The 1,141,743-nt window shown below is 42.8% G+C and overlaps 27 protein-coding genes, 1 long non-coding RNA gene, 1 other non-coding gene and 3 pseudogenes across 68 annotated transcripts in view; 18 read left to right on the top strand and 14 right to left on the bottom strand.

The window, feature by feature from the left end:
• The window catches only part of NPR2 (natriuretic peptide receptor 2), a 66,612-nt gene extending 48,370 nt beyond the window's left edge, over nucleotides 1-18,242 (bottom strand). Inside the window, exon 1 of the mRNA XM_047767896.1 lies at nucleotides 16,514-18,242. The gene's annotated coding sequence lies outside the window, so the exon portion shown is untranslated. The remainder of the gene's footprint in view (nucleotides 1-16,513) is intronic.
• A 1,278-nt stretch (nucleotides 18,243-19,520) lies between these two features.
• Nucleotides 19,521-20,601, top strand: MSMP (microseminoprotein, prostate associated). The gene is made up of 3 exons (XM_047767890.1): nucleotides 19,521-19,650; nucleotides 19,836-19,944; nucleotides 20,320-20,601. The coding sequence occupies exons 1-3, from the start codon at nucleotides 19,521-19,523 to the stop codon at nucleotides 20,498-20,500; spliced, it is 420 nt and encodes a 139-aa protein (XP_047623846.1). The 3' UTR covers nucleotides 20,501-20,601.
• On the bottom strand, nucleotides 20,546-24,863 carry RGP1 (RGP1 homolog, RAB6A GEF complex partner 1). Of its 3 annotated transcripts, none has more exons than XM_047767876.1 (9): nucleotides 24,730-24,863; nucleotides 24,268-24,402; nucleotides 23,767-23,903; nucleotides 23,121-23,204; nucleotides 22,875-23,024; nucleotides 22,452-22,598; nucleotides 22,114-22,241; nucleotides 21,464-21,653; nucleotides 20,546-20,949 (listed from the first exon to the last, which is right to left on the bottom strand). In XM_047767876.1, exons 2-9 carry the CDS (start codon nucleotides 24,381-24,383, stop codon nucleotides 20,726-20,728), a joined length of 1,176 nt encoding a protein of 391 aa, XP_047623832.1. In that variant the 5' UTR covers nucleotides 24,384-24,402; nucleotides 24,730-24,863; the 3' UTR covers nucleotides 20,546-20,725. The 3 variants fall into 3 exon arrangements, with proteins under 3 accessions (XP_047623832.1, XP_047623833.1, XP_047623831.1); XM_047767877.1 differs by having other exon boundaries at nucleotides 24,752-24,830; XM_047767875.1 differs by having other exon boundaries at nucleotides 24,650-24,782.
• A 51-nt stretch (nucleotides 24,864-24,914) lies between these two features.
• Nucleotides 24,915-36,898, top strand: GBA2 (glucosylceramidase beta 2). Its single transcript, XM_047767871.1, has 17 exons — nucleotides 24,915-25,796; nucleotides 29,543-29,634; nucleotides 29,935-30,050; nucleotides 31,866-32,084; nucleotides 32,386-32,625; nucleotides 32,836-32,938; nucleotides 33,097-33,250; nucleotides 33,341-33,466; nucleotides 33,943-34,115; nucleotides 34,369-34,473; nucleotides 34,661-34,768; nucleotides 34,876-35,027; nucleotides 35,153-35,259; nucleotides 35,405-35,547; nucleotides 35,627-35,742; nucleotides 35,840-36,031; nucleotides 36,327-36,898. The coding sequence occupies exons 1-17, from the start codon at nucleotides 25,462-25,464 to the stop codon at nucleotides 36,591-36,593; spliced, it is 2,748 nt and encodes a 915-aa protein (XP_047623827.1). The 5' UTR covers nucleotides 24,915-25,461; the 3' UTR covers nucleotides 36,594-36,898.
• On the bottom strand, nucleotides 36,763-42,459 carry CREB3 (cAMP responsive element binding protein 3). 3 transcript variants are annotated; one of them, XM_047767880.1, is made up of 10 exons: nucleotides 42,319-42,459; nucleotides 41,978-42,115; nucleotides 41,724-41,745; nucleotides 41,580-41,647; nucleotides 41,374-41,463; nucleotides 38,659-38,765; nucleotides 38,476-38,544; nucleotides 37,617-37,701; nucleotides 37,428-37,512; nucleotides 36,763-37,350 (listed from the first exon to the last, which is right to left on the bottom strand). In XM_047767880.1, exons 1-10 carry the CDS (start codon nucleotides 42,331-42,333, stop codon nucleotides 37,034-37,036), a joined length of 996 nt encoding a protein of 331 aa, XP_047623836.1. In that variant the 5' UTR covers nucleotides 42,334-42,459; the 3' UTR covers nucleotides 36,763-37,033. The 3 variants fall into 3 exon arrangements, with proteins under 3 accessions (XP_047623836.1, XP_047623834.1, XP_047623835.1); XM_047767878.1 differs by having other exon boundaries at nucleotides 41,724-41,871; nucleotides 42,319-42,444; XM_047767879.1 differs by lacking the exon at nucleotides 42,319-42,459 and adding an exon at nucleotides 42,207-42,312 and having other exon boundaries at nucleotides 41,724-41,871.
• A 223-nt stretch (nucleotides 42,460-42,682) lies between these two features.
• TLN1 (talin 1) lies at nucleotides 42,683-76,965 on the top strand. 2 transcript variants are annotated; one of them, XM_047767869.1, is made up of 58 exons: nucleotides 42,683-42,821; nucleotides 48,975-49,137; nucleotides 49,375-49,472; nucleotides 49,718-49,847; nucleotides 49,955-50,107; nucleotides 50,377-50,519; nucleotides 50,659-50,786; nucleotides 51,495-51,555; nucleotides 52,196-52,300; nucleotides 52,630-52,785; nucleotides 54,044-54,145; nucleotides 54,312-54,388; nucleotides 54,591-54,771; nucleotides 54,907-55,020; nucleotides 55,136-55,244; nucleotides 55,513-55,721; nucleotides 55,884-55,982; nucleotides 56,987-57,154; nucleotides 57,345-57,639; nucleotides 58,090-58,256; nucleotides 59,103-59,231; nucleotides 59,670-59,786; nucleotides 59,888-60,001; nucleotides 60,205-60,339; nucleotides 60,488-60,616; nucleotides 61,048-61,150; nucleotides 61,296-61,504; nucleotides 61,830-61,949; nucleotides 62,151-62,348; nucleotides 62,540-62,679; nucleotides 62,868-62,961; nucleotides 63,067-63,156; nucleotides 63,273-63,395; nucleotides 65,086-65,229; nucleotides 65,704-65,865; nucleotides 66,100-66,240; nucleotides 66,334-66,515; nucleotides 66,705-66,837; nucleotides 67,051-67,152; nucleotides 67,240-67,410; nucleotides 67,506-67,655; nucleotides 67,760-67,861; nucleotides 67,941-68,060; nucleotides 68,789-68,935; nucleotides 69,099-69,265; nucleotides 69,354-69,537; nucleotides 69,628-69,753; nucleotides 69,854-69,970; nucleotides 73,645-73,830; nucleotides 73,964-74,071; nucleotides 74,363-74,365; nucleotides 74,582-74,687; nucleotides 74,872-74,996; nucleotides 75,098-75,223; nucleotides 75,356-75,418; nucleotides 75,529-75,711; nucleotides 76,138-76,266; nucleotides 76,396-76,965. In XM_047767869.1, the coding sequence occupies exons 2-58, from the start codon at nucleotides 49,008-49,010 to the stop codon at nucleotides 76,519-76,521; spliced, it is 7,629 nt and encodes a 2,542-aa protein (XP_047623825.1). In that variant the 5' UTR covers nucleotides 42,683-42,821; nucleotides 48,975-49,007; the 3' UTR covers nucleotides 76,522-76,965. The 2 variants fall into 2 exon arrangements, with proteins under 2 accessions (XP_047623825.1, XP_047623826.1); XM_047767870.1 differs by lacking the exon at nucleotides 74,363-74,365.
• A 6,263-nt stretch (nucleotides 76,966-83,228) lies between these two features.
• Nucleotides 83,229-90,719, top strand: TPM2 (tropomyosin 2). 4 transcript variants are annotated; one of them, XR_007133249.1, is made up of 10 exons: nucleotides 83,339-83,583; nucleotides 84,014-84,139; nucleotides 87,024-87,157; nucleotides 87,250-87,367; nucleotides 87,463-87,533; nucleotides 87,991-88,066; nucleotides 88,248-88,310; nucleotides 88,460-88,529; nucleotides 89,500-90,237; nucleotides 90,571-90,719. XR_007133249.1 is itself a non-coding variant. In XM_047767887.1 (9 exons), the coding sequence occupies exons 1-9, from the start codon at nucleotides 83,470-83,472 to the stop codon at nucleotides 90,651-90,653; spliced, it is 855 nt and encodes a 284-aa protein (XP_047623843.1). In that variant the 5' UTR covers nucleotides 83,229-83,469; the 3' UTR covers nucleotides 90,654-90,719. The 4 variants fall into 4 exon arrangements, 3 of the variants coding, with proteins under 3 accessions (XP_047623843.1, XP_047623841.1, XP_047623842.1); XM_047767887.1 differs by lacking the exons at nucleotides 87,991-88,066; nucleotides 89,500-90,237 and adding an exon at nucleotides 87,671-87,746 and having other exon boundaries at nucleotides 83,229-83,583; XM_047767885.1 differs by lacking the exon at nucleotides 89,500-90,237.
• A 1,238-nt stretch (nucleotides 90,720-91,957) lies between these two features.
• CA9 (carbonic anhydrase 9) lies at nucleotides 91,958-99,193 on the bottom strand. 3 transcript variants are annotated; one of them, XM_047767873.1, is made up of 11 exons: nucleotides 98,282-99,191; nucleotides 97,265-97,294; nucleotides 96,854-97,024; nucleotides 96,571-96,713; nucleotides 96,397-96,489; nucleotides 94,525-94,591; nucleotides 93,299-93,456; nucleotides 92,961-93,105; nucleotides 92,820-92,846; nucleotides 92,319-92,400; nucleotides 91,958-92,189 (listed from the first exon to the last, which is right to left on the bottom strand). In XM_047767873.1, the coding sequence occupies exons 1-11, from the start codon at nucleotides 98,625-98,627 to the stop codon at nucleotides 92,123-92,125; spliced, it is 1,329 nt and encodes a 442-aa protein (XP_047623829.1). In that variant the 5' UTR covers nucleotides 98,628-99,191; the 3' UTR covers nucleotides 91,958-92,122. The 3 variants fall into 3 exon arrangements, with proteins under 3 accessions (XP_047623829.1, XP_047623828.1, XP_047623830.1); XM_047767872.1 differs by having other exon boundaries at nucleotides 91,958-92,400; nucleotides 98,282-99,193; XM_047767874.1 differs by lacking the exon at nucleotides 91,958-92,189 and having other exon boundaries at nucleotides 92,677-92,846; nucleotides 98,282-99,193.
• On the top strand, nucleotides 96,892-108,977 carry ARHGEF39 (Rho guanine nucleotide exchange factor 39). 4 transcript variants are annotated; one of them, XM_047767881.1, is made up of 10 exons: nucleotides 96,910-96,945; nucleotides 97,404-97,543; nucleotides 100,444-100,599; nucleotides 105,659-106,136; nucleotides 106,391-106,509; nucleotides 107,089-107,159; nucleotides 107,385-107,513; nucleotides 107,675-107,904; nucleotides 108,158-108,246; nucleotides 108,408-108,977. In XM_047767881.1, the coding sequence occupies exons 4-10, from the start codon at nucleotides 105,762-105,764 to the stop codon at nucleotides 108,421-108,423; spliced, it is 1,029 nt and encodes a 342-aa protein (XP_047623837.1). In that variant the 5' UTR covers nucleotides 96,910-96,945; nucleotides 97,404-97,543; nucleotides 100,444-100,599; nucleotides 105,659-105,761; the 3' UTR covers nucleotides 108,424-108,977. The 4 variants fall into 4 exon arrangements, with proteins under 4 accessions (XP_047623839.1, XP_047623837.1, XP_047623838.1 ...); XM_047767883.1 differs by lacking the exon at nucleotides 97,404-97,543 and having other exon boundaries at nucleotides 96,892-96,945; XM_047767882.1 differs by lacking the exons at nucleotides 96,910-96,945; nucleotides 97,404-97,543 and adding an exon at nucleotides 96,998-97,096.
• Nucleotides 108,978-109,229: 252 nt separating this feature from the next.
• Nucleotides 109,230-112,287, bottom strand: CCDC107 (coiled-coil domain containing 107). Its single transcript, XM_047767889.1, has 6 exons — nucleotides 112,099-112,287; nucleotides 111,858-112,012; nucleotides 109,944-110,004; nucleotides 109,767-109,857; nucleotides 109,561-109,673; nucleotides 109,230-109,478 (listed from the first exon to the last, which is right to left on the bottom strand). Exons 1-6 carry the CDS (start codon nucleotides 112,202-112,204, stop codon nucleotides 109,231-109,233), a joined length of 774 nt encoding a protein of 257 aa, XP_047623845.1. The 5' UTR covers nucleotides 112,205-112,287; the 3' UTR covers nucleotide 109,230.
• Nucleotides 112,288-119,784: 7,497 nt separating this feature from the next.
• SIT1 (signaling threshold regulating transmembrane adaptor 1) lies at nucleotides 119,785-121,448 on the top strand. The gene is made up of 5 exons (XM_047767868.1): nucleotides 119,785-119,990; nucleotides 120,099-120,234; nucleotides 120,311-120,369; nucleotides 120,480-120,541; nucleotides 120,620-121,448. Exons 1-5 carry the CDS (start codon nucleotides 119,921-119,923, stop codon nucleotides 120,851-120,853), a joined length of 561 nt encoding a protein of 186 aa, XP_047623824.1. The 5' UTR covers nucleotides 119,785-119,920; the 3' UTR covers nucleotides 120,854-121,448.
• Nucleotides 121,449-139,257: 17,809 nt separating this feature from the next.
• Nucleotides 139,258-146,903, top strand: CD72 (CD72 molecule). Of its 2 annotated transcripts, none has more exons than XM_047767867.1 (9): nucleotides 139,258-139,497; nucleotides 139,593-139,700; nucleotides 140,318-140,389; nucleotides 140,891-140,971; nucleotides 141,301-141,636; nucleotides 144,558-144,706; nucleotides 145,400-145,527; nucleotides 146,205-146,339; nucleotides 146,617-146,903. In XM_047767867.1, exons 1-9 carry the CDS (start codon nucleotides 139,416-139,418, stop codon nucleotides 146,621-146,623), a joined length of 1,098 nt encoding a protein of 365 aa, XP_047623823.1. In that variant the 5' UTR covers nucleotides 139,258-139,415; the 3' UTR covers nucleotides 146,624-146,903. The 2 variants fall into 2 exon arrangements, with proteins under 2 accessions (XP_047623823.1, XP_047623822.1); XM_047767866.1 differs by having other exon boundaries at nucleotides 146,571-146,903.
• Nucleotides 146,852-151,676, bottom strand: TESK1 (testis associated actin remodelling kinase 1). Of its 2 annotated transcripts, XM_047767864.1 has the most exons (10): nucleotides 151,117-151,676; nucleotides 150,871-150,992; nucleotides 150,705-150,753; nucleotides 150,053-150,199; nucleotides 149,631-149,713; nucleotides 149,376-149,466; nucleotides 149,076-149,159; nucleotides 148,616-148,705; nucleotides 148,362-148,476; nucleotides 146,852-148,028 (listed from the first exon to the last, which is right to left on the bottom strand). In XM_047767864.1, the coding sequence occupies exons 1-10, from the start codon at nucleotides 151,339-151,341 to the stop codon at nucleotides 147,145-147,147; spliced, it is 1,890 nt and encodes a 629-aa protein (XP_047623820.1). In that variant the 5' UTR covers nucleotides 151,342-151,676; the 3' UTR covers nucleotides 146,852-147,144. The 2 variants fall into 2 exon arrangements, with proteins under 2 accessions (XP_047623820.1, XP_047623821.1); XM_047767865.1 differs by lacking the exons at nucleotides 149,631-149,713; nucleotides 150,705-150,753; nucleotides 150,871-150,992; nucleotides 151,117-151,676 and having other exon boundaries at nucleotides 150,053-150,192.
• A 15,845-nt stretch (nucleotides 151,677-167,521) lies between these two features.
• Nucleotides 167,522-170,004, top strand: FAM166B (family with sequence similarity 166 member B). Of its 3 annotated transcripts, none has more exons than XM_047767863.1 (6): nucleotides 167,522-167,994; nucleotides 168,367-168,590; nucleotides 168,680-168,926; nucleotides 169,106-169,157; nucleotides 169,312-169,441; nucleotides 169,743-170,004. In XM_047767863.1, exons 1-6 carry the CDS (start codon nucleotides 167,933-167,935, stop codon nucleotides 169,829-169,831), a joined length of 804 nt encoding a protein of 267 aa, XP_047623819.1. In that variant the 5' UTR covers nucleotides 167,522-167,932; the 3' UTR covers nucleotides 169,832-170,004. The 3 variants fall into 3 exon arrangements, with proteins under 3 accessions (XP_047623819.1, XP_047623817.1, XP_047623818.1); XM_047767861.1 differs by having other exon boundaries at nucleotides 167,542-167,994; nucleotides 168,680-168,897; nucleotides 169,244-169,441; XM_047767862.1 differs by lacking the exon at nucleotides 167,522-167,994 and adding an exon at nucleotides 168,021-168,042 and having other exon boundaries at nucleotides 168,680-168,897; nucleotides 169,244-169,441.
• On the bottom strand, nucleotides 169,939-226,612 carry RUSC2 (RUN and SH3 domain containing 2). 3 transcript variants are annotated; one of them, XM_047767859.1, is made up of 13 exons: nucleotides 226,320-226,612; nucleotides 207,406-207,554; nucleotides 181,484-183,580; nucleotides 175,607-176,236; nucleotides 175,202-175,387; nucleotides 174,892-175,032; nucleotides 173,674-173,750; nucleotides 173,289-173,463; nucleotides 173,090-173,195; nucleotides 172,346-172,392; nucleotides 170,919-171,726; nucleotides 170,687-170,824; nucleotides 169,939-170,602 (listed from the first exon to the last, which is right to left on the bottom strand). In XM_047767859.1, exons 3-13 carry the CDS (start codon nucleotides 183,510-183,512, stop codon nucleotides 170,401-170,403), a joined length of 4,539 nt encoding a protein of 1,512 aa, XP_047623815.1. In that variant the 5' UTR covers nucleotides 183,513-183,580; nucleotides 207,406-207,554; nucleotides 226,320-226,612; the 3' UTR covers nucleotides 169,939-170,400. The 3 variants fall into 3 exon arrangements, with proteins under 3 accessions (XP_047623815.1, XP_047623814.1, XP_047623816.1); XM_047767858.1 differs by lacking the exon at nucleotides 207,406-207,554; XM_047767860.1 differs by lacking the exons at nucleotides 207,406-207,554; nucleotides 226,320-226,612 and adding an exon at nucleotides 192,936-193,420.
• A 10,110-nt stretch (nucleotides 226,613-236,722) lies between these two features.
• LOC125120834 (phospholipid-transporting ATPase FetA-like) lies at nucleotides 236,723-334,333 on the bottom strand. The gene is made up of 27 exons (XM_047769243.1): nucleotides 334,298-334,333; nucleotides 299,456-299,623; nucleotides 294,618-294,731; nucleotides 293,715-293,813; nucleotides 292,193-292,254; nucleotides 286,731-286,803; nucleotides 286,011-286,081; nucleotides 284,898-284,980; nucleotides 283,976-284,134; nucleotides 281,596-281,684; nucleotides 269,483-269,679; nucleotides 265,790-265,998; nucleotides 263,034-263,077; nucleotides 260,077-260,242; nucleotides 257,940-258,128; nucleotides 256,848-256,963; nucleotides 250,192-250,356; nucleotides 247,629-247,740; nucleotides 245,725-245,830; nucleotides 245,197-245,344; nucleotides 244,447-244,630; nucleotides 242,743-242,966; nucleotides 241,091-241,174; nucleotides 239,267-239,512; nucleotides 238,958-239,096; nucleotides 237,732-237,862; nucleotides 236,723-237,635 (listed from the first exon to the last, which is right to left on the bottom strand). The coding sequence occupies exons 1-27, from the start codon at nucleotides 334,331-334,333 to the stop codon at nucleotides 237,462-237,464; spliced, it is 3,588 nt and encodes a 1,195-aa protein (XP_047625199.1). The 3' UTR covers nucleotides 236,723-237,461.
• Nucleotides 334,334-334,610: 277 nt separating this feature from the next.
• UNC13B (unc-13 homolog B) lies at nucleotides 334,611-575,174 on the bottom strand. Of its 6 annotated transcripts, XM_047767851.1 has the most exons (41): nucleotides 574,831-575,166; nucleotides 524,241-524,270; nucleotides 522,781-522,880; nucleotides 516,891-517,008; nucleotides 515,689-515,812; nucleotides 510,106-510,179; nucleotides 492,854-492,911; nucleotides 455,117-455,152; nucleotides 449,263-449,497; nucleotides 433,736-434,050; nucleotides 431,565-431,655; nucleotides 371,686-371,732; nucleotides 368,854-368,932; nucleotides 366,393-366,467; nucleotides 365,689-365,908; nucleotides 363,135-363,362; nucleotides 362,367-362,508; nucleotides 360,017-360,186; nucleotides 359,462-359,577; nucleotides 358,951-359,114; nucleotides 356,724-356,874; nucleotides 355,202-355,270; nucleotides 353,722-353,811; nucleotides 353,251-353,379; nucleotides 349,931-350,058; nucleotides 349,213-349,298; nucleotides 343,988-344,114; nucleotides 343,761-343,857; nucleotides 343,383-343,526; nucleotides 342,992-343,069; nucleotides 342,215-342,292; nucleotides 341,892-341,980; nucleotides 341,506-341,658; nucleotides 341,260-341,383; nucleotides 341,095-341,151; nucleotides 340,826-340,906; nucleotides 339,516-339,663; nucleotides 337,618-337,674; nucleotides 336,717-336,809; nucleotides 336,381-336,540; nucleotides 334,611-336,205 (listed from the first exon to the last, which is right to left on the bottom strand). In XM_047767851.1, exons 1-41 carry the CDS (start codon nucleotides 574,850-574,852, stop codon nucleotides 335,920-335,922), a joined length of 4,869 nt encoding a protein of 1,622 aa, XP_047623807.1. In that variant the 5' UTR covers nucleotides 574,853-575,166; the 3' UTR covers nucleotides 334,611-335,919. The 6 variants fall into 6 exon arrangements, with proteins under 6 accessions (XP_047623807.1, XP_047623812.1, XP_047623808.1 ...); XM_047767856.1 differs by lacking the exons at nucleotides 337,618-337,674; nucleotides 455,117-455,152 and adding an exon at nucleotides 436,273-444,300 and having other exon boundaries at nucleotides 574,831-575,174; XM_047767852.1 differs by lacking the exon at nucleotides 455,117-455,152.
• Nucleotides 488,458-489,436, bottom strand: LOC125120102 (40S ribosomal protein SA-like; annotated as a pseudogene).
• Nucleotides 575,175-586,763: 11,589 nt separating the features above from the next.
• Nucleotides 586,764-598,297, top strand: ATOSB (atos homolog B). 5 transcript variants are annotated; one of them, XM_047767846.1, is made up of 9 exons: nucleotides 586,764-586,867; nucleotides 594,268-594,411; nucleotides 594,657-595,614; nucleotides 595,750-595,808; nucleotides 595,985-596,090; nucleotides 596,213-596,371; nucleotides 596,595-596,663; nucleotides 596,747-596,922; nucleotides 597,062-598,297. In XM_047767846.1, the coding sequence occupies exons 3-9, from the start codon at nucleotides 594,733-594,735 to the stop codon at nucleotides 597,213-597,215; spliced, it is 1,605 nt and encodes a 534-aa protein (XP_047623802.1). In that variant the 5' UTR covers nucleotides 586,764-586,867; nucleotides 594,268-594,411; nucleotides 594,657-594,732; the 3' UTR covers nucleotides 597,216-598,297. The 5 variants fall into 5 exon arrangements, with proteins under 5 accessions (XP_047623802.1, XP_047623805.1, XP_047623803.1 ...); XM_047767849.1 differs by having other exon boundaries at nucleotides 586,821-586,841; XM_047767847.1 differs by lacking the exon at nucleotides 586,764-586,867 and adding an exon at nucleotides 590,848-590,972.
• A 668-nt stretch (nucleotides 598,298-598,965) lies between these two features.
• On the top strand, nucleotides 598,966-602,441 carry STOML2 (stomatin like 2). Its single transcript, XM_047767850.1, has 10 exons — nucleotides 598,966-599,363; nucleotides 599,603-599,740; nucleotides 600,175-600,274; nucleotides 600,390-600,448; nucleotides 600,540-600,641; nucleotides 600,788-600,922; nucleotides 601,082-601,226; nucleotides 601,344-601,423; nucleotides 601,655-601,783; nucleotides 602,161-602,441. Exons 1-10 carry the CDS (start codon nucleotides 599,319-599,321, stop codon nucleotides 602,296-602,298), a joined length of 1,071 nt encoding a protein of 356 aa, XP_047623806.1. The 5' UTR covers nucleotides 598,966-599,318; the 3' UTR covers nucleotides 602,299-602,441.
• A 3,693-nt stretch (nucleotides 602,442-606,134) lies between these two features.
• Nucleotides 606,135-613,792, top strand: PIGO (phosphatidylinositol glycan anchor biosynthesis class O). Of its 4 annotated transcripts, none has more exons than XM_047767839.1 (11): nucleotides 606,135-606,206; nucleotides 606,954-607,494; nucleotides 608,357-608,500; nucleotides 608,675-608,798; nucleotides 609,118-609,277; nucleotides 609,489-609,668; nucleotides 609,925-611,449; nucleotides 612,007-612,210; nucleotides 612,444-612,658; nucleotides 613,229-613,299; nucleotides 613,448-613,792. In XM_047767839.1, exons 2-11 carry the CDS (start codon nucleotides 606,984-606,986, stop codon nucleotides 613,707-613,709), a joined length of 3,396 nt encoding a protein of 1,131 aa, XP_047623795.1. In that variant the 5' UTR covers nucleotides 606,135-606,206; nucleotides 606,954-606,983; the 3' UTR covers nucleotides 613,710-613,792. The 4 variants fall into 4 exon arrangements, with proteins under 4 accessions (XP_047623795.1, XP_047623798.1, XP_047623799.1 ...); XM_047767842.1 differs by having other exon boundaries at nucleotides 606,147-606,206; nucleotides 606,983-607,494; XM_047767843.1 differs by lacking the exons at nucleotides 606,135-606,206; nucleotides 612,444-612,658 and having other exon boundaries at nucleotides 606,709-607,494; nucleotides 613,448-613,603.
• Nucleotides 613,793-615,936: 2,144 nt separating this feature from the next.
• On the top strand, nucleotides 615,937-623,103 carry FANCG (FA complementation group G). 4 transcript variants are annotated; one of them, XM_047767836.1, is made up of 15 exons: nucleotides 615,937-615,996; nucleotides 616,088-616,208; nucleotides 616,416-616,506; nucleotides 617,197-617,328; nucleotides 617,539-617,741; nucleotides 618,525-618,660; nucleotides 618,846-618,976; nucleotides 619,077-619,223; nucleotides 619,551-619,702; nucleotides 620,660-620,726; nucleotides 620,984-621,273; nucleotides 621,430-621,488; nucleotides 621,671-621,826; nucleotides 622,467-622,590; nucleotides 622,720-623,103. In XM_047767836.1, exons 2-15 carry the CDS (start codon nucleotides 616,113-616,115, stop codon nucleotides 622,811-622,813), a joined length of 1,878 nt encoding a protein of 625 aa, XP_047623792.1. In that variant the 5' UTR covers nucleotides 615,937-615,996; nucleotides 616,088-616,112; the 3' UTR covers nucleotides 622,814-623,103. The 4 variants fall into 4 exon arrangements, 3 of the variants coding, with proteins under 3 accessions (XP_047623792.1, XP_047623793.1, XP_047623794.1); XR_007133245.1 differs by lacking the exon at nucleotides 615,937-615,996 and having other exon boundaries at nucleotides 616,098-616,208; nucleotides 622,499-622,590; XM_047767837.1 differs by lacking the exon at nucleotides 615,937-615,996 and having other exon boundaries at nucleotides 616,098-616,208; nucleotides 621,430-621,476.
• Nucleotides 623,104-624,459: 1,356 nt separating this feature from the next.
• VCP (valosin containing protein) lies at nucleotides 624,460-639,927 on the top strand. Of its 2 annotated transcripts, XM_047767834.1 has the most exons (17): nucleotides 624,460-624,770; nucleotides 628,655-628,766; nucleotides 628,952-629,124; nucleotides 630,217-630,359; nucleotides 630,914-631,044; nucleotides 631,521-631,652; nucleotides 633,465-633,567; nucleotides 634,194-634,327; nucleotides 634,407-634,542; nucleotides 634,896-635,008; nucleotides 635,689-635,853; nucleotides 635,947-636,069; nucleotides 636,330-636,542; nucleotides 636,745-637,053; nucleotides 637,327-637,482; nucleotides 638,967-639,121; nucleotides 639,266-639,927. In XM_047767834.1, exons 1-17 carry the CDS (start codon nucleotides 624,754-624,756, stop codon nucleotides 639,369-639,371), a joined length of 2,421 nt encoding a protein of 806 aa, XP_047623790.1. In that variant the 5' UTR covers nucleotides 624,460-624,753; the 3' UTR covers nucleotides 639,372-639,927. The 2 variants fall into 2 exon arrangements, with proteins under 2 accessions (XP_047623790.1, XP_047623791.1); XM_047767835.1 differs by lacking the exons at nucleotides 624,460-624,770; nucleotides 628,655-628,766; nucleotides 630,914-631,044 and having other exon boundaries at nucleotides 628,985-629,124.
• A 5,471-nt stretch (nucleotides 639,928-645,398) lies between these two features.
• On the bottom strand, nucleotides 645,399-649,492 carry C2H9orf131 (chromosome 2 C9orf131 homolog). The gene is made up of 2 exons (XM_047769242.1): nucleotides 649,262-649,492; nucleotides 645,399-648,896 (listed from the first exon to the last, which is right to left on the bottom strand). The coding sequence occupies exons 1-2, from the start codon at nucleotides 649,490-649,492 to the stop codon at nucleotides 645,399-645,401; spliced, it is 3,729 nt and encodes a 1,242-aa protein (XP_047625198.1).
• A 9,917-nt stretch (nucleotides 649,493-659,409) lies between these two features.
• LOC125120093 (uncharacterized) lies at nucleotides 659,410-667,516 on the top strand. Its single transcript, XR_007133244.1, has 2 exons — nucleotides 659,410-659,455; nucleotides 667,469-667,516. It is a non-coding gene; the product is annotated as an uncharacterized LOC125120093 (long non-coding RNA).
• Nucleotides 667,517-678,385: 10,869 nt separating this feature from the next.
• LOC125120092 (thymosin beta-4-like) lies at nucleotides 678,386-678,926 on the bottom strand (annotated as a pseudogene).
• A 17,212-nt stretch (nucleotides 678,927-696,138) lies between these two features.
• Nucleotides 696,139-705,070, bottom strand: DNAJB5 (DnaJ heat shock protein family (Hsp40) member B5). Of its 4 annotated transcripts, none has more exons than XM_047767828.1 (4): nucleotides 703,981-704,518; nucleotides 701,364-701,608; nucleotides 697,972-698,573; nucleotides 696,139-697,830 (listed from the first exon to the last, which is right to left on the bottom strand). In XM_047767828.1, the coding sequence occupies exons 1-4, from the start codon at nucleotides 704,160-704,162 to the stop codon at nucleotides 697,597-697,599; spliced, it is 1,263 nt and encodes a 420-aa protein (XP_047623784.1). In that variant the 5' UTR covers nucleotides 704,163-704,518; the 3' UTR covers nucleotides 696,139-697,596. The 4 variants fall into 4 exon arrangements, with proteins under 4 accessions (XP_047623784.1, XP_047623785.1, XP_047623787.1 ...); XM_047767829.1 differs by lacking the exon at nucleotides 703,981-704,518 and adding an exon at nucleotides 704,947-705,070 and having other exon boundaries at nucleotides 697,396-697,830; XM_047767831.1 differs by having other exon boundaries at nucleotides 697,396-697,830; nucleotides 704,182-704,408.
• A 5,095-nt stretch (nucleotides 705,071-710,165) lies between these two features.
• Nucleotides 710,166-710,272, top strand: LOC125121643 (U6 spliceosomal RNA). Its single transcript, XR_007133530.1, has one exon. It is a non-coding gene; the product is annotated as a U6 spliceosomal RNA (small nuclear RNA).
• A 2,465-nt stretch (nucleotides 710,273-712,737) lies between these two features.
• PHF24 (PHD finger protein 24) lies at nucleotides 712,738-736,860 on the bottom strand. Of its 2 annotated transcripts, none has more exons than XM_047767833.1 (8): nucleotides 736,689-736,860; nucleotides 723,487-723,868; nucleotides 722,295-722,480; nucleotides 718,923-719,001; nucleotides 718,430-718,635; nucleotides 717,922-718,082; nucleotides 717,523-717,618; nucleotides 712,738-717,228 (listed from the first exon to the last, which is right to left on the bottom strand). In XM_047767833.1, exons 2-8 carry the CDS (start codon nucleotides 723,862-723,864, stop codon nucleotides 717,132-717,134), a joined length of 1,203 nt encoding a protein of 400 aa, XP_047623789.1. In that variant the 5' UTR covers nucleotides 723,865-723,868; nucleotides 736,689-736,860; the 3' UTR covers nucleotides 712,738-717,131. The 2 variants fall into 2 exon arrangements, with proteins under 2 accessions (XP_047623789.1, XP_047623788.1); XM_047767832.1 differs by having other exon boundaries at nucleotides 717,523-717,621; nucleotides 736,689-736,829.
• A 60,568-nt stretch (nucleotides 736,861-797,428) lies between these two features.
• SPATA31F3 (SPATA31 subfamily F member 3) lies at nucleotides 797,429-803,988 on the top strand. The gene is made up of 5 exons (XM_047769552.1): nucleotides 797,429-797,572; nucleotides 798,334-798,379; nucleotides 798,890-798,950; nucleotides 799,898-800,400; nucleotides 803,547-803,988. Exons 1-5 carry the CDS (start codon nucleotides 797,429-797,431, stop codon nucleotides 803,933-803,935), a joined length of 1,143 nt encoding a protein of 380 aa, XP_047625508.1. The 3' UTR covers nucleotides 803,936-803,988.
• A 26,364-nt stretch (nucleotides 803,989-830,352) lies between these two features.
• On the top strand, nucleotides 830,353-837,036 carry LOC125120832 (protein FAM205A-like). Its single transcript, XM_047769241.1, has 4 exons — nucleotides 830,353-830,528; nucleotides 831,442-831,527; nucleotides 832,038-832,098; nucleotides 833,108-837,036. Exons 1-4 carry the CDS (start codon nucleotides 830,353-830,355, stop codon nucleotides 836,862-836,864), a joined length of 4,080 nt encoding a protein of 1,359 aa, XP_047625197.1. The 3' UTR covers nucleotides 836,865-837,036.
• Nucleotides 837,037-888,508: 51,472 nt separating this feature from the next.
• Nucleotides 888,509-950,398, top strand: LOC125120831 (ras and EF-hand domain-containing protein-like; annotated as a pseudogene).
• Nucleotides 950,399-1,141,743: the final 191,345 nt, after the last annotated feature.

The following is a 1,141,743-nucleotide window of genomic DNA, read 5'->3' as shown; positions in this document are numbered from 1 at the left end:
GACGGCGGCTCGGATCCCACCGTGTGCTGTGGCTTCTGGCGGGTAGGCCGGTGGCTACAGCTCCAATTAGAACCCGTAGCTGTGAACCGCCATATGCCGTAGGGAGTGGCCCAAGAATGGCAAAAAGACAAAAAAAAAAAGAAAAGAAGAAAAAAAATGCATGGAAGAAGCCCAGTGTAACACACACACACATACAGTACATGGTAGAACCTGGGGATTGTAGAAATCAAAATGTTGAGGATTGCTATCCTTTGGGATAATATGAAATGAACTTGAATTTCATATATAACTGTAGTTTAATGATTGCGTATTACTTATTTATAATAAAAAAAATTAGATGAGGGTTGTCTTTTTTAGAAAAGGTAGCACGGGAGCATTACCGTCGTGGCTCAGGCAACAAACCTGACTAGTATCCAGGAGGATGCCGGTTCAATCCCTGCCTCGCTCAGTGGGTTAAGGACCTGACCGTTGCTAGGCTGTGGTGTAGGCCAGGAGCTGTAGCTCTTTCGACTAGATCCCGAGCCGAGAACATTCCAGAATGCTGCGAGTGCGGCTCTAAAAAACAAAAAAGAAAAAAAGGAAAAAAAAGAAAGGAAAAAAGGTATCATGGGATAAGGAATTTTTTTTTTTAATGTCACGAAAAGGATCTGTATTCCCATTTACCAATATACACCAGCCAAAACTGATGAGTTTTGTGTATAAATTAAAACCAGTATATTCGTTTATAAACACTTATACTTTACTCTTTCCTACAACCCCTATACAGTTAGAAATGGCAGCTCAATAAATATTTTATTGAATAAAACTGAATATCCTAGCATAAAAATTTTTATAATGATTGAGACGAGGAAGAACCCAGTGAAGTACCTCTTTACAGATGACGGAATTCCTCCTATACCTCAAACACATTTGATGCTATCAACAATCGCCTTCCTCTCTTCCTTAACCCTCCTTTTTTCTTCTCCTTCCTTCCTTCCTTCCTTTCTTTCCTTTTAGGGCTTCATCTGTGGCATTATAGGGCTGCATCTGTGGCACGTGGAGTTCCCAGGCTAGGGGTTGAAACTGGAGCTACAGTGTGCCGGCCGACGCCATAGCCGCAGTAACACTAGATCCGAGCCATGTCTGCGACCTCCACTGCAGCTCACAGCAACGCCAGATCCTTAACCCACTGAGCAGCCCAGGGATCAAACCCACATCCTCATGGATACCAGTCAGATTCCTTAACCCACTGAGCTGCAACAGGAACTCTTTAACTCTTAACCATGGCTTCCACCACAGCTTATCCTCCTAGTTACCCTTCCATCTCAGCGTCACTGATCGCTTCCCCAGGGCAGATCCTCTTCCTCCTCTGAACCGTGCCTTTTCCCCCCATGCTCTGGTCCTCCGTTTTCTCTTTTCTTCTCTTCCCACACTCACTTCCTTGGTGAGTTTACCCACAGTCACGGCATCGTCTGTCACCTCAATGGGGAGGATCTCAGGTGGACATGACCTTGTTTCCCTGTGTGTGGGCATGTGTGCTGTCATGATACATATAGAAGGCATTTTGATATTGCACAACAGTAATGATTAGAATTTTACAGTACAACTCACCAAGGAAAAGACTGCTTGGAGTGTGTGGAAGAGCTGTTGGCATCAATAGCAGTAAACTCCTTCCCTCTTCCCATAAAGTAACCAAATAAAAACACATAAATGAAAAAGTCAACAAAGCACATGATTAAAATTCTCTGGTTAATCATATCATACCTGGTTGGGGAAGGAAGGAATAAAGTCAATGAAATAATTAGCCAGAAAAAGAATTTTTTAAAGGCCTTAGAGTCTACATTTGCAGAACTCACTTATGAACAAAGTACATTTTCTTTTGAATCACACCTGTGTTTTTTAGTTCTCTGGTGGTCAGCTGATCACATTGTTCTTCCTGCGCTCAGCTCAAGACGATCTTCTAACTGCCTCTCTCTCCTTCCAATCAGATTTCTGCCCTTAAGCTTCTATATAGAAATGATAAGACAACCACTGGGCTTGTGAAAATTCATTGTTTAGACCCAGGGTATGTTAATCATAGGTCCTGAAATAAGCCTAAGGGCTATAGGCATTCCTCAGACCCACATATGGAACATAAAAGTTGCAGACTTTTGGAATAGGAAGAGAGCGATTGGAGGCTAATTTTACTAATCCTAACACAAAAGAAAGCACATGATAGAAAGCTCCACAACTATTGCTCCACAGGAAAAGCCATTAAAAGCTTTAAGGCCGGAGTTCCCGTTGTGGCTCAGTGGTTAATGAATCCGACTAGGAACCATGAGGTTGCAAGTTTGATCCCTAGCCTTGCTCAGTGGGTTAAGGATCCGGCATTGCTGTGAGCTGAGGTGTATGTTGCAGATGCGGCTGCGGATCCTGCATTGCTGTGGCTGTGGTGTAGGCCATCAGCTACAGCTCCCGATGAGACCCCCTACCTGGGAACCTCCATATGCTGTGAGTGCAGCCCTAGAAAGACAAAAAATAAAGCCTTAAGGCCATGAACAAAACTCGGTCCAGATACTGGCCCAGAATAGTAGATGTAAAAGCCAAGCTTCACTGAAAGGTAGACCCATTGAACATCTAGCCAGGAATAGCTGAGTAAAACAGAAGAGAAGGAGATGACTGGGGAGAACAGAACTTCCAAGGCTGGAGCCACTAACACTCTAGAAGGGGTAAAGGAGGCCTCTGCTACCTAGCCTATAAAACGGGCTGTGCTCTGTGCTGACTGCTATTAGGGGTGCATAAGGAGGCAGCTCCTGGGGCTTGCCAGCCAAGCAGAGGGGTTGTTAAGTACGTATAGAAGCGGCTCCTCAGAAAAGGGGAGCTGGTCAACTAAACACAAAGATCACGAACTGAGGGAACCAACTGGGCATCAGAATCAGAGTGCAAAGATAGGGAAAAGAATGGTGAGGATGCACGTCTAGGAAGGGATAAGAATGCAACGAAAGCTGTGGACTGGGATTCGCTGTGATCCTCACCAGGTTAAAGGCAGAGCCTTGTAGATAATTCAGCTGTGTGGAACCATTTCCTTCCTCGGAGCCTCTAAGTCCATATATTTTCTTTTCTTTTCTTTTTTTTCTTTTCTGTCTTTTTGGGCCTTTTCTAGGGCCTCGGGAACAGCATATGGAGGTTCTCAGGCTAGGAGTCGAATCGGAGCTGTAGCCACCGGCCTACGCCAGAGCCACAGCAAACACGGGATCCGAGCCGCGTCTGCGACCCACACAAACAGCTCACGGCAATGCCAGATCCTTAACTCACGAGCAAGGCCAGGGATCTAACTCGAAACCTCATGGTTCCTAGTCGATTTGACAGGAACGCCAAGGTTTTTTTTCACATTGACCAGCAGAAGGATGCAGGGTTACTGGGAGATACTAAGATAGGCCGGGAGCTCTAGGTGTGTCCTCTGGTCTTTTGTAGCCCATTCATCCACTAAATATTAGGGTCACTTCAGCACCACCAGGAGTCCAGCCAATGCCTGACACATCTCAACGGCAAACTGGAGTGACACATCTTTCAGAGACACCACACGACAGGTTCCTTGAAACCACCTGGCAGTTCTCTCTCAGTCCCTTACCACCGACCCTTCCTTTGCTACCTCTCTCTTGAGACTCTACTCCAGATTTTTGCCACTCAGCCCTCGGTCTATAATTTATCTATACCCACAAACTCCATAACCATTTCCCACATGCCAAGAATGAACCACCAGTCCACTTTTGTCAGCTGTAAATTAAGATATCAGGTGCTTCCTAGATTGCTTCATTTGTTGGCCTTCAGAGCACTTCAAACTCTTATGTCCAAACCTGACACATGCTTGTCACCCCCAAGTCCTCCCACCTCCAATGTCCTCTTACTCAGTAAATGACACATCATCCACCCACATGCTCAGGCCACCATTAAGTCCAGTCACTATACCACAGTGGTGCCAGAAGCTTGAGACACTTACTATGACTTTTCATCCTGTATTGGCTGTACCACTTCCCATACTCCATTAGAGGTGGCTGTAAGTGCAGTCTCTACAGACTAGTGATGCTTTGTAGAAAGAGTTTCTGCTTTATCATACAATAAGATTAAGTAGATTGCCAAGGATCTGAAATCTTCCTTCAATTGAGGAATCACAGATAAAGGCAACAACATTTTCTTGACTTTGCCATGCAAAAAATGGATACTCCTAAAACACAGTCTCCCTCACTAAAATGTTGGACTCCATGGATCAAGGACATGTGTCTATTGAATTTGTTTTCCAGTCCGCAGAAGTTAGAGTATGAATTTGCACATCCTCTTGTAAGTAACTCCAGTTAATTTTTTCAAAGGTCAGGGCCTAAGCTATGAAAAGAGTTGAAGAAAGTGTATTTTTTTTTGTCTTTTGTTTTTTGTTGTTGTTGCTAGTTTCTTGGGGCCACTCCCACGGCAATGGAGGTTTCCCAGGCTAGGGGGTTGAATTGGAGCTGTAGGCCACCGGCCTACGCCAGAGCCACAGCAACGCGGGATCCGAGCCATGTCTGCAACCTACACCACAGCTCACGGCAACGCCGATCATTAACCCACTGAGCAAGGGCAGGGACCGAACCCGCAACCTCATGGTTTCCCAGTCGGATTCGTTAACCACTGCGCCACGACGGGAACTCCAGAAAGGTATTTTTTTAATCAGTAAGGTTAATGCTTCAAAGGTAAAGAATCCAGAATTCCCTGGTGGCTCAGTGGGTTAAGGAGCAGGCGTTGTCCACTGCTGTGGCACTGGTTACTGCAGTGGCATGGGTTCAATCCCTGGCCTAGAAACTTCCACATGCCCACAAATGCATACGAAAAAAGTGAAGAGGCAAATCCGACTGCAGGGGCTTGGGTCACTGTGGAGGCTCAGGTATAATCCCTGGCCTGGTACAGGTGTTAAAGGATCTGGCATTGCCACAGCTGTGGCATACATCACAGGTGTGGCTTGGATTCAGTCCCTGGCCACAGGAATTCCATAGGCAGAGGTGTGGCCATAACATTAAAAAAAAAAAAATGAAGATCCCACTGTGGGAAAACAAAATACTTTGGGTACATAATCGGACTGGGGTCTGGAACTTCCAAAGAGGGCAAAGAGGCTGCCTCCCTGGCCATACCCCCTATAACACACTCCTAGGCTCTACTGTCAAGGAGCAAGTTGTTAGAATAACCAGATGAATAAGGGTTTTATTTGTAACTGGACTCCCAAATGTTTAACCATGATCATTTTTAACTGTCAGGCACAGAAGAGGCTTTCTGTGAAGCACATAAAACCTGCTAACGTCCCTCTCTGCCTGCCCTACCTCACGTGTCTCTCTTCTCCTCCCAGGTGCCCTTAACTCATTGCCCCTCAATCCCTAGTAAAGGCGAAACCACACCAGAGGGCTTGGCTGAGCCAAAAGAAAAGGCAGGCCTGGCATCCAGGTGGCAGGTAAAAAAGTGGAGAGAGGGGATGAAGTCAATGGACATTTGACATTTCTAGTTCCCAACATCCTAAGAGGACTTTGATACACTTTCAGGCAAGTATCTCTCTCTCTGTACAGCCTTTTTTTTTTTTTTTTTTGGTCTTTTTACCTTTTCTAGGGCCGCTCCCACGGCATATGGAGTTCCCAGGCTAGGGGTCTAATTGGAGCTGTAGCCGCCGGCCTACGCCAGAGCCACAGAACTCGGGATCCGAGCCGCATCTGCGACCTACACACACTCACGCAACGCCGGATCCTTAACCCACTGAGCAAGGCCAGGATCGAACCCGCAGCCCTCATGGTTTCCTAGTTGGATTCGTTAACCACTGCACCACACAGACCTCTCCTGTGGTACAGCCTTTTTAGGAGGGTAAAATCAAATGTTTGCCCTCCCTTGACAGAAACCAAGAAGTTTCCCTGAGGCTCCTCCCCCCAGATCCTTTCTCTCTATCTCCTGCACGCCATAAGACGGCCCTGGATTTAAACTGTGACCAATCATATAATCGTCCTGGGGCTTCATTTCCTTCAAAGAGAGAGGCAAGAGGCAAAGAAACGACTCACAAGGGAATCAGGCAAGGCAGTCGGGCAATTCTTTCTCTTTTCGTTCCAAGCCTGGTTTCTCAGGTTTCCCTTCCATCCTGTGAAGTTCCCTTCAGTGGAGAAATGAGTATTTTAAGCTCCCTGCTTTCTCCCCTGTCCCCCATCCTTTCTCAATCCCCCTCATCAGAGTTAATGTCTGTTATTTTTTCCAGTTTCTATACATTCATTCTTGCTTCTTTAAAATCCATGTATAGTGTCATATAAATTGGATTATACTATACTATTGTATGGCGACTTGCTTTATGAGTTGTAACACTATTTCTATGTATCTTCTCATCATCCCAGATTAAAACGATATATACAAAATCCTGCCAAAGTGGAGTCTAGGGGTAGGGTGAGATTCGTTAATCTATGACATATCTCATTAATTACCCATAGAATGGGCTCAAGTTCAACTAGCTGAACAAGGATCCTTAAGAACGCTATGTATGTCAGGCTGTAAAGTTCTTAGAGGCAAACAGAGAAGGTTATTGAGCAGGAAATCTCATGCTGAAGACAATGTTTCAGAAGAATAACATGGCAACAGTGTATCTAATATAGATCCGGAGAAGGAGAGCTTGGACTGTAGGGAGACTAGTTCAGTGGTGGCCAGAAAAATGGAAGAAACTTACACTCAATTATAAGAAGGTAGACCACAGAATGGAAGAAACAAGTGGAAATAAAAGAGTAGATTTGAATTCCAACTCTGAATTTATTAGCTCTGTGACATTTGGTAAGACACTCCCCCCCCATATCCAGTTTCCTTGTCAATAAAATGAAGAACATGGGGGAACAAGGGAGTTCCCGTCGTGGCGCAGCGGAAATGAATTCAACTAGGAACCACAAGATGTGGGTTTCGATCCCTGCCCTTGCTCAATAGGTTAAGATCTGGCATTGCCGTGAGCTGTGGTGTAGGTCACAGACAAGGCTCGGATCTGGCGTGGCTTGGCTGTGGTGTAGGCCAGCAGCTACAGCTCTGATTGAAGACCCCTAGCCTGGGAACCTCCATATGTTGTGGGTGTGGCCCTAAAAAGACAAAAAAGAAAAAAGAAAAAAAAAAAGACTGTTCTGTCTCAGAGCCCCAGCTATCCCTCATTACACCTCTCAGCCACCTCTGAGGCATTCCCAAAGAATCGCCGGAGGACTAAGGTATTGAAAAACCTCTGAAGACTCTACTAACCAGCTCTAATCAGTATTCAAGTCAAGGGGGTAAACTTGGCAGAGGTGCTAGGAAAATAGTAATGACTTTAATAGTTTGCCAAAAGAATCATATAGGAAAGGATTAATTGACTTCTAATAAATTTGCCTCTTTCTTCCTACAGGTCAAATCCAATTTAATGTCCAAAATACCATCCAAACCTTGAACAAAATGTAATCTAGGAGTTCCCATCATGGCTCAGTGGTTAACAAACCCAACTAGTATCCCTGAGACCAGACTTTGATCCCTGTCCTTGCTCAGTGGGTTAAGGCTCCAGCATTGCTGTGAGCTGTGGTGTAGGTCACAGACGTGGCTTGGATCCCATATTGCTGTGATTGTCGGGTAGGTTGGTGGCAGCTGCAGCTCCAATTTGACCCCCAGACTGAGAGGCTCCATATGCTGTGGATGCGGCCCTATAAGACAAAAAAAAAAAAAAAGGTAGCCATCTAACCTCTATATAAACAATACAATCACAAATAATTTTACTGCCTAACAATTAAGCTCATTCCAATCTGAGGTACTCTAACTATTCAAACACTCTACCCTTATTAATCAAAATTTGTCCCTCCATCACTGTCATCTGAAATAAAGGTCCTTATTCTGCCTTCTGAAGCTAAACCGAGTAAATCTCACCCCTCTCCCACAGGACAGTACTTCAACTGTTCGAGAGGAACTATCACGTCTATCTTACCCCCCCTTTATTCTCTCTTGCTCTGGCCTGCCAGGAACGTTCAATAGAGGTGGCCTGCTTAGTTCTGGATCAATTCAACATTTTCTAGGCATTTAAGTATAAGCAGAGCTGCACACCAATTCATGGCTTTAATGACAATCAAATCAGATGATCTTCTTTAAAACAAATGACTAGCTTTATAATAATGTGTAAACAGAACACAAACTCATTATCTAGCAACCATTATTTTTTTTTAACTAAACATTAGCTGGTCCCTGTGTATCAGAGTAGACTGCTAAATCGTTAAAAAAAAACCAAAGCAAAACTGTGGAAATATCTAACTAGGGACCCCAAAAGATGGAAGACTCAAGGTCCAGTGAAACAGAGCATCCGTAGTGTAAATGGAAGCACCCTGACGGCAAGCTTGTAATCTCATCAACTCTCAGGGGAATGTAATTCTCACTGGTACAAAATTTAATTGTCACCAAGATGACTTCAAATATCAATGTTAGTCAAAAAGCTTCATTCACCATTCCTCATCCACCCATTCCATATGCCACCAGCAGGTCTCTAAAATGAGGGTCTGGGACTTGGGCCTGGGTACTTTCCAGACTGGGTGATTTAGGGAAGGGGAGTAGGAAGTAAGACCGAGTCCCTAAGGAGAAAGGAAGCTGGCAAGGCCCACCCTGTGATGCCTGTAGGAGCGCTGAGCCTCTACAGTTTCCTGTGCCCGTGCCCGGTTGTCCTAGTAACCTGAGGCCTCCCTATTTGTGTTTGGCATGGTGGGGCCAAGAGCGGAAGCAAAGCTGAAGCACCAGGAAGACTTGCAGAAACAAAATGCGGGTAATGCACAGTTAGCCACAGGAGGGTCAAGCCTAGGACATAAGAATTATCAGGTTGGCAGGGGGCAGTATCATAAAAATCAGATTTCCTGATTCTACTTCCACGCATTTCTGATTCAGTAGGTTTAAAATGAGCTCAGGAATCTGAAATTTTAAGAAGCTACTACCTCCTACCAAGTAAGAGAAAGATCACACTTCTGAAAACCCAAGCTAAGCCAGCAAATCAGCATTGGGGGTAAAAAGTATAACCATTTACCAATTTTAGAAAGCTGATATTCTAGCAGAGTAGTTCTGAATGTGCTAGGGGGCAGAATTCTTCCTCCAGGGGACATTTAGCGATACCTGGAGAAGTTTTTGGCTGTCACACCTGAGAGGATACCTCTGACACGTAGTGGGTAGAGGCCAGGGACACTGCTAAACTCCTACAGTGCCACAGGACTGCCTGCAATGAAGGACTATCCAGCTCAAAACGTGAGTGCCGTGGTGGCTGCCCTTTCAACCCCATCATCCCCAATACACAGGAATCAATGCTATAGACACACTTAGTCACAGTACAGAGGCTTAGATGAGGTCCTCTGAAAATACTTGAGACCTCAAAAATATATATTTTTTAAAATAGTAAATGTCATTAAAGATATGGATGAGGAGGAAATGAGAACAACAGACAAGAAAGGAAGGTAGGAATGGACAACAACAGTGAACTGAGAAGGGAATCAAGGGAGGACGAGGCACTGGGTGACGACGGTGGGAATGGATGCTGCTCCCCTGGTGGATGCAGCACGTCCACATGCAGAAGACTGGAAAAGAGAAGATCAACCTATTAAAATAACATATAAGCAAAAAAAGAAAAAAAAAAAACAAAGAAAAGAAAGATAAAGGAACTGTGAAGTAGCTTTAGAATTTAACAAGAACAGATCCGGAATGAAAAGAATACATTAGAGGAAGTTCCCGTTGTGGCTCAGTGGTTAACGAATCCAACTAGGAACCATGAGGTTGCGGTTTCGATCCCTGGCCTTGCTCAGTGGGTTAAGGTTCCGGCATTGCCGGTGAGCCGTGGATCCCACGTTGCTGTGGGATCCCTGCTTGGATCTGGAGTTGCTGTGGCTGTGGCTGTGGCTGTGGCTGGCAGTACAGCTCTGATTGGATCCCTAGCCTGGGAACTCATATGCCAAGGGAGCGGCCCTAGAAGGCCAAAAGACCAAAAAAAAAAAAAAAAAAGAATACATTAGAGATGATTCTGCACAAGAATGTTCAATAAAGACTCTTCAGCAATGCGAAGAAAATGACAGGACCCCTAGAAGGAAGTCAGAATTATGTAAGAAAGGAAAAATATAATTATTTATGATCTTCTAGCCCTAACCCACCCCTGAAGATGGGTCCAGAAAAAGTTCCTTGGTTTTACTGAGCAGAGATAATGAAAGGGAAGGCGAGTTGGAAGACAGGAGCTCACCCAGGGACCATCTCCAAGGGGAAGTGGGTAGAGCTGGTGCTGAAAGAGCATGGAGGACTGAGGCTCAAAGGGAAGGGGCTATGATGTTTCTGAGGAGGAAGGCAAAAGAGAAGGGAGAGGAGTAACCCATCATGGCCCAATGGTTAAGAATCCGACTAGGAACCATGAGGTTGTAGGTTCCATCCCTGGCCTTGCTCAGTGGGTTAAGGATCCAGCGTTGCCGTGAGCTGTGGTGTAGGTTGCAGACGCGGCTCGGATCCTGCGTTGCTGTGGCTCTGGCGTAGGCCGGTGGCTACAGCTCCGATTCGACCCCTAGCCTGGGAACCTCCATATGCCATGGGAGCAGCCCAAGAAATGGCAAAAGACAAAAAAAAAAAAAAAAGAGAGAGAGAGAGAGAGAAGGAGAGAGATTTAGGGACCCTAGGGAAAGAGAGACTATAATAGGGGTTTTTTTTTAAAAAAGCATTGCTTTTGAGATATGGAAGATGAAGACAACCATTTCTACCCCTTCTAAGAAACTTCCAATAAAAACTGACATCAGGAGTTCCCATCGTTGATCAGCAGAAATGAATGTGACTAGCATCCCAAGGATGCAGGTTCGATTCCTGGCCTCGCTCAGTGGGTTAAGGACCCGGTGCTGCCGTGAGCTATGGTGCAGGTTGTAGATGTGGCTTGGGATCCCACACTGCTGTGGCTGTGATGTAGGCTGGCAGCTACAGCTCTGACTTAATCCCCAACCTGGGAACCTCCATAGGCTGCAGGTGTGGCCCTAAAAAACAAAAACAAACAAACAAAAACCTGATATCACTCACATGATAGTTTTTTGGGGTTGGATTTGTGGGTCTTTTTTTTTTTTTTTTTTTTTTCCCTAGATGATGTAGATAGTAAGACTGGCCTCCAGACAGATCAGGAACCCAGTTACAAACGTTTTGGTCTGAGGTGACCGTAGGATTTCTGGAGCAGCCTTTGGCTGTACACTAACAGCCATGTGATAGTGCACTAACTCCCAGAGATTTGAGCTGCACTAACACAAGAGTCACTCACTGCATTTGGCTATTAAATGTAAAACAACTAAATGAGGAGTTCCATTGTGGCCCAGCGGTTAGCAAACCCGACTAGGATCCATGAGATTGCGGGTTTGATCCCGACCTCCGCTCAGTGGGTTAAGGATCCGGTGTTGCCATGAGATGTGGTTTAGGTTGCACATGCAGCTTGGATCCCAAGTTGCTTCGGCTGTGGCGTACGTAGGTCAGTGGCTACAGCTCTGATTGGACCCCTCGCCTGAGAAACCCCAAATGCCACGGGTGCGGCCCTAAAAGACAAAAATAAAAATAAAATAAAATAACTAAGTTAGCGAACATTTAAAATCCTATTCCTCAGTTTCAGGGACCACGTTTCAAGTACTCAGTATACACATGTGGCTAGTGGCTACAGATGAGACAGCACAGGTCAAGAACACTTCTGGAGTTCCTGTCGTGGCTCAGTGGTTGCCGAATCCAACTAGGAACCATGAGGGCTGCGGATTCGATCCCTGGTCTTGCTCAGTGGGTTAAGGATCCGGCGTTGCTGTGAGCTGTGGTGTAGGTCGCAGATGCGGCTCGGATCCTGCGCTGCTGTGGCTACAGCTCCGATTCAACCCCTAGTCTGGGAATCTCCATTGGCTGCGGGAGCCGCCTAAGAAATGGCAAAAAGACCAAAAAAAAAAAGAACACTTCCATCTTCATAGAAAGTTCTATTGGACAGTGCTGGAGTAAAGAAAAAAGCTTAAATAGCCAACCAAAAACAAGCTCTTTTCAAATCTTTAAAGAGCTGCCACATTGAAAACAAGTCCATTTTTCCCCGCATTATTTCAAGAACAGAATAGTTATGGGAGAAAATGTGCTAGAGCAAGGCAGATTTCAGCTGAATAACCCTCTAGTACCTAAGCTAGATGACAGTAGAATGAGCCACCTCCACTGCAGCTGGCAGTAATCCATTCCATTCGGTAGAGACAGTCAAGCAGAGACCTACCTGGTCATACCTCAGAGAGAACAAAGAACTAGATGCCTTCTCAGTATCTAGCTTTGAGTCTATGATTTTAAGAAAAGAGCAATTTATGGGAGTTCCCGTGGTGGCTTGGTGGTAACAAACCCGACTAGGATCCATGAGAATGAGAGTTCGATCCCTAGCCTCACTCAGTGGGTTAAGGATTCGGCATTGTGATGAACTGTGATGTAAGTCACAGATGAGGCTTGGCTCCTGAGTTGCTGTGGCTGTGGTTTAGGTCAGCAGCTGCAGCTCCAACTTGATCCCTAGCCTGGGAACTTCCAAATACTGTGGTGGAGAAAGAAAAAGAAAGAAAGAAAGAAAGAAAGAGAGAGAGAGAGAGAGAGGGAGGGAGGGAGGGAGGGAGGGAGGGGAGGGAGAGAGAGAGGAGAGAGAGAGAGAGAGAAGAGAGAGAGAGAGAGAAAGAGAGAAAGAAAGAAGAAAGAAAGAAAGAAAGAAAGAAAGAAAGAAAAGAAAGAAAGAAGAAAGAAGAAATAAAGAAAGACAAGAAAGTAAGAATGAAGAAGTAATTAGAAAGACAGACAAAGAAGAAAGAAGACAGTAAGTAGTAAGGAAGAGATGAGATAATCCCTCCCTGCCATCAAGAAATAACGAAAGCATCCATCCGTCCTTCCTCCGGCATTTTAGTGGCCTTAATGGACCTCCTTTCGCTCAATAGAACTCCACCTAATGAATTACGTCAGCATAATAATCTACGACGGAACGAAAAGGCACTGAATGACGTTAGATGAGAAAGTACTTTTTATGTATTTTAAAGTCACTACTACCACAAGCAGACTGTGGGACAGTCAGAAAAAAAATTAAAGCATATAAGTAGATAAGAAATTCAGCCAAAATTAATGGTGGTTAGCTGGGGGTTAATTATTAGTGGTGGAGGCTATCATGAATGTAAAAATCTGTAAGCAGAAAAAAATTTTTTAAGTTGGTTAAGAATGGTTCCACTGGTACAGAGACAAGGCAGGAAAATTTCAACGCAGGTTATCAACGGAAATTTGACTATAGCTGAAATCAGTACTACAACGGTCTTTTAGATTCTCTGCCAGAAAGAATATGAGCTGTTCAGGTATAGCAACTATATGTTCTTGGGACTCTGGCACCTCCATCCCATCATCTTGTCATTCACCAGCCTTCCAAGTCATCATCCTCAACTCCTAAAATTTAGCCTCCTTAATAAGGCCTCTTCATCTCCACAGGAATGATGCTCTCTTGTCCTTCTTGTCCGAATAGAGAATGCCAAAGGATATTGTCTCCTAACCTTCTATCCTTCCTATGAATTTACCCATCCTCATCTTCCACCCCAAAAGGGATCTGGCTTGATTATAATGTAATATCCTGAATATATATATATATATATATATATATATATATATATATTCATGCACTGAATCATGGTTCTATTATCTGTGCACTTCAGTGTGTATGTGTATATGAGGACATCCATACACACATATGTGATAACATCTATTATTGGTATGTACTCAGGAATCTGGCAGGATTATGAAATGCACCATGCAGTGCTTAGCACACCACCAAACTTAAGCGGTCACTCAGTAGACTTTACAATATCAACCATGTCATGCTTCTAGATGGAAAATACTGGGGAAAAGAGACTAAAGTAGATGTAGATGTGAATATGAAAACTTTTTTCTGTAGGAAAAATAATGGAAACATGAGCATCTTTTGCTATATCTAGAAGATCTTTTTTTTTTTTTTTTGGCCACGTCCATGGCATGCGGAAGTTCCTGGGCCAAGGATCAAACCCGCACCACAGCTGTAACCAGAGCCACAGCAGTGACAATGCCAGATCCTTAACCCACTGAGCCATGAGGGAACTCCTAGAGGAAGAATGTTGAATTACAAGGAGAAGGTTGAAGCCTTGCTGAAAGCAAGCAGAACGGAGTTTACAAACAGTCCAGAATAAGAAAAAGATGATATAAGGGGAAGACAGAAGTGGATCAGGCAGAACAAATAAAGCCTAGCCTTTAAAAAAATCTGAGATCTTATCAACGAGAAAAGGAGAAAAAGAGAAGATTTTCAGATGGGAAAGAGCCAGAAAGGGCTTTAAAAAAAAAAAAAAATCAATGAAGAAGCAGTGGTGTATGTTGGCAAAGAGACCTGCAGAGTTGAGGGGAGGGAGAGAATTTATAGTAGAGGAAGTTGGTGTGAATGAAGTTTTCCTCTAAAGACACCCAGCGGAGCAAAGCAGGAATGAAGGCAAAGGCCACTGGGAATAAGGGAGGGCTGGGGCTGAAAGAGCACAGGAGAAAAAGCAACAGGGCCCAAAGTAGGAAATTATTTTCTTTTTAAAAAATTAACTGACCCAGATTTTCTTGCTTGGAGCCAAAAACAACTGCAGAATTTAAGAATCTTCCAAAATAAATTATAGTGATCCTAATCCTTGCAATTGCCTTTGGTCCAAGATAACAAATTTAAAAGATCATGATAGAATTAGTGTCAGTTTCTGACACAAGGACCAGACACCAGGGTAGAGTTCATTTCAGAAGCGAAATCAGAATAATAAATCACTTTTTATAGTATTTCTATAACACAGCTTTAGCTCTTTTTATCAGCACAGGGTAAATATAGAAACTGTATAGTTACATAGATGTCCAGAAAAGATACTAAGAAACCTAACATATATGGTAAAGCTGAGTTACTTCTTGGTGTTCTGTAACCTAATGCCTCCATCCCAAGAAATGTTTGACTGGATTTAGAATACATAAGGCAGTTTAAAAGGCTGCAAAGAAAAATTAAGGTTACAAATAAAACCCTTAAGATCAGACAAAATTAAGGTTACAAATAAAACCCTTAAGAGCAAACCGCTATGCTACTGACATAGAACCCAGGCACGAACACAGGATTCCCATACTTTGGCGAGGGGAAAAATAACACAAAAACAAGACAAAGTAAAAGATTCAATTCCATATTACTAATCTTGATAGCCTCACTTTGGTTCTCTTTTTCTTCTTTTTACAGCCGCACCTACGGGATATGAAAGTTTCCCGGCTAGGGGTCAAATTCAGCTGCTCGCCTATGCCACAGCCACAGAAACCTGGGATCCCAGCCACATGTGCAAACAGTTTATGGCAACAGGGGCCGCTTAACTGACTGATAGAGAACAGGGACCGAACTGCATCCTCACAGGCATTATGTTGGTTTCTTAACCCCCTGAACCATCACCAGATTTTTTTTTTTTTTTGGATAGACTCACTTTGGTTTTCTGAGGTTTGGTTTTTTTTTTTTGGGGGGGGGGTTTTGTTTTGTTTTTGCTTTTTAGGTCTGCACCTGCTGCATATGGAAGTTCCCAGGCTAGGGTTCAAACTGGAGCTACAGCTGCACAGCCACAGCAATGTAGGATCCAAGCTGCTACTGCGACCTTCACCACAGCTCACAGCCGTGGCAGATGGAGGCCTGGGATCGAACTCACATCCTCACGGATACTAGTCAGGTTCGTTTCAGCTGCACCACAACACGAATTTTTACATCAAATACTGAATCAGATTTTTCAGCTTTTCTATTTCTTAAATTCTACGAAATTACTTACATCGTTTTGATAAATGCAGTCATTTCAAATGACTATGAAAACGAGAGTACCAATGCCTGATCCTTTGGCAGTAATGCTAGACACAGATAACCTCGCCTTTAAGCTCCTCACTACTCTTCCTGCTCCAGAGACCGTCAGTTCCACCTGTGAGGCCAAATCTGATTTCCTCACCTCGGCATTCAAAGCCTTTAACGACCTAGCCATCACGGTACTCAGAGCCCTACTCCCTACCGATCCCCACTACTCCCTAACTTATCCCTCACTCTCCGCGGGCACAGGCCTCCGACAGACCTTATCTCTGGGGGTTGGCCCCCTTCCCACCTCGCTGGAAGCTCTTTCCAGCCAAGGCTCTGGCTGGCCCAGGCCTACACTGGCGCAGCTCTTGCAGCCCTGAGCTCTGGCTCCAGAGCCCCACACTTCTCCCCCCTCCCCGTTCGGGGCCTCTCCGCTTTTGCCCTGGGACCCCTCTCCCTCTGGTGCTAATGTTCTACCGGGCTCGCCCGCCAGCCTTGGTGCAGGCACGAGCTCTGAGGTCCGTAGACGACCATAAGGTGTTTCGTGCCTGTGCCTGCGGGCCCGGACCCCTCAGGTCCCTGCCCCTCCACCTCTCGGGCGTTCTCCCCACCCCGCTGCCCCTCGGGGCTCGAGCCCCCAAGGCTCCGAGCCGCTGCCGCCCCTCCTATCCGGCCGCGACGGGCGGGGGTCGGCGGTGAGTGACTCACCGGAGGGGGGCCCGGCGGCCGGGGGGTCGGAATGCGCTCACTTCCTCGCCGCGCACCTGCCCGGCGCGGTTGGAGCGCCGCCCGGCCGGGCCTCCGGCGGATGTTTTTCTGTTCCCGCGTGGGCAGCGCGCGCCAACCGCCCCCTCCCCGCCCGCGCGCCCTCAAGCGTGGCTTCTGGCCCCAAGAAGCTCTACAGACGCACGCACGCGCGCACACCAGCAGCCCTGCAAGAAGCGGGTTCGACCAACACCTCCTTGCCGACCCCCCAGCCCCACCTTCTGGGAGAGGACGCCTGGCTCCGCCCCAGGCTTCCTTTCCAGAAGCCCCCTATGCCTGCCCCTGTAGGATCACCTCATCTTCATCACAGGCGGGTCACTTTCCCCTCTCCCTGTCCCATGACCTCACACTCCCTCATTCAGCCCCCTCTGCCTAAAGCCTCGCCACCATTACCTTCAAGCTCTCTAAGCGCCTCACTCCAGTCCGCCCCCTCTCTGGTTGGCACCGACTTGCAGGAACAGAAAGTAGTTTACGGGGCAAACACCAAGGGTGTCAGCTGGTGCCCCTATAAGGGCAGCACCTGAGCTACCCACCACTAACAAGATCTTTGGGCCCTTGTGCTAGTCAGGCCTTCTAACCCACCTGCTCCAGCTGAGAGCAATCCAAAGCCATGCCTTCCACACACCAGCCTATATCAGGGCACCCTATGCCCTCCATGAGTGTTCTTTTTCCTCTTGGTGCTCCTCTGAAATGGAAAGGGTATCAGACCTGACTAGGGAGAAGGTGAAATGCAGTCCGCATCTCCAGCCACCTAAGCTGTCTTCTTGGAAGAGGTCTGGGAGTCTGAGGTGGACTGATGAAGTTGTTTCTGAATGAATGGTGGGGAGGTGAAAGAAAGGGTAGCCCTCTAAAAAAGTCAGCCAGAAGCCACTGGGTGACAGGGAGTGGGAGTCTTGGAGTACATGGAACTGGAGACACAGAAGGGAAAAGAATAAATGCCAAAGTGGTTGACCCTGTGGGTGGGCAGGGAGTAGCTGGAACAGGGGTCTTTGGAGTGTGGAAAAGTGAAAGAAAGCCAGGTTGGCCAGGGCCCCTTAGTAGTCCCAAAGAGATGGCCAGCATGAGACGGGTCAGAATGAAGAACGTGAGAGTTCACACGAGTGAGGATGGGAAGAAATGGATCAGAATCCGAATGAGAAAAAGCAGGAGTCCTAAAGGTAGCTGGAAGGATGAAAAAAGTGATACCTTTCCCAGGGTACTGACCCAGGGAAAGTAGGCTTATCGGCAACATTGTTTCTCAAAACAGAATTTTAGAATCTCAAGGATACAAGGACCAAAACCAAATGTTCCTGGAGAAGGTTTTTGGAGGAGGTGGAAGGAAAGACATGGAGCAGAAGTCTGAAAGGGGCAGAAGTCTGTATTGGGAGATAGCAACCCTGACAAAGCCCTCGACTGTCCACCCAGAGCTGCTCAGCATCAAAGAAAGGAATAGCTAACGATTTTGTGTCTGAGCTCTAGCACCAACCACAGGAGTTCCTCTTTTGGGGGGCTATGTGCCAGGGGCAGTGCCAAAAGCATTATGTGATTATCTATGTAATCCTCTCGACAACCCTATGAGTTAGTATTACTGTCCTAATTTACAGACAAGGAAACGGGTTTAGAGAGGTGAACTAACTTGCCCAGTGTCACACAGCTCTTAAGTAAAATCAGGATCTGAGGAGTTCCCATCGTGGCGCAGTGGTTATCGAATCCTACTAGGAACCATGAGGCTGTGGGTTCGATCCCTGGCCTCGCTCAGTGGGTTAAGGATCTGGCGTTGCCATGAGCTGTGGTGTAGGTTGCAGATGCGGCTCAGATCCCACGTTGCTGTGGCTCTGGCGTAGGCCGGTGGCTATAGCTCTGATTGGACCCCTAGCCTGGGAACCTCCATATGCCGTGGCAGCAGCCCTATAAAAGGCAAAAAGACAAAAAAAAAAAAAAAATCAGGATCTGAATCCAAATAGTACAACGCATAGTCTTAATCACCCATCTTGGGGTTCTCCAGAACCTGCAGGAAACCCAAAAGAGGAGGTCACAGGGTAAGTTCCTAAATCCTCATTCCATAATATATAGGAGAAAAGAGTGGTACCTCTGTGAAACTGGAGTGACCCATGCCATCAGGGTATTTAGAGATGTTCTTCTTTGAAAGAAACATCCCCAGGTACAGGGAGATCCTGTATTTATTTGCTCTATGTTTGGGAGTGATGAACAATGGATAGAGAGTCTGTCTCGGGGATGCCCGTAAGAAAGACCCAGCCCCGACCCCCAATTTCTGAGGGGCAGCCACGTCTCTAGGATACTGCAAGGAGACCATGCCCTAGGGTCTGAAACATTCTCCACTCCAGGTGCTTGTCCGCTCTCCTGGAGCCGCTGGCCGTTGCACCCTACTGCATCTCCTTGGTTTGGCTGGGGCACAGGATTAGCCATCCCCAGGAAATGCCTCCCTCCGGTCCAGGCAGGGATCCCAGTGTACACACCCCTGGAGTGTGTGTGTGTGTGTATGTGTGATGGAGCAGGGGGTTGGGAGGGGGAAGATGGTGGAATGCTTCCTTCTCTCCAAGTCAGGGAAGAGTTCCGGGGACCACCTGGGGGCCCTCACCCCTCCCGCCTTCTTGCTGGGGAAGTGCCCAGTCCAGTGCCCCTTCCATGGCCACCTCCCTCCCCCTAGCTGTGCGGGGGCATGAATCAGCTCTCACAGCTTGTTAAAGCGAGACCTCTTGTTTTCATGCCCTCACCTCAGGAAACAGAGTTACAGCTTTTCCAGCTCTACTCAGCAGGGGGCCAGGGTCCTCACTTTATAAACATCCCCAAGCCTCTGAGAGCAGAGGGCACGGAGATGGTATGAGACAGAAGCCCAGGGGAGAGAGACAGAAGCTGAGACTCAGAGAGAGAACAAAGACAAGCCAAGGAGACCTGACCAGGGTAGCCAGATCAGAAGCCAAGAAGGGTCCGAACGGGCGCTACTGCAGGAATGGCCCTAAGGATGCTCTGGGCTGGACAGGCTAAAGGGACCCTGGGCGGCTGGGGGGTCATCTGCTTGGTGATATCTCTGCTCCTCCAGCATCCAGGAGTCCACAGCAAGTGCTACTTCCAAGCTCAAGGTAAAGTTGGGTGAGGCACGAGGGAAGGACAGGAGCAGAGGGCACTGGGAGGAGGGGGCTCAGAGATGACCCCGTGTCAAAAAACCCAGCCTCCCTCCTGCTGGGAACCAGGAGACTCAACCTGGGGTGCAGTGTACCCTTACTTCCTCCACTCCCGCACTCTAACAGGGCCTCTTCTTCCCTAGCCCCCTGCCACTATGAAGGGAAACATTTCAGCCTGGGGGAGTCTTGGCTCCGCAAGGACTGTTTCCATTGCACCTGTCTGCATCCCGTTGGTGTGGGCTGCTGTGACACGTGAGTGACCAAAGATGGCCAGAGAGAATAGCTCTGACATGAGTGACTGAGAGCTGGCCAGGGGGTGCCTAGGCTGCTGTGATGTGACAATGGACAGAGTAGCAGTGTGAGGCTGACCAAACCTGAAGGTACCGTAAAGAATGTGAGAGAGAAGGCTTCAGGCTACAAAGTGCGGGAAGTCGGGGTGGATCTGGAGGAAAATATTCCTGCTATGCAACCAAAAGAATCCATATATGGTAGGCAAGCGTTCAGTTACGGGGGACAGGGCGCACTGGGGGAAGATATGAGAGGAATGCTGGGAGAGGGGAGATGAAGGGCAGGGATAAAGGTGGACCTTCGCTGTCCTGACTCCTTCCCCATCCTTTGGTTTCACAGGTCCCAGCATCCTATTGACTTCCCCGCTGGGTGTGAAGTACGTCAGGAGGCAGGAACCTGCCAGTTCTCCCTGGTGCAAAAATCTGACCCCCGGCTGCCCTGCAAAGGGGGCGGGCCCGACCTAGACTGGGGCTCGGCTAATACCCCTGCTCCTGCGGCTCCTGCTCCCCACTCCAGCTAAACTCAACTGATCGCCCTTCTGCAGACCCCCCACTGCTGCTGCCACTTCCAGGGAAACCACTAGCAGCTGCCAATTTATTCTGAATAAATAAGTTAATGCTACAGCTGAAAGCCTGCCTTTCATTGTCTGTGCCACTGGACCCCAGGTGGAAAAAAACGGGTCCTACTAGAGTCCAGGTGCTGAGTTCTCAGTATCCAGAAGAAAGCAGTGCCACGTGGGCCAGTTTCAGATGGTTATGGTGCTGGTGCTGGGACCTGGGGCCGCATAGGAGGCCAAGGTAGGGCTTGTAGGCAGCACCTTGATGGGGAGGTCCCAGCTGAAGGTGTCTACAGGCACTTGCTCAGGCCCCGTCCAGGTGACAGGCTCGGGCTGTTCCGTGGGAGGTAAGAGCTCCAACCCTGGCTCCCGGGATGTCACAAATTCAAAATGCAAACGCCACTTCAGGGATACTGTGGGGAAAAAAGGTAATAAAGGCAGAGGCATTAGAACCCAGGAGGAAAAGCCCATGACAGGATGTGGTTAGCAAAATTAGAAAAAAAAAATCTGTATTCAGGAAGAGGGGGAGAGGCTATGGGGCAGGGAGCTAGGATCGAAGTTTTCACGAAAGAAATCTAGTATGTTACTTGGAAATGTGACAATAAGGACAACAGCATCAAGTACCTAAGAACCTAAGTGTGCGACAGTCAAGGCTTGGTAGCTTGAGGTAAATGTGCTGGGGAATCAGAGATCGGTGCATCACAGAGCCCTGGTGGGTTGGGGCTGGGAAGATCCAGAAAGCTGTGAAGAGTTTAGGGGTCAGTGCACCCAGGAAATGGGTTGGAGGTCTGCGAAAGTTAAGGATCAGAGGCTGGATGGGGGTAAGTCTGGGAGGGTGTTAGGAAGCAGGATCCATTACGCTCTATCTAAGTAAGCACAGCAATTTATTATTGCCCCCCCCCCCCCCAAGAATGGTCAGGGTCTCACCAATGGCTGTGCAGAAGCCTGGGGTGGAGCTGAGGGGGATGGGGAGGGAGAAGCTGGTTCTGGTGGTATGCAGGCAGGACTCCTGGTGCCGGGCATGGGTCACATGAGACACAGAGGGGGCACCCCCTGCCCCACGGCGCCGCTGGTACTCAGGCTGCACACGCTCCTCGGTCTGTAAGCTTACTGAAAACTGGGCGCAAGACAAGAAGCACGTGTTGGCTGACACTGGGATATGCTGCCTCCAGGTAAGAGGGCAGCCGAACCTTGAGCTGTTTTACCAGAGGGACCCTGGGGGGCCCCAATCCCCTCTTCTACACCCTCTTTATGCAGGCTCTCTCCCTCCATCCCAGGTCCCCAAAAGCTCCCACCCCCTTCTTTTTTTTTGGCTTTTTGCCATTTCTAGGGCCACTCCTGCAGCATATGGAGGTTCCCAGGCTAGGGGTCCAATCGGAGCTGTAGCCAACGGCCTTCGCCAGAGCCACAGCAACTCGGGGTCCGAGCCACGTCTGCGACCCACACCACAGCTCACGGCAACACTGGATCCTTAACCCCCTGAGCAAGGCCAGGGACCGAACCCAAAACCTCATGGTTCCTAGTCGGATTCGTTAACCACTGAGCCACGATGGGAACTCCTCCTACCCTCTTCTTACCTGCAAACACGCTACAGTTCCTTCCCCTAAGTTCAAGGTCCCCACTACATCCTCGCCGAGTCTGTATACAGATTTGAAGATGCCAAACGTCCCCACTTTTCCTCGGCCATCACTGATGTTGTACAGATCTGGGGAAAACAGGATGCTGTAAACCTGGAGTCCACACTGGGGAATGTCTAGGGCAGGAATCCAGAGGCCAAAAGGTGGGGCTTTTCTTTATAATCTGGGGTGAGATATCAGTGGATCCTCAGAAGAATGGGACAGTTAGGAGTCTCTGTCTCTGAGACAGAAACACTTGAGGGGAAGATGGGCTGGGACAATTCTGAAAGGATTCTCACGGAGGCTGCGGCAGGATGTAGCAGCCATGAGGCGCTCCCCAGCCAGCTCGGCGAGCCATGAATCCTTCTTCCCACCTTCATCCTCCTCCAGGAATGGACTGGATGGGGCTACGGCCTCATCCTGGGGAAACTGGACATCTTGAAGGCCTAGAGAGAGAATGAGTGGAGAGGTGGTAGGAGGGAACAGAGGTGAGAGTAGAGGTGAGGGTTTTAGACTCTAACCTGAGAGGGCTGAAGGTAAGGAGTGCCATGGCTAAGGTACACATTTTTCATCTATTCTCCAGAACTCTCTCTCCCCAACCTCTTCACACGTTCACTAAGCCCAGAAAGCCTCCCTCCAGCTCCTCTCTCCAGTCCTCTAAAGATCATTTCTGCTCTGGTGAGGCTCTTCCCCAGCCCTTTCCTTCAGGAACCCTTACTTACCAGTCAGCACAAGAACCCTCAGTGGGACCCTGAGTAAAGTGATGGGGGAGTTGACGCGCTGGCAGCCAATGGTCAGTTTGTAGACATACTTCACTGACTGACCCCGAAAGGAGGGTGGTCCCTCTATAGGCAGCACTTCGCTGTAGGAGTCTGGGTGGGAAGTAGTAGTCAGGGCAGCCAGAAGCAGCCAGAGGAGTCCTCCCTCTGGGAGCCTTAGAAGGGAAGGGAAGGGGGGCAATCACTCACATGATTTGGACTCTCCAGGGTCTAGCCTCAGGTCACAGAACAGGATTTTTGGTGGAGTGGAAAGTATACACTGACCCCTCTCACCTAAAAAAAAAAAGAAATACTGCAATTTGGAGTTCCCGTCATGGCGCGGTGGAAACGAATCCGACGAGGAACCATGAGGTTGCAGGTTCAATCCCTGGCCTCGCTCAGTGGGTTAAAGATCCGGCATTGCTGTGAGCTGGGGTGTAGGTTGCAGACGCGGCTCAGATCTGGTGTTACTGTGGGCGTGGCGTAGGCCAGCAGCTACAGCTCCAATTAGACCCCTAGACTGGGAACCTCCACATGCTGTGGGTGCAGCCCTGAAAAAGACAAAAAAAAAAAAAAAGAAATATTGCAATTTAATGACCCCATTGTCTGGTACTGGAGGAGGGTAGCAGAGCAAGTGGGGGCAAGAAGCACTGCCAACAAAGGGCAACCCAAACTAAGCTAGTCCTCTTTTCTTATTGAGAGAGGAACAGTTTTACACCCCTAAAGCAGCAAGTATGCTCCTGCACATCCCCAACGCAAAAGAGATCTCAGTGACCCACTGGAACAACTGGACAGTTTTTACCCTTGGGTAGCAATGATTTTATCCCCCTCCAAAGGCAAATGCCCCATCTCTAACCTCGGTGTGGTAGAAAGACAGTCTGGCTCTCAGGCTGGACATCTGGTTGACTGGAGTCAGGGGGAGGCAGGGCTACTCGACTCTCACTGGCATGAAACTGGCAGTGGATTTGAGCACTGGCCCAAGCCAGAGCCTCACTATGGGAGGAGGAAAAGGGGCCATCAGAGGGGAGTTCCTGACCTCGCAAAGACTCTCCCAAACTCCCTACCACACTGAGAAGGTCAACACCTTCTCAGGGATATGGATGGCCTCCATTCCAGGGAATCCAGAACCCCAGAGAGAAACCATTAAATCCGGAAAAATATATTGTAAAAAGGAGAATGGGGGATGAGAGAAGAAAGGACAGTAGAGGGTTATGTCACCCACACCTGTTAAATAGCCCTTTCCTGCAATGAGAGCACAATGAGCAACAAAGTGATGATGTAGCTACAGGCAGCTCAGCACTATAGATACCAGGCTTCCTCCCAGAAGGACCACCGTCTTCAGTATCAGCATCCCCACCTGGATGCAGACGTGGCCGTAGGCGGCAGGGGGTTGGTGACAGTCACCACACACTCCAGCGCTTCCCCCGCCAGAAACACAGGACCTCTGCTCAACTCTGCTACTACTTCAATCATGGCAGCTCCGGAATCGGATCTGGAAGGAAACAAGGGGTGTCAGAGGTCAGTACCACGGCAGGGAGGGGTGTCTCAGGCGAGCCCGAGGGTGAAGACCGAGGAAACAGGGTGTTCAGCACCACGGTGTCAGAGGGAAGAGCCCAGATTTGGGATGCAGGAAGGCAGAAGGGAGGTCCGGTGGCAGGTGTCTTGGCACTGCGGAGGGGGAGGGCGTCGCTCGGGGTCCCGGGCCCCCGCCCTTCTCAGCGCCCCGTCAGTCCCCCTACCCCGACGGAACCCCCAGGCTGCCTCCGCCCCTTTCCCTCGAGGTTCCAGGCCTCAGTCCAGGGCCAGGGCCGCCCGTCACCTCGCGCCCCTGGCCCGGACACCTCGCACGGTGGAAACCGGGGGCTTGGTGCACCGAGGCCCTCCGCCGCCCGCCCCTCCTGGACCCGGCCAAGTGCTTGGCTGCGGCCGCAGCAGAGGCGGGACTTCCCTCGGTCCTCCTTCCCCCTCCCAGCCCCTTCCGACCGGAAGTGCCGGGCCGGCTGGGCCGGAAGGGGCTCGAGTGGTCCCGCCGCCGTGGGTCACCTTCCCACGGGCTGGCGCCCTGGCGCTGGCGCTGCCCGGACACCGGCCGGCGGGACCCGGCGCCCACCCTGGGGGGCCTGGTGCTGCAGCCCCGGGACGGGACCGAGGCTGCCGCGAGCTCCCAGGCGGGTCCCGGGGGCGGTGCCTGGCGGGCCGGTCCCCGGGACTCCTCCCCTCTCCGCGGGCACAGTCGCCCTTTGGCCGGGCCAGCTAATCACCACGGCCCAATGACGTCGAGGCCCGATCCTTCCCGCCCAGGGCCCAGAGAGACGACCGAGGACGAGACCCTGGCGGCTTTATTGCTGTCGCCGCCGCCGCCGCTGCAGCCACAGCTCCCCGGCTCCAAGGAGACACCAGCTCACCTCAGCTTTCCCCAGCGGGCAGCCCTCGGAGACGGCACCTAACAGCAGTCCGCGCCCGCGTCTGGGCTTGGCTGGCCAGATACTTTGTACCAGAAAGCTCGGGACCCGAGACTACCGAGGTCGTGGGGATCCAGGATCCAGGAAACATGGGAACCAGAGTCCCAGCCTCGGAGCCGACCAACTGTGCCAAAGGGGATCCGCAGACTTATTACCCTGAAGATATTGGAGGCACTGAGACTGCGCAGGTTACGGACTGCCAGAACCCTGAGGACAATCAACCCCAAAATGAGCCGAGCCACAGCAATCCAGAGGACACTGGGCAGCTGATGGCTTCCTATGAGGGTAAAGCGGAGGGCTACCAGGTGCCTCCCTTTGGCTGGCGCATCTGCCTGGCTCATGAGTTTGCAGAGAAGAGAAAACCCTTTAATGCCAACGACATCTCCCTGAGCAACCTGATAAAGCATTTTGGGATGGGCTTGAGGTGAGTAGATCCCATTGCCTAAAATAACTTGTGCCTGGCTTTGTTCTAGCAGAGGCAGGAAAGTAAGGGGGGTGCTTTGTTCTAGTCTGGTGGCCCCATCCCCAACATATTCTAAGCCACTGGTTCCGGCTGGTGAGATTAGGTCACATTTCTTTGCAACTCTCTTCCTTCCAGGAACTCATCTTTTTAGCAAAAAAGAACAGGAGCATGTGGACCTTTCGGTCAGCCTTACCCATTTAGGCTGTCTCACAGACTCCCTCTTTTCCAAAGACTGCCCTTTGGGATTATACTTTGTGGCAAGATAGGAAAGAATATTCTAGGGGATATGGTACTGATACATTGTTGTGTCATGGGGGGGGGGCGTTCTCAGCCCCAGATTCCCCTGAGCAGCTGGACTATTTATTGACCCTCATTTCGGCACAGCATTTTACAGTCCCAACGCCCATCAGCTTCTTTCCTCATCAGTTTTGACTCCAAGGAGTGTGTGAGAGGCTGCTTGCTCTCAGCCCTAAGGAGAGGGCAGGCGATAAGAGATGTTCTAGAATAGACAGCCCCTGATATAAAAAGCAAAGAAGACCTTTGGCCAGGGAGGCACTGCCTTAGGTTCCCCAGAGCTTAGTAATGATCTTCCAGAGCATTTCCTTATCTCTCCCCCACAAGCGGTGCAGACACTCCAAGAGCTTACCCTGAACTGTAGAACTCCTCCAGATCCCTCGATTCCCACTGGATTCAAAAAACTAGTGATGGAGCCAAGACCTATTAACAGGAACAAGTGGCCGTAGGACAGAAAGCATCATCCTGAGTCAGTCTACAGAGTAAACACAGAGCTGGGGAGGGAGGCTTAAAGTTTGGGAAATCCAGCCCTGGCAGCCTCTAAGTAGGGCATCCTTCTTTTCTGCAGTCAGTGCTGTGGGGCTGGGGTAGAGAGCCCACGTACCTAACCCAAGCCCTAGGCAGTGGGAAGGGCCTGTCACTGCCCGTGTATCTGATGCCTTTGTCAATTCCTCTAGGTGGCCTGTCCCAGAGAACAATAATCCCTCCAGGCTGCTTCTGAAACTGACCCAGCCCAGTTTTGACCCCAAGTGGCTTTGAGTCAAAATAGGGTCTACGACAGGGGTGCTGAGAGAAGCACACTGGGTTGCATGTGGTGGGGACATTGAGATCAAGAACCTGTAGGCATCCTAGCCCCCTAAGAATGACAGAGGCCCGAAGCTGTGCTCAGCCCCCTGGGCTTGGCTCCCCATGCCAGGACAGGGTGAAGATCGCTGACACAGGGGGCTTTGGAATGAGATGAGGTCCTGTCTTGAGGAGAAAGCAGGGTGAGACAAAGAGGAATTCAAAACAATAATTCTTAAGTTGGGTCTGAAATTAGGGAAAAGGCCAAATGGGTCAGGAAGGGCCAGCTGCTAATCTCTCACTAAAGGGAGTGAGAGAAAGGTGAGCCCTGAGAGGGAGCTGAACTGGGAGTACTCTGATCAGGAGCTCTAGCACCACAGAGTTCTCTTGGCCTCAGAGTAGTAAGCACTCAATTGTGTTTGCTCCCCGCTCCAGCCAGAATCCATCCATCCAATGAGTATGTATTGCATGCTCGTTCTGTGCCAGATACCCCTTTGTTCTGCCTATCTTCATATCTTGCACTTTGCCCTCACTGCCCGAATCCTCTCCCCACCCTCCCTCCCTCCCTCCCTCTGCCAGTCCTTGCTGGCCTCCAGTGTCAAAGTCTAGTTTCCTCTAAGCTGGCAGAGAAGATCTGCCTCCCCATCATCATAGCCTTCCCTCCCTCCCCCTTCACCCCTGAAGCACACTGGGTTGCATGTGGTGGAGACATTGAGATCAAGAACCTGTAGGCATCCTAGCCACCTAAGAATGACAGAGGCCTGAAGCTGTGCTCAGCCCCCTGGACTTGGCTCCCCATACCAGGACAGGGTATTCTATATTCTTTCTTCACATTTCTCCTCCCCTTGCTCATGTCCCTGGTTCATCTCTCTCATGCTGCCTTGTTTGGACATGGGTCCTTTGTCAATTTGGCAACTGTTTATTGACGGCGACCATGTGCCCTGCCCTGTGCTTGAAGCTGTGGGTAATAATCAACTAGTCTTTGTCGGTGTCCCTTTCCCCAAGGAACTTAAAAGTATGTCAGACTCACATGAGCAACACTAAAATAACAGGACATGGAGTTCCCATCGTGGCGCAAGGGTTAATGAATCCGACTAGGAACCATGAGGTTGCGGGTTCTCTCCCTGCCCTTGCTCGGTGGGTTAAGGATCCGGCGTTGCCGTGAACTGTGGTGTAGGTCCGAAGATGCGGCTCGGATCCCACGTTGCTGTGGCTCTGGCGTAGGCTGGAGGCTACAGCTCCGATTAGACCCCTAGCCTGGGAGCCTACATATGCCGTGGGGGAGCGGCCCTAGAAAAGGCAAAAAAAAATAATAATAACAGGACAGCGTCTGATTGGGAGTTGAGATAGTACATATACAAGTAATGAACCTACGTGACACGGATGTTCCACTTTGTGGTTTTCCTATCTATTGTGTCATTTGTTCTTTTGACTATTCCCTTGTGTTAGGAAGGGCAAGAGGTATCCCCATTTTATAGATGAGGAAACTGAGGCTCAGCAGGGTTACTTACCCAATTACATGGTTACAAGGGGTGTGCGTGAACGATGGGTTGAAAATACTAGGTAGGGAAGGGAGTGGGATTGTGAGAGTCTGACAGGGCAGGGTTGCTTATTGAAGACCTGCTCTGAATGAGAATTTGTAGGAAATAAAATTAGAAAATAGGCTGAGAGAGATGTCAGAGCCTTGAATCCCAAACACAATCATTCTGCCTATTGGATACAGACCAGGAAAATGTTGGAGTTTTTAGAAGGCATCACTGGGATATTATGGGAGAGTAAAATTAGAAAGCTTACAGTTTAAATGCTGAACTGAAAGGAAAAAGAGAAAACCAGAGAGAAAGACTTAAAAGGAAATGCCCCCAAAACGTAAACACTGGTTGTATATGGGTCGGGGTTTTTTTTTTCACCTTCTACTGCATGTATTCTCCCAATTTTCACCTTTCATAATCAGGAAGGGAGTTCCCATTGTGGCTCAGTGGTTAACGAATCCGACTAGGAACCATGAGGCTGCAGGTTCGATCCCTGGCCTTGCTCAGTGGGTTAAGGATCTGGCGTCGCTGTGAGCTGTGGTATAGGTCGCAGATGCGGCTCGGATCCCATGTTGCTGTGGCTCTGGCGTAGGCCGACCACTTATAGCTCCGATTAGACCCCTAGCCTGGGAACCTCCATATGCCGCGGGAGCAGCCCTAGAAAGGGCAAAAAGACAAAAAAAAAAAAAAAAAGAAGAATAATCATTTTAGAAAGAAGAAAGTTATCCCAGCAGTTCACGCCTGTTGGTGGGGTAGGGGTCATTATAAATCTGGAATCCGGAACTGGCCCTTTCGGCACATCAGAAGAAATCTCCTGGGGTAGATTAAAGCAGCGGTGGTGAAATTAGAGGTGAGGAAAGATCAGAAAGCGCCTTCTGCGGAGACTAGAGAGGTGAAGCAAAGACAGTCCCAGTCCGTGAGCTGGGGTGACTGGGAAGCTGAGAGGACCTTGAACTGTAGAGAAGTCGAGGGGGGCAGAGGTTTGGAAGTGAAGGTGATGGGTCCTCGCAGCTTAATGGGAAGTCACATCTGGGTGTCCAGAGAGGCAGGTGACAGCAACCTGCCACCCCCCTTCCACTCACACTGCCCCTTGCTCCTCAGGTACTTGCAGTGGTGGTACCGGAAGACCCGGGTAGAGAAGAAGACACCTTTCATCGACCTCATCAATTGCGTGCCCCTGAGACAGATCTATGGTGAGTCTCACTCCGGCTTGGCCCAGTCAGAGAGGGCCCAGCCTCCAGGCCTACTGCACAAAGCTAGGCAAAGAGGCTTTCAGCTCATGCGGGTTGCGCTGACCCAGCCCCTAGGCGTTTTTCCCTCAGCTTTATTGAAATGTAACTGACATAGAACATCCCTGTAGGTTTAAAGTATACAATGTGTTGATTTGACAGCCCCCTGGTGTTTAGAGGAACCCATCTTTCTAGTCTAGAAGGTGAGAAATGGACTCACTTTCCTCGCTTGGACCCCACTAACCATCTTGATTCTTCTTCTAGGTTGCCCCTTAGGTGGCATTGGGGGAGGCACCATCACCCGAGGCTGGAGAGGCCAGTTCTGTCGTTGGCAGCTTAATCCGGGAATGTACCGACACCAGACAGTCATTGCTGACCAAGTAAGTGCCAGGAGGAAGAAGAGACGTCTGGGATAGTATTTGTCAGGCCAGGAAGGGTCTCTTGGCTAATGTAGGATGTGGCAGGGAGATACGCACCTGATTCAGTCCAGTAAGTACTTCCAGGATGACTTCTATGTGCCCAGCCCTGTGCTAGGATGCATAGGAATGACACACTCAGAGCACACGTTCCTTGAAAGAGTAAAGGTACCCCTGTGCCCTTCAACTCTCTAGTCAATGCTTCTACCTACTTTGCTGCCCCAGTTCCACTAGCTGAGCCAGTATCCAGCTACAGAGAGGCGGAGAATTCTAGGACCACTTAACTGGTTGAAAGATCAGAGGGAAAACAACCCCAGAGTCTACAAATATGTGAGAAAACAGGATGCACAGAGCACCCACGGCCTGCTCTGACTTGCCGGCCTTTAGCCAGAGGCCTGCTTCTTTCCTGGCGCTCATTCCACTGGAGGCTGGGGCCTTGAGAACCTCTCTCCCAGGAAAATCCCCTTCTTCCCTTTATGGAAGCTTTAGTTCCCTGTGTCTCTTCATCACTCCTAGTGATTGCCAGAGGCACATGGCCTACCTTTAAGCATCTCTCTCTAGTGCCCTCCTCGGCGAGCTGTCCACCAAGTTCCTACTTCCTGTCTGAGGGAGGCCTCCAGCTTTTAGCTCATCTTCAAAGGAGAAGTGACTAGCAGACCTTGAGTCTCATTAATGACAAGGCCCTTCCTTGTTCAGGTTTACCAGCCCTGCCCAATGCCCCACGCTTCCTCTCTGGCTCATCCTTTAGGTATCCTGAGGGAATGCCTTCCAGACTCCTGACTCTACAGTTAAAGTCATTTTTGCTTGCTTAACATGTGCTAGGTCCTGTGCTAGGCTTTTCCTATAATATTTAATACTTCAAGAGACTCCTACCAGGAAAGTACCATTATTATGCCCATTTTACACGTTTACACACATTATCGAAACAAGGGAAGAGCTATTAACCCCTCACAGCCCCTCCCCTCCAGAGCAGCCAGGGGGTCCGAATGTAAACACACTGTAACATGCTAGACCAGAGGGGTAGGGGGACACACAGGAGAATGATTCACTGCTTGAGGACAGGAGATGGCATCTGACCTGGGCCTTGAAGGATGAGGCATTTTAGCAAATGGAGAATGAACATAAGCAAAACCACGAAGGAGGAAACAGTATACTCAAGGAACGGTGTTTGCCACAACTAGACTACAGAGGCTTGAGCAGGTAATTGAGTCTGAGGGGTGGAGAGAGGCCACATCGAGAAAGGTCTCAAGGAGGAGTTCCCTGGTGGCTCAATGGGTTAAGGACCTGGCATCATCACTGCGGGGCTGTGACGCAGGTTCGATCCCTGCCCAGGAACTTCCACATGCCATGGGTGTCCCCCCTCCCCCCCAAAAAAGAAGGGCCTCGGAAGCCAGGTAGAAGAGTTTAAACTTTAGCCTGAGGGCCATGCGGAGTCACCGAAACATTAAAAAAATACAGATGAACCTATCTTGATTTCTCTTTAAGAAGAATCCATCTGAAATCCAGAGGAGGAGGGGCAGAGTAAAAGCAAAGATGGTGAGGGTGTGGGTTGGGGCACGAAGACCGCAGCAGCGAAAAGGGAGAGGAAGCTGGGAGACCGATGGAGGGGGCACGACTTAAATGTCTCCATGAGCGTAGGGGAAGGGCCTGGGACATGAGCCCGGCTGTGGTGCCCTGGTTGCCACTGCAGTCTCTGGGAAGAGCTACCTAAAGAGAGGGAGTTTCCTTTGAGGATCCTTTGAGTCACCCAGTTCCAGTCCATATACCTTCTTGGTTTAGTTCACCGTGTGCTTGCGTCGGAAAGGGCAGACCGTGTACCAGCAGGTCCTGTCCGTGGAGCACCCCAATGTCCTGCGCAGCTGGAACTGGGGCCTGTGTGGGTCCTTTGCATTCTACCACGCCCTCTATCCCCGAGCTTGGACAGTCTATCAGCTTCCCGGCCAGAATGTCACCCTCACCTGCCGCCAGATCACACCCATCTTGCCCCACGACTACCAGGTGAGGCTCCCCCTCTCTTTCCTCCATCGCTCTCCCTTCCCCAGCATCCGTCTCTCCTGAAAGTTCCATGACCTGTGCAGGGGAGGAGACGGAGCGTGAAAATCGCACTGGTTGCTCAGGACCATGGCCCGATTGGTTTTCTGTCTCTTGGTGGAGAGCCTGCCTGGGAACATGGGGGGATGCAAGGGGAAGACAGCACATGGGGGTATTTGAGTCAGGCCCTCAGTGCCAAGGGCTGCTTCTGGAAGGGGAGCCAGAGGGGGCTTCTGGGGACCATCTGAGTCTGATCGTCTGCTCCCAGGACAGCAGCCTGCCGGTAGGAGTCTTTGTGTGGGATGCGGAAAATGAAGGGGACGAAACCCTGGATGTATCCATCATGTTCTCCATGCGGAATGGACTAGGGGGTGACGAGGATGCCCCAGGGGGCTTGTGGAATGAGCCCTTCTGTCTGGAGCGTGATGGGGAGACGGTACAGGGGCTGCTGCTGCATCATCCAACCCTTCCAAATCCCTACACGATGGCTATGGCTGCTCGACTCACGGTATGGGGGAACCTGCCCTAGACTTAGCCCCTGAGCCCCCACTCCCGGCCCGGCCCCAGAACCTACCACCATCCCACTGTGGTCTCTTGACTTCCTCATCTCCTGAGTCCCACCCTCACCATAGCCCTTAAGCCCCTAGACTATGTACGGGAGACTTAGAAGCCGGGGTGCCTGTGGGGCTTCTCCTCACAGTCTTTGGCCCCTTTACAGCCAGACACCACGGTAACGCACATCACAGCCTTTGACCCCGATGGCACTGGGCAGCAGGTGTGGCAGGATCTACTTCAAGATGGACAGCTGGACTCCCCCGCTGGTGATGGGGGGGCGTCTGACAGGGAGGTGGCGGGAAGAGAGGTTGTCCCTGTCTTCAGAGCAGGGGCGGGAGGCCTGGTAATAGAAGCCTTATTCCCAGGTTAGGATCCCTGCGGCTGAAGCAGGTGCCTGGGCTGATTCAGCTTGTGCTTCTCTCAGGCCAAAGCCCCCCCTCGCAGAAAGGAGTGGGCATCGCCGGGGCCGTGTGTGTTACCACCAGGCTGCCACCTGGAGGCCGGCGCCGCCTGGAGTTCTCGCTGGCTTGGGACATGCCCAGAATCATGTTTGGAGCCAAGGGCCTGGTCTACCACAGGTGACGGGAACGGGAGAGTGCACGGATTACGGTGCTGGGGCTCGGCGCCGGAGCCCGCATTCTCATCCCTCCCCTTGCTGGCCACCGTAGGCGGTACACCAGGTTCTTTGGCCCAGATGGCAACGCAGCACCCACCCTTAGCCACCACGCACTGAGCAGATATGCAGACTGGGAAGAGAGGATCTCCGCCTGGCAGAGCCCGGTGTTGGATGACAGGTGCCAGTGGGGCCCCTCGCTTGCCTTTCTCCCAGGCGCTCCCACTCCAACTGGGACTTTTTTTTTTTTTTTTTTTTGGTCTTCTTGCCTTTTCTAGGGCCGCTCCCTTGGCACATGGAGGTTCCCAGGCTAGGGGTTGAATTGGAGCTGTAGCCACTGGCCTACGCCAGAGCCACAGCAACACAGGATCCAAGCCGCGTCTGTGACCTACACCACAGCTCACGGCAACGCCGGATCATTAACCCACTGAGCAAGGCCAGGGACCGAACCTGCAACCTCATGGTTCCTAGTCGGATTCGTTAATCCCTGCGCCAAGATGGGAACTCAATGGGACTCCTTGATTCACTCTCCACACACCAAAGTCAGCAGAGTTGAGTGGGGATTGAGTCAGTAGCCCTACTCTGCTGAGCCCCAGAATCCGTCCTTTCCTGAGAGGTCCATATTCATTAGACCACCCCCCTTTCCTGACCCCCCAGATCCTTGCCTGCCTGGTACAAATCTGCACTGTTCAATGAACTATACTTCCTGGCGGATGGGGGCACAGTGTGGCTGGAAGTCCCCGAGGACTCACTGCCAGAGGACCTGGTGGGCAGCATGTGTCAGCTCCGCCCCGTCCTGCAGGAGTACGGTCGCTTTGGCTACCTTGAAGGTAGGGGCTGCCGGGGGGGGGGGGGTGGGGGGGGCAGCGCAAGGTGTGGCAGGCTTAGCCATAAGGCTAGTTCGTGCCCCAAGCCAGGATGGCGGGTTTTGCCTCTCCCTGGGTATTGGTTGGGATGATGGGGATAGTGGCAGGTGTGCAGTGTGACAGTGCTGCACCCCCAACTCTAGAGGACGAGCTGGGGAGGGCAACGTGAAGAGGCAGTGGGAATCGTGGCAACGGTGCGTCTCCCTCGTTCCTCCAGGCCAGGAATATCGCATGTACAACACATATGACGTCCACTTTTACGCTTCCTTTGCCCTCATCATGCTCTGGCCCAAACTTGAGCTCAGCCTGCAGTATGACATGGGTGAGGGTCCCATTTGTGCTGCTTCTGCCCGCCTAGCTCCCCACGCCCCGGAACCTTGTGGCCCCTCAAGGCTGTCTCTGCATCCCACTTAAGGGGTCCCCTCTGGAGTCACACACACAGCTCTGTGCCCGACCCCAAGCCTAGCCATTCCCTGCCCCGTGCCCCCCTTGTGTATCTGCTCCCCCAGCTCTGGCCACTCTCAGGGAGGACCTGACAGAGCGACGGTACCTGATGAGTGGGATCACAGCACCTGTGAAAAGGAGGAACGTCATCCCTCACGATATCGGGGACCCAGGTAAGAGTCCCTCCATCACAAGAGAGCCTCCCCTACCTCAAGTTTTGCCCCTTCCACCCCTCCCCGCCCCCCCAGCGCAAATGGACCGGGTCTCCTCCCCTCCCCAGATGACGAGCCATGGCTCCGGGTCAATGCATACGTGGTCCACGACACTGCTGACTGGAAGGACCTGAACCTGAAGTTTGTGCTGCAGGTTTATCGGGACTATTACCTGACGGGTGACCAGGTCTTCCTGAGGGACATGTGGCCTGTGTGTCTGGTAAGAGCTGCGTGTGCAGTGGCCGGTGTGCCAGGGGCATGCTGCCTGGTATTTATGGAGAGCCCAGCTGGCTACTGTTGTCTTTCCTTAGTACCTAGGTCTTCAGTCTCTTGGTCCCTCTCTAGGCTGTGATGGAGTCTGAAATGAAGTTTGACAAGGACCAAGACGGACTCATTGAGAACGGAGGCTATGCAGACCAAACCTATGATGGATGGGTCACCACAGGCCCCAGGTTGGGGGGGGTGGGTAGGGATTTCCAGGGGCCTAGGTGGGGAACAGTCAAGAGACTGTGGGCTCAAGGAAGCGTGACCTGCCTTATACAGCCTGGGAGTGGCTAGAGCTGCCAGTCTGATCCCTGAACCTGTGTCCCTGACCAGTGCTTACTGTGGAGGACTGTGGCTGGCAGCTGTGGCTGTGATGGTCCAGATGGCTGCTCTGTGTGGGACCAGGGAGGTCCAGGATCAGTTTTCTTCCATCCTCAGCCGGGGCCGAGAAGCCTATGAGAGACTGCTCTGGAACGGTGAGTCAGGGGATCCTAAGGACCAGGAAGGCAGCTCTGGGGACACAGGGAGCCCTACTTTGTCCTTCCACTTCTCCAGGCCGCTATTACAACTATGACTGCAGCTCTCAGCCTCAGGCCTATAGCATCATGTCTGATCAGTGTGCTGGCCAGTGGTTCCTGAGGGCCAGTGGCCTAGGAGAAGGAGATACTGAGGTGAGAGACTAGAAGGCGGAACCAGAGAGAAAGGTAAGGGTTTCTCCTGGAGGTGGGAAGCAGGCTGAAGAAACCATTTCATCACTTGCCCGTCTAGGTATTTCCTACCCCACATGTGGTCCAAGCTCTCCAGACCATCTTTGAGTTCAATGTCCAGGCCTTTGCAGGAGGGGCCATGGGGGCTGTGAATGGAATGCAGCCCCATGGTGTTCCTGATAGATCCAGTGTCCAGTCCGATGAAGTCTGGGTGGGTGTGGTCTACGGGCTGGCAGCCACCATGATCCAAGAGGTAACTCACTCCCTTCCCCACCTCTCTGCCATCTGCACCTTAGCCTAGCAAACCTCCTCAGCTATCAGACTTCTGTACAGCCTGATCCAATGCCACCTCATCCATCCAGAAAGCCTCCCCCTTTTCCCTGGCACGCATCCCACCTCCCGCCTTCAGGCTTCTGCCTGTGAGTCAGTTTTATTTCCCTCCGTAGCTGGGAATTCCCTGAGGGCAGAGACCCTACTGTCTCCATCTGTCCAGCTGAAGTGGCTCTTCAGGGGTTGCCGAGGAATATGATGGCCATTTCTCTCTACAGGGCCTGACCTGGGAGGGCTTCCATACAGCTGAAGGCTGCTACCGTACTGTGTGGGAGCGCCTGGGCCTAGCCTTCCAGACCCCTGAGGCATACTGCCAGCAGCGGGTGTTCCGCTCACTCGCCTACATGCGACCACTGAGCATCTGGGCCATGCAGCTAGCCCTGCAGCAGCAGCAGCATAAAAAGGCCTCTGGGCCAACAGCCAAACAGGACACAGGACAAAGCTCCGGCCTAAAACCTGGACCAAAGGAAGCCATGCAAACCTGAGCCCAGAGGGGGAAGGAGGCACTAACAGCCCAGCCTCCAGCCAGGCCTTTCCTCCTCTACTACCCCGACCCCATCCAGACTCCTGCAACCCTGAGCCACCAGGACAATCATGCCCTCCCTTCTCCCCACCAACCACGCCAGTAAAGAGGGGTTGAGGGTGACCCAAGCATCAGAATCACTTATTTATTTCTTTCTTCACCCCATCCCCTCATTGCATGAAATGTTCAAGGAAGTCAGTGGACTCTCCCAGGCCCCTTCATGGAACAACAGACATACATGGGTGCAAATAAAACCCCAGAAAGCCAGTAAGTGTGGTGTGTTTGTGCCCTCAGGCTTCCTGACAGGGGATAGGACCTGAGGCTCGCCCTCTCCCATTCCTTTTCCTTTGAACACAGACTGGGGGCACCAGGCTCTGGCTGAGGCCCCCTGCATTCTCACATTTAGCCTGAGTACCTGCCCTGCAAGGTAACAGATATGGGGCTGTGGGTAGGGAGCCATCCTCCCTCTCTTGTGAGATTTGCATGCAGGGGGAAGATGGGACCTGGGCTGGAAGACCTTGAGAAGCGGTCGGGCAGTGGCAGCTTCATGGGCGATTCTGCCCCAGGAGCCCAAGCCATGTGGTGGAACAGGCAGCAAGAGTTGCCAGGAGCCTGGAGCTCGTGGGTCGAGCTGTCCTGTGGTACCTCTGACTGCAGCGCAGGCAGGTCCCGCTGGGGAACGTCCTCGCTGGGGAGGGCACGAAGCTGGCGGGACAACACTGAGGAGACACAGACTGTTCAGGGGCCACCCCGGCTTCCCCCGCTGGCCCTTCCTGAGTGGTCTCAAGCCTCTCACCTCCATGCTCGGCTGGCGGGCTCCCCCTTGTGTCCGAGGAGTACATGGCAGGTACGAAGAGGAGACAGAAGGAGAAGAGCAGGACCTGGAGCACACACAGGAAAAAAAAAGAGATGAGGACGAGCTCTGGATTGCACCCCTGTCCCTGCCACCTGAGAAAAGAATCTCTCCTTCCATCGCCATCCTCACCAAGACGCAGGTGCTGCTGCTGCTGGCTTTGTTTGCCGTCTGAATCACCATGGACTGCAGCCTCCTCAACTGATCCAAAAGGGACCTAGCAGAAGAGCGGGGGACAGTTAGCAGCCCCCGGCCTGGCACCCTGACATATAACAAAATCCTCCTGTTAAGGCCACCCCTCCATCTGTGCACTGGATCCTCTCTCTTACTTTCTGACCTATTTTTGCAAGTGATCACCTCTTCTCTAGACAAAAATGCCTGAAGTTCCTCATTAAAACAAACACACGGGACTCTGCCCTGCCCCTGACTTAAACTCCTTCTGCAAACACCTTTAGTGCTTGTACAACTGCCTTATCAGCTCCACACTCAATCCTCTTCAGGGATTCTATGTTCTTTTTTTATATTTATTTTGCCACACCCACATGCTGCGGAAGTTCCCAGGCCAGGGATCAAACCAGAGCCACAGCAGTGAGGCCTTACCCCACTAGGCCACCAGGGAACTCCCTCTATGTTCTCTACCTTATGGCCCAACTCACCTGGGTTAGGGTTCCAGCCACACTAGACTGTGTGGTGTTCTCTTTGCCTAAAATGCTCCCTGCCGCCACTCCAGAATCCCCATCTACTGTCAAATGCCTTCTGCCACGTGAGGACTTTTTCGCTCCCTCTTTCTCTTTCTTGATACTTATCTGTAGTTAACTTGGGAATTTATTCCCCATTGCTGTGAACTTCTTGGAATCAGATACCCATGAAAGGCCAACACCAGGCCTTGCATGTAGGAGCTGCCCAGTTAGAAATCAAGTGTGGAGCAGGGGAAATAAGAAAGTATTAAACGGGAAGAATGAGAAAGCACTGAGGTCAAAGAGCTGCTTACAGATTCTGCTCCTCCAGGAGCTGTACTTTGTTCTGTAGCTCCAGATTCTGGGCCGAGTATTTCAGGACCCTGGAGAAATAACAGGGCTGTGGGGATATGGCCTGTACCCATCCTTCAGAAACCTGACGCTCCCAATTACCTCTTTTCTCCCTGTCCCCCCCGAAGTCCCTCTCCCTTTTATACCTGTTCTCTAAACTCCCCACGTACACTTTCTTCTTCCTGCGGCTCTCTTGAGCAGACTTTTTGTTTCGAATCTTCCTCCGCACTCGTCTCAGAACTTGTTCCTCCATCTGAGGGACATTGGGGAAAAGGGTAACATCAGAAGAAGGTGCGACCAAAGAGCCTGAAGGCAACGGAGTTCAAGCTTCCCAATGGGCGAATTCCTTCTACAGCCTTCCTGAGCACTCCGCTTCTGTATAAATGCCCCCGAGAACAGGTGTTAACACCCTCACAAGCCGGAACCATTTTAATTATTAACTAAAAAACAAAAAACACTTCCTTGTCATGAGCCAACATCTGCCCCTATTTTTTCTACTTATTGGATTTACCTAGCACCCAATCTCTATTTTACTTTATTTATGTATTTACTGCTTTTTAGAGCTGTATCCTCGGCATATGGAGACTCCCAGGCTAGGGGTCGAATCAGAGCTACAGCTGCCGGCCTCCACCACAGCCACAGCGACACCAGATCGGAGCCTCGTCTGCGAACTAGACCACAGTTCACGGCAACACCAGATCCTTACTTAACCCACTGAGCGAGGCCAGGGATCGAACCCACAACCTCATGGTTCCTAGCCGGATTCGTTTCCACTGTGCTGTGATGAGAACTCCTCTTTAGCTATTTTAAAACACTTGACATTTCTTCCAAGTGAAAAAAAAATCTGGGCAAAAGTTTTAACTTATCATCTGCTCTCTTCTCAGGATGGAATGTATATTCTTAATATCTGTCAAAAGATCTGGGCTCAAGCCTGGACACTGAGATGTGACGTTCTGGCTGATACAAAGGAGAGCGAGTGGTTACTGCTCTTCTAGAGGCAACACAACTAGATAATGAGTATCTGCTGATACAGCTTGCAAGCCTATTCACTCTTTTTTTTTTTTGGTCTTTTTGCCTTTTCTAGGGCCAATTCCCATGGCATATGGACATTCCCAGGCTAGGGGTCGAATCGGAGCTGTAGCCACCGGCCCACACCAGAGCCACAGCAACTTGGGATCCAAGCTGCATCTGCCACCTACGCCACAGCTCATGGCAACGCTGGATCCTTAACCCACTGAGGGAGGGCAGGGATTGAACCCGCAACCTCATGGTTCCTAGTCAGAGTCATTAACCACTGTGCCACTACAGGAACTCCAGCCCTATTCACTCTTAGTAGTCATATCACACTACTGTACTTTTAAGAAATTAAAGTCTCTTTATCTTTCTATCAGTAAATATTGATTTCATCATAGTATCACAATACCGCACATGTGAAGCTGCCACTCATTGCTTGAAACAAAACTCAGGATTTTACATTTATTTTTGTTATACTCCTTAGTCCAGCCTTGATGAATTCTAAAACTTAACCATTCAGCCATAGGTGGATTAGTGTAAAACTAGTGAAATCTAAGTGTCAGGACCCCCCTGTTCGCACAGTACTTTGCAAATCCCTATACCAATATTACACTAATGATTTTGAATTCTTACTTAAAGAGAACACCAAAGTTTGTACAAGCCCTACAAACCAGGATCTGCCCTGGCATCCAGCATATTAACTACAGCTTCCTACAAACAACAAACGTGCCAATCTCTCGCTGTCAGGAGACGTGTTTCTACAATCTTTTCTTAGCCTCTTTGCTTCTATTTTCTATGCTGAAAATTCCATCTTGTCCTGCTTTACTTAACCCCATATTCCTGCTTGAAAAACAGTCACCATGCTGGTAAATAATTTAAGCTTAAGAACAAAGACCAAAAGGCATAAGTATTCACGTGGTCAGCCGAATGAGGACATAATGCGTTGGTCTAGGCATGCAGTTTGCACAGCATGATACATCCTGTTAAAATAAGAGGAAGAGGCGCCTCAAGGCCCCAGGGGGTTTATGACCGGTCGTTAACAGAATATGCATCAGCAAGGAGGTACAAACCTAGGCTTGCCGGGTTGCCGCAGATAGGCATGCTGTCTGTGGAAGCACAATGATAATTCTCTAGGTTCTATGCAGAGAGCTAATATCCAGCTTCTTCAATGCTAGTGATTGTTAATGCCTAAAGGTCAGAATAAAAGCTTAACTAGCTACCAGCTATGTGACTTTTAAAATAATAAAAGAACTATGTCCTGCACCTACAACCCCCTCCTCACTTGATGTAATCCTAAAGAGCACAATAAAAGCAGTGTGGTTTCTTGAGGCAGTGCTCTTGGTCCCTGAGACCTTGAGTCCCCCAGTTCCCACCCGCAATTAAGATAAATGTCTCTGTGTCTTGTTTTATGCTAACTTTTTCTGAAGTTTTACAGCACCCGTTCCTCAGCCCTTACCTGCGAAGCTGGACTCAGCATCTCGCCTCACTCCTTTCTCAAGTTACTGATATAAAATTAACAGTCAGGAGTTCCCGTCGTGGCGCAGTGGTTAACGAATCCGACTGGGAACCATGAGGTTGCGGGTTCGGTCCCTGACCTTGCTCAGTGGGTTAACGATCCGGCGTTGCCGTGAGCTGTGGTGTAGGTTGCAGACGAGGCCGGATCCTGCGTTGCTGTGGCTCTGGCGTAGGCTAGAGGCTACAGCTCCGATTCGACCCCTAGCATGGGAACCTCCATATGCCGCGGGAGCGGCCCAAGAAATAACAAAACAAACAAAAAATTAACAGAGTCAGCCTACTAGGGACTTAACCCCTGCATCCAGTCTTTGCTCCTCGAATGGGAGTCTTACCTTAGTGAGAGGAAGTGTCCCGGGCAGAGTAAGCCCCTCCTTCTCCAAAAGCCTCTTCTCCTCCTCCGTCAGTATCAGCTCACCAATCTCCTGGGGTTCCAAGAGGTGGGCAGCACAGGTGCAAGAGGGTGTCAGAGAGAAATTCGGACTCCTGCCCCAACCCGGTCAATGTGGGAATAACCGTCCTGTAAACCAAGTCAAGTTACCTGCTCTGCGGGCGCCTCCACACGCAGTGAAGTCATTTGGGCCCCTTCCTCCTCATAATCCTCATTATCTGCAAGAGGGAAAGTATGAACAGCCAGGTCCATAGTCCCCTCCCCTCCCCCAAACTTCACCTATATCAGACTCACCTAGATCTATGGAGACATACTCCTGTGACAGAGAATAGGTGTGATCATGGTGGACAAGATAGGGGTCAGAGTGGCTAAAATCGGTCAACGATGCTGGGGGACTCGACAGGCAGTTCAGGAAATCCTCTACGTCCCAATCGCTCAATGCCTGCCCAGGGTTCAGATTAACAGGCTTTGACCGATCACCGCCCCCTGCCTCAGAGACACCCCTCCATCCTGCCCGGCGCCTCCCGGACTCAAAGCCCCCCCCCCACCTCGGAAAGTGGTAGCTCCCAATCCAGGGGCGCCTCCAAGGCTTCGTCCGGCGCCGCCCCCAAACCTCCGCTTTCCTCTAACAGGAAGCCCAGCAAGTCATCGTCACCCGAGTCCAACTCCAGCTCCATATGAGACATCTGCGGAAAGGATGAGCAGAAACACAGGAGTGCACCCGGAGTCAACTCCCAACCCCACGCACGACTCCCACCGATCGTCAGTGGGCCACACCTATGGGCTCCGCAAGCGGGGTTTTCCTCCTGGATGCCGGAGGTGGCTCACAAACCCGACCCGCCTCCCAGCCTGAGTCTTCGCCACTTCCAACACCACACAAGTGACGCACCGAGCCCTGAGGCATCCTGGGACTTGGAGTTCCCCGGACGCGGAAGTGGCCTCGGTGCGCGCCACGTCCCGGGCACTATGCAAATAGAGGGGACGTCCCTGCCAGCCCCTCACTCCCCGAGGGCGGGCATTCCGGCGAGCCGCCTCCGCCTCCGCCTCCGCCTTCGCCCCGGGCTAGGAAAAGGAAGGACTACAGCGCAACCGGGACCTCGGGCCCAGCTCGGGCGTCTTCTTGGGATTGCGCCGCACCCTCGCTTCCTGCCGGGGAGGGGCTGCGGGTCTTCGGCGGGCTCCCGAGCATCGAGATCTGGGGCCAGAGCAGCTTCCTGCGGTCCCCGCAACCATAGAGCGCGGGCCCAGGGCGCCGCCCGCGGGCGGGGGACGTTCCCGGACGGAAGTGGCCGAGAGAGTGTCGAAGGGAGGGCGAGGCCGGAGCCCGAGAGCCACCGGGAGAACGAGCGGGTTAGCGGGCCGGCGGGCGGGGCGCAGAGCCGGGCAGCGCAGGTAGGCCGGTCTGCCGCGAGCGGGGCCTCAGGGTGGGGCCGCAAGGCCGGGCCCGGGAGGCGGGCGGGGCCCCTGACTTGACTGCGTCTCCTGTTTCGGATCCTGTTGGAGAGGTCAGCGTCCAGTGTCTCTCGGCTTGGGCTGGGAGTTCAAGAGGCCTTTTTGCGGGAGGCTTTTCTGCTCCCTTCCTGGGAGCAGCCCCCTGTCTGGGATAGGTTTGGGGAAGGGTGAAGAGTGGGTGGCAGTGCGACGCAGGGCGGGGATCGGCTTTGAGGTTGGCTGATAGCGGTTATGTGGGTAGGAGCGCCCTGGGTGGGTTGGGGATTAGGTGGTGTTGGGTTTAGGAGCCAAGGTTAGCTTTAGGGGTTTAAATTTGGAGTTATGAGCGTGAGTCAGGTCCGTTTTGGGTAGGTAAAGTTTGGATTAAGGACATTATTTTGTGTTCTAGGATGGTCAGCCTAAGCCAGAGTTAGAGTTCAGGGTCGGGTTAAGGGTCAGCAGCAGGAACGGCGTTCGAGATCCAGTTTTAGGCATTAGAGACCGTTGGCATAGCTAGTGTTAGGGATAAAACGGGGAAGGAGTGACTCAGGAATCACCTGACACATGATCTTTAGGTTCAGGGGTCAAGCTCTAGGGGTAAGGTTGGGATTTGGTGCTAAAGGTAAAATTTAGATCAAAATTAGGGATCAGGGATTGGATTCAAGTGTCTGCTGGGAAAGAGCTGAATGTTAAAGCCAGTATTGGGCATCAGGAGACAAATTGGGATCGGGGTTAATGTTGGGAACTAAGGACAGTTTTAGGGGTTATAGGCTGAGGTCAGGGTAGGTGACCTCAGGCAGGTAAAATTTAAGAGATTGGCAGGTGCTCTTTTTTTTTTTTTTGCAGGGAGGGCTCTTGTTCCTCTGTCGCCATGGGGGCTTCTTTGGCGCAGAGAAATGATAAACTGATTACAGGGTAGGGTTCTGAGCTTCAGCTAGAATTGCAGGCATCTGGGATTCCAGCTGCATTGTACTCTCTAAGCCCAAGGCTCTTGCTGTGGCCACCACAGGTGAGGGGCAGGGGTTCCTGGACCATGTTATTTACAAGGTAGGAGGTGGGAAGGTGTTAGGGACCCAGGAGATGTGCTAGGCTTCGTAGTAAATGGGGGACTATCTAGGGGAGAGGGGCCTGGTGAGTCAGTTAAGGGAAAGGCCGGCCAAGGAAGCTTGCCATGGGAGAAGGGGATGGCTTAATCCTCAGAGTTCAGTTCTACTGCCTCCCCGTTCCCTCACTCCCTAGACGCTAAGCCTTCCTCTGCAACTCTCCTCCCTGGCCCTGCAGTTCACGCCCGTCATGCATACCCACTTTTAGAATACTCCCCTTGCCTTTAACACTCCCATGGTGTTCATCTTATCATCTGTCTCAGCCTCCCTTCGGCCTCCCTTCCCATCCCTTAATCCACACATCCTGCCTGCATTTGATCTCGCCCACATCTGAGCTTGCCCGTCATGTTAAAGCTCTCTCCTGCCATTTTCACCCGTTCCTTCACCTGCACCGGGTCATCTGCCAAACGCCCCGCCCCCAGCCCAACGCAACTGTCAAGTCCTCATGGTCCCTGCTATGGGCCATTCCCTGATTCCAAGCCTCCTTAATTTCTTGGTCTGCTTATAGATCCCCTTCCCCCACTCCCCTCACAGAAAAGAGGAAACGGGACCCAAAGAGGAAATTGGGTCTTGCTGATCCCACGCCCAGCCAGGCCACTGACCACACCCCCTTTCACTCCCAGCCTTACCCTGTCACTGACCATGGCACCACCCCCTCCCCAGCCTGACCCAGCCACTGGCTGCCCCTCATCACTCTCAAGCCCCATCTTTATTTACACACTGCGGGTGTCCCTTCACTCTCCCCCCATCCCAGCCTAATGTAGCCACTGACCACAGCCCCATCTCTTCCCAGCCTCCTGCAGCCTGACCTGGCCTCTGACCTCACCCCATCATTCCCCCTCTTAGCCACCATCCACATAATTCCTCTTCTCCTTCCCCCAGCCTGATCCAGTGACTAATTATATCTGTGTTTTTCCTACTGTTAACCTTCCCCAGCCTCTCTCGATACCTTGGCTTCCTCATTTCCAGCCTGCTAGTCACTCGTCCCATCACTTCTGCCCCTACCTGGCTATTCACCACAGCCCTTCACTGCAGCCACATCTTCACAGTCTCAGCTCCATGGGATCCTCTCTTTCCCTCCCCCCTTCCCAGTTCCTTACCTACACTCTAGCTGCCCCAGCCACTCTGAGTGGCTACTGATGAATGGAAGCTAGGGGACCCCAGCCGGACTTTGGGCCCTGGTTCCTGAGGGTGGACAAGACAGGCTGTCATCAGATTCTGTCCGTTTTCCCTCTTAAAATTTCTAACCAGTGCCATCCTCCTCTCCCCCATTCTGACTCTGGCGTCATTACCTGTCACTTGGGCTGATGCAGTGCCTTTCTAACCAATCTGCGAGGTAGCTGCCAGTGTTATTTTCCTAAAGTCTAGTTCTGGTTATGTCCTCTCTGCTCAAAGCCCGCCCTGGCCTCCTTTCACCCTCTGGTAGGTGGAATGACACATCCTCCTAAGTCCTCGCCTGCCTTTCCACCCTAACCTTTACTTCCCCACCACTGCTCGCTTGCAGGTACCTTGCGCCTCAACCAGCCTGCCTCCTCACTTCCCCGAATGCTCCTCCGTGATTTCCTGCTTCTCCACCTTTGCTTATGCTTTTCTCTCTGCCTGGAAGGCCACCCCTGACTCATCTCCGGCCTCATGGAGAGAGCTTGAGCTTTGGAGTCAGAGAAGCTTGGGTTTGGATCCTGGCTTCACCACTTAGCTCCATGACTTTGGACAAGTACCTTGAACACGTGTTTATTTAACCTCTTTGAGCCTCAGTTTCCTGATCTGTAAAAATGAAAATAATGACACCTACCTTGCAGGGTTGTTGTAAGGATTCAATGAAATCATGTACACAAAGCAACTGACAAATAGTCAATAAAAGATCGTTGTTATTTTTTTTTTACTATCTTTATTTTTTAAAACCCTGACTAAAAATGACACTTTTCCTGGAGGCGTTTTAGTCCCCCTTCCCAAATCTAAAGGGATCTCTCCCCTGAGCACATACCACTCGGCTTGCTCCATCCTGCCTTCTATTAAAACTCAGTTTATGGTGAATCTGCTCTGCTGACTGGGAGCCCCCTGAGGGCAGAGGCCAGGGCTTCCCCTCCTGGGTTCCCAGCCGCTGAGTGTTTGGCCCAGGGCCTTCCCCACAGCAGGCGCTCAAAAATGCTCCCTAGATGAATGGAACGAGCTTGTCTCCTTACTGGGTGGAGAGATGGTGGGCCCGAGGGCTGTGTGCTTGCTGATAGAGCTGTATTTGTGGGGAAGCTGTGTGCATGGGATGGAGTCTTTACAGGAAGATAACGTGATTGTGATGGATCCGTGTAGGGGCTGTGCGTTTGCGATAATGTGTATGTAGAGCCAGTGTCAGTCGCTTTGTGGCCAAGAGCTCTGCGCATAGGCTGGGGTCCATTTAGGGAGAATGAATAGGCATGGGTTGGGATTGTAGGTGGGGAAGGGTCGTGTTGGGGGAAGTCAGGTCCAGCCCTGCAGCTGCCCAGTCCAGCCCTACATGAGCCTCCAGCAGCCCGAGGCCGGATATGTCAGTCTCACCCACAACCCTCCCCCCGCTCCCCGCGGTTGCAGACTCAGAGGCCAAATTTGGTAACAGACAGAGTGATACGCCCCCAACTCTCTTCCATTGACACTATCTGCAGCTTTCTCTCTCGGCTTGTCCCTCTCTGTAACTCCCTATCTTTCTGCAGCTCCCTTTGTGGGGCTCTGCTCTGGCTGTGTTCTCTCTGTACCCCAAATTCCTCCGCGGCCCCCCCCCCCCCCCCCCGCACACTTACATTCCATTCCTTGCTGGGATTTGACCTCCTGTCCTCCACACCCCCCCCACCGCCCCCCCCCCATTGCCCAACTCCTCTGGAATGCATCTCAGGAATGTCTTGAGGGAGGAGGAGTTCCCCGGGAGGGGGACACGTGGGGGGTGTTATTGCTGTTCCAATTCCATAAAACATGATAGAAAGGGGAGCAAAGGTCTCGGAGCCCGGAACAGGAATTGGACAGCTTCTCCTTATACTTCCAGGGGGCCTGGTTCTATGCTGTCCTCCCCCACCCCCCCTGCCGCCCCCTTTCCTCCCTCTCCCTCCTGTAGCCATGTGGCTGTCGGCTCAGGACCTGCCTGAAAATGAGGGTAGCCGTGACTTCACTCCCTTATCGGGGTCTCACCAGAGGTTTCCGCGCTTGAGGAAGAAGGGGGTGTCCGTGTGTCCGGAGGAAGTGGGGGGAGACATGCAAGTTCAGCTTAGGGTGGAAGGTCTTTTCAGTGTGACTCAGCTGTGCGGACCCTCCAACCCTCCAGCCACCCGACAGGTCTGTCCAGCTCTTAGGAGCAGGTGCCCCAGGAATGGGGAGGGGGGTAGAGACCTGGAACTGGGGAGACTGGGAGTGTCTTGTTTGGGAGTAAAGAGAGAGGATGAGGAGCTCCTGTCCTTTCTCAGTGGTTAACGAATCCGACTAGGAACCAGGAGGTTGTGGGTTCCATCCCTGGCCTCGCTCAGTGGGTTAAGGATCCGGCATTGCTGTGAGCTGTGGTGTAGGTTGCAGATGTGGCTCAGATCTGGCATTGCAGTGGCTGTGGCGTAGGCCAGTGGCTACAGCTCCGATTCGACCCCTAGCCTGGGAACCTCCATATGCCGCGGGAGCTGCCCTAGAAAAGACAAAAAAAAAAAAAAACAGAGAGAGAGAGGATGAGCTGTGGTTTCTTCTTTTTTGAGACTCTGGGCTATTTATAAGGTCAGAAATTGTCTCTCATACCCTGATGCAGACCTTTCCCACAGCTGCATTCTGTCTCCTATTTCTACCTAGATTTTCAGTTGCTCCTAATCTCTTCACCCTCCAAAAACATAGCCCTTCTCAGCTGCCCTGGTTCTCAACTGCCTTCTGTTTTCTAACTCCCCCGCCTCTGCTTCCAGCCGTCCCCCCAGTCTTGCTTTCTCCCCCTTGGGGCTCCCAGTCTGCCAGGAGGGCAAGGGGCAGCCTGGATTTGCTCACTCTCTTAGGTAAGCGACACCAATCCCTGTACAGAGCTGGGTCACATCATCAGCTGCCGGGCAGACTTGTCCTCTGGCGCCCCCCGCGCGCCACCTGCGGCTCCACCACGAGGTGGTGCTGGGAGGGCTGGGTGGGCCTAGTGTCCCCGGCTGTGCTGAAAATACTGTCAAGAGAGAGGCAGCTGAGATGGAGGGCAGAGTTTGAGAAGGACTGACTGAAGTTTGAGAGTATAGGAGGGGTTATGGTGAGAATTAGCTCTTAACCTGATGACTCCAAAGGAGCAAGGACCGAAGTAGGACTGGGCTCTTTCTCTCACCTGCCTTGAAACACACACACACACTCTGATTCCCCTTCTGCAAAACTGAAGAGCTGACTAGATCAATTCTGAGATCCCTTTGGATTAGAAGATCGCGATTCTAGCTTGACCGCTGTGGAAGCCAAATACAAGCCAAGCTCCTCGGACAGGCCGGCAGCATGTCAAGCTAGAGGAAAGCTGAGACAAGCGGGTCTGGATGGCTTGAACAGCCCGTGTCTGCAGGCCTCAAGAGCCCTTGGGGATTATCTGATACAACATCTTCATTCTGCAGAGGAGGCTAAAGCTGTGAGAGGGAAGATGATATGATGAGTCAGGCCAGAGCTCCAAAAATCCTAGACAAGGAGAAGTCAGCAGGATATAGTAAGAGACAAAGAGAGAAAAAGACTGAACTAGGGAGGATGAAAACAGGGCAGGGTTCGATCCCTGGCCTCGCTCAGTAGGTTAAGGACCCGGCGTTGCCGTGAGCTGTGGTGTTACTATGGTTGTGGCGTAGGCCGGCAGCTACAGCTCCTATTAGACTCCTGGCCTTCAAAGCTCCATATGCCATGGGGTGTGGCCCTAAAAAGCAAACAAAAAAAGAAAGAAAGAAAGTTACAAATAAAGCAAAAACCACCTCATTACCATCTGCTTTGGTGAATCCCTTTGCTGGGGCTCCGTCTGGGGGACCGCCTCTCCTCCAATGAGGGTGGATCCTAATGCCCTGATGCCATGGGCCAGGTATAGCCAGGCTGGAGAGGAGAAGCTGCCACCATGGTTGCACTTTCGCTGAAGATCAGCATTGGGAATGTGGTGAAGACGATGCAGTTCGAGCCGTCTACCATGGTGTATGACGCCTGTCGCATCATCCGTGAGCGCATCCCAGAGGCCCTGGCTGGCCCTCGTGAGTCTGACTACCCACGTGGCTGGGGCAGGCGTCCTTGGGCCCTTCTTGTCCCCAGGCTTTGCTCTTGGAGGGGGGATGACTCCGTTGTCTCCAAGGCTTCTCATCCCTCATGTCTGAGCTCCTCGGTTCCCTTCCTCCCCTGTAGGCCCTGGGGAGACAAAAAGGGGCGATGGTGCAGCCATTCAGCCACATTGGGCTCCTTATAAATCTGAGGTGATCCATCCTGTCTTTTAGCCAGCGACTTTGGGCTGTTTCTGTCAGATGATGACCCCAAAAAGGGTATATGGCTGGAGGCCGGGAAAGCTTTGGATTACTACATGCTCCGAAATGGGGTGAGTGTCACTTCATCCAGGACCACCCGTCTCCTCCTCCATCGCCTCCCCGCATCTGCCTCCTGTTTTCAGCACCACATCTGTTGGTGCTTTCCACTGCAGGAGTCATAACACCCTGCTTTCAAAGGAGCCCCCCCCCCCAGTCTTCCTTTTAAAAATCTACCACCCTCCCCTTTGGCCACCTAAAAAGGAAGTCATAGCTTAAGCGTAAGGTGGGCCCCCACCTCTTCTTCCTGCACCCACAGGACACCATGGAGTACAGGAAGAAACAGAGGCCCCTGAAGATCCGGATGCTCGACGGCACTGTGAAGACAGTCATGGTAGACGACTCCAAGACGGTCACCGACATGCTCATGACCATCTGTGCCCGCATCGGTAAGGCGGCTGGCGGGGCGCGGGGCTCGGGGCCATGCGGGGAGGGCCCAGCTCTGCCAGGCGACCGGGCAGTGCCTGCGGCGCTGCCCACCCACCACCTCCCCCAGGCATCACCAACCATGACGAATATTCGCTGGTGCGCGAGATCATGGAAGAGAAAAAGGAGGAGGTGACGGGGACTTTACGGAAGGACAAGACGCTGCTTCGAGATGAGAAGAAGATGGAGAAACTAAAGCAGAAATTGCACACGGATGACGAGCGTAAGCAGACACGGCCAGAAGAGGGCATTGGAAACCATGGGGGTGGCGGGCAGCCATTTATGCCATATGTACCCAATGCCTGCTGTTTGCAAGGCCCTCTTTCACTGCCCAGGGGGGTGCGTTCGTAATAATAACGCAAAGCCCTCCACTCAGGGAACTTCGTGTCTTAATGAGAGCGCGTAGGGCGTGAAGACACAAACCAAAAACCAGAGACTGGCTGCCAGAGGGGCTGTCGGGGCCTGGCTCTGAGGGGACTCTCTGTGTCCCAGTGAACTGGCTGGACCACGGCCGGACCCTGAGGGAACAGGGGGTGGAGGAGCACGAGACGCTGCTGCTCCGGAGGAAGTTCTTCTACTCCGACCAGAATGTGGACTCCCGGGACCCCGTCCAGCTGAACCTCCTTTACGTGCAGGTATGGGGGATCCTTCGGTAGGTGCCCCCCCATCCCAACCCTGTTGCCTGGGGCAGGGTGGTAGGGGGAGGGCGGAAGCTCCAGGAGGGCTATCCCTGTGCCCTGCACAACCTCCACCTCCTTCCGCTGTGCTCCCCAGGCACGAGATGACATCCTGAATGGCTCCCACCCCGTCTCCTTCGACAAGGCCTGTGAGTTTGCTGGCTTCCAATGCCAGATCCAGTTTGGGCCCCACAACGAGCAGAAGCACAAGGCCGGCTTCCTAGAGTGAGTGACCCCCATCCCGTCCCATCCCATGCCTGTCAGGGCCATTGTGGCTGCAGTGCCGTGGGCCTGCCTCCATCCCAGGCCTTCTCCCCTTGTGTCCTCTTCCGAAGTACCAAGGTGCGACCCACATGGGCACCTTTTCAGCCTCCACCACCCATTTGTCTCTTGCCTGGCCCCCTGCGGAACAGGACCATAGTCTGGAACCCCTGCCCCCGCTCCCTCCCTCTGAAGCCAGCTTGTAACTTGTGAGATTCCCTGAAGAATTTAAGCCATCGCCAGAGGGACACAGTGCATTTTCATCACAGGGAACATCCGATTTCAAAAGTCTCACAAGGTCTCATCCACAGGTGTTTCTCAGAATACACAGAGTCTGGTGTAGTTTTCTCAGCTCTCTACCAGCATGGTCATCCGTCTCGTCAGCTCCTGCTGCTCTTGGTCCCTGAAATGGTGCTCTCAACCCTCTTTTCTTCAAGGAAGGAGTCGCCAACTCAAGTCCCCTTAGTCTCTTTCCCTGTAGCAAGAGACCCAGGCTGCCTCAAGAGTCACCTCGATTTCAGGGACCATCCGCACTCTAGTCCCTTGCGTCTTCCTTCTCCCCAAAGAGAACACTTTTCCCAGGCATTTCCTCACAGCCCTAGGCCCACAGGCTGTGGCCCACATGTCCCCGATGCTGTCCACTACATGCTGACCCTCCCTTTTCTGGTGTAGCCTGAAGGACTTCCTGCCCAAGGAGTATGTGAAGCAGAAGGGCGAGCGTAAGATCTTCCAGGTGAATGGGGGCAGGGGGACGTGTTTGGGCTGCCCGGGAGCTTGGCTGCTTAATCCTACTGACTAAATGGACCCCGGCCCCGCCGCGACCCCGCTTCCACCCACCAAGCTATCCTCCCCCCTCCTGTGCCAAGAACGCAGAAGACCCGGGCTTCTGGTCTCAGCTGCATCCCTGCATTTGCTGTGGAACTCAATTCAACATTCTTGTTTGCTTTTCTTTACCTCTAACGTGGGATAACAGTGTCTGCCCTGCGTGGCACTGCCCGGGGGATGAGATAAGACACGCCTGCAAGTACCTGTGGAGACTCTCTCTTTGTACTAACGGAAGGTGTTATCTTCCCTCCAAGTCCTCAGCTCCAAAGGCCTCCTCTTGGACCTTCTGCTCCCTAACTATCTGTTCTCTTCTACAGACAGTCTACAAGCTCCTTAACGGTACCCCTCGCTTCTTGAACCGCTGCTTCTGCATATCCTTTATCAGCCCAGCACCCTCTCCCTCCTCACAGCCCACACCCTCTAACTGGTCCTCTGCTGCACGGCACTCGTCCATCACAGTCCACGTCCCAACTTAAGACCTCGTCTGTGCTCTTCCCCCCACCCCTGCCCTGCATTTTGCTAAATGTGTCCCCATCTCATACTCGAAGGCACACAAGAACTGCGGACAGATGAGCGAGATCGAGGCCAAGGTACGCTACGTGAAGCTAGCCCGCTCCCTCAAGACATACGGCGTCTCCTTCTTCCTGGTCAAGGTGGGTTCCAGGCCCTTCTCGCTGTTCTCTCCTATTTCCACTCCTCCCCTGTCCTCTCTGAGTCTCTGACCTGGCCCTCAGTCCCATTTCCCGTCATTCCTCAAGGGTCCCATTCTCTTCTCTCTGAAAACTTGTCCCACTGTGGGTCCCCCGCATCGTTGCCCTTGCTACCCCGGGTTTTCCCTCCCTTTCCCTTTATCCTAACACATCCTTGTCCCGGGTCCCTCCAGAGACACCCTGGTTTAGCCCGCCTGCCCCCCTCAGCACCCCCTTGTGGTCTCCATCTGATCCCCTGACCAATAACAGCAACGACAACCTCTGCCTCACAGGAAAAGATGAAAGGGAAGAACAAGCTGGTGCCCAGGCTTCTGGGCATCACTAAGGAGTGTGTGATGCGAGTAGATGAGAAGACCAAAGAGGTGATCCAGGAATGGAACCTCACCAACATCAAACGTTGGGCTGCCTCTCCCAAGAGCTTCACGCTGGTGAGCTCGGGTCTCGGGGCTCGGGGCCGTTTGCAGAGAAGGGGCAGCCACGGAGGTCGCCCCTGTCTGGGGGTGGGTGCCCTAATGTGACTCCAGAAAAAGGGAGAACTTTGGAACTCTAGCAGCAAAGCAGAGGTTAGAATAGACCGAGAAACTCTTTGCTAGAGAATGAGGGAAAGCTTAGATGAAACATTCTCTAAAATCAACAGAATAAACGGTAACCAGCAAGCTGAGATCGCAGGAAGCCTGGGGAGAGGAAAGGAAAAGGTGATAGAGAAATAAGCCTTGGGGAGTTCCCGTCGTGGCACAGTGGTTAACCAATCCGACTAGGAACCATGAGGTTGTGGGTTCGATCCCTGGCCTTGCTCAGGGGGTTAAGGATCTGGCGTTGCCCTGAGCTGTGGTGTAGGTTGCAGATGCGGCTCGGATCCTGTGTTGCTGTGGCTCTGGCATAGGCTGGTGGCTACAGCTCCAATTTGACCCCTAGCCTGGGAATTGCCCTATGCCACAGGAGCGGCCCTAGAAAAGGCAAAAAGACCAAAAAAAAAAGAGGGAGAGAGATAAGCCTCCCCTCTTTCTTTTAGCAGCAACTACTTACAGTAGTTTCCCCCTCTGGCTTTATATTTGGCGTCCTGAATTCCAAACCAATCCCACCTTGAGGAAGTGCCCCCTGACAGAGGAAAATTAGGAAGGGCAGTTTTTCCATTTGGGATACTAGTGCTAATCCTTAACTACGGTCATTTAATGATAAAAGTGTCCTTCTAATATTATCAAGGTGAGAAAAGAGATTTCCTAAGTGGCATGTATTTGAACTGTGTAGCATAAGGAGCACTCCTCAGAAATAAAAGAAATAGGAGATTGGGAGTTCCCGTCCTGGCGCAGCAGAAACGAATCTGACTAGCATCCATGAGAATGCAGGTTCGATCCCTGGCCTTGCTCAGTGGGTCCGGAATCCGGCGTTGCCCTGAGCTGTGGTGTAGGTCGCAGACGCAGCTCGGATCCTGTGTTGCTGTGGCTGTGGTGTAGGCCAGCAGCTGTAGCTCTGATTCGACCCCTAGCCTGGAAACCTCCATGTGCCGTGGGTACAGCCCTTTAAAAAGGCAAAAAAAAGAAAGAAATAGGAGATTAAAGAAAGTCGGCCTTCTTCCTAGAGGCTGTTGGCATGGGAGGACACCCTCAACGGCTTGACCTTGGGCTCCTATCCCGCCCTTTTCCATCCTGGATGGATTCCCACTGAGTCCCCACCTTGTCCCCCCAGGATTTTGGGGACTACCAGGATGGCTACTACTCCGTACAGACGACTGAAGGGGAGCAGATCGCACAGCTCATTGCTGGTTACATTGATATCATCCTTAAGAAGGTGAGTGCCGCTGCCCCCCCGCCGTCTCCTCTGCCCTCACCTTGTCCCCAGGCCAGACCTTTAGAAATGGGGACCTGGGTTCTGGAAAAGGGCTGACCGGGGAAAGCAAAGGCTGCCTTTCCCACTTCCCTCTTCTTTAACTCTTGTTCCTTTTTTCTCCCTTCAGAAAAAAAGCAAGGATCACTTTGGGCTGGAGGGAGACGAGGAGTCTACCATGCTGGAGGACTCAGTGTCCCCCAAAAAGTACAAAGGGAGCTGGGCTGACCCCCATCCCTTCGGGGCAGGGAAGGCAGGGCAGGGCTGCAGGGACTCTGGAGGTGGGACGTCGTCGGGATGGTTTTCTAACTAGTCTCAGGCTGTGATGAGACCTCCTCCCGTGGCTCTGGGTGGGAAGGGGCCGAGAGGGAGGGTCCTCGACGTGCTCCCCGGGCTCTTCCCCCTCCAGGTCGACCGTCCTTCAGCAGCAGTACAACCGGGTGGGGAAGGTGGAACACGGCTCTGTGGCTCTGCCTGCCATCATGCGCTCCGGAGCCTCTGGTCCTGAAAATTTCCAGGTGGGCAGCATGCCACCTGCCCAGCAGCAGATTACCAGTGGCCAGATGCACCGAGGACACATGCCTCCTTTGGTAAGAGGGCCCCACTTGCTCTCGGCTGGGCCTCGTCTTTTCGAGTCCCTCTTTGTATTCCTCGCCTTGGCCTCAGGCTGTCTTGCACCTTCTCTCTCCTCTAAACATCCCCTTATGCCTCTTCTTGTCTGGTAGACGTCGGCCCAGCAGGCGCTCACTGGAACCATCAACTCCAGCATGCAGGCTGTGCAGGCTGCCCAGGCCACCCTGGACGACTTTGACACCCTGCCCCCTCTGGGCCAGGACGCCGTGAGTATGGGCTGGAGGCCAGGCCGCCAGTCCTGAAGCTGGGACTCCAGGGAGCGAGCAGGGTTGGGTTGATTGGAGCAGAGCCCATGCTGAGGCTGGTTTTTCGTTCTCTCAGGCCTCGAAGGCCTGGCGTAAGAACAAGATGGACGAATCGAAGCACGAAATCCACTCCCAGGTAGACGCCATCACAGCCGGCACCGCCTCAGTGGTGAACCTGACAGCGGGTAGGCCGGGTGCCAGGAGCTTGGTGTGCCGTGCGGGAAGGGAGGGCAAGCGTGCGTGAGCATGCACAAGCGTGAGCAAGCGTGACTGTGACTGGCTCAGGTGTGACTGCAGCATGACTCATGGCAGGGACTGTGTGTGCATCTATCTCAGGACGTGTGTGTGTGTGTGTGTGTGTGTGTGTTTGTGACTAAGTGACTGTGCTCCTCCCTGGCCCGTCGCCTCTCCTGCCCTGCCCCTCACCCGTGCTCCTCTTCCCCCACTCCCCAGGGGACCCCGCCGAGACAGACTACACTGCGGTGGGCTGCGCAGTCACCACAATCTCCTCCAACCTGACGGAGATGTCCCGCGGCGTGAAGCTGCTGGCCGCCCTGCTGGAGGATGAAGGTGGCAGTGGCCGGCCCCTGCTGCAGGCAGCGAAGGGCCTGGCGGGGGCAGTGTCGGAACTGCTGCGCACCGCCCAGCCGGCCAGTGCTGAGGTCAGGGCCGGGGTGGACACTAGGGAGAGGCGAGGGTTCGAGCCCAAGGAGAGGAGGGCGGTCCAGGTTGCAGGGTGGAAGTATGAGACTCCTGGGCCTGTAGGACCCGAGGACCTGTGGGTGGGGATCGGGCAGCTTCTGACTGGTGTTCACTCTCCACAGCCCCGTCAGAACCTGCTGCAAGCAGCTGGGAACGTGGGCCAGGCCAGTGGGGAGCTGTTGCAGCAAATTGGGGAAAGTGATACTGACCCCCACTTCCAGGTTGGTGACTTACCCAACCCCCAGAACCCCAGTTTCTAGGAGGTGACCTCTGATCCTGAATCCAGCTGCTCGTCCTCAGCTACGATAAATTGACCCCTCGGAGCCAAGCTGAACCTCTGTCTCCAGGGATGACACTGGGAACCTCCCGTCCCTTTTGGGGGGATAAGAATTCCGAACCCCTAAATCCAAACTTAATCTGTAGGTTCACCCTTGGCCTTTACTGGTGATATTTTATTGGCCGCCTGTCATCTTTCCCTGTCTTGCCCAACTGAGGGCATCTCGGACCCCCTCTTCCAATCCGTTAGACCACATGCCCTGAGGACACTGTTCCTCTCGTACCCCCTTCCCCACCCCCTGCCAGTGTCCTCAGCTGACTTGTCATCCTGGATTTCCCATGCAGATATGTGTACCCAGAGGGGCTGGGGTTCGATCTCCCCCCGATCCCCCCACGGTAATGGCCTCTGGCCTGGACCTTCCCAGCTCTGTCCTCTCTGAGCCGCATACACTCGCTCTGCCCCCTCCCCAGGCCTCCTGGGGGAGTAGACCGTGACGGGAGCTGGGGAGGCACGGCACAGGCAGGACTTGAGAAAGTGGGATCAGGGAGGGTACAGACTTGCTCCCCGGGGTGACTGCTTCTACCCAAGATGGAGACGAAGTGGAGGAAAGACGCTAGGGGCGGGGGGGACCCCAGAGGTCCCTCCTCCATCTGTCCCGTTGAAACAGCACTGCCCGCCTGCCCTCCCCATCGCCGTCCGAGTGTATCCGCCTCATGCATCTCTCCCTTTGGTGTAGGCTCTGTTTCTCTCGGTGTGGGTTTGTTCCTCGGTGGGGGTTCTGTCCTACTCGGTGCTCGAGGCAGGGGCTTGGGGTAGGTTCCGGTTGCTTCTGCACATACGGTGCTGTGATTGGAGTCCATGGGATTAATGAAACCGCTTACGCCTCCAAGGAGGGTCTGTGGAACCCAAGGTGGATCTCAGGCCGTGCTGACCGCTGCTTTCTCACAGGACGTGCTCATGCAACTAGCCAAGGCTGTGGCAAGCGCTGCAGCTGCCCTGGTCCTCAAGGCCAAGAGTGTGGCCCAGCGGACAGAGGACTCGGGGCTTCAGACCCAGGTTATTGCTGCAGCAACACAGTGTGCCCTGTCCACCTCCCAGCTGGTGGCCTGTACCAAGGTGAGCCCCAGAGGTTGCTCCAGCCTGTGCTGAGGGGTGATGCTGCCACACATACGGGAGCCTCTCGTGTTATCGCTTTGGTCCCCGAGGCCTCACTACCCAAACGAATGACTGTTGTGAAGGCCATCAACACCCCACCCTCCCGACTCCTTGCCCTTGCCTACCTCTCTAACGCTCGCTTTGCCCACAGGTGGTGGCACCTACGATCAGCTCCCCTGTCTGCCAAGAACAGCTGGTGGAAGCCGGTCGACTAGTGGCCAAAGCCGTGGAGGGCTGTGTGTCTGCCTCCCAGGCCGCCACAGAGGATGGGCAGCTGTTGCGAGGGGTGGGAGCGGCAGCCACAGCTGTCACCCAGGCCCTGAATGAGCTGCTGCAGCACGTGAGGGCCCACGCCACAGGGGCCGGGCCTGCTGGCCGCTATGACCAGGCCACCGACACCATTCTCACTGTCACTGAGAACATCTTTAGCTCCATGGGAGATGCTGGTAAGAACACTCTGCCCCAGGAGACAGAGAGCCCAGCGAGGTTCCCAGGCCCCTTGGACATTTCCCTTGCAGATCCACCCCCCTCCCCCTGACTCAGCACAGCCGGCTGGGTGTTGAACAGCTGAAACCTCCGGCTGGTTCCCCATATGTAAAACAGGAATATAATCTCCTCTCTGCCTTCCTTGGTGCATTTAAATAACAAACCACAGTGTACACAAAAAGAGAAAGTGGCTTTATTAAGAGTTAGCTGCCCGTACGCCACTCCTTCACCCCCAAAATCCTTCACCAAGAGCCTCATCCTCTCATAACTCCAGGGAAGTCACTTCAAGAACTTTTTTGTCTCTCCTGACTGTTCCTAAGAGCCCACTGGCCTCATCTGCACCACGTCCCTCTCTCTAACACCCTCTCAGTGTCTCTGCTCCCTTCTCTGACTTTGCCTGTGTGTCTCAGGTGAGATGGTGCGACAGGCGCGCATCCTGGCCCAAGCCACCTCTGACCTGGTCAATGCCATCAAGGCTGATGCCGAGGGGGAGAGTGATCTGGAGAATTCCCGCAAGCTATTAAGTGCCGCCAAGATCCTGGCCGACGCCACAGCCAAGATGGTGGAGGCTGCCAAGGTAGAGAGCCTTCTGTGCAGACCCCAGACCGGGGCCCGGAGGGAAGTAGAAAGGTCCCGATGGTCACCCCCATTTACGGGAGAGACCCAGGAAAAGCAGAAGATACAAGACAACACATACGGGAGCACTGAGGGAGTAAATGCACCCTAGGCATCGGGCGGGCAGCGCCAGGCTTCCAGCCAGTGTAACACCCAGAGTCCTCACTGACAGACGGGAAACTGTGCCCTTTTCCTTCTGAGTCCAAGGTCCGCACTTCCTACTTTCCCCTACTTTGCTGCCACCACCTGCCTGCTTCCTGGATTCCTCTGCTTCCTGGGCTCCTGTGAATGCACATGAGCATTAGTCCTGGGGGCTCCGCGCTAGCCGCACAGAGAAGGACAAGGCAGTGGGACACAGGGACACAAGGTTGCAGAGGACCATGAGGAAGAAGCCAAAAGATTCCTGGGCTCTGGGGCTCTTCAGTTTGCAGGAACAACCACGGCCCCTGCTATCGGACCCCTGAGATCCCTGCTCTAAACTGTGTCTTCCTTGTCCCAGAGAGCCCTGCTCATCCCCGTTTGCAGTAGTATTTTGTGGGGAGTGGAGAAGAAATCTGGCCCCTTCCCTAAAGCGGGGAAGCACAAACAGTTCTACCTGAGGAAGGGCTTTCAGCATCACAGATGGAAGCCAGGGTCCCCCCGAGGCTCCCCATCTGCCCACCAGAGGCAGCCCATCTCAACCACCTTTCAGCGGGGATAGTTAGAAATGATTTCAGGAAAATATACTTGAGTTTGGAGGGGTCAGAGAAGAGCTTATTGAGGATCCACAGGGATGCTGGGCGTAACTGTCCCTCCCACCACCTCTCAGGGAGCAGCCGCCCATCCTGACAGTGAGGAGCAGCAGCAGCGCCTTCGCGAAGCAGCTGAAGGTCTCCGCATGGCGACCAACGTGGCTGCACAGAATGCCATCAAGAAGAAGCTGGTGCAGCGCCTGGAGGTGAGGCTGGAAAACAGGCCAGTGTAGGTGCTATAGGAGGAACGAACCTGGGAGGGATGTGTGGAGAAAGGGTTAATATTTCCTTGGGGGAGGGAGTTCCCGTCATGGCGCAGCGGAAATGAATCTGATGAGGAACCATGAGGTTGCAGGTTCAACCCCTGGCCTCACTCAGTGGGTTAAGGATCCGGCATTGCCGTGAGCTGTGGTGTAGGTCGCAGACATGGCTCAGATCTGGCATCGCTGTGGCTCTGACGTAGGCTGGCAGCTGTAGCTCCGATTAGACCCCTAGCTTGGGAATCTCCATGTGCCACGAAGGCAGCCCTAAAAAGCAAAAAAAGAAAAAAAAGAAAATTTCCTTAGGGGATATCGTGGGCAGGGTAAGCCAAGGACCAGGTATGGGAATGTCTGGGCCTTGTCCTCACTATTCTGCCCTTAAAGCATGCAGCCAAGCAGGCTGCAGCCTCGGCTACACAGACCATCGCTGCCGCCCAACATGCAGCCTCCACCCCCAAGACCACAGCTGGCCCCCAGCCACTGCTGGTGCAGAGCTGCAAGGTGAGATGCCAGGAAGCATGTGGGGGCGGGAGGCGGCCTGCGGGGAGGGGGATTTCCCCCCGCCTGTGGGGAAGTGGCTCTCATAACCTTTTCACCAACAGGCTGTGGCAGAGCAGATTCCACTGCTGGTGCAGGGCGTCCGAGGGAGCCAAGCCCAGCCCGACAGTCCCAGTGCTCAGCTCGCCCTCATTGCCGCCAGCCAGAGCTTCCTGCAGGCAAGGCACCCTCCGCTCACCACTCACCAGACCCTTCCCACTCTCTCCTCCAAGAGCTCTGATGTAATCAAGTTAAATCTCAGCCATAGTCTCTCTCCCAATACTGAGCCCAATGCTCACCACATCCTGACCATCATCAGGCCCCTGTACCCAGGCCCAGAGGGCATATGGTGCACTTCAGCTGCCCACCTGTTCCCCAACAGCCAGGTGGGAAGATGGTGGCAGCCGCGAAGGCCTCGGTGCCAACAATTCAGGACCAGGCTTCAGCCATGCAGCTGAGTCAGTGTGCGAAAAACCTCGGCACTGCATTGGCCGAACTCCGTACCGCTGCCCAGAAGGTATGGAAGCTGGCCATCTCTTGGGAAGATGAGGGTGGGGACCCGGAATGATGGAGAATCTGTTCAGATATCCTAAAATGGATAATAGTGTAACCTGAGGCACCAGTGAGACAGCTGTACCTCCTACATCTCAAACCCCACTTTGTAGGCTCAGGAAGCATGTGGGCCTTTGGAGATGGATTCTGCTCTGAGCGTGGTACAGAACCTAGAGAGAGACCTGCAGGAAGTGAAGGCAGCAGCTCGAGATGGCAAGCTTAAACCCTTACCTGGCGAGACGGTGGGTATTCGTAAGAATGTGTTCTTTTTTTTCTTAGGGCTGCACCCGCAGCATGTGGAAGTTACCAGGGGTCAAATCAGAGCTGCAGCTGCTGGCCTACGCCACAGCCACAGCAACTTGGGATCTGAGCCTCGCCCGCGACCTACACCACAGCTCACGGCAATGCTGGATCCTTAACCCACTGAGTGAGGCCAGGGATCGAACCCACAACCTCATGGTTCCTAGCCGGATTCCTTAACCACTGAGCCATGTCAGGAACTCCCATAAGAGCTCATTCTTATTCAAGCCCCGAAGTCTTCTTACCTGTGCCCAAAGCCCCGGAGCTGCCCAGAACTCCATTTAACCTGCCAGCTGTCCCTAAGTAGCTTCTCAAGTTCCCCCTCCCCTGTTCCTCCTGTACCTGAGTCTCCCAGTCTCTCCTTCATCCCTAGATGGAGAAATGTGCCCAGGACCTGGGCAACAGCACCAAAGCAGTCAGCTCCGCCATTGCCCAGCTGCTGGGGGAGGTTGCCCAGGGCAATGAGAATTATGCAGGTATGTGGGCAGGACCCGAAATGAGGCATGCGGTGAGGAGGATGGGGAACCAGAGTGGGATGAGTGGGGGAAACCAGCGCCAGGGCCTGGCAGTGAGGGTGCCTCTTCCCTTCCTTCCTCTCTCCTTGTCTCCCTCCCTCCCCAGGTATTGCTGCTCGGGAAGTGGCAGGTGGGCTGCGGTCACTGGCCCAAGCCGCTAGGGGCGTAGCTGCCCTGACATCAGACCCTGCGGTGCAAGCCATTGTGCTTGACACAGCCAGTGACGTCCTGGACAAGGCCAGCAGTCTCATCGAGGAGGCGAAAAAGGCAGCTGGCCATCCAGGGGACCCCGAGAGCCAGCAGCGGCTTGCCCAGGTCAGGTCCTGGGAGGGGGCCACCTCCTCCCTCTCCCCCAGATCCCATCAGAAGGCCCACCCTGCCTGGGGAGAGTCCGTCCACACCGACAGCTCTTCCCTGGATTCCGCCCTTCCTGCTCTCAGTCTTGGTAGACGTGTCTCAGCTAGACTGGGGCAGGAGCCCAGCTAGACACTGCATTTGGGGAAGTTTGGTCCCCATCACTTCAGCCCGTTCAGCTACAACACCCCTTTTCCGCTTTCACTTTCAGAGGCTCCCATGGGTGGAGGAGGGGATCTCCCACTCGTTTCCATTTTGGCAGCCCCCATCTCCTTTCCCACCTCAGGTGGCTAAAGCTGTGACCCAGGCCCTGAACCGCTGTGTCAGCTGCCTGCCTGGCCAGCGAGATGTGGACAACGCCCTGAGAGCGGTGGGAGACGCCAGCAAGCGACTCCTGAGTGACTCGGTAGGAGGACAGGGCTGTTGGGGAAATGGGATGAAGACATCCAAGCTGCTTCTGCCTCTAGACCTGTCCTTGACCCTGCCTTCCCAGATTTATCCCCTGACATTGCCCCCAGGCCCTGTGCCCACCTCCCAGTGCTCCTGGACCAGACTCTCCGCTGCACCACTTCCCATTCTTGCACTGACTTTCTCTCTGACCCTGCAGCTTCCCCCCAGCACGGGGACTTTTCAAGAAGCTCAGAGCCGGCTGAATGAAGCTGCTGCTGGCCTCAATCAGGCAGCCACAGAACTGGTGCAGGCCTCTCGGGGAACCCCTCAGGACCTGGCTCGAGCCTCAGGTCGCTTTGGACAGGACTTCAGCACCTTCCTGGAAGCCGGTGTGGAGATGGCAAGCCAGGCACCGGTACGAAGAGGCACAGGGTCTGGTTCAAGGGTTAGATGGGAGGCATCTGCGGGACCACTGAGTCCTGACCCGCTCCTGGCTCCCTCCCCTCCCCAGACTCTAGCAGTGCTTGAGTGTCTGGGACAGAAGATCCCTTTTAGAGACAGATAGGAAGGGACGGGACAATGTGTTGACCTTCTCGCCTCCAACAGAGCCAGGAGGACCGTGCCCAGGTCGTGTCCAACTTGAAGGGCATCTCCATGTCTTCGAGCAAACTTCTCCTGGCTGCCAAGGCCCTGTCTACAGACCCTGCTGCCCCCAACCTCAAGAGTCAGCTGGCTGCCGCTGCCCGGTGAGTAAGAGCTGGGAAACCCAGCCCTAGAATGTTGAAGAGACTGGGGGGGCGGGGGACATTTTATGAAAAGTCCCTGGCTTAGGGGTGCTTACAGACAAAAGAGAAATAGCTAGAGACGTCCCTCATGTACAAGACACAGAAATGATGACCTGTGCACCCATCCATTCCGCTTTCTGTTCCTCCAGGGCTGTGACCGACAGCATCAACCAGCTCATCACTATGTGTACCCAGCAGGCGCCAGGCCAGAAAGAGTGTGACAATGCCCTGCGGGAACTGGAGGTGGGCCCTGGAGGCCCAGATGGGGTTGCGGTTGAGGAAAGTGTTCTGGGTTTGGGGGTGACAGGGTGTCTTGGATCTCACCTCTCCCTCCCTCCCCCTCCACAGACGGTCCGGGAACTCCTAGAAAACCCAGTCCAGCCCATCAATGACATGTCCTACTTTGGCTGCCTGGACAGTGTCATGGAAAACTCAAAGGTAAGCCCAGCCAGGAACCCAGGAGAGCAGATGACAGGAAGATGGAACTCACCAGGGGGGCTGCTCTGCCCCTCGGAGGACAGGATCTGACTCTCCTGATACCCTCTGTCCCTCAGGTACTGGGTGAGGCCATGACTGGCATCTCCCAAAATGCCAAGAACGGAAACCTGCCGGAGTTTGGAGAGGCCATCGCCACAGCCTCCAAGGCCCTCTGTGGCTTCACCGAGGCTGCTGCACAGGTTATTCTCCTGGGAGGGGCCCCCCGGAATGCTCCTGCCTTCCCTGCCCCTCCTCCACACACACACACACACCCCAAAGTTCCGCTTGCTGCCTTCCCTGCCCCTCCTCCCCACACACACACACGCCAAAGTTCCGCTTGCAAAGCCCACTCTGGGGTAACCAGGGTTCTTCTCTGCTCCTGAAGGAGAGAGATCTGTCAGCAGTCATAGAACACCATCAGTTCGGACCGCCATCAGCCCTGAGCCCCAGAGCTTTGGTTATGATCACACACTCCCACCACTGGGCCTTCTCCAGCCCTGGCCTCCTTAGTGTGTGCTGATGCGCATATGGAAATCACTTCATGTAATTAATACTTGGTACCGGAGACCAAATTCCCAATTAGTTGAGTCACCACTTAATTTTGCCTTTTTCTACACTATGGTATGAAATAATCTATTAGTGCTGAGAGTATTTTGTATTGATATATGAATTTTTTTTTTTGTCTTTTTAGGGCTGTACCCACGGCATAGGGAGGTTTCCAGGCTAGGGGTGGAATCGGAGCTGTAGCCGCCGGCCTACACCACAGCCACAGCAACACTGGATCTGAGCCACGTCTGCGACCTACACCACAGCTCAGGGCAATGCTGGATCCTTAACCCACTGAGCGAGGCCAGGGGTCGAACCCACAACCTCATGGTTCCTAGTTGGATTTGTTTCTGCTGCGCCACGACGGGAACTCCCTTAATATATGAATTCCTAAACTGGCTTGAGAGTTCATCAGCTAGACTGTTTCCCTGAGAGCCTGTCATCCTGCTCTTCCAACCTCCCCTGCCTCCCTCTGCCCTGGGCTGTTGGGTGGGCCTCCTTATTTGGTTTGACTTATTTCTGGAAAAGCATGAAGAGGAAAAAGCAAAGCTACCATGTGTTGGGTGAAGTAAGAATCAAACCTTTAATCATCATCCAGTCAAGAATTATTTTGGCGACTCTTATACCCATCCCTCCCCTCCTTCCAAATCTCTGAACCTTGGAGTTACGGTAAATGTTAATTAGCCTAACACTCTCCGTGGTTTGAGAACTGTCTCTAAAAGAGACTTGGGCGGGGGGGAGGGGCTTTCGAACTTTTTTCCCTGCCCCTTGCAGTAAGCAGTATTTTTCACCTTAAGACTCAGCATACATACACATGCACACCTAAATAGAATTTTGATAAAAACCTTACTATGTGGCTTTCCTTTTTAAAAAACAAAAAAAAAACTGGAGTTCCCTTCATGTCTCAGTGGTTCCGACTAGGAACCATGAGGTTGTGGGTTCGATCCCTGGCCTTGCTCTGTGGGTTAAGGATCCGGTGTTACCGTGAGCTGTAGTGTAGGTTGCAGACGTGGCTTGGATCCTGCATTGCTGTGGCTCTGGAGTAGGCTGGCAACTACACCTCTGACTGAACCCCTAGCCTGGGAACCTCCATATGCCGTGGGAGCAGCCCTGGAAAAGGCAAAAAGACAAAAAAAAAAAACAAAACTTTTTTAATCTTCTGAAATGTTACCATATTTAACAAAGCAGGAGAGGTTTTTTTCTTTTTTGAAGTGCGAATATAGCTTGTTGCTATACCTCCACTCACATAGAACCCTGGCCACTAAACTTGTCCCCACTGTCGCTGTTCAAGTCCCACCTGAGGACTATGCCTTATTCCTCACCCCACCTCTTCTCTCTCCCCAGGCTGCCTATCTGGTTGGTGTCTCTGACCCCAACAGCCAAGCTGGACAGCAAGGGCTGGTGGAGCCCACGCAGTTTGCCCGCGCAAACCAGGCAATTCAGATGGCCTGTCAGAGTTTGGGGGAGCCTGGCTGCACCCAGGCCCAGGTAACCCAAGGGGACAGGTACTGTGGGCAAGTCTGGGAAAGGCTGCTGAGCTAGGACGGCCCAGCCCCTTGGGGGGTCGCGGGTTGCTGCAGGACACGTGGGGAAGGAGAGGGCAGAGCCCCACCTCTGACTTTCCACATGCAGCTTCTCTGGCTAATTGTCTCCTCATGTTTCTCACTGTCACTTCGGTTCCTGCCGGGTTCGGCCCTTCCCTGTGGACATCTGAGCTCACTCTCCTCCCGAGCCTGTTAGGATTTCTCCATTAGCGTGTCAGCTTTTCGTCTTCCTTCCCCCACACCCTGTTCATCCATACGTCTTCTGCCTTCCAGATCTTGACTTTTCTGGTGACTCTGTTTTTCCTAATTAGACTCCGAAGGTATTGCTCTCCATCCCCCAAGCTAAAGGGGCCCCTCCCTGGGGTGGGCACTTCCCTCCCGCCCTCATCATGGCTCTTCCCCATTTCTGTCTCCTCAGGTGCTCTCTGCAGCCACCATTGTGGCCAAACACACCTCCGCGCTGTGTAACAGCTGCCGCCTGGCTTCTGCTCGTACCGCCAATCCTACTGCCAAGCGCCAATTCGTACAATCGGCCAAGGAGGTGGCCAACAGCACAGCCAATCTTGTCAAGACCATCAAGGTTCCGTGTTTGAATTCTCAGCCTGTCCCTGACCTGGCCAGGCTTCCCTCCCTGGACCCGATGTCATTCCCTGAGGCCTTTTGCCAAACCCACCCGCCTGACCCAAGACCTTTCCTGCCCACGCTGGTCATCACCAGCCTCTCCCCACACTCGTTAAGACCTGGAGGGAGACCCGGGCTTCACCGCCTCTGCCTACCGTCTGTCCTGAGGGCCCCCCTGTCACTCCCACTGCAGGCACTAGACGGGGCCTTCACAGAGGAGAACCGTGCCCAGTGCCGAGCAGCAACGGCCCCTCTGCTGGAGGCTGTGGACAATCTCAGCGCCTTTGCATCCAACCCTGAGTTCTCCAGCGTTCCTGCGCAGATCAGCCCTGAGGTGAGGCGGTGTGAAGGGAGAACTGATGGCCCGGCAGCCACCTCATCTCCCCAGAGGTCTGGAGACTGAGTGCCCTGCCTCCACTCTCCCCAGGGCCGGGCTGCCATGGAGCCCATTGTGATCTCTGCCAAGACAATGTTGGAGAGTGCCGGGGGCCTGATCCAGACAGCCCGGGCCCTGGCAGTCAATCCTCGGGACCCGCCACGCTGGTCAGTGCTGGCTGGCCACTCCCGCACTGTCTCTGACTCCATCAAGAAGCTCATTACAAGCATGAGGTATGGGGGGCTCAGCAGAGAACCATTGTGACTGGGGGACATAGGTTGTGGCAGAAGGGAGGGGTGGGCAATGAGATGGGATATTGCTGGAGGCCACCTGCTGTCCAGGATTTGGGGGACACGGGGAGAGGGAGGCCAGCCTCATGCTTAAGCATGTTCCTGGTGTTGGAGCCTGTGATGTGTCTGCAGGGACAAGGCTCCAGGGCAGCTGGAGTGTGAGACGGCCATTGCAGCTCTGAACAGCTGTCTACGAGACCTGGACCAGGCTTCCCTTGCTGCAGTCAGCCAGCAGCTTGCTCCCCGTGAGGGGATCTCTCAGGAGGTGAGAGGGAAGGGGTCCTGTGAAGCTTGTATCTAGCAGGAGGACCGGCAGATGTGAGGAAGATGGGGGATCTGGGTGGGGGTTTCCTAGAGACATCGAGGGAATGAAACACGCCCAGCGGGTTAGCTGGGTGTGGAGGGAAGAGTGGGGTCTGGTGAGCCCAGAGGGTCCTTTTGCAGGTCACAGTCGGGCTAAAGTTCACTTCCTCCCCAGGCCTTGCACACCCAGATGCTCACTGCAGTGCAGGAGATCTCCCATCTTATTGAGCCGCTGGCCAGTGCCGCACGGGCTGAAGCCTCCCAGCTAGGACACAAGGTACCTGCAGAGACGCGTGGCAGGTGTGGAGTTGGGTGAGCAAGGGTGCCTGGCGCGGCTGACCCCCAGTCCAACCCCTTGCCCCAGGTGTCCCAGATGGCCCAGTACTTTGAGCCACTCACCCTGGCTGCAGTGGGTGCTGCCTCCAAGACCCTGAGCCACCCACAGCAGATGGCGCTCCTGGACCAGACTAAAACCTTGGCTGAGTCGGCCCTGCAGTTGCTGTACACAGCCAAGGAAGCTGGCGGTAACCCCAAGGTACGGAGGGCTGGGTTGAGGGGCTGCTACTAGCAAGAAGTCAAAGAAGCAGGCACACCCGGGCCCCCAACTCACTCACTCACCCTGCCCCACAGCAAGCAGCTCACACCCAGGAAGCCCTGGAGGAGGCCGTGCAGATGATGACAGAGGCCGTGGAGGACCTGACAACCACCCTCAATGAGGCAGCCAGTGCCGCTGGTGTTGTCGGCGGCATGGTGGACTCCATCACCCAGGCCATCAACCAGGTTAGAGTCTTGGGGTGCCTGTGGACACAGCCTGGGGACCAGGGCCCCTGTGCCCAGTGGCAGAGACCCACAGTCTTTCCCCTTCCTCCGTTCTCCCCCTCCAGCTAGATGAAGGACCGATGGGTGAACCAGAGGGCTCCTTCGTGGATTACCAGACAACCATGGTGCGGACAGCCAAGGCCATTGCTGTCACTGTTCAGGAGATGGTGAGTGCGGGAGAGGAGGAGAGGACGCACCTTGGAGAGGTGCGTTTAGACAGAATTTCACTTCTTCCATTTTCACCAGGTAACCAAGTCAAACACCAGCCCTGAGGAGCTGGGGCCTCTTGCGAACCAGCTGACCAGTGACTATGGCCGTCTGGCGTCAGAGGCCAAGCCTGCAGCTGTGGCTGCTGAAAATGAAGAGGTAACTTGGAGGCACTTCAGACCTTCCCTCTGCCCCCCACAGAAAATCCCAGCAGAGTGTCCCATGCCAGCCTCCGGGAGGGTGCCACCCTCACCCCCTTCCGGTCTTTCAAAGAAAGGGGAGCGCATCCTCGGGGCCACTCCACAGAACAGGGATCAGGGCCCTGTGTAGGGATGGGATCAAAGCCTTCAGTCACCAGCATGAAGAAGACAGCCCTGGGTCTGGAGATTTCCCTGTCTGCCACTCTTTCCTCTGCTGACCCTCCTCTGGGCCTTCTCTGCTGTGTTGCAAGCCTGTGTTCCCTTCCTAGTTCTTCCATGTTGCAAAGCCCTGAAGCTCTTCCTTCCCTAAGCTCCTGGCTTTCCAAGAAAGCAAGTAATTGGATCTTAGCATGACACATCTAATCCTCAGCCCCAAACCCCTCCACAACCGCACGCAGGCCAAATTGTAAGCCACGGCCTCTGATGCAAACACCCAGCCTGAAGTGCTGCTCCCCTCCTCCTCACTGAGCTTAACACGGGCCTCACAGCTGGTGCCCACAGGCTATTATTTTCCACGTGTGGGAGGCAGCCTCCTGACGGGACAAGGCTGTGCTGGGCACTTTTTCTCATGACCCCTTTTGTTTGCGATGCCTGTTTGTTTTAGCTTCTTAGTGACGCCTCCAAGCGCAGTGGAGGTACCCGAGTGCCTCTCGTAAAAATCCATCTCTCTTCTCCATCTGCTCACAGATAGGTGCCCACATCAAGCACCGGGTACAGGAGCTGGGGCACGGATGTGCTGCTCTGGTCACCAAGGCAGGCGCCCTCCAGTGCAGCCCCAGTGACGCCTACACGAAGAAGGAGCTCATAGAGTGTGCCCGGAGAGTCTCTGAGAAGGTGGCCTTGCTCATCCCCTCGGACTGGGGCTCCCAAACCCTGCCACCTTCCCCACCCTCCTCCGACCTTCCCAGCCCTCTCCGTGGCATCTCTCAGGCACCCCCATCACCTATCCCTTTCACGGGGCCCCTACCACCATCACCAAACCCCTCTTCTCGCCCAGGTCTCCCACGTGCTGGCTGCGCTCCAGGCCGGGAATCGTGGCACCCAGGCCTGCATCACGGCAGCCAGTGCCGTGTCCGGCATCATTGCCGACCTGGACACCACCATCATGTTTGCCACCGCCGGCACGCTCAACCGCGAGGGGGCGGAGACATTCGCTGACCACCGGTGAGGCGGGGACAGGGCCTTGTGGAGGCGGGGCCGGGGGGCGGGGACGGTGCCTGAGCAGCGCTGACTGGGCTGGGCGCTCCCTCAGGGAGGGCATCTTGAAGACGGCCAAGGTGCTGGTGGAGGACACCAAGGTCCTGGTGCAGAACGCAGCTGGGAGCCAGGAGAAGTTGGCCCAAGCTGCCCAGTCCTCCGTGGCCACCATCACCCGCCTCGCTGATGTGGTCAAGCTGGGCGCAGCCAGCCTGGGAGCCGAGGACCCTGAGACCCAGGTAGCCACCTGACATCCCCAGGGGTGGCCAGGACCACTTCCTGCTCCCCATTTTCTTCCCATAGACAGGAGTCTCTGCTCTCCCACACAGGTAGTGCTGATCAATGCCGTGAAAGACGTGGCCAAGGCCCTGGGAGACCTCATCAGCGCAACAAAGGCTGCAGCTGGCAAAGTCGGGGATGACCCTGCCGTCTGGCAGCTCAAGAACTCTGCCAAGGTCAGAGGGGATGAGAACACCTTCAGGAGGGGGAATGGATCACTGTGCTTCCTCCTGATCCTTAAGACGATCTCTCTCCCACCTCCTCTGACGTCCCCAGGTGATGGTGACCAATGTGACATCCCTGCTCAAGACCGTGAAAGCTGTGGAGGATGAGGCCACCAAAGGCACACGGGCCCTGGAGGCAACCACAGAGCACATACGGCAGGAGCTGGCGGTGAGTGCAAGTTGAGGCATTGGGGACTCGGGTCTGAGAGCAGGTCGTGCTAGGTCGTGAACCGCGCCGCACACCCACTCACAAAGGTGTCAACCCACAAGTTCCTGCTCGCTGCCCAGCAGGAGCCACGCTTGTGTCTTCCCCTCCTCCAGCTGCTTGCTCCCTAGCATTCAACACCCACCTTCTTCATCCTTCCGCATTCTCTGGTCTTGGCGGCCTCTTAGTTGCCACATGCAGTTGCCACATGCAGAGGCCACCTCTTGGCCTTCATCATCTTCAAACATTTCCAAAGCAACTGACTCACTGAGCAAACCGCTCCTTTTTTTTTTTTTTTTGTCTTTTTGCTGCTTCTTGGGCTGCTCCCACGGCATATGGAGGTTCCCAGGCTAGGGGTCCCATCGGAGCTGTAGCCACCGGCCTACGCCACAGTCACAGCAACGTGGGATCTGAGCCACATCTGTGACCTACACCACAGCTCACGGCAACGCCGGATCCTTAACCCACTGAGCGAGGCCAGGGATCCAACCCACAACCTCATGGTTCCTAATCACATTCGTCAACCACTGCGCCACTACGGGAACTCCAACAAGCCACTCTTTGAAAGCCTCTCTTACTCTGGCCCTCTTGACACTGGCTCTTCTCTTGTCTCTCACATCTCTTCTGCAGTTGTCATTGAATCCCCTTCGACCTAGTAAACGTAGAGGCCTAGAGCCCTTCCCAGAATTGCACAAACCGCCTTCGCACTCTGCCCTCTTCTTTGGCAAGTGTAACCACTCTCACTGCTGTCCGCTAACAAGCTGACTTCCAGTTCTGAGTTTCGTTATTTCTGAATGGCGTCAGCACGGGGCTGCAGTGCCTCCCAGCCAGCTGTCCTTCCTTCCTGATGTGCTCCGTCCCCCTGACCGTGGGGACCGCCTCCGGGTCCTGAAGCTCCCCCTCAGTCATCCTTGACTTCATGCCTTACTCGCCATATGCAGGCCATCGCCAGGTCTGGCCGGCCACCCTCCTCCATTCTCGCTTCCTTTTCTCTCTCCTCTCTGGGCCCAGTGTCAACACTGTCCCTCACTTTGACTGCTGTGCCCGCTTTCTACCTGGTCTCCCCACCTTCAGTGTCTGTCACTTTCATCTTTCCTACTCATCTAACTTCTAAATTCATTCTTCCAACCTAGTGCTTGCTTCAGCAGCACATATACTAAAAAATTAGCATGATCCATTTTCCTTTTTTCTTTTTTTTTGTCTTTTTGCCATTTTCTTGGGCTGCTGCTGCAGCATATGGAGATCCCCAGGCTAGGGGTTGAATCGGAGCTGTAGCCGCCGGCCTCCGCCAGAGCCACAGCAACGCAGGATCCGAGCTGCATCTGCGACCTACACCACAGCTCACGGCAACGCCGGATCGTTAACCCACTGAGCAAGGGCAGGGATCGAACCCGACTCATAGTTCCTAGTCAGATTCGTTAACCACTGAGCCACAACGGGAACTCCACATGAGTCATTTTTCTGACCTTGTGTTTCTACCTCTCCTTGGAGATGTCTAAATTGAAACTTGTAACTTTCTGTCTCCCAAACCTGATCCTTCCCTCGCCTTTCCGAATCTCAGTAAATGGCACCTTTTAGTAACTCAGTTCCTCAAGGCAGAAACCCAGCTTTAACCTCTTTCTCTCGCTGCCCACATCTGAGCCCATCTGCAGTCCTTTTAGTGCTCCCTCCAAATAGCTGTCATTTTCCCCTTTCCCCACCTCTGCTGCTGCCTTGTCCAAACCATCATCAGCTCTTAGCTGTGTTTATGTGATAGCATCGCTCTGCTCTCCTGCTTCCCCGACTCACCCCCTCTAATCCATGCTCTCCACACAGTAGCCAGAATCATCTTTTAAATATGTAGATTAGATTATGTCACTTCAGTGCTTATAACCCTTTGGTGACTGTCCTGCCCCTGGGGTAAAATCCACGCTCCTTACCATTGTCTTCCCAGCCCCAAGGCCCTGCTGACCTTCCCAGTCTGTCCTCAGGCTGCTCCCCACATCTCCCTGCCCCAGGCCCGCTGCCCTCGGGGCTCCCACCCACCACAGGCCCCTGCTCTTGCTGTCTTCCAGCTTTTTTTTTTCTTTTCAGGGCCGCGCCTGCAGCATATGGAGGTTCCCAGGCTAGGGGTCGAATCAGAGCCACAGCTGCTGGCCTATGCCAGAGCCACAACAACATGGGATCCGAGCCTCGTCTGTGACCTACACTACAGCTCACGGCAACACCAGATCCTTAACCAACAGCAAGGCCAGGGATCGAACCTGCGTCCTCATGGTTCCTAGTTAGGTTTGTTAACCTCTGAGCCATGAAGGAAACTCCGTCTTCCAGCTTTTTGAACTGGCTCCTTCTAATTACTGAGGCTTCAGCTTAAAAGGCCCCCTCTTCACAGAGGCCTTCCCTGACCACCTTTCTGAAAAAGGACTTTGTTTTCATGTTTCCTCACAGCACCCTCTTTTTTTCCTCCACAGTCTAGTTTTTCTGCATGTTTACCTACTTGTCATCTGTATCCAAAACCAGAACATAAGCGCCACGAGAACAAGGACTCTGTCTACCTTATTCCCCACTGCGCCCTAGCACCTCACACAGAATCTGCCAACTCACTTATCTTCAGTGGTTTGTTGCATGAACACATACATCAAAATACTTTTATGATTTTTACATGTTACGTAAAAGTATAAGGTCCTTGTTCTGAGAGTCGAGGTCTCGAGAATCTTTTCCTCAGAGCACTATATTCTAGGGCATTCCTTGATGCTCCCCATTTGGCATCCTAGTTTTTCATGCTCTACCATATACTTAAAATGGTCTCCCACAGAGTTCCCACTGTGGTGCAGTGGGATTGGCTGCATCCTGTGAGCTCTGGGTCATAGGTTCAATCCCCACCCCAGCACGGTGGGTTAAGGATCTGGCGTTGCCACAGGTGTGGCTTAGGTCGAGACTATGGCTCGGATCTGACCCCTGGCCTGGGAGCTCCATATGCCATGGGGCAGCCAAAAATTTTAAAAATTAAAAAAAATAGGCGTTCCCGTCATGGCACAGTGGAAACGAATCCGCTTGGGTTGGATCCCTGGCCTTGCTCAGTGAGTTAAGGATCTGGCATTATCCTGAGCTGTGGTGTAAGTTGCAGACACAGCTCAGATCTGGTGTTGCTGTGGCTCTGGCATAGGCTGGCAGCTACAGCTCTGATTAGACCCCTAGCCTGGGAACCTCCATATGCCGCAAGAAGTGGCCCTAGAAAAGGCAAAAAGACCAAAAAAAAAAAAAAAGATGAGAATTACCATATCTACTTTGCAAAGCAATCATGATGATTGAAATAGATCCATGCAGTTCCCTGGTGGCTCAACAGGTTAAGTATCTGGCATTGTCACTGCTGAGGCCAGGGCTACTGCTGTGATGTGGGTTTGATCCCTGGCCCAGGAACTTCTGCATGTCAGTGGTACAGCCAAAAAAACCCAAAAAAACAAAAACAAAACAAAAGAAGTGATGACCAGCTGCCTTCTATTATATTAGCTGTGAATGCGTGAAAGTCTCTGAGCACTTGACCTATGACAAATACTTGTTAACTGAACACGTGGATGAATGAACCAGATCGTACGAGTGCTACCTTATCGTACAGCCTCACTCACTGTGGAAGTTTTCTTCTTGTTCCACCCCAACAGGTCTTCTGTTCCCCAGAGCCACCTGCCAAGACCTCTACCCCAGAAGATTTTATCCGCATGACCAAGGGTATCACCATGGCAACAGCCAAGGCTGTTGCTGCCGGGAACTCTTGTCGCCAGGAAGATGTCATTGCCACAGCCAATCTAAGTCGTCGTGCTATTGCAGATATGCTTCGGGCTTGCAAGGTAGAAATGCTGGTGGTGAGGCAGAAGCTTGAGGCAGCTTTAGGGCGGAACATGGTAGGGGAGAAAATGCAGGGTCTTGGGGGACTGGGAACTCTTTGCAATCCTAAAGCTCACATATTACTCTGTGGTGTAGGAAGCAGCCTTCCACCCAGATGTGGCCCCTGATGTGCGGCTTCGAGCCCTGCACTATGGCCGGGAGTGTGCCAACGGCTACCTGGAACTACTGGACCACGTGCTGCTGGTAAGGCGGGAGCTGTCTACTCCTCACGCCAGCCTCCCTGAATACGCAGTCCTCTTCCCACTTAGACCCTGTTCTCCAATTTCTTGTTCAAATCTCCTCCCCACCCCACCATCTATTCCCCAAATCTGTTCTTGTTTCCAAGTCTCCCTTTCACTGGGGCCCCGATCATTTTAGGGTCTTTGGTTCTCCCACTCAACTCTTCCTTTTCTTATCTCCTCTCTTTCCCACCTGACCTCCCCCTCGTCATCTCTTCTTTCTTCTCCTTTCATCATTCTCCTTGCTCCTTGTCAGCCGGTGAGTGACACACAGCCCCGCTGTCTTCACCACGTGTGCAGTGTGATGCCCGGAGTGCACCTCGACAGGCTGTGTGGTGTTTGAGGCTGTAGTGTGGAGTGGTCTAGGGCTGGGGTCGTCGGGGGGGGGGGGGGGGGCGTGGTCTGCCTTGTTTTCACAGGTCAGAGTAGAAGCTAAGATCTGATGCTCTCTGCTCCCTGCCCTCATCCTCCCCAGACCCTGCAGAAGCCAAGCCCAGAACTGAAACAGCAACTGACGGGGCACTCAAAGCGTGTGGCTGGTTCAGTCACTGAGCTCATCCAGGCTGCTGAGGCCATGAAGGGTAGGGTGACCAGGGGCAGGGAGGGGAGGGACCCCTTGTCCCAGGGAGATGTCTACTTCCTGCTTGTCTGCTCGGAGCCATTCTCTGCCCCACAGGTGCCAGGGCCCTGGTGATAGTAACCATGCTGTCCAGTGACCTCCCTGCTCTGCCTCAGCCCCTGCCTTCCCCCCCTTCATCCCACCAGGAACAGAATGGGTGGACCCAGAGGATCCCACAGTCATTGCTGAGAACGAGCTCCTGGGAGCTGCTGCTGCCATTGAGGCTGCAGCCAAAAAGCTGGAGCAGCTGAAGCCCCGGGCCAAACCCAAGGTCAGTCCTGCTCCCTCCCTCTTCCCTACCTTCAGAATGTCTCCACCTTCAGCCCCTCTTACTTTGCATCTCCCTCGGCAACCTTTGTCTCTTCCCTGCAGGAGGCAGATGAGTCCTTGAACTTTGAGGAGCAAATATTGGAAGCTGCCAAGTCTATTGCAGCAGCCACCAGTGCCCTGGTGAAGGCTGCATCAGCTGCCCAGAGGGAACTGGTGGCCCAAGGGAAGGTAGGGACTCAAGATACCCACAAGAATGAGGATAGCAGCAGCTTTGCGGTCTACGCCCGCGTTATAGCCGGTGTAGGCTCTTAGTACCTGCCAAGAGCACAGGTCTAAGCAGGCTCCCTCCTTCCTCCACAGGTGGGCGCCATTCCAGCCAATGCACTGGATGATGGGCAATGGTCCCAGGGCCTCATTTCTGCTGTGAGTGTATAATTCCCCCTAGATCCCTCTGAGCTTAAGAGACTTGAGAAGGCTGGAGAGGGGATGGACCAGGCCAGGAGGCGTATTTTAATCTAATCTCCCTGCTTTAGGCCCGGATGGTGGCTGCAGCCACCAACAATCTGTGTGAAGCAGCCAACGCAGCTGTACAAGGCCATGCCAGCCAGGAGAAGCTCATCTCATCAGCCAAGCAGGTCGCTGCCTCCACAGCCCAGCTCCTCGTGGCCTGCAAGGTCAAGGCTGACCAGGACTCTGAGGCAATGAAACGGCTTCAGGTGAGGAACCTGGACCCATCCCATTGTACCTTAAGCTGTGCTGCTTTATCTTTTTTTTTTTTTTTTTGGTCTTTTCTAGGGCCGTACTCACAGCATATGGAGGTTCCCAGGCTAGTGGTCCAATTGGAGCTGTTGCTCCTGGCCTATGCCGGAGCCATAGCAACTTGGGATCCAAGCCACATCTGCGACCTACACCACAGTTCATGGCAACGCCGGATCCTTAACCCACTGAGCAAGGCCAGGGATCGAACCCGCAACCTCACAGTTCCTAGTGGGATTCGTTAACCACTGCGCCACAATGGGAACTCCGAGCTGTGCTGCTTTAAAACTGTCACCCCAAGACATGCTTTCTGTGAGGGACTTGAGGGGCTCTCTCAGCTGGGCCCCTACCTGAGTTCCCAACCTCGTGCTGCCTCCTCTACCCAGGCTGCTGGCAACGCGGTGAAGCGAGCCTCGGATAACCTGGTGAAGGCGGCACAGAAGGCTGCAGCCTTTGAAGAACCAGAGAATGAGACGGTGGTGGTGAAGGAGAAGATGGTTGGGGGCATCGCCCAGGTAAGCCCTGCCCCAGACACTCTGAGGGACGCTGTCAGCAGGGCAGTCCCGAGGTCTGCACCAGTCCCAACTACCTGAAACCCTAACGCGTGTACTCACTGAACCGAGTCCCTGATCTCCACCCCTCAGATCATTGCCGCCCAGGAAGAGATGCTTCGGAAGGAACGAGAGCTGGAAGAGGCACGGAAGAAGCTGGCGCAGATCCGGCAGCAACAGTACAAATTCCTTCCTTCAGAGCTTCGAGATGAGCACTAGGGCCGTCGCTTCTACTTAATGTGGACCCAGCCCAGAGACTGTGCCTGCCACTACCAAAGCCTTCTGGGCTGTCGGGCCCAGCCTGCCCAACCCCAGCACTCCCCAAAGTGCCTGCCAAACCCCGGGCCTGGCCCTGCCCAGTCCCGCTGCACATCCCCTGTCCCTTCCCGACTCCAAGTGCCTTCATGCCCTAGGGCCCCTAAGTGCCTGCCCCTCCCCAGAGTATTAACGCTCCAAGAGTATTATTAACGCTGCTGTACCTCAGTCTGAACCTGCCAGGGCCCCAGCCCGCTCCACCCTGCCAGCAGCTTCCAGCCAGTGCCCACAGCCTCCGATCTACTCATTCCTTTTTATACTATTACCCCCACCCCCAGCTACCTGTGGGGGCCATGGAGGTGTCAGCCCCACACAAGTCATGCTCCAATAAAGGTGATTCTGCCTACAGCCTCTGCCGGGCTTCCTGAGGGGAAGGCAGAGTCTCCTCTCTGCCCGTCCCCCACCCCCACCCCCACCCCCCGCCGCCACCCCAGGGCACTGGGGAAGAGAATGGGAGTGAGTTCCGTCACCCAGCTTGTTCTGGCTCAGAAATAGAGGTGGGCAGACTAGCGATTTGTCCCGATGCCCCTTCCTCCTACTTGCTCCCAGATCCCTAAAGTCATCCTCGTCAGGAAGTTGTCCCTGAGGAGTCATACTCCTGTCATCCCCTATCTCACTGGCCAGCGCCTACGCCTCACCAAGCGTCATTCTTCTGTTGCCAGAACACCAGCTGCCACTGCTCTTTGTGGCTACCGGAGACCCTCTGTTCTTCATCACTGATCAGAGTATGCAAACAAATCCAGTCCCTGGCCAAATCCGAATTTTCAAAAGCAGCTTTGCTGAACATAATAAGCCTACAGGATACAAGTGTCTGAGCCTAAGAGAACTGTGGCCACAGAGTTGGCCAAGGCAGTGCACAAGCAAAAAATCCAAACTGAGGCTGCCTCAAGTTCAACTGTTGGCCGGGTTGAGCACTTCTAGGTCCTCCAGACCTTGTTGCTACTCCTGCCTAGAACAGCAAAAAAGAAGAAAAGGAACTGAAAAAGCCTGACCCAGGCAAGAGGCCGCATAGGCCGGGCCAGAGCTCCCCTAGTGGCCAGGCAGGTGCGGGCAGCGCTGTTCCAGCTAGCCTGCTAACCCGGGCGGGGGCCCTGAATGGAGGGAGTTGGTCAGGGAGCTGGGTGCTGTGTGTGCTTCCACTTCCTCCCACATTTACCCACGCTGCCATGGACTGACTACCTGGGGGTCCTCTCAGATATGCACTATTTTCATGCATGATTCTTTAACCTGCCCTGTTGCCCAGTTTGTTATTTCCTTGCATCTCCTTCCAAGTAGAACCACCCATCTGCTGCTATTCTGTCACCTTGAAGCCATGACATCTACTCCCACGCCATTAAAGTGATGGAATTACTTTGTTCTCTCCAGGGCAGACCTTTAGGGGAAGTGCCAACTTCCTTCCTCCACCATCACTCCTGTCACCTGTGATTAAGTCATTCAATATTTACCTAGCCATGCCTGTGCTAAGCACTGGAAAATAGAGACGTATTATCACCTCTCTGACGCAGACTGGCAACTACAGTACATACTGCTGGAGCCCGTGCACCCCACGTTCAATGTCCTACCATCGTTGAGGACCTTAGAGATTAAATCCATTTTACAACTTCCCCAAGTGGTAGTCCAGGCTGTTTTGAACTTCTCCAGCTATGAGCCCAGGGCAGCTGCTTGCTCCTGCTACCACTTCCCTGCCATATCCTCAGCAACTGGCACCAGTCATGTCCCTCTCACTAGTGATGCCTCGGAGCCTTCTGGGGAGAGACTCAAATACTCATTAGGCCAGCAGTTCTTAAAATGTGATTGGCCCTCAGGCCCCTAGGGATTCCCAAGACCCTTTCGGGGGTCCATAAGGTCACAATTATTTTCATAATAATACTAAACATTATTTTCCTTTTTCACAGTGTCAACATTGACGCTGACAGTGCGAGAACACTGTGGGTAAACTGCCTTAGTATAAATCAGCAGTAGCCCAAACTGTACCAACAATCATCGCAGTCTTCACCACCATGCATTGGCACTTTAAGAAATCTCCCCGATGAAGCAGAAAAAAAAAATGTTAATTTTATTAAATCTTAAAATACTTTAGTGACAAGTCTTGTCAACATTCTGTGTGATGAAACTGGGAAGTATGCACAGAACACTTCTGCCATACACTGAAGTATGACAGTGTCTCAAGAAAAGCACTCAGACGATCCTTTGAGTTGTGAGCTGAATTAGCTGCTTTTTCATGGAGCACATTTTTTTTTTTTTTGTCTTTTTAGGGCCACACATGTGGCATATGGAGGTCCCCAGGCTAGGGGTTGAATCAGCTACAGCTGTCGGCCTACATATACAGCCATAGCAATGCAGGACCTGAGCTATGTCTGTGACCTACACCACAGCTCATGGCAACACCGGATACTTAACCCTCTGAGCGAGGCCAGGGATCAAACCTGGGTCCTCATGGATGCTAGTCAGATTTGTTTCCACTGAGCCACAACAGGAACTCCTTTCATGGAACGCATTTACTATAAAGAATGATTGCCAGACAAACCATGGTTATCAGACTTGGGTATCTGGCAGATCTTTTCTCAAAAAGGAACAGTCTGTCACTAGTGAAAAACCTGGCAGTATTTGTTGCCAATGATATAATTCAAGCTTTCAAGTGAACATTAAAATTTTAGAAAACTTGTATCAGCTTCCCCAAACATAAAACAAACTTTTTTTTATTGAAACCATCATGATTTTTAATAATAAATAATGAAATGTGTTGATATTTAGAACATCCCACACAGCTCAGTAAGTCATTTTCCAAATGACCAACGCATGATGTTATGAATTTATCTGTGAATTGGAGCTCCTGTCGTGGCGCAGTGGAAACGAATCCGACTAGGAACCATGAGGTTGCGGGTTCGATCCTTGGCCTCAGCCAGTGGGTAAAGGATCTGGCCATGTTGTGAGCTGTGGTGTAGGTGGCAGACTCAGCTTAGATCCCAAGTTGCTGTGGATGTGGTGTAGGCCTGCAGCTGTAGCTCTGATTCAACCCCTAGCCTGGGAACCTCCATATGCCGCGGGTGCAGCCCTAAAAAGCAAAAAAAAAAAAAAAATTATCCCTAAATATAAGATCCAACCAAAGTGCAATACCACCAATGTGTACCAAAAGGTTATTGATAGGGTTTCGAGTAAAATGGATTTTACAACTAACGCTTAAAAGAATACCATCTGGCAAGTGTTGATATATCAAAGAAGAATATCCACAATTACCTGAAAAGGCTACAAATGCCACTGTAAACTGTAAACTGCACTGGTCCACTTATATGTGGATCAAAAGATAACTTACTACAGTATTACATGATCCAAGGTTGGGTCAATCTGAGGAGGCAGAATTATAATACACAGGAACCTAGCATACAATGGGCTAAGTTATGGCCTTTCAACTTTGCAGACCCTTGTCTTATTTAAGGGTTAACTGTATACTATTCTTCTTTCCAACTATGTATCTGTGTGAGACTAGACTTTTTTTCACATATAGTACTTCAAACAACCAATACACAGCAACAGATAGAAAGCACAAGTAGATTTTGAGAATCCAACTGTCCTCTATCAAGCCTGATATTAAAGAAATTTGCGAAAATGTATAACTGCCATGCTCTCACTAATTTGGGGAGGTGAATATAGTGACTTTTTTTCTTTTTAGGGCTGCACCTTTGGCATATGGAAGTTCCCAGGCTAGGGGCTGAAATGGAGCTACAGTTACCAGCCTACGCCACAGCCACAGTGCAAGATCCGAGCTGCATCAGCCACCTACACCACAACTCACAGCAACACCAGATCCTTAACCCAGTGAGTGGGCCAGGAATCGAACCCACATCCTCATGGATATTAGACGGGTTCTTAACCTGCTAAGCCACAACAGGAACTCCCAGTTTCCATTTTAATATGGTGAGTATTGACAGATATTACTCACTGTACCAGAAGCTTTTTGATCTTCAAACCCTACTGTCAAGGGGTTCTAGGACCAAAGTTTGAGAATTGCCCCACCAGACCATGAGTTCCCCTAGATCCACAGAGTATCATTGTGTATCCTGAACCTGGTGCACAAAAAAAGTCACCAGCAAATGTTTATCAAATGCCAACGCTATGCTTGAGGCTATGCCAGGCACTGGGGATTTAGAATTGAAAAAGATAGCCACTCCCCTTGGCTGATAATAACTGTATCCCACGGATCCTCCGGGCAGAGCTTCAGTGCCTGCCCGCTTGCATCTTTCGCAAGCATCCTATCCTAATAAATCTATTTCTTGCCTAAAAAAAAAAAGAAAAAAAGAAAAAGATAGGCCCTGGCATTCTGGAGGACTCACAGACCACTTGGCAAACAGGTATAACAACAGTCATAACAGGGACTATGCCGAGACAGACTCTTAGGAGCGTGCCCCAAGAACAAGCATTTATTACATGCAGAGGGTGGGAAGGGAAGAGGCTAGGGAAGCCTTCTCAGAAAAGTTGACACGGTCTGAGTCTTTACAGCCACCAGGAATCAGCCAAGGGAAGGGCATTTTAGGGATATATAATAGAATGTATAAAGCAGTAGCTTTGGTGTTCCCATGGTGGCACAACCAGATCAGCAGTGTCTCTGCAGCACCAGGACTCATGTTCAGCCCTAGCCCAGCACAGTGGGTTAAAGGATCCAGTGTTGGTGACAAAAATGAATTTAAAAAAAAAAAAGGTGGTAACTTTTAAGAAAAGCTTGGTGATTTCCAGCTCCTGCACTTAGCTCAGTATGAATGCTACATGAAGTACAAATCTGTGTGCTGAGAGTGAGGTTGGAAATGAAAGGAGGTAGGGCTAGAGAGGTAGGCAGGTGCCAAAACAAAGGGCCTGATACACCATATTAAGAAATGTGACTTTTACCGGCAAAGAGGGAGGGCGAAGGGAGGGGCTTTTGGAGCATCTTAGGGTCCTACTTGTACCAACTTTTTCAAAGATCTTTGTGTAACAAGGTCGAGGAGAGTTGGGGGAGTCAGGAGTTCACAACAGACCCAGGCAGGAGGTAATATAAGGAGCTGCCTGAGGAGGAGACTTCAGTGGAAGAAGCTCATTTGTAGGAGCAGAATCTACAGGATCAAGGGACTGTGGGAAGTGAGAGGCCTGGCACTGGCTACAGGGTGGATGGAAGACTCTTCCAAGAGTTTGGGGAGAACAGGGAGATGGACACCGGCGGGCGGTGGGGCCGGTGGACCGGGGGGTGGGTGAGGAGGGGACAGAGGTCAAGTTTGTTCCATGTGTAGCATCGGTCCACTAAGCAGATCTAAATACATTTCCGCCCCCACCTCCCCTGGCCGTGGACCTATGGTTCCCACAGTTCCCACCCAGCCAGCAAAAGCCAGGCCTCCCGCCCCCCTGCCCCTGGGGAGCGAGGCTTCCTCTGCCTACCCTGGTCTCCCCTCCCCCCCCCCCAAGGCGGCTCTCCACTTCCTCTCCCCTCACCCCACCCCAAGGAAAAAGCGAAAACAAACAGCCTCGCACGGGTGCCTCCGATTTCCCGACCCTAGGCCACGGCTCCCGGCTCCGGGAGCTGTTTCTGGCGGCCTCGGTCAGAGGGAACATCTCACCCCCAGCTCCAGACGCCCAGCAGCTCCGTAACTCTTGCCCTCGCCCCTGCCTTCCTTGCCCCATTCCGGCCCCGCCTCCCCATGGGAAACATCCCAAAAAAGGGCAGAAAAGAAATTTCAGCGTAAAGTTGGCCCACAGGGGAAGGGAGGAGAGTCCGCAGGGAGAAGGGGAGGAGAATGGAAGGAGAAGGGAGGGCGCACAGGGAAGCTAGGGGAAATCGGGGTGGGTGGGGGTGAGTGGGGGGCGGGCGGTGGGGCCGGTGGACCGCGAGGAGGGTGAGGAGGGGGACGGAGAGCGACGCGTCCCGGGTGGGGGTGGGGATGGGGGCGGGGAGCGCAGGTCCGGTGGGGCAGAAGTGGCCGCGGAAAATATGCGGGGCACGTGGGGGGCGGGGCGGGCTGGGCGCGGATCCGGGTTCTGCGTGCTCGGCGATGGTAGAGGAGGGGCCCTGGCTCCAGGGGCAGGGGCTGGAAGGGGAAGCGAGGGGAAGAGAGGTCAGGCCCGCCCTCGGGGGCAACAAGCCGGTCCTCGCTCCGAAGGGCTGCCGGGGCTCTGGGCTCGCCTCCTACCTCAGTTTCCCCAAGTCTCTGGTAAGACTCTCCGCTATCACCACCATGTCCGTAGCAAAAACCCAGCATCTGGGACTGGGGTAAACTGAGGCACTCAAACTGCGGAGGAGCCCCGCCTCCCAAGAGACATTTAATCCGAGGGGATTTACAGGAAACTTCTAAATTAAGGGCAGCGGCTGCTGCAGTTGAGGGGGGGCCTTTTGGTCCCTGCGCTTGGGGCAGCTGCCGTGAGCTCAAGCCCTGAAATAGCCTCAGGGGCCCCAGCCGCAGCTGCCACCGGGCCAGGCTGTCACTCAGAAGAAGCACGGAGCCCCCTGCCCCAAGGTCCCCTCCCTTCCACAGCGCTAGTGTCTTTCTCAGCAGACCGTCCAGCTACTTTCCCTTCCGACGGCTGGGGGGGATGGTGTGAGGGAGAGGCGGAGCCCTAGGGGGCGGTCCCGAAGGGGTGGGCGTAGGGGGTGGCCGCGCCCCCCCCCAACCCTGCCGTGCTTCTGCCCCTACAAGGTTTGGGCTGCAATGGGGGAGGGTCCTGGCCCCCGGCTCCGCCCGGTCCCTCCCAGCCTTTTAGGCGCCCGCGCGGCTGGGACGTCCCAGCCCCGCTAGGTCCTCCTCGTCCGTCACCCGTGCGCCCAGTCAGCACAGCCAGTCCCGTTCGCCCGGTCCACACTGCCCGCCGGCCGGCCGGTCCCCAACAGCAACCATGGATGCCATCAAGAAGAAGATGCAGATGCTAAAGCTGGACAAGGAGAATGCCATCGACCGTGCTGAGCAGGCGGAGGCTGACAAGAAGCAGGCTGAAGACCGCTGCAAGCAGGTGGGGGTCCCAGGCTCTGTGTAACCTCTGTCCCCACTCCGCAACAAGGGCAGCCTGTGCCACTCTGTGCTCCCCAGCCTCTGGCCTGCCGTCCAAGCCTCGCTACCATCCAGTGTGGGGGCTGGGCCTTCACAGTACCCCCAGGGCCCTAGCCAGAGCTACACTTCATCTCACCCACCCTCGTCCGCGGAGCCCCAGTCCCCTAATTTCCACTCCTCCCTTTACAGAGCCATGATGGGCCTTGCTCCTTGGGGCTGGAAGCTTTCTCTCTACTCCCACCAGTTCCTTCCCACACCCCTAGCTGCCCTGACCCTCCTCTGCTATCCCTCTTCCTCTCTGTCAGCCTCTATATATCTCTTAGTACCCCTCACACACACCCCTGCCTCCTGCCTGGGCCTGGGCCTGGCTGACTGAGGCATCTCTCTCCCAGCTGGAGGAGGAGCAGCAGGCCCTCCAGAAGAAGCTGAAAGGGACGGAGGATGAGGTGGAAAAGTATTCCGAATCAGTGAAGGATGCCCAGGAGAAACTGGAGCAGGCTGAAAAGAAGGCCACCGACGTGAGTGTGAACCTGGGGGGACAGTAGGAGAGTCAGTGCTTTGGGAGGGGTTCCAGACATGGGGATGAGAGGGACTTTCACCATCAGGACAGAGACGGTTTCCTCTCAGGAACGCAGGCCAGGGCAAGCTTGCACAATTAATCCAAGACAGTGGGTAAATCAAAACTACTTACCACTTCCCCCTGAGAACACAACATTTTAATTCCATTTGGTTCCAGCTCTTAGAAGGCACAGTGATCAAGCAGTGAGTCATCGCGGGGGTGGGTAGCACAAGAATTTACCATCCACCTCAACTAATCCTCCAGCTGAAGATGGAGAGGAGACCAAAGCTACATTTGTGGGGTATGGGGTGTGGGTGGAGGTGCTGTTAGGCAGGAGGAGGGGAGAGGAATCCAAAGATGGGCCTTGACTTGAGTTACACTGCTGGGGGGCCATTAGAAATTCCCTGGCCTTGACCTCTGGCTCCAGTGGCCCTGCTGTGTACTGGCGCCCCAGCTCAGGTTCTAACGGTCCCTCATTTACCCTCATTAAGCTGTCAGTCTTGAGACCATGCCAGGCCACAGGGCAGAGGGACAGGGCCACTAATGCCAAGGCAACCACCTTGGCAGCTCCTGTTCACTCTGAGATTTCTCTGCCTACCTCACACCCCCTAACCAGACTTCTCTACCTCCTGTTCTTCCCAGCCCCCACCTTAAGGTAGGAGAACAGCCATAAGACTTTGGCAATGGTACTTTCTCTGCCTCAGGTTCCCCATTTGCCTTCCATCCAGGATTGTTTAAGATGAGCCTGGTTGGGTGAATGCAGGGATTAGCACGAGCATGGTCTGAACGGCCGAGATGAGAGAAGACACTACGGTTTGTGTTGACCATTAGCCGTGCTCCCCATCCCCCCAAGCCCCCCAAGATTGTTTTCTCTGACCTCCAGCCTTTGGTTTTTGTTCTTCACCAGTCTTGGCACTTGGGAGGGAGCTGCCCTGCAGCTGCTAGTGAAGATGGCCCCGGGCATCTGACAGTCTATAAATAACCAAGGCCCAGTGCAGCTGGAGGCAGGACTGGAAATCCAAGGAGCTGAGTGGGGGCTGGAGGGGAGCTGGGGAGGCCAGGGACAGAGCTAGGGAAGCAGAGAGGCAGTGTGTGGAGTAGATAAGAAACTGCCCAAATTTATTGTGTGACCTTGAGCACAGCACTTAACTTACACAGTGCCTCAGTTTCTCTTTACTCTCTTGCTTCCCACTAGTCCAGTGGGGACAGCAGTGCCTGTCCTGTGGTTAGAGAGTAGCATCCAGAACTGGGAAGAGCTTAAGAAGCAGAAAATGGCAAAAGTCAATCCTGCGATGCAGGCCCTAGGATCTCCCAGATTCTCCAGTCATTTGTCACCCCACTACTATGAAGCGAGTCTTTTACAGACCTTCATCTCTCTCTAGAATAGACCTCCTGTGTCCCCCAGAGTCATTCTTCCCAACCCCCAGTGCTGTCCCCAGAATCCTTCCACACTGAGTCATCCGGCCCTGTGCCCAGGATGGGCTCTTGTCACTCTAGGTGGCTTTCAGCACCTGAAGGATAAGCTGCAACTACTTTCTATATATGGTGCTGTTTCCTCTGCCCTCTAGTATCACTCAGGACCTGCTTTCTACCCCCTCTGCCCCCAGAGCTGCCACCCATCTCTTCCCTTTCACTCTCTCCTTCCTGTACACTGGTCTGTTCTCCTTTCCAATCTCAAATTTCAAGGTCCCTATGTTTTTGTCTTTGAGGGAGAGACAAGGGATAACAATATTTATGAGGTGTGGATTCTGTGCAGGCAATGTGCATAAGTGCTTTCTGCATATTATTATTTCCCAAGCTTGGCTTATCATCAGAATCACCTGGAAGATTTAAAAAAAAAAAAAAAATGGACGATTTCTAAGACTCTGCTCTGGAGATCTCAGTTCAGTGGCTCCAGCATGGAGATAGAGCACCTGTTTGTAACAGCCACCTCCCATATGGTCCTCTTAACCCACTATTAAAAGCACTGCATTATCTGAGAATAGCCTACAAAGGAGGAACTGCTATTGTTAACTCTGATTTAAAAGGAAGAAATTGAGGGTTAGTGAGGCCAAATCTGTTGCCCAAGGTCACACAAGCATTGAGTGGCTGAGCCCTGGCTCAAAGACAACAGTCTGACTCAGAGCTGATGTTCTTAAGACCAAACTGCACCGCTTCTCTCATTTTCCTTCCTTGGGGCCCTTCTTGCTCTGTCCTTTTTCTCAAGGCATCCTCAATTTCTGTGGACCTTCTCCAAAACTTCCACGGTTTTACCTCTATACCGCAGGATCAGGGGCTGAGTATCTGCCACTCGCACTGCCCTTGCACTGCCCCCAGTTGCCTCTGGCCTTGGCAGGGAGCCCCTTGCTACAGCCATGGATGTCCTATATAGGCCTGGCTTGCCTCCCGAGCCTCTCACTGGGCGTCTGCCTGGCAGCCAGTGATGTCAGGGAGCTTGATTCTGGGATTGGCTATTTTTAGCAGCACTGTGGTCTGGTTGGCCTGATTCTTCTCCACCCCTTACCTGGGCCAGGCTCTGTGTGGAGTCAGGGCTGCCTCAGACCTGGTCCCAGCACTTGGAGTGCTCTCAGGAAGGACAGAAGGACCAGTTGCAGATAACCATTGGGAGACTATGCACAGTGCCAGAGGAGGCCCTGGAGCAGGGAGTGAAGCTTGTTCAGAAGTGTATAACGGGCTGGAACACAGAGTCTGTGCAAAGATGATTGGTTAGGGGAAAAATAGGTTGAAAGTCTGGAGGCCAGGAAGCCCAGGCTCATTCTAACAAGAGTCTTAACCATCCTCTGAAGCCTCTCTGATCCTCATCCAAGGCAAACCCTTTCTGACCTCTGACCTTTGACTCACAGGCCGAGGCAGATGTGGCCTCCCTGAACCGCCGCATTCAGCTAGTAGAGGAGGAGCTGGACCGGGCGCAGGAGCGTCTGGCCACAGCCCTGCAAAAGCTGGAGGAGGCCGAGAAGGCAGCTGATGAGAGTGAAAGGTGGGCAAGGGGGTTCCTCAGAGGGTGGGCCAGGGAGGGGGCTGGGAGCCTGTCTCTGCTGGTCCTGACCCCACCCCCACCCCGCCTCTCAGAGGAATGAAGGTCATTGAAAACCGAGCCATGAAGGATGAGGAAAAGATGGAGCTGCAGGAGATGCAGCTGAAGGAGGCCAAGCACATCGCTGAGGATTCAGACCGCAAATATGAGGAGGTGAGGTGACAGCCCTGCCAAGCTTCCTTCTCACTCGCAAGTCCCAGACAGCCCCAAGGCATTCACCCTGGATCTCCTCCCCCCCGCCCCTACAGGTGGCCAGGAAGCTGGTGATCCTGGAAGGAGAGCTGGAGCGCTCAGAAGAGAGAGCTGAGGTGGCTGAGAGGTAAGGACACCCCACGGTGGCAAGCGAAATTCGGCCTCAGTCCATGGCCATGGGGCTCTCTGCACTGTAGGGAGGAGTTTCCCAGGCGTGGGCCACAGGGACAGGTCCTGCCTCTGACCCCTACCCGCTGCCCCCAGCCGAGCCAGGCAGCTGGAAGAGGAACTGCGAACCATGGACCAGGCCCTCAAGTCCCTGATGGCCTCAGAGGAGGAGGTAGTCACCTCTCTGGACCTTTCTGGGCAATGATGCCTTCTCTCGGCTCACCTTCCCCTCCATCTCAGGCTGCTCTCTCCCACCTGCTGGGGGTCGGGAAGGGCCTGGGGCTTCCAAACTCTACCTGCTGTCACTCTCACAACTTTGCTCTTCTCTTCTCTCCTCCACCCCTCCCCCACTGTGCCACCTCCACTGTCTCCCCCACTGTGCCCTCACACTCCACCCTGCCACACACCCCCTGCAGTAAATGTGGGGACCTAGAGGAGGAGCTGAAAATTGTTACCAACAACTTGAAATCCCTGGAAGCCCAAGCGGACAAGGTAGAGGGGGGTAGAGGGGCAAGTGAGGATGGGGTCCTTCAGGGGAGGGCGGCGATGGGCCCAGGCAGGGCGGGGCTGGGTGTTCGATGGAGGCAAGATCAGGAGTAGCCTGTGGGGCTCAGTGGAGAAATGAAGGCCTTGTGGAGGCGATGTACTGATGGCATGTGTCTGTCCCTAAAAGTATTCCACCAAAGAGGATAAATATGAAGAGGAGATCAAACTGCTGGAAGAGAAGCTAAAGGAGGTAAGAATCCTTCGAGCCCCCCAATTCCCGCCAGAGACCTCCTGTGCCAGGGGATCCGGGGACAGGGATGGAAGAGCAGCATGACTTAAGAAGTAGTGTCTGGAAGGGCCTAAACATTGTCACTTTCCCCATCTTGCCTTCACACCCAGGCTGAGACCCGAGCAGAGTTTGCCGAAAGGTCGGTGGCAAAGTTGGAGAAAACCATCGATGACCTGGAAGGTAAAGGGGATGTGCCCCGTACCCCCAGACCTTTTAAAATAGGTCTGTGCTCCCCATGACTGGCAGGCTGTCCCTCATCTTCCCATCCCATGATATCTGCCAACCATACATCAGGGTGGAACCACCGAGGGGTCTGTATTTCCCGTCCAAGTCCAGTGCTTCTCAAACTTGAGTGTACACGAGAATGCCCCAGAGAGTTTTTAAAACAGATTCCCAGGTCCTGCTCCAAAGTGACTGCTCACTTCAAGCTGGAGAATCTGTGTGTCTCCCAAGCCCCCTGGTCATGCCAATGCTGCTGGTCCTCAGACCACACTCTGAGCAACACTGATCTAGACAGGTCCTGGCTCAAAGTACAACAAAGGAGAGCTATCTCACAGAGACTTCTTTATTAAATAGAGAGCTGTTTGGTTTAATTTCTAAGTTTTCATGACAACAGTCATGGAAAATAGGATTTTAAGCTAGATTTGGTGAAAACAAAACAGCCAGGAATAGGCTAGTCTGTAGCTACTTCTCACTGTTATCAACGTTACACCTAAAACTGTCTTTTCCTTTTTATTCTATGAAAACCCTTTCAATTTCATAATTCCCCTGTCTCTTGCTTCCAGCCTTCTCAGGCAAGCCTCAGTTTTCTTCCCAACTTTAGGACTTCAGACCTTTCTAGCTCGAATGCCCTCCCCTTGAAGCAGGCTCTCCTGCTTATGCCCCAGGGCCCTGGGGGAGGCAGGAGCTCCTAGGGGAAGCACCAGTTTGGGGTGCAAAGGAGGACAAAAGGGACAAGGGTACAGAGAGGGTAGGAGGGGCCCTGACGGCTGTCCAGCCTGTCCTCTGGCCTGTCTCTCTCACTCCATCTTCGGCCACCTCTCTCTGATTCTTGTTCTTCCTTTCCATCACCCTCTCTCCTTCCTTTCCTCTTTCCCTCCATTCCCTCTCCCCACACTCCCACCTGGCCCCCCTCCCCTGAACCCCCCAGATGAAGTCTACGCCCAGAAGATGAAGTACAAGGCCATCAGCGAGGAGCTGGACAACGCGCTCAATGACATCACCTCCCTCTGAGCCCCTCACAGTGTGGCCCCCTCGGCCCCTTCTCTCCTCTCCTTTCCTTTCTCTCTATGGGGAGGGGGGCAAGCAGAGGAGCAAAAATTGCCAACATTGCACAGCCTAGGCTGGATGCAGCCTAGGAGAGCCCCTGTCATGTCTGCCACCCACTCTGGCACTTGCTTCATCCTCCTATATCCACCCACTCCCCCCTCCACTCACCAGCCTCTCTCACTCTCTGCTGCTTAATAAACTCAACTTGGTCTCTATGCTGTTTTCCTGCCCTCCAGAGAGCACGTCCATCGCCCCCCTCAGAGCACTGGTTCACCGCTGAGACACTGCCTCCTTTGAGCACCCCTAATCTTGTGACCCCCTTCCCCACTGAGCTCACCCACAAAGCACCCACTCCGGAAGCCCCTCTACACAGGCACTCCCACTCTGACTCTCGCTGCTGCATGTGGGCACGTGTGACTGCATCGGCCACCAAGGGCCCTTCTGCAGACCCAGGCATGTCGCTGCCCTGCGAGGGCTCAGCTGCCATTCCAAGATCTAAAGGAATGACTGGAAGGGAAGTGGGGCGGTGAGGTGCAGGGAGGGGCAAGAAGGCTGTGCAAGGTCTGGGATGAAGTCTGGAAAAACACTGGATGCCAGCAACGTGGGGCTTTTGCTACAGGTCTGTTTTCTGCCTTGAGTCTGTCTGTCTGTCTGACACTCCCTTTTCCTGGTTCAGTCTTGCTCTTTCTTCCTGTCTCCAACTCTCTTAAACCTTCTAAAGAAGGAGAGTAAATTCATTTAGGACTCAGGCCTTCCCAAAGCTTTGAGGCGCCCCCCCATCTGTCCTGGTCAGTCCACCATTTGCCCCAGCCACGGGTCCTCAGACCCCTGAATGCTTGTGACCTCCTGTGCCTCCAACCCACTCCGTGCTTATTTGTCACGTCCCCCGTCCATACCTCCCCATGTTTCTCCCCTTGTGTCTCCCCCTGCTCACGGTTGCTTCCCCTCACAGAGACCTTGGCCAGTGCCAAGGAGGAGAACGTGGAGATTCACCAGACCCTCGACCAGACCCTGCTGGAGCTCAACAACCTGTGAGGGCTGGTCCTGCCCTGAGCCAGGCTATAGTTGCCTCCCCAACCAATAAACCTGTTGGTACCAGCATCATGGGGCCCTTTAAACTTTTCTTTGGTGTTGGCGATGGTGATGGTTGTTTTCCAAAGTAGAGGCTGAGAGGATGCCTGAGGGGAACAGTGGAATTGGAAGGACCCCTGAGTGCGCCAAGGGGTAAGGGCGCTGGGCTCGCTAAGGAGGGGCTGTGTACAGGCTCCGTGAAGCAGAGAAGCCCGGCAAGGCTGGGAACATCCTGGCCCTTATTCCCCACAGGGCGAAGGAACTGCCGTCAGTGGCACTGCCCCATTCCAGCAGGCGCATGGGCCAAACACAATTGGAAGGCAAAACCGCAAAGCTACGCAGATTTTACTTGAGCAGGGGTGAAATTCTAAAAGCCTCAATGTGATTTGAAGCCTAGAGGCTGAGCCTGCTCTACCTCCAGACACATACACTGCAAAACACATGCACACACACATACACACACCATTCCAACACTATCAGTCATTTCTGCCCGCTTCCTGATAATGTCTTACATTAGGCAGAATTAAGTCCCCCCACCAAAGATGTCCACACCCTAAGCCTATGAAACGTTGTCTTACACAGGAAAAGGGAAAACAAACAAACAAAAAAATGGAGTTCCCTTCGTGGCTGAGTGGTTAACGAATCTGACTAGGCTCCATGAGGATGCAGGTTCAGTCCCTAGCCTCGCTCAGTGTGTTAAGGATCCGGTGTTGCCACGAGCTGTGGTGTACGTCACAGATGCGGCTTGGATCTGGCGTTGCTATGGCTGTGGCGTAAGCCAGCAGCTGTAGATCCGATTCAGCCCCTGGCCTGGGAATTTCCATATGGTGTGGGAACAGCCAAAAGACAAAAAAGAAAAACAAAAGGAAAAAAAAAAGGAAATGTAAAGGTACTTTGTAAACTAAGGATTTTGAGATGGGGAGATTATTAACTGGGTAGGCCCAACATAATCACAAGGGTCCTTAGAAGAGAGGCAAGAAAGTCAAAGGCAACTGTAGGAGATGTGACAATGGAAGCAAGAGATTGGAGTGATGCAAGGAAGGGGCCACAAGCCAAGGAATGCTTGGCTTCTAGAAGCTGAAAAAGGCAAGAAGATACTCTCCCCTCAAGATCGTCCAGAAGGAACCAGCCCTGCCCATACTCTGACTTTAGTCCTTAAGATTCACTCTGGACGTCTGACTTCTAGAACTCTAAGAGAATTCCCATTACCATTAAGTCTGTGGTGGCTGTTACAGCAGCAATAGGAAATGAATACACCATCCTTTTGATTTGGGGAACAAGGGTGCCTTCCACGTATTTTATTATAAATATTTACTTTAAAAAAAATCTTTGGAGGTTAAAAAGAAAGTGGTGTTACAGGCAAGATAGGGTGTCCAGTTCCCCCTCAGATTCTTCTGGCTGGCTTCTCTGCACCCTCTCCAAGTTGCAGGCCTCTAGGCAACAGTCTCGGTGACCTCTGCTGGGTGGTAGCTAACACCCCCTTTGGTTCCACTTGAGTGTCTACACAGGGAAATCGAATCAGAAATCTCACCAGGAATGAGCTCATTTACATGCAATCTGCGTGAAGCTGTTCTGGACTCCACTTGGGTTGGTGGGGGCTGTACCTGAGGAAGAGGGTGGATATAATACCTTTGCTGCCTTCTCATTTGCACAAGGAGGACGACACTGGTAACAGCAAAGAGGAGGCCAAAAACCAGGGCCAGGATGTCACCTGGAGGAAGGAGGGGAGAGGCTGCCTCAGGGAGTCAAAAGGAGTCTGCTTCCACCTGCCCCCTACCCCTGCCCCAAGTTCTCCAGCTGCCCCAGTGTCTCAGAATTCAGCAGAGACCAGAAAAGGGCTGGGGATGGATACACAAGAAGGGGCAAGATAAGCACCTATTTTCTTTCCTAAAAAATCATAGTAAAAGAGGTTGTTTGGGAAGGAAGATGCTAAGAGATTTCATTCTGACCAACTCTCGCCCTGGGGACAACGGGGAACCCCCCACACCTTGATCTGATACTATCCTATTGGGGTTGGAGGTCTGTTCTGCAGAGGAGAGGAAGCAGCCATGGTCCTGACCAGCCTCTGGGGCTGAATGGTGCCAAGGGGTGTCCCCAACCGCAGGAGCCAGAGGAGGGACACAGACTCACCCGCAGCGAGACAGGAATTCAGGTGGACTGAAGAGAAAAGGGAGACATTAGAGCCGGGGACTGTGATCACCAGTGACAGACCAAGGAGGACACGTGGGAGGAGGGGAACATGGCATTATGGGACAGCAGACAAAGCTGCACCTGGCTCAACGGCCCTAGGGCTGCTGTCCACCTCAGTGGAGAAGGAGGCCTCGATTATTCGCCCATTCAAAGGTTGTGTCGCTCGGAAGTTCAGCTGTAGCCGAGAGTCGTCAGGTCCCCACAGGGAGTCTGAGAGCGTGTGGAGCTGGGGAGGTCAGCAGACCAAGACACAGAAGCAAAAGGGTCACAGGCTTAGAGCCAGAATCTCAGGGCTCCACCATCCACAACCCCCTCTTTCCCCCCAACACCCCATCATCTCTTTATGCCTCCTCTTCCTCACCTCATCCTAGACCCCTTTCCCCCTCATCCCCCAGGACACCCGCATGTCCCAACCCCACCTGCTTAGCACTCAGCTTTACTGTCTCGTTGAACACAGTCCAGACGATGCCCTGGGCACAGGGGGGTGTGGTGAGAGACCCCTCATATCGGAAGTAGCGGCTGAGGTCGGAGGGCAACAGTGCAGATACGTCCAGTCCTGGGACCCAAGTCTCTGAGTCTGCGGAGAGGACCTGGGCTGGAGTCTCACTGAGACTGGCCCCCACGCAGCAAAGCTTTGGGATGCAGAGATACATTCTTATGTCCCAAAAGCCAAGCTGACTCAGCTCCCTGAGGCCTCTCCACATGAAGTGTTTCCCTTCCCACAACTCAGCACAAGATGTGACTCAGAAGAAAGGAAAGGGCTGTGGGGCTTACAGAGTGAGAGAACTGCTCCCCTGGCAGTCTTCCCTCTTACTTTGCATACTGGGATAACAGGCCAGGTCGCAGATTTAAGCCCAGAGGGAATCAAAAGAAAATGAGCTGAATAACGTGTAAATAAATATTTATGACTATAAACGACAGACAAAAAAACTCAAAAAGCACGGTTCTCTCTAGCTGAACAAAACGTAAAGTACAGGAGGGGAAGTGAAGTTTAAAATGACCTGCAGTGACTGAGAAGGAAAAGAAGAACAAAAACATTTACAAACTTAGATATTTGATGCTTTTGAAGGAGAAATAGTTCTCAGAAAATGTTTAGCTCTTCAGACTCAACCCCTGAGTGCCAAACACTATTTTTTTGGTCTTAGGCTGTTTTTGTCCGGTTTTGGTTTCTGTTTGATTTTTAACCATGAAGCCTGTGGGCAGCAGTTTGCCTTTGCCTGTATTCAGCTTCACAGTTTTTTTTTTTTTGTCTTTTGTCTTTTGTCCTTTTAGGGCCGCATCCCAGGCATATGGAGTTTCCCAGGCTAGGGGTCGAATCGGAGCTATTGCCACCCGCCTATGCCAGAGCCACAGCAACGCAGGATCCGAGCCACGTCTTCGACCTACATCACAGCTCATGGCAACGCCAGATCCTTAAGCCACTGAGCAAGGGCAGGGATCGAACCCGCAACCTCATGGTTCCTAGTCGGATTTGTTAACCACTGCGCCACGACGGGAACTCCCCTCAGCTTCACAGTTATTATCAAGGTCACAGGTAGCCAATTCACACTAAACCAGGGAGCCCCTCTCCATCCTCAGACCTGAGCATAGAGCAGTTCTTTATGAACAAAGGTATCAAGGGTAGTGGCCAGAACGACAAACTGACCTTCGTCGGCGATTTCTCCCAAATGTGACAGCAACTGTTCATAGGCACTGTTTTCTTCTGGGCCTTCCTAGAAGATGATAGTACAAGACAGGTGAATAACATATATATAGGGTCACAGCTATCATGACCGATCATGGTTAGGCCTTCAGGGCTTCATGAACCCTATCATGACCTATCAACATCAGTATTTTTTTCTTCCCTGCACATTGCCCTGAACCACCTTTGTCTCCACCCACCTGCCCTAAAAAATAAAGACAAAAAAAAAAAAAAAAAAACCTGGTTTTGCCTTCCATGTATAATTCAAAGAGAAGAAAAAAATACCATTTTAAAAAAAAAAAAAAAAAAAGGCAGAGTTCCCGTCGTGGCTCAGTGGTTAACGAATCTGACTAGGAACCATGAGGTTGTGGGTTCAATCCCTGCCCTTGCTCAGTGGGTTAAGGATCTGGCGTTGCCATGAGCTGTGGTGTAGGTTGCAGACGTGGTTCGTATCCCATGTTACTGTGGCTCTGGTGTAGGCTGGTGGCTACAGATCTGATTGGACCCTAGCCTGGGAACCTCCATATGCCGCAGGAGTGGCCCAAGAAACGGCAAAAAGACAAAAAAAAAAAAAAAAAGGCTTGTTGTGGCTCAGTGGGTTAAGAACCTGACTAGTATGCATGAGGACAGGGGCTCGATCCTTGGCCTCACTCAGTGGCTTAAGAATCCAGTGTTGCCGCCAGCTGCAGACACACGACTCAGATCTGGCATGGCTGTGGCGTGGGCCAGAGCTGTAGCTCTGACTCCACCCCAAGCCCAGGAACTTCCATATACATTAGGTGTGGCCCTGAAAAGAAAAGAAAAAAAAAAAAAAAGAAAAACAGCAAAAATTTAATTAAAAAAAAAAAAGGCTTGAAGGTGAAGTGGGCTACCCCAGTCCTCCCCTATTCCTCAGCATTGAGAATGCCGAGGAAACACAAAATCTTATGTATTATTACTCAAGGTCACTTTATTCTTACTTTGCAAACTGACCTAACTAAGCAGACTAGGTCTCAAACTGGAGGAGGAGGAAAAGAATGGCAGGCCACTTGACTCTGGTACAAGGCTTTCATTAACGGGCTCTACTTACTTTTCCAGTCTTACTCATCACCACCTCCACACACATTCCATGGTCCCACCAGAGAGAAACCCAATAAACTCTGTATTCCTGTTAGCTTTGCATTCACCTTAATAATTCACCTTAATTGTGGGGCCAGGACATGCTACTTCCATGGCACTTCTCTGAACTTTGGGCTATAAGGCTGGCTTTAAGGAGTCAGGAAGGAAATGAGCCTAACAGGTGTCTCACCGTTCCACCCTCCTTTTAGCCTCCTCTAATCACTTCGTATGCAGCTTGATCAGTACAAGTCCAAAGAGATTACTAAATGTTTCTCTAGACTCTATTGCATTTTGCAAAGGGGAAATTATGGGTTATATGAGTATTAGAGAAATGACTCTTCCTGATGTCCATTCTACTGCCTCTGCTGTTACCCAAATGGGCCATATACTGAACTCTGCAGGTACTGTTCATTCTGGATGAGTATCTCCTTTTCTTTCCCACTAGTGAGGCTTCAAGTTTCACCTCCTCTGCGAGGCCTTCCCTAACCACTTCTACTCTCTGTCCTGTGTACATGTTTATCCTGCCAGCCTCCCTCACTGGCTGTGGGCTCCTTAGAGAAAAAGAACTCACCGTTTCTTAACTTTTTTTGTGGCCCAGTGCCTGGCTCGCAGGTGTTGAATGAAAGAACTGATGAGTAATGATGATGATAACCAGGTGTGGAGATGGGGGGGCCAAGAGACACTGCCCGGGTCGGGCGTGGGGAAGAGGGGTTGGGGGGGGTGTTCCAGGGCTGGTACCTGCAGAAAGGCTGCCAACACGGCCAAGCCCCTCGGGCGCCCCAAGGCCTCGTCAATTTTGGCAAATGCAGTGCTGAGGTGAACCACATGGATCTGGAAAGGACACAGTAGGAGTGGGCAAAATCCCCTGCCCCGCGCCCCACCTCGACCCTCTCCCGGCAGCTGCGAGCTCACCTCAGCAGGGAAACGGTGACCGCCAACTGTATGTTCCGAACCCGGGCGCCCCGCAGACCCCCAGTGCAGATGCAACTGCAGGGCCCGGTACTCCTGCCCCGGACCCAGGGACAGTTCCAGCCCGGGAGGCAGACTCAGCTGCACTGCGTGAGGAGAGGTAGGCTGGCAGGTGAGCCGGGCCCGCCCCTTCCGCCCAGGAGCGCAAGCCCAACTCCCGAGCGCCTTCCCTCACCCCCAAAGAGTCTCCGCCCCCCCCCGAGGCTCCGCCCCGAGACCGCCTCACCGGTGTGGCCATTGTTGCGCAGGCGCAGTTCTGGTTGCGGAGGGAGCTCATAGCCAAGGAGTTCCAGCGGTCGCAGGGCGGGGCAAAACGCGGTGAGCTGTGGGCGGATATCTACCGGGGATTGAAAGCGGCCTGCGCAGGCTGGGGACACCTGGGGCCATGGCGGAGCGCCTGGAGTGGGAGAGGATGTACTGGAAGTCTGATGACGAGATCAAGAGCTTTTGAGGAAGCGGACTAGAAAAAGTGAGGGGTGGAGTCAGGAGGCATCGGGGCGGGAAATAAAAATGAGGGATGTGGACGGAGACAGGCGGCGGGTGTAGGGACTGGCAGATGTTGATACAAGGAGGGGGAGGCGGGGATCGGCAGAGCTGAGTGCCTAGACTGGGTATGTGCAGGGAGTGGGTGTCTCACCTCCATAGCGCCAATGACTGTGGTCATCCCCTGCATAAATGAGAAGGATGAAGAGGCTGATCTTTGAGCCCAGTCCCTCCCAGCGGCCAGGAGATGGGTCCCCCTCACTAGCAGGGGTTCCCAAACTCTTATCTTACAGAAGCAGGTAACGGAAATGCCTGACGCAGGCCAGGTGTAAAGCACAGTGTAAAGCACATTGCAGCCAAATATAAGGCCACAACTTGGTGAACCACACAAAGATCCTACTGGATCCAGAGATCCCAGTTTGCAACCACTGTGGTAAGGTCTGTTAAGTGGGTGGGGGCCTCAGTCCCTTTGCCCAGATCAGTAGACCGTCATTCTCCCTGCTCATCCCTCTTCTCTTTCTGGTCTCCAACTCTTTTCCCAAAGTTCCTTAATGGAGAGTCAAGGTACCAGATTCCCCTACCGGCTTTTTCCTCCTTCCCAGATCTATTTCATTTGTAGACTGAGGACTGAGGTGACCTCTATACGCCCTTCCTGTTCTAACTCTGGTATCCCCCACCCTTCTTCTTCTCTCCCTTCATACTCTTCTCTCCACCTTTGTTTTCTCTCCACATTCCTCATCTCTTTCTCCTCTCCAGCCTCCCCCTCTTTTCTTTTCCATCTCTTCCTGCTTATCTCCAACTGTGCCCCCTTTTTGTTTTTTGGTTTTGGGGTTTCGTTTTGTTTTGTTTTGGCTGCCCCTGCTGCATACGGAGTTCCGGGGCCAAAGTTTGCAACACCAAATCCTTAACCCACTGTTTTGGGGCAGCAATCGAACCTGTGTCCCAGTGCTCCAGAGACGCTGCCAATACCATTGTGCCATAGAAGGAATTCCTGTGCCTTCTTTTTGCCTCCTCATCTAGCTGGTGGCAGGGGACCCGCCCTGGGGTTGGGAAAGACTAAGAGTATAGGCTCCTCTCTTTCCCTGAATATAATCCCTGCATGGGCTGGGGTTTAGTGAGGGGAAGTACCAACCTCCTAGAGCCTAGATTTGCAGAGCTGATGACCACTTACCTTTTTTTTCTCTGTGGACATTCTTCTGGGGTCCTTGAGTATCCCTGGGAGCCTCAGTAGTAGGAAGATCCTCTAAGTTCAGAGAATTCTCTTCTCCTGGTTCAGTCTTCATTCCAGGTTGGTCCTCCTCTCCAGGTATATCCTCTTCACTGGGCAGGTCCTCCTCCAGTGGATCATCTTCCCCAGATGAATCTCCTCCTGTGGTGGGAGCTCCCTGCATCCAGGACATGCTCTGGGGATGGGCAGGCACCAGGAGGAGCAGTAATAGCAGCAGATGCACAGTGGGGCCCGGGGCAGGGGCTGGGATCAACAGAGGGAGCCAGGGGCTGGGACACTGGGGAGCCATGCGGCTGACTATGGGGTGTCCCAGAACACGGTGTGTACGGGCTGTACGTGCATTGGAAACAGGAGCTGGGCAGGGGAGGAGCAAGCCTGGAGGGGAACAGGCTGACTCACAGAAAGCCCTTTTGTAGAGATGGAGCCAAAGTCCTGTGGGTCTATCTGGCCTGTGCCCCCTCCCCGATAGCAAAGAGGGGATGGGGTGGAGTGAGGGGCAGGTATGTGCACAAGCAGAAGGTTATCAGGGTCATGGGCTCAGCCTGGAACCCAAGGCACCACCTGGCACTGTACAGGTTCTCCCTGGCACCGCCCCACTGCTCACCAGCCAACCTCAGCTAAACCTGGCCTGCTTCCCAGCCCCAGGCAGCTGGGGCCCCCCACATCCTCTGGCTGAGAGAGGAAGCAGCCCATATATACATCCCTGGCCAAGCCAGGGAGCAGGTAGAAAGGCAGGGCAAGCTACTGGGGGGAGTCTGGGAGTGAGTGGGTGGATGGGTAGGTGGGAGGAAAATTTGAGTATGATTGGAACACCCACAGAGGTTGATTGATTTATTTATTTCATTTTTTATTTTTTGTCTTTTTGCCTTTTCTAGGGCTGCTCCCACGGCATATGGAGGTTCCCAGGCTAGGGGTCCAATCAGAGCTGTAGCTGCCGGCCTTCGCCAGAGCCACAGCAACACGGGATCCGAGCTGCGTCTTCGACCTACACCAGAGCTCACGGCAACTCCGGATCCTTAACCCACTGAGCAAGGCCAGGGATCGAACCCACAATCTCATGGTTCCTAGTCGGATTCATTAACCACTGCGCCACGACAGGAACTCCCCCACAGAGATTTATGAGAGAAACTCTGATGGGTTTAAACTAAATGTATGATTCATTATATTACACCTCTGCTCAGAAACCTTCATTGGCTTCCCAGTGGCTACCAAAATATCTTCTACCTGCCCATCTTCTTCCTCTAGCTGGCTCCCAAGTCCCTTCAAAATCTTACCCAAGAAAACTTTCCATCTTATCTCCTGCTACTTTCCTTCAATTCTACTTTCCTTTAATTCTAGCCAAATTAAACTACTCCTTTTTTACCCAACCTTTGACTGCCTTTGTTCCTCTAGTTCTCACTGCTGGGAATGCCTTTCCCGCTTCTATTTATCACCTACCATATGTCATCATTGGGCTAATGGACTAGAGCTATGGAAATGAATAAGATAAGAGTCACTGTCCTGAGGAGCTCACTGTCTGGTGAGTGAGGGCGAACTCTCTCCTAGTATTTGGGAGAAAGATGAATTCTGCTTCAGAAAGTAATACATAAGTAGGCAAAATTGGATCAGGACTTAAAGTAGCAGTTCAGTTTAGTTTTAAAAAGGCGGGGGAGGAGTTCCCATTGTGGCTCAGTGGTAACAAACCCGACTAGTATCCATGAGGACTCGAGTTCAATCCCTGGCCTCACTCACTGGGTTACAGATAGGGCGTTTCTGTGAGCTGTGGTGTAGGTCACAGACATGTCTCGGATCTGGTGTGGCTGTGGATGTGGTGTAGGCCAGCAGCTGCAGCTTCAATTCGACCCCTAGCCTGGGAACCTCCATATGCCTCTGTGGCCCTAAAAAGAGGGGTGGGGGGATGGTATTCCAGGCAAAAGGGAAGCACCAAATATTTTGAGAAAGAATCCATTTCTTATACTGGATTATATTGGGGCTTGATGTGGAGCATGGATTGGAGGGGGAGAATGGGTGCAAGGCGATAAAGAGTGAGAGGACCCTAAGAATGGCTTGGGGTTCCCAATCTGCTTATTCACTTAACACTTAGAGAGCCTCCTCTCTTCCTCCAGGCACTGTTCTAGGCCCTAGGGATGCAGCGTTGAACTGGAGAACAGCCTCTGATGTTTTGTAGAGCTCACATACTAAAAAGGCCACCATGGTTCCAACACACCAGAAGAGAGTAAGGCCATCTCAGGAGATTCTTCTCTGGGGCTAACATTCAGTAGGTATGTGCACTAGTAATGGTTATATAGATTAATTAAATAGGCTAGAATATTTTGGAGTTCCTCGGGGGCCCAGCAGTTAAGGATCCTATGTTGTCACTACTGTGGCTTGGGTCACTTCTGTGGCACAAGTTCGATCCCTGGCCCGGGGACTTCCTCACGCCACAGGCACAGCCAAAAATAAAAATGAAAAAAATATTTATAATCCAATTTGTAGCTAAACCTAACTCCAGGGTGCTCCTGCTACTTCAGTCCTCCCTGGAGACTTTTCAGGACCCTTGTGACCTCTTCTCTAAAGAGATAATGCTTGGCACAGCAAGGGCTCCAGGACCCCATCCAGCTTCCACTCTGATGGATCAGTACCTGTGCACCCACCACTATGTTAAATAGTTTTACTGTCTTTATCTAAATCCCTTCTGTTACCCAAAGGCCACCTCCTCCAGGAAGTCTCACTTGACCAACTCTACACCATAGGAAGAGATTTCTGAACCACCGCAATCCTTTGCCTGCCCTTGCTAATAACCTTGCCTACCATCTAATTCATATTAAGGTGATTTATGACATTTTATCTGCTCTAATAGCCTTGAGCTCCAAAAGGGCAGGGTCCAGTATTTGATTGGTTCAGTCTTTTATTCAGCAGTCTTTTCTTGATCATTTTTCTTTCTGAGATCACCTTGCTAGGGTCTGAGAAAAAAACAAATTGACTAAGATGACTTCTTGCCCTCAGGGAGCTCACCATCAATGGCCTTTGTGTGTCGAACCACAATTATTCCAGGAGCAGGACATCATCTTTCCACAGCATCCCAAACTGTCTGCCTTGTCAGAGTGACTGTCATACTGTGTGCCAAAACTTGTATGGCTGAACAACAGCTGTGCTCCATGCAGTCATCTTAGGAGGTAGTTAGCCAAATGATCTAGGTGGCTATTTCTGGGGCCTAATAAGAGCCATCCATGGCAGTCTGATCCAGTGTGCACCCCAGATGGTCAGCTCATTGCCTTGGTCAGCTGTGTTCTTAGAACCTTGGTTGGACCCTGATGCATGGAAGGTACATGGTAATATCTGAAGTCGACTGGCCTAGACAAGACAGAACGCGCTAATGACTGATCTGGTTGGGGTGGAAGAGGTCCTGGGAAGCACAAAGGACAGAAACACCATGCTAACTGAAGTCTGGCGTCTCTATGTCTACATCTTTCTCTAACATCAATCTTAAGTTTTTGGTTTTTGTTTTTTTCCCTTTGCTTTTTAGGGCTGCACTCACAGCATATGGAGGGTCCCAGGCTAGGGGTTGAATTGGAGCTACAGCTGCAGGCCTATACCACAGCCACAGCAACACAGGATCCAAGCTGCGTCTGCGACCTTCACCACAGCTCACGGCAATACCAGATCCTTAACCCACGGAGCAAGGCCAGGGATTGAACCGGCAACCTCATGGTTCCTAGTTGGATTCATTTCTGCTGCACCACGATGGGAACTCTCAATCTTAGTTTTATTTCACATTCCCTTTTTCCAAAAGTTCTGAATGTTTCCTTCTTTTCCCTTTTTAGATCTCTGTCGGGATTTCCTTGTACACTTCTCCGTGGCATTTCTGTGAATCCACACGTCTCCCCTCTATCTCTGCTGCTTTCTCTCAGCATGTCAGAATGCAGATCTGCACCAGGTGCAGGGCTGTGTTACAGCTCCCTCATTTGCTAAGTGCCATTCTCCATGGTGCTGTCTCTTTCTTGAACTCTCTGTCTCTGTGTGTGCCTATGTCTCTGGTCTGGGTGGGGAATGTAGACTATGACCCTGGATCGTGTCTTTGCAACTGGGAGTCTGCCAAACCCTAAAACAGGTTTGAGTTCCCAGAGTCTTGTTTCCTGAACCTCCCCAGGTTGGGACAGAGTGTACTCAGGACTGATTGACTAAGACACCCTCCCCCGCTCCACCTTGGCCTGGCACACGACCTCTCTGGGTTGTTTAAGGCAGTCTTTGGTCATTAGAGACTGTGTTTTAAGACACTGAGGGACATGCCTCTGCTTTATCCCAGGGTTGCAGAGGCGGGAGTTATTTGCCGGTAACGTAGGAGGAGAAAAAGCCCCCTACTCTTCAGACATGGATTGGTAGCAAAGATAGCTCACGGCCCTTCTGGGGCCTTGGGGGCTGACTTGTAGTTCTGGCCCACCTCACCATCTGTATTACTCTCCTAGGCTGCTATAACAAATTGCCACAAACTGGGTGGCTTAAAACAACAGAATTTTATTCTCTCATAGTTCTGGAGGCTAAACGTCTGAAATCAAGGTGTTGGCAGGGCCCTGCTCCTTCTGAACACCCCTTGTGAGACCTCTTCCAGTTTCTGGGGGCTCCAGGCATTCCTTGGCTTGTGGCTGCATAACTTCAATGTCTGCTTCCAACTTCTCTTGTCTCTGTGTTGCTCTACTAGATGTCTCTTATAGGAACACTTATCATTGGATTTAGGGCCCGCCACGATAATCCAGGGTGATTTTAAGATTCATAATTTAACTACATCTACAAAGACCTTTTTCCAAATAAGGCCACATTCACAGGTTCTAGAGGTTAGAACATGGACCAATCTTTAGGGGAGTCACCATTCAGCCTACCACACTATCAGCCGTTTTGGAACTGAAGTGCATGCACAGGATGAGACATAATGAGCTTGTGTTAGAGCCCCTCATGCCTTCTGCCCACATCCCTCTTTTTTTTGTTGTCTGCAGCACCAGTGGCAATGCTGGATCCTTAACCCACTGAGCAAGGCCAGGGATCCAACCTGCATCCTCATGGATACTAGTCAGGTTCATAACCTGCTGAGCCACAACAGGAACTCCACAAACATCTCAAATTTAACAGGCCTCAAGCCAAATTCATCTGTCCCCAAAACCTCTTCTACCCACCCTCCAACCAGTGGCCTAAGCCAGAAATCTGGTGCCATCTTTTCTTTCATCTTTTCCTTCACCTCGACATTTAGTCATTAAGCCCTATAGCCCTGTGGATTCTACCTTCTAAGCTTTTCATACACATTTTTCAGCCTAGCTCACACTTCCATGACCTCTTACCTGGACTATGCCCGTTAGGGGCTCATGGTGCTATCAGCCATCATGGGATTATCTGTCCTCTTCCACCCTTGAGCTCTTAGTGTGGTCTGCCCCACATTCACCTGAGACAGTGTAACCAGTCCTTCACCTACATGGTATCACCAGCTTCCTTCTGACCCATCCAAGGTACAGTCTGACCCCCCAACTCCCTTTTTCCTCCATCAAGCCCTTCAAATTGTTTTTCCCTAATCGAAGTCCAGCATTTCTCCTTCCTCAGAATTCTGAGAATGTCAGTGAACTAGAAGGGACTTCAGAACCATGATAACACCCTGGTTCTTGGCTTGGGGCCCAGATTCCTAGGAGTCTACAGTGGTAGGAATGGGGTCGAAAGTTTCTATCTAATATTTTGGGTTTAATAGCAGTTTTTTTCTGATTACAAAGTAATGCGTGTATGCTCAAGCAGAAAACTAGGGAAAAGCATAAAAGTCTGAGGGAATTTAAAAATCACCCTATTTATCCTATTTACCCCTTTAACCTCAGTGATCTAGTGCCTGGCACAGATTAGGTGCTTGGTAAATATCTGCTGAATGAATTATCTTTGATCCCATCACCCAGAGATAAAAACCACAATTAGTTTTTGATTGTTTATCCTTCCAGTCATATATTTCTTTTACCTAAATAAGATCATATTGTGCAAACATCTTTGTGGCCTGCTTTTTTCTCTCTAGGTAATATACTACATGTTTTCTCCATTTTGATAGCTTTTTTTACATCATCTTTAATACTTTCATATTATTCCTTCAAATGGCTGTACTATAATTTTCCTAGCCAATTCTCTACCAGTGGGCATTAAGGTGATTTCCAGTTTTCTGTTACAAACAACATTTTGCCTCCCATCCTAATGTATATGTTTTTGTCCATAGATCTAATTTTTTAGGATGCATTCCTAGAAGTGGAATTTCTGGGTCATGAGAGTAGGCACATTTTAAGATATACATACTGACAAAAATGGCACTGTTCATTTACCTCCAGCACTACTGCCAGTTTTCTAAAAGACCTTAGAAAAATCTGGTACATTTTATCTCTGACTAGGTAACAGATTAATCAACTCCAAGCTTTTGCCTTTGGCCAGAATTAGAGCAGTTCTCAACCACCAAGTTAGTTATTGACATTTGCCGACTAGAAGCTAAGTGGCTACCAGGTTTTGGATCAGTATGAAAGGAGAAAACATCAGTTCTTCTTCGGAGGCCAAAATATTCAAAACCTGGTGACCCGTGAGGGTTCCTAGTAGTGAAAGCACTGGGGACTGGATCCTAGAGTTTGGCATAGGCCCAGAACAGAACACATGGCATAACTATCGTCCCCTTCTCAATTCTACGGGTGGAACACTGCGGCCCTGCCAGTGTCTAAACCTCTAAGTCTCCTGACTCAGAGTCCAGGCTATTGCCCCAACTTAGTACCACTCAGAAGACGACCACCCACTTGCTCCAGTCTGCCCTGCCCAGGCGCGCACCTACAGCGCCGCCCTGGTGGTGGGTCAAGCCCTAAGGAAGAGACCCGATGAGGTTCAATGCGCACAGCCTCCAGGCGCCAGGGGGCGCGCTCCCCCCTCCGGCCCCGCCCCCGAAGCCGTTGGGATTCGAATCTCCGGCGGGCTGCGGGCGGAACCGTCGATCCCTCAGTCCGGCATGGAGATCCTGGGTCCCAGCGCACGGTGCCCGGTGCAAGAGCAGCGTGCCCGCTGGGAGCGGAAACGCGCCTGCACCGCCCGGGAGCTGCTGGAGACTGAGCGGCGCTACCAGGAACAGCTGGGGCTGGTGGCCACGGTGCGGGCCGGGCGCCCTCCCGTAGGGGGCGGGGACCGGAGGGTGTGGCAGGGTCTCCGCGAGGTCGGTGACCAGGGGTATGGTGGGCCCTGGCCCATCCGCCTGCACATAAGGCTCTCGGGCGGACTTACACACTTCCTAGCGGCACCTCGGCTTTAGCCTCCTCTGCGCACTACATACCGGTATTGTATTCTCTCCTCCCGCAGTACTTTGTGGGGATTCTGAGAGCCAAGGGCACCTTGCGACCACCAGAGCGCCAGGCCCTGTTTGGGCCCTGGGAGCTCATTTACCGCGCCAGCCAGTGAGTAGATGGGGCATGGGGATAGAGAAGGAGGGGGAACCCTCGCCTCTGGTAGCTGCACGGAATTCAGAGTCGGAGAGACCCAGGTCCACGTCTGCCAGTTTTCTCCCCTGTGGTTTTGGCCCAGTGCCTTAACCTGCCCCAGTTCTCCACCTATAAAACGGGTTAATAGCACTACCTCTGGGGCAGGGTTAATGAGGATTAAAAGAGGTGGTGCTTCGGTAGTTCTTGGGCTGCACTTTCATTGTCCTCACCCACGCAGAGAGCTGCTTCTCCACCTTGAAGGAGGGCGCTGGGGACAGGGGCTGGAGGGCTTCTGTCCCCACCTGGAGCTCTACACCCAATTTGCTGCCAACGCTGAGAGGTCCTGGACCACCCTGCAGGTAACCTGAAGATCTCACATCCTTCCCCTCTTCCTCTGTACATTTCCTCTAAATCTGGAGACCCAAACTTCATACTGTTCCTGCATTTATAGAGCCCTGTGGGTGCCCCACCACCCTGTGCTAAGTTCCCTGTAGGGAGACAGGGTTCTCTCCGAAGCACACAGCTTCCTGAGGGCTGGGGATGTGTACATGGAAGAATCCAATATAAGGAATGGCTTCTCTCCCTGCTGCCAACCCTTTCCCCATCACGCCAGGAGCAACTAAAGAAGAACAGACGTTTCCGGAGGTTTGTGCGACTTCAGGAAGGTCGTCCTGAGTTTAGGGGTCTTCAGCTCCAGGACCTGCTCCCTCTGCCTCTGCAAAGGCTCCAGCAGTGAGTCCACTCAACCTTACTCAACCAACTCCTCTTTCCTGTGTCTGCATGACTGCTGCTCTCAGTTTTGTGGGATTCCATGGGATCATCCCACTGTGTCTCTCCTGGACAAATAGCTCCTAAAAACCTTTTGCAAGAGTAAACGTGAACCCACTGGAGTATCTGGGCTCTGCAGCCTCAGGCCCATAGCTGGGACTGTGGAACTTACATTGAGGTAAAGGCCTTATAACAAGGCTAGCAACAGGGCTTCCGGAGATGAAAGGCTTACCTGGCTTGGAATTTCTGTCCTGAGTACAAGTTAAGAACTTATAGTCAGGTTGTCTGCAGCATCCTCCTTGGGTTGATAAACTTTCATCTTGGGATCTGGTCTCCTGAATTATGATCAACCTGCCCTAGACTCTTCAGAGTGGGAAAAGATGAGGGCCGTGTGGTATAAACCCAAGTTCTGAGTCCCAGACGAGAGGGGGATAAAACAGCCACAAGCAGATCTTTCCTGGCCTTGCAACTGACATATGTGTAGGGCGTGATTTGTGTGTCAGCGCAACTTCCCCTCAGAGACTTCCAACTGTCTAATTCCAGGTATGAGAATCTTGCTGTTGCTTTGGCTGAAAACACAGGCCCCAACAGCCCTGACCAGGAACAGCTGGCAAGTATGTTCTTGGTCCTCTGCAGCGGTCCTTGGGGACTGCCTCTCCTGTACCCCTTTCTGGCTCTGCCCTCCAATGTCTGATATGCCCCTGGCATCCAAAGACATGTTTACCTACCCTTCAAGAAGTCAGACTCTGACCTTGGTCCCCTCTGGAACGGCCTTTCACCATCACTGGTCACCCCAAATCAAAGCTGTGCTGAGAGCTGGGCATGGGATGTCATTCCAGGGGCAGCCCGGCTGATAAGTGAGACTGCCCAGAGAGTCCACACCATTGGTCAGAAACAGAAGAACGACCAGCACCTCCAGCGTGTCCAGGCTCTGCTTAGTGGACAGCAGGCAAAGGGGCTCACCTCAGGTCATCTGCAGGCTTCCCCCTCACTCCTCCAACTGCCCTTTTCTCATCTCTTTTCGTCTCCACCACCAGCACGTACCCTGTCTCCTCAGCCTCCCTTTCCTTCTGTTCTGTGGATCATGGTCCTGGAGCTGTACCAGGGTAACAGCTCTCCTGTCCCCTAGGTCGCTGGTTCCTACGCCAGGGCTGGCTGTTGGTGGTGCCTCCCCAAGGGAAGCCTCGGCCCCGAATGTTCTTCCTTTTCTCCGACGCGCTCCTCATGGCCAAACCTCGACCCCCATTGCACCTGCTGCAGAGTGGCACCTTTGCCTGTCAGGCTCTCTACCCCATCGCCGAGTGTCAGCTCCAGAGGGTCTTTGGCCACTCAGGAGGCTCTTGTGGTGGACTGCTCAGCGTAAGTAGTAGGCAAAAGCCCTAGGTAAGGGAGGAGAGGCCTAAAATAATACCTTAAGTGCCTGTGCACCATTCATCTCCTTGGCTTGGAGTCCCCTGAGGAACTGAACCACCTACATTGAGAGGATACTAGGCCTTGGGGTTCTTGGCCTGCTTCTCACTTCAGCCCTGAATTACCTCCATGGAGACAGCAAGGCCTTCAGTTTATGGCTGGAACTTTCTGAGCCATGTGCTAAGAGGTGGTCTCTCCCTAGCTGGCCTTTCCCCATGAGAAGCTACTGCTTATGTCCACAGACCAGGAGGAACTGCTGCTCTGGTACCACAGTCTGACTCTGGCCATCTCGTAAGTTACCTTCCCTCAAAAAGAGTGCTGTGGTGAGGCCCACGAACTGGAGTTCTGAGCATGTCCCACATCTGGGACCCATCCCCACCCCCCTCCAACACCCTGGGTGATTTTGTTGGAATAGAGTGCTCATGCCAGTGCCTGAACTATTTTCTCCACAGGAGCCAGAAGAACTAGGAATCTTAAGAATTCCAGAGTCCAGGATACCTCAGGGATAGGTCAGAGTTGGGAGTACAAAGGAATCCTCTTCAGTACTAACAAAACACTCTTCATAGTTGGAGCAGAGTCAGTTTGTGTTTGCCTGGGACCCAGACATGCCACGTCATTTGACCAGCTCTTAAGAATGTGGCACAGTGGGATCAGTGGTGTCTTGGGAGCCCTGGAACGTGGGTTTGATCCCTGGCCTGGCACAGTCGGTTAAGGATCCGGTGTTGCCACAGCTGCGAATTAGGTCACAAGTGAGGCTCAGGTCTGATCCCTAGCCTGGGAGCTCCACATGCCACGTGACAGCCGGAAAAGAATCAGGACACCAAGTCTGAACCTACTGAACCTCTGCTGAAACGGCCCCTCCAACACAAAGGAGGGGATTTGGGACTGATAAGCTCTGTGCTCTATCTGGACAGCTACTTACCAAGGTTGCAGCTTTGCAAATGTGTCTACTTTTATGTTGCATGTAGTTTTTATAATTTATTTTCCCACCAGATTTTAGTAAAGTTTTTCCTTTTTGGAGAAGGCTTTCTGTCTCAGCTATGTGATATGAGAAAAGGGATTTTTGTGCCCTGATAGCTGGTGTGATGGTGGCCTCAGGAATACAAAAAGGACTGGAGCTCCCTCTATCTTCTGGGCTCCTGCACTGGAAGGCGGCTTCTTTTTGTCCTAATAAGGGAAGCTTTTCAAGAAGGCCCAGCTGCTCTTAGGCACCTAGTATGGATGTGTGTGTTTGTGTGACCAGCTGAAATGGAAAAAGCACACAGGCACATCCATTCACAAGAACAGACTCTGTTTTACTAAACCATCAGCTGTTGCCCCTCCCTCCCAGTGGGGGCTGTGACTGGGGCCCTCTGCTGCAGCTTTCCTGCATCTTCTCCTTAGGCCCTGCTCCATTTCCCTGGGAGTAGCTAGGTTCCTTGTCCCTGTGCTCCAGTTGAGGGGCTCCTCCTGGGCCTGACTGTCACCAGCCTCTTCTTCGTCCTCCTCTATACATAACTTCTTAGAAAAGGGTATGCGGGCCTCTGTGATGGGGAAGATTAGGCATGCTCCAGTTTCAGTGGCTTTGCCTCTACCTCCACCAGATCTCACCTCCCCACCCTGTACCTGGTTCTGGAACCTCCACACCCTTGTTTGGCTTGTTCTCTTGTAGCAGCTGGTGGATGGTCTGTAGCTTCATGTGCAGAAGCTCCTGCTGGGCTCCAGCCAGGGTAGTCACACTGCAGATATGTCTGCTCAGAGGCTGCCCAATCTCTGTCCCCACCTCTCCCACCTACAAGTTCCCCTGGCCACAGGGTCGTTGCTCTCCTTACCGCTCAAAAAGGGGGTCCAGCTGGGCCATCAGACTATTCAGGTGTTGCTCTGTCTGGGCCAGCTGTTGTGTCAGCTGGACCAGCTGTTGCTCTGGTGCAGGGGAGAAAAGGAGAGCAATGGTTACTGACTTTCTGTCCCCTAATCCCCCACCAAGCACAGACTTCTGCAAAACCCACCTGACTGCAATGATTCCTTCTTGCCTGCCTCCTCTTGGAGAACAGCAGCCTCATCTTTCCCCTGCCATGGAAAAAGGAAAGGACAACACTGCAGCAACACGGTTCTCCATAACCTCAGTTTCCAAAGCCAGTAGGAGGAGGAGAATTTCAGGCAGCAAAAGCAAGTGAGTTTTTAACCTCAGAGAGTCACAATCACATCTAGTCTAGCTCCTTACCCAGGTCAGGAAGCAACATGTCAGTAACCCCAAAAAATGGTCATTCAGTCTACGGAAACACCTCCAGGAAGGAGCAGTTTTCTCCAGTTTGATAAAGCTCTGGTTATTAATTTACATACAGTGCCAAAAACTGTCCTTCATGTATCTGATTATGGAGCTGATCAGAGCCTTCCAAAATCATATCTTTTCAACACAATATCCCCCTACCCACTTTCTCATGTCTTCTCTGGTTTAATAGTGCCAGTCTTTCTCAGTCAATGCTCATTTAACATGGTTTTCTCTGGTAGCTTTACTTTGATTTGTTTAAAGAGTATATCGTGCTGGGAGTTCGTGGCTCAGTGGTTAATGAACACGACTAGGAACCATCAGGTTGCAGGTTTGATCCCTGACCTCGCTCAGTGGGATCTGGCGTTGCCCTGAGCTGTAGTGTAGGTCCTAGATGCTGCTCGGATTCTGCATTGCTATGCTGTAGGCCAGCAGCTGTAGCTCCTACTCGACCCCTAGCCTGGAAACCTCCACATGCCTTGGGTGCGGCCCTAAAAAGCAAAAAAAGAAAAAAAAAAAGGGATATAGTGCTCTTAAAGTTGTGCCCTCAATAGAATTCCCCCGCAGGGTTCTAATCAGAAGATAAAGAACAAAATACCTTCTTCCTAGCATTGATTTGGGAAGTGGGCTGTCACATCACACAACTGAACCTTATTAATCAATAAATTGCTGTTAAATTATGTTTCTTCCAGACTATATTTGGGTCCAAGAATAGAATTTATTATCTGGAGTTCCCCTCGTGGCTCAGCCATTGGCAAATCTGACTAGGAACCGTGAGGTTGCAGGTTTGATCCCTGGCCTCGCTCAGTGGGTTAAGGATCCGGCATTGCCGTGAGCTGTGGTGTAGGTCGCAGATTCAGCTCAGATCTGGGGTTGCTGCGGCTCTGAAGTAGGCTGAAGGCTACAGCTCTGATTAGACCCCTAGCCTAGGAACCTCCATATGCCGTGGGTGTGGCCCTAGAAAATACAAAAAAAAAAAAATTATTATCTATCTATGTTGAATTTCATCATTATATTCAGTCCCTCATCCTAGCTTGTCCAGTCTATTATGAATCATGGTTAGCTATCCTTCCTAGTTTCCTATCTCCAAATTGGCTCAGCCCTCTATTTCCCAATGCAATTAAGTGATACGGCTAAAGTCAGAGCCCTGGGAGGTACTACTTTCCATTTCAACAGTTTGAATCTACCAAAATGTACTATCAGTTCACATTTCAGAGCCTCCTTCCCAAGGAGAACTTGAGACTGCTTGGTACCTCGAACTCTAAAAACACTTTGGCTAAGTAATCAGGGGCTCGTGCCAAGGTTGGAATCTTACCAGGAACCGCACTCACTGTAGTATGGACAGTCGCTGGGTTCAAGTCCCAGTTCCACCAGTTACTAGCTCTGGGTGACCTTGAGCAAGTGACTAACCCCTACATTGGATTGATGGGAGGATTAAATGGGATGGTCATTATTTATTTACAATTTATCAAATGCCATTCACATCCATTACCTCGATAGCTACTCAAAATAATCCCATAAGGCTGGAAACCCAGAGGACTCAGGTCTTCACTTTACAGATTGACAGGAAAATGAGTCTTGTTCTTGGTACCATAGGGACCCAACGGGAGATTCAGAACCCGGGCATCCCCTCCCTCCTCTCGTCGTCCCGCACCTGCAAACACTTGTACAGCACAAAAGCCACGACGGCCGCGGTGTACAGCGCCCCCAAGGGCAACGCCCCGGCTCGAGCTGGGTCGCGCTGATCCTTGCGCGGCGGCGACCGCCGCCGGAGTTCTGTGGCCTCGGGGCCGACCTGGGCGGCGTCTCCTGAGGAGGGCAGAGGCGGGTCAGTAGAGCTGGGGGTTGGGGCCGGTAGGCAGTCCCTGCCTCCCTCTAACAGACCTCGGTGGTACCTGGGTGTGCCGGGCGGTCGGGGCTGGAGCGGTCTCCGAGGACCTCAGGCAGCGCAGACATAAGTAGCAGCCCCACCGCACCCGCTAGCGAGACCACGCTCGCCATTGCAGGCGGACCACGGGAGAACCTGGGAGGCGCCGGCGTTGGCCGCACGCGCCCATGCGCACGCGCACCCGCGCCCCGGAGCCCGTTCCGCTCGGGGCCTTCCTGGAAGGTCACGCCCACCTAGCGTATGGGCGGGGCCAGGATTTATTTGCATAGGACCGGGAGCCCAGCTTAGTTTATTTTAGAAATTAGTTCATTTCTTATCTCCATTTAGGGATTCAGTTAGCCAGAAAGTGTCCGGAAGCTTAAAACCTTAGAAGAGTATGCGATAAAGTGGTTTCCTACACTAGCCCACATCCTCACCCTAACCATAAAATAAATTTTTTCTTCCAGCTATAAAAGGTTACAGGAGACCACCCACCAGTGAAGCTCGTGCTGAAGGCCTGTTTCCTAGGCTACAAACGGGGGACTAGTTCCTTATTTACGCCTAGGGGAAAGTCCCCGGACCTCAGGCAGAGAGTGCCATGTGCGCCTGCACATAGACTGTCCCTGCACCTCACGGTTAATCCGCTAAGAAGCGATTTCGCCGAGCGGCGTGTGGCAGGGATGTCATCCGTCAGCTGAAATAGTTACACAGGCAGTGCGCTTCCGCGCACCAACCACACGGGGCTCATTCTCAGCACGGCTGATTTTAATCCTTTCTGGAAGGTAACAAGGTGGTTATTTTTTTAAAGAAAATTATTGCTCAATGGATTTATTACATTTATAGTTGTACAATGATCGTCACAATCCACTTTTATAGGATTTCCAGCCCACAACCCCAGCACATCCTCTACCCCCCCAACTGTCTCCCTTGCAAATGCTTAAGTTTTTCAAAGGCTGTGAGTCAATATCTGTTCTGCACAGAAGTTCATTCTGTCCTTTTTTCAGATTCCACATGTCAGTGAAAGCATTTGATGTTGGTGTCTCATTGTATGACTGACTTCACTTAGCATGATCATTTCTAGGTCCACTCATGTTGCTAAAAATGCCAGTATTTCATTCCTTTTAATGGCTGAGTAATATTCCATTGTGTATATGTACCCTGTCTTCTTGATCCACTCCTCTGTCGATGGACATCTAGGTTGTTTCCGTGTCTTTACAAATGGGAGAAAAATCTTTTTTGCCTTTTTCTAGGGCCGCTTCCTGGGGCATATGTAGGTTCCCAGGCTAGGGGTCGAATTGGAGCTGTAGCCACCGGCCTACACCACAGCTCACAGCAATGCTGGATCCTTAACCCACTGAGCAAGGCCAGGGATCGAACCTGCAACCTCATGGTTCCTAGTTGGATTTAGTTAACCACTGTGCCACGATGGCAACTCCTAGTTTTGTTTTTACTGACATTACTCTAAGAGGTGGATCTGAGAAGATGTTGCAGAAATCAACAGCATCTTTATACACTAACAATGAAAGATCAGAAACAGAAATTAGGGAAGCAATCCCATTTACCATTGCATCCAAAAGAATAAAATACCTAGGAGTAAACCTACCTAAAGAGACAAAATACCTATATTCTGAAAACTATAAGACACTGATGAAAGAAATCAAAGATGACACAAATAGATGGAAAGACATATCATGCTCTTGGATTGGAAGACTCAATGCTATCAAAATGACTATACTACCCAAGGCAATCTACAGATTCAACGCAATCACTATTAAATTACCAAGGACGTTTTTCACAGAACTCGAACAAAATAGTTTAAAGTTTGTTTGGAAGCACAAAAGACCCAGAATAGCCAAAGATAGCCTGAGAAAGAAAAATGGAGCTGAAAGAATCAGGCTCCCTGACTTCAGACTATACTACAAAGCAACAATCATCAAAACCATAAGGTACTGGCACAAAGACAGACATATAGATCAGTGGAACAGGATAGAAAGCCCGGAATTCTGTTTGTTTGTTTTAGCGATTCCCCTTTCCCACAATGGCTTCCTGTTTCCCTCCTCCACCTGGCAAGTGCCTAATTTGAACTCCGATTACCTGGGCTATAATCCTGCCTCCCCTACTTTGGGCAAATTACTTAATCTGTTTCCACTCAGGAATGGAGATAATGAGAGTTGTTATGATGAATAAATGGGGGTATTCCAAGAAAAGTGCTTAAAACTGTGATTTTAATTTGAGTAGCTACTATTTTGCCAGGCACTTGAGATTATATTATCTTTCTACCAGATATTCCGCTGCCTGCCACTCACCTCCTTTCTGCACAAAGACAACAGAATTTTCAAATCTTACTCACTGTATGTGCATGTTCTATACAGAACACTTAGGTCAACTTCTTATGCATTATTGCAGCTATTCTACTTTCTTCAAGTCATTACTATATGTCAATTATGTCTCAATAAAGCTGGAAAAATCCGTTTTAATTAAAATCAATGCAATTATAAAATGAAAATACTCTAGAATGTAAATTCCATGAGAGCAGGGGCCATAGCTCTTTTTTTAACCATGTTATTCCTATTGCCTAGCAGAGCACCTGGTGCTAACAGGCACTCAGTGAATCCTTTTTTTTTTTTTTCACTAATTTAAATTTTTATTGAATTATAGTTCATTTACAGTATTGTAGTAATTTCTGCTATACAGAAAAATGATTCAGTTATACATATACATATCCTTTTTTCCCCAGGTTTTTCCCATATAGGTTATTACAGAATATTGGGTACAATTCTCTGTGCTATACAGCAGGTCCTCGTTGATGATCCATTCCACATACAATATGCCAATGTGCCAATCCCATCAGTGAATCCTTGTTAAATGAAATTAATGTGTTCAAAACAACCCAACAGGCAAATATAAACTCTTCTAAAGAATGAAGAAACTAAGATTCAGGAAAGTTGTTAGTAATCAGGTAAGAGGCTGGGAAGAGATGTCAATGCTTTTTTTTTTTTTTTTTGTCTTTTTGCTGCTTCTTGGGCTGCTCCCACGGCATATGGAGGTTCCCAGGCTAGGGGTCGAATCGGAGCTGTAGCCACCGGCCTACGCCAGAGCCACAGCAACGCAGGATCCGAGCCGCGTCTGCAACCTACACCACAGCTCACGGCAACGCCGGATCGTTAACCCACTGAGCAAGGGCAAGGACCGAACCCACAACCTCATGGTTCCTAGTCGGATTCCTTAACCACTGCGCCACGACGGGAACTCCTCAATGCTTTTCTGTCAGTCTCTCTATCATCTGCCTCACAGCAACAGATACCAGAGCTCTTCCTGCTCCTTGCCTTCCAGGACTTCTCCAGGCCAACTTGGATAGTTTTCCTTCGTCCTGCTGCTGAAATTCAGCTGCCTCTGTACCTGATGCCAAAGAGAAGGGTGGAGACAGAGTTGGAGGAAACAGAAAAAGTAGCTTTAACTGCCAGGCGAAGATGGAACAGGGCAGGCTAGTGCCTCAAGGCCTTTGTCCTCCTTGGAGGGCATTAGTGAGGAGTCGTGTGGTGTTTGGGGAGCAGGCCATGCTCAGCTCGTGGACATTTTCCTGATTGGTTGCTGGCGAGGTAACTGGGAGTCAGCATCATCAACCTTCTGGTTCAAACTAGTCTGAGATCATTGTGCTTGTGGGCATCATACCCCTTGGGGGCTTCAGCATATGCAAAACAGCTCCAAGGACACAGCTCAGAATACTATCTATAGTCCTTGAGGAAGAACTAACAGTCCTTGACTTTGTTGAATGGCTAAACTATTATTACGTCTTGTTTTCCTCTTTCTATTTTCTCACTTCTCTGATTCTTTGACTACAGTTTTTCTATAGTCAAAAAGGCAGATGGAGGACGTGAGTGGGGGTCCATGCTGGGAAGACCTCATAGGGTCCTGCTCTGCGACAGCTCCACACTGTCTTTCAGCTGTCTAGGGCGCATGGGGTCATCTTTCTAATTACCCCCAGAGCTTTTTAAGGAAAGAAACTGTTATCCGCTCATATTTGTATATCCAGAGCTTGGCACACAAGCAAGCAATTGGTGTGTGTGTAGTAAATGAATGAGGTACACGTGTGTTAAATAAATGAACGAAATACAAGTAGGAGGAGGGCCAAAAAAAAAAAAAAAAAGAATTGCGTGTGTAACTTCTTGTCTTTCCAGAAAAGAACAGGGGCAGGGCACGGCAGGAGACACCTGCACTCAGGGGAGCTGTCACTTCTAGCAGACCACTCAGAGGCAGCAGCCTGGGTTGCAGAGCGGAGGAGTCCAAACCTTGACATAATCAATGTAAGTGGTTTGAGCTGGACAAACGCCCCTGGCTGATTTTTGTCTTTATGGAACTCGGACCTACTAGTCCCAGCTCTTCTGACTTTTTCCCAAAAAGGATCAACAAATCAGGATTTTAAAAACTGGAAATCTCTCAGTTTTAAAATGATGACGAAAGAGTTCCCGTTGTGGCTCAGTTATAACAAACCTGAGGATCCATGAGGATGCAGGTTCAATCCCTAGCCTCGCTTAGTGGGTTAGAGATCTGGCCTTGCTATGCTTAGGCTAGCATCTGTAGCTCCGATTTGACCCCTAGCGCGGGAATTTCCATATGCTTCGGGTGCGACCCTCAAAAGACAAAAAATGATGACGAGGAATCAGTGGCATACTTAGCATATTTAACACCTGGGTGGATCATTTTTAAAACGTCTCCTCTTCAGAGTTCCTGTTGTGGTGCAACGAAAATGAATCCAACTAGTAACCATGAGGTGTCGGGTTCAATCCCTGATCTCACTCAGTGAGTTAAGGATTGTGTGTTGGCATGAGCTGTGGCATAGGTAGCAGATGTGGCTTGGGATCCCATGTTGCTGTGGCTGTGGTGTAGGCCCATTCAGCTCCTAGCCTGGGAACCTCCATATGCGACAGGTGTAGCCCTAGAAAGACAAAAAAATTAAAAATATATAAGAAAGGGTAATGGGTTAACATTTCTTAGTTACAGTATTTTTTGAGAAATGAGCAAAAAATGTATACCTACATATTAACCTGAGTGGTGAATAATATTACTTTCTTTCTTTTCCTTATTTTTTTTTTTTTTTTGTTATCACTGAGCCATGGCAGGAACTCCACTAATTTTTTTAAAAAGTTAACTTCCGCAAATTTGTCAAAAGTAATTTTTGCATATTCATATTCAAGAGAAATATAGCTAGACTTGTCAGTCTTCACTCATAGTTGATTAAAGAGTATCTTTTATTTTTATTTTGAAAAATTTCTTTCAGGAGTTCCCTGTGTGGCACAGTGGCTTATTGATCTGGCTTGTCTCTGTGGAGGTGCCAGCTGGAGCCCCTGCCCAGAGCTGTGGGTTAACGATCCAGTGTTGTTGCAGCTCCCGCTCAGATTTGATCCTTGGCCAAGGGAACTTTCATATGCTGATGGTGTGGTGGAAAAAGAAAAAAAAGTTTCTTTCACAGGAAGCAACAGACAAAAAATTGCTAGGAAAAGAAAGTCTTAAACATAGGATGTCTGGGAGATATTCATAAAAATTCCACTTTACAATAAGTTCCAGAAATTTTCAATATAAGTAAAAATGATGTGGTCACCTAGAACAGAATTAAAGTAACTCAAGCTTAATTTGACTTTTCAATCACTATGCGATTATTGGTTTTTTTTTTTTGTTTGTTTGTTTTTTGTCTTTTTGCTATTTCTTTGGGCCGCTCCCACGGCATATGGAGGTTCCCAGGCTAGGGGTCGAATCGGAGCTGTAGCCACCGGCCTACGCCAGAGCCACAGCAATGCGGGATCCAAGCCGCGTCTGCAACCTACACCACAGCTCACGGCAACGCCGGATCATTAACCCACTGAGCAAGGGCAAGGACCGCACCCGCAACCTCATGGTTCCTAGTCGGATTCCTTAACCACTGCGCCACGACGGGAACTCCTATTGTTTATTTTAAATCTACTGGTTAAATGCAGGAATATGTAGTATCATAGGAGTTGGAGACAAAAACTGCGGCCAAATCAAAGAACAATTCCAAATTTTAAATTTTTTAAATTATTTTTTTACAGCCTCACCCCCAGCATATGGAAGTTCTCGAGCCAGGGACTGAATCCGAGCTGCAGCTGCCGGATCCTTTAACCTACTGCACAGGGTGGGAGATCGAACCCAAAACTCCAGTGACCCGAGCCACTGCAGTTGGGTTTTTAACCCACTGCACCATGGTGGGAACTCCAATTCCAAATTTTTAAGAACTAATTCTAGATATAAAAACACATGTAGATGAACCTGCATCCTCTGTTCCCTGCCATGGGATTCAAAGGTTTGGAGAGAAAAGGCAGACATCCTGTGGCATCCTGCTTATGATAGGAGCAAGTTGTATAACTAGGAGTTCTACAGATGAACTTCCATTTTGTAGATTACAATACAAATGTGCTCATTTGAAGCTTATATAGTATTAAAACTCATCAGTAACCACAGCAAGTTAAGAACGTAGATCTACAAAATATTTTTCTGAAAGGAATACTTTGTCATTGACCTTTTTTAGAATCGCTAGAACATGGCGATAAAAAGAAGACTGACTTTGGAGTTCCCACTGTGGCTCAGCAGAAATGAATCCGACTAGTATCCATGAGGATGCAGGTGCGATCCCTGCCTCGATCAGTGGGTTAAGGATCCAGCATTTCCGTGAGCTGTGGTGTAGGGCACAGACATGGCTCAGATTTGGCGTTGCTGTGGCTGTGGTGTAGGCCAGCAGCTGTAGCTCTGACTGGACCCCTAGCCTGGGAACTTCCACATGCTGCAGGTGTGGCCCCCAAAAGAAAAAAAAAATCTTTGAGACTGATTTTTAGTCAGTTTTCGTTTGAAATTCTCTGCAGACAATACCCTCTTACCGCCTGCAACTGGAGGGGGCAGGACCTCTCCTGCCACCCCCATCCTTGGCACACCACTGCAATGATTCAAAAAAAAAAATTTAAGCATTGTATGGGCCAGACAAAACATTTCTCTGACCTCTGGTGTAAGGTTTGTATTTGGAACTTAAAATCCTCTTCCCACATCAATAGCCTCCCATGTGGTTGGGCTGTCTCTGGGCAGGGCAGGTACTCCTTTGCTCCCTGAAGGGAAGAAGTGGAAGGCAGGGCTGTTTCCCAGGCAAGGACTGGGACAGAGGTTTCTTTAATTCAACTTTTGAGATAGACAGTTTGGATGAAGTGGCCCAGGAGGAGGGAATTAAGCTTCCTCTATCCTCCAAACTATTATACCAGTAATAACAGACAAGTGTCATCTTAACATATGCCCCAGGGAGTCAGCCTTAGGGTGTGGTAGGATTGTAGGCACCAGGGGGCCTCCTCACCCCACTCCACTTTATAGCACGCTCACTGAGGACTACATCCTTTGTTCCCTGCCATGGGATTCAAAGGTTTGGAGAGAAAAGGCAGACATCCTGTGGCAGAAAGGAATCTCATAAGGCCTGGCTTTCTTGTCTTGTTGGTCCTGCCTCATTGTACTTCTGCCCACCTCAGGGTCACGACCTCACCTGCCCAGTTGCTCAGCTAACTCAGGCTTGCCTCCTCTCTGGCTGAAGTGGGTACAGGGCCACGCCGGGGGCGGGGGGGGGGGGGGCGGAAGCTTAGGAGCTGCTGGGTGGCTGGCGCAGGTGCAGGCACAGGGCGGTGTCTTTGTTCTTTCACTCATCCCTCCCCTCCCCCTTCCTCCCCGGAAACCAGCGACTTGGCCACTGCCACCGGTACTGGAGATGCTGCGCTGTGGAGGCCAGGCTCAGGGAGGGGTGGGAGTAAAGGGGGCTGCTGCAGCTGTCAAGCCATAAATCAGGCTGACCCTCGACTCTGGGCAAGATGGCAAATCCAGCTTCCACACCAGCAGTCCCGAGCAGAGGTCATAACTGCACGGATCTGTTAGCACTTGGTGAGCTGGGCGGGGCAGGGGCAGGGGTCACGTGGCCCTATGTCCCACCTGCTGGGACCTGGAGGGTTAGGCTGGGCAGTAAGAGCCCCCGTCCTCTCACATCCACAGGAATCCCCTCTGTGATCACGGCCTGGGGACTGTGGGCCATCTTAGGGGCTGTGACGCTGCTACTTCTCATCTCGCTGGCTGTGCACTTGTCCCAGTGGACTAGAGGCCAGAGCAGGAGGCATCCAGGACCGGGAAGGTGAGTAGCGGACAACAGAAATGGGTTGATGCCCCTTACCACAAAGTCCCCTGATCCCCTAAATTCTGTGTTGCAGGTCTGGTGAGTCTGTGGATGAAGTCCCTCTGTATGGGAACCTGCATTATCTGCAGACAGGTAGGAAGGTGACAGAGGGAAGGGGCACAGTGGCCATGTCCTGGGTGGGTGGGATGAAGAGGTGCAGGGGGAGGACCAAGAAGTGACCAGATTCCTGTTGCCTGTCCTAGGACGGCTGTCTCAAGAACCAGGGCCAGACCAACAGGAACCAACACCTGGAAGCTCTGCCAGGGTGAGTCAGTTGTGGCGGGAAGAAGTGGGGGATTTTTTTCAAGGGTCCAGTGAACTTCTAACAGCCTTGCATCTCCAGGCTGCAGAAGAGGTGATGTGCTATACCAGTCTGCAGCTGCGGCCTCCTCAGGGCCGGATCCCCAGCCCTGCAAGCCCCATCAAGTACTCAGAGGTGGTGCTGGACTCTGAGCCAGAGCCCCAGGCTTCAGGTCCTGAGCCGGAGCTCTACGCCTCAGTGTGTGCCCAGACCCGCAGAGCCCGGGCTTCCTTTCCAGACCAGGCCTACGCCAACAGCCAGCCTGCACCCAGCTGAGATGGAGGGCCTGGCACACTGGGGCACCCATCTCCCCCACCTCCTCTGTTGCAGGGGTTACTGCTACCCTGTCTGAGGTGTGACTGTTTTCCAACTCCCCCTGAAGACAAGCAGCCATTGCCTAGTCACAAGGGGGGGTGTTCCCTTAATTTCTTATCTGAGTTGTGACCGACCCATCTCAGAGGAATGGCAGGCCCCCAGCTTCTTGACAATGGAGGAAGCAAAGGCAGTGGCCTCCTCCCCACCCCTTTTTTTTCATCTATTCCTCCCAACCCCCAAACTCCCAGGTTTTCAGTCCTCCTTCCGGAGTTTAACCAGATGCTCCCCACTCTGGCTGCCTCATGGTCTGTGCTGATGCCTCAGTGTCTCCTCAGCCACAGGAAGTAGGCAGTGGGGGAGGGGGTTAAGAGCCTGAGAGGATATGTATGGGTATCCTGCTCAGGATCCCACAAGCTGGAGGGAACCCACTGAACTGAAGAACCCAAGCTTGATTTCTGGTTTGAGAACCCTGGCAAAATACCAGTGTCTATCCTGTTGTTCTCTGTCATGTCCCCAAGTTTTTAAATAAAACTTCTGAAAAAATGTTTAGATTTTACCTAGAGAGCTGCACACCTGCAATAGGTCCCATATGGTGGGGATGTGAACTTTGGTCTCTGGGTGCGTCTACCTGAGAGAGAGGCGTCGAAAGGGCCCTCAGCATCAGTGCTGCAGGGGTGGGTGCCAAGGGTGGAGGAAGGAGCCCAGCCGCTTCTAGAATATTCCCCAGGATTTGCACGCAAAGCCTCCCCACTCCCATCACCCGGGGTTTGCAAGCTTCCCAGCTTCTGACCTGCCTTCCCTGGGGCCGTCACCCACAGCAGATCTCGGCCATTTCTCCCTTCCATCTCTGCAGATCGCCTGACCTTTGTAGATCTCTTGACAAAGTTTACTAAGACTTGAGCAGAAGAAAGGGGAAGCTGAGGCTTTTACGTCCAAACTCCTCTCCTTCCCGCTTAAGAGTCACGGAAAGAAAAACAAACAAAAAACCCCCCACAAAACCACAGAGCTTGAGATCAGCCTGGTGGTACCAATCAGAAGGGGGACGGACGGACGGACGGACACACACGCACACACACACTCTAACCCAAATGCCCCAGACCTTCCTGGACCTCTGAGGACCCCAACTGGGCCTCCCCAGAAGAGGCCCCTGTGGCGGTTAAGGGCGGGCAGCTGGGGCTGTGTGGGAGGGAAGGTGGCTTTAGGGGCGGGCACCGGATGCGGGGAACCACTGGCAGCGCCATGTGGGGTTCTGAGCGCTGCTGGGCTTAAGATGGTTCAGTGTGTCCCCTCCCTGGGAGAACCTGACTCTAGAAGAACCAGGAGCTGGAGTCCTGCCCACCTTCTAGGACAAGCCCGGAACCGCAGCCAAAGTTTCAAACGCCCCCAATCCAGGCTGCAGACCTCCCTCTCGGCAGGGCTCCGCGGTGCCCGCCGCTTCGCCTCGCTCAGGACTGAGCCCCGAGCGCCCCCTCCTGACACCACGCGGCCTGGCCCCCGCCTCTGCGCAGACGTCGTGCGGCCCGGCCCGCAGCCTGCGGGGAGAGGGAGTCTCTCCCCGGACTTCTCCGAGCTCTGGGCAGCTGGTTGTCAGAGCCGCCGCCTCCCGCGTTCGCGGAATGGAGAGGACTCACTGTTTGAAGTTGGGTGCGATGTGAACTTGGTTTTCCTTTCAGTTCCCAAAGCCTGAATCCTCTGCCTTCTCTCCCTTACCACCCTTGAATTTTTCTTACCTTCTTACTTCACCCATCATTGAGGCTCGTGGCTCCTGGACTAGCCTAGGCCCCCAGGATTGAACGCCCAGGACTGTGCCAACTTATTAATTGATCCCTGCGTCCAGGGAGCTAAGTAGGAGTAGCCAGACCCCGCCTCAGACACCTTCTAGGGGCCCCTTGGCCACACCTCGCTAGCTGGTCACCGCTCACGAAATACCTGGTAGTCCTCTCCCCTTCCACAGCTCCAGGTGCTTTCTTTATCGGCTTTCCTTCACTCACTGCTATCTGTTTCCAGCCAGAAGAAACGCCCTGTTCCAGGCAAATGTCCAGGGGCCCCAGCTCTCCCCCTCTTCCTGAGATCCCAACTGGGAGGACAGGGTTAAGTTCAAGATGTGAAGAGGCAGGGTCTTTGGGACAGTCAAAGGCTCAATGATGAAACATTCTTAAGGAATTACTTACAGGTGGGAAGGGGGCCTTGGAAAGCCTTCAGCCAAGGCCACTGCAAAGTTGGCTTTGCTCTGCACTCTGTCAGGATGAGTCTCAAGTGGAACTCCTGTTGTAGTTCAGCGGGTTAAGGACCCCACATGCTCTCTGTGAGGGTCTGGGCACGCAGTTGGATTCCTAGCCTTGCTCAGTGGGTTAAGGGGTGGGCTTTGGCATAAGCTGCTGCATAGGTCAAAGATGCTGCTGGGATCCCATGTTGCCATTGCCAGACTATGGCCTAAGCCACAGCTGCAGTTCTGATTTGATTCCATATACTGCAGGTGTGGTGGTAAAAAGAAAAAAAAAAAAAGTTAAGTCTAAACTTCCAAGCTGATTTTGGGTATAAAGGAGAGAAACAAAGCTGGGACATGGAGACCAAGTCTTAATGACTTCATTTGAAACTGTGGATCCAGCCACCCCCAGAGCTAGACCAGACTCCTGAACTTTTTGATTATGTAAGCTAATAAATTCATTTTTTCTGTTAAGTCAAACTAAATTAATTAGATTTTCTATATCTTGTAACCACGAGTTCTAATTCTGTGGGAGAAAAGACCAGCTGAGCTGACCAGGACCAGCTGAAGATGCTAAACCTTTGAGATCTTTCCTTATCCCTCAGCCTCCACCAGCCACCCTCCTCTGATTTACTTAAATGTGTTATCATGCCATAGGAGCCTAAGAGATTTCTGCTTGCTGTGTAAATTAACCTAGTCTCTTGTCAAGCTCTTACATTTCTAGCATAGAATAGCTGGAAGGAAGCTGACAGATCTGACCCAAACTTATACCCACTGCAGGAACCACCATGAGCTTCTTAAACACTCCCAGAGACAGGGAGCTCACTACCTTACCAAATTTTTTTTTTCCAATTTTTTTTTTTTTCTTTTTGGTCTTTTGTCTTTTTAGGGCTGCACTTGGGACATATGGAGGTTCCCAGGTTAGGGGTCAAGTTGGAGCTGTAGCTGCTGGCCCTGCCATAGGCGCAGCAACTCAGGATATGAGCCACATCTGTGACCTACACCACAGCTCATGGCAACACCAGATCCTTAGCCCACTGAGCAAGGCCAGGAATTGAATCCACGACCTCATGGTTCCTAGTCAGATTCGCTTCCACTGCACCACAACGGGAACGCCTGTCCAGAGTCTCTCTTAAAGTGAAATGAATATAGTAGCAGCAACAAATAGTGGGGACCCATCTCTTTATTGAATACTAAATCTACAGGGCCTTTGTTGGCAAAGAATACAACAAAGGGGACCTCGGTAACAGGAGGATGTGGTTCTTCACACTCCTGCTCCTGTAGTCTTGTGACTCAGATATTATGCCTCCTTTTTTTTTTTCTCTCTCTTTTTCAGCTGCCCCTGCAGCTACAACCACAGCCTCAGCAACACAAGATCCTTAACCCACTGGGCCGGCTGGAACTCCCTCTCTGTCTCTTAGTTGCAAATTGCTTCCCACTTTGCTAACTTGCTTTTCCACCCCTTTATATTCCGTGCTTCACATTTCTGCTTCCTCACTCCAACATTATATTTCCTACTTGGTCTCATGACTTCAGTTAAATGTTTTAATTATAGGCATAGTGTGAGGACATGGTAAAAGAAAAACAAAACAGTGGTTCTCAACCATACATGACTTCTCCATTCCACTCCCCACCCCAGGACATTTGGCAATATCCAGAGACATTTTTGGCTGTCACAGCTGGAGAGGAAGTGCCATTGGTATATAGTAGTTAGAGGCCAGGGATGCACCTAAACATTCTACAACACACAGATCAGACACTCACAACAAAGAATTTCTGGCTCCAAAAGTTAAAGGTGCCAAAGTTGAGGCAGAAAAAACAAAGTGAAAGGCTATGCTCCAACCTCATTCCTACACTCAGTTGTAGTTCCCAGAGGCACCTACTATTAATGGCTTCTGTTTTTTAGCCTTTTGGTAAATATCACTGTATCTGTCAATAATACTTAGACTGCTCAGATTGAGGGGATTCTGGACGTGTGGCACCCTACTGAAGCCTCCACACCCCTCTGGCAATTCCCAGCTACAGGTGATAAACTTTAAGTGGGCTCTTCTGAACTCTTGGCTGAGATAATTCCCCACAGACAGGTTTCTGAAGAATAGCCTCAGAGCCAAGAACAAGGACCTTGGGAAAGGCAGCAAGTCCCAGAAACGGCCTGCTTCCTAAGAACAATGCATGGTTTCGCTGAATTTCCCTCACTCTCCAAAAAACTAATGGTGGATTAACTTTCTCAGTTCTTGAAGGTGAGAGAGTGCAGACAAACCAGAGGGCAGAGAGGCCTGCTGAAGGAAACAGATGAACCTCTGACTGAAAAAAAATGAGAGCTGGGAGGAGATAGGTGTGAAGGTCAAACACAAAAGATTTCCCTGAACCGAAAAATGTGATATTTGAACTAAAAATGTCCATAGATAAATCAAAGGAGAGGACAGACACTGCTAAAACTCAAAAACAGTTCTAGAAATCAAATGAAATATCTTGTACAGCAGAAATTAACATGACATTGTAAATCAACTTACTTCAATAAACAAACAGGGAGTTCCTGTCCTGGCACAGCGGAAACGAATCTGACTAGGAACCATGAGGTTGCAGGTTCGATCCCTGGCCTCACTCAGTGGGTTAAGGATCTGGTGTTTCCATGAGCTGTGGTGTAGGTAGCAGACATGGCTCAGATCTGGCGTTGCTGTGGCTGTGATGTAGCCTGGCAGCAACAGCTCCAACTGGACCCCTTGGACCCCTAGCCTGGGAACCTCCATATGCTGCGGGTGCAGCCCTTAAAAAAAAAAAAGACAAAAATAAATAAATAAATAAACAGATGAAGTATCTCAAAACAGGTAACAAAAATATGCAGATGTAAATCATGTGGTGAAAGATAGGAAACTGGAACACACCCAGGAGACTTAACTGCAAATTCTAAGAGTTCCTGGAAAAAAGGAACAAGAGAGGTCATAATTAAGTAATAGATGAAATTTCCCTGAGCTGAAGAATGTGTTACAAATTGGATTGACAGAAAAAAACACACATTTATCAAGGCAGTCGAAAGGCACAAAATTCCAGTTTTTAGACAAATAAATACTAGAAATGTAATGTACATAACATGATAAATATAATTAACACTGCTGTATGTTAATCTTTGAAAGTTGTTGAGAGTAAATCTTAAGTTCTCATCACAAGAAAAACATTTTTTCTATTTTTTAAATTTCATATTTTTATGAGATGATGGTCCCTAAACTTGTTGCAATAATCATTTCATGCTGTAAGTCAAATTATTATGCTATACACCTTAAAGTTATAAGTGCTGCATGTCAATTATATCTTAGTAAAACTAGAACAAAAAAACACATACCTAGCCATATACAGGTTAAAATTCCTCTGCTTTAAAGGATATGGGAAATCTTACACATTTTCAGTCAGAAAGAAAGTTCTTTCTTCCTATCTGGTACCCCGAAAGTTAAAAGACAGCAAAACTCTCTTACACTGTTAAAAGGTCTGCAACCCAGAACCAGGCAAGGAAGGAAGATATCTGAAGATTCGCAAAAATCACTCACCTGAGAAATACTCTGAAGACTCTAATGAAATAAAAAATGAATCGGAACAGAGATTTTAAGATGGAGAAGATGACGAGAAGAGGAAAGAAAGCAGTGGGGAGCAACGAACCATGATCTATATATTTATATCTACACCTCTATGTATTTATAACATGTAATAAAAATGCTAAATAAGGACTCTTGAAACAGATGGAACACTGCGAGGGAAATTCTAATAAAGACTAAATGATCGCAATAAAACTCTAGAGGTGGGGATAGGGGAAGGTTTGTGTTCCAGGACCTAAGGGGAGAGGGGTTGGGAGGCAGAAATGGGAGGGGGAGGGGGAGCGAAAATGACCTAAAGGCCATATATTATTGGGGTGTGGAGGAAGTGGAAGATAAGAGTATGAAGGAAATAGCTGTTCTGTTTTCACACACTAGAAGAGCCACATGTGCTTTATTTAAGAGAGGAGGGCAAGTAATGGTAACTACAAATAGAACGATAACCTCCAAATAACAAGGGAGGAAGTGGGATGAGCAGTCATTCATTCAATCCAGCAAAGGTAAAGAAGAGTTCAAATAATGTTAAGAAATTTAAGAAAAAGATGGAAATAATAATCAAATACATCATTTATTACAGTAAATATGATTGGCCTGAATTCTTCCATTAGAAGGCTGTTAGACTTTGTTATAAATCAAATTCTGGCCCCTATTATTTTTCTTAATATGCACTTAAGGAGTTCCCGTCATGGCTCAGTGGTTAATGAATCCGACTAGGAACCATGAGATTGTGGGTTTGATCCCTGGCCTCGCTCAGTGGGTTAAGGATCCGGTGTTGCCATGAGCTGTGGTGTAGGTTGCAGACACGGCTTGGATCTCGCGTTGCTGTGGCTGTGGGTGTAGGCCAGCGGCTACAGCTCCGAATCGACGCCTAGCCTGGGAACCTCCATATGCTGCGGGAGCAGCCCTAGAAAGGGCAAAAAGACAACAAAATAAAACAAAATAAAAAATAAAAATATATTCACTTAAGGTGTTCTCTTGCGGTGCAGCAGGTTGGGAATCCAGTATCCTCACTGCAGTGGCTTGGGTTGTTGCTGTGGCTTGGGTTTGATCCCTGGCCCAGGAATTTCCACATGCAGAGGGAGGGGCATGGCCAAAAAAACAAACAAAACACAACTAAAGTGATAAAGAAACTTTCAAAATAAAGGTGTGGGAAAAGGATACTAGGCAGATAAGAAAGCAGTGGTAATGCTGATATTCAACAAAGGGAATTCAAGTTTAAAGCTGAAATTGGTGTGGGGACTGCTAACAAAGGGGTAGGAGAGAACTTTTGGGGTGATGCATCTTGATTGTGGTGTTGGTTACATGGCCAAATACATTTGGCAAAACTCATAGGATTGTACACTTAAAACTGATAAAAAAAATTTAATGTATATAAAAAATGTAATTATAAAAATTGCAATACAGTAAAACTGGCTTTTAAAAAGAACAAAATTGGAGTTCCCATTGTGGCTCAGCAGTAACAGATCCAACTAGGATGCATGAAGACTCGGGTTTGATCCCGGGCCTCCATCAGTGGGTTAAGGAACCAGTGTGGCCCTGAGCTGTGGTGTAGGTTGAAAACCTGCCTTGGTTCCCGAGTTGATGTGGCTGTGGCTTGGGCCTGCAGCTACAGCTCTGATTCAGCCCCTAGCCTGGGAACTTCCATATGCCACAGGTTTGACCCTAGAAAGACAAAAATAAAATAAAAAGAGCAAACTTACTGTGTTCGCAAAACTTAAATGCTGAATGAGAAAATAGCGTAATGCCAGAAACCTTCTCAATTACCTTGTATCATATTTTATATCCCTGAAAAAATAAAGGGAATATTTTCTTCAAAAAATTATAAAAAGTAAATCTGACTAGAAATCATGAGGTTGCAGGTTTGATCCCTGGCCTTGCTCAGTGGGTTAAGGATACAGCATTGCCGTGAGCTGTGGTGTAGGTTGCAGATGTGGCTAGGATCTGGCGTTGCTGTGGCTGTGGCTTAGGCCAGCAGCTGTACCTCCGATTAGACCCCTAGCCTGGGAACCTCCATATGCTGTGAGTGTGGCCCTAAAAAGCAAAAATAAAAAAATAAATAAAAAGAACAAGAAAAGAAACCAAAAATTAATTATGAAATAACAAAAGCTGATGTGAATGGAATGGAATATATATATATTATGATATATATTAAATCATACTATAATATATAGAATGAAAAATACTAAAAAATATACTTTTAAAAAAAGTTCTTTAAAGGGCTAATAAAATAGGGAAACTTCTTGCAAGCCCAAGTAAGGAGAAAAAAGAGAGTAAAAATAGAAAAGATTAGTTATGAGAAAGAAAACATTATTACAGATAGAAGAGAGTATAAAAGGATTATGAAGAAAGTCTGAGTTGGAGTTCCCACTGTGGGGAACAGGATACAGTATTGCTACAGCTGTGGCACAAGTCGAAGCTCTGGCTTGTAGATTCAGGCCCTGGCCAGGGAACTTCCATATGCTGTAGGTATGGCCAAAAAAGAAAATTTTTTAAAAGCACAACTTAAAATTCCTTGGCAACCAATTTTAAAATTTAGAGGAAATGGATACATTTCAGGAAAAAAATATAAATGATCTAAATTGACCCCCCCAAAAGAGGAAAGTTTGAATAGCTCAAGTCATCTTAGAGAAAACTGGACCAGAAAGGTGATCAGGGATCTACTCTTTTTTTAAATTTTTTTTTTTTTTGGTCTATTGTCCTTTTTTTAGGGCCGCATCCACAGCATATGGAAGTTCCCAGGCTAGTGGTCCAATTGGAGCTACAGCTGCCAGCCTACGCCACAGCCACGGCAACACCAGATCCAAGCCATGTCTTCGACCTACACCACAGCTCACGGCAATACCAGATCCTTAACCCACTGAGCGAGGCTAGGGATCAAACCTGCAACCTCATGGTTCCTAGTCGGATCCGTTTCTGCTGCGCCACGACGGGAACCCCAGGGATCTACTTTTAGAAAAGACTGTTTTCAAATAGTGCCATAGCTGAGCTCTATCTAAACTTCAAGAGTAATTTCCATGCCATTTAAAGTAGTCAAGACTGGAGTTCCCGTCGTGGCCCAGTGGTTAACAAATCCAACTAGGAACCATGAAGTCGGGGGTTCGATCCCTGTCCTTGTTCAGTGGGCATAGGATCCGGCGTTGCCATGAGCTTGTGGTGTAGGTTGCAGACTCGGCTCACATCCCGTGGTGCTGTGGCTCTGGCATAGGCCGGTGGCTACAGCTCCACTTAGATCCCTAGCCTGCGAACCTCCATATGCCACCGGAGCGGCCCTAGAAAAGACAATAAATAAATAAATAAATAAAGTAGTTGAGACTATAGAATAAGACTCCCATATTTAATATATAGAGTGACCATAACAATATCATTCCTCATAAAAACTATGTAAAAAAGAAGAAAACTGTTTAAATACAATTAGGACTTTTTACTAAACCCTAACAGCAAATACTGTTCTCAATAGTCAAACACTAAAGCACTTTATAAAAAGAAAAATTTAGATAGAATGCCTGGTATTTTCCTTATTATTTAACATATCTTGGAAGTTTTACCAAATGGAGTAAGACAAGAAGGGGAATTGTTATATTATCTGAAAAATTATATAGCTATATGTTTTGCTGATATGATCATATCAAAAAATTCAAGACTTTAGTAAAAAAAACTCAAGTAAAAGGACATTATAATTTGGGAGTTCCTATCGTGGCTCAGTGGAAACGAATTTGACTAGCATCCATGGGGATGCAGGTTCGACCCCTGGCCTCATCCAGCGAGTTAAGGATCCCATGTTGCCATGAATTGTGGTGTAGGTTGCAGATGTGGCTCGGATCCTGAGTTGCTGTGGCTGTGGCGTAGGCCAGCAGCTGTAGCTCTGGTTCGATCCCTAGCCTGGGAACTTCCAGGCCTAAAAAGACAAAAACAAACAAACAAACAAAAAGATATTACCATTTGGAAAGTTGACTGGACGTAAGATAAATATAATGAAAATAAACTGCTTTTTTTCCTATTCCAGCAATAGGCATCTCATATTGAGAATAGGAAAAATATTCAATTTATATTTAGAAAATTATAAAATTCTTAGGATAATAACTGTTAACAGTCACCATAATGCCATGCACTATTCTGTGCAATCCTCCAACACCCTCTTCGGATGGATTACTATTATCATTCTTATTTTGCAGAAAAGAACACTGAGGAATAGAGTGATTTACCCCAGATCATTAGCTGTTTGAAACCTCCATGCTATGGTATGTCATTTTGTAAAAATTGAGATATAATTGACATATTATTAGTTTCAGGTGTACAATATGAGTCAGTGTTTGCATATTTTGCAAAGTAATCACAGTACCTCTAGTTAACATCCATCACTGCACAGTTAAATTTTTTTCCCTTGTGGTAAGAACTTTTAAGATCTACTCTCCTAGTAACTTTCAAATATACAATTCAGTATTATTAGCTATAGTCACCATGCTGAACATTAAATCCCCTAGGACTTATTTTTTTTTTATAACTGGAAGTTTTATAGTATGTAAATTTAGTCAAGAACATCTAGTACTATACTCATATGAAGAAAGTTATACAATATAATTAAAAGATATAAAGCAAGATTGGGACAAGTAGAAAATCCACCATACTGGGAAAACAAAATATCAGAAAAAATATCGTTACTCCCCAAATTTATGTAGACCATCAAGATAATTGCAATTTGTTTTTCAAAGAATAGTCAAGGACAAATATACATATATATTTGTGTATACATATATTTATATATATTTGTGTATTTATATATACATATTGGCCACACCCATGGCATGTGGAAGTTCCCAGGCCAGAGAACAAACCTGCACCACAGCAGGGACCCCAGCTGCTGCAGTGACATCACCAATATGTGCCACAAGGGAACTCCCAATTTAAAAAAAAAAAGGCAAGAGAAATGTGCCTTACCAAATACCAGAATGTGCTCTAAGGCCAATTAATCATATCAATAAGTAAACAGGAATCCAAACTAGGTGTTTGTACATATGAGGACAAGGCGGTTCAACTCTTTGGGACAAGTAAGAATAATATAAGAAATGGTCCTGGGACAGGCAGCTGTTCTTACCGAGAGCCGACGCTGGGCTGGGACACTGTACCAGTGGGGCTTGCGTTTTAGAGCAGTGGCGCCTGGTGGGGGAGAGCAAAGCTGCTCTTGCAGGACACTCAGGGCATCGAAGCTGGAGGTAGCAAGAGACTGACTCAATTTCCAGGCAGTCTTCATGGGTTCTGGCTTATCCCTTCTGCCCTACTATCCATCCACCTTGCCTCCCTGCAGACTCCAAGCTCCAGCATTAGAAGTAAAGATGACCACCTTTCACGGACTAGCTCTTATAATTGCATTGATTGGGTAAGAGCAATTGTCCTGTAACAAATCTCTCTCTCTCTCTCTCTTTTTTTTTGGGGGGGGTCTTTTTAGGGTTACTCCCATGGCATATGGAGGTTCCCAGGCGAGGGGTCCAAGTGGAGCTATAGCTGCTGGCCTACACCACAGCCATAGCAATGCCAGATCCGAGCCATGTCTTCAACTTACCCCACAATTCATGGCAACGTGGGATCCTTAACTCACTGAGTGAGGCCAGGGATCGAACCTGGATTCTCATGGATGCTAGTCAGATTCGTTTCCGCTGAGCCATGACAGGAAACAAATTTCTTAACTGAAAAAAAAAAAAAATTTCTTAACTGAAAAAAAAAAAAAGTGTGTATGTATATCTATATGTGTACCCTAATGGTCTGCTTTTCTGAGTCTTTTTTGAGATAGAACTTACATATAACATTGCGTAGGTGAAAGGTGTACAATGTGTTGTTTTGATACATTTGTATATTGCAATATGCTTACCACCATGGTTAACACCCCTATCAGTCACACAATTGTCATTTCTTTATGTGGTAAGAATGGTTTGAGGCTTGACTGACATGCTAGATGAAGGACATATAAGAATTCACTGTATTCTTTCAACTTTCCTTTAGGCTTGAAATTTTCAAAATAAAATTCTGGAGGGAGAAAAAATACAGAGGATCTAACATCAATAGAAGAGCAAATCCAACTAGCTAACAAACATGAAAATATGTTCAGATTCACTAGGAGTCAGGGATATGCAATTTAAAATAACAAGGAGATACCACTTTATGTCCGTGGTGGAAAACTGGGCTCAGCGCCATTGGGTAACGCTGAGAGCCAGTGTAGACCATGTGCCCTCTGAGTTAGTCCCCCAGAGTGAAGTTGCTAGGGTATATACCAGTTCCCACCAGTCATCAGTTGAGAACTGCTCTGTGGGGAGGCACTGATTTCCAGCACTTTCTCTCACCGCCTGCTGAAGAAAAGCAGATGCTGGCAGTTGGAAGCCAGGCTGGAGCTCACCAAGTGGAAAGGCCTGGGGGAACAAGGATGGCTGAGGTTCTGCGTGCCTTCCCCCGCATTGCTCAGCTCCACACAGGCCCCTCCTTAAAGTCACTCTGTCACTTCCCCAAGGTCACAATTTCTTAAAAGTGGGAAGGGGAGGAAAAGGAAGAAAAACTTACAGGAGGAAGGCTAGTGGGACAAGCTACAGTGCTGTGCTTGGTGCTAAGGCTGCAGCTGAGATCCCTCAGCTTCCTCCATCGCATCCATTCAGGATGCCCCCTGACACTCAAGCAACACTTGATGCTGGCCTAGGTGGCTTGTCTGGTGGGTAACCCAGGACTTCATTTGCAAGAAGTCTGAGCCCTGATGACTGTGCCCTTTTCAGGCTGCGGTGGCCACCACTGCGCATTTATTGATAATGTATCACCAGGCACAGAGCACCAAGGGGCACCCACGAATCTCCTGCATGCAGATCCATTCCTCCTATCTCCTCATGATAATCAAGCTGGGGTCACCCCTGCCAGGAGAATCACTCTGCTCTAAGGGGGCGAGAGAGAGAAGGAGCAAGGCACAGCTGCTTAGGGTGGAGGACCCTGTGGCACCACGTAAACTCTTCTCTCTGCATTCTTTCACCTTTGGCTTCTATTGCTAGCTGAGGGCTCACCTCTGTGTCTTCCCACTTCCATTCCTGAGACCGACAATTTGATAAGCCCACATCCTCCCTGATTTCCAGGCCAGGCCACTCCAGAGGCCACTGGCTGGTCTCTGGACGGGCCAGCCTCAAGTCCACTGACCACTTGGTATTCTCAATCAGCTCAGTTCATAGGGGTAGGAGGTGCTGCTTAACACAATTTTTGGGGTCTATGGCTGCCTCATCATCAGGGGTTTGCTGCTCTGAAAAGAGGCTGTAGGTATGGTTAGCACAATGTTTGGCATATTTGGTAAAGTAGTTGTAGTCCTACAGGGCAGCCTTTTGTCACCAGCCCAGCTAGTCATATGGTTAAATCATAATGAACTTATAGCCTACTGAGCACAGTTTCCTAATTTGTAAAGTAAGTGGGTTGAACACACTAAGATCCCTTCAAGCTCCAAACAACGAATAGCTGCCTCTCCCCTCAAATACTTATGCATAAACTATTGTGAAGCCTATGCTGATGTAGTATATTTTTTGAGCCCAAAGTTTCATTTTTCAATAAATGCTAGCTGTTATTATTTATCTTTACTACAGTTCATTTTGTGATGGGAGCCATCATTTTGCTCTGCTGCAACATCTGAATCATGAGTTTGCTTTTTTTTTTTCTTTTTATGGCCATACCTGCAGCATCTGGAAGTGCCTGGGCTAGGGATCGAAAGGACCACAGCCACAGCCACACAGGATCCAAGCTGTATCTGCAACCTATACCATAGCTATGGCAATGCCAGATCTTCAGCCCACTGAACGAGGCCAGGGATCAAACCCATATCCTCATGGAGATTACATTGAGTCCTTAACCTGCTGAGCCACAATGGGAAATCTCTGCTTTTCTTCAGAGCTCTGCACCATCGGCATATATGAATGCCCCTTCTGCGTCACACAGGGCCAAGAAGAGGCCTGAGGCAGTCCCTGGACAACTATTGGCATTCTGGCTTCAGTGATCAAAGAGCTGCAAATCCCCTTGAGAGTGCTGTCAGGTGGCCCACAGTTCTCATTACTGACTTTGAAGCTATTTCAGCAGATTTTACCAATGCTTTTGCTAAAATTAACACCTACTGTATCTCCAGCTATGCCCCCCCTTGACTGATGTCAGATGTAGACAATCACATATTTTACAGATAGGAAACTGCGATCTGCCTAAAGTCACATATTGTGGCAGGGCTGGCTGCTTCTCCCTCTTTTTTTTTTTTTATCTTTTTTTTTGGGAGGAAGACAGGGCTGCACCCATGGCGTGTGGAAATTCCTAGTCCAGGGATTGAACCCATGGCACAGCAGCAATGCAAGCCACTGCAGTGATAACACTGGATCCTTAACCTGCTGAGCCACTAAGAGCTCCCAGGGCTGGCTTCTCTTACTGTGCCATGTTTTTTCCATCACATCATGCTTCTTCCACAGGTCAGGAAACCTATTCTATTGCTGCTGTAACAAATTACCACAAACTTAGTGGCTTAAAAAATACGTTTCTTACCTTACAGTGCTGTTGGTAAGAAGTCTGACATAGATCTCACTGGACTAAAGTCAAGATGTGGGCAGGGCTGGTTCCTTTTTGGAGACTCTAGGGGAGGATCTGTTTCCTGGCCTCTTCGAGTTCTGAGAGGCTGCCTGCATTCCTTGGCTCATGGTCTCTTCCTCTGCCTCCAGAACCAGTATCTGGGGGTGGAGTTCTCACATCACACCTCTCTGTCCCTTCTTCCATGGCCAATTCTCTTTCTGCCCATGGCCCTGAAATTGTCTTCCTTTCAAGGACCCATGTGATTAGGTTGGCTTCCGGGGATAAAACATGATGCTCTCCCCAGCTAAAGTGCCTTAACTTATCAAATCTATAATTTTGTCAAGTAACATAACCTATTCACAGGTTCCGGGAATTAGATTATGAACATTTAGGGGAGGCCTTTATTCTGTCACACCCTGTCTGCAGATAGGTCCTCCTGGAGGAGCCAGTGGCTTAAAGTGATGAAGATGAGGAGTTCCCGTTGTTCCTCAGCAGGTTAAGAACCCGACTAGTATCCATGAGGATGCAGGTTTGATCCTTGGCCTTGCTCATGAGTTGTGGTTGTAGGTCATAGACATGGCTTGGATCTGGCGTAGCTGTGGCTGTGATGTAGGCTGGCAGCTGCAGCTCTAATTCAACCCCTAGCCTGGAACTCCTATATACTGCAGGCGTGGCCCTAAAAAGAAAAAAATAAAGGTGATGAAGATGGACAGAACTTTTAGAGTTTGAGAGACTTCCTTGACCTCCTGATGTTGGCTGGACTTCACTAATGTTTATATAGATCAGCCCCTTCCCACAGAGTAAACTGTTTCCCGATGCCCTCAGAGCTGGGCTGCCTCCTCTTGTCTACTTTAAGAATCTACTCCCTGGAGTTCTCACTGTGGTGCAGCAGGTTAATGATCCAGCTTGTCTCTGTGGAGGCACTGGTTCAATCCCTGGCCTGGCACAGTGGGTTAAGGATCCAGCGCTGCCATGGCTGTGGTGTAGGTCATAGCTCTGGCTCAGATTCAATCCCTGGCCCAGGAACTTCCATATGCTGCAGGGGTGACTGGGGAAAAAAAAAAAAAAAAAACACTCACTCTCTGAAATAATCATGAAGGGGTCAGGAGAGACAAGAAATGGGCTTTGGTATTTTTCCTCTAGGATCTAAGCTGAAATTATGATCCTGGAAAAGCTGAAATGTACAGCACCAGCCCCTCAGCTCTGAGAAACTCCCAGGCATTCCTGATATGTGGGCAGGTAAGGTGTGGCTCAGAGTGACAAGTGTCCTTTCTGATGACCAGCCTTGAAAGGAAATTTGAGTGTCAGTGTTGCAAAGACCCCATGAGATACACACGGGAAAGGAGGCAGACTCTGCTCTCATACCCTGTTCATGAAGGAAGGCTACACAACAGTCTAGGACCGAGGGGATGCAGAATGTCTGGAGATGTGTAACCAGCAGCAAAAGAGCTAAAGAGGACAGAAACACAGGCCCAGCTGGCCTAAGACATCCAAGGCATGTGGGCTTGCAGTTTAGCTCATCCATTCCCATCTGGGCATTCTCCCTTCTGAAGCCTCACCAAGGGTTCAGTTAGGCAGCATGCCTGCTGATACTTCTTTTGAGTGCATACTGGAAGCTTGGTTTGGGCATTCTACCTGGCATCTAATCTAGGCCCTGGTGTGTATTGGTTCTGAAAACTGGGACATCATCTCCAATTTATCGAATTCCTCCAAGTGTCCCTGCAATTGATTTACACACATGCTGTCCCCTCCCCCATGCACTGTGCACCACAGATGCAAGTTTCTGATGGTCCCCACCCACCCCTGCCACCAGCTGCTCTATACACTCCCACTTACTCTCACAGGCCCCCAGAGGCCCCCAGGGAGTCCCCAACACACACCACCGTCCTTATCTGGGGGAGGGGACTGGGTTGTTGGAAACTTCAATCAAGCAGGGATGTTAACAGCTGCAGGGACACCCAAGGAAACAGTGAGTCTTAAAAAGGAAATATTTGTAGAATCTGTCCCCAGGACCTACTTTTTTGGGGGGGGAGGTTGTCACACTCGCAGTATATGGAAATTCCCAGGCTAGGGGTCGAATCGGAGCTATAGCAGTCGGCCTACACCACAGCCATAGCAACGCGGCATCTGAGCTGTGTCTCACCAAACCACAGCTCACAGCAGTGCCGGATCCTTAACCCACTAAATGAGGCCAGGGATCCAACCCACATCCTCGGGTTACTGAGCCATGAAGGGATCTCCCTTCCCATGACATTTTAGGACTTCTGAAAATGGCCTGTCATTTCCCACTGTGGGAAAAAACCCGCAGCGGTCACTCGTCCCCTTCAGGTCACAAAATCCCTTCTGTGTCTGACCCTCCAGACAGGCTTGGGTAGAGAGGCTGGCCTCACACAGACTGTGGAGATCTGGGGATGCGTGTGTATGCCAGCAGCCTCACAAACATGTGGACATCTGCCTCTCCCTCGGACACATTTCTCAGGTGACAAATGTGGGCGTCTGTGTCAGTGGGAACTTCTTCTGGAGTGGGCCGGGTAACGCTGTTAGGCAGAACTCTCGACAGACTCATAGGCCCCTCACAGCGCCCCTCCACACCCCACTAACTGTACACCACAAGCAGTTAGTGTGTGGTGAGGAACTCTTTCTCCTTCCTTTTTCCTGCCCACAGCTGCAGCGGGCCCCGGGTCTCAGGGGGCGGATGTCACCTGCCAGGGGTGGCCTTTTTCCCCCGCTCCATACCTGGTCTTGTTCCAGGCTCTTACCCCAGTGAACCCTTTGGGGGGCCACATCCTGGTAAAAGAACTTTAGGGAGCACCTCAACACCACTGCTCAGCAGGCCCTCCTCCCCCACTGTTTCCTCTCCATCAGACAGGCCTCTCTGTCCCTGGTTTTCCCCTACAAATGCCCTTTTTTCAGTGGGGCTGGGTGTAAAGGGACAAAGTAGGGACTTTTTAAAAGGAAGAACTTTACTAGGGAAGTAAGAGAGGAACCAAAATCAAAGCAAGGAGATATCAAAACCTTGGCTGTTTCAGTCTGCCCATTCAGAACCCAGCCCTGCCCTGTTTCTTTGCCTCCCCTCTGAGAAGCTCTGGCCCAACTTCATCCCTGTGCAAGACCTTTGCTTGCCCGACCCCTGACCCTTGACAAGGTGCACGAACAGTCAGTGCTCCAGGCTGTTCCAGAGGAGCACAAGCAGGGGTGTCCCTCACCCCAGTCCAGCCTGTCCCAGAGCTTCTGCCTCCTGGACTCAGCTTGCTGGGTCCAGCTCAGATATTAGAACACAGAGGTTGCCATGAGTGGCCAGAGGGTAGGATGGGACGAGGAAGGGGCTGACTGTCAGTAGGGCAAAAAGGGTGGAGGGGGAAAGGCTGCGAAGCGAGAGTCGAGAGTCGAGGGGTGTTTACATAAGAGAATCAGTTTGGTCCCAGATTTTCTGCATCCTCCCAAGGATTGCCACATTCCCAGGAAGAGCTTTGGATCGAGAACTTCCCTGTATGTGGGATTCTTGGCAGCTGTCTAGGACTACAGCAGGAGGGGAGCTGGGCCCATCCCCCCAACCCCCAAACTGACGGAGAGAAAAGTCCCACCAAATCAGGGACCCTTTTCTGGGAACCCATACCTGCGGGGAATGCCAGGATGAACCCCATTGCTAGAACACCCCCCTTCCTCCCGAGAAGCAATGACTGGGGAGATACTCCATAGACAGCTCAGCACAAAAAAGCTCTGACTACACACAGAAAGCCTCCGGACTGGGAAGTGAGGTGAGGAATGTGGGGCAAATCAAGGGAGAGGATGAGGGTGGGTGTTTGGAGCCCAGCTCTGCCAAAGTGGGTCTGGGATGCATGAAAGGGGAGCACAGGCAGGACACAGGAATGAGCCTCAGTAATGTTTCTGTGACACCTCACAACCCCAAACCCCATGCTCTGGACCTCAATTTCCCCTCCCCTGCCCCTCTAACTGGGGATCAGGGGTCCCGTTTGCTTCACTGAACCCATCTGTCTGAGACCAGCTCATATCTTCCTCTTTTGTGACTGTAAGTCACAAGGCAAAGCACTAAGCTGTGTGTAGTCACAGAGGGAACACAGAACCTAAAAGTGTGAAGGGACAGAGGGGAAAGTGGCAAGGAAAGCCTGGAGCCCGTGGAAGAGGGGGGAGACAGGTGGGAGCAGAGGTCCCCAGGATCATGGCTGAGGCCATCACCTACGCAGACCTGCGGTTTGTGAAGGCTCCCCTGAAGAAGAGCGTCTCCAGCCGGCTAGGACAGGGTAAGGGTGGATGAGTGTTGCCTTGATGCTGCATCTCCAACCTCCTTCCTGCCCCTCCTTCCACCCCCAGATCCCATCTTTTCTCTCCTCTCCAGACCCAGAGGCTGATGAAGACGGAGAACTCACCTATGAGAATGTTCAAGTGCCCCCAGGCCCAGGGGGGCCCTTGATCTTGGCTCCTTCTGGATTAGGGAACAACACAGGTCTGGAGAGCCCAGGGGATGTGTGTCTGCCCGGGGTGGGGTGGTGGGGGTGGTGCTGTGTCTTGAGCTGGGGTGTCCTCAGCATTCTTGGGAGGACAATACCCTTGGAGAGGAGAGGTATTCTCAGGAAGAGAGTGAACACCAATTATGGGGGCCAGGGAAGGATGAAGCTCCGAGGGTGTGTGTGGGGGGGATCCCAGTGGGGAGCTAGGGCTTTGACGAAGGACCAGGGCAGCCCTGTGGGGAGCTGCGCTCCAATGAGAAATGGGGGGTCCCGGGAGAGAGAAGGGAGGGGAGGGGAGAAGGGTGAGAGCACTCCTGGGGAGAGGGTTTTGGGCAGGCAAATGAGGGGCCCCTGAGGAAAAGATAAAGGGAGACCCAGGAGGGCGACAGAGGGTCCCCCGGGAAGAACAAGGTAAGACCCAGGAGGAACACGACAGTCCCAGGGGAGATGAGGAACTCCGGGGACCCCGGGCACCGCTAAGGGTGTCCCGGAGCAGTGGCAGAAGGCACCTTAGGACCGACTGGGATCTCGCCGCGGAGAGGGGGGTCGGGGAGGGAGAAGGGGCTTTTCCCCGGCCTTCCCGTCTTCAACTTGGGACCGCTCCCTTCCGCAGGGGCGCAGACTGAGCAGCCAACGGCCGCCTGGAGCTCCGCGACGTCACCAGCTGCCAGGCGGATTCTCCCGCGTGAGTAACGCACGCTCCTCGCCCCGCGCGCGCCGCCCTCCGCCCTCCGCCCGGCGGGGCCGCGCGCGGGACCTCGGGCTGGGCGCCCTTCCCCCCCGCTCCCCCTCCAGGGTCCGCGAGGGTGGTCGCGGGAGTCACGTGCGAGCGCCCGCTCCCATGGGTGGTAGTGCTCCGCTCGGAGGTGTGCAGGTCTGGCCAGGGACTGACCTTACTCTGGTCCGCATTCCCTTCCTCGCCCTCTCCCCGGTCTCCATCTGACATTTAGTTCCAGGTCCTACCAGGTAGTGCGCCTCAGTCAGTCCTTACCAGTAACAATCCCCAGCCCTACTTCTGGAACACCTTCCCTCCGCTATTTGCGGAAACTCTGCGGGACAGAAACCACCATGCGTGCTCCAAGTCCTCTGTGGGATGTTCCTTCCCATGAATCTCCCACACTCCCACCCCCTCAGTCTGTTAACTTTCCTGGGATTCATGGACCCCCATTCCACTGGCTCCCTGCAGGCTGCGCGCGGTACTTCCTTCTGGGCCTGCTCCTCACCTGCCTGCTGTTAGGGGTGGCCGCCATCTGCCTGGGAATGCGCTGTGAGTATGGCGACTACCCCCCATTTCCCACATGCCCCAGACAACCTGCTCCCCCACAGTTGCCCTTCCTCCCCAGCGCCCCGAGTTACTACTACCACATCCTCAGCCTTTCCTCTGGCTTCCAGCCAGGTCTGCTTCAGAGCACTGTGTCTTTCTAAATTGTCTTTAACTAATCCAGTACCTCCTTAAAGCTTTAGGCAGTCAGATCTTATAGTCCAGCCTGTTAGGCAGAAAAATTGCAAGAAACAGAAAAAGGGCTGACGCTGAAGTCTCAGGGCATCAGAGCATGGCTGAAGATGTCCTTCAAATCTTTCTTTATGGCCAAACAGATCTGCAGGTGTCTCGGCAGCTCCAGCAGATGAGCAGGGTTCTGGAAGCCACTAACAGCACCCTGAGGCAGCAGCTGCGCCTAAAGATAACCCAGCTGGGGCAGAGGGAAGAAGATTTGCAGGGGTCCAGGAAGGAGCTGGCCCAAAGTAAGGAAACACTACAAATGGAACAGAAGATTTGCCAGACTACCAGAGAGGAGTTGCAGGCCTGCCAGTTGGACAGGGAGACGACAGATGAAGCCTTGAAAAACAAGGAGGTACAGAGGATAAACTTGGAGCGGAGGCTGAGAAGTATGCAGGACACACTGAAGCCCTTCTTTACATGCTCCTCACCAGGTATGTGCTCTGAGAGAGAAGAGATGGGAGGGTCTGCTGTGAGCAATGAATCGAAGTGAGGAGACACTTGTGACAGGAGTCTGTCCATCTATTAGGGGACCATTGAGTTGTTCAGGAAAGGGGTAGTGAACCGGAATACTTGCCTTGGCCAACGGGGAGAAGGATCTAGCTGGATAAGGATTTAGGGGGACTCACCTAGCTCAAAGGAGGATCCTGTCAAAGGAGGATCCTGTGGAGGAGAGGAGGGTGGCAGCCAGCAATGCAAAATGACACTGTCCAGAGCAGCAAAGTCAGGGCTCATCTGGCTTGACATCAGCATCAAGGATCTGGGCACAGCTGAATATGGTTGTGCAATTGGTTGTTTGCATGTTTTTTCTAAAGACAGGCTCTATAGCTTTTTTTTTTTTTTTGGCTTTTTAAGGCCACACCCACGGCATATGGAGGTTCCCGGGCTAGGGGGGCTAGGGGTCTAATCCAAGCTACAGCTACCAGCCTACACCAGAGCCACAGCAACGCCAGCCACATCTGCGACCTACTCCATAGGTCATGGCAACGCCACATCCTTAACCCACTGAGCAAGGCCAGGGATCGAACCCACAACCTCATGGTTCCTAGTTGGATTCGTTTCCGCTGCACCATGACGGGAACTCCAGGATCTATAGCTTTAATTCATTCTTTCCACACCTGAGATTCCCCAAAAGATTAAAAATAACTGATGGAAAAGGTGCAGTCTTGGGTGGGATAAAAAAAGCTGAAGCTCTCACAGTGAGGAGGGTGGGGGTGTGATAGGGCAGGGAACTAGGGTGGGTTGCTCATCCACTTTGAAAGGAGGAGCCCAGCCAGTATGTGGGGATGAGGGAGGGGGAGACATAGAAGGTTTGCCAAAGTAGGCTGAGGTTGAGGCAGGGTCCCTGGCCCAAGGGTACTGGAATGTTCATGGACTGGTTGTCTAGAGGTTAGGCTTTGTCTGGCTCGGGGGCATCTGGATACTCTCCCCAGGCTTAAAACAGAGAGATTTTGTAAGACACCTCCAGCCCTCATTTCTCCAACCTTCTGATTCTCTACAACCCTCAGTTCCATGCCAATGCTGCTTCCATCCCCACAGCTTCTCCTAGACCTCAGCATCCCAAACTGCTCATCTGAGGAAAGGATGGCTTTAGATCTTCACTCTGACCCCCACTGGCCTCCTCCTGGCTTTCCCCATACTTTTTCTTTAACCTCACAGAGGCTTCCAACCTTCCAACTCCCATTTCCTCCCTTCCCATCAGCCATCACTTGTCTTCACTTCTCTCTCTACCCATCTTGGATTCGGGTCCCATCACTTCAGCCACCCCACTCACTCCTTGGTTTCATTGCCTTGGTGCATCTGACTGGCAACTCTGGATGAACAGAAATACCTTCACCCAGGTGTGACAAGCTGTGCAGTGCTTGGTGCCACTGAAACTCTAATCTTAATCTCAGCTGGGGCCCCGGCACTGCCTGGCAACTCTAGAGTGGTCGGCTGGCTCTCCTCGCCCTACCATCCTCTCTCTCACTTTCAGCAGATGCCCTGCTCTGTCAGAGAGGAATTCCCTGTTTTCCACCACCAAGTCTATATATCCATTTGCATTTTTTGCCCATCCTCATCTCTTGTAAGGATAACTGCAACAGCTTGCTGAATGTTTTTCCTAAACACTCCCCCTCCAAATCCACCTTTCATGTTGCAGCTAGGGTAATCCTTTATTTATTTTATTTTATTTTATTTTTTGGCTGTACTTCCCAAGCCAGGGATCAAACCTGAGCCACAGTAGTGACAATGACAGATCCCTAACCCCTAGGCCATCAGGGAAATCCCCAGGCTAATCCTTTAAAAACAAAAATCTGGAGGAGTTCCTGTAGTGGCTCAGCAGAAATGAATCTGACTAGTATCCATGAGTACGCAGGTTCGGTCTCTGGCCTCGCTCAGTGGGTTAAGGATCAGGCATTACCATGAGCTGTCGTATAGGTTGCAGACACGGCTTGGATCCCCCATTGCTATGGCTGTGGTATAGGCCAGCAACTATAGCTCAGATTTGACCCCTAGCCTGGGGACCTCCATGTGCCTCAGGTTTGGCTCTAAAAAAAGACCGAAAAAAAAAAAAAATCTGATTGGAGTTCCCATGATGGCACAGCAGAAACAAATTCCACTAGTATCCGTGAGGATTCAGGTTTGATCCCTGGCCTCACTCAGTGGGTCAGGGATCCAGCATCACCATGAGCTCTGGTATAGGTCACAGACACAGCTCAGATCCCAAGTTGCTGTGGCTGTGGCATAGGCTGGAATCTGCAGCTCTGATTTGACCCCTAGCCTGGGAACTTCCACATGCCATGGATGCACAGCCCAGGTGAGGTTAGCCAAAATGGTGGTGGTGGTGGGGACTGCACCTGTTCAAAATTGGGAAGAGTACCACCAGCCCTTTTATATTAATTTTCATTTGATTTTTTTTAGGGCTGCACCTGTGGCATATGGAAGCTCTCAGCAACACAGGATCTGAGCCTATCTGTAACCTGTACCACTCATGGCAACGTTGGATCCTTAACCAACTGAGCGAGGCCAGGGACTGAACCTGTGTCCTCATGGATACTAGTCAGATTTGTTTCTGCTGTGCCATGATGGGAACTCCCCTCACCAGCCCTCTTAAAATAAACTTCCCAGGTTGTTAAGGAGTAAAGTCGAAAATGTTGAAGGCTTTTACCAAACACACACAGGTATGGCATTTCCGGGGAGGCCAAGGGAGAAGGAATGCAAAGATCAGGGACCAGAAGTCAGGACCTGAGGAACTGAGGTTCTACTGCAGGGAATAGTGTTAGCAAACAGATTTCTGAGTATTCACTTTCAACCCAAGTGTTGAGATTTCCCTTCTGGGTCTGGGCTGTGCTGTCACACTCTTTCTCCTTTTTAGATACCTGCTGTCCTGTGGGATGGATACTGAACGAGAGGAGTTGCTTTTACATCTCAGTTGATGAGAGAAGTTGGGAGGAGAGCCAGAGCCATTGTAAATCTCTGTCCTCTAACCTGGCCAAAATGACTGACATTCTTTATTCATATGGAGTAAGCAAAACCCTCCTTAAAAGCCTGTAGTGGATACTGTTGGATAAAGGGACACATGTCACCAAGTCATGGAAGGCGGTACACACAGGGCATGCACACCTTTTCCAGGCAGCTTCTCAGCCCAGTGCTCCAGGTAGCCCTAGTAACTGAATAGGGTCAGCATGAGAGTTGAAACCTACAAACCATCTTTACTGAACCTATTTCTCATCTCAGCTTTTTGGTCAGCTCTGGGCTGTGGAACAGGTTCTTGGACTCTCATGGCCTCTCAGGCAGATAGATTCCATACCTGGTGGGCTGGATTATAAAGACAACAGCCCAGAGAATGACTCCCCTTCAAAGGCTGGCAGAAATTCTTACCCTGCATGTGTGTGTGTGCGTGAGTGTGTGTGTGTGTGTGTGTGTGAGAGAGAGAGATAGAGCGAGCGAGAGAGAGGAGACAGCAATGGTGAACTGAAGGGTCAGCCTGCATCTGCAGGGTGACTGGCACTTGAAGGATGTGGGGGTGGTCACTGATGAGCCGATGTCATACACCAAGGTTGGGCACAGTTCTTTTGCCAAAGCTCATAGGCCCCCCTAGTGTTCACTTTCCTCCATTAACCCAGGTCCCCTTTTCTCAATACCCCCTGCCTCCCCCTATTCCAGTATTTCCCATCACTCCTCACAGACCTCTGTTCTCTCTGACTCTCTCTTCAGCATTATCTTCGTTATTATTATCCCGGAACTAAAGTGTTGACACACAGGAATTCACTTGAATCATACTGGATTGGCCTCAGATATCAAAATAACTTCTGGAAGTGGACTGATGGTACCAGATACACTACGTAAGTTTGTTAGGACTTTGGGGCAGCACAAATCTTCTGAAATCCCTTCATAAAGACACAGTCATGAGATTTCCATCCAGGTTCTGCTCCTAAAACTTTCACAACTCAATGTTGTAATTGCCCATTTGTCCATTTCTTCTCTTTGATTAATAACTCTCAGGGCAGGCTTACTCTCTATTCTGTATCTAGTACCAAGCCATCCCTGGCACATTTTTTTTTTTTTAATTACTAATTTGCGAACTATGTCATCTTTCTCTCAGAGGGAGAATTTGAGGGTTTAGCTAGGGCTTCACGGCTGATGAAGAACCCCAGCCCCTTAACTACCCAAACTGAAGTTGTACTTCTTCAGTCAAGGCCACTTGGGGCACTCGAGTTGCCCCAGGAAGTGATAAAGGGAGCAATGGGGTAACTTTGAGGATCAGCCCCAGGGACCCTGAAACAGAGTAATTACCTAACTGGAGTTTCTGTCTTTAAGACCTTGGGTGATTTTTCCCTCCCCTGGTCCTGTAGCCTCTTTGGGTTGGAGTCCAGACACCTGTCCCTGAACCATCCCAATCATGGCTTTAGGCAGGCAGGGCGAGTTAGGACTTGGGTTAGGTTTTGTGCCGGGCAAGAGAAGCGAGGATGGGCTAGGAGGGGGCCAGAGCTTATCCTAGTTCTACCTCACCACTCTTCAGGTTTTTTGTTCGAGGCCCAGGATGTGTCAAGGTGGAAAGCAAGACACATCATATGGAGAAAGAGGACTGTCATGCTTCTCTTCCCTCCCTTTGTGAGATGGCAGCTTTCAAGCATCCAGATGAGGACTACTCTGGGTAAGTGTGGGGGATGGGACTGAGGCCTGGACATCCAGAGGCAGAGGGCTGGGCCCAGAGGCTGGGAGAAGCTTGTTCCTCAAAGTGACAGCCATGTCCACAGCCTCCAGGGGCTTGGCCTGCTTATGTAAGGGGGTGCTGGGCAGGGAAAGCCTGGAACTGGAGGGAGCCGGGGTAGCTAGATGAAGGTTTTTAGTGACAGTCTGTGTGACTGAGGCTTTAATCCTCCAGATACTGACATCAACAGAGCCTGTGCCCTTCATTCCCCAACATGCAGCCTGTAGGTCTCAAGATCCATCTCCCTCCAGTGTTTCCTCACTCTGCCTGGACAGTGGCTGGCCAAGGGCTGATCCATGCCCACCATTTCTAGGCAAGCCTGTTGCCTGCTGGAGATCTGTCCCCAAAACTGGACTCTTCCTGGGGAAAGGTGAAGAAACTTCCAGAAGAGACTTTGGCTTCCTATGAAACCTCCCATAGTGGGATGGGTGGGGAGGGCGCACGGGCTGAGCGGATAGGGGCAGCCCGGAGCCAGCCAGGCAGTTTTATTGAAATATTTTTAAATAATTTGCACGTGTTAGTCTCATGTGTCAGCAATGCTTTGTCTGGTTCAGTGACCCCCACGGGAGAGCAAGCCCAGGGGTTGGAAAGGAAATGTTCTGTTCCTTGTGTCCGTGCTGAGGCTCCCCTATACAGGGAGAAGAGCTGGCCAGCCCGTCTGGGGCTGGCACCGTCCAGCATGTGCGCTCTGTCCTCACAGGGCATCATGAAGGCCAAAGGTGGAGGCTGGAGACCACAGGCCCCACTGCTAAGAGCGTGCCCCCGGCAGCTGCAGGCTGGGTGTGGGTGGCTTGGCATGGTGCCCTCGGTGGCAGAGGAGGCTGCCCGCCTCACAGTTCAGGTTGCGGTAGCGGGCAACAGCTGGTGCGGGGCGTGGGCACATGGACAGGAAGCCAAAGCTGAAGGGGCCGAGGCAGCAGCCAGGGCAGGGCAGCCCCTCCTCGGACTCCCGGGGAGCTGCAGGGGGTGGGGAGGGTTCTGTCCGCTCCAGGGCTGCTGCCCGGGGCAGGCTATGCTGGGCCCGGTTCCAGGGCTCCCCAGCCCAGCCTTGCGGGGAGTTCACCACCACAGCTGGGGGGTTGTTGTTTAGGGGAGGGCCTGATCTAGGGGGCCAGGGCTGGGAGGCCGAGGAACAGGTGCTGATGAAGTTGTCTGTGGCCACAGCCAGGGGCAGCCGGGGAGCTGGTCCTGGGGGTTCTGGTTCAGGGCTACTGCCCTCACATTCCATTCTCTCTTCAGCCGAGGGGCCCATAGCAGGAGGGCCAGGACCTGGCAGTGCTGTCTCCATTCGTCGGGGGAGTTCAGGGGATGATGGTAGCGAGCGGCAGCGGCGGGCAGGTGTCCCAGGCTGGACCAGGGTCTCTGGAGTGGTCACCAAGGGCAGCTGGGTAGAGGGCAGTGAAGGTGGCACAAGGGGCAGGGGGGCGGCTGGCTTGCTGGGTGTGTCCAGGAGCTTGATCTTGCCACCCCTGAGGTCTTCCCGGAGTGAGAAGGGGTTGACTCGAGTCAGACTGTCCCCCCAGTTAGGGGGTGATTCTGGTGATGGGGGCAGGAAGAGGTCTGACCGGCTTCGGGAGAGCCGGGGGTCTGGCCTGGGCAGTGTGGCAGAGGGACCCCCTCTTGGAACAGACCCTATAGACAGAGAAGTATGTGGTCACTGTTTTCAGCATTGATCACAGTTTCCTGAGGGCCTCCTTATGCACCAGGAGGCTGGTGAGACTAGAACTGTGAAAAGGGAGTCCCACAGGGGACTTTGGATAGAGAAAGGTGTCACCTCCAGCCCCTTTTACCTCTTTTCTCCTACCTATCCCTCAGGCTCTAGAATTAAAAACTCTCTTTTTTGAGATGTCCTTTCACCCTACTCCCACCCCCAGCCTTCTCAACTAATAGATACACTTAGTCTCCCCAGGTAATTCCAAGCTCTAAGGAAGAGAGAAACAAAAGGATTTTAGTTTGTTCACTTACCCTGACCATGTGTCAGGGGCACCCGAGAGAGGGGGGCTGGCTCAGGCAGCTGCTCCAGGATCCATTCCAGGTGCTGGGTGATTTCGGTGAAGGGCGCACGAGTGCTAGGTTCCATCTGATGGGTAGAGACAGGGGCAGCTTCACTCAGTGTTCCAAGAGAGGGTCTCCGAGCTTTCCTCCCGTCACCTGGGATGGCCAGCTTGGTCAGCTGATGGATGGGGGTGGAAGGCAGGGAGGGAGAGTGAGGCACTTACACTGCAGCAATGGATGGCCAGGAGCAGGAAAGGCAGTGGGCAGTCATCCCCCACCAGGGTCCGGAAAGCAGGCACATCCAGGCCAAAGTCCTGTGGGGACAGAGAGGAGGGGCCTCCCGGTCAACCTTCCTTGAGTTTTCCTTCTGAGCCCCGACCAGGGCCTCGACCTCCAGGGACCCCCTTCTTGGTTATGAGCTGCCCAGTCTGGAGGTGTTTTTTTTGAGGGGGGTCACACCCGCAGCTTATGGGAGTTCCCAGGCCAGGGACTGAATTCAAGCCACAGCTGTGACCTATGCCACAGCAGCAGCAACACTAGATCCTTAACATACTGCACCAGGCTGGGGATCAAACCCAAGCCTCTGCAGCGACCAGAGCCACTGCAGAGACAGCACCGGATCCTTAATTGCACCACAGCACCACTCCTAGAGTTTCTTTTTTTAAACTTGGAGACATCATTCACCTCAGTACGGGGTAGGTAGTCAGGGTCTGCAGGTACTCTTGCGATGAGCTCACAGAGGACAATCCCAAAGGCAAAAACATCAGCCTAGGGGTAGAAGAGAATGTCAGGGGGAGGCAAAGATAGTTTCATGTCAAGTCAGAAATCAGGGGAGTCTTGCCAGTTTTCATGTGTTGGAGAGGATGCCTGTGAGGGGTCAGGGGGATCTTGGGCATCTCCTAAACATCTGGTAGGATTGCTGCAGAACTTGGGATGAGGCCTTATAAGAGTATCTCAAGGGTCTCCTGAAGTCCTATATCTTACCTTCTCATCATACAGCTCACCCCGCAACACCTCTGGAGCCATCCAGTATGGAGAACCCACCACAGCCAATGGCTCCTTCCTTGCCCCTTCCCTGTAAGGGCAGGGGCAGAGGCTGAGTGGCCAGGAACATCCCACCCAGACACCTTCCCAAGGGAATGAGGTCAGCCCCCGCCCCACCCCAAGGGAAATGTCCCTGTGGGCTTCACTTAGATAGGAGCCTTCTGGGAGGTTTAGTGGGTGGGGCATTCACCTCACCTATACACAGGAATCTTTTCGGCCAGCCCGAAGTCACCCACGACTGCTGTGAAGCCTCGGTCTTCGCGTCGGATCAGACAGTTCTGAGATACACATATCGCATCCCCACATGCCCATCACGTTCAGTTCTCTGATCTCCCAATATACACCCCAAAGACCTGTCACTTCAGAATAATCCCAACCCTCTCTAATCTTCCAGTTTTCCAATGCTCCCCCATCTTTCAACGTCATCCATCACTCCAGAAACAGCACGGTACTCAGTCCCTCAGAGCACTCCCCCTCATCCCAGTCCTCCCCTCTTTCCAATGTCTTGCTACTCCAACATCCTGTGTCTATTATCCACACTCTAATATGCATGGGCTAGTTACAATCTAATAAATCTCAAATCTCCTTTCATGCCTCCACCCACCTGGCCAGCCTACCTTGGAGGTGAGGTCTCGATGGAATACACCTTTGGCATGCAGGTACCGCAGGCCCCGGGCGATGTCCAAAGCCAGGCGGAGCCTGACAGGCCAGGATAGGGGTTCAGGGGAGCTGAGCAGCTGTTCCAGAGTCCCCCCATTCATATACTGGGTCATAGGGGTAGGAGAAGGGGAATGAATGTCAAGATTTCAGTCAGTAGCCTAGGTCTCCCACTTTTAAGCCAGGCGACCCAGGAGGATCACAAAGTCAGGAGGGTGAGTCTGCTCTAGGGCTCCTCCATTCATATCCTGAGCCTGTCCTGTCCCATACACACGCACAACTATTTAAACAAAATGGAACATTCAGTTCCTTAGTCACACTAGCCACATTCCCAGGGATCCTTAGCCACATGTGGCTAGTGGCTGTGGTTTTGGACAGCGCAGATATAGAACATTTTCATCTTTGCAGGAAGATCTATTGGACAGCACCGTTCTAGAGGATATAAAGGACGGGACCAGCTGAGGCCTTTTATTTGTGGTTTGCCTAAAGGGAAGTTCAGGAAAGCCTCCCCTGGGAGGACGTCCTGCTGCCCCTCATTATTCGTCTGTAGATGCACCAGGCCGCTGACTCGCCCCTTGGTGGTGGGGTCCCCCCTTGCTGGTTCATCCTCACCTCTGTAAGAGCATGCAGCTGTCCCTGGTGCACACAGACCCCCATGAACCTGGAAGAGGATGGGAAAGACAGCAAGGTAGTCTGGAAGAGTCCCGGCCCCTGGACAGTTCCCACTTTTCCCGCGGGATCTTTCCCCCTCCCCCAGCAAGCGGTTGGGGCCGCTCACCTTAGGATGTTGGGGTGCCGAAGTCGGTTCATCAGCTGCACCTCCCGTAGCGTGTTTCCCCGGTTACTGGGGAGTCTGTTCATTTTCAGCACCATGACTTGCCCTGACTGTCGGTGCCGAACCTGGGGGCAGCAGGGGCTGGCGAGTCCCGCGCAGGTCGGGCGAAACGCCAGGGTCTGGGCCCCCTCGTCCCAGCCTCGCGTCTAAGGCTCGGTCCCGCCCCTCTGCCCTCTCTGCTGGTCTTACCTTGTAGACCTCAGAGAAGAAGCCGGCCCCGATCTTCTCCGCGCAGTGGAAATCGTCCACGCGTGCCAAGCTGGACACCGCGCTGCGGAGAGCCCGGTAGGAGGAGGGGCGGCCCCGGCCCGGGCCTCCGCCCGCGCCCCCCGGCCCCGGGGGCCCCTCCCCCGGCGCCTCTCCGGGCCCGGGCCCGGGCCCAGGGCCCCGCAGTGGGGGCCGTTCCCCGGCCATGGCCGGGCCCCCCAGCCCGGGCCTGCCTCACATGGCAGGGTTCCCGGGGCCCGGGCAGGCCGCGCTCGCCATGGGTGCGGGCCCAGCCGGATCCGGGGCGCCGGAGCTCCCACTCCCTCTCCCGCCCTGGAGAATGGAAGATCTGCCGAAGCTCCTGGGCCCGCCCCCGCCGCGCCGGCTTGCTGCGCCCGGGTGGACGCCGCTCCGCTCGGCTCTGCGCAGGGCCTGGGCCTGGGCCTGGGCCGGGCGGTGGCGGTGGCGCTCCCGGGCGCCGGCGGGCAGGCGGGGGGACTCCCCGCAGGCGGAGGCGGGCGGGCGGGCGGGCGGCGGCTGCTCCACTTCGCCGCTGGGGCTCAGGCTCCGCGGCCTGCCGGGGGCGGGGCTGAGCCGGGCCTCTGCTTAACTCCTTCGAGCCCGCCTCGGGGCAGCGGCCACGCCCCCTCAGGTGCGCACCCCGCCACCAGTGGCCGGGACGCCCTAGGCTAGTGGGTATGAGACGTCGGGGTCAAAGAAGTTAAAGCCAAAGCTAAATAACGGAAGGGAATTAATGGCTCATTGTGCGTATGCGCAGCTCAAAGGTCTTTTAGCTCCCCTGAGAGCCCTTTCTCCCCTCCCTCCCTCGGGTCTCTGTCTTTTGAGGGCCAGGCTCTGGAAGCCGCCGGACTCCTGGACTCCATGGACAGGCAGGGTAGAAAAGTAGACCCCTCTGGCCCCGCCACAATCGGGGCAGCAACCTATCCACCTGCCCAGCCTCTGCCCTGGCCGAGCCTGCCCATTTCCCAGCTCTCGACCCTTACACTTTAAACCTCCGACTCCCTGACACTTTGTACCTTCCCCGGAGGTTGTGATGCCCCGGAGCTGTAGTGAGCCCTTGGCCAGCCCATTCCAGGTGTGGCCCCAAGTCCTGCTCACTCCATCCCGCCTCTCGCGAAAAAAGTTTAGATTCAGGGGCGTCTGCGCACTGACCACACAGCCTGGAGCCTCCTCTTACTATTTCGTCCACACGCCCTTCTTTCTCAAAAGAGAAGTCTCCACCTGTAGGGAAACCCCTCTTTGCGAAATATCCCACCCCTTGGCAAAACCCCGCCCCTCACGGAGCCCTTCCCCTCAGAGAACCAACTCTTTCCTCAGTGAGAGTCTCTCCTTCAGAGGAACATCTCCGCAATGTGACAATGCCACCATCAGTGTGTACCAGAATCCCTCAGTGCGACACCCCTCCTCTGTCCTTCTCGCCCTTCCAGGGCGAACCCCACCTCTCAGAGCGATTCCACCAGTCATTGTGACCCCTCCTCTCAACGTGACTCCTCCCCTCGGTGTGGCCCAGCCCTCATCAGTGTGACTCTCCTAGGCAGGTACCGCCCCGCATTACGTAGGAATCCGATCTGCCCCCTCAGGCGAGAGGAGGATCTGCAGCCGGCCTCTAAAGCGGCGCGGCGCCCTGAGTGCGCACGCACCGTCTCAGGACCCTGTGCGCATGCCATACCCAGCGTTTTTGGTTCTCCGCTGGCTCCTCCCCGTCCCGGTCATCGGCGGAATAGCCAATCATCGCCGGGGGTGGGTGACGTCGCTCGATCCTGGAGTCCTGTCTAGGGCGAGAGGTTGGGGACGTCAGTGAGACTTTTGCCCCCTAGCGGCGGAGTGGAGGGCGGCGTGATGGAGGCTGCGGGCCTCAGGAGGGAGAAAGGATGCCAACGAACTTGAGGCAACGTGGCTGAGTTCTCTTCAAGAATTCTAAAAGTACTATATTTCTATTTCTGTGGAAATCTAAAAAGAAAATTAATATAAGCACAGTCCACATCCGTATGGGTGACCGACTTCTAACAGAGTCTTGTCCCATGTTTGTGGAGAGTTGGAGCCACCAACTGTTTGTCAAGAGCTAATGAGAAAAAAAAAAGGAAGTCTTAAATTATAAATAATAGTGCAGTGGGGTCGAGAGAGGCCAGGTGCTGTCACAGTACAAGGGAAAGTTTCACACAAGTTTAAGGAGAAAACAAGAGAGATTCACAGTCCTTCCACAGCCAGTGGAGACAAACCAATCTTGAGAACCATCTGTGCCATGTGCATCGTAATTCATTCTTCCCGAGGCAGTTTGGTCTCAGCAAAACAAACTCATTCATCACATTAAATGTTAACATCTACAACTATTTAATTTGTAAGTGTCCTTTCTATAGTTGTATAAGATCTATAAACACTAGGAATTTACGCCTCATTTTTTTGAAGTAATATAATTTAATCGGCCCGTGTCTGACCCTTTATCCAAGTTTAAGAATATCTATAGTTGTTAATAGTGATTCCTAGCAGAGGCGCCACGTTCCTGTTTTAGACAAATGATGATTGTTGTATGGAGGCGTGGAGACCGATTAGGAAGGAGCCTCTGGCAAGTCTTCAGTCAGGAGGGCATGAGGGACTCAACTAGGATAGGGATAATAGGGAATGAGAGGAGGAAATATTCAATTAGAATGGGAAGACTTGATGATTGACTCGTATCCAAAGTCAGTCAGTCCTGTGGAAAGAAAGAGCATCAGCCAGAATCATTTTAAAGTTTCCAGTTTAGATGGTTGAGGATCAACTGAGATAAAGAATTCAGGAGGAGGAAAGGTTGGGGGAGGGGAGGTAGGTGATTGCCATAAACAAAGGGGTGATGATAAAGACAACTATGATGTTGGCTGTGATTTTCCAAGTAGGGAGGGAGAAATAGGCAGACAGTGGATTCTTGGGAACAGCAACAGTACTAAGGTGTGGGTGGATGAAGAGAAGTCCATGAAGGAGACTGAGAAGAAGAAACATGTTGAAATACAGGAATAGAATCTTTTTTTTTTTTTTTTGAGAGTGCATAAAATTATTTAGAACAAAGTATAGGTGTTTATAATGTAAAATCAAATTAAAACCTGTGTATAAAAGAGTAAGGACCTCTATCTGTTTTAAGAAGTACACATACGGTACACACATATACCTCACATTTTACAACTTTTTAAATTTAATCAAACTAACGTCTCAATAAAACTATGTAGAATAGTGTTGACATATATTTACATTACAGTATGCAAACTCTAGTCTGTGACTGAACTGTGCATCCATCTAATGTCTGAATACTTTTCAAGTCCATTGATTTAAAAGTTAATAGCAAGTGGAACCAAGGAACGGAGACTTTAGGAAAAGTGGAATAATAAACAGTATTAAATAGTGCAGAGGAGTCTGTCAAGATGAATTTTAAATGTTCCTTGAGTTAGGCTATTAGAAGATCCTTTTGTTGTTGTTATTCAAACTTTTTATGATGGAAAAATGTCAAACATGGGAGGAAAAAAAGAAAAGCAAACAATAGAACAATGAACCCTTATTTATCTTGGGTAAGACAATTTTGTTGAAGACCCATTGTTCAAAATCACTTGCCCATACCTCAGTTGTACTGTTGCCATATGTGACCTAGACATGGTGAAAGTACCTGCTTTTATGTACCTTCTATGCCAGTGATTTTCCAATAATTAATTCATGGACAATTGTGTTTCATATATACTCCTGTTCTTTCTACCTGCTTGGTGCATATTTCTGACATTATATCATTTTATGAATAAATATTTCAGTATGTTATCTCTAAAAAACAAGGATTCTTCTTTAAAACAAAATCACAGGAGTTCCCTTGTGGTGTGGCAATTTAAGGGTCTGGCGTTGTCAATGCAGCAGCTAGGGTTGCTGCTAGGGTATGGGTTGAGTCCCTGGCCTGGAAACTCCTGCATGCTATAGGCATGACCAAAAGAAAAATAAATAAAGTCCGTACTTTGAAGCTGATTGACATATCTCTTAAATTTTTAACTCCATCTTTTTTCCCTTGCTTTTTTTAAATTTTTTTATTATTATTTTTTTAACGAAACCAGATCGTTTGTCCTGTGGAGTTTCTCAGGGTCTGAGTTTTGCGGTTTTGCCGAGTTTCTTCTAGTGTGATTTAGCATGTTCTTCAGTCACCTGTATTTACAATAAGTTAGTAGCTAGAGACAATCAGATTTATGTTTGGTTATTTTGGCAAACTATTTTGTAGGTGGTTTTGGCAGGTTTTTTTTTGGCTGTGCCCAAGGCATATGGAAGTTCCCAGGCAAGAGATCAAACCTGTGCCATAGCAGTGACCAGAGCTGCTGCAGTGACAACACCAGATCCTTAACCCACTGTGCCACAGGGAATTCCTCTTTCTTTCTTCCTTTCCTCCTTTGCTTCCTTCTTCTTCTTCTTCTTTTTTTTTTTAAACATTATTAGATTTGGGTTGCTTTTCTTTGCATTTTAAAATTTTATTTTTTAATCAGCTTTATATTGAGATAGAGTTCACATACCATATAATTCACCCATTTAAAAATTTCCAATTCAGTGGTTTTTATTATATTCACAGAGTTGTACAAATATCACCACAATTAATTCTAGAAAATTTTCATTACCCCAAGGAGAAACCTCATGTCCATTAGTGGTCACTCCCTATGTCCCCATCCACCACAACCCCAAACTTCCTTACCTCCAATCTTAGGAAACCATGAATTTACTTTCTGATGGTATAGATTTGCCTCTTCTGGAAGTATCATGTATGGAGTCATATAATGTATGGTCTCTTGTATCTTGCTTTTACCTAGAGTAATGTTTTTAAGGTTCACTCATGTTATACTATGTATTAGTACTTCATTCTTTTTCATTTCTGAATAATATTCCATTGTATGAATATGCCACATTTATTTATGCATCAGTTGATGGGCATCTGGGTTATTTCCACTTTTTGGCTATTATGACTGATGTGCCTACGAACAATCATGTACAAGTTTTTGTGTACTTGTTGGGTGCATGTTTTCATTGCCTCATACCTCTTTTTTATTTTGTTCCTCTGTTCCTCCATTACTACCTTTTTTTTGGTTTAAATATTTTTTAGCATAGCATCCTAATTTTCCTGGTTTTTTTGTTTGTTTGTTTGTTTTATTGATTTTTTAGGGTTACACCTGCGGTATGTGGAGGTTCTCAGGCTAGGGGTCGAATCAGAACTGTAGCTACCAGCCTACCCCACAGCCATAGCAATGCCAGATCCTTAATCCACTGAGCAAGGCCAGGGATCGAAACTGAGTCCTCATGGATGCTAGCAGATTCATTTCCACTGAGTTACAACGGGAACTCCGCCTGTTGTTTTCTTTCTTTCTTTTTTTTGTCTTTATAGGGCCACACCCATGGCATATGGAGGTTCCCAGGCTAGGGGTCTAATCAGAGCTGTTGCCGCCAGCCTATGCCAGAGGCACAGCAACGCCAGATCCGAGCTGAGTCTGCAATCTACACCACAGCTCACGGCAACACCAGATCCTTAACCCACTGAGCAAGGCCAGGGATCGAACCTGCAACTTCATGGTTCCTAAGTCAGATTCATTTCTGCTGCGCCACAACAGGAACTCCTGTTGTTTTCTTAAAACATATATTTTAACTACTTTCTTAGTGGTTGCTCTAGGGATTACAATCTAGTCAAATTGTTGAAAGACAAACGCATAATTACCTATACCATATGTTGTTGATTTGCTTTAGATAATCTGTGAAGAACACCTATTCTGTCATAATGCTGGAAGTGGAAGTCCTCTAATGTGTTATCCAGCAAGTATTGCTGGCTAATATGAAAGCTATTGATATTTGAATATCTTTTTCCTATAATAAGCCATCTGATAGTATTCTTATTAATTCTTGTTTTACTTCTCGGGGTTTTGTAGTTAAGCAGATAAACTTTTTCTTCCTTTCAAACATGTATGGTTCTTATTATAATCATCCTTTGGTGTCTGTGGGAGTGGAGGTGTGAGCAGATGGGGTCGTTCCAGACCTGCCAGATACCAGAATTTGAGGATGCTGAAGCTCCACAGTCTACCCTCCATACCTGCAGTTCTGCACTGTGAATTCAACCAACCATCTATCTCTAGTACTGTAATACTTATTGAAAAAAAACCCATGTGTAAGTGGACCTGTGCAGTTCAAACCCACGTTGTTCAAGGTAAATGTACATTTGTCATTTGTGTTTCATGTGCTATCTAGACCATCTAGAACAATGTTGAATAATAAAGGTGATAGTGATTAGTCTTGTCTTTTTTTCTTTCCTTTTTTTTTTTTTTTTTTTGCTCTTTAGGGCTGCACCCGTGGCATATGGAGGTTCCCAGGCTAGGGGTCAAATTGGAGCTCCAGCTGCCGGCCTACACCACAGCCACAGCAACGCAAAAGATCTGAGCCACATCTGCAACCTACACCAGAGCTCATGGCAACACCAGATCCTTAACCTGCTGAGCGAGGCCGGGGATCAAAACTGCAACCTCATGGTTCCTAGTCGGATTCATTTCTGCTGCGCCACAATGGGAACTCTTGATTAGTCTTGTCTTGGTTCTGACTTTTACACGATTGCCTAAAGTGAAGGACTATCAACTCTACCTTTACCTCTTATGACCGGGGCAAACATAAGCTAATCCCTAGCACTTTTCCTTGTTAAGCCATGACCCTATTTCAGAAACCTCACAGTAACATTCCTGTAAGTCAATACCTACCATTCCTTGGATTCGGTATAATGAATGAGATCTGTTTGCCAATCTTGGCTTCTCTCTTTGATATAGTTTGAAATTGGCGGTCATTTCAAATATTCTTTATCATGTTTCTATTCTTGGTTTACTAAAAATTAAAAAAACCAAACAGATATTTAATTTTATTAAAGATTTCCTCAGTACCTGTCAATGTAACCAAATGGCTTTTATTTCCTTTGGTCTATTTATGTTAATTATATTGACAGATTTTCTATTTCAATCATTGTTGCAGTCCTGAAATAAATCATACTAGTTTTTTTCTTTACTTTTTAGGGCCGGATCTGCAATATATGGAAGTTCCCAGGGGAGGGGTCGAATCAGAGCTGCAGCTTCGGGCCTAAACCACAGCCTCAGCAATGCAGAATCCAAGCCGTATCTGTGATCTTTGTTGCAGCTTGCAGTAACCCCAGATCCTTAACCCACTGAGTGAGGCCAGGGATGGAACTCGCATCCTCATGGCCACTGTAAGGTGTTCTTTTTTTTTTTTTTTTTTGCTTTTTAGGGCTGTACCTGCATTATATGAAAGTTCCCAGGCTAGGGGTCGAGTTGGAGCTGCAGCTGGTGGCCTACACCACAGCCACAGCAACTCGAGATCCGAGCCGCATCTGCTAACTGCACCACAGCTCACAGCAACGCTGGATCCTTAACCCACTGAGCAAGGCCAGGGATCGAATCCTCATCCTCATGGATATGAGTTGGATTTGTTTCCACCATACCACAGTGGGAACTCCATGTGGGGTTCTTAACTCGCTGAGCCACAATGGGAACTCCAAATCCTACTAGTTTTAATGAATGTTATTCTTTTACAATATTGCTAGATTTGTGTAGCTTATGTTACGCGCCAGATACCTGTGCTTGATGCTGGGGATACAACTGTGAACAAGATAGACAAGGTATCTGCCCTTATTGAGCTGTCAATTCAGCTCCGAAAAAACGTTCTGAAAAAGAGCAGAACATTTGCCAGTATTCTCCTCATCCTGAACCTTTGGCAGAAATCACTCAAGATAAGCTGTCTTGCAGATCCTTGAGAGGTCTCAGAAAGTGGGCTATTCTTTATCATGTTTCTATTCTTGGTTTACTAAAAATTAAATCCTTTGGATTGGAGGAAAGAAGACCACAATGGGAAGCATCTTGCTGCTTGCTATTCCTGGGTTGATGTTTTATTTAGGATTTTTCATCTGTGTAACTTGTATGAGGCATATCAGGTCTTGAATTTTTAGGTCTTGAATTAAATTCATACTAATTTTGTAAATTAAGTGTAAAGTGGGTCTCTGACCAATTTTTCAATTTTTTCTATGGTTACTTTCAGGTATTCCATATCACTTTGAGTTGATTTTTTTTTTTGTCTTTTTTGTGCTATTTCTTGGGCTGCTCCTGCGGCACATGGAGGTTCCCAGGCTAGGGGTCGAATCGGAGCTGGAGCCACCGGCCTACGCCAGAGCCACAGCAACACGGGATCCGAGCCACGTCTGCAACCTACACCGCAGCTCACGGCAACACCGGATCATTAACCCACTGAGCAAGGGCAGGGACCGAACCCGCAACCTCATGGTTCCTAGTCGGATTCATTAACCACTGCACCACGACGGGAACTCCTGAGTTGATTTTGATTTATATTTTTCTACACAATTTTAGTCTCAATGAGATTTTCTGGTTCAGTTTTAGAGCATTCTTTTATAATTAAAAAACATCCCATGAGCCTGTGTTTTTCACTACTTCCTCATGCCATTAGGGGGTTGTACAATGTTTTTTACTTCTGGCTAGCTATGCCAGTAGTTTGCTTATTTTTTTGTCTTTTAAGAAGCACCTCTAATAACAGTCATTTCAATTGTTTCTCTATTTTCTGATTTATTGGTTTCTATTGTTAGTTTCATAAATTTTTCCTTCGCTTATGAGCTTCCTCTTTTTCTAGCTTCTTGTGTTGACTGCTTTGTTACTAGCTAGTTTAGTTAGCTGGTTTTGGACCTGTTTACCTGGCTAGTCTGTCTGCAGCCTGTTCTACTGAAGCTGTCATGGTCTGTACCAAATGACCTCCTGCCCTCTCTGGCACGGCTAGTTGATAAGTGTAGCCTATTCATTTGCTGTGAGGCCAGTCGAGAGAGATGATAGATATCAGTGTTCGTATCATCTCTTTCTCCTTCCTTTGTGGGCACATGGAAGTTTCTACTTCTGAGCTGCAAAATATTAAAAATTGGTAAGTCCAGGTAAAGATTGTATTTTTATTGCAACTTTTCTATAGATTGATCTTTTTTTAATAAAAAGTTTTTTGGAAAGTATAGCAGGCCCCTAATTTCCAGAATAACCTGGATGGGGCCAGGCATGAATATTCTATAAAATCACTCTAGGTAATGCTGAAGCATATTCCCACTTAAAAATCAGCTGTAGAGATGATGGGGAAAAGGAGTTCATTTCCTGATGAGCCACACGCACACCAGAGCTATGATGGAGTACAAACCAAGAGTGGCAGGAAAATCCATTTGGGAAGGGGAGAGGGAGGAGAGGGACCAGAAGAGAGGAAAAGTGAGGAGAGGGAGAAGGGACGGAGGAAGGGAGAAGAGAGAGAGGGAGAGAATGAGAGACTGAGCAGATGTGCATAGAGAAGTACATATTCCCAAGGAGAAAAAAGTGAAAATAACTGCCCTGGCTCCTATTAGCTTTTAAATTCTCAATCCCAGTTTTCATGAGGTCTGGCTATAAAGCAGGCTATACAGGTCTTTCCTTGGATACCCAAGAAATCTAATTCATCCTGACCTCTCTTCTTCTGTACTTGCCCTACTTGGGTGAGCAGAAGTAGAGTTGTTTCTTGTAACAAAAATAGCTCCGGAGTTCCCTCCGTGGTTCAGCGGTTAACGAATCTGACTAGCATCCATGGGACCCAGGCTGGATCCGTGGCCTTGCTCATTGGGTTAAGGATCTGGCGTTGCCGTGAGCTGTGGTGTAGGTTGCAGATGCAGTTTGGATCCTGTGTTGCTGTGGTTGTGGTGTAGGCCAGGAGCTACAGCTCTGATTTGACCCCTAGCCTGGGAACCTCCATATGTCCTGGATGCAGCCCTAAAAAGCAAAAAAAAAAAAAAAAAAGCCAGCTCCTACTGGAACTACTTCTTTAATAATAATATTGACAGTTTATTAAGTAACAGCAGCTATTCTCTGTTACATATACCAGTTAATCCTTACAGTATTACCATGCTCATTTCACAGATGAGGGGGAAAAAAGAGACAAAGAGAGGTTTACTAATTTACACACAATTGTACAGTTAGTTAAGCCATGGAACCAGGATCATGCCTATGTCCTTAGTCATGATGCCAGTATGCACTTGAGGCTAAAAATTGCCTATGGATTCAGCTTTAATTGAATTCTCATTTGCTATTTATTACTAAATGATGGCGTATAATCACACCTTTTTTATTTGCCCCAAGAGTTATTTAAGAAGGCATTTAAAAATTGTTTATGAGTTTCCACTGTGGTGCAATGGGTTAATGATCTGGCTTGTTTCTGTGGCAGTGCCACTTCTGTCTCTGACCCAGTGTAGCGATTTAAAGATCTGGTGTTATCAGAGTTCCTGTCATGGCACAGTGGTTAACGAATCCGACTAGAAACCATGAGGTTGTGGGTTCGATCCCTCGCTCTGCTCAGCGGGTTAAGGATCCGGCGTTGCCGTGAGCTGTGGTGTAGGTCGCAGGTGCAGCTTGGATCCTGCATTGCTGTGGCTGTGGCGTAGGCCGGCAGCTGTAGCTCAGATTCGACCCCTAGCCTGGGAACCTCCATACGCCTAGGGAATCGGCCCTAGAAAAAGGCAAAAAGACCAAAAAAAAAAAAAAAAAGATCTGGTGTTACCACAGCTGTGGCATAAGTCCCAGCTGTGGCTTGGATTTGATCCTAGGCCCAGGAACTTCCACATGCCATGAGTGTGGCTGAAAAAGGAAAAAACAAAAAACAACCCCCACCCCCCACCCCCAGCTGTCTAAATGTTGGCTTTTTAGGATTGGTTGGTTAAGATAAATTTTTTTTGTCTTTTTTTTTTAGGGCTTCCCCTGTGGCATATGGAGGTTCCCAGGCTAGGGGTCGAATCTGAGCTACAGCTGCCGACCTAGCCACAGCCACGGCAACTCCAAATCTGAGCTGCATCTGTGGCCTACACCAGAGCTCATGGTAATGCCAGATCCTTAACCCACTGAGCAAGGCCAGGGATCTAACCTGCAACCTCATGGTTCCTAGTTGGATTGTTAACCACTGAGCCACGCTGGGAACTCAGTATTCTTTGAGATTTTTTTTTTTTCTTTATGCCTATTATAAGGTCAGTTGTTTTTGCTTTAAATCTCTATTCTGCTTTTCTCTGTACCTCTCTCTCCTCTTTAAAACTATAAAATCACTGTCAGGAATTATGTCTTACTCATCTACTCATCTTTGCATCAAGCAGAAGGTAATTGCCTAGAGGAGATTTTAATAAAATTTAGTGGTCTGAATAAATTTTGATCTTGTGGATTTGAAGAAGTTATACATGTAAAAAGGCCAGGAAGAGACTGTGCCATTTCTGTTGCTTTGATCCATCCTCTATGCTAACAGCAGTGATATCCAGATAGTGGCCTATTTTCAGAAAAACCTATAAGCTGAATGAGGCTCATTTGAAGCTGCATCCCAGGAGGGAACATGCACATTTTAAAGTATGAAAGTTAAAAAATACAGTTGTATTTATAAATGACCCTTAAAGCATGTCAAATTTTCTGTTATTTAAAAAAGCACATGTAATATATACATATATTTATATATTTTATGATACATAAAATATTAATATGAAATATAAATATATAAACATGTAAAGTAATATACATGTATATAAAGCCCATATAACATTTGCATTGGCAAAGAGAGGAGTTAGAACTTGAAGGAGTCAATATCAATCAGCGCATCTCTTTCACTTTATACATGTGGAAACAGGCTCAAAGACTTTGATTTTCCCAAGCCTACACCGTTAGTCCATGGCTCTAGTCAGGATTGCATTATATGGCCAGTTTTTAAAGTCTCTGTGTGTAGCTAATAAATCATCTTTATTCAAATTCCAGTATTCTTTTTTTTAAAAAAAATTCATAGAGGAATGCTTTATTGAAGATGGCTTTAAACTTTTTGTTTGTAATTTAATTTTCTTTTAAAAAATTGTATTAAAGTATAGTTGATTTAGAATGTGATACTCTTTTTTTTAAATATTTTGACTCTTGTGGTACTAAAACCAGAAAAGTATATTAAAGTGTACCAATACCCCTGTTTCTAATAATTTCTACTTGGATTCCTCCCAACCCCACCCTATTCCACCTCTTTGGAATATCAAATGCACAGATTTGGGTTATCATAATCCTTGATTTATGATACATTCTCATCATTGGTCCATGTTTTCATTATTTCAATCACTATAATATGTAAATGTTTATGAAACCATCATGCCAAACAAAAACTGAGACCTTGACAATAAGGTGCATCTACCTGTATGACCCCTCCCTCTTTTGTCTCACTCCATGTAAGGTAAACATCTGAGATGCATGTTCATCATTACCTTGCTTTCCTGTTTATGTAGTTTTATTGTATTCATATTTTTAAAAATTAAATTGAATTTATATTTAAATTTAAATATTTATATTTAAATATCCACATGTGCTGTATACTGAATAGCACAGAACTGTGGTCTTTTTTGTTTGTTTGTTTTTCACCTTTTTAGAGCCACACCCTGAATATCGGAAGGATGTTCCTCATGGGTACTAGTCAGGTTCATTACCACTGAGCCACAGCGGGAACTCCCCACATGCTTTTCTTTTTATTCATTCTCACAGAGGGGATTTATGCTTGCCTAGTACTGACTTACCATTAAATGACTGATCTGGTATCTACAAAAGATATTTTTGTCTGATAAATATTCTAATTGATTTAAAAAAACTGAGATACAGTTGACACATAACATTATGTAAATTTAAGGTGTACCACATTATTCAGTATTTGTATTGGTATGAAATTTTATGGTCAGGATCAAAGCCACACAAAGTTGTAGACTGCCATTCTGGAGACCCACCAGGTGATGTTGAGTCAGCAGGGCAATGTCTTGGCTTTCCTCACTGGACCTTCATTTTGTAATGTGTGTGATACTAGTGAAACATTTCTCTCTGTTGCCACATCCAACACTGGCCACTGGGTGTGGCAGCTCTCATCAGGAACAAGTTGTGAGTGGGTTACCATGATGACTGTCCCTGAGAAGGAGGCGTCAAGGCAATGAGCATTCCTTTGGGCCCCTCAGCTAGCTCTTTTACTCCTTTACCAGGTTAGAACATCCTTCCAATCTTCAGGGATTTAGAAATACTCTTTACACAGAGGGAAACAATAATAGTAACAAACCATTTCACCAAAACCAGTGAGCTGTTTCTTCACAAACCATAAATCTAAGACTAATTGTAATTTGTTTCCTAATTATATTAACTCATACTCAGATTCTAACTGCCATGGTCTTTTCTGCAGAATTTATTCTAGTCCCTGCATTGTAATCTAAATCTCAATTTCAAATTCTAACTCTCTCTCAATTTCATAGATTCTTTCTCCTGAACCCCAGCCTCTGTCATCTTTCTCAACTCCTTTCTCTCATTCCCACCAAATTATATTCAGGCACAAGGAATTGCTACTTAGTTATTAGAACTTAATGTAAAATTACATCCTGGAGCAGCTGCTCTTTATGCATCATCTCATCTACCTTATCCTCCTCAATGAGGTAGTCACATTAGTTTACCCATTTTATAGATGAGAAAACTGAGGGCTGATGAGATGAATTTGGTCAGAGTCTGTACCTCTAAGTGAAGCTAGAATTTGAACTAGTGTTTTTGTGGTGTTTTGTTTTAAATCATGATGTCTTTGACTGTAAGTAAAAGAAAACTTAAAGTGGCCATAACAATAATGAAATTATTTCATAAGAAGGTTTGTTAATTCAGAGGCACTACATTACCATCAAGGACCCTGGCCTTTCTAGTGTACCATCCATCCTGGATTCAGGCTTTGTCTCCAGGTTAACGTAGCTCTCCACAAGGTTTTATGATGCCTGCCAAAGTTCCAGCATCACATCCACAGAATTTCTAGAGACAGGAAAAGCCATGATTCCTCTTGTCTATCTCTCTAATTTGTTGTTCACCTTTTTAAAGAGCAAAGAAACTTTTCCTAGGATTCACCCTCATGCCAGCAGACTTGGCCTCATACTATCCAGACTGCTACAAGCCCATGCCTAACCAGTCATTGGCAAGGAGAATGTTCCACTATGATGGGCTTAGAGGAATCAAGACTTAATGCTATGGTTGGCTCCAAGCTTCCCTGAGGTTCCTGGCTGCTTGATAGAACAAAATTAAAGTTCTGTTAGGAAGAAGGGAGATGGTTTTAGGGAATAGGTATGAAGTGTGCAAACAACAGTGTCTGTTGCAAAATTCAAAAGTCCAGGTTGTTAACCCTGACACACTACTGCTATTCCGTGCTCTCTCCACAGCTCCCACCCTTAGTCTAGCATATTTCATTCGAGCCAAATCCCCTAGAGCTCTAGCTCTAAATGACGCATACCAAGGTTGTCCTTGGCAGAACAGTGAGGAACATAAAATGTATTCTTTGGGGCCCACTGCTCTTGTGCAATTCCTGAGAGGTCAGTGACACATGCTGGGTTAGCCCAGACACTGTAACAGTCTGGGGGTAGGGTGGAGAGCAGAGCCTCTGCCTCCCAGAAAGGTGGACCAGCCTGGCTCTGACTTAGCCCCAGGTCTAATCATACTTCCCCTGTCCAATCTCTTTCCCTGAGTCTGTATTCTTTTTTTTTTTTTTTGCCTTTTCTAGGGTCGCTCCCGCGGCATATGGGGGTTCCCAGGCTAGGGGTCTAATCAGAGCTGTAGCTGCCGGCCTATACCACAGCCACAGCAACATGGGATCCAAGCACATCTGTGACCTACACCACAGCTCACAGCAATGCCAGATCCTTAACCCACTGAACAAGGCCAGGGATCAAACCCGCAACCTCATGGTTCCTAGTCGGATTTGTTAACCACTGAACCACGACGGGAGCTTCACCCGGGTCTGTACTTCTCTTAGAATCTGAATTGTTTTCTTAACAAATTCAATCTGCCCCTTAATATTATTTATTTTTGTCTTTTTAGGGCCTCACCCATGGCATATGGAAGTTCCCAGGCTAGAGGCTGAATTGGTGGCCTGCCAACACCACAGCCACAGCAACACAAGATCCGAGCCAAGTCTGCAACCTACACCAAAGCTCATGGCAATGCCAGATCCTTAAACCACTGAATGAGGCCAGGGATTGAACCTGCATCCTCATGGGTACTAGTCGGGTTTGTTGCCAGTGCGCCATACAGGAACTCCCTGCCCCTTAGTTTTAAACCCCAACAATTATCTTCATATCTCCTTCCCCTGAACTCCCACAGTGAGAAAACTTGTATCCACTGAATTTACTAACTATTCATTGATCTCCTATTTGTGTAGAAGCTTAAAGACAAAACTAGACAACTGGAAAGGAAATTAAGTTTTAGTAGCTATGTGCCAGGTGTTGGGATAAGTTCTTTTACACACACTATCTGACTTTATTCTTTTTTTTTTTCTTATTCTTTTTAAGGCTGCACCTGGAGCCTATGGAAGTTCCCAGGCTAAGGGTCAAACCAGAGCTACAGCTGCAGGCCTATGCCTCAGGTTGCAGCAACTCCAGATCCTTAACCCACTGGTTGGGGCCAAGGATCCAACATGCATGCTCATAGACACTATGCTGGGTTATTAACCCACTGAGCCACAATGGGAATTCCTGACCTTATTCTTAACAGCACCTTGGTAGGTTAGGCTAGGCTATTTTAAGAGTTAAGAGTTTAAGAGTTAAGGGATTTCAGGAAGTTCCTATGTGGTGAAGCAGGCTAAGGATCTGGTGTTGCCACAGAGTTAAGGGATTAGGGATTTAAGAGTTAAGAGTTTAGGGATGTTAAGAGTTTGGGGATTTCAGGAAGTTCCTATGTGGTGCAGCAGGTTAAGGATCTGGTTTTGCCACAGCTGTGGCCCAGGCCCCAAGTACAGTGCAGATTCAATCCCTGGCCCAGGAACTTCAACATGCCATGGTTGCAGTAAAAAAAAAAAAAAAAAAAAAAAAAAAAGTTTAGGCATTTCAGGTTCAGAAGAAGTCACCTTGTTCAAAGAAGGTAGTTTGGCTCAAGGTCACAAGCTATTTGGAGCGCATGACTGCCTGACTTCACACCTGTGTACTTTCCTCTACCCTGTTTATTGCTACAAAACATATTTGCATACATTGAGTTGAGTCTCACGACAATAACAGGGTGAATGGGACTATCTGCATTTTATAATCGAAGAGAGTAGGGTTCAGAGATACTAAACGACTTGTCCTAGTCATATGGAGCTTAGCCATTCAGACTCTGCCACTGTAGAGTGTGCCTGGCAGAGCAGGGCATATTTGTTGAATAGATGATGATCTGGACTATAGTAGTAATTCTTGTCAAATTATATTATTGAAAATAAACAATGTCACTGCCTAGAGTTCTCTAGGTTCCTTTTCTCCCCCTATAATCTCCCCTCTGGGCTTTTGTAGGAACTCTATCACCTTCCACCAAAACTCACAAAGAGTAGAATCCACATCTCCTCAGGCAGGTGCTCAGACAAGGGCTTAAGAAGGAAGGGCCCTCTTTTGAGACAGAGCTCAATGGGCCTACAGTTTTAGTTCTCCCACCTCCCACTTCAGGGCTTTCTTGGGCCCTGGAGTGCCGCAGCTGTACTCAAGTCTTCTCCCTGCCCCCAGGTGGCAGGACTGTATTTGCTCTGGGACAGACAGACCCGTGAGCCTCTGCTCTCCTGTCCCGCAGGCCTGGGCCCTGGCAGTCATCCCACTGGTGCTCCCTCTTCTCTCCTCCCTGAGCCCCGCCTCCTGCCTCTGGCTCCACCTCACCGCCCTGGACACAGTCAGTACACACAGCCCAGAGGCTTAGCTCAAAGAGAAACAAAACGAACTGACTGGGTTTCCATGACTATGGCTAGCACCTTCATACCAGGGCTGAACCCTAAGAACCCTCATTATATCCCAGGGTAAGACTTCTACCCAGAGCACACCCCTGTTAGCTTCTGGGAATAAGGGTAAGGACGCCACCTGGGGGTGAAGTGGACACGATGGTGTGGGAGGCTTAGGGCCGGGACATCTATGTTGGATGGAAAAGGAAAAGCAAGGGAATAGGAGTAGCCAGGCTTACCATGAAGCTTTGTGTTGTGTTCTCCATGGTAACAGGGTAACAGTAGAGGGGAAGGGTTGAAAACACAGACAAAGAACTAAGAAATGCCTGCTCCAAATATACACACAGCTGAGTCCAGAAATGATCTGGGAGTGAGAGGTCTCTGTTCCCATCTCTGGGGACGGTGAGGCCAGGGGATTCTGGAGGTGAGTGGGTGAGACTTGTGCTACAGGTACACCGGACACTGCCCACTACTTCGATTCAGCATGGGTCAGACCTACGGGCAGACAACTGGTCAGCTACTTCGCGGCTCTCCTGGCCTAGCTTGGCCCCCTGCCCATCGCACACTTCTGCCTCCCATTCGGTCTCCAAGATCTCCCGAGATTCCCAGGAGAAGCCTGCCTGTCAGGCGTGGACATGAAAGGCTCAGCTCCAGCATGATCCCTGGGTATACAGGTTTGTACACAGGTATGAACAGGTACCCCCAACCTAGAACAAGGGTCCCCCACACTAACAGAAATTTTCCTTATCCCCTGCCTGCCTAGGTTTTGTACCCCAGGCACAGTTCATCTTTGCCAAGAACTGCAACCAGGTCTGGGCTGAAGCTCTGAATGATTTTACTCAGTGGTATGGGGGACAAGGGAGTCAGGAGCTACCAAAGGAGGCCAAGGGAGAAAAAGACATGGAGAAAGACCAAGAGCCAAAGCTGGAGGCAGAGGTGGAGGCGGAAAATGAGCCAGAGCTGGGGCAGGAGGTGGAGCAAGTAAGGCCAAGAAGGCTGAGGGGAGTACAGTGGGGTGGGAGTTGGAAGCCTTACCTCTCTGTGGTCAGGCCTGGGGTGACCGTGAGTAGTATGGCTGTGGGTACAGGAATGAGGGCTAGACTGCCAGTTCCACCTCCCTGGGAGCTTGTGTTCCAGCCCAGGGGCTGAATTTGCTAGTCATGTTTTTCTTCTATTAACTTCTCACAAGGCTTCCCCTTATTCTATGGATGACAGAGATCCTCGAAAGTTCTTCATGTCAGGTGAGAAGTTGTAGGTAACGACCAAAGGCATGGGGCGGGCGGTGCTCAGGAGGTCCTGGCTTAGTATTCCCCCTCCAACCCCCTAGGCTTCACTGGTTATGTGCCCCGTGCCCGCTTCCTCTTTGGCTCCAGCTTTCCTGTGCTCAGCAACCAGGCACTGCAGGAATTTGACCAGATGAAGTCACAGGGCAGATCCCAGAAGGATCCTAAACATCTTCCTCCACTTTCCAGAACCTACCCTCATAACCTAGGCCTTTTGCCTAAATATGGGGGGTATGTGCCAGGTAAGGCAAATCTCAGAGGGAGGCTTTGGGGACTGGAATATTTGCGTGTGTGTGTGTGTGTGTGTGTGTGTGTCCCCATGTGTGTGATAGATGGAGGTGGTTTGGGGGTTGGTACCAGTAGATACGGGGGACCTTGGATCACGTGGTTCAGCTTTATCATTGCGGAGATAAGGAAACTGCTGTAGCTCCTAGTTGGGATTAGGATCAGATTTTGGAGGGTAGCTTGAAGGTTCTTGGCAGCTGGCTGAGAAATAACTTCTCGGCCTCCGGCTATAAATGACAGATTCTTTTCACCACACAGGGTATAAGTTCCAGTTTGGCCGCACATATGGGCACCTCACCCATGATGCTCTGGGCCTCAGCACCCTCCAGAAGCAGCTCCTGGCATAGGTACCTGGACTTCAAGTTCTCTCTTCCCTTTTCATCCTATCCCAGCCATCCTTTTGTAAAGAAGAAAGATGGGCCGAAGGGTGGGAGGAGGCACAAAGAGAGAATGGTTTGGAGGCCAAGCACCTTTTTTATTAATAGGTGTAATAAATAAATAAATAAATACATAAACAGAAGCCTGGGCTCCTCCTCCCTCTTCTGACCACCAGCACTGGCCACAGCCTATTTACAGCTGGAGGCTTAGGGGGCTGGCCCTAATACTGTCGTCCATCCTCCTCACCACTTGGCCTAGGGAACCCTGCAAATGGGCCTTCTGGTCACCTCCCCCCATAGGGATGTGCTGGGGAAATTCTGGCAGCCCAGTGCTGCGCCCCTCCCCTCCTTCCTGGGTGGAGGTCTGGACGGAGTCACTGGGACAGTTAAAGAGGAGTTATTAATACTGAGCACAGGGATATGTGGCCCCTAGCTCTTGGTCTACTCTCTGTAACCAAGCCAGAGGGCTTGGGAAGGGCTCTCAGGCTATGAGTCTAGGGGTCGTGAGGGTCCCTGAGGCCACCAACATGCACAGGGCCTCAGTTTTGGCTGCTTCCAGGGGTCGGACTTGGAGTTGGGGTCAAAGTCACATAGGCCAGAGGCACCAGGCCGGTGTCAGGGCCCCGGCTGCAGCGCAGCCAGTCTCCTCCGGCTGGCCCCAGCACCCGTAGGATATCTCCCTTGTGGAAGCTCAGCTGTCCAGGGCCTGTGGCCAGGTGGTGGCACAGTGCCTTCACCTCACTGGGGAAACAACAAATGGAAGTCAGAGAAACCCCACCCAAAGCTAAACCCAGCCCCCAAATCCCTCTGTCTCCCAGGGCTCACCATGGAGGTTTGGAAGGCAGGGCTGGAGAGTGTGGCTCCTGTAGGCTCTCCTTGGGCTCTGGTTCCCGGCGGGCACCCACCGTTTGTGCCACTAGTTGGAACATGGACTTGTCCAGGCTCAGCCAGTCCGAGGGTAGCCTAGGGGATAGCAGCCGGGTCTCTGGGTCTGTCTGTGCCCTGACTTAGGTCAGGTTCCCGACTCCCTCAACCTACACCATGGGCTGTTTCTCACCTGTTTGTGGGCCGGGCCTCCCGCTGAGCCTTCCGGGACCCAAAGAGGTGTCCCCACTTGATGCCCCCAGGTGAAGGTTCTGAGGCTCCTTCCTCACTTTCTGCTGGGGGTGCAGCGGACCCCTCCCTCTCCCGACTGCGCCTCAGCTCAGCCAGTACAGAATCAGGAGGGCTCCCCATCCAGAAGGGCCAGCCCCTGTCCCGGCCAAGGGTCTCCTCAGGGGCAGGGCAGGCCTCAGCTCCCTCTACAACTCCCTCTCTTGGGGGTGGACCCCCACTTCCTGCCCCTTTCTTTTTCTCACTGCTGCCACTGCTGCTATTGCTGCCACCACGGGGGAACCTAGAGCCCTCAGTGGAGCCATCGATGTAGACCTGGGAGCTCTGCATGAGCTGATACCACCAGCCAGCCTGCCCGCTCCGGGCCCACCTGCCACGCCCCGAGCTCCCAGCTGCCTCTGTCTCCTCCTCTTCCTCCTCATCTTCCCCACCCTCTGGGGCACCCACACCCTTCACCCGCTCCCCATGGGCTGCCCTGTCCATGTCTCCAGGGCCCTCCTGGCCCCGGGAACGGGCCAACTGCAATGTTGAGTGGGCGGACAGCAGCAGGTCCTGGGACACTCTTAGCAGTTCCTTGTGCTGCCGCTGCTGCTGCCCACTTTGTAGCAGTCGGTGCTGGAATAGTAAGTCGAGGCTGAAGGGCAGGAGGGCCAGAGGCTGTAGCAGCAGCAGCAGCTCCTCAAAGAGGCCAGGACACACTGTATGTGCTGCATTCAGGAAGCCCCATGGCTGGTAGTGGGTCTGGATGATATCTAGAGGAGTAAGAGAGAGGGACTGAGACACAAAGACAAGAACCTGGCCTGGGGTGGGCCTTTGAAAGGCAACCTGGGGAGTTCCCACTGTGGTGCAACAGGATTGGTAGCATCTCTGCAGTGCCAGGGCGCAGGCTAGCACAGTGGGTTAAAGGCTCTGATGTTGCCACAGCTCTGGTATAGGTCACAACTGTGGCTTGGATCTGATTCCCTGGCCGGGGAAGTCATTTAAAAAAAAAAAAAAAAAAGGCAACCTGGGCCGAGCCACTGCACAGGCTGTGTACTGTGCCACTTAGATGTATTACAGTGTAAATGATGCCCCCTGAAGCTGTTCAGTATATAAACTATACAACCTTAAGTAGCAGCCTTGGGTTCAGAGCAGAGAAGAATTGAGTTTCCTGGCCACCCTGACTTCCAGACTGCTTGACTCCAAGGCGCTAACACAAGCAGAGGCTGGGAAAAGTCTTGGGTAGAAGCCCAAGCTTTGAGGATGAAAGCTTATGAGGGTCTCCTGCCCGCTGCTAGCATCCAAAAAGACAGCTGTGCCTCCCCCTCTTTTGATCCTCTGTGGTCTGGCCTATATTGAGTTTGCAAGACAGAGCAGGGTTCTGAGCATTACCTTCATGATTATAGAGGTGATTAAACCAGAACTCCAGGGACCGGATGCTGTAGGGAGATAGGTGAAGAGCGTTGAGTCTTGTATGGATAGAGCCAGAAGATAAGGTACAAAGGAGACAGATAGAGGGGTCAGACACAGGGCAGAGGTATAGGTGAACATCTCCTTTGTATGGCAGGGATGTTACCTGGTTAATTTCATGTACTATAGTTGTAGAAAGTCAGTGGGGGTGCAGGGAAAGGGTGAACATGTGATTCACAAGCCAATCACTTCCCCTTAGAATGGAGTTGGCTTGCCCATGACCCAAGAAGTCAGGGAAGCTACTGAATGAGAGAATAGGGTAGCTCAGGACCAAAGGGGATGATCTTGGCCCATACTTGAGAAGGAAGAATACTATGATGTGAGTCCCCAGGTAGATTGGGTCAAGCAGGATTTGGAAGCAGTGCTGCAATTGAGAGGGTCAGGATTATAATATCCATGGAAACTGAAATTAATTTGCAAATAAACCAGATTGTGGATTTGTAAAAGCAGAAGACTCTGTTGGTTATCAGTGCCAGACAGTCATGGGTCTGGTGGGAAACAAGTGACCTACTGAGAGAGTCTAGCTAGTAGGGGAGAAAGTGAGCCTAGGGCCTGGTCACAGATCCTACAGATCCACCCTTTCTGACTTAGTCTAGGGAGTTGGGTCTTCAGAGGCAGCAGAGCCCAGGAGAGAGGCCAGTGGTTTGCACATTTCCACACACTCACTTGAGCAGGCCGAGGATGAAGGCGTTGAAGCGCATGGTATGACTGGTGAGCTCTGGAAATTGGCTGACTTTGTTGTACAGGCCGTGCAAAACCTTGGTTGATGGGCCTGGGAGGAAGCCAGAGTTGGAGGTCACGTGCCCAATTTTTGGAACTCTAAAAAATTTAGCCTGGGATTCCCATCTTACCACCCAGCACTTACCTAACTGTGTAGAAGCCTCGACCACACTCCACGGTGTGTTTTTACGTTGCCCGATGATGACGTCTAGCACAAAGGCCTTGAGCCCGTCCTCCAACACCGCCCGGACCGCAGGACATAAGTATTTCAGAACCAGGTGGCCTACATTGGGGCTCACAGAACTATTCCCCAGCTTTGCCTGTGGATGCAGTAGGGAAGTACAGAGCATCATCTGGAGCCTGACCTTGGTCCTCTCTGGCTCCATTAGTCTTTATGGTATCTCTCTTGCAATTACAGACCTAAGTGCCCAACTCTGAGCTCTAGATGCAAGAGAGCAAGGGAAGGTGGTAGCACAGAACAGGGGAAGGTCAGCAGGTTAGAGCTCAGTTGTCCACAGTTTCTTGCCTACCTTTACCCCAGGATCCCGGCTTGTGCCAAAATGGGCCACTATGAGGTCTACAGCAGTGTTAACAGCTTTCACCAGCCCTGCAAGTGAAAATGTGATGTGACAGGTTCTTAAGCAAGTCTCAGGGCAACTCAACTAGGACTGAGCCCTTAGTGGGAAGAGTGAAGGGCTTACACACACACACACACACACACACACACACACACAATCTCTCTCTCTGCATAGGCACCAGGCCCTGGGCTCTTTCTGTTTCTGCCCAGCTCTCAAGCTCCTCCTCTTTTCACCTCCCTGCCTGGATTCCATTGTTAAGACACTCAACATCCTCACTTCCTTGCCCTCTTACTCCAAACCTGGATCAATCTAACTATCCATCTTCTTCACTCTGAGAAACCAGGCTATTGGCTGCTGTTGGAGAGAGTCAGGGCTACTCACACCAGTGCCTGGGAAGGGCACATCTGTGATGTGTGCCTTACAGAACCCTCTGCTCTACTTTCAAGTTTCCACACCAACGCTTCGCCCCTCTTCTCAAGCCCTTGGTTCTGTCTCACAGAGAACAGGCCACTGGTCATGAATTCAACTTCCCTCTCCATCCAAAAGGCAGAACTACATTACATCTATCCTCTCTCCTGCCTGCCCTCCCTTACTCCCTTTCCATCTTGGAGGAAGGTGGCTATTCCCCTTCTTGCCCAAGTTTCTTCCCCCGCCCTAAGCTCTGAATTCCCTACTCTGCCTCTGCAAGGGACTTTGGCTTCATCTCTCTCCATTTCAGAGGCTTCTTCTTTTCATCCCACAGTTATGCTGAACTCTTTCCCCACCAACTCACTTAAACAGCTCTGCTGAATAGACTGGTTCCTTGCCAGTCCTCCTCTTATCAGATGTTACCATCACTTACCCAAGCTGCTGGGCGCTGTAGTACTGGAGCTCCCCCAGTGTAGCACATGGGCACTATTTATGCCACAGCAGACTCCCTCACTCTACTCCCCGAGGGAAGAAAATGAAGCCTGACTCTTAAGCACCTGATAAATGACCCTCGTTCACTTGCAAATACTCACGATCCACAGTACCCAGGCTTCTGCCTCTTGCCCCAATGCTTTTGCTAATCCTTCCCAGCACTTGGAGTTCTAAGACAGGGAAATATTCTGAAGGGCTGGACAAGGGGGCAAGAGGCACAAATAGATAGTGACAGAAGAATTCCTGGCCTGAGCTAGGGGTAATATTCACCTTTTTTCTGAAGCAGGTCAATGGAAACAGCCTCTGAGTTGCCATCTGGGGACAGACAAAACTCAGCTGGAGGCTTCTCAGTCAAGGAAAAAGGGTCTTGGAAGTCAGGGCAGGTCAGTGGTAACGGCTTCACTACTTGACCTGGAAAGGGGAGAAAAATGAATCCCAAGCAACAATCCTTTTGAGCTGCAGCTCAGTTCTGTGCCTCATGCCCTCTGAGACATATGCTTTTGGGACTGACCCCATTCTCTAGCCCTTCCTGGTTGTGGCAGAGCCTGCCTTGGGTTTACGGGAGACCTAGTCCACACACCATTTAGCCGGCAGTTCAGATGCCCAACAGCGCTGAGGGAGCCAGGGAATTCAAAGATGGGGTTCCTTCGGGCCAGCCGAGCTTCCTGTGGCCTTCGGTCTAGGCTCCCTGACAAACCAGGTGGCCCTAGGGGGTTCTTCCTCCTGTATTCCCGCCACTTGAGTGCTTGAGGAGATAGGTGGTTGGCTGAAAGCAAAACAGATTAGCAGAAGAGACAGGAAATAGTTAGCAGGAGACAGCATTTATATCCACCCAGTGGGCCCATATAAAGTATGAGCATTGGGGTATTATCCAGAGATGCAAACATTTTAACTTCTGACCCCAAGCTGGAGTATAAGAAACCATTTAAAGGGGAGGTAGATGTGCATGGGAGTAGGGGTGGGGGGTGGGCAGTGGACTTCATACCATTACTGGGCCTGGAAGCCATGCTGCCCTCACCACCTCCCCGGGCCAGGCTCTCCGCTCGGCTGAGGCTAGATCTCCAGGAGCCCAGAGGAGGCAAGCTTCCTGTTCCATGGAGTCGGTACTCAGCCAAGGGCAGTATTTTCTGATTCTCCTTCTGTGGCTGCTGGGAGGTGGCAGGCCGGACAGCAGGAGGACAGGAGTGGCTCCATACAGGTGGGCTTTCTGTGGCTGCAGCCTGCTCTGGGGGAGGGGAACATGAAGTGGAGGCAGAAGAGTCGGTGCTAGGCCCAAAGGGGCCAGCACTCCGGATAGGGGAGTAGCTGCCCAGGGGTGATGGTCGTGAGGTTTCTAGCTCAGGCCCAGCTTTCCTGGCACCTCTGCTGGTGGGTGCCTGTGACTCCTCTGAAGGAGCTAGGGCTGGGGCTTGAGCATTGGGCACAGCCAGTGGAGCAGGCTGCTGTACACGGTTGCAGCCTGACAGGCTGTAGAGCTGGGAAAGGCTGTGGAGGGCTCGGGCCTTGGCCAACTGCTTGGGGAAGTGGTGCTGGAACACGAATGGCTGGATGGGCAGCGTGGTTGGCCTCTGCTCCTTGCTGTAGCGAAGGACTGGTCGGCTCTCAGTACCACCCCCTGTGGCAACAGGGATGGAGAAGGAATCAGACAAACACTGAAATTCACCATGAGAGGAAGCAAAGAAGCAGTCAGGAGATGATGCTTATGGGGGAGGGGGAAAGGGCAAGGGATAGGTAGGACCTTGGTTGAAGGACATGCATGGGTTGGGGTAATTCAAGTTTGTGGAATGTGATATTTATGTTCAGTCATACACATGACTCCTGAACCTACAGCTTCAGCTCCAACCTTCCTCTTGACCTCTAAATCTTTCTACTTTAAAGTTCTGCTTTCATTTAAAAGTTGCCATTTTAAAACACCTCATCCATTCTATTGATGATTTCCATTTCTGCCAGTGGCAGAATCATCATTTTGTTTCTAAGGCCTAAAACTTGGAGTCAGTCACATATTTTCAGGGTCAAGATGTGAATTTATTTCAAGTTTTCACTCATCATCTCTTGTCTCTACTAGAGCTGACACAATTCATTCCTGAGCAAATCCAACCACAATTTTTTTTTCTTTCTGGTTTTGTTTTGTTTTTTTTGTTTTGGATTTTTAGGGCTGCACCGGTGGCACCTGGAGGCTAGGGGTTGAATCAGAGCTATAGCTGCTGGCCTACAACACAGCCACAGCAACATCAGATCTGAGTCACACCTGCGACCTACACCATAGCTCACCACAATGCCAGATCCTTAACCCACTGAGCGAGGCCAGGGATCGAACCCACGGCCTTATGGTTCCTACTCAGATTTGTTTCCGCTGCACCACAACAGGAACTCCTAACTGTAATATTTCTTTATTTGCGGTTAGAATCAGCCTCCTGTCACTCTACCCACCCCACTCTCATTCTTTCAAGATCTTGGCATTAGAGCCCCAGAGTTCACAATTGTTCCCTCTACACAGAGGTGTGTTCCCCATGAATGGTCCTCTCCTGTTCTTTCAGCCAATTTTCTTGTCAGTATCCTTCAAAACATGGGTCTCAGAACTAAACACAACACTCCACAACACTGCACAGAGGGAAAGTCTGTATGGGTTGTGCTTCTAATAAAACAGCATACTGTAAACATGAACACAAGGTGGCAAGATATGGAGCCAAACCACCTGAAAACCTGTGTGTGGCTCATTAGCACCTGAGGCTCAACAGGTCTGAGGCAGGAATTAGTATCCATATTTGAAAGATCTGGGTATTGTAATTTAGACATTAACTCATTTGCCCAAGGTCACACAACTAGGAAGTGGCAGAGCTGGAATTCTGCCTAAGTCAGAGTTTGACCTAGAGGCTTATGTTCTCTTTACCACATTGGACTACACATGAAATGGTTTCAGGCTTGTCTTTCCCTAATTATTTACTTCAGTGGGTCTTAAGGGGATGGCGACCACAACCTCATTAGGGAGGTGTTTTAGAACCACTCTTGGTGGACATTTTCAGACTATACCCTCCTATCATTTCCAGTCAGTGCTTGAGAACAACCTTGTCATTTTCCCTTGCTCACTATGCTCCAGCCACACTGTCTTCTGACTGTAAACATGCCACGCTCATTAACATCTCAAGGCCTTTTCCATCTGCTATTCCTTCTGCCTGAAAGTGTCTCCTCATTCAGTCATAAGCTCAAGCATTACCTCCTCATTAGGACCTTCTCTGACCACTCCAGCTCTTCTGGCAAGTCATGCTCTCATCACCCTGTTTTATTTTCTTTTTGGCCTTTTTTTCCCACTATGAGATATTATCTTACTTGTTTATTGTCCACAACTCCTCATAAAGGTTCTAGAAAAGCAGGGATTTTTAAATTGTTCACTGCCTCATCCCAAGGGCCTAGAATTGACTCTGGTACCTCTTAGGTACTGAATAAAGATTTGCTAAATGAATGAATCCTGTCATCCTTGGTTCAGTACAGTCGGATGGCATCCAGATCTTCTTACATATACCAGCTTACTCCCTAAAATGCTATATCCTGTAGCCCTACTGCCCAGAGAATAGAGTCTAAGATTCTCAGGCAAGTAGGTGTCCACACTGGCCACAAATTAGCTGCTTTCCCCTCAAACTTTCATACCTGCCATCCTCAGTGACACCACTCCTCCCAACCCATTCCTATCTTCTTCTGCTTCTCCTGCTGGGAATGTCTTCATCCTCCTCACTTATTTAAATATCCAATTTCAAGACTGAGCTGATTCTGGCTATCGGATTAGGCCCTCTCAACCCCAGCTTTACTATACCCTTTATATAAAAGAGTATGTTTGAATTAGACTAATTATTCCTACTCTTTAACAAGTCCTTTCTGCTAAGTCCCTAGGATAGGTTTGAGGCAGAGAAGTAAGGTCAGGGAATGGAGAGGTGGCTACTATGGGGAACAGGTTTCAGTTCTACCCTCAGGGAATACAGAGGATACATTTTCTCATTTTCTATGTAACAGCCCTTAGGAAAACTGGAGATAGAGACTGCATTTACCCGTCTGTTCTGAAGGTGACACAGCCCTAGTCCCTCAGTTCCTTCTTAAAATGGAGTGCCCAGAACTTCCAGGTGGGCACTAAGTGGTTCAGAGGAGTAGGGGGGAAAATCACTCCTTCCTCTTCAGGAGTTTATAATTAAATCCAGCCATTTTAACTTTTTGGAAGCCCTTCCAAACTGCAGACTCATTCTGAGTTTACAATCAATTAAATATCCCAAATTAACTCAAGTACAGCTTACATATCAGAGCTCACACTGGTCTCTGAAAGAACAAAATGTTCTTTTCAGACTTGGTAAAATCCTTTTGAACCTTGATTCTGCTGCTCAGGATCTCAAAGAGATCTCATTCTTCTGTCATTCATGAATTCACTGAATTGTCACTCATTTTTTGATAAAAAAAAGTAGAGAATCGGAGGAGTTCCCATCATGGCTCAGTGGTTAATGAATCTGACTAGGAACCATGAGGTTGCAGGTTCGATCCCTGCCCTTGCTCAGTGGGTTAAGGATCTGGCATTGCCGTGAGCTGTGGTGTAGGGTGCAGACGCAGCTCAGATCCCACGTTGCTATGGCTCTGGCGTAGGCCGGCGGCTACATCTCTGATTAGACTCCTAGCTTGGGAACCTCCATATGCCGCGGGAGTGGCCCTAGAAATGGCAAAAAGACCAAAAAAAAAAAAAAAAAGAGAGAATCAAGAAAAGGGCATTGGAGACTTATGGCACAAAAACAGCATCTCCATATGACGCCTTATGTCATAGCAAAAACACTTTTAATGCTTCTCCTTCCATCTCTGACCAGTATTGTTTCATGTTCTCAGAGTGCCAGCCAAGCATCTCTGTGCCTAGACATACCCACCAGGCCCTGCAGTCTCAGAAGAGCATGGGTTCCAAAGGACTCTGGCCAATCTCTGTATTTCTGATCCCCCTCTTCCCTAGAGACCCTCTTGCACCCCTTCCCCAAGGGCAGCTCCTCTATGTGCAAAGCCTAAGTGTGAAGTCTTCTGATGGACTGTGATCTCTCTAACAGCAATGTTAATATCATTTGGGTTTTTTTTTTTTTTTTTTTAAACTCCTTCCCTTTGAGAAGCCAAGAGAGACCCAACCAAAGGCTACAGCACAGTAAATTCCCCTTTATTCCCCCCTTCCCCTGTTTTATCTCCCCTTTCCTTCCAAATTCTCTGAGATCTGGTTTCCACCCTCACCACTGCCAAAAGCTGTTTTGGGGTTCTTCAGCCTTATTTCTAGTGATTTCTTTTCAGAACTGATTCGGTGAATCTAACTCTTTTTGAAGGCTTCTCCTCCCTTGATTCCTGAAGTTTTACTTTCTTCTGGTTTTCCATTTTCCTGGCTAATTCTTCCCAGTCTCCTCTGAGGGTAGCTCTGCTCACCCTTAAATCACTGTATCCCCAGGGCTCTGTCCCTCGTTCCCTTTATAACTCTACACATTCTCTTTGGATGTTCTCATCCACTCATAGCTTCAACTGCTACTTTTATTCCAATGATTCTCTGATCATGATGGTCTCCTGACCTCCAGGGAGACATCCTTTCTAATCAGATACCTTCCACTCAACCAGTGAGCTTTCTAAAACGCAAGTCAGGAGTTCCCGTCGTGCTGCAGTGGAAACGAATCTGGCTAGCATCCATGAGGATGCAGGTTGGATCCCTGGCTTTGCTCAGTGGGTTGGAAATCTGGCATTGCCCTGAGCGGTGGTGCAGGTTGCAGATGCGGCTTGGATCCTGAGCTGCTGTGGCTGTACGGTAGGCTGGCAGCTGTAGCTCTGATTCGAACCCTAGCCTGGGAACTTCCATATGCTGTGGATGTGGCCCTAAAAAGCAAAATAAATAAATAAATTAAATGCAAATCAAATTATGTCATTAAGCTGTTACAAACCCCAAAATGTCACTTCCCTGATTAAAATCCTCTAATGGCCCCATCCATATCCCACCATGGCTATACCAAAATTTTGCAGTTTCTGGACAGCATCAAGTTATTCTGTGCCTTTGTGGGTTTGGACAGAGTACTGTATGAGCTGAGAATGTTCTTCTTACAAGTCTCCACAAAGCCTATTCCTAATCATTTTTCTAGGCTGTGCTTACATGTAAACTGTGTTAGCACTCTTCCTCTGACATTCTGTAGAAATGCTATCCCTTCATAGACTAGTACCATACACTGCCATCTCTACATTTTAACTATGCTTCCTTTTCTGTTTCCATCCTTAGCCAGAATTCCTTGAGGACAGAGATTGTCCCTCGCGTCTATCACTAGCACCTATTTAACACAGAACCTTTATAAAATAATTACTTAAGCGTAATAAAATAAATAGGGAGAGAGATGGCCCAGGAGTTTTAAAGGTCAAGTGTCAATTCTCAGGTTCTCTGAAGAGTGGCTATAATCACTGACCAGAGAATGAACTTACTGACAACCAGTGTGGTTTGCGGGCTGGACATATCTCTTCAACACAAAAAATTCCTTAATGTCTAAAATTGAACTTGTGCCGTATTCCTTTTCCAGTAAATCTGCTTCTGTGTTTGCAGTCCCTATCCATGTATCATCATCCTTCCAGTCATCCAGGCTTAGAATCACAATCTTCTGAGAACTTCCTTTCCCAATGCATCAATCTCTATGTCATGCCGATTTTATCTCCACAGTTTATTTTTTATTCTCTATCCTCATTCCCTTTATTAAAACTGTGGGACATGCTCTGGACTGGACATGATTGATCTAGGCTGAGGACCCTCTAATGGTATGGGTGGGAACCCTGGCAGGGCTGTTACTGAGGAGGTCATGCATGCATCCTGGTACTCTCTGGCTTCCCGGTTCCTTACCGTCAGCTCTAGCTCTTGCATCCCTCTGGGTATGGCTGTTGGCTGGGCTCCCTGGAAGAGCAGGCCCTGGATCCATCAGCTGGGCCAGTGGGCCTTGCCCAGCAGCTCTGAGGCCAGCAGGTGTCATCTCACTGGACTGGGGGCCCTGACAGACCTGGGTGGACCAGGGCTCTGGGCCAACTAGGTCCATGCCTGGCTCCAAGGGCATGGGTGGCAGGCTATGGCTACAGTGAGTGCCCTCATCCAGTGGGCCCACTCTATCTTGCTGGGCTTCTTGGATGGGTGAGAACTCCTGGGAGGAGTCCCCAACACTCACTCGAAGTGGGGGGGAGCCAGAGCCTGCAGCTTTTTTCCTGCCCTTGGCGAGTTCAGCAAAGGAGGTGACCCGCCTAGGTGGGGAACCAGGCACAGTCAGGGCTGCAGGGCCCTCACTCAGGCGCACTGGGCAACTCAGCATGCGTTCCAGTGAGCCCAGGCGGACAGCAGGGCTACGCTCTAGGCTGCGGTCATAGCTTCGAGAACGCTGACGTCCAGTGCTAAGGTTGGGGGGTGAAGTGTTAGTGTACACTTGCCCCTCGATCACATTTGGGCCCATGGGAGCAGCTGCTTCCATGGCAGAACCCACTGCTTCTTGTTCGTCTGTCTGGGCTTCTGGCTTCTGGAATAGGTAATACTCAGAGGGCTGGCTAGACCCAGGATCTGGGCCAGGGCCTGGTGCAGGACTAATCTTGGTGTGTTCCTCAGAACAGCTGGTGATGGAAGAGCCAGCTGGGCTTGGGGATGACTGGGAGGACAAGTCACAGGTGACAAGTTTATAGTAATTCTGTGTGGCCACAACAAGACGGGCCTGGCTCTGGAAGCAGGCTGTGAGGTCAGCCACAGCTGGGCAGGGCTCACAGTGTGGGCGGTAGGAGTTGCAGTTGGCATCAAGCTCAGGAGATGAGGCATGAGGACAACCATAGCCACCTTCCCTTCCTCCACTGTCAGGGTGGTGGGACTCACAAGACATCTTAGACTCAGCGGGGGAGGGTTGTAGGTCCAGGTAGAAGGCGCCAGGGTCCGAGTGGCTGCAGAAGGAAGAGTCGCTGCAAGATTGTGGGGCAGAGTTGAGATTGGCATGGGAGTTGCCATGCATCTTGTTGTAGAGGGTGCTGAAGGTGACCAGCACACCGTCTGAGCTGTTGCAGGAAGAGTCACTCACATAGCCCATGGACTGGTCAGCCGCCTCTGACTGACTGGATGTGCTACTGCAGCGGCAGTGCTGGGGTCCTGAGCCTGAGAATCTGGGGTTCCTTGGGGAGTCATCTGAACTGAGCTTCCATTCCTGGTCAAAGGAAAAGCCAGAGATATCACTGGCTCCACCCCCACTGCCACTCCCACCAGGCCCCCCACATTCATCCAGCTCCATGGTTTCTGCTTCCAGCTCTGGCCGGCAGCAGTGGCTACTGCTGCACTGTTGGGTATTCAAGGTGGTCACTGGCTCCTGTTCTTGCCCTTCTACCACTCCAGCCCGACTACGTGTTGTACCCCATGGCCTGCCCACTCTGGGGGCTGGTGGTGGCAACTGGAAAGAGGACAGATGGAAGGTAGGCTTGCCAGCCCCATGCAGGTGGAAGGACTGCTGGGTGGTAATATCACCAATGATGTCATCATATTGGTCACCAAGTCCTGGCTCAGCCACACCCTCTTGCAGCAAGAAAGGATTGTGTCGTTTAGGGGCCCCAGGGCCTCTTCCATCCCGACCCCTACTCTTGGTGCTGTCTGTAGATCGCACAGATCCCCCTGGAGCAGAGTGCAGACTGTTGTATAGCAGGGAGTCCGCTTGTCCTAGGTCTTGATCAGGCTGGGTGATGCCCAGCTCAGGTGGGCAGAAGGGATTGGGTCTTGTGCTCCCACTACCCCCACTTGCCCCTCCACAGCACTGCCTGTCTGGGACTTGACAGTGCACCAGGGGGATGTGGTGGACGATGAGTGTCTCTCCAGTCAGCTTTGGGGGACTATCCATTCTGGAAAGTTCGAACAAGGGCATCAACAGCACCAGACACTGCCCCCGGAGCCCAGTGGGGCAGAACACATTTCATCAGGAGAGCTTGGCACCTGGAGAGAGAGGGAAAGAAAGGGAACCTAATGTCACCTCCCTGAAGCCAAGGACATGCCCTTCCCCATCATTTTCAGATGGAGAAGAGCCTAAGAGGAGAAAAGATTCAGAATCAAGATGGAGCTGGATGATAGCTTGACAGGGCACATTTTTTTTTTTTTCCTTTGGCTGTGCCTATAGCATGTAGAAATTCCTGGGCTGGGGATTGAACCCATGCCACAGCACTAACAATGCTGGATCCTTAACCATTAGGCCATGAGGGAATTCCCCTGACGGGGCACACTTTCTGCACTGCACAGGTCCAGCTCTTGAGTTCCCCCTTCATTTTAAGTTCACCATGCATCCGCCTGCAACAAAAGGCCAGGCCCATTTTAATGCCACATCTGAAGGTCTGGGGATCTCAGGGACAGCACTTTCTCCTCTTTCTTAGCAGTAAACAATGACTAATTTTGAGTTAAGAAAAAAGTAAGAATAATGACATAACTAGGAAAAAACCATCTAAGTGATCTGAAAGGGTGCTAGGCACTCAGGGGATACAGAGATACCTTAGATATATCTACAGTAAGCATGTTTACAGATAAGGGGGAAAATCACAAATAGATATCATGGATGCATAGCAATAAGCTTAAATTTACAATAAAAGTAAATGTACTTTTAATGCACTATCATCTGATGCCTATGTCTTCTTGGACCTCTTTTCTCCTCCTCTGAGCCTCAGAATACCTGTCCCTCTCTAATGCTGTGGGCCAAGGATCTTCACTCTCCCTATTGCTGTATTGGAGTTCTTGAATACAGAGACTGAGTTAGGCATCAGATTGCAAGTATGACTTCTCCTTCTCAGTGGGGGTAGGAGTCTCTTCTTATCTTTTGTATCACTCTTAACATCACTCTTAATATTTATCTAGCTCAGGCTATAGATTTTCTGAAATGCCCATGTTCTGCCCAGTTTTAGCCACAACTTTCACTACAAGAGTCCTCTAAAAAAATCTTCTCTTCCCAGTTTTACCTTTGATAGGTAAATGTAAAGTTTGCTACACAGAACCCATTCTGAGCTTCTTTGGTTTCTTGGCTGGACTATGGCAGAATGACTTCCTGGAGTTCTAGTCTCCTATGCTACCAAGTTCAGGTCCCTGAAGGCTTCACTCGCCCAGACTTCTCATACCCCATTTCTCCTACTTTATTTACTTCTCTTATCATTCCTGTCATTTCCCTTCAACCTACCATGAGTCTAAACCTCCTACTGCCTAAGTTCTCCATCATTTAGCTGAACCATTATACCAGTTTTTATTTATTATTATTATTATTTTGCCTTTTTTTTGTCTTTTTGCCTTTTCTTGGGCCACTCCCACGGCATATGGAGGTTCCCAGGCTAGGGGTCTAATCGGAGCTGTAGCCGCCGGCCTACGCCAGAGCCATAGCAATGCAGGATCCGAGCCGCGTCTGCAACCTACACCACAGCTCACGGCAACGCCGGATCATTAACCCACTGAGCAAGGGCAGGGATCGAACCCGCAACCTCATGGTTCCTAGTCGGATTCGTTAACCATTGCACCACGACGGGAACTCCTATTTTGCTTTTTAGGGCTGCACCTGTGGCATATGGGAGTTCCCAGGCTAGGGGCTGAATTGGAGCTACACCTGCTGGCCTACACCACCGCCACAGCAGTGCAGGACCTGAGCCCGGTCTATGACGTGCACCACAGCTCACAGCAACGCTAGATCCTTAACCCACTGAGTGAGCCCAGTGATAGAACCTTCGTTCTCATGGATACTAGTTGGGTTCGTAACCCACTGAGCCACAAGGGGAACCCTCTCACCAATTTTTAAATGTGTAACTCATTTAGATTGCAGGATCATAGTTCTTCATGTGGAGTACAGTAAAAAGCTAGGCAAGCCATACACGCTCAAGGACATGTAAGAGAAAAAATTCAAAAGGCTAATAAATACACGTGTGAGGGACGCAAAACTGAAATATATTGTGTTGTTACATTAAAATTAAAAAGCAAGTATTTACCATTTTTCTTCCTCCTTTCCTTTCTGAGAGGAAGGCTCCTCTGTTGGACTTTCAAGCCTCTGAGTGTTGACTGGGGTAAGGGGTAGAAAGACAGAAACTAGAAAGGCTACCTACACTGAGCCAGAAGGCTAAGCGTTTTAGAAGAAAACACTGGAGTAAATTCGTTATCTTGGATTGAGATTAAGACTGCATAGTTTCTTAGATAAGACACCAAAATTACAAGTGATAAAAAGAGAAGACAGATAAGGTGGATTTCATAAAAATTGAAAACCTTTGTGCCTCAAGGGAGACCATCAAGAAAGTGAAAAGACAACCCACAGAATGAGAGAAAATATTTGCAAATTGTGTATCTGAGAAGAGACTTCTGACAGAATAATAAAGAAGTCTTATAACTCAACAATAAAAAGTATACAACTCAATTAAAAATTGGGCCAAGAACCTGAACAGACATTTCTCTAAAGACATACAAATGATCAATAAGCACATGAAAAGATGCTCAATATCACTGAGATACCACTTCACTTCTACTATGATGGCTGAGATAAAAGACAATAACAAATGCTGGTGAGGATGGAGACACTGTAAAATGGCACAATCACTTTGGAAAAACAGTCTGGCAGTTCCTCAAAATGTTAAACAGAGTATTACCACATGGTTCAGATATTCTACTCCTTGGGTACATACTCAAGAAAATGAAACCATACATTTACACAAAAGCTTGTATATGAATATTCATAGCAGCATTATTCACAGTAGCCAAAAAAGTAGAAACAATTCTAATGTCCATCAACTGATGAATAAACATAATATGGTATATACGATAGAATTATTATTTAGCAATAAAAGGAACGAAGTACTGATACATGCTTACAACATGACTGAACCTCAAAAAGTTAAGCGAAAGAAGCTAGTCAAAAAAGGCTTCTTTGTATGATGTTGAATGATTCCATTTATATGAAATGTCCAGAATGGGCAAATTCACAGAAACAGAAAGATTAGGGGTTTCCAGGGACTGAAGGACTGGAAAATGGGGACTGACTGCTTAATGGGTATGTAGGTTCTTTTCAGGGTGATGAAAATGTTCTGCCAGTGGCGATGGTTACACAAGTCTGTGAATAAAATCAAAACTCCAGAATTTATGGGATAGTAAGTTACGTCTCAGTTTCATAAAAGGGTGCATTTTATGGTATATGAATTTTATCTTAACAAAGCTATTATTCAAAACAATTTTTAAATAGGAAAAAAGATTAAAAGTTTTTAGGAAGAAGAAAGGAGAGGTAAGGAGGGTGTTTAGCAGTAGAGAGGAATGGGTATTTGCAGAGACAAGATGAGAATGAAAAAAGAGAAACAGCTGTCTTAAATTATAGATTTTTTGTTTGTTTTGTTTTGGTCTTTTTGTCTTTTCTAGGGCTGCACCCATGGCATATGGAGGTTCCCAGGCTAGGGGTTAAATTGGAGCTGCTGCTGCCGGCCTACGCCATAGCCACAGCAATGCGGAATCCGAGCAGGACCTGCAACCTACACCACAGCTCATGGCAATGCCGGATACTTAACCCACTCTGTGAGGCCAGGGATTGAACCCAAAACCTCAAGGTTCCTAATCGGATCCATTAACCACTGAGCCATGATGGGAACTCCTTTTTGTTCTGTTCTGTTTTTGCTTTTAGGGCCACACCTGTGGCATATGGAGCTTCCCAGGCTAGGGGATGAATCAGAGCTACAGCTGCCAGCCTACGCCACAGCCACAGCAAAGCAGGATCTGAGCCACATCTGCGACCTACACCACAGCTCAAACATCACGGCTCACTGCAACTCTGGATCCATAACTCACGGTGCGAGGCCAGGGATTGAACCCATAACCTTACGGTTACTAGCTGGATGTGTTTCCGCTGCGCCACAATGGGAACTCCAAAGTATGGGGCTTTTATAGAGAGGGATTTTGTAAAAGATTTTTAGAAAGTTTTGCTATGAGGTACATGAGGTAACTTCTCCTACACCCCTCCCTATATCTTTTCTTCCTTTCCCAAGAAAACTTTGAACTCATACCACAAGGATAACAGAAATTTGGGAACACTCTAAAATTCCAATAACTGATCAATTTAAAAAGTAGAGAACATGGAGTTCCTGCTGTGGTGCCATACGTTAAGGATCTGGTGTTGTTTCTGAGGCAGCGCAGGTTTGATCCCCAGCCTGGCAGAGTGGGTTAAGGATCAAGCATTGCCATAGCTGTGGTCCATATCTCAGACTGGATGGTTTATAAATGGCAGAAATATATTTCTCACAGTTCTGGAGTCTAGGAAGTCCAAGATTAAGATTAAAGTGCTAATATGGTTGCTTTCTGGTGAAAGCCTACTTCTTGGTTCATAGCAGGCACCTTCCACCTGTGTCCTCACATGGTGTAAGGGACAAGGGATCTTTTTGGAGCCTGTTTATAAAAGCACTGATCTCATTCAGGAAGGTGCTGCTCTCATGAGCTAATCACTACTCAAAGGCACTAGCTCTTACTACCTTTACCTTTGAGAGTTAGAATTCAACATATGAATGGTGGTGGGGGGTGGGTGAGTAGCACACAGACATTCAAACCACAGCAAAATGCATGAAAGAAAATTTGAAAGCGTACACCAAAACCCAAAGTTGCTCAGGTCCCTTATATAAAATGGCATAGCATTTGCATATAACCTACACACATCCTCCTGTTTACTTTAAATCACTTTCAGATTACTGATAATAACTAATACAATGTAAATGCTGTGTAAATATGAAAATAGCTACCAGGGAATGGCAAATTCAAGTTTAACATTTTGGAATTTTCTAGAATTTTCCTGACTTTTTTTGGGGGGAGATGCTGCCCCACAGCATAGAGTTCCCAGATTTCCTGGGCCAGGGATTAGATCTGAGCTGCACTTGCCACCTCAGCCACAGCTGCAGCAATGCATGATCCTTAACCCTCTGTGCTGGGCTTGGGATTGAACCTGTGTCCCAGAGTTCCCAAAATGCCACTGATCCTATTGTACCAGAAAACACAGAAACTCTAAGATAATTTTTGATTTTATTCTTTTTTTCATTTATATGTTCTAATAATATCTATTATGTACATAGTTTAAACAGACTTTTTTTCTTTTTAGGGCTGCACCTGCAGCATACAGAGGTTCCCGGGCTAGGGGTCAAATCAGAGCCATGGCCACAGCAACTTGGGATCTGAACTGAATCTACAAACTACACCACAGCTCACAGCAACACTGGATCCTTAACCCACTGAGCAAGGCCAGGGATCAAACCCATGACCTCATGGTTTCTAGCGGATTCGTTCCCACTGTGCTACTGCTCTCATGAATTAATCACTACCCAGGAGAAGGGAACTCCTAAACAGTTTTTTTAAAAAGTGGTACAGATACTGAGGGTTTAGACCTTGGGAAAGGGGCTTCCCATGACATATAGTACCAGGGTTCCCCAGGGTCCAGGCCATAATCTGAGGCCTGGACTAAATGGAGCATAGAGAACTTCCCTGTACACACAGCAGTAATTTTAGGAGTACCTATGGGCTACAGCCATCACTTGATCTTCAGTGAATACTCCACCTTAAAGCACCATTTTCAAGAGGCATTCACAAGTATACAGACATAAGAATTTATGATTCTGGCCCCCAAAACCCAATGACTGGGTAATATATATACACATTCAAGTGGAGAAATATAGCAACACACAGACTGGAAAGCTGATTCTCTAAACTAGGGATAAAGCACAAATGGATATGGAGGGTGATGACAAACCATTGACTGAGGGGCACTGACAGTTTATTACATTATATGTACATATCTGTCCCCAGAGGAGAACGCAGTTCCTCAAGGTCAGAAACTGTGATATAGTCAACCCTGTGTGCCTAGAACCCACGTATAGTGCTTGGAACATGGTAGGTACAGTAGGTTATCTATTCTGCCCATTGAAAAAATTGACTTATCTTTTTATTATTCAGTTGTATTCTGGGTACAAGTCCTTTGTCAGATATATGTCTTGAGAATATTTTCTCTAGTGGCTTTTTCTCAAATGTGGCTTGCCCATTTGTTTTCTTAATGGTGTTTTTTAATTAATAGAAGATTTTAATTTTATGAAGTCCTGCTTAACTGTTTTTTTTTCTTTTATGGTTAAAGCTTTCTCTGTCCTAAGAAATCTTTGCCTATACCAAGATCAAAAAGAAATGTTCTTTTTTTTTCTAAATGCTGTTTAGGTTTAGCTTATATATTTAGGTTATGTTGAATCCTATTTTAAGTGCTCTTTTACTGATTGATTCAATTTTATTTTGTATTTTGTAACTCAGAGAAGGTCTTATTCCTCCCTGATCTCCACACAACCAAGGGAAATCCTGCCAATAGTTTCTCCATGACAATTCCAGTTCAACCAACTAGGGTGAAATTCTGCAGTTGTCTCATGAGGCCCTGCACTCATGCTTTGCCCCCCCAAACTTTCTTATTTTTTTATAAAGCACTTTTTTTTTTTTTTGGTGGCCATGCCCATGTCATACAGAAGTTCCAAGGCCTGAAATCAAACCAGTTGTGACCTGCACCATGGGCACAGCAATGCCAGATCCTTAACCCACTGTGCCACAAGGGAACATCCAAAGCACTTTTTTATGTATGTCATCTTATTGATCCTCACAACCCACTACAGTAGACAGAGCAACTTTCATTTAACAAAAAAAAAAAAAAAAAAAAAAAAAAGAAATCAACACCTAGAAAAAAGAAATGACTTGCCTAAGACTTCTCGGTAGATAAATGACAATTAAGTCAAGACTCAGGAATCCTGACTTTTTTTTTTGTCTTTTCAGGGCTGTACCTGTGGCACATGGAGGTTCCCAGGCTAGGGGTCAAACTGCAACTGTAGCTGCTGGCCTATACCACAGCCACAACAACATCATATCTGAGCCGTGCCTGTGACCTACACCACAGCTCACAGCAATGCCAGATCCTTAGTCCACTGATCGAGGCCAGGGATAGAACCTGTATCCTCATGGATGCTAGTCAGATTCGTTTCTGCTGAAGCATGACAGGAACTCCAGGAATCCTAACTTTTGACCTTTTTTCTGGATCAGTTAGGAATGTAATGAGAGTATACTGTATACCCGACTTGATTTCAAACACCACAGAATACATTTACTGAGAGCATAGCTCTTAGATTTCTCCCCCAGGAGTGATGTGTTCTATAATAACACAAGTTTAATATTGTGGCCCGTGAGCTCTAGTAAAGGTGATGAGGAAACAGTGAGGTGGAAGAACTCATTTCAGACTTTTTCTACCCTAATTAAATGGAAAAACATGGGCAATGACGATGGGGAAGGAATAGAGAATGCAGAATAGGAAGAAAGTAGAAGAAGGTGCTCAGCTCTGCCCACCAGAAGTGGTGGGCTCATCCAGCATAAAATTATGAAGTCTAGCTCTCTGGAATCAGGTAAAGCTTTCCATGAGAGGCCTTTCCCTGGTCTTCATCCCAAATAGGTGTCTCTTGGCCTATCATAATAATATTATTTATTAGTGATCATTTACTGAGCACTCACATGTAAGGTGGTTTCCATATACCATCTCTAATTCCACTATAATCCTTTAAAGCAGGCATAATCATTCCCATTTTACAGATGAGAAAACTGAAGCTTAGCAAGTATAAGTAGTTTGCCCATAATTATGCAGCTGAGATGGATTCAAGCTCAGGTCTGCCCAATTCTTAATTCTTTCCACTAAAACTGCCCCCCAAAGAAAATGATCAGGGCCACACCCTCTTCCTAAAGTCTCTGCATTTATTGTTTATTTATTTACTAGGGCCACAGGTGTGGCATATGGAAGTTTCCAGGCTAGGGGTCAAATCAGAGCTATATTTGCCGGCCTACACCACAGCTCACAGCAACGCGGGATCCCTAAACCACCGAGCAGGGCCAGGGATTGAACTCACATCTTCATGGATACCAGTCGGGTTCGTTTCCACTGAGCCACAATGGGAACTCCTAAAGTCCCTGCATTTAAAGCAGATGCTTTCTACCTTTCCTGGCTAGGCCCACACTCTAGTTTTCACTTACATAGTCTGTATTAACCCACCTGGTTATCCTATGAACCTACAGTCTCTTTCATATTACTGTCTCATGCTTTAATACTTTTCAATCTCACCTCCTGCCCCGGTTCCCAGCCCTTACCTCTCTGCCCCTTTCACGGTCCTGAATGTCCCCTTCCCACTGCTCTGTAGTTCACATTCCTAGATGCTTCCTGGGAACTCACATCCTCCCACAACTTTTCAATGTATTTCCCAACCACCTTTTCTCAACATGGAACTACTGACTCCTATAAGCATATGTTTTTGAATCCTCCCAAGGTAATCAATGGAAATGGAAATTTAAAGAACGCTTTCTATCTGACTAGCAATAGGGTAACTTTGCGCAAGATGATGTTCTAAACTCCAGGAGAAAGGTTTCCCTTGCTTTGGTCATCAGCATCTTTCTGCCAGTCACAGAATCTCTTGCCTCTTTCTTTGGCCTCTTGAAGGAGGACAGAGAAGACAGTGGATACTCAGTTGCTATTCTCTAGCAATCTGACCTTGACCTGAGGTCTGATGGGGAGCCTCAGTAGGACTGATAACCCTTTTCCTGCCTGGGTTCTCTCTTGACAGGACTGAAGGGAAGACAGCAGGAGGTGGATTCGGGAGTATCAGCTTATGCTTAGGTCTTTTCCTGTTAGGAATCTAAGTCTGTACATGAAGACTGATTATAACAGGTCAGGTGTCCTGGGTGTTACAGTGACTCTTCCCCCTCCCCTCCCCCTTCTCCCATAACGTGGATCCTCTTGGTCAACATTCTTTCTTATTCAATTCTATCCTTATCCCATAGCCCCCAAAGATATGGTATGTGTGTCTATGTACATGTATGTATGTGTATGGAGGGAAGGGATGGGCTCGATGCTTCCCAGCTCCTCCTCTTGAAAGCTGTGCAGATTTCTGCACGTCCCCCGTAAACTTACAGTAGCTGTAGGGGTGTCTCATCCCATTAAGCCTTTGTTTCTAGATCTGACCCTCTCTACCCTGACCCACATTATAGCAGCTTCATTAGAAATGCTCAGAAAGGAAGAAGGGAATCTTTTCACTTCTTGACAAAATAGAATTAGCCCAAGCCTCGGCTTTTCCTCATCTCTGCACCACAGCCCAAATGTATACATGGATGAGCTTGTCTAATGTTTGCTCCTATGCTCGCTCTCACTCTCTCTCTTTCATAAAGACAAAGCCAACCCTCAGAAGCCAGGGCCCAAATGTGCTGATCAGTTATTCCAGCGTTTCTGCCCTGCCCCTCCCCCAGCTCCGCTGAGCCATACCTCTGAAAGGAGCCTTGAGCTGTATCCGGAGGCTTCCGCTCCTTTTGCACTCCAACCAAGCTCTACCTTGACAGTTCGAGGTGAGGCACTGTTCCACAGGACCACACAGGGGGAACTGGGCAGATTTCCTAAGATCTGATTTCTGCTAATACAATGGCATCCTTGCTAATGCAGGGAGGCTGCGCAATCCCAGTCCCAGTATCCTTGCTGCTGCCGCTGCTGCTGGTGCTGCGGTGACGTTGCTGCTAAGGGAAGGGGGAAGGGAAAGAAGCAGGCGTGCCCACAGTACAGCCGCTCAGCCTCCCTCCCTGTCAGTCCCTGTGGGCCCTTTAGCCTGGGGAAGGGGGAGGGTAGAGAAAGGAGTCAGCCACAGAGGGCAGTCAGTGCTAGAAGAGGAGAAGTCTCAAAGCGGCAAAGAAAAATAGGGAGAGAGCTGGGCCTAGCTTCCCTCTTGTCTCTAGGAGTCTCAGTTAAAGAGTCTGGGCAGAGGCTTAGAGCTTCCTTCCTTCCTTAGGCCCCTCCTTTTAGATCTTAGCCAGAAACCTCTCCCTCCTCTTTTCACCCACTCTGAATGACTTCTTGTTTTCCAGCTTTTTCCTTTCACTAGGATTCTAGACTAGCCTCAGGGTGGAGCAGCCAGCCTAAGAGGAGGTTCCTGAAGCCCTGAAGGGAGGCCCTAGGGACCAGTCATCATTCCACCAACAGAGATTTCTAGGGTGTGCCTGTTCAGAGAAATAGGGTCTGCCTCAGAAAAAAAAGAGAGACTGGGGAGTTCCCATCGTGGCACAGGGGAAATGAACCCGACTAGGAACCAAGAGGTTGAGGGTGTGATCCCTGGCCTTGCTCCGTGGGTTAAGGATTCCTCCGTTGCCACAGGGTAGGTCACAGACACGGCTTGGTCCTGAGTTGCTACGGCTGTGGCTGTGGCCAGCAGCTACAGCTTTAATTAGAACCCTAGCCTGGGAACCTCCATATGCCATGGGTGTGGCCCTAAAAAAAGCCAAAAAGCCAAAAAGCCAAAAAAAAAAAAAAAAGAGAGAGAGAGACTGGACCAAAGTCAAGCTTCTACATACAGGGCAGAGTAAGCCTTAGAATCAAGCTGGTTACAGGCCCCCTTCATACCACAGGGTCCAATTCAGTTCTCTGGATCTTCAGAGGGCCTGCAAGTGTGGCTGGAGCAGAACCTTCCCCATTCATCTACATCAGTTTTTGGTCAGTGCTGAGTAGGGTCCACCTGGACCTGTGGGAGGCAGTGTCCATTCAGTCAGGCCAGGGGGCAGGAAGCATATTTTCCTAGGGAAAGGAATGCTAAGGAAAAGGGGTGGTCTCCCCTAGGCCAAAGAAAAATCTCAGTTCTGTGTGTAGACCTACAGAGCCTTCCACCCCTTCCCTGTTCCACCCTTCTCAGGTTCCGTGCCAGTTCTGTGGAATCAGTAAACACTGGAGAAGCCACAGCCACTAAGTTGCACAGTAAGTAGCAGCACTGTCTCTGTCCAGTTCATGGCACTGCTGCCTGCTGCCATCCTTGAATAGAGAGATGGTCTCAAGCTGGGCTTAGTCCCCAAGCATTAGCCCTGCATAGACAGGGCTCCTTCTAATATTGACTACTATTTGGACTCCACAGCCAAGTCCTTGGATTTTGGGTCCCTAAAAAGAAGCCTTAGGTATACTGGCTAGGATCACATCAGCCACCACCATTCAGGATCCAGAAGAGAGGTGTTTCTTTTCCCTTATCGTTGTTTCTATTCCCTATTTCCCTAGTGCCCACTGACAATATGCTGAGATGAACTGTGTTGTAGAGAGAAGAACTGAAGTGGCTAAAGACCCAAAAATCTATCTCTAATCTTGATGTGTTTGAGGGGCCATGGCCCCTTGATCCTACAAAGCAGGAAACAATGAAGAAGAGGACGAAAGAAGGGGGTTGCCATTCATAAAACTAACCATTAGCCACCTCCTCAGGGATGTTGAAAGGTGTCAATGGACTTCTTGCCCTCTAGCTGAAACAGACCTCAAAGGGGGTTGGGTTGGATAAGCAACTGTAGGTTAGCATAAGGTCAATCTCCAAGACCAGTGTTAGGAGTTCCAGTAAGAGCTCTGGACCCAGAGTCTTTGTCCCTGAAATTTGCATAAGCCATGTGTTACATTGGAGAGCTGCTACTTAGGAACTGTTTCCACCTGCCTACAAAAGGTGACAGCTTATCATATTTTCAGCACTTAGCTTACTTCACCGCATCAGAGACTATATCATCACCTACTTTCTACCAACTACAGCCAAATATCTATAGGGCTTTGATGAAAAGATCAAATTATTCCTGACTAGAAAAAAATATATAAATACCATCACATTATAAACCACAACTGCTTCCTAATGAGTCTCCTCACCTGCAATTTACCTTTTAGTATTGCCGGATCCAGTACTACCCTAAAGCCCCATCTCAATTCAATAGGTCACTCTCCTGACCCTTTTAGTGGTGTCCCATTATCCAGAGAATCAAGTTCAAAATTTGCATTCCGGCTTTCAACATCTTCTGTCTTGGTTGTCTGCTTGCTCTCTACCTAACATTACTTCCCACTCCCCAATCATGTAGTCCTTCAAACCTGTTTATGAACTCTTTCTAGTCTATTGCCTCTGTTTAGATTCTTTTGCATGTAACTAAAACCTACAAGGTCCAGATCAACTCATCCAAGTCTTCACTGATCACCCTGAAGTCAGAAAACGATCTTTGTCTTCTGAACCATGGCTGCGGGTTGTAGATTTTACGGATAAGAAAAAAAAAATCCCACAAATGTCAGGGGATCAATACAGGATTGTCAATTTCTTATACTGCCAAGTAATAAAAAAAACAAACCCCCAAACCCCTTACATCAAAACTATCACCATCAATTCATAAAAAAGAGCATACAGTTATTATTATCAATGCAAACTTCACCAGAAACTAACATCAGTTCATGAGAGGTTTTGCTTAAGTAAATCATTCGAGATTTACTTAAGTGATTAGGTAAATCACTTGACATGATTATGTTCTTTTTTTCATATCCACCTTAATGGCTCTTCTAGACTGCAAAGTCCAAGTTATATTCAGCTTTGTATCTCCAATACCCAGAGCTTAAAAGACAGTATCATTTCTATTTTGTGTTTCCTATAATACCTAACATAGTGCTTGGCTTATAGAAGATGGTTAGTCAAAGTCTTATTGAATAAGAGTAGTCTGAAAAGAGTGAGAGTGTCAACAAAAGGGAGTAGTGGGTAGATCTGACTCAAAAAGCTGAAGAGAAGACCCCTGCTGTTCATGTAGGAAAAAAAAAAGACTTATTAAAAGAAAGCTTAGGGAAAACAGGAATAACTCTTCATGACCTTAAATTAATGCATTCTTAGATATGATATCACAAGTACACAAAAGAAAAAAGCAGAAAAGTTGGACTTCATACAAATTTAAAACTTTTGTGCTTTAAATAACACAATCAGGATAATGAAAAGACAATCCACAGAATGGAAGAAAATATTTGCAAATCAAACACCTGATAAGGGACTTCTATCCTGAATACATAAAGGACTTTTACAACTCAAGGATAAAAAGATGTATAATCCATTTTAAAAATGGGCAAAGGATTTGAATAGACATTTCTCTAAATGAGACTGTACAAATGGTCAATAAACACATGAAAAAGTGTTCAACATTATTAGTTATTAGGGAAGTGCAAATCAAAACTAAAATGAGATCTCATAGCCCCCTAATACAAGGGCTAAATAAAAAAGTAACAAGTGTTGATGACAATGTGGAGAAATTAGAACCCTCATATATTGCTGAGAGGATTGTAAAATGGTTCAATCACCTTGGAAAAGTCTGGTACTTCCTCAAAATGTTAAACATAGAGTTACCAGGTGACCTAGAAATTCTACTCCTAGATATATATCCCCAAGAAATGAAAACATATATTCACACAAGAGCTTGTATATGAATGTTCACAGCAGCATTATTTACAACATCCAAAAATTGGGAACAACCCAATGTCCATTAATAGACGAATGAATAAATAAAATGTGGTATATTCATAAAATGGAGTATTTGGCAATAAAAAGGAAATAAGCAGTTAAACATGCTGCAACATGGATCAACCTTGAAAAACATGCTAAGTGAAAGAAGCAAAACACAAAAGGCCACAAATTGTTTGACTACATTGATATGCAATGCCCAGATTAGGCCAATCTATGTAGATTAGTAGATTAGTGGCTGCCAGGTCTTAGGGGAAGGGAAAATGGGGAATGGTTGTTACTGGGTATGGGATTTCTTTTTGGAATCATGCAAATGTTCTATAATTAGATTATGGTGATGGTTGCTCAACTCTGTGAATATACTAATAACAACAGAATAGTATACTTAAAATGGTCAAACAGATGACAACTATATCTCAATAAAGCTGTAAAAAAAGAGAAGCTGCAGGAGTTCCCATTGTGGCGAAGCAGAAATGAATCCTAGTATCCATGAGTTTGTGGGTTCCATCCCTGGCCATGCTCAGTGGGTAGGGGATCCAGCATTGCCATGAGCTGTGGTGCAGGTTGCAGATGCAGCTCTACAGTTTGGATCTGGAGTTGCTGTGGCTGTGGTGTAGGCCAGTATCGACAGCTCCAATTCGACCCCTAGCCTGGGAACTGCATATGCCATGGTGCTGCCCTAAAAAAGCAAAAGAAAAAAAAAAAAGGAGACGCTTCAGCAGTAATGGTACTGCTCAGCTCCACAGAGGCAGAAGTCTTTAAAGCCTCTGTAACTGGATGGGGGTGGGGGTTAGGTGGTGAAAACTCAAATGTACTAGAAAGCGAAGGGATCACTGCCATATCAATTCAAGGACTCCAGACAACTCCTTCCTTTTTTTTTTTTTCCAATACCAAAATTCTTAAAAGAATGGGCTATGTTAATTCTACTTTCTCCTTAACCATTTCTAAAAAATCAGAAGTCTGTCTTCTTTTAATTAATTCTTGAAATGTCTGAAACAAGTCTATTTTTTTTTTTTTTTTGCTTTTTAGGGCTGCATCTGCAGCATATAGAAGTTCCCAGGCTAGGGGTCGAATCCAAGCTACAGCTGCCAGCCTACACCACAGCCACAGTAACTCGGGATGTGAGCCGAGTCTGTGACCTATACCACAGCTCACGGCAACTCCTGATCCTTAAGCCACTAAGTGAGGCCAGCGATTGAACCTGCATCCTCATGGGTCCTAGCTGGGTTCATTAACCAATGAGCCATGAAGGGAACTCCAGCAATTCTAATTTTTAAACTCATAATACATTAAATTGCCTGACACTTAGCCATCCTCTCCTACTGAAACTCTCCTTTCCCTTCGGCTTCCATAACAACAACCCTAGATCATTCTTTCTTCACTGTTTAATATAACAATACCTGGCTTATATTTAAGTGTAGATTTACAGCAGGGCTCAGATCGGAAGTCTTTGCAACCTGAGAAGTGTTTAGCTCCTTCCATTATGTTGTTTATTTCCAAATCTTACACTCTTCCTAAACTTCCAGAATCAATTTTTCAATAGCCTATTAGGTATTTCTCATTATTACCTCAAATTCAACACATCTAAAACCAAATTAATTTCTCTATTTCAAATCAGCTTTCTATCACCATTAACACAAAATTGAAAATATAAGAATCATCTGCATTCTCCCTTCATGCTCAAACAGCAAGTCATGCTGAATCCTCCTTCCAATGTTTTAGGCACTGATCTAAAAATTTATTGTGCTTTTGCTACATTCCAACTATTATGCTAAGCACTTAATTAACTCATTTAATTGCTATAACCACTCTATTTTATGGATAAGTATTTTTGTATTATAGATAAGTATTACTATCTCTATTTTATGTTTGTTTTTTGTCTTTTTTGCCTTTTCTTGAGCCGCTTCCACGGCATATGGAGGTTCCCAGGCTAAGGGTCTGATCGGAGCTGTAGCCACCAGCCTACGCCACAGACACAGCAACTCGGGATCCGAGCCAAGTCTGTGACCCAGTCAGAGCTCACGGCAACGCCAGAGCCTTAACCCACGATCAAGGCCAGGGTTTGAACCCGCAACCTCATGGTTCCTAGTCAGATTCGTCAACCACGGCGCCACGACGGGTTGACAAGTTATAAATTCCTATAACTTGTTATCAAAAGCAGCATTTTAATAAATGCTTTATTATCTCTATTTTATAGATAAAAAATCTGAGGCCCAGAGGTATTGAATAAACTTCCTAAGGTAACTCAGTCAGTGAGGTCTGATCTGGGAGTCAGACACAGAACTGCTTGATTCTAAAGTCAGTGTTCCTACCCACTTGTTACACTGCCTTTCAACTTCCCATCCCTACTCCTATCGTCCTACTTCAGACCTGTATCACTGCTCCTCTGAATTATTACATAGTCTTTTAACCAGTTTTCTTGCTTTCATCCTGGCTCTTTCCTCTCAACTATCCTAATACTGATACAAGACTAATCTCCCCAAAGTACTACCTTCAGTATGTCACCTTATTACTAAAAAGCCTTCATTGACTCCCAAATGCCTATAGTAGGATAGTCCAAATTCCTTAATATGGTATTCAAAGTTCCTTCCTTCCTACTTATCCAACCATGATCCATCACATGTTGAATTGATTCTGAATTCTGAGTTTTGGCTCATTCCACTAGGAATATCTGAGTATCTCTGTGCTTTCCCTAGTTTCCTTGACTTTTTATTATTATTATTATTATTATTATTATTTTTTTAGGGATCTACCACATATGGAAGCTTTTCTTTACCATGAACATCTTCTGAAGTTTTTCAATACCAATCGTCTGTGCAACTCATTTGTTACCAAGTCTTGGCCGTTTTATTTATTTTTAATTAAATAATTGATTGATTAATTAATCTTTTTAGGGCTGCACCCATGGCATATGCAGGTTCTTAGGCTAGGGGTTGAATCAGAACTGTAGCTGCTGGCCTACGCCATAGCCACAGCAACTTGGGATCCGAGCGGCATCTGCAACCTACACCACAGCTCAGGCCAACGCTGGATCCTTAACCCACTGAGCAAGGTCAAGGATTGAACCTTCGTTCAATTTTCTACTGTATAGCAAAGTGACCCAGTCACATATACATATACCTTTTTTTTTTTTTTTTTTTTAGGACTGCACCTGCATCATATGGAGGTTCCTAGGCTAGGGGTTGAACAGGAGCTGTAGCTGCTAGCTTACACCATAGCCACAGCAACGCCAGATCCAAGCCTCATCTGCAACCTATACCACAGCTCACAGCAATGCGGGATCCTTAACCCACTGACAGAGGCCAGGGATTGAACCTGAGTCCTCATGGACACTAGTCCGATTCGTTTCTGCTGAGCCACGATGGGAACTCCCACACATACATTCTTTTTCTCACATTATCCTCCATCGCAAGTGACTAGATATAGTTCCCAGTGCTATACAGCAGGATCTCACTGCTTATCCGTTCCAAATGCAATAGTTTGCATCTATTAACCCCAGACTCCCAGTCCATCCCACTCCCTCCCCCTCCCCCTTGGCAACCACAAGTCTGTTCTCCAAGTCCATGAGTTTCTTTTCTGTGGAAAGGTTCATTTGTGCCATATATTAGATCCCAGATATAAGTGATATCATATGGTATTTGTCTTTCTCTTTCTGACTTACTTCACTTAGTATGAGAGTCTCTAGTTCCATCCATGTTGCTGCAAATGGCATTATTTTGTTCTTTTTTATGGCTGAGTAGTATATGCTATTTCTTTATATCCTCAGCTCCCTGATCTACTTTACAAAACCACAATGATGTTCACTGCAGTCTTATTTGCAACAGCAAAAATCTGAAAACATTCTAAATATTCAATAGAAAAATGGCTAATTAAATGGTGGTCTAACCATGCAATGGAATATAATGGAACCATAAGAATTATGTTTATAATGAAAGTACTTAAAAAGACCTTAAGCAAACAACACAAAAGTAGTATATCAAATTGTACAGAAAGACTTCTGTTTCTGCATTATGGTGAACAAGATATTAAGAGAGTCCCTTCCACTACAAAAAAACTACATCCTGTATAACATATACTTTTCGGTTTTTTGCTTTTCAGGGCAGCACCTGTAGTGTATGGAAGTTCCCAGGCTAGGGGTGGAACTGGAGCTGCAACTGCTGACCTACAACACAGCCACTCGGGATCTGAGCCTCGTCTGCAATCTACATCATAGCTCACAGCAATGCTAGTTCTTTAACCAACTGAGCAAGCAAGGCCAGGGATCGAATATGCATCATCATGGATACTAGCTGGGTTCATAATCTGCTGAACCACAATGGAAACTGCGACATAGACTTTTTAAAGCATTTCAAGGCTCACAGTAAATAGGAAAAATCTCCAAGGCTACTTCCCCCACCACCCAAAAGGGGAAAAATCATGAGATGTGGCATAAGCAAGGAGGAGGACAAGAATTTCCCAAAGCATTTCCATTCTGGTCAGAATGATAAGCCTTGGACCACTATAAAGCTAAACCCAAGACTCCCACATTAGTCTGAGACCCCTGAAGTAAATTCAAATAATCCAGGGTTGGCTGTTCCTCCCAACTTTTGGAGGAAAAGATCTCCAACTAAAGTTGATAGGATTCTCAAAATTAAAGTGCAAGCAAAAAGTAGTTTTATGAAAGATTACAAATGTATATGTAAACAAGATATCATGAAGAATAAAAGAAAACAATAAATAGATTTAAACTGCAAATATTAAGAACTTCAAATATTAAGAATGTCAGATACAGATTACAAATCAGCTATGTGTGAAATGTTTTAAAGGATAAAATCTCAAAGATAAGCAATTAGCAAGAGATTACGAGAGAGATCTGGGGGTGGTGAATTTAAAACATATAAGACTATAATCACTAGCTACTGAGCATTCTTATGCCTGGACCAGGCTATTTTATAGGGAGTCACTAGGTGAAAAAGAGGATGTGGAGGCTAAGGGGAGATGCATAATATCTCCTGCTATAGATGTGAATAGTAGCCTACTCAAAACAGTGTGTGAAATTGCTCTATAAATTTTATAAGTTTTATAGAAATGTAATGCATTGTTGTATTTCTTTAAAAATTCCAGCATCCACAGATAACTTTTGCTTGAATCAGTTATTTACTGTGAGTTGAAAATGATGATTTTCTATTATTCTTTCTACATTTATTAGCTGGCATTCTAATATAGGAATGATTTCCCTTTTCCTTCCTATTTATTTTTTTGGTATCAGTACAGATTTTTGGCTTATCCTTTTTTTAATTCAATGGATCACAATCTACTGTTGATGTTATTGATTTTGATGTTCATTGTCTCAGATTCGGCACTATTTGGCTTTCTTTCCATTGTGAATATCTTTATTGCTATGTATAAACTTTTAAAAATTAACTATTTATTTTGGAGTAATTTTTAGAAAAGTCGCAAAGATAGTTGCGAGTGTTCCTTATGTCCTCCAACCAGTACCCCTAATGCTACCATCTTACATAATAATGGAGCATTTGTCAAAACAAATCAACACTGAGTATATTACTATTACCTAAACTTAAAGACTACATGGACTTTGCCAATTTTCCCACTAATGTTATTTTTCTATTACTTGACTTTTTAAAAACTAATTATATATTTATAAAACATAAATTGATTAAGAACAAAATAAAACCAATCTCCCCTCCTTCAAAAGATATGTAGATATATACTGGAGGCTACAGAAAAATATGCATGTTTTAAGTGTAGCTTAGAAGAGAAAAAGAACTGCATTTCCCATAATCAAGGCATTGAATTGTTTTGGAAACAACTCAGGCAGGTAATTTTTGGCAAAAGTAAGCAGTAGTAAAAAATAGTTAAGACTATGTGATCTTGGCATATATCTGTCCCTAGATTTTCCCAATAACCACTCTGTTCACCTTTCACCTTTGGAAATCGGCAGGAAGTCCTTTTGCTTGTGTTGACCTAACCAGGTATTGTCTACATCCAAAACAACTTCTTTGGGCCATGTTTCACCTCAGATTGCATGACTGATTCTCAGTAGGAAAGGTCAGAGTGCTCAAATCATAACGAATAAAAATAAACTATGATTGGGAGTTCCACTTGTGGCTCAGATAACAAACCCGACTAGGATCCATGAGGATGTGGGTTCAACCCTGGCCTCGCTAAGTGGATTAAGAATCCGCTGTTGCCTCGAGCTGTGGTGTAGATCACAGATGCAGCCTGGATCTTGCATCGCTGTGGCTGCAGCATAGGCTGGCAGCTGTAGCTCCAATTTGGCCCCTAGCTTGGGAGCATCCACACGCCTCAGGTGCGGCCCTAAAATGCAACAAACAAAAACCCCCCTAAGATTTACTACATGTACCGATTGGATGTAGAAGCAGCCTGATACCATTAATCAGTATCATCTCAGTAGTCAGTCAGTAAATCAATCAATCAAATAATCAAGCCAGAAGTATCCACTGAATACACACTTCTATTGTGTATAAAGCATTGTGCTAGATATTTAGGGGTACGAGCCTAACTTGAGGGGCTCATAATTTTGTTTAAGTCATTGCCAACATGCCTCTGGAGAGGGCTAGCACAGCAAGAAATATGTTTCAGGATGTGAGATAAAGGTTAGAGTAGTGGTTTCAAACTTTTTCAGTTCCAATACATAAAACAGAGCTACTCTGGTTGAAGTAGGGGAGGCCTAAAGCCTCATACATTCCAACTCCCTCTCTCCACTGTGAGGGCCCCCAAAGACACTTATTTAACTGATAGAAATCATCTTTCTCATGGCTCTCAAATCAAATATGTTTGGATAATGATGTCAATTAACTGCATTAACAGCAGACTTCAGAGCATGGAAATGAACTTTCTACATGAATTCAGAAAAATCAGTTTGTATAATTACCCTCCATGCCTGCCAAGGTTCTATGTCTTTATAGGTCATGACATTTAGGGGAGACTGAATTTGCTACAAGACAAGTAAGTACTTGTCTCTCAAATGCGTGAGAGGTGCAGACAGAATTTGGAGACTGAAGCATTGGTGGTAATAGTCATCCCGTAGGTGTGTGGGCTGAGTTGCAAGGAGAATAAACAGGCTGTTAGTGCCTGAGAGCACCTGGCTATGGCATCAGGCATCTGATTCCACACATGGAATAGGAGCCAACATTCGGGAGCACATTTATCTTTCCTCTGTGTAGCTGCTCCTAGCTAAGGAGGCCACTATTCTGAACTGCTATTCGGTTATTTTGGACTCCAAGTAAGCTCCAGCCAGCATGCTGGGAGTGTGTTGGAAGAGGCCCACCCTGAAAGGCTGTCCCAGACACACCCAGTTGCTTCCTTATCAGGCCTCCCTAACTAGAGTCTTCTTTCAAAGCACAGAACTTGCTTTGCTTTTGTCTTCTCAAATATGTTACAGAAAGATTCAGCTAAAAGTCCACACCCCAAAGTCACACATACTCTAGGAGAGGCCTAGCTATGAAACAGAATGGACTCTTTACCTAGGACCATCTGGTGTGGGTTTATCTTCTTTTTTTTTTTTTTGTCTTTTTGCTATTTCTTTGGGCCAATCTCTCGGCATATGGAGTTCCCAGGCTAGGGGTTGAATCGGAGCTGTAGCCACCAGCCTACGCCAGAGCCACAGCAACACGGGATCCGAGCCGCGTCTGCGACCTACACCACAGCTCACGGCAACGCCAGATCGTTAACCCACTGAGCAAGGGCAGGGACCGAACCCGCAACCTCATGGTTCCTAGTCGGATTCGTTAACCACTGCGCCATGACGGGAACTCCGGTTTATCTTCTTTTTCCCAAGATTATCTTCTCCCTTATGAACTGGAAGTGTGCAAGCGCCTTTAATGTCACCCAAATCACAAACAAAACATCTATAGGTGGAGCCCCAACAAGTTCTAAGCCTTTTATTTCTCAGGCTCAGCTGTGCCTAAAGCCCCCAAGGCCCCAAATCATTAAATGGAGATTGCAGCACTAGGATTATACCCAGGAAAAGAATAAGTTAGCAGCCACTGACCCTCACTGAGCTGTAAAGGGTTGCTTTCCTTTATTCCATAAAAATATGATAATAATAAACTCAGCTTTGTCCCAAGGTCTCCTTCTGATTAAAAGGGATTGTACCTAGAAAAATATTCTCTTTCAAGTGTAAACCTTCCTCCATTAGATCAATCATTTGTTTCCTTCCTTAGTTCAACTCATAGCACCTGTTCAAAGGCAGAGGCTAAATCAGATGACTTCCTAAGGTCCTTTATGGCTCTAATTATAAACTAAGTCAAATTAAAACCTTGGACCCAAGAGAAGGTTCCTAACAGTGTGCTAAACAATGTCCTCCTCACCCTCCCCCTTCCAACATAAATACACAGAAACACACACACACACTCTCTCTCTCTCTCTCTTATACTTCCAGTGCCTGGCTTCTAACTGCTGTAGTTAGAAGTCCCTAAAGATTGAGAATTTGCTATAAACCCTACCTCTTTTGAGGATTAGGTTAGGAAGAGAGAGAAGAACTCTAGAGAATTAGGAAAGATTTAGTTCCTACCTTGAAACACTGACTTCTTCAGATGAGGGGATGGAGGATGCAGCAGTGGATAAAGGGATGGAGAGATAAAGTCCCTAATGCTAGGTGTAGGTGAGTAGTGAGTAGCAAGGAGCAGGAAACAGTATATCTGGGTGGGTGCTGAAAAGTTCAGCGTGGGCTGCTCTGCTTGGAGGATAGCTCTCAAGGGTATATTTGCAGAAGCAAGTCAGCTGGGACAAAAAAAAAAAAAGGCCCCTATGCGTCTCCTTGACTATTCAGTGTGGTCAACCCTTTGCTCTTCCTTTGGCTGCTCCTTTTGGCTCCTAGGCTCCAGAAAGCAAGGCCAGAGTGTTTTCTGCTTCCCCTCCCCCAAGGCAGTGGACTGAGGCATGCTGGTAAGCTGCTATCCAATCAGACTGTCAAAAGCTGTAAATAAAAGGCCGCATATGCACAGTGAAGTAGGCTATGAGAAGAATCTAGATTGTATTACCACAGCCAGTTGTGGAGACAGGGTGGGGGAGGAAGAAGAAAGAGGAGAGGGACGCCTAGTTGCCCTTCAAGGAAATATTATCTTTTAAGCACACGCCTCCTAAGCATGACTGCTAGAAACCATCAAAGTCTTGCTCCCCAGGAACTAGGTTCTAGTCTGGCCCTAGTCTCAGCAGAGGGGTCATAGTCCCTGAGACTCCTCAGCCAAGTCAAAAGCCTTTTCCAGGATGTGACACATTTTCCAATAGACTTTAGATGAGTCCAGCTCAAGGTGCTTGGTAAGAGCACTGAGACTGCCTCACTAGTGGGTGGCAGCAAAGACCATTTCTGTGTGCCAGATACTGTATTTGCTTTGGTTATAAGACTAAAGTGAGGGAGTTCCTGTTGCGGCGCAGCAGAAAAGAATCCATAGTATCCGTGAGGATGTGGGTTTGATCCCTGGCCTCGTTCACTGGGTTAAGGATTCAGCGTTGCTGTGAGCTGTGGTACAGATCATAGACACAGCTTGGACCCTGCGTTGCTATGGCTGTGGTGTATGTAGGTCAGCGGCTACAGGTCCAATTTGACCCCTAGCCTGGGAATTTACATATGCCATGGGTTCGGCCCTAAAAAGCAAAAAAAAAAAAAAAAAACTAAAGTGAGAGTAAACTGATATTTACTTAAACAATTTTCTTTTTTGTCTTTTTAGGGCTGTACCTGTGGCAAATGGAGGTTCCCAGGCTAGGGGTCTAATCGGAGGTACAGCTGCTGGCCTATGCCACAGTCACAGGAACACCAGATCCGAGCCATGTCTACAACCTACACCACAGCTCATGGCAACACCAGATCCTTAACCCAATGAGCAAGGCCAGGGATCAAACCCAAAACCTCATGGTTCTTAGTCGGATTCATTTCCGCTGAGCCAAGAAGGGAACTCCAACTTAAACAAAAACTTTTTCAAAGCAGATAGCTGGAGTCTTGCCTGGGCGCTGAATATTTAGGATCCTAGGTTCTATAATGATTCAGAGTATAGAATTTTGGTGCTGAGGATCTGGATTCACATCTGACCAGGCTACTTGCTGGCTGTAAACTTTAGGAAGTTACTCAACTTCACTAAACTTCAGCTTCCTCATTTGTAACACTGTCATGATATTTTCCCTCAAAAGGTTTGATGGAGAATAAGATATTGTATGTAAGTGTCTGGTACAAGGTAAGTGCTCAGTCATGGTCACTATTATTACATCTTTGTCAGATGACCAATGGAGCCCTTTCCCAATTTCCCAGAAAACCTATAGGCTCCAGGTCCAGGGAACTGGCAGGCAAAACCTCTTAAAAGGGCCAAAGGTACTAGAAAGAGTCATGTTCCTTTTTCCCCTCCTCTGCACTAGGACCGAATCACTAATCCTGTGCCCATAATACTCTGGACTGGCAGGGTGGCCCTGGGAGGCTAAGATGCTCTCAAACCAAAGATACTAATCCATCTCTAGTATTACCTGTTGTGGGGCATGCTCCCAGAGTGATGGTGCTTCTTCAGGGCCCCAGATCAGATTCCAGTAGATGTAAGAAAGAAACGGTCTGATCCCAAGCTGGCAGGATAGGTTTGTCCAGGCTGTCGTCTGCCCATCACAGCTGCCTGTGAGGCCTACGGGTTAATAATAGTAACTCTGATGCCAATGGATTAAGACAGCACTGTAGGAGGTGTTTATTTTTACACTCTGGCGTCAGCATCAAGTTCTACTGGTTACTGCCCAAATCTAGGGCAGCTTCCTGCTATAGGAGTAGCCTTAGGCTTCTCCAGGATGCTAAGCTGGATTCTGGAGGAAATAAGCTTTGTTGAAAACAGTTCAGTACTGACAGGGACAGGGAAGGGGAAAAGAAACAAACAGAGCTGTCGTATGTCCAGCTGTCTGGTCCCAAATCTCTGGTACCAGGTGGACCTCAATTGAGAGCTGTTGTTCACAACATTCTCGTAACTCAGGTAGGCCCTGGACAAGAAACCTAATACATCATTTGGAAGGCGTGTGCGCACGCACGCACGCACGCACGCACACACACACACAAATTGGCTGCACTGAAATGATCTGAAAAAAAATCAAAGAAAGACTGTTACTCAACTAAGCAGAAGCTCAGCCTTGTCAATGACAAGTCCCAAATTAGTGCTGTGAGTGCTGACCTTGTGAGAAAAAGAAAATAATCCATCTGAGAGGGTTTTATGGGATATTTGAAAAAAAAGGCTGGTTAGGCTGATCCTTATTTGATTTGCACAGAATTTTTAGTAGGTATACCAAATACCTTAAAAATTTATTTGGCCAGAGCTTCTTTCCTAGTAATGACCCAATAGTATAGAAACAGCAAAAAACAAGCTCTCACCTGGCCAGTAGTCAGCGCCCAGAAAAATCTTTCCTGAAGGCCTCTTTCTCCCCCAGGGCCATGAGGTTGGGGTCCCAGGGACCTTACACTTTGACCACAGTGTCTAGTACTCTGGATATCATACTCATGTCCTAAAAGGCAGCTCCTAACACAGATTTCATCCTGTCCCATCAGGCAGACAGGGACATGAGGAGGCTAGCAGCTGGAGAGCTGATGTAAATAGATGTAGACTGGCCTACTGAGGGGTCATGCAGACTGCTGTGGAATGACAAAAATGTACCACACACCAGGTAGGAATGCTGAAGTGCAAAGAAAGCGGCCAAGCAGCCAAGCTCACAATAACAGTGATTCCATCATCTTCCTGCCTAAGGCTGACTCATAACCATCGTCAGAGACACAACATATCAACATCTTAAGGAGCAGGAAGGCAGGGTGGTGAACCACTCAATTCAGTACATTCCCCCCCCCCCCCCCCCCCCCCCCCCCCCCCGGTCATTCAAGGCTTATCTACCTGGTCATCATAACAACAATGCAGCCTCAGAAACAACCCGATTTGATGACTAGAGATATGGAGTTTGATCTTAGCTCCATCTGGAAGCGAAAGATAGTGGCAGGATGCCCAAGGATAGGAACTAGGAACACTGCTTTCATTCTTGGCTTTTTCTCTAACTTGCTGGGTCATGTGGGGGCAGGGTGCCTGTTCTCTCAAAATTCTAGGCTTTCCATTTAAAAAGGGGACTAACTGTATCCACCTCTGGTGTTGTGGCAAGAAAAAAATATCTGAAAAATTAGAAAAAAAAGTAGCAAGAAATGTAAATGCTATGAATTCTTTGGACCAAAATACTTTAGAAATATAACTGTCATTCATGCATATAGGTAGAGCGCTCTGGCCTATGAATTCTTCCTTCTAGGTCACAGTGGCATGTTGGGAAGTGAACCTGGTCTGTGCTTGGAGGTACACTTCCTTTCTTTCAGGCCTATACTCCCATTACTGGTTTGAGGAATAGTTGAAACAGTCAAGAATCTGCTTACCTAGATAAAAGGTATTAATTTCCACTAATGTGTAATAGAGAAAGCAGAAAAACGCAAGCAAAAAGAAACACCTCTACTCACCGACTTGCTCCATCTACAACCCTAATTCTCCCTTACACCTGGGCCCAGGACATTAATCTGAGGCTTGTATCCCACTGAATCAGCATTAAGCAGTAGTATTTCAAACTGGAATTAACCTAAAGGCCCACTAAAGCAACGTTAATGAAAGGATGTACTCCACTGCTCAGAACAAAGGCAATACTGTATTCTAAACCCAACACAAGGCTTCACTTTTTCTAGCCCAGCAATTGGTTAGTTTGCCAGGTTTCCAGAGCTCTTGGAAAGGAGAAATAATCTATTCTTCGTTGATGCTGACACCTCTTTTTCTGCAAGTGCCTACCCTGGGGTTTAAAACACATGTTCCCACATCCTGCAGCTTCTGATGAGCTTTCAGTAAACCCTCCTTTCAGCACACTGTGTCTGTAAACGGCCAGAGAGTAAATATTTAGGCTTTGTGGGCCATAAAGTTCTGCCACATATTCCTTGTGTTTTGATTTTTTTCCCTGTTAAACAACTCTCTAAAAATGTAAAAACCATTCTCAGCTTGTGGGCCATATAAAGTCAGCATGGGCCATAATGTGCTGATCTCTACTTTAGCCTTGAAGGTCTCTCAATTCAAGTCTACATCTCAAAATTCTGACTCTGCTGGGCCTGCCTAGAGATCCTCTTTTCACTTCTCACAGGGCTGATACACATATTTCAGAGGCAGCTCCTCTCTAAGGAGCCACGGAGGAATGTGGAGGAAGAATTCTGAGGTTATTTGTATTGGAGCTGACAGACTGGCTAATTCCTTTCATATAAAGCACTTCAAAAACATCTGTGGAATTTAGCTTTATTGCATTATCATTCTGGAGTGCAGACTGTGCCATAAACAGCCTTTATCTTTCTATTTATGCTTAATAACACTATCCCATGCCACTACCAGGCTTTTTTTTTTTTTTTTTTTTCCCCTGCTCCCAGGTTCTAAACCAACACTTGCGACTGAGGTCCCAAATCCTCTCTTCTCCATCCCTCCTACTTCTATATGTGGTATGGCCATGGACAGAAAGGAAACTATCAACACTCAGATGAGTTTGGACGCAGTAGACATGGATGAAAGGCGTTAGGGTAGGGGTGAACTCATTTTGAGCAAAGATTTAGGGCTGTGAATCTAGGCTCTATCACTAATAGTTAGTAAGGCTTTGTAAACAGGGATCAAACTACTACAGAAGCAACCCAAGAACAATGTGCAAAGGGTCAGAAATCACTGGAGTTACACCTCACCACACACCACAGACTAGAAGGAAATGAATGACTTATAGCAAAAGACTAATACTTATAACAACAATAGTTATTATTTAATTATCTATTAAGCTACCCACTGTACTAGATGTTTGCCTAATACTTTATTTCAGGGAAGAAGCAAAAGCTACAGGCACCCTTGAGGGCAAATCATATTCATTGAAAAAGCTATCAGTTATTTTGAAAGATTCAAGTTACATTCAAAGTTATAATATACTTTACAGTAGGAAGTTCCTGTGCAGTGCAGCAGGTTAAGGATCTCTAGCATTGCCACAGCTGCAGCGCAGGTTCTATCCCTGGCCCAGGAACTTCCACATGCCGCAGGTGCAGCCATAAAGAAATAAATAAAACACTTTATATTAGATTGAGAAAATTATGGAAATAAAAACAACTAAGTGGAAATTCCCTTATGGTGCAGTGGGTTAAGAGTCCAGTGTTGTCACTGTAATGGCTTGGCTTGCTGCTGTGGCACGGGTTCGATCCCTGGCCTAGGAACTTCCACATGCCACAGGCGCAGCCAAAAAGAAACCAAAAAACCCCAACTAATTAATATAAGAATAGTCTTGAAACTTGTGCCTGCCCCTTTTATGAATAATCTAGCAAAATAACCGGTCCCACCTGAAAAGGGGAGATTTTCTTGTATTTTTATCATGAATTAGCAAGCCCCCAAGTTTACAGGTGGACATAAACCTGATGGTTACCTTTATGAGAATTAAGAATAAGAGAATTAAACTACACAGGACTACAAACCAAGGAAGTGTATTATAACTGTTTATATACATTTTCTCTTTCCCCCTTGGTTGCGCATTAAGGATAGAGATAGTCTTATTCACTTCTGCAGTCATTAAACTGAGCCTAGAGCCTGGGACACAACTTAAAACATTCGGCTGAATTGAAATAAGGAGGAACTTCAACTTCACCAAACTAAAATGGAAAAATTTCTTTTTCCAGAGGAGAATCTGGTTTATTACAGCTGTGGACATATTTATACACACTTAGTTCTAGTCTTCCTTGTTGGGGTGTGGGGTACTGAGAGGATAAAGGGCTTCCCGCTGTGCAGGGTGTCTCTCCAGGTACAGCTCCTCTCCTTCCAGCTCAACACTGCACTCCCTTTACTGCCAGCAGGAGCTGCAGGATAAGAACCAGAATAGCATGTTCCAGCCAGAATGACAGATGTCCTCTCTCCGTCTTTCTTCATCTCTCCCCGCTGCACCCTATGAGTTTTCAACTCTAACCTGTTAGCTGCTTCCAATGGGACTGCTGGACATCTAGGAAAGAATGCAGGATGTGCCCAAAAAGTCCAGCACTTGCTGAGGAACAGTTTGTTTTTTCCTTAAAAGGGCAGTCCATAAAGTTACATAAGACTCGGCTCTTCTTGCTGGGAGTTTTTCCAATTCTAGCTGGAGAGATTCCTCAAGCTGTTTATAGAGTTTCAGGAAAAGGGTTTGGAATTTCCTGATTGGCTAACTGTATTAGAGCCCCTCTGGGTAGCAAAGTGGAGGTTCCAGCAGAGAAAGCAGGACCTCTGTGCTTCCACTGCCCCTCAGTTGTGGCCCCACTGTATTCCCCTGGGGACAGAAATCCATTTATGGTTAAGAATCTCAGAACAAAGACAAGCCCCAATGCCCATGGCATCAAGATTTTGGGCCTCCACCCAAAGGAAGTAGGACCTAGGGAATCTAATGGCCCAACACAGAAGAACAATAAGGTTCTGGGAAGATTTCCTTTCTTTGCAGTTCCGGTCGTGGTACACTGGAAACGAATCCGACTAGGAAACATGAAGTTGCAGGTTCAATCCCTGGCCTCGCTCAGAGGTTTAAGGATCCGGCATTGCCATGAGCTCTGGTGTAGGTTGCAGATGGGGCTCGGATCTGGCATTGTTGTGGCTGTGGCGGAGGCCAGCAGCTGTAGCTCTGATTAGACCCCTGGCCTGGGAACCTCCATATGCTGCAGGTGCAGCCCTTAAAAAAAAAAAAAAAAAAGAAAAGAAAAGAAAAAGGCAATAAAAAAGACTTCATTTCCTGTACAGAGGAATTTGTTCATGGTCCTGAGAACCTGAGATGCCATTCTTGCCCCAGTATAAAGTGTAAGATACTGTACTTTGTGAACAAAGCAGATCTGGGGCTGGACTTCATGGAGCTTACAGTTCACCTGGGGTGACTAAACAAATAACTATGACTATGCAAACTATAAAGTAGGCCTTTGGAATGTGCTACATTCAAAGTAAAGAAAGCTAATCCATAAAAACCATCTCTGTCCATAGAGGCTAGTTTAGCATATTTATTAAATCAGGGACCAGTTTATACTGAATTGGCAATCAAAGTTATCTATTTGAACCGAAAACTCTGGCCCTTAAAGGAGCCACTAGAATCTATTAATAACTTTCAGTTATGTCCCATTTCTATTACCATTCATTTTACAGAAGTTCAGTCCCTATTTACAGCATGCTTTTATTTAAGGCATAGGAACTCACTTCAGCTAACAAATTACTGTTCATTACAATGAAGAAACTGAATTCTGATTTGCTCTTTCCAGCTTCAGGCCATGCATTTTTGTTTCTTTCTGGTCAACATAAAGAGCCAAGAAAAGGCTGGCATGTAACCCTGCTCTTAAGGACTAATTCTGTAGCACTGGGCAAGTTATTTGATTCCCCTCAGGTTGAGTTTCTTCACCTGCACAATGGGGATAACTCCCTCCTCTTACAGGGTGGTGGAGGAAGTTAAAAGATATAGAAAACATCTAGAACAATGACTGGTATTTAGTGAGGGCTCAGTAAAAGGCAACTGTAATGAATGTGAATCAGGAATCTCTTCTTTGCTTGAACCTAAATTCTTCCTATTGCCTTTTTGAGACTGTACTCCCATTCAGTTTATCAATTCACAGTAGAGTATCTTGTCACTGTCAGACTCAGTGTTTTTTTCAACAGGTATACTAACTACCTCAAAATCTTTTATCTCTCATGGCTTTCTCTGTTCTTTGTCCCCCTGAAAGTTGTAAAGTGGCTCTGTCCCAGGAAACATCCCGAGGGAACACAGAGAAAAGACGATTAGAGTGAATTTGCAAGTTATCTATGAATCAAGAATTTCCCACCCAGTGAATACAGCAAAATCAGGTACTTGAGTCTCTGAATTGTTCACCTGTCAGCAGAAAACAGGGGAAGTGAGTCCTCTACATAAATTCATAGGCTGACAAGATTCTCCTTAAAAGGTTTAATTATTTCCAGACATGTACCCCAGGAGACTCAAGTCCCAGAGCTTCTGCTGTAGACAAGCCTTTCTAGTCTACTCTCTCTTCAAATTCCTACAATCAGTGCTCTAATTCCAGGCTCTCCTTTAATACCTCTTTCAAGGATTATTAATTCAATCTTTGGGCAAAGATTTCTATCAGCCAGGAACAAAGACTATTGCTAGGAATACAGTGGGTAAACAAAACAGATATCTTTTGCCCTCATGGAGTTTACAATCTAGTGAAGGAAGGCAGACAATCACACAAATAAAAATTACAAAGTGTGATAACTACCATGAAAATAGAGAGTATTAGGAGGACCTGGTTAAGACTCGATTAGTAGGTCAGAGAAGGCCTCTCTGGTCAACAGATGTTTATGTTGAGCCTTTAAAGGTGATACAAAAGGAAGTTAAACAGGTGAAAAATGGGGAACAACATTCCAGGCAGAGGGAGTGAAATGTGCGAAAGGCCCTTAGGCAGAAAAATGGTTGGTATCTTAGAAAAACTGAAAGAAAAACTGTGTCATTGAAAGCGTCCATCATATTTGGCAACTGGGAATTCAGTGGTGATCTTAACATAGACCATTTCAGGGGAGTGGTTGGTTGAAATGACTCAGGAGAGAGTGCAAAAGTGAATGGAAAATTGAGTAGAAAGGGTAGGTAGTCAATGAAGGTTGGCTGTTAGTAATGACACAGTCAATACCCAGAAAATGATGTAGCTTCAGAGGATTTATTGTCAAATTAATATTGGTTTTTATAAAATTAATATATGCACGTGGTTACAAAGTTAAATTGTACTATAAAATTTACGATGTGGGAGTTATAAGTTGTATGCGTACTTAATTATTTGTTTTATTTTATTTTTGTCTTTTTTAAGGGCCGCACCCACAGCACATGGAGGTTCCCAAGCTAGGGGCTGAATCAGAGCTTCAGCTACCAACCTATGCCACAGCCACAGCAATACCAGATCTGAGCCACATCGGTGATCTACACCACACCTCACGGCAATGCCAGATCCTTAACCCATTGAGCCAGGCCAGGGATCAAACCTGCATCCTCATGGATGCTAGTCAAATTCGTTTCTGCTAAGCCATGATGGGAACTCCTATTTCTTGACTTTTTTTGTTTTGGTCTTTTGTCATTTTAGGGCTGCACCTAAGCCACAGCCAATGCCAGATCAGAGCCGAGTCTTCAACCTACACTACAGCTCACAGCAACGGCAACACCAGATCCTTAACCCACTGAGCGAGGCCAGGGATCATACTGCACCCTCACAGACACTATGTTGTGTTCTTAACCCACTGATCCACAATGAGAACTCCTTTAAAAATTTGTATTATTACTTTTGGCTGCTCCCACAGCATGCAGAAGTTCCAGGGCCAGGGATCAAACCCATGACACAGCTGTAACCCAAACCACAGCAATGACAAAGCCTTAACCTACTGTGCCACCAGGGAACTCCATGTAAACTTTAAAAAAGAGAGAGTTAAAAAATTTCTCTATCTTCCTAATGTTCTAAATTTTCATGAGATACCCTGATGTAGGCTATTTCTACTTGTTTTGCTGAACATTCAGTGGGCCCTTTCAATTTGGCGACTCATGTTCTTCAGTTCTGGGGAATGCACTTGTATTCTTTCTTCCTTTTTTTTTTTTTTTTTTAATAACTTCCTCTCACTGATGTTGAAGGTATAGAAAAGAGAGGAATTAAATGAGGAAGCAACACCTCTGAGAAGCAGTAGTGGCTCAAAAATTTCTATATAGGTTGAACTTAGGATCAGCAAACAGATCAAAAGGGGTGTGGGGAAGTGGGGTGGCATGAGGGAATTGTCTTGAAGTTCTATTTGTATAGCAATAAGTGTTTTTACTTAGAATGTACATTTATTTGGGGTAGCTTACAAAGTATATCACTTAGGTATGATACTCTCTGTTGTAAAAAGAAAAAACCCCTCAAAACAGGAGTTCTCCTGGGGCACAGCAGGTTAAGGATCCAGTGATGTTACTGTAGTGGCTTGGGTCACTGCTATGGCATGGGTTCAATCCCTGGCCCAGAAACTTCCACTTGCTGTGGGTGCATCCCCCCAGAAAACATCAGAACACCTAAACAATAGAGGATGTGCAATCCAGTGCACCAGGAAGAGATTAGCTTCTGTTAGGAGGTGGGATACTTCCTCCTCTGCAACTAGTGAAGAAAGGATGCCTACAGACACATTTGCAGATTGGTGGTAGGAAGTAAGAACGTTCATGTTTGATGGCTTCCTTTTTCTTTGAGCTATATGAGTCAAGGTCATCAACAGACTATATGAAGAGAAAAGGAAGGGTCAGAGGTTGAGTAGGGTAGTGAAGGTATAAAATATTTGTTATAAAGAGTGGATGGGATCATTGTACAAGTATAAATGTAATAAATTCATTGAGTAATAAAAAAAAAACAACAAGCAGTTTCATGGAGTCCCTTTGTGGCTCAGCAGGTTAAGGATCCAACAGTGTCACCGCTGCAGCTTGGGTCCCTGTTGTGGCACAGGCTCGATCCCTGGCCTGAGAACTTTTGCATGCCTTGGGTGTGGCCAAAAAGAAAAAAAAAGAAAAATAACAAAACCAAAATGACTCATCGTTCCTGCCACCGGAGCTGTTCAGGAAGATTCTGGGGTTTGCAATTGCTCTCTCTGTGCCAAAGCGTTTTGTGGCATGTATATCTATATTTAAGGTGAATTACAATTAATTTATTTTCAATCTTTTTGAGATTTTTAAAATATCTTTACATCATTTGTGAAACTTTGGGATTAAAAAAAGAAAAATGAAAACCCCAAGGCTGATCTCAATTAAAAAAAAAAAAGACACATAATATAAAAACCATTAAAAAAAAAGTTAAAAAAACAAGAAAACCCAGGCTGAGAATTAAAAAAAAATAAAAATAAAAAGAGTGGATGGAGTTCCCTGGAGGCTCAGCTGGTTAAGGATCTGGCATTGAAACTGCTATGGCACAGGTTTGATCCCTGGCCCAGAAACTTCCACATGCCTTGGGCGCAGCCAAAAAAATAAGGGTGGAGGACTAACCTTGTTAGAGGAATAGACTAAGGTTGCTGACCAACAGAAGTTTGATGACGATGAATTTAAAGTGACACTACATCTACTGGACTGTACAATTTTCTCTAGCTTCTTAAGTACAGACAAAAAGTGAGAGGTTATGTTTTTCCAGAATTAGGCTCATTACAAGGTAACTATATATATATATATATATTTTTTTTTTTTTTGGTCTTTTTGCCTTTTCTAGGGCCGGTCCCCGAAGCATGTGGAGGTTCCCAGGCTAGGGTCTAATTGGACCTGTAGCTGCCAGCCTACACCACAGCCACAGTATCTGTGACCCACACCACAGCTTACAGCAACGCTGGATCCTTAACCCACTGAGCAAGGCCAGGGACAGAACCAGCAACCTCATGTTTCCTAGTCGGATTCGTTAACCACTGAGCCACAACAGGAACTCCAGGTAAGTATATTTTTAAGAGAACAATTGTAATATCAACAAAGCTTTAATGAAGTTAAGGACTACTAGTGAGGGTATTTCAACAAGTGAATACAATATGTTAAGCCATCAACCATAAAGCCTGAATAGCAACATGGATAAATGCTTATAAAATAAAGTTAATTAAAAGAAAACAGATATAGGAGTTTCCACTGTGGCTCAGCTGTAGTATCCATGAGGACATGGGTTTGATCCCAGGTCAACTACGATCCATGAGGACATGGTGGTGAAGGTCAGCAGCTGCAGCTCCGATACAAACTCTAGCCTGGGAACGTCCATGTGCCACGGGTGTGGTGCTAAAAAGACAAAAAAAAAAAAAAATCTAAACTCCCAAACAAATAAACAAAACCAAATAAAAGTAGATTAAAAAATAAAATTTATAAATAAAAGATATGAAGTAATTTTAATGCTAACAATTATATTTCTGCAAAATTATATATGCATGTGAACAGAAAGGATAGGCAGATAGGAATTATAGGTAACAAATTTCTTTTTATTATTGTTGTTTTATTTAAAAAATTTTTTTTATTTATTTGTTTATTGGCTCTTTAGGGCCACACCCAAGGCATATGGAGGTTCCTAGGCTAGGGGTCGAATTGAAGCTGTAGCCACTGGCCTATACCACAGCCATAGTAGTGCTGGATCCTAGCCTCGTCTGCGACCTACACCATAGCTCACAGCAACGCTGGATCTTTAACCCACTGAGCGGAGGCCGGGGATCAAATCCACAACCTCGTGGTTCCTAGTTGGGTTCGTTGACCGCTAAGCCACGACAGGAACTCCTATATATTTATTTTAATTTTAAAAACTTCTACTTATGTTCAAGTTCAACTCACTCATAGATCTCCTTTTTGTAAGGCTTTCTTAGCTAGTCTACTTACTAGTCATGACTGACCACTCTGTCATCTTTAAAAGTTGTTCTATAGGGCTAAAATGAAATTCATCAGGCCAGTCTATAATTTCCGCAAATGTCACTAAATTCATGGACCTTTGGTTTTGCTATTGCAAAACAAAACAAAACAAAACAAAACACCTCAGGAATGTAGCAGATTTGCTGAACCAGGCTTAAAGTCAGTTCAACCGCCAAAATTCATTCATATAGTCTACAAAAGTTAAAGTGAACTTATACTATTTGTCTGGCATTGTGCTGGGCACTAGGAAAATATAACAGAAAACAGTCTTTCATAAGTTAGGAGGAAAAGGATAGGAAAACCTTTGGCCTAAGCTTGACAATCACAAAGGGCTCCAAATTAGCCTTTTATCCTTATATACAGGTGAAGTTATAGCCATAGTCATTAAAAAAAAACTCTATTGACATATAATTCACATACAGTAAAATTTCAGTTTTTTAAAGTGTCCAGTTCAGTGTTTTTTAGAGTATTCACAGTTGTGCAACTATCACCAGTCTAATTTCACAATATTTTATCACTCCTAAAACAAACTCTTGGAGTTCCCGTCGTGGCGCAGTGGTTAACGAATTCGACTAGGAACCATGAGGTTGCGGGTTCGGTCCCTGCCCTTGCTCAGTGGGTTAACGATCCGGCGTTGCCGTGAGCTGTGGTGTAGGTCGCAGACTCGGCTCGGATCCCGCGTTGCTGTGGCTCTGGCGTAGGCCGGTGGCTCCAGCTCCGATTCGACCCCTAGCCTGGGAACCTCCATGTGCCGCAGGAGCGGCCCAAGAAATAGCAACAACAACAACAACAACAAAAAAAAGACAAAAAAAACCCCAAAAAACTCTTTTATCCATTGACCTCATTTCCTACAGTTGAAACTACTTTATTAGTTATAATAGTTTTTTGTGTCTACCTTAGCATTTTCTATACAAGATCATGTCATCTGCAAATAGTTCTACTTCCTTTCCAATGGGAGTATATTTTATTTCTTTTTCTTGTCTATTTGCTCTGGCTAGAACTTGCAATACAAGGTTGGCTAAGAACAGCCTACCTTCTCTTATTCATGATCTTAGAGGGAAAGCTTTTTTTTTTTTTGTCTTTTTGTCTTTTTGCCATTCCTAGGGCCACTTCTGCAGCATATGGAGGTTCCCAGGCTAGGGGTTGAATCGGAGCTGTAGCCACCAGCCAACGCCAGAGCCACAGCAACGCGGGATCCGAGCCGCGTCTGTGACCCACACCACAGCTCATGGCAATGCTGGATCCTTAACCCACTGAGCAAGGTCAGGGATCGAACCCACAACCTCATGGTTCCTAGTTGGATTCGTTAACCACTGTGCCATGACAGGAACTCCTAGGGAAAGCTTTTTGTTGCCACAAAACTCTGAGACATAATCAACCACTGCTTTAAGCCACTAAGTTCTGGGGTGATTGTTATATGATAATACATAAGTGAGACAAAAATATTTAAATCACTATGATTTGGGGGTATTTAAAAGGAAATAATTAGCCTTATAGAAAAACTCTAGCTATCTAGATAGAGCCTTCAGAGAATAGATTGGTCTGGATAACAAAGTTTGGTGGTATCTTTAAATAAACAGAACACAACATCCTTCAAATAAGAAAACAACATTTTGGAAGAGAAACAACTCAAGGATGAATGGGATCAGCAGTAGGTCCCCAACTCTCCCATCTTGAGTTTTTGCTTTTCCTTGGGGTCACTGAATCCTACCTATACTGACTTTAGGAATACTCTGATTTCCTTTATTTTTTTTCCTTTACCTGAACATGGATAAAAAGTAATTTTTCATTTATCCCTAAGTACACTAAAGATAAGGCTGTATTTTCTTTCTTAAAATAATTACACAAGAAAAGAAAGGATGTACAAAGTATAAAACAGATAAACAAGTTAAATATGGATTTTAGGATCCTAAGATAAACTTAAGTATAAAGTTTGGATCCTAAAATACCTAAATCTAGCCAGAAGTTGGCTGGCTAGATTCTTTTTTCCCCTCTCCATCTGGTTATCAATTTGTTGTCCTGACCACAGGACCTCACACAAGAAGCCAAAAACATAGCAGTTATTTCAGAGCTCACTATCTCATCTTCCTGGAGAAGATAAACGACTCTCTTATTAAACAAGAGTTCCAGAGAACAGATGTTTTCTTCTTCAAGTACTAAAATGAATTTTTAAAAAAATTTTAGGTATTTTGGTAAAACTTTTCCAAAATGTACTTTTACTTATACACTTTTGATTTATACACAGTATACAGGCTATAACTTAACCTCTTCTTAACGACTCACTGTTAACACTAATACACTAAGCTAAAATACAGTTCTGTTCTCAGTGCCTATTAAGGACTTTCATCCTTAACCATCAAACCAAAGCAATCATCAAACCTCTAAGACTGTGTATTAAGAGTAAATATGGTTCGCTTTTGCCATTTTTATGGAACATAGTAATGAAAGTCTTATACAGAGCAGTCAGGTAAGAAAAAGAAATGAAAGGCATCTGCACCTCTGTTGGCAGATATGATTTTATATGTAGAAAACCCTAAAGATCTGCCCTCCACCAACATTTAGAATTAATAAATGAATGGGGCAAAGTTGCAGGATACAAAATCAACATATAAAAATCAGTTGTGGGAGCTTTCTTGTGTGCTGTGGGTTGAGGATCTGGCATTGTCACTACAGCAGGCTGGGTCACTGCTGTGGCATGGGTTCAATCGCTGGCCCAGGAATTTCCATATGCCACAGATGCGGCCAAAAAAAAAAAAAAAAAAATCAGTTGTCTTTCTAGACAATAACCATCTGAAAAATAAAGTAAGAAAATAATTCCATTTACAATAACATGAAAAAAAAATATTTAGGAATAAACTTAACCAAGAAGGTAAAGGCTTGTACACTGAAAACTATACAATGTTATTGGAAGAAATGAAAGAAGATACAAATAAATGGAAAGATAGCCTGTGTTCATGGATGGTAAGACTCAACATTATCAAGATATTAATATCTGCAATATGTGACAACATAGATGGACATTATACTAAGTGAAACAGGCTAATCACAGAATGACAGATATTGCCTGATTCCACTTATATGAGGAATCTAAAATAGTTAAATTCATGAATCAAAGAATAGAATGATGATTGACTGGGGGAGAGGGGAGTGAGGAGTTGTTCAATGGCCTAAAAATTTGTTAAAAGGGTAAAGGTCATGTTAAGCATTCTTTCCACAATAATAAAAAGATGTTGGGGGAGTTCCTGTCGTAGCTCAGTGGATTAAGAACCTGACATAGTGTCTATGAGGATGCAGGTTTGATCTGTGGCGTTGCTCAGATGTGGGTTAAGGATCTGGTGTTGCTATGAGCTGCAGTGTAGGCTGCAGATGCAGCTTGCATCTAGCGCTGCTATGGTTGTGGCACAGGCCTGCAGCTATGGCTCCAATTTGACCCCCAGTCCAGGAACTTCCATATGTCTCAGGCTTGGCTGTAAAAAGAAAAAAAAGGAAAAAAAAATATGTTAACTACCAAAAGGGATCCACATTTTTATGCAGAAATAGAAAAACCACCCTAAAATTTGCATGAAATCACAAGGGATCCTGAATAGTCAAAAAAATCTTGAGTTCCTGCTGTGGTGCAAATGGATTGATGCTATCTCTGCATCACCAGGATGCAGGTTCGATCCCCAGCCTGACACAGCGGGTTAAAGGATTTGACACTGTCACACCTGCAGCATAGGCCACAACTGTGGCTTGGATCTGATCCCTGGCTCAGGAACTCCATATTCCATAGATGGCCAAAAAAGAAAAAAAAATATATTGAAAAAGCAGAACAAGGTTGTAGGATTGTGACAGTGAATTCAGCAATGATTTCCTGGCTATGACACTAAAAGCACTGGCAACAATGAAAAAATCGGTAAACTGGGTGGACCTCATGAAAATTCCCATCATGACGCAGTGGAAATGAATCCGACTAGGAACCATGAGGTTGCAGGTTTGATCCCTGGCCTCACTCAGTGGGTTAAGGATCTGATGTTGCTGTGAGCTGTGGCGTAGGTCACAGATGAGGCTCGGATCCTGAGCTGCTGTAGCACTGGTATAGGCTGGCACCAATAGCTCTGATTAGACCCCTAGCCTGGGAACCTCCATATGCCATGGGTGTGGTCCTAAAAAGGACAAAAAGACAATAAATAAATAAATAAATAAAAATAACTTTTGTGTATCAAAGGATACTATCAACAGAGTGAAAAAGTAACCCATGGAATGAGAGAATATAGTTTTAAATCATAATATCTGATAAGGGACTTCTATCCTGAATATAGAAAGAACTCTTACAATTCAACAATAGAAAGACATATAGCCCAATTAAAAAATGGGCAAAGGGAGTTCCCTTGTGGCACAGAGGGTTAAGGATCCAGTGTTTTCACTGCAGTGGCCAAGGTCACTGCTGTGGCATGGGCTCAATCGCTGGCTCAGGAACTTCCACCTGCTGTGGGTGTGATCAAAAAAGATGAAAAAAAAATGGGCAAAGGATTTCAATAGACATTTCTTTATAGAAGACATAAAAACGGTCAGCAAGCACATGAAAAAATACTAAACATCACTAATCATTAGAGAAACAGAAATTAAAACCACAATGAGATACTGCTTCACATCCATTAAGATGACTATAAATTTAAAAACAAAACAGAAAATAAGCGTTGGAAAATCTATGTAAAAACTGGAATGCTTTACATTGCTGGTAGGAATGTAAAATGGTACAGCCACTGTGAAAAATGGTATGGCAGTTCCTCAAAAAATTAAACGTAGAATTATATGATTCAGCAGTTCCATTTCTGGGTATATAGGCAAAGGAATTGAAAACAGGGATCATATTTGTACACCATTTTCCATAGCAGCTTTATTCTCAATAGCCAAAAGGTTGAAGCAACTCAAGTGTCCATCGATGGATGAATGGATAAAAAGAATGTGGAATATACATACAATGAATATTATTCAGCCTTAAAAAGGGAAGGAAATTCAGATACAAGTGACCACATGGATGTACCTTGAAGGATGTACTAGTCACAAAGAGAGAAATATTGTAAGATTTGACTTATATGAAGTACCTAGAGTAGTCAAATTCATGGAGAAAGAAAGTAGAATGGTGGTTGTCAGGGGCTGGGAGAAAAGGAAATGAGTTATTTAATGAGTATGCAGTTTCAGTTTGAGAAAATGAAAAAGTTCTGGAGAGAGGTGGTAGTGATGGCTGGACAACAATATGAATGTACTTAATGACAATGAACTGTATACTTAAGAATGGTTAAAATGATAGATTTTATGTTATATATGTTTTACCAGAACTTTTTAATAAAAGAATAAATGTGGTACAAGAGGTTCTGATGTAAGCTATAATTTTTCTTTAAAATGCACCCACACCCCACCCTCATCCCTTGAAGTCCCTCTCAGAGTAATGTTTACATCTGGCCACTCAAAATAACACGCTCATTTTGCATGACAGATTCATTTGACAGGAACTACAACATCATATGTCAATGTATGAGTGGGTGTTTTCTGGGTAACCTCAACACTGATCAATTGGACGATCACTACAGAATCTGCCCTTACCCTAACATGCAGTGAGTGAGCCATCTCAGTCAAGTGACTTTTAATAGGCTGCTCAGTCACTGTGTGTAACAGAAGAAAAGGGTGAGTTATTGTCCTAAATTTGTAGAGAGGAAAAATAGAACACACAAGCCTTCCCGTGAACTAGGGTTACCAGATTTAGCAAATAAAAATACAGGATACTCTGTTGTTTATCTTAAATTCAAATTTAACTTGGCATCCTGTATTTTATCTGGCAACAGTCTGAAGTACTGGAAATGAAGAGAAATTAAATAAAATAATCCAGAGTTTTTTGGGATTATTGAGATTTTAACAGGGACTCTAGACAGGGAAAAGTAGAAAAGCCCATTATAAACTTACTGGTTAACCAAAAACTAAACTCAAAAACTGGTCTACAGGCACGGTGTCCATGCTTAACCCAGCTCAGGAGCCCCTCTCTGCTTTCAGAAAATTCTGAAATTCCTGATCCAAGATTTACTTTATAAAGTTATAATGATAAGTCAGAGAATAGGAAAAAGAAAAAGTAAAGGATATATTAAAGCTAGAAATGGTTGAGAACATACCCAGGTTCTAGTTAGGCAGGCCTGGCCTCAAAAAGGGACCTTAAACACAGCATAAAAATCAGAGGAAACCAGATTTTGACTTTACTCAGCAGAAAACAGCGAGGATGAGTGCCTTATAGCCATACATATGAGGGACACAAGTAGCAGAACACCAGAGATCTGGTGGGATCTCCCCTCCTCTAAACCATACCACTGCTTAATTTCTGTGGAGCCTCCTAAGAAACTCCAGCCATTGCTTTTACCTACACTCTGAGCCCCAGGTACAATAATGTTACTAGTAGTCAGGCAAACTATTTCTTAGCTTATAAATTCCCACAGCTTTCCAGCCATTGTTTCAATACTCAGCAATATCATCTACTTCCCCGTGGAACCTGGGTGAAAACTGAGGTCTCAGAACCCTGTCTTAGCTTCAGCAAACTGAATTTTTTCAGATCATCCTCCTAGAAATCAACAAAAACAGGTTTCAGCTCTCTGTTCTTAGAGAATAACATCTTTAAAAGGCCTATGTTCTTATTTACTACAGATATGTCCACAAAGTGGTAATCCCTGCCCCATTCCGGTCTACTGAGATATAAATGGCCCATATATGGCCTGATCATACCGTAGCAGTATGTAGGAATCTTTGAATATTTCTCACACTAGGCCAGCCTGGGATTTCTATTCCAGTGGGGGTGGGGAAGAGATGTACTCAAGAACTAAAGGGTAAAATAGCTGAGATCCTTTATTCCTCCAACCTGTCCCGAAGCACCAGCAGACCAGTTACACCAAGTCGGATTTAAAGGCTGTAGTTAGCCTCCACAATTCTTCCCTAGAGGGAGCAGCCAGTCTCTGGAGCAGAGGATCGGGTAGGGATCATCCCGGCAAAGCTCTCTCAAGATTATCTGGCAGCCTCTAAAGGCAATGACCAGTAAAAATTCCCGGGCCATGACTTTGGTAAACAGAACATAAAGGGAAAACCGCTGATATGTAGAGGCTCCTATATAAAAGAAATCAGACGCATGAATTGAAAACTGCATATATTCAGTTCTATGCTCCCAATGAGTGCAAGTAGCCCTCCAGATTGCCCCCCCCCCCCCCCCCCCCCGGTCAAGTAGGTAGTGATATTTTCCCCTCTAAAGCACTCTGCCTCACAGTCTCTGCATTGGGCTCGTTCACCCACCCATCATACATTTACTGAATGCTACCATGTGCCAGGCACTGTGCTGGGCGTTGTAGATAAAAATGAACAGTGAATGGTTCTTGCCTTCAGAGCTGTCCCCTGATGTCCTCAGGGCCAGCTTGGCAAGCCCAAGCCAGCCCTGGGCAACAGGATGACAGCGCCCTTCGCAGCAGGTTAAGAGTGGTGGCAGGGGGCTGGCAAAGCTGCCAGGCCAAAGGTTTTCTCAAGGTAAAACTGGACGCAGATACCAGCTTGGCAACCAGGGGCCAAAAGGGAGGAGGGCGCAAAGGACCCGGGCTGGGTGCTGGGCTACCGCGCTACCGCAGGGCGGTCACAGGAGATGCGGTACAACGATGACTACTGGGCACGAGTCAACTGAGGGGGTGTCTCCGAAGGGCAGTTTGAGAGACGGTTGGCTTGGAGCTGGGGAGACGCCTGAAAGGATGGTTGGTCCTGGGTGTCTGAGGGTTCAGTGGACCGCGGAGCTGAAGGGTCAGGGCAGTGTGAAGATGGAGCTTGCTCGAGGGGGTCGGAGAAGATGCGAGGGAGGGTGGGCCTGAGGGAACCAGGGGGAAAGGCTGAGCGTCCGGGCGGGGGCGCTAAGGGCTGGATAGGTGGGCCTTTCTCCTAAAGGATCATTTGCAACGGGAAGGCAGTGGGTCTCCGGGACTCCGCCCGCCTCCAGGTTTCTCGCCTCAGCGTCCTACCTGATTTCTCGCCTCACTGTGCTCCCACGGCGAAGGCGGCGACGTAGTCTCGAGCACTCCAAGGGTCGCGTTGCAGCCGGGACAAGCAGGCGTCCCCCGCCTCTCTAGACAGCTTGGTAACGCCCGCTACCCCCTGCAGCTGTGGCGCTGATGGTCCAACCCGAGTCTCCCTCATGCCGCCCCTCAGGACGACCCGTGGTTCGGTCCGCTGGGCCAGCGAGGGCTCGCCCACCGCCCCTGCTCCCGCTGCAATAGGCGCAACGGGTCACGCGCAGTGCTTTCCCGCGAGGGGGGCGGTGAGGCTTTGGCTGTGGACCCGCCCTCTGCGGCTGGCGCCCCGCCCCTTCGGGTGGTGCCGGGTTAAGAGCACTGCCTGGTGCTGGAACCCAGAGAACCTTCGCGCAGCTTTAACAGCCTGTGGAAGGGAGGTGCATTTGTGCCCCCACCTTTGGCTGAGGCCTCGATTCTCTGCCTGACACCGGGTGGAACCTCTTGGGAAAACCAGAAAAAGAACTAAAGCCTGATCTCAGCCGGGACCGAGTGAACTAGAATCACCTGTGGGGTGGAGTAGGGGTTGGGTGGTGCGGCAGGCTTTGGTTTATTTTTTTGTTTATTTATTTATTTATTTCTGTGATTGGGGCTTATGGAAGGTCTTGGGCCAGGGAATGAATCTAAGCTACAGCAGTGACCAGAACTGCTGCAGTGACAATACTGGATCCTTAACCCTCTCTGTTGCAGGAGAACTCCCAGGCTTTGATATTTTTTAAAGTATCCATTGTATAGCCAGGGTAAAGAAAAACCTGGTAAAATCTAGAATGGACAAAGACTCCTTCAGCCAAAAATTTAGTCAGGCTGAGTCTGCCCCCGGGGGTTAGGCTCATCTTTGGGCTTCTCTCTGTGTTCCTGTACAATGCAGTTTGACCAAGGATCCCTCTAAATCAGTTTGTTGAAAAATCCAACACCCTTGGTATCTGACCACCTTTGATATTTTAGCACCTTGGTCTGCCTCCAGCAAAAATTCTTTTTTGAGTTGGTCTACTAAGAATCCCCCTTATTCCTGATGTTTCTTCTTGGTAACTGCTATGATCATATCCCTCCAAAATTTATATGTTAAAATCCTAACCTGCAAAGATTAGGTGGGGCCTTTGGTAAGTGATTAGGTCTTGAGGAGCACACGGGATTAGGATTAGTGGTTTTATAGATCTCATAGAGCTCCCTAGCCCAATCCTCCAGGTGAGAAGTCTGTGACAAGAGGGCACTTAGCAACCCAGTCTCCAGAACTGTGAGAAATTTGTCTATAAACTACTCAGTTTGAAGTGTTTTATTATAGCAGCCTGAATTGACGAAGGCTATAGTTTTCCACCCACTGACCTCTACCACTACTCTGTTTCTGGGCTGATAAATTACCATTGTCTTTGTTGGGGTCCGAGTTGAACTCAATCTGTCCACCACTGCAACACTCCACTGCAGTGGTCTCCACCTACTCCATGGTTCCACCCCGCTACTTAAAGTATGCCTTACTACTCTTTAACAAGTGTCATGAATAATTTTTTTGGGGGGGACTTCCCGTCGTGGTTTAGTGGTTAACGAATCCGACTAGAAACCATGAGGTTGTGGGTTCGATCCCTGGCCTTGCTCAGTGGGTTAAGGATCCGGCATTGCTGTGAGCTGTGGTGTAGGTTGCAGATGCGGCTTGGATCCCACATTGCTGTGGCTCTGGCGTAGGCCAGTGGCTACAGCTCCGATTTGACCCTTAGCCTGGGAACCTCCATATGCTGTGGGAGCGGCCCAAGAAATGGCAAGAAGACCAAAAAAAAAAAAAGTTTTTCTTTCTTCCTCTTTTTTTTTTGTCTTTTTAGGGCCACACCCATGGCATATGAGGTTTCCAGGCTAGGGGTCGAATGGGAGCTACAGCTGCTGACCTACACCACAGCCACAGCAATGCAGGATCCAAGCCGCATCTGTGACTTACACCACAGCTCATGGCCACCCCGGATCCTACCCACTGAGCAAGGCCAGGGATTGAACCCATGTCCTTATGGATACTAGTCGGGTTTGTTAACTGCTGAGCCATGACAGGAACTCCTTTTTTTTTTTTTTTCTTTGGTGTTTTTAGGGCTGCACCCGTAGCACATGGAAGTTCCCAGGTTAGAGGCAGAATTGGAGCTACAGCTGCCGGCCTACACCACAGCCACAGTATGCCAGATCCAAGCTGCATCTGTGACCTACACTGAAGCTTGTGGCAACACTAGATCCTTTAACCCACTGAATGAGGCCAGGGATCAAAGCTGCATCCTCAAGTATACTAGTCGGATTCTTAACCTGCTGAGCCACAATGGGAACTCCAGTAATTTTTCCTTTAAGCAGAACTCATACACTTCCTGCTCCTAGGCAGGGTGTATGTGGGACGCTGAGGATTCTGTTGTCTTCTATCCAGAGAAGGGTGGGCTCTGGTGGTCATTAAACAAACAGTTATTAGAACCCCTGTAGGGTTCTGTGAAAGAGTTAGAGACTAAGGCCCTGTGCTCTAGGCACTCACAGGCTTATTGGGTCACAGTCAAGGAAACAGGTAATATGTCATACTGTATAATGCGTTCTCAGGCTTCACAAAAGTAATGTGAGCTGAGCTTTGAAAAATGGGAGGTAAAGGGTGTGCAGGAATCAGTATGTTTAAAAGAACAAAGGGGCAATATAACTGATATGATTGAGATGTTGGACACAATGGAGACAGCACAGCAGGGATGGTCAGGGGTGTGATCAGGAAGAGCCTTCCAGGACATACTAAAGAGTTGGGACTCATCTGGTAAGCAGTGGAGAGACACTGCAGGTGGAGGAAAGAATGATAAATCAAATATGAATTTTAGAAATAAAATTTGGGGGACAAAGTGGAGAGGGCTAGGACTAGCAAGGAAGATCAATAAAGAACTGCATGTTGGAGTTCCCGTCGTGGCGCAGTGGTTAACGAATCCGACTAGGAACCATGAGGTTGCGGGTTCGGTCCCTGCCCTTGCTCAGTGGGTTAATGATCCGGCATTGCCGTGAGCTGTGGTGTAGGTTGCAGACGCGGCTCGGGTCCCACGTTGCTGTGGCTCTGGCGTAGGCCGGTGGCTACAGCTCCAATTCAACCCCTAGCCTGGGAACCTCCATATGCCGCGGGAGCGGCCCAAGAAGTAGCAACAACAACAACAACAACAACAAAAAAGACAAAAGACAAAAAAAAAAAAAAAGAACTGCATGTTTGTATAGTCAGATGGTCCAGGGTGGGGACTTAACCTAAACTAGGCTAACTGGAATCCCTCCCCTGAGAATTTGGAACTGTGGGAGAGAGAACTACACACTATTCATGGTTAGACTTATAATGGACATTTGAGACCAGTAAGTGACTATCTTCTACTTGCCAAATGGCCTGAGTAGCAGAGAAAACCAATTTGCTGAGAAACATCAATCTGTTGCATAGAGAGGAGTCAAGTCTAGATATAAACTACTCTCCAGGTTCTTGGGACCTTCCAGCAGCTGGTTCTACTTCTTATTGAGGCCTCGCTTGATTCTTGCCCTGGGTTGATGACATATCCTTCTATCCATTCATATAGTCTCATTTTTAGCTTTAGCAAGTGTAGGTTATTTCCTGTTATTTATGTTAAGGGATAATTTTCAAAAAGGTAAAATCATGAGTCTTGTACACTATAAAATAAGTCTAAATTAAACTCTCTAACTGAGGGAACCAGTAAGACCCGAAGACTGGTTCAAATAAACATTTGACTTTTCGAAATGTAAATTCTCTACCAGACAAAATTAATTTGCATCATTGGGGAGAGGAAAATCATTTGCATTGTTATGGACAGAAATATTTTGCATTATCATCAGTATCAGAACAGAACTGAACTTTAGAAATCTCACTCTAGTAAGAGTGTGGATATTTAATTAGAGGAAGGTAAAGAGACCATTTAGGAGATTGTGGTAATTATGAGGAGAAACGAGAAGGTCTGAATTAGAGCAGTGGCTGAGGGTTTAAATAAGAGGAGACAGATTCAAGAGAGATATAGGGTACTGAATTTATACACTTAGTGATTAACTTAATGTGTCATTGGGAGATGAGGGGAAAGTAGATCAAAAAGTCTAGGATGACTCCCAGGATGCTCCAAATGCTGAATCTTCTCCAAAACTCTTTGTACATATCTTCGAAGATTTGGGGCTAGAATTGCAGGGAAATGTTGGGGCTAGGACAATGCTCCCTTGTTTCTCTGTTTCTGGCAATGGCAAATAGGTTATTTTCTCCACAAATTCTTAAAGAAAAAGAGGCAGAGTGAGCCAAATGATCCTGTGACCTCTCCCTGTTCCCAAAAAGCTGTAGATGAGGAACAAGTGTAAACCTGGCCTATGTAAGTTGGAACTACCTCTGTGTTTTTGCTATTGGCAGCTATTCCATCTAGCTCAAGTAAAACAGTAAAAAGATTTCATCACTGAACCTAATTTCAGAAAGCCCCTCGTGGGGTGCGCTTCTGTTTATCTTGTTTGTTTCTTTGTTTTTGGCTTCCTACGTGGCACATGTAAATTTCTAGGCTGGGGATCCAACTTGTGCTGCAGCAGCAACCCAAGTGGCTGTAGTGAAAATGAAGGATCCTTAACTCGATGCACCACAAGAGAACTCCAAGCTTGAGGGTTTGGTTTGGTTTGGTTTTTGGCTGTACCCTCAGAACCCAGAATTTCCTAGGCCAGGGATTGAACCCACAATGCAGCAGTGACCTGAGCAGCTGCAATGACAATGCCAGATCCTTAACCCACTGTGCCACAGGAAAACTCCTGGACATCTGCTTTATTCTTCCTTCTATAGACTACATAGACTATATACCTTGGCGCACATATCTTTATACTTACAGCAAGTCATGGACACTTTAAAATGGAGGCCCCCCTCCTGAAACTATATACCCTTTTAGCAACTGTTCTCATCACTGACATAGGTTCTCAGAATTCTAATTTCCAGAGACAGAAGACATATTGGGGTTATATATCCACTCTTGGCCAGTTGTGGCTAGGAGTAGTGGAGTCAACTGGCACAAACATGGCCACCTCGACCCACTCCATCATCAGGAGCTGTGAAGGAAGAGTCAGTCATCTATGGATTTAGGATCACTGAGTAAATCAGTAGACTTATTTGGTAAACCAGTGCCTGCATCTTTTGAGGCCAATCCACAAAGACCTTGGTTTTATCTTCAAAATATGTCCTTTATTCATCCACTTATTTCTTCACTGCTTCTACCCTAGTCTAAGCCACAACCATGCCATACCTGGACAACTGTAACTGCCTCCTCAGTAGTTTCCATGATGTCACGTTTGCACTCCTATTGTCCATAGCATAGCCTGAACAATCTTTTCAAACTGGGCTTAAAGCCCTCCACTGCTTCTCATCCTACCAATCTAACTATCCTTCCCTTTGCTCACCATATCCTGACCACATTAGGCTTCTGTTTCTTACATACAAAGCTTGCTCCTGTCTTAGGGACTTTACACTACTTACTGTCTGGAATGTCTTTCCATTAGATGGTTGCAGAGCTAGATCCTTGTAGTCATTTAAGTCTCATTTCATATGTTACTTCCTCAGAAAGTCCTTTTCTGGCCACCAAATATAAATTAGCTACTCCCCTCCCCTCACAGTCTCTCACTGTTATGGAAGCTACTATAATATCTTCACAGCACTTACTACCTGAATGATCTTATTTATGTTGTTATTGTCTCTTCTACTAGAAATGTGAACTCCATGATAGCAGAAACCTTTTTTGTTGTCTTTTAGTATAATTGCAGCATCCAGAACAGTGCCCAGATCGTGGTAGCCACTCAATAAATATCTGTTTTGTAGATGGATGAATGTGATGAAAAGGAGTGTGTGTGTTTGTGTATAATTGGAACTTCGAAAAAATGGGATTTGTGGGGCATGTATAACCATAAAACCATTTTGTTTTCAACTATTTTAACCCACTGCATGAGACTATACTTCATGAATTTTCTGGTCATTTTTAGGTAGCAATTAGTACTTGTTACTTTGTTTCATTTGAATAATTAAGATGTCTGGATTAATGAAATTTTTTTTTCTTTTCTTTTTTGTCTTTTTGCCGTTTCTTGGGCCGCTCCTGCGGCATATGGAGGTTCCCAGGCTAGGAATCCAAATGGAGCTGTAGCTGCCAGCCTACGCTAGAGCCACAGCAACACGGGATCCGAGCCGCATCTGCGACCTACACCACAGCTCACGGCAATGCCGGATCCTTAACCCACTGAGCAAGGGCAGGGATCAAACCCACAACCTCATGGATCTTAGTCGGATTCGTTAACCACTGCGCCATGACGGGAACTCCTGAAGTTATTTTTTAAACAGCAAACTTTAAAGCTTTTTCATCTATCAGCTTGGCCCTATTGCAGGTGGCCACATGCAGTGGGGTTTAGTAGATGTCTATCTTTGCAAGCAGCGTAGAGGGAGGAGAAGGGCATCACTTTTTTGTGTGTGTGTGTGTCATTTTAGGGCCTCACTAGCGGCATATTGAGGTTCCCAGGCTAGGGGTCGAATCGGAGCTATAGTGGCTCACCTATGCCAGAGCCACAGCAACACGGGATCTGAGCCATGTCTGCAACCTACGCTACAGCTCACAGCAAGGCTGGATCCTTAACCCACTGAGCAAGGCCAGGGATAGAGCCTGTGTCCTCATTGATGCTAGTCAGATTCGTTTCCACTGAGCCAATAGGGGAACTCCAGAAGAAGGTTATTATTTGACTAATACTGTCACAAACTAGTTTTAGTGTTTGGGAGGTAGCTAAAGCTAACTATTTCTTTTTTTCTTTTTCTTTTTTTTTCTTTTCTTTTTAGTGATTTCCTCCCTGCTGGTGGAGATATTTCTCCCATACTGAGTTACTTTAAGGTGGGTGAATTCAGCTCCTCTAGTTGATCATTTACAACTCCTAGAAATACCTAGGGGGAGTTCCTATTGTGGCTCAGTGCTAACAAATCAGATTAGTATCCATGAGCACGCGGGTTTGATCCCTGGCCCCACTAGGTGGGTTAAGGATCTGGTGTGGCCATGAGCTGTGGTTTAGGTCACAGAAGCAGCTTGGATCTGGTGTTGCTGTGGCTGTGGCGTAGGCTGGGCAAGTTCAATTAGACCCCTAGCCCAGAACTTCCATATGCCGTGGGTATGGCCCTAAAAATAAATTTCTAGGCAAATCAACTTTACTGAAGTATAATTTACATGCAATGAAATGCAGAGATTTATATATATACAGTTTGATGAGTTTTGACAAATATATATACCCAAGACACCACTTCCAAAATCAAGATACAGAAAATTTACTTCATGCCCTTAGACAGGCAGTCAATCCCAACTTCAGGCAACCTTCTATCTGTTTAGAAATCTCTAGGCATTTGACATATCCCCTGCTTCCTTCTGCTGAAGTCTCCCCAGCCTTTCAGATGTTCTCCCTGACAAGATAAAGAAACCCTAACTAGGTTTCTTACATGGCTCAAAACTGATCTATGGGTAGCAGCCACAAATCCCTTGTCCTAAAAAATAATGGCAACTTCGCCATAACTACTGCTCCTTGCTCTGTCATAGAACAGATAGTTAATTGTTCTCTTGCTTTTTAGTTTTTCCAGGTATGAGTTCTCTGTGTCCCCTAAATACATTAATCATAACAATCTTGGGAAGTAATTTCCTTATAACTCTTTCAACTTGAACTAAAGTGGGGGTGGGGGTTGAACTGAAGCCCACTAGTAATTCTCTCCAAAGATCCCTTTTCAATGTCTGAATTTCTCAAGGTAGGTAAGGTAATTTTAACCTTATTTTTCACACTCCCTTTTTTTGTAAGTCTTGCATGGTTATCTAACACCTCACTTTGGAAAGTGGCATCTGCTATCTTAAAGCCCAGGGAGAGACTAAGATTTGAATCTCCCAAGATGCATATGAACCACCAGGGAGGATGGTAATTGTTCAGGAGCTTTGGAGGATATTTTTGGTTCAAACTGTATTTTTACAAATGCTCTAGATGAGTGACTATGAGACACCACATTTCATAAGAAGAGATCTATAAAGTGTAACTGGGAACTAGAAACTTAAGAATAAGATTCATATTGAAAGGACAAGGTAAGAGAAAAGTTTAGTAAAAATAAAGGGTAGTATTACTTACTAATTGAAAAACATTAATAATCTAAGTGCTAGCATTCTGCTTAGTTATAGGAATAAAAACTGAAACAAAATTCTCCTCCTCAAGGAGATCATCATGACCCAGCAGAGTCGAAAACCACAATAAAACAGGCAGGGGAGTGGTAATACACTGAAATCTTGGGAGCCAAAAATAAGAGAAATGTATAAGGTGTTCTAGGGCAAAGAAGAGGCACCCAGCTCAGAACAGGAAACTGGGTGTCAGTGAGGGCTCCCAGAGGAAGTGGCCAAAGCTGCTGAGAGTGAAGATCAGATAGACATTAGATCGACAAAGGAAAGAATACATTCTAAGAGGAGAGAGCAGAGGCACAGTGGCTTCTGAAGGCAATGGAACCTTTGAGGGATTGCACATAATTTGGTATGGCAGAAATGAAGGCATGTGCAGTGGCAACAAAGCTGGAGAGATAGGCAGCACCAAGGCAGGAAAGCTATGATGAGTCACTAAAGGATTTAAAACTGGCAAATGACATGATCTTATGTGCGCTTTTGAAAGATCACTCTCTGTGGTGTGGGTCATGGATTGGGAAGCAGCAGAATCAGGGAGACCTGAGAGGAAGAGGATGTTGGCATAAACTAGGCAAGAAACATGAAATCAATAAACTTGGGAACAAAGAGGAAGGGAAAGACTTGAAGACATTTCTAAGACAGAGCATATGAAACTTGGTAACAGAATGGATTGGATTAGAGGAATGGAAGAGAGCTGTTCAGAAAGACTTTTCAGGTTTTTGATTTGAGCTACTGGGTGATGGTGCCATTTGGGGAAACAAGAAAAACAGAGAAGAAAATTTCAATATTCTTTCATTTCATTGTTTATTCAACAGGCATTTATTAAAGACCCATTATATGCTGTGAATAGACAAGTAAATCAATGATCACAATGCCCTGTGATAAGTGTCACTGACAGAGAAATACACAGAGGAGAAACTGAATAAACAGGACAGGTATATAAGTCATATTGAGGAATCAGGGTAAGCTCTTGGAGGAGACAATGCCTAATCTGAGTTTTTAAAAACTCAAGTGAAATTGTCATAACATAAAACACTCTCATAACTAAAGTATACAATTCAGTGGCATTTAGTACCTTCAAAATATTGTTCAACTATCGCCTCTATCTAGTTCCAACTACTTTGAGTTTTGAAGGGTGACTAGGAGTTTGCTGGATGAAGAAGGGGGTAGCACTTTAGGATATGAGAACAGCATGTATGACGACATGAAGAGCAGAAATAGAATGACTGGAGTGAGTGCAGATGATGGAAAAGCAGAAGACAAGGCTAGAGAGGTCCCAATAATAAAACAACCCAATTTTAACCTGATTCAAGAGGCATGCAAAGTTCTTAAAAGAATTCTAAGCTGGGGCTTGACATGATCAAGTTTGCTATTCCAAAAGATTACTCTGGAAATGGTGCTGGAGATACTTTAGATAGGGGAAAACCAGGAAGATGAATGGGGAGCTTTTATGCATTAATTCAGATGGAAAATGATCAAAGTCTGAACAAGGGCAATGGTAGTAATAATGGAGGGAACTAAAAACAAGACATAATGAAAATGCCAAATTTACATGACTTGATGACTTATTAGACCTCAAACCATATAGGAAGAGTATAGTCTGATTCCCATCATTCTGCCTTGGATGACAGGGATGATGGTAGTGAAATCCTGGGAGGAAATTTTTGGGGAAAATATTTAATATAGGTTGGTGAGTTTCCCAAGAGTCAACGAAGAAAAGGGTCTTAAGAGTCAGTTTAATAAATGGATCTGGATCTCCAAAGAAAGATCTAGAATAAAGAGTTGAGAATATTCTTTCTGTTGTAAATAGAGTCATAGTTTGAAGTCACTCAGGAAAAGTGTACAGGGAAAGATGGGCAGAGAACCTAGGACTGAGATTTGAGAACTAATATTTAAGGTGTGCAAAGATGAGCTATGTGGTTAAAAGATGTGGCCATATTGAGGCCAAGATAGAGTTTAGCATTAGGGAGAAGAGAAGTGGAATGAAAATGAGAAAGTGGAGAAAGATGGAGTAGGGGGAGGGAAATACTGGTCTTATTTGAAAGGGGGAGAGTGTTGGGGGGTGGGTCTATAGACCAATGATATTGTTTGGACTGAGTTATTATCACTGGGGCCCCAAAACACCATACACATCTCTTCACTCCAAAATAAATACTTTATTACTTAACTATAAACTTAGAAACAATTCCCAAGTACATAGGGTTTCTTCTCAAAGTAATTTTATGGAATGAAGACAAATGTTCACCAATTATGGCTTATTACCCTCAAGAAAAAATTTTTAAAAACCCTGCAGTCTCCTCCTCCTAGTTCTGAGGCCTGAAAAGGTGTCAGTTCTTGGGTCAAAGGGGTCAAGAAAGAAGGCAGCAAAATCTTGAGCTATTCGATCAAGACAGAAACCATCTCCTTTCATTTTTTTTTGGTCCAGTGACTTTCCTTTAGCTTATGAACAAATTTTCACAGCCGCCTCCTCCTTTTGCTACCCAGACCAGCAAAAGACTCACCCAGAATCCTTCAGATAAACCTGAGATGGGTGCTTTGGTAAATATGTTTGCAGAGCCCTGGCAAGGTTTTTGTTTGCTCTGGGTATGGGAAACAGGGCCCAAACAAGATTCTTAGGTCCTATTTTCATCTCCCTTCCCCACACTCCCCCTCTTCACCCATTATTTCCACATTTGCTTGTGTGGATTAAAACTTGGAAGAGTTGGTAGAAGGGAGGCCTGACATCGCTTTTTCTTGACAGGTGACTGGCGGCTCTTTCTTTACCTTTCCTTGCCTTACCTGGGTACAGCCTTCCAAGGAAGAGGCTGAGCCCCTGGAGTGAGAGTGGAAGAGCAGATTTATACCAGATTTCCAGGGACTCTAATCTCTCCTTACTAAATTGTGTGAATACAAGGGAGGAAGAGCAATGACTCCTTTGAAGTTTCCCTAAAGGCCTCTACTTTTTCTTGGGCAACTTGGTCTTCAGTGTCTTGCCAGAAGTGATGAGGGCCCCAAAGCCCTGTTTGTGGGAGAATGCATAGGCAGAACGCCGAGAACTTGGATGTTTCAGTTTGGTCCGGATCGGGGGTGGCAGTGGATGTCTCATGCAATGATGAATTCTGTCAATAATCTATAGCCAGAGCATGGGAGATAGAATTTTTATCCACAGAGGCAAAGACAAAGAGGGTCATGAATCATACCTGGCTAGATTCTCTGTTCCACTCACCTTGTCCACGCTGACAGGCCAGAATAGTGGTTTGAGAAATTGGTACCCAATCACAGGCAAGATACAGAGGACCATGCTGAGGATAACACTCAGCCACATTTGCGGCAGGTTCAGAGTATTCCTGGCCACACCTGTAAATAATGAGCCAGAAGGGGAAAGCCGGAACCAGAGCTGAGAGGAAGGGGGCTACCAGCCAGAACTTAGGTACCTCTTCAGTCCAAAGAAAAAGTTATTGATTTGGGGACAGTTTAGTCTCCTGAGAAATAACATAAATGTGAAAGAATTGCAGTGAGGTCCTTGGTGTAGCAAAATTACTGTGAATTTACATGCCTTTGTCTCCCTCTAAAGGCCAGGCAGGGCAGGGAGGTGGGGGTAGGTTATAGGAATCCTAGAGCATTGGCTTGGACACAAAAATGGGATAGAAGGTTTTGGAGGGGAAAAACAAGTGGCTTGACTAAAGGTAGGAACCATCTACAGCTACACATCTACTCCCTCTGTATTTTGCCCTCATTGGAGTGGAGATGAGAGAGAAAAATTAATATGGGAGACAAGAAGGCAGCAGGGCAGGCAGTTGGACTGGGAGCTAGGAGACCTAGATTTGAGTCATTTGATTTTTAAAAACCTCCAGTCTGGAGTTCCCGTCGTGGCGCAGTGGTTAACGAATCCGACTAGGAACCATGAGGTTGCGGGTTCGGTCCCTGCCCTTGCTCAGTGGGTTAACGATCCGGCGTTGCCGTGAGCTGTGGTGTAGGTTGCAGACGCAGCTCGGATCCCGTGTTGCTGTGGCTCTGGCGTAGGCCGGAGACTACAGCTCCGATTGGACCCCTAGCCTGGGAACCTCCATATGCCGCGGGAGCGGCCCAAGAAATAGCAAAAAGACAAAATAAATAAATAAATAAATAAAAATAAAATAAAAAATAAAAACCTCCAGTCTCTAAAATGGTGCCAATAATTCTTGCCCTGTATACCTCAAAGGACGCTTTTAAAGATCAAATTAGATAAGAAACTTGAAAATGTCTTAGAGACTCTAATAAGATAAAATATTTCCCCCCACCCAGCTAGATTTTGAATCCTCTTAGGGCTAAGACTGTATCTTAATCATATTTATATCCACAGAGCCTAATACATAGTAATAGCTGTTCAGTAAACATTTATTAAGCAAATATACTTGGTTCACACTCCCACCCCCACCTCCAGCCCCTGCCACACACTGGGCAGAATCTTACCTAGGAACTGGAAGACGTTGGGGAACATTAGGCATAAACCATCACTGTACAGGAAGAATAAGATGCAAAAGTAGAAACCCAGACTACCCCAGGTAAAGATGTGGCTTATCATCGTCCAGTAGGTTGTCTCCAGGGCAATCTGAAAAGCACCCTCTTATGTACAATGGTCTATAACCTGGGACCTATCAGCCACCTCCCTTCTCCAGTTTTGTAAAGGAGGATGCTTCCTTCCCACGTTCCTCCCTCCTCCTGCCCTCTCTTTCAAATAGGCTCCCCACCCAATCCCCCTTACCCCAACACCAGCCACACCTGTGTTGTGACCGCACAGAGCAAGGAGGTCTGCACAATCACGGAGAAGGACTGGTAGTCGGAGATTTCCTTCCCATCACTGCGCACTGAATTGTAAATGGCTCCCATAGGGATAAAGAACAGCACTAAGGAACTGTAGATCCCATGCACTAAGCACTTCACAAATTCCTTCTTGTTGAAATAGAGGTTGTGCTGGCCTGGCTCATACAGCTCTGGGAAACGTAAGCTCCATGTTTCATTCACATCCTGGAAGCACCAGAAGGTAAGGAGGAAGGCTCAGGTTCTCTCCATAGAAGGTCTCATCTCCATGAGAGTAAAGGCTTTTCCCCTCACTGAGTCTACTGTCAGGCTGCCTAGGAGCTTCCTCATGGATTACTTGAGAAGTGGAACCAGAGAATAGAGCAGTGACCACACACCCTTCCTGAACTCCCACTCTCTAGGCAAGTATCTAGGTGGTGGAAGAAAACTAGAGGGTCAAGATGGGGACTTAAGAAAGGGGGCAATTAGGATTGGGAGTAGCTGGGAGGACTAGAGCTTGGGATGGGGAGGCAATTGGGACATGAGCCCCCAGTTTTCAGTGTTCCTGTAGTTGAGTATTCTTTGTGTCAAAAGCCAGTGGAAGGCTGAGTAGTATTCCTTTGTGTATGTATACATCTTAATCAAATCATCTCTCGATGGTCATATAGGTTGTTTCCATGTCTTGGATAATGTGAGAAAAAAGAATGTATACATGGATGTGTAACTGGATCACCTTGCTGTACAGCAGAAAAGTGACAGAACACTGTAAACCAGCTATAAAGGAAAAAATAAAAATCATTATAAATGAAAAAAAAAACCATACCCCCCCAAAAAAACACAAAAAAACAAACAAATGAAAGCCAGTGGAAGGAAAGTGGGAAGCCAATAGGACCAGTTAGTCCCCTGAAGGTTTCTATGTTCTGTGATGCTCCTTCCATTCCTATAGCTGCCAGTGAACTCAGGTGAGGAAATTCTCAATGTGGATGACATTGGATCATCTTCATCCTAAATACAAAACTCTGGATAACAGAGCTTGAGGCTTGTTTTGAGAGTTGTGGGTCCTTAGAATTAAGACCACTGAAGGTGGATAAGACTGTTGAATGACATAGTTCTTATTTCTCGCTACTTTGAGACTGGTAGCTACTTCATGGAGAATTTTCCTTCCTACCCTGATGGAGACCAGGAACCATGATCCCATGATGTCCTCTTTTAGCTACTTTATTCCTCTTTGGAGGCTCCTTTTCTATTCCATGTGCCCAGGACTGGAGGCTGGGGTAGAAGAGGAGGGAGCGGTAGGGCACAGGACCCTCAATGCCCAGGGAATTTCTGAGAGGGACAGACGGTATCCCCTAGGCTGAATCCCTGTGACTCAAGGTATCATACCACTTTTCCCATGCTTGGCCTCAGGATTCTCACCTCGGGCTCCCTGGCTTACCTCATTCTCTTTCTCTGAGTGTCTCCTTTCTTGAAGCCTGTTGCTTTACCTAGTCCTGCCACAATAACTCTATTTCCTTTTGTACACACTCAATCTATGGCACAGCACAATTTCCATGGTTCTCTCCACAAAGGTAAAATTGACACAGGAAAACTTAGATTTCTAAACTGATGATTATTCTCTGTGGCAGAGGAATCTTTACTTTATCCAATGATACCTCTCCAGGTGATGAGCTCTCTTCCTTGCTCTAGAAATTATTCCATGTACACTTGACTTTGTAAAGCTTAGCTACTACTGTCCTCATTACTTAGGAATACTCTTCAAGGGCCCAGGGGCTTCAGCCCTGACTAGGAGGCTGCAGCTGTTCTTACCTGGTCAAAGAGACTCAAGCCCAGGACAGGGAGGGAGGTGTAGACCAGGTTGTAGAAAGTGATAAACCAGGTATCATAAACTGTCTGGAAGAATACCAAGGAGATTTCTTAGATCCCTCTATTCTCCCAAGTTTCAGTTCTACTTCCCAGGTCCAGGAGCACCCCTTCTGCCTTCCACCTACCCACCAGTATACTAACCTAGAGCAGGATTTGAATTTCAAAAAGCTGACTAAGGAGGCTGACCCCAGACTATTTGGTTGTACTCTGTTAAGATCCCTGGGTCCCAGGCTGGGCAAGGCCACAGCAAACGTGTTCGTTACCAGCCTGACAAGGCTGATTTCGACCAGCTCACCGTGACCTACCTATACTGCTCTTCCCTGCACAGAAAGGGCCCCAGAGAGGCTGCTAGGGAATGCTAGGTAACCCCTATGTTCCCAGGCATGTAAGCCTCTGGGCTCTTTATTTGTGTTATGGCATTCAGTAGTTTCCATAACATTGGACACTTTCTAATACTGGAAAGCAGAATAGATGCATTGAGCCTTTCCCAGCCAGGTAAGCCCCCAGGGAGGGCTCCTTTCTTTCCTAGCCACAAGAGGTCAGCAGTAACACATGTGTATATGCACACACACTTTCCACAAACCAGACTGGTTTTGTTAGACACTGGGAGTAGAAAAGTCTACTACTGTCTGCTGATTGGCCTGTTTCCCCTGGAGCCCAAGCCCTGGAGTAAAGGTCCCAAGATAATCATTCCTGAAGTTGTTTATCTTCAGGATTCCTTGAGAGATTCACAGGACAAGGGACTTCTCCTAGAACATCAATATCCAAGTGTCACCTCTCCCTACTACTGTGGGGGAGATTTCATTTTCATTACAGCAACAACGGGGTGTTTTTGGCAGGGTGATATGTCTGGGTAAGGAAGGAGAAGTAAAGGGAAGCTGTGTTTCCAAACACGACTACAGGTGAATGCCAGAACTGGCCTGCCTGGCAAAACCAAAGGCTCTTTGAAGCTTAGCCTATCCCATAAAGACTACTTTGGCTCCTTAAAAACAACAAAACTCCTAGAGTTCCCATCGTGGTTCAGTGGTTAACGAATCTGACTAGGAACCATGAGGTTGCGGGTTCGATCCCTGGCCTTGCTCAGTGGCTTAAGGATCTGGCGTTGCTGTGAGCTGTGGTGTAGGTTGCAGACGCGGCTAGGATCCCGCGTTGCTATGGCTCTGGCGTAGGCTGGTGGCTACAGCTCCAACTGGACCCCTGGCCTGGGAACCTCCATGTGCCACGGGAGCGGCCCTAGAAAAGGCAAAAAGACGAAACAAACAAACAACAAACAAACAAAAACCTCCTAAGATCCAGGCATCTCCTTCCTTCCAACCCCATTACATATGTTTGGAAATTTTAGTTCTCCGAGTCAGGGAAAAGATGGAAACATCTTATGGGAGAGTTCGTAGGAGTTAGGGCCAAGTAAGAGCCAGGATAAAAAGTTAGGGTTTAGAAACCTAAGGTTAGTATAAAGGTAAGAGATGAGATCAGCATGGGTGTAGCATGTGAAACACAGGTCTCTAGAGAAGAAAAGGGATCTGTGCTGGCTGAAGCAGGAGGTGGTTAGAGAAGACCCAGGTGACCAGAGTGGGGAATGCCACCTGACCTCCTACCTGTGCAGAGAACCCGCTGTAGAAGGCATACCAGAAGTGCACCAGAGTGAAGGCAAAGTTTTTGTAAAAGAAGTAGCTGAGAAACTTGCACATTCGGTTATAGGACCAGCGGCCATGGATGAAGAGTAGCCGCTGCAGATAGTGGAACTGGGAGAAGGCATAGTCACTGTTGAGCATGGCCTGCATTCCCTCCTGGCCACTGATGCCGACTCCGATGTGGGCAGCTGCAAAGAAACCCCAGAAACCTCTCAGCTACAGGGCTTGTTTTCTGGGCTCTCAGCCTGGGAAGTATAAAAGGGATGCTGAGGTCAGATACAAACCTCTTATTTTACATTTGAAAAGCAATGCTCAGCCCAGCTCAGAGTGGGACTTCTTACAGAGCCTCTTCTCCTTAATGGATAGCCCACCCCTCCCCCTCCCCCTCCCCGTCAGGAAACAGCTCCTTTATCTGCACTATGTTTTGGATGCTGCCACTCAAGAATGCCTCGTATAGGTAGCACTAGAAAACCGTTCTCGATGGACTTTGCACCTCCCATAGCCATCTGGGCTCTTCTCTACTACCCAGATGCTGAGGTAAAAATGTCTTGTTACCTCTTGAAGTCACTTAAATCAATTAAGTTGCAAGGTGGATGTCAATCTAACACAATATTTAATTACCTAAGTTTATCTAAGGAGCTAAAAATCAAACTGCTGTGAGGAATAAATGATGTTTACACTTTGTTAGTAAAAAAACAAGTTCTTCAGGAGGCTTAAGGTGATTTTTCTGAACAAAGCAACGATTATGCTTGATAGAAGATTAGACTTAAGTTTCTAAAAGTTTTAATTAGTCTGTTGTAGCATAGGCCAAATTCATTGCTCATGTAATCATGTAATTCATTGATTACGTTGCTTAACAGAATAATTAAAACTTCTAAAAAACTTTGGCCCTAAAAGCCAAAGAAGTTCTAGAAACTGGGGAAGAGAGCAAGAACATGTCCTAGTATTGAAGCTGAGGCTGGAATATCTGCTAGTGTTTCCGGTATGGGGAGAGAGCTTGGACTAGAGGACTGTTAGATGTTGTCCGTATCTCAGGAGACAACAGGGAACCACAAGTTGCTAGAAGCCAACAACATTCAGCTGAAATTAACATGGTTTTGGCCATTTGCTTCCACTACTCTGAAACATCAGTGAGTCTGCTATTCTTCTCTAGCCAGAGGAGTCAAGGCAAACTTGTGGGGATGCTGCCTCAGAGAGGAAAAGATCCCTGTATCAAGTGGCACAGCTAATTCCCTGGTTGGGCAGCCCTGTCTTCTGCCTAACATTGCTCAGCCTTTGAAAAAGGAAAAGACCATGACTCCTGCCCTCCTTTCTATGTGCTTTGATGCCTTCTCAGAAAGATGATATTGTAGTTGCACAGCCTGCTGTTCTGTGAATATACACATGTGTTCTTGCAGGAGCCAGGGTTATCTGTGTGTATATGAGTGCTGGGTACCTGAATCTGAATGTGTGCATGACTGGGATATGGGCTGATGTAATGATGTGTAAATAAGTGGGAATTCAGGTGTAGAGGAGCTTAAATGAAGTTGCAAAACAGTATATATATGGTACATATGATATGTAGGAGTGTGAACCTGCAACACAGTGCTACCCAGATCAGTCCCACCCATGGAAGAAGGAAAGGGTAAGCCCGTGATCGAGCACTATGGCCTCCCACCCCTCACATGCCTTTGATCATGCTGACGTCATTGGCCCCATCCCCGATGGCCAGAGTCACCACTTTCTTGTACCTCTTCACCAGCTCTACCACCTGGGCCTTCTGAAGGGGTGTCACTCGACAACAGATCACCCCCTTGCACATGCATGCCGTTCGCAGCAGATCCAGCTGTAGGTTCCCTTCTAGAGCGTGGGCCTGCAACACCAGGGAACATTCATATTTCAGGCTGCCCCCAAAGGCTCTCAGGACAGAACCTTCTTAGGCCCTTTCCTTCCCCTCCACACTCCCCTCTACAACATAGGTCAGGCAGAGCTGCTCCCAAAGTGCTCCACTCCCAAGGGAAGCCAAGCCCTCAAGTCGGTTCTAGGCATCTGCATATCTGATCCAGCCCCTAGTGGGAAAACAGTCCAGTCTTTCACTGGGTCAGATCAGTTGACTGGGTTATAAGGCCAAGAGACTTTTTGGAGGACCTGGTTCAGCTCAATCTGCGCCCTCTCCCACCCCGCCCCCATGTGATGGGCCACATCAGTAGTGAAGAATTTGGATAAGGAAGGAATATGCCCTTGGCATCTCTTTCCTCATTATTCCAGCCTAGAAAAGGGTGAGCAAAGTTGTCTGTCAGGCAACGGCATCTGAAGGGAAAGGAAACAGAATAACTCATGGAATAGAGGAAGGATTGTGAAATTTCCCTGAAGTGGGTTGGACCTAGGGAAAAGTTTCCTTGGAAGAGGAGAACAGAGTTGTAGGTTTGTATTGCCCACCAGACTGTAGCCACTGATGACCAAGCCATAGGTGCCATTGGGCACCTCCTCAGGTATTCTGAAAGGCATTTTCGGCTTTGTGGCTAGGTAACTGTTTATTGGGTCTGATTCCAGTAGACAGCCAGGTTTCATTTGGTCCCTTGCTGACCTAAAAGCCAAGAGTAATGGTTAGTGTTGACCTGAAGCCTCAGGGTTTAAGAAGGAAAATGTGTCCCAAAGTGAAAGTGGGCAAGGTGGATATAGAGCTTCTGCAAAGCACCAGTTAGGGCCACAGACCCGACAACCTCCTGAGACCTACCCTGCCTTAGGTCCCTGATCCTCTATACACAATCCTTCTCCACTCCTACATGCCAACTCCCTGAGCCCTATTGCTTCTTCACAAAATTCTCTCAAACATTTTAGGCTTTTTGTTTTCCCCTCCTCTCTTTCTTCTCTGTTCCTTCTGGTAATGTGGGGGGCCATATGGATGAGTAGCTGGGTGGGAAATCTTGGGTCCAGGGATGGGCTGTGGCAGTTCTCCCATCATACCTGAGTTCTTGCTGGACAGTTTCATTATCCTTGCCCTCCACGATAAATATCCCATCCATTTCATCATGAAATATGTTACAGGCATAGGCAATATTCACCGCAGTCTCTGCAGGGCAAGAGGGAACACAGCTCCCATTTTGGCTGGGACAGGGCCACTAGAGTGTACAGGTACAAGGGCCCTAACAGTGCTATGAAGCCTATATGTCCAAATTTGCCATGACTTCAGTCAAAGTATATTTTTCATGAGTCAATGGAGACCATATTTAAACATCCACAGGAAACTGTCTACCTGGTACAGACTTACAAGTTATTTATCAATAACTAGGATCATTCTGACTCAGCTTTCTCTACACAGCCTTCCCCTATTTCTTAAAGTAATTCCAGTCTGTATCCACTTCTCTAGGCAATCTGGATGTATTTCCTGGAACAGAACTGTGCCTGCTTCTACGCTAGATTTTTTTTTTTTTACAGTTGATTTTTTACAGATTTAAAAAAAATTTTTTTTGGTCAATTTAAATTATTTTAAAATTTAAGCTTAGAAACTGAAGAACTTTTTTTTTCTTTCTTTTTTGGCTGCCTGGAGGCATATGGAGTTCTCAAGCCAGCGATCAGATCTGAGACACAGTTGCAACCTATGCCGCTGCTGTAGCAACAGTCAATCCTTTAACTCACCATGCTGCCCCAAGGATCAAACCTGGGTCCTGAAGTCTATGCTAGATATTATGGGGGTACTAAGACATGGTGAGGTTGGAGTCTTCCCTTGGCATAAAGAGATCTGGAATTTGGGGGAGTTCCCATTGTGGCTCAGTGGTTAATGAATCCGACTAGGAACCATGAGGTTGCCGGTTCGATCCCTGGCCTCACTCAGTGGGTTAAGGATCTGGCATTGCCACGAGTGGTGGTGTAGGTCACAGATGCAGCTCAGATCCCTCGTTGCTGTGGCTGTTGCGTAGGCTGGTGGCTACAGCTCTGATTAGACCCCTAGCCTGGGAACCTCCATAAGCTGCAAGTGCAGCCCTAAAAGACAAAAAAAAAAAAAAAGAAAGAAATCTGGAATTTGGATTAAATTCATACCAAAGGTAAAAAATAATTAAGTCTTGAACCCTGGCTGCAGGTAGTATCAAAATTCAGAGGAGAGACTGCAATTGTCATAGAAACTTTCTTAGAGAAAGGCCTTAAAAGATGAGCAAGACTTGTTTAAGGGGGGCAAAATTTCAAATGAGGAAACAACCCAAACAGAGAGCCTAGAGTAGGAATTGATTAGGAACTAAAGGTAATGGTCACATATGGAAGGAGATAAGGTGTAGGTAGCAAGAGATTATCAAGGTCTTGAAGGCCAAACAATGGAGCCCGACTTTACCATGTGAAGTTGTTGTAGGTACCTGAGTACAGAGTAACATCATTAAAGCAGTATCTTTTAGGAAGATTAAGCTGATGGTTGTATGTAGGCTATACTGAAATTAATAAGAGCAAGAAACAGAGAGATCAGAATTCAGAAGTATAGCCAACAGGGGACAAAGGTTAAACTAGGGGGGTGGTATAGTTAAGTGGATTCTCAGAAGAACTGGTAGAACATGGTAAAAGAATAAATCTTTGGGACAACAGAGAATGTGAAAGACAACTCTAAAAGTTTTTTTAACTTGTGAGTTCCTGCATGATGGAGATCACATATGACTGACTCATCTCTGTGTCCTCAATGCCTAATACAGCATCTGGCATAAAGTACTAATATGCTTAGCAAACTGTACGCAAGACAGGGACTTCATCTGTATGAAGATGTCCTATAAGGATTTAACCTGGGTTGTAAAGTATTTGTCAAATAAATGGCTGAAAATAAAAGGAAATGAAAAAGAAAATGAAGAAATGGCCAGAGTAGATCGGTCTGATGAGGAACACCCCTTTACCTTGCTTATCTCCAGTTAAAACCCACACTTTAATTTTGGCTTTATTCAGTGTGAAGATCGTCTCAGGTACTCCATCCTGCAGCTTGTCTTCTATGGCTGTGGCCCCTAATAGCTTGGAACAGAGATATCAGTGAGTAAGGAAAAGGGAGAGACTCACAGCATTCTGTGGCACCCAACAACCAGACTGGCACCTCAGCATCCTCTTTAGTAAGCTGCTCTGTTCTGCACGAGGACCCCAAAGGTATAAAACTCAGCACACTTCACCTGTCAGCAGACACAGCTGTTCAACTACAGACTGAAATTAAATTTAGAAACTCTATAGAATATTAGGGACAAAAGCTCAAGTACACGAAGCTTTGTGCCACTTTCTTCCTTCTTTTTTTTTCCCTTTTTATGGCTGCCCCTGCATCATGTGGAAGTTCTTGGGTCTACACTACAGCTATGGCAACACTGGATCTCAGCCACATCTTCAACCTACGCCACATGTGGCTCGTTAGATTCTTAACCCACTGAGCAAGGCCAGGGATGGAACTTGGATCCTCACAGATACAATGTCGGGTCCTTAACTCGTTGAGCTACAACAGGAACTCTGTGCCACTTCTAAATCATCGGTTTCTCAACACACTTTCACTTCTCCCTTGCTTCACAGTACATTTCCTAGCTTTGGTCTCCAAAATAGTGGGTCCTGGACAAGGGATCCCCATATCCCACTCCAGTTTTTCTTTCAACCCTAAAAAAAAAGGGTGAACTTCACTTGTCTGTATCTTCTGAGCGCCTCTAAGGTTTTCAAGGCCTCTCCTACACTAGATTAAAAGCATGTTGGGGGAGTTCCCGTCGTGGCGCAGTGGTTAACGAATCCGACTAGGAACCATGAGGTTGCGGGTTCGGTCCCTGCCCTTGCTCAGTGGGTTAACGATCCGGCGTTGCCGTGAGCTGTGGTGTAGGTTGCAGACGCAGCTCGGATCCCGCGTTGCTGTGGTTCTGGCGTAGGCCAGTGGCTACAGCTCCGATTCAACCCCTAGCCTGGGAACCTCCATATGCCGCAGGAGCGGCCCAAGAAATAGCAACAACAACAATAACAACAAAAACAACAAAAAGACAAAAAAAAAAAAAGCATGTTGGTCCAACACCATGCTTTCGCTCTATGAACAAGAGACTTTTCTCTACCACTGCTGACTGACCACAGGGATGGGCACCAGGACTGAGTCTGAGGAACTCAGATGGATGGCCAAACTACTGACTGAGTTCTGCCAGGCCTTCAAAAGGAGAGACTAGAAATACCAACCACAGAACCGACCATGAGAAGAGATTTGTGACCTTTGGGATCTCTACAATTTCCTATTTGGTGTCAGTAATTTCTCTTCTTATAGCAGAGGCTGTATCAGTTTGGTCAACAATTCAGGGGTTATCCTTAACTCCTTTTTCTCATATCCTATTATCTAATCCATCAGCAAATTCTCTTGACTTTACCTTTTAAAAATGTACAGAACCTGACCATTTCTTACTGCTTCCACTACTTCGGTCTGGTCCAAGCCATTATCGCCTCTCACCTGCAATGTTGCCACTACTTTCTAATCGTCTCTCTGGGTCTGCACTTGCTTTCCTACTGTGTAATCTCAACATGGCAGCCAGACTTATTCACTTCGATTTGCGCCTCTTGTTGACCTCTTCAATGGTTTTCATGTCTCTCTATAAGTCTTTATATGGGCCTGATAAGATGCCCCCTTATCAGGCTTCTCTGTCTCATGTCCTTTTAGTCCATCCTCCTCACTACACTGTACCAGCCACACGGGCTGCTTTTCTTTCCAACTAACTAACTAGACCTGCTCCTGCTTCAGCATTGTTGCTCTTGCTAGTCCTTCTTTCTGGAAAACTAATTCCCCAGATATGTGCTTGGCTTGCCACCTTCTTTAGGTCTTTGCTCAGATGTCTCCTTCATAGTGAAAACCAAGCATGGGGTTTAAAAATAGTAACCATGCTCTGCCCTCTCCAAACACACACACATATGCTGATACTTCCTTCCTTTCTTCCTGGCTTTATTCTCCTCCATAGCACCACCTAACATACGGTATATATATATTTTTTACATATATATAAAACTTTTTTTGGTCTATTTTGTCTACAACTACATGCCCAGGGCTTAAAACAGTGCCTGGCACATAGGAGGCACTTAATGAATATATTGAATGAATGAGTGAATATTTTTGTCTTGATTATTCCATCATTTAGTTCTGGCCTATCTAATTTGTTAATTATTCAGACCTTGATTTCTTCTTAGATCACTTGGCTTCTATGAGCAGCTCCGGGATAAGAAACACTGCTAGAAAGATGAAATTTACAACCAGTGCATTTATTATTATTATTATTATTATTATTTATGGATCTCAAAGATCCAGGATATCCTGAATCAGCTTGGATTCCAGAATCCAGTACCCAGAGAGAGATACCCTGAACCTACTGATTTGCTGGAAGTCACTCTCAGAGCTTTTGCTCAGTCTCCTGACACCCCACACCCAACCCCCAAATCCTGTCCTCAGTCTGTCACTGGCTTCCTCATACTAACCATCAAGTCTTTTTCAATCTCTTCATAGACAAGTGATATTTTATTTTCCCGATCCTCCAAAGACAGGTAGGCTTCATTGTGTTTCAGGCTCCAGTTCTGGAAGAATGCATTGTCCAGTTCTCGGTAGGCCACCATGAGGGTACGAAGGCCGTCACTGGCAAAATCCTAGAAGACATGTGTGTGCACTGAGAGGACCTGGGCTGGGTTAGGGCTGAGTTAAGGAATGACAGACTAACCCCACAGGCTCCATCCACCTGCAATATAGGCTTTATTAATTAGTACCGTGGGGCTAGTACCTAACCTAACCTGAAAGCACCGCTGAATTTTCTCAGCAAAATGTCCTAAGAAAGGGGCCAGCATAGCTGTGAATGAAGTTTGAAAGGACTTCTCAGAGGAAGCAGATTCTAACTTCTACCTGTGGTTAGGTAACTTGCTGTGTGACCCTAGCAGAGAAGGAAGCCTTCTGGATTCCTTTATCATAAAACTGGGAAAATAATTCACCTGCTACACAGAAGATAATTATGTCTATAATATGAGAGTAATGAGAGTAATAAAGTAAAAAAGAGTTGTTATAAAAATAATCAAGGGTGTTATTTTTTTATAAGCATACATACATTTATTTCCCTCTCTCTGCCTTCCTTCATCAAGTATTTAATGTGCATCTCAAATAGCATACATACTTGTATATTTTTCCATAGTTGGTTTGCTCAGTTGATTAGTCACAGCCACAGTGCTAATGAGACCACTGCTGAAATGCTCTCTGGGTGAGTGAGCATCTTTTGCTCTTTGGCTACCAATACATTCTTACTAGCCATAGATAACTACCTTGCAAAAGTATAGTCTTGGTCATAGGAAGAGCTGGGTGAGAGTGTGGGTGATTTAGGGCACAATTCATATCTAAATTAAAGGGGGGTTAGAAGCAGATTTTGTGTCTTGAGAGTTGCACATGAATAACAATTCTCCATAATCACTGTTAATAGTGAGCTTCAAAATAATTCACTTTGGCACTGTAAGACCAAAGAGAAACAGAATTTTTCATCTCAATGTTTTGCTTTTAGTTCGTTTTGTGACTGCTGAGCTCTTCATGTTAGCTGTCAGGTGAAATTAACATAAAGCAATATCTGTAGAAAATGCTGCCTCTTAAACCTCTGTACTGTTGGGACTCAAAGCTATAAAAATGAAGGCTGAGAGAAGATCTCAAGAGACTTATTAAAAAGGAAGAATCTTACAGACCAAAGGAACAGAATAGAGAACACAGAAATAAACCCAGACACCTATGGTCAATTAATCTTCAACAAAGGAGGCGAGAATATAAAATGGGAAAAAAGACGGTTTCTTTGGCAAGTGATACTCAGAAAACTGGACAGCTGTGTGTAAATCAATGAAACTAGAACACACCCTCACACCCTGCACAAAAATAAACTCAAAATGGCTTAAAGACTTAAACATAAGACAAGATACCATAAAACTCCTAGAAGAGAACATAGGGAAAACATTCTCCCACATCAACCGTACAAAGGTTTTCTTAGGTCAGTCTCCCACGGCAACAGAAATAAAAACAAAAATAAACCAGTGGGACCTAATCAAACTTTGCACAGCAAAGGAAACCATAAAAAAAAGACAACCTATGGAATGGGAGAAAATAGTTTCAAACAATGCAACTGACAAGGGCTTAATCTCTAAAATATACAAATAACTTACACAGCTCAACAGCAAACAAAACAAAACAAAACAAAACAACCCAATTGAGAAAATAGGAAGAAGACCTGAAGAGATATTTCTCCAAAGAAGATATACAGATGGGGAATTCCCATTGTGGCTCACTGGTTAATGAATCTGACTAGGAACGATGAGGTTTCGGGTTCAATCCGTGGCCTTGCTCAGTGGGTTAAGGATCCAGCGTTGCTGTGAGCTGTGGTGTAGGTTGCAGACGCGGCTTGGATCCTGTGTTGCTACGGCTCTGGCGTAGGCCAGTGGCTACAGCTCCGATTGGACCCCTAGCCTGGGAATCTCCATATGACATGGGAGTGGCCCTAGAAAAGGCAAAAGGACAAAAAAAAAAAAATGCTAGAGAGGGTGTGGAGAAAAGGGAATCCTCCTTCACTGTTGGTGGGAATGTGAAATGGTGCAACCACTATGGAAAGCATTGTGGAGATATCTCAGAAAACTAAATATACAACTACCATATGACTCAGCAATCCCACTCTTGGGCATATATACAGACAAAAACTTTTATTGAAAAAGATACATGTATCCCTATGTTCATAGCAGCACTAATCACAATAGCCAAAACATGGAAACAACCTAAATGTCTATCAACAGACAAATGGATTAAGATGTGGTATATATTGGAGTTCCCATTGTGGCACAGTGCTTAACGAATCCAACTAGGAACCATGAGGTTGCGGGTTTGATCCCTGACCTCACTCAGTGGGTTAAGGATCCGGCATCGCCGTGAGCTGTGGTGTGGGTTGCAGACATGGCTCGGATCCCGTGTTGCTGTGGCTCTGGTGTAGGCTGGCGGCTACAGCTTCAATTCGACTCCTAGCCTGGGAACCTCCATATGCTGCGGGAGTGGCCCTAAAAAGACAAAAAGATTAAAAAAAAAAAAAGATGTGGTATATATACAAAGTGGAATAGTACTCAACCATCAAAAAGAACAAAATAATGCCACCTGCAGCAACATGGATGGAACTAGAGACTCTCGTACTAAGTGAAGTCAGAAAGAGAAAGACAAATATCATATGATATCACTTATATTTGGAATCTAATATATGGCACAAATGAACCTATCTACAGAAAAGAAACTAACTCATAGCTATGGAGAACAGACTTGTGGTTGTCAAGGGGGAGGGGGAGAGAGTGGGTTGGACTGGGAGTTTGGAGTTAGTAGATGCAAACTATTGCCTTTGGAGTGAATAAGCAATGAGATCCTGCTTATGATAGAACATGACGGAAGATAATGTGAGAAAAAGAATGTATGTATATGTATAACTGGGTCACTCTGCTGAACAGCAGAAATTGACAGAATATTGTATATCAACTATAATAGAAAAAATAAAATTCTTAACAAAAAAAGAGAAAGGAAGAATCTCCATACTGTTTTTCATAGTGCCTGCACCAGTTTATACTCCCATCAATAGTGTATGAGGGTTCCCTTTTCTCTACATCCTCTCCAACACTTGAAGTTTCTTGTCTTTTTGGGAATTAAAATAGGGAGTTCCCTTGCAGCAAAGTGGGTTAAGGATCTGGCACTGTCATTGCAGCCACTTAGGTCACTGCTGTGGTGTAGGTTCAATACCTAGCCTGGGAACTTCCACATGCTGCAGGCATGGCCAAAAAAAAAAAAAAAGCAAACAAACAAAAAGCTATCAATCTAGGTCTAGCTACTCCAAAGAATGTGAAATCACTAATTCAAAAAGATACATGTGCCCCACGTCCACTGCAGCATTACTTACAATGGCCAAGGTATGGAAACAACCTAAGTGGCCATTAATGAATGGAATTACTAAGCAGCCATAAAAGAAGAAATCTCGCCATTTGCCACAAGATGGATGGACCTCGAGGGTATTATGCTAAGTGAAATAAATCAGATAAAGAAATACCAAACACCATATGATTTTACTTACACGTGGGATCTAAAAAACAAACAAATGAACAAACAAAAGAAAAACAAACTCACAGACACAGAGAACACATTGGTGGTTACCAGAGGGGCAAGGGATTGCAGGTGGGAGGGTGAAACGAGTGAAGGGGGTCAATTGCATGGTGATGGGTGATAACAAGACAAAGTGGTGATCACTTTGAAGTGGATATAAATTATCAAATTATAATGTTGTACACTTGAAACTTACATAATGTTATGTACCACTTTTAACTCAATAACAAATATATATATTCAGCAATTAAAAATATACTTCAGCTATTACCAAAAAAAGGAAGAGATACAGCAGAAACTGATTTTGGATGGGATACTGATAAGAGGACTTGACAAGTTGAACAGTATACTCACTGACAGATCCTTAATCCATTCAACAAATAATTTAGCAGCCTGTGTTAACATTGTTATTATTATTGTTATTGTCTTTTTGCCTTTATAGGGCTGCACCCGAGGCACATGGAGGTTTCCAGGCTAGGGGGTCGAATTGGAGCTGTAGCTACTGGCCTACGCCAGAGCCACAGCAACTCGGGATCCCAGCCGTATCCCAGCCGTGTCTGCAACCTACACCACAGCTCATGGCAACGCCGGATCCTCAAACCACTGAGCAAGGCCAGGGATCAAACCCTAAACCTCATGGTTCCTAGTCAGATTCGTTTCCACTGCGCCACGACAGGAACTCCAACATTTTTTCTTATTTATCCCCTACTTATCTATTTTTCTTTTCTCTTGTGGTGGGGAAACAAGGGCCCTGGGCCCAAATCCTGACTGCTGCTTGTTTTTGTGTGACCCGTTTGCTGGATTCCTGTCTTAGAGGGCTTTTGTGTTTCTGCATGAGTGGGTTTCTAGAACTTGACTCTTATAGGTGTATCATCAGTAGTTAATAGATTATAGTGGAGTCAGGTTCCACTATGGTTATGGCTAAGGTTGGTAGCAGGAAGCAGGTCAAAAGACCTGAAATAGTTTTATGAGCCTCTCTGAAGCTAGTCTGTGGAAATGTCTCTGAGAAGACACCCTAATTCATATGTTTTGGATGGTTAAAAGATAAGTGTTTTAAGGATAGCCCATAAAAAAAACCCCCAAAACAAAAAACGAAACAGTGGCCTCAGAAAACTAGTATAAGACATAAGAGCCGTCCTATGTGGGACACTTCACTGACTTTTTAAAAAACCTGAGATGTAATTATGGATCCTAAAATGCACTCTTTTAAAGTATATAATTAAGCGGTTTTAAAAAATTATATTCAGGAGTTCCCGTTGTGGTTCAGCAGGTTACAAACCTGATTAGTATCCATGAGGATGTGGGTTCGATCCCTGGCCTCACTCAGTACATTAAGGATCCGACCTTGCCGTGTGCTGTGGTATATAGGTCACAGACGTGGCTTGGATTCCATGTTGCTGTGGCTGTAGTGCAGGCCAGCAGCTGCAACTCAGATTCGACCCTTAGCCTGGGAACTCCCATATGCCGAAGGTATGACCCCCAAAAGAAAAAAAAATTACATTCATAAAGCTGCACAACCATCACTACTATCTAAATCCCAAACATTTTCATCGGCTTCAAAAGAAACCCTGTGCCCATTCGCAGTCATTCCCATTTCCTTTTCCTCTAACCTCTGCTAACATTCCTTTTTGTGACTTGGGTCACTTTGCTGTACAGTAGAAACTTGACAGAACACTAAACCAACTATAATGGAGAAAATAAAAATCATTAAAAATTGTGAGATATCTGTACAATGAATACTATTCATTCACAAAAAGGAATGAGATACTTATACATGCTACAATGTGGACGAACCTTGAAAACATTAGGCTAAGTGAAAGAAGCCAGTCACAAAAGGCCACATATTGTGTGATTTCATTTATATGTGATGTCTAGAATTGGTAAATCTATAGAACAGAAAGTAGATTAGTGGTTACCAGAGGCTAGGGGAAAGAGAGATTGGTTCCAGTCTGCTGGCATTAGAAGGGAAAACCAGATTCATGCTCTCTGGGGTTTCTACCCTTAAACCTGGATATGTGAAGGGTTGGGGAATAGGACAGGGGATGTGATGGGGACGAATGGCCAACAAGCACGTGAAAAGATGTCCCATGTCATTAGCCATCTGGGAAATACAAATAAAAAATCACAAGATACTTTTTCATGCCACTAGGATAACTAAACTAAAAAAAGATGACCAGACAAAGTTTCGACAAGCATATAAAGAAATTGCTAACTTCATATGTGCTTGTTGGCCATTTGTCTTTCTGACTTCTGATGATATATTAATAGAGGGTCCAGCCAAAATGGCCTAATAGCATTTCCGCCAATCTATTTCTTCTTTAAAATATTTTTTTGATCTGCCCCTTCCCCCTCATATCCCCTGTCCTATTCCCCCAACCCTTCACATATCTAGGTTTAAGGGTAGAAACCCCAGAAAGCATGAATCTGGTTTTCCTCTCTAATACCAGCAGTCTGGAACCATCCTCTCTTTCTGATACATCTCAAATCCTAGAGAATGGAAGTATGGTGGGGTAGGTAGGGACCCTTGGGGCTTCTAACCCCATGAATAACAGAGGGTGGTGACAAATGGTCCCCTAAACAGCTCAAGCCTGGTGCTCTGCTCCGTACCCTAAAAGCGGTTTGTTCCCATCGTGGCTGGTGGGGTGGGGCCTCCCATATCATTAGGCCCTATTCTGAAGCAAATTCTAGATCTGACCACAGGACCTGCTGAGCTAGGAATCATAGAGCAAACTGTTCTGACTGTGTAAGTGCACCCACAACACAGTCTTCATCATGTTTCTGGAATCCTGGACCATCTAACTCCTTGACACAGCAGCTGGCTATGTGGTCAGTAAGAATCCCACAGAATGAGACAGTTATTATTCTTCCATCAATTAAAGAGACACAGCCACCAATCTACCCCGCACTAAAACAAACTGACACAGGGACACATATATGGACACATATCCAGATACACAGAATCACCCACAGCTTCACTCCCCAGCAACTAAACACTTACATCTAAATGATCCATGGTCACTTCTTTGAGGGATCTACAGGATGGATGAAGTAGCTGACAGAGGATGGTGTCTGCGCCCTTGCAGAACAACATTACACGATCTTCAGGTGTCCTCACTAAGGAAAAACAACTTAAGCAAAGTAACCATACAGGTCCAGTGTTACAAGAACTTGTCTGGGCCACTGAGGGATGGCAGGAGGCTGTTCCCACGGCATGTATTTCTGATACCTTTTGGGGCTAATAAGCACTCAATGAGCTGTCACACAGGATGAGTGATGTGATGAGGGCTGGTGAGAATTAGGGAGGACCTTTTGGAAATAGTTTTTCCATGGGGTCAATATAACCTATGGAAGACTCTGATACAGAATCACATTTAGTTTCTTGAAGCCAAGTTCCAGACCAAGGCCCACACCTAGTAAGGACCAAAGATCAAAAATGACTTCTTCAATCATGGACTTGGAAAATAGACTTGTGGCTGCCTGATGGGAGAGGGAGGGAATGGGAGGGATCAGGAGCTTGGGTTTATCAGACACAACTTAGAATAGATTTATAAGGATATCCTGCTGAGTAGCATTGAGAACTATGTCTAGATACTCATATTGCAACAGAACAAGGGTGGGGGAAGAATGTATACATGTAAGGATAACTTGATTCCCTTGCTGTACAGTGGGAAAAAAAATAAATTAAAAAAAATGACTTCTTCCTCTTTAGTCTGAGGCCCAAATTAATTGAGCAAGATAATATGAATTTCTCTTATCCTGTCTGTCCCCATTTCTTCCAACTTCAGGATTTATGGATTTATTCTCTGTTATTATTATAGCTTTGAGGGTTCTGACAAGCCATAACCCAGGATCACTAAAAAGGGGCCTTGGTCTTAGCACATGGTAGTGAGCTTGCATGTGTGTATATGAGAAAATACAAAGGATTATGAGAGAAAGTGAGAATGGCCATGTATTTGTATTTGAGGCAGGGTACCTGTGAAATGGCATTTGGATGGGAGAAAACATTTGTGTGTAGACAGAGGAGAAAGTCAATGTGTGAATGTGTATGGAAGACAAATAAGGGGAGAGGATCAGCTAGAGGGGCACCCACCAATAACGGACATCCTCTTGCGCACATTGCTGAAGTCCAAAATAGCCAGCAGCTGGTAGATTTTGGTTTCCCCCATTTCAACTACCATGATTGTCTCAGATGTACGGGAACGGAACACAAAGCCAAAGTTCCTGGCAGCAGTGACCAGGGCACCTTCATCTGGGGACTGAGCCTGGTAAACCAGCTCACCTGGCAGGAGAGAAAAGAGTAGTCAGAGCCCACAGAGATGTGCAGCTGAGGTCCACTCAGAAGTGAGATTGTCTTCCAAGTGGCTTACATAAAGATGGAGCCCAGGAGGGGACATCTTTCTTCAAAACTTCCTCACGAGTCTGGCCTTAAAAGGCCAGGCTGCATAAAACAGGTCAGTTTTTTCTTTTCTTTCCAATACTTTCAACTCATTTAACAGACCAGGGTCAATATTACAGAGGTTCTGGTACATGTGTACAAACACAAAACATAGGCAGTTACTCTCCAAATTTAGTGGATAAAGATAGCTCGGGGAGGGAGTTCCCATTGTGGCTCAGTGGTAACAAACCTGACTAGTACCCATGAGGATGTGGGTTTGATCCCTGGCCTCACTCAGTGGGTTAGGGATCCAGCATTGGCATGAGCTGTGGTTGTGGGTCACAGACTTGGCTCAGATCCCAAGTTGCTGTGGCTGTGGTGTAGACCAGTGGCTGCAGCTCCGATTCAACCCCTAGCCTGGGAATTTCCACAAGCTGTGGGTATAGCCCTAAAAAGATGAAAAAAGAAAGAAAGAATAAAAAAGACAGTTCAGGGGCTGTTAAAAGTGAAGGTTCTTGGGGGTTCCCATCGTGGCGCAGTGGAAATGAATCTGACTAGGAACCATGAGGTTGCAGGTTTGATCCTTGGCCTCGCTCAGTGGGTTAAGGATTCGGTGTTGCTGTGGCTATGGTGCGGCCCTAAAAAGCAAAAAAAAAAAAAGAAGAAGAAGAAAGAAAGAAAGAAACTCTCACTCTGGGAAGCTAAATGACTTTGTTGAATCAATCTTCCAATGTGATATTATTCAAGACATTTCTGGAAATTCTTTTTTAGAATCTCCCCATAACCTGAGGTATATTTTAGATTAAAATCAAATTGACCTTCAAAAGAGAAATAAAGACAGTTACGCATCATCAGAATTTTATACCTGTGAATAAGGTTGGTGGGGGAGTATAATTTTAGGTCAGACATAAGATATGTCCATTAGATAATAAGACTATTGTATATTTCCTACCTTGTCACTCAAGGCAGTAAACAAAGACAAGTTCAAATATGCTTCAAGTAATAGAAACTTGCTGGAATGTCAGACCAGGAGAAGGTTGTGGTGGGGTGGGAACTCATGGCGCCAGAAGACATGAGATTTGGGTTCTCATCTCATTTATGCATTTTTTAGTTATAGGATTTTAGTCAGTCTCTTAATTTCTTTTAGCTTCAGCTTCCTTCCCTATAAAACTAGGCTCATTGTTGTTGTTCTGCAGTGGGATGCTGTGAAGATTATAGGAGGTAATATAAATGAAAGCAATTTGTAAAACTATAAAATGATGTACAGATATAAGGTGTTACTCATGGTGTTCACTTTAAAGGATGCGATTTAGGTGGCTGCCTAAATTCTTGTTTGTTAAGAAAAAGTCTTCTTAATTTAAAACCAGTAATTTCTCATAATTTCTAAAATAAGATTTCAATAAATTCATGGATGGTATCATCCTATTTGGTTATTAAAGAAATCAGGATATATGGGGATGCCTTTAAATTATGAAGCAACAAGAGGGTGACTCAACTCATTTCCGGAAGTCTTGTCAGAGAGAGTGGAGCTGATCTTGGCAACAAATCAAACAAATTCTGTGACAAGACATCACGGCCTCAAGACCAGAAGCTCTCTAGATAGTACCAAATGTGACCCCTATCGAATGACCCAACCTTCTTTAAGACCACGAGGTTGTTTCTACTTGAATATCTTTAGTGACTATGAAGATATTCAAGTCCTGACTATCCATTCCATTGCTGTATAAATCTCCTTATTAGAAAGTACTTTCTTAGATTAAGCCATTATGAAAGATATCAAACCACCCCCACTTCCAACCAGCCTAGACACTATGACATATTCTCAGTCCATGAGGCCACAGACCCCTCTCACCTTCTACCTTCTCTTCTGGTATCACAGTATGACACAATGAGAGTGAGAGGAAAAACAGGTGTACCCAGTGATCTCCCCTTTTCACTGCTTCCACTAAAGTCTTGTCATAAAATGAAAACTTAGGATCAGCCAGTTTGTTGTAGGAGAAGTCGACCTTTTCTGTTTTCTGGAACACATAAGCACACATAAGCCAGAACAAACTTCTCAATAGCAGCTTGAAACTTTATGGAAGGTCAACTGGGGGACAGTTTGTGGGACATGATGAGAACTCTCAGGAGAATGAGAAAAGGAAGATAAATGAAGGAGACTCTGTGCTGGTTTCTAAGGTCTATGGCACTCTGACCTGGACTATCCATTCACTTGGAAAAGATCCATCCCACAGGAGACAAGCTGACCACTGCTTGGCAGTCTCTTTTTGCCCCCTTTTGAATTTACCTATTCTGAATGATCAATGGCCATCTTTAGGCTCTATTCTTCCAAGTCCCAAATCCATGATAATCAAACCCGAGGATATGAGAGGATAACTGTTCTCTATTAGTAAATGATTTCTGGAAAAAGTCTTGTCCTCTGCCTGATTTGAGAAGCTGGGAAGGGAGTTAGATACAATGACATCACTGCGTTGCACTATTCCTACTTTACCCACAGGGGGCTAGAGAGAAATACTGCACAAGAAGGCTTCAGTACAGACTTCTTGTTCACAGACTTAATTTTGAACCATTTTACTTGACTGTCACCATACCTGATTTCTTCTGGCTTCTGGGATACTCTCAGGGAAACTCATTTTTCAATCAAGGCAGGGAGAAGAAAGCATTTTTATGAAGAGATAAGGCTGTAGGCAAGTTTGTTTACAAGACAACAAAGATTCTAGTGGTCCAGTGGAAAAGGTGTTATGGTCAATCAGTAGTGGAAGGAAGAGGAAGAGAAAAGAAACTCCAGGGTAACAATTTACTCCCTAGAAGCTATATCTTTGTTTATATTTCCAAAGTCATTAGCAGAGTCCCTGGAAGAGGATTTAAGGCAAATACGGATTTTATTTCCCATTTCTAATCTTTTTGGATGGATAGGGGTGAGGTAGTAGTTGGGAGGTGGAGTTAGTGCTTTGGTACATAAGTCAATTGGCTTAGGGTTTGGAATTGGTTCTAATAGGAAACAGATAGGGTGAGGAGTACCTTGAACGTAATAAAAGAAGTCCTATGGAGGGATGCTTAAAATAAAAATCCATAAACAAAAGCTGACATGCAATATTAGAGCAAAGAGTAAAAGTGAACCAGCTAGAGATAGGAAGAATGAAAAGGAAGATATTTTTATAGTTGACTGGGATAAATTTGATTACATAAATCAAAGACTTTCTAAACAGAAAAAAATATAAACAAAAGCTGAAAGACAAAAATGGAAAAATAATTATAACGTGCTAGACTAAGGAAAAGTTGGTATTTTTACTATATAAAGAGTAATTTCAAATAAGAAAAAGAAAGGGCAAAGAATATGAACAGGAGATTCACAAAATGAGTGTAAATGGGCAATAAAGTGATTGGGAAGAGGAAGTAAAATAAGTACATAAAAAAGATTAAACATGATTAGTAATCAAAGAAAGGTAAATTAAATAAGACATTTTCACCAATTAATTCCTAAAGATTAAAACATTTATGTCCTTAAAGATATAGGAAAAAAAGAATTCTCATATTTTTTTTGTGAAATTATAAATTGATGTAGTCTATTTGGAGGGCAATATGGCAATATCTTTTTTTTTTTTTTTTTTATCTTTTTAGGGCCACACCACGGCATATGGAAGTTCCCATGCTAGGGGTCGAATCTGAGCTGTCAACACAGGCCTACACCACAGCCACAGCAACGCTAGATCCAGGCTGTGTTGGCAACCTGCACCATAGCTCATGACAACACTGGATTCTTAACCCACTAAGTGAGGCCAGGGATCGAACCTGTGTCCTCATGGATACTAGTCAGACTCATTTCTGAGTCACTATGAGAACTCCCAATATGGCAATATTAAATGCATTAAAAAAATCTAACCATCCTTTGACCAACTAATTTTACTCTCAGGACTTTATTCTAAGGGAATAATTATCAGAAAAGGAGATTAAAATGTATGTACCCTGATGCTTACCATAATGCTATTTATAATAGCAAAAGAAAACAATAAAATAGAGGATTGGGGAGTTCCTGCTGTGCCACAGTGGGTTAAGGATCTGGTGTTACTGCAGCTGTGGTGTAGGTCACAACTGCGGCTTGGATTCAGTCCCTGACCCAAGAACTTGCATATGTGACAGGTGTAGCCCCCCGCCTCAAAAGAATAGGGGATCAGGTAAATCAAAATCAATTAAGATACATCAACACAATTAGATATGACCCTCATTCAAAATGACGATGGAGACCTAAATATACTGACTGGAAGGAGGGTTACAATATAGTGTCAAGTGAATAAAAGGGGGCTGAAAATAGTATGGATGCTATGATTCCCCCCTTCCTTCCCTCCTTCCCCCTCCTTCTCTCCTTCCTTCCTCCCTCCCTCCCTATCTACCTACCTACCTAGCTACCTATCACCTGCCAGATTTAGATGTCTATTTGTATATGTCTTATATATACACATGAAAAGCATCTAAAAGTATATATATCCCCAAATTTTACACTGGTTATATAAGTGAGATTGAATGATTTTAACTTTCTTCTTCATATATTTCTATATTGTTTGGCATTCTTTTAAATTGTGAGTACAGATTATTTTTTAAAAAGAATAAAAAACAATAAATCTACTATCACTGTAAAATAGAAATCAAATAACATAGGTCATTTAGATAATACTTTCTGATATTATGGGGCCAATCATAGCTGTAATATTTCAGGGGCTAAGGGAAGCTCAGTATGTGTTAAACATGCTACTGTGCACACAGCCTCACTCAGCTAACACATGCATTTCACAGGGAGCTATAATCACTCACCTCCGAGACTTCTACCCTCTGTCCATTCTTGTCATAGACATCACCTGTTGGTAAAGAAACAGAGTGCACACTTGACAAGGGTTTTAAAGAAAGGTTTACATTTCTTTTTATTATGCAAAATAAGTGTAGCATAAAATGTGTCATTTTAACTAATTTTTAGTGTACAGTTTAGTGGCGTTAATAACATTCACAATGTTTTGCAACAATCACCATTATATACTTCCAAAACTTTTTCAGCATCCTAAACAGAAACTCCCTACCCCTCCCTATTCCCAGCCCTGCTAACCTCTAACCTACTTTCTGCCTCAAAGAATTTGCCTATTCTAGGTTTAGATTTCGTATCAATAGAATGAGACAATATGTCCCTATTGTGTCTGGCTTATTTCACTTAGCATAACATTTTCAAGAATCATCCATGCTGTAGCATGTGTCAGAACGTCGTAACTTTTTATGCTTGAGTATTCCATTCCATGGATATACTACAATTTATCCATTCATCTGTTCATGGACACATGGATTGTTTCTATGAACACTGGCATATATCTATCTGATGAATCCCTGTTTTCATTTTTTGGGGGTATATATAGTATTCCTGGGAATGGAATTACTGAGTGATATGGTAATTTAAAGGAGGATTTTAAAAGCTTATTTCATCTAATTATATCATCTTAGACTTGTAGTCAAGCTCCTTGAATCCCCTCAGGCCACCTAAACTCCTTTCCCTAAGCCAATGGTAAGAATAATGCTGCTTGGGCCACAACTCTTCTCCTTAAGTGTGACTGAAGTGAGGCTGGAGGCTATGAGACGTCATACCTCAGAAAGCCCTTCAATCAGAAAAGTTACCTAGATGAGGTGTGAAAGCAGTGCTGGAATATTTAGGATTCTTGGCCAGTAGCTAGTACAGACAGAATAGGAGTGGAAGACAGTCGGAAGCCAAGCACAAAAACACCCATGACCCCTTTCAATCTTACACAGTGTATGGTGAGGTCTTACAATGAGTAAGAAAATTAAGATCCTCTCTCAAATCATCCATCCAAAAATAAGCTTTTGGAGTTTATGCATGTGAAAACTTGTTTGGCAGGGGTAACTGAAAATATTAGAGTGCTCTAGCTTTTTTTAAATAAAAATTTAAATTTAAAATTTAAATTTTTTTCTTTTCTTTTTTCTTTTTAGGACCACACCTGCGGCAAATGGAAGTTCCCAGGCTAGGGGTGGAACTGGAGCTACAGCTGCAGCCTATGCCACAGCTATAGCAACCCCAGATCTGGCACATCTTTTACATTTTTTCGTTTTTTTAATTTTTATTTTTTTTGTCTTTTTGCCTTTTCTAGGGCCGCTCCTGTGGCATATGGAAGTTCCCAGGCTAGGGGCCTAATCGGAGCTGTAGCTGCCGGCCTACGCCAGAGCCACAGCAACTCGAGATCCAAGCCGCATCTGCGACCTACACCACAGCTCATGGCAATGCCGGATCCTTAACCCACTGAGCAAGGCCAGGGATTGAACCCGCAATGTCATGGCTCCTAGTCAGATTCGTTAACCACTGCGCCACGATGGGAACTCCGATCCAGCACATCTTGACCTATGCTGCAGCTTGTGGCAATGCCAGATCCTTAACCCACTAAGTGAGGCCAGGAATCAAACCTGAATCCTCATGGATGCTAGTCGAATTCTTAACCTGCTAAGCCACAACGTCACTCCCTAATTTTTTAACTGAGGTGAAACTCACATAACAAACATACCATTAACCATTTTAAAATGTGCAATTCAGGGGCAACTGGAGCATTCACAATGTTTTGCAACTACCACATCTTCCTAGTTTCAAAGCTTTTTCATCATCCCAGAACATCCAACATGTTCTAGCTTTTTAGATGTGATTGCCTTCCTTAGCCAGGTAGTGCACATATATGAGGACTTAACACTATCATAAAAACATAAAAACAAGTTGATGCTTGATGCAGGAAATAAATGAATAACCAGCCATGGGAGACGCTGACCAAACTATGAATAAAACCCTGTGATGACTTCTTTCTGAGCTGTTTATTGGTCTGAATTGGGAATCAAGAGATTAGTAGCTTTGGTAATATGCTGGTTGTGCTATCTGATTTAATGTGAGAGTAACTGACATTCTTAAGACATTGGGAATTTCTTGAGGACAGAAATTAAGTCTTACACATCTTAGTATTTCCAATGTCTAGCACAACAGATTGCAGCTTTGTGGCTAGAACCTAATGGGCTAAGTGATCTTTGTTTTGTGAACAGAGAAGGTTTTGAGAATAAGAAGTAAATGTGAATTTAGAGGTATATATGTAGATTTGGAGATAGATTATTCTTTAAAATTTTTTTTTCTTAAGGTATAGTTGGTTAACAATGTTGTGCCAATTTGAAGTAGATTATTATTGATGAGTTCCCATCGTGGCGCAGTGGAAACAAATCCGACTAGGAACCATGAGGGTGCAGGTTCGATTCCTGGCCTCGCTCAGTGGGTTAAGGATCCAGCATTGCCATGAGCTGTGGTGTAGTAGGTCGAAGATGAGCCTCAGATCCTGAGTTGCTGTGGCTGTGGTGTAGGCTGGCGGCTGCAGCTCCGATTAGACCCCTAGCCTGGGAACCTCCATATGCCATGAGGTGTGGCCCTAAAAAGACAAAAACAAAACAAAACAAAACAAAACCCCCCCAAAATGAAAAAAGATTATTATTGAGAACAGTGCAAAGTAAAAATTTCCTAGGACTCAGGGAAAGCAGGAAGATATACATACCATAGAATTTCCCATTAATAGAACACTTGTTGAAAATCATGATGTTCTGAGTCAAGGTCCCTGTTTTGTCGGAGAACACATATGTGACCTGGCCGAGCTCCTCATTCAGAGTGGTGGTGCGAGCCCGTGCTGGAGTGTTCTTTGGTTTGTAAAACATCTTCTGATCCCAGTTGATATAAAAACTGTTGCCCAATCTTATTATCTCAACACTAAGGAGAAAGCAAGAAAAGAAGGGTCCTGGGTCAGAACAGGGCAAACAAATTAATCATTCTGGTTTCCTTCTTGCCAGTCCTGTGGTGGAACAGAAAGTTAGAATATCTTCCTTGGAACCTACAGTCTTGGACAACACTTCCTACCAGCCAACCCACTGTAATTCTGACTTTGACTATTATCATTCAAGGCTTTACTTGATTACCAGATATACTTTACGAACTGTGCTGAGGCATACTCCTCCCTTTACACTCTTTCTTCCAAAAAGTTTGAAATTCTGCAATAATGCAAGGCCTGACCGAGTTAAGAATTAATTTATAAAGGGCTGCCTAGGCTTAATTAGAGGATTATTGCTGCTGTTATGTAAATCTGTTGGTGAGCAAGAAAGAGAAACTTGAAACAGCACTTCTTTGTTTCTGAAGAGGAAGGGAAAGATCTGTGAGACTCAGAAACAGCTTACAGGAACTGACACTGATACATTTCTAGGCAGACCCAGCATCCCTGTGGGTAGCATTTCCCCATAATAGTCTCCTCCCCATTTTAACTGAATTTTCCCACTTGCCTTTACCACATTCCTCTTCTTTTCCAAATATCATGCATTATAGATTCTTTATGGTTAATAAAACATCTTCACTTTAGAACAGTGAAGACTTTTAAGCAGCCTCCTTCTTATCACCATTCATATTTAGTGTATGTTTGTTTATTAGACTGCTTCATTAGTAATCCCTGTCTGCAACAGCTGCCTTGAGTGACATGGATTTTTTTTGTTTGAGGTGAGGGAGGAAGTACTCAGACCGACATAATTGACTTTATTAGTCTTTATGTTTTGAGTCTTGACCCCTCCCTTCCTTAACCATACTAGTCACCATAGCAACCTCTCTAAACCCAGACATTTAATCACATTATTTCTCTCCTTAGAAAGGTCTTTGCTATTTTTAGGATAAAACCCAAACTCCTTGGCCTAGCATCCAGGGCTCTTCTGGATCTGATCCTAAATTACCACTCAATACCTTAATCTGGTCACCATTCTATGACCAGATCAAGTTTTTAAAAACCTCTAACCCTAACCCTAACCCTAAACCTTTCCCTCTTTAGAAAGGTCTTTACTATTTTTAGGATAAAACCCAAACTCCTTGGCCTAGCATCCAGGGCTCTTTTGGATCTGATCCTAAATTACCACTCAATACCTTAATCTGGTCACCGTTCTATGACCAGATCAAGCTTTTAAAAACCTCCAAAACTTTGTATATGCTGTTTTTCTTTCCTTCTTTCTTTCTTTCCTTCTTTCCTTCTTTCTTTCTTTTCTTTCTTTCTTTCTTTCCTTCTTTCTTTCTTCCTTCCTTCCTTCCTTCCTTCCTTCCTTCCTTCCTTCCTTCCTTCCTCTCTCTCTCTCTCTTTCTTTCTTTCTTTCTTTTTGTCTTTCCCAGGCTAGGGGTCTCACTGGAGCTGTAGCTGCCGACCTACACCACAGCCACAGCAATGCCAGATCCAAGGTGCATCTACAACTTACACCAAAGCTCACGACAATGCTGGATCTTTAACCCACTGAGTGAGGCCAGGGATCAAACCCGCAACTTCATGGTTCCTAGTTGGATTCTTTTCTGCCGTGCATGATGGGAACTCCTATGCTGGTTTTTCTGCTTGCAGTATTCTTTTCTCCCACTTTCTGCTTGATAAACTCTACTCTTTTCTCAAATATCAGTTTGATGATTATTACCATTTCTGTAAATCCCTAAGCTTCTCCAGGCAGACCCAACACACTTCTTTTCTAGGCTCCCATAACATTCATATATATATTTCTATTACATTATTGTTATTATTTGTCTTTTTAGGGCTGCACCCGCAGCATAGGGAGGTTCCCAGGCTAGGGGTCGAATAGGAGCTATAGCTGACAGCCTACACCACAACCATAGCAATATGGGATCTGAGACACATGTGCGACCTACACCACAGCTCACGGTAACACTGGATCCTTAACCTACTGAGCGAGGTCAGGGATTGAATCTGTGTCCATATGGATGCTGGTCAGACTTGTTTCTGCTGAGCTACAATGGGAACTCCTATTACATCATTTTTCTTTTTTTTTTCTGTTTTGTTTTGTTTTGTCTTTTTTGCCATTTCTTGGGCCACTCCCGCAGCATATGGAGGGTCCCAGGCTAGGGGTCTGATCGGAGCTATAGCTGCCGGACTACGCCAGAGCCACAGCAATGCGGAATCCGAGCCGAGGCTGCAACATACACCACAGCTCACAGCAATGCCAGATCTTTAACCCACTGAGCAAGGCCAGGGATCGAACCTGCAACCTCATGGTTTCTAGTTGGATTCGTTAACCACTGAGCCACGACAGGAACTCCTATTACATCATTTTCGTACTGTAGCATAATTATTTACGTAGATATCTGTTTCCATGGCTATGTTTTAAGCTTATCTAGAAGAAAGGCTGTCTTATTACTCATGATTTTTTTCTCTGGGACCTAATATAGTACTTGGCACATAGTAGGTGTTCAATAAATATTTATTAAATTAGGAAGATAATTTAGTTATACAGGATACTTTGGGGGTTGGGATGCCACAAGTGTAGGATGCAAAAAAATGTGTTTGGGCACGTATGTGAAAGGGAATGCTGAGCATAGAAAAGGAGATTAGAGTACAGTAAAGACTTATTTTACCTATACTCAGATTTTTGTCAAAGGTGTTCATGAAAAGGGGGAGGAAACATCCTTCATCTTATCCAACTTTTAGGAACCAGAACTTAAGTCACAATTACACCTATCTACCATTTGTCATACTGTTTCTGCGGGAAAATGCACTCTGAGTTCTGATTTAATTGATTTACAAATGAATGTTTGGAATCTATCTCACTGACAAACTAGGGGCTGTCTAGATTATACATTAGCATCACCAAATTTGTGTGCATTTTTTCTAATTATTTTGTGCATCTGTATGTCTTGTTTAGTCATGTACATAATAAACTATTTGAGGGCAGGGATAATTTTCTTTTTGTATAACCTACCTAGTATCTAGTACAGTATTCTGGATATGGAAAGCATTTATGCAATCTCTAAATATTTCAGAGTGCTTTGTTCACCAGTTACTGTTGAAAGCGAAGGGTTAAAGAGCACAGACTCTATGCTTTCTGAAAGTTCACACTTTAGTTGGGGAATTAAGTAGGAAGTATGAAGTCAGGTCCTCCCTCTGTGATCAAAAAAGCCTACCTGGAGTTCCTGTTGTGGTGCAGCGGAAATGAATCTGACTAGGAACCATGAGGTTGTGGGTTCGATCCCTGACCTCGCTCAGTGGGTTAAGGATCTGGCGTTGCCGTGAGCTGTGGTGTAGGTTGCAGATGAGGCTCGGATCCCCAGTTGCTGTGGCTGTGGTGTAGGCTGGTGGCTGCAGCTCCAATTAGACCCCTAGCCTAAAAAGCAAGCCCCCCCCCCCAAAAAAAAAACAAAAAAAAACCCACCCCCCAAAAACAAAGCCTACCTGACGTAGAGGGAAATGGGCACCATGGTGTTGAGGATAATGAAGTAGGACCAGAATATGAGAGTGGCAGAGACAACTGAGGAAGAGACATATTCTTTCCATGGCAGAAAATCCTGGAAGTAGTAGCCTTTCTTATTCTCCCAAATGCAATGTCCAATGGCTAGGATAAAACACATGCTGCCTAAAAACAGGAAAATCTAGAAATCAAAAAAAGAATTAAATTAATATTTCATCCAAGACACTGCAGCACTTCTACTGTTTGGAGTCTGATCTCTCAACAAAGCTTCTCTCTTTTCTTGGAGAGCAGGGGTCCCTGAAGCTCAGAGACTGTACAGTAGTACACAGAACAGAAAAGAAAGCCCACAGGAGCCATCCTTGGGATTTGGACAGGAGATAATAGTAACTAAAATATGTCAAATATTTATTAAGTGCCAGGGACTGTTTTAAGTACTTTACATATATTAATTTAATATTTATAACATTCCTCTTTTAATAATAGAAAAAGAACTTGATATTAAGACTGGAAAAGTAATTTGCCTAGTCGCTTAGCTACTAACTAGGAGAGACAAGTTTTGAACCAGTTCTAGAACCCAAGCACTTGATTACTCCCTTACGGAACCGAGGGGCTACGTTTCAAAAATATAAAATGTGTGGCATTGGCTTAGCTGTTTAGTGTGGGTGGGTGGTAAGGAAACTGATAAAAAGGCTGACAATATGGCAATCAGGTTAACAGTAAAGAATTTCGTAAAACTGGAAGATGGACCATGTGCCTTGAGCCTAGAGCTCTAAGGCAAGTGGTTGGAAAGAATTAGAATATTAATGTGTTTGTTAACTCTGACAAAAGAAAGAGTTGAATTAGGGGAATAACTGGCCAATTTACAAGCAGAAATGAAAAGGAACAGAGTGAAACTTAGGCTATCAAAGGACTGGAAAAGTCTATTACTTTTAGATACAAAAGAGGAAAAAAAAAGATAAGATTGAGATCTTAAGCAAACAAGGTCCAATATTTATTTGCGAATGAATAAAGTGAATCAGCCTGGAGACAATGTTCAGATTAAGTACCTTCTAACCCAAATAAGATTATTGTTCCAGATAACCTCAAATTTTTTTTTTTTTTTGCCATTAAATTGAGAGAGAAGGTCATGGAGGAGTAAAGGATGCAAAGAAATAAGACAAATTTGAGACCTATGTTTGGAAAAGAATGTGGGGAAGAAAGGGTAATACCCCCAAGTTTTTTTTTTTTTTTTTAACAAGGCTAGCATTTCTCTAGTGTCAAAGCCAGAAAAGGACAGTACAAGAAAAGAAAACCACAGGCCAATATTCCTATGAATATACATGCAAAACTTCCCAATAGCAAACCAAATTCAACAGCATTACTAAAAGGATCATACACCATAATCGAGTGGGATTTAGACATTAATGAAAGGAAATGAAGACAAATAAGTGGAAATATATCCAGTGTTCACAGATTGGAAGAGTTAGCATTGTTAAAATGTCCATACTACCCAAACTATCTATAGATTCAATGCAATCCCTATCAAGATTCCAGTGGCGTTTTAACAGAAATAGAAAAAAAAAAAAATCCTAAAACGTCTACATAACCACAAAGGACCACAAATAACCAAAGCAATCTTGAGAAAGAAGTAGGGTGGATGCTACTGATTCCTGATTCCAAACCATATTACAAAGCTATAGTAATCAAAACAGTATGAAAAAGCAGAATGGTACTGGCATAAAAACAGACATAGAGACAAATGTAACAGAATCAAGAGCCCAGAAATAAACTCATGCACAAAGAGTCAACAAATGCTTGACAACGGAGGCAAAATGGTATTTAGAAAACTGGATATTCACATGTAAAAGTATGAATCTGGACCCTTATACCACTCACAAAAATTAACTTAAAATGAATTAAAGACTTAAATGTAGGACCTGACACCATAAAAACTCCTAGAAAAACTCATAGAAGAAAACAAAGACAAAAAGTTCTTTGACATCAGTCTTAGCAATGATTTTTTGGCTATGATACCAAAGCACAAGCAACAAAAGCAGAAATGAACAAGGGGGATTATATCAAACTAAAAAGTTTCTGTATGGCAACATAAACAAAATAAAAAGGCAGTCTATAAAATAGGAGAAGATATCTGCAAACCACATATCTGATAAGGAGTTAACATCCAAATATATAAGTAACTCAAAAACTCAATAGCAAAAAACCAAATAATTCACTTAAAAAATAAGCAAAGGTTCTGACAGCCATCTTCCCAAAGAAGATATTCAAATGGCCAATAGGTACATGAAAAGATACTCAACATCACAAATCATTATGTGGTATGTTGGTGGGTACAGCCACTTGGCAAAACAGTATGGAGGCTCCTCAGAAAATTAAAAATAGAACTATCATATGATAAACTTCTTGGTATATATCCAAAGGAAATCAAATCATCTTGAAGAGATATCTGCAGCCCCATGTTCACTGCAGCACTATTACAACAGCCAAAATATGGAAACAACCTAAGTATTGACAGATGAGTGGATAAAGAAAATGTGATACACACACACACACACTATAATGCAATATTATTTAGCTATAAAAGAAGGAAATCTTGTCATTTATGACAACATGGATCAACTTTGAGGTCATTACACTAAGTGAAATTAGTCATATGGAGGAAGACAAATACTGTATGATCTCACTTACATGTGGAATCTAAAAAAACTAAACTCATAAAAACAGAGCAGATTGGTGGTTTCCAAGGGCTAAATGTAGGTGAGGGAGAATGTGCGAAGATGGTACAAACTTGCAGTTATAAGATGAATCAGTGTTGGGGATCTAATGTACTGCATGGTGACTACAGTTAACAATCTTGTGTATTTAAAGATGCTAAGAGAATAGATCTTAAAAGCTCTTACAGGAGTTCCCGTAGTGGCGCAGTGGTTAACGAATCTGACTAGGAACCATGAGGTTGCGGGTTCGGTCCCTGCCCTTGCTCAGTGGGTTAACGATCCGGCGTTGCCGTGAGCTGTGATGTAGGTTGCAGACGTGGCTCGGATCCCGTGTTGCTGTGGCTCTGGCGTAGGCCAGCGGCTACAGCTCCGATTGGACCCCTAGCCTGGGAACTTCCATATGCCGCGGGAGCGGCCCAAGAAATAGCAAAAAAAAAAAAAAAAAGGTCTTACAAAGTTTAACTTTATGAGGTGATAGGTTAATGAACCTTATTGTGGTAATAATTTCACAATATTTATCAAACCATTTTGTGATATATCTTAAACTTATACAATGTTATATGTCAATTACAGCTTATCAAAACTGGGAAAAATGTAAAAAAGAATTTTATATAAATCAAACATATAGCATATAGTCTTTGACTTCTTTCACTCAGCATAATTATTTTGGGATTCATCCATGTTTTTGCATCTACCAATTGCTCATTTCTTTCTATTGCTGAGTAGTATTCCATTATATGAATACTTCAAAATTTGTTTACTAATTTATCTTTTATTGTGTATTTGGATTGTTTCTAGTTTTTAGCTGCTTACAAAGCTGCACTGAACATATTGTACAAGACTTTGCATGTATATAGGCTTTCACTTTCTTTCTAAATACCTAGGAATGGAATTGCTGGGTCCTACAGTAAATTTATATTTTACTCTAAGAAACAACCATATGCTTTCCAAAGTGGTTGTACAATTTTATGTTCCATCAGCATAATATACCCACATTCCTCTAGAGAAGACATGTATGATGTTACTGTGAATCATTTCCTGTCTACTCAGTGGTCTTCAAACTTGTGTCCTTTGTCACGGTATGAATTGTTCAAAGCAACCCATCCCACTGCTAGAAGACTGGAAATCTCATATTTGAGTCACTGATAGAAAGTCTTTGAAGATAGGAGTATGAAGGCAGGAGGAACAGGTCTAATTGAGACCATTCTCAGAAAATGAGATTAAAAAAAACCTCTTATTATGAAAAATTTCAAACACATATTAAGATATATAAATACTACAAGGAACCCTCATGTACCCATTACCAAGATTCACCAATTACCAGTTCATGGCCAGTTTTATTTTATCCCAAACCACCTCTTCCTCTGTCCTCTCTTTTGTTTAAGCAAATTTCTTTTTTTTTTTGTCTTTTTTGTTGTTGTTGTTGTTGTTATTGTCATTGTTGTTGTTGCTATTTCTTGGGCCGCTCCAGCGGCATATGGAGGTTCCCAGGCTAGGGGTTGAATCGGAGCTGTAGCCACTGGCCTACGCCAGAGCCGTAGCAACACAGGATCCAAGCCGCGTCTGCAACCTACACCACAGCTCACGGCAACGCCGGATCGTTAACCCACTGAGCAAGGGCAGGGACCGAACCCGCAACCTCATGGTTCCTAGTCGAATTCGTTAACCACTGCGCCACGACGGGAACTCCTGTTTAAGCAAATTTCTTACATTATATAATTTGATTTGTATACAGATAAAATTATATATATAGTTTAATATATATCTTTAAATGACCTTATTGAAACAGTACCTTATCACTTAAAAAGTTAATACTAAATCCTTAATATCATTCAAAATTTGAGATTTGAGAGTTGAATGAGAGATGGAGTAGAATGAAACAGGTGAATTGAGATAAAAGAATAAAATGCGCTGTTATTCCTAGCCTAATGCAGATTCACACTGAGTAGTTCAGCTCTTTGTGATGAAGGTCTCTCTGGGGCCATAAACCCTTCTTAATCTTACTCCTACTTGCTCAGTGAGTCATATGATAGTAAGGCTTATCCTCACAGTCCAGTTCCAATTGCAATGATTAGTTCCAATGGCCCGGTATTCCTTTTTGGATCATCTATGTGGCCAATATTAAATCTCTAACCATATTCCTCTGCCTGTCAATTCACTAGGCCCTATATTCTATTAGCTTCAGTGGGAAAAAGTGAGGGAGGTAAAACAGTTATAATACATTTTTATTTTTTCCCTTCCCTTCCCTGAGCGAGGCCAGGGATCGAACCGTCATCCTCACAGACACTATGTCCGGTTCTTAAACTGCTGGGCCACAATGGAAACTCCTATTTTATTTATTAAAAAAAATTTTTTTTTCTTTTTTGGCCACACCCATCCATATGGAAGTTCCTGGGTCAGGAATCAAATCCACATGACAGCTTCAGCTTATGCCACAGCTACAGCAAGACAGGATTCCTAAACCAATTCGCCACAGTGGGAACTACTATTTATTTATAAATATAAATTTATTTATTTATTATAAATTATTAGAATAAATAATCTGAAACCCTCTGAAGCTATGAGAGAAAATTACAGAGTAACCTTCAATACTCCTCCTGCTCTATTCCTATTGCCTGAAAAACTGAGAATCCCCATCATTTCCAGTGCTATGCCCTCCCTCCACTGTCAGACTATGAATCTTCCAGCCAGATCTTTCCATTTGGACTGAACCAGCAGAAAGGAAATCAGCTCTGTCAGACCCACCCTAGAGGGCACAGCTTCCCCATCAGAAAGGCCTGCAGTGGTAGGACACAGCTCATTCTGAGGGAGCTTCCTGCCATCCTGAGGCTTTCAAAGCCCTTGCAGACGTTCCATGGTTCTTAAGGCACATTCATATTGTAATGGAGTTTATTGGTCCTTAGTTTCTAAAGCTTTACTCTGCTTTCTTTCTATAGGAAGGAAGAAACAAATTGGTTGTTGCTACAAATCCCAGATGTTGCTTGCTTATTATAAGAACTAGTCAGACCCAAGAAGAGCAGATAACCTCACACTTAGCAAATATATACTCAATTTTGTTACTCTTGACAAAAACTGAGAACTAAGGCCACTGCTGTCACAACTGAGCTCCCAGGCTTCAGAGGCAGTCTGTAAAAAGTGTACTCCATGATTCTTTAGCCCTTCACATCTGTGCTTTTCACTATGTCTTACCCCAGAAGTATATCCTAGATTTCTGGCATCATTCAAATTTCAAATACTCTGCTTTTCTGCCCAACAAATACAGTCCTACTGAACAGACTAGGGCTCCCAAAGCATTATCACTGTGAGCTCTGGTCACTGAGGAAAGGGAGGGGATCAAACTCAAGCTCAGCTTTCGGTTCATCAGGAAGGAGCTTTGCTAATCACGCTTCCTGTGTCTGCCAGATTTCCCCCTAAGCATCATTTCTAAAAACGGAAAAAAAATAAAGTGTTTAAATCAGGAAGGATTTCTGCTTCAGCCTGAAGAAATGAGGGTGTGTTATATCTAACTTCATTGACAATGTCTTAGCAAAAATACCACATAAACAAAACTGCTGAACTGATAAGAATCCAGCTAATTCAAGAACATTCCTTCATTTAATAACCATTCAAAAGATATTTCCTGAGAACTATTTTGTGCAAGGCACTCCCAAGAATGGAGAAATGAATATGACATAATATATACCTTAGAGGCTCATAACTTGGTAGCTCAGGTATTAGTGTATTTTTTCACTAACTCAAATAATAATGAAGCTCCTATTATGTGTCAGACATAATTCTAGAGACTAGGGTACAGTGGTGATAAAAGACAATGTTTTTATTTTCAGAGTTTGTAATCCTGTGGAGACAAGTGGAAAACAGATAAATTAAGAAGTGGAAAAATACAATTTAATTATTGCTAAGTGCTGAGAGGAAAATAAAACAAGCTAATAGAATAAAGAAGGTCTTGGTAGAGATGGCTACTTTAGATAGGGTGGCAGATTAAGGTTTCTCCGAAAAGGTAACACTGAATAATGAAAAATAAGCAGACTATGCAGAGGCCTGGGCAGACACTGTGAGCAAGGGTAAAGGTCCTATGATAGGAAGAAGTTTGCTTTCTTACTTAATTTGTAGTTTGCCAGGCTATAGATTTCTAGATCAAAACAATTTTCAGGAGTTCTTTGGTGGCCTAGAGGTTAAGAATTCAGCAAGGAGGAGTTCCCGTTCTGGCTCAGTGGAAATGAATCTGACTGGGATCCCTAAGGACACAGGTTTGATCCCTAGCCTTGCTCAGTGGGTTAAGGATCTGACATTGACGTGAGCTGTGGTGTAGGTTGCAGATGCAACGCAGATCGGGTGTTGCTATGGCTGTGGTGTAGGCCAGTCACTGCAGCTCTGATTTGACCCCTAGCCTGGAAACCTCCATATGCCTCGGGTGCAGCCCTAAAAAGCAAAAAAAAAGCAAAAAAAAAAAAGCCCCCAAAACAAAAAACCATTCAGCAAGGATTCGGCATTTTCACTGCTGTATCTTAGGTTTGCTCTCTGGCCCAGGAATTTTCTTTTGCTGAGGGTGCAGCCAAAGAAAAGACATTTTTTTTTTTTTTTTCATTAAGAACTTTGAAAGTATGACTCTACTGGTTTCTAGGACCCAGTAGTGTTGGCAAGAAAGGTGATGACAATCTAATTCTCATTTTTTTGTTGACTACTTATTCTTATCCTTATGAAAAATCTGAGGGACTTACATATACCCTTGGAGCTCTAAAATTTCATGATGCTGGTATCTCATGGTAGTTTTGATTTGCATTTCTCTAGTAATCAGTGATGTGGAGCATTTTTTCATGTGCTCATTGGCCATCTGTACATCTTCCTTGGAGAAATGTCTATTCAGATCTTTTGCCCATTTTTCAATTAGGTTGTTGGCTTTTTTGCTGTTGAGTTGTGTAAATTGCTTGTATATTCTAGAGATTAAGCCCTTGTCCATTGCATCATTTGAAACTATTTTCTCCCATTCTGTAAGTTGTCTTTTTGTTTACTTTTTTATTTCCTTTTGCTATGCAAAAGCTTGTCAGCTTGATTAGGTTCCATTGGGTCATTTTTGCTTTTATTTCTGTTGCTTTGGGAGACTGACCTGAGAAAACATTTGTAAGGTTGATGTCAGAGAATGTTTTGCCTATATTCTCTTCCAGGAGTTTGATGGTGTCTTGTCTTATATTTAAGTCTTCAAGCCATTTTGAGTTTATTTTCGTGCATGGTGTGAAGGTGTGTTCTAGTTTCACTGATTTGCATGCAGCTGTCCAGGTTTCCCAGCAATGCTTGCTGAAAAGAGTGTCTTTTTCTCATTTTATGTTCTTGCCTCCTTTGTCAAAGTTTAATTGTCTGGGTTTATTTTCTGGGTTCTCTATTCTGTTCCATTGGTCTGTCTGTCTGTTTTGGTACCAGTACCACACTGTCTTGATGACTGTGGCTTTGTAGTATTGCCTGAAGTCTGGGAAAGTTATGCCTCCTGCTTGGTTTTTGTTCCTCAGGATTGCTTTGGCAATTCTGGGTCTTTTGTGGTTCCATATAAATTTTTACATTGTTTGTTCTAGTTCTGTGAGAAATGTCATGGGTAATTTGATAGGGATTGCATTGAATCTATAGGTTGCTTTGGGTAGTATGGCCATTTTTACAATATTCATTTTTCCAACCCAGGAGCATGGAATATCTTTCCATTTCTTTACATCTTCTTTAATTTCCTTGATTAACGTTTTATAGTTCTCAGCATCTAAGTCTTTCACCTCCTTGGTCAGAGGTATTCCCAGGTATTTGATTTTTTGGGGTGCAATTTTAAAAGGTATTGCATTTTTGTATTCCTTTTCTAATATTTCATTGTTAGCATACAGAAATGCAACTGACTTCTGAATATTAATTTTATATCCTGCTACTTTGCTGAATTCATTGATCAGTTCAAGTAGTTTTGGGGTTGAGTCTTTAGGGTATTTCTATGTATAGTATCATGTCATCTGCATACAGTGACAGTTTTACCTCTTCTCTTCCTATTTGGATGCATTTTATTTCTTTTGTTTGTCTGATTGCTGTGGCTAGGACTTCCAGTACTATGTTGAATAACAATAGTGAGAGTGGGCATCCTTGTCTTGTTTCAGATTTTAGTGGGAAGGCTTTCACCTTTTCTCCATTGAGTATTATATTTGCTGTGGGTTTATCATAAACGGCTGTTATTATGTTAAGGTATATTCCCTCTATACCCACTTTGGTGACAGTTTTGATCATGAATGGATGTTGGACTTTGTCAAATGCTTTTTCTGCATCTATTGAGATGATCATGCGGTTTTTTATTTTTCTTTTGTTAATGTGGTGTATGACGGTGATTGATTTGCGTGTGTTGAACCATCCTTGTGCACCCGGGATGAATCCCACCTGGTCGTGGTGTATGATCTTTTTTATGTTGTTGGATTCGGTTGGCTAAAGTTTTGTTGATAATTTTTGCATCTATATTCATCAAAGATATTGGCCTATAGTTTTCTTTTTTGGTGGTATCTTTGTCTGGTTTTGGAATTAGAGTGATGGTGGCATCATAGAATGTCTTTGGGAGTGTTCCTTCTTATTCAACCTTTTGAAAGTTTAAGGAGGATGGGTATAAGTTCCTCTTTGTATGTGTGGTAGGATTTGCCTGTGAAGCCATCTGGTCTTGGACTTTTATTTGTAGGGAGTGTTCTTATGACATATTCAATTTCATTTCTAGTGATCCGTCTGTTCGGTTGATCTATTTCTTCTTTATTCAGTTTTGGCAGGATGTAAGTCTCTAGAAGGTTATCCATTTCTTCTGGGTTGTCAAATTTGTTAGCACACAATTGTTCATAGTATTCTCTCATAGTTTTTTGTATTTCTGTAGTATCCATTGTGACTTCTCCTTTTTCATTTCTTATTTTATTTGGGTTTTTTCTCTCCTCTTCTTGGTGATTCTAGCCAGAGGTTTGTCAACATGAGATACCACCTCACACCAGTCAGAATGACCATCATTAATAAGTCCACAAATAACAAATGCTGGAGAGGGTGTGGAGAAAAGGGAACCCTCCTACACTGTTGGTGGGAATGTAAGCTGATACAACCACTGTGGAGAACAGTATGGAGGTACCTTAGAAAACTATACATAGAACTACCATATGACCCAGCCATCCTGCTCTTGGGCATATATCCAGACAAAACTTTCCTTAAAAAAGACACATGCACCTGCATGTTCATTGAAGCACTATTCACAATAGCCAAGACATGGAAACAACCCAAACGTCCATTGACAGATGATTGGATTCAGAAGATGTGGTATGTATACACGATGGAATACTACTCAGCCATAAAAAAACGAAATAATGCCATTTGCAGCAACATGGATGGAACTAGAGACTCTCATCCTGAGTGAAGTAAGTCAGAAAGAGAAAGACAAATACCATATGATATCACATCTGGAATCTAATATATGGCACAAATGAACCTTTCCACACAAAAGAAAATCATGGACTTGGACAACAGACTTGTGGTTGCCAAGGGGGAGGCAGAGGGAGAGGGAGTGGGTTGGACTGGGAGCTTGGGGTTAACAGATGCAGACTATTGCCTTTGGAATGGATAAGCAATGAGATCCTGCTGTGTAGCGCTGGGAACTATGTCTAGTCACTTGTGATAGAACATGATAATGTGAGAAAAAATAATGTATACAAGTATGTGTAACTGGGTCGCCATGTTGTACAGTAGGAAAAAAATAATAACGTATTTAGGGAAATAAAAAAATGAAATAAAATTTCATGATGCTTAATGGGTGTTCTAAATCTGAAACTCACATTGTTCTTCAATTCTAGGAAATATTCTTCTAATATTTCTTTGACAAGATTGTCCCCTCATTTTCTCCTTTTTGGCTGCCCCTGTGGCATGCAGAAGTTCCAGGTCCAGGGATCAAACCCAAGCCACAGCAGTCGTGGTGTCAGATCCTTAACCCATTGAACCACCAGGGAACTCCCCTCATTTTCTCCTTCTGATACTCCTAGGAGATGAACTGGGGGCTCTTGGTTTGACCCTTCATTAAAAAAAGAATTTATCTCTTTGACTTTTGGTTTTATGGTCTAGCAGTGTTCTTTGACTCTTTATTTCAGCCCTTCTATTGTTTGTTTGTTTATTTATTTATTTATTTTTTGGTCTTTTTGCCTTTTCTAGAGCCACTCCCGTGGCATATGAGATTCTCAGGCTAGGGGTCTAATCGGAGCTGTAGCCACCGGCCTACATCAGAGCCACAGCAGTGCAGGATCCGAGCTGCATCTGCGACCTACACCACAGCTCACGGCAACGCCAGATCCTTAACCCACTGAGCAAGGCCAGGGATCGAACCAGCAACCTCATGTTCCTAGTTGGATTCGTTAACCACCGAGCCATAATGGGAACTCCTCTGTTGGTTTTTAATTTCAGTAATTTTTACTCTCCAAAATTCTTTTTGTTGTTCTTTGATTGACTTTTTAATTTTTTCATTGAAATTTTTTTAGCCTATTCTTATTTAGGCAATTGCTTCTCTAAGAACAGTAGTAAAATTTGTTTAAAAGTTTTTCCTTTCCTCTTTTCTGAATTATAATCTGTTTATTCCAGTGTCGGTTTATTCTATCTGTTCATTCTCATCCTCCACTTTTGGGCTCCTGGTTTCCCTCCAATTCACTTAAAAACATTATTAAATAGTAGTTTGATTATTACAGGTTGGAAACTTCTAGTGCATACTCAAGCAAAAGAAGAGAATAAACTATGAAAGATATGGAAGCCAGGAACATGAAGGTTTTATTAAAGTGGTCATGAGTAAAACTGGCTATGAGAAAAAAAAATGTGTCAATTTCTAAAGCAAGGTCCTTAATCCATTCTGGTACCAAAATCAAAGTATCAAAGCCTCAACAGGAGTTCCCGTCGTGGCGCAGTGGTTAACGAATCGGACTAGGAACCATGAGGTTGCGGGTTCGGTCCCTGCCCTTGCTCAGTGGGTTAACGATCTGGCGTTGCCGTGAGCTGTGGTGTAGGTCGCAGATGCGGCTCGGATCCCGCGTTGCTGTGGGTCTGGCATAGGCCGGTGGCTACAGCTCCGATTCAACCCCTAGCCTGGGAACCTCCATATGCCGCGGGAGTGGCCCAAGAAAAGGCAAAAAGGAAAAAGGCAAAAAAAAAAAGCCTCAACAAACTGTGACTGTCCTCTACAGCAGAGGTATAAGTTTAAGACTCCCTTGTAAATGAGTTCTTTCGTTTTTTGCTTCAGACATTAATATGTGAAGTCCTAAAAACTACTGAATCTTTCAAACAACTTAATTCCAAGTTGGAAATACTGGCTAGTGTTGTGGAAGGGAAGGAGGTATAGCTATTTGTAAAGAAGCAGAAAAAAGTCTTTAACTTACCCAGAGCACAAGGACATTCATGAGATGGTCTATGTGTGTCCGTTTAAAGGTGGACTTTCCACTGTTCTGCATTAATTTGGTGTCTGGCCCTAAGTGAAACAAGGAGACATCACCACTTAGAATCAGTGGAGTTCTCATCATGATGCAGTGGTAACGTATCTGACTAGTATCCATGTGGACTTGGGTTTGATCCCTGGCCTCACTCAGTGGGTTAAGGATCTGGTGTTGCTGTGAGCTGTGGTGTAGGTTGCACAAGCTTCTCTCTTAAAACCATCTGATCTATTTAGCTTAGAAGAGGGATTTTCTGATAAGTAGATCTGCATCTTCTTGAGCAATGAGGAAACCCATTGCTTCACCAGGCTCCAAATAAAGTTTCTAATTAGGAAAGGGAGAAAGGAAAAGGCAATGGTAGTGATTTCTTCTGAGGATGCCTGGGAGCTGAGACGTCTCTGGAGCAGAGAGGCAAAGACTCTATTTCTTCATGAGAGTGCAGACAGTAAGTAGAAACAAAGAGCTTTTAATGGTTACTGGGACTAGAGTTGGAAATTATTGACCAAGAGATATGGCTGCAGAGAAAACAGAAGAGGTTTAAAAGAAAATATAAATAACAATTTCTCTGGCCTTTTATCATCTGGTTATTGTTCTTACATCTACTCTAATGAAGGAATTTCACCCATGTTTGCTATTTGTAAGATGGAACTTCTCTGATACGTAGGAAAACACTGAAAATGCAAGGTATAAGCCATGCCACTCTTTCCTCTTAAAGTGTTCCTTGAAGGGCTTGAAGTCATGAGAAGTTTGGCTCAAGCCTGCAAGCTACAAAGGGAAGAATCTTCCAAGGCTCTTTAGAAAAACTGACCATACCCCAGGTTTCAAGAAGAATGTGGGGATCATGACAGAACTTAGATATCATGTAGCAGGAACAGCAACTTAAGTGCCTTGGGATGCAATTAGGTGACATCAATTCTCCTTTGCTCTGAGTTTCCCAAGGCCCCCCAGATTTTTCACTACCATGTAACCAACTAAGACTCAGAGGAAAATCTTTTTTTTTTTTTTTGTCTTTTTAGAGCTACACCTGAGGCATATTTGAGTTCCCAGACTAGGGGTTGAATCAGAGCTGTAGCCGCTGGCCTACACCACAGCCACAGCCACACCAGATCCTTTACCCACTGAGTGAGGCCATGGATCGAACCTGTGTCCTCATGGATACTAGTCAGATTGGTTTCCGCTGAGCCACGACAGAAGCTCCCCAGAGGAAAATCTTAACAAAACTTGGGCTGGCTGTCAACTTCACTGCTACTGCTTTAGGGAAAAAAAACTTTTGCTTGAAAAAATGAACTTTTGTAATCTGTGGCAGTTTGTGGGGTTAGCTGCTGAAGTATGGTGAAGAAACTAAGCCTACTTCAAATCTTTTCAGTTTGGGACTGGTCAGCCTACAAGCTGCCACTAGAGATTAAGAACCAATGAGGAAAGTCCCAACAAGGCCCCCCTGGACTCTTAAGCTTCTCTTTAGGGCTTGGATCTCATTATTTCCCACAGAAGTGAGGCATCTAGGATCCCCATGTCTAGGGGTGAATTCTCTAGGAGGGGAGTTGAGTAGTATTCACTGCGGAAAATCTTCCTCAATGCTGTCTTCAGTGTCCTATCTCCTTACTATGGTGGTTGTCATCAATGCCCACTGTCACTGAGGGCGTAGGATAGCACAGAAGCTTCATTTTCCTGCATCACATCATAACCCAAGAAAATCCCTCACTAAGTGTAAGGGTTTATCATTCTAGCTGCCATCTCAAGATGGGCCACTACTAATGAGCCACATGGGCCTTTTCTCTGGCACAAATATCTCACATTGTATTTTATATTCTCCATAACGAGCACTGTGTTTATTCTCTCATGAAAGTAATCCACATGTATTCTTTTCCCTTTCACATGTTTCCCTTCCATATGCTAATTCTATGTGTGTACCTTCTCTCGTGTCCAGATACGGTTAGAAAGACTCATGAATGTTCTGTGGTCATGTTTGTTGTTGTTGTTGTTGTTGTTGTTTTACCCCCGTTAAAAAGAAATTAAAGTATATTTCACTCACAATGTTGTGCCAATTTCTGCTGCAGAGCAAAGTGTCCCAGTGCTCTGTGGTTTTGGAATACAAAGTCTTCCTCTAACAAAGGCAGGGCTGGTAGCTCATTATTTGGAAAAAAATTTCTTAAATCATCCATCCATCTATCCATCTACCTGCCTCCCTTTCTACGTGTCTCAAAGCCATATTATTCTGATATATATATATATCTGAGCACCATATCTATATCCTGAAAACCAAGTACCCACAACAGGGCTACCAATGGAACTTGGCAGGCTGGAGGTCTATGGCCCCAGGAAGACGTACCAGTAAAAATCACCAAGCCATAGCACCAATCTGTATTCCTGATGACACAGCCTCGGAGAATCAGCCTGTCATGGTCCAGGATGTAGTTTTCCCCCCGATAAGTCAGTACTCCTGTGAATCTGTCCAACTTGTTATTGGGAGACTCACACCTCACTTCTCCTGGAAAAAAAAAAAAAAAAAAGCAATAAGAGTCCTGACTCTGTAATCTTAATTCTTTCCTAACAGGACAGAGGAGGCTTAACAGGAAAAAGGAAAGAACATCCCTCTTTAAAAATAAATACACATCCTTTTCCTATCATCTCTTAGCCACTGTCCATTTCTCATCAGCTCCATTTAGAAAGGCAGACAGAAGTTTCTGGGCATCAGAGAAGAGTAATTCTGTGACATGGGTCATCTACACAGAGAACAACCCACATGATAACTTATCACTATCAGCACTTTCAGATCAAATAAGCTGAATCTAGAGAAATTTTAAAACTACTTAAAGCAAACCTAGTTTTTTTTCAAGATGGAATTAATTTGACTTTTTCATGATTAATAAAGTAAAATGTGAATTTTATAAAGATATATACAATATTAAAAGGAGAAGGGAGAAAATAAAATTCACCCATTACCTAGACATAAGTGCTATTAAAACTTTTATAGTATAGCCTTCCAAATTTTTTCTATACGTGTATTCATAAACATATCTGTTTCCAAAAAAATCTGTGTGATATATACTATGCATAGTATATTGTAATCTTTATTTATTAATATGTTATATGTTAATATTTCACTTATTAATATCCTATGCAAATAAATATAAACTTGCATATTGTTTTTAATAAGTTATATAGCATTCACTGTATGGATGTTCCATACTTTATTCAACCAGACCTTTACTGATAAAAAATTGGGTTGGCAAATTTATTTCCTAGCTCACCATCAAAGGCAGACAGCAGCTTCAGGTTATCTTCCATTTCACTGGTAACTGAGATGGCCTGCTTCACTTTCAGGTTGGTTTCACTAGGGTAAAGGATGCATGGTCACCAGAGTACAGGACACATACGCAATAGCAGCACAGGTCCAATTTCTCCTACTTTAGAAAAGAGTTGTTGCCAAGACAGCCTGGGATTGAACTCTAAGAGTCACTCCCACTGTTATCCTCTCTCAAGGATAGTACTGAGGTGGATGGTTCTACAAGGAACCTGACTATTAGCCCTCTTGCTCCCCTCGTTCCCTGCTCTCACTCTCTGTATATCACAACTACTTTAACCTAGCTATGAGATCTTGCTGGTCAGATGCTCTAGAAAAGCTAAAAAAAGCCTTACACAAAACAACCTGGGAGTGGTACCTGGTTCCTTCAAGAATGAGGAGCATGTCTTGGTAAGAACCTGCATATACCTCCAAGTAAAGCATACTCCCCACCTCATCCATATTTACACAACTCATGAAGGGATCCCCATTAACCATTTGCTCCTATAGGAATGCACAGGGACAGAAGTTAAAAAGAAGCCACATTTCAAAAAGTTTGTGGACATTGAGAAGAATCATTGTAAGGATGCAGATGGATACTAAATTCTATAGGACAAGCTCTCTGGAGATAGTCTCTATCCTAAGATCTCAGTTTTTGAACATTAATGAATTTCTACCTTAAGATCTTTCTAGAACATGGTGTTTTATCAGTAAGTAATTACTTTCACACTCATCACCCCCAACCGCCACCAGAAACTCTGCAACTCTATTCTGAAATTCTACAGTTCCATTTAACATCTTTCCTACCACTCAGCATTACTGAATATAGTCAAAGTGTTTACAGTTTAGAGATGGAAAATATGGAATTTATCTGCCCAGTTTCTGCACCCAGTGGATGCTCAACTATTGCTGTCAAGAGCTCAGCCTTAGACTTGAGATCCCAAGAGTCTGGCCTCCTATCTTATCTGGATATTTCTAGCCTCTTTCAGCACTTGATTCTCAGCATCGTGCTCTCCCTCACTGAGAAATCACTTTAAGCTGGCTCAACTGTCTTAATGAACTATCAGGAGGGAACACTCACCCATCCAGTTCTGCTGTTTCTATATATGTCAGACTGTAGGGCTCACTGCTAGACAGTAATAGTATATCAGCCTGTGGTCAGAAAAGTCAGAGAGGATAAGGAAAGCAGGAAGGCAAACTTTTAATATTACAGTGTGACAAAAGTAGTTACCTCAGGAACAGGTGTTTATTCTAAGAATTTTACAGACATTTGGTTTACTTTCTTTTCTTTCTTTCTTTCTTTTTTTTTTTTGTCTTTTTACGGCATATGGAATTTCCCAGGTTAGGAGTCAAATCAGAGCTGTAGCTGCCAGGCTACTCCATGGCCACAGCATCACAGGATCCACAGAAACACTAGATTCAAGCCATATCTGCGACCTACACTGAAGCTCACAGCAACGCTGGCTCCTTAACCCACTGAGTGAGGCCAGGGATCAAACCCAAGTCCTCATGAATACTAGTTGGATTGGTTTCCACTGAGCCACAACGGGAGCCCCTTGTTTACTTTCTTTGTCCAGGATCCATCACTGCTACCACATGTCCCTTCTCCTAAAGCTAGTCATACTTTACCTGTAGCTATGGTGAGGAGTGGACAAGAACAAACTTCTTCCCACGGGAGCTATTGATCTCTGGATGCAAAATAAGGCAGGTGAAGGTCACCAGAAAGAGCAGTCACAGAAGTGTTAAAAGAGTTCCTACTCAAGCCGAAAGAGAAAAAGCCACAGCCCAAAGAGGTACTCACCGTGACAGCCTGGTTATTTTCCAGTTTTATTATATCCCCCACTTGGATATCCATCCATTTCTCTGTCACCATCCTGTAAGAAAGTGAGTTTTCACTATTCTGTAAGAAAGTGAGCTTTGAATGCCAGCATGCCTGATCTGAGACTTTCCCCACAGCCCTGTTTAGACAATTAAGAAAGGAAAAAAAAAAAAAAAGCTTAGATAGACTCAGAGTCTAAACTGTTTCATGACACATCCTTGAGCCAACCAAAAATAGTGTCAATTTCCTTGACGTAAGACTATAAGAGTTTTCCAAAATTCTATAAAGTTATATTTAGACATGCATGCACATAATTATTCTTTAAGTAAAGGCAATATATATGCATGTGGTAAAAAGCAGTTCAAATAACAAAGAAGCACGTAAAAGAAAAAAGTAAAATCTCCTCTCTCCCTAGATTTTAGTTTTGTTTCCCCAAGGTAGCTGCTGTAATTTTTTGCATTTCTTTCAAGAAAATATCAACTCAAATAATCACACACAAAATATACATTTAAAAGTTACATACTAGATACATAATTTTCTGCACTTGACTTATTTTTTTTTTTTTAGAAAGCTTAAGACAAACTTTTTATTGCTGGAGAACAGCTCAAAGCATATGACCTGCTGTTGGCAGGTGAAGAGTATCAGCTTCTAAAGACTTAAATGTAAGACATGACACCGTAAAACTCCTAGAAGAGAACACACGCAAATCATTCTTTGACATCAACTGTAAAAATGTTTCCTTAGGTCAGTCTCCCAAGGCAATAGAAATAAAAACAAAAATAAACAAATGGGACCTAATCAAACTCACCACACTTTGCAGAGCAAAGAAAACCATAAAAAATAAAGACAACCTAGAAAATGGGAGAAAATAGTTGCAAACCATGTAACTCACAAGGGCTTAATCTCCAAAATACACAAACAACTCATACAACTCAACAACAACAAACAACCCAGAAATGGGCAGAATGAAGTTTCTGTAGTGGCTCAGCAGAAACGAATCTGACTAGGATCCATGAAATCGTAGGTTCAATCCCTGGCCTCACTCAGCGGGTTAAGGATCCGGCGTTGCCCTGAGCTGTGGTATAGACCAGCAGCTATAGCACTTTAGACCCCTATCCTGGGAATCTCAGGTGCGGCCCTAAAAAAAAAAAAAAAAAAAAAAAAAAGAAAAAGAAAAATGGACAGAAGACCTAAATAGACATTTCTCCAAAGAAAATATATGGATGGCTAGCAGGCACATGAAAAAATGCTCAACATTACTGATTATTAGATAAATACAAAAGTACAACGAGTACACCTCACGACGGTCAGAATGGCCATCATTAACAAGTCAACAAACAAATGCTGAAGAAGGTGTGGAGAAAAGGGAACCTTCCCACACTGTTGGTGGGAATGTAAATTGGTACAACCGCTATGGAAAACGGTATTGGAGGTTCTTCAGAAAACTCAATATAGAACTGCCATATGATCCAGCAATCTCACTCCTGGGCATATATCCAGACAAAACTTTCATTGAAAAAGATAACATGTCCCCCTATGTTCACAGCAGCACTATTCACAATAGCCAAGACATGGAAACAACCTAAATATCTATCGACAGAGGAATGGATTAAGAACATGTGGTGATATATACAATGGAATATTACTCAGTCATAAAAAGAATGAAATAATGACATTTGCAGCAACATGGTTGCAACTAGAGATTATCATACTAAGTGAAGTAAGAAAGACAAACACTATATGATATCACTTATATGTAGAATCTAAAATGTGACACAAATGAACCTATCCATAAAACAGAAATAGACTCACAGACATAGAGAACAGACTTGTGGTTGCCAAGGGGAAGGGAGGAGGGAGTAAGATGGACTGGGAGTTTGGGGTTACATTTATAACAGATAAGCAATGAGGTCCTACTGTATAGCAAATAGAACTATACCCAGTCTCTTGAGATAGACCATGATAGAAGATAATATAAGAAAGGGAATCGATGTATATATCTGTGTCACTTTGCCTTAGAGCAGAAATTGGCACAGTGAAATCAACTACACTTTAATAATAAAAAAGTGTACCTAAATATGAAGGTCAACATTGTGATAATGATGGATTGATACTTAATTAAAGAAAATAACAAGTGTTCAGAATATTGATTTTAAGGACTAATTTCATCAAATTCTCCTTTGTTCAGTCACTAAGAAAATCTCTGAAAATTTCCTTAATAGTTCACTTAAGGTATTTAAAAATGTTATTTCATTATAATAGAATAATTCAGTATAAGCAAAAAGTCTCATGTAAATAGTAATACCTCCACTTAGCTTATGGTTCTTTATTAATTAAAGAGGGTTTTTTTGATATGGTCATGGTAAGGGAACTGACATTTTCTTGGTCAAGTGTATCTGCTGGAGTAGAGAGTTCTTGCCAAGTGCCAACTGTAATAGGAGATGAGAATCAAATCATGGGGCCAACTGAAGAAGGGCTGTAAATGCCATTTTATGGATTTTGCATTTTTTGTTTACATTATTTATTTATTTATTGCCTTTTCTTTTTTTCTTTTTTCTTTTCTTTTTTTTTTTTTTTGTCTTTTTGCCTTTTATAGGGCTGCTCCCGCGGCATATGGAGGTTCACAGGCTACAGGTTGAATCAGAGCTGTATCCGCCAGCCTATGCCACAGCCACAACAACGCGGGATCCGAGCCGCATCTGCGACCTACACCACACCTCATGGCAATGCCAGATTCTTAACCCACTGAACAAGGCCAGGGATCGAACCCGCAACCTCATGGTTCCTAGTCGGATACGTTAACCACTGAGCCACGATGGGAACTCCCTGTTTCTTACTTTTTAAAACAACTTATTGAAGTATAGAATTGATTTACAATGGTGTGTTTCAGGTGTATGGCAAAGTGATTCAGCTATACATATACATATGCCCATCCCTTTTCAGATTCTTTCCCTATTTAGGTTATTACAGAATACTGAGTACAGTTCCCTGTGCTATAAAGTAGGTCCTTGTTGGTTATCTATTTTATATATAGTAGTGTGCATATGTTAATCCCAAACTCCTAATTACCGCCCCCCAATGTTTTGCCTTTGGTAACCACAAGTTTGTTTTTGAAATCTGTGAGTCTGTTTCTGTTTTGTAAATAAGTTCTGCATTTTTAATTTAATACTATATCTTGGAGAACTCTTAGAGAAGATGTGGCTCTTTCCTCTTGATAGCTAAAACATGTGGCTTTTAACTAAAGATGGCTTGAAGCTGGAATTACTGAGAAATGAAGATAACAGAAATCATTACCTGAAAAACAGACTTGTTTAACAGCAGCTCTGCTCAAACCCATGTGCTCTAGAAAAAGAAAGCCACTTCCTGGAATAGAGACTGTTTCAACAAGCAGCCTCAACTCAAGTGCTAAATTAATCAGACATTCACTGATTACAAAGTCTAACCATTAGGGCCCTGCTTGTGAACTCTTACTCTAAAACCACTTAATGGAGTTCCTACTATGGTGCAATGGAAACGAATCTGACTAGTATCCATGAGGATGTTAAGCTCAATCCCTGGCCTTGCTAAGTGGGTCGGGGATTCGGCATTGCTGTGAGCTGTGGGGTAGGTCGAAGATGTGGCTCAGATCCCGTGTTGCTGTGGCTCTGGTGTAGACTGGCAGCCGTAGCTCCAATTCGACCCCTATCCTGGGAACTTCCATATGCCATGGGTGCAGCCCTAAAAAGCAAAAATAAATAAATAAATAAAAATAACACCACTTTATGACAAATTCTTCTCTAATAATCTTACAAAACCCAAGTGCTCAAGCTACTTGGGAAGTTCATTTGACTAAATTCATCTGCTAACTCTTTGGCCTCAAGAATTTCTCATATAATCAGTTTTATCTTTTCTATTTCTACTATTTCCTTTCCTTTTTAAATTTTCTTTTATCACAACTGACTTTTTTTGGTGGTATCTTATGAGAGGCTTCAACAGACCAAAACACCTGAGGAAATAATCCACCATGAGTAAGAATCAGCTGCCACAATAAGTAACAGAGTTAGATGTCCAAGAACTTCACATAATAGAATTACGTGATTAAAACTATTGGTATATACACAACGGAATACTACGCAGTTATAAAAAAGAATTAAATTTTGCCATTTGCAAAAACATAGATTTGGAGAGTATTATGCTAAGTGAAAAAGTCAAAGACAAACACTGTATAATCTTACCTAAATATGGACTCTAAGAAATACAACAAACTAGTGAATATAACAAAAAAGAAAAAGACTCATACATAGACAACAAACTAGTGGTTACCAGTGGAGAGAGCGAAGAGGAGAAGGGCAATACAGGCAGAGGGAATTAAGAGGTACAAGCTATTATGTATAAAATAAGCTACAAGGATATATTGCCTAACAGGGAAAATAGATAATACTTTAGAATAACTATAAATGGAGTATAACCTTTAAAATTGTGAATACAGGTATACTGTACACCTGTAACTTACATAATGTTGAACATTATATGTCAATTAAAAAAATATATTTAAAAATATACCATAGCTACTGGGTATTCTGTAAGGTCAGTATAAAAAAAGACTGGACTCCAGGAGTTCCCATCGTGGCGCAGTGGTTAACGAATCCGACTAGGAACCATGAGGTTGCGGGTTCGGTCCCTGCCCTTGCTCAGTGGGTTAACGATCTGGCGTTGCCGTGAGCTGTGGTGTAGGTCGCAGATGCGGCTCGGATCCCGAGTTGCTGTGGGTCTGGCGTAGGCCGGTGGCTACAGCTCCGATTCAACCCCTAGCCTGGGAACCTCCATATGCCGAGGGAGCGGCCCAAGAAATAGCAAAAAGACCAAAAAAAAAAAAAAAACCTTCTTTAGACTGTTAACAAAAAGATGCCCTAACCAAAAGCTATAGTAGTATGGTCAATAAGCCATGTAGAATCCATTGATGTGCTAAAGACAGATGTCTCTACGCTGACCATTGTACTAGTAATAATCACTTGCATGTTAATACCATGTCATAATTTACTAATTACTTTAATATATATTATTTCACTGGAATGCCAACTGTGGAGCAGAAGGTTAGGGATCTGGCATTGTCTCTGAGGTGGCCTGGGTTTGGTTCCCAGCCCAGGAACTTCCATGTGCTCTGGGGGTGGCCAAAAAAAGGAAAAAATATATATATTATTTCACTTTCATTTTCACAAGCATCTTCTAAGATAGAGAATATTGTCTCTACTTTATAGATAAGAAATAAGAGGCCCAGAGAGGTATGAAGTCACATGGCAAGTTCAGAGTATGCTAGATCTAGAAACAAATTCTTCTTATGTCCAACCCAAGGCTCTTTTCACTTCTGAATTACCTTTCCAAGCACCCAGTACATCAAGCTTTAGTAAGCCCAATCCTCTACCACATCTCATCCTACCTCAACTTTCTTCCCTAGAAGAACCTACCTGCCATTCATCAGCACCATAACAGAACGATTGTTCACTTGATTGTCATTGTGGTGCCTTTTCTAAAATTACACAAGAAAATGTTCAGGAAACAGACATAGAGCAAACTGCATACAGGTTAATAATCTTAAGTATTACTCAGTGGAGTTTTCCTTCTAATTCTCCCCCTCTTCCTCAAGCATTCCCCTATCCCCCTTCAAGCCCTTCCACCATTAAAACCACACCATGAAGTCTTCAAGAAGCTGGGAAAGGAGGTCAGAAAAAGAACCAAAAGAACCAAGGGAAAAGAAAGAGACAAAATCTTGGCTTTAATATCAAGAGCCAAAGCCTGGGGTAATTAGAACAGCTTACATCAAAAGCCACAGAGGAGGAGTTCTCTTGTGGCGCAGTGCGTTAAGGCTCTGGCGTCATCACTGTAGCGACTTGGGTCACTGTTATGGTGCAGGTTTGATCCCTGGTCTGGGAATTTCCACATGTGGCAGGTGGTGGGCCTCCCCCCTCAAAAAAATAAAAGGCAGAGGAGAGAGCAGAAAATGTTGGACAAGACCAGAGCCTCATACACTGTGGTAGGTGCAGGGAAATTAAGTATTCACAAGCATGTGGCTACCCCTATCCCCAAGCATAGTCAATAATAACAAGCTTCTACTGTGGATGCAATGAAGAAAGCGGAACAGAGGTTTTCTATTCAAAGTTCAAATAAGAAGGCAACAAATAAGGGTATATCTTTATGCTAAGATGAACATGAATCCCCTTTTTCTAATTGAGATTACTCCCTAGGGAAAGGGCAGGACTGGGAAGAGGGCAGAAAGAATCCTGAATTTGTTGGAATATTTATCCTAAAGAGGTTGTCTAAACCAGAAATAGTGGGAGGGGTTATTCTGAACTGGCAAGTTTAGTTTTCAACCCTCATCAAAAAGGGTTGGGATGGTAAGGTGGTGGTTATGAGCTACACTGGGTTTAGTACCAGAAAATTAAAATTATATTTTTGCACACCTGAAGTGTGACTGAAATTTAAACCACTATATGTGCTAATTGTGGGTTTAAAGAGTTAGAGAGTTAAAATGCTGGAGAGACAAACATCCTGCTTTCAAACTTTAGCGTAAAAATCTATCCTGGGAAAATCAGAAAGACTCTCTTAGAGAAGTTTCAAGCAGGTCAACAGCACTACTAGGCATAATACTGGATCCTCACCCTCACCCATTCATGCTGGACTTGCTGTAAATAGCAAAGAGGAAGCTGTGCAGCATTCACTGGGAGCCAGTATCTCCCTCCAAGGCCAGGAAAAGAGTCAGCCTCAGTTATGTCATGGTGTTTTCTAAAACCAGAGGGTTCCTAGTTGTGTGTACTTGATAGAACTTAAAGTTGGAAAGGGAAACAAGAAAAGCTGGAGAGGAGAAAGAAAAAATGGCAAAGGGGAGAAGAAAGAAAAGAACAAGAGAAAGTGGTGGGAGACAGAAGGAAGAGGAAAGAGGAGTATTAAAAAGGGACAGTGAGGGACTAGAGGCCCAGGAAGCCACATCACCAAGTCATCGATGGCATCTTTCACTGCTGTTATGGACAGCACCACCATCAAGGGCATCACAGTCGTGTACCAGGCTAAGGAGGCGATCTGGGGAATCAACTAGGAGAGAGAAGAGGAGAGAAACGTGGGTCAGAAAGCTTAAAGGACAACACATTTCCCTCCCACCTCCACCCCACCACCATTTTCACCTCCCTGGATCCATAATAAGTTCAACTATCCTAGTTGATTTCCATTGTTGTAGCCCCCAAATAACCACCCAAATATAACTAAACATCTCCTAAGAAGGGATGAGAGAAGAGATGATAAATTGCCATGCATATGTCCTGAACTCTACTACCTTTGACTCAATGGCAAAGAGCCATTTCTCCTTTGATAATGAAGGGGCTGGGGGCAGGAAGGCATGAGTGGACATGGGAAAACGATGTACCCTCTCACATCTCTTCAGCACAAGGGGAAATGAGATGATCTGTTTCTTCCTCCCAACTTGTGTCTACCCTGCCCTGTGCTTATGTTCTAAACTATTCTCCCTCAGCATTCCTGTGTGTTAACTTTCTGTCAGGGAGGCTGGGACAAGGAGGAGGAATCGGGTTACAGCTGAGATTGGGGTGAAGAGTCAAGTCTGTGGCCTTTTATGGTTAAACTGAACCGTGGCCATGCAGCCATGATGAGAGAGCACCCTTTCCTTGGAAGCGTGTCTCCTTCCTCTTGTAGAGGCATGTTTAACCCCGGCTAATACTGACCACAGCCACTCTAGGGGACTGGTCTGAGCCCCCAGCCATGCACCTGCCTGTTACCGAAAGAGAGAAGACAGCTTTCAGTTTTAAGGAGAAGGATTGATTACAATAACCTGACCCCAGAGAGGCAGATAAAATGCTCTGTGGAAAAGGCCCTAAAAGGCAATACCTGTAGGAAAAGCAAAAAGAGGAAATATGCATTTGCAAGTCTCTGGAACTGTTCAAACAGGTTCATAGGCAGGAAGTTAAAGGCATTATATTTTGAGGTCTTGATGCTATTGTTCTGTGAGTAAAAGAACACAAGCACAATTAGAAGAACAAAAGACCCCATCTCCCAGTCTTAACAAAAAAGACTAAGACCATTTCATAAAATAGGAAAAAGCCACAGCTTCCCAACACAGTGGAGGAAGGAGGTAAAAAGTGTTTGTCTCCTAAGCTCCTTTTCTTTGAGACCTAGAGAGGCCTAGAGTATGCAGAGATGGCAAGGCTGATCTATACGGGACATTTTAAGGAGGGGCAGAATATATTTATGCCCTGAACAGAATTCCTTGTTTATTGATGACATGGATAATAATGATGATAATAAAACCAACAACAATAAAAACGTTCACTTTTTTTCTTTTTGTAGGGTTTCCCCCACGGCATATGGAAGTTCCCAGGCTAGGGGTTGAATCAGAGCTGCAGCTACTGGCCACGGCCACAGCCACAGCAACATGGGATCCAAGCCACATCTGTGACCTCCACCACAGCTCACAGCAAGGCCAGATCCTTAACCCACTGAGCAAGGCCAGGGATTGAACCGGAATCCTCATGGATACCAGTGAGGTACGTAACCCACTGAGCTACAATGGGAACTCCCAAAACTTATACTTCTTGAATATTTACTAGGTGTAAGGCACTGTTCTAAGTATTTTATATGGAGCAACTCATTTAATTTTCACACCGACTATACGAAGGGAGTAATGTATGTTCATCTTTTGAGGATGAAGAAATAGAGGCACTGAGGCTAATTTCTTTGTCCAAGACCACACAGTTTCTTACAGAGTTGAAATTGTGCTGTCCCCTGAGCCCCAGTTCACCTGTGCAGCCATCCAAATGTTTTCCTTCCTTAGAATCAGAATCTTTCAGTTTCCTCTTACCCTCTGATTCAAGGTCCTTCTCAGCCCTAAACAGCAGGCAAGTTTGCCATTTGTGTTAGCTCTACTTCAGAGCTTGCTGAAGCTTTTCTTAGCCTGGCAAACTCAGTTTGGTGTGCCTTTACATGCTGCTTTCAATGCTGAAGGATCTTAGATGCTAAAAGTAAATTGTGGTCTTTCAGCTGTAGGCCACTGAAGGTTCCCACGCTGGTTGCTGTCAACACTGGAGAATCACTTGCCGCTTAATTGTCCTGAGAGAATCTAAATAGTGTTGGACTACATCTAAGCTATTATTTTGCTGAGTGAAAATGAGAACTTGCTACCATTTCGATCCTCATCTAAAGATGCTGACAGGACCATGTTACTTTCTATTTTTGGGTTTTTAGTCATTTGACCTAAGATGTAAGAGTTTGAATCTAAGAGTTCAAGAAAAGCAGAAGAATGAGAGCAGGTAATTCCCAAAGGACAAGACTTCTCCCCCACCACCTCCATCTACAAGGCCAAACAAAAGAATAAACCAACCTCTAATTCTGGAGTACAGATACTGCTCAAATATGGAGTAGATGCAAACTATTACATTAAGAATGGACAAACATAGTCCTACTATATAACACAGGGAACTGTACCCAATCTCCTGGGATATATATGTATAACTGAGTCACTTTGCTGTTTAGCAGAAATTGGCACAATGTTGTAAATCAAACTATACTTCATTTTTTTGAAAAAAGAGTCTTGTGGAGCCCTACCTTGAGAAGACATCTGAATCTTTCTCTTCGAGAAAAAACACTAAGGCTACAAATTGCCTAGGAAGGTTAGATAGGTTACCCAGTCCAGATCTACTTCCCCAGGGAAGAGAAGCTGGTCAAACAGCTTCACACCTAGGAGTTTAGAGATTCAAGCTAAACCTAAGATTTCCTTGGTGTTTCTTCATGATTATCCAATTAATAATCAGTCAAACACTTATTTCTCAAGGTTTGCTCTGTTTACAGCTCTATGCTGGCTGAAAAAGAATTAGACAAAATCCACCCTGGAGAGCTCATGGGTCTGTCTTGAATGGAGTTCTAACTAAATGACCTTTATAGGCCCTTCTAGCCCCAAGAGTACATTAATCAAAAATATAAACAGTTTTCTTTGATACTCTGAATTTCTTGGGTCTAAGTTCAGATGACTCTGATATTTGGATCTAAAGATGTTTTGATCTTTTGCTTTACTGAAGTAGCTGGCTTTCCCTATTGATTTTCTATTTTATTTTCTAGTTTATTGATATATTTCAGGTTTCTACTCACTTGGGTAGCATTTGCTTAGGAAACAAAGGCAAAAACCATGCTGATTCTGCCTCAAGATAGACATATCAGTACCTCTTTACTAACTTGGCAGCTAGAGTGTTTTGTTCTACTCTTATATGCCAAACCAGAAGAAATATCTCAAAAATGTAGAATATCAGCTTAACTATGAAATTCCTCACTGTGTGGTTCTTTTGGCAGACGTGATACAATTTAAGCATGATTGAATAGATGTATTTTGGTGTGGGCTATTTATTTATTTGGGTAGTGAGAGCTGACTGATGGCTAAATGGGGGAATAGAGGAGAACAGAAGGCCAAGGATATAATAAGTATCAGGAGTTTGGGGGTTGGGTGAAGAAAAGGAGTAGGAATGGAAAAAATTAGAGAAATGGGACGAAAATAAGCAACAGGTAGGGCCAGGGAAGTGAAATGGTTTTTAAGTATGCATGAATCCATCAAATCTGTTTATTTATTTATTAACTATTCAGCATATGTTTACCTGAATGCCAAGTATGTGCCAAATATCATGCTGGGATCAGTAGATACAGAGATGAATGAAACTCGTACCCTCCTGTCACAGGGTAATAGTTTCTTGGTAAAGAGAACTAACATTTTCACAATGATATTTAATTCTAATAACCACATATACGGTGAACACTATTATGCCCTTTTTGTAGATGAGGGAACTGAACATCAGAGAAGTTAAATAATATGCCTAAGGATGCAAGGTTAGTAAAGAGCTGTGTTCAAACTCATATCTGTTTGATGTCAAAACCTAGTTTTACTGTACCATAGTGCTTCTTAGGCAGATTTAGAAGGTAGAGAGGGGAAACCTGATCCCATGGCCATATCCAAAATACTATTATCCAGAACCTCTCTAACTCAGAAATCATAAACCAATATCCTGCAGAGACTACAAATATGCATGTCTATGAATATTATTATATACTCATAGCACTACATGTGCACAAAGTAACAAATATTAAAAAATTGCTAACAATTGTAAAAGATTGGAAACAACTCAAATGTCAATTTATAAGGAACTAGTTATAAACTACGCTAAATCTGCCCAGGAAATATTATGTGGTTGAAAAAAGAAAAGAAGGAAAAAGATGTAATGAAATTATGATCATGAAAATACCTCCAGGACATACTGTTAAGATTCAGAATAGTGTAAGAAAGTGGGAAAATGAGAATATATATATATATATATATATTTTTTTTTTGTCTTTTGTCTTTTTTGTTGTTGTTGTTGTTGTTGCTATTTCTTGGGCCGCTCCTGCCGGCATATGGAGGTTCCCAGGCTAGGATCGGAGTTGAATCGGAGCTGAATCGGAGCTGTAGCCACCGGCCTACGCCAGACCCACAGCAACGCGGGATCCGAGCCGCGTCTGCAACCTACACCACAGCTCACGGCAACGCCAGATCGTTAACCCACTGAGCAAGGGCAGGGACCGAACCCTCAACCTCATGGTTCCTAGTCGGATTCGTTAACCACTGCGCCACGACGGGAACTCTGAGAATATATATTTGTATTTGCTTTACAAATACTTTGCACAAAGAAGCACTGATGAAAATATAAGAAACTAATAAAAGTGATTGCCTATAGGGAGTGGAGATGTAGGCAAAGGTGGGGTGTTGGAGCATGACCTTTTTAAAAACATATGTATTTTATGAATTGTTTATTCTCACTTTATACTTAATTGAAAAATGAATAATCCAAAAGATCATTAACAGTAGTTTTCATAAAAAGAAATTAAAAAGGCTAATTAACATGAAAAGATTACTGATCCCACTCAAAATTAAGGAAAGATAGACAACAAAATGTTGTTTTTCATGTAAGAGCCTGGCAAAGATGAAAAAGATTGATAATACCAAGTTTGGCAGGAATATGGAGAAGTGAGTAGTCTTCACTATAGGCAGAAAATATAAAAGGATATAATCTTTTTAGAGGGCAATCTGGCAATATGTATAAAAAATTTTAATGTGTTTTCCTTCTGACCCAGCCAATTCACTCCTAGGAAACTCTCATAGGATATATTCACACAAACGTGCCAAAGTATATGTGGTATAATGGTGCTTATTCAGGACCATTTATAAAAGCAAAACACTGGAGACATTTTTTCTTTTTTTTTTTTTTTTTTGGAGGGAGAACCTGGATATAAATTGAGACCATTAAAATGTTTATCACTGAGAGATTGGTTAAATAAATTAAGGTATATTGATACAATGAGAAACTATGCTGCTATTAAATGAATTAGGAAGCTCTACATGCATTGTCATAGAGAGATGCCTAAGTGAGAAAAAACTGTGGAACTCTGCTTTCATTTCTGCAAGCTACAGTATTTCTTTTCTAGGAGCTATATATAAAACCCCAAATTTGAGATACATTCTCCCCTGAGCCTGGATCACTGGATATTGGTTTCTGTGCCCTCAATGCTCCCTGCTTCATTGTATAGGAACTTGAAAGAAAGTAGAACCTAGGTTGCAGGATCTGTAGCTACAAAGAATTTCCTGCTTCACTGATAAGAGAGATCATTAGAGAATGTTGGCCTCCTTCTGAAATAGCTAGAGACCTAATACTCACCGGATAGCCAAATAGATTGTTAAATTCTCTGTTATTAGCTTGCAGATATCTCTCTTGTTCTGAAAAAGAGGAGAGAAATGATGAGAAGGATGCTACTCTGCAGATCAGCCTAGGATGCTGGTTGCTAGTGAAGACCACTAGATCTTCACACTTTATCACTGAGGATGTCTGTCAACAAACAAGATTTTGTCTCTTTATTCAAAGAATCAAGAAATAGAATAAAAATGGAAACCATAAAGTGTTCAAATTTTCTGGAGGCAAGAGGACAGGTAACTTATGAGTAATTCTACACCATTAATGCTTCTAGTAATCCTAGACTATGTTTTCACAGACAACAGGATGGCCTGCACTAACGTTACTGCCAAACACAGAAAGCCAGTCCTCCTTCACAAGTTAATTACAGCAACTTATTTGAAGATATCTTAGGTTTTTATCCAAGGCAGCCTTTCTTAAACTTGCTTGACTAAATCTGAATTAATAAATCATTACTGAGCATTTATTTCACAGCAATCAGTGTGCTAAATGCTATGGGGAGTTTAAAAGATGAGAAAGGCAGAGTCCTGATTTCTAGGGACTTGTAATTTAGTGGAGTCAGCCTGATAACCACAATACATGGCAAAATCATTACATCAAAATATATAGGTGTTAAAAATAGCCCATTACCTTGTTATGAAAAGTCTTAAAAGTATGTATTATCAGTAGATCTTTCTGTCCTGTATGAAACATTCCTATAGCTTTTTCAATTCTTCACTGATCCAACAAGAATTCACTGAGTTGTTAGCAAGTGTTAGGCCACCCTGAGTTATGAACATTCATGTACAAGTTTTTGTGTGGATGTTTTCATTTCACTTGGCTATATACGTAAGAGTAGAACTCCTCGGTCATATGGTCGCTCCTAGTTTTAACACTTAGGGGAACAGCCAAACAAATTTTGACAGCAGTTGCATTATTTTACATTCTCTCCGACGACGTATGAGAATTCCAATTTCTCTACATCCTTGCCAACATTTATTGTTGTTCTTTCTTTTAACCATCGTAGTGGTTATGAAGTAATATCTCATTGTGGATTTGCATTTCCCTAATAACCTGATGATGCTGAGTATCCTTTTATGTGCTTTATTGAACATTTATATATCTTCTTTAGAGAAATGACTACTCAGATTCTTCACCCATTTTTATTTTTATATTTGTTTTGGCTGTGCCCAAGGCATATGCAAGTTCCTGAGTGAGGGATCAAACCCACACCATAGCAGCAACCCTGAGCCACTGCAGTGTCAATGCCACATCTTTAACCCACTACGCCAGAAGGAAACTTCACTTGGCCCACTTTCAAACTAGATTAATTATCTTTTTTATTTTATAATGATTTTCATTTTTCCATTATAGCTGATTTATGGTAGTTTCTGTCGGTTTTCTACTGCACAGCAAGGTGACTCAGTCACACACACGTATACATTCTTTTTTCTCATATTATCATGCTCCATCATAAGTGACTAGATATAGTACCCCACACTATACAGCAGGATCTCATTGCTTATCCATTCCAAAGGCAATAGCTTGCAACTATTAACCCCAAATTCCCAATCCATCCCACTCCCTCCCCCTCTGCCTTCCCCTTGGCAACCACAAGTCTGTTCTTCAAGTCCATGATTTTCTTTTGTGTGGGAAGGTTCATTTGTGCTGTGTATTAGATTACTGATGTAAGTGATATCATATGGTATTTGTCTTTCTCTTTCTGACTTACTTCACTCAGGATGAGAGTCTCTAGTTCCATCCATGTTGCTGCAAATGGCATTATTTCATTTTTTTTTTTTATGGCCGAGTAGTATTCCATTGTGTATATATACACCACATCTTCCTAATCCAATCATCTGTTGATAGACATTTAGGTTGTTTCCATGTCTTGGCTATTGTGAATAGTGCTTCAATGAACATGCAGGTGCATGTGTCTTTTTTAAGGAAAGTTTTGTCTGGATATATGCCCAAGAGCAGGATGGCTGGGTCATATGGTAGTTCTATGTATAGTCTTCTAAGGTACCTCCATACTGTTTTCTATAGTGGTTGTACCAATTTACATTCCCACCAACAGTGCAGGAGGGTTCCCTTTTCTCCACACCCTCTCCAGCATTTGTTATTTGTGGACTTATTAACGATGGTCATTCTGAAGTGGTGTGAAATGGTGTGTCATAGTAGCTTTGATTTGCATTTTTCTAATAATCAATGATGTTGAGCATTTTTTCATGTGCTTGTCGGCCATCTGTATCTTCCTTGGAGAAATGTCTATTCAGGTCTTTTGCCCATTTTTCAATTGGGTTGTTGGCTTTTTTTGCTGTTGAGTTGAATACGTTGTTTGTATATTTTAGAGATGAAGCCCTTGTCAGTTGCATCATTTGAAACTATTTTCTCCCACTCTGTAAGTTGTCTTTTTGGTTTTTTTTTTTTGGTTTCCTTTGCTGTGCAAAAGACTGTCAGTTTGATGATATCCCACTGGTTTATTTTTGCTTTTATTTCTATTGCCTTGGGAGACTGACTTGAGAAAACATTTGTAAGGTTGATATCAGAGAACATTTGCCTATGTTCTCTTCTAGGAGTTTGATGGTGTCTTGTCTTACATTTAAGTCTTTAAGCCATTTTGAGTTTATTTTTGTGCACGGTGTGAGGGTGTGTTCCAGTTTCATTGATTTGCATGCAGCTGTCCAGTATTCGCAGCAATACTTGCTGAAAAGACTGTCTTTTTCCCATTTTATGTTCTTGCCTCCTTCATCAAAGATTAATTGACCGTAGGTGTCTGGTAATTATTTTTTTAAAGAGCTGTGGGCTCTTTATATATTCTGACTAAGAGTCACTTATCAGATATGTAATTTGCACATATTTTATCCCACTCTGGTTTTAAATGTCATTTTTATAATGTATTAAATTCTAACATATTGAATGTAATTATGGGTTATCTATTAAGTTCTTTTGTTCTATTCATCTTTAAAAAATTTTTTTAAATTGAAGTATAGTTGGTTGATAATATTGTGTTAATTTCTGGTGTACACAAGGTTATACATATACATATTTTCAGATTATTTTCCATGTAGGTTATTACAAAACATTGAATATATTTTCCTGTGCTATACAGTAAATTCTTGCTGCATATATGTTTTATGCATAGTAGTTTGTATTCATTAATGTCATATTCAATTTATTCCTCCTCCTCATCTCTTAAATTAAGCAACTTTTAGTACAGGACAGTAAGTCTTCTTTTTAAAGCTCTTCTTGGCTATTCTGGTCTATTTTCTGTTCTGAGAAACTTCAGAATCAATTTGTCCAGTTTGCTCAAGACTGGAGTTTTGATTAGAGGTAAAGACAAAGAAAATTTCATTCACTAGAATCCTGGGGATATAGTAAAAGCAGGTTATTAGAAAAAGCAGAGCTACCTCCCATGGGAAAGATGTTAGGTATTAAAAATCAAAATGCATTTCTCAGGGGGCTAAGATGTCAGACTTTTGAAAGCGTAGGAGAGAGCCAATGATAAGACAAGAATTTTTACGGTTCTTCATGTAATTTCCTTTATTTCTCCTCTGGTTGTCAGCAACAATTATTAAATATTATAAGTCAGAACAAGTTTCTCATAGAAAATATCTAAGCGGAGTTCCCGTTGTGGCTCAGTGGAAACAAATCTGACTAGCATCCATGAGGATGCAGGTTTGATCCCTGGCCTCACTCAGTGGGTTAAGGATCCAGCACTGCCATGAGCTGTGGTGAAGGTCTCAGATGTGGCTTGGATCTGACATTGCCATGGCTGTGGTGTAGGCCAGCTGCTCAGCTCCAATTCAACCCCTAACCTTCAAATGCTGCAGTTGTGGCCCTTTTAAAAAGATTAAAAAAATTAAAAAATAAAAAATAAATAAAAGAGAAGAAACTAAAAGTGTGAGAGAAAAAGAAGACACATTTATGGGAAGAACACTATCACTCATGGTGGAGATAATAAAGGAAGAAAGAAACTTTTTAGACTAGATAATAAAAAAAATTATTTAAGATTCCCTATGGATTGTGAATACTGTTGAAAAAAGACTGGGATGACCATTTTTCCCTATAACTTGTTAACTCAAAATTTACTCCTGTTTAGCTGAAAAAGGCATGGCAAAAAGTGAATTACAGATTAGAGCTGTAGAAGACTGGAAATTAGCTTAGAGTATCTAGGAGATGGCCTAGTTGAAGTAGCAGTGACGGTGGAATTCAAAGGGACAAACGCCTATCTCTAGCCTCTAGTGACTGTGGATAATGCATCCTTCACTGAGAACTAAGGGTTAAGTCTACAGCCTGTTCAGTAAAGGCCTGGTTTCACAAGGACCTGTGCTAAAAGCTGACCTGAGGGTGATTAAAATCATTGAACTGAAAGGGCCAGACATCTTTGAAGCAAGGTAACCTGGTATCATAAATTGTGCAGTGGACTTAAAAAAAAAAGTGAAGATAAAAAAACGGAGTTAAAAAATGGAAGTTGGGAATTCCTACTGTGGCAGAATGGATTAATGACCTGGTTTGTCTCTGTGGAGGCGCTTGTTCAATCCCCAGTCCCACATAGTGGGTTAAGGATCAGGTATTGCTGCAGCTGTGGTGAAGGCTGCACTCAGCTCTGACTTGGATTTCCCTGGCCCAGGAACTTTCATATGCCATGGGTGTGGCCAGAAAAAAAAAATTGGAATTAAAAATATAGCAGGCTCCCACAGTGGTTAAGAACATGGGAACTATATTCAATGTCCTTAAGAACCTATAATGGAAAATAATCTGAAAAATATACATATAACTGAATCACTGCTGTATATCAGAAACTAACACAATATTATAAATCAACAGTATTTCAATTAAAAAGAAAAAGGACAATTAAGTCAGCTTGCTAGGGTTCAAATCTCAATCCTTCACTTACCAGCTGTATAACCTTGAGGAAGTTATTTAATCTCTCTGAAACTCATTTTCTTCATCTGTAAAATGAATGATAATAATACCTGCTCATAAGGTTATTGTGAGGATTAGTAAATCAAGGCATGCAAAGCATTTAAGAACAATTCACAGTATATTAAAAAATGCTCAGAAAGTTTAATCTATTCTAGACTGGGCTCTGTCACTAGATTGTTAAGTGACTTAGGGCCAGTCACCTTCCATTTCTAGCCTTAAGTTTTCTCATGTGTAAAATGGGACAGTAAAATTTACTTCATATGCTAATTGTAAAGTATCTACATAATAGCTGACATGTCAAAAGTACTCATTAAATGATCTTTTTTTGTCCTTTATCTTACACTATGTCAAGGAAATTCCACAAGCATCATTGATATAGTTGTCTGTGCTCAAAGTAGATTTTGAATATTCAGCTATCTCCTATTGATGTACGAAGCTGATTCAGCCAGTAAAAAAGAAAGAATACAAAAGCTACAGTCTAATGAGGGAAAAATCCCTTGGTGGGATGGTAGTAGAAGAGAAGTGTCAGAGTAGGAGAAGCCTCTAAGGACATCTTTAAGACATTTGATTCAAGCGGCATCGTGAAAAACAGCGTTTATGCAATCGTGATACAATCCAGTCTCAAGTTTTAGCAGTTAAAGCTACATTGGAGATTAGCCCAGATAAGAGAATGGCAGAAACTAAAAAGGAAAATGAGCTCTTTAAGAAGGAACTATGAAAAGTGGGAGACTGAAAGAAAAGAAAGCAAGAGGAAGGAGAGAGAAAAAAGGAAGGAAGGACATTTGGTCAGGTGGCAATCAGGTTTAGGAGGTTCTGAGCAAATATCTCCTTGCTCACGGTGAGAAAAACATCACAAATAGGATTTTCCAGCTAAAGACAAAAGAGCAGACAGATGATCTTCAGGAGTGTAAGTCTCTAACTAGTATATTTGTCAAGGCCCCCTCTCCTTACTCCACCAGACTCTCCCATCAACTAAATTCAAGTGCTAGTGAGAGAAACTCAGCAATAACCCCCTGCTGTCATTCTAGATCAATATGCCTAGCGATTTTGCCCAAGTAACTTAAAGCACATGCTTGGATTTTTCCCATCTGTAAAAATAAGTGAAGAAATCTGCCAGGGGAAAGATAATTGACCAATTCCTAACATTTTTGGTCAGATTAACTGGAGTCAATTTAGAGTAGAAATACTGGAGCTTCTTAGGTTCCAAATGATCATAATTTATCCTACCAAATAGCCTAATTGGAAACATTATAGCTATCAGTTGATTTAGCTAACCATACATATAGTGACTCTACTTTCAGTTTTTTAAGGAACCTCCATATTATTTTCCATAGTGCTTGCACCAATGACCTTCCCGCCGACAGTGTATGACAGTTGCCTTTTCTTCACATCCTCTCTAGCCTTTATTATTTGCAGACTTTTTGCTTATGGCCATTCTGAATGGTGTGAGGTGATACTTCGGTGTAGTTTTGATTTACATTTCCGTAATAATTAACAATGCTGAGCAACTTTTTCATGTGCCTACTGCCCATCCGTAAGTCTTTCGAGAAATGTCTATTTAGGTCTTTTACTCATTTTTTAAATTGGTTTGTTTGTGTTTTTTTGTTACTGGATTGTATGAGCTTTTCATATATATTTTGGGGATTAAGCCTTTGTCAGTCGCGTCATTTGCAAATATTTTCTCCTAGTCCATAGGTTGTTTTTTTTCATTTTGTTTACACTTTCCATTGCTGTGCAAAAGCTTATAAGTTTGATTAGGTCCTATTTGCTTATTTTAAGTTTTTTCTTCTATTGCCTTGGGAGACTGACCTAAGAAAACACTGCTATGATTTATGTCAGAGAATGTTTTGCCTAAATTCTCTTCTAGGAGTTTTATAGTGTCATGTATTACATGTAAGTCTTTAAGCCATTTTAAGTTCATTGTTGTGTATGGTGTGAGGGAATGTTCTCATTTTACTGATTTACATTGTCCTCTATATGCTCTGTTCATAAGAAGATGCAGGAGAAATTGGGCAGTTACCCTGTTTTCCTCAGCCCTCTCTCTTTCAGCAATTCCAAGAGTAGGAGAGGACTCACTTGATTTTTCCCTCTGTTGGAAGCTCCCTGACTTCCTCCTCCTGGAACTAGGGCCTGTCCCCTTGGAATGGGCTCCTTCTAGGAATCAGACAACTGCCTAATGACAGAAAGTAAAGAAAGTAGAGTGTGGCCTTAAATCAGTGACCTAATTTAATTCTCTGTACCTTCTCCAATCCTCAAAAGGAAGCCTAAATATAGAACTACAGCCTGGCTTGCTTTCTTGAAATTTTGTCAGAAAAGGGTTTTCTTCATGTCAAGCAGTTTCATTCTTAAAGATGGCTTGGGTATGATTACTTAGTTCTTTTTAGTACTTTGATTCACCACAGGAAAGCGTGGCAGGTACAGAAATCCTAACACCATACCCAGATCCACTTGCTTTGTCCATCGTCTGCAAAAGATGATCTTACCTGCCTCAGCAACATCTTTTCACACTGAACACTTCTTTTTAATTTTTTTTCTTTTTTCTTTTTTGTCTTTTTAGAGCCGCACCTGCGGTATATGGAGGGTCCCAGGCTTAGGAGTTGAATTGGAGCTGTAGCCACTGGCCTACACCACAGCCAAAGTAATGCCAGGCCCAAGCCACATCTGCAGCCTACATCACAGCTCACGGCAATGCTGGATCCTTAACCCACTGAGTGAGGCCAGGAATTAAACCTGAGTCCTCAAGGATGCTAGCAGATTTGTTTCTGCTGAGCCATGATGGGAACTCCAACCATTTGTTTTTTAACAGGAGGTGGTTTTGAAGGATGGGGAGAGGAAAAGGAACACACACTTTCCTGATGAACTTCCAAATACAAGTACAAAATAAAATCACGGATAAAAGTACAAAAGATGGGCGATTGCAATTACTTAAATTAGAATTCTCAAATGACAAAACAGTGGAGCTTGTAACTATAAGTATGGAATATTTACTTCTGCAAAGTGTATTTCCTTTCCTGGTCAGTTTGCTTGATTGGTAGTTTGTCCAGGTTGTTTATCTGTCATATGTGCGAGTGCACACATACATGTGTGTGCATGTGCATGTTTTGGAGGCAATAATAATGACATACAGACTACCTTCATTTTGTCCATCCTCATTCTGCCTTTCAAATAGAGACATAACAGAGTAGTTCCAGTTATAATTCCCTGGAATTTCTGTAAAGGAAATAAAAAGATTTAGAACAAGAATTTCTCATTACTTAAATGTATGCTTAAGAAACTTGGAACTTAATCTCTGAAATCCAAAATAAATCTACCTCCAAAATACATATCCTAAATTTTAGAATTCATTTCATATGTCCTTATTATAAACTTATATTTTCAAAACTCGGGAAACAGCATCCACTTCCTGCAACCAAATCTAAGCTGATTACTATCTGTTAAAAAATTAGCTCAAACTTGGAAAGAGGCTAAAGAAATTAGTGGGTGATCTTTTACCGAAGTTCTCAGCTTACATCTTCAGTTAGTTTTCTATTGACTGGACTACTCTATAACTCCATAGGACAGGGGTTAACTTGAGGGTTTTTTTTTTTTTTTTTTGATAGGTGAGAAATAGATTTATTAAGATAAGATACCTGTGAGAGATGCGAGCAGGCAGGCAAGGAGGCTCTGCCTAATTTGTAGATTTTTATCTAACATAGGTACAAATATTTTGTCTGTGGAAAATATAACTCCAAAGATTATGACTTATGCACTTTAGGACTTTAATTAGTTTTATGTATAATTGAGAAATCTTAACACTTCTTTATGAAATTGCCTAAAATTACATAGCTCCTAAATTTTCATTTGAACTGGACTTAACATCTCACTGATTCCCTCATTAATTAGTGAGTTAAATAAAATCCTTTTTTTTTTTTTTTTTTTAATGGCTGCACTTGTGGCATATGGAAATTCCCAGGCTAGGGGTCGAATCAGAGCTGTAGCTACAGGCATACACCACAGCCATGGCAACACCAGATCTGAGCCACATCTGCAACCTATACCACAGGTTGTGGCAACAATAGATACTTAACCCTCTAAGCAAGGTCAGGGATCAAACCTGCATCCTCAGGGACACTGTCGAGTTCTTCACCTGCTAAGCCACAACCGGAATTCTTAAATAAAATCTTTGATACCATTTTATATTTATATAAGAGTCATGTTTTTTAACTTTTAAAAAAATTTTACTTTATCAAACTCTATGAATATACCACACAGAAAATCCTTCTTTCTCTCCATCCTTAACCCAATTCAGAAAAGGCCAATAAAGTATATTTATTTTAGTTACTTATTTCTTTCAGGTCTCCTAAGTCACTAAATGTGCATAGGCCAAGACTAGAAAATTTAACACACATTTTCATCTTAATTATCCCAAACAAGATTAGATGGGACAAAAACCCATAATCTTGAGGGGAGTGTAAAATCTAAGCTGAAAGAGTGTTTAGAGACAAGGGATGCTCAACTGTCAGAAAAAAAATTATCTAGACAACTGTGATCACTTTAGAAGGAGAAGGCATCTTCCAGTTCTGCACTCCATGAGTCCTAAGTGACCTCATTAAGGACACAATTCACATTCAATAACCTAGGCAGAGTTGCATCAAATAACTTTAGGAGCCAGGGAGTTAACAGCAGTGAGATGTAATACAATATAAAATGAAGCACTGGGTATTGTGACAAATCGGTGAATACATGCTTCCTATAAAATCATCCAATTAAAAAAATTTTTTTTTGTTGTTTGTCTATTTGGGGCCGCACCCATGGCATATGGAGGTTCCCAGGTTAGGGGTTGAATTGGAGCTGTAGCTGCCAGCCTACACCACAGCCACAGCAATGTGGGATCTGAGCTGCATCTTCGACCTAGACCACAGCTCACGGCAACACTGGATCCTTAACCTACTGAGCAAGGCCAGGGATCGAACCCTCATCCTTATGTATACTAGTCAGGTTCATTAACCACCGAGCCACAATGGGAACTCCTCCAATTTTTTTTTAAAAGTAAAATGAACTACTGCGTAGGCCAAAAAAAAAAAAAAATCATTTGTACTGCATGTTTTATACCCCAATCTAAGGTCTGTTTTTTCTGTCAATAGAATCTGTGTGTTCCTAACCAACGTCAGCAGTTCTAACATCCCCAATCTCTAGGCACCCTACAATCTCAGTTGTCTATACCCCCACAGGAGGCTTGGCATTCCTACTCCTGCTGAGAAAAGAGAGCCAAGGATGGAATGTCCTGAAGTTCTGGATGCTCTCCAAACCCTGCAGGGACATCAGCAGTTTTGAGAGGGTAGCCTGGCCAAATGCACAAAGCAGCACAGCTTGGAATTTGAAATGGTTACAAGAATTTAACAGCCAGCCAGGGACCTGAGTAATGACTAGTTCATACCAGGCACTCACCAATCCTGTGACGTTCTCTGCATGCACATCACATTATATAGCAGCCAGCTGGAAGGTACATTTAAGCTGTTAAACTTAGGAGGAGTGGAAGAATGTGAGGGAAGGGAGGAAGAAATGGAATGTCGAAGGAAATAGGGAAGAGACAGAACAAAAAAAGGGATTAGTAGAACTGCAACTAATTAATGAAAGTGTGACTTTAGGGAAAGTTATTAACCACTTCATGCCTCAAATTTATTCTAAAATGAGAATAATTTTTTTTTAAGAAACAGAACATAAATTAAGCAGATACAGGACAGAAGATGCCTTGAGAGGAATATGTCAGAGAGGGGTTTGGGGTAATTATGCATTCTAAACTAAGTACGTTGTTTCCATTAGGGGGTTGAGAAGAAGAGCTGTGAGAGGATTAAGTAATGTATGAAAATGTCTGCTACAGTACTTGACGCAAAGTAGTCAATCAATAAATGGTGATGTTTTAAAATTTTAATATACATGCCCACCAGATTGGTAAAAAAAATTTAAGTCTGATAATACTGTGTTCGAGAGAAAGTAGAACCACTGGGATACTTACATACTGTTGGTGGTATTAAACAGTGGACAACCTCTTTGGAAAACAATTTGGCCCTAGCTAAAAAAGTTGATGAAACATTTACCCTATAACCCAGCTAGTTCATCTTAAATCTATATTCTAGGGAAACTGTAATAATATGTCATATACAAAGATGTGTGCAGTAGCAATGATAACAACAGCAAAACTAGAAACCAACCAAATGGCTATTAATGGTAGAACAGTAAAGTAACTTGTAGTATGTTCATAAAATGGAAAGCCACAGGGAGTTCCCGTCATGGCTCAGTGGTTAATGAACCCGACTAGTAACCATGAGGTTGCAGGTTCAATCCCTGGCCTTGCTCTGCTGGTTAAGGATCTGGTATTGCCGTGAGCTGTGGTGTAGGTCACAGACACGGCTCGGATCTGGTGTGGCTGTGGCTGTGATGTAGGCTGGCAGCTGTAGCTCTGATTCAACCCCTAGCTTGGGAACCTCCATATGCTGTGGGTGTGACCCTAAAAAGCAAAAAAAAAAAAAAAGAAAGAAAGAAATCCACAAAGTGGTGAAAATCAGTGAACTAAGTTTACATTATTAAATCTCAGGAATACAATATTTAGGGAAAAGATGAATTGCAAAATAATATATACAGTATTATTCCACTTACATAAAGATCGTGGAAAACAATATCATTAGGGATAAATATATTCAAGGTAAACCTATAAAGAGAAACAAGGGAATGAGAAATACAAAATACAAGGTAGAGGTTAGGGAAAGGAAAGGGGATGGGATGGAAAAAGCACACTGAGAGATTCAAGCTACATTTGTGCTCATACTGCTACTCTTTACAACATACACCCTGATTATAAATTTTATATCTAGTCAACATACAATAATAACAAAAGAACTAAAAAATTAAAGTGAACCTACAAGGATATAATACTCTTCCTATCTTTCTCAGGACAGTAATTTTTAAATAACATTTATTAAGGTCACTAGACTAAAATTTTTTTATTTTTAGATAAATTTAACCTTACAGAAGGGTTGCAAAAATAGGGAATCTCCACCTACCTTTCACCCACCTTCTTATGTTAACACCTAACATAATCATAGACCAATTGAACTAAGAAATTAACCTTGGTATAACACTTTTAACTAAAGTTGTTGTTGTTTTTGTTCCAGGACCTAACCCAGGATCCCATGCTGCATTTAGTTGTGTGTCTCCTTCAATCTGCAACTGTTCCTCATTCTTTCCTTGCTCTTCATAATCTTGACAGTTTTAAATGGTACTGTTCACTCGTTTTGTAGAATGCGTCTCAACTTGAGTTTGATGTGCCCTTCTCATTACATCCTATGAGGGGATCCATGCTGTCATATGCATTCCTGGTGACGTGAACCTGGAATGCTTGGCTACGATGGTCTGTCATCGCCACTGTAAACTTACAATTTTCCCTTTGTAATTACTAAAAATCTGGGGGGAAGATCATAACATTTTACAAAGAACATTAAAAAATAGTAGAGTCATAAATCAGTCATTGAAAAGAAGTCAAGAAATAACACCAGCCTCTGTAAAACACGGTTATAGGAATTAAAGCTCTTTCATTTAGTCCATTGACATTTAAGGTGATAATTGATAGATGATTATTTATTGCCATTTTGAACCTCGTGTTCCAGTTGATTCCATGGTTCTCCATTCTTCCTTTCTTCCTTTCTTTTTTTTTTTTTTTTTTTGGTTGGATGGTCTCCTGTTATTATCTGCTTGAGTGTTTTTTTTTTTTTCATTTTTTGCAAATGCAATATTTGGTTTTGGCTTGTGGTTGTTCTGTTTTTTAAGTATGCTAACCCCTTCCTATACTTGTGTGTTTTAGCCTGATGGTCCTGTAAGTTCAAACACTTCATTACTATATTAAAATTAAGAAGAGAAACATACAAACTAACAAACAAAAAGGGTTATTTACTTCCTAACATCCCTTGCCCACATTTTATGGTTTTGATGACTCTTTTTAATTTTTTTCTTTTTAATTTTATTTTGTTTGAGGCCTGTTCATGATTAAATCTGTATGCTGGCTTATTTGAGTGACTGCTCTCTGATTGCGGTTTCCTCAGTCCTAGTTCTTCCTCTTCTTCTTTTTTTTTTCTTTTCTTTTTTCTTCCCTTTCCTTCCTTTCTTTTTGGTTTAGAGAAGCCCTTTCAGTATTTCTTTTAACCTGGGTTTTGTGTTGCTGTATTCTTTAAGTTTTTGTTTGTTGGAAAAAATTTTTATTTCTCCTTCTATTTTAAATGATATTCTTGCTGGATAGAGTATTCTAGGTTGCATATTTTTTCCTTTTAGCACTTTAAATATCTCTTGCCATTCCCTCCTGGCCTGTAGTGTTTCTGTAGAGAAATCAGCTGATAATCTTATGGGGATTCCCTTGTAGGTAACATTCTGTAAAGCTCTTTCATTTAGACATGAGAATATAAAGGTAGAAATAAGAGGCCCCACCTTGAGTTCATAATCTCCAAGCTGACTAGACCTTGAAATAAATCATATAATGTGGAAATGAGGATGAGTTTACTGAAATTTGGGGTTGAGGGTGGAGTACTGATCTACTGATCCATTAGCCTATAGGTTTTCAATTGGTGTTACACTGCAAAACAACTTCAAGCTCCCCCAGGTCATAGCTGTGATTCTGTGCTACCAGCATCCTGTCCCTCCTCACACTTATATGCAAAAACTGGCAAATTTACTACGTACAAAGTATTAGATAAAGTCTTTATATTTAGCTCAGTTTGAAAACTACTGAAACTAAAACACAATGCAGTCTAGCAATGGGGTATTTGTGATATGAGCTTAGCCAATGATTCTTGTACTAGAATATCACAGACCACATGCACACAAGTCATTACTGACTCTTAATGAACAAATCTGTCTTCCATAGACTAGAGCTCTTGAATAATGAAGGAACAGACCCCTGGCTGACTTGGATGCCTTTGAGAATGTGGAGGCAAGGACTCTCACATAGAAGCAGATGTGCCCATGATACACTGACTAAAATAAGAGCTACATTTCCCCAAACTGTCGTGTAAGATCACAAAAGCTTCCGGTATACTGAATTTAAAGTTCCTCTGAGTTAACTATTACATCCAGTGCATAAATCCCTGGTTACTTAGAAATCAGTGTTTCCCCCATCCTAATTCACACCACATGAATCTCAGCAAAGGTAATAAAAGTCCTCTTTTTCTTCCTCCCCCCTGCCACCCCACAACAGAAGCACATATTATAATAATATCAGTAATAATAATAATAAAAAGAATCTGGATATGTATATATAAGACTGAATCACTTTTTTGTACAGCAGAAATTATCACAATCCTGCAATACTTCAATAAAACTTAAAAAAAAAAAACAAAGCAAGTCTTATCCTGAAATATTTTAAGTCAGAGCCTGAAAATTGCCAGTACTCCACGCTACGCCTCTTTTCTCAGTTACCCTGTCTATTATTTCAACCACGAATTCTTTCCGACAGTAAAACAATCTAGGAAAACCAAGATCATCTAAACTTAGTAACTTTAAAACTCCGGGAGGAATAGGAAGACATTGAAACATCTACTAGTCTATGCCATTTAGATGACTAGATCGCCTTCTATTTCTTACATCTGATTCCCAGCTTCTGGGAATTTAACTAATTGCTTTTGTTGTGAAAAAAAATTTTTTTTTCTGTTTCCTCTAGTTAGGTGAAAATGAAGAGTCTCAAAACCTTCATTTGCAACCTTCTTCTTCTGAAGGTGGTTCATGGACCTCTCATAATCTTTCAATTAGCTTAGATTTGGTTTCAGGTGGTTTAAAGCAAAGAGCTGAAGATGGATATAAAACAAACTTCGAGCACAAAATGGAGCAGAAAAACTCATAGTCTTGCTCAGGAGTTATTTGTTCAGCCTATGAAGCAGATTTTGTAAAGCAACTATGTGTTACAAAACCCCTTCTTTTCTGCCCAGAGCTTTAAATCGCGTCTGGACAAATACTGGAGTCCACACAATCGCCTTCTGGCACTTGTAGCTTTGCTGTCTCACAGAGAAAGCGCCTTATTAGGTAGTATAATACTGATGCTTTGGGATGGTTTATTTTCTCTTTCTTTTAGTCTATAAAACTGAGCCAAAGTTTACTAAGTTAGTCTTAACTCTGCACATGTACATAGTTTACAAATATCTGTTGAACGGAATCTTAGAAATCAAGTGCTGTATTTTTTTAAAACAAATTTTATTGTTTTAAAACTGGGGGCAAGAGTGAGATAATACAAAGAGCACCCAATGACTGGGGAGTTGGAAAACCTTTGTTCTCATCTCAGCTGGATTCCTAAAATATTTGTAACTAAAGCAAAGAACACTTTCCGTCAGTTTTCTAGCTTTTCTCATCTATAATAAAGAGTAATACCTGTCACTTCCCTTTGTCATCCTCCCCCTTCCAAAAAAAAACCTAATGTAAAGCAGGAGTTTTCCAACGGTGTTATGTAGAGCAAGGTTTCAGAACCCTGTTCTGAAGTGGATTGAGGGCTGAGGGGACAAAGAGGAGGAAAAAGGTACTTCCTTTCCTTCAACTTGAATAACTCTGATTTTATCCAGGCTTTCCCGATATTCTATATTGAAAAAGTAATTTCTCCTGCTAAAAACAAAGTTGGAAGATCAGCTGGTGCTTCTGGGATAAGTGCTTAAGTAAGTTAAAATGTACATTTGTAGATGGAACTCAGCGTCCAGCTAGGCCAGGTGCAGTTCAAAGTCCTTAAATAGTCTCTTTCATCATGCCTAAGATTGGCTGGCCTTGGCACAAATTCCCAACAAAAGCTGAAACTACTGGGAGCCACGGAGATATCTCACCTCCTTGCCTTGATCTTTTCTATTCCCATAGTTACCCCATAGTTCACTAAGACACTTAATCTTTTCCCTTGTGTTCATGACAATTAATTTTCCTGGTTTGCCTCTTCCTGCCTCTTTGACAGATTTGCAGTGTGATGTAGCAGAATTAGGCTGACCTAACTCAAAACCCTGGAGCCAACACTATCAAATGTATAACCTTGGGCTAATGAGGTAATCACTCTGAACTTCTTATCTCTCATGTCAAGATAATCACTTTAGCTGGATTGCAAAGATTATATAAAATACATCGAGCATTTTTTTTTTTACAGTGCCTTGCACATGATAGGTTCTCTTCTTCTGAAGCATATTTCTTTTCCTTGTTTTCTGTGTGTGCTTTCCCTGAGTTATGACATCATATCCTCTCATTGCACCTCTAGTCCTGGCTCCTAAAACTATCTCTAGGAGTTCCTGTTGTGGCTCAGTAGAAATGAGTCCAACTAGTATCCATAAGGATATGGGTTTGATCCTTGGCCTTGCTCAGTGGGTTAAGGATCCTGCGTTGCTGTGAGCTGTGGCGTAGGCCAGCAGCTGCAGCTCCAATTCGACCCATAGCCTAAGAACTTCCATATGCTGCAGGTATGGCCATAAAATGACAAAAAATAAAATATAATAAAACAATCTCTGGTACCAAACATAATCTGTTGGACATTTTCTCTTAGATACTCACTAGCACCTCAAGATAAACATGTTTGAAAATCATATTTCTTACCTTCCCTGGTTTTTTAAATGTTTGTTTTTGATAGTACCCATGGCATGGGGAAGTTCCTAGGTCAGTGGACCTGAGCCACTGCAGTGAAAACATCGGATCCTGAACCTGCTGGGCCACATGGGAACTCCTTATCTTCCCTGATTTTAAGCATATCTGCTCCTCTGCCTTACTATCCTGAAACTCATTCATAAAATTTAAGAATCACCTTCTGTTCCTCCTCTGATCACCTGTCATGTTCTATATATTCCATCTGGGGGTCTCCTGTAGCTACTACCTCCTTTCTAATCCCACTAGTATCTCGGATTCTTTATACTTTCCTCCTGGAGTCAATAGCTTGTTATTTGCTTCCAACTTTTATAAACTATCCACTGCTTCCCTAGAGCAGAACACTGATCATGACATCTGCCTGACCAGCTGAAACACCTTCAATAGCTTCCCATGGGTTACTAAATGAAGTTCAGCTATATTGTTAGCCACACATTGAAGATGCTCTAATTTGAACTCAAACTGTTATTTCATCTTTCTCTTCCACTATTTACCTTTATTCAAACTGGCCTCTGTACTTTTCCCTTTATATAGCCCATGGTTTCCTGCATTTATGCCGCTGCTCACACTGTTCCTTCCAAGGGTAACACCCTGCTCTATATCAGTCAAGATCCTGCAAAGGTTATCTTACAAAAGGCCAGCTCAAATCCCATGAGCCTCTCAAAGAAATTTCTCTGCTTCCTCATTCCAGAAATAATTTTTCTTCCATTTCAACTCCCATTCCAGTTGGTTGATATTATTTCCCTTAAACTAATTATTTTTTCTTATGTTATAATCATTTTCTGAATTTCATCTCCTCTATCAGATTGGTAAGTGTGAAAATGTCTAATTACCGTGTCCTCCAAAGCCCTAGCCCAAAGCCTGGCTTCTAAGTAGGAGATTGGTAAAAATAAAATAAAATAAAAATAAACATTGAATTAAAAAAAAATGAAGACCAGTAGTAGGTGAGTTCTTTAAGAACATCTAACCAAGAAAAATGTTTCTGAAGAATACATGTTACAAGATGTCTCCTGGATGTGAGAGCAATCTGGCTGTGACATATGTCACCCCATTGATCGCCAGGGTTGATTTGGCTGATTTGGCTGGCTAGGCCGGTGTCCCCTTCCTCACCCCTCCACTCCAGGCATATCCCTCCTGAAGCTGTGTGCTTGGTTGAAGAGGACAACCATCTCTGATAGAAGAGGGCCATTCTTCAGTCAAGGGTATACGAGTAACTGCACTCCTGTGCAAGAACCTCCAAACAAGCTCACAAGATGTCTCCTGCTGATAACTTCATCAACACAACTGCTATAAAGAATAAAAACACTTTATCTGATGGTGTTTAAAATCAGTCCTAGGATCTGTACATCTCTCAGTTAAAGCCAATCCAAAGACATATTCCCCTTAGCTGTTCTATTTCATTAGATACAAATGTGGTAGCCATAAAGTGGGGACCATCGGTGACAAACATAATCCAAAATCCTAAACCGATGGGAATTTTCTGGACCCTATTCGCAGACCACTTCTCTGCTGGTGGTCTATGCTCCACTACTCTACTTCACAGCAGAAGACAGAACATTTCTAATGCTTCCATGTCAACAAGCTGCGGGAGTTTAAGTCACACCAATAAGAGGCTCCCTGATCCTATATGTCCCCAGGAAACTCTGGGCTTCAGACTAAACTGGGAGCACCCCTGGATCACAGTGCCAACTAGAGTTTTCAAGTGGTTTTTTCATGTTATATGGGGCTTTACCAGGTCTAAGGAGAGTCGTAGAGGGATCAGGCTCAACTAAATTAAACTAAGTCCAAGTGAGAAGAATCACATTGCCTTCCACTCCCACCAGGAATGTCCAGGCTGGGAGCCATCTTGGATCTTGCATAGCCTCTCTGATTCTGAAAATTATGAAATTTCACAATTGGAAAAGCACTGGGAGATATCTGGTCCATCCTCCCATCCAGAGCAGGGTTTAGCAATCCTGGCCACCTTGTCTAAATGCTTCCAATGAAGAACAAATCACTGTCTCTAAAGACAGCCTCTACATTTTCAGACAGCTCTATCTATGTAAGTTCCTTTATTTGTTACATTTCTCCTGACTCCTATAAGCTCTGGAGGTAAGCAAGTACCAACAGTAGGGCCTGCCTAAACTCCATCTTTATCTTTTCTCAGCTGGTGAGTAGAGATGAACAAGCACCCGGCCCTTGAGTGTGCTACTTTATTTTATTATTATTATTTTTTTGTCTTTTTGCTATTTCCCTGGGCCGCTTCCGCGGCATGTGGAGGTTCCCAGGCTAGGGGTCTAATCAGAGCTGTAGCCACCGGCCTACGCCAGAGCCACAGCAACGCAGGATCCTAGCCGCGTCTGCAACCTACACCACAGCTCACGGCAACGCCGGATTGTCAACCCACTGAGCAAGGGCAGGGACCGAACCCGCAACCTCATGGTTCCTAGTCGGATTCGTTAACCACTGTGCCATGACGGGAACTCGAAGAGTGTGCTACTTTATATATTACCCTCCATCCATTATCACCTTCCATCGTGCAGTAATGTGGTCAACTATACTAGGTGCTACACCCCAGAGTCCCGAGCCCTAAAATCTGGCTGGTCCACCTACTACATGAGCAGTAGCCAATAAAATGAATTACGAGCACTGTAGAGGTTTCTCAGCACAGATCCAAGACATATTAGCTTTGCTGTTTACCTTTATTCTTAAATGCACTCCACTCCAATCTTATTCAACCTCAAATCCTTTTAGAGATTTTCTTTATTTTAATCCCTTAGAGATCTCCAATAACCTTACAGATATTCACTCCGCATATTTCAGTTTCAGTCCAATAAATCCAAGTCACATGCTAACCCAACTGGTTGGGCCTATCCAGACAAATGTCTAACACAAGAGTAACAATTTTACTCACTGAAGTTCTGACAAGACATTGAGCTGGTGCATACAATTATCTATTCTTACAGTCTTCTTCAGCAACTCCTGTTAGAGAATCTTTACACTCCTTGAATTTCAGTAACTTCTGATAGACTTCTGAGTTAAGCTTAGCGGTCAATTACATGGTTGATTTCAGGAAGCTGTGTGGTAGTGGATAAGGAAGCTACAAGATACGAAAAGGCATATATAGTAGAATTTGGGAACCAGATTTTAAATATATTCGCCCACGCCCTTGAAAGAAAGTTAACAAGAATTCAACATTAATGAATGTTTAACCATCTATGGAAATATTCCCTGAAGTAATCTGCTTAAGAGATGATTTACAAATGTGCTAAGATTAAAGTACAGCCTAAATAAATCTCAGCATGGGGCTTAGGTCCCTCTCTAAAAAAGGAGGCAGGAAATTAAAATAGAACTAATCTAGGAGAAGCTCTACTCATTAAAACTATTATGCTGGTCATGACAGAGTGAAGGAATGACAGGTTTTAGAACAGAAAATACGGAAACATTTATCACTGCTTCAACCACTGCCTGGGGAAGTTTCTCTGATTATAATGCCTATCAGAGTAACTTGGAAAGAAATATCAGTAGAATAGTTTATCAGACTACCAGAAAAGCATATCAGAATGAAAATACCACTAAGAAACTTTTACTTCTCTGTGTTGTAATTCTGGGATCTCTAATTTGGTTACCTGCGTAGAGCTGGCCACTAGAAGGCAATGCCCTGTACATTATAAGATTTCACGTGGTACAACTTCTAAATTAGCTGTTTTGTTGGTAAATTATTCTTTCCAGAAAGAAAAGATTGAATTGGTCCCTGGAACCTGGTTACTCCTAGGACAAGCTGTAAACTGAATTTCCAAATTTGTAAACTGTGGAGATGACCACACCAGCATATAGATTTGAAAGGCCCCAACTTAGCAGGTTGTTGTCTCAGCCTCACTCTCTTACTTCTTCACAACAATGCAGTGTTTTGTAAAACTCAACGATTAGAGATTCCTGAGTTCTCAACTCTGTTAAGACTACTCTTGAGTCTCGGTCTTCTCACGGAACATAAGAAGGCTGGACAAGATAATTTCTACTGACCCTTCGAGTCTTAAGAATTATTCCATGACTCTAAAAAATTACTAGAGTTGACAAGATTTCAGTAAGGTGCCTAGTTACCAAATAAATTTACAATGAAATAGCATTTCTAGATACTTAAGTGGTTGGAAAAAAATGGAAAAAGCTTTTTAAATAGCAACAAAATTTTAAAAATCTAGGAATACGTCTAACAACAAATGTATAGATCTATACAAAAAGCCACAAAATTTGAGGGCCACACGAGACCTTAATTAATAGAGAAATATCATGTTCCTGAATAGGAGACTCAACATTGCAAATATATATAATCCACAAATTTAATGTATTCAAAAGTGGAAATTTTTGGGCTTGAATAAATAATTTAAAAATGTATCTATAGGAGATCCTATTGTGGCTCAGTGGTAATGAACACGGCTAGGATCCATGAGGATCTGGATTTGATCCCTGACCCCAATCAGTGGGTTAAGGATCCGGCGTTACCATGAGCTGTGGTGTATGTCACAGATGAGGCTCAGATGTGGCATTGCTATAGCTATGGCATAGGTTGGCAGCTGTAGTTCCGATTTGACCCCTGGCTTGGGAACTTCCACATGCGGCGAATTCGGCCCTAAAAAAAAAAAAAAAGTATCTGTAAAAAGGCCACTTATTCACTACCTTTTCCAATCAGAGTTTCTCAGAGGAGGTAGAATTTCATTATTTCTTTGAATAAAAGGAAACACTTGCATACTTTCTGAGGGCAAAAAACCCCAAGTGACATTGCTTTACTACATCATCCAGCCAGGGGTGTGTATGTGTGTGTGTGTCTGTGTGTGTGTGTAAATAATTGTAAACCTGGGAGTTCCCGTCGTGGCGCAGTGGTTAACGAATCGGACTAGGAACCATGAGGTTGCGGGTTCGGTCCCTGCCCTTGCTCAGTGGGTTAACGATCCGGCGTTGCCGTGAGCTGTGGTGTAGGTTGCAGACGCGGCTCGGATCCCGAGTTGCTGTGGCTCTGGCGTAGGCCGGTGGCTGCAGCTCCGATTCAACCCCTAGCCTGGGAACCTCCATATGCTGCAGGAGCGGCCCAAGAAATAGCAACAACAACAACAACAACAACAACGACAAAAGACCAAAAAAAAAAATTGTAAACCTGGAATTTTCAAATTTAATATTTAATACTTATGTAATATTTGTGTAAAGTTGCTCATCTTTCATGAGAAACCTTGCATAAATCTGAACTGGGTGCTCTGTGAAGCTAGTGTGCAGTAGTCACTAAGATAGTGGGTGAGCCTAGCTAACTGCCTAGAATTTGCATCTCAAAGGCTTTTTTTTCTTTTTTTGGTTGACTTGCTATCATTTATGTAGTACATTTCATTTAAGACCCAAAGGTTACTAATCTTTTCAATTACATTTTATTTCAAATTAATTTATTTTTATTCAATTACATTTTATTCTATGGGAAGAATTACTTACCATAATGATAGTCACAAATTTAGTGACACCTGTCATTCCCACTCATTAATGGCACACACACACACACACACACACACACACAATGGTTGGTTGACCATAAGGCTCAGAAGAGGCAGGGGAGAGCATGACAAGTTCAAAGTGGGAACAAAAGTGGCTAGGGATGAATGATCAAAGATCAGGAAGAAAATATAGCCTGGGGGATACAAAAGGAGACTGCAGAAATTTGAAATTTAAATGAAGTGAATAAGGCTATAGAGAGGTTCTTAAATTCATTTAATAAGTGTGTCAACTATTACACTAGTGCTAAGGAATGTGGAAAAGGATCAGACACTATCCTTATCACTGCCTTGAAGAAATTAACTGTCCATCAGGGGAGACATACAAGAAAAAATTTACTATACAAGGTGGTAGGTAGTATGATAGAGATAAAGGATAGGGTATTGTAGAAGTGCAAAAGTGTAGCATCTCAACCAGATTGCAGGAGTTCCCATTGTGGCTCAGTGGTTTAAGAATCCGACTAGTATCCATGAGGATGTGGGTCTATCCCTGGCCTCACTCAGTGGATCAAGAATCAGTGTTGCCATGAGCTGTGGTATAGGTCGCAGACTCAGCCTGGATCTGACATTGCTGTGGCTATGGTGTAGGCTGGCAGCTGCAGCTCCGATTCAACCTCTAGCCTGGGAACTTCCATTTGTTGTGGGTGTTGCACTAAAAAGATATAAACAACCCCCCCCCCCAAAAAAAAACCCCAGATTGCATGTTAACATTTCTTGGAGCAGATCCTGAGCTGAGTCTTCAAGCATAAATGTTATTTAGCTTAGTGAACATGGCACATAGAGTTTTCTAGGCAGGGGTGAGAAACAACATGTGAAATGGCATGGAGTGAAGTATACTGCAGTCATGCTATTGAATACTTTAAAAAGTAAGTTAAGATGATCACACTTATGATTTAGAAAGATACAATATCAGCATAGAATCTAGCTTGTTTGATGGCCAAGAAATGAGTTGAGACGCTATTTGTAATCCAGAGGAAAAACAGTGAAAAGATTAATTAAGGCACTGTCAATGGACATGGAGACAAGGGGCTGATAATTTATATATGATGTAAAAACCAACAAAATGGGAATTCCTGTTGTGGCACAGTGGGTTACGAATCCAACTTCAGTGGCTTGGGTTACTACAGAGGTGCAAATTCGATCCCTGGCCTGGCACAGTGGGTTAAAGGATCTGGTGTTGTCTGTTAACTAACAGCACTCCCATGAATATTCTCAGATAAATATATTTAGTCAAATCTTATTCTGTCCAGCCTGTCTTTTAAAGGTGATTTTTCTGGACAGCTTTGCTTTGGTTTGTGTTGATGTTAAATTTTAATTCTCAGTCATAAATCTAATTTCCCTTATTTTAAGATCTTCAAGATGAGGGCAGAGGAACAACTCACCCTCAGTCACCATCTATTTCCTACAAACTCCAGGGGAAAGATGAAGAGGACAGTGGGTTAGAGAGGGAAATGGATAGGATCCCAACAACATGTGGTTCACACAGAGAAGATTCTTAAAGGCAATTAACCACAGGCTGAATACATAAAATTTCATAATTTAAACAAATCAAGTCCTTACATATTTTTACCACCAAACTATCTGAAGACAAATACTGAAAAGCATCCTTGGGACAGTCATTTAGCCAGAATCCTTTTCAGAAGACATCTTACTTAGACTGCATCTGCCATTTACTGAATACCCACAATGTCTTAGGAACTATGGGAAAAGTGAAAATTACAAACATATAATACCCACTCTTAAAGAGTTCATTATTTGGAAGGCCAAATAAATAAGGAATTACAAAACAGTGGGATAAGGGGGATAATAGAAGTAGCTTCAGTTGGTGCACAGAAGAAATAGTAATCACTTCTGTTTGGGGAAAGGCAAGGTGTTCAGGATAGTAAAGAATTATGTCACAAAAGACACAACTTCTGTGTGCTCATTGTTACTAATGTTAAACTTGGCAATTGACTTATCGGAAAGATCTAACTGAATGGGTACCTGCAACACAGCAGAAGGATCTAAACCATAACTTCTAACCCTGGCTAGTGAACATCTCAAACTGCTCTAGCTATTTCTAAAATACAGAAAAAGTCTGATCTGACCCCTAGCCTGGGGACTTTCATATGCCACAGGTGCAGCCGTAAAAAGCAAAAAACAATCAAACAAACGAAAAACAAAAGAAAAAAAAACCCAAAAACCAAAAAAAAAAAACCCAAACCATTTAAATTCACTTTTTCATTTATTAAAAACAATAGAAACAACAGTGGTCACAGAGGATCATTTTAAGGAGTAAAGGGTACTGTGATGTCAAAACCACAGTGAAAAGATACAACAACAGCTCAAATAATGAGAATCCATGACTGAATACTATTTTCTTGGTTTTCTAATTTAATCTTTTAGTCTAAAATGTTCAATTAAGACCAACCATATGCATTTGGCAATTTATATATGTATATAAAATAATCATGTTGTACACCTTAAACACCGTTATATGTCAATTATGTTTCAAGAAATCTAGGAACAACAACAACAAAGAGCCAATCAGGTACATGGGATAGTGAAATACAGAAATGGATAACTGTGAATGGGGAAGAGAACTGGGTCTAATGGTACAAACAGATATAATGCAAACATGTTTATTTGAGATTCTTTTTGTTTCCTGAGATAAGACTGTGTTGCTATAAGTTTTCCTCTCAGAACTTCTTTTGCTGTGTTCCATAGGTTTTAGTTTAATAATCTTTCTCTATGTACTCTAAAATTTATTCTTCCTTAGATTGAGACAGAGTGTCAAAGCCTTACCTCAACTGAACTGTTCTGCCCCAAGCTCAGAATAGGTTTTACTGAACAATGCTTTGGCATTATGCCAACAGCCTGCATTAAAGAACATTAAAGGAAAATAGTTTCAAGGCCTAAAAATGTGTTTAGGGAAATATCATGGACTTCCACAAAGGCAAAGAGAGCAAGACAAAGATGGGCCTAGATCTGCCTGGATATCTCAAGATCTGAACCAAAAAGGATGTCTGTAAAGGCCAAAATGTGCTGATACCATCATGAGGTAAGAAAAGATTATGAAGAAGGCCACAAAGAGTGAAATTCCCTATGGAAGAATAAAGAGTCGAATCAAATGCCACTACCAAAAGGATTTTCCTTCATAAGCTCAAGCATAGATCCAGATGGCCACCAATGCAGACATTAATGGCAATATTTGGGTAAATGTATATAATTATTTTGCATATACACTGAGTTTACATAAGTTTTAAAAAGGTTCAAACTGCATAAGTTTTCATTTTTAATAACTACATAAGGTTTCATTTTTAATAACTCTCCCTTCTCAATCTTAGGATAATTCTCTTTTATGTAACCTTCACATTTCTCTATTTAGCTAAAATCCATCTATCCATCCTTCAAAGCTCAGTTTTTAAAATTACAGCAACATATGTAGTTCAAGTGGAAGTGACTTTGTTTTACTAAACCAAAACCAACCTCTTCTCCTCAGATGCACACACTCTTTGGAAGTCCCATAGCTCTTTAATTGTTTTTCAAATTCTTTAAAAGCATGTCTACAAGAACTGCAACATAACATTTTCCCTCTGGTGGAGAGAACCCTCCCATGAAAAGTCAATAGTCATTTGGTTGGAATTATATGGTGAGTTTAGTTCCAGACCTTGGTAGAATGTCCAAACTGTCTTCAAAGTAGCCACAGCAGAAACTGACATTAATATCACAAATTGTTAAACTAAGGTACAAAGTGTATGGTCTGGGATTAATGAAATTAATCTATACAGGAAGAGAAACAAATTCATTAAGACCTTTTTGATTAACTTAAGCTCACATGGAAAAAGATATCAGAAGGAATATTCACATCATGATTTATTTTATATAATGTCAATAAACCAAATTAATTCAATTAGCCTGGTGAAAGTCTCTGTTAGACCATTCCTATTTCCCCTTGAAACACTTTCTCACCTTTAGGTTTTGCTAGATACTTCCACCATGGTTATCACCATATCCTTTGGCTTTCTGCCTTCGATACCATCGAAATTAAAGCACTTACCTGTCTGCCTCAAGTCTTTAGGTAGAACATCCCTCTCATTGCCCTCTAAAGAGAACACTGAAACATTACTCTCAAACCTGAATTAATACAGTCAGTGGTTATAACCAAAGACTTTCTATAGTAATTTAAAGTTCAACTTTATAATTTTTTTCCTCTCACCTTTGCAGCAAAAATTGTTTCAAGCCAGGTCAGAAGGAAGTCAAGTTTGTGTCCTACACTAAGTTGCTTGGAAATCCAAAATTGTAGGGAGTTTTTTGGTGGGCTTCAGTTCAATCCTATGAATGCTCTGAGGGTACAAGTTGTCAATTTCCTGGCTTTGGGGGTTGAACATGGTATAGTGTAATACTACATAAAAACTACCATTGACTGCTGAATTTTTTATATCTCAGCAGATATGAGCTGAGCACTTACCTGAAATAAAAGGTTTTATGTATTTCATCTCAGAGAAACACCACCTAAGAATAAAACAAAAACTCCTTGTCAGCCCAGGCTCTGCTGATATAATACCTACAGTTTATCAAAATTTACTGCATGCTGGACACTTTACTACATGATTTATATAGATCATCTTGTTTAATTTTCACAAAAATCTGGGCCTAAAAGGAGGGTATCATTCTTTTTTACACATAAGAAATACGAAGCTTAAGAAGCCTAAGTGACTTGCTCAAGGTCATATAGAGTGTGGTGGAGTCACAGTGACAGAGAATTGAATCCCTGATTGCTTGACTCCTCTTGATCATGATTCTATATCATCTCTCTTACAGACATGGACACAGAGGAAGAAGTGATTGTCAAGTGGGTATCTATGGCAGTAACTAAAAACTGTGGCCAAACACCATGATTCAGAAGAAATATAATTTAAAGCCTTAAATACCTGATGCTTCCCTTTGGTAGATCTGGTACTGAGCTCAGGACAAAATCCACTATTCTACTATGTCATCACATTTCAGCATCCCTTATTTCTTTACTTTTGACCCAGAATGTCTCAAGATTATCTGTCCCTAAAGTATGGTCCATGGATCAACTGTTTCAAAGACATGAGAAGTCCTTGTGGAAAATACAGACAACTGTTTCCCCCCATAGTCTTGGAGGAGAAGAGCTAGGGTCATGAAAAGCTAACCTCCAAGGCAGACTGCTGTTAAGACAAAGGACAGACCCTTGTGAGAAGACATAGGGTCTGTAACTGGAAAAGATTTTGGAAGTTGTCTGTTTCAATGTTTTTAATCAGTGTCCCATGAAGCTTTAGAAGTTCTAAAATGAGAAATGAGAAAAAGGAATTGGCAGTCAGAGCTTAAAGTCCTAAAAAAGCAACTGCAGAAACCCCACTGGTATGTACTTCGTAAGCTGGATTGTTGTGTAAGATTTTATCTGAATAAATGGCTTTGCTGATTTAAAATAACAAAACTCTGGCTGCACAAAGGGAGTTCTAAAAAAATTTTGAGGCCCAGTATGCATCCCAGACCAATTAGATCAAAATTATGCAAGCTGGTTCTAGGCATCAGCATTTTTCAGTATCAAGTGATTTTAATGTAGAGTCAGAGCTGGGAGCCACTGCAACAATCTGATCTGTGCTTCCTCATTTGAGATAAAAGGAGACTAAGACCCAAAGAATTCAAAGGAGATCAGGACTAGAACGAGTATCTCTTTTTTTTGGGGGGGGCCCACACCTGTGGCATGTAGAGCTTCCCAGGCTAGGGGTCAAATCAGAGCTGCAGCGGCTGGCCTACCACAACCATAGCTATGCCAGCTCTGAGCTGAGCCTGTTGCCTATACCACAGCTCACGGCAACACTAGATCTTTAACCCACTGGGCAAGGCCAGGGATTGAACCTGTGTCCTCATGGATACCAGTCAGATTGTTTCTGCTGAGACACAAAGGTAACTCCTAGAACCAGTATCATTTGACTACTAGCTCATTATGCTATATTGTTCTCTCTCCATTATCCAGAATGAACCAACTGCTTCTTTAAGATAGAAAGCACATGAATCAAATTATTACGTAACATCACATTTTCAGAGCTCTCTGAACTTTTAGTACTTCATATATATTCTCTCTTTAGAATACAGGGGAAGTAGGTAGAGCAAAACATATGTTTTAGAGATGAGGAAATCAAAGGTCAATTAAGTTAGCTCTCAGTGGCTTAAAGACCAGAATTTAAATCTTTATATTCTAACTTCTGGATGAAGTAAATTAAATTTGGCAAGTGTTTATTGAGTGCCTAGTATGTGTTAGCCAAGACAAGGTCAAAGATGCAAAAATAAGATATCATCCGTCCCTCAATTAGTGTCTTCTCGGAAAGAAACAGCTAAAATACTGTACTGTCTGGTTTATCCTGCGAAACAGCAATAACCGAAAACCTTCCCTGATTGGCCCTGATGACAAAGTCCAATTCTCTTCAAATTCAGTCTGTGGTTTATAATTTATTCTTGACTGTTGCTACTATGGAACACAAGGGATCTGAATATAGCTACTATATCTCCAGGTAAGGCCATGTAGCTGAAAATTCCTTGACAAGAGTGGAGAGAATAATGTGATTTCAGTGAGATTTATTTCATACTCTCCAAAGCCAAGGATATGACTCAGGAGAAGAGTAGGAGATTCCAAGACAAAGGACTGGACAGATAAGAAAAGGTATTCACAGGAAAAATCATTTTCTTTCCCACAGCATTTAAGTAACTGGACAGTTGATAACTTACACTGTAGAAGATAACTACTGCACACCAAAGGGGAAATAATATGTAGGAAATAATATTTGTATCTATGATGTGGGGTGATGGAGAGGGTCACAGTTGGACAGGAGTGCTCTGCTCAAAGGAACCTTTTTCATGAGGGATTCATTAGACACTGCAAAATATTACCATGTCAATTTTATTACATCCAAGATGATGAGAAAAACCAGGAACCTATGTCTTATTTATAGGCTGAAAAAAGTTGGCCAGGAATAGTCTATCACAGTTACTCTCAAAATTTAACATGCACAAGAATCACCTGGAGCCTGGGTTCTCCCCCCACTATTGCCAAGAGTTTCTCATTCAGCAGGTCTGTGGTGGTGCCTAAGAATTTATTTTTCTTACAAATACAGGTGATGCTGATGCTGATGCTGATGGTTCAAATCTCATACCTTGAGAACTGCTAGTTTATTATAAAGACCACGGCATACTAGACCTAGACACACACACACACACACACACACACACACACATTGCAAATTGCTAATTTCAGCAATTTAGTTACCTTTCCATTGTTGACTTTGTAAACAAAACTCTCCCCACCAACTTAAATGGACAAAAAATAGGGCCACTCAGAAAGAAGTCATGGCTAGTCACCCAAGGAGCCAGTCTATTTTAGAGCACAAATATACATGCTTGGGCATTTGAAAGACGCAACCAAGGAGGAATATCTAGCAAGTAGGAAACAACATTGCCCCCCCCCCCGCCTTTTTTTTAGCTTTTTAGGGCTGCACCCTTGGCACATGGAGATTCCCAGGCTAGGGGTTGAATCAGAGCTACAGCTGCTGGTCTACTCCACAGCCACAGCAACATCAAATCTGAGCCTCGTCTGCGATACCACAGCTCAAGGACTCCGGATCCTTAACCCCTGAGCAAGGCCAGAGATCAAACCCACAATTTCGTGGTTCCTAGTCGGATTTGTTTCTGCTGCGCCACAATGGGAACTCCCAACATTGCCCTTTAAAAGCCTTTACCTATATCTTGAGGCAGACATGAATTTTGTTCCTTGTACTCAAGAGAACACCCTTTGGGCCTCTCTGTATCTTACACACACCCAGGGTTTCATCCACATTCTTCTTTTCTCACTATTCATATTCTCAGTTTTCTTAACCGCCATGTGACTTCATGACCTCATTTTATAAATATGAGTGTGTGTGTGTATACATATAAAAATAAACTTTGCTCAGGTTAAGAAATTCCTTTGGGAATTTGATTGATGATACAGACATTTCATAAAAATAAACATACACATTTATACATATACATTTTACATCCAAATAAAGACAGAAATTCTCACGTAAGTCTACAGGCCCCAGACTGCAACTCCCCTACTTGCATGCTAATGATTCAAAAATACTTATCTTCAGCCTAAATTTTAACCTTAGCTTCAGTAGCACATATTCAAATATCTACTTAACGTCAGTATCTGGATGTCACACAACTGCCTCAAATTCTACATATACTCAGAAGTAACTGTTTAATAGGGATGGGGTTTCCTTTTGGGGTGATGAAGAAGTTCTGGAACTAGAAAGTAATGACGGTTGTACAACATTGTGAATATACTTAAATGTCACTGCATTGTACACTTTCAAATGGTACATTTTACATAATGTATATTTTATAGCTAAAAAATCTACATTTATAAAACTGAAATTACTGTCCCTATTCTCCACCTCCCACACATCCAAAATTTGTGCTTTCTCTTATATTTCCTGTCTTTGAACATTCGTTACTTGTCATAACCATTTACCTAGTTGTCCAAGCCAGAAATCCAAGTCATCTCTGACAATGCTTTCTTTCATTTTCTCACTTAAAATTAATCATGAAGTTCTATGATTCTTCCTCATTAATAAAGAGTTAACCTGGAATAGTCAGCTACTTTTACCCCCAAAGCTTCTACCCAAGTTCAGGGCACCATCATGAGCCTCATTTCTCTAGTTCTGTACCTTCCCACCCTCCACCACAACTCTACCTCACAGCCTCTTCTTTATCTTGCCAGAGTGAGTTATCTTTTTGCTTAAAAACCTACCATTGCCTTCAGGATAAATTCCTCTTCATGACCTGGCCTCTGCTAACTCCTCTAGTCTCACCCCTCACCATCCTCCTACTCAAAGCCAACTGTCCAGTGATATTAGCTACCTGCAATTCCCAACTCATCACCAAGTTTTTTGTTTGTTTGTTTGTTTTGTTTTTTGTTTTTTAAACTCCAGGTGCACATACCACTCCAAATTCCTAGAACTTCATTTCCCTCAATTCAGACCTGGCTTAGTTCTATTGGATAAGATTCAATGTACATCATCTTGCTCAGAAAGCCTTTTCCGAGGCTCCACAGATGATATCCTTACCATGAGCTCCCTTACTATGAGTTTCTATATTCACTTACATTTACACTTTAAGTTAAAGTTAACTATCTCCTTTTAAAGACCACATTATCCTTGAGGGTAGGGACTATATATCAATGCATCTCCAGTGCCTAAAACAGTACCCAGTATGTGGTATGTGCTAAATGAGTTTTCTTGAATGAAGTGATGCCCTAGGGAATAACAGGAACCCTGATACCAGAAGTCACACAATCCTGCAAAACTTTCCAATGACTTCCTAGCTTGCTCCTGTTAAAAGTCAAAGTCATTACGATGGGGTCCAGGGCTCTGACTTCATATCCTACCATTCTCCCCTTCATTTATTCAGTTTCAGCCATACTTTGAAACTTTGACTAGAAAAGTATTTCAGCCAAAGAGCCATTTAGGCATGTGCAGGAAGGAAGGAACTGAGATATACTGAGCCTCCAGCATCTATCAGGCCCTGTGCCAGGTACTTTCATTTGCCATATCATAGAATCCTCACAAACACTCTGACACAGAGGCATGACTACTGTCATTTCACAGCTAAGGAGACTAAGCCTTAGAGTAGATGCTGAATTTGAACAGAAGGAAACTTTCTTAGAAAGAGTTCATAGCAATGACTTTTCCTTCCCTAGATAACTTTGTATGCTGGTTATTCTGTTTGCTGTGTCTCCTCCCACCCAACTCTCTCTGCCCTGTTCTGGGAAGCTGGTCTCTATGAACTACATCACCCAGACTACCTTGACCCTGGGGTTCTGTGTGGGTTTTGCCCAAGTGGAAGGTGTTAGCTGGAGACCTGAGGGCAAGGAGAGAAAGATGAGGGTAATTACTTCTCTATTTCCTTGCTGTCTTATCTAAGTTCTTATAGTGGCTGCTTAGCATTTACCACCTGAGCTCTTGTCAGGCAGTCCATCTTTCAGACTATTGCTCTCATTGGGCTCTGGCAACAATGCTCCCCATCTTTCCTTCCCTGAGGCCTAGGAGTGCTATGGATTCACCACCTTCATGCTTCACCATTCCTTTCTAGTTTCTGTTAACACTGATCAAGTCGTTGAAAATCGTTCTTTGGTTAGACTCTCTTCAATTAAATTCTTTTGAATGTACGAACTGTTTTTCTGCAAGGACCCCAATACTAGGAAGACAACAAAAGGCCATGTTCTTCTCCTTTGTTTTTCCATTCATTCAATTTCCAATATCTACAATCAAGGCTCCTTTCTCTCCTCTAATCTGAAGCTTCCTACCCTTCCAGAGTCTACACGGCCTTCCAAGAAGTCTCTCTAAATCTATCATGTACAGAGTAACAATGCAGTTGCCGTTATTATGCTGAATCTAGTGTGACATTAGCACTCTGTTGTTCTTGCAGTTCTAAGACTGTTTAGCTTTGTTAGCCTGACCACCCTGGCAGGGCAATAAGCTCTTTAGGAGTAGGGAACTTTAGTGATTGTAATCTCCAAAGATATTTTAGCTGGAAGGAACCTTAGAGTTTACTTTATCTAACCACCTTATTATATAGATGGGAAGATTCAGGCTCACACAGGGGAAGGATCTCTCAGAGCTTTACAGTGGCAGACTTAATTAAGTTCACCATCTAGATTCCCTCTACTACTTCACCATGCTGTGATCCTGCACTGGGTACTTAGTAGGCACTCAATATGCTGATGACTCTTTCCTAAATTCATACAGGGAGTTTTGTTTGGTTCAGCGTTAGGCTCCATGCCTAGATGGGTACCTGGCACATATTATGCATTCAAGCAAATATTTACTGATTTTGAACCCAGGACACAGCAACAAGTTCCATGGAAATTATCAGAACTCAGAGGACCAATTATAACGACATTAATCCCTTGTACATCTAGAGAAAATGTAGTTTTCAAAGTGCTTTCACACATAAATAAGCCCATTTGATCCCTCTGAGGTAAACATGGCCAGAATTAATAATCCATTTAACAGAAGGAAGAAACAGCCCCTGAAAAGTTAAAAGCCAAGGTCCCCTGTCTAGTAGTGAGCAGAGCTGAGACTACTGTTCATGTCTTGACTCTCACTTCAATACCATCTCCACTATTCTGTGCTGCTTCTTCAGTTTCGCCATTCTGTTTCAAGATATGGGAGGTTCGTTCAGGAAGCAAGTCCAAATATTCACAATGAATAGGTGAGTCATACACTTATGCTGATGAAAGTGATTTTGCTTTTTAAAAAAATTCAATTGAAAGTACTCCTATTCTACTTCTGATTAATTACAACCTGCAGAACATCCCCAACTCTTGATACCATAAGGTCTGTTATCTCCCACAGAGAGAAGGGTTACCATCTGCACATTCTGGAGCGAAGGAGACAGCACTTTTGAGACATCATTTCCAGTAGAGTCCAGAGCTAGGCTCTTTTTAAAACCAGTTACTCAAAGAAAAATAATACCTTGCCTTTGGCCCGATCCCACCAGAAAGGTATTGGCACAGGATTTCTTCAAGATGAAATACACCAGGAAGCTACCAGTAGATATTTTGATTGAATTCTCTTATATATATATATATATATATATATATATATATATATAAACCTTCACTTTTTCTTTTTTTGGCTGCACCCACAGCATGTGGAAATTTCCAGGCCAGGGACTGAACCCATGTTGCAGTTGCCGCCTGTGTGCAGCAATGCCTGATCCTTATTTAACCTGCTCCTTATTTAACTGCTGTGACACAAGGCACTTTCAAAAAAAAAAAAATCTAGTAGATCTCACCCTGGATTTTAGTTACTAGGATGATCTCTGTCTTAATCTGGGCATTAGGGAAACCAAAGATAACCTAAACATATCCAACCTCTTTGGATTTCAGTTTCCGTTAGGAATTCAAAGTACTGGCACAGAAAATTACCCCAAATCTTACATCAGGGAATAGAAACTCAAGTGCCTATCAGGTGCCAGGCAAAGAATGTAAAGCTCAGGACGACTAAGCAAGGAGTAATGAAATCTATACTGAACTACAGCAAACTAATTTGTTAGTTGCTTCTCAGCTCCAACCACCCGCCACTTTGTGGGAATATGAGCTAAGAGTTAACAGTTCTTCTGATTTTCCCCCAAAAGCTGGAAATACGCATTTTTAAATGTAAAATCTGGTTTTGAAAAGTCAGTTACTAATTCAAATCTGCAAGCCTTTTTGCAAGCCAGTCAGTTTGGCTTTCCCTTATGGAGTAGGTTTCCTGCTCCATGTGAGAGAGGAATGATAGTAAATGTGCCACTTTAAAGTCAAATATGGTATACAACTCAGTGGGTAGTGCCGGGAAAGTGGACAAAGCTCCCTTAGTTAATACGAATGTACCTTGGTAGGGGGGAGTGTGTGTGTGTGTGTGTGTGTGTGTGTGTGTAGTTTCTGCTTTACAAGGTAACTGTATAAATGGGTGCCCTCTGGGAGGTATTTGGGTGATAAAAATCCGCTTTGCTAGGTATATGGGCAGATAGGTCTTCTCTGGAGTGTCTGGAAAAGCCGTATAATCGAGTATGGCGGGGATGGGGAATACTGGGAGAGCAGTTAACGAGAGAGTGTGAGGACAGACAGCTATTAGGAAATAATAGCGCTAGGGATGCGAGATTGTGTGGGGGTACAGTTTCTCTTCAGTGTTGGGAGGGAGAAGACGATAACCTCTTCCGTTACCACCCTTGGGCACTTCTCGCTCACCATCGCCGCGCAGCGGTCGACTCCAGCAGCCGCCATCTTAACGCACCTTTCTGCGCAGGTGCCCTGGAGTCACACGGGTCAGTCGAGTAGAGCCCCGCCTCTAACCACGCCCCCACCCCACGAGCCCGCCCCCGGCCACACCCCCTTTCTTAGACTCTGCCCTCCTCCCCCTCAGCCTTTTTAGGCTCTACCGCTTGGGGTTGGCGGGGCAGTGGAAAGAGTAGCAAAGAGCCACTGGCCTAAAATCTGTCATTATACAACAAAGTCATTTCTACAGCTTTCCACACTTCAGGAGAACTACCAGACCACAAAGGCTGATATAAGATAATTTATTACAGACTAACCAATAATTTCCTGTAACAATGGCACATACAATAATTAAAAACAGCAAAGATGCTTAGTTTCTTGTTTCATGTAATGGCCAATGGACAATGCTGAGCCCTCAGGAAGCCCAGGAGGCTGCTACTGAGAAAGTGAAGGGCCATGTCACATCTCTGAGCAAGGGCCGGGAAAGTCCACATGGCCCCCTGTAAAGAGTTTGTCTCTGACCTCACAGGGAGTGTTGAGGCCCACCCCCAACTCCATCCAGTCTGTACAGAGGGATCATAATCCAAATTCCTTCTGTAGGATTGAACATCTATGAGGGGAACAGCAGCTGACCTAGATGAAAGGGAATGAGGACAAAAGCTAGATTCCTTCTGCAAAGGGGAACACCACCAGAAGGCAGGGGCCGTAAGTGAGGACTTTCTAGGCTGATTTCCACAGTTTTTGGCTTTGCAGGGCTTATCCACACAGAAAATACAGCCCTCTCTCCTGGAGCCTTCACTTAGCTTCAGGTGCATACACTTAAGAAGAGTCTCTTGTGTCCTGAAGAATCACTCCCCTTCCTAAAGGAATGAGGTAGGGGGACTCCTGGGCAAGTGGCCCCTGGTGCTTGACTTCCAAAGAAATTCTGCTCAGGGCTCTGAAGCACCATGTGAACCTGGTTCTACTCATGACAGATAATCTGGGGGAAGGGATTATCACAGCTCATTTCTGAAGGGTATTTCGTTCAGTTTCAATGCCTTGTACTCACTTGAGTCACTCTAAATCAGTGGATTCTGCTCAAGGGACAGTCTGAATTGTACTCCGTGTGCTCCTGCCCTAATCATACTCCAATCCAAACCACAGGGCTCTGCAATACCTGTAGACTCAACTGATTACTTACCTAGTTAAGTACAAGCTCCAGGCCCTCTAAACTCGTTCTTCTAATGATTCGTATGTATGGGTCTAACTAGATAAGGTGTGCTATGGAGGGGGTGGAGAAGTGGTGTGGGGTGAAAGGGTCTCTACCAAAAACAGCTGAAACTCTCAGAAATGTCTGTTTCTTTCTCTTTATGAAAGACTCCCTATGTGGTAATCCCCACAGTCCAGTTCTGAGCACCACAGACCTATGAGTGAGGGGTTCATGACCCTTTCTAGGAAATGCCATGCTCTCACCACCTCTAGTTTTTCCTTCTATTTCCTTAACTTAAGGAGTCAGCCTCTTGACTCTGAGGAACCCTAAGCTGACTACATAGTAACTCCTACCGGCCCTGACTTGTAGAACAGGTGCCATGCAGTTGGCACAGGAGCCTAGGTGCTCAGCTCCCCTCCTCCATGGAACGAGACTCCGATTTGAGCTTCACAAACTCTCGGGCCACTTCGTCATTGCTCCTCTGAGACAGAATCCGGAGAATAGTCATGCCTGTCTCATCCATGTGGATCTTCCGGCCCAAGGGGCACCAGCAGGCACAGCTACCCTTGGCTGCCACATCCCTCAGAGGCATCACAGCCAGCCCCAGAACACGATCCTCCCGGGCAAAGCAGTAGTCCTTCACACATATTTGCAACTCATAGGCTTCTGGTCCCTCTTCATTTCCCAGGAGGCTGTAAGCACAGAGTAGGTGGAAGGTAGGAGACCAGTGCTAAGGGCATTCTCAACTAAATTCACCCCAACCACCATCCAGTCCATCCTTTCTCTCCCCTCCCAATTCTTACCCTCCAGATCACCCCCATCTCATCCCATCCCAGAGTCCTGCAGGTCCCCCATGCCATAACTTACAAGTGAAATGTCTCATTGTACTTGGGAGCCCAGTTGTTGCTTTTAGACTTGGTTGTGAACTTCCTCTTCTTATCACTTTGGTGAGGGCCAACCATGGTTACTTCCACGAAGGGCCGGAACATACCTGCTGTCTGCCACTTGAGGTCATTGGCAGCCACCACTGCACAAACATGGGAAATCTGTGAGGGATCCCATCAAGCATTCCCAGTTCTTGAGCCCCAGGTGCCATTCCCCTTGGAGGAGGGCTAAGCTGAAGGGCTGGGATGAGCAGCCCCTGCCTTTGATTGATGAGGCCACTGGGCAAGAAAAGGTCTGAGGTGAGTCCATGCCACTCACCTTTCACTGTGACCTTGTGCTCTCCTGTGCCAGGATGTGTAAACAAGTCCACCTGAATAGAGACTTCTCCCACAGGATCATCCACACCAGACCCTGAGGGACAGATGAACAGATGATCCTCCATTGGAGAACTTTAAGTCTTTAGGTCTAATTATGATAGGTAAAACTGTGGAATTGGGAGGCTACTGTCATACACCCTAAAGCAAGAAGCAGTCACCCACAGAAGCTATGGGGAAGTAAGCAGTGGGGGAAGGGAATGAAAGAGGATAAAGAATGAGGCTGTGTATTAAAATACAAGTCAGGGTGACAACATCTTAGGCAAAACTTCCAGAAATTCAATTGGTATCTCTCAGGTTCCCCAAACCTCTCTTAGGCTAAAGAATTTTCATTGAAAGATGTCGGGAAAGGAGAGTGCTTCCATCCTATATTTTTGAGAACTATGTCCACCCCATGGTGTTTCAACAGGACAATGAGGGTCCCATCTAGCCAAAAACAGCACCCTCCCACCCAGAGAGGCCCCTGCTTGGGAGGCTGCCCTGCACAGAAACACTCTGTCCTACTCAGACCTAGACCTCTCCACAAACAGCTCCCTAGTCCCTCTGGCCAATTTGTAGGCTCCCTCCCGCAGAGGCCTCACTCACTATTTTGGGAAAACACCAGTACCCTAGACCCCAGATAAAACTTCTTTGTCCTAAGATGGACGGGCGAGGGGATTCTGAGGACAGAACTATCGTGGAGCCTGTCTTGATCTGCATGAATACACTGCCCATCTCTGAGCCTTGGGATAGAGGTTCCAAACTGACACCTGATTCCCCCAGCCCCAACATAAGCAGCTCATTCTGGTTCACAGGGGACAGTGTTAGCCCATGTTAGAGTCACATCTGCATGGTGTATAACGTACCCTTTTCCGGCTGAATGTCCTCATTAGCAGTAAACCTAATACCTTTCCCATCATGCACTGAGTGAGGACAGGCAAGTCAAGAGGTAGCAGCAGGAGGACAGAGAAAGAAGAATCAATTAGAGGTCTATGGAGTTAACAGCCATTCAGAACAACTCTATGCATATTCTGAGGGAGCAGAGAGATGGGGTAGGGCAGAGAGAGAAGCCAAAGAACTGGGATTGGTGCCTGAATGCTTCAAATTATACTTAACGGTTTGAAGATTAGCCAAATCATGGGCACTAGCAGTAGAACATAGAGAGAGAAGGTTTCTAAGACCAGCAGGGCACAAAACAGAGTAGGCTCTAGTTTCCTAGGCCCTTAAATGATAAAGCAATACGTAGAAAACGTACACACATACATCTGCATCCCCCCTGTAGTCCCCACCCCTGTTCTTACTTCATACATGCCCATTCCAGCCTCTCATCTTTACATTTAGCTTAAAGCTCAATGTTTCTAAAAAGCCTTTTAGATTAACTCAGATCCTTCCTTTACATGTGTACTCAACTCTGTGAAAGTTCTTTGGGTCCCCCCCACCCCACTTTTTTTTTTGGCTTTTTAGGGCCACATTGGTGGCATATGGAGGTTCCCGGGCTAGGGGTCAAATCAGAGCTACAGCTGCCGGCCTGCGCCACAGCCACAGCAACCCTGGATCCGAGCTGCGTCTGCAACCTACACCACAGCTCATGGCAATGCTGGATCTTTAACTCACAGAGCGAGGCCAGGGATCAAACCCACAACCTCATGGTTCGTAGTTGGATTTGTTTCTGCTGCATCACAACAGGAATTCCCTTCCTGTCCCCTTAAGCAAGGCTCACAACTTCTTTTGTTCTCTCTTCTCAGTTTGGACTTTGCAGTAGTATGCGCCTCTTGTGTCTCTTCACCATCCATCAATCACATTCTAACTGCTTAAGTCCTTCTCCTCAGGTCAGCTCTGTGCTCCAGATCCACAGCTCAGTAAGGCCTAAGCCTTCCCGCCCCACCTCCACCAGGTTCACTCCTCCAGGCAGCATGCCCAGGTTTCCCTGGAACGTGCAATAATAATGGCACCTTGAAGGTGCTTAGGGGCAGGGGTGTGGGGAAATGTCGGGTTCCCAGGATCAAGGTCAGAATTTCAGTCTGATACATGAATATGTGTTTTGTTACAGGTGGCCTGCCTGGAGGCAGGAAGGGGTTCTGGGAACTGGAAATCACTGGGAAAAAAACAGCTGCCTGGATTCCCTAGCATCACCCATGAAGCTGGAGCCTCAGCTTTGCAGAGCCATGTGATCCGCACCCTCCCTTCAACTGCTCCCATAGTTTGCCTCTCTTAGTCTTCTCCTCATCCCCACTGGAGAATCTTGCAAGTCTTTTCCTTTCTCTTCCCAGGACAACTTCCAACTAGGGCTCCCAAAGCTATGAATCTTCAAGAGTCTCAACCACTAATTCTCAAGGCTTCCTTGAAGATTTTTCCTAACAAACAGGGTATATTCCTTGAGCTCAATGCCCTGGCCAGATGATGTCTGGGAAGAGATAGTTCAGGCACATTTCCCAGGTCTCTGTGTGGGGTGGGGATAAGCATTGGGGTTCATCAAGAAATCCTGATGTTGGGAGTTCCCTGGTGGCCTACTGGCTAAGGACCTTGTGTGGTCACTGCTGTGGCTTGGGTCACTGCTGTGGCATGGGTTCGATCCCTGGTCTGGGAACTGCCATATGCTATGGGGGCAGCCAAAAAAAGAAAAGAAAGAAATCCTGATATCTGAGTTTGAAGAGCTTTCTAAAGAAGTACCTGAATCCACCCTAAGGGTACAGGATACTGATTCCCTAGGCAACAGAGATGTATTGGGGTGGGGAAGGGGGCACCCAAAGCCCTCAGGCCTTACCCTGGGCTGTTTGTGAGCGCACAAAGGTCTTGATGAGTGTGTCTGTGGTCTGTGTGTACAGAGACAGGGCATAACGCAGGGACTGTAGATCTGGGCTCTTCTCCAGGAAGGTTTTCTTCAGCCCATTGCCTCCGGCATGGAAGTATTGCTGAAAGACAAGAATAACTGCTATTACCTCACTCCTTACAGAGAGGCAGCTCCCCAACAATGTTTTCAAAGAAATGACATCTGAGCAGAGGCCCAGAGAAGATGTCAGAAGAGGATGGTGAGCCATTTGATAGATAAGATCAGGAATACTACACAGAGCCAGAGTCATAGTCTCTTGGGTAAAGGAGTGGTAAAGGATGGCCACGTTTCTGGATGTGATGTTTGAAGGATGAATCTATCTGGACAGGTAAAGGTATGGGAAGGAAGCATTTCAGGCAGAGAGTAGTCACAAGTGTCACCTTACTCCTCCAAAGCCTTAGAGTTATTGATACCTACGGCATAGCTCTTCCAAGTGCCCACAATCACATTCTATATTACCACCTCACCAGATTGTAAGTATCTTGATAGGTTCTAGGAATCATATCTAATTCTGTGTCCTTCATAGAGTACAAAACCTGGTATACATGTTGTGTGGTTGAATGAATGAATGAGTAGTAGGGAAAAAAATCCTTTGAAAACTCAAATGACTTTACTTTTAATTTTTTTTGTCTTTTGTCATTTTAGGGCCATACCTATGGCAATGTGGAGGTTCTCAGGCTAGGTGTCGAATCAGAGCTGTAGCCGCCAGCCTATGCCACAGCCACAGCAATGCCAGATCCGAGCCGTGTCTGCGACCTACACCATAGCTCACGGCAATGCCAGATCCTTAACTCACTGAGCGAGGCCAGGGATCGAACACCGGTCCTCATGGATACTAGTCGGGTTTGTTAACCACTGAACCATGATAGGAACTCCTCAGATGACTTTAAGTCTAAGTGAAGAGGTCAGCCAGATCTGCGGTATTAATGAACTGGAAGTTTAATTCCCAGTGGAAAATATTTAGGAATGACAATGAGGAACTAAGTGAAGTGAACTTTCCTCAGAACCCAAGAATAAATGTTCTAGGTCCATGGTGATTCACCTGAGACCACTCAGGCAGTAGCTTTTTGGTTGCTGCCAAGCAGGAATATGGATACAGCAAGAGAAAGAAATGGGACATAAAAAGCCCTCTTTCCTGGGTATGGGGTGGCAAGAGTCCGAGGGACACCTAATCTGGCAGAGTGGAATGCCAGGACCGAGAGGGTACACTAGTAAGACTGTCTGGAGGAAAGGGAGGTCTCAACCTTGATGGTGTCCAGAGCGAGGTCAAGGATGGCACACTGCTTTGGGGTGAGATTTCGTGTTTCCTCTCGCACCATGTGGTCCTAGAACCCCAGAGAGAGCAAGAGCATCAGCACAGCTTATGGCTGTCATGAAAGTCCTTCCCTCTCCTGTCAGCCCACAGCTACAAGTGCCTCCCCCCCGCTTCCACTTCAGTCTTCAAAGCTCAAATTTCCTTCCTCCCAGGCATCTCAGTCCTCAGCTTCAGAAGGACCCCACACATCCAGAGTACCTTGAGTTTTGAAAGATGGCTCAGTTCCTTGGCAGCAGTGAAGATCAGTTGGGTGCCCTGGGCAGAGAGACAATCAGTCAAAGGCAGAGAACCCTAACCTCGATGAGGAAGCATGGAGCCAAGGAAGGGAGACAGCAGGAGGAAGTGAAAGGGAGGTGTCTTTACCGTCTGATCAGTAAGTGGCGGCAGGACAATCATCCTTTCCATTGTGTTCATTACCACCCGCCAGAGCTCCTTCAGCACACGCTTCAGAACCGTCTTCTCACACACAGCAGCAAAAAGTGTGAGGCTGTAGGACCAAGCAACAGGTAAGGGTGGGGTGAGTGCTTGACCCCCTCCCTAAGAGGCTCCTCTGTCCGACTGCCTCTGCTGTGTTTGTCCCCACAGGACAGTCCTGAGGGCTGTACTCACTTGCCATCCAGGAAGTCCATGAGAGGCCGGAGCACACTGTCTGCATCCTGAGTCACTGAGGCCCGGGTGTTGGGCGATGCATTTCCTGGGCCTCGCACCTGGCCCAGGATGTCAGCCATTTGTCGAACACACTCATCAATCCGCACCTGGAAACTACACATTTGCCCACAGTGCAGCCCTCCCTGCCCCGAACACACACTGTCCCTCAAGCAGCACCAGCTATTCAGTTCCACTCCAGCATACTCATGGCTCCAACAGGGATAGCCAGCAGAAAGAGAGGGAAGAGCCCCATGTATGCAGCTGGATGGATGACTGTAGGGCAGGGGATGTGGGACAGGCCAGGCTTCACACCTGCTCTGAGGACTGTGTGTTCTGGGGCCACTAACCTGTTTCCAAACACCATGCTGAGCTCATCCAGAACCGTATTCAGTTTCACCTGCAGCTCTTTCAGACTGTCTGCAGCTTCCGAGTCCAACTGTATCCACAGGAGGTAGGCTTGGCTAAGCTGGTTCTCTTACCCTTTTACCCCCATCCTGTGTCCCTACTCCTCCCTCCTAGGGCCTCCACCCCAAGGCCCACTCAAATCCCTCAGCTCAAACCAGCCAAGACCCAAAGCTAAACTTCTGGCCTAGACCCAGTCAGGAGAGGTTGGAATTCCATGGCTTAGGAACAAAGGGAAAGTGCAACAACCCCAAAACTTAAGACCTACCTCCTTGCCGCCCATGGCCTCAAACATTTTCTCCAGCTGGACCCTCAGTTGCTGCATGTTGTTCATCAGGATGCAAGGCTTTGGGGACAGATGGAGCTGCTGAGTCCTGGCTTCTTTCAGTACAGGACCCATCAGTCTAGAGTCCCTCCCTCTCACATTACTCCAAAAGCCACAGGGAATTTACAACACATATTACATGTGTCTTTCCCTAAGCACTGAGATCTGGAAACAGTTCAGACAGTTCTCCTTGAATGAAGACTAATGCAAATGTTTCTTTCTTTTTTCTTTTTTTATGGCTGCACCTGTGGCATATGGAAATTCCTGGGCCAAGGGTTGAAATGGAGCTGCAGTTTGTGGCAACACCAGATCCTTAACCCACTGAGAGAGGCCAGGGGTCGAACCTGCATCCTTACAGAGACAATGTCAGAGGGCCCTTAACCCTCTGAGCCACAATGGGAACTACCAAATGTTTCCTTTTTTAAGCTGGGTGGTAGGCCTCTGGTGTTCGTGAAACTACCCTTTATAACTCTCTTATTTTTTTAAAAAAGAAAAATACTAAACAAAGGTCTAGCCTAGTAGAGAATAAACTACCAAATGGAGGATCAGAAGAACTCATCAAGTTCTTATTATTTTGTGGCATAATCTCAAGCACAGCCCTGCTGGGAATAAGAAGTCAGGAACACCACCCCACCCTCAGCTCGGAGGATAGCTTCAAAAGCAAAAAGGATTCAAATGTCTACACTCCCATCTCTAAGGATCCCAGCACCTGACCCTCACCATTTTCTCCTTTGTGCAATAAGCTGGGAAGTTCTTTGATAAGATGTCTGCATATTCCATCAGCACCTTCCCAATGGTCTAAGAAAAAAGGAAAAGAGAGGGAAGCTTTAGCCCTCCCCATAAGGATCTTGCCTGAGGTCGCACCTCTCAACCCAGGGCAACAACAAAAGGTAGGTACATGGGAATCTCAGAGTAAGGGAAAAATCTCCCTCTCAATCCCAGAACAGCATAGAAACAAACCCACCTGTCTGCCCCAGACTCCAGAAAAGGAGAACGGGGTAACACCAGGCTTCACCCGATGGCCACCACAGAGAGGGGTTGAGCTCAGGCCCGTGACTAGGCTGTGAGCGTGGTGGTGGGAAGGGGGACAGGTAGGGAGAGTCATGGTCACCTTAGCAAATCTCCTCATGTAGTGGGCAAGGATGTTGGGGTCTGGGCATTCCAGCTTCCGGATGATCTCAAAGCTTTGATTGAGCTGTGTGAAGACGTCCACCACCGAGCAGGAAAAGAGTGCATGCTCTGATGTCTGCTGGAACTAAGGAAGGTTACACAGAGGGTTATCGTCTTTAGCAGCTACCTTCTCCTGAGTTCCTGGTAAGGTTCTAAGGGCTCTCTGCCCAGCAGGGGTGGCTTAGTGCCCACAACAGTGCTCCTCATGGACTCCAGAAGGCAGGGTCAGCCATGCTGGCTGAAGCCCAGGAACTTTTGCTGACAGTGCATTGTTGGGAGACCTAGACTGACCCCTGTGCAACTCAAGCCCCTGGCTTACCCCATCCTTCTTATCACGTTCCAAGGCCCCACGAAGAAATTCCAGAGACACATCCTCATTCTCATCCAGCCATTGCAGGACAAACTGCTCAAACCACCTGCAGCCAGGCAGGAAAGGTGGGGGTTGGAGCTAGTGGTTGGCATATGCCCTGTGCCTGACAGGATTATGGCCCCGCACATTCCCTTAGCCACCCCTCTTCCCTCTGCATCCCCCACATGACAACTCACGCTGGGTACTCAGGCACCTGCCCCTGGAGAGCAGGTAGATCCCGCACATATTCATTGTGGAGCCACTTCACCTTGAAGTGCAGGTTCATGTAGTCGGCGCTCTTACATAGCCGGTCTTTCTCATGCTCTAGTAGTGGGGAGGAAGGCTGGGTCAGGTCCCGGCAGGAGAGGCTATGGTTTCTGAGCTTTCCCAATGCGGCAGATCCAGTCAGGTGGCTCTATCAGATGTCTTAGAACAAGGGTAACTCCAAAGCACCTCCTCACAGCCATCTCCCCTACCAGCAAGTGCTCTGCTAAGAGCCTGGCCCAAATCTGTCTTTAGGGACTAAGCCAAACCTCCAGATAAGGCCTGTAGTCTTCCTGTTCTGGCTTTTGGAAGTGCCAAGTGAGGTACTGGCCTCTGGGGACATAGAGGAGAAAAGGATGTGGGTGCTAAGGCTGATTACTGGGGAAACTGCCCCGGACTGTAGAGGGACGAAAGTTTTTCAGGACTTTTCTAACCTAGTAGCTAGGCCATTTCCTCAGATGGACTTAAATACAGAGATGAGCAGCTGTACATGACATGAATGGCTCAGACAACTATACAGAGACAGAGAAAACCAAAGGGGGCCCAAGCTGACAGAGAGAGCAAGTGAGCAGTAATGTTGTAACAGAATCCTCAGGTAACCTGAGGGCCCCAGAGCGGAGCTGAGACACTGAAAAATGAACTCTCAAAGAAATATGCAAATAAGTCAGTTTGGAAACCATGGAAACACAGCCAGATGAAAGGGCCATCCTGCTACAGAAAATGGGATGCTTATGAATTTGAAAGGTCATCTAGCTGAATCTGCAGAGCCTTCTGGAAAAATCTAGGACAAAGATTACTCACAGCTTGCCCAGAGTCTGGAGCACTGGCCACACCCACAGGTTTTCTTCATTTACCTCCTTTATAGATAAAGCATTAATGTAAATAATAAAAGCCAACTGTGTGCTTACATATAACTTAACGGTGAAAGCAAACAAATGGGGAAGAGCACTGAGCAACAGAGAAGGGAAGGCCAATGTCCTTGGGAAGTCTAGTGCTCAACTCGGAGTTGCCATGGGTGATGCTCGTCCATGTCAAGGGAGAACAGCCAGTCTGGGGCAGCTTGCTCTTAGAACAGCAGACTCGCAAGGAGGAAATGGGAGTCTGGGAATCAGCTTCAAAAGGCTCCCTGTCCCAGGAATTTCACCTCCTGGCACTGTAGGCAGCACCATCTCAACCCGAAGTTGCATTTGCAGTCTCTTCTATGAAGCAGTGAGCAAGAGAAGAGGAAAAAGTACTAAGACTAGAGGTAAAGGGACAACAACCAAAAGCTCTTACCACCCAGAAAGAGGACTTTTCGTATACGAGTGACAGTGGATGCTTGTGACAGAGCGGAGACACCAATGAGCAATAAAGAAAGTGAAAAAATCAGGGACATCAGAGAGACGCTCTCAGAGCCTCCTCCTCTTCCACCCCACATCTTGCTGTCATTAAACTTTTTGGAAACAAAAAGTTACCACCAGGAGGGGCCTCCCTCCATCCTGTTCAGCAACCCACTGAAAGTAGAGGCAGTGCCTCTCCATCACACCAGAGCTCCCTACCTGCTTTCTTCTAGGGACCTTCAAGTTAACGTATTTAATAGAATTCTCATTTTCTCTGTCAATCTATTATCTGTACTCTGGTCCCAAACCTCAATTTCTAATTAACTTCTGTGGTACAAAAACTAACAGGATGATTGCTCAAACACTGGTCACACTTTAAACTCTTCTTACAAGTCCTATGGAGTTATACTCCCGTAAAGTTGCTGGAGGCTGCTGTTGGGGGTGGAGGCAGGAAGGTGATTAATCTGTTAAAAGAGGCAGTCAAGTATCTAAACTTTCTCTGCCCATGAGTTTCACATTTCTCCCTCCATGCATCTTTCATCCTCAGAGAGTTCTTTCAACCTCATAATTTCAACTACCCAGCCTGCTGGTATCTCCCCCAAATCTTTCTCGGGTTCTGGTAATGTCTATATAAGGCTTTGATGGAATATCTTACTTGGTCCACGTTTAACTCCAGTCACCCACCTTTTACCATCTTAACATCTCAGCTGAAGGTGAACAGAGTATGCACACTAATCTTACTCTCTTGTTCAGTGCTGAGCATCATCGTCAAATTTCCTTTTTCCTTTTTAGTTACATCCGTTAACTCATCAAACCCTGTTGATTTTATCTGAAAACTTCTCTGGAATTTGTGCATTTCTTTCTAGTCAGCTATTTCTGTCTACATCTCATTACCACCATCTCTAACCTGGATCACTACAATAGTCCTCAAACTGGTCTTTCCTCCTGATCCATTCTGTGTACTGGAGCCAGAGTGAGTGGCCTTTCCACCGTAAAAATCTGATCATGTCAATCCCTTGCTTAACATGGGATTGTTGTTCAATGGCTCTCAACTGCCTCAGGATAGAGTCCAGAATCTTTTAAAAGGCTTAAAACTTCCTGTATGATCTAGTTCTGTCCTACTCTATCTTCACCTCTTACTCATCTTTGCCCCTATACTCTAATATACTAGTCCCACTGCAGTATTGCTTCCAGTTCCCCAGGCACGCCAGCTCCCTCTAGAGCCCAGGTATCTGAACATAACTATCCTCTGCCTAAAATGCCTGTTCTGTCACTACTGCCTTTCCTCCCCATCAGCTAAGTCCTATCATCTTTCAGGTTTCAGTTTGTACATCACCTCCTCCAGAAAGATACCCAGGTCCTCTTCCCAGATCCAGGTTACATGGTTCTCCTCTCAGCTCCTGATGCTTCTTCTTTTGTGACACTTAGCTCTAATCGTAACTGCCTATTTATTTATTTATTTATTTATTTATTTATTTATTTGTCTTTTTGTCTTTTAGGGCCACACCCGCAGCATATGGAGGTTCCTAGGCTAGGGGGCGAATCAGAGCTGTGTCTGCGACCTATACCACAGCTCATGGTAATGCCAGATCCTTAACCCACTGAGCGAGGCCAGGGATCAAACCTGCATCCTCATGGTTCCTAGTCAGATTCGTTAACCGCTAAGCCACAACGGGAACTCCCGTAACTGCCAATTTATATGTTTGTTGCGTAGACTAGCATATGAGCTTCTCAAGGGCTTGGGCTATGCTGCATCTTACTGGGGTTCCAACAACTAGCACAATGCATGGCACAAAGAAAATAATACATCTGGTGAATAGGGTGGGGATTTACTGCAAACGGGCATGAAGAGACTTTCTGTTCTATATTTTAATTGGGACAGTAGTTATACAGGTGTACTTATTTCTCAAACCTCATTAAACTGTACTCAAAATGTTTTTATATTATCATATGTAAATTAGACCTTAATAAAGCTGACTTTAAAATGATAGCATTGTCACAGTTGTAGTCAGTACTCTCCCTTTATCAATCAGGAACTTCTCCCCTTCTCTTGCCCTCCATCATTCTGACAATCCCTATACTTTGTTTCAACTTCCTTCCAATGTCTATCAAAGCCGATTCTTCCTCTAATTTCTCTGCTCTAATCCGGCCCCTTCCCTTCAGCCCTAAATTATTACACTATCTGCACTCTGCTTCCAGTCTCTCCCTGTTCCATCTGCCCTCACTTTCCACTGAGGTAAAGTTTTATAAAAACACTACTTTGTCGACATTACATCTCTGCTCATGAGCTATAATGGTTTTTATCATCCTTAATAAATTCCAGGCACTATGCTAAGTATGTCACATATATCTCAGTTACTTCATTAGCTCAATGAGATAGATGCTATCATCACTCCCATTTTACAGATGGGAAAATGGGACTCACAAAAGTTAAGTAGTTCAGTCTAAGAATACACTGTTGAGTAGGTGGTAAAATTGAGATTTGAAACCAGCTCAACATGAGTTCTTCCTACAGCAGTTTTCAACACTTCTGTATTTGTTTTAAACATCAGCAGAACTCCCCATTTGAAAGAAATTTTACTTAAAACCTCATTTAAGATTAATAAATCTTAAGTGATTTATTTAAGAGCTGACTTAGCTGGCACCAGCTGAAGGGCCTGGAGCCTAGCACTGCACACTATCAGCTCCCTGCCCCCACCACTCCCCTCCCGCCATTTCTACCTTTCTCGTAGCTTCTCTGTTTGAAAACTTCTAACTAACTTTAACTATCCCTCTTATGGAATTAATATACTTTTCACAAGTATTTATTTTCCCCTGTCCTAAAACCACTGGTGCTAGAGTTCTTTAAGAACTAGGACCATATTCCCCATCAGGCTCACCAAATGCTGCCTGGGGGAGAGGGACAGGTGACCTACTCAGTGGCCTGACAGGCTCAGGCATGGGTTACAGCCCCAGATGTGATCTAATATGGGCAGGAGGCAGCCACTGCTCAGGGGCGGAATTACAGTATATGCATGTACAGTATGTGACTGTCTCAAACTTAACACAGATCTTCAAGGTTGCTGTCAACCTCAAAAATTACTGCTCCTAAACCTCAAAAGTTGAAAAGTCTGAGGGAGACTTGTCCTTGCCCCAGATGGAACCCCCTCCTTCTAGATCCACTTTCACAGACTGAGGAGACAGAGGAACATATATAAACAGACAGGAAAGGCAGCTAAATAAGTGAGCACAGATGAGTAGAAATGGGAAGGTCTGATGCAGGTAAGGAATGATATCTTTGCAGACCAAAGTGGGACATGAATAAAATAAGCTGAAGGAACAAGATGAATAATGATTTGTCTGTGACCCTGCTCTACAGGAGAAGTGAGGGGAATAAGCATCTTTCTGGCTTTGTCACACCAATTCAGAACAGCTTTCAAGGAAAACCAGGCCAGGTAGTCTACAGTATGAAAATAATCTTATCCATCTTTGTATTTAAGGTTCTGTAGTCTGTAAAACTGTAAAAGTCAGTTTCAAAAGATCATTCTCTAGGGAGTGGGCCCCTTGAGAACACCCAGTATGGGAAGAGTTGATCTCTGGGTGGGCAAAGTCTTAACTAGGTACTACTCTAAAGCTAGAAGGAGGAACCCACATCCACATAGCAATTTCCATTATTCCTTTGGCTGAAGCTTTGCCTACCCAAGGCCTCTTGTGGCCTATCACTCACTATATCTAGAATTCCTCTAGTTTCTCACTGTACCATTCACCCCAAACTTGTAGCTGTCCGGCAGAAGAAAGGGACAGTAAAGAAGGTTCTTGGGCTAGGAGTCTGCAGCCCACTGCCTTGGGCACACCCTTACCCTCCAGTGCATATTTCATGTCTTGGGCAAAGAGTTGCCACATCACTTCTGCGCTGACTTTTCCCACATTCAACTCCTGAGGAAACCTGGATGATGGAAGAAGCCACAGTCAGAGAACAAGGCAAGAGCCATTTGGTTTGACTGATTTCAAGGCTAACATGCCTAGTTGTTGGAGGTCAGATCAAAGAGAGGAAAAGCCTAGGAAACAGGGCTAGGCTCAAAATGGAGAAAAGGGAACCAGGGGTTGGCCATAGGACAAGGAGGGCCAGAGGTTCCCCTCAGGCAAGTGACCCCAGGGGGAGATGATGCCTAGAAGGGAATTGTGGCCAAGAGGAGAAGGGTTGAGGTTGGAAGGCAGGCCCAGACTAAGTAAGATAGTGGAGAAAGGGCAAGGAGGTAGGTATAAGAGGCCCACTTTATTCACAGCAGACAGACACATACACATATGGTCTGGATCCCCTGGGATTCCTATGGTAGCCCTTCCCAGAGATCTCTCACTCCAGGGAGGCTGGCTCAGTCTGGGCAGGGATCCCCACTATGTTTCCACACCTGTCTCCAGAAACAGTTACCCAGACAGATACAAGGGACAGAGGGACAGACGGACGAACAGGAGGAAGAGGTGGCACTGCAAACACACAGAGATAGGAAAGAAAGAGGCTGTTAGACAGATGGACAAACCAACCACCAAAGAGAGAGAGCCAAGTGAGGTGATACTTACTGGTTCAGAACAAGCGTGTAGGAATTCTTATCTTCCTCTATGATTGACACAATGAGTGTGATGAGTTTGGGCCAGAAATCCAGGTTCCGAATGCTGGGCCCTTGTTCCTCCAGAGGTAACTCCTGATTCTTGTTCGTGAGGAGATGACGATAGACAGTGAGAGTTAGGGAAGAATATGGAGAGTCTTCCTCTCTCTCCTCCATGCCTCCATGCCTCTTCCTATAGAATTAGTGAGCCTTCCTCTTCTGTAAGACCACTCCTGTTGTTTTATTTAGAGGGGTGACTTTTGGGAGGTCCTTGGACACAAAGAGTCTGTTCCTGAGACCTTCTCTCCCTAGCTCCAGGGTACTGTCTTGTTAAGCTTGGTCAGTCTCGGAGACATAAAGTTGCCTGCCCCACTTCTTCCTTCTCTCAACAGCTATGGGTATAGTGACTTCTCAGCTGAGGTAAGCAGCCCTTCCAGGCTAAGGAGGTCTAGTTCCACGTGACCCCCCTGGCAGCCCTTCTCTTCTAGTGGTGGCCCTCCTCTAATATCACCCCTGACCCCACCACATGCATGATATCTCAGCTCTGAGAAGCTCCCTCAAGTGCTGCAGGACCTACATAACAGACCTAGCATGCAGACTGCCCTAAGCAAAACTTCTCTTAACCCCCTGAATGTCATTAGGAGGGAGAACTGCATCTAGGAAGTTCCTTGCCTAGCTGGATAAGAAAAGGCCTTGTGGAGCTAAGAATGCTCAATGGGGAAAGACAGTCTCTTCAATAAACAGTGTTGGGAAAACTGGATATTTACATGCAAAAGAACGAAACTGCACCCCAATCTTATGTCACCCACAAAAATTAACTCAAAATGGATTAAGGACTTAAAGACCTGAAACCATAAAACTCCTAGGAAAAAACACATAGAAAAAGCTCCTTGATATTGGTTTTGGTAATTTTTTTTTTTGATAGGACAACAAAAGCAAAAATCAACAAGTAGGACTACATCAAATTAAAATGTTTCTTCTTGTTTTTTTTAAATTAAAGTGTTGTTGATTTACAATGTTGTGCCGATTTCTGCTGCACAGCATAGTGACCCAGTCATATATATATGTATATATTTCTTCCTTTTACTTTTTCTGCCACTATCGTGGCTCACGCTCTTATAATTTAAGGATCTATTAACTGGTCTTTAATCATTAGTCCAATCCTTCTGCCACTCAGTTGTCAGTGATCTTTCTCGAGGGAGAATCTCAGAGTGTTACTTCCTCCATCCTTGAATAAAGTTCCAGCTCCACAGCTTGAAATATGACCTCTCTCTCAACCTTATATCTAACCACTCCCTTTTGCTGCTGCCTTCACCACACCACTACCACCAATTATTTAGTGTTTATTATATTCCAGGCACTCTAAGAACTTTGCAAACATTATCTCATTTAATCCTCATAACAACGCCATTGAGTAGAAATTATTATCACCTTCATTTTACAGATGAAGAGACTGAAGGACCGTGAGGTTCCATGACTTGCCCGAGGTCATGGAGCTATAAATAGCAGAACCAATGTTTGATCCCAGAGAGCTGAACTCTAAAGCCTGAACTGTAACTAACATAATTAAACTGCTTATATTCCTTCAAATTAACAAATTCATTCAAGATTCTGTCCTCCAAACATTCTATTTCTTCTATATGGTATCCCCCTCCTCCCTGGCCCCCTTCCTTAGTTAATTTCTACTCATTACTCAAAATTTGTTAAGTTTTACCTTTTCTGAGAAGTATTCCCTGACGTTCCTGGTCTGGTTAGATGCCTCTCTCTGGGCTCCCAGAGTACCCTCTCATATAGATGTAACAGACAACTACAACTACATCAAAATACAGTAACCAGAAAATAATGAAAAACAGTAAATGTAGTAATTTTCCCTCTGCCTCCACCAAACAGTGAGCTTTCCAAAAGCAAAGATGGGTCTTCATCAGTTTTACATCCCTAGAGCTCTATCTGTTAAATGAATGGATAGATGAATGAACCAATGACCAAAGGTCAGTGGAGGGAAATAAAAGCCATCAAGAGTTTACACTTCAGTACAAACAATGAATAATGAGAAAATGAGGTGAGAGAAAGTCAAAAACAGTCAGCAAAATACAAAGGTTAAAAAAAGTCCCTGAATGGTTTATAAAGTCTCTTTCAAAGCCTAGGTTCATCTGACGCTAGGTAATGGAGACCAAATATTCAGACAGATCCCTGCACAATTCAAAGATAAAAGCTGAGAATAGCGTCTTTCTCCAACCAGAGAGAATCCACAGATGGATGACAGAGCCTTGAGTGTGGCAAGCTAAATCAAAGGCCCCCGGAAAACCTCCCATGGACTTCAAAACCACTGGGAGGTTTTACAGACCTTAAAAGGAGGCAAACATAATGATAGCGCCTGTACAGAAAGCACATTTGACAATGAGAGGAGGCAGTATGAACAAGATTTTAGTGTTTACTAAGGTACTGCTAGGAAGCATTCCAAATTGGATGTATTCACCAAAGGATAAATGTCCAAGAGGATGGGGCTGTCCTCCCATCATCTTCATTCCAAATCTTACAGCCTTTCAAGGTCTATCTCAAAGGTCCTTGTTTCATGCAGCTTTTCCCATGATCTGATCAAGAGTGATTTCTTCCTCCTTCAGTTTTATCCCCTTTTCAAGGCCCTTCTAACAGACTTTGGTTAAGAGTTATACATATGCTCATGAGAACTAACTGAAGGAGCACTATGCTTCCTCAGAGCTGGCCTAAAACAAACATTCAATACTATCTGTTGAACTGAAGGGAATCTACTCTGCAAATGTATGGTTGGCAAGACATTCCTAAGATAGGAACTGTAACTGAGTAATTAGATCCAGAAGAAAGTCCTGGCTTGAAATAAGAAAAAAAAAAAAAACAGCATCAGAAAGATCTAGAAAAACATACAAAGTCATCAGGTACTGAGTTAGGATGCCAGCCTAAGCCAGATGAAGCAGTTCAGCCTCACAGAAGGACAGAGTCAGCCTTGATAGTCAGCTGATGAAGAGATCTCAGACCACGCAGTGCAGAGAAAAGTGCTCAGAGGGAAAAGTTAAACATCCATAAGCCAGTAAGTAGTTCAGATCTCAGGAGAAAGAAAGGAGCCTGGAACATAGAGCATTCACCTGAGTTTCATCCACAAATCTCTTACATGGTCTAGATGGTCCTGACTCCACGATTCAGTCACTCTTAAGAACATTGACTTTGTCTTGAGCTCCCTTCTAACATGACCACAGCAAAGGAAAGCCAAGGCTCCAAGAACCACTAGCAGCTGGCTCCACCTGACCCTGAACCTCTTACCAGCTGGTACTGGCGGCTGTACAACTCATGGCAGTTGTTGAAGATATACTCATATGTTGAGTTCAAACAGGCCTTCACACAATCCTTTACCACCTGGCTGGCTCGAGGAGGGCTCTGTAGTTCTTGCACCTGCCAATCAATGAAAAAAAAAATATGGGTCCAGGGTCCTGCTCACCTGGGTGACACCTCCTCCTAAAATCCCCCCAAACTATTCTAGATTCCTTCATTCATCTACAGGTCCTTGGATCTTGCCCTGGGATGAAATTATCAGGGTAGTTGATGAGGAGAACTGCCTAGCCCATTCTTGTTGATCTATGGTCTTCTTGGAAATGATGCAGAAATAGATATAGAAATGTGGGCTCAGAGATGATAAATCCTATAGCCTGTAGGCTATTCCCAACAATTCTTATTCTTCATGTCCCTGTGGCCAGGTCTCCAGCCTAGGACTACCCAGCCCAGTTCATCTCTTACCTTCATTCTGAAGAAAGTAATGCTGGTGAGCAAATCCACCGTGGATTTCAAGTCCTGAAGCCGCTCAGGGCTTCCAGCAGGGAAATTATTCTGTTGCAAATCAAGCAAATGTAAGAAAGTAACAGAGGAATATGCAAGCATTCCCTGCCAAAAGCAGGAAATCAGAATCTTCCCTAACTGCTACCCACTAGTTGAGTTGAACAAAAAAGCTGTAAGACTACAGGTCTCCCTCTCTTCTCCACTGACACAGGCCCTTGCCAAAAGTAGGGGTTAATAATCCCTGGCCCAGAAAGCAATACATTTCTACCCCAAACCCTACTTTCCATGCACTGTGTGAGCATCTGCACAGATGAACACACACACACACACAAAGACACAGACAGACACACATTTTTTTCTTGGGTGAAGAGTCTCACACCCAAACAGTGAGTTCTTTCAAAGTTACAATCTAACTGTATATCGTGGAATATAAGTGGAGCCACACTGTAGATGAGACTGGGATCCAGGACTTTCCATACAGTGGACTCCAGTTATTCTACTGCTCTGGATCCAGCAGATGGCAAAGCTCTGAACAGAACTGCTTTTGGAGTGAGTTCTTTAGTTCTTCCCACCATGCCTCACTTCATTCCCTTTGGCATGAGTTTTAGGAGGAAGTTGCCAAAGAGAGCTTAAGAAAGATGCTGTGCCACTCTCCATTTTAAGGATTACTTTTTTAAACCTTCAAATGGCTACTTATATGCCAGATATAAGATATACAGTCAACTCTCCATTATTCATGCAAATAGAGGGCACGGAAAGTGCAGATAATTAAAATTTCACTTCTTTTTTACTTTGAGGTTGTTTTTATACTTACTTTTTAATGTGAGTATATTACCTGTTCTGGAAATTCACAACACTTTAAAGCAAGTAATGAAGTCATTCTAATAAGGACTAACTTAGGAAGACTGAAAAACTGCCCATTTCCCTGTCCTGTCTTAGGCATCCACCCTCCTACTATATCTCTTTCCTTTCTCTGTCCTAGAAACAGACATGACATCCTCTACAAATTACTTGCCCAAACCAAGCTACCCTCTCTCTCCCCTTAGCCTGATTTTCCTACCTATCCTGGAAAATGAGGATATGGAAAGATGCAAGAAAGAAATGTAATTATTTAATTTTTAAAGGGGTATTTCTGAAAGAGATTATCCTTAGGAGATTCCCTGATGAGAATGTCATCAGAGTCTGTGGCAGGGTGACATAAATGGGCTTAGAAAGCTAACTATCTATAAAAAGCAGCCTCATCTGCTACTATTTATATACTGCATGATCCTTGGACTTACAAGAGTAACAGGTGTCAGTGACAATGGTCATATACATGGGTGTGACGACACAGACCAATTTTCCTTGCCTTTGACTTTTATAGTCATGATTGGCCCAGAGTCTCTCTAGACTGAGCTTGGTATTACCCTTTATCCCACCCCACTGCTATGTCTTCACTCACCCTGTATGTAGAGAGGTCAATCCTCAGTGAGTTGTGCAGCTGGTCCAGTAGTTTTACAAATCTCTCTTTCTGAAGGTGGTAAAAAAATAATGAGCAAGAGAGAAATAATCTGTTTCTGAGCCCCCTTAACTGTAGCAAAAACAGAACCATCTCTGGGTGAGGAGGAGGCACTGAGTTGGGGACACGTCCTGTCCCGTATTTGCCCATGAGAAAACAATGAAAGGAAAAATGGAATAGGTTGCTCCTGTTCCATCTCTTAGCAGCTGTCTCAGACTGAGGGATCTCACATTGGTAAGAGGAAAGCAAATCTCTGGGGTGGGGGGGGGATAGAGCTTTCTATACGAATCAAGAGGAGATGACCAGTGCATCTCCATCCCTTTGGGACACTAATCATCTTAGTCAGATAAAAGGAAACTCCAAACACCGTCTCCAACTTGTTCCTGAGTCTATGGTGCCATGACTTATCTTGGGATAGCTCTTAAGAGTTAAACAGCTACAGTCTAGCAATGATGATGGGGGGGGGGGGGGGGGGAGAAACAGTGATGCATTTGGAAGGTGATCAGGCAGACACAAGGGTGTTTCTCTTTAAACCACACTCCACATTATTTCCCTTAGTTCATGCCTTTTAATGTCAAAATAAACAACAAACACTACTTTAATGGTCTATTTTTTATAGAAAAGGTATAATTAAATGTGTAATCATGTTCCTGTAGGCTGTTGCCATAGCACTCCTAGAATTCATATAATGATAACATTATATATATAATTAGATATTAAGTCAGTATGTAATGGGGTGAGACAGAATGGACCATGTATCTGACTGGCTTAATCAATGATACTAATTCCTCTACAGAAAAATTATTAACAACATCAAAAAAGTGGTTAGTACCAAAACACAGGACTCAGAGATCCAGTAGATTTGAAAGTATTAGTAATTTGATCTCTAATGAAGTATTCTGTGCAGTGGGTCAGAGATATTTCATCCAGTTTATACTGAACTTATGTCAGATAACATTATGAGTAATGATTCAACTTTTCAAGTACCTTAACAACACAAGGGCATACTTTGGATCAGGAAAACAGTCCAGACACTAGAAAAGGGAGAGGCTCAGGTACACACTGGTATTTTTGCTCAGACATCAGTCTCATATGAACTTAAGTGGTATGAATCTTTCAGAGGGAGACAGAATAATATTAAGTACGTTCCTTTGTGAATCTGCAAGACTGAGGAACACAGTGACTTAACCAAATCGTTGGCCCAGAGGAGTTCTCCCTGAGTCCAGGTGGTGCCACCCGCCTCCTTGCCCTGCCAAACCACAGTGGTGCTATTCCACCTTCTTTCATTTATCTATGTCTGAGAAGAGTCTATTAGTATAGTCTAAATACCCATAAGGAAACAAGGTCATTATCTGTTGGCAGCTATCTGAATTTTAAGCATATCAGCTCTACAGTACTGACTGAAAAACCAAACTTTGTTCATTGAGAACAAGCAGGTAACATGTTTTTTTTACATTACACTCACCCCAAAGTTGGAGGCTGCAAAGCGATCAGATGCAGAGACATTGGTGGAGGCGGTTGTATGGGCGTAGTAGGCATTGATGTTAGCCAGTAAGGTGCTCATCACTGCTGGCACACCAGGACACATGTACTTGGAGGACAAACATGCAAAGTGCCTGAAAAACAGCACCCCAAGCCTCAAAGACTTTTTCAGGGTTTGCAGGAAAAGCCAAGTAATCAAAATATCTCATTCAGATGTACAAAGCTTCCAATCACCTTGGCATACCAGGACTTTCATAATTTATTCACTGAAATATACATTCAATGAACATCTACCATGTGCCAGGGCCTGTGCCAAGTGCTAGAATCCAAAAAGGTGATAGCCTGGCAGAGAAAGCAAGTGTTGGAAAGTAAATCAATAATCCAAGGTATGCTATGCAAAAATTTTATGGCAATATGCAGGAAGATCACCTAAATCAGAATGGCTGGGGGCTAGAAGGGATGAGAAAAAAAGCAAGCTGCGGCATAGGTCGCAGATGCGGCTTGGATCCTGCATTGCTGTGGCTGTGGTGTAGGCTTGCAACTGCAGTTTGATCCCTAGCCTGGGAACTTGCATAGGCCACTGGTGAGGCCTAACAAAGGGGGTTAAAAAAGAAGCAATGAAGCACTAAACAGAAAGGGGAAACATTAAGAGCACAGATTCTAGAGCCAGATTTTGTGATTGAATCTTAGCTCCACACTCAGTAACCTTGGATAACTTAAACTTCTTTATGTCTCAGTTGTTTTACCTGTAAAATGGGAATAATAATGATACTCACCTCATAGGGTGGATATGAGGATTAAGTGAGTTAACATTCATAAATTACTTAGATCGGTGTCTGACACATAAGGAAATAGTACACACGAGTTGCTGGTGCTGTTATTATCATCATTATTACCAAGCTATTGCAATACTGATAGATTAAAAACATTTTTAGGAGGTAGAAAGAATCTAGAGATTTTAGATGCTGGTACTAAGAAAGAAAAGTTTAGGCTACTCCTAAATTTCTGTTTGGACAACTGTGTAGTAAATCGTTCCATTTACTAAAACAGGGAATATAGAAAGAACAGATTTGGTGGAGATAGTGTTGATTTGGATCTTGGTCATGTTGAATTTGCAGGGAATATCCAGGAAGATGAAAATGGATCTGAAACTCAGGAAAAGATATGATCTGGAGAAAGAGATCTGGGAGTCCTAAACCTAAAAGTAGTGGCTGAGGTCACAGGCTTGAGTAAGATCTAACAGGAAGAGTGAATAGAGTAAGAATGGCATAGAGGCCATTTTCCAATCTCATTCCTCAACCTGTTTCTTCCATCTACACCATAATTCTTATAATTCTTTCAAAAGTCTATGCCCCATTGCATCTTCACATCTCTGCACATGCCTTACCAGAAATGCCCTCCATCCTTTTCTGTATTTCGAGTGTCAACTCTTCAATGCCTTCCCTCATAGGTCTTCCCTAAAATTCAAATACTCTCAAAACACACTGTGATTATTTCTTCCACAGCATTTACCAAATTATATTGTAATTATTTGTTTACTGGTCTGTCTTTCCTGCTAGACTGAGTTCCCAAAGCAGAGAGGCCCCATCTTAGTCTTCTTTGTGTTCTCAGCATGAAGCGCAATGTATGACACATGGAAGGAACTCAGTAAAATTTTGTATGATAAATGAAGCACAGCCATGGCACTAGCTACCCTCTGCTTACCTCATGCCACTTCCTGTGTAGAGCTCTAGTGGCAGCCTCTCCAATACACAAGCTATACCTCTTTTCATAGCAGGTAGGAATTTCCTTTATAGGAGTCTTGGTCAACTCCAGACACAGCTGCTTTTCCTACAGTTCAGTGCCCTTTCCAAGGTCAGTCTGTGAGTGCTTGTCTGTCACACACACATATACATGAGCACACATGCTCTGTCTGCTCAGGCCTGTGATGTTTGGGCAAGGTTGTCCTTGCATACCCTCCGTTTTCCTTCTTACCTGTGAACTCCATGGCAGGCAAACAAAAACCTTCTCCCTGAGTTACCGATTAACACATTCCCTATATAAATACCTCCTCTTAGCCTGGTGGCACAGATCCACCCCATCCAGCTCAAAAAGGAAAGCAATCAACCACCATATACCACCCCACTAAGGACCTGTCCACCCCATCAGTGTGCCTTCATTAGCTATTCCAAGGGTTGGTAATCATTTCCTAGAGCCCAGGGGAGCCTTACGTCATGGCCTGATATATGGACTCGATGCCATAGCGCATGGCAAATTCATCCACAATTTCTTGGGCAGTCTCATCAAAGTACACTTTCCATGCATCATCTCCTCGAGCCTCAGGGATCTGGACTCCTCCACTGCCCTGAATGTCTGTGAGGTAATGGAAGAGGTTCTGTAGGAGACAGAGTAAAATATAAATTGATATTAAAGAGTTATATATATGTTTATAAAAGCCTACTGGTAAAACCCAGGAGAATGTGAATAGGGTTCCACAGAAATTCTGTCCTTTGAGTCATTGTTCAGTAATTCCTATGGTCTCAATAGGTTGTTCTCACAATAGTAAAAGAGAACTGAGCTTGAGGTTGTTACTTGGGCTGTCCAGGGTAGCAGAGTGAGTCAAGGATAAAAAAATAAATAAAAATGGGCTCCAGATCTTCAACCACCTAGCAATCCTACTTACTGCCAAAGACCCCTCCCAACATTGCTTTCTGGTGCCCAATCTACCAAGGTCTGGCTCACCTCATGGAGACATGTATACTGGACATGATACGGGGCTACCTTCTCCTCCCCTTTGATCTCCACATTGATTTGCAGTCGGATAGCCCCTGAGACGGCTGATTTGTCTGTCCTCTTCTCTAGGAAGGAAAGAAAACTGGAGGTTGACACCAATGCAACCACAGACAGTATAGACAGCCCCCATTCTAACTTAACCCAAGGAAAAGGAGGCATTGGCCCAAGTGTTCATCTAACAGGTGAACGCCTTCCAGTCCACAAATATCCCAGAACTGTTTGGGTGGGAAAACAGTAGTGCCCTCAGGGCTAAAGGGATTAAGGATGAGTATGAAGATTAAAGGGCCTTCTGAAACATGGAAAATAAGCAGCTGGAGTGAGTTGCAGACACCCCCTTCCTCTGTCCCCTGTCTCTATTCATGGTCAGTTCTCTGCAGGTAAGGCATGCTCTGTATAGAAGTATGCTTTGGGGACTGAGTGGTGGTTTTGATGAACAGGATTTTCCCCAGGTTCTCCATTCATGCTCTCCTTTACTAAACTCTTTCTCTGGTCCTGCTTCCTCACCCAAGTTGTACCAGACGTCCATCTCGCCACTCAGTGTTCGAACCTCGATGATGGTTTGGCCAAGGAAATCATCAGACTCTCGCTTTAGCCGTTGCTTTACTCTTGACTTGATGTCATCATCCTCATCCCACACACGTACCTTAATGCGGTCGGAAGAGTTGTGGCATTCACTGTGAAAGAATTAGGCAAGCTCTGTTATGAGCAGACCCAGCAACCCCCACTCTTATTACTTTCAATTCCCTCCCAAATCTCTATCAGCAGCACTTGAGGCCCTGCAAAGGAAGAGAAGAAGCCAAAGAACAGTGGTACTCAAGTCCCAAATGAGTCAGGCTATCCCAGCAAATGGCTCTTCATTCCTCAGCCTGGGTGCCTCTCTATGTACCATTATCCAGTCCTTATTGCCCTGGGACAAAAGGGGAGGGAGAGGAATAATTAGGGCCAATTCTGATTTCCTGTGCAGCTAGCTGTATCAACAACACCAACAGAAAACTGTCAGACAGATGCCACAGAGTCCTAGAAAGCAACTGCTAACCAAAATCCTATATATGAAAGGTATTAAATGCTTACAGTAAGTCCATCTGTTCATATCTGCTTTCTACCTAACTCCTCCATCTATCTAAGAATGTGCTTGGGTGAACTTCCATCATTCTTTAAAATTCACTTGAATTGTCATTTCCTTTATGATGTATCCTTTGGAGAAGGTAGTTTGCCTAGGCGCCTCTCTCACACTCTCCTTCAGCAATTGCTTTCTGGATCCCTCCCTGTTGCCTTATCCAAACGTTGTATTTGGCAGAATTTGCTGCTCCTTACCCTATGTTCTCATAATATCTTTGCACATTCTGTTAAAATATTATAGCATAACTACTGATCTACTGAAAGATAACAGCCAAGTCATCAATAAGCCTCTTAAAGATAGGGATTGCCCTTCTTTAAAAGTTTATTTTTCTTATTGCAGTATAGTTGATTTACAATGTGTTAGTGTCTGGTGAACAGCAGGATATTGAATATAGTTCCCCATGCTACACAGTAGGACCTTGCTTATCTATGCTAAATGTAACACTTTGCATTTGCTAATCCCAAACTCCCAAAACAACCCTGCCCAACCCCCTTCTCAAACCAGGGATTGTTTTACACCTCTAGATACATTTTATCATATATAGTGTCTTATACAGAATACAAATTGCTTATTAAATGGATATAAAAGCAGGCAAAATTGACTATAGAGCCAACTGATTTAGAATTAATCATAATAAGTATTTAAGCAGGAACCATTCAGATCCTTGAAAAGCAAGTGCTCCCCTCAGTAACCATCACTTCTAGATCAGAGGCTGATTTCACTAGGCCCTAACTGCTTTCCCCAGTCCCCTTCCAAGGAGCCGAGAGAAGAAGGTCTGTACATAAGCAACCTGCTATAGCTGATTCAGACTCAAAGTCCTGGTCATGGGTATTAGGGGTATGACAAAGCATCTGGATGCACCAGACATCAGTTCAAGTCTTAGGCTAGTGCTTGTCATTTTTCAACAACCATTCCTAATTGTCATATGAAATCGTTTATTTAAAAAGTGAGTAATGGATAAAGGAGTAGGGTGTGGGAGTTCCCATTGTGGCACAGCAGAAACGAATCCGACTAGTATCCATGAGGATGTGGGTTCCATCCTTGGTCTCCCTCAGTGGATTAAGGATCTGGCATTGCCATAAGCTTTGGTGTAGGTAGCAGCTACCGCTTGGATCCTGCATTGCTATGGCTGTGGCATATGCTGGCAGCTGTAGCTCCAATTTGACCCCTAGCCTGGGAACGTACATCCATGTGCTGCAGGTGTGGCCCTAAAAAGAAAAAAAAAAAAGAGTAAGGAATGGAAGCTGAGGCACAAAGAAAAAGCAGAGCCCTTATGGGAAATGGAAAATTCTCAAATTTCCGATTTCTATCTTTGAGCCAGAATTAGCCAGCTGTAGGACAAGGATGTTTCCTCCCCATTCCCTAGAAGAGACTAATCCTTCCTAGGCAGAAGAGCAGTGCTGGGAGGCACACAGTTGGGTGGGCAGTCCCTGCTTCTGTCACTCAGCAGTAAGAAATCTTTCTAGCGCTAGAAAAAGCAGTTTGGTGTACCCAGGGGCCTCTTTAATAGCCCTAGTTAGGATAGGGCTTGGGTACAATAACCCTGACACAAGAGTCTACCAGAAGAATGCCAGAGAAAGAATAGGCACTGCCCAAGTGCTGCATGTGATAAAAGGGTTTTCTCCACTGCCTCTGCTTCATTCCTCTTAGAGCTCAAGCTTCGAACAACAGGATTTAACCCTGCTCCCAAAATATACGCAAATCTTAGGTAAGACAAAGCCCACCATGACTTACAAATGGAACTTCTCTTCCCAAACAGGATTTAGGTTCCCAAAAATGGTCTTGGTACGCTTCTTGGTTTTGCCCACTTGCACAGTCACATAAGGGTCACTGGATCCTGTCTTGTCCTTGGCCTGCAGGCCCTGGGCACACACCACTGCAACCCAAACACACACAGAAGGAGGTTTCAGAGTACATTCCAGAAGTCATAAGCCCTCCAAAGAACAACTCACATGTTTCCCATCTCAGAGCAGCCTCTATCTCCTCTTTATACAGGAGCAGATTTCAACACTCCTCCACATTTATCCTTAGTCCTAAGCCACAAGCCTTTCTCTCAAATTCTAGCCCAAGAATCTCATCACCCCACCAGAGCCCTAACTGATCACTTACCCCTACAGGTCCTTACATACTCTGATACATGCATGCTTCAGCCATATCCACCCAGTTAGCAAGCTACAGGTCAACTATACCCTGATCTGCCTTCTTCTGAGCTCCCATCCACAGCTCTTATGATATCAAACTGTTCAAGTCTGTAATATCAGATTGTTACCAAATCCTTATATTAGCCTTGTATTAAGTATTCATACTCTTTTCAGGTACAGTCTTGCCTCTCCCAGCACCCCCTGGTGTCAGGGTCTAGGAGAGGAGGAGTGATGAATAATGAGGCCCTCCACCTTCCCTCATTCTGTGTGCCCTTTCTCCCCAGTCCCAGCTCCCTCACACTCAGGATGCTTCTTCCCCAGGCTCTTCCCCATAGTTTCCCTAAAACTCTGGCCTGCTCACCAGTGATGGTAATCTTGGCTGACCATTTGGAGGTGCCATCCAGCACACTCTGCTTCACTGTTTTCATCTGTTGCACATGGGCAACTTTGCTCACACTGAAGACATCCCGGATGACTTCAAAGATCTCTGGTTTATTCCGCTCTCGGATCTTCATGCGGTCCTTCATGGCCATGATAATGTTCTGGGTCCGGTCCTCAGCGCCATGTTTAGAGCTCTTTTCTGCAGCCCCTGCAGGATAGCCAGAGATAGAAAGTAGGGTAACCAACAGGCCACCTACCAGATCAAGGATGTGGCTGAGGAATGGGGTCAAAATATCACAATGGGCATCCCAGTTTTCAGGGAGGGGTGGTGGGTGGGCATAACAACTCCACCAATCTCATCCAACTGCCAAGCCGTAATACAGATCTCAGAATTCATCACAGCACACAGTTGAGTTCTGCCCCATAGCTCCAGCGCCTTCAATCTCAGCAAAGAGTGTGGTATGGTGGGAAAAGCATGGCCTTTGGAATCAGACAGACTTGGGTTCAAATCCTGACTCTACCACTACTTGCTTGGTAGACAGACTTCTAAGAGGAGGAAATGGCACTTATCTCTCAGGATCTGTAATAAGCATTATATTAGATAGCATATGAAAAGCATCTAGCCCAGTGCCCGGCATCTAGCGTTGGGCTAGATATTTCATTTACTGAACAATAAATGGCCCTATTATTGTTACCATCATTATTATTATCCAAGGGTCATTTTCACCAGCCATGACCACAGCCAGCTCATGTCAGAGGTGAGTAAGCTTTCTCTGCTGTCTTAAGGATTATGGCAGAACACAGACTCCTCCAGTGTATTTCACCAACCAGGCTTCTTAGAGTGGAGGACCTATCCTTCCTTTATTGGTCTTGCAGACTGGCTCTTAACCGCTCTCCAGTCTCCAAAGGCTTAAGCCTTTATTACAAAACTTGGAGCAAAAAAAGGAAAGTCAATATATGCATCCTAACCCTGGGAGGAGGGAAAGCAGGTTTCTTGCCCAGGGAAGCCTACAGCAGGGCATTTGGTTCCACCATGTACTTTAGAGAAGCCCTAGGCAGGAGATATTTTCTGATAAATGAAAAATGCCCCGGGCTACATCCTACTCTTGCCATTTAGCATATCCCATGTAATGCTGTTTCCCTGGATGGGGACCTATGAAAGGAGAAGATGGACATCCTAGCTGCAGAGCAGGATTTCAGAGTTTTCCATTAAGCAACCTATGAAGCCAGCTGCTAGCTCTTAGCAATTAAAGCAGGAGCCTACTGGTCCCTGGCTTGTCACTCCCTCATGATGGATTTGGTCAAAGTCATCACCAGCATCCATCTCTACTGCTATGTGCTGGTTGTCTCTTCATGTCTACCATGCCACTAGCACCAATGTAGGGTTCTTCAAAGAAAGACATTTTAAGTGAACAATTCCTTGAAGATTGGGCCTGTTTTATGTCACATATCTTTCCTTGGGAGAGTCAAGTGCTTGTGAGTGTAAAGGGGACCTTTCTTTCTTCTACCACAATCATTGAAGCATTCATTGCTATGGCTTGGCTCTGAGTAACACCTGGAAGGGGCAAGAAAATACTTTTCCACATTCCCTATGCCTGCTCTTCCTGGGGTCTAGCCACAGTAGTGCGAGTCAAGCAGGAGTGGAGCAAGGAGACAAGAACTTGGAGTGCTACCACCTCCTGTGACAGAGACTTGTTGCTTTTCCTGCTCCTGTTCCCTCTACCGTGGCAGAACAAGTCACGTATTTAACAAGGGCCTTGGGAGTCTGGCACATTCTCCTTCTGGACCTCTGCCTGATCCATTTGAAACTTCTGTTCTTGGCACTGTTGTCTAAAAGCTCAATCTGTAAGCAGGGAATACATGCCACCTTCCCTGAGTCCTAGGGTCTAAACCTGAGGAGGTTCCTCTGTGAGGACTAGAGCCTCACAGAACTCTCTCTTCTCATTAGTTTGAGTCCCTGAATAACACAGCTCTATTCATTTGGGCAGTATGTCCACAGGGCCATAAAAAGCTCAATGAATTTTTCCTAAATGTGCTAAATGTAGGTGTTCTACAAGGACTCTTATTTGTTTTTGTTTTGTTTTGCTTTTCAGGGCCACACTCGAGGCATATGGAGGTTTCCAGGCTAGGGGTCGAATCGGAGCTACAGCTGCAGGCCTACACCACAGCCACAGCAACGCCAGATCTGAGCTGTGTCTGCAACCCACACCACAGCTCACGGCAACACCAGATCCTTAGCCCAATGAGCAAGGTCAGGGATCAAACCCACAACCTCATGGTTCCTAGTCAGATTCATTTCCACTGTGCCACAACAGGAACTCCAGTTTTTTTTTGTTTTTGTTTTTTGTGGTTTTTTTGGTTGCTGTTCTTATTTGGAAAGGCAATGCCTCTTAACTCAGGATGCTACTTTCTCTAAAAAGGAAAGAACTTCAGAATCAGGCAGATTGGAGGAATGATGATCAGCCATCCTAGCTCTTTGTTGCAACTATTCTGCTGCCCATGCTCCCCACCCATCATTCCACAGGGGCACTCACGCTGCAGGCAGTCAGCATTGAGCAGGTCCTGGCACTTCTCATGGCACTTGACTCCACATTCGCTGCAGCGCATGCCCTGCCGGGCAATACCCCAGAGCAGGCCTTCACACTCATAGCAGTAGGTCGGGGTAGTGGCTGTCCAGACTTCAAAGTTGTGGGGTGTGGTGCATGAGATGGGATAGATTAAGGCCTGCAGGGTTTTCTTATACACATGGGATTTCTGAAAGACACATATTCCAGCCCCCACCAGCGACTTTAGCACTCTTCTGGGAGATACCAGAACTAAGACCCTTGCAGGGCTACCAAAACCCTGATTTCTCCTCTGGCAGTTGAGAAGATGCTTTGGTGTGGCCCAGCCCATAGCTCAGCCTGGCAGAAAGAAGCCCCCAATAGCATGTGCCCTGGTCATCCAAGATAGGTCTGACCTGAATGCTAGTCAGCATTCAGGCTTCTTAGGGAAACAAAGGGTACTAGGCTCACCATAAAATCCTGACATCAGTGGTCACATACTCCAAGATGCAATTTAGGTTTATCCTTGATCTGGACCCTTGCCTCTCCCAGTGTGCAAAACTAAGACTTGATGCTATCTACATATTTCATTATCAACATGTGCCCAACACTTTTGAATTCCCAATAAGTATGGCTATGTAGACGATCACTGGGCCATAGGCCAATGGACTCATGAAAGCCCATGGGTCACTTACCAGCTCTTCATCCTTGAGAGAGGTACGTGTAGCCATTGCAGAAGTAATCCCTGCCTTCCGGGACTGGACCAATGACTGTGAGAGAAGACTTACTGTCAGCTCTGGCTACCACCAAGGGCTGGGCAAAGTCCTGGGAAGGGAGTTTCAGTGACCAAAGCTATTTCATGATAATTTTTTTTTAACTGTTATTCACAGGGGACTGCCCATGGATAATAGGTAACAAGCACCCAAGATTAATAAGATCAAAACCCATGGCCCTGAAGGAACTATTCTAACAATGTCAGAACAGCACTTCTGTCAGGGATGTATCATCCAAAGAGTTTCTCTTTTCTGAAATATTTTTAGGTATCTGACCCCAGAGAAACTCCTTGTTTATAGGAAGGCAAAGGAAAATGAAAAGTTTAGAATTACAGAGGTAACAGATCATTATGAATAGGACAGACACACAACTCTGTCAGAGTCACATTTGAGAACCATCACTGGGCAGTTCCTGCTGGAGCACAGTGGGTTAAGAATCCAACTGCAGTGGCTTTGGCCACTGCAGAGGTGTGGGCTCAATCCCCAGCCTGGCACAATGGGTTAAAGGATCCAGCATTGCTGCAGCTGCAGCTCAGATTCAACCCCCGTCCTAGGAACTTCCATATCCCGTGGGTGTGGCCATAAAATAAAATAATTTTTTTTTTTTTTTTAAAAAAGAACCATCATTGGGAACAATGATTCTATACTATATCCTCTACCGCCTGGTACCACCCCATCCCCACACAATCACAGGCGGGCTGTGGAGGCCAGTGGCCCAAATGAGCAGGGCATTTGGTAAGTAAAAGGGGCAATGGAGCCTAGACTCATTGAAATCAAGCAGGCTAGGGCGTTAAAGCATGAGAGCTGGGATGCCCTGCTAGCCAGGCACTTGTGTGAAAGAGCCCCATGAATCTGCGAAGTCCAAGCTTTAGGGGCCGCCCCTGGAGAGGCACATGGTTTGCCAAAGGCAGTGGACACCAGGCAGACAGAATCATTATATCAGCCTAAGCGAGAGAAACAGGATGTGCCCAGGTGGTCTGGGATGTGGACTCTTATAAAGGATAGAAAGGGGATCTGGAGACACTCACCATAGCCTGTGCAGAGGAAGCAGAGAAAGGAACAACATGACGTTAAAGTCCCCCCAAGGGCATGAGAACTTTCAGAGACAACTGAGAGGTTCTTCCCTATAGCCCAAAGTAGAAAATATGTCCCAACCCCCTCTACCTCTAGTCACCAAAAACTGTCTTCAACCCAGACAGCTGACCAGGGTCCATGGCCTAGAAGAATTATGCCATAAAGTGAAATATGGGCAAGGTTAAAAGACAGACGAGAGGAAACAAGAAATGAATAAGATACTGCTACCCAATCAGTTAAGTTTAAAAAAAAAAAAAAGCTATTGAGCAAAGAGGGAACAGAGGATGAGAAGAATTAGGAAGAAATGAAGATGAAAGACAAGGAAGAAGGTAATAAAGAGATGACATCAGAATTTATTTTCATCCGAACAGCTTGATGAAGAGTTGGTGGGAGAAGAGATGCTTTGGAAAGGAGGAAAAGAGAAAGGTATACAAATAGCAAGGGGGAAAGGAAGGAAAGAAAGAAATGATGAAGAGAAAATAGCAGGGGATGCTTCTATTCAGTCAACTAAGGAGGGAGAAACTGGTGAGAAAAAAAAGCACAGAATGCAAGAGAAATGGAAAAAGGAGTGGACAGAAAAAAAATAGATTGAACAGGGAGAAGAAAAAGAAAATAGAAGTAGAAAGTGAAAATAAGAAAAAGGTTCAGGCTTTGCTAAACTATGGCTCTGGGACTCTGGGAGGACCTGGGCTCCACTCCACCCTTACTACCTGCCAAACTACAGAAAATTCTTTGAGGTGATTCTGTCTTAGGAGGTATAACCTCAAATGGGAGCTTCTGGTCATCCTGGAGGTCCTGAGATCAGCTGTAACTCCTAAACCTGTTTCAATTCAATTCCACAAATTTTTATCACTACCTCTCAATGCTAGACACTAGGTAAAGGACTAGGAGTACAGAGATAGCCTAGAAAGCCTGTGTCTTGGGAGACTTCCACCTGACCTCCAAGAAGGAGTCATACTGGTCATGCTTATCACACATGAAGGGCAGTGATCTAGGTCAGAACCAGAGGAAGTTTGCATTACAGGCCATCAAAGGAAGCCAAAGAGATAACTAGAGGATGGATAAGTAGAAGATGACTCCAGAGCCCAGCTTTGAGGGTTCAAGCTATAAATGTGCCAGGCAGGAGTTTGAGCTAATGGAGCACCTTGGGCTCTGACAAGGGAGTGAGGTAATTTAAGGTCCCACTGAAGCCATCACTAAGTCTCAGTGAGCGACTAAATGCCCCACTTCCAGTCCTGACAGCTTGCCGAGTCCCAGTGGGAGATATCCTAAGGCTACAGCCTAAGCCTGCACAGGAGTCCTTACTCACCAGATCGCTGACAAGTGGCAGTGGCTTCTTCCTGCGTAGATCTGGCATGCTATCAATGCCATAGAGCCCTCCAGCTGGCCTGGGGAGAGAGGAAAATATGTCAGGATCTTCAGTCCCGCCTTGTGTTACTAGCACGTTCAGTGTTCCATTCTCCTTGTTCACCCTCGCCCCAGAAGAAGATGAACTGAGATCTCTGCCATGTGCCTTTGAGAGGGGTAAGGAGGACAGAAAGTGAGGGAGGGAAATAAAGCCATGAAATGATGAACAATGGAATCTGCTCTCAGTGTCTCCTTCTAAGGTTTTCAGCCGAGGACTGAGATCTTTTTTATCCCACAGTGCCAGTCCAAGGCTCCTTTGTTTATCTGAAGGCGCTTGTGCTCCATAAAGCAAGGTAAGAACTGGTGGTTAAGATAGCTCCTCTCTAAACTCAGGCCAGAGACACTGATCCCTCAAGGTTAGTCTTTCCTGACCTGTGCTAGAACAGAACCCACAGGAATAGTTCTACATAAGAGCTGCTGCTCATGTGAGCAAGACTGCCAGTCAATAACATGTAGAAAGGAAACCTTCCCCAATCTGGGTAAAAGGGTCACCAATTCTGTCATCCAAGCCTTCTGAAGAAAAAGGGTCTCCATGGAAAAAGGAACCTGCATACTCAAGCAGATGCAGGAGAAATGAATGGGAGACTTCAAAAGATCATTTGGACGGTGGTTGTGGGAGACCATTTAGGAAGGAAACAGCAAAGAGACTCTGAGTCTGGCTTAGCATTATGGTCATGTCAATGGGAAAAAATTATAGCTGGAGCAATTTGAGATGTCTAAAACTTGTATACTTCTTCTACACTTATTAATATCATTGTTCTTTGCTTGTTCTTCTATAATAATATGCAATTTAAAAAAACAGAATTTCTCAAAAAGAACAACATTCTCATAGAGATAACCCGAATTTTACCTCCAACTTAATCCATGTCCTCTGCTGAAATTCCTTCCTCTCTTTGGGTCTCAGTATCACTTCTATAAAACGAGGGGGATGAACTACAAAATCTCTCTGACCTTTTAGAAGCTGTCATTCTGAGCCTCAATGAAAATAATTCATGTACTTGACTTTAATGAAAGCAATGAGGTAGGTAAAGTGGAGTGGCTAAGTGGTACAACTGGTCTGAAAAGAGAAATGCCACAGAAGAAAGTGTGTACTGACAGCTAAAGGCAAAAGATGGAGCCACTTGGGTCAAGGTCAAGAGTTGAAACACGCAGTCAATTATCAGCAATGTTGATTTCTAAACATCTAGCTTCCTGAATGCAGGCAGTGAACTTTGTTCTCAATGAGACTACCACAGCTACACAAGTTCCAAACTTTTGACAACTTTCAAGGATTAAGCTGAAGCAATAGAAAGTTGACAACAGGGAGGCATTTAGAAAAATCACTGCATGGCTCCGTTTTAAAACAGCCTGGAGGAGTTCTCTTGTGGCACAGTGGGTCAAGGATCCAGCATTTTCACTGCAGCAGTTTGGGTCACTGCTGTGGCAAGGGTTGGATCCCTGGTCCAGGAACTTCCACATGCCATGGGTGTGGCCAAACACTTTTTTAAATTAAATAAAATAGCCTGTGAGTTTCCACTGTGGCTCAGTGGTAACAAACCCAACTAGTATCCATGAGGATGCAGATTCAGTTCCTAGCCTTGCTCAGTGGGTTAAGGATCCAGCATTGCCGTGAGCTGCAGTGTAGTTCGCAGATTCAGCTCGGATCCTGCATTGCTGTGGCTGTGGTGTAGGCCCACAACTACAGCTCTTATTCAACCCCTAGCCCCTGGGAACTTCCATATGCCACACGTGTGGCCCTAAAAAGAAAAAAACAATTATTTGAAGAAAGGAGCTAAAGCCCTGAAGAAGGGCTGTTGAAGAAGCAACTGGTGCCCCAAGTTTGTGGCATAAAAAACCATAAAACATCCCACATAAGCCAAGAAGTTTTTCTGCAACAAAGATGAGCTTTTGACAAAAGAAAAAAGGGTTGCTCATTCACATGATTAACTTTTGCTATAAAAAAGACAAATCACAAGGAAAAGGAACATGTAAAAATGTAGTAGGTAACTTTTTGATATGATCTTTTTTCTTCCCTGGTGAGAAGCAAGAGGAGGCAGCCACTGAGAATTCTGATGTCAAAAGGCTTTTGTGGGACAAAGATAGAAGGAAGATCCTGAGAAGTAATTTTGAGAAGTGTACACTGGAGTGGGAGGGGCACTTAATCTCTTTTCTCTCTTAAGAATAGTCAGTTAGTTACAGGCAGCAGTTGAGCAGTTTAAAATGACTCTCTGGTGCAATCACATGGGTCTGAAACTCCCAGACAAGAAACAGAATACACAGAGCTCGTAAGGGATGCTACTTCTGTCTTCACTAGAGTGGAATGGAGTATGTAGGTGACTCATAACAGCTAAAGTAGGACGGAGCCCAGGGAGTAATCTAATCAGCTACACTATGAACAACAGAATAGAAGGAAACTGTCTCTAAACACAGATATTTTTCTAATTTCCTCATTCTCATAAATGAAGGGTATATCACCATTATGATGCAATACATCATTCTAGCCTAAGGATAGAGGAGCCCCAAAGGTTCCTCCCCTGCTCCAGGGGAATCACTCTGCAAAGCTCTTTTCTGTTTCTGAGGAATCAGTCTGCAGAGTTCTCTCCTCTGCCCCAGAGAACCAAAAAGTCTCTACAGTGGAACCTCTTCCTTCCCCAGAATCCAGCTGATAAAGTTGATTCTGCTTCCCAAGAGAAAAGCTAGAAGTAGTATAAGAGACTGCATAAAATTCACAGAAATCTTGTAGCACAATACTTACCCTTCTGGGAGCCACTGAGGCAAAGAGGGGTCACCATCATCTGGAATCTTTTAAAAGAGATAGAAATAAGTTAGATCCTGGAAAGATGGGGGACTGCTATTTTTTTTTTTTTTTTTGGTCAGGCAATGAGCAGTAAAAAGTAGGAAGCTCGCAGCAGTGCAGGTCACATACCCCACTGGTGACATACCCAGCCTGATGTCTCATTTGATCAGCCAGGGAAACAAGCAGACTGCTGAAACAGTACTTCATCTCCTTTCTCCCCAGTGAATGGGGAGGATATAAGGCCAAGCCTACTGAGATCCTAGGACTAAGGTCCACTGGGAGCGTGAGAGTTGCCAGAATCGATAGGCCCCTCACATAACCCACTGTATATATAACAGTTAGCTAAGGCCAGGAGAAGGGCCCATTTAGGTTTCCAGGCCTAAAAGGACAATTTCATTTAGAATCTGGTCTTTCTTTCAGCTATATTCTTAAATTATCTTAACTGTCTCAGTCAGACCTGGTCTTTCTGGATTCCTATGTTATCTTTCAATTTGACTTGGCTTAGGTGCCACGAAGCCCTAAATCACTGACACTGAGTACACTCCACATTTGATAAACTCCATAAAACAAGAGAACCCAGGGCAGATTAGACATTTGGATCATCACTGGTGAATTTTATGAGCTCTACAATAAGAAGTTGAAAATTGGGGCACCAACTAATTCAAGGAAGGAATAGCTGGAAAACACTTTTTAAAGGTTTCTGTGCAAAAACCCCACAGTAAATCCTTCAAGCAGTGTACAGAGAGAGTTCCAAAGCTGCCAAGCCTCTCCAGAGAACCAATGGTACATGCTGTGTAGGCTCAACAGACTTAGTATGGGCAGGTCTGCGGCTTCCTGCTCCTCCACCCCAACTTCCCCACCACCTGAGACCTGGGCTCCAGCTAACCATCCTGGAGCAAATGAGCTCCAGAACAAGGGAGGTACAAGTAAGCTATTTAGCTCTGGAGAGGGGGTAAAGTTTGGGAGGGCTAAGGATGGGAGAAGTTATAGACAAAATGAGGGGCAAGTAGTAAAATATGAGAGGTAGGAAAGACTAATGGGTGATGTAAAAGTTGGTAAGCAGTAGGTGCAGGATGAACTTTGGACTCAAGACCCTTCTCAGTAAGACCCTTTAGTTGCTGGTACTCAAATCAAGCCTGTCTACTGCCTATAGTCCTTCATGAGCACATTTCGCTGCTTCCACCTCCTGCCCTGGTTCTGTGAGTGGGATGATATGGTGGAGCAAAGGCCAGGCCCAAAAGGCAGCCAGAAGTGGCTGAATCAATTCTCTTAAGGTTGCATGTGAGAGTAGCCCATTCCTAAATTCCCTGATCCTATCAATCAGAACTTATCCTCCCTTTGGAAAAAGTCACTGCACTGAGCAGACTGTTATTTCCTACCTAGAATTAGATGTTTGCCAGAAACCACTGGGCTTAAGGAAACAAAGTCGCAAAAAGTCTTTGGCAGGCAAGGTTCACAGGCTCAGATAACATATTTCCTGTGCTTGGGCAGGGGGGTGGGAGGGACAGCAAGTCTGCAGAATCCTGCAGACGCAGCATAGAGCATGCACACACAAGGAACAGAAGGAGGGCTGAGCGAACCAGAGGAGGTCTAGACAAAGTACCAATAGGAGGTACCTTCACAGAAATGACTTGCACCTGAGGAAACATAGGTGACCATGGATTCTGCACATAGGGCTACAGAACATGTGCATACACCCATGGGGGAGGATTCATTGTTCACTAGGGCCCAAGTCACTGCCAAAGCAAAATATTACTGTCTTCAAGAACAAGTGCTTGCAGGCACAGAACACTGATACACTATGCATTCACACGGCATGGGGAAACCACATCACAGGTCTATAGAAGCTTGTGCTCACAGAGAGACCAGGAAGCCTATTCAGAAGCATAAAAGCACAGTCACACTTAGGCTCCAGGCAAAAGGCACAAAATGCCTATAGCAGCTCCTGCTCTCAAATACAAAGTATGTGTGCATGCTGGGCTCTGCGAGGGATTACAGCATATGCCAATCTGCAGCAACAAGTAGAAACTGGACACACACTGTGCAGAGTAAGAAAAGAGGAGGGCAATTAGTATGTGGGGGAGTTTAATTGAGTCCAAGTCTAAGCACACACATGCTACAATGAATGTATACCATGCTGGCACACACATTCTCACCCTGTGCTCCAGGGATATTTGCAAGAGCACACACGGGCACGGAGCATGCACACAAACTGCTTTCAGGAAAAACAGACGAGATGCATGAGCCAGAGCTCAGAGGCATAGATCATATGCACACACACGCGCACACACACACACACAAACACACACACGCACAGAGCTCAGGAGGAAGGGGAGAGAAGTGACAACAAAAAGGACCCCAAAGGGCCAGAGTATAACCTGAAGGGCTCCTCGCTTTTCTTCTGCAAGGAGAGAAAGAGCAGGGGGGAAAAAAGGGCAGAGAGGTTAGTAGATTCATTCCTATATCTGGGAGCCTAAAGAAAGTGCCAGCTAAATCTCAAGGGACATGGAGGAGAGGGAGAGGTCCTCTGAACAACTGGGCAGTTCATAGAGCCTAGCTTCCAGAATCCTTACTTCTTGTATTTGCTGGTCCTTGCTTTTTAGTTTAGAATATCCTTGCTTTTTAGTTTAGAATATCCTTACTTCTTGTATTTGCTGGTCCTTGCTTTTTAGTTTAGAATATCCCAGAATATAAAACCCAAAGGACAGAGAAAAAAAGAAAAGAAAAAGGAAACTAGGTAAGGAACACTTTAACTGACCCTGTTAAAGGTATCTCTCTTCCTCCACTATCTTAAATGTATCTTAAATATATTGTACACATCACGTCAAGAGTTACTTCCATTGTGTCCTTCTATTCTTCCCAGAGTTCCCCATAATGCCTAAAGCATAAAATCCAATCTATGACAAGTCCATCAAGGCTCTCCTTGATCTGGCCTCTTACATCTATTCAGTGAGCTCAGACTTAGTCTTGAGACTTATCTCAGATAATGCCTCTGTGAAAATTTGTCTGCCTTTCTCTCAAAAACAGAATGTGGTGCTTTCTACTATATACCCATGATGCCCATGCTTCTTTGAGCACCTTCTATGACAGTATGCTATCAGTACTCTCTCCTTGTTATTTGTCTGTATAAACATCTCCCTTTATACCTTGTGAATTTCTTGAGAGCAAGAATTATATAGACTGTATTATTTTTCCTTTGTACCCAGAGGGTTTAACACATCTCCTAGCACCTAGCATTTGTATGTAGTGAAAGGAACCTAACTTCTAGGACTTAGAGAACAACAGCTTTTCTAAGAACATGTCTTTTGCCTTCACCAAAGAAAAGAGAGCCTCCTAGCCAATAGCCTGTACCATTTTCCAGACTCCAAATAACTTCTGTATTAGTCCTTCAGTTTGTCCCACCCATTGGACAAACATTTTCTTGGGTTTTTTTTTTTTCTTCAAAAAAGCCTTTTCTTGTTAGAAATAATTTTTTTGTGCTTCCCAACTTCCTAAAATGCCTTAGGATTTTTCCACTAGGATTTAGTTTTCAATTTATGTCTACAGAACACCTGCTTTACAGGAAAATCCCTGACCCTTAAGAATGATCTCACTCTTTCAGACAGTCCATCTTATAAGGAAGTGACATACTTCCTCATTGTTAAAACAATCTTAATTCCATTGTACTTGGGAGTCAAAAGACTTGAGGCATTCAACTTATTTGAGCCTGCATTTCCTTATCTGTAAAAAGAGGATAAGAGCAGCTACTTCCCAGGATTATTGTAAGGATTCATTTCTTAAATACTTATTGAGAACCTACTGCACACTAGGCTCTGTTTTCAGTGCCAGGGATGCAGCAGTGAATCCTGACCCTGAGAAACTTCTATTCTATTAGGAGGAGCAGACAACTAATAATGATGATGGAGAAGATGACAATAGCTAACAGTAAGTGAATACACTACATATCTGGTATTTGAGTGAGCTCATCTATTTCTCATGATTCTACTGGGTAAATACTATCATCTCCATTATTTTAATGATTAAACTGAAGATTAGAGATGTTAAGAAATTTGCCTAAAATCACAGCAAATGGCAAAGCCAAAATTCAAAAAAACACTCTGGGAGTTTTACCGGTGGTACAGTGCGTTAAGGATCTGGTGTCACCACAGCTCTGGAATAGGTCACAGCTGTGGCTCGGATTCAAGTCCTGGCTGCTGGTATAGCCAAAAAAAAAAAAAAAAAAAAATCAAACAAACAAACAAAAAACCCTAAACAAACAAAAAACTCTAGCCTTTCTGATTCCAGGACCTGGAAATACTTGTATCACATGTGACAGGAACTCTGCTGATAAATTCAGGTAAAGGGAAAAGATAATGGTTCCTGTGGTGATGTTATAATTTATATTAAAATTTATAAAAAGTTGTCAGGGAGGCCTCATTGATAAAGCAACATCTAAGCAGAGACATGAAGGAAATGAGTAAAGAAGCTATTCAGAGTTCTAGGAGAAATGTGTTCCAGTCAGAACACACAGCAAGTGCAAAGCCTAGGGTGACAGCATAGTTGGTGTCATAGCGTACCAGTTCAAATAGGGCTCTACAGGCCCTGATAGGCATAGTGGCTTTCATTTTGAGAGAGACAGAAGAACAAGTGGAAGGTTTTGAACAGAGAAGTGATATTGTCTAACTCATGTTTTATGAGGATTACTCTCGTTTGGGAGAACAGACTGTAGAGGAACAAGGGTAGAAGCAGGGAGACCAGTTAGACCACTGCAATCACCTACACAAGAGAAAATGACTTCCATAAGGATGTTACTGGTAAGATTTGGGATTGTTTCTTAAAGGCAAAGCAGGCAAAATGTACTAATTGATTGGATATGAATTGTGAAAGAAAATGAGAAGTCAAGAATATCTCTATGGATTTGAGCCTGAGTGGCTAGCTGTAAGAGCGGAGTTTCTGGAAATTACCTGGGGACTCAGTGGGTTAAGGATTGGCATTGTCAGTGCTGTGGCTCTGGTTACTGATGTGGCATGAGTTCAATCCCTGGCCTGGGAATTCAGCATTCTGTGGGCATGGCAATAAAAAGAGAGAGAGAGAATGGTGTTTCCATTTACTAGTAAAAAAGACTATATAGGAAAAGCAGGTTTGGCAGGGGCTTGGGGAAAAGGATTTTGGATATGTCAAATCTGAGATGCCCATTTATATGCAAATGTTGATATTAAGTAGATGTGGAGTCTGGTGTTTCTGGAAGATGTCTAGGCCAGAGATATAAATCTGGGAATGCTTTTTTTTTTTTGTCTTTTTTGCTATTTCTTGGGCCGCTCCCGCGGCATATGGAGGTTCCCAGGCTAGGGGTCGAATCGGAGCTGCAGTCTCCAGCCTACACCAGAGCCACAGCAACGCGGGATCCAAGCCGCGTCTGCAACCTACACCACAGCTCACGGCAACGCCACATCTTTAACCCACTGAGCAAGTGCAGGGACCGAACCCGCAACCTCATGGTTCCTAGTTGGATTCGTTAACCACTGCGCCACGACGGGAACTCCTGGGAATGCTTATGATTATGAAATACATGAGACTAAAAGAGATTACCTAGGAAGTGAGTATGAACTAAAAAATGAAGTCAGGATTGAATCCTGGGATACTGCAAGGTTGGAAAGATAAAGAGGGACCAGCAAAATGACATAGGAAGGAATGATCAATAATGTTGGAGGAGGAGACAGGATTAAGATGGCTGAATAGAAGAAATAGAGCTCAACTTCTTTTATGAAAACAACAAAATTACAAACAAATGCTGAATGACCTTGAACCAAATAGACTGGAAACTTTCCAATAGATATTCTACTCCAGAAGACAAAGATGGGGCCACATCAACATGGTAGGAGGGGTGATTACATGATGTAAGCAACCCCATACCACTGGGTGGGCAGCCGCAGACTGGAAAGTAACTGTATCACAGAGACTCACCTACAGGAGTGAGAGTTCTGAGCTCTGTGTCAGGTCCCCATGCCTGGGGATCTGGCATTGGGAGAAAGAGCCCCCATAGTATCTAGCATTGAAGGCCAGGGGGGCTTGTGCACAGGAGCTCCACGGGACTGGGTGAAACAGAGACCCCATTCTTCAAAGGCACATACAGGTTTTCGTGTACACTGGGTCCCATGGCAAAGCAGAGACTCCAGAAGAATCTGGTTTGGACATGACCGCAGTTCTTGGAGGATCTTCTGGGAAAACAGGGGGTGACTGTGGCTCATTGTGGGGGAGGGACATTGGGGGCAAACATCTTGGGAAAAATTCATCAGCGTGTGCTCCTCTAGAGGTGGCCATTTTGGGAAAATATGGCCCTACCCATCAGCACTGGGAAACCCCAGGCCAAACAATATTCCTGCCCCACGCATCAGTAAACAGACTGCCTAAAGACCCCCAGGCACACAGCCACCTCTAATCTCACTGAGAAACAAAGCTCCATTCACCAGAGGGATAGGAATCAGCCCCACCTACCAGTGGGCAGACACCAGTCCCTCCCATCAGGAAGCCTACAGCAAGCCCATGCACCAACTTCAACCACAAGGGGGGCAAACATCAGAAGTAAGAGAGGCTACAACTCTATTATCTGTAAAAAGGACAACACAACAAAAACCTATAAAAATGAAAAGACAGAGAACTATAACTCAGAAAAGGGAGAAAGAAAAACCCAGAAAAACAGCTAAGTTATCTGATTATCAGCCTCCAGGAAAAAGACTTTAGACTGTTGATGCTGAAGATGATACATGACATTGGAAAGAAACTGGAGGCAAACACTGAGTGAAGAAATTCAAGATTTAAAACTTAAGCAAGGAGAGATGCAAAATACAATAACTGAAATAAAAAATTCATTAGAAGCAGCCAACAGCAGAATACAGGAGGCAGAAGAACAAATAAGTGAGGCAGAGGACAGACTAGTGGAAATCACAGATGCAGAACAGAAAAGAGAAAAAAGATTGAAAAGAAATGAAGACAGTCTAAATGAACTCCGGTACAATGTTAAATGCACCAACATCTGCATTACATGGTACCAGAGGAGAGGAGAGAGAGAAAGGGACAGAAAAAACATTGGAAGAGATAGTAGCTGAAAACTTCCCTAACATGGGAAAGGAACCATTCACTCAAATCCAGGATGTGCAACAAGTACCATATAAAATAAACCCAAGAAGGAATACACCGAGACACATATTAATCAAACTGACCAAAATTAAAGACAAAGAGAAAAATATTGAAAGCAGCTAGGGAAAACAAACAAGTAACACACAAGGGAACCCCAATAAGGTTATTGGCAGATTTTTCAGCAGAAACTCTGCAGGCCAGAAGGGAGTGGCATGATATACTTCACGTGATGAAAGGAAAAAAACTCCAAGCAAGATTACTCTACCAAGCAAGGCTCTCATTCAGATTTGAAGGAGAAATCAAAAGCTTTACAAATAAGCAAAAGTTGAGAGAATTCAGCAACGTAAACCAGCTTTACAGCAAATACTAAAAGAACTTCTTTAAGCAGGAAGGAAAAGGCCACAACTAGAAACAAATATACCACAACTGACAAGGCTTATCAGTAAAGGCATATATATGATAAACATAGGAAATCATCCATGAACAATTGTGCTACCAAAATCAGAAATCGTGAGAAGAGGGGGGTACAGATGCAGGACACTGGAGATGCACTTGCAGTTAAGAGACCAACAACATAAAACAACCTCTATATATATAGACTCCTATATCGAAACTTCAGGGCAACTGCAAACTAAAAATCTAAAATTGATACCCACAAATAAGAAAAATCAACTCAAATACAACACTAAAGATAGTCATCAAACCACAAGAGGAGAGAACAAGAGAAGGGAAGAAAAAAGAGCAACAAAGCCAAATCTAAGAGTTCCCGTCATGGCTCAGTGGTTAACAAATCCAACTAGGAACCATGAGGTTGCAGGTTCGTCCCTGGTCTTGCTCAGGGGGTTAAGGATCTGGTGTTTTCGTGAGCTGTGGTACAGGTCTCAGATGCGGCTTGGATCTGGCATTGCTGTGGCTATGGCATAGGCTGGCAGTTCTAATTATATGCCCAGCCTGGGAACCTCCATATGACACAGATGCAGCCCTAGAAAAGGCTGAAAGACAAAACAAACAAACAAGCAAACAAAAACAAATCCAAAACGATTAATAAAATGGCAATAAGAACATACATATCAATAATTACCTTAAATGTTAATGGACTAAATGCTCCAACCAAAAGACACAGACTGGCTGAATGGATACAAAAATAAGATGTGTGTGTGTGTATATATATATATATATATATATATATATATATATATATATACACATATATATATATATATGTGTGTGTGTGTGTATATATATGCTGTCTTCAAGAGACCCACCTCACTTCTAAGGACACATACAAATTGAAAATGAGAGGATGGAAGAAAATATTCCATAAAAATGGGAATCAAAATAAAGCTGGAGCAGCAATACTCACATCAGACAAAACAGACCTTAAAATAAAGAATATTATGAAAGACAAAGAAGGACATTAGATAATGATCAAAGGGTCAATCCAAGACCAAAGTATAACAATTGTAAATGTACATGCACCCAACATGAGATCACCTCAATATATACAGCAACTGCTAACAACCTTAAAAGAAGAAATTGACAATAACACAATGAGAGGGGCAGACATTGGCACCCAACTTACAGCAATGGACAGATCATCCAGACAGGAAATCAACAACAACAACAACAACAGAAAAAAACACAGGCCCTAAATGAAGCATTAGACCAGATGGACTTAATAGATGTTTATAGGACATTCCATTCAAAAGGAGCAGACTACACATTCTTCCCAAATGCACACGGAACATTCTCTAATATTGATCACATTCTGGTCCACAAATCAAGCCTTGGTAACTTTAAGAAAATTGAAATCATATCAAGCATCTTTTCCGACTGCAATGCTATACGACTAGAAATCAACAAGAAAAACACTGGAAAAAACACAAACACATGGAGACTAAACAACATGCTACTAAATAACCAATGGATCACAGAAGAACTCAAAGAGGAAATTAAAAAATACCTAGAAGCAAATGACAACAAAGATACCACACTCCAAAACCTATGGGATGCAGCAAAAGCATTTCTAAGAGGGAAGTTTATAGAAATACAACCCCACCTCAGGAAACAAGAAAAAGCTCAAATAAACAACCTAAATTTACATCAAAAGCAGCTACGGAGGGAAGAACAGACAAGACCTAAAGTTAGCAGAAGGAAAGAAATCATAAAAATCAGAGCAGAAATAAATGAAATAGAAACAAAGAAAACCACAGAAAAGATCAACGAAACTAAAACCTAGTTCTTTGGAAATATCAACTAAATTGATAAACCCTTAGCCAGACTTATCAAGAAAAAAAAAGAGAGGCCTCTAATCAATAAAATTAGAAATGAAAAAGGAGAAGTTACAACAGACATTACAGAAATACAAAGGATCATAAGAGACTACTACATGCAACTATACACCAATAAAACGGAAAACCTAGAAGAAATGGACAAATTCTTAGAAAAGTACAATCTTCCAAGATTAAACCAAGATGAAATAGCAAAGACGAACAGACCATTCACAAGTACTGAAATTGAAACTGTGATGAAAAAACTTCTAAGAAACAAAAGTCCAGGACCAGATGGCCTCACAGGAGAATTCAACCAAACATTTAGAGAAGAGCTAACACCTATCCTTCTGAAACTATTGCAAAAACTGAAGAGGAAGGAACACTCCAAAACTCATTTTATGAGGCCACTATCACCCTGATACCAAAACCAGACAAAGATACCACAAAAAAGAAAATTACAGACCAATTTCCCTGATGAACATAGATGCAAAAATCCTCAACGAAATACTAGCAAACTGAATCCAACAATACATTAAACGGATTGTATACCATAATCAAATGGGATTTATCCCAGGGATGCAAGGATTCTTCAATATCTACAAATCAATCAGTGCGATATACCACATTAACAAACTGAAAAATAAAAACCATATGATCCTCTCAATAGATGCAGAAAAAGCCTTTGACAAAACCCAACACCCATTTCTGATAAAAACCCTTCAGAATGTGGGCATAGAGGGAACCTACCTCAACATAATAAAGGCCATATATGACAAATCCACAGCTAACACCATTCCCAATGGTGAAAAGCTGAAAGAATTCCCACTGAGATCAGCAACAAGACAAGGATGCCTGCTCTCACCACAAGTATTCAACATAGTTTTGAAAGTCCTAGCCACAGCAGTCAGAGAAGAAAAAGAGATAAAAGGAATCCAAATTGGGAAGGACAAAGTAAAACTATCCCTATTTGCAGATGACATGATACTATACCTAGAGAATCCTAAAGATGCTACCATAAAACTATGAGAGCTCATCAATAAATTTGGCAAAGTCTATGGATACAAAATTGATACAGAGAAATTGACTACATTTCTATATACTAATCACAAAAGATCAGAAGGAGAAATTAGGGAAACAATCCCATTTAAATCACATTGAAAAGAATAAAATACTTAGGAATAAACCTATCTAAACAGAATAAAAAGAATAAAATACTTAGGAATAAACCTATCTAAAGAGACCTGTACTCTGAAAACTATAAGATGCTGATGAAAGAAATCAAAGATGACACAAGTAGATGGAAAGACATACCGTGTTCTTGGATTGGAAGATTCAACGTTATCAAAATGACTATACTACCCAAGGCAATCTACAGATTCAATGCAATCCTTATCAAATTACCAAGGACATTTTTCACTGAACTCGAACAAAATATTTTAAGTTTGTTTGGAAGCACAAAAGACCCAGAATAGCCAAAGACATCCTGAAAAAGAAAAATGGAGCTGGAGGAATCGGGCTCCCAGACTTCAGACTATACTACAAAGCCACAGTCCTCAAAACCATATGGTACTGACACAAAGAAATATAGATCAGTGGAACAGGATAGAAACCCCAGAATTAAACCCAGGCAACTACAGTCAACTGATCTATGACAAATGAGGCAAGAATATACAATGGAGAAAAGACAGCCCCTTCAACAAGTGGTGCTGGGAAAACTGGACAGCCACATGGAAAAGAATGAAATAAGAACACTTCCTAACACCACACACAAAAATAAACTCGAAAAGTGGATTAAAGATCTAGATATAAGACCAGATACTATAAAAACTCTTAGAGGAAAACATAGGCCAAACACTCTCTGACATAAACCATAGCAACATCTTCTCAGATCCACCTCTTAGAGTAATGACAATAAAAACAAAAATAAACAAATGGGATTTAATTAAACTTAAAAGTTTCTGCACAGCAAAGGAAACCCTAAACAACACAAAAAGACAACCCACAGAATGGGAGAAAATCTTTGCAAGTGAATCAACTGACAAGGGATTAATCTCCAAAATTTATAAACACCTTCCACAGCTCAAGACCAAAAAAATAAACCACCCCATGAAAAAATAGGCAGAAGATCTAAACAGACAGTTCTCCAAAGAAGACATACAGATGGCCAAAAAACACATGAAAAGATGTTTGACATCACTAATTACTAGAGAAATGCAAATCAAACCACTATGAGGTACCACCTTACACAGGCCAGAATGGCCATCATCAAAAAGTCAGCAAACTGGAGTTTCTGTAGTGGCTCAGCAGTTAACAAACCCAACTAAGAACCATGAAGTTGAGGGTTCGATCCCTGGCCTTGCTCAATGGGTTGGGGATCTGGTGTTGCTGTGAGCTGTGTTGTAGTTTCGCAGATGCAGCTTGGAATCCGAGTTGCTGTGGCTCTGGCATAGGCCAGCAGCTACAGCTCCAATTAGACCCCTAGCCTGGGACCCTCCATGTGCCATGGGAGCAGCCCTAGAAAAGGCAAAAAAAAGTATGCAAACAATAAATGCTGGAGAGGATGTGGAGAAAAAGGAACCCTATTACACTGTTGGTGGAATTGTAAATTGGTGCAACCACTGTGGAAAGCAGTATGGAGATTCCTCAGAAAACTGAAACTGAAAGTAGAATTACCAGCAATCCCACTCCTGGGCATCTAACCAGAGAAAACCATGACTCGAAAATATATATACTCCAATGATCACTGTAGCACTATATACAATAGCCAAGACATGGAAACAACCTAAATGTCCATCAACAGAGGAATGGATAAAGATGTGGTACATACACACAATGGAATATTACTCAGCCATTAAAAGGAACAAAATAATGGCATTTGCAGCAACATGGATGGACCTAGAAATTATCATGCTAAGTGAAGTCAGCCATACAATGAGACACCAACATCAAATGCTTTCACTGACATGTGGAGTCTGAAAAAAGGACACAATGAACTTCTTTGCAGAACAGATACTGACTCACAGACTTTGAAAAACTCATGGCTTCCAAATGAGACAGGTTGGGGGGTAGGGGGATACACTGGGGGTTTGGGATGGACATACTATAAAATTGGGTTGTGATGATAGTTTTACAATTATAAATGTAATAAAATTCACTGAGCAATAAAAAGAAAATTAATGTTGGAGGGAACCAAGACAGAGAGGTGTTCTGGAAGCCAAGTGAAGAAAGTGTTTCAAAAAGAAGAAATTGAGACCTAAGAATAGACTAAAGATTAATGACATAGAATTGGGAGTCCAGAAATAAACTCTTACCCTTATGGCCAGTTGATTTTTTGATGATTTGATGAATAAAGAATATTCTTTTTCAACAAGTAATGCTGGGAGAATTAGACATACACATTCTCAAGAGTGAAGCTGGATCCCTATCTCACACCATATACAAAAATCAATTCAAAGTGAATCACAGGGAGTTATAGTTGTGGCTCACCAGAAACGAATCTGGGGAGTTCCTCTTGTGGCGTAGTTGGTTAAGGATCCAGTGTTATCACTGCAGCATCTTAGGTCATTGCTGTGGCATGTGTTCAATCCCTGGCCCAGAAACTTCCACGTGCTGTGGGTGTAGCCAAAAAAAAAAAAAAAAAAAGTTTAAAAAAAAAAGAAAAGAAATGAATCTGACTAGCATCCATTAAGATACAGGTTTGGTCCCTGGCTTTGCTCAGTGGGTTAAAGATCCAGTGCTGCTATGAGCTGTGGTGTAGGTTGCAGACTTGGCTTGGATCTGATGTTGCTGTGGCAGTGTCATAGGCCAGCGGCTACAGCTCCAATGGACCCCTAGCCTTAGAACCTCCATATGCCATGAGTGCAGCCCTAAAAAAATAAATAAAGAGAAGAGCCAAAATAGTTTATGAAAAAATCATAGCCCTAAACGTAAGAGCTAAATAAAACTATAAAACATTGAGAAAAAAAAATGAGAATAAATCTTTGTGACAATGATTAGACAATAGTTTCTTAGCTATGAAAGCAAAAGCAAAACCAACACAAGAATAGATAAACTGAACTTCATCAAAATTTAAAACTTTTACACTCTACTTCACACCCACTATGATGGCTATTATAAAACAACACAAAATAAACAAACGAAAACAACCAGGAAGTAACAAGTGTTACTGAGCAAGGATGTGGGGAAATTGGAACTTTTGTACACTGTTGCTGGGAATGTAAAATGGTGCAGCTGTTGTGGAAAATAATATGGCAATTCCTCAAAAATAATAAGAATTACCATATGATCTGGCAGTGCCACTTCTGGGTATATACCCAAAAGAAATGAAAGCAAGAACTCAAAACACATTTGTGCACCCATGTTTGTAGCAATATTATTTGCAATAGCCAAAAAGTAGAAGAAACCCAAGTAAGTGTACACTGATGGATGACTGGATAAAATAACTGTAGTATGTATACACACAACTGAATAGTATTCAGACTTAAAAAGGAAGGAAATTCTGACACATGCTACAACATAGAGGAACTTCAAAGACATTATGCCAAGTGAAATAAGCCAGTCACAAAAGGACAAATATTTTGCAAATACACATTGTATGAGGTACCTAGAGTGGTCAAATTTATTGAGATAGAAAATACAATGGTGATTGCCACTGGCTGGGGGGAGGAGAGAATGAGGAGGAGCCATTCATAGCAACGCGGGATCTGACCCTCCTCTGCAACCTACACAACAGCTCACGGCAACGCTGGATCCTTAACCCACTGAGCAAGGCCAGGGATCGAACCTTCATGGTTCCTAGTCAGATTCGTTAACCACTGAGCCACAATGGGAACTCCCCACATGGGTCAATCTTGAAAATACTATGTTAAGCTGAAGAAACCAGTAGATAAAGGCAATATATTATGTAAACCCATGTACATGCAATGTCCAGAACAGGCGAAGTCATAGAAATAGAAAGTGGATGAGTAGTTGCCAGAGGCTGGGGACAAAGTGGACTGGAGAGTGACGTTAATACATTAGGGGGTTCTTTTTGGGGTGATAGAAAAGTTCTAGAATTGATGGTTGCATAACTCTTAATATACTGAAACCACTCAATTGCACATTTTTGAGGGATTTTAAGGGTGCATATTATGGTATATAAATACCCCAAAAGCTGTTGTAATAAAAAGAAGTAATCAGTTATGTCAAGTTACTAAGAGAGTGGCAATATGATGGTCATATGATGGCCTTAGCAAAAGCTATCTTAATATTGGTAGGAGTGAAAAAATTGAATTTTAATGTAATACATGTTTGATTGCTTAAAATACTGCATGGTATATACACCCTCCCCATTTATAAAAAAGAAGGAAAAAGATTAAAAAAATAACTCAGACTAGTGGTAAGATAGTACTAGTAAACTTAGGCCCTAAAAGGTCTCAAGTAGAGCAGTGAACTTTTTCAAATCTTTCATTCTGGTAACATCACTGTTTTACTGAATCAGTTTACCAGGTTAGGGTGACTGCTTCTGCAGACTCTATAACCAGAGTGCGTTGGAGAGAGGTGGGCCTGGGTATTTCTGAACCTTGCTCTATTCCTCCTGCTCTATGGAATGGTGCCAGAGTCAGGCTGGACCCAGCACCAAAAGGACGCTGCCAATGCCCAGCAGCCTCTCTACCATGCCCTCTGTAGCCCTCAGACCAGACTGGGTCTCGGTAAGTATCCAGAATTTTGGCTTGATTTCTTATTGGCGTTTCAGAAAATCTCCTTCTTCTCATTATCTCTGCCGCTGCTACCACCTGCTTACCATGAGCACCACAAGTTCCTGCATCATTGAGCAGGATGTCAGTTCAAAAGGGAAATTCTGGAACTTGAAGAATTGGCTCCAGTGTTCTGGATGCCCATGTTAACATCTACTGCTGCCAAGGTTTAAGGAGTCCATAAGGAAGTACTGTTTTGATATCTGTTGTTTGTATTGTTGCTTAATATAATAATTTCTAAATGCCCAAGGAAAAATACAAGGGACTGCAAAGTTAAGAGGAGACCGAAATCTCTTGTAATCAAGGAATTACAGAAAGCTTCCTGGAAGAGGTGATATTTTGGCTGTATGTTGAAGAATAAAGCAAATTTTGCCAGGCTGATACAGTGAACATAGCACCTTAGACTAGAAAGAACCATGTATATGTGAATATGTTAAAAACAAAGTACAAGGCGAATTTGTGAGACACCATTTTCCTTTCAGGTGGAGTATAGTCGAACAATGGAATATAAGCCTGGGAATATAAACTAGGGACCACCTGAAATGGTCTGAATGGCAAGTGAAGGAATTTAGACTTTTTTGATAAGCTATACAGTGCAGTTCTAGGGATATTTAAAAGGAACATGATTTTAATTGTTAATTTTTTAAATGTAGTTTTATGACTTGGTGCTATATAGATACTATTCAAATTCTAAAGATTATAAAATGGTATACAGTAGAAAATCTCCTTTCACTGCATTAATTTTTCCCCTAATACCTTTCCCCATGGGCAGTCATATACCAGTTTCTTATGTATCTTTGTTAGATATTCTATACATGTACAAACAGACACCACCGGTTTGTGTGTGTACTCTTTTTTTTCTACAAGCGTAAGCATCTTATACACAGTGTTCTGCGCCTTTTTTTAAAGATATCTTTCCATTTCAGTAAACAGGTACCTCTTCCTTTTCATAGCTGCATGGTATTATATTCCATTGTTTGGATGTGCCAATAAATTATTTAAGTAGCCTTTCTTAACGAACATTTAGATTGTTTTCAATCTTTGCTATTAAAAACAATGCTTCAAAAATAGTCTTGAACATATGTTCCCTTCTACATGTGAAAATGTACCTGCAGCATGTATTCCTGGAATCGCGTTGGGGCTCAAAGGATATATATATATAATCCTGATAAATTTTGCCAGTTGCCTTCCTTAGAGGTTATATCAATTTCCACTCCCATCCCACTAGCAATGTATGTGTGCGTGTTCTCTCACACCTTTGCCAACACAATATGTTTCATAATTTTAATTTTGTCTTAGAAAGATTAATCAGGTTATATGCATAAGAAGACAACCCCATTTACATTTAAAATTAGATGAATAAAGCATATGATTTTGGATAAATTTAATTTTGATTGGGAGAAGTAATTTTATTTACTTATTTATTTTTATTCTTTTTGCATTATGGTTTATTACAAGATATTGAATAGAGTTCCCTGTTCTATCCAGTAGGACCTTGTTGTTTATCCATTCTATATATAATAGTTTGCATCTGCTAGCCCCAAACTCCCTGATTGAGAGAAGTAACTTTAAAGCTACCTATCTCCATGCTACCTAGAAAAAAGTTCTCTCATTCTTTGTAACCAAAACCATTCCATTCTCTCTTAGGTAAGCAGCCTTTATGTAGCTAGAGGTGGAAGAAAGGGAATATGACCTATGGAGGGCAGGGTCAGGCTATTGGGCAGGGCCAGCATTATAAGTAGTTCCTGGGCTGTTCTGAGTCAGAAATAAGGTTCTGTGTTGTCAAATCCAGGGTTAGGAAGAAATCAGATTGGGATAAGGGAAATTCCCACAGTGGCCTATGAAGTGGAAAAGCCCCATCAGCTTCTGGAGAAACAGCAATCTTAGCTCAGCAAGAAACCCATGGAAAACAATTTTAAAATGCAACATAGGATTGCATCAGCTGCCCAAGTTCTTGTGAGAAACATGCCTCTTTTCCCCATTCCTACCTCCTACCCCACAACTACTTTACACCAGAATATCCTAAAAGTCCTGCAGCTATGAACTACTTTTGCCCTGATGTTTCCTCTTCTTCTGAAAAGGTATTTTTCTAAAGCACTCTGCCCCCAATAACTTGGAAGCTCCCTAGAGACAGGAACTTCTTTCCTGTTGCTTTTGAACTCTTTCACTCCAGCTCTCACAGGATTAGCTTAAAATCTATACTCCAGTAATTGAGACCGAGTCGAGCTGTGCACCTCCCCCATTACCTTGTGAAACTCACCATCAAACTGGGTCTCATGCTGGCCTGACCCAGACAGCTTTGTGAACCCATTAAATAGAGACCTGAAATACCTGGGTGCATGTCTTCTACTGAGAGATGGTCTGTCTTCCGTACTAGCTCGTGCAAAAGTTTTTTCTGCCTCAATCTTTTCTCTTTTAGAACATTTTTAAAATTGTCGATGCATTTGTTGAGATAGATGGTCTCTGCACACACTTGCTCTAGGCTTAGTCTCCCCTGTTTGGGGGATTCAGGCCTGGAACAAGTTTCACTTCCCAGACATGGAGCCAGGGCAAAACCTGGCAATGAATATGCAAGAGGCAAGTTATGAGAAGCCAGAGAGATGTTGCTGGGATCCTGCGAGGTCTGGTCTCCCTGTACGGAGATGCCCACTCCACCAGAGACCACGCTGAGCAAGCTCTCACTCTCCTGACTCCCAGGGCTCTCCACTGAGAGATCCTGAGCTCCCCCTGAGCTCACTGTCCCAAGAAGTCTTTCACTGTTCTCTGACTGGGATCCACTCTCAATGCTTTCCAGGTCCTCAGGAGTGATGGACCCACTATTTTCCAGCTTCTGAAAAACGCCCTGCAAAGCTGAACGAAAGTGGTGAATTGCTCGGCCCAGTTTACTGCGGTAAAACTTGATTTCTACATCTTCATCCTCCTGTGAGCCACCCAGACAAGAGGACTTTTCAAAGACATCTTTAAGAACCTGAGCAGCACATTCCTCCTCTTCATTCAAGTCAATATGAACCATGTCACTGAAAGTCTCAGGCCCTATGATAATTTCCTCCATCATGCTATCACAGCTCAGAGTTGCAAACCTTCTGGACTTATCTGTCAAAAGGTCCTCTAACTGCTTTGTGCTCAGAATATCAAGCCCAGCTTCACAGGCCAAGAGTTTGTCCTCTGTCTTCAGCAACCCAGACAATGATAGGCAACTGCTGGCCTCACTTCTGTCACTGCAGTTGTTTTCTATTCTTGCTACTTTACATGCTTCAAGTCCTTGGTTGCACTGGTTAAAAACCTGAGATTTCCCAGAATTCTCCTCTTTTGAGAGTAACACTAGGGAAGGTTCCTCAAATTGATGGAGCTTGGACAGAGAAGCCTCTCTCCCTGTCAGTTCGCCATAGGTGCCACTGATAACTTGGGATGTTCCTGATGTCCCTTGAACTTCGTCCCCTGGCTTAGACTTATCATTTGGCTTTGCTAAATTGTTCTTGGGTAGGAGGCAAAGGCCTTGCTGTTCAGGGGTCTGGGGGTCTCTGTGTTGATTCTGAGCCCTCATTTGATATGCTTCTGTTATCGGTCCTCTGTCCCCTGTTTCCACCTGAAAAACTGGTTCATCCAGATTTAAAGAATTTGAATTATGATCCTGAAGCTTTTGTTCAAAAAATGATAGAGATTCCTTTTGGGGATTCTTATAGCACTGTGGTTGGCTTGGTTCTTCTCTTGTGGCAATCCGGACCCCCAAACTCTGCAAGAGGATGGACTTTTGCAATATGAGGTCTCTGTGCTCTAGATTTGCAAGCTTCACAACAGTAGGCCTGGGCGCTGGGGTTTTGCCCGCCCTGTAAGCCTCTTTAATGTGCCTGCTGCACTGTATGCCATTAACACAGAGGTGCTTGGCCAGGAAGCTATGCACCAGCTCCACTGTATTTTCCCCATCTTGCTCAGGAAGTCCATACAGATACAGGATGGCTTCCTCACTTGGTCTTTCCACATGGGGTTCCTGGGCCTTTCCTCCCACACACACCTTGGCCAGGGAGCTGCTGCCCACCTGCAAGCCTTCTATTTCACTCAGAACTGAGTCTACACAACTAGAGACTTCATCCACTGAACCCCGGACTTGGCTCAAGTGCTGCTGCAACTCAGCAATCTCAGTTTGGAGACGGCTGATACCTTGCAGCTCTCTGATGATATAGTCCACTACATCCCCCAAAGGTTCTCGCTGTTCACGGCTGCAGCCTTGGCCAGGGCCTCTGTACAAAAGGGGCTTGGCTTGATCCCTGTCTGAGGGCTCTTGACAGCTTGTGGTATTGCTGGCAAATGGGAGGTCTTGAGAGCCAGACCCTGAAACACAAGCAGTGGAGCCCAAAGGAAGCTGGCTACTGGCCTGCTGCCCAAAGCTACAACATTGGGCCAGGCCCCCATCTCTACCCCCATCAATGGCTGAGGCTACTGACCCACAGCTTGAGGGCAGGAAGTTGTCCTCTGGTAAGGATCCAGCAGGGCCTGAGGACTTGCTCTTGATGCCACAAAGAGTTTCTGCCTTAGCCTTATCTGGGGAAAGCCTGGAAGAAGGTCCCAAAGTGACCATGATTTCTTCCTCTGACTCTTGCAACAATCGCTTCATTTTCTCCCTCTGGGTCTGAGGGATTCTTGCCTTCTTCCTCTTGTTTCTGGTCAGGATGGTTAATAGAGATTATGTTAGAAGCCAATACCCTGACCTGCTCTTTTCAGTCTATTTTTAGCAATTATTGCTCGCTGATGCCTTAGGCTTGACCCACAGTGCTGCCTGGAATGGTCTCATGTGTGGTCTCCAAACCTGGCACATGTCCCTGGATCCTGGTTTGACTCTTATCCTGCAGCTAGTGAAAAAGGAAAATAGTGCACTCAGGTCAAAAAGCAGCACGGTAACTTTAATATGAATCAAGCTGTCAAGCAAGAATAAGAACAGTACCTACTATGATGGTAGGAGTCAATTACGACCTGCCTTCCAATGCTAGCGTTAAAGGCTATAGGCAGGCAGTTTTCTCTCCTTGGCGTCCCATCAGTTTTGATGTAAGATCAAATCAAGTCCTTGTGTTCTGAGCAAGTACCTAAAGGCAACAGGATTGAGACAAACTCCTGGGAAATAGGTGGGGTGAGGTCAATGGCTGAACCTTTACAAATTCAACATGAGGGTACGGCTCAGGAATGAACAAATAGATGCTTAACCACCAAAGCTCAAATCACATACACAGTAAAAGACAAGACATACAAATGTTTCTTTCTTTCTGTTTTTCCCCCCCCAGTTTATTGTTCTGATGAAGAATCAACTACTCAAAGGTTTGCTCCTGCCTGTGCTTATAGTACAAAATGTTTTCCCTTTGTTTAGTGACAGCAACCCTTTACTTGGAGAAAGGACCATGAGGGCAAAGTGATTTCCTAGCATTGTCCACTGCTGGATTTTTGAAGGGTTGCTCTAGTGCTCTGATGGGCCTGGAGAGAATGATATATGGGGCAGGTGGGGAGTTGGTTATGTTACAGAGGGCTAGAGGGTACTTTGCTGTTCTCCAAAAAGGTGTAAAAAGACTCACTACCAGTCTTGCCCCTGCTCCCTACGCTACTAGTGACTGTACTACAGAAGTAGAAATGACTGCTACTTTATTTGAGGTGGGCATTCACTCCCTTTTTACTGGAAACATGCAGAATGTAGGGAAGGAGCAGAGTACTTTGTACATATACAGTACAAAGGGTGAAGCAGAGAGCCCAGGAACACATAGGACTGCCAATACTCTCTGGCTCTGCTGGGTCACCCCAGGAGGGGTAAAATGGTAGGATATAGGCTACCCTTCATGTTCTTCAACCAGAGATGATTTCTTCAATTTCTAGATGTGACCTAGACTTCTGAATCTTCTAAACCCCTGTCCCTTTTCCCAGTACTCAAGTTAACCCTAAAAGACAAAAATTGCCTGTGAAGTACACACGTTGACTGTTCCCATTGCAACTCATTTTCAGGAAAAGCTACCAACTATAGCCTGTGGGTCTGAAAGTTAAAAGCACTGTGTTTCTCTAGACTAGGAAGAACCAGAAGAATGAGTCACAAGACTTGAGATAAAGATGAAGCTGACCCCTTTTACTGGAAATAACTAGGCCAAGAATCAAGAGACAGACATTAGATTAATTCCCAATTCATTTCTTCCCTTCTTCCCTCTAGCGCATGTAAAAACTCTACTTCACCTTGAAATTCCTCTTCTAAGAACTCTACCCATTCTGTGAGGCATGAGACAGGCCCAATTATTATTTTTTAGACATTAATACTTTACTCCAATGTTTCAAGGGAACAGGATCAGACATACTCCTAATGTGACCAAATCAGTCTAGTTGTGTGTGTGTGTGTGTGTGAGTGGTGGAGGGTGAGGGGAGGAGGGAGGAGAAAGGATGCTCTACGTGAAGAACCACAACTCCTGGGGCTTGGGCTTACTGCCCAGCTGCCTAGACAGCAAAGTCTCCAATTCTAGGAATGACTCATCCATTTCTTTCGCTCCTCCCACAAGTACAAAATCAATATTTCCAAAGCCACCCCTTTCTTGTCTCACCTGGTACCAGCTTTGAACAACATCGCTATCCTGGTAGACTAGAGTTAATTAGTCTGTCTCAAAGAAGAAAGACTGCTTACTAAACCAAAATGGAAGCGCTGTGTATGAACACATAAAGCCACCAGCAAATGCCACTTACTAGACTGAGAACCCAGAGACTTAACTTTGGGTCTTGCTTCACCAGTGACCTTGGATTAAAAACGTGACCTCTTAGTTTCCTTGTCAGTAAAGTGGGGGAGATAGTCACAAGAATGTTATAAAGCTAAAATGAGAAACTGGTAATTACTGAACTGTAAAGCACTGCAGTGTTGTTATTAATAGGGAAACCAATATCTAAGCCAAGTGTGCAATTGCCTAAGTCATTTGATTTGAGTGAACCATGTCTTCTATCCTAGCCCCAGACCTCTACCTTTCCCAGTCTCTTCTAACAGTCTGCAGCTGTGTCTAGAACCCTACCATTACAGTGTCATTCTTCTTTTTTTTTTTAATGGCCACACCCATGGCATATGGAAGTTCCCAGGCTAGGGGTCAAATTGGAGTTGCAGCTGCCAGCCTACGCCAGAGCCACAACAAGATCCAAGCCAAGTGCTCTGATCTGAGCCGAGTCAGCAACCTACACCACAGCTCATGGCAATACCAGATTCTTAACCCACTGGGGTTGGGGGGGTGGTGTGTGTGTCAGGGATTGAATCCGCATCCTCATGGATACTAGTCAGGTTCATTACCACTGGCCACAAGGGGAAAGCCTTCAGTGTCCTTCTTTGTTAGTCCTTTCTTCTAGAAGTTTTCTTTTTAAGGTAATTAAAGGGGAGAGCAAAACACGTACCCCCCAACATTTCATTCAGATAACAGGTGGCTTGCCATCCTCCCTTAGGCAGCCTGAAAGCATGAAGAAGGGAAAAATAGCTACAGAAAACAAGCCTTTCCTTTCTATGATAGTGATGCCCAGAACTCATTGCCAGATCCTCCAAGGCCAGTAATACTTTGGTCCAGTAGAGGCTGTTTCTCAGGAACAAATGAAGCTGACTCTCCCGCTATTCCATCAATACAGGTCAGGTTAACTCTATTTGCTTCAGCCCTTGAATCAGTAATCCAGATAGGCTTAGCCTAACTTCATGGACAGTCTCACCAGGGTCTCCTCCAAGAGTGAGGTGCCTACAACACTGGCTGGTGATCCACACAGGGGGCAAGTGTTTGGAGCCCTTTCCTATGGTGTCCAGAAGGATGAAATGCAGAGCTGCCTGGTTTCCTACATTGGTGACACATAGGAAATTTCCAGCTAGAGCTGCCATAGCAACTCCTCCCAGCCTCAAATAAAGATGCTTGCTTCCACATTAAACAAACAAAATCCTCTAGACCTTCTTCTGAATTGGTAGCCACTGCCTCCAGATGAACTCTAGAATTAAGAATTATCTCCTAGAGACATGGGTTCCCTAATGACACAAACTCTACTCAGTCATCTGGATACTTAGGTTTTGAAACAGGAGACAGAGCTCAATGTGATGCCCAGAGGATTAACCAGTTACTTTGCTCAGAACCCAACATGATGCTAGGATCCAGAATGAACCAACCCACAGAACCAGGTGGCCTAATTCAAGGGCACTTCCTTCTTCAGCCTCTCTTTGCTACTACTGTACACAGGAAGGTAATAACAGGGCCTAAGTATGAGAAGAACAGTCTGACCTCTAAATTAATTCAATCGATGTACCAGGCGCTAAGTTATGTGCTAGAGATATAAGACATAGTTTCTGCTCCCTAACTTATAAAGTTTGGAGACAAAATTAGGCATACAAACAATCACAAAATAAAGTGATACATGTTTTGATAGAAGTTGTAATAAAAAGTGAGCATTTAGGAGTTCCGGTTGTGGCACAGCAGTAATGAACCTGACTAGTATCCATGAGGATGTGGGTTCAATCCTTGACCTCACTCAGTGGGTTAAGGACCTGGCGTCGCCATGAGCTGTGGTATAAGTTGCAGACTCAGCTCAGATCCCACTTTGCTGTGGCTATGGTGTAGGCGGGCAGCTGCAGCTCCGATATGACCCCTAGCCTGGGAACCTCCATATGCCAGGTGCAGCCCTAAAAAAAAAACCCAAAAAAACAAAACAAACAAAAAAAACAGTGAGCATTTAATTCCAGGAGTGGGCAATGGGAAGGTGGTGAGAAGCCCAGCAAAACCAGGACAGGAAAGGCCATGGAGAAGAAGCAATATTTGAATCAGGGTGGCATAAGGAGGCCTTGGGGTCCAACCAGCTCAAACCTAGCCCTCTAGTTTCCTTCAAGTTACCCAGCTATCACTCTGCTCTATCCTGTTGGCCTATCCACTCTAGTCAATTCTCCAGATTTCATATGTACACTCTCAAAAATGACCTTACCTTTCTGCAATCTCTTCCTAAGGAATGCCTAAGCCTGGGAAAAATAAGGCAGCTTTTCAAGGGATATCTGCTTTTGGAAACTGAACATACCAAAACAAAACGAATTAATTAAAAGGAATAAAGCCTCAGTGCTGGAAAGCTGAGGGAGAAGACCCTTAAATCACACCGCATCAGCACCAGCCTACCAAAAAAAGACAAGAGGAAAAAAACCCTTCGGTTTTCTGAAATGGCTGATTCATTCATCTCTCTCTGACTTATCAAATAAATGTTATTGGGAAAGTAAGTATTCCTTGTAAAATTGCTTCTGAGCCAAATCTTGACTTGGAGGAAACAACTGGGGGACCTCTGGGAATAGGCCAGGACTCTTTGTACATATATCAAGCAGCCTCTCATTTTGTATGAAACAAGGCCAGAAGGTAGAAAGCTAAGAGCCTTGAACCTCCTAACTACACCCACCCTATCCATAGATCAGATCATTCCTGGGCCATTTACCAATTATGTTGTGTATGTCTAATATGATGGTAAATGGATTTCTAGAGCCACAGAAGGTAGGGGTACCCTTAGGATATTAATCTTTGGGAAAGAATCAACGGTTATAGAGAATCTTGTCACAGAAAAAAATCAGGTTCTCAAGGTTCTGAAAAGTGAGAAGCGCCAAAGGGAATAAAGAATGCCCTAAATTAAATGAGTAGCCAGGTCCCTATACTGCAGTTCCTAGGACTTGCCATCGCTCCTCACCTGCCTGGGGAGGAACCCGATTTATAGGCCAGAATTTGGACACGGCAAAGGAAAGAAAAGCTTAAGCATTGTATCCAAGAGATACAGAACCTCAGGGAATGTACAGTAGCATGAAAGAGAATTCATCTTTCAAGAACTCAGAATGAAAACCGAATTCCAGTCAGGAGAGCTGGGTATTCTGTGCCCTTTCTAGGGCTCCCTTTCAGCAGTACCGGGGTTATTATACCAAAGAATATAACAAACCATAAAACAAATACATATAGGCCCAGAATCTGATGACATAACAAAGATTCTCTCTTAGCAAACTTGAGTCATGCTCCCGAGTCCTCTTTCCGACTCGGCCTTTAATCTTGGGCTCTCTTCAGTTCAGTTTTTCCAAGATTCTTGCTGGGTCATTTTAGTGAAAATTTCCCCAACTTTGATATAAAACCAAATTTCTTATCCCCCACCCTGGCCTGACTCCAGTAAAAATCCTGTCAAGTCAGTTTAGCCAGATGTCCCCCTACTCCTGACGTTTCCTCTTAGTAATTTTCCATCCACTGATGCTCATCCTGTTCCCCAGCTATAAACTCCCACTTATGCTTGTATTCAGAGTTGTGCTTAATCTCTTTCCTTTATTACAAAACCCCTATGTAAGAGTCCCCCTGCCTGAATAAAGTCTGTCTTACCATTTTTAACAGTTACCAGAATAATTTTTTTCTTAAGCACTCATCATGTTCTCTTTTTTCCTAACTACCTATGGCTCTTGTCAGGAGACTGAAGAAGGCATGTGAGCAGGAATCTAGCTCCTGGACACTCTCCTATCCCCCAAAAAACCTCACACTCTCTATCCCCTTACTCTGCTATAATTTCTTCATACAACTTATCACCATCTGATAGATCATATATTATTATCTGTTTCTCTCCCCCACCTCTATCATAGAATGTGAGCAGAGACTCTTGTTTTCTTCATTGCTGTATCCCTAGCACTTAGTACAGTGCCTGACACATATGGTGCTCAAAAGAAAACAAAAACTCTTGCCACTGAATAAAAGGATCCAGAAACAAAGTCAGAAAATGCTGGAGTTGGAAGAATATAAAGAGAATCAGAAGTATTCTCTTAAGAGAATATAAAAGTCTGTACTCTCATACTACATTGTAATCTAGCCTATGGAGTAGTTTTGTTTGACTATCATAATGTTTTTCTACAGTTTAAATTTGAAAGTCTCTGGCAGGGCAGCTATTCTTGCTTCTCAAAAGCCCTATTACTCAAGTTTATAATACTTGACATAGAATGACATCCTTATTGTTAATCTATTTACTTTGGCAGACACCTAAATGCAAGGCTCTTGCTTAAGGACCCAAAGTGGGTGTGAATCCCATTACATTGAAGGCTGAATCCTATTCTCACTGTGTGCCAGGCCATAGGTAGTATTACTATACCAAGCCTATGGCCTGGCACACAGTGAGAATCCAATGCCATGAAAATAAACAAGTGATGTCAGAGATGATTTAGAACCCAAGTGTACTTTCTAGTCCACTTCTGTTTTCATAACACCATGCTGCCTTTGAGTTCTAGGTTTTCTTCTAGATTGATGGCTAACTACCCCTCTTTTAACTGTAAAACTAAGTTGGAAACCTCTCCCCAAATATACTTACAACTTGAGGGGACTCATTCAGGACAAATAAAGAGGGTAGTGGCAGCACCAGTCTCTGCCAGACTGCCAATTAGCTGCTATCTCTCTAGCATCTGAGGCTGATAGAAAGAGACCCTGCATGGTCCCTGTCATCCCTAGGGTTGCCATTATGGGGCTTCCATTTGCTCTCCAGCTAGCAGAGCTGCCCTGATCCTTATGCTGATGATGTAGGTATAGAACAGCAATGTTCAACAGAAATATGTGAGCCACATATGTAATTTAAAAAATTTCTAGTAGATACATCAAAAGTAAAAATAAACAGATGAAATTAATGTATTTTATTCAACCCATTATCCAAGATATCCTTTCAACATGTAATCAATATAAAATATTATTGTATATTTGCATTCTGTTTTTATATTAAGTCCTTGAACCCTGACCTGTATCTGATATTTATAGCACATCTAAATTTAGACTAGCCATTCTTTGAGTACTCAACAACCATATGTGGCTGGTGGTTACTATATTGAATAGCACAGTTTTAGAAGGTTAGGGCGGAGGACACTCTGGAGAGCCTTCAAAACCTGGCAGTGGATGCTCACTGCAAAGAGCAGACTGTCATCTCAGGGGCAGTAGAATGTTTTGTTCTTTCACTCTTCCTTTAACCTGTTCACTTTGATCCTAGCTGGAAGTACCATATTTCCAGTTTGTGACAGGTTCAATCCTCCTCAGGGCTACAAAGAACAAAGTAGTAAGGCCCCAACCTGCAGAGGATCAGACTTTTTCTCTCTCAAGCTGTCCCTTTCTAGATACTCTGTAGCTCTATGCAGGTTCTGTCCAATACTCTGGGCAAAACCACAAGATAAACCTAGTTACTCCAAGAGACACTACACCTTCACACCTTCGCAGGGAAGACTTAGAGACTTTTCACAGACAAGAGCATAATCTCAGTGCAGCTGGGTCAAAGGTATGCTATCCTATACAACTCACACTAGAGGGACACATAACAGCAAAATTACATTTGTTTACAAGTTTACAGTTTACACGATTCCTATTTTATCATCACCACAACCCTGCAAGGTAGAAGGAAAGGATAACTATTCTGATTTCATAGATGAGAAAAATGAGGCTCAGAGAGGCTAAGTGACTTGACCAGGGTCACTGAGTACAGCTAGGACTGAAAAGGTGGTCTTCAATCTACAAACTTAGTGCTCTTTTCACCATATGTGCCTGATACAAATGGACACATTATCTGTTGTCCATGTGTGCACACATTTCAGACTGAGAAAACTCAAGATGACCTTCCTATTTATATGGAGTATGTATACAAGGAGGATGAATTAATCATTAGATAGAAGGACAGTATCACACATACACATTCTCACACTGGAAAATGGAAAGATTTCTGAATATACACAGGTCTACACAAGAATAGCAAGGTTACCTGGGTTCATGCATACATGCATGAAAAAGGGGCAGATTACAGCTATATATACGTACGCACATGGAAGGAAAAATGGCTTGTGTGAATTTATATAAGATGAATGAATGAATTGTCTATATACATATATATATATATATATATATATATATACACACACACACACACACAGGAGAGGAATGGACAGGTTATTTATAAACACATGGACAAATCAAGAGGGAGAAACAGGTTATTTGTATACAGGTATGCACATATCCAAAGGGGTGGATGGGTTATTTATATACATACAGGAGAGTACCAAGGAAGAACAGATGGTCAGATTAACGCATATAAACACGTGCATGTGAAGACTCTACCCTCAGAGCTGAGTATGCTGTTTTTTTACTCATTATAATGACCCCCCACCAGCAAGTTGGCTCAAGCAGTTATGTAATTAATGTAGCTGCTCCATATTCCACCCACAAATGCTTTGCTTTTGTCCCTGCTTGTCGTTCAGAGTCAGTCATACACTCAATACCACTTACCTTGCTGCTGCAATCAAAATAAGAGTTAAAGAAATGAAAAGAAAAAAAAATACATTAAACCACAAATTCTCAAGTTTTAGAAAGCAAGTGCTGTCATTAAAAGGAAATCCATTCAGAAGCAATCCTTGGTTTGACAGAGAAGCCACAGGATGAACTTTCTAAGCCACAGCACAGCTGCTTGCCAACAGACAGAGCCAAGGAGCTATTATTCTCAGCTGCACCCAGCTGGCTGGCTCCACGGCGCAAAGTTGATGATAGGAACAATGCCCGGCAGAGAAATCCCCTCAGTGAAGGGCTGGGAAGGAGTCTTTCTGGCTGCAAATCTAGGAATCCAATCTGGTCCACACCTCTTTGCTGAGGGGGATTCTGACGACCAGCCTGCTGAAGGCAATAGCAGCCAAACTTCAACTGGACCTGGAATTCTAACTCAATCGATTCCGGGCTTTGAGACTGAGACAGAAAGCAGGGCAGCTACTGCTCCTGCTGCTGCTCCTCCTCCTCTCCAGCTGCTTCCTGCCTGCAACCTCCCATAGGGCACCAGCCCTCCTCACACGTTCCTGGAGCACACACCCCCTTTCCCAGCACACTCACGCACACACAAACCTCGCCAGCAAGCTCACTCACACACCCTTGGTGAGTGTCTCTCCCTCTCCCTAAATATAGATCTTACTCTCTCCCCTCCCCCATTTCTTCCCCCTTATTTTTCTCCCCCTCCTTTCTTTCCTCTGCTATCCACCTCTCTCATGTCTGGGCTATAGGATATAGAGAGACATAAGGCAGAGCCCTATACTCCGAGGAGCTCCCATCTCAGAGGGAAGACAGAACACAGCAAGAAACCGCCAGAGCATAATACAAAGGGAGTCTTCCCTTCTACTGAGACAAGCTCTGGCTTTTTTGGTTTGGTTTTTAGTTTATAATTTGTTTGTTTTTATATGTATATAATCTGCTGTCCACATTTGGCAAAGCGAGAGAACAGGTGAAGTGCCCAAGTATAGTTAACATCAAATAACACCACTCTGAGAAGAGTAGATACCCAGCCCAATTCTTCCTAAACAACCATAGCAAGAGAACCAACTGGAAAACAAGAACTCCTATGCCAAGGCAATGATCAGACAGAAGTAGGGGAAACTGGGTGGGCTGAGAGAGACCCTCTACTGCAGAAGTCAGCACCATGGAATCCAGAATTAGGAACTAAATAACCTAAAGTGACATCACATTGACATAAAGCTGCCTAAGGTTCAGGCCCCTGGTTTCACGGTCTCAAATTTCCTAGTTCTTCTTTGCCAGTTGCAGCCCCATCTCCCTGGAGACTTGCTAGTCAGGTGGCTCTCATGTGGCCTTAATTCCTAATAATTCAACAATTCTAGTTCGGACTCATCAGGAAATGAAATGTCCTTATCCTCAATGAGCAATCTAGTTGTTCACTGCAACATAACGCCAAACATAAACAAGGGACATTTGAAGCCCTGGAGCATTTAAGTGCCAAAAACATGAAATATGATATCCTTTACACTCTGCAACCACAGGACAGGAAAAACACTATTTGAGCCCCGAGGTCCCAGAATTCTTCTCAATATAGAGCTTCAGTCAGCTAGTAACAATCAGTGAAGCCATTTCTACTCTACATCCTCTGAGTCTGACCTAATGAGATAGGCCCCCCTCCTCTTCCTGAGGCTAACAAGGCAAGTTTGATTCACCCATGGTGCCCAAACACAGCTCTCAACCCTTGCTCCTTCTGCTGCCCTGCAACATTCACCCTGACAGTGCACAACAGAATATGGCCCTGTTAGCCAGGAACCAGGTAGTCAGTCTATGGGGGCCACCCGAGAATCTGTCATTGCAGAACAGGCAGCCCTATACGACAGATAAAACAAGCTTTTAAATTAAGAACGATTCCCTTGACTTATCCAAGATCCTGAGGGGAAAGCTTTGATTCCATAGCCAACATTTGCCTCCCTACTGCCTTATTCCAATAACATTGCTTCCCCCTCAACCAAGGAAGAAAATTTAGATTCCAAGAGACACCACACAACCCATTTCTTAACCATCCACCTCATTATGCAGCCAACACTGACAGCAGAGCAAATATCTCCTAACCCAGTCGGGAGCTGGCTGGATGACAGAAGAGATAAGGGCTGACAGTGCAACCATAACCACATCTAAATACAGAAAGAAAAAAAAAAACTTGGAAACTGTCAAATTGCAGTGGAAGTCACTAAAAATTTACTGTGGAGCTCCCCATATTTCAGCCAGGAGAAAGTGGTAAAGGGTTTAAAACAAGAAATACATGGAAGACCAATTAAAACATAATTCCCTCCCCCAACTCTGCAGCTACTCATAAAGAGCTCAGAGCAGTGGCAGTCACGAGCAGGTTTGGGTCTGAGCTTCATAGACCGAGGAGAAGCTCAAACTCTCAAGACTGGGGAAGATCTCAGAGGTAGGACAGTGTCCAAAGAAGCTACTTCTTCGTGCCTCATTCACCAGTGGCTCCAGGACCTGGCCAAGGCTAATGTGACCTGTCTAGTCCCTCTGCCTAGGCAAGCACATTCAGCTCATCTTCTAAGCAGTTTGGGTTTTCCAGAAGAACAAAGACTCAGATAAGGGGAAACATTTTTAGGACATGAGACTCAACAAACATACTACCTCTAGTTCTAGTCTTTAAACTTCACAAGGGTGCTCATATGGCTTTGACCATAAATTACCTTTGCATCCTTCCACCTTCCCATGTTTCAGCAAAAGAAAGAAGGGGAATGAGTGGGAAAGTGGTAAACAGCTGTCGCTATAAATTCAGTGAAAAAGAGGCTCCTTCTGTCACTGTTCAAGAGGGCCCAGAAAGTGCCAGACATCCTATGACCAAAGGACAATCAGACCTCCTTAGTGGACTAGCCTTTTGGCTCAGACACAATTTTTGCTTTCTGAGCCGGGTGAGCAAACTGCAGCCTCCCTGTCACAGTGAATCTATCTCTTGGGAATCCTCTATAGGCTAAAAGGATAAGGGTGCATATTAGAGGTAAGAATTAGCTGAGTACCCACCTTAGCAGGGAAGCTTCCTCAAAGCAGGGCTGTTCAAGAGCTAGTTGGGCAGAATTAGAAAAACAGATTGGGTTAAGAAGGAAAAGGCATTTATCCAGAAGCTGTAAAATGCTCTTGAACAGACACTCTCAAGGTCTGGTTCCCAATTTAAATCTTTGCAGGGATCTTCGCCTAGAGACAGATGAGTCAAGATGGAAATTCAACATGAGACACTGACACTCACGCAGAGTTGTGGGAAGGTTCAGAGCTGCAGGAGCTCCAAAGGGGAACCGAATGGGTGGGTTAGTCAGAAGACCACCTGGTACACAAAATTCATCTTCAGCTAAAGCATCTGACTGGTGACACAAGGATCCTGGAGGAGGGGTTCTCCAATCACAATTCTTTCCTCTCAAACAAACCAGTCTAGGTCTCCCTGGAGCCAGATACAAATGGTCCAGAAGAAAAGGAGATGCCTGCTCCAAACCTGGCCTGCCTTTTCAGGTGTCACTGCCAAAGAGTGGCTGGGTCAGAACCAGCAGGTGCCCACCTTATCACCAGTGTTAACAATCACATATACAGGATGCAAAGGATAGGTGGAATCCAAGTCTGACTCTTCCTTCTTTCCCACTGAGTAAAGTCAGAAACAACACAAAGAGATTGTGGTATGTGGTCACACAGCTGAGATCTGTTTCATGAGGAAAATGGTTTGTTCTGGTGGCAGAGAAAAGTCCCACTCCCCCCACCCCCTGTAGAATTATGTCCTCTATAAACCACTCAGAAACAGAGAATGTTGGGAAAGGGAGGTGGTTTTCCTTCCCTCAGGAACATGCCCCCCCTAGGGGAGTGAGGAACCTGGCAGAGATGTATTCCCTTTACTGATGTGCTAAGACATAGCTGCTATAGAGCCTAAATCTGACTTGACAAGCTGCAAGGCAGGCCTAAGGAGTCACAAACTGCTGACAAATTTCAGTTCTACAATCAGGTCAAGTACCATCCTTGATTAGCAAAAACATGAACATAAAGAGCTGATAAAACTCTTCAGGATTGCCTAGCTAAATGGTTTAGGTTTCCAGCCTATACCTCCAATGCTTGTGGCCCCATTTCCATTCCAGGAGCAAATGATCAAAAACTCATAAGCAAAGCAGTTTATTACATGTCCACTGCCGAGTCAAAGTCACAGCTCCGAGCTTTAGCACTAAGGCTAGTACCTGCTTATATATGTTCCAGTCCAATCCACAAAGCTCACTGGCTCTCCCTCTATCTCTCTACTCCAAGGAAACCAAAGGGCCATATGCTGAGGATTCTCTGATGGGAACCCAAAATTTTAAATTTCATGGGAAAGTGAACCTCTTGTACTAAAAAGAGACTATGTTCTAACTGGCTTAACACTGATCAAATATCCCCTCAGTTCTTTGTGGCTTGTTTCGAGATATACCTTAAAGTGAACCCAATTCTGGAAAATTCTCTTGGTGCAGGCCCCTGTTTCTATAAGCTTTTCAAAATATGTCCCTACCCAACAAACAATCTTGTCTTGTGACTCAACGAATGGACCCAGAAGAAGAGGGGTTTTCCTGTAGGATTCAGCATTCAAAAATATCTGACATGAGGCACTGAGTTAGAAGAAACCAGGTAATGTTCAAAGGGGAAAAAGAAAACTTAAAGGAGACCTATCCTTAGATCTCTGACAGATTAACAGGTAAGGATGGGGGAGAAACGGAAGTATTCAACTAGGTGAGTCAGGAGAGAGAAAAAGTGAGATTTAGCCTCAAAGTAAGGAGTGCCAAGGGAAAACCTATTGTTGGTGTTGGCACTGGAGCCCTAGGTTGCCAGCTCACCCATACTAATCACATTAAGAGACGAACCTCTCTGCTCAGACACAAGATCCTTGAAACCCCTATATTCTAAGTCTCTATCCAGTGACAGAATCCCCCACAAAACCTTTTGTCCTTCTTTCTCATGTCGCCAAATCTAATCTATATTATCTTCCTACCTATAAAATCTGTCACTTTCTCTACAACTTTTAGTTTAGGTTTTGTTACTTCTCACTCAAGTTGTTGCAAAATAGTCATTCTCCCTCTAGTCTCTCCTTATCCAGAATCTTCCTCTAACTCGTCTCTATTCCCAATCCATTCTTGACAATTTGTTAGAGGGTATTTCTAAAATGTAGTTATCCAAAGCAATCAACAGATTCAATGCAATCCCTATCAAATTACCCATGACATTTCTCATAGAACTAGAACAAACAATCCAAAAATTTATATGGAACAACAAAAGATCCAGAATCGCCAAAGCAATCCTGAGGAACAAAAACCAAGCAGGAGGCATAACTTTCCCAGACTTCAGGCAATATCACAAAGCCACAGTCATCAAGACAGTGTGGTACTGGTACCAAAACAGATAGACAGACCAATGGAACAGAATATAGAACCCAGAAATAAACCCAGACACCTACGGTCAATTAATCTGCGACAAAGAAGGCAAGAACATAAAATAGGAAAAAGACAAGTCTTTTCAGTAAGTGTTGCTGGGAAGCCTGAACAGCTGCATGCAAATCAATGAAACTGGAACACACCCTCATACCATGCACAAAAATAAACTCAAAATGGCTTAAAGACGTAAACATTAAGACAAGACACTATCAAACTCCTGGAAGAGAACATAGGCAAAACATTCTCTGATATCAGCCTTACAAATGTTTTCTCAGGTCAGTCTCCCAAGGCAACAGAAATAAAAGCAAAAATAAACCAATGGGAGCTAATCAACCTGACAAGATTTTGCACAGCAAAGGAAACCATCAAAAAAATAAAAAGACAACTTACAGAATGGGAGAAAATAGTTTCAAATGATACAACTGACAAGGGCTTAATTTCTAAAAATATATAAACAACTTATACAATTCAATAGCAAAAAACCCAAAAACCCAATTGAAAAATGGGCAAAAGACCTGAATAGATGTTTCTCCAAAGAATATATAGAAATGGCCAACAAACACATGAAAAAATGCTCAACATCACTGATTATTAGAGAAATGCAAAAACTACTATGAGGTACCACCTCACACCGGTCAGAATGGCCATCATTAATAACTCCACAGATAAATGCTGGAGAGGGTGTGCAGAGAAGGGAACCCCCCTACACTGTTGGTGGGAATGTAAGTTGGTACCCCCACTATGGAAAACAGTATGTGGAGGTATCTCAGAAAACTAAATATAGAACTACCACATGACCCAGCAATCCTACTCCTGGGCATATATCAACAAAACTTTCCTTGAAAAAGACACGTGCACCCATATGTTCATTGTAGCACTACTCACAATAGCCAAGACATGGAAACAACTTAGATGTCCACCAACAAATGAATGGATTAAGAAGATGTGGTATATATACACAATGGAATACTACTCAGCCATAAAAAGAACAAAATAATGCCATTTGCAGCAACATGGATGGAACCAGAGACTCTCATACTAAGTGACATCAGAAAGAGAAAAACAAATTCCATATGATATCACTTAAATCTGGAATCTAATACATGGCACAAAGAAACCTTTCCACAGAAAAGAAACTCATGGACTTGGAGAAGAGTCTTGTGGTTGCCGAGCGGGAGGAGGAGGGAGTGGGATGGACTGGGAATTTGGGTTTAATAGATGCAAACTATTGCCTTTGGAATGGATAAGCAATGAGGTCCTGCTATGTAGGACTGGGAACTGTATCTAGTCACTTATGATGGAGCATGATGGAGAATAATGTGAGAAAAAGAATGTATATATGTATGTGTGACGGGGTCACTTTGCTGTACAGTAGAAAATTGACAGAACACTAAACCAACTATAATGGAAAAAATAAAAATCATTAAAAAATAAAATAAAAAGTAGCTAGATTTTTGTTACCCATTTTCTTAAAATTCTTCTGTGACTGCTCTCAGGAAAAAGGCTATGCTCCTTAGCATATTATCAAAGTTCTTTCTTGACCTGTCCATGTCTAGAGACATCCAAAGCTTCCCAATTCCCCAAGTTTGGCCAAACCGAACTCCTTACACTCATTGAGTGAGCCATCCTATCCTTTCTCTTTTCATATGACACTGTTTAGAGTGCTAATTAGAGAGTAAAAACCAGTAAGGTGAAGATGCTAAAAATCTTTCCAATGAGGAACCACCTCACACCCATCAGAAAAGCTATCATTAATAAGACTACAAGTAACAAATGCTGGAAGGATGTGAAGAAAAGGGAACCCTCTTGCATTGTTGGTGGAAATGTAAGCTGGTACAACCACTATCGAGAACAGTATGGAAGTACCTTAGAAAACTATACATATGACCCAGCCATCCCACTCTTGGGCATATATCCGGACAAAACTTTCCTTAAAAAAGAAATGCACCTGCATGTTCATGGCAGCTCTATTCACAATAGCCAAGACATGGAAACAACCCAAATGTCCATCATCAGATGTTTGGATTAGGAAGATGTGGAATACATACACAATGGAATACTACTCAGCCATAAAAAGAACAAAATAATGCCATTTGCAGCAACATGGATGGAACCAGAGACTCTCATACTGAGTGAAATAAGTCAGAAAGAGAAAAACAAATACCATATGATATCACTCGTATCTTGTATCTAATATACAGCAAAAATGAACCTTTCCACACAAAAGAAAACCATGGACTTGGAGAACAGACTTATGGTTGCCCGGTGGGAGGGGGAGGGAGTGCAATGGATTAGCAATGAGATCCTGCTGTGTAGCACTGAGAACTATGTCTAGATACTTACAACAGAGCGTGACAATGGGAGAAAAAAGTATGTATACATGTATGTGTAACTGGGTCCCATGCTGTACAGTGGGAAAAAAAAATTATTTTGGGGAAATAATAATAAAAAATAAAAAATAATATTTTCAAGTGCTTTTCAGAAAACAAGACTTGGAACCGAAAAATTACTGTAGTATCTATTGTGGGTTGAATGATGTTCCCCAAATCCACATGCTGAAGTCCTATTTAATCCTCAATACCTCAGAATGTGACCTTGTTTGGAGACAAGGTTTTTATAGACATAATCAAGTTAAAGTGATGCCTATCCAATATGACTGGTATTTTTATTTTTAAAAAAGGAAATTTGGATATAGAGATATGCATAGAGGAAAAACAATATAAAGAAATACAGAGAAAAGATGAGCATATACAAACCAAAGAAAGGACTGGAACAGATCCATCCTTCACAGCCCTGGGTGAAGGAACTCACCCTGTTGACACCTGGATTTTAGACCTCTAGCCTCCAGAATTGTGCAAACTGTTAACAATAAATTGTGTAAATTGTATAAGCCACCCAGTCTGTGGTACCTTATTATGGCAACCCTAGCAAACTAATACAGTATCCTTGAACATTACTAATACAATTCCAAAATTTTTAAAAATAAATAATAGAATTAATACTTATTAGATACTAAAGTATAATGCCAGGCATGATGAAAAGATATAATCCTTGCCCTTATGGAGTTCATAACCTACTGGGGAAAATGTTATGATATGGAGCATTGTTATACCCATATTATGTTCAATCTTGTGCTTTGATGATGATAGTGTCATTTACTGATAAAGGACATACAGGAGAGATGTAGGAGAAGGAAAAGACAATGAGTACAGTTTGAACATAATGCATCAGGTGTCTATGAAAATTCTGGTGACAATATCCATAGGCGCCTGGATATGAGCGTGGTGCTCATGAAAGAGAAATTTGGCATTCATTAGTGTACACATAAAAACACTGGTAAGATTATCTAGAGAATTAGGTGGAAAACAGAGCCCTGAGAATCACCAAGTTTTAAAGGGCAAGCAGAGGAAAAGAAATGCTGTAAAGAAACAAAGATGGAGCTGCTAGAAATAAGAAAAGGACTTGGAGGGAGAAATATCACAAAAGCCAAGAAGGAAGAGTATTTTAGGTAGAAACCAGTCAACAGTTCTTTACCTCACCTGTCATAAGAAATGCTCCAGGATGCTGATTTTCATCTAGAATGCCCTTCCTAACTTGTCATCTTTGGCTATTTATGTCTGAATGTCCTCAGGTGTGAAGCAAATAAACACATTTTCCTAGCATGCTTGAAGATGACAAGCAACAAAAGGAAGTAGAAGCCTATGGAATTGGAGAAGATTATTTGCTACAACTTACCTCTTCCCTTTGGCTTCAAGATGTCTTATTTTATATACCATGAATGTACTTCAGGATATGCCTGTTTTGGAATAGTGGTAAATCTTTGCTGCATTGTTTACAGAAAGATCACAGCTTGCTGTTTACAAGGAGCCATGGATCTCAATAATGACACATTTGTAAACACAGTAAGCAAGTTATTCCATCTTTCTAAGTTCATTATTTTATTCTTAGACATTTCCCAATATTTAGTAACAATTGTTGACTTATTACCCTTTGGAGATTCCTCTGACAAGACTTTTCTGACCACCTTAACTCAAAGGGTTTGCTCCTTAAAGTCTTATGACAATTATTTTGTTAAAAGCATTAATCATTTCCTTTGCAATCAATTACTTAAGGGTTTGTAATAACACTTCATAATTTTAAGTAATCTGTCCACAAAACTCTGCTGAGTGTTAAAGTATCAGAAGCTATGCTAGGGATTGTAGCTAGTTTCTGACCTTGAATGCAATCTAGGAAAGTGCAATCTAGCAAATAGAAAGTAGAAGTAACAAGGAGTTGTGGCTCAGCAGGTTAAGAAGCCAACCAGTGTTCATGTGGATGTGGGTTCGATTTCCGGCCTTGCTCAGTGGGTTAAGGACCTGGTGTTGCTGCAAGCCATGGTGTGAGTCACAGATGCGGCTCAGATCTGACGTTGCTGGGGCTGTGGTGCAGGCCAGCAGCTGCAGTTCCAATTTAACCCCTAGCCTGGGAACTCCTTATGCCACAGGTGTGGCCCTGGAATGAAAGAAAAAAGGGAGGGAGGAAAGAGAAGTGACAACAACAACAACAAAAATAAGTGGCCTGGAATAGGACTCTATATACCTGAGCTTTTTTCTACCTACAAGTACTAGGCCCTCAAGGTATATCAGACAGAGAAATTATTCCAGGTAACTATCTACTCTTAATTCCTAAGACTTCACACTCAAACTCCTACTTTGATAAATCACACTGGGCCATAAAAATATCTTTAAGAGAATAACAATTCAAAAGTCAAGTTAGATTAGGTCCCAAAGGTTTATTTTTGCTTTTATTTTTGTTGCCTTGGGAGACTGACCGGAAAAAAGATTTTAAGGTTGACGTCAGAGAATGTTTTGTCTATGTTCTCTTCCAGGAGTTTGATGGTGTCTTGTCTTAACGTTTACGTCTTTAAGCCATTTTGAGTTTATTTTCGTGCATGGTGTGAGGGTGTGTTTCAGTTTCATTGATTTGCATGCAGCTGTCCAGGCTTCCCAGCAATACTTACTGAAAATTCTGTCTTTTCCCCATTTTATGTTCTTGCCTCCTTTGTCAAAGATTAATTGACCGTAGGTGTCTGGGTTTATTTCTGGGTTCTATATTCTGTTCCATTGGTCTGTCTATCTGTTTTGGTACCAGTACCACACTGTCTTGATGACTGTGGCTTTGTAGTATTGCCTGAAGTCTGGGAAAGTTATGCCTCCTGCTTGGTTTTTGTTCCTCAGGATTGCTTTGGCAATTCTGGGTCTTTTGTGGTTCCGTATAAATTTTTGGATTGTTTGTTCTAGTTCTATGAGAAATGTCATGGGTAATTTGATAGGGATTGCACTGAATCTATAGGTTGCTTTGGGTAGTATGGCCATTTTTATAATATTCATTTTTCCAACCCAGGAGCATGGAATATCTTTCCATTTCTTTACATCTTCTTTAATTTCCTTGATTAATGTTTTATAGTTCTCAGCATCTAAGTATTTCACCTCCTTGGTCAGAGGTATTCCCAGGTATTTGATTTTTTGGGGTGCAATTTTAAAAGGTATTGCATTTTTGTATTCCTTTTCTAATATTTCATTGTTAGCATACAGAAATGCAACTGATTTCTGAATATTAATATTAATTTTATATCCTGCTACTTTGCTGAATTCATTGATCAGTTCAAGTAGTTTTGGGGTTGTGTCTTTAGGGTATTTCTATATATAGTATCATGTCAGCTGCATACAGTGACAGTTTTACCTCTTCTCTTGCTATTTGGATGCATTTTATTTCTTTTGTTTGTCTGATTACTGTGGTTAGGACTTCCAATACCCTGTTGAATAACAGTGGTGAGAGTGGGCATCCTTGTCTTGTTCCAGATTTTAGTGGGAAGGCTTTCACCTTTTCTCCATTGAGTATTATATTTGCTGTGGGTTTGTCATAAACGGCTTTGGTTATGTTAAGGAATGTTCCCTCTGCACCCACTTTGGTGACAGTTTTGATCATGAATGAATGTTGGACTTTGTCAAATGCTTTTTCTGCATCTATTGAGATGACCATGTGGTTTTTTATTTTTCTTTTGTTAATGTGGTGTATGACAGTGATTGATTTGCATGTATTGAACCATCCGTGTGCACCCAGGATGAATCCCACCTGGTTGTGGTGTATGCTCTTTTTTATATGTTGTTGGATTCAATTGGATAAACTTTGTTGACAAGCTTTTTCAGAGCAAAGGAAACCAAAAAGAAAACAAAAAGACAACTTAAAAAATGGGAAAATAGTTTCAAATGATGCAACTGACTAGGGCTTAGTCTCTAAAATATACAGACAATTTACACAACTCAATAGCAAAAAAGCCAAAAACTCAATTGAAAAATGGGCAAAAGACCTGAATAGACATTTCTCCAAGGAATATATACAGGTGGCCAACAAGCACATGAAATAATGCTCAACATCAAGTATTGCTGGGAAACCTGGACAGCTGCATGAAAATCAATGAAACTAGAACACACCCTCACACCATGCACAAAAATAAACTCAAAATGGCTGAAAGACTTAAATATAAGACAGGACACCATCAAACTCCTAGAAAAGAACATAAGCAAAACATTCTCTGACATCAATGTCATGAATATTTTCTCAGGTCAGTCTCCCAAAGCAACAGAAATAAAAGCAAAATTAAACCAATGGGACCTCATCAAACTGACAAGCTTTGCACAGCAAAGGAAACCAAAAAGAAAACAAAGAGACAACTTACAGAATGGGAGAAAATAGTTTCAAATGATGCAACTGACAAGGGCTTAATCTCTAGAATATACAAGCAACTTATACAACTCAACAGCAAAAAAGCCAACAACCCAACGGAAAAATGGGCAAAAGACCTGAATAGACACTGTTCCAAGGAAGATGTACAGACAGCCAACAAGCACATGAAAAAATGCTCCACATCACTGAATATTAGAGAAAAGCAAATCAAAACAACCATGAGATACCACCTCACACCAGTCAGAATGGCCGTCATTAATAAGTCCACAAATAAAAAGTGCTGGAAAGGTTGTGGAGAAAAGGGAACCCTCCTGCATTGTTAGTGGGAATGTAAGCTGATACAACCACTATGGAGAACAGTATGGAGGTACCTTAGAAAACTACATATAGAACTACCACATGACCCAGCAACCCCACCCTTGGGCATATATCCAGACAAAACTTTCCTTAAAAAAGACACATGCACCTGCATGTTCATTGCAGCACTATTCACAATAGCCAAGACATGGAAACAACCCAAATGTCCATCAACAGATGATTGGATTACGAAGATGTGGTATATATACACAATGGAATACTACTCAGCCATAAAAAAGAACAAAATAATGCCATTTGCAGCAACATGGATGGAACTAGAGACTCTCATACTGAGTGAAATAAGTCAGAAAGAGAAAAACAAATACCATATGATATCACTCGTATCTTGTATCTAATATACAGCAAAAATGAACCTTTCCACACAAGAGAAAACCATGGACTTGGAGAATAGACTTGTGGTTGCCAAGAGGGAGGGGGTGGGAGTGGGGTGGATGGGGAGCTTGGGGTTAATAGTTGCAAACTATTGCCTTTGGAATGGATTAGCAATGAGATCTTTCTGTGTAGCACTGGGAACCACGTCTAGTCACTTATGATGGAGCATGATAATGTGAGAAAAAAGAATGTACATATGTATGTGTAACTGGGTCACTGGTATAAAATTGACAGAACACTGTAAACCAGTTATAACGGAAAAAAATAAAAATCATTATATAACAAAAATAAAAAATAAAAATACAAAAACAAACACACACAAAAAACCCAAAAGTCAAGTTAAACATTTTGCAACATAACTTCTTGCTCCTAGCTCCATATCCTTGACTAGACTTCTGCAATTTTTCCCTGTGCAGGAGGAAGTACTAAAAAGAATATCAAAGGCCTAAATCAGTTTTCTCAACCTGCCTTTTCATGCCCCAGTTTATTTCAACTGACAGATCTCCTGCTTCCAGCATTACAGCCCAATTAAAGTGCCTGTTCCTTGGGCCTGGAGTAAGAGGGAAGACTTTGGCAACCCCTAATGGTTATTAGCACAAATGATTAATATATACCCTAAGAGACAGGTCAAATGAGAATTTGCAAGAGAAAAAACATTTCAATCATTCAAGGTGTTGCCTTAGATGAGAATCAAGGAAGGGTCTGTGAAGGAGGTGATATCTGAGCTTGATCCTAAAAGATGAATAACATTTGGATATGTGGAAACTGAAGAGAAGAAAAGGCATTCAAGGCAGAGAATATAGGATGAGCAAAGATATGAAAAGGACAAAAAGGAAGACGTGATGTTGGAACATATAGGACTGTTAACAATATGCCAGACTCTGCTCTACACATATTATTTTAATCCACATCTATCCACTGAGGCAAATGATATCCAATTCAGATATGAGAAAACTAAATTTCTAAGAGACCAGGTGTCTTACTTAAACCTAAGGTCACACACACCTAGTAAGTGGTGAAGCCATATTTCAAATTCAGGCTCTTGTTGATTCTAAGGCTCAACTTCTCCCAACTGTATAGTGTGGCCTCTGGGTTACCAAACACTAAAAAAGTAGGTTGGGCCAAGTCATGGGTGGTCATGGATGCCAAGTTGACAAGTTGAGACTAAAATTTAACTATCAATGGAAAGAAAAATTAATGTTTTTTGAAGAAAAACTTTCATTCGGAGTTCCCATCATGGCTCAGCGGTTAAGGAATCTGACTAGCATCCATGAAGATGTAGGTTCGATCCTTGGCCTTGATCAGTGGGTTAAGGATCTGGCGTTGCCATGAGCTGTGGTGTAGGTGGAAGACACAGCTCGGATCCTGCGTTGCTGTGGCTGTGGTGAAGGCTAGCAGCTACAGCTCCGATTCGACTTTTAGCCTGGGAACTTCCATATGCCACAGGTACGGCCCTAAAAAAGCATAACAAAAAACAAAAACAAAAACAAAAACCCTTTCATTCATTCACTCACTCATTCACTTATTCACTCATTCACATATCTGTTATGACTTGCTAGATGCCAGCCAGATGTTAAATATGCCTTGCTAGATGTTAAATAGATACAGTCCCTATTCTGTATTTCTACGCTCTTTTCATTTAGCTTTTTAAACTTTTTATTGAATTATATATACAGAAGAGTGCACAAATCAAAAATACATCAATGTAAAAAGAATTCAGATCAAGTACAGACCATAATTCCAGAAACCCCACTATGTTCATATTTAGTTACTACCAAACCCCTACACCCCAAAATAATTACTATACTGAATTCTGACACCATAGATTACTTCTGCCTGTCTGTGAACTTAATATAAAAGGAATCATACAGTATATACTCTTTGAAGAAAAACATAGTTTTGAGGGCAAGTGTTCACACAATTCCAGGACAGTATGATAAACATCCAAATTGACTGTACAGGAAATGCTTCAGAAAGATAGAAAAATGAGTATCTAACTCTACCTGGGGACTTTGAGGAAAGTTTCAAAGGATGTGACATTTAAGTTGAACCCTGAGCATAAGTGGTAGCCGTGTCCAGTGTGCCCTGTTTCAGTGTGTGGGTATACACAATGGATTCCAAGAAAAATAAATAAAAGCAAGGAAATCATTGGAAGGTTAATACTATAAGAGTAAAGAGGACCTGAATGCAGAGAGGAAAAGAGAAGAGATTGATAAAAGAAATTATAGAGAGAAAAAGAGAAAGATCTGGCAAATTCTCCAACGTGGGAAGGAAGAAAGAAGGAAGACTGACAACCATAACTTTGAGTGGGTGACTAGCAAAATGATGGTGATTTTAATACAAACAGAGAACAAAGGAAGAGAATGGGCCCAGGAAGGAAATTTCAAACATTGGGAAATCGTGGTGAGAATAACTAGCAGGTAACTAAATATGAAGGATAGAACCCAAGGAAAAAAGGGAGGGTTAGACGTATAGATTTGGGAATCATCTGCTTAGACAGGCTAACTGGAAGTCTACTGGCTGCCTAGCACTTAAGCCAGGATCAAGCAGTACAGGGCATTTAGTAGTTCAATTAATGAGTCTGGATTAGAGGTTTAGGACATACAGATTTAAGATGAAAAGAAATGCCTGAAGGGAAGACTGTAGAGAGAAGAAACACAGACAGACAGGAAAGGAGACAGGCAAGGTAAAAAAGGAAGAAAGAACTGGAAGAGCCCAAGAAAACAGGAAGCTCCAAGTAGGGAGTTTCAAAAAACAAAACAAAACAAAAAAAAAACACTATGGAATGCTGCAGAGAAAGATGAAAATAAAGACTGAAGAAAAGTGATGAAAAAAAGTGTTTAAATATTTAACTGTTAATTATTTCTGCCTACTTCTGGCCTATTAAGCTCCTAAATTATAAGAAAATGTCTTACAAATAGCCCCAACAGCACCTAGTGGTACCCAATTATTAGCTGGCTTGATTTAAAATGGAGTAATTACAGCGGGTTAAGGATCTGGTGCTGTCACTGAAGCAGCTTGGGTTGCTGCTGAGGGCGTGGCCAAAAATTTAAAAAATAAAATAAAATGGAGTAATTATATCAGCTGCTTCCTTCTGGATAACTTTAGCAAAAGAATTTTTTCTCACAGAGCAAGAATTCCTTCCCAGCCAGTATGAAATGTTCCCAATGGCTGGATGGTCACACAACCAGCAGGAGTCAGAGAAAGTAGGAGAAAGCAAGAAGTCCTGTTCTGCTTGTTATTTGGAAGCAAGTGATTTTGTACAGAGGCATCAATCAGACTTATCCCAGTAGAGTTTATAAAGTACCTACCTTTATTAGTACTATGTCCAGGAAATACCACCAGCTAAAGCTAATAAGGCCCACTGCCAGTATCTGACACCCTCCTTTGACTCTAGGCAAGCTAATGATATCACAGCATTCCTCAGAGATGGTCCGATATGCTCTTCAGAAACCAGAGCCAAATTCCACCCCTCCTAACAAGCTTCCCCAAGTCCCAGTCCCAGATGTGATGTCTTAAAATTCACAAGCTTAGGTCACAGCCTAGAACCAGACCTAAGGTCTATAGGAGATCAACCACTGATAAACATCCAGATCCAGGCCATATTTGTGTGCAGAATATTTCAGAGAGGGAGAAAACACCCAACCTTGAAAAATGTTAAGCATTTCTCCTGTTAAGTACACAAAAGCAGCTCTTAGGAATGTTCCCACAGTAGACTTTGGCCCCCCTCCTCTAGACTCCTAAGGGTAAGCCACTCCACTGACTTTTTCCTCTCAGGCCCCAGAGATGCACCAATATATATAGAGCCTCATCTGAGTGATTCATGCAGCAAGTTATCCTAGGAACCACATGCCACCTGGTAGTCTAGATCCCTGTAAAAGCCTGAAAGCCTATGGCACTGACTCCTTGACACTTTAACCACTGGGAGCAGTTTAACTTGGTTCCTACTCAGCAGTAAAGTGTCCAGCTGTGGTCAGCAATACCTCTGGCAGGTCACTAAAGTCTAGGCTAAGAGGGTCATGAGAAAGCTCTGAAAACCAACAACTGTGTAGTAGGAGGCCCACTGGTGATTCTTAAGCAATTGTTTATAGAGTTTTGACCTCAAAAGGCATTTTTCTATGATCTCACAAAAAATCCATGAGAAGGGTCAGTTATTATCCTTAATTTTACAGCTGAGGAGACTAAGAAATAGGAAGTGCTTTGTTCAAGTTCTCTCAGATTTTAAGACTAAGCTACTGCAAGGACCGAGTTCTTTCTATTTCTAGTTGAGCCTTAAATTTTATTAGTAATAGGAAGCAGAGTAAATGAATACAAAAGATACTGGATATCATGAATACACCATCTGCATATACCAGCCTAGAGAACCCATTTCTCACCAACTAGACCTCGGGAAATAAAGACTCACGGGTGAGAAACACTTGAGCTTCTGTGCTCAAGCTCTTCTTTCCCTTCAGTCTTAGAAAGTATGCTAAGGCTGCCATAACATAATACTACAGACTGGGTGGTTTAAGGAACAGACAGTTATTCTTACAATTCTGGAGGTTTCTGCTGTGTAGCACTGGGAACTATGTCTAGTAACTTATGATGGAGCATGATAACGTGAGAAAAAAGAATGTATACATGTATGTGTAACTGGGTCACCATGCTGTACAGTAAAAAAAAAAAAATGTATTGGGGAAATTAAAAAATTTAAATTAAAATTAAAAAAAAAAACAATTCTGGAGGTTAGAAGTCCAAGATCAAGGTGTCAACAAAGTCAATTTCTTCTAAGGCCTCTCTCCTTGGCTTATAGGTGGCCATCTTTTGTGTGTCTTCACATGACCTTCCTTCTGCGTATGTCTGTGTCCTAATCTCTTCTTACAAGGAGATCAGTCAGATTTCAGTAGAGCCCATCCATATTACCTCAATTAATCATAGTTACCTCTTTAAAGACCCTATTTCTAAATACAATAACGTTCTGAGATAATGAGTGTTAGGACTTCAGCATGACACAGGGGGCAGGGGACAATTCAGTCCAAAACAAGCAGAAAAGGTAAAATCAGGCTTTTGGTAGAACTAGGAATTTAAAAGGCAGGGAAGAAAGGAGACAACCTAGAACCAGAAGCCAGGTATCCTGGTGTTTTCCTTTCCTTTGCAGAGAGCCTTTGGAATAGAGTAGAAGGTAGTGGCTTCCAGCTGGTGGCTTTAGAGAAGGAGAACTAAGACAATCTCAGCTTTCAATCCTGCTCTGGCCTGCTTCCTAAAAAACATGGAGAACATGAGGAGAAGGACCATTTGATTCCTTTCTGGGTATTTTTGCTCTGTTCAGATGGGGTTGGGAAAGGTAGAAAGCTTTTCTTTGCATGTAAAACAATACTTAAATTTTAATTTCTTAAGGATATAATTTTTTTTTGTCTTTTGTTGTTGTTGTTATTGTTGTTGTTGTTGCTATTTCTTGGGCCGCTCCCGCGGCATATGGAGGTTCCCAAGCTAGGGGTTGAATCGGAGCTGGAGCCACCGGCCTACGCCAGAGCCACAGCAACGCGGGATCCGAGCCGCATCTGCAACCTACACCACAGCTCACGGCAACGCCGGATCGTTAACCCACTGAGCAAGGGCAGGGACCGAACCCGCAACTCATGGTTCCTAGTCGGATTCGTTAACCACTGCGCCACGACAGGAACTCCAGGATATCATTATTATTACCCATGTAGCTTCATCCTTGGAACTGCTTTCTGCCTAGGATTTTAGTGGGTTTTTTTTGGGGGGGGGGGTGCATACCTGCAGGAAATGGATTTCCCCAGGCTACAGGTCAAATTGGAGCTGCAGCTGCCAGCCAATTTCTCCAGGCTATAGGTCAGATTGGAGCTGCAGCTGCCAGCCAGATTGGAGCTGCAGCTGCCAGCCACATCCACAGCCTTAGCAATGTGGGATCCAAGCCGTATCTGTGACCTACACAACAGATCATGGCAACAAGAGATCCTTAACCCATCGAGTGGGGCCAGGGATCGAACCTGTGTCCTCATGATACTAGTTAGGTTCGTTACCATTGAGCCACTATGGCAACTCCAAGATTTTAGTTTTTATAAAAACAGTTAAGTTCCAAAGACTGAGCTAGATTTGTATATTAGAAGAACAGAAAAGGGGGAGGGGGCTAAGATTATCAGGCTACAGCAAGAACTGGCAGCTCTAGAGCATGCTTTTATTACTAACCAACTGGGCAATCTTCTTTCACATGCTATTTAAACAAACAAACAAACAAACCCAGCTTCTTATTGTTTCAGGTGCTAAGGTGATACTGCCAATTTCCCCAGAGACTGGCAAGAGAAAAAGGAGAAAGAAGGGTTGCAGGTTAGGGTACAATTAAGGCAGATGTAGCAAATTCAAGACAAATTCAAAGATATTAAAAGGGAACAGGGCTGGGAGAAAATATTTGCAAACTGTATATTTGATAAGGGACTTCAACCCAAATATATAAAGAAGTCTTAGAACTCAGCAACAAAAAGACAAATCACCTGATTTAAAAATGGAGAGAGGAGTTACCTTCGAGGAGCAACAGAACAAATTCAACTAGGAACCATGAGGTTGTGGGTTCGATCCCTAGCCTTGCTCAGTGGGTTAAGGATCTGGTGTTGCCATAAGCTGTGGTGTAGGTCGCAGATGAGGTTCAGATCCTGCATTGCTGTGGCTGTGGCTAGGCCGGTGGCTGTAGCTCTGATTGGACCCCTAGCCTGGGAACTTCTATACACTGTGGGTGTGGCACCAAAAATAAATAAATAAATAAAAATGGGGAGAGGACTTGAAGAAACATTTTTCCAAAAAAGATATACAAATGGTCAATAAGCATATGAAAAGATGCTCAACATTATTAGTCACCAGGGAAATGCAAATCAAAACCACAAAGAGATATGGAGCTCCTGTTGTGGCTTAGTAGGTTAAGAACCCAACTAGTATCCATGAGAATGCAGGTTCAATCCCTGGCCTAGCTCAGTGGGTTAAGGATCCAGTGTTGCCTCAAGCTGCAGCATAGGTCACAGACTCAGCTCAATCTGGCATTGCTGTGGATGTGGCATAGGGCAATGGCTACAGCTCCAGTTTGACTCCTAGGCTGGGAACCTCCACATGCCACAGATTCGGCCCTTAAAAGAGAAAGACAAAAACAAAACAAAACCACAGTGAGATACCATTTCACATCCCCTAGGATGGCTAAAATCAAAAAGACATAGACCAAAAAGTGTAGGCAAGGATATGGAGAAATCTTAATGCCTGTACATTGTTGATGGGAATGCAAAAAGATACAACCTGCTTAGAAAATAATCTGGAAGTTTCTCAAAAGGTTAAATATAGAGTTACCATACGACCCCAAAATTCCACTCCCAGGTATATATACCTAAGAAAAGTGAAAACATATGTTTACAGAAAAAGTTGTACATCAATGTTCACAGCAGCATTATTCATAATAGCCAAAAAGTGGAAACAATTCAAACGTCCATCAACAGAAGAATGGATGAGCAGAAGGTGATATATCCATACAATGGAATATTATGCACTCATAAGAAGGAATCAAGTACTGATACATACTGCAACTTGAATGAACCTTAAAACACTATTTTAAGTAAAAGAAGCTATATACAACAGGCCACATATTGTACAATTTCATTTATATGAAATGTCCAGGAGAGAAAAATCCATAGGGACAGAAAGTAAATCAGTGCTTGCCAGAAGCTACAGCAAAGCAGGGAATAGGAAGTGACTGATTAATGGGCATGAGCTTTCCTTTCAGGGTGATGGAAATGTTCTGCAATTAGATGAGGCTGCAGAGCTTAGTGAAAATACTAAAAAGCACTGAATTATACACTTTAAAATGGTAAATTTATGGTATATGAATTATATATCTCAATAAAAAGGTATTTTTTCCTTTAAAGATATGAATGGAATTCCTTTTCCCTTTTTAGCCCACTAGGAGGAAATGATATAGAAGTAGGACTGGATGAGAAGGTTGGAAGAGCACATGAAGAACAGTATCTCTGTCTCTATCTCCAAAGAATGACAGGAAATAGAAGCAAGATTTGTGTGAGAAGAAGGAAGATCCACAGCCATGGATGGTTGGAAAGATGAAACTATACTAAAATTTCTCAACCCAAAGTGACCATGAGCAAGTACGGGTATGACCTCTCCTTTTTAAGAGATTTTTAGGTCAGAACCCTGCTCATTCCTCTCCACAAAATAACGGCCCAGAATGAAAAAAGACTAGCTTCCTACTCTACATCCTTTTCATTCATCCTGTCTATAGGATGTTTACAGAGTGCCTATTATATGCACAAGACAGCCACCTCATCCTTCCTTCCCTTTGAAGATAAGTGAAACTCCTGCTCTGAACTCTTCCACATAGTAGAAAGGATGACTTTACTTTCTCTTACCTCCCAAGAGCCCAATCACATAGAGTGGATTTAAAGTTGGACTAGAGAGCATGGGAACAAAAGAGGTTTTGAGAGATGATGTCTTTTGGTTAGAACAAGCTGAATTTGATATGCTGATGGGATAAGCGAGCACACAAGAAGTAGCTAGACATATAGGTCTAGAGTTCAGAAGAGAAGTCTGGGCTAGATATACAAACAGCAGAGCAATTCACATGTAAGTGGTAACTGACATAATAAATGAGATCTCCTAACAAGAATGTAGAGAGTCATATGAAAAGAGGATTAAAGAAAGGATTCCTAAAAGACCAACACTTAAAAAGTGAGCAAGGAGAGAATTCAGAAAGGAAGAGTGAAGAGAGATCAGAAAAGAGCAATGGGGATGGTTTCTCAGATATTAAAACAGGAAGGAGGGTGCAGGAGTGTCAAATATTGCAGCGAGGTCCAATAAGATAAAGACTTAAAAACAAACACAGGATTAGGCAGCTATGAGCTCAGTGACTGAAATTCACAGTTTAATGAATTGACAATAAAATAATCTGAGACAGACTTTCCTCAAGTGTATTCCTCGGAAAATGATTCCTAGGATACTCTCCAACAGGCAGTTTCATGGTCCAGAAAGTTTAATGCTGTGCATTTTTCATTTCCCTCTTGAAGAATCACAGCAAGCCACAGTATATTCAGTTTCCTGAGAAGTCTTTCAATAAGGCAATCTGTTGGTGTTGCACTGTATTAGAACTCAATGTTTTCCAACTTTCTTTGGCTATAGAGAAACTTTCACCTAATAAAGAACCTATTAACAGTTCTAGAAACTGGAGTCCCATGAAACACACTTTAAAAACATGGTTCTAAGATTATGGTGGTAGTTAGAAGTGTTAAGCACATAGGCTCTGGAGTTCCCTTGCGGTGCAGTGGGTTAAGGATCAGATATTGCCACTGCAGAAGCTTGGGTCATTGCTGTGGCGTGGTTTAGATCCCTGGCTCAGGAATTTCCACATGAGCTCAGCCAAAAAACAAACAAACAAACAAACAAACAAATCCACCATAGGCTCTGGAGTTAAATAGGTCTAGATTAAGCTATGTGAATTTACCTTTCTAAACCTCCGTTTCTTAATCTGTAAAATGGACCTAATAGCATAAGCCACAGAATTATTACAGGAATTCTTTTGGGTTATACAGGTAAAGCACTTACAGTAACAGTATTTAATGATGTGGTTACTGTGATGATGATGGTTATGGCAGTAGCTGAAATTAGAAGGAAAAGTGTGATGTATATACTAAAGTTTTCAATGAATGAATGGGGAGTTATGCAAAAGTTGGAATCTAATTTCAACAAAGAAAGTGGGTGTGAGAACAGGTTATGTGAGGATCTATTATTGGCCTTGAAGTGGCAGAGAAATCCAGAGAAAACCAAGCCTGACCTAATAATTCACCGGGCATTAAAAAAAAAAAAAAAAAGGCATCATCTCCACACAAAAGGGCTTTAGCAAACAGCCAGGTTTCAGCCACTACCGGTTTTGGTCTCAGATATCTGGTAAATACTCCACAGTGTGCCAAAGGACAGAAAGAGTCTTTTGAGAGCAGCAGTAAAAGCCCTTGCCTAAGACAGGTCTCTAGCTTGTGAAGCAATGGGTAGGGCTTACCATAAACTTTGAAGAAGGATGCCAAAAGCTGTGGTTAAGAGAGGTCTGGAAGTATTCAGCCTGCTATAAGATTTGCATTACAACATTGTGGTACTCGCAAAATATTAGAAACAACTTCAAGGTCCACCAATAGGGAACAGAGTATACAAATTATAATACATCCACAGAAAGAAATACTATGCAGCTCTTTTTTTTTTTTTTTAAGCAGTAGATCTATTTGTGATACAGAAAAATTTTCAAGATGTAGCAGTAAATGAATAAAAGGTGAAGGACAATGTGTATAATATACACACACTTGTGTGTGCACACATGCATGCTTGTAAATGCACAGATTACCTCTGGACCAATTCATAAGACACAGGTAATGATGAGATGGGGGAGATGGGGAGTAGAGGCCTGGAAGTCTGAAGTAGGAGGGAAACTTCACATTATACATATAATTTTTGTATAATTTTATATTTTTACATTTACTACTTATCCAAAATATTCTTTTTTCTTTTTTTTCTTTTCTTTTTTTTTAATGTTAGAGTGGCAATGGCTAGGGAGAAGGCTGAAACATTGTGATAAAAAGGCAGGATAATTGTGGTCTCCATGAGGGCAAAGAGCTGATGTAGTAGAAGTTAAGATAGGCAGCCATGATCAGAGCAAAACCCTGGAGTTTAAAATTATAGAAAGGGTGCTTTCCTTATGAACTAAGACTACGAGATGGGATCCTCAAGAGCCCTCCCTTGGACCTTATTATTTTCCCAGGGGGTATCTGTTTTTCAGGGCACCGATAACAGTATAAGAAGGAAGTCTCTTTGCTTGGGAGAATGTGGTAAGTAAGAACAGAATTTTTCGGGCAAGAGCCAGCTCATTCTGTCTTAATGATCTTCCTTAAGAAAACGCTGATCCATCTCTCAGGCTAAGTGGCTACAATCTTGGACCTCCTGGGATGGCCCCATTTAAACACTTCTAAACTATGTGCTCAGTTCTATCCCTGCTTATTAACTCTGTCCCCCATCAGCTTTCCTTAGCAACCCAAGAGCTTCTGTCAAGGCTTCCTCATGGCCCATCTCCGTGCGTTCTCCTTCACTGTCCCTTCCACCTGGAACACCCACCCACCTGCTGCCACCGCAGTCTCTGTTTCTAGAGCTAAGAAGTCTCACCTCCTCCTCCAGATTTTTCTGCAGCTAAGCCAAATAAGGTACAGAATTACATCCATTCCACCCACACCACCAACATTACTGCCTCATCGGCATTAGCAATGTCAAACACTTATTAAGTGCATGTGGCCAGGTACTCAGCCAGCCCAGATACAAAGATGACCTACATGACCTCTTCCCTCAAATTGCAGACAATCTTACAAGAATGGCGGCATCAGGGCAGCTCGGCTGGTACTGCAATTACTCAAAGTCTATTGAATGCACTATCAGCTAGAGAAGTATAAATGACCTAGAAGCTTATGGGAAATAGTCAAATAACAAATAACCAAAGAAATGCAAATTAAAACAGAGGGATATCATTCTTCTTCTGACAAACTGACAAAAATTTTCCGAAATGATAATATTCAATGTTGGTGTGGCACATTCAAATACTGAAAGTTCAAACTGGAAAAACTATTCTGAAAACACATGTTTATGTATACATGTGTGTGTAACTAGGTCACCATGCTCTACAGTAGAAAAAAAAAATATATATATATATAAATGATAATAAATAAATAGTTTCACATCTGAAAAAGAAAAAGCTTATGACAGGTCTTTAAAAGGTACATATTTTTAAACTCACCAATATATTTGAATCTAATTAAAGAAATAATCAGAAATGAAAAGAGACATGCTTAATGATACTCATCAAAGCATTATTTATAATAGTAAAGAAACAAGAGGAATTTTTAAGAAGCACCTACAGGATGAAATATTATAATCTATTAATAATCATTAGGAGTTCCCACTGTGGCTCAGCAGAAACGAACCCAAGTAGTATTCATGAGGACATGGGTTTGATCCCTGGCCTCACTCAGTGGGTTGAGGATCCACTGTTGCTGTAAGCTGCAGTGTAGGTCTCAGAAGTGCTTTGGATCCACTGTTGCCAGCAGCTGCAGATGTGATTCAACCGCTAGCCTGGAAACTTCCATATGCCACAGGCACAGCCCTAAAAAGAAAAAAAAAATCATTAAATCATGCTTTTAAAAAATATTTAATAACCCAGAATAAAGCTCACAAAATCAACACCTAACAGAAAAATTTTAGGTCCACACTAAGTATGGTCCAAATTTAGCAACTTTATATTAGTGTATATATAAATTACACAACATAGCTAATGTTAGTAGTTAATATTTGCTGTTACTGGCTTTAGGTGCTAGGCCTTGGGAAATATTTTTTTAAGAATTAATTAAGAGAAGAAAGAAGCACATGGAGACTTCTGTGGAAATGCTAATGGGCTTTTCTGGCTGCTTAAGCATGCCTAAGAGATAGGCTAAATGCTCTTCCAGGTTCTATACTGGGCTCTAGAAAACCAGCAATAAAAAGCACAGCCCTGGCATTAAAAGATCTTACAAGTAAACAGAAAAGATGTAACAGTAAACAAGTAATTCCATTACATTATGGTAAATGCTGTTTTAGCAAAAGTATAGTAGTCTCCCCTCATCCACAGGGGATATGATCCAAGACCCCCAGCAGATGCCACAGATACCAAAATTCTGGGACGCTCAAGTCACATAACTGGCCTTCCTCATCCCAGGTTCAGCACCTGCAGGTTCAACCAACCACGGACTATGTAGTACTGTAGTGTTTATTTTAGAAAATCCACATGTAAGTAGACCCACGCAATTCAAACTCATGTTGTTCAAGGGTCAGCTGTAAACTGTAATAAAAGTTGTATGTATGTGGTTTCTCTCTCTCAAAGTATCTTACTGCAAAATTTTAATGCATTTTCCATTTTAACTAAGTACTTATCATGCACTGTGGCCATAACTTTTGCAGTTTGAGGTGTGACAACAACAACTAGCACAGATTTATTTTTCCTTCATAATTTCGTGGATGAAAGATCCATCCCTACTGCAAAGCTTAGCAACCTCAGCATATATGATTTTTTTTCTTTCAAGTTGAGAACTTCCACCATTTCACTTAATGGAAACATTTTATGGCTTCTCGTTGGTATATCTGAACTGTCAGCATCACCACTCTTGCACTTTGGGGCCATCGTTAAGTAAAATAAGTGTTATTTGATCACAAGCACTGTGATACTGTGACAGTCAATCTGATAAGTGAGATGGCTACTAAGTGCTTAGAAGGTGGGATGTGCTAGACAAAGGGATGATTCATATTCAGGGCAGGATGGAGCAGGACAGCATGAGATTTCATCATACTACCCATAACAGCATGCAATTTAAAACTTATGAATTGTTTACTTCTGGAATTTTCCATTTAATATTTTTGGACTGTTATTGATTGCAGGTAACCAAACCAGCAGAAAGGGAAACCCTGGATACAGTGGTGGACTACTGTACACACAGGGTCTGGAAACCGACTGGATTTTAAAATATGTGAATGAGAAGTTAGCTAGGTGGAGAAGGAGAAAGTATTCCATGCATGAAAACAGCAAGTACTCTGAAAAAAAAAGTATTCTGTATATTGGAAGTATTGACTAAACATAGAAGCAGAAATGAATAAAACTGGAAAGGCATAGAGGGTCTCTATTAGTGCTTTTCAAATTCTTTTTTGTGAAGGATCTGATTTTTTATTCCCAATATGTCTTGGACTGGTATTTCTGGTCGATATCCTATTCAGTCAGACAAGGCTGCTGATCATGTGCTTGATGTCATGACAATCCAAACTGCCTCTAAATACTTGCTTGCAACTTCAGTGCTTATTTCATCAAAGCATGGAACCAAACAGTTCCAGGACTGGGCTTGTTCATGAACTATAAGGTGAGTCACACTGAGGTAGATCATAAAGGTTTCATTTTATCATGAAGGTACTATGAAGTAATGGAAGTATATATATACATATTTTTTATTTCCTCTATTATTTGCTTATGTATTTATTTGCTTATTTATTTACTTGGCTGTACCCATGGCATGTGGACGTTCCTGGGTCAGGGATCAAACCCATGCCACAACAGTGACCCAAGCTAGAACAGTGACAATGCCAGATCTTTAACCAGTAGGCCACAAGGGAACTCCCAATTTCCTTTTTATTCAAAGTTTTACCAGATAATTTTTTTAAATGTCTTTTTTGTCTTTTTGAGGGCCGCACTCACGGCACATGGAGTTTCCCGGGCTAGGGGTCTTAATCAGAGCTGTAGCCGCTGGCCTATGTCACAGCCACAGCAACACAGGATTGGAGCCGCGTCTGTGACCTACACCACAGCTCATGGCAACTCTGGATCCTTAACCCACTGAGTAAGGCCAGGGATCAAACCCGAAACCTCATGTTCCTAGTCAGATTTGTTTCTGCTGCGCCATGATGGGAATTCCTTACCAGATAATTTAAAATCCTAAAAGAAATGTACTATTTTCTCCCCATTTTCTGGATTAGGAAAATGTGGTCATTTTTCTAATAAGAAAATAAGGAAATAAGGTCAAAAACTTTATTTCAATGCCTTATTACACAGAAAAAAATACTGGCAACTCCAACCACAGGCAAATGTTAATTTCTCTAAAATGGTAAAAAGCTCCTAATAATCAAAAGAAAATGGGCAAAGACTATAAATAGACTGTTTACAGAAAAGTAATGGCTTTTACCTAAGTGAAAACATGCTCAACTTTGCCAATAATACTCAAGATATGCAAATTTAAACTCTACTGAGACACCACTGCCTAGAATAGTGAAAATCCACTAGCTTAACAAGTCACTCTGTTGGTGGGTTTGGGAAGAAAGAAGTACCTCATGACATTACTAGCAGAGTATAAGTTGGTAGAAGGCAGATACCCTTTGGGATATTCACTAAAGCTGTTCACAAATATGCTTCTCTATTTTAAAATACACAGTCCTATTCATTTGAAATTAGATATGGTTATAGAATTTGCTTTGACCAGGGGAATATACGCAAAAGTGACATATATTTTCTGGGAAGAAGTTTTTTTAGAGCCAGAGTGCAATCTGCTTTGTTCGCTTTCATTTTTTATCTTTTTTTCCCTCTACCATCAACTTTGGCAGTGTTCTAGAAGCTGCTAATCCCTTTACCTGGATTGCAAAGAAGGTAACTTAAAGCAGAACTCCTTAACATATAAGACAACAAAATAAAACTGTTGTTTTAAGTCACTGCTAAGTGGAGGGTGGTATTTATTAAAATCACAAATGCATATCCCTTCAGATACACTTGCGCAGAAGCCAAATGACATATATAAAAGGTAATCATTTGCAAAATGGTTTGCTATAGCAAATGAGCACAACAATCAAATGAACAGCAGCAGAAGATTAGTTAAATACTTGCAGTATATTCATATAATGAAATATTATGCAGCTGTTTAAAAATAAATTTATGTTAGGGCTAATATGGAAGAATCTCCAAGTGAAAAAGCAAGATGTTCCCAGTGTGGAACTATATTCAGTATCTCCTAACAACCTATTGTGGGAAAGAATCTGAAAAAGAAAATATATATATATTTTGCTGTATACCTGAAACAATGTAAATCTTCACTTACAGTCTAATTTAATCTTCAATTTTAAAAAATATGTTCCCAGTGTGTACACCATCTTTGGTTTAAAAAAAAGAAGAGAGGATTAAAATTCATATTTGCTTACACCTCCATAAAGAAATATAATAAGAAATTTACAAAAATTATCTTAGGGCAGATAGGCAGAACTTCCAGTTACTCAGAAGAAAAAAAAATCCTTAGTGCATACTTAACCCTAACTTTAATAACCTTTCGGCAAACCTCATCTTAAGTATAAATGGTGTACTTGTGCCTCTATCTTAAACTGTTATTAGATCCTTCTTTAAACTCTGGCTTATCTTCCTCTTCTTGGCCACAGATGATCAGCTGCCAGTTATAATACCTGTGTTAAGAATATATTTACTACTGTTCTTTCTTCTTAAAAAAGCCATTTAGCTTTTCTCTAAATAATTCCAAGCTTTGGTAATTGTTTTTAGCTATTCTTTTTGAGAGACTCTGAATAGCTTCTTAAAAAAAAAACACTCCAATATATTCTTGTTTTTCTCAGAACTTCTCCTCACATGGAGGTGGTTTTTTTTTTTTTTAACTTTCCTTTATTATAAAAATTGTAAAACCCTTCTGAAAAATTAGAAATAGGAGTTCCCGTCGTGGCGCAGTGGTTAACGAATCCGACTAGGAACCATGAGGTTGCGGGTTCGGTCCCTGCCCTTGCTCAGTGGGTTAACCATCCGGCGTTGCCGTGAGCTGTGGTGTAGGTTGCAGACGCAGCTCGGATCCCGCGTTGCTGTGGGTCTGGCGTAGGCTGGTGGCTACAGCTCCCCTAGCCTGGGAACCTCCATGTGCCACGGGAGCGGCCCAAGAAATAGCAAAAAAAAAGACAAAAAAAAGAAAGAAAAATTAGAAATAAAAAATTGATGGGAAAAAAAGGGAAATGTCTTCTTTGTTGTAGTATGCCAACTAATGAATGTAGAAAGGATAACAGAAATAGAAGGTTACCATTTGACAACCACCATGAGTGGCAGTAGATTCAGAGAGAAGTCATAAATGCATATTTGGTATGTAGAGATCTGATGAAGAACAAGATACTGGCATAGTCTCAGAGTAGTATACCACAAAACACTTATCAATAACAAAAGGAAAAATGGTACTTGAACATTGGAGAAACCTGACTGATACAAACTTAACTAGGCGATTAAGGTTAACATACAAGGGGAGGACAAGGTGACAAGTACTTTCTGATGCAATTCACTAAAAAGAGCCAAACAGGACTTCCCTTGTGGCCTACAGGATAACTACATGGTGTTGTCTCTGCTACAGCTCTAGATCAATCCCTGGTCCTGGAACTTCCACATGTCACGGGTGTGGCTAACAAATTTAAAAAAAAAAAAAAAAAAAAAAGAGCCCAACACCATTTTTGTGTATTCCCTGCCAAGAAAGTATGACCTGACTCTGGACATGAAAAAACACTGGATGGGGGAGTTCCCGTCGTGGTGCAGTGGTTAACGAATCCGACTAGGAACCATGAGGTTGCGGGTTCGGTCCCTGCCCTTGCTCAGTGGGTTAACGATCCGGCGTTGCCGTGAGCTGTGGTGTAGGTTGCAGATGCGGCTCGGATCCCGCGTTGCTGTGGCTCTGGCGTAGGCCGGTGGCTACAGCTCTGATTCGACCCCTAGCCTGGGAACCTCCATATGCCGCGGGAGCGGCCCAAAGAAATAGCAACAACAACAACAACAATAACAACAAAAAAAAAGACAAAAAAAAAAGAAAAAAAAAACACTGGATGGAGCCCAAATGAAGAATATACCAGAAAATGAAAGGTCTGTACTATCAAAGAGGAGAAAAACTGAGGCACTGTTCCAGATTAAATGAGACTAGGAGATATAACTACTAAATACAACATGTCAGCCTAGATTGTATCCTGGACAGAAAAGACATGGTTTAGACAGCTGGCAAAATTTGCATGGGGTCTTGATGACAGTGTTGTCATTGTTGATTTCTCTATTTGGATAGTTGGTTATACTGGAGAGTAGTCTTTTTTTAGGAAACAGTAACAGGAAAAATCTTGCCTCCAACTTTCTCTCAAATGGCTCAGAAAAGGATAAATCATAATGGGGGGTGGAAGCAAATATTGTAAAATGTCAACAACTGGAGCATTTTTGTGAGAAGGATATGGTAGTTCTTTATACTACTGATTTGGCAACTTTTCCCTAAGTGTGAAATCATTTCAAGATACATTACTTTTTAAGTGGGTTTACACATGTGAGCATGCTTGCATTCTTAACATCTGCCAGGCATTATACTACTGACAGCCACTTGTCATCATTTTTAAACATCCTTTCTGCTTGAAGACTGACTACTGACACATAGATAAGGGCATTTCAAACTTATAACACTGAAAATGAAAAATATATCTATTTTTACTTTTTTTACATTGCTTTAGATATTAATGTGTTGATGTTCTGGGCCTTAAATTAGGGAAGCCCATGGAAATTTCTGAACACCAAATTTCTGAGTAAAATTTCTGGCCCTGTAAAGGTCAGCCAGTGGTACTTCAACTGGCTGGCCAAGGGAGACAAAGACTGACCATAAGAGTCCTTAAAATAGTCTCCTGTTCTAAACTCAAAATGAAATGGTCTCATAGGTGATAATAGTACTGAAAATGCATTTAATTTTACCTTAAGGCTCTTAATCCACTAGGTCTATTTGATTTCCATTAGTGAGCATAGAAGGAAGCCAACAGCCAACTCCCCATCTCTTTTGGCTCTAGCTTACTTGCCATGATTTCCAGAAGAACACCATAAGATGACTAATCACTGACTGCTTCTTCGGCACCATATGTCTCCCAATTTCAAAGGAAAAAGTGTCCCAACTAGAACCAGAACAACGGATTTCCTACCTCCTGCAGCTGGAGTCGAACTTTGGTAACTGCTCGGATCCAGTGTGCTCTGGCTTGGGTAAATGGCGAAGATGCATTCTCCTCAGGAAAACTTGCAACAAAGAAAAGAAAGTCCCTTAAAAATAAGCCCGGGCCACAAGATGACAGTGCAAAACTGTCAAAAACCTAAAACTGAAAGGTTTGTATTCATGCCTATACTTGTATAGTGATTCAGGCCACTAAAACAGCATAACCCTGAATATCCAAAGTGAAAAACATTCCTCTCTAAAAGGACAACTCCTTTTGCTTTTCATCTGTTGCCTCTCTCTCCTCCCCACCCCCCACTTTCCACTCACCTGATGAGGCAGCTCATTGGAATAGTCTAGGATCAGGATATTAGAAGTAACTGAGTCAAGTCTAACAAACTATTCAGAGATGTGTGAAGTAACCCTCTCACGCTACCTTTCAAGACAAGCCTGCTTTGGGGGTTCTTCATAGCATCCTTAGGGCAGAATTTTGTACCTGCAAACCCTTCCTGCTCCACTAAGTTTTTTGGAAGGCTTACCAATTCCTAGACTATATCAAGGTGCTAAGACAAAAAGGCGAGCCCTTTTCCTGCTATAATCTTGTTCCTTGAGCTATCTCAGGAATATCCTCAATGAAAGGAACAATAAATATGACAAAGTAGCTTTGAGACAGAAATGCTATCCTGTAATAGAACAAATCATCACCAAGGTTCTTTTTTTTTTTTTTTTGGCTTTTTAGGGCCACACCTGTGGCATATGGCAGTTACCAGGCTAGGGGTTGAATCGGAGCTACAGCTGCCGGCCTACACCACAGCCACAGCAATGCGGGATACAGGCCATATCTGTGACCTACACCACAGCTCACGTCAATGCTGGATCCTTAACCCACTGAGTGAGGCCAGGGATTGAACCCACAACTTCACGGTTCCTCGTCAGATTTGTTTCCACCACTCCACGGCGGGAACTTCTCATCTAGGTTCTTAATAGTGGTTAATTCTTGGTGATAATGCATCTCCTCTATCCCACTGGGATCTACTGCCAAGGCAGCAAACAAGCACCCACCATCTAGACACATAAAATATATGCTAGGCTCTGACGCCACCTGAGACAACTAGGGAAAATTCTGCCCCTCAGGGGAAATCTGACAATATCTGGAGACATTTTTGGTAGTCACAGGAATACTATTAAATATCCTACAATGCATACATCAGCTCCCCATAAGAAAGAGTTATCTAGCTAAAAATGTCAATAGTATTTGGTTTGGGGCAGGTGTGGAAAAACTCATACTCTACAATTGCTTGGATTATGTATGCTGGAGGGAAACTTTGGAGGGTACCTTAAGTGGAAAGGCATATATCCTTTGACCTAGCAATTCCACCTCTAGGTAACTATCTTGAACATGTATGTACAAAAATCTAAAAAAAATTTTTTTAATAAATAAAAATGTCAATAGTGTCAAGACTGAGAAACTCTGTTCTGCCCCAACCTATCAGCAACTCATGGACGAATTTAGCTCAATACTAACACCTCTCAAGCTCTTTACTAAGCTTCATTATATGACTGTTTATAAAAGGACAGGTTTTAAATTTTTCTTCTTATGGGTACCCACTGTCAGACAAACTGCTCACAGCCTGGGGAGACAAGGGTGGGTTAGATCTTATTTCTAGACCAATTCTTTTCTTAACTCTCCCCTAGTTTTCTCAGCTAGTGACAAAACAAAACAAAAGGAAAAATAATGTTCACCAAAAATTGAAACCTTAATAGGCTGGGAAGCCTATTTCATTCAAAGCACTCCTCTGAATGAAATAACCTGCGGGGCCCAGGTGGGGAAAGACTCCCAGGGGTCAAAAAGGGAAGGGAACACCAGGCCCAGGTCAGTTCCAGACTCAGAGGTTGCCATTTGTGGGGTTGACTAGTAAGACAAGAACTGCAGATTCTAGAAGGCCTGATAGACTGCAGCTAAAATGTTCTTCAGAGATCCTCCAAATACTTTGGAAATTATACCAAAAATCAAAGGAAGCAGTGCAGAGATAAGCCTTAGCATCCTGATTACCACCATATACAGCTATAGGCAAAGAAGCAAGAAGCACTTATACTCTATTCAGCAATACCCCACGGCAGGTACTGAGGAAACCATGTGAGTTTCTCAAGACAGCCATCACTTACCTTTCCTGGAGGCCTAGGACTTGGTCTTTGTGTAGCACCAGATCTGGGGGCGGATGGGTTGTGGCATCTTCTTTCATCTCTTTGGGTTCACATGCTCCCTCCTTCTCCTCTTCACCTGTCGCCTCCAAGGCCTTCTCCTGTTCTCCAAATCCCACTTGGCCATCTTTAGAGAAGCTGCCAGAGCTGTGGCAGGAATGAATCGAGTCCCTTTCCCGATGGTCATCGTCTTGTTCATGACACTGGTCTAGTTCACTCAGCTGAGAGCTTCCTTGACTCACATTACAGGAGGAGCCATACCTACTACTGCTGGTGGGGCTGTGAGAATGAGAGGAAGACAGATGAGTAAATAAATAAACATTAGGGACCAGAGCAAAGTAATGGATAATTCTAATAATGATCCTACCAGTGGCAAGGATCACAAACAGGAGGTTCCTGGGAAGAGGACCAAACTTTGCAAGCAAAAGAACTAATCTCTATTCAGCAGAATCACAACAGGAAAAACAATAAAACATGCTGAGCTCCCCAACAGCACTTAACCTCAAACCGGCATTTGATTTTGATGAATACTTTATCTTAATGTGGTATTTGTAAGTAAGAGTAAGAATTATCAAAATTGTCTGTTGTTTAAGCCTAAAATTCTCTACTTGGACTTCTAAAGAAACTTGTCCAGTGGCTGTAAATAAAGTTTTCTAATTTCCCCAAAGTAACATGGACAGATGGGAGTTCCCTGGTGGCCTAGCCATTAGGGGCTCGGTGTTGTCAATGCTATGGTTTGGGTTTGACTCCTGGCCCTGGAACTTCTGCTTGCCATGGATGTGGCCAAAACAATGGATGAACTCAACTCCTTTTTTTCTATTACTTATTACACTGAGTTTCTCTTTTTCTTCCTCTACAGTTGTGTTTGTCCCTCAGAATGAGCAAAGAAGAGCAAACATGTTCCTTCAATTATCTCTCAGCCATCTGCACAATGAGGTAATTGAAGCCACTTGAAAATGGAGTTTAGGACCAAGAAATTCCTCAAGGGAATTGTCTCATTGACATGAATGTTACAATGATACTGCTGGCAGAAAAGGGAGCATCCCAAAGATGAACCTGCCCATCTGTAATTCAGTTGCTCTTAGGATATAGCTCAGTTTTGGACAAAGTGGAGACAGTCCAAATCTAGGATCTGAGTCAGGACAATATTAATGTATTTCTGTAGCTGAAGACAGGCCAACTCAAGGCTCTTTCAACCACCTGAATTCTCGTACCCAAAAAGGAAATTTGTTCCCCTGCTATGAGAAATAGCAGCTGTGGCAGAGAAAGTAGCAGTGAATCGTGACCAGAAAGAGCAGTATTCAGAAGTTACTCACTTGAGCCATATACTGAGTTTAAGGGATTCAGTCCTATTCAAAATAGAGGAACTTGGAGATGATCTACAAGATCTATCCCAGCTCATTTGAATAGTCCCATCCCAAGTCAGAGGCCCTTCATTTTACTTCTGGTATCTTGCTGGAAAGCCTCTATGCAAAACGACAAGGAATTTCCTTGCTGAAGATTCAAACTTTAACTAAAGGGCTTATGTTTTTTCTTGGCCAAATGAAGATAAATCATTGTTTTCCAGTGATATTTTTCCTATACTTCCTCCTGACTAGGCTGATTTCTGATTTTTCATCCCATGGCAGTAGCATAGGTACTAGGCCATCATTTTCAGTGCTTTCCAACACACATACACATACATGCGCATACACATCATCTCTCTCCAAAGTCCTTGACCAGCCTTTTTAGACTGGTTTGGGGCAGAGTTCAAGACAGCATTCTTAAACTTCCCTGTATGGGGCCTCTTCTTAAGGGAAATAATAGTATCTTTGCAGGTGGACCCTGTACAATGCTCTAGACTGAAGAGCTACAGCAAACCAGAGCCCTGAGTTCCTGTGAGATTTCACTGAAATCACTTATCAGACAGCAGTCTCATGGGTAGTAAAAGGCAGAGACTGGAAAAAGCTGTACAAATCCACATGGAATAGGATACATAGTATACATTATTCCATGTATTTTATTTAATACCCTCAATGCCACTGGAGAAAACATCTTAGAAGACTTGGAAAAGTAAAGCAAAACAGGTTATATCTGTTTATATCTAAACACTTATAGATATAAGTGCTCGAGACCCAAGAAGCATTCTAGCCTATTGTGTGGCTGTAATTAATATATGCCACTCAACAACTTGTTACCTGTTCTTGCTCTCTCTTCTCCTTTATATAAGGCACTTTATAGTATATAAAGCAGAGCAAACCAGAGTGAGTAAATCCTAGGGCCTAGCCTTTCTTTTAAGCAAGAAGCAATTTGTTCCAATAAATGAATTACATTTGGCAGAGAGAAAAGATGACAATACCCACATATTATGTCTTATTACTTAACCCCTAATTAACATGAAGCACAGGTGGTGGGAAAGACACAGGAAGGATAAGAAGCAGGTTATGATTAATCTACTGCTAAGTCACTGCATCATAAATGGTTAATTCCTTAAAATCATTTATGATGCTTTGAGAACAGGCCTTTTACTGGTCTTTGGTCCCTTGCTGTCAGGCAGAGTAACTGGCTGCTGTACATCTGACACAGAGTCAGTGCTAGCAGACTCTCCCTCTTCTTCATGTGTTTCTGGCTGGTGAAGTAGCTCAGAGACAGTGCAGTGTTCTTCCTCATGACTCTCGGAAAGACAGGTGGGGTCAGACAGATTATCTTTGGTACCACAGGGTTCTCCAGATGCTGGGATTTCCTGGTTTTCCAGGTCTCCAGGCCCTGAAAGCTCAAGATTACATACACTTGGCCCAGCCTCCAGCAGCTGCTCTGAGGTCCCAGAGGACTGAGTGCAGGCCTTAGGTGGCTCAGCAGAGGCCCCAGTCATTTGAGAAGAGTCCACAGTTTTGTTAGCCTCACTAGAGTTAATGCCCTGATCACTGCTAATAACCAAAATTGGAGAGGAAGATTCTGCAGGCATTTGTTCAGGGCCCTCTTTGTTCTCTCTTAACCATGGGAATGAAAGATACAGCTTCTTTCCAAACCTTAATTTTGACTCACTTACTGCTACATTCCCTTTCCCCTCATTACTGCCTTCAAAGAGAGTTGACAACTTCTTAAAACTAGACATTAAACCAGTCTCTACTGCTCTATTGCCAGAGGAGGAAGATGAAGAAAAGAAAGAGCCCAGTGGTTTCCCATAGTCAGTAGCAGAGGATGGGAAACTGAGCTTTGGCCAACTGGTTACGTTTGGGATTTCAAAATGAACATTTGGCTGCTCAGTCTCTTGGGGGACTGCAGGTGGATGTTTCTGGGCATCAAGTATTCCATTGCTGTCTTTGGCACAAAGCACAGGTTCCTCCAGCAGAGGGTTAGGAAGGTACCCTTGTGTTTCCAACGAAGCATTCTGCCCAACACCTGTCTCACTGAATAGCTTAGGACTGGTTTCTAGTGAATTGGTTGCCTGTGGCTCTAAGATGTCTTGGTTTGTGGAGGCAGATTGCATATCTGGCTCTGGCTCAAGAGGAAGAGGTGGCTGAACTGGAGGAGGAATCCAGGTAGGATCTGGATGCAGCTGTGTTGGCAATGAAATATGCTCTGCTTCCAATGATGCCTCTGTGTCTGTGCCCTGCAACACCCCCATGTCTCCTTTATCATTCAGAGACATTACGCCTTGCCCAGTATCATCTCCCGAGACAGAAGATGCAGCCTCAACGTTTTCAGTACCTTGGGGTTCTGGTATTTTATCAGGAATATTATTTTCCATTTCAGTTGTTAGTTTAGAATCATTTATTACAGTCTCTGAGTCTAACTTTGCGCTAACCACAGACATTCTACAGTCACTGACAACAGATTCTGAATTGAGTATTTCAAAGGCAGCTTCTTTCAACACATTTTCTGGAGTTACTGATCTTATAGCATTTCCGGAACTATCATTTTGAAGCAGTGTGGGAGCTGGGATAGATGCCTCTTGTTTGGATGTCTCTGGCTTGGGACTTTTGAAAATTCCAAATAACTCACCTTTGACAGGCTGAGATGATGCACCAGAAGAAAGAGAGAAAAAGGAGTTTTTCTTTGGAGGTTTAGGAGAAGAGAAAAGTCCAGAGAAAGTTTTAGGAGGTTCAATTAAGGACCCAGGGAAAGATTTCACCTTGGTCACAAACCCTGAAAACATTTCTACTGAAGAGTCCAACACTGATTTCTCTTCCTCTTTATCTGCAAAATGACTCTGGAAGTGCCCTGTACACTCTGGCCCTGTAGGGGAAGAAGTTGGCTCCGGGATCTGTGTTAAGACCTCATCAGGAGACTTTTCTAATGGTAAGTTCAATGGGTCACTAGTAAACCTTTCATTTTGGTGGTAGTTAGTACAAGTGTCTAAATTGTTGAGCTTTTCAACCAAATGGCTATCATGTGAAAAAGAGCTGGCCAATGAGTCACTCACGAAGGCTTCCTGTGTGAAAGCCTCTTCTTCATGCAGAGACACCTCAGGGGTCTCTGGACCAATGAGCAGTGTTTCACTTTGTGCCTGAAATCCTGATGAATGAGAAACAATGTCTTTTTGTGACTGATTTAACTGGAAATCTGCTAAAGATGTTCCTAATCCATTACTGGAACCTAGTTTTCCTGGATAGTGCTCCTCTATATTGAATTTATCTGCAAGGGAAGTAACCTCAGTGGTGTTAATAATGGAAACACAAGGAGCTTTTTGCAGTTCCTGAACTACCTCCTGGACTATGCTATCTCTATTGCCATTGGAACCTTCTCTAGCCATTGTACCACCTATACCTACAATAACACTTGGTTTCTTACAGGGCTGGGAAGTCACTGGAGCAACAGTTGAAAGGCTATGTTTTTCCTCAGGAGTCTGCTGCTTTTCATCCCAAAAGGACAAGCTGAAGAAATTGAAAGAGCTATTATGAGAGGCATCCTTCTTGCAGCTTGTGTTAGCAGTGGAAAAAAAGGAAGAAAGTGTGAATAGCCCTTCTCCTTGAGATTTGGTTCTTGGTAGGCTAGCAGAGGCTCTGTTCTCAGACTTCTCAGATCCAGTCAGGAAAGAAAATATACTTTTCCTGTTTGGCAATTCTGGTTGGGATGGAGATGTTGTGGCAGTTGCAAAACTCTGGTCTTTGGCAGAAAAATGATCGTGTTTATCTGAATTTCTTCTGCTGAGAGTATCTAAAGATATTTTATCACTTCTTAGAACTTCTGTCACTGTAGACACACTAGTAGTTTCTAGAAAAGAATCTCTGGAAGACTCTTTGAGACAACCTGTTGAGAAAGATGAATTTGGTGGCTGCTGGGTTAGGTGGTCTCTGGAGGGTGCCTCTTCTTCAGTCAAATGATTATCCTGGCTCTCCCTACCTGACGGTTCCTTTAGCCCGCTGTCATCAATAGTAGTCTGCTTCTTCAGATTTCTAACTCGAACCTTCCCTTTAGAAGAAACTGGTGCAGCAGGAAGGTTCCCAACACCCTGGCTAGTTAGTTGTGTTGGATTAGGACTTGACTTGACCTCATTCTTATTAGTCACTGAAGAAACGGACATATTTTCAGTTGTCTGTATAGAGGATACATTGGTTTTAAAGAAACCCCCAAGGGTACCAAAAAAATTTGAGACACCAGAAGATTCATTGTTTTCCTGAGATGAAATCTTTCCACTTTTATCTCCATTTTTTCCTAAATTTGGTGATGCTTCTTTATTCCCCTGGGTTTTAAAGAGGTTCAAAAATCCAGACGCCTGTTTCTCGTTTGCTACTGTACTTATTGAAGAGTCTTCTTCCCGACCAAAAAGTTTCAATGCACTTTGAAATAATGTTCTCTCAGACTCTTTGGAAGTCTGGTCCTGTGGAGGCTCACAATTCTTGTGTTCATCCCTACTCAACTGTGACACAAGAGTAACTGAAACAGAGTCAGCTGTAATCATCTTTTCATCTTCTATATCTGACTTAGCCTGAGGAGTTGTTTGGTTTACCTGGAAAACAGATTTTAAAAAACTTTGTTTTTTCATATGAATGCTTTTATTTAAAGGAGATTCTTGCTTTATATTTTTAGTAAATTCTTGTTGCTGAACATTGGATACTATTTGTCTCTCTGAATCCTTCTTGAGAACAATTTCTTCCTCATTTTGGGAGTTACTCTCCAGTTGCTTATTCAAGATTAATGACTGAAGACCATCATTTCTGAGCTCTGCAAAGTTTGACTGCTGGTCCATTTTCTGTGTGGCAGAAGACTCTAAGGATTCATTCTTATCAAAATTGAAAGTACTTCCAATTGAAGCACCCAAAGCAGAAAATAAAGAAGTTACTTTGTTCAGTGATGACATTTCTTCTGTTTGCTGTGGGATGTTAGTCTTACTTTCAAGATGAACCAAAGAAGTAGCTTCTTCAAAAGAAGACTGGAACCAGTGGAAACTGGAAGTGTGAACTGATGAATCCTTAGTTAGAGGCTGAGGCTTATCTCCCTTTCTAATTTGATTTTTATTTAAGACATGATTGCCAACAGTTTGGGACTGATTTCTGAGATCCAATGCACATTCAGAGTCTTCAGAACCACAGAAACTTTCTTTGAAAGATACAAAGTCTTTTTTAGACTTTTGAGGATTATAACCTGAAAAATCTAATGGTTGATCCCTTTGGCCATAACTTGACTCTTCAAGAACTTGTGAAAAGGTTTCTAAATTTAGACACATTGGTCCCTCATTTCTTGGCAAAACCACAGATAAATCAAGAGGGTCATCAATTGGTTCCTCTTCAACATACCACAGTAATTCACCTTCCTTGTCTAGTATTTTAAAACTGTAAGAAGAAACAATGCTATCATCCAACATAATACTTGAGAGATCATTTGTCTGTAAATCACAATTCAAATACTCTTCATAAGGACAATTGGGTATAAATAAATATGCGTACTGCCCAGTAGAATCAGTAAGGAAAGAATAGATGTATTGACCATCGTGGAACATAAAATATCCATAATTTCCATCCTCTGAGGGCCACCATATTCCATTCTCAAAACATGACAACCATTCCTGGTATTCACAACCAACACTTGAAAAAACAAAGTTTTCATCCATTCTTAATGAGTCTAGATCAACTATGGGGCATGTAATCTTCTCATAACCTGAAGAACAACTTAAGTCAATGGGTAATTCTTCTAATGAATTCTTAGTCTCATTAATCGGAAGATAAGAATTTCCATATAATGAGTTAGCTGCCCACATATCACCTCTTAATAAGTAATCTTCATTAAATGCTAACTGGTTGAATGATTCATATGGTAAGTCACACCAAATGACACTGTTTGGATTTGTTCTCCATTCCAAGATATTTGCATTTTGATCTTTATGGCAAAAATTTATTGCTGGGTTTTCTGAGTCAGGCCACAAGAAAACATCAGCTGATGGAAACGTATTCTGATTTACTATATAATAAACTGGCTGAAGTTTTCTGGAATTTTTAGAGAAATCTTTTATATCAGAATCCCATTCATAAGAGAAAGGATTGTTCATCTCTTCAAAAGCCTGATGGTTTGATTTACTAAGAATGTTAGTATTTATTATAGGTGATTTTAACTTGTTAGGATTTTCATGTAGTTTTGCCTCAAGAATAGGGTGTGGTGTCTGCCTCTTAGCCAAAGATTTCTCTAAGAGGTCCTGCTGAGCGACTGGAGTGCAGTGAAATATACTGTTCTCAGAAGAGAGACAATTCTTTTCACTTTGTTGGGTTTTCCATGTAGGAGGGCAATGATGATTATCAACCCAAGCATCAGATAATGGTATGTTTTCTTTAGGTAAAGATAAGCAGCTTTCTATGAGGCCAGAAGTTTCTTGTTTTTCATGGTTCTTCTGGCTCTCGGAAGTCACACATGAAGTAACAGGGATCTCATCCAAGGATAAATACTTATTTCCACTCAAACTTTTTAGGTCACCTGAAGACACGGACTTTGCTTCATCTGGTTTACAATCAGTCATACTGCTATTGGATATCAAGTTAAATATTCCAGAGAAAAAGCTTGGGGTATTAGTCCTGTGATGAGAGTCATCTTTTTTTAAATTTAATTCTTGTTGACTAGATAAGTTTTCAAGAGAAGAAAACCTGTTCAAGAAGCCAGAAAGGAGGCCTCCTTGGGTACTTTTCTTAGAAGCTTTATCTACAAGTTTGTTGTCACTCCTTTCATTAGCCAAGGTGGGTTGTGTAATGGTAGAAGTAAATGCTAATGAAGAGTTTGGTACTGTTAAAGATGTCATTTGTGTAACAGTCTTACTTTCTCCTAAAGAATCTGAGGATACATGTTCTTTGGGCACAACTCCAGGAATGGTTAAGGTATCTCTTTCACAGTTCTCTGCTGCTGAGTGGTCACTTGATTTTAATTCCTCTATACTCTGAAATTTCCAAAGATCATTATTAATATTTGGAGATGAATCCAACTTTACTTTATGAAGTGCAGCATCTTTAGGAACATTCACTTGATCACTCTTATTCAATGTCTTTATATCACCAAAATTCTCTACATTATTATGAATATTTGGAACTGAACTAGATTTTATTGAACTAAGTTTGGGATTGTCATGGCTGTTTCTTTTGATCTCTTCATCAGTGGTTACTGCTGAGCCATGAAAACTCTGGTCATTGACAGTTTTTTGACTGTCAGTGAAAGAAAATTTAAACAAAGGGAAAATGTTTCCTTTCTCTCTTAAATCCTGCTGCTTTTCAGAATGACTAAGAACTTTGAAAAATGGAATATGTAGTTTTCCACTAAAGGAAAAGGAATGTCCATCTTTCTTAAGGCCCCTTTCCCATCCATCTTCCTCCACCTGGTGAATTTTCATAGAGTCTGACAAAGTTTCTTTTGAACAGGTCTCAGGGGAAGTAAGCAAAAACTGGCTAAAGGATTTTCTGAGTGGCTCAAGGAAGTCATCACCAGTAGTTTTGTCCCCTTCTAATGGCTCTAAAGATGCCTCTTTATTTGGAGTTCTACTGCCAGCTACACAAGGATGTACTGGAGTATCTTTGGCACATGTATTTGGTTGATCTGGTAATAGAGGCATATCTGAACAGGGTTCTCTTTCCAACAGACTCTCAACATCATCTTTCCTACTTGCAGAACTAGCTAAGTTTGAAGGTTTAATGGCTGCTTGGGAAGACAACAAATTCTCGCTTAGGGGCATTTGGGAGCAGCCTGTAGTTTCTCCATCACCCTTATCTAAAGTGGCAATGCTACTGTCACTGCCAAGGGTATCTTCCCTTTGGTTTGACTCAGAAGCACACACAACAAAGCTTTCCTTTCTTGTTGGCTTGTCCTGGTCATCATCTTTTTTGGCTTCATCCTTTTCTGAAAAGATCTTTAATGGATTTAGCATGCTGAAAACTGACTTCATAACTGAACTCTGACTCTGTGGCACCGAGTCCTTTCCAACAGTTTCTGTTGAATCCTGAAGGCCTAAACTTCCAGTTTTGCTGTCCATGTGCTTATTTTCAGAGATTTTGTCATGTCTGCCAAAGTTCTTATTACCAACTGTTTGACCAGATAATGGAGATGGACATTGTAGGGAAAGATCCTTCTCTGGTACTGACTTGACTCTGGGCATAGATGCTGAATTAATCGTTTCTGTTTGATGAAGAGTTTCTGTTTTCTCTGGAACTAAATAAACCAGCTTTTCCACAGAGGTTGTTAGATGCTTTGTGCCTGAACCCACCTTTTCTGTGAGTGAACTGAATAAAGAACCAACAGCACATTTCACTCCATTCAGCTCAGGGAAAGAGATGGTCTTGTCCTTGTCATTCTTAACAATGTTTAAAGATGGTATTTGATCCCCAGGCATTTTCTGTTCTGCATTATTAACAGTACTATTGTGTTTAAGTATTTTTTTAGTTTTTGAAAGGGAACCAAATCTATTAATCTCCTCTTCCTTCTCTGCTAAATATTCTGACACTGATTCTACCAAACACTGAAGCTCATCCATTGTATCAATATAGTCGTCCTTGGGTTCTTCAGTAGAGGAAGGGGTCATTTCTTCCATAGGGAACACAGACAGATTTCCAAGTGTGTTTGTATCACAGTTTGTCCTTTGTGATGGAAATGCAGGATTTGCTCCATAATACTCTTCTGGAACACCTCCAATAGGATGGACATTGGATAGATGGCATGTTGGTAACAGTAAACCTTCCTGCTTATCAGAAACAGGGGAACCCAGAAGCTCATCAGAAGTGCTACTGGTAGAATCTTCAAGGACATCTAATGGAGTGAAATTAGTGACATGCTGGTTTAAGCCAGATGACTTTTCTAAGTTCTTAAAACCAGGAAGATCATAATCATCATTTTCTAAGTTAGTGGTCCACCTGCCACTCTTAACCACAAATCCATTTTTGTAGGGATGCAAAACTGGGTAATTTTGTTCCTTATTTTCAACATGGCAATGGTTATAACTTTCAGTGTTAGGATATGTACTTTTGAAGTTAGTCTTAGTTCCTGATCTATCATTATATTTTCTTCTCTCACTGTCTTCAAAATGACTGTATAAGGGTGTCTTTTTCCTTCTCCTATCTATTGTATCATATTTCTGAGGATATCTAGAGAAAGTAGATGTTTCAAACTTAAGGTCATAGTTAAAGGCAGTAGAGAAGTCTGTTTCTTGATTTTGAGATGGTATCTTTTTCCAATTCTTGTACTTTGATTGTACTTGCTGGCTATAATATTTATCAGGTTTTGAAAGAGTTCTTGCTTCTTTTACCTCTGCTTCCTTTAAATTTATGTTACTGTTTTCTAGAAGCTCTTGTGACATTTTCCCCTCTATCTCCTCATATATATCTTCTTGCTCTTCATAGTCAACATCAGAGAAAGACGTAATAATCCTAATTTTGTCATTTTGGGCCCGCAAGCCTTGTCTGATGTAAAGAGAGAAAATTGCAGGAAAAGTAAGGCAAGAAAAAAGGATAAACAGGGAAAAGAAACAAATTATAAGATTTAATGCACATTCAATGAGAAATCTAAAACTAGTAAAACCAGCAATTTGATTAAAAAGCATTCAGATTGAAAATATATGACAAAAATAATCCATATGTTCTTAAATCAATATTATAGCAATGTAGTCAAAAAGTTTTTTTCACATTAGTAAAAGAATAACTATAACAACTTTAAAATACTCCAGTTGCTACCATGAGCTATTTAGGATCCTTTTGTTTTCAAAAAAAGAAAGAAACAAACAAAATGAACATGTTCCACCAATATTTAGAACGTACTGGCAATGCCAAAGTTTAGAACTGTTACATATTCCATGAAAATATATCAAGGGATTTCAAGAAATCTAAATTTGTTGATGAACTGGAGTCTGAAAAGCTGCCAAGCTGTTGACTTGCTAAAAGTTGTATTTTAGGCAGTGTAGCCAAGAATATCTATTTTTCTTTTTAAAAGTAACATGTTTTTACTTTTAAAAAGAAAAATAGTAAAAAAATAATAAAAATAATCCTTGACTACTATAAGTCAAACCTCTTACAGTACCAAGAAGAAAAAATTATTTAAAGCATCATAATTTATTGTTTGTGAAATCTAAAGGCTATATGCATTTAAGGATTGCAGGGAAATGAAAATCTTTCCCATTAGTGATTACAGAATCAGAAGCTACATGCCTAACTTAAGTCAATGAATACAGAAGACAGCCAACCATTCAATAGTTAGAGATTATTTCCCTTGTTCTGAGGTAGAGGTGTAGAGAGGGTATACTAACTAGGAGCTTGTCAGCTCAGTGTGTTTTTCTATAGATCTAACATCTAATAGTATTTTCTTAGGAAACAGAAACTATATCAAAGTGGCCACTTAGCCACTAAAAATCTTCAAAAGTGAGACTAATATTCTTTTAATCCTCTCAACACTAATAATAGCTAATAAAGTCCAACACTACTGTTGAACCTCAAATTATATATTTTTACACAATTAACATATATTTCCCATTATTCTGATTATTCTCATTATTTGGTTGAGTGGGAACATCCAATTTATATACATACATTTTAAAATACATATATATATATTTTAACACAGTTTCATTACTCTCAGATATCCTCAAAAATTCAAACTAAAAACTCCACCCTGGAAGAGCTTTTTTTTTTAATTAAAGTATACTTGATTTACAATGTCATGCCAATTTCTGATGTAGAGCAAAGTGACCCAGTCATACATATACATACATTCCCTTTCTTATATTATCTCTAGAACAAGTCTTTATAGTTCCAGCTTAAGTCAGTAGATAGATATGGCTGTAATAAGTGAAAATATTTATTTTTACACTTCTAATTTACTGCAAGGTACTGCAAACAGGTCTGTTTCCTCAAAGATTTAAAATTCTTCCTAAAAAGCTGTAACTTAAGGTCTTAGACTATTTCTAAGAACTTAGTATTTAAGGTAATGGAAGTTTAAAAATCAAACAAGTGATATAATTTCTTCAAAACTTTTCAAGGAAAAAAATCATTTCAAAAATTTAAGTTAAAAATGTCTACAATACAAATTCACTTAAAAATCTTGTTTTCCTTTGCTGGAAATGATAAAATATTTAGTCTTTAATTTCATTACATACACTGACATAATAAAATCAAATTCATATGTGATCAATTAAAAAAATTTTAGAAAAAAAATTGCAACTAAAAGTACATCACATACAAAAAAATTTTAAAAATAAATAAATAAATAAAAGTACATCACAGGGAGTTCCCATTGTGGCTCAGCAGTAACGAACTCAACTAGTATCCATGAGGATGGGGGCTCGATCCCTGGCTCCTGCTCAGTGCGTTAAGAATCTGGCATTGCCATGAGCTATAGTGTAGGTCACAGGTGCAGCTCAGATCCTGAGTTGCTGTGGCTGTGGTGCAGGATGGCAGCTACAGCTCCAATTCGACTCCTAGCCTGGGAACTTTGATTTGCCTCAGGTGCAGCCCTAAAAAGACAACAACAACAACAAAAAGTACATCACTAATGCTCCTCCTAGTGTTACTTATTACAGCAGTGATAATAGGGTAATGATTAGATAAACTATATATTCTTCTGGACAGTTGCTGTGCCATTATTATTGCTGGCCTGCACATTGAATGCTTGCAAATACAGAGGGAAAAGAGGGCCAAAAGAATTTTCTTTTGTTATTATATTTTTTTCTTAATGATAATTAAACAACTAAAATCAAATGAATAAAATATGCAAATATTCAGTTAATAAACCAGCAAGAAGTAGGAACCAACTTTAGTAGGATTCCTTCCATGTTTCATTTGAGAATCAGATTATGAAGAGTAAGAATTCTATGTGATGGTTGATATATGAAAAAATTATACTGAAAATACTCTCAGAGATAGTAAACTGAGTCAGGATGTTGTCTAGCAGATAGGTGACCATCTGAGGTGCAGAGTAAACATTTACCAGTTTGGTAGGGTGGGCAAAAAAAAAAAAAAAAGAAAGAAATCACCTTACAGTATGGTAAATTTTAGCAAACAAAAGTATGAGCTAAACTGGAATGGTTTTTAAAAAGAACTAACCTCCAACCAGTGAAACAGTGATTAAGGCAAGGATCATCAATGGATGTTAAAATCAAGGGCTAAAAGGTTGTTGGAGGGAGTTCCCATGTGGCTAAGCGGAAACGAACCCAACTAGTATCCATGAGGACTCGCGTTCAACCCCTGGCCTCACTCAGTGAGTTAAGGATCCAGTATGGCTGTGAGCTGCCATGTAGGTCACAGAGTGGCTCAGGTCCTGTGTTGCTGTGGCTGTGGTGTAGGCCAGCAGCTGCAGCTCTAATTGATCCCTAGCCTGGGAACCTCCCCATGCCAAGGGTGCAGCACTTAAAAAAAAATAAATAAATAAAGATTGTTGGAGAAATAGAATACTAACCCAATCTCAGGTATCATCCCAGGGATCCTTAATTACAAAGGAAAAAGGTACTTTACACTGAAAAAATCTGGTATATATACTAGCTTTCTTAACGAAGAGATTAATCTAAATGTCAATAATAATGAGACAAATTAAAATGTGACTGCTGATGCACTGTGAAGGAAACATGTATGTCATATATTTGCCAAAAATGTTTAGCCTGATTCTAAACATGAAAAAACAATCAGACAAAACCAAATTAAGGAGCATTCTCAAAGCTTGCTTGGACTCTTCAAAAAATGTTAGTGACTTAAAAGACCAAAAAAAGTAAAGAGAATTTTGTTAGACTATAGGAGACTACAGAAACAGGAGAGTCACATATAATGTACAATGATCCTTAATTGGATCCTGAATCAAAAAGGAAAAAATATAAACAAGCAACATTATTGGGACAACTAGAGAAATTTAAATATGGTCTATATATTAAATAATATCATTATATTATCAAATTTCTTTTTTTTTTTTAGGGCTGCACCTGCAGCATATGGAACTTCCCAGGCTAGGGGTCAAATCAGAGGTGCACCTGCTGGCCTACACCACAGTCACAGCAACGCAGGATCCAAGCTGCATCTGTGACCTACGCCACAGCTCAAGATAATGCTGGATCCTTAACCCACTGAGAGGGGCCAGAGATGGAGCCCATGTCCTCAAGGATACTAGTCGGGTTTGTGACCACTGAGCCATGATGAGAAAATTTCTCGAGTGTGATCATATTAAGGTTATATAAAAGTCCTTTTTCTTAGGAAATACAGTATCTGCAACTTACTTTCAAATGGTTCAGGGAAAAAATGTGTGTATATATGAGAGAGAAAAATGTGTGTATATATATGAGAGAGAATAAGATAAAGTAAATGTGACAGAATGTTAACACAACTGGTGAATTTAGGCAACATGAATATGTATGTTCATTGTATTATTGCTCTAAATTTTAAGTCTGATTTTCTTTAAAGTTGAGAAAAGAGTAGGGAACATATATGTATGTATTTGCTTTTATACTCATAGATATATGGCAATAGTCTACAGAAGGATACATGAGAAACAAGGGTGATATGAGAAGTAGGAGACAGAAGGGGATGAGGAAGAAGAGGACAACAGATGTGGGTGGGAGGTTCTTTACTGTATATTGTATTATACCTTAACATGTTTTTACATGTAAATGTTTTATATATAAATTTTAAAAAAGGTTTTTTTAAGTTCGCGCAAAGTATTAAATCTGTTATGGTGTGATCATATCGTTTTCTTAAGTTCTCAGGGAAATACTTAGGTAGGAAGAATTACCCAAGCATTTAACATGTGTGATTTCCTTATTTTAATCTTGGTGAAAAGTGTATCAAAGTCACTGGGCGGGGCAGAGAGGTGAGCAGGTTTTTTTCAGTCATCTACCCCAAGTGGGCCTAACCTCACTCGTCGATCATAAAGAGAACTCTTACTGATAGAAATGTATAGATGAGAACATAAGGAAGAGGGAAAAAAACTAAGAATCTACACAAAATAGCTGTAGATTGGTCCATCATACTGCTATATTCCCCTATCACCTTAGGTCAAAGCATCCAAATCCTTAATGTCAGTTGCATCCTGGGACCTGAACACTAGGAAAAAGAAAGTGCTTTGTTCCCAATACCCACCTGAGGGCCTGCCGCTCTGGATAATCGAGGTCATAACTTTGTACAGAGTCATTACAAGAGTCCCGGGAACTGCCCTGAAGTAGCAGCTGCTGTGGCAATCGCACCGGCATGGGGAACTGGTGCACAGAAGCATTGGGCTGGAACGTCGTGTGGTAAGGTGGAGGAATGCTATTGCTGGTCTCACTGCGATAGTCACTATCTCTGTCATCAACGGCACTATCAGGATCTTCAAAAGCTGTGGAATAAGCACAATCAATCAAAGCACTCCAGCTTCATTTAGTTCTTCACAATCTCTTTCTGCTTCTAACTTAGGTAGCCACAAGCCTAGACCCTGAGAATAAGAGCAAGCTGAGCTGCACATGAGCCCAGTGACTTCAAAGTCATGCAAAAACTGTCTCAATACCCATGAGTCTCTCTCTTTATCAAATGAGATAAGACATTTGGTTTAATTTTAGTGCTGATTCTGAGAGGAGTTCCAAGTCACATTTTCCCAATGCAGAATTCTCTGGAATTCATAACCCTAATGAAAATATGCTTTTAAATGTCTTAAATAGATTCTGGTACTCTACTATTATCAAAAGGGGGCAAAAAGGAAAGAAATAGTTTTTCCATCTCTTAAAAAAGGGGAATTTTTGTTTAAAGTTAATATGGTGTTTTTGGACTTTAAATACATGGTTGAGGGAGTTCCCCTGTGGCTCAGTGGGTTAAGGACCCAATGTTGTCTCTGTGAGGATGAGGTTCAATCCCTGGACTCACTCAGTAGGTTAAGATCAGGTGTTGCTGTGGCCACAGCTGCAACTCTGATTTGACCCCTGGTCCAGGAACTTCCATATGCCTCAAGTGCAGCCAAAAAACAGAAAAAATAAAATAAAATAAAATACATAGTTGAATAAAATAAGCAGGTCTACCATCAGAAGCTGGTCTGGGAAATCAGGAAGGTCAAAGCCAAGGCTTAGAAGTCAAGTTAAAAACTGAGATATAGGGAGCTCCCATCGTGGCTAGCAGAAACGAATCTGGCTAGTAACCATGAGGACGCAGGTTTGATCCCTGGCTTCGCTCAATGGGTTAAGGATCCGGCACTGCTGTAAGTTGTGGTGTCTGTCACAGAAACGGCTTCAATCTGGCTTTAGCTCTGACTGGACCCCTAGCCCGGAACTTCCATATGCCGCAGGTGCAGCCCTAAAAAGACAAAACAAAACAAAACAAAAACCTCAGATACAGCCAAGAATAGCAACACTCTTACTGTGTTGCTGCAACATTGGGCTTTTCTAATAATTTCTGTTAATCACCTATGCCCTAGGCTCAGAATTCCCATCCCAAGCCTGGGCTGAAGAAGAGGAAAACACGTGCACTGCCAATGAGGTTTTACTGACAATGCAGCCTAGGTTATTTAACAGCAGTGACTACAGTTTCATAGAATTATTTCTGCTTTTCAGGCTAGCACCTGGCTGGCTACAATTTTTTTCTTAATGTTAGCTAAAATGACCATAGTTACAAATCCTGCTCCAAGCAAAAATGAAAATAAGTTACACTGTGCTTAGAAAGGGAGTTCAACCTAATAGTGCTTTGTAATTTACTTTATATAAAAGCCATTTCTGACACTATCCCTATATGTGTATAATTAATAAGGTCCCATATGTTCTTTCCTGCCAAGTTTCCATTTGGCTCACAATAAGGAAAAGGAACATTCGCTATTCCAAAATGGAGATACTTTTAACAGACGATGGACTCCTCATATTAGTAATTAAAAAAAAAAAAATCCTTGTAGTAATATGGACATCAGAAGCTTCCTAATGACTGTAAAATTAGGCTTTTACAATTGTTCACGTAGGAGATAAAAACCTGTATCCATGCAATGGAAACAGAAAAGAGTTAATGAACTAGAAAAAAACAATTCAGGCTTCTACATTAGACAACTTGGTAGATATTCCCACTAAAAGAGACAGAGAACACAAACACGTGGGTTCCAGACAACACTTGGGGGTACAGATGGAATTAGGGGTAAGATGATTTCATGAGCTTTTATCATTTGAATTTAAGGCAACATGTGAACATACGAAGAGGAGTTATGAGCGGAACCCCAGTGGGGAAAAAATCGAGACAAAGAGGCTAATCTTCAGATGGTCAAGAACAGTACCAGTCAAACAGGAGGGAATATATAGCATTCGGTTTACAAAGTACTCTGATCACATATTAGGAAAAAGAGACTTTGGAGGTACTGGTTTTAGACCTTCATGCATTTGCTATTCTGAAGACTAGAAAAGATCAAGAGTCAAAAATTAGTATGCCATTCAGACTTAATTCTGAACTCACAGGAGTAAGTGTGAAGAAGTTGGTACTGGATTATTCATGCATACAGATAAGGAGGCAGAGGCAACAAAGGAGACAAAGCCAAAACTCTACTTAAACTCAGGTGGGAGGATATGTATTAGCATATAACCCTGAGAACCAAGACTGAATCTCCAAAGCAGCACCAGTAATAGACAACTCTATCAAACATGAAGCCAGGAGAAGGTAGCTCAGTCATAATTAGGAGCCCAGGATCCAGAGTCAGAAACTATGTGTATAGACCCTTAGTTTCTCACTGCATCTGTCCTATTACTCCTTAATAATAATAATCTGGAGTTCCCACCGTGGCTCAGTGGTTAACGAATCTGGCTAGGAACCATGAGGTTGCAGGTTCGATCCCTGGCCTTGCTCAGTGGGTTAAGGATCCGGTGTTGCCGTGAGCTGTGGTGTAGGTTGCAGACGCGGCTCGGATCTGGCATTGCTGTGGCTGTGGTGTAGGTCAGTGACTACAGCTCCGATTAGACCCCTAGCCTGGGAACCTCCATATACCACAGGAGTGGCCCTAGAAAAGGCAAAAAATAATAATAATTAATAATAATAATAGCCTGCTTTATTTTGCTAATCTAAGGGGAGGAATATTCCAAAACATCCCAAAAGGCTGATACGTCTCTATACTGAAGGAATAAAGAGTAAATATTAAGAAACCAAGTGTCTGTGGAAACAAGAGGCCAGAAGTAGAATAAAAAGGAGTATGAAAAGTAGGAGGGGACAGGAGAAAGGAAATACAAGGAAGTGAGGTGAAACAAAGGACAGGAAGGAACAGGAAAAAAAAAGTTAGGTTAAGGGCATAAAGCCAACTTTTCTCCCCCTATGCCATACTCACTCTCCTTAAAAAGTAAGCCTCCTGGCACTGAGGTAGGAAGTAGATGGGCCCCTGGACTGAGAATAGCTGGGTCTTGTTAGTTAGCCTGAGTAAATTGGGACTTGCTTCTCTTTAACACTTCACAGAGAACGTTAATAGCAGAGTTGAGCTCTGCTGGAGTAGAAAGCTAAGATGACACATCACTCACTCACTAGGTCAAGAAGACCTCCCGGACTACACATGTGGGGAAAGACTCCCAGGAGTCAAAAAGGGAAGGGAACACCAGGCCCTAAGTTCTACTAAGAGTCCCATAAACCCTTGCTCTGGAATATATCTTGGCCTAAAGATGTGCACGCACATCAGGGAGAGCACTGGGTCCAGTCAGGTGTGAGAAAACAAGATAACTGGCCAAAGCAAAGCAAAGACACAGAAGAAGTGTCCTATGTAAGTGATTTAAATCGCCTCTCTGGCAGGTTCCCCATTCAGGATGCCTGCATCCACACTTCTCTTTCAGGTGTGTAATACTGCTTTCCTTCTGTCTTAAATAAATACTTTCCTGTGTACTCTCCCACATGTTTTACTGTGTCTCTAACAAACTTTGCATCTGTTTTTACAGTCTTTGCCTCCTTGAGACATTCTTGCTTGCAAGCGGGAAAAACATCAGGGCAACTCTATTTTTAGCCTCTCACTGGTTTAATGGCTAGTATTCCTGGTTTTCACCCAGGCTGTCCAGGTTTAATTTCTGAGCAGGGAATTAAGCCATCACTCATGGCTCTCTTAGAGATCAGTACTACCCAGGCTGATTAGAAACTAAAAAGAGGAGTTCCTGTGTGGCTCAGCGGTAATAAACCCAGCTAATATTTATGAGGTCTTGGGTTTGATCCCTGGCCTCGCTCAGTGGGTTAAGAATCTGGTGTTGCAGTGAGCTGTGGTGTAGGTCACAGACATGGCTCGGATCCCACATTGCTGTGGCTGTGGCATAGGCTGGCAGCTGCAGCTCCAATTTGACCTCTAGCCTGGAAACTTCCATATGCAGTGCATGCGGCCCTAAAAAAAACAATCAAAAAAAGCTAAAAAGAGAAATTAAGGAAAAGACTTGAATGAAAAAACTGTGCTTTCAGTGTGGCAGGGACAGTGTCTTACTGGCTCTACACTCTACCCTGCAGCACCATTTCATCTGGAACAGAAAACTTCTGGCTACATTGAGAAAGAGAGATTGAATACGGGTTTGGTTACTGAGCTTAAAGGAGGACTTGTGAGCTAGTTTGAGGGCAAAAATTGAAAAGCCCCTTGAAATTAAAAGGCTGGAAAAATTTACTTCTTCAAATATTTATTGAGTGCCTAACAGTGTAAGGCTAAACAACACAAAAGACTCAAGAGTATAGAGTCAGTCTAATGAAAGAGAGAAAATATGGATAAAAATACAAGGAAGTAACCAACATGAGAGGAGTAAAAACCAAACGCTATATGAGTTGAAAGTTAGATCACTCCCTATTAGGGTAGCCAGGAAGTCATTGTGTCATTGTGGAGGATTATGACTCTGAAAGACTGGTGGGTTGTCAATAGTTGAAGAGTAGGGGATAGGGGAAATACCTTCTAGAATCTGGATGAAAGCAATGGCATTTTAAGAAAAGTCCTAATGGTAGGAAAAGCTAGATATATTTTTACAAAACATTCTGGAGTTCATTTAGCATGTTCATAAAAGGACATGGGAGGGAATGACAAAAAATAAATATGAAAAATTAGTCTGGGGAAAGTAACCTAATATGGGGCAAAGATGGGGCTTAAGCACAGAGTAGGCACTCAAACAAAACTGAATGAAACACTGAACAATAAGACTCTCTAGTATGTGGTGCTCCTGGATTAAGTCCCTGTCTTTAAATGCAGAGTACAGGGAGAACTTTTATCAGAGAAAGAAAAGAATTCAAGCCTTTTTTTTTTTTCATGTCTTACTTTTTTCTGTTTGAAAACCTGAAATTATCTGAGCTCTTTTAGGCTGCCTATGGGTAGTTCCCCTGGTACAAGTACTCAGGATTCAAATCACAGAGAGTACAAACTCCATGAGAAATTCTAGTGACAGGACAAAATTTGGCCCCTCTAAGTGATTAGATACCTAATCAATGGGACTCAATCAATCTCCTCCCCATTACATGGGTAATGTCAGCCTAGGCCTGTGAGTCTTGCTGGAAAAAACTGGCTGCTTACTCTCTAAGCTCGAGAACAAAGTTGGCCTCCAGCCTAGCTGGGTTGCTTCAAGGAAAATCAGACCATCTTCACAGACTCTTGTTCACTTCATAAAACCAAGGGCTTCTCCTAGAATGAAGCGTCTTCTATTCACTGCACTCCTTGGCTAAAAGACCAAAGGAGAGGGTTTCCTCCCATACGGGGCTGATGGTACTACTTGTCTCTGGAGCTAAAAATCAGGAGATCCTGTCAGAATTACAACTGGGACTTTGATTTGAAATTCCTCCCTCTCCCCCACCCTTTAATTTGAAATCCATCCCCCCCGCCCCCGCCATGGTCTTCAAGAAACTAGCCTGAAAGGATATAACATTCCACTTTAGGTAACTGTCTCAAGTTAAGTGAGAAGGGGCAAATGAAATTATATATGCTTATATGCATGAATATCCAGCTTCATGGTCAGAGGGAGAATGTTAAGGGTTAAGATCAGAAAAATTACAAGGTATTCAAATTCTTACGTACTCTGTTGCTCTCCCCAGCCCAAATAGGTCCAGTGACCTAAGAAAACCGCAAGTGGTAGCAAAGAAGAAGAGTGACAATTTTAGGACAAATTCAAAGATCATTTCCCATCCCACCAATTATTATATACCTACCTTAGTTGAACCTACCCTACTTGTACCCCTTTTATTTTTCATAACATGTAGAGAGTATCTGCCTTATATGAAGCATAAGAGTACTAGTGCTAGTACTAGTGCTCTCTGCAATTCAGCTCTACAAAAAGTACAGCTTCCTAACTGCTTTTTTGTTTTTTTGTCTTTTCTAGGGCCACACCCACCACATGTGGAGGTTCCAGGCTAGGGGTCTAATCGGAGCTGTAGCCTCCAGCCTGGCCTACACCACAGCTCACGGCAATGCCGGATCCTTAACCCAATGAGCAAGGCCAGGGATCGAACTCACAACCTCATGGTTCCTAGTCAGATTTGTTAACCACTGAGCCACGACGGGAACTCCTTCCTAACTCTTTTAAACCTCCTTCTGGCCTAGATCTCTCAGAAGGTCATCACTAAGGAGCTAATATACCCTTCCATATTCAGAATGAGAAAAAATTTGACCTGCTTCTAAGAAACCCTTCCTTATCTCTGTGTTCACCAAACCTGAGGCTGCTACAGTAAATCCATGAGAAGCTCAGACCTATTATGGCAGAAAAGAGATTGATTCCTTTATCTGAAAGCAATGGTGTCCAATTTTGCTGCTCTCTGTTGAAAGTTAAAGGGCCAAAGAATGGTATTAATTTCTAGTTTTCCAACATATAATAAAACACTGTAGCCTGCTGGGCACTCAGAAATAGCCACTTATTTTTCTGAATTGCCTATAAATTTTTAATAAACTCCATTAAAACACAGAAGCTTTGACAGAAAAGTGACATTTTCTACTCATTTTTCAAGAATTAAAAAATCAGTATTAATGAACTTTATTTTATTTACTTATTTGGTCTTTTTAGGGCTGCACCTGTGACATACAGAGGTTCCCAGTCTAGGGGTATAATCAAAGCTGTAGCTGCTGGCCTACACCACACCCACACGATGCCATATCTGAGCCTTGTCTGTGACCTACGCCCACAGCTCACAGCAACTACAGCTCACAGCAATGCCGGATCCTAATCCACTGAGCGAGGCCAGGGATCGAACCTGTGTCCTCATGGATGCTAGTCAGATTAGTTTCCACTGAGTCACGACGGGAACTCCAGAATTAATGAAATTTAAATGCTATCTCACACCCAAACTGAATTTGAGGCAACTAATATGACAAAGAAATCAATAAAAATAGGCCTTTATCCCAAGAAAAAAGGAATCATTTCACTTAATGGTTAAGAACATGGACATTGGGAGTTCCCGTCGTGGCGCAGTGGTTAACGAATCCGACTAGGAACCATGAGGTTGCGGGTTCGGTCCCTGCCCTTGCTCAGTGGGTTAACGATCCGGCGTTGCCGTGAGCTGTGGTGTAGGTTGCAGACGCGGCTTGGATCCCGCGTTGCTGTGGCTCTGGCGTAGGCTGGTGGCTACAGCTCCGATTAGACCCCTAGCCTGGGAACCTCCATATGCCGCGGAAGTGGCCCAAAGACATAGCAAAAAGACAAAAAAAAAAAAAAAGAACATGGACATTGAAAATAAAAGCTCAATTCTTCTGGCTCTGCCACGTACCAGCTATAATAAGATCTTGGAAAAAATTATTACAGATGTTTCCTCATCTGCAATATGAGAATAACAAGTCTCATTGGTTTCTGCAAAAATTTTTAAGAGAAAATGCACAGGTCCCTGGAACACAGTAAGCAACTGTCATTTCTTGTCGTTTTGTCATGTTACCAGGTTTTTGCTCCTTATAAATTCCTAACAAATAGGTAGTAGGAAGATCAGCACATTCCAACAGCCCTAATTTCTGCTGAGGGATCATCAATATCTGGGTTAGGAAGAGTTTCAAGGGTGCAGCTACCTCGAACATTTGCCATAATACTCAAAAGTCTCTAAGCATTGAATGGGGCCAACATAGGCTGGTTTCACTATCTGAGTTAAGTCCTAATCCTAGGGAAATAGGATTAGCAATCAATCACAGGCTGTTCATACACTGAGAGTCAGTTTTCTTCCTATGTACTTACCTTTTTCCTACCACCTATGTCTCTTCTTCTCATGTTTGTTTAGTATGCAATTTTTAAAATTTTTAATAGTGTATTTAACTTTCTAACCATAGTTGGAGGTGGGGGATAATTCTCCCAGGCTTAGTGTAGTAATCATAGCAACTGCAAGAGGGTAATTACTTTGTTTCTTTTTAAAAGACAACTGAGTAGTTCCCATTGTGGTGCAGCCGCAAAATGAATCTGACTAGTAACCATGAGGTTTGATCCCTGACCTCCCTCAGCGGGTTAAGGATCCGGCATTGCTGTGAGCTGGGCAGCTGTAGCTCTGATTTGACTCTTAGCCTGGGAACCTCCATATGCTGCACGTGAGGCCCTAAAAAGCAAAAAAAAAAGAAAAAGAAAAAAGACAACTGAAAAATAATCATATAGAACTTTAGAATATGCCTATCAACCTAGATTGCTTCAGACATGTGACAATACTGCTTCTCACTGAAGCTCTGGGCCCAAAGAAGCTTCTCTTTTCAGTATACAGCCTCATTCTTTTTTTTGTTGTTGTTGTTCTCACTTCAGCCTGGTACCATTATAAGATAAAAACCAACAGTTTAACTAAACAAGTTTCCTTCCCCACACCCCCAAAGCACTAAAACATCTCACCAGACAGTAGAATAATTACTGAAGAGTTAGGTTTTACAAGGCATAGAACCAAGAAAAGAGTGTTCTAGGAAAAGGAAATTATGCATGCAAAGGCCCGTTCAGTGAACTGAAAACAGTTCTAGTATATCTGAATGAGAAGCTGCAGGGTTATGAAGAACTTGATTAAAGTGATTCTTAAGTAATGTTTAGAAACTTAGTAATGTTAGGAATTTGGAATTATCTGGAGGGTAATACAGAGCTATACATCTTTTAAGCAAGGGAGAGACAGAATCATATTTGCCATTTTAGAAAGAGAATGGTGGTACAAGGTAGCCATTGGCTGATACTGTAGATAGACTGAAGACTGGTGTCAGAGACTGGTAAGGAGGCTATTGCACTGACTTGATGGCTTGAACTAGGGAAGTAGTAGAGGGACTGGAGGGAAGTAATAGAGGGAGTGGAGAGAAGTGGATACCTTCATGACATATGTTGGAGGTAAAGTCAATAGGGTTTAATACATAAGTGAATGTGACAAGTGAGAAAAATGCCTGAATAATACTGCCTAGGTTTTTAGTGGGAGCTACTGTGTGAACATGACATTATTCATCAAAAGAAATAGGAACCACAAGGTTATGGGTTCAATCTCTGGCCTCGCTCAGTGGGTTAAGGATCCTGTGTTTCTGTGGCTATGGTGTAGGTCAGCAGCTGTAGCTCCAATTCGACCTCTGGCCTGGGAACCTCCATATGCTGCGGGTGAGGTCCTAAAAAGAAAAAAAATTAAAATTAAAATAAAAAAATTAAAATAAAGTAAAAGAAATACAAAAGAGGAGAAGGTTAAAAGAAATGATGAATTCAGTGTTAGATATATTTATTGGCTTTGTGGTATCTATGAGACATCTCAAATGAATATGTCCAGTAAGCAACTGCAAATATGAGAAAAGAGATATGGAGAAGACCTGGATGTTTTCAGAACACAAGTTTCCATGAGGACAGAGATTTTTCTGCTTTATTCCGTGCTATACCTTAGTGCCTAAACAGTGCACAAACAATGCATAAAGCATAAGCTCAAAAACATCTGTATATAAATAGATAAAAATTAAAATATAAGTAACTAAGAACAACGAGGTAGAGAGTATAGGATGAGAAAAAAATACTATATATAGGGGAAGCAGGGAACCTATAGAACACACATTTAAAAACCAAACAGGGAAAAAAAGACAGAGAAAACTGGCAATACAGTGTTGATGAGGCTGTGGAGCAACTAGAACTCTCATACGTGGTTGGCAAGAATGCAAAATGGTAGATAGACTACTATGGGAAATAATCTGGGCATTTCTTTTTTTTTTTTTTGTCTTTTTGCTATTTCTTTGGGCCGCTCCCGTGGCATATGGAGGTTCCCAAGCTAGGGGTCCAATCGGAGCTGTAGCTGCTGGCCTACGCCAGAGCCACAGCAACGCGGGATCCGAGCCTCGTCTGCAACCTACACCACAGTTCACGGCAACGCCGGATCGTTAACCCACTGAGCAAGGGCAGGGACTGAACCCGCCACCTCATGGTTCCTAGTCGGATTCGTTAACCACTGCGCCATGACGGGAACTCCTTTTTTTTTTTTTTTGTGCATTTCTTATGAAATTATACACAGACCACAGAACCCAGCAATCCCTCTCCTATATATTTACTCAAGAGAAATAAAAACATGTTCACACAAAATCCTATGCACAAATGTTTACAGTTGCTTAATACATAATCCCTAAAAACTGGAAACGTAAGTGTCCTTCAACTGATGGAAAGATAAACAAACGGTGGTACCCACATACTAGAACACTACTCAGGAATAAAAAGGAACAAGATAGTGACATACATAGATGAATCCTAAATGCACCATTATAAACAAAACAAGCCAGACTCAAAGCTACATAATATATAATTCCATTTTCTGGAAAAGGTAAAACTGTAGGGACAGAAAACAGATTAGTAGTTGTCATGGGCCAAGAAAGGGAGAGGTTGACTACAAGGGATTTAAGGAAATTTTGGGGGTTGATAAAATTGCTCTATATCTTGACTGTAGTTGTTGTTACATGGCTGTATGTGTTCATCAAAACTTACAGGGTCATACAGTAGAGAATTTTTTTCCCCTTTCTCAGCTGCACTAGTGGCACATGGAAGTTCCAGGGCCAAGAATCAAATCAAAGCTGCAGCTGCGGTAATGCCAGATCCTTACCACACTGCACCAGGCTGGGGACTGAACCAGCAGCGCCACAGAGACAAGCTGGATCATTAGCCCACAGCACCACAGTGGGAACTCCAAAAGGAAAAATTTTACTGTATGTAAAATATACACTAATAAATCTGGCTTAAAAAAAAAAAAAAAAAAAAAGGAAGCTTCCACAAAGGAGCATGTGAAGAAGTCAGAGGAGAAGAAAACCATGGCAGCGTGGTCCCTGAAGTCAGGAAAACAAGATTTCAAGGAAGGAGTGGGTGGTTAACAAGTGACAGTGCTACAGAGTAATCAAAATAAAACTGAGAAAGTCCTACTGAATTTAGAAACAAAAAAGTCACTATTAACTTTAATGACAAAAATTTTAATGAGTATAGGAGTTGTTGTCGTGGTTCAGCATCTATGAGCATGCAGGTTCAATCCCTGGCCTTGCTCAGTGGGTTAAGGATCTGGCGTTGCCGTAAGCTATGGTGTAGGTTGCAGATGTGGCTTGGATCCCACATTGCTGTGGCTCTGGCACAGGCCACTGGCTACAGTTAGATTGGACCCCTAGCCTGGGAATCTCCATATGTTGTGGGTGCAGCCCTAAAGAGACCAAAAAAAAAAACCCCAAAAAATAAAATAAAATAAAAAACAAAAAACAGAAAGAAAAAAGAATTTTTTTTTTTTGTCTTTTTGCCATTTCTTGGGCTGCTGCTGTGGCATATGGAGGTTCCTAGAGCCAGAGCCACAGCAACACGGGATCCGAGCCACGTCTGCAACCTACACCACAGGTCATGGCAACGCCGGATCCTCAACCCCCTGAGCAAGGCCAGGGATCGAATCCGAAACCTCATCATTCCCAGTCGGATTCATTAACCATTGAGCCACAACGGGAACTCCAGAAAAAAGAAATTTTAATGAGTATGGACAGTTCAGAAGCAAATGGAAGCACACACAATGTAATAAGGAGACATCAAGAGATTCCATAATTCATATAGTAAAATATTGAATGTGAGCAAGATACTGCTTATCACGATGTCTAAGAGGAAGCAAACAGAGAAAAGACACTGGCCAAATGTGTTACAGAAAAACTCCAAGTACACTAAGAGCTTATCAGAAAACCAGCAACATTCTCAAATTGGGCATTCATACATATCAAATGAGTGTCAAGTTGACAGTTTTAATGAGCAGGCTAATGTTTCCCATCTCCCTAGAGCCTCAAACCTCTTCAAGCTCACAAACTTAACAAATGAATAATCAATTACCCTCCAGTTCAGTGGCACCTGATGCTAAGAGTAAGGAAGTCTAGAAAACTAGAGCCTCCACTGGCAATGACATTTTATTTAAAATACAATAAGCTTACATTTTAGCATACCAAGTGTATCCAATACAAAACCACAGAACCATGGACACTTCAAAACTACTCCTAAAATTCCTTTCTACTTTATCTCCCATGTCCAGTCTGCCAACAAGCTTAGTAATTAAGTCCATGAGGTCTCCTTCCTATGGTCCCTTCTTCATAGGTTTCACTCTCCTTATCAAAGAACTTATTGCCTTAAGGCTTCCCATACTCAGGAGATGGAGAGGAATGAGCCCAGTTTCCCTTATCTGTTTCCCAGATCCTGAAGCTGGAATGTCCTTCACTTCCACTCCTTTTTGGTGTAATGGAAATGGTTTGAGTTTTGGAACCAGATAAACCTAGATTCAAAGCTATCACTTAGTAGCTGTGTAAGTTTAGCCTGGTTAACTTCTCTACACTGGTGTTCATCGTCTATAAGAAGTGTAGAGTAATACCACTTACCTCTCAGATTTGCATAAATACTGAAAAGCACTTATATAGCATTTAACGACCATGTGCTAGACAAATGGTAATTACTCAACAAATGTGCCCTATCCTCGAAATAGTTGGTACCCATTCTTAAATTCCACTCAAACAATTCTCCTTAAACAATGTTCAACAACTCTATCATAGTCTCTATTAACAATCAAAACAAAAAGCATCTTATCTTTCTTTAAAAGTTAAACATACACCTCCCCGTATGATCCAGCCATTTCATTCCTAGATATTTAACCAAGAGAAATGAAAACACACGATCATGCAAATGTTCATACTAATTATAACCGGAAACAATCCAAATGCCTATCTGTAGGTGAATGGATAAACAAACATGTATATCCATACAATATAATACAACTCAATAAAAAGAAACAAATTACTGATACACTGAAGAATCTCAAATCTTTCTGCTGAGTGAAGGGAACTAGACACAAGGAGTACATGCTATATATTTCCATTTATATAAAACTCTAGGAGTGGTTCAGCAGGTTAAAGGATCTGGCATTGTCACTACTGTGGCTCTGGTTACTGCTGTGGTGCAGGTTTGATCCATGGCCCAGGAACTTCAGCATGCCACAGGTACAGCCAAAAAATAAGTAAATAAATAAAATAAAACTTAAGGAAATTAAATTTAATCCACAGTGATAGAAAGCCTATTAGTGGTTACCCGCAGCCAGGGGTGGGGAGCAGGATGAACTGCAAAGAACAGAAAGAAATGTTTAAAGATCATGGAAATGTTCTGCATTTTGACTGTGGTGGCAGTTTCACTGGTACATACATCTGTCAAAACTAATCAAACTTTATACTTCAAATAGGTAAATCATTTTTTTTTGGTCTTTTTGTCTTTTTTTGATGTTTAGGGCCACACCCAAAGCATATGGAGGTTCCCAGGATAGGGGTTTAATCAGAGCTACAGCTGCCAGCCTACACCACAGCCACAGCAATGCAGTATCCAAGCCACATTTTCGACCTATACCACAGCTCATGGCAATGCCGGATCCTTAACCCACTGAGTGAGGCCAGAGATCGAACCTGCAACCTCATGATTCCTAGTTGGATTCATTTCCAATGCACCACAAACTCCCAAATGTGTAAATCTTTTGTATATTATATCTCAACAAACTTGATTTTTTTTTTTGTCTTTTTGTTGTTGTTGTTGTTGTTGCTATTTCTTGGGCCGCTCCCACGGCATATGGAGGTTCCCAGGCTAGGGGTCTAATTGGAGCTGTAGCCACCAGCCTACGCCACAGCTCACAGCAACGCCGGATCGTTAACCCACTGAGCAAGGGCAGGGACTGAACCCGCAAGCTCATGGTTCCTAGTCAGATTCGTTAACCACTGTGCCACGACGGGAACTCCTGATTTTTTTTTTAATTTTCCCACTGTACAGCAAGGGGATTGAGTTATCCTTACATGTATATATATATATATATTTTTTCCCCACCCTTTGTTCTGTTGCAACATGAGTATCTAGACATAGTTCTCAATGCTATTCAGCAGGATCTCCTTGTAAATCTATTCTAAGTTGTATCTGATAACCCCAAGCTCCCGATCCCTCCCACTCCCTCCCTCTCCCATCAGGCAGCCCAAGTCTATTTTCCAAGTCCATGATTTTCTTTTCTGTGGAGATGTTCATTTGTGCTGGATATTAGATTCCAGTTATAAGTGATATCATATGGTGTTTGTCTTTGTCTTTCTGACTTATTTCACTTAGTATGAGAGTCTCTAGTTCCACCCATGTTGCTGCATATGGCATTATGTCATTCTTTTTTATGGCTGAGTAGTATTCCATTGTGTATATATGCCACATCTTCCGAATCCAATCATCTGTCGATGGACATTTGGGTTGTTTCCATGTCCTGGCTATTGTGAATAGTGCTGCAATGAACATGCGGGTGCATGTGTCTCTTTTAAGTAGAGTTTTGTCCGGATATATGCCCAAGAGTGGGATTGGGGGGTCATATGGAAGTTCTATGCATAGATTTCTAAGGTATCTCCAAACTGTTCTTTTCTCCATAGTGGCTGTACCAGTTTATATTCCCACCAACAGTGCAGGAGGGTTCCCTTTTCTCCACAACCCCTCCAACACTTGTTATTTGTGGACTTATTAATGATAGCCATTCTGACTGGTGTGAGGTGGAATCTCATGGTTGTTTTGATTTGCTTTTCTCTTATAATCAACGATGCTGAGCATTTTTTCATATGTTTGCTGGCCATCTGTATATCTTCCTTGGAGAAGAGTCTATTCAGGTCTTTTGCCCATTTTTCCATTGATTGATTGGCTTTTTTGCTGTTGGGTTGTATAAGTTGTTTATATATTCTAGAGATTGAGCCCTTGTCCATTGCATCATTTGAAACTATTTTCTCCCATTCTGTAAGTTGTCTTTTTGTTTTCTTTTGGGTTTCCTTTGCCGTGCAATAGCTTTTCAGTTTGATGAGGTCCCATGGGTTTATTTTTGCTCTAATTTCTATTGCTTTGGGAGACTGACCTGAGAAAATATTCATGATGTTGATGTCAGAGAGTGTTTTGCCTATGTTCTCTTCTAGGAGTTTGATGGTGTCCTGTCGTATATTGAAGTCTTTCAGCCATTTTGAGTGTATTTTTGTGCATGGTGTGAGGGTGTGTTCTAGTTTCCTTGCTTTGCATGCAGCTGTCCAGCTTTCCCAGCAATGCTTGCTGAATAGACTTTCTTTTTCCCATTTTATGTTCTTTCCTCCCTTGTCAAAGATTAATTGACCATAGGTGTCAGGGTTTATTTCTGGGTTCTCTATTCTATTCCATTGGTCTGTCTATCTGTTTTGGTACCAGTACCACACTGTCTTGATGACTGTGGCTTTGTAGTATTGCCTGAAGTCTGGGAGAGTTATGCCTCCTGCTTGGTTTTTGTTTCTCAGGATTGCTTTGGCAATTCTGGGTCTTTTTCTGTTCCATATAAATGTTTGGATTGTTTGTTCTAGTTGTGAAAAATGTCATGGGTAATTTGATAGGGATTGCATTGAATCTGTAGATTGCTTTGGGTAGTATGGCCATTTTTACAATATTGATGTTTCCAATCCATGAACATGGAATATCTTTCCATTTCCAAACTTGATTTTTTAAAAAACATCCATCTCAGAACTTGATTCATTTTATTGCTTGCCATTGTCCCAACCATCCCATACCTAATCTAGGTTGTAAGTTCCTTGAGTGTAAGATCCAATCTTTTTTTTTTTTTTTTTTGCCATACCCACGGCAAATAGACGTTCCCAGGCCAGGGAATGAACCCATGCCATAGCGACAACCCAAGCCACTGCAGTGACAACACCAGATTCTTAAGCCACTATCTGCCTTTTCACTAAGCAACTTGGGGGCTCTTATGCCAAATGATCCTTGAATGACATTTTGAAAAAAAGAGCTACAGAATTTCCTATATGAAAAAAGCCAGTCCCTCAGACAGAAGCATAGTGCTCCTGTACTTGATGGAAGGAGGAGGCAGCCAGGTGAGCTACCCTATTGAGCTCAAAGACCAGGTCAGTGTGACCATACATGTTAAGTGAAAAAATTCTAGCACTTAAAAATGAATCGTCTTTTCAGAAGGCAAAGCTTCCACACTTATCCCTGTTGATTAGGCTATGGCAACATACTCACAGTCGTCTTCTGCTTATTTCATCCTATTTCTAGTGGAAAATGTAAGAAATCAGAAAGCATCACATTAAAAAATAAGGTCTATAATTATCCAAGTAAACATCTCAGACAATTATTACATCACCAATTAATAGTCCAGTGCTGGTCAATTTTTCCAAGAATGAAATGACAGGATAGTTGAGTCTCAGACTTGAAGTGCACAGCCATCTGTCTGGAACAGCAATGACAGGACTCACCTATCAATTACTAAATTGTAGTAATTATCAGGTAGCAAAAGACGATAAACTCAAAGACGTGAAATTATTCCCTTCCCTTTTTTAAGACAGTTGATTAGATAAATACCATAGAACTTCTCTTTCCATGGAAAATAGTAAAGAACCTATAATTAAGAAAAGCACTTCAAACCTAACATAGGGGAATAACAAAGGAAACTACTGACCAACCTTCCTCATCAATAGAGATACACAAATCTAAAATAAAATGTAAGCACATCAAGCAGAGCATGATATTAAAAGAATACTTTTAACATAATCAAGCAGGGTATATTACAGGAAGGCAAAATGATTTATTAATAGAAATTGATTAATGCATTCACTACTGTTGTAAGTCATAGGAAAATACCCATGAACAATTGGGTGAGTACTAGTAATGCCTAGTAAGGCATTATGAAATGTTCCACATCCACTCATTTTTTATATGAAAGCTCTACTGAGGTATAAAACACAGAAAAGTACACAAATGATAAGTATACTGCTCAAAGAGTGTGTGAACACACTCAAGTAACCAGCACACAGATCAAGAAATAGTATTACCAATACCCCAGCAGACCTCGTCCTACTCCTTTCCATCACTCAATTAGTTTTGTTTTGTTTGGGGTTTTTTTGTTTGTTTGTCTTTTTTAGGGCTGGACCTGTGGCATACAGAAGTTCCCAGACTAGGAGTTGAATCGAACTGCAGCTGCCGGCCTACACCACAGCCATAGCAACACAGGATCTTCGGTGCATCTGTGACCTACATCACAGCTCATAGCAACGTTGGATCCTTAACCCACTGACCGAGGCCAGGGATTGAACCCACATCCTCATGGATACTAGTAAGGTTCTTAACCCACTAAGCCACAACAGGAACTCCCTCAACTAGTTTTTGAACCATCTGTTTCCTTTGCCCATCACATTTTCCCCAGAGAGTCAACTGTTACATCCATCACTTCCTTCAAGACTTTACTCAAAAGACATATTCTCACTGTGGCTTGTACACTAAACAACTAATTTAAAATTATAATTCAATTTCAATTCTAGAATTCCCAATTGCTTTAAACCATCTCGTCTTTCATTGGTCCACTCTCTAGTACCCTGTGCAGTTTCCTTACTGATTATATTTATTGTCTACCTCCTCCCACTTAAGATTTTTGTCTGCTTTGCTTCCTAACATAGCCCAAGCACCTAGAACAGAACCTGAAGTATGTCCAAAAGTGTTTGTAGAAGACAAGGACTGAGGGATAGAAGGAGAAGGGGGAGGGGAGGGCAAAAGGGCAGTATGGCTGAGTGCAAGAAAAAAGTATCAACAATAGGAATATAAATACGTATAATCTTTCTAGCATATAATTTAGCAATATCTAACAACATTTTAAAAGTACATAATCCTTAACCCCATAATTCTACTTCAACAGAAATGCATTAATTCAACTAATATATTTATAGAACAAAGGTACTAGGGATACACACATAAGCATTTTCCCTACTTATGAAATTTATGGCCTAGAGAAGAAAACAGATATTAATCAAATAATCACATATTCTGTGTAAGTATGTGAAGTATGATGAAGGAAAGGTAAATACATGTAAGTACATAAAAGAATATATAATAGGGGATGGGATATCCATTTTCACACTTACAAAAAATATTTATATAAACAGCACTATATGTAGTTCACTATAGCTCTGTTTCAGTAGCAAAACTTGGGGAAAAATCTAAATATCCACCAAGAGGGAGAGAGTTTGTTTTTTGCTTTTTGGTTTTTTTAAATGTTATGGCTGAACCCATAGCACATGGAAGTTCCCAGGCCAGGGATTCAATCCGAGTCCCAGCTGCAATCTATGCCACAGGTGCAGCAATGCTGGATCCTTTAAGCCAAGGCTATGGGCTAGGGATTGAATCTGCCCTTTTGTAGTGACCCAAGCCACTGTAGTCAGATTCTTAACTCACTGTGCCACAGTGGGAACTCCGGGAAGAGTTTTAAATTATGATATATTTCAACTAAGTAATAAATCAAATTTGAATTTGATTAATCTTCTAGGCCCAGCTACCAATTTACAGAAAACACAGAGGACAAATGAATATACCATGGGAATGTGTTAAGCCAAATTCAGAACATGGGAAACTCAAAGAAAATCATATAGTCAACCAATGAGCTTAAATGCTTCAATTAGAAGCTGCAAGGAAAAAATTAAGAGATGGAGGAAGAACCCATAGATTAAAACAGAATTATAAGATATATAAAAAAGAGAAAATAGACAAAAATAAATTCTAATGCTTATTTAGATGTATACTTGGGTGACAAATTATAAAGAAAATTGAGGAAGTCATTATCATAAAGTCCAGGTAGTAGCTATATTTAGGGAGAAGGAGATTGTGATTGGGAAGAGGCATGTGGAGGGCTTTCTGGGGTGACTGGCAAAGGTCTATTTTTGCCTTATGTTAACTCATTAAAACATTTATTTTATGAGGTTATCTACATACATGTTATATTCTACAATTAGATTTCTTTTAATGCATCAAAAAAACCCCGCTCATATCACTGCAACTACCTCCATCTGATTGCTTCACTCCCTACATAAAAGTCTTCAAAGGTTCCCTATCATCTTAAAAGTAAAATATATACAGCTTGCTATGGCATTCAAACCCTTCCTGACATGAGCACTCGCCGCCTCTCTGGCATCATCTCTGACATCTAACCCATTCTTGTCTCTGGCCCGCAAGCCACCCAGAATTTTCAACATACTTAAGTTATGCTTTTCCATCTTAGTGTCCTAGTACTATAAACCCTTTTCTCTTTTCTTTCTTTAACTGACTTTTACTCATCCTTCAAAATTCCCTTTATTTTGGAGGTTTGAGAGGAGAGAAAAATGGACAGGGAGAACACAGGAGAATTTTAGGGCAGTGAAACTATTCTGTATGATACTATTAGAGTGAATATGTGCCTAACATGGTTCTTGGTACCAAGGAAGAGGGATCCAGTAACTGTTTCTGTAATGAACAATTCTATCAATGATTAATATCTACAATAACTCTGTCAGTCATGTTTTATCAATCAACATCATTTCTTACCACTTTGAATCAATAAAACCTGTAATGAGAAGCTGTAAGATGACTATGCTTTTATGCCTAACCTGCTCATATATATGACAAACACTTGCACAGGTTAGGCACTTAAATGTTGTAATCAAAACTTTAATACATTAATGAGACATCTTTAACATGCATAATTGTGTAACACAGTAATTGAATACAAATAATAAGTTGATGTAATGACTGCAATTAGCCACATCAAATTCTTTCTGGAAAAAGGTAGGATAGAAATACATAAATGAGTCAGAAGATTACAATTAACATTATTTTTATCAACCAAGCCATATTGTTACAGTTTCTCTCTTCTCTGTTAGTTTGTCAGCACCTATAATTAGCATCAGTATCAACTGCTTCCACTGATACCACATGTACAATGTACAACATCAACTCATCAGTATGAGTTACTGACAGAAGTCCTAGACCCATGGCAATGTCCTTCTACTAAAATAAGACTCCCTATACTCTAAAGAATCCATAACTAGTATATTTTTCCTGTCTGAGAGTCCTAGCCCTGGATTAGAGGTAGCAGAAGCTGTGGACTGATTCTTTACTCCCACTACCCAGGAAGGAAAATGTTCCCAACAGTAAGAGGTTTCTTGCCTAGAACTGAGGGAGTGGAGTGAGTTATGTTTTGAATTCTCCCTTCATACTTTTCTTTTTTATCCTTCCATGAATATCTTTCTCTTCAAGCAGTACATTCCAATTAGCGTCTTCAAAAGTCATCTCTAAATTCATCTCTTCTGGAAAGACTTTCTGAATAAACTACATGTTATTCTTCACCATTTGCTTCATGGTCTGCCACCTAAACACTTCCCTATTTCCAAAGTATTAGTATTGAAAAAAAAAATCAACAGATGATTGGAATAGGAAGATGTGGTATATATACATAATGGAATACTACTCAACCATCAAAAAGAACAACATAATGCCATTTGCAGCAACATGGATGGAACTAGAGACTCTCCTACTGAGCAAAGTCAGTCAGAAAGCAAGAGACAAAAACCATATGATATCACTGATATCTGGAATCTAATATACTTCACAAATGAAAAGAAAAGAAAATCATGGATTTGGAGAATAGACTTGTGGTTGCCTAAGGGGAGAGGGAGGGAATGGGATGTATTGGGATCTTGGGGTTAATGGATGCAAACTATTGCTTTTGGAGTGAATCAGCAATGAGATCCTGCTGTGTAGCACTGAGAAGTATGTCTAGTCACTTATGATGGAGCATGATAATGGGAGAAAAAGAATGTATACATGTATGTGTGACTGGGTCACTATCCTGTATAGTAGGGAAAAAAATGTCTTGGGAAATAACAATAAAAAAGAAAGAAATAAAATCAACTGAAAGGAATTGCCCCAAATTAAAATATAAGCAGAAAGGTAAGTTGACAAATCAGAGAAAGAGAAGTGAACAGGAGACTAACAAAAAAGAAGGCACAGTTATCAAGAGCCAAAATAGGAAGTCAGGAAATAAGAGCAACAAGGTATTAGAGGAAAAAAAGACAGGCTAAGCAGGCAAGCAGGAAGAATATTCTGAGTGAATCACGTCACAGTATCTCTTGCCTGTGGCTGTTTTCACCATGCTCTCTGCAATAAGATATGTAGGAAGGCCTGCTAGCTAAAGCCAAGGGAGGATAAAGTGCTCTCATATTCTGCTCCAGGGGTAAAAACAGTACAGCTTCATGAGGTTCTACTGTACAGCACAGGGAACTATATCCTAGGTCACTATGCTGTGCAGCAGAAATAGACACAACACTATAAATCAACTATAATAAAAGTAAAATAAATTTTGGAGTTCCCATCAGGGCACAGCAGAAATGAATCCGACTAGGAACCATGAGGTTGCAGGTTCGATCCCTGGCCTTGCTCAGTGGTTTAAGGATCTGGTGTTGCCGTGAGCTGTGGTGTAGGTTGCAGACAAGGCTCGGATCCCACGTTGCTGTGGCTCTGACGTAGACCAGTGGCTACGGCTCCAATTAGGCCCCTTAGCCTGGGAATCTCCATATGCCGAGGGAGCAGCCCTAGAAAGACAAAAAGACCAAATAAGTAAATAAATAAATAAAAAAGAAAGAAAAGGGAGTTCCCATTGTGCCTCAATGATAACGAACCCAACAAGTATCCATGAGGATATAGGTTTGATCCCGGCCTCACTCAGTGGGTTAAGGATCTGGCGTTGCCATGAGTTGTGGTATAGGTCACTGACATGGCTCAGATCCTGCATTGCTGTGGCTGTGGTGTAGGTTGGCAGCTGCAGCTTCGATTCAATCCCTAGCCTGGGAGCTTTCATATGCTGCACGTGTGACCCTAAAAAGAAGGAAGGACGGGAGGGAAGAAGGGGGATAATAGTACAGCTTCTAGAGAGGACAACTTTGTAAAGTCTTCCAAAATGTTAAACACATTGTTAAATGTACAATGCTTTGACCCAGTAATCTCCCTACTAGCTATTCATCCAATATGCATACATGTATGAAATTATATATGCAAAACGATATCAACTTCAACACTGTAACAGCATATACTGGAAGCAACTTAAATGTCTGTTATTAGCAATTACAATCCTAGGTATATATCCAAAAGAATCAAAAACAAGCATTCAAACCAGTATTTGTACACAATTGCTCACAGCAGCACTATTCGCAGCTGCCAAAAGTTAGAGGAAAAACAAATCTCCATTAACTATGGACTGATAAACCAAAGGTGGTATATCCATACAACAGAATATTCAGTCATTAAAAGAATAAAGAGTTGATATGTGCTACAATTTGGATGAACCTTGAAAATATGCTAATTGTAGAAGCCAGTCACAAAAGGTCATATACTATATGATTCCATTCCATTCCAATATGAAATATTCAGAATAGGTAAATCCAGGGAGATCTCGTTGTGGCTTAAAGGATTAAGAAGCCAACACAGTGTCTGTGAGGATGCAGGTCTAATCCCTGGCCTCACTCAGTGGGTTAAGGATCCAGTGTTGCTGCAAGCTGTGGCATAGGTTGCAGATGCAGCTTGGATTCAGTGCTGCCGTGGTTGTGGTGTAGGCCTGCAGTTGCAGCTCTGATTCAAGCCCTAGCCCAGGAATTTGCATATGCTGCAAGCACAGCCATAAAGAGAAACAAAACAAAACAAAACAAAACAGAATAGGTAAATCCACAGAGACAGAAAGTAGATTAGTGACTTCTCAGGGTTAAGAAAGAATGGGGAGTGAGTGCTTAATGGCTAGAGGTGATGAAAAGGTTTTTGGAATTATATGGAGGGGACAACTCCACAGTGTTGAGAATGTACCAAACGTTGCTGAATTATACATTTTCAAATGGTTAGTTTTATGCAAGTGAATTTAATCTTGACTTCTAAAATGTCCATTAATAGGGACTGGATCCCTACATGGGTTAGTTATATATATATATACTCAAGTGGGAAAAAAGCAAGGCATGGAACACTATGCAAAGTATATTACCATTTGTCAGGGGGCAAGCATATGCATATGTATATGTTTGGGAATGAACAAACCCTTTCTTAAGAAAGCCACAATAAATAGCTACAGTGGTTGCCTCTGGGCAGAAACTGAATAGCTAAAGGATAGTGTAGTAAAGAAAAATTGTTCTTCATTACATGCACTGTATCTTTTGACCAAAAAAATGAACCTTATGCATGTGTTTCCTTGAAAAAAATAATAAAGTGAGGGAAGAAGGGCAGGGAACAAATCTTAGGTTTGATGTAATCAAGAATCAGCTCTCTTAGAAACAACAGATTAATTAGGGTGCTTTAATGCAAAAACCAGAATAAGACACTCAGATAAATATGGTAAACAGCAGAAGGAAGATGGCAAAGAATGAATATGAGCTGGATCTCTGCATTTGGGGATCTGAGAAATGATAAGAGGGAAACAGAAAACTGATGAAGTGAGTCTGCAGGATAGAGGTCAGCTGGCCATGCAATCCCATTTTCCTGTGGGGCATGTAGTCCTTGATAAATACATAAAAAGTCCTTGATAAATAAATGAAAGTAATCAGTGACATAAGTATTGCTCTTCTGCTCCCACTGCTCACAGAAATAGGTCTTCAGTTATGGCCACCAAAAGTTTAAGTGGCACAAGACTTTCAATCCTACTGCAGATTTAAAATGAGAGAGGTTAATATGTGACAAGAAGGACGCTAGACATCTGAAGCATAAGTAAGAAAAGGTTCCCAAGAGTGAATCTCCAAACTGGACCAACCCTGTTTATCTTCATTCTTTGAAAAAAACTGTGTACAGCAGAGGGACCAAGTTGCTTCTGTAGATTAGCAATCAGAGCTTTTACATCACTCTATTCCCTCCAAGACAATATGCTCAGCATATAATTTGGCATTTAAAAAAAATCCATTTCCCATACTTTTCATTTGTCCTACTACGAACAACCTTTCCTTTCAATCAAGACATCTCAATTAGCTCCTTAAATGTCTAAACTCTAAACTCTCTAATCTCGAAACTCATCTCCTCAGAAAGCCTTTTGGAACAAACTTTATGCCATTCTTTACGTCTGCTTATTCCTCTGCCTCCTCAGCACTTTCCTTTCTCTTTCCAGGACACTACTATGTACCCGCTGAAGGTTGTTATTTAAATAACATTTAAGTTGCTGCTTTTGTATATTTTTCCTCTTCTGATTTGAGTCTAGCTTATAAGCCACACTCCTGATTCTTTTTTGCATCCTCCTATTAATTCTTCCTTGGACCCCACAAATATGTAGCTGCTTATTAAGAACAAAAATACCCTGGAGTTCCCTTATGTTGCAGCGGGTCAAGGATATGGGGTTGTTGCTGCATGGGCTTGGGTTGATCTCTGGCCAAGGAAATTCCATATGCCATGAGTGGGGCCAAAAACAAGCAAACAAAACAAACAAAAGTACTCCAAGAAGATACAGAAGCCTTTGTAGAGAAAGAAACAAAAACATGTGCTGGATAAAACTTGTACTTAGGAGCTTTGGACTTCTTATCTACAATGCTTGTATGGAATCTTAAAGCTTCACAACAGAAATTAAGCAAAGTATGACAATTCTGTTACAGCTAAAGAGTATTGTCTGGCATCTGCTAAAAAGTCTTCATTTCTACGAAGGATAAACATGAGTACTCTAATGCTTATAAATTACAATATAGCTGATAAAGCTTTAGTTGTTGTCAACCTCACATCTCAGTTACCAGAATATAAGTCCAGCAATCTCAAATACGTAAGGATCCTAGAAATCTACAATATCTGGAGAAAGTAAATTCCCACCTCCCCACGCCAAAAAAGAGGATGCTATCTTCCAGCAAATGTTGCAAATTACCTTATTTTTCAATACTAATTGTTTTCCTTTTTTTCCAGAAAGGCCAAACTGTTCTTCCCCTAAAACCCAGGTGGGATGAGGTCACTCAGACACAAACAACCAGGCTTCATTTCCTGATACCTAACATGTAAGAGAAGGAAACTAACAGCTGTGGGGATTCCAAAAGAAACAGAAGACTATGTCCCTACTCCTGCAATACACCAGTCTTGTGGAGGAAAAAAAAAAATTCTATCACTCAGGGAGCAATGGAAAGTTTAAGGAAAAATATGCAATACATTACTAAACTCTACTACAAGATGATGAGTAGTGGACTCACGGTAGCAGTTTCATTATCATGCTCTAAAACTTACATATTCTGGAGTTCCCGTCATGGCGCAGTGGTTAACGAATCCAACTAGGAACCATGAGGTTGCGGGTTCAGTCCCTGCCCTTGCTCAGTGGTTAACGATCTGGCGTTGCCGTGAGCTGTGGTGTAGGTTGCAGATGCGGCTCGGATCCCGCGTTGCTGTGGCTCTGGCGTAGGCCGGTGGCTACAGCTCCGATTCAACCCCTAGCCTGGGAACCTCCATATGCCGCGGGAGCGGCCCAAGAAATAGCAACAACAACAACAAAAAAAACAAAAGACAAAAAAAAAAACCTTACATATTCTGCATGTACTCTTTCAAATATTCAAATAATGCATAATTAAAACTTTAACTTTTTTTTTTTAGGGACACAGGTAGGTGCGGCATATGGAGGTTCCCAGGCTAGGGGTTGAATTGGAGCTGTAGCTGCTGGCCTCAGCCACAGCCACAGCAATGCCAGACCTGAGCTGTATCTTCGACCTATACCACAGCTCACGGCAATGCCTGGCCAGATCCTTGACCCACTGAATGAGGCCAGGGATCAAACCTGCATCCTCATGGATACTAGTCAGGTTCATTACCATTAATCCACAACGGGAACTCCCTAACTTATTTTTTAAAAATTAAGATGTTGTAAGAGTACAAACTGAACTCTGAAAAGTAGTTATAGGAGATTGGAGAAGGGGTAATACAGAGAAATTTTCAATTTCTGTATTATGTATTTCTGAATCATTTGGTGATTTCTATAGCTGAAATGTGTTTCTGGTTTTGTTTGTTTGTTTAAAGTAAAAGTTAGTAGGATTTAGTATGTTAGAAAAGAGTTCTTCACAACCCATGCAAAGTGACCACCAAGAATTCAAAATTAGGAGTTCCCGTTGTGGCTCAGCAGTCAATGAACCCGACTAGCATCCATGAGGACGTAGGTTTGATCCCTGGCCTTGCTCAGTGGGTTAAGGATCTGGCGTTGCCGTAAGCTGCTACGTCGGTGGCAGATGTGGCTCAGATCCTGTGTTGCTATTGCTGTGGCGTAGGCTGGCGGCTACAATTCCCAGGCTCCAATTCGATCTCTCCATATGCCATGGGTGCAGCCCTTAAAAAAAAAAAAAGTCAATTAGTGAGGAAAACCAACACATTCTATGAACATAAACTGCAGGAAGTTCTTAATAACAAATGTGTTAAAGTCATTTTAGGAGGGTGACTGAGGGCAGAGGAAACTTCCTATTGTATTCAAGATCAGGATTTAAGGGAAACAGATCCTTGCCTTGGAAAGCAATGTAGAAAATAAACCATCTATTTCCTATGTTTCAATAAATTCTTAAAACATAGAATCCAAACATGTCACTGATCAAGTAGTATTCAAATCTCAAGTATAGTTAGCTATGAACCTTTCACTGTAGTAAATGTTACACTAAAACCAACTTAAAGGATGGAAAAAATAATCAAAAGATATCTAGGAGTTCCCGTCATGGCTCAGTGGTTAACAAATCCGACTAGGAACCATGAGGTTGTGGGTTTGATCCCTGGCCTCGCTCAGTGGGTTAAGGATCCGGTGTTACTGTGAGCTGTAGTGTAGGTTGCAGATGCCGCTCAGATCCCGCGTTGCTGTGGCTGTCAAGTAGACCAGTGGCTACAGCTCCAATTAGACCCCTAGCCTGGGAACCTCCATATGCCGCAGGTGCGGCCCCAAAAAAGACAAAAAAAAAAAAAGATTATCTCCAACATAAACATGTATGTTTGTACAAAAGTAAAACCTCTCAAATGGCTCTTAAGAAAATGTTAAAAATGATTGCAAGAAAGGGGTCCAAATGGCTAGGGTACAATAATGGGAGGGATACCTTTTACCGTACTCTAACATTTAAAACTTTTATACTATTATGCATATCATCTATTCAATAAATGAATTAATTTTAAAACAAAAAGGCAGTAACCAAATAAGATAAGCACGTGTTTCTTTCTAAATAGAAAAACAGGTCCCGTGAGATTTTTGCCATCAAGGGGTTGTACAGTGGAAAGAACATGGACCTTAAAATCAAACAAACAGACATTTTAGAGTTCCCATCGTGGCTCAGTGGTTAAAGATCCTGACTAGTATCCATGAGGAAATGGGATCGATCCCTGGCCTTGCTCAGTGGGTTAAGGGTCTGGCGTTGCCATGACCTGTGGTGTAGGTCGCAGACATGGCTCAGATCTTGTGTTGCTGTGGCTGTGGTGTAGGCCGGCAGCCACAGCTCCAATTCAACCCCTAGCCTGGGAACCTCCATATGCTGCAAGTGCAGCCCCGAAAAGATAAAATTAAAAACAAACAAAAAACCCAGACATTTTAACCCCAGTTCACTCACTTCCTAGAAATAAGTGATGCAGAAAGATAATAGACTTGGAGATCTGAAAAAAATATCTCTGTGCTGCTCTTTCCAATACTATGCCAAGTGGCCGCCAAAAATTCTTAACAAGGAAACCAATATATTCTGCAACTTACAATCATGGGTGACTTAAAAAAATGAGACAGAATTTTAACCTAGACAGCAATAAACAGAAGCCTCAAAATCCATGATAGATATTAAAAGTCCCATTATAACAAAAAAATTTTGTGAAAGTTATAGAGCCTAGAACATTTATTTTGTGAGGTAGCACTGCAATGGATAGAGCTAAAGGTCAGCTGGTGTAGGGACTAAATACCCATGTATAAGGCCTTGAACTTATGAAGAGCATAAGTATCATATTATGGCTTTGAAGAGCGGATGAATTTGTATTTAAATCCAGGATGACAGTGTACCAGAGTAGTCTAGGGTATAGGATTGAGTTCAATAATTTCTCAGGTCTCCCTGGATTATCTTACGCACCTATACCCCATTTTCAGTGCCCGGCATGGTTTAAGAAAGCTATTCAGGCAGGACAACTGGCAGCCGAGTGAGCAGGAGGAACACATTGGGATCACTGTGTTGCCAGATGGCTTCCCGGGCACGTGGGGCCTGGTCCCTTTCCTCCTAGAGCACATTTCTTTGGCTGTGGCCATGCCCCTCAAAACGAAAAATGCTGACCGTGGACTGTGGATCTTCGATCGAGGATCCTGGCATATTTACTTTTTTTCTAATGCCATCCAGGGCATACACTCTCACCACAGCGGAAAAGGAGTCTACAAAGGGATAGATAAGTGAATACGGTGATGCAGTATACTTCCCTTTCTTTTTTAAAGGGTAATATTTCAAATAATCATGTTGGGAGTTCCCTCTGTGGCATGACAGGATTGATCAATGGCCTATCTGCAGCATGAGAATGCAGGTTCAATTCCCTGTCTGGCATAGTGGGTTAAAAGGATCCAGCATTGCCACAGCCGTGACTCGGGTCTGATCCCTGGTTCAGGAACTCCATATGCCCCAAGTCTGGCCAATACATACTTACATACCTACCTAAATACATAATTAATGAATTCAAAAAGCAACATCATCATCGCCAGGTTGGAGGGGGGCAAAATAAAATAATATACATTAAAAAGGAAAGCTGGCATTCCTGTTGTGGTGCAGCGGAAACTAATCCGCTTGCCTTGCTCAGTGAGCGTTGCCCATGAGCTGTCGTGTAGATCGCAGATGCCGCTTGGATCCTGTGTTGCTGTGGCTGTGATGTAGGCCAGCAGCTAGAGCTCTGATTCGAACCCTAGCCTGGGAACCTCCATATGCCTTGGGTGTGGCCCTAAAAAGCAAAAAAGAAAAAAGAAAGCTATCAGAAGTCCCAACAATATAATATTAAAAAAAAAAAACAACCCACAGAGTTCCCATCATGGCTCAGTGGTTAACAAATCCGACTAGGAACCATGAGGGTGCGGGTTTGATCCCTGGCCTCGCTCAGTGGGTTGAGGATCCGGTGTTGCTGTGAGCTGCGGTGTAGGTTGCAGACGAAGCTCAGATTCTGCGTTGCTGTGGCTCTGGCGTAGGCTGGTGGCTACGGCTCCGATTAGACTCCTAGCCTGGGAATCTCCATATGCCGTGGGAGCGGTCCTAGAAAAGGCAAAAAGACAAAAAAAAAAGAATACAGTCAAAATATCATAACAACTTTGTATAGTGACAGAAGGTAATTAGACTTATCGAGGTGATCATCTCAATGTATAAAAGTATCTAATCACTATGTTGTACACAAGAAACTAAGATTATTTATTAATTATAATTCAAAATATAAAATTAAAATTTTAACAATTAAAATAAAGTCTCAACACACTGTGCTAATGTCTTGAAGGAGCCTGACATGGAATAGCAACATGACATTGCAAAAGGATATAGAGAATAGGCTGGGTTCTATCCCTTCAAAAGTTATGGTGAGGGATTCTGGATCCCTTTTGCAAATATGGATTCACCTACTATATGCTCTTGAAAGGACGCTAATAGTAGTTGTGATTGTCACTAAGTTGACACTAAGTTCTCTAAGAGATAGATGCCTTGATAGGCAGGGCTTTTCAGCTTGATGGCTATTGTCATCTGGAGAGTAAGTAATATGGAAAACAAATTGCTGTAGAACAGACCCTATAGATCTGGTGCCAGCCACGCTTCCTTTTTATCTTGAGCTATGCAAGGTCATTAGGTCTGATGGTCAGAAATGTCAGGTCCTGTCAAGTGAGTCACATGTGGTATAAAATGCAACAGTGATAGACAGTCCCATAGTTTGCTGTATATGGTCATGCCTTTACACAGTGAGTATTTGCTAATCACGTCCACTCCTTCCAGCATGGGATAAATCCAGAATGGAAGAAAAGCATTCCAGACCGGAAACAGATGGACAAAATTTCCTCTTCTACTAAAGCCCACCATCACCTGCCTAGCAGAACAAGTCCTGGTCCCCATCAAGAGGCAATCAGAATACCCCACAAGCATAAAGTTAATCTTATTTGTAGTAGGTAGTGAAATGAGATTAACAGCAGCACTGGCAGTACCTGCCCAGAGTTTGCGTATGGTTGATTCTAGTGGAGGAATTACACTATCACCTCTAGGAACAGGCAGTAATCTAATCTTCCAGGTAAGGAATATCTGGTTACATATGTAAAATGGCCTATTTCTCTGCCTCTCCAAACAGGTAGAATACTAAAAATAAGTCACAGTATGACAGTGGACAGTTTTAGAGACCAAGAACAACAGGATATTAGAGGAATATTTGAATGCAGTGCAGACTAGGGATACAGCATGTCAGACCTGATGGCTTAACAGTAGTGGGATGCACTAACACCTCATAATTCCTAAGGATCAACAGTATCAGCAGGATGGATCACCAGGAAACACAAGAAGAAGAAGCGGAAAGGAAGAAAGGGTAAGACATTTTATATAAACATGTCTTTTCTGAGTATGCTGGTAAAAGAAATCCTTGTGAAGTTAGTGACGTTCAAATAAGATTTCATAACTTGGTAACCAAGCAGTGTATTAGTGACAGTGCTTTTGAATGTTTGGTCACTGTTATTCATGCCTGTGACTCACACCCAACTGTTCTGAACTGATTCATTCTTTAAGAAAAATTTTAAACAATATGTTAAATTATGCCCTATCTTTCTAATTTAAAAGACTGATTCACACTCAGGCAATTTTGGTTTATGATCTGACATGTCACTATTTATAGGCAATATTTTAACAAAAGCAGTGAAACAGCAAATCTTTCATAGACAATCAATGAGGTCTCTTTGAAACGTCAATGGTGGACTGCATCTCAATCAAAAATTCAAGCTTTGAGGTCATGTTGCACATAAAAATAACAGATTCCAGAAGTTCTTTCAGCCATAGTAATTTATTAGGGGAGACCTTAGGGATGTCACCAACAGAGAAGAAAAAACTTTAAGAGATACTTAGAACTCTCAATCAAGGAATCACTAGTATTGCTGAAGTCAACTACTTCAACAACTAACCAACATTCAATTAAGTCTCAAAATCAAACTAAAAAAGTAAATCTACAATGACTTATATATTGTCATACCTGGGATCATTTTTTAATAAATATTTATTACTTTTTAAATTATAAAATAAATGCATTTGAAGAAAATTTAGAAAATATTTAAAAAGTACAAAGAAAAAAAAACTTACCCACAATTCCACCACTGAGAGCCACTATTAAAACTATTACCTGGGTTTTTTTTTTTTCCTATGGTCATGAGCATATAATTTATTTTTTAGATAACTGGGATTGTACTGCTTCATCAGTTTAGGATCCTGCTTTTTAAAAACTTATTCACATAAAAATACTTAAAAATATTATTCCATTATAAGGAAATGTCACAATTACCCATTCATCCAGTAATTTTGTAATTTTTCTCCATTATAATTAAAGCCTATTTATAAATATTCCTTTGCATCTCAATAGGTTATCTTCCTTGAATACTTCCTAGAAGTGAAATTACTGAACCATAAAGGTTGTACTAATTTACACACCCTGGTAGAATATGTGAGTACTCATCTCATCAAATCCTTGCCAGATGCTGAATCACTTTTGATTTATTTCTCAACTGCAGCCAGTGATACTGTCACTGATAATACAGTGGGTGGGCAAAGCAGATGTATAAAAATTGAAAATAGCAGAAAGCTGTAGAACTTAGTAGTCATAAAGTTATTCAGTGTGCCAACATGGTGCAGTGCTGCACTCCTTGACAAGATATAGGTATAAATATTCTTATTGAACAATGAAGTTTAAATACCATCCCCCACTAAAAGGAGCCAAGACCAAAAAAAAAAGAGAGAGACAGAGAGACAACATGAGACTGGAACATCTTGTATCAGGATAGGAAGGAAGTGGTTTAAAAAAATATATATGGAATTGAACTTCCCGATGTGGTGCAGATGGTTAAGGATCTGACTGCAACAGTTCAGGTCACTGTGGAGGTGCGGGTTCAATTCCCAACAGGGCACAGTGGGTTAAAGGATCTGGAATTGTTGCAGTTTCAGCTCAGATTCGATCCTTGGCCTTGGAACTTCCATATGCATGGGTGTGGCAAAAAAAGGAAAAAAAAAAAAAATCCAACTACAGAGGCCTGGGTTGCTGCAGAGGCACAGGTTAGACTTCTGGCCTAGTAGAAGAGGATAAGGATCTGGCATTGCCACAGCTGCAGAGTAAGTCACACTGGCTCAGACTCAATCCCTGGCCCAGGAACTTCCATATGCTGTGGCCATTTAAAAAAAAAAAAAAAAAATGAGGAGGTCATGTCAGAAGGACACAGAATCTGATTTAAAGGTACTCTCACTGGCCAAGTTCAGGACAATTTGAGCACTGAAGAGAATGACAGAACTGGATTATAAAGCATTGAGTTAAAAAAAGAATTCATGGGAGTACCCTGGTGGCCAAATGGGTTAAGAATCACATTGTCACTGCTGTGGCTTAAGTAGTTGCTGTGGGCACTGGTTCAATCCCTGGCCTGGGAACTTCCACAAGCCATGGGCAAGAATTCATGAGTCCAGAGTGATAGACATTAAAAAGAATAGGACAGGAGGGTAAGTTCTCCTCTTACAGAACCTTACAGAAGATTGACAGCTACTCAGTGCAAAAAGGATGACAGAATTAGAAAATCATCATTTTGCAATAACCAATATAATAATAAATTTAGGCAATGATTATAAAAGATTCTAAAATTAATGGATGAAAGGTTATGAGAAAATAGGTTATATACACACAGTCTCAAAATATTACCCACCCACCCCCAACAATTTACTTGTTAATTACAAAGGGGGGAATATCTTAGCAGTGGAGAGATCTGGATAACATCACCTGAACTAAAATTAACATCAGCATCACAAATAAAGGGATAAATTAACATCAGCTACATAGTAACCAGAATTAATTATGAAGAAACAATCAGACAAATCCAAATTTTAGGAAAATCTTAAAGATCATTTAACTGGATACTTGTCAGTTGTTGATGTGGGACTCAACAACCTCCTGGGAGAGCAGTTGTTGTTGAAGAGAAGTTACTCCTTCCATTCCCTATCTTCTGAGGAGGGGGGAAGATTAATGTTTCTCCTCTCTGAATCCAAGTAAGAAGCTCCAAGATTCACAAAGATTAGGGGTGCTCATAAGAATGGGGGCCAGACAGGTACAGTTCTACTTGGGTGGAAGAAATGCTGATCTGAACCCTGTACCTAAGTAGACCCAAAAGAGGACTGGATAGAGGAAGCAGAGCTGGGAAATAGAGCGTAGAATGAAATTGTGCACACATCCTTTCTTTCTCAGAGCAAGAAAAGGTGAACACCACATGAGTAAAATAAATTCCGTGGAATGTGGTTGGGCCTGAGCTGTCTTGATATTCCCTCATTCAAAAAGCCTCTTTGTTTAAAAAAAAAAAAAAAGGGAGAGGGAGGAGGAAGGAGTTCCCATAGTGGCTCAGCAGTAACTATCCCAACTAATATCCACGAGGATACCAGTTTCATCCTTGGCACTGCTCGGTGGATTAAGTATCCAACTTTGCCATGAGCTGTGGTGTAGGTCCCAGATGTGGCTCGGATCCCGCATTGCCGTGGCAGTGCCATAGGCTGGCAGTTGCACTCTGATTCAAGCCCTAGCCGGTAACCTCTGTAAGCCATGGGTGTGGCCCTAAAAAAGATTTAAACAAAAAAAAAGCCTCTATGTGAAACCCTCCTACATTATTGATGGGAATTGTTAATTGGTGCAACCACCATGGAAAACAGTAAGGAGGGTTCCTCAAAAAATTGAGTTGTCATATGATCCAGCAATCCGACTCCTGGGCATATATCCAGACAAAACTATAATTTAAAAAGACAATGCACCCGAATGTTCACTGCAGCACTACTTAAAATAGTCAAGACATGGAAACAATCTAAATGTCCATTGACAGAGGAATAAAGATGTGATATATGTACATGTAAACAGAGACACACACACACAATGGAATGCTACTCAGCCATCAAAAAAGAGTGAAATGATGCCATTTGTAGCAACATGATAGAAATTATCATACTCAGTCAGAAAGAGAAAGACAAGTAACATATGATCTCACTTTTATGTGTAATTTAAAATATGATACAAATGAATTTATCTACAAAACAAAAACAGACTGACATAGAGAACAGATTTGGGGTTGCCAAGAGGGAGGGGAGCTGGGGAGGGATGGATTGAGAGTATGGGGTCATCATATGCAAACTATTAGGTATACAATGGATAAACAAGGTTCTTCTATAGAGCACAGTGAACTATATTCAATATCCTGTAATAAACCATAAACAAAAAATATGAAATAGAATATGTATAAGTGAATCAGTTCACTATACATGAGAAATTAACATAACATTGTAAATCAACTACACTTCAATATTTTTTTTTTCTTTTTATAGCCACAGGGGTTGAATTGGAGCCACAGCTGGGGCCTTTGCCTCCACCACCACCACCACCACCACTACCACCACAGCAACACTGGGTCCCAACCGCATCTGCATCCTACACCACAGCTTACAGCCACACCAGATTCATAGCCCACTGAGCAATGCCAGGGATCGAACCTACATTTTCATGAAGACGACATCAGGTCCTTAACCCATTAGGCCACAATGGGAACTTCAAAAAAAATTTATTTTTTATTTTTTTTATTTTAGGGCCACACCTGCAGCATTTGGAAGTTCGTAGGGTAGAGGTCCAATCGGAGCTACAGCTGCTGGCCCACACCACAGTCACAGCAACTCAGGATCTAAGCTGGTTCTGCAACCTACACCACAGCTCAGGCCATCACTGGATTGAACCTGAGACCAGGGATCAAACCCACATGGAGTCTAGTGAGATTCTTTTCCACTGTGCCACAATGGGAACTCCTCAAATAATTTCTTTTTAATGTTAACTTGCAACTCAAAAAAAAAAAGAAAGAAAGAAAAAAAAGGTTCCATGTGATAGAATACCAGAAGCAGCAAGCTATATCTATTGTGGATAAAAGTGGTTGACCAGAGCAATCTCTCACATCCAGGAAGTGGACTCTGAAAGAGTACTTGAGGTAACTTCTGGAGTCAAAAATTCACTCCCAATGAGAGAGCAGGCATTCACCTACCCAACAGAGGACAAGAAGAATCAAGGGTATCAACCAGATAGGCAGCAGCAACCAAGAGAAAGGTTCAAGACCTCTCCTAGGAGGACTGATTTTGTTACTTTTCTTAGAAAACAAACATCTTCAAAACGTTAATGTAAGCCTTACCTGTCCCTAAAGACTGCTCCAAATACTTAGTGTGAGAATAAGACACTGCAGTGAAGTGACTCCTTATGGCATATATATGTCTTTGTGTAATGGCATTCGCTGAAATATCCCAGAACACCTCTAATCTTTGAATTTTAGTACACAGAAAACACTTCTGAGACTTCTCTTAATCCTGCTCAAGGGACTCCATGAAAGCCAGAGTTTCACTCTGCTACTTCTTGAGAGCCCAGGACTCATGCTGCTGCATGTGCAACTTATTGGAGAACAGGAATCTCAATGAGGGAGCCCATTGGGCTAGACAGAGCACTCAGCCATTTCCTCTTTGGGGTCTTACTGCTCACCAGTACTTTAACCCAGAAAATAGATACAAGGTCCCAATGTGTCTACTCTGGTCACTTTCCTTCTAGCCTCTCAAGTCAAGGAAGGCTTCTCTTAGTCAGGAATAGGAAGATTAAGGTGAAGCTCTCCTTCTTCCCATAATATTTACTCAAAACATTTTCAACATTCCCCTTAAGTCCTAGGCTTTCAGTTACTAAAGCCAAGAAGACTATTTCGTCAACTCTCTGCCTTCCATATCTTTCCTTGAAGTAATGGGAACAAGACAACCTAGCTGTCTGAGCTGGTAATAATAGAGGGGATAAAAAACATGCAGACATAATATAATGATCATCCTATGACACATCTATACATATCACAGTTATCAAAGGAGACTAAAATATTCTAAGATAAAAGTGAATACAGAATATCATTACTGAATGTTTTTTTTTTGGTTTTTTTGTTTTTTTGTTGTTGTTGTTTTTGTCTTTTTGCTATTTCTTGAGCCGCTCCCTCGGCATATGGAGGTTCCCAGGCTAGGGGTCTAATTGGATCTGTAGCCACTAGCCTACACCAGAGCCACAGCAACACGGGATCCGAGCCGCATCTGCGACCTACACCACAGCTCACGGCAATGCCAGATCGTTAACCCACTAAGCAAGGGCAGGGACCCAACCAGCAACCTCATGGTTCCTAGTCAGATTTGTTAACCACTGCGCCACGAGGAGAACTCCCACATTACTGAATGTTAAATTCACCTAAAGAAAACAATGGCAAGAAGCATATACTTCACCCTAATACTTTTAAAGAATCCCATCATTTTTCTGGCCACAACTAGAACAAGGACTCAATTACTCCACCTCTCTTGTTAATAACCTTAACTATTAAAAGTAGTACACTGTTAAATATTTAGAAAACATAAGAAATGCAAAAGGGGGTTAAAAACTCATAATCCCACATATTAGAGACAATTTGGTTAATATTTCAGAGCTTCTCTTTCCAGATATCTTCCCTTTAATTGCACAGATATATTTACAATAAGTGTTTTAGTCTGCTCAGACTGCCATAACACAATGCCCTAAAGTAGATGGCTTAAACAACATACATTTATTTTCTCAGTCGCCGGTGGCCGAAAAGTCAAAGTTCAAGGTTCTAGAAGGGTTTTCTAAGAACTCTTTGCCAAACTTGCAAATGGCAGTCTTCTTGCTGTATCCTTACATGGCAGAGAGTACACTGGTGTCTCTTCTTCTTTTTAAAAGGGGACCAGCCTTATCAGATTAGGCCCCACCCTTATGACATCATTTAACCTTTTAACTACTCTTCACAGGCACTATCTTCAAATACAATCAAATTGGGAGTTGGGGCTTCAACATTATGTATTTTAGGGAGATATAATTCAATCCATAGCATTCTACCTCCCCCCTCCATTCACGTACTTACTACATTCATTTCATCCCATCAGCCCCAGAATTCTTAACTCATTCTAGCATCAATTCTAAAGTCCAAAATCTCTTTTAAGTAGCAACTAAATTCGATATGAGTGAGAATCCTGTTAAGATTCATCCTGAGGCAAAATTCCTCTCTAGCTATGAACGTGTGAAACCAAACATGTGCTTCTAAAATACAATGGTGGGACAGGTGTAAGAAAGATATTCCCATTCCATAAGGGAGAATAGAAAAATGACAGATTCCAAGCAAGTTCAAAACCTAGCAAGGAAAATTCCCATTAGATCTTAAGACTGGAGAGTAACTCTCTTTGGTTCAATAATTCACATTCCAGGTCCACTGGAGTGGCAGCATCACCCCTACAGCTCTACAGTGTGGCCCTGGCGCCACGGCTCTCTGTAGTGGCCACCCTCTGAAAAAAAAAAGGAAAGTTCTCGGTCCCCTGGGCCTGTGCTGAGAGTGGCAGCCCTGATATTCTCTGAATCCAACTTCTGGGTCATTCCTCCATTTCCTCAAGAATAGCACATTTTTTCGGGAGTTGCTGTTGTGGCTCAACAGTAATGAATTCAACCAGTATGCATGAGGACATGGATTCAATCTCTGGCCTCACTTAGTAGGTTAAGGATCCAGCATGATCACAGCCATGAGCTGTGGTGTAGGCCACAGATGTGGCTTGGATCCTGTGTTGCTATGGCTGTGACACAGGCCGGCAGCTACAATTAGACCCCTAGCCTGGGAACTTCCATATGCCACAGCCCTAAAAAGAGGACAAAAAAAAAAAAAAAATAGCATACATTTACTGTAAAGTAACTCTATGATGTGGTCTTGTAAAATCAAAAAAACCCAATAGTCTTCCTTCATTCCATTCCTCTTTGTCCCCTTTAGCTGAAACTGGCATTGTCTCTGCTGGTTTAATTCCATATCTATTCCTGGCTTCTCCTGACGGTTAAGTCCATGATTTGTGCCCGTGATCTCTTTAACATTCTCTTCAGAACAAGATCTTTCATTTTTCACAACATACAGGCTAAAAATTTCCTAATCTCCAAGTTCTGGTTCCTTTGTATTTAATGATTCCTTCTTCATTTCAACCCTCTCCCCTTGTATTTTATTATAAACAGGAAGGAAGACCCGAGCCACATCTTCAATACCTAATTTAGAAATCTCTGCTAAGTATTCAATTCAATCACTTACAAACTCTACCTTTCACAAAACTCTCCAACAATTCAGTCAAGTTCATTGCCACTTCATAATAAGGATCGCCTTTCCTCTAGCTTCCAATAAAGCGCTCCTCATTGCCATCTGACACTTCTCTAGAAGAGCCTTTAACACCAATATTCTGCCAAGAGTCCCTTCACTACAACCTTGGCTTTTTCTAGTAAAATACCATGGTGGATTAAACAACAAAAATGTGTGTCTCACAGATTCAAAGGCTGGGGAGTCCAAGATCCAGGTGCTGGCTGATTTGGTCCCTGATGAAAGTTCTTTTCTGGCTTGCAGATGCCTTTTTGCTATGCTATCACACAGAGAGCTTGGTTGTCTCTTCCTCTTCTTATAAGGCTATCAGCCCTACCAGACTAGGACCTCAGTTTTCTCTCATTTAACCTTTATCATATCCTCATAGGCCCTATCTCCAAATAGAGTCATACCGGAGGGCTAGGGCTTCAACATATGAATTTTAGGGGTATGCAATTTCGGGTATACAGCGAAAAGTCTTAAATTATATATGTACATATGCATATACACACATATACAGAAATAAGAGTTTTGTATTCTCTTTTAGTTTCATGAAAATTTGCCAAATACATTATTCAAAGCACAATATTCAAATCTTACAACTATTATCATTTACTGTTTAACTATTAAGTCATTTTCAAATTTTGCCACTTCAGTAATTTTGCAATGAATATCTTTATACACAAGATATTCTTTTCTTTTCTTTTTTTTATCTTAGAAACTTTATTTTCCATCCATCCATTTCTATTTTAAGAGTCTATGGAAGAACTTAAGAGAAACTTTATTTTCCATCCACCCATTTCTATTTAAGAGTCTATGGAAGAACTTAAGATCACTCAGTAGCTGTTCCTACCCATTTAGTGGCCTGAGCAGTGGGAGCTGCAGACCAGTGGTAGGCTGAGCACTCCAGTCTTCAGTAGGGAACTGATGGATGGGCACAGAAGGCACCTGCACGCCTCTGGATCAATCTGCCATCTCATGTTGAGTAGCAGTGAACTCAGGAGTTGGAGCAGTCCATTCACCCTGAAATTCCTCCTTGGGTCACAGCCTTCTCGGCAGCTGCCTGCTCTTCCTTTTCAATCTCTTCAGGATCTCTGGAGAAGTAAAGATGAGGCATGACTTCCCACTGGTGTTCACGAGAGATGGTGCCAGGCATGCGCAGAACTTCCCGGGCGAGCATCCACCAGATCAGACCACTGAGTGAGCTTCCTTGTTGTTTCATGGGATGGCTATGTCCACATAATGCAGAGGAGAGTCTGTGTTACACAGAGCAATGGTAGGCAGGTTAACGTAAGAGACTTCTGTGAGATGCTGGTGGTCAGCCCTGGGATCAGTCACCACCAGAATCTTGCCTCCCAGAAGGCCGCCTGGATCTGGTTAGTGAAGTTTCCAGGAGTGAAGCGGCCAGCAATAGGAGTGGCTCCCAGTGGCAGCAGCAAACTTCAGCACAGCTCGATGGCCAGTATTCCTGGAGGATATGACACTGACATCAGCTGGATCTTCAGTGGCAACAATGGCACGAGCCGCCAACAGAAGTTTCTCCCAGGTTCTCTTCAGATTATGATATAGATGCTATCATTTTTCCTTCTTTACATACACTGTGCCATTTGGAAGTCAAGGTTGGTAACACCTAGGTGAGTTCTTGCTGCAAGGAATTTGAGGACATCCTCCTCTTTCATTTGCAGGACATCAAGGGCTCCGGACATTGTCTAAGTTTCCCTTTAAGTCATGATGGGAATCAAGAACAACGCTGTATGGACCCCCATCTGGGTAGCGCAGAAAATTGTCTACTTTTTTTTTTTTTTTGTCTTTTTCTAGGACCACACCCACAGCATATGGAGGTTACCAGGCTAGGGGTCTAATTGGAGCTACAGCTGCCAGCCTACACCACAGCTACAGCAATGCCAGATCCAATCTGCGTTCACGGCAAAACTGGAACCTTAATCCACTAAGCAAGGCCAGGGATCGAACCCACAACCTCATGGACTCTAGTCAGATTCGTTAACCACTGGGCCAAGACGGGAACTCCAGAAAGTTGTCTACTTCTTATTAAGTATACATTTCCAGAAATTCAAGTTCCAAATCAAAGGTTATGAACTTTTAAAGGCTCTAGGCACATATTGCTGAAAGCTTCCCAGAAACCTGTATTAATGGATACCACCATCTACACTAGACATTATAATTAAAATAAAGTATATTTAACTGGAAAAAAATCCAGTGTCATAAGTTATTAAAAACTTAAGATTTTTTAAATTAGTAGTCAAAGAGAGTAAAGTGTCAGGAAAACCAAATAAAACATGTGATCTTTGATCAGCTGGTGCAGTGGTGGGGGAGGAATTCCCTTCATGGCTCAGTGGTTAACAAACTTGACGAGGATGTGGGTTCAATCCCTAGCCTCGCTCAGTGGGTTAAGGATCCAGTATTGCTGTGGCTGTGGTGTAAGCCAGCAGCTGTAGCTCCAATTTGACCCCTAGCCTGGGAACTTCCATATGCCACGAGTACAGCCCTAAAAAGCAAAAAAAAACAAAAACAAAAAACAAAAAACCTATGGGAAAATTCAGGCTTTCTTAATATAGACCATACATTGTATAAATGTTAAGTTTCCTGATTTTAACAGTGGTTATTTTGGTTATGTACACTGTTCTCACTCTTAGGGAACACATGCTAATATGTCATAAGTCTGCTGTTATATTCAAATGATTCAGAAAATACATGTGTGGGAGTTCCTGTTAAGGCACAGTGGAAATGAATACGACTAGGAACCATTAAGTTTCGGGATTGATCCCTGGCCTCACTCAGTGGGTTAAGGATCCGGCATTGCCGTGAACTGTGGTGTACGCCACAGATGTGTCTCAGATCCTGCGTTGCTGTGGCTGTGGCATAGGCTGGTGGCTATGGCTCTGATTTGACCCCTAGCCTGGGAACCTCCATATGCCTCAGGCAAGCCCTAAATAGCAAATTAATTAATTAATTAATAAGAAAATACATGTGTGTATTTTTATGTATGTGTATACAGAGACAGAAAAGGAGGGGTAGAGAAGAAGAGGAGCAACTGTGACAAAACGTTAATTAGTGAATCTAATAAAGGGTAAATGTGTGTTCACAGTACTGTTCTTTCAACTATTCTATGAGTTTAAAATTTTTCAAAATAAAAATATATTAGGGAGTAGTTAAAAGATATAAAAAAGATTTTCATATAAATAGTAAACACATGAAAAATATATGAGCATTAATAAACTTGCTGATTATATAGCCTTTTATTTCCTCCTGCCCTCCAGTCATTTACTCTTTAATCACTTGAACTGCATTTCATCAAATGGGCCCAGGAAGGAATGGGAAGAGAAATCTCAATATTCCATTTCACTTCCCATTAGCAGTCCTGGAAAAAATTTAAAAGATTTAAAACATCAAATTTTTTTTTAATTTTCAAAAAAAAGTGAAAATTATCTCATTACAATACATTTTGGAAATGACCTATATAGACTTTAATTCACAACTTGGTCTTCGATTTAGATTCTTTTGATCTCCTATTACCCTAAATGTATGCTAAATCCTAGTTCCTAGATGGAAAAAAATAAGTAATAAATCATATGAAAAATAGGTTTTCTGTAAATAAAGAAATAAGTTTGACCTCTGCCAGTGGTCTTACTTTTAACAGGAAAAGTAGCCAATAGAATAGAAGGCAACCAATGGATTTACAAAGCATGAAGGAGGTTTTCCTTTTTAGAAAAAATATGAAGGAAGGAGTAGAACACAGTGGTTTGATACATGGGTTCCAGCACCAGATTGCCTATATCTGAATATTTACTTCCATACTTACTATTTGTATTGTCAAATAACAAAATCTCTTTATGCCTCATCTTAAAAATGAGAATGACAGTAAAATCTATGTCTAAGGGTTATTGTGGAAATTAAATAAGTTAGTACATTTTAGCTCTTAGAGGAGCATCTGGCTGGCATACTCTAAGACCTCAAAATATGTTAGCTGTTATGGTTCTTATCGTTAACTAGTATTATTACAGTAACTACTACCACTATCACCACCACCACCACTTTCAACCTGCAGCTGATAAGTTTAGCACTGATTCCGAAACACTATAGCAACATAAAAGAAACACAACCTACGTAAATCCACCCCCACAGGTTGAAAAAGTGAAAGAGAAGTGATTCCAAGTCAGTTCCTTGGTGTCTCTTCAAGCTGTTCTGAGAGAAACTGAGAAGATAACCAATATATAACGCAGAGCTCATTTCAAGAAGGAATCTGTGTGGTCTAGAAAAATTAATCTGGAGTTCCCGTCGTGGCGCAGTGGTTAACGAATCCGACTAGGAACCATGAGGTTGCGGGTTCGGTCCCTGCCCTTGCTCAGTGGGTTAAGGATCCGGCGTTGCCGTGAGCTGTGGTGTAGGTTGCAGACGCGGCTCGGATCCCGCGTTGCTGTGGCTCTGGCGTAGGCTGGCAGCTGCAGCTCCAATTAGACCCTAGCCTGGGAACCTCCATATGCCACGGGAGCGGCCCAATAAATGGCAAAAAGACAAATAAATAAATAAATAAATATTTTTAAAAAATAGAAAAGTTAATCTCAGAAGAAATAAGTTCTCTCACTAAGATTTTTATCAAATTTTATTAAAGCTTACTATACTATTTATTAGGTATTGAGCCAGATGTTAGGACTACAAAATGGAAGATTCTATGCCATTAAAAATTTGGTGTCTTTGTCAAAGAACTATACAAAGATTATACAATATGAGGCAATACGATATAAATATGTACAGGGTACTATGGAAGCAGAGGAAAGACCTAAGCTAGACATGGCAGAAGGAAGAAATAGTATAAAGATTTCCCAAAAGTGGTAACATTGAAACAGCCTTAGAGAATAATAACAGATATATAGGGACAGACTAGGAAAAGTTTTTCCTCCAAGGGTAAATCTGACAAATGGAGAAAAAAGAACACCACTGCCCTGCCTACAGTCACAAAAAAAACAACAACAAAACAAACAAACAAACAAACCCATCTCTTCTTAAAGCTAAAGAGCAAATAGCCATTGGCGGTATCAGACTGAATGAGGTGTGTTTCTGGAGCATCTTCTGTTTATACATATCACATCTCTACCCTCCTTAACTCAAAATAAGCCATATTTGGAGACCTGACAGAAAGCTGTGATTAAGGAGATTCAGAGACAAGTTTCTCACTTACAACACTGGGCGGCAGCAGTAGGCAATTGTTTCCTCTGGCTTTCTTCTTGGCTAGAATACTAGAAGCAGAAAGGAGAAAAAAAAAAAAAACATATATAATAAGAGGCCCAAGTAAAGAGGAAAAAAAAAAAAGGCATAAATACCTATAAAAAGGTTTCACATTTAATTGAAGTCAAATTTTTTATCAAACAGAAACAGATCATCCTGCTACTGATTTCCCTATGTGATCCTAACATACAAGGTCAGACTATCAGATATGGCATTGGCCCAATGTGACAAGACTAAAGCAGGATAGCAGAGAGGCTGTGCTGACCAAAGGCATCTGTGAACAACTCCAGCTCTGCCAGCAGCTGTAGAAGGCTTAGTCTTCGAAGCCTTACAAAACTCAGATGACTTTTCCTATGGATAATGTATAGATTTCCCCATTTGGGTGATGAAACTGAAAACCTCTCTGAGACTGAGTTTTCTCATTAAAAAAAAATAATAAAGTTTCTTCCCTCACAAGGTCATGTGGGCAGTAAAATAACTTAAGTATGTAATAACAACATCTGATATTTACTAAAGTTCCTTTCCCAATTATACTCCAACCTCCCCAACACAAACCACCACAAACCCCAACAAAATAACAGAGTACTGAAGCCATGAAAAGAAAGATGTATAAAAGTGAGCCTCGTTAAGTTCAAGTCTTAAAGATGGGCAGGATTTGGAAGGTAAAACAAAAAGAAAAAAGTACAAACAAATTAACACAGATACACAGAGTCTGGAAAACAAAGTAGTTTGGTTCAGAACTCAGTGGAGGATTGGAAAAACACAACATGGTCCAGCAACTTGCAAATATGAGAGCTTAACTTTTCATCCTGACTCTGCCATTTATTAATAATCTGTGAGATTCTAGGCAAGACAGAGTTTCTTTAACACTGAATGAGTCCTTCATTCAACTGATATTTCTTGAGTGTCTATATCGTGCAAGGCCTTGTTCCAGGCACTGGGGGAAAGCGTTTGTAAATCATGGTAAGGAGTTTAGATTTTATCCTAGTGTATCAAGAATCTATTTAAAGTTTTAAACACCAGGGGGATATGACTTGATTACACTTTAAAAATCACTCTGACTGTTCTCTAAGAACTGTAGGGAACAAGAGGGAAAATAAAACTAATTATTACAATTATCCTGTTGAAAGGTGATGGTGGCTTATATATGTGAATTAAAGGAGGGCATTTCAAGTGGTTAGATACAAAATACAAAACACTTTTTGTATATAAATACACTTTTATATGTAAAATACAAACAATAAACTGCATTACATCAGCAGTAGACACCACTATTACTACTTCCATTAAGGGAGGGATTAGAAATCAAGCACAGGGAGTTCCCGTCGTGGCGTAGTGGTTAACGAATCCGACTAGGAACCATGAGGTTGCAGGTTCGGTCCCTGCCCTTGCTCAGTGGGTTAAGGGTCCGGCATTGCCGTGAGCTGTGGTGTAGGTCGCAGACGCGGCTCGGATCCCTCGTTGCTGTGGGTCTGGCGTAGGCCGGTGGCTACAGCTCTGACTCGACCCCTACCTGGGAACCTCCATATGCCGTGGGAGCGGTCCAAGAAATAGCAAAAAGACCAAAAAAAAAAAAAAAAGAAGAAGAAATCAAGCACAATTTAAACAATATAATAGTATTAATAAACCTGTCACTCATAAAAATGTTCAAAACTTTTTGGAGGTTAAGCAACCCACTCCAAAGAAACAAACAGACCTGGTTATTATAATAACCATTATAAATAATGATTGATTGTTATAGGCAATACACAGGTATAAGTGTGAGGAAATCATAAAACTTTAAGCATTAAGTTAGAAGAATTCAAACTTGATAGGTGAGAGTAAACATTTCCAGAAGACATATTTAATGAATCTTTTCCATGTCCAAAGCAGAAAGCTGAAGACCAACTAGAGCCTAATTAATAATATTGAGAAGAGAAAAAAATTTATAAAACAAAAAATAAAAAGAGTACAGGTAAGGAAAACTACAATGGAATCTCATTTATGAACACAGATGCAAAAATCTAAATAGATTACCAAATCATATTACATTTATCCATCATAAATGTTTAATATCTCTATGTGAATATTAATGTAGATGTATGCCTATGTATGTATGTTGATAAGCTATATGTTCATATATCATGACCAAATGGACTTTAAACACAAGGATAGTTCAATATCTAAAAATCTATTCATATAATTCACCACAACAACCAGATTAAAGGAGAAAAACTATGTGATATCTGTAATAATGCAAGGAAGGTCTTGATAAAATCCTTTTACGTCAAAAATTCTTAAAAACTAAGAAAATAGAATTTCCTTAATCTGATAAAGAATATCTATCAAGGCGTTCCCCTTGTGGGGCAGCAGAAACAAATCCGACTAGGAACCATGTGGTTGCAGGTTTGACCTCTAGCTTCGCTCAGTGGGTTAAGGATCTGGCGTTGTCATGAGCTGTGGTGTAGGTCACAGATGAGGCTTGGATCCTGCGTTGCTGTGGCTGTGGTATAGGCCAGCAGCTGTAGCTCCGACTTGACCCCTAACCTGGGAACTTCCATAAGCCGCCAGTGTAGCTCAAAAAAAAAAAAAAATTAAAATCTACAGCAAACATCATACTTAAAAAAGCACGCCCTTTCAGGAAAGAGACAAGGAAAAAGACAAACCTCCTCACTCACTTTCACTATTAAAAATCACAGGATGGGAGTTCTCATTGTGGCTCAGCTGGTTAAGAACCCAACTAGTATCGAGGAGAATGCAGGTTTGATCCCTGGCCTTGCTCAGTGGGTTAAGGAGATGGCATTGCCACAAGCTATGGTGTAGGTCGCAGACACAGCTCTGATGCAACCTCCTAGCCTGGGAACTTCCATATGCCACCAATGTGGCCCTTAAAAAAAGCGGGGGGGGGGGGGGGGGGGGGGGGGGAGGAAATCACAGCATGTTTTACACAATGAGTTTTTTTATTAACACCACGCTCTAACCAACTGGGCAAACCAGCCAGCTGCCAATGGATTTTGTAAAATAAGGAGTCACCAAAAGCAAGTGAAGTCTTAGAAAATCTCTAGCCAAGAGAAGCCTAAGGAGACATGACAACTAAGTGTAATAGTGTCCTGGGTGGTATAATGGAACTGAAAAAAACCCTGAAGTAAAAACAAAGGAAATTTGGAAAAGAAAAAAAAAAAAACAAAACTAGAGTTTTTAGTTTTATTTATTTTATTTTTTTAATAATAAGCTAAATAATAATAATAATAAACTAATAATAATAAACTAAAAATAAAACTTTTAGTTAATAAAATACATTGATATTGGTTCATTAATTGTAATAAATGTACAATACTAATGTAAAATGTTAATAATAATAAGGGAAACTAGGAAGAAGGTGCAGGTATGATTTGATATTGAAACTACCTATAATAACTGCTTAATATTTTTGTAAACTCAAATGTTCTAGAAAACAAAAGTCTGTTAATAAAAATATACATGTAAAATTTTCACTTTAAAAATAAGACACAAGGAGTTCCCGTCATGGCTCAGTGGTTGGTGACTCCGACTAGGAATCATGAGGTTTCAGGTTCAATCCCTGGCCTCGCTCAGTGGGTTAAGGATCCGGTGTTGCCATGAGCTGTGGTGTAGTTTGCAGATCTGGCATTGCTGTGGCTCTGGCGTAGGCCGGAGGCTACAGCTCCGACTAGACTCCTAGCCTGGGAACCTCCAAATGCCACAGGTGCGACCCTGGAAAAGACAAAAAGACAAACAGACCAAAAAAAATAAAATAAAATAAAAATAAATAAATAAAATAAAAATAAAAATAAGACATAAGGATCGGAAAAAGATAAAAACTTAACCACTTAAAGATACAAAAACTTAAACTTAAAAACCCAAAGGAATCTCTAAACAAATAGAATTAATAAGAGTTGGTGAATAAGATCAATACTAAAAAAATTGAGCATCAAATTTATATGTACATATGTAGCAATGACCTATTAAAAAATGTAATTTTTAAACATATCATTCACGATGATTAGGAATAAACCTAACAAAACAAGTGTAAAATCTGCATGGAGGAAACAGGGTATCCCCCTATAGCACATCTTATCTTCTGAAACTTAACTATATTTAATATTTCCTGCTTATTCTGTCTCTTCCCATTTGATCCAAGAAGATAGGAATCTTTGTTTTAACTGCTGATGTATACTAAGCACCTAAAACAGTGGCTGGTACATAGTGCTCAATAAGTTATTTGGTGAATAAATGATTGAATGAATGCTATCAACAACGAGAAATGAAAATTAAAATTATAATGCTCTAAATTCATTATATTAGCAAAAATTTAAAGTCTGATAATAGCAAGTATCAGCAAGGAGATGGAGAAACAGAAAAATTGGAATATAAATTGGTATAATTATTTTATACACAATTTAGCAACCTCTAGAAAAGCTGAACAGCGCATATTCCACAACAAAGCAATGCTATTTCCAGGTATATATCCAGAGAATCTCCCACACATAAACACACAGAAACAGGCCCAAGAATGTTCACTGTAACATGCATTTATAACAGTGAAAACCTAATTTTCCATGAGTAAGAAAAGTAACAAATGGTGATAAATTTCGATTCTGTCAAGTGGTAGATTCCTAAACCAGTCTTGACTCAAGAGGCTGCTATGTATGGGAACTGTTGCACACCACAGGAAAAAAAGATATGACTCTGAGCTGTGTTTTTAAAAGGATTTTGCGGAGTTCCCATCGTGGTGCAGTGGTTAGCGAATTCGACTAGGAACCATGAGGTTTCGGGTTCGGTCCCTGGCCTTGCTCAGTGGGAACCTCCATGTGCCTCGGGAGCGGCACTAGAAAGGGCAAAAAGACCAAAAAAAAAAAAAAAAAAGGATTTTGCAACAAGTACAACCAAATTTTGATAATCACTGAACACTGGAGATGTGTACATGTTTCATTTTTACTCTTCCCTCTACTGTTATATTTGTATAAAATATTTTCATGACAAAAACAGAAAAAGCGAAGAACACAGAAGCCATCTTGAAGTTTCCATTAACCAAAGATGAGACTAGTACAAGAAGAGGAAAGATTGCATTGATTGAAACACTAATATCAAAATCTATAAATCTATAATGATATGCCACTTTAAAAAAGAAAACAACTCATCCATCACATTGAGACATTGCTTACGTAACAGCTCATTATTTTGAAAACTGCTGAAGAGAATGTTTTCCTTGTAGATTCTACCTCAAGTAAACCAAATAGCTGGTGAGATAAAGTTCTGTCTTACAGAAAAATAGTTAATAAAAGTTAAAGCGATAATATAATTAGAAAATCATCATTGTGCAACCCTAATAAAATAATGATTCTTACTGCTAAAACCATTAGGTAAAAGGCTGATAGGATCACTTTAAAATGGATGAAATAAGCTGATACCAACTTGAAGCCACTGTTTAATTTTTTTTTTTTGTCATTTTGCCTTTTCTAGGGCCACTGCTGTGGCATATGGAGGTTCCCAAGCTAGGGGTCTAATCAGAGCTGGAGCCACTGGCCCATGCCACAGTCACAGCCACAACCACAGCAACGTGGGATCCGAGCCGCGTCTTCGACCTACACGACAGCTCATGGCAACACCAGATCCTTAACCCACTGAGCAAGGCCAGGGATTGAACCCGAAACTTCATGGTTCCTAGTCGGATTCGTTCACCACGGAGCCATGACGGGAACTCCTCCACTACTTAATTTTAAAATCACTAAGAGGGGAGTTCCCGTCATGGCGCAGTGGTGAACAAATCCGACTAGGAACCATGAGGTTGCGGGTTCGGTCCCTGCCCTTGCTCAGTGGGTTAACGATCCGGCGTTGCCGTGAGCTGTGGTGTAGGTTGCAAATGCGGCTCAGATCCCGCGTTGCTGTGGCTCTGGCGTAGGCCGGTGGCTACAGCTCCGATTCAACCCCTAGCCTGGGAACCTCCATATGCCGCAGGAGCAGCCCAAGAAATAGCAACAACAACAACAACCAAAAAAAGACAAAAAGACAAAAAAATAATAATAATAAATAAATAAATAAATAAATAAAAATAAAATCACTAAAAGGGAAGTAAGACTCCATTTGCCTACCAAAAAAAAAAAGGTAGAAGAAGAATTTAAGAACTTCAATCTAAATCTCAATCTAATCTTCAAACTACTAGATACAATGTTCAGTTTTTAAAAAGTAAGAAAGAGAAATATGGTAAATAAAACCTTGGGGATAAAATCAACCAAATACAGAATATGCAGAATTCTACAAACAAATGAGGCAAGAGGAAATAGAATAAAAATGGTTTAAGAAACATAATAACCAAACATGTACAATTTGTTTGAATCCTGAATTGAATAAATCAACAGGGAAAAGATGTCTTTGAGACAACACAGGAAATCTGAACTCAGGTATTGGATGATAATAAGAAATTATTAAGAGCTAACACCTCTCCACCTGAAACTATTTCAAAAAATTGCAGAGGAAGGGATACTCCCAAACTCATTCTATGAGGCCACCATCACCCTGATACCAAAACCAGACAAAGTCTCCACAAAAAAAGAAAACTATAGGCCAATTTCACTGATGAACATCGATGCAAAAATCCTCAACAAAATACTAGCAAACCGCATCCAAAAATACATTAAAAGCATTGTACATCATGATCAAGTGGGATTTATCCCAGGGATGCAAGAGTTCTTCAATATCCGCAAATCCATCAGTGTGATACACCACATTAACAAGCTGAAGAATAAAAACCATATGATCCTCTCAAATAGATGCAGAAAAAGCCTTTGACAAAATCCAACACCATTTCTGATAAAAACCTTCAGAAAGGGGGCATAGCAGGAAGTTACCTCAACATAATAAAGGCCGTATATGACAAAACCACAGCTAATATCATTCTCAGTGATGAAAGCTGAAAGAATTCCCACTGAGATCAGCAACAAGACAAGGATGTCCGCTCTCGCCACTATTATTCAACAGAGTTTTCAAAGTCCTAGCCACAGCAATCAGAGAAGTAAAAGAAATAAAAGGAATCCAAATTGGGAAGGAAGAAGTACAACTATCACTATTTGCAGATGACATGATACTATACCTAGAGAATCCTAAAGACTCTACCAGAAAACTGTTAGAGCTCATCCATGAATTTGGCAAAGACTACAGATACAAAATTAATATACAGAAATCAATGGCATTTCGGAGACATGATGAAGATGGTGGAATAGAAGGACTGGAACTCAACTTCTCTCCTAAAAACAACAAAACTCACAACTAAAGACTGAGGAATCTCTACCCAAATGGACTGGAAACTTTAAAAAAGATATCCTTCCAGAAGAAAAAGAGGAGGCCACATCAAGAGGTAGGAGGGGTGATTTCGTCATATAAACAACCCCATACCTCCTGGGTGGGAAGCTCCACAGGCTGGAAACTAACTGGTTCACAGAGACTCACATACAGGAGTGAGAGTTCTGAGCCACACATCAAACCCTCATGTGCGGGGACCCAGCACTGGGAGAAAGAGCCCCTGGCGCATCTGGCATTGAAGGCCAGTGGGGCTGGTGCACAGGAGCTCCACAGGACTGGGGGAAACGGAGACCCCATTCTTAAAAGGTGCACACGGACTTTCACATGCACTGGGTCCCAGGACAAAGCAAAGTCTCCAAGGGAATCTGGGTCAAACCTGACCGCAGTACTTGGAGGACATCCTGGGAAAACAGGGGTGAATGTGCCTTGTTGTGAGGGAATGACATTGAAGGCAAAGCTCTGGGGAATATTCAGCAGCTGTGCCTTTCTCTGGAGGTGGCCATTTTGGGAAAATCTGGCCCCACCCTCTGTCAGTCAGCACTGAGAAGCCCCAGGGCAAACAGCAATCCAGGTGGGATCACAGCCCCATCCCTCAGTAAACAGGCTACCTAAAGACCCCTCAGGCACACAGCTGCCTCTAATCCCATCCAGAGACTAAGCCCCACCCACCACAGAGATTAGAATTGGCTCCTCCTACCCCCTGATGGCCCCTCCCATCAGGAAGCCTACACCAAGCCCCCATCCTGACTTCAGCCACAAGGGGGGCAGACGCCAGAAGTAAGAGAGGCTACAACCCTATTATCTGTAAAAAGGTCACCACACCAAAAACCCATAAAAATGAAAAGGCAGAGGACTATAACTCAGATGAAGGAGAAAGGAAAACCCCGCCCAAAAAACCAGCTAAGCCATGAGGAGATTCTCAGCCTCCAGGAAAAAGACTTTAGATTGTTGATGCTGAAGATGATGCAAGACATTGGAAATAAACTGGAGGCAAAGATGGGTAACTTACAAGAAACACTGACCAAAGAGACACAAGATATAAAACTTAAACAAGAAGAGATGCAAAATACAATAACTGAAATAAAAAATTCACTAGAAGCAGCGAACAGCAGAATACAAGAGGCAGAAGAACGAATAAGCAAGGTGGAGGACAGATTACTGGAAATTATGGATGCGGAACAGAAAAGAGAAAAAAGATTGAAAACAAATGAAGAGTCTCAGAGAACTCTGGGACAATGTGAAATGCACCAACATCCATATTATAGGGGGTGCCAGGCGGAGAAGAGAGAGAGAAGGGGACAGAAAAAATATTCCAAGAGATAATAGCTGAAAATTTTCCTAACATGGGGAAGGAACCACTCACTCAAATCCAGGAAGCACAACGAGTACCATATAAAATAAACCCAAGGAGGAATACCCTGAGACACATATTAATCAAACTGACCCAAATGAAAGACAAAGAGAAAATCTTGAAAGCAGCTAGGGAAAAGAAACAAGTAACATACAAGAGAACCCCAATAAGGTTATCGGCAGATTTTTCAGCAGGAACTCTGCAGGCCAGAAGGGAGTGGCATGATATACTTAACGTGATGAAAAGAAAAAACTTCCAGCCAAGATTACTCTACCCAGCAAGGCTCTCATTCAGATTTGAAGGAGAAATCAAAATCTTCACAGATAAACAAAAGCTGAGAGAATTCAGCAACACTAAACCAGCCTTACAACAAATACTAAAGGAACTTCTCTAGGCAGAAAAGAAAAGACAGCAACAGGAAACAAAAATTCCACAAATGGCAAGGCTCACCAGTAAAGGTATATATACAGTAAAGATACGAAATCAGGAGTTCCCTTCGTGGCGCAGTGGTTAACGAATCCAACTAGGAACCATGAGGTTGCAGGTTTGGTCCCTGCCCTTGCTCAGTGGGTTAACGATCCAGCGTTGCCGTGAGCTGTGGTGTAGGTTGCAGACGCGGCTCGGATCCCGCGTTGCTGTGGCTCTGGCGTAGGCCGGTGGCTACAGCTCCGATTCGACCCCTGGCCTGGGAACCTCCATATGCTGCGGGAGCAGCCCAAAGAAATAGCAAAAAGACAAAAAAAAAAAGATACAAAATCATCCATGCACAATTATACCACCAAAATCAGGAATCATGAGAAGAGGTGGGTACAAATTCAGGACACTGAAGATGAACTTGCAATTAAGAGACCAACAACTTAAAACAATCTCAATACATACAGACTCTTATATCAAAACTTTAGAAAAACTGCAAACCAAACATCTACAATTGATACACACACAAGGAATCTCTGGAGAAGAAATATATCTCATAGTAAATAAGTACATAATCCACCATGAAGGGGGTCATTTGACATCATTCTTGGAATGCTGAAGTCTTCTTACATCTGATTCTGATTTCCTCTCCATCAAAGAATTTGTGATAATTATAATTAAATAATGCAACTGTACAATTAAATAATACAGTTCTACAATTGTATTATTAATAACCATTTCTCTCCATGGTACAATGTAAGGTCTATAATGTCTTGTTTATCACATCACCTAGAATGGTGTAATGACTATATTGAAGAATCAATAAGATGTAACAAATTGTGAGGACATATTTATATAGTTACACTGTTTTTTAACCAATTTATTCATCTTATATTTTACTTATTTTCAGAGGGTATATTATTTTTGTTATTCTTACCAGTTATTTTTTTATTATGCTATATAAAATATTTAATGGTATATAAGGCTTTCTTCTTCATAAATTTTAGTTGGATAATATACACAATTTTAATATAAAGTTTTTAAAGAAAAAATTGAATGTAATAGATAATACCAAATAGTAAAGATGAAAGCCATACAAAATGGGATAAAATATAGAATAGATTTCCTATTTGTCTCAGCATATTTTCCATTCCACTTCTCCTGAGGGAGTCACTTAATCTGTTTCTTAAGATCCATGCTATAATAATCTGTATGAATGTAACTGTGTTTAAATATATTTTATTTGTGTGTATTTTATTCTGTAAAAAAATAAAATAAAATTTCAAAACAAACAAACAAACAAACAAGACAAAGAGGTGGAAAACAGCCACACTTAAGGCCAGGTGAGGTAACTCAGAAAGAGATTGTATATATAAAATCTGGAATAGAGTGGCTTTATGATGAGTAAAAAAAAAAGAAAGAAATCAATGGCATTTCTATACACTAACAATGAAAGAGCAGAAAAGGAAATTAGGGAAGCAATCCTGTTTACTATCACATCCAAAAAATAAAATACCTAGGAGTAAACCTACCTAAAGAAACAAAAGACCTATACCCTGAAAACTACAAGCCACTGATGAAAGAAATCAAAGATGACACAAATAGATGGAAAGACATATCATGCTCTTGGATTGGAAAAGTTAATATTATCAAAATGGCTATACTATCTAAGGCAATCTACAGAGTCAATGCAATCCCTATCAAATTACCAAGGACATTTTTCACAGAACTCGAACAAAACATTTTAAAGTTTGTTTGGAAGCACAAAAGACCCAGAATAGCCAAAGACATCCTGAAAAAGAAAAATGGAGCTGGAGGAATCAGGCTCCCGGACTTCAGACTATACTACAAAGCAACAGTCGTCAAAACCGCATGGTACTGGCACAAAGACAGAAATATAGATCAGTGGAACAGGATAGAAAGTCCAGAATTAAACCTACACACCTACAGGCAACTAATCTATGGCAAAGGAGGCAAGACTATACAATGGAGAAAAGACAGCCTCTTCAATAAGTGGGGCTTGGAAAACTGGACAGCCACATGGAAAAGAATGAAAGTAGAACATTTCCTAGCACTATACACAAAAACAAACTCAAAATGGATTAAAGACCTAAACATAAAACCAGATACTATAAAACTCTTAGTGAAAAGCATAGGCCAAACACTCTCTGACATAAGCGACAGCAGTATCTTCTCAGATCCACCTATCAGAGTATCGACAATAAAAAGAAAAATAAACAAATGGGATATAATCAAACTTCAAAGTTTCTGCCCAGCAAAGGAAACCCTAAACGACACAAAAAGACAACCCACAGAATGAGAGAAAATCTTTGCAAGTGAATTGACTGACAAGGGATTAATCTCCAAAATTTATAAACAACTTCTGCAGCTCCATACCAAAAAAACAAACAACCCCACCCAAAAGTGGGCAGAAGATCTAAACAGACAGTTCTCCAAAGAAGACATGCAGATGGCCAAAAAACACATGAAAAGATGTTCAACGTCACTCATTATTAGAGAGATGCAAATCAAAACCACTCTGAGGTACCACCTTACACCAGCCAGAAAGGCCATCATCCAAAAGTCTACAAACAGTAAGTGCTGGAGAGGGTGTGGAGAAAAAGGAACCCTAGTACACTGTTGGTGGGATTGTAAATTGGTGCAACCACTGTGGAAAGCAGTATGGAGATTCCTCAGAAAACTAAACATAGAACTACCATTTGATCCAGCAATCCCACTCCTGGGCATCTATCCAGAGAAAACTATGACTTGCGAAGACGCATGTACTCCAATGTTCACTGCAGCACTCTTTTCAATAGCCAAGACATGGAAACAACCTAAATGTCCATCGACAGAGGAGTGGATCAAGAAGATGTGGTACATATACACGATGGAATATTACTCAGCCATTAAAAGGAACGAAATACCAGCATTTTTTGCAACATGGATGGACCTAGAAACTATCATGCTAAGTGAAGTCAGCCATACAATGAGACACCAACATCACATGCTTTCACTGACATGTGGAATCTGAAAAAAAGGACAGACTGAACTTCTTTGCAGAACAGATGCTGACTCATGGACATTGAAAAACTTATGGTCTCCGGAGGAGACAATTTGGGGGGTGGGGGATGTGCTTGGGTTGTGGGATGCAAATCCTGTGAAACTGGATTGTGATGATCATTATATAACTATAGATGTGATAAATTCATCAAGCAATAAAAAAATAAAATTAAACAGTGGAATGGAACATAAAAAATAAAAATAAAAAATAAAACAGTGGAATAGAACATAAAAAAATAAATTATTATCAAATCAATGTGTTAAAGGTATTGTGGGGTTTTTTAATTTTTAATTTTTTTCCCATTTTCTTTTCTAAAATTTCTATTGAAATATAGTTTATTTACAATGTTGTGTGGGGTTTTTTTTTTAAGGCCTTATCTGTTAAAGATGTATTCTGCTCTATTTATGTATTCGTGGCTGAGACACGATTTAATGTAAAATGGTACAGCCACTTTGTAAAACAATCTGGATGTTTCTAAAACCGTTAAACGTAGTTACCATCTTCTCCAGCAATTTCATTCTCAGGTATATATCAAAGAGCATTGAAAATGTATGCCCCAAAGAAAACTTGTATAGGAATGTTCATGGCAGCATTATCCATAAAAGCCAACAGGTGGAAACAACCCAATTGCTCATCAACTGACAAATGCAGAACTAAAATGTAGTATATAACCATACAGTGGAATATTATTTGGCAATAAAAGAGAACAGTACCGATAAATGCCTCAACACAGCAGAAACTTTGAAAATGTTAAGTGAAAGAACATAGGCACAAAGGTCCATATATTACAGAATTAATTTATGTGAATGTCTAGAATAAGCAAATGTATGCAGACGGAAAGTAGATTAGTGGTTACCCAGGACTGAGGGTGAGAGGATTAATGTGTAATAATAGCTAACAGCATAGGGTTTCTTTATGAGATAATGAAAATGCTCTAAGATTAATTGTGATGAATTAATTTTACAACTGTGAATATACTAAAAACCACTAACCTATACAGTTTAGATGTGTGAACTAAATGGTTTATGGACTATATTTCAATAAAACTGTTTTTTAAAAAAACAGGGACATACAGGAAGGGATGAAAGAAGTTAACCCAGTGAGCTACAGAGCTAGAATAGAAACAGAAAGCAAAAATCTCAGATGGAGAGAACTATGTCTAGTCGCTCATGATGGAGCATGATAATGTGAGAAAAAAGAATGTATACATGTATGTGTAACTGGGTCACATGCTGTACAGGAGGAATGAATGGATGAATGAATGAATAAATAAATAAAGATTTTTAAAAAAAACTCAGGAGTTAAGAACCACAGACCAAGAACCCTCATGTTTATAACTTGTAAAATTCTGCAATTTTGTATAAGTTATATTTGGGTTTTTTATTGTCTTAATCCCTTCATCTGAGTTTATACAAAGTTAAGCCTGTAAAATCCAAAGTACAACCATCTCTTCACTAACAAAACAAAGAAGATGAACATTTGGAAGACAACGATAGAGTGGATTTTGGCATTTACCAAGGACAGAAGACAGACTGGAGGTTTGAACAAAGAAAATCTGGAGTGTGGCTTCGGCCCAAGAGGAGTTACGTAGCTTCAATAATACAAAGCCTACTAAGGATTCAGAAGAGCTAAGGGAAAATCCTTAAAGGAGTAGTTTGCATGTGTCCCAAATTCCACTTTTTTAACTCATTGTGGATTGAACTGTATCCCCTCCGAAAGACATGTTGAACTCCTAATCCATGGTACCCATGAATGTCACCTTATTTAGAAATAGAGTCTCCGAGTTCCCGTCATGGCTCTCAAGTTAGTGAGCCTGACTGGAATCCATGAGGACAATGGTTTGATCCCTGGCCTCGCTTAGTGGGTTGGGGATCCGGGGGATCTGGCCTTGCCATGGGCTGTGGTGTGGGTAACAGACGAGGCTCCGATCCTGCATTGCTGTGGCAGTGGCGTAGGCCAGCAACTACAGCTCCAATTTGGCCCGTAGCCTGGGAAACTCCATATGCCATCAGTACAGCCCTAAAAAGAAAAAAGAAGAAAATAAAATAAAAAGAAAAAAAGAAAAGAAATAGAGTCTCTGCAGAATTACCATCGTGGCTCAGCGGGTAATGAACCCAACTAGTATCCATGAGGATGTGGTGGCAGGGTGGGGGGAGATGGGATAAAGATGGAGGAGTAGAAGGACTGGAGTTCACCTTCTCTCATAAAAGCAACAAAATTACAACCAACTGCTGAACTACATTCAACCAAATAGACTACAAACTATCAAAAAAGATATCCTACTCCAGAAGACAAAGAGGAGGCCACATCAAGATGGTAGGAGGGGCGATTTCACTGTATAAGCAACCCCATACACGCCAGGTGGACAACCCACAGACTGGAAAGTAACTGCATCATAGAGACTCACCTACAAGAGTGATAGTTCTGAGCCCCACGTAAGGCCTCCACGCCTAGGGATCTGGCATTGGCAGAAGGAGCCCCCAGGGCATTTGGCATTGAAGGCCAGTGGGGCTTGTGTGCAGGAGCTCTACGGGACTGGGGGAAGCAGAGACCCCATTCTTGAAAGGCACACACAGGCCTTCATGTACACTGGGTCCCAGGGCAAAGCAGAGAGTCCATAGGAATCTGGGTTGGACCTGACTGCAGTTCTTGGAGGATCTCCTGGGAAAACAGGGGGAGACTGTGGCTTGTTGTGGGGGAAGGACACTGGAGGCAAAGATCTCCAACATGTGCTCCTCTAAAGGTGGCCATTTTGGAAATATCTAGCCCCATTACATCCCTGGCCTTGCTCAGCGGGTTAAGGATCCAGCATTGCTGTGAGCTATGGTATAGGTCACAGATGCAGCTCGGATCCTGCGTTGCTGTGGCTGTGGCATAGACCTCAGCTGTAGCTCCAATTCGAAGCCCAGTCTGGGAACTTTCATATGCTGCAGACGCAGACCTAAAAAGTAGAAAAAAGAAAAGAAAGAAAGAAAGAAGGAAAAGAAAATGAAAGAAAGAAAGAAAGAAAGAAAGAAAGAAAGAAGGAAGGAAGGAAGGAAGGAAGGAAGGAAGGAAGGAAGGAAGGAAGGAAGGAAGGAAGGAAGGAAGGAAGGAAGGAAGAGAGAAAGAGTTCCCGTCGTGGCGCAGTGGTTAACGAATCCGACTAGGAACCATGAGGTTGCGGGTTCGGTCCCTGCCCTTGCTCAGTGGGTTAACGATCCGGCGTTGCCGTGAGCTGTGGTGTAGGTTGCAGACGCGGCTCGGATCCCGAGTTGCTGTGGCTCTGGCGTAGGCCGGTGGCTACAGCTCCGATTCAACCCCTAGCCTGGGAACCTCCATATGCCGCAGGAGCGGCCCAAGAAATAGCAACAACAACAACAACAACGCAACAACAAAAAAAAAGACAAAAAGACAAAAAAAAAGAAATAGCAAAAAGACAAAAAAGAAAGAAAGAAAGAAGGAAATTGATTCTCTGCAGATGCGATTGAGTTAATCCAATAACTGATGTGCTTACAAAATCAATGACATTTGAACACAGACACAAAAAAAGCGACAATGTATTGTTAGGACAGACAGACACACAGGGAGGCATGTAATAATGGAGAGAGATAATGAAATAATGTGTCTATAAGCCAAGGAAGAGCAAAGACTGCTGGGAACCACCACAAGATAGAAAAGAGGCATGGGACATTTTCTTCATCAGAGCCTCCAGGAGGAAGTGATCCTGCCAATACCTGATGTCAAAATTCTAGCCATCAGAACAGTGGGAACTGTCATTGTAAACCACCCAGAATGTGTTGCTTTGTTATGGCAGCCCTGGGAAACTAAGACACTCATCCAATCACTGCATTGTGGCTTCCAGTACTAATCTGCGAATGCTGATCATTAATTGCCAAATCCAATAGCTCCATCTCATTACTCATCTTCTCTGCTCTTGGTAACATTTGATACTGTCAAGAATTTATGCCTTAAAACTCTTTTTTTCTTTTCTCCTACTCTCTCTTTCAGGCAGCTCTTTCTCAGTCTCCTTTGTTTCTCAGGATTCTATCTTTGATGTTTCCCAAGATTTTGTTCCTGTTCTTCAATACTCTTTCTACATTACCTGAGTAGTGAGCGCTTTGATTCCTATGACTTCAATTGCTATAAATATTGATGAATCCAAACTCTATGCCTATAGGTCCCCACTTCATCCAACCCTGAGCTTCAGATTCTCTCATGAGGTTGTTTATCAGACATTTCCACTGAAATTATCCCCTGGTACTCCAAATTCTGCCTTATTATCAGACAAATTTTTGAATAGTCCAACTGTACTGAAGTAAAAAAAAAAAAATTATCTTTTCCCTCCATCACCACCAACAAAAACACTCTCCAATCCTCATGGCCCAGATTGAGTTGATTGTGTTCTTTTCTGTGCACCAGACTCATCTCTGGAGATAAGTTAGGAGAGCAGGACCAAGCAATGCAATAGTCTAAACATTCCCAAAAAGAGCACACAAGTAAGGATACATATCCAAAAATCTGGGAACAAGCAGGAAAAATAGCCTTCTGCTATTCTGTGCAACAAGAGGACAGATTCCCTAGCATAAGTTCATTCCGTAGAGTTGAGACCCAACTCAGTGCCAAATTAGCCACTCCTGGGGTGCAATGAGAGGAACAGGAAAGGCATACAGATCCTTCTAATACAGGCAATCTTCTAGCTGCCTTTTTTTTTTTTTTTTTTCTTTTTTAGGGCCACACCTGTGGCATATGAAAGTTCCCAGGCTAAGGGTCGAATTGGAGCCACAGCTGAGGCCTATGCCACAGCCACAGCAACACTGCATCTGTGACATACAACAGAGAATGTGGCAATACTGGATGCTTAACCCACTGAGCAAGGCCAGGAATTGACCCCTCATCCTCACAGATACTACTGTCAGGTTCTTAACCCACTGAGCCACAACAGGCACTCCATGCCTTTTTTCTTTAATACAGTTTAAATGCTTGCATTCTTCAACATGCTCCTGGATCATCAGTCCCTTGACAAACCATAAAATGTCCTATAAAGAGACTTTCCCCATCTCTTTATATTGGAAAAAACAAAAACAAAAACAATTCCTACCTCAGTGTCAGCTTCCAAGGCATTGATCTGCTCCAATTTGTAGGTCCAATATCTGGCTTCCTCCTCTGGGATATCTACGACAAAAAGAAGAAACCACATTACTAGGTTAATAATTTAATCATGAGTTGATAATACTTAAATAAATCAAATGATCTAAGTTAGAAGGGTAGGGGTGGTGGACAAATTTCACTGGCTTGGTTCTTGCCATGAACATTATCTTGAATCTTCACAAAAATCAAAATAATATACTATTATTCCTCTGTATCAGAAGACTTAATATTGTTAAAATGTCAATACTACCCCAAATGCTCTACAGATTCAATCAGTTGCTGTTAAAATCCCAATGATTTTTTTTTTTTTTTGCAGAAATACAAAACCCACCCTAAAATTCATATGGAATCCTAATGGACCCCGAATAGCCAAAACAGTCTTGAAAATGAAGAACAAAGCTGGAGGACCCATACTTTCTTATTTCAAAACCTACTACAAAGCTACAGTAAATCAAAATTAAAACTATGTTACTGACATAAAGATAGACAAGTAGACCAATAAAACAGAATAGAGAGCTCAGAAATAAACCCTCACATATATGGTTAAATGATTCTTTTCAAGGGTACCAAGAAAATTCAAGGGGGGAAAGAGTTCTTCCAAGAAATGGTGCTGGGATAACTGGATATCCACATGCAAAAAAGAAAGTGGACCCTAACCTAATACGATACGGAAAAATTAACTCAAAATGGATCAAAACCTAAATGTAAGACCAAAAACTAGAAAACTCTTAGAAAAAAAACCATAGGATCAAAACTGTCCAACACTGGATTTAGAAATGATTTTTTGGCTAGGACACCAAAGCCACAGGCAACAACAACAACAACAAAAAAAAAACAGACAAATTAGACATTGTCAAAATTTTTTAAATGTTCTACGTCAAAATACAATATCAACAGAACAAAAAGGTAACCCACAGAATAGGAAAAAATATTTGCAGGCATATATATGATAAGGAATTAATCCCCAGAATATAAAGAGAACTCCTAAAACTCAACAATAACAAAAACCCAATTCAAAAATGGGCAAAGGACTTGATAGACATTTTTCCAAAGAAGATATAAGAATGGCCACTAAACACATAAAAAGATGTTCAACATCACTAATCATTTGGGAAGTACGAGTCAAAGCTACAATGAGATACTACTGAATACCCATTAGGATGGCTATTATCAAAAAAACAGAAAAACAAACAAGCCAGAAAGTAACATGTGCTGAATGTGGAGAAATTGGAACCTTTGTCTGCTATTGGTGGGAGTGTGAAATGGTACAGGCACTATGAAAATCAGTATGGTGATTCTTCAAAAAATTAAAAAAGCATTACCATATGACCCAGCAATTCAACTTCTGGGTATATACCCAACAGAACTGAAAGTAGAACCTCAAAGATATATTTGCACACCCATGTCCACATCAGCATTATTCACAACAGCTAAAATGTGGAAGCAACCCCAGTGGCCATCAATGAATTAAGACATAAGCAAAATGTGATATATATACTTACAAAGGAATACTGTTCAGTCTTTAAAAGGAAGGAAATTCTAACAAATGCTACAACATGGATGAATCTTGAGGACATTATGCCAAGTGAATTAATCCAGTTACAAAAAGACAAATACTGTACAATTCCACTTACATGAGGTACTTAGCATAGTCAAAATCAGAGACAGAAAGTAGAACGGTGGTTGCCAAGGGCCGGGGGCAGAGAGAAAAGAGGAGTATTTTTTTGTTTCTTTTTGTTTTTGCCGAGTCCAGGACATGTGGAAGTTCCCAGGACAGGAACTAAACCCATGCCACAGCAGCAACCCAAGCCATTGGTTGCAGCGACGATGATGGATCCTTACCTGCTAGACCACCAGGGAGGGGAGTTAATTTTTTAGTGGGTATAGAGTCTTAGTAGTGCAAGATGAAAAGAGCTATGGATATGAATGGGGTGATAGCTGCACAACATTATGAATGGCATCATACCACTGAACTGCATGTTTTAAATGACTGAGATAGTTAATTTTACATTATGTGTATTTTACCACAGTTTTTTTTTTTAAAAAAGAGTAAAGAGGGAGTTCCTGTTGTGGCACAGTGGAAACGAATCTGACTAGGAACCATGAGGTTGCATGTTCGATCCCTAGCCTTGCTCAGTGGGTTAAGGATCCAGTGTTGCCATGAGCTGTGGTATAGGTTGCAGAAGTGGCTCATATCTGGTGTTGCTGTGGCTCTGGTATAGGCCAGCAGCTATAGCTCTGATTAGACCCCCAGCCTGGGAACCTCCATATGTCTAAAAAGACAAATAAATAAATAAATAGTAAAGAAAAATAATGGTATACATTGCCTCGACCGAATGTTAACAATTTCCAAAACATGAAACATGTTTTAAGAATATCAGATGTATCCATATATCCAGCACAAAAGAGAAACAGTAAGACAGAACATGGATCAGGGAGTTCCCACTATGGCACATTGGTTTAAGGATCCAGCATTGTCACAGCTGTGGAGTAGGTCGCAGCTGCAGCTTAGATTTGATCCCTGGCCCAGTAACTTCCATGTGCATCAGGTGCAGCCATAAAAAAATAAACGAACAGGAGTTCCCATGGTGGTGCAGTGGTAATGAATCTGACTCGTGTCCATGAGAACACAGGTTTGATCCCTGGCCTCGCTTAGTGTGTTAAGGATCTGGCATTGCTGTTAGCTGTGGCTTAAGTGGTGGACACAGCTCAGATTTTGGTGTTGCTGTGGCTGTGGCATAGGCTGATGGCTGCAGCTCTGATTCAACACCTATCCTGGGAACTTCCATACGCCATGGGTGTGGCCCTAAAAATAAATAAATAAACAAACAAAATATGGATCAGATCAACTTTGATAATATTTATACAGATAAACTTTCTAGTAATCCATATGAAGGAATCAAATACAGCCCTTTCTTCTTTTTCCCCCTCTTACCTAAACTTTTACCTCCTTCCCCTCAAACCATTCTTCAGCAATTGATGGCAATATTTCCAAGCCTTATAATAAAAGCTTCAAGTAATTTACTACCTGATTTGTACAGCATTTCCTCATCCATAAAATGGTATACCTTGTACTTAAAAAGAACAGGTGAGGAAGAGTTGCTGTGCTGTAGGTCTATACGTTCTGATATAACAATTCACCAAGATACATTGTTAAGTAGACAATGAATGTGTTAGAATATGCTACTATTTGTGTCCATGATTTTTTTTTTTTTAGGGCTGCACCTGCAGCTTATGGAAGTATCCAGGCTGGGGTGGAATCAGAGCTGCAGCTGCCGGCCTACACCATAGCCACAGCAACACCAGATCTGCGCCACAGCTGTACCTACACCATAGCTCATGGCAACGCCAGATCCTTTAACCCACTGAATGAGGTCAGGGACTGAACCCACATCCTCATGGATACTAGCCAGGTTCTTAACCCACTGAGCCACAACAGGAACTATCTAGGTCTATGTTTTTAAAAGGGGTTGAGGGTTTATACCTATGCTTATAAAATTCAAAGACTGACTCTGGAAAGATACACAACAAAGTATTAACTGTAGTAATATATAAGAAAGATAACTGATTTGTGAGGGAGACCTAATTTTCACTGGATAAAGTGTTAAACTACTGTGCATATATTACTGCCTCATCCCTCAAAATGTTTGAAGAAAAAAATACAGAGCTACAAGGATATTTACTGCAGTACTATTTATCATACAAACTTTGAATAAAGTACTCAACAAAAGGAATGGTTAAATATATTACAACTTAAATTAAAAGCCCAGGCTCTGGAGCCAAATCAACCAAGTTTCAATGCTTTACCACTTACTAAATCAACCCAGGCAAAAGACTTCAATGCTCTGTGCCTCCATTTCCTCATCTCTAAAATGGAAGTAATAGCTGGGTCTACCTCAAAGGACTGAAGTGAGGATTAAATGAGATTACATATGTAAATACTTAGTGATACACCCACTGGCACACACATAGTTATTGGTCAACAAATGTTATTTTTATTATTATTGTACATTCGTACAATAAAATAAAATCAACCACTGAAAATACTTAAGGACAACATTTTATATAACATGCATATAACTATGTAATTAGAAAATAAAATAGGTTAAAATGTAATATATACAGTGCCATTTTATAGGAAAACTGTGTATATGCATTAAAAAACTAGAACATAACATATAAAAAAACATTTCTAATTGGTGAAATTTTAAGAAATCTTTATGTCCTTATGCACACCTGTATTTTCTGAGTTTACAATATAATAATATAAAAAATTAAAAGTTACTTAGATGATGGAGGAGTTCCCATTGTGGCTCAGCAGGTTAAAAACCTCATTATTATCCATGAGGATGAGGGGTCGATCCTTAACTCAATGGGATAAGGATCTGAGCTGCAGCGCAGGTCACAGATGCAGCTCGGATATGGCATTGCCCTGGCTGTGGCCTAGGCTGGCAACTGCAGCTCTGATTCCACCCTTAGCCTGGGAACTTCCATATGCCACAGATGAGACCAAAAAAATAAAATTATATATAAAAAAAAGGAGGGAGTTCTTGTCATGGCTCAGTGTAAACTAATCTGACTAATATCCACGAGGACGCAGGTTCAATCCCTGGCCTTGCTCAGTGGGTTAACAATACAGCATTGCCGTGAGCTGTGGTGTAGGTTGCAGACGCAGCTTGGATCTGGCATTGCTGTGGCTGTGGTGTAGGCCAGCGGCTACAGCTCCAATTCAACTCCTAGCCAGCCCTAAAAAGACACACACACACACAAAAGGAAATCTCCCAAAACTTTTAAGAACAATTTATGAAACCAAAACCCATTCTCACCCATCCCCTCCCAATTCAGTAAGACAGAAACTCCATTTCAGACTAGTATAGCTAAGAACACAGCGCTAAGAACATAAGCAACTAAACTGTAATCAAGAACTCCAATTGCTTTTCTCTTCACCTAGAACTTGGCCTACAGACACACAAGATAGTCTTTCTTTCTATTTTTCTGAAGTAATCATCGTTCTGAGTTTAGCTATTTCAGAGCTTACTGGAAAATCATGCCATTTTTGCTGAAATCACCATAAGCTACAAGATGTACATAGACTGAAATAGAACATAGCAACAACAACAATAGCATACATGGATATTAATAATGTAAAGTCAAAATAAAAATTGAATAAAATTAAACAGGATACCATTTAAACCAATTATAAAACATCTGAAAACTGGGAAATTGCTAGAGTTATTGCAGCTTGCAGAAACGAACCCAACTAGGATCCATGAAGATGTGGGTTCGATCGGTGGGTCAAGGATCTGGCATTGACACAAGCTGTGGTACAGGTCGCAGACGAGGCTTGAATCCTGTGTTTCTGTGACTGTGGTGTAAGCCAGCAGCTCAGCTCTGATTTGACCCCTAGCCTGGGAACTTCCATATGCAGCATGTGTGGACCTAAAAACCAAGACAAAAAAAAAAAAAAAAAACCCGAAAACAATTTCAAACAATACGGTAAATTAAATGGTTTTTAAAATCTAATCAGACTCACCAAAAGGCAACTCAAATCTTGTGTCCAGCAAAATTTTGTGGGGAGTTGGGTTTTTCGTTCCACAGATCTCATCATCTTTCATTAACGTCTCTGCCTCCAACGTGGACCATTCTCCAGGCCCTTCCTAGAAAACAGAAATCTAAGATTAAACTTCACTCTTTCACGACTCCCTTCTTGGTTAAAGAGCCAGCTGTTTTCTTCTCTCAATTTCCCCGTTAAAGAGCTTGTCTGGGCCACTCACGTATCCTAACGAGGTAAACACACCAAGGTCACCACCTGCCTCTGCTGTATGTGGCTTCTATTCTCCCTCTTTGGTGGAAGAGAAGCTTTCACTGTGGTTAGCTTTCTGCCAGTCCACCAAGGACAGAATTTCCAGAGTACCAAACTCAAAAACAAAACTTCTCCATGGACCAATATTTAATTTGTGTAATTCTTAGTGACTACGTCACTTAATATGCCATGACTTCTAATCACTACAGAGCTATTAACATTGCTAGTTAAGCTGAACTAAACTGGAGCCACAATGAAAATATCCAAAGTGAGTGTCATGGGAAAATAATGCTGAGTTATGTTCTCATCTGGTAAAGTGTAGTGGAAATTCAGTCTTCAAAACACTGCGTTAAATAAGATAGTGTGAAGGCCAAATGCCAAGCCTGTAGTTCCTTGAACATATAAGGTTACATGTGGAAGAAGGAAGGCCGAAACTAGTTCCCTGGAATAGGTGACTTAAAGAGCAGAGAACAGAACCGAAACAGCTGCCTGAGGAACTCCTCTCAGAATACTGACTGAGAGGGAATGCAAAAGACACAGGCAGCCTAGATCAACCTAGCAAGCAAGCTAGTTATCACATCCACACATACTTACCCTTCCCCGGACACTCCTCTCTCCCCTCCCTCGCACTCTCCTCCTCCATCCTTCGATCCACCATCCCCCAACACACACAGAATTAAAAAGGAGCTATCTACCCGATAATGCTAAAGAGGTGCTTTGGCATCTCCAAGTTCAGTCATAGGGCAGAGGGAAAGCCAGACTCAAATAAAACCCCTTGAACCTCCTGCTGAGATTAGGAATGAGCTAGTTTTATGTTCTCTAATTAGAAAGGGAACAGAGCCATCTAAGCTGCATGGCTGAATATTAGCTAAATGGAGGTAGGATGGAGAGAAGCAAGGGCTAGTGCAAATGGGCAATGTGCACTTACTGACCTCATCTGACTGACGAATCGTCTTCAGTGCGATCCACACAGTGCCCACCATGGTGTCCCAGATCAGTCCTTTGTTCCATACCTCTACACTTAAACCCAGGTCAAGGCGACTAATCTCACTAAAGGAAAGAAGAAAGCCTTTTTTAGACAATCAGATAATGTGAAAGAAACAGCTACATCTCCTGTTTTTCTAAACCTTGAATATGTCCTCATCGGGACTCTGTCATCACGGAAAAATCAAAATGTCCCAGATGCTGCAAGAACTCTTTAGGTTCCTAAAAACATATGTAGGGTATGCAGAGAAAAATGGCTCTGTCAAAGCACAGAAAAACCCTCTCCTTTGAAGCTATAATCATGGTAGCTTGAAAATATAAATTAATAATACAGTTTCACTTGAAGAATGAGGCCAAACAATGAGGGCATAACTGCCAGGTGTATCTACCTACAATGTCCACCTTTAAGCAACAGTTTTCTATGTTTTATTGCTAATACCAGCACCACCCCCAACTTTTATACCTACAGATTTTATACAGAAAACTCTGAGGAAAAGGCAAGTCTTCTTTAAAAGATATACAAAAGGGAGTCCTGGGAGAAGTAAAAGAACCTCTGAGAAGATATAAGTTTGTTGAGAGCACAGGGTCAGAGGCAGGTTAGGGGCACTCAAGAGTGCTAGTTCACACCACTCAGCCTCTGGAGAAGCCACTATCAGTTAAAGGAAGCACTGTCTCTTATAAACAAAATGATCACAGGATAATGATCAATGCAATGATTTTTCTGCAACGACAACTAGAAAAAATTCTTTGAAAAGAAAGTATTCTAAGAACGAGATGACCACTAAGCAACAGCAATGTCATCCATGGAAGAATATAGCTTGGAAGGGCTAACTCAAATATAATTACAGTCTTCAGGTGGAACAAGCAAACATTTATGTTAACGCTAAAAACATTCTCCAGAAAGCTCTTATGGAAACACAAAGTTTTTTGAGGGAAAATGCAAAAAAGATGAGAAAAGTTCATTCTAGCAGGGAAAGCAGAAAGGTATTCTCAGGAAAACAAGAGGTATTCATCACATGTAGAAGTTTCAAGTTTATGCTTTTGAGAAAGCTTGGCTTCCTATTGTACTGTTAAGATACACGTTCTCAGATTCACAAGTTTGAGATGTGGTATTACAGCCATAGAATTCATATCAACTGTGTTGAAAACAAGTGAAGCAAAGACATTTTGCCCCTTTTACATAAATACAATAGAATAGAGAAGTACTGAGCTCATCTGTTCATTTAATTAATGTTCCCTGAATACATACAACACATATAGCTTGGTACTCCGGGATACCAGTACAATATAGGGCCCAGTTTCTGTCTTTAAAAATTCCAAGCTATCTGGAGAATGGTTCACAGCTGAAAAGTAGGCCTTGGAAAATATATGTTAACAACCCCAAACCTTTTGAATCTAGAAAAGGAAAATTGCTTGGGGATACAAACATAATATTCCCAAAGCAGAGCCAATAGCTAAAAGAAACAGCCAGAGGTCTTTACAGCTTGACTTGGATAAAGAAGAAAATCTGTTCTTCAGGGAACTCTGAGTGGTGTGAAGAAAAGCCCAGACAATGAGGATATCTTCTATGAGAAGCTTCTTATCTACATTTGCTCAGATGGCCCAACTAAAAGTAATCTGAGAGCTCTGTTTATGTCTCATCCTCAGAGCTCTGAGGAAGTTTCTGTTTCTATTAACTCAGTCAAGAGTATACGTGCACACATGTATACAACATCCTGGGCTAGGCAAATTCACAGTAAGTTAAGATTCCCTCCTTCCCCTTAAAAAAGGAACAATCTGGAATTCTCTTGTGGCACAGCAGGTTAAGGATCCAGCATTGTCACTGCAGCATCTCAGGTCGCTGCTATAGTGTGGGTTCGATTCCTGGTCTGGGAACTTCCATATGCTGCAGGCACAGCTAAAAAAAAGAAAAGAACAATCTTGTCCTGGAAATAAGATACAGAAATCCTAAAAATAAATGAAAAATACCGAAATTAATATTAGATACTACCACATAATACATCAGGGAGAAAGAAAAAGGAGAAAGGGAGACAAACGACCAGCATTTGCATGGAGTTGTCAGTGACAGAAGGAGGACAGGGTAAAAGGAATAGGAATAAAAAGGTGGAAAATGTAGCTATTAAAGCCCATGTGTAAAAGGAGAAAGGACTGGAGTTCCCATCATGGCTCAGCGGTAACGGATCCAACTAGTATCCATGAACACATGGGTTCATTCCCTGGCCTTGCTTAGTGGCACAGCAGGTTAAGGATCCAGCATTGCCGTGAGCTGTGGTGTAGGTCACAGATGCGGCTTGGATCTGGCATTGCTGTGGCTATGGAGGAGGCCGACAGCTGCAGCTCTGATTTGACCCCTAGCCTGGGAACCTCCATATGCCGTGGGTGTGGCCCTAAAAAGACTAAATACATATATACATACATGAATAAATAAATGAAGTAAAAGGAGAAAGGACAAAATCCACAGAGAATCTCAAGGTGGGTGACAGAAGAAAATTCACACATGTCACAGCAGGGCTGAAAGGGGAAGTGCTATGGAAAACTGGAAAATAAACGGATAACAATAGGAGGGAGTGAGATGGACTGGGAGTCTGGCATTAAGAGATGCAAATCATTACATTTAGAATGGATAAACAATGAGGTCCTACTGCATAGCACAAGGAACTATAACCAGTCTCTTGGGATAGACCATGATGGAAGATAATATAAGAAAGTGAATGTATACATATACATGTATGACTGGATCACTATGCTCTACAGCAGAAATTGGCACAACATTGTAAATCAATTAAAATTAAAAATTTTTTTTTTAAATAATAAAGCTACTGTGCTGATGAGAGACTGCAGAAGATCACTACATTTCACATACTGGGAACAGTTATGACAGTGAGTGATTACTATAGCCAAATGGAAGTCAGAAGAAAGTAGGACTGCTAAGTTTATATTCTACAGCCAAAACTGTGGTGTGGCTAACAGTGGTACAGGAAGAGACTTGAAAAAAAAAATGTGCATAGCTGACTTTATACAAGTGAAGAAGCGCTTGGTCTCACTCTGACATCACTATAAGTGAGAAACGGAATAAATAAGGTTTATAATCATGACAAAGAGGCAACCAGGGAGAAGTCTGATAGCAAATAGCCTCTTTTTGAAGCCCGGTTCTTTCAGCTTCACTATAAGTGAGAAACGGAATAAATAAGGTTTATAATCATGACAAAGAGGCAACCAGGGAGAAGTCTGATAGCAAACAGCCTCTTTTTGAAGCCCGGTTCTTTCAGCTTCCAGGACACCACTATCCTGTTTCTCCTTCCTCTCAGTTCATTCCTTCTTAACCCTCTTTAAATGCTGGTGTTCTCCAGGCTCTTCCCCAGGCCCTTTACTTACACTATCTACTTTCCCCAAGCTTTCTCATCTACCCCTGTGGCTTCAACTGACCAAAGTATATCTCCAACCCGGCCTTCTTCCATGAGTGCCAGGTTCAAGTTTCTAACTATCTTCTGCAACTTTCTTCCTACCTGTCCTGTAAGAACCTCAAATATAAGCTTGTTCATAACTGATATTATATTATCTCCTATCCTAGTGAGTAGCACACTAGCCACTCAATCATCCAAGAAAACTTTTTTCTACTTCCTTAACATCTTCTATTCATCCTTTTCTATTGATTCTTCCATTTTTATCTTAGCCCAAACCCTCATAATCTTAACCTTTAACTATTATAATAAAGTTTCCTAAATGGTACAAATAAGCAGCAATATATAAAAAGCTCAAAGGATTAGGAGTTCCCATTGTGGCTCAGTAGGTTAAGGGCCTAATGCTGTCTCTGTGAGGATATGGGTTTGATCCCTGGCCAGATATAGTGGGTTAAGGATCCAGTGATGCCTCAAGCTACAGCTTAGGTCACAGATGCGGATCAGATTCAGTGTTGCTGTGGCTGTGGCATAGGTCCCAGCTGCAACTCCAATAGAGCTATGGCCCAAGAATTTCCCTATGCTTCAGGTGCAGCCGTCAAAAGAAAAAGAAAAAAAAAAAGCCCAGAGGATTAGAATGTTTCCCCATAAAAAAAAGAGTCATTCTATGTCTGAGATGCACTGTAAAACTCACAAAGGGGAGTTCCCGTCGTGGCGCAGTGGTTAACGAATCCGACTAGGAACCACGAGGTTGCGGGTTCGGTCCCTGCCCTTGCTCAGTGGGTTAACGATCCGGCGTTGCCGTGAGCTGTGGTGTAGGTTGCAGACGCGGCTCAGATCCCGCGTTGCTGTGGCTCTGGCGTAGGCCGGTGGCTACAGCTCCGATTCGACCCCTAGCCTGGGAACCTCCATATGCCGTGGGAGCGGCCCAAGAAATAGCAACAACAACAACAACAAAAAAGACAAAAGACAAAAAAAAAAAAAAAAACTCACAAAGGAATTTCACTTCAGTCACAAATTTCATAGCAATTTTAATATATTTTCTTGTGGGACTCCACTGTGCCCAAAAACAAATATAACCTTGTAAAAGAGAGTAGGCCTTGAAGTTCACATCATGGCTCAGCGGTTAATGAACCCGACTAGTATCCATAAGGACGCAGGTTCAATCCCCGGTCTTGCTCAGTGGGTTAAGGATCCAGTGTTTCCATGAGCTGTGATATAGGTCACAGATATAGCTTCGATTCATGCAGATACAGGTTGGCTTCAGTGTTGCTGTAGCTCTGGCATAGGCCAATGGCTATAGCTCCAATTGGATCCCTAGCCTGGGAACTTCCACATGCCATGGGTGTGGCCCTAAAAAGACACACACACACACACACACACACAAAAGAGAGTAGACCTTACGAGAGATAAGAGTAGAGATAAGGAAACTGACACTCAGAGAGGCTAAGTGATTTGCTCAGTCCTTCAAAATGATATTCTACATTTTTTTCCCCTTTACTAGGTCAAGAAAAAAATTGCTAAAATATAAAGAAAAAAAAGGAAATATCATTTTTATGGCCAGAGCTTACAATTATAATATACTAAATCCTATGTCTTATGTAGGCAATGCTACTAACATTTACTCATTTTCATTAATTAGATGAAGGTAGGACATTTTACTCAGTAAAACAAAAGGATTTTAAGCACAGAAATCCTCATCTTCGAAAGCAGGCAACTTGGGTACACACAGTCCTCACAAGCATAACCACATTCCTCCAAAGAGGCTTCTGAGAATCCAAGAAAGATTAAGTTAGGTTTAATAGCATGCTAAGTATGTTATACTACAGCTAATTCTGACCACTAGGAAAATCTGGCTAGGCAGTATTTTCACCAACATAAACTAACTGGAAGTTTACTTGAATACATAATTCACTTCTAAGAACAGATTAAAAATTCGGAAGAAAACAAAACTGCAGATGTATTTCACCTACCACACACCTCATTTGCTCCTCTAATTTTCTTTTCTTTTTTGTTTTTGTTTTTTATGGCTGCACCCACAGCATATGAAAGTTCCCAGGCTAGGGGTTGAATCAGAGCTGAGCTGCTGGCCTACACCACAATCACAGAAACACAGGATCCAAGCCTCGTCTGTGACTTATACCACAGCTCGTGGTAATGCCAGGTCCTTAACCCACTGTGGGTCCAGGGATCAAACCCACATCCTCATGGATCCTAGCCGGGTTTGTTAACTGCTGAGCCATGAAAAGAACTCCCCATCTCTCTAATTTTCTAAAAGAATATTTAACATGCTATTAAAATATGTTTTTAGGCACTTACATATTTTATAAATCTTAGATATACATAAAATCACAAGTTTCTTATACTTGTCTAATCCAATCTGATTACCTTGGAAAGATTATCAAATATCATAGACATGCTGCTGCTACAAAGTACTTACAACATAAAATCTTGTTCCCAGGAAGGTTGATCACCACAAACTGCTACAGTTGTGCTCTTCACATTTTGCACTTTCAGGGTCACATATGTGTTAAATTTGTCTTTGAAAAACATACAAAACAAAGATGTAATACTTAGTGCTTAGATTGTTACCCAATCTCACAAGGCCTTTGGAATTAAGCAATGTCCAAATTACAGTATTACATGTAGGAAAAAAACAAAATTATATATTGTACAGTACAGCATCATTCTAAGCATAGAGCTACAAAAAGTTGTAAAATACATTCTCAAAAACATAATCTATAACAATATTTTTCAAATTTAAGAAATATATCTAACTAGTGGATACATATACACATATATACAAACACAAAAGCTTTAGGAAATAAAATATGAGATACACTAATATTTCCTTTTCTAACTTATTTAGTTAAAATGTTAATCACAACCAACTAAATAGATTTTATAGCCCACCAACAGTTTGAAAAAAATAATAATCTAATTGATTTTGTAGGAAAGAAGACATGAAAATTTAATAAAATGTATACAGAAATAAGTACCATAGAGAAAGAGAAAAAAATCCAGAAGAGGAAAGAAGAGTTACCTCTAGCTGTTTACAGGGACAAGAATTGAGGAAAAATCCTCATAAAGGAAGTAGATTTCAAGCTTAATCTATTGAGTGTGGCCTAAAGCACAACTTACATAAAAAGAAATATTATTACAGAGTTGTAAAAAGGAAATTCTCTAACTTGAGTGTATAAGTTGAGTACTAAACAAAGATAGGTTTGAAAAAAAACAAAGGTAGGTGGCCTGGATCTCAAAACTCAGAAATCTAACCTAATGCTTAATTAACACAGCACATTCTGTGACTTCCTCTGTATATCCATGATTAAGGGCACTGAATTGAGAGTTCACTTTTTTGTTTTTTTTTCTTTTCTTCTTCTTTTTTTAGGGCTGCACCTGTGGCATATGGAAGTTCCCAGACTAGGGAGGGGTCCAACTGGAGCTGGACCTGCCAGCCTACACCACAGCCACCACAATGCCAGATCCAAGCCACATCTATGACCTACGAAGCAGCTTGCAGCAATGCTGGATCCTTAACCCATTGAGTGAGGCCAGGGATCAAACCCACACCTTTGCGGACACTAATTGTGTTCCTAACCTGCTAAGCCATAATGGGAACTCCCAAGAGTTCACTTTTCTATGGAAGAAGTTAATAATAACTTGGTAAAATGAAAAAAAATTATCATTTTTGACTCATCAAATTGTCAAAAGACTGCTTAAAACAATTACCTCATATTAGACATGTGAGAAAATGGGCTCTGTCATGCACTTCCAGCAAAATGTAACTCTCTTAAAAATATCAATGAATTAAATGAAATCAATGATTTTTTGAAAGACTGCTCTTAAATCACACCAAGTTATGTGGAGAAGGACATAATAATTAAAAACTGGCCTTACCTGGTGAACCTTGGAATTTGGCTCTTTTAACTGCAAGAGAGAAAAAGAAGATACCATGAAGAATTTTTGGAAATTAATTTATTCAATCAACATTTCTTGAGTAACTACTAGATGCCAAAATTAGAGTTAGAACAAGATTTTTTAGGTCTAAATTATTAAAGAAAAGACGCTGGGACTTTTAATCAAAGCTGGAAGGCAGAGAGTAAGAAGAAGGGCCCTTTAAAGCCATCCAATCTAATCACTTACTAAGGTCAGAAATCTCCTACAGCCTCCTGACAAGAAGGTAGAGGGAACTAAATTACTACTATGGCGGGCAACCAATTTCATGTCAGGTATCATTCTAAGGTTTAAATTACATATGTTCCTTTACTTAAAACCCATCATAGGAACTCCTTCATTGTATTCATGCCAAAAGAAGCACTTAACAGGCCAGATCTAGACAAAAGGTTTTAAACAAGAGTGAGAAGTAATTTCTTTCTGGGAATAAGCAGTTATCAAGAAGAGCTCCTGTCCAAATGATCACAAAGAGCTCAGTTTCCAAAACATCAGTGGAGAATAACAAAAGACGGAATCCCACACTGGGAGTATAGCATGCTAGTCCTTAACAAAGGTCAAAGACCAAACATTCAGGAACCTGCTAAATTCCAGAAAGCACCAACTACCTTTCTGTCAATGAAGATTAGAACTAAGTGCCACAGGGAGGGAAAAAAAGGAAAGCTCAAGATCCATGGCCTGAAAAGGATACTCAAGAGTACAGATCTGTCATTCTCCTTGTCCGGCATCACAAATCAAAGTTTCATTTTAGCTTACCTTCAAGTCCTGATTTTTCCAAGAGATGGGTAATTCAGTACATTTTACAAGGCCCTCTCTATTTTCCTGGTGCTAAAATCTATTTCTTTTCATTGAATCAAAGTATGCCTCCCACTTAGACTCATGTCAATTCCTCTTCCCAAATATTCTTCAATTTCATTTAATTCAAGACTTACTGTAAAAGCTACAGTAATCAAGACAGTGAGGTAGTGGCATAAAAATAGACATAGACCAATGGAGTAAAATAGAAACAAATATAAATATATTATATAAAATATAATATATAATTACATAAATCATAATAAAACAACATATTATCCTTGCCTCATACCATATGCAAAACTTAACTTGAAATTAATCATTAATAAAACATGTGGGAGTTCCCATCGAGGCTCAGTGGGAACAAATCTGACTAGCATCCATGAGGATGCAGGTTAGATCCCTGTTCTCACCCAGTGGGTTAAGGATCCAGCATTGCTGTGAGCTGTGGTATAGGTCACAGACAAGGCACAGATCTTCAGTTGCTGTGACTGTGGCGTAGGCCAACAGCTACAGCTCCGATTTGACCCCTAGCCTGGGAACCTCCCTATGCCGCAGGTACAGCCCTGAAAATAAAAATTAAAATAAATTTAAAAAAAGAAAAAAAACATGTGTTCCTCAAAAACCCTGTTAAAAAAGTAAGTCACAGACTGAGAATATTTGCAAAACCTATCTGTTTTCTTTTTTTTTTTTATGGCCACAACTGTGACATATGGAAGTTTCCGGACCAGGGACTGAACCCACACCACAGCCGTTACCTATGACACAGCTGCAGAAACACCAGATCCTTTAACCCACTGCTCCTGCCAGGGATCAAACTTTCACCTCCAAAGTGACCCGAGCCACAGCAATCAGATTCTTAACCCACTGTACCACAGTAGGAACTCCAAAACATATAAGACTGATAAAGGACTATAAAAAAGAAATCTCAAAACTCAAAATTAAGAAAACAAAGAACCCACATTTTCAAATTGGACAGAAAATTTGAATAGACACTTCACCAAAACGGATGTACAGGTGGCAAATAAGCATATGACTAGAAGCTCAATGTCATTAGTCATCAAAGACATATTAATTAAAAACATAATGAGAGGGAGTTCCCATTGTGGCTCAGCAGTAATGAATCCAACCAGTATCGATGAGGATGCCAGTTTGACCCCTGGCCTCATTCAGTGGGTTGGGTATCTGGCATTGCCATAAGCTGTGGTGCACGTCGCAGACATGGCTCAGATCTGGCTTTGCTCTGGCTGTGGCATAGGCTAGCAATTGCAGCTCTGATTTGATCCCTAGCCTGGGAACTTTCATATGCTGCTAGTGCAACCCTTAAAAAAAAGTAAAAAAAGAAAGAAAACAGGGTGCAGCCCTAAGGAGCAAAAAAAAAAAGAGAGAGAGAGATAACACTATACACCCACTAGATTATATAAAATTTTAAAATATGACAAAGCCAAGTGTTAATGAGAATGAGGAGCAACTAGAACTCTCATAAATTGCTGATGAGAATACAAAGTGGAATAATCATTTTGGGAAACAGCCTGGCAGTTTCTTACAAAGTTATGCATATCTATCATATATTCCAGAAATTAGCCTTCTAGGTATTCACCCCCCAAAATGAAAATTTATGTCCATACAAATACTTGTGCATGAATGCTCCTAAGAACTTTATTCATAATAGCCAAAAACCTAGAAAGAACCCAAATGTCTTGATTAACTGGTAACTGGATAAACAAATTGTGGCATATCTATACAATGGTATACTACTCAGCAATAGAAATGAAACAGCTACTGATACTCAGCAAAAAGCAATTGAGAAGCAAATTTTGCTAATTTAAAGAAGCTAAACATAAGACCACATACTGTATGACTCCATTTATATAAATAACATGCTAGAAAAGGCAATACCATAATAGAAAGTACAGCAGTACAAAGGAACATGACAACATTTTGGGGTGATGGAATTGTCTATATCTCAACTATAACGGCATTTACAATGACTACATTTGTTGGTCAAAAATCAAAAACTCTTTTTAACAATTCTACACTTGGGAATTTACTTATAGATTCCATCGGTACAGAAAGAAGTCTATATCAGTTAATAAAATGAACCAATGGTTATAATAGCAAAAAAATTAGGGGATTGATTAAATGTTAAATTACCTAAACGTGACAAGAAAACTTTAGAATTTTCAGAAGAAAATATAAGGGAACAAATACTCTGTATGATGGCGGAATGGATTGATTGATAGACAAATAGAAAGACATATTTTAGAATAAATATCATGAAAGGAAAAACTGCATGTCAACTTGAAAGTGATTATATCTTGAAAGAAAAGGGACTGAGACTGTAAATGATGCTTTAACTTTTATCTATATTAGTTTTTTAATCTGAATATAAACAATAAACATGTTAAATCTAGGTGGTGGGTACATGAGTATGCAATAAATTATTCTCTATACTTTTTTCTTTTCTTTTTTGCTTTTTAGGGCCACACTCACAGCATATGGAAGTTCCCAGGCTAGAGGTCGAATCAGAGCTACAGCTGCTGGCCTGTGCCACAGCCACAGCAACACGGGATCTGAGTCATGTCTACAACCACAGCTCACGGCAACACCGGATCCCCGACCCACTTATCAAAGCCAGGGATCGAACCCGAAGCCTCATGGATACTAGCCGGGTTCATTTCCAATGTGCCACAACAGGAACTCCCTTTTATAACATTTTTACTCTTGTATATGACATGGTCCTCTATGCTGAGCAGATGGTATGATGATCTATGTAGAAAATATGAAAGAATCAACCAAAAAACTCCTGGAACTAAATAAGCAATTATGACAAGGTTGTAAAATACAAGGTTTGTGTACAAAAGTAAATCATTTTCCTGTATACTAACAATGAACAAGTGAAATGTGAAGTTACAGATACATTACCATTTACATTAGCACCCCCCCCAAAAAGAAATACTTAGGTATTAAATCTAACAAAATTTGTATAAGGTCTCTGTACAAATAGAGTTTGCTATGAAGCAAACTACAAAACTGATGAAAGCTAATGAAGAAAAACTTAATAAATAGATATTCCATGTTCATGGATAGGAAGACTTGATATTGTCAAGATGTCAGTTCTTCCCAACTTCATCTATAGATTCAACAAAATCCTTATCAAAATCCTAGCAGGTTAGTTTGTGGATATGGACAAACTAATTCTAAAATTTACATGGAGAGGAAACAGACCCAGAATAGCCAACTCAATACTGAAGTAAAAGAACAAACTTAGAGGACTGACACTACCCAACCTTAAGACTTATTATAAAAGCTAATAGTAATTAAGACCGGAGTTCCCACCGTGGCTCAGTGGTTAACAACTCCGACTAGAAACTGTGAGGTTGTGGGTTCGATCCCTGGCCTCGCTCAGTGGGTTGAGGATCCCGTGTTGCCATGAGCTGTGGTGTAGGTCGCAGATGTGGCTAGGATCCCGCGTTGCTGTGGCTCTTACGTAGGCGGGCGGCTAGAGTTCCTATTAGACCCCTAGCCTGGGAAACTCCATACGCTGTGGGTGTGGACCTAAAAAGACAAAAAAAAAAAAAAAGAATAGTAATCAAGCCCCTTATGTTCTAAAAAAAGAATAGACAAATAGACAATGGAACAAAACAGAGAGCTAGAAATAGGCCCATATGAAAACAGTCAAATCATCTCTGACAAAGGAGCAAAAGCAATACAATGGAACAATGATAGTCTTTGCAACAAATGGGGCTGGGACAAATTTCTACATGTAAAAAAAAATGAATCTAAAATTACAGAAATTAACTCAAAATGAATCATAGACCTAAATGTAAAATACTAAAACTAAAAAACTCCTAGAAAATATCATAGAAGAAAACCTAGATGACCGAGGGTGTGGTGACAATTTTTTGCATACAACACCCAAGCAACAATTCATGAAAGAATAATAGATAAGCTTGAGTTCGTTAAACTAAAAAACTTCTGCTCTGTGAATGACAATTCAAGAGAAACAAGCCACAGGCTAGGAGAAATAATTTGCAAAAGACACAACTAATAAAGGACTGTTATCCAAAATATACACAGAACTCTTAAAAATTCAACATAAGAAAATGCACCATTTGATTTTAAAATTGGCCAAAGACCTTAACAGACACCTCATCAAAGACACACATATGGCAAGTAACTACATGAAAAGATGTTCAACCTCATAACGTCATTAGGAAATTATAGAGTAAAACATCTATCTATAAAATGGTGTTGAACAAGAAGGAAAAACTAAATTAAATGGATAAGTCCTTTGGGCTCCCTAGTATCAAAATACTCTTCCTCTGCTGAAGAAATCTTGAGAAAGATGGGAAGCAGAATCTTACAACTCACTGCAGAAGCCAAAGGGGGGAGCAGACCTAGGTGCAGCAATCATGCTTCCAACTTGAATTTTGAATGACTGAAACAAAGATACAGGGTTGGTTAGAGAAAGCTGCACAGATGTTGGGATTCCAATAGAAGGATGTGACTATCCAAGTAAGTGGAGTTCTGAAGGACAACAGTGTATGTCCAGTAATGTGAGAACACCATAATGACCATTACTGTTAATGGATGTTATGAAGTTTTATGCCCATTTTCCTTTTTACTTCCATTTTACAGTTAAGGAGAAACTTGGACAGTTAATAATGGAGCTAAATAAAAGACTCAAGTCTTATGACTCTAAGTCTATTTCTTTGCATTTCACCAGAATGCCATCCCAGAAGCAGCTGCAGGAGGAAGAGAAAAAAAGAAAAAACATTGTCCCTATCCTAAGGAAGGTGAAAGAGAGAGAAAAAACAATTCGAGTGTACAGAGGAAAGAGCTAATCATATAATTCACCATGAACCTAGAAACCAAAATGTAGTTAAGATAAAACAATCTAAAAAGAAAGGACAGATAAGTAAGACTAGGATTAATAATCAAAGACGTCATCAAATAGAAGTAGAACTGGGATTAAGGACATGGATGAAACAGAGAAAAGCAAAAAGAAGGAACAACATTACAAAAGGCACGGAGCACTTTTTCAGTCCAATGAGAGGCAAAGTCCATTAGGGGACTAGTTAGACAACAAGGCTAAAACAAGAGAATTGTGGTATCCCAAATCCAGAGCTTTTCCTATTTAATTTCTTCAAAAATAAATCTTTCTAAATCTGCTTTGGGGAAAAAAAAAAAAAAGCATGAGGAGAGAGGATACCAGGAGAGCCTAGAAATGAAGTAGATACCTTTTGTTTCTTTTCAGTTTTTCCAGGCATAGCCCATTTTTTTATCATCACCTACTCCTCTATGAAACTGCACCAATATGCCTTCTGTCCTGTCACTGTATCCTGTCACTGTATTAAAGTCTTAACCCTTTCTAAATTGCAGATGCCTTTGAAAATTTAACAAAAGCTACAAGCTTGCTCTCCAGAAAAATGCATGTGCATCCACAAAACAATGTGCATATCAAGGAGAAATCCATGCAGGTTAAGACTGTCTGCTAAGGAGTTCTTATTGTGGGTCAGCTGGTTACAAACCCATCTAGTATCCATGAGGATGTGGGTTCAATCCCTGGCCTCACTCAGTGGGTTAAGGATCCGGTGTTGCCATGAGCTGTGATGTAGGTTGCAGAGCCGGCTTGGATCCCGTGTTGCTGTGGCTGTGGTGTAGGCTGGCAACTGCAGCTCCAATTTGACCCCTAGCCTGGGAACTTCCATATGTACTCCCCCCCCAAAAAAATGAAATGATGTGAAACGACACTGAAACAAAATATTCATTCCAGTTACCATTTTAAAATTGTCATGCCACTTCCTTCTGGCTTCCATGGTTTCTGACGAGAAATCCATAGTTATTCACATTATTTTTCTCCTATATTGAGAAAGTATAATTTCTCTCTTGTTGGCTTCCGTATTTTTATCTTTATGGAAGTTTGATTATGATGTGTCTTTGTGTAGATTTCCTTGGGTTTCCCTGTTTGGAGTTCGCTCAGCTTCTTAAATCTGTAGATTTATGACTTTTGTCAAATTTGAGAAACTTTCAGCCATTATTTCTCTGGATACTTTTTCATCCCCATTCTCCTTTTCCTTTCCTGGGATTCCGATAACACGAATGTCAGATCTATTGTTATAATTTCACAGGTCTCTGAATTTGTTTTCATCATTTCCCCCTGATCTATTTTCTCTCTGTTGTTCAAATCTTAATTTCTATTATCCCATCTTCATGTTCTCTGAATCCACGTCCTCTCTCTTCTGCTATTAAGCTCATCCATTGAGTTTTTTAATTTTGGTTATTATATTTTTTAGTTCTAAAATTTCCACTTGGTTCTTCTTTGTACCTTTTATTTCTGTGCCAAGAGCTTCTAGCTTTTCCTTCATTTAGTTCAATTACAAAGTTTCTACAATAAGCTTCCGACATTGCCTCAAGCTGCAGCATACATCACAGATACAGCTCAAATTCAGTGCTGCTGTCACTATGGCATAGCCCTGCAGCTGCAGCTCCAATTCGACCCCTAGCCCAGGAACTCCCATGTGCCACAAGTGCAGCCATAAAAAGAAAAAGAAAATTAACTAAGCTCATTTGCATCATATTTTAGATTCCACATATAAGTGATATATATTGTCTTTCTCTGTCTGATTTACTCCCTTAGTATAGTAATCTCTAGGTCGATCCACGTTGCTGCAAATGGCATTATTTCTTTTTTATAGCTGAGTAGCATTCCACTGTATGGACATTTAGGTTTTTCCCATGTCTTGGCTATTGCAAATAGTGCTGCTATGAACACTGTGGTGTATTTACCTTTTAGAATTAGAGTTTTCTCCAGATATATGCCCGTCAGTGGGATTGCTGGATCATATGTAACTCCATTTTTAGTTTTTTAAGGAACCTCCATACTGTTTTCCATAGTGGCTACACCAGTTTACATTCCCACCATCAGAGTAAGACAATTCCCTTGCTACACACCCTCTCCAGCATTTATTGTTTGTGCACTTTTTAATGACGGCCATTCTGACCAGTGTGAGGTGATACCTCATGGTAGTTTTTATTTGCATTTCTTCTGTCTGTCTGTCTGTCTTTTTAGGGCCACACCTGTGGTATATGGAGGTTCCCAGACTAGGAGATGAATCAGAGCCATAGCTGCTGGCCTACACCACAGCGACAGCCACTCCAGATCCCAACCTACACCACAGCTCACAGCAATGCCATATCCTTAACCCACTGAGCAAGGACAGGGATGGAACTCACATCCTCACAGATACTAGTTGAGTTGTTGAAATCGTTCCTGCTAAGCTACAACAGAAACTCTGGATCAACAATTTCCTCAAATTGTTAAATAATAGATTAATCAACAGACTTTTTAATCTATCTAAATATGAAGTTAATTTCAAAATAGTATTTTCAGTTAAAGCTGAGAAGAGCTCCAGCAACTGCACACAATCCCTCCTCATCATCTAATTCCACACTATCATCAGGTGTGAAAAACAAGGAGAAAAGTAAGATGTGTGAAAAAGAGAGAAAATGACTGAAAACAAGCTAAGACTCGGGCCAACATGAAAACCCTGGAAGTTAGGGCTAAAGAGAAAATGAACAGGCAGAGCATTTGGCTCCAGGTTCCTTACAAATAAAAAGTAAAAATAAGAGATTACCTTTGCTTCTTTTTTAATATTATGCCTAATGCTCAAAACACTGTAACTTCAGTTTCTGAGTTTTCCTGACCTTGCTAAAGAATCAAATCTATAACTGGCACCCTTGAGATTATAGGAAATAATCCTATTTACACTGACTCTGCATCCTGTGACCTGGTTCCTCAGGCACCAGGAATGGCTAACCTGCCTTGTTCTAGACTGTCTTTCTCATGAAATAATTTCCAAAACCTTGTACCTTTGTGCCCTGTTTGCAACCTCCTGTTTTAGAATCCACATTAAAGTGTTACCTCTTAAATACAATAGCCACCATTTCTTTTTTATTTAAACATTAACATTTAAAAAGATAGGAATCATATATAACCCTACTGCCCTGATTTCAATCTGGTATAGTATACTTTTTTTTTAATATAGTTGCAATTATTAATATAATTTTATTATACTTTTACATTTGCCAACTATTTGGTCATAAAGATGTACTAACTGTGACATCTGTCAAACAACTGACCACAGGAATTGACTCAGGTGTTCTGATTAGCAAGATGTCCTTTTTCCTTCCTTCTCCTTTATGAACAACTATCAAGTGGCAGGGCATTTTCTACTGTGGCAAACGTAGCTACACCAAGCAGACCCATTCTCTAGAAAGGAGGACTATTCTGCCACAAAGCAGCAGGGCAGCCATACCAGATTTGAAACTGCCAAAGCAAATTTGCCAAATATAAATAAAATTCTACACAAAGAGAAGTTTCACTTAGCAAGGTAATTTGCAGTCAGGACTCCCTCCTCATTTCCTGAGGTTGTGGGATCACTTAACTGGCAATCGGGTCCCTATGTTAAAATCTAAGATGAGGCTTCTAACAGGAAATGGAGAGTGAGGCTACCTAAGATATACTCTTCCTGTTTGTAGAAGGGGAAAAGGCTACATATGAATGAATATCTCACTATATGTGGGTGAAAAAACATTTAAATTGTTTATAAGAAGACCATGAAATGATTAAAAAGCAATATAAGAAAAATATCACTCAATGAGTTTCCATCATGGCTGAGTGGTAAAGGAACCCAACTAGTATCCATGAGGACACAGGTTCAATCCCTGGCTTCACTCAGGGGGTTAAGAATCTGGAGGTGCTGTGGCTGTGGTGTAGGCTGACAGCTGCAGCTCCAATTGGACCCCTAGCCTGGGAACTTCTATATGCCAAGAGTGTGGCCCTAAAAAGACAAAAAAGAAAAAAAGAAAAAGAAAAAAGAAAGAAAGAAAGAGAAAAATACCACTCAAAAGCGAACACTTTTAAAATTATGTATTGCAGGAATTCCCCTGTGGCACAGTGAGTTAAAGATCTGGTGTTGTCAACTGCAGCAGCTGGGATGCCACTGTGGCACAGGTTCAGTCCCTGGCCTGGGAACTTCCACATGGCACAGGTGTAGAGAAAAAAAAAATTATGTTAAAAAAAAAAAACTATGTACTGCAAAAAAAAAAAAAAAATTAGGCAGTATTTCACAGCTTCTAATGTTTTACAAAATACAGTCACAGAAGCAAAATTTAAGAAAAATAAGCTGGATTTCCCGTTGTGGCTCAGTGGAAACAAATCTGGCTAGCATCCATGAGGATGCAGGCTCAATCCCCTGGCCTTGCTCAGTGGGTTAAGGATCCGGCATTGCTGTAGGCTGTAATATAGGCCAGCAGCTACAGCTCTGATTAGACCCCTAGCCTGGGAACCTCCATATGCCATGGGTGCAGCCCTAAAAAGAAGAAAGAAAAAGAAGCTCAGTGAGATAAGAATATTAAAATAAACATTAAAAAATATAAATTTCATTAGAAATAGTGATAGAAGAGTCAACTTTGAAGAAACTGAAGTGATAATTTAAAAGAGAAATTTAAGGCGTTCCCTGGTAGCTCAGTGGGTTAAGGATCTGGCACTGTCAGTGCTATGGCCTTGGGTTTGTTCCCTGGCCTGGCAACTTGTGCATGCCGTGGATGTGACCAAAAAAATTTGTTTTTTTTAAGAAATAAAGTTTTCTTCAGATGAAAAAAGAGCTCAAGGGACATGATGGAAGAAAGTATGAGAAAAAGAATGTATATGTATGATTGGATCACTATACTGTACAGTAGAAACTGACATAACACTATAAATCAATTATGATTAAAATAAAAAAATTTTTAAAAAGAGCTCAAGGGTCTAAGATTAATGGGAAAAAAAAAACAGACTCACAAACATAGAGAACAGACTGTGGTTGTGAAGAAGGAAAGAGGAGAGAGTGGGATGGATTGGGAGTCTGGGGTTAGTAAAAGCAAACCTTTACATTTAGAATGGATAAGCAATGAGGTTCTACTGTATAGCACAGGAAACTATATCCAGTCTCTTGGTATAAACCATGATAGAATATAAGAAAAGGAATGTGTATATATACACACATATACACGAGTGACTGGTTAACTTTGTTGTACAGGAGAAATTGGCACATTATAAATCAACTATACTTTAATTAAAAAATAAAAAGATTAATGAAAAAAGAAGGGATCATACCTAAAAATATTTTAGTAAAAAAACCTACATTTTTGTAATTACAAAATGACCCCAAAAATGGCAAGCCAGGTACTTTATACCTAGGCACCTGACATTCACCTATGGAAAGAAATCCATTATACTCTAGGTGCTCTGCTAAAATAAACACTGTATCATAAGCCCTGAGCTAACAAGGAAAGTAACCTAATACAATTCTCCATGTATTTAAATACCTCTATCTACAGCATGACTGCACCATCCTGTCCCTCTTCGATTAATTCAAAAGTGATCAGCAACCCCAAAGGCAGTCATCAGTAGACAGATGCTCTCAAAGAAAAACTGTGCTAAAAATAGACATTTATAAGGGATAGTGACTGACCATATCAATCAGCACCTCATTTAGGGAATAGAAATGTGAATCACACAAACAAATCAGAGAAGTGAGGACAAAAGCAGGGGGGAAAAAATCAAGGAGGAAAAACTCAACATTATGTCTCCACTGCACACTGACAAATTCCTAAGGCATAAGGGGTAATAAGATAGCCTCTTTATTACAATGCATTTGATGCTGAACAACCTTTTAATTTCCAAATTAAGCTGTATTCTCTGTGAAGGTCTGATTCCTGTTCTTGCTAGGAAACCTAGTTGTGTGGCTTTGCTGGTTTTCACAAGGCTAGGCCCACATCTGACAATTATCTTATCTTTACTTCCTTTTTTATCCTCAGAGGTGAGGGAAAAAATAGTGCATTTGAGCAATCTCTCGTAACTCAATCATGATTGGAACATAGAGTGGGGACAGGAAATGGCAAGAGTGGAGGAGAAAGCTGAGGATGACCATTAAGTGTCCTGTAAAACAGTCCAAGGAATTTGGAGATCAAGACTTTATCCTGAGGGATTTTAAGCAGGGTTTAAGCCCTGATCAGATTTACATTTTAAAAAAAAGTGATTCTTACTGCAGTATACAGAATAAAATAAAAGGCCAAGACCATTTTAAAAGAATTCCAGATTATCAAGGATGGTAGCCTGTACCAAGACAGGAAGAACTAGAAGGAAGATGAAGCTAAGAAGAAAAATGTGATAATATTCTTTTTTTTTTTCTTTCTTTCTTTTCTTTTCTTCTTTTGTGGCTGCCCCACAGCATATGGAGTTCCCAGGCCAGGGATCAGATCTGAGTTACTGTCAAGACTTACACTGTGGCAATACCAGATCCTTTAACCAAATGTGTGGGGCCAGGGATCAAACCCCGTGTCCTTGACACTGCAGAGATGCTGCTGATCCTCTTCCACCACAGTGGGAACTCTGGTGATGACATTCTTAACAGGAAAGCCAAAGCCTGGGAAAGCTGGAGCAATCACTACAACTCATGGCTGGCATGTCCTTGCAGAACTGGAGATACACTGAACACTGGCTACCCTATACCCACATATAAAGTACAGCATAAAGAAAGCGAGCAACAGGAGTTCCTATCATGGCACAGTGGCTAATGAATCCGACTAGGAACCATGAGGTTGCAGGTTCGATCCCTGGCCTTGCTCAGTGGGTTAAGGATCCGGCGTTGCCATGAGCTGTGGTGTAGGTCACAGACGTGGCTTGGATCCACGTTGCTGTGGCTGTGGTGTAGGCCAGCGGCCAACAGCTCCAATTAGACCCCTAGCCTGGCAACCTCCATGTGCCATGGGAGCAGCCCTAGAAAAGGCAAAAGGACAAAAATAAATAAATAAATAAGCAACAAAGAGATGAAGGGGAGAGAGTAGCAAATAAATAGCTTTTAGTCCAATACCCTGCTTGCCCTAAGAAATACTAAACATGTTCTTAAAGAAACTTCTAACAGGAAAGAGTAGAGACTACTGTTCATCCTAACAAAATTAGATCTTACTGATCAACCCTTTAAACTATACACACATATAACTTTGATTAAAATGGTTTTTTTAAAGTAATGCTGGCAGGAAAGGACAAAGAAAAAGTTCATACAGAAAAAACATTTAGCTTAGTGGTTAACTGTAAATGGTCCCAGAATCTGATTGAGGAGGTTACAATCCAAGCTACTTCCACTTATTTGCTGTGTGATCTTGTGCAAGTTAGTTCTTAATCTGTCTGGGCCTATGTCTAAATTTCTTTAAAATACAGTTAAGTGATATATGAAGATTAAGTTAATAAATGTAAAGCACTTAGAAGAGATTCTGGCACACAGTAGGCAGTCAATAAATGTTAGCTATTACACTGATGATTGTTAATGTTGTTACCAAAACTGGTAAAAAGTAAATTATGCAAAAAGGAAAATCCACTAATATATGACTCCTATAAAAATAAATATATGACTCCTGCCCTTAATAAATTCACATTTCCACATGTTCAAAATATTCATTCTTCAACACTGAACATTAATATTATCTCTCTTACTAAGTTTCCCAATTTTTTTTCAAATATACTGTCAGTCAAAAATAGTCTCCTTGGGAGTTCCCATTGTGGCACAGCAGAAACAAACCCAACTAGTATGCGGGTTCAATGCCTGGCCTCAATCAGCGGGTCAGAGATCCAGTATTGCCCTGAGCTGTGGTGTAGGTCGAAGACACGCCTTGGATCCTGAGTTGCTGTGGCTGTGGTGTAGACCGACAGCTGCAGCTCCTATTCAACCCTATCCTGGGAACTTCCATACCATGGTTACAGCCCTAAAAAAAAAAGAAAAAAGAAAAAAAAAAGTCTCATTATGGAGTTCCTGCTGTGGCACAACAGGATCAGTGGCATCTTAGGAGCGCTGGAATGCAGGTTCGATCCCCAGCCTGGCACAGTGGGTTAAGTCCGGGCGTTGCTGCAGCTGCGGCTTAGGTCGAGACTGTTGCTCAAATCTGATCTCTTGCCTGGGAACTCCATATGCCACAAAGTGGCCAAAAAAAGGGGGGGGGGGGGAGTCTCCTTTCTCTAAATTGTCACAGCAGTTTATATTTACTTTTTTTTTTTTTCCACTTTTAGGGCTGTACATGGGGCATATGGAAGTTTCCAGGCTAGGGGTTGAATGAGAGCTACAGCTGCCAGCCTACACCACAGCCACAGCCACCTGGGACAGCTGTCTGTGACCTACATCACAGCTCATGGCAATGCCAGATCCTTAACCCATTGAGAGAGACCAGGGATGGAACCCACATCCTCAAGGACACTGATTGGATTCATAACTCCCCATATGTACCTCTTGCTTTCCATGTTCCCTATCAGTTATTTATATCAAAATTTTAACTCCTATAATGGGCAAAAATGTCTTTAAGGACAAAACTCTTTTTTTATTCATCAGATTATTTCTCCAAAATTCCTTGAGTATTATCTTGGTAAGGGATTTCCAAGATAATTCATTTTGTTAGAACCCTAACACTCCCTCCCCCAAACAAATACCATAAATACTTCTTTGTAATAAGACTTTCTTTGGTAACCAGACTACCAATTCCCTCGCATAATTAGAAATCTATGGGCCTTACATATAACATTGGTTCATGGAATATAATAGTAATAAAGCAGTTTTGAGTTCATATGTTAATGCTACACCTAAAGTACAAACATGGAATTAGCTTTTTTACTTATACACTTTAAGGAGTAATGGATTATCTGTGCCCAATACTTGAATGTATGGACATACTAAAGAGCTAAGGCCACATCTAGTTGCCTTCATAAAACATAAGGACCAGTGGCCATTTCTCTGTGACAGTTAGACAATGGAATTTGTGGTTGCAGGACTGAGGTTCCTTGGGGACCCAATCAAAAGAATTCTACTGATCCCTCTTTAATGTTGATATATAATAAAACAAACAAAAAAACCCTTCAAATTTCATATTTGGCAAAGGAATCATCCCTTTCTTCACCACTAGATCCTGGGAGGCAGCATTAAAGCTTGCTTATGTTTTATCCAGACTTTGTAAATCTGTGTTCTCTGTACAAAAGCCCACTAATTTAGAGGCACCAAACATTAGTCTTCATTCAGATTAACCCAAATGTACATTGTGTGCCACAAAAACTAGGCCCTAGTGGAAATTTTTTATTTTGGGGGGGGGCCACACCTGCAGCACATGGAAGTTCCCAGGCTAAGGGCTGAAACTGAGCTGTAGCTGCCAGCCTACACCACAGCCACAACACCACCAGATCCAAGCCTTCTCTGCGGCATATGGAAATTCCCATGCTGCAGCCAAAAAAAAATAAAATAAAATAAAAGTTAAAAAACACCCCAAAACAAACAGAAAAAAAGCAGATCTCTTAAAGTCTGTAGGAACATAGACGTAGAAATACAAAGTTACAACACAAATGCTATAATGAGAGTTCCCGTTGTGGCTCATTTGGTTATGAACACAAAGTAAGGATTTAGGTTTGATGCCTGGACTCAGTCAGTGTGTTAAGGATTTAGTGTGGCTGTGGTGTAGGCCAGCAGCTGCAGCTCCAATTCAACCCCTAGCCTGGGAATTTCCATATGCCGCATGGGTGCAGCCCTAAAAATAAATAAATAAACAAATAAAACAACAAAAAAGCTATAATGGAGATAAATACAAAACATTCCTTGGAATAGGATTATAGAGGTGATAGTGAGAACTGTGAAAACAATAACTTTTTTGCTTATTTTTATTTGTGGTTGGGGTTTTATTGGCCACGCCTGCAGCATGTGCAAGTTTCCAGGCTAGGGATCAAACCAGCACTCCAACAGTGACCCCAGCCACTGCAGTGACAATGGCAGATCCTTAACTTGCTGCACCACAAGGGAACTCCACAACTAACACTTTTGAAAACACAGTGTCACTTAATCCCTTAAATGCTCACTTAATCCCTAAAGAAACTATGAGATAAGCAGTGGTATTATTTCCATGTTACACTTAAGGAAACTGGGTTTTGGTAAGGTTTACACAATTTGTTTAAGGTTACATAGCCAGTAAACAATGGAGGTGGGCTCAAATTTGGCAGTCTGACTTCAAGACCTACCTACACATCCACATTCTTTTGGGGGGGCGGGGGTAACTGTATTATTATTTTATTAAGGAATCCACTTCTGTGACTGTCATGAAGCCCAGGCTGAGCTAACTGTGACAGGTTATGATGGCAACAAGACCTCAACTCTAGACTTTCTGAGTATAACCACTGTCATCTACCTCAACGGAAACCAGACTCAGGAGGCCTCAATCCCTGCTCTCTATTCCTGGAAGATGCCAAAGCCAAGTATGTAAGAGGCTTTTTCAGAGATGACAGCTTCTGTCTTCCCAGAAGACAAGCCCTCTACTTTGTTTTATGAAGCAAAGAGCGACCCCAAACCATGGACAGGTTGGGACCTGCACAGGCCTCAATAAGACCTACCTACATTCTTATCATTACAGTAGGTTGCCATCCTCCTGATCTGGAGAATATAGGTATCTTTCCAGTAAGCATCCTTATTAGCTTGCTCAACTTTGAGTGGAAGTAGCCTAAGGAATTAGGTAATCTCCTTGTTTTTCCATCAGATGCCCCCTAGAGAAGGGCTCAATAATGACACCATTAAGTGACATGCATATACACTGGGGGCCTCCCAAGGAATTAGATGAGAAGATTGGAAAGATATACAGAGCTTCACATAGATGTTTTAATTCAATTCAGATCTGTAAAATATATTTGTCCCTCTGTTTTGAAGCTTTTCTGCCTGCTGCTAATGATGTTTTCTGTGTATATATGTGTGTGTGGTAAAAAGTACATAAATACTTTATAAAACAATCTCTAAGTATCCGAATGTCAGCTTTCCTAACTCAGGGATAAGACATATTTAAAAAATAAAAGATGGAATTCCCACTGTGGTGCAAGGAGATCTACAGTGTCTCTACAGCAGCAGAGAGGTGGGTTCAATCCCTGGCCCAGCACAGTGGGTTAAGGATCTAGTGCTACTGAAGCAGTGATATAGGCCCAAACTCTGGCTTGGATTCAACCCCCAGCTCACGAACTCCATATATCTCAGGGTGGACAAAAAAGAAAAAAAAAAGTGAGAGAGAGATACTGAGAAGTCATTGGAAGGTCAGGGTACACGTGACATGATCTGATTTATATTTTTAGAAGACAGCTTTAATTACTGCCTGGAGAATGTACTGGGGGGGGGGGGTGCGGGGGGGGGGCAAAAATTTAAGAAAAAAAAAATCTTTGTTGGTCCAGCTAAGAGAGATGGTAGCTTGCACTAATGTAGTAGAGGTAGAGATCTGGGAAAATTAAGTATGTGAAGGATTAAGAATTAGTTTCTGGAGCCAAGGCAGAGCAGATGACCATTACCAATCCCTGGTACACAGATATTTTTACATTTTACATTCATCCTTCAATATTTATTGAGGGCCTACCTTCAGGTGCTGTGCCACGTAACACAGAGGTATAAACATTCCCTGCTATCAGAGGTCTCAATCTCAATCTACAATAGGAGTGGCAGCACCAGACAATGTGCTGTTGATACTCAGATTCTGTTTAAGTCTAATCAAAGCTGAATGACATTCTCCAATTTCAAGATTCAAATGAACAATTTAATTTGGATCCAGGTCCAAATTTGGATTCAAAAAGGGTTACAGTAGCCAATGTTCAAAAAATCAAGACAAGCAAAAGACTTAATCATCTCAATTCAATCCTCAATTTTTTGCCTAGACCCATCTTAAACTTAATTTCCCAAACTGTAACTGTGAATCAACTCTCAAGGACCCCTTCTCTTTCACTTTCCAATCAAACAAGTCCTGTCCATCCACCTACTTAATAGTGCTCAAATCAGGGAGTTCCTGCTTGTGCAGCCAAAAAAAAATAGTGCTCAAATCAATCCACTATTCTTTATCTCCATTCCATTAACCTAAGAGGCTAAGCCATCCTCATCTATCACCTGGTCTATTGCAGATGACCACTAATTAGCCTTCAGTTTTCAATCCTACCCTATCCTCTAGTTCTACCTCATGATCTTTTTTTTCCCCTTTCTCAGCCACATCCACAGCATATGGAAGTTCCTGGGCCAGGGATGGAATCTGAGCAGCAGAGGGATGTGGGCTACGCCACAGCTGAAGAAATATTGGATTCTTAACCCACTACACTGGGACAGGGATCAAACCTGTGCTGCCACAGGACAATGCTGGATCATTAACCCCCTGCACCACAGGGGAACTTCCCATGATCTTTTTAAAAATTAGGGGATTCCCATAATTTGCACAGGCAAAAATAAAACCCTATTATTTATTCCCAGTTCTTTTTCTTACAATAGTTATAACGAGTTGTATGTACTTATTAATTTTTGATCTCCTGCTATCTCTTCACCCACTAGTCTGTGACTTACGTGACAGCAAGAACTATGTTTTGTTATCTGCTACTCATTCACCTGACACCCTGTCAAATGTCTGCAATATAAAAGGCACTAACAAATAACTGAGTGAATGATAAATGGATGTAAGAACAGATGCTATAAGGGACCTAAAAAAAGAGAAAATTCTAGTTTTCGACTGAGACTTTATTTGGATTTGGTTTGTGAAGAGGGAAGCAAATTTAAGCAGGATCACAAAGTAGGCATTCCTCCGGTGGAAAATTAGACTAGAAATGCACACCTTCTGTAACTAAAACAATATTTCACACATCTACTTGGGGCAGACTCCCAAATGAGTTTTCTATCAAGTCCCGGAACTCATGGTGCTTTTTACAAAACACTAAGAGAACTTTAAAAATTTACTATAAAGGAGTTCCCTTCGTGGCACAGTGGTTAACGAATCCGACTAGGAACCATGAGGTTGCGGGTTCGGTCCCTGCTCTTGCTCAGTGGGTTAACGATCTGGCGTTGCCGTGAGCTGTGGTGTAGGTTGCAGACGCGGCTCGGATCCCGCGTTGCTGTGGCTCTGGCATAGGCCGGTGGCTACAGCTCCGATTGGACCCCTAGCCTGGGAACCTCCATATGCCGCGGGAGCGGCCCAAGAAATAGCAAAAAGACAAAAAAAAAAAAATTTTACTATAAGGAGAAAAAAAAAATTAACAGAGTCCTATCATGGCTCAGTGGAAACGAATCTGACTAGGAACCATGAGGCTGCGGGTTCGGTCCCTGGCCTTGTTCAGTAGATTAAAGATCTGGCATGGCCATGAGCTGTGGTGTAGGTCACAGACACGGCTCAGGTGTTGCTGTGACTGTGGCATAGGCTGGCAGCTACACCTCTGATTCAATCCCTAGCCTGGGAACTTCTATATGCTGCCAGTGCAGCCATTAAAAAAAAAAAAAAATGCTATAAGGAACAATTCTAGCCACAAAGATAATAATCTCAGTTACATTTGTATTATCAAGAAAATAGAGGCATTCCCTGGTGGCCTAGCATTTAAGGATCTTGCCCTGTCACTGCTGTGGCTTGGGTCACTTCTGTGGCACAGCTTCGATCCCTGGCTCAGGAACCTCCATATGCTGCAGGCAGAGCCAAAAAAGAAGAAGAAATATCTTAAGTTATGCCCAATAATAAGGAAATATTTTAGCAAATCATAAAATGGAATAATATGTAAACATTTAAAACAATGATAAAGAATTTTTTTGCCACACCCACAGCATGTGGAAGTTCCTAGGTCAGAACCAGAGCCATAGCAAAGAAAAGGCCAGATCATTAACCCACTGAGCCACAAGGGAGTTCCTAGATCTATCTTTATTGATATAAAAAGATGTCCAAAGTGGAGTTCCCATTGTGGCTCAGTCAACGAATCTGACTAGCATCCATCCATAAGAATGCAAGTTCAATCCCTGGCCTTGCTCAGTGGGTTAAGGATCCAGCATTGCTATGAGCTGTGGTATAGGTTGCAGATGTGGCTTGGATCCTGCGTTGTTATGGCTGTGGTGTAGGGTGGCAGCTGCAGCTCGGATTTGACTCCTAGCCTAAGAACATCCACGTGGAGTGGGTGCGGCACTACAAAGCAAAAAATAAATAAATAAAAATAAAACACAGCTTCTAAATCACTGAGATACAGTAATACTAAAAGTCATCAACTGAATTTTCAAAAAATTGGAATCCAGTTTTTGTTGTGGCTTAGTAGGTTAAGAACCTGACACTGTGTCCTTGAGGATGAGGGTTCGATCCCCGGCCTCGCTCCATGGATTAAGGATCCAGCATTGTCACAATCTGCAGTGAAGGTCACAGATGCTCAGATCTGGCGTTGCTGTGGCGGCAATGTATGCCTGCAGCTGCAGCTCTGACTTAACCCCTAGCCCCAGGAGCTTCCATTTGCAGAAGGTGCCATATGCCATAGGTGCGGCCATTGAAAAAAAATTAAATTAAATTAAATTAAAAAACTACAAATTGCTATCTCTGAGAGATCTATTTTAAAGTCAGCATTATAAGAGAGTTCCCATTGTGGCTTGGCAGTAACAAACCCAACTAGTATCCATGAGGATGCGTGTTCAATCCCTGGCCTTGCTCAGTGGGTTAGGGATCCGGTATTGCTCATGAGCTGTGGGGTAGGCTGCAGACGCAGCTCAGATCCTGAGTTGCTGTGGCTGGTGGTATCAGCCAGCAGCTGTAGCTCCAATTCGACCCCTAGCCTGGGAACTTCCATATGCTGTGGGTCCGGCCCTAAAAAAAAAGACCAAAAAAAATTATAATAAAAAATAAATTCAACATAAGACCAAAAATAAAAGACTGCTAGGTTCTACTCGAACTGTATTGTGGGGTGTTTTTTTTTTTTTTCCTATTATAAGACTAGTATATATTCACAGTATAAAATTTAGAAAATATTGGAATTCTCATCATGGCTCAGTGGAAACAAATCTGACTAGTATCTGTGAGGACTCAGGTTCAATCCCTGGCCTTACTCAGTGTGTTAAGGATCCAGCATTGCCATAAGCTGTGGGGTAGGTTGCAGACAAGGCTCTGATCCCAGGTTGCTGTGACTGTGGCAAAGGCCGGCAGCAGCATCTCTGATTCGAACCCTAGCTTGGGAACCTCAAGTGTGGCCCTAAAAACAGAGAGAGAAAGAGAGCGAGAGCTAGAGAAAGTGAGAGCGAGAGAGACAAAGAAAAAGAAAGAAAGAAGAAAGAAAGAAAGAAAGAAAGAAAGAAAGAAAGAAAGAAAGAAAGAAAGAAAGAAAGAAAGAAAGCAAGCAAGCAAGCAAGCAAGCAAGCAAGCAAGCAAGGAAGTCAGTCAGTCACTGCTGATGTAATTAGTTAAGATGAAGTCATTACGGTAGACCCTAATCCATTATGAGTGGCATCTCTATAAAAAGGGGAAATTTGAACACAGAGACATGCACAAAAGGAGAACACCACATGAAGATCAAAGGAGAGATGCTGTGACAAGCCAAGAATGCCACAGATTGCCAGCATGCCAGCAGAAATTAGGGGAGACTCATGTAGCAAATTCTCTCACAGCTCTCATAAGGAACCAACCCTGAAGACATCCTGATTTTGAACTTCAAGCCTCCAAACTGTGAGACAGTAAACTCCCATAGTTTAAGCCACCTTATGTATAGTACTTTGCTACAGCAGCCCTAGCAAACTAAAACAATCACAGTCTTTGATGATTATCCTTACAGATAATGACGAATGTGTAAAAATTTATTTTTCTAGGATAAAGTCCTATAAGTGAAATTGAAGTCAAATAAGTAGCACAGTTTTATGGCTCTGTTGAATAATGCCAGCCTTACTGGCGCTGACCCTCTGCACAGTTGAAGTCCCTCCATATACTCGGTCCCTCCATACGTGCTGTTTGGTATCCATGGATTCACAGTGTGAATCATGTCATGCTATGGTATCTACTATTGAAAAAAAAAAAAAAACCCACATATAGTGAACCTCAGCCATTCAAACTCGCATTGTTCAAGGGTCAACTGTACATATTATCCCATGTAACTGGTTTTTTTCTCAACAGGCTCTCACATATTCTAACTTCTCTCTAGGCCCCAGAGATAGTTAAGGCAAGAATTACTGGTCCCCTTTACACACAAGAAAACAGGCTCAATAAATTCAGTCTAAGTAAAAAAACAACAAAAAAAAAACTTGCTTTTTTTTTCTCCCCATCTTTTTTTTTTTTTTTGTCTTTTTGCTATTTGTTGGGCGGCTCCCTCGGCATATGGAGGTTCCCAGGCTAGGGGTCAAATCGGAGCTGTAGCCGCCGGCCTACTCCAGAGCCACAGCAACGCAGGATCCGAGCCGCGTCTGCAGCCTACACCACAGCTCACGGCAACGCCGGATCGTTAAACCACTGAGCAAGGACAGGGACCGAACTCGCAACCTCATGGTTCCTAGTCGGATTCGTTAACCACTGCGCCACGACGGGAACTCCTTTTTCCCGTCTTTTTAGGACCACACCAAGGCATATGGAAGTTCCCAGGCTAGGGGTTGAATCAGAGCTGAGGGTGCCAGCCTATGTCAGAGCTACAACAATGGTGGATTGGAGTCGAGTCTGCAACCTACACTGCAGCTCACGCCAACGCTGGATCCTTAACCCACTGAGCAAGGCCACAGATTAAACCCAAGTCCTCAGGGATACTAGTCAAGTTCATTACCACTGAACCACAATGGAAACTCCTAGCATTCTTTTCAATAGACTATAGCTGCACTGTCCAATATGATAGCCTGAAGACACATGTAAGTATTTAAATTTCAATTGTCAAAATGAAATAAAATTAAAGATTCAGTCCTAAGTTACAGCAGCCATATTTCAAAAGCTCAATAGCTACATGTGAGTAATGGCTACCACACTGAAGAGTACTGGCATGGAACATTTGCATCATCACAGAAAAGTTCTACTCAGTAGCACTGGATTACAGCATACTGAGGATCTATAATGCAGGCTTACAATGCTTAGAACAACAGATTGTTGAATAAGCACTAAAATGGGTTAACAAGGAACCTTAAGAAATTGTTTTTGATGACTCAGCAGAGGACATCTCTAATACAGTAAGAGCAGGAGCCAAGCTGAGACACACTGAGGCACAGCTGTAAGAAAGTCCACCTGAGAAACCACAGGAGACTCTCAAGGATAATTACAAATGCTGTGACTCATCCTAGAAGAGCAATGGGCAAACAGCATGCATAGTAAAGTGATAGATTCATTCTTTTTTTTCCCATTTTTTTTATTACTCAAATGAATTTATCACATCTGTAGTTGTATAATGATCATAACAATCTGATTTCACAGGATTTCTATCCCACAGCCCAGGCACATCCCCCCACCCCCCCAAACTGTCTCCTCCGGAGACCATAAGTTTTTCAATGTCTGTGAGTCAGTATCTGTTCTGCAAAGAGGTTCAGTCTGTCCTTTTTTCAGATTCCACATGTCAGTGAAAGCATGTGATGTTGGTGTCTCATTGTATGGCTGACTTCACTTAGCATGATAGTTTCTAGGTCCATCCATGTTGCAAAAAATGCTGGTATTTCGTTCCTTTTAATGGCTGAGTAATATTCCATCGTGTATATGTACCACATCTTCTTGATCCACTCCTCTGTCGATGGACATTTAGGTTGTTTCCATGTCTTGGCTATTGAAAAGAGTGCTGCAGTGAACATTGGAGTACATGCGTCTTCGCAAGTCATAGTTTTCTCTGGATAGATGCCCAGGAGTGGGATTGCTGGATCAAATGGTAGTTCTATGTTTAGTTTTCTGAGGAATCTCCATACTGCTTTCCACAGTGGTTGCACCAATTTACAATCCCACCAACAGTGTACTAGGGTTCCTTTTTCTCCACACCCTCTCCAGCACTTACTGTTTGTAGACTTTTGGATGATGGCCTTTCTGGCTGGTGTAAGGTGGTACCTCAGAGTGGTTTTGATTTGCATCTCTCTAATAATGAGTGACGTTGAACATCTTTTCATGTGTTTTTTGGCCATCTGTATGTCTTCTTTGGAGAACGGTCTGTTTAGATCTTCTGCCCACTTTTGGGTGGGGTTGTTTGTTTTTTTGGTGTGGAGCTGCAGAAGTTGTTTATAAATTTTGGAGATTAATCCCTTGTCAGTCAATTCACTTGCAAAGATTTTCTCTCATTCTGTGGGTTGTCTTTTTGTGTCGTTTAGGGTTTCCTTTGCTGAGCAGAAACTTTGAAGTTTGATTATATCCCATTTGTTTATTTCTCTTTTTATTGTCGATACTCTGATAGGTGGATCTGAGAAGATACTGCTGTCGTTTATGTCAGAGAATGTTTGGCCTATGTTTTCTTCTAGGAGTTTGATAGTGTCTGGTCTTATATCTAGGTCTTTAAGCCATTTTGGGTTTATTTTTGTGTATGGTGTTAGGGAGTGTTCGCATTTCATTTTTGTACATGCAGCTGTCCAGTTTTCCCAGCACCAATTATTGAACAAGCTGTCCTTTCTCCATTGTATAGTCTTGCCTCCTTTGTCATAGATGAGGTGGCTGTAGGTGCGTGGGTTTAATTCTGGACTTTCTATCCTGTTCCACTGATCTATATTTCTGTCTTTGTGCCAGTACCATGCGGTTTTGACGACTGTTGCTTTGTAGTATAGTCTGAAGTCCGGGAGCCTGATTCCTCCAGCTCCATTTTTCTTTTTCAGGATGTCTTTGGCTATTCTGGGTCTTTTGTGCTTCCAAACAAACTTTAAAATGTTTTGTTCGAGTTCTGTGAAAAATGTCCTTGGTAATTTGATAGGGATTGCATTGACTCTGTAGATTGCCTTAGGTAGTATAGTCATTTTGATAATATTAACTCTTCCAATCAACGAGCATGGTATATCTTTCCATCTATTTGTGTCATCTTTGATTTCTTTCATCAGTGGCTTGTAGTTTTCAGGGTATAGGTCTTTTGTTTCTTTAGGTAGGTTTACTCCTAGGTATTTTATTCTTTTGGATGTGATGGTAAACGGGATTGCTTCCCTAATTTCCTTTTTTGCTTTTTCATTGTTAGTATGTAGAAACGCTGTCGATTTCTGTGTATTGATTTTGTATCCTGCAACTTTGCCAAATTCGTGGATAAGCTCTAACAGTTTTCTGGTGGAGTCTTTAGGATTCTCTAGGTATAGTATCATATCATCTGCAAATATCGATAGTTTTACTTCTTCCTTTACAATTTGGATTCCTTTTATTTCTTTTACTTCTCTGATTGCTGTGGCTAGGACTTCCAGAACTATGTTGAAGAATAGTGGTGAGAGTGGACATCCTTGTCTTGTTCCTGATCTCAGCAGGAATTTTTTCAGCTTTTCACCATTGAGAATGATATTAGCTGTGGGTTTGTCGTATATAGCCTTTATCCATGTTGAGGTAGGTTCCCTCTATGCCCACTTTCTGAAGGGTTTTTATCAGAAATGGGTGTTGGATTTTGTCAAAGGCTTTTTCCGAGTCTATTGAGAGGATCATATGGTTTTTATTCTTCAGTTTGTTGATGTGGTGTATCACACTGATGGATTTGCAGATATTGAAGAACTCTTGCATCCCTGGGATAAATCCCACTTGATCATGATGTACAATCCTTTTAATGTATTGTTAGATGTGGTTTGCTAGTATTTTGTTGAGGATTTTTGCATCAATGTTCATCAGTGAAATTGACCTATAGTTTTCTTTTTTTGTGGAGACTTTGTCTGGTTTTGGTGTCAGGGTGATGGTGGCCTCATAGAATGAGTTTGGGAGTATCCCTTCCTCTGCAATTTTTTTGAAGTAGTTTCAGAAGGAGAGGTGTTAGCTCTTCTCTAAATGTTTGATAGAATTCGCCTGTGAAGCCATCTGGTCCTGGACTTTTGTTTGGTGGAAGTTTTTTAATCACAGTTTCAATTTCAGTTCTTGTGATGGGTCCATTCATCTTTTCTATTTCATCTTGGTTTAGTCTTGGAAGATTGTATTTTTCTAAGAATTTGTCCATTTCTTCTAGGTTTTACATTTTATTGGCATATACTTGCATATAGTAGTCTCTTATGATCCTTTGTATTTCTGTGATGTCCGTTGTTACTTCTCCTTTTTCATTTCTAATTTTATGGATTTGAGTCCTCTTTTTTTCTTGATAAGTCTGGCTAGGGGTTTATCAATTTTGTTGATCTTTTCAAAGATCCAGCTTTTCATTTCATTGATCTTTTCTATGGTTTTCTTCGTTTCTATGGTTTTCTTCGTTTCTACTTCATTGATTTCTGCTCTGATATTTATGATTTCTTCTACTAACCTTCAGTCTTGTCTGTTCTCTCTCAAGCTGCTTTAGATGTAAAGTTAGCTTGTTTATTTGGGCTTTTTCTTGTTTCCTGAGGTGGGCTTGTATTGCTATAAACTTTCCTCTTAGAACGGCTTTTGCTGCATCCCATAGGTTTTGGAGTGTCATATCTTCGTTGTCATTTGCTGCTAGGTATTTTTTAATTTCCTCTTTGATTTCTTCAGTGATCCATTGGTTGTTTAGTACCGTGTTGTTGAGTCTCCACGTGTTTGTGTTTTTTGCAGTTTTTTTCTTGTTGTTGTTTTCCAGTCGTATAGCGTTGTGGTCGGAAAAGATGCTTGATATCATTTCAATTTTCTTAAAGTTACTGAGGTTGGATTTGTAGCCCAGGATATGATCCATCTTAGAGAACGTTCCATGTGCACTTGAGTAGAAGGTGTATTCTGTTGCTTTTGGATGAAATGTCCTATAAATATCTATTAGGTCCATCTGGTTTAATGCATCATTCAGGGCCTGTGTTTCCTTATTGATTTTCGGTCTGGTTGATCTGTCCATTGCTGTAAGTGGGGTGTTAAAGTCCCCCACTATGATAGTGTTATTGTCGATTTCTCCTTTTAAGGTTGTTAGCAGTTGCCTTATATATTGTGGTGAACCTGTGCTGGGTGCATAGATATTTAAAATTGTTATATCTTCTTCTTGGATTGATCTTTTGATCATTATGTAATGTCCTTCTTTGTCACTTAAAATATTCATTTTAAAGTCTATTTTGTCTGATATGAGTATTGCTACTCCAGCTTTCTTTTGATCCCCGTTTGCATGAAATATTTTCTTCCATCCTCTCACTTTCAATTTGTATGTGTCCCTAGAAGTGAAGTGGGCCTCTTGAAGACAGCATATATATGGGTCTTGTTTTTGTATCCATTCAGCCAGTCTATGTCTTTTGGTTGAGGTGTTTAGTCCATTCATATTTAAGGTAATTATTGATATGTATGTTCTTATTGCCATTTTATTAATTACTTTGGATTTGTTTTTGCTGCTCTTTTTCCTTTCCTTCTTCTCTTGTTCTTTTCTGCCTAGAAAATTTCCTTTAGTATTTGTTGTAAGGCTGGTTTAGTGTTGCTGAATTCTCTCAGCTTTTGTTTATCTGTGAAGGTTTTGATTTCTCCTTCAAATCTGAATGAGAGCCTTGCTGGGTAGAGTAATCTTGGCTGGAAGTTTTTTCTTTTCATCACGTTAAGTATATCATGCCACTCCCTTCCGGCCTGCAGAGTTCCTGCTGAAAAATCTGCCGATAACCTTATTGGGGTTCCCTTGTATGTTACTTGTTTCTTTTCCTTAGCTGCTTTCAAGATTTTCTCTTTGTCTTTCATTTGGGTCAGTTTGATTAATATGTGTCTCAGGGTATTCCTCCTTGGGTTTATTTTATATGGTACTCGTTGTGCTTCCTGGATTTGAGTGAGTGGTTCCTTCCCCATGTTAGGAAAATTTTCAGCTATTATCTCTTGGAATATTTTTTCTGTCCCCTTCTCTCTCTCTTCTCCGCCTGGCACCCCCTATAATATGGATGTTGGTGCATTTCACATTGTCCCAGAGTTCTCTGAGACTCTTCATTTGTTTTCAATCTTTTTTCTCTTTTCTGTTCCGCATCCATAATTTCCAGTAATCTGTCCTCCACCTTGCTTATTCGTTCTTCTGCCTCTTGTATTCTGCTGTTCACTGCTTCTAGTGAATTTTTTATTTCAGTTATTGTATTTTGCATCTCTTCTTGTTTAAGTTTTATATCTTGTGTCTCTTTGGTCAGTGTTTCTTGTAAGTTACCCATCTTTGCCTCCAGTTTATTTCCAATGTCTTGCATCATCTTCAGCATCAACAATCTAAAGTCTTTTTCCTGGAGGCTGAGAATCTCCTCATGGCTTAGCTGGTTTTTTGGGCGGGGTTTTCCTTTCTCCTTCATCTGAGTTATAGTCCTCTGCCTTTTCATTTTTATGGGTTTTTGGTGTGGTGACCTTTTTACAGATAATAGGGTTGTAGCCTCTCTTACTTCTGGCGTCTGCCCCCCTTGTGGCTGAAGTCAGGATGGGGGCTTGGTGTAGGCTTCCTGATGGGAGGGGCCATCAGGGGGTAGGAGGAGCCAATTCTAATCTCTGTGGTGGGTGGGGCTTAGTCTCTGGATGGGATTAGAGGCAGCTGTGTGCCTGAGGGGTCTTTAGGTAGCCTGTTTACTGAGGGATGGGGCTGTGATCCCACCTGGATTGCTGTTTGCCCTGGGGCTTCTCAGTGCTGACTGACAGAGGGTGGGGCCAGATTTTCCCAAAATGGCCACCTCCAGAGAAAGGCACAGCTGCTGAATATTCCCCAGAGCTTTGCCTTCAATGTCATTCCCTCACAACAAGGCACATTCACCCCTGTTTTCCCAGGATGTCCTCCAAGTACTGCGGTCAGGTTTGACCCAGATTCCCTTGGAGACTTTGCTTTGTCCTGGGACCCAGTGCATGTGAAAGTCCGTGTGCACCTTTTAAGAATGGGGTCTCCGTTTCCCCCAGTCCCGTGGAGCTCTTGCGCACAAGCCCCACTGGCCTTCAATGCCAGATGCGCCAGGGGCTCTTTCTCCCTGTGCCAGATCCCCACACGTGAGAGTCTGATGTGTGGCTCAGAACTCCCACTCCTGTAGGTGAGTCTCTGTGAACCAGTTAGTTTCCAGCCTGTGGAGCTTCCCACCCAGGAGGTATGGGGTTGTTTATATGACGAAATCACCCCTCCTACCTCTTGATGTGGCCTCCTCTTTTTCTTCTGGAGTAGGGTATCTTTTTCAAGGTTTCCGGTCCATTTTGGTGAAGAGTGCTCAGTCTTTAGTTGTGAATTTTGCTGTTTTTAGGAGAGAAGTTGAGCTCCAGTCCTTCTATTCTGCCATCTTAGCCTGCACCTGATAGATTCATTCTTACAAAGAAAGATGTCTAGGTTGAAGATTTGGTTCCATATTGTAGAAGCAGACACTCAGTAATTCTGTTTTTTTGTTGTTGTTGTTTTTGGGTTTTTTTTGTCTTTTGTCTTTTTTGTTGTTGTTGTTGTTGTTGTTGTTGTTGCTATTTCTTGGGCCGCTCCCAGGCATATGGAGGTTCCCAGGCTAGGGGTTGAATCGGAGCTGTAGCCACCGGCCTACTCCAGAGCCACAGCAACGCAGGATCCGAGCTGCATCTGCAACCTACACCACAGGTCACGGCAACGCCGAATCGTTAACCCACTGAGCAAGGCCAGGGACCGAACCCGCAACCTCATGGTTCCTAGTCGGATTCGTTAACCACTGCACCACAACGGGAACTCCAATTCTGTTTTTTTTTAATCTTTGTCTACACGAAACTGAATTTTCATTTTACTGGAAATCCTGGAAGATCAGCTAAGCAGGTTATGCCTTAGTTCTTAGAAAATTGTTCTCTAGACCTCAAAACAATGTGCGTTTGTTTTTTGTTTTTTATTTATTTATTTTTTTTTTTGGCTTCCCCACTGGCATGTGCAGTTCCCAGGCCAAGGATCAGATCTGACCTATGCTGCAGCTGCCCCAATGCTGGATCCTTAACCCACTGTGCCAGGCTGGGGATCAAACCTGTGTCAGGGATCTGCTGGGGATCAGAAACACAGCTGAACCCGTTGCACCACAGCAGGAACTCCCAATGTGCTATTTTAAATAAGTGCTATTATCTAATCTGTGTCATGAATTGTAATCTAAACTTTTTAAAGAAATGTATGTTATTATTTAAATATTTTAAATATAACAAAAAAACCATTACCATGCATATACCTAATAGCTAGACAGACCAGATCTCAACATTTTGCCATATTTGCTTCAGATATTTTACAGATGCAGTTAAAATGCCTATTTAATCCTATTCATTTCCTCCCTTCCTTGAAGTATCCATTATCCTGACAGTTGATATATGTCATCCAGTCCAAACATTTTTTACTACATACATCTGTAAACAATATATAGTACATTTGCATGTTTCTCAATGTTAAATATATGGCATCAAACTGTATCTCCTACAACTTGCTTTTCTACCCTTTTTGGTTCAAGACTTATCATTATTGATAAGTGAAACTTATTCGTTTAACTTAGTTTAGCAGTCTATTTGATGAACATACCGCAATTTACTTATCCAAGGTTTGATCATGAAACTTTTAGGTTCTTTCCAAATTCTTGCCATTACAAATAATGTCACAATGAGAAAAGGGAACCCTCCTACACTGTTGGTGGGAATGTAAATTGGTATAACCACTATGGAAAACAGTATGGAGATACCTTAGAAAACTAAATATAGATAACTACCATATGACCCAGCAATCCCACTCCTGGGCATATATCCTGACAAAACTTTCACTGAAAAATATACATACACCCCTCTGTTCACTGTAGCACTATTCACAATAGCCAAAACATGGAAACAACTTAAATGTCTATCGACAGATGAATGAATTAAGAAGATGTGGCATATACACATATACACATATACAAACACACACACAATGGAATACTACTCATCCATAAAAAATAACAAAATAATGCCATGTGCAGCAACACGGATGGAACTAGAGACTCTCATGCCAAGTCAAGTAAGGCAGAAAGAGAAAGACAAATACTGTATTATATCACTTATATCTGGAATCTAATATATGGTACAAATGAACCTACCTACGGAAAAGAAATGAATTCATGGACTTGGAGAACAGACTTGTGGTTGCCAAGACAGAGGGAGTGGGATGGACTGGGAGTTTGGGGTTAGTAGATGCAAACTTTTGCATTTGGAGTGGATAAGCAATGAGATCCTGCTGTACAACACGGGGAACTACATCTAGTTTCCTGCGATGGAACATGATGGAGGATAATGTGAGAAAAAGAATACATACATATATATATATATGAATGACTGGGTCACTTCACTGTACAGCAGAAATTGACAGAATACTGTAAGTCAACTATAATAGAAAAATTAGGAGTTCCCATCGTGGCGCAGTGGTTAACGAATCCGACTAGGAATTATGAGGTTGCAGGTTCGGTCCCTGGCCTTGCTCAGTGGGTTAAGGATCCGGCGTTGCCGTGACCTGTGGTGTAGGTTGCAGAAGCGGCTCGGATCTCGCATTGCTGTGGCTCTGGAGTAGGCTGGAGGATACAGCTCCGATTAGACCCCTTGCCTGGGAACCTCCATATGCCGCGGGAGCAGCCCGAGAAATGGCAAAAAGACAAAAAAAAAAAAAATTAAATCTTTAAAAAAAATAAAATCAGTGAGAACTTAAAAAATAAAAAAATAATAACAATGCCACAATGAACATCCTCCTGCATGCCCCCTTTGACATAGTGCGTGGATCGGAATTCACTAGACTGTAGAGTACATGTATTTCACCTTTACTAGATATTGTCAAATTGTACTCCAAGTGATCACATAAAGGTACCCTTCCACCTACTGTATTTAAGTTCCCAAAACAATACTTTTGCAAAAAAAACTTTTATGTCTCAAATAATTTTCGAAATAAATAACTTTCCATACTCATTACCAATTTGAAGTAACAAACCAGCTTTCAATTTTATATTTGGTCTTCTAACAAAGAAATCTATATTAATACAACAAAATCCAACAAGGCCAAAATATTCCATGTGGCTTCTCTGGGGCATCTTTCTTTTAATGCCTATCGATGAAACAGGAGCTATGCTAGACTCTTAATCCTAGTAATATTACAGAAAAATGTTTTTCAAACTTGTTTTAATCCAGATAATAAGAAATATACCTTACACTCCAACAGAATTCCCATCTGCTTACATTCATTATATATGTATACTATGAAACAAAAGTCTCACAAAATAATCCTCACCGTTATTAGCAGCAACTCCATTCTATATCTTTTTCCTCTGATGCTGGTCACTTACTAAGCTGATTTCAGAACTAATGAATTGTGCCTACAGTTTGGAAAAAACACCGCTGTTAGTGTACAATTTCCATATTAACTAAAACACAAAGTTAAAGTAACTTACCCAGGGTCTGTTTACTGTTAAATAAACAGTAAAATCTAAAATTCAAACTGAGCTCCAAAAGCTACACTTCTTGCAGCCCACTCATTTCTCCCTGCAATACAGTATTAGTACTAAATTCACACCAAGTGAAACAGCAAACACTTCAATTTATGCTCACATGAACCAACGCAAAGAAAAATAATTTCTGTAAAAATATGGTGATGTGATTAAACAAGTTTCAAATCAGTAACATACCTATCACTTCATTCATGCATATAAAGAGTCAAGTTATCACTGCTAATCTTCCATTTTACCTCATAGCCATTTATCATAACTTAATTATTGATGAAATATACATAAATATGCTACCCTATCCTTGAAAAAACCCTTAATTTCTCAAAGAATCAAATATTTAGTACCTATGAGCTCCTTCTCAAACCAAAAGACAAACAACTACTCACGTCAAACTTTAACAAAGCCAATGACTAATTCTAAAGTAAATACAGTCCAGGTTATAACTGAGCATGTATAGGTGCTCAAATATATCTTTTTAAATGTTTTCTAAATAAATAAACCTCAGCTGGAATAGAGTTTACATTAATACACAACCACATTTCTATGGTTACCATTTATCAGAAATAATTCCATCTTGGTTATACATGGACAGTATAGGTCAGTCTAGCCATCTATCCACCTAATTCCTTTATTAGGCAGCCCATTCAAGCTACAGTAGAGTGCAAAAAAAAATTAGGACATTATTTGACTCACTTGGCTTAATGTTTTAACTTCAATACATAAAACCATTATAGTAAAATGTTTTATCTTGCACATAAATCATAACGAGTTCTTGGTCTTTATTAAAATCCATTAAATATCCCACAGGGAAGCTCACAGGTTATTAACTGCTGACAGACAGCTGATACATATATACACTAAATCAAATCATATGTTTATGGAGCATTATTATTATGTCAAAGATTCTCTAGTCTTGTTTGAGCTATCTAAAACTAGCTAAATGCTAGAATTCAAGTCATTAGTATACGTGTATGTCTATTTACACACACGTATACACACGTGGTATATAGTTTTTAATTACTTACCTCCCTTCTCCAGCTACAACAAAAAATATAGAACTAGATCTCAAGAAAGGTAGAGAGCAAGTTTTCTGAACATTATCAAAAAACCATTTATAGATCATAGCAAGAAATACCTATAAACACTATAAACACCCTGGAAGGAGAACAGAGGTTTTAAGTGACTTTAGATTGGAAATCTGCTAGAAATAGCTGTATCAGAGAGTTCCCGCTGAGGCTCAGCAGGTTAAGAAGCCAACCAGTATCCATGAGGATGCTGGTTTCATCCCTGGTCTCGCTCAGTGGGTTAAGGATACAGCATTGCCGTGAGCTGTGATTGCTGTGGCGCAGGCTGACAGCTGCAGCTCTAACTCAACCGCTAGCCTGGGAACTTCCATATGCCCCAGTTGTAGCCCCCCCCCCTGCCAAAAAAGGAAGAAAGAAATGTATGGATCATTCCAACCAAAGCAACAGATACTGACACCTCAAGGACATGTCTGCAATGACTCCTTCAATATCAAATATTGGTGTCATTTCATTTCACTGATTTACTATGATTTCATTATAGTGATCTCTTAACTGTAAGCAGACTGGAATTACTGATGCAGCAATTAATACATCCCCTTCCTTCTCTGTTTTGTTTTTTTCATACACATTTTCAAATAGCTTACAAACTACTATCTTAATTTCAAACGAATCATTACATGGCAATTCTTAGTTTACTACAGGTTTAGTTTGCTAGATGTTTCTACAAGATCCTTTCTGGAGTGTCTGTTGTGGCTCAGCAGAAATGAGCCAACTAGTACCCATGAGGATGCGGGTTCAATCCCTGGCCCTACTCAGTGGGTTAAGAATCCGGCGTTGCTGTGAGCTGTGGTGTAGGTCACAGATGTGGCATAGCTACTACGTGGCTGGTAGCTACTGCTCCAATTTGGACCCCTAGCCTGGGAACTTCCATATGCCACAGGTGCAACTCTAAAAATAAAAGAAAAAAATTTTTGTAAATCTTTTCCAATTTCCAAAAATTAAAGACAGAAACTCAGAGAGGCCTTGTCAAATTCTACTCTGTATGATAATAGTCCACTAGGAAAAAGAAATCAGGATAAAAGAAATCAGGATAAAGTATGATGCAATTGTATGTAAAAGAAAAAGTTGATACACACATACACACTACAGAGAAGACAAGGAGAATTATAATTTTAATTTTTCTCTTGATTTATTTTCCAAGAAATTTTAAGTGTACATATATCACTCTTATAATGAGGAGAAAAATCATCACCAAAGCTTTCCCTACCATTCCCCAGATGAAATCTGTTCTATTTCAGTTGTCCTCTACAGTGTCACTTATCATATCCTGTTCTATCACAACTACATTCTCTCCTATCTGTCTTCCCTGTTAAGAATGCAAACTTGTTTGAGAATGGACCCCATCTATTTCATCTTCATGAGCAACATAAGGTAGTGTACACAGTAACTAACGCCTTATATGTATTCTTTAAGGCTGTATTGTGCTTCAGCTGAGAACAGTTAAGACCTGTTAGGTTAACTACATGGAGAGCACAGAACAAACTGAACTTTAGCCTCTTGATTAAACTCCTGTTTGAATCCACAACAAAAACTAACACATACATTAAATGCATGTACCAACATAATAGTTCTCTTGTCAGATATATTCAAAACTAGCTATTAACAATTTACAAGTATCAGTTACCTAAGGACAACAGACCAGCACTTTGCCAGACCCAGCTAAGTTAGGAAAGTTTACAGTTTTACCTCTTAAGTTGACTTGGTATATAATTTCCCAAGATAATGATTACCTTTCTTTCATAATGATTACCTTTATGAGAGGTGCCTATATTTCAGTGGAAGCCCAGTTAATTCCAAAGTATGTTTTATATCTTAGGTGAGACTTTATGAATAGTAAACTTTTTTAAACTCCTAAACTTTTTAGAGCAATTATACCTACCACTCTGTGTTGTCTAAATCTTTTTTCTTTTTCTTTTTTTTTAAGCTGCAGAGTATTTTCCTATTTACCATCAATTTGACCCTCACTCCCAGTGATAACTGGCACAGGTATTATCTTTCCCATTTGACAAAAGATTCTTTTTTTTTATGTAGTAAATTTTTATTTTTTATAATTTTTTTATTATAGCTGATTTACAGTGTTCTATTTTCTACTGCACAGCAAGGTGACCCAGTCACACATACACGTATACATTCTTTTTTCTCATATTATCATGCTCCATCACAAGTGACCAGACATAGTTCCCAGTGCTATGCAGCAGGATCTCATTGCTTATCCATTCCAAAGGCAATAGTTTGCATCTATTAACCCCAAATTCCCATTCTCTCCCATTCCCTCCTCCTCCCTCCTGGCAACCACAAGTCTGTTCTCTATGTCCATGATTTTCCCATTTGACAAAAGATTCTTGAGTGAAGAGGCTTATACAAAGATTTTTAGTCATTATCTCGTGAGACTCCTAACAGTTCTCCTGAATCCAAAATCCTGGATTTTTCCATTACACTGCATGTCCTCCCAAGGGGGCAGGGGAAGAGAGATTTAAGTTGTGAACACTATTAAACTGGAGTCATAATGAACTCTCCAGTCTACAGAACACCTGCTGTAATATTGCCCCTGAATACATCCTAAACAAACAGAAACCACAGCTTCAGTGAAACTCTGATTCACAGCCAAAAATGCATAAAGCCATCTTCCCCTAAACTTTATTTATAAAATAAGGCTTTTTTTCTTGTTACAAAGCACTCTCCTATATTATTTTGAATTTTATATTTTACAGTTAGGCAGAAAAATCTAAATCAACTAACTTATGTGGACCTAGTGCCTTCATCTGTAAAATGAGAATAATAAGTTTATTTTGAGAATTAAATTATTAACCTATATCTGCTTATTAGCTTGGCAAAGAGTAAAGGCTCATTAAACATTAGCTTTAGTATTTCATTGATTCTAAGATGGTAGGACATTTTCTCATATTTTAACAACTGAAATCAAAATGCATCTTCCAATCAATGATATGTCATAATTCAATCAATAGTATCTTTTTCTTAATGGTACATAAAATGATGCTTCTTTCAATGCCTGAAGCAGTTGATGAGGTACAGTATATTATGATGGTGCTACTAGGTAAATGTTTACCCTGCCACCATTCCTCTACCCAAAATATCCACAAAGAGCAGACCAAGTCTACACCTCTAAGCCTCATCTCTCAAGTCATGTTTCTAGCTGTAACACATGGGACAGACTCACAGCACCTCAAATTTAACAAGTTCTAAACCACAATCATCAAATCCCCAGAAGCTATTATTCTTTGTTTCCTATCCCAATTAATGACACCTTAAAGAAAAACCTGCACCTAAAACATTGTAAACCAATCAATCAATCAATAAGCAGAATATCCTACAGATACTGTTACATATACTTGCAAGATCAAATATTTAAAATGTTTCTGCAGCTCAAAAAAAAAAAAGAAAAGAAAAGAAAAGGAGTTCCTGATGTGGCTCAGTGGGTTAAGAACCCTCAATTAGGGGGTTAAGGATCCACTGCTACCACAAGTTATCACGCAGGTTGCAGATGCGGCTTGGATCCTGCATTGCTGTGGCATAGGCAGGCAGCTGCAGGTCTAATTTGACCCCTAGCCTGGGAACTTCGATATGCTGCAGGTGTGGCCCTAAAAAGAAAAAAGAAAGAAAAAAGAAAAACCTGATCCACTTCTACCTCCTTCCTCTGCCTCTCCCACCTGAGGCCTTTCCCATCTTTCAAGAAGTTTAACACTCCATCTCTGCACCCATTTTATTTTGTGCCTCTACTTTAGAAATTACCAAACTGTATCTTGCAAACTATTTTATGTATGGCTCCAGTTTCCATCTGGGGCCTCCATCTTGGCTCTCGGTTTCTTGAAGGCAAGGCCTATTTCTTACTCATTTTTATATACCCAGGGTGACTAGTTCAATGCCTCACCCGTAGCTAAGTGCTCAATAAATGTTTATGGAAGTGATAACATCCTCTTTGTTTACAGGTTTCAGAATATTTAAGCCTCCATAAAGAGAGAAAAAAGGGACTATCCCAGAGTAAAAGTTACCATAGCTTACAAAGGAATTTCACACACGTGATTTCATTTAGAGTTTCTCAACTCTGAGGTACACCGAAAAGAGAGTAACATTTCACTTAATTGTGGCTTAACAGTCAAGGGGTTTGCCAAAAGTTTTCTGTGCAAATCCAATTGCAAATCCCGTGCTTTAGTTTTTATCTCTCTGCCCCCTCCCGCCAGTGTCATTCCCATTAACTTTCCACGCTAACACGGCCTGCAAGGCATTTTGGTTGGGCCCTACCTATCTCCCTTGTCTAGATCCCTTTCTCTGGGAAGCTATATTTGCCTTCTTTCATCTCCTCCTTTTCATCACAAGGCCTTTGCCTATACTATTTCCTCTGCCTAGAATATTCTCTTTCCCTGCCTCACTAAGTCCTCCTCTTTTTCTAGTTCTCAGTTCAATCTCCACTTCATTAGGTAGTGCTTCTCTGACCTGGTAGGTAACTTTCACTGTCACACGGTCTCATAACAACATGTATTCTCCTTTGCAGCACAAATCATGGCTGGACTCTTCTCCTAGTTGTAATTAGGTTTGATTCCCTGACCAGCACAGTGGGTTAGAGGATCCAGTGTTGCCACAGTTGCAGCAAAGGTCAAAACTGCAGCTCAGATCTGACCCCTGGCCCGGGAACTCCATATGCCATGAGGTAGACCAGAAAAAAAAAAAGAGTAGGCGCTTCATAAATACTTGAATGGATGCACAAATTTTAGAGATGTAGAAATTAAGTTTCAATGAGGTTAAGTAACATATATAAGTAAATACAACTTATAAGCAGTGGAGGTGATATATTTACCACCTCAAGTATGCCTGAAACCAAAACTTTCAACATCTATCCATATTGCACTAGTAAAAACAAAACTTTCAACATCTATCCATATTGCATTAGTAAAAACAAAAGCCAGAAAGACAGACTGAAGTAACATAATAAGATAGCTGATAAAGTTTAAAATTATAAAAGCAGAGACCTCCTTGTGGCACAGGAGGTTAAAGATTGGCATTGTCACTGCAGCACCCTGAGTCACTGCTGTGGCACAGGTTCAATCCCTGGCCAGGGAAGTTCCATGTGCCATGGTGTGGCCAAAAAAAGAAAAAAAAATTAGAAAAGCAGAGTGTCAATCCAAGGAGTGACATGTGCACAAGTGGACAGACATTTATATCTGTATCATTTACCTCCCTCTCCTTGGCAAGCAGATTTCCCATATCCATTCGCAGATGAAGCCTCTACAAATGTGGCTCTTAATAGAAATCATAAGTGAGATAGCCCTTTGAATCATCTTTATCCCACTTTCAATCCCATGTAAAAGCAATTACCCTCCCACTGCCCAGTCCCTCCTTGGTTCCTAAGTATACCTTCCCTTCTAGCCTCTTCTCCTAGCACTCATAGTTAAAACACTATAGAAATTACTAAAGCTAACAATTTCAAGAGAAAATTAATACCTTAACACAATTCACAGGCCTATTTGTTATTCACAGTCCCAAATAAGTACTAAATACTAAACACAGAAAGAGAACAAGTGGAAGCACTCAGTCCTGGGCATATATCCCAAGAAAACCGTAATTCAAAAAGAGACATGCACCCCAATGCTCACTGCAACACTATTTACTATAACCAAGACATGGAAACAACATAAATGTCCATTGTTAAAGGAATGCATAAAAACGTCGTACATATATACAATGGAACATTACTCAGCCATAAAAAAGAATGAAATAATGCCATTTGTAGCAAAATGCACAGACTCAGGGATTATCATACTAAGTGAAATCAGTGAAAGATAAAACATCATATGCTATCACTTATACATAGAAATTTTAAAAAGGAATGAATGAACTTATTTGCAGAACAGAAAAAGATGCACACACTCTGAAAACAAACTTATGGTTACCAAAGAAGACAGGTTGGGGTAGGGGTGAGGATAGCCTAGGAGTTTGGGATTGGCATATGCACACTGTGGTGCATGTAATGACTGGCCATCAAGGACCTGCTATATAGAACTCTACACAATATTCTATGATAATCTATGTATAACTCAATCACTTTGTTGTACAGCAGAAATTATCGCAACATTGTAAATCAACATTTTAATAAAACTTTTAAAAATAAAAAAAAAACAGAAGGAGTAATATTAAAAAAAGATTTTTCGGAGTTCCCGTGGTGGCGCAGTGGTTAACGAATCCGACTAGGAACCATGAAGTTGCGGGTTCGATCCCTGGCTTTGCTCAGTGGGTTAACGATCCGGCGTTGCCGTGAGCTGTGGTGCAGGTTGCAGACGCGGCTCGGATCCCGAGTTGCTGTGGCTCTGGCATAGGCTGGCAGCTACAGCTCCGATTAGACCCCTAGCCTGGGAAACTCCATATGCCGCGGGAGCGGCCCAAGAAAAGGCAAAAAGAAAAAAAAAAGATTTTTCTTTTTGGTGATCTCTATTTCCTAATGATTAAGAATGATTTTTCCCTATTTTATATAATTACTTAGGAGAAAATAGTTTATATACATACACCCTAGCACAAACTTTCTCTTGTATTTTTATCCCATGTTTTATCACTAAGGGGTTCACTAGCACAAAAAAGAAGCCCTGATGACTCTTTTTCATTTGATGTCATAGGCCTCTCTCAAATGTTCAGTGGATAGTTGGCTTTTAGAGATTACATCTGACAATTAACAGCTCATTTTTTTTCCATTTATGGCCACTCCTGCAGTATATGGAAGTTCTTAGGCTAGGGGTTGAATAGGAGCTGCAGCTGGGGCCTACACCACAGCCACAGCAACACTGGATCCTTAATCTACTGAGCGAGGTCAGGGATCAAACTCACATCCTCACAGAGACTATGTCAGGTCTCTCCCATCGAGTGACAATGGGAACTCTTAACAGCTCACTTTTACTGAAGATAAATAGAAAAATGAAACAACTTCCTTTCTGCAGGTGAACACAAAATTCTACCTCATGATAATATTTTTATTTTGTTTCTCAGTAATCAGAGAAAGAATCACAACAAAGCAGGAAATACAAAAACTGGTTATCTAACTTTCCTCATCAGGAGCAGCTATACCTAAGTATTCTATACAGAAGGAAATAAGTTATTTTTCAATAGCCCTAAGAAAATGGACTCCACTGCTTTCCTGTGACAGTTAAAACCCCATCAAAAAAGTTTTCATTTATGTTCAATCTAAATCACCCCTGCTATGGAGTTCCTGTCGTGGTTCAGTGGTTAACGAATCCGACTAGGAACCATGAGATTGCGGGTTGGGTCCCTGGCCTTGCTCAGTGGGTTAAGGATCCGGCGTTGCCGTGAGCTCTGGTGTAGGTCACAGATGTGGCTCAGATCCCGAGTTGCTGTGGCTCTGGTGTAGGCCGGCGGCTATGGCTCTGATTCTACCCCTAGCCTGGGAACCTCTGTCTGCCGTGAGAGCGGCCCAAGAAATGGCAAAAAAGATAAATAAATAAATAAATAAATAAATAACCCCTGCTATAATTTAAGGGTTTCTATTTTCTCCCCCACTTAATCTAAACCACACATTGTCACCAGGATTATAGACACTTAAAGCAGTGCTTTCATCAAGTTAGGGAGATTCAAATTTAACAAACCTGTTTGGATGACACTGTCTCAGACACTCAGATACGTACATTATTTTTGTTTAATCTTCACAATAATCCTATTAGGCAAAATATTTAAATAGTTTTTAAGTGTCTCCCACAAGGTGCTTATTAGTTGCAGGAGAATGGAGAAGAAGCAGGAGACAAATCAAACACTATTTAACTGAGTAATCAAAATTAACATCACTAGACAGAGACAGATATCATGTGCTTTCTGATGTGATACCCTGAGAAGGACACATCCCCAATTATGCAGTACTCCAATCCAAGATGGTTACCAACAGACAAACCCAAAATGAGAAACATTTCACTAAAAAAGGAAAGGGAGTTGTATTCTTTTTAAACATGCCAATATTTTTAAAGGCTATAAAATCTTTCATATTGAAGGAAGCTAAAGAGACATGACTTACTAGTTGTAATACTAAATCTTAGACTGGATCCTGTACTTGAAGCTATAATGGACATTTGACAATTGGGATAATTGATAAAATTGGAATAAAAATGACAGATTAAATAAAAGTATTAAATCACTGCTAAATTTACTAAGGGAAATAACTGTATTATGGTTATATCAGAGAAGATCTTTATTCTTAGAGAAATAAACCATGAAGTATTCAGGCAGTAGGGAGCCACAATGTCTGTACTTGCCATCAAATGATTGTTCTCTGTAGTAGTTTCATTTTTGCAACTTTTCTGTAAGTCTGAAATTATTTCTGGATTAAAAGTTTGTTTTTAAAAACTGACGAGGGAATTCCCATTGTGGCTCAGCAGGTTAGAATCCAACTAGCATCCATGAGGATGCAGGTTTGATCCCTGGCCTCACTCAGTGATCCGGTGTTGCCCTTAGCTGCAGTGTAGGTCGCAGATGAGGCTGGGATCTGGCGTTGCTGTGGCTGTCGTGTAGGCCAGCAGATGTAGCTCCGATTCGACCCTAGCCTAGGAACCTCCATATGCCGAGGGTGCAGCCCTAAAAAGACAAAAAAAAAAAAAAAGAGGAAGAGAGAAATGAAACCTCAAAGATTAAAGGACACATATAAGGAATTCCTGTTGTGGCTCAGAGGGTTAAAAACGCAACTAGTATCCATGAGGATGCAGGTTCAATCCCTGGCCTCACCCAGTGAGTTAAGAATCCAGAACTGCTGAGCTTCGGTGGCTACGGCTGTGGCGTAGCTCCAATTTGACCTCTAGCCTGAAAATTTCCATGTGTCATAGAGTTGGCCCTAAAAAGACAAAAAAGAGAGAGAAACATCTAGAACCTATCAACCTTTCTCGAAAAACTGAAAACAGAACTACTATACAATCTAGTAATTCCATTCCCAGGTATATATCCCCAAAAAACCCCAAAAACACTAATTCAAAAAGATGTATGCACCACTATGCTCACAGCAGCACTATTTATAATTGGCAAGACATGGAAACAACCTAAATGTCCATTGACAGATGAATGGATAAAGAAGCTGTGGTGTGTGGATGGATAGATATGATAGATAATGGAATACTACTCAACCATAAAAAAGAATGAAAATTTGCCATTTGCAGTAACTTGGGTGGACTTGGAGGACATTATTTTAAGTAAAATAAGACAAAGATAAATACGGTATAATATCATTTATATCTGGAACCTAACAAATATAACAAACTAGTGAATATAACATAAAAAAGGCTGAGATATGGAGAACAAACTACAATTTGTACTAATTTGGTGGGAGAGGGGGCCAAAAGAGGGTTGGGGATTGGGAGATACAAACCACTGGGTGTAAAATAGGCTCAAGGATTACTGTACAACATAGGAAATACAGCTGATATTTTGTAATAACTGCAAATGGAAAGTAAACTTTAAAAACTGTATAAAGGAGTTTCCTGGTGGTTCAGCAGATAAGGATCCAGCATTGTCATTGCTGTGGCTCAGGTTGCTTCTGTGGCAGGGGTTCAATCTACACAGGCATGGCCAATAAATACACTTTAAATAACTTTTTTAAAAAGACCTATCAACTGGAGTTCCCGTTGTGGCTCTGTGGTTAACGAATCCGACTAGGAACCATGAGGTTGCAGGTTCGATCCCTGGCCTTACTCAGTGGGTTAAGGATCTGGCGTTGCGGTGAGCTGCGGTGTAGGTTGCAGACACAGCTCGGATCCCGTGTTGCTGTGGCTCTGGCGTAGCCCAGCGGCTATGGCTCCAATTCGACCCCTAGCCTGGGAACCTCCATATGCCTTGGGAGTGGCCCAAGAAATGGCAAAAAGACAAAAAAAGCTAAAAAAATTTTAAAAAAATAAAATGACCTATCAACTAATAGCAGGCGCTTACAGTGGTCCTGATTCAAACATTCAAATGTAAAAAAGAAAAAAAATGTAAAATTTATGAACCAACTGGAAATTCAAACACAATGGAATTAAGGAATTTTCTAAAATGTGATATTGGTTTTGCAGGGGGTGCAAAACCAATATCACATTTGGATATTGGAGATACATACTGAAATATTTACAGATGAAATGTAGTATACAGGTTTGCTTCAAAATAGTATAGAAAAAATATAAAAAAGAAAAAATAGTATAGAAAAGAGGAAGACTGGATGAAGTTAAAGAAAAAAGAACTCATAAATGTTGAAGCTGGGTGGCAGGAACTTGTAGATTCATTATCCTGTTCTATCTACTTTCATATATCTTAAATTCTCCATAATTAAAAAGGTTTTAAAATTTTTTTTTTAAATTGAAGTATGGTTGGAGTTGCTGTGGCTGTGGTATAGGCCGGCAGCTATAGCTCTGATTCAACCCCTAGCCTGGGAACTTCCATGTGCCATAGGTGTGGCCATAAAAACATTTTAAAAAATGGATTAATTAAAAAAAAAGACAAACTAGGAGTTCCCGTCGTGGTGCAGTGGTTAACGAATCCGACTAGGAACCATGAGGTTGCGGGTTCGGTCCCTGCCCTTGCTCAGTGGGTTGAGGATCCGGCGTTGCCGTGAGCTGTGGTGTAGGTTGCAGACGCGGCTCAGATCCCGCGTTGCTGTGGCTCTGGCGTAGGCTGGTGGCTCCAGCTCCGATTCAACCCCTAGCCTGGGAACCTCCATATGCCGAGGGAGAGGCCCAAGAAATAGCAACAACAACAACAACAACAACAACAAAGACAAAAGACAAAAAACAAACAAAAAAAAGAGACAAACTAAAAAACAAGCTAAACTCCTCTATGGTGTTGGAGTCAGACAATCTCTCCTTTGGGAATGTGAGGAGTAATGACCGAGAGGAAGAGTTCATGTGGACTTCTTGGGTGTTAGTAGTGTTCTATTTCTTGACCTAGGTGATGGTCACATGAATGTGCTCACTTTGTGATAATTCATTGAGACCTACACTTCAGATCTATGACCTTAACATACAATAAGCCAATTAAAAATATGATATACAAACAGCAAATTTTCTCTGAACTTTAATAAACAGTCCACTATAAGGTATGTATAAAAACACCCTCAAACAAATAATCTTGCTTTAAAAGTTAAAAAATAAATAATAAAAGCTTAAAAAAATAGTGCAGTATTTTCCTACTCTAGCGGGAACTTACTCTGCTTATCCTATCCCAGACAGATCTAATAGTCCTAATAGATTCTGAGTTTATCTAAGAAAGGAGATGTTTTAAAACCTATCTAGATTGCTTGAGCTCTTTCTACCTCATAGGTATGTATCATAAACAGGCACAGAGATGGTACTCCACAAATATTTACTAATGAGACACAGCCCAAACTTTAAACAAACTCACATAGTAAAGTTTAAAATACCTAGCACAAGTAAAATACAATAAACAACCTGTTGGCCTCAAGAGTACAGCTTCCAGAAATCCCATTTCTAGAAACTAAAAAAACTACAGAATGTATTGCTTATAAGGAAGAGCACAATTTATGACAACAAATATCTGTGGCAGAGGAAATTGTTCCTTTCCCCCTTCACCACTGCCTGGCTCAGACAAGGCAAAAATCAACTTCCTGAAGCCATAGCTAAGCAAAAGGAACCCAGCAGCAAGTCTGCTTGTAAGGGAAGGGACTGTTTGAACCATGACGTGATGAAAACCAAGCAACAAGGAGTTAGCTGATGCCAAAGATGACAATGTTGGAGAAATAATGAGAAGAAAGCAACTTGACCAATCTGTTCCAACACCCAAAAACCATTACTATTCCTACTTTCCACAGTGGTAGCAAATCAAAATTTATCCCTAGAGTCTCCCCAGGCTAGAATTAACCCACAATCAATAGGTGTTCTGATTGTCCATCAGAGTTCACCTTCTAAGAGTTTCCCAGAGGCATCCTTTCAGTTAATAAGATGGCTGATATGTAATGATAAATTATGATAAGCTTTCCTAAAGGTGAGTCACAACATAAGTTGACTTGGTATAGTTCTCATCACTGGTGACACTGTTATGTTTTTAAAACACAAGTAATAAATTTCAGTATATAAAATAGTTTTTAAATAATACAAAGAAGATAAACTAGAAAAGCACATGAAAATGACAGGTCAAACTTAAAAGAACTGAGGTCTTGGATCTTTTTGGTAAGACAAAGTATTACCTGCAGGTGAAGGACCTGCCTCTAATGGAGGACTACTGATCTGAGAGATTATAAGGCATTGGGTTTGCTAATGGGTACAGGTAAGTATAATTATCATGCCAAGAAAACAGCAATGATCAAATCACACAAAGTCCAGGTGGAAAGCTGACTGGTGAACTCCAAACATAATCAAAACATCTACAAAGATTTTGCTTTTCATTGTAGTACTGTTTATAACAGCAAAATTACATTATAAATATAGTTTATAAAGGCAAAATTTATAATAGCAAAAAAAATTCTGGGTGTTCATCAATACGAAGCTGGTTAAATTATGAATGCTTGTCTAATGAAGTAAAACTCCACAGCCATTAAAAGGAATGATTTACACTCACATAAGCCAATAGGAAAATATTTATCATTAAGCTTTTTAAAAAGTTGAATAATACTGTATACATCCAATTGGAGAACCTATAAGCTCCTATGTAATGAAAATTTCTATGATGGGCAAGAAAAAGCAAACAGTAGTTACCTCTGGGGAGTAAGTATAGGAAATGGAGACAGGAGAACTTTTTCCTTTCACTTCATATCCTAAATTGTTTGGATTTCTTTTGTTTTTTAACTGGTTTACTTTTTTGTATTTTAACATTTTTGTTCTTTTCTATTATAGCTCATTTACAATGTCCTACCGTATACCAAGGCAACCCAATCACACATACATTCTTTTTTCTCACAATATCATGCTCCACCATAAGTGCCTAGATATCATTCCCAGGGCTAAACAGAAGGATCTCATTGCTTACTCATTCCAAAGGCAACAGTTTATATCTATGGGATTTCTTATCATGTATATATATTACCAATTATAAGAATAACAATGAAACCAATGAACAAAAAATTTATCAATGATGTTGGGGGAATGATAGAACCATGATTTTTATTTTCCTTTTTATATTTTTCTGAATTTTCCTCAATTTCCTATGATTAACCATATGTTAGCATATATTGTTTTATACTTCCAAAACTGTTGTTTTTTTTTTTTTCTTTTAACAAGTCAAGTGTGGTCATTGCTGGTTCCAATAAGGAAGAGGAATCCATAACTTAATTATAAACACCATCTATTACAAAGAAATATGGAAAGACTCAATTCTCAAAATGCTTGTTTGTTTAAAGAAAATAGTCACTAACACCAAGACATCAAAAGTTAAAAGAAAATCCTTGATTTAGTTTACTAGAGTTGCTTGTATGATACTGGCTGCTATGGAAACAAAATGTTATCAGTATTGTGAGGAAAGCTGTGCCAAATATTTGAAGAATCACCAAGTGAATTCTATAAAAGGGTTTTTTGTTTGTTTATATGTTTGTTTTAATTCAAGTCTTAGTTCCCATCCTGGCTCAGCAGTAATGAAACCCACTAGTATTCACAAGGATGAAGGGTCGATCCCCGGCCTCACTCAGTGGGTTAAGGATCCCGCGTTGCCTTGAGCTGTGGTGTAGTCACATACACTGCTCGAATCCCGCGTTGCTGTGGCTTTGGAGTAGGCCAGCAGCTATGGCTCTGATTGGACCACTAGCCTGGGAACTTCCAAATGCTGTGGGTGTATTCCTAAAAAGATAAAGATTCAAGTCAAACTTCCCACTCAACCTCGAAATCCATTTTACCAATCTCTACTTTAATATCCCACGTCAAAAAAATCCTCATCAGTAGTCCATTCCATTTGTCAATAACAATTCTGTTAAATCTCTTCCTTATGTTAAAAATCTAATTTCATATATATATATTTTTTTTTTTTTTTTGGTTGTTTAGGGCCGCACCCATGGCATATGGAAGTTTCCAGGCTCAGGGTGTTATGAGAGCTGTAGCCACCAGCCTACACCACAACCACAGCAACACAGGATCTGAGCTGCATCCACAACCTATATACTATACAGCTCATGGCAACGCCAGATTCTCTGACACACTGAGCGAGGCCAGGGATGGAACCTGCATCCTCATGGATACTAGTCAGATTCATTTCCAATGTGCCATAATGGGAACTCCCTAATTTCCTATAATTTTCTTTTTTTTTTTTTAATTTATTTTTTTGTCTTTGTTGTTGTTGTTGTTATTTCTTGGGCCGCTCCTGCGGCATATGGAGGTTCCCAGGCTAGGGGTCAAATCGGAGCTGGAGCCACCGGCCTACGCCAGAGCCACAGCAACTCGGGATCCCAGCCGCGTCTGCAACCTACACCACAGCTCACGGCAACGCCGGATCCTCAACCCACTGAGCAAGGGCAGGGACCGAACCCGCAACCTCATGGTTCCTAGTCGGATTCGTTAACCACTGCGCCACGACGGGAACTCCCTAATTTCCTATAATTTTCAATCACTGGTCAACTTGTCCTAGTTCTGTCCCCTGGAGCGACCGTTTAGACAATTTTCATCTACTATTACGGCCCTCTCCCTCTTAAATATTCTCAAAAACTAAACTTCTCAATTCCTCAAATGGCTTCCATGCCCTTCATTATTGTAATTATTCTTCTCTGAAGAATTTCTAGTTTCTGGAGTTCCCATTGTAACTCAGCGGAAATGAATCCAACTAGCATCCATGAAGATTCAAGTTCAATCCTTGCCTCACTCAGTAAGTTAACTATCCAGCATTGCCATGAGCTGTGGTGTAGGTCGCAGATGCAGCTTGGATTCTGCCTTGCCATGGCTGTGGCATGGGCCGGCAGCTACAGCTTGGATTTGACCCCCCAGCCTGGGAACCTCCATAGGCTGCAGGTGCAGCCCTAAAAAGAAACGAGAAAAAAAGAAATTCCAGTTTCTAAGTGTGCCTCTTAGACTCAACCCTGACTGAACACAAAATTCCAGATCTGATCTGCGTTTTATCTTCTTTAGGTCCCCATGAGCATAATAGTGTAAGACTAGTTGCTGCAGATATACAATTCATTGCCAAATTAGTGGCACTGTTCAGACCAGAAGTAATTTATGTTTTATGGAGTTTAAGAGTTTAGAGAGTGTAAAGGAGAAAGGTCACTGAGGGCTGAGGAAATGAGCAAGTTTCCAACAACAAAAGTAGCCTGTAAGCTGGGAAAAGAATACACTTTTGATAAGTGGAAAACATGGAAAGACTATTTCAGAAAGTACAAATGTAAAACACTGATGAGGTGGGAATGAACAAACTTAGTGCTAGAGCAAAGCATCTTTATAAAGACAGGAAAGAACAGAAGCCAAAAAGGAGGGCTGGAGTCAGACTATTGAGAGCCCTAAACCGGCAGGCAATAACACACGATTACAGGGTTAGATGAAGAAACTGCCTTCTTTATTGAGATATTTGGGGATGATTAAATCAATTACCAGTTTGCCAATTTCTACATCAAGCTAACACTGTTTGAACTTCAACTACATGGAAGATAAGTTTCTAATTCAATTCTACTCCAAGGTAAACTAAAATTGAGTTGTTATACAATATTATCACACAGGCTTCTTTCAGAATATGAACAACATTCCTAACTGCCAAAATATAATGCAGGGAATATTTTAAAAAGATTTATTTACATTCATTTCTCTAAGTTTCCCCAGGATGAACACCTTGCCATTTAATATGAATACTTCTATACAATGTACCCAGTTGTTTCAGTAATTAATCATCTTCAGGATCTACATTCCAAAACAAAGACCTGCTGGTCTCCAATCCTCCAAGCTCAAAAGGAGAAATTTGACTTATTTAACACTAAAACAAAGAGCTTAGCTAAACAGCAAAATTTCTAAGAAATGAAAGTTGTCTGATATTAGAACAAATGAAAACAGCAGAGCAGCTCCTTCTCTGAAGTTTAAACTCAATTAAATAGGAATTGCTGGTTTAATAGTCCTCCTGCCTTAAGAATCTTTCATGAGGGCTAGCTCTGTAAACAGTGCAGCAGTAGAGATTTAAACTGACCAAGAGACACTGCAAACAAAACCCAACCTCTCCTAAATCCAGCTACTCAACAGAAGGGATCTAAAGGAATAAATAGATTGCCAGCTGCTGAGAAAAAATGTTTTACTAAAGGCAAAGCAAAATTCTCATTAATGAAAAATCAACGATTAAAGAAGAAAAATTCTGTGTTTCTCATAATCCCTGGAAATATCCAAATCCATTTTGGGTTAATGCAGATTTAACAAAACAGTGGAGGAGAACAGAGGAAAGCAGTTGTGTGTTTGCAGAAGCTGTAACAAACACTTAACAGAGAGATCATAAATAACAGTGCTTCTAATTGAAAAGAAGCATGAACTCCATCCAGTAAAAGGTTCCAGGAAAAGGTTCTTGTGGATAAATCCTCACTCACAACCAAGCTACCTTATCCCATCTTGTTCAACACAGATATGATAGGCTTTGAATTTCCCAAGATCAAATGCAATGGGTAAGCCAAACCCTGCTTTTTCTGATCAGATAATCTCTAAAATCACAGTCTCTGCACTCATTCAAAACTAGCATTGAGCTCCTACTATTAGGTGCCAGAAATACAAAAACCATTAAGAAGCAGTATCTATCCTCATGAAACTTAGTCCATGCACCTTGCCTCACCTTAAACCCCAAAGCTCTTGCCTTAAATTATCTTCTTAGGTGGGTCAAGCGTCCTCAGTGAAAAACCAGTAAAGGCCTTCACCTTAGTTACTCTGATAGAAGTAAATAATTAAATCATATTTCTTATGCTCTGCTCGGAAAGGAGAGAAGCTGACACACCTTTCCAAGTCGAATATGAGAATAGTCTTAGCCGAGACTACAGGGAAGGAGCAGGGGACAAAGACAAGCAATAGACGGGTGCAAGCCAAGAAACAGACTGGAAGGAGGGATGTGACAGCTGTACCACTAGGCGTTCAAAGCCTAATAAAAAGAACCTACTACTAAGCCGACTTTGATTTTACGGAGCAGGGGGAAGGAAGAAAATAAAACACGGTTGCCCGCTAAGAATAGACACCGACTATCCGCGGTCCTTAGCTCGACCACTCTCGCCAAAGGAGAGAACTAAACACCATTTAATAAGATCTGGGCCTGCCAGCCAACAACCCTGTCACCTGGCCACCGGAATGGAGAGGTAACAGTCTCAGCGCGTGAGGAAAACAAGAGAGAGTAGAAAGTATTCTCCAGGTGTTCACAAATGAGTTAACACAAAGCTTCCCTGAGGCACCGACGCGAAGTGAAGTTTGGAAAAGGCAGTAACCCGACGCCCACTGGAAGCTCGTGGAGACTCCTCAGCGCCCTCCGCCCCCTCCCCTCAGTCCGCGCACTCACCGCGCACGCAGAGCAGCGACATGGCCGAGGCGCCGGCGAGCCTCCACCGAGCCCCACCCGCGCCGCCGCACCCGGCCGCTCCCTCTTTCCTCTCAGCAGGTGCCGCAGCTGTTCCCGCTCTTGGCCCCACAGGTCTCGCCGCTCCTCATGGTCCCGTCGCAGGCAGCTTCCCACCACTCCTTTGGACCCGCTCCAATTTTCACCATCGGAGCTGGCTCCTGATAGCAGTGAATACCAACCACCAAGCCGGGTACTGGGCGCGGCAACGCGGCGCCATCGCTAGGAAGCAAGACTGACCCGGACTCCCTCCCCTCACTCCACCCGGCATCCAAGCAAGCGCCTGGACAGAGCCAACCCGTGGCGCCCCGCCTCCCAGCCAATCAACTCACGCCCAGTCCGCCGACCCCGCCCCCCCCCACTGGCACGTAGGAGGCGGAGTCCCCTTCCGCTTTCCTTAGTGAAAGAATGAAAACACCTCCTCCCACTAATGAGACTTGAAGACAGAGAGGGGAGGGCTTCCCCCTCACCTGTTTGAGGTGGGAATTGAAGCCTTCTGCTCCTCCCACGTGGGCGGGGCTTCCACCCACCCAAGGACAGATTGATTTCATTGAAGAATTTCTGTCAGACTTCATTAAGGGAGCTGACCGAATTCTTACCGTAATAATTTAACGAGGTAGTGACGCACGTTGCAGTACACCTGACACTAATAGCATTGTAAATCAACTATATGTCAATTAAAAAATGGACTTTAGGAGTTCCCTTACAGCTCAGCAGGTTAAGGATCCAGCGGTGCCACTGCTGTGGCTAGGGTGGCTGCTCTGGCACAAGTTCTATCCCTGGCCCGGGAACTTCCACATGGCACTGGCAGAGCCAAAATAAATAAATTTTAAATAAATAAATTTTTTAAATGGACTCTAACAAGGAAAAAAAACTTTTGTAAATTAGTATGGTGATGGATGTTAACTAGACTTACTGGGGTGATCATTTTCCTGTGTATACAAATATCAAATCACCTGAAACTAATATAATGTTAAATGTCAATTATATTTCAATAAAGAATAGGCTATGGGAAGTTTCCTTGTGGTGCAGGGGATCAAGGATCTGGTTGGGCAGCTGTGACGCAGGCTGCAACTGCAGCGTGGATTCAATCCCTGGCCCGGGAACTTCTACATGCCTCAAGTGCGGCCAAAAAAAAAAAAAAAGGGCATTAATTAATTTTTTAAATAACAGTAATAAATTTTAAACAAATATCTCATCCTCCTTTAAAGAACAAAACAAAAAAGGCATACCAAAATTTTAATTAGTGACTACAGCATAAAGAAAAAAAAAAAAAAGACAGCATAAAGTAAAATAGCTGGAGACCTCGGTTCTTATCTAGGCCTTTTTTCATGCTCTCCACTGTCTATAATAGCGCCTAATCCTTAGTAATCAGTCTGTAAATATTTACTGAATGAAGGATGGAAAAAAGGTAATCATTTTAAACTGAACACTTCTGGCAAAATGAGGTACATACAGGCAAGGAAGAGAAAAAGACCAGAGCAGAAAACAGGAATTCACATAGCATGATGTATAGATCCAACACCTCCTCCACCCCAAAATTTGGATTTAATTGGTTTGGGGTAGAGCTCAGGTGTACCTATCTTTTAAAATCTCCCCAGATGATTCTAATGTGATGCCAGGGTTGATCACCATTAGACAGGTGCGTTCTAAGTCCTCATTAGCCCAGCTCAGGTTTCCATGTTTGCAAGCTCTTGGCCTAGTTGGATATTGCCTAGCAGACACAGGAAGGGTCCATTAATCTGAGTCTTTGCCTTCCAAAAACAAAACATAACTACCATATGTTTGGAATATAGCATTTGGAGAGAGCGACACTTCAAATGCCATAACTAGGAACCTGGAGAAGAAAGACTTGATCTACCCAATATTTGTCCAAATTTGAATAAATACTCAGGAAAAATTTGAGCAGAGCAACTCAGCCAGTCTAGTCAACAAAAATTTCTGATCCTAAAGGCAGTGGGCATTCTCTGGGCTGCCAGAGGTTGACATATCTAGCTATTTAGCCCAGCTGCCTTAACCACAACAGCAAGGGACTAAAAAGGTGTTGAACTTCTAGATTCTGAAACTGACTGAGATTAGAGACAACAAAAAACAAACCTCTTATCAAACCAGGGATTCTCCTAGAGGATGCAGGGGCCATCCAAAAAAGGGCGGAAAATCACTGTACACTTGAAAACAGGATAGAGTAGTGGGAAACAGCCTAACATTGTGAAGAGTATGACTTTTGGAGCTGGATTCATTTGGTATATTACCATTGTCATGTAACAACCCCACAATTTAGTGGCTTAAAACAGCATTTATTATCTCAAAGTATCTGTGGGTCAGGAATCTATGTATGGCTTAATCAGATCCTCTGGTTCAAGACTTCAGGAAAGTGCCAGCTTGACTGCAGAAGGATCCACTACCAAGTTCTTTCATATGATCATCAGCAGGACTCAATTTCTCCTGGGCCCTTGAATTGAGAGCCTCGATTCCTTATTGGTTATTGACAAGAGTCAGTTCCTTGTCATGTGAACTTTTCCAATACGCTTGTTTCCTCAAAGCATGTAAGCTGAGAAGGCAATAGAGTCTATTAGCAAGATGGAAGTCACAATCTTTTGTAACCTAATAACAGAAGTGACATCTCCTCATTTATCTTGTATTATATTCATCAGAAGCAAGTCACACTTGGAGTTCCCACAGTGGCACAACAGGAATAGTTGTGTCTCTGGAGCGCTGGGATGCAAGTTTTATTCCCAGCCTGGCACATAGAGTTAGGATCCAGCATTGCCACAGCTGTGGTGTAGGTCGCAACTGTGGCCTGGTTCTGATCCCTGGTCTGGGAACTCCATATACTACTCCAAAAAAAAAAAGAAAGAAGAAGAAGCAATTCACACTCAGGAAAGGGGTATTACACAAGGACATGAATACCTCAGGAAGTAGGATCATTGGAGGGGCCATCTTAGAAATTTGCCTACCTGGAGTTCCTGTCGTGGCACAGTGGTTAAGGAATCCGACTAGGAACCGTGAGGTTGCGGGTTCGGTCCCTGCCCTTGCTCAGTGGGTTAAGAATCCAGCGTTGCCGTGACCTGTGGTGTAGGTCGCAGAGCTGTGGTGTAGGTTACAGACGCAGCTCGGATCCTGTGTTGCTGTGGCTCTGGCATAGGCCGGTGGCTGCAGCTCCAATTGGACCCTTAGCCTGGGAACCTCCATATGCCTCGGAAGCGGCCCAAGGAAAAAAAAGGCAAAAAGACAAAAAAAAAAAGAAATTTGCCTACCATACCTGGATTTGAGTCCCAGCTCTGGTTCTTGTGACCTTAGGAAAACCATGTGACCTCATTTTCCCAGGAAATAATAATAGTATCTACTTCATAAGAGGGTTTGGAGGTTTAAATGAAGAAATGCATTTAAATTACCTGGTACATACTAAATACTCAGTACATGTTCCTTATTACTGAGGTTGTGGACATGAGGCAGGAATATGGCTGGGAGGTGAAGACACTAAGCAGAGGAAGAGTCACTGTCTGAAGGTTGTGATGTAGGCTGTGAGGCATCCCAGTTTCCCAGCTAAAAGTTCAAAAGAAGAAGGAAATAAGGTCCCCTATTCTCTAGGCACTTGACCAGGACCAGTTATACTCATCAACAAGGTAAGTGTATCTTCAGAAGCAACTCAAATAGGGGAGAAAAGGCCATAGCCTTCTTGCCCCACTGTATTCATTAGTTTTTCCAGTATAATATTTGAAAGTTCTTCGGCATTTGAATGGAATTCACACTTAGATTTAGATGGCAGGTAGCTGTGACCTAAGACTCTCTGAAATCCGGGAAATGAAGAGGAAAAAGAGAGGAATTAAAGAAAGAAGATAATAAAGAAAACACAAACATATCAAGACAATGAAGCCAAAATACCCAGGGTTGGCACTGCTGCTCTTTGGGGGGAATTCTCAGGCAGGAGGAGCAGAGGGTTGCAGGGGAACCCTCTACCAACTTTGTGACTTTCTTTAAGCCATGCTCCAAAGCCATTAAAAGTTTATCCTTCCTCCAAGATCCATATATTTCAGGAAATTATTTCCCAATATCTCCACAGAGAAATTTTCATATAAACAACAATTCAACAAATAGCTATTAAATGCCTTTTAAGTCAGGCATAGAAAGAAGATACAAAAATAACAAATCATAGTTCCTATCCTTAAATAGCTGATGAAGTGATAGGAAAGATCTGTGAGAGATAATTAAGAGGAATTAACCAGGGTAGTAAATATGGAACTGAGGAGGAAGGAAAGAGACAAAGCCCTTGACACTTCTCTCAGTGTTAAGGAGCCAAAAGTGATGATAGAACTTGGCACACAGTGACTACGAATACAATAGAGACTATCCTTTCTTTCGTAGCCAACAAGTGGATGAGAAGGCAAGGGAGAGAATTTTAAAATCAGATTGACAGATAGGAAATCCTGCTGGACAGTCTGGGAAGAATAATGTATTTCCTTTGGACAAGCATATTAAGCTTGAGACTCCTGAGTTAACCTTCACATTTACCCATTAGATATACAATTGGACCCTGAGAGAGCAGGACTAGAGAGAGAGATTGCAATCAAAATGTAACTATTTTAATCCCTATTTTATTGATAAAGAAAGTAAGGCAAATCCAGAATGTACACCCAGCTGTATCTTTCACCAGAGCTCAAGCAGTTGGCCATAATGCTACATTGACTTTCAAATACCAGAGGAATTGAGCAGAAGTTATAGAAGGAATCAAGATAGGCTTCCCAAGGGAAGTCTTGGAGCATATGGAGGAGCATCTGGAGGAGATGGAATGCAAACTATAGATAGGACTGGACACACAAAGATGGAAGAAAGGATGTTCTATACACCGGGAAAAAGTAGCACAATCAGGAAATGAAATTTTTAAACTGTACAGGTGTCTAAGCTGCAAAAAACTTGAAAATTGGAGCCATAATGTTGCCAAGAGACTATAGAATGAAAAGGGAATAATGGTCAGCTTACAGAGAACACCGACTAAGATTAGAAAGAAGATGGAGTTCCCACTGTGGCAAACCAGTTTTCAAGCTTCCTTATCTATCCACTCTCCCCCAGGATGTCATGACAAAGGAACTGAATGAAGTAGCAGAATAAGCACTGAACCAGGCTTCCCAGTTCTATTATTACACACTACCTATAGTGTACCAGATGTCAGAACTGGGCTGGACTTGGGAGATCATGTAATGCATCCTCAGGTAGCAAAATAAGATGTAGAGAGTGTAACTAGAAAAGTAACTGCAAAGTAGTTTTCTTTTCTTTTTTTTTTTTTGTCTTTTTGCCTTTTCTTGAGCTGCTCCCGCGGTATATTATGGAGGTTCCCAGGCTAGGAGTCAAATGGGAGCTGTAGCCACCGGCCTACACCAGAGCCACAGCAATGCGGGATCCGAACCGAGTCTGCGACCTACACCACAGCTCTGCTACCTACACCACAGCTCACGGCAACATCGGATCCTTAACCCGTTGAGCAAGGCCAGGGACCGAGCCCGCAACCTCATGGCTCCCAGTCGGATTCGTTAACCACTGTGCCACGATGGGAACTCCTGCAAAGTAGTTTTCTGAGTTTCATTTACATGGCCTCCATCACAGGACTATTGTGAGTTAAGAAAGACAGCAAATATGAAAATATGAATGATAAGTCCCTTTACAAATAAAATGAGTTATCGGGGAACATGAGGCAAGGCTTCATGACAGATGAAGGAGGCAGATGTGAGACCTGACCTGGCTGCTGCCAGCCCTCTCCCTGCAGCTTACTCTTTAACTTGGTCTAGCCACACTGGCCTTATTTATTTCCTTCAAATGCACTGAATCCATTCCAGCCCTAAGAATTCCGCACTTACTATTCCCAATGCTAGTACAGTCTGCCCCAAGGTCTTTGCCCGTCTAGCCCCTCCCCGTCATTCAGGCTTAACTTACACCTTGAGTGCCTTTTCTGGCTACCCAATCTAATTGCATGCCCCTCACTCTATTCACATCATCTTTTTCTTCCTTCTTCTTTTCTTTCTTGCTTGCTTCCTTCTTTCCTTTCCTTCCCTTCCCTTCCCCTCTTCCTTCCTTCCTTCCCTTCTTTTTAGGGCCTCACCTTTGGGAAATGGAATTTCCTGGGCTAGGGGTCGAATTGGAGCTGGAGCTGCAGGCTTTCACCACAGCTGCAGCATCAGTGGATCCAAGCTGCATCTGCAACCTGTGCCAGAGCTTGAAGCAGTGCTGGATCCTTAAGCCACTGAGTGAGGTCAGGGATCGAACCTGCATCCTCATAGATGCTAGTCAAGTTTTTAACCCGTGGAACCACAATAGGAACACAATCACATCATCTTATTTTCATCATAGTACTCCCTTAATTATCTATTACCATTTTTATTTATTGCCTGGTTTCCCTGTTTAGAACATAATCTTCATGAGAGAAAAGATGTGTGCTTATCTTTGTTGGAAAAAATTATCTAAATCTTGGAAAGAAGCAAAAGAAACTACTGGGTGTAATTTCAGTCTTAGTACTGGGTATTGTCTAGAGCAGAAACCAGCAAACCTTTTCTGTAAAGGAACATATAGTAAATATTTAGGATTTGTGGGCCAAAAGAAGCAGAACTGAGGCTATTATGCAGATAATTATATAACAAGAGAGAAAACAAATTTCCACAATTTTCATTAATAACATTCAAAACAAATAATAATGGAATTCCCATCGTGGCTCAGTCATGACAAACACAACTAGTATCTATGAGGATGCGAGTTCCATCCCTGGCATTGCTCAGTGGGTTAAGGATCCAGGGTTGCTGTGAGCTGTAGTGTAGCTTGCAGACTCGGCTTGGATCCCAAGTTGCTGGGGCTGTGGTGTAGGCCAGCAGCTACAGCTCTGAATTGACCCCTAGCCTAGGGACTTCCATATACCGCGAATGTTGCCCTAAAAAGACATGAGAAAAAAAAATTTTAAATAATAACAATTGAATATAATTTTTGGCAACATAGATCTACTAAAGAGAAGACTGAAATCCTTTGGGGAGTATACGTTTTGTTCCATTAGGGTTCAAACTATCATTGACGTCAATTGCCCATGTTATCTATTAATGCTGATCTGTAATAAGATCTTATATATCTCATCTGTCTTTTCACACAGGTAGGTATTGCCAATACTGATATCAGCCCATGAGCATGTTCACTGTCTGGAAAATACTTATAAAATTCTATTACACTCTTGCTTGATATTTGCTCAAAAAATCATAATAAAACTTTAGCACTGCTAAGCCATCTGTGTGGTCGAACGAATCAAGATATTCATCTTCTATTTCTGACAAAAAAAAAAAAAACAACCAAGGAACTGATAATGGTTAAGTTTATCAGAACGAATGAAGTCAACTGTTGACATTACTAGTTTAATAACATAGGATAAAGTCACATACTTTCTTTTTTTGTTTGTTTTTTGTTTTTTGTTTTTTTTTTTGCCTTTTCTAGGGCCGCTCCTGCGGCATATGGAGGTTCCCAGGTTGGGGGTCTAATCAGAGCTGTAACCACCGGCCTACACCAGAGCCACGGCAACTCAGGATCCAAACTGCATATGCGACCTACACCACAGCGCAACGCCAGATCCTTAACCCACTGAGCTAAGGCCAGGGATCGAACCCGCAACCTCATGTTTCCTATTCCAGATTCGTTAACCACTGAGCCACGACGGGAACTCCTAAAGTCACATACTTTCTGCAAAAAAAAATATATACACTTTAAATACATTACATTTTCATGAGTCTTGTAAATTTGTTGAACTAAGCCTTTTTTCTGTTCCACATATATTTTTACCAATATCGGTTGTAACATATCTTAACAGATTCTACTTCAGGTTGTAATGAATTAGTGTCTTGTCAATTTCCTTGAAAACAGTTTACCTGAAATTGTTTCAGGCAGACTATTCAGGCAGACTGAAAATGATAATTATTCAGTCACTTCAAATTTATCATTGACCTGTTAAATAAACAACTCAACAGTGTTGATAGCATGGACTTGTCAAGAGCCAAGGAAAACAGCTTGAATAATTTGCTTTGTTTTTATTTTTTATTTTTTTTCCCTTTGTCTTTTGGGGCCCCACCTGCGGCACAGGTAAGTTCCCAGGCTAGGGGTTGAACCAGAGCTGCAGCTGCTGGCCTATACCACAGCCACAGCCTTGTCTGCGACCCACACCATAGCTCACAGCAACGCCGGATCCTTAACCCACTGAGCAAGGTCAGGGATTGAACCCACATCCTTACGGATACTAGCTAGATTTGTTAACGCCGAGCCACACCGGGAACTCCTGCTTTGTTTTTAAATTGGCTACAGTGGGAGTTCCTGTCCTGGTGCAGTGGAAATGAATCCGACTAGGAACCATGTGGTTGCAGGTTCGATCCCTGGCCTCAATCAGTGGGTTAAGGATCTGACATTGATAGGAGCTGTGGTGTAAGTCTCAGAGATGGCTTGGATCCTGTGTTGCTGTGCCTGTGGCATAGTCTGGCAGCTGTAGTAGCTCTGATTGGACCCCTAGCCTGGGAACCTCCATATGCCAAGAGTGCAGCCCTAAAAAGCAAAATAAATAAATAGGCTACTGTGTTGCTCTTACTGGGGAAATTAAACAATCCTGCTAGCAAAAAGACCCTTTTCTGTCAATTCAGAAAAGTAAGAGAACATACTTTATTATTATTTAGTAAGCACTAACAGATTATATACATGTAAGTGGGACAAGGGGAAGGGGACAGGGTACAATCATTAAAAGAATGAAGATACGACAAAAACTAGTTAGAACAAATTAGGCCCAAGATGGTGGAAAATTCGACTCCAGTAGCCCTTGAGCCTCATTATATGCTCATTTTTGTACATTAGCTGACATACCCACAGGTGCCATGACAGTCCAGAGGCTGACCACAAAAGGCCAAAAAGTAGGTGGTGGATGAATTCCTGGAAATCTCCAAGCTTTCCCTCAAATAGTTAGAATAATCTTCCAATTCCTTAGCCTATGCTATTACCCAGCCCATTAAAAAACTAACCACCCCTGGAGTTCCCTGGTGGCCTAGCAGGTTAAGGACCAGGTGTTGTCATTGCTGTGATGTGGGTTCAATCCCTGGCCCAGGAACTTCCATATGCCACAGAGACAGCTGAAAACAAACAAACTACCTAACCACCGCCAGAGCCCGGAGCCACTTTCACCTTCTGCGATAGACCACATTCTGCCTATGCAAAGTATATCTCTCCAAGTAAATCTGCTTTCACTTTACTATGGCTCACTATTGAATTCTTTCCTGGGTGAAGCCAAGGACCTTCACTTGGTAGCCTATCCTAGGAACTAGGCTAAAACTTGGGACATGACCATTCTCTTGAACCCCATTCTCCTCCTACAACATAAGGTAGCCTGAAAATGTCTGCAAAATTAGGATAAAATGTCACATAATTTATACAGCAAAGCAGAAGAAAGAACACATCTCCTCAAGAGAAAAAAGCTGCATATCTTTTTTGTTTTTTTGGTTTTGTTTTTTTTTTTTTGGTTGTGCCTATGGCATGTGGAAGTTTTAGGGCCAGCGATTGAACCTACACCACAGCAGCGAAATTAGCTACTGCAGTGACAATGCTAGATCCTTAACATGCTGCACCACGGGAGAACTCTGGGGCTGCACCTCTTAATAATCTCCTATACATTTCCAAAGAGACCTTTGTTTAAAAATCTAGAGATTATTTGATCCACAACCTTGAAGATATCTCTATATTGTAAGAACTAGAGGCTAGACTTGGAGTTCTCATTGTGGCACAGTGGGTTAAGAATCTGACTGTAGCAATCTGGGTCCATGCAGAGGTATGGGTGGGTACATCCGGCGTTGCTGCGGCTGCAGCTGCAGCATAGGTCACAGCTGTGGCTCAGATTCAATCTCTGGCCTGGGAACTTCCATATGCCACAAGTGTGGCTGTTAAAAAACAAGAGGGAGTTCCCATTGTGGCTCAGCCTGACTGGTATCTGTGAGGGACCCCTAGTCTCATTCAGTGGGTTAAGGATCCGTTGCCATGAGCTGTGGTGTAGGTCGAAGACATGGCTTGGGTCCCACCATTGCTGTGGCTGCGGCATAAGCTGGCAGCTGCTGCTCAAATTCAACCCCTAGCCTGGGAAATTCCATATGCCACAGGTTCGACCTTAAAAAGCAAGCAAGCAAACAAACAAAAAAAACAAAATTCTGAGCCAAACACAATGACCTCAAACTTTGACCTTTTTCCACTACACAAAACCCTTCCAACTTTACTCTCTCTAGGATTATACAGGTATTTTTATGATGATACAAACAAACAAGCCACATCAGGGCAGAAAAATTTTGTTTCTTTTTCACTTTTTGCCTAGCACACCATTTGGTGTTCAGTAAAGCATCTTAACGACTCACAGAAAGAAAGTCACAGGGACCTAAAGAATCTGAGACAGAAATTTAACAGGTCTAATCCTTCATAGTCCTCAGCACTGCCAGCTCCACAGAGAAGCTCTGTTCTGCAAGGGCCCTGTGCTGCCATCTACCGGTAGCTGGCAAGCATCGACTCCCCCTTGCTATCTCCAGAACCCAAAGGGTTGCGGGAAGTTGCAGAGTAGAATCAAACGCTAATTAAATTACAGAAGTGTAAATGTCATATAGTTTTTGTTTTGTTGTGTTTTGTTTTGCCTTTTTTTTAAAGGGCCGCACCCACGGCATATGGAAATTCCCAGGCTACGGGTCAAATCAGAGCTGCAGCAGCTGCCAGCCTACACAGCCCACAGCAACACCAGATCCTTAACCCATAGGATTGAACAAAGCCAGGGACTGAACCTGCATCCTCATGGATACTAGTCGGGTTAGTTACCGCTGAGCCACAACAGAACTCCTGTCACATAGTTGATTTGACACGTGCAAAGCAAAGGCTCTACTTTTCTTCAGTGATTGCAGGCTCCCCTTACTCTGTAGTAACACTTAGGCTCATGAATTTCACAGATTACTCTCTGACCTATCTCTACAGGTACACATCTGACTCTTACTTCTTGTCTCCCAGAATTCAGACTCTCTTGAACAGAGTAGGCTGCAGAAATTATTCATCCTCACAGACTTGAGACCCCGTCAACCAGATTTGCGCATTTTTACAGAACCCTGAGACCCCCTTGTGCTACTTTGCAAGTCCCACAGACCTCCCCCATTAAGGCAAATACACGCGCTAACGCAGACGGCTTCACTAAGAGGCTCAAGTTCCGCAGGCTGCTCACACCAGCACAAAAGCTTGAGAGGGCCTCATTCAGGCTCGGCGCCTTCAGGCTAACGCTTTGACCCTGGCTCCGGCTCCCCACCTCCAGCCTAATCCGGTCGGCCTAGGCCTCACATAGCGGGCACATGCCCCGCCCATCTAAACCTGTCATCACAGAAGCCGCACGTGGCCGGGGTGGGACCTCAGGCGACCTGCAGCCATCACTTTGTCTCCTCCACCATCCATTGGGACCACCACCACCAATCAGAGCCAGCGGTTCCCGGCTGGAGAGCGGGCGCCGGGGTGAGGCTAGTGGGAGAAAGGGCGGGGGGAGAAGAGGCTCAGAGATCTGAGGGAGCTAGCGTTGGAAAGGAGCTTGGCACCGGTTCTGCCAGGCTGGAATCCGAGTGGGCGGGTCCTAGTGACAAGCAAGGAGACCAAAAAGGGGCGGGGATTGGAGGGGACGACGGGCAAGCAGTGTTCAATGGGGAGACGCCGAGAAGACGAGAAGGGGCGGGGCCTTAGAGGGGGCGGGACCTGTATTACAGGGGAGGAGCCCCAGGAATTACAGAAACTAGGAAAAAGGACAAGCGGGGTGGGGGAGGAAGGTGGGAGGTGGGACAGGGGGAGGGTGGGTCTTGTCGTTGCGGGGGCGGGGCTCGCACCAAAGGGGCGAGGTTTGCCGGAGGAGGCTGCAGCTGGGGCAGCTGTGTAACTGCCCCAATCCACTACCTCCCCAGGTGCAGCGGGACTCACGGAACTGCAGGTGTGGGGTGGGGTGCGTGTGGAAGAAGGGACAAGGACCGGGGTGCGCTTGGGCAGACATGAGGAGGTGGGGATCGCTTTAGGGAAGGAGAGGATCGGGAGAAATGCTGGGGTAGGGTGGAGTAAAGCAGAGTTAGGGGAGGAGCTGGGGGCTCACTGTGTGGGCTAGGAGGTGCATTCTCCAGTAGCCCTTGTGGGGGAGGGGCGGGAGTGCTTTGTGAGGGTGGGAAGTACTAGGTGAGGGGGTGAAGTCTTTATCTTGAAGTGGAGGGTTGGAGAAGATACTTGAGGAGGAGGGACTCTGAAGGCGCTTAGGGGGAAAGGGAAGAGGGGGTGTTGTGTGATGGAGAAGGGCTGGTGGTCCAGAGTGTGGGAGGGACAGATGGCCTGTGTGGAGGAAGAAGGGATGGGGCTGTGGGCACTCTGCGAAGGGAAGGGGTTGCAGGCCCCAGCTGGGGAGGGAAGAACTCCTAGTGCTTTGAGAAAGTGTAGGGGCATTATAGAGATTCCAGGAAGATGTTTGTGTCCTGTGTTTTAGGAATGAGGGTGATGAAATTGGTGGGGTGAAGAAGCCCGACTGCAGTGCTCCTGGCTCCTCAACTCCTAACTCCACCTTCAGGCCTGAGCACTCTTAGAGAGGATCTAGGCCCCACTTGCCACTAGGGCTTGTGCGACCTTCTCAGGCAGCTTTGGATCTGTCTGGCTGAGTCTGGGTTTTTTGGTTTCTTTTTTTCCCCCTTCGTTGGTGTCTCTGGGGACCCTTCCCCCATTCTGTTCCTGTTAACCCCCCACTCTAGTTCCTGTTCCTTCTAGAAGCTTGCCTTGGTCCCTGTCTTCCCCCACCTCCCCCACTTTGCCCTGCCCTTATGTTCTGGGTGTGCTCATTTCCCACTTCCTTCCTCGCCCTGGGGCCTGGCCTGGTCCTTGCCTGTCTAGGAGCTGTGCCTGCCCCAGACTTTGTACTCAGTGGCCAGAGACCTAATAATTAGCAGCAAGGCCCAGACCCCACCCTCACTACTACCAAGGTCTTTCCCAGCAGGCCCCCAAGTGAATGGTAGACACATTTTTACCACTTGCCACAAATGAAATTTCCCCACACTTTTCCTTCTCCTGGGTAGGTAACATTGCGACCCTCAAAAATTCTGGGTGTCTGTAGGAGGAGAAAATAATGATAAGTACTAAGGGTCTTTGATGCATGTTTGGAGAGGTGGGTCACTATTGTCATTTGAACTTGAGAAGGGATGTGAGGTTGCAGCCTCTGCTGGGGGAGGAAGAAGGAATGGCTCCCCATACTCCTGACCTGGAAGCTGACTGTCAAAACTTAGACTAGGGCCTAGTCCACTTGGCTCCTCTGGTTCCCTGAGGGGACCTGGTGTAGGGCCAGAGTTCATTTTGCCCCTGGGCTGGCTGGGACAGGGTGGGAAAGCCCAGTTTTCCACACAGTGGCTGAATGAGTGTGACAGTGTTGCTGAAAGGGGCCCCAAGCCAGCCTCCTCTGGCTGAGAGACGGGCTGGTGGGGAGGAGGGGGTGCTGAGGCCAGACAAAGCCTTGGGGTAGGGTGGGGTAAAGGAGGGCAGGCTGAAGCCTTTTGAGGAGGAGCTGATTGCTATGGCAACACAGCTTCCCAGTCTGTCTCTCAGAGAGGCGGGCCTAGGGCAGACTCACTCCAGCTTCCTCTGGACTAAGGCATTCGTGTGAGTGGGTGGGGCATGAAGAGAAAGGGCATCAGTTTGCTGTGCAGAGGCTGGAGTATATGGCCTTTCTGCTTCAGAACGATCAGCGGAGCTTTCAGATGCTTGGACTCATCCTCTGAAAATGGATTTGAGTGAACAATAGCCATTAGAATCATAGCAATATAAGGTCAGAGCTGTAGAGGCTCTCAATGGTCATCATTTATACAAACTCATTTTACAGATTTGGAAATGAACAGAGACTGAGATTTTCTCCAGATCTCATAGTCAATGAACAGGTGTTAGAACCCAGGTCTCCTGATTGCTGTTCACTCAGCTCAGGGCTCATTGTTTCTTTCAACTAGAGTTTACTGAGCACCTATTTTGTGCCAAGCACCAATGCTGATTCTGAGAGTACCAGCATGAATAAAACAGACAAAGTTGCTGCTCTCATGGAGCTTCCATTTTAATAGGGAAAGAAAGAAGTGTGTGTGTTTGTGTGTGTGTGTGTGTGTGTGTGTGTGTGTGTAGGGGGGCAAGCAGGAGAGGGAGAGAAGAGGAAAGAGAGAGAAATGATGTCTGGTGATAACTGCTATGAAAAAAAAAAAAAAAAGGAGTTCCCGTCGTGGCACAGTGTTTAAGGAATCCGATTAGGAACCATGAGGTTGCAGGTTCTATCCCTGGCCTTGCTCAGTGGGTTAAAGATCCGGCGTTGTCGTGAGCTGTGGTGTAGGTTGCAGATGCGGCTCGGATCCCGTGTTGCTGTGACTCTGGTGTAGGCCAGTGGCTACAGCTCCAATTAGACCCCTAGCCTGGGAACTCCATATGCCGCGAGAGCGGCCCAATAAATGGCAAAAAAGACAAATAAATAAATAAAAATAAAATAAAAATTAAAAAAGAAAAAAATAAAGCAGGAGAATTTAGAGCAGCTACTTAAAGCCTCTTGATTGTACCATGCTGCTTGCTTTCCCAGAGCACACTGAGACCTAGAACGTCTATGATCCTTACCCCTAAACTGCTGCCCCCTGGTCTTTGCAAATAATTAAGTCCTAGGCCTGTGGTAGTGGCAAGTAGATAGAACACGGTTGGGTCACCAAGGGATTATTCCTTTCCTACAGTATTCTATGTCCACCTGCCTTGGAGTAAGCTTTTACTAAGGCAAGTAGGCCCTGACATTGGTACTCTGCAATTTTGTTTCAAATTTCCTAAACCCTGGGAGTTCTCTTGTGGCAAAGCAGGTTAAGGATCTGGTATTATCAGTACAGCAGCTTGGGTTGCTGCTGTGGCCTGGGTTTGATCCCTGGCTGGGGAACTTCCACATGCCACGAGAGTGGCCAAAAAAAAAAGAAAGGAAAAAGACAATTTCCTAAATCCTCTTCCTTACCATTAGGGTGCCAGCAAGGAAGTCAGTCCACAGCAACTGGATTCTTTTTCAGGATTTTTCCCCTGGTTTGAGGTGAGGAGAAAGGAGCCTAGAGGAACTTACTTGTTTGTCTTTCCTAAGTATAGGGCACAGGGAGGAAGTAGGGGAGAGAGCCTCTTTTTTACTGTCCAGTGAAAACCTCAGGGCTCTCAGGGCCCACACTACAGGCAAGGTAGAAACAAAGACCTTGAGCCTTCTGTGGCTTCTCAACTATAAGAATGAACTCCCACTCTTCTGGAGGCACAGCCAGGAAGCCTGCCCTGGCTGATACCAATTCTCCAGGGTCCCAGCTTGAGTCTTCCCTCTTTTGGCTCCGGTGTTTGTCTCTTGTTTCTGTGGAAGACTGGGAGAAAAAAACCTCTAAGTTCCAAACTGTCAGACTTGACAACAAGTGCAGGGAGAAAGGTAAACAGAACTGTTTATTTTCTTAGCTTGCCCGCAGAGCATTCCCTCTAAAAAATTATCTTTTCATGTCTAATCCTTGCAAAGTTTTCCATTCTGGTCATTAAAAAAAAATAGGAGAATAAGAATTAGGAATTCTGGTTCTGCTGCCACTTAACTTGGCTGGATCTGGACTGGGCCTGGGGCCCAGTGACTCAGGAGGAGGGTGGGGAGTTTCGAGGGAGCTGTGAGTCATGGATGTGAGCTCCATCACAAAAGTTGGGTACATTTTCCCCCATTTTGGGCAAAAGCCTTCCTATCCCACTTTTCCTGGGTGCTCTGCCTCCTTGAACAGGGCCTTATGAATAGAAAGAGACCGGCAGAAGGGCTGAAGCAGAATGGAAATTTAGAGACATAAAGAATTCTAGGTTCCTGAATTAAAACATATCCCTGTCACAGGAGCCCTTGGGGCCCCTCTAATGAAAACGAAAGAACATAAAGAGAAAGAAGACTATCATTTCTCAGTGGAAAGAGTTAAGACCCCACTTCAGGACCTTTTCGTCTGCCCTGGCATGAAGGAGGCTTCCTGGGCTTCTGGTCTCTGGAGCTCTGGTTTGCAAGGCATGGCCAGGTATGGGGGATATGGGGATATTTGGTATTGGAAGAGCAAGCTGGCTTTGGAGATCATCGAACTGTGTCTATGAACTCCTTAGGCCGTCCTATTAACCTGCTTCTGAAAAGGAAGGGCAGGGTGAGAAGTGGGAGGCCTAGGTCTTTGAAAGGGTTAATTGGCAGGGCTGAGAGCTGCTTTGGACTCCAGCAGCTGAGGGGTTAAGGCAGTGGGTGGGCCGACCCTGGATAGGCCTGCCCCCGTGTGAACCAATGGGCAAGCGTCTCTCAGAGGGGGCGTGTCTCACAGTTGCGGTCATGGGAAGGCTGGCCTTCTTTAAGCCAATGAGCATGGTCGCTGCCCATGGAGGGTGGAGTTTGAGGGAGGCGTGGTGGCCGCTGCAGCCGCGACAGGGGTGTTGGGGCGCTGGGCGGGGCGGGCGGCCCCATCAGCTGGTAGGAAATGGCCTGTGAGTCAGAGGGGCAGCAGAGTCGGCTGCGCGGAGCCCGGGCGGCCACCGGGAGGGACAGTCGCGGGGAGGGGCGCGGCAGCAGCTTGGGGGCTGCGGGCGCCAGGGCCCGCTAGTGTTGCACACGAAGCTGAACAGAAAAGAGCTTAACAGAGCAGGGCTCAGCCTGGGCCACCCTTTGTCTGGGTTGGGGGCCTGTGGCAGGGAGAACCGGGCATTCGAGGGGAGGGACCGGGACGGGACGGAAGGGCCCGGAGCAGCGGCTGCCGCGGCGGAGCCAATCTGGGAACAGGGTGAGTTTGTGCTAGGGGAAAATAGCAAATCTCCAGAGCTCCAGTAGGAAATCGGGCCTGTCCCAGGCCGAGTGGAGGAGAAGAGTGAGAAAAGGACCTGAAAGGCTAAGCATAGGGTGGGGGTATCGTTCAGAACTAGCAGTCCTGGAGCTGGAGTGCTGGGGCGAGTCTATTAGGCTCATTTTGGAGGAGGTGCTAAGATTCGCTTCCTCTCCGCGGAGGGTGGAGGGCTGTAGGCCGGAGGCAAGGAGTCAGTGAGAGAGCAGAGGTTAACCTTCCTACCCACAGTAGTGGTCCATGGGAACAGCTCCCCTAGCTTGTGTGGATGTGTGTAGAGACAAAATGTACAGCAGCTGGCAGCAGTTCTCTCTGAATGCGGTGAGGGTAGAAAGCACATGGAGAGGAATTCTCCTTCCTACCACCTTCTTTGATCAGGGTAGAAATGGGTATCTTTAACATTGAAAGGGAAGGGAGAATGAGCCTAGGACCTCAATACCCACCTTACCCCATCTCCCAGGCCTAGCAGGTGTCTGAGGGTACAGACCGCATAGTATTCTGGGACTTGTTGTTTTTGCTGGCCTTGCTGCCTTGGCATGTTGGGAGCTGTAGTCCTTGCCAGTCATAGCCTGGCACAGCTGTTTGATGCCAGTTGCTGCCCCTTCCCCCTCACCCCCCCCCCCTGCACAGAGAGTGAGATTTGGCCTACCCTCCCCCCCCCCCACCAAGTCCTGCCCCATGAGTCAGCTTGAAGCCATGGTCTAGAGCCAGATTGGCTGGGTGGCAGGGAAGTGAGCCTTAGAGCTTTTCATTGACTGAGCAGGAACTGAGAGGCCTCTGGGATAATGAGCAGATGCCAGGCACGCTGGGGTCAAGTAGGGCGTCATGTCATCACCTAGCTTCCCCAGGGCAAGTGCTCAAGAGGCTGACTGGGATGACCTAGAGGTAGAAGTGCTAAGGAAAAGGCCATTCCTGAATCTGTATGACATAGGTAGAGGAAAGGAGGGAAGAGATGAGTACAGGTTGTACTCTGACAATGCTGCTGTTGGCGTTCTGCCCTTTCCAGATGCCCCAACCACCACAGGGAAGCAGAATTATCTTAGGGCTTCCAGTTCTAATGAGAAAGTGGTGATATAGGCTAGTATAGGGTGCAGTGATAGGAATATGATGTAGGAAAGCTTTTCAGGCCCTGGATTCAAATCTCCCCTTTCTCCCTGCCTCCCACCCCCATCTCTGTTGTTGTTTATTCTCCCTATATGATTAATCTCTCTGCTTCTCTCATTCTGGGAGTTTTTCTCTGCCCTGTCGGGACTGCTGCCCAGATCTCTGGGGCTTGCATCTCACATTTTTGAACTCTGCTATGTGCTTACCCCTGTGCTTGGAGTTGGGCAAAGGACTGAGGCACAAACCTACCTTCAGGAACCTTATGGTCAATCTAGGAGAGGTCTTACCCACAGGAGCAAGCAAAACTGTCACTGGGTTACAGGAGATAAGTGACGCTGTTATAGGTGAGGTCTCAGAGGAGAGAGAGATAACTGTGGCCTGGGGTGGCCAGAGTAGGCTTTCTGGAGGGGATGGCATTTGCCCTAGCCAAGGAGGAAGGATAAACATAAAGGGAAGGAGTTTTGTGGATAGCAGGCAGCACAGGCTACTGACCAAAGCAGACGCCTGATCCTGGGGGCAGTATTTTTCTCCCTTGAAGGAAGATGGCCTTTATCTTGACATCCCCTCACTCAGAATGAGCTCCTGAGAGTGGACTAGTCAGTGAAGACCATCTTGTGTCCTGGCAGAAAAGCACTGGTTTGGATTTGGGGTGTTGGATATATCGGGGAGGAGGGGTGAGGTACTCCAGCTGTCTGACTGTCACTAGGCCTTATCTCTAGCTTGCACGCCTAGGGGGAGGGGTAAGCCCTGGAAAGTGCCTTCTAGCAGTGCTTCCTCCCCCACCCTGCCCCCATCAAGGCTTGTGTTTGGTTAGATTTGTTGCTTCCTGCTAAAGGGACAGACTGCTGGGGGCAATTGGGAGTTTATTGCTGAAGGGTCCACTTGGAGCTGATGTGAGGTTTGTACCTCTAAGAAGTGCCGATGGGGTGTAAGTTTCTGTAAGACTTCTGCCCTCAGGGTTATGGGTTATAGGGTTCCTTGTCGCTTTAAAGATAGGTATGTGGGAAGGATTTGTGCAACTCTGTGGCCTTGACTAGGAAAGCTGAATTCTGGCCTTGGCCATCTCTCAGTTGACATGGTCTCTTGAATCTTTGGGTATCTCATCCCCCCCTCTCATTCAGGGCAAGAGTCCCCCAGCTGGTGACCCTAACGAGTAGTCATCCTGCCTCAACTTGCTTGTCATAGCCTTCTTACAATGAGCTAAGACCTGCCTCTCTTGCAGAGCTCAGTTCTTCCCTCTGGGCCCGAGATCCCAAGATTGCCCCTTCTGTTTCTTAAGGGCCCCTCACACCGCAGGAGATGTCCTGGGGTATACTCTCTTAGCCCATAATCAGAGAGGAGCCTTACCACTGGCTCCAGAGAACCTGGCTTATATCTGTTTTTCTTTCCTCAGGGTCCAGCTGAGCCCAGGAGCTGCACGGAATGGTGGCAGTCACCTTGCCAGTGCAGCAGGCATGGACCACACTGCAAGCTAGGAGAGCAAGGCATCAGTCCGGAAGAGGGAACACACAGCTAGGCTTAAGGCCTCTGCATCGGGGTGAGTGCCAGGGAGAGGGAGGGGGGGCAGGTCCAGTTGGAAACCTGACTTAAACCTGTCACCTCCTCAGAAGTTCTGGGAGTGATCTCTATATTCCATTGATCTATGTGGGGATTCGAATACCTTCACTGCCAGGAGCCCCACAAGGTCACCTCTTCAGTCCAGGAGAGGATCTGAAATGTCATCTGGGAGGGAGAAAACTCACCGATTGCTCTGACCATCTTTTCTTCTCTTCTCTTACACAGATGTCCCCAGGCCCCCCAGCCCAGGCCCAGCATAAAGGCTGTGTGGGGGGGCCCCCCTGACCCAAGGGGGGGCTTCATGCGCCACGTGCAGGCGGAGCTGTCTTCATCCTCAGAGCCAGAGCCTGGCCCTTCACAGCCTGCAGTCAGGCAGGGGGCCCTCCAGGGTGGCCTGCTCATGGGCTACAGCCCAGCAGGGGGGGCGACTTCCTCCGGGGTCTACCAGGTATCCATCTTTTCCCCTCCAGCTGGTACCTCCGAGCCCCATAGGGCCCTGAAACGGCCAGCCCCACCCACTGAGGGTCCCCGGGAGCTGAAGAGAGGCCCTGGGCTGGGGGCCAGAGAGGGACTACCCCCTGAAGAACCATCTACTGTGGGGCTATTGGGCCCAGAGGGACTGGGTGTGGCCAGCCAACATTTCTGCCATCATGGCCTCCGTGTTGTGGAACAGGGAGGTAGCGCCACCTCACCTTGGACTTCCGGGGCCTGGAGTCCCCCCTGTCCCCCATCATATGCTTCCTGCAATACTTTGCACACCAGAGACTGGGCTTCCCCAGATCCAGGGGGACAGGGGTCCCTGGGGGAGTCCCCAGGGCCAGCCCCTCCAGGCCAGCTGCACACACTTGACACTGATTTGCACAGTCTTGCACAAACAGGGGGTAAGAGCCTAGTGGTTGGGGTGGGCAACAGGGGCAGCCCCTGGCCTAGGGAGTCCCCTGGCACTGCCAATGGGCATAGCCCCGAGCACACACCCCCTGGCCCTGGACCTCCAGGCCCCTGCCCCACCAAGCGAAGGCTGCTTCCTGCTGGAGAAGTCCTGGATGTCAGCTCTGAGGATGAGGGGCCAGCCCCTCGGAGGCGCCGGGGAACCCTGGGCCACCCTCCTGCTGCCAACAGTTCTGATGCCAAAGCCACACCCTTCTGGAGTCACCTGCTGCCTGGGCCCAAGGAGCCTGTGCTGGTAAGCCAGGACAGGAGGGGTCTGCTCTTAAGTGGCTATCTGTGTGGGGAAAGGTGATGAGAGCTTGTGATCACCCCTGCTCCTCATACACCTGTCCACCACCCAATCTCTTTCTCTAATCTTTCCTCTCCATAGGACCCAACAGACTGCAGTCCCGTGGGGCGGAGGCTGAAAGGTGCCCGTCGCCTGAAGCTGTGAGTGATCAGCCTCTCCCTCTGCCCTGTCCCTGAAAATGGGGTGGAAGTCTGTAATCCTCTTTCCCAGGGCAGGGGACCTCAGGGAAGATGCCCTAGGTAGTGGGGCCCAAGGACAGGAGCAATCATTCCATAAAACCTCAAGCCAACCCACTGTGTGTCCCCTCCCCTACCAGGAACTCCCTTCGAAGCCTCCGGAAGGGGCCAGGCCTGCTGAGCCCCCACAGTGCCTCCCCTGTTCCTACCCCTGCCGTCAGCCGTACCCTGTTGGGCAACTTTGAGGTAGTTCCCCTTGGATTCCTTGACTAGGGGGTCTCATGGGAAGGGATGGTGGTGCGTGGCTTGGATGTTTAGGAAAATAGCTAGCATCTTTCTCCTACTGTGTTTTCCCACCCCGACCCCAGGAATCACTGCTGCGAGGACGCTTTGCACCATCTGGCCACATTGAGGGCTTCACAGCAGAGATTGGAGCTAGCGGATCCTACTGCCCTCAGCATGTCACGCTGCCTGTCACCGTCACCTTCTTTGATGTTTCCGAGCAAAATGCCCCGGCCCCCTTCCTGGTATGACCTGATCTCAACCCAGAGTTAGCTCATGAGGAGCAGGAGGGGTTGGGGGCAGGAGCTATGCTTTAGATATTCACACCCAAGAGAGAGTCAGGGCTGGGTGGGGCGAACACTAGCGTGGGGCAAGGGCCAAGTCCCCAAGTGAGAGACTGTGGAGATGGATGAGTGTTCAGGGATCTCCCAGACCCTACCCTTGCTGATGGCTCCGTGACCTTCCCAGGGTGTCGTGGACCTGAACCCCCTGGGGAGGAAGGGTTACAGCGTGCCCAAGGTGGGCACCATCCAAGTGGTGAGTTTTTCCTGAGGGGGACTGGGAATGGGGAGAGGAAAACATCCCCTATATCCTACCAACCTTGCTTGTCCTGCCCCCAGACCTTATTTAACCCCAACCAGACTGTGGTGAAGATGTTCCTTGTGACCTTTGACTTCTCGGACATGCCTGCTGCCCACATGACCTTCCTGCGCCACCGCCTCTTTTTGGTGCCTGTGGGTGAGGAGGGAAATGCTAGCCCCACCTGCCGCCTCCTCTGCTACTTGTTGCACCTCAGGTGAGGACAGGGCCCTGGGGCAGCTGGGGAGGAGGCCCTGGTATCCTTTCTACCACCCAGGTATGTCTTCCCTGTAAAAGACCTCTCCGTGATTGTCTGCTGTCTGGATTCTTACTTTGATCCCTCTGTCCTCCCCCAGGTTCCGGAGCTCCCGCTCAGGCCGCTTAAGCCTACATGGAGACATCCGCCTGCTTTTTTCCCGCCGGAGCCTGGAATTGGACACAGGGCTCCCCTACGAACTGCAGGCTGTGACTGAGGCCCCTCACAATCCACGTTATTCACCTTTTCCCTGATTGCCAGTGCCCTGAACCCATGTGGGCCAAGGACCTGCCCAACCTGCTTCATCCTGGACAGAGCAAACACTTGGAGAGGTGGCGAGAGACCCTTCAGGCTTGAATTAAAGCCCTCGCCATGCTCATGCCCAAATTGATTATTTGGGTGTTTAAAACTTCTGATCTTACCATACTCTGCCCTACTCTGAGTACTCCATGTGCCTGCCCCCTCCCTTGGGTTTCCCAGATCAGCTGAGGTAGCGGGGAGGAACTGGAGCTACCCCGAGATTGTCCTAAGTTCCCAGGCAAGTCATGCCAGCGTTGCCTCCCTGTCCTGGGCAGGGGCCACTTATTATTTAATTTATTTTTAATTTATAATTTATTCAAATTGGATTGCCTTGGTAACCTCCCAAACCTGATAATTGGCATTGCCCCTCCCCCTTTCCCACTCTCAGATATTGCTCCAACCTCAGGAGTTGAAGAGGCTGTTATGGGGGCTGTGGGAGAACTGCTGTCCCTCAGCTGAGAGCAGAGAAGTTATCCCAGAAGGACTGAGTCACTAGCCAAAAACTCAGCTTCCTCTGTCCCTCCCTATTCCTTTCACTTCCCCTACCCTCTCACCTCTCTCTGAAAGCCAACTTGTGTGTGTGTGTGTGTGTGTGTGTGTGTGGTATGTGTGTGAGAAACAGCGTTTATGGATGTGCGCACACACAGGGGTTAACCACCCCTCATCTAGGACTCCAGACTCCCGGCTGTCCCTCTCTTCTTGTCTGTATCTCCTTGCTTTGGGGTCCTGACTGAGGAAGGTATTCAGGGGGCAGAGTCAGGGCCAAGGAATGGAGTGCCTCCTCTCATCTGGCCAGACTCTGACCCACCTACCTCAGCTGGGGCGAGGGGCACCCCTTAAACTCAGTCATGTAGTTACCAACTACCCCATTCTCCACTCCAGACTCTGAACCAGCCTTAGCTCTGATGCCTGGGGCTGGGCTGAGGGGAACAAGTATTTGCTGAAACTTGAAAAAAAAAAAAAAAAAAAACAGGAAAAAATTGTACCTGGTACTTTTTTTAGAAAAAAAAAAAGAATAAATTGTTTGGAAACTTGAGCTAAGCCTAACTTTTCCTGTTGGGCAGAGCATGGGAATTGGGGATGGAGGCCCTAACTGGAGCTGGGACCCTGCCCTTTCCTTGGAGAAGAGGCCTGAAGCCATGAGGTCTTAGGGGAGGCCCCCATGTTTCTTAGGGTCTAGTCTTGTTCTTTTTCACATAATGGAGTGGGGTGGTGGGGAAGGTTTAGCCGTAAAAGCTGAACTCTGAATGTGGACCTGGATTCTCATTCTCTATTGTTGATGACTTTGGCTCCCCTGAACTTCAGGGCCCTGATAGGCAAAATGAAGGTGACCATACAAGCTTCCTAAAGGATGTGCCAGAGCATCACAGGTGTGTGCAGGGTGAGAAGGCTGAACGCTGGGTCTCTGTGCTGGACTCTGTATGCAGGAGGGCTTGGCCTGACACTGACCAACCAGGTATAGATAGAAAGCTATGGTAACTTGGAAAAAGAGAGGAGGGGAAAATCTCAGTCCAATCAGCGGGCAATGTTAGGCCTAGTCACCATGACAACGGGAATGGGGTCAGTCCCCAGTGGGAGAGCTGGGTACAGCACAGCAGGACTACCAGAGAATGTCGCTATGGCAACCATGGCAACGAGTCAGCACCAAATCCCCTGGTCGCTATGGTGACGGATGGGCGCATTATAAGCTCAGAAGAGTAAACTGAGTCTCCGGTGGGGGTAAACAACTCTGTGGGAGGTTTTTCTGGGCCACATGCACGCGGAAAATAGCCTCTGTTTGGTCACGTTTCCGGGACCTTGAGCTTGATCAGCGACAAGCCGAAGAATCTTTTGCCTCCCACCGTCTTTAGAAGGTCTGCGTCTTACTAGGAACAACCTGACGCACGCTTCCGCCAGGGAACGCTGATTGGCTGAGTGTGGAAAGGGGCGGGGAAGGGAAGGCCGGAAGTACATCCGGCGGAGTGGAAATACCGGAGGAAAGGTTCAGGTCCGGACATTCAGAACGACCGCTCTGCTCCTCGTCTCTTTGGTTCCGGAGGTCGCTGTGGCCGTGGGAAATGCTGGCGCGCGCGGCGCGGGGGACTGGAGCCCTTTTGCTGAGGGTGAGTGCGAGGCATCCTTTTCTAAGGGTCAGGCCAGAAGTCACCTAGGTCTTCAGCTGGGAAGGAGCCATATTCTACGTCTAGGGAGAAAACCAGGGTCAGAGGTTGTGGTACTCATGTGAGTCCCTCTCCGAAACCCCTGAAGGGTCGCGGTTTAGGGACATGCCTCCGGGACAGGCGCCGAGAGGGGTGGGATGCCCGACCGGCTGGGTCTCTACTAATCCGTGTCTTCCCTTTAGGGCTCCGTACAGGCTTCTGGCCGTGCTCCGCGCCGCTCCTCCTCTGGATTGCCCCGAAACACCGTGGTACTATTTGTGCCCCAGCAGGAGGCCTGGGTGGTGGAGCGAATGGGCCGATTCCACCGGATCCTGGAGCCTGTGAGAACCTATTTCTGCCCACTCTGGGCCAGCCTGAATCCCAATCCCCTCACGACATGGGGGGAATGGGGTGAGATTCCCTTAAGGCTTGCCCTCAACTTTGGCTTCTGACACCCCAGGCCATTCCTGCCAGGGCCCAAACTGCTGACTGTCATACCCATCTTACCCTCTCTTCTATTTCCTAAGCAACCCACAGACCCATGTTGGAAATATCTTCTATTCACCTTCTTGGCTCCATCTTCCACTGAGAAGGCTACTATTGCCTTGGCTCTCCCTTCCATTCAGAGGACTGGTGACATTCCCTACCAGTGACACCCCAAGCCTTCTGCTTTTCTGGGCAGAATCTGTGTTGATTCTTTACCCACTCCAGGCCTAGCTTGGATCCCAATCCTACATCCCCCATCCTTCTGAGGACCTGTGACTCCTTTTCACAGGGCTTGAACATCCTCATCCCTGTGTTAGACCGGATCCGCTATGTCCAGAGTCTCAAGGAAATTGTCATCAACGTGCCTGAGCAGTCAGCTGTGACTCTTGGTGAGGGGTATACAGGGTGACACGGGTGCTCTGAGGCCATTATGATGTGGTGACAGGATAAGGAGCTTTTTGGGACCTGGAGACCTGACCCTCCTTTTCTCTCCTGCACCTGCAGACAATGTAACTCTGCAAATTGATGGAGTCCTTTACCTGCGCATCATGGACCCTTACAAGGTAGCTGTCCCCTGCTTTATTCAGCTCCTGAGTTACTCTCCTCACTAAAATCATGCCCTCAAGCTACTTACACCATCCACGCCCATTTCAGGCCAGCTATGGTGTGGAGGACCCTGAGTATGCTGTCACCCAACTAGCTCAGACAACCATGAGATCAGAGCTTGGCAAACTTTCTCTGGACAAAGTCTTCCGGGTAAGGGGATCTGAGCCAGAGTTAGCGTTTGAAAACACACATCTGGCATTTTCAGTCCTTTCCGGGGCATCAGTCCCAGGACCTTCTCAGCTTAGAACCCTGTTTGGTGGCTTGAGGCCATGAAGCTTACACCTCTCTTCCTTCAGGAGCGGGAGTCCCTGAATGCTAGCATTGTAGATGCCATCAACCAGGCTGCTGACTGCTGGGGCATCCGCTGCCTCCGTTATGAGATCAAGGATATCCATGTGCCACCCCGGGTGAAAGAGTCCATGCAGATGCAGGTGGGGGCCAGGGAGAGATGGGGAAGAGGACTTTAGGATGCTCCAGTTGCATGGGGACCTGGACTCCCTTCCCTATTGTGAAGGGAACAGTTGCAGGTCTGTGTAAGAGTTGATATTTACTCTGGTGTCTTGCCGATGGGCGTTGCTGGGCACTTCTAGGTGGAGGCAGAGCGGCGGAAACGGGCCACGGTTCTGGAGTCTGAGGGTACTCGAGAGTCGGCCATCAACGTGGCAGAGGGGAAGAAGCAGGCACAGATCCTGGCCTCCGAGGCAGAAAAGGCTGAACAAATAAATCAGGCAGCAGGTCAGCAGAGGGTATAGTATGAGGGATGAACAGGGCATGAGTCTTTGAGGGTTGGTGCTAGTACAGGAGCTTTGGGGTACCCTAACCTCATAGGTCAAGCTGTCTCTTTTCTTCCAGGAGAGGCCAGTGCAGTTCTGGCCAAAGCCAAGGCTAAAGCTGAAGCTATTCGCATTCTGGCTGCAGCTCTGACGCAACATGTAAGAGGCCCCCTGGGGGGAGTAGGAGACGGGAAGTGACAGTAAAAGAGGTTCTCTCTTATATTCTTTGGAGAAATTCCTGTCTTTTTGGTTCCATTGAGCCAGATTACATGATCTCTTGTATGGTGATCTACATATCCTCTTTCTAGGAAACTGACTTCTCTCCACTTCCTTCCTTCCCCCCCACCCTAAATCTGTGATCTCTGATTTTTATCCTCCCTGTGGCCACAGAATGGAGATGCAGCAGCCTCACTGACTGTGGCCGAGCAGTATGTCAGCGCGTTCTCTAAACTGGCCAAAGACTCCAACACTATCCTGCTGCCCTCCAACCCTGGCGATGTCACCAGTATGGTGGCTCAGGTTAGAGTGCCCCAAGGACCTGGCTCAGAGCACAGTGAGACCCTACCACCACCATCATCATTTTTACCACAGGGACCTTTAGAGTACCCTGAGACCTAGACCTCTCTTCATCCCCTGATAAGACCTCTCAAGACATCGTATTTTTTTTTTTTCTTCAGATGCCTGTATTAGTATTTTGAGGGTGACCCTGCTATGGTAGTTTATAACATTCCTAGAACTAATTCCAAAGCCAATAAGACTTAGGCTTGAGGCTGGCTGGGTTTGTGGGGGTGGGGAAGCTTACTGGCCCTGGCTCCACCTTTCTTTTAGCCATTGGTGGGTGGTGCTATGCCTTCTGTTATGTGTCCTCATGGTTCTCTCTCTGTCCCTCTCCTCAGGCCATGGGTGTGTATGGGGCCCTCACCAAAGCCCCAGTGCCAGGGCCTCAGGACTCAGTCTCCAGCAGGAGCAGCAGAGATGTCCAGGGCACAGATGCAAGTCTTGATGAGGAACTCGATCGAGTCAAGCTGAGTTAATGGAGTTGGGCTTGGTCAGGGAGGCGGGGGACAGGGAAGCAGCATTCCCAGACTCTGGCTGTAGCCTCCCTGCCAAGATTTTGGTTATTATTTTTTTATTTGAACTTTAATCATGTAATAAACTGGCCAATGGCAAAACAAAACTGTTCTCGTTGATTGGGGAGTGAAGTTGGGAAAGTCACCAATGTTTTCCTTGGATGTTCACTGCCACTCCAGTCCTGTCAGGTCTTGGGAACGGATTCCTTCGTGAACAAGAATGAACCTCATGTAAAGTGAAATCGTCCTGTCTGTCTTCAGGAGAAACTGTGGGATACAGTGGAAAGATTAAGCCACATGTCTACTGAACTGCCTGCTGGGGAGTGTAGTCCTCCCCGTTCCTAAGTGTGGAGCTGTGAATTTGAGCAGGTGTTGGATTGTTTTTGTTTGTTTGTTTGTTTTAAATGGGAAAGAGGACCGCCCTGGTAGAGTAGTACTGCTGAATGCTCAAAGGGTGCTCAGGGACTTGGGACACTCATTCATTCAAAAACAGGAGTTCCTGTTGTGGTTGAGAGGTTTAAGAACCTGACTAGTATCCATGAGGACAGAGGTTTGATCCCTGGCCTCGCTCAGTGGGTTAAGGATCCAGCGATGGCATGAGCTGTGGTGTACGTCGAAGATGAGGCTTGGACATGGTGTGGCTGTGGTGAAAGCTGGCAGCTGCACCTCTGATTAAGGCCTATGGCAGAGAAGTTGGGACCTTTGGAGCTTCTCACTGTGGCTGAAGGGTGGGGTGTTGGGGAGATGTGACAACATGTCAAGGCCCAAATCACAGGGAAATAGAGTCCCCCACTCTGAAAAGTTTGGACTTTGTCCAGGGAGGAGGGGCATGAAAGTTTTTTTTCCCTTTTCCATGAAGAATGTTAAGAAGATTAAGGCACAATAAAAAATAAATTAGGAGTTCCCGTTGTGGCGCAGTGGTTAACGAATCCGACTAGGAACCATGAGGTTGCGGGTTCGGTCCCTGCCCTTGCTCAGTGGGTTGAGGATCCGGCGTTGCCGTGAGCTGTGGTGTAGGTTGCAGACGCGGCTCGGATCCCGCATTGCTGTGGCTCTGGCGTAGGCCGGTGGCTACAGCTCCGATTCAACCCCTAGCCTGGGAATCTCCATATGCCGCGGGAGCGGCCCAAGAAATAGCAACAACAACAACAGACAAAAGACAAAAAATAAATAAATAAATAAATAAATAAATAAATAAATAAATAAATTTAAAAAAAGATTAAGGTAATAACATTAGTGTTTTAGCTAGAGCTGTCCTGCAGCAATGTAACCAGAGGATTTGAACGAGAGATGAGAGGCTGGAAGGACCATAAGAAGGCTGCCTCTGATCCTGGAGAGGGTGATGAGGCCTGAGCTGAGGTAAGGGGCTTTGAGGATATTTCAACATATTTCTGAATTAGAATTTATTCACTTAATAACTATTTATTGAATCTCAACTATACGCCAGGCACTGAGGATATAGTAATAAAATTCCCTACTCCCAATGAGCTTACATTCTATTTGGAAGGGACAAATCATCATATCAGCAGTTCCCTGATGGCTCAGTGGGATAAGGAATCAGTATTGTCACCGCTGTGTCTTGCGTTGCTGCTGTGGTACAGGTTCAGTCCCTGGCCCAGAAACTTCCACATGCCATGGACATGGCCAAAAAAAAAAAAAAAGAAAAAAGAAAAAAGAAAGATGTACAGTATTTCCGATGCTGATGAGTTGTACTATAAAGGAAATTAAAGGAAGGGAGATGGGGAATTTGAGTAGAAGGGGCTGTAACAATAAGTAGAGGGTTGCAGGAAGCCTCATTGATGTACATTTAAGCTTAGATATGGAAATTAGGGGAAGGCCATTTGGGTATCTGAGAATAAAGCTGACAGAGGAGATTGCAAATGCAAAGGTCCTGAGGCAGCTGCAGTGGACAGCAGAGTTAAGGAAGCAAAGAAGTTGCAACTAGCTAAATCAGAGAGGGAAGTGGGGAATTTGTGTTTAGGAGCTGGCCATGTAGGGCAACTACAAGAACTTAGGCTTCACTCTGATTTGAGAAACTGTTGGGGAAGTTGTTTTGTTTTTAATTGAAGTTTTTCAGATACAATTCACATACAATGCAATGCACCTGCTTAAAGTGTAAATTCAATAATTTGTAGTATATTCACAGAATTGTGCAACTGTCACAATTTAGAACATTTTCATCACTGCTCCCCCACCCCCACCCTACCACAAAAACCCTGCACCCATTAGTAGTCATTCCTCTCCCCCTAGCCTTAGACAACCACTAGTTTACTTTATGTCTGTAGATTTATTGTAAATGGAATAATATGTGCTATTTTGTTATTTATTGGCTTTTTTACTTAGCGTGTTTTTTTTTTTTTTTTTCTATTTCTTTGGGCCGCTCCCACGGCATATGGAGGTTCCCAGGCTAGGGGTCTAATCGGAGCTGTAGCCACCGGTCTATGCCAGAGCCACAGCAACGCGGGATCTGAGCTGTGTCTGCAACCTACACCACAGCTCACGGCAACGCCGGATCCTCAACCCACTGAGCAAGGGCAGGGACCGAACCCGCAACCTCATGGTTCCTAGTCGGATTCGTTAACCACTGCGCCACGACAGGAACTCCCTTAGCGTGTTTTTTAAGTTTCATTCATGTAGTGGCATGTAGCAATACTCATCTTTTTTTTTTTTTTTTTGCCAAACACTATTCTATTGTATAGATATAGCATATTTTGTTCATCCATTCATCAGTGAAGGGCATTTGTCTTGTTTCTACCTTTTGGCTATTATGATAATGCTACCATGAACCCTCGAGTGTGCAATTTTTTGTGTGAACACATGTTTTTCATTTCTCTTGGGTATAATACCTATGAGTGGAATTGCTGGGTCATATGGTAACTCTATGATTAACCTTCTGAAGAACTTGCTGGACTCTTTTCCAAAGTTGCATTTTACAATTCTAACAGCAGTGTATGAGGGTTCACATTTCTTCACACCTACGCCAATACTTGTTATTCACCTTTTTTATTACAGCCATCCTCGTGGGTCTGAGGTGGTATCTCCAGCATTCCCCTGATGGCTGATGATGTTGAGCATCTTCTTATGTGTTTATTGGTCATGCATCTATCTTTTGTGGAGAAATGTCCTTCATATCTTTGCTGATTTTAAAATTGGACTGTCTTTTTATTATTGCGTTGTAAGAATTAGTGAAAGACTTGGAGTTCCTGTAGTGGTGCAGTGGTTAAGGAATCCAACTTGGAACCATGAGGTTGCGGTCCGAGCCCTGGCCTTGCTCAGTGGGTTAAGGATCTGGCGTTGCCGTGAGCTGTGGTGTAGGTTGCAGACGGGGCTCAGATCCCGCTTTGCTGTGGCTCTGGTGTAGGCCAGCAGCTACAGCTCCAATTAGACCCCTAGCCTGGGAACCTCCATATGCCGCGGGAGCGGCACTAGAAAAGGCAAAAAAAAAAAGGCAAAAAAAATTAGTGAAAGACTAGCAGAGAATGAATAAAAACGCATCAGTTGGAGTCAGCTTGGCAAAAAGGGGGTAATAAATACTGTCCTTATTTTATAGATGAGGTAATGCCCAGTAATGACAGTGAGTGGCAGAGCTAGGACTTAAGCTAAGTTTGGTTCCAGAAGCACAGATCTTAGTCTTAACCAAGAATGGACAGTGGTTCCCAGAACTTTTTAGCTTAGTGCCTTGCCCCCAATGCTAAATTACCATAATCTCCCATCGATTCCTTCTCTGGCCAGCCCTGCGTTCCTTGCCGAACTTCCTCGGAGGCGCCAGCAGGTGGCGATGGGCATCCCTCGCGGGCTGCTCTATCCAGCGCACGCACCTCTGTGGTGCCAGGCCGCCGGCGCCGCCGCTGCCCTTCCGGGCGCCGTTTAAGGTGAGCCAGGGTCTCCCCAAACCCCCTTAAGCTGCCTTTTCCCCTTAGTAAAGAACCCTCCCACCCCGCTCACAAAGGTCGCAGTCTGGCAGGTCTAGTACCCGGGTCTGGGTGCCTAGGCGGAGGCCGGGTGGCCATCGGAGGAGGTAGAGCCATCTGGACGGTTGGTCCCGGCGAGGCCCAAACGCCTCAGAACCTCGCGCCTCTGCTCTGCTGCGCCGGAGAGCTCGCGCTTCTGGTCTCTTGGCGATCCTGGCAGTCCGGAAGCGGAGTAGGACTCCTTCCTTTCGTTCCCTCGAGCCCCGCCAGGCGGCGCCGTGAGCCTGGCCGGGATTCCCCCTGCGACTGCGAGCTTTGACCACCCCAGGGGTGTTGAAATTGGCGAGGAGAGAGGCGGAGAAACGGGCTGTCAGAAAGCAGTCTACCACTTGGAATAAGTTTCTCTCGTGGACTGTGTTTTCCATCATTAGGATCTCCTGGAGCACATGTGCAAATGCCTATGCTGCATTGCCGAAGATCCTGATTCAGGGGATTTGGGGTGGCGCCTGGAAATCAGCATTTTAAAACAGCCGCTCCAGGTCAATGCCCATAGTCTGCGCACCTCACCTTCAGAAACTCTGGTATAACTGGTGGAGAGGAACATTGGCTATGGGAGTGTTTATCTTGAGGAAGACTTCCAAGAGGAAGTAATCCTAGCTGGGCTTTGTATTGAGAGACTAGAATATCCACTGGTTCTTTGCTTTACAGTTATGAATTCCCTCCCCCGCCACCACCAGGATGCAGAAGATCTCAGTACTGCTCTTCCTGGCCTGGGTCTGCTTCCTCTTCTATGCCGGCATTGCTCTCTTCACCAGTGGCTTCCTGCTCACCCGATTGGAACTCAACAACCACAGCAGCTGCCAAGAGCCCCCAGGCCCCGTGTCCCTACCATGGGGGAGCCAAGGGGAGCCTGGGGCCTGCTGGATGGCTTCCCGATTCCCCCGGCTTGTGTTGGTGGTGATAGATGCTCTGCGATTTGACTTTGCAAAGCCCCAGTTCTCACACGTTTCTGGGGAGCCTTCTGTCTCGTTGCCCTTCCTGGGCAAACTGAGTTCCTTGCAGAGGATCCTGGAAAGTCAGCCTCACCATGCCAGGCTCTACCAATCAAAAGTTGACCCCCCAACCACCACCATGCAGCGTATCAAGGCCCTCACCACCGGCTCACTGCCAACCTTTGTTGATGCCGGCAGTAATTTTGCCAGCTATGCCATAGCAGAAGACAATCTCATTAAGCAGCTTACTAGCACAGGTTAGTCTGGGCCTCTTTGGAGGCCAGGAGTACCTTGGCGAATTTCTTCCTTAGAAGTAGCCAGAACTCTGGGTGCCCAGCTGCATGTTTAACTAGGAGTACAGAGAAGGAGAGTTACAACCCTGCATCAGGGAGTGCAGGTCCGGGCTTTGTCCTTCTGGAGTTTCTAATCTGCTTGGGGTATTGGTTTTACTTTGGGAGAGCTCTCAGTAAAGGGGCAGGGGAAAGACCCAAGAGAAGATGCGGGTCTAGGAGTTCCCTTCGTGGCTCAGTGGTTAACGAATCTGACTAGAAACCATGAGGTTGCGGGGTCGATCCCTGGCCTTGCTCAGTGGGTTAAGGATCCAGCGTTGCCATGAGCTGTGGTGTAGGTTACAGATGCGGCTCGGATCCTGTGTTGCTGTGGCTCTGGCGTAGCCGGTGGCTACAGCTCCAATTAAACCCCTAGCCTGGGAAACTCCATATGCTGCAGGAGCGGCCCAAGAAATGGCAAAAAAAAAAAAAAAAAAGATGCGGGTTTAGTATTCTCACAAGTGAGGAGAGATCAAAGGGTCCAGGCTCTGTCTACTCACTGACTGGGAAAAAGGAAGATGTACCAGGAAAAACAGAAAAACAGATATCCAGGGATTGAGAACTAGCACAGCTTTTTGTAGGAATAAGGAATAAGTGGTCTGGGTGGTACATGGTTATCAGGGCAAGCTTCCTGGCAGAAAATTTTAGGCCTTGAAGGATAAAGAGTTGTTGGATGGACCTGCTGTGACTTAGTGCATGGTTTGGATTCTGATAGATCTGTAAAAGGTCCCTCCTCTTCCCCGTCCCCTGACTTCTGCTCCGGCTATGACTCACTCTTGTGTCTTTGTAGGAAGGCGTGTGGTCTTCATGGGAGATGAAACTTGGAATGATCTTTTTCCTGGAGCTTTCTCCCAAGCTTTCTTCTTCCCATCATTTGATGTCCGAGACCTGCACACAGTGGACAATGGTATCCTGGAACGTCTCTACCCAACCAGTGAGCATGGGGCCAGAGATAGGCCTAAAACTAGGAGCTGGGGAGGGCTGCTTCAGTCCACAAATTCTATGTGCAATGGCCTGGGCTTGTGTTCCTGAACGTAGGAGCATCAGAACCTAGGTCGAGTTGAGGAGTGAGCCTTAGTCCCCTGTGCTCACGTTCTCTCTTCTACAGTGGACAGTGGTGAATGGGATGTGCTGATTATTCACTTCCTGGGTGTGGATCACTGTGGCCACAAGCATGGACCTCACCATCCTGAAATGGCCAAGAAACTTAGCCAAATGGACCAAGTGATCCAGTGAGTGTGGATGTTGGCTGGGGGTGGGGATGGGTTTGTGAATGAGAATGTCATGGTATGTAGTCCCAAGCAAGAGAAAAAAAAAAAAATCTTATTTAGAGCCTCTTTCCTAGCTGAATTATGTCTTCTCTCGGCCTTTTTCTGAAGCTAGGGGCCCCGTTCATTTTGAGTAACCCAGTGTGTGGTTTGGGTCATGACCAAAGAGGTGTCATTTTGCCAGAGATATAGGTCCTTCTAATGGAAGTTCTGGCTGGGGCTGAATGGGGCCCTCAGAAAAATCTTTATCCATCTCTACTCCTGACACATTTCTTGGCCCCAGGGGACTTGTGGAGCATCTGGAGAATGACACACTGCTGGTGGTGACTGGGGACCATGGGATGACCACGAATGGGAACCATGGAGGAGACAGTGAGCTGGAGAACTCGGCTGCACTTTTTTTGTATAGTCCCACAGCCCTCTTTCCCAGTGCCCCACCCGAGGTGAGGCCTGAGATGTGCTTTGTGTGGTTTCCTGCTGTTCAGCCCACATCATGATCAGAGTATCCTTGTGGATCCCTCCAATTTAAGCCCCCAGGTTCATGACCCTGGGCACCCCCCATTCTTATTTCCTACCTAGGCCCCTACACCTTCCATCCCAGACACTGACCTCAGCTCTTTGGTGAACCCGTTGACCCCTGTCTTTGTTCTTTAGGAGCCAGAGGTGATCCCTCAAATCAGCCTTGTGCCTACACTGGCCCTGCTGCTGGGCCTGCCCATCCCATTTGGGAACATCGGGGAGGTAATAGCTGAGGTGTTCTCAGAGGTCGAAGACTCTCAGCCTCACTTCTCTGCTCTGGCCCAAGCCTCAGCTCTCCATCTCAATGCCCAGCAGGTAGGTAATGGGCTAGGCTCCTAGGCAACAGAGTTAGGTTGGGCATGGGAGAAGCATAATGACCCACTCTCTTGTCCTTTGTTCAGTCTTAATCCCACATTCCATAGCCATGTCCTCCCTCTGGATGAAGTTTGGGTCCCGGGCAGAGTTTGGGTCCCTGATTTCCAGATACCCCCCTTTGGTGATACCTATCCTTGCCTCTGTCCCAATTTACGTCTCTAAGCTTTAACCCTTGGTCTCTGATCTTTTCTGCCAGGTGTCCCGTTTTCTTCACACCTACTCAGCTGTTGCTCAGGATCTCCAAATTAAGGAGCTTCATCGGCTGCAGAACCTCTTCTCCAAGGCTTCTGCTGACTACCAGCAGCTTCTGCAGAGCCCTCAGGGGGCTGAGGCAGCACTGCAGACTGTGATTACTGAGCTGCAGCAGTTCCTGCGGGGAGTTCGGGCCATGTGCATTGAGTCTTGGGCTCGTTTTTCTCTGGTCCGCATGGCAGGGGGTGCTGCTCTCTTGGCTGCTACCTGCTTTCTCTGCCTACTGGTATCCCAGTGGGCAGCATCCCCGGGTTTCTCTTTCCATCCTCTCTCAATCCCCATGGCCTGGGGTCTGATTGGGGCCATAGTGTGTGCTGGATTCCTAGCAGCTACTGGATTGAAGCTGGATTTAGTGGTTCTAGGGGCCATGGCTGCAGTGGGCTCACTCCTGCCTTGTCTGTGGAAAGTCTGGATTGGCTGGGGATCCAAGAGGCCCCTGGCAGCCCTCCTTCCCATGCCTGAGCCTGTCCTGTTACTCCTGCTCATTCGCTTTGCTGGTTTCTTCTCTGACAGCTTTGTTATAGCTGAGGCCAGGGCCGCCCCCTTCCTTTTGGTCTCACTCATCTTGCTCCTGGTTGCCCAACTTCACTGGGAGGGCAAGCTCCTGCCACCTAAGCTAGTCACAGTACCCCGTTTTGGCTTTTTGACCCCAACAGGCCCCCCACAGCACAATGGCTTGCATGCCCTGGGGCTTGGAGGTGGGTTGCTTTTATGTATAAGGCTAGCTGGGCTTTTTCACCGCTGCCCTGAAGAGACACCTGCTTGTAGCTCCTCACCCTGGCTGAGTCCCCTGGCGTCCATGGTGGGTGGTCGAGCCAAGAATTTGTGGTATGGAGCTTGTGTGGGGGCGCTGGTGGCCCTGTTAGCCGCTGTGCGCCTGTGGCTTCGCCGCTATGGTAATCTCAAGAGCCCTGAGCCCCCTGTGCTCTTTGTGCGCTGGGGGCTGCCCCTAATGGTACTCGGCACTGCTGCCTACTGGGCACTGGCATCGGGGGCAGATGAAGCACCCCCTCGTCTCCGGGCCCTGGTTGCTGGGGCATCAGTTATGTTGCCTAGGGCTGTGGCAGGGTTGGCGGCTTCAGGGCTCATGCTGCTGCTCTGGAGGCCTGTGACGGTGTTGGTGAAAGCTTCGACGGGCGCTCCAAGGACCAGGACTATCCTCACTCCCTTCTCAGGCCCCCCCACATCTCAGGCTGACCTGGATTACGTGGTTCCTCAAATCTACCGACATATGCAGGAGGAGTTCCGGGGCCGACTAGAGAGAACCAAATCTCAGGGCCCCCTGACAGTGGCTGCCTATCAGTTGGGGAGCGTCTACTCAGTGGCTGTGGTCACGGCCCTCACCTTCTTGGCCTTCCCACTTCTGCTATTGCATGCAGAGCGCATTAGCCTTGTGTTCCTGCTTCTGTTTCTGCAGAGCTTCCTTCTCCTGCATCTGCTTGCTGCTGGGATACCCATCACCACCCCTGGTAAATACATATCTCAGCCCTGATTCATCCAAGGACAGTAGTGATGTGAGTTCGGCCCCTCTAAATTTTCGGGGATGTGTTGCTCCTCAGGTTCTTCACCTTGACACGGGGTCTCAGGCCCCAACAGTTGAGAGGGCCTTTCTGATGTCCTCTCTCTTATCTGCTGTAGCCAAGCTAATTGATCCCTACCATTGGCTTCCGAGGCCAGCAGGATTCATGGAGGAGGGAGACAAGCAGTAATCCAAGACTCAATTCATGTGGAAATGCTGCATCCTTATGAGGCATTTCCTGATTTTCCAGTGTTAAGAGTGGTGAATTGCGAGTATTTGATGTCATAGAGAGCTGTGTGTGTGTGAGAGAGAAAGGTTGACTGCAGATTAGAGCATCGGGGCTTTGTGCCATGGAAGGAATTAGAATAACAGAATGTTGACTATTAGAAGTTCGGGGTGATGGGCGTGCATGTATGTAAGAGAATTAGCACTGAAGCAATAGGTGTGTACAATATTGGGGCAGGGGGTGATGGACAAGACTGTAAAGAGGCATATCTCTTCTCCCAGGTCCTTTTACTGTGCCATGGCAGGCAGTCTCTGCTTGGGCCTTCATGGCCACACAGACCTTCTATTCCACGGGCCACCAGCCTGTCTTTCCAGCCATCCATTGGCATGCAGCCTTCGTGGGAGTCTCAGAGGGTCCTGGCTTTACCTGGCTGTCTGCTTTGCTGGTGGGATCCAACACCTTTGCCTCCCATCTCCTCTTTGCAGGTACTTCCACCTTCTTCCCTGGCTTCCATTGTTTACTCTGGCTTTGTAGAAGGAAAGGAAACCCCTGGATTTGAGCGGGGTGTGTGTGTGGGGGGGAATGTGATTTTGTTAGATCTTTGGCACACCTTGGCCTATTGCTAATTGGAGGTTGAACCACTTAAGGTAGTTGGGGGCCAGGGTGGCCTGGTCCCTGGGTCCTCCATTGATTCTAGCCCTGCCTTCCCCCGAGGCAGTAGGTTGCCCATTGCTCCTGCTCTGGCCCTTTTTGTGTGAGAGTCAAGGGCCCCGGAAGAGGCGGCAGCCCCCAGGGAATGAAGCTGAGGCCACAGTCAGGCCTGAGGAGGAGGAGGAGCCATTGATGGAGATGCGGCTCCGGGATGCGCCTCACCACTTCAATGCAGCGCTGCTGCAGCTGGGCCTCAAGTACTTCTTTGTCCTTGGTATTCAGGTGGGTGCAGGAGAGAGATCCTAGAGTTAGTGATGTCACATTTTTTCTTTCATACTTTGCCAAAACTCTAGGAAGGAGCCTTGACTGAGGTATAGATAAATGAAGTGGTTGCCAAAGGCCAGTGGTCTCAAATGGCAGAATCTGGGTCTCCTTCATCCTAGTCTTGGATTATTTCCTCTCTGCAAGCTAGATCTGGACCCTGATGCTTGCATTGGGGATTTCTCCATTAATGGACAGGCTGGAAAAGCTGAGGATTCTTTCCCAAGCTGTGATGATGGATCCGCCTTTCCTTCAGAGGCAGAAGGTGTGACTCTGAAATTTCCTCCATCCTGGAGGCCAAGCCTGAGTGTCAGCAGCACAGATGAATAGTGCTTGCCCAAGATCACGCAGCACGTCATGATGGAGCCAGGAAAAGAATTAGGTCTCCTAACTCCAAGCCCAGGATTTTTTTCACTCACATGCACTACTTTCCTCCCCTCACATTCTTCATATGGGTCTATGGCAACTCTCTATTTGATCTGCCTCCTCCTCCCCTTCCTGAATAACTTGATTCCTCCTCTCTTCCTTTAGATTCTGGCCAGTGCCTTGGCAGCCTCCATCCTCCGCAGGCATCTCATGGTCTGGAAGGTGTTTGCCCCCAAGTGAGTGAGTTTGTTTCCCAAGTATCGGTGTGGGAGAGGGTGAAGCTTGGAGCAAACAACGAACATCCAGAGTGGACAAGGTTTTGTCTCACAGGGAAGAGGATCTAGAGTTACTGGGGCATCTGGGATTCTCCACCTTTCTTTGCAGGTTCATTTTTGAGGCCATGGGCTTCATTGTGAGCAGCGTGGGACTTTGCCTGGGCATAGCTTTGGTGATGCGAGTGGATGGTGCTGTGAGCTCTTGGTTCAGGCAGTTAGTTCTGTCCCACCAGAGAGCTGGAGAACAATCTAACCTGGTCTATACGGGTGCTGGATCATCTGCAAGAGAGGCTCAGTCATACCTCTTACCGTCATGTAGCCAGGAGCTACTGGTATCTGGGACTTCATCATTTTGTAACTCAAAATCATAGTGGGGCCTAATCCCTGACTCCTGCTCTGGATATCTGAGGGACTGGGGGGCTGTCTCCTAAGCAGAATAAAATAACAATGTAAATATGTGTGTCTGAGGTGTAGGGGAGCCCCCACTGTCCTGTAGGGGGTACTGTGGGGGAGGGGGAGTGTCAGTCTCCCCTCTCCCAGGCACAGATGGGATCAGTCATCTTATGCAGACCTCGCTGTACCAGAGAACCTTTGGGAAGTGGTTACTGTTGTCAGAGTTCACTTCTCCCACCTCTTCCTGAATTACTACTATTATTCGACCTACCATTTTCCTTTGCCAGGCAATATATTTTATTGAATTTTTTCGTTTTGGCCAGTAACAGAGGTGCCTGAAAAGACAAGCCCAGGCATCATGGAACACATAGACTTACATTGTCTCAGGCCCCAGTAGTAATGTGTCTCCTTCTCAACTGTGTCCTTTCACTTTGTTTTATTTATTTATTTATTTATTTATTTAGTCTTTTTAGGGCCTCATTTGTGGCATATGGAGGTTCTCAGGCTAGGGGTTGAATCAGAGCTGTAGCTGCTGTCCTATGCCACAGCCACAGCAACACAGGATCCCAGCCGCATCTGTGACCTCCACCACAGCTCACTGAGCAAGGCCAGGGATCACACCTGTGTCCTCACGGATGCTAGTCAGGTTCATTTCCAATGAACCATGGCGGGAACTCCTCCTTTCACTTTAGAATACCCTTTGCCTTTCACTTCTGTGGAGGCTTCCCTAGTTTCCCAACCTTTTATCAGACCTACTTGCCCATCTAACAGTGTTCCACTTTGTCCCAGTGACCTCTGACTTGAAGCCAAAACTGTATGAATCTAACGTTCCACTCGCATGTCTCCTGTGCCTTCCATCTACCTCACTACTTCTTTGTTACGTTGAAGCGCTGGTATGAAATCCTCATGGAAACGTCCATCAAAGGAATGGGGAATACGTACTGAGAAGAAAGGTCAGGACTAGGGTTTGAGGTTCGAGGGGGCCCAAGACAGGAGGAGATGAGACTACTGAAAGAAAGAAAAGATAAGCGATGAGCTATATGATTTGCAAATAATTTCTCCCACTTTGTGATGACTTTAAATTTTCTTTTATTTCCTCTTAATTGAGGTATAGTTGACATCTTTGAATTTCCTTTGCCCCCCCAGCTTTGTGAGATATAGTTGGCATACATCACTGGATAAGTTTAAGGTGTACTGCCTAATGCTTTGACTTACATCATTGAATTTTCTTTTCTTTTTTTTTTTCAGTTCTCTTCAAATTATTTTATTTATTTATTTTTAATTGTTATTTCCCCAATACATTTTTTTTTCTACTGTACAGCATGGTGACTCAGTTACACATACATGTACACATTCTATTTTTGCATATTATGCTGCATCATACCTGACTAGATACAGTTCCCAGTGCTACACAGCAGGATCTCATTGCACATCTTTGAATTTTCTTGATGCTATCTTTGTAGCACAAGAGTTTTTACTTTTAGTGAGATCCAGCTTATCCATTTTGAGTTGACCTTATGGATGGTAAGGGTCGCAGTTCGTCTTTTTTTTGCATTCGGATCTCCAGTTCTACCTACAGCTGTTGAAAGGATTGGGCAGGTACGTTCTGGCAGTGCAGACTGCTCAAGCACAGGGCTGCGCTGCCAGGTAGTCGGGCTCCATGGGGTTGAGCAGACTGTGGTGAGTGTGCTGGTGCTCCATGGTGAGCAGAGACAGGTTGGGCCGATTACCGAGGGCTTCCATCTCCAGTCAGTTCTTTTTGGAGACAGTTTCTGCTGGGGATGGATTTTTCGTGGCGGCCACCGGCGGTACTACAACTCCCAGCCTGCGTCGCGCGGATCAGTGCTCCGCGGCGAGGGAAGTCCGGCACAGGCCTGGCCGGCCCGCTGCGATCCGCGAATTCCGCTACCGAGATCAACTACAAGGCTTTGGCCTCCGGGAGGGCTGCGCAGGCCGGACGGCGAGCCGTACGACTTCCCCACTCAGACACGCCTCCAGCCTCTGGCCCGCCTCAGCCTTCCTCTCCGGTCTGGTCCCGAGTCTGGTCCCGACTCGTTTGTTTCTTCCTGGAGTTTTCCGCGGAGAGTAACTCTTGAAGGCGACCAACCGCGGCCGAGCGTTTTGCTGGCCGGGCCAACCAGAGGCGAGGGTGGAAGAGGCGGGAGTGAAAGTCGCGGCGGTCAGCTAGAAGACAGTTCGTTTCTGCGGGGAAGGGCAGGCTGCCCTGATTTGGAACCCCGAGGGGAACAAAGGAGCTTCGGCGGGGTGCGGAAGTGCACGGACCCCTCCCCGCTCAGTGGGGCCTTCCGGGGGCGGGGTGGGGGGGGCAGGCTTACCCTTCAGCAGTCCTTTTCAGGTGTCCGGGCCCAGCCTCGGCCACCATGGCTCACAAGACCCTTCTGGGCTCTTCAGCATCCCATGCCAGCTGCCTGGATCTGTGGAGGGAAAAGAATGACCAGCTAGTTCGACAGGCCAAGGTAACGTGATTGCTGAGATCCTTACTTAGCAACCCCCAAATACCAGAAAAAGGGTATGCTGTGGATTTACCATCACCATTGGGGGAGGGGCTGAACTCGACCTCCCCCGAAGAGCCAGAAGTGACAGGAGGATGTCGTCCCTTGTCATAGCTGCAATGGGAGAGAGAAGGGCTGATCTTCAGTGATGCCTGACCTCACATTTGGCAGGTTGCTCAGAACTTGAGTCTGTCTCTGAGAAGACAGCAGTTGGTTCAAGATGTACTGGAAGGACTCAGGGGACTCCTCCATAGTTTGCAGGGTAAGTAGGGCCCTCCTCCTCCTCCATAGCCAGAGACAATTCCTCTTCTGCATTTCTGGGATTGAGGTGATTACTCAGGGGGCAGGAGGCCCTGTTTAAGGCATGGACAGGACTGAATGGAATCATCTTTGTTTAGATGAATCTCCTTTTCTTTATTTTTTAATTTCTCTCTCTCTCTCTCTTTTTTTTTTTTTGCTTTTCTTAGGGTTGCACCCACAGCATATGGAGGTTCCCAAGCTAAGGGTCCAATCGGAGCTACTACTGCCCGCCTATACCACAGCCACAGCAATGTGGGATCCGAGCCGCGCCTGTGACCTACACCACAGCTCACGGCAACGCTGGATTCTTAACCCACTGAGTGAGGGCAGGGATCAAACCTGCAACCTTATGGTTCCTAGTTGGATTCATTTCTGCTCTGCCACAAAGGGAATGCCTCCTTCTTTTCTCTCTCTCTCTCTCACACACACACAGCAGTAGCTGCAGCAGCAGCAACAGCAGCATTCGAAGAAGTGGTTTCCAGGATAGTCTGTTTGGAAAACTTTCTGCCCTTTTCCTACTCTGTCCAAAGAGTGGGTTCTTTACTGAGGCCATTTTGGTTGGAGAGGAGTCATCTCTTGAGTTCAGGTCTTGTTCAAGGAATAAGATCTTTCACCAGAGTGTGGTCTGTGAGACCAGCATTTGTTGCTCCAGGGCTCCCAGCGACTGTTTCTGTTCTCCCCTTGGAACTGACTGTTATCTGCAACTTCATTACTCTGAGGGCAAGCCTGGCCCAGGGTTTCACTGAGGACCTGGCACCAGATATCCAATGGGGCCTAGAGAGAGGTAAGGGCCGGAGACTGCCTCCCATGCCCCTTCCAGCCTCAGTATGGGATTAAGTCCTTGCAAGGGGGCTAGGAGGAGCAACATAATCTGTCATCTCTATGGAGATGCCCTTCTCTGATCCTCTGTGAGCTCCTCAGACCAGGAGCACCTTTGTGACCTTTGCAGAAAAGGAAAGCCCACTTCAGCTATATGTGTATGTATACTCTACAGTACTGGAGACCCAGGAGCAGCAGGAGGCCAGGCTGGAACACGGGCTCAGGGGGCTGTGGGACCCTGTCCTTCATGTTTCCTCCCTTCTGCCGGAGCTGCTCCCTGCCCTTCATCACCTGGCTGGCCTGCAGGCTGCCCTCTGGCTGAGTACTGACCGTCTTGAGGACCTGACCTTGCTGCTGCAGACCCTGAATGGCAGCGAGGTAATTTGGATGGTGATTTGGGTGTAAGGGTCTCTTCTCTCCTGCACCCCCTCCCAGCTGCAGTGTCATCATTATGTGCTGGGGAGGCTGCTGGGTTGGAGTTAAGAAGATGCAGTTTCTCTCAGGGAGTCTTAGGTTACCTTGCTCTGGTTGGTTCCTTGTTGGAGGGATTCTCTTGGGAACATTTTTTTTTTAAGTACCTTGATTATCTTGGGTAGGATTAGGGCTGTCATGACCTTGCTAAAGTTACCTCCCAGCCTCAGGCTTTTCATCAGTAGCACAAACATAGTCCTTGCCCTGTGTCCTCATGGGTTTACTCTGAGTGAGGAGACTCAGAATAATCATCACTGGAGTTTCCGTTGGACCTGACATTGTCTCTGCAAGGATGTAGGTTTGATCCCTGACCTCACCCAGTGGCTTAAGGATCCAGCATGGTGTAAAAGCTTCAGCATAGGTCACAGATGTGGCTTGGATCTGTTGTTTCCATGGCTGTGGCGTAGCCCCAGCTACAGCTCCAATTTGACCTCTATCCTGGGAGCTTCAATATGCTGCAGGTGTGGCTGTTAAAAAAAAAAAAAAAAAAAAAGAACAATAGATCATCACTACCATCACTACCCCAGGTTTTTCTCCCTCCTTTATCCTTGCCTCACAGCTATCAATCTCTTAGAATTGAGGGGACACGAATCAGGAGGACCCTTGAGTTCAAAGTCCAGGCAGAATAGACTGAGGTAGAAGGATGGATACTGACAGGCCTAGAACCTCCGATCGTCCTTTTTTCCCCAGAGCAGAGCCTCTGAGGAACTGCTGCTGCTTCTGAAAACTTGGAGGCCCCCAGTTGAGATGTCCGATGCTCCGTTGACTCTGCAGGATGCTCGAAGCTTGAGGGATGTCCTTCTGACAGCATTTGCCTATCGCCAAGGTCAGCTAGCAGTCTTACTGGTCCCTTCCTCCCAACCTGTCTTAAGGTGTCCTCTGGGCTCATGTCTTTCCTGAAATGTACCATTTGGCTCAGTAGAGCTGCTCTGTGCTCTTCTTCCCCATCATGCCCCCCCCCAACCCCCGTCCTGTTTGGCCTCTGAAAGCTTACAGCCTGATTGCCCATAGGCCTTCGGGAGCTGATCACAGGGAGCCTACCCAGGGCACTGAGCAGCCTCCATGAAGCAGCCTCAGGTCTGTGCCCACGGCCTGTGTTGGTCCAAGTGTACACAGCCCTAGCGACCTGTCTTCGTAAGATGGTAAAGGCAGTCCTAGGGTGGGTTGGGGAAGCCATGAGTGTTATGGGCAGCTTCCTACTTTGTAAGGGTAGCTGAGGCTTGTGTCCTCTCCCCCCTCTAGGGCAAGCCACAGAGAGCTCTGCTGTACTTGGTTGAAGCCGTGAAAGGGGAATCAACCTGGGGTCCTCCACTTCTGGAGGCCTCCAGGCTATATCAGCAACTGGGGAACACAGCAGCAGAGATTGAGAGTCTGGAGCTCCTGGTTGAGGTAAGGAACTATGCCAGGTGACGATATGGGGACCCGAGTTTCTTGTGTTGGAAGTAGAAGGAAGTATGGTTCCCAAGGATTGTAGACACGCTTTCTTCTTTTTCTTTCTTTTTTTCTTTTTTCACTTTCTTCTTTTTAAAAATTGTTTTTGGTTGCAGTCACCCTATGGAGTTCCCAGGCCAGGGATTGACTCTAAGCCATAGCTTCGACCTACACCGCTGCTGCAGCAACGCCAGATCCTTAACCTACTGTGTTGGGCCAGAGATTGAATCCGTGCCACCGCAGAGACAGTGTTGGATCCTTAGAACTCCTTTTTGTTTCTTTTAGGCCTTGAGTGTCACTCATATCCTTGAAGCCCCTCAGCTTCTCATTGAGGTGGAGTTACTACTCCCACCGCCTGACCCAGCCTCACCTCTTCACTGTGGCACACAGAGCCAGGCCAAGTACCTGCTAGCCAGCCGATGCCTACAGACCAGAAGGTGAGTCTGCCTTGCTCACCTGAGCTCCTCTTCCCACTTCTTCTTTTTTCTTTCTTTCTTTCTTTTTTTTTTTTTGTCTTTTTGCTATTCCCAGGCTAGGGGTCGAATCGGAGCTGCAGCCACCGGCCTACGCCAGAGCCACAGCAACGCAGGATCCGAGCCGCGTCTGCAACCTACACCACAGCTCACGGCAACGCCGGATCGTTAACCCACTGAGCAAGTGCAGGGACCGAACCCGCAACCTCGTGGTTCCTAGTCGGATTCGTTAACCACTGCGCCATGACGGGAACTCCCCCACTTCTTCTTCTTCTTTTTTTTTTTTTTGGTCTTTTTGCCATTTCTTGGGCCGCTCCCCCAGCATATGGAGGTTCCCAGGCTAGGGGTCTAATCGGAGCTGTAGCTGCCCGCCTACACCAGAGCCACAGCAACGCAGGATCCGAGCCTCGTCTGCAACCTACACCACAGCTCATGGCAATGCCGGATCATTAACCCACTGAGCAAGGGGCAGGGATCGAACCCGTAACCACAGCTCATGGCAACGCCGGATCATTAACCCACTGAGCAAGGGGCAGGGATCGAACCCGTAACCTCATGGTTCCTAGTCGGATTCGTTAACCACTGTGCCACGATGGGAACTCCCCTCTTCCCACTTCTGATGCCTCCCCTGTGATGTGACTCTGCTGCTGTTCTTGTGGGTTGGGGGATGGATGAGTCAGGGGCAGGACATGGGTCCCCCCTCTCAGCTTCCTGCCTTGCTGCTGGACCTGAACTGAGGACTCTTCACCCAGATACTAACCTCCTGTATCTTGAAAACTCTAAGGTATTCTCACAAATCCAGTCCGTAAGTAGGGTAGATGCATACTGAGCCAGTGTTGGAGTCCCAAGACCCCACCCTCCATACTCCCCAGGGCCCTTAGCTGTGGCCTAAGGTGAGGCCCATGGGTTATGACCCTTCAGGGTAGAAGATGCTGCAGAACATTACCTGGACCTGCTAGCCCTGTTGTTGGATGGATCAGAGCCAAAGGTGGGTATGTCAAGTTGCTCTGCAATGTGGTGGGAGGGTTGGAATCTCCTTTGGAGGAAGGCAGGATTGCTGTTTTCTTGCTTTTGCTTTGTTGTTCTTCCTGTCCAATCTGGGGGACCAGACTGGGAAGGTTCCCAGAGCAAGCGGGGGTCCAGGTCAGCAAGCAATGGGTGGTCTCTGCACGATACCAGAGTCTGAAGAGATTGGGGGTGGTGGCTCATGTCTCTTCAAGACACTGCATCCTCCTCCCACCCTAGTTCTCCCCACCTCCGTGCCCCCCAGGGCCCTGTGTGCCTGAGGTGTTCTTGGAAGCAGCAGTAGCCCTGATCCAGGCCGGCCGAGCCCAGGATGCTTTGACCGTATGTGAGGAGCTACTGAGCCGCACATCATCGCTGCGTCCCAAGAGGCCCCGGCTCTGGGAAGATGCCAGGAAAGGAACCAAAGAGTCACCACACTGCTCACCCTGGATCTCTGCCATCTACCTGCTTCAGGGCCAAGCTTGGGTGCAACTGGGGGCCCAAAAGGAGGCAGTTAGTGAATTTAGCCGGTGAGCGAACCCAGCAAGCCAACCAGGACTCTAGGGGAAATGTGGAGGGCTACTTTTCTAGTTGGGACCTGACTTGGTGAGCTCTGTTCTCACCTGCCCAACCCAGAGTTTCAGAGGGTTGACTCTTCTTTACCCCTGCTCTGTGTCCCACTTCAGGTGCCTTGAGCTGCTCTTCCAGGTCACACCCAAGGATAAAGAACCAGGTGATTTAGACGGTCAGTTTTCCTCTGTGGTGGTGGTGGATGTTGGTTCCCTTTCTGTGTGTTCCAGCCCACCAGGAGGGTTAAGAGAAGGGAACTCCAAAGGAACTCCAAACACAAGAGATAGAGAGGGGACTTGCGATTTGGGTGACAGTGTGGCCAGGAACAAACGTTTTGACTTTGAGAGTGGTCCCCAGGGCCTGCTTCCAGCTGTGAGCATGGGTGTACGTCAGATGTGGTGCTACAACAGCTTCGGGCAGCTGCCCTGATTAGTCGTGGACTGGAATGGGTGGCCGGTGGCCAGGATAACAAAGCCCTACAAGACTTCCTCCTCAGTGTGCAGGTGTGCCCAGGTATGTACACATGCACAACATCAGCTTTGCACAGATGCGTAAGAATAGAGAGGGCCATAGGGGAGGGACCTGGATTAGTGTGAGGGTGATGTTCCTTGATAGAGGTGGATGGAGTTGTGCCTGTGTATATGTATGGATATACCTAGGTGTGCAGACACATAAGACATACAAATGTGTATGAAGTCCTTTTAGGAGTTCTGTAGTCTTCCTGATGTCTTGAGACACAAGGACGATAACTGTGCTGAGATTATGTCATACAGGAACAGGGTCAGCTGAGCCTTTTTTTCTGGGCGGGTAGTGCCCAGGGATAGGAATCAGGATGTTTAGGAGTTCCTGTTGTGGCTTAGTGGTTAATGAACCCGACTAGCATCCATGAGTACGCAGGTTTGATCCCTGACCTCGCTCAGTGGGTTAAGGGTCTACCGTTGCTTCCAGCTGTGGTCTAGGTTGCAGACTCGGCTCGGATCTGGCGTGGCTGTGACTGTGGCATAGGCCAGGGGCAACAGCTCTGATTCAACCCCTAGCCTGGGAACCTCCATATTGCCGTGGGGGCAGCCCTAAAAAGACTAATAAAATAAAATAAAATAATGTTTAAGTCTGTGTCAAGTTCTAAAGCTCTGTACTCTGGGGTGGGCTACAGGTAATCAAGACGCTTCCTTTCACCTGCTTCAGACTCTAAGGAGGCTGGATCGAAGGGATGAGGCCATTGCTTTCTGGCAGAGGCTAGAAGCCCAAACTGACCTGCCACAAGAGAATGCTACATGGTGAGGCTGAGGGGCAGCTGGTGTCCTGGAGACCTTGAACCTATTGGGAGTGGTAGTGAATGAAAGGGAGGAAATGGCTGCCCAACTTTCTGCCTATTCTCCCTTAGACATCACCGTTTTTGCTTTCAGGTCTCTCCCCCTGTACCTAGAAACCTATTTGGACTGGATCCGTCCCCCTGACCGTGAAACCCTTCTTGAGGAATTTCGGACATCTCTGCTCTAGACCTGTGACGTGAAGGTGCTGTGTTTCCAAGAACCTGATCTTGGGCTTCAGTGAGCCACCTGTCAGGAGGGCTTTCTGCTAATACACTCCTTGGGGAGTGTGGCTAGAGCTGACCATTCCAATATAAGTCTGACATTAGAGAGGTTGGTGGTAGTGCTGCAAAATTTGTTCTAGTTATTGGTGTTCTGGTTCCAGAAAAAGCCCCTCTTCCACCAAAAAGGCACTGACTTTATTGGTAGTACCTTTTTTCCTGTTTACCTTTTTATGTTTTGAATAAAATGTGGTATCTATCTTCTGTCTGCTTACTGCACATACTTGAGTGGGAAGGCTCACAGCTGGCCGATTCAGCTGAGTGCGGGTTGTCTAAGATGCCCTCTCCCAATATCATCTATCTTATGAGCCTCAGGAGAAAGGGCTACAGGAATCCTTACTCAGGAATCAGTGCCTTTAATCCTTCTTGCCAAAAAGGAGAGTACCCCTGCAAACCCAGGATCCTGGGTGAGGCGACAGAATGAGTGGAGTTAGATAGGTCTGGAAGGTGATCTGTTCAGGTCTCTCAGAAGTGCGGGTGTCTGATTCTTAGAAGGAAGGGACAAGCAGACCTCAGAGTCTGTTAGAATGACACCTCACCCCCTCCCTAATCCAAATGTGGGATTCGATGGTCTCAGTCAATTGTGTCTCTATGGTTAGAGGGTAAAGGATGAATTAAGTCACCATACCACCAAAGCTGCCTGTTGAATATAGTCAGGGCAAGCTGGCATTTTGGGTCCAAGGTCATCAAGTCTCAGCAATGTTTTTTTTTTTTTTTTTCTTCTGCTTTAGGCTCTATTGAATCTGTTGTCTGTGTTCTGCGGTTGCTTTTTTTTGCTTTTTTTTTTTTTTTTTTTTTTTGGCCTCGCCCATGGTAGGCATGCGGAAGTTCCTGGTCCGGGGATCGAACCTCTGCCACTGCAGTGACCCAGGCCCTTGCAGTTATAACGTGGGTCATTTAACCTGCGGCGCCACAGGAGAACTACCTGTGGTTGTCTTTTGATTCCTCTCCGGAATTGAGTGTCCTTTGCATAGCTATTAATATTAATACCCAATGATAAGAAGGAGCACATACCTCCAAGCCCTGAGGAACTATAAAGATTGTGGGATTAGGGAAGAGTGGATTAAGAGCTGGAATGCTAGCCAGAGTCCGGAGTAGAGGTGGTTGGAGCCAGCGTTTTGAAGGAGCAAGGAGAGGGGTTAGAGTGCATACTCAGGTTTTGGAAGAAAATGGGTGTGTGGGTTATCACTACAAAAGGACTAGACTAATACAAGGGTTCAATCCATTGTGCCAGGTTCTTCTAGCCGGATAAACTCAGGAGCCAATGAACTGGAGCCAAGTGGGAGAGTCAGCCTCCCAGGGTTAAAGGCTCTCCTTTCGCCAGTCGATCTGGCCCCATTCCTTTCGTTGATTGGTCGAGAGTCCCAATCCGTCGAGGAAGCGTAGCGTTGCGGCCAATTGACGTGGCGTTACTAGGCGTGTTGCATCCCTGAGGCGGGAGCCGGGCCGCAAGCGAATTTCCTGATTGGCTCTGGTCCGCGGGTTGCTGGGGAGAGGAGGCACGGAGAGGCGGGCGGGAGTCCCCAGGGCAGGCGCTGATTGGCTGAGTTGTGAGCACCTCTCCTTCCGATGATTCGGCTCTTCTCGCCTCAGTCTTCGCAAAGCGTCTGCAGCCGTTGTTTGAGTTGTCGCTGCCGCTGCCCCCTCGCGGATCAGGCGCTAGCGTCCCCCGCCCGCCTACCGCCCCGGTGCCTCTGGGAGGAAGCGAAAGGGAGGCCGTCTGTGGGTTTGTCGTTGCCGCTCACCCTCCGCCCGGGAGAGCCGAGCACCGGCCGAGTCGGTCGCCTGCCACCCTTCGTAGCCGTTACCTGCGGGCCGCCACAGCCGTTGGCCGGGAGAAGCGCGCGCCATGGCCTCCGGAGCTGAGTGAGTGTGTGCGCGCCCCCCGTCCTCCCGCTGCGAGTGCGCGCACTGGGAGATCCGCTGCGTTGGGTAGGCCCGGCCGGGCCTGCTTGTGGGCGCGTCTAGGAGGTGGAGACAGGGAAGGAGGGAGAGGGAAGGAGAGGAAGGGGGCGAATGAGGAGCCGCGGACCCCGCTGGGCCCGGCCGCGCACCCGTGCGCCCCCTAGGCGGGGCTTGCTTTGGGCCTGGGTCGGGGCCTGGGCCGGATCGTGCTGTGTCATGCAGGCCCGGGGCGGCCTGATTGGCTCCTCTCGAACGGCCGTCCTGTCCTAGTGAGGTCTGAGGGTCCATGCTGCCGGCACGGAGCCCCGGGGCCTTGGGGTGTCCACCTGCGATCCAGTCTGCCACCCGTTGTAGGCCTTTGGTCCCCGGAGAGTGCAGGCCACTTGGGCCTGACGCCCTAACTGGGCCCGGTGGGCGTGGACTTTGAGCCACGTGAAGGCCTTAGGAGCCGGGAGACCGAGACCGAGGAGGAGGCCGGAGCAGTGCAAGGCCGGGCGAGCTCAGGGGAGCTCCCGACGGCTCTTTTGGATCCGGGTGGGTCTGGCCCGTGGTTGGCATCCTCTACGACCTGAGTAGTGGGAGGCTGTTACCGAGAGGGCGGGCCCTGCCTTTCCCATCTGGCCTTCTTCATACTTTATTATTCCTGTTTTATTCATATGGGAAGCTATAGTCAGTTTTCAATAATGTTAGGAAGTGGGGTTCATTAGGTTCTTGCTAAAATTCGAATCTCAGTTCGTATTTTGTGGGCCTTTCTAGATTTCAGCCTTTTGTGGTGTGAAGGTTAGAGTTGCCCTAACTTCTCAAACACACACAGCCTTTTATCTATGTGGAGAAATCCTGAGCTCTCTATTCCTCAGGAAAGCATCAGATAAAACCTGGCTACCTCTGCCCATTTTAGAATCAAGAGCTTTAGATACTGGGGGAGTTGGGGGTGGGGGAGGAGAACACTGCCATCCTATGGAAACTCTTCTATGCAAAGCACCTTCCAGACTTGAGAGTTCAGTTTTTTGAGGTGTTCCTTTTTTTCAAGTTTCTGAACCGAGGTGAACTATTTATTACTGGGGCGCCTATTGAAAAGGGCTACTTATTAATACTTAAAGTACCCTCTTTAGTTTCCAGTACTAAAAGTCGAAAATTCTTAGAACCTGGCATCATAGACAGTTTATCTCTAGGTCATCTTGATGACTCTTAACTGAACTCTGTCCATGCCCCCTGTGGCCCACTGGGGTCCTGGAAGAGGGCCTTGACTCATGCAGGAAACCAGAGGAAGGTCCCCAAAGAGCCTCCAGGACTGTTGTCAGCCCATGATCAAGCTGACTTCCCTTGTTTAGAGGTTACCTCTTTCGATCTCAGGGGACAGATGTAGAATTAAAGGTCTTTACTTTAAGGGCAGAACATATCAGTCATCTCCAGTGCTGGGCTCAAGAGTGGTAGGCAGATTGGAGGTTTTCCTAGAATACAGCTTTGGGGTTAGAATACAAACTCTGATGACCAGAGGCAACTGGTATTTTATTTCTCTAACCCTAATCCTATACATCCAACTGGAAGATGGACAGCCCTTAGAGGGTATTTTGATGCATGGAGGAGAGGGAGAATGGATGGATTTAAATTGCCCTCCACTCTCACATTGACCATGTTTGCTCTCCAGGGTGTTTGTTGATAAGCATTGGAAGAGTATGCCTACTCTGCAGCATTGTGCCTAACACTTTTGCGTTGGGGAGGCAAGTTTAAGCTGAGGAAATGCCACTCTTGGAAACTAGTTTAAAGCAAATGAGTAAAGGGGCAACCTGTGTGAGAAGGTCAGCAGAAAGGTTACAATTTTTTTTTAGGTGAATGGGATTTGTATTTCTTTTGAGTGTATCAAGACCAAAAGATGTAAATGCCTCATAATTTCTTACCTGGTATTTTAAAGCATAGGCATCTTTTTTTTTCTTGCAATATTTCCAATAGAAATACTGTTTTTTCTTGTTTTGTTGACTGAAAATCCCCAGATCCTAGAACAGTGCCTGACATATACATATACTTGTTAATTTTTTGAGTGGAATGGTCTCTTTTTTACTTATTATTTCTTTACATCATCCATTGGCTCGCCTCCTTTTGGTTAATGCGCAAGTTTTCCTGAGCCCTACTAAGAGAAGGTAGCTCTTCAAAAGGAGAGCCCACTGTGACTAGTTATGAAGGTTGGAGATGAGGCGAGTGAGAAATAGGTGTCAGGAGAGTGATCTTAGCTTCTAGGAAATGATAAAAACCATTTAGACAGATTTTATTTATTTATTTTGGCTGTGCTTTTGGCACGTGGACAGGCCAGGGTTCAAACCTGTGCCACAGCAGTGACCCAGACCACTGCAGTGACAACACCAGATCCTTAACCCTCTGTGCTATAAGGGAACTCCTGTTGAGACAATGTAAACTGAGTTCAGACTTAGGCAACCTTCGTTTGGGTGAGAGGATTTTGATTTGCCTCATGTCTCACATTTCTTGGTTTTGACTTTTTTTTTGTCTTTTTTTTTTAGGGCCACGCCCTTGGCATATGAAAGTTCCCAGGCTAGGGGTCAAATGGGAGCTGTAGCCGCTGGCCTGTGCCACAGCCACAGCACCACCAGATCCAAGCCACATCTTCGGCCTACACCACAGCTCACGGCAATGCCGGATCCTTAACCCACTGAACAAGGTGAGGGATCAAACCTGTGTCCTCATGGATGCTAGTCAGTTTCATCTCCTCTGAGCCATGACAGGAACTTCTGGTTTTGACTTTTTGAACCAGCTCCATGGAGTTGTGTCTTTTCAAAGATTACCGTGAAACTCCCTTTAAGCTTGAGTTTTGTTCTGGTGAAGATTCCAGATCCGTTAGTGTCAAGTATTTATTTTTTTTTCAAATATGATGGTCTTTGTGCTTTGCATTCCTGTGGTACATAGAAGGCTCCTGACATTCAGCAGGTTTATCTGGTAAGGAGAGTAGCACTAATAATTTTGCTTTATTGTTCCCGGGCTTGTTTTGTGGGTCTTGGAGCCTATGGGAGGTTGCCTTGCTCACTTTGTTCTATAAGAAAGTTAGCAAAGAAAGAGCTTATGCTGTGTTCTGCAGTGCTAATCATAGTGACCGTTGATACCATATGCATTTTGTTGAGCATTTTGTGTTCATTACGCTCTGAGATAGGTACTACTATAGTCCCCATTTTATAGATGAGGACGTCAGCCTCCAAAGAGGTTAAATAAGTTGCCCAAAATCACAGTTAAGCTCTGGCAGGGTTGGGATTCAGACTCAACAAGTCAGACTACAGGGAGGCTTCTCTTTTTAATCACTATTCTATGCTGTCTAAGACTATTTTTATTTCTCTAATTATTGCTCAGCCTTCACTTTTTTTTCCCCCTCTTTTGGCTGCCCACAGCATTTGGAATTCTTGGGCCAGAGATCAGATCTCATCTGCGTTTGCCACCTATGCTGCAGCTGCAGCAATGCCAGATCCTTAACATGCTATGCCAGAGATCAAACCTGTGTCCTAGTGCTCCAGAGATTCCACTGATCCCATTGTACCACAGTGGGAACTCTTCAGCCTCCACTTTTACTCTTGTCATCTTAGTTTCCTGACCCTGGGACAAGATCACCTGGGGCCACACAGCTAGGATACCAGAAGTGCTCAGAATACCAAGAGTTGCCGGATGAGGAATTGTAACATAGACTTGATATTGTTCTTGACCTTGGCTGAATTTCTTTTCATCTGAGTTCTTGGTATAGGCATAGCTTCATCTATCCACTATTTCTTTCCTAAGTGTGAGTTATAGAGACTGGTGGGGTCCTCGGAGCTGGAGTAAGTTTTGGAACTGACTTCATTTTCTCTTTCTAGTTCCAAAGGTGATGATTTATCAACAGCCATTCTTAAACAGAAGAATCGTCCCAATCGGTTAATTGTTGATGAAGCCATCAATGAGGACAACAGTGTGGTATCTTTGTCCCAGGTAAGTTGGGTCCGCAGTGCAATTTTTACTTATTGCACTTAACCTGAGGGCTTTTCCCAGGTTTCTTTTCTCATTTTTCTTGCAGTGACCACAGATAGAGTGGGGTTTACTGGGAATCCCAACCTCCAGGGCTGCTGCTTACCCCCTGGCCCAGTGACCCAAAGGCCTTAACCTTCTTTCCTCAGCCCAAGATGGATGAGCTGCAGTTGTTCCGAGGTGACACAGTGTTGCTGAAAGGAAAGAAGAGGCGGGAAGCTGTGTGCATTGTGCTTTCTGATGACACATGTTCTGATGAGAAGATTCGAATGAATAGAGTTGTTCGGAATAACCTTCGCGTACACCTAGGGGATGTCATCAGGTGTGTGTGGGGTTCTTGACCCCTCAGGGATGGGAGCCCAGAGACAGCCTGCTTTATAGGCAGTACCCCCACAAGGCCTTGGCAGCTACAGATATTGGGACCTTGCGAGCTATGGGACGACATAATGTGTTTAGGTTGTCTTAGGTTTTGATTCTGCCTCTGAGACTTCAAAATCTGCCTCTGCATGACCCTTGGGATAAGTTGGCATTTCTATGACTTTCTTGGTACTTTTGTTTTTTCCTGTCAGAAGTATAATTCATCATACCTTAGACCTTGGTTTAGGATGCCATCCGGAACCAGTAACCTTACTACTGTGTTGCATTAATAGCTTGTGTTGGGGCTGGAATGAGATGGGGATATGGGCATGGAAGGTAGACTCCTAGTAGATCTGTTTAAGGATCCAAGTTAACCTAGGAGAGAGGCATAGTTTGAACCAGACCTAGGATAGCTCCAGTTTGAGTGATTTTAGACTTAACATTAAGACAAGAAGCTTCCCCATCCTGGATTCATCTCTAGCCACTGCTACCCAAACTTCTGTCATCTGACTAGGAACATCTCTGGCTTCTGATTCTTTTTCATGGATTCTAGGTTTCATGTAGCTTTCTTCCTGGAGGTGCTTAGTCACTTTCTCAAGGTGCTCTGACCACCTGATGAGATTATTTTTTCGCTTCTATTTCTCTGACCCTGACACTTTTCAGTCTGAGGTTTCCCTTTTGGGAAATACTGGGTCACCGATATTAACCAGAATGGGTTATCCTTGGATATCGCTCACTGAAGACCCTTCCTCTTATGTCTTTGTGGGGGTTCCAGATGTGTAGGTCTTCCTTTTGGCTCATAATTGCGAGTGAGCAGCCCCAGCAGCTTCTTCTAGCACCTCCCCCACCCCCACAACCCCACATGGCATATGACCTGTTCTGCTTGGCTGTTCCTTTGCCCTCACTTCCACCCTACCCTCTTACTGCTCTTCACCTAAAGCCATCCCTGCCTTTTCTCTTTCGCTCGTCATCAGCTCTCTGTGCCAGGCCCTTTCGGACACCCAGTGCTTGGGGCTGCAGTGTGGTTGGTAACGTGGAGTCTGCTTGTCATCCTCAGCATCCAGCCATGCCCTGATGTGAAGTACGGCAAACGTATCCATGTACTACCCATTGATGACACAGTGGAAGGCATCACTGGCAATCTCTTTGAGGTATACCTTAAGCCATACTTCCTGGAAGCTTATCGACCCATCCGGAAAGGTGAGACATAATTCTAGGGACTATTTGTAGGATACCCAGGAGTAAACCTTGGGACACCTTTGTCTCATTCTCATGTATGTGTGCATACACACACATTCTGTACACATGTGCTCACGTGTGCTGTCTCCTTCCCCCTCTTCCTCCCCACTCCCTGCTTTTCCCATTTCTACTCCTCACTCCAGTACACCATCTTCTCTTTATTCGAAGGAAGAGGTGGGCCATTCTGACTATGTCACAGTCTAGAGTGTATTTATGATTTAGCACAGTTCTACCATTGGTGGTGTTTGTGAAAGTTTGGGTTATCTATACCCTAGAAGTCAAAAACCTGATGGGCTTCTTTCTGATACATTAGGTTGTTTACTGTCTTGAATGGCAGAGGGCCTCTTATAGTTGAGCTTTCTCTTTTTGCTTGATGCTTAATATGATGGGGATGGGAAGGAGAAAGGGCGATATTTAGTGAACTTGGCATTCTAAACACTAGGTTCTGATGAGGGATTCTCACTTGGTCTGGTAATAGACACCTCTAACTGCTCTTGTGCTGACTGCTCTCACAGGAGATATTTTCCTTGTCCGGGGTGGGATGCGTGCAGTAGAGTTCAAAGTAGTGGAGACGGATCCCAGTCCTTACTGCATTGTTGCACCAGACACAGTGATCCACTGTGAAGGAGAGCCTATCAAACGAGAGGTAAGTTCTCTCCCTGGTCCTGGTACCATGCTTTGTGATTACTCAATGGATCAGTCATGTAGTAATTCCAAAGAATTCCCAGGCTTATAGCCAGGCTTTTTCCCCGAGGTGGGAAACCTAGCGTTCATTTCTGGACCTAAGTGATTTTTGAAAATATCTGATAACCAATAATTGTTAAAATGTAGATTGAACCTAAAAGGTCTAAGTGGTTGAAAAACTTATTGAAGAACTGATGCTAATATGGCTCCTAGACGCCTGCCTGTTTCCCACAGTTTCTAGCATCAACTCTTGGGGGAACCCATCCCAGTTAAGACTAAGGACAGTGTGATAGGGAAAAGCTGTGCTAGAAATCTTTTCCTTAGGATTTTTAGAGTTGTTCTTTAAGGCATGAACCCTTTGAGAAGAATTTTCTTAACACCAGGTTGCTGATAGTAGGATTCCTACCTTCTCTTTTTCTTTGTCTCCTCCATATTCAGGATGAAGAAGAGTCCTTGAACGAAGTGGGCTATGATGACATTGGTGGCTGCAGGAAACAGCTTGCCCAGATAAAGGAGATGGTGGAGCTGCCCTTGAGACATCCTGCCCTCTTTAAGGCAATTGGTGTGAAGGTGAGCTTGCTGGGCTCTGTGGATTATAGTCTAGAGTGGCAATTCATGGTTACTTGGTAACTAATTCTGGGACCTATCTTCATACATGTGTTTCGTCATTGCCTTGGATTAGGAAGTATTGTGCTTTTAAGTTTATAGAGGGCTTTAAATTCATTAAAGCCACTACTGATCTAGGACAGAATGGGCCATTTAAGACCTCTGTTGCATTTTTTTTTCTTCTTCTTTCTTTTTTTTTATTGACTGCACCCGTGACATAAGGAAGTTCCTGGGCCTGGGATTGATTCCTGAACTGCAGCTGTGGCAGTGACGGATCCTTTAACTCATCGTGCTGGGCCGGTGTCTCCACAGCAACCTGAGCTGCTGCAGATACTGGTTTTTTTGTTGTTGTTGTTTGTTTGTTTGTCTTTTTAGGGCTGTACCTGCAGCATATGGAAGTTCCCAGGCTGGGGTTGAATCGGAACTGCAGCTGCTGGCCTATACCACAGCCACAGCAACACCAGATACCAGCTGTGTCTGTGACCTACACCATATCTCAAGGAAGCTGCAGATTCTTAACCCACTGTGCCACAATGGGAACACTTTTTTTTTCCTTAATTACCTCTTCAAATTGTAGAAGTAGTTTTTCCCTAATGGACCCTATAAATAACATATCATGGTTTGCCAACCTGTCTGGAATACTACCCAATAGAAGTGGAAGTTAAGGAAATTTGCAGAGTATGAAGAGTCCCGAGTCCAATATATTTGAGAACTACTGCTCTTAAATGTAACATCCCTTGGAGTTCTCTTATGGCTCAGTGTGTTAAGGATTTACTGTTGTTACTGCTGTGGCCTGGGTTGGATCCCTGGCCCGGGAACTTCACATGCAGAGGGTGGGGCCAAAAAAAAAAAAGAGAGAGAAAGTAGCATCCCATTTGTTCTGTATCATAGGACACACTGAAAATAAAAATATTGCCTCTTGCTCTAGTATACACTGTATAATTAATCTTATACATGTGGGGAGGGGCACTTTTCCACATACTTCTGGTGGATGAGGCCACCGAATAGACAGCCAGTAAGAGGAAAACTTGTGTTGGAGTTCCCTTGGTGGCGCAGTGATTAACGAATCTGACTAGGAACCCTGAGGTTGTGGGTTCGATCCCTGGCCTTACTCAGTGAGTTAAGGATCCTGCATTAGCATGAGCTGTGGTGTGGGCAGCAGACGCGGCTCGGATCCCGTGTTGCTGTGGCTCTGGCGTAGGCCGGCAGCTACAGCTCTGATTAGACCCCTAGCCTGGGAACCTCCATACGCTGTGGGTGCAGCCCTAGAAAAGACAAAAAACAAAAACAAAAGGAAAACTTGTGGTTGTCGGTAGAAGAAACACATTCCAACATGATAATAAATCCTGGATGGTTGTGATTACTGGAGTTAGTGAGCCTCTGGCAACACTCTTAAATGGCCAAGCTAGTCCTTGGCTCTTGTCTATCTAAAGTCAAGTCTTTGGCCCAGTGGCCTCTCGCTTTTCCTTAGTCTCAGGATCTTCAGACTCAGTCACTGAGAGTTTCTTAGTGGTTTCTTTGCTCTTTGTTTCCTGTGTAGTCATGAAGGTTGTCAGCCTTCTAGCAGTGTTTTCTCTGCTGGTAAGAGGAGTGAGTATGGTCTGAACTAAACTATCTTCCTAGCAGCTACTGCTTGAGGGGTCATTCTTACTGATGTCAGAGTTGAATTCTGATTTTCACTCTCTCTAGATAGAGTCCTTGTCAAGCCATTTTAAGGTGGCTGTGATTGGGAGGAGGTGGGTTCTGAACCTAATCATACCCTCTACTGGTCCTTAGCCTCCTCGGGGAATCCTGCTCTATGGACCTCCCGGGACTGGGAAGACCCTGATTGCTCGAGCTGTGGCAAATGAGACTGGAGCCTTCTTCTTCTTGATCAATGGTAGGAAACTTGTGTTTGCCTGGACTTAACTCTGAGCTGGATATGACCCAGTCTCATGAGCTGGGGAACTCATGGACATAATCATTTGTGTACATGTCCTTGTGTATACTTTGGCATCTTTATTCTGCTGGGATGTACTGCAGATAGCAGCAAGGGGAGGGTATTCTTCTACTCTGGTGCTCCCTGACCTATCTCCCCCTTGTGAACTGTCATAGAGAGACCAAAGACATTTAAGGGGAGCATGTTAGAATGAGAACTCAAAAAAAATGTATGCTTATTTATTTGAGAGGGGCTGGAGAAGACTGGTGGAGAACAGCTGGCTCTTTGAAGATGGTATTTTGTTAATAGGGGTTTAACTGGTGTGCTGCTTCTCCTGCTCTGCCTAGAGGTTCCAGAGCATCTGCTGTCATCTTCATACAGTATACTAAACCCCTTGGTTTTTTTTTTTTTTATCTCGACTTGGTGGCTATTCGGCGATAATGGTAGGGACTGTGAAAAAGTAGGCAGAGGCCACTACATTCTCACACAGGACCATTTTCTGGGTTGGGCAAATCAGACACCTGATTTCTTTTGAGATTGAGGAAGGGTGTAGTTTTTGTCATTGCATTCATTGTTTATGCTTTCAGGTCCTGAGATCATGAGCAAGTTGGCTGGTGAGTCTGAGAGCAACCTTCGTAAAGCCTTTGAGGAGGCTGAGAAGAATGCTCCGGCTATCATTTTCATTGATGAGTTGGATGCCATCGCTCCCAAGAGAGAGAAAGTAGGAACTTCCCTGAGGGGGTTAGTAGGATGTTGAAAGCTCCTCGCTTCACTTCTGACCAGACATTCTGTCCTGACAGACCCATGGGGAGGTGGAGCGGCGTATTGTATCACAGTTATTGACTCTCATGGATGGCCTAAAGCAGAGAGCACATGTGATTGTCATGGCAGCAACCAACAGACCCAACAGCATTGACCCAGCCCTACGACGATTTGGTGAGGACCCAAAATTTCTTTTTTGCAGTCCTTACTCATGGGACGATGATGGCTTTACTGGTTTAAATCCTGTTACTCCCACATTTCTCTGTCATCTAAGTCACCTAATCCTGAGGATTTCTTAAAGCTCTATGCAGTGTTAGGGCCCAGGGGTCCTTTTGCTTATTTCATGTTGTGTCTAGGGTGACCAGCCATCCTAACTTGCCTGAGACCGAGGGATTTCCCCGGATATGGAGATTTCAGTGCTAACTCCAAGAAATTCCTGGGCAAACCAGGATGATTGGTCATCTTAGGCCTGCCCCTTCTTCTGGACCAGAAATGAGCCCTGTCTGTTTTTATGCATTGTCTTACAGGTCGCTTTGACAGGGAGGTAGATATTGGAATTCCTGATGCTACAGGACGCTTGGAAATTCTTCAGATCCATACCAAGAATATGAAGCTGGCAGATGATGTGGACCTTGAACAGGTGGAGTGGTGATGAGGGCTGGCCAGAAATTAGGATATCTGTTTCCAGGCAGTTGAAGGGGAACTGAGTTAGGGACATAAGCTTAAAATGTGAGGAAACTGATTTTGATTCCTGAGCAGGGGATGGGAAGTGTTATGAAATTGAATCCAGGAAATTAGAGTTGGCATGTTACTTGGTTGGATTAGAGTGAAGCAGAATTTTGGGAGTTCCTGTTGTGGCGCAGTGGTTAACAAATCCAACTAGGAACCATAAGGTTGCGGGTTCGGTCCCTGCCCTTGCTCAGTGGGTTAACGATCCGGCGTTGCCGTGAGCTGTGGTGTAGGTTGCAGACTCGGCTCGGATCCCGCGTTGCTGTGGCTCTGGCGTAGGCCAGCGGCTACAGCTCCGATTCGACCCCTAGCCTGGGAACCTCCATATGCTGCAGAAGCGGCCCAAAGAAATAGCAAAAAGACAAAAAACAAAAAAACAACAAAAAAAAGAATTTTGGGGGCAGCTTTATTTCCAGGCCCCAAGTCCATGTTTGAATACTTAAAACCCAGTTAGTGAAAGTACTGCTAGTATGTGTTCAGGAAATGGAGGGCCCAGAGATAGGAGTCAGGGAAAGGGGCCAGAATTCTTTTGTCTCCAAGCTTCCTAAGGCAGCTCAGAGACAGGATAGTAAGTAGATCTTCTCTTTGCAGGTAGCCAATGAAACTCATGGGCATGTTGGTGCTGACTTAGCAGCCCTGTGCTCAGAGGCTGCTCTGCAAGCCATCCGCAAAAAGATGGACCTCATTGACCTAGAAGACGAAACCATCGATGCTGAGGTCATGAACTCCCTGGCAGTTACCATGGATGACTTCCGAGTAAGGCACTGCTCTCATATCACAGGTATACACACACGTGCACTTTGATTTGTCCCCTTCAAGTCTCATCTCCAGTTTTTCTTCCATTTTTAGTGGGCCCTAAGCCAGAGCAACCCATCAGCACTTCGGGAAACTGTGGTAGAGGTGCCACAGGTGACCTGGGAGGACATTGGGGGCTTGGAGGATGTCAAACGTGAGCTTCAGGAGCTGGTCCAGGTAGGGTATTTAGTCCATGGTGAGTCTCTACCTCAGTCCATTGTAATTGAACTGGGTAGTATTGGGGTGTTGGCACATTCATTGCAGAAATTGCGAGCATAATTCAGAAACCTACTATCCTCAGGTTGGAGGCACTAAGGAGCCTGCTTTTAGGGAACCTGGATCTTACGCCATGGGGTGGTTTGGGAGGATCTTCTCTTTGGTTAGATTTCTTTCCAACTCTGAGGATATCCCTGAACCCACCTTTCTTTTCCTCCTAGTATCCTGTGGAGCACCCAGACAAATTCCTCAAGTTTGGCATGACACCCTCCAAGGGAGTGCTATTCTATGGACCTCCTGGCTGTGGGAAAACCTTGCTGGCCAAAGCCATCGCTAATGAGTGCCAGGCCAACTTCATCTCCATCAAAGGTCCTGAGCTGCTCACCATGTGGTTTGGGGAATCAGAGGCCAATGTTAGGGAAATCTTTGACAAGGTGAGCTACAAGTGGCTGGACTATCAATTCACTTGCCTGGGGACAAGTTAGGGATAGAGGCTGTTTCTTTGGGAGAATTGAATTTAAAACCTTCTGGTTCTGGCACCTCAGCTGGGGCAGTGCAGGTCACTTTATTTTCCGTTCCTTCTCAGGTCAAGAGACCCAATTGTGCTAATGCTTGAGTCCATCTTCCCTCACACAGGCCCGCCAAGCTGCCCCCTGTGTACTGTTCTTTGATGAGCTGGATTCGATTGCCAAGGCCCGTGGTGGCAACATTGGAGATGGTGGTGGGGCTGCCGACCGAGTCATCAACCAGATCTTGACAGAAATGGATGGCATGTCCACAAAAAAAAATGTGTTTATCATTGGCGCTACCAACCGACCTGACATCATTGATCCTGCCATCTTGCGACCTGGCCGCCTTGATCAGCTCATCTACATCCCACTTCCTGATGAGAAGTCCCGTGTCGCCATTCTCAAGGCCAACCTGCGCAAGTCTCCCGTTGCCAAGGCAGGTGCAAGATCTTGGGTCTTGGGGATTTCTGTGAATCCTCAGGCTAGTGTGAAGTTCTCTTTGGTTCCTGGACAAGATTCCTTTGGGGATTTCTGGGGTTATGGTTTAAAGGGAAGATAGAAGACTTGAGGGTATTAGGATAATCTAGAATTAAGGAGTAAAACGGTGGCAGAAGATGGGACACACTGAAATTGAGAGTGCTTGATTGAAAGATCAGTGTATCACTGGAGGAGAAGCTAAATGCTGAGGTAGCTCTGTCGCTTCTTTTAGGATGTGGATTTGGAGTTCCTGGCTAAGATGACTAATGGCTTCTCTGGAGCTGACTTGACAGAGATTTGCCAACGTGCTTGCAAGCTGGCCATCCGCGAATCAATCGAGAGTGAGATTAGGCGAGAACGGGAGAGGCAGACCAACCCATCGGCCATGGTGAGTCTGTATCCTTTCCCCAGATGTGCCAGTTATGGGGAGCCGGGGACAATCTCCACAGTGCCCTAGAGTTAAGAGTACAAGGTTTTGGAAAGATTATCTGACTGAGATGTTCGACAGAGTGTCATAGAATGTTTAGTTAACCCTTTCAATCAGGAGTTACAAAGGCTGAGAAGAAATAGGGAAACAAATAGAGCAAGGCTTAGAGCCTAGAATCTGTGGACCTATCCTGGTGGTCCATGGACCCTCCCTAAATTAAATGCAGATTTTCTTGTGTGTATACAAGCTTAGATGCCTTAAAAAAAAATTTCTTTTGTGTGTGTGTAAACTCCATACAGATAGGGTCTCTATCATCTTGCTGTTCCCCACTATATCATGGTACAGTGTTAAGAGGCTGAATTAATGAGCAAATAAATAAATGATCAGCTTTCTTTACCTTTTGGAAAGGGTCTGTGACATCTCTCCTCCCTCTCATAAAAGCTTATAAACTGATTCTAGGGAGCAGTCTCATAAGTCACAGCAGTTGAGTGGCTTCTCAATAGAAGAGACAGTGTTTAAGCTGGCCTGTGAAGAAAGAGTAGAATTTGAACAAAGGAAATAAGCCACCCAAATAACCTGCTGGAGAAGTAGAATTGCAAGAATTGGAGAAACTGGGTAGATTTGAAAAGTCAAATGTTGCTGGAAGTAAGGCCAGTAGATAAGGTATAATCCAGATGTGATAAGCAGTGAGAGCCATTGACCTTAGGTTTATGAGGTATAATTTACATATTGTAAAATTACCCTTTTTAGGTATACTATTTCCGTGCATTTTCGCAAATGTGTATAAGCTCTGTAACTACTACCACAGTTGAGATATACAAATTTCTTTTGTCCCCAAAAGTTCCCTTGTGCCTCTTTGAACTTTTGGGGACAAAAGAAATTTGTGTATCTTAGCTTCTTTTTCCCAGCCTAAGCCCTTGGCGACCACTGATAGGAATTCCGTCCCTACAGTTTTACCTTTAACAGAATGTGGAGTTCCAATCATGCACAGTGGAAATGAATCCAATTAGGAACCGTGAAGTTGTGGGTTTGATCCCTGACCTCGCTCAGTGGGTTAAGGATCCGGTGTTGCCATGAGCTGTGGTGTAGGTTGCAGACACGGCTCAGATCCGGTGTCGTTGTGGCTCTGGTGTAGGCTGGTGGCTACAGCTCCGATTAGACCCTAAGCCTGGGAACCTCCATATGCCGTGGGTGCGGCCCTAAAAAGGACAAAAAGACAAAAAAAACAAAACAAAACAAGCCAGAATGTGTTGACAGGTTTTTACCAGGGCAGTGACTCAGTTGTAGGAAGCTGGTCTGGCAACTTACTCAAGTTGGAATGGAGAGGCTCACTCCTCTAAGCCTTTGCCATAAGCTACTGCAGTAATGGGGATCATGAAGGCCAGGGAAGGCATCCAGGCCAAGCCTTAACTAGCCCTGGTGGTCTGTGTTTACCCATCCTACAGGAGGTAGAGGAGGATGATCCAGTGCCTGAGATCCGACGGGATCACTTTGAGGAAGCCATGCGTTTTGCCCGCCGTTCTGTTAGTGATAATGACATCCGGAAGTATGAGATGTTTGCTCAGACCCTTCAGCAGAGTCGAGGCTTTGGCAGCTTCAGGTAACTAGGTTTCAGTGGGCAGCGCTTAAGTTGTCTTGGGAAACTATGCAACTGAGGTTATATAAGAGCCCTAAGAAGGGGTAGCTATTAAAATCCTACACAGGCCCTGTCCTAATGCTCTTTTTTGTCTCTGCTCTTTTGTAGATTCCCTTCAGGAAACCAAGGTGGAGCTGGACCCAGTCAGGGCAGTGGCGGTGGCACAGGTGGCAGTGTGTACACGGAAGATAATGATGATGACCTGTATGGCTAAGTGGTGGTAGCCAGCATGCAGTGAGCTGGCCTGGCTGGACTTTGTTCCCTGAGGGTGGGGGCGCCCGCCCAGGAGGGACCACGGGTGCGCCCACGGCCTGTTCCATTCCTCAGTCTGAACAGTTCGGCTACAGTCAGACTCTGGACAGGGGGTTAACTGTTGGAAAAAAATTCAAAACAAAAGTGATAAAATAAAAGCAATTTTCATTTGGGAGGCGGAGAGTGAATTACCAACAGGGAATTGGGCCTTGGGCCTATGCCACTTCTGTTGTAGTTGGGGCAGTGCAGGGGACCTCTGTGGGTGCGAAGAAAGGCATTATTGCCACTCCCCACAGTAAAGCATCTGCACTTCACTCAATGCTGCCCAGGCCCTCCCTTCTTCCCCCTACCCAACTTGGGCAGGAGGGTGAAGGGCTCCAGTTGCTGGGTGTTTATATAGAGTAGGTTGATTTTTATTTTACATGCTTTTGAGTTAATGTTGGAAAACTAATCACAAGCAGTTTCTAAACCAAAAATGACATGCTGTAAAAGGACAATAAACGTTGGGTCAAAATGGAGCCTGAGTCCTGGCCCCTGTGCCTGCTTCTTTTCCTGGGAAGGGCCTTGGGCCTCATTGCCAAGGCACTCTTCCACATGTGAAATCCTGGGAGTAGGATTGCACCACCTTCCCCTCCTGATAACATTGGTATGCTGCTGCCTCGCCCAGTGTTTGCAGTATCATTGGAGAGGACTGCAGTGGAGGGAGAGCAGTCTTACAGAGTTCCAGTGTGGAGAATGTGGCATCCTCCACCTGTGTCTGGTTGGGTGGTGAGACTAGTCCTGGAGAGCCCCCATTTCCTGACTGAGGCTGGATTGGGGTGCCCTCCAAAAATCTTAGGTTGTAGAAAGGTAAAGTCTCTGTCTGGAGAGATGGATGTTCTCTTGATGCATCTAAAAGTTCCATATATTCATGTTCTGGTTAAGGATCACTTAACAATTATGTCCACCTTTATCTTATGTAATTTGTATTATAAAAACATAGCTTGTTTTCTAATATAAAATTCTAGTATTGGATGTGTTTCTTTCTAAACATCCTCCCCTGTTCCTAATTTTTCAGATGATTGCTTGCACAGTATTGTCCATGTTTAGAGTATCTTCATTCAGCTGGTACCAACGTAATCACTTAGTGCTTTTGGGATCTGTACCTTGGTAGCTTACTGAAAGAGGAATATGGTAGAGAGAAAGTAATCCACTGAGTTAAATTTATATTAGTCATTCTAGTACCTGTACCAGCCTCTGGTTGATCTATATAGGTAGGTAATCTACAAGGACTCAAGCTGATTAAATGGTATCTTGGAGTTCCCTCTGTGGCTCAGTGGGGTTATGAAACCAACTAATATCCATGAGGATGTAGGTTCGATCCCTGGCCTCGCTCAGTAGGTTACAGATCTGGTGTTGCTGTGAGCTGTGGTGTAGGTTGCAGACATGGATTGGATCTTGGGTGGCTGTGGCTGTGGTGTAGGCTGGCAGCTGTAGCTCTGATTAGACCCCTAGCCTGGGAACTGCCATATTCCACGTGTGCGGCCCTAAAAACAAACCAAAAAAACCCCCAAAAACCTGGGGCATCTTGAACTCATGCTAAGAAATAGATATTTTTGCTCTTTTGTGACTTGCATTAAACCTTTCTCCACCAGATCCTGTCTTTCGTTCTCCTTTGCTTTTCCAAAGGAGGTAAACTTTAAGTATCCTGATGGCTTGTCTCTTGGTCTTCTAACTGAACATTGTCACTCTGTCTCATTCCCATGGCAGGCATCCTCACCTCGCTGAGACCAAAGACAAGGTCTTTTGGGGAAGACATTTGGTACCTCTGCATCAAGCCATGGGAATAGAATAGAAGGCAAGATCCCACAAAATACGTAGATACTGGTTGACATGTGATAGAAATTTGTGTAGAAATGATTGCTTTGAACCCACTTGTAGCACAAAGTGTGTCTGTAGGGAAGCATCTATAGATGTTTTAGAAAAAAATAAGAGCAGACTTGTGAGAAACCTGGTTTTGCTTCTGGCACTTGTGCTTTTAGCAGTGTAGCATCAAACAAGGTGCTTAGCTTTTCCGGGGTCTCAAGATTCTTAGTCTGATAAAATGATTGACAGTGTTTTGTGAACTGCAGAAAGAAAGCAGTTGTCACCTTGCACCAGCAGAAGCCTGCATACTTAAACCAAAAGGCAAATTGTAAGGCAGTTCATGCCCCCTCCTCGCCCAGGGTTCCCAGAGATTGGAATGTGATCTTACTATAGCCAGTCTCTTCTTCCCATAGGATAACTGCTGTGATTAGAAGATGGGTGTCTAATCAAGATAGATCATAGAAGACCAACAGGTTACCACAGAGGCAAAAACAAAGATGGAACTATAATTCTAACATCTTGAGATACATTTGGATCCAAGTAGCCCTGAGAGTCTAGTGGTCACATAATGCCCAAGAGGAACACAGGGCTGCCAATTCTTAGTTTGACTGAACTGTGCAAAAGTTAAATGATTTGTTAATCTTGCCCAGCCCTTCAGCCTACTTAGGGCTTAAAACGGTTAAGAATATAGGACTTGAGTTTTTTATAAAGCTATTCAGAGATCCATAGACTTATTAAATGGCCCTGTGTCGAGTAGATACTCAAAATTGCATTGTCTTTGAGACTTCAGACTTTTTCTGAGGGTAGATAGCAAAGAAAAGTACTCTCGGTTCCACTCCTGGCCAGCAGGTGGTGAGTTTTGGATTCAGACCCTGTAGACAGGTTTGAGCTAAATAAAACTTTGGAACAGGACAGTGACTTCAGTGAGATGAGGCAGAGAGACAGCATGTACCTTCTGACCTGGTGTTTTTCTCAACCGAGTATACAGAGTAGAGTGAATGTTTTAGAATGGAAGGAGCACTGTTTTGGGAGAATGGACTTGACCTCATAGAACCTTATTGTCTTTAAAGGGCTCAATAGCCATAATATCAGGAAACCAGTGGTATAAATAGGCACAGATTGTTATGGGGCTGCAAGGAAGGGGAAACCATACAAAGATAGAAGAAACAGAAAGCCCTGGAGGTGGTCTGAGTTGGGCCATTAAAGGAAGGTGGGAGGCTTGACATAGAGAAGTGCAAGAGAGCGGAAATACAGGCCAGAAAATACTCAGAGCATGCTTAAGAAGCATCAGGTTGACTGGCAAGGAGTGAATTCCAAGAGGCCAGACCATGTTGTGAAAAACCTCAAATGCTTGTTGTGAATTTTATTCTAAAGGTGTTGGGGGTTTAGGTAGTAAAGTGACAGATTTCAGTGCTAGACAGTTTATTTTTTGTGTGTGTGATCAAATAACATAAAATTAACCCAGCAAATTCCAAGTGTACAGTACAATATTACCAACCACATTTGCATTGTTGTGTATAGACAATATAGACAATTAAGTCTTTTTTTTTTTTGCTTTTTGGGGCCATTCCCATGGCGTATGGAGATTCCCGGGCTAGGGGTTGAATCGGTGCTACAGCTGCCCACCTACACCACAGCCACAAGGTCCAAGCTGCATCTGCAACCTACACCACAGCTCATGGCGACGCTGGATTCTTAACCGACTGAGTGAGGCCAGGGATCGAACCTGCAACCTCATGGTTACTAGTCAGATTAGTAACAACGGGAACTCTTGACAATTCACTCTTTCATTAGCCATTCACTAAAACTTTATTTTTAGAGAAACAGTAGTGTGCATTATAGAAATTTAGGAAAGTATTAAGCAAATTAAGAAAAATAATATTTCTAGGAATTCCCTGGTGGCCTAGTGGGTTAAGGATCCAGCATTGTCACTGCTCTGGCTCAGGTCACTGCTGTGGGCTGTGGTTGATCCCTGGCTCAGGAACTTTCACATGCTATGGGCACAGACAAAAAAAAAAAAAAAAAAATTCAAATGTATATTTATATATATGGTATTTATAAATCAAAATAGGATCATACTGCTTTCTAACTTTTTAAAGTCATCTCCACCTTTCTCTTTCAGTAAATTTTTATTTAATGAAATACTTAGTACATTTTTTAATTTCCCAAGTGGCCCAAAAATGCCATTCACAACTGTTTTGACCAAATCAATATATATCCAGTCTAGGACCACAGGTTGTACCTGTTTTGTTCCTTTACTTAAAGAGATTGGTTCAGTTTACCTCCAGAGAATTGTAACCATATGGAGGATGAATTAGAAGGAATAGGACAACCAACTTGGTGAGAAATGATAACTAAGACGGTGATGGTAGAGATGAAGAGGTGAAGATGGGCTTCAAATACACTTTCTAGGTATAATTGACATGGTTATGATTGATAATGGATTAGATTGGGGTGTGAGGGGAAAGGAGTTGGATGGCAGGTTTCTGGCTTCAGTATTGCGGTGGATATGGTACCCTTTGAGTGGGAATTGGCACATTAGAGGAAATGCTTAAAGGGAAAATGACAAGTTTTGTGCAAGTTGAATATGAGACAGTGCTAGTAGGTAGTATGGCTTTAGAATGATTCATGTTTTGAAATAATGACATTTGATGAAATGAGTCCAACTTTTTTTTAAATTGTATTGGTAAAATTGGACATTAGATTCTAATAGGCGAGTCTACACTCAAAAAATTAGAGTAACAGTCTAAACATAAATCTGTGAAAGTTCTAGAAGGAAGTGTTTTAGAAACCATAAAGGAAAATGTTGGTAGATTTAAACTTTGGCACAGTAAAAATCATCTTAACATTGGAAAATAAGCTACGGATTGGGAGAAGATATTTGCAGCATGTGTAACAGGCTGAGTTAATATCTGTGATAGGCAGGATAATGCCTCCCCCCCACCCCACCAGTACCTCCTAATTCCTGGCACCTTATTTTACATGACAAATAGGAATTAAAGTTGCAGATGGAATTAAGGTTGGTAGCCAATTAACTGTAAGATAGGAAGAGTATCTTGGATTATCCAGGTGTGGCCAATGAACTAAGTGTCCTTAAAAGTGGGAGAGGGAGGCAAAAGAATGACATGATGTGCAAAGAACTTTGACTTGCCTTTGCCAGCTTTGAAGATGGAGGAAGAGGAGCAATAGCCAAGGAATGCGGGCAGCCTCTAAAAGCTGATGAATCCTACCCAGTGCCCACGGAAAGGAATGCAGCTCTGTCAACCTCTTGGTTTTAGCCAAGACATATATCAGACTTTTCATAAAATTAATAATGTTTTGTGGTAATTGGTTAATGGCACCAGTAATAAAGTAATATACCCAACAAACAGTGCAGTATAAAAAATGGGTATACAATATGAACAGGAAATTATAGAAGAAATCAGGGATGAACACTTAACTAAACATGGAAAGGGACTTGTTTTTGTGGCTTTGGGGATGCATGAACTATAAACTAGAGCAGAAGGCTGACAAGAATTGGCCAGAGGAGTTACCGTTGTGGCTCAGCCATTTAAGAGTCTGACTAGTATCTTTGATGCGGTTTGATCCCTGGCCTCCTCACTGAGTTAAGGTTGCAGTGTTGTCACAAGTTGTGGCATAGGTCACAGATGTGACTTGCATCCAGCGATGCTATGGCTGTGGTGTAGGCTGGCAGCTGCAGCTCTGATTCAACCCCTAGCCTAGGAACTTCCACATGCTACAGATGCAGCCCTAAAAAGAAAAGTTTAACGAATTGGCTGGGAAGATTCGGAAACTTGACTAACAGGACTGAGAACAGCTGCCTAGACCAGACCAGTTGTGCTCATGTGAACAAATATATTTTTCTTCTGTTAACTTAGAGTGAAATATTTTTCAGGAGCAGCATCGGGCTGTGCTCTTTTGGGCTTAACACCTTCACCCTAGAGAGTTAGGGATGTGTGGACTCCAGGTTGATCATCTGTGAAGGGCTTGAAAGTTAAGCTTACAGAATCCTGAGCTCTTTACTTTCTGGGACCTGATTTTGAGGGGATGTTGGCTGCAGCAGAAGTCAGTAGGGAACTGACATTCCTAGTACCCCAGACTCCAAAAAAGACAGGAGTCATATTTGTCTAGTTCAACTAGTTTATTAGGATTTCCTTTGCTTGTCTCTCCATCTCCCAAGTGGTTTGGCTTTAGGTCTTGGGGTATTAATGTTGGGTGGTAATACTACCAGCCTTTCTGCTGATGATTTGGTGGGCCTAGGCCCATAGGTGCCTAGAATTTTGGCTAACAACTTTTGGAGACCCCTGGTAAGGGGAGCCTGAGGTGTGGGGGAGGAAAGATGCTTCTGGGCCCAAGGACAGTGCTTGCAGTGCTGAGGGCCCAGGGTGTCACCAGCTTCCAGCCTTGCCCCTTGCTTATCTTGGGAACCCACAGCCTTGGAGTTAAGCTGTGGGGAGAGAGCACTGTGTTGAGAGCTCTGGTCCCTATGCTGAGCTCTTTGGGAAAGCCTGCTTACAGGGACCACTGCTAGTCTTCTGGCCTGGACTGGCTGGCTTTTCCCTGTAACTGTGGATGACCCCAATCTTGCATCCCCTCCGCCGTGGTCTCCTTTGGGTTTCCTGGGGCTCTCTCTCTTTGTGGCTAAAGGTAGGGCTGAAGCATTGTCCTGTCTCTTGCCTGAGGCAAGAACCTTAGGATTTGAGGGCCCTTCCAGGCCTTGGCATTTCCTACCAGCCTTTTTGTGACTACATGACCCCTGGAATGACATCTGGGATACCATCTTCGCTTTCATTCTTTGCTCTTTCTGAGACCCTTGTTCTGCCCTGTCAGACTTTTGTTGCTGAGAATGGGAAGAGGAATTGGAGTGATAACAGTGGGAGATCTGGACAGGCTGAGTTACTGTGCTCTGAATTTTGGGGGAATGACAGCTTGAAGAGTGGGGGCACAGATTGGGTGGATGAGTCTGCTGTGGGGGGCAGGAAGAGAGGCTCTGGGTGGCTTGAGTGGTGGGACTTAGAGCAGAGGAGCTGCCAAATGATTTATTTGGGCCAAGAGATCTGGAAGCAGGGCTCTGCTGTAGTGTCTTCAGCCTGAGTTCCAACTCTCTACTCCAGTGCCAGGCCTGGATCCCAGGGTTCGTGGGCACCTTTGGGACATCCTCTTCCTGAGAGGATAGAGTCTCTGCCTTAACTCCTAGAAACAGCTCTCCCTTGGACAGGCCAGGCTGGTTGGGCTCAATCTTCAGTGCTTCATCTAGGGTGGGAAGCCAGGGTATTGGCTGTAGGGGATCCACTGCTGGAGGGTGGGGGTCCTGAGGGAACCCTCCTTGCTGCACATTCCCCCGCACAAACTCAGGGTCGATGTGTGGATTTTTTGGTAGAGGAGCAGATAGTGACCTGGGGGCTGGGGCTGGGAAATCAATGGTCCAGCAGTTCTTTTTCTGCTCCAGTGTTGCTCCCTCAGTTTTACAGTTGCGTTGGTCTTCAGTAGGCTCACTTGTGTGAGACTTTGACATAGAATTTGAGGGTGGATTGGGGCAGATTTCTTTGTGCCCCATGACCCCTCCAATAGACTCAGAGTCAGACTGGACTTCCAAGGCATTGGGTCCATATGGGTCTTGGGGTAAGCTGCAAGCCTGGAGTTCTGAGGCCCAGGAGTTCTTTCTCATTTGTATGTCCCCACATCTAGCTTCAGAATCAAACAGGACCCCCGCAGGGCTAGCTCTGAGGGAATCCAGTTCAAGAGCATGGGGTGGGCTGAAGGCTGAAGATGGGGATTCAGAAGCCCAGGAATTCCTGAAATGATCAGTGTCCTTCCATGCAGCTTCTGACCTATTGAGGCCTCCCACAGGAATGATTCTGCAGGATTCTGGAACAGGCACTGGAGATGGGCTGTGGGCATGGGCTGGGGACTCTGGGGTGCAGAGGTTCTCTCTCTGCCTCATGGCCTCCCACAAAGCTTTGGACTCAGACAGGACAGCCTGGGCACCTGTTCCTAGGGACTCCAACAGAGATGGTGAGGGAAGGCTGGAAGATGAAACTGGGTCTGCAGAGACCTGACAATTTTCTCTACCCTGCATGCCTTTGCATGGAGTCTCTGATCCTGATGGGACACATAGAGGCCTGGTTCCATAGCACCCTGGGTCAAGGTCCAAGGCAGGAGGTTCAAAAGCCCAAGGGTTTGATGAATTTTCTCTGCATCCCCACTGGGGCTCATAATCAGTTGGCTCTCCAAGGGAACTGCCTCCTTGGAGTTCTGGTAGGGGATGTGGAGGAGGGTAAGGGGCTGGTATTGGAGGCCCAGAGGCCCTAGGATTCTCTTTGTGCCCTAAGGTTTCCCAGAAGTCCTTGGTCACAGAAGGTCCACCTTCAGGGCTTACTTTCTGGGGTTCTGACAGAGAATCTGGGGGCTGACAGAGGACTGGCATCAGGGGCTGTAAGACTTGAATACTCTCATTATGTCCCATGGTTCCCCGCTGAGTCTCAGGTACAGGTGGAACTTCCAGGGTGCTAGTTCCTTGAGCCTCTCTCATGGTGTCTACAGGTTGGAAAGGGACTGGGATTGGAAGCTCAGAGATCTCTCTTTGCCTTGTGGGTTCCCAGAGAGCCTTAGATCCAGACAAGCTTCCTATAGAGCTGACTCCCTGATATTCTGGTAGAGAAGTTGGGGTTAGGCTGGGAGCTGGCATTGCTGGCTCAGAGTCTTTGAGGTCCTCATTTTGCCCTATGGTCTTACATGGGACCTCATACTTAGTTAGGGCTCCCAGGAGGCTAGAGGGATATTCTGCCAAAAAGGCAGAGAGTGAATCTGGAATGTGTTGTTGGGAGCCAGGATCCCATGGCACCTTGCACCAGACCTCAGATGAATGGAAGAGCTTGGTGGGTCTGGTTCTTTGGAGTTTAGGCTCTGAGTGCAAGGCTTGATCCTCAGAGACCCAAGGGACCTCTTCCTGCTGTGTAAGCCACTGTGTATTCACTTCAGTGCCAGATGGGACTCTCTCATGGTCCATAGGAAAGGATTTAAGATGGAGGGGTAGTGATGGGACAGGAGGAGAAGATGGACAGGGAAGTTGCCGAGGTTCAGAAGCCATCCCTTCCAGATCTTTTGTAGCATGGACTTCATGGGTAGGAAGCTGGGTTGGGGAGCAGTACTGGGGAAGCAGCAATTCTGGGGATCTAGGCAGGAAGGAAAGCTTGTTAAAGAAGACAGAAGGGCTAACAGACAACTTCAGGGAAGAGGGACCACCTGAGCTCAGGAGGATGGCCTCCAAGGACTCACTGTGCCGAGAGGGGAGACCCCAGAAGAGCTGGCTTTTTCTTTGCTGTAAGCAGCTCCCTGATGCTGTCTTGTACTTCACATGCAGGTTGGTCAGGATCTGAAAGGTGGGGTAAGATCTGGAAAGAGTTGGGGTCTGTGTATGTACTTGTTCTAGTGTCCCTATGGCCTTGTGGAGGCCCTCAGAACCACAGGATGGCTGGGATGGGGCTGTGGTGGCCTGCTCTTCAATAGGAGTTTCTTTGGGACGGGAACATGGCTTCAGTGGATCCAAAGATGCTTCCTCTTCTTCCTCCTCTTCTTCCTCCTCTGCCTCCTGCTTCCACATGTGGTCAAGGAAAGCCACATGGTACAGAAGTGGTGGGCCCTGGGGAGTGGAGAAAGATGGAATCAGGCATGAAGCCTTTTCAGAGACACAGGTATGTCATATAGCCTGTAGTCTCTGTTCTACACCCAGAGTGAACAGTCACTGGAGCCCACATCTGTGGTCGATAGTCACCCATCTGGTGTTAATGGCCACTACCCAGCCACATTTGGAGATCAGCATCCCTTACATAACCCTACATCTAGGATCAGTTATCATTCACCTTGCTTCAAATCTAGTGTCAGTGGTCACTCACCTGGCCTCACATTTAAGGCTTATAGTCACTCTTTTGGACCCATAGCAATGATTCCTCACCTAAACTCACATGTGGTGAATCATTTACCCAGCTGCACATCTGTGTCACCCACCTTGCCTTGGATCCTGTCCCCAGAATACCAGGGCTGAAGCTGTTGCCATCTCCCAAGCTGCCACCACCTCCGGATCTGCCAAACCACGAATAAGAAGAGTGTAACCAGATTCCCTGGGCTCTGGAGGCAGCTGCTGCCACAGTGTCTGCAGGCTAGGGTGTGCGTCAGGTGGCCCCAAAGAAGCCCCAGGTCCCACTCAGCCCCAGGCAGGTCCTCTAGCAGCCACTCCATTTTCTTCAGCCTAGTGGCAGTTTACCCTGAGGTCATCATTGCATCACAGAACAAAGAATTCCCATCCCCCACATACCTAACAGCTGTCTCCCTGAATTTGAGGACAAAAATCGCCCTCACCAGACAATTCATACTTTATACAATGAAACTTGAGTGATCCCCTTTTGATTGCCAAGGTCAGAATTATCTTCAGGCATTGTGGTTGATTTCCAGCATCGAACTGCCTTATTCACATCCTAGTTCTGCCACTTCCTACCTGTGTAATCACAAACGATTTCATCTTTCAGTGCTTCAGTTTTCCCATCTGTAAAATGGGGATAATATTACTTACCACATGAGTTGTTTTGAGAATTAAATGAAAATATTTATATGCCTAGAGCAGTACATAGTACATGCTGTATCAAATTTTTATTTCTTTTGTTGCCACAAATAATCAATAACCAATCTATAATAAGAATAGAAGTTCCTGTTGTGCCTCAGCGGTTTAAGGACCTGACATTATCTCTGTGAGGATGCAGGTTGAATCACTGGCCTCCCTCAGTGGGTAAAGGATCTGGCGATGCCACAAGCTGCAGCATAGGTTGCAGATGCAGCTCGGATGCAGTGTTGCTGTGATTGAACCAGAGCTCAGCTGCAGCTCTGGTTTAACCTCTAGCCTGGGAACTTTCATATGCCACGGGTGTGGCCATTAAAAAACAAAACAAAACAAAACAGAGGAGAGTTTTGGAGCTTCTGCCGTGACACAGCAGGCTAAGGATCTGACATTGTTTCTGTGGGGGCGCAGTTTCAATCCCTGGCCCAGTGCAGTGGGTTAAAGATCCAGCATTATTGCAGCTGTGGTGTAGGTCATAGCTATGGCTCGGATTCAGTCCCTGACCTGGGAACTTCCATATGCCATGGGTGTAGCCAAAAAAAAATTTTTGTTATTTGAGCCTAGCTGAAGACTGTAGCCTTTCAGCTGAGGAAGACAGCCTCTTAGATAGCTCTGAGGAACTTCTCCTGAGAAGCCTGGTTTTCACATAGCTTTGTATCTTGTCAGAACAAAGAATATCAAACATGACTGGTGTACATTCCTTCAGCATTTCAAAAAAGATAAATTAGTTCGTACTCAGCAAGTCGGTATGGCCTTGGCACCTGGGAGGGGAGGCTTATCTTCAAAAGAGTACTGGCATTGGTGTCCCAGGAAGGGAGGCATTTATCTCTATCTTCAAAATGGATGTTTTCCACTTCTGGACAATGCACCCTTTTCTTTAATGGTTGAAGCAGATGTACAATGTATGTTGGACAGAACACAAGACAGGCTGTTCTAGTTAGTATAAATTCCAAGCCAAATCATTTATAAGTGAGAGTGACCTCCCCGTACCTCAATATGTGAAAATTTCTTCCATGACTTTTTTTTTTTTTGCTTTTTAGGGCCACACCTGTGGCAATGGAGGTTCTCAGGCTAGGCGTTGAATCTGAGCTGCAGCTGCCAGCGTACACCACAGCCACAGCAGTGCTGGATCCTTAACCCACTGAGCAAGTCCAGGGATGGAACCTGCATCCTCATTGATACTAGCTGGGTTTGTAACCCACTGAGCCACAATGGGAACTGCTCTTCTATCACTTTCAAGGTTCCTGATTATAAACCTCATTACATCTTTAATAGATGTAGTCTGTTTCCTCTCTTATATCTTGTGTCTTGAGGTTGCTGAGATCTTTTTTTCAAGCATTCATGTTAAGGATGACAATAAATGTACCTGATCTTTTTTTTTCCCATTTGTATCTCTTTCCCTTAAGACCACTACTCTGTTCCATGTCGGTTCCTCTTTTTTTAGGGCCAAACTTCAATATCTGCCTTTGCAGTACAATTCAGTTCCTTTCTTCACCCCATCCCCATCAACTTCCAACTTGGTCTAATAGAAAGGGTTGAGCCGATGTTAAGGAGACTTGGGTTCTATAGCTCTGTCACTGGTGGGCCATATGATCTTGGGAAAAAAAGTTATCTCCGTTGGTACCATGACTTGGATTAAATTTATTCATTCACTCATTCAGCATATATTTATTAAGTGCTTACTATGGATCCGGTACTGTGCTCATTCTTGAGGAGGTAGGTGTAAAACAGGATCTCTGTACTAAAGTAGGTCCCATTTCAGGGACCATTTCAGTCAAATAATAGACAATTAAAATCAAGATGTGCAGGGAGTTCCTACTGTGATTCAGAAGGTTATGAACCCAACTAGTATCCATGAGGATGTGGGTTCAATCCCTGGCCTCACCCAGAGGGTTAAGGATCTTGCATTGTCATGAGCTGTGGGGTAGGTTGCAGACAGACACAGCTCAGATCCCAGGTTGCTGTGGCTGTGGAGTAGTCCAGAAGCTGCAGATCTGAGTCAACCCCTAGCCTGGGAACCTCCATATGCTGCAGGTGTGGCCCTAAAAAGAAAAAAAAAAAACAGTAAATAAGAGATGTGCACAAGGTACTAAGGGGGAAGGGGATTGCTTGTCATGGGTTGCTTTCCAGAAGATACGATCAGTGCTTGGTTTGAGGAATCAAAAAATGAGAATGTAGGGAGCAAGAGCACACTCCAAGCAGTAGAAATGGCCTGTGTAAAAATGGAAGGGTAGGAGTTCCCATCATGGTGCAGTGGAAACGAATCCAACTAGGAACCATGAGGTTGCAGGTTCAATCCCTGGCCTCGATCAGTGGGTTACAGATCTGGCGTTGCTGTGAGCTGTGGTGTAGGTTGCAGATGTGGCTTGGATCCTGCATTACTGTGGCTGTGGCGTAGGCCGGCAGCTGCAGCTCAGATTCGACCCCTAGCCTGGGAACCTCCATATGCCGCTGGTACAGCCCTAAAAAGACAAAAAAAGGGGGAAGAAAATGGAAGGGCAGAAAAAGCATGTCCCATTAGGGAAATCAAAGGTATTTCAGTGCAGCTGTGGTATTGGTTAGGGGTTGGGGAAGCAGTAGGGGAGACAATGTCACAGAGGGCCCTGAATACCAGACTAAGAAGTTGGAAATTTATCTTGAAAGTGATGGGAAATTATTGAAAAATTTTGAGCAGGGAAGAGACAAGATCAAGTTTGTGTCTTGGAAAGAACACTCTGGCTATAGCGACAGCAAAGAGATTGAAGCCAAGAGATTTGCTTTAGTTTAGGCAAAACAAAGATGAGGCCTGAACCAAGCAGTGATGGTGGGAAAGGGGAATAACATGTTCAAGTAGCATTCCAATGTTATAATTGACTAGACTTGGTTACCAGGGGAATAGGGTGAAGTAGATAGGGAGTTGAGAACAATTCCAGAGTTTTGACTTGGGAAACTGGGTGTGAATGTTTTGCTATTTTACTGAGATAAGTTACACAGACCTGCCAACCAGTTTAGGGTGAGGGGGCAATGCGTTCCATTTAGACATTTGAATTTGAGATTTTTTTTTGTCTTTTTGCCTTTTCTAGGGCTGCTCCTGCAGCACATGGAGATTCCCAGGCTAAGGGTCTAATTGGAGCCGCAGCCACTGGCCTACACCAGAGCCACAGCAGTGCTGGATCTGAGCTGCGTCTGCAACCCACACCACAGCTCTTGGCAACGCCAGATCCATAACCCACTGAACAAGGCCAGGGATCGAACCCACAACCCCATGGTTCCTAGTCGGATTCGTCAACCACTGTGCCATGACAGGAACTCCAAATTTGAGATTTCTATGGCAAGGAAATGTTAGGCAGGAACCAGTTAGATACATGGATCTGAAGCTTGGGAAAGCAGTCGGTGGGGGAGATGTAAATTTGACAGCTAGCAGTATATATGTAGCAGCTGAAATGAGAAAAAAAGCTTAAAAATATATACTAGTGTATAATGTTTGGCCCAGACAATATGGCCAGCAAGGTTTTTTGTTTTGTTTTGTTTTTAAAACCTTGAATGAGTAGCCCACATTGTAAAATTAGTGGATTGTACATAATAGTATTTTTGGCTTAAAATCTGGCAACACAGGGCTCTCATTCCCACAAAGTAAAGACCATTGGAATTAAGTAGCAGTTGCTCCCTTAGTGGCCGTGTGCATTCCAGTCCACCGTGTTCTCTTTGTTAATGCCAAGACTAAGGGCTAGTTGCTGTTTATCACTGTGCCTATGGTTTTGTCTTCCTATACTTCTCTATTTTTTGTCATTTGTATCATCTGCCTGGTATTTCAGCTTGCTACTCTAGATGAAGAAAGTTAGTTGAGTTCTTTTTTATTTTTATTTATTTATTTTTATAAATGGAGTAATTTTTATTTGAAAGGTAAATTTTTTTTTTTTGTCTTTTTGCCATTTCTTGGGCCGTTCCTGCGGCATATGGGAGGTTCCCAGGCTAGGGGTCTAATCGGAGCTGCAGCCGCCAGCCTACGCCACAGCCACAGCAACGCGGGATCCGAGCCGCGTCTGCAACCTACACCACAGCTCACGGCAACGCCGGATCGTTAACCCACTGAGCAAGGGCAGGGATCGAACCCGCAACCTCATGGTTCCCAGTCGGATTCGTTAACCACTGCGCCACGATGGGAACTCCCTCTTTTTTATTTTTAAATTAAAGTATAGTTGGGAGTTCCTGTTGTGGCACAGCAGAAACCAATTTGACTAGTATCCGTGAGGACGCGGGTTTGATCCTGACCTTGTTCAGTGGGTCTGCAATCTGGCATTGCCGTGAGCTGTGGTGTAGCTGTAGACACAGCTCGGATCCCCCATTGCTGTGGCTATGGTGTGGGCTGGCAGCTGTAGCTCTGATTCTACCCCTGGCCTTGGACCTTCCATATGTCATGGGTGCGGCCCTAAAAAGAAAAAAAAAGTACAGTTGATTTACAATGTTGTGTCAAACTCTGCTATACAGCAAAGTGACTAAGTCATAAATATGTATACATTCTTTTTTAAAAAAATATTATTTTCCATCATGGGCTATTCCAGAAGATTGGTTAGAGTTCTCTGTGCTATACAGTAGGGTCTTGTTGTTTATCCATTCTAAATGTAATAGTTTTCATCTACTAACCCCAAACTCCCTGTCCATCTCACTCCCTCCCCCTCCCCCTTGGCAACCACAAGTCTGTTTTCCATGTCTGTGAGGCTGTTTCTATTTAGTAGATAGGTTCATTTTTGCCATATTTTAGATTCCATATATAAGTGATATCATATGGTATTTGTCTTTCTCTGACTTAACTTGACTTAGTATTATAATCTTTAGTTGCATCCATGTTGCTGCGAGTAGCATTATTTCATCCCTTTTTATGACCGAGTAGTATTCCATTGTGTATATGTATCACATCTTCTTATTCCATTCATCTGTCAATGGGGATTTAGGTTGGTTCCATGTTTTGACTGTTATGAATAGTGCTGCTATGAGCATAGGGGTGCATGCACTTTTTGAATTATAGTTTTGTCCTGATATATGCCCAGGAGTGGGATTGCTGGATCATATGGTAATTCTATTTTTAGTTTTCTGAGGAACCTCCCTACTGTTTTCCATAGTGGTTGTACCAATTTACATTCCCGCCAAAAGTGTAGGCAGATTCCCTTTTCTCCACACCCTCTTCAGCATTTGTTATTTGTAGACTTATTAATGATGGCCATTCCGACCAGGGTAAAGTCATACCTTATTGTGGTTTTGATTGGCATTTCTCTGATAATTAGCAATGTTGAGCATTTTTCATGTGCCTACTGGCCATCTGTATGTCTTTGGAGTAATGTCTGTTTAGGTCTTCTGCCCATATTACAATTAGGTTGTTTTGTTGTTGTTGAATTGTATGAGTTGTTTGTATATTTTGGAGATTAAGCCATTGTTGGCTATATCATTTGTGGTATTTTCTCCCATTCTGTATGTTATCTTTTATTTTGCTTATGGTTTCCTTTGCTGTGCAAAAGCTTGTAAGTTTGTTTGGGCCTTGTTTGTTTATTTTTGTTGTATTTCTATTGCCTTGGGAGACTGACCTAAGAAAACATTTGTAAGGTTTATGTCAGAGAATGTTTTGCCCATTCTCTCTTCTAGGAGTTTTATGGTGTCTTGTCTTACGTTTTGAGGTTTTTTGTTTGTTTGTTTTTTGTGGGTTTTTTTCTTTTTTTTTGTATGCATGGTATGAGGATGTGATCTAATTTCATTGATTTACATAAAACTGTCCAAAGATACCACCAAAAAGGGAAATTATAAGCCAATATCTTTGATGCATATACATGCAAAAGTTCCCAACAAAACTTTAGCAAACTGAATTAACACATAACAAATATCATACACCATGACCAAGAGAGATTCATCCCAAATTCACAAGGATGGTTCAACATATGCAAATCAATCATGTTAACAAAAAATTCACAAACCACATGATCATCTCAAAGATGCAGAAAAAGTATTTGACAAAATTCAACATCCATTCATGATAAAACTCTTACCATAGTGGGTATAGAGGGACTATATCTGAACATAATAAAAGTCATTTATGACAGACTCACAGCCTATATAATATTCAATGGAGAAATGCTGAAAGCCTTCCTGCTGAAATCTGGAACAAGGATGCCTATTCTCATCATTTCTATTCAATGTATTGAATAGTTGTAGCTACAGCAATCAGGAAATAAAAGGAAGAAAGGGAAATAAAGAAAAGGAAATAAAAGGTATCCAAACTGGAAGGGAAGAAATAAAATTGTCACTATATGCAGATGACTTGATACTGTATATAGAAAACCCTAAGGACTCTGCTCAGAAACTACTCAATCTGATAAATGAATTTAGTAAAGTAGTAGGATATAAGATTAACATTCAGAAATCAGTTGCATTTTTCTATACTAACATTCAGAAAATGAATGTAAAAAAACAATACCTTTTAAAAATCATACCCCCCCAAAATTGCAGAGGAATAGACTTGACTAAGGAAGTGAAAGACTTAAACACTGAGAACTATAAAACGTTAATAAAGAAAATTAAATAGGATTCAAAAAAATGGAAATATATACCATGCACTTGGATTGGAAGAATTAATTTTGTTAAAATGGCCATACTACCCAAAGCAATCTATAGATTTAATGTGATCTCTATCAAATTACCCATGACATTTTTCACAGAACTAGAACAAATAATACAAAAATTTATGTGGAACCATAAAAGACCCAGAATTCCCAAAGCAATCCTGAGGAAAAAAAACAAGGCAGGAGGCATAACTCTCCCAGACTTCAGATGATACTACAAAGCTACAGAAATCAAAACAGTGTGGATTGGTTCAAAAACAGACATATGGATCAATGAAACAGAATAGAGAGCCCAGAAATAAACTCAGATACCTACAGTCAGTTAATGTTCAACAAAGGAGGCAAGAATATAAAATAGGAAAAAGACAGTCTCTTCAGCATGTGTTGCTGATAAGTTGAGCTTTAATAGGAAATTAAGAAGACAATACTGGGAGTTCCTGTCATGGCTCAGTGGTTAACGAATCCAACTAGGAACCATGAGGTTGCAGGTTCGATCCCTGGCCTTACTCTGTGGTTTAAGGATCCAACGTTGCTGTGAGCTGTGGTGTAGGTTGCGGATGTGGCTCTGGCAAAGGCCAGTGGCTACAGCTCTGATTAGACCTCTAGCCTGGGAAGCTCCATATGCCGTGGGTGTGGCCATAAAAAGACAAAAAAAAAAAAAAAAGACCATACTGAATACTTATTCTGTGCTAGTTAATTTACATTAATGTCAGGATAATTTACCAAGCTATTAATTGCTGTCTCCTACTCGTTGCCATATCCCAGTGGTATAAAAATGCAGCTTTGCTCTCTCCTCTTCCAGGGATTCTAGATTTCTTGTCTCATGGAACAGGTAAAGATTTTGTGCTTTCTAGTCCCAAATTAAACTTGCAATACACCTGTTCCCTGGCCTTATCTGAGGTCTTGTGTGGGAGAAAAATTTAATTCAGCTGAGTGCTCTTAAGAAGGAAAAGATGGAGGAGGTGCTGGGTTGAAAGAGGAGTTGCCCAAGGATAACAGTGGGCCAGGGACTTGAGAGGAGATGTTGCAACAGGTTCTGCATGAAAGAAATCCACCAGGAGGCAGCAGGACTTCTGATGGGGAGGGCTGATTTAAGGGATAGGGCACTAAACATCTAGTACATAGTCTTGGGAACTGCAGAAGATGGTGCTGATATACATACTTGTCAGAGATGCTGTGGGGCCACCTGCCTTTGAATGGATCATATGGGTTTAGACAACGCACATCCCAGTGGCAACCGTGACAGATTAAGACCTGAGTTTTTTTTTCTGTCTGAAGTGGTTTTATTTATTTATGTTTTTTGGTCATTGTATATTGTACTAAACAGGGAAAAGACATATTTGATGTCTTCTTACCCCAATAAATGAGAATTTTGAACCAGGCTTAATGTAATTTAGAAAAATTAAGTAATGTTATATTTCTCATGCCTCAGGGTTATGGGACAAATTTAATGTTTACTATCTCATTTAAAATTTACAACTCTCAGAGTTCCTGTTGTGGCTCAGTGGATTAGGAACCTGACTAGTATCCATAAAAATGCAGGGTCAATCCCTGGCCCCCATCAGTGGATTAAGGATCTGGCATTGCTGTGGCTATGGCATAGGCTAGCAGCTGCAGCTCTGATTCGACTTCTAGCCTGGAAACTTCCCTATGCTGAGGATGCGGCCCTAAGAAGCTAATAAAATAAAATTTACAACTCTCCAAAGTAGATTTTTAAATTTTGTTTTGTTTGTCTTTTTAGGGCTGCGTCTGTGGCATATGGAAGTTTCCAGGCTAGGGGTCCAATCAGACCTGTAGCTGCCTGCTTACACCACAACCACAGCAACATGAGATCCCAGCTACATCTGCAGCATACACCACAGCTCAGGGCAACGCTGGGTCCTTTAACCCATTAGGTGAGGTCAGGGATTGAACCCAAGTCCTTATGAACGCTAGACAGGTTTGCTACTGTTGAGCCACAATGGGAACTCCTGAAGCAGGTATTGTTATATTCTTTCAGTGCAAACTGAAAGACCTGTAACTTCTCAGAGGAACCAGAAGCCATCCTATGGGAATCTCTCATCATCCAAAAGCCATTGCCACAGATCTTCTTCCTTCCTGCTACAGTGAAATGCATTTCTCTGTGAGGCCTTCTTTGACCCTCCCAAGCTAGGACAGGTGCCTTTATCCTCCCCTCCCCCACCGGTACTTTCCACACTAAATTGTAACTTTTTTTTTTTTTTTTTCTTTTTAGGGCTGCACCCGCGGCATATGGAGGTTCCCAGGCTAGGGGTCAAATCAGAGCTGTAGCCACCCGCCTACACCACAGCCATAGCAACGGCCAGATCCGAGCCGCGTCTTCTACCTGCACCACAGTTTACTGCAAGGCCGGATCCTTAACCCACTGAGCGAGGCCAGGGATGAACCTGCGTCTTCATGCATCCTAGTCAGATTCGTTTCCGCTGCGCCACTATGGGAATCCTAGATTGTAACTTGTTTAATCATCTGAGATCAGGGACCTTGTCTATCCAGTTTACTGCTTTTTTTTTTTGTCTTTTTTTTGCTATTTCTTGGGCCGCTCCCGCGGCATATGGAGGTTCCCAGGCTAGGGGTCCAATCGGAGCTGCAGCCACCGGCCTACGCCAGAGCCACAGCAACGCGGGATCCGAGCCGCGTCTGCAACCTACACCACAGGTCACGGCAACGCCGGATTGTTAACCCACTGAGCAAGGGCAGGGACCGAACCCGCAACCTCATGGTTCCCAGTCGGATTCGTTAACCACTGCGCCACTACGGGAACTCCCCAGTTTACTGCTTTAACCCCAGCATCTGGCGCTTAATATTTGGTTTGAACTCAGTACCCTCAGTGTGAGCGAATGAATGGGCAAGATTTCTGGGAGAGGGCTTGCTCCGGGGCGGGGCGGGGCCTGGTCCGAGGCGCAGGGGGCGGGGCGGGGGCGGCCTCCGGGCGGTCTCCTCAGGCTTCCCCGGACACCGCCTGGAGGCAACACCTCTGGACCAGAAGTAAGCATTCTTGAGCCCAGGGCTCACAGCCAAGATTCGGGCGAGGCGTTCCGGACGCCCCTGAATCGTCTGGCTGCTGGACTCCCTCAAACTGCGGGGCCTCTGGGTGGGGCAGCTGCTCCCAGGACCCGCCGCGGAGCCCGCCAGGGTGGACGCGCAGCCACGGCTGAGGCCTCCTAAACTGCCCCACTGGCCAGTTGTCCTTCTCTCTTCCTCAATCCGCCCCCCTCCCCCGCCTCACCTCTCCCTCTCCCTGCCCCCTTTCCTTTTCTCCCCCCTTCCCACCTGCTCCAGAGGGATGCGGAGCTAAGGGCCCGGCCAGCAACCCAGCTCCAGTTGCCGCACGGGCTGGGCGGGGTCCTTTCCGTTGCCCCTGAGAGCTCAGTGTCCTGAAAATGTCAGAACTGGTCAGGACAGTGAGACCTGACGGGACCTCCCCTCCAGGAGGGGCCAGCGTCCGGAGAGCGCGGCTCACGGTCTTTCCCGAATTGTTTCAAGGAGTCGGGTGAAGGAGCCGTGGGCGGGAGCCAGGCACAGGCCATGGCCAGAGGTGGGGCAGAGGCCCACTGAGGTGAGGCCTGGAGCAGACAGTAAGGCCGCAGGCTTCCAGAGGGGAGGAAAATCCGAGGCAGCTGCCTTTAAATCTCAGGTGTTGGTACTTTTTTGCTGGGTGTGTGTGTGTGTGTGTGTGTGTGTGTGTGTGTGTGTGTGTGTGTATTACTATGTGTCAAGTCCTGTGTTTGATAGGAACCCAGTAGAGGTCAGAGGAAGCGTTGCTCCCCACCCCCATCCGTTATAGGCTGTGTTATTCTCTGAAGTAGATTTCCTAAGGAGTGAATTAGCCACTCACGTGGTTACTTATTTCAGCACTGAATTCTGTGAGCTTCAGCCTCATAAATTCTAGTTGCTTACTAAATATCCCCCAGCTCCATCTCCCACAGGTACCCAGACCTAACATCTTTAAAACTTAGGTCGTTATTTTCTTCTGCTTCAACCTGCTCTTCCTGTTGTATTCCCCAAAGCAATTAGCGTCACCTAGTCACCTAGGCCAGAAACATAGAAACTGTTGTATACTGCTTCCTCTTCATCCTTCCTATTAGTCATTAGTCACCAATTTTTGCTAATTATATTTTCTATTTCTCAAATCTCTCTTTTCCCCTTCCTTACTGTCACCATCATAGTTCAGGCCCTCATCCTTTCTCCCATAAACTGCGTGGTAGCCTCCTAGCTGATCTCATTCCTCCAGATTTGTCCATCTTAAATCCTTTCCATTCACTACTCTAGCTGAAAATGTGGCCTCTGTACACCCGCACCAGTCAAGTCTCAGGGACAGGTTTTGAGGAAGAGAAAGAACAGCTTTATTGTTTTGCCAGGCAAAGGAGAACACAGCAGGTTAGTGCCTCAAAACTATGTCCTGACTTGAGAGGGGATGGCAAGGGGTTTTACTCAGAAGGCAGGATTATTGATTAAGATGTCTATATTATTCTTCATCCATAGATCATTTCAGAGTCGTCAAGGCTGGCGTCAGTGGGTCCGATGATGGTTTCTGGTTGTCTTTGGGAAGGTAGAGAAGATAGAGAAGGTCTGTCATTCCTGATCTTCTCTCTGGAATGAAGATTGCTTACAGGGAAGGGGTGTTAGGGAGTGTTACAATTACAAAAGAAAACACTAGGCGCAATATAACTCTAGCTGGAAGGTAACCATTAGTAAAAGAAGGCAGTTAATCAAGGAAGAGATCATTTGTGAAAAGCCAGATCCTAGGTGCAATATAACTCTAACTAGAAAGTAAACATTAGGAATAAGTTAGTGGGCCAAGGGAGGACATACCATAAGGATGACTGTTTTAACTAGTTTTTAGCTGTAACAATATTTCCTGTTTATTAACCCTTGAGTCAGCCTTTTGAGACTGATGGGAGGCTTGGGAGGCTAAGGGAAAGGCCTTTTACTTCAAAACACAAAGATTTAGGGTCTGGTACACAGTTTCACTACTGCCAAAGTGATCCAGCTAAAACAAAATGCTCATACTACTCCCCTTCTTAAAATCCTTCAGTGCGGCCATCTTTATGCATGGTATAGAGAAACCTCCACATGCAGGCCTTTCTCTTCTTTTTTGCCCTTTTATTTTTTAATTTTTTTTTATTTTTTAGGGTGGCACCGACAGCATATGGAAGTTCCCAGGCTAGGAGTCCAATTGGAGCTGCAGCCGCTGGCCTACACCACAGCCACAACAATGCAGGATCTGAGTCACGTCTGCGATTTGCACCACAGTTCACGGCAATGCCAGATCCTTAACCCACTGAGCGAGGCCAGGGATGAACCTGCATCCTCATGGATCCTAGTCGGGTTTGTTAACCGCTGAGCCACGAAGGGAACTCCCCCTTTCTCTTCTTCTTTTTTTTTTTTTTGTCTTTTGCCATTTCTTGGGCCGCTCCTGTGGCATATGGAGGTTCCTGGGCTAGGGGTCGAATCGGAGCTGTAGCTGCCAGCCTACACCAGAGCCACAGCAACGCAGGATCCGAGCAGCGTCTGCAACCTACACCACAGCTCACGGCAACGCCGGAACCTTGACCCACTGAGCAAGGGCAGGGATCGAACCCGCAACCTCATGGTTCCCAGTCGGATTCGTTAACCACTGCGCCACGATGGGAACTCCCCCATTTCTCTTCTTTATTAACTTCTCTTGCCATTACCTGCTGACATTTGTTATTCTAGTAATAGAAGAATGGTTGTAGTTTCCCCTGAGCCCCCTTCCCCCCATGCTATTCATTGCTTCCGTATCTTTGCTCATCATGATTTTGATTTCTCTGTCTGAAATGCCCTCACCACTTTTTCCCACCTGGCTGATTCCTTTCTTCTTCTTCTTCTTTTTTAAGGTGTGTACATTTTACAAAAAATTATAGTTGATTAGGTTGTGCCAGTTTCTGCTGTACAGCAAAGTGACTTGGTTATACATATATACATCCTTTTTTAGTATTATTTTCCATCACAGTCTATCCCAGGAGATTGGATATAGTTCCCTGTGCTGTGCAATAGGACCTTGTTGTTTATCCATTCTAAATGTAATAGTTTGCATCTACTAATCCCAAACTCCCAGCCTCCCACCACCACCCCTTCCTCTTCCACCTGGCTAATTCTTATTTGTCCTTGTATCGCAATTCAGGCATCATCTTCTCAGGAAATCTACCCTGAAGGTCCAGGTTGGGCTAAATATCCCTTCTTTCTGCTCTACATAGTCACTATTTCTGTCTTTTCTGTTAAAACATATTTTTAAAACACTTTAAATCTATTTACTTTGTGTATAATGACTTTCTTATAATTTCAGTATCAGCAGTCTGAGCATGTCTTATTTTCCTGTTTGTAGTCTCTCCAGGCTCTTGCTTATGGAGGTCTGTTTTCTTAAACGTTTGATATATTTTTACCAGGAGCTCATATTTGGTTAAACTTTAGCTTTGTGAAAATCCTGGAGGGCCCAGGGTTAGATGATTTGTCTTGGTTTCTCCTGGATACTAGGAGACTCTACCAACCTGGAATGATTTCTGTTTATTTGTTGGATTGAGATTTCTCAAATAGTGAGTGTGGTATAAATTCATGTCCTGGGTGGATCTTTGTAAGACTAGGGCTATGATTATAAATTACTAGGGGAAATTATTAGTATTAATGTCACATAGTCTTTCCACTCAGCTTTGCTAATTTTGTCTGTTTCTCAGATCTGTCTCTTCTCCCCATTCTTAGTGTCGTCACAAACAGATTGGTTTTTTTTGCTGATTCTTATTTCCAGAATTCAGGTTTTCTTGTTCATGTGTTCAAGATATAGCCCTTTTGGTTGCCTGGCTTTGTGTGCAGTTCTTAGATTCAATTCCCCTACTTTGTCAGTTCTAAATATTATTCCTCAGTGGGGCCTATAACTGGCAAAGCTGATTTATCTGGGTTGGACATATTTTTAGGACAGCCCAGCTGTCTGTGTTGGCTTTCCATCTAATTTTGGCTCTAGAATTTCTTTCTTCTTCCTTTCTTCCCTCTCTCTTTCCCTCCCTCCCTGTCTCCTTTGTCCTTCCTTCCTTCACTCCCTCTTTCTTTTCCTTTCCCTTTTCTTTTCCTTTCTTTTTTTTTAAATGGAGAGTCCCCAGCTAGGGGTTGAATTCTTTCCTTTCCTTTCTCTCATTATTCAGAGCTTCCCTTAACTTTGTTTATTAAGAGCTCCACAATGCATTTGTGAAGTTCTCTGGTGGCCTAATGGTTAAGGATCTGGTGTTGTCACTGTTGTGGCATGGGCTTGATCCGTGGCCCAAGAGCTTTTGCATGCAGTGGGCACAGCCAGAAAAAAGAAAATTTGATTTAGATTTTTCTGGGGGAAGGCACTGCATCCAAGGCATGCAGAAGCCTTATTTGTAGATTTTTACCATGGAACCTCTGTCAAATACTTGTTTGCTTTTCTCTTGGTTATTTTTTATATTAATTAAAAAAAAATAATAGGAAGTTCCCATTGTGGCTCAGCAGGTTACAAACCCAACTAGTATTCATGAGGATTTGGGGTCACATCTGTGACCTACACCACAGCTCATGGCAACTCCAGATCCTTAACGCACTGAGCAAGGCCAGGGATTGAACCTATATCCTCATGGATACTAGTCAGGTTCACAACCTTCTGAGCCACAATGGGAACTCCCTATAAGTTTGTTTTCTATCAAACAGTTGATTTTAAATGTGTGGAAGGACATGATCTGTTTTTCATCGATATTTAAAAGTATATAGAAACCTCAAATTTCTTAGTCTCTTAGTATTGTCCATTTTACTATCTGAAAAAATTTTTTTCCTTTTTGCTTTTTAGGGCTGCACCCATGGCATATGGAGGTTCCCAGGCTTGGGGTCTAATTGGAGTTACAGCTGCCGGCCTGTGCCACAGCCACAGCAATGACAGATCCGAGCTGCATCTATGACCTACACCACAGCTCACAGCAATGTTGTATCCTTAACCCACTGAGTGAGGCCAGGGATCGAACACGAAACCTCATGGTTCCTAGTCAGATTCGTTTCCGCTGCACCACAACGGGAACTCTATAGAAACCTCAAGTTTTTAATAGCATATACAGTTGTCCTTTATATGAAAAAAATTCTTTTTATGGCATGTTATAGTTACTATGCCATTATTGCGCACATAATATTGTGTATATTACTGTGCACTGAAATTGCCTTTTCAAAAAATTTTTTAGATTTTTATTTATTTATTTTTAGGGCTGCTCCCATAGCATATGGAGGTTCCCAGGCTAGGGGTCGAATTGGAGCTACAGCTGGTGGTCTACGCCACAGCCACAGCAACACGTGATCTGAGCTGTATCTGCGACCTACACCACAGCTCATGGCAACTCCAGATTCTTAACCCACTGAGCGAGGCCAGGGATCAAACCCAAATCCTTATCGGTCCTAGTGGGGTTCATTAACTGCTGAGCCACAAAGGGAACTCCTGAAATTGCCTTTGACAAATGATTTCCTTTTTGTTGTGTGGAGGAAATTCACTTAAATGAATTTCCATAGTTGACTATACAGTGAGACCCAATGTTCCAGCACCAATGCTGCATAAGTCTGTTATGAAAAAGTGATAAACGCCAAAAGAATGCTTTACAGCAGAGAAAAATGAAAAAGCTATTGCTTGTGTAAAAAATTTTCAGATAGTGGGTTCCCTTCATGACTCAGTTGTTAACCAACCCAAATAGGATCCATTAGGATGTGGGTTTGATCCCTGGCCTCGATCAGTGGATTAAGGATCTGGTGTTGCCCTGAGACAACATGGCTCAGGTCCCACATTACTGTGGCTGTGGGGTAGGCCAGGGGCCATAGCTCTGATTTGACCCCTCACCTGGAATCTTCCATAAACCGCAAGTGTGGCCCTAAAAAACAAAAAACAAAAGAAAAAAAATTTCAGATAGTGAAATAAGACAATACTGAGACATTTGAGCAAATATTAAGAGATATTAAGAGCAAATTTGACAAGAAGTTTCTTTTTAACAGTCATTTTAACATGTAATAAATATGAGAAAATTACTACTAAGACATCTTTCATCCCTTTTTGGTACTGTCTTCAAAATCCAGTATGTATGTTACACTTAGAGCACATCTCAGTTTAGACTGGCCACATTTCAAAGTCCTTTAGCCGTATGTGGTTAGTGGCTACCATATGTGACAACACAAGATTAAATTATGAAGACAGTTCAGGATACCTGCAGGAATACAAAGTCTTTCAGCACACAGTTATCAGTCACCTTAGCTTCTCAGGTATCTCTGGATCAAGTGTTTCCTTTGTGATTGAGCTGATTTGGAGAACAGTGTTGAGATGCTAGTGTCTAAGCTCTATATTTCAGGAGACAAAATACTCTTGAATGGAACATTCATGCACTTGTGGAAGTAAGATTATTTACCCTTTTTAAAAAATTAATGAATTTTACTACATTTATTTTTGTACAACAATCATCACAACCAAATTTTATAGAATTTCCATCCCAAACCCGCAGTGCATTCACCAACCCCTCAAACTGTCTCTTTTGGAAAGCATAAGTTTTCCAAAGTCTGTGAGTCAGTATTTGTTCTGCAAAGGAGTTCATTGTGTCCTTTTTTTTAGATTCCACATGTAAGTAATAGCATTTGATGTTGGCGTCTCATTGTCTGACTGACTGCTATTATTAGCATGATAATTTCTAGGTCCATCCATGTTGCTCAAATGCTGTTATTTTGTTCCTTTTAATGGCTGAGTAATATTGCATTTGTGTATATATACCACATCTTCTTGATCCACTCCTCTGTCGATGGATATTTGCGTTGTTTCCATGTCTTGGCTATTGTATAGAGTGCTGCAATGAACATGGGAGTACATGTGTCTTTTTGGGTCATGATTTTTTCTGGATAGATGTCCAGGAGTGGGATGACTGGATCAAATGGTAGTTCTGTTTTTAGTTTTCTGAGAAATCCCCATAGTGTTTTCCACAGTGGTTGCACCAATTGACATTCCCATCAACAGTGTACTAGGGTTCCTTTTTCTCCACACCCTCTCCAGCACTTATTGTTTGTAGACTTTTTGATGATGGCCATTCTGGCCGGTGTAAGGTGGTACCTCATAGTGGTGTTGATTTGCATCTCTCTAATAATGAGTGATGTTGAACATGTTTTCATGTGTTTTTTGGGCATCTGTATGTCTTCTTTGGAGAATGGTCTGTTTAGATCTTCTGCCCATTTTTTGATGGGGTTGTTTGTTTTTTTAGTATGGTGCTGCAGAAGGTGTTTATAAATTTTGGAGATTAATCCCTTGTCAGTCGCTTTATTTGCAAGGATTTTCTCCCATTCTGTGAGTTGTCTTTTCATTTTGTTTAGGGTTTCCTTTGCTGTGCAGAAACTTTTAAGTTTAATTAAGTCCCATGTGTTTATTTTTGCTTTTATTGTCATTACTCTAAGAGATGGATCTGAGAAGATGTTGCTGTTGCTTATGTCAGCGAGTCTTTGGCCTATGCTTTCCTCTAAGAGTTTTATAGTATCTGGTCTTGTATTTAGGTCCTTAATCCATTTTGAGTTTGTTTTTGTATATGGTGTTAGGAAGTGTTCTACTTTCATTCTTTTACATGTGGCTGTCCAGTTTTCTTTTCTCCATTGTATGTTCTTGCCTCCTTTGTCATAGATTAGTTGACTGAGGTGCATGAGTTTAATTCTGGGCTTTGTATCCTGTTCTACTATCTGTATTTATGTCTTTTGCCAGAACCATGCGGTTTTGATGAATTTACCCTTTTCAAGTGAGGACTACTAAAAATCCGTTGAGGATAACATATGGAAAAACTTTTTCTTAGATGTTTCAGAGAAGAAAAAATAGAAAGTACTTTAATCATTTAAAAATGATTTCTGGGTAAGAATCCAGAATTTCATTAATTCAATATAGAAAATCATATTATTCCTATATACAAAATGTGTGCAATTGCCTAGAGAAAGGAGAATAAGAATTGAGTCCAAGCCTCTCATTTGCTTCTTGCTTTTCAGCATCAATACAGAGTGAAGAAGAAGAGCAAAGAGGGAGCATTTAGTAGGTAAGGTTCTGTCTACTTAGTCCAGAGCTCTCAAGGGTTAACCTGAATCTCTCCTTTCCATGAGATCCAGGTCCACATCTGCAGTCCCTAAGGATGTCATCTGCTAGAGCTCAACCCTCTTAGAGAACAAAGCTCTAAGCAGGGAGAGCCATAGGAAGGCATCAGAACCAAGAATACTTCTCCAGTTCCCTGCTTGGTCCACCCCTAGAAATGAAAGAATGGTAGAGCTGGCCAGTGGGTCTTGCCCACCAGGTGGCAGTGTGGGACACAGCGAAAAGGAGATCTGGAGGCAGACCTTTTGGGTCCAAATTTGGGACAAATCATTTAACTTTCTTTAAGACTTAGATCCCTCCTTGAGATACTCTTGACTTTCATCTCTCACAGCCTGGTTGTGAGGATCAGATGGGATAAAGTATAAAATGCTGTTCCATGCTTGAGCCTACTTATTGTTGTCACTGACTTTGACCTGTGTGCTTGGAGCTCTCAAGAGTTCAGCCTCCCAACAGCCTCCCCTAGAGGGCAGTTTTACTGAGCCTCCGTAAGATCCTTTGTGCTTACCTTTATCGCATGTGACCCAGTCTCCTGATTTCCTAGGAGAGTTTGCCAGAAAGGAGCTCATGTGAGGGGTTTCCCTGCTGTGGTGCAGAGGGTTAAGAATCTGACTGCAGTTGCCTTGGTTGCTGGAGAGGTGCAGGTTTGATCACTGATCCAGTACATCGGGTTAGAGAATCTGGTGTTGCCGCAGCTGTGCCTTGGGTTGTGGCTGTGGCTTGGACTCGGTCCCTGGCCCGGGGAACTTAAACATATGCTGCACGTGCAGCCATAAAATTGAAGAACAAAACAAAACAAAAACAAGAGCAGAAAAAGAACTTGTGTGATATGGGACATGCTTGCTCTTTGGAAAAGCAGGTATTGATGAATCTCTTCTCCTTCCTTCTTTTCCCTCTTTTCCTAGCATGGCCCCCAGTGCAGCTGAGCTTTGTATGGGAAGGTAATCTTATAGGGAAGGGAATGTGAAAGAAACCTCTACTTGAGGAATAAAAGAAGCATCTTGAAGTCAATGTTGTGGGGAATGTGACTCCTGCCAGGCCTGCCGGGCCCTCCTCTCCCTCTTCTCTTGGCTACAGCTTGTTTGTCCTGTCTGTTGCAGCATATAGAATTTCCCAGGCTAGTGGTTGAATTGGAGCTATAGCTGCTGGTCTACACCACAGCCACAGCAACTTGGGATCCGACCCTTGTCTGCGACCCACACTGCAGCTCATGGCAGCGCTGGATCCTTAAGTGAGGTCAAGAATTGAACCTGCATCCTCTTGGATACTAGTTGGGAGTTCATAACCCGCTGAGCCACAACAGGAACTCCTGGGCAACATTCTTGATGAGGGTAGTTTGTGGCAAAATTGCTGCTGAGAGGATTATGACAGAGTGACTGTAGAAGCTGATCTTTTGATGTTTGGGAGATTAGAGGTACTGCTCTTTCCTTTGTGTCCTTTTGGCCTCCACAGGTTGTCTGCTTGAGTTCCACCCCCCCCCACCCCCACCCCACCCCCCCGCCGGCCTCCCCACTCTCACCAAACCCTCTAGAAAGTCAATTAAGAGTCCTTTTCTGTGAGCCTTCTAATACTGTCCTATATATTACTCTGTCAGCCTGAGGACCTACAGAGACCATATTCCTACATGGTATCCATCTTAGCTTTTTTCATTGTCTCCCTTCCTTTAATTTTACCCAAACATCATTCTTTTTATTCACATCACTGGCCTTCTTTCTGCCGTTAAAAGTCACTCTGCCCTTTGCCCCCATATTTTTACTTACTTATTTTTTTCATCCATTGATAGCTTTATCTTCTCCATCTGTGGAGCTCTCTTTGCCACTGGGCACTCTCCTTGCCTTTTTATTCATGTCACCTTTGTTTCATTTTTGTTCCAGGATCTCTGATACTAGACCCTGCCTCCACATAAACTCTCAAGACTGGGTCTCTTTTTATAACCAGTCTTTTATTACTCTCACCACCAGGTGCCTTTTGTCATCAGCCCTTGTGCCACCAAATCCTACTTTCTTACTGAATTGTCTTCCACCTCTAACATTTACCTTTTCTCCTCTTCCTTCAGAGCACACTCAGATTCTTTTCTCCAGCTAGACTTTGTGTCTGGACCATTTCACCTCATCTGACTTCACCTTTTCTCTGGACCTGTTATACATGGGTCCCTCTCATTCATTTTTAAAAATAATTTCTAAAAATTGAGATATAATTCCCATACCATAGAATTCATCCATTTAAAGTGTACAATTCAGGAGTCCCCTGGTAGCTCAATAGGCTAAGGATCCAGTGTTGTTACTTCTGTAGCTTGTGTCTCTGCTGTGGTGTGAGTTCCATTCCTGGCCCCACAACTTTTGCATGCCGTGGTTGTGGCAAAAAAAAAAAAAAAAAAAAAAGGAATAAGGTGTACAATTCATAGTTTTTAGGATATTCTCAAAGTTGTACAATCATCACTACTGTCTAATTCCAAAACATTTTCATCCTTAGCAAGAGGTGTGCCAATTAGCACATTCTTCCCTTCCCCACCCCTAGAAACCACTAATTTAATTTCTGTCTCTATAGAGCTACTTGTTTTGGATATCTCATATAAATAGAATGTATAATGTAATTGAATTTTTGTGTCTAGCTTCTTTCCCACAGCATACGATTTTGAAAGTTTATCCTTGCTGTAGCATGTACCAATACTTCGTTCCTTTTTTATGGCTAAATAATATTCCATTGAATGGATATACCACATTTGTTTTTCCATTTGTCATTTGGAGGACATCTGAGTTGTTTCTTTGTTTTGGTTATTATGAATAATGTTGTTACGAACGTTTGTAAGTTTTTTTTCTTTTGCTTTTTAGGGCCATACCTGCAGCATATGAAGGTTCCCAGGCTAGGGGTCAAATTAGAGCTGCAGCTGCTGGCAACACAAGATCTGAGCTGTGTTTTCCACCTATACCACAGCTCATAGCAATGCCAGATCCTTAACCCACTAAGTGAGGCCAAGGATTGAACCCATATCCTCATGGATACTAATTGGTTTCATTACTGCTGAGCCACAGTGTGAACTCTGAACATTTGTAAGTTTTTATGGGAATATATATTTTCATTTCTTTTGGGTATATACCTTGGAATGAGATTGTTGGGTTATACAATAATTCTGTTTGACTTTTTGAGGAACTACAACACTTTTTTCTGAGTTATTGTTCCATTTTATATATCCCAGGAATGTACAAGGGTCCCCTAATGACAAGTGATGTTGACATTTTCTTATGTGATGGCCATTTAAATATCTTATACTTTGATAAATTTCTATTTAAATCTTTTGCCTATTTTAAAATTGGGTAGATTGTCTTTTGTTGTTGTTGTTGAGATATAAGTATTTTATGTATTCTGTGTACTAAACTCTTATAAGTAGATACTTTCTCCAATTCTATAAGTTATCTTTTCACTCTCTCTCTCTTTTTTTTTGTCTTTTTGTCTTTTTTTTAGGGCTGCATCCACAGCATATGGAGGTTCTTAGGCTAGGGGTCTAATCAGAGCTGTTGCTACCAGCCTACACCACAGTCCACAGCAACACTGGATCCCTAACCCACTGAGCTAAGCCAGGGTTCGAACCTGCAACCTCATGGTTCCTAGTCAGATTCGTTTCTGCTGTGCCATGATGGGAACTCCTCACTCCCTTGATAAAAGTTATCTTCACTCTCTTTTGTGCTTCAAAACTTTTGAAGCACGAAAGTTTTTAATTTTGATTAAGTTAAATTTTTGTCTTTTCTTTGGTTGCTTACACATTTGGTGTCATAGCTAAGAATCCATTCCCAAATTCAAGATCATGAAGATTTACTCCTGTGTTTATTTCTTTATTATTATTATTATTATTATTTGTCTTTCTCTCTTTTTAGGGCTGCATCTGCAGCATATGGAAGTTCTTAGGCTAGGGGTCTAATCGGCGCCATAGTTGCCAGCTCATGCCAGGGCCATAGCAATGGGATCCAAGCCACATCTATGACCTACACCACAGCTCACTGCAATGTGGGATCCTTAATTCACTGAGCAAGGCCAGTGATCAAACCTGCGTGCTCATAGATGCCAGTCAGGTTCGTTAACTGCTGAGCCATGATGGGAACTCCCTCCTGTGTTTATTTCTAAGAATTCTATGATTTTAATGCTTATATTTAGGTCTTTGGTCCATCTTGATGTCATTATTGTTTCTTTTTTAAATCACTTAATTTTTATTGAGATGTAATTGACACATAACATTTTATTAGTTTCAGATGTTCAAATCATTGTTTTTTTTGTGATAAAATACACATAAGAGTATTTCTCATTTTAACTATTTGTACATGTACAATTCAGATTCAGGCATTAGATGCATTCACAATGTTGTGTAATCATCACTACTATCTACTCCTAAAATTTTTCATCATCTGCAGCATAAACTCTGTAGCCATTAAATAATAACTCCCTCTCTTCCCCATCTCCAAACCCCAGCTCCTGGTAACCTCTGTTCTATTTTCTGTCCTTATGAATTTGCCTACTCTAGGTAACGCATATAAGTGGATTCATAGAATGTTTGTCTTTATGTGTCTAATTTATTTAACTTGGCATGATGTTTTAGACACTCATCAATGTTTTAGTGTATTTTCAAAATTTCATTTCTTTTTTTGGCTGACTTATATTCCATTGTATGTATATAATACATTTTTGTTTACCCATTTATCTGTTGATGGACACTCAGACTGTTTGCACCTTTTAGCTATTGTGAATAATGCTGCTATGAACATTGGTGTACAAATATGTGGTCAAGATCCTGCTTTCAATTCTTTTGGATGATATATCTTGGAGTAGAATTGCTGAGTCATTTGGCAGTTCTATTTTTAACTTTTTAATGAGCCACCAAACTGTTTTCCACAGTGGCTGCACTGTTTTGCATTCCCACCAGCAATGAACAATGTTCTGGTTTCTCCATATCCTTACAAAAACTTCTTCTTTTCTATTTTTTAAATTTTACTATAGCCATCCTACCAGCTGGAAATGGCATTTCATTCTGGATTTTTTCTCTCTTTTTTTTTTTTTGCCTTTTTAAGATCACATCTGCACCCTGTGGAAATTCCAAGGCTAGGGGTCGAATTGAAGCTGTAGTCCCCGGCTTATGCCACAGCCACATCAATGGCAGATCCAAGTCAAGTCTGAGACCTACACCAGAGCTCACAGCAATGCCAGATCCTTGACCTGCTGAGTGAGGCCAGGAATCAAACCTGAGTCCTCATGTTTACTAGTTGGGTTCCTTACTGCTGAGCCACAATGGGAACTCCCTTTCTGTTTTTTTTTTAAAAACTTTTTCTTTTAAATTTTATTATTTATTTATTTATTTATTTGTCTTTTTGTCTTTTTTGTTGTTGTAGTTGTTGTTGTTGTTGCTGTTGCTATTTCTTGGGCCGCTCCCGCAGCATATGGAGGTTCCCAGGCTAGGGGTCGAATCGGAGCTGTAGCCACCGGCCTACGCCAGAGCCACAGCAACGTGGGATCCGAGCCGCGTCTGCAACCTACACCACAGCTCACGGCAACGCCGGATCCTTAACCCATTGAGCAAGGGCAGGGACCGAACCCGCAACCTCATGGTTCCCAGTCGGATTCGTTAACCACTGCGCCACGACGGGAACTCCCTAAATTTTATTTTTAATATGAGTGTAGTTGATTTACTGTGTTGTGTCAGTTTCTGCTCTACAGTGTAGTGACCCAGTTATATGTGTGTGTGTGTATATATATATAACTGGGTCTATACACACACACACATATATACATATACACATTCTTTTACTCATACTATCTTCCATCATGTTCTTTTCCAAGAGATTGGATATAGTTCACTGTGTTGTACAGTAGGACCTCTTTGCTTATCCATTCTAAATGTAATTGTTTGCATCTACCAGCCCCAAGCTCCCCGTCCATCCCACTTACTCCCTCTCATTGTGGCTTTGTTGTTTGCATTTCCCTCATGACCAATGAAGATGAGCATCTCTTAACGTCTTATTGTCTATTCATATACCTTCTTTGGAGAAACGTTTGTTCAAGTCCTTTTTTCTCTTTTATTTGGTTTGTTGGATTTTTGTTGTTGAGTTGTTCATATATTCTGGATATTAATATCTTATACCTTCAAAGTTTTATAATTTTAGCTCTTAGGTTTAGGTCTTTGATCCATTTTGAGTTAATTTTTATTTATGGTGTAATGTAAATGTTCAGTTTTCTCAGTACCATTTATTTAAAAGATTGTCCTTTCCCCATTGACTGTATTGGAACCCTTTTCAAAAGTTAATTGACCAGGAGTTCCTGTTGCGGCACAGCAGAAATGAATGTGACTAGTATCTGTGAGGATGCAGTCCTGAGTCCTCATGGATACTAGTCAGGTTCATTAACCACTAAGCCATGATGGGAACTCCTGTGGTAAGTTTTGAGATCAGGAAGTGTGAATCCACTAACTTTATTCTTTTTCGAGATTGTTTTGGCTATTGAAGACTCTGTGCAATTCTGTATAATTTTGAGGATGGCTTTTTCATTCCTGCAAAAAAATGTAGTTGGAATTTTGATAGGGATTGTGTTGATATGTAGATTGCTTTGGGTAATGTTGACATCTTAGCAATATTATCTGAAGTTCCTGTCATGGCTCAGTGGAAATGAATCTGACTAATAACCGTTGATCCCTGGCCTTGCTCAGTGGGTTAAGGATCCTGCATTTCCTTGAGCTGTGGTGTAGGTCACAGATGCTGCTTGGATCCCATGTTGCTGTGGCTGTGGTGTAGGCCCGCAGCTGCAACTCTGATTTGACCCCTAGCCTGGGAACTTCCATATGCCACAGGAGCAGCCCAAAAAGAAAAAAAAAAAGGCACCCCCCCATATTATCTTCCTACCCATGGACAAAGGATGTCTTTCCACTTATATAGCTCTTCTTTAATTTCTTTCAGCAATGTTTTATAGTTTTCAGTGTAGAAATCCTTCACCTCCTTGGTTATATTTGTTCCTAGGTGTTTGATACTTTTATATGCTATTATAAATGCAATTGCCTTCTTAATTTCCTTTTAGGATTGTTTATTTGCAGTGCATAGAGAAATACAGCTCATTTTTTGGTGTTAATTTTGTACCTTGCAACTTTGTTGAATTCATTTATTAGCTCTACTAGCTCTCTTATGGGTTCTTTGGAATCTTCTGTATATAAGGTTATATCATCTGTGAATAGAAGTAATTTCACCTTTTCCTTTCCAGTTTGGATGGCTTCTATTTCTTTTTTTTTTTATCTGATAGATCTGGCTAGAACTTCCAGTACAATATTGAATATCAGTAGTGAACGTGAGCATCTTGTTCCTTGTCTTAGGGAAATGCTTTCAGTCTTTCAACATGGAGTATGATCCTAGCTAAGGATTTTTTTAAAAATATGTACTCATTGTCATGTTGAGGAATTTCCCCTCTATTCCTTTTTTTTACGTATTTTTATTTTTTCTCTTATAGTTGATTTACAATGTTCTGTCAATTTCTATTGCACAGTAAAGTGACCCAGTTGTGTGTGTGTGTGTGTGTGTGTGTGTATTCTTTTTCTCACATTATCCTCCAACATGTTCCATCACAAGTGACTAGATATAATTTCCTGTGCTATACAGCAGGATCTCATTGCTTATCCACACCACATGTAATAGTTTGTATCTACTAATCCCAAATTCCCAGTCCATCCCTCTCCCTCCTCCTCCCCTCCCCCTTGGCAGCCACAAGTCTGTTCTCTAAGTCCATGAGTTCGTTTCTATTCTGTAGATAGCTTCATTTGTGCCGTATATTGGATTCCAGATATAAGTGATATCATATGGGGTATTTGACTTTCTCTCTCTGACTTACTTCACCTAATATGAGAGTCTCTAGTTCAGACAAGTTCCTGCAAATGGCATTATTTTGTTCTTTTTTTATGGCTGAGTAGTATTGCATTGTGTATATATACCACATCTTCTTAATCCATTCACCTGTAAGTGGACATTAGATTGTTTCCATCTCTTGGCTATATATACATGCAGTGAATACAAGGATGCATGTAACTTTTTCAATCAAAGTTTTGTTGGGACATATGCCCAGGAGTGGGATTTCAGGGTCATATGGTAGTTCTCTATTTTTTCTGAAGTACCTCCATACTGTTTTCCATAGTGGTTATAACAATTTATATTCCCACCAACAGTACAGGAGGGTTCCCTTTTCTCCATACCCTCTTCAGCATTTGTTACTTGTTAACTTGTTAATGGTGGCCATTCTGACTCGTGTGAGGTGGTATCTCGTAGTTTTGAATTGCATTTCTCTAATAATCAGTGATGTTGAGCATTTTTTCATGTGATTGTTGGCCATCTAATATATCTTCTGCCCATTTTTCAGTTGGGTTGTTGGGGTTTCTTGCTGTTGAGTTGTATAAGTTGCTTGTATATTTTACAGATGAAGCGCTTGTCAGTTGCATCATTTGAAACTATTTTCTCCTATTCCATGGGTTGTCTTTTCTTTCTTCCTTCCTTCCTCTTTCTTTCTTTCCTTCCTTCCTTCTTTTCCTTCCTCCCTCCCTCTCTCTCTCCCTTTCTTTCTTTCTTTCTCTCTTTCTTTCTTTCTCTTTCTTTCTTAATGGTTTTCCTTTGCTGTACAATAGCTTATTTGATTAGGTCCCAGTGATTTCTTTTTGTTTTTATTTCTGTTGCTTTGGAAGACTGACCTAAGAAAACATTTTTAAGGTTTATGTCAAAGAATGTTTGCCTCTGTTCTCTTCTAGGACTTTTATGGTGTCTTGTCTTATATTTAAGTCTTTAAGTAATTTTGAGTTTATTTTTGTGCATGGTGTGAGGGTGTGCTCTAGTTTCATTGATTTATATGCAGCTGCCCAGTTTTCCCAGCATCACTTGCTGAATACACTGTCTTTTCCCCATTTTATGTTCTTGCCTCCTTTGTCAAAGATTAATTGACCATAGGTGTCTGGCTTTATTTCTGCGTTCTCTATTCTGTTCCATTGGTCTGTATGTTTGTTTTGGTACCAGTACCACACTGTCTTGAGTCCTGTAGCTTTGTAATATTGCCTGAAGCCTGGGAGAGTTAGGCCTCCTGCTTGATTTTTTCCCTCAGAATTGCTTTGTCAATTCCAGGTCTTTTATGGTTCCATATAAATTTTTGGATTGTTCTAGTTCTGTGAAAAATGTCATGGGCAATTCGATAAGGGGTTCACATTAAATCTATAGATTGCTTTGGGTAGTATGGCCATTTTAATGATGTTAATTTTTCCAATCCAGGAGCATGGGATATCTTTCCAGTTCTTTTAATCCTCTGTGATTTCCTTGATTAATGTTTTATAGTTCTCAGCATCTAAGTCTTTCACCTCCTTGGTCAGGTTTATCCCTAGGTATTTAATTTTTTGGAGGGTGTGATTTTAAAAGGTATTGTATTTTTATATTCCTTTTCTAATATTTCATTGTAAGTATACAGACATGCAACCAACTTCTGAATGTTAATCTTGTATCCTGCTACTTTGCTGAATTCATTGATCCATTTGATTAGTTTTTGTGTGGAGTCCTTAGGATTTTCTATGTATGGTATCATGTCATCTGCATACAGTGACAATTTTATGTCTTCTCTTCCAACTTGGATACCTTTTCTTTATTTTGTTTGTCTGATTGCTGTGGCTAGGACTTCCAATACTATGTTGAATAAAAGTGGTGAGAGTGGGCATCCTTGTCTTGTTTCAAATTTTGGTGGGAAGACTTCTAGCTTTTCTCCATTGAGTATTATATTGGCTGTGATTTTTGTCATAAATGGCTTTTATTATGTTAAGGTATGTACCCTCTATACCCACTTTGGTAAGAATTTTTTTTTTGGTCTTTTTGTCCTTTTAGAGCTGCACCAGGTTCCAAGGCTAGGGGTCTAATTGGAGCTGCAGCTGCCGGCCTACGTCAGAGCCACAGAAATGCCAGATCCAAGCTGTGTCTTCGACCTACACCACAGCTCAAGGAAATGCCAGATCCTTAACCCACTGAGTGAGGCCAGGGGTCAAACCCACAACCTCATGGTTCATAGATTTGTTTCCACTGCACCACAACGGCAACTCCAAGAATTTTTTTTATCATAAATTAATGTTGGATTTTGTCAAATACTTTTTCTTCGTCTTTTGAGATGATCATGTGGCTTTTGAATTTTCTTTTGTTAATGTAGTATATGATGTTGATTGATTTGCATATGTTAAACCATCCTTGTGAACCTGGGATGAATCCCACTTGGTTGTGGTGTGTGATCTTTTTTATATGTTGTTGGATTTGGTTGGCTAAAATTTTGTTGACAATTTTTGTGTCTATATTCATTGAAGATACTGGCCTATAATTTTCATTTTTTTGTTAGTATCTTTGTTTGGTTTTGGTATTTGGGTGATTGTGGCTTCATAGAATGTTTTTGGGAATATTCCTTCTTCTTCAACCTTTTGGAAAAGTTTAAGAAGGATGGGTATAAGTTCTTCTTTGTATGTTTGGTAGAATTCACCTGTGAAGCCATCTGGCCCTGGATTTTTGTTTGTAGGGAATGTTTTTATTACATATTCAATTTCATTTCTAGTGATCAGTCTGTTCAATTGATCTGTTTCTTCTTGATTCAGTTTTGGTGGGCTGTAGGTCTCTGGAAATTTGTCCATTTCTTCTAGGTTGTCAAATTTGTTGGCGTATAGTTGTTCATATATGGTTTTTTGTATTTGTATAGTATCCATTGAGATTTCTCCTTATTCATTTTTTACTTTAAGTTCTTTCTCTCCTCTCCTTGGTGAGTCTTACCAGAGGTTTTTCTTTTTTCTTTTTTTTTTCATGTTTTAAACTTTTTATTTGCATATTAAAAAAATTGTGCATTCCAATAATTAAAATCATTTGAACAACAACAAAAAAAATGGCACTCTGATTAAACTGCATTTTACAGCCTGCAGGACACCTTGGACCAGCTCGCTTTTTACTCTAAATTCCACCCAGCTTCCTCCTTCACCAACATGCAAGTTCTTTTCCTTCCCTGCCAGCCACCCAGGCAGATGCGAGAGGCAGGCGAGGCCTTCGTGTCAGTAGTTCTCCATTCTTTGATGTGAAAAGGGGCAGCACAGTCATTTAAACTTGATCCAACCTCTTTGCATCTTACAAAGTTAAACAGCTAAAAGAAGTAAAATAAGAAGGCAATGCTTGTGGAATGTACAGTGCATACTGCGGCGCGCGCCTCATTACGACTCGCCTGCTTGCTTCTGTTCAATCGTTTCTTTTGAAGGCAGTGGATTTTTCTCTTGCGTTTCTGTCTTCTTCAATTTCGACTTATCGAATTTCTCAATCTCAGCCATATCGGTTTGTCAGACATGGTTGCAGAGGACGCGGAGCGAGGCACGAGCGAGAGGAATCCGATCTACGCAGTGGCCGCCGCCAAGTCACCAGAGGTTTTTCAATTTTGTTTACCCTTTGAAAGAACCACCTCTTGGTTTTATTGATTTTTTTTTCTATTTTCTTAAAAAAAAATCTCTATTTTAGTGATTTCCTCTCTGATCTTTTTGATTTCCTTCCTTCTTCTGACTTTAGGTTTGTTTGTTCTTCTTTTTCTAATTCTTTTAGGTGTTAGGTTAAGCTGTCAATTTGAGATTTTCCTTCTTTTCTGAGGAAGGCATGTATTACCATGAACTTCCCTCTAAGAACTCCTTTTGTGGCATCCCATCGATTTTGAATGGCTGTGTTTTCATTATAATTTTTTAATTTCTCTTTTGATTTCCTCATTGACCCATTGTTTTTTTCTGGTAGCATGTTGTTTAATCTCTATGTAGTCAGTTTTTTTTCTCATTTCTTTTCCTGTGGTTGATTTCTAGTTTCATGCCATTGCGGTCGGAGAAGATACTTGAAATAATTTCTTTTTTTTTTTTTTTTTGTCTTTTGCCCATGTCTTGGGCTGCTCCTGCGGCATATGGAGGTTCCCAGGCTAGGGGTCGAATTGGAGCTGTAGCCACCGGCCTATGCCAGAGCCACAGAAACGCGGGATCTGAGCCGCATCTGCGACCTACACCACAGCTCACGGCAACACCAGATCCTTAACCCACTGAGCAAGGCCAGGGATCGAACCTGCAACCTCATGGTTCCCAGTCAGATTCATCAACCACTGAGCCACGACGGGAACTCTGAAATTTCTACACTGTTAAATTTGTTGACCAGTATGTGGTCAATCCTTGAGAATGTTCCATATGCACTTGAAAGGAATGTATATTCTGATTTTTTTGTATGTAATGTCCTGAAAAATGTCTATTAAGTCTAACTTTTCTATTGTGTCATTTAAGATCTCTGTTACTTTATTGATTTTCTAGCCAAAGGATCTGTCCATTAATGTGGGTGGATGTTAAAGTCCTTCCTTGTCTTTCTTTATAGCCTTTGTTTTAAAGTTTATTTTGTCTGATATGAGTATTGCAACTCCTGTTTTCTGTCTTTTCCATTTACATGAAATACCTTTTTCTATCCCCTCACTTTCAATTTACCTGTATCCTTTGCCCTAAGGTGAGTCTCTTGTAGACATCATATTGTATGCGCTTGTTTTTTTAATCCAGTCTACCACTCTGTCTTTTGATTGGAGCATTTGGTCCAATTACATTTAAGGTAATTATTGATAAATATGTATTTATTGCCATTTAAAATCTCGTTTTCCAGTTGATTCTATGTTTCTCCTTTGTTCCTTTCTTTTTTTGGTTGGGTGATTTCCTTTTATTTTATTCTTGTGTCCTCTTCTTTTTAGTTTTTGTGAATGTAATGTTTGGTTTCCATTTGTGGTTGCACTGTTTTTCAAGTATGTTAACCTCATCCTATACCTGCTTGCTTAGCCTGATAGTCATATAGGGTCAAACACATTCTTTAAAAAAAAAAAAAAGAATTTAGATTTTCTTACTTTCCTTACCCACATTTTATGATTTGAACTCATTTTTTAACATCTTCATGTTTGTCCTTTTGCCAGTCCTTGTGTTTAACGTTGCTCTTACAATAGGCTGCTGTTGCTTTTTTTTTTATCTTTTTAAAAAATCTGTATACCAGCTTATTTAAGTGATTGCTTTCATTTGTGATTTCCTACATCTACTTCTTTTATATTTAGTGGAGCCCTTTCAGTATTTCCTTTAGAGTGGGTTTAGTATTGTTGTACTCTTATTTTTTGTTCGTTGGAGAAATTCTTTATTTCTTCTTCTATTTTAAATGATAGTCTTGCTGGATAGAGTATTCTAGCCTTCAAATTTTTCCCTTTTAAAACATTGAATATCTCTTGCCACTCTCTTCTGGCCTTACGGGGGTTCCCTTATAATTAATTCTCTGTTTTTCTCTTGCTTCCTTTAGAATCCTCTCCTTATCTTTAACCTTTGTCATTTTTATTATAGTATGTCTTGGTATGGGCCTGTTACAGTTCAACTTGTTTGGGGCCCTCTGTGCTTTCTGTGTCTTGATATCTGTTTCTTTTAGATTTGAAAAATTTTCTGCCATAATTTCTGCAAATATATTTTCAACCCACTTTTCTTTACCTTCTGAAATCCCTATTATGTGTAGATTGGTCTGCTTTATATTATCCCATAGATATCTTATATTGCTTTCATGTTTTTTTCATTTGGTTTTCTGTCTGTTGTCCTGATTGGGTGATTTCCATTATTCTATCTTCCTGGTCACTAATTCATTCCTTTGCATTATTCATTCTGCTCTCAGTTCCCTTAACTCAGCTTGCATTTCTGCAAATGAATTTTCTCATTTTTTCTTGGCTCTTCCTTATATTTTCTTATTCCTTTCTAAAGTAATTTGCAATGCTATTTATATAGCCACTCTTAATTCTTTCATATTTGCTCTAATTCCTTGAGTATTTTCATTGTCTCCTTTTTGAGCTCAGTGTCTGTTAGACTATAGAGGTGAATTCTCCTGTTCTTTTAGCTGGGAATGGTTCCTAAGCTTCTTCATTTTGCTTATATTTTTCTTACTCTGTGAGGTTAGGGAAAACAACTACTGTAACCTTGGAGGGCTATTTATATGTATGAGCACCCCTGGGTATTTTGTGAGGCTTACTATTTATTTTTAGGGTCCTGTGCATGCTTTCAGGGAGGAGGAGGCAATGGGCAGGGCTAGTAGCCAGTGCCTGGTTTCTGGGCCTTTGACAATGGCAAGGACTCACGGGAAGGTGGTGCAGGATTCTCCTAGTTCCAGAGCCCTGGGAAGTAACAGTAATCATGCAGGTGTAGGTGGCACCTGGATCATTTGGCAGTGGCAGCAGCAGGGTGGGTGCATTCCCAGGGGAGTAAGAGCAACAACAGGTGGTGCTTGGTTGCAGTGCCCTCTTCTTTGCTTACCTCTGAGGTGACTTGGGTGTAGGTGCTGCCTTTTCATAGACCCCTAGTGGTGGCAACCACACCCATCTCTGGTGTCTGAGATGACCACTGTGGTTTGCCCCTGCCACCTGTAGACCACACAAGAGGCACCTTGTTGCACTTAGCCCCCAACTGCCCTTATCTCACACAAGAGGTGCCCCCACCCAGAGCCTACACCAGAGGCGCCCTGCTCTCTGAGGGTCTGACTGTGCACAGGGAAAGGTATTCCAATGGCGGTCTTCCCCTCCTCCTCTCACTCTCCCCAACAGTGGTGCCTTCCTTCTCCTGTAGGCCCAGACCTCCTCCTGGCTTCCCTCAGCTCTGGAACTTCACTCCCCAGCCCATGGTGCACTGCTCCCTAGCCTGTGACACACTACTCCCTAGCCCCTCAGGATGTCTCTACAGAGCCAACTCTAGTTCTCTCCCCAAAACTGAGCTCTGGAGCCTGAGTCTCAATACCCAGCTCCTACCCCAGCATCTCAGGCTGTGGTGTCCATCAGGTGGTGGTACTGGTGGCTTGTGCAGCTCTCACTCTGCTTTGCCCTCCTCAGTCCAGCTCCATGACATTGAGGTCCCTCTTTCTTGGCTGAGTTTGAGAAGTATTAGTATTAATTCTTCTTTAAGTATTTTGGTAGAATTCACTAGTGAAGCCATCAGGTCCAGAATTTTTCTTTTTTGGAAACTGGTTTTGGTCCCCCACCCCCACCCCACACGCAGCATGTGGAAGTTCCCAGGCCAGGGATTGAACCTGAGCTGTAGCAGTGATGCCACATCCTTAACTTGCTAAGCCACCAGGGACTTCTTATTGTAAAGTTTTTGATTGCTGATTCAGTCTCTTTGCTTGTCATAGGTCTGCTGAGATTTCTATTTCCTTTTGAGTCAGTTGGTAATTTCTGTGTATATTAGGGTTCTCCAGAAAAACAGAACTAATAGGAGATTATCTATCTATCTATCTATGTATCTATATCTGTCTACATGTTTATGCATTTCTTGAATTCCCTTCTTACATTGATGTCTTTCATTTTATTGTGATCATATAACATACTTTTTTTTTGTCTTTTGTCTTTGTTGTTGTTGTTGTTGTTGTTGTTGTTGTTGTTGTTGCTATTTCTTGGGCCGCTCCCGCGGCATATGGAGGTTCCCAGGCTAGGGGTTGAATCAGAGCTGTAGCCACCGGCCTACGCCAGAGCCACAGCAACGCGGGATCCGAGCCATGTCTGCAACCTACACCACAGCTCACGGCAACGCCGGATCGTTAACCCACTGAGCAAGGGCAGGGACTGAACCCGCAACCTCATGGTTCCTAGTCGGATTCGTTAACCACTGAGCCACGACGGGAACTCCTATAACATACTTTTTAAAAAAAGTATAGTTGATTTACAGTGTTGTGCCAAATTTGCTATATAGAAGAGTGACTCTGTCATACATCTCTACATTCTTTTTTAAAATATTATTTCTGAAAGTTCCCATTGTGGCGTAGCAGAAATGAATCTGACTAATATCCATGAGGCATTGGGTTTTTTAATTTTATTTATTTACTTATTTATTTCTTAATGAATTTTTTACATTTATACGTGTACAACAATCATCACAAGCAAATTTTATAGTATTTCCATCCCAAACCCGCAGTGCCTCCCCCTACCCCCAACCTGTCTCATGTGGAAAACATAAGTCTTTCAAAGTCTGTGAGTCAGTATCTGTTCTGTAAAGAAGTTCATTATATCCCTTTTAAAAGATTCTACATGTAAGTGATAGCATTTGATGTTGGCGTCTCATTGTCTGACTGACTTCAGTTAGTATGATAATTTCTAGGTCCATCCATGTTGCTCAAATGCTGTTATTTTGTTCCTTTTAATGGCCGAGTAATATTGCATTTGTGTATATATACCACATCTTCTTGATCCACTCCCCTGTTGGTGGACACTTACATTGTTTCCATGTCTTGGCTATTGTATAGAGTGCTGCAATGAACACTGAGTACATGTGTCTTTTTGAGTCATGGTTTTCTCTGGATAGATGTCCAGGAGTGGGATTGCTGGATCAAATGGTAGTTCTATTTTTAGTGTTCTGAGGAATCTCCATACTGTGGTTGCACCAATTGACATTCCCATCAACAGTGTACTAGGGTTCCTTTTTCTCCACACCCTCTCCAGCACTTATTGTTTGTAGACTTTTTGATGATGGCCATTCTGGCCAGTGTAAGGTGGTACCTCATAGTGGTGTTGATTTGCATTTCTCTAATAATGAGTGATAGTGAACCTCTTTTCATGTGTTTTTTGGCCATCTGTATGTCTTCTTTGGAGAATGGTCTGTTTAGATCTTCTGCCCTTTTGTTGATGGGTGTTGTTTGTTTTTCTGGTATTGAGCTGTAGGAGGTGTTTATAAATTTTGGAGATTAATCCCTTGTCAATCGCTTCATTTGCAAAGATTTTCTCCCATTCTGTGAGTTGTCTTTTCGTTTTGTTTAGGGTTTCCTTTGCTGTGCAGAAACTTTTAAGTTTAATTAAGTCCCATGTGTTTATTTTTGTTTTTACTGTCATTACTCTAAGAGGTGGATCTGAGAAGATGTTGCTGTTGCTTATGTCAGCGAGTCTTTGGCCTATGCTTTCCTCTAAGAGTTTTATAGTATCTGGTCTTGTATTTAGGTCCTTAATCCATTTTGAGTTTGTTTTTGTATATGGTGCTAGGAAGTGTTCTACTTTCATTCTTTTCCATGTGGCTGTCCAGTTTTCCCAGCACCACTTATTGAACAAGCTGTCTATTCTCCATTGTATGTTCTTGCCTTCTTTGTCATGTATTAGTTGGCTGTAGGTGTGTGGGTTCAATTATGGGCTTTCTATCCTGTTCCACTGATCTATTTTTCTGTCTTTGTGTCAGTACCATATGGTTTTGATGACTGTAGCTTTGTAGTATAGTCTGAAGTCCGGGAGTCTGATTCCTCCAGCTCCATTTTTCTTTTTCAGGATGTCTTTGGCTATTCTGGGTCTTTCATGCTTCCAAACAAACTTTAAAATATTTTGTTCTAGTTCTGTGAAAAATGTCCTTGGTAATTTGATAGGGATTGCATTGAATCTGTAGATTGCCTTGGGTAGTACAGTCATTTTGATGATATTAACTCTTAGAATCCAAGAGTGTGGTATGTCTTTCCATCTATTTGTGTCATATTTGATTTCTTTCCGCAGCATCTTATAGTTTTCAGAGTACAGATCTTTTGTCTTTTTAGGTAGACTTATACCTAAGTTTTTTATTCTTTTTGATGTGATGGTAAATGGGATTGCTTCCCGAATTTCTCTTTCTGATCTTTCGCTGTTAGTACATAGAAATGCTGTCAATTTCTGTGTATTAATTTTGTATCTGTAGACTTTGCCAAACTCATTGATGAGCTCTCACAGTTTTATGGTAGAGTCTTTAGGATTCCCTAGGTATAGTATCATGTCATCTACAAATAGTGGTAGTTTTACTTCTTCCTTCCCAATTTGGATTCCTGTTATTTCTTTTACATCTTTTATTTCTGTGGCTAGGACTTCCAAAACTATGTTGAATACTAGTTGTGAGAGTGGGCATCCTTGTCTTGTTCCTGATCTCAGTGGGAATTCTTTCAGCTTTTCACCATTGAGAATGATATTAGCTGTGGGTTTGTCATAAATGTCCTTTATTTTGTTGAGGTAGGTTCCCTCTGTGCCCAGTTTCTAAGGTTTTTTTTTTTTTTTTTAAATCAGAAATGGGTGTTGGGTTTTATCAAAGGCTTTTTCTGTGTCTATTGAGAGGATCATATGGTTTTTATTCTTCAGTTTGTTAATGTGGTGCATCACACTGATGGATTTGTGGATATTGAAGACTCTTGCATCCCTGGGATAAATCCCACTTGATCAATCTTTTTAATGTATTGTTGGATTCAGTTTGCTAGTATTTTGTTGAGGATTTTTGCATCTATGTTCATCAGCAAAATTGGCTTGTAATTTTCTTTCTTTCTTTTCTTTTTGGTGGTATCTTTGACTGGTTTTGGTATCAGGGTGATGGTGGCCTCATAGAATGAGTTTGGGAATTTCCCTTCCTCTGCAATTTTTTGGAATAGTTTCAGAAGGATAGGTGTTAGCTCTTCTCTAAATGTTTGGTAGAATTCACCTATGAAGCCATCTGGTCCTGGACTTTGGTTTGTGGGAAGTTTTTTAATCACAGTTTCATTTTCAGTACTTGTGATTGGTCTGTTCATCTTTTCTATTTCATCTTGGTTTGGTCTTGGAAGATTGTACTTTTCTAAGAATTTGTCCATTTCTTCTAGGTTTTCCGTTTTATTGGCATATAGTTGCATGTAGTAGTCTCTAATGATCCTTTGTATTTCTGTGATGTCCGTTGTTACTTCTCCTTTTTCATTTCTAATTTTATTGATGTGAGTCCTCTCTCTTTTTTTCTTGATAAGTCTGGTTGAGGATTTATCAATTTTGTTGATCTTTTCAAAGAACCAGCTCTTTGTTTCATTGATCTTTTCTATGGTTTTCTTCGTTTCTATTTCATTGATTTCTGCTCTGATCTTTATGATTTCTTTCCTTCTATTAACTTTAGGTCTTGTCTGTTCTTCTCTCTCTAGCTGTTTTAGATGTAAAGTTAGGTTGTTTATTTGAGCTTTTTCTCGTTTCCTGAGGTGGGTTTGTATTGCTATAAATGGTTCTCTTCAAACGGCTTTTGCTGCATCTCATAGGTTTTGGAATGTGGTATCTTTGTTGTCATTTGCTGCTAGGTATTTTTTAATTTCCTCTTTGATTTCTTCTGTGGTCCATTGGTTGTTTAGTAGCATGTTGTTTAGTCTCCATGTGTTTGTTTTTTGCAGTGATTTTCTTGTTGATTTCTAGTCATATAGCGTTGTGGTTGGAAAAGATGCTTGATATGATTTCAATTTTCTTAAAGTTACTGAGGTTGGATTTGTAGCCTAGGATATGATCAATCTTAGAGAATGTTCCATGTGCACTTGAGAAGAATCTGTTGCTTTTGGATGGAATGTCCTATAAATATCTATTAAGTCCATCTGGTCTAATACTTCATTCAGGGCCTGTGTTTCCTTACTGATTTTCGGTCTGGTTGATCTGTCCATTGCTGTAAGTGGGATGTTAAAGTCCCCCACTATGATTGTGTTGTTGTCAGTTTCTCATTTTAAGATCGTTAGCAGTTTCCCTATATATTGTGGTGATCCTATGTAGGATGCATAGATATTTAAAATTGTTATATTTTCTTCTCGGAGTGATCCTTTGATCATTATGTAGTGTCCTTCCTTGTATCTTAAAATATTCTTTATTTTAAGGTCTATTTTGTCTGATAGGAGTATTGCTACTCCAGCTTTCTTTTTGATTCCCATTTGCATGGAATATTTTCTTCCATCTTCTCACTTTACATTTGTATGTGTCCCTAGAAGTGAAGTGGGTCTCTTGAAGACAGCATATATATGGGTCTTGTTTTTGTATCCATTCAGCCAGTCTGTGTCTTTTGGTTGGGGTGTTTAGTCCATTAACATGTAAGATAATTATTGATATGTATGTTCTTATTGCCATTTTATTAATTGCTTTGGATTTGTTTTTGTTGTTCTTTTTTTCTTCCCTTCTTCTCTTGTTCTCTCCTCTTGTGGTTTGATGACTATCCTTAGTGTTGTATTTAGGATGATTTTTCTTATTTGTGTATTGATTGTAGATTTTTGGTTTGCAGTTATTCTGAAGTTTTGATATAGGAGTCCATATATATATGAGATTGTTTTAAGTTATTGGTCTCTTAATTTCAAGTGAATCTCCAGAGTCCTGCATTTGTACCCTCCTCTTCTCACAATTTCTGATCTTGATAGTATAATTATGCATAGATGATTTTGTATCTTTACTGTATATATGCCTTTACTGGTGAGACTTGTCATTTGTGGTATATTTGTTTCTAGTTGTGGCCTTTTCTTTTCTGCCTAGAGAAGTTCCTTTAGTATTTGTTGTAAAGCTGGTTTAGTTTGCTGAATTCCCTTAGCTCTTGCTTATCTGTAAAGCTTTTGATTTCTCCTTTGAATCTGAATGAGAGCCTTGCTGGGTAAAGTAATCTTGGTTGGAGATTTTTTTCTTACATCACATTAAGTATATCATGCCACTCCCTTCTGGCCTGCAGAGTTTCTGTTGAAAAATCTGCCAATAACCTTATTGGTGTTCCCATGTATCTTATTTGTTTGTTTTCCCTAGCTGCTTTCAAGATTTTCTCTTTGTCTTTAATTTTGGTCAGTTTGATTAATATGTGTCTGGGGTGTTCCTCCTTGGGTTTATTTTATATGGTACTCGTGCTTCCTGGATTTGAGTGAGTGGTTCCTTTCCCATGTTAGGGAAGCTTTCGGCTATTATCTCTCCAAATATTTTTTCTGTCCTCTTGTCTCTCTCTTCTCCATCTGGCACCCCTGTAATACAGATGTTGGTGCGTTTAACATTGTCCCAGAGTTCCCCGAGACTCTCTTCATTTTTTTTTTTTTTGGTCTTTTCTAGGGCCTCACCTGCATATGGATGATATTCCCAGGCTAGGGGTCTAATCAGAGCTCTAGCCACTGACTTACGCCAGAGCCACAGCAATACAGGGTCTGAGCTGTGTCTGTGACTACACCACAGCTCATGGCAATGCCAGATCCTTAACCCACTGAGCAAGGCCAAGGATCAAACCCACAACCTCATGGTTCCAGTTGGATTCGTTAACCACTGAGCCACAATGGGAACTTCTCTCTTCATTTCTTTTTTTTTTTTTTGGCTTTTGTCTTTTTTGTTGTTGTTGTTGTTGCTATTTCTTGGGCTGCTCCCGTGGCATATGGAGGCTAGGGGTTGAATTGGAGCTGTAGCCACCGGCCTACGCCAGAGCCACAGCAACGTGGGATCCGAGCCGCGTCTGCAACCTACACCACAGCTCACGGCAACGCTGGATCGTTAACCCACTGAGCAAGGGCAGGGACTGAACCCACAACCTCATGGTTTCTAGTCGGATTCATTAACCACTGCGCCACGACGGGAACTCCTCTCTTCATTTCTTTTCAATTGTTTTTCTCTTTTCTGTTCTGCATCAGGATTTCCACTAGTCTGTCCTCCACCTTGCTTATTCATTCTTTTTCCTCCCATATTCTGCTGTTGGCTGTTTCTAATGATTTTTTAAAAATTTCACTTATTGTATTTTGCATCTCTTCTTGCTTAAGTTTTATATCTTGTATTTCTTTGCTCAGTATTTCCTGTAAATTATCCATCTTTGCCTCGAGTTTATTTCCAATGTCTTGCATCATCTTCAGCATCAATAGTCTAGAGTCTTTTTCCTGGAGGCTGATAATCTCCTGATCACTTAGCTGTTTTTCTGTTTTTTTTTTCTTTCTCCCTTATCTGAGTTATAGTTCTCTGTCTTTTCATTTTTATAGGTTTTTGGTGTGGTGACCTTTTTGCAGACAATAGAGTTGTAGCCTCTCTTACTTCTGGTGTCTGCCTCCCTTGTGGCTGAAGTTGGTTTGGGGGCTTGATGTAGGCTTCCTGATGGGAGGGACTGGTGCCTGCCCACAGGTAGGTGGAGCTGATTCCTTTCTCTCTGGTGGGTGGGGCTTTGTCTCTGGGTGATATTAGAGGGATCTTTAGGCAGTGTGTTTACTGATAGGTGGGGCTATAATCCCACCTGGATTATTGTTTTGTCCTGGTGCTTCTCAGCACTTATGGGTGGAGCCAGTTTTTCCCACAGTGGCTACCTCCAGAGAAACGCATGCTAATGAATATTCCCAAGAGCTTTGTTTCCAATGACCTTTCCCCACAACAAGCCATAGTCACCCCCTGTTTTCCCAGGAGATCCTCCAAGAACTGCAGTCAGGTCTGACCCAGATTCCTGTGGTGCCTTTGCTTTGCCCTGGGACCCAGTGCACATGAAAGTCTGTGTGCACCTTTCAAAAAGGGTGTCTCCATTCCCCCAGGCATGTGGAGCTCCTGCACATAAGCCCCACTGGGGCCTTCAATGCCAGATGCTCTGGGGGCTCTTTCTCCCAGTGCCAGATTCCCAGGCATTGGTATTTGATGTGGGGCTCAGAACTCTCACTCCTGTAGGTGAGTCTCTGTGATACAGTTAGTTTCCAGTCTATGAGGCTTCCCACCCAGGAGGTATGGGATTGCTTATATTGTGTAATCGCCCCTCTTACCTCTTGATGTGGCCTCCTCTCTGTCTTCTGGAGTAGGATATCTTTTTGAAAGTTTCTGGTCCATTTGGTTGAAGGTTGCTCAGCATCTGGTTGAAATTTTGTTGTTTTTATGAGAGAAGTTGAGCTCCAGTCCTTGTATTCTGCCATCTTAATCCTGTCTCGAGGATGTGGGTTTGATCCCTGGTTTCACTTAGTGGGTTGGGGAATCTGGCCTTGTGAAATATGGTGTAGGCTGAAGACATTGCTTGGATCCCACATTGCAGTGGTTGTGTTGTAGGCTGGCAGCTGTATCTCTGATTTGACCCCTATCCTGGAAACTTCCATATACCATGGGTGTGGCCCTAAAAGAGAGAAAAAAAAAAAGAAAATTATTTTCCATCATGGTCTATCCCAAGAGATTGGATATAGTTCCCTATGCTATACAGTAGGACCTTTTTGTTTATTGATTCTAAATGTAATACTTTGCATCTCCTAACCCAAACTCTTAGTCCTTCCTACTCCTTCCTCACTCCGCCTTGGAAACCACAAGTCTGATTGAATATGCTTTGTATTATTTCAATCCTTTTAAGTTTGTTGACACTTATTTTAGTGATCAGTGTATGGTCTCACTTGGAAAATGTTTTATGTGTACTTGAAAAGAATGTGTATTTTGCTGTTATTGGATGGAGTGCTCTATAGATGTCTGTTGAGTCTAGTTGAATTATAGCGTTGTTCAAGTCTTCTATTTCCTTGTTAATCTTTGGCCTAATTATTCTTACATTATTGAAAGTGGAGCAATAACATCTCTAATTTTTATTATTATTATTGTTATTATTATTACCTTTTTAGGGCCATACCCATGGCATATGGAGGTTCCCAGGCTAGGGGTTGAATTGGAGCTGTAGCTGCTGGCCTACACCACAGCCACAGCAACATGGGATCTGAGCCGCATCTGCGACCTACACCATAGCTCACAGTAACACCAGATCCTTAACTCATTGAGGCCAGGGATTTAACCTGTGTCCTCATGGATGCTGGTCAGATTCGTTTCTGCTGAGCCATGATGTGAAGTCTTCTAATTATTAGTGTTGAATTGTCTATTTCTCCTTTCAGTTGTGTCAGTTTTTGCTTCATGTTTTTGAGGCTCTTTTGTCAGGTGTGTATATGTTCATAATTATAGCTTCATAATGAATTGACTCTTTTATTATTGTACAATGTACTTTTTTGCCTCGTAACAGTTTTTCTTTTAAAGTTTTATTTGTCTTATATTAGTTTAGGCACTAGTGTTTTCTTTTAGATATTGTTTTCATGGTATATCTCTTTCCATTCTTTTACTTTGTTGTTGTTGTTGTTGTTGTTGTTGTCTTTTGTCTTTTCAGGGCTGTACCTGTGGCACATGGAGGTTCCCAGGCTAGGGGTTGAATCGGAGCTGTGGCTGCTGGCCCACACGACAGCTACTGCAATGCAGGATCCGAGTCTCATCTGTGACCTGCACCACAGATCATGGCAATGCCACATCCTTAACCCACTGAGCGAGGCCAGGGTTTGAACCTACATCCTCATGGATGCTAGTCAGATTCCTTTTTGCTGAGCCATGATGGGAACTCCTGCTCATTCTTTTACTTTTAACTTATCAGTGTCTTTGAATCCAAAGTATGTCCAGATAGCATATAGGTGGTTCACATATTTTTAAATCCATTTTCCCAATCTCAGCTTTTTATTTAGAGTTTTATTCCACTAATATTTGGCGTAATTACTGATGTAGTAGTGGTTATGTCTACCACTTTGCTCTTTTTAAAAATATTTTGTATGTCTCTTGTTTTTTGTTCCTCAGTTGCTTCTGTCCTGCCTTCTTTTTTGGTAAATAGATATTTTCATCACTGCAAGGGATTTTAATTACCTTGTCATTTCCTTTACATATTTCTGAGTTATTTTCTTAGTGGTTTCCCTGGGGATAATAATTATCATAATTTACCTTAATTTAGCCTAATAAATCTTATATGTATCTTATTTTATCTTTATCTTAATATATGACAGTCTAGTTTGGACTAAAACCAACTGTTTCCATAGTATGTAAAAATTTTGCTCTTATACAGCTCTATTTCCTTCCCCCTTCTTTGTGCCCTTATGGGCATACAAATTATATCTTTATACGTTGTAATACATTCAACACAGATTCATCATTATTGCTTTATGAAGGCATTTTTTAAATCAGATAATAGAAGAAAATTGTTACAAACAAATATACATTTATACTATCTTTTATATTTTACTCTGTAGTTACCTTTGGCAGTACGCCTTATTTTTGCATGTGGATTTGAGTTACTGTCTTGTTTTCTTTTTTCACAGCCTGAAGAACTTTAGAAGTTTGTGTGTGTGTGTGTGTGTGTGTGTGTGTGTCTGTCTGTCTGTCTGTCTGTCTGTGTGTTTTTAGGGCCACACTTGCACCTTAATGGAAGTTCCTGGGATAGGGGTTGAATCGGAACTGCAGCTGCTTGCCATAGCCATAGCAACCTTGGCTCCGAGCCACATCTGTGACCTCTGCCACAGCTTGCAGCTGGATCTTTAACCCACTGAGTGAGGTCAGGGATTGAACCCGCATCCTCATGGACACTATGTCAGGTTGTTAACCTGCTGAGCCACAATGGGAACTCCTCTACTAGTATTTTTTATAGGGCAGATTTGCTAGCAGTGAATTCTCAGTTTTTGTTTTTCTGGTCTCAAATGCAAGCTAAATATTCCCTACTGGTTCCCCAGTCCTGAACCCTGTTTCATTCCCAGCCCCTACCTCAGGCCCACCTTCAGTTCTTGCTCCCACTCTTACTACCTTCTTCTCCACGCCAGATTAGGGCCTTTGGAGTATCCTTTCCTTGGACCCACTATGACATACAGTCTCTCACTGCAACTGAAATTTAATACCTGTTATAGAAGCAGATTGAAAATTTGTGGGTTTTAATTTTTTACAGCATAGCCTGGGCTCCTAGCCCTATGTCCTAGTTTCCATTTTTCTTAGAGAATTTCCTATAAAAAATAAATTTGGAACCAACTAAAGCACCACCTTGGAAAAAATTCTTACATTTAAACTGGGGGTGGTGGTGGGTGGAGGAGCAGACATTAGCAATTCCACTGAGTAAAACAAAGGGAGACTCCAGTGTGGAGCAGCCACCAGGAATCAGGACAGTAGCCGCAAGTCACTCTCTGTGCAGAGGGGAGACCCAGGAAGAGCTGTCTCCATTTATGCTGCAAATGGGTGTTTGAGGGTGTGGGATCTACTAAAGACTATGCAATTGATCTGATTTGTCATTAGTGTTCCATGGTTGTTGGGAGATGTGGTGTCCTGCATGTCAGCAAATGACTCTTAAATAGTCCCAGAAGGTAGAGTTCGCCTTGTGGCTCAGCAGAAATGAATCTAGCATCCATGAGGACACAGGTTTGATCCCTGGCCTCACTCAGTGGGTTAAGTATCCAGTGTCACCGTGAGCTTTGGTGTATGTTGCAGATGCGGTTTAGATCTTGGTGTTGCTATGGCTGCACTGTAGGCCAGCAGCTACAGTTCCAATTTGACCCCTAGCCTGGGAACCTCCATATGCCCAGGTGTGTCCCTAAAAAAAGAAAAAAAAGGTCAAGGGAGGAAATCTTCCTAGAGTTATTCTAAGCGTTAGGCAAGCATTGAGAGGCCCAGATTATATAATTTTGGGTGAGAGAGGTAGAGTTTACCTCTCAGTGTCCTTGAATCCTTAAAACTGTTTAGTTGATAGAGACTCAATTATGGCCCCTTTCCCCATCCACATTTCTTTCTCAACCACCCATATTTCAGAGATAGCTATATTGAGGTTGCTTAGCTCTTTGAAAGGAACCCTTAGGCAGGTTGGGAGACAGGGCAGTCACAGTCCTCATTCTCAATGGTTCTCTCCCTCCCCCTCAGCTGTGAGCAAGGAAGGCCAGAGGGCTCTAGATGTTAGTTATGATTCACACAGGACCTTAAGTCTGAGGAGAAGAGCAGACAAACTTTTTAGTTCCTCACATTCATTGTCATGGACAAATTACAGCAGAGTGGGAATCTGTGAAGGACAACAGAGGTAGTCCAGAGTCACTCCATGTTGAACAATGGCAGGACATGACTGAAGAGATGAGAGTGGAGTCATGCCCCAAAAGACTCCAGTCAGGAAAGGCAGTGCCCCAGAGGCAGAGAACAGACAGGAGACTGTCTGGAGGGGAGCATCTTCTTGGACTTTCCACTTTAGAAAAAGGATATTTAGAGATTAATTTTGGATTCCTTCAGGAGCCAAAGAGCCCAGGGAGATAGAGAAGTTCAAGAAGACTCCAGCTCCTAAGCCACAGTTGGAAAATGTTCTTAGAGTTAGTGAGCTTGGAGACATCCAGAAGCTAAATGTCTATCTAAGTCATCAAAGGGGCTCCAGTGACCAAGGAATTCCCTACATTCAAGAGTTCTGGTTGCTCAAGATTTGGGATAACCAAGCTTAAAGAACATATTACAGTCATATAAATGAGAAAATGGTTGTCTAGGACTGTCACACAAAATTACCCCCCGCCACACACACAACTGCTATAAAAGGATTCAGGGTCTTGATCAAAGTGAGTTGACTTGGGAATTCTCACGGCACAGTGGAAATGAATCTGAATAGGATCCACGAGGATGCAGGTTTGATCCCTGGCCTCGATCAGTGGGTTTGGGGCTCTGGCGTTGCTGTGAGCTGTGGTATAGGTCAGAGATACAGCTCAGATTCCAAGTTGCTATTGCTGTAGTGTAGGCTGGCACCTATAGTTCTGATTTGACCCTCTAGCCTGGGAACTTCTGTATGTTGTGGGTGCGGCCCTTAAAGACCCCCAGAAAACCCCAAAAAACCCAAACACCCAAAAAAACAAGAAAGTGAGATGACCCAATAAAGACCCCATTCCTCAGGACTTGGCTTAACTAGTTTTCCCCCTAGTTTCTTTACTATCTTGATGTGTGTGTGTATGTTTAAAGTTATACAGATATTAAAGGACCACAGATCTCCCATGTAACCTCCAAGAATGGTAATATCATATTGTAGGCAGAGCTACAAGACCAGCTTCAGGGCCTTCTTATTGGAGTGCTCCTGACCTCTGAGGTCTCATAGTCTATTCCAGTGCTCAGTAGGAACATGACAGTTTCCCATATCCCAGATCCTCAGTGTTCACATGGAGTCCAGAGGGAGCAGTCTGGCCCAGCAGACCTAGATCCCCAGACTTTAGGCCTCAGGGAAGAGCCAAGACAAGAATTTAGCCATAGGTGAAGGGAGGGACAACCTTAGGAGACCTGAAACTGGAAAGCATTGAGTAGGGGATGTGGGATTAGGAATCTCCCTGCCTACACTGGGGAACAGACATCCTTGTGAACCGAAACCCCTTGGTTTCTGCACTAGAAGGAACAGGCTCCACCCAAAAGTACCTTAAATAAAAGAATGAGCTTTTTTTCTCTAGTGTTGTCCCAGGAAAAAAGGTAAGGGCAGGAAGTTCCCTGTTAAAAGCTTCAGCATTATCAGCCTTATCAGCCTCTGTGTGGATCCCAGGCACTGGTTGTCCTCCAGACATTGTGGACACTGAAGCTCAAGAGGGTGTGGCTGTCATGGGTCTGATCCTGGAGAAGAATCTGGGGGGGAAGTCAGCACCAAGAGGAAGACCAGGCCAAAGAAGAGCCTGTAGATGGGTATTCTGTGACACCCTAGCTCCAAGGAAAGTAACAAGTGCATCATACAGCCAGCACCTAAGCCCTGAGGACCAGAGTTGTCTCAGCAGGGACAGGCAACCTTGACAGACATCCCTGGAAAATTTAGATTTAAGTATCAACAACAGTATTCATGCCTCCCAGAAAGCTAGCATCTTCAGCTGGATCCCATCAAGTATGGGCCAAGGATGCCAGGTACCTCCAGCTGCCCTGCCCTCTGCCTCAGGCTCTGTCTCTGAGAATATGTCTCTTTTAGTCAGCCAGAAAGTCCTCTTCCTTCCCCTCCTAGGAGGAAAATTGCTCTCAAAGGAAAATTCTAGTCCATATAGAGAAAAATCTATTGGTTCTCATGCTAGCACATCCTTCGAGAACAGTCTCTATTTCTCATAACCAAGATATTTATTCTGTCCAAATATTTTTGTTTCTTCTAATAGTTGAGTGATACCTTCTGTCTTTGCTGTGTTTTGGGTATACATTTTGGAAATTCTGGGGATCTGGCCTTAGAGGAAGGAAGGAGTCAGCATCACCTTATCTTGAGGTCCTGCTTGGGCTTCTTAAAGGTGAGCGGGGCTCAGGAGGGAGGTTGACAGTGGTTCTGCATATCTGTCCCCATCACAGTTTTGTTGTTCCTGCTCAGATGCTGTATTTTTAAAATACTTTATTTTTTCCATAATACTGTCATTACAAAAAAATACAAAAAAACTACTATAAAAACATTCAGGGGCTTGTCAAAGTGAGAAAAACCTAAAAACTCCACCCCAGAACCTGGCTGAAGCAGTCTTACCCTAGTTCCTTCACTATTTGACCTTTATACAACTGTGGGAGAGGGGTGGGGTCACACAGGCATCAAAGGGCTGGAAATTCCTCACGCAGTCTTCATGAAGGGTAAGAAATAAGTAGTGTCATATATCACAAAAATGGGATTTGGAAGTTTAGGGGTGGCTAGGCCCTGAGTTCAGAGGTGTGGGGAGAAACCTGTGACCCTGAATCTCTTGGTGGGGAATAGCTGCCACCTGACCCCAAAACCCTTTCCCTTCCTGATGAAGGCTGGGAGATGGACCCTGCCCTCCACCTCTTAGCCTTAATACAGCAGGCCCCTTCCCCTCCCTCTACCCTTGCACACTCCTGAGAGCAGCGGGGAGGACAGACCTTCCAGCTCTGCAGGGTCTTGGCAGGAGCTGTCGGGGAGACTGCTGATGGCCCTGTTCACCTCCCTGCCGCAAATGAAAAGTGTCTCGTGCTCAGTGGCCCAGTTCATGGGTTATGGACCTTCCCTTCCTATCTCAACCCCAGAGAGGCACACACAACTCTAGGTGTGTGCTTCGTGTGCATGAATATGTGTGGTGTGTGGTAACCTTGGACACTGTGGACTTGGGGGTGGTACTGATGTGGGAAAGCAATGTCCATTTTATCCTCTTCCTCCACCAACAGGAGAAAGCTGAAGGGAAGGGCAAGGAGAGGTATTAGCAAAGCTGAGAGGGGAAGAAAGACATGCTATTTACAGGTGTGGACAGGGAATCTCTATATCTTCAAGTAGCACTCGGGTCACTCTCCAGCCACTGGAGTGGGAACTGGATTCAAAGATAGTGACATGAAAATTGACCCCTGGTCTGGGCTAACTCTCCCCAACTCCCTCCCTCCCACTCCCCAGGGCAGCCCAGCTCTGAAAGGGGTCAGGGACAGGAATATTTTTCCTGAAAACCAGTGGCTATTTTTTTTTTTTTGCATTTTAGAAAAGGTTGCCAGTGTCCAGTGGACATCAAGCTGGGTGCACATTGGATGGGGTGAGTGTGGGGTATTGCTGTGGTAGACTCTGGACTGGCTGGGGCAGAGCCTAGGAACAAGGTAGGTGCTGCTTAAGGATCTGTCGTGTTTGTGGTGTTAATCTATCTGGGAAGCGAACTTTGAACTCGACAATGAGGTCTCCCCGCTGGGTGGGCACCTTGGGGAAGGGAAGGCCCTCCCCACGGAGTCTCTTCACGGTGCCTGGTTTGATGACATCATTGCAGGGCAAAGGGATCACTCGGCCATCAATGGTGGGAATGTTCACGGTGCAGCCACACAGTGCCTGGGGAAAATGAGACAGAGAATGAGGAAAAGGTACGGTAGAGTAATTGGGAAGGGAAGAAAAGATAAACTGGAGTAAGAATGTCTCCATCACTGCCACCCCCCACCCATAAACACACATACAATTGGATCCAGGCCCCACCTCCTTGAGGCTGATCAGGGCGCTGTAGAGCACATTGGTGCCATCTCGGCGGAAGTGTGCATGGGGCTTGTCTTTGAGCACGAAGACGATGTCGGCAGGGATGTTGTCAGGTGTGGCATCGCCCTCTTTGGGGAAGGTGATCTTGGTGCCTTCCTTCCAGCCACGCTTGATGACAATGTGTAGGATCTTGTCCTCGGTGCGTACAGTTCTCCCGTCAGGGTTGAGGCGCCGCCTTGTGATCTTCATGCGTTTGGTGGAGCCGTGGTAGATTTCCTCCAGGGATACCCTCAGCTCATGCACCACAGGTGGGTCCTGCACCTTGCGCCGAGGGTAAAGTGGTTCTGGGGCTCGCCTCGGACCTCTACTCAGCCCATTGAAGCCAAAGCGGCCAAAAGCACCAAATGGGTCCTCATCTTCATCCACATCCATGTCATCTGGGTCAAAGCCACTGAAAGGTCGAGTGGAACGACTGCTGGCAAAGAAGATATCGAAGGGGTTGGAGCCTCCAAAGAAGGAGGCAAAGGTGGCATGGGGGTCCCCATGAAAGGTGTAGTGAAAGGAGCCACTGGAGCCACCTGATGAACCACCGCCGGTCTTCAGGCCTGGAGGGAGGAGAAGTTAGGGGCAATGTTGCTGGTCTCAGCCCCACCCGGTCTCTTCCCCTTGCCCTCTAGGTCCCAATTCATGGGCCTAGAGAAAGAAGCAACCTTTAACTTCCACAGCAAGGGCTGGACTAATAGAGTAAGAAAAATCACTGGTAAGATTAATTTCTACTCTTAATTATGTGTTTAGTAATAAGGCACATCTTGAGGTTCACAGAGGCCATTAACCAATAAACGGAAAAGCTAAGACTAAAAGACTTGTAGGATGTGACTTCCAGTCCTGTAATCTCTTCCATGTGACCCAAAGATGTCCCACAAAACCTTGAATGGCTGGCCTGGGGGTCACATTGCAAGTTATACCTGGTTCCTAAATTTTTGCTTATCTCCAAAGACACAAAGGACAAGAGGCAATCAAACAGAATTTGACCATACAAGGGGCTAATGAATGACCTGTCCCAAATAAGGTGGAGATACAGTCCAGCAGGAAGTCCACTCTCACTCTATTTCTAGCACGGTTTCCTTTTTCTCTGACTCCTGCTTGAAGAAGAGGAGCTCTTTGTCTACAAAAGATTTGCAAGCTTCGTTCCCACACTCAGGGCTCACAGTACTGCACAACTCCAGACGATGCCATTTACACACTGGACAGGCATAGACTGCAATGGGAATGGAGCTCCTTGGAGTTATACAACACTAAGCCTCACACCCCATACCTAATGTCAGAACAGCCAAAATGCATGAATGAGCTGGCACATTGTGGGCGGTGACCCCAGCTGCTCTCTCTGGAATCAGGTTCTATCTAGGGGCTTAGATTCCTGGAGGCATTCTTCATGGGGAGGATGGTAGTGGCTGTGATGGGAGTAGTAGCGGGGTATAGGGAGGAGTAAGGGGGGGCATTAACAGTGAGAAATGATCTAGAACACATAAACTCAGTGGTGGGGCTCAGACTAGGGGAGAGGACTCATCTCTTTGAGGCCTTTATCTAGAATTTCATTGGCTGTTGATGCCTGAGCCTAATTTAGCTTCTTATTTCCTGGGACCACAAGAGGAGCTTTGTGTTTCATTAGAGAGGCCAAGTGGCAAGCAATTCGGAGACTCATGGCAGCTGCCTCTTCACCCCTCCCCTAAAACTCAAAGTCTGTTCTTTCCTTCTATTGAGGATCTGATTATCAGGTGAGTTGAAGAAGCATGGCAGAGCTCAGTGAGAGAGGGAGGTTGGACTAACGATGACAAGAGGGGGTAATTTCTCTGTAGGGATTCCTGCTGTACCTCTACCACACCCTTTACAAGCTGGGAACAACTTGTCCCCAGCTAGGGCGGCACACAGAGTCTATGTGCACAACTGTTCTGGCTGGCTACTGAGGAGGGGACAAGGTGGACAAAAATACGACCTGCATTTCCAAGGCTGCTACTCCCTTCCCAGGCCCTGGCTGTCTCTTTAAGGTTGTACTGCATCCTTAGGAGCCCTCCTGGGATGTAGATCTGCATTAGAAGCGGTGTCTGGATCTAGGGGCTGAGCTTTGCCCTTCGTTTGGTCATGCAGGAAGGGAGGGCTCCCAGCTCCCACCTTCTTCCTAAATAAAGATGAGGCTGAGCAGAAGAATGGGTGTAATTCCTAGACAGGTCACATGGTGGCATGGTGTCTGCACTGCTTCCCTCTTTCACACCACTACCCCTCCCATCCCTCCGCCTGGGGAGAGAAACATTTCTTAGCTGAGACAATAATGGGGATTCCAGCAGATGCCTGGAGAATCTGGGAATTGGCAAGTCTAGTAGGTAAGGAGGGAAAAAAAATGGAACTAGTGGCATGGAGAATAAGAAGAGGGGGTTGGGAGGACTGGGGTGCACAGAGGATAGGGGAGTGGAACACAAAGCAAGGAAGAGGAAAGGAAAAACATTCTTTTGAGCACCTTCTTTGTATCATATAGTCAGATCATCAGCTCATCTAATTTTGAGGCTTGAATGGGAGAGTAAGGAGGACACCGTGGATGCTCTTAGGGAGGAAGGACAGTTCCTCCTGGGAAGGAGAGTCCTCAGCTGTGACAATATCTCTTAATATAGCCTGACAGGTGCTTGTGGCTGGCGGGTGGCAGGCGGCCCTGAGGGGCAGGCCCAGAATTAGCAGCTACATCACGCTCGTGGGATGTGCTGGGAGGAGCCGCCTCTCAGAGGCTTTATTTGGGCCTTTCCTGCCACCCTGTGCGTGGCCACCAGCTACCCCAGGGAGGGAGCAAGATGCCAGCAGCAGTTCCCCTTCCGCTCTTGGATCCCTGCCACTTCCTCAGGGAGTCAAAACTCTACTTCTGTTCTGCTGGCCTGAAGTGGGCAGGAAGGGGGCAGGGAAGGGGACAACCATCTCTAGCTCAGAGCTCCAGTGGTTAATTCCCAGGCTGCTTAAGGGCCAAACTTTTATGCTGATGATTATAAATGCTCTGTCCTCAGAGAGCCACACACACTCCCTTTCCTAACCTTCTCCATCAGCCAATGAAGCAGCAGGGACTTCAGGCAGGACTAATAAGGCTGGGAAGAAAAGCAGGGCGGGGAAGGTCTCTGGCTCTAGTTTCTCTAAGGCCTGGACTTGAGGAGGGAGAGAGGTAGAGAGAGGCAGGGAGAACTATGGTGAGCTGAGGTGGATAGCGGGTGGTCTCTTCTCTCCTCTGGATGTCAGTGCTGGGAACACTTGTTTCCCTCACCCCCTGCTCAGTCTCCAGTTCCCTGCTTTGAGCACTGGGTTACCCAGGACCCCAGACAAGAACAGGTGTCCAGTATCTGGCTGGAGCACTGCCCTCTTACCTTCCTCCCCATATTGGTCATACAGGCCCCGTTTCTTAGGGTCACTCAGCACATCATAGGCCTCAGCAATCTCCTTAAACTTCTCCTCAGCATTGGGTTCTTTGTTCTTGTCTGGGTGGTACTTCAATGCCATTTTTCGATAGGCTTTCTTGATCTCATCTTCGTTGGCTCCCGACGGAATTCCAAGAATCTTGTAGTAATCCTTCCCCATCACAGCCACTGGACCGGCACTGGTCTCCTTGTTTCTGAAAGAAACCAGGGCCAATCCTTGATGCCCCTATTCCTTCTACCCCAGTACTGTTCCTGATGATCTTGCAATCCCTAAACGACTCACTGTGTAACTTTCAGCAGGTCATGCCTGTTCTGTGGACCTCTGTCTCTCCATCAGTAAAATGAAAGGTTTGGACTAGATGATCTCTTCCACCTCTGACATTCTAGTATTCTGTGATTCTTTTCTTAGCTCCTGGGCCTTCCCAGCAGGAAGCTGGGGGCTGTGGCCCACTTCTTGGGGCTAAACTAAGGGCTAGGTCCTTGGGTCAGACTGAGGATCCTCAAGAGCCCTGCAGAGTGAGGTGGCACCATGGACTGACAGATCCACACACAGAAGCTGGTGAAGATCTGTGCACTGGGTGAGGTCACCTGAGCATCGTGGTCTCCTACGCCATGGCTCAGGCATGGTGCCCAGACTAAGGGCAGCTGGGGCAGTGGCCCAGGACTGGGAACAGGCCTGGGTCTTCTGCCAGCTACCTTGGCCAGCAAGGCTGAGTCAGGGTGTGGGTGCCTGGATTTCTCTCGGCCATTGGAGACCCCAGGCCTCCCTGCCCCCGCTCCTCAAACCATGCTAAGCCTCACGTGTGATTCAGATCAGAGGATGACTCACAGCCTTTGGAAACTGCTGTTTCTAACTCCCTCATTAGTCGGGGGAGTGGTGAGTGTGTGACACTGTCCTTTCCCCAACCAGGACAACAGTTCCTTTTACTCATTTCCCAATGTCTGCACACAAAACTATGTATGAGATATGTCTGTGCCACCTAGGCTTCAGTGTTAGTGAACAAAAGCATTCTGGAGATAGGTAGGGCCTTTTTAAATAGTTGTTAGGAGACAACTGGGCACCAACCACCATTTCCTTAATACATTCTCTACCAGTCCTTTCCTTTCACTTGCCCTATGGTTTAGGACCTGGCCCAGTGCCAGGCCCACACTCCTCTGATAGTTCCTTCCATGCTGGGTGCAGAGGTATTTGTTATTTATAAGAGGGAGAGATACAGGGCTCTAGTTCTTCCACTTTAATCTCCCTCCACCAATGTCTCTGCAATGGATATGAGAGAAGGGAACTTTCTGTAGCTAGAGCTATTTGGGGAAATGACCAGAAGCCATCTGCCAACCGTTCTGAAACTTGGCCAACCCCTGCCAAAGCCCGTAGAACCAGAGTCTTTCTAGCAATGTCCTAGGCTGGCAGCCACAGCTGAGGCCTGCTTTTATGCCTCTGCTTCAGAGAAGTATACAGGGTTTTCTGGCAGCAGTGAGGGCTTCAGTGGGTCAGGGCAGACCTCAAGGTCCCAGGTAGGCAGTGACAATGGCCCTAGTTCCTGCCCCCACATGGCCTGTTGCAGGTGGCTGGGTTGACTCATGGTTCTGGGAGTCACCTCGTTCTGACGAAGAGAAGTCTCCATTAGGGCGGATACTCCCCCTTTCCCCCCTACCAGCATGTCATGCCTGGTGGGGGAGGCTGGGGTTGGGGGAGGCAGAGAAAGAGCATCTGGGGGAGGGCAGCCATTTTCGGAAGCAGCAGTAAATGCGTCTGAGAGGTGAGCTGGGGGTGGTCTGCCATCTCTGCCTCAGCCCACACCTTCTTTCCCAGGAAACTGAGAAGGAACCCGAGCACACCGAGAGGTGCCTTCAGAGAACTGTGGCAGTTTTTAGGCAGAGGGTGAGTGGAACGGCTTGCCGTCCCCTCACCCTCCCTTTGCTGTCCCTGCATTACCTCCTCATCTGGCCAGCTTCCTCCCTGGCACCCACCTGCTAGCTGTTTTAGACCTATAATTCTCTTGCCTCCACAGACATAGGGCAAGCTCTTTCAAGAACTGCCTTTTCCCTCCTTCTTTCCTCCCTCCCTCCTTTTCTCCCTCCCCTACCCACAAGCCACGTGTTGGAGTGACAAAGGAGCCCCATGGCATGGCACTGCCTTTGATGGAGAATGTTAATGTAGAAGCAGGAATGAAAAATGAGAAATGGCAAGGGTGACTGATATAGGGAGGGGGAATGGTTGATACAGAAAATGAAGCACTGATGGAGGGGGATGAGGGATGACAAAGGGAAATATTTGGCTTAGGTGGCAAGTAGGTTACCTGTGGGTTTAAAGAGAGAGAGATGTAGAGAGTTGAAATACTAGAGGAGGTGTTCATGGAAAATGGATGCCTGAAGGGTTTGGTATAGAAAATGAATGATAAAGCATGCAGTTCATTCAAACGTAAGGGTGGAGTAGAAGGGGGTTCTTATATGTCATTGGGGATGAGATGAAGATGAGATGGAGGAAGCAGGTAGGCAATGGACAGGAATGTGACATGGAGAATTTGACTTGGTATGGGTATGACTGCCCTTCTCCAGAGGGACTTACCGAAACTTTACAAACCCATTCAGCGTCCACGCTCGAAGTTTTAAGGGCTCCAGCTGAATTTTAAACATCAAGCTGGCTAAGAAGTCTTCTCCCCAGAAGTGTGGGAAGCTCCGGAAAGCTCCTCGGGCCTGTAGTGGGGGTGCTGCTGGGGATGGGCAGGAGAGCACTGTGCGCTTAAACATGCCCAGCCCAGCCCCTCACCTCGGATCGCTCCACTGGAGCCTGCTCGGAAAGCTGCAGCTCTGGAAGCCACCTCCTCAGGCCCTTGCCCAGCAAGGCTTGTCCGGTGCAGCAGGAGCTGGACCTGATCCCCAGGTGTGGCGAGTGAAGGGACAGGGTCCAGCGGCCACCTGCTCTCAGGTGCAGCAATGTCTGGCTGATTGTGAATGGCTGTATGGCAGTGTGACAGTAAGGCTGGCAGTGAGAAGAGTGTGTGCTTGTAAGTGGCAGCGTGTGTACCTGTGACAGGTGTGATAGTCTGTGAGGGCTTAAGAGGCAATGGGTTCCTCTCGCTTCTCTCTCCGTAGAGGACCAGACCCCAATTCCCAAGAACCTACTCAATGAAGTCACTGACAGGGAGTCTCCTCCCTCGCTGATGGGCGGGGCGGCGCGGGGAGAGCTCCGCCGGGACAAAAGGCGCGGCAAGGAGAGGAGGGGAAGAGAGGGGAGGGGGCTGGGGCGGGGGAGGGTGGTCGGTGATGTCACCGGGGCTGGCTGGCAGGGCCGGCTCAGAAACGCCTCCGCCCCACGAAACCCAATGCAACCCAGCCTGACCCTCCCTCGGCTCAGACGCTGGCTGCCCCCCGAGGGTCGTGGACATCGAGCACCTTGCAGACCCCGAGTCCCCACACCCCCACGGCGGAAGAGCCGACGGGCCTTCAGTGTCCCAACCCCCCGACACCAGGACCCCTGGCTTCGCGAAGCCCCCGCTCCCGGGACCCTCGAGTCCTGGCTCGGCGCCCTCACCGGTGAGGAGCTGCGGGCGCCACCGCGGTCCGTCAGACAGCCGCTGCCCCCTCACCCGGCTCCGGCTCCGCCGCCTCCACTCGGGACAGGAGTCGCCTGCCCGCCGGCGGCAGACAGCGAGCCCGCGAACCCGCCCCCACAGCTCCGCCTTCGCGATGCCCATTGCTCCATCTGCCCGTCATTCAGCTTGGCTTCTGTTGTAATTGGACAGCTTTCAACGAGTGGCTCTGTGATAGCCACCCACTCTCCGCCCCTGTCACCCGGCCACACGCGCACACATTCCGGACAGTGATTGGTGTGAGTCTGATTGGTGCACTCCGCAATCAATCAACCACACCTCTTCACTATCTCGCCGTTTCATTGGTGAAAGGAACAGAGGGCGGCAACTCCACGCGCCCTTTGATTTTATTGGTTGGTCTCTGGGGCTCAGACAGGACTCGGGGGGACAACTATTTTAGTCCAATCTCTGGTTGGAGAAGGTGGGACGTACTGGCCACCGCTCGAATCCCGGGAGAAGCTTCTGGAACCCGTGCAACGTCAAAAGCAGCCTTAAAGGAAAACTGCGCCCACCACTTGGTGGTGACTCTGGGCATTCTTTCCTTTCTTTTTTTTTGGGGGGGAGGGGTAGGGGGTAGGGGAGAGAATAGTGCACTCTGGGAGGTGTAGTCCCTGGAGCAGAGTCAAAAGATCACACCTTCTTACTCATCTTCCATTTAATCGTGAACTGACCTCGCCCTGACCTGATTTAGCTTTATATTACCGTGACCCGGAATTGACCTGATGTGACCTAACAATCTCAAAACAGACTCTGGTAGATGTGTAGAGTTTAAGTACCTTTCTGATCTCTCCTTTGTAATTGGGTAGTTCTTTACAGGTTTAGCACCTTCATGCTTCCCTGAGTCCCCTTTTCATCCTCTGTATAATCCCCTCATCCCTGCTCCCTTATGAGCAGCCCATTCTCAACAAACCCCACAATCCTCATTAAAGTTCCCCCTATAATCTTTCATCTTTCTTTTCCTTTGAGTTCCCACGTTTTAGCTCCCCTTTATCATCCTCTCATCTTGGCCTCATATGATCTCCTGTCCTTCCCTCATCATCCTCTGTCTTACCCTATTCTTAATCCTTTATTTACTCCCATGAACTCCCCTACCCTGGCCCCCTTTTAATTTTTCATCCTAGCTCCATGGTCTCCTTTCTTAACACCCTCAGAATCTCCCATCTCAGTACTTCCCCACCCCCATTAAACCTCAGCCCCAGTGTCCCCGATGTTCAGAGCAGGCAGGGCTGTGGAGGCGGTTGCCAGCGGAAGCCGACGCTTGAGCAGACACGGTGCCTAGCGCCCACGTCACTGTCTCCCAGACCCATCTGTGCTAGAGGGAGCGGGGGTAGGAAGGGGGTAATCTGGGGGTGAAGAGGGGGAAGGAGTTCTTGGGGGGTTTGAGGACAAAGGAAGGGCCAGGGCAGAAGCTTTCACATATCTCTCATTCTTTGAGGGTTCCCAATACAGAAATTGGATACCCATGTGGTCATGCAAACTGGATAGGGCTGGAAACAGATTTGGAGAGCATCAGTACCTAGGCAGCAGAGCAGAGCAGGGGAGAGGTCTAAGGATCCTGAGGTCAGGTCTACATATCCTCTACTGCCTGCCTTCTTACTAGTATTCACAAGGGGGATCCCAGGTGTAAAGGGGTATGGGGTGTGAAGGAAGGAAGAAAGTGTGCTAAGAGGACAATGGAGGCGTTTCTGTCCTGCCTCAGGGGTAACGAACATGACTAGTATCCAGGAGGATGCAGGTTTGATCCTTGCCCCTGCTCAGTGGGTTAAGGATCTGGCGTTGCCATAAGCTGTGTTGTAGGTTGCAGACACACCTTGGATCCTGTGTTGCTATGGCTGTGGTGTAGGCCAGCAGCTACAGATCCAATTTGACCCCTAGCCTGGGGACCTCCATATGCAGGTGCAGCTCTAAAAAAAAAAGGAGGATGAAGAGGAGGCAGAGTAAGGGGGTTAAGGATAGGAGGGAGGGGAGGGAAGATGGGGTAGGGGAAACGGAGAGTGGAGGAGAGGGGAGAGGGGTGAGGCGGATGGGGAGAGGAGGGAGGAGAGAAATGGTGGGAGGTAAAGAGTGGAGGAGATGAGAAGGAAAGGGGAAATGAGGAACAGGGATTAGAAGGGAAGGGAGATGGGGTAAGTAGCAAAAGAGATGGGATGAAGGGGAATGAGAAAGGGAGGGGAGGTGGGGTGACGGGGGAATGGAATAATGTGACATGGAGGTAGGAAAGGGAGGGTGAGGGGGCCCAGAACTGCTAATGGATCTGGGGGTTCTCACTCCCCCACCTCCAGACTCATGGGGGACTGGGGTGTGGGTGGCTCTGCTTCTTCCTATTCCAATTCTGTCGATTTTGCCTCCTCCAGTCTTGCCTGTGCCAACACGGAGGCAGAGTTTAGTCACCGGCCCTTACCTGGTCTCTGCTAATGCTAAAGTGTAGGCTTAGACCTTCAAGGCTCTAGGGCTCTGCCTTCAGACTCTGTTATTTGCCGAGTTTGCTATTGCTGTCCTATGTCCCATTGCTCTGGACATGAAGTGTGTGTGTTAGGAACCAGGGTACGCTGTGGTATAGGGTGTAAAAATGCAGGCTCTGGAGGCAGACCAATGACCTTGTGAGATGACTTGCCACATCTATGTTTCATTTCCACTGTTGGAAAATGGCAATAGACAACAGAAATACCTTTTAGGGTTGTTGAGGGTTAGTTAAGGTAACAAATGTAATGCACTTATTTCTGAGTTTGGCATGTAATTAATGCTCAAGAGAGTTAACTGACTTTGTATGTTCACAGATATCTGGGTGTGTGAATGCATCTATAAGTGTTTGAGTCTGGGAATTATTTGTACTGTTGTATCTGTAATGCAATTGTGAGTGAGAGTGTATCCATGTGATTATTTTTGTGGGGTAGTGTGCCTAAATCTGTGTTATTTGCTGTAGTTATGTGATTTTGCGTTAGTGTACTTGTGATTAAGTGACTATGTAAGCCTATGTCCACACAACAAAGAGTGGATGAAGTGTGGCTGCATGGCTCTTGATACGCTGAAACCGTGTCTGCCAGTGTATGCATCTGTGATTGTGTCATTTCCAAACACCCCCGCTCACCCCCCATGGAGACGTCACAACCCTAGGTGTCCCTCATTTTCTCACCCTGAGGGAACCGGAACCCCGGGGGCAGGGGTGGGGGTGGGTGCCAGCGAGGGGGTTTAGACAGGAGCACATGTTCCCTCCCAGACTGTGTATAGGAGGGGGAGCCCTATCTCACATATATCCTGAAGGCTCCAGAGGAGGTTCTCCCCCCAGCCTGTTCTCAGTTCCCTGTCTTGTCACCATGGCAGCAGTTGCCAGGGGCTCCCAGGGTTGCTAAGATCTGGGTGTGGGTGGCTGCCAGGTCCTGCTGCCGGTAGAAACAGAGAATCCTGGGGGAAAGGAAGCCTACCCCCACAGCTGCCACTTTACTGAAGTGACAGGACTGGCCCTTGGACCTCTCCTGTCCCCAAAGTATAGCAATAATTTGCCTGTGGCAGTACTAGGGTTGGTGGGGGGCTTTACTAGGAAGCTGGAACTAGAATACTGAGATTCACTTTCTGAGGAGAAAGGGGGCTCTGACCTGGCTATGACCGTATTTAAGTTTGGGAGGCCTTTACAAATTAGTGACTGCTTATTCTGTCTCCCATCTCTTATACTTCTCCTCTGGCAATATCTCTGCTTGAGTTCTCCAAAGGCTGGTGCTTATTACCTGAAGCTTCAGCTTGGTATAGGAATGCTACTTTGACCTCTTTCCTGTGGATGCATACTGACTCCTTCCTGAGGTCAGACTTTTAGAAATATTACCTGGATAGACACTTCATGCTGACACTTGAGCCCAGAATTCAGTCCCGCGATGAGCCCCAACTTTCACCTCAACTTGAGAGACCGACGTTGGTCTCAGTGCTGGACGAGACAGTTCCCCACACCTAGCCTCAGCCTAAGCCCTCCTAGACACAAATGAGCCCTAATCTTCATATTGATTCTTGTATTCACCTACAGATTCTGTTTTGATCCTGTACACTGATTTTGTTAAATCACTGATCAGTGATCTAACTTCCTGGTACTTGCCTACCACATCTCCCTGTGTGTTCTGAACCTACCCTGGCCAGTACTGTAAAGGTTCAAAACGGTTTTTTTGCTTGCCCAGGGATGAAAGGATAGTACTAGAAATGACCAGAAGAGGGCGTACAACATCAGGTTCTAAAGGCATTCTTCACAGAGCCCATCTGGCAAGGAGGTAATAGGCAAATTGAGACCTTGGATCTTTTCTCTTAGGTTAGGACTCAGAACTGAAGGCACAGATAAGTTGGTCTAAGAGGCTGAATGAAAAAAAATTAAGGTTTCCAACCCAGGGATGCTGATGCTTTGGGGTCATGTCGGTCTGTACAACATTGGTCTCTCTCCAGCTCAGGGGGCCTCAGGGCTGGGGATACTCCAGAAGGTGTTTAACTATTTACTGGCACCACAGGTCTCAAGAGGACTAGATACCTGGGAAGGTATCCCACCCCCAAGTCCTCATTTCATCATGTGCTCTTACAGCTTCACTACCTTCTCTGGCATTCAGTTATCTTTGGGTCCTATTGGGCAGAAACCTGCCTCTCCTCCACCTTTGATCTTAGCTCTATCTTTGAGGTCTCATCAACCTCATTGGCCCCATCTGATTTCCTCTGGTCTGCTCCTCACCAGGGTGGACATCCATCAGGCCTTCATGAATTCTTCCTCTACCTTGTTCAATTCCAGCCACTGAGACCTTTTTAGCCTAGCTGGGTTTCAGTTTGTGCTACCTGGCTCTGATTATTTTTTCCAGGCGTGCCAGTGCCACATACAAACAAGCTAGCCTGCCTCCCTTCTCTGACCCTGAACTTCTTTCCGTGTAGCCTCAGGTTACATCAGCTTTTTGGTAGCCACCTCATACTGTTCACCCATACCAAGTGAAGGCCACATCCTCTGTTCTCCCTGACCTGCCAAATCATATCCTGCCTGCTTGTACTTGTTATGATTTTTAAAGGAGTGTTAAAAACAAAGATACTTGAAATCAATGAAATAAAAAACATTTTGGTAATAACTTTTGAGTTTTAGGGCAATCCTTGGTCTTGGAAATTGCTGTTATTTGATGCTTGCTTAAAGGTGGGATGAGCAAGGACTGAAGTGCTCACTTTAGCAGTACATATACTAAAATTGGAACATGACAGAGAAGATTAGCATGGCCTTTGTGCAAGGATGACATGCAAATTCATGAAGTATTCCGTATTTTTGTTTTTGATTAATATTAAAATGTAATAATGGAAAGTGCATGTTTATATGAGTAAATTAGTATATTACAAAAAAAAAAAGAAAAAAGAAGGACTGAAGATCTGTAGTTGGGCTGGCTGTGACTTCAGCACTGTGGACAGAGGCCATTGGCAGTACCCCCAGCTATGCCTGAGACTGTGGGTGGGTGGAAGATGATACATGCACAGCTTTCAGATGGGGCCAGAAATTCTTGCTGCTCACTCAGTGACTTACAATGTTTAAAGTTCTCTCCTCTTACTAAACTCATTCTATTCTCACTCAATTATCAGTCCAGGGGGCAGACAAAATAGGAACTATTTTCCAGATTTTTACTAATGAGGAAACTGGTTTATCAAGGTCATACGCCAAGCAACTCTTTGGATGAGGTTGGCAAATTTAACAACCGCTGTCCTGCTCTGATTCAGGTGCACTTCTATTTATCTCTAAGGAACATCATGGTAGCTGATTGGAGTTTTTTGTGAAATCAAGGCTCCAGCCAGCCCTGGGAGCAAGTGGAAGTTGGTAGGAGGAACAGTGTTGGGAGGTTCTGAAGTTTCAGTCAGAATTATCTGAATGAGGGTGGGGAAACTTGCTCATCATTACGGTCCACTGAGGTTCCGCTTTTATGCCTCTTTTTCTATCCCAATTCTTGGCTTCACTGAGCTTGGAGACAAGAAGAAGAGATGTGTAGGATATTGTTAAGATGTTTTTGAGCCTGATTGACTTCCATGGGAAAATTCCGGGGAGGAGGTATGGGAGTCTGTGAGTGAAGGGGGTGAGTTGTGCAGGTGGTAAGAAATTCTGTGACATGGGCTAAAGGCTTGGTTACCTGTGTATGTCTATTCTGGGGTGGAAAAGAGAGGTGCTGGACCACACAGCAGCTGTTTCCTTGAGGTGTGCTTTTACAGGCAGCATAATAAAGTGATGAGGATCACGGCGCTGAAGGAAGACTGCCTGGTTCCCCTGCTTCTCACCTGTGAGACTGTGTAACCTTAAGAAATTCTCAGAGCTCCCATTGTGGCTCAGTGGTTAACGAATCTGATTAGGAACCATGAGGTTGCGGGTTTGATCCCTGGCCTCGCTCAGTGGGTTAAGGATCCGGTGTTGCCGTGAGCTGTGGTGTAGGTCGCAGACGCGGCTCGGATCCCTCATTGGTGTCTCTGGTGTAGGCTGGTGGCTACCGCTCCGATTCGACCCCTAGCCTGGGAACCTCCATATGCCACAGGAGCGGCCCAAGAAATGGCAAAAAGACGAAAAAAAAAGAAAGAAAGAAAGAAAGAAATTCTCAACCTCTCTGTTCCTCATTTTCTCATCAGTGATACAAATCACATGGGGTTGCCTAGAAGATTAATTACTTTATGCAAAGCACTTAGACCTGCCCAGTGCTCAAAAATGTTGGCAGTTACAGTTGGCTCTTAAACAGTGTGGGAGTTAGAGGAACCAATGCCTCCACTGCAAAAATCCTCATATATTTTTATTTTTTGCTTTTTTTGCTTTTCAGGGCCTGACCCACAGCATATGGAGGTTCCCAGGCTAGAGATTGAATTAGAGCTTATAGCTGGCGGCCTACACCACAGCCACAGCAACATGGGATCTGAGCCGTGTCTGCGAGCTACACCACAGCTCATGGGAATACCAGAGTGAGGCAAGGGATCGAACCTGCGTCCTCATGGATGCTAGTCAGATTGTTAACTGCTGAGTCACAACAGGAACTCCCTCATATAACTTTATAGTCAGGCCTCTGTATCCCTGGTTCCACATCTGCAGATTCAATCAACTGTCATGTAGTACTGTAGCACCTATTTATTTATTTTTTAAAATCTGCACATAAGTGGACTTATGCAGTTTAAACTTGTGTTGTTCAAGGATTAACCATATTCGTATTTGGGGCTCATATGGTTTGAAGGTAGAATATCTGCCTCTGATCTACAGTCTAAAGATGCTTTCCTATCTACAAGTACTGGCTTTGTTCTTGCCAGGCAAGAGGAATGAATGGGGATTTCATAGCTCCCTGAAAGCTTCTCCAGACTTTAGTTTACCCAACCCTAACATATCACATTGAAACAATTTGCAAAGATGGGGAGGAAACTCTTAGACCAAGGAGGGCCAAGACCAGGAGAAAACAGTCTCCTGCCTTTCCTACTTTGTAGCTCAGCAGAAACTGGCAAAATAAAAATGCCTAAAACTGGCCCTTGGGGTGTGTGTGTTTTGGGGGGCAATACATAGCAGCCAGGCTCAGAGGACTTTTCTTCAAAAACTCTGGCTCTTCTCTTCAGTGCCTCATTTCCTGCATCCTTGGTAGAGTCCCTGCTTCCTCCTACCCCACCTATCTTGTGGGCTTCCTGAAGGCCACAGCTGCTCCTCTTTTAGACTTAGGAATTGGCCAATGATAGGAAATCAAACAGAAACTCAGCAGGTGCCCCAAACAATAAGGAACAAGAAGCCAAAACAGCATCACAATTTTTTTTATTGTAATTTCCACTATGCCCAGCCTCTGGGAGCATCAGCTCCTTCTGGAGTGAAGGCTGAACCATGGGGAAGAACATGCAGCTGTAGTAGTGGGAAGACAGATCAAGCTTGGGGATATTCCCCTGAGCTTACTGTCAAGTTACCTTCTGCAGAAAAGCACATAGGAAGGGAGGGACCAGAAGCCATTAGATCCTTATTGTTACTTAAGTGCTCTCAGAGCCCTCCTCACAGGCCTGTGTTTGGCTGGGAGACAGACCAAGAAGCCATCTCTTACAGGAGGCTAGGCTTGAAGGCCTTTGTTTCACCATATATACGGAAAGCCCTTGTTACTTACACCTCGCTGTTCTTATCTGTGGTCATGCCAACCCATGCTATACAAACTGGAATGTGATTGGGCTTCTTAGTCCCTGGCCTGAGCAGAGCTGACACCCTCTCCATTATCTGGGTCTCCATTACTGGGGCATGTGACCCAGAGGTAAAAAGGTTTTCCTTAGTGTTAGTTTGGGTCTGTTGGATATCCGGTAAACTGTTCATTTTCTTTCAAAGTTGCCAAAAGCAGAGGCAGCAGGAAAACAACAGCAGAGAAAATGCTCAGTCCCACCCCACTCCAAGGTGAGCTGTCAGGAAGAGGCATGATGCATTAATATTCTCTACTCGAGACCTCTCTTGTCTGGGCTACAGCTCAGGGCCCAGAAAGAAATCCTGGGTATGAACTAAGTGACATGGAGAAAGCAATTTTATTCTATTGTAAATAAAGGATAAATAGGGGTTATGATTACAGGTGCTGCTTGGATGTCCAGAAATTCTGGCATCGATATTATTCTGTCTTTTAAACATCAAATATACATTTGCGTTTACCCTGATGGTTTGAAGGGGACATGCCTGCAGGATCACTAGAACCTGCTACCAGTCCTGCCTAGAGGTTACTCTTGGTCCTGTTAGTCATGGCTGGCCTGGAGCCCTGCCAGACATTTTTCTGCTGAGCTTCCCTCTTGCATTTAGGGCATCTTGGCAGCACTCTTACTGAAGCCACGAGACCTGCAATGGTTGAGGCTGAGGCTCTATCCCCAGTCCACCTCCCCAGTAAGGGGCCCTCTTCCCAGGCAGTTTGACTCTGAGCTTTCCATATTGTTGATAGGAATGGGGAAATTCCAGATCTGTCTACTCAAACAAGGCCAAGGTGACATCCCATAGGGAGCACCAGGGCCAGAAAGGCCAGTGTCTGCTCTGTAGCCTCAGATGCTTAGGCTGAGGACAGAAAGAGGCAACGTGCTCATGGGTGGCTTCATTCATGGCTATCCTCAAAGGAAGAGTATTTGAAAGGGGCCAGTAACTAGGAACAAAGGAACGGCTCCATCTCTGGGATCAAAGGGGCCATTGCTCAGAAGTGCAGAGCCTACATCTATTGGAATGCTGGTCTCAGGAGAGGAAGCCATGGAGCAGACCTGAAGAGACTGCATGGCCACAGCTATTGCCTCAGCTGACCCTCTGTCCTTGCAGTTCCACTGTGTCATCCAGACACCCTGTCTTTAAATCTGAGCACGGAGAAGAGGACCACTGGGTGAAAAACAGACTTAGGGAAAATAATCTTCAGAGGAGCATCTATGTAACCTGAGCCTCCCTTAGATGGGAGTAGGGTGGGTGGTTTGGGAAAAGAACTGATCTCTGAAATTTTGGGCAGCCAAGAAGATTGAAATGTTTTTCTCATACACTTATTGGAGTGAGACACTAATTTCTGTACGTGGCAGAATTTCAGACAGTCACAATGATGAAAGAGTTTGAAAAGGAAAGGGAATGGGCTTTACTAGGTTATTAGAAGTTTGAACATAACCATATATACTGCTGAGGGGGTCCATGGATTAGGATTCTGCAAAGGGAGATCTCAGAAGGGGGGGTTGCGGTGGAGCCTCTGCAACTCTGGACTTGGGGAGCAATGGAACCTCTCCTTTGGTAAAAGCTAGATGCCCACAAAGAAGAGGCTGGTTGTTTCTCCATGCTTTTCTGCTTCTTAGGACTCTTGTGGACTAGGAATGCTATCCTTTGCTGGGGGCAGTATCCCCTGGACACTAAGCAGCACACCACCACCAAGGAAGCTTGCTGTCCTGGCATAGAGGGAGATGGGTGATCCAAAATGGGCCTGATCCTGTTGTGGAAGCACTCTGGGGCCTGCTTTGCCAGACCCTGGGATATAACCGGCCTGATCTGGCCACAGTCTTTACCACTCACCCAAAGAAAGCTAGAAGCTGCAGCTCCAGAGAAGTATGCATCATGTTTGTTTGTGAAGGATTAGAGAAGACGACTAATTTCCAGTCCTTGTGACTGATGATGACGTAGGAAAAAAAACCTGTTTAGCTCTCAAAGCCCAGAGCTTGTTTCTACTCAAAATGCCTTGTCTGGGAGATCAAGCAGCCCAAGGCCATTGGCACAGAAGGTGATTTGCCAGGAAAGTAATCAAAAGTCCCTGTGCTTAATGTGCTTTAATTTTCTTAGTGCAAAACCAAAATGCCAGGCCAGGCTGCTTGACATACAGACCCTAGGTCCAAGAGTCATGTGCTTCCTTTTTTTTTTTTTTTTTGGCTAAACTGAATAATGCCCCCTCCTACTGATTAGTCTTGGGAGTATAGCTAAGAAGTAAGTATTTAAAAGAGTGGGCTTTTAAATGTTCAGAGCCATACACATTAACCCAGACTCATCTTCTCTCTACTTCATTTCAGTCTGAAATCATCCAACCCAAGAGGTTTCTCACTTGGCTTCTAGGTCAGGCAGTCTCTATAGGAGAAGGCCATATAGTGCTCTTATCATGCCCTTGGTTATAGCTCCCTCCTTTCCTCTGAGCAACACTGAGCTGTATGCTGCTTCTTCTGTAGAAGTGCCTTGAGCAATGGGGATATGTTAGCTCCCACTTGACTGAGCCAACCACCTCTTGAATAATTCTTGGTAGTCAGACCTGGCTAAACCTGTCATTAGGTTGGAAACAGAAACTTGATCCCAAGGGCCAGGGCTGACCTGCAAGATTCAGTGAGCTTATTGAGAACTTAGGAAGGACAGCTGGGGCTTGATGGTCTTGCGGCAGCCTCTTCTTGGCCCTAGAGTCATCCCATGCCAGGCCCAGACCCTAGGCTGGTGGGGAAGGATGTGTAGTGAGCAGTGGGGAGAAGCAGCAACTCAGGCCATATCTCAGTAATGAAGAGAAGGGAACACCTCCTTCTTCTATGAGGCTTTGCTGAGACTTTCTGTGCTCAAGAGAACTGAGATGCAAATCCTCTTCTTAGCTCCAGCCTCTAATCCTCATTGTCAGGTGGTTGAAAAGAGTCCCTGCTTAGGGCTTTGGTGGAGTTGCTCTTTCTTGGGTGGCAGAAGAAGCTGGCTCTGTACTCCATACCATGGCATACTTTTCTAGGTCTACAGCTGAGTTGAGCTGGAAGGATGGAAAAGCACGGGCCTTCTTTCCTCGTCCATCCAGACCTTGTTCTCACTGGAGCTCAGGCATTGGGTCTGTGTGATAGCTGACCTAGGTGAAGCCCCTAACCCAGAGGGCTGTGACCCCTGCCACTATACCTGTTCCATTCAGGCCCCTTGGGCTCTGGGGCATGAACGCCTGTCTGAAAAACAGGGGCCAGGATGACTCACCTTGGTTTTTGACTATTCTGCTAAATAAAGACTTGGACTTGAATGATCTGGCTCAGAGGTTCCTAGAATTCTGGGCCCCTGGGAGGGGTTGCCTCCCCCTTTTTTAAGTAGGACTCCCCACACCCGGTGCCTTCTCTGCCATCAGCAACTGGAATTTAAATAAATGGGCTGAAGTGGTGGTTTTAAATAATTTCCCCACCTCAACACACTGAGGACATAGCATACACCTACCAGAACAGTGGCTCACAGTGTGCAAAGCGGGAGCCTGTTGGCGTCTCTAGGAGAGCATGTGAGTCTGATATTCCCTCTTATTAAGAATGAAGGGGAAGAGACCCCCCTCAACAATATTAGGGGTTTCACAAAAGAACTTTGGCTCTTTTACAATGAAAAAGAACCAGGTCTCTGAAGGCATGGACAGCTAGGGGGATGTGTGTATGTGTATATGCGCACGCACACACACGCATATACACGTGCAGTGGCAGGCCCAGTCTACAGGGTGAGGGCAGGAGGTGGTCTAGGAATGGATGCTGCCACAGCTCCCAGGGCTTCTCCCTGTGACAATGCATTTACTGCCTCTGTTGTGAGGGGAATGCTGATTTCAGTGGCATAAAGCTTAGTGACAATTTGAGATGTGGGCAGTGCTCTATCCTCATAAGTCTCAGTACCAGAGGTTGGTGGGGGGAAGGGAGAAAGGAAAGGAGGGGAGAATGCCACTGTCCCTGAACTGAGCTTCTCTGCTCCATGCTATCCTGGGGGTTTCAGGTGGATGGCGGCACTGTTGGGGCGAGCAGCCAAGATGTAGATGACATTCTCCTGCAGGAAGGTAGGCCAGTCCACAAATCTGGAGTGGAAGCAAAGAACAGGTTTGTGAGGTTAGCTGCAGAGCCTAGAGACCACCTGATCACAGTGGCAGCATGGCTTGAGCTGGGCAAGACTCAGGGAAGTGCCTGTGCCTGATATATTGATGGCTGCTGTGCTTCAAGATGACAGACCAGCTGGCTGGCCCTATGGATCTGAAGCCTGTTTCTGATGTTGGGACTTGCTGTTTTGGGGTGGCAGTGGGTAATGCCCAATCTTACTTGTGTGTATTTGGGGGCTGGGGATACAGACGGCCAGGTAAAGAGGTGTCACTCACCTGGACTCAGGCTCTGTGGGCAGCACGGCCTTGTCCTGACTCTTGCCAATGCTGCCGGCTGGGCTGCTATCTGCTATGGGACCCACATGGCTGACACTGCTGGGCACAAACATATGTGGTTAGGAGAGGACAGTGAAAGGTCTGGCCCCTTCTACATGCTGGTGAACCTAGAGTTATGGACATGCATGCCCAGACTTGTCTGACACGGGGCAGCAGAGTTTGCGGTAGAGGCTTCCTTATGCCTTGGCCAGTAGGAATCACTGTCCACTGTATAATGCACAGAAGGATCCTCTCCCAGCTGCTGGAGACACTGGCAGGAGAAATAGGGAGGTACCTTTCATACCAAGGGCCGTTTGGCATGGAAAAAGAAGGAGGGTACATGAGTGGTAGGGCACGGACCTGACACTGCAGGAAGGAGCCTCTGCAAGGCGTTTGCAGAACCAAGAGTGCTGGGCACGACGGCACTCTGCCTCACTGATAGAGCTCCCACTGCCCCGGGCCAGGAAGGTGGCTCGGGCTCGCTCACGCTCCTTGACGGTCAGAAGCCTTAACAGAGAGTTCTGGGGAAGAAGAGACAAATTAAGATCCTGGAGGTGAAAATACTTTGTAAGCTATCAAGCCACAGAGAATCCTACCTCCATTATAACCTCTGCAACCTCCCTTTGAAGCTGCCCGGAGCCTTCTTGGTAGCACCAGCATTTGCAGTGGGGTCCAGTGCAAATCAATCTTCCTTGGGCAGTTTCCCCAGCCTAGGCACTGGATCACCTGTCACTGGATGGAACCTGAGCCCTTTCCTGGTACTGGTTTCTGCTCAGAGGGTATCCAGTGTGCCCCCAACCTGCCTGTCATGCTTCCTAGCTCTCTGCCACCCAATATCCCATGGACGTTTATCCCAGCTGGCCCTCACCTGGGGACGCAATTGCTGCAGAAGTAGGAGGGACTCATGGGACAAGAAGTCAGGCCACTCTATGTGTCCTCGGTGTTCAGGGTCCAGGGCTGCAAACTGACGAGCTGCCTGCTCCTCTTGCTCCTCACTGAGAGCCCTGTCACTGTCCCCCCGCTTCGCTGCTTGGTGGCGGTAGCGCAGGAAGTCCTCCAGTGTCAGGGAGCAATCTGTGGGGAGGCACCCCATGCTAGCCGTGCCCACCCTTTCCCAAGCCTCTGAAGTACCTCGACTCAACTCTAGGATACCCTCTAGAACCCCCACACCCACAGCTCTTGCCCATTCTCTGTGTCTATAGCCAGGATAACTCAGGCCGCGGCCAGGGGTGGGCCAAGAGCTTGCTAACAAGGTCCCCGTATACTCCAGATTCCAAAATACTCCTTTCATGGTTCATCCTAGAAAGTATGCAGGAGAAATCTGCTCAGCTCTGTCCATCAGCAGTACTGCCCAGCCTTACCAGGGATGACTTTACACTGCTGAAATGTCTCTGTCAGGCTATACATTTCCTCCTCAGTTAGCAGCAAGTTGAGGTTGTCCTGAAAAACAGGAAGAGCTGAGTCAGTGGCCACTTAGGCAAGTGACAAATAAAGGCCAAGGATCAAGAGGGATGGAAACAGTATTCTATCTAGAAGGCAGTTCTGGGATCATCTAATTCCAGCCTCTTTTTCACGATCAAGGAGACTGAGGCCTCAGAAAGGGGAGAGGACTTTTTCAGAGCTGCCCAGCTCTGGGGCAGGATCTTCCCCTGAACCCAGGTATCCTGACCTCAGCCCCAAATCCTTTTTATTAAAATAGTGGTTTGTGGAGTTCCCGTCATGGCTCAGTGGTTGACGAATCCGACTAGGAACCATGAGGTTGCGGGTTCGATCCCTGGCCTTGCTCAGTGGGTTAAGGATCCAGCGTTGCCGTGAGCTGTGGTGTAGGTTGCAGACATGGCTCGGATCCCGCATTGCTGTCTCTGGTGTAGGCTGGTGGCTACAGCTCTGATTAGTCCCCTAGCCTGGGAACCTCCATGTGCCATGGGAGTGGCCCCCAAAAGGCAAAAAGACAAAAATAAATAAATAAATAAATAAATAAAATAGTGGGTAGGCCAGGGACTCCTTAGCGATGCCTTAGAAAGCTGTTGAAAGGGAGGAGTTGTAAGTGGGCAGTGTTGTGAATTCCTAGCTCCATCAGCCAGAGCAGCTTCATGTCTATCTATTTTATGTATTTAGCTTCTGTGTTAGACTGTGCTCAAAGAGTATTTTAGTTAAAAGTTTAATTCTAACTCTAGTTTCCATATTTTATAAAATCATTTAATTCTAAAATTGTATCATTTTATATAACTCTATAATGGTTTTGAAAGAGGTGTCACCATGAAAAAGTTCCTAAAACCAAATAAGTTTTTCTGCGATGCCATGGAAGTTCTAATCCCAAAAGAATATTGATAAGTTATTTTGTTAGCATTAATTTAGGAGTTCCTATTGTAGCACAATGGAAATGAATCCAACTAGGAACCATGAGGTTGTGGGTTTGATCCCTGGCCTCGCTCAGTGGGTTAAGGATCTGGCATTACCATGAGCTGTGGTTTAGGTCACAGCGTGGCTCAGATCCTGTGTTGCTGTGGCTGTGGCATAGGCTGGCAGCTGTAGCTCTGATTAGACCCCTAGCCTGGGAACCTCCATATGCCATGGGTGCAGTCCTAAAAAAAAAAAGCGTTAATTTACAGTCTTATATTCTGTCAAACTGTATCAAAAGATTGTCTATAAAATATATAAATATAAAACATAAATATATAAAATATAAAAACTATTAAAGATTCACTATTATAGAGTCTTTCCATGCTAAAATACAAGCAAAGAACAGAAGCAGATATTTCATGACTATTCATTTGTGGATTTCATGAAGAACTCAAACCATTCTTTGAGTAAACACTAATTGAGCACTTAGTATATGCTTGGCACAATGGTGTATAACATTGTGAGATGTTCAGAGTGGCTACAGTGTGTGTGTGTGTGTGTGTGTGTGTGTGTGTGTGTGTGGCTGTGTGTGTGTGGCTATGTGTGTCTGTGTCTGCCTGTCTGTCTGTCTTTGGATAAGGTAGGGAAGAATGATAAAAGATAAGGGAGGGGAAGTGGGCAAAGCCTGACTGTGAAGAGCCTCAAATGTCCTTTATTGAGCCCCCCTTAAATTAAGCCTTATTTCTAACAGGAAGTCATGGAAGGGTTTTTAAATGAGGGATGCCCCGGTATGCTCTTTGTTTGCTGCGGAGAATGGGTGAGAGGGGCAAAGTCTGGAGGTATGGAAGGCAGTTAGGTGGCTATTGCAAGAGTACAGGTAAGAAAAGACATGAGAATGAAGAAATGGGGAGAGACTTGAGGAATATTAGGAGGTAGAATCAATAGGACCTGTTGACCTACTGGATGTGAGGGGAGAGGGAGAGAAATGAGTTGGGATTGGTAACTGGAAGGGGTGGTATTATTCACACAGATAAGGAATGGAGGAAGGACAGATTTGGGGAAAAGGACGAGTTCATTTGGGGGCACACAGAGTGTAAAGTAGCTGTGAGATATCAAAATGGATAAGTAAGAAGATGCCTGAGAAAAGCTCACCAGACTTGACAGGCCACTGGTGATCTCAGGAAGAGCCAATTTAGCAGAATGATGGATGCATACGCTGAATTACAGGTGGTTGGGGAATCACAAGGAGATGATAAAGTCCTTTCAAGAAGCCTGGCTGGGAAGGGGAGGACCTTGGAAGAAGCCTTGTAAAAGGTTTGTGGAGAGTGGTGGTAAGGATGGCCGGATTGAAGGAAAGGGAATCATGTTATTTCTAAGGTTTAAGAAAGAGACAACTCAACCTAGTTCCCATCAGCAGGACATTGCTGAGCATAGTTGCCGTGAGTGAAAAGACTGGCACCTGTCACTACTAGTAGTGGTGACTTGGGAACACTGCCTGTAGAGCAGGGGTCTGTTGTGGCATACTCCAGCTGGGGAAAAGGATCTACATGGCCAGAAATAACTTTTATACTTCATTTCATGATAAGCCATAAAGAGTGTTATTTGTTAGAAAGTGGTAGAAAGAAGAGGGGAGCAGATACTCCTTACTCTAAAATCAGTGAACAGTGAAGATATCTTCAGGGCAATGGATCAATAAGGCAAGACTTGAACTTTATTCAGGGGTGCTGAGAAATGGATACGAAGCTGGCTTTTTGCCTTTTCACAAGTTGCTGGGCATTTACGTATAATCTACAAAGTTCTGAATCAATAGACCTTTGTTACTTAATTTAAAAAGTGATCACTTGAGAGGTGAAGAACAAATACTCCTAACGTAGAAGACCAAGTGAGGATCTTAGGACCAAGATACTTTCCTGGGATAGAATCTATCCTTATCAGAAGCAAGCCAGTTAGGATTTCAGGTTAGTTTTTCAGATGAATACAATGAATGACGGTATAGACTATTACAGTAAGCACTGCTCCATACTATCCATTTAGTCCTCTAGCTCAGTGGTTCTCAACTGGGATGATTTTGTTCTCCCAGGACACTCTTCATAATACCTGGAGACATTTTTGGTTGTCACACCTGGGGGTGGGTGCCACTGGCATCTAATAGGTAGAAGTTAGGGATGATGCTAAACATCCTACAATGCATACACAAAAAAGAATTGTTGTGCCCAAAGTGTCTACAGTATTGAGGTAGAGAACACTGGTCATAACTCTAGGAGCCCTGTATCTACCACTGGAAAAACTCTAGGTCGCTGCCTAGAAATCAGCGTTCTAAGCCTGGGCCTCCAGAAGAAGTGCCAAGTCCCCAGCACAGCAAGAACCCACTACCCCAGCAGAAGGCTCACACAATAGTGGCAGCTCCAGCCTGTCTCTGTGTGTGCCATCTCTGTCACCTCCGCAGCGCTGTCTCCTTGGATGTAGCCCATGCGGCGCAGGCAGCCATCATGAAAAACCCTGGTGCAGACCCTGCACGGGAGGAGGCTCTCAGCCGTCCAGACCTCACAGACGTCGCACATCTCATCGTTGACAACCTTGGGAAAGATAGCAGCAATACAGATGTGTAAGCACAGGCAGCGAGATTCATGGCTGCCAAGGACAGTACCACCTGTGTGGGGCTGAGTGTCCCTGGAGCAGCCTACAGGAACAACTCCAACTGAAGCAGTGTTAAGGCAATAGAGCTTTCTCTCGAAAGATAAGAATCAGGGGGTTCTTTGAGCTGCCCAGGCCTCTTGTGACCATGTTTCTGAGCAGGGATGCTACTAAGCATTTTTGGAAAGCATAATCTGCTGTGAGAGATTGTCCCAGGCATTTCAGCACAGTTAGCATCCCTGTTTTTCTGCGCAATTCCCAGTTTTGGAACCTTCTAGAATTCTCCAAGCACTCACCCCAAAATTTCCAAATGCCTCCTACAGAGGGTGGAGGGCTGGCAGGAGAACTGCCATGGTATCATTCCTTATCATCCATGCCTCAAGTCTTTCAATAAGACACATCTAGGATGTAACTTTTTTTTTTGGCCATGACTGCAGCATGTAGAAGTTCCTGGGCCAGAGACTGAACTTGAACCACAACAGTAACCAGAGCCACAGTAGTGACAACACCAGATCCTTAACCCATTGAGCCACCAGGGAACTTCCCAAGATGTAATATTTTTATTCTTGGGGAAGAAATTAAAATTTTTTTTTTGTCTTTTTAGGGTTGCACCTGTAGCATATGTAAGTTCACAGGCTAGGGGTCGAAGCATACACCAGATCCATAGCAACATGGGATCTGAGCCGTGTCTGCGAACTATACCACAGCTCATGGAAACACTGGATCCTTGACTCACTAAGCGAGGCCAGGGATCGAACCTGAGCCCTCATGGATACTAGTTGGGTTCATTTCTGCTGAGCCACGAATGCAAACTTCCCAAAATTGTTTTAACCCAGCTCCATCTTTCTAGTTTTGAGCCTCACTTCAACCATACCCAGACCTCCCTGTCCTGCCCCCTGCCCCTCAGAAGGTCTAAGACAGGAGATTCTGCCCTTACTGGACACTCACAGGCTCTCTGGGCTCCAAGCAGATATCTGGAGTCTTGTCATCATCCAGCTTCCGAGTGGGGCGGATGAAGGCAGGGGGTGTGAAACGACTGGTCCCGTCAAACTCCTCAGGCTCTACTCCACGCCCGTCCCGGAGCCTCTCCCAGGCAGCACGGTTGACACTGCTCTCTTCTTGGAGTGCTAGGATGCTTGCCTCTGCTTCTTTCTCCTCCTGAACTTCCTGGACAGAGCCCTCTACTGTGCCACGGCGGGACCCTGGAACCTCACCTGTGCGTCGGATGGAAGGCCTGTCCCGCAGCCCATCCTTGAAAGCAGACACAGCCAGGCTCACCTTCTGCACCTGCTCCACTGTCTGTCGCTTGGACATCAACACCCCCATGGCTCTGTGGACAGAAAGCAGAGGGGCCTGGACTCAGCCAATCCTGACCATGTCAGAGCCAGTGCATTTCAACCATTCATCTAAGTGGCAAGTGCTATTAAATAGTTTCTTCCCGTTCTGAACTCAGTAGCATGGTGGGGTGGATAAATAACTTGTTAAGGAGTCAGAAGACCCTGGATCTATTTCTCACTGGTCCGTGACTTTGGTCTTCCCATCTATAAAGTGACAGTGATTTGTTCAGCACATTTCACAAGGTTATCAAGAGGATAATGTGAGAAAAAGGGCTTAACAATGCTTAGTCAACCAGAAAGCATCTACAAATGTGAAATGGTATCTCCATCTCCCTTTCTGTTAGTTGGGACCCTGGAGCCAATTAAGGCAGTTAGGTCCAGGGGTCCCAGGCCTCTGCTACTTTGAGAGAGCTGGAGACATAAGAGTCCAAGTGTCTCCCAAAGATGATGCTAAGCTTAAAGCAAGACTGCAGCTACACATTTCTGACTTCTGACTGAAGGAGTGCTCCTCTGATAAGTGCTGTGCACAGTAATCTACATCAAATGCCTACTTTTTAAGTCATAATGAATGAACTCCTATATTTAGAGGACTCCTTAATTAGGCACTCAGGACACTTTATCACCTCATCCATGTGGTCAAGGTCTCAAATCCTCCTTTGCCCCCTCTAATTAGTGCTATTCCTACTCATGGGTCTGTTTGTCTATCAGAGATAATCTGCCTATCACAAGCTTTAAGGTGCTTCTCACACTTCTAAGTCTTCACTAATGTCACTCATTCTGCTCAGATTCTCTGAACTGTTCTGATTCTCTGTAACCTGTTCCTTCATAGGTTAAAAAGGAACGTTATCCTTGCTCTTCCTCCGTTAGTACCAGGGTATGGCATTGGAAAGTGAGGGCATGACATGGCAAGTTGCAAAGCTGGTTTGCTATTTCCTAGCCTGAAGGGTCTTCGTGGAATTCAGTTGGGAAATGTTTGTTCTAAGTCAAGTGGAGCAGAGATTCCATTTTAGCCTTGCTCTTAATCCATCACAATCAAGGCATATTGAACAGTTCCATGTGCAAGACACCAAATACTCATCACAGGAAACAGAAGATGGGAGAAAAGAGTCTCACCACTCAAGCTACTTAATACCAGAACTCAAATGAGAGTAAGACAGAGTTCTGGAAGTACCTAAATGAAGGTGAGACCACACTACTGGGAGTCAGAGTGGACCTCAAAGGATGGGTAGGAAGTTATCCTAAGTTTGTTTGAGGGGAAAAAAGGTCACAGGTAAGGAGGAGAGGTTCAGGCCAATTAGAAGGCTACTATCATAGTCCAGGCAAGAGGTAGAGGGTTTAAACTGAAACGGTGGCAGCAGGAATGATACTGAGTTGATTCGATACTTTGGAAATAGAAAATTTTAGAGATAAATTAATAACTTGATTGAATCAAGGGTACAGGGAGAAAGGCAGTTAAAATTTTTTTTTAAATTGAGAGAGCAGTTTTACATTTATTTATTTCCCAGCTTTATTGAGACATAATTGATAAAGAACATTGTTTAAGGCATACAGTGTGACGATTTGATACACAAATATGTTGTGAAATATGTACTACAGTAAGGCTAGTTGGCACATCCTTTACCTCACATAAATACTATTTTGTTGTTGCTGTTATGGTGAGAACATTAAACCTCTACTTTCACAGCATCTTCAAGTATACAGTATAATACAGTTTACTATGGTCATCATGCTGTACCCTAGATCCCCGGAACGCACTGATCTTATAACTGAACATTTATACTCTCTGACCAATACCTCTCCATCCCTCTCACCCCTCAGCCTTGGGCAACCATCATTCTGCTCTCTGTTTCTATAAGTTAAATGTTTTTAGATTCCACAAAGTATTTTCATAAAGTATTTCATTCAGCCCTTTCTGCCTGACTTACTGACAGGGCAGTTTTAAATAGTCCACCTAGAAGAAGGGTAGTGCCATTTATAGAAATTGGGAAATAAGAGAGAGGGATAATTAAATTGCGTTTCATATGTGCTGAATTAAAGATGTCTCTGGGACATTTAAAGGTGTTTAGGACACCTAAAGGTGTTAGGTTCCCTGCTACTTAAAAATTTTCAATGGCTTTCCAAAGCTTTCAGGATAATGTCCTCCAAATCAGTTTCTCTACCATGGCCCATTGAGGCCCTCCTTGGTCTGGCCTCCTTTCATTACTCTGTGTTCTAACCACACTGGTCTTCTTTCAGGCTTTGTTTGCCATGCTCCCTCTATTTTGGATCTTTGCACATTTCTCCATGACCTCTCCCCACCTCTAGCACCTATTCATCTAGCAGAGCTCAGTTCAAGTACTGCTTCCTCATGGAAGTCGCTGTTAACTCCCCAGTCCAGGTAGGAGTGCTGACAGCACCATATTCTTCTATTCTAGAACACTTACCTTGTCATTACATATTCAATAGGATGATTATCTAATCAATGTCAGTTTCCTCTATTAAATTGTTTTTACCCTGCCTAGTACTTACTTCTACCTCCTGGCACCATGTCTGAGAGAGAAAAGGCGTTTAATAACATTTCCCAGCTAATTAATTGTGGATAAGTCTTTTTGATTTTTCAATAAAATATTAATACACATAAAATCTTATGACAGCCACATCTTCTTTCCAGAAACAACTATTGTATGTACCACAGTGGTACAAATTCCTACTCTGCCTGTGTGCTTGCCCTGCTATCACTTATTATCAAAGAAACCCAACCCCTAATTTTAAATCTATAAACTTCCTGATAAGAAAGTTCCTCTCTTCCTATTTGTAAAATTTGTTTGTAAAACTAAAATATATGACTAAGAAATATTTGCTTTGAATAAGTAGCTGTTATTTATAGGATAGTGGCAAAGGAGATTTATTGAGGGGAGATTTATCGATCAAATCAGGAAATATTGAAGATGTTTAAAGTGATTAAAACATTTTTTCCTCAGTTGCAAACAATTATTGGACAATAGGGGAATGGTTCAATTATAGTACAACGGAAGACTGAACAATATGAAAAACACTGAGGCAGAAGTAAATTTATTAATGTGGAAAGATGTTCAAAATATATGAACACATTAATGAAAAAAGCAAGTTACAAATGCTCATGTTATGATCTAATTTTGTAAGAAAGAATGATTTTTTTTTTATATTTTTATGAATCTGCCTTTCTAATTTTCCTACATTGCAAATTAAATATGTAATTTAAAAAGTCACAGAGGCAACCTGGGAACTAGTTTTAGTTCTAGATCTGCCATGACTCAGGGACACATTATTTTATAGCTTCAGGCTTCAGTTCTCTGTTAATATGCGTGTTTAAAACATGTAGTCTCAAGCATTTAGAGTGCTCATGTTCTTTTTCATATTCTTTTAAAAGCCCACGTGACCTAATGAGGGTATCCAGCCTGGGTAGGGGTGGGGCTAGGGGTGGAAAAGAGCATATACATATTTTAGCGCTTTTGATGAGGCTATGGACCCAGGGGGTTCTTCCAGAGGCTGGACCTGTAATCTGTAGACATTGTCCACATGCTTCATGAGCACTGGCTGTGCCCTACAGTTAGGTAGGAAAGCAAGTCCCCAACTTATAGCAAGAGGAACAGGCACATCATACCAAAAAGAATGCAAAACTAACACCTGACCCTTCACTGTGGAACTTCTTCATGATCAATTACTATTTCCAAGGCCACGGTGTTTTCCTCAGAAACCTTCCATGGTATGTTTTTCATGTTTGGACTGTGAACCACAGTAAGAAATACAGTTATAAACACACAGTTATAAACACATGTTCATAGACCCATAATTAAACCCAATGTTTTGTGAAACAATCCTAATTTTACTAAATGTGATGCTCCCTGATATTTTCCATCCTCTCTATCCTACCTAGTTCATTATAACAATCCTGAGAGTTCCTGCTGTGGTACAGTGGGTTAAGAATCTGACTGCAGTGGCTTGGGTTTGATACCTGGCCTAGCGCTGTGGGTTAAAGGATCTGGCATTGTTGCTGTGGTGTAGTTTGCAGCTGCAGCTTAGATTCAATCCCTGGCTTGGGAACTTCCATGTGCCACAGGTGTGGCCATAAAACAACAACAACAATCGTGATAATGACCCTCTAAAATGATTTCATAATGGGTCTGGACCTGCAATTTTTCAATATAGTTTTAGAGTCATTATACAAAGAGACCTATGCTTTTATCTTTTTGTTAAAGATGGTTACCTCTTAAAGACAAGGAAAACATTGTGGGGTATAAGATTTCTCCTTGATTGGAGTGGTGCAAGAACACAATCCTCAAGCCTGTCTTAACACTCTGTGTGGTTGGAAGGTCTAGCAGATATGGACTGCTACTAAAATACCTTTGACTAAGGAAACCCTACCTATATGAAAGGCTGATCCTCTGATCTGTGGGGGCATGTTTAAATAGAATATATATTGAAGCATTTTTATAGTGATAAAAAGGTGGAAATAACCTTAATAGAATTGTTGAATTATTTGTGATATATTCATGCTGTAAGAAGAAAGAAGAAAAAAACTGATTTAATCCAATAGGAAAACATAGATCAGAGCAACGACTCTTACTGGGTGGATCCTAGGGCACGCAGGGGTTTATGTATCAGAACTCCAGGAGAAGGGAACAGACAGTGGGTTTAAAAAGCATAAAAGAGTTCCTGTCCAATATGGATCAGTGGTAATGAACCCAACTAATATCGATGAGGATGCGTGTTAGATCCTGGCCTTGCTCAGTGGCTTGAGGATCTGATTGTTGCCATGAGCTGTGGTGTAGGTCACAGACATGGCTTGAGCCCTGTGTTGCTGTGGCTGTGGTGTAGGCTGGCACCTGCAGCTCTGATTTGATCTTTTAGCCTGGGAACTTCCATATGCCGCACATGTGGCTCCAAAAAGAAAAAAAAAAAAAAAAAAAAAGCAAAAAGCAAAAGAAAAAGCCTATCAATTATAACATATATTTCTATTTAGAAAGGAAATATTAAAAGCCATCACTTTTTTTTTTTTGGAGGGGGAGAGGTATATACAGACTACAAAACAGCAGAGCTTGACAGTATCCTCTTGGTGCCTGGAGAGGTACAGAAGGTGCTAGCTCTCCAAATAGTTGGTGACAAACCCCTTCCAGAAGTTGTACTAGAAGTTTTAGGGAACAGTCATAAGACATTTATGTTCATCATCAAGAAGGCATGGATTAAAAAAATGGATAAACACTTATTTGTAAAATTCACTTTTTTCAAGAATGATTCACTGAAGGAAAACCAATGGTATGCATTTGATTCTTACTACCCTTTTCAGATAATGTAATAAGAGTCCTGAACAAAGGCCAGCCACTTAGGAGGGTTACTCTGTAAGTGACCTGACTCATTAATAGTGTATTGGCAAACTAACCACAAGCATATCCCAACACACTGCAGTCCTGAGCAACCACTATTCTCTGTAAGGATACCAAGAATCACTACTAAGCTACTCAATTGTTGATGATGTCACTGGAAAGGATTTGGGAGTGTATCTTTACAGGAATTTCAATGCAAACTGAAGATGACATCCACCAGCAAAACATACAAACAGATACAAAATCAAATAAAAAGCTACTTTCTAGTCCTGACTACAGGATCTTGGAGTATTTCTATTCCTTTCACCTTAGATGGTTCAGTTTTCTAGGCCACCTTATGCCCATAAGGGGAGAAAATGTAGAGCAGAGCCACTAAAAAGAAAGCATCAAAATCCAAACAAGACCTCAAGTCATTTTGCATCGACATGGCTTTTATTTTGAGAGTAAACTGTGAGGACACAACAGAATTAGGCTTCAAACCAAACCAAAACCTTTAATGCTTAATGGAGAGGACCACACTTGTATACAAAAGACAACTTGATTAAAAGCAAGTGTGCCGAAATCCACGATGTGCACCTGGGGTGTTTGAGAAATTAACAAAATCAGCTTTAATTTCTAGAGAAACAAGTGGTAGTGATTAGTGATGGGTAAAAACAAATGCCTGGTGAGGAAAGCCTGGCCTCTTCTGTGCTGGAAGGAGTCCTAGGAAGAAGAGGGAGTTAAAAGGAAATAATGTTGCAAAGATGCCACAAATTATACCTAATGATTACTTCTTTGGCTGATGGGTGGAATTGGGATTTTCTGTCTTCATTACAAGGATGAAAGAGGGAGAGAAAGACATTGTCCCCAAAATGATGTGACAATCAGAGGATTTGTGGTACCTAGGGAAAGCCTGGAAAAAAAACAAAACAAAACAGGAGCAGGGGCAGGAGTAGATGGTGGAGAATAAGAGGGGCAAGAATGGAGAATGGGGCTATTTGACTCTATAAACTGAAGGAAATGAAAAGAGATGACAACCAGAATCTTTCTTTAGGGAACCGAAGTCTGTCTAGATGTATTTGTCAGGCAGTAAGATGTATGTGGGCAGCTTGAAATGTGTGTGTGCAAGACACACCTATTCTCTGCAGAGCACATGCTTACAACGCAGTGGGATTATTTATAAGGGCAAAGTGGTGGGAGTAAGAGGAGGAGGGGGTTGCTCCACAGCAGGAGCTGATGGAGAAATAAGGAAGGGGAAGGCAGCTAGGGAACCTCTTCCAAAGCTCTTAATAAAGATCTGTAGCTTTGAGGAGCCTGGGGAGCAGCCCTCCCAAGAGGAGTCATCTCTGCATTGGGCATGCTAAATGTAAAGTACATTATTTGCTTTCATCTGATTCTTCGTATGGGAATGACAACTGTTTGAAAAAGGCTCAAAAGCAACTAAAAGTGATTGTTTGGAGATTATGAGGGCTTCCCTAAGCAGGAACAAGGCAAAGAAAACCTCTGAGTTGGGGAACAAAGAAAACAACCAGAGAGTGGCTTGAGCAGACGGAAAAGGGAATCCCAGGGTTTCACTGAGACGAAGAAGGAGAAAAATCTAGGTGGTTCCAAATGCCCTTCACAGAGCATGTGTTAAGTCCTGGTTCAATGAATGCTATAGAGAAAACGAGGTGACAAAAAGTTTCAGATCAAACTCTTTCTCTTCCTCAAAGTTGGTCAGAGAGACTGATCAGACGAAATCTTCAGAATTAAATTCTAGAAAGTACACACCTGTCACTGCTGTGGTATGGGTTCAATCCTTGGCCCAGGAACTTCTGCTCATCTCATAACATCTACTCTGCTTCTCCAAACAGACCCTGACTGCTGATTCAGGGCTAGCAGGAATGAGAACAAGTACCATACAGTAGATATGGGTGATTTCTTTACCACAGGAGAGAGCTACAGAATTGCTTGGCCAGTTTCCACAACAACAATGATAAAAAAAAGATACTAATATTACTGAAGTAACATTCCCCTGCACAGTTCCTGGGGCACTATGGCCTGGCTCACAGGAGGCCAGCTGCCCTGAGGGCATGTGCGCTAAACTTAAAAATGTATTTCCACTCTCCTGGGTTTGGGCTGGAGAAATTTAGCATGAGCAGTATCTGCAAACAAGGGTGAAAATTTTGAAGGTGGTTGACAATTGGCTTCAGGTAACATGTGCCTAAAAGATTGTCTGAGAGCCTCAAGGAAAGCCACATACCTAACACAGAAGGTGACCAGCCAGAAATGCATGGAAAATCAGCAGAACCAGGGTCAACAACATGCAGAATGCACAGCACAGTCCCTAAGCTCACTGTGCACATCAACATCAATCTTAAGACTTTAAACAAAAACCACCAAAAAGAGTCCCCTTAACTCTCTTCTGGTCTTTGAGGAAATTCAGGTCTGAAATAGTGTGGCTGATGTCCAGTGTCTCACCACAGTGCTCTTGGAGCCTGTTTCTGGTCAGCCATTCCGTAGCCTGGCAGTAGCCTATGGACTACTTTTAGTTTTCATGTCTAAAGACCCTGAAGGGGAATAACTGGTTTCTCCCTGTGCCTCTCTTCTTCTCTGTTTATCCAATACAGCAGCATTAGCTTCCGTCAGCCCAGGAAGACACAGTCACCCCCGACTACACAGGGCTCTTCTGGGGTTTCCAAGGAGAACAAAGGCTGAAGACTGAGTAAAAATGTCTTCCTGGACGCAACTCAAGAGAATGAGGTATGAGGGAGGTGAGGCTGTTGTTCACTATTTACTGAAAGCCCAAAAGCTCTAATATACATAAGGACAAAATTATGGCATGATCTGTAGCTTCTGGAGGACTGGGATGAGTCTTCATGAAAAGCTACAGTGCTGGCTTCCCACAGACGCAGAGCAACAGTTAAGGAATAGCACACCATCAGTGATTGGCTGGCATGATTGCACTTAGCAAGTAGAGCTTTTCAGCAAGATGGAGAGACACTTTCTGTTCCTTGGGGCCCTGAAGCACAGATTCAGCCCTATATATACATTATACCTTAATTATCATGACTTACTGTTGCTTCTACAAATATTTGCCTAGATGCAGCCTACTATGTGTCAGGCACAAATTAGGTGCTTAGTAACTGTTGGTAGAATGAACAAACGGAACCTCTGTGAGAATGCAATGTGAGTATGTGCATGTGTAGGGGGCATAAGTATAGGATTAGAAAAACGTGTTGCTTGAGCTAAATTTTGAAATATGAGTGGGAGTTACCCCGGTGGGTAAGGAAAAAAAGGCATTCCAGGAAGAGATACAAGCACCTGCCAAGGCATGGAGCTATATGGCGACTCCATAATGGCTTAGATGGTATGAAGCCAGCCAGGTACTAGATAGAAATAGGCAAGGAAACCTGCCTTCACATAAGAATTTGCCCAAAGAGCTGGTTTGAGATAGTATGCTTAAAATATTTGTTTAGAGGGAATATGTAGGAGTTCCCTGGTGGCTTAGTGGGCTAAGGATCTGGAATTGTCACTGCTGTGGTATGGGTTCAATCCTTGGCCCAGGAACTTCTGAATGGTTCAGGAGTGGCAAAAAAAAAAAAAAAAAGAAAGAAAGAAAAAGAATGAAAGAAGAGAATATGTATTTGGATTTCAGGAAAGAAAAGAAACCCAGAAACAATTGGATTTTTTGAGGTCAGGTATCAGGATAGCCCTGATAAGTCCAGGGCTGACCAGTGAGTGCATTGCTTTGGACCTATCAGGAAACTCTTCTTCATAGCCTAAAAGCTGGTACGTAGTTACTGGCTGGAGCTTTCCCTTTGGGACACCCATAATCCTGACTAGGAGACTCAAAAACAAAACAAAACAAAACATGAAAAAAGGAGAGAAAGCCAGCCAGCCAGCCTACACACTATTGTTTTAGTGAGAAGACCCTAGTAAGATGAAACATCTCTCAAAACCAAATAGAAATCATGTACGTAAGAGGGCTTTGTAAACTGTCACATGTCATCCAAATATAAGGTACTGTTAGGAGTCCCATGGTGGCCCAGTGGCTAAGGATTTGGCGTTGTCACTGTTATGGCTTGGGTTCAATCCCTGGCCAGGGAACTTCTGTATGCTGTGGGCACTGCCAAAAAAAAAAAAAAAAAAAAGAAAAAACAAAACCCAAACCAAAAACAAGTATAAGGTACTGTCATTATTATCATAGAGAACCAAGAGTGTGGCCAGTTCATTTGAAGCATGTGGGCAAAAGCAATTCTGGCAGAACAACAGCAGGAGAGCTAAGAATGTGGCTGCCAGAGGGGGCACAGAACAGCAGTTGCATTTCAGTGATGCCTGGGAAAAGGCATACTCTATGATGATTCTTATACTCTATAAAGTTGTACTTCTCCTCCTACTTTTCTTACTTTTAATAGTAAATGATTAGAGACTGACTGATTCTTGTGAATTCCCCAAGGGCAAAGAATGCTCATATTTATCTGGCATAGCCTGACAAGTAGGTAGCACTTAGTAAATGTATACGGGTCTCTGAGGTGATTGCTGGAAGGGGAGAAAGGATGAAGGGGGATGTTATTATAGAAAAATAATGTCTTCAGTTGGACACTGATGGTCTTGGTTTCTTGGTCCAAAGATTGTAAGCATTTCTGTCAGAACTTGGTCATTAAGATTGAGAGGCTGGAGTGGATAATGCTATTCCCATTAGAAATGAATAAAGCAATTTAGAAAATGAAGATAGCAGAAACCAAGAGCACTGCTGGAGAAAAGCACGGGGGACTGAAAGATAATAGATTCTGTAGCTAAAAAGAAAGGAAACTATTTGTATAAATATGATCCACTTAGGAACAGGTGTACTGTAAAAAATATAAGGAGTATGGGAAATGGGCTGGAGAAGGTCCTACTATTCATATGTTTGAGGAAAAGGAGCACCATCAAAAGACGGCAAATGTAAGGGAGGAAAAAACCCTACGAATGTGGTCAGAGAAGATGGAGAAGATTAAAGGCTGAAAAATCCAGACCCATTTGTGTACACTCAAGGGAACCTGAATGAGCCATTCTCTTGCCTTTTATTTCTCTTTAGAGAGTTTTTTTCTTTTTTTTTAAAGAAGATTAAGGCCACCTGGTGACATCCTTCACACCCATTCTGCAATGATTTGGTTTGCAGACTCATGCTGTAATTAGAGGAGAGACAGACAATAGTCTTATGATTTTGTAATCTTAATGTTTACTCAATGCTGGATATCAAAGAGGTGATATCCAAGGTCCAATATCTGGGAAGTACCTGGAGCCATCTAGCAGTTTTTCCAGGGTCACAAGTGAGTGTGCTACTAAGAGCCCTCAGTGAAAATAGCAGTTTAGGGATAAAACTCCAATGACAAATCTCTGCATTGGAGCAAAGATCATATTTGCAGGCTTGCTCTTCTTTTCTTTAAAAATATATATCCCTGTTTATTTTAGTGTGTTAAGCTGATGAGAGGGTTTTGAACCATAAGGGGATTATAAACAACTCTGTAATGGGGAGATATTACCAATATTAGCCTTTGTCAGGGTTTATTCCACTGAGCTATGCGTGAGATGCCACACCCAGGTCATTCTGTTTTTTTCACAAGCCTGATTGTTCTTCTCACTCTGTAACCCTAGGAGCCCAAGGAACCCACTTCTATTAAAAAAGGATGTCATTAGATTTGGGTATTTTGAAGGAGAACTCTTTCAGAATGCCTCTGTAGTGAATTCTGTTGCTTAGCTCCCTCACCACTCCAATTTTGGACAAGTAACCAGTCTATCCTGGGCCCCAAATTCACATCCTTGGATAGGTGGAATGAAAGATACTACAGCCCAGGGGGTGAGATGAGGGTACATCACTGCATCAGGCACAAACCCTTTGCATTCCCGAGATGTCAGACTCCCAATAAGCCTTTCCTGGTTCTACGCCTTTTCTGCTCTCCCCCTCATCATGCAGAGGCACTGTTGGGCAAGTGTCCTGAGTGGTATCTGTGGACCAATGTCTGCTAGTGCATGTAGTCAGACGGCCACAAAGACACTGTGGATCATGTTTCCTAAAAGTGATCCTGTCTCTCTGTCCTCTCCCTCAGGGATTCAGCAAGCAGGGTGTGTGGTCTCAGAACACTCCATCCTCTGAAAGGTTCCACTAGTTTCCCAGAGCAAGTTCTGTCAAATACCTCCCCCAGAGGCCTCCCCCAGAGGCCTCCCCCAGACCCATTTAAGTATAGAGCCACCCAAGACATCATTACAGTGGGGTTGCCTTTGAAGGAAGCCACACCCTGAAATCTGGAGATTCAGTGGAAATCAGTTCCTGCAGCAGTCTCATCCCCAATTAAACTGTCTTCATCCTCTTAATCATCACATTTACTGAGCATATACTATTGCGAAGCCTTATGCTTGGTATCTTAATTCAATTTCTTAACAAAAAAACATTCTTCTGCTTCTCCTTGATACTTTTTCCCAAATAAACTTAGCAAAACAGACTTCATGATTCCATACTTTGTGAACTTGGGCCAGTTGCTAAACCTCTCTCAGTCTAAAGTGCTGAATGTTTAAAAGGGGATAATTTCATAAAGCTGCTATAAGGATAATATGAGATGTTAAACATCCCTGGGACACTACTTGGTGAATTGGTGCTCAATAATCATAGCATACTTCCTTCCTTCGAAGGATTTTCTTTACAGGACCTGCCAGAGTCAGTTATTCTGCCTAAATTTACTGCTCTTTTCCTGAGGGTCAAGCCCAGGGGCTCAAATCGCCTTCCTTTGCTTCAGAGGCCTCACTGGTCTTCCCCTCCCTTGCCACCTATGATTTTATAGAAGTTTCTGTCTCCAGCTTGGAGGCAACTGGGCTACCACAGAGAATACAAATTCTAATGGGCTGGGGGGATGAATGGACAAAAACGCAGCTCCACAAGACCCCTGTCTCTCCACCATGTTGAAATGACACAAGTTAGGGCACATTAAGCCCTGAAAGGAGGTCAAGGCCAAAGACCTTTGGACACTTGGGAAGTTCCTCCTAGCCTGGATCCCATGGCAGGATCCTCTCCTCTCAGTCACAGGTTCCTTGCAGGCAGTTCTAGGGCACAGTCTCAGGTCCTCCAGTACACAGGGGTCCTCTGTGGGGCCCACCCCCACCATGCAGGCTCCCGAGGCTCCCTTATGTTCCCAAATGGTCTTCCACTGAGATAACACCAGAAACCAGCCCTGTCCTCCCTTGGGCACAGACAGTCTCTACAGGATGGTGTCCTCCACACTGGGCCTCCCGGTGGCCACAAATGCTGAGAGCCCTGCGAGTCTCCATTCGCACGGGAGTCTTCCATGGGGGCGGCTCTGCACACCGCCTCCGGAACTCTCCCAAGGGGTAGAGGCAGGATACTCGAGGTTCATCCACTTACACAGGGACCCCCTCGGGGGCGGCTCCCACGCATCAGCTCGGAGGGTTGTCCGCTGCCCGCAGACCCGCCCCTCACGGTGCCTGCTGGGTCCCCGCCGCCCCCGCCCCTGCTTACCGGGACCGTCAGGGTGCGGGACGCGGGTCCGGGGCTGGCGGACTCTACACTGCGGGCCCCGCGCCGCCCATAGCAGCTCAGGAGCCGACGTGCTGGGGCCGAGCGCTGGGAGCAGGCGGCGCGGGCGGAGCAGCAGGCTGTGGCGGCGGCGGCGGCGGCGGCGGCGGCGCGCGCGCCCCAAGCCACCCACCCTCCCCACCTCGCGAGCCTGCGGCGCGTGCGCCCGCGCGAGACGACCTCCGCGGGCCGGGGGCGCGCGCCCTGCCCCGCCTCCTGCGCCTCGACGCGCTGTCCTCTAGCCTCAGACGGCGACCGCTCGGGGACTGAGGCTCTGAGGGACGGCGGGAGGGAAACGGTAGACCCGGCCTCGGCGGCCCGCTCGGATGAACTGTGGGTCTGGGTGCCAGTGGGCGCCCCCAACCAGCGCCGGGCTCTGCGGCGCCGGGACTGCGGCAGCCCGCCGCCCGCGGCAAGGTCAGTGCCCGCCGGGAGGAGGGGGCCCCGCGGGCGCTGCGGCCGCTCCCTTGCCAGCCCGCGCCCGAGCGAAGCCTGAGTCCTGCTGCCAGCACCTGCCTCGGGAGGTGAGAATGACTCATCTGACTGCCGGGTTCTATCTCCCCTATGGAGGCTAGCTGCCCATTCAGGCCCAAGATCCTGGCATCAGGGCACTCACTTTCGCAGTACCACATGGCAGAGGGTCCAAATGAGCCTTCACAGAGTGCTTGACCAGCTCTTTCTGTGCGCTGTTTTCTGAGGCTCTTGGCTTTTCATCTCCTCAGCAAAGTAATCCAGTTTTTTTTGCTGCAGCAGCCGCATCCCTCACTTCAAATAGCCACCTATCACGAGGCCAGCAGTTCTGAGAGATATAACAGGTATTACACCAAACTAACAAGCTCTTGAAGAGGGCAAGAAAAAGATCAAGTCATAAAGCACCTAGCAACTAATTATAAAGTAATTGGAGATATGCAAGTGATACGCCAAGAACTCTTTTTTAAAATTAATTGCATTTACATTTGCAATTTCTTATGCATTCAATGTGTATATCTCAAATACAATTCACACCATTTTTTGAATACCTAGTACTTGTTTTTTTGTTTTTTGTCTTTTTAGGGTCGGGCTGCACCCTCTACTTAACGGAGGTTCCCAGGCTAGGGGTGGAATCAGAGTCCATAGCCATGGGCCTCTGCCACACCAACCTCCCAGCCATGTCCGCCACCTGCCCCATAGCTTGTGACAGCAACACGGTGAGGGAGGCCAGGGATTGAACCTGAGTCATCATGGATACTAGTTGGGTTCCTAACTGGCTGAGCCACAGTGGGAACTCTTTGAACATCTAATACTTGTTTCATTCTGCTAGTGCCATAGGAAATTTAAAAAAACCCCTCACTTTGTTCTTAGTATCATGAAACTTACCAATAGGGAATATAAGGTAAATACAGTACCACATATTGCTATTACTTTTTTTTTTAAATGGTCACACCTGCAGCATATGGAAGTTCCTGGGCCAGGGACTGAATCTGAGCCACAGCTGTGACCTAGGATGCAGCTGAACTGGCTGTGAGTGGAACTCATTCCTCCACAGCCACCTGAGCAGCTGCCCTCAGATTTTTAGCTCATTACACCACAGCAGGAACTTCTTGCTATCACTTTCAAAGTGCCAGGTACTATTCCAAACACTTTAAATATATTAAGTTATTAATTTTCACACCATCCCTTTGAAGGTAATGTTAGTGTCTACATTTCACTCATGACTAAAATGTGGTACAGAGATATTAAACAACTTGGCTAAGGTCTCACGTAGCTAATATGTAGTGGAGGTAAGACTGAAATCCAGACATTGTAACATCAGACCCCAAGTGCCTAACCATTTTACTGTACTGCTACTGAGAAAGAAAAGACTGCTAATCATTAACATTTGGAATTCCAAAATTAGCACTTATTTCTCAGGAGCCACTATCTTTTTTTAAAATCCCCTTGGAAAAGTAACACAAAGAGCAGACAGCTTTATAGTCTGAAGGCCCTAAACCTTCTTTAGAGTTACATCATACCAACAGTTTTACAGATAGGGTTCTTGGAACTGTTGTTAGTAAGCACTTTACTTCTAGGCTATTAAACAGGCTTATGTGGAAGAGGAGGCTGTAAGAAATCACCAAGGAAATCAGTGTTGGTTAATTCCTTCCTTCATTAAAAAAAGTCTTTTGTACATGTATAGCATGTCAGGTGTTGTTCTGAGAACTAGAAGGGGTGCAAATAAGAGTAAGACACAGTTCTTTTCCTCAAGGAGCTGTAATCTCACAGAGAAAACAGGTATTGACGGAGGATCATAATACAAAACAGAAAATGAGCTGTGTATAACAGAAGAATGAAATGCAATGCAAATTCCGAGGAGTAGAGAGACAGGTTACTTCATGAAGGGAGGTGCTTGGGTTAAGGAAAACACCTCATTATCATTTAACTTATTGTTGATGTTGAAGTATTACATCAGCATAAAATTTATCAAATTCTGGAGTTCCTGTGGCTTAGTGGTTAACGAACCCGATTAGTATCCATGAGGACGCAGGTTCGATTCCCTGGCCTTGCTCAGTGGGTTAAGGCTCTGGTGTCCGATGTAGCTCGGATCTTGTGTTGCTGTGGCTGTGGTGTGGGCTGGCAGCTATAACTCTGATTCAACCCCTAACCTGGGAACCTCCACATGCTATGGGTGTGGCCCTAAGAAGACAAAAAAATTTATCAAATTCCTTTTAAAAAAATGACATTCAAAAGTATATTCAGAAAAGACAGTTTTTGTTTTATTATAAGGATTGTTTGGAGCATGGAGATGGTAGTAAGCCCAAACGTCTTAAAGACGGTTTACCTTATCGCCCCAAGTTGGGAGCCCCAGATTGAATGATAAGATTTTCAGAGTCAAAGGAGTGCCCTGACTGTCTGGGGGCAGTCAGAACTCTAGAAAGGGCCAAACGTTGCTCAAGAGTAGCCAGTACCTACACAGAACTGCTCTTGCAAGATAGAGACTGTGTTCTCAACGGTGTGTGTCTGATATCCTTTAATTATGGCAAACACATGCTGCAAATATTCTGGGATGGTCTGAGCTCAGATCTTGATTCCATTATGTCATTATGACAAGAACTGATGTTCTTGTCAATAAGATTGACAAATATGGTCACCATATTCATCTTAGTGTCTAGAAAGTAGAGATCATTGTATGCTCAACAGATGTTTAATAAATAAGGAGTTGGTAAAGTCGGGAGGGGAGCTATTTGATAAGGAACTCTAAATACTCAGATGCTTTAATAGTAGGTAATAGGGTGCCCCTACAAGTTTTTGAGATAAAGGACAGAGTGAGAGTGCATGTGATCTTTTGTCAGTAACTTAAACAAAAAATTGAAATATAAATATGAAGATGAGGGTAATTTCTCCTAGGCTGTAGGCAAAAGTATGTTGGGGTATTAAAAAGACTGGGGGGTAAAAAGTGATGAGAATTCCACTGAACTCTTAAATTTTTTTTTGTTGTAGTTGGTTTACATCGTTCTCTCAATTTCTGCTGTACAGCAAAGTCGTACAGCTATACACAATCTCTTTATCATATTATCTTTCATCATGTTCCATCACAAGTGAATGGACATGGTTCACTGTGCTATATAGCAGGACCTCATTTTCTATCCATTCTCAATGTAACAGCTTGCATCTATTAACCCTGAACTCACAGTCCATCCCACTCCCACTCCCTCCCCCTTGGCAACCAAAAGTCTGCTGTCCTTGTTTGTGACTCTGTTTCTCTTCTGTAGATAGGTTCATCTGTGCCACATTGTAGATTCCACATATAAGTGATATCATATGGTATGTCTTCCTCTTTTTGACTTACTTCACTTAGTATGAGAGTCTCTAGTTCCATCCATGTTGCTGCAAATGGCATTATTTTGTTCTTTTTTATGGTTGAGTAGTATTCCATCCATTGTGTATATGTACCACATCTTTGTAGTCCATTCATCTGTTGGTGGACATTTAGGTTGCTTCCATGTCTTGGCTATTGTGAATAGTGCTGCAGTGAACATAGGGGTGCATGTATCTTTTTGAATGGAAGTTTTTTTGTTTTTTGTCTTTTTAGGGCTGCACCCAAGGCATATGGAGGTTCCCAGGCTAGGGGTCGAATAGGAGCTGTAGCTGTCAGCCTACGCTACAGCCACAGCAACCTGGGATCCAAGCCACATCTGCAATCTACACCACAGCTCATGGCAACGCCAGGTCCCCGACACACTGAGTGAGACCAGGGATTGAACGCATGTCCTCATGGATACTAGTTAGGTTTGCTACCACTGAGCCATGATGGAACTTGAATGAAAGTTTTGTCTGGATATATGCCCAGGAGTGGGATTGCTGGATCATATGGTAGTTCTATATTTAGTTTTCTGAAGAATTTCCATACTGTTTTCCACAGTGGTTGTACCAGTTTACATTCCCACCAACAGTGCAGGAGGGTTCCCTTTACTTCACATCCTTCCAGCATTAATGATAGCTGTTCTGATGGGTGGGAGGTGGTACCTCATTGTAGTTTTGATTTGCGTTTCTCTAATAATTAGTGATGTTGAGCAGTTTTTCATGTGCCTGTTGGCCATCCCTATGTTTTCTTTGGGGAAATGTCTATTTAGGTCTTCTAACCATTTTTCAATTGGGTTGTTTGTTTTTTTGCTGTTGAGGCATTTGAATTGTTTGTATATTTTGGAGATTAAGCCCTTGTTGGTTGCATTGTTTGAAACTATTTTCTCCCATTCCATAGGTTGTCTTTTTTTTTTTTTTTAATGGTTTCCTTTGCTGTGCAAAAGCTTGTAAGTTTGATTAGGCCCTGTTTGCTTATTTTTGTTTTTATTTCTATTGCTTTGGGAGAATGACCTAAGAAAACATTTGTACAGTTGATGTTAGAGAATGTTTTGCCTATGTTCTCTTCTAGGAATTTTATGGTGTCTTGTCTTAAGTTTAAGTCTTTAAGTCACTTTGAGATTCTTTTTGTGCATGGTGTGAGCGTGTGTTCTAGTTTCATTGATTTACATCGTAGCTGTCCAGTGTTCCCAGCACCACTTGCTGAAGACACTGTCTTTTCCCTCTTTTATATTCTTGCCTCCTTTGTCGAAGATTAATTGACCATAAAGTGTCTAGGATTATTTATGGTTCTCTATTTTGCTCCATTGGTCTGTATGTCTGTTTTTGTACCAGTACCACACTGTCTTGATTACTGTAGGTTTGTAGTATTGTCCGAAGTCTGGGAGAGTTATGCCTCCTGCTTGCTTTCTTTTCCTCAGGATTACTTTGGTAATTCTGGGCCTTTTATGGTTCCATATAACTTTTTGGATTGTTCTAATTCTGTGGAAAATGTCATGGGCACATTAAATCTGTAGATTGCTTTGGGTAGTATGGCCATTTTAATGATGTTAATTCTTCCAATCCAGGAGCATGGAATATCTTTCCATTTCCTTGAATCCCCTTTAATTTCCTTGATTAATGTTTTATAGTCCTCACCATGTAAGTCTTTCACCTCCTTGGTCAGGTTTATCCCTTGGTATTTAATTTTTTTGGGGGGGGTGATTTTAAAAGGTATTATTTTTCTATATTCCTTTTTTTCCCCCTGTCTTTTCTAGGGCCGCACCCGTGGCATATGGAGGTTCCCAGGCTAGGGATCTAATTGGAGCTGTAGCCGCTGGCCTACACCACAGCCACAGCAACCTGGGATCCAAGCTGTGTCTTTCACCAACACCACAGCTCATGTCAACACCAGATCCTTAACCCACTGAGCAAAGCCAGGGATCGAACCTGCAACCTCATGGTTCCTAGTCGGATTTGTTAACCACTGAGTCATGACGGGAACTTCTCCTTTTCTAATATTTCATTGATAGTATACAGAAATGCAACCAGTTTCTGAATGTTAATCTTGTATCCTGCTACTTTGCTGCATTTTTTGATCAGTTTGATTAGTCTTTGTGTGGAGTCCTAAGGATTATCTCTATGTATTATCATGTCGTCTGCATATAGTGACGATTTTGCCTCGTCCAGTTTGGATACCTTTTATTTCTTTTGTTTGATTTCTGTCGCTGGGACTTCCAATATTCTGTTGAATAAAAGTGGTGAGAGTGGGCATCCTTGTCTTGTTCCAGATTTTGGTGGGAAGGCTTTCAGCTTTTCTCCATTGAGTATTATATTGCATATGGGTTTGTCATAAATGGCTTTTTTTTTTTTTTTTTTTTTTAGTCTTTTTAGGGCCGCACCCTCAGCCTATGGAGATTCCCATGCTAGGGGTCAAATTGGAGCTGTAGCTGCTGGTATAGCCCACAGCCACAGCAACACTGGATCCGAGACACATCTATGACCTACAACACAGCTCACAGCAACACCAGATTCTTAACCCACTGAGCAAGGCCAGGGATCAAACCTGTGTCCTCATGGATGCCAGTCATATTTGTTTCTGCTGAGCTGTGATGAAATTCCCTGTTATGTTAAGATATGTTCCCTTTATATCACTTTGGTGAGAATCTTGTCATAAATCAATGTTGGATTTTGTCAAATGCTTTTTCTGCATCTATTGAGAAGATCATGTGGTTTTTGTCTTTTCTTTTGTTAATGTGGTGTATGACATTGATTGATTTGCATATGTTGAACTATCCTTGAGATGCTGGGATGAATCCCACTTGATTGTGGTATATGACCTTTTTTATATGTTGTTGGATTTAGTTGGCTAAAATTTTGTTGAGACTCTTTGCATCTATATTAATTAAAGATATTGGCCTATAATTTTCATTTTTTTGGTAGTTCTTTGTCTGGTGTTGGTATTAGGGTCATGGTGGCTTCAAAATGTTTTTGGGAGTGTTCCTTCTTCTTCAGCCTTTGCGAAAAGTTTAAGAATGGATATAAGTTCTTCTTTATATGTTTGGTAGAATTCTCCTATGAAGCCATCTGGTCCTGGACTTTTGTTTGTGGGAGTGTTTTTATTACATACTCAAATTCATTTCCAGTGATGTGTCTGTTTAAATGATCTATTTCTTCTTGATTCAGTTTTTGTGGGCTGTTAGCCTCTGGAAAGTTGTCCATTTCTTCTAGATTATCAAATTGGTTGGCATATAATTGTTTGTAGCATTCTCTTATGTTTTTTTTTGTATTTTTGCAGTGTCCATTGAGATTTCTCCTTTTTAATTTCTTTTATATTTGAGTTATTTCTCTCCTCTTCTTCTTGAGTCTTGCCAGAGATTTGTCAATTTTGTTTACCCTTTGAAAGAACCAGCTCTTGGTTTTACTGATTTTTTTCTATTGTTCTTTAAAAAAAAATCTGTTTTATTGATTTCTTCTCTGATCTTTATGATTTCCTTCCTTCTGCTGACTTTAGGTTTTTTGCTTGTTCTTTTTCTAATTCTTTTAGGTATTAGGTTAAGTTATAGATTTGATATTTTTCTTCTTTTCTGAGGAAAACGTGTATTGCTATGAACTTCCCTCTGAGCACGGCTTTTGTGGCATCTCATAGATATTTACTGGTTATGTTTTCAATTGTCATTTTCTTGAGGTATTTTTAAAGTTTCCCTTTTGATTTCTTTTTTGACCCTTTGGTTTTTAAGTAGCATGTTGTTTAGTCTCTATGTAGTCAGCTTTTTTCTCATTTTTTTTCTCTTGGTTGATTTCTAGTTTCATGACATTGTGGTCAAAGAAGATCCTTGAAATAATTTCTATACTCAATTTGTTGAGGTTAGTTTTGTGCCCCAGTATGTGGTCAGTCCTTGAGAATGTTCCATGTGCACTTGACAAGAATGTATATTCTGATTTTTTTTGCATGTAATGTCCTGAAAATATCAATTAAGTCTAACTGATCTGTTGTGTCATTTAGGATCTCTGTTGCCTTATTCATTGATTTTTCATCTAAAGAATCTGTCCATTGATGTGAGTGGGTTTTAAAGTCTCCTACTATTATTGTATTCCCATCAATTTCTACTTTTATGTATGTTCGTATTTATTGCATGTATTTGGGTGCTCCTATATTGGGACATATATATTGATGAGGGTAATATCCTCTTCTTGAATAGATCCTTTTGTCATTAAATAGTGTCATTCTTTGTCTTTCTTTATGGCCTTTGTTTTAAAGTCATTTTGTCTGATATGAGTATTGAAACTCCTGCTTTCCTGTCTTTTCAATTCACAAGAAATATCTTTTTCTATCCTCTCACTTTTAATTTATATGTGTCCTTTGCCCTAAGGTGAGTCTCCTGTAGATAGCATATTATTCAGTCTGCCACTCTATGTCTTTTGATTGGAGCATGCAGTCCATTGACATTTAAGGTAATTATTGATAAATATATATTTATTGCCATGTAAAATCTTATTTTCCGGTTGATTCTATTCCTTTGTTCATTTCTTTTTTTTGGTTGGATGATTTCCTTTTATGTTTGTGGCCTCTTCTTTTTAGTTCTTTTGAATGTGTTTTTTTGGTTTTGATTTGTAGTTGCCCTGTTTTTCAAGTATGTTAACCCCTTCCTGTATATGTTTGCTTTAGCTTGATAGTCATATGGGTGCAAACACATTGTAAAAAAAAGAATCTAGATTTTCTTACTTTTCTTACCCACATTTTATGATTTTGATGTCCTTTTTTATATTTTCATGTTTATCTTTTTGCTGTTCCTTATGTTTATCATTGCTTTTACAAATAGTTTTTTTTTTCATTTTTGATCTGTACATTGGCTTAAGTGATTACTTTCCAGTTGTGATTTCCTCCAACCTGTATCTTCTTACTTCTTTTTTATTTAGAGGAACCCTTTCAATATTTATTTTAGAATGGGTTTAATATTGCTGTATTCCTTTAGTTTTTGTTTGTTGGAGAAATTCTTTATTTCTCTTTCTCTTTTAAATGATAATCTTGCTGGATAGGGTATTTTGGGTTACAAAATTTTCCCATTTAGAACTTTGAATATATCTTGCCACTCTCTTCTGGACTGTAATGCTTCTGTAGAGAAATCAGCTGATAGCCCTATGCATGTTCCCTTATAATTAACTTTTTGTGTAATTAATTTTTTGTTTTCCTCTTGCTACCTTTAGAATCCTCTCCTTATCTTTATTTTTTGCCATTTTTATTGTAATATGTCTTGGTGTGGGTCTGTTTGGGTTCAGCATGTTTGAGGCCCTCTGTGGTTCCTGTACCTTTTTCCTTTAGACTTGGAAAGGTTTCAGCCATAATTTCTGCAAGTATATTTTCAATCCCCTTTTCTTTTTCTTCACCTTCTGGAATCCCTACTATGTGTAGATTGGCTCACTTTATATTTTCACATAGATCTCTTAAATTGCCATCATTTTTTTCATTTGGTTTTCTGTCTGCTGTCCTGATTGGGTGATTTCCATTATTCTATCTTCCAAGTCACTTTTTCATCCCTCTGCATTCTTCATTCTTGTCTTCAATGCCTTTAACTCTGCTGGCAACTCTGCCAATAAATTTTCCAATTTTTCTTGTCTTTTCTTTATATTTTTTTGTTCCTTTCTAAAGTAATCTATGTTACTGTTCATTTCTTCTCTTAATTCCTTCAGTATTTTCATTATCTTCCTCCACCCCCATCGTTTTAGGACCACACCTACCACATATGGAAGTTCCTAGGCTAGGGGTCGAATCGGAGTTGTAGCTGTCAGCATATGCCACAGCCATAGCCATAGCAATGCCAGATCCGAGCTGTGCCTGTAACCTACACCACAGCTCATGGCAATTCTGGACCCACTGAGTGGAGCCAAATATTGAACCTGTGTCCTCAAGGATACTAGTTGGGTTTGTTACTGCTGAGCCGCAACAAGAACTCCTCCCTCTCTCCTTTTTGAACTCTGAGGCTGTTATAGTGCAGAGGTCTGTTTCATTGTTTACTCCTTTGGGGGAATTCTCCAATTCTTTTAACTGGGAATGGTTCCTGAGCTTCTTAATTTTACTCATATTTTTCTTATTCTGTGAGTTTAAGGAAAACAAATGCTGTAGTCTTGGAGGGCTATTTGTATGCAAGAGTGCCCTTGGTGGTTTGTGAGGGCTTACTGTTTTTTTGGCATGGGGGCTACTTTTGGTTTGGCTGCTTGCTGTCTCTTTCCTCAGTGTGTGCAGGCTCTTATATTCTTTTTTTTTTTTTGTCTTTTGTCTTTGTTGTTGTTGTTGTTGTTGCTATTTCTTGGGCCGCTCCCGCGGCATATGGAGGTTCCCAGGCTAGGGGTTGAATCGGAGCTGTAGCCACCGGCCTACGCCAGAGCCACAGCAACGCGGGATCCGAGCTGCGTCTGCAACCTACACCACAGCTCACGGCAACGCCGGATCGTCAACCCACTGAGCAAGGGCAGGGACCGAACCCGCAACCTCATGGTTCCTAGTCAGATTCGTTAACCACTGCGCCAAGACGGGAACTCCCTGGCTCTTATATTCTTGATAGGAGCTGTGCCAGTGTAATGTCTGCACTTGTTTCCAGGAAGATGGAGGCATTGGGCAGGGCCAGAAGCCAGGTAAGGACCTGCAGGGAGGTGGCCCAGGCTGCTCCGGGTTGCAGGGCCCTGGGAAGTGGCACTGACCCTCAGGGAGGTATAGGTTGTGCCCAGAGCCTTTGGCAGCAGCAACAGCAGGGCGTATGTGTTCCCAGGGGAGTAAGGGCAGTGGATGGTACTCGATTGCATGTTCTCCTCTGCTGCGACTCCAGAGATGACTAGGGCCATAGGTGGTGCCTATTCACAGACCCCTAGTGGTGGTGGCCTGGGCCTACCTATGTAGTCTGAGATGGCTACAGAAGTTGTGGCTTGTGCAAGAGGCACCCCGTTGCCAGAGAGCCTTCTCATGCATAGAGAAAGATACTCCTACAGTGGTCCTGCCCTTCCTCCTCTCAGCCTCCCTGACAATGGCACCTTGCTTGTCCTGTGGTCCCAATCCTCCTCCCATGCTCCCTTGGCTGTGGCACTCCTCTCCCCAGCCTGTGGTGCACTGCTCCCTAGCTGCTCAGGCTGTATCCATACAGCCAACCCTAGTCCTTTCCCTGGAACTGATCAATGAAGAATGAGTGTCAGTGCCCAGCCCCCGCCTGAGTGTCTGAGGGAGGTGGTACTGATGTCTGTGTGGCTCTTTCTGCTTTGCCCTCCTCAGTCCAGCTGCTGCACTTTTCTCTGAGGCTTAGAGGTTCCCCCTCTGGGACCATGGCCTTCCAGATTGTGGGTTCCTCTCCTCTTTCACATGTCCCTCTCAGGAGTGGTGGTCCTGTCCTGATTCCATTTTTTTTCCTGTTCTCTCTCTCTTTTTTCCTGCTTCTGTTCTGCCCAGTTATGTGGAAGGTTTCTTGCCCTTTTTGGAGGCTTAGGTCTTCTGCCAGCATTCAGTAGATGTTCTGTGTCAGTCATCCTACATGTAGATTTGTGTGTGTGAGTGTGTAGTTTGTGCATTTTATTTTTTTATTTTTAAATTTTTTGAAATTGTTATTTCCCCAATACATTTTTTTTCCTACTGTACAGCATGGTGACCCAGATACACATACATGTACACATTCTTTATTCTCCCATTATCGTGCTCCATCATAAGTGACTAGACATAGTTCCCAGTGCTACACAGCAGGATCTCACTGCTAATCCATTCCAAAGGCAATAGTTTGCATCTGTTAACCCCAAGCTCCCCATCCACCCCACTCCCTCCCCTCCCCCTTGGCAACCACAAGTCTATTCTCCAAGCCCTTGCTTTTCTTTTCTGTGGAAAGGTTCATTTGTGCTGTATATAGATTTTTTTTGATGTGTTTGTGGGAGAAGGTGAGTGCCATGTCTTTCTCCTCTGCCATTTGATCCTTTCCCTGCCCCCAAACACTTTTTGTCCTTTCCATATCCTGTTGGTGACCTCCAGTGGAAGAGAATCTATGCACCCGTTTTGCTTACAATACATATCTCTTGGGGCAACTACCAGGCACACAATTCCCATTCACTGTGAGAGGCTCCAGTGCACAGGGACAAGATCCCAGATGCGTTCTCACACTTAGGTAACTTCCCCCTTGCCTCCCACCACTTGATCCAGAGGTAGGCATCCAACTAAAATTGGTACAATCATAGTCTCTCCCAGGAATTTGAAACTCATAACCAAGCAGCACAGAGGTTGGAAATTGCTAGAAGTGAGTTAGTGAGAATGTGTCCAGAAGAGAAGACCCTCCCACTGCTGCTTCTCAGACCTCGGATCTGTCAGTCCCTTCCCTTCCCACAACTTGGGTCTTCTCTTCCTTCCAACCCTTTTGCTTGTGTTTCAGCCATCCAGTTGAGGGACATTGAGGCTGTTTCTAGTTTTGGGTGATTATGGAGTATGATTGCTGGGTGGTATGGTAAATGTACTTTTGACTTTATAAGGAACATGCAGAGTGTTTTCAAAAATGGGTATATCATTTTGCATTCCAGTCACCAATTTATGAGTGTTACTGTTGCTCTACATCCTTTCCAATATTTGGTATTGTCAATTTTTTGTTTTGCTTTTAGCTTTTATAATAAGTATGTATCTTACTGATTTTTGTTGGATTTTTAATGATGTTGAACTTCTTTTCCTGTGGTTCTTTGTCATCTATTTAACGTTTTTGGTGAAGTGTTTTTCCAAATCTTTTGACTGTTCTTTTTTTTTTTTTTTAATTGACTTGTTTGCCTTATCATTGAGTTTTGAGAGTTCTTTTTAAACTCTGGATACAAATCTCTTTTCAGTTATGTGATTTATAAAAATTTTCTCCCAGTCAGTAGCTTGCCCTTCCATTCTCTTGAATTTTGCAGAGTTTTTAATTTGATAAAGTTTAATTTATCAAGTTTATATTTTATGAATTATACTCTTGGTGTCATCTTTCAGACCCTTGGCCTAACTCAAGATCACCAAAGATTTTGTCCTGTGTTTTATAGGAAAAGAAGTTTTATTGTTTATGCTTAGGTCTATGGTCCATTTAGAATTGATTTTTGCATAAGGTATGAGGTATGGATTGAGATTCATTATTTTGTATATGGATGTCTAATTGTTCTGATACACTTTGTTAGAAAGACTTTCTTCATTGAATTGTCTTTGCACTTTTGTCAAAAATCAGTTACCCATTTTTGTGTGGATCAGTTTCTTGACTTTATATTCTGCTTCATTGATCTATGTCTTCATCCTTTCACCTATAACATACTGTCGTCTTTATTAGCTTTATAGTAAGTCTTACAATCTAGTAGTTTAAATCCTCCAATTTTATTCTTCTTTTTTAAAATGGTTTTGGAAATTCTGGTTATGTTGCCTTTTCATATACATGTTATAATTACCTTTTTTTTTTTTAACAAAAAATCCTCCTAGTATTTTAATTGGCATTGTGTTAAATCTTTAGATTAATTTGGGAAAAATTGTCGTCTTAGCAACATTGACTCTTAGAATCCATGAACATGCCATCTATCTATCTATCTATCTATATCTATCTTTCCATTTATTTGTTTCCTTTGATTTGTTTTATTGCTATTTTATAGTTTTCAGTATATAGATACTACGCATATATTATTTTAAAACCTAAACATTTCATGTTTTTGTATGATTTTGATTTCTGATTATTCATTTCTGGTATGGAGACATACAGTTGTTTTTTATTTATTTATTTTTATTTTTTATTTTATTTTTTTTTTGGTCTTTTTGCCATTTCTAGCGCCACTCCTGCGGCATATGGAGTTTCCCAGGCTATGGGTCTAATTGGAGCTGTAGCTGCCGGCCTACGCCAGAGCCACAGCAACGCGGGATCTGAGCCGCATCTGCAACCTACACCACAGCTCACGCAATGCCAGATCCTTAACCCACTAAGCAAGGCCAGGGATTGAACCTGCAACCTCATGGTTCCTAGTCGGATTTGTTAACCACTGAGCCACAACGGGAACTCCTACAATTGTTTTTTAAATTGATCTTGTATACTGTGACTTTGATAAACTCATGTATTAGTTCTAGGAGCTTTTTTGTAGATTCTTTGTGATTTTTCATGTAGATAATCATGCTGCCTATGAATAGAAATAGCTTTATTTATTACTTTCCAATCTGTATGCTTTTTATTTCTTTTTTCTTTCCTTAGTGAACTGGCTGGGATTTTCAGGATAATGTTGAATAAGGGTAGTGAGAGCAGAATACAATCTTAGGAGAAGAACCTTCAGTTATTCAACATTGAGTATGTTAACTAGGTTTTTTTTTTTTTTTTTTTTTTTTTGTGGAAGTTCTTTATCGTTTGAGGGAGCCTCTAGGAGCAGAGGATGGCTTCCAGCCAATAGCTGGCAAGAATCCATGGTCTTCAGTCTAATAGCCACAGGTAATGAGTTTAGCCAGTACTTTGAGTGAGCTTGGAATTGTATTCTCCCTTAATGATATTACTTTCCTATTGCTTCTCTAACAAAATTTCGCAAACTTAGTGGCTTAAAACAGTACAAATTTATAATCTCAAATTCTGAAGATGAATCCAAAATGGATCTTATGGGACTGAACATCAAGGTCAGCAGGCCTGTATTCCGTCTGATGGTTCTGGGGAAGACTCCATTCCTTGCCTTTTCCATCTTCTAGAGCTTTTCCAGCTCCTCTATCCTTTGTCTCCAAAGCCAGCAATGGCTGGTCAAATCTTTTTCACATTGCATTACTCTGACTTCTTCTTCCATTGTCATATCTCCCCTCTGACTCATCTGCATGCCTCTTTCTCTTTCTTTTATTTATTTTTCTTATGGCTGTCCCTGCTGCATATGGAAGTTCCCAGGCTCGGGGTTGAATCAGGGCTACAGCTGCAGGCCTACAATGTGGCAAAGCTGGATCTGAGCTCTGTGACCTATGCTGCAGCTTGTGATAACAACTGGATCCTTAACCCAATGAGTGAGGCCAGGGATTGGACCCGCATGCTCATGGATCCTCATGGGTCTGCTGAGCCACAATGGAGCTCCCCCTATTCTCTTATAATCTAGAATAATCCCTATTTTAAGATCCTTAATTTGGTCATGTCTGCAAAGCCACTTTGCCGAGTAAGATAACATATTTATAAATTCTGGGAATTGGGATCCCCTATTCCTATTATTAGGTTGGCATATTTCAAGGGCCATTATTCTGCCTACCAACCAGTCAGACCTCCATATGAGAACACAGCCCATTCAGCAACTTGACTGCAGCCACATAGCATCCAGCTAAACCATGTGGAAACTCTTAACCCACAGAAAGTTGGAGATAGTGTGTTGTTTTAAATCACTGTTGTGATTTATTAAAGCATAGAAAACTAATACAGTGGGCATATAGTTGTTCATAATGCTTATTATTCTTTTCAACATCAGCAGTTTCTTTAGTGGTGTCCCTTATTTCATTCTAGATATTGGGAATTTGTGTCTTTTTTTTTTTTTTAACCCTTTTGGGCAATCTGGCTAGAGGTTTGTCAATTTTATTGATCATGTCAAAGAATCAGTCTTTGTTTTCATTGATTTTTCTCTATTGGTTTCTTTTCTTTCTCATTTTTTTTTTTTTTGCCATTTCTTGGGTCGCTCCTGCGACATGTGGAGGTTCCCAGGCTAGGGGTCCAATCGGAGCTGTAGCCACTGGCCTACACCACAGCCACAGCAACGCAGGATCCGAGCCGCATCTGTGATCTACACCACAGCTCACAGCAATGCTGGATTCCTAACCCACTGTTTTTTAATTTTATTTAAAAATTTTTTATTGTTTTTATTATTTTTTGCTTTTTGGGGGCCATGCGACATGTGGAGGTTCCCAGGCTAGGGATCAAATAGGAGCTGAAGCTGCGAGCCTACACCATAGCCACAGCAATGCCAGATCCGAGCTGCATCTGTGACCTATAGTACGGTCTACAGCAACGACAGATCATTATCCCACTGATCAAGGCCAGGGATTGAACCTGCATCCTCATGGATACTAGTTGGATATGTTACCACTGAGCCTCAATGGGAACTCCTCTTTTATGTTTTTAAATCGAGATATAACTCACATATCATAAAATTCACCTTTTTAAAGTGTGTAATTCAGTGATTTTAAGTATATTCGCAGTGTTGTACAGTGGCCACCACTTCCTAATTTTAGAACATTCTTCTGTACTAATATAAGTATCCTCAAATTTTGATATGTTGTCTTATCATTTTCATTGAATTCAAACATATTTTCTCATTCCCTTGAGATTTATGCTGTGATACGTGGGTTATTTGCAGTGTCTTGTTTAGTTTCCAACTCTTTTAAGGTTTTCCCACGTATCTTTCTGTCATTTACTTCTGTTTTATACGTTATGGCCCAAGAACATGGTCTGTATGATTTAATATTTTTTAAATCCATTAAGTTTAATTTCATGGCCTAGAAATATGGTCTGTCTTGATGAATCTGTCATGTATGTTTTAAAAGAATTTTGTTAGCTGGAGTAGTCTACAAATGTCAGGTCAAATTTGTTGATAATATTGTTCAGGTCTTTTATATCCTTACGATTTTCTATTTATTTGTTCTATTGATTATTGAGAGACTAGTGTTTACTTGTGATCTGACTTTTAGTAATACTAATTTTTAAATTTTGTCCGTGTCCATGGCATGCAGAAATTACTGGGGCAGGGGTCAGGTCCACATCACAGCAGTGACCTGAGCCTCTGTAGTGACAACATTGGATCCTTAACCCACTGCACCATAAGGGAACTCCCAGTTGTGATTTATTATATTTTAAGCACTTTTTACCTTTTACCCATGGTTATGAAGATTTTCTCCTTTAAAATTTTTTAGCTTTACCTTGTACATTTAGGTCTGTGGTACAAGTTGAGTTTATTTTTGTATTTTATGTGAGGTAAGGGTGTTAATTCATCTTTTTCATGTGGTTATCCATCCTCCTGCTTTGTTTTTTCTCCTTAGGATTGCTTTGGCAATTCTGTGTCTTTTATGGTTCCACATTCGTTTTTGGATTATTTGTTCTAGTTCTGTGAAAAATGTCATGAGTAATTTGATAGGGATCACATTAAATCTGTAAATTGCCTTGGGTAATATTGACATTTTAACAATATTCTTCCAACCCAAAAGCATGGTCTATCTTTCCATTTATTTGAATCCTCTTTAATTTCCTTAGTAATGTTTTGTAGTTCTCAGTATGTAAATCTTTCACCTCCTTGGTCAGGTTTATTCCTAGGTATTTTATTTTATTTTATTTTTGGTGCTATATTGAAAGGTATTTTTTTTACGTTACTTTTCTGATATTTCATTGTTAGTGAATGCAACTGATTTATGAACATTAATCTTTCATTCTGCTACTTTGCTGAATTTGTTCATCAGATCAAGTAGTTTTTGTGTGGAGATTTTAGGGTTTTCTATATACAGTATTATGTCATCTGCATATAGTGACAATTTTACCTCTTTCCTTCTATTTGGATACTTTTTTTTCTTCTTCTTGTCTGGTTGCTGTGGCTTGGACCTCCAATACTATGTTGAGTAGAAGTGGTGAGAGTGGGCATTCTTGTCTTGTTCCAGATTTTAGCAGGAAGATTTTCAGCTTTTTTTTCCATTGAATATTATATTGGCTGTGGTATTGTCATAAATAGCTTTTACTATGTTGAGATATATTTCCTCTAACATACTTGATAAGAAAGTTTTTCTTTTTAATCATGAATGGATGTTGGATTTTGTCAAATGCTTTTTCTGTATCTATTGAGATGATCATTTGGTTTTTTACTTTTCTTTTGTTACTGTGGTGTATTACATTGATTTGTCTATGTTGAACCATCCTTGTAAACTTGGAATGAACCCTACTTGGTTGTGGTATATGATCCTTTTTATGTGTTGTTGGACTTGGTTTGTTAGAATTTTGTTAAGAATTTTTGCATCTACATTCATCAAATATATTGACCTCTAATTTTCTTTTTTGGTGGTATCTTTGTCTGGTTTTGGTATTAGGGTGATGATCGCTTAATAGAATGTCTTTGGAAGTGTTCCCTCCTCTTCAGTCTTTTGAAAGAGTTTGAGAAGAATTGGTATACGTTCTTCTTTGTATGTTTGGTAGAATTTGCCTGTGAAGCCATCTGGTCCTGGATTTTTGTTTGTAGGGAGGTTTTTTGTTTTTTTTTTTTTTAAATTAGAGATTATATTTCACTTCTAGTCTGTTAAAATTATCTATTTCTTTTCGATTCAATTTTGATGGGCTGTATGTTTTAGAAAGTTGTCTGTTTCTTCTAGGTTATCAAATTTGTTGGCATATATTTGTTCATAGTATTCTCTTGTGGTTTTTTCTCTTTCTGTGGTATCAGTTGAGATTTCTCCTTCTTCATTTCTTATTTTGTTTACTTGGGTTCTCTTTTCATCTTGGTGAACCTGACCAGAGATTTGTCAACTTTGTTTACCCTTTCAAAGAACCAGCTCTTGGTTTTATTGTTTTTTTCTCTTTTGCTTTTAAAAAAGTCTATTTCAGTAGTTCCTGTCATGGTGCAGCAGAAGCAAATCTGAGTAGTATCCATGAGGGAGGTCCCTGGCCTCCCTCAGTGGGTCAGGGACCTGGAGTTGCTGTGAACTGTGGTGTAGGTTGCAGACAAGGCTCAGATCCTACATTGCTGTGGCTGTGATATAGGATGGCAGCTGTAGCTCCAATCTGACCCCTAGCCTGGGAACTTCCATATGCCATGGCCCTAAAAAGACCCCCAAAACCAAAAACCAAAATCAAATCAAGTTAAATCATATCTCTATTTCATTATTTCCTCTCTGATCTTTATGATTTCCTTCCTTCTGCTGAGTTTAGGTTTTGTTTGTTCTTCTTTTTCTAATTCTTTTAGGTGTTAAGTTGTTGATTTGAGATTTTTGTTGTTTTTTTGAGGAAGGTCCTCAAAACTTCCTTCTAAGAAGTGCTCTTCCTGTATCCCATAGATTTTGTATGGTTGTGTTTTCATTGTTGTTTGTTTTAAGGTATATTTAAATTTCCTTTTTGATTTCCTTCTTGACTTTTTTTTTTTCTCTTTTGGCCACCCCCTCAGCATATGGAAGTTGCTGGGCCAAGTATTGAATCTAAATCATAGCTGTGACCTACACCATAACTGCACTAATGCTGGATCATTAACACACTATTCTGGTCCAGGGATCAAACTGGCACCTCCACAGAGATAGGCCAGATCATTAACCCATAGTATCACAGTGGGAACTCCAGCTCATGGGTGTTTTAGTAGGATGTTGTTTAGTCTTCATGTAGTTGTTTTTTGCTTATGTCTTTTCCTGTATTTGATTTCTAGTTTCATGCTATTATGGTCAGAGAGGATGTTTGAAATATTTTCTATACTCTTAAATTTGTTAAGGTTAGTTTCGTGCACTAGTATGTAATTTATTCTAGAGAATGTTCCGTGTGTACTTGAAAAAAATATTTATTCTGTTTTTTGGGGATGTAATGTCCTGAAAATATCAATTAAGTCTAACTGTTCTGTATTATTTAGGATCTCTGTTGCCTTATGATTTTCTGTTTAGAAGATCTGTCCATTGATGTGAGTAGGGTATTAAAGTCTGCTACTATTATTGTATTCCCATCAATATCTCCCTTTATGTCTGTTAGTATTTGTTGTATGTATTTGGGTGCTCCTATAATAGGCGCATATATGTTGTCATGTATAAAATCCTCTTGTATTGATCGTTTTATCATTATATGGTGTTCTCTTTAACTTTCTTTGTGCCCACCACTTTTTTTGGTTATACCCACATCATTCACAAATTGCTGGGCCAGGGATTGAATCCATGCCACAGCAGCGACCTGAGCCACAGCAGTGACAATGCTGAATCCTTAATGTACTGAGCCACACAAGAACTCCTTTGGTCTTTGTTTTAAAGTCTATTTCGTCTGATATGAATATTGAAATTCCCACTGTCTTTTCATTTCCATTTGTATGAACTATACTTTTCCATTTCCTCACTTTCAATCTATGTAGGTTTTTTGCTCTAAGGTGGGTCTCTTATAGGCAGCATATTGTAGGCTCTTTTTTTTTTTTTTTTTTTTTTAAATCTCTTCTGCCACTCTGTGTCTTTTGATAGGGGTATTTAGTCCATCAACTTCTTTTTTGTGTGTGTTTTTTTGTCTTTTCTAGGGCTGAACCCAGGGCATATGGAGGTTCCCAGGCTAGGGGCCTAATTGGAGCTGTAGCTGCTGGCTTACGCCAGAGCCACAGCAATGCAGGATCCGAGCCATGTCTGCGACCTATACCACAACTCATGGCAATGCTGGATCCTTAACCCACGGAGTGAGGCCAGGGATCGAACTTGCAATCTCATGGTTCCTAGTCGGATTTGTTAACCACTGAGCCATGACGGGAACTCCCAGTCCATCAACATTGAAGGTAATTATTGATAAATATGATTTATTGCCATTTTAAACCTTGTTTTCCAGTTGACTCTATTTTTCTCCTTTTTTCCTTTCTCTGTCTTTTTGTCATTTGATGATTTATTTATTTTGCTTTTTAGGACCACACCCATGGCATAGGGAAGTTCTCAGGCTAGGGGTCATATTGGAGCTACAGCTGCCAGCCTATGCCACACCCACAGTAATGTGGAATCCAAGCCACATGGTCAACCTGCACCACAGCTCACAGCAATGCTGGATCCCCAACCTGCTGAGCAAGGCCAAGGATAGAACCCATGTCCTCATGGATACTAGTTGGATTTGTTTCTGCTTCACAACCACAGGAACTCCTATTTTTATTTTATACTTTTGTTCTCTCTTTTTTTGTTTTTCTGAACCTGTTTTATATTTTTGATTTGTGGTTGCCCTGTTTTTCAAGTATGTTAGCCCATTCCTCTATCTCCTTGCTTTAGACTGAAAGTCATAGCTTCAAACATGTTCTTAAAAAAAAAAGAGTCTACATTTTTGCAGTCTTTCCTCACATTTTATGATTTTGATGAACTTTTTTACATTTTCATGTTTATCCTCTTGCTGTCCCTCGTGTTTACCATCACTTTCATAAGTAAGTTTCGTTTTTCCCCTTTTTGATTTGTATACTGGCTTAAGTGATTACTTTCCAATTGTGATTTCCTCCTTCCTGTGTTTTGCTGCTTTTCTGTTTAGAGAAGACTTTTCAATATTTATTTTAGGATAGGTTTAGTATTGCTTGATTATTTTTTGCTTGTCTGAGAAATTCTTTATTTCTCCTATTCTAAATGATAGAGAATTTTAAATGATAGTGTATTCTAGGTTGCAGATTTTCCATTTAGAAGTTTGAACATATCTTGACACTCCCTTCTGACCTATAGTGTTTCTGTAGAGAAATCAGCTGATAGCCTTATGGGGGTTCCCTTGTAATTAACTCTGTGTTTCTCTGGCTGCCTTTAGAATTCTCTCTTTAACTTTTGGCATTTTTTATTAGATGTCTTGCTGTAGGTCTCTTTGGGTTCATCGTACATTGAACTTTTTATGCTCGTTATATCTGGATATCTATTTTCTTCCTTAGATTTGAGAAGTTTTGAGCCATAATTTCTTCAAATTTATTTTCAATCCCTTTGCCTTTCTTCTTCCTCTTCTTTCTCCTCCTCCTCTTCTTCCACCCCTGTTATATGTAGATTCGCATGCCTTATATCATCCCATAGATCTCTTTAAATATTAGTTTCATTTTTTTTCACTTGGTTTTCTCTTTGCTGTCCTGATTGGGTGATTTCCATTATTCTGTCTTCCAAACCATTTATTTGTTCCTCTGCATTATTCATGCCTTAAGCTTAGCTTTCATCTTGGCAATTTTAAAATTTTTCTTGGGTCCTCCTTGTAGTTCCTAGTTCCTTTTTACAATAATCTGCATTTCTGTTATAGCCATTCTTAATTCCTTCAATATTTTCATTACCTCCTTTTTGAACTTGGTGTCTGTTAGTCCAAAGAAATCTGTTTCATTGTTTGCTCCTTCAGGGGAATTCTCCTGTTCTTAACTGGGGGTGGTTCCTCTGCTTCTTTATTTTGCTTGTATTTCTCTTCCTCTGTGAGGTTAGGGGAAAGAATTATCTACTATAGTCTTGGAGGGCTATTTATATGTGGAAGCCTTCCTGGATAGCTTGTGTGGGTTTACTGTTTTTTTGGTATGAGGGCTAGTTTTGGTTTAGATGCTGGCTATCTCTTTCATCAGCATGTGCAGGCTGTTACCCTCTTGATAGTGGGCATATAGGTGCATGACCCATGAGTACTCTCAGGGAGGTGGGGGTGGCAGGCAGCAGTGGCACCCCACTGGGGTGGTGGGGGTGATGGGTGGTGCCTGGTCATAGGATAGTGGTAGCAGGCTTCATGTATTCTTTTTATTTTATTTTATTTTATTTTATTTTTTTGTCTTTTTGCTATTTCTAGGGCCGCTCCCGCGGCATATGGAGGCTCCCAGGCTAGGGGTCGAATCGGAGCTGTAGCCACCGGCCTACGCCAGAGCCACAGCAACGTGGGATCCGAGCCATGTCTGCAACCTACACCACAGCTCACGGCAACGCCGGATCCTTAACCCACTGAGCAAGGGCAGGGACTGAACCCGCAACCTCATGGTTCCTAGTCGGATTCGTTAACCACTGTGCCATGACGGGGACTCCTTTTTTTTAATTTTTTTTTATTATTATTATTTTTTTTTGTAGGCTTCATGTATTCTTGTGGAGGCAAGGCAGTGGGTGATGGCCTGGTCATGGACCCTTGGCAGTGGCAGTGACCCCTAGTGACATGAAGGAAGCAGGTGTTGCCTGGTTGCAGGGCTCTCAGCAGTGGTGGTGGTGTGAGGCCATCTCTGGAGCCTGAGTTGGCAGCTGTGCCTTATGCCTCTTCCTGTAGCCTGCACAAGTGGTGCCCTGCTGCCTGAGAGCCCATGTGCACAGAAAAAGAAGGTCCTTTGGCAGTCCTGCAGCCCTCTTCTCATACTCTCATACTCCCCTACAATGGTACCTTGCTTCTCTGGCTTGCTCAGGCCTTCTCCCAAACTCTCTCAGTTGTGGTGCACCACACCCTAGCCCCCCTCAGTCTGTTCGTATGCAGCCAGCTCTAGTACTCTCCCTGGGTCTGACCTCTGAAGCTTGAGCCTTAGCACCCAGACCCTGCCTAACCCAGTGGATGAGCCTCTCAGGGGTGCTCCAGGAGGCAGCACCCTCTATGTGTGTGGCTCTCTCTGCTTTGCCTCCTCAGACCAGGCATTGTGCTTTTCTCTGAGGCCTTGACGCTCCCCTTCTGCCCCAGCCCTGCCAGACAGGGGGCCTCCCATTGTGTAGAATTCTCCCCTCCCCTCTCTTCCCCTCCCCTCTCTTCTCTTCCCCTCTCTCTTTTTTCCTCTGTTTGCTCTACCCAGTTATGTGGAGGTTTTCTTGCCCTTTTGGAAGTCTGAGGTCTACTGCCAGTGTTCAGTAGATGTTTTGTGAGAATCATTCTATATGTAGGCTTTTTTTGGGTGTATTTGAGGGAGAAGGTGAACTCCACATCCTACTCCTCCACCATTCTAATCTGGTCTCTCCTATTTTCTTTAATTTGAAGTTTAGGGCATTCCCACTGTGGCTCAGCAGGTTAAGAACCCAACATAGTATCTGTGAGGATGCAGGTTTGATCCCTGGCCTTGCTCAGCTGGTTAAGGATCCAGCATTGCTGCAAGCTACCACATAGGTCACAGACGTTGCTTGGATCTGGTGTTGCTGTGACTCTGGCATAGGCCAGCAGCTGCAGTTTGGATTTGACTTCTAGCCCAGGAACTTCCATATGCCACAGGTGCGGCCCTAAAAAGAAAAGAAAAATAAACCTTAGGATATTGATTTGGGATTATCCTTTTCCAATATAAGCATTTATCTGTGCATTTTCTCTTGACTTCTCATTTGCTTAGAATTCTGCTATAGTGCCTCTTTGTGTGTGTGTGTGTCTTTTTGCCATTTCTTGGGCCGCTCCCACGGCATATGGAGGTTCCCAGCCTACACCAGAGCCACAGCAATGTGGGACCTGAGCCACGTCTGCGACCTACACCACAGCTCACGGCAACGCCGGATCCATAACCCACTGAGCAAGGCCAGGGATCGAACCCGCAACCTCATGGTTCCTAGTCAGATTCGTTAACCACTGAGCCACGATGGGAACTCCTATAGTGCCTCTTTTTAAACAATAAGCATTGGAACCTCCTTCCTATGGTTTAGGAATCACCAATTTTGTGAGTCTTGACCATTGCTAATGGGGCAACCAGAGATTTGCACTGGATATCCAGTGTCCAGTACAGTAGCATTGTTAATTTCAGTGCAGGATCCTGGGTTCAGTGACAGCAGCACCAGCATCTTCAGTGGATTGATCCTCTGATGTGATTTCGGCTGTGTTTACTCTGAGCAACATGCTTTTATTCCTCTTTGTTTTTATTTTTTAAATTTAGTTTTATATTATTATTATTAGTCTTTTTTAGGGCTGCACCTACGACATATGGAAGATCCCAGGCTAGGGGTTGAATTGGAGCTACAGCTGCTGGCCTACACCATAGTCACAGCAACATGGGATCCGAGCTGCTTCTGCAGCCTACACCAGAGCTCATGGCAATGCTGGATCCTTAACCCACTGAGTAAGGCCAAGGAATCAAACTTGCATCCTCATGAATACTAGTTGGGTTCGATACTGCTAAGCCGCAGTGGGAACTCCCCCCATCTGTTTTTAAATCTTGGATTTTCAGTCTTTCTATGGATTCTCTGAGGTACACAGTACTTTCTTTCTTTCTTTTGAACAAATATCTTTTTGAATTAAATCAGCTGAAGTTGTTTTTTGTTGACGGATTACTAACCTGACGTATATGCACCCTGCCTTACGTTGCCTTATGGTTTTGCTGTCTAAAACTTAAAACTTTTCTTCTTTTCCTTCCCTTTCTTCTTCTTCCTCTTCTTTTTTTTTTTTTGCTTTTTGCTTTTTGCTTTTTAGGGTCCCACCTGTGGCATATGGAAGTTCCCAGGCTAGAGGTCAAATTGGAGCTGTAGCTGCTAGCCTATGCCACAGCAATGAGGGATCTGAGCTGCGTCTGTGACCTATACCATAGCTTATGGCAGTGCCGGATCACTGACCCACTGATCGAGGCCAAGGATTGAACTTACATCCTCATGGATACATGGATTCATTTATGCTGCGCCATGAGAGCTCCCAAACTTACCTTTTTAAAAACAATGGCCAGATGTTATTTCCTCCACACCAGCTAGGTTAGTTCCCTTCCTTTAGATTTATATGGTACCTTGTGCTTGTCCCTGTCATCATTTCTGCTATTTTATAGTATCATTGTCTGCTGGATTACTGTCTTTCTTACTAGACTATGAGTTTCCTAAGGGCAAGGGCCATGTTTTCTTCTCAATGTTTGAGATTTATTGGGTTATCAAAGGCATAAACATAAATGTTTGATATATATTACTTTTTATATCCTAAAATTCTTTTTTTTTTTGCCTCAAACCGAATTATTTCCATGTTGGACTCATCAGTTATGCAGATCTGCTGAGGTTATGGAAGACTACAGAAATCCTTGGTCATTCCTTAGAGCTCACTTAGTTTCTAGCAAATGAAATTTAGCTAATTTCTAGGATATGTTGCCTGTTTCTAAGATATTAAAAAGGCAGCTTTCTCTGAGTATGTCTCCACATTTAGAAAATTAATTGATAAGTATGCCATTTTTCTCTGCAGTTATTTCTAATTTGTGCCAGAAGCATGTGACTTATTAGTGGGATTGGTTTAAAGTCTAGTAAAACCCTAGAAAAGTAAAGTGTCGAGAGCTGGAGAATAGAGGGGAAAAAATAACAATATAGGTAAGAAAAATTTGGCCATGGAAATACTTTTTTTAATGCTCTTTGAGAACTTGGATCATATGTTATTCTTCTTTGTATTCCTAAGGAGCTTGCACATAATATAGTATATGTATATACTAATGTATTTTGCTGTAAAATTTTTTTATTTCTCTGATTTGACACAGTTCAGGAAATATTTGGGCCAATGGACTATATACTCCTAGAGGAAGCAGACAGTGATTTTTAACCAAGAAGGCTATAGATTTAGGTAGCCTTAAAGTCTTACGTAAGCTGGGTGAGGAAGCCAGAAAGAATTTTTCTGTCTGGACTCTGGGTCTGCTCTTTGTACGTGTGACAGCTCCTTTTGTAAACAGTTTTAAAATCCTTTGGTGATTGTTGGGAACACTCTTGTACATGTTCTTAATCTGCTTTAAGAGGTCCTGTGCCTGATGGGAATAGACTGAAAACTAATTGAAGTGTCTGGAAGCCCCTGGAGAGCCAGTGAGTGGTCCTCTGAGAAGATTCTTCCTCCCAGTAAAGAATGTAAGATTTGGAATGAAGTGTTATAATTAGTGATCCACTAGCTCAAGAGCAAGCTCCAGGGCATTGTCACTCCTCAGAGAAGACAGGTAGATATAGCTCCCAGGCAAGATTCTTGTTCTGTGGTTGCCTTTGTGAGCAAGCAGTAAACAAAGATAATAGACTTGGGAGAAAAGACTCTCTGAGCTGGCATAGATTGTGACTATAGAGTGGGAGTATAGAAATGAAAAGGTCATGGTCCAGTGGGAAAGACATAAATAGGAGTGGATTTACCATGAAATGACTTAGACAGTCCCTTTCTAAGGCCCCAGAAAGGGATCATCATTATTATGTTAGTAATACTTTTTTCTCAAAGATGTTCCCTCACACACAAAACTAAATTGAAAAGGCTTCAGGGCTTATAAAAATCTCTTATCTACCCTTTCATTTAAGTACAGCAACAATACAGCATGTTGTGATAAAGATATTTGTACATATTCTGTAGAAGCACTAAAGAAATGCATCCTGCCCAGCGTGGCATTTGAATAGAGAGTGAATTCATGCACCAGGAGAACAGGGATTTTTGTCTTTTTATTCACCATGTAGTCTAGTACCTAGAACATTGCCTGGCACATATCAAGTGGTCAATAAATGTTTTGTTGAAGGAATAAGAGTGAGTTAGGACAGAACTGGGGATAGTGTATGTGTGAAGGGATTAGTAGCCTGAGGAGGTAGGTGCCTGTTGGGGAGTGGTGAGTGAGGTGGCTGGAGAATAGGTAGGCAAAAGCCAAAGCATGGAGGTTTTCATTATATCCCGTTCAAGTTTGGGACTATCCTGCAGGCTCTAATGAACTCACTGAAGTCATTAAGCTTGAGAGTAGTATGATCTAATTTGATTTTAGAAAAATCATTCTGGAAGCTGTGTGTAGAATAGAGCAGAGGAGGCTGAGGTTTGAGGTAGGAAACTGCTGCAGTAGCCCAGTCGAGAAATGATTGGAATCTGAACCAAGACAATAGCATTATAGTTGCTATAAGGGAAAATATTCGATAAACAACTTAGGAAATAAAATGGCATATGATAAGCATAGTACGTATTGAACTGCGAACATTCTTACCTGTTGGATCCAGCTTAAAACTTATTTATTTGTTCACTCCCTCCTTAGAATCTGAAAAATACAGTCAAGCAAGCTGGCAATTACAAACCTGTATTCTGTTAAGTGTTATGAGAGGAATTTCAAGGTATTATGGGAACACATAGAAGGAATATCTTATAAAGGCTTGTGGGTTTGGTGAAAGGTTCCTGGGGAAAATGAAAAGCTGGAACAATAAGAATGAATAGAAATTAGACCAGTGAAGAAATATGGGTGATGTGGTGGAAGGAGAGGAAAGACTCTGGAATGACTCCTTGAGGCCAGGATGTGATGAGTGAGAATCATGGAGACACTAATGGAGATAGAAACAGAAGGTGAAGGTCCAGGTACTGGTGAGAAGAGGAGTTCATTTATATTGTATTAGGTTTGAGATGCCTATGGGATATCCAGATAGAGATGAAGAATATATGGATTTTGAATTGACAAAAGAAGTCAGGGCTGGAGTTGTAGATTTGGGAGTCATCAGGGTAGTTCCTGAAGCCATGGATATAGGTGAAACCATCCAGGGAGAATGAATAAAGAGAACTTAGAAAGAGACCAAGGACAGGAGTTCCCATCGTGGCGCAGTGGTTAACGAATCTGACTAGGAACCAGGGGGTTGCGGGTTCGATCCCTGGCCTTGCTCAGTGGGTTAAGGATCTGGTGTTGCTGTGAGCTGTGGTGTGGGTTGCAGACACGGCTCAGATCCCATGTTGCTGTGGCTCTGGTGTAGGCCAGCGGCTGCAGCTCCGATTAGACCCCTAGCCTGGGAACCTCCATGTGCCGCAAGAGCGGCTCAAGAAAACGCAAAAAGACCAAAAAAAAAAAAAAAAAAAAAGACCAAGGACAATTTAAGGGCCCAGGGGAAAAAAAATAAAAAAATAAAAAAAAAGAGTCTTAGGAAAAGACTGAAGGAGTGACTAAACAGAAAGAAGGAAGAATTGGGAGATAATGAAACCGGAAAGAAGACAGGGGAAGGCAGAAGGAGAGCAGAACAGGAGGTGACCAACTCAGAAACTGTTGTGGAGTTCTAGAATGATAAGCATTAAAAAGTACTCAATTGGATTAGGCAATGTGGGTTTTGCTGGGATTTTAGCAAGAGCAATTTCAGTGGAAGGATTGGTGGCAGGAACCAGACTGGATTGGTTCTAGGAGATAATGGGCAGTTCTGAGCTGTATACTTTCAATATCTAGCAGCATGATAAATGTTTACATTAGAGGGAATTCATGAGCACATCTTGCTTAGCAAGGTTTTCCACGTGTCCAGTGGATTCTCATGCAGAAAATATCTCTTATTGAGACTATATGTGACAAGGAGGATTTATACTAAGTGTCTTGGAGACAGAAGAAAATGAAGAGCCTTTTATTTATCATACTCTCACTATTGAGAACCTTCATTTGTTTCTGTTTTTTTTTTTCATGTATTTTATATAAATTTCCTTTAGATATCTTGAACAAAATAATTGGAAAGGACAGAGAAAGGGGGATCATCTATTTTACAGGCTTCTGGGTGGGAATTCCAATGAGAAAGAGGGGATCAGTTCCTCAGAAGATAACTATAGACCTTTGTGTTACCGGTGTCCCTATGTAACATCAACCCTTTGTATCAAATCATTTTGCACTGCCTGCATAAAGTCATCAATATTAGACATAAGGGGGAGTGGAAGCTCCACATGCTAGCCCTTGAAAGTACTAAATATAACCATAAATTTTATTGTCTGAAAATTGTATTCATATTTATTCAGTAATTTTCAAGAACTCCAGTGAATAGAGGAATGATGAATGTTAGTAAAATGACATCTGTGACTTTTAAAGCATTTTGGCCCCATGTAATATGCACAAATTGACCTCAAGAGAGGCCATATAATATGTTGGCAAGTAGCATGGGTTCTAGAGTTAGATCAGTATTCAGATTCCCCAACCTGCATTTATTAGATACGTCTTTGGGGATGGTCTCTTAATATCTCTGCATCTTAGTCTTCTCATGTGTGAAATGATAGTTAAATAAAATAATGCATTTAAAGCTCTTAATACAACCCTGGGCATAAAGTATGTGATTACTAAATCTGTTACTATATTTCTCAAGATTACAAAATTGGTTAGTGCTGGAATCTAAATTTCACAGATGTTACTATGTCCTTTATAAAATACTTTCTTGGAGCTCCTGCTGTGGCACAGTGGGTTAAAGGTCCTCTGCTGTCTTTAGGGCATTGTCAGTTCAATCCCTGACCCTGTGCAGTGGGTTAAAGATTTCTTATTGCTGCAGCTGTGTTTAGGTGGCAGCAGTGGCTCGGATTTGATCCCTCCAGGAACTTCCATGTGCTGTGGATGCAAAAGGAAAAAAAAAATTCTCTTAAGCCTATAGCCACATGGACATAGTAGGGATGGTGTATACTTTTAGGCACAGTATGTGACTGTTAGTTTAGAATTGTTGTCTTTCTGCCATTGGCTCACTGCTTTTAATCTTCCTTCAATTACCTCAAACTTATCCATCAAATCAGTTCTCTCCTCACATATCTGAACTCTCACTTACAAATGACAGCAATCCAATTCAAACAAATCTGACCAAAAGAAAACAAATTTGAGCAAAGGTTTATGTAATTGGGATGTCAAGAGTGGAGCTGAGTATGGGTTCTTAAAAACATCGTCTCTTAGGACTATTTTTGTCTCTCTTTGTGGCTCCTTCCACTCCCACTTTCATTCCTACTGCATCTTGGCTTCTTGCATATAGGAGGGAATGGAAGGAACACGGCTGGTTGGAATTTGGGGAATGGTTTTAGGATTATGTTTTGAGATTATGTCATCCCAGTTTAGCATCCCTAGAGGAAAGAGAAAACATCTCTTTCCCAGCATCTTTATATAAAATATAAGGTAAGGTATTTGATTGAAATGCTTTATGTCATATGCTTATTACTGGGACAACCACTGTGGCCAGAAGGATAGGACCCTACAATTGGCTGTGTCTCATGCCCACCCTATGGACAGGAAGTGAAATACTATAATTGGCAACCCCATGAGAACCCATAGAGTGGAGGGAGGGAAGTTTTTCAAAGAAGAGCGGCAAAGGAATGGCAGGCAACTCAAAAACAAAAACAAATATCCATGCTATCCCGTTAACTGAACCATCTCCTTCCTTAGGACCCTGGAACCTTTGATTTCTCTTTGTTTAATTTCTCTCTGTCATTCATTAGAGCAAATTAATTATAATTTCTGATGATTTTTCCTTCTAAATGTTGTCATATTTCTCTTCCTGTTCATTATAAATGCCATCACCCTAGCCTAGGTCTTTGTGACTTCACACCTGCTTGTGTTAGAGTCTAAATTGACCTCCTTGCCCCTTCTCTGTAAAACCAATCCCCCTGATTCTATAGCTAAATGAAACTTTTGCACCTCAAAACAAGGTAGGCCAAGAACCAGCTACCAATAATAATAATTATAATAACAACAAACAAAATGCATGTGTTAATGAGCACTTGTTATGTGCTAGATGTGTTAAGCCTTTTAAATATTTTGTTCTTAAAATAATCCTGCCAGATGTTGGGTTGGCCATGAAAATGTACCTCTCATATCTCCTACTGCAGAGTTTAGTTCGTTGCTGCACTCTGAACCCACCACTGCATTTGCACAGAAGCCACATTTCCCATGGACTGTTCTTAACCAGTGACTGAGCACAGCAGGAGTACAAACACAGGCAATTCCTGGGAAATGTAGGACTCCTTTGACAGGCCACTAGGCTTAAGGATTTCCCACTGGTCTTGCCAAAATTTTCTTTGAATTGCATTATAGTCTAAGACACTTCCTACCTAACCTTCCTTTTTTCCCTCTTTACTACATGGGAGTCAGACCTGCATAATGATCACCCAGCAGTCTCTGATTCCCTCCCCATTTGCCCTTGCAATAGCTCATCCTACCCCCATTATAAATTTCTTGTGTATCTCATTTCATCTTGATATCTGCTTCTTAGATGATTCAATCAATACACATGGTCCAAGAACACCGTGGTAAGATGGAGTACTGGGTATGGTTCACCCATTTCCCAGTGGGCAAAGATTATCCTCCCCTGGGTGGTATGTGAAGCATGAATAGTACCTGGCAGAAGCAAGGTAATATACTTGGGATTATATTTTGAGGGTGCTTTATCCGGGGAGCTGGAGTATAAGACTGGGCAAACAAGAATTTATTGATTTATGGAGAGTTTTTTGGGATACAGGATTTAACACCCTGGCAAGTACCCTAGGGGAATGGGTTATTCTCAGACTTTTTAAGAAAGCGATAATCAGTGTTGAGTGAAGTAGAAATGCTTGATTTATCCTGGTTTATAGTAGGAGGCTGAGGAAAATGGCGAAGTAGGAATGGCTATATTACATAAGACCACAAAACATACCCATTGATTATATTCCATGAGAGGGCTCAGAAGACATACCATTCACCAAGGCCATCAGTAAAACACTGTTAAGAGTAGCACCAGCATCATAGTGGTGACTCTTCTCTGCAAGTCAGGGCAGATTGTAGGAGATGTGGTCACAGAGCTGGGTTCATTGATATCCATGGGGGGATGAAGACCTTTAATGTAATAAGGCCACAGTAATTATAATGACTTTCAAAATACTAGGGGGACAGCCAAGGGACTTGAACTGCACAGAATTGTGGTGGTGGTAATACAGCATGATGTAGCTAGGAGAAAAATAGGTAGCAACAGCATGGTAGTCCACTATGGTATATACTATAATGATTCCCCTAGTTATTTCTCAAAGGGACCTGTGGCAGTTTACTTGGGTGATTATATATCACGGAATGGAAATATCCAGACATTTTTAGACCCACAGTCTGAGTTGACATAGATACCTGGAGACCCAGTGCATCAGCATAATTTAGTATTGTGTGGACCTTTAACTGTCCTACAGAGACCAGGTAATAAATGAAGTCCTTGTTAAAGTCTGGCTTAGAGTGGGCCAGACCCTTGTGGATATACCCAGTGGTCATTTCTTCTATTCCTGATTTCATTGTTTTACTTGGATTTTGGAGTAATATTAAAATATTGGTTTCTTAGCCTGTGGGATAAAAGATGTAGTGAGGAAGGCCAAGTAGGACTTCATCTTTCTTCCTCTCCCAACCAAGATAGTAAATTGGAAACAATAGCACATCCCTGGAGAATGACTGAAGACTATTGCTGGCTTAAACAAGCAGTAGCTTTGATCACAGCTCTTGTACCATTGCTAGAGCAAATCAGTAAGGATTTGCTCTAGTCTAATTGCTAGAGCAAATCAGTAAGGATTCAGGTACATAATATATGGCCATTGATCTGAAAAAAGCATTTAAAAAAAAATTCCAATCAGAAAAGAGGATCAGGAACAGTTTGTGCTTACAGGGGATGGCCAACAGTATTCACTTTCATTTACGTTTTGGCCTCCAGGATATGTCACCTTTCCTGCCCAGTTATAATATAGCTTGATGAGATCTGGACTGCTTGAGCATTCCACAGACCATTTACTGATGGCATGCTGATGTGTTCTAGAAGGTGGGAGAAAAAACCTACAAAGATCAGGAACCTTTCATTTCAGTGAAGGTTTTAGGAGTTAGGAGTATGTTGGGATAACCTTCCAAAGTAAAAAACAAATTGCTGCATCTTGTATTCTCTATCACAAAGATGGAAGCACAGCACCAGTATTCCTCTTTGGGTTCAGGAAGCAATATATTCTACACTTAGATTCATTGCTCTGGCTCATATACAGTGACATAGAAGGCTGCCAGCTTTGAGTGAGACCTAGGAAAGAAAAGGCCCTGCTGGTAAGATCTGGAGGACCCTACGTTGTTGGAAGTGTCAGTGGTAGGAAATGATGTGGTGTGGAGTTTATATTAAGCTCCAGTGGGAGAATCACATTGGAGGCCCTTAGAATTCTGGCTCATGCTCCCTCTGAATATTCAACCTGTCAGCAGTGGAGACCAATACTTAGTCCTTGATCAGGCACTATTCCTTGAGGAGGCCAACCGGCTACTTTGTGGCAGGTCAACTACTTTGGACCTCTTCCACAATGGCTTGGCCAGTGGTTCTTCCTGACAGGGGTAGATGACTTATTTGGGGTATGGGCTTGTATTTCCTACCTGTAGTGCTTCAGCCAGCATCGCTATTTAGGGGCTTATGGAATGCCCGATTCACAGGCAGGGATTCTCACACAGTTTAACATCAAAATATTGGACCCTATTCACAGTGAAGGATGTGTGGAGTGGGCCCATGACCATGGGTCCACTGGTCATAACACATACTATACCATCCAGGGGCAGCTGGCCTCAGAAAATGTTAAACAGCCTTTTTTTAAAGGCAGAGCTCAAGTGCCAGCATGGTAGCAGCACTTTGAAAAGATGGGGCACCATCCTTCAGCATGCAGTATATATAGAGAGAACTTTATGTGGTGCTAGGTCCCAACTGGGAAGAACATATGGGCTTGGGAGCCAAGGTGTGCAAGCAGGAGTAACCCCATTACAATTATTCACAATGACCAAGTGGGGGATTTTGTATTTCCTGTATTTGCACCTCTGAGCTTTGTGGAGTTGGAAGTTCTGATCTCTAAAAAGGGTGTGTACTCTTGCCAGGGGACATGGCAAGGATCCCACTGAACTATAAATGATGGCTGCCACCAGAGCATTTTAGACTCTTATGTCCAGAGACCAACCTGAGAGAAGAGTCACCATGTTGGCAGAAATAATTGACAGAAGAAGGTAAGGCTGTTTTTACCCAATGGGGACTAGGTGGGAATCTGTGTGCAGTCTCTGTGATGCACTTGGGCATTTTCTGGTATTTCCTTGCCCTCATGAATGGATACACACAGCAACTCCAGCCTGAGAAGAGTATGGTTACCCAGAGTGTGATTACCAGACCCTTCAGGAAGGAATACTTAAGTCGCACTATAGGGTGAATCCAAGACCAACCAAGGTGATAGATGACAGTGGGGAGAATTTAGAATGGAGAAGGCAGAGTATAAGTACAAGTTGCAGGTCTAAGATCAACAGCAGTGATGAGGGCTGTAGTTTTTTCTACTTACTGGGCCCTTCCTCAGAAAGAGAGGTCCCCTGGAACCATGGAGGTACTGCTCCTTAATCCCCTGTGGAGAAGGAGGTGTTTGGGACCTTGGGAATGTGTCTCTCAGATCTCCTACTGTGGACAGCATAGTTGATGCCCCCATCTGCTCTGTTTTACACACACCACCACATTTTCTCCAAGGCCATGTTTCCTGTGGTCTGTTTCTGTTTCAGTGATGGTACACAGCAGGCCCATGCCTGTGAGGCAGAGGGTACCTCTGACAGATGATTTTGGCCTGAGGATTCTACATTGGCTTTGCAGATGCTCTCTGAAAGATTCATGGCATTCTGTCTTATCCCACCTTGCTGCTTTCCCTTTCTCCTTCTCCCAGGTCAGATGTATGTCACTGTCTGGCAGATCTCAGCCTTGTCCAGCTTTCTCCCCATTTTTGATTTCACAGGCATTTTCTCCAGTTTCCTGGAAAGGTTTTTGAATGTTATAATCTGTCTCTACCCTGCAAAGGCAGGAGGAGTTTTGACTACACTTGGAATGTGAAAGGAAGAACATTGTCTCTTGGGGTCAGTTACAGTTCTTGAGGTTAAAGAGCCCCTCTGGGAAGGAGAAACTCAAGGGACAGGGTTGGGGCAGCTTTGCCAAACTTCTTTTCCCACCTGAGAGAGTCTCCCTGGAGAGTTAAACTGTGAAAATTCAGAGTTCTGTATTGTAAGAGAAATTGTATGCCTTTATCCCATGATCTTGCTAGTACACATTCCTCCATCACCCACAATCTTCTATGAGTTTTTAAGGTTTCCTCTTCTTAATTAAGACACGTGAAAATTTCTAAGGAGTTTGAATCAAAGGCTGTATGTACTTTGTGGTCAGGCACTGCTGGTGGAATTCATTCATCTTTTCTTGATCACAGTTTCCCTCACTGCCCTGGCCTCCAGGAGACTATGCTCTTTCAGTATTCTGATTTTCACATTGACACAGGGATTTTGTGAGTTTCTCTGTTGAAAGCTGGAATATCTGAATGAGATGTTAATAAAGGGAATACGGCCTAAGTACTGCCATCTACTTATTGCAGGCAATATGGCTTGTAAGTCAGGCTGTTTTCATTGTCTGCAGGATGCTTTCCATCCCTGGGCAGCTCACCCAAGGTCTTCTCTTCCTGGCCCTTGGTGGGCCTCCATTAGGTCAAAACCACTACCTTTTCCACAAATGAGGCCAGATAGCTTTTTGCTTCAGGGTCTGCCTTAGTTGTTCTGTTTCAAATAAATTGTTCCCTTTCTTTTTTGAGGACCCTTGCTTGCACTAGCTGTTTGACACAGGGAATTGCTTCACCCGACTGCTGAAACCATCCCTTTCCAGTAGTGATGAAGCTTCCACAATGTACCATAATGTAACCTCTTCTCCTCACCCATCTTCATCTCCATCGTCATTCTTATCTCTGCAGGATCATTCCCATATGCTCATCAGCAGGCAAGCATGCTGTGATATGCAGTCTTAATGAAAAATAAACTGCAGAACAATTGTACTCTTCTACAACCTTTTCAGTTTATGGCTCTTTTCTTTGTTCTCCTGTCTAGAATAACTCTTTATGTGTCTCTATATTCTTTCCTGAACCCACTACAACAGTTAGACTTTGATTCCTGCCATTTGACTGAGAATGCTCTTGTGAAGGTCCACAGTAGCTCCCAGGTTAAGAAATCTGGCCTTTAATTCTTAGTCCCCATCTTGCTTGTCCTGTAGGCAATATTAACATAGTTGATCACTTCCTCATACCTTCAAAATGATGTTCACTTAACTTTGGAGACACCACACTCCTCTGGTTTCCTACCTGTATCATGAACTGCTCCTCCTCATATTATCATATTGGAGCACTCTAGGACTTAGACCTTTTCTCTACTTATATTCACACCCTGTCAGGGGTTTGCAAACCGCTTCTATAAAGGACCAGATAGTATATATTTTTGGTTTTGTGAGCCATATGGTCTTTTGCATGTGGTCATTTACTCAATGAGCCATGGACAGTACATACATGAATGTTGAATTGATCATTGTCATGACTGCTGTGTATATTCAGTGCTTAGTAGGAGTCTTACTTTGCTAAATAAACTATAATTTGTCCACCTGGTATTTTAGCATAGTTACCTGAGCACTACTAGAGCTCAAAGGGTGCAAAAGTTCTCTACCTGTGTAGAGAAGGCAGGGAGTTCTGTCCTGAAATTTTTTGGTATATTTCTCCAGGCCCTTGTGCCCAGTGTTGTTTAAAATTCAAGGGCTTTAAAAGGCTCAAGGCTCAATTTGATCTCTTTTTTTCTTATTAATGTCAGCATTCAGCTTGTGCTGATTACCTGGGACAAAGAAGTGTGTAGTGGGAGGAGCTTGGGTGTTGGGGGGGGATGGTTTAGGTGTGGTGGGAGAGAGGGGGCAGGAATGAGGGACAGCTTCTTAATAGGGTCTGAGAAAAAGGGAGGTTATTTTATTTGTTGAGATGGGGTGATTAAACTCTCAACATGAATTTTGAGAGACAGCTGCAGATAGAAAAGAGATGGTGATTAGAACTAATTACTGTTGTTGTAGATGTTTTGCATTTCTATAGCACTTTGTATTTACAGAGAATTTTGTAATCACTTATTAACTTTCCTTGTGACATGGGCAACAGTACCACAGATGTTTGTATTTGTTTTCTGGGAAGAAATCTGAGCTGCTTTGGCTACATACTAGAATTAAGGAATCAAAATCCTTATTGCAGCTCTTTTACTTCCTGTGTGGCTTTAAGAATCCAAACAGAACTTGAATACTGTCTTATTCTATAAGTTTATGATGAAGAGTAACTCATGAAGATGGTTTAGTACTTTGCTAAATTTAAAGATATCATATATAGATATATAATAACAATTCTAACCTCTCCAAAGTAGAGTTTCCTCCAGGTTTAAAAAAAATAAAATCAGGAGTTCCCATGGTGGCCCAGTGGAAACGAACTCAACTAGTATCCATGAGGATGTGGGTTTGACCCCTGGCCTTGCTCAGTGGGTTAAAGATCCGGCATTGCCATGAGCTGTGGTGTAGTGTCACAGATGCAGCTTGATCCAGCCTTGCTGTGGCTGTGGTGTAGGCCGGCAGCTCCGATTTGATGCCTAGATTGGGAACCTCCATGTGCTGCAGGTGTGGCCCTAATAAATAAATAAATAAATAAATTTCCTGATTCAGCATGGAAAAAGTGGGCTTAGTTTCCTGACATTTGGGCATGACTTGGGAGTTGCAGACAGTTCATTGGGATGGCAGCACTGAGAAAGAATATCACATAAAGGCATTCTGAACTCCCTTACCCCAGGGCTTGCTTTAAAGGAATGAGATAAAGGGAGAGGAATATTGGCCATGCTGAAAAGGAGCAGGTGAAGATGAGTAGACTGAATCAGGATAAAAATCTCTGGGACAAGCCAGGTGCCAGAAGACCAGGGGGAAGGTTCTGGAGGTAGAAGAGAACCCCAGGTTCTCAATGTTGGTCTCTCAACCTCAGGTGATTTCTGGGGAAATAGCTTCCCCTATCTCCACAATATAAAGACTTAAACTTTTCTTTCTGTTAGGGTGTTAGGGCTATGGGTTGAAATGTAAGCTGGAGTCCCTGCCAAGGTAACCCTGATAGAAGTTAATTTTAAGTTCTGCAGGCTGTGAGTTTGGCCTCTAGCCCTGTTTTCCAGCTGCCACCAATATCTTCTCAGGCTGAATTCTTGCCTGGCTACATCTAAATTGGGATGCGGTCTCCCAATTTATTCCTCACCCTTCAGACACTGAAATGAGTTTATGAACAATTTATAGATTTTTAAGGTTAGAATTAGAGTTGTAAAGTTGAAAAAGATGTCAAAAAGTCATCTGGAAATTTCTCTCCATGTGCCTGACCCTGTCTGAAAACTTTGTACTGCTTAAAATGTTAGTTCTCTGATGGCAAGATTACATAAAATAAGAGCAACAGTTACACAATTACTAGAAATCTTCATGAATAACAGGAATAAATGTCCCCAATCTTTTTTTTTTTTTTGTCTTTTTGGGGCTGCACCCGTGGCATATGGAGGTTCCCAGGATAGGGGTCTAATTGGAGCTGTTGCTCCTGGCCTAGGTTAGAGCTACAGCAATGCCAGATCCAAGCTGCATCTGCATCTGCTACCTACACCGAATCTTAGAGCAGTGCCAGATCCTTAACCCACTGAGCGAGGCCAGGGACGGAACCTGAAACCTCATGGTTCCTGGTCGGATTTGTTTCTGCTGCACTACCATGGGAATTCCAATGTCCCCAATCTTGATGGAAATGTATTGGGGGGCTCATCTGCCTTCTTCTAGGTCCCTTCCTGAGACTCTCCCTTGATTCTGCTCTGGATGTGAGCACTAGCTGCAAAGCCCTTAAGCTTTCTTTTATTCTGAACACTAGGTCCACTGGAATCCTGGTGCCTCCTTTAATGGTATGGCCTCCATGCTCTGTCCTTGTATTGAAAAATCCTGTAACGGTAAGGCACAAACTCCCAGATGGTGTCTCTGATCTTAGCTTCCTTCTGTTTTACTAACGGAAATGTCAGCCAGGTCATCTTCTGACTTAAAGAGACCCAAGCATGATTCCACAGCAGCACTTCAGTGCACCAAGAAACCTACATAAACTGGCTCATCCCAGGTGCTGAGAATTTAAACTTCAGGCTTGGATGAAGCCCCTAGACACATTAGGGAGACGACCAACAGTTTTTCTATTATACATGGAAATGCTAATTTCACTTGCAGAAGAGAAGTACCAAAATAGTATTATGATTATAACAGTAGAAATGTAGGAGTGTGGAATTTGTAATGTTATAGACAAATTAAGCATGAAATGCAAATACCACATCAGAGTGGGCTGGGTATCCAGATCTCAGCTGAAATTCTCTGAAAGGGTTACAATGGCTAGCTAGTGCAGCTGACTAAAGGGCCCCAGTGAGAGGAGATGGAGAGGGTAAAAATAGAGGCTGTAGAGAGAGGAGGAGCAGTCTTAGGTTTGTGACATCTCCTCAGCTCTTCTTGGGAGGTTGTTCATAGATTTGAATACTTATAGGAATGAATTCCCTCACTGTAATATGTATACTTGAGAGTTAATTTAATAATGATTACTCAGAAGGATAACACAGATTGCTGTTTATGATGACATGACAGTTTGAAGACTGTCTTACTACGTTTGGGCTTCTGTAACAGTACCATAGACTGGGTGGCTAATAAATAACAGGAATTATTATTGGTTCTAGAGCCTGGGAAGTCCCAGATCAAGGTCCAGTGAGTAGATTCATTGTCTGGTGAGGACCCTTCTTGGTTCAGAGATGACCATATTTTTGTTGTAGCCTCAGATGGTGGAAAACAGAGAAGATGCGAGCTCTGTTGTGACCCTTATAAGGACATGAATCCTGTTCATGAGGGCTGTAGCCTCATGACCTCTCCTAATCCTAATTAACTCTCAGAGGTCCCCTTCCTAATACCATCACATTGGGTTTAGCATTTCAACATATGGATTTGTGGGAGAGACACAGACGTTTAGTCCATACAAAGACATTTGATAATTTGCAAGTCTGATTGGTTCAGTCCTCTGCTCAGAATCCTCCAGTAGATCCCAGTGTCAATAGCACAAATCACTTATTATTTTTTTTGGCTGCCCTTGTGGCATGTGGGAGTTCCTGGGCCAGAGGACTGAACCCCAGCTGCAGTTGACCTGAGCCAGTTGACCTGCAGCAATGTCAGATCCTTAACCCACTGTGCCATGAGGGAACTACTAGAAATCACGTATTATTTATTGGTTTGCTCATATTATTTTTTCATTATTTCCACAAATATTTATGGAGTAGCAGGGTCTGTGCTAGGTGCCTGAGATGTAGCAGTAAAGTAAACATACATGGGAGACCTACCCCTCTTGGAGCTTGAATCTTGTGGTAGAGACAGACAATAAACAAAACTTAAATGGAGATGATCTTTTGACAGTAAGCTAACATGGATTTGTTTTACAGATCCTAACCCCAATCATGTTTTCTAAATCCACTTATATTCCCTTGCAGCTGTTCCACCTATATGGTGCCCACCTAAAGAAGACAAGGCCATTTAACTTTGGAACCTGGGTACTTCACTGCCACACTATACTGCCTGTTTCAGTTCCTCATAGTGCAAGCTCTTTCTCACTTCAGCACCCTTGTGTACATTATTCACTAAGACCTTCTTCCTCAAATAAACTCACTCTTTCAGTCTTAGCCTAAATGTCACCTCCTCTGCAGAGCTTTCCCTGATAGATATATCCCCAATGTTAGGCTACATTCCATTCCTACAATTACAATCAGAATTGTATTTCAGATTGTAATATCAGTATTACAATTAGAATACCCTACTTTTTTTCCAGCACTTTTTGTAATTTTATATTTATTTCTATGGTAATATGGTGCTGGTGGGAGATTGGATCAGAAATTTCTTTTTTCTTTTTTTTTCTTTTCTAGGGCTGCACTGGTTGGCATATGGAGGTTCCCAGGCTAGGGGTCTAATTGGAGCTGTAGCCGCCGGCCTATGCCACAGCTACAGCCACTCGGGTTCTGAGGCACGTCTGCAACCTACACCACAGCTCACGGCAACGCCGGATCCTTAACCCACTGAGCAAGGCCAGGGATCGAACCTGCAACCTAATGGTTCCTAGTTGGAATTGTTAACCACTGTGCCACGATGGGAACTCCTGAATATTTTTATACACTGTCTTGCAATTGCAGGATTTTCTTCAGTTAAACAGAGCCATTAGAGAAGTTTTATTCCAATTTTTGTGAAACTTCATAGTTTGGTAGTTTCACAAAACTACCAGTGTGTTAGTAGAATGGTAGTATAGTGGTAAAATTAGTAGAAGGCCCATTAGAGACTGTGTACTATTGTGTATTCATTTGTCAAAAATAGTTACTGTGAGGTGAAAATGACGTTTTATTTGTGTAATTTTCCTCTCCAAGCCACATAATCCTAGTTGAATTATCAGAAAAACAACAGACAAATTCCAGTAGAGGGGCATCTTAACAGTGTACACTAGTCCTCCTCAAAACTGTCAAGGTCCTCAAAAACAAGCGAAGTCTTATCACAGCCCAGAGGAGCCTAAGGAAACGTGACGAGTAAATGTAATGTGGAATCCTGCATGGGATCCAGAAGCAGAAAAGGAGCATTAGGTAAAAACAATGGAAAGATGAATACAATGTGAACTTTAGTGATGATAATGTATTAATATCGATTCACTAATTATAACAAATGTACCATAATAACTAATATCAATTAATATTAATGATTAACATTATTATTATTAATAACAATATGGAAAACTCTAAAGAGGAGGGAAGGGAAGTAAGTGGGAACTTTCAGCATTGTCTGCACAATTTTTCTCTAAATCTAAAACTTCTAAAAAATGGTATATTGGAGTTCCCATCGTGGCTCAGTGGTAAACGAATCTGACTAGGAACCATGAGGTTGCGGGTTCGATCCCTGGCCTCACTCAGTGGGTTAAGGATCCAGTGTTGCTGTGAGCTGTGGTGTAGGTTGCAGACGCAGCTTGGATCCCAAGTGGCTGTGGCTGTGGCTGTGGCTGTGGCGTAGGCCGGCGGCTACAGTTCCAATTAGACCCCTAGCCTGGGAACCTCCATGGGAGTGGCCCTAGAAAAGGCAGAAAGACCAAAAAAAAAAAAAAAAGTATATTAATTGAAAATAGTTAAACTACATTTAAAAAATGAAACCAATCACTTTTGAAATATTTGGAACCCTGAAATACTTTGCTGGAACCCATGAACTTGTTGGACACAACATGAAAACTATTGGTCTAAATCAATATAAATGATTCTTAGTATAATTCTATTTTGAGCACAGGCAGTTCTTACTTTGCATGGTTGTGAGACCGTGCAAAAAAGGATTATTAAAGCTGAAACCGTGCAAAGTGATCTTGATGATTAATGGAAGAAATTGCAGTTGTTTAGTGATCTTTAAATTTTTTGTAAAAACATTAAAAATTCTGTTATTATCAGGAATGATAGGGAAATGAAATGGGTTGTAAAACTAATATTTAATACACTATAATTAGAAATATTGAGACTTAAAGTTTTAGATTTTTTTTTTTTGTAAGAAAACTTACCAATATACTACTGCTAAGGATTTTCCCTTCCTCTGTCTCTAAATTCTTAATATGTTAAGGCATACAGATTGATCTTTCCTACTTATGAGATATTTGGTATTTTATATCTTTTCAACATTTATAGGTGTGAACACTTCAGTGACTTCATTAAATGAAAAATTCCCCATGATTTTTGTTCATGAATACTATGGTATTCAAAATCTTCTGAGTTTTAACATCAAACTACTCAGCGATACTTTCAAGTTTGGAGTAATTTATGTAAGAAACAAGATTGTTTCTTTTTGCAATGTTATTGTCCGTGTACATGGAAAGTATGTGTTTCTCTTGAAAAACTAGTCTTTTAAAAAAGAAGCTTGCATAGTATAACAGTGGAGATAATGTTCTCACAGACCCTCTGAACTGTTTTGCTGAGATTTAATAAAAACATTTTCTACAAAAAGAAAAAAAAATTATCAAGAATGGGTTATTTTTGGTCACGCCTGTGGCAAGTGGAAATTCTGGGCCAGGGATCAAACCCAGCCACAGCAGCGATCCAAGCCTCTACAGTGACAACGCTGGATCCTTAACCTACTGTGCTACAAGAGAAATCTAAGAATGGCTTGAATAGTGCTTGCCTTCTTATAATGTAACTTAGGGTACAGAGGGAGCATCTTTTTTATACCGTTGCAAATTATCATATGCCTAGGTCTGGATCAGCTTACATTTTATCCTTTTGGTTTTCAGTGTCATGAAATACCTCTGAGAGTTACTTTATTTTATTTTTTTAAATTTTTTAATTTTTTTGTCTTTTTGCTATTTCTTGGGCCGCTCCTGCGGCATATGGAGGTTCCCAGGCTAGGGGTCAAATCGGAGCTATAGCCACCAGCCTACGCCAGAGCCACAGCAACGCTGGATCCGAGCCGCCTCTGCAACCTACACCACAGCTCACGGCAACGCAGGATCGTTAACCCACTGAGCAAGGCCAGGGATCGAACCTGCAACCTCATGGTTCCTAGTCGGGTTCATTAACCACTGCGCCACGACGGGAACTCATATTTTATTTTTTAAATTACTCAATGAATTTTATTATATTTATAGTTGTACAACAATCAGCACAACCAAATTTTATAGCATTTCCATCCCAAACCCACAGTGCATCCCCCCCACACCCCCAACCTGTCTCTTTTGGAAACCATAAGTTTTTCAAATTCTGTGAGTTAGTATGTGTTCTCCAAAGAAGTTCATTGTGTCCTTTTTTTAGCTTTCACATGTAAGTGATATCATTTGATGTTGGTATCTCATTGTCTGACTAACTTCACTTAGCATGATAATTTCTAGGTCTATCTATGTTGCTGCAAATGCTGTTATTTCCTTCCTTTTAATGGCTGAGTAATATTCCATTGTGTATATATACCACATCTTCTTTATCCACTCCTCTGTCGATGGACACTTACATTGTTTCCATGTCTTGGCTATTGTATATAGCACTGCAGTGAATATTGGAGTTTATTTGTCTTTTTGAGTCATGGTTTTCTCTGGATAGATGCCCAGGAGTGGGATTGCTGGATCAAATGATAATTCTGTTTTTAGTTTTCTGAGGCATCTCCATACTGTTTTCTACAGTGGTTGCACCAATTTACTCTCCCATCAACAGTGTAGTAGGGTTCCTTTTTCTCCACTCCCTCTCTAGCACTTATTGTTTGTAGATTTTTTGATGATGGCCATGCTGGCTGGTGTAAGGTGGTACCTCATGGTGGTGTTGATTTGCACTTTTCTGATAATGAGGGATGTTGAACATTTTTTCATGTGTTTTTTGGCCATCTGTATGTCTTCTTTGGAGAATGGTCTGTTTAGATCTTCTGCACATTTTTTGATGGGGGTTGTTGGTTTTTTTTGGTATTGGGGTGCAGAAGGTGTTTAAGAAATCAATGATGACACAAACAGATGGAAAGACATACCATGCTCTTCAACTGGAAGAGTCAATATTATCAAAATGACTATATTACCCAAGGCAATCTACAGATTCAGTGCAATCCCTGTCAAATTACCAAGGACATTTTTCACAGAACTAGAACAAAATATTTTAAAGTTTGTTTGGAAGCATGAAAGACCCAGAATAGCCAAAGACATCCTGAAAAAGAAAGATGGAGCTGGAGGAATCAGACTCCCGGACTTCAGACTATACTACAAAGCCATAGTCATCAAAACTGTATGGTACCATCACAAAGGCAGAAAAATAGATCAGTGGAACAGGATAGAAAGTCCAGAATTAAACCCACACACCTACAGTCAACTAATTGCTGACAAAGGAGACAAGAATATACAATGGAGAAAAGACAGCCCCTTCAATAAGTGGGACTGTGAAAACCAGACAGCCACATGTAAAAGAATGAAAGTAGAACACTTCCTGACACCATACACAAAAACAAACTCTAAATGGATTAAAGACCTAGATATCAGGCCAGATACTATAAAACTCTTAGAGGAAAACATAGGCCAAACACTCTCTGACATAAATGACAGCAACATCTTCTCAGATTCACCTCTCAGAGTAATGACAGTAAAAACAAAAATAAACAAATGGGACCTAATTAAACTTAAAAGTTTCTGCACAGCAAAGGAAACCCTAAACAAAACGAAAAGACAACCCACAGAATGGGAGAAAAATCTTTGCAAGTGAATCAACTGACAAGGGATTAATCTCCAAAATTTATAAACACCTTCTACAGCTCAATACCAAAAAAACGAATGACCTGATCAGGGAGTTACTGTAAATATAATATTTTCCCAGTGTCACTTCTTCTGAGACATGATCATCCTTTCCTCATTTTCGATGATAAGTTCATTACGTTCCTCTTGCTGTATTTCCAGGGTCTCTCGAATGGTGGCAGTGTCATCCATGGTTAGCTGTCTCTTCTGTAACTTCATTTACGTTTGATTCAGATTTCATGTCCAACATTATCACTTTTTGATTCTTTGCTGTATTTTCATCTTAGGTGGCTAATTCACTCTTTCGAGTATCTTGTTTTTGTAAAGTGCTGTGTGGTTAATCACCTGGAAATATGGAGACAACGCAGCAGTATTCACTTTATTGTCTTTGTGTAAACTGAATAACCCATGTGTAGTGACCAGTCACTGGCAAACTTTGAAAGAAACGATGCATTGGCCACTGACCATGATGCTCATCTATTATTTACACAATGATTTGTGGACTAAAAAGTTAGAAGTGAAGTTTGTACTTCATGTAGTTACTCACAGTTAATGTACTATGGTGACTGAAGTTTGCGAACTGGTGTTATTTAACTAAACTGGTACCTGAAATTTGTGCATAGTGGAACTGTGCCAAGTGAGGACTGCCTATATCTTATAAGTCTACAAAATTAGTCCTAATCCTTTTACAATCTTATAATTTTTATTACCTATTATATAAGTACTATGACTTATTGGGAGGATAGTACTCATTTTAAAGGGATACTGAAAAAGGAGAGGGTCATTTGGTCTCATACCTGTATTCATTGCTAATACTTAAAAATTTAGAGCTCCAGTGCAGGACAGTGAAAGTCATCATCAAATAAATTTATTTTAAGAGCTAGTGGTACATGATGCTGTGGTGGATATAGAAGATGAAAGGTCAGAAAATGGAAACCTTCAGATCATATGAGTTTGAACTGTGTGTGCACCTACCATACCATCTTTCAGTTCTCATAGAGGCTGAACCTTGTTCAAAAGAGGGACTTGAGAAATTCCCCTGTGGCACAGTGGGTTAAGGATGTTGTCACTGCAGTGGCTAAGTAACCTTTTGTAATTTGAGAGAATCCCCCTAATTCTTAATTAGGGTAAAAAAGAATCTATTATCTAAATATATAGGTCTAGTATATTTAAATTTCCCCCCCAAGTATACTCTGTGAATTCCAAGCTGGCAGAATAAGTAAGCTTCTCTCTGAAGCGTGAACTCCTGTCTGAGATTGTCACTGACAAGGTGGGCTCAACACCCACTCACCGGTGCTTTAAGTGCTTTCACTCATGCACATACAAAGTTATACAACTTGCCAAGAAAACCTAATCACAAAGCAACATACCTCACTGGCTGCAAAACCAAGTCCATTTATAAATACTCTTCCCTAGAGAATATTTAGGCTAAGAAGTTTTGGCCACCCATGCAGGGAAGTCACTCATAGAGGCTGCTCTGGTGCTGACTTAAGTGCACAATAACGAGTTGTCAAATCTACTAATTGCTGCCTTCTTGGAGGTAGTGTTCAAAAGCTATCTCAAAGGGTGGTATGCTCAAAGTAAAGACTCAGAAATTCAGTGAGTGGGTGAAGTTTGACTAACCTTACAGAAATTTTTTAATGGTTCCTGAGGATAGCAAATAGATGAGAAAAAGAAAAGCAATTATATACAATTAAGAAGCTCAACTAGAGTTCAGATTTTATTTCAGACTTTACTGTTTACTGTATTTAATATTTTAATTTTTTATTTAAAAAGTTTGTTTATTCTTCCTCCCTCCCTTCCTCCCTCCCTTCCTCCTTTCCTTCCTCTCTTCCTTCCCCTGAGGCATATGGAAGTTCCCAGGCTAGGGGTCTAATCTGAGCTGCACTTGGTGGCCTACACCACAGGCACAGCAATGCTGGATCCAAGCTGCACCTGTGACCTACGCTGCAGCTTGTGGCAATGAGCCTTAACCCACTAATTGAGGCTGGGGATCCAACCTGCATCTTCTCTGACACATGTCAGATTCTTAACCCACTGAGCCACGGTGGAACTCCTATTTAAAATTTTTTTTATTAGAGTATATTTGATTTATAATGTTGTGCCAATTTCTGCTGTACAGCAAAGTGACCCAATCATGTATATATACATATATGTAGGATTGGGTCACTTTGTTGTGATATCTTCTATCATGGTCTATCCCAAGAGATTACATGTAGTTCCCTGTGCTATACAGTAGGACCTCACTGCTTAGCCATTCTAAATATAATAGTTTTCATCTACTAACCCCCAACTCCCAGTCCATCCCACTCTTCCTCCGTCCCCCACCCCAGCCCTGGCAACCACAAGTCTGTTCTGCATGTCTGTGAGTCTATTTCTGTTTTGTAATTAGGTTCATTTGTGTCATATGTGGCTTGTCTTTTCATTCACTTAATGTCTTTCAAAGAGCAGAAGTTTAGAATTTTGATGAAGTACAATTTATCAATGTGTTTTTAAAATAAATGTTTCTTGGATGGTATATCTAAAAACTCTGTGCCTAGCTGAAAGTCACAAAAGTTCTCTCATATTTTCTTCTAAGAGTTTTAGTTTTGTACTTTGCATTTAGGTCTGTGATCAATCTTGAGCTAATTGGAGTGTGTGAGGTATAAATGAAGATTCAGTTGGTCTTTTTTGGGGGGAGAGTGCAAAAATTCTGGCACTGTTTGTTGAAAAGACTGTCATTTCTCCATTGACTTGGCTTTTCACTTTGATCAAAAATCATTTGGCCATTTATGTGTTTGGTCTGTTTCTAAACTCCCTATTTCAGGAATTGACTATAATTTTTTCCTTAAAGAGCTAGTTATTAAATAGTTTAGGCTTTGCTTTGCATGTTGTACAGTATCTGTTGCAACTACTCAACTCAGCTACTGTATTAGGAAAGCAGAACATAACTAGGTTCTATGAAACTTTATTTACAAAAATAGGCAATAGGTCAGATTTGGCCTACAGATCACAGTTTGCCAACCTCTGCTGTATTCTGTTCTGTTGACTTTTGTGTCTCTCTTTTCTCCAGTGCCACATGGTATTGGTTACTTTAGTAAGTCTTGAAATCAGGTGACATGAGTCTTTCACTATACTCTTTTTCTTGCTTTTCTTTTTTATGGGGGGTGTCAATAGCGCTCTCTTAAAAATTTTTTTTATTACAGTTGATTTACAACATTCTGTCAATTTCTGCTGTACAGTAAAGCGACCCAGTTTATACATATATATACATTCTTTTTTTCACATTATCCTCTGTCATGTTCCATCAAATTGATTAGATGTAGTTCCCTGTGCTATATGGCAGGAGCTCATTGCTTATCCACTCCAAATGCTATATTCTTCTTTTTTTTTTTTTTCAATTGTTTTGAGTGTTCTACTTTCTTTGTTTTTATATATAAACCTACAAGAAATCCTGCTGGGAATTTACAGATCAATTTGAGGAAAATTGAAGCATTAACTAAATTAATTTTTTCCAATCTTTGAATCTAATGTGTTTCTTTGTTTATTCAGATATTCTCTGATTTCTTTCATCAGCATTACTTTTCATCAGCATTTTGTAATTTCCAAATTTGAGGGGATTTTCCAGAAATATTTCTAACCATTAAATAATGACTTATAGTTTAATTTGGTATGATCAGACAATAAACTTTGTATAATTTCAGTTTTTAAAAAAATCATCAAGATTTCTTTTGTGGCCCAGAATATGGCCTATCTTGATGAATGTTCCATGCATACTTTAAATGAATGTGTATTCTGCTCTTGTTGGGTGGAGTGCTCTGTAAATGCCAGTGTGGTCGAGTTGGTTGATAGTATTGTTCAGTTCTTCTATATCCTTGCTAATTTTTTATCTGTTACAGAGATTGTTGTACTTGTGGATATATCTATCTCTTTTCTATCAATTTTTGCTTCATGTGTTCTTGAGCTCTGTTCTTAGAAGCATATACATTTTAAATTGTGTATCTTCTTGGGTAGTCACTTCATTATTCACTGTATAATTTTCCTCTTTACTGCTGGCAATTTTCCTTGTTCTGACGTCTGCTTTTTCTGGCATTGAAAGAGCCAATCCACCTTTTTTTTTTTTTTAATTAGCATTTGCAGCATCTGTCTGTCTGTCTATCTATCTAGAAGGTTTCTTCTTCTTTCTTTTTTCTTTTTTTCTGTCTTTTTAGGGCTGCACCCATACCTTATGGAGGTTCCCAGGCTAGGGGTCCAGTCAGAGCTATAGCCTCCAGCCTATTGCGCAGCCACAGCAACTGGGAATCCGAGCTGTGTCTGTGACCTACACCACAGCTCACAGCAACCTGGATCCTTAACCCACTGAACGAGGCCAGGGATCGAACCCACATCCTCTTGGATCCTAATCAGGTTTGTTAACCACTGAGCCACGATGGGAACTCCAATCCAGTAAGTTCTTTAAAAGCAACATATTTTAATTTGTCCTATTTGGGGTTCATTTTGAATTTGTAAATTCATGACTTTTATTAAATTTGGGTAGTTTTCAAGCCATTATTTCTGAAATTATGAAATCCTTATAATTATAGAACTCATAAGGATATATTATATTAGCTTAAATTATATTTCCAGATCCTTAGCTAACCTTAAGAGCTTAATCATTAAACAAATGATAATTAGTGAAACATCTTTGGATATCCAAACTATTTCTAAGAAACAATTGCAAAAATACTGCTCACTAAATATAATTTTGATTTACCCTCACTTCTTAGAATGGCAATGTATTGATAAGTATGAAAAATATGTAAATTCACTGAATGATTATTTGCTGCCTCACTTTTCAAATATGATAGCAGATGCCCATGAAAAAGCTAGCTAAATCCCTCTTGCTTTTCTGTCTTATAGGTTTCTCCTATGTCTGGAGAAAAAAAAAAGTTGGTTACTTTATGTAAAGATGAACATTAATATAATTGGTTGACTATTGCTAGGCATTTTTTTCCGTAACTAGAACAATGCCTTTAATATACACCAAAGCACCCAATTGAAATTTGTTGAATTGTCTGTGGCAGTGATGGTGAAGATAAAAGCCTAAGGTCGAACCAAAAGTATCTTTACAACAAGAAGTACCTCTTTCCAATTTAAAAACATTTATTTTCCGGAGTATGAGTGGGGTAAAGTATTAGCTCCATAAGTGAGAGGAAGGAAAATTTTATGGAAAGACAGAATTCCAATGAAGAAATAAATGGGACTGGGAGGATAAGAAAAGAAAAGAAGATACCAAAAGAAAAAAAAAAATCCAAAACGAGAATTAAATTGGATGAAAGGAAGGACAAATGAAAAGACAAAGAATGTGATGGGTAAAAATATTGTTTTGGAACACTAGCCTTTTACCAATAAACGCTTTATTTTTAGAAAAAGAACTTCCAATATCAAAGGGACAATCAATTATCAACTACTTAAATTACTAATGATGTGTAGGAGTTTCACATTAGGGCTTCAGACAGAGATTCACCTCAGCAGCTTTTAATTCCCTTTCTTCTCTTCCTTCTCTTCCTCACCTCTCCCCCTTCCTCTCTCTTTCCTTCCCATCTCCTCAGGACTGCATGTGCACACACCCACATGACCAAAAAATCTGTAGAGAAAATGCACCCACGCAGACGTTTATGCCTAGAAACACATATGGTCAGATTCAGGAGACCCATCTCCACAGTTTATGTCCACGTGATGCAGAAAAATACACCCTCAATTTCCACACAAAGACAAAATGAAATCTAAACTTCATTCAGATCATATATATACAAAATAAAATGCATCCAGAGTAAAATAAGTATTTCAGGAATCCTGTTATTTCCTCATATCGTCACCCAGAGACACCAGCAGCTTTATACATGCTGTGTCCTGCATGTGGATCACTCTCTCTTCCAATTCCACATTGTAAATCCTCTCTCTGCTTCAAGCACCAGTTTAAATGCCATTTTCTACAACATGAAGCTTTTCCAGATCATTTTAGCCAAAAATAATCCCTCTTCTCTTTGTAGATTTATATAGCAGTTTATCTGTAACAGACACTCAGATATTTTGAGTATTTCTATGTAATTGTTATTTCCTACTTTTAAGTTATCAGGATTCACTTCTGGATAAGATTTACCACTCCCCCACCCCCAACCAAATTCTTTATTCAGTAAATTGCCTTTAATAGCTACTACTCTATAGTAATGGACAAAAACCAAGGCACACAAAAGGAAGGCAGCTGAGATGGAGAAATCGTAGCACCACCCTCCTCTGTTAGGAGGCTGGGGATGGTGGTCATTACAGCAGCCTGTTGTTTAGAATTGCCCTCCCTGCCCCTGCAGCTGGTCAGGAGGGCAGACACTAATTAGGAGGAACAGAAAGGAGGGAGAACTAGGAATCAGTATTCCTCTGCTTTACAAGCAGAAAGACTCCTTGTCAAGGTTCTCTGAGTCTGTGGTTTGTTCAGGAAACCAACTGTATTTATTTATTTGTTTGTTTAAAAAATTTATTTATTTTAAAAATAATTTATTTATTCAGGGCTGCACCTGCAGCGTATGGAAGTTCCCAGGCTAGGAACTGTCAGAGGTGTAGCTGCTGGCCTACGGCACAGCCACGGCAACACCATATCCTAGCCGAATTTGCAACCTACTCTGAAACTAGTGACAGCACCGGATCCTTAACCCACTGATTGAGGCCAGGAATCCAACTTGCATCCTCACCGACACTATGTTGGCTTCTTAACCCTCTGAGCCACAATAGGAACTCCAGGAAGCCAACTGTAATTAAACTGAATTACCAACTGTAATTGAACTGGAAAGAATCTGAGGCATAAATCATCATGCCAATTTAAAAATTTATACTGAAAATTATAATCCCATGGGACCTGGCATGATCCCACCTGTTGTTCGGGGTGTTCTATTCCTATAGGTCCATTACATTGAAAGTTGCATTCTGGTCAGAGGCACTGAGCCTGTAGTCAAGCCAGGAGTATGAATGGGACAGTCTCAGATTCTGATGTCACTGGGCTATGTCAGCCTGATGCCTGTTGCCCCTGGAGGATATACCTGATGAGAAACAGTGATGTACCTGATGGCACTGGACACCTTTGAACCGAGCTCTGCACTTTAGCTCCTGTTTTAGAATCATTTTATTACTGTGGCCCTTTTTTTCCAAAGAAGATTGGACAGATGAATAGTCTGAAATTTCGAACATCTTATTATAATCATTTGGTTTGTCTGTATCCTTTCAACTTGATTGAATTGAAAGTTGCGTAGCTTAGTGGAGCTTAGAAACAAACTTTTAAAAAATGATTTTTATTTTTTCCAGTATAGTTGGTTTACAGTGTTCTATCAATATAAACAAACTTTTTATCAATCACTAAGTTGCTTTGTGCCCTCAGGTAGTGTGACTTTACAGGTGATTCAGTTTCCTCTTTTATAAATGGGATAACAATACCCGAGTCTGGTTGATGGTAAGGACTGAATGATGAGACCTCTCAAGGGCATGGCACATGGTGATTTTTCTTGGTCAGGGTTAATTCCCCTTTCTTCCTTGTGCTCCTGAATTCTTAACTTCTGTTTATAGATCACCATGTAAGTTAGGTCATTGCCAGAGATGACCAAACTCACTGTAGGAGGACTTTTTATAATGTCATCTGCAGAGAGTTTCTTTAAATTTTATGTGTCTTTTGTTATCATCTCTTCACCTCTCCCAGTGAGAGCTCTTTTCCTTTTCTTAACTGAAATCTGTCATAAATAGGAATTAAATTTCAGAATACTTAGGAGAATTTCTTTAGATGGGGAAAAAAGCTGTAGATCCTGAAAACATTTTTGAAAGCATGACTGAAATTTCATCTTTAAGGAGTTTCTTTTAGACATGTTATTTAAGGCACACTGAAATGTAATTATTTTCATTGGTTGAACATAGAACTTTCATTAATATTTAACAGAATAACACATTTTGTATAAGATAACAATGAATTGTAAATACTGTGTTTTATTCTGCTGTACTGTGCAAGTCTGAGCACAAGAATAGCCACAAATCATATGTATTTATAAAGACATTTTTCCCACAGTCAAATGCCTGTTTTTTTGTTGTTGTTGTGGTAAAATGTACATAACATAAAATTTACCATTTTGGAGTTCCTGCCATGGTGCAATGGGGTCAGCAGTGTCTCTGGAGCACTGGGACACAGGTTTAATCCATGGCCTGGCATAATCAGTTAAGAATCTAGCACTGCCACAGCTGTGGTGTAGGTTCACCATTTTAATCATTTTAAGTATACAGCTCACTGGCATTAAGTACATTCATATTGTTGTGTCCCTAGTCCATTTAAAATTAATATTTGTATATATTGAGAGTAATGGATTGAAATTGTTTTTGTACGTATTGATATCAATTATTCCAAAATCATTTGCTGAAAAGACTTTTCTTTTCCTACTGAGTTGCTCTTCCACCACTATTAAAAATCATTTGTTCATGTGTGGGGGGTCCATTTATGGACTCTGTTCTGTTCCACTGGTTTATTTATCAATATTTATGCCAGTACCACACTGTGTTGATTAACATAGCTTTATTTACTATTTTTTATGATTTTTATTTTTTCCGTTATAGTTGGTTTAGTGTCCTGTGAGTTTTCTACTGTACAGCAAAGTGACCTAGTCTCTCTCTCTCTCTCTCTCTCTCTCTCTCACACACACACACACAACACACATTTTTTTTCTCACATTTTCCTCCATCATGCTCCATCACAAGTGACTAGATATAGTTTCCAGTGCTATATAGCAGGATCTCATTGCTTATCCATTCCAAAGGCAATAGTTTGCATCTATGAACCCCAGATTCCCAGTCCATCCCACTTCCTCCCTTGCCCCCTTGGCAACCACAAGTCTGTTCTCCAAGTCCATGATTTTCTTTTCTGTGGAAAGGTTTATTTGTGCCATATATTAGATTCCAGATATATGTGATAGCATATGGTATTTGTCTTTCTCTTTCTGACTTACTTCACTTAGTATGAGAGTCTCTAGTTCTATCCATGTCGCTGCAAATGGCATTATTTATTTATTTTTATAGCTGAGTAGTAGTCCATTGTGTATATATACCACATCTTTTTAATCCATTCATCTGTTGATGGACGTTTGGGTTGTTTCCATCTCTTGGCTATTGTGAAGAGTGCTTCAGTGAACATATGGGTGCATGTGTCTTTTTCAAGGAAAGTTTTGTCTGGATATATGCTCAAGAGTGGGATTGCTGGGTCATATAGTAGTTATATATTTGGTTTTCTGAGGTACCTCCATACTGTTTTCCATATGTGGTTGTATCAATTTACATTCCCACCAACAGTGTAGGAGGGCTCCCTTTTCTCTGCACCCTCTCCAGCACTTGTTATTTGTGGACTTATTAATGATGGTCATTCTGACTGGTGTGAGGTGGTATCTCATAGTAGTTTTGATGTGCATTTCTCTAATAATCAGTGATATTGAGCATTGTTTCATGTACTTGTTGGCCATCTGTATATCTTCTTTGGAGAAATGTCTATTCAGGTCTTCTGCCCATTTTTCCAATGGGTTGTTGGCTTTTTTTGCTGTTGAGTTGTGTAAGTCGTTTGTGTATTTTAGAGATGAAACCCTTGTCAGTTGTATCATTTGAAACTATTTTCTCCCATTCCATAGGTTGTCTTTTTGGTTTTTTTTTTTTTTTTAAATAGTTTCCTTTGTTGTGCAAAAGCTAATATAGCTTTATAAGAAGTCTTCCAATCAGGTAGTATTGTTCTCTGGTGGCTGTCGAGTGAGCATGCTGAACCATAACCATTTGATATAGGTCCCCAGAACTTTGTTACTTTGGAGAAAGAATTCAGCAAAGAGACTAGGGTAGTGAGGCAATTAAGTGTTTATTTAAAGAGGGAAGAGAGAGAAAATAGATGCGGAGAAAATCTCCGCAGGCACAGGCAGGCTGGGGATGTGTGGAAAAGGAGGGAGAAAGACAGAGACACAGAGAAAAAAAGCAAGAGAGGAAGAGAGCGTCATGTGCTTTGGAGGTCCTTTAAATCATTTATATGGGGCAGTCCTTTCCGGCTTTCTTTGATGAATCGCCTGCTTGTATGGCTTTGGCCTGACTCAGGGCCTGCCCTCAGGATGGATTTTAGCACAAGGGTCTCTGGGAAGTTGATGGAAAGTGCTATGGTCTGGTGCCCTCCTTTCTCTGACCCCTGAGGAAGCTTTCTGCGAGTGTGTAGTTCCAGAGGTCTCCTTTATCTCAAGAATGAGAAGTAGATGATCTCTATTATCGAAGCAGGATGCAGCCTTTATCTTGAAGTTATCTGTGCAGGGGGAACAGATTATAGTCACTGCTGTGGCTGAGGTTTGATCCCTGGCCTGGGAAATTCCTCATGCCATTGGTGTGGCCATCCAAAAAAGAATCACTCTCAAAAAAAAGAATGTAAAAAACCTTTGCTCTGGGATAAGAACAGACATACAGATCAACAGAACAGAATAAAGAGTCCAGAAATAAACTGATGCATATGTGATTAATTAATTTATGATAAAGGAGGAGTTCCCATCATGGCTCAGTGGTTAATAAGCCCAACTAGCATCCATGAGATGACATGGGTTCGATCCCTAGTCTTGCTTAGTGGGTTAAGGATCTGGTGTTGACTTGAGCTGTGGTGTAGGTTGCAGCCACCACTTGGATCCTGTGTTGCTGTGGCTCTGGTATAGGCTGGTGGCTATAGCTCCGATTGGACCCCTAGCTTGGAAACTTCCATATGCTTGGGTGCAGCCCTAAAAAGACAAAAAAAAAAATTATGATAAAGGAGCCAAGAATATGGGGAAAGAATAGTCTCTTCAGTAAACTGTGCTAGGAAAACTGGTCATTTATATGTAAAAGAAATAAAACTGGTCCCCTATCTAACCCCAAACACAAAAGTCAACTCAAAATGGATTAAAGACTCAATTCTAAGACTTGAAACCATAAAACTCCTAGAAGAAAACAGGGAGTAAACTCTTTGAAATTAGTCTTAGTAGTGATTTTTTTTTTTTTTTTTGCATTTGACACCTGGAGCATAGGAAACAAAAGTAAAAATAAACAACTGAGACTATGTGAAAGTACAAAGCCTCTGCATAGCAAAGGAAACCATTAACAAAATGAAAAGGCAACCTATAGGATGGGAGAATATATTTATAAACCATATGTCTGATAAGGGCTTAATATCCAAAGTATATAAACTCATACAACTCAAAAGCAAAAACCAAACAATCCAATTAGAAAATGGGCAGAGGGCCTGAAAAGACATTTATTCAAAGAAGACATACAAATGGCCAACAGTATATGAAAAGGTGCTTGACATCACTAATCATCAGGGAAATGCAAATCAAAACCGTGATGAGATAACAACTCACTCCTGTTGGAAGGGCTGTCCTCTAAAAGCAAGAGATAACAAATGCTGGGGAAGATGTGAAGAAAAAGGAGCCCTTGTGCAATGTTGGGAATGTAACTTGATGCAGGCACTATGGAAAACAGTATGGAGGGTACTCAAAAAGTTTAAAATAGAACTACCATATGATCCAGCAATCCCATTTCTGGTTATATATCTGAAGGAAATGAAATCACTATCTTCAAAAAATATCTGTACACCCATGCTTATTGCAGCATTATTTATAAAAGCCAAGGCATGGAAACAGCCTAAGCATCCATTGACAGATGAATGGATATGGGTGATGTTACGGAATATTTTTCAGCCGTACAAAAGAAGGAAATCTTGCTGTTTGCAACAACATGGATGGACCTTGACAGCATTATGCTAACTGAAGTAAATCAGATAGAGAAAGACAAATACTCCGTGATCTCACTTATATATGGAGTCTAAAAAAACCAAACTCACATACAGAGAATGGATTTATGGTTGCTAGTGGTAGAGAGTGGGGGTTGGAGGAAATGGGTGAGGATGGTCAAAATGTACAAAATTAAAGTTATGATTAATAGGTTCTGGGGGTCTAATGTATAACATGGTTACTGTAGTTTTATGTATTTGAAAGTAGATCCTAAAAGTTCTTATTACAATAAAAAAATTGTATCTGTGAAATAATAGATGTTAACTTAATGTAATTATTTCACAGTGTCTACATTCATCAAATTATTATCTTGTTCAGCTTAAACTAATACAATGCTTTATGCCAGTTATATCTCAGTAAAACTAGAGTGGGGTGAAGAACTGTTGGTCCCAAATAAATATACACCCAGGGTCCATGCTCTATTGCTTGAGGATTATTTTTGACCCTTATTTAATGTATAGATTGCTAGACCTGCACCTAGAGATTCTGATTCATTAAGTCTGGGGTGAGGCCAGGAAATCTATGTTTTTATAAGCCTCCCAGCGATTCTGATGTAAGGCCAAGATTGAGAGCCTTTTAAAGTTCCTGCCCCAGTCCTCAGACTCATTGGGTGGGCACTTGCTGCCCTCTAGTGCCTCTAGCTGCTTGCTACACTTCTACATAGTGTAGTCAGCTGCCGCGAGAATGCTGGTGGTCTTGTTGCCTGATAGTACTCTGGGGCTTCCTGTCTAACTCCCTGTTCATTGTGGACATTAATAAAAAATATGTATAAAAGCATTTCTGATTGGCAGCAACTGTGCCTCTCTGTCCCCATCACCTGAGGCATCTGAGACGTTCACTAATGTTTTCTGAGAATGAGGCACAGGAAAATTCCTTCGTAAGACTTGGGTAGAGTAAGAAAATAAAATCAGTGGCCTGTTAGGATTTCTCTTTATGGGCCCATGATAAGACTCATAGTACATATGAATCAGATATCATGAACAATTTTCTGAAAAAATACTACTATTATTGTGGTATTATCATGGAAGTATCATGGTCTGGCTTTAGCAAGTTTTTTTCTGAAAACAGACAAACCTAAATCCTTTACAGTTGTGTAGCCCTCTAAAGTCCACAGAGGCCTTTAATGTACTTCATCTCCTTTGTTTGTTGTTCGCTGTAAACTGTGAGACAGGCAGGACAAATGTGAAGGTCCATATCCACGTCATTAAACGACAGTGTGTTCTTTACATGATTATGCCCTTTAGGAAGATGCTGATCCCACTGTCCTGTCCACACAAGGATCCTCCATCTGTGGGTACCAAATCAATAAATGAACCTTTACTAAAGGCCTACTCTGCAAAAAGGCTTAAGAATGTCTTTGGCTTTTAACTCCTTAGCTCTGAGAGAAGCAAGGGCTGGGTCAGCTGCTTTAGGGGAATTTTCAGCAGATGGTTTTAATGGCTTTGTGGGATGACAGTGACAGGATCACCTGTAAGGTAAATAGTGTACTGGTTGGAGCTGGTACCAGGTTTGCCAGATTTGATGACTTTTGTCTGGGGCAAGAGGTCAGGCTAATGGGAGACCGAGAAATGTTGCAGCAGCAGCTGCAGGAAGCAGGAGCTGGTTGGGTAGGAGATACAGTGTTCTGTGCACCTCATCTTCGTCCCATTGGTAACCTTAGGGTTCTGGGGATTCTTGAATATACGACATCTGACACTGGACCCCCAAGACAGAAGTTTTTAAATCACATACATTCACTGTCCCAGGGAGGAGGACACCAAACACCAATCAGTGCCACACTGAGTCAGGTTAACGGGAGTCTGAGAACCTTTGCAGCAGCGTAGAGGCCAGCACAGCTGCAGGAAGCAGAAGCTTGGCTGGGTAGGATTAATAACTGTAATAAAAGATTCAAGCCTCTTTGTACGTATCTTGATCTCTGCTGATAACCTGATGCAAGCTGCTTTAAAATTGATTATTGTTAACCTGTTATTCAGTGCTCTTTAGTTGGAATAGTCTTCTCATTCCTATGTTATGGGATTTATAAGTTCAGGAAAGATGTTGACATGTCTCAAATTCATCCCATCTTTAGGTTGAGACTCTTCTTAAATGATCTTAAATGTAAGGATCTATTTCATTTTTATTGTTATATAAAAAAGGACATTTAAGTAAAAACATTCACTAATCTACTTCTTTGCCAAATCATTTTCAGAGTATTCTTCCTTATTGTTAAAAAATCCTTCATGCTAATTATTTTTTTGCCTTTTATTTCTTTAATTATGGTAAAAATGCTCAACAAGCTTTACTATTTTAACCACTTTTTCCTATATATTTTTTTTTCTTTCTTCAAAAAAAATTTTTATTAGAGTTGATTTACAATGTTCTGTAAATTTCTGCTGTACAGCTAAGTGACCCAGTTACACATATAAACATTCTTTTTCTCATATTATCTTCCATCATGTTCCATCACAAGTGATTAGATATAGTTCCCTCTACTACACAGCAGGATCTCATTGCTTATCTACTCCAAATGCAATAATTTGCGTCTACTAACCCCAAACTCCCAGTCCATGCCACTCCTCCCTTCCCCCTTGGCAACCACAATTCTGTTCTCTATGTCCATGAGTCTGTTTCTGTGCTGTAGATAGGTTAATTTGTGCCATATTTTAGATTCTGCACATCAGTGATATCACATGGTATTTGTCTTTCTCTTTCTGACTTCACTATTTTAACCACTTTTAAGTGTACATGTCAGTAACACATTAACTGTGATTTAAGTACACTCACAGGGTGTGCAACCATCACCACTATCCATTTTCGGAACTTTTTCTCATCCCATCAGAAACTTCATACCTGATAAATAATTCCCTACACTCCTCTTTCCCAGTTTCTAGTAAGGCTGGTTCTTAATTCAACTCTTAGTAAGGTGAGTTCTTGATTGTGAATTAATCTTGTCTTTGAAACTAGGTTTTTAAGTGTCTTGAGAGCGGCAGGTAACGTAACTCAAATGTCTCTGTACCTTTGACACTGTCCAGCTTAGGGATCAGCACAAATTGTTGGCTCATTACATCTGTTCAGTGGTGGACTGGGTGTTGGAGGAGGGGCCAATAGGCTATTCAGAGATTTTGAGCCTAAGAACTTTGGGAGTGTGGGACTGCTCTCATCAGGCCAAAAACTTCTTAGGAAAGTCAGAAATCCTGGAGTCTTGGAAACGTATCACAATGTCAATAGGGGTCACGAAGTTGATGTTAATATATGAATCAGGGAGTTCCTGCTGTGTCTCAGTGGGTTAAGAATCTGACTGCAGTGGCTCAAGTGGCTGCAGAGGCACAGATTTGATCCTTGGCCCAGTGCAAGTGGGGTGAAGGATCCAGTGTTGCCACAGCTATGGCATAGGTTGCAGCTGTGGCTCAGATTTCAGTCCCTGGCCTGGGAACTGCCATATGTCATGGGTGCAACCATAAAATGAATATATGGACATAGGAGTGGTGGGTAATGTGGTATTAGAGCATGAAAGAGTATTTGCTTCCTGCACCTTAGACAACCCATACAGACCACCAGACACTCTTATCTGAACACTGTGTTATATGAGCTTCTCTAAGACAAGTAAGGTCTGTGATGCCCACATGTGACTTGGGAAACAGGAGGCCTTTGTGATGCAGTCTGGTGGTCTAGTTCTGTCCTCTGTGAGGCAGAGATGATAGGTCTAGAATTTGTAGGCACTGGGTTCTAAGACCTTGAAAGCCTAGGAAGCCTAGGAAGAGGGATGGCTAGTGAGGTTTAGATTATGTTGAGCCCTACCTTTATTCTGTGGGATGTTGGATATCCCTTTTACACTTATGGCTCCATCCTTATTATTGCATTAATTATTTGGCAAGTGAGAAAGAATCACCGAGATTTAAGGGTGGGACCTAACAGGAGCTGCTGCCGGGTAGGGAAACACTATGACCATGACTGAACTGATTGTTTCATACAAAAAGATTTTGTCCCATCACTGTTTCTTTTTACCCTTAGCCCTGCTTTTTTTTTTTTTTTTTTTTTTTTTTTTTTGCTTTTTAGGGCAGCACTGGCGGCATATGGAGGTTCCCAGGCTAGGGGTTTAATTGGAACTGTAGCTGCTGGCTTACACCACAGCCACACAACGCAGGATCTGAGCTTCGTCTGCGACCTACAACACAGCTCAGATCCTTAATCCACTGAGCAAGGCTAGGGATCAAACCCGCAACCTCATGGTTCCTAGTCGGGTTCTTTTCTGCTGCTCCACGATGGGAACTCCTGTTTGTTTGTTTTTTTTAATGGAGGAAGTTTCCTCACTGGATACCAGAATAGCCTCATATTTGGGTGATTCTTCTGATTGGTAGACATTTAGTCTTGGGTGGCTGCAGTCCTTTAGATATTAGACCATCCATCCTTTACTATGTTTCCCCCTTTCTCCTGTCTCATTTTGATCTCCCCATAGAACTTGTTCAGGGCATGGGGGTGGAAGTATAGAGTAAGAAGAGCCTTGAAATTATTCAGAAATAAGAGCAAGGAAAAGATGGTGTGAAAAAGATAGAATAGGAAAGAGAAAGGTAGGAGAATGTATAAAATAGGATACAGAAACATTGGGAAGTATTTGCAGGTTTTGTCTTAGGTTAGACATGAAAAGAAAAGGGGGCCTCAGCTTCACACTTTAACTCTTTTGTCTTTAAGCGTCATCGGAGAGTCAAACAAAGGGCTAAAGATAAAACGTCAAGAGGTAAAGTCTCAGTCTCTGCTCTGACATCCCTCCCCTGGGTGTGAGGTACCCATGGACCTGGTACTCAATGACCCCTGGTGTCAGGAGCCAGGTGCTCTAAGCACTGAGGGCTCTACTTCCCCAAGTTGACAAATTCTCCCAGAAGACTCTCTTGGGTGGGAAATGAGAGCCTGAGGATGTTCCCAAATTCCCCACCTTACCCCTGGGAATGGAGAGTGAGGAAGTAGGGGAGATGTCTGTAACTGTGTCACTTCCTAGTTTTATGACCCATTGGAAGTCACCTCATCTCTCAGTCTTTTTATCCATAAAAAGGGCATCTGATGATCCTGTCTCACTCACAGTATGGTTGTGAAGGTCAAATGAGATTAGGCCCAGGAGAGCACCTCATACATGTTTCAGAGCACTGTCTGTGGAGTTTGCAGTCTCCTCTCCCTCGAAGGCGTTCAGCTTGCTGCAGGAAGTTCCCGAACCCTCTCCCGTTGCATGTAACACTGTCTCCTGGTTTCTCAGCTAGGAGACTTTCCCGGAAAGAAGCTGAGAAGCCGTGGGAGCTGCTCTCTGTCATGAGAAGGTGACCTCTTGCTCTTTGCCGTGTCCCAACTCCCAGCCTGGCCTGTGATGATTTCCCTGCTTGGTGTGGGGCAGGGTAGGGAAGAAAGAGAGTGGCTGGGAGGGAGCCAGACACGGTGGAGCCTGGCGTACCGGTTGAGAGGGTTGCCAGAGGAGGAGGTGAGGTCAGCTGTCTCAGGAGAGAGGTGTCTTCCAGTTCTGTTCTGTGCTGGGCTCACAAAGGTCCTGGAATCCAGGATTTGACTAGTGCAGCATTTAGCTGTGTGGGTTTGTGCTCAACCCCAAGACGAGTTATCTGGTCAAGAGAATGGATAATTAAGTGCGTAGTAAGTCATCGTAGCCATGCTGTCTTTACAGCTGCCCCCTTTCAAGGGCAGCTCCCTGGGCCCTGCTGACGTTACCTGCACTGGTTCTGTCTTCAGGGAGGCCGGTTCCTGGGACGGCCCTCAGGCAGGAGCTTGTCATGTTATCCCCTTCTTAAGATCTCTAGAGAATGAGGATTGGCTGCCGAGGGATGTTGTGTACACCCTGTTATCCCTGATATGCAGAGTTCCCACAGGACCTGGTATTTGGGACTTCCTTTCCCACAGTTTGGAAAACCTGAATACCGGGCTGTAGCTTCCTTAGCCCCAAATGAGACCAACTCACCAGGTCTGACCTGGTGATGTTCTGGTGCTGCCCCATCTGGCTGGTGCCCTTCTCCCAGTTCAGCTTCTCAACACAGGTCAGCAGAGAACTCACCCACCTCCCAGCCTCTCATGGCTCTGCATTCCCATCAGTTGTCGGAGACCTTGCCCAGGTTAGCCAGGCTTAATCTGCTGAATATTTCTAGAGAAATGCTGTGGCAAAAAACCTGGGGGTATAATCCAGAGCTTACAGGCCACACACTTGCCAAGAGGCCGGTGTCACTCCATCAGTAACAAACAGTTGCCTGTTTTCCCTTCCCAGCCAGGACTGGCTTCCTCAGGAGGGGAGTGTGCGGCAGCTCCTATGTGCAGATCCCTGCTGCCAAATCTGCAATGATGTGGCTCTGGAGATTCAGCAGTTGATATTGGGTGAGAGTAGTCTGACCACGCCTACTTCATCGGGGCCATCACATGGCTCCTCTTGCCTCGATATTTTGTCGCTGTCTAGTCTCTCTTTTGGGCAGAGTCAGCATTCCCTGCATTCCAAAGAGCTTTCACGTCCATCAGCAACCCGCACAGTGTCACAGCTAACAACTCAGAAATCCTTAACCCAGTTAGCTGCCAAGTCAACTTTCAAATCAGCCACCAAGTCAGCCAGCGCAGTCACCATCCATGATTACTGGGCTGACCACCAACAGCTAAGGCAGGGATTTCAAGGGCCAGATGTGCCCTGGGATGCTGGAGTTTTGTCTTCTTCAAGTGTTGAAGAGCCTAGGATTCATCGAGACAAGAAGAGCAATACTAAATGTGTCCCGGAGAAACAAGGTCAGCAGCCCTTTCTTTCTCTGAACTCAAAGCTTACAAACCTAAAATACCCCATGGCTTGAAGTTTCTGTGTCCCCAAATCTTTGAGGTATCTTTAAATTCTTATATGTAAATGCATGTGTTTAGGGCCCCCACAATCTGAGGAAGATTCCTGTTTTCCTATCACACTGCCCCCCCACCCCCCTAGCATTTTCCAAGTCTGGGGGCAAATACTACCATTTCTTTCATCGTGAATGCTACCTCTAAGGCTTCTGTTGAAAAGATAGGCTTTTAGCTCCCTGATCTGGAGTTCATGGGCGTTAAGCCAGCCCACCCAAACTGTTTTCAAGGATTTACTATGTACCCAGTGTAGATGCCACTGCCTGTAAACCCCAAACTCCATAGCTCTGGCTCTGCCAGCTTTCAGTTTCTAGGTAATCTCTATCCATTGTCTGGGGGAACCATGAGCCCTCAGTGTGCTCTATGCAGCAGAGACACAGCTACCTTTCTATGGTTTCTCTTTTCTGCACATAAGTCCCTGGTCCATCCCTAGACATCTTGTCACAAAAGGGGAGCCCATTCTCTTTTTCTCCAGTGATGTCTTAATTTCCAAACTGTTTAAAGTCTCCTCCACCTCAGTTAGACCCACCTTCTTCCCACATTCCTGCATTTGGGCTTCTCTCTCTTTCTATCAACAAACCTATATCAATGTCCCATTTCTGAATCTGACCGACTGTGAAGCCTTGCTCTGGCAGTCCTGGCTTCAGTGGGGCTTGCAGCTCTTGCCCAGAGATCTCTGTAGATACAGAAAATCATACAGTACAAACCCTGAGACATTCTGAAGCCAGTCTCCTGAGACCTAGGGGCCTACCTGTTTGGGGAAGCCCATTTCAAGCCTTAAGAATGAGGTAGTGGAGTTCCCGTCGTGGTAGAGTGGAAACAAATCCGACTAGGAACCATGAAGTTGTGGGTTCGATCCCTGGCCTTGCTCAGTGGGTTAAGGATCCGGTGTTGCCATGACCTGTGGTGTAGGTCATGGATGCAGCTCGAATCTGATGTTGCTGTGGCTGTGGCCAGCAGCTCTAGCTCCGATTAGACCCCTAGCCTGGGAACTTCCATATGCCGTGGTGTGGCCCTAAAAACACCCCCCCCCAAAAAAACTCCCCCAAAACAAAAAGAGTGAGGTAGTATTTTCCTGGGGCATTCCCTGAGCTGCTGGAGTTCCACCTTCAGAAGTGGTTGATTTAGCAGGTTGTTTTGCCATTGCTAGGGCCTTCCCCAGGAGATCCAACAGTCCATCCATTTGCTTTTAATCCCCTGCTGACTGTCAGCTCCTGTCCCAGTGCAGCACACTGTCCAGAGTGAGTGTCCTATAGCCTGAAAACCTAGAGGCCAGAGGGGATAGTGACCTCTTCTGATTTATTGAGGCCAGTGGAGCCAGTCCACAGTGGTTGCCCAGACCAAGGCAATGTTGTAGAGCCATATTGTATAAAAATGTGAGAAGATCTACTAGAGGATTGTTCCTGCCCATATCTTCAGGTGTTAGGACTTAAATCACTGGTTTTGAAGAATTCCAGGGGCCCAGGCAGCAACTCAGTTCCCTTGCACCCCAGAAAGTAAGCCCTTAGACATAGGGGCAGCAATCAGTCCCTACATGGATTCGGGAGTGACACTCTGAGTACTGACAGGCCTTAACCAGTAGCAACAAGTCTCTCCAGATGCTATACTGATCACCTAGATTAGTACGTGCCTGGGTGCCCTCCTGGGGAGCCTTTGAAAAACTGGAGATATGTTTTGGCTTTCCTGTCAGAGCTGCAGGCTCTTTGTTTTGTGGTGCTCTCCAAGGCCATGGCCCTGGCATTCACTAGCTAATCTCCAGTCACAAAGATGATGGCTAGGCCTTTTGGGGGCCCAACAGAGCCTCTGGTCAATCTCATATAAGCAGCAATGTGTAATTCCTGGGCCAGGCTTTCAAGATGCCAGTGAGACTTGTGCAGATGGTGCACAAGCATTCCAGACTGAGGTACAGGTGAATGGAGATGGTGCCAATAGAGAGCCAAACAGATCCTGTTAGCCGCTACTTGCTCGAGACACCCATCTTGGCCAAACTAAGTTTTCACCTGAAATAAGAATTCGTAGAGATACTTTTGGGAAATACCATAAAGACAAAGGGGTCCAGGGAACAAATTGTGGCTGTCCTGAGGAATATCTGTGCCTCAGAGGCCTTTAGGAATCTAAACAACCAAAGGAAGACATCGCTTCAGGAACTTCCCATCCCACTGGGCATCCCATGTGCCTCAGAAAGAAAGGCTTGCAATTAAATTAAGGCAGTGCAGCAGAGCCAAAAGCAAGGCAGTTCTAGACCAATCCTTATGGTTCTTCCCAATGGACCTCCCCATTGTATCGCACAACCCAGTGGGGAAATGACAGAGGCCTGGGTGGTTTGTATTCAGCTAGAGGCCAGCGTGAACAAACAACACCTGCCTGGAGGAGCCCTGAGCCTCAGGCCTCTGCAGAGGTGAGGACTACTCCCTGTGCCAGTAGGAAGAAAAGAGGACCCAGGGAACTCAGAGCAGCAGAGAATCTCAGAGAAAGGGATGCAGCACCGAGTCTTTCTCCAACCAGAGAGAATATCTACTCTGCTGAGGGTCCAGACACTTAAAAGTAGAACCCCCCAGATCCTCTGACTTCCCATATGTATCTCTAGGATCTTTCACAGGAAGAATTTTATTTTGGCCAGCATGGTGGTCTGGAGTGAATAGGGACTAGCAAGGATCTGTTTGGATCTTTACAGCCACCATCTCCATCCTCTCAGCTTAGTGCTTCCTGTTAGTACCTTCACTAGCTTCTTCCTTACCTTGAGTTCTGAGAGCATTCTTCAGGATTCTTTGGAGCAAAGGACTAGATAAGAATGTTCTGTAAGGTTGTTAGAGCAAGCTGAATACCCTCACCCAAACAAGGATTCCTGGGAATACTAAATCTGGAGTGTCCAGGGCTTATAGGAACAACTTGCTGGGTCAGGTTTTGCAACTCTAGCATTTGAAGGGGCCACATTTTTTGAATCCAAATTTTGTAGGGCCAGAATTTGTAGGGTCACACTTTCTGGGGCCAAAAGCTGCAGGGTCTGGCAAAGACAGCCAATACTCACAAGAGCCCTACCCTTCCAGAAGGTGCAGAAGCTGGCTTGGGAGATAAGACGAAGCACTTTCCACATTGGATTAACCCTGAGGTGAAAGGTCAAGGGCATAAGGAATCCGTTCTCCTCTCCAAGGATGAGAAAATGACCGAAACCAAGACAAAAAATGTTGAGAAGAGTCCACCTCCCACCAAACGCCCTGTGAAGGGAGCTAAGTCAGACAAGACAACAGAGGAGGAGGGCATGGCCTTCTTTGATGCCCTCCAGTGCCTAGACAATGAGTTCCAGCAACACTCCCTTCAGTCCAACCAATCTTGGTTCCTGCACCTTTCCCACAACAGCTCCAAGCACTGTCCTCAGCTGATTTCTGCCACTCAGCCAGAAAATACATCCCATGTCTCAACTGTCACCTCAGCATAAGGCACCTGCCTATACAAGGAGAATACCCAATCCAGGAAAAAGGAGTTCATAGGTTCCCAAACTTCTGCATCCTCCTGAAAAAGGCTGTCGTCATTTCCATTAATATGCAGGTGAGGCAGGAACCTCTCCAAATATACTCTATACTTCTAAGCAAAGAACCACCTGTTTGTGCCTCCTTATTTTCAATTTGGTGTGTGATGGAGAGAGTTGAGGCAGTAGATTACACTTCCCATATGATATAGGAGCTCATACCCATATTTCAGATGGGTCAGCATTCCATCCTGGACTATTTATAAAGGGATTTGGGCAGAGAAGGAAGACCCTCATCTAAGGTGCATTGAAGGTAAAGATCAGGCTTGACTTCTTCTATCATGACTTCCCATGTTGTCTTTGAGCCCCAGAGGAGAAAAGTGTGCATGATGATAGTACAAGAAGTAATGGCCAGGAATCCAAGTGCATTTTTTACTCACATGCACAAATCATTGATAACTTCTATCTATGCTCACAATCTGGAGGGAAGGTTTTAAGGAAGTATTACAGTATTCCAGTCCTTGAGGAGGTGCTTTGTGTTTATCAAAACCACATAGCTAATATGACAGATGTTAGAAGCAAGTGATAAAATCTCCCCTTTCTGTTTGACATCCACTGCCTTTAAGATCCATGGAATAAATGCCTCCTAGAATGAAAATCAGTTGATAAGAATGTCCCCAGAAGAGTCACAGTAAAAATGACTTCGAGAGGCATCTTGCATTCAACAATTGAAATATTTGAGTACTTAACTGCGTGCCAAGAACTAGGCCAGACACGCAGACACAACAGTTGCCTAAACATAGGCTTTTCCTCCATGGAGATGATTATCATATGGGATGGACAGTCTGACATGCCCAAATTGTCTAATCAAAGTGTATATGCTCAGATGTCCAATATTTATTTCAAAAGTGAACTTGTGATGCCCCTGACCACCACCACCATCCAGTCACACATACCAAATCTTCTGCCCCATCAGTTAATGGCACCTTTCTCTTGCCAGTTGTTCAGGCCCAAAACTTTGGTGTCTTCCTTGACTTTCATTTTTAACATTCTCTTTATCGGTAAATTTTGTTGTCTCACCTTCAAAATTCAGAGCATGACCCCGTCTTACCTCCTCTGCTGCTATTAATACTTCAGTAGTTTCATAACTAATCTATTTGTTCCTGAGACCAAAGCTCAAACAGTCTGTTCTCAGCACAGAAGTCTTATAGTGCTCAGGGAGGGTCCTGGATGTAGAGATGGATAGATAGATAGATAGATCGACCGACTGACTGACCAACAGACAGATGGATAGATAGATGAGTATAAAACTATGAGACCAGATAAGGAATGGGTATAAATGAAGGAGAGATCTAAGGACTAGGCTCTGGGATCTGCCAACGTTAAGAAATTGGGAAGAAGAAGAACTGGTAAGCAGAGGAGACTGAGAAACAGGATCCAGGGAGGAAGGAAGAAATCAGAAGTGTGTGACGTACTGGCATGTTGCAAGGAGAAAGTGATGAGTTGCATGAAAGTTGTGAATTGGCCAACTAAGATGAGGATGAGGAGTTGACCACTAGATTTAACAACACAGAGATCACTCATGGCCTTTAGAAGAGCAGACTCATGTGTGTTGAGGGTGAAGGCATGACTGGAGTGGAGTCAAGAGAGAATGAAAGAGAAATTGGTGATAGCAAGTGTACTCAATTCCTTCAGGGAAGTTTGTTACACAGAGGTGCATAAAAATGGGGATAGAGCCTGTAGGAGGAAGTGGGACCCAGAGAGGTGTTTTTTTTTTTTTTTTTTTTTTTTTAGAGATGAGACACATAATGTGTTGGTTGTTGACAGAAGTGATGCATTTGAGGAGGGATAAACTGGTGATGGAGGAGAGCAAGGGTGGTGGTACACAGGTGATGGGATGGGAGTGAATGTCCAAGTCTTGGAAAAAGCACAGACACTTTACTGGAAGTTACTAGAGAGAAGGAAGAATTAATGAGATAGGACTTTGTGTATCAGGAGCAGCACACTAGGTGATGTTTTTCTGCAGGGCAGAGGGGCCGGCCCAAGCTCTCAGGCCCTTCTGTGCAGCTCAGCTCCATATGCTGCGGGTGGCCAGCCTATGCCAGAGCCACAGCAATGTGGGATCTGAGCCGTGTCTGCGACCTACACCACAGCTCATGGCAACGCCGGATCGTTAACCCACTGAGCAAGGGCAGGGATCGAACCCGCAAGCTCATGGTTCCTAGTCGGATTCGTTAACCACTGCGCCACGACAGGAACTCTGAGAATTCAGTTAGTTTTTATGGCTAAATAATATTCCATTGTAAATGTATATCACATTTCGTTTATCCATTTATCCCTTGATGAACACTTGGGTTGTTTCTACCTTTTGGTTGTTACAAAAAATACTGCTTTTGAACTTTGGAGTGCAATTATCTGTTTGAGCCCCCGATTTCAATTCCTTTGGGTAGATATCTAGAAGTGGAATTGCTGAATCATATGGTAATTCTGTTTACCTCTCAGAGGAACTGCTGCCAAATTGTCTTCCACAGCAGCTGCACCACTTTTCATTCCCACCAGCAATGCGCAAGGGTTCCAGTTTTTCCACATACCCACCAATGCTTGTTTTCTGGTTTTGTTTTGTTGTGTTTTAATAATAACCATCCTCATGAGTTTGAAATAATGTTTTGTGGTTTTGATTTGCATTTCTTCAATAACTAATGATGTCAAGTATCTTTTTATATGCTTAATAGCTATTCACCTATCTTCTGTGGAGAAATATCTATTCAAGTTCATTGCTCATTTTTATTTATTTATATCATTTTTTTTTATTTTTTGCCACACCTGTGGCATGTAGAAATTCTTGGGCCAGGGATCCCTGTACCACAGCAGTGACCCATGCTGCTTCAGTGGCAGCGCTGGATCCTTAACCCACTGTGCCACAAGAGAACTCCCCATTGCCCATTTTGGAATTGGGTTTTTGTTTCTTGTTTGTTGACCACTGATATTTTAATTGTCTCCATAATTTTGCCTTTTCCAGAACATCCCATAGTTGAAATTGTATGGTGGCCTTTTCAGATTTGCTTCTTTTGCTTAGCAATATGTATTTCCTGCATGTCTTAAATGACTTGATAGTTCATATATTTTTAATGCTAAATAATAATCTATTGTATAAATTTACCATGGTTTGATTATCTGTTCACCTGTTGAAGGATATATTGGTTACTTCTAAGTTTTGGCAATTATGAAAAAAGATGTCGTAAACATATGTGTGCAGGTTCGATCTCTGGCCTCACTCAGTCGGTTAAGGATCCATCATTGCTGTGAGATATGGTGTAGGTTGCAGACGCAGCTTGGATCCTGAGTTGCTGTGGCTGTGGCATAGGCTTGGATTTGTCCCCTAGCCTGGGAACCTCCATATGCCATGGGTGCGGCCCTAAAAAGACAAAAAGACAAAAAAACAATAAAGAAAACCATATTTTATATGAGAGGCTGATCCTCTGACCTGTGGACATTTGACCTGTAAAGGAATATTTATTGGAGCATTGTTTATGTTGATTTAAAGGTAGAAACAACCTCAACATGAATCAGAAGTGTAGAGCAGTGATTATTAAATAGTGAAATGGCTGGATCCTAGGCAGGTGGGAAGTATATGTAAGAAACTCCAAGAAGAGTGGGGGTCGGGGGAAATGAGTGGGTTGAAAAATCATATCCACTGTTCAAAGACCTGGAATAAACATACTGGAAAAATTAATTTTTCAAGAATGATTCCTTGGAGGAAAATCAATAATATGCATTTGGCTCTTAGTGATTTTTTTCAGACAACACAATAAAAGTTATTGAACTACAGCCAACCAATTAGGAGAGTTACTCTATAAGTGAACTGACTCATTAATAGTGTATCAGCAAACTAACCACAGGTACCTCCTAATACACTGTAATCTTGCTATAACAATTACTCTCTAAAAATAAGAAGAATCAATGTTGAGCAACTCAGTTGTTAATCATGTCATTGCAATGGTTTGGGGAGTCTGTCTTTAGAGAATTTCCAGTGAACTAAAGCTTACATACATTAGTAAAACAAGCTACCCTCACACACACATACATACACAACCAAATAAACACTCCAGTACTTTCCAGCCGTGACCACAGTCTCTAAGAGCACTTCTGTTCCTTTTACATGAGATGGCTCATTTTCTGGGCCAGCTGTTTTCCCTCTAAAGGTAGAAAATGTAAAATAGAATCTTAAAAAGAATACATCGGAATGCAAACAAGAATTCCAAGTTATTTTAAATTGATGTGGCCTTTATTTTAAGAGTAAACTGTGAGGGCACAACAGGATTAGGCTTAATGAGTCAGGCCAAAGCTTTTAATGGTTAGTAGAGGAGACAAACCTATAGAAAAGACACTTTGATTAAAAGTGAGTGTTCCTTGGAGTTCCCTGGTGGCTCGGCTGGAAGGATATTGCATTGTCACTCCAGTGGCTTGCGTCGCTACTGTGGTGTGGATTCCATCTCTGGCCCGGTAACTTCCTCATAATGAGCCAGTGGCCAAAAAAAAAAAAAAAAAAAAGGTGTTCCCAGATTTCAGTGTACATGGAGTTTGAGAAATTAATAAAACCAGCTCTAATTTCCAGAGAAACAAGTGGTAGTGTTTAGCAATAGGTAAAAGCAAGTGCCTGGAAAGTCCAAGTTAATGTAATGAGACACAAAAAGGAAATGAAAGCTATAAAGACAGAGAAAGAAGATACCAAACTGTTTTTGTTCACAGAGGACATGATTGCCCATGTAAAAAATCCAGAAGAATTGACAGAACTGGAACCAATAAGCAATTATAGCAAAGTTGCAGAATATAAGGTTAATATACAGAAGTTCATTGTTTTCCTATATGCCAGTAATGAACAAGTGGAATTTGAAATTAAAAACTCATTCCCATTTACATTCACACTTCCAAAATAAATCTAACAGAATATGTACAAGGTATATGTGAGGAAAATGAGAAACCTCTGATGAATGACATCAAAGATAAACCAAATAAATGGAGAGGTATTCCATATTCAAGGAAAGGGAGACTCAATATTATCAAGATAACAGTTCTTGCTAATTGATCTACAGATTCAAGTCATTCCCAATCAAAATCCCAGAAAGTTATTTTGTAGATATCAACAAACTGACTCTAAAGGTTACATGGAGAAACAAAAGACCCAGAATAGCTAACTCAGTTTTGAAGGAGAAGAACAAAGTAAGATAGAGAAAAGTGGGACAAAAAGCTGGGACAAAAAGCTGTGATAGGACCATCTGTCCATGTGAACTAGAGGAAATCAGTTGACATGGTGAATCTTTCCTTGGTACAGCTGCAGCCTAAAAGCCTGTCTAGATGTGTTTGTAAGATAGTAAAATGCACGTGACAACTTGGGTTGTGTGTATGTATGTGTGTAAAAAAACATATATTCTCTTCAGAGGACTTATTTATAACGGCAAAGTTGGGTGGGGGGTATGGTCTGTAGCAGGAGAAGGGAAAGAGGGAATCAAAATGCAGTTTAGGAACTTCTCTCTGTAAGGAAAAATTGCTGAGAAAGTCTGAGGAGCAGCAACCAGAGATATGTCATTCTGCTGTGTTAAATGCAAATGTAAAAGATGAGCTTTTGCTTTCATTTGGTTCTTGACATGAGAGTGACAACTATGGAAAAGACTCAAAAGTAAGTAACAGTTTTCTCCTGAAAAGTGAGAAGCCTTCATTAGGCAAAAACAAAGCAAAAGAACCCTGTGAAAGGGAGGATGAGTGAAAGCAAGCAAAGAGGGTTCCAGAGGTGGGAAAAGAAGCCCCAACTTTTCATTGAGATCAGGAGAGAGGATCTAGATGGCTCTTGCTGTCTTCCCCAGAGCACGTGTTCTGTATATCTTCATTGAATGGATGCTGCATCAGTGACTTAGTAACAGAAAATTTTGAGTTCATGGTATTAGACCCTTTCTTTTCCTCAAAATGGGCCAGAAAGACTGTTCAGACTAAATCTTCTAAACTCACTTCTAGAAAATACACAGTCACAAGCTCATTATAGCTACTTTGCTTCCCCAGAGGTAGAGCCTGAATGGTGATTCAGGGCTGGCACGGGAAGGGCAACACATACAGTAGCCTCAGGTGATTTCTCTGACCACTGGAGAAAGCCACAAAATTTTGGAATTTATCCCATTTCCACAACCACAATGATAAGACGAAAATTACCAAAGTCAAAAGTTCCCTGCATTTGTTCTACGTTCGAGGCCACTGTGGCCCTGACCACAGGAGGGCAGCTGCTCTCAAGGCATATGCAGGAAGCTTGAAAATGCATCTCCTCTGTCCTGGGTTTGAGCTAGGGAGATTTAGAGTGAGCAGCATCTTCATGTAAGGGTGAAAAACTTTAAGGTGGTTTTTAGTTGGCTCCTGGAAGCATATGCCTGAAAGAAAGATAGTCTGAAATCCTCAGGGAAAGCCACATACCTAACACAAAGTGGAAAACCAGCAGAACCAGCAGAAGGCACATACCAACACCACTGCACACCTGGGTGTTATCAATGCAGATGAGACTCTAAACATAACCAAAACAACAAAAAAAGTCTTAAATTTTTTTTTTTTAATTTTTTAGGCCCACACCCATGGTGTTTAGAAGTTCCCAGGCTAGGGGTTGAATCAGAGCTACAGCTGCTGGCCTATGTCATAGCCATAGCAACAGGGGATCTGAGCCATGTGACCTACACCACAGCTTGCAGCAACGCTGGATCCCCAACCCACTGAGCGAAGCCAGGTATCAAACCCGCATCCTCATGGATGCTAGTTGCCACTGTGCCACAATGGAAACTCCACAAAGTCTTTTAAACCCCTCCATGGGACTTTTGCTCTTTGAAGAAAACTGAGCCCTACCTAGATGATCTGCCTTTTCTCCATCGACTAACCATTGCTTTTGGAATCGGGTACATCCCACAGTACCTATTCCCAGTTGTTTGCCAGTAGCCCATGTGCTCCTTTTAGTTCCCACCTCTGTAGATACAGTTGTAACAGTTATAAGGGTGTCCTCCATTCACTGTTTTTTTATGTAGTACAGCAGCACTGGTTTCAGTCAGCCCAGGAAAATGTGGGCACCCTAAGTTAACTAAACTATTTCTGGGTTTCCAAGGACTGAAACTGATTTTTCTTGGACTCAGCTCAAGAGAATGAGGTGTGAGAGAGGTCCTGCTGTTGTTTAATATTAACTGAAATTTCCCAAAGCTCTAATAAACATGAGAATAACATTGTGGCATCATCTTTAGCCTCTGGAGGCCTGGGATGAGTCTTCATGTGAAGCTACAGTGCTGGCTTCCCACAGAAGCAGATCAACCGTTAAGGAACATCGCAGTATCAGTGACTGGCTGGTATGATTGCACTTAGCAAGCAGAGATTTTTCAGCAAGATGGAGAGACATCTTGGTCTCTGTTTTGGGCTCCTAAAGCATAGATTTAGTCCTACTTAATGTACTCATTATAACCTGTCACCATTTACTTGTTTGTTGATGCTATCAATACCTGTTGATTGTGGCCTGGTATGTACCAGGCACAGATTAGCCTCTTAATAAATGTTGATAAAATTTATAAATGGAACCTCTCTCAACCTGTAGAATTCAGTGTGAGTATGTGTATGTAGAGGACCTTAGTGGAGGATTTTTTTTAAAGCTATCATTGCATAAGCTAAATCTTAAAAGATGAACAAGAGTCCCTACAATGGATAAAGGAAGAGGAATTATTCTAGAAGGAGGTAAAAACACACACAAAGGCAGGTGTGTAGATCTACAGGGACTCTGTTGTGACTCAGATAGGATGAAACCAGACTGGGTGCAGGAGCAGGCAAGGAAACCCTGCTTTCACATAGAATTATCAACCCAAAGAGTGGATTGGAAATAGTATGCTTAAAGTGTTTAGAAGGAAATATGTCCTTGGATTTCAGAAATTAAAAATAAACTGGCCCAGAGAACTGCATTTTCTGAGGCCAGTGTGGTAGGCAGTCTCTGAGATGGCTCCCACTGAGCCCTACTTCCTGATATTCATGGCATGGTATACTCTCCTTCTCTTTAGTACCTTGCTTTTGTACTTGCCAATAGATTATGGCAACGTTGAGGGGTATCACCTTCCATGAGTAGGTTACTTCCATCTTGTTAGCCAACTCTCTCTATTGCCTTCTTGGTATGCGTGCTTTTATGAAATAAGCTGCCACATTGGAGAGGCCCACATGGCAAGTCTCTGAGGGTGGGCCGATAAAAAACCAGTGAGGAAAAGAAGCTTTTGGTCCAGAAGAGCCCAAGGAAGTAAATTTCTCCAAGTACCACTGAGTGAACTTGGAAGAACATTCCCAGTTGAAACTTTGGCTATGACTGCAGATCCTGGCCTGACAACTTGATTTGGCCTTGTAAGAGACAAAGAGGCAAAGGATACAGGTAAGCTATGTCTGGACTCTTGATCCACAGATACCATGAGATAATAAATATGTGCTATTGTAACTGGGTAAGTTTTGGGCTAATTTGTTATGCAGCAATAGTAATAGAGACAGGAAGTGAGGAAGCTCTGATAAATTCCAAGGCTCTTGATGTATGCACTGCAGTTAACAAAAGCCTTAGACACATTTCTGTGCTTCACCAGTTCTGTGGTAAAGTGTATGTCACATCCTTTCCTCTTTTTAAAGTTGGGATTTTTGGAGTTCCCATCGTGGCACAGTGGAAACAAATCTGACTAGGAACCACGAGGTCGTGGGTTCGATCCTGGCCTTGCTCAGTGAGTTAAAAAAAAATGAATTTCAATCCCTACTTCATGGCGTTGCCATGACCTGTGGTGTAGGTCACAGACTTGGCTTGGATCTGGTGTTGCTGTGGCTGTGATGTAGGCCAGCAGTTGTAGCTCTGATTTAACCTCGTATGCCAGGGGTATGGCCCTAAAAAGACAAAAAAAAAAAAAAAAAAAATCTGGGTTATTTGCTTTCTTATTGTTGAGTCTTGAGGGTTCTTTATGTATTCTGGATTTGAGTCCTTTCCCAGATATATGATGTACAAATATTTTCGCTCACTGTGACGTACATTCACATTCCCTTAACATTGTCTTTCAGAGGGCAGAGGGTTTTAAATTTTTGATAAAGTACGATTTATCCATTTTGTTTTGTATAGGTTATACTTTTGGAATTATATCTAAGAAATCTTTGCCTCCTTATGTTCATGGATTATCTTCCATGTTTTCTTCCATAAATTTTATACCTTTAGGTTTGCATTCAATCTATAATCCATTTTGAATATGTTTTTGTATATACTTTGAATATGCTTTTGTATATATTTTGAAGTAGGGATTGAAATTCATTTTTTTTTGGATATTGATAAGCAATTATTCCAGCAGTATTTGTTGAAAAGACCTACTCCTTTGTTGAAAAATCATCTGTATATGAGTGGGTCAATGTCTAGATTTTCTATTCTGATCCATTTATCTTTTTGTCTGTATTTATGCAATACCACAGCTTTATAATAAATGATTTAGTATATAATGCTTAGCATTAATCCTCAAGCTTTATTCTTTTGTAAAGTTGTTTTGACTATTTTGTGTCCTGTGTATTTCCTCATGAATTTTATTTTGTATTTTATTTTTTGCTTTTTAGGGTCACACCTGCTGCATATGGAAATTCCCAGGCTAGGGGTCGATTCTGAGCTATAGCTGCCAGCCTATACCACAGCCACAACAACGCGGGATCCAAGCTGCGTCTGTGACCGACGTTACAGCTTATGGCAACACTGGATCCGTAACCCACTGAGCAAGGCCAGGGATCAAACCCACATCCTCATGGATACTAGTTGGGTTTATTACCGCTGAGCCACAACTGGAACTCCTCCACAGGAATTTTAGAATGAGCTTGTCAGTTTCTCAGAAAAACTTGCTGAGATTTTACTGGGATTGGCTTATTTTTTTATTGCCACATTCATGGCATATGGAAGTTCCTGGGCCAGGGACTGAAACCGAGCTGTAGCTGTCACCTATGCTGCAACTGCAGCAAGCTGGATCCTTTAACCCATGGCACCGGGCCGGGGATTGAACCTGCACCACCGTGAAGACTCAAGCTGCTGCAGTCAGATTCTCAACCCACTGTGCCACTGTGGGAACTCTGAGATTGACTTTAATATCTAAATAAGTTACGGAGAGGTGATATAATAATATTGACTTCTGACCCATGGACGAGGTATATTTCTCCATTTTTAAAGTTCTTTATTTTCTCTCAGCAGTGTTTTAAAGATGCAGTGTGTTGTTCTTATATTTTTGCTAGATTTATCCCTATTTCATGTTTTTAAAATACTATTTTAAAAGTATTGATTTAATTTTTTTTTCTTTTTTGGCCACTTTGTGGCATATGTAGTTCCTGGGCCAGGGTTCAAATCCAAGCTGCAGTTGTACCCTACACTGTAGCTATGTCAACACCAGATCTTTAACCCACTGTGATAGGCTGGGGATTGAACCTGTGTCCCAGTACTGTAGAGACACCCTCAATCCCATTGAGCCACAGCTGGAACTCCAGTACTGATTTTTTAAAGTTTCAATTTCCATTTGTTTATTACAAGTATACAAAAGTAGAGGTGAATCTGAATATCAGATTTATATCTTTCAACCTTGATAAATTCACTTACAGTTCTGATAGCATTTTTTTTCAGAGTCCACAGGATTTTCTATATAGACAATCATGTCATTTGTGAATAAAGGCAGTTTTCCTTTTTTCTTTCCAACCTGAATGCCTTTTAGTTCTTTTCCTTTCTTCAAAGCATTTGCTAAGACTCTCAATACAATGTTGCAGAGAAGTTCTGAAAGATAGATATCTTTGTATTGTTACTATTCTTAGAGGATAACCATCTAGTCTCTCAAACTAGGATCCAAGCTATTAAGTATGATCTTAGCAGTGGGTTTTCATGGAAGCCCTTTGTCAGGTGGAGGAATTCCTTTCCTAGTTTGCAGATATCTAAAAAATTAGGAATGCATGTTGGATTTTGTCAAATGTTTTTTCTACATCTATTGAAATGAGCAATTGTTTTTCTCTTTTAGTTTGTTAATATGATGAATTATATCAGCGTGATGATTTTCAAATATTAAACCAACCTTGCCATTCTGTGATAACCCTATGTGGTCATGATGTATTATCCTTTTCATTTTTTTGCTAAATTTTGCTTAAAAATTTTGCATTTATGCTCCTGAGGAATATTTCTCTCTCTCTCTTTTTTTGGCTGCGCCTGCAGCATGTAGAAATTCCCGGGCCAGGGATTGAACCCGTGCCATGGCAGTGACCTGAGCTGCTGCAGTAACAATGCCAGATCCTTAAGCTGCTGCACCACAAAGGAACTCCTATTTGTCTCTACTTTTTTTTTTTTTAATTTTTTTTTAAGGCCGTACCCATAGCATATGGCAGTTCCCAGGCTAGGGGTCGAATTGTAGCTATAGCTGCCGGCCTATGCAACAGCCACAGCAACACAGGATCCAAGCCACATCTGTGAACTATACCACAGCTCAGGGCAATGTTAGGTCCCTAACTGAATGAGCAAGGCCAGGGATCAAATCTGCAACCTCATGGTTCCTAGTCAGATTCGTTTCCGGTGTGCCATGAAGGGAACTCCTGTCTCTACTTTCTTTTTCTTACAGTGTCTTTGGTTTTGGCATCAAGGTAGTGCTGGCCTTATGGAACAAGTTAGGAAATATTCCCTCCTTTTCAATTTTACAAGAGTTTGTGGAGAATTGGTATTATTTCTTTCTTAAGTATTTTGTAGAAATAGCCAGTAAAGACTCTTGGGCCTAGAAAGATCTTTAACTAAAAATATAATTTCCTTTATAGATATAGGGCTACCAAGTTTGTCTGTTTCTTCCTGAATGAGCCTTGGTAGTTTGTGTTTTTCAAGGAATTTGTCATTTGCATCTGAGTTGTTGAATTTATTGGCATAAATTTATTCATCAGTCTATTATTATTCTTTTATAATCTCTAGGGTGGATGGTGATGTCATCTCTCTCTTATTCCTTGTATTGATAATTTAAATTCTCTTTTTCCTGATCAATTTTATTGATAATCTCAAAGAAATAGCTTTTGAAATTCTCAGTTTTGTCCATCATATTCAGTATTCTACTTCATGGATTTCTTTTCTCATACATATTATTTACTTTTTTCTCATCTTAAATTTTACCTGCTCTTTTTTTCTTGTTTCTTAAGATGGAAACTGAAATTGTTGATTTGAGACTTTTCTTTTTTAATTTTTATTTTTTTATTAAAATTTTTTATTATAGTTGATTTACTATGTTCTGTCAATTTCTACCATACAGCCAAGTGACCTAGTTATACATACATATACATTCTTTTTCTCATATTATCGTCCATCATGTTCCACCACAAGTCATTGAATATAGTTCCCTGTGCTATATATAGCAGGACCTCATTGCTTACCCATTCCAAATTCAATAATTTACAACTACTAACTCCAAACTCCAATAAACGTGATTAGTACTATATGTTTCTCTCTCCTTGCACCCCACAAACTTTATTCTAATTTTCATTCAAAATATTTAAAACATTTAAAAATAATTTTTAATTTCCCTTTTGATTCTTCCTTTAACTGATGATATATTTAGAAGTGTGGGAGTTCCCGTCATGGCTCAGTGGTTAACAAATCTGACTAGGAGCCGTGAGGTTGTGGGTTCGATTCCCTGGCCTTGCTCAGTGGGTTAAGGATCTGGCGTTGCGGTGAGCTATTGTGTAGGTGGCAGACTCGGCTTGGATCCCACATTGCTGTGGCTCTGGCGTAGGCCGGAGGCTGCAGCTCTGATTTGACCCGTAGCCTGGGAACCTCCATATGCTGCGGGAGCAGCCCAAGAAATGGCAAAAAGCGCCCCCCCCCCAAATTAAAGTGTGTTATTTGGTTTCCAAGTATTTGGTGCATTTTCAGATGTATTTCTGTCATTGATTTCTAATTTAATTCCATTCTGGAATTTCATTGTAGTCAGAGGATATATTTTGTATAACTTGAATTATTTTAAATTTATTGAGATTTAAATTATGATACAGACTAGTTACTATCTTAATAAATGTCACATTTCCTGTTGAAAAAAAAGTGTATTCTGCTGTTATTGGGTGGAATGTTCCTATAAATGTCCTTTATATAAAGTTTCTTGGTATTATTGTGCAAGTCTTTTGTGTATTTTACTCATTTTCTTTTCCTTGGTCTATCAATTATTGAGAAAGGGGTATTGATACTTCTGAAAATAGTAGATTTACTTCTCCTTCAGTCCTATAAGTTTCCATTTTACTTATTTTGTAGCTCTTTTATTTGGAGCACAAATGTTTAGGATATTTATGTCCTCTTGATTTATTGAAGTGATAATATTAATAACCTTTATCACTGGTCATATTCTTTGCTGTGAAATCTTTATGCGATGTTAGTATGGCCACTGCAGCTTTCTTTTTATTAGGATTAGTATATATGTCTATATATATCTATATATCTATATATCTATTCTTTTAACAAGTCAGTGTATATTTAAAATGTATTTCTAGTAGGAAGCATACAGTTGGGCCTTGCTTTTTCAGTCAGACGATCTCTGCCTTATTATTGAGATATTTAAATTATTCACACTTAATGTTATTAATGATATGATTGAGTTTAAGTCTGTCATCTTGCTATTTATTTTCTGTATTTTCTGTACCATTTTTCTCTTTTTCTACCTTCTTTTGGATTGTTTCCTATGATTCCATTTTATCTCATTTGCTGAATTTGCTATAAATATTTGTATTATTATTTCGGTGGTTGTATTAGGGTTTACAGTTTTATCTTTAACTTATTACCAGCTACCTTCAAATGATACTATACCACTTCATGTATGATAGGAGAACCTAACAATAGTATATTTCTATCTCTCCAACCATGCCTTTGTATTATTATCATATATTTAGCTTAAACATATGTTTAAAAACACACAATAGATTATTACTATTTTTGTTCAGTCAGTTATCTTTAAGGAGATATAAACAATAGGGAAAATATGTTTACCCATGTTCTTATCAGTTGTAGTTCATTCGTTTTTATAATTCTTATTTCCATGTGGTATCGTTTTCCTTCCATCTAAATGATTTCCTTAAAATATTTTTGCGATCCCTGGTAATGAATTCTTTTTGTTTTTGTATGACTGAAGTCTTCACATTTAGAAAAATAATAATTTTTATTGAGATATAATTTATATCTCATGAATTTAAGCATTTAAATTTTACAATTCTGTGCTTATTTTGTATATTAGAATTGTGTAACTATCACCATATCTTTTTTTTTTTTTTTTAAAGGGCCACACATGCGGCATATGGAAGTACCCAGGCTAAGGGTCAAATTGGAGCTGTAGCTGCTGGGCTACACCATAGCCACAATAATGCCAGGTCCAAGCTGAGTCTGCAAGCTACACCAAAGCTCATGGCAATGCTGGGTCCTTAACCCACTGTGTGAGGCCAGGGATTGAACCTGCATCCTCATGGATAATAGTCAGATTCGCTACCACTGAGCCACAAGGGGAACTCCCACTATCACCATCTCAATTTCAGAATTTTTTATTACTCTGGTAAAAAACTCTGTAACCATCAGCATATCCTATCTCCATTTCCTGTTTCCTTTCACTGCCTCTAGACTTAGGAAACCAATATACTGTTCATATATATATTTTCCTTTTCTGTATATTTCATATAAATAAAATAACACAATATATGGTCTTTGTAACTGGCTTCTTTCACTTAGCATAGTGTTTTTATTGTTCATTCATGTTATAATATATATCAGTATTTCATTTCTTTTTATTGCCAAATAATATTCCATCTTATGGATGTGGCACGTTTTTTCTTTCACCAGTTGATGGACAGCTGAGTTATTTCCATTTTTGGCTGGATTGACTTTCAGTTCAAGGACAACTCTTTCACAATCCTACATCTTTATCATATGCTCACTTCCCTTCCTAGCCAGCCTAAAGCCATAGGCCTAGCACTAAAAATGGTCTTTTTTAAACATCTAAACCGCATTGCTCCTCTTTTTTGTCCATAATTCTTGCCTGGTAAAACTCACACTCTGGCTAAACTAAATCATCTATTTAGTTCACACAGCTGCTGAACCTTGCAGGAGAAAAAAATCATTTAACAGTGCTGACTATATCACATTTATTACCATATTTCTCAAATGGGCACTTACACTGACTTTTTTTTTTTTTTTTACTTCCAAGCCAGCCATGTTACACCCACGTTTTATTTATAGTGGTACCTTTTTTTGTTGTTGTTGGTCTTTTTTCTTCCCTTCTTCTCTTGTTCTCTTCTCTTGCATTTGATGACTATCTTAAGTGTTATATTTGGATTGCTCTTTCCATTTGCTTGTGTATTGTAGATTTTTGTTTTGCATTTACCCTGAAGTTTTGATATAGGAGTCTGTATATATGCAAGATTGTTTTAAGTTGTTGGTCTCTTAATTGCAAGTGCATCTCCATTGTCCTGCCTTTGTACCCTCCTCTTCTCATGACTTCTGATTTTGGTAGCATGTTTGTGTGTGGATGATTTCTTACCTTTGCTAGATGTGTGCCTTTACTGGTGAACCTTGTCATTTGTAATATTTTTGTTTGTAGTTGTGGCCTTTTCTTTTCTGCCTAGAGAAGTTCCTTTAGTATTTGTTGTAAAGCTGGTTAGTGGTGCTGAATTCCCTTAGCTTTTGCTTGTCTGTAAAGTTTTGATTTATATCTACACCTGTAACACTCAGGTGAGGAACAACTACAATTTTGTCTAGAAAATAAGTACAATTGGAAAAGAAATAGTCTCATTTTTCCGTCATAAATTCTGCCAGTATTTCTTCTTCTGTCTTCACATAGTATGCCTTTTCTCTGAACTAAACTACATCTAAGTGTTCCCTCCCTCTTTCCATCAATTTCTTCCTCTCTAGATCACTCATATTAACACACAATTGTGCTAGTAGTACCAGATTTAAAACACATACACATGTATACACAACCTTGATCCTATATTCTTTTTAGTTACCAAACGAGTCTTTTGTTCTCCTTCACAGCAGAATTTCTTAAAAGTGTTGTCCATCTATTCTTACTTGCCCTACTTTTTCACTTCCCATTGTTTGCTGAACCTCCTCTAACCAGGCCTTTTTTCCCACAGCTCCACTGAACTGGACCTTGTCAGGGTAAAAAATGACTCATATCTCAAAGCCAAAGGTTGTTGTCTATCTTTACCTTAGTATACTTTTCATTAGCATTTGACACAGTTGCCTGTTTCCTTTTCTTGAAACACTTCTTAAAGCTTCTAGAAAACTACACTCTCCTTTTTCTTCAAACTCACAATTCATCCCTTCTGATTTCCTTTGCTGGCTCTTCCTCCTCTACCAGAGCCCTCAATGTTGAAGGAACGCTGGATTCAATCTTTGGCATGCTTAATTTTCTTTTTTTTTCTCCAGTTATACTCTCACAAAGATTTTATCTGGCCACATAGCTTCAATTGTGTCTCACTAGTGACTCTCAAGTTTTTATTTCTAACTGAGACCGATACCCTGACTCTAGACCTGTATATCCAACTCCTTACATGATATTTCTGTTTGATAGCATGATAGGCACATCAGACACAATATAGCCAAGTATGGAGTATTCATCTCCTAACTCCGCAAGTCCATATTCCCCAAGCCCTCACCTTATCAGTAAATAGTACCATCCAATTCCTCAGGCCAATAATAAACTAGGGATTTTCCTTAATTCTTTATTTTACCTTCACACCCAACATTCAATCCACCAGAGATGTGTTTCCAAATATATCCTAAATTGCATAACTTCTTAACAAATTTGCTGTTAAAAACCCAGTCTAAGCCCCAACTATGTCTAGCTTGAGCTAGGTATATATGTTAATGCTATTAAACCACACATTGTTATCCCAGTGGTCTCTTTTTTATCCTTGTTCCTGTAAAGTCTGTCTTTCTAAAGAGTAAAAACTAAAGTAATCTTTCTAAAGAGTAAAAACTGGCAATGTTATCTTTTATAGCCAATTTTCCCTTATTCATTGCATTTCATTATCTAGTCCCTTATTGTTGGAAGAGTACAGCCTAGTTATTTTGTAGGTTATCCATCTATTTGTCCAATGTTTCTTCATGATTAGGTTCATGTCATGCAGTTTCGGCAGTTATACAACCAGGGTGCTATTGTGTTCTTCTCAGTGCATTATATCAGGTGGAAAATGATTTGTTATTGATGATGTTTAATTTGATTAAAATGACGACTTAACTTATGGGAAGTTACTTTGAGTCTCTGAAGATATTCTATTCCTCCTCAAACTTGAACCCACTATTTGTAGCAATTATTATAGACACTCTTATCATTATTCTGTCTGTATTTATAAGTTGACATTCTTTTGGAAGGAAGAGCTTTCCCTCCTCTCATATTTACTTATATCACTATGGGCTGAGTCTTAATTTATTCAAAATGTTTTAATCCATTATCATCACTATTTATTTTGATGTTCAAATTGTCCTGTACTTGGCCAGTGGTATCTTCTTTAAGTTGGCTGCTGCGTCCTTTTGATATATCTTAATTATTTTTTGAGAACGTCTATGCTTGCTGGCACAAGATGTTCTAGGTTAATCTCATACTTTCTTTGCCTCTGTCTTACATTTAGAGAATATTGAGGTTTGTTCTGGCAGACAGTTAATTCACTGGCAGATCAGTAAATCTTTTTTCAAGAGTTTTTCTAAGGATGGGATTAGAGTGGCCCATATCAAGGTCTAGAATAGCTTACTCTGCAGTGTGAACTTTTTGAAGGCCATGAGTGTTCACAGTGTTCAATGAGTTCCCTGTACTTTGGCCTTTGGGTTCATATATCTAGCAGTACTTTGAAACCTCCAGAAATTTCACTCAGCTCACAGCTCCAGCTGCTGCCCTAAACTAGATCTTACAGAGTCCAAATCTGTACATGTGCAGATTATCATTTGATCAGAGGCTTAATGTGTACACTATACATATTTCCAGTGCTCCATTTCTGAATAGCTGCAGAAAGGCTCAAAAACCAGAAATGATGATCCATACTTCAGGAGCACAGCAACATAACTGTGCTTTGCTTGGGCCTCACCTTCCTTGCACTGTAATTTGCATGGTGACCCCAGGAAGAAAGCTGGGGAAATTGTGCAGCTTTTCTCATATGTTTCCCCTGTGTAAAGGATCACCATCCATTATTGCATACTGTCCAAAAAATTTGTGCATTTATTTTGTCTAATTTTATATTTCTTTACAACAAGAGGGCTAAATGCATTTCTTCATTCTTATCTGAGGTGGATTCAACAGCTATTCTTTAAGAAATTGTATATAAAATAGAGTCCTGGGAGTTTCCATTGTGGCTCAGCAGTAATGAACCTAACTAATGTCTGTGAGGACTCGGTTTAATCCCTGGCCCTGCTTACTGGATTAAAGGTCCAGCGTTGCTATGAGCTGTGTTGTAGGTCACAGATGGGGCTTGGATCTGGTGTTTCTGTGGCTGTGGCGTAAGCATGGAAACTTCCATATACCATGGGTGTGGCCCTAAAAAGACAAAAAATAAAATAAAAGAGTCCTTAACATAACACACACATATACATACATCCAACAAACATATGCATACACATAATTTTAAAAAATTTCATTGCAAAGGTCATCATTATATACATTCTCATTAAAGTTGAGAGCATGTCAACTCAGTAGTAGCCAATACAATTAGATAAGAAAAAAATAGGAATAAAATTTAGAAGGATAGATATAAATGATGGAAACCAAAAGAAATAAACTGAAAATTTAAATGCTGTTTATGAAATTAATAAAGAGAATTGAGCAGTGTTTATTTCTAATAACAAATATAGGAATAAACCCTAATTAAAATAAAGCAGGAATTATAAAAAGAAAACTTTATAACTATGTTGAGACTCCCACTTTCAGTCAAGATGGAGTAACAGGGCTCACATTTATCCTACTATCTGTAGCAACTATAAAACTAGACAAAATATACAGTGATTCTGAAGACATTAGGCGTCAAGTAACAAATGACAGTGATCAATGAGAAATGGGAAACCAATGAAATGAGTCCTACAATAGTGTCAGCTTACAGCCTAGATGAAGTCCCCAGACCATGGCATAAGGGGGAAGAACCCAGGTAGAACTTGGGCAGTCTGTGAGTTGAGAAGATGGAACTGGGAGTCAAAGAAGGACAAAGCAACCAGAATTTGCAGGGCAGATTATCTGAGAAGAGAGGACTGGACACAGAACTCTTGAGATCTGAGGAGGGTCCTCCTCCCCAAATGCTCAGCAGAGGACGGTTGGTACATACATCTGAGGAAAATACCAGAGGTAGGATTAAAAAAGACACTTGAAAAGATATAAAGGCATAATACCCATAGATTACACACAGAGGCAGATACAGTGCCCCTTCCAAGACTCAAAGTAGAAAACCTTATAATAAATGGGATAGTAGGTAAATTAGGTATAAATACCTTGCCTCATTAGTAAGTAAAAATCCTGGACTAAATGTTGATGGGATCTGTCTAATAAGGCTTGTAAGGAATACCTGAATGTCTTGGGTGTTGTGAATAGTACTGCAGTGAACTTGTGGTTGCATGTGTCTTTTTCAAGGAAAGTTTTGTCCAAGTAAATGCCCAAGAGTGGGATTGCTGGGTCATATGGTATGTATGGGTTCTATGTATAGTTTTCTAAGGTACCTCCATATGGTTTTCCATAGTGATTGTACCAGTTTACATTCCCACCAACAGTGCAGGAGGGTTCCCTTTTCTCCACACCCTCTCCAGCATTTGTTATTTGCGGACTTATTAATGATGGCCATTCTGACTGGTGTGAGGTGGTACTCATAGTAGTTTTGATGTACATTTCTCTAATAATCAGTGATGTTGAGCATTTTTTCTAAATGTCCATCAATAGACAATTGGATTAAGAAGATGTGGTATATATACACAGTGGAATACTACTCAGCTATAAAAAAGAACAAAATAATGACATTTCCAGCAACATGGATGGAACTAGAGACTCTCATACTAAGTGAAGTAAGTCAGAAAGAGAAAGACAAATACCATATGATATCACATATATCTTGAATCTAATATATGGCACAAATGAACCTTTCCACAGAAAAGAAACTCCTGGACTTTGAGAACAGACTTGTGGTTGTTAGGGGGAGGGGGAGGGAGTGGGATGGACTGGGAGTCTGGGGTTCATAGATGAAAACTAGTGGCTTTGGAATGGATAAGCAATGGGATCCTATTGTATAGCACAGGGAAGTATATCTGGTCACTTGTGATGGAGCATGATAATGTGAGAAAAAAGAATGTATACATGTATGTGTGACTGGGTCACCTTGCTGTGCAGCAGAAACACTGTAAATCAGCTATAATGGAAACAAAAATCATTATTTAAAAAAAAGTAGGAAAAAAAAGGAATACCTGAATGAATTGAACTGTTTCCAAGTAACTTAAATGAATTGCAAAACAAACTTTAGGAATATTTATAGAGAGAAGTGGTGGCCTAGGAAGACCCAAGCCCTTGTTCTCCCATGGAAACACCAAAAACAAATAAACAAAAAAACGCAAAAGCTGACAACAATAATAACTTTATAAAAGCTCTGGATAATAGTCAAGGGTCTATAGCAACCAAGCAAATATTCAATCAAAAAAAGTCACATTCAAAACAGAATATTTTATGATGTTTTTACTTGCTGCTCTCTTACTCCCTCACAAATGTGGTGCAGTTTTTGTCTAGAGAAAGTGGCAGCTCAATTCCTAGTTCTCTCCCTCAAAACAAAGGGAGAAGGACTTATTAAAATGTTCTAGCCATCTTGGGGCTGCCTGAGAACTGGTCTCTGTATCCTCTAATTCAGATCTCAGGCAGAGAGAAGTAATGGATGCTGCTCATGAAAGCTGCAAGGGAAATACAGGCCTGATGGGTATGAGATTATGGGTGGAGACATAAAATAGAACATTGAAAGACCCAAGGAGAAGCTGAGGTGAGGTTCTTTGGGAGACTGAAATATTCAAAAGCAGCCTTGTGTAGAGGGGAATTGAAAAGCCATAAACATGCCCAGCCAAGACAGCTGTTTAGATGACACCTGAGAAGACTTAAACTTTTCCCTTGAGCTGGTCGCTAGGCTTAGAGCATACCTGGATAATTAGAAGACTGCTTAAGAATAGAGCCAATCTGCAAAGACTGGGTGAAGTAACTGTTTTTATAAATGTCCAAACTTCAACAAAAAATCAAGGTATACCAAGAAACAGGAGCTTATAGCCCATTTAGAGGGAGAAAATAAACTGTTAGAAAATGACCCTTAAGGAGCATTAGACTTTTTAAATAAAGACTTAAAACAACTATCTGTTGTATGTGGAATCTAAAAAAAAAAAAAAAAGATACAAATGAAATTATTTATGGAACAGAAATAGATCCACAGACAGAGATAACAAATTTATGGTTACCAAAAGGGGAAGGGGGAGGAGGGATAAATTAGGAGGTTGGGATTAACATATACACACCACTATATATAAAATAGATAACCAACAAGAAGCTACTGTATAGCACAGGGAACTATGCTCAATATTTTGTAATAACCTATGAGGGAAAAGAAACTGAAAAAGGATTCTGGCAAGGTGAATGAGGAAGTGTGGGAACTGGGGGGTCTCTAGTTTTTCAGGCTGTGGCGCAGCAGCTGATATGAGATGGAGAAAGGTGCGGTGGGGGGACGGTGGTTGGAAAGGTTCCCCCCCCCGGGGAGGGGGGGCGGCGAGTCTTGGATGGAGCAGAGAGGTGGCAGCTGAACTATGAAGTGCAGTCTCAGTCCGGAGCAAATAGCTTTCCCAAACATTCCTACTGGTTGGATCTCTGGCTCTTCATCCTCTTCAACCTGGTATTGTTTTTCTTCGTGTATTTTTTGCCATGATAATTTTCCTGATATCTAAATAATTTTGGCTCTTGGAGTGGATCCTGAAAGTGACTACACACTTCAACAAAGAAGACAGGATTGTGCAGCAGAAGAATTTCAAACTCTAAGGGAACTTCCTTTCATTTCACACATTCTCTTATTCTTTTGGGGCACTATATTAGATGGGTAATGATCTCATCCATTCAGAGCTGTTCTTAAAACTAGACTCTGATGCATGTTTAAAAGCTTTTCAAATATCTGATGGCTTTACAGAGGCTGAATATAAAAGTATTTATACATAAAGATTTATTGTGCTTATTAGGAAAAACATTAATGTTTTTTCTTTAACATTTTAAGCGTTAGCCAGGATTTAAATTAAATGGACATTTGTTATGGCTGCCAGAGTGATACAATCTTAGAGCAAGTATATAATAGGCAATAATTGAAAGCTAGAGTGCATGTCCTCTTACCTGGATGCTTCCCCTCATTTCCTTTTAAGCTTTTGTGTGTTTCAAACCTATTTTTATTATTGTAGCTGCATTAAGAATGCTTGTGGCCAAAGCATGTTTTTAATAATGTCTGTAACTTATTTCAGCAAAGTCAGCATATTTACTCCTTCAGCAGATGTGTGAGCAGATATTTGGACCAGGTACAACAGTTAACCAAACCGACAAGAATTCTTGCCTTCATGGAGCTTACATTCTTATTTCTTGTCTAAATTCATTAATATGTTCAATATTATTCTAGGAGTGATCCGCTAGTGTTTAATCAGAAAGGTCACACTCCCAAAGTTGCTACTATAAGTCTTTAGAATCTACTCCTATTATATAACAGATGTTAGAAATGGGCTGTACGTATTATAGGGGTGTCCTTATAATGGGGTGATGTATTATATATTGGAATTGCCTAAATAGTTTGGGGATATTCCCCTCCCTCAGAAACAGGGCATAGATAGGATAAATTCTACATCCTCTACTTTTTAGAATGGCATTTAGTTTAGCATAAAAGCTGGAATGATTTTGGAGGATTTTAGCCTAATGCTAACTATAAGGTTAATAATTATGCCTTCAGAATATTGTTCCATTTGCCTGAAGAAACCTTTTATGCAAAAGTTGAAGCCTCAAGAGAAAAGAGAACTGGGATTTCATTGAGGATACCAAGCAGATTGTATGAATTATTTTTGTGCTGCTTGATAATGCTTTTGTCCATTGTATAGGCAAAAAAAAAAAAAATACTTTTGTTTATTGTATAGGCAAAAAAAAAATCTGAAAGAGAATATATATATATATCTATATATATCACAGAATCACTGCTCTATACCTGAAACTAACACAACATTGTAAATCAACTGTACTTCAATAAAAAAGTAAAAATAAAACAGAAAAACCTCACCCAAACCCAGCTATGAAATATGCTCAAAAACCTAAAGGAAAATACTGGTAAGTAATCAAAATAAGAACTATGATATGTGAACAAAATGAGAATATCAAGAAAGAGAAATTATAAAGAGAAGCTAAACAAAAATTATGGGGCTGAAAATAGAAGTGAATAGAAAGATACACTAGATGAGTTTAATAGCAGTTTTTTGTAGGCAGAAGAAAGGATCAGCAGACTTAATGATAGGACATTAGAAATTATCAACTTTGAGAAACAAACCCAAAAAGAGAACAACAACAAAAAATGCTTCCCTCTAAGATCAGTAACAAGGTAAATATGTCTTCTCTCACTGATGTGCAGTGAGGTAAGAGAAATAAAAGATATTCAGATTGGAAAAGAAGATGTAAAAATGTCAGATAACATTATCATCAATTTGGAAAGTACTGAAAAACTTACCAAAAATAGCTGCTAAAACTAATAAGTTTATTTAACAAGATTGCAGCATGTAAGATAATTATTCAAACATTTTCTATTTCTATATACTAGCATCAAACATTAGAAGTCAAAAGAAAGCAGTATCATTTATAATATCATAAAATTTGAAATAAGATACATTCAGAAAGAGTGTATATGATTTATACAGAAAAAAGGAAAACATTTCTGAGAGAAATGAAAGAAACCCTAAAAAAATGGGGAGATGTACCATATCCATGGATCAAAACACAATACTGTTAAGATGTCAATTCATTCATAGGAATTTTTCCTGAATAGATACCAATACATATATACAGGATATCTGTATCTATATATATAGATATGTAAGGTTTTTTTGTTTGTTTGTTTTTGTTTTTGTTTTGTCTTTTTGCCATTTCTTGAGCCACTCCCGCGGCATATGGAGTTTCCCGGGCCAGGGGTCTAATCGGAGCTGTAGCCGCCGGCCTATGCCAGAGCCACAGCAACGTGGGATCCGAGCCGCATCTGCGACCTACACCACAGCTCACGGCAACGCCGGATCCTTAACCCACTGAGCAAGGGTAGGGATCGAACCTGCAACCTCATGGTTCCTAGTCAGATTCGTTAACCACTGCGCCATGACGGGAATTCCTGTAAGGTTTTACTTAGAGCAAAAGACTATGTAATTAAACATCCATGAACAGAGAATCAAAGATGATTTGTGTTATAGTCTATCAAGGAAGACTTACAGCCATTTAAAAAATGGCATGCATAAAATATATTTAATTATTAAATGAAATAAGAAAGACAACTGTATATACTACCATTTGTGAAGAAAAACACAAAAATCCATTTGTTTTGGCTATATTAGACTAGTTTGGAAAGATACAGAGGAATCTGATAGAATCGATTGCCTCAAGGGAAGAAAAATGGGAAATGAGAGGTTGAGAAGGAGGCATATTTACTACACACCTTATTCTTCCTGTTGAATTTTGTACCATGTATGTGTCTACTTAACTTCAGTGATTTAAATCGATTAAATGCATTGGTCCTTCAACAAGAGGCCCAACTTCTGCACCTCCAGTCTTTCCCCACAAGTCCTCCCCAGTCCATCCCCTACACTTCTGCTAGAGATGAATTGCATTTCTAACTGCCAAATGCACCAGTGTCTCATTCCTCAGTGTTCATTTGTTGAGAAGTTGTTCTTCTACCTGCAACATATTCCTTTTGCCCACAGCCTGCACTTAGAGACCCAGCTCCAATGTCACTCTACCCAGGAGCCCTCTCTCATCACCTGGACCCTCACAATGTTTTCTCTCCTCAGAAATGGGATGTTTGTGACCTGGGCATCACAAATGAATGTGTGATTCCATTTGTTTTGGATTGTTGGCTCTTACTTTGTGTGAATTAGTCTTATTTTGGAAACTGGATTGTCTTGAGAGTAGAAAGGCAACACAACTCCAATGTCTTTATATTCTTTTCTTTTTTTTTCTTCTGTCTTTTTGCCTTTTCTTAGAGCCTCTCCCGTGGCATATGGAGGTTCCCAGGCTAGGGGTCTAATCAGAGCTGTATCTGCTGGGCTACGCCACAGTCACAGCAACACAGGATCTGAGCCGTGTCTGTGACCTACACCACAGCTCACAGCATCACCGGATCCTTAACCCACTGAGCAAGGCCAGGGATTGAACCCGCAACCTCATGGTTCCTAGTTGGATTCATTAACCACTGAGCCATGACAGGAACTCCAAATGTCTTTGTATTCTTGACATTGCCCAGCTTAGCCGAGCCCATATTGAGGGTTCACCATGCCAGCTGAAAGCTGAAGGAAAGACCAAGGAGCATCCTCAGAGATTATGAGTTCAAGGTTTTTTGGCTGTGAGAACACTGTAACCAGAGAAATATTTTTCTCAGGGAAATTCAGAAAATCTAGAGTGTTAGAGAAATACGACAATATCCACAGAGGTCAGGCAGGTAGGTAACAAATGTGTAAATAAATAAGAGTATAGGAGTGATGGGCCTTGATGGTGAAATAGAAAACTGACTTACCTAAAATTTTCAAAAAATCCAAGTTAAATAAAGACAAAAAACTCCTTTAGGCAAACAACAAACATCCAGAGTAGATGACTAGATCTAATCATAATCAGCAATTACTTTATGACCTTAAGCCAGAAGTGGCCACTAAATACTTCTCTGCAAGTACTTATCTCCATGAGCAGACAGAATTCTATAACATGGTAAAAATAGCTCTAGAAAATGAACTCAGAAGTCTCGTTAGCATTTCTTGAAAGGCAGTGTTTACAGTCTCTTCTCATTCATCTACAAGCTTGAAGCCACACAGTCTGGGAGGCACTCCTTCCTGACTTGATTTCCACAATGTCATTTAAAGATGCTAACACCTTGGCCTTTCCCTGCCACATCAGCCTTGGTCCCCTTTGTGCACCTCTGATTTCCCATCACCCACAGCCTGTAACATCAAAGCTCTCCATTCCCAAGCTGTAACCAGACTCTGCTGTCCATAAGCTCATATGTGCTTCTCAGATATATATTCCAGGTGGGGAAGTTGATAGATGTTCCTCCTTTCCTGCCACTCTTCCCCAAAAGCTGCCCTGTATCCCTAAACAGCTTTCTGGTGATAGATGACCAGACAGCTGTCACAAAGGAAGAGCCAAGCCATCAGGCTGGTGGAGGGTGTGGAAGGTGAAAAAATAGGAGTACAGACGCTGCCTGTGAGTGGCACCTTCAATCCTTACAGACAACTAGACACCCTCATCTACAGACTGAGTCAACACATGAGCTTCCATAGACAGATAAAGTCTTTGACATCACACCTGCCTTGTGAAACAGAAGGGCTTTGTGATGTAGTCTGGTGACCTGATTCCGTCGTCTGTGAGGCGGAAATGACAAGGCATAGCTTTGGGAGTCACTAGGCACCAGAACCCTGAATACCTACATTTAGGGATGGTTGGTCTCCTCAGGCTAATGAGGTTTAGGCCATGCTGAGCCCAACTTTTGTTTTGTGGGATTTGGGGTATCCCTTATATACCTATGGCTCTATCTTCATTATTATCCTTATTATCTGGCAAGTTAAAAGGAGTTACCATGGATTAATGGTGGAACCTAAAAGGAGCTGCTGCCGGGTAGGGAAACACTGTGACATGGCTGAACTAATTAAGTTTCAGATAAGAAGCTTTTAAACTCTCAGTGTCTCTCCTTTTATCCTTACCCACTCTCCCTCACCTGTAATTTTTTTTCCCTATGCAATCGTTACTCTTGAGCCTAGAAATGATTTCTTGCCAGGCCTTCCTTGCAGTGTATTCTAGTTGAAAAGTCAAGAACCTCTACATTTGGCTTGAGTTGAGAACTAGGTGAAATGGAATCTGTCTGACCGGATTTCAGAAGCCCTTCCATTATGGAAGATTTTTATGGCTTGTGTCTCCATTAAGACATTCATAAGATGAAGTTTTTTGGTTATTAGACATACATACTTTTAATTATATTCCACTCTTTCTCTTGTTTCATCATAAGCTTGACACAGAACTTTTCCTAGGAAATAATTGGGAAGGTATAGAATATGGAAGAGCCTCACAATGAATCAGAAGTAAAAGAGAAGGAACATAATTTGGATGAAAAATATAGAGTACAGAAAGTTTGGAATGTAAAAAAACATAACTAAAAAGGGATTGGGAAATTTATATCAGCTTTGTCTCATTTTGGACATGAAAAAGAAAATGGTGTCCCAACTTCACACTCTCTTTTGTCTTTAAGCGTCATCGGAGAGTCAAACAAAGAGCTAGAGATGCAGCATCAAGAGGTAAAGTCTCAGTCTCTGCTCTGACATCCCTCCCCTGGGTGTGAGGTACCCATGGACCTGGCACTCAATGACCCCTGGTGTCAGGAGCCAGGTGCTCTAAGCACTGAGGGCTCTACTTCCCCAAGTTGACAAATTCTCCCGGAAGACTCTCTTGGGTGGGAAATGAGAGCCTGAGGATGTTCCCAAATTCCCCACCTTACCCCTGGGAATGGAGAGTGAGGAAGTAGGGGAGATGTCTGTAACTGTGTCACTTCCTAGTTTTATGACCCATTGGAAGTCACCTCATCTCTCAGTCTTTTTATCCATAAAAAGGGCATCTGATGATCCTGTCTCACTCACAGTATGGTTGTGAAGGTCAAATGAGATTAGGCCCAGGAGAGCACCTCATACATGTCTCAGAGCACTGTCTGTGGAGTTTGCAGTCTCCTCTCCCTCGAAGGCGTTCAGCTTGCTGCAGGAAGTTCCCGAACCCTCTCCCGTTGCATGTAACACTGTCTCCTGGTTTCTCAGCTAGGAGACTTTCCCGGAAAGAAGCTGAGAAGCCGTGGGAGCTGCTCTCTGTCATGAGAAGGTGACCTCTTGCTCTTTGCCGTGTCCCAACTCCCAGCCTGGCCTGTGATGATTTCCCTGCTTGGTGTGGGGCAGGGTAGGGAAGAAAGAGAGTGGCTGGGAGGGAGCCAGACACGGTGGAGCCTGGCGTACCAGTTGAGAGGGTTGCCAGAGGAGGAGGTGAGGTCAGCTGTCTCAGGAGAGAGGTGTCTTCCAGTTCTGCTCTGTGCTGGGCTCACAAAGGTCCTGGAATCCAGGATTTGACTAGTGCAGCATTTAGCTGTGTGGGTTTGTGCTCAACCCCAAGACGAGTTATCTGGTCAAGAGAATGGATAATTAAGTGCGTAGTAAGTCATCGTAGCCATGCTGTCTTTACAGCTGCCCCCTTTCAAGGGCAGCTCCCTGGGCCCTGCTGACGTTACCTGCACTGGTTCTGTCTTCAGGGAGGCCGGTTCCTGGGACGGCCCTCAGGCAGGAGCTTGTCATGTTATCCCCTTCTTAAGATCTCTAGAGAATGAGGATTGGCTGCCGAGGGATGTTGTGTACACCCTGTTATCCCTGATATGCAGAGTTCCCACGGGACCTGGTATTTGGGACTTCCTTTCCCACAGTTTGGAAAACCTGAATACCGGGCTGTAGCTTCCTTAGCCCCAAATGAGACCAACTCACCAGGTCTGACCTGGTGATGTTCTGGTGCTGCCCCATCTGGCTGGTGCCCTTCTCCCAGTTCAGCTTCTCAACACAGGTCAGCAGAGAACTCACCCACCTCCCAGCCTCTCATGGCTCTGCATTCCCATCAAGCAGAGCCATGAGACCTTGTCCAACAAGCCCCAGGCCCTCAGCCTGGCCCACCATAACTTGCCAACTGGCATTTCCATAGGTGGAAAAGTAGCTGAGTAAGCACCCAGTGGGTACTGGCCCTAGGGCTTATAGGACTAGGGAAGGGCCTGCTAAATCTCCAGGCCACACACTTGCCAAGAGGTCGGTGTCACTCCATCAGTAACAAACAGTTGCCTGTTTTCCCTTCCCAGCCAGGACTGGGTTCCTCAGGAGGGGAGTGTGCGGCAGCTCCTGTGTGCAGATCCCTGCTGCAAAATCTGCAATGCCACAGCTCTGGAGATCCAGCAGTTGATGGTGGGTGAGAACACTCTAACCTCCCCCATATCAAGGGGGCCACCACAAGGCTCCTCTTGCCTAGAGGTTTTGTCCGCATCTAATGTGTCTTTTGAGCAGAGTCTGGAGCATCATTCCCCACACTCCAAAGACCTTTCACTTCCATCTGCAACCCTCACAGTGTCACAGAAATCCTTAATCCAGTCAGCTGCCCGGTCAGCTAGTACAGTTAGCATCCACGATTATGATTACTGGGCTGAACACCTCAAGAAAAGGCAGGGATTTCAAGTGCCAGATGTGCCCAGGGTCCCAGAGACTATGTTTTCTTCAAGGCCTGAGGAGCCTAGGGTTTCAGTGAACCTGCAGGAGATGATACAGAGCAACCTCAACCTTGTCTATGGGAACCAAGGCCAGCAGCCCTTGAATTCTCAGGTCTCTCTTCTGACCCTGAACCGAGAAATCACTACCCTGACACATCCTGTGGCCTTGGTCACTGTCCTCCCTGCTCACCTGCCCTTCCTGAGTCCTGAAGTCCTAAGGCTTCTTGAGGTACATGTGAAGAAACTGATGCATTTCCAGAGGTGGGGACTCCCCAGACGTGTAGAAGAGTCCCTGAGGCAGCTTATGCCAAATCCACCATTATTTTACCAACCTATACATAACCAACCAGTTTCTTTCATCCAGAATGATACTTCTCAGTTGTCTGTTGAGAAATTTGGGACCATTTCATACCAGAACTGGGGTTCATGTATGGCCGGCCAGCCTACCCAGGCCTTCTGGGTTTCTGAATGGTCCATTTTGGATCCAGAACAAAGATATTACTACCAGCAAATCCCAAATCATATGGCTCTAGCCTTGTCTTCTCCATCCCTTAAAGAATTAAGTGGCCTCTGTCTAATGTCTAGGCAGCAGGCTAATGACTCAGTGGGCCATGTGCAGCCAAAATACAGCCAGCTATTCTGTGGCCTCCCTTCTCTGCACAGTGAGTCCTTGGTTGACACCTTCTTGGATTCTCAAGGCCTCTCCATGAATGAGACAATGTCCAAGTCCCCCTTGAAGGATCCTTTTCTCTTCAAGGAGCTCTCTTTCTTCCCTCTGCTACCTAAAACTCCACACCAGTCAGCTCTGCTCTCTTCTCTGTCTTCCCAAAATTGGATTGTTCCATCTGATCACCAACAATCTCAGATTAATGTCCCATTTCTGACTCTGGATGAGTGTGAAGCCTTGGAGTGGCATCTGCTGCAGAGGCAGCTCCAGCTTCAGTGGAACTTGCCAGGTGTTTTCCAGAGAGATCAGCGCACTCAGAGCCCTGTGCAGTATAAGCCCTGTGACAAAGCCCAGTCTTCTGAGACTGTGAAAACTTCCTGTCCAGAGCAGCCCAGCTCAGACCTCACAAAGGAACTACTCTTCCCACAGCATGCGAGGAGGCTGCTGGAATTCCACCTTCAGAGACAGTTGATTCACCACCGCTGGGGTCTGCCCCAGAAGATCCAGCAGTCCATGCAGTTGCTCCTGTCTCCAGCTAACCAGCAGACTGTGTCCTGGAGAAGCTCAGCCCTAGACAGTGTGAATGTCCCCCAACCTGCATCTCTAGAGGCCACTGGGGCTGATGACCCATTCTCACCAACTGTGGACCTGGTATCAGATCCCATGCCACACTTGTTTGACCAGGCCAAGGCAGTATTGCAAAGCCATATAGACTCCAAGTGTAGGCAGATTGACCAGGGCAATGTCCCTTCTTGTGTCTATAGCTCCTGGGAGTGCATAATTCCTGGGCACCTAAAAAAGACTTCCTTCACTTGCATCCCAGAGAGCAAATCCCTGGAACTACAGGCAGCAACTGACTTGGACTTAGAGCAAAAATTTATAACCTGGATGCCAGTGGCCCTTGATCATCAGCAACAAGCCTCACCAGATGCTGTCATTGAACATTCTAAGCTGCCTCTAGCCCTTTCCAAGGGAACCATTGAGAAACTGGAGACAACTTTACGGCACAAATATCTGGCCTTTTTGTCAGGGCTGCCTGCTCTTTATTATGTGGCTCTCTCTAGGGCCATGGCCCCAGCAGTCACTTCTCAAGCTGTGATCACAGAGATGGTGCCTGAGCCTGTTGAACTCCCAGCAGAACCTCTGATTCAGGTGCCCTCACCTGAGGAGCAAGGACTAAGTTCTGGGCCAGGCTTTCAAGATGCCAGTGAGGCTTGTGCAGACATTGCAGATGAATCCCAGGCTGAAGTGCAAGTAGATGGAACAACTGAGACGGTGCCTATAGAAAGCCAGACAGAGCCTACAAGGCCTTACTCACTTGGGGAGCCCATCTTGGCCAAATTAAATTTCCATGTGAGAAAGAAGATCCTAGAGATACAACTGGGAATTCCCATAAAGGCAAGGGAGTCCAGGGAACAAACTGTAGCAATTCCAGAGAACATATGCACACAGGAGGCTCTTGGGAGTCTAAACAACCAAGGCAAAACACTGCTCCAGGAACTCCCCATTCCACCAGATATGCCATGTGCCCCAGATCCAGAATGGCTCCATTTCAAAGAACAGCTGGCCACTGAGTTGAAGGCAGTTCATCAGAAACACAAGCAACTTAGTTCTAGTTTAGTACCCCATGGTGCTGTCCACTGGGCTTCTAAGATCTCACAACCCAGTGGGGACATGACAGAATCCCAGGTGCTCTGTGTTCAGCTGGAGGCCAGTGTGAGCAGTCCTAGCCTAGAGGAACCCTGGAGCCCTGAGCCCCAGAGCCCTGACAAGAAAAAGGACTCAGCCCACAGCCCCACACTGGCAGAAAAGATAGAAGAGAAAGGCAAACCCAAATTGTCAGGGGACCATGGAGAAGGGGATGCTGGATTTTCACTCTCTTCCACTAGAGAAAAAAGCCAGTCTGCTGAAGCCCAGAGGCCAGAAGGAATGCTTTTGAACAGGACACCCTGCAGCCCATGGCGACGGAGACATTGCATTCACCTTGACGCTCCCTGTCAACACAGTCCCCAGCATCACCCTCAGCTTAAACTCCCAGAACTATCTCCTAGAGACCCTGGGGGGAAAGGCTCTGAGAAGAATGACCGGCAAGACAATCAAACCAAACTCAATGGCATCCTCAAACCAGCAAAAGTTTATAAGAATGCCCAGCCTAAGGTGCCCCAGGTGTCACAGGGCCAGCCTTTTCTGGGCCAGCTCATTTTGGATAAGCCATTGCAGGGCCAAACTTTACAAGGTCACATTTTGCAGAGGCAGATGATGCCAGGCCATACTCACAAGAGGCCCAGCCTTCTAGAATCTGGTTTAAGAAATAAAATGAAATCTTTTCTGCACCGTATTAACCCCAAGACAAAAGGCAAAGGAAACGAGGAATCCATGCCTTCCACATCCAAGAAAGTGCCCAACACCAGGAAAGAAAATATGGAAAAGAACTTGGCTCCAGCCAAAAGTCCCAAGGGTCGAACTAAGACAGAGAAGACAAGAGGAGGCCCCAAGCCCCAGTTTTCCCCCACTGAGAAGCAAGTGGGCCTGGCCTTCTTGGATGTTTCCCATTACCCAGACCATAAGCTCTGGCACCACTCCCATTCCCATCAACTCTACTCTGCCTCAGTCCTAGGCATTCCCCGCCACTGTCCTCGGCACTGTCCTCGAGTGGCTCGTGCCACCCAACCAGGGAACCCCCCCTAACACTCAACTCTCACCTCAGAGGGAAACATTGGCCTGCTCAAGAAGACCCAGTGCAGTCAGAAGACTTTGTAGTCTTTCCAACATCTGCATCCCTTGAAGAGGACTGCTTTTGCCATTTTCATTAATGTGCAGGTGGGCAGAGCACCACCCAAAATACACTCTCTATCTCTAAGCAGAGAGTTGTCTGTCTGCTCCTTGTCTCCACTGAAGTGTGTTCAGGGAAGGCATAAGGGAGGTAAATGTCCTTCCTATCTAGGTTGAAACCCAAGCTGGGTCAGCAGTTCACCTCTCCCTACCCCTAGACTGTGGATAAAGAGACTTCAGCAGAGAAGGAAGGTCCTTGTCTAAGGTACATTGAAGGTAGAGGTCAGGTTTGATTTCTGTCATGGTGTCCTTGGGACCAGAGGAGCAATGTGGACATGAGGATAGTACTGTCAAGAAGGAGTGACCAGGAATCTCACAGGCAAAATTCACTGATGACATCTACATATGTCCACAACTTGGAGGGGCATGCCAATGTTCCAGCTTTGAGGAGGTGCTTTGTGTTTATCCACAGCATATAGCTAATATGACAGATGTTAAAAGCAAATGATAGAATGTCCCCTCTCTGTTCCGTTTTGATTATTGGTTAGATTTTTCTGGAGAACTCAAAATGAGAGGCTGCTATAGCTCTCTTAACTGTATCCCACCTCCTGCCTATCAGTTGCATGAAATGACTGACACCTGGAATAAAGGTCACAGTAGGACATGGAGAGGAGCTGGTCCCCCACCCCCAAGGGTAGCCAGGGAGAGAAGCAGGGAGGGAGAGCATGTAGACTGGGATCCGTGTACCTGGTATAGAAGCTGACATGTTCATGAAGAGGGCATGATAAAAGTCTGGTTTGCTATGCACTATAAAGAACTCTGAGCCAGGAAGCCAACCCAGTACCTAAGTGCTTTTCGGGGATGGAGATGAATAAACTGAGTTGCAGTCTGTTGTCCATAGTGTGTGATAAAGAGCAGTGAGTTGAGCCTTGTTGTGTAAAAGCAATGCGAATTAATTAAAAATTTCCATAACTTCAGCCTCCACCCCACAAAACCGTTTGCCAGTTTAGTATAACCGTAAATCTGTGTTTCTGCTCAGCCCAAACATGAAGTCAGTCACTGGTTCTAATCTTGACGTATCTCAGCTTTGTTCCCCTTTTTTCTGTGTTTACTGCCTCTGCTTGTTAGGTTACTCATCATTCTTGTCTGACTAATACAGTAGCATGTCACACCCCCAGGGAATGAGGGTGGTCTGTAATAATACCGTAATAGTACTTGAATCCAAGGTCTGGGCTGGGGAGGTGGACAGATCATTACTTCCGCATGATGAGTGTTATGGACTAAGGAATCCTGCCACGGAATTACTGGGGTACTCAGTGGATGAGGATCCCCAGAAGGGTCACAGTAAAAATAACCTTGATTTTGCAATACACCTTCAACTATACAGTGCTGTATGTCAGTTATATCTTAAAACTGAAAAAAAAAGAAACTTAAGAATAACCTTACACTTATATTTAGTGAAATGTCGTACACTAAATTAAAACATTTGCTTACTTACTATATGGAAGTTAATATAGCAAACACAGCAAAGACATACCTTGTACAGTGGAGCTCATGATTTCTTGAGCTAGTCTCACATGCCCAAGCTATCTAATTAACATATACACTTGATTGTCCAATATTCATCTCAAACTATAGAACAGTGAACTCCTGATTCCCTGTCACCGCCCCACACAACCATTACCTAGTTATACATAAAAATATGCTCCAATCACAGTATTCACAATATCAGTTAATGGCAACTCCAATTTTCCAGTTATTCAGGACAATAACATTAGGGTCATTTTTTTTTTTTTGTCTTTTTGCCATTTCTTGGGCCACTCCCATGGCATATGGAGGTTCCCAAGCTAGGGGTCCAATCGGAGCCATAGCTGCTGGCCTACGCCAGAGACATAGCAACGCTGGATCCGAGCCGCGTCTGCAACCTACACCACAGCTCACAACAACGCCGAATCCTTAACCCACTGAGCAAGGGCAGGGATCGAACCCGCAACCTCATGGTTCCTAGTCGGATTCGTTAACCACTGAGCCATGACGGGAACTCCACATTAGGGTCATCTTTGACATTTTTTCCTAACCAATTACATCCAATCAATCTGTTGTCTCTACTTTTTGAAATGCATTCAGGACATGACCACTTCTCATTAACTCTGCTGCTGTGATTACTCTAGCAGCATCAAAACTAATCTCCCAGCTTCTGTCTGAGACCATGCTTCCACCAGTCTGTTCTCAACACAGAAGCTTGATGATCCTCAGGCTGTAGTTAGAAAGATAGATTAGATGATGATGAAGAAGAATGAGGAGATGGAGAAAGAAAGAAAAAGAGAAAGATATGTAGTACCATGAGACTGGATAAGATCACTAAGGCGATGATTGTAAATGAAGGAAAGATCCAAGGACGAGCCTCTGGGACACCCCAACATTGAGAAACTGGAGGGAGTTCTGCTGTGGCCCAAAAGGATCATTAGTGTCTCTGCAGTACCAGGACACAGTTTTGATCCTTGGCCTGGCACTGTGGGTTAAAGGATCAGGTATTGCCACAGCTGCATTGTAGGTCTCAACTGTGGCTGGAATCTGATCCCTGGCCCGGAAACTCCATATGCTGCAGGGTGACCAAAAAGGAAAGAAAGAAAGAAAAAAAGAAATTGGAGGAAAAATTTGGAACCAATGAGCAGAACCTGAGAAGTCGTCGCAAGTGAGGTAGGAGGAAAACTGGGAGAGTGTGGGATACTGGAAGCCAAGAGAGGAAAGCATTTCAAGGAGAAAGTAATAAACTGTATGAAAAGTTGCCAATGGGCCAAGTAAGATGAGGACTCAGTTGATGATTAGATTTAACAACACAGAGATCATTCATGGCCTTGAGATGAATAGACCCAAGTGAGAGATGGAGGTAAAGATGTGACTACAGTAGATTCAAGAGGGAGAGGAAGAGCATTGGTGATGGCAAGTGTCATCAACTGCTTTAGGGTATTTGCTCTACAGAGGTGCAGAAAATGAGGAAATAGCATCAATAGGGTTTTTTAAAGGCAGGCGATATAACATGCTGGATGTTAATGGAAAAAATCCAAGTAAGAGGAAGAAACTGACGATGCAGGAGAGAAAGGGAGAACTACTAGAGCAATGTCATGAGCAGAAGTAACAGAATAGGAATGAGTCCCCAGGTTGAGGGGTTGGTCTTGGCTAAAAGAACAGATGCTTTGCTCATAGTAAGTAGAAGGTGACAGGAATGAGGAGGGGCTTTGTGTTTCTTGAGAAGAATGCTTTCCCTACAATTAAGAGAGCAGGACAAATTTATAGAGGTGTGAATGAGTAACCAGAAAGGATTGTGGCTCAGGGTGGGGGCCCATACAGAGAACTAAAACCAGATATGAAGAGGAATTCTGGGAGTTACCAGGGCAAGGTGTTTCTTTGTTTTTTAATTAGGGTCTGAGAAGTCAGAAGCAGCATATGAGCCCAGGCGGGCAAAAAATATAGTGAAGTTGGTGATCACATATAAAAAGCACATGTTCTTGGAATACAGGGGGAGAGATGCCAGAGAAAGCTCTAGGTGCACAGAGCAGGAAAAGGATGGGTCTTGAGATTGATAAAGAGGGCAGGCATGTCATCCTAGTGTTCAGCCAGGATGAAGAGGAGGAGAGAACTGAGGAGCAGAAAGACCAAGAGGCTACCTTGAGTAGATGGAAAGACCTCTGTGTTGGAAACTCGTCTCTCTCAGAAAGTACCTCCTCTGCATGCCCGCTTTCTGAGCTACCACAGAGAGAATAAAGGTAGGGAGCGCTGTGGCTTCCTTCCGATGTGGCATGGGGGACCATGGGATGCTCTGCCCTACTGATTCCTAAGGAGATCCAGGGTGCCTCAGCATCCCATCAAACCAGGAGGTGGGGGCAGGACTCTCTTGCTCTGATAGGACCCAGCACTCAGCATGATGTGTCCGCTGCTAGCAGGATGCAGAAGAGCCTGGAGGTGAAGAAGCATGAATGTGTCCCTCCTCTGAGTGGTGATCCTGTGCCTGACGGATGGGAGTCCAGCCCCTGTTGTGGCACCCAGGTTGAGGAGGCACAAGGCCCAGGCCCGCTGAGCCACACTCTCCAGTGTTTTCCTAAGCATCCCCAAAGATCATGGGAGGTTGTGTGAGAGACACATCCTCCCTGCCTAGTGGCAGTTGGGCTGAGAGCTGTGTAGGATGATGCCCAGGAGAAGGAATGTGACTCAGGATGGTCACAATAGAGTCAGGTGGGAAGCCAGGGTTAATGTGCACACATCCTGTCTTAGGTGGAGCAGGTCCTTCCCATGGTCCCCCACAGGCTACTTACTCCTGACAAGCATGAATTCATAGTGCTGACCAGGTGGTGTAACAACAGGCTGAGGGCAGCGAGATGAGCTGGAAAAAAGACCTTCAGGATTCTCAATTCTCAGCAAAGTCAAGAGCTGAGAAGACAAGGTCAGAGCCTATGATTCATGGGGGATCTTATAGAGGGATGAAGATTTGCTTGTCCTATTCTGTAATCCTAGCACAAGCCCCACCTTCCAGCTCTGATAGGCTCAAGAGGTAAAAATCAAAATGAAAACTCTCATGGCAGGAAACAAACTCAAGTATTTTCTACTCTATGATTGGTGATAGATGCTAGTTTGGGATCTTTGGTGGCGTTTACTTCTGCTCCCTGAGATACCATATTGATACGGTGAATGGCTCAGACCTTCTGAAACCCTTCTTTCTATATCTGCAGAGAGCATTTCAGAGTTCTGTAGAGAGAATTTAAGGCAACTCACTATCCGCAGTGGAGGAGACTGGCTTCTCCACAAAATCACTTCTCCTGCTAAACACTAAGTCCCAGCAAGTAGGGTGCATGGCTACTTCATTTTGGGACTTCCTCACTGTAGCCCATGCAGGGAGAGCAACAAACATAGGACAGGCATAGGAATAAACCCCATGGAGTAGCTACTTCCTGTGCCATGTGAGAGAATCATTAGGATAATCTCTTATTTTAATAAGGCAAATCTTCTTAAAATTTTATAAATACTTATAACACAAATATGTACAGATTTTTACACAAAATATCATGGGTTTTATACTCATCAAATTTCTAGTCTTAATTTCTAGGATTAAAATCTATTAATTCAGAAAGAAAACAGTTTATAATAACAGATTATCTTTATGATGCTAACTTAAAGTTTATAATTGAATAAATGTTTTATTCATGTAAGCTAGGATTTACATCCTCATCACTGGAAGGCCTGTTTTTTTCTTTTCCTCCATGCAAATACGGTAAGAGCATGGCTGATTATACTGTAACTCAGTTATTCACCAGTAAACAGTTTAATGCTTAATTTCTGGGTGCTATTTCCTTTCTGTGTACCACTTGTCTCATTTTCCCTGGAGGTACCGTGTACTTTCACACCTGTATATGTTTCTTCAGGCTTTTCCAGACATCCACTGTCCTACTTCTGCTTGAAAACACTTAACCCATCATTTAATGCACAGTGGAAATGTCCTCTTGACTGACATATTCCCCCTTGGCCCCTTCAACCAGGGTTTTCTACATCCTCTGTAGTATTTTGCTTTCCCTGCCCTGAAATAAACTGTATAACTGTCAATGGTGGGATCATGCATCCATAAAGGCAACATAATCATCACTTAATACATGTTAAATTGGTATAAGTTAAACATGCTGACCAGCTAGATAACAGACCATTCATTACTCAGCCAACTCTTGTTTACAATCTCATAGAATCATAGATATTTGAAAGAAAATCTGGTTCTGGCTCATTTTTTTGTGTTCCAGGGAGAATTTAATTTGAAGAAAGACTTCCGTGACATAAGACAGTATGAAAGCCACTAATTCTGGACAAACTTTTCAGATGAGTAAACGAAAGATTTTTAAAATATAAGATCTAGGTAATCTGATTTCTTTTGAAAAATTAAAAGACCTGGGAACACAATTTTGGTTTCTCATTCTTGAAAAGTGTCAATCTTCTGGAACCTTTTCCAGTTTTCCACAGTCCTCACCACTCTCTAAAGTTTCCCTGATGCAGAAGCTAAGTTTCAAGAGCAGCACTAAACCTCCAAAATGATGACTGGCATGCCATGGAAATATGCCTTGCCTTCTCCCTTCATTTGTAATTGAACTTGAGTCCTCAAATTTGCAGTAGATGTGTTTCTATGAAGTATTGGGGGCAGAGGGGGATAGAGTTTACAAATTAAACTTCATCTGAAATATATGTAGTTTTCTATTCAGAGGAATCACCTGGAACTATAACTCTTTTGTACATCAAATGAGCACACTTGATTATATTTCTTTTGCCTTGACAAGAGCTGCATCTTAGCTTGGTATATAATTCTGAGAGCTCAATTTTTCCTACGAAAATTCTGCAAAAATTTCTTTCTTTTATTATTATGACATTAATTTTTGCACAGGGGAAGCTTGAGTTTGTGTGGTTATTCTTCCTTTGGAAGTAAACTTTATATGGCTTTCTTTTTCTGCATGGTTAAGATCATAGTTCTTTCACAGTTTTTATCACAAAAGTAAAACTGTTGCAAGACAAGGTGAAGACCAAACAATGTTAAATTAGTTTTTGCCAGGGCATGGTGAGCTCATTAGCGCTGTAGATTTAGACTTTTTTTCCCCCCACTCTAGCAAGTTTTCCTTTGTGTATATAGTGTTAAAAAACCTTCACTGGTATATCGATTTCATATACAAATGATACAATGTAAGTAGTAAACAGTTCAATGATTTTTGGTTTCAGGACATTTTCATGATCCCCCAAAGTCCCTCTGTCCCTCCACCCCTGAGTTAATCCCTGCTCCCACCCCTTAGCCCTAGTCAAGCTTGAGACAGAAATATTCTTGCTCCAGTCATGACCTCAACCTTGGGCAGGTACTGGCCCTCCTTATTCACTCATCACCAACAATGCCTCTGGACATGAATGTTGTCACCACTGTAGGTGGAGTGAACTCCCTTCCATCAAAGTACAGCCTGTTTGCTGCCTTGGCAGAACCCTGGTGCCCACTGAGCCGGAGAGGGTGGGGAGTGATTGGAGCTGTTTCAGGCAAGAAGGCTTCAGATTCCCACTGCTCCTACTTAAAGCTTGGCTGTGTTTTCAGCACAAATGTTTCACAGACTATTGTTTGCAATTGTTTTGGGGAAAAAGGATTTGCTGACTTCCTCACTCAGCCCTTAGCCAGAAGGCTTACTTTTATGTTTTTTTCCCTCAATGATATCACTGGCGAACTGATCGGAACTTTATGATCTTTTGCGCTCTCTTTTTATTTTGTTGTCTTCATCTCTATTTCCTCTGCTCTGCACTGCCTTTGAGATGGGCTTTAGTTAGCTATTGCAATGTTTGATTTTTTTATGCTTGTGTTGTGTCCTTGTTATCTACCTTTTTATTTCAACTGTCTCGGTTCTGTTTTTCTTTAATTTTATAAAGCTACTTTCTTCTGTGTTTTTAAAAATAGATGTGCTTTTATTTATTTTATTTTTAAAAAATCTTTTTAGGGCCACACCTGTGGCGTATGGAAGTCCCCAGTCTAGGGGTTGAATCAGAGCTGCAGCTGCCGGCCTACACCACAGCCACAGCCACAGCAACGTGGGATTGAAGCTGCGTCTGCATCCTACACCACAGCTCATAGTAACACCAGATCCTTAATCCACTGAGTGAGATGGGGGATTGAACCTGTGTCCTCATGGATACTAGTTGGATTCATTATCGCTGAGCCATGGCAGCAACTCCAAAAATAGATGTGCTTTTAAAATTTTTATCTGATTTTATAGTATTAATAAGAATTTTTTTTTTCTATATCGTTGGAGCGAGAATATTCTTTGATTTTCAAATGCATATATATAATTTTCCTCCCTGCTCAAATTTGAGCAAAGGGGGAGTTCCCATCGTGGCGCAGTGGTTAACGAATCCGACTAGGAACCATGAGGTTGCGGGTTCGATCCCTGCCCTTGCTCAGTGGGTTAACGATCTGGCGTTGCCATGAGCTGTGGTGTAGGTTGCAGACGCGGCTCGGATCCTGCATTGCTGTGGCTCTGGCGTAGGCTGGTGGCTTCGGCTCCGATTGGACCCCTAGCTTGGGAACCTCCATATGCCGTGGGAGCGGCCCAAGAAATATTAAAAAAAAAAATTGAGCAAAGAATATAGATTCTGGTCTGATATTTGCCAGCTGATAGGACCCATACTCTTTTTGGATTCTCTCACTATCCGCCAGTGTACTGTTAGAATTCTCTTTTCTTTTTTTTTTTCTTTTCCCACTGTACAGCAAGGGGGTCAGGTTATTCTTACATGTATACATTACAATTACATTTTTTCCCCCACCCTTTCTTCTGTTGCAACATGAGTATCTAGACAAAGTTCTCAATGCTATTCAGCAGGATCTCCTTGTAAATCTATTCTAAGTTGTGTCTGATAAGCCCAAGCTCCCAATCCCTCCCATCAGGCAGCCACAAGTCTCTTTTCCAAGTCCATGATTTTCTTTTCTGAGGAGATGTTCATTTGTGCTGGATATTAGATTCCAGTTATAAGTGATATCATATGGTATTTGTCTTTGTCTTTTTGGCTCATTTCACTCAATATGAGATTCTCTAGCTCCATCCATGTTGCTGCAAATGGCATTATGTCATTCTTTTTTATGGCTGAGTAGTATTCCATTGTGTATATATACCACCTCTTCCGAATCCAATCCTCTGTCAATGGACATTTGGGTTGTTTCCCATGTCTTGGCTATTGTGAATAGTGCTGCAATGAACATGCGGGTGCACGTGTCTCTTTTAAGTAGAGTTTTGTCCGGATAGATGCCCAAGAGTGGGATTGTGGGGTCATATGGAAGTTCTATGTATAGATTTCTAAGGTATCTCCAAACTGTTCTCCATAGTGGCTGTACCAGTTTACATTCCCACCAACAGTGTAGGAAGGTTCCCTTTTCTCCACACCCCCTCCAGCACTTGTTATATGTGGACTTATTAATGATGGCCATTCTCACTGGTGTGAGGTGATATCTCATGGTAGTTTTGATTTGCATTTCTCTTATAATCAGCGATGTTGAGCATTTTTTCATGTGTTTGTTGGCCATCTGTATATCTTCTTTGGAGAAATTAGAATTCTCTTTTAGGAAATTAGGTAGAGGCATAGTTGGTGGATGCACACATTCCTAGCATGTAAGTTTTTAATGTCTAGAAGAAGTTTATCCAGTTCAGCATTAGTTTGTTGAGGCATTACTGTTTTTATTCCCATTACCTTGTTTTCTAACTATGAGCTAGTGTATTTATTACTGAAAACTTTAAATCAGCATGTAGCTCTTGATTTGTTGGAAGTAGAAGATGGGTAATCCATTCTCCCATGGAAAGAAGTGGATTGCTGCTTCTTTCTGCCCCCATCTACTCATACTTTGACACCACTGGGTACAATATTGTTGTGCCCCTGAACTCATGGCCAAGTTCAATTGCTGGCTATTATAAGACTGCAAAGTGAATATAGCAGTGAGGCACTGAAGAATCCTCAGGGAGGAAATTCCCTTATGAAGATTCCCCTCAGGAACTAGGTCTCTAACATAATGGTTAATTTTTATGGCTATGTTGCTGTCTTTCAGAGACACTTATATGTGCTAACTGGCCATCATTTCTCAGTATGTCCTATCTACATTACAGTTAGAACTAATTCCTCCCAATAATTAAAAACAACATTAATATCATAGATTTATATCTTCAGTTTCCTCTGCTCTTGCTTTTGCCTACCACATTGCTATTTTAAAATCGGAGGGGAAATTAGCAACCTACTACCATATACTAATATATCCAAATAATTGGCTAACTAATGAAAGATTTTCATTATCAGAAGGAATTTTTTTCTGTGACCCTTAAGATTTTGAGCTTAAATCCGTGAAAAAATACATTTTCAGTTATATTTTATATACAGGTATCTTGGAGGAGTGTGTGCTAGAGCAGCAAAACTCAAACTTTAATGTACAGTGCTTCTGAAACTTTAATGTGCATATGAATCCCCTGGGGATGCCGTTAAAATGCAGATTCTGCAGTTCTAACAAGCTCCTGATGATGTGAATACTGTGTTAAGAGCACTAATGTACTAGAAGAGCTGGCAGGCTATGTCCGTGATTTGGAGCCCAAATCACTCATATTTGGTTACCATTCAGTAAGCCACAAACAGGAAAATTCTGCAACATCTCCATTTTCAGACTCACCAAGGGCCTGGTTGGTGTTCTGTGACCCCTGCCCCCAAAGCAGAGACTGTCACCAAATGATTACTCTGTCAATAACTGTGCCATTTCACATTCAAATACTCATGGCCTTTTTATCTGAGAGGAAACAGTTAGAGGAGGTGGCAACCACAGATAAGACTTACCCTTTTCATGACACCAATTTGTTCTTATTTATTTATTTTAAAAAAGCCTCTAAGATTTTGAGTTTGTTGTTTAGCAGGTGATGTAAAAATTCAGACATTCCTTTGAGGCCACGGATACAGGAGCAGGAGATTACATAGTTCCAAAGAAGATTTCTGAAAAGAATGCAGTCTTCCTAGGAAAATAACTAAGGGATCTGTGAGAAAAGAAGCTCTGGTTAAGAAGATTGGATCTGCTCTAGAAGAGCTGAGTAGATATTTTAACATTCAATAAAAATAAATACCCTTATTGCTTTGGAAAATTTAACAGTCAATAAAAATAAAAGCTCTTATTGATTTGCATGATATAGAAGACCCCTCAAAATAGATTCCACTATTCCACTATTTTGTTTGCCAGTTTGGGCTTTTTCATGGTGTCAAACTTAAATCAGAGTTAGTTTTCAGGATAAGACTGCTTTTATCCCCCTGTCTGCTTGTCATCCCTTATTTTCTAGACTTCTCCTCCAGCACAATCACTTCCTTAATGTTATATTTTCTTTAGAGAATCTTCTTCATGATTGACAGTTCCAGTTTATGGGTTGTATGGTGGCTAGGATTTACAAGGAATTAAGCTGGAAATGCCTAAAGAGTAAACTTGAGCCCTCATGTAAAAGAAAGATAATGGTATCATTTTTCAGTGATAGTGCCATCTGACACTAGCCTGCTGAGGTTATTTGGACAGTGGGTACAGGTAGGAAAGCAATGTGCTCAGTAAGCTTTATAGGCGTTATATGTTTGCAAAAAGCAAATTAACACAAGTACCACTGACACCAATTCCATAGTCTTGGACAGATCATTGTAGTTATATATATATATATATATTTAAATTTTTTTTTTTTATTTTCCCACTGTACAGCAAGGGGATCAAGTTATCCTTACATGTATACATTAGTTATTTTTTTGGTATAAAAATTTTATAAAATTGGGAGTTCCCGTCATGGCACAGTGGTTAACGAATCCGACTAGGAACCATGAGGTTGCGGGTTCGGTCCCTGCCCTTGCTCAGTGGGTTAACGATCCGGCGTTGCCGTGAGCTGTGGTGTAGGTTGCAGACGCGGCTTGGATCCCGCGTTGCTGTGGGTCTGGCGTAGGCCGGTGGCTACAGCTCTGATTCGACCCCTAGCCTGGGAACCTCCAAGTGCCACCAGAGCGGCCCAAGAAATAGCAAAAAGACCAAAAAAATAAATAAATAAATAAATAAAAATTAAAAATAAATAAAAAAAATAAAAATTTTATAAAATAAATAAAAATCACATTGAACTTATGTCTTAAAATAGGTCATCTCCTTAGGATAATGATCAAGTTTTGTATATCCTCTACCAAAAAAAACCTCAGTCTTTTAAGTAACTTTTGTCTTATTTTAAAATTTTATTTTAATTAATTTTTTAAAAATATTAAATTTATTTTTTTAAGGCCACACCTGTGGCATATGGAAGTTCCCAGGCTAGGGGTCGAATTGGAGTTACTGGCCTATGTCACAGCCACAGCTGCATCTGTGACCTACACCATAACTCACAGCAGTGCTGGATCCTCGACCCACTGAGTGAGGCCAGGGATCAAACCTTCGTCTCAATGCTGAGAGCCTTGACTTATAGAGGAAATAGAATCCAGTTTTCTTTATCAATTAATGGTTTACGTATATCAAGGAATCCTGGATTTCTCAGAGGGTTTTAAATTGAGTTGATACTGTATCATTTCCCTGATTCTATTCCTAAAGCAATGAGACCATCCTGGCAAGGTTTGGTGTTTATGTCAGCAAGAAAAAGACTGCATATGTACATTTCGATTTTGAGGGTCACCCGAGTTGGAAACTTGTAAAAGAGTTCTGCAATGTTTTTGGTTATCTGAAGGATTCTATTTGCAGAAGAATTTCCTCTAGTGATAGAAGGTTGGCATAGACCTTATATTAGTGTCCTTGAACAATTTCGACATAAGTCAACATTAAAGGGAAAAGATAAAGGTAGAAATGAAGTCTTGGCAGGGAATTCCAAAATAGTCCCTGTTCCCACAGTTTCAAATCTTACCTTCACTCACTTTGAATTTTTTTTTTTTTTGTTTTTTGTTTTTTTGGAACCACACTTGTGGCATATGGAAGTTCCCGGGCTGGGGGTTGAATCAGAGCTGCAGCTGCCACAGCCATGGCAACACCAGACCCTTAACCCATTGGGTGAGGCCAGGGATCGAACCCTCATCCTCATGGATACTAGTTGGGTTCTTAACCTGCTGAGCTACAATGGTAACTTCCACTTTGAAATATTAATATCAACGCTTTGGTTCAGAATAGTTTCAGTGTATTTTTTCTTGTTTCTGTGTTATAACTATTACTGTTTGGATATATTTGCTTCTAATTGTTTCTAATACATAGGCTTGTTTTTTGAATAGTTCTGCCTTGTTTTTGTCTTTAGCATTTTAGCAAATATTTTCCCACATTATTGAAAAATTGTTATTAACATCATTTTAAAACTTGCAAAATGTATTAGTCATTTCTTAAGTTTTGAACAGGTAGGATGTTTCTACTATTTTGAAGTAAATGCTGCCCCAATGATACATCTTTTTGCATGGAGATTCCCAGCTCCCCTTCAATTATAGAATTTAGCCTAGATTCTTTAAAATGGGATTTCTGGATCTAACCACATGAGAAAAAAACCTTAAATCTTGATTTACTTTTCCAAATGTTCTCAAGGACTGGACAAAAGTATTGCTCTCAGCAGTGGAAGAGAAGGCCTGTTCATCATACCCTTGTTAGTCACTGATCTTTGGGGGTGGGGTGGGGAGTTGAGTGGCAGGGACAATGTAAATTTCATTGATTTGATAGGGAAAAAAAGAAGTTTTTTCTTTCGCAAGATTTCTTTATTACTCTTTGATTACTTGGTTATATCTTTATCCATGTGTTTGCTATTTGCATTACTTCAATTGTAGATTTTCTGTTCAAATCCTATTGTAGGCATAGCAGTTTTTGTAACAAAGGAATTTCATTTATTACTTTTTAAGATAGCACAGTTCTTTTCTATCTAGATATCAGAGGGATTTAAAAATACAATGGCTTTTTTTTGTTTTTTTGGTTTTTTTTTTTTAGGTCTGCATCTACAGCATATGGAAATTCTCAGGCTAGGGGTTGAATCAGAGCTGAAGCTGCAGACCTACGCCACAGCCACAGCAATGCTAGATCCATTTGTGACTTATGCTACTGCTTGCAGCAATGCTGAACCCTTAACCCACTGAGTGAGGCCAGGGATTGAGCCTGCATCCTCATGGAGACTATGTTGGGTTCTTAACCCGCTGAGCCACAATGGGAATTCCAAAACGCTTTTTTGATAAACTTATTAGTTCAAGTAGTTCTTGTCATGGCTCAGTGGTTAGTGAACCCAACTAGCATCCATGAGGACACGGGTTCAGTCCCTGGCCTCCCAAAGTGGGTAAAGGATCTGGCATTGCCATGAGCTGTGGTATAGGTTGCAGACGTGGCTTGGATCCCATGTTGCTGTGGCTGTGGTGTAGGCCGGCGGTTACAGTTCAGATTGGACCCCTAGCCTGGGAACCTTCATGTGCCATGGGTGTGGCCCTAAAAAGACAAAAAGATCCCCCCCCCAAAAAAGAGTTCAATGTCCCACAGATCTGTGGATTCTTAGCAACTTGATATAAAAAGTAGCAAATATGGAGAGAATATATTCCCACCACTTTGGAAATGAAGCATTAGAATTAAAGAGATTTAGCATCTTGATGAGCCCATAAAACCTTCTTACTGTTAGGAAAAAAGCATTCAATCACATTGAAAGGGGAATTGCATCTGGGAAGAAAATTAAAGAGGCTAAACCTTGTGTGGTAGTAGAAATGACAATTTTTGATTAAAGAATTGTCAGCATGGGGCACATTCCTTCAATTTTCGGCAATGTGAAATCCCAGCATTAATCAGCTTTTGTTGAATGCTACCCACTGTTCATACAGCAGCAAGAAGGCAGTAATGAAAAATTGAAGAACTAGCATTAGATCAGCAATCATACTGGCTGCAGGGTCTTCATTTTGTGTGAGGACTTTTTTTTTATTATTCTGGAATTGGTCAAGATATGCCATGTCCTCATCAAATGACTTATGTGAGTGCTTTCTTTCAGAACAGTAAACAATACTAGTAAGTTGGCCAGCTTCCCACCAACTAGACCTTTGATATATGTTGTGTGAGCACATTAATAAGAAACCGGAATTACAGAAACATAGGGAGTGTTCCCCACTCAAAATTGTCTTTTTCTTTAATGCAAAATAAATCAAACTATCATGTTGCTCCCAGGAAGTCTAAACCATTTATAAAAATAATGACTTTGTTTTTATAAATTGGTTTAATTTATCCACTAAAAATTGCTTATTAGATTCCTACAATGTGCAAGGCACTGCAGGAACTAAGAAGATGTACAAAAATGGCCCTGCTGTAAAAGAGTTCACAGTATTCACATCCACTCCATTGTTTGGTCCATATATATTCTTGGTCCATATTCTTCCTCTATAATTTTGATCTATTCTTCATATGTGAATGTGACCCTGTTCACTCCTCTGTATGTAAACTATTGCTTTGTGCTTTTTTTTTTTTCCCAGTATTGTGTCAGTTCATCACTGCTGATGTTCTCCTTAGTACCAAGCTATATGCATTTGCAAAAAACTCCTCAAGGTTAAGTAGTATATAGACTGTCACCTAGTGGGAGAATAAAATAAACTGACTAGTATGGGACTGGATATTGTGACCTGGGCAACTTTGTTGTTGGCTATAACTGTGAGCAAACAGGAATGTGAAATGGAAGTTAAATCATTTGTGGTTCAAAGAAAAGAGAGCCCACTGTTTGCAGTAGAGTGGTTTAATATTTGTGATGAAAACCTTAAACAGGAAGTCTTAGGTTGAGGTTGATAACTGTTTCCAGAGTCTATGAACTTCCTGAAATTATGAATAACTTTTTTTTGTTTTTGTTTTTAGGGCCATAACTGTGGCATATGGAAGTTCCCAGGCTAGGGGTCAAATTGGAGCTGCAGCTACCGGCCTATGCCACAGCCACAGCAATGCCAGATCCAAGCCATGTCTTTGACCTACACCACAGCTTATGGTAATGCTGGATCCTTAACCCACTGAGCAGTGCCAGGGATTGAACCCACATCCTCATGGATATTAGTCGGGTTTGTCACTGCTGAGCCACAACTGGAACTACTGAATAACATTTTATATTTAAGAAGCTCTGTGTTTTCTTGAGTATATAATCTATAGCTTTCACTGGATTCTCCAACACAGTCATGAATCCATAAAAAAGTTATAAACTATTGGCTTAAGTTAGGGGTTGGTGAAATTTTTTCTGAAAAGCATAAGATAGTAAAGATTTTAGGCTTTCTTGGGTATGTCTGTATTCCAATGCAGCTTTATTTACAAAAAACAAAAACAAAAAGATGGCACAGGGGCTATAGTTCTCTGATCTCTGGTTTAGGCCATGATTTGGTAAGATGGAACTTTCAAAATACTGTGCTGAAGTACACCCAAATTTTCCCTTTTGTATGAATCATATTTAACATATGAATTTTATTTATTCAATTTTGTTTTTTCTTTCTTATCAAAGTATAATTTAGAAGGGGTAAAATAACTAAGTCTTAAGTGTACAACTCAATGGATTTTTGCATGTGTATATACCCATGTACCTACCACTCATATCAAGATATAGAGTATTTCCATCACACCAGAAAGGACCCTCATGTTCCTCTTTAGGCATAATCTTCTCCCTCCCCTGGAATTTTACTACTTTTCTCTCTTCTATCATCATAGCGTAGTTTTACCTTTCTTAAACTTCCTTTTAATGAGATTGCAGAGCAGTGTGTATTTTTGTGTGTGTTTGGCTTCTGTCACTCAATATGTTTTGAGATTCATCTGCGTTTTTGAACACACAGATTTTTTTCACTTTCTCAATTTTTGTGTTTTTAATTGAATATATTTAATTGTGATGTGTTAATTTCTGCTGTACAGCAAAATGATTCAAGTATATATATATATACACTCTTTTAAAAATATTCTTTTCTATTATGATTTATCATAAGACAATGTCATAAGAAATTGGTGCTATTTAGTAGGACCTTGTTGTTTATCCCCTCTGTATATAGTAGTGTACTTGTGCCAACCTTACTCCATCCCTCCCCAACTCTCTTTCCCTTGGCAACCACAAGTCTGTTCTCCTTGTCCCTGAGTCTGTTTTTGTTTCATAGATATGTTCATTTATGTCATATTTTAGATTCCACATATAAGTGATATCATATGGTATTTGTCTTTCTCTTTCTCTTTTTTTAGATTTTAAAAAATTTATTTTATTTCTTTTTAAAATTTTATTGTAGTATAGTTGACTTACAATGTTGCATTAGTTTCAGGTGTATAGCAAAGTGAATCAGTTATAGGTATACATATATCCATTCTTTTTTTCCCACATAGGTTATTATGTCTTTCTCTTTCTGACTTACTTCACTTAGTGTGATAATTTCTGGTTGAATCCACGTTGCTGCAACTGGCATTATTTCATTCTTTTTTATGGCTGAGCAGTATTCCATCACATATATGTACCACTTCTTTATCTATTCATCAGTTGATGGACATTTAGGTTGTTTTCATGTCTTGGCTATTAAGAATAGTGCTGGTATGAACAGAGGGGTGCACGTATCATTTTATTTTTAAACAAATAGAACCTTAATACCTACATGTCATATTTTTTTGGCCATGCCTGTAGCATGTTGAAGTTCCCAGGCAAGGGATCGCACACACACCACAGCAGCAACCTGAGCCACTGCAGTGAAAATGCCAGATCCTTAACCCCCGGCAGCGCAAGGGAACTCTACATGTATCTGTTTGAATTATAGTTTTGTCTGGATATTGCTAGGAGATTGCTGGGATCGCTGGATTACATGGTAGCTCTATCCTTAGTTTTATGAGGAACTTCCCTACTGTTTTCCATGGTGGCTATACCAACTCACATTCCCACCAACAATGTAGGAGGGTTCCCTTTTCTCCACATCCTCTCCAGCATTTGTTATTTGTAGATGTTTTGATGATGGCCATTCAGACTGATGTGAGAAGATAACCTGTTATAATTTGTTGCATTTCTCTAATAATTAGCAATGTTGAGCATTTTTTCATGTGCCTGTTGGCTATTTGTATTTCTTCTTTGGAGAAATGTCTACATAGATCTTCTGCCCAATTTTTGATTTTTTTTTTATCGTTGAGTTGCGTCAACTATGTATATTTTGGAAATTAAGCCCTTGTCACTCACATGATTTGGAAATATTTTCTCTCATTCTGTAGGTTGTCTTTTGATTTTGTTTATGGTTTTCTTTGCTGTGCAAAAGCTTGTAAGTTTAATTATGTCCCTTTTGTTTATTTTTGTTTTTATTTCTATTGCCTTGAGAGACTGACCTAAGAAAATATTGGTATGATTTATGTTAGAGATAAATCTAACATATATTTGGCCTATGTTCTCTTCTAGGAGTTTTATGGTGTCATGTCTTATGTTTAAGTCTTTAAGCCATTTGTGCGTGGTGAGAAGGTGTGAACACAGACTTTTAATATAGATATTCTGGTTAATTTATAATGCCGTTGTTCCTAAAGACCCTTCTTGCTTAAATAGCAAGAATTTCTTGGTCCTTTTGGTGATTGTAGTGCTACACTAGGAGCCATAAGAAGGTGTGGGAGAATTCCCATCTCAATTCTCTCACCACTTGGAGTTAAACCGCAGACACAGGAATTTCAGTTCAAGAAATCTTAGTTGCAAATAACATCAACAATTGAAGCATGAGCTAAGAGTACTCTTTCTCACTGGAGAAAGTAAAGATCGAAACATATTCTTAGTGAGTAAGGGCTCTTCTTTGTTTTTACCCTCGAATTGGTAGAAACTAATTTGGTTTTATACTACCACTGTCCATAGAATCATGAGGAATTTTCTAATGTCCTTTAATCCAGTGCTTCTCAGGCTTTTATGTACATACAGATTTCCTGGGGGTTTTGTTAAAATGCAGATTATGAGTCAAATGTTATGGGTGTAGCCTGAGAATCTGCATATCTGGCCACAGAGTGCTGATGCTGCTCGCACGTGAAACATGCTTTGAGTGGCAGGACTCTCATCTAGTAATCGTCATTGATGTTGTTTAGACTAGAGATGATGGTATCCACGGCAGTCACAGTACAAACCCAGAAAGAAATAAGATATCTGTAACTTAAGATGGATAGAAGCTGCTGAGAACCTGGAAGAGCCCTGAGGAGCAGAAGATAACAAGGATGATTCCTAGGGATTCATCTTATGAAATTAATAGAGGATGGTAGATCTGGATATCAATCCAGATTATTATCCAGCTCTGTATTGTTTCTGGTCCTGAGTTTTTGCAGCCATGGGAGCTTGAGAATTTTTCTGAAGCGACGTATGTTTTTTCACCATTCCTATGAACTTTCAAGATTTTCCTCTATTAGATTTTTTCTTAAGAAAGAAAGGACTGCACTCTGTATCATAACAGTTACCAAGTTAGTTCTCATGAAGCTACCCAAAAACCTCTACTTTTATCTAATAAATATTGGCTTAACATTTGCTTTTATATTGCTAACCCATTTTAGGGCTTATGATCTTCAAATGGACTCAAGTCCATCACATCCCTCCCTGCTGGCTGTTTCGTTTAAGTAGGTGTTACATCATTGCACCATGACCCTCCTATGACAGGCAGATATTTTTACAAAAACATCTGATTTGGTTGATTTTCATCTCTTGCTTCATCTTGCCCACAATCATCAGCAGGAACCATTGTTCACAACAGCTTATGTTCATGCCTGTGTTACCTCTTTACTGAGCCTCTAAACCCACACATATTACTTATTTAGGGACTTCTTTTACACAATGATTCTGATGACTCATCCCATATTTTATAAAAACACAGCCGAAATTACTATTAGCAGGTTATACAGCACTTTTGCCCATGATAGCCTTTCTACCCTTCTCTATAATTCCAAAGCCCTGTTTTCAGATGTTTATACAAATAACATTTCCAGTACAACATTGTTCTTAGTTCTGTTTTTTTAAAAGATTGTGTGTATTTGAAAAATTTCTTGTGTATAGAATGATATTTTTAACATACAATTTAAAAGTTAAATGTAAAGTATATATACTAATTGGAAGTCACTTGTATATCTATCAGCTATCTAAAAAATAGAATATCATCTATTGCATAAAACCCTTTGTGCACATCACTCTGCCTCTGTAAGAGACCACCAATGGTGGTCTATTCTTTGAGAACCATAATCCTGTTTTTATTTATAGTTTAACCATGAATATATATGCATCCTTTAAATAGCTTAATTTTGCCACTTAAACATTTTTTATAACTGGAATCATTCTGTTTCTATTATTTGTGATTTGCTTTTTTGTTTAATATGTTTGTGAAATGCTCTGATATTAAAGCATATGGTTATGGTGCATTCGTTTTAATTAGTATATAGTGTCCCAATGCATTGATACATCACACTTTTTGTATTTATCAGGTCTATTATTGATGGACCTTTAGGTTGTCCAATTTTGGCTTATTGAAAAAATAATGCTTTGGTGAACAGATAGAGAAAACTTGGAAGTGAATGTTACTTGGGGAAGAGAAATTTGAGTGTGTTCTTCTCTATACTAAGTTTGAAGTGCTTTGCGGTAGGTATATGGGTGGAGATACTGAGTAGGAATAAGGATATTGGACTTCTTTGTTATAAGCTAGAAAAGGTTGAAGAATTCAGTGACTTGACTTGGTAGGTGACAAATAATTTACCATCTGTTTTATTCATACACATTAAAAGTAATTCTTTCAAATAAAAGAGTGACATAGGTTTGAAAGCCATTGCAGAGAGTTTAGGGTGTTGACCAAATGTAGCAGATTGCTGATCATTTGTTTGAAACATAAGTATAGTGTGTGCCTTGCTCTAGTGCAAGGCCAGAGAACACGGATGACAATTTATGTGGATTCTGAATATGACAGACAAGTCAGATAGGACTTTGGGATACTGGCTAGATTATCAGTGAAATGATAGATCATGGAATATAAGCAATAAGATAATAAAGTGAGACTTTTATGTATTTATAGATACTTACATGATATGCTATAGTCAACATTGATTCCCTGAAGGTCATGCTGCTGTCAGATGTTATGCACTGCATTCATCATAGTTGTACCAAACACATTTCATATGTAAATAAACATGACATTTGGCCCTTGGGGAGAGAAAAAGAGAATAAAACAAAAAAAAATTAGGAGTCTGATGGTAGGACTGAAAGTAAAGAAGACAGGTATTTGGAGCTCCTGATGAAGTGGAAAATGGTCACAGTGGGAGTAGATAAAAGAAGTTATAAGCTGGAAGGAAAAGAAGTCAGGGTCTAAATGAGAGTTTCCTTAGTTAGTAATTTCAGGGTATGACAATGCCCAAGGTCAGAGTAATGATGTGGGTATCTAGGATGGGGTGCAGAGGAGAAGGTCATAAATTATGAGGTCAAGAACTCAAGGTTAAGGTGTTAGATGGGTAAGCAACTATGGATGTCATCCAGGATATTGACAGGACTTTGGGTGAAGAGGAAGACTGTGATTGTGTACTAAAGGTTGGTGATTGAGGGGCAAGGAAATTTATGTGTAACTGCCAGGGTGGTAAATGGAAGCTTAGAGGAAAGGCAGAGGCTGTTATACATGATGTCAGGGGAGGTGATAATTCTTGGCAAGTGATGATGGGGGGCACAGAGAACAAAAATTCTATGTCCTGATTTTGAGCTACATGATGGTGAGAGAATGAACATTCTCCACTTGTGAGAAATGTGGGAAAATATTTTCAGCAGGGGTCTCCCTTAAGGCAAGGTAGAGGGACTAAGCAAAGTAAGAGATAAATTCATAGAGGATTTGCTATATGAAGTTCAGCTCAAGGGTTTAGATGGGGTAGGGCAGAGATGGGCTGGATCAAAGGCCTAGGAGTATCAAGGAGAAGGGATGAAGGTGGAGGAGAGAATAATGGCCAGAGATGCATTCTTTGGTTATTCCTGGTGAAAATGCAAGATGGGTTTTTAGTTAATCTCTTTGAAGAGAGGGAGCAATGGGCAGTGGACTTCTTCTTCTTCTTCTTCTTCTTCTTTTTTTTTTTTTTATGACCATACCTGCAGCATATGGAAGTTCCAAGGCTAGGGGTTGAATTGGAGCTGTAGCTGCCAGCCTACCCCACAGCCACAGCAATATGGGATCTGAGCTGCATCTTTGACCTACACCACAGCTCATGGCAATACTGGATCCTTAACCCAATGAGCGAGGCCAGGGATTGAACCCTCATCCTCATGGATGTTATTCCAGTTTGTTACTGCTGAGCCACTGTGGGAACTCCTGGCAATGGACTTCTCAGAGACATCCTGTTGATGTCTAGATTTCAGACATCTCTTTTCTTAGGAGATGTTGGTCCAAGCAGCTGCAATTTTTGCAGTCATTTGGCCTCGAGTGATATTCTTCTAGGCTGCCACCCTGCAGCCAGGGCATTCAGCCTTATAACCCAAATTCCTGGCTATGATTGGTTTCAGCTTTTATATCCTACCATCATACTTGCTTTCCACAAGTTGGCTGGGATCTATAATAATGCAATCATATATTTCCATTGTGTTTACAGATTTTAGAACAATTTTCAGAGTACTTTTAGTCAAGCATATGATCCATATAATGCCATGCATTTTACTTTTGTAGAAACAATTCTTTTATGATTTCTTCATAATAAGATTGAGAAAAAGAGAATTTAATTAGGGTTAATAATTTCTGTTACACTAATTGGTTTATCAAATAAGAAAACACGCAATGAAAAGGGTTAGGATTTGAAAAATAAATTTGGGGAGTGAGAGGAGAAGTGTACCCCTGTCAATTTTTTTCAGTGACCCTGAATGGGTGAAGACGAAACTAATTTTAGCAAGTGGATCTTTATGCTATTCTCCGGACTTAATGATGGCTTTGCTCCATTCTTTATTTTTTTCACTTTTAAAAGTGCTCCTCAGGGTAGGAGTCTATATTCTCTCATTTAGCTTTTTAATTCTTCCAAGTTGGGTGAAAGTGGCAGATGTTGTGAACAGTTAGCTGGTAAGGGGAAGCTCAGTTTGGCCTTGGAAGAAACAAAAAAGGTAAAAAGGATCATGAAATGCTGAAACTTAGCATGTGTAAGCTATACCACCACTCCTGAAACCCATTTCCTCCCTGTTAGCAGTGAACATCATGATACCCATTTACCTGTAACAAGATAGACATTAAATAAATGTGAGGCTTTCATTTCTTCCTCTTAGCTGAACTTTTGTTTATATTTGGCACTCAAGTGAAGTTTGAAAGTATAGGAAGGATATAAAGAGGTCTTTTATCCAAGGTGAACTAGGCTTTGTAGTGGGCAAGTCTTAAATAATGTGACTTGTTTTATTTTACACTTTTTGGATATCCTTAAACTAGATTGGGCAGTTAAATATTTTTACAGAGCTGACAACATTTTAATATCATTTTATTTCATTTCATTTTATTTTTTTGGACCACATGCATGGCATATGGAAGTTCCCAGCCTAGGGGTCAAATCAGAGCTGCAGCGGCTGACCTATACCATGTTCACAGCAACACCAGATCCGAGCCGCGTCTGTGACCTACACCACAGCTCACGGCAACATCAGATACTTAACCCACTGAGTGGGGCCAGATATTAGTTGGGTTCATTAACGCTGAGCTGCAATGGGAACTCCTGATATCATTTTAACTATATTAAAATACACAAAATTAAATGAGGGTTTTGAAAGTTGATGCCACCTACCAAGAATTTAATCACCTGGGAAATGCAGAATTGTTTGGTCAAAGATTTTTTTCAGGATTTGTCATTGAAATTTTCTTTTTATGAGAAGAAAAAGGAAATAATTTTCTGTAGTTTGAATGGATTGATACCGCCAAATATATTTGTGTAGATGCATCTTCTCTCCTTTCCTTTAGCAGATACATTGATTATCAAGAGCTCTGCCTTTGCATGCAGCCTTTTGATTAAAGGGTCTTTTATATTGCTCATCTCTTTTTATTGTATGGACTTGGTGTTTCTTGCAATCTCTTTCAGAGACTTTACAGATATGAAAAGAAGGCTCTCAGAGAAGTGCTTCTTTTTGAATTTCCTCTGTTGATTATTTTATAGTTAGGGAGTTAGGGTTCATAGTTTGTTTTTTTTTTTTTTTTTTTTTGCTTGTTAGTGCTGAACGTGCCGCATATGGAGGTTCCCAGGATAGGGGCTGAATTGGAGCTGTAGCTGCTGGCCTATGCCACAGCCACAGCAACACAGGATCCTAGCCACATCTGCGACCTATACCATAGCTCATGGAAATGCTGGATCCTTAACCCACTGAGCATGGCCAGGGATCAAACCTGGGTCCTCATAGATGCTAGACAGACTGTTAACTGCTGAGCTACGATGGGAACTCCAGGATTCTTATTTCTTTAAACAGGAATAATGAATTTTGGGAAATAGCTTTCTCAGGCAAAAAGTTGGTCACTTTATGGAAACTTTATGGAAATACTTATATAAATCTAATACCTAGAATGTGCCTAGAGAAAAATCCATGATACCATTAAGATGAATGGTATTTTCCTTTTCCTTCTGTTGATAAGTCTTACAGGAATTTTCACACCAAGATTTTTGAGTGCTGTGTTTGGAGGATTCTTTCATCAACTCATCATTTATAGAAATGTCATCCTGACCTTGTTTCTGAAGAATATTTTAACCTCACTAATTAAGCAGCCTCCGTCAGTGTTCAGTGAAGCTCTCTTGAGAGTGAAGAGACTTTGATTAGGGAAATTCCCTAATTGGATAGGAACTCTCATCATAAAACAGTCATAACATGTTGATTATAGTTTTACCATTAGGAATTCCATTGCTTAACACAAATGGATTATAACAAGAATTTGATTAACCTAAGTCAATTTTAGCCTGGAGATATTTGGAACCATTGAAAAAAGATCAAGTAACCTTAGCAATCTAGGAGTTTATGGAACGAGGATGGGCTTTTGATTCATGATAGCAAAAATAAAATTTGTACAATAGAGTTTGGGTTTTAATATAATAGCAACCCTCCAATGATTGCTAATACTTCTTTTCTCTGTCTCTCACATTACAATAAAATTTTTTATTATGAAAATATTCATGAATACACAAAAGAAGAACTGTATAATGAATTCTCATGTACATCACCTAGCTTTAATAATTACCACTATTTTTTCAATCTTCTGTTTTCAGTCTCCTCTACTTTTTTGTTTGTTTGCTGGGATAACTTAAAGCAAATCCCATATATATCATTTCACTCATAAACACTTCAGTATTCACCTCTGTCAATCTTTTTTTTTTATGCTATTAAAATAAGTAAGTGCTAAAGCTTACATGGTGCTTTTTATTTATAAAGTTCTCGACTGCTTTATTAGGTTATCACAAAAAATTGATAGGTGTTATCATCACTATTGAGCAGACATTAAAAAAAAAAGTTTTGATGATCCCTGGCCTTTCTCAGTGGGTTAAAGATCTGGTGTTGCTGTGAGCTGTGGTGTAGGTCACAGACGCAGCTTGGATCCTGCACTGTTGTGGCTGTGGTGTAGGCTGGCAGCTACAGCTCTGATTCGACCCCTAGCCTGGGAACCTCCATATGCTGCGGGTGTGGCCCTAAAAAGCAATAAATAAATAAATAAATAAATAAATAAATAAATAAATAAATAAATAAGGTTTTGAGTGGTTAAATGACATTCTTGGGGACAGTGGGTTTTAAACCAGAGTCTTGTAAATATTTAAGTCAATTTTACACTCAGTAGCAGATATGACCAAACCAAGTAAAAGACTAAAAAGGCTATTTCTTGACTATTTGACTTCGACTGCTCTGGGCAGAGGCTCCCCTCTTTTAGTCTCGTGATACCTGTGGAACAACTAAAGAGTGCAAGCATAGCCAGAGGAAAGAGGCCACTGGAGATATGTATTAAATGAGCCTTTTTATTTTGATGTTTTGACATCTGGGGCTTGGTTGCCTCTGGAGAGACTGCCCTTCCAGGGCTCCAATTCCTAAGAGAGTAAAGAACTCACTTGCAAGTGTGTCTTTCGCATGCGAGCCAACCAATCCAGGGGTCATATTCCTCAGCGACCTCTTTTCCTAGCTCCCCAGGACCAGGTACCTGACAACTAGGGACAACCCCTGTGCCCCAGAGTCCACCAAAATTATTCAATCCAGCCAATCCTAAACCTGCTTACTCTGTCTCACCCATTCCTTCCAGTGGAAACCACCGTAAGGACTCTTGCGCCCATTTTTCTCTCATTCCTTTGCCTCCCGACTGTGGTACTTCCCCATGTGGCCCAGTTCAGTGTGGCATGCCATCTCCTCATGGAGACTGTGAGTGTAACAAATTCTCTTTTCAACAGCAGTCATCTCCTGATCTGCTGGCCCGGCCATACTTGGATAATAACAAAACCTACATTTTTAAAACAAGGTGATAAAGGCTGAGTAAAACCTCTGGGGCTTAATATCAAGGGTTGCTGCTACAGATCTGACAAGCTTAGTTGGAAGCAGGTGACAGTCCTGGGTCAGGTAATCAGATTGGAGGTCAAACTCTAAAAGAACAGCAATAGGGGACAGGCAATGAGGTCAACAGCACATGAAAGACATCACAATTGTATGGCCATAGGCAGTTATTCAGTTATCTTGCTGTCTTCTCAAGGTGGGCTGAATTCTGCGGGGAATTATACTTTTTCTTTGATATGAATGAATACTAAATGAATATCACAAATATGTTCCCTTAGGACTATAGGACTATAGGAAGGCAGTGTTCCCTCATACTTAATGTTGATGCCTCCCCAGTATTTCTTGCCTTAGGCCACCATTCTGCTGGTCCCACATATCCCATCCAATCTAGAAGTAATAAATGCTGGAGAAGGTGTGGAGGAAAAGGAACACTCCAGCACTGTTGGAGGGAATGTAGATTGGTACAGCCAATATGGGGAACGGTATGGAGGTTCCTTAAAAAAATAAAAATAGAACTACCATATGACCCAGAAGTTCTAATCCTGGGTATATATAGTAAGTTTATGAGGCCTACCTGGTCAGGAGCCTGGAGAACTAATGAAAAGTAACTGCCCTTAATGTTGCTGGCCTCAAAATGGTGAGTTTCTTGGACTCAGAATGACTTTTTCATTGGTTTCGTGGTTTCAGAACAGAAAACTGATAATGTTTCCATATCTTTCCCACCTCATCATAAAGTAATACTCTGAAATGTGCATTTTATGGGGGAAGGAATCCTAGAGTACCTGTGTGACAGAGTTTGGACATTGGATTATTTCTTTTACTCAAAAGAAGAAATATTTGAACTGTTTCCCTGAGGAAACATTGCTATTTAGTTATGGAATAGATAATAGATTTAAAAGTCAACCCATTAACTGGATTTTTTTTGCCACTTTTCTAACTGAGATAAAATTTACAATAATTCAATAAAACTTTTGAACAAATAAGAGATAATGGTAATTATTATTTATTGAGCCCCTTCCATGGTCCATGTACAAGGCACTTGTTACACCCCTTATTTTATCAACTTCTCATCTTTTCTGTGTGAGAAGTAACATTGTCCCTATTTTACATATAGAATCATTGAGGTTCTGGGAATTTAAGGAGGAAAAAATATAGTCACAAACCTAGTAAGCTTGGACCCAAGTTTACTGGTTTCCCCATTTGGCTTCCATCTATGTGGAAGAAGGGAGTCTGACATCCCCCTCAGATATGTTTAGCCAAAAGGTGATATGACAATGGGATACGCTGATTTTCACAAACTGAGTGTTGATTGCAATTCTGTGAATTTGGAGTGGGCAGTATTCCTGGTTGAGAATAGATTATTATCGTGCTTTTTGATACTAGTTGATTAGAAACTAGTGAAAGAATGTTATGACTTAAGCAGCTGGATTAAAGTTTTTATGTTTTTAGTTTTCTCTTTTACTAGGTTCATCTTGGGTTCTGAAGTGTTCTTTGTCTTGAGCACTGCTCTGGATAATGAGAGAAGAACAATATTTCATTTCTTTTTCTTTTTAATCAAAATGTCATGTCCTTGAAAGAATTCTTTAAAAGTCGACTGTCTGCTCTTAGCTTTCTTTATGATGTATTTAGATAGGTTTGGAGAAGTCTTTCACAAACTCAAAATTCTTATAAGAAATAACTCTTAGTCTCTTTTCACTCAAAACAGCAAACTCACGCAGCAACAATAGCTTAATATTACTCAGTTTTAAGTATTTCATGAAAAGTTTCTAAATTAGTGTTACATGTGCTGTGCTAGATTATTCGATGTTTTATATAAAATGATGGATGCCACTCAAAGGCAGAGCCTATTGCTTAAATTACTTGAATCTAGTTTAATAAATGCTGTATTACTATCATATTTGATGTTCCTTAGTTAATCTAAGCACATTATGGGATAAGCACTTCCATAAGTCTCTGATTTTATATATTCATATGAGGATTCTGTAGATTCTGGCACTAAAACAGACATGCAAGGGCACCAATTTGGAGTCCAGCCCCAAAAGTTCTTTGGGGCTCTAGGTGTTGATCATGAAGAAAAGTATAGTTCCTGGCATGTGGTCAGTGCTTTGTGAATTTATGTCAACTTAATGACAGGGTTGAGACCAGGCTATGAAGGCTATACCACAGTAAATTATGTGTCAATTGAAATTTTGTGAAATAAATCTCATTTTGAATGCATAGTAAGAGCTTGTGATATTTAGGAGCTTTGCCTAGAATTATCTGTAAAATGAATAGCTACTTCCCAACTTGCCTACTCTATAAACTTTACTGCTTTTTTTTTTAAAAATCATTATTGATGGTATTCCCCACATTGTACATTTGTACCTGTGACTAATTTATTTTGCAATTGGAAGTTTAACTCTTAATCTCCCTCCCATATTTCTCTCCTTTTACCCCTCCTCTCTAACAACCATCTCTTTGTTCTCTGTATCTGTAACTCTTCCTGTTTTAGTTCTTCATTTGCTTTGTTTTTAAGATTCCACAGGTAAGTAAAATCATGTAGTATTTGTCTTTCTCTATCTGGCTTCACTTAGCCTAATATTCTCTAGGTCTATCCATGTTGTCACAAATGGCAGCATTTCATTCTTTTTGATAGCAGGGTGATATTCCATTGTGTATATATACCACATCTTCTTTATCCATTTATCTATTGATGGGACTTATGTTGCTTCCATATTTTGGCTATTGCAAGTGATGCTATAATAAACATAGGGGTGCACATATCTTTTCTAATTAGTATTTTCAGCTTCCTTGGATAAATATTCAGGAATGGAATTCCTGAATCATATGATAGTTCTATTTTTAATTAAAAAAATTTTTTTAGGGCTGCGCCTGTGGCAAGTGGATGTTCCCAGGTTAGGAGTTGAATTGGATCTACAGCTGCTGGCCTACACCACAGCCACAGCAATGCAGGATCTGAGCTGTGTCTGTGACCTACACCACAGCTCATGGTAATTCTGGATCCCTGACCCACTGAGTGAGGCCAGGGATTGAACCTGGATCTTCATGGATACTAGTTGGATTTGTTTCCACTGCATCACAATGGGAGATCCCTATTTTTAGTTTTTTGAGGAGTCTCCATGCTGTTTTCCACAGTGGCTGCACCAGTTTACACTCCCAACAGCAGTGTATGAGTGTTCCCTTTTCTCCACATCCTCGCCAACACTTGTTATTTGTGGTCTTTTTGATAATAGCCATTCTGACAGGTATGAGGTGATGTCTCATTGTGGTTTTAATTAGTGGTATTGAGCATCTTTCATGTGTCTATTGGCCATCTCTATGTCTTCTTTCGGACAAATGTCTCTTGCTATAAAGTTTGACGTTTTCTTCACATGCAATTTCCTTAAAATTTGGATATAACATGGTATCCTGGAGAGGGTCTCTCCTATGATTTTCCATCTTCTTATGTCTTGGAAAGTCAAAGACCTTTATGATAGTCCCTGAATGTCAAGCTTTGCAATAAGTTCTCAAGAGAGTCACCATGGAAGAAGGCATGTCCTCTTTGCTCCTGAGAATGTAGCCTTTGTGGTCTAGACGGAGTCCAAAGTTTGAAAAATGGGCTTTTGTATCCCCTTATCTAGACAGTATAAGTGTATATGTGCACTTAAGTCAGACTTTAATGGGTAAAGGGAATAAATATTACAGCTAATTTTAATGCATAGTGTATAGTACATAATAGATGGATAGATCTAGATGATGGAACATAGATACAGATAAATGTAATGACAGAGATAGATAGAGATATTAAGGTGGGTGAAGGATATAGAGGACTTGATTGTCCCTTCTTTGTGGGTGTGTACATGTACGTGTATATAAATGTATAGGGCTTCCTGGATTCTGCTCTGTTATAAATGATGACAGGAAATAATTGGGTCTGTGTTCAGTGCCTATTACCATCCTAATTACAATTAGGTGCTTTTAGTGATTTTTTATGTAATGATGATATTAGGGAGATAAATAAAATCTTTCTATTAATAAAATACTGTATAGTCATTAACATGATTAAAAATAAAAACCTATTAAGTGGTTAAAATGTGCAGAAATATCATATAAAATTTTGAGGTTAACCATAGATTAGATTTGATTTTCCTACATTTTTTAGATTTCAGTCTGGTACATTTTGATCCTTTATAATACCTTAATTTCTTAGTGTTTCATAACTCATTTCATTCTAATAATAATTTAAAACTCAACCTATGAGGCCTAAATTGTCATTCATTTTATGTTTTATTTTGTTTTTTGGTTTTTTTAAGGGCCACACTTGTGGCATGTGGAAGTTCCTGGGCTAGGGGTTGAATCAGAGCCATGGCTGCTGGCCTACGCCACAGCCACAGCCACAGCAATGCAGGATCCGAGCCATGTCTGTGACCTACACCACAGCTCACAGCAACGCTGGATCCTCAGCCCACTGAGTGAGGCCAGGGATCAAACCTGCATGCTCATGGATACTAGTTGAGTTTGTAACTGCTGAACCACAACAGGAAGTCCTATAACTTGTCATTCATTTTATTTTATTTTATCTTATCTTATTTTAATTTAATTTAATTTATTTTTAAGGTTGTATATAATAATTTTTATTTTTTCCCATTATAGCTAGTTTACAGTGTTCTGTCAATTTTCTACTGTACAGCATGGTGACCCAGTTGCACATACATGTATACGTTCTTTTTTCTTACATTATTATGCTCCATCGTAAGTGACCAGACATAGTTCCCAGTGCTACACAGCAGGATCTCATTGCTAATCCATTCCAAAGGCCATAGTCTGAAGAATCTTGTAGCTAATTCCATTCTAAATAGAATGGTAGTGGCCACATCAACATGGAAAGTAGAAACAACAGAAAAAATGTAGAGGAACAGCATAAGCAGCCAGAGCAGAGAGTCAGCAAAGACAAGGAAGCTGCTGGGATATGCAGAGAGATGGTCACGTCATTGGGTCTTATTTTGTGAGAATCACAAAATATAGGAGAGTGGGAGTGCAGCCATTTGGTAGAGCAAGTTAACAAACCTAGCAGATTTAGGGGCAGTCAGTTAAAGGAAAACTTCCCTGGGAGACATGAGCTAGCAGAATACTGGGATCATTAAGATGGTACTTTGTGATCTGGTTCCCCAGCCAGCGCCCATATTAAAGCATCAAGTTTGCAGAGGAGGCACTGCTCTATGAGTAGAAATGACAGCTGACTGAGAAGACACAGAAAGGCCTTGAAAAAGTGAGTCTAATTATCCTAAACGCACAGCTTTGTCATTTTGTAGAGGGGCAAAGAGCTCCACACACCTTAATATCCTGAAAGGCCGCACCCAATGGTGAATGACATCACAATAATTACCTTATAAAGAATTAAATTACATTGCTTATTATTTGTCTAAAATGGGTATGGAAATATTTATATAAAAGACTTCATCTCAGGAATTATTTTTGCAGGAATTATTTTTATTATTTTAAAAACAGATATAATTCACATCCCATAAAATTTGCATTTTTAAAGTATACAATAAAGTAGTTTTCAGTATATTCAAAGAGTTGTACAACCATCACCACTATTTAATTCTAGAACATTTCATCATCCCAAGAAGAAACCCCATATCCATTCCAAACATTGTTGCTTTCCATTCCAAACTGTCCCTGGCCCCTGGCAAAGATTAATCTATTCTCTGCCTCTATGGCTTTGCCTGTTCTGGCATTCCTTATAAATAGAATCATACAATATATGAAGAATCTTGTAGCTAATTCCTTGTGTCTAGCTTTTTCACAGCATAATTTTTTAAGATTTATGCATGTTGTGTCATGTTGCATTACTTTATTCCTTTTTATGCCTGAATAATATTCCATTGTATGAATATACCACATTTTGTTTATCCATTCATCAACTAATGGGAAATTAAACCAATTGTAAAAAGAATACTTTTTGTTTTATTTCATACCCATCTTACCTCCAGAAAGCCAAGAAATGGTATACCCAGAATGTCTTCCCCCTGGCTTTATAGCCCAGTCTAGCATAAGCTAAACTACTCTAACTTAGGGTGTTAATAGTCTTCTTGGGCTGCCATAACAAAATACCATAGTCTGCACACAACAAAGCAACATAATTTATTTCTCACAGTTTTAAAGGTTGGCAAGTTCAAGATGAGGGTGCCAGCATGGTTGTGTTTTGGTGAGAACTCTCTTCCTGGGTTGCATATGGCCACCTTTGTGCTGTATTCTCACATGGGGGGCGGGAGGAGGGGAAAAGAGAGAGGAGACAGAGGCAGAGAGAGAGACAGAGACAGAGAAACTCCAGTGCTCTTGTGTCTCTTTTTATTTATTTTAATTTATTGTTTTAAATTTTTTATTTTTTTGTCTTTTTGCCTTTTCTAGGGCCGCTGCCATGGCATATGGAGGCTAGGGGTCTAATTGGAGCCATAGCCACCAGCCTAAATTTTTTAATTGCTGCACCTGTGGCATATGGCCAGGGGTCAAATTGGAGCTGGAGCTGAGGCCTATGCCTCAGCCACAGATCCAAGCCACATCTGAGACCTATGCCACAGCTTGCTGGCAAGCTGGGTCCTCAACCCACTGAGAGAGGCCAGGGATCGAACCTGCATCCTCACAGAGACTATGTGGGGTTCTTAATCTCCTTAGCCACAGTGGGAACTCCTGGTGTCTCTTTTTATAAGGGCACTAATCTTGTCATGATGGCCTCATCTAATACTATTTACCTCCCAAACACCTCATCTCCAAAAACCATCTCATTGGGAGTTATGGCTTAAACATAGGAATTTGGGAGGGGACCTGATTCAGCCCACAGCATAGTGACTTTTTGATTTTTGTTTTCAGTGTTCTGCTCTTTCTCCCTGTAATCTGGCTTCTGTCACACTACCTACCCATTGATAATCAGGTATATCTAATTCTTTCCTTCTGGGTTTCTGAGCCCCAAGCAAGTCAAGGGATGTGACAAAAAGTACTCATTTTAAGTGAGTTTGCATATCCTATCACAGTTACTCTTTAGGGTAGCCAGCTTCCGAGATAGCCCCTGATGATCCCCTGCACCTGGTGATCACATCCTGTACAATCCTCTCCAAAACCGTGTTAGTGCTGGTCCTTGAGAGCAGCAGATATAGCAGAAGAGGTAGTATCTCACCTCTGAGATTGGGTGATAAAAGACTGCCCTGGCTTCCATTTAGGCAGCTCGCTCTTTGTCTTCCTGTCTGTCTGTCTGTCTCTCTTATCACCTACTCTGTGGGAACCAGTTATCATATCATAAGGATACTCAGATAATCTGGGGAGAGGATCAGGTGGTAAGGAACTAAATTCCCTGGCCATCAGCTGGTGTAGAACTAAAGTCTGCTTGCTAACAAAAATGTGAATAAGCTTGGAAGCAAATTTTCCAACAATTGAGCCTTCAAAAGAGACTAAAACCCTCCTAACAGCTTGACTGCAATCTTATGAGGCACCTTACCGGAACCACTCAGCCAAGCTGAACCTAGATTCTTGACCTAGAGTAACAGAGATAATACATGGTTATCATTTTAAACCGCTTAGTTTCGAGGGTAATTTATTATGCATCAGGTAACTAATACACACTGTGAAGTGCTCAGGGCTGGTATTATTATCCCCACTTACTGAGCAGGAAACTGATAAACCTCTAGACAGTTTCTGCCTAAGTCTGTGTATCAAATCTTGTGCCTTTTATGGGTGTATATTTTAACATGTACACTATTGAGCTTCAATTGGCGATTTTATAAAAATATGAATTTATCACCTTTATTTTTCTCCTTCTTATCTCATTCTTGGGCCTTTTCCAAGTATTTGAAATTGCTGTAAACAATGCCTGTGATTTTTTTTTAATCGAGTAAATTTATGTTGTATTTTTTTCTTGCACATTTTTTTTATTAAAGTATAGTTGATTTGCAATGTCGTGCCAATTTCTGCTGTACAGCAAAGTGATCCAGTCATACATATGTATGCATTCCCTTTCTTATATCATCTTCCATCATGGTCCATTCCATGGTCTCTAATATCCAAGATACTGGATATAGTTCCCTGTGCTACACAGTAGGACCTCGTGGTTTATCTATTCTTTTTTTTTTTTTTTGTCTTTTTGTCTTTTGTTGTTGTTGCTATTTCTTGGGCCGCTCCCGCGGCATATGGAGGTTCCCAGGCTAGGGGTTGAATCGGAGCTGTAGCCACCGGCCTACGCCAGAGCCACAGCAACGTGGGATCCGAGCCGCGTCTGCAACCGACACCGCAGCTCACGGCAACGCCGGATCATTAACCCACTGAGCAAGGGCAGGGACCGAACCCGCAACCTCATGGTTCCTAGTCGGATTCGTTAACCACTGCGCCACGACGGGAACTCCGATATCTATTCTAAATGTAATAGTTTGTATCTACTAACCCCAAACTCCCAGTCCATCCCACTCTCTCTCCACTCCCCCTTCCAATTTTATCATTTTATGAGAAGTTTTTCAGTTAATTCTTTTGGGTTTTCTGGATATAACAAATACATTTTAAGGTGGAATATATGAGTAGGTACAAAATATACATGCTTTAAAATATGTCATAATGATAAGCACATAAAGTTCTTAAACTTGAAAATCACTGATTAAAGATAATATGTGAGGCAATCATCAGTTTGGGAGAATCACACACAAAACTCTTTTTGGAACTCATCTGGTCTAAGGTGGCATTTAAGTTGTGACCATTGATGTTCGAGAAGAAAGTGATTGTATTCAAATTCTTCCTGAGGGACTGTGTGTATATTAGATACAGGGTCCATAAATGTATCTGAATGGAAAAAATTGGGCCATATTGAATATAAATTCAAACTACCCAAGATCATACTAATTAAAGTACAGAGGAGCAAATGACCCCTGATTTAAGAGTTAATTTTGCCACATTTTCTTTTCTTTGCTTTTCTTTATTTTTTTAAAGAACATTTATTTTATTTTATTTTTAGATTTTTTCCAGTGTAGTTGATTTAGTGTTCTGTCAATTTCAATTATACAGCAAAGTGATCCAGTCACACACACATGTGTATATTCTTTTTCTCATATTATCCTCCATCATGTTCCATCATAAGTGACTAGATTTAGTCCCCTGTGCTATATAGCAAGATCTCATTGCTTATCCACTCCAAATGCAATAGTTTGCATCTATTAACCCCAGACTCCAAGTCCATCCCACTCCCTCTCCCTCTCCCTTGGCAACCACAAGTCTGTTTTCCAAGTCCATGAGTTTCTTTTCTGTGGAAAGTTTCGTTTGTGTGTATATTATATCCAGATATATGTGATATCATGTGGTATGTGTCTTACTCTTTCTGACTTACTTCACTTAGTATGAGAGTCTCTAGTTTCATCCATGTTGTTCCAGATGGCATTATGTTGTTCTTTTTTATGGCTGAGTAGTATTCCACTGTCTGTAGGTACCACAGCTTCTTAATCCATTCATCTGTTGATGGACATTTAGGTTGTTTCCATGTCTTGGCTATTGGGAATAGTGCTGCAGTGAACATAGGGGTGCATGTATCTTTTTGAATGAAAGTTTTGTCTGGATACATGCTCAGGAGTGGGATTGCTAAATCATATGGTAGTTCTATTTGTAGTTTTCTGAGGAACCTCCATACTGTTTTCCATAGTGGTTGTACCAGTTTACATTCCCACCAACAGTGTAGGAGGGATTGCTTTTTGCCACACCCTCTCCAGCATTTGTTTTTTGTTGACTTGTTAATGATGGTTATTCTGATTGATGTGATGTGGTACCTCATTGTAGTTCTATTTGCAGTTCTCTAATAATTGGTGATGTTGAGCATTTTTTTCATGTTCCTGCTGGCCATCTGTGTATCTTCTTTGGAGAAATGTCTATTCAGGTCTTCTGCCCATTTTTTGATTTTTTTTGTTGTTGTTGAGTTGTATGAGTTGTTGGTATATTTTGGAGATTAGGCCCTTGTCAGTTGCATTGTTTGCAACTGTTTTATCCCGTTCCATAGGTTTTCTTTTCATTTTTTTATGGTTTCCTTCCTATGCAAAAACTTGTAACTTTTGTTGATTTTTTTGTTTTTGTTTCTATTGCCATGGGAGACTGACCTAAGGAAACATGTGTATGGTTGATGTCAGAGAATGTTTTGCCTATGTTCTCTTCTAGGAGTTTGATGGTGTCTTGTCTTAGGTTTCAGTCTGTAATACATTTTATTTTTGTGCATGGTGTGAGGGTGTGTTGTAGTTTCATTGATTTACATGTGGCTGCCCAGTTTTCCCAGCACCACTTGGTGCAGAGGCTGTCTTTTTCCCATTTTCTATTCTTGCCTCCTTTGTCAAAGATTACTTGACCTTAGGTGTCTGGGTTTATTTCTGGGCTCTCCATTCTGTTCCATAGTATGTCTGTTTTTGTGCCAGGACCGCACTGTCTTTAATACTGTAGCTTTGTAATATTGTCTGAAGTCTGGGAGAGTTAAACTCCCTGCTTCCCCCCCGCCCCTCTCCCCAGTTTTCTTTGCCAACTCTGGGTCTTTCATGGTTCCACATAAATTTTTGGATTATTTTTTCTAGTTCTGTGAAAAATGTCATGGGTAATTTGCTAGGGATCACATTAAATCTGTAGATTGTTTTGGTTAGTACGTCCATTTTAATGGTGTTTATTCTTCCAATCCAGGAGCATGGGATATCTTCCCGTTTCTTTGAATCCTCTTTAATTTCCTTGATTAATGTTTTATAGTTCTCATCATATAAGTCTTTCACCTCCTTGGTCAGATTTATTCCTAGGTATTTGGTATTTTTGAGTGTGATTTTAAAATATATTGCATTTTTTTTTGTCTTTTTGTTATTTCTTGGGCCACTCCTGAGGCATATGGAGGTTCCCAGGCTAGGGGTCGAATCGGAGCTGTAGCCACCGGCCTACGCCAGAGCCACAGCAACGCGGGATCCGAGCCGCGTCTGCAACCTACACCACAGCTCACGGCAATGCCGGATCATTAACCCATTGAGCAAGGGCAGGGACCGAACCCGCAACCTCATGGTTCCTAGTTGGATTCGTTAACCACTGCGCCACGATGGGAACTCCAGTATTGCATTTTTTATATTCCTTTTCTAATATTTCATTGTTGGTATATAGAAATGCAACAATTTCTGAATGTTAATCTTGTATTCTGCTACTTTGCTGCATTGATCAGGTCAAGTAGTTTTTAATGGAGTCCTTAGGGTTTTCTATGTATAGTATCATGTCATGTGCATATAGTGACAATTTTACCTCTTCTCTTCCAATTTGGTTACCTCTTATTTCTGTTGTTTGTCTGATTGCTATGGTTAGGACTTCCAATACCATGTTGAATTAAAGTAGTGAGAGTGGGCATCCTTGTCTTGTTCCAGATTTTAGTGTGATGTGGGTTTGTCATAAAGGGTTTTTATTATGTTGAGAAACATTCCCTCTTTACCCACTTGGGTAAAAGTTTATCATGAATGGACGTAGGACTTTTCAAATGCTTTTTCTGCATCTATTGAGATGATCCTGTGTTTTTTTTACTTTTCTTTTGTTAATGTGGTATATGACATTTATTGATTTGTGGCATATGTTGAACCATCCTTGTGAATATGGGCTGAATCCCACTTGGTCATGGGGTATGATCTTTTTTATATGTTGTTGGATTCGATTGGCTAAAATGTTGAGAACTTTTGTGTCTATATTCATCAAATGTATTTGGCATTAATTTTCTTTTTTAATAGTATCTTTGTCTGGTTTTGGCATTAGGGTGTTGGTGGCTTTATAGAATGTCTTTGGAAGTGTTCCTTCTTCTTCAACCTTATGGAAAAGTTTAAGGAGTATAAGCTCTTCTTTGTATGTTTGGTAGAATTCTCCTGTGAAGCCTTCTGGTCCTGGACTTTTGTTTGTAGGGAGTTTTTTATAACATATTCAATTTCATTTCTAGTTATTGGTCTGTTCAGTTGATCTATTTCTTCTTCTTCTTCTTTTGCCTTTTTAGGGCCACACCCGTGGTATATGGAGGTTCCCGGGCCAGGGGTCCAACTGGAGTTGTAGCCACCAGCCTATGCCACAGACACAGCAACACCAGATCCAAGCCACATCTGTGACCTATACCACAGCTCACAGCAACAAAGGATCCTTAACCCACTGAGTGAAGCCGGGGATTGAACCTGCATCCTCATGGATGCTAGTCAGATTCATTTTCCTCTGAGCCATGACGGGAACTCTTATTGATCTTTTTCTTCTTGATTCAGTTTTGGTGGGCTGTAAGTCTCTAGAAGGTTGTCCATATCTTTTAGGTTGTCAAGTTTGTTGGCATATAATTAGTCATAGTATTCTCATGGTTTTTCATTTTTCTGCATTATCCATTTCTATTTCCCCTTTTTCATTTGTTTTCTTTGATCTTTTTGTCTTTTTAGGTCTGCATCTGTATCATACAGAGGTTCCAAGGCTAGGGGTCTAATCGGAGCTGTAGCTGCCAGCCTACACCACAACCACAGCCATGCAAGATCCGAGCCATGTCTGCAACCTACACTATAGGTCATGGCAATGCCAGATCCTTAACCCACTGATCGAGGCCAGGCATCAAACCCTCAACCTCATGGTTCCTAGTCGGATTTGTTTCTGCTCTGCCACAATGGAAACTCCTTTTTCATTTCTTATTTTGCTTATTTGAGTTCTTTCTCTCCTCTTCTTGGTGATTCTGGCCAGAGGTCTGTCAACTTTGTTTATCCTTTCAAAGAACCAACTCTTGGTTTTATTGTTTTTTTTCTAGATATTTTTGAATATCTATTGATTTCCTTTCTGATCTTTACGATTTCCTTTCTTTTGCTGACTTTAGGTTTTGTTTGTTCTTTTTCTCTAAATCTTTTAGGTGGTAGTTTAAGTTGTTGATTTAAGATTTTTTTCTTTTTTGAGGAAGGCCTGTATTGCTACGAACTTCTCTCTAAGCACTGCTTTTGTGGCATCCCATAGATTTGAATGGTTGTGTTTTCATTATCATTTGTCTCGAGGTATTTTTTAATTTCCCCATTGATTTCCTCATTGACTTTTTTTTTTTTTTGTCTTTTTGCTATTTCTTGTGCCGCTCCTGCGGCATATGGAGGTTCCCAGGCTAGGGGTCGAATCGGAGCTGTAGCTGCCAGCCTACACCAGAGCCACAGCAACGCGGGATCCGAGCCGCGTCTGCAACCTACACCACAGCTCACGGCAACGCCGGATCGTTAACCCACTGAGCAAGGGCAGGGACCGAACCCGCAACCTCATGGTTCCTAGTCGGATTCGTTAACCACTGCGCCACGACGGGAACGCCCCTCTTTTTTTTTTTTAAGTAGCATGTTATTTAATCTCCAAGTAGTCAGTTTTTTCTCATTTCTTTTCCTGTGATTGATTTCTAGTTTCATGCCATTGTGGTCAGAGAAGATATTCGAAATAATTTCTATACTCTTCAATTTGTTGAGGTTAGTTTTGTGCCCCAGTATGTGGTCAGTCATTGAGAATGTTCCATGTGCACTTGAAAAGAATGTATATTCTGATTTTTTGGGATGTAATGTCCTGAAAATGTCAATTAAGTCTAACTTTTCTACTGTGTCATTTAGGATCTCTGTTGCCTTATTGATTTTCTGTCTAGAGGATCTGTCCATTGATATGAGTGGGGTGTAAAAATCTTCTACTATTATTCTATTGCCATCACTTTTTCCTTTTGTGTCTGTTAGATTTGTTGTGTGTATCTGGGTGCTCCTATATTAGGGGCATATATATTGATGATTGTAATATCCTCTTCTTGAATGGATCCTTTTATCATTGAATAGTGTCCTTCTTTGTCTTTTTTTTACGGCCTTTGTTTTAAAGTCTCTTTTGTCTGATACGAATAATGCAACTCCTGCTTTCTTTTCTTTTCCATCAGCATGAAATATCTTTTCTCATCCCCTTACTTTCAATTTATATATGTCATTTGCCCTAAGGTGAGTCTCTTGTTGACAGCATATTGTACACTCTTCCTTTTTTATCTAATCTGCCATTCTATGTCTATTTTTTTTTTGCTATTTTAGGGGCACACTGGTGGCATATGGAGGTTCCCAGGCTAGGGGTCCAATCAGAGCTGTACACAGCCACAGCAGTGTGGGATCTGAGCTGAGTCTGTGAACTGCACCATAGCTCATGGAAATGCCAGATCCTTAACCTGCTGAGCGAGGCCAGGGATCAAACCCGTGTCCTCATGGATCCCAGTGGAGTTTGTTAACCACTGAGCCACGAAGGGAACTCCCACTCTATGTCTTTTGATTGGAGCATTCAACCCATTGACATTTAAGGTAATTATTGATAAATATGTACTTATTGCCATTTTAAAGCTTGTTTTGCAGTTGAATCTATGTTTCTCCTTTGTTCTTTTCTTTTTTTGGTGGGACAATTTCCTTTTATTTTATGCTTGTGTCTTTTTTCTTTTTAGTTTTTGTGAATACACATTTTCAATTTCCTTCTGACTCTGAGATTCTAGGGTGTGTGGTTCCTGGTAACTATGGCCACATCTCCATTTTGTTGTTGTTGGCTCTTTTGGCATTCTCTTAGAGCATTATCTGCTTCAGCCCTCCTCAGTATCTTCCATTTATATTTTACTCCCATGTCTTAAATAAAACATTCAGTCAATTCAAATGTAAATTCAAAACTAGTTACATTTCATTGTCTATTGCATGAGGTGCACAGTTTAATTTGTAGACAGGTGATCAAGTAAGTAAATATGACAGGCACTTAGACATGCCAGTGTCTCATTGTTTTACTACAACTCTTGGAGCAATGATATCTCTTGAACAGAGCCTGATTAATTTTAGTATGATTTATTCAATTATAAAGGAAAATAATGTTCTATTCTAAAAATAATTACGGGAACTTGCAGTGGTGGTTGAATAATTTGAGAGAAACATATTATAGCAATATAAAACTTGTCCTTGCACCTCTCACATGAGTGAATTGTTTTCCTAGAACAAAACAAGAAACACCATTCTTGTGCTCATGAAAACACTCAGTAGAAACCTGTGTCTGCATCATGTGGTGTGATCCTGAAGTTTTTATGTTTTCACTTAGGTTTGGCTCAGAAATGAATAAGAACAATTGTACAGAGCCTTGTCTATTCATTTACTAATGAACTATCAGGAATGACAGGCAGATTACTTTTTTTGTGTGAAGCAATATGACTTCTTACTAAATGTTTAAAAAGACTCATTCTTTTGCAAGTACTATGAGTTATTTGGTTCATTTGAGAGACAGGATTAATTTTAGAGTGTGGAGCCCAATTCCCTAGTGCAAACCCCAGATCATTTATTAGCTGTCTGACCTTGGTTAAGTCACTTAAATCTCTCTATGCTTTAGTTTCCTCATCAGCAACAGGATGATGAAAACAATAGCAGCTACCTTAGGATCATTATGGGTATTGAGTTAACATAGGGGGAAAAAAGGAAGCACAAAGAAAGCACTATGTAAGTGTTAGGCATTATTATTTATTTATAATAATATTAAGTTTTTCTTTTTTTCAATTAATAAGTATTATTCATTGGACATGAAAGCTTATGCTACTGACTTAAGGAAAGGTGGTTATTTCTTCTTTTAACAAGGATATTTTTGAAAGGAAAGAAAAAATTATTACTTTTACTCAGTTTGAAGAATTATGAAGAATTTTGAATTTTCATTATTAGTACAGGGAAGATGTTTCTTCAGTGGTACCAGTTTAATCACTCATTGGAACCCAATGAGATATCAGAATCTTTTTTTTTCTTTTTTTGCTTTTTAGGGCTGCACTTGCAGCTAAAAGTCCAATTGGAACTACAGCCACAGCCACAGCAAGGTGGGATTTGAGCTGCGTCTGTGACCTGCACCACAGCTTATGGCAATGCCAGATCCTTAACCCACTGAGAGAGGCCAGGGATGGAACCCACAATCTCATGGTTCCTGGGTGGATTCGTTTCCACTGCATCACGACAGGAACTCCCATAGAATCTTAATGTTTATGGATATTACCATGAAATTTAAAGTACCTCAAAGTTTCCTGTTATTAATTTCAAATTAGAGAAAATGTGCATTTAAAAGATGACAGAAATGAGAGGTTTTTTTTGTGTGTGTTTCTTAACATTGAAAGGCACATATGTGTGTTCTCACCCTTATGGGAACTTGGAGAATTGTTTTAGGGAAAGTCCTCAGATGCCTTCCTTGCCTTTGTTAACATTAAAAAGCACTCTGTTAACATTGAAAAGCACTCTCCATGGTATGCTATGTGAAATGTTCAAAATCTCTAACCCAGGTCATCTTTAATAGTGTGCACAGGCCACATATACTATCTGGGCCTCTCATCTGGGTAGCAAAGATAATACTTAGGATTTAAATTTGAATGTTACTTTGCTTTTAATACTGGCCTTGCTATATCTGTATAAGACTATCTTATGTTTCTGTTTATGCTCTTCTGAGGTTGATGACTGTCCCATTGTTCTGGGGAAGGGGAAGCATGTTGGCTGCAAACCTACTTCTCCTAATTTCCTTCACTTTCTTGCTATTTTCCCCTCTCATTTGTCTTCCTTATAGCCCCCCCCCCGTTTTTATATTGAAATATAGTAACTAGCCTAACAGAAGAGTTTGAAATGGATGGAAGAATTGATGCTTTTGGAGGGCATATATATAATATTGAACATGGATTTTGTTAAGTCAGATTTTTTTTTTTGGAAAAAAGAAGGCTAATCCAACCAGAAGACCAATTAAAAATGTTGCTTAATAGAGATTTTTGATGTTTCTGCCTATAGAATTATTTTCAAGAACGGGTTTCTTAGCGGTACAATTTGTTTTTGTTGGTAGAATCATTGATAATGATTCTCTGGTGTCCATATTTTTAAATCACCGCATCACAGGTGAAACTAATATTTGGCCAAGGCTGTGAACCAATTTTCTGGGTCAGTGGTTCTCAGATTTTAAGTGCAGAATCATTTGGAAGATTTGTTAGATTGGTGAGCCCCACCCCCGGAGTTTCTGATTCAGTGTGGCGGGGTTGAAGCCCCCTAAATTTCTAGCAATTTCCCAAATAAGGCTGATGCTGCTGGTTCAGGAGGCATCCTTTGAGAACTAGTGATTTAGGTTATACAGAGGTCCATTGTCCTGAAAGAGGCTATTTGACTCCTGAGATCTAGGTAAACGTTTGCTTAAGGTTGCAAACATTCGACACCACAGTTTTGATGGATTTTGGGGTGGGGCTTTTGTGCTCATGCTGCTCCTGTGTTCTCCTAACTCTCTCTCACATGGTCAGTGTTAACTCAGCCTCTTCTTCAAGTTCATTTGGGAGCAAAACACCCTTCAGTATAAAGGTTTCAGGATCCCTAGAAAGGGCTTATACCACTCTCACAAGTCTTTCCACTGGCTCCCCTAGAGCTTTCACCTCACTGGCTCCCACCTCCATTTTTCTGCCTTCTCTCTCTTCCTCACTGTCTTCCTTACTCACATGTCAGGAGGAAGAAAAACCTATCCCTGTCTATGAAAAGTGGCAGAACTGTCACATGTTATTCTGCAGATTTTTTTCTCCTGTAAGAGTTTATCAACATATTATCCCAAACAAATATGGTTCCCTTCTGGGAGTAATTCTGGTGCCAGATGTTAAGATAATGATTACTTTTACCTCATCATTATTAAATATGCATCAAAATGATAGCACTGTAATAATTATCTGGATTTATCCGTTACCGTTTTTCTAAGAATGTCAAAATTACACTCTGATATCTTTAGATCTTTGCCCTTGTCATCTTTACTCTTTTGCTTTATTGTTATGTTCTGGAAATTTATGTTTATTATGTGTGTTTTAGGAAGTTCCATTTGCTGCCTCAGCCTGGTTGGGAGGGCTGGACCAGTAGGTGGGGAGGGATGGGGTGGCATTAGCGGATGGATATGCAGGGCTAAGGTAAATTTGAGAGTCAAATTTTTGTAAACTTCATAAAAAATACATTTCCCAATCTATTCTAATAAATTTTTGCCCTCTTTCTCCTTTCCGGGGTTTGTTCCTTGGGTAATTATTCTCATGTTAGTGTGGAATGCATGGAATTCAGTTTCTGTACCACCTTAGATTGGATGCAGTTTAAAAACTTTGTAAAAACTGCAGACATTAAGAGAATGTTGATTTTGCCCACTTGTGTCTCTGTCTTTTTTTTTTCTTTTTGGGCCACCCCATGGCATTTGGAGTTCCTGGACCAGGGATCAGATTTGAGCTGCAGTTGTAACCTATGCCACAGCTACGGCAGTGCCAGATCCTTTAATTCACTGTGCCAGGCTGGAGATCGAACCTGTGTCCTGGTGCTGCAAAGCTGTGGATTTGTTTATGCTCTGTTATAAATCCTCATGGTTAGTTCCATTTTATTAAGAAAGTTCTAGCCATCATTAAATATTTTCCAGAAAACATTTTCTGAAAGACTAAATAAGCTTCTCCTCCTTGGTCTCAGCCACCACTCCTTCCAGCTCTACCTCCTTCCTGGGCTGCTCATGTCACATGGGGCATGCAGGCCTGGCTGCTGCCCAGGAGGAACTCAGTGCCTGGGGTGGGGTTGGGCTCACTACATTCTGTAAACAAACAAACAAAAAAATTGTATCTAGGCCCTGAGAAAAAAAAGGCACAAAAAAAGAAAGAAAAAAGATGAAAAAATAAAAAGACTAAACCAAGTTTTCATGGCCTCTCAACAGAAAATAAATTATTTCCTTTGTACTTTGATTTCATGTGAAAGATCAGAAAAAACTACTTTGAAAAACTTAAATGAAATACCTTTCAGCTATTTTGGCCTCTGTCTTTGGAACATTCTTTAGCAGAATTATACAAGCTAAGGAAATAAAAACATTTCAGAAGATAGCAGAGTTGAAGTTATCATTTCAAGTGTCCCATATTTTAAGAATTATTTTATTAGTCCTGGTCCACCCTGTGAGATTTGAGCTCTTTGAATTAAACCTAAGTTTTTGTGATACTCCTTCATGAAATGGGAGAATCCATAGAACAAATACTTTCTTTCTCCTTTCCAGAGTTTGTTCCTTGGGTAATTATTCTTATGTTAGTGTGGAATGCATGGAATTCAGTTTCTGTACCACCTTAGATTGGGGGCATACATAGAAGAAATACTTCTATTTGGGACCCTGGAACTTTTTAGGTTTCAAAACAAAATGAACAAAATATTGGAATAGTCTGAGGAAATTCCTTTCGCTGGTTGTAATTATCTTCTAAAAACTAACTAATAATTTTCTTTTCTTTTCTTTTTATGGCCACACCTATGGCATAGGGAAGTTCCTGGGCTAGAGGTTGAATCCAAGCTGAAGGTGAGGCCTATGCCATAGTTGCAGCAACACTGGAACCAAGCTGCATCTGTGACCTATGCTGCAGCTTGAAGCAATGCTGGATCCTTAAAGCACTGATTGAGGCCAGCAATCAAATCCATATTCTCACAGGGACTATGTCAGGTTCTTAACCCACTGAGCCACAGTGGGAACTCCAATAATTTGCTTATTACTGGAATATATGAATTGAAAACTTAAAATACAAAATACATAATGAAATCTACATTGTTTTGAAAAGTTGTCTCTAGGGGTCTGGCATTCTCAACAATTGTGTTGGTGGGCAGGAATTCTGTTTCACTGTAGAGTGCAAATATGGCCTCTTACATTTTTTTTAAAGCTAACTTTTCATTTTATTCACTCATCTTCTGCAATATTAAAGATTTGCAAATTAGGGAATACATGTGACAACATTAGAAATCCTGATTCTGTATTTCCGATTACTACATTCGTAAAAAAAACAAAAAGATGAATGTCCTAGTTCATTGCTAAGCCGAGACTCTTGAGTATTGGTGAAAAAAGCCTTATTTGAATATCTCATCCTTTGAATTCTGAATTCTATAATGCTTTCCAGAGGAATAGGAACGGCGTTAGAATTTTATAGATCTCCTTCTGACTGATCGAGTTTGTCTCATTTTGTATATCTGGGAATAGAAAATTTAATCTTTTATGGTCTAAAGAAAGAATTAATATTTTAACATCTCATATTACAGAATTGGGAACAACTTTCATGCTACATAGCAATGTACATTTTTCCATTATTTGGATGAATATAAATGTATCTCTGATCTAACAATGTGCAGACTGCACTCCCTAGAGCTAAAAGTAATTTTTGAGTATTTGAGATAAAATTCATAGGCTCTCCTAAGAAAAAAAAATCCATTGTGGTCTTAGAGCATGAGCTCCCTATTGTTAGAATACAAGTTTGGGAAAAAGTTGAGTGTGTCCTAAACAGCTCTAAAATAATTAGTAAATTGATAACAAGGAAATATTGATGTAATTATCATTCCAATATTACCAATATTAAAATGAACATAGCTGCCTAATAGTTGCTTGTAATTATTTATAATTTATAAATTCTGCCTATTTTCAAAAAGGCTTTGGGACTTTTTTGGGTTAAAACTGTGTCCCTGTGCGCTTGCGCGCACACACACACACACACACACACACACACACACACCCCTGCACAATTTAAAATTATACTTAAAAAATTTGTTCAGAAACCAGTCACAGAAAGAGCAGAAATGGAACTGAGGTCAAACCAAGTACCACAGTTTAACACTAAATGTAAGTTGAGCACACTGGCAGGGAAGTAAGATGGAAAATAAGAAATTATTGTCCTTTTTGCCTTCTAATAGGAGGCCTGGCAATTGGTTTTTAGGTTTGGTTTTTTTTTTTTTTTTGCTTTTTAGGGCCACATCCAAGGCCTTATGGAAGTTTCCAGGTTAGGAGTTGAATCTGTGCTGCATCCTGGCCTACACCACAGCCATAGCAACACAGGATCTAAGCTGTGTCTGTGACCTACACCACAGCTCATGGCAATGCTGGATCCTTAACCCACTGAGCAAGGCCAGGGATTGAACCCATGTCCTCATGGTTACTATTTGGGTTCGTTACCACAGAGCTGCAATGGGAACTCCAAAATACTAGATCAAACAAGTAAAACAGCTTGCTTTATCTCATCCAAGAAGGGATATGGTAGGATTCTTTTCCAAATTTGTTTTAGCAATATATTTGATCACAATAGTATCTTTGCATTCTTTTGAGAAACATGCTCTAACAAGTTTATCTCTGACTTTTAAAACCCTGTGCAACCACAATGCAAGCTGATCTTTCTAAAAAGTTGTGTTGATAACTACAGGCAAGCTCAAATGCTGCTCGTCATCTCCAATTCCTTAATAGTTGTTCTGGATGCTAAAATAGAAAAGAAATATTTCCTGTTTCTTTCTTCTCCTCTCTTGTCTCTAATTATTAAAAACTTAGAGACAGATTATATAATCTTGGCCTTCCCTTGACTGTGTTGCTGGGGATATTCAAAAGCTTTCCACAGTACCTTGTGAGGTACTTTAAACACTGAAAAATACAAAAGGCAACCCAACCTAAGATTCTTTTAGGAATCTTTTTTTTTTGCTTTTTATGGCCACACCTGCAGCACATGAAAGTTCCCAGGCTAGGGGGTCTTCTTGGAGCTGCAGCTGCTGGCCTACACCACAGCCACAGCATGGCAGAGTTGAGCTCTGCCTTCGACCTGCACATAGCTGATGGCAACGCTGGATCCTTGACCCACTGAGGGAGGCCAGGGATCGAAACTGTGTCCTCATGGATAGTCAGATTCGTTTCTGCTGAGCCACAACAGGAATTCCCTGGGAATCTTTTTATGGACTGAAGAATCCTTTTAAAATGTGAGTGATTCCTCAACAGAGCAGACTAGAAAGTCCAGAAATAAACTCAATTGCATACAGGAATGTAGTATATGTTAAAAGTGATATTTAAATCCATGAGAAAGAGATCGTCGAATAAATGGTGTTGAGAAAACAAGGTAGACATTCAGAAAAAAATAAAGTTTAATCTGCAACTCACACCTGACCCAAGATAAATTTTAGATGGATCAGAGTTTTAACATGAAAAATAAAACCATGAAAAAGACTAAAAGAGAAAGGAAAAAAACATTTCTGTGGCCTGAGCTGATAAGCGATGTCCTTGTAAGTGACAGGTCACAATGAAATTGTGGAAACTTTGGTGGGAAAAGCAGGATCCAACTTTCCCTGAGGCTGGGAAATGGTATGGTTATGCAGACGAGCTAAAGGATGTTTGATATTTACCTTCTGTCATGACAATAAGGAGCTATTAAGTTAAACATATAATCAAGTGTGGGATATTTGGGGAATAGTAGGAGAGCTGATAGGGACTAAAGGGAGAAATATGTGCATATATAAAGTGGGACCAAATCGAAGAGGATTATGGATGCCTAGATGAAGAGTTACCCTTGGTTCTCTTCTTACGGGGGCACTTCTGCGGGTTGATAACCTAAGGTGCAGGCTTTCTCAACCTCAGGAGTATTGATATTTTTGATCAGATTTATTTATTTATTTTTTTTGCTGTGTCCATGGCATGCAAATGTTTTTGGGCCAGGAACTGAACCCATGCCGCAGTAGCGACCCCAGCCATGGCAGTGAAAACACTGGATCTCTAGCACACTGAGCCATCAGGGAACTCCTCAACTAAATAATTTTTTGATATGGGTCACTGGGCCAACGCCTCATAGGATGTTTAGCAGCATCCCTAGCCTCTACCTACTGGTAGCGTATCACCCTTTTCAAATTGCGACAACCAAAAATGTCTCTAGATATTGCCAAATGTGTCACGGGGAACAAAATTACCACTGATTGAGAAATACTAAACTCCAGAATGACAGAATGATTGGTTTTTAAGGACTGTACAGCTGTGGTTTAGAGAATGAACAGGAGGTTGGCAGGACAGGAGCCTGAGAGAATGTATCAGAAGCTAAGTATGGTCTGTTGTTAAAGCAAGGGCCTCCACTAAAGTACATCTCCCTGTATCCATGACCTTGTATAATCCCCTCTTCCACTGACTTATGGCTTGGCCATGTGACTTGCTTTGATCAGTGGAATATCAATAAACATGGTAAGCTGAAGCTTGAAAAGCATTTGTGCATTGGGAATTAATCTCTTGGAACACTGTCACCATGTGACAAAGCTAGTGTGAGCCTCCTGAAGACACATGTCCAGCTAACAGCCAGCACCAACTTTCAGACCTATGAGTGAGGCACTCTAAGGCCATGCAGCCAAAATAAAGTTAACATGACTACATGATCCCAGGCAAGCCAGTAGAAAAACCGCTTTACCTGAGCCCTGCCCAAGTGGATGGCAATGAAATTATGCAAACAAAATGGTTGCTGTTTTAAATCACTAGGGGTTTGTTGTTATGCAGTGACAGATAACTGTTATGGTAGGTCTGGAGTAGATTAAAATCAGTGGAAATGAGATGTATACAGAGACATTTGGAATAATCCATATTTCTTGATGAGTCTTTAATGAAGAGGCTTATTGAAAGGACAAAGCAGGTCAAAGAATATAAGAATTTAGAATTAAGTGCAAAAGTCAGAGTGAGTTAAAGGAAGGAAGTTGCATGAGCAGTCTTCAGGAAAGCACTTCTGCCTAAACAGTTAAAAAACATGACTAACTCGGAGTTCCTGTCGTGGTGCAGTGTTAACGAATCTGACTAGGAACCATGAGGTTGCAGGTTTGATCCCTGGCCTCGCTCAGCGGGTTAAGGATCCGGCATTGCCATGAGCTGTGGTGTAGGTTGCAGACGCGGCTCGGATCCCATGTTGCTGTGGCTCTGGTGAAGGCCGGCAGCTACAGCTCCGATTTGACCCCTAGCCTGGGAACCTCCATATGCCGTGGGAGTGGCCCAAGAAAAGGCAAAAAGACAAAAAAAAATATATGACTAACTCATCTATTTTGAAAAATACAGATCTTTATTCATTGCTAACAGAATAATGATAAGATTTCAAAGATTCAGTTTCATATATATATTTGTAAAGCTTTAAAGACAGTCCCAGGCTAGCCACTTTTTAGTTTGTATGGTAAAACCAATCTTTAAACAGGAGAGCCCATAAACTCAATATCAGTAACAATTTACATTGCACTAATAAAATTCATTTCAGTGTATTAGCTATCTGCTTATATAGAACTACATTCACTTAGCAATTAGATTGCTAAGACCAGAACTTCTTAATAGGAAGCCTCTCATAATTTACCAGTTAAATTTACAAATGATGATTATCAGTGGCATTTACAGCTTAATAGAGGCTGCTAGTGTTGACATTATTTATTGCACTATTCAAGAAGAAACAGTTCCTCAAATGTTTAGCACTTAGCTTTCTGTTTAAGAACACCACCTTGAGGAAATGTGTCTATTAAATCCACTATTTTTTTCTTATATTAAAGTAACAAGCAATAAAGAGAACCCAGAATTAGAATAAATGGAAGAGTCATAACTAACAGAAATGGAAATAAATAAAAGTCTAAAAGGTGGAGGGAATTGATGTGAATAAGGTAAAAATAACCCAAATGAATTTTCTGCTATGAGAATCACCAGAGGGAACACAAACATTAAGTCATATGACAGAGTGAAGGTCTCTTGAAAATTAGACAAGATTTGTAAAAAAGAATAAGATTGGATGAATTTTAAAGATCTAATACGCATTAAGCAGTCAGTATTAAGGAAACAATAGCATCCTTGAAATAAGTGTTAAAGATCAAAGTGTAGGGAGTTCCTGTCGAAGCTCAGCGGATTAAGAACCTGACAGAGAGTCCACCAGAATGCATGTTCGATCCCTGGCCTCGCTCAGTGGGGTTTTGTGGTATAGGCCAGGCAGCTGCAGCTCCTATACTCCTAGCCTGGGAACTTCCATATGCCGCAGGTGCTGCTCTAAAAAGAAAGACAGAAAAAAAAAAAAAGTCAAAGGGTAACATGCATCTGCATATATAATTTCCATAAGATTTGTTTAAAGGAAAAATAAAGCTACCTCCGTCCTTTTAAAATATTGCTGCCTGCGGGAGTTCCCGTCGTGCCGCAGTGGTTAACGAATCCGACGAAGAACCATGAGGTTGCGGGTTCGATCCCTGGCCTTGCTCAGTGGGTTAAGGATCCGGCATTGCCATGAGCTGTAGGGCAGGTTGCAGACGCAACTCGGCTCCCGCGTTGCTGTGGCTCTGGCGTAGGCCGGTGGCTACAGCTCTGATTCGACCCCTAGCCTGGGAACCTCCATATGCCGCGGGAGCGGCCCAAGAAACAGCAAAAAGCCAAAAAGCCAAAAAGCCAAAAAGCCAAAAAAAAAAATTGCTGCCTGCCAAGGATTTTGGTTATTAATTTCCTCTTAGGTTGAGGAGACAAGGAATGAGAACATTTATTTCTATCTGACGATTCGAAGGTCTTTGTGATTCCTACTGTGCCTTAACTTAGTTGGACGGACATGCATTAAAGAAAGCCAGTAATATTAGAGAATGAGGTCTTCTGGTAAATCTTGTACTTTGGTCTGTGAGAAGTTACCCAATTTTCCGAAATCAGAAAAGAATAACGTCAACCAATTTGGAATCCTACTCCTACCTTCTTTTCCCTTTTCTGTTCATTCGGTTAATTAGCGCCCTACGCTCAGGACTAAGTTCATTGACGGGAGCATTGTAAGCCCCAAAGGTCCTGACAATGCTACTTCCGACTCCCAGCCTAACCCCTCCAACTCTCAGATTTCCCAGACCCGGGCTCCAAAGCCCCATGCGTAAAGCACAGCCGGGCTCCCTGAGGTGTGGGAACCCGAGCTGGGCTCTCCTCCTACTACTCAAGGCAGAGTCGGCCCCTGGGGGTAGACGCGTGCGGCCGCAAGGGGCGCTCAGTCTTGGGCGGGCACTGCTACGCCTTGCGAAGGGACAGGAGCGCGCCCATACCGCTCGGCTGAGCGCAGTGCCGCGTTGGAGGGCACCTTCCTGACCCATCCAGGAGTCTCGCCCTGCCCGGACATAACAGCCATTGGTCTAGAGAGCCCGACTCGCCGAACTCGCCGCGGCTCCCTGCGGCGTCAGGTGGCCCCAGTCTCCCCGCTGTCGCCTAGCCAGAGCGGGCCACGCGCGCCGTTGCACTCCAGAAAGGACGGAGGCGGACGAAGACCTGGAGGAACTGGCTCGGCTGCGCTCCGCCTTCGCCGTCTGCGATGCGACGGCGCGGGGTGCCAGGAGCGTGAGGAGTTCAGCCCGCGGTGAACGGAGCTGCAGGTGTGGACGGTGAACGCAGAGGCCGTGTTCCAGTGGCTCAGCGCCCGCCCCTGCCAAGAGTTCGTGCGCTGGGGGCAGTGCCTGGGCAGGGGCCGCGAGAACTAGTGCTCATCGCGGCCCCGGCGGTGTTGGACCCCGGAGACAGCAAAGACTACGAGGGGGACGACCACTTGGCGGCGGCGCTGGCCGCCCCTTGGGACCCGGTGAGCCTGGGCGGAGCTTGGCAGGATTTCCAGGCGCGACTCGGGAACGAGGCCAAGTTCATCTCTAGGTAGGTGTGTGGTTTGGAGAGCAGGTGCTTCCTGCCCTGCCTGGAGTGCGGCCATCTCTCCCTCTTACTGCGAAGTGCGGAGACCCACTGGACCCTACTCTAAGTTGCTTCTTTTCTTCATTCACCGACTCCTTTAACTTTTCCAAGATGAGATCCTTTAGTGTTAGAGTTTAGGAGACAGTTTTCATTGCTCATATCTGAGCCGTCTTGCAAAAGGCACTTTGTTACACAGGTCAGTGTGAAAACCGCAGCGTCCGGAGATTCTTCTGCGATAAAAGGTTAAAAGTGCTCCCCAGTTCTCAGTGACTTAAATCACGGGCTGCTCCAGGCCTCCAGGCTGCACCCAGAGGGCACCCCTAAGCGGTGATAGTAGTGGAGCCCACCTGTTAGTTAATTTGGCATTCTCTATTGTAGTTTTTGTATTTGTTGTTTTCCTGCTACTATGTAGAAAACAAGACAATTGTGCATTTGTATTCCTGCACAAATATTCATTGATGCCTACTATGTGCTAGACATTTTACAAGTTCATTCGTTTAATTTTCAGAATAACCTTGGGCCCATAGACTTTCCTATCTCTGATGGAGAAATTTAGACTTAAAACCTAAAGTACTTGCCCAGTTAATAAAAGAGCAGCACTTAATCCCAGATGTTGTGAGCTGAAAAATTCTTAGGTTTTTATACCACAGAATAAAATGACAAATTATGATAAACTCTCATAGCTCCCACAGAGATAACATCAAATTACTTAATTCTCAGGTGAAAGGGGATGCCTGCAGATTCAGGGCATGGAGAGAAATATACTCAGGTTTTACTGAGGTTAATTTGCTTCTGTCTCTTCCTGGAGTCAGGGTATATCGAGCTAGTTTCACTTCTTCCTCAGGTGCTGTCAACGTGTTCATACTATAACATTTTTTTTTGCCCTCTGGATATTCATTGACATTTTATGAATCTCTGAGGGTGTTATTATTAGGCATATCTGAAAGGCATCATTTTGGTTGGCAGTTCATGTATTTGAGACCTAAGGCTAAGAAAAGGAAATAGCTCCAGAAGGCAGCAGTGACCTGCAGGGCTGGGAGTCCTCACTGCCTCCTCTGCTTGCTCAGCTTCTCCCTCAGTTTTTGAAAGTTCAGGAAGTGTTCGATATGGAAAGTGATTCATTGCAGAATAAGAGGGATGGTGTCTAGAAAGTGGGTGTGATACCCATCTTTTCTGTTGTTTACAAATGCATAAAAATGCAGTGTCGGAGTTCCCTTTATGGCTCAGCGGTTAACAAACCCAACTAGGATCCATGAGGATGAGGGTTCAGTCCCTGGCCTCAGTGGGTTAAGGATCTGGTGTTGCTGTGAGCTGTGGTGTAGGTTGCTGACATGGCTCAGATCCCCGCATGGTTGTGGCTGTGGAGGAGGCTGGCAGCTGTAGCTCTGATTCAACCCCTAGCCTGGGAACTTCCATATACTTCGGGTGCAGCCCTAAAAGAAGCCAAAAAAAAAAAAGCAGTGTCTCCACCAGGGAAGTAGAAAAACTTAAAAGTTGCTGTAGGAAATATACTTTGAATCATCTTTCATCTGTAACTTGGTTAGGTCCAGCTAGCTAAAAAGGTAACGATATTAGGAAAAAAGAGAGTGAGCCTACTCTCATGTTTTACACACACACACACACACACACACACACACACACACACACACACATACTGAACTACTTTTCAGAGTTGTCAAGTCTCAGCAGCATATATTTGACATTTAATCTTTAAATGACCAAAATGACCTTCGTACATTAGCATATAAACCAGGCTTAATGTTATTGGGGACATTCTTATCACAGTGCCTTTCCAACTCGTCAGAAGTTATTAGATTTAATGGCACTGGTATCACCTGGTAGATTTGTGTCCCCATCTTCTTCGAGATTAACAAGCACAGTATTTGCCATCCTATACTTGTTTAAGTGGGATAGAACTGAGTTGCTGCTTCGGATTGTAACCATGGCAGCTGTTAGCTGTTTTGGTAAATTGGGTTGCTTCTCTTCCACTTCCTCCTACAGCTGTTCACCTTCCCTCCCTCCCATTCAAATGTGATTAAGACCCTTTATTATTGACAGTGCCATTGCCATTATTAAGCCAAATTAATCCTGCAAACATTACTGAGTGCCTGTTTTGTGCCAGGCACTGTCTTACTGTCCTAGGTCCCTGGGGACAAAGGAAAGCAGGAGATGTAGTTTATGCCCTCAACAAGTTCACAGTGTGGGGGAAACACTTGAAACTTCCTTGAAGAATTTGTAAAGGCCAGAGACTTTTTTGCAGGAAACTCCATGTAGTGTGAGCATAGCCTGACAGACTGCCTGCAAGCAGGAACTTTCTTTGAAGTGTTGAGTTTTTAATCTTTAAAAAAAATCACATATTTCTTCATTTTACTCTGTAATATACTGAGGCTTGTTTGAACATAAAGTATTATATTTTCTTCCAGGGGAAGAATCGTCTCTCTGGGAATGTGTGCTACTTCAGCTGGTGGCTTAGTTTCCCACCTGGTGTTCTGTCTTCCCTGTCCCTTCCTATCCTGGAGGGTATTCATGTACAGTTTGAGGAGAACTGATGACACTTATGAGAATGCTTGGTTCCTGTAGGGGCAAAATGTGGTGGTGATTTCCATTGCATAGATCATTCAAGCTCTTAGATCAAAATACGCAGCCCATTTGGGTTAAGCGCTTCGGTCATGAATAATTGTGATATTAGAAAATAATACTGCGTTGTGAAAGAATAAAAAATGGTCTCTGGGATGTGTTAACACATTCTTAAGTTCGTTTTCTCTTAGAAAACTGAGGGACTCTTTTTCTTAAAGGCTGGGGAGGGGAGCATCCTAAACAGTCATGTGACCCTTTAACCTGAGCCGGGCAGGTGTAAATGGTCCAGAGGGTCAGGATGGGCCCTCAGCCCTTCCTAGTAAGCTGGAACTAGGTCAGCCAGTAGGTGAAGGCATGGCAGTGTAGTTACACAAGAGAATTCCCCAAGGAGAATTGTATCTGGTAAAAAAAAAAAAAAAATTCCATAAAGTGGGGAGATAATGTCTTGGAAGAAACAATGAGTGGACTTGTAATAACCTAGCTTGGCTAATTTCTGGTGCTACGGGCATTATCTTGGTCAAAGGGAGGTTTGTACCCCCAGGTACTCAATAAATGTACTCGATAAATATTTGCTGAATAAATCAAATAAGCTTGTTCTTGCTTCGTATACTGAGAATGCAGTTGGTTTGTGCCATGTGTGTTCTTTCCATTTCTTTGGTTGGTTCCTTCCCTATGCTTCCAAGTTCCTGGGAAGAGTTGGTGTGTTCTGAGATTGGCAAGCAGAGAAGGAGAGTGTGTGGTGTGCCTGTGCATTGGGTGTTTGACCAACGCGGGGGCATGACAGAATTTATCCTCCAGTCAGAGCTGAAGCTTTTCAGAATTTTCTCACTTCCATTTGTAGTGATTTTGAGTGTCATTTGTGGACTGACTCACTCTGATAAATTAACTTAGAGCCCCACATTCTCAGAAACAGAAACACGAGGGTCCAGCTGTTACTGGAACCACAGTGAGTTTGTGACAGGGTACCAGTTTTGCCGCAAGAGCCAGATCAGGGACAGACCCGGGGTGGGGGCCTCTAGTGTAACAAGGGTTAGGGCGACTTGCCAAACAGGGCTGGGATTGTTCAGGCCCCAGAAGTGGACCTCTGTGGTCAGCTGTTGCACATGGGTTGTGCCTTTTTTATGCATACAACATCGAAGAAGAATCTTTTGTTGAATAATTTAGAATCAAGAGATTTAATTGAGAAAAACCAAAACTATCCCTATGCGACCTGTGTATGTGTTATCAGAATGCTGTGTAAAGATTACTAAAATAGAGAGGAAAAGAGCAACAGTTGAGCACCGATCCTACTTAAGTAGGTTAAAAACATGTATCTACCAGTAGGCAGAGGCATAGTGTCAGCACTGGTCAGGGTTCCCTTCACATTTCCCTTTCTTGGGTTCCACTTGAGGGCTTTTTCCTCTGAGGATCTTCTTTTGTCATAGTACAGTTGCTTCACCTGCATGATATGGTGCTTGGCAGGATAGGAAGGGGAGAGAGGAGAGATGGATGCAGAGAGAGAGAGAGAGATAGACACAGAGAGTGGTCTGGAGACAGGGAGTGAGAGAGGGGGACAGGGTGAGAGGAGGCAGGCAGACAAAGAGACATCCATTGATTGATTAGGTTAGTGTCTCTGTTTCCCGTCTCTTCGTACTCAGTGAGTTTATGGGTTTATGGCCCCGAGGCAGCTTGAGTTGTGAGCGTTAAACCAGCTCGTCCCTGTTTGATCTCAGCTCTTGAGTATCTTCCATGTGTGAGCATCTGGATGCTTTTGGACTGTGTTTACAGTGTTTGAAGATAAGTATATACATATATATTTTCATTTAAATGGCCGGTGATATCTGGTATTTGTCCAAGGTGATAAAGATTTGTTTCAACCTTAAGACATGATGGTAGGTTGAATCTCAGTCCCGGAAGAGGTTCAGAGGTGTTTTTGACTGTGTGTGGTGCTTATTATTGGCACAGGCTTTGGTGCCTATCAGTGTGCTAGCCACGGGCTTTCCAGAGATACTCTGCCTTTTGTGCTTTCAGAACTGGAGATGTATCTATAAATACAGATTGAGAGACATAGCTATGTATTTATAGCTATGTCAAGATATATATCTACCTTTGTCTGTCTTTATCTATGTATATATTTTTAAATTCTTGCGGGTCTGTTGCTTTTTGTTTTTTTCTCTTCAACACATCCTCTGTCACAGTTACTTGTGTCATTGCCCCGCTGCTGAGTGGGAGAAACCTGTCTGCTAAAACAACAGCTCTACCTCAGACCTTCCAAACCTTGCTCCTGGGCCCCCTGAAAGAGCCTGTGTGTGGCTTTGTTTTTATGAGCTCTACTTGCAGGACTCTTCTGTTTCTGATATTTGAATCTCATCTCGATGGTCATTTCTTTTTGACTTCCTGGCCCCAGAAAGGTACCCTGGCCTTCCAGTTCAAATTCACAGTCATTTCCCTCCTGTCACTTGGAGCATATAAATGTCTTTACCTGTTTCTTCCCTGGTCACAGGATCTTCTTTCATTTGTAAAATGGAAGCAGCTGGATCAGGCTAATTGGTCTTAAAGTCTGCAGGCTGACCAGGGAGAGAAAGCTTTTAGATGATGGAAGAGGTTAAGATACTGTAGTGATTCTGCTTTTTTCTCCTAAGAATATATATGTGTTCTTGCTTCATGTGTAGCTTGTTCAAGCTTAGGTAGCACCTGACTTCAGTACATGGATGGGAGGGAGAAATGGGAAGAGATGATCCATCGTGGGTGTTTGGGCTACTCCTGTCTGACCCTGTTGGTTTCGTCATGTCATAAAATGGAAAGTAAACGCTATTTCCCAGAGAAGAACTGTAATGATGGAGCCAAACATATGATTTATTTATTTGTCTTTTTAGGGCCATACCTGCAGCATATGGAGGTTCCCAGGCTAGGGGTTGAATATGAGCTGTAGCCACCAGCCTAAGCCATAGCCACAGCAATGCCAGATCTAAGCGGCGTCTGCGATCTACACCATAGCTCATGGCAACACCGAATCCTTAACCCACTGAGCAAGGCCAGGGATCGAACCTGCACCCTCATGGTTCCTAGTCGGATTTGTTTCCATTGTGCCATGACAAGAACTCCACATATGATTTCTTTGAAATTAGTTCCTCAAAAAACAGTTTCATTGCTTCAACTGGTAAATATTTGGGGTCTTCCAAATTATAACTACTTTTGTCAGAGTAATCATAAAGAGATAAAAGTGAATTTTAAACCTTAAGACTGTACATCTTCTAAAAACAAGATATGTAGATGAAGTAGCTCAAACATATTTCTTTAATTCTTTCTCTAATTCCTCAGTATTCATGTGTCTGCCCGTGTCCCAGGCTCTGGAGTGACCCTGACCTTCAAGGAGCTTATTGTCTCACCTTTTTAAAGGAGTTTCTGATACCTGAAGGACCTGAGATGCAGCATAATAAATGGAAAAATACCTCTGGGTACAACTCCAGACTATGGACATTTCATGTCAAGAGTGTTTGTCAAATCAGGGGCCCTTCTAATCTCTACTTGTATACTTGAGAATCTAGGGAGACGGGACATTTTCATTTTCCCTTTATGTTATCATTATTTGATAATATAATACAAACTAATTTGAGCACATTCGCAATCACCAGGATGACTCTTACGTGACAGTCTTGGCCACGCCGTTTCAAACCTGACTCTGCGTTTCAGATCATCTGTGTGGCATCTGCAGCCCTATGTTCCTCTTCATGGACTAATGAGGAAGGTACTTTGGTGGCTTAGTGTAAACGACATGTCCATGTAAACTGAAAGTGACTGACACCAAGTGTTGAGCTGTTCGTGTTCTCAGTAGAAAAGTGTTGGGGGCATGGGGTTTTGATCCTGTAAGTGTGGCTCAAAAGCACAGCACACAAGCTGCCAGAAGTTATTAACATTGACTGTGGGCCTGTAGGTTCAGTAGACCTGCACCCCTTATTGGATTGAATGAATGTTGCTAATTCTCACTCCACTGATTTTGCAAATGTGTGTTGCTCAATATTTTGGAGCTATAAGTATAAGGAGTTTATATTTGGTTTATGTTTATTCCTAGTTAAGTAACATGATATAAACAATATTTACATCAACTCTGGAATCCATAGGAGATAAGTAATAAGGTCTACATGTTAATCAAGTGTGAGGAATACACTTCTAAAAGGGCTAGAACTATACAAGATTGAAAACATTCGTTTTTCCATTTTTCCTGGCTTACTGATCTTGTCCTTCATTTAAACTGAGGCCATAATATTGTGGAATAAGTTCTTAAATTGCTCTCAGTCCTAAGGGTCATCTTTGTCATTTGCCCACAGAAGAAACTCTTCTCACCTTTTTCCTATGTCATTTGTTCCTTCATTTAAAAATCTTTTTTTTTTTTTTCTTAGGGCTGCACCCACAGCATATGGAGGTTCCTAGGCCAGGGGTCCAATCGGAGCTGTAGCTGCTGGCCTACACCACAGCCACAGCAACATGAGATCCAAGCCACATCTGTGACCTACACTGCAGCTCAAGGAAATGCCGAATCCTTAACCCACTGAGTGAGGCCAGGGATCATAGATGCTAGTCGGGCTCACTAACTGCTGAGCTGCGATGGGAACTCCCATTTTTTTCATTGTATCCACATGTGCCTGGAACTGTGCAAGGAAGAGGTTGCTTTAAAATAGTAAAAAAAAAATCAATGTTTCTTGGCCGGTTGCTCTCTTTCCAGAGATAAAGGCACCAGTGAGTAATGACCAGGAAGAATCACGGGGTGGGTAGTCTAGGTCAGACATCAAGCAGATTAGCTGAATTCGGGGAGCCTTCTTTCTCGTCAATAGAGAAGTTATCTCCATTTATCTTTTGTGGTGGTTTTACAGTTTCAGGAAGAGGGCGTCGAGGCCCTGGTCAGGTTATCTCCAGCTTCCCATCTCTTGCCATCCCATGGGCTGTGTCTGATGTAATGGCGGGAAGCTCACAAACTCCAAGGCCTCTGGGGCCAGGCAGGTAACATTGACCTGGTAGAGTGGAGTTGGGGCCCAGGACCAGCCTCTGCTTCATCTACTTGGGGGTACAGACAGCTGCTTCCATGCAGGATGTAGGTCCAGTGTTGCCAGTGATGCCACCTTAGAAAGGATGGTGAAAAAATCCAGATTTTAAGTAGAATTTTCCCATTTTGCATACTCAGTGAACATCAAAGCACAGAGGTAGAAAAGATACTGTTTTCAGGTTTGCAGCCCCTGTTTCCTACCTGTGAATATGTCCTGGTAAATTCACGTGTCAGGTGTGACCTTGCTTTGAAGGTCCATGTTCATGTGAACACGGGGTCCTGTGACACCCTAACTTAGAACTTTCATATCATACCACTTCTTCCCCTTCCCAATTTGTGGGGTAGTATATTGATTCGGAGATCTTCTATCTTTACTCTCTCTCTTTTTTTTTTTTTTTTGGCTCTTGGATGTTCTTGAATTTTTAGAGTTAACTTGTTCAAGGCTCAGCAGATGTTGCTGTACCATATTTTCTGCATCCGAGTATGCTGCCCTGATTGGTGTGTCCTTGGGGGAGGAAGGCTGAGCACGCAGGTGTCCAGAACACCTTTTACCCTAATGTTTTTCTTTTTCTTCACTTGAAGCTGCACGTTCTTGTCTGTCACAGTTTTAAAACATATAAAAAAAATCAATTGGAATGGAATGATTTTTGATTCAGAGTAAGGGAGTTGGGTGATGAGAGGTCGTGTTTTTGGGTACCACAGTGGTATTTCCTTTCATTGTTGGAAAATTTTGTCCTTCAGGCAAAAAAAAAAAAAAAAAAAGAAAAAAAAAAGAAAAAATGATGGGGATGAAAAAATCCTCAACCTCACTAACTGCCAGAGAAATGCAGATCAAAACCACAATGAAATACCGCCTCATACCTGTTCGGATGGCCCTTATCAAAAACAGAGAAGATAATAAGTGCTATGAGGATGTGGAGAAATAGGAGCTTTTATACAGTGTCGGAATGTGAAGTGGTGCAGCCACTATGGAAGACTGTATGGAGACTCTTCTAAAAAAAGTTAGCAATGGCACTGCTGTATGATCCACCCTCCCACTTCTGCATGTGTATCCAAAAGAATTGAAACCAGGATCTTGAAGAGATGCCTGTACTCCCATCGTCACTGCAGCTGTGTTCACAATAGCCAAGAGGTGGAAACAGCGTAAGTGTCCATTGACAGATGAATGGTGAATGGATAAACACGATGGGGTATATACATACAATGGAATGTCACTTGGCTTTAAAAAAGGAACGACTTTCTGTGGCATGTGACAACATAGATGGACCTTGAGAAGATTATGCGAAGTGGAATATTCAAGGTACGGAAAGACCAATAACGTATAATTCTACTTTATGAGATATCTAAAGCAGCCAACTCTTAGAAAGTAGAGTGGTGGTTGCCAGGGGTCAGGGATCACTGTTCTGTGGGTTATGGAGGTTCAGTGGTTTAATATGAAAAAGCTCCAGAGATAAAGTGCTGTATAGCGTAATGTGTGTGTTGGCAACAACACTTTTCTTCAGGGTTTGTGAAGGCGTTCTTGCTGTGGCACCGTGGTTAAGGATCCAGCATTATCTCTGCAGCGGCTCAGGTCACTGCTGAGGTGTGGGTTTGGTCCCCGGCTCAGCATAGTGGGTTAAAGATCTGATGTTGCCTCTGCTGAGGTGTAGGTTGCAGCTGCCACTCGGATTCAATCCCTGGGCCCAGAATTTCCACATGCTTCAGGTGCGGTGCCCCCCAAAAATGTTTATGAAGAAGATAGATTTCATTTTACATGTTTCTTCACCATAAGAAAAGCAAACATTATGAACACATGAAACTTCTTTTTTTACAGAGATGATAAATTGGGACAGCCACAAAAGCTCTGTGTCTTGTGTCTTTTTGGATCAGTCCCAAACACAGGCTCCATCAAGTGTTGCCCAAATACAGGCTCCATCAAGGGTTGCACCTGTTGTTTTTCGGTGACTGAGCAGAAACACTCAAGGTAATTACATGCTGATTGCTCCCTCCCACCATACATACTCTGAGGGCATCCAGTCTGCTCACGTTTTTCAAAACTTATTTTTGGGGCATTTTTGGGAATATTCAGCCATGATACTCCCTTGTGATCATTTATGACTATGCAATTGTGCATTTATGTTCATCAGTGAAATTAGCCGGTAATTTTCTTTTTTTGTGGTATCTTTGTCTGGTTTTGGTATCAGAGTGATGGTGGCCTCATAGAATGAATTTGGGAGTGTCCGTTCCTCTGCAAGTTTTTGGAATAGTTTCAGAAGAAGACGTGTTAGCTCTTCTCTAAATGTTTGATAGATTTCACCTGTGAAGCCATCTGGTCCTGGACTTTTGTTTGTTGGAAGTTTTTAAATCATAGTTTCAATTTCAGTACTTGTGGTTTGTCGATTCATCTTTTCTATTTCATCTTGGTTTAGTCTTGAAAGATTGTACTTTTCTAAGAATTTGTCCATTTCTTCTAGGTTTTCTGTTTTATTGACATATAGTTGCATGTATTAGTCTCTGATGATCCTTTGTATTTCTGTGATGTCCGTTGTAACTTCTCCTTTTTCACTTCTAATTTTATTGATTTGAGTCCTCTCTCTTTTTTTTTTTTTGATAAGTCTGGCTAAGGATTTATCAATTTTGTTGATCTTTTCAAAGAACCAGCTTTTAGTTTGATTGATCTTTTCTATGGTTTTCTTCATTTATATTTCATTGATTTCTGCTCTGATCTTTTTGATTTCTTTCCTTCTGCTAACTTTAGGTCTTTTCTCTCATTGGCTGCTTTTGATGAAGTAAAGATAAAGTTAGGTTGTTTATTTGAGCTTTTTCTTATTTCCTGAGGTGGGTTGTATTGCTATAAACTTCCCTCTTAGAAATGCTTTTGCTGCATCCCATAGGTTTTGGAGTGTGGTATCTTTGTTGTCATTTGCTTCTAGGTATTTTTAAATTTCCTCTTTGATTTTTTCAGTGGTCCATTGGTTGTTTAGTAGCATGTTGTTTAGTCTCCACGAGTTTGTGTTTTTTGCAGTTTTTTACTTGTTGTCGACTTCCAGTCGTATAGCCTTGTGGTTCGAAAAGATGCGTGATATGATTTAAGTTTTCTTAAAGTTAGTGAGGCTTAATTTGTATCCCAGAATGTGGTCAGGCTTAGAGAATGTTCCATGTGCGCTTGAGGGGAATGTGTATTCTGCTGCTTTTGGATACGACTATGCAATTGTGGAGCATGCTCAAGTGGCCATTTTGTTGTAATGGTGTCTCTGACCTAGAGTGTTTTTTTTGTTTTTGTTTTTGTTTTTGTTTTTGTTATTTTAGGGCAACACCCGCGGCATATGGAGGTTCCCAGGCCAGAGGTCCAATCAGAGCTACAGCTGCTGGCCAACGCCAGATCTGAGCCGCATCTTCGACCTACACCACAGCTCATGGCAACTCCACATCCTTAACTCATTGAACGAGGCTGGGGATCAAACCCACAACCTCATGCTTCCTAGTTGGATTTGTTTCTGCTGCGTCACAACGGGAACTCCCTGGAGTGGTTTTTCTAAATGTATGGTTAGAAAACTAAAAAGTGTAAATGTGTTAGTCATTCTGAAATCTGAACGCTGTGGTGGAAATGTCCCCTGCCACGAGCCTCCTGTGACTGCTGGTCCTGAGGGAGAGGGTCGTGGGAGGTTGTAGCAGCACATGCTGACTGGTTACCTCTCTCCTTAGGCTTGATGTCTGTGTGATTTTATCCCCTGATGTGACACAGTCCTATAGAACAAAGTTACAGTCTGCTCTGACTGAGATGGAAGAATTTCTGAGGCGTCAACTGACATTTGCTTAGAAAATCCATGTTTTAGGGCTTTCATATATCATATTTCCTGACGGACATGCCATAAACTAGTGTTTGTATTTGTGATGCAAATGCTTTTTCTTTTCCTCCTTGGGGATCTGTTGGCATAGCATGTACTTCAGTCTGGTAGATACGGTTAGCTTGGGGATGTTAATGAATAAATTATAGTGCATGCATTTCTGCTCTAATACAGAATTTGCATTCCAGAAAAATCTAATATTCTGTTACTTGGGCTCAGAGCGCGGCATGTTGGGAAATGCAACTTCTGCTTTTGCATCATTCACCTCTTGACCTAGGGGACAAGCTCATTGATGCTATAGGAGCATGTACTGTGGCAGAGCAGTCCTCGTCTTGAATACAGATTCATGGGAGGCTAATGCAAGGCACCAAGCCAGAAATGACTGTTAGATCGATTCTGTGTGTACAGATCCAGAGGTTTATGTTGGTCTAAAAATATAATGCAGGAAGTTCCCATCATGGCTCAGAGGTTACAAAAACAACTAGTATCCATTAGGATGCGGGTTTGATCTCTGACCTTGCTCAGAGGGTTAAGGATCCAGCATTGCCATGAGCTGTGGTGTAGGTTGCAGATGCTGCTTGGATCCCGCATTGCTGTGGCTGTGGTGTAAGCTGGTGGCTACAGCTCTGATCCGACCCCTAGCCTGGGAACTTCTGTATGCTGTGGGTATGGCTCTAAAAAGGCCAAACAAACAAACAAACAAAAAGATAATGCATTGCCTCTTTCTTAAGAGATTATAGTGCATAAGCTGTCTTCAGGCTGAAATCTATTCACAAAAGTCCTCAGATCTATTAGGCCGTTACAATCCTAATGAACCCTGGCAAGAATTAAAATGTTACATTATAGGTGAGCATTTGGGCCCTTAAAAAGTGAACTATTCTGTTGAATAATATTTAAAATTGAAGTTCTTATTCAGCAGCTGAATAGGAATTCAGTTCTTATTGAATTCAACTTATTCAACTAGGTAAGATGAATAATTTTACTCAACTCTTTGAAGCACATATATTCACTGTGAAGCTGGTACTTGGTTTATGTGATTAACCCCAATAAAGTATGATGATTTAGGTCATTGTGTTAGGTAGGGCTCTCCATAGTAACAAGTAATAAGTAATACAATCTCATAGTAATAAGATGTGTGAGTGTGTGTGTGTGTGTGTGTGTGTATTAATTTTAGGGAATTGGCTTGCATGATTGTGGAGGCTGCAAGTCTGTAATGTGCAGGGTGGACTGGCAGGCTGGAGACCCAGACAAGAGTTGATATAGCAGTTCAAGTCCAAAGGCAGCGGACTGGCAAAATTCCTTCTTCCTTGGGGGGTGGTTGATCTTCATTTAAATATCTTCAAACTCAATGGATGAGGCCTGCCCACATTATGGATGGTAATCTGATTTACTCAGGAGTCTAGCTGATTGAAATGTTAACCTCATGTACAAAAGAGCTTAATGGCACAGACATGTATGATCAAATATTTCAGCACTGTGGCCTAGCCACATTGACATATAAAATTAACCATTGCAGCTGCTAAAAATATATTTCAGATACTCTAGTTTTGAGATTCCTGATGGTATGGGAATCAGTTTTGGAGAGATCAGAGAGCATCTTTGATTGCTTCTGTCTTATCAAATATGCTCTAGAAAATTTTCAGGTATTTATTTGAATCTGGAAAAATCCCTATGCATATGTTATATTACCCTTGTACCCCTTCCAAGGGCCTAAACATTTCAAAACCACATAACCAAATTTCTGGGACAGCTTTAAAGTTATTAACATTTTTCTATCTGCCAAGAACAGGCTTGCTCTCCCTGTGTTCAGGCTCTGAGATGCCCCCCTGGGAGAAGAGGGCTTATTCACCCTGGTGTCTATCCCTCTGTTCTCACGCTCCAATCTTCATCAAAATAGCTTTAGCTTCATGCTCAGCCCCTTGAAGAGATATCTTGGGTTTAAGCAGCTTCAGCCACCTGGCAAGTCATGCCAGCACTTCTCATTGCTGCACTTCCCCAGCAGTCTGAGTGCTGGCCTCCCCCCGCCCCCTTTCTTCCTTTCCCTCCTCCCTCTCTCTCCCTTCCTCCCCTCTGCAAATGCTGTGGAACGGTCATGCTAGGAAGTCCAAAGGTGAAATTTTAATGAGAAACAGTACACAAACTCCCTAGAGGAGGAGCAGGTTCTTACTTGACTGTCCCCGGCCACTAGTTTTTGTCCCTGAGTTGGTAGCTGCTAACAATGATGCAGTCCGAGGTACAGGGGTGTCCAGACTGGTCCACCAGATACTGGTCCTAAAACTCAGCCATAATAAAGCCACAAGTTCCACACTTATATTCCCGGGACCAGGCATTACAGCTCCTAGGAGCTTGGCAGACACTGGTTGTAAATTGCATTTTTTCTCGGGCTGTGTAGCTGGAGGCTTCAGACCAGCAGTATTGGCCATACCTGGGAGCTTTTCTAGGCATTCTGACTCTAGGCCCCACCACAGACCCACTGAAGCATCTGTATTTTAACGGATCCCTGGAAGATTTGTGCATGTCTTAAACTCTGCTGAGGAAATGAGAAGTGAGGGTGTTTGTGACCACGTTTGGTGAGGATTTGCTTTTAAAAAGGTAGACAGGGAATTGGGATTGGTGGCATCTCTGCAGTGCCAGGACACAGGTTCGATCCCAGGCCTGGCACAGTGGGTTGATGGATCTGGCATTGCAGCTCTGGCTCAGATCTAGTCCCTGGCCCCCTGGCCTGGGAACTCCATATGCTGTGGGATGCCCTCCCTGACAAAAAGGTAGAAAAGCCCCAGAAAAAAAATCTGGAACTGAGGTAGAAAAGATAAATATCACGTGCTTCAAATTTTGCCTGGGGTTGCCTCTGGTGACTTGAAATCTGAGTTGTGGAGTGTTCCTAATTGAATTCACCATGAAGGTAAGACATTTATCTTCCGTCAAGTATACTGTGTAGTATTTTCTGAATGTGTTCTTCAGAGACACATGCAGAAAAAGGCACAGAGCTTGATGAGCCGCTTGCTGAATCTTCACAGATGGAATGCCTGCATTTTCAGCATCCAGATCAAGACACTGCATATTACTTAGGAGCCCCTGTTCTACCGTCCAGTCACTTCAGCCCCTCCCGGACCCCCAGTCACGATGTTGTGCCCGTTCTTTTCTTTACTACATGGGTTTGGCTTCTTGCACTCAACATTATGATTGTGAACTTGCAGTTGTAGATCTGTCATTTTCATTGCTGTAGAGTGATCACTGTGTGAAGCTATCACAATTTATTCATCCATTTTTCTCTTTGTGGCCACTTGGGTCATTTCTGCTGTGTGGCCCTCACATACCCTGCTGCGATGGGCACTCTGGCACATGCCTCTTGGTAATAAGCATAAGGACTCACCTGGGGCCTTGCTTTTAACCACTTTTGCAGAATGACTTCAGCTCTCCTTGCTAACTCAGGGTCATCATTATGAAGCCGAGTGTCATCCTGGGCTGTGGTGTAATGATATTCCCAGGATTTGTGGGGGTGGTAGTTCAGCTTGGCTTTCTGGGTTCCTGTGTGCACGTTCTGTTCCTGCTGTCAGGCTGCCAGGTTACAATTCACTCTTGTCAGTTCCTCCTTCCTTCCTGGGTACCTTTGTTTGCTAAAGACTCACAAGGCAAAATGATCAGATATACTAGAATTGTGTCTTAAAACTCTCTTTCGAATGCAGATTTTTCCTGTGCCAAGGAGGGCTGTTTCACAGGCTACTGTTCATTCCTTCTGACTTTCAGTCTTCTTTTGGATATTTTGAGGGGCCAGATACATGAGTTTCAGATGGCTAGAATGCTTCTGTCATTTTGAAATTATTATTACTTGCAGTTTTATTCTGTTTATTATTTTTTGTGTAACTCCTTTCCCCCTTTTGTTCATTTTGAAATTTCCCTGAAGAAGACACGGGAGTTCTAAATTATCTTTATAGAAATTACATCATTTAGAAGTATAAGCACAAAACTTGGATTTATATCATTATGAATACACGAGAAATAGGTGTCTAGCCAAGAGTGGGATGGTCTTAGGCTGAGATGAAGCCACAGGAGTCTGGCAAGATATGGGCTTGCATTTGTGTGTTGGGTCCTCAGCCCAATGGTTGGTCGTGGACATTTTTTTTTTCATTGTTTAAAGTTTCATGGAAGTATAGTTGATTTACAATGCTGCGCCATTTTCTGCTGTACAGCAAAGTGCCCCAGTCATTTATCATATATACACATTCTTTTGATTATATTATCTTCTATTATGGTCTATCCCAAGAGATTTATTTATTTATTTATTTATTTATTTATTTATTTATTTATTGGCTTTTTGGACCGTACCCGCAACACATGGAGATTCCCAAGCTGGGGTCAAATGGGAGCTGTGGCCGTAGGCCTACACCACAGTCAGTGTAACACCAGATCCGAGCCATGTTTGCGAACTATACCACAGTTCTTGGCAGCATTGGATCCTTAACCCTCTGAGTGAGGCCAGGGATCGAATCTGCACCCTCATGGATTCTAGTCAGAGTTGTTTCTGCTGAGCCACAATGGGAACTCCTCATTTGTGTCATATTTTTGATTCAACATATAAGTGATGTCATATGATATTTGTCTTTCTTTTTCTGACTTACTTTACTTAGTATGAGAGTCTCTAGTTCCATCCATGTTGTTCCAGATGGCATTATTTTCATTCTTTTTTACGGCTGAGTAGTATTGCATTGTCTGTTTGTACCACATCTTAGTGTACTCATCTGTTGATGGACATTTAGGTTGTTTCCATGTCTTGGCTATTGGGAATAGTGCTGCAGTGAACATAGGGGTGCATGTATCTTTTTGAATGAAAGTTTTGTCTGGATACATGCTCAGGAGTGGGATTGCTAAATCATATGGTAATTCTATTTGTAGTTTTCTGAGGAACCTCCATACTGTTTTCCATAGTGGTTGTACCAGTTTACATTCCCACCAACAGTGTAGGAGGGATCCCTTTTTTGCTGCACCCTCTCCAGCATTTGCTTTTTGTTGACTTGTTAATGATGGTTATTCTGATTGATGTGATGTGGTACCTCATTGTAGTTCTGATTCGCAGTTCTCTAATAATTGGTGATGTTGAGCATTTTTTTCATGTTCCTGCTGGCCATCTGTGTATCTTCTTTGGAGAAATGTCTATTCAGGTCTTCTGCCCATTTTTTGATTTTTTTTTGTTGTTGTTGAGTTGTATGAGTTGTTGGTATATTTTGGAGATTAGGCCCTTGTCAGTTGCATTGTTTGCAACTGTTTTATCCCGTTCCATAGGTTTTCTTTTCATTTTTTTATGGTTTCCTTCCTATGCAAAAACTTGTAACTTTTGTTGATTTTTTTGTTTTTGTTTCTATTGCCATGGGAGACTGACCTAAGGAAACATGTGTATGGTTGATGTCAGAGAATGTTTTGCCTATGTTCTCTTCTAGGAGTTTGATGGTGTCTTGTCTTAGGTTTCAGTCTGTAATACATTTTATTTTTGTGCATGGTGTGAGGGTGTGTTGTAGTTTCATTGATTTACATGTGGCTGCCCAGTTTTCCCAGCACCACTTGGTGCAGAGGCTGTCTTTTTCCCATTTTCTATTCTTGCCTCCTTTGTCAAAGATTATTTGACCTTAGGTGTCTGGGTTTATTTCTGGGCTCTCCATTCTGTTCCATTGTATGTCTGTTTTTGTGCCAGGACCGCACTGTCTTTAATACTGTAGCTTTGTAATATTGTCTGAAGTCTGGGAGAGTTAAACTCCCTGCTTCCCCCCCGCCCCTCTCCCCAGTTTGCTTTGCCAACTCTGGGTCTTTTATGGTTCCACATAAATTTTTGGATTACTTTTTCTAGTTCTGTGAAAAATGTCATGGGTAATTTGCTAGGGATCACATTAAATCTGTAGATTGTTTTGGTTAGTACGTCCATTTTAATGGTGTTAATTCTTCCAATCCAGGAGCATGGGATATCTTCCCGTTTCTTTGAATCCTCTTTAATTTCCTTGATTAATGTTTTATAGTTCTCATCATATAAATTTTTCACCTCCTTGGTCAGATTTATTTCTAGGTATTTGGTATTTTTGAGTGTGAATTTAAAAGGTATTGCATTTTTTATATTCCTTTTCTAATATTTCATTGTTGGTATATAGAAATGCAACCAATTTCTGAATGTTAATCTTGTATCCTGCTACTTTGCTGCATTGATCAGTTCAAGCAGTTTTTGTGTAGAGTCCTTAGGGTTTTCTATATATAGTATCATGTCATATGCATATAGTGACAATTTTACCACTTCTTTTCCAATCTGGATTCTTTTTATTCATTTTGTTTGTCTGATTGTCTGTGGCTAGACCTTCCAGTACTATGTTGAATGAAAGTGGTAAGACTGGGCATCTTTGTCTTGTTCCAGATTTTAGCAGGAAGTCTTTTGGCTTTTCTCTGTTGAGTATTATTGGCTGTGGGTTTGTCATAAATGACTTTTATTATGTTGAGAAATGTTCCTTCTATACTCATTTTAGTAAAATTATCTTTAATGCTCTTTTTAAAATTTTATTTATTTTTTCCGCTGTACAGCATGGGGACCAAGTTACACTTACATGTATGCATTTTTTCCCCTCCCTTTGTTCTGTTGTGATATAAGTATCTAGAAATAGTTCTCAGTGCTCTTTTTTTTTTTTTTAAGTCTTGGGGAAATGCTAGGAAAACTACACATGGAGGTAAACAGATACTACTGCTTTGTGGGTTCTCCTTGTCCAAGTAAGCAGATTATTGTAAGAACTTTATTACTACTCTGTCTTGGTAGCTCTTTCATTTAAAGAAAGCATTCAGAATTTATTTCCTTTTTTTTTTTTAGTAGCCTTGAGGCCAGATGTACTGCCCAGAAGGGATGTTATCCACATAGGTAAGAGAGGGCAGCTGATACCTCAGGGAACCAGAACTGGAAACCAGGGAAGAGTAGAGGCTTGGGATGAAAAATGTAAACTGAGATAAATGTAAATACACAGCTGACTGAAATTGCTTTTTCCTTATCTGATGAACTAGTGAGTTAAGATGATGACTCAATTAAGAGAAGACCGGATTTTCTTGTCTTGGCTCTCCTGAGAAGCTGAGGTCAGATTCCTCCAGGAGATAGTGTTTGCAGATCTGAAGGTTGTTTGCTTTTACTGAGCTGTGGCCCTGGGAGCACAAAAGTGGACTAGTTTTAAGGTCACCCGATCGTGGTATAGTGCGAAAAAGTCAAATTTTAATAGGATTTTTGGCTACCTTATTTTTAAGTCACATTCCAGAAAATCACCCTTTGGTTCTTCAGAAAATCAAATGGAAAGGCAATTAAACTTTCCTGCAGGTTGCTGGGGAAGCAACGAAGTGCAAAGTTGATGAGCAGTGGAGTGTATCTCAGGAAACGTCTGCCCTGTGGAAAATACACCCCAGGCATCACTGAATGAGACTGAGAGCCTTTCAAAGGGTTTTAACTGTTGAAATGTTGAAATCGAAGATATCAACAACATTTATTTTAAAGGGGAAGTGTGTTCAAGAAAATTTTAAGAAAATCTCTGACTATTTTGCTTTATTTAGTTTGATTTTTTTTAGTCTGTCTCTATAAAACAGTGAGGTTGGAAAATCAATATTGGTTTATCTTTGTGCTTGATGGTTAGATAACAAATCAGTGATTCTCCAGCATAGATTAAAAATTATTTTTATGATATGTTTTGTATCGTAACTAAACAAACATGTCTTGTACAAATAGTTTTAAGATGGTTCAAAGATGTTATAGAAAAGAAATTCTCATTTAATTACATGGTTTTCAGAGCAAACTCTTGTAACCTTTGAGAAAGACTTTTACGAAGTCCAGAGCAGTTTGTGTACAATCCCCAGAAGATTTTCTTACTGGTATCATATATACTCAAGCATGAGGTGGAGATTTATCTGTTGAAGAAAATTCGGCTATAGCTTATGTACCTAACAGTTATCCTTCCAAAACATCAATAATAATTTAGAGTTAAATGCCAATCATTCAGTAGTAGCTGTTTAATATGTATCAAACATTAATTCAAGAAATGCATTTGCCATTGAGTGAACAGAAAGAATGCACTTATATCCCAGAATATGCTAATTTTAGGTGAAAAAATGAGCTCTTTTCTGGTACTCATGATTCTGTAGCATATTAAAACAAGTCATTGCGAGATTTTAATAAGACTCTAGAAGATCTTTATCTTCTCTAGAGGCTGATGGTGTGTTATCCGTGTAATGTAATATTTTAAATCCATGTGCATCTACATAAAATCATGTGGTTTAATTTGTTTTTGGAACTTTTGTAGATTTTCATTCCAGAAGTACTTCCATTGATTACTTCCATTATCCCTTCTCACCATCTCTGTGTAGGAGACTTGTGATCAACCTTAACCTAAAACAAAATGTTTTTCACCTATAGGATTTTGAAGAACGTATTTAAATCAACAAAATCTTTTTCTTTTTTTTTTCCTTGAGGAAAAACACAAAGCTGAGGGAGCCCTCAGTGACCTCAGACGTCAGTATTGAAACAGAGGTGGGAGATCTCCAGGTGACAATGAAGACACTCAAAAAGGTAGGTTTGTGGCAGCTGGAACTTGAGGGGTAACTTCAGTATCTCAGGGTCAAAATTATTAGCAACTAAAACCATATAGAATCATTGAAGCAGCAGATGGATCAGATTTCAGAATCAAATTGGACTCCTTGGTAGAAATTTCTTTTAAAGGCATGGAATTTCTTTTTTTCTGGTTCCAAGGGCAGCTTCTCTTTTGCATAGATCTAATAAATACTTCTGATCCTTTCAACAATTTCCATTAAACCTCAGTTTTCTTGCCTTGGTTTTTATCAACCAAGTGGCCATGTGTCCACTGGACTGTCTGCTTATGACAGTAGGGACACTGGCTTTCCTGGTCATATACCCCTACACCCAGCTTACTGCAGGGTACGTGTTTTCAGTGAATATTTATTAAATGAAATGAGTATATCTCTTCTCTGTGGAAAGTTCCAGAATCTAGAGGATCCCTGATCAGCAAGAAGTGGGAGAGAATCTGTAGAAGTGAAAGCAAAGCTGTGATTATTTTTGGTCTTTGCTGTATTTAGTTTCCAATAATTAGGGTCCATTTCATTTAGTAGGGTGCTAGTAGATGTTTTTAACAATAGACTCTGGAACCTGGAGAAAAGGGAAAGAGGGATTTGTAGCATTTGCTCATTTCCATGGTATAAATATTCCCACCATTACCTATTTCAAGCTACCAAGTTGACATCACTGAATGCAGAGTTTGGGAAGAGATGCTTAAAATAAATAGGCTGTCACTTGCTGGTACATGTTAGCTCCAGAACAGAACTGGATTCACTTTCTGCATATGGCGTGTCTCCAAACCTAATGGAAATATCTTAGCTAAAATGAAAATGGGTACTTATAAAATAATCATCCCTGAAAATGGCATGTGGACTTGGACACATCACCTTACTTTTCCGGTGGTTCCTATGATAACATTTAATGCTCCTTCCAGTGTTTATACTGAATGAGATTAGGTGACAACTGCATTTCGTGGGTTATTGCAGTTTAAAGCTGGAATTATTAAGAGTTTTCCTCAATATACTTCTTGGAAAGTTATTGTCAATGTCAACCTTATATCTGATTTTCAGAGGCCACTAGACCATACATACTATGTTTGTGTTACAGAATTTCCAATGGATCAATCCTTTGCTTTATGCTACATTTGCAGATGTTTCTAGTCAGTCTTATTTTCATGTCATCCCAGCTCTTTATACTAAGAGAATGTTTGCAAGAGGAGACATGGTTTCTTGCCTGAATACAGCATATGGTGAAGACCAAAAAGCACTGAAGAGTAAGAGTCAGGAGTGATGAGGCCAGAGTCCTTATCGAGACCATGCCAATTTCTGCCTGTAACACCTGGGACAATTGACTTCATTGTTCTAATCATTAGCTTCTCATCTGTAAAAGGAGAATAATAATAAAAGGTCCTATCTAACCATGATCACTGACATTTTATCGACTTTGTCATTTATTAAGGTCTTTTTCATAATTAAAAAAACTGAGTTCTCAAACTTTGAGGAAAGTGCCAGTTCCCCACTTGTACAGATGAGAACACTTAGTTCGAGGTTTAGTGACTTGTTCAAGGTCACTCAGTTAATAAGCAGTGGGTTGTCCATCTGTCCTGACCCAGGTAGTCTTTCTCATGTACACCTTTCTGCCTTCTCAATAGGGTTGTTCTGGGAGAGAGTAAGAGATGGTTTATGTGGGGGCACATTAAAAACTATAAAGGACTATTCAGAAGTTTACAAATTTATTATAACTGTCTTTACCATGTGCTGTTGGTTCTGAGAAACTCAGTCCCACCCTCCCCCCCCAGTTTTCCTTCTCTGGAATTGTCATAATCTTACAACTAATGGCTCTCTCTATAGTCAGCCACATGACAGCCTGCCATGTGGATACCATCTGGCAAGATGAGGGCCATCTAGTGTCAGAGAACTAAGATTTGATAAAATGTGACATATGTTTTGATCAGAGCATGAATATTCCATTACTGACATGTACAAATCTCCACATTTCCCAGGGTATGTAAACTGTACATGGGAAAGACATTTTCATTGTCCATGCTAGGGATGCTTCTGAGCTAGTAAGCAAAGCTCATGTGTGTATTTATATAATTTCATATATGTTGTCTCTAGCTTCAAATCATAGTTTTTATTGAGTTCAATCATGAAGTAAGCATTTCACCGTGAAGAAAACAGTTGATTTTTTTTTTTTTTGCCATTTCTAGGGCTGCACTGGTGGCATATGGAGGTTCCCAGGCTAGGGGTCCAATTGGAACTGTAGCTGCTGGCCTACACCACAGCCACAGCAACGCGGGATCCCAGCCACATCTGCGACCTACACCACAGCTCATGGCAATGCCGGCTGGGTCCTTAACCCACTGAGCAAGGCCAGGGTTTGAATCCACAACCTCATTGTTCCTAGTTGGATTCGTTAACCACTGAGCCACGATGGGAACTCCAACAGTTGATTTTGATACTAGTTTCTGCTTTTAAAAACCATGAACTCTAGTAAGAGGTGTAAAACATTCATAAATATGATACAAGGTAGAAAGTGTTAAATGCAGAGAAAAGTTTAGAGACTATAAAGGTCCAGGCTGATAAGCAACCTCCCCGAAAAAGGGTGGATTGCGTTGCTTGATAGTTGAATGGTTTGCCGCGCCAAAGGCTTTTCAGTAGTTTTAAAGAAATTCATGAAATAATAAAACCCCTTTTCAAATGTTTAAATTATTTAAAGCAAATTTTCATATCCTTATGGATTACATGTAGTTTAATGATTTATAGGGTTGTATAATGTTGAAATTGAAGACTTCTAGAATTCTCATATCTTTATGCAAGTATATTTCTAACCGTAACCAAATAAATTCAGAGTTAGTTTCTAAGTGCACAGCTTTTATCTGGTCTTTTAGCTAGATGAACAAGGCACACAAGTCAAATAGAAGATGTGGCTGCATTAAAAAAAAATTTATGACTTATCAATGGTAAGACCTATGTTTTCACTTACAGTAATGTATTTCCTGTTGGAATCCTGTTTCCTAAATAAAATCATGCTATGATTTCAGTGTTCAAGAAATAAAGCTTAAAGGAGAAATTAATACTACAGCTAGAAAGCCTTTGAAATACTTTTTTTTTGGTCTTTTTGTCTTTTTAGGGCTGCACCCATGACATATGGAAGTTCCTAGGCTAGGGGTCTGATTGGAGCTGCCATGGGCCTACACCACAGCTACAGCAATGCGGGATCTGAGCTGCACCTGTGACCTACACCACAGCTCATGGCAATGCTGGATCCTGAGTGAGGCCAGGGATCAAACCGGCTTCCTCATGGGTGCTAGTCGGGTTCGTTAACCACTGAGCCACCGACAGGAACTCCTAAATACTTTTAACCAAAGGTATTCTTTATGCAGGCTTTTCCCCTTAGGGATACCTATTGTTAATGCTTTTACTTACTTTTTGTTCAAAGCAATAATGGAATGGGCTTTAAACTTAAAATAGTTAACCCTGCATTCTTTTTGTTGTTGTTGTTGTTTTTCCTTTTTTAGGGCTGCACCCACAGCATATGGAAGTTGCCAGGCTCGGGAGTCGAATCTCAGCTGCTGCTGCTGGCCTACACCACAGCAACAGCAATGTGGGATCCGAGCCGAGTCTGCGATCTACACCACAGCTCATGGCAATGCTGGATCCCCAACCCATCTGAGAAGAGGCCAGGGATCAAACCCTCATCCTCATGATTCCTAGTTGGATTCGTTTCCGCCACATCAACAGTGGGACTCCCTTATCTATTTTATTTTATTTCCTCTGTAGAACAGCTAATGGGAAACTGCATGACAGTGATGACGGCCCAAGGAGTGCCCTCAAAAACAGTTAGAGCAAATTCAACAGGTGCTTGGTATGCAGTAGTTTTATAATGCATTTCGTTCTTTCTTGTACTAGAGTTTTTTTTGGTAAAAGTCATGTATTCTCTTAAAAGAGAACTTATGAGAAACCATTTCATGTAATAAAAGGAGGCAGCCTTTTCTCAAATTAAAAAGTATGTCATTCGTCTACAGAAATAAATGTCTAGATGTTAGCCAAGTCTTTGTTTAATGTTCCAGAAAACCAGAGAAAGATATATAAGGGATGACCTGGGCCCTGGAAAAGTTTATAGGGTAGTAGGGAGTTGAGATGTGCACAGATAGCAATAATAGAAGAAGTGGGAAATCTCAAGGAGGTACAAATAAAATACTGCCCAGTTGAAAGGAGAGAGGGTGCTTCTGGCTGAGGAATTTATTTAGACCTGTTGGATATTCTTTGTGGTAGTGAGATCATCAGAATGGAGCCCTTGGGCCTTAAACTCTCCTATAGAAACAAGCTAAGACTTGTTTGTAATTTTGAGGGCCTTCCCCCAAAATTTATGTGCCGGAAAGCTTCTTCCCCCACTTTTGGGGGTCAGCTTCAAGGTTAGGGTTTCAATGCTGCAGCTTTGGGTATGGATGAGTCAGCCACTAAGCCAAGTTATAGTTTACGAAGAGACAAATCCAAAGAAGTCCGGTAGGGTCTGGCACATCTGGGGAACCCAGGTGCCCCTTTATGGTTCATATGGTGGAGCTTGGACTTAAGACATGAGGAAGAGAGAGTACTGTGGGCGGTTGCTGCAGTTTTTTCCTTGATTCCTGGGCTTACATTTTCTCATGTTGGATACCAAACTTTTTATGACATGAGTAAATTAGTGTGCTGCAGTTTTAAAAAGGTGCATAAAATGTTTACATGGCCTAACAAAATAATACTTATGTATTTTATGTATTACAGCACATAAATAATATATCACCAAGAAATACAATTTCTAGAAGCAGTCACAAATTTATTATTTATTTATTTAGTATTTTCAGGGCTGTGCCTGTGGCATATGGAAGTTCCCAGGCTAGGGGTCGAATTGGAGCTGTAGCTGCTGGCCTATGCCACAGCCACAGCAACACTGGATCTGAGCCATGTCTGTGACCTACACTGCAGCTCATGGCAACACCAGATCTTTAACCCACTGAAAAAGGGGTTGAGCCTGCATCCTCATGGATACCAGTGGGGGTCGTTACCGCTGAGCCACAAGAGGAAATCCAACAGATTTAATAGTCATTCTCTTCACCCTCTGGGCTATAATAATACCTACTTACATTTTGTTTGAGTTCTGGATCAAAGCTAAAAGGAAAGTAAATTTCCCTGGAAATGAAATAAATAATAGCATATATTTTGAGCACTAATTTCTATTTTCCACTGTCTACTTATATTTGTGAAACATGAAACCTGTAAAGATTAAAGTAGAAGTGTTTCAGAGAGGGCAGAGTGATTTCTTTAAGATATTATCGTGACTTAGTATTTATATATATACATACACACACACACACACACACACACATATATATATATATATATATATATATACTCACCCTTACCTCATTCCTACTTATGTCTTCTTAGAAGTGGCCACAGTAAGAGGTGTTTCAGGAAAGCCAGTGAAAGTATTGCATGTGATGTTGTGGTATGTGCAGTGTATGATATTTAGACTCTTAGCATGATCTCTAAGTGTTTAATAGCTCAGTATAATATTATGTAAGCTATGTTCAAGGAAAAGGAAGCTTTCAGTTCAAGGAAAAGGAATTTCAGAACATAAAAATTTAGCTAGTAGATGTTTATGAGCTATTGTGTTAAAGGAGTCAGAGAGGCTTGCCAGAAGTGAGAATTTAGCTCTATTTCTATTAAATTAAGTGAAATATTGGCACTGCCATAGCTTGAGATCTAGCAATAAAAATACTTAAAAGACTAATTTCAGAGTATGTCAAAGTGTGATGGTAGAAGTGAGTGCATAAACTGCACCTTTCTGACTTTGTATTTTTGATGCCACTTTCCAAATTATGTTCCTTCCCTTTTCATTTGAGGACTTTTGGTCTAAAGAGTAATGCATGTAATAATGTGGTGATAGCAAAATGGTCAGGTCCCCTTTCAGGATGTTCTCTTTCCAGGGCTTATTAGTGATCACATTTAAGAAAAATTCTATCTGGGTAACATATGCTTTTATTACTTACTGATTTGTGAAATAAAAAATTTTAATGGTTTTTCAATGTACAGGCACCTGGCCACTCTGTTTTTGAGAAATAGATATTTTAAAAATATATCAGTATGATGCTTACTGGTATTTAAGATCAGTTCTAAGCAAATAGGGGAAAAGATGCATAACTGAAAATTATTTCAGAAATTTTACCATGATCCATTTTTGAAAAGAGTGAACACCATGAATAAGACTGATAGTACTGGACAAAGGGCTCCTTGACAGTAGGACTAAGGGACAAATTCATCACATCCCAGTGCCTCAGAGTGATATGAACATAGAACTTGTGTGCACATCACCTTGAACAGTAACTGGAGGACCACTGTGGTCCAGACTGATGTTCCCTTTGTGGGGGTCATTAGTTTGATAAGAAGTTAATATTTTCTTTTTGATTCTATTTTAAAAACGTAATAGTCATCAAATCACAAGAGGAAAGAACAATAGAAGAAAAAAGGGGAGAAAGGCAAGCCCCAGACAATTAACAATATGGCAATAAGAACATACATATCGACAATTACCCTCAGTGTAAATAAACTAAATGCTCCAAAAGACACAGAGTAGCTGAGTGGATATGAAAACAAGACCTGTATACTTGCTACCTATGAGAGACTCACTTCAGATCTAAAGATACACATAGAATTAAGGTGAGGAGATGGAGAAAGTTATTCCATTCAAATGGAAATAAAAAGAAAGCTGGAGTAGCAATAATTATATCAGACAAAATAGACTTTAAAAAAAAGACTTCCACAAGAGACAGAGAAGGACACTACTATTGATCAAGGGATAATTCCAAGACTTTATAATAATTATAAATATATATGCATCCAACATAGGAGCACCTCACTATATAAGGCAAATGTTAATGGACTTAAAAAGAGAAATCAGCAGTAACACATTAATAGTTTGGGACTTCAACACCCCACTTAAATCGATGGACAGATTGTCCAAACAGAAAATCAATAAGGAAACACTAGCCTTATATTACATATTGGACAAGATAAACTTAACTGATGCATATAGAGCATTCCATCCAAAATCAGAATGCACATTCTTTTCAAGTGTACATGGAATATTCGCTAGCATAGATCACACGCTAGGCTGCAAAACAAGTCCCAGTAAACTTGAAAATTGAAGTCATATCAAGCATCTTTTCCAATTACAGTGCTATAAGACCAGAAATCAACTACGAGTATAAATCTACAAAACCCACAAACATGTGGAGTCTAGACAGTACTAAACAACCAATGGATATCTGAGGAAATCAAAGAGGAAGTAAAAAAATGCATAGAGGTAAATGAAAACATGATGTTCTCAAAACCTACAGGATGCAGCAAAAGAGAGACGTTGATAGAGATACAGTCTTATCTAAGGAACAAGAAAAATCTCAAATAAACAACCTGACTTTACACCTAAAGCAACTCAAAAATGCAGAACAAACAAAACCCAAAGTTGGTAGAAGGAAAGAAATCATAAAGATCAGAGCAGAAGTAAATGAAATAATGATGTAGAAAACAATGGAAAAGATCAATAAAACTAAAGTCTGGTTCTTTGAACAGATAAACAAAATTGATAAGCCCTTAGCCAGACTTATCAAGAAAAGAGATGGTGCAAATAAATGCAGAAATGAACGAAGTTAACAACCAATACCACAGAAATACAAAGGATCATTAGAGACTACCATGGGCAACTGTATGGCAATAAAACGGACAACCTAGAAGAAATGGATAAATTCTTAGAAAGGTATAGTCTCCCAAGACTGTACCAGGAAGAAATGGAAAATATGAACAGACCAATTACCAGTCCTGAAATTGAATCAGTAATTAAAAATGTCTCAACAAACAAAAGTCCAGGACCAGATGGCATCACAAGTGAATTCTGCCAAACATTTAGAGAAGATATAACATCTACCCTTCTGAAACTATTCCAAAAAATTGCAGAGGAAAGAACATTTTTGAACTCATTCTTTAAGGCCACCATCACCCTAATACCAAAGCTAGATGAAGATAACACAGAAAAGAAAATGACAGGCCAGTATTGCTGATGAGTGTAGATGTAGAAATCCTCAACAAAATACAGGCAAACTAAATCGAGCAATACTTGAAAAAGATGATACATCATAATCAAGTGGGATTTGTCCCAGGGATGTAATTTTTCAGTATGGAAAATCAATCAGTGTAATATATCACATTAACATATTGAAGAATAAAATATACTATTATCTCGATAGATACAGAAAAAACTTTTGACAAAATTCAACATCCATTTATGATAGAAACTCTTCAGAAAGTGGGCTTGGAGGCAACATACCTCAATATAATAAAGGCCATGTATGACAAACCCACAGCTAACATCATACTCAGTGGTGAAAAGCTGAAAGTATTTCCTCTAAGATCAGGGGCAATATAAGGATGTCCATTCTTACCACTTTTATTCAACATAGTTCTGGAAGTCTCAGTCACAGCAATCACAGAAAAAAAACAAAAGAAATCCAAACAGGAAAGGAACAAGTAAACCTGTCACTGTTTGCAGATGACATGATACTATACATAGATGCCACCAGAAAACTACTAGAGCTCATCAATGAATTCAGTCAAGTTGCAGCATACAGAACTAATATACAGAAATCTGTTGCATTTCTATACACTAACAATAAAGTATCAGATAGAGAAATTAAGGAAACACTCCCATTTATCATCATATAAAAAAGAATAAAATGCCTAGGAATAATCTACCTAAGGAGGTAAAAGACCTATACTTAGAAAAGTATAAGACATTGATGAACAAAATTGAAGATGATACAAACGGACATATTACCATGTTCTTGGATTGGAAGAATTAATATTGTTAAAATGACCATACTAGCCGAAGTAATCTAAGAGCCAGTGCAGTCTGTATCGAAACAGCAAAGACATTTTTCACAGATCTAGAACAAATTATTTTAAAATTTGTATGGAAACACACAAAAAATCCTGAACATCCAAAACAATCTTGAAAAATAACAGAGCTGGAGGAGTCATGCTCCCTGACTTCAGACTATATTACAGAGCTGCAGTAATTAAAACATCATGGTACTGGCACAAAAACAGACACATAGGTTAACGGAACAGGATGGAGAGCCCAGAAATAAACCCACTTATGGTCAATTAAAGTATGACAAAGGAATCACAAATATATAATGGAGAAAAGATAGTCTCTTCAATAAGTGGTGCTGGGCAAACTGGATTAGGTACATGTAAAAAATGAAATTAGAACATTCTCTAACACCATGTATAAAACTCAAAATGTATTAAAGACCTAAATTTAAGACCAGACATAAAAACTGTTAGAGGAAAACATAGACAGAACACACTTTGACATAAATTGCTGCAATATGTTTTTGCATCTGCTTCCTAAAACAGAGGAAATAAAAGTGAAAATAAACAAATGGACCTAATTAAACTTAAAAGCTTTTGCACAGTAAAGAGGACCATTAACATAACAAAATGAATGGGAGAAAATATTTGTAAATAGTATAACTCATAAGGGGTTAATATCCAACATATATAAGCAACTCATAGAACTCAACATTAAAAAAACAACCAACCTGATTGAAAAGTGAGGAGTGGATCAACTGAATAGACACTTTCCAAAACAAAAATGCAGATGGCCATCAGGCACATGAAAAGATGCTCATAATTGCTAATTACCAGGTAAATGTAGATCAAAACCACAGTGAGATATCACCTCACATCTTTCAGAATGTCTGGCATCAAAAGAATACAAATCACAAATGCTGGTGAGGATGTGGAGAAAAGGGAACCCTCCTACTGTGTTGGTAGGAATGAAATTGGTGCAGCCACTGTGGGAAATGCAGGTTTCTCAAAAAACTAAAAATATAACTACATATGATTTAGCAGTTTCACTCCTGAGTACATATCCAAAAAACCCCAAAACACCCAAGTGTTCTTAGCAGTGTTATTGACCATTGTCAAGATATGGAAACAACCTAAGTGTCCATCAGCAGATTAATGGATTAAGAAGTTGTGTTATGTGCATATGTGCATGCACGCACACACACACACACAAGAATATTACTCAGCCATAAAAAAGAATGAAATTTTGCCATTTGCATCAGCATGGATGGGCTTGAAGGGTATCATGCTAAGTGAAAGAAGCCAGTCAGAGAAAGACAAATACTATCTGATATCTCTTACATGTGGAATCTAAAAAATGTAACTAGTGAGTATAACAAAAAGTTGACTCAGGTCCAGAGAACAAACTAGTGGTTACCAGTGGGGAGAGGGAAGGGGTGAGGGGCAATGTAAGGTTAGGGGACTAAAAAGTACAAACTATTAAGTATAAAATAAGCAGTAAGATACATTGTACAATACAAGGAATACAGCATATATTTTATAATAACTATAAATGGAGTAGAACCTTTAAAAATTATGAATCACTCTACGGTACACCTGTTATTTATAGCAACTAGAGTTAAAAAATTAAAAAAAACTTGAGGTCATCTTTAATTTTATTGCCTTTGTGGCCTCGTTGGATTTTTAACTTGTTTATTTGTTTTAGTTTTGTGATTTTTTTCTAAGAATTCTACCAAAAAAAATAACTTTTTATATTTTTACACATATAATGGAGATATTCTTTGGACATATAAGAATAGTTTACTTTTATTTTTTATTTATTTATTTTTGTCTTTTTGCCTTTTCTAGGACCACTCCTGCAGCATATGGACCGGCTAGGGGTCTAATCGGATCTGTAGCAACTGGCCTATGCCAGAGCCACAGTAGCGTGGGATCTGAGCCATGTCTGTGACCTACACCACAGCTTATGGCAATGCTGGATCCTTAACCCACTGAGCAAGGCCAGGGATCAAACCCACACCTCATGGTTCCTAGTCGGATTTGTTAACCACTGTGCCATTACGGGAACTCCAGAATAGTTTAGTTTTAAAAGAGTATGTGTATAAGTTGAGTTTGAGGAAGTTCCCATTGTGGCTCAGCAGTAATGAATCTGACTAGTATCTGTGAGGATGTGGGTTTGATCCCTGGCCTCATTCAGTGGGTTGGGGATCTGGTGTTGCTGTGAGCTGTGGTGTAAGTTGCAGATTCGGCTTGGATCTGGTGTTACTGTGGCTGTGGTGTAGGCTGGCAGCTGTAGCTCTGATTTGACCCCTAACCTGGGAACTTCCATATGCCACAGGTGTGGCTCTAAAAAGCCAAAGAAAAAAAAAAAAGTTGAGTTTGAGAAAGTCTAGTCTATAGCTATATTTTAAATTTAGATTCTGGATTTCTTGTTGTGGTGCAGTGGTGAATGACCTACCTCTCTGTGTGGTGGCACCTGTTTCATCACCAGCCCAGTGCAGTGGGTTAAAGGATCCAGCGTTACCACAGCTGTGGCATAGGTCATAGCTGCAGCTTGTATTCAGCTCCTGGCCTGGGAACTTCCGCATACCATGGGTGAAGCTTAAAAAAAAAAATTAGATTCTCTGTGTTAATGTAGTTGATTTTTCAATTCAGGCTTTTCCCCTCCTTCATTTCCTATCAAAAATATGAATAGGTTAAAAAATACTGTCTAATGGTGGCATGGAGATGAATTTGTACTATATTAGAATGGTTTCCTTAGGCTCCTTATATACTGACCTAAAATCAGTTTCAGAAGGGAAATTTCATACATGATGAGACAAACAAATGAAACCAAAAAATGCACACAAGCATGCACACACAGAGCCAGCTAGCTAGGTAGATTAAGATATGGTGTGAGATTCCTATCCTAGGATAAAGATTTTATAATTGAGCAACATATTTAAACAGGGTTTGGTGGTTAAATTACCTTTTTAGTTAATTTTAAACATTTGCTAATGGCACCAAAATATTTTTTACTTCTCAGAGTTACATGGCTTACACCTGTATTTGTGATTACCCTCTTTTCTAAGAACAGTCATTTCTTACTATTTCTCCTATCTGGAGACCTAGGTACCCTACCTCTTTCTGATGGCATCATATTTAGACAGTGCTCAATGTATAGTGAGGACTAAATAAGTTGTAGCCCTCGTTTTTATTTCAGTATGGACTTAGATTCTTTTGGGAATCAAATGGAAAAGCAAAAGTAAATACAGAAGTACACAGTTTCTTTGATTCTTTGATTCTTCTACTTGACGTTAATTTCTACTACTCTTAAAACATGTTAGAGTTTCCCAGGTGGAAAGATCCAGGGATGTTCTAGCCTTTGTATGAGGCACCTGCCTGTGAAACCTCTCCTGTAGGAATCTTTCCAGACACGTCACCACTTAGTGGCAGAAAACTCATCTCAGATGTCAAATCACTCCAGGGCCACACATTTCTAATTGCCTGTCATTTCTCACCATGTTGATTAGAGATGTGACTCCCAGAAAAGTTTATCTGTTGGACCTTATTTTGTCTTGTGCAACCTGAGAGAATGTATTCTTCCCATGTCAGCTCTTCAAGTATTTGAAGAGAGAAACCGTTACAACTGAAGCCGAGTACACTGAACCATTATTCAGACCTGAGGGTTTTACGTCTCACGTCATCAGTTTTGCCTTTCTCATCTGGGTTCTCGGCATCCCTTTTCAGGAGAGATATTATCCAGAAATGGACACAGCCTTCAGAATGTGGCCTCATCACATCCGAGTAGAAAGGTTCACATGTTCTGTATACATTTTTCTTAACACAACTCGAGATTGCATTCATATCTGGGCATTCTCACTCTTTTTGTTTCAGGAAATAAAGAAGGTGATTTTTTAAAAAAGCCTCATTTATTAAATGTTTAAGTGTCTTTATCTTAATTGATTGTTTCATAGTATGAATGCATACTGCTCTCAGTGCTTTATTTACCCTGATGCTGGATCATGGACTACATTGTGGCTCTTGGCAAGAATGAGCACATTGTTAGTCTTCCCGATTCCATTGCTATGTCATCTGAGCATCGCCAGTCCTTAGGTTCATTGGTCCTCTCCTTTGTCACCAGGTCATCCCGCAGTTCCTAATGGATGAGGACTGTGACCCGCTGGCCCTCTATGATCCCATGTGGAGTATGAATTGTGATGTTGACAGCCTGCCAGAGAGCTCCTTCGATGCGGCTTGTCTACCTTGAGGGATTCCAATGAGCATGACTTGGAGGTGGGCACCAGCACCAGAGGGGGTTCCAGAGGTCACATGGTACACAGGAGAGCTTTGAGGGTGATGCTTCAGATGCAGACATAAGTTCTGAAATCACTGCTCTCCTGGGCCTGATCTTCAGTCAAAATGCATGTATCACCCTGTTTGATGTTTATCTGTCATGACTGTTGTTTTAAAGGTCGGGTGTATGAAATACAGGAGAAGGTTTTTCTCTACCAAGTTAGGAAAAACTCTCATAGATTTCCTTTTGGGGCCACTCTGTTTTATAACAGCATTGCCTAAAGAGTCAGGTGCATGTTTTTCTTCCTTTGACTTCATGACATAGCGATGTAATGAAAAACTTTGTTGTTTAACAACTGACCTTAGTATAAGGGATCAAGGTGTGGTTTCTGTCCTGGACTGGAAGCCCTAGGGGGCTACTAGCTCTTCTGGAAAACCCATCGCATTTTCACCACAGGTGGGTGGTTTTGGAGACACTTAAAAAAATTTTTTTTATTAAAGTATAGTTGATTTACAATGTTCTGTCAATTTCTGCTGTACAGCAATGTGACATAGTCATATGTGTGTGTGTGTGTGTGTGTGTTCTTGGAGGCACTTTTGTCAACAGTGTTCATTTTCATGCCGTATAACTTACTAGGGAGAAAGCTGGCACTGCCTTTGTCACCCACTGTGGCTTCCTTCCCCTACACAGGCATGGTGGGTGATAACCATAAACCTTCTGGCTTGCAAAAGGCTTAAAAGATTGTGCTGGCTGGGGATGTCATGGTGGGGAAGTTGAGTTTCCTTATGAGATGTTATGAGAATGAATTTTGAGGCAGTACAAGTGCCACCCTGAGTATGGTTCCTTTTTCACTGGATAAAGGGAAAATGACCTTCTTTAGCTCAATGGTATTTTCTTTAGGGATTATATACACAGATCTCTTTCTCTTTCTCTGTATAATAAGTATATAGGTAGCTGTGTATGTATGTGCATGCATATGTGTGTCCTTGCCTATAGAATTGTCCTCCTCTGTTTTGGCTAAGGCCTAAATTTGGGAAAGGAAGACTAACAAAGGACTTAGGTATCTACTTACCCAGTGAGATCAACCAAACCAAGTTTAGAAGTCAGAGAAGACAGATTTATGCAGTAGGAACTATGGATACACAATAAACAAAGTATGGAAATTATTTCAAGTATCTTCTCTGACCACAGTGGCATGAAACTAGAGACCAATCACAGGAAAAGAAACGAGAAAAAACCTACTACATGGAGACTAAACAACACGCCACTAAAAAACCAATGGGTCAATGAGGAAATCAATAAGGAAATTAAAAAATACTTTGAGACAAACGATAATGTAGACACAACCACTCAAAATCTATGGGATGCTGCAAAAGCAGTGCTCAAAGGGAAGTTCATAGGAATACAGGCCTTCCTCAAAAAAGAAAAATCTCATTGACATCTTAACCCACCACCTAAATGAATTAGAAAAAGAACAACAACAACAAAAAAACCCCCTAAAGTCAGCAGAAGGAAGGAGATCATAAAGATCAAAGAGGAAATCAATAAAATAGAGATTCAAAAAAAAAAATAGAAAAAAATGAGTAAAACCAAGAGTTGGTTCTTTGAAAAGGTAAACAAAATTGACAAACCTCTGGCTAGACTCACTAAGAAGAGAAGAGAAAGAACCCAAATAAAATAAGAAATGAAAAAGGAGAAATCACAATGAATACTGCAGAAATACAAAAAACCAAACAAGACTTCTATGAACAATTTTATGCCAACAAATTTGACAATCTGGAAGAAATGGACATCTTTCTAGAGTCTTACAGCCTGCCAAAACTGAATCAAGAAGAAATAGAGCAACTGAACAGACTGTTAATTAGAAATGAAATTGAATATGTCATAAAAACACTCCCTATAAATAAAAGTCCAGGACCAGATGGCTTCACAGGTGAATTCCACCAAACATTCAAAGAGGAACTTATACCCATCCTGCTTAAACTTTTTCAAAAGGTTGAAGAAGAAGGAACACTTCCAAAGACATTCTATGATGCTACCATCAACCCTAATTCCAAAACCAGACAAAGATACCACAAAAAAGAAAACTACAGGCCAATATCTTTGATGAATATAGACGCAAAAATTCTCAGCAAAATTTTAGCCAACCGAATCCAACAACATCAAAAAGATCGTACACCACGACCAGGTGGGATTCATCCCGGGTGCACAAGGATGGTTCAACATACGCAAATCAATCAACGTCATACACCACATTAACAAAAGAAAAGTCAAAAACTACATGATCATCTCAATAGATGCAGAAAAAGCCCAACATCCATTTATAATAAAAACTCTCACCAAAGTGGGTATAGAGGGAACATTTCTTAACATAATGAAAGCCATTTATGTCAGATCCACAGCAAATATAATACTCAATGGAGGAAAATTGAAAGCCTTTCCACTAAAATCTGGAACAAGACAGGGATGCCCACTCTCACCACTGTTATTCAACATAGTATTAGAAGTCCTAGCCACAACAGTCAGACAAACAAAAGAAATAAAAGGCATCCAGATAGGAAGAGAAGAGGTAAAACTGTCACTGTATGCAGACGACGTGATACTATATATAGTAAACCCTAAGGACTCAACCCAAAAACTACTTGAACTGATCAACAAATTCAGCAAAGTAGCAGGATATAAGTTAACATTCAGAAATCAGTCGCATTTCTGTATACTAACAATGAAGCTTTAGAAAAGGAATATAAAAACACAATACCTTTTAAAATTGCACCCCCCAAAAATCAAATACCTGGAAATATACCTGACCAAGGAGGCAAAGGACCTATATGCTGAGAAGTATAAAACATTAATCAAGGAAATTAAAGATGTAAAGAAATGGAAAGATATTCCATGCTCCTGGGTTGGAAGAATTAATATTGTAAAAATGGCCATATTACCCAAAGCAACCTATAGATTCAATGCAATCCCTATCAAATTACCCATGACATTTCTCACAGAACTAGAACAAACAATGTAAAAATTTATATGGAACCACAAAAGACCCAGAATTGCCAAAGCAATCCTGCGTAACAAAAACCAAGCAGGAGGCATAACCCTCACAGACCTCAAGCAATATTACAAAGCCACAGTCATCAAAACAGTGTGGTACTGGTACCAAAACAGACATACAGACCAATGGAACAGAATAGAGAACAGAGAAGTAAACCCAGACACCTATGGTCAATTAATCTTTGACAAAGGAGACAAGAACATCAAATGGGAAAAAGACAGTCTATTCAGCAAGAATTGCTGGGAAACCTGGACAGCTGCATGCAAATCAGTGAACCTGGAACACACCCTCACACCATGCATGAAAATAAACTCAAAATTGCTTAAAGATTTAAATGTAAGACAAGACACCATCAAACTCCTAGAAGAAAACATAGGCAAAACATTCTCTGACATCAACCTTATGAATATTTTCTCAGGTCAGTCTCCCAAAGCAACAAAGATAAAAGCAAAAATAAACCAGTGGGACCTCATCAAACTGACAAGCTTTTGCACAGCAAAGGAAACCCAAAATAAAACAAAGACAACTTACAGAATGGAAGAAAATAGTTTCAAACGATGCAACTGACAAGGGCTTAATCTCTAGCATATACAAGCAACTTGAACAACTCAACAGCAAAAAAGCCAACAACCCAATTGAAAAATGGGCAAAAGACCTGAATAGACATTTCTCCAAGGAAGATATAAGATGGCCAACAAGCACGTGAAAAAATGCTCAAGATCGCTGATTATAAGAGAAATGCAAATCAAAACTACCATGAGATACCACCTCACACCAGTGAGAATGGCCATCATTAATAAGTCCACAAATAACAAGTGCTGGAGGGGTTTTGGAAAAAAGGGAACCCTCCTGCACTGTTGGTTGGAATGTAAGCTGGTACAGTCACTATGGAGAACAGTATGGAGGTACCTTAGAAATCTATACATAGAACTACCATATGATCCAGCAATCCCACTCTTGGGCATCTATCCGGACAAAACTTTCCTTGAAAAAGATACATGCACCTGCTTGTTCATTGCAGCTCTATTCACAATAGCCAGGACATGGAAACAACACAAATGTCCATCGACAGATGATTGGATTCAGAAGAGGTGGTATATATACACAATGGAATACTACTCAGCCATAAAAAAGAATGACATAATGCCATTTGCAGCAACATGGATGGAAGTAGAGACTCTCATCCTGAGTGAAGTTAAGTCAGAAAGAGAAAGACAAATACCATATGATATCACTCATATCTGTTATCTAATATACAGCGCAAATGAACCTTTTCACAGAAAAGAAAATCATAGACTTGGACAATAGACTGTGGTTGCCTGGGAGAGGGGGAGGGAGTGGGAGGGATTGGGAGCTTGGGGTTAACAGATGCAAACTATTGCTTTTGGAATGGATTAGCAATGAGATCCTGCTGTGTAGCACTGAGAACTATGTCTAGATATTTACAATGGAGCATGACAATGGGAGAAAAAAATTATGTGTACATATATGTGTAACTGGGTCCCCATGCTGTACAGTGGAAAAAAAAGTGTGTTGGGAGAACTGACAATTTAAAAAAAAAGTTAACTGCTCAAGGAATTTACATTGCAAAGGAGGGAAATGAATGAAAAACAAGTAAAAAAAATGAGGTTTGGGAGAGGTGTACTTTTACAAATGGTTGATAAAGTGATCTTATTGGTGGCTATTTCGCCATTATGGTCAAAATCATAGCCAAGTATATGTTCCCTTCTTCACAACAGAGTACATGGGTAGTATCTCTTAGAACAAGAAAAAAGCAGTGTCCTGATTTCCCAAATTTGCACAGTAATCAGAAAAAGGTAAAGATATGCAAATTATCACTTATTTTTCTTCATCTAAAGAGTTATTTTGATAACCAGAAATGGTGGAACAGATTGATCACCCTCTTCACAATAGGTGTCTTTATAAATTGATGGTTCCCTGTTATACCCTTCAAGAGAAGTTAAAAACTCACTTCAGTTTGATTCATAAAAGGATTACAATATTTGGTTCAGTTGTTAGCATGGTGTATCTACTCTATACATGTATGTACACAGTATATACCTGGGTATATAAATAGACTTTTTTTTTAACACAACTATTTTTAGAAGAGTTTTATTTTATTTTATTTTTTTACCACCCAGTTTGTTTATTTTTATTTTTTTACAGAATAAAATACATATATTTAAACGCAATTACATTCACAGAGATTATTATATCATGGATCTTAAGAAACAGATTAAGTTACTCCCTCAGGAGAAGTGGAATGGAAAATATGCTGAGACAAATAGGAAATTTATTCTATACTTTATCCCATTTTGTATGGCTTTCATCTTTACTATTTAGTATTATCACATTTCAATTTTTCTCTAAAAATTAGCATTATATTAAAATTGTGTATATTATGCAACTTTATAAAGTTATATTAAAATTGTGTATATTATGCAAAATTTATAAAGAAGAAAGCCTTATATACCATTAAATATTTTATAGCATAATAAAAAGAATAACTTAACTGGTAAGAATAACAAAAATAATACACCCTCTGAAAAGAAGAAAAATATAAAATGCATAAATTGGTTAAAAAATAGTGTAACTATATAAATATGTCCTCACAATTTGTTGCATCTTATTGATTCTTCAATATAGGTATTACACCATTCTAGGTGATGTGATAAACAAGACATTATAGACCTTACATTGTACCATGGAGAGAAATGGTTAGTAATAATACAATTGTAGAACTGTATTATTTAATTGTACAGTTGCATTATTTAATTATAATTATCATAAATTCTATGATGGAGAGGAAATCAGAATCAGATCTAAGAAGACTTCAGCATTCTAAGAATGATGTCAAATAACCCCCTTCATGGTGGATTATGCGCTTTTTTACTATGAGATATATTTCTTCTTCAGAGATTCCTTGTTTGTGTATGAATTGTAGATTTTTGGTTTGCAGTTATTCTGAAGTTTTGATATGAGTCTATATGTATATGAGATTGTTTTAAGTTGTTGGTATCTTAATTGCAAGTTCATTTCTAGTGTCCAGTATTTGTACCCACCTCTTCTCATGATTTCTGATTTTGGTGGTATAACTATTCATGGATGATTTCATACCTTTACTGGTGAGCTTTGTCATTTGTGGAATTTTTGTTCCCTGTTGCGGCCTTTTCTTTTCTGCCTAGAGAAGTTCCTTTAGGATTTGTTGTAAGGCTGGTTTAGTGTTGCTGAATTCTCTTAGCTTTTGCTTATGTGTGAAGGTTTTGATTTCTCCTTCAAATATGAATGAGAGCCTTGCTGGGTAAAGTAATCTTGCTTGGTTGGAGGTTTTTTCCTTTCATCATGTTAAGTATATCATGCCACTCCCTTCTGGCCTGCAGAGTTCCTGCTGAAAAATCTGCCGATAACCTTATTGGGGTTCCCTTGTATGTTACTTGTTTCTTTTCCCTAGCTGCTTTCAAGATTTTCTCTTTGTCTTTAATTTTGGTTAGTTTGATTAGTATGTGTCTTGGCGTATTCCTCCTTGGGTTTATTTTATATGGTACTCATTGTGCTTCCTGGATTTGAGTGAGTGGTTCCTTTCCCATGTGAGGGAAATTTTCGGCTATTATCTCTTGGAATATTTTTTCTGTCCCCTTCTCTCTCTCTTCTCCTTCTGGCACCCCTATAATACGGATGTTGGTGCGTTTAACATTGTCCCAGACTTCTCTGAGACTGTCTTCATTTGTTTTCAATCTTTTTTCTCTTTTCTGTTCTGCATCTGTAATTTCCACTAATCTATCCTCCACCTCACTTATTCGTTCTTCTGCCTCCTGTATTCTGTTGCTCGCTGCTTCTAGTGAATTTTTTATTTCAGTTATTGTATTTTGCACCTCTTCTTGTTTAAGCTTTATATCTTGTATCTCATTGGTCAGTGATTCCTGTAAGTTATCCATCTTTGCCTCCAGTTTATTTCCAATGTCTTGCATCATCTTCAGCATCAACAGTCTAAAGTCTTTTTCCTGGAGGCTGAAAATCTCCTGATCACTTAGCTGATTTTCTGGGGTTTTTCCTTTCTCCCTCATCTGGGTTATAGTCCTTTGTCTTTTCATTTTTATAGGTTTTTGGTGTGGTGACCTTCTTACAGATAATAGAGTTGTAGCCTCTCTTACTTCTGATATCTGCCCCCCTGTGGCTGAAGTCAGTATGGGGGCTTGCTGTAGGCTTCCTGATGGGAGGGGCTGATGCCTGCCCACTGTTAGGTGGAGCTGATTCTAATCCCTCTGGTGGGTGGGGCTTAGTCTCTGGATGGGATTAGAGGCAGCTATGTACCTGAGGGGTCTTTAGGTAGCCTGTTTACTGAGAGGTGGGGCTGTGATCCCACCTGGATTGTTGTTTGCCCTGGGGCTTCTCAGTGCTGACTGACAGAGGGTGGGGCCAGATTTTCCCAAAATGGCCACCTCCAGAGAAAGGCACTGCTGCTGAATATTCCTGAGAACTTTGCTTTCAATGTCCTTCCCTCACAACAAGCCACATTCACCTTTGTTTTCCCAGGATTTCCTCCAAGAACTGCAGTTAGGTTTGACGCAGATTCCCATGGAGACCTCACTCTGCCCTGGGACCCAGTGCATGTGAAAGTCCGTGTGCGCCTTTTAAGAATGAGGTCTCCGTTTCCCCCAGTCCTGTGGAGCTCCTGCACACAAGCCCCACTGGCCTTCAATGCTAGATGCTCTGGGGGCTCTTTCTCCCAGTGCCAGGTCCCTGCACATGAGGGTTTGATGTGGGGCTCAGAACTCTCACTCCTGTAGGTAAGTCTTGGTGAACCAGTTAGTTTTCAGTCTGTGGAGCTTCCCACCGGGGAGGTATGGGGTTGTTTATATCACACAATCGCCCCTCCTACCTCTTGATGTGGCCTCCTCTTTTCCTTCTGGAGTAGGGTGTCTTCTTTAAGGTTTCTGGTCCATTTGGGTGGAGATTGCTCAGCCTTTAGTTGTGAATTTTGTTGTTTTTAGGAGAGCAGTTGAGCTCCAGTCCTTCCATTCTGCCGTCTTAATCCTCCAAGAATCTAGACATGTTTTAAAATTGATTTTATTGACGTATAGTCGATTTACAGTGTTAATTTCTGCTGTACAGCCATGACTCATTTATACATATATATACATACATATATATATTCTTTTTCATATTCTTTTCTGCTGTAGTTTATTTTTTATTTTTATTTTTTGTCGTTTTGCAATTTCTTGGGCTGCTCCTGCGCCATATGGAAGTTCCCTGGCTAGGGGTTCAACTGGAGCTGTAGCCACTGGCCTACGCCAGAGCCACAGCAACGCAGGATCCGAGCCATGTCTGCAACCTACACCACAGCTCACGGCAACACCAGATCCTTAACCCACTGAGAAAGGCCAGGGATCAAACCCGCAACCTCATGGTTCCTAGTCGGATTCGTTAACCACTGTGCCACGATGGGAACTCCTTCTGCTATAGTTTATCAGAGTTTATTGAATATAGTTCCATGTGCTATACAGTGCAACTTTGTTGTTTATCCATCCTATATATACTAATTTGCATCTGCTAATCCCAAACTCCAATCCTCCCCTCCCCACTCCTCTTCCCCTTGGCAACTGCAAGTCTGTTCTCTATGTCTTTGAGTCTGTCTCTATTTTTGTAGATACATGTAGGCATATTTATGTACATGCACGCACATGCAGATCTAACAGTCCATCTAATTATGTGGGCAAAGAGGACATGGCTTTTCCTTTTATTCATAGATTAAATCCTTCCCCAAGTCAGCTAGCCTGCGGACATGCGTCAGCTTGCACATATGTGGTCTGACTTCTAATTCGTGTGTGAAGGTCACTGTCCTTGAAGGCCAGGTTCATTCCTCTTGACCTCGCTGAACTTTGGCTCATTAGCTCTTGTCTCTTTTAAAGAGGGCTTGAAAGTAAAAACCGATGGAATTATTTATGTCATCCTCTCCGTTTTCTGTTTCGGATTTGTTCTTTTCAGGAGTTGGTTTTGAAATGAAGATTCTCATTGCAGATGGAGAGAGAAGGGTACTGCTACTCTGGGATGTGGCTGGTCAGGAGAGGCAAGTGCTATTCATAGTGCTTTGGGTGCTGCTGAGATTTGTGCAGACAAGCCATGTAAAAAATAAGCATGGTTGGAGTTCCTGCTGTGGCTCAGTGGGTTAAGAACCCAGCATTGTCTCTGTGAGGATGCAGCTTCGACTTCTGGCCTCGCTCAGTGGGTTAAGGATCCAGCATTGCCATGCAATGGTGTACATTGCAGACGCAGCTCGGATCCGGCGTTGCTGTGGCTGTGGTGTAGGCTGGCAGCTGCAGCTGCGATTTGACCTTTTGCCTGGGAACTTTCATATGCCTTAGGTGCAACCCTAAAAAAGAAAAATAAAATAATAAAAAAAAATAAAAAATACACATGGTTGACATGACCCTCTTGAAGATCCTGCAAAGTACTGTACATGGTTTAGAATTAGTACATTTAGGTGGAGGGGTGCTTCTCCCCTGGTGAACATCCCGCCCCGCATCCTTGTACGTGCCGTGTGGTGTTTCACATGGTTAGTTCTTCTCCCACCTACCCACAGTACTCCCTGCCCACCATCCCCAAAATAATTGTTCTCTGCTGTGCCTCTCCTCCCATCCTTCTCTCTTGCACACATGGGCTCTGGTAGCTTGTTGCTGAGGCTGACATTTTTAGAAATTACACTCTCACCCTTGTCCTGGTTATGCTTTGGGGTTTGTAGACACTCTTGGGATTGTTTGATGGCGGAAGTGATTGGCTTTTCTAAATCAGTAGCCTGGATTCTTATCCTGTTACCTTTTACCAGATCATGCTAGGCCTCAAGGATGGTTGTTTCATAGTAGTAATAGGTTGCCATTAGATTCTGCTCAAGTGGGACTTGTTTCATAAGAGAAAAAAATTGAGGATAAAAGAGATAAAAAATGAGGCAATACCAAACTGACTGAGGAGAACCGTTACGTGCTTTTCTCTCTTCCGGATTCGGATGGGTTGCCAAGTCTTCCTTCAGAAGAGCAGATGGTGTTTTGCTGCTGTATGATGTTACTTGTAAGAAAAGCTTTACTAATGTACAAGAAAGGGTAGATAGGATTGAGGTAAGATATCAAAACAGAGAAACAAAAAATTACATGGGAGTGTTATAAGATGTCTCAGAAAATGCTGTTTCTCTTCTTTGTCAAAATGAACTTGATTAGGAGTTCCCAATATGGCGCAGTGGCTAACGAATCCGACTAGGAACCATGAGGTTGTGGGTTCGATCCCTGGCCTTGCTCAGTGGGTTAAGGATCCGGCATTGCCGTGAGCTGTGGTGTAGGTTGCAGACACGGCTCGGATCCTGTGTTGCTGTGGCTCTGGCATAGGCCAGTGGCTACAGCTCCAGTTGGACCCCTAGCCTGGGAATCTCCATATGCCAAGGGAGCAGCCCTAGAAAAAGGCAAAAAGACAAAAAAAAAGTGAACTTGATTAGAAGCCACTGATCCAGGCTGTCAGGAAGAACTAGATGTAACGTGGGGTTCCCAGTGGTACTTGGCTATATTGATCTCTTCCTCAGTAGCTGGGCAAGTTCCCACAGAGCCGAGGATGCTACTTTCTGGGAAAAAAAAAAAAGGCTCCGGGGTTTTCTTATACATAGAATCAGAACCCCACTGGCAGCAAGTGAAATTCAGACAACCCAAGAAGGAGCAGAAACTCTCACAGACAAGGGAGTGATGGGGGCTGGGTATGCAGTGTGGCCGGAGGTGCAGTAGGGGCTCCAGGTGTGCTGGAAGCACAGGTGATACAGCACCTGGGGGTGGGGCTGTGCCAGGTCCAGATCCTATAGCAACTGTGTTCTCAACCTTACTCTTCCTGGTGGGGATGTGAGTTTCAGGCATCTGGAAGTACCGCTGAGATACCTCCAGTAGTACCTCCAGATCACCTGGTATTTTAAACGTGTGTGGTGACTGGGTGTGCTTTCTTTTCTTTTAATAAGACCATGTCTTTCATCTGAGGAGCTTCCACATCCTTTGGTTTCACGGTAAATACTTTTTTGAAGTAGGAAATGATTTTGACCACAGTTAGTGTGATGCCAACAGTCATTAATCAGCATAAAACTAGAGTTAAGCCATGGTTCAGCACAGTCTCTTGGAAGAAACGAAGCAAAACTAGTGGCCCAATACAGTTTTTCAAGTTAAGTTCATTATTTTGTACTTTTTAACAGGCATTAAGTGCAGTGGTAGCTGAACAGAGAACTGATTGCTGTATGATCTCAAGTTAGCTTCTGGATTCTTCCATTGGGCCTATTTCACACTCTAAAACACCAGAGGGAATGTTTTCTTTTTAACCAAAGAAGTGATGTAAGGGAGTTCTCTGATAGCCTAGCGGGTTGAGGCTCCTGCGTTCTCACTGCTGTGGCTCTGGTTGCTGCTGTGTGGCGTAGGTTCAATCCCTGCCCCAGGAATTCCCACATACTTCCTGTGTGGCAAAAAAGAAAAAAAATACACCCCCCCCCAAAAAAAAACCCCGAAAAGTGAGAGAACCTGAAATAAAAGTTGCAACTCTCATTAAAAAAAAAAAAGTGATATAAGGTTGAAGTTGGTAGTAAGACTCAGGCAGTGATAAATCTACATTTTATTTAACTGAAATATCATGACTTAAAATTATTATAAATACAGGGAAATACAGGAAGTGTATTTATGTAGTACTTTATTGCACAAAATTTTCCACATACTACATTTATCTCTGTAATATATATGGGAAAGGAGGTAAGAAATGTAATGTTATCCTCACTCAGAAACCAGAGGCAGAAGAAAAGAAACCTGAGGCATAGAAAGCGTGTGACCCTGGTTTTTAGTTACTTAGAGGTTAGAGGCGGAAGGAGGAATTGAACCTACTGATTCAACACTGGCTGCTCCTCTGATGGCTGCTCCTTTGTGAAGCAGATTAAGGAAAACAAATCATTTGATGTAAAGAAAGCCTCGCCAAAGTAGTGAGTGGGAGAGGAGAAGCATCTTCTCACGCGAGCAGATGGCTCTACCTGGGATAGAGTTTGCAGAAGAACAGATAACCCCAGCTAACTCATACCCACAGATATTTAAGATCTACACCTGACATTTTTTTTAACTGTATATAACACTTTATTAATGAATGGGAAAATGTCAAAGTTTACATATCAGAGTATCAAAAATTGACTTAAAAGCTCAAACACTTGCAGGAACAAAACCTATTTAGGATTTACCAATAAATTCTATTACCTACCAAAACAACAACAACAACAAAAACTACAGGTTTTACTCCTCAGGCTGTATACCTCCTATTCAGGAAGTGAATTTTTACCAGCCTTTCCTGAGATCTGCCACCATGTGGCCTTGTGCTTTGAGATCTTTTTCTTTCTTTCTTTTTTTTTTTTTTTGTCTTTTGTCTGTTGTTGTTGTTGTTGTTGTTGCTGCTGTTTCTTGGGCCACTCTCGTGGCATATGGAGGTTCCCAGGCTAGGGGTTGAATCGGAGCTGTAGCCACCGGCCTACGCCAGAGCCACAGCAACGCGGGATCCGAGCCGCGTCTGCAACCTACACCACAGCTCATGGCAATGCCGGATCGTCAACCCACTGAGCAAGGGCAGGGACCGAACCCGCAACCTCATGGTTCCTAGTCAGATTCGTTAACCACTGCGCCACGACTGGAACTCCTTTTTTTTTTTTTTTTTTTTTTTTTTAATTTTCCCATTGTATAGCAAGGGGATCAAGTTATCCTTACATGTATACATTTTTTTCCCCACCCTTTGTTCTGTTGCAACATGAGTATCTAGACATAGTTCTCAATGCTACTCAGCAGGATCTCCTTGTAAATCTATTCTTTTTTTTTAACTTTTTTTTTTAATAATTTTTTTTATTTTCCCACTGTATAGCAAGGGGGTCAGGTTATTCTTACATGTATACATTACAATTACATTTTTCCCCCAGCCTTTCTTCTGTTGCAACATGAGTATCTAGACAAAGTTCTCAATGCTATTCAGCAGGATCTCCTTGTAAATCTATTCTAAGTTGTGTCTGATAAGCCCAAGCTCCCCATCCCTCCCACTCCCTCCCCCTCCCATCAGGCAGCCACAAGTCTCTTCTCCAAGTCCATGATTTTCTTTTCTGAGGAGATGTTCATTTGTGCTGGATATTAGATTCCAGTTATAAGTGATATCCTATGGTATTTGTCTTTGTCTTTTTGGCTCATTTCACTCAGTATGAGATTCTCTAGTTCCATCCATGTTGCTGCAAATGGCATTATGTCATTCTTTTTTATGGCTGAGTAGTATTCCATTGTGTATATATACCACCTCTTCTGAATCCAATCCTCTGTCGATGGACATTTGGGTTGTTTCCATGTCCTGGCTATTGTGAATAGTGCTGCCAGGAACATGCGGGTGCACGTGTCTCTTTTAAGGAGAGTTTTGTCCGGATAGATGCCCAAGAGTGGGATTGCGGGGTCATATGGAAGTTCTATGGATAGATTTCTAAGGTATCTCCAAACTGTTCTCCATAGTGGCTGTACCAGTTGACATTCCCACCAACAGTGCAGGAGGGTTCCCTTTTCTCCACACCCCCTCCAGCACTTGTTATATGTGGACTTATTAATGATGGCCATTCTCACTGGTGTGAGGTGATATCTCATGGTAGTTTTGATTTGCATTTCTCTTATAATGAGGGATGTTGAGCATTTTTTCATGGGCTTGTTGGCCATCTGTATATCTTCTTTGGAGAAATGTCTATTCAGGTCTCTTGCCCATTTTTCCATTGATTGGTTGGTTTTTTTGCTGTTGGGTTGTATAAGTTGTTTATATATTCTAGAGATGAAGCCCTTGTCGGTTGCATCATTTGAAACTGTTTTCTTCCATTCTGTAAGTTGTCTTTTTGTTTTCTTTTGGGTTTCCTTTGCTGTGCAAAAGCTTTTCAGTTTGATGAGGTCCCATGGGTTTATTTTTGCTCTAATTTCTATTGCTTTGGGAGACTGACCTGAGAAAATATTCATGAGGTTGATAGTCAGAGAGTGTTTTGCCTATGTTTTCTTCTAGGAGTTTGATGGTGTCCTGTCGTATGTTTAAGTCTTTCAGCCATTTTGAGTTTATTTTCATGCATGGTGTGAGGGTGTGTTCCAGGTTCACTGATTTGCATGCAGCTGTCCAGGTTTCCCAGCAATTCTTGCTGAATAGACTGTCTTTTTCCCATTTGATGTTCTTGCCTCCCTTGTCAAAGATTAATTGACCATAGGTGTCAGGTTTATTTCCGGGTTCTCTATTCTGTTCCATTGGTCTGTCTGTCTGTTTTGATACCAGTACCACACTGTTTTGATGACTGTGGCTTTGTAGTATTTCTTGAAGTCTGGGAGAGTTATGCCTCCTGCTTGGTTTTTGTTTCTCAGGATTGCTTTGGCGATTCTGTGTCTTTTGTGGTTCCATATAAATGTTTGGACTGTTTGTTCTAGTTCTGTGATAAATGTCATGGGTAATTGGATAGGGATTGCATTGCATCTGTCGATTGCTTTGGGCAGTATGGCCATTTTTACAAAATATTGATTTTCCCAATCCAGGAACATGGAATATCTTTACATTTCTTTCCATCTTCTTTGATTTCTTTGATTAATGTTTTATAGTTCTCAGCATATAAGTCCTTTACCTCTTTGGTACACCTGACCTTTTATTGTTGAACCTGTTCCACTTGGTTTTCATTTTAAGACTTTGACTTATACTCAAGAAAAGGAGGCACAAAGGGCAAGGTCAGCCATAGGGTTCAAACCGCCCTTAGTGACCAGCAGTGGCTTGTGCCAGGGGCCCCACTGCCGTAATTTGCTAAATAACCACTAACATATGATAAGTGACCATTTAAGCTATTTGTATGACCTTTTGTAGGACTTGAAAAGGAAGGCAACAGTATTCAAGATGATTTCTTAAATTTGTTGTAGAGAAAGAATCAGGTGCCACTTGGCATTTGACGTTCACTTATCACAATGCACTTTCGCCGTGGCTCACTTTGTCTAATTTGAGGAAATTGTATTGGGATGATTTATATGGCCACTCTAGATATAGGTAGAAACTACTTGGTGAGATTGCTGGGTTAGGGCAGAGGATTGAGAAGCCATAGACTGTCCAGTGAATGGACCCTCTGAAGGAATAATTAATACACTTCAACTGAAAACCACTGGGTTACAAAATCTTATCATCAAATTGAGGCCATTTACTTACCTGTCATGAATAATTTAGTCTTTGAATATTTACAGATCTCCTCCTGACTTTTACACATTCAAAATCATTTTTGCAAAACCTGCTTTGTGGGTGTACTGGGCTAGTGCTTGCCATATATTTATTAATACATCAAAGAGCCATACCCTTAATGGAGCTCACACTCTAGTGGGGGACACACAACAGGCAAGAAACATAAGTAAAATAAATAGAATGATAGGAAGGGACAAATGTTATAAAAATTGCAACAGAGGAAAGGCCTTCTGGCGAGGCAGTGGGCTGCAGGTAGTGTAGTCAGGGTACCCTCACCAGAAAGGTGATATTTGTGTCCAGATTGGAGGTGGTGTTAGTATTTACCTGTATGACTCTGAAACATCATTTAGATGCCCAGACTCTTGGCTTACTTAAGCGGATATTAGATTGCTGGCTTCCATATGATGTTCACTTGGATCCTGAACAGTTCTCCTCAGAACACAGTTACTTAACACATTAGTGGGTGAGGTGCCTAGTTTGGGGAGGGCCTTTATTCCCTTCTCTTCTTCATTTTTCCTTCCCTCTGGTGCGTTAGGTTAGAGGAAAGTGGGCTGAAGAGAAAAAAAAAATATTTCATTGTTTTTTTGTTTTGTTTTGTTTTGTTTTGCCAGATTCATAGCATACGGAAGTTCTGGGGCCAGGGATTGAACCCGTGCCTTAGCAGCAACCTGAACCATAGCAGTGACAACACCAGACCCTTAACCTGCTGAGCCACCAGGGAACTCCATAATTTCATTGTTTTTGAGGCTTCTTTCTAGATGCTGTATGAGCTGTAGCACAAAAGTGATGAGCACCTGGATGTCTTCAGGCAGCACAGAGGCTCATTTCTCCACCTGTCAGTCAGGGCTGAGGCTTCTCTAGTTCAGGAACCAGAAACCTGTTTTTCTAGTCAGGTGGTCTTCTGTTCTCATTCTGCCTGCTGAGGTGGGAGGTGCCCTTGCTGATCCTTTCATTTTACAGACTGGGAAGGTGAGGCAGAAACAGGAAGAGACTTGGTCTGATCTCATTCCCTCAGTGAGCAGCCAGGTGGTGGCAGGCGTGGGGTGTCAGACTTAACCCTGCCTCTCACATCCTACGCGCTGCCAGCAGGTCTTCTGTGACAGTGTGACAGAGTGCTGTGCTGATTTGAGAGCATTATCTGTTACCTTTTTTTTTTTTTTTTTTGCAGGCACACCTGAGACGTATGGAAATTCCCAGGCTAGCGGTTGAATTGGAGCTACAGCTGAGCCCTACACCACAGCCACAAAAGCACTGGATCTGAGCCACATGTGCCATCTACACCACAGCTTGCAGCAACACCGGATCCCTAACCAATTGAGCAAGGCCAGGAATTGAATCCACATCCTCATCATGGTTACTAGTTGTGTTCTTTTTTTTTTTTTTGGTCTTTTTTTGCTATTTCTTGGGCCGCTCCCGTGGCATATGGAGATTCCCAGGCTAGGGTCCAATCGGAGCTGTAGCCACCGGCCTACACCAGAGCCACAGCAACGCAGGATCCGAGCTGCGTCTGCAACACCTACACCACAGCTCACGGCAACGCCGGATCGTTAACCCACTGAGCAAGGGCAGGGATTGAACCTGCAACCTCATGGTTCCTAGTCGGATTCGTTAACCACTGCGCCACGACGGGAACTCCACTAGTTGCGTTCTTACCCCGCTGAGCCACAGTGGGAATAAATGATTGCTAATTGACTCCTCGCAAGAAAAATGCTGACTTGTAAGGCCTGCATAGTTTGCGTTTTTTTTTTTTTTTTTTACAAACCAGATAGCAGTGGGTATGGAACTTTCAAACTCCATTTTTGTCCCATGATAGTCAAAGGAATACTTGTGTGTTTCGTACCTGGGATAATGAAGTTGACTTGTAATTGCCACTATTTGGGGTGAAAATTGTTGAAAATTATGTGGGCACCACAGCCAAGTAAAATCCTGTGAGCCTGCCTCTTGAGTTCGTATTGGTTTGTACAGTGAAAAGGGTGATAGCATCCATTGGGATCCAGGCCCTGGTCCTTACAAGGTCTTATTTAACCTCTCTGAATTTCACTATTCTCACCTGGCAATGAGGAAACATTTGGCTCCTTTTAGAGATATTTTGGGGTTTCAAGATATTGTCTGTACCTCCTGTGGCACCTAAGGGGCATTTGGAAATGAGAGCTGCTGTTGTCCTTGTCCTCACAGCTGTCCAGTGTTTGATGTGTACACGATTCTTTCTTTCCTTCGTGGTGGGATGCAGCCCCTGAGAGCATTCCTGTCCTGTGGGTCAGAAACAAGGGTGATGTTCATGATGCTGCTGAAGCAGAGGGGTAAAAATGTGTCCCAGGGAACTTTGGAGCAAAACTGGCCACAGTAAGAGTGAGAGTGGGTCTAAATTGGAAGGGATCTTTCACTTTTGTCTATTTTTGCTGAAGAGGTTGTTTGACAAACCTCCATTCTGTTTGGTGGGTCTTCTGTCCTTATACAGACAGAACTCCTGGTGGCCCCTGCTCTGCCCCATGAACGTAGGTGATTGCTCCCAGAATTAAATCCTTTGTGGAAGTAAAATGAGCAGGTGATCTTTTCCCTCCACTGAGTGTCAGTGACAAAGAGGAGGTGAAATCATCCTGTCTTCCTCCTTGCCCTTCCACAGTCCGGGAATCCTTCTCTGGTCCTGGAATCCAAGTAAAGGAGAAAGAACGAGTATCCTATTTTGGAAAGATGGGTTTGGTTCCAAAGGGTTACTGAGCCAGGGGGCAACAGATGGTGCACTGTGTCACCTGGGCGAAGGGATAGAGAGCATCGGAATACTTGTTCTTTAGGATTTGTGCTCATTTGGAATAGTATCACATTATTATTATTATTATTATTATTATTATTATTGTCTTTTTAGAGCTGTACTTGAGGCATACGGAACTTCCCAGGCTAGGGGTCAAATTGGAGCTGAAGCCGCCAGCCGCAGCCACAGCCACAGCCACAGCAACGCGGGATCCCAGCCTCGTCTGTGACCTGCACCACAGCTCACGGCAACGCCAGATCCTTAACCCTGCTGAGCAAGGCCAGGGATCAAACCTGCATCCTCATGGACACTAGCCGGGTTCATTAACTGCTGAGTCACGATGGGAACTCCGTATCACGTTATTTTTCATTATGCATTTGTATAGAGGTTGGACCCAGTTTCTGTTCAGATTACTATGGTGGGCAGTGTTCATTCTCTCCTTTTTATCATGGTGTCAAGACTGCTATGTGGCCCTCTCATGATTTGTCTCTCTGAACGAGGGATCAGATGCTCCTTGGGTCAAGTAAGAAGTTCTGAATTTAACTTGTTTGACTTGACATTGTTGTCTGTCATTGTTGTCTGTCATCTGCACCATGAAAGGACGTCTCTGTAGTATATACATGTGAACTTCAAAAAGAAGTTTCAAGTTCACTATCTTAGGTTGGAATTGTTTCTTGTTTTAAATTTTAGAACTGTGAACCACATATGATAAACATCAAAACTAGGAAATGAAATACAGAAGAGATTCTTTCAACACATATCTAATTGTATCCTCCATGTGAAAAACACTTCATTGTGAGCTGAGCAAAGGGTAGGGAACAAAGCAGACTGTCCCTGCCCTCAGGTAATTCAGTGTCCGGGGGAGACAGATATTAGATCCCATGTAGTCCACATGTCTATCCCCCAAAGATCTCATAATTCCTAGCCACATGCCTGCTTTATTCCATCCTCATGATTTCTCAGATTCTCCAAGGTTTGCCTGCTTCTTATGCATCTGATGGCCTCCAACCTCCTGTATCCTCAAGGGCCATCTCTGTTTTGCCTTGTAATATCCTGGCTATGAAACTCTACTAGAAATACATTCTTTTTTTTTTTTTTTTTTTAAAGCTTTGCTATGGATGCAGTGGGGGCTCCTGGGTAACGGAGTCACAGTAGTCTTTCTCTGTCATTTGGTTCTATCCTTTCTCCCTACTCCAGGGGACCCATCCCATCCTCCCCTTGTCCCACACAGGACTGGGTGGCCCACACCCAGCCCCATAGCACACAATTCTCCTTTCCTAAAGGAAATCGTCTCCAGATAGTTAGACAATGACACATTAAAAATAGCTTTGTCAATTACAATCATGGCAAGTGCTATGCTGGGAAAATACATAGATACACCAAGAGTTTTTATAAGAGAAAGACCTAATACCAGCCTTTCAGAGTTAGAAAACACTTAGTCTTAACTTTAAGAGAGGATTACTTAAATATAGAGAAGGTAGGTAAAAGCCAGCCTGGTGAAGAGGATTAATGGGGGCAGGGGATCATCTAGTTGGTGGAAACAGCAGGTACAAAGGTCCTGAGGTGGAAGGGAATTTGGAGTCTTGGGGAAATAGAGGGACGGCCAGTGTAACTTGAGCGTTGTGAGGAGGGGAGAGTGACGGCAGGTAAGTCTGGGAGGTTGGCTGGGACTGCATGCAAGCTGGGCCCTTTTGGCTGGGTAAGCATTTCAGCATTACTTGAGAGGGTTGGAAAGCATTGACAGGTTTGAAGCAGGAGAGGAATGTGATTGATGATCCATAACCACTGGGGGGTTGACTAATGTAAGACTGAAAAATGTCCATTGGCCTTTGCACCACAGAGGCTGCAGATTCTTGGAAAAGATGATAAGGTAAAAGGGCATGTGTGAGCTGCTGGCTAAAAGGAGACATACTTTTGATGGACATTTATTGAATTCCTGAGTGGTTACCTTAAGCTATCATTTTTCTCTCATGTCATTTGATAGAGAACATTTGGTAGCATGTGTGACTCTTGGAAGGAAGAGTCTTAAAACATGAAATTTTGTACTGTGGATATTTTGGGGGCATGCACAATAGAAATCCTCAACTAGGAGCTGTTCCTGGAATAGCTAGGCTTAAACCTCTTTGAGTCAAATTTCTTAGCTATTAGTTTTAGCATACTCAACAGGGGAATATTTTTATTTTATTTGATTGATTTTCAAAGCTAACATTCCAGGAAGCCTAATTAAAGCCTTCATTTAGTGGTACAGAGATGTTTTTTGCAGACCTATATAGAGCATTATTTTGTGAAACAAGCACCAAAGATGGTTTCAGGTTTTTTTTTTTTTTTTTTTTTTTTGCCTTGTATTTGGAAAACTGGATGCAGGACTGACTTTTCTTTTAGCTGTTGCCTGTGACAAATTTCTTGACCATAGCTTGAATCTACATTGGAAAACACTGTCTTGTCTTTTGGTAGTGGTTGGAGAAGCAATTTAACATAGTTTTTATAAAAACTGATAATGCTGCTTATTCATTCTGAACTTTGGCAAAATATCTTCACTGCTAAGCAAAGCAGGTGCATCTGAGGTGTCGTTGACATTTCTGCAAAATGTCACCACCAAGTTAATAGTTGACGTGTATGAATCACTTCCAGGAACCAGATTTTAAGCGCAAGAGTGTTATGAATGTATCTATTATGATGTTTTCCAAGCTCAACAAAGCAAATTGTATGTCCTACCAGTTGGAATTACTTTGTTTAACTTATTACCCAGGTAATTATTAAGAGAAGGCAGTGGTGTTAATAATAACATTTTGGGATGTGGATTAGAATGAAAATTGCATCACTGAGGAACTAAAGTTTAACTGTGAGTATTTTAATCCTTGCAGTCTTCTTAGGAAATAACAGAGTTTTCTGTTAGATTTATTTCTTTTGCCTGGTTTTCTGCCACAAATGAAGAGATGATTCTTTGCTGGTCTAATGAGATTAAATATTGAAAAAAAAAAAACAACAACAGAAAGAGAATAAAATTAAAATGTGCATTGACAAAATCCAGGCCAGTGATCTTTAATTGCTGACAAAGCAAAAACATAACTTTAGGCAAGTAGTTCTTGTCCTAAGCATTTGTGAGATTCTCGTTTTATAGGAATCTTTAGTGCAGGATGGGGCTCAGCACTACCTTAGCCTCAGGCAGGGGGCTCTGCATTGCTGCCGGGCTGAGCAGGAAAGGATGCTGCAGCCCAGGCCCTCTTTGCAGCTCTTGGCTTCTGCCCAGCATGTTGGAGGATTGTGGTGTCAGGAGGCTCCAAGTCCAATCTTAAATCTTCCCCAACAGCTGTGGAGTCCTGACTAAGTCTCTGTCTTCCTTTAGGCATCTCTAATCTGTTAAATGAGGGAGGGGCAGAGGAAAATGATCCCACAGGCCCTTTCTCATTCTGACAGTCTATGAATCTGTATAGAACAGTCTGGGCTCCACTGAATAACCTAATCACTGTTTAATGCTGAATTGTCCTGTGGGGTCATGTTACAGTTAAATGACTCCAAATTGCCATGGTCACACCCAGAGGGCAGAATCGATTCTCTTCTCTTTATTGTATCATAAAGATAGGAGAGCCAGAGGCTGCCCGCGCCTTCCCCCATCTGCTCCAGCAGCTCAGGAGCCACTCTGTTCACAGCGCAGCTCCCACTCAGGCTTGTGTTTCTGTACTTAAAACAGCTGTGTGCAGGAGCATTTTGATAACAAGGTCACTTCTTGTGAATCGCTTATCAAGGAGTTTTTGTTGTTGTAACTGCATTATGGCCTGATTTGAGGCATCTAGGTTAGTTATCTTAACAGTGTGTTAAATATGAAAATAAAAAATAAACATGTAAAGACTTTAATTTACTGTATCATAGTAGGCCATCCATCAGACTTGGTTGTCAAAGTACCCAGGTCTTAAAATGGTATAATTTCCACAGGTAATGTTGCCACTTAAAATAAGTTTTACAGCCTTTAGAATGTTGTATATAATGCAAAACATGCAAGTTCCTGATTTAGATCTCATAATTTTCAAACTGGTCCCTTTCATAACACGTCATGCCATAACACTTGAATGTGAAGAGTTTGTAGATTTGCACTGTCTGAAACTCTGCTTTTTCTTGGAAAACCAGTCAATCCCAGGAAAAGTTTCTCCTGGAAATGCAGTTTCCCTGCAGGGCTGACAAGGCGTTCATCCCAACCATTGTCCATTGGTAAGTAAATTTGCCATCACTAGAGCCACAGGCTTTAAATAGTTTGCAATAGATTCAAGTTTAACAGACATTAGATTGATCAATGGCCTGAAATTTGAGAAAAACACAAAAAGCTCCAGCTGATGTATCAGTTCATTGCCATTCCTGAGCCCATTGAGTGTAAATCTGTCCATAAGACTGAGTCTTTTCAAATGCAGTTGTTGGAGTTCTGTGGTGGCTCAGCAGATTAAGGATCTAGCATTGTCACTGCTGTGGCTCTGCTTACTACTGCGGTGTGGGTTCCATCCCTGATCCGGGAATTTCTGCATGCCTCAGATGCAGCCAAAAAAATGCAGTTGTTAAGCATATGGTAGTTTTTGGTCATGTAATTTAATTTGCCTGTTTTATTTGCTTGTTTTAGATGTTTGGGATATTGTTTTCTTCATTTCCTTAAAGTGGAATATCCCTGCATTTTTGGTAAGTCAGAGAAACCAAAGGCCAGATGAGCAATATGGGTACTTACTTTTCTCCTTTTCATTATTTCAGTTCAATAATGTCTGCATTTTTATGAGTGCTCAGCATGAAAGTCCTGTAGGGATATCAGGGTATGTAAAATAGGCCATGCACTTTAACCCCGGAGAGAATAAATGGAATATATGACCAGGCAGCTCTCTGACATGTAGCTGCTAGAGGCCTGTTGGACCTTCCAGAAGGGAGAGATGTGAGTTGTCTTTGTGAGGATGCTGTGATTACTATACCCATTGTATACATAAGAAACCTGAGAATTAGAAGGTTTAATCAACTTGCTGCAAGTGGCACTAAGTAGCAAAAATGGAGCTTTTCACAACTGAATCTTTGGTGTGTCTTGAATGTTGGTCATCTCAGGATTCCATGCTGCAGTCTCTTCCTCTTTGCTCTTAGTCTCTCTGCCTGATGTCTTCCACCCCCATGGTTTCTAGAAGTATGTCTAACTGGTGACAATTTCTTTATTTTATTTTATTTATTGTATTTTATTTTTAATTTTAAAATTTAATTTAATTTTTTATTTATTTTATTTTTATTTTTATTTTATTTTGCTTTTTAGGGCCTCACCGTCAGCATATGGAAGTTCCCAGGCTAGGTGTCCAATCAGAGCTGCACCTGCTGGTTTCTAGAAGTATGTCTAACTGGGGACAATTTCTTTATTTTATTTTATTTTTTAATTTTACTTTTTATTATTTTATCTTATCTTTAATTTTTTACTTTATTTATTTTATTTTGATTTTTAGGGCCTCACTGGCAGCACATGGAAGTTCCCAGGCTAGGGGTCGAATCAGAGCTGCACCTGCTGGCCTACACCACAGCCACAGCAACACCAGATCTGAGGTGGGTCTGCGACCTACACCAGAGCTCATGGCAAAGCCGGATCCTTAACCCACTGAGCAAGGACAGGGATCAAACCTGTATCTTCACAGAGATAATGTTGGGTTTTTAACTCACTGAGCCACAATGGGAACTCCCAATTTCCATATTTTTAACCCCCATCTTTAAAAAAAAAGTCCATGACCATATTCTCACCCACTAACAAATGGAAATTCCATAGGCATGACTGACCCAACATATCCAAATCCTAATGTGTTAATTTTTCTATAAAAATCATCCCTCCTTTTACATTCCCTTTCTTAGGAAACTACTAACATTATAATTAAAAAATAATAACCCAGAATCTTCCTTGCCTCTGTCCTCTGTTTCTCCATTGGTCTACCTCTAGTGGGTTCTGGGGCCCTGCTGATTCAGTGACCTCTCTGTAATCATTCTTGAATCTGTCCATATTCTCTCTCTCTCTCTGCAGACCTGAGAATTTTTTACTCTTGTTAGCGCAAGAGGCACTGGTTTCTGCTCAGAATTTCTCCAGCATCACTTCATCTTCCACCCTGTAATCAGGGTAATCTTTAAAATAGAAATGCAATTAATACTTTCTTGTCCTGCCTGTAGCATAGAGTGAAGCCTCCTTAGCAAGTACCCAGCATCAGAACCCCTCAGAGCCCTACTTCACCTACCTTTGTTTGCATCTCTTATCTTGCTTCCTAAATGAATGGTAATCTGTAGACACATAAAACTTTGCTTCCAGTCATGGCCAAGTTCTTTTATGCCTCTTTGCCTCGTGCATGCAGTTCCCTCCCTGCACGTCCCATCCTCCTGAAGCAAGGTGAATTCCTGTCTCTCCAGGAGGTCACTCCACTGTCAGAGTCCCTGTGAAGCACCATCTCCACAACTCCTGCCTTCCCTGTGCCCCAGCACAACTGTGGTGCACACTTTGTGTTCCTGCAGCTGTGCGTGTATGTTGGCAGCTCTCTTGGGACCTGGTAACAACATATGGAGAAGACATCTGTCTCTCTCTCAGAGCTTGCTGGTTGAGGATCCCAGAGCTTGGCATAAATCTGACACTTGTTGAATGACCAAAGGATCACTATTTTGCAGTGGAAAGTATTATTTAGTTTTCTCTTGTCCCTCTAACAAATTCCCAGTAGCCTAGTGGTTTAAGCAATAAAAATGTATTATCTTACAGCATGGAGATTAGAAGACTGAACTGAGTCTCATAGGGTGTTATGGTTGAACTGTGTCTTCGTTTTCCTGAGTCTTTGTTTCCTCATCTGTGAAGTGAGGACAGTGATATTCACCTGTCATCTGTTAGGGGGTGTGTGTGTGTATTAAGTAAGAAATATGTGAAAATGGTATAGCACTGCGTTTATTAACTAGTCTTTAGCATGAACTAGTTTCCGTTTTTTTCCTATTTAGTGCAGTGGTTTTCAAAGGTCAGCACATACCAGCTCCTTTTGGGGCTCTGCTGACCAGTTGGGTAGCCACTGGCTGCCTGAAGTGTGGCTAATTCACGCTGAGAGGTGCTGGATGTTTTAAATTAACACTGGGTTTTGAAGACACTATAAAAATTGTAAAATACCTCATTAATGTTTTAACTGGTAACATGATAGAATGATATTTTTGCAGTACTGAGTTAAATATATTAATAACATTAATTTCACTTATTTCTGTTTACATTTTTTCATGTGGCTGCTGAAATTTTTATTTTTTAAATTTTAATTTTTTTTATTTTTATACAACTTTTAAAGGTTACTTTCCATTTACAGTTACTACAAAGTATTGGCCATATTCTCCCATGTTGCACAGTAATACATCCTTGAATAACATATTTGAATTACATTCTACTGCTATGGAACAGTCTGTTACTGGACTGGGGACCTGCTGATCCCCAGCTTCTATTTCCTTGTAACAAACCACCCAAAACGTAGATGCTTAGAACAATACTGCTTTTTATCCTTCAAAATTCCTAGAATTTTGGAGAGGAGAGGGCCCTCAGCTGCTCTCCTCCAGGTGTCTCATGTTTGCGGTGGGATGGCCACAGGCGGTGGCTCGGCCTGCAGCCTGCGTTTCTGCCGCCAGGGTGCTCCTCCCTGAGTCATCTCAGCCCCCAGGCCTTCTCTGCTGGCCTCTCGCCAGTGAAGAGCCCTGGGCTGCAGCCCACAGCCCTCAGGCCTTATTCATGTCTGGTGTGCAGATCTCAGCACACCTTCTCCTTGTTCTTCTACTGGTCTGAGCAGTCACAGAGCTGGTCCCGACCCTGGGTTGGGGGAGCACAAGTTTCACCAACAACTTCATGGGGCAGAGCTGGACACTGAGAGGGAAGGTGGAATTCTTTGGGGCCATCTTGGGGTCAAGCTGGTCACACTCCCCTTGCCCAGAGAAATGGCCATCCAGCCTGTCCAAGGTGGGACTTCAGGCTCTGTGTATTCCACAAGCATCCCCAGGGGTAGGAGAACTTGCCTAGGGGCTTTCATAAGATCATGGAGATCTTTGGTCCAATAATGTCTCTAGTAGTTAATTCTAAAAGAAATTTAGGAAGAGGCCAAAGGATGACTTTTTTTCTGGATTTTAAACCATCTCTTGTTACCTCCACAATCATATATATAATAATAGAATGGTTATAAAGCCATCATTGCTTTTGTTAATGTTCATCATTAGCTGGGGTTGGAGGCAGGTTCCAGAGTCCTAAGGAGTGAGCTGTGCATGTGGCAGAATATAAACTGTGTGAATCAGAGTTCCCGTCGTGGCTCAGTGCTTAACGAATCCGACTAGGAACCATGGGGTTGTGGGTTCAGTCCCTGCCCTTGCTCAGTGGGTTAAGGATCCAGCGTTGCCGTGAGCTGTGGTGTAGGTTGCAGACGTGGCTCAGATCCCTCGTTGCTGTGGCTGTGGCGTAGGCCAGTGGCTACAGCTCCGATTAGACCTCTATCCTGGGAAGCTCCATATGCTGTGGGTGTGGCCCAAGAAAATGATGGAAAAAAAAAAATAAACTGCGAATCCACAGGAGAGAGCAAGAGTCATCTCTGAGTGTACAAGTCAGTGTGTGTGCATGTGTGTGCACCTGGGCATGTGTGTCTGTGTGTGCAAGTTCATGCACGTGTGTACCTCTGGATGTGTGTGCATGTGTGTACATCTGTGTGTGTGTGTGTGTGTGCATGTGAGTGTGAGCATGTGTGTACGTCTGGATGTATGTGTGTATCTAGGCATGTGTGTCTGTGTGTGCATACATGAGCGTGTGGCCTGTGCTCAGAATGCGGGCGCTGGAGCCCACATGTGTGGTTGGACTCCCAGCTCTGCCCCTTTGCTATGTGACCTAAAGGGAATTTCTTAAGTTTTTTAATTGCCTTCGTTTCTTCACATATAAAATGGGGCACAACAAAATCCTATAGCTGTTGAGAGGATTAAATAAGTCAACACCTATAAAACAGGCACAACACTGGATGGCACACAGCCAGGAGCTCAGCAGTGCTATTTTATTTCTATAGAGCTGTTTATGGTTCAGTTTTATACCTCACTAATCTCCTTTCTCTCTCTCTATGTCTCTCTCCCTTTCTCTCTCCAGGGAGTGGAAAAAGAACTGATGAGGATGACAGCAAATCCATTGCCCGTATGAGTGGGACCAGTTCCACAAGGTCAACCCAGATGCAGAATGGTTGCAGTGGTTAGATCCAAAACATCCCCGGCGTGGCCTTCATTTCCATAATACTGAATGTATGTGACTTGTTAGCTTCTTACCTAGAGTGGATCATCCTACAGATGCATGTAGACTCTAAATCTTACCCTGGGGTCCTTTTAGAAGGTCAGCTCTTTTTTGCTGTGTTTCAATGAAAACGTTGTGCCCTCTGGTTAAATACACCTGTTTTGTCCTGACAAAAGTCTTAGCGGATAAATGTTTTTAAAGTGGTTAAAAAAAAAAAAATCACATGCTCAGATCAACGCTATACAAGACATTCACTGACATTATTAGATTCATATGGTTGCCAACTTTGTCGCTAAACTATAACATCTACTTCCAATATTCAATACTAGAAAACTAGTCAAAGGGGGTGACCATCCTTGCTTTGCTGTCAATTAGCCTTGTGGTCTTGGACATGTCACCAGCCAGGTTCGATCCATTTCCTCATCTGTAAAACAAGCAGTTTGGCCTTTTGGGCCTGGGGCACTCTCAGCTCTGTAGATCATTAAGCAGTGGGAAGAACAGCTTGGTGACCCACGTTAATGAGGACCCTCGTCACCTGTACTTTTTAAATATTGGAGTATTGGAAGTTTTTGTTAGGGCTCAGTGGTAACAAACCCAACTAGTGTCCACGAGGCTGCGGGTTCGATCCGTGGCCTCACTTAGTAGGTGAAGGATCCAGCATTGCCGTGAGCCATGGTGTAGGTCGCAGATGTGGCTCAGATCTGGCATTTCTGTGGTTCTGGTGTAGGCTGGCAGCTGCAGCTCTGATTCAACCCCTAGCCTGGAAACTTCCGTATGCCATACCTACGGCTTTAAAAAGGAAAAAAAATATTGGAACATTGATTTTTCTCACTTCTTATATGAGAACAGAATTTAAGTGAAAAAAAAAAGTAGTGTTTTAAGCTACAGTGGAGACAGAAAAATCTGTTTTTTAATGTATTAAGAAAGAAAACATTTTTTGCAATAAGAACAGTTTGTCTATAAAAGAGGATATTTTGTAATCTCAGAATACTTACAAAGCCTATTTTTGAATTCAGTGTTAAAAGTTCTAATGAAAATATATAAAAGTATGCTACTAAAAGCGTAGTCATATGCTACTGAAAATGCAATGCCCAGGAAATGGGCAATGTTACACTTCACCTAAAAAAAATACAAAAATACGCAAGTTGACTACCAGGGGCTGGTGAAAGGGAGAAACTGAGAGTGACGATTAGTGAGTATATGCTTTCTTTGGGGGATGATGAGAATGTTCTGGAATTGTACTGTGGGAATGTTGTACAACTTTGTGAATAAACTAAAACCCACCAACTTGTATACTTTGAATGTTGAATTTGATGGTGTGTGAATTACAGCTCATTAAAAAAATAACACGGGTACTTAGAATGAGTGAGCATTTTGCCAAGCAAAAATATGCATGCCTGAAACCCCTTATGGTTTTTGCATAATTTCCAGTATAAGGCAAATCCCCTGACTCCCTGGTTGCCAGCATTCCCTTTCTTACATAATGAACAGCAGAAGAAATGTTATGCATGGTTCTGGAACATCATTTCTTTTGAAGAGGAATTGTGGTTAGGGGACAGGTGAGTGAGAGTCCTTTGTCTGAGGTGAGTAGTGACTCATCTTCACCAATGGCCTGATGGGTCTTACTCTCCCTGAAGCTGTGCCGTCTCACAGGCTTCCCCACTGAACCATCTGCAAGAGCTGAAGGTGTCAACTGTTGATCCCTGGGGCGGGGGACAGAAAGGCCTGGGTTTTGGTTTTGGTTTTCAGTGGCCCTGCACCAACTAAATCATGCCCAACCAGAGACTTTGCTTTTTGTCCGCATCCACTGCATGCGGAAGTTCCAGGGCCAGAAATCAAACCTGTGCCACAACAACGACCTGAGACACAGCAGTGGCAGCACTGGATCCTTAACCTGCTGTGCCACCAAGAAACTCCCCAACCAGAGACTTGGGCTTAGCTTGGTTCATAGAAAGGGCCAGGCCCCAAGCAGCTTGCTGAAAAAAACTGACTTAATAGCCTTTATTTATTATACTACATAATCTAAAAACATCCCTTTTAGTTGAACTGAAACAGTGCCATGTAGCAGTTTTTTCTCCTGTTTGTGATCTTTACGACGAGACCTTAAATTCCCCAAGCTTCATTATTTTTAAATGAATATTGACCAAGTATGTTTACACGCAGAGGTTATAAATAGCCACAGCATCAGTTAGCTTTTCAAAGTGTGCCTTCCCTCTACTGACGAGTTCTAGTTTCTTGGGGTTTGTTTGATTTTTTTTTTTTTTTTTTAACTGTAAAGTTGGTTCTGTCCTCAACACCTCTACTGTCAAGTCCCATTTCCCACTTTTTGGACTCAGGAAAAAAAAGATTACATTTTTGACCAAAAAGAATGCCTTGATGTTGGGGAATTGTCAAACTGTTATTTTTGTGTCCTAGTGAGATGAAAGTTCTGCCACTGCTCTTGGCCTCACTGGCATCTACGGAACTCAGAAGGACCTGACACCTGAGTGCTGACATACAGAGCTCATTCATGTTCAGGTATTTAGCACAATTGCACAAAACTGGGTCAGTATACATGTTAGTATGTATGTTCATCCTGTTTCCCCCAAAGTCTCTGTATTTGTCTTACATTCTATATTTCAAAGGCTACCTTTCATACAGAAGTGTTATCTTGGTCTTTGCTTCTGGATAGTACTGCCAGTACCCCCCAATTGATTAGGTTATACAGGTGCCTCTGATAGACAATGCAGTCATCTTTACCTATTTGAACCTGGATAAATATTTTTGCAACAAAATCCCAATTAAGGACTTAAAGTGCCAATTCACAGTCTTGTTTAAAGAAAAGCTCTGTCTGTTGCCTTGCTAGGAAATCAAGATTATGTCATGTTATGGTTATGAACGTGTTCTCAAATTCAAAGAGAACGTGTTCACAAATTGCGTTGTGGTGCAGAGGAAACAAATCCGACTGGGATCCATGAAGATGCGAGTTTGATCCCTGGCCTCACTCAGTGGGTTAAGGGATCCAGTGTTGCCATGAGCTGTGCTGTGGGTCGCAGATGCGGCTTGGATCCCGTGTTGCTAGGGCTGTGGTGTAGGCCAGCAGGTGTAGCTCCAACTTGACCCCTAGCCTGGGAACTTCCATATGCCACAGGCCTTCAAAAGCAAATACATACATATATATATAATATATATAGAACAAAAATATCTAATGTGTTTAATTTAGACTTGATTTGCATAGTTCTGTGCAAGAAACTCATCTGGGTTCAATTTTTCCTTTGAGAGCTTTTAAAAATATTTTTTATGTATCCTGACACTTTGGATAATATTTTAGTTTTGTCATGGAAAACAATGTTGGATATGGAGACATTTTTCACTGTTAATTTTTAGTCTCATGCATTTTCATAATTTATTTTTTCCACTTGCTGCTTTATGTGGCAGATGTGACATTTGATTATTTAATACTAAATGTGATTTGCATAAAGCCAAACTGCACAACCCTCTTGCTGAAGATAAAATCGAGGTGAAAGATAAAGATTTATTTTCATATTGGTACAGTGATTGGCTTCAGAGTGATGGTTTTTGTGGGCTTTTATTGTTTGTGTGTGTAAAAATTTCATAGGTATATATTAAGTAGGCCTCTGAGTATTGAATAATTGTTTTATGATTTTGATTTACATGGTTTACATTTTCATAGTATCGGCTGTATTTCGTTTATACTGTTGATTTCTCCTCAAACCATTAATAATTATCCCATAAAGTATAATTTTTATAGCATTGCAAATGTCTAAGGAACTACAAATATTTTCTGCAGTGTAAATTCAGTAAAGCATGCTTGCTTTGGCCTTCTGGGTGTTCGCTTCAGCTTTACTGCAGGCCTTCCTAAAGTAGTCTTAGTGCTAGGATGTGCTCAAAGGAAACTCATACCTCCCAGGCACTTGTCTTTTCTGGCCTACCTTGCTGGGAGAGGAAAGAATGAACACACCAGGTATGGAGCTGTGACACAGCCTTGTCATCTCACCAGTTCAGGGTGTGATGGCCAGGAATAGTGAGGCTTTCATAGAAAAATTCCAGGACATGCTCTGGCCTTGCACATGACCTCAGGGGTGAGTCTTTTTCTCTGACACTCATCCTTCCGCCTCCCCCCATCCTGCCTGGCTAATTCCTGCTCATTCTTCCACTTTAGCTTAAGCATCACTTCCTTTGGGAAATTTCCCATCTCAACCCCAAACCAGGATAAGGCGTCCTGTTCTCACTTGTGTAGCCCACCCTTTCTAACTGGTCAGCATCCTTACTGCCTTCATACTTGTTCATCAAGACATACCCTGAGCCTTATCCCTATTGTATGCTACTGCCTCCCCTCTGCTATACACAGTGTTTCCAAGAAATTAACTGTTTAATTTAGGCTTTGCAGAATTTCTGCAGGCACATGTACACAGAGGTCAAGGACCATGTAAGTAAGAGGCGGCATATTTTAGTGGCCATCGGTCTGAGCTCTGCAGCCAGCCTGCCTGGTTTGAACCTGGCGTCATATACCTACTAGTAGGTAGTTGTGAACAAGGGGCTTAACCTCTGTGTACTCCAGTTTCTTCATTGGTATAATAGGGTTGATAACAGTACTTTTTGCATGGAGGGGTTATGAAGAATTAAGGAGTTAACATATGGGAAGGGCTTGCAATAGAACCAGCTCTTGATCGCTCTCAATTAAAAAAGGAAAGGTTTTGAAGCACCATTGATTGCATTGGTCTTGTTCAAGACTCTGGATACTGTCATCAGTGTGTGAAAGAACTCATGAATTTTACCGGTTTAGCTGTGGGGGCAGGGCTTGTAGAGGATTCACTTAGGTTTTTTTTTTTTTTTTTTTTTTTGCCTTTTTGCCATTTCTTGGGCCACTCTCAGGGCATATGGAGGTTCTCAGGCTAGGGGCCTAATCGGAGCTGTAGCCACCGGCCTACACCACAGCCACAGCAATGCAGGATCCGAGCTGTGTCTTTGACCTACACCACAGCTCACAGCAACGCTGAGCATAGGCCAGGGATCGAACCTACAACCTCATGGTTCCTAGTCGGATTTGTTAACCACTGAGCCATGACGGGAACTCCTTTTTTTTTTGGATTTACTTTGTCTTAAGTTCATTGACCTCCCACGTTTCTTGGTATTTTGATGGACACAAAGTTGGAGTATTATATAGGGTAAAATATTGTGTAGAATGGATTAAAGGAGAAGGAAATCATTGGAGAAAAGTGAGGGCTTAAAAGTTAAAATGGAAGTTGTGAATGGAGTTCTCTGACAGTTCCCTGGTGGCCTACTGGGTTAAGATCTGGCCTTGTCACTGCTGTGGCTTGGGTCATTTGGAACCCGTGCCAATTCCTGGCCAGGGAAATTCCATATCTCATGGGCATAGCAAAAAAAAAAAAAAATGTGAATGGAGTTCTTCTAAGTGTGGGATCTCCATTGTTTTAAGGGCTGATCAGATGAAGTAGTTGAAGGGATTAACAAACTCTCAGAACTCTGACTGGGATCTTGAATCTAAATGAAGGTAAAAGTGGTGGTGGGTATTTCTAACACAATGGAAACTAACCTTTATGTTTATACTGTGGCAGGTGGCTTGTCCATGAGGATCTCTAGTGGATACATCCAGAAGTCCACAAGATGGGACTTTTGTAAAGCATATTGTTTTGGAAGTTTTAAAATAAAAATAACACCTTTTCTTTCCAGACCTAGATGTTAAGATATGTCTTTATCACTGAAAATGGAAAATAGGCACAAAAACTTCAACTTGAAATAATAGGGTGGGGTAAATGTTCAAATATAAAATTCTAGGGATAATTTCCCAGTTTAAAAAACTTTTTCCTGCAGCTATAAATCAGGTTTATTTGTGAATTTATATTTCTTAAATTTCTATAGAGTGGGAATTTAGTTGTAAGGCCCTTAAACTTGAGACCTCTTGGGCTGGCAGTTCACGAACCACATTTTGTGACATACGTTTTTGTAGAGTCCTACATTGTCAAATTTTGTGACATTTGACAGTATTGGTGCTGCTTTAGTGGCATATTAAACTACAAAACCTGATGGTAAGTCTATTAACCACCATAATTTTGACATAGTGATGAAGGTAAATGGTGTTTTGAGACATCTGTAGGAATCTAGTATAAATTATAAATATCTCTAATTTCTATGGGTGACACAGTCACAGATACCAATAATCCTACTGGGGTTGGCTGCCAACATGAAATACTAAATTTCAATTAGTGTTCAGTGAAAATAAATATGTAATTTTGTTCCCATCCAAGGTAGAAATATGGATTTTTACCCATCCGTGGGTCCATGGCCCTAGGTGAGAATGCCTGCCCTGGATGAGAAGCTACAAACATCGTATATTCAGATGAGAATTCCCAGGTAGTAATCAGAACTCCAAGCTTGACTGTGAGGTGTGAATTCTCTCCATGCTCCAGTTCACACCTACTTCAGCCTGGAAACCTCCTATGGGAAGTAGGGCTTGGTCTCCCTGTTCTGTCCTACCCCAATCTACCACTTACTGTTAATACACCACCCTTGGGCTCTGAGCAAGTGGATCCTGGTGCTGACACCATAGATGCTGTTATTGATGTTAGCAGGCTCAGTCTCACAGAAGAAAAAGAATGTGTCTGGCCAACGGTTCTTGGCCATCACATGTGCTGAATTAAAGGATAAAATGCGACCCTTTCAGGAATGTGTTGTAGTCTACCTCCTGCCTTACAACTGTAGCTCTGAAACTAGCCTGATTTTATCATCCCCTTTAGAGGCAGGAGTATGACCTGAAGAAGTAACGAAGATAGAAAGACTGAGGATAATTGGGTTAAGAATCAGAAATATTGACTCTTTTCTGGGGTAAGATGGTATATCATTTTTCTCCTCTCTAAAACCCATTGAAACTAGAGTCAAACGAATTTTTTCTTTTAAAGATGCAAAGACAAAAGATAGTAGCAATAAAATTGTGAAGCTGGAAAGCAGGTGGAAAATTTGGAAACAAATTAATAATCTAAGAAAGCCAAATCCTAAACCAGTAGTGGGGGAAAGCAGAGCAATCTAGATTTACATTGTAGATTCCCCCAGAGGCTCAGGAACTGGCAGAAACAGGTACCTCTAGAACTGGGGGAATAAGGGACGGTGGGGTGAAAGCAGTTTGAGAAGCGATTCTATCCTTAAGGATTGTTCTCCCTTGAGATGCCGCTACAGCCCTGACCAAAGTCTGGAGATGTATTTTTGAAGTAAAACAGGGATGCTGGATTGAGGCTGAGGCCCAGCACAGTTGAGTGTATTGCTTTTCAAAAAGCAGAGAAATTAAATAACAATGTGTAATCTGGGTGCTCAGTGCTAAAAGGTAAATACTACCTGCTCAGCTTTAAGGAACTGATGCCTTTATCTTCCAAAGTTGTTTCCCTGAAGAATTGATCAACTAAGAGGAAAGGCCTCCTTCCAAGAAATGCATCCTGCCCCCATCGCCCTACAGTAAAGTTCAAAGTTGTTAAGTTGCTCCCATCACTCAGAGCTTTCAAGCAGTATTTTAGCTTCCCCCAACAATTGAAGATCACTGGATTTTTGTGGAAAGGCTCTAACATGGAAAATGGAGATTAAATAAAAGAGAAAAATACCAACTTGGGGAAATAGAGCTTGGATATAGGAAAAAAACTCGCCGTTAATATATTTAGAGAGACAGACAAAACTACTGCAGCCATGAAACAATAACAAGGTACTATCAATAAGGAGCATTCATAGAGCAAAAAATAAGCTCTTAGAAATTAAAAACATTACAGCAGAAATTTAAAAAATTAATAGCAAGTTTGGAAGGCAGATAAGAAGAGTTTTCTGGAAAGAAAAGCACAAAGAGAAACCGGGAGAGGAAGAAGTCCAACATCTAAAAATAGCTGTTCCAGAAGGGAAAGCTGGATGTCATAAATAAATAGCCCAAAATGAATTTTCAGAAGCGAATGAAATGAGTTGCTAGGTTGAAAGGGCCTTCCTAGAACCTGGAGAATGATTGAAAATAGAATATGCCATCTCATGCTTAGTGAAAAAAGTCTCTAAGTTTTCAGAGAGAAGAAGAAAGAAAATTAGGAAACAAGAAGTATAATAGAGGTGCACATTTCAGCAGAAACGCCAGCTGCAAAGGGCAGTGAAGCAGTGCTCTCAGATTTCTGAAAGACAATTATTTCTAACCTTTAATTCTGTACCTAGCTAAACTATCAATAGAATGTCAACAATACTCATGACATTTTCAAGACATTCAAGGTCTCCAAAAACTTCTCTCAGATACTATACCTGCTTGTAAAAGAAGCTCCTTAGAGGACTTGTTCCAACAGAGGAAAAGTAATTGACATGGAGGGTAAGAAATAGGAGATTCAGCACAGGATTGGGATGAAGTTCATTCCCCAGAAAAACAATGAAGGGAGGGCCCAGGATGAGAAACTGTCAGTTGCAGAAGGTCCACATTGGAACAGTGTCACTTAAGAGAGCTGCCCTCACAAAGTGCCATCACAGCATATTTTTCTCTGAGGATGGAATGGCGAGGTGAGCCTGACCCTGGCTCTCATCTGTGCTCTCTTGTCCTTGCCTCCACGTGCTGATGGAGTTCCTGCTTCCTTCCCCTTCATGCCCTGCTGCTTAGGTTAGCTGTTCATTCTGCCTTGGAGAAGTATGCTGTTTCTACCATTTGGTAGGAGGCCCTGTGGAATGATAAAACGAGAGAGAAGGAGGGAGGGTGAGAGAGCACGAGCAAGCACGAGTGCAGAACACTCTCCCTGCCTGTTTTGCCACAGATGTCCTGTACCCAGCTCACACTAGATCCTTTCAGATGGCCCATTTCTGGTAAGCCTTGTTTCCAGCAATGAACTCATTGGATTTCCAACTGAAGGACCCAGAAGGAGGGAGGGGAGGGAGGGAGAGAAAGAGGGAAGAGGAAGATGAGTGTTACACGGAACACAATTTTCCGACATTCTCTAATTTTTAGATAATTGTGTTTCATTCACAAAATTTTAAGTCACTTTGTGTTTTTCACATCTACAGACAAATGGGTCTTTTTTTAAGGAAATGTAACATTTATTAAATATTATTATTGATTTATAAATTCTTTCAGTAATGTCTTTCACAGCATTTGCATCCAATATAGGATCCGGTCTAGTGCATTTACCTGTTGTGTTATCCTGTTTTTTTTTTTTTTAAATTACTCAAAGGAATTTATCACATCTGTAGTTATATAATGATCATAACCATCCAATTTCACAGGATTTCCATCCCATAACCCAAGCAGACAAATGGGTCTTCACTACAGTATTTTTAATTTCTAGAGTAAATACTCTGCTGAATAATTCAGGTTTTCAGACCCTGTGTAGACATTTGTCACTTTCTTTTCACCCAGCACCTGCATACCCTTCTTCTTTAGGAGGAATCCCACACCAGGAATGTTCGTGGGAAGCAGAGCTCCACAGATCCGGAGAGAAACTTAAAGGAGCAAATGCTTTCTCTCCTTACCTCCTTAAACCTAGGCAGATGAATATAACCAAGACTTAGCACTTGTCTCTCAAGGAGTGGTATAGACTCAAAGGTAGTTATTAAATCGCTCATACCACAAGGGCAGTATCCTGGTTGGACCCCCAACCTTCTGGGGTGTGGCCCTGGCTGTACTTCCCAGGGCCTCACTTCTCTTGCTTGGTTTGTGCTTATAATATATAATCTGCCCTGGGCTCTTAAGCCTCCTCACTGATTTTGTGAGTTACCCACAGCCTTTAGATAGGATTATTTTCTGCTAAGACTAAAGAAAAAAAAAATGAATACATTTAGTCCATTAATCTTTCTAGCTTGCTTACATGTGCATCTCTTAATTTTGATATCATAGCCCCAAATAATTCATATAGTGTATGTATTATTTTTCTGTTTTTCTTTTTGTCTTTTTAGAACCATACCCATGGCACATGGAAATTTCCAGGCTATGGGCCCAATGGGAGCTGCAGCTGCCGGCCTACACCACAGCCACAGCAACGTGGGAGCCAAGCTGCATCTGCAACCTATACCACAGGTCACAGCAATGCCAGATTCTTAACCCACTGAGCAAGGCCAGGGATTGAACCCATGTCCTCATGGATAATAGTTGGGTTTGTTATTACTGAGCCACAACGGGAATTTCCAGGCTTTTCTTTTTTGATCTGATGAATTACTACAAACTTATTACCTTACAGTTTTGGAGGCCACAAGTACAAAATGGGTCTTATGCACTAAAATCGAGGTGTCAGCATGACGGGATTCTTCTAGAGACTGTAGGGAGAATCTGTTTCATCTTTTCCAGCTCCTCAGAGGCTGCCTGTGTACCTTGGTTCGTGGGAGTCAACCCAACTTCCTTTTCTGACCTCACATCTCCTCTGGTTCAGACTCTCCTCCTTTGCAAGGACCCCTGCGATTTCGTTGAGATGACCTGATTAATGCAAGAAACCCTCTCCATCTCAAGATCATTAATCACATCTGCAAAGATCCTTTTGCCAGGAAGGTAACATACTTACAGTTTTGTGGATCAGTACTCTGGTGGGCTCTGACTCCTTGTGCTGCAATATCACAATAATTTTGTACCATTATTTTTTTCTTTTTACATTCCAAGTTCTTAGGTGATGTAAATTTTAAGAAGGAAGACTGCTTTACTCTTTAATAGTTTGCCTTTTAATCTTCTAATTTTGAGGACATTTCTAAGAAAGCGCACAAACATTTTGAGACCTTTCTTATTTTTGCATACGAAGTGATTTTTAAAATTCGCATGATTTTTTTTTTTTTTTTTTTTTTTTTAAGGGCTGCACCCATGGCATATGGAGGTTCCCAGGCTAGGGGTTAAACTGGAGCTGTGGCTGCCGGCCTACACCACAGCCACAGCAACTCGGAATCCAAGCCGCATTTGCGACCCACACCACAGCTCACGGCAATGCCAGATCCTTAACCCACTGAGCAAGGCCAGGGATCAAACCCGCATCCTCGTGGATGCTAGTTGGGTTTGTCAACCACCGTGCCATGACGGGAACTCCACAAGTGCTGTTTGAAAATAGGAAGTGAGCATTTATAATTTCCAACATTGTTTATCTCAGTGACCACAACTTGACATAAAGCTGGCCAACTAAACATTTATATACCATCGATTAGAAGAAATACTCTCTGAAAGTTTGGGCAGAAAGAAAAGCCAAAAACAGCGATGCCCTCTGTGCCTGAAGAACATATCATTTAGTTGACAGGATCACAGAAGAGGCTGTCTCCTCAGCAACTGGAGAAAATGGAGCCATGGATCAATTCCAGCTGTGTAGTGACTGGGAGAATGTGCATTCCTGTGGGTTTCTTCGCCAGCCACTGGGTTAATGTGTACCCTGTGCCTCTTAGTATTTCAGAGGCTGTTCAAATGGCTGTAAATGGATACGGTCCTTTGAGGAGTTTATAACTCCGGAGATTGGAGACTCGATGGGATTTCAGTGGGAGCACTGGACAAGCGCACAGATGAATTGCTAAAAATACACATCACAGCTTGTACAGCTGACCTTGTGCAGATGCCCTGTCATAGGGGTGCTAGACATCCATCAGAGGGCACCACAGAGCATCACCCAGACGTGTAGCTCGCTTAGATGTGGGCAAGGCACAGAGAGCACATACATTTCTTGTTTTAGACAGAAAAACTAGTATTTCCTAAGTGTTTACTGTGTCCTGCAAGCTTTCTACGTATTTTCTCATGGTATCTTTGCAATAACTCCTCTTGTAACATATGAGGAAACAGGCTTTCTCGAGGTGAGTGACTTAGCTCAGTTGATTAAGGGCCCAAATGGCAGAGGTAGGATTCAAACCTCGGTCTGTTGGAATCTTTCCACTATAGACCCTGCCTCAGACAACATATGTCCTAAAAGATCACCCAGATTTACTGCGTCGAAATGGTCTTGGAGAAGAAAATATTTCACGACTTAATGATTATCATGCATACCTTAAAAACTATAGGAAACATCTTTTCTTCCTCTTGTCTTGACTCCTTGGAAGGAGGGATAAGATTGTAATGTGACCAGTGCTCAGATGCAAATTCAGGACAGTCATCTCAATGGCTTTTGCTCTGTGGCAGGCCAGGTCTCTGGCGGAATGCCTATGGTTTCTGAAGGGTTTTTCTCCCTCAGTCTTGAGTATTGGAAGCTTTCAAGTTCTCCTAAGAACCAGTTCGTGGTTTCCCAACTGGCTGGCTGGCGAGCAGAAGAAACGCTCTCCTCTCCATGGACCTGATCCAGTGAATGGACACCAGGGTAGGATGAGTGTCTCTGCTGAGAGGGATTTTAGAGCTTCCCATTCTGAGCACCTTGTATGTAATTGGTGAGGTGATTGGTATTCAGGGATGGACTGCGACTGTCCGTGTGGGTTCAGAGATGGACCCAGAGGCCAGATCTCCTTGTCTTCAAGCCACTATACTTCCTCCTGCTTGTGCAGGACTGGGAGCATACGCTGGCTTTCTTTCTGTCTTTCTTTCCTTCCTTCCCTCCCTTCTTCCCTCCTTCCTTGGTCTTTGAGTGCAGTAGTAAAGGCACAGGAGTGGTGTGGGCTTTGTTTCAAAGCACAGAAGGAGGAGTTCCCATTGTGTCGCAGTGGTTAACAAATCCGACTAGGAACCATAGGTTGCGGGTTCGATTCCTGGCCCTGCTCAGTGGGTTAAGGATCTGGCGTTGCCGTGAGCTGTGGTGTAGGTTGCAGACGCGGCTCGGATCCCGCGTTGCTGTGGCTCTGGCGTAGGCTGGTGGCTACAGATCCGATTCGACCCCTAGCCTGGAAACCTCCATATGCTGCGGGAGTGGCTCAGAAAATGCAAAAAGACCAAAAAAAAAAAAAAAAAAGCACAGAAGGAAGGACAACTAGAGGCATATGGCTCAGTCACTGGTGACTCCTCTGTTAAGCATAGAATTAAAATTCTTTGCCTCAAAACAAACAAGTAAACAAGACCTTAACCTAAGGTACGCCTTATCAGATAATTTTTTTGAGAAGAATAACCAACCTAGTAGGCAAAAGACCTAGGAAATTGACCACCAGTCTTAGGGGGAAAGAGCTGTTGATGTGTGTCAATTACATAAAGGAATAGAAATCTCAAAATGACTCTCAGAACATAAATTTAGAAAACCTAGTTGAAGTGTATTTTTTTTCCTTCTGGTATGAAACTTATGAAAGCATCATTTGTATCTTATGAAAACCTAGTTTTTTCCTTGAAACTTATGAAAGCATCATTTGTATCTTATGAAAACCTAGTTTTTTCCTTTCTTTCCTCTTTCCTTCCTTTTTTCTTTCTTCCCTTCCTTTCTTCTTTCTATGAAATATATACTTACTTTTTTTTTTCCCATTAAATCACTCTTGTGGGTTGCATTGTATCCCCCCCCCAAAGATATATTGAATTCCTAAAATGTGGTATTGGTGACCTTACTAGGAAATAGGGTCTTTGTGGATGTACTCAAAATAAGATGAGGTCATTCCTTTTTTGTTTGTTTGTTTTTGTCTTTTTAGGGCCCTACCCACAGCATATGGAATTTAACAGCCTAGGGGTTGAATCGGAGCTGTAGCTGCCGGCCTACATCACAGCCATAGCACTGAGGGATCCGAGCCACATCTGCGACCTACACCACAGCTCATGGCAATGCCGGATCCTTAACCCACTGAGCAGGGCCAGGGATCGAACCCAAGTCCTCGTGGATACCAGTCGGGTTTGTTAACCACTGAGCCATGGTAGGAATGCCAGGAGGAGGTCATTCCTGCCTTGTGTGATCCCTAATCTAGGGTGACTGGTGTCCTTATCAGAAGAGGAGAAGGCAGAAAGACAGGCAGACAGAATACCATGTGATGGTGGGTATGAGATTAGAGCAGTGCAGCTGCAAAGTCAAGGGGACACCAAGAATCACCAGCAGCAGCAGAAACTGTGAGGAAGGCATTGGAACACATTCACCCCTGGTGCCTTTAGAGAGCCTGGAACTGCCAACTCCTTGATTTGGGACTTCTGGCCTCCAGAACTGAGAGGATAACTTGTGGTGTTTTAAGCCACCTAATTTGTGATGGTTTGTTGCAGTTGCCCTAAGAAACAAATAGAGTCCCTAAACATTTCCAGAATTTCTGATGTAGCCAGAAGCTTTGAGTAGCAGACATGGTGGGAAAGAGAGGACCAAACAGGTACATAGAACATTTTTTTTTTTTAACCTTCTAGAAACTCACAGTCTAGCAATTCAGTTAAGAACCTTAGTGACTCCCCCATCCCACTCACAGGTTTGATCTGCTTTCCAGAAGAGCAGTCAAGGACAGGTGACATCCATGGTGACATTGGTGTGTTACACGTTCAACACAGGATGTGATAGCAGGGAGCCCTGTGAGGAGAGGAGATGTTAATAATAGTTTTTGGAATCAGGTAACAGTGGAGATCTAGCCTCAGAGAACCAAGGGCAGAATCTTAAATTACTGCAAGATTGCAGTAATGGTATTATTTAGGGCTCTCTTTGGAGTTTTTTTGGGGTTCTTAGCCAAGATGAAGAAGACTGCAGAATCAAATAGAAAAGAGTAAGGAAGTTCTGTCTGAAAATATTTCTCACTGGGATTCTAGGGGGAAACGTCGTGCAGAGATCACTGTCTCCCAAGGACCCCCATCACTTTCCATTTCTCTGTCCTCGCCCCTTCCCTGCTCCTTTCATACAAAGTTAGTTCCCACTGGATTGGCTTGAATTAAGTTGTGATCATTTCCTTAGTTCTTATTCCACCTAAAGGGTGAAGCAGGTAACCAGAGGCAGGAACTCAGAGTCAATCTGCTTTTTATGCCAATGAACCTACCTAGGCTGGTCTTGTCCTCTGAAACCTGGTTCAAACCACTTCCTGTGTGGACTTTGGAGACCATGAAGAGAGAGAGAGAAGAAGGCAGAGGAAAGACCGTGGAAAGGCTGGAGTAGGAGAGAGCAGCAAGGAGATGTAGGAATGGGATGAGGAGATGGTTTGTACCCAAACGGTGATGCCTGCACGTTGATAGAGCCTGACTTGAATGCTTCCCAACCTCAACTTTGTAAAGTAACTTTGGGCTGTTTGGGGTTTAAAAATCATATGATTATTAGTTGATTATTTTAAGTGTAGCAGCCCTAATTTTATTTTTCTTTTTTGTCATTTTTGGCTTCCCTGCTGCATATGGAGCTCCCAGGCCAGAGATCATGTTGGAGCCACAGTCCAGACCTAACCTGCATCTGCAGCAGCTGGATCCCTAACCCACTGTGCCAGGCCAGGGATTGAACCTGCATCTCAGTGGCTCCAAGTATGCCTCTGGCCCCATTGCACTATAGCAGGAATTCCTAGCAGCTCTAAAATTTGAAGAGGTTTATATGTCTGATGAAAACATCCAAATGGGCTGATTAGGAGGCAGTAGAAAGTACAAAAGACCTGTATCAGGATATGTCTAGATCAGTGTTTCTCAACTTGTTTTTTTCATTATCATTTCGCTGAAGAACCTTTTAGACGGGTTTTCCTAGTTGCCTCCCACATGAAATTTTAATACCATAGATATCTTAGAAGTCTGCTTACATACTTGTGCACAGCTATGCTTTATGTATTTAAAAAAGATCCCTTTCCTCCTCAAGAAGCAGTTTCTCCCACCAGGGGCCACTATGGCTCCACTGAGAATTCCTGCTGTTGCTGAGCGCTGACTCCAGGACCTGGGGATGGAAGTCACTGGGTATCGCATTCCCCAGAGAGGACCTGGCCTTGAAGGTCCTTCTGCCACTTCCTAACCATGCCCTTGAACAACCGACATGCCTTGTTTTGAGTTTTCGTCTCCTCATCTATCTTATCTATATTAAGAGCAATGTAGATTAAAGGGTAAAGAAAGTTCAGTACTTTGCACATGGCTAGACCCCAGTCTGTGATCACAGCGGTTGTGTTCTCTAGCTCTCTGCTTAGATGTTGTCCAGCCCTCTGTGTACCCCATCCATGAATGGGCTGCGTGATGGTACCATCTGGGAATTAGGTGTGAGCACTTTTCCATATCGAGCACGATGCCCTCCTTCTCCAGAGGGACTTGCTGGGCCTGGGTGACCTGGGTTGTTGGGGAGCTCTGCTTTTGCTTCTTCTCAACTCCTGCTCCTACCACAGAGGGGAGAGCTGCAGGCTGCTGCTGGCTTCCTGATTGTCAGGACAGATAGAGCCAGAATGTAAGGGCTTCTCAGAGGAATTCAAAAAGCCAAGTGGGAGGAATATATTAAGAAAGAACAACAAAAAAAGGGAAAGTCATACACTGTCAAGGTGTTTAAGATAAAGGAGCCATGTACAAATGAACTGTGGTCCAGAAGAAAATTTGTCTTCAGTGGTGGTTTCTAAGTTTCAGATGACTCCCTGTCTGGCTCATGGGAGAAGAAAAGGAAAAAAAAAAGTGATAGAGGAATACTTCTAAGGAGATAAAAGGAAAAATGCCTCCTCCACAGTGTCGGTGGCACTTAGGACAATGTTTAGAATGGGCTGGTTTGAGGCTTTTGAGGATAATAGCTCTGAATTTTAGGAGGTGATGGTGAGGTATGTACCTAAGCTGCGGCTTTTAATTTTCTACCCAGGACATCTGAATTTTGGCCCCAATTACAAGGTCCTGAGACCTGGAAGGACTTGAAGGTAACAATGCCAGCTTTTTGACACATTCTCTGAGAAAGCTGAGGACCACGTCTAGTGAGCAGCAGGTTGATGTACCTGGGTTTTCTGATTTCACATCTGCTAGTCTTTTTGCTCCACAGTAGCAGTTCGTAAGGCCAGGACTCAAAGAGCACAAGATGTGGGTACAACTGACTTGGAATCCTCGTTCTTCTCTTTATCAGCTGTGTAGCTTTAGAAAAACCATTTAACCAGCTTTTCTCATAAATAATAGCACTGTGGCAGAGCAGGGGTCTGCTTGTTGGGAGGAGCAAGTGGTTCTGCACATAGTAGGTGCACAGGACCTCATCTCAAAACTCCAAACCCTGGTTTCTCAGGGCCCAGAGTATGGGCGCCTTTGCCCACACACCTGTGAAATGGGTCTAATCCTCTGTTACACACAGGATGCAAAGAAATCTTAAAGTCTCCATCAACTTTTAACATCTGAAGTTTGTGCAGTGTCACTCATTGTAAGAAAAATATATACTAAAACAATAATACTGTCTATAGCAGAAATTATCACAACCTTGTAAATTAATAATAATAATAAAATAATAATAATAAATAATAAATAAATAAAAATAATAATAATAATAAAACTTAAAGATCACTGTGGATGAAGTATGAGGGAAATCAGTATGTGCAGAATTAAAAAATAAAAAGGGCCACAAAAGAGCAAAAACAACAAAAACCTCATAATACTATCTCATTTTCTTATTGGTTAACAAGCGTCTGGGGAAATAGGCACACTCCTAGTTTGGAATATCAGTTGCTATCACCTCTTCGGAAAATCATTTGGCAATGCTCATCACAATTAAAAAAATTAATTATAGTTGAATATACAGTGTTGTGTTAATTTCTGCTATATAGCAGAAGTGTTTTGCTACACACACACACAAACATTCTTTATTTCCTTTTCCATTATGGTTTATCACAGGATATCAAACATAGTTCCCTGTGCTATACATTAGGATCTTGTTGTTTATCCATACGCTATATAAGAGTTTGCATCTGCTAATCCCAAACTCCCAACCCATCCCTCCATCACTCCTCTCCCCCCGTGGTACAAGTCTTTTTTCTATGTCTGTGAGTCTGTTCCTGTTTTGTAGTTAAGTTCATTTGTGTCATATTTTAGATTCCACATATAGGTGATATCATATGAATACCTATCACAATTTAAAATGCACATGTTCTTTATCATCCTACCTGTTTCACTTTTATAGATGAATTCACATATGTCCAAAATGTGTATCAATGCAGCATTATATGCTATAACAATGTTTGCATAGGAACCAAATACACATTTTTAAAGACAGGATAAATTGTGGTGTGTCTGTACAGTGGAATATTATGCAGCCATCAAGATGAACTAGCTTCTACATACACTGTTAAGGAACCATTTTTAATATGTATTGGTAAATGTAAAAGAAAGATACAGACTGATAAGTATAATATGATATGGCTTGTGATATATAGGGGGTAGATATATCTATGCTTGTGTATGTACAGGCTACTTGTGGAAGGATCCAGAAGAAATTCAGGAGAGGAAAACTGAGGAACTGGGAGACAAGGATGAGAATGAGATTACCATCTGGTACACTCTTTGGAACCTTTTGAAATTTGCTCCATGTGCATGTATTACCTGTTTTTAAAAAATAAGCACAAACCAAAAAGAAAACCCAACCAAACAAATAAAATACCTGTGGTCGCAGAGCTGCCACAAACAGCCCTTCTGCCCAGCTAATGTGCTTGGCCCTTCTCTTTTGGCTCACTGGCTTCTTGGATGCTCACCTTGGCTCTCTCTTGACTCCCAGTACCCCCATCAGCGTCCTTTGTCCTGACAGGCTGCTCTGGCTTCCATCTCTGGTGCTCTGTCTTAGACACAATGCCGTGAATGCTCCCTGGCTCTGTGGAGCTCAGCTTGCTGGAGCCCGCTGACTCCTGGCCAGGCCAGCCAGGTCACTGGATGGCATGCATCTCCTGGCAGCAGACCCAGCCTCGGCTCAAGGAGAGAAGAGTCTCCATGGTTACCGGCTGTATAGAAGTACGACTGGGGCTGCCTATGAAGACATTTTACCTTTGATTGTACCAGGAGATTTTGGTTTATTCATTCACTTGTTTCTTCACTGATTGATTTGTTGTTTTTTTTTGTTGTTCATTCATTCATTCATTCTTCTGAACCAGAGAAACAGAAGCGATGGTCCAATGGGGTTAATATTTCAGGGTGTGCCTGGGAATGTCACTTCCCTCTCCTTTCCTTTTCCTGGACCCCATGGATAAGTTAGATTTTATCATATCCTGATGGCACGAGATTAATAATTAAACCAACTGAACATGTTGCATAAACAGTGGCAGCGTCTGAGGGTTACAATTAAATGACCTCCCTTTTCCTCTCACTGGGAAGGGTCTACCAGGTACTACAAAGAGGCATTTAGTTAAATGACATTTGCAGATGAGTCTTATTTCCCTTGGCTGATTTTTTTTTTTTTTTTAACCAGTAAAAATCCTTATTATTGAGGCTTTTCAGTGTTCCATTTTTTTCCCCCCAGAGGGCATCTTGAAGAAAAGAGTGCCTGTGGGCCATCGACCACTTTCTGTCTCCAGTCATCAGGGATCTTGGGCGAGGTTAGAAGAGCTGCCAGGAACCCCACCAGCATTGGAAATGCCTCTGGCTTGATTAAGCTTTGGAAATACCTCCATTGATTCCATTCACATGTTTATTGAACACCTACCTCCGCCGTGGTATCTGAATTGACTTCAGACAAATCACCTTCACCCAAGGCTTGGGAGCGGCAGGCACACACAGACTCTGAGTGGGAAAAGGAAATTGTCGGGGGAGGGATGGGACTGAAGAAGGGGCTGGCTCAGCTCCACCTGGAGAAGTATCCAGGATAAAATGCCAATAGGTCCCAAACACTGACAGAGTTTATGGCCTCTGCTATTAGCGAGGTGTGCTCTGACCTGAATGAGCAGCTGAGCGGGGAAGGAATCCTATAGAGTGGCTGCAAGAATCGTCCCCAGGAAGGCAATGACCTTCTTCAAGTGGAGGCATCATCTTGAACAACCACATAGGAAAAAGCGCAGTTCCTTGTGCTGTCCTGTAGAAACTGTTCCTTGATGAGATGGCTTAATGGCACAGTATTTGAGGGTACAAACTCTGGAGCAGACAAACTCCCTGGATTTTGATCGAGGCTCTAAGTTTGCTTAACCTCTCTGGACCTCCCTGTCCTCATTAGTAAAGTGTGCCTGTGACAGTAGCCACCACACTGGGTTGTTTGGGGACTAAATGAATAAAGCACAAAGATAACACTAGAACCATTGTAAGTACTTAAAAGTTAAGTACTTACAAATGTACCAAGTTAAGTACTTACCAAACTGCTGTTTTGCCCTTCCAAAAATAACCGTCTTCCAATGAATGGGATTGTTAATTTGCCTACTTTTGAATTTTGTACTTGTAGGGGTAATAGGATTTTTATGAGGCAAAATACATTTTTTCTTTTTTGTGACTTTGTGCTGTTGTCCTTTCAACCTTTCAACATCAGAACCCTAAGATTTTTTTTTTGTCTTTTTGTCTTTTTAGGGCCACACCCACAGCATGTGGGGGTTCCCAGGCTAGGGGCCCAGTTGGAACTATAGCTGCCAGCCTATACCAGAGCCACAGCAAAGTGGGATCTGAGCCTCGGCTGTGACCTACACAACAGCTCATGGCAATGCCAGATCCGCAACCCACTGAGTGAGGCCAGGGCTCGAACCTGCATCCTCATGGATGCTAGTTGAGTTTGTTAACCACTGAGCCACGACGAGAACTCCAGAACCCTAAGTTTTTTCATCTCAGAGAACTGATGCAAATGAAGGTTGCCACATGGTGTGTAGTACTTGGGGTCTATTACTGAATGTGTACGTGCTCCTTAAATTCAAAGAGGACCCCACAGTTATTGGGTTAAAATGTCACAAAAGAGGTTACAGCTGAAAACCCCCAAGCTCTTGAACGATTTGTCTCAGATTTTTGCCTCTCTTTTATTGCAAATATCCTTAGTAAGTTGACTAAATCATTACCTCTCCAAAAGCCTGCCTAAATTATCTTTTCCCTGAACTCATGTGTTGATTTTATTAATCATTTGGAAATAATGTCCTTATTAAATACAAGTTCTTTATGGTTATTTAAAATGGCTGGCATTTGTGTACAAGCTAACGTTGCCTGAGAAGAAAGCCAAAGATGCTGTTAACAACAACAAACTTTTGAGTTTGCCCTCAAAATAATGACAGTTACAAATATACCTGTCAAATTCTGTCATTTGCAGAACTTCAGTGCTCAGCAAGCCATCATTAGCCTTGTCCTTTTTTCTATGCCCACATTCCTTCCTGGCTTCTAATTTGAGCCTGAATGACTTTTGTATAAATTTCATTTTTGCAATTGAAGTGTAGTTCTGACCATGTGGACCTATTCAGATTTTTCTAACAGCATTTCTGAATGATTTTCCGTCAATTCCGATCAAGCTGCAAATCAATCTGTTTGTAATGAAAAGAACTGTGTTGAGAAAAAGGCACTTTTCGAGAGCTCCTCAGAACCACTCCTTAAAGGATATCTTTAAGGCCACCGTGGGCATGCTCAGTGAAAAATTATTATATGTTTTATATATATTTTGTTTCAGTGAAAATGAGGGAATCATTTGCCTCATGCAGTGGGAGAAAGGCCCCCTTTTAACTAACTCAACAGGGGTCACAGCTCTATGAATTCAGAGCAATGCGTCAGTTCTACAGAAGTACCTCTAGGTGGCAGTGCAGCCCAAGACAACACTCTTGGTTCTGGCTCCCTCCCTTCCCCCCTTTTCTGGGCTGGCAGCACAGGTTGGATTGGCATGCAGGGAAAATAATCATTAAAAATAAATGCAATCAAAAGAAGTAGGTTATTATAGTGGCACATTGGAACTGCTTTAGTTAGAAGTCAGTCAGCCGCCCATTAGAAATGTTGTTTGGGAGGAGATTACCACTGGGCTGTGAAAATTTTCTAGAGGTTAAAAGTGACAATGGCTAGGCCTCCACCTTGTAGCCTATTTAATCCTAAGAAGTTTGACTTTAGATGGTGGCTTTGAAGTAGCCTGCAAAGACGCACAGATGGATTTGCTTTGCTCAAGGCAATTCGTGACTGTTTTTGTAAGGCCGATATACCCTGCTCTATGACCTAGTGACATTATGGCAGTTACACTGGCAATGAGAGTGCATGTCCTAAGGAGGATTTCAAGATTAAATTCTGAAAAACACTGTTGTATGAGCAGGGGAAATCTGATTAGAAAGTGCTGATTAGTAAAACATTTTGCTAGATTAATAAGGACTCCCCCCACCCCCACCCCCGCCACCTTTAATCTGAGGCCACCCCCTTCCTGGTGCCCCTTTTGAAGCCCTGGTTTCCTGCTTTAAAATGAGGAGTCACCCTCCATGAACAAGATCACCCTATGTGGGTCAGGGGTTCTGGGTTATGCTGTGGTAAGAAGCAACCCCCAAATCAGAGCAGTTGCCACCACCAAACTATATTTCCCACCCATGCAGCATGACCAACCTGGGCAGCAGGGGACTCTGTCACAGAGATGTCCCCAAAGCTCTACCGTCTTGTCACTGCACCAAATGGAGTATGTGTTCTTGGGCCTTCCCTTTCTCACTCTGCTCTGGCACAAACACACATCACGCTTACCCCTGGTTCATGGCTCACATCTGGTTACCTGTCCCCACTTAGCTGCTAGGATGTGGGGAGATACGGATAACCTTGCAGCCTCCGTCAGCAGTCACTTTGAGCTCTGCATTTTAGGGTTCCATGATGCTCTCTTATTTGTTTTTCAGTGCCCTCAACCGTCAACCCCACACACATGTTAATTCCTCAAAAACTAAATTAATTAAATGCCTTGATGAGTGCCCAGGTCCCCCTCCAGATGCAGGCTGTGTGATTTTTTTTTTTTTTTTCTCTGAGGAGCCTGTTCTGGGCAAAATTAAACTGCTTCTTTTCTGTGCTTTGGTGGCACTTTGTTCATGCTGATGGCTTTGCATTTGTCACAGCCCCATTTGTTGCTCCTCTGTCTCCTTGGGTAGAATATAGTCTCCTTGATGGCAGGCACTCATTTTTATCCATCTTTGTATTGCTGATGCCTGAGAAGATAGAGATGAAAAGAATAAATGGATGGAAAAAGTTTTTCTATGAAAAATCATGATACAAATAATATTTTTAAGCTCTATGTGCTCAAAATACTGATCACATTTCTAACATATATACCTAGAGGCCTGTCTCTTTCATTTCCTCTAGTAGGTGGCTGAGAAACTGCATTTCACAGCAGTCCAGTAACTTTCCCAAATTTCTGAGGTAGAAAGTGCTAGAGTTGAGATTTGTATCCAGGCCTCTTTGATTGCAAAGTAAGGGTTTATGCCTGAGGCATTATGTTATGCTGACTTCTATCCTGATTTGTAGGTTTTAATAACAAAAACATAGTTATGATTGGTTGAAAAGTTGACCATGCAAGGTAGTGTCATCTTGGAGTAAAGCTTCCCATGAATGACAAGAGATCTGTATTCTGTTTCCCACTTCCTTGTTTGACTTCAGGCAGGGCTCTTCATTTGCTTCATCCCAGGGTCCATATCTGTAAACCGAGAGTTAAGTTTGGATCATTAATTTTCAACTTTACTGTACCTACTGGAGATCTTGTTAAAAAGAAGACTCTGAATTAGCAGATCCAGGGGGTCTGAGTTTCTGCAATTCTTTTTTTTTTTTGTCTTTTGTCTTTTTAGGGCCACCCATGTGGCATCTGGAGGTTCCCAGGCTAGGCGTCCAATCGGAGTTGTAGCTGCTGGCCTACACCACAGCCATACAGGATAGCCGCGTGTGCAACCTACACCACAGCTCACGGCAACACTGAATCCTTAACCCACTGAGCGAGGCCAGGGATTGAACCTGAGTCCTCATGGATGCTAGTCCGGTTCACTAACCACTGAGCCATAGCAGGAACTCCAGTTTCTGCAATTCTAACAAGCCTCCTGGTGATGCTGTGGTTGCTGGTCTAGGAAGCACATTTTGAATAGCCAGGAGCTACGTGGTTGCTAAGGCTTCCTACTGTCTCTGTAAGTTGTTAGAAACTCTTGATTGAGATGTTTCTTAATTTATGTAATTGGCACAAGAACATGAAGCAATTGATCTGGTTTTCTTAATCTCCAGGCACTTGATCATTCACCCCAACCCCCATTCTCTCTTCTAGCAGTAAATCTAGTGTCTTCCTGGAGATAACTCTGCAGTCCTCAGTCTGTGCTCACAGTGAATTTGGGAGGCATCAGTGTTTACAGTTTTCTGGCCATTACAGTTGGTTCAGGGAGTGTCACGCGACAGATTGAAAAAGCCAGTAAAACACAAGTAAAAGTGTGCCTGAGAATTCAGGGTCAGGGGCAGAGATGGTTTCCACTGGACTTGAACTTAAATGGCTAGAACTGCCTGCCACAGCCATCTCGCTTTGCTACCCTGCACATAGTGAGGTTACCCACAAGGGGAAAAAGGATCTAAGAAATGGAAGGAGAGAAGCCAAGTCCTGGGAAGTCTTTTGAGCTCTACGTGTAAAAATAACTGGGCAGGCTCACCCATGTGTGGTTAGGTACATTTAGTAATGTGTGTATGTGAGTGTGCCTGCACACATGTGTGCTGTGTGTGATTGCCAATGAAAGGCATATCAATTGTGTAGGATAAGGGTCTTAGGCCCTGGGATCTGGGCTCAGCAGTGAAGCATGGGCCTGAGGGATTAAGTGCTGAGAATTCAAGGCTGAAGACACCCCTAAAAGCCAAGCAGAAATTACAGCAGAGTCATGGGTGAAGCAGAGGGGTAGGAAATGGAAGAAGGACACAGGGTCACTAGAGATTCAAGGCTGTGGTCCAAGGGATGAGAATGGGCCCTGCAGAGAGGTCCTGAGCTGTTAGCCTCTGGCTGTGGTGCCTTCCCCAGGGAAACTGACCTGTGCCGGAGGTGAGGAAGGAAGCATAAGGTGTGTCTGCTGGGGAGGGTATAGATGGAGGTTGTGTTGCTCCCAGGTCTTAATAAGGGAAAGACACAGATTATGAACTTAAATTTGTTTAACTAGGAAATTTCTGCTTGCAATGCTGCCGTGTGTGTGTGTGTGTGTGTGTGTGTGTGTGTGTGTGTGAGTGTGTGATTATTTCCTGACAGAAGCAGTAATCTCAAATAGTCTCTTGAGACTGCGCAGCTATTATGGATGCCACAGATGAACTCCTTGTAGGATGGCCGACTTCACTTTGACCTGAGGCAGAGCTATTTAAATTTTATTAGGGAAGCAGGGCCAACCACCCTATTAGACCTTTGGGTGATTAAAAGAAAATCATCTTATAAAACATTCCATTATGTAGGTCTGTTAACTGACCATGGCTTCCTGATGAATTTAAAATATCTGATAGGCAGATAGCATAACAATTTATCTGAATCAGACTAAACACACTCAATTTTAAGGAATATCGTGGCATCTGTGTTTTTTCAATTAATGAGCAACCCCTCCCTCTTCCCCATCCCCCCAAACATGGGTGCTTCAGCATCTTCCAAAATCCATGTTCCTGTGATTGTTTTTGTCTTGCTTCAGTAACTCCGGAGCATTTATCCATGTAATAGCATGGTCTTCTGCTCCACTGCTTATAGAGCCCTCATGCCTCGATGAATTTGCTTGATGGGATGCAGACAAAATGCTGCTTAGTATATTTTATGTATCTAGATGAATATTTATAGCAAACAAAGGAGGCAGACATTTTAAGAGATATAATCATTTTGAGGCAAATGGCTAATTTTTTTCTTATGTGTAATAACTTAACATTCTGTGTACCTCTCATTTGCCTTCCAGAACAGTGCATTGTGTCATATTTGACTAAATGGTGGCCATTGGTATGTTGGTTTATTAATAAACTAAAACTTAACCTAAAATATGATCGCAAGGTCCTAGCTTGTGTGCTTTTTTTTTTTTTTGTCTTTTTGCCTTTTCTAGGGCCGCTCCTGCGGCATATGGAAGTTCCCACGCTAGGGGTCTAATCGAAGCTGTGGCCACCGGCCTGCGCCAGAGCCATAGCAACAGGAGATCCAAGCCGCATCTGCAACCTACAACACAGCTCATGGCAACGCTGGATCCTTAACCCACTGAGCAAGACCAGGGATCGAACCCACAATGTCATGGTTCCTAGTCGGATTCGTTAACCACTGCATCACCACGGGAACTCCCTGTCTTGGTTTAATTATTTTGCTATTTTCATTTACATGTGCAAAGATACTATGTGTTTTCTTAATAGGAAATTTGCGATTGGGGAGGATTTGACAAAAAATTTTTATCCAAGGATGCCCATATTATGGTACCTGACGCATAGAAGAATCTAATGCAGTTGATAAGAAAGAATGAGATAGGAAGGATTCCTGCTGACCAGGAAGGATTTCTAAACACAGACTATTTGATAATGATAATAAATATGTATAGTATAAACCTGTTTTTATTAAAATATTAATAGTAAAAAGTAATACGTGTTTGTCTTTTTAGGAAACTATGAAGTAAATTGTAACCAACTTGTGTTCACAAGAGAAGGAAGATAATGGGTTACTATCTCTTTCTAAATACATTTCCATATAATTTTATTGTGGAATTTATTTTAATGAAAAAACCTAAGGGTTTTCTTTGTTTCCTTGTTTAGTGTATATCGAAATACTTTGGAAATCTGACAACCGAAATGTGAGCTCTAAGGTAAAATGCGGCGATTTCTATTGCTGTTTATTTGAAGAAAGGAATAGACTCCTTATAATGATAGAAATCCTTGAACGTCTGGCTTGGCGGGGAACTCAGGGACAGCAGATCCAACTCATCATTTTGTTAACAGGGAAAATGAGAGTTTAGCAGGAGAGTGTCTTTCCTGAGCTCAGGCAGTTGCTGCATGATGAGATGGCCGTGGACATGCGGTCCTGAGATTCCCCAGAGGCCCCACCCAGCGCTCTCGCCACGAGAATCTTTCCAGTTTAAAGGTGAATGACCCAACATTTGAGATATTATGTCTGCCATTGCATCTGAAAGCAAAGCAATAATTGAGGCTCATTAACTTAAGAATCCTAAGACACCTGTGTCGTCGTTGCTTATATTTTATTACTGTACTGTATGATTCTGGTTTGAAGTGTGGAAAATGAATTAATCATGACTCTTCCTTGCAGCCTTGTGAGGCAGTGAGCCCTTATTATGGTACCTTCATTTTCCAGATGAAGGAACACGGCGTCAAGAGGGTAAGTGCTGTACCCTGGGTCACATGTTGGGTCAGTGGCAAAGTTGTTAACGGTGAAGCCTGAGTTGGGGGTTTTATCTCAGGGTTCTTCTGTTCTTCTGCATTAAAAACAAGTTCAGATAATCCTGGACACTTAGAGATTCTGTGTTTTAGGATTTCAAGGATTCTATTTGTGTAGTAGAAAAAAAAACTATAAAGTTAGAGAAATCTCTAAGAGGGATATTATAATTAATCCCTCACTGTTGACCCTAGATTTGCATACCTATGATGAATGTCATGCTTATAAAATGCCTGTGTAAACAATCTGTTTCCCTTCTATAAGGAGACTGTTCTTTTCATCTGCTTGGTTTTTTAGAAAAATGTGCACAGGGCCTGCAGACAGGTTTTAGATTTGCCTGTCTCAGGCTTGTATGATGTAGCAATGAATGTGTTTTTAGGAGATCATTCTATGCATAAGAATATTTCAATTATGTTTTTCAAAATCGAAATGAATCCTCTATTAATTCAATGAGAAAGAGTCAAATAAGGTGAATCACATTATCCAGACTCTCCTGAGATGCTCACACCCTCCACTGAACCCACTGGGACTCTCAGTTCATCGAGCATGCTTGTGAGAATTTACAAGCAATTTTTTTCTCCCCATTTTGGGTCTTTGGAGGAATTTATTTGTGTATACCAGTAACTTTAGTCCTAGGATTCCTTATGAAACACATGCATTCTTCGTTGGTGGAATGAACTGAAGCTCCCATCCCTCATGACATGGGCAGAAATTTGGTGGTCGGAGAGATGGAGTAAACTGTGAACCAGTGAGTTGTCTCCAGGAGTTAATACGGGTTTCTGTCAAGCGAAAACTGATGCAGGAGAGCAGCAAGGGCACTTTCAGGATAAAATGGCCAGGGGAAATTATCTGGATGTTGGCTTGGAGTTGGCTTTGTAAAAGCACATGGAAGTTCCCAGGCTAGGGGTCACATCGGAGCTGCAGCTGCCAGCCTACACCACAGCCACAGCAATGCCAGATCCAAGCTGTGTCTGTGATCTACACCACAGCTCTTGGCAATGCCAGATCCTTAACCCACTGAGTGAGGCCAGGGATCAAACCCGCATCCTCATGGATCCTACCTAGTTGGGTTCATTAACCGCTGAGCCATGATGGGGACTCCATAAAATCAGTCTTATGTGTTGCTTCCTAGGTTGAGTTTGGGTAGAGAGGGCAGTCTTCAGATACACAGGCCCAGGTGACCTCCAGAAGGTGGTAAATTATTTATAATGGAGACCAGCTGCATTTGCAGTTATAGGAACCACTGCCTCAGCCCAATAATGCTGGTGTGGAGAGATGGGCAGAGTTGATTGCATCCTTCCCCCCAAGAAGAAATCACTCTTCCTTCTAGACTAAGTCTGCACAAGTCTCCATCAGTATAAGCTGAAGCCAAAGGCAGTTCTGTACAGAGGACATGGAATGGGGTCTGTCATTCTTGGGGTGGGTGGCAAGGGGACTGCCTTGATGTGTCCTGAGGGAAGGCTTGTGACACCTCGAGGGAATCTGAAAGAGAATACTGCAGGAGAAGCTGGGAAAGAACTGGGGGAGAGGGGGAATGAGACATGAGAAGCACATTTCAGGATTATGTGGGAAGGGGAATGAGGGGTCCTCTACAAAGATCCTTTGTCAAGGGCTATGATGGAGAAGGGCTCCCAGCAGAGAAAGTAGCATGAACCATACTAGCTGAGGCAGGACAGTGGCTTGGTGTCCTTAGAAGGGTGGTGGACAGTGTGGGATAGTGACTTCGGAAAGGGAAACTGAGACAGATCGTACAACTTGTTTGGCTTTTCCTTCCTGAAAAAATGATTCTAATAAAATTTAACTAGAAACATTTAGAGTGCCTCATTTGTCTTTTGGCTCATATTACTTATGACCTTATTACTAGGCAGATATAATCAAATCATAAATGCAAGTAGAGAGATGGACTCAGTTTTCTTTTGGTGAGCATCTCTTAGCTAGAATAATATTCTTTGCTTAGCATTGCCTGTCAATCATTTTGTGGTAGTTATCTACCGTCATTGAGGGTGGTAGTTTAGAGATGACCCATTTTACAGGTGATAAAATGGAGGGCCAGAAAGGCTGGGGCGTTTCTAAAGTTACAGGGAAATCTAGTGCTGAAGCAAGGATAGGAATCAAGGCTCAGCCCCAGGCTGATATCATTTTCCATTGGACTGTGCTGTTTGATATTACTTTAGGGAGAATCTTTTCTCTGGAAAGTATTTGTCTCCTTCCCTACGCCCTTCACAAACATGGAAAAGAAAATATTGGTCAGTTGAGTAACAGGGTCACCTGATACGAAAAGACAGGACACCTTCTTTGCCCCATCATTCTCAGTGGGATTATTTCTTCTTTCTCTCTTTCATTCGCTCCCACCTCCCAGCCCCACGAGTCAACCCCTCCAGTTTATAGGGCAATATTGAGTCCATCTGAATAGTGTAATCTTGTAAAGTGTCTAGATTAGACTTATTTTATCCTTCAGAGGAGAAATAATAGCAAAAAACAGGAATATTCCTTTCATTTAGGTTGTAGCTTGTCACATCTAGCCCAAGAAGCACTAGCTGAAATTATTTGCTACATCTGATCTGGGTGCTGCAAAAAAATTAGACATTGTTTTGAAACATCACTGAATTAGATCTTTTCTTGGTGGAGAGTTGTCATTAATTTATGCAGTTGTCATGACTAGCAATCAGGCTGCTTCATGTTTGGGTATACACGGTGTAGAGTGAATTCTTTTTTTGGGTATCACAGAGTGCAGAATTTAGAAATAATGTAACGACAGAGATGATTTGCCCTTCTGTTTATTTTCTCTCTTTTGGGAGGATTTGTTATTTTTAAAAAGGAAGATTGCAGTGCAGTCTATTTCATTCCGCTTTGATGGTAACCTTCCCTTGTACAACATATCAATTTTGAATGATACAAATTCCTTCTCCCCATAAATACACAAGCTATCAGGCTCAGAGATGGCTGACAAAGCTTTAACTTTACTGAATGTGATGCTATAATTAAGGAAATGTGGACTTTGGAGGTAATCATTAGTTCTTCCATATGAACATCTAGCCAGGGATTTTGCCGCCTACTGTGTTTCCTTCATAATGACAATGTTGGGAGGCTTCCATGTAATTGAAATTGCCCCTTTGAAGAACTGATGTGTTACGTGATCCTGTAATCTCCTGATGAGCTAGCAATGGAGAGATGAAGAGAATTTATATACTGGCGCAAAGTGGAAACAATCATACAGTAAATTTCTGTACCATTCTGCAAGTTTGTGTGGTAGAATTAAAGTAGGAATTATTCACTCTGCATAAAATTTTAAAAATGCTTCTAGATGGTTTTAGGTAGATTTTAAATCAGTTACAATCATATTCCATGGATTCAGCCACTTGGGGTTAAGGACTAAATACGTCTTATGTGGGGGTAGAGGTGTGGAATGTATCACTCAGCCATTCATGTGACAAAGTTGCATTTCAAGCATCCCCTGAACTTGCTCTCAGGACTGTGGGCCTGGTGTACTCTGACTAGGCGAGGCTAGACTCTGTATTCCAAGCTATGGGCTGTGGTTCCAGTTGGCTTGAGGTTTGCTCAATGGGTTTCTCGTCTTCGTTGGACCAGTGGCTCTCCTGAGTTGCCTCTTCATATGGCAAATGGCAGGAATGCAAGAGAGCAAATGGAAACCCGAGATGCCGCTGAGTTCTCAGCCCTGAACTCTCACTCTGTCTCTTACACCCATGATTCATTAGCAAGTTGCAGGGCTGAGCTTGACAGGAATGCAGAAGACAGAAATTCTAAGTCACATGGCAAAAGGCATAGATGTATATAATTATATATATATAGTAATAGCAAGGAGTGATTGTGGAGTTCCCTGGTGGTCTAGTGGGTTGAGGATCTGGTGTTGTCGCTGTTGTGGCATGGGTTTGATCCCTGGCCCTAGAACTTCTGCATGCATGGGATGCGGCCAAAAAAAAAAAAAAAAAAAAAAAGAAAAAGAAAAAGAAAAAGTAATTCCTGCTACTGCAAAGCCAATAATCTCTATTCTTACAAATTCTCCATCTTGTTCTCATGGTCTCCATCCTTGAGAACTCCTGGATGTATTTAAGATATTTTTGTAGTCTCCTTACTCACAGATTCTCAAGTCAGCAATACGTCAAACCATAATACTGAATTCACTTCGAATGAAGATCACGAAAGGTGCTTTGAGGGGAGTATTTGCTCCCTGAAAGGCTTTGTTTGTTTCTTGGGGTTTGTTTATGGATACATATGATTAGGGCAAAAGAAAGACTTCAATTTTGTCTCGTTTGATTACTAAGTACCTTTTAGAAAATGTTTAGGACTCTGTTGTAGGGGTGTTCATGTCTGAATGATCCCCCCTGGGGAAGGGAGCTTTCTCTGGGGGAGGAGAAACAGCTGCCCCCTCTTCCACCAGCGTCCTGCACCCACTTCTCCTCCTGGATGTCTGGTGGTCCCACATGGGAAGAAAGGCTACACCCAGCTCGTTCAGGTTTTGTCTGAACTGCTCTCACCTGCATTTGGTATGGGTACAGAGTTGTGGTCAGTTCCCTAGGAGGGAATTTATGTGTAAGATGCATATAATATATTCGAACATGAGACTGTATAGTGCCTTTGCCTGAAAGAGCACTTTGAAGTTCATATTCTCTTTTTTTTTAGGGCCACACCTGCAGCATATGGAAATTCCCAGGCTAGAGGTCAGATTGGAGCTGCAGGCCTACACCATAGCCACAGCAACACGGGATCCAAGGCGTGTCTGCGACCTGCACCACAGCTCATGGCAATGCCGATCCTTAACCCACTGAGCGGGGCCAAGGATTGAACCTGCATCTTCATGGACACTAGCTGGATTCATTACCACTGAGCCACAATGAGAACTCCAGAAGTTCATATTCTTTAGCAATTTTTTTTCATATATTCTGATGGAAAGTAAAAGAAAAATGATTAAAAAAACCCTCTAGGTCCTTCCTGCCTAGTTATTTGTGTGACCCTGCTGAGCCTTACTTACTCCCCACTCCAGTCTTCCATTCATTTTATGTTCACATTGTCTAAAGATGCGTGTGTTTCTGGAGCAGACTACTTGAAATAGGAAGTATCCACTAAACCTTGAAAACATAGCCATTGAGTCCATAGCTGAATTATCGTTCTGGTGATCTCTTTCAAAATTTAAGCTCTTTAATCCACTTTATTAATATCAGGCCCTAAATTACATATAAGCATTTCACAATTTTTTTTTTTGTCTTTTTGCTATTTCTTGGGCCGCTCCTGTGGCATATGGAGGTTCCCAGGCTAGGGGTCGAATTGGAGCTGTAGCCACCGGCCTACGCCAGAGCCACAGCAACGCAGGATCCAAGCCGCGTCTGCAACCTACACCACAGCTCACGGCAACGCCGGATGGTTAACCCACTGAGCAGGGGCAGGGACCGAACCCGCAAACTCATGGTTCCTAGTCGGATTCGTTAACCACTGCGCCACGACGGGAACTCCACAAATATTTTTTAATTTTGGAATAATTTTGGTTCAAACACTTGGATGCAGAGATGGGGAAATGAAGGAGGCAAGCGGGGACTGTTCTTCCGTTGCACCCTGTGCCCTGGGTCTGTGTCCTAAGAAAAGAGGAACATCTCCCGTGTCTATAAGGAACACGGCCCCAAGGAGAGTAGAGGGAACATAGGGCTGTCCTGCCATCTTCAGGGCATGAATCATGCTTCCTGGTTTCCTGGCAGACTAGAAAAGGTGGCTCTTTCATGGAGGGCACACAGCAGTGCCTGTCAGTGTGGCAGAGCCAGCCTCAGATATTTTAGTTGACCCCTGACATTTCAGTGGCTGCCAAAGTGGAAGAACAAATGGAACATGTTTTTGGAACCCACACGAGACATCCCTGAGGATGCCCAGGGTACTGGAGCAGACTCAGTGTGATTACTTTGGGACCAAAGTGCTGCAACAAGACAAAGCTATAAACCAGCAAAATTTGGCTTGATACTATTTCTAGAACTCCCTTTATGCCCACAAATACGTGAAACCAAAGGCAATTCAGGTCACGCATAAGGTGATAGATGCATTTGGCCAAGTAGATGTGTTGAATACCAACTGTTGAGTTTTTTGGCCTCAACTGAACAGTTCTCCGATGTGTATGGTCTAATCAAGGTCACGGATCCCAGGAAAGCATCTCCCTGCCGCTCATTCTCTATCTCCGCAGTTCTGTGTTCTTCTAAGTCCTCTGTTTACTACCATCTCCTGCTCTTGCTCTTGCTGGCATTGGCTTTTCTGAACACGATGTGTGTGGTTCCTGGCTCATTCTTTAGCATTTCATGGAAACAGCTGCTGTCAGACCTCAGGAGTAGGGAGTGTTATTTTTGCCTTGTTAGGAATGAGCATTTGGTGGGAGTCATTTCTTTGTTTTGTGTGCAGTGCTCTGAACCCAGTGCTCTGGGTGTGGAGTTCTGAGGCATTTCCTTGGGAAATCTGGTTGGCTTCCTGTTATAAAAGACTTAAGTCAGCCCCACTCCTTAAAGCAGCCTGCAAAAATATATTAAATACACTTCTGTATTAGAAATATCCTAGCACGTTTGGAATTAGATTCTTTTGAGTGTTTTTTACTCCATAGACATCATGGATGCCATATTTCAGTTGCATTTCAACTACTGACTTCTGCAATATATCTTGTACCTTCTTTCCCACAAACTACACAGAGCTCCCTCCCTCCCTCACTCCCTCCATAGCTTCCTTCCTTCCTTCCTTCCTTCCTTCCTTCCTTCCTTCCTTCCTTCCTTCCTTCCTTCCTTCCTTCCTTCCTTTCCTTCCTTCTCTTTCTCTGGCTTGGGATGCTATTGATGATGCCATTCACTGCCATTCAGAAACAGGGAAGATAATCTGTTCAGTTTGTAACATGTCAAATTTGAAATGCCTAAACAGGTGTAGATCTTCTCCACCCAGTTATGTAGCACGTAGCAAGACCTTTATAAATACTCGTCAATAAATATAGTTGGCATCCAGGTCTAGAGCTTGGCAGAGAGGGCAGCCTAAGGATGTAGAGTAGTGATCTTCAGCATACAAGGTGGATGGTATGGGTGTCTTGGGTCTAGAAGATGTCCCTCCAGGAATCTGCACAGTGTGAGAGTGGGGAAACACACCAGGGGCGGGCAGAGGAGCCGAGAAGGAGCAGTTAGAGACTAGAGAATATAACCAGGAAAGAGAGCGGTCATAGAAGCTGAGGGAAGAGACAGATGGAGGAGGAGCTGAGTGACAAAGGACAAAAGGCCTGCAGTGCCCCAGTCCTGCAGCCCCAGTCCTGGCATCTGGGGCAGGGAAAAATCACTATGCAATCACAAAGGTTGTAGCTTTTTATAGAGGAAAGGCTCAGAAGCAGAATGAGCAACGTTTCCCCCTTTAAACATTATATTTTAAATTAATAAACCTCCACAAAATTAACATTAGTTTATTTATTTTTTGTCTTTGTAGGGGCTGCATCTGCAGCATATGGAAGTTCCCAGGCTAGGGTTTGAATTGGAGCTGTAGCCGCCGGCCATGCCACAGCCACAGCAACTTCAGATCTGAGCCGCATCTTCGACCTACACCACAGCTTGTGGCAACACCAGATCCTTAACCCACTGAGTGAGGCCGGGGATTGAATCCTCATCCTCATGGATGCTAGTCAGGTTTGTTACCGCTGAGCCACCATGGGAACTCCAACATTAGGTTATCTTTTAAATATCTTTTTTAAAAAAATTGTTATTGACATATAGTTGATTTACAAGGTTGTGTTCATTTCTGCTGTACAGCAAAGTGACTCAGTTATATGCATATATATTACGAGCCATGGGAAACAACTTTATGAACTAGGGTACATTGCTATGTAGAATTCTTTAGTCTTATAATCTCTATTCATTTTCATATGAATTTCCCCCCCACTTCCTTCAATGAAGTTATGTCATATCTCTGTAACACAGATTTTTTTTTTTAAGGTTGTTTTTTTTTTGTCTTTTTTTTTTGTTGTTGCTATTTCTTGGGCCGCTCCCGCGGCATATGGAGGTTCCCAGGCTAGGGGTTGAATCGGAGCTGGAGCCACCGGCCTACGCCAGAGCCACAGCAACGCGGGATCCGAGCCGAGTCTGCAACCTACACCACAGCTCACGGCAACGCCGGATCGTCAACCCACTGAGCAAGGGCAGGGACCAAACCCGCAACCTCATGGTTCCTAGTTGGATTCGTTAACCACTGCGCCACGACGGGAACTCCCAGATTTTTTTAAATTTAAAAACATTTATACATAAACATGCACCTCTGTCACTTATTTCTCCCACCACCCTATCCCCTGCCTCTAGCAACCACTGCTCTGTTCCCTGTATCTATGAGCTTGTTTTGTGTTTTGTTTGTTTTAGATTCCACATATAAATAGATAAAATGGTGTTTGTCATTCTCTGTCTTATTTCACTTAGCATGATGCCATCATAATCCATCCATGTTGTTGCAAATGGAAAGATTTTATTCTTTTTAGAGGTGAATATTTCATTATGTGTGTGTGTGTATAACTTCTTTATTCATTCATTCATTGATGGACACTTAGGCTGTTTCCAAATATTGGCTATTGTAAGTAATGCTGCAGAGAATATAAGGGCCCATATATATTCTGAGTTAGTGTTTTCATTTTCTTTGGATAAATACCCAGAAGTGGAATTCCTGGGTCATATGGTCATTCTATTTTTAATTTTTTGAGGAACCTCTATACTTTTCTCCATAGCGGCGGCAGCAATTTACATTCCCATCTACAGTGCACACATTTTCTCCACATTCTCACCAATACTTGTTATTTCTTGTCAGGCAATATGGTTTTTTTTTTTTTTTTTTTTTTTTGCTTTGTAGGGCTGCACCCACGGTATATGGAAGTTCCCAGGCTAGGGGTTGAATTGGAGTTACAGCTGTTGACCACAGCCACAGCAATGCCAGATCCAAGCTGCGACCTACACTGCAGCTCACAGCAATGCCGGATCCTTAACCCATTGAGCGAGGCCAGGGATCCAATCTGCAACCTCATGGTTACTAGTCAGATTTGTTTCCACTGCACCGCAATGGGAATTCCAGGAAAGATGGTTCTTGTCTGATGGCCACTGTCACCTTCACCCTTCATTTAGAGATGCTTATTCTGTTGCTCCCCTATTACCTCCATCTCATTAGTGTTTTTTTTTTTTTTTCTTCTGAGGTTTTAACTTATTCTTTCATTTGGAATATATACCTCTGTTTCTTCATTTTGCTAGACACTCTCTATGGGTTTTTATACAGTAGATGAAACCACCACCTATCCCAGACTTGAAGGAGTGGCCTCGTGTAGGAAATGACCTTGTTGTTCAACCCTGTCTTGTACTTTGTTGTATCTCATACTTTGTGCTTATCCCAGAAGCCTCTGATATTTTTTATAACTCCCAGTAATTGAGGATGTGCCAAGACATGTCATTGTCCCTAAGGGAAGGATCTCTGGACCTGGATTCAGGCTGTTTAGAAGCCAGACCCTCAGGCAGTGGCTTTTTAAAGTATGCAAATATCCTATTTACAGTAGACAAGACATGGAAGCAACCTAAATGTCCATTGACAGAGGAATGGATAAAGAAGATGTGGTACATGTGTACAATGGAATACTACTCGGCCATAAAAAAGAATGAAATAATGCTAATTGCAGCAACACTGCTGGACCTAGAGAACCTAATACTAAGTGAAGTAAGTCGGAGAGAAAAAGACACATCATATGATATCACTTATACATGGAATCTAAAGGAAGGATATAGGTGAACTTATTTGCAGAACAGAAGTAGACTCCCAGACTTTGAAGGTAGACTTATGGTTACCAAGGGGGACAGGTAGGGGGCAGGGATGGACTGAGGGTTTGGGATTGGCATGTGCACATTGTGGTGTATGGAATGACTGTCTGGGGTGGGGCGGGGGGACTGCTGTATGCATGGGGAACTCTGCCCAGTGTTCCGTGATGATCTATATGGGAAAAGAATCTGAAAAAGGATGGATGTGTGTATAGTGTGACTGAGGCACTTTGTTGTGCAGCGGAAATTATCACAGCATTGTAAATCAACTAGACTTCAATAGAACTTTAAAAAATGAAAACAGTATGTGAATGAGTACATATACGTTTTTTGTGGAACCATAAGTGTAAGCTCTGCTAGACAGGTGATCTGGCAGTCATAAAAATCCAAGCTCCAAACAAGTGTATAATCTCCTTCTGGAAGACACTGGGAGCTGGAACAAGGTGGAGGGAGACAGCCAGGACAGCATCCACAACCTGCATTCTGTGAGCGCAGCTCCATAATCCCCTACATGTGTGCAGAACCTGAAGCCTGCCCCTCAGGCTGGAGCTCCAGGATAAGCCAAGAAACTCCTTTCTGAGACAGACCAGGAGATATGCCTCGCTCTGCTGTGTGCACAGTCCCTGGGCTGGCAGCCTGCCCAGGACCATCTCTCTGAGTGCCACGGTCCCACAGATCCAGGAATGCAAGGCCCATTGTCCACCAGAGCCAGGCACTCAAGGGGCATTCCCTGGGCAGCAAACACTAAAACCAAGGCATCAGACCTAGGCACTAGCCAAGTGTAAAGCTTCCCTCTAGGAGATACTGGCTCTAAGGAGCATGGCAGAGGGAGAGTATGAAGATAGCGCCTGCCATCCACGGTCTCTGGAAAGGACCATAGTCTGCACCTACTGGTATGTTTCATTAGAAGCCTGCCCTTCAGGCTGCAGCCATGATGATAAGCTAATAGGCCTTCTTCACAGCAAGATAGGCTTCTGGATCTGTAGCCTAGTGCTGTGCCCTGGAGGTGGTAGCTAAGAACTCTTCCTCCTTCAGTTAAGGTCTTGTGAGACCCTCAAGTGTAAGCCAGAGCTAGGTGGTGTTGAGGTGTCCTGTGGCAACACCTGCAAAAATTGGGATATAGGCTCCTTTCTGGGTGATATGGACTATAACAATCCCTTGGGAGCAGATTTGTAAGCTCCAGAGCAGGTAGTCATGAGATCCCCCTGCTCCTCCCGCCCCCGCCGCCCCATGTCACAGCCACAAAGATCTGGGCACCAGATGCATGTAAAAGCCCCCTCCTGGGATATTCTGGTGCTCTGGAGCACAGCAAAAGGAGAGTGGGAAGATGGCCTCACCTGTTTCCATCCCTGGAGCGTGTTCTGGCAGGTTCCTCGAGGTATGTGTTAAATTAGGTGCCTGCCTCTCAGGTCAGCACTTTAAACAGGTGAGCCTCCTCTACATGATTAACAGCTTGATGTGCTGCCTCTGAACTGGGCCCAGGGGGGCAGGTAACCTGATACAAGGGCCCTTTAAGAGATGCCTCTCAGAGCACTGCAATTTGTGCATCACCGGACTTGAGCTCTGTTGGTTTTCATCGTTAGGACATTTGGGGGCTCGTCTCTCAGGGGCAGGTCCCAAAAGGTAAGGTGTCTGATGTGGGGTTTGAGCCCTTTCCCTCATGGGGAGAAGCTCTGGGTTTTGAGTTTTCTCTTGGTTGTGGCTCACTGTGTGGGGCGTGGGGTGGGCTTTATATCGCCGTTATTGCCTATTTCCACGTGGATTTCTTCTTGTTTGCTAGATGGGTAGTTGTCACTTAGCCAGGCTTTAGGGTTTTTTTTTTTTAAGAGAAACTTTATCCATATGTAGCTGTAGACTCCGTGTTTGTGGGAGGAGGTAAGTTCTGTGTCTTCCCATGTCGCCATCTTGAACAGAAACTTTTCGAGACTGAATTTTCAACACTCTTCAAATCATGCAAAAGGGATGAGCTTGTGGCCTACAGTGTTTAGACCAAGTCATAGGAAATGAACTTTTCAAGTAGCATCTAGTCTAAAAGAATTATCCTGGAGGCATAAGACATTGTCAAGGTTTTCCTAAGTGCTCCTTGAGACAATGGGGCCTCAATGATTGAGATTTGAACTCCTAAGATCTGCTTAATACTGACAAGGTTTTTTCTAAGGGCTTTGTGCTCTCAAACATGAGCAGCATTTCATTACCTAGATTTCCACAGAACTGCTGAAATGCCAAGGGTTAGCCTGCTGTTCCCAGTCTTGGAGAAACAGCCCCGTCCAGCAGGTCAGAGGACCTTACCTTTGGACATGGCCCACCGTGAATGTGAAATGCTATGTCTTTAGAGCCAGAGCATTTGAAATGGCCTTTCAGTTCTTAATTAGTAGATGGTTTCTCTACCACTGACTACCTGGGAGTGACTCGAAGGAGAATTTGTCTAGTTCGTAGGGGGGCCTGGGAAGCCATTATCACTCATAGTGTGTTAGAAATGAAGGATTGAAGAAAAGATGATTAAAGCCCCAGCAGCTGCCTTCACAAATGAACTTGAGGAGAATAAGCAGTTTAGTGTAAATGTGGCAAGTCTTCCTATTGGAGCTTGATGAAATTAAAGGCAATGCCAGGTAATATAAACCATTGTTGAGTCTTTCTTTTATTAAAACTGGGCTAAAACAAGGAGTAGGGATTTGTCAGGTGCAGTAATTACTTTGGTACTTTACTGATGAATGCTGTCTTGGGCAAAGCCCTCCTTTCATCTATTTTCCATTTCCTCCTAAGTTAGACTTTCAGCTGCTAGAGGAGAATAAATATGAGCTGAGAAGAGGGCAACTTCAGAGCCTATCTATTTATGAATTAAATATTTCTAAGGGTAACACTGGTGATTTTTTTTTCACTTTTTCACTTGTCATGAATTACTGCTTTGAGAAAATCTCTAGATTATTTGGTCAATTATATTCTTAGAAGAGCAGAGAAACATACGTGTTGGTGACCATAGAAACAGGGGGAAAAAAAGCAAAACCCTGATGAGACAACATTTGTTGCATGTGAAAACACTCTAACCCAGGTGTTGCAGCTAAGGCAGGAGATGGAAGCAGGATGCTGGAGCATTCATAGTGGGATAAAAGAAACTGGTAAGGAAGAGAAGACAAGTCTGTGAGGTCCTTGCTGCTTGTTGTGTGGTCTTCAAAGCTGCATAAGCATCATCTGGAAGCTTGTTAGCAATGCAGAATCTCAGGCCTTAGCCCAGAGATAGTGAGTTAGAATCTGCAGTTTCAGGTGATTCACAAGAGCATGAGGATTTAAGAAGCTCTGGTCTATGGACAGCCCTTGAACTGGGTGCTCTCAAAGCCAGGGATATTCACAGGGTCTCAGAAAGCATTCGCAGAGGGCATGCCAGTGGAAGGAATTACATATTGGGTACTGGTGAAGATAGCAACAAATAGCTAGAGCAATAGAAATTCATAGACAGTTTTTATAGTTCAAGCAGAGCGCTTTCTTGCCTGAAGGACTGGAGAGGTGCAATTATAGAAAGGAGTTAAAACTCTTTGCAGCATATTTACTTGTGAAAAGAGGCACTGAATGATCCAAACAAGGGCATGTGAATGAATGCGGACGTGGAGCTCCTGGAAGCAGAAGATACGCTCAAGATACAGGTGTGGTCCAGGCTAAGATCTGCTTCTAATCACTTTTTGCTCATAGATTTTGTAGAGAGGTGAAGTTAATAAACCCAAACCATGGTTATCCATGTTAACTTTTGTAATTTACTGCATATTCTTATCAATCCCCACGTACTCTTGAAATTAACTCTTGAATAAACTCCGCATAATTTTTTCATAAATGGGTTTGTTTCTTCACAAGTGTGGGCTCCTTTCCCACCTTTCATAAGCTGTGTGACTTGGACCACCTGTATCTTAACCTCACATGCCTCAGTTTCTTCAGCTGTAAAATGGAAATAATGGTAGTATTCACCTCGTAGGCTTGTTTGAGAATTAAATGAATCAGCACATGCTATTTGCTTAAAAGAGTTCTTGATATATAGTTCGGGCTTAGTAATTATTAGTTATAATTATTATCTATAAAATCAAGAAACAAAAGTATCCATTCAGGTATTTTAAGGCAACGTAGCTGAACGAAGAGGATTTAACCAGCATTGGCAATCACTAGGACAGATTACATCAGTCAGAGAAACCATTTTTAGGTGCTCCTGACCTTGAATATGGGTAATAATGTGAAAATTGTATAGGATTGTGAGTAGTCTAAATTAACTTAAATGTATTTTTACATAGCTAAGAAATGAACTTGTAAATAGGAAGTCTATCACTTTGCCTTCAGAACTCTCATACATTTTCTTGGGTCTTTTTTATTCTCATCCATTTGGCAGGCCAAATACACACCAGTAGTTTCTGGATAAATAGTGCTAGTTGAAGTATTGTGGCTAATTTCACTTGTTAGAAACTGATGAGGAACTGAACTTAATTTGTAGCTATATTAGGCATCTCGATTCATGTGACGGGAATACTAGGTGACATGGATTCCTGGTGACAGCAAGACTACATGTGACAGAATTATGATGATGTGAAATTGTAAAATATTTAGGGGCAGCTGGATCTCATTAAGAATGAAATATTTATGGAGTTCCCTTGGTGGTGCAGTGGGTTAAGCATCTGGCATCACTGCAGTGGCTCAGGTCGCTATTGTGGCATGGATTCCATCGATCTCTGGCCCAAGAACTTCCACATTCTGCAGGGGTAGCCAAAAAACAAACAAACAAACAAAAACAAACAAAAACCCACCAAAAAACATTTTTCTTAAAACAGCTTTAAAGAAAAATGTTTTTTTTCAGCTGCTCTACAGTAGTTTTTCATGTTCATTTTGAAGATTTTCCTCCTCTTCTTCTTGTTTCTTCTCCTTTCTTGAAGGGTACTTCTGTGAGCAAACATCATTAAAAACACCCTTTGTCATAGGTGGTGGCAGTAATCTCCAAGAGCAATGCATTTGAATAGTTCTCCTTGAAGAGACAGAAAAAATAAATAAATTTACTTATAGCCTGAATATCTGAAAACTTTCCTCCTGGTCATGGTTCTGCTCTGACATTGCTGTCATCTCCCTTCTCTAGGCCTCAGTGTCCCATCTGTGAAATCTGAACTAAAACATAAAAAGTTCTGGGACTCTATGATTAGGACTCTACACAAAGGAAATGTGAACAGCATTTCTTACCAGTAGGTTAAAATTTCACCTGGTTTAGGAGAACTGGGGTCAGGAACCAACATGAGACTACTCTGGGCAGAAATGAAAGTCTTTGTCTGACTATAATACTTTCCTGGGGTAAATGTAATGCCTAAGAATAATTTCCTTTCCTGATTTTCCCTTCTCTGGGGCCATGTTGGTCACCCTTTGTAACAGGAGTTGTTATTTTCCAAATTGACGTTCTTGCATCTGCCCTCTTTGTGCCACTGGCAGATGTCATTGACAGTCTGTACACAATCAGGAGAAGGAGGTCTTTGGGATGCTAATGCATTAAATCAGAGTCTCTTGGCCCAGGTGGCCCAGGTTTGGCAAGAAGGACATGGCAAAGATGTAGGGAAGTCCTGAGCCAGCAGGGATTATAGTAATTGAATTCCTGGGCAGCCCCTTGCTGCCTTCTAGCCCAGGCACATGTCTTTGCCTTTTTTTCCTATTTTCTTCTGGCTTCCATAAATAATCTGCAGAGTGGACAGTTGGCAGCCAGCAAATCAATTGGCCCTTATATCATCTCTAATTTCTTGTTATCTAGCACTCACAGGACATTTGTAGGGAATAAACTAACTCTCCTACCTGTGTGGGTAAATGATGAACAAAGTGGAACAAATAGGTAAAATTCTATAACTGCATACACTTTATCTGGGCTTCCTTTTATGTATCTGCCGAGGGTAGTCTTTTCCCAAATAACAAATTATTAATATAAAAATTAGAGTGAAACATGTTATCTTTTTTGAACTACGCTTTTTAAAAACTACGTTTTAGTGTAATGTGACAAAAACAGAGTACTTTATTTAAAAAAAATTTTTTTTTTGGCCATGAATGGGGCATGTGGAAGTTCCTGGGTCAAGGATCGAACCTGCTCCATAGCAGTGACTGGAGCTGCTTCAGGGACCACGCTGGATCCTAAACCTGCTGCACCACAGGGGAACTCCATGGATATTTTAAATACATTTTGTCATCCCTATTTTCTATTTAAAGTAAAATTATAAAGTATATAAACATTCCTAAGGCTTTGAAACATGCATATGAGGAGCCCAGCAGACACATTAGGTGCTCAAGAAATGGAATTTTCTTTTTTTTTTTTGCTTTTGTCTTTTTTGTTGTTGTTGTTGTTATTGTTGCTATTTCTTGGGCCGCTCCCGCGGCATATGGAGGTTCCCAGGCTAGGGGTCGAATCGGAGCTGTAGCCACCGGCCTACGCCAGAGCCACAGCAACGCGGGATCCGAGCTGCGTCTGCAACCTACACCACAGCTCACGGCAACGCCAGATCGTTAACCCACTGAGCAAGGGCAGGGACCGAACCCGCAACCTCATGGTTCCTAGTCGGATTCGTTAACCACTGCGCCACAACGGGAACTCCGGAATTTCCCAGAACAATTCCTCCTTGTATTTCCATCTACTAGCAGCTTAGGAGATCACCTATTTGTTTTGTACTTGCCAATGCTGTTTGATTATTTTCTATTTAAAAAAAATTTAAAAGCAGAATGTTATTACTAGATACCTATAGGAATGGCTAAAATAAAAATACTGAAAATACCAAATTCTGGTGAGAATGCAGAGCAACAGGAACTCTCATCCATTGCTAGTATGAGAATGGGAATGCAGAACTGTACAGCAACTCTGGGAAACAGCTTGGCAGTTTATATCCTACAAAGTTAAGTATACGCTTATCGTAAGATTCAACAAGCACAGTCCTGGGTATTTGTCCAAGAGGAATGGAAATTTGCATTCATACAACAACTCTATGCACATGTTTATTGTAGCTCTACTCATAATCATCCAAAATTAGAAACAACCTAAATGTGCTTTAAAGGCCAAGTGAATAAACCAAGTGCTACATTCCTGTGATGGAATACTCCTCAGTCATACAAAGGAAAAAATTTTAGATGCACAGACTCCTTGAATAATCTCAAAGGCACTATGCTGAGTGAAAGAAGCTGACCTCAAAAGACAATGTGATATCATCCAAGAGTCAAAACTACAGTTGACCCTTGAAAAATGGGGGAATTTCAACCCCCAGTTGAAAATCAGAATATAATTTTATAGTCTGCCCTCCTCATTCAGTTTTGCACCTGCAGATTCAACCGATCTCGGACATTCTCTAACACCATCCACAAAAGTAAACTCAAAATGGATTAAAGACCTAGACATAAAATTGGATACTATAAAACTCCAATTGGATACTATAGTACCTCAATAGTATTTACTATGGAAAAAAAAATCTGTGTTGAAGTGGACCTGTGCAGTTCAAAATCATGTTTTTCAAGGATCAACTCTATAGAGATGGAGAGTAGATCCATGGTTGTAGATCCATGGTTGTTAGGGGTTTGAGAGTAGATCTGTGGTCGTTAGATTGTCTGGCTATAAAGAGAGAGCAATGGGGAGTTTGGAAACTGTTTTGTATCCTGATTGTGCTGGTGGTTACATGAATCCATACATGTGCTATGATTCATAAAACTGTACCTCAAAGAAGCAGCCAATTTTATGGTATGATAGTTTTTCTCTTCACTTTTAAAAATGGTTTCCTTTGCTAAGTTTAATTAGGTTTAAAGTTCCTTTAAGTTTAATTAGGTCTTATTTGTTTATTTTTATTTTCATTATTCTGGAAGGTGGATCAAAAAAGATTTGAAAAATTTTCTATATCAATCTAATCCCAATGTGCTTGCAGTGCTTGCAGTCTCCCAGGGTTTGTTCACAGTTAGTAGTTCATTGCTGGTGCCCCTTTATTCCCTCCTCTTCTTTCCCTTTCTCCTTTTTTTTCTTTTCTTTTTTTTTTTTGGCCTCGATAACGGCATGAGGAAGTATCTGGGCTAGAGATCGAACCTGAGCTACAGCAGTGACAATGCCAAATCCTTAACCACTAGGCCACAGGGAACTCCCCTTTCTCCTTTGTAAAACTTTAAAAAAAAATTATGGTTGATTTAAAATGTGCCAATTTCTGCTGGGTAGCACAGTGGCACAGTCATACATACATATACATTCCCTTTTTTATGTTCTATCCCAAGAGACTGGATATAGTTTCCTGTGTTGTAAGTAGGACCTCATTGCTTATCCAGTCTAAATGTAATAATTTGCACCTACTAACCCCAAACTCCCAGTCCATCCCACTCTGCCCCTCCGCCCCCTTGGCAACCGCAAGTCTGTTCTCTTTGTGAGTCTGTTTCTGTTTTATACATAGGTTCATTTGTGCCATATTTTAGATTCCATATATAAGTGATATCATATGGTATTTGCCTTTCTGACTTAGTATGAGAAGCTCTAGTTCCATCCTTGTTGTTGCAAATGGCATTATTTCATTCTTTTTTTATGGCTGAGTAGTATTCCATCATTTATATGTACCACCTCTTAATCCATGGACATTTAGGTTGCTTCCATGTGTTTCTTTTTAAAATCTTTTCATGGAGTTCCCATTGTGGCTCAGTTGTTAACGAATCATACTAGGAACCATGAGGTTGCAGGTTCAGTCCCTGGCCTCGCTCAGTGGGTTAAGGATCGGGCATTGCCATGAGCTGTGGTGTAGGTCGAAGACATGACTTGGATCTGGCATTGCTGTGGCTTGTGGTGTGCCAGCAGCTGTAGCTCCAATTGGACTCCTAGCCTGGGAACCTCCATATGCCGCAGGTATGGCCCTACAAAGACAGACAGAAAAAATAATAAAAATAAAAATAAAATCTCTTCCACAAGTTACACAGGTTTTGGGGGGAGGCGTGGGAAGTGATCTGTGTCTTTAGTCCATCATCTTTTTTTTTTTTTGCCATTTCTTGGGCCATTCCCGTGGCATATGGAGGTTCCCAGGCTAGGAGCTGAACTGGAGCTGTAGCCGCTGGCCTATACCAGAGCCACAGCAATGTGGGATCCAAGCCACATCTGCAACCTACACCACAGCTCACGGCAATGCCGGCCGGATCCTTAACCCACTGAGCAAGGCCAGGGATTGAACCCACAACCTCATGGTTCCTAGTCGGATTCGTTAACCACTGAGCCATGACGGGAACTCCTAGTCCATCATCTTGAACTAGAAACTCTCACTCTCCAAAGAGCCTTTCTTAAACCCATCTTATGAGTCAGGGGAAGTACTGAGGCAGCAGATAGCAGTGGCTAGGGAAGGAAACTGAACTCAAAGCTGGGAAATTGGAGTGTGAATTCTGCTTACCCGTCCCTTATGCTGCTGAAGGTGGGAATTCACTTTATATTCTCTGGTTCTCCATTGCTTCAGCTGTAAAATGATAGTTAGACTAGATGAAGTCCAAAATTCTATGTTATCTCTGTTTACAAAATAAGGATACTAGGGCTCATGGAATTGAAATGATTTGCTAGTGGTCATCCAGGAAGTAAGATGTAGGACTGAGACTCGAACACGTGTCTGGATTTCCACTCAAGACTTCACTAAGCCAACCTGAGCAATGCCAGTGCTACTGCAGGAGCTAAGAGTGAAGGGGGCACATCCTCTCTGAGTGCTGTTTTTTTACCATGGGTGGGCAGGGGCATGTGGTCGCCTCATGGCCCGTACTTGCCTGCAGTCCTGTGGACAGAGCTGTGTTCTAGAGCGTTAGCTGCTCCATCTCTCCCTGGGGTGGGGAGTAGGCTTAGGGGTGCAGCTTGGGTTTGGCCCAGCACTGAGGAGCAGTCCTGTACAGATGGCGGTGCGGCTGCTTGCACAGCGGTCGGGCCTCCCAGTGCTGCAGAGCAAGGCTGAGCTCGCTCCGAAGCCGCTACAACAACATTCCTCTCCTGGCAGCCATGTACTCTCTCCTCCGGTCTTATGCAAGCAAATGGCTTTGCAGCAGCTTCCCTCAGTCCCCGTGTAAGCTAGGTGCATGCATCACATCAAGCCTGTGCATTTGTATCCATTTCCCTTAATTGAATCTTTCCCCAAGGCCTTCTCCAGATTTCAGTTCCTCCTTCCTTTCCATGGATTTCTCTTTAGGTTGTATGAACACAGTTTTTCTTTTTAGTCAGGATTATTAAATGAAATTCCCAATCCAAAACCCCAGCTTCTCCCAACCCACAAACAGATAAGCAAACATAGGCATCGTATAAACCCATTAAAAGTGCTTCTTCAGCATGATCATGTCAGCTTCTAATCAGGGGACAGTTTACTTGTTTCTTACATGGTTGCAGAATCCAGTGTTCACTTCTTGCCACACATCTTTAAATTCTTGTGGATGTGAGCTTCTGGATTTCTGATTTCTATCTGCGTTCTTTCTGGTCCACTTCTTCCTCCTCTATTAACTGGTTCTGTTCATTCCCCAAGTCTTGGGCAATTATGCCATCTGAATGACCTTTCTGTTACTCCAGACAGTCCTCAGCTCTGGCTGCATATTAGAATCACTTGGGAATTTAATTTGTCTTTGGTGGATTATAAGTGTGCATATATTTAAACATACCTCAAGTGACCTGTAGGTAGAAAGGAGTAAGAAATGGATAGCCTTTGTAAATGGGGTCAGCTCCTCCTTTTCTCCACCTAGATAATCTGGCCTGTTCCTCTTTCAGTGATTCTCAGAAAATTGGAGATTCTTTTGGGTGGTTATTGGCTTTCAAGTCTTTGATCCGACAATGCACTCATTGCTGTATCTGGGAGTATAGTACCCATCCTATGGGTTTATAGACACCTCCAGAGGTTGAAGGATGAACATAAAAAAAATTTTTTTGCTTGCTGTTTTATTTTCCCTGTATCACTCTTTCATCCATAGTTTCAAAACAGTAGTTGAATTGTGTAGGATTTTTACACTCCTCAATAAAATGCAAAGGGGAAAGGGAGCTCTGAGTTGCAGAAATTTGCATAGAAAGGAAATATGCCCCAATCAATGCACATTTCAGAGTAGATGGTATCAGTATTGGAAATGTTTTTGAGTCTGGTGATTTTTAAAATTCTGAGGGGCATCCTGGCTATAAAGACACAGGCATTTTGCACAGGTTGTATGTGAAAGCTCACGGGAAGAGTCATAAAGCACATCTTCCATGTCCACCTTCTGTTGGGTGTTGAGAAAATTCTTTTCTCTTCGTCTAAGCACCTGTGTTGAATTTGGTAGCTGTGGTGTTTGGACTGATTCAGCAGTAATTAATCTCCCGGCTAATTATGAGCTCTGTTGTCATTTTGCTAGGTGTAATTAAACTGCATAGCTGGAGAAAGTTGGGGAACTGCGGTTTCCAAGAAAATTCTTGCCTGTAACTTGGCAAGAAGCTCAAGAGTGACAATATAATCAGCCAATTAAATATAAGCTGGAAGCCTGATGTCCTTCAGGATGAGTTTACTGGAAGAAGACAAATGTATGTTCACAAGAGGCACCTGCTGTTTTACTGCTGCCTTTTTGGAAAGAGCTTGGAGTATTCTAGAAGTTTTTCTCTCATTAATCCTTTTGATAGCTTTATTAAATACGAAGTAGAATACACATTTTCGTTCCTTTCAAACAGATGAGATGATTAACATCATGAAGGTCAACTGTCTTGTCACAGCATAGTGACCACAGGCCAGAAGAAATTTCAATAGTGTATTTCCTTAAAACATGGGATGATTATCCATATAGATTATCAGAGCAACCATCACATTATATAAGATTTTACTAGCACGAAGATGGGAATAGGTGAATAAATTCTTTAAGTCTTTTGGGACCAAGGTTCTGTTTCATTTTTTTCATCTGGGTTAAGGAGATACAACCGTATTTATCACCTAACAAAGGTGGGTGTTGCTGAATCACACTGGCCTTGGCCTAGCTCTGAAGGGCCACTTTGAAGAGATGAGGAAGAAGCTATATTTGGTCCATTTTTCCATAAGAAATAAGCCCTTATAACCTGTTTGGCAGGTAAACAGTAGGCTTAAAATGCCTGATATAAGTAGAAAGACATATTGTACTTTGTACTTTTAAATAGCTTTTAATATTTCTCTAGAGCTCTAGCTGACTCTTTACCTGAGTGTACAAAGAATATATGGTCAAAGAGAAAGCATTTAAGTCATGGGACAGCTGCTATCATTGTTGTGATTCCAAAAGCACATGTGGGTGGGTATATGGGCCCCAACAGTGACACTCAAGAATTTAAAATGATTTGGGGGCAGTCCATTGACTCATAGAGGTAGAGTTTTCTATTGTTCGATATTTTTTCATAGTTTTATTTATGGTAAGGGATCTCTATTAGAAATAGTAAGGGATAAGTTGCCTTTTAAATACACAATAAAAGTGTGAATGGTATAATTGTTAAATAATGACATGGGTGATGTGTGGGTAGAGGCAGAATTATGAAGGTGGCGCTTGGTCAGTCTCCTGAGGCAACAGAAGTAAAAGCAAAAATAATCCAATGGGAGCTAATCAAACTGACAAGGTTTTGCACAGCAAAGGAAACCATAAAAAAAAATTAAAAAGACAACCTACAGAATGGGAGAAAATGGTTTCAAACAATGCAACTGACAAGGGCTTAATCTCTAAAACATACGAACAACTTATACAACTCAACAGCAAAAACAAACAAAAACAAAACAAAACCCATTAAAAAATGGGCAAAAGACCTGAACAGACATTTCTCCAAAGAAGATATACCTATGGTCAACAAGCACATGAAAAAATGCTCAACATCACTAATTATCAGAGAAATGCAAATCAAAACTACAATAAGATACCACCTCGTATCAGTCAGAATGGCCATCATTAATAAGTCTACAAATAACAAATGCTGGAGAGGATGTGGAGAAAAGGGACTCCTCCTACACTGTTAGTGGGAATGTACGTTGGTGCAGCCACTATGGAAAATAATATGGAGGGTCCTCAAAAAACTGAAACTAGAACTACCATATGATCCAGCAATCCCACTCCTGGGCATATATCCAGACAAAAGTACAGTTCAAAAAGCCTCTTTCCATTTTCTCCTACCCCTGGTCCACCTTCTTGATTTCCTTTGCCTCAACAGTAATTCCCTTTTTGCAAAAGGTGGGTCAGATAAGAAAAACTAATGTATCTTTTTTTTTTTAATTTGTATAATTTTAATTTTTTTCCATTATAGCTGGTTTACATTGTATAGTTTTTTTCCATTATAGCTGTTGTGTACATCAGGGTGACCCAGTTACCCATACATGTATACATTGTTTTTTCTCACATTACTGTGCTCCATCATAAGTGACTAGACATAGTTCCCAGTGCTACACTGCAGGATCTCATTGCTAATCCATTCCAGTGTATTGTACCATTAAGTCACAAATATGTATGTTCTTGCTGTCATAATAATGAAAAAATAAGACCAAACCCAAGTTCTGTCTTGAGTCTCCTAATTAATTCTAGTGCCCAGTCATTTGACTAACAAATTTTGGGTCTTATAAATATATGACTTAGTACCTATAATAACCACAGACTGGGATTATCCCCTGAGAGTGTTTATTCTTTACCTGGTATGCTGAGAAGCTAACAGCCAAAATAAAATATCTGTTCATTCTTTTGTTTTTGGTCATGCCTGTGGCATGTGGAAGTTCCCAGGCTTGGGTTCGAACCTGCACCACAGCAGACCCAAGCCATAGCAATGACAGTGCCTGATCCTTAACTGCTAGGCCACAGGAAACTCCAATTCTGTTCCTTCTTAACCATGGACAAAGCTATAAATGGCAAGAGATCCAGGCTTTGCATATTGACTTTGGCTTTGGAAAATAAGGGAAGCACTAAAGGACAATATCTTAGTCCACATTTTCTGAATGACTGACACAATGTCGATGAATCTCACCTTGTGTTAAGTGAAAGAAACCAAACTCAAAGTGTTACGTACTGGCTGATTGCATTTATATGCCTTTCTGGACAAAGTAAACCTATTGGGACAGGAAATTTATTAGTGGTTGTCAAAGGGCTAGAGGTTGACTTCTAAGGGGTAGGAAAAATATTTCAGGATGCTGGAACTGTTCTCTATCTTCATTATGGTAGTGGTTGTATGAGTATATCCTTTTGTCAAAACTACTAGAACTGTATGCTAGAAAGGGTGAATTTTCCTGCTTGTAAATTATACCTCAATAAACCTGACCAAAGAACAAATAAATGTTCTTAGTGTTCCATAAGAAGAATTACAAATAAAATGTGAAATAATAGTCAAACCAAAATGAAAGCCCACAAATACCTGCAAATCATTTCTTGAGGGTGGAGAAAGTCAGCCTCAACTTTCAAATTGATTTATCTTGATAGACAGCCTCTCAATCTGCATGTCTAGAGTGGAAATGTCAAGTGTATGCTTTTATACTAACTGTTTCCGTTCAGTCATTTTGTTTTTGTTCCCTGCTAGATTCATTTCAGCCTTACTGCTCCTCATAGTTGGAAAAATTTATGGCAAAGGGTGGTTTCTCTGGTGGCGTATTACATTAGTCACTTGCTGTTAATGATTGGCCTGTAGCAGTTTTTCCATGTAAAACACACTCTGCGTTTGGTACAGTTGCGGAATTCCTGAGAGTGGACATGATGGAGAAATTAGGAATGTATAAATCTTTGGAGATAACATTACTCAGGGTTATTTCGGAAGGGCCAACTTTTAAAATAGTATGATCGGGTGCAAATGGGTTTGTAGCCCCTCTCGCCTCATATGTCCCTCTGTCCCAGAGCTCATCATACTGTATGGAAATTTTTTGCTCACCTGGGTGTCTTTAGTCTGTGAATTCCTTAGGAGCAGGAGACATATTTCATTCATTTTTGTTTCCTATTTCCTGGGAACTAAAGATTGTTTCCAAATGAATAAGTGAAAACTTAGGGCTTTCTGATTATTGTAAATGAATCATTTCCATGTCAAAGGGACTTTTGCAAGGTATTTGACAAATGGCATGAATTGGGAGATGCCAAGACTGATATGTAAGGCTGTTTGTATGTGAGAGTGTAGGTGTAGCTTTTCATGGAGCCCTGTAGCAGACATGAAGTCTTTGTGAAACTAATTCTAGTTCCTGGTTGGATAGAGTTAGAACTACTGAAAGCTTTCAATGCATTAATTAAAATTTAGGGTAATAAAAAATCATTTAAGAAAAAAGCATTGACACATTTTTAAAGGTTCCTCTACCTTGCACATAAAATGTATTTAGTAAGTTTCTGTGTGTTCTGATAGACATTGTTTTTACAGGACTAATTGATTTTCTTTTGAAGCCCTGGTGTATACTGTTGCCAATTCAGATCATTCCATAGTTCAACTCATTCCTTAGTTCAGTTAGGAGGTAGCTTTTCCTTGTGGCTTTTTAGGGAGGTCTTTTAAAATAGTACATGCAAATCTGATTGATACATCATCTAGTTTTTTTTTTTTTTTTTTTGTCTTTTGTCTTTTTTGTTGTTGTTGCTATTTCTTGGGCCGCTCCCGCGGCATATGGAGGTTCCCAGGCTAGGGGTCGAATCAGAGCTGTAACCACCGGCCTACGCCAGAGCCACAGCAACGCGGGATCCGAGCCGCGTCTGCAACCTACACCACAGCTCACGGCAACGCTGGATCGTTAACCCACTGAGCAAGGGCAGGGACCGAACCCGCAACCTCATGGTTCCTAGTCGGATTCGTTAACCACTGCGCCACGACGGGAACTCCATCATCTAGTTTTCATAATTGTATTTGTTGGGATCCAAGGGCTGCCTTAAAGACTTACATTTCATTTTATTTGTTTTTCTTTTATTTTTCTTCTCTTGTTTTCAGGCAGTCTCAGACAGTTAGCCATATTCACCTTCTCATATGAGTGACACCACTTTCATATCACAGAAAGGCAGAACTTACTTTAGCAAGCCTTCAGGATTGTCTACTGATTACAGACTCAGTTAATTCTTCTCAAACAGTGCAAACTGTCCAGCTCCTTTTTGTGGATTTGTTTCCAAGAGGCCTTGCAGGATACTGCCCACCTCTGAAGCTTCATTTCACAATTTATCTTGGCTGTGTTTCCCTTCACACATCGTATTTATCATCATGCCACTTATCCCAGGCTTACTAATCAATTAACAAATATTTGCTGAGTTCTTTTTGTGGTGGGCACATCATGGTTGTCTTGCCCAGGAGACCTTTCCCTTTCCTATGGTAACTACAGTGAGGTTTCCCTCTGGGGAATCTCCCCCTCCAGCTCTCAGGCATGTGCTTTGCATCACACACCCCACCCCATGAGCTCCACCAGTGGGCACATGACTCAGACTGGCCAATCAGGGTGTCCCTTTCTCTGGCCCCTGTGACTTGTTTAGTGATGGACACACAATCTAAAATCTCCATTAGTAATGGATTCCATGATTTTTGACTCAAAACTTGCGGGAAGAAAAGCTCTCCCTTTAGGGTTATTAATCAGGGGTGATATTTCAGGGACTATTTTTAATCCTACTATTAGAGGATCCTTGAAGAACAAAGTCAATATGGAGAAAACCAGAGCCGAGGAATGGGGTAAAAAATTATGTTCTCTTTATTATTTATTTATTTAGTCTTTTTTGGGCCGCACCTGTGGCGTATGGAAGTTCCCAGGCTAGGGGTTGAATTAGAGCTACAGCTGCCATCCTACGCCACAGCCACAGCAACACTGAATCTGAGCCGCATCTGCGACATACACCACAGCTCACAGCAATGCCAGATCCTTAACCTACAGAGTGAGGCCAGGAATTGAACCCACATCCTCATGGATACTAGCCAGGTTCGTAACCCACTAAGCCACAATGGGAACTCCAGTTATGTTCTCTTTAAAAAGCCTGATCCAACTGTGTTTGAAGCTCCTTACAGGCTACACCTGTACTTTAGAATACTTTCTGTCCTTCTGCCCTTCACCAAAAAGGACTCCTGTGTTCAAAGATTCTGAAAAATACAAATTTCTGGTTTTCAAGGGTTTACAATAAATCAGAGCAAAGTATAATCATAGCCAGTTAGCATTACTCTTCAGAAGCATGCCATTTTTCTGTCTATCCCTGAAGTTACTGCTTGATGCAACGGTTATTTGCATACACCCCTTTCCTCACTGATAGATTGCAGAGACGAGGCCTTGGTCTTCTATTCACATGTTCTTAATATCTGTCACAGTGCTCTGCACGTGGAAAGTACTTGGTAAGTTTTTACTGAGTTTATCTGGAAAGGCAGCTAATGTTACTCGGGGATTTATGGTAAATGGCAAATGAGTAGTTTGGAGCATGACATCTTATGGTTTTAGGTTACATGGCATTTTTTTTTGTTTTCTGGACCCAGTCTTCATTCAGATTGCTACCTCAGGGTGATTTGTGTTTTGTTTTGCTTTATTGACAAAGGCACAGCTCGATACTAGATAGAGGCAGCTTTGTGGGGATGGAAGAAGGGGAACTGAGAGACTAAAGCGTCAGAGATTGGTTTTACAAGGAATATGCTTCATTATCTAAATAATGTTAAGTTACCTTGTTTGCTTATCAAACATACATTGGTAAACCAAAAACTTTTAATTTTAATCAGAAAATGAGAATAGGAATTTTAATGAGGAAAGGAAAACTCACTCCCAAGAATCAAAATACGTGCAGTAGTAATCATGTCTTGATCATAATTGTTGCCTTAGACCTTCTCTAGCTCAAATGACTCAGCTACTTTTACATAGTTGTATTGTAGAACATTTTGTCACTAGTTAATTAGAACTAAATGTCTTGATAAGGTCTGATCCTTTGTCTTATTCTCAGAGCTCTGAGTCTTTGTTATTATATCAAACTAAGATGAACTTCCTTTCTATTGGATATTTCTCCATCTTTAAAAGTGAAAGTACCTGAAGCTGCTCTGTTTGGGGGCAGACAACCATATATCTGCACTGAATAGTTCTTTCTTTTACATTTTAACCAATACAGGCATGAATAGTCTTTTCATTAGATGAGGATGTATATAAAACAACACTCAGAACAATGCTTCTATTACAGTAGCTAAGATTCAGAGAAGGAACTGAAAATGCACAAGTGATGTTCGAAACTCTTCATCTTGGGGGTAGTTTCTGCTGTGGCTCAGCAGGTTAAGGATCTGACATTGTCTCTGTGAGGTTTCATCTCTGGCCTCCCTCAATGGGTTAAGGATCTGGCTTTGTCACAAGCTGTGGCGTAGGCCTTAGCTGTAGCTCTGATTTGGTGCCTAGCCGAGAACATCCATATGCTGCAGGTGCAGCCATGAAAAAGAAAAAAAAAAAAATCCTCAACTCTTCATCTTGGGTAGAAGGGGGTTTTTCATAAAAGAAGGATCCTTGAAATCAGACACTCCCAATTATTATTTATTTATTTATTTATTGCTTTTTAGGGTCACACCCATGGCATGTGGAGATTCCCAGGCTAGGGGTTGAATCAGAGCTACAGCTGCTGGCTTATACCACAGCCACAGCAGGATCCAAGACACGTCTGCCATCTACACCACAGCTCATGGCAATGCTGGATCCTTAACCCACTGAGCAAGGCCAGGGATCGAACCCGCAACTTGATGGTTACTAGTCGGATTCGTTTCCACTGTGCCACAATGGGAACTCCTGATATCCCACATTTGAATCCCAGCACCACCATTGGCTGGAGCTCTTAATTGTGGACAACTCACTTGGCTTTTTCAGCCTGTCTTCTCATCTGTTTCTCATGGGGTTGCTGTGAGGACTAAGTATTCTAATGTGTATGAAAAAGCCCAGTGGCAGCTGTAGCCAGAGTTACGAATTAGCTGGAGTAGTAGTTATAGTACAACCTTTCCCTATGCCCTTTCTAGGAACTTTGATGTCAAGGCAATTCCATTTTTCCCACAATTGAATGGGCTGTATGGCTGGCTAGACCCCTTCTTTCTCCACATTCCATCTATGTCCCTTCAGGAATATACATGAGGTTGCACTGGGTGTCTTTTCAGGATGGAGGAAAACTGTTCTTCAGTTTGGGGTACACGTCTAGGAAACAAGAGAATGACAAATAATATGGAAGAACAAGTCCCACATGCTGTCAAATGATGATTATAAACCTAATGTTGGTTTTCATGAGGCTGAGTTTTTTGTTAAAGGATTTAAATTCTCACAACACTAGCTTTGATTAAAGAAGATGACCTGAACTTGTCCAAGAGATAAGGATTTTAATGAATACTGAACAGTTTAATGCTGGAATAATAAAGGCCATAAGAGGAAGAATTTTGGTCGCTTTAGATCCCTCCTGAATCCCAGCTCCCAAAGTTGTGCGTGGAATATGAGAGGTATTCAAATTGTAATTATTTGAATACATGAGTGAATTCTGCTAAAAAAAAAAAAAAAAGAAGGTGGACTTGGGCTGAATTTTACACATGATAAATATGGCTCTAGAAAATAAACTAGAGTGGAGTTCCCGTCATGGTGCCGTGGTTAACGAATCCGACTAGGAACCATGAGGTTGCGGGTTCAGATCCCTGGCCTTGCTCAGTGGGTTAAGGATCTGGGGTTGCCCTGAGCTGTGGTGTAGGTCACAGATGCAGCTTAGATCCCGTGTTGCTGTGGCTCTGGTGTAGGCCAGCGTCTACAGCTCTGATTTGACCCCCAGCCTGGGAACCTCCATATGCCCCGGGAGTGGCCCGAGAAATGGCAAAAAGACCAAAATAAATAAATAAATAAATAAATAAAGGAAAAGAAAATAAACTAGATAGAAGTAACATGAGTAAGCCAGGAGACTGAAGTTCTTTTCTGAAAATCTCTAAGAGTAGGTCCATCTACCATTTCTCTAAGATCATGTCAGTTTACGGTAGGCCAGATATATTCTGAGGTTGGCAGTTTCTAGAACTCTCATGGAAAACTCCATATCTGTGTGAAAGAGCTTTCCTCATCTTGGAACTTGGAAATTTTTGCCAGGTAACACAAATATTTATCCACAGGTAATCTTTTTACCCCCAGTCATGCCTGAAGACAGATTTTCCTGCTACAGATCCATTTTGCTTCTTGCACTGTTTTGCTGCCCCCTGTTACCTATGTGTGCAGGTGATCATGAGTGTTATTCATAGTTGACTTTTCTTTCACAGAAAGGAGGAAAATATGCCTTATTAGTATCTGGGCCACATGTGAACAGCTAAATGACATTGTTGCTTTCTGTCTGCCTACAAAGGAGAGAAGTTTTGCTCAAGGTTTCACAGATAATTCTCATGTTTCTTTTTGGGTCCTAGATCATCCTCAGGACACACACACACACACACACAAATCCATCAAACATTGTGGTTCTACTTTCACTTTCAAAAACAGTAGATCAAAGTGCTTCTTTCCTTTTGGTGAATAATGCTTTATTCATTTCAACTCCCAATATGAAGCAAAAATATTTACTCATTCCATGAAAATCTGGGGTAAAAAAAGTACTCATTTTGTAGTCAGTCTGTAATCAAATGGTAATTATTTTGAGAAAGAAATTTTTTTTTTGGTCTTTTTGCCTTTTCTAGGTCTGCTTCCTGTGGCATATGGAGGTTTCCAAGCTAGGGGTCTAATCAGAGCTGTAGACACTGGCCTACGCCAGAGCCACAGCAATGCAGGTTCCAAGCCGCATCAGCAACCTACACCAGAGCTCACAGCAACCCCAGATCCTTAACCCACTGAGCGAGGCCAGGGATGGAACCCGCAACCTCATGGTTCCTAGTCGGATTCGTTAACCACTGTACCACGATGGGAACTCCAGAACCTTCTTATTGTTATGGTAGGCTACTGATAATTGTTTAGGACAAGATAACTAATAATTGACTATATTTCTATTGCCAAAACCTATGAAAACGGACGTTTCATGCTAAAAGGTCTAATGTAGATGAAGACAAAGCACAATTTGTGTTGTTTCTCCTATTTGGTTACTTAGTAGATATAGTAGCAGCAATAAACCACAGCCTAGAAGCCTCTATCCTAGCTATAGTACAACTCAGGAAGGCATAATTGGAAGACAGTTTTGAACCACTGAAACTCACAGAGCAGAAAGATACCATTATGGATTTAAAGATCATATATCATCAAAAACACCTTATGATAATGTTGATGAAACCTAAGGACCCAGCTCACTAAAACCAATTTATTTAACTGCATATGTAAATGAAAAACAATGGGTCTGGTGAAACTAAGATGACTAACACAGTGAAAGACTTCAGTGCTCTCTCGTTTGCTTTGAAGGTATAATTTATGAAGATGCTTTAAGGTTGTATGTAATACAAATGATGGTATTTCTAGAAATATATTTGTGCTCTGTAGAATTCATGAGTAGTAATGCTTGGAGCACTCCAACAAAGGTAGTTGCATGAATTAATGGAACAATCTGGGCAACAGTCCAATAAAAATGTTGGCTGAATGCCTCCTTGGGGTGGGGGGGGGGAAGATATTGAGAACAGGATAAGCAATTGATGCTGGTTAAATAGAACATCTTCCTTATTCTGTTCCACTCACTTCTGAGATAAGTCAGCTGTGTGACTTTGAGAGTGGAAGAAAAAGGCTTCAAGGGACAAGTTTACTTTAATGCAAAGAGTCAATTTTTAAATAATTCTTTGTGGATAGATTGACATTGAGTATGAATGCTCTGACTTAACTATCAAGCCCTCAGTAATACAGTCTCTGTATTTAATGCTGATAGCTCAGATTTATACTGCATATGTCCTGTAAGATCAAAGTTCAGTATGTAATTCTCAATTTCTATGCAACTATAGTTTTGAATACATTTATTTTGTTTGGGGAACCGTGGGAAGAAGTGCAGTCACATTAACGACATCTAATAGGAAGAGTTCTCTTCTCTCTTGGCTTGAGGTAGATTATACTGTTTTTTCATGGGGTTATAAAGAAATAAGAACTCTAGGCTCATAGGAACCTGTATGTCCCACTTCCCAGTCAGAAATAGAAGGCAGCTGGATGTCTTTAAGTGATTGGTAATGTGCATAGAAGAAAAGGGCAGGGTGTGAAATAGCTGAGCTGGGTAGACTGCCACTTGCTCTTAAGAATTGGTCTGAAGGTCACACTCTCCATTCATAGCCATGGGCTGGATGGAGACCAAATTCAGTGTCAGAATATTTTAAATCCATCCTTATTCTGTCACTGTCTAGCCATGTTACCCCGGGTAGGTCGCGTAACTTCTCTGACGATCCCTTTTTTATCTACATAATTGGAAAAAATTAAAACTCTTCTCTGTCTCACAATCATTTCCTGGGACGCCACTGAAATAATATATGCAGATGTGTTTTGCTGGTTGTAGAGAACTATGCTGTTGTGAAATGTGGGTATTATTATCCCCTCTTATGGAAAGCTCCCTGAGGGTTTATACCTTTCATAAACCTCTTCCAGCTGCCTACTTTATTTCCCAAATACTCCTCCTTTGGCTCTTCCTTCTTTTTGCTCTAATTACATCCAGGAGGAAGCCTCCATTAGGAATTAATGAGCTTTAGTACCTTCATTTACCATCTGCTCCCCCCTCCCTTATAACAAATGAAGGTGTGTCTCAGCCTTAAGACCTTATGTTGGCTGTAGCCAGGCAGATGGGGGTGATTCAGATGAAAAAGATTCTTTATTCCAGGGTACCAAGGTCACATTTGGATTTGGTGCTGCTTTTGGAAGCCAGATGGCAACTAGAAGGTGAGAAGATGCTCTGTTTCGAGCTTTGAAACACACTGGCCCCACTGGCATTCATTTATTCATTCAATTAACATGTACTGTGTACTATGTGGTGAGAATGTAAAGCTGCAAAAGACTGATTCTTTGTTTTTAATTGCTCACAGCCTACTGGAGGAGATAAATACATGTACTTAGGAAATTGTCATGTAATATATGATATGCCATAATAGTGCTTTAGCACTGAGTCTAGGTTTGGATATGGGGAAGGTTGGAAGAGCTGAGTTACTTCCACAACTTGGGCTCCTCAGAGAAAGGTTTGGCCTTTGAGTTTTCTCCATGTCTATTAGAATGAGAACTGGTTTGTGGACCAGTAAATATCTAGTTGATACCTTCCATTCCACCTCTCTGAGTGTCCAGCTTGGGAACCACCTAGGACATAACTGCTGGATCAGAAATATTTGTGCATGTAGAAAATCATAATCTTGCCATTTCATAATAACTCTGTGCCATCTATTGTGTCATGAAGAGGGTGGTAATTAGGGTCCTAATAGAAAACAGATGGAACACAGAACTCTTACAAAGGTGTGAGTACAGCCCCATACAAGGGATTGTGCAGGAATCTGGGGATAGGAGCAGCTGAGTTTGTCCAAAGGGAAAAAGATATCTGTTTTGGGAACCCAGCAGAGAAAGGTCTTGGAGGGTTGACCTTCTCGAGATACACAGTAACCTTCAATGGAAGGTCACGGTGAGCCCTCTTTGAGGCTGTCTAGTTGGGAGAGAGCCAAGGAAAGAAATCCCCTGACCTAGCCTTCCTCCTCCCTCCCTCAGAGCTCTCCGATGCTCTCTATTGTCCAGATCCAGTCAGAAGCCACAGGGCCCGGGATCCGATAAACTTCACCCTTGCAGATCACCTGAAAAGGGTGGAGAGGGGACCTGGACAGGCAAACAGAAGATCACCACCCACAAGAGATAAGGATCCTCACCTGTAACGTGAAGGTGTAAGAATGAAGACTTGTTATATGTGTGCATATCTATAAGAGTGCGTGCATATAGCGGAACTTCTAAAGCACATATATTTTATTTATACACATTATATAGATACATTTAGATACTGTGTGTTTTCTGAAAATAATGGCACACAAGTTCTGTATAATTTTTACTTTCTTATCTGAGATGCTTACAAATACTCTTTTTCTTTTCCTTTTTTTAAAAAAGAACTTTCTTAGGGAGTTCCCATTGTAGCTCAGCAGAAACAAACCTGACTAGCATCCATGAGGATGATGGTTTGATCCCTGGCCTTCCTTGGTAGGTCAAGGATCTGCGTTGCAGTGAGCTGTGTTGTAGGTTGCAGATGTGGCTTGGATCTCATGTTGCCATGGTGTAGGCCAGCAGCTATAGCTCCAATTTGACCCCTAGCCTGGGAACTTTCATGTGCCACGCCTGTGGTCCAAAAAAAAAAGAAAAAATAAGTAGAATAGACTTGTGGTTGTCAGGGGGAGGGGGAGGGAGTGGGGAGGATTGGGAGCTTGGGGTTAATGGATGCAAACTATTGCCTTTGGAATGGATTAGCAATGAGATCCTGCTGTGTAGCACTGGGAACTATGTCTAGTCACTTATGATGGAACATGATAATGTGAGAAAATAGAATGTGTACATGTATGTGTAACTGGGTCACCATGCTGTACAGTAGGAAAAAATTGTCTTGGGGAAATAACAATTAAAAAAATTAAAACAAATTAATAAAATAAGATTAAAAAGCAAACTTTCTTAGGGAAAATTTCAAACATATACCAAAGTGAAAGAATAGTACAATGAACTCCTAAATGTCCATTATTTTGCTTCAACGCTTCTCAATTCATGACCAATCTTGTCTTATTCATAACCCCCATCCTATCTCCATAATTCTATGATTTTGAAATACATCCCATGTTTGGCTTTTGTTAGGCCAAAGGCATGTAAAAACCGTTTGAAAAACCTCCTTTCTCAATCACAAATAAAACGTATATGTTTAAAAGCTGAATCATAGAGAGTAATTAACATATTTTTAAAATGGTCAGTTGACCCCCCCAACCCTAGATTATTTTTAAATGATAAAGAAATGATTGCAAAATACAATGAAGTCACATGGTTCATGTAACGATTTACTGTGTTACAGTTTAAAAATCCTGGCTTTAAGTACTTTCAGTTACCTCTTTTTTTTTTTTTTCCTTTGCTTGGTAAAACTGAAGAAATCTTCATTTAGGAATTTAGTCACCCTTCACCCCTGTATTGGGAACCTATTAGGGGATAACATTTCCTACATAGAATGTTGTTTCTGTTTGATTTTTTTAGTGTCATATCTTCTACATATCAGATTTCAATAAGTGAATGGGCCTGTGTTAGGCACCTCTTTTTATTCTGTTGGTTTATTTTAAATAATTGTGCCAATGTCATACTTTATATTATGAAGTATCACTTTATAATAATTCTTCATATCTGGTGTTTGGAGTCTTCAAAACTATCCTAGCCTTTCTTAGCCTTTCCTCCTAAATAAATAGGTTTAGCTTGTCAAACTCCATGGGGGAGAAACAAATTCTGTTGGTTTATGGAAGCTGATTTCTAAAATGATCTGAGATACATAACATATTTGTTAAGAAATTTAGGAGTTCCCGTTGTGGGCGCAGTGGTTAACGAATCCGACTAGGAACCATGAGGTTGCGGGTTTGGTCCCTGCCCTTGCTCAGTGGGTTAATGATCCAGCGTTGCCGTGAGCTGTGGTGTAGGTTGCAGACGCGGCTCGGATCCCGTGTTGCTGTGGCTCTGGCGTAGGCCAGTGGCTACAGCTCCGATTCGACCCCTAGCCTGGGAACCTCCATATGTCGCGAGAGCGGCCCAAAGAAATAGCAAAAAGATAAAAAAAAAAAAAAAGAAATTCAAAAATTTTCTGGAAGTTTGAGCTGAGAACTACATGAGACTTACGACAAACAGGAATAAAGTGATTATTTGTGCCTCTGGAGGGAAGACAATGTATCTTGGCAATATTTATTTATTTTGCTTTTTAGGGCCACACCTGCAGCATATGGAAGTTTCCAGCCTAGAGGTCGAATCAGAGCTGCTGGCCTATGTCACAGCCACAGCAACACTAGATCCTTAACCCACCGAGTGAGGCCAGGGATCAAACCTGCATCCTCATGGATACTGGTCAGGTTTGTTACTGCTGAGGCATGACAGGAGCTCCTATATCTTTGCAATATTTATGTGTTGAGCATAGGTCCTATATCTTTTCATTTAATGTGGCTTTCTAATTTAAGATCTTTTTTTTTTTTTCCCCCACAATATGGGCTGTCTCAGTGACCAAAAAAAGGCAAAGTTGAGAAGAAATGAGAAATGATGAACAGACTGTCTAAACCAATGGTCTCAAAAAATATGAACCGAAGATCCTAGAGGCACTGCATAGAAGGACCATATTAATTGGGTGGCATTTTAAAGATATTAATGATGAGGACCGTGGCTGCAATATAACTGAATTACCAGCAATTTAAAAAATGTTGAATCCGAGTGCTTAGAAATTCTATTAGTTATCGATTGCTGAGTAATAAGTTAGTGGCTTGAAACAGCACAGGTTTTGTGGGTCAGGAGTCCATGCACTAGGTCCTCTGCCTAAGGTCTCATCAGGTTCTGATAACGTGTTGGGACCACAGTTTCATGGACATTGGCTGGGGGAGAAATCCACTATCATGCTCCTTCAGGTGACTGGCAGAATTCACTTCTGGTTGCCCTGAGACTGTCGTCCACAGCTTTTTTCTGACTGTCGTTGGAGGCTGCCCTGGTCTTAGAGGCGTTGCAGTTCCTCCCTGTGGGCTTTTTCAGTGTGGCTGCTTATTTCATTTAGCCAGCAAAGAGGGTCTCTGACCAGTTGAAGGTCTAATCCCTCTTTTATGAGCTTTCACCTGATTAATTCTGACGATTCTATGTACCTGGTTCTTTAAGAGTAAAGGGAAGTCCTGGGATGAGACCTGCAGAGGCAGAGGTGTTAGGGCCCTGGGGGTCCAGCCCATTTTGCCTGGTTTGTGAGAAGCAGAAGGAACACACACCAGCCTCCCTGAGCTGTTCAGGAAGGCTGTGCTGTAGGGCTCAGGAGCTTGAGTCAATGTGGGCATGCAGGGACCTGACCTGACAGGCAGGAGACAAAGATCTCTTTCCCGTCAGCAGCCCAGGAAAGGGTTAACCTTGACATTTGTTCCTGAGCCAGGGATTTTTGATGAGATGCCTAATTGCGGTTGGAAGCTTCTGGGTAGGGTACACGCTTAGCTTAGCGACCTGAGACCTTCAGAGACTGAATTTAGTACCTCCTTCTAAGCCTGCTCCCAAGAACAAGAATACAAGGAGTTGTGGGGCGGTGTTATTGGCAAAAACGCTGGGCAACAATCGCCTTCCCGCCTGAGTAGCAATTCCCCGGTGCAGGTGATTCTGTGCGTGGCATTTGCGCCAAACATCTCCCTTCACCTTTCTGGCCCTGGCCTGCACAAAATTTCTGGCACAGCGGGGATTAGTGCCTAATGGCAAGAGAAAAGGCAATTTAGCATTTCCTAACAGCTAACCAAACACAAAAGCATCCCCTAGCCTCGCAGGGAACACCTCTGACCGTCCATCCCTCCTCTATGGCAAAGCCCCGCACCTTACAATTTGCACTTAATTATACAGGAAAAGAGAAATCTGTTTCTCCGGGAGAGCCTCCGAGAACCTGTTGGGGAAAGCTTTCAATTTTAATTACAGAAGAAATACTGGCTGAGGCGACGTTGAAAGGGAATTACCTTTCCTTTTCTTCCGATTTTGCAAAGCAGCTGGCCAAATACAACCCCGAAGCTCTGTTTAGGCAACCAGTGCAGGGTGGCTGCAGGCCGTGCTGGGGTTCCTTTTGCAAATCAGCTGGAAAGATTTCTTTGGGGCTTAAGGAAGCTAATTTAAACATTGCCTGTGTACAGAAACTTTAATCCCTCTTAATATGTCAGCTGTGCCATCAGAAAAGCAGACCTCCTAGGCTGGCGTGCTCAGGAAGAAAACCAATACTGTCTTCATTATTCAAACCATCAGCCCATAGACAAAGGGGAGAAACAAGAAACAAATCATCCTGGTGACACCCAGATCTTTCCTATTTCATTTTGACAGGGTTTGTTTCCCCGCAGCGCTGGCTCCCCCCACCCCATCCTGCAGCTATTGCTGCCTGTTACTCTTTATGGTAATTGAAGCTGGGCCCCACAGCCCTCAGAGGCTTGTATTTTCTTCTCACATGAGTGACGCTTCAGTGATAAACTTGAACTTAAAGTTACTGAGGCGGAACTGAGGGTTCATTTGATAGCTAGCGGTTTTCAGCAGCTCCAAGGGGCTTCGGGACGCAGCGTGAGGTAGATTGTTAATGTCCTGTGAGGGAAAACAATAACACATTTCATTAATGCGTTCATGTGTGAAGCATCCATTAGTGCACTGGAGGTATTAATGACGTTATGCTTCAAACTGACATGTGGGGCATGACAGGAATTGCAAGGTCGGATGGGAACAGATGACATGATGAGCAAATATTTGAATGGCTTCATTTGCCTGCAGGTCAAATGGTGGGTGCAAGAAACGAGGGGGTGGGGGCAGGAGAGGGATCTTTTTGTTTTAACGCACACCAGGGGCAGCACCACGGAGAAGAAGCACACACGTGTGCATGGTGTGTGCCCTCCCTCCGAGAGAAAACCGGAGTCTGACAGTAGTTAAAGCATGAAAACAGATTTTGCTCTGGAATTATTGCAGTCGGGGAAGAAAGAGCTCAGTTTAGAGCTGGGCTCAGTTCCAAGTACACCATGGACAAGTGGGGATTTATAGCTGAGGAGCAGGATGGGGTGCAATGGGTGGAAAACTGCTAAGTGGAAACATCGGGAGGAAGGGGCATTGTGGCTAAATGGACTGGACAGGATTCTTGCTGAAGGCTGGCTTGGGAGGGTAGGGGCTAAGGGTATGGGGAATGAGGAATTTTATTGGATACGGAGGGTCATCAGACACCGAGGGTGGCAGTGCTTTTGAAGCCAACTTAAGATTCTTGCTAAAACTGGGCAGTGTATGTCCCATGCAGATGGACACTGATGGGTGAAGCCTGGAGCCTGACAGTCAAGGAGTCTCTGCCTTCCGTCCCCCCACCCCCATGCCCAACTACATCCACTTATGAAGCCAGGAGGGTGGGGGAGGCATGCACAGAGAATGGGCAGAACTAGCAGAAAGCCACAGGTCATATGATGGTTTGATTGCAAGAAGGGACCAGGCAGACTGGTGGCTGACAGGAGAATTTCCTCAGGCCAAAGCTTCCTTCAGAAAATCTCATTGTCAGGCCAGGATGGAGATAAAACAGTATATTCACTGCCTAACCTCATAATGAAGGATGGGAAATTTGAAAACACAGGTAGTTGTTGGATCCTTTATCTGGTGGTAGGAGACAGTCACTGAATGGTTCTGGGAGAAAAAAAAAAGGAGAATCAGACTTGACCTCCAGTAGCAGGGGGTTTGTTGCATATTTAGTAAATATGCAGAATGTGACAAGTGCTGGACCAGGGGTCAGTACAAAGTACCTTGGGAAACAGAGCAAATGTGACTAACATTTACAGTTAACCTATATCTGGCCTATGGCTGTTGTCCCAGCATAATTATGGGGACTCTTAAGAGTATCCCAGTTTGAGGTCAAACGAAGCAGTGTTGTTAGCAGTCAGGAGAGTGGTTACCTGGCTGTGGAGAGGAGCAGGATGGGGGCCTGGAGCCAGGATTCTGGGGTAATGATCTGGATGTCATCACCGTGCACATAAGACTTGTGCTCTTCTGGTATGTGTTTTATGTTTCAGTCAAAAGGTTTCTTCTAAGTGTCCCAGTTGGGAAATGCCCTCATGCTCTGCCCATTATCCCCTCAACTTCCACACTCCTCACCCAAATAAGGTCTTAGCTCAAAAGAGGAGTGCATATACATCTTGTCTGACAAAGTTGAACTGCCTGCTCCTTGATCAAGAACCCAAAGCCTGACAGAATGGCAAAAGGGACCACCTGAGAAAGAAAGGAAGGGCAGAGGAAGCCATCGCCCTGACCACTCAGACTCCAGCCTGGGCACCAGGTACAAAGGTCTGCCCCTCTGAACGAGGAACTGCTCTTGTTCCTATCTCAGTCCCAGAGATGCTAACATGTGGATTTTTTTTTTTTTTTAAATTTGAGGCAAAGTAATTCATTGAGTTTCTTGTACAAGCTGAATTGGGCAGTTACTGTTCCGTTTTTGCTTTAATAATGAGATGTAGGAGAAATATTGGATTTTCTCCCTGGCTTGCAGCAGTTGAGTGCTTCCTGTGGATTCTGAGTGGGGAGGGTTTGGCAGCTGCAGATGGGGCAGGAGAGGCCAGCAACACACATCTCTAGGTGACAAGTGTCATTCATCAGGAAAGGTCTCAGCGTTTGGCAGCTTCTCTGAGGAGGGCGCCCCTTGTTTTCCTTCTCTGGATTCCACTAGTATTTCCCAGGCAGAGAAGACAATTCCCTTATTGCTCTTCTAAAGCAGAGTGAGGCTGACCTGCAGCTAAATTAGCAAGAGAGTCGGTTCCACATGCTGCGGGAATCAATTGCCAGGCGGGGGAGTCTCAGACAGCAACCCTGCGCCAGAAGGTAACTGCAGGAGTGGACCTCACACCTGGCACCTTTTTTTTTTCTTGAGGGTGATTTTTAGATATGTTTTATATTATTCTTACTGACCACATCTTAGGCATAATTTGAATGGAACTAGAAGAGATTAAAATGTTAGTCGCAAGATTGAGTACCGCAAGTATTTATCTATCCAATAAATATGACATGGGTCCCCAGACTAAACAGAAACACCTATGAAATGTCAGGACACTTTCCTGCCCAGTTAAAAGGTGAGGATGATGAATTTTTTCTGATGGTATTTTAATATTGCTATTTATTCACTTGTGACCACTGGCCCGAGTTAATGCTGGAAAAGAGGGTTGTAATGAATCAGAAAAACAGGAACAAGCCAGAGATGCTGTGAATGGAAATATTTTATGCCAAAATTTGTTGGAAGCAGGAACTGCAGGAACTGATCCTGTCCGTCCTCACCACCCACGTCTCTCACTCCCCTGACTCCTGAACTTCAGTTTGCCTCTCCCAATTCATCCTTGAAAACCCAGCCAAGATGCTCCCTCCTCCAGTGGAGGCTGGGTGGACCTCGGCTATGTTCCACCTATGAACCCTGGCGTCTCTCTGGCAGATCTCTCCTCATGTGCCCGTCTCTGCCACTAGAACAGGGGTGTCACTGGACACCCATGGTGGAACTTGACCTAGATATTCAATGCATAGAAGTATATTTCCTTTCATTAGGTAATTGCCACAGTCTGAAATGTTTCTGAAGTTAGATATTTGGTTATCATGTTACATGTCTCATGTGACAAACTCACAGTTCAAGTCCTAGTTAAGTATGTGCCAACTCTAGGGCAGACAATCGTCTGTGCTCTGTTAGTCTGAACTATATGGAATTGCTAGTAACACACTGCCACTGGCTTAGAAAAATGGCAGTTCTATGTGGTTCAACCTATGTCTTTGTCCTCTGCATTAGCATTTCTGTTCTAATTGGAAAAGACGTGCTTTCCTTCGCATGGATTTTAGTGAAGTTTTGCCAAATGGGCACAAGCATCTGTACACTTTTCTTTTAAGGCAAGTTCAGAAATCGTTGAGCTTTTGCCATCCCTAATTGATGACATGTGACTGCCATTGACAGTGATAGCTGATGCTGGCTGGTATTGGTGCAGGTGAGGTGAATGACAGGGCAGATGGATGCCTGGATCGTTCCTGTCCCCTGGTGCCTGTGTCCTGCTCAGCACTGTGAACTTTCTGCCTGGGAGGTGATTCCCGGCAGATGGTGGAAGGGCAGTGAGTGGAAGGGCAGGGTTGGCATTAAGTAAGTCAAATAATTAGGTTGGTAACTTGAGAAGAGAACATTGCAGTGTTCCTTTTGGTGGTAACTAGTATTATTTTTTTGTTGGTGGGAGGGACAGAAAATCTTTGCTTTTGTGTCATTTCTGTTATCTGGTACTTTATACACAGCAAAGACATTTTCACATGTCGGAGAACTTTTTGTTTTGGAAGTAGAGGAAGTTAATATGTCCTTAAAAGAGGGATAATGAGAAAATACAAGTACCTTTTTTGTAAAGAAGAGAGGGTCAGAGGAATAGGGAGAGATGAGCTCAGGAATTAATGTTTCCTCACTGTTTTTTGATTTGATCTGATGCTATAATCAATAGCTTGTGAAATGATATCTTCTAAATGAACTAGCACCAAACAGAACAGTAGGTAGGAAAGTTGTTTCCACAGCTGCACTTTCCACTGTAGGGAAATCAGAGACAATGGGCGCAAGGATCGCCACTGACTCTCCTAGTCAGACATCACTAATCAATGACTGCACTCCTTCCCGCTGAGCCTGAGCACAGACATGACCTCAGAGTCCTTCTCCACACAGAGCTTGGATAGCCTCTCTGATGAAATAATCTGTTTACCATTCCTGCCAGCATGCTGAACAAACTCTGGAAAAAAAAAAAAATTGTGGCAAAGTGACAAACTGGCTGGCTCAATTCCTGAATAGCTTTTCAGTAAAAACCGAATTCAAATGAAATTCTTGTAGCCTTTCTCTTTATTAATGGTCTCTTTAAAGTTCTACCACATTGGCATCCTGTGTACTTTAGTATTTGCAATTTATTTTCGTCTGCTTTTCATGTAAACCTAAGAATTTAAGATAGAACACTAAAGATAGTTCACTTGGAATTTCCTCAAAAGATATTCATAAAACTTTTATTTTCAATGTTTTGAGGATGAGATATATAATAGTCACTTTTTGTTTGAGTCCCAAATACTTGTAGCTATAATTAAACTCTTTTCAAATTTTATTATCTGTTTCCTTATAGGCAAGAAGAATATTGCCTTGGTAAATTTTTAAGAATTGGCTATTGAGACTGAACATGTAAAATACACATTTTCCTGAATTTATATTTGTAACTGCTCTGTGCATTATTTTTTTCTACCCAGAATAGGTCTATGTGGAACTGTTATTTCCTTCTCATTTAATTGTTGAATTCTTCCCTTCCATCTTCCAGTTTTGGAAATCAACATTCTTTACTAATTCTGGGTCCTCTTAGTTTTATGGAAACCAATGTAACATTAAATATACTTTAAACTGATGCATGTTATAATGAAACATTTTCTCTTTTTCTCTGATGCATCATGCACTTGGCCTCAAATGCATCCATTGCAAGCAGCCAAGGCCCTATATAGCCCAATTATTAAGCCATGCATTTAACTCAGGTGGCTGGCACCAAATATAAACTGTACCTGAAGTGGAGAAGCGGCTGGCTCTTTGACCACAGAATCTTTGTTGGATAAAGCCAAACTATTTGTATATTCTGTTACTTGTGGTCCAGAAACTCCAGAAATGTTGGTGTATGCAGAATTGAACAGCTCAGAAAGGGCCTTTCCTGCTGCTGTCTTGTCCTTCCAAAGCATTCTTTTAGAACTCAACACATGGCATGCATCTCTTCATTCTGTTCTGTGATGTTGACATCTCTGACCACACTGTCTATAAAAGGCATCATGAGGGCTTATGAATTTTGTAGCTCCCGAATGTCTGGTTCAAATGTTCTCCTGTGGCTGTTCAAGCCTACCTCACAGCAATTGAGGTAAACATGGAACTACTCATCTGGGGGCTCAGTGGTCTTACTTAAGCTCATAGCAGGCACTTATACGCAACCACAGTGCACCGTCATGATTTTGGTTGTGATTCTTTTACAGCAACTCTTTGTCTAAAAAAGGTCATATAATTTAATGTTTGTTTTTGGCCTGCTAGAATTTTTATTTACTTTACTGGTATGCTTGAACGTTCAAGCAACTTGTAACAAAGGGAAGATGTGGTACAAAAATGAAAGTGCCAGGGTCCTACTGTTTCCTATCTCACATGCCTCCAGGTACTTCATTGACTGAGATTGTGTTTCCAAGTCCTACTTACAGATGGATCCGTTGTCTAAGTCTGCACTTCCCAAGAGAAACGTGATGTGAGCCATATGCATAGTTAAAAATTTTCTAGTAGCCACGTTAAAAAAGTAAAAAGTTATACTCCATTTAGGTTATAATGAAATAACGGCTGTAATTCCCTGTGCTGTACAGTATACCCTCAGTGCTTATCTATTTTATACATATACAATCCTATAATATATAAAAATACTGAATCACTATGGGGCACACCTGAAACTAATATAATAATGTGAATCAACTCTACTCAATTAAAAAAAAAGTAAAAAGAAACACTTCAAATTAATTTTAATAATATAGTTGATTTAACTCAATATTTCCAACCTGTAATTCATATAACATATAATCAACATAAAAGAATCAACATGTAGCCTCTATAAAACTTATTAATAAGATCTTTTACATTATTTTACACTATCTGCAAAATTTGGTGTGTCTTACATGTACAGCACTTAACTTAGACTTAGCCACATTTTCTAAGTTCAATGGCCACATGTGGCTAACAGCTCCCATACTGAAGTGTGTAGAATACTGATATATCTATATATCTATCTATCTCTAGAGAGAGAGAGAGCGAGAGATACTCCTCGTTATCAATAGCAGTAATAACCTAGGAAAGCATGGAATGATGAGATCTGGACATAATTTAGATTTTAACCTTTTATAAGGGTTCTTCCCAAGGACCAGGACCACTTGGAGTCTTCATATTTTAATTATTGGTCTATTTAAAATTACTCATACTGGAGTTCCCATTGTGGCTCAGCAGGTTATGAACCTAACTAGTATCCATGAAGATGCGGGTTTGATCCCTGGCCTCGCTCAGTGGGTTAAGGATCCTGCATTGCTGTGGCTGTGGCATAGGCTGGCAGCTGTAGCTCCAATTCAACCCCTAGCCTGGGAACTTCCATATGCCAAAGGTGTGGCCCTAAAACCAAAAAAAAAAAAAAAAAACAAAAAACCTTATTAGATACTTTTTTATTAGATAGTGCTTTTCAGTTTTGAAAGTATTGTCACATACATTTTCTCATTTGCTGCTCTTGGTAGCCTTGTGAAATTGATAGGGCAAATGATGATTGACATTTTATTCTTTTGAGATGAGATAACCAAGGCACAGTTAAATGGTGACTTCACCACTTGCATGACAATGACAGTGACCATTCATGTGACACTAGAACCTGTGACTTGTCTAAAAGTCATGGAACTTCCTAAATATGGGCAAAAGGGAAGAACCTGGAAAGTTCACTGTTTGGATGATACACTCCTAAATGAAGGAAAAATGTCATTTATTAACAGGAATCTGTGGTTCAGTTACACTCATGAGGCTCATTGGAGCAGTGACTGAGCATCAGGCACGCTTCCAAGAAGTTTACATGTATTGAATTATTGCAACCTCATGACAAACCTGAGTAGATACCATTATTAGCGCCATCTTGTAAACAAGGAGACTAAGGCACAGAGAGGTTAAATAATTTACCTAAAGTCACATAGCTAAGAAGTGGCAGAGCCTGAATCAGAACCCAGGCTGACCTGGCTCCAGAAAAATGTCTGTAACCACAACACTTTGCTGCCCCAATGTCTTGTCTAGAAGGAGGAATTCAAGGCCCCCAAGTCCCTACTTTTTCTCTAAAATACAAAGGAAATTTATCTTTGGAATACAATGGCTTGAACATATTATCCAGTGGAGGTCTTCCCAGGATGGCCTGTTACCTAGTTCCTCCCTCCCTCACAGGACTGTCCATGAAAAAACATGATTCATATAATGCACTGTAAGATTAAGGAGTCTTCCTTTAATGGTCTTCCCCCAGTAATTTTTTTGTTTTTAATCTTTTATGTAATGCATAGCATTGAGTAATAGAATTGTGGCCCCTGCGAGAATTTTTTTTTTTTTTTTTTTGTGCTTTTTAGGCCTGCATGCATGGCTTATGGAAGTTCCCAGGCTAGGGGTCCAATTGGAGCTACAGTTCCCAGCCTACACCACAGTGACGGCAACGCAGGATCCGAGCTGCATCTGCAACCTACACCACAGCTTATGGCAACCCCAGATCCTTAACCCACTGAGTGAGGCCAGGGAGTGGACCGGCAACCTCAAGGTTCCTAGTCAGATTCGTTTCTGCTGTGCCACGATGGGAACTCTGCCCTGTGAGAATTTTATTTTTCTGATACTCAGATGAGTAGAGGACAAGAGCATAGTTCAGGGGTGTTGGCAGCTGGTGGTCAGTCATTAGTCCTGGGTAGGGACCAGTTCGCAAGTGGGTGAGGAGCAGGGGCTACAATTTCTATTTTTTAAAGAAGACCACGGCGTGGCATTTATTTTCTTTGTTTTTGTATTCTTCTAGAACATCTTTTTTTTTTTAATTTCAGAAGTTATAATTTCAGAAGCTCTTGCCTTAAGAAATTTAGAGACAAGAGAGTATTATAAAGAAAAAAATCACCTGTAATTCCACCTCTCAGAGAGCAGTTGGATCGAAATTGTATTATTTCCTTTATCTGTCTATTTATCTCATGTCTTATTGTATCTTTTTTCACTTGATAGTTTATATTTTGCTCTATGTAAGTATTTTGCAATATCATTGAGAATTTTTCATAAATGTAATGGTTTATTGAAGAGTCAGTGTTTTGGGTGTCCGAAACTACAAAGCTTGTAGTCACTGCTTTCAACCTACACTCCCTGAGGTGTTAGCTCTCAGTGACATGAGGTCAGATTCTCCAACTTTCCTGCTACTTTCTCTTACTACAGTGGTCTTGTTTTCAGTTCTTTCAGGCTGAGTCCTGTTCATTTTGATACTTAAAGTTTCAAAGCTTGGGTCGCCTCACCTCCAGAATAGGCTAGCCCTTTGACCCTGGTGCTGGGGAGCTGGGGGTGGTGGTAGGGGGAATGATGAGGTTCTGATCGTTATTCTACTCCATTCTTAGTCTGTCATCTCTGGTACTGGGTCAGGAGGAACTGGCCTCAGGTACAAGGTGAGGAGACAGTGGCCACCTCTTTCTGCTTCCTTCTGGTTTCAACTGATGTTGATGAATGAATGTGCTTATTCTGAGTGGGGGGCTCTGTGTGATTTCCTTGGGGTCATGTCCAGCTCTGTTCTGAGTCCCTGCATCCCTGGGGCCTCTTTAGAGAGACAGTTGTGTTTAGCTTCTGAATGAGCCCCTGAACCATTCAGGCTTCTGATGCCTTCTCTTGGATAAACTTCTTTGTCCCAAAAGCCCAGCCCCTCCCCAAGTCTTGACCCCCTTCATGAGGGGCCATGCGAATTGCCGAGGGTAATTTTTTGCCCTCTCCAAGGCCACAGAGAACTGTATGTGCCCTGCTGGCCTCCCTGGAAGGTGGCACTGTGGGCCCTTTGGTTTACTGTGTTGGCTACTCCATTAGGCACCCCCTCATGCAGAAATCTCCCCACTAGACTTGGCACCACTTCCTGTGCCCACTGTGTCCAGAGCTTCAGAGGGCACATATGAGTGCTGCCCACAATCCTCTCTAGCATGGCAGTGGGTGCAGGCTGCTGCACCTCAGCAAGCTTCCTGTAGGGAAGCAAGATTCTCATGTCTCCTTCTTCAGTATATCCTGAAACTTTGCAAACTTTCTTTTGGTGCTTCCTCTCTTGGCATTGGGAAGGAAGAAGCACCCCTACAGGAGGGGAGGAGACAGCATCTCAGTATGAACTCAGCACCTCCCCAGAGGCTCAGGATGGTCCCAGCCTCCCTGATTGTCTTCATAGAGATTTTGGGGAAGAGAAGGGCTGGTTTTGCTGCCTCTGAATACATCAAATGTGGCCATGTCTGGCGTCTGATTGAATATAGCTGCTCTGCGGTCCCCTTAGATGATCAGAGTTCATTGCAGTTTTGGTTTTCAGCTAAGGACACAGTCACCAACTGCGAGCACTTGGACCAGCATGAACCTGGCACATGGACTTGAGTTTTTATTACTGGACACTAATTGATGCAGATAGCTTAATTGTCGTATCTTGGACTCTCTAGATGGGAGACAAGGACTTGGGTATAGGTAGTTTATTTGGAGTTGATCCCAGCAACCACAATTATTAAATGGGTAAAATGAGGCAGGGAAGGGCTACATCCATGTGAAGTTTACTGTAGGCTCATCTGGGGTGTCCCTCTGCTGGAGACCCACTGAGACCCCACGTGGAACCTCCGTGGTGCTGAAGTGGGAGGGGGCCATGCCCTCCTAGATCAAAGGGAAGGAGACGCGCAGCGCCGCAAGCATCTGTGTGCGCATGTGTAGTTCTATAGTAATATAGCATAACCTACATCCATGAGCGCAGGCGCATCTATAGTTGTTTGCCTAAAATTTAAAGTATACCTGATAAGGGAGACAAGAAACTTAGACGTAGTGGGAAAACAAGCGGGGTATTTAAGGCGGTGTCCCACTGCCTTTGGGGCTCAGCCTCTGGATGCTAATATGCTGAGCCAGTGCCTGCAGGAATAAACGCTGCTTCCTGGTAAAAAGCCTTGCTGTCTTGTTTCTCTATACATAAGTCCCGCTTACAGTCCCTCATCCCGCATTCCTTGAAGTGACCCCTGGGAGTGTTGACACTATGGCTCTTCTATGGTACTGAAAAGAGCCCTTGGACAAGAAGGAAGAGAGACACAGGCACTCAAGACTGGAGGGGTCCAGCATGCTGGAAATTCTGTAACAACAGCAAGTAAACTCAGTGGGAAGGGCAGGATGGGGGTAGGTAATCAGCGACACTAAGTGAATGAATCATTCCCCTAATCCTGAAATTTAGGTTGGAACCTTTTAATTCTGCTGTTATGAATCATGCTATAATGAGAAGATGTATTTGTAAGTACATCTTTATTTACAATACATCCTTAGATGTTGAATTACTTTGTCAAAAGGCAAGGCATTTTGAATTTATTGCTGTATCTTTGGGGCAACTTCACTTAGGAACTCACATTTAATGCTAGTAAGAGTGAAATGTTTAAATATTCCTTGGGCAATCCTCCCTGCACTCTTAGGTAGGGATTGGGAAGACAGCCTCTGGTGGAGTGAGCAGTGCAACTTTGACAAACGCCCCTGCCCAACTGCAGGGGTTATGGGTGTGGAATAGATTGCTCAACAGGGGTTTCACCTTCACCACGGGATTCTCTCTTAGCTCTTATCTAGTCTCCAAATAGTAATGGTAGAAAAGAATGCACTGACACTGAAATATCTGAGTAAGAGAAATTGAAAGTTAAAGAGGCAGCTCTTAGTAGAGAGAGAACAAAAGAAAATCTATTTGGCAGCAATTAATTGAGCACTTACTCCATATAAGGCACTGTACGAGGGTCTTTGGGAAATGCCAGGCATGGGAAGCATGCTCTTGACTCTTGAAGAGCATCTAACCTTGCTGAAGGAACTTCTAGATTGTTTTCTTATAGATGGTCATCTGAGTTGGAGATGAGCTGACTAGAATATCTTAAGAAAGATGGTTTGCAAAAAGTGGCATGCGGTTTCTGCATATCTCTGGAGGGTTTCTTGGAACAAATTCAGAGGAAGCAAGACTAGAACATCTTTAAGGCAAAAACACCAGAGAAATGGTTAGGAAGAGTAGCTCAAAAACTGCCGAGCTCATCATGGCAAGCCTCTTAGAGAGAGGTTTTTTTTTTTTTTTTCCTGAGTCCCTTAATTGCAGTTCTGCTTCATTATGGATATTAATGATCCAGCATTTCTAACTGTTAGGAAATGAACTGAGCTGGAATTATGGTCCATAAGCATGATACATTTTTAAATAGATTCAAATGATAATTAGGATATGCATGCATATTGGGGTCTGAGACGAAAGGCAAGCCTTTCAGCTTTACTGAATTAGCTGAAATTAAACCTGGAGTTTGCCAGGCAGCTTATCTCCCTCACTCTTCCAGGCTGTCATAACCACGCCAGCTGCACTAGGTGTCACTGTGAACTTCTACTGAATGAAAGATGAAAAAGAAAAGAAAAGAAAGGTGAGCATATTTTAATCTGGTGACACTGTTTTATATTCAGCATTCCTCTCCCCATTCATTTTTTTCTTAGCATTGGTTATTTTTAAGACTTTGGAACACATGCATATATACATTTTTGAATGACTAGGTTGTCAACTAAGACTTTTTCTGACTTTGGGTATTACTGCTCCTTCAGGATAGCTAAAAGGAGCTCTGTTTGCCACATATGTTCAGGAGCCTCGTAGCAAAAGACGTGAAATTTTCTTCTTTAAAAATTAAGCCTCAAATGCCTTGTCCTGAGTTTTATCGTATTATTTACACAAAACTTGATCTTAAGGGCATTTCCCTCCTTTTAGAGGAAAGGAAAAGGATGGTAGTGAAAAGGATAAAGAACAGGAGAGTAGTGATATAATGAATAAAAATATTTTGACTTTTAAATTCCTCAAATGAAAACTCATTTTCAAGTATTTATTTCAGTTGCAAATTTTCTTTTCCTCCATCCCATTCCATGCTAACATAGTTGAAAATCTTACAGTCCTGTGGCTGTGGTCTGATATTTGTAACATTCAATGTAATTTTTACCCCAGTGCCTGACCTCAAATAGGAGAGACCCTGAGTCTACGTAGTAATCCTATAATTGGGAGATACATTTGGGTCAGTGTAACGACTAGTACCACACTTGCATTATATGAAGGCTGTGGACAATTCAGATGTGGTGTTACTGAACAAGAAACACAGACACACCCCCTCGACACAACCATAAAAATTGTTGTCCCTTAAGACTCTACGATTTTGCCTTTGCCTAAAAGCCTGGAATCTCTGTTAAGTAACTCAGTAGCATCTTCTCTTAAAAATATATGGCCCATAATCAATTAGGGCCTGGAGAGACTGTTACTTTATATTTTGTGCTATGCCTGCAGCATTTTGTAGTACCAGTAAATATTTTATAACAACAGCTGCATGCCAGCTATATAGTATGTGTCATAGATAACCTTTATTTTCAGGCAAATGATGGCTCTACACTCAGTTTTTTTGATACCTGTGGCTTGTGTATTCTTTGTTTCTATAAAAATTGTGATACTTGGGTGTCTTCAACCTTTTTCTGAGTCAAGTGATCTCCTTTAGAGCTCATCAGTACATGTGTGATACACAGCTGCCGAGTTAGCAGGCAGGTATTGGAAACAGAAGTCAAGCTTTAATTTAGAGGATACTGTTTGTGGCTTTTATAGTAGTAGTAATAATAATAAACATGTAACTAGCATTACCTATATACTGTTCTGTGCACTTTCTATATGTCGACTCATTAATCCTCACAGCAAACCACTGAAGGGGGGGGAACTAATGTTATCCCCATTTTGCAATAGGTTTCTTTTCTATGTCACGTGTCATGCAACAGGTAGGTGGCAGAGCTGAGGATTTAAATTCAAACAGCCTGGTTCCAGCAACCAGAAAAACGGAACTGAAATCACCACTTTATGAAATTCTTCCTCCGGCCCCCAGAGGTATCTTAGGTGCTGGGCATCTTCTGATATAACCTGTCTGGGGTTCAAGATCCTGCCCGTTGAAAGGACTGGGATGGCTAGATTACCTCTTGGAGCCTACCTCTCCAGAATCCTATGATTCCGTAGTCTGCAAGAGGTGTCCTAGAGAGCATCCAATGGAACATCCTAGATGTGGATTGGAATCTGGGTACGGGGGGCGGGGCAGGAAGGGAGAGCATCCAAGCCGTCCTCTTGGGTGTCTGGAAGTATAGTAATGCCACTCAGGGAAACAGGAAAGTCAAAGTCTGGCAAGATTCTGTTTGATTTTTAAGTAAGTTTAGTTTTTGGTGGTGGAGAAACACCTCAGTTGGTTCTTGAGGCAATGGTAATATGGTCCCAGAAGAGCTTGAACCCTTGAACTTACAGACTTATATGTTCACCCTGGCTTACAGACCACATGCATCAGAATCACTTGGGTGCTTGTAAGATGGATTCCTGTATTCCTCTTCAGATCTACTGAACTAGAAACTGTCATGGGACCCAGTTATCTGCATTTACCAGGCTTTCTAGGAGATACTTGTGGGTCACTGGATGAGAACGTGAGGGGCAGCAGTTGGTGATGTCATTTCAAGAGGCACAAAAGTTAGGAGTTCTGAGAGGGGGAAGCAGGATCCAAACTCCCACTTGAGGAAGGCCAGAGGGGTGGAGTGTGGGAAAAGGGAAGGGCGGTGTATAGAGATGGGAGGAGGCAGGACTGGGTAAGGAAGAAAAGGACAGGCCCTGTCACTTGACTTTGAGAACAGAGAACTATTTGCATTGAAGGATGAAGACAAATGGAAGTCACATTTAGAGACTTAGGAGTGAGTAGGTGGTGGACCCTGGAAATGAGGATTGAAATAAGATGGTAGGATGAAGGGACACCATCCAAAGAGATGGTTTGTCAAGATAAGGAGAACTGGTGTTGTTCAGAAAGCCCTTTAGAGTCACTGTTTTGTTTGTTTGTTTTTGCCTTACTTTTTAGGGCTGCACCTGTGGCATATGGAGGGTATGAGGCTAGGGGTCTGAATCTGAGCTGTAGCCACTGGCCTACACCACAGCCATAGCAACATGGGATCCGAGCCACATCTGCGACCTACACCATAGCTCGTGGCAATGCTGGATCCTTAACCCACTGATCGAGGCCAGGGATAGAACCCCCAACCTCATGGTTACTAGTCGGATTCATTTCCACTGCACCACAATGGGAACTCTTAGACTCACATTTTTAAGGAAGTAGATGCCACATTGGGCCCTGTAAGGTAGCGCTGAGGGCAGGGACCCTCTCCCATGTTGTCTTTTCAGTAGAATTACTGTGGGGCAGAGATGAGGGAATTGTTCTTTGTTACCTTTAATTCTTCGCTGATGAATGATAGAAACTGACCTCAAGGACATGAGATATTACCACTTATTCCAGTGGTGTTCATGGGAGCTAAAAAATGGGTCCCTAAAGAGAGCCATATCCTCATTTCCAGGTTTCTGGAGCCTGTAAATGTGGCCGTACATGTCCCCAAACCAACCAACCAACCACCCACAGCCCCACAAAAACAAAAAAAGAAAAAAGTCTTTACAGATCTGATTCACTGAGGATCTTGAGCTGGGAGGGTATCCTGTATTATCTAGGTGGGACCTACATGCAATTGTACGCGGGTTAAAATAAGAGACCAGGGGTGATTGAACATGCAGAGTAGAGGAGGTGGTGGTGTGAGACTGGGGTGGTGTGGCCTCAAGGAATCCCAGCCCGGAAGCTTCAAGAGGCAAGAAACAGAGTTTCCCCTCGAGCCTCTGGAGGGAAGCAGGACCCTGCTGACACCTTGACTTTTCCCTGTGAAAATGACTTAAGACTTGTGCCCTCCAGAATTGTGAGGAAAGAAATGTATGTTGTTTAAATAGCCACCAAGTTGGTGGAAATTTGTTACAGCAGCCACAGGAAGCGAATAGTGTCCCAGTTGGGGAGGGATAACACGGTGGGCAAAGAAAGGCTTCTATTTTATGTCCCCAGCTCAGCCCCACCTTTATTTCGAGATGGCTTAACAATAACATCCTTGACAAAGGCGCTTTTAAGTGTTCCATCTCTCCCTGTCTCCTTGACAGTTTAGAAGGAATGAAAGCACTTTGCTTTCCCCACAGTGACTAATGGGGCTTGCTGTGCTATTAGAGCAGTGTTTTACTGTACTTTTTTTTTTTTTTGGGAGTAAATTGTGGCACTCATTACTGTAATACTTGAACAAATTTAAACAACGAACTCACACTCCTCTTTTCTTCCTTTCTCCCTGTGTGACTAACTGTAGATACGGCATAATGAAACCAAATAAACTCCATGAAGTGTGTAATACCTACTTAATTCTGTCCCTGTTCTCTAAATCAAGAACTTCTCTTTTCTTTTGGACTAGAGTCAGGCCTTCCATACACACAGTAATATCCACTGGTCCACTTTTAGTTACTTGGAGTTAATACAGATGGAACGCAAGTCCAGTTAGATTGTCTGAGCACCTGGTGATTAAGGGAAACAATCTTTATGGTAGTATAAAGATGAGAAGTAGAATTTATAATGCACTCTGATAGCAGTGATGGGTCTCTGCCTTCTTGGAAAGTTTACTCTGAGAGGGAAACAAAGAACCACCAAAGTGATGAGAGAGAGAAATGTATACACACACAAACATGCACTTGGAGAAAATTAAAAAGACAACAAATGATACTCAGTTTTTTCCCTTAGGCCACTTGCCATTAAGTGGCAAACTCATTGTCATTAGTGGTAAGAACAATTTGGATTGACTGTCAACTGGTTTAAAAATCTCAAGTTTGTTTTTAAAGAGATTGATGTCTCTCACTTTGTTAGTACAAACACTACTATCTTGCAGTAGATGAAGGATAGTACAATACTTTATGGGTCGTATTTTCTCTATTACGTATGAGACTTGAAGGAGAAAAAAAATGAGTGAAAATAACGCTGAATAATATTTAGTCGTTTCAAACTCAGTATCATTCAGATCAAATTAACTATTCTTAGAGATTAATAGCCCTACTCTAAAAAAATTTTTAACCAATAATCTTAACTTGATATTTTTGCATTTCTCTTTGGTCTCATTCTTTCTTTTATAATGCTATTTTATTTTATCCCTGGCCCAAGCCCAATTGGACTGAAGTCTTGACTATATTTTATGCAAGCCTATTCTTACAAGCTTACCCGTCTGATTTTAATGGTTGGGAAGGCTGGAATTATGAGTTAGGAAGAAGGAGCTGTCTGTCTGAGTATTCATGCATTCAGCCCTGAACCCTTTTAAATTTACTCATCACTATTCAGAAAGCATAATTCATGTCTCCATCAAGAAAGCAATTGCTAGGATAAATTTTCCAAAAATGTAGGAGGAAAAAAAAAAAACCCTAAAATAAATGTATGTCTCAGAACTCCATATGCTTAAATCACCAAGGCTCCATCTTTTTCTGATTACCTTTGTGTCCCCAAAGCCAAAGTAACTCGCCAAATAAAAATGGTCTTTAAGCTTTCTCAGTCTGATTCAGATGGCTCTTTCTCTTTTTGAATCTCTTAAGTGGTTCCTACAGATTTGCCGCATAAACTTATGACTTTTTTCCTTCCCTCCAGCTCCCTCTGAGTGGAGCTGTGCAGTATATTCGCTGTGGTGATTGGACACCTGTAGCCTTCAGGTAGCTCTTTGATTATGATTTCAGGCTCTCAAACCAGAAATGCTCCCTGGCTGGGTTCACCCTTTCTACATAAACTATCCACTAACAATGAATGGAGACATAAGGTCATTGGTGCCCATTCTTCACGTGGTATGTGCAGGTTAAAAGTAGCAGATCCAGGTAGGTAACCAATAATGATGAGGTGCCATAAACGTAAGAAAGATCCATCCATGAAGAAGAATATTAGAGGAGAGCCTAATTGAGCATATTTTCACCCAGTGTGAAATGAAGAATTACTACATGATGGAACGGACTGCCTTATGTGTTAGAGACCACCAAGCCTTAACGTTTGTGGACCCAGAGCAAGAGGGTCCCTTCCCTTGCCACTTCGGATGCCCTCTCAAACCCTGAGCTGCTTTGTGTGCTGGCTGAGGGACACCCCGGCCCACAGTTGCAGTCGTCAAGCCCCCTTTCATTCTTCCAACCCAAACAGCTGCTCTTTGACCAGTCCTGCATTGGCCAGTGCATCAAGTGCGGCCACGTGAAAAGGCCCTCACAAGCCCCACAGGCAAGTGAGGGTCTTCTAGGCAGAGATTTCTAGGCTCCGGAGTACACACAGCATGGTCTAGGAGGAGGAAGGGGGCAGGCCTCAGGTGGGCTGTCCTTTCGGACCCACAGTCTGTTTTCCTTGAAGGGATGTTACAGCTGAAAGCCTGCAGATCAGGGGCCTCTAAGAATCAGGGGCCCTGAATCCCTGAGCTGCAGTACTGGAAAGATAACTTTTTTCCTTGACTAAGTTAGAGATCTTATTTCCTTTCTTCTTTCCTTCTCTTTTTTTTCTTGTATATTTCCTACCAACACTTATTTATTTTTTTAAAAATTTATTTTTTATTGAAGTATCGTTGATGTGCAATGTTGTATTAGCTTCAGCAAGGTGATTCAGTTATACATACATATATATCTATTTTTTTCAGATTCTTTTCCCTCACAGGTTATTACAAAATACCAAGTGCAGTTAGTTCCCTGTACTAAACTTGAGAGAGGTAGTTGCTTTATAATGTAACTCCTCTCTTTCTCTTCTTTTTATTGTCCTTCCTTCTTCTTCCTCCTTTCTTGCTTACTCTATCCTTATTCTTTAGTGCCCTTTCTTCATCTTCCTTCCTTGAGTATTTAGTGGTTTCTTATTCTAGAATCCTGCAGTTGGGATGAGTATAGAGGGTTTAGCTTGAGCTCTTTCTCACCAACATGTATCTCTAGAGTTTTCATGTTCAGTCAGCAGCCCAGGTGAACCAGGTAACAGAAGGAAGTCAGCTGGTGCAGTTTGGAGACATTTTTCCAGTGTGCCCTGTAAGACATTTCCTTTGGTCTTTAGTTTCCAAGTTGGATGAACCTAGGCTCTCCCATCTGCCATGCTGCCTTTTGATATTAATAAACTTCCTGTTTATTGGCTCAGGCTCCAACGGCACAGAATCTGCCTGACAGCATGTACATGCTGGGCCTATGCCTTTTCAAGGGATAGAAGATTTAAAATGTGTGGTAGTAAAAAGGTATAGCCTTTGACTTTATTGTGATCGGGAAGGTGATAAGGAGCAGGGAAAATATCTGTAGCACAAAATAGTAAAAGATTTAATTTCTAAATACTGTCAGTATGGGATTAAATCATGAGGTGAGGTAAGGTCAGGACATATTGGGAGAAGCAGAAAAAAACCCCAGCAAATCATAGACATTGCATATTTTGTTTTGTTTCCCTCATTAGCTAAGAAATATAAAGAAACATTGTAACATTTAGACATTATGTTATTCAAACTTTATAGAGCTGTGATAACAGAGTACCTACCAACCAAACATGGCTATTGAGTCCTTGAAATATAGCTGGTCTGAATTGAGATTTTCTGTTAAGTATAAAAATCACACTGGGAGTTCCCACTGTGGTGCAGTGGGTTAAGAATCTGACTGCAGTGGTTCTGGTCACTCCAGAGTTGTGGGTTTTATCCCTGCCCTGGCAGAGTGGGTTAAGAGTCCAGCGTTGCCGGAGCTGTGGTGTAGGTCACAATGGTGACTTGTATTTTGACCCCTCACTCAGGAACTTCACATGCTGTGAGTGCAGCCGTTAAAACACACACACGCTAAACTTTGGAGACTTAGTTTAAAAAAAAAAGGCAAAAAAATCTCATTAATAATTTTTATAGTGTTTCATCTTGAAATACTAGTATTTTAGATATACTGAATGAAATAAAATGTAGCTAATATTAATTTCACTTGATTCCTTGATTCCTTAAATTTAAAAGCACATATATACCTCACATTTTCTTTTTCTTGGACTGTGGTGGTGGAGATGGTTCTAAAAGTTGCAAGATGATACCTGTCACATGATAGATAGATACATATACACACACATACGCATACATTTAAAATTTTGGGGAAGAGTGCAGAGTTTGAGTGAGGTGGTTTGAGTGTTTGCCCCACAAATTGCAGTCTCTGTGGAGGAAGGATAATTGAATGACTTGTCTGTCTCATTTCCAGATCTTTGTGAGAGAAGATCCATCTTGTCCTCCTCTTAGTTCCAAGGTCAGCCCTTCATGGAAAATCCCCTTTGCGCTCCAGCTAAGTGGCTAAATGCTGCCTTTGCTCTATTCTCCATCATTCTTCTACAATTTTTATTTTTATTTTGGTAACACTTACCATTACCAGCAATTATCTTGATTATGGTAATCATTTTCAAAAGGTATATATGATTCATCACATTGGACACCTTAAATATGCATCTATATAGCTATCAGGTCCTCTGCCTATTTTTTAACTTTGTTAAGTGCTATAAGGTTGCATGAGTTCCTTATATATTTTAGATATCAACCCCTTATCAGAGTGATAATCAGTTTAGATACTGCTATTGTCCTCATGGGGCTTATGTTCTAGCAGGGGAGAGAGAAAATAAACTAGAAAACAAACAAGATAATTTGCATAATGCATAATCCTAATTTGTCAGTTATATTTCAATAGAGCTAAATAATTTTTTTTTGTCTTTTTGCCTTTTCTAGGGCCGCTCCTGCGGCATATGGAGGTTCCCAGGCTAGGGGTCTAATCGGAGCTGTAGCCGCCTGCCTACGCCAGAGCCACAGCAACACGAGATCCAAGCCGAGTCTGGAACTACACCACAGCTCATGGCAACGCCGAATCTTTAACCCACTGAGCAAGGCCAGGGATCGAACCTGCAACCTCATGGTTCCTAGTCAGATTCGTTAACCACTGCGCCAGGACGGGAACTCCATGAATAAAATTTTTAAGATATGGGAAATGCTTATAGTATAATGCTGAAATAGAAAAGAAAGGGTATAGACTCTATGAAAAGCAATCCCAGTATTGCAACAGAAAGTCTAAGTTTAGAAAATATTAGAAATAGGAACATTAAAATATTAGTAAAAATTGTTATTCTGTGCGAATAAATAGATTATTGCTATATCCCCAGTGCCTGACCTTGACAGTGACCATGGGGGCAGAGCGGGTAGTGATGTCACTGAGTAAGTGCCTATTGGTTGATTTTCCAACTACCTGTGCATTAGGTTGTGGCTAGATGTGCTGATGCAACCAAATTCAGAACTCAGTTGAAGTTTAACTTATCCAGTGCTTATGAGATTTGCATATTTAAAATCAGGGCTTGTAATATGTCTAATAACTCGACTCAAGTTTTAGGACTGTCTTGGCTCTGTCTATGGCGTTGGGCAAATTAGTGAAAGTTTTGGGCTTAATTTCCTCTCTCAGATGAGGGATTCGAATTAGATGGTTGTTCAGAGAGTCTCCAGCTCTGAAATGCCACATGACAAATTTCCTCAGAAGGCTGGGTTTCACTTTAGCTTCTACCTGCCTGAGTCTTTCTCATCTACTGTCACAAGAGAAGGCACAGCCCTGAGAATAACTGGTGCGGGAGGGGAGGGTTAATCCTTGGGATAATGGAAGGGCCGATTGCAGTGGGGTTGTGGGGGTGGGGGTCATCCAGAGAAAGAGCTTGAAGCTTCGGGATGCTGTGTGTCAGAGCAGAGTTCTGAAGAGGGGCTCTGCTATCTTCCATTTTATATTTATGAAGTAACTCTGTGTGTCTGTGGTTTCTTCCCTCTTGCTTCTATTATACGTTTTTCTATTATACATTTTCTTTTTGTATACAGAGGCAGAATAAGACAGATTAGGAATAACCTTTTGCTTTGGACAGTGAACTAAACGGATCATGGCAGGAAATGCATGAAAGACATTTAGGAAGAGAAAAATAGAAAAGAGGTTCAAGGATTAAAGTGACAGGTCCTTGAGATTCACCAAGAAGTGCTGTTCAGCTTCAAAGATGACGGCATTAGTGCGAAGGATGCGTACAAGAGTCTTTTGAAAAGGACAATTTCTCTCAAAATGTGTGGAGATAAATTTCTCTATAGCCCTGAACTTTTGGCACCAGGTGGCCTTCTCAGTATTTCAATTTATTTTTATAGACACTTCCTGATGAAGACCTATTCGCTTTTCTTCATTGTTTATAATGGGTCGTTCAAATATCCGAATGCACAGTGACCAGGCATCTGAATCAGCAATACTCTCAATAATTCTTAAATAAACTCGGCTGATAGGCCGCGTAAGCCATTAAAAAAAGAGGGTTTCCTTGGTTTGGAGGAGATGGGATGGGGGTGGGGGGAGTCGCTTCTATTTGGTAAAGTGTCAGAGGAAGGCCAGTGGGTGGTTGAGAGGCTAGATAGCTAGGAAGGGAAGAGATAAAACTTTTCAAGACCTTCATTTATCTTGTTTTTCAGTGTTAGAGTTCTTGAAGAGTTCAGGTATAATCACAGCCTTCTGTTGCAACAGGAAGCACCATCTGCTGAAGCATTCTGTAAGCAATATAACATCTCTCCAGAGAGAGTTTAGCATTCAATTCACAAAGAAGGATGGCAGAGACTTGTAAACAAAAGGAAACAACTGAAGCAGTGAAGAATGGGCTGTGCTCTAAAACATTCAATATGTTTCTTTATAGCCGAGAAGCCCCGTAATGCTACAAAACCCTGGCAGAATTCTCTGATGTATTAATTGTTTTGTCTGGGCGTTGTTTTTTGTTTTCATTTTAAACTCCAGGCTTTGAAACTGCCTCTTTTGATAAACTGCTATTCCTGTTTTTTGTTTTTGTTGTGATTTTTGTTTTTGTTGTCTTTCGTGATAAGCCGTTTTTCATGGATCAGCTGGGTCATGAGTTACTGGTGAAATTTAAGAAACATAATTTAAAACTGTTTATGAATGATGTACTTTGTATATAGCTCAATGTTTAGGGAAAAAAAACGAATGGCACATCAAAGGCTGGCAACATTGGGCACTGTAATATGAAATGGGGTCTTGGAGAGGAACTTTCCTATTTAATGCTTTGCAGTTTTGTTGTAGGGGAAATAGCAGACAGTCTCCAAATTTCTTTTAGAAGCCAAATTAATAGAAAACACTGAATTGTGCCCTAAAGAATAGTCCTGTAGAAACGAATCTGCATGGTTAAAATATCAAATGGCTAAGAAAAGTGGCCTTAGTTTTTTTATACGGCAGTTTGTCTCTGATAATAAATGGGAATGGGGAGTGGAATTGCTTATACTGTAGAGAAAAGACATCAACCAGAATAGGAGCCCAAAAATTGTGTGAATGAATGAATGATTTGAGGGCAAATTTTTACTAATCAAAGCCCTCCTCATTCAGCCCCTTCTTTCATTAGATGCACAGACCTGGAAGATTTTGGCATTTAGTTGCAGATTTCTCCCAAATATTCAATATCTTATTTTATGGCTTAAATGGCTTAGGACAATTTATAAGCATTGGCTTTGATTTAAAACCTTCACCTCAGAACACAGACTGTAAATGTCATGAATTGTAAAAATACAGGGGAAAAAAAAAAAAAAACAAAACAAACCCTTATGTACCCCCTCCTCAAAACAAAAGTATAATTCTTCTTGCTATATCATTTATATAAATTAATGATATTTTGTGTGTTTATGCAAGGCATACATGCACTACACCTCAGTAATTGTTTTATCTGATGGTCTTTATTACCTTGTAGAAATTATATTGTTATAATTAAAACGTTTCATTATTTTCCACTTCTACTCCCATGTAATAGATCAGTACCGTTTTGCGGTGGGTCATTAGGCAATACAGATTGGATTGTTTTCCCCTAGATTTGTTCGTTGACTGCTTTTAGAAGAATGAATCACCTGTTTTATAGCTTCCCTTGTAACTCTGCTACCTTCCACTTGGAAGGAAATCTTTACATTTTAGAATCACAGAACGTTTGGGGAGGACCCCATACAACAACCCCCTCCTAGTCTCAATAAAGGAAAATGAGTGACACTGTTTACAGAGGCCAGGGAAGCATTCTATTGGCTATTTTAGTTGGTTAATAGAGCATTTTAAATGGTTTATCTTTTCAACAGCCTTGTGATATGACTGCTATTAGAGACAGCTTGAGCTTGTTGCAAAATCTACTTTCTATCCTGCCTGATGGCTCCATTTGTTCCTTGTCTCCCCTCTGTAGGAGCATGATCTTAAAACTTCTTGTCTGTGTGCAGGCAGGTTTGTCATGTGGTATAGAGCAGAGCAGGGTTTAGGCATTCCTTGGTTCCTGTAATGACATTAGGAAATATCACACACACCCAGGCACATGTATACATTATCCCATGATGTGAACATATAACTTTATTGACGTATAGCATGTTTCATCATATTATCCAGTGAGCATTAAAAATCAAGTTCCCATTTTTTAGAAATTTAAAAATACCTCATATATGTAATGTATATATGTAATGTACATATCATATATGTATCTTCTTAATTCATTCATCCGTCGATGGACATTTAGGCTGTTTCTATGTCCTGGCTGTCATGAATACTGCTTCTGTGAACGTATGGGTGCTTGTATCTTTTTTTTCTTCCCTAGCTTTTTGAATTATAGTTTTGTCCCAATATATGCCCAGGAGTGGGATTGCTGCATCATATGGTAACTCTATTTTTATTTTTCTGCGTACCTCCATACTGTTCTCCATAGTGGTTGTACCAGTGTACGTTCTCCATGACAGTGTAGGAGGGTTCCCTTTTCTCCACACCCTCGTCAGCATTTGTCATTTGTAGACTTATTAATGATGGACATTCTGACCAGTATGAGGTGGTACTTCATTGTAGCTTTGATTTGCATTCCTCTAATAGTAGCGATGTTGAGCATCTTTTCATGTGCCTTCTGGCCCTCCATATGTCTTCTTTGGAGAAATGTCTATTTAGGTCTTCTTCACATTTTTGAATTGGGTCATTTGTTTTTTTGTGGTTGAGGTATATGAATTATTTGTATATTTTGGAGATTAAGTCCTAGTTGGTTACACCATTGGCAAATATTTTCTCCCATTCTATAGGGTTTTTTTTTTTTTCATTTGTTTGTGGTATCCTTTGCTGTGCAGAAGCTTGTAATTTTGATTAGATCCCATTTGTTTACTTGTGTTTTTATTTTTATAGCCTTGGGAGACTGACTTCAGAAAACATTTGTATAGACATGGAAACAACCTAAATGTCCATCAATAGATGAATGGATTAGGAAGATGTGGTGCTTATATACAATGGAATACTATTCAGCCATAAAAAGAATGAAATAATAGCATTTGCAGCAACATGGATGCAATTAGAGACTCTCATACTAAGCGAAGTCGGAAAGATAAAAAGACAAATGCCATATGATATCACTTATATGTGGAATCTAAAATATGGCACAAATGAACCTATCTATAAGACAGAAACAGACTCATGGACAAAGAGAACAGACTTTAGTTATTAAGGGGGAGTGGGGAGGAAGTGGGATAGACTGGGAGTTTGGGGTTAATAGATTCAAACTATTAAATTTGAATGGATACTCAGTGAGGCCTTACTGTACAGCATAGGGAACAATATCCAATTTCTTGGGACAGAACATGATGGAAGATGTATGAAAAAAGAATGTGTATATACACAACACACAAATATATGTATGACTGGGTCAGTGTGCTATATAGCAGAAATTGACACAACACTGTAAATCAACTATATTTTAATAAAAATAAAAAATACTTGCATGATTTATGTCAGATAATGTTTTGCCTATGTTCTCTTCTAGGAGTTTTATGGTGTCATGTCTTATGTTTATGTCTTTAAGCCATTTGGATTCATTTCTGTGCGTGGTATGAGGGTAAATGGAATACTACTCAGCCCCAGAAAAGAATGAAAAAATGCCATTTGCAGCAACATGTATATAACTAGAGATTATAATACTAAGTGAAGTAAGTCATAAAGACAAATACCATATGATACCACTTACGTGTGGAGTCTAAAGTATGGCACGAATAACCTATTTACAAAACAGAAACAGACTCACAGACATAGAGAACAGACTTGTGGTTGCCAAGGAGGAGGGGGGGAATAGAGAGGGATGGACAGGGAGTTTGGGGTTAGAAGATACAAACTCACATTTAGAATGGACAAGCAGTGAGGTCCTACTGTATAGCACAGAGAACTATACCCAATCTCTTGGGATACAACATGCTGGAAGATAAAATAAGAAAGGGAATGTATATGTATGTATGACAGAGTCACTCTACACTTTTCTGTACAGCAGAAATTGGCACAACGTTGTAAATCAACTGTACTTTAATAAGAAAATAAAGTTCTCTTCAGAGATCTTTGCAAATAACAAAAAATAAATTAAAATAAAAAAACTCAAACTATTATAATCATTTGTGTAATCGTGAAAGAAAAGCTTCTGAATAGCATTCATTTATTCATCCATTCATTTAGCATGTTTTGTACGCTTGTGGAATATCCATTATATGTTGGGTATTGAGTTCTGGCACTGTAATGACAATGATTTGATATCTTTAATCACTTTATAATTTTTGTTGACTAAGGCAATGGGTGATAAGACTGACTGCAGTCTAGTTGAAGTATTAGCTTTAATATAGCACATTATGGGGTGCTGTAAATTCCTGAATTCACTTGTCTAATGTCATTTTCTAGGAGGTGGTCTTTAAATTAGTTCCTCTGGATTCTTAGCTCAATATGTCTTATTATTTTTTTTTTGTCTTTTGTCTTTTTTGTTGTTGTTGTTGTTGTTGTTGTTGTTGCTATTGTTGCTATTTCTTGGGCCGCTCCCGCGGCATATGGAGGTTCCCAGGCTAGGGGTCGAATCGGAGCTGTAGCCACCGGCCTACACCAGAGCCACAGCAACGCGGGATCTAAGCCGCGTCTGCAACCTACACCACAGCTCAACGCCGGATCGTTAACTCACTGAGCAAGGCCAGGGACCGAACCCGCAACCTCATGGTTCCTAGTCGGATTCATTAACCACTGCGCCACGACGGGAACTCCTCAATATGTCTTATTAAGCTAGTTGTCTGATTTATCATCTATGGGCTGTTGACCTCTGAATCCTTCTGTTGTGCCTGGTGTTTCTGGCTATGAGTTCTGAGTAGCCTGCCTTGGGGATGGGAGAGCCCCTTGGTATCTATCTCTTTGTGTAAGAGGGGTGTTTAGTGCCTGTAGCCTGCCTTGCAGAAGGAACCCCCCAGTAGTGCTCTGACACCTTTTGTAAAATGTTGTTAAATGTCCTCCTCATCCTAAAGCACCATGGGGTGGAAGAGTCATGGTCCCCTGTTCCCCCAAAGATGTCCAAATCCTAATGCCCCATAAGTGTGAATATGTTAGTCTGTATTTTTGCCCCTTCTTAGTGCCTCTCTCGTCTGGGTTAAGGATCTGGCATTGTCATTGCTGTGGCCCAGGTTGCTGCTGTGCTGGCATGGGTTTGATCCCTGCCCAGGAACTTCCACATGCTGCAAGTGTGACAAAAAAAAGAATAACAGTACCATAGAATGCTCTGAATAAAGTTGAGCCAGCAGGGATCACAGACCCTCAGGTATGTTTGTGAGATAGGAAGATGCATAGCTTTCATATCCAAGTCAATCTATCCATATTTTCTACACTCCAAACTTCTGACAAATACATTTTCTATTATGCAAACTTAGGAGACTGGCCTCAGTTCCAGGTCTTCTGAGTCTTTGTCTGGTGTCCTTTCTATTACATCACAGTTACTTCTAAGTGGACTGGAGCTGCCCAGGAACAAGAGCCTGTGATCAGAGTTGTCTTAAGTGCTGCTCTCCTAAATGAGCAGATAACCTCAGCTTTGGGTTTTAACATCCTTCCACATCAGTGCCTCCGCCATTAAAGACAGTTAACAGTTTTCTTGGTATCTTCTCTTTTTTAGTTGTAGGGATCCCCAGAGAGGGGTATCATGATACCTGTCTCATAGTGAGTGGTTTCACATTGCTTGTTGGGGCACAAAGAAGAGTCTAGGGGCCTTGACATACAATTTCTCTCATAGGCCCTTTTCCTCATCCTTCTATCCATCCCATATTACTCATTCTTTTGGAAATGTTAAGCCCAGAGAATCTCTGGGGCATAAGAAAGATGAATTAGTGATTCCACCTAGCAGATAGAGGCTTGCATAAATGTCTTCCTGACTTTTTATGAAGTAATTCCCAAACCTCATTGCTGTGTCTGAACCCCTGCCTGCATGACCTAATCCCTGAAAACTATAATAGTTTTGTTCCCCAATCCGAGCACTTCTCTTACAGTATTATTGAATTTGGGGACATTCAGATGCAAGAAGGTTAAGTGAATTTCTCATACCTGCCAAATGGTTAGTGACCCAATTTTCTGTGGCAGAGAGCCTGGCCTGGAGTCTAGGTCTTTTGACAGAGTTATGGGTGGATTTGGGTGAGAGAATTTTCTGTATTGTTCATTAAAGTGTGTGAACAAATTTAGATGCTACATTAGATTTTGAAAGCAACATATCTGGAGAACTATGCATTAAAACTACTGATGTATAAAGAAAGTCTCCTAATTCTTATTTTGAAATAAATAATTGTCCACAGAGATCCAGAAAGCTATCACATAGGTTTATTTTTTGAAAGCACAAGCAGTTTTTTAAATGAAAAAAGTACTTGTAAACCCATGTGCCAGGCATTGTAATACCCTATGAGGTTGGTATTATTATTATTCCCATTTTACGTATAAGGACATTAAGCCATAGAGAGGTTATATAACTTTTCCCTGTGGTCATGCAGCTTGCAATGCAGAGACAATATTTGAACCAAAGCCATCTGGCTCCAGAGAGCATGTTATTAAAACTACATTTTCTGCTTCTTAAAGACAGATATCAAGAAGAAAGTTAATCCATCAGATTTGGCCATTATCAAAGCTGACTTCTGTGGTCATGGTGGTGGTAGAAGAGTATGGGGGGTGTTGTAATTTAAAACACTTCTGAGTATTTATCCAAAGAAAATAAAAACACTAACTCAAAAAGATAATTGCACCCCCACGCGCACTGCATCATTATTTACATAGCCAAGATATGGAAACAACCTAAGTATCCATTGATGGGTAAATGGATGAAGAAGTGTGTGAGTGTGTGCGTGTGCGTGTGTGTGTGTGTGTGTGTGTGTGTGTGTGTGTGAGAGAGAGAGAGAGAGAGAGAGATAGAGAGAGATAGAGAGAGATAGAGATCCTGTTATGGCTCAGCGGTTTAAGGACCTGATCTTGTCTCTGTGAAGATGTGGGTTCCACCCCTGGCCTGGCTCAGTGGGGTAAGGATCTGGCATTCCCGTAAGCTGTGGTGTAGATTGTAGATGTGGCTTGGATCTGGTGTTGCCATGGCTGTGGCATAGGCTGCAGCTGCATCTCTGATTTGACCCCTGGCCCAGGGAACTTCCACATGCTGCAGGTGCAGCTGTGAAAAAGAAGAAGAAAAAAGAAATGTGTGTGTATATTTTAACCGTAAAACAGAATAAAATCTTGCCATTTGCAACCACATGGATGGACTTTGAGGGAATTACACTAAGTAAAATAAATCAGACAGAGAAAGACAAATAGTTACTAATACTGTATTATATATTTGAAAGTTGCTGAGAGTAGATCTTTCCACAAGAAAAAAATTTTTGTAACCATATGGTGACAGATGTTAACTAGGCTTATTGTGGTGATCATTTTATAATAAATACAAATATTGAAGCATGAGGAGGTAAACCTGAAACTAATGTATGTCAGCTGTATCTCAATAAAGACAGAAACAGGGATAGCAGATGACAATATTTCTGACAAAGAGCTACCATTGCCTTAACATTCTAGTGTGCCTTATCATGCAGCATACTTGATGAAATGTTCTGTAGTGTAATTATCTCCCACAGGTAAATTTCTACTGTCCTTCTCCATCATTTGACTGTCTTGGTAATCCTAGTATAGGATATTGAACCATAGTCTAATGTCTGTGGACATTCATAACACATTTAAATAAGTATCTATTTATTTATTTATTTATTTTTGTCTTTTTGCTATTTCTTGGGCCTCTCCCGCAGCATATGGAGGTTCCCAGACTAGGGGTCGAATTGGAGCTGTAGCCACTAGCCTACGCCAGAGCCACAGCAACACGGGATCCGAGCCGCGTCTGAAACCTACACCACAGCTCATGGCAACGCCGGATCGTTAACCCACTGAGCAAGGGCAGGGACCAAACCTGCAACCTCATGGTTCCTAGTCGGATTCGTTAACTACTGCACCACGACGGGAACTCCTAGCTATTTATTAACCGTGTACATTTGATGGAAAATCTAGCAAAGCTGACAGGGTAACCCGAAGAAATCAAACTATAGACAAATAGCCGTCTTCATTAAAGTTTAAATAAATATAATTACAATTGAAAAATATGATTATTCTCCCCTATGTACTATAAATAACTTGTAGACTAGCCCCATAAATTGTTAGGATCCATTTTCAGAGGCTGAATAATTGTCGAATGTGAGGAAGCAATAGCCAGGATAATACCTTCTACTTGTATATTCTGTTGCAGTTTATAAACCACTTTTCCATATGTATTTCATTTATAGAGCAATAATCCTGAGGTGTAGGAATTATCTTGACCTGACCTATGAGCAGCTCAAAGTCAGTGAGGTTCAGAGAATTGATGGTCACATTAGTCACAGGCTGTGTGTCTGGATCTCAGACCTGCGTCCACTCATGAGAAGCCTAAGGCTCTTTGTACTAAAAGGCTGCTACCCTCATTCTCCCCTTTTCATCTCCAGGCAAAAGTGACCTACGTCTCCAGCTCTCTTCATCCAGCCACATCTGTCAGTGTATCTCATTCATAATCTCTACCTTATCCTCAAAGGATCTCATGATGGAGTCATATTCTGGAAGGGCCCAGTCATCAAAAAAATTCTACCCTGTTCATGTTCACAATCCCACCCCTCAGTCAAAATTAAGCCCATTACTCCTCTCTGCTCCAGATACCAAACTTAAGTATTGCTCATTTCATTCAACCTTCTTTCTTTATTTGCATATTTGTCCTCCTCATCAGGCCACTTGCTCCCCGAAGGCAGGGTCTCCATCTTTTCAGTTATGGAAATTAGTCCATAGTGAGTAGCGACTGTGTATTCAGTTGATAAGGAGTAGGCTTGCTTGCAGGATGATCATGTAATCGTTTGGTGGTTAACAGTATAATCGGGAAATAATCTAGAATACTGGCTTTTATTTTTCTCTCCCACTCCTTTGCTATGGGTGGAAGATTGCAGGAGGAGATTTGAAGTGAATTGATGGTGTTTATCATGCACTTTTTTTTTTTTGTCTTTTTAGGGCTGCACCCATGGCATATGGAAGTTCTCAGGCTAGGGATCAAATCGGAACTACAGCTTCTAGCCTACGGCACAGCTACAGCAACTCCAGATGTGAGCCAAGTCTGCAGCCTACACCACAGCTCACTGCAATGCCAGATCCTTAACCCACTGAGTGAGGCCAGGGATTGAACCCACAACCTCATGGTTCCTAGTTGGATTTGTTTCCACTGAGCCATGATGGGAACTCCAATCTTGCACAACTTTGATGAAAACATATATCGAGGAGGAGGCTGAAGCTTTTCAAGGATTACCAGGTTTTTGGACTCTCTTTAGAAGATGAAGGGCTCTTTCTTCTGTTGACAATGATTTTCAAGTGCTAGCTCTCCTGTGGGAAATTCTATAATAGCATTTGCTTTTGAGGGGGAGACTCGGCTTAGCTTGAATTGGTGGAAATGAAGAGTCCAAATGGAATACTTCTTGGAGAGGACTTCCTTTTACCAGCCACTACTCAGTTTCCAGACAAGACCTCCAGTGTGGGAGACAATGGCTGTGGGGTATACAACAGGTTGAAGGGCCCACTTGTCTCTTGGGCCAAAGCAACTCACTTTGGGCTGGGAATGTTATTTCCTTTTTCATTTCTTTAGCTTGTTTAGCAAGCCTGTGCTCCTTCTCCGTATGATCAATGCACTGTTTTGTTCTAAAGTCAGCCCCTTTCCTAGCCAGTTTTCAGTAGTTTCTTTCCTTCTAGCTACATGCTGTGCATGAAGGTTAACATTTAACTGTATTATTGCCGGCACAGATTTCCAACACGTGTTCGAGAGCAGCTGTAGGTCCCTAGAGCCCTTGGACATGAAGGCTCTACCACTGGCCTTTTTTATTACTGGATCAGCACTGTCACTAATGCAAATCTATTCCCTCACATGAGGAGTGACATTAATTTTATGTTGTTTACGTACTCTTGCCATAAGGTTAAACAATTCCTACTATTAAGCTTGATGAAATTGCATTACCTTAATGAAATGCACTTTACTGATAAAGAAGAATGTCACTTTCACAAGTGGAAGCACTGTTAGCAAATTTTTACGAGAGAATTCCCAAAATCATATCTTAATTGCTTGGACAGCTGTGTAGTTTACATAACGAGCAAACAATGCCAAGGTTTTTTATTTCCTTTGTCAGCTGTACTGGATGTTAGTATGCATGGTGGACCTTTTTTGGGCCTTTTATTACTTGATTGCAAATCATTCTTCATTGTTGCCCAAATTTATGGAAGGACATTGCTCCCTGAGGTGCCATTTCCTTTCAGGTCTGTAACTGAACATGACTGATGGCGCCAGAGTAACAGTTGCTTATTACTGCGTTCACTGAGCTGTGATTGCTCCAATACTTTATGTTGGCAGATGTGTTTCCCCAGGAACAGCATCTCCGAGACAGAGGTCATTGATCAAACCCCCTCTGGCTGTTCCATTATGTGCAAATTATTGCTAAAAGCAGAGAGGCTGCAAGGGAGGTGGTGTGTACTCATTGCAGATACAGCGGAGGGAAGTCCAAAAAAAAAAAAATTTAATGAAGCAGGAAAAAATTTCCACCTAAACTAGATCAATGTTTTTATAATGTGAATTAATGGGGGAAAGGGGGAAATTAAGTGACTTTGAGAGACACACAATGGGAGAGGAGTTAGATTTTATTTTTCTGGGCTAATTCTAAAATTGGGCTTGCTGACAGCAACCTTGGCAGCTGTCCGAGGCTAGAAGGGGGCATGTGTGTGGGCTGTACCTGGAGCGCTGTTGTTCTAATAGGATAAGGATTAAGGTGGTTAAGTGGCCAATCCGTAACACTCTCTTCCATTCATTTCTGGCCAGACATTTAGGTAATGCTGGAGACATACAGGGGACATATGTAGAGATCTCCCTTTCCCCTCAGCTTCTCAGGACAGGGATGGAAGCGATAATGGATTGACTGATAAATGGGAAGTACTTAAATATAGACTGTCCTTGGCTCAGGTTTGAAAGAATGAGACTTCTTAGTTTTCTGGTCAGCTGGAGCAGCAGCTCTTCTCAGCAGATTTCCACTCCGGTAGGGACGGCTGGTTCCCCATGTAGGGGTATGTCTTTTGCTAAATTCAAGGATACTATGGAATGGCTCAGGTTGAGCCTAAGTCCTGGACACTCAGCAAATCTCCAGTGGTGCTAGGCTTTCCTGGCCAAAGACTGACACCCCATTTCTCACGCGGACTTGCTTTTTGTTCGTAGTTGCTAAAACTCACTGTTTTAGCTTTGCAATTCAGTTTTCCTTACTTACAAACCTTTCCCTTATATTGAATCAAAAATGTCCCCAGGGCTTAAGATATTCCCCTGACACATACTAGAGGCTTCAGGAACAGTGTATGCTAATTCATGTAGCCTTTAGGGTGTTGCTGTCTTAAGTATTGTAATTACCCCCAAAGTAACTTGAAGCCACCTCATCAAAACCCTCAAGGAAGGATGAAAGTAGGTACAGAAGCTCCTTTACCAGCAAACATAATATGTACCAATAGATTAAGCAAGGCTTTACGTTTGTAATTTCAGACTGACCATTGATGTTCTCTGTGGGTGGCAGGCAGATTTGACATCCTTCTTCTCCAGTGATTTTCCAGAGGGATGAAGCTACCTATTAAAGAATGCTTTTCAAAAAGCCTAAGTACGTGACTTTCATGCATCTATAAAATGAATAAATCTCAAAGACGTTGTTTAACTAATTAATTGAGGGAACTAATAAGATGTTAAGACCAGTTTAAAGAAGAATCAAAAGAACAGATGCATTTATAGAGTAGGAATGTTGGAAATGAATTTGCAAATTAGTTAAAAACTGACTTCCAGAGACTTGTATGTGTATGGGCAAGAATTCTTTGCAGTCCTATTAGTTTGTAAAAGTTAAGCTTAATCTCTATAGAATTATGAAGAGCTTAATGTAGAGTGAGCCATAGCCATAATAATAAATATAATTTATTTAATGCTGGTGTTATGTTAGAATGTTTTTAAACCCAATTGTTCTCATACTCCTTAGGAACAAAGAGCACTGGCTTCCTGAGAAATAGGTTTGTTTGCTACTCCTCCTTCATGCAGATCCACTCACAGAACAACAGGAAGTTAGGGATAAAATAGTTTACTAGAGTAGACAGACATTTAAGTAGATAATTTTAAATGACAAAGTAAATCTTAATACAAAGGACATATAAAGAAGGGGGAAAGACATTTTTCAGTTTTAACCCCTCTCAGTATTTTTCTTCTAGCTTCTTCCAATGATTAGAGCCTGAGGATTAGTTGAATCCATGACTAGAAAACAGGCTGGGGCTGTGTTACAGAAGTCCTTGAATGCTTGAATGGCAAGATCGTGGTTAACCAGGTTGATGGTGGGATACCACTGACTATTTTGAGTAGGAGACGTGGTATTGTTAGAGCTATGCTTTAAAAAAATTAGTCCAACTGAAGCATCTGGGATGACTTAGAGAAGGAGGAGGTGAGAGGGGAGGTTGTTGAGCTATTCCAGTAGTTACAATGCATGGTACCAAGAGTTTGAGGTAGATATAAAGTGAGTCATCACATGTGACTTAAGATAAAGACATAAAATTTGAAAGATATTGGTTGTTAGACAAAACCTAGATCTAGAAGCAAGAGATGATGGATGGCTTGGCAACTACTTTGAGGTTTAGCTCTCTCTGTGACTTTAGGGATGATGAAAAATATTAATGAAATATAGAAAACTCTGGAGAGAGTGATATATGGGGGAAAGAGGATGTGTTCAGTTTTGCAACTACTGATTTTAAGATCTAAATGGGGTGTTTGAATGAAGATGTCTGGGAGACTACTGAAAACATTAGGAGTGAGGCAATCACTGAAGAAAAGTGTGTTAAGACAGAAAATTTCTGGGCCAAGGGTAGTTATAAACCTACCTACACTTGGCGGAAAAGGATGAGAAAAGAGAGCTAGAAAGGGGGCAGAGATTAATCAGAGAGGTAGGAGGAAGGCCAGTTTCAGTGGAGACAATAGAGAAGTTTCAATGAGGCTGGGCTTAGTGGTGCCAAATATTACAGAACAAAGATGACAGGCAGGCATTGAGATGTGATCACAGAGAAGGGAAGGCTGGTCCTAGACTGTAGGAGTTAAGAAGTCAGTGGGGAATGAAGTGAGAATACTTGTTCAATAAATTGTTATTGAAAAGAGAGTGTAAAAAGGAAGAGGAGAGACATGGAATGATAATCTTACTCTGGTCAGAGTGGAGCAAAGTGTTTTATATGTAGGAAAATAGAACATGATGCTTAATGTTGTTGAAAGAGCTTGGAGAGAGAGAGTGAAAATGCAAAACTGAGAAGGAAAAACTATGGAGCAAAACAGGAAGAGATGGGAACAAGGATCAAAATGAGAAATATTTGGAGGAGTTCCCTCCATGTCTCAGCGGTAACAAACCCAACTAGTATCCACGAGGACTGGGGTTTGATCCCTGGCCTCGATCAGTGGGTTAAACGATCTGGCGTTGCAGTGAGCTGTGGTGTAGGTTGCAGATGGAGCTCGGATCTGGCATTGCTGTGGCTGTGGTGTAGGCCAGAGACTACAGCTCCAGTTCAACCCCTAGCCTGGGAACTTCCATATACCACAGGTGTGGCCCTAAAGAGAGAGAGAGAGAGATTTTGAGATCTTGGTAAGGAAGAGGAGAGACGTGGAATGATGGATGGGGTTGGAGGTGGGGGCTTAGGAGAATACAGAAATTTTTGATACCATGTTCAAGAAATATGAGAAAGATCCAAAAGGAGACAAAAGGATCCCCAGGCATCATTGAAACTCACTTCGGGTCCATAAAGATGCCTTTGCAGAAATATGTTTCAGGAGGTGCTTGGCACTGGGTAATGGGGCCATATTAGGAGGGAAGGCAAAAGGTTGGAGTGTCTGTGAAGTGGTAGAATCGTAGTGATTGTGATGGTAATTCAATGACTTGCCATTGGGTCCAGGCTATTTAGCGAGTCAGATGACTCCAGAAGAGGGTCCTTGCACATCCAAGACAGACGCATGGCGAAGTCCAAAGATCTAGAGATCATAATGATCATAAAAACAGTCAGCGAGGAGTGTGGCGATTAGAAAATGTGGAAGGAGATGAGCTGTGGTCAGAGGGAAGGAATGTGTAAAAGCGGAGAGCTTAGAGGGAAGCAAATCCCCAGGGTTATGGTGCATAAGTCCTGGCCACATAGCAGGTGATTTGTTCGGGTGGAGAAGACCTTGCTGGAGCTGAGACAAGGGAGGGCATTGGAGGCCTTTACATCCCAGGATCCAGCCTCAGGTGCAAGGGCAAAGGCAAAGGTCTGAGGCTTGTACTTGATGTAGGTGCTTGAAGAGAAAGAAGGTAGCTACCTGGATGGGAAGTCTGTGAAAGATGAGAGGTTCTGCGTGTAGGTAGATGGCATGGAACAGTTCTTTTTTCTGCTGTGTTGATGAGAAAAATGTGGTGACATATTTTTAAAGTATGTTAAAAAGAGTTTTGGAGGCCAAGGACAATTCTTCTCTAGAAGACTCTCCCCGAAGTTTAAAAAACACAAGTGGGGAGCTCCCATTGTGGCTCAGTAGGTTATGAACCCTACTGGTAAATCCATGAGGATACGGGTTCAATTCTTGGCCTTGATCCACGGGTTAAGGATCTGGCGTTACGGTGAGCTGTGGTGTAGGTCACAGATATTGCTTAGATCCCAAGTTGCTGTGTTTTGGGATTTGACCTCTAGCCTGAGAACTTTGATATGCCGCAGGTACAGCCCTAAAAAGCAAACAAAACAACAAATGTACATTTAAAAAGTTAAAGCTATAAGTAGTGAATTCCTATATTAATTTTCCCTAAAAATATTAGACAGGACAATAGGCTTTTTTATAGAGGGTGTGTGTGTGTGTGTGTGTGCGCACGCGCACGCGTGTGCACCCCTGTACATGTGTACATGTTTAAAGCAGTGATATGGATGCAGGAGGTGGGCAGGGTGTACTGGTAAAGTTCTGTTATAAGACCATGACCAGATATTTTCCCCTCATTTTCTTGCTAGTCTTGGGCCATTTCACTGCTAATCTACACATCCATCAAACAAACAGGAAGGGGAAATGGAGAGCAGAATTACAAATCTGTCAAGTTTGTTATTCTTGGCAGTTCAGGCTCAAGTTTTGGGTGGGGGCACAGTTTGAAACAAATGACAAAAATTAGATTTCCTGATTGTGGGAGCATTCTTATGGATAATAAGTCCACTACCTGAAATGCCATACTGAGGTCAGATGTATGACTTCTTTGGGTGTTCTCTGGACTTGGGTATATATATATATTTTCGTGCAATCTATTCACCAAACTTGCTTTTTCTTAAGATTTTTATGCTTTTTATGTTCTCAGGTGAAAAGCAACAGCAAAAAGCAATAGAGCACCTGTGGAAATACCATATAGTGGGTATGAACTTCACAGGCCACAGATTCACATGTACAGAAATGAAATTTAGCTTCTATTTCACACCTCTTTTTTCCCTTCAAAGCAGAAAACTCAGTCACCCTGATTCCAGGAAAAACTCCATCAACTTTGTCTTTCAGGTATTTCAAGATCAACATAGTGAAAACTGGGCTTCTTACCCTCCTGCCCCTCCTCCCCAGGGTAGCAGCTAGGTTCCCAGGGGCTTTGGGGCTTCATGATATTGGGGAAGGGCCATTTGATTGTCCTGTTTCCCCTGGTGGGACCCACAAAGATGTGTCTCATCTCGGTTGGTCATTTGCTCACTGTCCTCTATCACTGCTGGTATCCACTGTGGTTACCCATCTGCCAAGGCCTCTGGCTAACGTGTCAGGCCATCTGTTTCCTTCATGACCCAGGCATGAGGTCTTGCTGGTCCACAAGCCATCTCTCAGCCATTTATGAGCCCCTCTTGTGGGGTCCTGGAGATTTTCTTAAAACAACAGCAACAACAACCAAAAAACCCCAGAATGGACAACCTAACAACCAGAGACAGGAACTCAATATATTTTCCCAAACACAACAGTTGAAACAAATGATTGTAATTATTTATAGGAGTTCCTGTCGTGGCTCAACAGAAACAAATCTGAATAGTATCCATGAGGATGCAGGTTCAATCCCTGGCCTTGCTCAGTGGATTAAGGATCCCGGGTTGCTGTGAGCTGTGGTGTAGGTTGCAGGTGTGGCTCGGATCTGGCATTGCTCTGGCGGTGGTGTAGGCCAGTAGTTACAGCTCTGCTTTGACCCCTAGCCTGGGAACCTCCATATGCCGTTGGTGTGGCCCTAAAAAGACAAAAATAAATAAATAATTATAGTAATGCCTCCTAAGTTTCTCTGTTGGTTATGACATGACCATACAGTATGTGTTGCTGACTCTTGTTTCAGCCAATTTTACTGAGATAGGATATAAGACTTTGGATTTCCTGTGAATGTAATGGGTTTTCGATTTATAGAAGTAAGGATAACCATTTTCTACATTTGTATAACAATTCTGTATTTCATACTACACACAATAACTCAGTGCAATATTAAAAAGTTATTTAATTTTTTTCTGATGGAAAAAGTAATTAAGGTCCATGCAAAAAATAAACATTTGATCCCAACATTCCCAGATGAGGCTGACTTTTGTACACACCTTTTCTTTCTATGCCGCCTGTTACATAGGCACATATACATATTTCCCAAAAGGCATCACATTTTATATTTGTGCTGTAGACTTTGAATGGAGACGTTATCTAGCTTAGAGGTTGCAATATCTACTGCCATGATGCTGACACACCTGACATGTCTGAGACCTTAGTGAGGCTGGTGGTCCATAAAAAGCATTTTCTGTGACTTACTCTGCATGAAGGAAGTAGAAGGAAAAAATGAGGTCTCTGGGATTTTCTGATGTTATGTTCACATGACCTGGATTGCCTGAGTCTTTAAAAAGGCCCTCACCTGCCTACCTGGGTCCCTTATTTAGCCTTTGACATTTTATGGCTCCAATATCATGATGGGTATGAGGTTTCTCTTGAAGGCCTGTAGCTCCCCTCCAGCTCTGCCCTGAGATGTGAGGTGAAGGTACCCTCTGATGTGTCTTTCCCTAAACACATATAAAATCTTCACTAACATTAAACTAGCTTCACCCAGGATCTTGATGATAGGTGGGGCATGTTATTGATTCTTAAAGACACCAATATGCTATCTTTCCCTCAGCCTCCCTCCCCCAATCTATCAACTCCATTTCATTTTGTCAGAGAAGTTGCCTTTACACCATCAAGTCTTCTTCCCAAGTCTATTATTTACACTATTAATTCTATGTACTGCAGTCATATTAAAATCCAGGACTTGGGGACTCAGATAATCTTTTCTTTTTCCTTTCTTTTAGTTCATTGCTAAAATTTATTTGTTTTTATTGCAGTTGATTTACAATGTTCTGTCAATTTCTGCTGCACAGCAAAGTGACCCAGCCATACATCCATCATCTTTTCTTAAAATGCCTGGCTTGGGCAACCCACATGACTTTCAGTACTTGATTATGTATTTTAAAATCATTTCAGAAATGAAGTAGAATTCTTTGCTATTTATTGGTTCTTTTGCTGGGAAACTGACAATTAAAAAGCAAGCCATGGATAGGCACGCAAAAACTTCCCTTCCCTCTTGGTTATAGGTTCAAAGTCTAAATATGCTAGTAATACCAGCATTAAGGTGCCCTCTCATCAGGGCAACTCTGAGTTAAAGGGAAGCTATTAATAATTATGCCAAGGAAACAGACACACACCAAGGTGACTATCCCAAAAAAGCTAGGATGTGGGATAAACCTACCTTTGATCCATGGAAGTAGGCCAGGATTTAGTCAAAGATGCAGAGGTCTGCCAGGCATCATAAACTAAAAGATAGAATAGATGGAGATAACTAAATCTAACAAACTAGATTATCTTTTTGTATGCTCCTTTTTCTTCAGAAACGTTAGTGAAGCCAGGTATAAGAATTTAAGCCTGGCTTCAGCTATTTTTGTGTGTGTGTGTGTGTGTGTGTGTGTGTGTGTGTGTAACATGGCACACATTGCAATTATGAATAGTGCTTCCTAGGGCTGGCCTGGAGAGGTGGCAGGGGAAATTAGCAGAAAAAAGGAAAATACTGAAAGATAAAAGTTGGAAATGGTATTCTTGCTGCATTACCAAACAGAAAGGACTTGGGCTTGATTGGATTAAGAAAGCGTATCTTGCGTTTTAGTGTCTGAGCAGTAACTATTTCCTCAAGCTTCCTTTGAGCATAGAAAGCAATACTATAGTGAGATGGCTGAAATATAGGTAGGGCTGAGAACACCAGTGTCATGTTATTTAAAATTTATATCAAACATAATGTTTGGCTTGCTTGGTGTTTACAGTTTTAAAATTAATTACCAAAATATAAATATTAACGTATTTCACATAAATATATAGATTTCTGATTTCTTTGGAAAAACCAGGAAATCTGGCAACTCTGGGTTAGCAACTCCAAGAAGCAAATACTGGCTGAAGCCGTAGCTGAAGGCTTCTAGAATGTGGCAGTTTCTCTGTGTTCACCATGGGCCCACTCCTTACTGTTCTATCCAGACCATTTCATTGACGTATGTTGGCTCCCATCTACTGTAGACTTTTGATTCTGTGATTCCTATATTTTATCATACTATGTGTTAGAAATTTCCAAAATAAACAGGGCCAAGTATGGCAGTTGTATCAGGGTTAATGCTTTTCCAAGAAATCCCAGCTATCATTATTCAGGTCGGGTTATTAGCTACTTTTAATATTTTCAGGTATAAGCAAGAATATAGTGAAATGCACAGATATCAAATGCAGAGTGCAGTGAATTTTGACAAATGCATATTTCTGGTATTACTGTTGGGCTATTGAAGATGTAGAACGTTTCCACTGCTCTAGAAAATTCCCTCTTATCCTGTCCAGTCAGTACTGCTCCATCTACCCATCGATCACCATTGAAAGTTCTGCTGCCATAGATTAACTTTGCCTATTTTAGGATTTTACATAGCCATACAGTATGAACTTTTGTGTTCAACTTTTTTCTTTTAGCATTAAGATTTTTCAGATTCAAGTATGTTGTTGGAAGAAGCAGTTGTTTGTTCTTTTACATTGCTGAGTAGTTTTCCTTGTGTAACTAGATTATCATTTGCATTTGGGCAGTTTTTGGCTATTTTGAATGCAGCAGCAGGTGAAATATTCTTGTATATGCCTTTTTTGTGAATATATGTTTTAATTTCACTAAAGGTGGTCACCTGAGGGTGAAACGTTTCAGTGATAGAGTAGATGCTAAGTATAACTTCATCAGAAAAGTTACCATTTCAAGAGCAGTTACACAAATTTACACTTCTTCTGCAGCACGTGAAAATTCTGGTTGTTGCACATCCTTGGCAAAAAGGAGTATTTCCAGTCTTTCAAATTTTAGTGGGTAAGATAGGATCTTGTAGTTTTAATTTACATTTCCCTGATAACTAATGATCCTAAGCATTTTTCACTTACATATGGGCTATTCATATATCTTCCTTTGAGGATTGTGTAGTCTCTTGTCCATTTTTATTGTATTTGACAACTTTTTTGAGTTGTATAATTTTTAAAAATATATTTTTTGTAAATCCTTTGCCATATATGTATAGTCATATGTATACATATATACATACATATGTACATTGTCTCACAGTATTAAACATCTAATTTTACATGGTTTTGGCTCAGACATTATAAAAGAACTGTATGCAGAAGCAGTTTGTAGATAATGCTGATCTTAAAGTACATAACGTAACAACAACGTGGCTATAAATTGCTGAGACTTGAGGAATTGGGCATAACGGCCTTTGGCTGTGATGAGCATAGAGCTTGAAATTAGTCTCCATAATCACAAGATAGGCCTTAAGCTTACTTTTTTGCGTCTCTGCGAGTCTTTGTATGCATTTTCTTTTGCAGAGAGGGAGCGCCTAAGGTTTTGCCACTAAATAAAAAGAGCAAGTTCAATTACACAGCCGTGTGATTGTACCTGTTCCCAGGGGCAGGCTGCTCTCCTCTGAGAGCCTTCTATCACCTCCCTGCCACAAACAACTACAATTCACCTGAAGTGGTGTCAGCCAGCAGGACTCTTCACCCTGTGCCAGATAATAGTTTCTCCTTTTCGTGTTAAAAAGATCATCTCCTTCTGTGGTTCTTAGGAGGGAAAAGCTGGCCTGAGGCAGCATGCTGCAGGTTCTGCTTTGGTGAGTGAGAAAAAGAATGAACTGGGTTAGCTTGGAACAATAATTAAAGAGAAAGTCTTGAAGTCTGATAGCCCATGTCTATTAAATGAATTCAGACGGCTGCTCCATCCATTATAGGGTCGTGTTTTTGCTCAAAACCTTCCATGGTTCCTGATGTCCTAGACATAGTGTTCGAAGTCCTTCCACGTTAAGTATCGGCTGACATCTTGGCCTCATAAACCTCAGATATAACCTCCAGACTAAATGCCACAGTCATCAGTGCTGCCTACCATGTATTTCCATCTTTCCTCTTTCTGAATGTCTGATAGTTAACTGTGATCATGTGACTTGCTTTGGTGAAGAAAACGTGAGAGGAAGGGCATCTGTTGCTTCTGGCAGAAATGTGTGTGTTTCCCAGGTGTCCCCCCTTTCCGACTGTGTGAATTATGGAATTCTGATTGTGGCATTGCAGTTTGGTGCAGACGTGGTGTTTCCCTACTCTCCTGGGGGGAAGCTTAAAGTATGCATACAAAGGTGGGTAGAAAGATCAGGGGCTTGGGGTCAAGTCAAGCAGATCTAGAGTAAAAACTGTGCTCATTAGTTCCGTCTCCTGCCTTGCTTCTTTGGTTATTGAATCCCACATTTGTAAAATGGGATAATTATATTCAATTTGTGTCCTAGTCCATTTGGGCTGCTGTAACGGAAATACCATAGACTGGGTAGCTTGACCACAGACATATTTCTCACAGTTCTGAGTCTGGGAAGTCCAAGATCATGGTGCCGGCAGATTCAGTGTCTGTTGAGAGGTGGCTTCCTGGTTTATAGACAGGTGCCTTCTTGCTGTGTCCTCAGTGACAGAAAAGAACAAGGGAACTCTCTGAGGTCTTTTTTATAAAGCTAATCCCATTCAGGAGTGCTCTACCCTCATGACCTAATCAATCCCAAGGACCCCATCTCCTAATACCATCACATTGTGGATTAAGATGTCAGCATATGGATTGTGGAGGAACACATTCAGACCACATACCTTGAAAGCACTAGAAACAGTGTTGAGGAACTCTGATGCAATAAATGTTACTTACATACCTGCTTTTTTCAAGCAAACCAAACAGATTAATTTAAGTCGAAGTTTAAAAATGCACAACAGGCGAGGCAGGCTGCGAAAAATCTGCATTTCTGATTTTAGACTAGGTTATTTAGTCATAATAAGAATGCTTATCAAGGAGTTCCTGTTGTGGCGCAGTGGTTAAAGAATCCAACTAGGAACCATGAGGTTGCCGGTTCAATCCCTGGCCTTGCTCAGTGGGTTAAGGATCCGGCATTGCCCTGAGCTGTGGTGTAGGTTGCAGACGCAGCTTGGATCCTGCGTTGCTGTGGCTCTGGCTTAGGCTGGCGGCTACGGCTCTGATTCGACCCCTAGCCTGGGAACCTCCATACGCCGCGGGAGCAGCCCTAGAAAAGGTAAAAAGACAAAAAAAAAAAAAAGAATACCTGTCAAGTTTGTTTTCAGTTTAATATTTTGGTAAGGAGAATCCAAGATAGCATTTTCTTTTTCAAAAACAAAAGTAAACAATCTTTTATTACCTAACAAGTCATATTTGAAGCCAGTAAGTTGGTAACTAGATGTACACTGGGTACTAGTAGGACATAGTAACTAATGCCTGCATTCTGTATACTCACTAAAATGTCCTCTGGTGACTGGATTTAAACTACCTCCTCAGAGCTCTAGATTACGTTGGGAGAGGTACAGTTTTACTTGGAGCATTTACAACTGTCTTCTCTTCAGTGGTTTTATTAAGAAAGACAATTCTTTTTGTAGATTTTTATCTAAGAATCTTCCGTTCTTCAGTGGGATTTAATCATTAAGAAAAAATTTCAACTTTTTTTGAAGTGAAGCAAATGTTCTATTTCCCTAGTGTCAGTAAGCAAAAAGAGATATAAAGAATTACTGTAAAATTTTAGACACATTTTGAATGTAAAATATAATTATTTTATTATCAACATTAATTATCATGCTGTTCAATGACTTTCTTTTAGTAGTTTACAGATTTCAGATTGTCAGGGAAATTACATATAATTTGTTTTTCAAATTAAATTATTAGACAGTGGCATTACTTGTGCACTCAAAATTTAGCTTGGAAAAGCATTTAATAATTAAAATGCCAAGTGTAGGGAATAGGAAAAACATATCCCCACACTTTCAGAGGTCTTTTTTCTTCCTGTACTTTCTTGTGGTTTCATGACTATATTTCATGTTGTGTTTGGATTACTTATTCTTATTTGTCTGTGTATCTATTGTAGATTTTTGGTTTGCAGTTAACATAAGGTTGTGTATAATAAAAACCCTCTCTCTCTCGCATGTGTATGTGTATATATGTATGTGTATATACATATATATGTGTATATGAACACATAATACACACATACATACAAATATATATGTATACACACAAGTTTGTTTTAAGTTGCTGGTCTCTTAATTTCAAATGCATTCCCGCTATCCTGCATTCACACCCTCCTCTTCTCACAGTTGCAGGCTCTGCTATCATGTTTGTATGTGTGTGATTTCTTACCTTTACTGTATGTTTGCATTCACCAGTGAGCTTTCCCATTTTCATTTTGCATTCACCAGTGAGCTTTCTTTTCCACATAAAGAATTTACTTTAGCATTTTTTTGTAAAGCTTGTTTGGTGGTACTGAATTCTTTTAGCTTTTGCCTGTCTGTAAAGCTTTTGACTTCTACATTAAATCTGAATGAGAGACTTGCTGGGTAGGGTATTCTTGTTTGTAGGTTTTTCCACTTTCATTAGTTTAGATACGACATGCCACTTCCTTCTGGCCTGCAGAGTTTCTGCTGAAAAGTCAGCTGATAACCTTATGGGGGTTCCCTTGTATGTTATTTGTTGCTTCTCCCCACTTACTTTTAATATTTTCTCTTTAGTTTTGGTTAATTTGATTAATATGTGACTCGGCAGCTTCCATCCTATGTGGTACTTCCTTTACTTGAGTGAGTGTTCCCATGTTAGGCAAGCTTTCAGCTATTATTCTCTTCATGTATTTTCTCTTGGCCCCTTCTTTCTCTCTTCTGGGACCCCTATAATGTGAATATTGATGTGTTTAATGCTGTTTCAAAGGTCTCTTAGATCATGCTCATTTCTTTTCATATTTCTTTCTTTATTCTCTTCTTTGTCAGATATTTCCATCAGTCTGTCTTCCATCTCACTTGTTATTCTGACTAATGTATTCTGCTGTTGATTCCTTCTAGTATATTTTTCATTTCAGTTATATTGTTCATTTCTGTTCTTTAAAAATTTTTTAAAAAATTCTTATAATTTCTTGACCTGTGCCTCTTTTTTTTTTTTTTTTTTAACCCCTGAGATCTCGGATCATTGTTACTGTCATTACTCTGAATTCTTTCACGTAGGTCATCTCCATTTCACTTAGTTGTTATTCCAGTGTTTGGTCTTATTCCCTTGTCTGGAACATATTTGTCTGCCATGTCATTTTTTTCTAGATTTCTGTGTTTGTGATTTCCTTTCTGCAGGCTGCAGGGTTGTAGCCCCTCTTCCTTCTGGCATCTGCCCCCTGGTAGGTGAAGTTGATCCAGGAGCTTGCACAGACTTTCTGGTGAGAGACTGGTGCCTGCCCCCTGGTGGGTGGGGCTGAGTCTTGTCCCTCTTTTGGGAAAGGTCATGTCGAGAGGTGTGATTAGAGGTGGCTCTGTGCGTAGTATGATTTTAGCCTGTCTGCTGATGGGTGGGACTTTATTCCCACCCTTTTATATGTTTGTCCTGGGGCTTCTTGGCACTGGTGCCTGTAGGCTGTTGGGTAGGTCCAAATTTTTCCAAAATGGCAGCCACTAGAGGAGATCATGCCAATCATTATTCCCTAGGGCCTCTGCCTCCAGTGTCCTGCCCCCACAGTAAACCACAGTCAACCCCTGCATCCAGGGATCTGGTATGGCCCAGATTTTTATGGAATCTCTGCCTTTTCCTGGAACACAGTGCATGTGAAAACTTGTGTGTACTCTCCAAGAGTGGATTCTCTCTTTCTCCTGGTCCTGCAGAGCTCCTGCATTCAATCCTCACTGGTCTTCAATGCCAAATGCTCTGGCAGCTCCTCTTCCCAATGCCAGACCCCCAGGCTTGAGGACCTGGTGTAGGGTTCAGATATTTCACTCCTATGGGAGTGCCTTTGTGATACAGCTATTTTCCAGTTTGTGGGTCATCCACCCAGGGGGTATGGGATTTGCTTACATCATGAAAGCACTCCTATTACCATCTCATTGTGGCTTCTTCTTTATTTTTGGATGTAGAGTATCTTTTTTGGCAGTTTCCAGTCTTTTTTGCCAGTGGTTGTTCAGCAGTTGTGATTTTGGTGTTTTCATGAGAGGCGGTGAGCTTGAGTCCTTCTACTCCACTATCTTGTCTCTAATTCCCCACGCTTTGAAATTATGTCCTTTGGAAAGGAAAATTTTAAAAGTTTCATGCTAATAAGAGATGTAATGAAAGGAAGGTGTCATGGTTGAGGACTTTTTCAGAAGTTTGACTTGGTATAAATCAGTACATAATTTAGCCTTTGTAGTATAGAATACTATATCCTGAATCTGATGAAATCAAAAATTTGTCATAATACTTGTAAAAACTTCTGGTCTTTCAAAGGAGGAGGGTAAATTTTTATCATTTCACCCAATTCAGTTGGAGAATTGGAGGCCTACACAGATAATTGTCTTGCTTTATCTTGGACAGTGGAAGAGGAAAGACTAAACAGCACACACAACTCATATATATTCCTGGCCTGGTTTCTTTCAACTGCATCAAGCCCAACAATGACTTAGGCCATCTTACTTCTGTAATGCCAAAGTTACAGAAATGAATAAAGCAGGCCTGTATTCAGGCATCACTTGAGTGACTGATTTACATAATCTGCATGGTCTCTCCTAGCTATAGATGGCATAATTTCTGGTGGGAGATTTCTAGGATGAACAGGACATAGATTTAGCAATCCCCATCTTCTGTAGAAAATCAAACAAAAGTATGCAACAAAGAGATGTAAAAACAAAAACACAAATTCCATTTTCTGAGGAACTAGAAAAGAGGATGTGAAGTAATTAGTAAAAGATGCCAAAATCAGTTTAGTTTCATGTAAGGCATTAGGCATAATCAAAAGAAGTATGGGGGAATTGCCATTGTGTCTCATTGGTAACAAACCCAACAAGTATCCATGAGGGTGTGGGCTAGATCCTGGGCTCCATTCAGTAGGTTAAGAATCTGGCATTGCTGTAAGCTATGGTATAGGTTGCAGTTGTGGCTCAGTTCTGGTGTTGTGGCTGTGGTGTAGGCAGCTGCAGCTCTAATTTGACCCCTAGTATGGGAATTTCCATATACCATATATTGCAACACTTAAAAAAGGGAAAGGAAAGGAAAAAAAGTAGGGGAGAGAGATGCTAGAGATAGAGATTAGAGGGAGATGGAGTAAGGGAGAGGGAGCATGAGAGTGAGTGGGCACACCCTGGATAAGCAGTTAGGTTCAGAGAAGCAGAAGAGACTCTGTTACAAGCAAAATCCCACAGACCAGTTATTTGCAAAAGCTGTTTTGTTTTGTGGTAGTTGATGAGGAGAGAACCCTCTGTGAGGAGAAAGCTTGGAGTGCTACTTTGCTCTTCCCCACCTACAGATATTCCTTGAAAATTGTTAATCCTTAAAATCTCAACTCCATTTAACAATGAGCAACAATAGAAAAACTTGCACAGCATCTATAAAAAGATATTATGAAAAGTAGGAATTAGCAGTAAAATTTTTTGACAAACAATATCCGCCAGAAAAATGTTACCCTGGGGCAGATGAAAATTACAACTAAATATTTCCTCATGCATGAAAAACCTTATGATCCATTTGCATCTTTGAAATAAGACTACAACAAAGTCAAGGGAAAAACTCAGGGAAGAAATGATGAGGCAACAAGAAGAAAAAAATATGAGCTGGTAGAGCACAGGAAGGAAGTAGAAGAACAAAACTTATTGTGAAAGACTGAATTGGAAGAAGGCTAGTCTGATGTGCGTTGTAGGAAAAAAAGATATATAGAGGAGAAAACTGAAAAAAATTAAGATAGTTGAAATATGAATTAGAGAAATTAAAGGATTAAAAAATACATAGATGAGGAAGACAGTAAAATGAGACCCAAAACAGAAGTGTCACCATTAAGAAAAAAAAAATGATATAACAACCAAAAAAAAGAGAATAAGATGTAATTAAAGTCTTGCCTGAAATAAAATTCTGCCTATATTTTTATCACAAAACAACCACAAATAACATAATCAATAGAATAGATTTGGTTCTTAATAATGCAAGGGATTGAGTTGTGTTCCCTCTAAGTTCATATGTTGAAGACCTTAACCCCCAGTATAACCATATTTGGAGACAGGGCCTTTAGGAGACAATTACAATTAAACTAGGCCATAATGATGGGGCCCCAGACAATAGGATTGGTGGCCTTACAAGAAGAGGAAGAAAGAAATCTTTCCCTCTTATACACTCAAAGGCCCCTGCAAGCCCCTCTAGCAACTGAACCCTGCTAGCACCTTGATAGTGGACTTTCCAGGTTTCAGGAATTAATGAGAAAATTAATTTCCATTGTTTAAACCATCCAGTCTGTGGTATCTTGTTATGATAGCCTGAGTGGAACAATACATATATCTAACACTTTAAAATTAGAGACCGCATGATTTTTTACCCCCAAATGCCTCTGGGATTGGCATAAAAGAATATGGGGTTGCCCCCCTTATCTTGGCCATGATGTAATTTTTATGATATACCATGAAAGTAGAAATAGTACAGACATTGATCATGACATACTAAAATGGGAAAATAACAAAAACAGTGAAGATAAAAACCCTCCCTTTTGAAAATTTAAAGAAAACCTCCAAATCGTAACTTTTCAGTCAAGGAGGTACAAACCAAAAGTTGTAGAACAGCAATAAAATAATGACAATAAAAACACCATGGGATACAGCTAAACTGTTCCCGAGGATATACTTAAATATCAATATTAATAAAACTAGTATTAATGAAAATAAAGCATGAAGTATTTGGTTAAAAAAATCAGAAAAGAAACAACAAAATGAACCAAAGGGAAAAAGAAATTAAAAAACAGAAAATAACAACAACCCCCCCCCCCCTGCAAAAGTAGGAAAAAATATAATAGGCAAAACTAAAAGCTAATTCTCTGAAAAAAATTGAACCTACCAATCATATTTTTCAAAACATACAGGGCAGAATATACAGACGTAAATAACCCAGATCCTAAGGCAGTTCAGATGATTATAGAAAATGAAGTTATTTGATGCTAAGAAAACACATTTAAAAATATAGGCAAATAGATAATTTTCAAATGAAATGCAATTTGTCAAAACACACCTAGATGAGACTATAAAATCTAAACAAACAGAATTTCATAGAATGTGAGGACATTTGGAAAATGGTTCTTTTCCCAAATTATTGTACCTGATACTTTCATACATGAAATCTATCAAAGCCAGTAATAAGTGGAGATTCCAATTTTTGAAAAATTGTTCCAGAAAATAAAAAACTTCCAGTTTCTCTTAATGAAGCAAACATTATGTCAATACAAACATTAAACAAGGAATGTTTAAAAATGAAAACTAAAGAACAAGCTCAGTTATAAATATTGATATAAGATGCTAAATAAAATATTAGCAAATAGATTCTAGCAGCATGTTAAAAAATATATTGAGTCCAAATGGTGTTTATTCTAACAATGCAAGAATGATGATATATTAGGAGTTCCATGAATATAATCTATTATATAAATATTATAAAGAGAAAAAACATCAAATTTTTAGGTCTATAAAGTCATTTGGCATCAAAAGCATTTTTATTAAAAACAATATAATCATATCCTAGTTCAAATCCAGCATCATGCTTAAGTAGTGACAAGTTATTCTAAGTGAGGGAGAAGGAAAAAAAACAATGTTACCACTGTTAATTACCACTGTAATATAGTAGTTTCTCATGTAACTAAAAAAGGGAAAAGAGATATAAAAATTGCAAAAAAGATGAAAAATCTATGACAATATGTTTATATATTTAGAAGAGACTAGAGAAACACACAGCGGGTCAGTTAACAATTATGTTCCCATCAACAGGTTTTATATATATACAAACCATTATTTGATGTTATTATAAAGTATTGCATTTGGTATTTGCAACAAAAAGATTTTCAAATACCTAGGAAGACTTCTGCTTCTTGGAAGATGTAGTAGATGTCCATTTCTCTGTTCCTTTCATTGAGTCTCACAAAACACTCTGGCTGTTAAATCTACAACAAAGACCAAAAGGCTCTGGAGGGTGTAGTGAAGAAGGCTGTCTGGAGAAGCATCTCAGAACCAGTGAGCAGGCTAGTGATGAGAGCTGTGGGTTTTCTTTTTTCTTCCAACTCGGAGCTAAGAACTTGGTAACCCCAAAATGCCTAATAAAATAAGGCCCCTACGGAAGCCTACTCCCTCTTGTAGAAGGACGAAGAAAGGTGCAATTTAGCAAGACAGAAAACTTTTACACAGTAAATTCTCTCCCCTAGCCAATTTTCATAGAGAAACACTGCGTCCCTGCCCCCAACCACTCTGCCCCACCATCCCTGAAATGCTGGCAAAGGCAGAGAGGAGACCTGAGCTTTTCACCAAATGGAAATGAACACCCCAAACTGTCCACCCTCTCCTGGCTCAGGGAGGTGTGGGAGAAGACCAAATAGGAAGCTGGGACTTTGATCTCCCAGGAGGTATTCCTCCACCTCCCTGCTGGTGTGATGTCAGTCGAAGCCCGGAGGAGAGGCAGGACTTTGACCGCCATCCACCGATAGTGGGACAAGGTGGGAAGTCTATTCCTAGTTTGCTGAGAATGCATGTTGAATTTTGTCAGATACTTTTTTCTGCACCTCTTGTTGGGACATGACTTTTCTTCTTTAGCCTGTTGATGTGATGGATTAGATGAACTGGTTTCTGAATGATGAATCAGCCTTGAATTCTTGGAATAAATCCCACTTGGTTATGGTATATCTGTTTATTGCTGGATTTGATTTGCTAATATTTTGTTGAGGATTTTTACATCTATGCTCATGAGAGCTATTGGTATGTAGCTTTCTTTACTTATAATGTCTTTACCTAATTTTGGTGTTAGACTACTGCTGGCCTCATAGAACGGTTCCCTCTCTCCTATTTTCTGGAAAAAACTGTAGTTTTCTGTTTTAGAAAGTAATTACTGATTCAATTTATTTAATAGATATAGGCCAATTCAGAAAATCTATTACACCTTGTGTGAGTTTTTGTCGATTTTTTTGTCTTTCAAGGAATTGGTCCATTTTATCTAATAATAACCGAAAACTCTATAAAAGAAAATCAAGAAGAGGTACCAGAGTTATCATATAAAAAAATAGGTAACATTGCTACAGGTATTAAAACATTATGACACTGGAAAATGAATAGTCATGCAAACAAATGTTATGAAACAGAAATAAAGAAATGGACTCCTCATGTATGATAAGGGTTTAATCTCAAATCAATGTGGAAAAGATGGTATTTATGGGAAATAATATCAGGAAAGGTGAAGATCCTAGTATTTTTCACAATATTTAGCATGAAAATTGCAAAAATGTTAAAGTAAGCCTCAAAAGTGAAATAATATTCCTATAATAATGGTAGAAAAAAGACAAGGGAGAATTCTATTTTAATATTGGAGTGGGTAACTCCTTCCTAGCTGGCACAAAATGAAAGAGCTGTAAAAGATTTGTAAACAAATTTAATTTGTGTTCATGTCAAAAGATAATGTTCTGCGTGGCAAATGCTGTAAATTAGAACTGCAAATGAAAAACCAAGGATGGTATTTGCAAATAATATCATTGATGAGTGGTTTAATTTCCCAAATGTAGAGCTCCTAGTAATTGGTAAGAAAAAGAGCGACAAACCAAAAGTAAAACAGGCAAAGGAGAACAGAAAATTCACAGAAGATGAACTTTCAATTGGCTCTTAAATATATACAATGATCCGCAAAGCTCACTCATAAAAAGAAAAATGGAAGTAAAAACTAGATGCCATCTTTTCCTATAGTGTTGGAAAAAATCTAAAAATTTGATAACACAGCATTTCCCAGCCTGACTTTTCCAGAACATAGCCCAAGTGGGCTTTCAGTTTTATCACACTGGAGTTGGCCTCAGATGTTTAAATTTAGTAAGCCCCTTTTTGACTGAGAGTCCTTTGTGATGTCTCCTTATCTGCTTATCATTTTTACCAACCCATCCTAAAAACATTTTTTGGACGCTCCCGGAAAAGAGATCTAAAATTACTTTTAAGGAGTTCCCGTCATGGTGCAATAGAAACAAATCCAACTAGGAACCATGAGGTTTCAGGTTCTACCTCTGGCCTTACTCAATGGGTTAAGGATCCAGTGTTGCTGTGAGCTGTGGTGTAGATTGCAGACGTGGCTCGGATCTGACATTGATGTGGCTGTGGCGTAGGCTGGAGACTACAGCTCCAATTAGACCCCTAGCCTGGGAACCTCCATATGCTGCAGGTGCAGCCCTCAAAAGACAAAAAATAAATAAAATAAAATAAAAAACTTTAAAAATGCCTGCTTCTCAGTAGATTCGCACCCTCAGTGTGTTACCCCTAATGACAGAGAACCCTTTTTGAAGCATATATTTCTCTCTATTGCCAGCCCTTTCATTTCAAAAATCAGTTTCTCTGCAGAAATATTGAACAGAATAGGTACACCCTTTGGGTGGGTGCATTTGAGAAAATAGCTTGTTATCCTTACAGTTCCTCTGACAAGTGTCTTTCCTCTAAAGGAATTTTAGAGGCGTAGGGTCATATTCCTTATTTCCTAGATCCACATAAAGAAAGGAGGCTAGAAATTCAGCAGCAATTGAGTAAGCTATGCTAGAGTGACTTTTCCAGATGCCTTTGGGCTTTGCAGGTTGGTACTGTCTTTAGGGAATGGCTTGGATTTGATTTAACATTTTCGAAATTGGTTCACCCACCTTTGAATTTGGAGGATGTATTGCTTTGTGCTCCCTCAGATTAATGTACTGCTAGCAGGTCTGCTGCTCCCATCTCAGGAAATTCATTAACACATTGGGAAATCCAGGAATCAGGTGTGGCACCGAAAGGTTAATCTATCCTCCTTGCTTCTTCCTAGCAGGTTCAGCATGAATTATGCTCTGGTCATTTAGAGTGAACAAATGAAGGCAATCTACCTTCCCTGTGCTTAAAGAGGGATCACATGCTGCTCAGTTTTACTTAAGATGCATAGACATTGTGTGTATGTGTGTCACAAATCCCATAATTCCTAAACACCTTTAATAGGTTTGTATCATGGTTTCTTTAACTGTTTTAAATGTGTACTCTTTTGCTTCAATTCGCAAGAGAACTCTGCAGGCACTACTACAGAGGCAGAGACTTTCTAGACCATGCCACTGTGCACAGAAGGGAAAAGAACCCCTCAGAACTTGAGGAGGAGCAATGGGCTTTGCCCTGATACTTTTGTTGGGGTGAATTTATTGTAGCACCTTTATTTTGTCTGAAGTTTCTGGCTGTCATACTCCTCATTCCTTTACGATGGTCACCACTTCCTTCTTGCTTTATTTTAGCACATTTTCCATTGGCAGCTGCTTCCTTCCACGGAGAGACAGAGGTGATTGTCTTGACCATGGGGTCCCATGGTTTCCTGCTTTCCCCATGGGAGCAAACTTTGGTTCACTGCAGCACAGAGCTCCCAGCTGACTTCAGCGCTCACAGGCTCAGGCCTACGGCCACGAAATGGGAATTTCTTTATTTTCTCTCCGTCTTATCTATTCCCTTCCACACCTCTTTCAAGCACCCTTTCCCTGCACCTGCCCTCTCAGCCTAACCTTATTTCAGAGATTATTAGGTTTACTTTTTGATGTCACTGCTCCCCATTCAAATTTTGCCCATTAAACTACTTTGCTATTACAGAATGAAATATTATTTTCATTACTTTTCTGCTCTAAATATGTGTAGCAATAACACACTTGTGATGTATAGGAAGTCCTGGATTAAAAACATGAAAATACATAATAAGAATGTATCATTTTAATGAAATATTTTATTTCCTCTTTTGTTACTTAGCTGTAATTTGGTTTCATTAGGCTCGACTAACCTTTTTGCCCACATGTAACTCTTGAAACATGTTCTTGTGAATACTGCATATTTAAAAAGAAAGAAAGGAAGAAAGACAATAAGTTAGTCAGCATCAGCTAAACAGCAAAGTGAACAGCAGGTCAGGTTCAAGTTTGGAGGGAAAACAAATAGGAAAAGCACAAAAACAAGTTAATTGAAAAATGTCATTGAGGAAACAGGCATAGCATCTTTGGCAAACTGTTTTCACCAAGACCATGATCTCTATCTGCTGCTTGTTTTTTTATCTTTTGTCTTTTTGGGGCAGCACCTGCGGCATGTGGAGGTTCCAAGGCTAGGGATCGAGTCAGAGCCATAGCTACTAGCCTATGCCACAGCCACAGCAACTTGGGATCCAAGCCATGTCTCTGACCTATACCACAGTTCATGGCAACACTGGATCCTTAACCCACCGAGCAAGGGCAGGGATTGAACCTGCGTCCTCATGGATACTAGTCAGGTTTGTTAACAATTGAGCCATGACAGGAACTCCCACCTGCTACTTGTATCCAAATTCTGTTACTGCTGACATTAAGAGGATAAAGGAACATTCAAGGACCTAATAACCAGGGCCTGTTATTTTGCAGTCTGAGGAATCTTAGACAGAAGTATCTGAGAAGAGACCTCTCAGCTAGTCTATTAGGATAGCGTAGCTGCTTGCTTTTCTTCTCGGCCTAATCATTGAAGTGAAAAAGGGTCATGTAGCAGAAGAACTCCACAGGCCTGGCTTGCTTAATAGCTTCTTAGTAAATTATATTAGCTCTTGAATACCATCTAGGTTCTTGATGATATTTCCTTTTTTGTTGTTGTTGATGATATTTCTGAAGGTGACAAGCTTCAACAGCTTGGAAAAGTTCATTGCAGTCTCTGGTGGTTGTGATTTCACCCTAAGAAAACTGTCATTTCTACACAGGCCTTTTAGCTGTGGTCTAGTTTCTTTCCATTCTGCAAACTTGGGCTCTGATCATGTGATCAGGGGAAATGTGGAGGCCAAACCTTTGGCAAAGGCTGAGGCCTAGGGTGCTGGCCCTCCAACTTGGGAGCAGTCAGCAATGCCTGCGGGCTGGTTAAATGCAGCTGCCGAAGATCTCTGTATCCTAATCCCCAAAGTGTGACTATACATGGCAAAGCAGACTGGGAATTAAAGTGGCTAACCAATTGACTTTAAAACAGGAAGATGGGGAGTTCCCGTCGTGGTACAGTGGTTAACGAATCCGACTAGGAACCATGAGGTTGCGGGTTTGGTCCCTGCCCTTGCTCAGTGGGTTAAGGATCCGGTGTTGCCGTGAGCGTGGTGTAGGTTGCAGACACGGCTCGGATCCCGTGTTGCTGTGGCTCTGGCGTAGGCCGGTGGCTACAGCTCCGATTCAACCCCTAGCCTGGGAACCTCCATATGCCGCAGGAGCAGCCCAAGACATGGCAAAAAGACAAAAAAAAAAAAAAAAAGAAAAAAGAAAAACAAACAAACAAACAAAAAAAACCAGAAAGATTCTCCTGGACTACCTGGGTGGGCCCAATATATTCCCAAGTCTCCTTAAAAGCAGGAGGAGGCAGAGGAGGAAGTCAGAGTGGTGGGATGTGAGAAGGACTTGACCCATCGCTGCTGGCTGTGAAGATGGAATCAGGGGCTGTGGGCCAAGGAAAGCAGGCGGCTTCTACAAGTTGGAGAAAGCAGGGAAACCAAGTCTTCCCTAGAGTCTCCAGAAAGAAGTTCAGCTCTACTGACCCCTTGATTTTGGCCAAGTGAGACCTATGTTGGAATTCTAACAGACAGAAATGTAAGATGACAAATCTGTGTTGCTTTAGGCCCCAACAAAATTAAGTTAAACATGCATTTGCTGAACCCGTCTCCTAGAATTTGAGTTTCTAGGGAGGTTGGGTGGGGGGTGGGTCTGAGAATGTGCATTTCTAACAGATTTCTAGGTAGGAAGTTACCTATGCTGGTATCTGGAGCCACATTTTAAGACTAGGAAAAAAAGAGGCTTCAGTTGGTCTGAGGATTTCAGAGCAAAGGATATCACAGAAGAGCAGGGAGTGCTAGCTAATTAGCTAATTACCAAGTCAAGGAATGAGGTTTCTTGGTGGTGCTCGGGCTCACATCCCCAGCGTTGGTTGCACCCTCCTCCTGCTGCACTCTCTGCAGTGTGAGTTTTGGTTCCTTTCTCTTTCCCATTCTGTGATTTCCTCTCTCTTTTGTTTTATTTCCCAATCATACAGACTTTGGCAATTTATTGGAATCCTTTGAACATTGATTTCCTTAATACCTGTTTCTAATGCAATGGCAAAACTACCAAAGCCCTTATGCCCTATGGCGCTGGCCCAGTAGCTGGTGCACTGCGGGACACAGCACATATTCGTCATTCTTGGGTTTTATTGCCTGAGAATATCTTCTTCCCTTTTTCTCTGCTTAGCATGCTGGCCTTTTGCTTCCATGCTTCTGCTTCTCCCATTTACTCATTTTCCTTTCAGGCTTACTGAACTAGCTATGATTTTCATGGACTCCAACACACCTATCAGATCTAAGCTAAGCCCCTATCAGAGGCCATGTGAAGTTCAAAGGGGCAGATTCTATTCTCTTTATGACTTGCCTTTAGCTTCCCCAAGATCACCTCAGAAGGCTTTGCAGAAATGTATATGGTTATTTACTGAATGGCTGCAGCAGTTTGCAATGGGCATTATAACACAAGGCAGTCAAATTCAAACTTCTTGCTAAATATGCTTTATCTGGAAGTCTGAAGGGAGCTGCCTAAGGAATGAAGCCATTTGTTAACCTGCTTCTCTGATCTAAATTTTGTGCTTTTTTTCTTTAAAGAGTTTCTTCTCATCTCCTGACAATCTTTACCTACCTTCCTGGGGTCTTTGTGCTAAAACCCATAGGAAACCAAATACTTGGAAACATTCCTTATCCTACATTCAAATACCCAAGATTTGAATCTGGACTTTGGGAGAAAGGATGGATGGTGCCTAAAAACTCTTCCTACCCATAGAAGAGGGCTGGAGTGGAAGTAGGAAAAACTCTGCTGTAGAACCGAAGTGGTGCCCAGGGTAGAGGTCTCTCAGGCATCCAGGGCTCCTCTGGCTTGAGTTGCAAGCATACCTGTTTCTTTAAAATTAAACACATGTGTTCACACCTTTCCCAAGAACAGATATTTATTCTCCAGGACAATTCAGTCTGACTCATACTGAAAAAAGAAAATATCCATACAGCCTCATAACTCTGAAGCAGGAAATAGTTTTATATTAGTGGATCATATCAATGTTCCCAATAGTATTTGCTTCTTCCCTGCTTCCTCTCAGGTGCCTCCTTGAATCAGACTGGGCCCTCATTACCCTTTAGTGTCTTTCTTTGAAAATAAAAATGCCCACTCTGGACCTGCTGTGTTTCAGTGGGTTAAGTACCTGACATAGTGTCCGTGAGGATGTGGGTTTGATCCTTGGCCTTGCTCAGTGGGTTAAGGATCCAGTGCTTCCATGAGCTGTGGTGTAGGTCACATGTGGCTTGGATCCTGCATTGCTGTGGCTGTGGTGTAGGCCAGCAGTTGTAGCTCTGACTTGGCACCTAGCCTGGGAATTTCCATATGCTGCAGGTGCAGCCCTAAAAAGACAAAAAAAAAAAAAAACACTCATAAAAAATAAAAAATAAAATCGACTACAGCAGCTTAGTTACTGTGGAAGCTCATGTTCAGTCCCTGGTCCAGTGCAGTGGTTTAAAGGATCTAATGTTGCAGCAGCTGTGGCTCAGAATTGAGTTATTTGAAGTGGCCTTTGTTCTTATGGGTCTTTATTTGGGGACGGAGGGACATTACTGCAGTTACAGAAACATCTTCCTTTCCTCAAACAAAGAGGTAAACTTTGTGTACCTCATGATATTTTTCATTCTACCCTTGCCCTCTCTTTTCATTACACCTGCCAGAGTGCTTCTTTTTAAAATCATCTTCTTTGAGCTACAATTTATACTTACATACATTTAAGTGAATAGTTCAATAGCTTTTGACAAATGTATGCACCCAGGTTACCACCATACCACTCATGACATAGATTTCTATCGTTCCAAAAAGTTTACTTGTATCTCTTTGCCTTCAGTCACTCCACACCTCTCTTGGTACCAATCATTAATTTACATTCACTAAAACTTGTTTTGCCTGTTCTAGAACTTGTCTGACCTCTTTTGTTTAACATATGTTTTAGAAAATCATCTATCTTACTGGTTAAAACAGTAAGGTGGTTTTAAAAGTTGTTGACTATGACATCACTGTATGCTCATGGTGTTTTCATCCATTCCCTTGTTGATGTTCATTTGGCTTGTTTTTATTTTGGGACTCTTAGATTCAAAGCTGTTATGAACACTTTGGAACTTTTTTGGGGCTAGGGGTAGACATATATATTCATTTCTCTTGGGCGAATACCTAAAAGTAGAACTGCCAAATCATGGGATAAGTGTATATTTAATTTTATAAAAACTACCAAACTCCCTTCCAAAGTGTTTGTACCATTTTACAATCTCACTAGGGATATATGAAAATTTAATTTGTTCCATATCCTTGTCAACTCTTAGAATTGTTATGCTTTTAATTTTGGTCACTCTAGTGGTATCTCACTTTTGGTTCTAAGGTGGGTTTCCATGATGACTAATGATTGTGCATCATTTCATGTGCTTATTATTTATTATATCTTTTGTGAACTATTGTAAAAGTCTCTTGTCTACCTTTTGTTAATTATCTTATATGCACATACATGTTGTGAATATTTTATTCCAGTGGGTGTGACATGGCTTTTTATTTTCTTAATTTCTCTTGAAGATAGGGGTCTTAAATTTTTATGATTGCCAGTTTATAACTTATTTTCATATATTAATCTTGTAATCTGTGAACCTGCTAAGTTGTTAATAATTTTAGTACCTTTTTGGGTAGATTCCTTGGTGTTTTCAATGAGATAAACATGTCATCTGATAATATAGATAGGTTTATTTCTTTTTACTCTTTATGACTCTTAGTTCTTTTCCTTGTCTCATTGCACTGGCTGAACCTCCAGTATAGTATTAAATAGACACCACAAAAGCAGATATTCTTGCCTTATTTCTGCTCTTCGTGTTTAGTATCAGATCATTAAATATGATTAGCTATAAGTATTTTATGCATGCCCTTTAACAAGTTAAGAAAATTCCTTTCTATTTCTGGTTTGCTGAGTTTTTAGTTTATTAAATGTTTGAATTTTTTTTACTTTTTCTGAAAGCACTGAGATATTAACTTTATTTTGTTCTGTCAATATGGTGAACTATAGCGAATAACTTATAAATGTATACAATAATCTTGCATTCATGGGATAAACCCCACTTAGTTATGAAGCATTATTTTTGGTATATATTGTTGATTCTATCTGATAAGATTCTGTTGAGAATTTTTGCATATATGTTCTTTATGTATAATGCTCTGTAATATTATTTTCTTCTGATATCTTTTGTTTTGTTATCAGGGTTACACTGCCTTCATAAAATGGAGAAGCATTCCCATCTCTAGTATTTGAAAGATCTTGTGAAAAATTGGTACTATTTCTTCCTTAAACGTTTGATAAGTTAACTAGTAAATTAACATAGATAAAGTTAACTAGTAAAACCATCTAGCAATGGAGTTCTATTTATTGGAAGAATTTGTCTTTTTATTTTCAACTCAATGTCCTTAATAAAGATATGACAGTTTGTCATTCTATGTATTCTTTTTTTTTTCTTTTTTGTCTTTTTAGGGTTGCACCTGCAGGAAATGGAGGTTCCCAGGCTAGGGGTCGAATCAGAGCTGTAGCCACTGGCCTACACCAGAGCCATAACAATGCCAGATCTGATCCATGTCTGTGACCTACACCACAGCTCACAGCAACACCAGACCCTTAACCCACTGAGCAAAGTTAGGGATCGAACCTGTGTCCTCATGGATACTAGTTAGAGTCTTTTCTGCTGAGCCATGATGGGAACTCCTCTATTTATTCTTGAGCTAGCTTTGGTAAATAGTACTTTTCAAATAATATGTCCATTTCCTCTGAGTTTTCAAGTTTATTGTCATAAAATTGTTAATTTTATTTATTTATTATCCTTTTATTATAATGAGGATCTGTAGTGATATCTTGTATTTTATTACTGACAGTTAAATTTTTTGTCTTGGTTACTGTTTAAGGGTTTTATCAATTTTCTTAACATTTTCAAAGACTCAACTTTGCCTTTGTTATTTTATCTATTTGTGTAATTTTTTTATTTCATTAATTTCTGTTATATTTATTATGATATTCCTTCTAATTATTTTGGCTTAATTTGCTTTTATTTTTTCTAGCTTTCTAAAATATAGATGTATTTCTTTTAAACTTTATATTTCTCTTTTTCTTTTTTTGTTATTTTTAACTCAATAAATTTTATATATTTATAGTTGTAAAATGATCATCACAACCAAGCTTAACAGCACTTCCCTGCCAAACCTCCTGCCCATCCCTTCCCCAAAATCCATCTCCTTTGGAAACCTTAAATTTTTCAAAGTCCGTGAGTCAATATCTGTTATGCAAAGTTCATTGTATCCATTTTTTAAATTCCACATATAAGTGATAGCATATGACATTTTTGTCTCACTGTCTGACTAACTTCACTTAGCATGATAATTTCTAGGTCCACCCATGTTGCTGCAAATGCCATTATATCATTCATTTTTATGGCTGAGTAATATTCCATTGTGTATATGTACCACATCTTCTTTGTCCACTCCTCTGTTGATAGACATTTAGGCTGCTACCATATCTGGGCTATTGTATGCAGTGCTGCAATAAACATTGGAGTACATGTATCTATTTGAGTCATGGTTTTCTCTGGATAGATGCCCAGGAGTGGGATTGTTGGATCAAATGGTAATTCTATTTTTAGTTTTCTGAGGAATCTCCATACTGATTTCCACAGTGGTTGCACCAGTTTACATTCCCACCAACAGTGTAATAGGGTTCCCTTTTCTCTACACTCTCTATAGCATTTACTGTTTGTAGACTTGTTGATGATGGCCATTCTGGCTGGTGTAAGGTGGTACCTCATAGTAGCTTTGACTTGCATTTTGCTAATAATTAATGATGTTGAATATCTTTTCATGTGTTTTTTTTTGCCATCTGTATGTCTTCTTTGAAGAATTATCTGTTTAGATCTTCTGCCCATTTTTTTGGATGGGGTTGTTTGTTTTCCTGGTATTGAGCTTTAGGAAGTGTTTATATATTTTGAGATTAATCCCTTGTCAGTTATGTCATTTGCAAATATTTTAGCCCAATCTGTAGATTGTCTTTTTGTTTGGTTTAGGGTTTCCTTTGCTGTGCAGAAACTTTTATGTTAATTAGGTTCCATTTGTTTATTTTCATTTTTATTGTCATTACTTTAGGAGGTGGAACTATGAAGATATTGCTGTTGTCTATGTCAGAGAGTGTTTGGCCTATGTTTTCCTCTAGGAGTTTTATAGTATCTGGTCTAATATTTAGGTCTTTAATCCATTTTGAGTTTATTTTTGTGTATGGTGTTAGAAAGTGTTCTAATTTCATTCTTTGACATGTGACTGTCCAGTTTTCCCAGAACCACTTATTGAAGGGACTGTCTTTTCTCCATTGTATATTCTTGCTTCCTTTGTCATAGACTAGTTGACTGTAGGTGCATGGGTTTAATCCTGGGATTTCAATCCTGTGCCACTGATTTATATTTCTGTTTTTGTGCCAATACCATACTGTTTTGATGTCTGTAGTTTTGCAGTATACTCCAAACGCAGGGCCCCTGATTCTTCCAGCTTCATTTTTCTTTCTCAGGATGGCTTTGGCTATTCTGGGTCTTTCATGCTTCCAAACAAACTTTAAAATATTTTGTTCTTGTTCTGTGAAAAATGTCCTTGGTACTTTGATAGGGATTGCTTTGAATCTGTAGATTGTCTTGGGTAGTATAGTCATTTTGACAATATCGATTATTCCAGTCCAAGAGCATGGTATGTCTTTCCATCTGTTTGTGCCATTTTGATTTCTTTCATCACTGTCTTACAGTTTTCAGAGTACAGGTCTTTTGTCTCTCTAGATAGGTTAATTCCTATGTATTTTATTCTTTTTGACATGATGGTAAATGGGTTTGTTTTCCTAATTTCTCTTTCTAAACTTTTGTTGTTAGTATATTGAAATGCAGTCAATTTCTGTGTATTAGTTTTGTATCCTGCAACTTTACTAAATTCATTGATGAGTTCTAACAGTTTTCTGGTAACATCTTAGTATTTTCTAGGTATAGTATCATGTTGTCTGCAAATAGTGACAGTTTTACTTCTTTTCCAATTTGGAGTCCTTTTATTTCTTGTTCTTTTCTGATTGCTGTGGCCAGGACTTCCAAAACTATGTTGAATAGTAGTGGCAAGAGTGGACATCCTTGTCTTGTTCCTGATCTTAGCAGGAATTCTTTCAGCTTTTCACCATTGAGAATGATGTTAGTTGTGAGTTTGTCATATATAGTCTTTATTATGTTGAGGTAGGTTCCCTATATGCCCACTTTCTGGAGAGTTTTTATTGGTCCGTTCATCTTTTCTATTTTGTCTTGGTTTATTCTTAGAAGATTGTACTTTTCTAAGAATTTGTCCATTTCTTTTAAGTTGTTCTTTTTATTGGCATATAATTACTTACAGTAGTCTCTTATGATCCTTTGTACTTCTGTGATGTCCACTGTAACTTCTCCTTTTTCATTTCTAATTTTGTTGATGTGAGTACTTTTTTTCTTGATGAGTCTGGCTAGCAATTTATCAATTTTGTTGATCATTTCAAAGAACCGTCTTTTAGTTTCATTGATCTTTTCTGTGGTTTTCTTCATTTCTATTTCATTAATTTCTGCTCTGATCTTTACAATTTCTTTCCTTCTGCTAACTTTGGGTCTTGTCTGTTCTCTTTCTAGTTGCTTTAGGTGTAAAGATAGGTTGTTTGAGCTTTTTCTTGTTTCCTGAGATAGGCTTGTATTGCCATAAACGTTCCTCCTAAAACTGATCTTGGTGCATCCCATAGGTTTTGGGTTGTTGTGTCTTTGTTGTCATTTGCTTTTAGGTCTTGATTTCTTCAGTGATCTATTGGTTGTTTAGTAGCATGTTGTTTAGTCCCTACGTGTTTGTGTTTTTTGTATTTTTGTCATTGTTGTCGTTGATTGTGGTTGGAAAAGATTCTTGTTAGGATTTCAATTTTATTAAATTTACCAAGGCTTGATTGTGGCCCAGAATGTGATCTATCTTAGAGAATGTTCCATGTGCATTTGAGAAGAATGTGTATTCTGCTACTTTTGGATGGAATGTTCTATAAATATCTATTAAGTCCATCTGGTCTAATGCATCATTTAAAGCCTCTGTTTGATTTACTGTCTGGATGATCTGTCCATTGCTGTAACTGGGGTGCTAAAGTCCCCTGCTATTATTGAGTTATTGTCAATTTCTCCTTTTGAGGTTGTTAGCAGTTGCTTTATATATTGAGGTCGTCCTATGTTGGGTGCATATATATTTACAATTGTTATATCTTCTTGGATTGATCCTTTGATCATTATGTAATGTCTTTCTTTGTCTCTTATAATATTCTTGATTTTGAGGTCTATTTTGTCAGATATGAGTACTGCTACTCCAGCTTTCCATTTGCATGCAATATTTTCTTCCATCTTTTCACTTTCATTTTGTATGTGTCCTTAGAACTGAAGTGTGTCTCTGGAAGACATCATATAAATGGGTCTTATTTTTGTGTCCTTTCAGCCAGTCTTTGTCTTTTGGTTGGGCATTTAGCTCATTTACATTTAAGGTAATGATTGATATGTTTGTTCTTATTGCCATTTTATTAACTGTTTTGGATTTGTTTTTGTTGGTCTTTTTTCTTCCTCCTTTCTTCTCTTGTTCTCTTGTGGTTTGATGACTATCTTTAGTAGTGTTGGATTGCTTTTTCTTATTTGTGTGCATGTCTACTGTAGATTTTTGGTTTGCAGTTACTCTGAAGTTTTGATATAGTAGTCTGTATATATACAAGATTGTTTTAAGTTGTTGGTATCTTAATTGCAAGTTTTTCTCCAGTGTCCTACATTTGTATCCTCCTCTTCACACAATTTCTGGTCTTGATATCATATTTGTGTTGGGTGATTTCCTACATTTATTATATGTGTGTCTTTACTGGTGAGCTTTGTTATTTATAATATTTTTGTTTGTAATTGTGCTCTTTTCTTGTACACATAGAGAATTTTGTTTAGTATTTTTTGTAAAGCTGGTTTAGTGGTGTTGTTTTCTCTTAGCTTTTGCTTGTTTGTAAATATTTTACAAAAAAAGCTCCAAATCTGCTTCAGATCTGAATCAGCACCTTGGCAAGTAGAGTCATTTTGATTGGAGGTTTCTCCTTTCACCGCTTTAAGTATATCATGCCACTCCTTTCTGGCCTTCAGAGTTTCTGCTGAAAAATCAGCTGATAACCTTATTGTGGTTCCCTTGTATTTGCTGTTTTTGTTTTTCCTATATGCTTTCAATATTTTCTCTTTGTTTTTAATTTTGGACAGTTTGATTAATATGTGTTCCTCCTTGGGTTCATTTTGTATGCTACTTGTTTTGCTTCCTAGATTTGAGTGAGTGATTTCTTTCCAATGTTAGGGAACTTTTCAACTATTATGTCTTCAAATATTTTCTCTGGCCTTTTCTCTCTCTCTCCTCCTGCTGGCACCCCTATAATATGGATGTTGGTTAGTTGTCCCAGAGTCATTTTAGACTGTCTTCATTTCTTTTCAATCTTTTTTCTCTTTTCTGTTCTGCATCAGTGATTTCCCCTAGTCTATCCTCCTCATTGCTTATTCATTCTTCCGCCTCCTGAATTCTGCTGTTGTTTTCTTCTAGTGAATTTTTTATTTCAGTTATTGTATTTTGCATCTCTGCTTGCTTAATCCTTAAATATTCTACTTCTTTGCTCAGTGTTTCTTGTAATTTATCAGTCTTTGACTCTAGTTCATTTTCAAGATCTTGAATCATGTTTACTATCATTAGTCTAATGTATTTTTCATGGAGGTTGGTAATCTCCAGATCACTTAGCTGTTTTTCTGTTTTTTTTTTTTTTCTTTTTTCTTGCTCTCTTATCTGAGTCATAATTGTTTTCCTTTTCATTTTGTATAGATTTTTGGTGTGGTCTCCTTTTTGCAGACAATAGAGTTGTAGCCTCTCTTGCTTCTGATGTCACCCCTCCCTTGTGACTGAAGTTAGTATGGGGCCTTGCTGTAGGCTTCCTGATGGGAGGAACTGGTGCCTGCTCACTGGTAGGTAGAGCTGATTTTTATCCCTCTGGTGGGTGGGGTTTTGTCTCTGGGTGAGATTTGAGATGGCTGTGTGCTTGGGGAGGCTTTAGGCAGCCTGTTTGCTGATGGGTGGGGCTGTGTTCCCACCTGGATTACTGTTTGGCCTGGGACTTCTCAGCCCTGATGAGTGGGGCCAGATTTTTCCAAAATGGCCACCTCTAGAGGAGCACACACTGTTGATTATTCCTGAGACTTTTGCCTCCAATGTCCTCCCCTCACAATGAGATAAAGTCACCCCCTGTTTTCCATGGATATTCCCCAAGAACCACAGTCAGGTCTGGCCCAGTTTCCTATGGAGTCTCTGGTTTTCCCTTGAATCAAGGCTCATGAAATCCTGTGTGCACCTTTCAGGAGTGAGGTCTTCATTTCCCCAGTCCCATGGAGCTCCTGCACACAAGCCCAGCTGGTCCTCAATGACAAGAGGTCTGTGGACTCCTTCTCCCAATGCCAGATCCCTAGGTGTGGGGACCTGATGTGGGACTCAGAACTCCCACTACTGGGAGTTCCCGTCATGGCTCAGTGGTTAACAAAGCTGAGTAGCAACCAAGGGGTTTCAGGTTCGATCCCTGGCCTCACTCAGTGGGTTAAGGATCTGGTGTTGCTGTGAGCTGTGCTATAGGTTGCAGACATGGCTTGGATCTGGCATTGCTGTGGCTCTGGTGAAGGCCGGCAGCTACAGCTCCGATTAGACCCCTAGCTTGGGAACTTCCATGTGCTGTGGGTGTGGCCCTAGAAAAGACCAAAAAAAAAAAAAAAACTCCTGCTCCTGTAGGTGAGTCTCTGTGATATGGTTACTTTCCAGTCCATGGACTGCCCACCTGGTGTGTATGGCATTGCTTATATGGTGTAATTGCCCCTCCTACCATTTTGATGTAGCCTCCTCTTTGTCTTCTGGAGTAGGATATCTTTTTTGATAGTTTCCAGTCTATTTGGTTTGAGGTTGTCTAATGGTTGTAATTTCATTGTTTTTATGAGAGAAGGTGAGCTCCAGTCTTTCTACTCTGCCATCTTAATCCTGTCTTTGAAACTTTATATTTCTAATATGGTCTTTTAAAACTACAAAATTGTCTCATACAATATTTTAGCTTTATTCCACAAATTTTGAAATGTTGTGTTTTTATTATTACTTTGTGTAAAGTATTTTCTAATTTTTGTAATGATTTCCTCTTTGATCCATTGTTTATTAAGGGTTCTGTTATTTAATTTCAATTCTTTGGTATTTATCATATAACTTACTGATTCTGAATTTAATTCCATGTGGTCAAAGGACATACTCCAAATATTTCCATCCTTGGAATATACTGAAACTTATTTTGTGGGCTAGCAAATGGTCTATGTCATTGAGCATTCCATGTCCACTTGAAAATCACTGTATGCTTTGCAGGTGCTGGGGTTATGTTCTCTAAATTAGATCATGTTAGCTGAAAATGTTGTTTGGATTGTTGACTTCCTTTCTGGGTTTTTGTGTAGTTCTATGAAATATTAAGGAAGGGTGTTAAATATTTATGAGTATGATTTTGGCTATTTCGATTTTTCCCTTTCATTCTGTCAATTTCCCCCCCTATGTTTAGAAGCTCATTATTGGTGTATACACATTTAGGACTGTTACTTCTTACTGATGCATTTCCCCTTTTATCATTATAAAATATTTTTACTAATCCCTAGTAATATTCTCAATCCTGAGGTCTATACCATTGTATATTTTTTAAAAGTACTGCTTTCATGTTGTATATTTTTCCTCCCTCTTACTTTCACCCTACCTGTGTCCTAACATACATTTTTTTTGTAGGGTGTATGTCCTTGTGTCATGCTCTGTTATTGAGTCTGAAAAATTTTCTACCTTGATTGAAATGTTGAGTTTGTTTATTTATTTATGTGTTTATTGTCTTTTTGTCTTTTCTAGGGCTGCACCCATGGCACATGGAGATTCCCAGGCTAGGGGGTCCAATTGGAGTTGTAGCCACCAGCCTATGCCAGAGCCACAGCAATGCAGGATCCAAGCCACGTTTACAACCTACACCACAGACCATGGCAATGCCAGATCCTTAACCCACTGAGCAAGGCCAGGGATCAAACCCGCAACCTCATGGTTCCTACCCAGATTCGTTAACCACTGAGCCACAGTGGGAACTCCTGAGCATATTTAAATTTGATATATTTTTTGATATAGATGAGTTTTTACTATCTTGCTATTTGTTTTCCATTTTCATTCCTCTGGCCGTACTTTCCTGCCAAATTTTGGGCTCAGCAGATTTTTTTTTCCAATTTGTAAAATATAAATTTGAGAATTTAATTTTGGATTACAATTTTTTTGGGGGGGATTCCAATTTATGTCCTCTATTGGCTTTACAGTATAACTACTTTGATTATTTTCTTTAGTAGTTGCTTGCACTAATACTAACAATATACACTCTTAATTCTCAACAATGCACAAAGTCTACTTAGTGTTGATATTGTATAATTTTATTTTATTTTATTTTTTGAGGGCCACACTCGTGGCATATGGAGGTCCTAGGCTAGGGGTAGAATTGGAGCTGTAGCTGCCAGCCTACACCACAGCTCACCACAAGGCCAGATCCTAACCCACTAAGCAAGGCCAGGGATTGAGCCCTCATCCTCATGGATGCTAGTTGGGTTCATTAACCACTGAACCATGACGAGAACTCCAGATATTGTATAATTTTGTATTTTATACCTGTCCCTTTCCACTTTATTTCCAAATTGAAGCTTCATTGTCTATTATGTTATAGCCTAACAATAGTATAATTCCATTTACTTGTCTCCTCCTCTGTGCTTTTATCTCTAGATTTTCTGTTTCTTTTATTTCTACATGAATTATCAATTATAACTTAAAATATTATTTTTACTTTAAACAAATCTTTTAAGGAAATTTCAAGAATAAGAAATCTACATTTTTTCAAAACTTGCCCACTTATTTAGCATTTCTTGTGCTCTTTAATATGTCCCACAGGTAAAAGCTTCCTCCTGGTAATTATTCCCTTCAGCTAAAAAAATATCTTTTGGCCGTGTGTGTGTATGTGTGTGGGTGTGTGTGTGGTACAGACACACTAGTAACAAACGAATAATGTTTTAATCTCTCTATAGTATTCTGGGTTGACACCTTTTTTTGTTTTGCTAAGAACTTCAAAGAAGTGGCTTCATTGTCTTCTGATCCTTGTCTATTTTGACAGGAAGTCAAACATTGTTGATTTATTCCCTTGTACAACAGGGCACCTTTTAAACTGGATACTTTCATGAGTTCTATATTTTAAAAAATGTTTTTCATAATTTTGACTGTCATTGAGTTAGGAATGGCATTCTTTATAATTCTACAAAAAGTTGAATGAGCTTCTTGGAACTCTACGTCAATGTTTTCATCAGATTTAAGAATTTTATGTCCAGTATTTTTCTGCAATTACTATTTCTTTTTCCTCTTTCTCTAATTCTCCTCATTGTTATTTTTATTATTATTACTCAATCACATCTTTTTCTAGGGCTCAATTTAAACATATTTTAACCCCTTTGATATCCCATGTTCATTGAAGCACTGTTTATTTTTATGTCCCTTTTGTCCCTTTTTTTCTTCAGATTGAATAGTTTCTACTGACATGTCCAGTTTGTTGAAAGTTCTTTTATATTCAATATACTGTAAAGCTCATTCATCAAAAGTTTAATTTCAAATACTATACCTTTCATTTTATAATATCTGTTTTCTTTTTCCATTTTTCTGCTATTACTTTTTCTTCTTTGGAGCACCGCAGTAATATATTGCGTCATGGTGCTAAGAGCCTCTTTGGCTTGCAGCAACTTTTTTTTTCCCCCAGAAAACTGACTGGCAGGACTTTTTGAAGTTCTTCTAAATAAACGTTCAATCCAATCTAATCCACATTTTCTATAATTTATTACTTTACTAAAATACACTACAAGGTAAGTTACTTGTTAAAAAAGTATTTGAGGGAGTTCACATTGTGGCTCAGAAGGTTACAAATCTGACTAATATCCATGAACATATGGATTCAATCCCTGGCCTTGCTCAGTGACTTAAAGGATCTAGTACTGCCGTGAGTTGTGGTATAGGTCCCAGACATGGCTCAGATCCTGTGTTGCTGTGGCATAAGCTGGCATCTGCAGCTCCGATTCAACCCCCAGTTCAGGAACTTCCATATGCCACAGGTGCAGCCCTAAAAAGTGAAAAAAAAAAGTATTTGAGATGCTTTGGTAGGTGGGAAATTCAAAAATTAGTTAGACCAGGATTTTACCTTGATACTCTTCATGTTTAAGAGAAGAATAATATAATTTTATCAGATATTTTTTCTATAATAATGCCATATAACAAACTATTACTTTCATTGTTGCAAAAAATATTAAAACTATTGTGGTACACATGTCTAGGGTCAGTTGTAATTGTTAGGTAATTAGACTAATCTTGGGGGGCTCCTTAACATGTTGGGGGTGACCACTGACTATCAGCTTATCTATTTATTTATTTACTACTTTTTAAATTAATTTTTGTTGAGGTATAGTTGATTTATAATGTTGTGTTTCAGGTACAAAGTGAATCAGTTATACCTGTATATATATCCATTCCTTTTCGGTCTCTTTTCCCATGTATGTTATTACACAGCATTGAGTAGATTTACCTGTAGTATACAGTAGGTTTTGTTACTATTTTATATATGGTAGTGTGTATATGTTAATTTCAAACTCCTAATTTATCCCTCACTCTTCCCATAGTTTCTGTTTTGGTAACCATAAGTTTGGTTTTGAAATCTGTGAATCTGTTTCTGTTTTGTAAATAAGTTCTTCAATATCATTTCTTATTAGATTCCACATTTACTGATATCATATGATATTTTTCTTTGTCTGACTTACTCCACTAGCATGATAATCTCTAGGTCCATCCATATTGCTGCAAATGGCATTATTTCATTCTCTGACTAATATACATTGTATATATGTACCGCATCTTCTTAATCCATTCCTCTGTTGATGGACATTTAGGTGGCTTCTATGTCTTGGCTATTGTAAATAGTGCTACAGTGAACAGTGGGGTGCATGTATCTTTTAGAATTATAGTTTTCTTCAGATATACGCCCAGGAGTGGGATTGCTGGATCATATGGTAGTTCTTTTTTCTTTTACCTTTTTTTTTTTTTTTTTTTTTAAGGAATCTCCATACTATTCTCCACAACTTACATTCCCACAACAGTGTAGAAGGGTTCCCTTTTCTCCACATCCTCTCTAGCATGTATTGTTTGTAGACTTTTTTTTGTTTTTTTGCATTTTAGGGCTGCGCCCGCAGCATATGGAAGTTCCCAGGCTAGGGGTTGAATCAGAGCTACAGCTGCTGGTCTATGCCATAGCCACAGAAATGTAGGATCTGACTCATGGCTGTGACCTACAGCGCCAGAATCCCAACCCACTGAGCGAGGCCAGGGATAGAAGCCACATCCTCATGGATTCATTTCTGCTGTGCCACAGCGGGAACTCCTGAGGACTTTTTGATGATGGTCATTCTGACTGGTATGAGGTGATACCTCATTGTAGTTTTGATTTGCACTTCTCGTAATACTTAGTGATGCTGAACATCTTTTCATGAGTTTTTTCACCATCTGTGTGTCCTTCTGAGGAGAAAAGTGTGTTTGGCTCTTCTATTTTTTTGATTTTTTTTTAATATAAAGCTGTATGAGATGTTTGTAGTTTTTGGAGATTAATCCCTTGTCAGTCACTTCATTTTCAAAAATTTTCTTCCATTTTGTGGGTTGTCTTTTCATTTTTTTCCCCTCTTTTCTTTTTAATGGTTTCTTTTGCTGTGCAAAAGCTTTTAAATTAAATAGGTCCCATTTGTTTATTTTTGCTTTTATTATCATTACTTTAGGAGGTGGATCCAAGAAGATATTGCTGCAATTTATGTCAAAGAGTGTTCTGCCTATGTTTCCCTTTTGGAATTGTATAGTATCCAGCCTTAGGTCTTTAATCCATATTGAGTCTATTTTTGTGTATGGTGTTAGAGAATGTTCTAATTTCATTCTTGTAGCTATCATCTAATTTAGGCTGGTCTCAGTAAGAAAGAATGAGGCAACTCATCTCTGCTCCATGTGTTTCTCACCAGCCAGCTAGCAGGCTAACCTGGACTTCTTACTGTCATAGAAGAAATACAAGGCAGCAAGCCTTGTTTAGTAAGCTTTTTTGTAGCTGCTGTTTATATCATATATACTAATATTTCTTTGGCCAAAACAAGTCAAAAGATTGCACCCAATGAGAAGAAATGTAGTTGATCACCCCACACATAGAGTTAAGTTATTGCAGTTACTTGGCAAAATGTAAGGATACACAGAGGATAAAGAATGGAAACCATTAACACAATCTGCCGTCTGCTCCTATGATCAGATAGACCCAACTCATCAAAATGCAGAAGAGTCTTATCCTTATCCAAGATAGCCCAAAAGTATCCAATCAAGGTCTTGGGCTCCAAGTCTAGGATATCATTATTTTTATCAGGTCCAGATGTGACTCCTTTTGATTGAAAATTTTTTGAACTATAAAGACAAATTATCTCCCACCACACATCCAACAAATAATAAAACAGGTAAAAGATAACCCAATAAACCCTCACATTTGAAAAAGAGATCATGAGGCACCTTTTTTTTTTTTTTTTTTTTTTTTCCCGTTTTAAGGCCACACCTTATGGAAGTTCCCAGGCTAGGGGTTGAATCAGAGCTGCAACTGCCAGCTTAGACCACAACCACAGAACACCGAATCTGAGCCACATTTGTGACCTACACTGCAGCTCATGGCAATGCTGGATCCCTAACCACTTAGTGAGGCCCGGGATCAAATCTGCATCTTCACAGACACAATGTTGGGTTCTTAACCTACTGAACCACAGTGGGAACTCCCATGAGGCGCTTTAACAGACACTGGTCCGTAGAAATTTTGAATTACACTGGTCAAGTACTGCCAGGTCTTTCTATTCTGGGATGGAAACTATTCCTTAATTAGGCTCCAATTCTGCTTTCTGACCTAGGTTCTTACTTAATTTTACATGAGGTTTTATGTAACCCTAGTGAATGTACCCAGTAAGATACTGACCTGTGATAAGATGCAGTGAATTACGAAAAGTAACAGTTTAAATAAACGTGCTGTGTTTTAAAACAAACAAACAAACAAACAAACAAACAGGGAGTTCCCGTCGTGGCGCAGTGGTTAACGAATCTGACTAGGAACCATGAGGTTGCGGGTTCGATCCCTGCCCTTGCTCAGTGGGTTAAGGGTCCGGTGTTGCCGTGAGCTGTGGTGTAGGTTGCAGACGCTGTTCGGATCCTGCATTGCTGTGGCTCTGGTGTAGGCTGGCGGCTACAGGTCTGATTAGACCCCTAACCTGGGAACCTCCCATATGCCGAGGGAGCGGCCCAAGAAATGACAAAAAACAAACAAACAAAAAAAACCCAGTGGTCTCCATGGTTTCTGTTTTTGTTCTCTGGGACATGTTCCTTTTCCAATAATGTCTTTTGCTTCTTCTGAAGAGAGCATTAGAGAATACACCTTTTGAGAAATGTTATTTTCAACCATATTTCTGACTGCAGGAAACTGGGAGCCCAGAGGCCTTTTCTACATTATAAATGGCCTAGGTCACTTTTACCAAGTGAGATAGTAACTTTTGCCCAGAGGTATGTCAAATGGTGTGTTTTCAATATATTTGGATCTATTTCACTTTATGTGCCAAATCACATATACAGTTCTTTTTTTTTTTTTTTTTTTTGTCTTGTTGCCTTTTCTAGGACCACTCCCGCGGCATATGGAGGTTCCCAGACTAGGGGTCCAATCGGAGCTGTAGCTGCCGGCCTTCGCCAGAGCCACAGCAACGCGGGATCCGAGCTGCGTCTTCAAACTAGACCATGGCTCACAGCAACGCAGGATCCTTAACCACTGAGCAGGGCCAGGGATCGAACCCGCAACCTCATGGTTCCTAGTCGGATTCGTTAACCACTGTGCCACCAAGGGAACTCCTACAGTTCTTTTTGAGACATACTTCTCAATCTAGACTTAGTTACTATTGCTTGGAGTATTTCAGGCTGCTTTGAGACAATGAACTTAAGACTTCTAGAAGCCCTTTTATCCAGTGGAAGGATCTATTAAGTACTACCTTAAACCTTTCAGAGGTCTTAAGAAAGCTTCTTACAGCCACATTTGAGACTTCATGAGTAAATTAGAACATTTTGCTGAATAACACAAAATAAAACCTGAATATGGAGACATATGCCACATTCAGGGATGAAAGTATTTAATAGATGTCAGTTCTACACAAATTATTCTTATTAATGCAATGCAATTCCAATCAAAATTCCCAAATAACTTTTTTGCACTGAAGTTGTAAAAAGAATTTTAAGATTAATATGAAATGGTAAACGTTTAAAAATATATAAGATCATTTTGAAGTGGAAGAATAACCAAGAGGGATCTGCCGTATCAGATATCAAGCATTATTATAAAACTGTAGTAAATTATGTAACATGGTGTTGGTATAAGGACCTAGAAATAAGAGCAGACTAAATGATCTAAATCTACTTGTCTGTATATATAAGATTTTATTATGTGTAAGAAATGCAGGAGTTCCTTTCGTGGCTCAGCGGTTAACGAACCCAACTAATATCCGTCAGGGTGAGGGTTTGAACCTGGCCTCACTCATGGGTTAAGGATCCGGTGTTGCTGTGAGCTGTGGAATAGGTTGCAGATGTGGCTCAGATCCCTCATTGCGGTGGCTGTGGTGTAGGCTGGTGGCAACAGCTCCAATTGGACCCCTAGCCTAGCCTGGGAACCTTCATATGCCACTGGTGTGGCCCTAAAAAGATTTAAAAAGAAATGCAAAGGGTATTTGTGAGTTTAAAAAGGTAAAACTCTAGCCATCCTAAGTGTCAAGAATGATTTATTTCTTTAAGTATTTTTGCATAGCCAATCTTTATATTATCTCTTTCAGATATTCCATAACAATGAAGCTTATTGCTACATTGATCGTGGATGGCATTTGATAAATACTTACTGAATTCAATATAAATATCAAATGCCTCTATCTCATCACCCTTCCTTTCCCAAACTGTACCTAATACTGTAACCCACACAGTGGAAGTAAAAACAAAAAATGTAAAACAGTGTCACAGTTGCCGGATCATTTTCTCTGACAAAGCTTCGCAATTGTCAGCATTTTAAAAAATAAACTAATACTTTTTTGCTAAGGAATTTAGTACAAGTACATTTGATTATCACAGATTCATTTGGGGTGTTTCTGTAGTGTAGTGGTTACCATGTTCACCTCACAAACTCATTTATATTCATGTATGTATACATGTGTATAGATAATTATAAAAGTAAATATTTACATATATTAATAAATTAGAGAAGACAATCCTGCTAGATTTTCCTAAGTATAGGCTGTTCTCATACGTTTATTAGTCTCTCCAGATTTCCTAAAATCACTTGGAAATTAGGAAAATGAATTTTATTAAGTGTGCATGTTCTGGAAGAACACTCCCTCCATTTTCATGAGCAGAAGTCTGTATGTGTAATAAACAGATTAACAACATCATTTGGTGTTAAATCTGTATAAATCAGTCAAGTTAAAATAGAATGCTCTGTAAAAAAAGTAAAAAACAGAAATGTCTTTGTTTCTTAAATAGTCGAGGTCAAAGAGAAAAACTCGCCAGGGGAATCATGTTTTGACCATACTATGTTTTCTATAATAGCAGAAGTGTAGTTTTATTCCTTCTAGGTCAGCAAAATTTGTTAAATCCCTAGGAATCATCTCTACATTTTATGCAAGAATTGGAGGTCTCCTGGAGAGAATCTAGTCAGGTTCACTTCATTCAGGGTGATCCAGTCCAATGGATTTGGCTTTTTACCAAAGTACTGAAGATGTAAATCACTCAAACATAAATCAAGAAAATACATGATATCCAAATATTTAAAGGACAAACTTTCATACACGATGCAAATTTGAGAGGTATATAGCGCTCTTGTAATTAAAAGGTTAATGTGCCTGGGAAAAATAATATTTTAGCTACTTCATAGTATAAATATATAGACACTGAGTTTTTAATTGATTTATATATATTTTCCCTTCCATCAAATATGCTGTGGACAAGGTCCATCAAAGTGCAATTTACAAAGAACCAATTAGCAAGTACAATTTGCTAGTTAAACACTAGAGAATTTTATTTTATTAGTGAACCTCCAGATCTAGAGCAATTCTATTAGCTAATGAGTTTTTAAAACCTCATGAGAGTCTATGAACTCAGGCAAAAATGGATACTATAATATTCTAGCTAAGAAACTGTTTTTCAAGTATTGATGGAGTAAATTTAGAACAATGAGTGATCAGTTAAATATATATCTGAACTGATTTTTGCTAATATCTTGAAGGAAAATAAATATAATTGCCGTCTCTATTGTTCATACCTATTTTTAACTTAATAGTTCTCTCCCTACCCCACTCCATCTCTTCCTGCATATGTGCATGTGTGCCTACACACGAATACACATACACACACACACACACACACACACACACACAATATCTAGAGATCAGATAAAATCTAGACATCTGAATCTCATTTTAGCTGCAGAGAACTTTCTACTATCTTTGTCTCGGATACCTGAAGTTGGATAATTACATTCTTAAGTGTCCATTAAACTGTAGTGGGTTCTTTATTAAAAATATTGCAAAATGTACTTATGATGAGGCCTAATAGGTTTGATTTTACTATCTTGAAATGCTACTAAAGTATTCACTGGCCCTGGACTAGTATATAGAGAGTTTTTGAGGTGGATTTGGCAAATTTTTTTTTTTTTTTACACATACATGTATACATTCTTTTTTCTCACATTGGCAAAATTTAATTTGTAATGGGCTGCAGTTCAGCTTACTTCATAATTTCTGTGGAACCATACACAGTTATCTAATAATTTAATAAATCAGGGTCCAAACTCTAAACTCTTCTTTCTCCCAAAACGGAGGGGAAAATATTGCCTCAATTTAATCTTACAAAAAAGTTCAATGAAGAATCTTTGAGGACCTATACAGTTTCTCTAGTTTACAAACTAGGCTGGTAACTTGATGTTTATCTCTAGAGAAAGAAATTGCATGGGCTACAAGAGTCTACTTTGCACATCACTTCCCCCCTTTTTTGTTGCTAAAATAGAATGACCCTATTGAATCATACAATAGGAAACCAGATGGATTTGTTAGAACATTGGTACATGCTGTAATTTTAAAAAAGAAAATATATGAGTGTTTCAGCAATTTAGGATAACTCTAGAGTAGTCCTTTTACTGTGTCTTTTGCTATTGAAGATATAACTAAGGACATTTTAGAAATCAGTTGGTTTTGATGTGATAGAGGCACACATTTTCTCTGATTACTCCCATTGTGTGCCAAAGTTCGTTGTACTTTTTACACTGTTTTTGAACATTTCACACATATAATACTGGCATTTTTCATCTTACAGTTGCTTCTTGTTTAAGTAATATTTATATTTGTTAGCACCTGTGTATAGTTATGGTGTGTGTTTATAATTGCTAGCGTTATTCACCAGAGTGAATGCTTCCAGAAGTTTGTGGTTAAACTGTTGCCTTGTGGCTCAGTGATAGAGGTCTCCTTAGGACCATATTCATTATATTCTTAACTTTAATGAACTTCCTTTGTGAGCTGGGACTATCTGCTTCACCTGCTTCAATGGAGTTGTTAATGTTTATTAATGAAATGCCACGTGTGAAAAGTGCCATGCAGGTAAAGGTAACGATGTGAAGAGGGCAGGTTGGAAGGGGGCATGGAAAACTAAGGGGGATGGCACAGCTGCTCCTTTTCACTTGGTCAGCGGCCAGAGGGCTGGTGACCTTCCGTTTTTCCATTGTGTTTTAATGAAGGATCATAAAGGATGGGTTAGACTGAGTACTAAGTGTTTGCTTCTTCCAAGACTCACCTCCTTGACACTTCCCAGTGCATCTTATGCCATGAAGATTTCCCACCTGATTCCTCACGACAGAGCCTGACAGGTGAGGTCAGCTCAGGCAGGACTGGGAGGAGATAAAATTTGTCTTTGGCATTCTCTCTTCCATCCCCTGGGTGCTCCTTTCCAACATGCTGCTTCTTGAGGTCCTAGAAGCCTCCCTGAAACACTTCATTCATGATTTCCCCACACGGCAGGACTCCCATACGTCTCTCCTTTCTGTGTCTCTCTGGAAGTTCATCTGCACTTCATGTCATTCTTCAGGCTGCAAAGAGAAAGGGTGCTGTGATCTGTGTACAAATACTGCGTTAAACAAAGTTAAACATGGTTTATTTTTCAGGGGACTGGGTTCTGTTGCAGTGACAACACAGAACCTTAACTCACTGAGCCACAAGACAACTCCTTTTAAAATTTTGAAAATTGCTTTATTTTTAATTTTTCAGTCTTTTAATGGTACAATTTGGCAAAAGCTTTTTTTTTTGTATTTTCATAATTTTTATTTTTTCCACTATAGCTGGTTTACAGTGTTCTGTCAATTTTCTACTGTACAGCAAGGTGACCCAGTTACACATACATGTATACATTCTTTATTCTCACATTATCATGTTCCACCAAAAGTGACTAGATATAGTTCCCAGTGCTACACAGCAGGATCTCATCACTTATCCATTCCAAAGGCAATAGTTTGCATCTATTAACCCCAAATTCCCAATCCATCCACTCCATCCCCCTTGGCAAGTCTGTTCTCCATGTCCATTATTTTGTTTTCTGTGGAAAGGTTCATTTGTGCCATATATTAGATTCCAGATATGTGACACCATATGATATTTGTTTTTCTCTTTCTGACTTCACTTAGTATGAGAGTCTCTAGTTCCATCTATGTTGCTGTAAATGGCATTATTTTGTGCTTTTTAATGGCTGAGTAGTATTTCATATACCACATCTTCTGAATCTAATCATCTGTCAATGGACATTTAGGTTGTTTCCAGGTCTTGGCTATTGTGAATAGTGCCACAATGGGCAAAGCTTTTAATATACTAAAATCACACTGGGAATATCTGAAGACAGTTAAAATGTGAAGCTCTTCCTTAATTTATTTGATTACATTTCTCTTTTTACCTTTCCAGGAGCCTGATTAAAATTTTTGATGAACTTAGAACAAAGTCCAAATTCTTAGCCTTGGCTTCCAAATTCTTTCTGATCTAGATGCGAGAAACACTTTTCCCATACTTTATGCAAACTGAAGTTTCATGAGTTGTTCCTTTTACAGGCCTCAAACATTTATAACTTGTGCATTTCCTTGTCTTTCTATTCTTTTCCTTCAGAAGTACCTTCCTAGGCTATGCCTGACTAAATCCCATATATACTCTAGGAGTTGTATCATGTGCGATATCCATCCTTAGCTTTCCCTAATCCCCCAGCTGGAAGCAATCCCGCCCTCTTCTTAAAGTAAATTAGTATTATTTTTTTTGTGGCAACAGTCGCTTTTCTACATGATTGCAAAATCATTTTTGTTCAGTTTGCAATACATAAACTGGTCTCTGAAGCAAAACACACATACACACAAGTAGCAAAAGTCATCCATGATTCTATCATTAGGAGTAAACACTATTATCTATGTTGTAGGCTTTCTCTTATTTTATATCTACACAGATAACTGTTTGGATTAAAAAAAATTAATGTGATTCACTATATTCTATTTCATTACTAGTTTTTCTGATTTAACAATAAATTGTGAGCATTTTCTTACAGTAAAATATTCTATAATATACTTTCTTACATCCAGTTTTATTGTTACAATAACTATTAATTATATGATAAGTACTTACTATTTGCTAGACTCTGTGCATGTAGTAGTATACCTAAATTATATAATTTAATTCTCCCAAATTGCTTTCTTACAAGGGTTATCCTCACTTTATACATGAAAAAATAGTTGTTAGAGAAGTTGTGTCTTGCTCAAGATTGAAAAGTGCAGCAGTCATTCCAATCCTACTTCATGTGGCTCCAAAGCCTTGCTCTTAACTTGTTGACTGTGTTTTATATGGAAGTTAACTTAAACAGTTTCCTATTCTTGGATATTTATTAAAAAGAAAAAAACTGATTAACATCTTGATAGAAAAATCTTTGTGCCTCTCTGCGATTATTTCATTTAAATGAAGTCCTAGCAGTGAAATTGTGCACTTCTGAATATTTCACAACTTTTGATACCTAATTAAAATTTGCCTTCTAAATATTTTTTTTGGCAATCCCCCTAACAACCAACTTAGGGCTGGGCAAGTGGTAGGAACTGATATAACACATGAGAACTAGACTTAACTCCAGTGGTGGGGATCTCACGGGAAAAGAAACTGGTAAGCCGCTATTTCTGAGCCTTTCTGAAAGCCCTTCTCTAATATGACAGTTCTGTTTATACAAAGAATCTTCCTTCCCATATACCTTGTCTCCCTGATCAAGCAGTCTTAAACTAGAACCTTAATTCAGGGTAGTAGCTTTTTAAAGGAAGTAGTTAAACTTGAACAATGATAATATTTCCTAATAAATAGATCTTGTACTAGCAATGAAGTTTTTATACAGAGAGCCGCCTTTGAATCCTTCTACTACTAAAAATTTTCTATGCACTGTAAGCAGAGGCAGGTAGTAATTTTCTTAAGATTTTCTGTACAGCATTGGCAGATTACTGAAGTGAAAATTATTAGGATTCAACCAAACTAATGCTTGAGTGCCAGGGCTTTCCTTCTGTTACATCCCTCTTACATTAGAGGCCACTGTAAAAGTCAAGGGCAGCTTCTGCCCTGGCATTCTTCAAAGAGCAGCACCATAGAAAACACGGTTGCAAGGAAGTATTGGGACTATGGACTCACCTTTAAATCTCTTTCCCAGTTAAACACAGTCTGGGGAATCCTCCTTGAAATTAAAAGAAAGTCAGTTATCATTTTAGTTAAGAGTACTTTGGATCAGGATATCTCAAATAACTCATTTTAGGGTTTACTTAACACATATTTAATAATAATTAACAGATATATTTAAATTTAACCCTGATTAATAGATGCAATATAATATATATGGATTAATAATGTATGAAAAAAGGACACCTTCTGACAAATTAAGATTTTTGGGTTGGGAGCCATATCTTCTAGGATGGAATATATAATAAATAACTTCCAAGTCTCAGAGATTATCAGATTATCAAACATACTGCTATTTCTGCATGGAAGGATAGAAAGAGCCATACACACACACACGCAAATGGTTATCAGAAAGGAGGAAAAGAACTTATGGAGGTGAAATTATAATAAAAATTAAAATTTAGGAGGCAGAACTGGAGTCATTTCTGGATCAGTCTCATTTTCCTAAAAAGTGAACTGAGGAGTTCCTTTTGGGGGTGCAGCAGAAATGAATCCAACTGGTACCCATGAGGATGCGGGTTTGATTCCTGGCCTTGCTCAGTGGGTCGGGGATCTGGCGTTGCCCTGAGCTGTAGTGCAGGTCGCATATGTGGCTCAGATTACACGTTGCTGTTGCAGTGGCTGATTCAACCCCTAGCCTGGGAACTTCCATATCCTGTGGCTATGGCCCTAAGAAGCAAAAAAAAAAAAAAAAGGAACTGAGAAGGAAACTGTCTCCATAGATTAACTAAAGGCACAAAGAAAATCAGGATGTGTTTAAAGGGGATAATTTCCATTCGCTTACAGCATCTAAAGGCCCATGACTAGAGAGCTCAGGGGCTGTACTCTATAGTTTTCAGCACCCATTGACCCTAACACCTAAGAAGTGAGTTTGCTCTTTACAAGAAAGGACACATTGGCTTTCACAAAGCACTAGGTTCAACAGAGAAAATTATTGCACTGGGTCAGTGAGCCCCCCAGCCACACTCCATTCTTTTGCTCCTCTGTCCCAGTGGCCTCTTGGTGGCCCAGTAGGTGGAGGGTGTATTCACCGCTCCTGCCCCATAGCACCTGCCCACCCAGGAACAACCTGAAGTAGAAATGCCTGTCCTGGGCGTTTCTCCAGCTCCTGGATGTCAAAAGGCTGTGATTAGGAGCTAATGTCTATCCAAGGCTTTAAGCTGAGTCTGTGTAGGTACCTTTGATTAGAAACATAATGTCCTGTAAAGGATGAAAAAGATCATTTTGTTACCTATTTCTATCAGCAGCCATCAGGAATATTCCAAGTGTGTGATCAGTTTCTACCAAATGCATATACATGCAAAGGCCATTCATAAATAAATTGAGGAATGTACGCCAAGGAGGGTTAAGTTGAAGGATTCAACAAATGCTGCTTTTTGAAGCTGTAGATAAAATCAATACCTCTTTTTCTATCACAGTGAAGATTACCAGGCAGAAATGGGATTTAAGGGAAAATAATCACATCAGCTTTAGGAAATAACTTTTTTGTTTTGAAGAATGTTGTGAGGTGACCTATAAATCATATTTGCTGATGCCAAGATTTTGCGAAGCAATTAAACATGCCCTCTTGAGAAAAGGGAAAAAACCAAGCTAAATTAGAGTTCTCTTGTGGTGCAGTGGGTTAAGGATCTGCATTGTCATTGCAGTGGCTTAGGTTGCTGCTGTGGTGTTGTTCGAGCTCTGGCCCAGGAACTTCCACATGTCACAGGCACAGCTAAAAACAAAACCAAGCTAAATCATTTACTATATATTAATATAATATATATTGTATATGTGTGTGTATGTATATATATATATATATATATATATATATATATATATATATATATATTTGTCTTTTATAGGGCCTCACCCTCAGCATATGGAAGTTACCAGGCTAGGAGTCAAATTGAGCTGTAGCTGCCGCCTATCCCACAGCCACAACAACACTGGATCTGAGCTGTATCCGTGACCTTGCAGCAACACAGGATCCTTAACCCACTGAGCAAGGCCAGGGATAAAACCCGCATCCTCATGGATACTAGTCTGGTTCTTAACCTGCTGAGCCACAATAGGAACTCCTATTGTATTACTATTATTATTACTATTTTCAGATTCCAAGGGCTCGTTGAATGTCAAGTCTATAACTTATGCAGAAATTGAACTTAATCTCACCAAGCTGAACTTACATAATTGTCAGGTATGTTATCAAAGTGTCAAAATCTCAGCTTTACCAAGAATTAAGAAAGACTCTCCAAAGAAATGAATGACATTAACATGGCAAGGTAAACATGTTATTGTCATGCTTTAGTATACATTTTTTTTTCCCACTGTACAGCAAGGGGGTCAGGTTATCCTTACATGTATACATTACAATTACATTTTTCCCCCACCCTTTCTTCTGTTGCAACATGAGTATATGGACAAAGTTCTCAATGCTATTCAGCAGGATCTCCTTGTAAATCTATTCTAAGTTGTGTCTGATAAGCCCAAGCTCCCCATCCCTCCCACTCCCTCCCCCTCCCATCAGGCAGCCACAAGTCTCTTCTCCAAGTCCATGATTTTCTTTTCTGAGGAGATGTTCATTTGTGCTGTATATTAGATTACAGTTATAAGTGATATCCTATGGTATTTGTCTTTGTCTTTCTGGCTCATTTCACTCAGTATGATGAGATTCTCTAGCTCCATCCATGTTGCTGCAAATGGCATGATGTCATTCTTTTTTATGGCTGAGTAGTATTCCATTGTGTATATATACCACCTCTTCCGAATCCAATCATCTGTGGATGGACATTTGGGTTGTTTCCATGTCTTGGCTATTGTGAATAGTGCTGCAATGAACATGCGTGTGCACGTGTCTCTTTTAAGTAGAGTTTTGTCCGGATAGATGCCCAAGAGTGGGATTGCGGGGTCATATGGAAGTTCTATGTATAGATTTCTAAGATATCTCCGAACTGTTCTCCATAGTGGCTGTACCAGTTTACATTCCCACCAACAGTGCAGGAGGGTTCCCTTTTCTCCACAGCCCCTCCAGCACTTGTTATTTGTGGATTTATTAATGATGGCCATTCTGACTGGTGTGAGGTGATATCTCATGGTAGTTTTGATTTGCATTTCTCTTATAACCAGCGATGTTGAGCATTTTTTCATGTGTTTGTTGGCCATCTGTATATCTTCCTTGGAGAAATGTCTATTCAGGTCTTTTGCCCATTTTTCCATTGATTGATTGGCTTTTTTGCTGCTGGGTTGTATAAGTTGTTTATATATTCTAGAGATGAAGCCCTTGTCGGTTGCATCATTTGAAACTGTTTTCTCCCATTCTGTAAGTTGTCTTTTTTGTTTTCTTTTGGGTTTCCTTTGCTGTGCAAAAGCTTTTCAGTTTGATGAGGTCCCATGGGTTTATTTTTGCTCTAATTTCTATTGCTTTGGGAGACTGACCTGAGAAAATTTTCATGATGTTGATGTCAGAGAGTGTTTTGCCTATGTTTTCTTCTAGGAGTTTGATGGTGTCCTGTCATATATTTAAGTCTTTCAGCCATTTTGAGTTTATTTTCATGCATGGTGTGAGGGTGTGTTCCAGGTTCACTGATTTGCATGCAGCTGTCCAGGTTTCCCAGCAATTCTTGCTGAATAGACTGTCTTTTTCCCATTTTATGTTCTTGCCTCCCTTGTCAAAGATGAATTGACCATAGGTGTCAGGGTTTATTTCCGGGTTCTCTATTCTGTTCCATTGGTCTGTCTGTCTGTTTTGATACCAGTACCACACTGTTTTGATGACTGTGGCTTTGTAGTATTTCTTGAAGTCTGGGAGAGTGATGCCTCCTGCTTGGTTTTTGTTTCTCAGGATTGCTTTGGCGATTCTGGGTCTTTTGTGGTTCCATATAAATGTTTAGACTGTTTGTTCTAGTTCTGTGAAAAATGTCCTGGGTAATTTGATAGGGATTGCATTGCATCTGTAGATTGCTTTGGGTAGTATGGCCATTTTTACAATATTGATTTTCCCAATCCATGAACATGGAATATCTTTCCATTTCTTTCCATCTTCTTTGATTTCTTTGATTAAAGTTTTATAGTTCTCGGCATATAGGTCCTTTGCCTCCTTGGTCAGGTGTATTCCGAGGTATTTGATTTTGTGAGGTGCAATTTTAAAAGGTATCGTATTTTTGTATTCCTTTTCTAATATTTCATTGCTGGTATACAGAAATGCAACTGACTTCTGAATGTTAATCTCATATCCTGCTACTTTGCTGAATTTATGAATCAGTTCAAGTAGTTTTGGGGTTGAGTCCTTAGGGTTTTCTATGTATAGTATCATGTCATCTGCATACAGTGACAGTTTGATCTCTTCTCTTCCTATATGGATGCCTTTTATTTCTTTGGTTTGTCTAATTGCTGTGGCTAGGACTTCCAAAACTATGTTGAAGAGCAGTGGTGAGAGTGGGCATCCCTGTCTTGTTCCAGATTTGAGTGAGAAGGCTTTCGGTTTTTCCCCATTGAGGATTATATTTGCTGTGGGTTTCTCATAAATGGCTTTGATTATATTCAGGAATGTTCCCTCTATACCCACTTTGGCGAGGGTCTTGATCATGAATGGATGTTGGACTTTGTCAACTGCTTTTTCTGCGTCTATTGAGATGATCATATGATTTTTGACTTTTTTTTTGTTAATGTGGTGTGGGATGCTGATTGATTTGCGTATGTTGAACCATCCTTGTGAACCTGGGATGAACCCAACCTGGTCATGGTGTATAATTTTTTTGGTATGTTGTTGGATTCGGTTGGCTAAGATTTTGTTGAGAATTTTTGCATCTATATTCATCAATGATATTGGGCGATAGTTTTCTTTTTTGGTGGTATCTCTGTCTGGTTTTGGAATTTAGGTGATGGTGGCATCATAGAATGTCTTTGGGAGTATTCCTTCTTCTTCAACCTTTTGAAAGAGTTTCAGGAGGATGGGCACCAATTCCTCTTTATAAGTTTGATAGAATTCACCTGTGAAGCCATCTGGTCCTGGACTTTTCTTTGTAGGGAGTGATTTTATGACCTCTTCAATTTCATTTCTAGTGATCGGTCTGTTCAGTTGGTCTGTTTCTACTTGATTCAGTTTTGGCAGGCTGTAAGATTCTAGAAAATTGTCCATTTCTTCCAGATTGTCAAACTTGTTGCCATATAGTTGTTCATAGTATTCTCTTATGGTTTTTTGTATTTCTGCTGTATCCATTGTGATTTCTCCTTTTTCATTTCTTATTTTGTTTATTTGGGTTCTTTCTCTCCTCTTTTTAGTGAGTCTGGCCAGGGGTTTGTCCATTTTGTTGACCTTTTCAAAGAACCAGCTCTTGGTTTTATTAATTTTCTCTATTGTTTTTTGAGTCTCTATTTTATTGATTTCTTCTTTGATCTTTATAATCTCCTTCCTTCTGCTGACTTTAGGCCTTTTTTGTTCTTCTTTTTCTAATTCATTTAGGTGGAGGGTTAAGTTGTCAATTTGGGATCTTTCTTCTTTTATGAGAACGGCCTGTATTGCTATAAATTTCCCTCTGAGCACTGCTTTTGCAGCATCCCATAGATTTTGAGCGGTTGTGTCTTATCATTTGTTTCAAGGTAGTTTTTAATTTCCTTCTTGATTTCCTCATTGACCCATTGGTTTTTTAGTAGCATGTTGTTTAGTCTCCATGCAGTAGGTTTTTTCTCTTTCCTTTTCCCATGGTTGATTTCTAATTTCATGGCATTGTGGTCGGAGAAGATACTTGAGATAATTTCTATGCTCCTAAATTTATTGAGATTCGCTTTGTGTCCCAATATGTGGTCGATTCTTGAGAATGTTCCATGAGCATTTGAGAAGAATGTGTATTCTGCTTTTTTTGGATGTAGTGTCCTGAAGATATCAATGAAGTCTAACTTTTCTATTGTTTCCGTTAAGATCTCTGTTGCTTTATTGGTTTTCTGTCTAGAGGATCTGTCCATTGATGTGAGGGGGGTATTAAGGTCTCCTACTATGATTGTATTCTCATCAATATCTCCCTTTATGTCTGTTAATATTTGTTGTATGTATCTGGGCGCTCCTGTATTTGGGGCATATATGTTGACGATAGTAACATCCTCTCCTTGGATGGATCCCTTAATCATTAAGTAGTGTCCGTCTTTGTCTTTCTTTATGTCTTTTGTTTTAAAGTCTATTTTGTCTGATATGAGCATTGCGACTCCTGCTTTTCTGTCGTGTCTATAGGCATGAAATATTTTTCCCCACCCTTTCACTTTCAATCTATATGTATCTTTTGTCCCTAGGTGAGTTTCTTGTAGGCAGCATATTGAAGGTTTTTGCCTTTTTATCCCCTCAGCCACTCTGTGCCTTTTGATTGGGGCATTCAGTCCATTGACATTTAAGGTGATAATTGATAGATGATTATTTATTGCCATTTGAACCTCGTGTTCCAGTTGATTCTGTGGTTCTCCATTCTTCCTTTCTTTCTTTTTTTTGGTTGGATGGTCTCCGGTTATTATCTGCTTGAGTGTATTTTTTTTTCATTTTTTGCAAATGCAATATTTGGTTTTGGCTTGTGGTTGCCCTGTTTTTTAAGTATGCTAACCCCTTCCCATAATTGTGTGTTTTAGCCTGATGGTCCTGTAAGTTCAAACCCTTCATTACTATATTAAAATTAAGAAGAGAAGCATACAAACAAACAAACAAAAAAGGGTTATTTACTTCCTAACATCCCTTGCCCACATTTTATGGTTTTGATGACTCTTTTTTCTTTTTTTCTTTTTAATTTTATTTTGTTTGAGGCCTGTTCATGATTAAATCTGTATGCTGGCTTATTTGAGTGACTGCTCTCTGATTGCGGTTTCCTCAGTCTTAGTTCTTCCTCTTCTTCTTTTTTTTTTTCTTTTCTTTTTTCTTCCCTTTCCTTCCTTCCTTTTTGGTTTAGAGAAGCCCTTTCAATATTTCCTTGAACCTGGGTTTTGTGTTGCAGTATTCTTTAAGTTTTTGTTTGTTGGAAAAATTTTTATTTCCCCTTCTATTTGAAATGATATTCTTGCTGGATAGAGTATTCTAGGTTGCATATTTTTTCCTTTTAGCACTTTAAATATCTCTTGCCATTCCCTCCTGGCCTGTAGTGTTTCTGTAGAGAAGTCAGCTGATATTCTTATGGGGGTTCCCTTGTAGGTAACATTCTGTTTTCCTCTTGCTGCCTTTAGGATCCTCTCTTTATCACTAACTTTTGCCATTTTTATTATGATGTGTCTTGCTGTGGGTCTGTTTGGGTTCAGTTTGTTTGGGGCCCTCTGTGCTTCTTGTATCTTGAACCCAGCATCCTTTAGATTTGGGAAGTTTCCAGCGATAATTTCTTCAAATATGTTTTCCATCCCCTTCTCTTTTTCTACTCCTTCTGGAATTCCTATTATGCATAGATTGGCCCACTTTATATTATCCCAGAGGTCTCTCATATTGCTTTCCAGTTTTTTGATTCGGTTTTCTGTCTATTGACCGGATTGAGTGATTTCCATTATTCTATCTTCCATATCACTGATTCGTTCTTCTGCATTATGCATTCTGGTTTTTATTGCCCTTAGTTCAGTTTGCATCTCTGCCAATGAATGTTCTAGTTTTTCTTGGCTCCTCCTTATATTTTCTAGTTCCTTTCTGAGGGTATCTGCATTACTGTTCATATCTTCTCTTAATTTCTTCAGTATTTTCACTATTTCTCTTTTGAACTCCAGGTCTGTCAGACTGCAGAGATCTGTTTCATTGTTGACTGTTTTAGGTGAGTTCTCCTGTTGGTTTGACTGGGGTGGTTTCTCAGCTTCTTCATCTTGCTTGTTGTTTTCTTTCTCCTGAGGGAGTTGTAGTCTCTGTTATCGGGCAGTGTTTGCCTTGTCACTGCCATGGAATGTTTCCTGAGGGCTGGCATTGTTGGTCAATCTTTTTTGAGGCAGTGTGGCTTTTCTGGAGTGTTGATGGGGCTAACAGTGTTTCTTTGAAGCAAAGGAGGACTTCCTGAGGGCAGACAGGACTGGGAGGTCCACACCACGATGGTAGCAGATTTCACTTGGTCATGCAGATCTTGCTCTGGTGTTTTTAGGCTGTGGGGTTCTTGCAGGGGGTTGGTGGTGTTGGGCAGCTGTTCCTCAGGAGTGGGGCACCCCCTGGGGGCTGGAGCAGCTATTTGGGTCACTGAGAACCTAAGAGGCTCTTCCCTAGGGCAGCCCAACTCAGAAGGATGGCCTGAGAATGTAGGCGGATCTTTTCACAGTCTGGCCAAGCTTGTTGTAGCTTTTGTGGGCTGCAGGGGCTCTTCCAGGGGGCTGGTGGTGCTGAGCAGCTATTCCGCGGCAGTGGGGCTCCCCCTAGGGGCTCGGGTGTGTAGCAGGGCCACTGGAAACCCAAGAGGCTCCTCCCCAGGGCAGCCCGACTCAGAAAGACCGTCTGAGATCTTTTCCCGGCTTGGCCAGGCTTTTTGCAGCTTTTCTGGGCTGTAGGGGGTCCTGCCTGGAGCTGGCAGTCCTATGCAGCTGATCCACTAGGGCACCCCCTGGGGGCTAGGGTGGGTAGCAGGGCTGCTGGAAACTCAAGAGGCTCCTCCCCGGGGCAGCCCGACTTCGAAAAACCGTGGGAGAATTAGGCAGATCTATTCACGGCCTGGCTAGGCTTTTTCTAGCTTTTCTGGGCTGCAGGCCTTTTCTCCGGGGCTGGTGGTATTTGGTGCTACTCTGCGGAAGTGTAGCCCCTCCAAAGGGCAAGCAGGCCTGTGCAGGGACAGCCCCTGTGGTGGTAGGCTTCAGGCAATTGTTGAGGCCAGCCCTCCTGGATGGCAGGCAGCCCCAGGTTCGGGAGACCATAGGGGGTGGTGGGGGTGGGGGGAGGGGATGCACTGGGAAGCACAGCTTTCAGCTAGCTAGCGGGCCTGTAAGCTTGCTGTGGCGTGGGGGGTATTCTATGGGGACCCACCCCTTCTTCTCTCCCCTCCCCAGCACGGGCGCAGACCAGGCTCTTTTCCCAGGTTCCCTCTGATGCGGCTTTCCACTTCCCCGCCCCTAGAGTATTGCTCCCTTCCTCTGTGACAGCTTTGTTTTCTAGTCTCCCAGGCAGTCTCTGCCCGGTCAAATGGTTTCTAGACCTCCCAAGCAGTTTACGCTCCGCCCCGCCCCCCCAGCCCGGGGACTAACCTCTGGAGCCTAGGTCTCGGTGCCCAGCCCCCACCCAGGCATCCCCCGGCCCTTTCTGGCGACCAACCCTTGGAGGCGAGGTCTCGGTGCCCAGCCCCCACCCAGGAGTCCCTGGGCCCTTTCTTGGGGACTAATCTTCAGAGGCGAGGTCTTGGTGCCCAGCCCCCACCCAGGCGTCTCAATTTTTGGTGACTGTGCCCGTAGTTCAGATGGTCCGTTCAGTTCTTGATCAGCTTTTCTGTACTCCAACTTACTGCTACACTCTTCTCTGCATCTGGAGATTCCTCCGGTTCATTTGATCTTTCCCCCGTGTAGGTGGCTTTCCAGGGTGCGGGATCCCTTTCTCCTCCGCAGTTCCCTTTTGGGAGCGCCCGTCCCGCTGGGGATTCACCTTCTCTCACTCTCCTCTTTTCTCCCGTTCTGCCCAGTAATGTCACGAACTTCTTGCCGTTATTAGTTTAGGTTCCTCTGCCAGCAATTGGTTGCTGTTGTGTGCGAGTCATTTATTCTGTAGATGTGCTTTTTTTTTGTTGTGTTTGTGGGAGAGGGCGAGCGTGTCCCCCTACTCCTCTGCCATCTTGTCCTCTCTCCCCTCCTAGTATACTTTTTTATTTGCTCTCCTATAGGTATTTCACATACCAAATACTACATATAAGGCAAGACACGCAGTTATTCTAATTGAATAGTTCCTTACTGAAGTAATCACATGAAATCTACTTAGAGATGGTGTTGCTAGATGTTTGTGGTACAATAAACTTGAATTGAGTGAGTTTGGCATGGGGAGTGGTGGAATGTACACCTCAAAGCATAAGAAAATAAAAATTTATTTAGTACAAGCTATATAGAAATTAAATCTTGGAAGATATGATGACATATCTCACATTCTTAGCTCTCTGGTTAAGCTTTCATTGGAATCACAACATACAGGATTGAGTAAATGCTAGGAATTTGAATTTTCATTTTTTTATTGTATACTGTGTCAAGGGGGATTTTAATCCATGCTAGCTGTTTCCATTTGCAAAAAGAGCTATTTGATTTCTGAGAGGACTCATGACTTTTTGTGTGTCAAGTCCTATTTATTTAGAAATATTAAACCCAGTTTCCCAACCAAATCATGGGACTTGTTCCATAAATTCCAAAATTGTCAAGGTTGGTTGGAAACCTAAGAACCCTCACACTTGAAGCAAGATCTAAATTTGGCGAGCACATGTAATGAAGCAAGGCTGGGTGAATGTCATTGGAAATGTTTTCAAGTTGCAGTTTGAGGGAAAGGAGGGCTGAGAAGCCCTTGAAAGCCACTGCTCAGAGCAGGTTCATTGATTGGTAAGGTCTTTTTTCGGTACTTCAGACCATGGTCAGTCAGTTGAGATCAGGTAGGCAAATATTTTCTATCACCCTCTGATCTCAAGAACTGCTTGACAAGATGGCACCTGATCTGACTGCTTTAATTTATGCCACTTCATGTTGGGGTCTCGTTGATGAAGCCTCCCAGGTTGCAAGGATCTTCTGATGCTCTAGGATTATAACAGCAACTTGTCTTCACTGCAGCTGCATTTGAGCTGTTCAGCTTATTTGTTTTGTGCGTGAATCTTTGGTGTCAGTGAATCTCCCCTTATGACTCATTTTGTGTCCTACCTAGACTTAAAAACAATTTTTTCCAATCCCTCCCCCGCTGCACCCCTCCCTGGTTTTTGCTGTAGAGACAATAGAAATATAACACCCCAGAAACCACAGGTTTATCTCAGGGACAAAGATAAATGAGATTTTTTATATGAACTTTTATATGTTAAAAGAGAACAGCACTTTTTCTCCTGAAAACATTCTATGTATTCAGGAATTATTTTTTAGGCACTACTGTGAATTAGGCCTTGTACTCAATGTATGGCTAGAGCAGTGAAGAAAATAGGCAGGTCTCTCCTCTGATAGAGTCTGAAGGGGGATCTGGACATGTGGACAAAGGATCATTGTAGATAGAAAACAAAGAAGGAAATGAGTACATTAACAAAATAATTCCAGAAATCATAAATGATTAAAAAAAATTAACATTGTAATATGGAGAAGTTTACTTCTGGGTATGCTGTTATTTTCACAGTAACAACTAGAAAGATGTGGAGAAATTTAAAAATCATTTTTAAAAGACATTGTAGAGTTAATGAAGCATTGAAATGTTTAAGAATTAAACTTCCCCAGGGGAAAGAACTATTTTTTTCCTTTTTTAAGAGGAAATTCTCAAAGCATAAAGTTAAACATTTTAAAATAATTCAGTGGCATTTAGTACATTTACAATATTGGGCCACCTCCATCTAGCTCCAAAACATTTTCATGTTTTGTTTTCATCAAAACATTTCATCATCATCAGAAAATTCCATGCCCATTAAGGTGTTGCTCCTCATTCTTCTATGCCCCCCACCTATTCCCTGGAAGCAAAGAATCTGTGCTCTGTCTCTGTGGATTTACTACTTCTAGGTATTTCACGTAAATGGAATTATACAATATTTATCTTTTTGCATTCACTTTCTTTCACTTAGCATGATATTGTAAGATTCACCTGCATTGTAGTATATCAGTACTTCATTCTTTTTTTTTAAACTGAGTAAATACATATACTACAATTTGTTTGTCATTTATTACCTATTGTGAATAATGCTGCTGTGAACACACATGTACCTGTATTTGAGCCCCTCTTTTCAATTCCTTTGGCTATGTACCTGGAAGTGCAAATGCTGGTAATCCTATGTTAATTTTTTGAAGAACCACCAAACTCTTTTCTACAATTGATAGGACCATTTTACATTCCTATCAGCCATGTAAGACGATTCTAGTTTCTTCACATTCTCATCAACATTTGTTACCTTTTATATTTTTTTTGTCTTTTTTTGTCTTTTTAGGGCTGCACCCGCAGCATGTGGAGGTTCTTAGGCTAGGGGTCTAATCAGAGATACAGCTGCTGGCCTATGCCACAGCTGCAGCAATGCCAGATCCGAGCCATATCTGCAACCCACACCACATCTCATGGCAATGCCGGATCCCCAACCCACTGAGCGAGGCCAGGGATCAAACCCACAACCTCATGGTTCCTAGTTGGATTCGTTTCCCCTGCACCATGATAGGAACTCCGTCTTTTGTATTTTTGATAGCAGACATTCTAACAGGTGTGAGGTGGTATCTTCTTGTGGATTATTTATCTATTTATTCATTTATATTGAGTATAGTTGATTTACAATGTTGCATTTATTTCTGCTGTACACTAAAGTGACTCAGATATATATATGTGTGTCTGTATATATATATATATATGTATATACATATATAGATATTCTTTTTGAAGGATATATATATATGTATATATATATATTCTTTTCCATTATAGTTTATCATAGGACATTGTATATAGTTCTCTGTGCCATGCAGGAGACCCTCGTTTATTCCCTCTGTGTGTAATAGCTTATATCTGCTAACCCCAACCTCCTACTCCATCTCTCTCCCAACCCTCTCCCCTTTGGTAACCGCAAGTCTGTTCTCTGTGTCTGTGCGTCAGTTTCTATTTTGTAGATAAAGGTAGATAGGTTCATTTGAGTCATATTTTAGATTTCACATATAAGTGATATCATATGGTATTTGTTTTTCTGACTTTACTTAGTATGATAATCTCTAGTTGCATCCATGTTGCCGCAAATGCATTATTTCATTCTTTTTTATGGCTGAATAGTATTATATATATGTATATACACACACATAAATACATACATATACACCATATCTTCTGTATCCATTCATCTGTTGATGGACATTTAAGTTATTTCCATGTCTTGGCTCTAATGTGAGTAGTGCTACTATGAACATAGGGGTTCATGTATATTTTTGGATTATAATTTTGTCTGGATATATGCCCAGGAGTAGAATTGCTGGATCATATGGTAACTCTATCCTTAGTTTTCTAAGGAACCTCCATACCATTCTCCACAGTGACTGCACATCTTCTTATGTTTAGCTTTGCATATCTCTACTGACTAATGATATTGAGAATGTTTTTGGTGTTGTTGTTGTTTTTCAGGCCACACCTGCAGCGTATGGAGCTTCCCAGGCTAGGGTTCGAATTGGAGCTGTAGCTATCGGCCTACGTCACAGCCACAGTAACACCAGATCCAAGCCACATCTGTGACCTACACCACAGCTCACGGCAATGGCCTGATCCTTAACTCACTGAATGAGGCCAGGGATCGAACCTGCATCCTCATGGTTACTAGTCAGATTCGTTTCTGCTGAGCCATGATGGGAACGCTGAGAATCTTTTTATGTGCTTGTTAGCCATGATTATAGTATGATAAATATGAAAAATGTTGAGAGTAAATCCTAAGGGTTCTCAAACAAGGAAATACTTCTCTTTTTTCCTTTTTATTTTTCCTGCACCTAAGAGTTGATAGATGCTAACTAGATCTATTCTGGTAGTCATTTTAGAATAAATGTTAGTCAAACCATTATGTTGCATACCTTAAACTTAAAGAGTGATGTATGCAATTATGTCTCAACAGAACTGGAAAAAACAAAATTAAAAAGGAAAGAAGTAGAAACTTACAAGGTTTAAAAAAATAGAAGTATTATGCATAGATAAATTATACATGTTAAAGATCTGAAATGATGTAAAAATAAACCATTATAGTTAAACAAATTTAGCAAGATTATTCATTGTACCAATAAATATATAAAATCACTCGTATTTCTATACACTTGTAACAAATAACTGGAAGGTAAAAAATTTTTTAAATGGTGTCATTTACAGTAGTTTTCAAAACCTCGAATACTTGGAAATCTAACAAAAAGGAGTGCTCCTGTATTGCAGCAGGTTAAGCAGTGACTTGGGTTGCTGCTGTGATGTGGGTTTGATCCCTGGCCTGGGAACTTCCACATGCTACAAGCGTGGCAAAAAAAACAAAACAAAACAACAACAAAAAAACCTAACAGAAATGTGCAAAGCCTTTGCACTGAAAAATACAAAACATATCTGAGAAAAAAACTTTAAAATATCTAAATAAATAGGGTGCTGTGCTATGTTCAGTAGAAAACTCGTTTTTTTTTCATTGAACTTTTTGTTTTAAGATAACTATTGATTCACATGTAATTGTAAGACATAATATAGATACCACATGTAACTTTAACCAAGGTTTCCCCAATGGTATAACATCTTACATGACCAGAGTATAAGGTCACAGTCAGGAAACTGACATTAATACAACCCACCCATCTTATTCAGATTTCACCAGTTTTATGTGAACTCATGTGTATATGCATATGTATTTGCATATTTAGTTCTATGCAATTTTAGCACATGGGGCATTTATGTTATCATACCACAATCCAGACAGAATAGTTTCATTCCCACAAGGATTCCTTGTGCTTGTGCTGTTTTTTCATAATAACATCCACCTCCTGCCCTTCCTCTTATCCCTAAATTTTGGCAGTCACTAAACTGTTTTTTAGTTCTATAAGTTTGTCATTTCAAGAATGTTACATTGGAGTTCCTGTTGTGGTACAGTGGAAACGAATCTGACTAGTATCAATTCCTAGCCTTGCTCAGTGGGTAAAGGATCTGGCGTTGCTGTGAGCTATGGTGTAGGTCACAGACACAGGTCAGATCCTGAGTTGCTGTAGCTGTGGTGTAGGCTGGCAGCTGTAGCTCTGATTCGACCCCTAGCCTTGGAACTTCCATATGCTGTGGGTGTGGCCCTAAAAAAAAGCAAAAAAAAAAAAGAATATTATATTAATGGAATCATACAGTATGTCATGGACTTGGAGAACAGACTTGTGGTTGCTAAGGGGGAGGGGGAGGGAGTGGGATGGACTGGGAGTCTGAGGTTAATAGATGCAAACTATTGTATTTGGAGCAGATAAGCCATTCGATCCAGCTGTATAGCACAGCGAACTACATCTAGTCACTAATGATGGAACATGGTGGAGGATAATGTGACAAAAAGAATGTATATACATGTGTGACTGGGTCACTTTGCTGTACAGTGGAAATTGACAGAAAACTGTAAACCACCTATAATGGAAAAAATAAAAATCAGTTAAAAAAATGGGGGGGACTGACTTTTTTCATTTAGCATGGTTTCCTTGACATCCATCCAAGTTATTGCATATATTAGGAGTTCATTATTTTTATTACTAAAGACCAATATTTATTTTTATTTTTTGCTTTTTAGGGCTGCACCTGTGGCATAGGGAGGTTCCCAGGCTAGGGGTCTAATGGGAGCTATAGCTGCCGGCCTACACCAGAGCCACAGCAACGCCAGTTCCAAGCCACGTCTGTGACCTACACCACAGCTCATGTCAACACCGGATCCTTAACTCACTAAGCAAGGCCAGAGATTGAACCTTGGTTCCTAGTTGGATTCGTTTCTGCTGCGCCACGATGGGAACTCCAGAAAGACCAATATTTTAAAGAATCACTGTGAAGCAACAGTGTTTGAGAGTGTGGTGTTCATACAGGAACAGAAAAGTAGACCAATAGAACAGAATGGTGCCCAGAAATAGATACATACATGTACAGTTACTTAAGGTAAGACAGAGATGAAACTGTTAAATGGGGAAGGAATGGAGCAATGGAATATCTTTATGAATAAAAACATGTACTTTGACCCTTACCTCACATTATACACAAAAATTAATTTGAAATATATCATTGACTTAAAATGTAAAGGCAAAAAATAAAAATTTTGGAATAAAACATAAATTAAAATCTTCATGACTTTAGATGGGCAATGATTTCCAAAACAAGATGTCTAATAAATGTTATCTAGAAGACCAAAAGCAAATCAGGCCAGAAGTGATCTAATTTTGTTTTTCTTAGTTATCCTGGAATTTTACTATCTTAACATTGACTCATTGTTTAAAATGTGCTGTCAAATCATTCTTTGTGAATTGTATTATGTTTTAAGCTGTTATTCTATTTTCTATAGAATTTTTTTTCTTTCCTGTTATGGTTTATTACAGGATAATGAATATGGTTCCCTTGCTATACAGTCGGACCTTGTTGTTTATCCATCTATATATAATAGTTTGCATCTACTAACCTCAAACTCCCAATCCATTCCCTCCCCTGTCCTCCTTCTCCCTTGTCAACCACAAGTCTGTTCTCTATGTCTGTGAGTCTGTTTCTGTTCTGTAAATAAGTTTGTGTCATACTTTAGATTCCACAAATAAGTGGCATCATATGGTGTATGTCTTTCTTTGTCTAACTTACTTTGCTTAGTGTGGTAATCTCTAGATCCATCCATGTTGCTGCAAATGGCATGATTTCATTCTTTTGTATGGCTGAGTAGTATTCCATTGTGTTTGTTTTTAGATAGATAAATACACTACATTTTCTTAATCCATTCATTTGTTGATGTATGTTTAGGTTGCTTCCATGTCTTGGCTATTCAAAATTGTGCTGTTATGAACGTGGGATTGCATGTATCTTTTTGAATTAGAGTTTTGTCTGAATATATGCTCATGGGTGGAATTGATGGATTTTATGGCAGTTGCATTTTTAGTTTTTTGAGGAACTCCATACTTATCTTTAGAGTGGCTGCACCAGTTAACATTCCCACCAACAGTGTAGGAGGGTTCCCTTTTCTCCACATCCTCTATAGCATTTGTTATTTTAATGATAGCTATTCTGACTAGTTTGAGTTTGTATCTCATTGTAGTTTTGATTTGCATTTCTCTCATAATTAGCAATGCTGAGGATCTTTTTCATGTGCCTACTGGCCATATGTACGTATAGTGAACTTTTTTATATAGGACCAGCCAGCTATGATTGGGTTGATGGCTGGCACCAGTCACCACTTATCAATGCTAACAAGAATCTGGTTGCCGAGATAAATATCCTGTCTCCCCTGTTCACTGCTCCATTGCTGTTCTATCCCACAGAGGCACCTGCTTTATCATAGAGCATGTTCCTTTCTGATAGAAGAGAAATGAATTTTCAGTCAAGAGCACATAATCTCCAAAGAAGCTCTCATCATTCATTTGTAAGTGCAATTACCAGAAAGTACTGTGTACTAATATAAAAAGGTGCTTTGTTTCTCTAAAATCAGTGATAAGCAAATTGGTTACAGCCCATGGCATGTTTCTGATATGTGCTGTGGTGAGAAAACCATTGAAATAGGAATTATCCCATTAGGTAATACTTGATGTGCATGTCCCCTCTAACTCTTATCAAATATTTCTGATCTTGGCTGAATTCTGGTTCAGATATAAAGTCAATGAACAGAAGAGGATTGAGTGGTGTGGTTGGCATAGGGGATGATGATTTAGACCTAGATTCTGGGCCCTCTCCTGCTGTATTCCTCCCCAGGGGACAGACAAGGAGACAGAGGAGCCAAGAGGATACATACCCACTCAGAGCCCATTCTCTTTTTTGGTAAAGGTTTCATATGAGAATTGAGTACTAAATTTTCAATAATTTGCAATCCAGATATTATACTTGTGTTTGAAATTGGCCATGGTGGAATATTTACAGTATAGAAAATGGCAAATGCTACAAATACAGGGCTCCTTACGTAAGAACCGGTTGTTAAACATTTATCATCACACCACTAATTATGATCCTAATCTTAACCTAAATTTAGTTTTTTTTTAAAAGCTTTGGATCAAAAAGTGTGGCATGACAGCAAATTAATGCCTCATTGTTTTAAAATTTCCATTTAGATCTTTTCTGTGATACTGATCTAGCATTCAAAATAGAGTAATGTGTCAGTTCACTAAGGCATCGTTATCCATGGAAGTACTTTTTTTTTTTTAATTATTTTGAAGTAATTGTCTATTCACAGGAAGTTGCAAAAATAGTAAATAGAGTCCCATGTACCCTTCAACTACAGTTTTTTAAAAGAATGATATCTCACCTAACAGTAATACAATATCAAAATGAGGTAACTGACAGTAATACAATGCTATTAGCTAGATTCCAAATCTTATTCATTTTTCACTAGTCTTTCCATGCATTTATCTACTTCTTTGCATGTGTGTGTGTGTGCGTGTGTGTGTGTACGCATGCGTGTGTAGTTCTACACTATTTGATCCATAGGTTACTTTGCAAATGCAATTTCTAAACAGCCCCAAGGCAGCAGAGCATTGCTTAATTAGCTGATGCCTTTAGGACCTTGCACTCAGCTGACCCTCTAATTTCAAGTTTAAAAAAAAAGAAATCCATATCTTTGTCTAAACTACCTAGATTTTCTGGGTGGATAGTCCCCAAAGAACCAGGTAACTGTGTCATCTGCTGAAGTTTGACTTCTTAAGCATGACCTGAAATCTTCCTATCTGGAAGAATAGCATGCATTCCTTCTCAAGAAGTACAGGCATCCCTGTAGGTGACTGAATGTGAAAACCAGTTCAAGAGTCAATACACGGTATTCAAAATAACACTGTATTGCTATTTTTACGATATAAGTGCTTAAGAGTCTGGTACTTTGATTATTAGAGGCAAATGTTGATGGGCAATATACATTTGAAAATCTGTTTTGTTACTATTTTATTTTTAAGTGATAATATAAATTATAAGTCAATTTATCACAATCTCAATCATGACAGAAAAGTTCAACATTGTTAACAGGTTTCTATCTAAGTAATTTAAGGCTCTATTTTGTTTCTAGTTGCTCTATTCAGAAATTATGGTTACTGAAACATAACACTGTGTTTTATGGGATGTGTTATATTTAATCACAAAGCATACTGTTTCCAGTTATCTGCTGGCACATGAACTACAGCATATCTTATTTTCAGTGTATTTACATTGGTACTTAATCTGTTTTCTTTCTGTCTTTTCTGGACATAAGGATGATGATTATTAGAGGACAGACCAAAGGGAGAATGGTTTAAGCTATCTCGTTTTATCTTGACTTCTTGTGACTGGTGAGGAAGTGGTTAACAAGCATCCAGGGAGTAAAGCCAGGTTAGTTTTAGGCTAGTGCTTTGGATTAAACATACCACGTTCTCTGTCTTATTTATGGACGAGGAAGCTGAGGAGAGAGCTGGGAATAACAATAGGAAATTGCCTCAGTTTTGCCAATTCTCCTTAATTAGATATTTTCAGCATATATCCATTATTTAGTTGTAATATCACAAATACACAAAATTGAGTTGGTCCCAGAACTTACATCCAATTAAGCAGCAAAGTACTCACATATTTAATATAAATTGTTTTGATGATATACGCTCCTGGGTTATTCATGCCAATACTTCCCTCCATTAAAATATAATAACTTTGTTTTGATTGAAGTGATAAACATCTTCTGACTTGATTTTAATCTTACATTATTCAAACATATTGATTAGACATTATTTCATTACTTTCTTAGTTCCTAGCGTAGCTTCTAAAGTTCAGTATTTGTGAAAATTCATATTATTAATCTGCTTGTCTTTTATTTATATAACATATAATGAGAAATTTATTTCTCATACTCCTCAGTGTTCCTCCAAAATTATACATATGAGTTTCCAATATCTCTTTATGGAAATTAAATACTTACAGCTTTTGATACATTTGTGGCCTCTGATATTAAAATTTAAAAAATGTGAAAATTAAATGAAGCCAAGCATTGGCTCCTCAAGAAGAGTTTTATATTTACCTCACTCATGCCTACACCAGTGATAGCTCATGTCTTCTAAAAGTGTAAATTATATTTTACATGAAAAAAATTATTGCCTAGTAAATAGTGAAAACCAATCAAAGTACAGTTACAGGAAGCAGTATGGCAATAAATTAGAATGTCAAGCTTTTAAGCTGTTTTGTTAAAAGCCTTAAAATCATCTGTGATTTTTGGAATTGACAATGTCACTTTAGCACCCACTTTTAAAGATCATTTTGAAGCATGAGTTATTTGTCAGGTGTGATTTATTTAAGACAATAAACTTAGATTATTGAGTTGAACAAATAACTGTTTGGATGTCTGCCAAGCATTTAGAGCAAATGACTGAATGTAATGAGACTGGATCACTCAGAGGGTTGAATAATCAAAAGCTGTGGGATGAAATTAACATTGTTCAAAAGATACATCTTCTTTCTCTCCTTAGTGAATATTGAGCAATGGGGAAGTAAAAAGAAACACGGGAAGTACTGTCCTCTCATTCCAAAACAGTGGCAGCAAATATACCATATATTTGCATAATGCATTCCAGCTCACATGTGTTATTTTTGATCCCATTAGAAATACTTCGAGGTAGTTATAATAGGAACACTGCAGATGAGAAAACTAAGAATCCAGCAGGTTAAATGATTTTCTCAGGCTGCATAGACAGTGAAGGAAAGGGCTAGAATTTGAACCTAAGTCCTATGTCCAGATGAGCCAAAAGGGGTTAGAGAAAAAGCAAAGACGTGGAATCAGCCACATCCAGTTTGATCCTGATTCTGCCTCTGACTAGCTTCCCTTGGACAAGGGAATGAACTGACTTCAGTTCCCTCAATTGTAAATTCTGAATGATAGTATCTACTGTTCTGGACCACCTGGGATATTACACAAGATAAAGTTTTAGAATAGTCATTGGTTTCAGAAGCCAACTGCCTATTTTTTAGTATTACTTCCAATACTTGGTGAGTATCTGATCCTTGGAAAACTTTGTAACCTCTTTGAATCTTATTTTCATTGTCTGCAAAACAATATCTCTTTCAAAGCATTGTTGGAATGATTAGAAGAGCTGATGGATGGGCAGTTGTGACCATGAGGCCTGGCACACAGTAAAGCTCTCATTAACATGAAAGTCACTTGGGAGCTCAGAACATCCACTGCCTCCAACAAGAAAATGTGGCTCTAGTTCCTTAAATTCATGGCCTGTGGAAGTCCAAAGCCCCCATTCTTCCTTATAAGAATGTGACTAATCTCTGAGGTTCCTCCTGCTCACAAGATTTTTCAGTCATTCTTCTGATTCTTCTTCATTAGTAGCCACTGTTCTGTGCCACAGAGATCCTGAGTAGCCTCCACTTTTCTTGATTCTGATTTTCAGAAGTACCCAATCCACCAAATCTTGCTGATAATCTTGGGGATTAAGAAAAGGAATTATACTGCACATCGCAAACTTTGTTTCCTGTATCTTCTCCCCCTTCTTTTCTCCTTGCCCTAGCCTTCCTAAATTACTCCTCAGACATCAAATTCTCCTCCCCCTTTTATGTAGCACAGTTGTGCTCATCTGAGATGTACCTTTAGTGCTGCTTCCTCAAACCCACCCACTGGTCCATGAAAATAAAAGGGCTGGCCTTTGTTTTTTGGTGACTGGCTATGAAAAGTGAACCAATTGCTATTTCTCATGACTGGTATGAAAAGACGAACCCCAAAAAACTTTGTTTTCCTATGCAAAATAGATATTTTGGATAAATTAAAAGATAAAATGTCTAATTTGGCAGTGGCTAAGATGGGGATTATGAAGGGATTCACTCAAATACTAGATATGGGAGTAAGAAAACAAGATAGGGAAACAGTTTTATTGTGCCTCTTTCAGGGACAGGCCTGGCGAGGGGCAGTGGAAATTATTTCACTAGGGATTTGTGTTGGTCTCCAATGTTTCCTCCATGTATGTGAGCATAGGCCCCTCAATTTCATTTTGTACTAGACTAGGCAGATTATATAGCCAGTCCTGAATGTAGGTAGGTATATGTAGGTATACTAGACGTGGGCTGTATTTCTGTTGAGTAGTATTCATAACAAAATGTTAAGGCAAAAAATACCCCTTAATTCTTAGGAATTGGTTTTATGAAATGTGAATGTATTATAGGAAGAAGCCATGGCTATTGCCTGGAACTTAGCCCTTCCTTGCTATTAGGACAAAGTGCCTTAATAATGAACATTTCCTTTAGCTAAATTCCTGGAGAATTTTGGCCAGGAATTTTATTTTTTTTTTCTAAGTGCCTCATTGAGTTTACAAGATGGTAAGCTCATAAATGTCACAATTTTGGCTGCCACTAAGAAGCCAAAAAGGTGTTTGTGTGCTGTGTGTGGCACAAGAGAGTAGGATTTAAGATATCATGGCTGACATAGAGGAGATTACAAAATATATGTTATAGTTTTTGGGCAGCAGATGGGCAGCTGGATTTTATCATATTATGGAAGCATATTGCACTGTTTTTAAAGAAATAAATTATTCCAATAATTGGAATAAAGTACCTAATAATTTGGGATTGATTGTTATGATACATACTTTGGTTTTGAACTAATAAATTATACAGTTCTGAAATTGTTTAGTTTAATTGCACACCTTTTAGGAAAACAAGATTGAATAGCACGGACACTTTCCTTAATACATCTGGAACTAAGAGACTCCTACACTGCAAAAATTGCCCCCACAAGCATTTGTATTTGAGAAGGAAGTTAATTTGTTAGTTTGAACACTGTTGAGCACTGCCCAAGTGACAAATGTGTTTATAGTTGGGGTAGAGAATTCAATAAAAACAAATAATCTGAACTATGTGATATATTTAAAGAATATGCTTCTGGTATGATTTTTTTTTTCCTGAGAAAATAATTATTCATATAACAAGCAACAGCTGCTTAAAATAAACTTGGAATTTTAAAGTTACTAATTGAAATACAATTGCCATCAACATCGCATTTTAGAGATTTTATAAACAACACTGAATTAGTGAGTAAGATATCACTGATGCCATTACAAGAATGATGGTTACTCAAGGGAACGCAGAGATTCATTTTCGTTTTTTTTTTCTCCTGTGCATGAGAGTCTCCACGAAGAGTATGATCATGGGCAACCAAAGTGAATCTTTTACTATTCTTCATGAGCTCAGAGTTAGAGTATCAGTACTTGAGGAAGATAATTGCTACCATAAGTATGTATTGTGCTTACCATATCTTTTGTTTCTGTATTTTGATGCTTTGACACCTTGGAGCCTTGCTGACTCTGAAGGAACTGTCCCTCTCAGGGTTAGCTAATTTCTAGATACAGCACACAACTCACCTGGAAGTGTGTATTTCATATGCAATCCATGTAATCCAGAGCCCATATCCCAACCACCTCCTTTATTGGGCTTTTATACCCTGAGCCACTATCCACCTACTCCAGTCAGACCAGGGCCAAGTACCAGACAACCAGGGACAGCTCCTATACCCCAGAGCCCACTGAATGTATTCAGACCAGCCGGTCCTAAGCCTGTGTACCCTGCCTCACCATTCCTTTCTGCAGTGACCATAATAAAGTCTCTCGCCCACATTTTTCCTTTGTTCCTTCTGTCTCCTGACAATTCTTGTGCTTCTCCACGTGGATCTGTGTGGCATGCTGTGCCTCGTATTTCTGGGGATCTGTAAACACAAAAAACTTATTCCTTCAGGATGTCATTTCTGTGCCTGTGTGTCTTACCATACCTAATTAAACAAATTGCAATTACCCTTAAAACATAGACTTTTTGTAGTTAAGTGTTTTCACATGTATGTGTCTCATTGAGCACAATTTTATGAAATAGACATTATTCTCATTTGATAGATCAAACAACTGAGGCTTACTGATGGCAGAGCCACTTGGAACTAAGATCTGTGATACCACATAGGAGATACATAGAAAAGACAATAATGTATGTCTAAGTTTTTATTGATTTATCTGTAAAATGAAGCCAATAGTATCTACCTTGGGGATGTAATAAAGATTAGAAATAATGCTCTCAGAGTCCTAAGTTCCCTTTTAAGTTTCTGACATTACTGCACTTTTCAAGGTCTATTCCACCTTTCCCAGTTTGTCTTTGACATTTTACCCTTTAACAAATAGCAGTTTTATTGTATCAGTCTCTTGTTTAAAGGCCTATAGATTTGAGGCTTCTCCATCTAGTTAAGAAGGGTTAGTTTTTTGTAAACTAACAGTGTTTTCAAAAGTAAACAGAAAAGACAAATAAAAATGCACAATTATCAAATTTAAAGGCACAGTGAGCTTCTGAAGAAATCAGGCTAAGGGGTCTAAAATTCTAGAGAGAGGTCAGTTGTGGAGAGGTGAGCAAACAATTTATAACCATTGGTCTCAGAATGTGCTACTTCTAGGCATAGACAAGAGCCTGAGAACAGATAAGCTTTACCCAGGCAGAGGACCACTCTGGAAGACAGAGACATCATACCATTTGGCCATCTTAAATGACTGAAGAGACAAAAACAGAGTCTTGAGTGTTTTTAAACATACACCAGTTTCGTTCCCAAGACATTTTCCAAATTCTAAAGCTACTCTGTGTGGAAAACTACAAATTGAATCTGAAAACACCTGAAATGAAATCAGAAATTTCCAGTTTCAGAACATAGAAGTTAGATTTCAGGGGCTTCCTGAGTTCGAGGGCTTGGTAAACAAATTGTGTTCTCAGCTGAAAGTCCTGGGGCACTAGACTTTAGGAATAACAGCAAGCCAGAAATATCTGTATATTACCTAAAAGCAACCCAGCCTTAACTTGGCTCAATCCCTTCATTCTGTACTGAAAAGGAAAGGCTTAACCCTGATGAGAAAATGATAAATCATCCAGAGCTTTTACAGTTGTTATGAACAGTGTCTAGCATTCAATCCAAAGCTACTAGGCTTGTCAAGCAATAGGATTATATAACCAAAAACCAAGACAAAACAAATAAAACAACATCAACAAAAAAACCCCACAAACAATGTAAACCCTCTCACAGGCAAAGGAGAATGATCAGACAATGACTTTAGAATATTTATTATTGGTATGTTTCAGAAAATAGAGCAAAAGAATAATTATATTGGATAATTGGAATATATACAAAATAATCAAATGGAAGTCATTAAATTGAAAAACAAAATAACTTAAATAGATTTAATAGCAGATTAAACAGCAGGGGGCAAGTCTAGTAACCAATAGATAGGTCAAGACAAAAGATTTAAACTGAAGCACAGAGAAAAAAGAAGAAAAAATAAAACAGATGTCAAACACCTGTGATGCAGAGTGTAGAGTCCATTATACATGTAATTAGAGTCCAGGAGGGAAAGGAGAAGGAGATTGTAGCAGAAGCAGAGGTAATGATCAATAATTTTCTAAAATTGACTAAAGATGTCAACTGACATTTTAAAAAGCTTGCAAATATCAGGCAAGATAAAGATAACTATATTATCTTCAAAGCATCAATGAGAAGGCATTGATAATCTCCCAACAGAAAAACAGCAAGATAGTGGGAGAGTACTTTTTAAAGTTTTGAGAGAAAAAATTACCAATCTAGAATTCAAAAGCTAATAGAATATTCTTCCAAAATGAAGGAGAAATAAAAATCATATGATCCCCATTAACTATGGAGTATGATTCAGATTCCTCAATCTGACCTTTAGGAAGCTCCAGGTCCAATCCTGTGATAATTCTCAGACCTTTATTTTGCACTGTAGCTAAAACTATGTCTAAATCTATTTAACTTCTTATTTTGTATTTTTCATTATGGCTAAGTCTACCTGCCCCTGGATATCCAGACTTGATCTCATTCCAGATATCTGCTCATGATCTTTATCCTGCCTGCGATGCCTTTACCTTTACTCCAACTTTTGTTTGTTTTATATTCATTTATTTATTCAATGAGATTTTTGAAAAGAAATTTAAATTTATTTACTCACTTAATCTTGACAGCAGGGCTATGAAATGTTTACAGTTACATTACTGCCATTTTACAGATGTGAAAACTCTGGGCCAGAGAGTTAAGACTGATTACACCACAGTCAGGAGCAGAGCAAAGATTTGAACTTGCAACTCATGCTCTTAATCACTATGCATAATAACAGCACATCTGCCTTCTGTCTACACCCTAACCAACTTTTTTTTTTAGTTGTATAATGATCATAACAATTCAATTTCACAGCATTTCCATCCCATAACCCAAGCACATCCCCCCACCCCCAAACTGTCTCCTCCGGAGACCGTAAGTTTTTCAATGTCTGTGAGTCAGCGTCTGTTCTGCAAAGAAGTTCAGTCTGTCCTTTTTTCAGATTCCACATGTCAGTGAAAGCATTTGATGTTGGTGTCTCATTGTATGGCTGACCTCACTTAGCATGATAGTTTCTAGGTCCATCCATGTTGCTAAAACTGCCGGTATTTCATTCCTTTTAATGGCTGAGTAATATTGCATTGTGTATATGTACCACATCTTCTGGATCCACTCATCCGTTGATGGACATTTAGGTTGTTTCCATGTCTTGACTATTGCAAATAGTGCTGCAATGAACATTGGAATACATGGGTCTTTGAGAGTCGTGGTTTTCTCTGGATAGATGCCTAACCAACTTTTAAAGTCCAATCTGTCTTTACCACAAAGCTTAGCGCTTACATTCATTTCTAAGGCTTCCCAGCCGTCTATGAAAGTCCTGCACTCTCCAAACCGTTCATTTGGTTTTGATACAAACTGCCTTGCTTCACCTTTTATTAGTTTTGTAAGTATCATATTACATCAGGTTGAAGACAACATTTGATTTCCAAGATACAACATTATTTTATATGTCAGGAAGAGAGAAAGAAGGAAATACTGCCAATTAAACTATGCATGCTGCAATTCCTTAACAATAATCATAGTAGCCTCCTGTTGTTTTGAAATTTCTCTCCTAAGGATTCTCTTTTTAAGGATTTGGCAATGTCTCCTGCTTTCATTTGCAATGCACCACATATAATGGGGATTATATATTCATGTAACAAAATGTAACACATTTTTACCTCTTTTGGAGTATCTTTCTTTTTTCAGGTGCCATAGCATATTTTGTTTTTGCTTTATAACAAAATACAGAATTAAAAAAAAGGAAAATTTCCCTAAAATAACTACTCACTTCATTTGCGTAAATTGTATTCCCAATTTCAGTGAATTTTTCTGCATACACAGATTTTTTTTTCAGTTCAATGCTTTAACATCAGTTTATATTTTAAGATATTCCAAATGTAATAAAACTCACCGTATGTGACACCAACCATACACATAATCCAAGTGATGACTTTGAATAACTAGGACCAAGTCTTAAGCATGTCTGGGCAATGATAGCTACATCCTGAATTTACCCTTGTCAATAGCAGCTGTATGATATATCTCAATTTGGGATATTAACATAGGAAAAAAAATGTAATCTTAGAATCCACAAAATATTACAGTCCTGTCTCCTAAAGGACGTCCTAAGGTTCCAGAGGGCCTGAAGTGTTCCTCCCATGCTGTTTGGTATAATGGCATGGTTTCCAACACAACGCTGTGCCCATAGAAGAAATTAATATAAACAATGTAATGAATAAAACCTAATAAAAGTAGGAAATAAACCTTGCTGAACTAAAGTGAAAAAGAAGAATCATGCATCATTTTACCAGCCAATATTTCCCCGTATCAACATCAGGCAAGATTTATTTTTAGGCATGTCATAGGAAATATTCTTCGTTTTTCCAAGGGTGGAATCTATGAATATCTGTGAGGGGGTCTATGCTTACCCAATACACAGTTTTCTACACAACAGTGTATTCAGTTTAACTGGGCAAATTTGGCACTCTACTTTCTCCTGGCAACAGATAAATCTTCCTCTAATTGAATGATCATTAATTCCAATGGAGTTTTGTCTAAAATCATAGCATTTGCATATTTCTCTAGCAAAGCTATTGCAGAATTTTAAGAGTTCTTAGTCCTCTTTTCATATGTTTGTAGCTGTTAAAACTTTTATTTATGGCTCGGAAACACTGTTGCCATTACTCCACACAGAACCATATGCCCTGAATAGATTGTATAAAGCTGCTGAAATACTCATGGTTGATATGAGCAAACTCACTAATTTGGATTGGATAATTCAGAGAATATATTCATTGGAACCTTGTCAAATGGGTTGAAGTATATCCCACATGTCTGGGGAAATAGGAGAGGGATAATATTTGCAAAGATAATTCAGAGTGTACAGAACTTGTGGGAAATGTCTTATTTAAGAAACAAATAGTTTTAAATACCTCAAAAGCATTCATTTATTATCTAAACTTAAGTCAAATCATTTTATTCTATTGATGATACAGTTTCTTGAACACCAGGGGTCATTAAAGCCTTCCTGCATGTTCTTTACAGTAACACAGGTTGAATGATACAGTAATAATCTTTTAGTTTTTGGAATCAGAGACACACCAGGTTCAGTCTTGGGGTGAAGTAGGACAACATACTGAACTAGCACTGGTTCTGGTTCTTCATGTGAAAATAAGGATAAGGAGTACTGCCTTAGGCATTTGTGATCAATTATGTGAACATTCCTTAGAACATGATTGGAGTGGAATAAATATTTATTGAAGTAATCAATTTATTATTTAAGGAGTAAATTAAATTTTAATTTTCTTAATTTAGATTTTTAACTCCATCTTATTTTGAATTAATACGGTTTTACGTATGTGGGTTGTACTAATAATTCCAGTTTAGACTATCATCTAAATGGAAGATTGGCAAATTTTTCTGAAAAGGGCTTGATAGAGTAAATATTTTAGGATTTGCATGTCCCTGACTTATTCTTCTATTTTTTTTTCTTTTCGCCATAACCCTTTAAAACTGTAAAAACCATTTCTAGCTGTTGAATTACACACAAATTTGGCCAGTGACTGGAGTTTGCTATCCTGATCTAAACTTTCTGCATTTAATCCATTTTATTTATGCACTTTTAATATGAATTACTAATGTGCTTACAAGATTTAGAAAGATAAGAAAACAAGCTTATGTTTCTTGGATAAAATTCAAGAGTATGCTCAATTAATATATTAGAGAAAGTAAACTTTGCTTCAGGGATATTTCAGTAATTTCCAGAAAACTGCAAAGAAAATAACAGAGACAGTAATTTTTCCTTCTGTCTGTACAACAAATCAAAGACTTTATGAGCCTGTGCTCATCTTAGGAAACAAGGAAGTTTGTATTTTGTTTGATTAGAAGATGTGAATTCTTCAAAGGTGCTTCTGTTACTCTCATAGGTATACACATTGATTAAGATTTCTTATTAACATACAATCATCTCTAAATGTTTCCACTTAATTGCTTTTTATTTCAGTTAAGTACCAATGTTCTTTATTCTCACACGGAGTTTAATTAGCATGGAAGGTCACTGAGAAGTGTTAAGGCACAAACTTGCCCAGAGGAAGTAGTTGATGCATGGCTGGCTTCTAATTATAGAGCATCCTAGAACTGCAGAGGGAAAGGGAGCTTAGCAGGAAGAATAATGAAAGAACAAAAAACGAGCATGAGCTCACTCTGTACACATGACGAACAAATGATTCAACCCTATTCTTATTTTAAGGTCACAGGTGCATATCGCTATCAAGAGGACATAAAATACAATGAACAGTAGTTGATAGGTTATTTAACAACATTCACTGAATACCTACTGTGTACAATGCTGTGGTTGATGCTTGTAAAGAAATATTAAAGTGTTGAGTAAAATGCTATCGAGAAGTATGTAGTTATACATGTAATCCCAAACTCCCTCCAAATTTATCTCTGAACCAGCCTCTTCTCCATTGATAACCATTAGTTTGTTTTCTATGTCTGTCTACCTCTATTTGTAACAGGTTCATTTGTACCATTTTTTTTAAGATTCTAGATAAAAGTGATATCATATGATAGTTGTCTTTCTCTGGCTGGCTTACTTCACTTAGTATGATAATCTCTAGGTCCATCCATGTTGCTGGAAATAGCATTATTTTATTTTTTATGGCCAATTAATATTCCATTTGTGTGTGTGTGTATGTGACATCTTCTCTATCCACTATGTGTTGATGTTCATCTAGGTTACTTGCATTTCTTGGCTATTGTAAATAGTCCTTCTGTGAATACTGGGATATATGTACCTTTTCAAATTACGGTTTTCTGCAGATATATGCCCAAGAGTAGGAAAATCATGGTAGTCCTATTTTTCATTTTTTTGAGTAGCCTCCATACTATTCTCCATAATGGCTGTACCAATTTATATTAACCCCACCAGTGTAGGAGGGTTCCTTTTCTCACACCCTCTCCAGCATTTATTTGTAGACTTTTTGATGATGACCATTTTGACCAATGTGAGGTGGTACCTCACTGTAGTTTCAATTTGTGTTTCTCTAATAATTAGTGATACTGAGCATCTTTTCAGGTGCTTTTTGCCCATCTGTATATCTTCTTTGGAGATAAGTTTTTTAGATCTTCTGTCCATTTTCTGATTGGCTTGTTCATCTTTTTTATTGTTGTATGAACTGTTTGTATATTTTGGAAATTAAACTCTTATTATCATTTGCAAATATTTTCTCCCATTCTGTAGACTGTCATTTTGTTTCGTTCATGGTTTCCTTTGCTGTACAAAAGCTTTTAAGTTTATTAGTCCCCACTTCTTTACTTTTGTTTTTATTTCCATTATTCTAGGAGATGGTTCCTAGAAGATATTGCAGTGATTTATATCAAAGAGTGTTCTGCATGTTTTCCTTTAGGAACTTAGAGTAGCCAGTCTTATATTTATGTATTTAATCCATTTTGAGTTTATTTTTGTGTATGGTATTAGAGAATGTTCTGATTTTATTGTTTAACATGTAGCTATTCAGTTTCCCAGCACATTTATTGAAGAGACTGTCTTTTCTCCATTGTATATTCCTGCCTCCTTTATTATAGATTAGTTGACCATAGGTGTGTGTGTTTAATTCTGGGCTTTCTATCCTCTTGCATTGATAAATAGGTCTCTATCTCTCTTTTTTTTGTGCTGGTACCATACTGTCTTGCTTACTTCAGCTTTGTAGTATAGTCTGAAGTCAGGTAGCCTGATTTCTCCAGCTCCATTTTTCTTTCTCAAGATTGCTTTGGCTATTCAAATTCGGCTACAAACTTTTTGTTCTAGTTCTATAAAAAAAAAATGCTGTTAGCAATTTCATAGGAATTGCATTGAATCTATAGGCTGCCTTGCATAGTATAGTCATTTTAACAGTATTGATTCTTCCAATTCGAGAATATGGTATATCTTCCCATCTGTATGTGTTGTCTTTGATTTCTTTCATCAGTGTCTTACAGTTTTCATAGTATATGTCTTTTGCTAGCATAAGTAGGTTTATTCCAAGGTATTTTATTCTTTTTGATGCAATAGCAAATGGAATTATTACCTTATTTTCCCTTTCTGATTTTTCATTGTTAGCGTATAGAAATGTGAGTGATTTCTGCATGTTAATTTTATATCCTGCAACTTTACCACATTCATTGATAAGTTCTAATAGTTTTATGAGAGCATTTTTAGGATTTCCTATGTATACTAATATGTCATCCACAAACAGTGACAGTTTTCCTGTTTCTTTTCCAATTTGGATTCATTTTCTTTCTTTTTCTTTTTCTTCTCTGCTGTGGCTAGGACTTCTAAAATTTTGTTGAATAAAAGTCATGTGAATAGACATCCTTGTCTTGTTCTTGATCTTAGCAGAAACACTTTTAGCTTTCACTGTTGAGTATGCTGTTAGCTGTAGGTTTATCATATATGGCCTTTATTACATTGAGGTAGGTTCCCTCTATGCCCATTTTCTGGAGAGTTTTTATCATAAATGAATGCTGAATTTTGTCAAAAGTTTTTTTTCTGCATCTATTGAGATTATCATAAGGTTTTTATTTTACAATTTGTTGATATGGTATATCACACTGATTGATTTGTGGGTATTGAAAAATCCTTGTATCTTTGGGATTAATTCCACTTGATCATGGTGTATGATCCTTTTAATGTATTATTGGATTTGGTTTGCTAGCATTTGTTGAGGATATTTGTGTCTGTGTTCATCAGTGACACTGGCCTGTAATATCTTTTTTTTTTGTATCTTTGTCTGGTTTTGATATCAAGGTGATGGTGGTCTCATAGAATGAGACCTTCTCCAAATGTTTGATAGAATTTGCCTGTGAAACCCTCTGGTCCTGGGCCTTTGTTTGTTGGGAGTTTTTAAATCACAGATTCAATTTTAGTACTTGTAATTGGTCCATTGATATTTTCTCTTTCTTCCTGGTCAGTCTTGGGATATTGATTGTACATGTCTATGAATTTGTCCATTTCTTTAGGGTGTCCATTTTAGTGGCATACAGTTGCTTATAGTAGGACCTTATGGTCCTTTGGATTTCTGTGGTGTTGGTTGTGAACTTATTCTTTTTCCTTTGTAGTTTTATTGATTTGGACCTTCTCTCTTAATTTCTTGATGAGTCTGATTAAAGGTTTATCAATTTTATTTGTCTTTTCAAAGAACCAGCTTTTAGTTTTGTTGATCTCTTCTTTTGTTTCTTTAGTCTCAATTTATTTCTGTTGTGATATTTATGATTTCTTATACTAAATTTGGGTTTTGTTTGTTGTTCCTTCTTGAGTGTTTTGGCTGTAACATTACATTGTTTATTTGAGATTTTTTCTTCTTTCGTGAAGTATGCTCTATTTCTATAAACTTCCCTCTAACATATGCCTTTGCTGTGTCCCAAATGTTTTAGATCATCATGTTTTCATTTTCATTTGTCTCTAGGTATTTTTTGATATCCTCTTTGATTTCATCAGTGATCCATTGCTTGTTTAGTAGCATATTTTTTAGCTTCCACACATTTGTATTTTTTGCATTTTTTTCTTTGTAGTTGATTTCTAATCTCATAGCATTGTAGTTGGAAAATATACTTGATGTGATTTCAGTTTTCTTAAAATTACCAAAGCTTGCTTTGTGGCTCAGCATGTAATCTGTCCTGGAGAATGTTCCCTGTGCACTTGAAAAGAATGAGTCTTCTGCTGCTTTTGGATGGAATGCTCTATCATAACAATTAAGTCTGTCTTGTATAATATATCATTTAAGACATGTGTTTCCTTATTGATTTTCTATCTGGATGATCTGTCTGTTGATGTAAGTGGGATGTTAAAGTCTACAATTTTTGTGTTACAGTGAATTTTTCCTCTTATGTTTGTCAACATTTGCCTTATATATTGTGGTACCCCTATGTTGGGTGCATTTATATATACAATTGTTATATTTTCTTCCTTGATTAATCCCTGGATCATTATGTAGCATCTTCCTTAGTCTCATTTAACAGTCTCTGTTTTAAAGTCTATTTTGTCTGATAGGATATTGTTACTCCAGCTTTCCTTTGATTCTCATTTGCATGGAATACCTTTTTCCATCCCTTTACCTTCAGTCTGCATGAAGTGGGTCTCTTGTGGACAGCATATATACAGGTTGTGCTTTTGTATCCACTCAGCTAGTCTAGGTCTTTTGGTTGAAGTATTTACTCTGTTTACATTTAAAGCAATTTTCAATATGTATGTTCTTATTGCCATTTTTGTTAAGTGTTTTGGATTTTTTTATAGGTCTTTTTTCTTCCTTTCCTCTTTTGTTCTCTTTTCTGGTGATTTGATGACTTTCTTTAGCGCTCTTTTCCTTATTTGTGTGTATAACTATTACAGCTTTTTGGTTTGTGGTAACAGTGAATTTTGATAGAGCATTCTATATATATACATATAAGGTTGTCTTAAATTGATAATCTCTTATTTATAATGCATTTCAAATGTCCTGCATTTGTACTTTCCTCCTCTCATGATTTCTGGTGTAGATATCACATTTGTGCATGGATGATTTGTAACTTTTATGTTTAACTTTACTGGTGAGCTTCTTTCCCATTTTGTCATTTTCTTCTTTCTAGTTGTGGCCTTTTTTTTCATCTAGAGAATTTCCTTTAGCACTTTGTAAAACTGGTTTGGTGGTGCTGATCCTTTTATCTTTTGCTTGTAAAGCTTTTGATTTCTCTGTCAAACCTGAATACAGCTTTGCTGAGTACAGTATTCTTGGCTGTAGGTTTTTACTTTTTAGCACTCTAAATGTATTTTGCCATTCCCACTAGCCTGCTGAGTTTCTGCTGAAAAAAATCAGCCAATAACCTTATGGAGATTCCCTTGTATGTTATTTGTTGCTTTTCCCTTATTACATTTAATATTTTCTCTTTATCTTTTAGTTTTGTCAGTTTGATTAAAATATGCCTTGCAATGTTCCTCCTTGGGTTAATACTGCATGGGACTCTGTGTTTCCTGAAATTGGGTGATTGTTTTCTTTCCCATGTTAGGGAATTTTTCAGCTATTATCTCTTCAAATATTTTTTCAGGCCCTTTCTCTTTCTCTTCTTCCTCTGGGACCCCTTTAATGTGAATATTGGTGCATTTGACATTGTTGCAGAGGTCTCTTAAGCTGTCCTCATTTCTTTTCATTCTTTTTTCTTTATTCTGTTCCATGGCAGTGATTTCCACCATTCTGCCAGCTCACTTACCCATTCTTCTATGTCATTTATTCTGCTACTGATTCCTTGTAATGTATTTTTTATTTAGTTATTGTATTCTTCAACTCTGGTTGTTTTTTTAATATTTTCTAAGACTTTGTTAGTAATATCTTTTAACTTCTTGCTATGTACATCCATTGTTTTCATGGGTTCTTGGATCCTCTTTACAATCATTACTCTGAACTCTTTCTCAGGTTGATTGCCTATTTCCATGTCACTCAGTTGTTTTTCTGCAGTTTTGTCTTATTCCTTCATCTGAGACATATTCCTCTACCATCTCATGTCTCAATTTCTATTTGCATTTTTATGTACATGGGAAGTTAGTTATGTTTCTCAACCTTGGAGAAGTGGCCCTCTATAAAGGATGTTAATGTATTCCAGTAGTTCATTCCCTTCTCATCATCCAGGTGCCAGGGACCTGTAGTCCCAGGGTAGGCTCTGAGCTACATTTGTGGACTTGGTCTTCAGGCTGCCTATCATATTTTTCCTGCTTTAGGTGTCTTCCACCTTATGGGGGAGGCTGGTCTAGAGGCTTGTGCAGGCTTCCTAGCATGAGGGGCTGGTGCTTTCCCATTGTTAGGTGGAGCTGGGTCTTGGCACATTGATGGGAACAGCTTGTCAAGATGCATGTCTAGAAGTGGTCATGGGCTCAGGAAGTTTTAGGCAGCCTATCTGCATGTGAGTGAGCATTTGTTTCAGCATTTTGGTTGTTTGGCTTGAGGCATTCCAGCACTGGAGCCTACAGGCTGTTGGGTGATGCCAGGTCTTGGTGCTAATTACCAAAGTAAGATATCTGCATCTAACAAGAGTTCAAGTAGATGATAAATTACTCATATTTTCATCAATGGCTTTTATGGCCTTGGAGAGTGCCCCAACTGCCCCTACCTCCCCAGGAGACCCTCCAAGATCAGCAGGTAGGTCTGGGCCAGGTTTCCATGAAGTCACTGCTTTTGTCCTAGGTCCTGTGTGCATAAGATCTTGTGTACACCCTCTAAGAGTGGAGTCTCTGTTTCTCCCAGTCCTGTGGAGAACTTACAATCAAGCTCTGATCACTTTCAAGTCAAATGCTTTGGGGGCTCCTCCTCTCAATGCCAGACCCCCAGGCTTGGAAGAATTATGTAGACCTCAGAATTCTCACTCCTATTGGAGAGCTTCTGCAGTATAATTACTTTCTAGTTTATGGTTTGTCCACCCAGGGGGTAAGGGATTTGATTATATCATGAGTGCACACTTCCTACCATCTTACTGTGGTTTATTCTTTGTTTTTGGATGTAGAATATCTCTTTTTTTTGTAGGTTTTAGTCTCTTTTATCAATGGTTGTTCAGCACTTAGTTATGATTTCGATGTTCTCCTGAGAGGCTGTGAGCTCAAGGTCTTTCTACTCTGCCATCTTCTCTCCATTTGGAAACATTCCTTGAATATCTAACTCTTGGAATGGTCAGAGGACACAAGGTTCAGCAAACTGTGATGCTAGTGTCGAATAAGGAAAAATGACTTCCCTCCAGTGACTGCCCAGTAGATCAACGGTAAAAGCTCTAAACTAGAATCAGGTGGCTGGATTCAATCTTTGGTTCTGTTTCATCAGCATTCCCACCTTGAAGCACCTGGCTCTTCCCTGCTCACTAGAGTTTCTTACTCCAGGAAAGCTTGTATGGCCACTGGGAGTCAACTCCCAGACAAAAAGTGAAACTTTGCATTATTCTATTTAATGTTATTCCAAATCTAAGAGAATATTTTTTCCCTCATTTTCCAGATAAGAAAACTAAGGCCAAAATAAAGTAATTTGCCTGATCCATATACTTAGAAATAGGAGAGTTGGGAATTAAACTCTATGACTCCAGCCTCTTTCACTAGTAATTCAGCCTCAGTGATAGCATATGTACATCATAAAATATGGAGATTTGCTAACAACAATTACTCCACAGCATGAGTGGGTAAATAGTATTGTGTGCTCATTATGTTCACTTAATAAGGAGGATCTCTTTGGTGAGAAAAGTTTATCTCTGGTCATTACTTAACCTCTCTAGGCCTTTCCCTTATATATATGAAAAGAGAGGAGATATGGGCTGAACTCAGTTTCATTATCATCCTTTTTTTGGGGGAAATACTTTTAAAAGTGTAAAATCATGAATTTCATATAAATATGAAATTAATATACATCAAAGAGTTTATTTAACTCATTAGGTAATGAGAAAACCAGTAATATGTTTAAACTAGTTCAGTGAATTGGAAACATACCACTCTTGTAAAGCTGAATTGGGACTGCAGACAATAATTTATAAGTATATGCAAAACTGGTCCTTTTTGGTAGGGTAGATCAATTGTCCCTTCACCAGACAGAATTTGCATGTCTGTGGACAAGTGTCATCTGCACTGCTATCAATTATCCATAGTTTACAAAGTTGAGAAATAACTCAAAGATAAGGAAAGGCCCAGAGTCCCTGAAGAATGGATAATTCAGAAGATGTGTTACACAATGCCTTATTTTTCATCGAAGATGCTGCCCAGTAATCTTTTTTTTTTTTTGTCTTTTCTAGGGCTGCTCCTGCAGCATATGGAGGTTCCCAGGCTAGGGGTTGAATCGGAGCTGTAGCAACTGGTCTATGCCAGAGCCACAGCAATGTGGGATCAGGGCCATGTCTGCGACCTACACCACAGCTCATGGCAATGCTGGATCCTTAACCCACTGAGCGAGGCCAGGGATTGAACCCGCAATCTCATGGTTCCTAGTCAGATTTGTTAACCACTGAGCCACGACGGGAACTCTGATCCCAGTAATCTTTTGGTCCAGTTTAAAGTCTTTCACAATTTTCCCCATATCTCAAACCAAGACCTCTAGGAATTCCAATATATGAAATAGGTAGGTACAGTATGGCTGCTTAGATGAAAGCAGTGGGAGAATAGAAAGCTCCCATCAGTTTATCTCAGTCACCCACCAAAAATTCCAAAAAGTTTCCTTACAACTGTGCTTGAGGCAGCTGCTGGCACTGATCACAGTGGCTGTATAATCTCTCCTTGCTTCCACAGCTAATATTCTGTTAATTTCCTGATTATTCCCTTTAGCGGCAAAAGGCTGAGTTGTCAGAGATAAATGCATTTTGTTGGCATCTCAGTAGTGGTTCACCAGGTTCCCATGAAACTAGGGGCATCTTTCTGGGTCAGGAACCTAGGATTCCTCTGATGACTCCTCAGAGGTACTCCTAGGCTCATAAGATTGAAACATACAGAAATTATTAGGCCCAGTACAAAGCTTTCTCTGAAGACTATATCCGTTAAACCTCAGGATTATTTTTTTCAATAAGGACCTGGAAGATCTTCCTTCTACCCAAGAGGTCTTCAACCATATAGCATTCATAACATGATTATATAATATGTGTATATTAAATGGATAATTCATTAACAAATTCTGAAGACAATGGAAGGGGCTGGTCTGGCAGGGTTTGTTTAATTAGACTGGAAAAATCCATAGTGAGTTATTATTAATTTGTACAAAACATTGTGAGATCCAAGGCCAGGTTTAGTGTTGACATAAATTTAAATGAGCATATACATTATTTTCTCTATAGGTGTCATTACTGGGAATATTTTCTACAAAGAGGTATAGATAAAATTTACAAAATTAGGTTGTTCTTTCTTTTAGCATTTCAGTTTTATAGCAGTGCTATTGTAAATATCCCCAGGAAGAAACTTCCCTATTGATTGATTTGGGGGTATGGGGCATGGGAGACAAGTTATAATCATACCATATCTCTTTCAAATTTCCTGCAGTTTGCAATACTCTGCTTCTTTTTTTTTTCTTTTTCTTTATTTTTTTCCACTGTACAGCATGGGGACCAAGATTACACAACTATCTTCTGACCACTTTTTTTTTTTCATCAACTGAACTACCTTTTTTCCTTTATCGATTTTACCTGTTCTATTAAATATTTAAATTTCGCAAAAATGTTTAATGAGCAAGTAACATGACAATAGTTCACATTTTTTATAAGAAAAATCAACTGTATCATTTCAACAGCATATTTATTTCCTTCTTTTTTCTTTTATTACTTTCTTTTCCTTGTCAGTAAGCCCACCTATTCTGAAGATGCAATCATAGTGTAGATGTAACTATTGTGAGTTTTTCCCATAAAATATCATCCAGGTTGCTATATAATATTTATAATTATCTTTGTTCTTATTTATATGAATGACTATTATAGCAGACACAGATACATTGTATACTTCAAAAAAAATTCCATAAATGTACAAAGGAGAAAGTAAAAAATCACCTGAAATTCCACTTACTAGAGATAATAATTACTACTTTAATAAGCATTTTTTCATTCATCTTTTTACACGTACATATACAAATAATTTTATATAAATGGGTTCATGTATACATGCAGATACATAACCAAAGCTTTTTTTTTGGGGGGGGCCGTGCCAGTGGCATGTGGAAGCTCCCAGGCCAGGTATCAAACCCAAGCCACAGCAGTGACAATGCCAAATCCTTAACTGCTAGGCCACCAGGGGACTCCTATAATCAACTTCTTTTTCTCAGTAATATATTCTAGACCTTTTTTCCCATGTAGATGAATATAGATATACATCACTTTAGGTGCCTGCAAAAATAATGCATGGTAGGTATTTACCACCAAATTTTTACCCAACCTTCTCTTGCTGTATGGATGAAATAGCTTCAGAATTCTGCCAATGTAAATGAGGCTTCTGCACACTTCTGGAATTATCTGTTTGTCATAAATTTCAAGCACTATGATTATTACATCAAGTGGAAGGCTCTTTTAAACTTTAAAATGTTCTTTTCAAAACTTTAACATCTTACACTCCTGTCACCAGTGTGACTATCTTTTCCACTGATGCCTGCCCCCGTCCTGAATTTTAGTCATTTATTTAATGTTCTAAAGCTATGGGGGAAGCTGGAAATAATATTTCAACATTCTAAAATTTGCATTTCTGCTTGGGGTTAATAGATATAAACTATTGCCTTTGGAATGGATTAGCAATGAGATCCTGCTGTGTAGCACTGGGAACTATGTCTAGTCACTTATGATGGAGCATGATAATGTGAGAAAAAAGAATGTGTACATGTATGTGTAACTGGGTCACTATGCTGTACAGTAGAAAAAAAATTGTATTGGGGAAATAACTTAAAAAATAATAACAAAAAATAAAAATAAATAAATAAAATTTGCATTTCTGTAATTACCTGGGTGTTTGAATTTTATGTCTATATCTACCTATAATTTATATAATTATAGGTAGATATAGACATAAATATAATATAATATATCTACCTATATCTACCTTTAATTTTGTTATTTGTGTATCTTCTTTTATGATTAGTCCAAATTTCCACTGGGGTGATCTTTTTTTTCTGTATTCCTTTTGTTTTTTTATAAAACATGTAAACTTTCTCACTTGTATTAGTTTCCTAATTTTTTACTCATGATGATTTAAATTTATATACTAAAATATATTATGTATTTATGGAGAATTTTTTTTTGGTTGTTATTTTTGCTGATGTCGTTCATGTATTTTAAATTTACATAGATTTACTGATGATTTCCTTTACTGTGTTTAGCGGTTGTGTCATAGGTGAAAAGACCTCTCACTAGAGTATAAAATTACTATATGATTTATTCTAATAACTCTGGTGTTTTATTATTTTTAAAAATTCAAACAGATGTATCTAGTACATGTTTTGGTGTACAGAAGAATGAAAATTCAAAAATTTTAGCCTTTTTAAAATTCTCCATAGAACACTGTAAAAATATGTGGACAGTGAGGTTTTATTTGGACAGAAAAATATAAATAAACTGTAGATCATGCCATATTTGAATAGAATATGCTGGAAGAAATTGGGGAATCAACATTATTATTGAGATTTGGGGCATAATTTTACTTGGCGATGGGGACTCTATTAGTATACAACATTTATTTTTACATTAGGTTTGTGTCCTTGTGAGCAAAGGAATAGTTGGAGAGGAAAGATCACAGTGAGACATCAAGTGTTAATAAGATGAATGAAATATAGAGCATGTTTTCCATGGAATATAATTATTTCAGCAGTATAGTACAGAGAAGAAGTGAGCAACCACAGACAGAAGACTTCAGATTTAAGTGGGTAAAATATAAGTTTATAAGTTTCATAGAGGATTGTGCTAAGTGAAGCATGAATTCCATCTTCATTCAAAATATATGAACTGTGATGCTGATAAGAAAGGATTGGCTTTGTGGGTAGGACTCTGAGGAATTGGAAATGTTAACAGACAATAAGTTAGTAGAATGCCTCGGGCAGTTACAATTAACTAGAAAACAGGGTGGAGACAGACTTCATTGAGGATGGGACTGAGGGATTATAAAATCATAAAGGCATGTTGTGTTAGTGAACCCGAGTGCTAGATGACTCTATCAGGGGCAAGTCTTCTGAGAAAAATAGAGAAAGTGCCTCCATCTCAAAGTCTAAGACTCTGGTTAGCACTGCAGGGATACAGGAGTGAACACAGGTAATTAGAAACAAGACCTTTTGTTCATGTAAATTTTCATTTATTCTCACATCCATTCTCTTTCATTGATCTGTCTGCCTTTTCTTGCCCTCTCTCAACTGTCTTAACTTAGAGTATATTTTAAAATCTATATCAGAAGTTTGCTCCTTATCTTTCTTTTCCAGAATTTTCCTAAGTGTTTTTTTTTTTAATAATTTTATTGGAGTGTAGTTGACTTACAGAGTTGTGTTAGTTTCAGATGTACAACAAAGTAAATCACTTGTACATACACATATATCCATTCCTTTTTGGATCTTTTCCCATATAGGTTGTTACACAGTATTGAATAGTTCACCCCATGCTATAACTAGGTCCTTGTTACATATTTATTTTATAAATAGTAGTGTGTATATACCTATCCCATTCCTTAGTTTATCCCCTCATCCCCATGTTTCCCCTTTGGTAACCATAAATTTGGTTTCAAAATCTTTGATTCTGTTTCTGTTTTATAAGTTCTTTTGTATCATTTTTTATTAGATTTCATTTATTAGTGATCTCATATGACACTTGTCTTTCTATGACTTACTTTACTTAGTATCATAATTTCTAGGTCCATCCATGTTGCTGCAAATGTCTTAAGTGGTTTTTATACTAATTAGTATGTTCACATTTTCTTGTTTGTTTTTGGCCACCTGGAGGCATATGGAGTTCCCACACCAGGGATCAAATCCAAGCTACAGCAATGCCAGATCCTTTAACCCACTGGGTCAGGCCAGGAATTGAACCTGTGTCTTGACGCTGCAGAGATGCCACCAATCCTGTTGTGCCACAGTGGGAACTCCAATATTCACATTTTTTGGATCAGCTTGTCAAGGGTTCTATCCTTAAAATATCTGTCAGTACCACTTGGCCACCTAAGTTTTAGTCATAAATGGGTAGATTAAACTATAGCAAATAAAGGGAACTGAAAAACAGGGGAGAAATAGAGAAAAGAGTTGCACCATAGAACTTCTTAAAAATGACATAGTAAAAATTTTGAGTTCATTTGGCATTTATCACTTTGACTTGGGCAGTGTCAAAATCTACCTCTAATGACCTCCTTATTTTACATTAAAATTAATTTAACAGGATCTGTACAGCAGAAAAGTAAATCAGCAAAGTAGGGACATGCTTAAGAGAATCAGAAAGAAATGCAGGAAGGAGACAAAGATATTCTGTTATTCTGATTGGCTTTGTTTCTCTGCTCCTGAATTGGTTGGCAATTTTGGTAATGATTGGAGTTAGAATGAGGCCCCAAAGCTTTTGAACTTTTCATTTCATGCTTGAGCTTTTCAGTCACCTCTGGTATGCAGCTGCAAATTGCATTCTTTTCTAGACTCTGTCCTTTAGCTTAAACCCCAATTGTGAGGAATAAAACAGGACACAGGGTGTTTGCTGTGGGCTTTTTCTCCTTTCCTGGCTTAACTGCCGATTGAAATAGGGGCTGGCGGAAGTTCCAACTTGGTTTCTTCCTCCATCTGTTAAGTAACCTCTATGCAGCACTAGGTTCTGCCCCTACCTCACCCCCAAATGAATCTCTGTCCTGGGGTCTGAAGGCAAGAAGGTAAATGTGAAACACATAAAAGACTCCCTCAATTTGTGCTGTGCTCCACTGCACTGTGTAATGAAGCGAGAAAGGTCTGTGATGGTTCTGGAGTTCCTTCACCATTTGGTCCACCCCCAATTTGGATTGTAATAAGCCAATATTCTCTAAAGTTGTGCAGGAGGAGGGGGTCATTATGAGTTTCTGCATGAATAAAGTCTTTTTCTGCTTTTTCTCTCTGTCTTGTCCTATAGGACATGGGAGGATATTTTACACATATGTATCTATAAATATTTTCCTTTTGTCTTATTCCTTAAACCTATCACAAATTATATCTTTTTATTTTATCACTTTGGTCCAGTACCTAATCAAGACCCTTAGTATGCCCTTCTCTCTGATAGACCTCTCACTATGTCTCCGTAGTCCTTAAGTATGTTCTATTTAGTGAATAGTGAATAGAATGCTCTGGATTCCCATTTGGCTTGAAGATTATATGCAGTATTTCAAAGTGTACAGGAACAGCCCTAGCACAGTGCATCAGTTGGGGTCATGGCAGGAAAAAAGAGTCGATAGCAGGTAGTTTATTAGATGGACTTTAACATGGGAAACTTGTAACAAAAGTCTTACTATTGAGGATAGAGCCAAAGGAGGGATTAGCAACTGCTGGGAATTGCTCTCACTGCTCGAGGTGGAAAGGCAAAGATGGAGGCAGTAGTATTAATCAAAATCCAGGAGCTGGGAAGAGCTCACCTATAGAGAGGTAGAAACAGTGGGTAAGCTCAGGAGAAGCAGGGACCATGGAGGAGATATAGCTACCTCTGGATACACTGCCCAAAGCAGAGAGAGAGAGAGAAAGAAGAAATACTCTGGCATTTTTCTTCCTTTCGTGCACATATCTTCCCATCACCTCCCATTGGCTGAACCCAACTGAGAATATGATTTCAAGGTTATCAGCCCCCTAGAGTTCAGACCAGAGCAGGAAAAGACCGAGAATGGATCTGAGGACAGAGGCAAATACGATACAAGTGGAAACACAAAAGTCTCACCACAAATTTAAGGAAAATTAAAAAGAGAGTTGTGCTTTGATCTAGGGACTTGAGTGCTATGCTGTGGTGGCTATAGGGAAATCTAAGAAGATGCTATGTTTCTTTCATGAAGCTATCTCACCTTTGCTGTGAAGCTTGAAATCCTTTTCACAGGGAACGAAACTTTGGTTCCTCAGATACCAAGCAAAGTATCACATACTCCTGGAGCAAGAACCCCTCTGTCTTTTCCATTCTTTCTGTCCTTTCTTCCTAGGAAAACTGATGCCTATTATTCAATAAATACTCCTTTAGGATCCAGAGATAAAAACTTGAATTAAGCAAAATTACCACCCTCAGGTAACGTACAACTTAATTGTGCCTATATATCAATAATCATACTTTTGTATATCTTGAGCTAAAACAGACATGTGTGAACAGTGTACTCTGGGGCCAAAGAAGAAAGGATAGATGATGCAGGGGATTTTATTTGAGTCTTAAAGAACAAAGAGGAGTTAATCAGTTAGAAAAGAGAAGAGAAAATAATAGGACCAAGAAAGGCTGAGATATCATCAGAGAATGGTGAGGAATTCTGGGGCTTAACATGCATAAAAATCTACCTCATTAATGTTGCACTGGCCCTTCCATGACCTGTTCCACACAGCCACACACACACACATACATTCATGGTAGGTGCTGTTTTTCAGTTCTGGTACATTTGCCAAATGATCTTATACACACTCAGAATCCTTCTCAACACAGGGCCACTGACATCTGTTTCTAATTGACCAGTGATTGTGCTATGAAATAAGTCCCCCTGCTCTCCTTATACTAGTTTGTCATTGATGGGGAGCATGTTTTACATGGTGAGGGGAGTAGGTAAAAGTAGAGGGTAGGAAGGGAGATTATGAAGCAGGGAAAGGGACACAGCACTGATAACCTCATAATTCAACGTATGACCTTAGAACAACTCTGTGATCAAAACAAAGGTGACATGTTCCTTTGCAGCAGTTTCAACTGGGTTTCCACTTGGCTGTATCCACTTGGCCATACACCCTCTTTGATGACCCTTTTAGAGTTCTGTCTGAGTCTGTACGGGCTGGCTTGGGGAGAGTGTCTGCCTGCAAAGACAGTATGATATTCTGCATCTTTCCATACTGGGGACTATAACTAGGTGGGCATATCTGTAACAAAATAGGGTGAATAAAAATATCCTGGGTTTCCTCTTAGTCCTCCAACTGTGTCTTCTCTGGCTTCATTGTTGCCCCATTTTCTCTCGGGCCTCCTAAATGTGGATGTACACTAATGAAGCAAATTGGTTAGTACTTTTGCTCATAAAGAAAACAGCATGAATTTTAGGATAAATTTTCTCAATTCTAAGCAAATTATCTCCTAGGCTACTAGAGTACAGAAACTCTAGGCTGTGGCATAGCTTAAGGTTTATAATGCTTTTGTGCTTGTATCAGTGCTGCAGCAAGAAATCAGAATCTTGGAAGTTCCCTGGCTCGGCAGAAACGAATCTGACTAGCATCCATGAGGACATGGGTTCAATCCCTGGCCTTGCTCAGTGGGTTAAGGATGTGGCATTGCTGTGAGCTGTGGTGTAGGTCGCAGATGCAGCTCAGGTCCTGTGTTGCTGTGGCTAATGTGTAGGCTGGTGGCTCTAGCTCCGATTTGACCCCTAGACTGGGAACCTCCATATGCCACCAGTGCAGCCCTAAAAAAAAAAAAAAAAAAGGTATCAGCATCTTAGCACTTAGAATATAAAACAGATATAATGAAGAGGGAACCTCAAGGTACACATTTAGTACTGTTTATCAAAAGCTTTGAAATATTTTTTTTTGTATTAACCAGAAATTAGCTGAAAAATTCTTATACATATTATTATAAGAGAAATGACATATTGCCATTCCATACATTTCCCGCTGATTTCCAGCAGCCTCTAGTGCTAAACAAAGATGCCTAAAGAACAGTAATGAGAAAAATATATGTTGATAACCATTTCATGAATGAACCATTTCCTCCTATAGTGTTACCATGTAGAATTTCCCCAGGTGTCTTAGAGGTTGAAATTTGTGTGAACTGTTTTTTTCCCACATGAGGGCATCAGTGCTCTAAGCAGCTTTAGAATTCACCCTCCTAAGTTTGACTCTAAGAGTTCTATTTTGAGAAAATGAAAACACTTTCTGAGCCTCATACATCTTAGACTATATAAAATTAACATTTGGTTTATCTTCCTGGAAAAGTCATTCGTTCTTTTCTTTGATTAATTTAGCAGTGTAGTTGCACCTTCTTATGGGGGGAGGAAAGATGACACCCTTGTGACATGGCTACTCCCCGTGCCACTTCATACCTTCACAGCCATCAGGGTCAATTAGTTTCTGTTATGTAAAAATGACTTGTAGAATTTAGATGAGCAGTGATACTATAATACATGTTCATTTGCCATGAAAATTAATCCATTTAAAAACTATGTGTATGTGTGTTCATATTCCACAGATTTATTTTCACAGCCTAGGCTACTGCCATCACACGTTACCCTTGGTTAATTCTAAATTTGACACTTTCAGTTGAGAGTAGTTCCAGATAATAATACAGATAAAACTAATATAGATAGATCCCAGGTATATGACTCTCAATCTAGTTATTTGCGTAAGGACTAAGAGTTTGTCAGTGAGAACTTTCAAAGGCTTGACTTTTTCTTACCAATTAAGAGTAAATTAATCACCTCAGCACTGATATCATCCACAGTAAGCCCCGACCTGCTTTTCTAGCCTTATCTCTCCCAGCTCAATTCTGGGATGGAGAATGAGTTCCAACAGAACTGATAATTTACACACTGCTTTCAGCATGGCACAAAGGTATCCCTAGCTTTATTGCCATTTCTCATTTTGTCCATTTTGCCTAATATAGCATCCTTAACCCCCATCTGACTCTGTAGAAATCCTAGCTCCCTTTTGAGGTCCATGATGCATCCTAGATCCTCTGATGCTCATTCCAACATCACCTTATCCATCACCCAGGGTGTAATCTCTAATTAGAATACCAGGGGTGCATGGTGGCACATTGTCTTTGATGCACTGCGACTAATCAGCCTCATTTTATTATTCGCATTTGTACCTGATGTCCCTCTAACATCTTATTGCAGAAAAGATATTGGGCCCATCTTTTTGTTCCTTTAAAGCAGAATTACTTTGCTTTCCACTCAAAAGTGTGGAACGGGAAGTTGCCTTCTGGTATTTTGGTGAGGTGTTTCTTTTGCCTTTTCTATGAGTTCCCCACAACCCAATATTTTATGTGTGATGTGGCTCTGTAACTTTTTTTGTGGCTTAAACAACAAAAATTTATTTTCTCATAGTTCTGGGAACTAAAGTCCAAGATCAAGGTGTCAGCATGGTTGAATTCTTCTGAAAACTCTCTCCTTGGTTTGCAGATGTCTACTTTCTTGCTGTGTCCGCAAAAGGTCACCTCTCGGTCTATGTATGCATGTGAATGTACCCCAATTACCTCTTCTTATAAAGACAATAGTCATATTGGATTAGCCATACCCTCCGCCACCTTGTCTGACCTCATTTTAACTTAATTACCTCTTTAAAGATCCTATCGCCAGATACAGTCACAGTTTCAGGTACTATGGTTAGGGCTTTAACATGTGGATTTT

This window comes from Phacochoerus africanus, chromosome 2, assembly GCF_016906955.1.
Source record: "Phacochoerus africanus isolate WHEZ1 chromosome 2, ROS_Pafr_v1, whole genome shotgun sequence".
Taxonomy (NCBI): Eukaryota; Metazoa; Chordata; class Mammalia; order Artiodactyla; family Suidae; genus Phacochoerus; species Phacochoerus africanus.
The sequence above is the reverse complement of the archived record's forward strand: the minus strand, read 5'-3'. Positions and strand labels throughout refer to the sequence as shown.

Bases quoted from the DNA above. Each gene is read 5' to 3' on its own strand.
- RUSC2 (XM_047767859.1), bottom strand. From the start codon at position 183,512: ATGCCCTTGTTCGAACTTTCCAGAATGGATAGTCCCCCAAAGCTGACT. The intron at 176,237-181,483 runs GTAAGGAACCGG...CTGTTGCCACAG, and splicing joins TGCAAGAGCTAGAGCTGACG to GGGGTGGTACTGAGAGCCGA. The intron at 170,603-170,686 runs GTGAGCCCTGGG...TTGTTTCCCCAG, and splicing joins CTGCCTTCCAAACCTCCATG to TGAGGTGAAGGCACTGTGCC.
- ARHGEF39 (XM_047767883.1), top strand. From the start codon at position 105,762: ATGGGGCATGGGGATAGAGAAGGAGGGGGAACCCTCGCCTCTGGTAGC. The intron at 106,137-106,390 runs GTAACCTGAAGA...CCATCACGCCAG, and splicing joins GGTCCTGGACCACCCTGCAG to GAGCAACTAAAGAAGAACAG. The intron at 107,905-108,157 runs GTAAGTAGTAGG...GTCTCTCCCTAG, and splicing joins CTTGTGGTGGACTGCTCAGC to CTGGCCTTTCCCCATGAGAA.
- SPATA31F3 (XM_047769552.1), top strand. From the start codon at position 797,429: ATGTTGAGCCCTACCTTTATTCTGTGGGATGTTGGATATCCCTTTTAC. The intron at 797,573-798,333 runs GTAGGGAAACAC...TTTGTCTTTAAG, and splicing joins CTAACAGGAGCTGCTGCCGG to CGTCATCGGAGAGTCAAACA. The intron at 798,951-799,897 runs GTGACCTCTTGC...TTCCCTTCCCAG, and splicing joins CTGCTCTCTGTCATGAGAAG to CCAGGACTGGCTTCCTCAGG.
- CD72 (XM_047767867.1), top strand. From the start codon at position 139,416: ATGGCTGAGGCCATCACCTACGCAGACCTGCGGTTTGTGAAGGCTCCC. The intron at 139,701-140,317 runs GTCTGGAGAGCC...TCCCTTCCGCAG, and splicing joins TGGATTAGGGAACAACACAG to GGGCGCAGACTGAGCAGCCA. The intron at 145,528-146,204 runs GTAAGTTTGTTA...ACCACTCTTCAG, and splicing joins GATGGTACCAGATACACTAC to GTTTTTTGTTCGAGGCCCAG.
- GBA2 (XM_047767871.1), top strand. From the start codon at position 25,462: ATGGGAACCAGAGTCCCAGCCTCGGAGCCGACCAACTGTGCCAAAGGG. The intron at 35,260-35,404 runs GTTGGGGGGGGT...GTCCCTGACCAG, and splicing joins TGGGTCACCACAGGCCCCAG to TGCTTACTGTGGAGGACTGT. The intron at 36,032-36,326 runs GTAACTCACTCC...TTCTCTCTACAG, and splicing joins CAGCCACCATGATCCAAGAG to GGCCTGACCTGGGAGGGCTT.
- CA9 (XM_047767872.1), bottom strand. From the start codon at position 98,627: ATGGCTCCCCAGTGTCCCAGCCCCTGGCTCCCTCTGTTGATCCCAGCC. The intron at 97,025-97,264 runs GTGAGACACCCA...CTCCCACTCCAG, and splicing joins CAGTCATTGGCGCTATGGAG to GCGCTCCGCCATGGCCCCAG. The intron at 92,847-92,960 runs GTGCAGCTTTGT...TTTTCTCTTCAG, and splicing joins CCCTAGGGCCGTTGAGCCAG to TCCACCTGAATTCCTGTCTC.
- ATOSB (XM_047767846.1), top strand. From the start codon at position 594,733: ATGCGCCACGTGCAGGCGGAGCTGTCTTCATCCTCAGAGCCAGAGCCT. The intron at 595,615-595,749 runs GTAAGCCAGGAC...TCCTCTCCATAG, and splicing joins GGCCCAAGGAGCCTGTGCTG to GACCCAACAGACTGCAGTCC. The intron at 596,923-597,061 runs GTGAGGACAGGG...GTCCTCCCCCAG, and splicing joins TGCTACTTGTTGCACCTCAG to GTTCCGGAGCTCCCGCTCAG.
- TLN1 (XM_047767869.1), top strand. From the start codon at position 49,008: ATGGTTGCACTTTCGCTGAAGATCAGCATTGGGAATGTGGTGAAGACG. The intron at 58,257-59,102 runs GTAGAGAGCCTT...ACCACCTCTCAG, and splicing joins AGATGGTGGAGGCTGCCAAG to GGAGCAGCCGCCCATCCTGA. The intron at 75,419-75,528 runs GTGAGTGTATAA...TCCCTGCTTTAG, and splicing joins CCCAGGGCCTCATTTCTGCT to GCCCGGATGGTGGCTGCAGC.
- CCDC107 (XM_047767889.1), bottom strand. From the start codon at position 112,204: ATGGCGAGCGTGGTCTCGCTAGCGGGTGCGGTGGGGCTGCTACTTATG. The intron at 110,005-111,857 runs GTGCGGGACGAC...TTTCCATGGCAG, and splicing joins TGCTGTACAAGTGTTTGCAG to GGGAAAGATGAGGCTGCTGT. The intron at 109,674-109,766 runs GTAAGGAGAGCA...ACATATCTGCAG, and splicing joins CTGGACCCCCTTTTTGAGCG to TGTGACTACCCTGGCTGGAG.
- PHF24 (XM_047767832.1), bottom strand. From the start codon at position 723,864: ATGGGGGTGTTGATGTCCAAGCGACAGACAGTGGAGCAGGTGCAGAAG. The intron at 718,083-718,429 runs GTGAGGGCCAGC...CTTCTTCCCCAG, and splicing joins TGCAGCAATTGCGTCCCCAG to AACTCTCTGTTAAGGCTTCT. The intron at 717,229-717,522 runs GTGAGTGACACC...CTTCCACTCCAG, and splicing joins CCCACAGAGCCTGAGTCCAG to ATTTGTGGACTGGCCTACCT.
- CREB3 (XM_047767878.1), bottom strand. The intron at 41,872-41,977 runs GTGGGGGGGGGG...AACCCTGGGCAG, and splicing joins GGGAGCTACCACTTTCCGAG to GCATTGAGCGATTGGGACGT. The intron at 41,464-41,579 runs GTAACTTGACTT...TTGGAACCCCAG, and splicing joins TGGAGGCGCCCGCAGAGCAG to GAGATTGGTGAGCTGATACT.
- UNC13B (XM_047767856.1), bottom strand. From the start codon at position 574,852: ATGTCGCTGCTCTGCGTGCGCG. The intron at 349,299-349,930 runs GTAAGTATCACC...TCCATCATCCAG, and splicing joins TACACGCTTGTTCTGAACCA to GTTTCCTCAGGAGTTGAATG. The intron at 336,541-336,716 runs GTGAGTGGCATG...ATGTTTGTGCAG, and splicing joins GCACAAGGTCACAGTGAAAG to TGGTGGCTGCCAATGACCTC.
- MSMP (XM_047767890.1), top strand. From the start codon at position 19,521: ATGGCCCTAAGGATGCTCTGGGCTGGACAGGCTAAAGGGACCCTGGGC. The intron at 19,651-19,835 runs GTAAAGTTGGGT...CTTCTTCCCTAG, and splicing joins GTGCTACTTCCAAGCTCAAG to CCCCCTGCCACTATGAAGGG. The intron at 19,945-20,319 runs GTGAGTGACCAA...TTGGTTTCACAG, and splicing joins GGTGTGGGCTGCTGTGACAC to GTCCCAGCATCCTATTGACT.
- LOC125120834 (XM_047769243.1), bottom strand. From the start codon at position 334,333: ATGGCGGCTGCTGGAGTCGACCGCTGCGCGGCGATG. The intron at 281,685-283,975 runs GTACGTCTTCCT...TGTTTCACTTAG, and splicing joins TGGCTTGGTGATTTTTACTG to GGCCAGACACCAAATTAATG. The intron at 245,831-247,628 runs GTAAAGGGGTGT...CTTGCCCTGCAG, and splicing joins TTTAACTGGAGATAAGCAAG to AGACTGCGGTGAATATTGCC.
- LOC125120832 (XM_047769241.1), top strand. From the start codon at position 830,353: ATGACCAGACAGCTGTCACAAAGGAAGAGCCAAGCCATCAGGCTGGTG. The intron at 831,528-832,037 runs GTAAAGTCTCAG...CTGGTTTCTCAG, and splicing joins TAGAGATGCAGCATCAAGAG to CTAGGAGACTTTCCCGGAAA. The intron at 832,099-833,107 runs GTGACCTCTTGC...TTCCCTTCCCAG, and splicing joins CTGCTCTCTGTCATGAGAAG to CCAGGACTGGGTTCCTCAGG.
- RGP1 (XM_047767876.1), bottom strand. From the start codon at position 24,383: ATGATTGAAGTAGTAGCAGAGTTGAGCAGAGGTCCTGTGTTTCTGGCG. The intron at 23,904-24,267 runs GTGGGGATGCTG...CTCCTCCCATAG, and splicing joins ACGGCCACGTCTGCATCCAG to TGAGGCTCTGGCTTGGGCCA. The intron at 22,599-22,874 runs GTAAGTAAGGGT...TTCTCTCTCTAG, and splicing joins GAGGGTTCTTGTGCTGACTG to GCCTTCAAGATGTCCAGTTT.
- SIT1 (XM_047767868.1), top strand. From the start codon at position 119,921: ATGGCAAATCCAGCTTCCACACCAGCAGTCCCGAGCAGAGGTCATAAC. The intron at 120,370-120,479 runs GTAGGAAGGTGA...TGCCTGTCCTAG, and splicing joins CCTGCATTATCTGCAGACAG to GACGGCTGTCTCAAGAACCA. The intron at 120,542-120,619 runs GTGAGTCAGTTG...TTGCATCTCCAG, and splicing joins CACCTGGAAGCTCTGCCAGG to GCTGCAGAAGAGGTGATGTG.
- TESK1 (XM_047767864.1), bottom strand. From the start codon at position 151,341: ATGGCCGGGGAACGGCCCCCACTGCGGGGCCCTGGGCCCGGGCCCGGG. The intron at 149,714-150,052 runs GTAGGCTGGCCA...TGTGTATCTCAG, and splicing joins ATCGAGACCTCACCTCCAAG to AACTGTCTGATCCGACGCGA. The intron at 148,029-148,361 runs GTAAGTGAACAA...CTCTGTCTATAG, and splicing joins GCCCCTGACACATGGTCAGG to GGTCTGTTCCAAGAGGGGGT.
- DNAJB5 (XM_047767828.1), bottom strand. From the start codon at position 704,162: ATGTTTAAGCGCACAGTGCTCTCCTGCCCATCCCCAGCAGCACCCCCA. The intron at 698,574-701,363 runs GTAAGAGGGCAG...TCCTCCCTCCAG, and splicing joins TGACCAATATGGGGAGGAAG to GCCTGAAGACCGGCGGTGGT. The intron at 697,831-697,971 runs GTGGGGCCTGGA...CATTTTCCCCAG, and splicing joins CCCTGATCAGCCTCAAGGAG to GCACTGTGTGGCTGCACCGT.
- STOML2 (XM_047767850.1), top strand. From the start codon at position 599,319: ATGCTGGCGCGCGCGGCGCGGGGGACTGGAGCCCTTTTGCTGAGG. The intron at 599,741-600,174 runs GTGAGAACCTAT...TCCTTTTCACAG, and splicing joins TCCACCGGATCCTGGAGCCT to GGCTTGAACATCCTCATCCC. The intron at 601,424-601,654 runs GTAAGAGGCCCC...CTGTGGCCACAG, and splicing joins CTGCAGCTCTGACGCAACAT to AATGGAGATGCAGCAGCCTC.
- PIGO (XM_047767839.1), top strand. From the start codon at position 606,984: ATGCAGAAGATCTCAGTACTGCTCTTCCTGGCCTGGGTCTGCTTCCTC. The intron at 611,450-612,006 runs GTAAATACATAT...CTCTTCTCCCAG, and splicing joins GATACCCATCACCACCCCTG to GTCCTTTTACTGTGCCATGG. The intron at 612,659-613,228 runs GTGGGTGCAGGA...CTCTTCCTTTAG, and splicing joins TCTTTGTCCTTGGTATTCAG to ATTCTGGCCAGTGCCTTGGC.
- TPM2 (XM_047767887.1), top strand. From the start codon at position 83,470: ATGGATGCCATCAAGAAGAAGATGCAGATGCTAAAGCTGGACAAGGAG. The intron at 87,534-87,670 runs GTAAGGACACCC...CGCTGCCCCCAG, and splicing joins AGAGCTGAGGTGGCTGAGAG to CCGAGCCAGGCAGCTGGAAG. The intron at 88,311-88,459 runs GTAAGAATCCTT...CTTCACACCCAG, and splicing joins TGGAAGAGAAGCTAAAGGAG to GCTGAGACCCGAGCAGAGTT.
- VCP (XM_047767834.1), top strand. The intron at 636,070-636,329 runs GTAGGGTATTTA...TTTTCCTCCTAG, and splicing joins AGCTTCAGGAGCTGGTCCAG to TATCCTGTGGAGCACCCAGA. The intron at 639,122-639,265 runs GTAACTAGGTTT...GCTCTTTTGTAG, and splicing joins CGAGGCTTTGGCAGCTTCAG to ATTCCCTTCAGGAAACCAAG.
- FAM166B (XM_047767861.1), top strand. From the start codon at position 167,933: ATGACTATGGCTAGCACCTTCATACCAGGGCTGAACCCTAAGAACCCT. The intron at 168,898-169,105 runs GTAAGGCCAAGA...ACTTCTCACAAG, and splicing joins TGGGGCAGGAGGTGGAGCAA to GCTTCCCCTTATTCTATGGA. The intron at 169,442-169,742 runs GTAAGGCAAATC...TTCACCACACAG, and splicing joins ATATGGGGGGTATGTGCCAG to GGTATAAGTTCCAGTTTGGC.
- FANCG (XM_047767836.1), top strand. From the start codon at position 616,113: ATGGCTCACAAGACCCTTCTGGGCTCTTCAGCATCCCATGCCAGCTGC. The intron at 618,977-619,076 runs GTAAAGGCAGTC...TCCCCCCTCTAG, and splicing joins CGACCTGTCTTCGTAAGATG to GGCAAGCCACAGAGAGCTCT. The intron at 622,591-622,719 runs GTGAGGCTGAGG...TTTTGCTTTCAG, and splicing joins CCACAAGAGAATGCTACATG to GTCTCTCCCCCTGTACCTAG.
- C2H9orf131 (XM_047769242.1), bottom strand. From the start codon at position 649,492: ATGGAGTGGCTGCTAGAGGACCTGCCTGGGGCTGAGTGGGACCTGGGG. The intron at 648,897-649,261 runs GTGGGTGACACA...TCCACTCCCCAG, and splicing joins GGGACAGGATCCAAGGCAAG to GGCCCACCACTTCTGTACCA.